Source organism: Pristis pectinata, chromosome 27, assembly GCF_009764475.1.
Source record: "Pristis pectinata isolate sPriPec2 chromosome 27, sPriPec2.1.pri, whole genome shotgun sequence".
NCBI classification, from domain to species: Eukaryota; Metazoa; Chordata; class Chondrichthyes; order Rhinopristiformes; family Pristidae; genus Pristis; species Pristis pectinata.
Window position 1 is genome coordinate 7,425,151 of NC_067431.1, and position 1,153,433 is coordinate 8,578,583.

A 1,153,433-nucleotide genomic window follows, 5' to 3' on the forward strand; every position below is an offset into this window, starting at 1 on the left:
AAGGTTTGAGCAACAGATGGGCCAAGACACGGTGGTGAATGGGAATGTCATGATGATTTAGGATTTGACACATGGACACAATAGAACTAATCTCAAATCAGCACTATAATTGTTTTTTTACTGGTAGCCCCAGTACTTCACCACTTTGCCCTTATATAAACAATGGCAGTGTTCAATTCCAGTAAAATGAGCCTTAAGCACTATCTAGTGATGAATCTTGGTACTACAGGCCTGACCACATTCTTTGAAAAGCTGCAAGGAGCAGAAATCAATAATGATAAAAGTCCTCTTGCCTTCTCAACCATTGTTTTTAAGAGGAAGAATGTTTCTTTAAGAGTTGGAAAAGAGAGACCACCTAATCTCACTGTTCCTCTCTCATTTTCTGTGTTTCTCAGTATTTTTGTGAGCACACATTATTTGAAACGCAAATAATGTCCATGTCACACTATTGCCAAATTTAATCTGTTGAAGTAATGCAGTTAGTTTGTTTGAAAATTTCTTTTAAAATGTATTTTAAAAAATCTGGGTGTGGGCATGCATGCCGATGAGTTGCTGCTATGAACTCCCAGCTGGTGAAGTTTTGTAATGCTGGTGTGCTGTCGGACAGGTCAATTCATAACTTCAGAATCTTCAGTCAGATTCTATTAACTAACTGATAAAATGTAATATCTTGCTTTGATCTTTGCCACTGCCTGAACTAGTGGTTCCTTAAGTTAATCCCAACAACATTTGTTTTACAATTCATCCTTTGAACGTGTCCATCATGAGAACTGCTGGTGATTATTACCCATTCCTTGAGAACTGGTCTTTAATCTTCAACCCAGACCATTCCTGTCTTTTTAAACCCAGAATGTCAGCTGGCACAGGCTGACACAGTGTAACAGTAAGAAAGTGGATAACACAATCCATACAAATGTGTAAATATTGGCAATACAACCATCAGTAAGTAATTTAAATTACTTTCATCTCTGCTTGAGAATGATGCAAAGAAGAGACCATTGAGCAATAAACATTTATTCCATTATCTATACATCCAGGTAGGATGTGATGCAATATTGATTATTAGCTGTAAAGAGGCACTATGGACCCATCAGTCTTGTTTCCCTTGGCCCAGTAGATTAGCACCACTTTGACCAGCTTCGTTTACTTCCTGTGACACAGCTTTAGGGAAAGACTCGTTGTCATGATTTCCAAACTCCTTGCATTCCAGAGGGTCGGCCACTGCATCCAGAACATGATACTGACTGGCACTGGAGAAGGGATTGAAGGGATACCTCTTCAAATGCTTCCCGAAGGATGCTGGTGACCTGCCGAAGGACAATGTCTTCAGGCCTTTCCTGCATGGATTTCCTCTGGCACTAACACTGTGGGGATGGTAATCAGATTCACCACTGTAGATCTTGCCTCTTGCAGAGATTTTGGTATTGTCAGGATCTCCTTCCTTCCTCTCTTTAAAGTTATGGTCTATTTGTTCCATGCCACATGGTTTATTGTTCGCTGCTGTATAGGCATGTTTGAGATCTAGGTGGTTATGCCAATTGACAAAGTATTCCACCTGGCCCTCTGGGTGCTTCAGATTGTTCTCATTTTCCTGGTCTTTCCCAATGAAACAGGTCTCACGTGCAATATATTCGCATGGTAACATGTGCTGGTTGATATGAGGTCTCGCACAACTGTTGCGGATGGGCACCTGATAGGGAACTAAGTTTCTCTCTCTCAACTTGTCCACAAGGTTCATGTAATCATCAGAGCTGTGAGAGACAAGTAAACAAGTACTCAGCACAAGCACAGAGCTACTGATTTCAAGTCATCCGTTCAAGGCTATACATTGATGCTCAAATAAAGGGAACGAAAATGGATATTCAGGTTTGCTGATGTCACTGTTCGGTGGTACATATGGGAACGGGAAACTGGAAAGAGATGATGATAAACTGTGTGGGAAAAACTATGGTGAATGAAGTGTGGGGTCATCGACTTTGTTGGTAAAGGGGATGGAAGAGTATTTTTTGAAAAATGAAAAGTCAGAGATAATTTGGGGATTTTGAGATCACTCACACCCCATGGACAGGTGCAACATATCACTTAAAAGTCCACTGAAGTGTTTGTGACTCAAGGAGACTGGAATACAAAGAGGTCGACATGAGAACATAAGAAAAGAAGCAGAAATAGCCCATTCACCTCCTGACCTGCTCCATTATTCAGTAAGATCTTGGCTGAGCTTTTATCTCAGCATCACTTTCTTACACTAACCCTGTATTGCTTTTTCATGAGGAATCAAAGATCTGTCCATCTATATCAGGAATAGATTCACCAGCTGAGTCTTCACTGATCCCTTGGGTAGATAATTCCAAAGATTCACCACCTTCTGGGTGAGGAAATTCATCCCCATCCAAATGGCTGATCCTTCAGTTTCAGACTGTGACCCCTTGTTCTGTACAGCCCATCGACCTTGCATCTTTGCATCCCTGCATCTTTCTTGCCAAGCACCTTAAGAATTTTATATTTTTCAATGAGGTTCTTCTAAATTTAAAGGAGTACAGTCCTAGTTTGCTTAAAGTATCCTCGTAGAGTACAGGCCATCCCAAGAATCAATCTATTAAACCTTTGCTTCACTCCCTCTATCGCAAGTATATCCTTCCTGTACACAGTCTCACAGGGATCTTCTTTGCAGTCTTTACAGCTAAGTGATGTCTTTTCTATAACAGGGTAACCAAAACTGCACACAATACGCTAGCTACGGCCTCACCAATGTCATGTACAACTGTAGCTCTGATACTCGTTGCCCTGACTAATGAAGACCAGTGTGCCAAGTGTCTTCTTCACCACCCTGTTTACCTGTGATACTGTTTTCAGGGAAACATGTACTTGTAGTCCTAGGTCACTCTATTCTACAATGCTCCCCAGGGCCTAACCATTCATTGTGAAAGTCCTAGAACGATACTAAGGTTTTGTCAAATAAAATAAGGACAGAATACTGTGAGAGGTATTCATTACTATTTCAGGTGGCACAGCAGTCAGTGGTTCTGCTTCACAGCTCATGTGACTCCGGCTGGATCCTGACCTCAGGGGCTTGCTGTGTATGTTTTTTACACCTTCTCCCTGTGACCACATGGATTTCCTCCAGGTGCTCTGCTTTCCTGCCACATTCCAAAGAGTTAATTGGCCACACATACCCCTAGTGTGTAGGTCAGTGGCAAAAAGAACTAAAGGGGATTTTGTTGGCATACAGTGGAAAAGAGAAAGGAAAGGGGACTGATGGGATTGCTCTGCTGGGAGCTAGTGCGGACTCAAAGGGCTGAACAGCCTCTTTCTATGCCAAAGTAAGGTTGCTTTATGGTCAAAATGTAAACATTTTTACAGATTTGCCACTCACTCATCTTCAGTCTTGTTTTCCGACAACTTGCAGATCCTAATGATATAGAACAGCATTCTCCTGAACAAGTTGCTCCTCTTCAGTTGGCTCTCCCTCTGAACCATTTTGCTAAAATATTTAAATGAGAACAATTTACAGATTGCCACCAACACCAATCACTTATTCCTCTTGCTTCACCCTCCCCAAACTGACCCACCCCATTACCAGGGTAACGTGCTACTATGGCATCATGTTGCCATAGAGACATGGGAATCTGATCATGGGAGATCTCCATCTAGGTCACTTAGATGTAACAATTGGGATTCTGGGGGTTTGTAACGTAAAACGTGGCAACTGTTATCTTTATAGATTGAATTAAATCACACAAATATACTTATGTACTGACGGTTTTGATAAATTTAAATGGTTTTACTCCATTTGATTTTATTTGAAGTGTCATCTTTGAGAAGATGTGAAGCCAGTCTAGTTCCATCCATCCTTGGTTAGTGTTCAATTCTGAGTTCATCACTCCTTCATGAAGGCCTGAGAGTGTTAATAAACACTCGATCTCCAGCTGCATTAACAGCAATGAAAAATGAAGACTTCTTATTAACCGAACAATATTTAATCTTTGGATACATGTACTGTTGTAGTTGTTTGTAGCAGTTCCTAGACACTGAATGTTTGTCAAGTTTCCTAGGAGATTAGTGTGAGGTCACAGGATGTCACAACGCAACGCACTGTTTCCAGGGAGACAGGTGTGAGGTCACAATGGGATTACGCAGCAGATCTGTCAACTAATGTAATGAGATCTGAGTTTTCATCAGAATGGAGATCGGTTCAGGAAAAGTGCCTGCACCTTAAACATTAACCTGGCTCTCGATGTTACATGGGAAAATATGTGTTTGAAATTGGGAAATAAATTTAATTTAACCACTCGGAGGGAAGCAGATGAGATAAATTATTCACCTGCTTTACCCTTCACAAACACAAGCCCTGCCTCACTGGCTGTCAGTTTTTTCCTCTTAACTCAGATCGTTAATCACCCATTTAAAACTCTTTGCTCAGAGTTCACATTATTCAACCTTATAAATAATTACTCCTCTGTTTGTGCAGTTGTAAAAGATTTTGAAAAAGAGCAGGAAGTTTTCTGCAGTATCCTGGCCACCATTTAAGCCTCAACTAACACCACTAAGAGATAATCTGGTTCTTTGAATGTTGCACGTGATGCACAAGTAGGCTCTATAGTTCCTGTTACAATCACTGGTTCGCCCGGACGATGTGAAAGATTTAACATAAGTACATGCTCCTTTTATTTATTAAGACAATTACTAATATCTCCCTATTTCAATCTATTGAGTTTCTCTCATGATTTAACTCTTTCATACCTTATCTAGCACATTCACATTTGCAACACTGATTTTTCCCAAATGGAAATATTAGGCTTGGTCTACTGTTCCCAGAGTTATCCATGACGTTACAATAATGAGTGCTGTATCTGTCACTCTCTGGTTCCTGAGCACAGTCTCCATTATCGGAGATTAGGTTTGTCACCATCAGTACCCTGGTCATTGACCATAACTGCTGCTCCTGTCTGTCTCCCCACACCTCTTTACGTGGGGTTTACGCTGGGGTTGGTTGCCACTCTGTCCGTGCTTGTCCTTTCATTGTCTTTCTTTACAATGCAGCTGGGTTTCATTTGGCAGCTCGTGGTGTCGACATGTTAAGTCACACAAACGTGAGAACTGGTGGAGGCCATTCAGCCCTTGAAGTCTGTTCTATCATTCATTAAGATCATGGATGATCTGTAACTTCACTCAATTCACCCTTTTCCACAGCCCTTAATAATTCTTAACAAATCCATCACTCTCAGTCTGAGATGCTCATTTGGCCTTCTGTTCTTGTTAAGCAAATCCACATTCACACCCTCTTTTTATGTGATGAAGTATTTCCCCATTCCATGGGCTCTAGTTTTGCTTATATCCCTAGTTCTGAATTCTGCCACTCTCCTTCGATGCACCCTGTTGAGTTCTTCAAACAGACTCCAATTGGCTCATCCATCTTTCCTTCATCGGGGATTTCCCAGTCTCCTCTCCAGGGGTCACAGACCTGAATCCATTGGCACCCCCTGACCCCACACCACTGACCAGTATCAGGTAGCATCATTACTACAGTGACAGCTTTACACCCGGGTTGACAAGAAAGCAGTCAGGATGTGGTTAGCTTCCTTTGCTGTCTCTATATTCACCATGTTGCCGCTGGAGGTGAAGGGAGGATGAGATCTCAACATCTGCATTCTATGCATCTTCCAGCAGTACACAGGAGCACGTGGTAGAGCAGCACATCTCCAGGCCAAGGTCTTCATTGTGATGGAAGGACTTTAACTCCGTCTTTGTGGGTTTGTGATATCCCTTCTAGGTAAACTTAAGCAGTGCAATACAGGCTTTGCCTGGGTTACAGATGCCAGACTTACGGATACCCCTACACACGAACGAGTTCCCCTAATATTATTAAATTCAAAAGTCCGACATATGTACACACATTTGTTTCTACAAGGGCCAGAACTAGTTTCCTCTCTCTCTCCACTTTTAGTAATTGTTCTTTCTTATTAGTCTTACACACTTTTGATGCCAATTCATTAGCCTACTATGGAGGTACGGTTACCATATCGAGAGATATTGTTGTCTATTTTCTGACTTATGGACAAAATTGACTTATGGATGTCTGTAAAAACAGAACTCGTTCGTTAACCGGGAACGGCCTGTACTCTGTACCCTGTAGTGTGCTGCACTATAGTGATTGGTTATATAATGATACATGTCATTAATGGGTTTCATTATAATTAAACAAGGAATCAGGAAATAGTTGTTTCTGATTATACTGAACTACAAACAAATTAGTGTCAGGAAATGATCATTCAGTTTAACAAAGTACATTATGGATGTAAACAGAGGTAAAGACTCTGGGATGAAGGCAACAGTCCCAACGTGGCTGCTGAACAGAAAGCAGAGACTTGTGGCAAACAACTGATTCTCGCACTGGAAGCAACAGAGTTGGTGTTAAGAACACTGCTTTATTTTAAACATATTAATGACCTGGGCTTGGATATACTCTTAAAGTCTGCACATGACATGAAACTCAGATTTGATTTATTGAATTAGGACAATAGCTACAGACTTCAGGAGACCGAGAGACGGGTGGAAAGAGTTAAGTAAAGGATGGGTCAAATTGTACAATGGTTTCCATGCCTCAGGGTATCCCAGTTCCCATGTATAACAGTTCCCATGCATAACAGTTTCCATACCTCAGGGTATCCCAGTTCATCACAACCAAAGGGGAACTTCTTTAATATTCGTTACATTGTAGGAAACACGGTAGCCTATTTACACACAGCAAGGTCCCACAGAAGTGGCCAGGTAATCTGTGTGTGGTGATGCTGTTTGAGAGATGAATCTTTGAAAGCTGCAGGCCAAATAGATAAGTTACAAACTTGTATAGAGTTAAATGCAAGTTCCTGCAATGATCAATGGGATACCCAGACTACTAACTGATATACAAGGCCTGCATCTAACTCAGAGAAACTAGATGCTATTGTGGCATATGGCAGAGATCAGATCATTCTTGGGTTTGTTGAATTATTGTGGGTGTTCCTTCACCAACGTGTCAACAGCCACTACATGAGTTGTTGCAAGCAGAGGTCAGATGGAAGTGGTCTCCACAGTGTGAAGATGCATTTAAATGATGCAGGCTGACTTTTGAATAGCAAGTGGCTACACATTGTGATTCTGAGAAGCCTCTGAGACTTAGTCATTGTGTCATAGAGTCACACAGCATGGAATCCAGCCCTTCAGCTCAACTGATCCATGCTGAACAAGATTCCCATCTAAGCCATCCCATTTGCCTGTGTTTGGCCCATATCCCTCTAAACCTTTCCTATCCGTGTACCTGTCCAAGTAACTTTTAAATGTTGTTTGTAAATCACTTGCTTGTGATGCACCTCCATATGGAGCTGGTGCAGTCATCTCACCAGTGCTACATGCAGATGTGGAATACCCAATCAGGACGCATGCTCCCCATCACCTGATCTCTATGAAGCTAACCCCATGTAGTAATTTGTCTTACACCTCACTCCTCCCCAGAGCTACGTTGAAAACTGCAAACACTCCACTCTCCCCCCGTACTGAGGAAGGTTCCTGGCCTGAAACATGAACTGGTTTCTGTTTCCACAGCTGCTGCTTGACCAGCTGATGTTCTTCCAGCTTTTCTGTTTTTGTATCAGATTCCAGCATCTGCGGTTTTATTTGTTTTCCTCCCAATTGCCTTCACTTCCAGACCCCTGACACCAAGTGAGCAAAAATGAAAAAGAAGCACTGGATATAACCGTTGGAGTCAAGAAATTTCACTCATATTTGGACAAAAAATCAGCTCTCTGACAGATCACAAGCCTGACCTGGCCAACCCTTGCAGCTTTGCAAATGCAGAGCTGGGCCTTGACCTTGTTGGTGTGCAAAGACCTTCTCCGGATGACACAAAGCAGTGTCAGGCAGAGTGCTAAAATCAGGCAGGAGTTGAAGATGAAGAATTCCTTTGTCAATTATCACATGATGGGGACCTACCTGTGTCATCAAGCAGCATTGCTACAGAAAGAAGACAAGATCTTGGCCTTTCAATGGTCTTGGGTTGATGACTGGTTTGACCTGCTGTGAGAGGCAACACTTCGTTTCTTCCTTGACAAAAGGGACCAGCTATCTATCGATCAAGGCTGCATTTTTTGGATTTCCAGAGTCTTAATATTTCCAAAGTTCCCCTATCGGTTGACGTACATGAATGTCATTTTGGCATTTCCCACATGAAGATCTTGGCCCAGGGTCACCTATAGATCCAAACAAAAGTCAAAGCCAAGTTTATTGTCATATACACAAGTACATGTGTGCACAGATGCAATGAAAAACTTACTTGCAGCAAAATCACAGGCACACAGCATCAGATACACAACCTTCACAAGAAAAAAATAAATCAAACATAAATCATATACAATTTTTACATGAAAGAATACAATTAGAACAAAAAAAGTCCATTGTAGTGCAAAGTGGTCATAGTGTTGCTATCCTGAGGTAGTAATTGGGGCTGTGAATGTTCAAGAGCTGAATGGTTGAAGGGAAGTAGCTGTTCCTGAACCAGGTGGTGTGGGACTTCAGGCTTCTGTATCTCCTGCCTGATGGTAGCTGCGAGAAGATGTCATGGCCCGGATGGTGGGGATCTTTGATGGTAGATGTCGCCTTTATTATTTTTATTATTTTGTCACCATTGCCCCATGGGACTTCATTCGCATGGACTAGGCATAGTGGCATTGTGGTTAGTGCTTCTGCTTCACAGCTCCAGTGACCTGGGTTCGATCCTGATCTCTGGTGCTGTCTGTGTGGAGCTTGCATGTCCTCCCTGTGACCACGTGGGCTTCCTCCAGGTGCTCCAGTTCCCACAATTCAAAGACATGTGAGTTGGTAGGTTAACCGATGATTGTAATTGGCTCCTGGTGTAGGTGGGTGATATAAGAATCAGGGGAGGGAAAGTTGGCAGGGAAACAGATAGCCTCTGTCACTATTTCCAGCCTTCCCGTCTCCAGCTGCCAATCACCCCTCCTCACTTGGATCCACCTATCACTTGCCAACTCTTGCCTCACCTCTTCCCCTCACCTCTTCCCCTCACCTCTTTATACTGACTATCTCCCCTCTACCTTTCAGTCCAAATGAAGAGTCTCAACCTGAAAAGTTGACAGTCCATTTCCCTCCACAGATGCTGCCTGACCCACTGAGTTCCTCCAGCAGTTTGCTTTTTGAATTAGTACACGGCTCAGCTTCCCTCTCTGTGTTACTATAGAGATTATTAAGATATTGATAGGTGAAACAAATGTGAAAAATAAATGAACAGATTTCGGTATAGACAAATGTGATGCTATCTAACAAAGAATAAAGTAATCTTGAGCAGTGCAAAGCAAATATAGTGGATAACAATAAAAAACAATAAATGCAAAGCCTTTTCAAGTGTCTGTGTCGGCAGAATGGGTCCAACGGCCTGTTGGTGCACCTTGATTTATTTATTATAGGACTTTAACTACTCTTGAAGTTAACATTTCTAATTTGAATTCCAGACAGTGACTATCTTCTCGCTTGGATTTATTTCTACGAATTCTTGTTTTGGATTCTGCCACTAGCAGAAAAATCGGGGGAGCAATTAGTATTTTGTCACTAGCACTAATTGGTGCGAACATGTGCCCCGTCCCAACACCCATCCTATTTCGACTCAGCTCCCAACAGTTAAGTACACTGAAGTTCAATAGAATCATGATCTTCCCATAGGTCTCCTTCAACTTCCTTCCAACAGGTGGCGGTCTAAGCACACAGATTGCACTCAAACAGTGATATTTATTACAGAGCCTCATGAACGGGAATAATTGGGATAGCTGACTATTCTTTGCTTCATATATCAGTAATGTTGTATATTTTTCATTACAGTTCATGTTCCTTTTGCTTACTTCATCACAAGGTTGGATTTGGATGTGATATCTCTGGTCAAGCTTGAAGGTCATTTTCACAGAATCGTGTAACTGCAGGAAGTGCAACTCCTGTCTGTTCACCTCCTCCCTTCCCACCATCCAGGGATCCAAACAGTCCTTCCAGGTGAAGCAGCGATTCACTTGTATCTGTGGGAGGAAAGGAAGTGTCGAAGTTTCGGGTCAAAACTCCGCATCAGGACTCATTGCAGGGTTTCAACCCGAAACGTCGACAATTCCTTTCCCCCCAACAGATGCCGCTCGACCCGCTGAGTTTCTCCAGCAGTTTGTTTGTTGCTCCAGATTCCAACATCAGCAGTGTCTTCTGATCAATGAGGAGCTTCCCTCTGGTCTGAAAAACAAACTTTTACTGCTACTTTTTAGTTTCCTCAGTTACTTTTTTTCACATTGCTACAGCGCCTTTTCTTTCATGACTTTCAATCCTGATGATTCCATTTATATGGCAAAATCAAATGCCTTTTTAAATTCCATACATACCTCATCAGCTCCATTTCCCTCAGCTGGCTTTTCTGTTTATTAAAAACTATCAAGTTAGTTGGACAAGATTTGTTGACTTTCTCATGCTCATCCAAGTATCTCCCTGATTTTGTTCTGGAATGTCTATATCACTAGTCTGTAGTTACTGGGTTTATCCCTACAATCCTTTGTTGATTCCAATTTACCTAGATCATATCTGTTTGTACCCCATTGAAAATGTCCTTTCTCCAATTATAATTACCTTGGGAAAGAGAAATAATGGACTGCAGATGCTGGGATCTAGACTAAAAACACTATGATACTGGAGGAACTCAGCAGGGTTGGAAAGCGTGTGATGCCTCATGGAGGTAGGTGGGAAGGGTTTGGACCAGGGGGGACAGGATACTATCCAGGTACAAGGATACGAGCTCCGTGGGACAAGAGCATGCGGAGACAATGGTCTGCTGGGATAGTCCTTCTTGTGGATTTTGGGGAGGAGATAGAAGCAGGACGTCCGAGGTTGCGGGACTATCATGTTGGTAGCGTTGGAGAGCGTGTGATGTGTCACGGACATAGCTAAGAATGGATTGTAGGTGGGAATTACCTTGGAGTGTTCTATATCCTATATCCTAAGGCCTTTAGCAAGGCCTTTGACAAGGTCCCTCATGACAGGCTAGTCTGGAAGGTTAGATCGCATGGGATCCAGGGGGAGAGAGCAGATTGGATTCATAATTGGCTCAGTGGTAGAAAGCAGAGGGTGATGGTTGAGGGTTGTTTCTCGGACTGGAGGCCTGTGTTCTAGTGGTGTGCCACAGGGGTCGGCACTGGGACTTTTGCTGTTTGTAACATATAAGTGCTTTGGATATGATTGTACAAGACATGGTTCGTAAGATTGTGGATGACAGTAAAATAGGTGGTGTTGTAGATAGTGTAGAAAATTATGAAAATATACAGGGAATCTTTATCATCAAGGTATGTGGGCTGAGGATTGGCAAATGGCTTTCAATCCAGATAAACGTGAGGTATTGCATTTTCGGAGATCAAACCAGGGTAGGACTTATACAGTGAATGGTAGGGTTCTGCGGAGTGTTATGGAACAAAGGGACCTAGGAGTGCAAGTGCATAGATCGCTGAAAGTGGCATCACAGGTAGATAGGATTTGGCACGCTGGTCTTCATCAGTCAGGGCACTGAGTACAGGAGTTGGGAAGTTATGTGACAGTTAAACAAGACATTGGTGAGGCCGCACTTGGAGTATTGTGTCCAGTTTTGGTCACCCTGTTATAGGAAAGATGTTCTTAAACTAGAAAGAGTGCAGAAAAGATGTACCAGGATGTTGCCCGGACTTGGCGGCCTGAGTTACAAGGAGAGGTTGTGTAGACCAGGACTTTATTCCCCGGAATGTGGGAGATAGAGGAGTGATCTGATGGAGGTATATAAATCACTTGGGCATAGACAGGGTGAAAGTACACAGTCTTTTTCCCAGGGAGGGGGTGCTAAAATCAGAGGGCAGAGGTTTAAGATCAAAGGCGAGAGATTTAAAAGGGACATGGTGGGGTGGGGGGCAGCTTCTTCACACGGATTTGGAATGAGCTGCCAGAAATAGTGGTTGAGGCGGGCACATCAGCGACACTTAGAAGCCATCTAGATAAGTACCTAGATAGGAGAGGTTTAGAGGGCTCTGGGCCAAACACAAGCAGGTGGGACTAACTTGCTGGGCAATGCAGTCAGCATGGACCAGCTGGGCCGATGGGCCTGTTACTGTGCTGTATGAATCTATGAATCTATGACCTATCCCTTCTTGTGACTATTCGAAACCTTAACACATTATAATTGTTGTTTCCTAGATGTTCCCCCATGATAACTGCTTCACATGACCTGGCTCATTTCCCAAAACCAAATCCAACATTTACAATATTCCATTTCTCAGGGAACCATGCTGAACCTGTAGATCTTTGGAAAATTATGACCAGCGCCTTTCCAATTTCTGAAGAAGGGTCCTGACCTGAAATGTTGACCGCCTGCTTTTCTCCACGGATGCTGCCTGGCCTGCTGAGTTCCTCCAGAGTGTTTTCCATCTTCCCAATTTCTTCCCTTATTTCTTTCAATAACCTGGGATATATCCCATCCAAAGCAAATGATTTAGCCATATAAAGAAGAGCTTGCCTTCAAAATACTTCTGCTTTATTGATTCTTAGTCAGTTCAGAACCTGGACTACATCTTCTGTTGGTGAGATTTCAGTAGCATCTTCTCCTTGTTGAAGACTGATATAAAGCCCTCACTTAGTACTTCAATCATGTCCTCTGCCTCATTCAGTAGATTTCCTTTTTGGACTCTGATCATCCCCAGCTACTCATTTCTGTGGGTTAGGATTAGGGTATTAAAAACCTGGCATCTGTCATCTGCTCTAGTGCAATTTTACTCTCTATCTTGTTGGTCAGCAGGGAGTTCTGGCTTCCATTTCTCCAACCTCTCCCTCTTGGCAATGTACTTAGACGGTAGATGAGATATCTCCACATGAAGGTCTTCCCAGCTCAATTACAGATTGGCTTGCCAAGCCTTAATTCCAATTTACTCAGGTCAAATCTGTTCTCGGCCCACTGAAATTGAACTGTCTTTATTAATAATTACTTTGGAGTGGTCTACATCCTTTTCTGTAGCTATTCTAAATCTTAAGATATTATGGTCAGTTTCCTAGATTCTGCCCACAATAGTTGCTCCACTTTGGCTCATTTCCCCAAACTAATTCCAGCAATGCCACCTTCCCTGTAGGGTCAGAAATGTACTGATTCAGAAAGTTCTCCAGAAACGCTTTACAATCTCCTCTTTGCTGCGTATGTTATTGCTACCTCTGTCTATTTTTGTATGGTTGAAATCCCCCCGTTATCCGTACTCCATGACTTTTTGACATCTCTGGAAATATCCCCGAAATTTCCCTCCTCATTGTCCTTCTACCTAGTTGTTGGTTCATAGAACAGCCCCAGTAGTGACATCTCACCTCCGTTGTTCCTTAACTCTTGACAGATTCCATCCTTGATCACTCCAGACCATCTTCTCTCTCCTACTCTGCAATAGTCTCAGTACTGTCTCTCCCCCTTCTTTCTTCCATGTCTCCATGAAATATTTATTTTGATGTGTTGAAAGTTTCTGCTCTAATAAGCAGTCAGATTTAGCATGACTTTCTTCTGGTACTCCAGCACACTTTGTAATGAAGTGCTTGCCATTCTGCTTCTCATTCTTCTCCTCTGGAGATTAGTACTCAGTGGGTGAAAGAGAAAGAGTTTAATGTGGGCAAGTGTGAGGTCATGCAGTTTGGTAAAAGGAATCAAAAGGCAGATTATAATCTAAACGGAGAGGGACTGCATGTGAGTGAAAAACAGAGTGATCGAAGTGTCCTCGTGTATGAATCACAAAAAGATAAGAAGCAGCTCCAACATGTAGATAAGAAGGCAAATGGCATTTTGGCCTTTTTTGTGAAGGGGTTGGAGTTTAAAAGTAAGGTGGTTTTGTTACAATTGCACAGGGTTTTGGTGAGGCCACACCTGGAATATTGTGCACAGTTTTGGTCCCATTAGGTAAAAATGGATATAGTAGCATTGGAGGCAGTCAGAAGGCGATTCATTGGGCTAATTTCTGGGATGAGAGGGTTGCGCTATCAAGAGGGGCTAGATGGTTTGGGTCTGTATTCCTTGGAGTTTATAAGATCCTAAGGGGGCTTGATAGGATCATGTTGAGATGTCTTCACAAGTGGGAGACACATGAACAAGGGGACATAGTTACAAGATATGTGTCATTTAAAATTGTGGTGTGTAGAATTTCCTTTCTCAGAGGGCAGTGAATCTCAGGAATTCTCTGCCCCGAGGATGGTGGAGGCTGGATCATTCAATATATTAAAGGTGGAGATAGATAAATATTAGAAAGATCGGGGAATTAAGGGCTTGGGGAACTAGCACAGAAGGCAAGTTGAGGTCAGCATAGATCAGCCATGATCATATGAATGGTGAGGCAGGCTTGAGATGCCTGGTGGCCTACTCCTGGTCCTACATTCTTGTGTAATGCTCAGTGAAGGGTCAATACTCAGTGTGTGGAGGATCGGTACTCATTGAGAGAAGATCATTGGTCACTGACCCAAAGACTTGTAGTGTGATGGATCATAGGTATCCCACATATCATCTGGTTGTTAACCATGTCATGCTGCTATTTAATGAAAAGTTGACAATTTGATCAATATTTTTGGCAAGATTTCTCCTTCTGCTGACTGCTCTCCATTTCACTGTTGCTTATTTTTGCTACACATTATTCTACAACTAACAGTTACAACTTCCATTCTGATCCCTGCTGAAGTCACTTCTGTAGTCCTGTCATTTTGTGGACATTTCCAACCATCTTCGCACCACACCCTACCCCAAGAAGTTGGACAAGTGGCTCTATATCATTTGTCCTTCCTACAAACTTTAGCTAAAAGACCAGTCTGGAGCCAGATTCAGATTCTGCCCACTCACTGTGTTGATAGAAGCCATCCATCTCTATAATATTTGTATCTGCATGTGTCCTATTAACCCACTGGCATTTTCATTGTTTGTACCCTGCCCAGGGTGATCTATTGATGACTCTGTTCTCTTGATGATTGGAACCAGACTTTGTCTCTGTTTCTTTTGGATATTGGGCCAGCTTCCTTTATTACAAACTATTCTGAGTGCATAAAACTCCACATAATTTACTGTATGCCCCAGGCACCTTTATATTCTTGTCATACTTACCAGCCTCAAACTCAGGAACCTTCTTCCTAATGCTTCGATCATTGTTAGGCACTTCAATTATTATTTCCTGTTTTCATGTCCTGTCATTTTGCATTTGTCTGGGATTAATTTGTTCCGTGTGCTGTTTTCTTGTCACTTGTCCCTGTGTTTAGTTTAAGTGAATCTTACTGCTTTCTCCAGAGTTGCTTGCTGTTTTGCCTTAAGGCAAATACTGGCAGTAGGATACACACCTTGGAACATGACAGTGTAGAAATCAAATGGAATGAAAATAACTTGCATTCTATAATGACGGGCAATTGACCAGAGGCATGGTGAAGATAACAAACATTTCCTGGTTTTTGAGGCTCTGGGCACTTTGGTTTCCTTTAGGCTGCTTGAGCCAAGCAGACAGTCTAGGAAGGGGTATTATGGGTACAGACTGACGTTGTCTACTGCAGCCTACTCAAATCAATCTGCTGTATTACCTTGGATTAAATATTATAACGGAATACCTGTTATTTTCAAAGATAGGCCCTTGCGTTTAAATGTGTTTGTAATCTGCCTTATTTTTGGCGGCTCTAAATCTCACATCCAACAAGTTTGAGATCTGGATCCTCTGACGACAATCTTATCGTGATGAAAAGAGACTCGTTAACCTGCAGATTACACTCTAACAGATGGCAGGCCCCCCCCTGACCACCTCGTTGCAGGGCTACTTATTGCTGCTCCCTCTCTGCTGATTTATTCTGAAATTACTTTTTGAGTTATACTCATCTTGGAGTCATTATAGTTAGTGGAGATAGGGCACTAACTCCTCCCTCCCACTACCTCTCCATTCAGTAGCTCCACAGAAAACAATGCACTTAAGCTAGACTTTGGGGAAAAAAAATCAAAGCTGTGTGATTAGGAATGAATTGGAATTTCCCAAAGTATTTTATCGACGCTCTCCCTGTCACAATCTCTGGGCAGTGTTGCAGAAATGCTGGAGCCTCCTCCCGTTAACAAGTAAACTGACCAGGGATAACCTAACCTGTGTTGCCATCACAGTGTCAATGATCCGTACAGTAGAGAGGCAAACCAGTCAGTTCATCTCATCTCTGCCAGCACATTACAAGTCTTTCAGTAATTCCCATTCCTCGGCTTTACCCATAGTCCTGGAATCAGCTTTCCTTCACACAATTCTCTTTCACCATGTTCTCTTGGTTCCGCTTCCTCTGACCTCTATTCTGTTAAGTTCCACATCACAGCAGCTGGCTGCATTAAAATTGGATGGCACAGTGGTACAGCTAGAAGAGCCACTACCTCACAGCCCCAACAACCCAGGTTCAATCCTGACCTTGGCTGCTGTCTGTGTGGAATTTGCACATTCTCCCTGCGACCGTGTGAGTTTCCTCCGGTTTCCTCCCACATCCCAAAGACGTGCTCGTTGGTTGGATAATAAGCCGCTGTAACTTGTCTCGAGTGTGTAGGTGATTGGGGGAGGTGGAGGGGAGAATAAAATGGGATTAGCATAGAATTAGTTTAAATCGGTGCTTGATGGTTGGTGTGGCCTCGGTGGGTGAAGGGCCTGTTTCCACTGTACATAACTCTATGAACAATAATTAATTCTCCTCAGTTCCCCTCACCACTGCCACAGCCCCCTCCCTCCACCCTTCCCACTGACACCTGGTTCTTTTACCAACTATTTTTACTTATGGGTCCACTGGTTAGTAATTCAACTGCCAATGAAAACATTTTCTTCTCTTTTATCAAAACACACTCAGAATTATGACTGTCTTTATTAAATCTTCTCTGCTCTAAGACAAACAACTCCTATTTTCATCTCTCATCCTATTTAGTAAATCTCTGCTGTGCTATTTACTTGATATCCTTCCTAAAGAGTTGGTCAAGAATCGAACATAATCCCTTTAACGGTCTTACCGGTGATTTGGGAACACTTAGCACAACTTCTGTGTGAGCATCTTTGTAATAGCATCTTGTCCTACCATCCTCAAAAATTTATGTCTGTGAATTTCCAGGCCCCACCCTCCCATCACCAAAATGGTGCCCTTTAGATCCCATTAAAGACAGTTCTTCACAATTTGTGAAGCTGACACTGACATGCAACTTGAATGGTATCAGTGTAGTGGTTAGTGATCCGGGTTCATTTCCAGCCACTGTCTGTAAGGAGTTTGTACATTCTCCCCGTGTCTGCATAGGTTTCCTCCAGGTGCTCTGGTTTCCTCCCACATTCCAAAGACATATGGGTTAGGAAGTTGTGGGCATGCTATGTTGGCACTGGAAGCATGGCGACACTTGCGGGCTGCCCCCAGAACACTCTACGCAAAAGATGCATTTCATTGTATGTTTCGATGTACATGTGACTAATAAGGATATCTTATCTTATCTTAATGGGTAACTAGGTCAGACTACTGAATACACAAACAAAAAAGTGGTGTTGAACTTGAAAATACGTAGGCCACAGCATAGGCAGAGCACAGTTCTGCACTTACTACTACAGCGAGGATAATCCAGATATGAAAAGGTGTGAAGATTCGCTGAATTTACCAGGAAATAGGAAATTATAGTTACCACAAAGGAGTTGAAGAATTGGAGCTCTTCACTGGAGTGAAGGGGATTAAGAGACAATCCAACAGAGATTTTTAGGATTCTGAAATGTTCCTAAAAGTCAAAAATGACAGAATGTTCCTGCTGATCGGTGAATTGATATGAAGGGGGCATGGAACGAGGACTTACACTGGAAGATTGAAACCTTGCTGGAAGATTTGCTGGAACATACTCTGCTGTAATAACAGGTTCCTAGAATTTATACACACATAGAACTGTACTGGGGGCAACCCAAGGGGACCATAGAGCCCGTAGTTATTTCTTCGTGTTCTAAGCATACTCATGGACCATTTCTGTCTCCACTGCCACTATCATTGGTTGCCTTTTCATGTTGCTCACTTCAGAAAGATCAGGTTTTGAAACTAACTCTGGACAGTTGCCGTGAGTGGGAAAGAGCATGGGCTCTGGTTGGACTTTCAGTAGGATATTCACCTCTGGTGGATGATATGTTTCCTCGTTATTACGGGGAGTGGGCCCCCACAATGTTCTTCTTCCATACAGGACTCATTGACTTCATTGGTTGGTGTAGGCCAATCATGGAAGGCATGTTTAAAAAAAATTTTATTTATAAAGCACAGGAACAGGCCTTTCTGACCCAATGAGCCAGCGCCACCCAATTACACCGATGTTAGCCTACTAACCTGTACATCTTTGGAATGTGGGAGGAAACTGGAGCACCCAGAGGAAACCCATGCAATGACAGGGAGAACATACAAACTCCTTACAGCCAGCAGTGGGAATTGAACCCTGATCGCTGGCGCTGTAATAGCGTTACACTAGCCGCTACACTGCTGTGCCATCAGACTGTTAACCAGCCTGTGAATTCACATTGTTGTTGCTAGGCATGAATATGCAAAATGAATCAGAATCAGAATCAGGTTTATTATCACTGACATATGTTGTGAAATTTGTTGTTTTGCGGCAGCAGTACAGTGCAAGACATAAAGACATAAAAATTACTATAAGTTACAAAGATAAATAAATAATACAAAAGAGGAATAACGAGGTTGATTTCATGGGTTCATGGACCGTTCAGAAATCTGATGGTGGAAGGGAAGAAGCTGTTCCTGAAACATTGAGTGTGTGTCTTCAGGCTCCTGTTCCTCCTCCCTGATGGTAGTAACGTGAAGAGGGCATGTCCCAGGTGGTGAGGGTCCTTACTGATGTATGTCGTCTTCTTGAGGCACCGCCTCTTGAAGATGTCCTCATACCAGGCAGTGATGCAACCAGTCAGAATGCTCTCCACTGTACACAAGTAGAAATTTGCAAGAGCCTTTGGTGACACACCAAACCTCCTCAAACTCCTAATGAAGTAGAGCCGCTGACATGCCTTCTTCATGATTGCATCAATGTGTTGGACCCAGGATAGAGCTTCTGAGATGTTGGCACCCAGGAACTTGAAGCTGCTCACCCTTTCCACCGCTGACCCCTCAGTGAGAACTGGTGTGTGTTCTCCCGACTTCCCCTTCCTGAAGTCCACAATCAATTCCTTGGTCTTGCTGATGTTGAGTGTGAGGTTGTTGTTGTGACCCCACTTAACCAGCCGATCTATCTCACTCCTGTATGCCTCCTCATTGCCATCTGAGATTCTGCCGACAACAGTGGTTGAATAACATAGCTATCATGACAGAATGTTAATCACTCTGGGAGTACTCCTGCTGCTTCTGGAGGCTGAGGACACATCTATCATCATTGAAGAGAACTGGGTTGTTCCAATGGAGATTAAGATTGAAGCTTTCTGGTTTTAGCAAGGCAGGCTGACACACAAGGCAAGTATTTTGCAGGGGTTAGGAGTGAATCAATGAGCAGGATCAAGACGAAAAGTATGGCTCCTGGACAGAGGGGGTGGAGGATTCGGAAAAGAAATTCTGAATCATTTGTGCAAATGTGTCTCACGGCCCCATCTCCACCTTCCCCCCCACCCGCCCCCCACCGTCCTCTGCCCACCTGCCCCGCACCCATTCCTTCCTGAGAGGTTTCTGCAGAAACATTAGCTCATAGCATTCCTTAATCCGTGATAAATGTTGGGAAAAGTGCCTGTACGTGTGGTGAAAGGACAACCAGCTTGGGTAAAAAGGACTTAATGAGTCAGAGCCAATCCTATTAGTTCCGGGCTGTGTGCCTGCATACGAACGTAACCAGGTTTTAAAAGAGCAATTTGAATGACAGACTTTGGAAGCAGGCAGGGAGCTGGGCTCTCACAGCTGGACCATGTAACTTCACCACTTTTACTTGTTTCCTCCTGCAAATTTTGAAGAAAGAAAGATCCCCTTTACGTTGAATCCATCCTCCTCATCTCGCCATCCACCACTATCCCCCCACCGCACTTTTCTGTGAGAGGGATCTTGCTCGTTCACTCTCCTTTTCTTTGTAACCTGAAGTTTCTGCAGTTTTACCCCAGAGCCTATTAATTATCTTACTACCATAGCCGAGGGTAACTGGCCAAAAGTCGTGACCCGGGATTGAATTATGTTCAGGTTTTAAAATCCAGGAAAGGTAAACGGTGACACTGGACTTGAAGTATCGAAACCTTACACAGGCAAGGTCACTGAGGCAGGGAAAACAGTCCATGCTGGTGCTGAGAGCCTGTGGCCCTGGGCTGGAGGGGTTACTTGATGTCACTGGAGAGTAGAAGGAGCCTCACCAGTGGTGTATTCTGATTGGCTAGGTCAGGCACATCAGGTTGGGATGCATTCTGATTGGTGAAGTCAGGCACATCAGGTTGGGATGTATTCTGATTGGTGAAGTCAGGCATGTCAAGTTGGGCAAAGTACCTTGTGTCTTTGTATCACCTGACCTGCTCACTATTTCCTGCATTTTCTGGTTTTATTCTAGATTTCCTGCATCTGCGGCTTTTTATTTTGATTTACACTATCTTGTGTCCTTTCCTCTATCCCAGTGTACATCAGATGGTTCTTAGTAAAAGCTCATTGAGTGATACTGTGGGAATGAGAGTGGACCATGGAACTACATCTAATTCCTAACCTTCTAGTTCCTCAAATGTTTCTTGGAATTCTATACCAATGATTACTTGGTCTTAAATAGCCTACAGACACTAAAATGAGACCTGCACGTCGTACATACAAATGCTGAATAGGAAGAAAATTGGCAGAGTAGTTACCATACTCATGCTTCTGGTGGGGGTATGAGTGCAGGTGGCAGTGAACAACAAGCATCATGGGGGAAAGGCTCACAGCTTCTCTGTAGCATCACTGAAAACCCTGCTGGAGGAGGCACAGCAGAAGAGGAATGTTCTGTATCGAGTGGGGAAGGAAGCTGTAGGAACCGTTCAGTGCTGGATATGGGAAGAGATTAACAAGAAGGTCACTAGTTGCCACATTATAATCTGTTAACTCTCCACTCCATATATGCAGTTCCATTGATGAGATCCTGTCCCATAATAATTTGACATCTGCCACAAGACCTTCACCTGATAGGATCTTCCTTCTCTTTCTTCCACTGAGCTTTGAAGATATTCCATGCAAACCACCACCTGACTGACCCACAGTGAAACGTGTTCTGCAAGAGGCAAATGGTGCAACATGGTCCAGGTATAAGGAAGGTTCTGGTCAAATCATCCGATGGACTGCTGGGGCGGATAGGACTCCAGCATGCAGTGACACTTGCTGTTGGTGTACCACAGTCTATGCAGTGCTTGTTGAAGCCATACACAAAGCAAGCCAATTGGATGAGCTTCATGCCAGGCACATACTTCTGGCTGGAACTTTGTACACATGTCTCTGGGAACACAAACTAATTTCAATCTCCAAATAAATTGAAAAATGGCTCAGATGGTGTGACCCTCTCTTCAGTCTAGTATTACAGTGAACCTCCCATCTGATATTCCCCTCAGCCTAGTCATAGAGTCATACAGGACAGAAACATATCCTTCGACCAAGATTCCCATCCATATGGGCCCATATGTGGGCCATTTGCCCACATTTGGCCCATATCCCTCTAAACCTTTCCTATCCATGTAGCTGTCCAAGTGCCTTTTAAATGTTGTTAATGGACCTGCTTCAATCACTTCCTCTGGCAGCTCATTCCATATACTGACCACCCTCTGGATGAAAAAGTTGTCCCTCAGGTTCCTATTAAATCTTTCCCCTCTCACCTTAAACCTACGCCCTCTAGTTCTTGATTCCCTAACCCTGGGAAACAGACTGTGTGCATTTACCCTATCTATGCCCCTCATGATTGTATACACCTCTATAATATCACCCCTCATTCTCCTACGCTCCAATGAATAAAGTCCCAACCTGCTCAAACTCTCTCCATAACTCAGTCCCAGCAACATCCTCATAAATCTATTCTGCACTTTTTCCAGCTTAATGGCATCTTTCCTACAGCAGGATGACCAAAACTGAACACTATATTCCAAATGTGGTCTCACCAATGTATTTGGAATACATTCTTATGTATGTTATATAATACGTATTGCAATGACCCTCCCCACTCACCCTCCCCTCAGTCTAATATTACTGTGGCCCTCCCCACGGCCTAATATTACTATGTCACTGCTCACTCACCCTCCCCACAGTTTAAGGTTAGTGATCCTCCCCACTGACTGTCCCCTCTATGGTTTCCTCCAGTATCCCATCCATCCTCCATTCTGGTTGTCCAGGTCAATCACACTGACGGTCTTTTATATTTTCCCACATCCTATCTTTTTAAATCTCATGTCATTCTTCTTTTGTCTGGATTTTTACTGAAACCAACCACGATGAGTCCTTGCCGGTTACGTTTGCAGCAGTCAGAGTGGGGAGCTGACGGAATGGGGTTCTCGCCCCACAACCTTGTCTTCCTGAGCTACATAATCGCAGCCTTAGGGTGATTACCGAAGTCTTTTGCTCGCTGTGATAAATTGGGCTTCGGAGATGTGTCGGGTACTTGCGCACACAAATCAGTTAAAACGTTCACAAAAGATCAGAAAGTAATCAGTCCTACACTAAATAAAGGCAGAAACTCGCCATAACAAAATGCTAGCACGACACAGCACCACGGCTAAAGCTCCACTCCATAAAAAGAGCTTTCACAAGAGGACAATGGTGCTAACCATCAACTCAATTTCATTTTGCATGGGTCTTAATTATCTTGACGAGCTAAAGCGACAATGTCTCATTAATCGGAGCAGATCGAGTTTACAGAATGAAAAGCCTGTTCACGTTACAGAAGTTTTTAACTGACACCCTGGGGTACAACAGAAGATTTTGGTTCTTGATGCAGCAAGGCGCCATCAACGTGTACAAGAATACTCAGCAGGGGAATCCCAGCAAGCCTCACTGGGTGGTAGGGAGCTCAGATTCCACGCCGCCACAGGCCTGCTAAAAGGTTTCACTCATTGAATGGAAATGTGGGAGATTTCAAAGAAAAAAATCATGTGAGCATCATTAGTGATCAGTTGCCATAGCAACACTGTGCTTATAGTCTCAGTGTTTTCCCTGATATCTACACCTCTCTGTTGACCATGAGGATATCCTCAGTTCTTGTTGTTTCTAGCCTGACTGGACACACTGGAATGTGGAGTCCATTTGCTGGGGTTTAGAGGGAGAGTTCATGCTAGGAGGTAGAAATCATTGGGCATTGAGTCTCAGTGTCCCTCTGATGTAACTGCGCTTAAGCTGAGTTAATCAACCAGAACATAGGTTCGATCTCCCATTTCGGCTGCTAAATTTTCTCATGATCAGGGCAGGCACGGTAGTGTAGCAGTGTAACGCTATTACAACGTCAGCGACCTGGGTTCAATTCTGGCCACTGTCTGTAAGGAGTTTGTACATTCTCCATGTGTCTGCATAGGTTTCCTCTGGGTGCTCCGGTTTCCTCCCACATTCCTAAGGCGTACAGGTTAGGAAGTTGTGGGCATGCTATGTTGGTGCCGGAAGCATGGTGACACTTACAGGCTGCCCCCAGAACATTCGACACAAAGGTGCATTTCAAAGTGTGTTTCGATGTACATGTGACTAATAAAGATATCTTATCTTATCGAAGAGAGGAGTACATGAACACAAGGACAGAAGAAATAGGAGCAGGAGTAGGCCACTCAGCCTCTCAAACCTGCCTTGCCATTTAGAATGATCATGGCTGATCTAACCTAGGCCTCAGCTCCTTCTCTGTGCCAGATCCCCAGAGCCTTCAATCCCCCAGTCTTTCAGTAGGCATGATGGGCCAAATGGACTACTCCTGTGTCCATTCCTTATGTTCATACAACACTACTGCACAGTACAGGCCCTTCGGCCCACAGTGTTGAGCCACCATTTTATCCTGCTCTAAGATCTATCTAACCCTTCCCTCCCACATAGCCCCCTATTTTTCATCTGGGAGGTGGGGTTATGGTGTCATAAATCCTTGGCTGCTTCCATGCCCCCCCCCCCCCCCATCTAGGAGGGAACTTTCTGCCTGGCGTGTTGGACGTATCCCATAAAATAATCATGTTTAGACACTGGATGGGAATGGGAATGTGATCAGTTCTGATGTTTTCAGTCTGCAAGTGTCTTGTTGACACCAAGAGGATTGGAAATCGAGGTCAAGATAAGGTTAGTTGGAAACCTCAGTCCACTGTTCAAACTCACCTGGCATGCCTCAGTGGCCAGGTGAGGTTGAGGTGAGATGATTAAAGATCAGGTCTCAGAGTCTTAACGTTTACAGCCCAGATAGACGATCCAGTGGGGTACTGAGGGAGTGCTGTACTGTTGGTAGTTTCATCTTTTAGATAAGACGTCAATCCATGGCAGTCACTGCGCTCACAGATGGATGTTAAAATTCCCATTAAGAAATAGAAAGAAAACATTTTTCCTGGTGTCCTGGTCAGTTTTAATCTTTAAACTGACACTGACAGGCAGATTATCTGATCACATCAGGTTGCTGTGGGACTTTGCACAAACTGACCACCACATTTCCTTCATACAACAGTGACTACACCTCACAAAAATTCTCGTGAAAGGTGCTATAAAAAGACAATTCTTTTTTAAATGTGGGAGCAATAGTCATTTGGGTGAGGTATTGAGTTTGCCAAGGTTTAGAGAGCTATTTCTCAGTATGAAAGGACAGGTCTTCAGTGGAGGAATGAGAAAAAGATTAACTATTAACCCACTGTACAGTTTCAAACTCAACTTGTATCTTCTTATAGTGATTAGAATATCATTAACATCGCATACCCAGCATTTTGTTCTGCACCAGAAGTCTAAATTGAACAGACAATTTACATCTGCAATCCTGTGGTAACACCTTGCACTTGTTTAGTAAACTCATTACAGTCTTGTGCCCCAGGAGTCACAGAGGCTGTGAGGTTTAGGTGAGATGGTCGAAGAACAGGTTTCGAAGGGGCTTATAACAAAGTGGGAAGATGAAACAAGATGTAGGGGAGTGAGTTTCGGAGAATGGAGGATGACTGAGTGCTGTGGGGGTGGGGTGGAATGGTGGGGGGGGGGGGGAGCTTGATGGTGCAGGGATCTGTAACAAAGGCAGCCATTGAAGCTGTTCAATGGGGCTGGAGAAGGGTGTTGGGACAGGAAGAGGTGAGGCTGTAGAGGGATTTATAATCCAGGCTGGGGATTTTGAATTTAATGCGTTGTGGGAATAGAGAACCATTATTTATACCTTTCACATTTTAATGAACGGAACCATGTCTCTTTTCAATCTTTTCTCTCCATTGAAAACAAAGTTGCTTCTAAGAGTTTTGATGATTTGGAGTTGTAAATCCTAGAATTTTCTTGTCGTTTAGATGAACCTTCTCTAGTGCACTGACATTCCTTTCATTGAATAATATCGCACATTATTGCAGTGTGGAGTCATTGAACACTTTGCTATTGCCTCAGTGAATTTACACTGTGAGTACCTGAGCCTTATGGACAAGATCTGGTCCAATATGTACACGTGAGTGCATGTGTCTGTGTGAGTGTATTTGTGAGTGTGATTGTGTGTGTGTGTGTGTGTGTGTGTGTGTGTGTGTGTGTGTGTGTGTGTGTGTGTGTGTGTGTGTGTGTGTGTGCGCGCGCGTGTGAGTGCATGTGAATGTGCAATAGGATCTAGTTCGTATTACTGGACAAGTAATCGAGTAGATAGATTAGTAATCCAGAGTGGATGAGTTCAAATCTCACTATAATCATTTCAGGTTTTGAATTATGGGTAGTTGCTAGAAGCCTCAAAATACTAATCTCCTTCAGCAGCTGACCATCAAAGAAAACCCATTTTGTGTCACAAACTGCCCCACGACACCAGCATGAGAACAGGTACTGAATGAAAGCTTTCTGTAACCAGTGAATAAATGCTAATTATTCCTTGTTTCTCCAGGAGGGTTGTGCAACTGAGTAGGTTCAAGGCAGATGTCAAAAATTTTTTTACATATTAAGGTATCTGGGGTTAGTGCAGGAAAGTGCTGCTGAAGTTAAAGGTCAGCATGATCTTATTGACAAGGGGCTGAATGGCCTATTCCTTTGTTTTATTATGTTCATGTGTCCTTCTTCAGAGGAGTCCCTCAGGGTTGGGACTGACTTAGCTCCACTCCAACATTTCAGAGAGTTGAGGATGCTGTGTGGGGTGGTCATGTTACACACCGGCACCTGCAGGGGCTTGATAGAGCAAGGTCATGGTCCATGGCAAGGCATCCAAATGACTGGAGAATCTGCTGCAGCTACACAGCACACTCACACACTCACTCACACACACACCAACACACACACACGCACACCCACACACGCACACCCACACACTCACTCATACACACACACACACACGCACACCCACACACTCACACATGCACACACACACATGCACACGCTCACACACACTATCCCTCTCACACACACTTGCACACTCACACACACTCCCAAACACATACAATCACTCACAAGTACAAACACTCACTCACTCACACACGGATATGCACACACAAACACTCACACATGCAAAAACACCCCCCCCACACACACACACACACACACACACACACACACACACACACACACACACACATGCATTGACACAGACACAAGGATGGCTACACACACTCTAACCATAAGCAGGTGCACTCTGACAGCTCTCACACAATCACAGCACATGCGCTCGTACTCATCTCACCCTCTTTCTCAGTTCCCTTCCCTCAACTCTCTGTCCTAGTTCCCTCCCTCCAGTCTGCCCTTCCCCTAATCATCCCTCCCTCAGTTCCCTCTCAAAACCTGCCTCACAGTCTCCCTCAGGCCCACCTTCTTCTCAACCCTATTTCCCCTTCACACCTCCCTTTACCATAAACAGACATACTACCAGTTCAATGCCAACCTTTGCAGAATTGTGGCCTGGTTTATCCTTTGCACGTGCCCTGGAGATGGTGTTAGGAACAACTTTGTCCTACTTTGTCTGGTCTTTAATGTACAAGTGAGTGAGGACTTCCACCCCCACAGAGTGCAGATCTTGGATGTCTCAGTGTGGTATTCCATCATTCACTGCCGCACACCTTAGCTAAGTGCCCACAGAGTGCAGATCTTGGATGTCTCAGTGTGGTATTCCATCATTCACTGCCGCACACCTTAGCTAAGTGCCTTCATTCCAGTGACGTACATCACAGCAATCTGCACACTACCAGTCAGCACATTTGACAAATACTTTGAGAGCAAATTCAATGAAAGAGTTGCAGTCTTAGAAATTCTTGTACCCTCTCATGTGTCTCAGCAGGCTCCAGTGTCTTTACAAACATTGTGTTCAGTTGTTGTTGATATACGTTGTCAATATGTATTTTAACAAGGCTAAGTGTTTCTTTTCATATCCTGCCTCTAACACGCTAGAGTTCAGATCGAGTTTAAATGTGTATTCAGTTCCCGGGAATTGAAGGGTCTTCTTTAAAAGCAACTCAGATAATATAAAAAGTTGCAATATCTTCTGTGAAGATTCTTATTATGGACATTGCACAAAGTACTGTTTACAGTAAACATTGTGAGGGATTTGTAAGCCCTCAATTGGTGATGACAATGCACCTTCAGAAAGCTGTCACTTGCTGCGATAGGTCACTTGCTCTGCTGTGTCATTGATTCTCAGAGACTGAACACATTGACACGCTGTTTCAACAATTCCCGTGCTTCACACTACAGCAGACACTTTCTGAATTGGCAGCAAAACTAAGTCTGGCTTTGGAGTGACCAATAATCAAGTTAAATGAAACATTAAACAGCTGACAGCTGAGTAGCCAAGCCAGCTGCCATTCATTTTAAGCAAGATTTGTGTGAATTATTTCACTTTAAAACAAAAAGTTTTGCTAAACTATGTTAACAAACCATATAATGTTGCCTCTGAGGGAGCTTCACTCTGTGTCTAACCCTGGGAGTGTGTGATGGAACAGTTTAGAGGAAGCTTCACACACGTTCACACAGATTCATACTCCGAGACCTAGGACTCAACACCTCCTCCTCCCTCTGTAACTGGATCCTTGATTTTCTAACAAACCGATTGCAATCAATGAGGATAGGCAGCAATACCTCCGGCACGATTATTCCCAACACTGGTGCCCCACAAGGCTGTGTCCTCAGTCCTCTACCCTACCCCCTATACACTCATGATTGTGTGGCCAGATTCTGCTCTAACTCCATCTACAAGTTTGCAGATGATACCACCGTTGTAGGCTGTAGCTCAAACAGCAATGAGTCGGAGTACAGGAAGGAGATAGAGAGCTTAGTGGAATGGTGTCATGACAACAACCTTTCCCTCAATGTCAACAAAACAAAAGAGCTGGTCATTGACTTCAGGAAAGGGGGCAGTGTACATGCACCTGTCTACATTAATGGTGCTGAGGTTGAGAGGGTTGAGAGCTTCAAGTTCCTGGGAGTGAACATCACCAACAGCCTGTCCTGGTCAAATCACATAGAAGCCATGGCCAAGAAAGCTCACCAGCGCCTCTACTTCCTCAGGAGGCTAAAGAAATTTGGTTTGTCCCCTTTGACTCTTACCAACTTTTACAGATGTACCATAGAAAGCATCCTATCAAGATGTATCACGGCTTGGTACGGCAACTGCTCTGCCCAGGACTGCATGAAACTGCAGAGAGTTGTGGACACAGCCCAGCGCATCATGGATACCAGCCTCCCCTCCTTGGACTCTGTCTTTACCTCTCGCTGTCTTGGTGAAGCAGCCAGCATAATCAAAGACCCCACCCACCCGGGTCATTCTCTCTTCTCTCTTCTTCCATCAGATAGAAGATACAGAAGCCTGAGGGCACGTACCACCAGACTTAAGGACAGCTTCTACCCCACTGTGATAAAACTATTGAACAGTTCCCTTATACAATGAGATGGACTATGACTTCACGATCTACCTTGTTGTGATCTCGCACCTTATTGCACTGCACTTTCTCTGTAGCTGTGACACTTTACTCTGTACTGTTATTGTTTTTACCTGTACTACATCAATGCACTCTGTACTAACCCAATGTAACTGCACTGTGTAATGAATTGACCTGTACGATTGGTTTGTAAGACAAGTTTTTTCACTGTACCTCGGTACACGTGACAATAATAAACCAATACCAATACTATGTCTACACACATACAGTTTACACATGCTCAAAGTGCACACACACAGTCTACACACGAACACGCAGTCTTCACACGCACAGTCTACTCGCACAGTTCACACACATAGTCTACACACAATCTACACACAATCTACACACACGCACAATATACCCACAGTCTAGACACGCACACATACGTGCATACACAGTCTTCACAAAATCTACACAAACACACACACTAGATCTACACACACACACATACACACACAGTCTACACACACATGCACACAATCTATACACACTGTCTACACATGCACAAAGTCTATACACACACATGCACGCGCGCACACACACACACACACACACACACACACACACACACACACACATCGAGAAAGTCTTCATGCACACATACAGTCCACAAACACACACACACAGTCTACAAACAATCTACACACGCACATAGAGGGCACGGGTTTAAGGTGAGAGGGGATAGATTTAAAAGGAACTTGTGGGACAACTTTTTCACACAGAGGTGGTCATATGGAATGAGCTGCCAGGGGAAGTGGTCGAGGCAGGTATGTTAACAATGTTTAAAAGGCACTTGGACAGGTACATAGATAGGAAAGATTTAGAAGGATATGGGCCAACGCTGGCAAATGCGACTAGCTTAGATGGGAATCTTGGTCGGCATGGACGAGTTGGGCCGAAGGGCCTGTTTCTGGGCTGCATTAGTCTATGATTCTATGTTAGTAGGGGAGGTTCAGAGTGGGTGTGATATCAAGGAGCAGATATTAGCTTCAGAGTTGGTCACTGCTTTGTTGCAATACCAGGCAATAGGGTTTCTCTCTTGTAAAAATGTAAGTCCTAAAAACATTTATCACACATTAAGAATAGATGCCTTTGCCTGAGTTGGAGAAACACATATTGTGGGAAATTGAAGCAGAATTTAGAGGTCCTTCAACTCTACACCATCTCTTCAAACAACAACAATCACCGTACAGCAACACTAACACAGTAAAATTACCCAAGACGTGTCAAAGGAACAGTATCAAATAAAGATTGACACTTGAGGCACTGTGAGATTACAATTGGTGACTGAAAGCTTGATCACAGTTAGGTTTCAAGGAACATCTTAGAGAGAAAGAGAGGCAGAGGAGAGGAGAGGAGATTCCTGAGCTCAGGGATTCAGGAAATCAAGATTGAGTAACTAATACTGGAGGACAAAAGGAGCATCTGATTCTGGCGTAAATATGGACATGCTGTTCTTCATCAGTTTGAGATAGTTGTCATGGCTGGCCCTTGTTGCGATAGCGATTATCAGAACCTTGGCGAACCAGGCCAGAGGCACCAGTGTAGGAACAGTCTTCAGCAGTCAGGTGGGGGTGTGAAGATAGAAGTGGGGCCTAGAGATAATTGGGGAGAATAGGTAGGGCTCAGGCAAATGAGGTCTCTGGTGAGGCTTGGTATTAACAGGCAAGTTGCAGCACATTCTTCACAAGGCAGAAGCACCATTACCACATCCTCATAAATGCCCATGTACTTGAAACTCAGACACAAAAACAATGTTCATATGTGTACACCTGTAGATAGAGCTGACTTCTACTTTTCACACACATAATCGTATTTCAATCATAGCTTCTCTCGTTTCCTCACACAATGACACTGAGCCATACGGGTGATCATTGATGTAGTCTCTGTTCCTGTTCTGTGAAAGAAAAGTGTTTAATATTTTAAAAGTTGTATTTCTATATCAAAACTGCTTGAAGCACATTACAAACTGTTAATTTTGTTATGACATTTATTCTGGAAGAAAATTGTAAAAAAAAATGACATGTATTAGTTGGGCAGAGTTTGGAGAGGTGCAAATCTCATTAACTTCACTTGCACTCTCCAGGGAACTACCTGGGCTTTTGTTATGTTCAGTAGATGAGTCATACCTCAACAACTTTGGAAAAGCGATGGGAAGATTTAGTCAGAGTTCTTAATGGTTCCAGTAGCTCATGACACTGCAGTAGTTTCTGGTCACCTAGTAAAACAATGTTTAAAGCTGTCCAGTGAGATTATAATCTCAGACTGCTGTCCTTCAGGGTTTATGATTATTCCTGGCTGGGTCCCGATGACAGGTCACCAACATTGTATTTGGACAAGGGATGGGTGATGGGCAGAGTTACAGTGAGCCCCAGTGTATAACAGAAGATCCCAGGAATCAATGGGACAAACTGTCTCATGTAGCCAACACCTTGTTGTTTCAGGCAGAACATGCAAACTCCACACAGACAGCACCAGAGGTCAGGATCTAACCTGGGTCACAGGAGCTGTGAGGCAGCAGATCTGCTAGCTCCACCTTTAAGAAACTGTCGTCTTTTGTATTTAAGTCCTCCCATCCTGCAAGACACAGCAGTGTGATAGAAGATTTACTCTAAGAGTTTGCCTCGTCGCTGATGTTCCAAACATGAATTTGGAGCGTAGGTTTAAGGTGAGAGGGGAAAGATCTAAGAGCAACTTGAGAGGAGACTTTTTTTTACACAAAGGGTGGTATGTTTGTGGTTGGAGCTGCCAGAGGAAGTGGCTGAGGCAGGTACATTAGTATTTAAAAGGTACTAGGACAGGTACATGGCTAGGAAAGGTTTAGAAGGATATGAGCCTAACGCAGGCAAGTGGGACTAGCTCAGATGGGGATCTTGGTTAGCATGGACTAGTTGGGCCGAAGGGCCTGTTTTTGTGCTGTATGAGTCTATGATGAATTCTTTATTTTGTGCAGAATCATGGCTGTACAGGCCACACTCACTGTATGCCCCGTGAGTTCAACATTTTGCCACATGCCACAGCCTGGAATTTTATCCATTGTAAATGATGACAGCCTAAATAGAGGAATTAGATTTACAGACTGAGAAATAAACAGAGCAGCAATAAGGGGGAAGATATTACAGCGAATCTGACATAGAAAGATATTGAAAGAGAGGGCAAGAAAGTTTCGATCAGGAGAAAAAAAGAGATAGAGAGGAAAAGTAAGAAGAGAAATTTAAAACATGCCTAGAAATGGGATTCTACCTATTTTGGTATTGGTATTGGTTTATTATTGTCACTTGTACCGAGGTACAGTGAAAAACTTGTCTTGCATACTGATCGTACAGGTCAATTCATTACACAGTGCAGTTACATTGAGTTAGTACAAAGTGCATTGAGGTACAGGTAAAAACAATAACAGTACAGAATGAAGTGTCACAGCTACAGAGAAAGTGCAGTGCAGGTAGAAAATAAGGTGCAAGGTCACAAGGTAGATCGTGAGGTCAGAGTCCATCTCATCGTATAAGGGAACCGTTCAATAGTCTTATCACAGTGGGATAGAAGCTATCCTTAAGCCTGGTGATATGTGCCCTCAGTCTCCTGTATCTTCTGCCTGATGGGAGAGGAGAGAAGAGAGAATGTCCCAGGTGGGTGGGGTCTTTGATTATGCTGGCTGCTTCACCAAGGCAGTGAGAGTCCAAGGAGGGGATGACACGCTGGGCTGTGTCCACAACTCTCTGCAGTTTCTTGCAGTCCTGGGCAGAGCAGTTGCAGTACCAAGCCTTGATGCATCCGGATAGGATGTTTTCTGTGGTGGATCGACAAAAGTTGGTGAGTGTCAAATGGGACATACTGAATTTCTTTAGCCTCCTGAGGAAGTAGAGGCGCTGGTGAGCTTTCTTGGCTGTGGAATCTATGTGATTTGACCAGGACAGGCTATTGGTGATATTTCTGGAGTGTGGTGTGTGTAGCCCGAGGGCCAAGTCCAGTCCCCTGCCAGATTGACCACAAAATTGGTTAAAAGCAACGTGTAGCAACAATATAATGATTCCCATCTCAAAAAGCCCAGGTCCCGGTGGGAGAAGCAACGTTGTAATGCAGCACTGAGAACCAGCATCAGTCCTTTAAGGTACCTTCTCCTGGGTGGTAGGTCAGGTTGCCAAAGGTAGAGGGAGGCTGCTGGGGACAGGACCTTTGCACTTCTGTCTTCCTGTGCCCACTCCCAGGGTCTGCTATCCACCTGGAGTTACCTTCCACATCCTGCCCTGCACTTTATTACCTTAATCAGCAAGGTCGGGCATTGAAGAAGTCCACCTTGATTGGCAAATCTGGACTTATTCGATTCATGCTTTTCTGCCATTTACTTTGCACATGAAATATCTGAACTTTAGCCTCTTTTATTTCTAAGAGGTTTGATGGATTTGCATATTAATTGCTTGTTATACTTCCTGCAGGAAGTTAAGTTTGGTAATTAGTGGTGTAAGTACCTTTTTAATGACATGATAATTGTTAATACAATTGCAGTTAAAATCTCTTCAGTCTAGAACTGAAATGTTTGAACCTGTAGAATTAAGTTTCTTCAGCTGAGGAATTGTTCCCAGAGATCTACAAAAAATATAAGTCCTTGAGCCTAGAAACCGGATGCTCATCATTGACCCAAATATTCTTTACTCATAAACTGTGTTCTCTAAAAAGCACCAGTTTGAATTCCTAAAGGGCTTGACAGGCTAGATTCAGGGAAGATGTTTCATCTAGTCAATCAATCTAGGACCAGGGAGCACAGTTTAAGAATAAGGGGTAAGCTATTCATGACTAAAATGAGGAGAAATTTCTTCTCTACTCCAGAGGGCTAAAGAGGCTCAATTGTGCGTTCACACAGAATAGAGAGTGATAGATTCCGGAGCATTAAAATTTTTTAAATTTTAAAATTTTATTTACAGCATGGTAACAGGCCCTTCCGGCCCAACGAGTCCGCGCCACCCATTTTAAACCCCCAAATTAACCTACCCATACATCTTTAGAATGTGGGAGGAAACCGGAGCACCCGGAGGAAACCCACGCAGACACGGGGAGAACGTGCAAACTCCTTACAGACAGCGACTGGAATCGAACCCTGATCGCTGGCGCCGTAATAGCGTTGCGCTAACAGCTACGCTACCGTGAATCAAGTCATATGGGATCGTGCTGAGAAAATGGCATTGAGGTAAAAAGTCCAGCCATGATCTTGAAAGACGAAGCAAGCTTGAAGGCCGGATTACCTACTCCTGTTATTATTTCTTACGTTCTTTTGAGCACTTTCTAATGTACGTGATCTGTCCTCAATGAGTTTTGCTGACCTGTGAAGTTTTCCAATGACAGCAGAGTTGTTGCTTTACATCTTAAGTAAGCCAAGAACGTAGTACAGTGTATTCCAGGATGGTCGCTGAGTGGAGTGTGGCTGGAACTTATAAATCCAAGCCTGACACCAGGATAGCGTCAGACAAGTTGGCACAGATTGTTGTCAGAAGTACACAGTCCAATTCTGCAATTGACACAATCTCATAGAGTCATAGTCATACAACACAAAAGCAGGCCCTTCAGCCCACCAACTCCATCCTGACCATCTATACTAATCCCATTTTCCAGCACTTGGCCTTCTATGCCTTGGGGATTCAAGTGCTCATCTAAATACTTTTTAAATATAGTGATAGTCTCTGCCTCCACCACCCCCTCAGCAGGGCATTCAGCATTCCACTTACCCTTGGGCTGAAAAATTTCTTCCTCAGGTTCCCTCTGAATCTCCTACCCATTACCCTAAACCTATGCCCTTTGGTTTTATGCACCTCTGCTGTGGGGAAAACTTTCTTGCTATCTGCCCATCTGTGCTGCTCATACAGCCCCAACACAGCTTCCTCCTCTTCAAGAAAACAAACCCAGAGTATCCAGTGTCTCCTCATAACTGAAGCACTCTATCCCAGGCAATCCTGGTGAATTTCTGCTGCACTCTCTCTGGTGCAATCATCTTTGTTTCACCCAGAAATGATTGCCAGAGCAATTTGCTCCCTGTTAAATCAATTTTGGATCACATAATGCTGAAAAAAAGAACTACACAATCCAGTTTCTGGGCTCCAGGACTTACATTTTTTGTAGATCTCTGGGAGAATTCCTCAGCTGAAGAAATTTAATTCCACAGTTACAACCATTCCAATTCCAGACATCAGAGATTGACTGTAATTGTATTAACAATTATTGTGTCGTTAAAAAGGTACTTCACTGCTAATTATAAACTTAACTTCCTGCAGAAAGTATAACGAGCAATTAATATGCAAATCCATCAAACTTCTTAGAAATAAAAAAAGGCTAAAGTTCAGATATTTCATGGTGGAAGAGCATGAATTGAATACATTCAGATTTGCCAATTAGGGTGTACTTCTTCAATGCCCAACCCTGCTGATTGATTTGCACATTAATAGCAGCAAGTGTTTGGTAGCAAGCTGTTATTTTTCCAGTCAGATCTCCCCCAGTGGCAGAAAAGCTCCAGGACCAATTGTTAATTATGCTTACAGAGCCTTTCTATGGGCATTTATACTGGAAATCAGAGCATAGCACCCTCTGCAGGGGATCTGAGATCTTTCTGAACATCGTAAGAAATTATATCATCACCTTAATCAGTCAGTGAATGTTCCATATTGAAATGTGTAGGACACAAAATCAGATTTGATGCTGCTTGTTGGACACTGAAAATGCAACTTGGTGGCCACAGTGACATTGCTAGAAGAGCCGCTTCCTCACATCCCCAGCGGCCTGAGTTGAGTTGTTACCTCTGGTGCTGTCTGTGTGGAGTTTGCACATTCTCCTCATGACTAGGTGCGTTTCCCCCAGTATCTGCTTGTTCCCATATCCCAAAGACATGCAGGTTAGTAGGTTAACTGGTCACTGTAAATTGCCCCTAGCGTGCTGGTGCGTGGTGGGGGGAGGGGTGGCGGTGAAGCTGGTGATAAGGTGTGGAGAAATGTTACGGGGAAAATTGATGGGGAACGGGATTGCTCGGCTCAGTGACCTCCTCCTATGTCATAATGCATGCACACACCTCCTGTGAAATGTGTTGGACGTCTCTTGGAGAAGGGACTTACACCAATTTTGCCAGAAAGTCCATATAAATGCTGCATTTAACAACAGCCCGGAGCACACAGAGCAGATGGATCCTGCCACAGCAACACCATTGTCAAGCTCCATTGTCTTAACCTTGGCCAGTTGAACCATATGTTCAACAGCAGGAAGGAAACTCCAACCAGAATTTTCTTTGAAGCAATCAACAACTAGATTAGTTTATTAGTTTCTGGCCGACAATCAAAAAATTGCAAACACTGGAAATCTGAAATAAAAACAGAAAATTCAAGAACCATTCAGCAGGTCATGTAGCATCTGTGGAAAGAGAAATAGAATTAATGTTTGTGATTAATAATGCCTTATCAGAACTGGGAAGGAGAGAAAACAAATTAATTTTAAGTTGTAGAGAAGGTGATGGACGGGTGCATAGAGCAAAAGGACTACCTTTGAAAGGGTGAGGTCAGGATTGCTGTAGAGATAAGTCGTAGAGGTCACCTGGTCAACGGGGCAGTTAGAGGGTGACAATATGAATAAAGGAGCATAAAAACTTGAAATGCGGGGCTGTGAGACATGCCAAGAACATCAGGTTGTCCTAATGGAGAAAAAGAATCTAAGCCAATGTCAGAGATGGATGGCTTACAGCAGGAATGGCCAGTTCTGATACAGACAGAGAAAGTGAGTTACCTGAAGTTGGAGAATTCAGTATTGGGTCTGGAAGGCTGCAATGTGCCCAGATGGAAAATGAGATTTGTGCCTCAAGCTTATTTGAACCTTGCTATAACAATAGAGGAGGTCACAGACAGATAGGTCAGAAAGGGAACAGGTAGCTGAAGTTCTCCTCTATGGACTGAATACAGTTGCTGCACAAGCAGTCACCCAATATGTGTTTCGTTTGTCTGATGTAGAGGAGACCACACTGTGAGCAGCAAACGTAGTGCACCAAATTGGAAGAAGTACAAGTGAATCATCGTTTGCGTCCCTGTTTGTCGGGAAGGGAAAAAGTGAAAGGACAGGTGCTGAATCCCTTGTGGTCACATGAAAAACTGCTGTCAGAAGAGGAGTGAGTGGTGAAGAGGGAAGAGTGCACCAGGGAGTCACAAAGCAATCTCCAGTTGCTATTTACCCTACCAAACCGAGCACCTTGGTGCAACCCATGTGATCAGAAGGAGAATGTGCAAAATCCATGCAGACAGCACTTGAGATCGTGATCAGAGCTGGGATGCTGGAGATCTGAGCTGCAGTTTTACAAGCTGCACCACTGTGCTGCCTTAGTGGTCCTAGGCTTTGGCACCTCTATGGTAGTTGTGCCCCTGTCTTCTTTTATTCCCTCTCCAGGTGCACCTTTAGCAATCCCACCCGCTGCACAATGGAACTTCCACATTTGGTTGTGCAATCTTTCTGCTCTTCTTCAATGAATTTCACCTTATATTCCTCATGATCCTTTGGAACATCTCAGCCAGCTTTAGTCTTGCTGTGCATCAACAGCACCTGACTTTGTTTTACCTGCACCATCTCGAGATTGATGGGACACTGTGGGAGGATGTTACATGTTGCTCCCAAGTCACACTGAAATATTGCTGGTTGCCTTTGCATCAATATCTTAGCCTTGACACATCTAGCAGGTGATCCTTTCACAGAACTGACTGTTCTGATACCTAGTGTTCAACTGATACCCTGCATCTGACCCTACCTCTGTCTGTACCTAGTTCAGCAAAGCCACATTCGATCTCCACTTCTTTGAGCACCATCTATAGAAATGATCTTCCAATCCACATCACATACACAGTTCTTCCCAAACATAAGGTATTTCATTTTCACCTGTCAATGTGACCATCCAAGATATTTGCAATATTTAAGCTACATCTTCCTTGTTCTGCCTTTTGTCTTGTGTTTCACTGCTGGGGCTTGTTTCTCACACAAAATGCTGGAGGAACTTAGCAGGTCAGGCAGCATCTATGGAGGGAAATAAACAGCGACATTTCAGGTTGAGACCCTTCATCAGAACTCAAGGGTCTCAACCCGAAACATTGACTGTTTATTTCCCTCCTTAGATGCTGCCTGAGCTGCTGAGTTCCTCCGACATTTTGTGTGTGTTGCTCCAGATTCCAACATCTGCTGAATCCCTTGTGTCTCTGTGCAGCTTGCTTCTGCTGGATGTCCAATATCCCTGGCTTTGAATGTCTGTATGCAGTCTTCTAGCGCTAACTTTGTTTAATATAGAAGTGCTTCTTCACTCTGGTTTCCTGGATTCTACAGGCAATCCAATCTCTGAAAAAGACATCCTTCAGTTCTGCAACACAGCAATTATCTGTTCATGGTCATAGCTCGAGTAAATTGTTTCAATGGATCTCCCTAATCCTGAGTGTGAGTGAAGAGCTCGTAATGTTCAACTGCTCACTTCTGCGTGGTTGTAGTGTGCTTGTAATTCAGTTAATGCATTCTCCAGGGTTTCATTTGAAAGCTTTATGCTCCTGTGGATCTACTTTCATTTTGTTTGGTTTATCTTGCATGTTGTGCTCAACAAATGGTGCATTTTGTTTCTTCACTGTCTTCTTTTTTTAGACAGGTTAGTTGCCTGGCTCTAGCATCTTTACTTGTCCTATGGTGCAGTATCTCACTTGAAGCTCACAGTGAATGTCCCATCAATTATCTTAATCTTCAGGCATGGGGTCGACATAGAACAGTACAGCACAGGAACAGGCCTTCAGCCCACGATGTCTGTGCTGAGCACGATGCTAAGTTAAACTAAATGTCTTCTGTCTGTACACGATCCATATCCCTCCATTCCCTGTATATTCATGTGTCTATATAACAGCCTCTTAAATGCCACTGTCATATCACAATGCAACTTCCACTCCTACCCCTGGCAGCCCATTCCAGGCACCTATCACTCTCTGTCTAAAAAACTTGCCCTGCACATCTTTTTTAATTTTCCCCCTCTCACCTTAAATGTATGTCCTCTAGTACTTGACATTTCTACCGTGGGAAAAAGATTCTGACTGTCTACCCTATCTATGCCTCTCGTAATTTTATAAACTTCTATCAGGTTTCCCCTCAGCTTCTGATGCTCCAGAGAAACAGTTCATGGTTTCTTTAACCAGCACGTCTGACACCATACTCTCAAAAATACTGGAGGATTCTTGGTAAGTTAGAGTAACAAGGTGTTTTATTAAACAAAAGAGATTTTATTTCTCTCTGTGCCTGTTCCCAGATGAGCAACTGGGGGCTTGAGCCAGTTCAAAACTCAGAATGTAACCAAGTATACATAGAAAACAGATGGTACAATTCATAATGGGGTACACATCCAGTAGCACAGAAATCACATAGGGTACATTGGGAACTTCCAGGAAGAAGGAGGGGAGGGGTGGGAGGAAAGAAGGGTAGGTGTTTGGGAGTAAGACATCGGGAAGATAGTGGGAAAAACGCCAATGTATAAAATATGACAAAATAGAATGTGTAAAAGGTTTGTGAACTGCAGTAAATATGGCTTGCTATACAAATGAATGTTTATGTCCCTGCCCTTTGATTGGGTTACAGGCAGTGCAACTCTTAATATTGCACCTTTGAAGTTGAAGTAGTGACTCCTCTTGTTATCTGTGTTGCTAACCTCTGGGCTAAGCATGGACTGTGTCACTCTACTCCCGACAGATTGCAGGTCGGGCAAGAGCAAGTATTTCACCAGACTCCTTTGTAGGTGGGGCAAAAATTTAGTGAGCCACTTGCTGCAGAATTCCTAGTGTCTGAACTTCTACAGCACCCTCATGACCCTGGCTCATGAACGACCATACCTGCAACGTGATGCATATTGACAGGACATCTGATTTTCAGCACAGGCCACTTTGGAGGGGATCTGTGTAGATGGGTAGTAATTGGGATCAGTGGTGGCCTTCTGTCAGACTGCCCTTCAACATCTGTGCAGTGGAACGTGGCAACTCGTTGTAAATTGCTCTCTGCAGGTCTACTCATTATTTCTAGTATAATTGTTTTCTACTCTTTTAAATCTAAATTCTATGACTCTAAGAATAACAGTAACACTTTATTTTGCATTCTCTTATTGCTTTCCCTTGTTCTACCTCAATGCACTGTTGTAATGAAATGATCTGTATGAATGGCACGCAAAACAAAGTTTATCACTGTACCTCGGTACATGTGACAATAATAAACCTATTTACCAATATACCAGCTGTTCCAGTCTCTTCAACTAACTGACATCCTTTATCATTGATTCAATCTTATTCTGCAACCTCCCCAATGTTTAGCATTACTACTTTGCTTTTGTACTTTGTTCCTCTATTAATAAGGATAAGGATGCTACAAAAGACTTCTCAACTTGTCCTGGCATCTTTAAGGAGCTGTATACATACAAACTCTGTCACTGTACTCATGTAAAATTCTGCCACTTGGTTTGTACTGCCTACTCTCATTCTTTTCTTCAAAATCACTTCACACTTTTCTGCATTAATGTTCTGGTAACTCTCTTCATTGCTTACTACATCTTTAATAATTGTGTCATCTGTTAAATTTGAGCTCATTCCACATTAAGAAGAGCAATGATCCTAAAATACCACAGTATGCAACTCACCCCTCACCCAGTCAATGTCTGGTGATCAATCGCTCACCTCTACTGTTTTTTGCTTGTCTATTGGCCAATTTTGTTACCACACTGCCACTACCCCTTTAATCCAATTAATTCTGTCTTCAGACTTAATTGAAAGCTTGTCTGAAAAACTCTATAGTGCACAACTCAGAAACTGCTTTAAAAAATTAAGTGTCTAAAACACCTCTCTGAACGTTGTTGCTTATAAATATATTGAACGTGTACAAAAATGCCTTTGACTGACCCATCAGCTCTTCCAATATGTAATGGCTGATGTGGTCTTTTGTATGATCAACCCTTAATTGTTAATGGGAACAAGACTAGGCCATTCTACCACCCAATTAGAGTCATACAGCTCAGAAACAGACTGTCTCAGCCCACTGAGTCCACACTGACCATCAAGCACTCATTTACATTAAACATACACTCATCCTATTTTGTTCTCTTGACACTTCCATCAACTCCACCCAGATTCTACCACTCACCCACATTCTAGGGGCAATTTACAGTGGTCAATTAATCTACCCAGCCTCATGTTTTTAGATGTGAAAGGAAACCAGAGCAGTCAGGGGAAACCAATGAAAGAGAATATACAAACATTACACAGGCAGCACCAGAGTTCAGGATCGAACCTGGGTCTTTGGAGCTGTGAGGCAGCAGCTTTACTAGCTATGTCACACTGCTGTCAAGCCATGGCTCATCTATTTCCATTGACCTCTGGTGTTCCCTAACCTCTAATGCTCTCAGCCAAATGAAATTTTCCCCATCTCAGTTTCAAAATTTTCAGCCGATCCTTAGCCTCAGGAGGTTTTTGTCAGAAGCTTTTAATTCCTCTGGCTCTTCTGTGGAAAATGCCAGTCATCGCTTACACAACCTAACCTAATCACAAAATAAACTCTGGCCATTATCATTTCACACAATTTATTATTTGCTATTTATCACATTAAAATTTATTTTGGTGAACCGAATATAGGGTATTACTTGAGATTTTTCTGTGAGACATTTCAGTGTAATTGTGAATTACATTACATCATGAATCCCAGCCTGCTAAACATTCTGAGTTGCACTTGTAGCTGAAGTCCCTTGAAAGAGTGAGGTTCACTTTGGATTGGCAGGGGAGAAGGTTGTTTCATTTTGGTTGGGTTCAGTTGCAATAATATTTCATTAAGGATTTGTTTAAGTGGCATTGACTTGTGCTAATTTGGTGAAATCATTCCTGCGTTAGAACATGAATGGGAGGCTGTCTATCAGCCCAGACTGTCTCTGTTGAAACTATCGTAGCTGGCACATGCCCCGAATCCACAACACATAAACTCCCCCCACACCACCAACCCCCCCCCGACAACAACCACTTTTTTTCTTCGCACATCACACGCTTCTGAGCGCTCTTGGCTAATCAAGGCCTCCCTTCCCTCTGAGCAGCTACTTTCTCCCATAGTGGGAAAATAATTGAAACAAAGCTGGGTTTCAATGGCATGTCATTTCAAATCGAGAGCCGCCTCTTTGTTGACAACCAGCTGGACCCGGTCTGGATGGAGGGTGCAGCCCTCGGCTGGGGCCACCTCCATTGAGCTCCAGTCGAGCAGAAGTCCATCATTGCCCTGCAGCTCTTTGTCTGAGTACAAAAAACACTTTCAGGCCCTCACATTTCCAGCGTGCCTCCTTTTCTCTGCCGTCCGTCGGAGTAGGATGTACTTTGAAATTAACTAACTCGCAAAAACATCCAGGGACTCCATTCTCGATTCAGCTGTAAAAGCGGAGCAATCTGGGGATAGGATGCTGGTACCTTGGAATTCTAAGGGGAAGTCGTGTGTGGTCTGGAGCTCGGATTGCTCACCTGCCGAGAGGCAGCACAAAGGTTTGCTTCTGGGGGCCTCTGCTTCACTCCATTTCACGCGTTGTCAGAGTTCAGCTTGTCAGCCCCCGTGCTGGATTGGTGGAATCCCGTGGCTCAGGAAAATGGTATCTCATAAACGGGGGGGATTACAAAGTGCTGTTTCCCTACAGGGATGATTAGGGTCCAATTTAAAGGTCAAATTGGGAGAAAATGAGCCCCTGCAGCTTAGATCTGCTCCTGAACTACCTGACAGAAAGACCAGAGCGTGTCAATGTTGCCCCTGCAGCGCTCAAGCCTGCAGGTGAAGGATCACACCAACCAAGTGGTAGCCTACATAGAACACAGAACGTAGAACATGGAAGATAGAACAGCACAGCACAGAAACAGGCCCTTCGGCCCACTATATCTGTGCCAACCATGATGCCAAATTAAACTAATCCCATCTGCCTGCACGTGATCTGTATCCATCCATTCCCTGACTATTTATGTGCCTTTCTAAATGCCTCCTAACCTCCACTAGTGTGTCTGCTTCCACCACCACCCCTGGCAGCATGTTCCAGGCACCCACCACTCTCTGTGTAAAAAAAAACTTGCCCCATGCATCTCCTTTAAACTTTCCCCCTCTCACCTTAAATCTATGCCCTCTAGTATTTGCCACTTCTACCCTGGGAAAAAGACACTGACTTACCTACACTATCTATGCCTCTCATAAACTTATAACTTTATAAACTTCTATCAGGTTTAAAATCTGGCTTCAGCGTGTAACTCTAAATTGTTTAGTACTGCTGAGATAACAGGTCCTCCCAAAGTATTTACATTCTTTCTATTTATTAGGGGCTATATATTTCATCATAGAGTCATACAGCACAGAAACAGGTCCTTTGGCCCACCGTCTCCATGGCGACCATTAAATATCCATCTGTACTAATCCCATTTACCAGTAGTTGGTCTGTATGCATTGGCTTTCATGTGCTTGGCCAGATACTTCTTAAATGTTGTGAGATTCTCTGCTTGTGATCCAGATTCCAGCCACCATCTTGGTGAAAAGATTCATTCTCAGAACCCCCACTGAATCTCCCATCCCTGACCTTAAACCTGTGCCTCTGGCTTGAGACACCTCTGCGATGGGGGAAAGTTTCCTACTATTTATCCTAATTCTCTGTCCATGAGGTTATATTCTCAGTGCTTCCTTATATGTAAATCCACTAGATATATATTTGCCAAAAATAATTATATTTATATAAGGCTTTTCATGGCCTCAGACAGTAGCACAGCATTTTGCAACTAATGAAATGATGATCTGAAACGCAGTCACTGTTGCAACACAAAAAATGTGGCAGCTGCATAGCAAGAGCCCACATATAGTAATACCATCATGACCAGATAAATGTGGTTAAGAGTTTAGCTAGGGCACTGGGGAGAACTCTCCTGCTGCTCTTTGTAATATTGTTGCAGCATCTTTCACATCCACCCTACCCAGTGATCTGAACCTCAGTTTAATATTTCATGTAAGTCAACACCCGCAGTACTCCTCCTTGCAATAATGAAGTCTGGATTGATGCGGATGCTCTTGGAATTACAGAAAATAAAACCTCAGTCTTCTGACATTGATCAAGTGCAGAAACAACACCTGAATTTTCTCCAGGGGCTGCTGGATGCAGTTTGGACTAGAGATGGGACCTGAGATTGTGTTGCCTGTATGTCTGTAATCCACCCAAAATGTAGATAAGATATCTTTATTAGTCACGTACATCAAAACACACAGTGAAATGCATTTTTTTGTGTAGAGTGTTCTGGGGGCAGCCCACAAGTGTCACCACACTTCCGGTGCCAACATAGCATGTCCACAACTTCCTAACCCATATGTCTTTGGAATGTGGGAGGAAACCGGAGCACCTGGAGGAAACCCACGCAGACGCGGGGAGAATGTACACACTTCTTACAGACAGCGGCCGGAATTGAACACTGGTCGCTGGCGCTGTAATAGCGTTACGCTAACCGCTACACTGGATTAGTAAGTTTGCAGATGACACCAAAATTTGTGGGCCTGTGGACAGTGTAAATGATGATCAAGGAATACAACAGGATATAGATCAGTTGCAGATATGGACAGAGGAGTGGCAGATGGAGTTTCTTCTGGGCAACTGTGAGGTGTTGCACTTTGGGAAGTCAATTGAATGGAGAAACCATTCAGTTAACGATGGCCCCCTTAATAGCATTGAGATACAGAGGGAAATTGTGGTCCAGGTCCATAGTTCACTGAAAGTAGCTACACAAGTGGATAAGGTGGTAAAGAAAGCATATGGCATGCTTGTCTTCATTGGTAGGGGTGTTGAATATAAGAGTAAGGAAGTCATGCTGCAGCTATATAAAATGTTAGTCAGACCACACTTGAAGTATTGTGTGCAGTTGTGGTTGCCCCATTATAGGATGGACGTGGAGAACGTGGAGAGGGTCGTCGTCGTGGCTATCCCTCAAGGTCAAGGATGATGGTCTTCGTTCCGTTGATCTATTTATGGGCTCTCAAGTGGCTTATGAGTCCAATCTTGGTGCCCACAGAGTGAAGACGCCTGTGCATGTATTTGTTTAACATGTACTTGATGTTGCATTACAAAAAGCACTCGATACTTCACAAATCAACCAACTGATTCCAATGGCATGGAAACCATGTGGAAATTGTGGAGATGGTGCAGAAGAGGTTTGCCAGGATGCTGCTTGGATTAGAGGGTACGAGGTATAAGGAGAGGTTGAACAAACTTGGGTTGTTCTTCCGAGAGCGTCGAAGGCTGAGGGGAGACCTGATTGAGGTTTTTAAAATTCTGAGAGGCATAGACAGGGTAGACAGTCCGAATCATTTCCCCAGGGTAGAAATGTCAAACACCAGGGGACATGTTTTTAAGGTTAAGAGGGGGGAAGTTTAAAGACAACATGAGGGGCAAAGTTTTTTACACAGAGGGTGGTAGGTGCCTGGAATGAGTTACCAGGGGTAGTCATGGAAGCAGGCAGCTTGGTGGAGTTTAAGAGGTTTTTATATAGAACATGAAGGGAATGGAGGGATATGGATGATACACAAGAGGGGGACATTTAGTATGGGACAACATCGTGGGCCGAATGGCCTGTCCAGTGCTGTACTGTTCTGTGTTCTATGTTCTATGGTTAAGTATCAAGTTACATATTCACTGATGGTGGCAACCCAATGAACTTTAAGTACTTTTCCAAATGCACATGTGAACAATATTGAAATACAAATTCCTTTTGCTGGTCTTTTGAGCACATGGGCTTTTTAGGAGGAAGATTCTAGGGCAAATGCCATTATTATTGGATTTAATGTCCTGCAGTGACTTTGCTCTATACTGTGACCTGATCTGCGGCTCTCCTATTCATGCAGCTGGAAAGTTATTATAATAAATTATCATAATTAATAACTGCCAGAATTGGAACCCCATATCCCAGGACTTATGCTTCAAGGGGACCAACCCTCCAAAAAAAAATTATTAGGGAGTTGGGGAGTTGCGTGTTTTGTTGGCAAGGCCAAACTTATTCTCATCCTTTCCTTGTCTTTAGGAAGGTAATGATGAGCTTCTTCTTGGATCACTACGGTCCCCGTGGTGTAACTATTATTCGGTTGAGAGTGCCGTGATTTTGCCCCAGTTCTGTCGATAAGCATGCCAGTCAGCATGCCTCGTGTAGCAGAAGGCAACGGTGTTCCTGTGTTTCTTCTGCCCTCCTCCTTCAAAGGCTGTGTATGAAATTGATGGTTAAGCTGCTGGGTAATCTGCCAGTCAAGTAGATCAGTTTGTCTTGGACAGTGTTGAGTACTGTTGCAGCCATATGGTAAGTGAATGTATTTCATCACACACCTTGTCGTGCCTTGTAGGTGGGGTAGAGGCGTTAGTCATCGGAAGGGGAGTCACTTGCTTCAGAATGTTTCTCTGAAGCATTTTAGCAGCTGGTTGAGCTGAGATTTTGGCCTTTCTATTGTTGATGGTGAAGTGTTACAATGGTAATTCCATTTAATATCAGGGTTATATGGATCCTCTTTTGCTGGAGAAAATCATTACTTGGCACTTGGGTAAGCACACCAGCTTGGCTTTTTGCCAGCACATTATATCCATCATATGGAACTATAATGTATTGAAAGAGACAGACCCCTCACAAATATCAGCATGAGTGCTTCTCTGCATAGCCTGAAGAACCCTTTGAAAGAGATTACTGCTGATATTGAGAGCTATTAAGGCAACAAGTATGAGAGATACTGGAAACAAAAGCTTCTTATCTCACATTTACTACCCTCATTCTGCAAGCACTAATATCATTCAATCTCTCCTCCCTATCCTCTATCCTACCACAAATCTTCTCTTGTGTTCTCTTTGCGCCTCCTCTCTTTATATTTAGATTCCTCTTTCACTTTCCCTGTTCTAATGAAAGGGCATCAACCTGAAATGTTAAGTCTGTTTCTCTCTCCACACAGGTTGCCTGACCTGCTGATGTACTTTCGACATCTGCTGTTTTATTTCTCAGATGTCGAACTTCGCTACAACCCGTTCTCCCTATCTGCAAGTAAAAAATCCTTTGTTCTCTACCCATCCTGGAACATCACATCAAATGAATGTCCCAGAGAACCTCTGTGAAATTATTTTTTTAAAAAAACTTTTGCCCAGGATGCACATTTTTGTCACCTGGATCTGTTTTGTGTCATCATTCCAGACCAAACCCAAACCTTGGCTCTCTCCATTGTTGCTCAGAGAATATTCAGATGTCATCCCTGTGCTCTAGGCATTGCCTCAGCAGAGCACTGTAGCTTTAGAAATGGCAGATGGCTACATGGTTGAACTCCACTGTGGTGCCTCTGCTTATTGCACAACCTGCTGACACATCTTACCTGGGCGTTCATGATAAATGGTGCCCAGGCAAGATGTCATGTCTTCATGCATGAAAATAGTCCTTAAATCTCAATTGTAGCTCAGATGCAGCATGCTTGTTTCTGAGCCAGCATATTATTGGATTAAATCCAAACCTTTGAGTCCATAAGTCTGGGAGACACAAGTGGAAGAGGAACCATCGTCCACATGAGGCACCAAACTAAGACCTATTGATGTACAAGATTGCATATACTAATGTGAAGGAGCAGGTTACTTCCTTTTACAGATTTAGATGAATTTTTACTGCTTAGCCATCACCAGTATGCAGGGGTGACTGCAGAGTTTTAATCACTTTTGGTGGGGCACATTAAACCAATGCATAACATACACATATGCATCTGCCCTTAAGATGATTATTGGTCAGTGCCCTGCCGGTCTCTTTCCATGTATGCTGCCATCCCTATAACTGATTTTGTGCTATTTGCAGGATCTTGCACTGCACAATTATGTTTCTTATGTTGCAGAAGTGTCTTCATCTCTAAAAGTACCTCATTGGCTGCAAAGCATTTGGAGATATCCAGAGTTCCCAGAGGCACAAATTAAATGTGTCCTTTCTTTATTTAGTAACAGTGAGCACCTGGCAAGGAGAAGGGTGAGGAAAACTGCGGAAAAAAATTACTACTGATACCTCCCTCATACATCATAAACAATTGGAAAAGTTGGCTCATTGTTTTCATTAGATTGTCTGCTATGTAGCTGAATTTTAATAATCAAGTTGATTCAATCATTTATGTTTGAATTGTTTTTAAGTGACTATTTGTGGGTAAATTGGTAACAGCTCTTTCAATCATTGATTGGAGCTGAATCAGAATGAAAGTCTGTGCATGTTATAAGAAGGATGACTGACAGCCACTGAGCTGTCAGTAGTACTAGAGAAATAAAGGACTGCAGATGCTGGAATCTAGATCAAAAACACTGTGATGTTGGATCAACTGGGTCCTGACCTGAAATGTTGACCGCCTGCTTTTCTCCACGGATGCGGTCTGGTCTGCTGAGTTCCTCCAGCATCACAGTGCTTTTCTTCTTCGAGCTGACAGTAGTTATGTGCTGAGCAAGGCAAACATTGATCATTGGGGCTTTATTCTACAGGCATTCGGAGTGAGGAACTGTGCATGTGTGAGAAGTAATTGGCAAGTTTATGTTAAGCTATAAGAACGAAAGAGAGAAAACAAGGAAGAAAGGGCAGGTACCAAATTTGGAACATCGAGGGAATGACAAGAGACTATTGAATGCATATCACCAAAAAAACTGTCAGGTAGGGAGGGGAGGGGAAGGGAGAGGGGGTCAGGCTGAATAGAAACATGGGCAGATGTGCAGGAAGAGATTCCGAGACTCAAAGAAAGGGAGATAGATAGATGGTGCAAAAAGGAAGGCAGGAAAAGCAGCTAGTCAAAGGAAGATAAGGAGACGTACTAGAACAGTAATAAAAACTATCACTTGTGTTTCAAGTAATAACAAAGCAAGAGAGAAAGGGTGGGGAATAGACTGACTGGTTTTTAATTTCTGTTGGAATGTGTTTACAAAAAATGCTCCATTGGAACTCTTGACAATTGCATGTTTGATGTTGCAATACACTTTGATGAGAGGAATTGCCCACCCAGAAAGAGGGAATGCCGGCAGCAAAGCACTGCAGATGCTGGAAATCTGAAATATAAACAAGGAATGCTTGAAATTTTCAGCAAATCAGGAAGCACCTAAGGAGATGGAAACAGTTGTTTCACATCAATGACCTTTCTTCATGACAAGGAAATATTAGAGATAAAATTACTTTAAGTTGAAGAGAAAAGTGATGGGTGAAGAGGTGCAGGAGAACAAAAGAGGTCTGGAATAGGGTGAAGCCCAGAAAGGACAAGTGTTGATATTGCTGGCTGAAAGAAAGTGTTAAAGGCTCAAAGATAACAAAATGTGTGTCTGAGGTAACTGTAAACTGGAAGAGACAAATGGAACGTGAAATTAGCAGGAGAAAAAATAAACGTTGAGATAGCTGACTATCTAAAATTGTTGATTTTTGTGTTGTTGAGTTCAAAAGGCTCTCCTGTACTTAGTTAAAAGAAGAGATGTTGTTCCCTGAGCTTGTGTTGGGTTTCATTGGAAAAGTGCCAGAGACTAAAAACAGTGGAAGCAGGATGGAGGGAAGAGGATGAAGTAGCACTGTTGAAGGAGTTTGGCGCAGTGAAAAGTGACCTTGGCTTGATGGATCATGATGCAGAATTAGAATCAGTTTGGTCAAGCTAAGAATTAGCAAAGGGCAGAAAACATCAATAGGAATTATTTGTAGGCCATGATGATGTAGATTATGAGGTCAAGACTCCATCTTATTGTACTAGGGTACCATTCAATGGTTTTATAACAGTGGGATAGAAGCTGTCCTTGAGCCTGGTGGTACGTGCTTTCAGGCTTTTGTATCTTCCGCCTGAGGGGGGAAAAGAAAGAATGTCCAGGGAGGGTGGGGTCTTTGATTATGTTGGATGTTTTACCGAGGCAGTGAGAAGTGTAGACAGAGTCTATGAAGGGGAGGCTGGTTTCCGTGATGTGCTGAGCTGCGTCCACAACTCTTGGCAGTTTCTTGTGGTCATGGGCAGAGCAGTTGCCATATCAAGCCGTGATGCATTTGGATAGGATACTTTCCACGGTGCATCATTAAAAATTGGTGAGGGTCAAGGGAGGGGACATGCCAAATTTCTTTAGCCTCCTGAGAAAGTAGAGGCACTGGTGAGTTTTTTTAGCCATGGCATCTATGTGGTTGGACCAGGACAGGCTATTGGTGATGTTCACTCCCAGGAACTTGAAGCTCTCAACCCGCTTGACCTCAGCACCATTGATGTAAACAGCAACATGTGCACTGCCTGCCTCCCTTCCTGAAGTCAATGAGCAGCTCTTTTGTTTTGCTGACATTGAAGGAAAGGTTGTTGTCATGACCCCATGTCACCAGGCTCTCTATCTCCTGTGGAGGATTTGGAAAGGGTACAGAAGTGGTTTATCAGGATGCTGCCTGCATTAGAGGGTATGAACCACAAGGAGAGTTTGGACAAACTTGGGTTGTTTCTGCTGGAACGTCGGAGGCTGAGGTAAGACCTGATAGAATTTTATAAAATTATGAGAGGTATTGGTAGGATAGACAGCCAGAATCTTTTTCCCAGTGTAGAAATGTCAAATACTAGAGAACGTGCATTTAATCTGAGTGGGGGAAAGTTTAAAGGAGATGTGCAGGGCAAGTTTTTTACACATAGCGTGGTAGGTGCCTGGAATAGGTTGCCAGGGTCAGTGGTGGAAGAAGATACAATAATGAGATTTTAGAGAAGCACATGAATATGCAGGGAAGGGAAAGATATGGGTCATGTGCAGGCAGCAGAGATTTAGTTTAATTTGGCATTGTGCTTGGCACAGACGTTGTGGGCTGAAGGGCCTGTTCCTGTGCTGTACTATGTTCTATTGACTCAATGGGCTGAATAGCATTCTTCTCTGCCATATAACGAAATGAGCTCTCGACTCTGTCTAAATGCTGTAACCAGTGAGAAATTCAACCAGGAAGGCCCACCATTCCTTCAACAGATTGGTGTTACATGAAGGAGACCAACACCACTGTTTTTCAATTGGACGCATCTTGTGATCTTTTAAGAGTTGTTTAAAAGAGTATCAAGGATGTTGCAAAGTGAATTTAATGGTCCAGATGAATTTTCATGACACCTTGGTATAAAAATGATTGCTGGTGCAAGACTCCAGATTGCCTGAGTTAACAGGGATTGGAAGTAAATGGAAGGGTTACAAAGAAACTTCCATTTTATAAAAACACAACACAATTTGAATGTACAATATACTTTCAGCAGCAAATTTATGACCTTGTTTCATATTAAATGGCAAATTCAATAACTCTGCTCTCACTAGCACCTCCTTACTGAGGTGAACTCATGTATTCAACAGTGGTCAGAATACCCCAATATCCCCTCCAGGGCAGGGTCTTTCCTTAATGGGTAGTGTGAGAGGCTCTGCTCCTGGAGAACAGGCTTGTTGGGGTTGGCCTTGAATCACAGCCACAGAGAGGATGGACTGACGCTAATAATCAATCCAATAAAGTGGTAAATTAGTGGTCAGAGTACAGATTCAGGCTAGGTTATTGTCATATTTACAAGGGCACAATGAAATTCTTTGCTCGTGTGGAGCTCACAGAGTAAACAATATAGATGGTAACGATAAATACAACAATGAATACAGCGACGTGCAAAAATGACAGCACGGTGCAAAGTACAGAAGTGTAAACTGAAGTAGTGTAAAAATACTAAAGTGACAATAACAGAAGAGGTAGAATTAAGGGTTCAAGGAAGTGTCAGCACCATCGGGAAGGGGATGTGAAAGACGTGACTGGTTCAGGAGTCTGATGGCAGTGGGGAAGAAGCTGTCCTTGAGTCTGGTCATCCAGGCTTTCAAGCTCCTGTGTCTTCTCCCAGAAGGTAAATTGGTTTATTATTGTCACATGTACCAAGGTACAGTATAAAACTTTGTTTTGCATGCCATCCATACAGATCATTTCATTACAACAGTGTATCCAGGTAGTACATAGGAAAAGCAATAACAGAATGCAGAATACTGTGTTACAGTTAGAGAGAAGGTGCAGGGAGAAGAGGGGAAAGAGAATGGCCAGGGTGGCAGGCATCCTTGAGGATACAGTTAGCCCTCCTGATGCAACACAGTGTGAAGATGGACTGGATCTGTGGAAGTGACAAGCCTGTGATGGACCAGGGCAATGTTTACCGCTCTCTGCAGGTTCCTCAGTCCAGAGCAGAGCAGTCGCCATACCAGGCAGAGATGCAACCCGTCAGGATACTTTCAGTAGTGCATCTGTTGAAGTTCAAGGGAATCCTCATGCACAAGTCGAATCTTGTCAGACGCCATCTGTTTGGGCGTCTGGTGCCCTTCCTTGATTCCTGATAAACCGTGTTAACCCTGGAAAAAAATCCCAGCGGTACAAGTAAATGCAGAACACAGCATTTACAATTGGAGATGGGATTCTTGTCACATTTTGACTCTCTCACGCCCCAGAATGGGAGAGCTCAGTTGTACCTTGTAGTGGGGGGCGTGAAATTCGTCCTGGGCGGCATCACAGGGGCCGCTCGTTACATGCCCCAGTCTCTATCCCTTTCGTTGACCTCAGTGACGTCAACAGCATTGAATATCAAGTGAAGCGGCCGATTCGTTACCGAATGTCAACTGAAACCAGTCAGGACTAATTTGTATTCCAGTTAAATCCGAATGGAAACTGGCTTACTCGCAGAACTAAAGCAAGGGAATACTAAGCACATTTCGAACCATAATTGAGGGCAGTTTAATTGGCCATGGTTAGCTCTGTGCATCTGAACAAAGCTACAAAACTAATTGTAAAGTAAACAGTGGTTCGGAGTTCTGTGATTATTATGACGGGTGAAATGCCCAATAAATAATATATATATATATACACACTAAAAAAACTGATACTTTTATTTGAATTTGAAGCTGCAGACTGTTTGGTTAGTTGAGGGACCATTGTCTATCGCTACTGTTTTAGATTCATTTTGCCATTCTTAGCAAACTGTTGCTCTTGCTTTCCAACACTCCGAACTCAACAGAAACCTCACAAAGGCAGCGCAGACAGGCGGTGAAATCTATCACAGGATAGTCAATACTGTTTGAAAACAGAATTTCTAAAGGGCTGACATCCTTTATGTGACAATCTTTCAAGGATGGCAAACGTCTACCTCCCTGATCCTGGAGAGGGAGAAACCAACTCATCTGGGCAGAAATCTGTATTTTTTGCTGATAAATTGCAGAAGTAATAAACAAGATGCAGAGCATGCCCTTGTGTTTGGGAATGTTTCTGTTCTGACTGTGTAGTTTTGAGTTAGGTTGAAAAAAAGATCTTTCTTTCTCTTCTTCCCCCTCTCTGGATTCCACAGATGTTGCAGTCAGCCCCGGTCCTCGGCTCAGCCCTCGTCTCAGCATGGTGCCATCGAGCCTTTCTCCCCCATTGTTCAACAACTTAGAAAAAGAAGAGGAAAAACACAAAAGCAGTTGCAAACATGCATGATAACAAATTCCAATAATTTACCAAGGGGCTTGAATCAGACAGGCATCAGACTAAGTCGGTGCTGCTGATGTTGGCGTTGTTACGAGCCACGGGAGCAACTCTCCCCAGCCCATTTCCCATATGATGCCTTCCTTTGCTTCGCTTTTGCTTTATCTTTCCCTTTTTGCCGGGGCTGAGAGCTCTAAGGTCTGCCGGTGTCAATGTACCTGTCCGCTGGACAGGCCTCTGAGAGGGACAAGACATCTACACTCCTTCAAACCCAGCTACAGATCTCGAAGTAAGTACTAAAACTTCTTCACACAGACCCTTTATAATTACTTTTCTACAACAATCAAGATCGGTATGAGAAGACTCTCCAAGCATCTCTTTTCCTCTCTCATTCTGTCTTCAAATAAACACTTTTTGCTTCGATACAATAGGGCTGATTACAAATTTTAATGACCTTTTTGATATGCAATTCCGCCTTTTCTCTCTTGACTCGAGCTAACTGCGCCTCTTTTTTCTCTCCCCGTAAAAGAAATATGTAAAACTAGTTAAGTGTCTCTTTGTTGAGTCATTGGAGCATCCTGTATAGAGATAACACTCGGGCGATTCTCTTTATATCAATTTACTATTGAAATGTGGGCACGGGTCAAATCTCAGACATGGTCTCTCAGAAGGAAAAACAAACAGAATTCTAATTAGCTTTATCTGAACTGCAGTAGTCTTTATAAAGTGGAGATCATTATTTGCAAATTTAATGGAAACAAAACAGGAAGTGAGGAAAAATATGACGTTAATTTATTTTAAACGTTTTCAACTTAGACGTTTGTATTGTGCTTTTGATCAGTAACAAACGTTTAAAACAAAATATTTTCCTTTAAAACAATCCTGCAAATGTTGCCAGTAACATTGCTAATCGTCGAAATATTTTGTCATTCATGCCCACCCGATTAAGTTATAGTTCCCTGAGCTCTTCAGAAAACTAGTTCAATGTCCCTCCAATAATATCAGAGACCGTTAACTATATAAACTAATACAAAGATTTTAGTATTTTAACAACTCTACAAGATTGCCGAACGAGATGAAAGCTGCTTTATTAAGTGCTCTGAGCTAAGGAAGATAACCATATTAACATTAACATTTACTACAGCGGGAAAGAGCAGGAATAACCCGCGGTTTTCTGTTCACGGCGAGAATAAGGTCGGTTAGTTTTAGAAATTCAGCATAAGGTCCCGGGGGATATATTTAGACCTGCTGTCCAAACAGTTGATATCTTAACATGGGGAGCAACGAGGTAGATTTCCCTTACACAAAGCAAAACTTAAGAAATGTTTTAAAAAGGATTATGCGCCATCATTAGTTTATTGTTTAATGAAACTACAACAGGGAGCTGACATATACAGACATTGTAACTATAACATAATAACATATGTATATATGTGTTTCTGTGAGCTTACATCAACATTTATCTGCCTGTATGTACATACGTTTTGTTTCTATATATGTATGTCTGTGTCTATGGGATTATATTTAATTTTCCCCTCAAATATATATTTGAAGAATTAAAAGCTGAATAAATTCTTCCAAATTAAAAGTGATCTCGGGAATCAAATGTTATTTTCTTGTAGGCAATAACAGTAATGGGTGATCTCAGCATCAGATCAGTTAGATTATCTTTGGAAATAAAGCTTGTCTTCAACCATACACATAATTGCCAAAATATAACAATGACCCACCAGATGAAGCTTCCTTCCAGAAACTCTCTCCAGAAATGTGCTGATTAATGTTCCTCCTCTAATTACGTTTCACCTCAAGAAAAAAATGCTGATTTGTTTTTTTCTTCAATCAATCTTAGCTCCATTTTCCAGACCATTTTAGTTGGAAGTCTATTTTTTACTCAAAACACTGAGTAGGAACCCAGAATGCAGTAGCTACAGGCTAGCAAGTGGTTAATACTCAGTGAAGGAAACAGAATAAACTCTCCCTAAAGTCAATTGTTTCAAGGAGGAGAGCTGCACCAGCAAATTTGAAATTGTCTTTCAGTGTTAATGTTGTCAATCTCTGAACTAGTTTTGTAATGAATAATGCTCTGTTCATGCAAATTTCATTGGATTGTGATTATTTTGTATTAAATCCCCAATAGACCATGTTCCATTCACGGTCGTTCCCACTGGATCACTCTTCTTTCATGTCAGATTTCACTGGATTTGTTTTGTGTGAAAACTCCATTAGGTTATGCATGTTACACACATGTACTTTGCATTGGATTCCATCTATTTTGAGATTGTTTGTTTCTCTGACATTAATGGAGGTCCTTTTGGGACAAAACACTGTTCTCCAAGCATAGTTTGGCCTACATATGACTTCATTCTCTTACTCACTCTGAACTACCCTCTGAAGTGGTCCGGTCAGCAACACAATTACAGCAAACAGGGCTATGGCTGGACAATAAATGTTGACACAATGCCCACATCCTGAGATTATCATTTTTAAAACTTCCTCTGTTAGTTCATTGGTTAATGCATCCTTTTACACTTATATTTTACCACAGTCGCTTTGACAATTGTGTCGAAATACTGTGTGAAGATATCACCAAATACAAATGAATTTAACTACCAGAGGGATTTGAGCGACTCTTTGAAACTTTGCTTTAGTAAAAGTCTAAATACACTAATACTGAAACCAGTTGACTTGATAGTTTTGTTTTATAATGTATTATAGCCTTGGTACTGTATGACTGTCTGGAAACAATGTAACTAATACTATCGGCTCATTAATCAATTCACTCAGTTTAATGCAAGAAATTATATCTAGTCCCTATATACTTATATCACCACTAATTCAAAGTTGATTAATTTAACTTGTTGCATCATTCAGAATTTCTGCTATGATTGAATATAATTTTGAATTTCAGAAGTAAACTCTTTAGAAACTTGGAAAAATGGCATCTATTGGAATTTTTTTGTGCTATTGCTCATTGATATAACAAATGCCAAAGAAAACCTTGACTTTAGATTTTTGTAATCAAAATTGAAAGATGTACCTAATCCTAGAAGACTTCTGTTAGGATTAGTGCACTGCTTCATTACCAAGGTTTATTTTTACACAGCCATTCCTTGATTTACAAAAGGAATACACTTGTAGAAAACATTTTGTGAAGCGAAATTTCATAAATTGGAAGGGCTGGGCAAAATGCATAATGGCAATTTTGGTAAAATGTGCTTTTGTGCATGGAAAATGGTGTGCTGTTCATTGCAGTAAAACATAAGTATTTAATTTGAAGACCCTACCACAAAAAAATCCACAAATCAAACATTCATAAATCAAAGAATATCTCTATTTACATTTATGCAGTTCATCTACACGAAGACAATTCAGAGTGTCTACTAAGCAGAAGGTGAGATGGAGGTACCACATCAGGCAATATTAGTTCAATTGAGGAAAGCATTGAACAAAGTGTAGGTTTTAAATAACACTTTAAAGGTGAAAGAGATGGAGTGAGACAGAGCTGGGAAATTTCAGAACTAGTGACTGTAGCAAATGAAAGCACAGAATCCAACAATGGAGTAAAATAAATTAACTATGCAAAAGAGCAGAATTGGAGCATTGCAGAGAGTTCCCTAAGGATTATAGAGGTGGAAGATTTTCCATGGAGAAGACTGTACCCAGGGAGGGATTTGATTCCATGGACTTTAATTTTAAGACAAAACAGAGAAGCAAATAATATGTCAATCTTTGCTGTAACTATTATTTGGAAGACAGAGTACCTCAATAAAAGTATGTATGTTTTTGATCTCCTGACCATTGGGAGAAGGAATATTAACTCATGAAAATGGAAATTTCTGATCTCAGGCAAAAATATCAGTGTCAAACACTTTCAGGTTGGATGTAGCTCTGTGAATGGCCTTCTATAGAGGTATTTTAACTCAGTTTCCAGGAGTTTAGTCTACACAACTGTCACTGGATTTTGAAACTTAATGAAAGCTGAGAGAAAACACTTGAATTCCAATTTTAAGTAAGACCAATATAAGGTCCCTCAACTCTACAAACACAGCTTAATCCCAAACTCATAACAGACCCCTAATTCAATTTCTACTCCAGTGTAATCTGTGATGAGATTGTCAATGTATTGAAACTGCTATAGAAATACAGATAATTCCCTGCAATGATTCTGAGTGTTGGGTTAGGGCAGTGGAGAAAAACCTTCTTTTGACCTGTGCAATCAAGCTCAAAATGAAGGGACTTTAGAGAACGTTGAAGATCATGATCCGCTGCTCCCAATGGGCTTGTGATTTTACAGGCAGAGCCCATGATTTTCAACCTTCCCATTAAATCATAATTGGAGTGACAACCACTGATTTTAGGCCAGATGCACAAAACCCAGTGCTGCCTGAAGTTCAACAAAAAAATTAAAAATTGCAGATGCTGAAATTGTTGCATAACTCAGAATGTCTGCTGTTGTTGAAAATTATTTTGAATTTAAGAAGTAGTCTGTATTAGAAGTATGAAAGAAGCATCAACTGGAATTGTTTATTGCTAGCTGATATAACAAATAAGAAGTAGGACTTTAATTTTACACATTCTTTATCAAAATTACAATATGGCCCTAATCCTAGAAGTGGTTCACTCCTTCATTGCCAGTGTTCACTTTTATACAATCATTCCTTGATTTGCGAAAGGAATACAGACATGGAAAACATTTTGTGAAGTGAAATTTTATAAATTGAAAAGGCTGGGTGAAAGGCATTATGGCAATTTTGGTACACTGTGTTCATGTGTATTAAGAGTTGTAGTAAAACAAAAGATCTGTAAATTGCACTGAGAGTCAATGGGGGCATATTAAAAAAAATGATATAAAAACAGAAAATGACGCAAACACTCAGCAGCCTCTGTAGAAAGAGGAAAAAAAGAGTTAATGTTTTAGGATGCAGCCCCTTCATCGGAACTGTGGTAAAAAGAAAAGGGGAAGAACAAGTCAAAATTCGGTCATCTTGTATTCCTTAAAGGTTAAAGTGCAAGCTACCTGTAGCACACACTTTGCTCGATATACAGCCCCAGAGTGAATGTGCACAAGATGAATTTACCTCTTTTGCTTGCCACTTAGCAAACGTTTGTTCCTGGGGTGTGAGAAGTTAAGCATGAGCTGCAGGGAGAGAAGGTGAAGTAATCAGTGTAAGGGGCAGGCTTCTCTCCCACAAGGATTATGAGCCTGGGAGCAAACTTATCCTCCCCCACTACACAACATAAGAAAATGAATGGATATAAAATGAGGTGAAAAATATCAGTTGACAATAATTCCTTAATATTTCCGTAAATGATAAATGGCAACTTGTGCATTGAAATGGGTGCAGCAATTCCTTTGAGTTGAAACCAATAAGTCCCTCATTTCCCTTAATTGGCTAATTAACCAATCATTTCATTCAAAATTAGTTGAATTCATTTTTTTTAATATGTAAAAAAATTATTTCTGCTTGACAAAACATGCTTGAAAGAGATTGTTTGTGGCAGTGTGCAGTGATGGAGTTTGCAGCATATAGAGAGGCACATGCTGAATGGCAGCTCCCACTGTGGTGTTAGCTGTGGCTCAGTAACAATCCAGCTCTGATGTCAGAGAATTTGAAACCCATTTCCAGGGACCTGAGCCCATAATTCAAGCTGACATGTCAGTGCCATACTGAAGGAATGCAGCACTGTCAAAGGTGCTGTCCTTCACTAAGGATCCGTCTGTCCTATTGGGTGAATCTAATGGTTGCTATGGTAATACTTCAAAGAAAATTGGCCTTGATTAATATTGAGCAGATCTTCTGCCCTACCACCAGAGTTATTGTGGGAACCTGTCTGTGCATCCCTGTGGAAATTGTGCTTTATTGTAATGGAGTTGGTCAAACTTGCAAGGGTCATTTTCCAGCCTGATGTCCAGGCTGCTAACTGCTCCTGTGCTGCCCTGATAGGGGCAGGCATGGTAGTGTAGCAGTTAGCATAATGCTTTACAGTGCCAGCGACCTGGATTCAATTCCGGCCACTGTCTGTAAAGAGTTTGTACGTTCTCCCCATGTCTGCGTGGGTTTCCTCTGGGTGCTCCAGTTTCCTCCCACATTCCAAAGACGTACGGGTTAGGAAGTTGTAGGCGTGCTATGTTGGCGCCGGAAGTGTGGCAACACTTGTGGGCTGCTCCCAGAACACTCTATGCAAAAGATGCATTTCACTGTGTGTTTTAGATGTACACGTGACTAATAAAGATATCTTAATCTTCACTGATTGTCACCTCTTGCATTCTAGATCTTCCACACGTTTCCCAGTTCTCCAGCTGGGAATCCTGTCTCTGAACCTGTCCAGTTTAAAGCTATGCAACCATGCCAGTCCCCATTAAAACTGCTGTGTCCTGGGGGGAAAAAACCCAGGGGAAAGAAAACAATTTAAATAATTAAAATTAACTTCGATCTATAATTTTTAATATACATTTACACTAATTTTAAAGATTATAATTGTTTCTTTAGCCCTTTTGAAGTGCTTTTCAGCTTTTTAAATGTAAAGGAAAAATTAAATATTTTCTGTTTTTCAAATCTTTTCGCACACTTTGCATGTTAGTGAATGTTGGTGAATGTGGAAGTCAGTGGTCCTGACAACACTGACAGGTATGACTGCCTGTGGGGCCTTTCCAGCTGCCAAAGTCATTGTGTGAGAGCAGCACACTGCCTGCAATGAGACACCCCCCTGCGCTATCGAAGGGCTGGGAGCAAGCCTTCCCCTGGGAGACTGGAACAGGCAGTGTGGAACATGGACACCCAGTGGTTTCCGTGCAAGGGAAGATCTGCCCATTAATTCCTCAACAACTAGCACTAAACAGATTGCAGTTAAACTCTGATAGTCCAGCATGCTGGTCTGGCAGATTTCCCAGCTACTAGTCCTACTATTAATAGTTCAACACACTTCTAGTTTTCTTTTAGATTTAACTCAGAATTATGATGAATTTTCCAGTGAACCAGGTGGGTTTATAAAGTACAAAAATACAAGTGGCTAGAGGAACTCAGCAGGTCAGGCATCAGCGGATCCTGATGAAGGGTCTTGACCCGAAACGTCGACTGTCCATTTCGCTCCACGGATGCTGCCTGACCCACTGACTTCCTCCAGCTGTTTGTTAGTTAGCTCCAGATTCCAGCATCTACACTCTCTTGTGTCTCGGGTTTATAAGGAACATGGGCACGCGGCTTTGGTGAGTTTATAAGGACTGTGGGCTCAGAACCTTGGTGAGTTTAGGAGTGTGCGATTGGGGCTCTGATCAGTTTAAAAGGAGTGTGGGAATCATGGCCCCTGTGAGGCTAAAGGGAGCATGAGAATGGAGCCCTGGTGAGTTGAAAGAGAGTGTGTGAAACAGAATCAGGTGAACCGGATGGCAAAGCATCAGGATTTCCAAATAATTGGATAGTGGATTATTAGTGTTTTATGACATCTGTTCAGTGTTATTTTACTGTTTGTGAAATTTTGTTGTCCATATGTTAGCTCTCACAGTTCCTCCGTTTCAGTAATGCACCTTGAGATATCATAGGTCAGAGCCCTGTACTACCTCAATGCACTTGGTACTAACTCAATGTAACTGCACTGTGTAATGAATTGACCTGTACAATCGGTTTGCAAGACAAGTTTTTCACTGTACCTCGGTACAAGTGACAATAATAATCCAATACAGATGGTATATTATAGTTCATGTTGCAAATGGTGGCAATGTTAGAGACAGCCAGAATGAAGGTGATTGGCGTATTCCCCAGCAACCCATTTTCCTACCATTCCTAATTCTAATGTTTACCAGACCAAGTTTAACAGCCTAAGTTTAACATTTAACAAACAGAGCATCTTAAATATTTTAAACTCATTGCGGGAAGAAGCTTTGGACCATGTTACTTGCTCTTGTAGGTTTTTTAAATTAACAGAAACTAAAGCTACATACAACTTAGTGTCAGGTATATGTAGTCCAATCCCAAAGGTGTGTCTAGTTTTCTTTCTGTTGCTCTTGAAGGTTCCTCAGTTTAGTTCCACAGGTGTCACTGGTGCCATGGCTATTCTTCAGAGTATGATAGTCAGCCGGCATTGGACCGTAGGTGGCACCATAATAGAACCTGATCCCTGTCTCCACGCATGTGCACTTCCAGTCTGGGGTCACCGGATGTCAGTCACAAGCCTTGGAAAAAATACAGCCAATTATCATGTTGCACTGTTTCCCTGCTGCAGGTCCATTGGTGTTTATTAAAGTCTGCAACCTTCATGTACTCCACGACATCTAGCCATTGAGTAATCAGCAAAGGTCCAAATCAACAAAGTTCAAACAATGTACATTAACATTAAACATTTATTGCCAGGGATCCGATGGGCCAAAGGGCCTGTTTCTGTGCTGTCTGAATCTATGACTCCATTACTTTGGAGAAAATTTTTGTTGTAGTATGTTCATGCACAGAGTGGGATAGGGAGGGGGGGCAGCAAAAACACAGAGCCCTCAACAACCATCAAGGCTGTGCAGGTATGTGTACCATCTGCCTCTAGCTCTGCGTACGTATTATTGATGAATTCCTGGGTCATGAATTTTGAGAGCTACATTACGTAGTCCAGTAGCGATATCCTATGGTCCTATCCTTTTAGTACTTGGTTAACAATCCAGAGATGTGAGTTTATTTCTACCATAGTAGTTGTGGAATATGAATTCAGTTAGTAATCTGGAATTAAAATGCCCCAGTCATTTCAAAACTACTGGATTTTTACAAGAACCCATTTGGTTCTCTGATGCTTTTCAAGGGAGTTAATCAGAATTAGAATCAGGTTTATTATCACCAATGTATGTCATGAAATTTGTTGTTTTGCAGCAGCAGTGCAGTGCAAGATGTAAATTACTATAAATTACAAAAATAAATAAATAGTGCAAAAGAGGAAAAGAGAACTACCATTCTTACCCAGTCCAACCTACATGTGAGTCCAGACTGCTGAAATGTTACCATGGAGAAAGAGTAAAACAGGGCGACTGCCTAGCATTGATCTAGTAATGAACTCAGACATGGCAAGGTCATTCCTAGCCCAGTTGACCTTGCTTAAGTTCAAGTTCAAGTTTATTGTCATTGGAATACATACTGGGGGTCTAAATGCCATGAAAATTGACTTTTTGTAGCAGCAGACAGTACATTACAAGCATGACATACATAAGCTTAAATTAACATAACTTAAACATAACTTAGATAACAAAATAAACATAATGACGTTAGTTCAAGTTGAGAAGAGAAGAAAGAAATATGGTCTGAGGTAGTATTAGGAAAGACTTCCCCACAAACATCTAGGGTCTGTCCCACGGACAAGCATAGTCATCCTCACAAAATCATACCTCACCAAGTGCTGGATTCCTTCATCACAATCCTACCCATCGGCACGAGAGACCACTAGAGTGAGTGGCTCTGTGGTCTACTGTTGGGAAGCAGTACCGGTGGTATATAGGTGGGGGTCCTCAACATTGACTCTGGACCCCATGAAGTCTCATGGCAGTGGACCATCCTACCTCCTACTCTCCTCCCTCAGCTGATGAAGAAGTTTTCCTACATGTTGAGAAGTACAAAGAGTAGCAAGAGTCCAGGTTGTACTCTGGGTGGGGGACTTCAAGAGTGACTTGGCAGCACCACTGCTGAGTGAGCTGGCAGAGTCCTGAAGGACATAGTTGTCAGGTATGGTCTGTGGCAGGTAGTAAGCGAAACAACATGAGGCGTACCTGGCCCTGTCCTCACCAATCTGCCAATGGAAGTATCCTCTGTATAGTGCTTGAGTCCTGTTTTCACAGTGAGAACACCATCCATTGAGTTGTGTTGCACTCCAATTGTGATAAACTCAGTAAAGAGCTGGCAGCTCAAAAATGGGCATCCATGAGGTGCCATTGACCATTGGCAACCCCTGGAGGAAGCATGACTTGGACTGAACCTGTCTGGGGGGCACACGCCCAGGAAGAACCTTCCTGCTCAGGGAAACAAGTCTGTTTTTGTTCTTTATTCATTTGATAGGATCAGGGCAAGGTCAGTACTTATTGCTCATCCCTAATACCTCTTGAATGTAGTGGGGTATTAGGTCATTTCTGATCGTCGACCTACAAGGGTTCAGGGTTTCCTTGCATGTTTCTACTTTATTTACCCATTTCAATGTCATGTAACTTTGCATGCCCACGGACATTAGAACACCATTTTTTGCATGGACTTGATTAATAAAAGTCATCAGCTCAAAGTCAAAAAAGGACTTGCATTGATATAGTGCCTTTCATGATTCAAGGACAACCCAGAGCACTTTATGGCCAGTGAAGCATTTTTGTAATGTTTGATACACAGAAGCAAATTGGTGCAGAGCAAAGCCTCACAAACAGCAATGAAAATTGACCAAATGTTCCTTGAAAATGCTCAGCAAGTCAGGTAGCATCTGTAGAGAGAGAGTAAACAGAGTTAATATATCAGGTCAGTCATACCAGAGCTGAATTAATGGGATGTCAACGTTCTGCTTGCCTTGCTGATTATTTACAGCATTTCCTTCTTTTATTATCTCAGATTTCCAGCATCTGCAATATTTTGCTTTTAGATGACATTTCACTTTAAGTAGTTGTTAAGTGACCCATGTTGGGCAGGACTTTGTTTGAACTCTGCTGCTTTCCTTCAAATAGCACCCTCTGATCTACTACTACCACCTGAAACTCATCCAAAAGACGATATTTATGACATAGCAGGACTCCTTCAATTCTTTTGAACAGGGCTTGAATTCATCATCATCTGAATAAGAGTCCTGGCTGCCACCAGTGAGCTGTAGCTGACAGCTACCCACGAGTGGAGTGTTGTGGGATGTAAAAGAGAGAAACTGCTTTGTATTTACAAAAACCTTTAATATTGTAAAATACCCTGATGTATCACACGGTGCCTGGCAAGCAAGTTTTACAACCTAGCCCCAGAATGAGAAACCTAAGTTCATGACTAAATACTCAGTGAAGGAGATAAGTTTCATGGAGAAACTTAAAGGAGCAAAGAGAGTTAAAGAGTTGCAGAGCTTTCGGGAGGGAATTTTAAATCTTAGTTTCACAACTGAAGGATTAGGCCTTGAAATCTCCCTTCGCACAACTCCAAATGAACAGTATCCGTGGAGAGAAATGGACAGTCAACGTTTTGGGTGGAGACCCTTCACCTGAACGAGATGAAAAGTCTCAATCCCAAACGTCGATTGCCCACTTCCCTCCACAGATGCTGCCTGACCCACTGAGTTCCTCCAGAGTTGTTTCTTTGCCTCAGATTCCAGCACCTGCAGTCTCTTGCGTCTCAAATAAACAGTGTTGTGTCATTGAAAAATGACCTTGCACTGATTTCTCTGTGTCTTAGCGTCCATTGGCAAAGTTTTGATAAGATTTTCATTTGCACTGCCATCTTTTTCTGGCATAATATTCTTGCAAATGATGTCAGCAGTAATACAAGGCCCAAAATTCACCTCCAGCTTTTGCCCTCCTCCAGCGTGAGTTACACCCTCAATGGTCTGAAAAATGACTTCTTATTTACCTAAAGCACCACCAGGTTTCATTACCCCCTTTTCCCATTTAAACCATGCTACTTAAACTTCTTTCTTTATCCCTGCTAAAGTCCAATCTGCTTTGTTGTGGAGGTCAGGGCCGTGGTCACAGTCAGCTTCCTAGCCTCATGCTCATTCCAAGCTGCTACCTCTGATTTCTACCACATCTCTTATTTCGCTGTCACTGCTGCATCAAGGGGTGGGGGGGGGGGGGGTTCTCCCAAACTCCATATTCAAGGAGCAGAGATGTCATCTACTTTTCCTTCAGTGTACAGGAGCAGGCACAGGGGGCATGGGCATTTGCCTGTGCAACAGGCTTCCCCTATGTGCATAATTTATCAGGTGCACCCTTGTAGTATTGCACCTTACAGAAACATCCCTGGGGTGTCCAGCCTGTGCACTCAGCTGTGGCCCTGTGAGGTCTCCATGCCTTGCTGATACAAAGGAGATTGCTCCTGCAGACACCATTTTTCATTGGATCTGTCTGACCACCTGGAAGCAATCTCCCAACCCTTCCCATCATCGCAGCATCCCTTCATTCAGTATTAACAATCCTCTGTATCTCTCAGATTGTGGAATGTAAGAGCTGGCTGCCAAGGTCACTGGTGCAAGGCTAGATGCCAGAAGCTGTGAGAATTCATAATAAACCAATAGATTACAGAGCATTGAAAGTGACAAAGCATGGTGTTATACAAGGATACTTGAGCATGCTGTCAACTTTCCAAATGAAGCTCTCAATCTGTATGGGACTTTTGCAGAGTTAGGGTGACCTGCAATGTTGTTTAATAACACTAAAAGTCATTAAAGCAATTTCTCAGTCCCCAATACGGAATGACTAATATTAGGGATGCTCAGGAGGTCAAAACTGGAACAATAACCTTGATGTGCAGCAGGAAGTTAGAGTGATAGAGAAGGATGAGATGACTGAATGATTTGAAAACATGAATGAACATTTTAGAGTTAAGATGGCCCATTAATGGAAACTGGTTTAGATCGGCAAGCTCAGGGGTGATGGGTGAATGGGACTGTTCAAGTTTGGAATGGGTACCGACATTTGGGTGTCTTTAACAGTGGGTAGAACATGGGAGAGTGGTGGTAAGTGTGTTGGAATGGTTATGTTACAAAGGAAGGGACCATGATTTCAGCAGCAAGTGAGCTGAGGCAGGGCAGGAGTCATATGAGGTTACAGAGATGGGAGTTGGTGAAGTTCAACCTGTGTCAATCATAACACATCAAGATGCAAAGACAATGGCTTGAGTCTCCTGGAAGCTTAGATGGAGAAAACCTCTGCTCAATTCAGAAGTATGAAAAACCAGCCACAGTCTGAGGAAGGTGGTCATGAGATGCGTCTGGTTCAGATGGCATTGCCAATGGGTAGCATGTAGATAATAAATAGTAGGGGGTGAAGGATTGATCCTGGGCTTCTTCATTGGTAACAGTGTGAGCAGGAAGAGAAGACATTGTGGATGATTCCACAGCTGTGACTGGGTAGATAATAATGGAGAGCTGCATTATAGCTCCCTTAACGCAGTGAAATCAAATGGTGGTGCTCCGGACTGAAGGTGCAAATCCAATATCTACCTACTTACCATAGAATCACCTTTCTTTGGATTTACAACATTGTTTGTTTCTACTTGTCACCCCTTCCATATTTCACAGTGCAGTTGACTGAGCATCTGCCCCCGGTATTCACACAGAATTGCTTTAACGTGCTGAAGCCCGTAAGCCTACTTACTTAGGACTGCATATCACAATCAAGGTTAGCGGGGAATGCTTTTGGTTCTTGCCACACAATCATTGGGAGTGTGAGTGTCCCCTTTAAGGAACACTTGGAAAGAACTTTCATTGACTTAGCTTCTTCTCGATTGTCCCACAGTGCTTCAAAGTTAATAAATTATCTTGCAAGAGCTATGCAGGGAAACATGGCAGTTGATTTGCAAAAGCAAGATCCAACACACAGATGAATATTAGCTAATCTATTTTTGTGATGTATGTTGAGAGAGAATTATGGAGCAATGCAGAGAATCCATTATGTTTTTTAGGAGGTGCTCATGGTTATTAGTGCTCACCTGCATCTGCCAGCAGAAAGTCTCCTTTCAAACCCTCATTGGTACTCCACACTCCCAACAACATAGCACTCCTGTTGTAATCAACTTAGCATTGGCTCCAATTATTTGCCCAGTTCTGGAGTCTGGACTCCCTCACTGAAGAACTTAATCAATGAGGGAGTTCTGTTTGGCCTGAATGGAAGAAGGTGTATTAATTTTGATCATCTCACCTCATTAGAGTCATAGAGTTATATAGCACAGAAACAGGCCCTTTGGCCCAACTCATCCATGCCAACTAAGGAGTCTTCTTGAGCTGGTCCCATTTGCCTGCATTTGACTCGTATCCCCCTAAACCTTTCCTATCCGTGTGTATGTAAATTACTTTAATTCTCCATCCCACTCCCACTTTGACATATCTATGTGAAGCCTCCTGCACTGTTGTAACAAGGCCTAGTGCAAGCTTGAGGAACATCACCTTCTGTTCCATCTGGGCATGTTGCTAGATTGTCCAGCTTTATGTAACTCACTTTCTCTGTCTGTATCAGAGCTGGCCTTGTCTGCTGTTAGTCATCCATCTGTGATATTGGCTCAGTTTCCCTCTCTCTGTTAGCATAGTCTGACTGCTGGGCATGTCCCACAGCCCTGTCAGTAGTAACACATTATATCTGTACCCTCACTCTCCAACTGCCCCTATTAATCTGTTTAACTGGATGATATTTACATCACATCCTCATGACAACTCTGTCACCCTTACACAGATATTCCCTTTGTCCTATCCAACATTTTACCATTACCTTCTATGCAACTTATGATTACTTTTTAAATTCTTTTTCCCAATTCTGATGAAGGATCTTCAACCTTAAGTGTTAACTCTTGTTTCTCTTTCCACAGATGCTGCCTGACCTGCTGAGTGTTTGAACATTTTCTGTTTTTATTTCAGATTTCCAGAATCTGCAGTTTTTTATAGATTGTTATTATGTTACATCCCTTTAGGTTCTCACAATTTGCTACGACCATCCAGGTACTTTCCTCCTTGAGATATCTGTATTAGTTTTGTCCAGCATTCTCTGTACTGATTGACTTCAATCCTCAAGGACTTTCAACCTCCACCTCATTTTGACGTACTCTCTCTCCTCTGCTATCATTATTCCCAATCCCCTTGGTTTCTTCTCCATTTAAATTCCCAACCAATATCACAATCGTTCCCTTAACCTTGTCATCCCATGGTCTCATTCCACTAATCATCTCAATCACAGAAAGGACCAGATCCTAGAAGGCCTATATCACAGACACCTTTATCCTCCATCTCCTCCATGCTATTTCATTCTCTCTCTGCTCCTGGAAACGACTGTCTCACAATCTACATACAACTGTGCTTTTACAGTCTCGTCCATCCAGCATGTGCTATTCATTCTCCAAGACATTTCTATATCCATCTCCTGCTGACCCTTACCTCGGTTAACTAACTTAGGTTAGGTAAAAGATCACACAAATCCTAATTAATTCAAAAATTGCAACTTTATTGTATCAATTTTATTGTATCAATGCAAATGTGCATGTAAGATACACCCCGGGTCAACAATTCTTGAATGCTGTTGTTCCTTTGGTACCAGTACTCACCCAAACAACTCCTTCCACCTACACCACTGAAATAGGGGATCTCCCGTTGGCCAAACGATTGATGCTTCTTCTCCCTGCCCCAGGCATGGGGTGGCGGGGGGTCTCCACGGAATTCTTGCTGCTCTACCTCTGAAACCCTTTGTTCTTATTCTTTTTCCTTATCAGTTCTGCAATGTTATACTTTGATTCTGTTGGTTCTGACTTATCGGGCTTGCCTGTGTCCACTTTTCATTGTGTCTGGCCCAAGACTGCAGATAGCATTACCTCATTGCTCTTCTCCCAAATGATGTCATTCCTTTGCTTTTCCCTAAATCAGACCATTTCAAACTAGCTACAGCCGCATCAAGTCAGACACTGGGCTCAGGTTATTTCAGTTCATGGACATAGACTATTCTTCTTATAAGCCTTATTCTTCTACCTAATCAAAGAGCATCAAATAGAACTTTTTGGTAATGGTATTGGTATTTGTTTATTATCGTCACTTGTACCGAGGTACAGTGAAAAGCTTGTCTTACAAACTGATCGTGCAGGTCAATTCATTACACAGTGCAGTTACATTGAGTTAGTACAGAGTGCATTGATGTAGTACAGGAAAAAACAATAACAGTACAGAGTACAGTGTCACAGTTACAGAGAAAGTGCAGTGCGATAATGTGCAAGGTCACAACAAGGTCGATCGTGAGGTCATGGTCCATCTCATTGAATAAGGGAACCGTTAAATATTCTTATCACCGTGGGGTAGACGCTGTCCTTAAGTCTGGTGGTACGTGTGCTCAGGCTCCTGTATCTTCTACCCGATGGTAGAGGAGAGAAGAGAGAATGACCCGCGTGGGTGGAGTCTTTGATTATGCTGGCTGCTACACCAAGATAGCGAGAGGTAAAGACAGAGTCCAAGGAGGGGAGACTGGAGTCTGTGATGCGCTGGGCTGTGTCCACAACTCTCTGCAGTTTCTTGCGGTCCTGGGCAGAGCAGTTGCAGTGATACATCCAGATAGGATGCTTTCTATGGTGCATCTATAAAAGTTGGTAAGAGTCAAAGGGGACAAACCAAATTTCTTTAGCCTCCTGAGGAAGTAGAGGCGCTGGTGAGCTTTCTTGGCCATAGCATCTACGTGATTTGACCAAGACAGGCTGTTGGTGATGTTCACTCCCAGGAACTTGAAGCTCTCGACCCACTCGACCTCAGCACCATTGATGTAGACAGGTGAATGTACACCGCCCCCTTTCCTGAAGTCAATGACCAGCTCTTTTGTTTTGTTGACATTGAGGGCAAGGTTGTTGCCACGACACCATTCCACTAAGCCGTCTATCTCCTTCCTGTACTCTGACTCGTCGCTGTTTGAGATACGGTGGTATCATCTGCAAACTTGTAGATGGAGTTAGAGCAGAATCTGGCCCCACAGTCATGAGTGTATAGGGAGTAGAGTAGAGGGCTGAGGACACAGCCTTGTGGGGCACCAGTGTTGAGAATAATCATGCTGGAGGTATTGCTGCCTGTCTTCACTGATTGCAGTCTGTTTGTTAGAAAGTCAGGGATCCAGTTACAGAGGGAGGTGTTGAGTTCTAGGTCTCGGAGTTTGGTGACAAGCTTGCTTGGGATTATTGTATTGAAGGCAGAGCTGTAGTCAATAATCAATAGTCTAACGTATGTGTCTTTACTGTCCAGATGCTCCAGAGCTGAGTGTAGGGCCAGGGAGATGGCATCCGCTGTAGACCTGTTTCGGCGATAGGCAAATTGCAATGGGTCCAGGTTGTCTGGTAGGCTGGAGGTGATGCGTGCCAATGACCAATGTCTCAAAGCACTTCATGATGGTGGATGTCAGAGCCACTGGTCGGTATTAATTGAGGCATGTTACCTTGCTTTTCTTTGGTACCGGGATGATAGTGGTCTTCTTAAAACAGGAGGGAACCTGAGATTGAAGCAGGGAGAGGTTGAATATGTCTGCAAATACTTCTGCCAGCTGATCAGCACAAGATCTGGGCACACGGCCCAGGACACCATCTGGGCCAGGTGCTTTCCTCATGTTCACTCTCCGGAAGACTGATCTTATGTCCTCCACTGTGATCACAGGTTCAGCTGCATAGGTGGCTGTCAAGGTGGATGGTGACGATCCACTTCCCTTTTGTTCAAAACGCGCATAGAATGCGTTAAGTTCATCAGGAAGGGATGCGCTGTTGTTAGCTATGCAGCCCGACTTCGTCTGGTAGCCTGTTATGGCATGTAAGCCCTACCATAACTGACAGCTGGTCAGGGACTCTATTTTGAGTCAGTATTGTCTCTTGGCATCCCTGATAGCTTTCTGAAGAAGTGATCTCTGATTTAGCAGATTATCAGTAGGGCCTTCATCATGTCTACTTTTGATTACCTTAATCCAGCAAGAGTTAGTTCCGAAAACCAGTTCACAAAATGGTGGCCACAAGAACAGTCACACAAAACTACAGCCTCCACTTCTTCCACCACATGATACAAACAAATTTGTTTTGTCTACTCATCCACTGTCCTTGACTTGTTCCAGTTAGCTGTTTTGCAGATTTTTAATTTCTTCAGGCCAACACTCCTCAATACACCTTTTCCCACCATTGGAATTGGTTTGTTATTGTCACATATACCGAGGTATGGTGAGAAACCTGTCTTGCATACTGTTGATGCGGATCAATCCATTACATACTGCATTGAGGTTGTACAGGGTAAAACAATACAGAATGCAGAATAAAGTGTAACAGTTACAGAGAAAGTGCAGTGCAGGTAGACAATAAGTGTAAGGTCGTAACGGGATAGATTGTGAGGTCAAGAGTCCATCTTCTCATACTAGGGAAGCTTTCAATAGCCTTATAACAGCAGGTTAGAAACTGTTCCTGAGCCTGGTGATATGTGCTTTCAGGCTTTTGTATCTTCTGTCTGATGGGAGAGGACAGAAGAGAGAATGTCCATGATGGTGGGGTCTTTGATTATGCTGGTTACTTTACCAAGGCAGCGAGAAGTAAGGACAGAGTCCATGCATGGGAGGTTGGTTTCTGTGATGCACTGAGCTGTGTCCACAACTCTCTGCAGTTTCTTGCGGTCACGGGCAGAACAGTTGCCATACCAAGCCGTGATACATCCAGATAGGATGCTTTCTATGGTGCATCAATAAAAATTGGTGAGGATTGACAGAGACACGCCAAATTTCTTTAGCCTCCTGAGGAAGTAGAGGTACTAGTGAGCTTTCTTGGCCATGGCATCTACGTGTTTGGACCAGGACAGGCTATTAGTGATGTTCACTCCAAGGAACTTGAAGCTCTCAACCCTCTCGACATCAGCTCTGTTGATGTGGACCATGTGCACCGCCCCCCTTCCTGAAGTCAGTGACCAGCTCTTTTGTTTTGCTGACATTGAGGGAAAGGTTGTTGTCATTGACACCATGTTACTAAGCTCTCTATCTCCTTCCTGACTCAGCGTTATTTAAGGTACAACCCACGACAGTGGTATCATCTGCAAGCTTGTAGATGGAGTTTGAGCAGAATCTGGCCATGTAGTCATGAGTGTATAGGGAGTAGAGTAGACGGCTGAGGATGCAGCCTTGTGGGGCACCAGTGTTGAGAATAATCGTGCTGGAGGTGTTGTTGCCTATCCTCACTGATTGCGGTCTGTTGGTCAGGAAGTCAAGGATCCAGTTGCAAAGGGAGGTGTTGAGTCCCAGGTCTTGGAATTTGGTGACGAGTTTGCTTGGAATATTACTATTGAAGGTGGAGCTGTAGTCAATAAACAATAGTCTAATGTTGGTGTCTTTACTGTCCAGATACTCCAGTGATGAGTGTAGGGCCAGGGAGATGGCGTCCACCTGTAGACCTGTTTCAGCGGTAGATGAATTGCAGTGGGTCAAGGTTATCTGGGAGGATGGAGTTACTGCATGCCATGACCACCCACTCGAAGCACTTCATGAAGCACTTCACTTCACTATTCTTACCCTAGTTCCCGCTGAGACTATTGCTCCCTCACAGTGGTCACTGCTCCTGGTAGGACCTCTTCTTGGCTCCACTGAATTCAAGTGATACAGACTGGGAGTGGTGAAGATTAAAAATACACAAGAGGCTAAAACTTTGTTTTCTAACTATTAGTTCCATCTTTCTGCCCAACATTTGTCTAAAATTACCTGAATTTTGCAAACAGGGCATCCTATTTGACCCCGAGATAAGCTTCTGATCACTTACCCGGGCCCTGGTTGAAACCACCTTTTGTCACCAGCATAATATTATCCACTTCCAGTTCTGGTTCAGATCAGCTGCTGGAATTCTCATAGGAACAGAAGAAATAGAAGCAGGAATAGACCATTCAACAAGACCATGACTGGGGTTTTACCAGTGACAGTTACCTGCACTAACCCCACAGCCTTTGATTTCCTTAATGTTCAAAAATCTACCAATCCCAGTCTTGAATATACTGAGCAATCAAGCTTCGTCACCCCTCTTGGGTAGAGAATTCTTAAGATTTTCTATCCTCTGGGTGAAGGAATTTCTTCCCATCTCATTCCTGAATTGCTGACCACTTAACTGGAGACTGCGACTCCCGGTCAAGGGAAAACTCCGTGAATGAGATCACCTCTCATTCTCCTAAACTTTTGAGTATCGGCCGATCTGTTTAATCTTTCCTCACAGTACAAAACAGTGTGCCAGGAATCAATCTGGTGAACCTCCTTTGCACTGCCTCAGTCACAAATATATCCTCTGCTCTCATTTATCAAAATGTAACCTGAAAGTTAGCTGAAGTGATTTATCTTTCCTTATCAATTACTTTCAAGGACCCCAGATCCTTTCCCTTATATAAATCACAGCCCTTCAGAGATACTGTTTGGAAATACAATATCAGGGTCTGTATTCGCTAAAGTTGCTCACCTCTCTCTGAGCACCACATCCCTGCATCACTTCCCTGCTTGACATTCATGCTGATCATCTGACACCCAGTATTGCCTGGACAGCAACTTCTTACTGCTGACAATGGGGGACACTGGTCTTTGGTTCCTGCCACAGACTGAACTCCTTGACCATTATTCCCCTCCCAGAACATTCTCTGAGCCAAGCTGAGTTTGAGTTGAGCAGCCTTGTTCCTATGCTGGTATGGAGCTGAACCACACGTCAGTTTCATCACCAAGGCTACTTTCTCCTTGGTGACATTGCTCCACATTGGCCCTGAGTCTCTCCACTGCCTCTGAAACCCTCATTATTCCTCCCACTCTATGCTGGCTCATCCAGAATTCTGCAGTCCCTATCTTAAGTTGATCAGTCTCATCACACCTGTGCAGCCTGACCTACACTGGTTTTCCATCAGTTTAAAAACCTTCAGCCTTTTTCTTCCCCCATGAGCTAATCCCTCCCTCCCTGTCCCCATATCTACAACCTTTTCCAAGCCCACCAGTCGAGATCTCCACATTCCTCCAGCGTCGTCCCCATGTGCCCTCAGGGGTTTAATCACTGGACCACTGGCAGCTGCCTTGACCCTGAATAAATCCAAAATGTTTGAGCAAATCCGACAGGATCTGTGGATAGGGAGACGGGGTTAATGTTTCAGGTTCGGTGACCGTTCACCCGAGTGATACTGATCTGAGACATTAACCAATCTTCTCTCTTCACAGATGCTGCCTGACCTGGTGAGTATTTGGGACATTTTCTGGTTTTATTCCACGTGGCTATAAACTACTGTTTCCACAACCGTAGCCTTGAAGGAGTTAAATTACAGGGCGGGGCTTGGTGTCGGGAGAGCAGTGTGATGGAAGGCTGTGGATGGGGTGCTATCATCTACGCGCGGGCTGTTAAGGGAATATAACTAACCATAGGGGAGGACGAGGGATATAGAGATAAATCTGTGCTGGAAGAGACATCAAATAAACCACAGCAAAGCAGGAGCGGGAATAAACAGACTCGGCGAAGAAGGAGGGATTAATAGAAACGTGAGGGGTAGAGCAGCACTGGGAGTTTAACACTTAAAAAAAGTTTGCTAAAAAGTTTTCTGCGAGGTTTTAAGCTTTGATGAGCCTGCGGGAGACTGGCGGGGCTGCAGTCTCGGATGCTCAGCGCCGATGGAAGCCGGGGCAAGGCTGCTCCTCCGGCTTTTGCTGCTTTGGGAACTTTCCCCTTCTTTGCAAGGTGAGTGTTTTAACATGTGCAACGCAAGCGCCATTTCAGTTGTCATTTTAGATTGGTGTGGAGTTTTAAACACAACTGCAGGAACCCCTACATTGTAAGTTTAATTCAGGGAAATACATTTGTTGCATAGAAGGATTTAGGTGAAGCCACACAACATTTTGAGGTCTAACTTTGTAATTCGGCAAACAGTCAAGAAGTGCAGTTAATATCCCAAAAGCAAACGGTGACCTGAGACATTAAATCTGTTTCTTTCTCCACAGATGCTGCCTGACGAGTAATTTCTGCACTTCCCGTTATCGTTGTAACTGTTAGTTATTTAGCTGAAGCATCTCGTTGACCGCCAGATAACTCCCCCCCCCCCCCCTTAACTTGCAGCCCAAAATTTCTAGCCATATAGTGAACAGGAAAATGAATATTTCTAGTTTTACATGATTATTGAAGAATCTGCCCTTGAAATAATCTGCCGCCTGGAGTAGCCGCACTTTTAAATCCCGTGCATTTTTGTTTAAAAGAGATCGTTACGGTGACGAGTTCAGAGCAAAAAGAAGTTATCTGTAAATAAATGCCAGTTTCCATAAATATTGCTTTGAAGCTGCGAAAATAAGCTTTTCTGTGCTTTTGAAGTAGATGGTGGAATAATTTAAGAAATGTACATTGTGCGGCTTAGATTTATAAATACAACAGCGTCTTGCCAGGTAACTTCTGTGAGCGATGGGGCGAGATTAACAGAACTATTTGAAAACGACCCTTTTTAAGGTGCACATCCAGACACAACAAATATCATCTCCCCAGAAATGCAGGCACTAACATGTGTCTTCGCAAACCAGTAATTACATTAATTTGCATTTTAAAAAAGAACATCTATTTAATTTGATTTCCTTGTACTTTTGGAACTGCTACATATTTAGTCAGAATTTAATTACAATGCCTTCTGTAGCCCACCCCTCCACACAAATACTATTGCTTGCCAAAAATGTATACTTTACACAGTCACATTGTAGAGGGGCTGGTTCTGCTTCATGTTGCTTTGATTTAGCCTCTCCCAATACTGTGGTTAGTAAGGACTTGGTTACAGTGTACAGTTTGTTCTGATGTCAGTCTTGATGGACAGTGGACCACTCTAGTTGATCTCAACATGGTGGAGAGAAATCAGCCTTGTTTGCCCAGTCCTGTATGAAAAGGTTCTTAAATTTCTCAAGGAGTAACAGCTTGTGTTTATATAAAATCTTCTAAAACACTCACAGACGCTTTAACAAAACAAAATGACATTGAGCCACACAAGGAGATTATAGAACAAGCAAGCAAAAGCTGGATCAAAGACAGGGTTTTGAGGAATGCATTAAAGGAGTGAAGAAAGGGGGTGATGTTAGGAGGGAATCTCTAGCTTAGGACAGAGGCTTTGGACAGTGCAATGAAAACAATGATCCGAGAGATCACAAGCAGAGGAGCACAAATCCCTCAAAGAAATAAACTGGTCGTTTATTTCATTGGTGCTGATGGGGAATGGCTTATTACCTACCAACTGTGACAGCACGACATCATTAGAAATGTTTCAATGATATTAATAATTGCATTACCCAGTTTATTTCTAGAGATTTCTTTTGTATGGGGCAAGTTATGATCTGGAATATACAGCCTGAAATGGTGGTAGAATCAGGTTAAATAGAAACATCAGAAGGGAATTGGACACATAAAAGAAAAGGGAGAAAGAGCTCATGATTGAGAAATTGGATAACCCTTTCAATGAGCCATTCTGGGCCCTGCCTGTTCCTTATGATCTTCTTAGTTGTATCACTCCATAGTAAAGAGTCTAGGATGTAATGTATGTCATCAGTTTATTACGCTCATTCACACTTGCTTTAAAGGTAAATGGAAAAACCAGTTTCCGTTAGGAAGACGGTGGCAATAAAATTGAGATGAGAGCGCGCAGTCTGCTGGGTGAGCAAAGAATGCTGGAAGAGCTCATCGCTCCTCCTCCGTGTGCAGCATGGCGTCTTTAACATTCACCCGAAAGGGATTTTGCTTTAATATCTTGAGAGTTATAGAGTGGTGCAGCACAGAAATGCGCCCTTTGGCCCGTAATGTCCATGCCCATCTTTTTGTCCATCTACACTAATCCCACTTACCCGAATTAAGACCGAGTCCTTCTGTGCCTTGCCTATTGAGTGTCTGTCTAAATGCCTCTTAACTGTAGTAGTTGTATGTAATTGAACCATATCCTCTGGCAGCACATTCCAGAGATCAACCATTCTGTATGAAGGTTTGGCACCCCAGATATTGTCCCTTTTGAATGAAAATTTCTCAATTATGATCAGGTTTAGGATAATTCAAATGATTGGTTCAATCCGCTGCTGAGCATGCAACGTAGTCTGAACCTTGTTGATCATGTTCACCATGAATAGTACCCTGCTGTCATTTGGAATGACGATGCCCGTGCTGTCAAGGGCCATGTGGGTAGCAGCAGTATCCTGATACTGATTGAAAATGGCAAAATCACTCAGGGCTAGCCATGACTTGTCTCATCTAATGCACTTTGTTTTTAAAGTCTAACCTGCATAATCCAACGACATGAACTTGACAAACATGCTGCATTAAATATTATGACTAATTGCAGAGCCAGGTTTCATGTAGTGCCAGAGAGTGATTGTGATGATAGAGGCCGCATGTTTCTTCAGGGTTGTAAGTAAATAGGGCCGTCAGAAGGTGTACGGTATACAGATAGAGAAACGCCAGGTGTTGTCTCGGCAGCAATGCTTTTGGACTCAGCTCATTGTCCGTCTTTGCCCTGTGGATATCCTGCACAGGCCATCCCTAGGTAATGAAAGGGATCCGTTTTTTTATAGACGTCCTTAAGTTGATTTTGTCCATTAGTTGGAAAATATACAAAAAAAATCACTTGATATGGTAACCACCCCTCCACAGTGTCGCAATGTATGGCATCAAAAGCACTTTAGACTGAATTGAATGAACAACTACTGAAAGGGAAGGGAAACTAGTTCTGCCATTTGACAGAATGAACATATGTACGTTTGTTGGACTTATGAATTTAATAATTTTATAAGAGCTCAATCGTATCAATAAATCAGGTGCTTATAACCTGGGGACAGCCTGTATTCCCCAGAACTCTGGTGTGCTTCAGAGATGGCTGGAAGGTGTCACAACAACAATGTGCAGTGATGTGCACTCAGCTGCAGAATGCAGTGCTTGAGCAAATGGAAAGGATGGAAGGGAGATAGTGGACACAACATACAAGAATAGCAAAGGACAGGGACTGGAGAGGCCTGAAGGAAGCTGTAGTCTGAAACCCATCATCCTCCCCACTGACCTTGCAATAATTAAAAGTGTGTGCCATTTCAACTAAGAAAGCTGTTTAACTGTGATTACAGCACCGGATGATGTAAAGGTGCAAACCCTGCACTGAGATAAGAGATTTGAAAATATATTTTTCCCACAGACTTTTGAAAGGGCTGCCAGCAAAAATTAGTTAATATCTTGTTGATGATGTCACAGGAAAGAGCTGGCTAATTATCTGTTTTTAAGAGTCTAAGTGTAAGGATAGACGCTGATGATTAAATGATCCTGGTGATAGTAATTAATGGCTAGTGTAAAGCAACTGCTCATTGGGAAGGGATGACGGATGTGAATGGTCTCTCCATATTAATATTCTGGTGACATTCTTCAAGGGTCAAGGAGACATTAGAGTTTTCACCTGGAAATTGGGTTTGTAGAAGCTCTTCCAACCTGAGGAACTTTTGATGATCTTTTTGAGGACAACTGGTTAGGCAACAGATAAATCCACTAATCCAAACACAGCCGGGTGCTGCGCTCAGTTCAAACCAGTGTACCGAAAGGAGACAGCAGCTCCTTTGTTCGTGTGTTCAAGGGATCTAACATCTGTTTCAGGTACTTCTGTACAGCCACAGACTGATATGGGATCCAATGTGTTTTGTATGTGTAATTGTCACCTTCTTAATTAAACCTCTTTATAATTATTCTTCCCCTTTGAGGTCAAATTTTAACTATGAGTTCTAGGATTACAAGTATTTATTGTAATTATGTCTTCCTTAGTTTTGCAATAATTTTTATTTTAATGCTGTCTTGTCATTTTCTTCCGTTTTGGAGTGCAGTAATCTTGTGCACACCTGGAGAAGAATCTGTCTCCTGTTCTGGTAAACAGCTATAACAATAGAAGCCAGGGGAATAACCAAGCTAAGGTTAAAATGCAATCCTTGATGGTTAGATATGTAATTAATGCTTTACATGTATTGTGACACAGGTAGGGAAGATCCCAGATTCAGACCCTGGACTGTGCTGAATAATTTCAGCATTGGTAGCAGAGTGCCTCTACCTGATTACTTTTGAGTAGTGTTGTGGTGACTCCTCACCCAGTTGAATAGCCTCACTGGCAATCATTGTCTGGGCTTGGCTATTGCAAATGAATTGGAGTGTACTAGCAGAAGAAGATTCCTACTCTTAGAATGGTGCTATGGAATCAATTATGCCCACTTGAGAGCGTAGTCTGAGGTTCAGTTTAATGTCTCTGCTGAAAGACAGCACTTCAAGCAATATAGCACTCCCTCAATACTTCATTAAGTTATAGCTTAGAAGCTCCCCTCAAGACTCCAGACAGCCTCAAACACAGAGCTTACTGACTTAAGTAAGAGTGATGCTGCTGAGCCACAGCTGATACAGGGCACTGTGGCCTGGGTTGAGTTACTAGTGGAGGTGAACAACTGTAATAAATGGAAATATTCTGAAAGTTGTGATTTCTGTTCAGTATCATTTTCTTCTGATGTATTTTGCTTTGGGAAATCACATATTAGCCATGGGTCAACATTTGTGTGTATCATTTTTTCACACTAACGACCTGACTGGATGTGGGTGAGATTGAGAGTTGGACCTCGTATCATAGCCCAGTCTCTGACCATTCTTACTGTTCCATGAGGCCCTTGAGCCTGGAGCTAAATTTATGCTGTTGATGTTGCTACTGGATGTTGTTAAACCAGCTTCAGTGGCTTCAGGGATTTCACATTTCAGGGCATTTCAGCTGTCTGATGGGAAGAATAAACTATCTTCCTTGTGCTGGATGCATTGTACTTGCATAGGAATCATTTGTTTTCTTAATCCTCTGCTGAAATAAGGCCAAATTCACATGGACTGCAAGATTTGTACCGTTATTGATTTTACTTTCTAATGAGCGCTTTACTGCTAATGAATGGGGAGTGTGATCTTGCAGACACAGCTGCCTTAACATCACAGAATTCCGGATCATTCCATGCGAGCAGCGTTAAGCATTACTCTGCTGTAATGCGGTGACTATGGGATGAAGCCATTGTGGTACCTTGTGTCTCCTTTGCCAATAGGGATGGGAATGCAGATCAGGGAACTATCTGTGACTTAGGTGGGCCGGGAGATGGATTGGGTGCAGTTATCCTCACATTTTTGGGAAGTTATTCCTGAATACACCTCTGAAACAGACATTACAGGGCAATCAATATTAAGGAGGAGGAAGTAGGCAGCCTCAGGAAAGGGATGATGTACTTGGAAGCCCATCTTGGGATCAATCAGGATACCAAGCACTCTGGCAAGCCTTCAGGGGGCATTCAGGGAGATGGATGGAATCATTACCTGGATTAACAGTACTTGTGATGTGGACCTGCAATAATAAAGATGTGTTGCACAGCTTCCTTCTCTCCTCATACACCCTACTTAACATCGGTTCTCTTCTTGCTTGGGTCAACCTGTTCTTCATAGCGTCTGTCCCCTTGTATCTTCAAACATAAAAGTGGTACCTCCTGAGCTACGTCTCCTTGATTCTGCTGAGGCCCAGAATATGATTATGGGTATAAAGCAGGTGAAGCCCTGATCTAATTCAAAGGCCATCTAGCCTGGAACAGCCTATTGTGACCATTGGGACCACCTTGTGTGGGCGAAAATTATATTAAAAAAAGGCAGTGTAAAATGTAATTGCTGGTTGAAAATACACTAAACTGAACACTGCATGTTCGTGTCTTGACCTGAAAAACAACCCTCTAATTCATATAATAAAACTGAAGCTGAAAAGACCCATTTGACTTCAGCCAGGACAGCTGTAGTCATAAATTTTATCTCCTTATCCTGCACTGGCAGCAATATTATTCAACATTTCTCCTCCTGATTGTTTCCCAATCATCCACCTTTACATTGGCAAGTTCCTGATCGACATCGAGTGAGATGATTAATTCACCTCTGCTAATGCAAGCCTAGAGTTAGCACTGGTAAACCAACCAAATACAAGGGGAATAAAATGGTAGTGTGGTGCTGGTAAGTTAGGAGTATGTGAATTTCAGCCCCATGGGATTGGGTTGTGTAGTTGATTTCAGTGGTGATTTATGGAGATGGGAAAGGCAGTAACAATTGTGTGGAAGCCCAAATGGTTTTCAAGAACCTACCACCCCTGCCTGGGGCGGCTGCATCGGATTTGTTGTACGTTCTGGTTATCAGAATTAGACTTCACCATTGTTGATGTAACGAGTGCGCTGCATTTTCCTCAATGCTTTATCAGGGGTCATCAAAAAAGCAATGATTGCATCACTTTAAGAAATAGCTATTGTTGTTTTCTCCCACTTACACATGATAGAACCCCATTTCTGCATTCATCAACAATAGCTATCTCATTTGTGTACTGCTGGCTGGGAAATGGGTCAGTACAATTAAAGAGAACTCTCTGTGGCTCTCTGTGTGCCTGCCATTGAGGTGGGGAAAATGAAAGGGGAAAATGAGGGGGTGCGGATATTGGGGGAAGAGTTAAGCAGTGCAGCGGTGTGTGATTGAAGGCCCTACCCCTTCCCATAGTATTGATCTGGCCCCTGGTAGGGTTTGCTAGGACAACAGGAGCTTGCACTGGGGTGCACAATGCAGGGATGCTCCTGTCTCTCTCAGCGCTGCTTTGTGCAGAAGGACAGCTGGTGGAAATCAATCTGGGACAATCCATGGTGATAAAATTGACTTCCCAGTGTGTTGTTCCTGACTTGCTGCATGATTTACTGGTTTTCCAACTGTGAGTGAAAAGCAAATAATGCGAAATTCCAGGGGGGAGTGATATCTGAGCTCAGGTGAATAGTGGCAGGAAGTGCTCAGTTCAGTTTCCCAGAGGAGAGGACTTGTACTGGAAATGGCACAAACACTCCAAAACGTGGCCAGAATGCATGATATGCACACTTCATAAAAATAAGCATAAATATTTTTCTAATACAATTCCCAATTTTGGTTCCTTTGCAGGAACTAGCAAGGGACACAATATACCATCCCACTTGATGTGGCTGTTGATTATGAGAACTTATGATTATATTGAACAAATACTTTAAATATCTTTCTGCCTAGAGATGCTGGTGAGTGAGGCACCTGCTTACACAGCATCAGGGATTAAAGCAGACTAAATGGCACTTATAGCCTCACTTACAAAGGCACCAACAACAGTACTTTATCACAAACACAAGGATTCCAGAGCCCCTGCAGAAGAAAAGGCGGACATCCTGACGTCGAGGCTCAGTTGCTGATGTTTTTAATGCTTGTTTCCAAAGTCAGGCACTGACTCTGTGCTTTAACTTTAACTTCCTGTCTACGGTAGAAATAGCCCAGTTTTTACAATGACCTGCTTCCTCTGCCTTTCATTGCAGTCACTGAATATTGAAAAAGCTTTCATATCAAAGACCTTGATAAAAAGGGAAGTGGTTTCTGGGATCTCTGCAGGATGTAAGGCTGGGTTAGTTATAGGAAATTCCAATGAATTGACAGCTGATAAATGAAGAGAACTGGAACTTCTTTACCTGCATGCTTATTAACTGACTTCTGCAGAATCTACTTTAACTTTTATGGGAGACCCTGTGCTTAAATTAATCTTACTTCTTAAGGTAATTTAGCCTAAAAATTTAACAAAATCATGCCTTATATGTCAGGATGCTTAATGGGTTCCCAAAGCTTGCAATGTGTTAGGCAGGAAGCACTTGTTGCCATTACTGGTGGGTAAGTTATGGGGTATTAGAGTTCAGAAACAGGCCCTTTGGCCAGTGAGTCCATGTGACCATCAAGCACCAATTTATACTAGTCCCATTTTATTCACCCTACATTATACCAACTCCCCCAGATTCTACCAATCAGATTTACACTGGGGGCAATTTACAGTGGCCAATTAATCTATCTGAAGGAAACTAGGTGCACTAGAGTTCCTGTCTCCTCTCCTTGTTGGATGGAAAAGACCATTACCTCAAAGAAAAGTGTAGCATCTTATCTAACAGTCTTACTTCAATTGACATCACTGAAGAGATTATCTGGTGATTGATTTAATTGCTGTTTCTGGAATTGATGGCAAAGTGTGATTTGTTTGCAATGTTTCCATATTAAGACAATTACTGCAGAGACTCATTTCTTTGGCTCTAAAGTGTGTTCTGAGGTGAAAGGTGAATTTCCAAATGACTTTATTCAATGTTGCTTTTTTTTTCTCACAAGAGTGTTTCTCTCTCACCCGGCTTCGTGGGGATCAGGAAGTTCCTGGAGTCATAGATTCACAGAGATGCAGCAGGGAAACAGGCCCTGCAGCCCACTGAGTCCATTCTGACCACCAACCTCCCATTTACACTAATCCTACATTAATCCCAATTTTTATTCTCTCTGCTTTCTCATAAATTCCCCAGATTCTACCATTCACCCACACACTAGATGCAATTTACCATGGCCAATTAAACATGAACACCTTTGGGATGCGGGAGGAAACCAGAGCACCTTGAGGAAACCCATATAGTCAAGGAGAACATGCAAACTCCACACAGACAGAACTTGAGGTCAGGATTGAACAAAGGTCTCTGGTGCTGTGAGGCAGCAGCTTTACCAGCTGCACCGCTATGCTTCCCCAAGTTATAGATTCCTCTGTGCCATCTCCAAAATATGGTCCCCACTTCCTGCATCGTGATGATCTAAAAGGTACTCCAAATGTGATACGACCATTTCATTGAGCTGCCCTGTTATAGGGACCCACACCCTACTTTTTGGTGATATATTTCAGCTTTTTGGGATTAGATGTACAAATAGAAAATCCTTTCCCATTAGTTATTTAGTGAGAAATGTTTAATACAACTTTCTTATAAAATGACAAACTTTCAGTCAGATAATGCATTTGGATACTTAGAAATTCTTATCTTTTCCTCCTTGCTCCTGTGGAACATATCATGCATTTTGTTGATTCAAGAAGCCCAATAGATTCTATAGTTGCATGACATTCCAATGAGTCATACAGGAACTTTGGACAGTTCAGCATGGTGGCTTGGGGCAGAAGCTGTTGGAACAATGAGACCTCCGTGTGCGCAGTCTATTATTAAAAGAAAGGTTTCCTGTTTTGATAGCTGAGTTGGGGAAGCACTGTGGATATTTTTTATCCTTTGTATTTGAGCAAAGACTTGTACAGGAAAATCATTGTGTGGCAAAACAAGCTCCTCTCTCTTGTGTACTCCGCGCATTATTTAAAAAAACAACCTCAAAACTGGTCAGGCTGTATGGAGGCAAATGGGGAATCCGGGGAATGAGTGAAATTTGGTGAGATAGTTGTATTTATTTTGACAGATAGATCACTCAAGTAAGGTAAATTTCATGGGTATAATTTCTGCCAGGGGGATTAACTTCTCCTACTTTGGGCCATGGCATTTTTGGGGGAATTTCGTGCCCATCTGTATGAGGGATGTTGGTCTGTGACATGTCACACTTTCTGCTTCCAATGGCTAGTCTCTTACATGAGTACTCCTGTATTAAATAAATATGTCAATCTTTTCACCGAGTACTTGAAATAAATGGGAGGCAAAACCATGCTTGCACTGCGGTGTAAGGCACTTTTGGGTTGGATTACTAGCAGGCGCAAAAGAATTTGCTTCATCACCCATAGGTTGGAGAGAAGCTCTAGGATTGCCATTGGCTAGGATTGCCACTCCAACTCCCTGCTGGAAGGTAGCTGTGAGCACCAGTCATTGTGTGTGAACAGAGTCCTCAGAGGCTGTGGTGCCCTCCAACAGAGTCAACGGTCCTTACTGTGGAGGGCAATCTATGAAGAACAATTGCTTATGTGAAATTCTGCAGGGATTGTGGGGGTGTGGGGATTAATTCCAGAGACTCTAGAGACATAAGCCAACACAACTGGGCATCTATTTAAAGTTAATTTGTGGGAATTCGGGTGTTGTCAGCAAGTCTGATGTCTGTTCCTGAACTGGGTGATGGAGACAACATGTTAGTGTGGGACCAGAGTTGTGTGTTGGCTAGCTTTCATTCCAATAAATACATTTTGCAATAATTGAAAATCAAAAAATGTTTTGACTTCAGATGTTGGAAATCTGAAGTTAAAAACTGAAAATGCTGGAAACACTCAGCAGGTCAGGCAGCATCTGTGGAGAGAGAAACACAGAGTTAATGTGTCAGGTCTGAGATTCTTCATCAGACCTGACAATGGCGCTCGGACCTGACACACTAACTCTGTTTCTCTTTCCACAGAAGATGTTTCGTAAATTGGTTTGGTTTTGGAGGATTCAGTTTCGTGGCCGCACTCATTTCAAAAATGATCAAATTATTGCATATCGATATACCAGATTCGAACATTCCATCTCTGGGTGGATCATTGCAACCAATGATCTACACTGTTGATGCTCAGTTTCATCGAAGTGTCGTGTTGCTTATAACTGAAGTTTTGTATTTCAGATTCCAGACTACGTCTGGACGAATCACCCCCTGAGATAATTGAACATCCAACTGACCTTGCTGTGTTCCGGGGTGAGCCGGCTACACTGAACTGCCGTGCAGAGGGAAGGCCCCAGCCGATTATCGAGTGGTACAGAAATGGCGAACGTGTGGAGACCAGCAAGGACGACCCTCTGTCCCAGCGAACTCTCCTGCCTCACGGCTCCCTCTTCTTCTATCAGCTGAACCAGGGGCGTAAAGGAAAGTCAGATGAGGGCATATACACATGCGTTGCAAGGAACCATCTGGGATATGCCTTGAGTAAGAATGCATCACTCTACGTGGCATGTGAGTAATCAGCTTGATTGTTTAACATTTTGCCCATGCCTCATTTGGCAGTTTTCAGAGTGACGTTATTTTTAAAGGAAAAGAGAACTTTTATTTAGAATAGCACAAAGTAGGGGCCTCACAGCTCCGGAGACCCAAGTTCACTCCTGAGTTCTAAAAGCTCTATCAACTGACTTCAATGCAAAATTAAAGTGAGACAGACAGTGGTAGTCTTTAAAAACAACATAACAACAGGTTGCAGATGCTGGAATATGGAGCATCACACAAGATGCTGGAGGACCTCAGCGGGTCAGGCAGCATCTTTGAAGGGAAATGGACAGTCGACGTTTTGGATCAAGACCCTTCATTTGGACTTAATCTTTGATATTTGTTTCAAAGTTCCATCTTGCTGTGGAGGGCCATCCTTGACCAGTGATTTGGTGGGAAAAGAAGAAAAATGGCGGCTCAAGCACAAACAGGCTCCTTGTAGAGCAAACATTTGGTACCTTATCTTGATGAAATGTCTTCAACTTCAAATGTTAACTGTGTTCCTCTCTCCAGCTTTGCTGCCTGACCTGCTGAGTGTTTCCAGCATTTTCTGTTTTTTATTACTTTTCCCCTGTTCCTTCCTCACAGCCAGGAAAATGACTTTTTCCCTCAAGTGCCCATCCAGTTATCTTTTAGAGCCATGATTGACTGTTTCCACCATCCTTACAGACAGTGAGTCAAAGGTTATGTATAATACGAACACAAAATCATGTGCCCACAGAACGTCATGATATCATCATATGTAATAAGCAAGTAATATGTATGTAATATCATTATGTAGTAAGCATCAGTATATTGGTGCGTCTTGCTATTAGACTAGAATAAAGTGTTCCAGAATTGAATAACTCCAATAATACTTATGCCTGGACTAGAATACAGCATTGGGATGATAAACCAAGGCTTGTAACTTGTCACATCCAATATGGAGCTGTTTGCCACAGTCAATAATAGTCTTGAATGGAAAGTGCTGAGAGTGCAAAGCCATTGAATTCTGCAGTGAAGGGAGCAAAGGAAGCAATTTGCTCTCAGAAATTGATTTTGAAGTGTATTGATCACTCACTAAATTAGTAACTCGTGGAAAATGAAAGATACACGGTTTGTAAAAGTTGTTCAGAAGTTAGATTATTTCAATCCACAACCACGTGAAGTAATGGAGAGCTATTGTGGTGCTGAAAGGTCTATGAAGGTACTGTGGCTTTGGAGAGGTTTTAGATTGTGCCCTGAGGGATGGGTTCATGTCGGATCTAATGTCGGAAAGAAACCAATCTAAATTGTTAATCTCAGGTTTGATTGACTGGTAAATGGCACGTTTCATGGAGATGAGTGCCAGGCTAGTTTGTTCTTTGTCAGTCATGAATGTAATGGTAGATCACAGTAAAAGGATAAGTCCTAAAACATTGATCTAAACAGTTTTGAGTGACTGGAAGGAACACAGCTCAGTGTTCTGGCCATCATTCCTCTCGTGGTAGGGATCCTGGGGAGAGGGACCTAGGAGTACAAGTACATGATTCCCTGAAAGTGGTGTTGCACGTAGACGGTGGTGAAGAAGGGATTTGGCATGCTGGCCTTCAGTCAGGGCATTGAGTATAGAAATCAGGGATGTTATGTTGCAGTTGTACAAGGCATTGGTGCGGCAGCATCTGGAATGTTGTGTTCAGTTTTGCTCACTCTCCTACAGGAAAGATGCCATTAAACTAGAAAGAGTGCAGAGGAGATTTACGATGATGTTGCTAGGACTCAAAGGACTGAGTTATGGAGAGAACTTGGGTAGGTTGGGACTTTTTCACTGGAGGATAGGAGAATGAGGGGTGATCTTAGAGGTGTTTAAAATTATGACGGGCATAGGGTGAATGCCCACAGTCTTTTTCGCAGGGTTGGAGAACCAAGAACTAGAGGGCATAGGTTTAAGGTGAGAGGAGAGGGATTTAATAGGAACCTGAGGGGCAACCTTTTCACCAGAGAGTGATCAGTATATGGAACGAGCTGCCGGAAGAAGTGGTTGAGGCAGGTACATTAACAACATTTAAAAGATACTTGGACAGGTACGTGGATAGGAAAGGTTTAGAGGGATATGGGCCAAATGTGGGCAAATGGGATGAGCTTAGGTAGGAATCTTGGCTGGCATGGACCAGTTGGCCCGAAGGGCCTGTTTCTGTGCTGTATGACTCTGACTCTAATTGTAATTTTAGAGGTTTGATTACCACTGATTCCAGAAGCAGGGACACATAACAACAATTTGTAAATTGAAACTCAAGGCAACACATAAGAAATAAAAAAAACAAAAAATGAAAAACAAAAGAAATAAAAAAAAAACAAAATATAAAAAACAAACACTCTTTCTAATGCAACACCACAGAGAGAACAGGTTCTAAAGCATCACAAAGAGGGAATCCACACAATATTACATTCGCTGCACAGAATTTACTTTGTACAGCACCTATACTACAATCAAGTGTAATGTGAAGCAAGAAGACTTTAAGGTCCCATTCCTGATTTGATAACATCACTAGTGATGCAGATCAACATTGGTGCCGATCCTTCCATTATGGGGAAGGATATCTATGATAAGCAGTTCAATCTCCTACCCTTAGTAAGGAATATGATCAGTTTCAAGGTTGGTAGGTTCACTGGTCAATCCAAATTGCTCTGTTGTGTAGGTGAGTGGTAGAATCTTGGGGGTGGGGTGGGGGGTGTTGGTGGGGAGAATAACGTGGTATGCTTGTAGGATGAGTGCAAATGAGCACTTGATTGTCAACACAGACTTGGTGAGCTGAAATATGTCTCCATGCTATATGACTGTGAGAAGTTTTGAAGATTTTAAATGCATGGTATTTCACATTAGATGGAGTCGAGTTGTGGTGGGCTCTGCTAAAAATCAAAATCTGGGTAAGCATTTTCTTGCAAAGTTGAAACTCAATTGGAAGGTCATTCAGATTTTGCTCAGATTCACCAATGTCACATCTGGAGATGTTTTTATGCAAATAGGATGACATCTTCAATGATGCCTACATAGGAATCATTGCATATAAGACATATTATATCCAATAATATAATTAAACCTAATTACTGCAAGTCTACTGCAAACCAAGGCCAGTTCCTCATTCTTGAAGGGGCCAGTGGAAGAACTCAAAGAAATAGAGATTTTGTCAAAGACCCTTGCATAACTCCAGTAACAGTTGTATCTATTGCAGATAGAGCAATATCATTTTGCAGTAACTAGAACATGCGTTTAGGTCAGATGATCAATGATACAGGTCCTGTATGCACAGTTGGTAGGATTCAAGCTTTGCTTTTACAAAATATGATTTGTTGCAGCTTGCAGGGAAATGGATGTGATGAGGACCATCACAATAGCACACATATGATTGTACTCTTAAACTACATCGCCATATGGAGTCAGGTCCTCACCAAAGATCCTTCTTGGCCAAAGTTTTGCAGGGCTTTGATAATTATCTTTTCAATTAAGATGGTTTAATGAAGAAAATAATTTAGATACTTTAGAGGAAATATTGAGGGACTTCACCAAAGCAACATAATGCTGCAATAGTTTTGAATATATTTTTGTACAACCAGAGGTGGTGTAAACGCTTGTGGACTGAAACCTGTTAAGGTTGATTTTTTTTTATTCAATCTTTTTATTAAATTTCAAATTAATACATAACAATAGTGATTATACACATGGTGCGAAGAGATCGGGATTACAATAATAACCGTTGACATATACAAACACAGGGAGTAAAATATATAATCTGAACCTCCCAGTCTCTTACTAAATGAACCTAATGTAAAAGAATTTGAAAAGAAATTTGATTATATGATAAGAGAACCCCAAAATTAAAAAAAAATAAAACAACAAAGAAAAAAGAATAATAAACAAAAGCAAACCAAAAACTTCAAAAAAAAAAGCTGGACTGTTATTTCTTCGGTTGAAAAACATTATTAAGTCGTTAGCTCCCCTCCTCTATATTCAAATAGAAGGCTATTGAAAGGGATTCGAAAGAGGTCTGCTTACATCAGATTTTATTATGAATGGCGAGCATCTATAAATGTGGCAGATCTTCATTCCAGGAATGATTCAATGTTATTCCAAATTCTTGCTTGATTTCCCAGTGTCGCTAATGCTATTGCACCATCTCCTTATGAAGAATCAAGAAATGGAATCGGACTGATGTGAATCAGAAAAGTTTGCTCAATGTAAATGCAGATTGAGTAGCAAATCTCTATTGGCTCTCTATGATGAAACAAAAGCCCCAAAGCTCAGTTGCGATGCTTCAGTTACAGTATAGACATTGTCATTAGCCATGTTATGGATGGTGGACGGGAACAGCCAAAAGCATTTGTATTGCATTCTTTTAACAAAGGCAAACATAATCGTGTGTAAAGTGAGAAGGAAGTGTTATCAATTATCTTTGCTTTGAATAAATTTCATCAGTTCCTCCTGCTGCTAGACTGTTGTCATTACAGATTACAAACTGTTTTTGGTAACTTTGGGTCCAAAAGCAACAAGCCCTGCAACAGATGTTTCCAGAATGCAGACCTGGACAGTTTTGCTTTAACAATCTAATTGGGTATCATTGGCCAAAGCAAAGTGTAATAATCAATGTTCTTTTCAAAGCATTGTATGAATCATCTGTTATTGGTAGAGACAGTTCAATTTTTCACTCTTTAACTTGTGGACAAGGATTTTCCAGTTACAGACAATGAGATCTTTTGGGGAACTTGGCAAGATACATTGCTAAAACAAGTCTATGAATACAGACTGAGAGGATGGAGCACCTTGGTCAAGTGCCCAATGAAGTTAACAGCTATTCTACAACATTTATCACTGAGAGACCAAAGTTTTTTTGAAATGGAAATACAAGTTGATATTCCAAGTGTTCGAAAAATCACATTAAGTTAAGCTACGTATAGAATGATGCTGTATATGTTATATCGTCAATATGAAAGCTATTGCTAGGTGTCTTGTGGGTATTTGCTGGCACTTGTATGATAGCAGAGTACCATTGAAGGCAAATGTTTCTTATCATGTCCAATGGTGGATTGCTGTTCACTTCCCATTTATTTGAGAGTTTGATGTGATATGATGGCATCTACAGTTATTCATTCCTCCAGATCATCCAATGTTCAATGGGGCAGCAGAGAGATTTGCACATGTGCTAAAGGAGCCTTTGATTGGTATTGGTTTATTATTGTCACTTGTACTGAGGTACAGTGAAAAGCTTGTCTTACAGACCGATCGTCCAGGTCAATTCATTACACGGTGCGGTTACATTGAGTTAGTATAAAGTGCATTGATGTAGTGCAGGTAAAAACAGTAACAGTACAGAGTAAGGTGTCACAGCTACAGAGAAAGTGCAGTGCAATAAGGTGCGAGGTCACAACAAGGTAGATCGTGAGGTCATAGTCCATCTCATTGTATCAGGGAACCATTCAATAGTCTTATCACAGTGGAGTAGAAGCTGTCCTTAAGTCTGGTGGTACATGCCCTCAGGCTCCTGTATCTTCTACCCGATGGAAGAGGAGAGAAGAGAGAATGTTGCGCGTGGTCGGGGTCTTTGATTATGCTGGCTGCTACACCAAGACAACGAGAGGTAAAGACAGAGTCCAAGGAGGGGAGGCTGGTGTCCATGATGCGCTGGGCTGTGTCCACAACTCTCTGCAGCTTCTTGCGGTCCTGGGCAGAGCAGTTGCCGTACCAAGCCGTGATACATCCAGATAGGATGCTTTCTATGGTGCATCTGTAAAAGCTGGTGAGAGTCAAAGGGGACAAACCAAATTTCTTTAGGCTTCTGAGGAATTAGAGGCGCTGGTGAGTTTTCTTGGCCATGACCTCTGTGATTTGACCAGGACAGGCTGTTGGTTATATTCACTCCCAGGAACTTGAAGCTCTCAACCCTCTCGACCTCAGCACCATTGATGTAGACAGGTGTATGTGCACTGCCCCCTTTCCTGAAGTCAATGACCAGCTCTTTTGTTTTGTTGACATTGAGGGAAAGGTTGTTGTCATGACACCATTCCACTAAGCTCTCTATCTCCTTCCTGTACTCTGACTCATCGCTGTCTGTCATCTGAAAGTATTTAATATGCATTAGAAGTAATGTTAGAAATGTTCAGTCTATCACATGCTCACAGCTTGAAGATAATGATCTATTCCTGATGTGTGATACTGAAGAGTCTCAGGATAACAGTGAGTTAAGACAAGAGGCTACAAATTCTTTATTTCAAGGAACTGATAAAATGTTAGAGAGAAGAACACAGTTACTGGATCAAATGAAGGAAACCGGTCAACAGACTGAATCGACAAAGAATGTATGCGTGTGAAGAGTGATTTCACACTTCTTTTCAAAGTGGAAAAGTAATGTGGCATGTTAATGTATAATATATAAATGTTATAGTTCTAGAATGTAACAATGCCATTGTATATAGCATTAGCGGTATAAATTGGTGTCCTTTGCTGCTGGATGAGACATAGACCCTTTGATCCTGTGTGTTGTAGATAGAATAGAAGTTGGAGATTACCAGCACTCCCAGCAACATCCAACGTTCATTCAAATCACACTTCACACTGGCTGAGTAAAATGTTTTTCCGCATTTCCCCATTGCCCATCCCCCTCAAGCTCTACCGCAGTAGCCTTTGACCACATTCCCTGGCGTTTGAATTATCTGAACCATCAACAGCTTTTCTCTTCACCTTATTTAAACCAGCCATGATCTTGTAGACCTCTATCAAATGTGCTCTTAACCACCTCTGCTCTGAGAACAACCCTGTAGCTGAAATCCCGCATCCCTGGAAACACTCCAGTAAATTATTTCTGCACCCTCTCTTGGACCTTCACAGACTTCCTTAAATTTGGTGAGTGAAACTGGATGTCATGCTCTGGTTGCAGGATAATCAGTATTTTGTAAATCTTAGACCCAAGCTCCCTGCTTGTGTATTCTAAGCCTCTACTGAAACCCAGGATCCAATATGCTTTATTAACCTCTCAACATTACCTGCTATTTCCAAAGATTTATGCACATGTACACCCAGGTCCCTCTGCTCCTGAACATCCTTTAAGACAGTGCTTTTTAGACTCTATTGATTCTGCTTTTCTTCTTGCCATGATGTATCATATATCATGACGTATTCCATTGCTATCCTCCTTATTACATCATCATTTGGCATTGTGCAGCATTAAATTTCAAAATTTGCAACAATCATATCCAAGTCGTTATTATGTATGAAAAAGCAGTCACGTTAAGACTGATGGGGAAACCACCCTGCCGCCTGAAAAACAATTGTTTTACTCTGTCTTCCATTCCTCAAACCTTTTCCTTGTGGAACGGTGGATGAGTGATGATTGGCATCAAATAATTGGTAACCTGCTGGAGCTCAGCAAGGATTGCCAGTCTAGACAGTCCAGAGCCACGTTTTTTTCAATGGTTGGTTTTAATTGTCATCTCTGTTGTTTTGTGATCTGCTGATGGGCAGCTCTCATGTCTGGTGCTAGTGGTGTTGGGCAGGCCAAACTCCACTAAAGCACCTACAGGGTCTCTCAGACATGAATGTGGCTAACAAGACTGCCATTTATTTCCATCTCTACTGGTATTGTTTTATTATCGTTGCTTGTACCGAGGTACAGTGAAAAATTGTCTTGCATACCGTTCGTACAGGTCAATTCATTACACAGTGCAGATACATTGAGTTAGTACAGAGTTCATTGATGTAGTACAGGTAAAAACAATAATAGAATACAGAGTAAAGTGTCACAGCTACAGGGAAGTGCGTTGCAGGTAGACAATAAGGTGCAAGGTCACAACAAGATAGATTGTGAGGTCAAGAGGTGCAAGATCACAACAAGGCGGATTGTGAGGTCAAGAGGTGCAAGGTCACAACAAGGCAGATTGTGAGGTCAAGGACTGAGTTGTCATTGCGAAGCTGTGATGACCAGTCCTCTTGAAAACTACAGACCATGAGCTGAGGGTGTAGGATAGGTAAAGTGCATTTGGTTTTGTGGTGTTGTGATATTGCATTTAGACCAAGAAGGTGAGGAATGTCTGTTTGATGTGACAGTCAGACCCTAACTGAAGCTGTAAACACAGCACAGTAATGCAGAATAGTCAACCATGTGATGTAGTACTGAGGGTGATAGTGACCCACTGACCTTAAGGTAACAATTCCCTTTGCAGTTAGGCATGGTAGTGTAGTGGTTAGCGCAAAGCTGTTACAGCGCGAGTGACCTGGGTTCAATTCCGGCTGCTGTCTATAAGGAGTTTGTACATTCTCCCTGTGTCTGCATGGGTTTACTCCGGGTGCTCCGGTTTCCTCCCACATTCCAAAGACGTATGGGTTAGGAAGTTGTGGGCATGCTATGTTGGCGCCGGAAGCGTGGCGACACTTGCAGGCTGCCCCCAGAACACTCTACACAAAAGATGCATTTCACTGTGTGTTTCGATGTACATGTGACTAAAAGATATCTTATCACAATCTAATACACCACAGTCGGGAATGCCCACATTTTGACCCAGTGATAATGAAAGAACGTTAATATTCATCCAAGTCAAGATAACTGTGGAGAGCTTGAGGTTAGTTGAACATGGAACAGGCCCTTCAGCCCACAGTGTCTGTGCCGAACATGATGCCAAATTAAACTAAATCCCTTCTGCCTGCACATGATCCACATCCCTCCATTCCCTGTATATTCATGTAAAAAGTATCTTAAACACTACTATTGTATCTGCTTCCACCACTACCCCTGGAAGCCTGTTCCAGGCATCCACTGCTCTCTATGTGTAAAAACAAAATTGCCCTGCACATCTCCTTTGAACATTCCCCCCTCAGCTTAAATGCATGTCCTCTAGTATTTGTCATTTCTACCCTGGGAAAAAGGTTTGGACTGTCTACCCTATCTGTGCCTCTCATAATTTTATAAACTTCTCTCAGGTCTCCCCTCAGCCCCTGGCACTTCAGAGAAAACAACCCAAATTTGTCCAACCTTATAGCTCATACCCTTTAATCCAGGCAGCATCCAGACAAACATCTTCCGCGCCCTTTCCAAAGCCTCCATGTCCTTATGATGGGACAACCAGTATTGCACACAATACTCCAAATGCAGCCTAACCAAAGTGTTACTTAGGTACAAAATGACTTCCTTACTCTTGCATTCAATGCCCCAACCAGTGAAGGGAAGATTGCCATATGCCTTCTTTACCAGCCTATCTACTTGCGTTGCCACTTTCAGTGAGCTGCGGGCTTTTATCCCGACATCCCTCTGCACATCAATGCTGTTAAGGGTCCTGCCATTAATTGTATACTTTCCCCTTACATTTGACTTCCCAAAATCCAACACTTCACTCTTGCTCAGATTAAACTCCATCTGCCATTTCACTGGCCATATCTGTAACTGAGCTATGTCCTGCTGTATCCTTTAATAACCCTCAACACTGTACACAACTCCACCAATCTTTGTGTCATCTGCAAACTTATCCCATCCATCTCCACTTACATCCAAGTCATATATATATATATATATATATATATATATATATATATAACAAGCAACAGAGGTCCAAGCACCAATCCCTGTAAACCCCACAGGTCATGGACCTCTAGCCAGAATAAGTCCCATTGACCACTACCCTCTGGCTTCTACGGCAAGTCAATTCTGAATCCAAACTACCAAGTCACTACGAATCCCATGCATCTTAATTTTCTGGATAATAATGTACCAATATATCTGTTGTCCTTGTCCTTCTAGGTGGTGGAAGAATTGTGGTGACTTGCTACCATGAACCTTGTAGATGTTTAAGGTGATGGACAGGGTGCTGAACAAGTAGTTTGCTTTGTGCTCAATAGCATTGAGCTTTATGAACACTGTTGGAGCTGTACCAAGCTAACAAGAGGAGAAAAGTCAATTATACTCCTGACTTTTAGACTTCTAGATACTAGAGATGATTTCTAAGTAAGGAGCTAAGCCACTTGATGTTGAAAACCCTTCTATTGACCTGATCTGGCAGTATAGCTCTTGATTGCTGGACCCAGCTTGCATTTCTGGTTAATGGTTGTCCTTCTGGATATCGATAGGTGGAGAGCAAGTAATGGCAATGCCATCGTATGTTAAGACAGTCCTCTCAATTCTGAATAATAAATAATTTGTCGAAGAGATGTCGTAACTTAATTGCAGTTTTAAAACTTCCAGGCCTATGAACTCAAAATCAAAATTAAATCCATTCAAGGGATCTGCAATGCTCATGGCAAGATCTGTAGTTTTACTTACAGCAAATAAATAGTGAAAATACTCTGCAGGTCAAGCAGGATTTGTCATCTTTCATTTCAAAACATCGTCACAAGATAACTATTTTGAGATCATTTTCGAGCAAACGCCATGGTCGATAGTTGGAAGCAGCAGTATGTGCACTCACAGCCAGAGGGCAGCTGTTATATCAGCTGGCATACTGCGTTGGGGCCCATCTGTGGTGTCAAAGGGGATATTCTGCAGGATCAGCAGGGAGGTGAACTAAGGTGGGCTCTGCAAGGGACGAAATAGTTGAGGAGGCCTTTAATGTGAATTGAAGGTTCAGTGGGGACATGGGCTTTCCCATATCAATCTCTTTTCTCCTGTGTTGACTTTTCACTGGATGCCCAAGGTCATTGTCAAGACAGGACTTTGAATGTGCAATTTAGGGCCATATGCTCTCATGCTCTTCCCAACGGATGAGACCAGGTGACTTTTCTGATCTCAAACCAATGGGCAGACTGCTGTAAGGTATCCATTAGGAACCAGTGACTGCCTAAGAAATTCTAGCCCCGGTCCAAACCTGGTTCAATCTCTTGGGTTTTGAGCTAGTTAGAGGACACTAAATATACCTCTGATTATTGCACCCCACCCCAAGTTTGTGGACTTTTCATTGTGCAGTTACCTAAAGAAGAGGTCTTGTAAACCCAACTCCTCAGCCTTCTAATGAACATAGAGCATAGAACAGTACAGCACAATACAGGCCCTTTGGCCCACGATGTTGTGCCAACCTATCTAAACACCTACTCTCTGATTAATCTAACCCTTCCCTCCTACACAGCCCATAACCCTCCATTTTACTTTCTTCCATGTGCCTATCTAAGAGTCTTTTTAAATGTCCCTGTTGTATCAGCCTCAACCACCACCCCTTGCAGTGCGTTCCAGGCACCCAGCACTCTCTGTGTGTAAAAAAAACAACAACAACCTTCCTCTGACATCTCAACTCTGACATCATTCTCTGACATCAAGACAAAAAGTATAAAATAGGTTGCAATTATTCTCACTTGGTCAAAGTCAAATTTATTGTCATATGCACAAGTACGGGTGCAAGGAAAAGTTGATTTGCAGCAGCATCACAGGCACATAGCATTAGAGACACAACATTCACAAGAAAAAATTAAGTTAAGCAGAAATTATCCAAAATTATACAAGAAAGAACACAATTAGAACAAAAAAAAGTCCATTGCAAAACGGTCGAAGTGGTTACAGTGTTGCTATACTGAGGTAGTGATTGGGGTTGTGCAGGTAGGTTCAAGAACCAAATGGTTGAAGGGACTTGTTCTTAACCTGGTGGTGTGGGACTTCAGGCTTCTGTACCTCCTGCCCGATGGTAGCTGCGAGTAGGTGCCGCCTTGAGGTAGCGCCTCGTGTAGATATTTTCCATGGTAGGGAGGGATGTATCCATGATGTATTGGGCCGAGTCCACTGCTCTCTGCACCTTCTTACATTCCTACACATCTAATGCCAGAAGCCTATAGTTCATCCCTGAATAATTCTTATTAGAGTGGAGATTTAATACCATCAATTGAAATTTCTGCATTTTAAAATCGAGGATCTGGCCGGTGAATACATAAGTTAAGGCAGTTTGGATGGCATTGGTAGATCAAGCAGGAATCTGGAATAACATGAGTACAAAGCTGTTCACATTTCTTGTCCGGTTGAAGAAAATCAGAATGCAAGGTGTGATTAGAATCCATGTGAAGAATAATGCAGGCTGTCAGGAAATCTGATCAGCAGCAGCTTAAAGCAGTTAATAACCTGTTTGATCTGCCTTGGTTCTCGCGTTGGCCCACTATTGGAGCTACTCATGCTAAACTCCATTTAATCACATCAGAAGACTTCTTTTCCTGTCAGCTTTGATTCTAATTTTTTTCACGTCCCATTGTCTACCACTGCTCTATAAAGCAAGTCCTTGTCCTTTAATCGAGTACCCAGGTACTGCTCGTAAATCCCTGTCAGACAACTGCTGGTGTGCAGAGGTCGTGCTGACTGATTGAATCCCACAATCCTTTGTACTTGGCAACCTTGCTGGAATGTTTGAAAGTGCACTCTAGCCTTTCTTAGCCTTCATCTGTGGCCCTGTTGCCGTTTTTATTTTCATTTTTTTGAAAGGTTTATTAAAATATTTACATTGTCCTCAATTCAATACTGACAAATGTACAGTAAGCATCAAGAAGGCATTTTATGTTGCTGAGCCCACTGCATCCCTGTCCAAGAACTGCAGAGGACGGGTCATTGTCAAGCTTGGGGACTACGTTAACTTTGATTCTTCAGTCTTTCCCTCATTCGGTCAGGTGGACAATGTTATGTCTGAATAAACACTTCTGTTGGAGACACAAGAGAGACTGCAGATGCTGGAAATCTGAAGCAACACCCAAAATGCTAGAGGAACTCAGCGGGTCAGGCAGCATCTGTGGAGGGAAATGGACAGTCGACATTTCAGGTCCAGACCCTTCGTCAGGAATGCTGTTGGTTTTTTTTTGTTCGTCTCTAGACCTTGCTTCAAAGGATAACACAAACTTGAGAGGCTGGGATCCTAATCACTTTAAATGGGAGGATATCATGTATCATTAATCAGCTACAAGTATCATATGTCTTAATGATTTAAAGTTGTCAGGAAAGCAAAAGTAAATAACTAGGCTACTTTTTCAGCATTTGCTTGCAAGTGGAAAGAAATAAAGTTAATTCCATTTTTTTTCCTTCAGTGATAACTGGTATTATGGGACTGTAAGCTATCTTTGATCAATCATAACATTTGGATTTCAGCTTGAAACTAATAAGGGCGGCACAGTAGTGTAGTAAGTGTAATGCTATGACAGCATCAGTGACCCGGGTTCAATTCCAGCCACTGTCTGTAAGGAGTTTGTATGTTCTCCCTGTGACTAGGTAGGTATCCTCCGGGTGCTCCAGTTTCCTCCCACATTCCAAAGACGTACAGGTTAGGAAGTCATGGGCATGCTATGTTGGCACAGGAAGCATGGCGACACTTGCGGGCTGCCCCCAGCACGTTCTCAGACTGTGTTGGTTATTAATGCAAAAAGATGCATTTCACTGTGTATTTTGATGTACATGTGACTAATAAATAAATATTATTATTATAATCTACTGAGCAATTTACATTAATAGAATTTCAATATGAAGGAAATATACTCACGCATCACTTACACAATCCCTATGATTGCAGGTATAGGTTGACAATGTTCAGACTTCATTGAGTGAAGAATACTTCAGGAGTTTAAAGAGCTGAAATGATATTATTTTACTAGTTTGTGCCAATGTTTGCCAGCTAAGGTCACCTTCAACAATAGGCTTGAAGGATTATCAGGATAAGATGATTGGTAGGTTTAGGAATCGGACCCACCACTTTCTACCCCATCAGTTAGTCTAGTTAGTTAGTCACATAAACAACATTGTTATGACATCTGGTGAAACTGTGCTTCAGGGTTAGTATGTTGGCCACAGAAGGTAAATTCAGATCTAATGTCCTAATTATGGGGGTGAATTTCTGTATTGAGAGGTGCAGGAGAAACCCAACAAAAATTCACCCCTGTATCTTGAAGCAGCTCAACAGATCATTGGGAAAAGTGGAATAAATGAGTCTCACGGTATCCTCAAGATAATATTGGTGAGGAGGACATTACTGTGCTTGCGGTAGGCTTTAAGTTCATGATTGAGCTTTGCAGTGATCACAAGGTGGGAGTGCACACACGTCATAAAATCCAAGGTTCAGTCATTACTCCTGTAGCTACCAACTTTCTCATGTGGTGGCCAAAAAGGTCATTTGCAAATTGTATGGGTAATTTCATCTGTTCAAAGTCTCAATTCCACAATTAACAATGGCAGAACTTAACTTCCTTTGGTTAGCATTCGAGCTTTATATCCACCGCAGAGTCTACATCAGTCCAAAATGTTTTTGTGTCAGTTCCTTGAGTGGAGAGGATGGAGTTCCCATGAGCCCATTTCCACGTCATTCAGAAAAGAGCAGTTTGTCTGCTCAGCTGACTGGCTTTGGCCACACTACTTCTTTGGCAGTTGGTGGGGTGGGTGAGGTATTCCATATCACTTGTGACTGAGGTTCTGTCTCTGTTCTCATAGTTTGGGGAGGGTATCATTCAGAATTGATTTTTTTCCAGAGATCAGTTGATGGATCAATATCAATATCCACTGTTGGCACAGAAGGAAAAGTGATGGGGAGAAGAATATGAATTATTGGCTGTCTTGCATCCTTCTTCACACAGAGGGTGTGCATGTATGGAACGAGCTGCCAGAGGAAGTGGTTGAGGCAGGTACAATAACAACATTTAAAAGACACTTGGACAGGTACATGGTAGGAAAGGTTTAGAGGGATATGGGCCAAACGCGGGCAAGTGGGACAAGCTTAGATGGGAGTCTTGGTCAGCATGAATGAGTTGTGCTGAAGGATGTTTCCATGCTGTGTTACTCCATGACTCTTGTCTCTCCTACAAGGTTAAGATGTTAATATTTCAATTGTGAGTGAATTTGAATGCACATTCCTTTTAATAACTTGGGAGTTATTAATGACTGAAATTTACCAAGAGCTGCAGTCCGTAAAAAGGGGGGAGGGGGTTGATGTACAGGGATAGACTTGTCCAGTAGCTCTAATTTAGCTCTAATACACTCAAAGTTTACTGCTCAACCATCATTGTCCTTTCACCCTCTTCAAAACACTCTGTGCTTGCATTTTCTTTTCCCCGAGGTGCACGGTGAGATAGTGCCTGTGCCAACAGAGCTCATTAAGAAAAATAATTCACACTTAATTTGTGCTGCAATTAAACAGCATCCGATATACATGAGTAGACCATCTAATGAACAATATGTAGTTGATCGAGGATCTGACGAGGCTACAAGGCCCTCATTAACATTACAGCTTCCCAAAGGACTTGTTAGTCATTTACTGTGTCAGCCAGATTATCCAGATGAATTGTGGGACAAGGAGAGGCCTTGTCTGTAAACTGAGGCAGCAAATCGTAACATGGTGACATTTGCCAGAACGGTACTGGAGACTTGGAAGGGGCAATCATCAACCAGGACTTTAATTGAATAAAGAAACAGCTGCCAACCCATTGAGAGGAGCGGTGGGTGAGAATCACAGTCGTCCCGTTGAGCAGTGTGGCAGATTATAAACCATCCTTGCTCGTTTGTGCTGCACTGATTTTGGAGATTCAGTGGAACGTTTACCTCTGAACTTTGCAATTATCAGGAAAAATTGAACAGGTTAAAGGTCCTTTCAAAATTACAAGGGATAATTGTAGAGAAAATATTTCCACCGGTGATGGAGTCTAAAATTTGGGGCCTTAAAATTGAGGTAATCACGAATAAATACTCAAAGGAGTTCAGAAAAAATCTGATCTTCTGAGATTTGCAGGAACTCAGCACCAGACAGAGGGGTGGAGGAAAATAAGGAGAATCTAAATAAGTTTATGGAATAAAAGGGCATTTTGTTGGGTAGAATGAAGTAAACAAAGAAAGATGAGTTTTGTATAGAGCATGACCACCAACCAAGTGGCCAGTTTCTCTGCTCTAAGTTCCATGTAATGATTATATCTGTGGAAAATCCTCCAGCAGATAGGGAACGGGGTAGGTTGAGATAAGTTCTGAGATGCAGAAAGGTTTGATTTTTATTATTCATGTTTTATGTGATTATTATGCTCTGACACACTGTCCTTTCACCCATCTGGGTCTGAGATTTTCCGGATTCTGGAAGGAGAGCTCAGTCATAAGGATTTAAAGCTATTTCAGAACACCTGTCACACTAACTGTATGTGGTTTCGCAGCTCATCTCCAGCTCTCTGGCTCACTTGCCTCCACTCGTGCTGCCTCTCCATGCTCCCTAAGCTCTCCTTTATTTTTTGTCTCCTTTTTTCTTTACTCCTTTTTTATATTTCTTGCTTTTTCTCTCTCTCTCTCACTTTCTCTATTTTGTCTCTTTCTTCCACCACTCCGGAAGCATCTCATATTCTTCTGTAAATGGATCCCAAAACACAGCACATTGCATTTGATAAACAGAACAACTCATTCATGCTGAATCTCTGCCCACGTTTGGCCATGTTTGATTTGATTCACATGTCGCCTGGTTGAAGCACTGATTTGTGGGTGGACCCATAATGCCCTGGAAGTCCAGTGTGGGAGCGCAAACTTCCTGGATTTCACAGCACCTAGACTGGGAAATTTGCCCACAGGAATGTATAATAGGTGTAACAGAGAGAGAAAGGTTGCAATCATTTCTGTTTGTTTTTGTTTTAATTTGTTTTATTCATTTTCAGGATCTGGTTATTGCTGGCAATGCCAGCATTTATTGCCCATCCCTAATTACCCTTGAAAAGTTGGTGGTGAGCCACCACCGTGAACTGACATGGTCTGCCTGATGAAGGTGCTGACACAGTGGTGTTGGGTCGGGGGGTTCCAGGATTTAGACCCAACGATGGTGAAGGACCGATGATATGTTTCCAAGTCACGATGGTGTGAACTGTGGAAGGGGACCTGCAGGTGGTGGTGTCCCATTCACCAACAGCCCTTACTTTTCATGGAACAGATTTAGTCATAAAGTCCTACAGCACAGAAACAGGCCTTTTGGCCCACCACATCCATATTGACCTTTTTGCCCATCTACACTCATTCCATTTGCTCACATTAGGACTGTATGCTTCCATACCTTGCCTATTCAAATGCATGTCTAATTGTCTCTGAACTGTTGTAATTGTATCTGGTTCCATCACCTCCATCATGTTCCAGATATTAATTGCTCTCCGTTTTTTAAAAAAAAGTACCCATCAGATCCCCTTTAAAACTCCGTCTTCTCACCTTAAACCTATGCCCCTTGTTTTTGATACCCTTGTTCTAACTGACTGTCGTCTGTGAGGTTGCTATTGCCTATGGTAGTTGGTTGCTACAGGGCACCTTGGGGCTGGAGTGGCCTAAACCTCCAAATGACTGAAAGCTGATGTGGGTCTACTCCAGGATACGCTACTTCTATGTGTGTTTGCTCAGCCTCTGCAGTTGTCACAGAATGGCTTGGATATGTTGTCATTCTGGGAGACAGGACTTTGTCCATTCCAGTATGACCCAGTCACTGCTTCATCATGGCCACTGAGTAGCACGGTAGGGGTAATAACATCTCTGATCATTTCAGTGAAACTAATGACCCTCTCTAACTGATCTCCTAAACAGCTGAAGGTATGCAAGGACTTGAAGTATGAACATCTCCAGGTGCAGGGTGTGGTGATAGAGAACATGCCCCTGAATAACGGGTGTGCATGAAAAGGTGCAAAAACAATAGTGCAAAAGGGAGGTTTCCCAATTAAACACTTGCTCAGTGATGGAAGGTCATTGAACCTTGGAGTGCATTGCTTCATTGGGTATCTAGAAGTACGGACATCAGCAACTACTACCTGTCATTTACCATGATGGATGTGGGAGTGGGAAGTTATCTGGATCCAAACCACCTGACCTTCACCTCTCCAGTGCCCAAGCCCACTGCTCCAGACAAGGCAAACTGGCAGTGAGATGTGTTACGAACCAGCAACAAAAGAAACACACCGAATCATGTATCAGTGTAGAAGTGTAAAAACTACTTTATTAATAACTACTTATGATAATAAGAAAAAATAAAAGTAAAAATGTTAGAATGTAAGAAGTAAAAATGTTAAATCTTAAACATTAACTCCAAAAACTAAACTTGAAGTGTGTGTGTGTGGCAAATTCCCAAACTCCAAGTCCAGGAATAGTTTTCCAGTTTCAGTTCAGCAAGCCATAAGGTGAAACGTGATCAATGGCTTCTTCAACAACCACCGTTGACTGAAGACAAAACTTAGATGTAGAGAGAAAATAGAGAGTAATTACGAAATCCAAATGTTCCACTTTGGAACCCAAACGACACCTCAGTGTCCACTCAGCAGTGACCACTCCACCGTATCTTCCTCACCCCGTAAGGCATTCGAATCGTGGCCGTCCACACAAATACCTGTTTCCTTCTACAGGTTAACGACAAAGTGGACTCCACCGGATTACTCCAAAAATCCATACGTGGATTGTAGTGACAGACACAGTTACTGTTTTTCCATCCATCGATACGGACTAGCAGGCTGCTGTCTCTCTCTCTCTCTCTCCCCTCTCTCTCTCTTCTTCAGACTGACTCTGACTGACTGCTTCAAAAACATCATTACGTCCTTTATCTTCTGTTGCCGTAACCATGCCAACACACACACACACACACACACACACACACACCACTATGCTGTACCTTAAAGGGACATTCACCAATAGTAACCGAGTTCATAACAGATGTTCTCCGTAACACTGATGATTGGTGAGGAATGGCGAACTTGCAAGCTTCTGCATGGTTTAAAGCAGTCTTGAGTGCAGGTGAGACATTAAAGCAAGGTCCTACCCAAAACTGCTGTGGCAGTAATTTGAAGAGTAGAGGAGTTCTCTGGTGTCTTGCCAAATATTCCTCCGTCCGACAACCAACACAGCCAAAAATTGCTTCTGCCATTTATTTCATGGATGAATGGAGGATGATACTGATGCAGAATGACATCACTGTGCCCAGTACTCATCAAACAATAATGCAGATGCCAGAAATCTGGAGCAACACCAGATCTAGAGCCAATCCAGCTGAAGGATCTCGACCCAAAACATCGACTGTCCATTTCTCTTCATAGATGCTGCCTGACATGCTGACTTCCTCCAGCTTCTTGTGTGTTGCATTCATTTTATGGCGCGCTTTTACAAAGTTTAGGTCCAATGCAGCCAAATATTATCATAAATACGGCACGGTAGTGTAGGGGTTAGCGTAACGCTATTACAGCGCCAGCGACCTGGGTTCCATTCTGGCCGCTGTCTGTAAGGAGTTTGTACTTTCTCCCCTTGTCTGCGTGGGTTTCCTCCGGGTGCTCCGGTTTCCTCCCACGTTCCAAAGATGTACGGGTTAGGAAGTTGTGGGCATGCTATGTTGGTGCTGGAAGCGTGGCGACACTTGCTGGCTGCCCCCAGAACATTCTATGCAAAGGTGCATTTCACTGTGTGTTTCGATATAAAGAAATCTTATCTTAAATATCACATGCGATGCAAGCAACAAAACCTCTGCAGGCTCGTGACATGACTTCACTGCATGTAATCTGACCAGTAATTTTTTTGGTATTATAAAAAGGTCTTCAGCAAACCCTATCGGTCACACCATCCGATGAAGTTGGCAAAAGGAGAACAATCATTATTGGAATGCAATAGTTCAATAATATTGCTACATTCCTTTATATGTGAATTTGAAGTTATAAATTCCCAGTTATTAAATTGGTTTTCTTGCTTTATTGGTGTTGGAATTGGTTTATTATTATCACATGTACCGAGACACAGTGAAAAGCTTTTGCTTGTGTGCCATCCAGTCAGATCGTGCCAAGAAGTATATCGAGGTAGCAGAAAGAAAAACAGAATGCAGAGTATTGTGTTTATTAAACAAGGAGAAACAAGAAATTCACTTTGATTCTGTGTTCTTCCTATTCCCCAGTAAAAGGACTTGGTCTGTTTCTATTTCTTCCAGTACGTTAAAATGTTGCAGTCAAGCTTGCCAAAACAACATCTGTTCTTGCACACGAGCAGCTATTTGCACCTTGTTACCAATCTCCAAATCTGCCCTTTGGTCTAAACATTGGAAATGGGATCACATTGGAGAATTACTTACAGCTTGAAAAGATGAATGGGATACAAATTCCACTGTGTTGGTATTTAATGAGCTGCTGGAGGTATTCTGGAGAAGGGATTGATTGACACTTTGTTTTTTCCCTCAAGAATTGTTTCTCTCATTCTTTGTACTGAGAATCCCTCTGCTGGCTTCCGGAGATCACTACACCCCTGAAAAAGAGAAATGAAAGTGGATTTTTGGGTTACTTATAATAGTCACTGAGATGGAAGATGTATTGTGCTGAATTTACATATAACAGTTGCTGATTTCTTGGTATCTCTGTTGAGTTTCATAGTTTGGAAACTGTTGTTTAATGCAGCTAGTGGTTAGATTTTGCAGTCAGAGCGATGGCAAAAGTTTTTGTTTTTCAAGGTTGCACCATTGCGTTGTGAAGCTGTCAGCAACTTTGAGATTTCTGATGAGTGGAGCGGTATTTTTTGGAATCTTAAAGTTGCTGTCAATCATCTCCACCACAAGCTGTACTGTTTTGCATTTTAATTTTCTCTAAACAAAAGGGCCATGGATGTTCAGTTGCTGAGTATTGTAAGACCATCAAGGGATACGGACAGTGCATGAAAGTGGCGCTGAGGTAAATGGTCAGCCATGATTTTTTTAAATGGTGGAGCAGACATGAGGGGCCAAATGTCCTCCTCCTACTTTCATTTCTTATGTCCTGATTGAATGTGAAGTGGCAACTGATTACATCATCATAAAGCAAAGGTGCAGACAGACCAAGGGTCAGACTTGAACACACCAGCAATTGCTGATGGTTGGCAGCACTTTAGCCACAGAACCTATCCCATGGTTTGCATTGAAATTAGTTGTGCTGTACAAGCTGTACTGTTTTGCATTTTAACCTTAATTGAACCAAGTGACATTACTGATCAGGTGAGAAGCATAGGGAATCCATATTTCTTTACGACATTGAACAAAGCCAGTTTGGTCCATCAAGTCTATGCCGGCTCACAGACCCAATCCTCTTCCCGATTAATTTCTCCTGAAGTCTCTTCTCCCCACATTCCCATCAATCAGCATTGTCTGTGGGGAGAATAACAAACAGGATTACTGTTGAATTAGTGTAAACGGGTGCTTGCTGGTTGCATGGACACAGCGGCTGAATGGTCTGTTTCTGTGGTGTGTCTATCTTTAACTCTATGACCCTACACACTAGGGGTAATTTATAGTGGTAAATTAATTTATAAACCCATCTTTGGGATGTGGGAGGAAACCAGAGCACCCAGGGGAAACCCAAACTATCAGAAGGAGAGAGTGTAAACACCACACAGAGGACCGGAGTTCAGGAATGAACCCTGGAGCTGCGAGATGTCTGCTCTACAGGCTGCGCCATTGTCCTGCTTATTTCCAAGCCATTCTCACTTCAAAATACCTTGAACATGTTATCTATTGTTGCATAAGATATGAGTAAGTTTAATGGTGCTGTAAGCTTTAAATTCCTGGTGCACAGAAATGAATTTTATATGTGTGGATTATAATTCCTACAAATATTTAAGATATGATTGATTTAATGAAATCTTTGTTTCATTTTCTACTTGTATTCTATGTATATTCCAATTTTTATTTCAAGCTTTGCAATTATTAAAATTTTAGCTAAAATTACATTTTTTTGCTTAATATTATTGGCTGCTTAACTAGGTTGGTAATATCACTGCAAATCATTATGTATTCATTTGAATTTATGCTTGACAGTAACTGATGTTGGGATAAAAGAGTAAGTTCGTACCCAGAGGTAGCGGCAATCTTCAAGGTTAGCAGTAAGTTATGATTGCAGGATCTTTAATAGTGTGAGATAATTATAAAATGAAGAATGTGGAATCAATTGTTATTGATAATATGGGCTTCATATCATCAGGAAGTCCTAATTTGTTTCACAGGCAGTTAATTTATTTTTGAAATGCAGTCAACCTCAGTATGAAACAAATGAAGAAGCCAATTTGCAAACAGCGAGATTCCACAGTGAGATGTATTAAGTGAGTTCATCTCTGTGGCCATGACCGAGAGAGAGAGTGGCTGGGAGCCTTAGTTTCATGATGGGTTCAGTTTCATCTGAAAGGCAACTTATATTTATTTGACAACATGCCATCTTGAAGCATCTTGCAATATTCACCAAAATAAATTAATTTTTGAAAGTCATTATCCTGCCAAATATGGTAGTGTTTTTGTTCTCCAGAAAGATTTCACATATGGGGATGAAGTAAGTGACCAGTGTAGCTGTTTTAATGGTGTGGGCTAGAACAATGAGAAACTTTTATTTCCATGGCACCTTTCTTTATCTTCACAGGATTTTTGTAATATAGTGTAGTATAGAAAACATAGCAACTAATTTGCTTACATCAGGGGCACAACTAATTTCAATGCAAGCCATGGGACAGGTTCTGTGGCTAAAGTGCTGCCAACTATCAGCTATTGCTGGTGTGTTCAAGTCTGACCCTTGGTCTGTCCGCACCTTTGCTTCATGATGATGTAATCAGTTGCCACTTCGCATTCAATCAGGACATAAGAAATGAAAGTAGGAGGAGGACATTTGGCCCCTCATGTCTGCTCCACCATTTAATAAAATCATGGCTGACCACTTACCTCAGCGCCACTTTCATGCTCTTACAATACTCAGCAACTGAACATCCATGGCCCTTTTGGGTAGAGAGTTCCAAAGATTCAATACCTTCTGGGTGAAGAAATTCCTTTTCATCTCCCTCTTGATTTTGAGACTGTGACCCCTAATTCTAGAAGCCCCAGCCAGGGGAAGTGACCTCCCTGCATTTACCCCATCAAATCTAGTAGGAATGAGATCACCTCTTCCTCCTCTGAGTTATCAAGACAGCAGGCCTAGTCTGCTTAATCCCTTGTCCGGGAAATTTAGAATCTTCAGGGTCAAGTTTGGATTTTCGCTGCTATTTTTACCCATTTTGGGTTGGTGACCTAAGTTGAGCTTGGGGAGAACATTAACCAGTTGGGAATGCAGCGACCACCCTTTGTGTCATCCTGAACTCTTTGTAGAAATCCTCTCCTGCAAGGTTTGCAGCTTGAGTGAGGATTTCTATGAAGTATTTCATTCAGTAGGGAGCCTGAATGAAGCATTTATGACTATAATTAGTATTTGTTGTCATGGCTGCATCTGAAGAACACATTTAATAGTCAGAGACACAAGAAGCCGCAGGTACTGGAATCTGGAGCAACAATCAATCTGCCGCAGGAACTCAGTGGGTCGATCAGCATCTGTGGGAGGAAAGGAATTGTCGACGTTTCGGGTCGAAACCCTGATGCAGCGTTTTGACCCGGAATGTCAACAATTCCTTTCCTCCCACAGATGCTGATCGACCCACTGAGTTCCTGCAGCAGATCGTTTGTTACATTTAATAGTTAGTCCAGGTTTCGTGTCATTGGCTGCAATGTAGTTACTGGAGGTGTTTGTTCAATGCAGGGTATTTTCTTAAACCTTGTTTGTTGTGTCTTTCTCCCAGACACGTGGTGATTGTTCAGTTGAGCTGATGATCTTGTTTCATTTCAGCCCTGCGGGAGGAGTTCCGCCTGCAGCCCAGCAGTGTAGTGGTGGCATTAGGCGAGCAGGCAGATATGGAATGTCTCCCACCCCGAGGTCACCCAGAGCCAACCGTTACATGGAAGAAAGATGGAGTACCTCTCAATGAAACGGATGACCATTACAGAGTGAGTCCATCACTTGTGTACCTCCTATGTCCTAATGGCAGGGGCAGTAAGGTCCACTGGTTGTGTGGGATGTGGAAACCCATCGCAAAGCTTTGGGATTCCCCAATGAAACTATGGAGGAACTCGGAAAAGAGTTTGCTTTAGCTGATATCAAATGCACACTTCCTACAAGGCGACATTTTATTTCTCTAAAACAGCAAATTTATATGAGTTGTCAGTAATCAAAGCTCAGGTATGTTATGGTTACAGTCACTGCTATTGGTAAACTTCCCATTGTTTGTCTGTTTTAGGATGGCCACGCTTTAGGGCTGTGGGTTACAGGATTATCATGGAATCAGGTGGGAAAAATGCCACTAGTGACAGGCTTCCCACTCCAGCTTCCATCGCTGATCAAGGATGATGGGTTTATCACCACTAGGTCCCTTGTGTGACTTGTGTCAGATTCTATCAGTGTCACCCGGAGTTTCATTTACCAATCATTTAGGGGTGATACTTCCACCTGCACCCGTCCCCCCTCCATCTGCCCCCTCCTTCATTTGAAACTTGGATGTGTTTTCTCTATTCAGGAGTGAAATATGAATGAGACACACTGCACCTTCAATATGGAAAGAGTTGTCCTGATCTGCTCCTTGTTTTAGAAATCCACTGCTGGGATACTTACACTGTGTGAATTTCAGTCACACTAACAATGGGATGTGCCATTTTCTTTTCAAGAAAAATTGTGTTTTTTTTATTGTCGTTTCTTTAAAGATGTGTGAAGACTATGAGAAAGTTTATAACTTAAAGTACAGGGTAAATTCCTCTTCCGTTGTTCTCCATTTAGCAAGAGAATGCCGTAGAAAAGCCCATTGCTGCATCTGGAATTTTGTTGTGTTTCATGTTTTGTCTTTTCCAATAGGTCACTGTTGGCAAACTCACCATCTTCTACACTCTCCGGAGTGATTCGGGAATGTACGTGTGTGTAGCAACAAACAAAGTGGGACAGCGGGAGAGCAGGGCTGCCCGAGTGTCTGTATTAGGTGAGTTACACTTGACAATTCTTACCAGGGAGCACAGCTTGTTCACTAAAGGTTGATTTAGTGAACAAGCAGGCACGGTAGTGTAGTGGTTAGCGTAACGCTATTACAGCGCCAGTGACCCGGGTTCAATTCTGGCCGCTGTTCATAAGGAGTTTGTACATTCTCCATGTCTCTGCGTGGGTTTCCTCTGGGTGCTCTGGTTTCCTCCCACGTTCCAAAGACATACAGGTTAGGAAGTTGTGGGCGTGCTATGTTGGCGCCAGAAGTGTGGCGACACTTGTAGGCTGCCCCCAGAACACTCTATGCAAAAGATGCATTTCACTGTGTGTTTCAATGTACCTGTGACTAATAAAGAAACCTTATCTTATCTTATTTAAGAGCTGGTTATAAAGATTGGTACAGGTTGAAAGATTCAATTACTCCTGCTTTTGATGGTGTTGATGGCCAGAAAATAGGGAGAAATGGCTCTCATTTTTTGATAACATCATTGGATAATAAACATTGACCAGAATAGTTGAATGTATTTTTTTATTGTTTTTAAAATGACAAAGCAATTATTATTTGCAAAATTGGAGAAAAAAGTTTGCTTCTTTCACATGATCAGAGCTGAATTCCAAAATACCAAGAAATGAGTTATTTCTCACTGCATTAGATAACAGTCCTGCTCCATTTATAACTTTGTCCAACTTGATGAAATTATTCACAGAATTCACACAGACTCACACGCACACACACACACACACACACACACACACACACACACACACACACACACACACACACACACACACACTCGCAGGTTCCCCACCCCACCCCACCCCTCCCCTCCCCTATTTGGTTCTGGTTCCATCTGCCATTCACCTCCCCCTAATGGTTCCCATCCTCTCCTCCTTTATTTCTCAGAGTCCAGTGCTGCTAGCTCAATGTGTTCCTGCTTATCTCCCTCCAGCAGCTGTCTCACTCTCTCCTCCCCCCACCTTGCCCCATCTGCTTCTGCATATATTTTTTCTTCCCTGCCTCTCTCTGTCTGCCTCCATCTATCATTCACCTGCCACTGTCTCCCATCTCCAGCCCCGCTCCCCTCCCCTACCTGGCACCACTTGCCTGTCATCTTACACCCCTCCTCAGTCCACCAATCACTTCGGACTCCTTTCTCACCACTCCTCCCCTTTATACCGGCCATCTCACCTCTCCACTCTCAGTCCTGATGCAGGGTTTCAACCCAAAACATTGACATTTCCTTCTCCCCTCCCACTGCTCGACCCATTGAGCTCCCCCAGCAGATTGTTTGTTGCTCCAGGTTCCAGCACCTGCCGTCTCTTGTGTCTCCTTTGACGAAATTGCTGTCTTTGCTGAATTCTCTGAAGCACTGGTGGCACAAGTACAGGTCATGATGATTCCTGTAGACTCTGCATGAGTGGAAGTCTTGATCGTATTTCTTGGAAGGAGATTGGTACAGCCACTGGCGATCCATCTGTAAGGGCACCAAATATTTGGTTGGAGAATTGTTATTGATAACAGGACAAAGGCCTGAGGATAATTCAGATCCATCGTCCTCCTGGTCATGGGCCCAGCACGCTTCTATTGCACCACTAACATTAATAACAACATTCAAAAGGCATTTGGATAAGTATATGGAAAGGTGGGGGTTTAAAGGGATGTGGGCCAAATGCGGGCAAATGGGACTAGCTTGGTGGGCACCTTGGACGAGTTGGGCTGAAGGGCCTGTTTCCGTGCTGTATTGCCCTATGACTCCATGACACTCATACAATGTTCCTTCATGACCTCCGTTTGAACAGTGGACTGAATTACAAGGGGACATACGCAGACTCTTGGAAATGTACATATGATTCTAATGCATCTTCTCACTCCTCTGGTGGATGGCTTTGCTATTGCCACATCCAGCCCAGATTGTGGGATCTTGAACTATTCTCTGTCAGCAACTTTTATTCATTCTTGGCTGGGGCAAGGCAGGTCTGGTTTCCAGTCAGGACTTGTGTTTCATGTGATAATAATCTTCTCAACTTTTTTTTCCAGAAAAGCCAACCTTCGTTCAAAGGCCAAGTGATGAAACAGTAATAGCTGGAAATAGCGTGCAGTTTTCCTGCAAAGCTCGAGGTGATCCGATGCCGCGAGTGCGTTGGAAGAAGGAAAATGGAGAGCTTCCCACTGGGAGGTCAGTGAAGTGAATTTAAAGGGTGGCTGACGAGTCCACACAGTAGATGCCTCCCAAGCAGTGATCCTGGAATTAACCAATTATATGTTTTTGGATTTGTTTTGTCCTGTTGTTTGGGTGAAAAAGAGTTTGCATTAAGCTTCTTTCACAGCCTCAGGACATGAACAGTGCAGGGTTCAGCTTGTAGAGATGCTACCTCACAGCTCCAGTGATCCGCGTTCAACCCCGACCTCTGGTGCTGTCTGTGTGGAGGTTGCACATTCTCTCTGCGACAACATGGGTTTCCTCCAGGTGCTCCAGTTTCCTCCCACATCCCAAGCACATGCTGGTTTGGTAGATTAGTGGCTGTTGTAAATTTCCCCTAGTGTGTAGGTGAGTGGCAGAATCTGGGGGTGAGGGGTTTGGGTGGGAGGAGATGTTGGGGATGTGGGGAACGATTGGAGTAGGATTAAAGTAAAAATGGGTGCTTGATGGTCAGCATTGCCTCTGTTTGCTGAAGGGACAGTTTCTGTGCTGTATTTCTCTATGGCTCTACGTCAAATGGCTTAGCGACCAATGAAACACAGTCATTGTTGTAATGTAGGAAGTGTAGATGTCAGTTTACCAAGGGATAAGTATCAGTTGGGATATCAGGAAGATCTCCCTTGCCTTTATTCCAAATCATTGGTTTAATTGCTTTACTATTACTGTCACATGTACTGAGATACAGTGAAAAGCTTTGTTTTGCATGCCATCCAGACAGGTCATTCTGAACATAAGTACATTGAGGAAGTGTGGCGACACTTGCGGGCTGCCCCCCAGAACATACTACGCAAAAGATGCATTTCACTGTGTGTTTCGATGTACATGTGACTGATAAAGATCTTATCAATTGCAGAGAAAGTGCAGTGCAGGTAGGCAAGTAAGGTGCAAGGGCCAGGACGAGGTAGATTGAGAGATCAGGAGTTCATCTCTATTGTACAAGAGGAACTTTTAAGAGTCCTATGGCAGTGGGATAGAAGCTGTCCTTGAACCTGCTGCAAGGTTTAATATCCCATGCAAGGTGTAATATACACCTGAGTGGGTTTGATTAATGCCTTAACCTGACAGTGCAGCACATCCCCAATAAGGCAGTGAAGTAAAGTGTCCTTTACTGGTTTCATATCTCAGCTTTACTGTGCAAGGTAGTGGTGCAAGGATCTGAGGTGTGATTTCACAGCAAGGTGGAGGTTGGGAGAGAGGCGGAAATTGATTTCTCTTGTGATCAAATTACTGGAGAAACAAAGGACTGCAGATGCTGGAATCTGGAATGCAGATGTGGCCTCCTCTACATTGGTGAGACCAAACGCAGACTAGGTGACAGTTTCGCAGAACACCTGCGCCCTGCCCATAACTGCGATCTGCGTCTCCCCGCTGCCAGTTACTTCAACTCCCCCTCCCACACTATCACTGATATGTCAGTCCTCGGCCTCCTCCACTGCCAGGAGAATTCCAAGTGCAAACTGGAGGAACAGCACCTCATTTTCCGTCTTGGAACCTTGCAGCCTAATGGCATGAACATTGAATTCTCCCACTTTAGGTAATCCCCACCCCGCCTTCCCCACAACACCACCAACCGTGCTTCTTCTCTTCTTCCCTTTCCTAGCCTATCCTTCTTTTCTCTACCATTTTTTTTTCCTTTCTCTCCTTAGCTTTGATCCATCTCCCAGTGGATCTGCTCTCCCCTTCCCCGCACCTGCCTATCACTGTCTCTTACCTGCATCTACCTGTCACTACCCTGTGCCCACCTCACCTCCCCTCTTTTGTCCACCTATCACTGCTCTGCTTTTCCCTCCTATATATTGGGCTTCCCCTTTTCCTGTCTTCAGTCCTGAAGAAAGGTCCTGACCCGAAACGTGACCGCCTGCTTTTCTTCACGGATGCTGCCTGGCCTGCTGAGTTCCTCCAGCATCATCGTGTTCCTGATCAAATTACTGCTTTGATTCAACAGGTACGAGGTGAACTCTGATAACACAATAAGGATTCATTATACTGCTCTTAGTGATGCCGGTCTTTACACCTGCCTGGCTGAGAATTCGGTGGGTTCATCTGCTGCCTCTGTCTCCCTCATTGTACAAGGTATGTGTGAGTTTGCAACGGTTAACTAAGGGCAGCGAGTAAGCTTGTGGGAAGGCATGATGGTGGAGTAAACTGAACCCACATACACAAGCAATGGAGGAAAGAAATCTTTTGTGTACAGTACTGAGCAATAGCCTGAATTATTTGGGTAAAAGTAGTGTTTTTGATAGAATTTGTTAAAATAGTGAAGAGAAAGTGTTGTATTGGCAGCTGTAAGTTCTTCTGTAATAGTTCTTTTACTTGTATACCAGCTTAAACTCATTCTTTAAGCTGGAACTAGCTTATCTTTACATGATGTGAATGGGGCCTTTGCCCTAGGATAATGTTGATCCTTTGACAAAGGACTATGTAGTGCACCCACCTTTCTGTCCACTCTGGATATACTGTCCAAACAATCATTTAGGCTATCATTAAGAATTTAATTCATTGAGAAGGGTCATTTATTAAGGAAATTGTGATGGAATCTAATTTATTGAGAAGGGTCATTTATTAAGCGAATTGCAGTAAAGGATAGCAAAAAAAAACTAACCAAAATAGCCCCATGGGGATCTTTTATGTCAGTATGGCAGGATAGATGAGGTCTTATTTTAACAGCCAGAAATCATCCCTTCCCACAGAGTAGGCACTCTCAGTGTTGGACTCGGGGATTGTCCTTGCCCTCGAAATAAGCCTTTAACCCACAACCATCCATCTAAGAAGTGAGGCTGCTGCGATTGAATCAGGGTTCTGAAGTATTTTTGAGGACTTAGTCAGCAAATGGCTTATTAGTACCTGTTGCATGGCTTATAGAAAAGCTGGTAACATAACCATCATCTTTTCATTTATGAAGAGGTTGAGAGGCTCGCGAATGCTGCTAGCCCAATTGTCATTGTGTGAGTTGAGTTAGAAAATCTTTTAATAAAATGCCATATATTGAGTTATTTGAAGGTATTTAAGACTGGAAGACAGATGTTAGGTTGGATAAAGAATTAATTACATTTTCATAGCCACAGTTTATAGATGATTCAAAGATTTAGGACTGCAGAGGAAAGAACCAGATAATGACCAGATTTAAATGTTAAAAGGTCAAGGGGCAGGTTTGACAGCTGACTTTTAGCATAGATTAGAAGTATCATGGTTATTGCAGATGTACACCATGCACACTGAGAACTGAACTTAATGAGTGGGAGAAAGAGCTGAGTGTTATTGTAAAATTTCTGTTCACAGCTAATGTAGACATTATTGTAATTAAATACAGTACCATGGTCCTTTACCAGTTTGATTAAGTACTATATTGCCCTTGTATAAGACTTTGCTTAGGTCTCATTTAGAATTAATGTAATTTAATTAAGACGTTTTGAATTACTGTAAAGATTAGATTTAGTCCATGTAGACAGGCTGTGTCGGTATTGGAATTGGTTTATTATTGTCACTTGTACCGAGGTACAGTGAAGAACTTGACCTGCATACCGTTCATACAGATCAATTCGTTACACAGTGCATTGAGGTAGTACAGGGTAAAACAATAACAGTAAGGTGTCACAACTACAGAGGAAGTGCAGTGCAAGTAGACAATATGGTGCAAGGTCATAACAAGGTAGATTGTGAGGTCAAGAGTTTGCATGGATACATCAGTAGATCAGCAATGACCAGAGGAATGTATGAATCACTAAAGCTTTGACCTAGGTTAGATGTCAGGTTTTTCAATAGACTTGTCAACCTTTGGAACTAGTTGCAGGCCTGTGCAGAAAGTTCTGCTTTACTATAAACATTAAATGGAGAGCTGGCGGGTTCCCTGACTGCGATCAATCCACCTGTTAAGAGGCTGGATGGAGCATTAGAGTCTGAGTCCCAGTGACTGTGATCTCCTGGAACGTGTTTGATTGCTTTCAGGTTTTAATGTAAAAGGTCTCCTATTTTTGCCCTAAATTATAGACTTCCATAAATTAGGGGTTATTTCCTTTTCTCTTTGTCTCACCCAGGAGTCTGCCTGGTTGGTTAGTGGTAAGGGGAAAGAAAATAAATGAAGGATTTGGTGAGTTATGCCAAGGCAGCATGGATAGCTTTAAAGGACAAAAAATTGAGGGAGTGGGCCAATCGGCCCTTCAGTTCTGCTGCACCATCAACATGATCGTGGCTGATCATCTACTTCAGTACCCTGTTCCCGCCTTCTCCCCATATCCCTTGATCCTTCAGTGTTAAGAAATATATCTACCTCCTTCCTGAGTATATTCATTGACTTAGCTTCCACTGCCTTCTGCAGGAGAGAAATTCACAGGTTCACAACCCTCTGAGTGAAGAAATCTCTCCTAATCTTGGTTCTAAATAGCACTGTGAAGCTGTGATCCTGGTTCTGGACTTGCCAGCCATCAGGAACATCTTCCATGCATTTAGTCAGTCTGGTCCTTACTGAGCCAATAAGGATGGTCTTTTTCTATCCTCCACTCTTATCAGCACAAAATTTATTATCTAACGTTCTGAGCAGGTGAATAAATTAGAAATGGCTAATCATGATTGTCGTGATTGGTCAGCATTAAAAAGTGAAAGATAAGTAATTGTGTGTGTGTGTGCTGGATATGACCGCGGTTGCTGGTTCATGTTTTTATTACCTTCAGATGCTCTTGATACTGGTCAGAAGGAGAGACGGAAGGCTACCCAACGGGAGTTGTTGGATGTCCGTGTATACCTACACAACATTACCATTCTTCCATCATCTTCACATGTCCATCTCCACTGGAAGGTGGGCCTCTGATCTTCCTTAACTTTCAAGTCGTTACCACTTCATTCTGGGCTCTATTGTCATTGACCTCGCTCCATTTCTGGATGGGGTGATGCTCTACAGATATTCTTGTGCTGCTTCCATTTATTGGAAATCTTTGAAAGTTTTGGAAGGTGTTCTATATCATATTTGCAGTTAACCAAGGGTACAGTAGCAGTGTAACTGAACTACCAAAGCAGAGACCTGGACTAGTGATCCAGAGACATGAATTCCATCCAAGCAGCTGGGGAATTTAATATCACTTAATAAATAGATCCCTAAAAAAAAGCTAGCGCTGGCGATGTTGGCATAATTGGATTGTTGTAAAAATGTATTTGATTAGTTAATGATCTTTGGAAAAGTAGTTAGCATTCTCATCCGATCTACCTATAACAATAATCTAGTTGATGTTGCAGTGGCTGGCTGTCCCAGCAATGGCAGTCTCCTGGGAATGAATAAAATAAATAGCTTCATCAAGAGTGCAAATACAGTATGTGGGAGTAATTCAGTGGAGGTGTAATTTGAACCTTATGGTTTGGATGGCTTCTCCTCTGTACTTTGTAAGCTGATGCACTCTGAATCCTTTGGAGCATGAATTTAAATTTTGCTCAATCTTACTTTCCAAGTCTTCATCAACCTGTCTCCAAGGAGATGATCTTAACTTTGTTCACAATGTAAAGCTGGTAGAAATGAGTTGGCAGCTCATCTCTCCTGCTTTTTATTTCCATTGGAGTTAACAGAAATAAAACTGGGAATGGATGCAAATCAGATTACCCACTCATTAATTGTTTTACACTAAGGTACAAATTCCAGATCTAGCTCTTAATTATTATTTGGCATTGATGTCTCTCAACTTGTGTAGAAGCAAGACGTTTATTGTGGAAGATGAGTGTCATTCTCTGACTCTATACTTGAAACTGTCTGTACCTCAACCACATGTCACCAAGAGCTTAAGCAGTGAGCAGGGCTCAGTAGTGATAAAAGTGCAAACACCTTCCTGTGTAGTAAGGTCATCAAAACAAAAATCCTCCTGGCTGGTTTTCTGATTACATTATCAATGGATTCAGTCAATTAAATGTGTGGATTGAGCCCATCCCTTTTTGATCTTTGTGAATTCCCTCTTGAGTGTAAATGCATGGAAATGATTCAGTGGTGGTAGAAGTTGTTCCAAGTACGAGTTTGGATGGCCAATGACACATCAATCCTTTGTAAGAATCCGAGGAAGGGAGGCTCTTTAACGTTGAGGTAACACAAATCATTAACAGTGCAATAGGACCTTATCCTGGCACTTATTTTATGCTGCAGATAAATTGGGAATGCACAAAGTGAACACAAATCCATATTAATCTCATGCTCAGCATGGACATTAATACGTCTACTCCTGACATGTTATGTACTGGGAGATCAGAGGAGATGTGCATCTAGATCAGTGTTCACGAACACAATCTGTGGCAGGATTTCTCCAATTCCAGCAGTGAAGTGATGCTCTGTTTCCCAACAATGGCACCAACCACCCTGGTAACACTGGAAATGGATCTTCTGAAAGGCTTTGATTTCACCCAAGGTTTTCAGGACTGTTATATTTTCCCAAGCAGCTTCCAAGTACTTTAGTCCTGAGACTTCCAGCCATGTTTGTTTTAACCGATCATTGTGGGACATCCCATTCCACTTCACCAATTGGGTTTTAAAAGTAACATCAGATGATGTCCGCACAAGAACAGTTTCAAGCTGGAATTACAGCACAGAGATCAGGACTGGGGAGCTGAGAGAGACTGGTGACAATTTTATTCCTCATGCTGCTGCCTTGAGCAAGGATGACTCAGTCTGACTAATCCCTGTAATTTCACTTGATTTTCTTCTTTGATGCCTGGTATTAAAGCCAATGTCCAGAGGGGAATTGAATGCAAATTCGATGATCTGTTTAAAACTCACCCGGTTTCTGTTCCTCCAGGTTGTTTCACCATCTCAGTACATCGAGGGATTTAATGTTTTCTTTCGTTCTCTGATGCCCCTGAGCACGGACTGGATGGTGGAGCAGGTTACAAACCCAGCTGAAGAGCATACAGTGCTGACCACACTCAGGAGGGGCTACAAGTACGAGTTCAAGGTTCAAGCATACAGCGGAAAGTTTTGTAGTCCAGACAGTAACACAAGGCATGGAAGGATTCCCGAGGAAGGTGAGTGACGAGGACAGCAGATTGATCCCTGCTGGCAGTCTACAACCACTCGTTAGAACTGAAAAGGCCAGGGGATCATAGAATTACGGAAGGAGACTGTTCGGCCCATTGTATCTGTGCTGGTCACAAAACAGCTGCTCAGGCTAATCCCACATTCCAGGACTGAATCTGTAGCCCTGCAGGTCTTGGCATCCAAGTACTAATTGGGCAGACTCTTAACCAATCTTTGGGTGAAAATAAGTTTCATCATATGTTCTCTAATCTTCCAGTTACTATAAATCTAAGCCTCTCGGTTTTTGAACCCTTAAGTAAGGAAAGTAGGCCATTCCCACTTATTCTACTTTGGCCCTTCATTATTTTATATACCTCAAAGAAGTTTCCCCTCAGTCTCCTCTGTTCTGAAGAAAACATCCCGAGCTGAGCCAATCTTTCCTCATGGAGTTTAAAAGCAGGGAAATAATGCTGAATGTTTTGTAAAACACTGGTTTGGCCTCAGCAGGAGAATTGAGTTCCTTTCTGGTCACCACATTATAGGAAGGCTGTGCAGGCATCAGAGGTGGTTCAGAGAAGATTTATGAGAATGGTCACTGAGATTTGTGAGTTCCCTTCAGAAGCTCGGGTTTCCTCCCACGTCCCAAAAATGTGCAGGTTGGTAGGTTAATTGGCCACTGTAAATTGTCCCTGGAATGTAGCTGAGTGGTAGAATTGGTGCAGGACAGGGGCCGATGAGAGAATTGATGGGATTGTGGGGAGAATAAAATGGAATTGTCATAAATGTGTGCTGGGTGGTCAGTGTGGATCCAGTGGGCCTAAGGGCCTGTTTCCTTGCTGTGTGACTCTATAACTCTATGAAGGACTACAGTTACAAGGATAGATTAGAGGACCTGGCACTGTTTTCTTTGGAACATCAAACAGTACAGCACAGGAACAGGCCCTTCCACCCACAATGTTGTGATGAACTAATAAAACTACAAATTAAATGCCAAACTAAACTAGTTCCTTGTGCCTACACAATGTCCATATCCCTCCATTCTCTGCACACTCCCGTGCCTATCTAAGAGCCTCTTAAACGCCCTTATCATATTTGCCTCTATTACCATCCCTGCCACATGTTCCAGGCACCCACCACTCTCTGTGTAAATAAGACCTGCCCTGCACATCTCCTAAGAGAAGGGAATATCAAATTTACTTATCAATATCAAGATTTAATATCAAATCTCCCCTCAGCTTTCCCTTCTTATTTGGATAGTGGGAAACTGTTGACTTTGGCAAAGTGATTGAGGACTGGAGGTGACAGGTATAAACAAAAGGGAAGGACAATTAAAGAGAGATATGAGGGAAGACATATTTATGCAGTGTGAGTTTGGAAAAAGCAATGCACGGCATGTGGATGGGCTGGAGTCAGGTCCCAGCATGGCCTTTGATAGGAAACTGGATAAATATATCGTGGAGAAAAAATTGCAAGGCTATGGATAAAGGACCAGTGGGTTGCTCTGGTAGAGACCTGGCATGGACACAATAGGCTTAACGGCCTCCTTCTGTGTTGTAATCATTCTATGATTTTGCTTTTCTTGCAGTCTAGCGAGGGAGTTCTGTTACAAAGTTAGGTATTACAGAATCCATACAGTTAGTGAAGGCCGACTCTGTAAAACCAATAACTTTTACAGAAATATTCCCACACAATATCCCCCTCACATCTGGTTGAGTTCATTTAAACCATTCCAATATTTTATGGATTGAAGTGGTTGGTGAAATCTTTAATGTTGCAGCTTTGATGTGGGTACATGACATTTAATCTGCCATCTCTTGTGTTTCATGTTCAGTACCAGATGCTCCACCTCACAGTGTTATCATTGCAACCACAGAAAGTAGGAATGACAGTATTGTGGTCAGCTGGAAGCCACCTCCTCCCGAGTCCCACAACGGCATCATCAAAGGTTACAAGGTACAATTATGTATGGGGAACCATGGAATGTGTGTAGTTTATTATCCTGGAAACGTATAAATAGAGGTTAAATTGAGGCCTGCAGGATTAAATTTGTGAAGAAAACTTTTTGTGGTTGTTCGTATGCATTGAAATTCCAGTGGAAAATGATCTGTCCAACATTAAGGTCTAGAATTTGAATGCTATGTATTTGGGCCCATTAAGCAGGGGGAAGGTACATGGTGATTGGCAGGCATGGTAATGTAGAGGTTAGCGTAACGCTATTATAGCGCCAGCGATCCAGGTTCAATTCCCACCGCTGTTTGCAAGGAGTTTGTATGTTCTCCCCATGTCTGCGTGGGTTTCCTCCGGGTGCTCCAGTTTCCTCCCACATTCCAAAGACGTACGGGTTAGGAGTTGTGGGCATGCTACGTTGGCGCCGGAAGCGTGGCGACACTTGCGGGCTGCCCCCAGTGCATTCTCAGTAACGCAAAAAGATGCATTTCCTGTGTGTTTCGATGTACATGTGACTAATAAATAAATATCAATATCAATTTGTGGTGGGGTTTGCTGCAGTGGAGTACAGGGTGTTGAGCACAACAGACTGGACCTTACACGAGCCGATGTCTTTCCTTATGGAACACACAAAAGAAATCATGGTTCCTGGTCACGGAGTGATAGAGGCTTGGAGGGATGGACAAACAAAAGCTGCCAGAGGTGCAAACTCTTCCCTTTGCAAGTGAATCCTTGACTTCCTGACCAACAGACCGCAATCAGTGAGGATAGGCAGCAACACCTCCCCCACAATTATCCTCAACACTGGTGCCCCACAAGGCTGCGTCCTCAGCCCCCTACTCTACTCCTGATGCACTCACGACTGTGTGGCCAGATTCTGCTGTAATTCCATCTACAAGTTTGCAGACGATACCACCGTTGTAGGCCGTATCTCAAACAGCGATGAGTCGGAGTGCAGAAAAGAGATAGAGAGCTTAGTGGAATGGTGTCATGACAGCAACCTTTCCCTCAATGTCAGCAAAACAAAAGAGTTGGTCATTGACTTCAGGAAGGAGAGTGTTGCGCATGCTCCTGTCTACATCAACGGTGCTGAGGTTGAGAGCTTCAAGTTCCTGGGAGTGAACATCACCAATAGCCTGTCCTCGTCCAACCACGTAGATGCCACAGCCAAGAAAGCTCACCAACGCCTCTACTTTCTCAGTAGACTAAAGAAATTTGGCATGTCCGCTTTGACCCACACCAATTTTTATCAATGCACCATAGAAAGCATCCTATCTGGATGCATCACGGCTTGTTATGGGAACTGCTCTGCCCAAAACCACAAGAAACTGCAGAGAGTTGTGGACACAGCTCAGCACATCATGGAAACCAACCTCCCCTCCATGGACTCTGTCTACACTTCACACTGCCTCAGTAAAGCAGCCAGCAGAATCAAAGATCCCACCCACCCCGGACATTCTCTCTTCTCCCCCCTCCCATCAGGCAGAAGTTACAATAGCCTGAAAGCACATACCACCAGGCTCAAGGACAGCTTCTATCCTGCTGTTATAAGACTATTGAATGTGAGGTAGGCTTGAGGGGCCAGATGGCCTACCCTTGCTCCTATTTGCTTGAATTCTTGTGTAATTGATATAAAGTGCTTGCTTTTTCTGCCTCCTTGGTTCCAGGTTTGGTGTTTGGGGAATGATACACAGCATCACAGAAACTGGACAGTGAACAGCAGTACGCACCAGCTGGAGATCCCCGCAATGAATTCTGGGATTGAGTACCGTGTGCAGATTGCAGCGATCAATGGCGCTGGAGTGGGAGTTCACACCAAACCACAGTATGTCTACCTAGGTCAGTGCACGGGGAAAGTCATAGATTCATTGCTGCTAGCTTTGTTTCTCATCTCTCTGGTAATACGCACAAGCGTCTTTAGAACTGTAACTTGTTTAGATCAATTTGAGGTAGATGAGCCAGCTACTTTAACTGTAAGGGTATTGTAGACCCACAGAACACAACCATTGTTTCTATTATTATTCACTACTTTGTGGGTCACTAACCCCATTCCCCAACTCATTGCATAACTGACTGTATCTCTACTGATGTTAGATGAGCTTCCCTACTCTGTGAGGCCCAGTATTTATCCCTGCCTGTTTGCTGTGGTTCAAATTCCATCGAGTGTTATCTATACTCCATTGATAAATGAATGTGTATACAATTACACCCTGTGCTTTCATCAAAAATTAGTTAATGCCCTGACTAAAACATTTTTCTTTGAAATGTTATGTCCACCAAAAATATTGCTCGGTAGAACTTCACTACCTGTAGGTTCTTCCAGTCATTCCCATGCAGTTATGATGCCAGTCACTCAGTTGTTGAGAAAATTAAGGCCTTTGTAATGGTTTTGTGTAATTTTCCCAAGGTTTTGGAGACTGTGTTTGCACTGGTTGTCACCTTCCAAAATTCCATGGATCCTAGAATATTTCCCACAGAGGTTGAAAGGTAACAAATGTAATGCCACTATTTAGGGAGAGGGAGAGAGAACAAAAGCATAGAACCACATATCTGTTAGCTTGAAATCAATTGTAGGAAAAATGCAGATATTTATTATTAAGGCAGTGGTAACAGGACATTAGAAAATAATAATGATTGTGCAGAGTCAACATGGATTTATGACAAGGAAATTGTGTTTGACAAATCTGTTAGAGTTCTTTAAAGTTGTAACAAGCAGAATAGATAAAGGGAAACCAGTGGATATGGTGTGTTTGGACATTCAGAAGGCCTTTAAGTTTCCCTACTAGAGATCATTAAGTAAAATTACAGCGCGTGGGATTGAGGATGACATATTGGCTTGGATGGAGGCTTGGAGAGTAGGAACAAGAATTGGAAGCTGGGGTGTGACCTGATAGATGATATATAAGATTATAAAAGGCATAAATAGGGTAGAAAATCAGTGTCTTTTTCCCAGGGTAGAAATGTTAAATGCTAGAGGACAAGGTTTTTACACAGAGAGTGGTGGGTGCCTCGAATGCACTGCCAGGGGTGGTGGTGGAAGCAGACACAATAGTGGTTTTTAAGAGGCATTTAGCTAGGCACATGAATATGCAGCAGATGGAGGGATATTGACCATATGCAGGCAGATAAGTTTATTTTAATTTGGCATCATGGTCAGCATGGACATTATGGGCTGAAGGGCCTGTTCCTGTGCTGTACTGTTCTATGTTCTAAATGGGTCATTTTTAGGGTGCAAGGCTGTGTTGTGGGATGTTGTAGGGCCCCAATTGTTGGTGCCCCAGCTGTTTACAAACTAACGTGATTTAGATGAAGGGACTAATTGTAATATATCCAAGTTTGTTGACGATACAAAGCTGGGTGTCAGTGTAAGTACTGAGGAGGCTGCCATGAGGCTTCAGGAGGGTATAGGCAAGGTAAGTGAATAGATAAGTATATGGTGGGTGACATATAATGTAGAAAAAATGTAAGGTAATCTACTGGTAGAGAAAAAGAAAGATGGAGTGTTTTTTGAATGGGAGAGATTGAACGGCGTTGATGTTAGAGAGATGTAGGTACATGAATCACTGGAAGTGGAGGTGCACTATTAACATGCAGATACACTACTAAAGGTAACACTGCAAGGTTGTGCCCTCTCTTTCCAATAGTTCAGGTGCATGTAAGGGATCTCACAGAATGACTGGTAGAGGAACAAGAATATCCCAGTAACCTTCCTCTCTCCTGACTTGGAATTCCATCCCATTGAGCAGGAGAACTCTTCCTCAACCTGGAGCCCTCTCCTTTGACCAACGTTACTCTCTCTCCCTTAACCAGCTCCACTTCTCCTTCCTCACCTTTAGCAACTCCACCCACCCACTCACCACACCATCTTATAGCAGCTCCCTCTCCCTCCGCTTTCACCCATCTCCTATGGCAAAAGCAGCTGCAAAAGAAGAATTAAATGCTCATTCACAACAGTCAAGATGTTCCAGTACAAAAATAATAGCCACCATTTTTTGTGTATGTGGTAACAGTTAATTGTTTGGGAAGTACCTCAATGTTTTTAAGTGATGTGCTATCCAAAAATGGGAGCCTTTTGTCTGATCTGTTTAGCTCCTTACACTGGATATTAAATGCTGCTTGCATGATATACATGTTTGAAGCTTCCTGGGCAATTCTAATCTCACAGGGGGTAGATTAGAGCCTGCACAAGTCATGAAAAGGTTATTTTATGTAATTATTAAATGCAGCAATCACAGTTTTTTTTAAATAGTGAAAAATCTATTCACTTATCCTTTGTTGATTCTCTCTGTATTGTTCTGTGACTTTATAATGAGCTGTGCAGAAAACAATCATTTATCATTCATTCTGCATTGTGGGAGTGAGACAGAGTGATTTCACATCATGTTGGATACTCGATTGGAAATGGGGAACCAGGAATTGCGTACATTTCATATTCAGCTCCCTCATTCATCTCCATCAGTCTCCCAGGATCAGAAGCCAAAAGACTCAATCCCGTTTTACATGTTCACCCCTGTTAAAACTACGATACAATAAAACCAACAAACGCAAGCTCTGAATAATACCAGAGATGGGAGAATTTCACAGAGCTAGAACAGTAAAATCACTGTAACTTGTCAAGAAAAATGGAAGGACAATTGGAGTCAATACTTCAATTTGAAGCTCCGTCCTCAGAACAAATTAGCTTTAAATTGTGGGTGGGGGACGGATAGTTAGGACAAAGAGAATATCTTTGATAGGATCAGAGATTTTCCCCTTGTCCTTTTCTGCCTTCTCCTTCCTTAAGACTTGTTTTATTGCTTTCCTGGTTCTGATGAAGGGTCTTTGACCTGAAACGTTAACTCTATTTCTTTCTCCATGGATGCCGCTTAACCTGCTGGGTGTTTCCAGCATTTTCAGTTTTTATCTCAGATTTCTGGCATCTGCATTTCGTTTTTGATTTTCATTCACTGGCCAGGAAAAATGCTTGCCAGCTCAGAAAGACTTTATTTAGGACTTTTCATGACCCAAGGATGTACCAAGACATTTTAATTATAATGTAGGAAATGCAACAGCCAACTTGCACATAGCAGACTCTGCTTTTGTGCCATTTGCTGATGAATAAATATTGGACAAGGTAACAGGAATAATGTCTGTGCACTTCTTTGAATAGTGCAATGAGATATTTTATGTGCATTTGTGTGGCTCGGTGGGATCTAACTTTAACATCTCACTCAAAAGTGCAGTGCTGTGTACCCGCTGTGTACCCTCTGTGTACCCCCCTCTCTGGTGTGGCCACAACACCACCCTTGTCTTTTGTGTTCAGATCTCTGGAGTGGAACTTGTACACAGAAACTTTAGTCTCTGCACCATGGCTGAAACAGCACAGCAAGAGTTTGTACCTGCAGAGATCATAGTGATCCATTGTGCAGCATGAACAACCCACTCACCTGCAGCTCATTGGACCTTAGCCTTTGATTTTGTCTTCCACCTCTGGGATATTGTAGGATCTGAGATGAGAGGGGCACAAGAAGAGATGGGGAAGCCCATAGCATGGAGCCTTGAAGGAAGTCTTGAAACCTCAGAAAACCTCTGTCAAGAGAACATTTGGACACTCAGATTTCTTTTTTTGGTTAGGAGAAGGACACAGTATTTTCCCTTTTGGGCATGGATCTATTTTACTGGTTTTCTGATTATTTATCAGGTTAAGATACATGGTTAAAATATTAGGTCTCATTTTTATCAATGTCATTTTTGTCCCACATAAGAGGCTACTTAAATGACCACAGCCCCTTAAATTTACCTTTTGTCTTTAACATCCAATCTCCCCCCACAGTTCACCATCACCACACCATCCACTACAAGCAAGTTCCCAACAACAGCCCGTTTTTGGTTGGAAATCCACAAAAGTTAGTGGAGTTCAATATACCAATGATCCAGTTATTTCTAATTGTGCGGGCATCTACGTCACCAGAAAACTTGCCCCATTGAGTCCAGCTGAAGCTTCTGTGGTTTAACTTTTAAGTTTTGTCTGTTCACTGGCTTTGGAGAGTGGTGTTTGTCTAAAGTAATTCATGAATCTCTTAAGGTGGTTGTATAGTTTCCTTGGATGAGGTAGGAAGAGTGTATTTTGTGATACCACAATTATGAGTGACCTGAGAGTGTTTTGCTAAGCTCTATTTTTGCACGTTCACATAATGTGTCTGTAAAACAAAATAAATGTTCCCACTAGTAAATGCCCACAGTTTAACAACAGCCATTTGCTGTGAATCTTTATCTCATTATCTTTAAATCTTAGACCCCTCGGGTCAGGAGACATCATCGGAGTCTTCAATCTTTGGTCGGGTGCTGGAGTTTGTGAGGCGGCCGGTTTTCATTGCAAGTGCGGGGAGTGTGATCTGGGTCATCCTGATGGTGCTCAGTGTGTGCTTGTACTGTCGCCGTACCAAACGGGGTCACATTCAGAAGCAACACAAGCTGAGCAAAGGTGAGAGAGGCTTGATGGTATATATCATCAGCATCACTGTACATTTTAAAACTGGACACCTGGGGAAGGATTAAATTTGGGTTGAGGGTAATCAGGTTGATGTAACCCAACCGTGATGAGGGTCAGATACATGTATATTTTATGATTGACCATTTCTGAAATTCAATTAACTTCTGTCTGTTATGGTGCTGGCGAAGAGAATTTCAGAACAAATGCAAAACATTATATTCCCTTCATCTGTTTTTCTTCTTTACTCGTCACTCTTCCCTCCTTGACCCGAAACGTTGACCGCCTGCTTTTCTCCACGGATGCTGCCTGGCCTGCTGAGTTCCTCCAGCATCATCGTGTTTTTCATTCCCTCTGTCTCTCTCCTTTGCCTGAGGGCACGTACCACCAGGCTCAAGGACAGCTTCTATCTCACTGTGATAAGACTATTGATGTCTTGTATGATGAGATGGACTCTTGACCTCACAATCTACCTTGTTAAGGCCTTGCACCTTATTGTCTACCTGCAATGCACTTCCCTGTAGCTGTGACACTTTACTCTGTATTCTGTTATTGTTTTTACCCTGTACTACCTCGATGCACTGTGTAATGAATTGACCTGTACGAACGGTATGCAAGACAAGTTTTTCACTGTACCTTGGTACAAGTGACAATAATAAACCAATACCAATAAATTCCATCCATAACTCCCCCTCTCACCTTCCATCTCTGAACATGGTACTCCTTTCACATCTGTCACTCCTTCTCAAAATCTCTGCTTCCTCCATCGCTCCTGTTTCTCCACTCCTTCACTTCAACATCTCTCCATCCTCCGAACCATCTCTCAATCCACAACACCATTCAGCCAGCACTGGTCTGTGACTAACCTCCAGGTGGAGCATGAGTGTAAGTGACAGACTGTAGCCCCAGCATTACGGGAGCCATCGGTTGCACCTTATATCTGTGCTGATAATGTGCCCAAGACAGGCAATTCCTCTTAAAATAAAGACCCTGTTGGCTACCTAATTATGCAGGTACCAAACACTGAGACATGAGTGCTTATCCTCTGAGATGAAAGAGACACAAGAAAAGATGGAGAAGGCCATAGAATGGAGCCATGACTGATTCTAAGCTGAGGTCTTGAAGACATTGGGAAGTGCATTATTTTTCAAACTGAACCTCTATCACTGGTCCAAATCAGGCATGCATCAGATTGCTTGTAAAGGAGTTAATTATCGCTGTATTAATTGCAAGGCATAGAAGAATACAGTCCTAATGCAGACAAATGCGATTAGTGTAGATGGGCAAAAAGGTTAGCATGGATGTGGTGGGCTGAAGGGCCTGTTTGTGTGCTGTATGACTCTGTGACTTTGTTAGGAGTCTCTCTGACACATTAGTTAGCCTGTGGGATTCTTACATCATGTGGACTTGACATAAGAATCTGTGGATATAGTAGCAGCTTCCACTGATGGATGAAGTGATGCTTTTCAGTTTCACTTGCGTTTTTGATATGAAATCTAATAATTGGCCAACAACTTCAAAATGGGCAATAATACAAAATATCGGGCTTCCTGCTTCTGGTATTGAACCTTCAGGTGCTGGGAACCTCAGTTACTAAAGCACTCTGGTGTGACTCCATTACTGGTGATAAAGCTTTGCACCTAGACTGTGTCATTATTGCATTTTGTCCAAACTATAGCTGGAATCTATTTTGACCAGACATTGCAGTGTAACAAGGAAAGAGCCAGAGAACTGCGAGCTATTGGATTGTTCTTGCAAAACTCAGCACTGGGCAGTGCTGTAAGGATTTTATAGTTCTAAGTGTAAAGTGAGCAAAGCACACATGACACAAAACTTGACTAGACAATCCTAGAAGTCCCATGTAGAGAAGGCCATTTCTGTATGACTAATTCATGTTAATTTGTGTACTGCAGGCATGTACAGGCTGGCTAATGAAGACATTATAATCAAACACAGGTAAGCTGGGCCAGGATGAGGTGAGTGTTTGCATTTGTTGGTCACTAAACAGCTGACCTGACAACGTTTTGCTTTAACCCAGGATGAACCTCATTGATTCTCCTTGGCTGTCAAACTCTTGGAAATCAAACAGCTGCTCCAAGAACCTCAGTGCCGGTGGTACTCGCCCTCTCTGGCTGCACAGCTGGGAGAATCAGATGTACAGAGAAGCAGGTAAGAGCGATATACAGAGTAATACACAAGCATGTTCCCAACGAGGTCACCTTTATTCTACAAGCCTGGCAAACCCAGGAATAGTTATAAGTTAACTTTCTCCTGCTCTCTTTGTGCTGAGATGGTTAAGTGGAGGGTTAAGACAATATCCGAAGTTGTGATGGATCTTGTGAACAGGGATCAATGCTGGGCCCTTGGTTGTAATATATATTAATGACTTGGATGTGAATATAGGAGGTACGGTTAGTAAGTTTGCGGATAACACAGAAATTGGTGGTGGTGTGGATAGTGAGAGAGGTTGTCTAAGGCTACAGCAGGATATAGGTCAGATGGAAAGTTGGGGGAGCATTGGCAGATGGAATTTAATCCCAACAAGTGTAAGATGATGCATTGTTGGCACGGTAGTATTGCGGTTAGCGTAACGCTATTACGGCACCAGAGACCTGGGTTCAATTCCTGCTACTGTCTGTAAAGAATATGTACGTTCTCCCCATGTGTCTGCATGGGTTTTCTCCAGGTGCTCCGGTTTCCTCCCACATTCCAAAGACATACAGGTTAGGAGCTGTGGGCATGCTACGTTGGCGTCGGAAGAGTGGCGACACTTGTGGGCTGCCCCCAGCACATTCTCAGTAATGTAAAAAGATGGATTTCACTGTGTGTTTAGATGTACATGTGACTAATAAATAAATATCTTATCTTTTAGGAAGTTAAATCGAGGTAAGTGGTAGGACACTAATGAATGTTAAAGGGACCTTGGGGTTCCAATCCATAGTTCCCTGAAAGTGGTGACAAGCATAAGATAGGGTGGTGAAGAAGACATTGGAATGCTTGTCTATTTTCGTCTGGGCATAGAACAAAAAAATTGGGAGGTTATATTGCAACTTTATAAAACATTGGTTAGGCTGCACTTGGAAAATTGTGTGCAGTTCTGGTTGCCGCACTATCAGAAGGATGCGATTACGCTGGAGAGGAGATTCGCCAGGACATTGGCTGGATGGGAGGATGGTAATTATGGGGAGAGATTGGATAGGCTGGGCTTGTTTTCCTGGTGTGAATGAGACTGATGGGTGACCTGATCGAAGTATATAAAATGATAAAAGGCATAAATAGGATAGGTAGAATCTTTTTCCCACAGCAGGGGAGAGGAAGGAGTTTTAAGGAAGATCAGAGGGGAACAGCTTTTCATACAGTGTGGTTGATATCTGGAACACGTTGGAACATGGTGAAGCAGTGTCTGGGTCATATTGGAATGGGCACAGTCCAGTCTCCCAGGATGATAACATATCCAAGCCATTCTGTGACAACTGTAGAGGCTGACCAAATACACGTGGAAGTGGTGTATCCTGGAGCAGATCTACATCAGGTTTCGGTCATCTGGAAGTTTAGGTCACCTTAGCCCGAAGGCTTCCTGTAGCAACTAATTGCCATATGCAATAGCAAGCTCACAGAATACAGTCAGATAGAACAAGGATATAAAAAACAAGAGGGCATAGGTTTAAGATGAGAGGAGTTTTAAAGGGGATCTGATGGGTAAGTTTTCTTTTTTTGAAAAGAAGGCAATTGATATCTGGAATGTGCTACCAGAGGAGGTGGTGAATTCAAATACAATCATTATGTTTCAGAAACATTTAGAGAGACCATTGAATAGGCAAGGCATTGAAAGATACAGCCCTAACATGGGCAAATGGGATTAGTGTAGATGAGCAGAAAGGTCAGCGTGGACATGGCTGTTACCATGCTGTACAACTCTATGACCCCATGCATTGGTATTCGTTTATTATCATCACTTGTACCGAGGTACAGTGGAAAAACTTGTCTTGCATACCGTTCGTACAGATCAATTCATTACACAGTGCAGTTACATTGAGTTAGTACAGAGTGCATTGAGGTAGTACAGGTAAAAACAATAACAGTACAGAGTAAAGTGTCACAACTGCAGAGAAAGTGCAGTGCAATAAGGTGCAAGGTCACAACAAGGTAGATCGTGAGGTCATAGTCCATCTCATCGTATAAGGGAACCATTCAATAGTCTTATCACAGTGGGATAGAAGCTGTCTTTAATCCTGGTGGTACATGCCCTCAGGCTCCGGTATCTTCTGCCTGATGGAAGAGGAGAGAAGAGAGAACGTGGTTGGGGAAATGTTAACCAGAGCTGACAGATTTAAGGTGGTTGGCAAAAGGAGAAAGAAAGGATTTTTTTTCTTGCAATGAGGTGTTTTGATCTGGGATACAGTCTGAAATGGTCTTGGATGCAGATTCAGTGGTGTAAACTATAGATGCTCACTGGATGTAGGGTACAGGCTGATACACATGGGATATGGGGCTCAGACACAGTGAGAATAGCTTATTCAAAGGCTCTTTACAGGTTGCTTCTGGAACCTTTTACATGCATTGTTGCTGCCTAGAGAGCAGTTAGTCAAAACACATAATCCTTAAAGGGGTGACAGCCTTAAGACAGCAAGTGTTTTTCACCAATAATATTACATATGCCTAAGGTGGCAACTTTCAAATGGGAACTGGATGTGAGTTACTTGAAAGGGAGATTCGATAGGGGGAAGGAGCTGAGGAATGGGACTGATTGAGGTTACCTTTAAATAGAAAGGTACAGCACAGAAACAGGCTCTTTGGCCCATCAAGTCTGTGCTGACCAAAAGGAGCTGTTTCAGGCACCATAGACTCAATGGCCACTTTGTGATGTATGATTGTATGAACCACTAGAACCCATGTGTTGATGGTGCCCACTGTAGTAGTAGTGATGCGGGTAGAACTGAAGAAGTTTATTAAGTTTTGGCTGGTAGCCCTCACCCCTCCAAGAGCCGTGTTGGTTTTAGTTACTCATGGATCTCTCCCATTCTCTCAATGTGAAGTCATTGCATTTGTGAATTAAGTGTCTCAACCCAATGGATGTGAGGTTGGTTATTGCAGGAAGTGAGAGTAAAAGTTCCAGTCCAGCATGAAGCAATACTCTTGAGCCTGGGGCTACAATACAAAGTTGAGGCTTTGCTGTCGGTTTCACCTGTCATGAATTTGGACCGTTTAGACAGGGTGCAAGATGCATGAAATCACCCACCCTCCAGAGCTGACTTCACTCACTGTGGTGGACACAAGTATTTGATAAATCTACATTAGAAACTAAACCATTAACCCATCTTGCACCTTATTGTCTACCTGCACTGCACTTTCTCTGTAGTTGTGATGCTTTACTCTGCATTCTGTATTGTTTTACCTTGTACTACCTCAATGCACTGTGTAATGAATTGATCTGTATGAACCTTACACCTTATTGCACTACACTTCCTCTGTAGCTGTAACACTTTACTCTGTACTGTTATTGTTTTTACCTGTACTACATCAATGCACTCTGTACTAACTCAATGTAATTGCACTTTGTACTGAATTGATCTGTACGAACGGTATGCAAGACAAATTTTTCACTGTTCCTCAGTACGTGTGACAATAATAAACCAATTCCAATGTTTCTTCATGGATGTTCTATCAGGAGCATTTGACGCGAGGTTGACATTTCTTTATGGAGTACAGAACAATGAAGGACACAGTAGTGCAGTTAATAGAGCTGCTGCCTTACAGCTCCAGGAACACAGGTTTAATCCTGACCTCCGATGCTGTCTGTGGAGCTTACATGTTCTCCCCGTGCCTGCATGGGTTTCTTCTGGGTGCTCCTACATCACAAAAATGGTTGGTAGGTTAATGTGGACACTGTAACTTGCCCCTAGTGTGTAAGTGAATGGTAGTATCTGAAGGGAGTTGATGGGAATGTAGGGAGGATAAAATGGATGAGTGTAAGTGGGTGCTTGGTGGTCTGCATGGGCCAAGGGGCCTGTTTCTGTGACTATGACACAAATGATGTTGTACCTTTGTATTATCTCGATTCAGATTACGTCCTTGGTTACCTGGAATCTACCTCTTTCACCTGTAGGTTCGTCATTTGAGAAGACTCCGGTTTTGAGGGTCCAAGGCCCCACTCTGTTGTCTGACAACAGCCTGAATGGGACGTTCAGCACTGACATTAAAGGGAAAGATCTGAAGACGTTCAGTACTCCGCTTGTACAGAGGTCCACCATTTCCAACCACAGTGTTCAGATGACTCCAGACCACAGCCCTTTGCCATTGCTGAAGAACAACATAAACAGAAACAACATCAACAGCTTTGGTCAGGAGGTTACAAAGTTACCGCAGAAAATGCCACCCTACCTGCAGCCAAATGTGGAATTCTGGGATAAAAACTGTAATAAAGGTGAGCACTCGAATCCTGAGGCTTGGAAAAATCCAGTGTAAAAACACTTCTTTCAGTGCTGCTTCCTTTCTTGTGCAGTGTCAAGGTGAACCACTGGATATGGTTCCTTTGGTGGCTTTCATCGTCTGATGCTTTACATAGTATTTCCAGTACTGTAAAACTCCGATAATCCGCCATCTGACCATTTGGAAATCCCGATGGTTTGGCATCTGGTTTACCAAGTAATGTTTGCCACACTCCCATCGACTCACCAGGACTCCAGTTCCTGTGCTTCCTTCCACTGACCAGGACCTTTGTTCTTGCACTCCCTTCCGACTCACCAGGACTCCAGTTCCCGTGCTTCCTTCCACTGACCAGGACCTTTGTTCTTGCACTCCCTTCCGACTCACCAGGACTCCAGTTCCCGTGCTTCCTTCCACTGACCAGGACCTTTGTTCTTGCACTCCCTTCTGACTCACCAGGACTCCAGTTCCCGTGCTTCCTTCCAATCTGCCTGGCCTTGGTTCCTATGCTCTCTCTCACCTGACCAGGATCCCATTTCCTGCCCTCCTTTTAAACTTATCTGGTTCACTGGGGAATGTGTTATGATACTGTGTAACACTTTAAAAAGGGAAATAAAACTGTGTTTTGTATAAATATGGATAATATCCAATAATTTGAAAAATTTGATTATCTGACAGCCCCAAAGCTGTGTTATTGGAGTTTTGCCAGTTTTGAGTTAAGCTGGTGAATACAAACAGCCATTTGACTAGGGGAGTCTACTCCACCTAGCCTTGTCATTTACTCCCAGTGTCCACAAAAAGCCCCACCCACAACCTGCCCTTCATCACTGGGATGCTCTGATGGCAAACAGCCTCCACGCCAGCATCTATATTTTCTGCAAAGGATGAATGAGACGTGCTCATTTCCCTGCTCTTCCCTAAGCCAGGTTAGAAGCACAGTCAAGGGTGACCGGATGGCTGAGCTCTGTTGACTCGGCACAACTGGAATCTCACACATGACACTTTTCTTTAGGAGTACAGAGTCACGTCGATGCTCAGCAAGACTGAGTCACATAGACAGTATGAAGCAGGTGTTCCTTGCTCAATGACATTGAATGATCCTGGCTGAGGATGAGTTCAGACTGCTCTCCCACTGTCAGAGGTCCCACTCTCCAGGGTCAGCCACTGGCCACTGCCATTTGTATCAGATAACTGAAGGTGGCTGGTATCCATCAGTACAGGAAGAGGAAGCTGGAAGACAAGGAAATAATGCAAGTGAGAAAGAAGACTATTTTGCGGTTGTGGCATCTGTTGTCTGCGCTTTACAGAGTGGCGTGGAAAGACATAAGAAAATAGGAGCAGGAATCGGCCACTCAGCCCCTCAAGCCTGCCCTGCCATTCCCTATGATAACGGCTGATCTGCTTAAGGCCTCGTCTTCTGCAGTTTAGGTTTTTGCTCAAGATTCAACATAAAAACATTGATGTTGGTGATGGGCTGGAGCCAAATGGGTAAAAACAAGATTTTTTTCCCCAAAAGACTCGATTGTTGGCTTTTTGTTTTAACAACAATCCAACAGCTTTGTAGGCCCTTTTCTGAGCCAGTGTTTGATTTCTTATTTTTAATAAACAAATTCCAACTCTCATACTGCCAGGGTGAGAATTGAACCCATGTTCATCATTGGCCCAGGGCTCACTATTATTAGTCCTGAAGCATCACCATTATGCTATAATACCATGGTATGGAGCTAGAAATTAGGTCACATTTTAAAATCAGAAAGCTTTGCATACTATTCCCAAAGGCTGATCCTTGGCAAGTTCTGAGCAGCTGGCAGAAGTGTACAGTGGCTCCAAAGTAGTTCATTAGACATGATGCCTAGCAACTGACATGCTTTTCTTACAGAATCTGCCACTTGGAATTCTGCAGACAGTTTCCTTGTTGTTATACTGTACACATGACTTCACAGAATAACCCAAGGCTTGGCTTCAGTGGACTTGTCAATCGAGAAAGTGCAGAGAAAACAAAGGAGACAAAATGCCAAGCACATAGAGTTACCGAGCTCTGCAGAGCAAGGGAAGTTCAAGGTTTGATCGTTGGTTGCTCCGGTGTTCCCATTGGAGCCTTATATACGGCCTCACCCTCCCAGTCAAGTGCATAAAGAATTGGCTTGGGTTTCGCTTCCTCATCATTGATGAAACAATGTTCGGATCATGGGTGAGGATAAGGCCGAGATGACTGTGATGCCTCGAATGGCTAAGAAGCCTGTCCAGGCTGACTCTCTCTTGCAATAACTTGGCCAACTTTCCCCTTAACATTGGCATGCTACTGGACGATTGCTGGTGTCAGTGAAACCATTCCCCAGCAAGGAGCCTGAAGTTGCAGGGAAGTTGGTTACATCTCAGGGTTAGAATCAGCCCCCTCCTTTGTGCCCTGCCAGGGCTCCCAACTCCTCTTTTTCACAGCCAGTGAACCAGCACCAGGTAACATTAACCCTAAGGCCCCAAAACTCCTCCCCCCACCCCCTTCCTCTACAGAAATCCCCTGAACATCAGATAGAATTCAAACTTTAAAATAGAGTCATCAATCTGAGCATCACTGATCCCAGCCTCTCAAGCCAATGCCCTGAATTACTAGAGAAATAAAGGACTACAGATGCTGGAATCTAGATGAAAAACACGATGATGCTGGAGGAACTCGGCAGGCCAGGCAGCATTCGCGGAGAAAAGCAGGGTCCTGAAGAAGGGTACTGACCCGAAACGTTGACCGTCTGCTTTTCTCCACAGATGCTGCCTGGCCTGCCAAGTTTCTCCAGCATTGTGGTGTTTTCCCCTGAATTACTAAGCATGACTGCTTCTTCAAACTTTATAGAGGTTACCTTGCTCCTTGAAATGAGGAAAGGAACTGCAGAGTTTTGACTGGTTGTGTGGAATGAAAGCTGTTGATCCTTAGGGTTTATGTCTCTTGTTCACTTTTCTGTAAGATCCGAACATATGAATTAGGAACAGGAGTGGGCCACTTGAACCCTACTATGTTACTTAATAAGACCATGGTTGATCTGAACACTCAGTCTGGGTGCATAAAGGCAAGTGTAATTGTGCTAAAGGATCAAAGATTAGCAGTGAGGCTGATAACCTCAGGGGATGAGAAGAACAAACACATGAGGGGCGAATGCTCTGCTGCCTGGAAACTGACACCATAATCCTGATCTATACCGGAACAATGACACTTGATCTGCCTGGCCCAGTTTAAAGAGGTCTTGAAGCAAGAAACTGCCCATGCTGTAAATCTGAAATAAAAACAGAACATGCCAAGGATACTCAGCAGGTCAGGCAGTATCTAGAGAGAGAGTAACAAAGATAATGTTTCAGATCCATAACCTTTCTTCACCAAGGATTACAAACTTTTTTTATTTTTATTAAAAATTTCTTACACGTTTTAATTTGGACATTGGGTAGGTTAAGGTTTTTAATTCAGATTCCCTCTGGTGATGTGTTTCTTTTTGAAAATGGGTGTATGTGAGGGGGGAAGGAGGGGGGGAGACTGTTGGAATAAGGTGGGGACAAATTGACCGAGATAGGGAATGAGGAAGTTACTCTTTACACAGCTCTTTTGTTTTAGCCCACAGCACCGGTGTAGGGGGACAGACACCACCAGTCTCTGCCTCCTCGATCCTCGGGAGGCTGGAAATCACAGCTGATCAAGTCGGTGCCTTGATTTCAAACGTTGCTCCCTCCCAAAAGCCCCTAATTTGTTTCCCAGTGTTTCCATAGTAACTGCTGGTAATAATTATGCTGAACTACCAAGGCATGGTTATTAATGGAGACAGCTGGGTTCATGCTGCGATGCTAGATGTATTTAAAGTGTTTACCTGTAAGTTAACATAGATTAATCAATTGTTAAGCTGTTTATTGTAACTATTTTAAGCCATTCATTTTACTCATTCATCTCAGCTAAACTTTTTATGTTGATATGTTTTGTTTAACCTCTTCAATTAAATTATTTTGACCTCTTTATTTTAAACTGTTTATATTGTTTACTTTATCCCATATAGTTTAATCTGTTTAGTTTCAGCTGTCATTTTAACCTGTTCTCATCTGCTCTTCGGTTATTTTAAATGCCTCTAAGAGATTTAATGAACACATTAACAGCTGAAAACCTTTAAACTTTGTTAAGCATTCATGACACTTTATATATGTGACCTTGCACCTTGAGATGAGGAAAGGAACCTCGCAAAGTCTTGACTGGTTGGGGGAATGAATGCTGTTCACTCTCATACACTGTCCTCTAAGATACAGAGATATGAATTAGGAACACAACTAGGCTACTCTAACCTCTTATTTAATAAGACCATGGATAATCTGACTGTAAACTCAACTCTACTTCCCTTGCTAACCTTTCACCCCTTTGCTTATCAGCTATCCACTCTGTCTTTAAAAAATTCCTGTCCTTTGAAGAAGAGAATTCCAAAGACTCTCAACCCAATGTGAGAAAAAAAATTCATGTCATCTCTGCCTTAAATGGATGATGCCTTATCTATAAACTGTGGTCCTTAGTTCTCGATTCTCCCACAGAAGGAAACAATGTCTCCACATTCAAGGTCCTGCCAAGGTCCCTCCAGATCTTACATATTTTAGTTACATTTGTTGAAGTAAATTCCTTGATGGACTTGGATGTACTTGAATTGTTGCTCTTTTATCATTTAAAGCCTCACACTGAATTCTTCTACTTCAATTTCCAGGAAATATTGGGCCCGTAATGGCTATTTGCCGCAACCCGACCACAAGGAATGTGCCAGGCGCCATCACAAGCCCAGAAAACACTTGCAAAGGTAAAGCCTCCAGCCTTATCCATGTAATGACAGAATTTGGTTTCATTTCAGGGATATTGACAGAAACAGACTGGAATTCACTTGGGAAAAGTATAAATTAATACCTTAAACTAGAGGTGGCTACATCTGGATAGGATTGGGCTACCTTTGACAGCTTGGGAAAAGGGTTCACCTTCAATTGGAATTAAGCCAGCTACTGTTGAAAGGGGAGGGAAGGACAATGAGAAGCTGAGCTGTTTGATGTGATTCGCAACCTTCCAAATCACTGACATCAGCAAAGGATGCAAGCCCTTTGAAGAAGAGAATTCCAATTCCAATTCCAAAAAATGGGTTAGCTGCATATTTGGGAGCGTAATTATTAAATACGTTTTAAAAATAACAACAGTTAAACCAAAGTGAATAAATTAAGGAGTGGATTGCACCAATTGGACTGTGATATTTTCCAGTTGTAGCTCATGTGGCCAGTGTATGGAATGTGAATGTTAGGATACTGTGTGGGATGAACCAGGGCCAAACTAGCATTCTTTGAGCTTTAAGTGGGCATTATGGATAGAAGTTTATTCTGTAACCTACCTATAATTTACCAAATCTGGGAGTGCTTAAATAAAACTGCTATGTTATGCACGCTAATGCTCTTCACTTGGGGAAGAACAAAGATAATGTTACTCTCTTCTGTCTGAAACTCCTGCCTAATCTGCCCAATGTCAAAGTAAAGAAGAAAATGGAAAACTCCATCATTCTATTCTTCTCAGACACAAATTAACATGGCACAGAATCCCAGGTGTTTTGTCACGTTCATGTTTCCTCCAGTTTTTTCTTCTCCTGAAGGCATGGATGCTGCTAGCAGAGATGTTCTTCATGAGTGAGTCTGAGATTCACCCAGACTCAGTTGTGTTCCCGCCCAATCTCTGCCTTCACAGGAGACCCGAGCACTTCCTCAGTGAGCATGACTTTTCCTCAACTTATCCCAATCATCTTTCTGGATGGATTAAGCAGCTCCAGGCACAATGTTAAATGGACAGTTACTAACAAGAAGTAAATATAAGATATCTTTATTAGTCACATGTACATCGAAACACACAGTGAAATACACCTTTTGCGTAGAGTGTTCTGGGGGCAGCCCGCAAGTGTTGCCACGCTTCCGGCGCCAACATAGCATGCCCACAACTTCCTAACCTGTACGTCTTTGGAATGTGGGAGGAAACCGGAGCACCCGGAGGAAACCCATGTAGACACGGGGAGAACGTACAAACTCTTTACAGGCAGCGGTGGGCTATGGGCAGTTCAGAGGGACCAGTGACTCTGCCTTGGTCCAGTGGTGCCGTGTTTGTGTGGTGCATCAACCTTTTTCTCTTGACGCAGTAAATGCATGTTTGCTTCATGGTGAGACACCTGTGGTTTGGCCTCAGTTCCATTGAGCAGAACCTGTGATTCTCTCATGGGCAAGTGACTGCAGCCTTCTCTCACAGGGCAATGCCCGCAGCATCATCCCATGGTGCGGTGCATGCAGTTTGCTTTCACATTGGACCTCCTGTTGCACAGTTGCCAGGTGTGCCCACACCCTTCCCCAGCTGGTCCCACAATGCAGCAACTGAATCAAAGTTGGTGGGCCCAAAGTCCCTCGAGCCTCTTTCCTCATGGTTGTTCAGTGATGGTCTCTGCTTGTGGTGCCCGGCTCTGACTCTGCCAGTGTTTATAGGACCGTCAGCCTCTCATTCTGTCCGGCTGCCTGTAACATAATCATACACTCAGCGTGAGAGTGAGGAGGGGAGTAATGCCAGGTTCAGGTGTCCTGACTCCACTGGTGGACTTCTCATCTAGAGCTGGGACCCTCCACTCACTTGAAGGCAGCTAACAGAGCTGCTGCCACACAGCTCCAGAGACCCGGGTTTGATCCGGTGCTGTCTGTGTGGAATTTGCACGTTCTCTCTGTGACCATGTGGGTTTCCCCTGGATACTCTGGTTTCCTCCTACAGCCTAAAGACGTGTGGATTCATAGATCAATTGGCCACTGTAAATTGCCCCTAGTATGTAGATGAGTGGTACAGTTTAGGGGGAATTGATGGGAATGTGGGGAGAATAAAATGGGATTCACGTAGGATTAGTGTAAATGGATGGTTGATGGTTTGTGTGGACTCAGTGAGTTGAAGGGTCTGGTTCTGCTTTGTATGACTCTATGACACTCAACAAACCAGCCATTCTACATCAGGCCCAGGCGCTCACCAGAGAGCAAGTGCAGAATGGCACATTTACATTGTCGTCGACTTGCTGCAACACAAGCTCTGCCTTCTTTCTAAAGTGGTTCATCGTTCTTATCTCCGCGTTATTACGGGTGATGGGTGCAAAACCTACTCCAGGATTTGAACATGGAATCTAGGTCACCACACCAGTAGAGTTCAAAGCAAGACAGAACTTTGAAACAGGAATGAAACTAAGCTGTTCAGCAGGCAGGGATGTATCGCCTTGTAACAGCAGCCACAACATTCATTGTGCTTTTATAGAATATTTCTGATGTACTGATGCACCAGTCTTTCTGAATTCTGCAGTTGTTGTTTATTGCCTCTAGAGAGCAGCACTAACTCACAGTTGCTTTGATAACCGAGTCTTTCACTTCCCTTTTCTGTTCAGCTGCCAGTGTGACTGGAGTATAGTTTCACAAGTACTAGTAACTCTCCAGGCAAGCACACAGTTAGACAGACTGTTACAGCAAGCAATTTGACCAAGGCGATCTGATCCCAATCTCAGCCAGTTTTGAGTCTGTATCACAATAATGAGCAGGAGTTTAATCCTGGGGCAAAAAACAAACTGCTGGAGGATGCAGACTCTCGACCTGAAAGTCCTGGTGCAGGGTCGCGACCTGAAATGCCGACAGTTCCTCCCTCCCTGCAGATGCTGCTCAACCCGCTGATTTCCTGCAGCAGTTTGTCTTTTGCTCCATATTCCAGCATCTGCGGTCTCTTGTGTCTCTGTTTAATCTTGGGCTCTTCCCTCTTCTCAGTTCGGTTCTACTGCAGCTCATTCATTCTTGTTAAAGTGTTTAATATATCTTGTTCATTATGTTTATCTTAAAAATAACCATTAATTATGTAGGCAACAATTAGAATAAGGTGGAAAATATTTAGAAAGCATAAATGTTTAATGCATTCCATGGTATAGCAAATATTTGTTGAACACACTGCATAGTTTGCTGATATCATGTTAATATATCAGATAGCATGTAGAGCATTATACAATTTAAAAGTGTGCTGTACAGGATGGTATGCATAACTATATAGAAGTGTAGTTGTATAATTATATGTAAGGCACAGTCTATATTAAGTATATACCAAGTACTAGATACACATAGTGTATCTAACACTTGGTATATATTATTATTGGTGCAATATATAGAACAGTGGATAGAATACGTTAACATGGTTTCAAACATTAAACTATAATTGGATCAAATTAAAAAAACATGAAACAAGTGATTTATTTTAGTCTGTATGCAAAAGGGAATTACATGTCCCAGGTAGCTGGCTGAACTATTAACTCCATCAGTACTGAATGGGAATCCTTCCCATTCCAAAACTGTCATTGGCACCGTTCCATTCTGGTCGGTTGTCCTGCTCTCTCTGGTGTTGTTGGGTTTCATACTTGAACTGACCTGCACAACCCTAACCCTACCTCAGCAATGGAACACTATGGTCCACCACTTGCATTTCCATGGACTTGTCTCTGATTGTGTTTTTTGTTTTGCACAGTCTTTTTTTCTCTTCTTCATTGTCGTACCGTTAATAACTTACGGTCTTTGTGTTGTTGTCTAAATCTACTTGCCTGTAATGCTGCTGCAAGCAAACTTTTAATTGTCCCTGTACCTCAATATACTTGTGCACGTGACAATAAACTTGACTGGACTTGTCTTGAGGTGTGCACCCACAGACAGTTCAACTGCAAAATTAAGAACACCTGTTGGAGCCGTACAATGGTACAGCACAGAAGCTGACCCTTTGGCCCACAGAGTTTGTGCCGACCATTAAGCACTCATTTTTACACAAATACTGCACTGATCCTGGTTTTATTCTTCTCACGTTCCCATCAACTCTCCACAGGTTCTACCCCACTCAGCTACACACTAAGGACAATTTACAGCAGTGTATTTGGGAGGTGGGAGGAAACCAGAACACCTGGAGGAAACCTATGCAGTCAGAGGGAGAACGCACAAGCTCCACACAGATAGCACCCAAGATCAGGACTGAATCCGGGTCACTGGGGCAGTGAGGTGTAGATTTAGTGGGTGAATGGTCTTCTATTTTATAAGAGAATAAAGGCTGTCCCCGGGTAATGAACAGATTCTGTTTTTACATATGTATTTAAGTCAATTTTGTCCATAAGTTGGAAAATACACAAAATTTATTTGATGTGGTAACCAGACCTCCGTAGTGTTGTAATGAATGGCATCAAAAGCACATAAAACTAATAAGAAAGAACAATAACTGTGTGTGTGTGTGAGAGAGAGAGAGAGAGAGAGAGAGAGAGAGAAAACTAGTTGTACCATTCATAGGAACAAATGTATGTACATACGTTGGACTTCTGAATTTTATAATATTATGGGAGGTTGATCATAGGTAGGGGTGTCCATAAGTCAGGCATTCATAACCTGGGGATGGCCTGTAATGTGAATAAAATTCCATTTCATTGTCGGTGTTAACTGGTTCTACTCAACAATAGAGATGAAATGTATTTAGAGAGAGAGTGTAAGAGAGACAAAGACCTTTATCATCACTCCTACAAAGATGTGAGAAGTCTCATCATTAGCCCAGTGCCAGCACTGGCTGCTGAGTTAGAAGGCTGTAGACAAATCTCAGATCAGAAAGTTGGCCACAATGTTTAGACTGACTCTCCAGTTCATGTTAAACTGAAGCTCCATCTTCCTTCTTGTGTGGATAACGAATCACATGGTGTACTCTGAGAAAGAGCATTGGGATTCTCCTTGTCCCCTGACCCATAATTATCCCTTAACCAACATCAGCAAAACCTGGTCTATTGCCACATTACTGTTCCCATAAATTGGTCCCCACCTCATCTCTGTGCAATTTAAACTGACGTTACTGTTCAGGCCTAGGAACTGCTCAGTGACCGCAGAGGCTCGTTAGTTGGTCGCTGTGATAATTGGCTCAACTTCAGAAATTCAGTGGGGCATGAGGCCAGGCCTTCCTCTGTTGCTGAGTCAGCCTTGCACGATGCCGGTGGCAGGTGTGTGAAGGATTTCACAGAAGGTTGGGGTTGTCGGGTGCAGCGAGGGTGGGGAGAAGTTCAGAGATCTGTTGGTGGAGGTGCTTGGGGCAAGGGTAGGCTGCCAGTGATTGGTGGGCAGTGGGGATTCAGTGGTCAGGAGGGAGTTGGCAACTGAGTTAGGGCTTTGATTAGTGGGAGGAGTGGAGAGTGGGTAGTTGGGGTGGAGTCAGTAGTCAGTGGGATGGAGTTCACTGTCAGGAAGTATGATCAACAATTGGACTGAGGCAGGTAGTTGTTGGGTGCAGTCAGGAGTTTAAGTGGGTGGTCTAGGAGTCTAGGGCATTGTGTGTTGGAGGGGATGTTGGTCTGTGTTGGCAAGTGGTGCTGTGGGTCAGGCACTGGAGGCAGGGTTTCACTCACTTAAGTGGTGGAAAATGGAGGTGGTGATCAGGGCAGCAAGAGGTAGGTGCCCACACTCAACCTGGGAGATCTTCGGGGAACTCTCCTTTGTATACTTGCCACTGGCAAAGTACGTGGAATAAGGGTCCTTTCACCTAAAGCCAACTGAGGAGAATATAAGGTCATAGAGCCTGACAGCATGGAAATTGGCCCTTTAGCCCATCAAGTCCATGAGGACCATCAATCACCCATTGCCTTGGCTTCAGGTGCTTACTTTCTAAAGGTGAGCCCACAGTCAAGAAGTTCATGGTGGTTGTGCAGTGATCAACTAACAAGCCTCAACAATTTACCAAATAATTAATGGGACTTAGCTCGAACAGCAATCTCATTTTGAAGCTGCAGAAGAAGAGGTGAGAAACGATTAGAATACGTGCACCATATTGGGCTGAATGAAGGAACCAAGAGAGGTATTGATCGGGTAGATAGAGGCTTTCCCTAGGGCTGAAATGGTTGCCACAAGAAGACATAGGTTTAAGGTGCTGGAGAGTAGATATAGAGGAGATGTCAGGGGTAAGTTTTTTACTCAGAGAGTGGTGGGTGCGTGGAATGGGCTGCCGGCAATGGTAGTGGAGGCGGATACGATAGGGTCTTTTAAGAGACTGTTGGATAGGTACATGGAGCTGAGAAAAATAGAGGGCTATGGGTAAGCCTAGTAATTTCTAGGGTAGGGACATGTTCGGCACAGCTTTGTGGGCTGAAACGCCTGAATTGTGCTGTAGTTTTTCTGTTTCTAAGCAGTAACATAATAAATACTCAGCTGATATTTTGCTGATTTTGCTGGTTTTGCTGATACCAGTTGGGAGATAATTATGGGTCGTGAGATAGGATAAAACCCCATTGCTCTGTTCTAGACAGGCTTCACCGGTGCCGTGGAAATCTACTTCAGTGCAGGTTGGAAATCATGATAGTGTCATCCAGCTGCATGTAGCAGGCCATTCAGCACCATTGTGCTAGCCCAGGTTGACACACGGTAGACTCAGAACAAAACCAGCAGGTTTTGCAATCCATATACTGAATCCTCAATCCTACAAAGAAGTAAGGCGCAGTGCAATCTAGTTTCTTTTGCATTTGGGATTAATGTTGGTGTTGACGTTCTGCACATTGTGTGGCAACATTACCAAGGAAGTGATGTCACGTCATCTGAGTCTGTACATTGCAATAGAACCACACGGTTATGCCTGGATTGGGTTTCCAAATGCTGCAGTCCATTGCTGCCCTGTGCCCCTAACCTCGATGTCTCTTTGGCAGGTGAGGGGAAGACAGTGATGAAGACTTTCTGTTCCCCAAAGGCGCAGCATCGCAGTTTCGGGCTAAGACTGGTTGATGCTCTTCCTCCTCCACCCCCTCGTCCTGTAGAGGAACCTGGACAAGTGCAGGGCCCAGAGGAAAGGTAAGGGCTCTTTTATAGTTCTGAGCAAAATGGAGAGGATAGGAGAAGAGGCAGAACATTTATTTATCCTCAGGAAATGTAACTTTGAAGGAAAGTAGAAGTACCACACTACTGGCAACCCCATTCTGGTACTGTATGTGGAAGAGGGGGTTATAGACCGTGCTATAAGCTGCTCCATTATGCTTGAGTTAAGAAGACAACGTTGATGTTTCTCCAAGCTGAGTGTTGGATGAGAATAGGAATGGATCTGGTTGCAGTGAGTACTCCCACCAACTAGCTTGGTGATGGGAATCAGGTGTGGTGCAGGGCACCTATCCTCCGCTGAGCCATCTGAAGCAAGGGATTATTGTGAAATTAGACTTGTACCGTTTAGGGGTGAAATCAGGAAGCACTTTTACACCCATAGGTGGTGGATATTTATAGCAAGTCCTTCATAAGGCTGTGGAGAGCATCAATTCAATTTACAAGAGGGAAAGAAGTAGATTTAAAAAAAAATTTAGTTATGGTTATAAAGGGATATGGAACAAAGGCAGAGGTTGAGTAACGGAACAGCAATGATGTGGGTGTATGGTAGGAAAAAGGTGTGGTTACAGGACTAGCAATGCAGAAACTTAGACTTACCGTCTGGAGATGTGGGTTCAAACTCCCACTATGGCAGCCAAGGAATTCAAATTCACTTGAGTAAATATATCTGAAATAAAAACACCAAGTATTGACAATGGTGCGTGTGTAACAACCGGATTGTTGGCAAAAGGAATCAGGTTTACTAATGTACTTTAGCAAATCTGCCATTCTTACTAAGTCCAGTTACCTCGCTCCAGAGTCATTGACTCGTGAAGGTTACGATGTCACTCAGTTCGAGGAGCGATTTGAAAGTAAAACTGAATGAAGCAGAGGATCCTGGGCCTGAACACCAACAATCACCTGACATCCCAAACCACTGACATTGTAAGACAGCCTACAGCACATCACAGGGCTTTTAGCAAACAAAATTTGGATCCAAACCTTAGAAGAGATATAAGATCACATGGTAAGATGTTGGGTTTTAAGAAGAGGGAGGGATAACAGGGAGAGGGAGGCACAAGGCTGTGAAGTGACCTATGCTTGTTTTAATTTTCCTCAGCACCCATCCCTCAGCATGAGGATGTTCAGTAAGGGAACCTTCAAGGGAAAGGCTCACAAGTACTGGTCTTTGTTTCAGGCAAAGCAAATCTACAAAGAATTCTGAATCAAACATGGTCTCACCAAGAAGAACGAGGAAGGAATGCTGCTCTTCTTCAGGAGACAAGTTGTCCACTCAGACCACATGCTACAGCCATCAGTCCACTGCCACCTTCTCTCTGTCCGCAAACAACGACACTGCAAAGGGATTCCGTCCAGAGCAAGTAGCTCAGTATCTGGAGCTGACAGATGAGGGCAGGAAAAGGTTTGAGGAGAAAACTTCTATTTTCCTAAACTTTCTGTCAATTTGCACTTGAGAATTTCTGGATCAAAGAAATTCTGAGTGGTAACTGCTAGCAGAGCTGCTGCCTGACAGTGCCAGAGACCTGGGTTCAATCTTGACCTTGGGTTCTGTTTGTGTGGAGTTTGCACATTCTTCCTGTGACCATGTGGATTTCCTCCACGTGTTCTGGTTTACTCCCCATTCCAAAAACGTGCATTAATGTTCAAAAACGTAGGTTAATTGGTCACTGTAAGTTTCCCCCTAGGTGAGTGCCAGAATCTGGGGGGAGCTGATGAGAATGTGGGGAGAATAAAAAGAGACTCATGTAGGATTGGTGTAAGTGGGTGTTTGATGGTCACCATGGACTGGATGGGCCAGAGGGCCTGTTTCTGTGCTGTGTGTCTCTATGAATACAAGTCTGAAGTGTGACTCAACACAGGCCCTTTAAATAGACCCCCTTAACAATAGGATCCATTGTGTTGGCACTTGATGGGATACATGGAGAAAAGGTGTTCCTCAAGTCAGGATCATGAATGTAAGGTTTTCACGAACAACTCCCAGAGTGAATTCAGAAGAAATTTTCTTACCTATAGACTAGTTACAATAGGAAATTTGCACTCATAAAGGATAGTTGAACTGAGCAGCAGAGACATAGTTAATGGGAAGATAAAGACATGAGGAGTGAAGGATAGAAGGAGGGCAAGGCTGGTAGGAGTAGGGAACCCTGGATGATGAGGGATATTGAGCCCCTGGCCAGGAAAAAGAAGGGAGGTGTGGGTCAGGTCCAGGCAGTTGGGATCAAGTGAATCCCTGGAGGAGTAGAAGAGATGCAGAAATGTGTTCAAGAAGGAAATCAGGAGGGCAAAAAGGGGGCTTGAGATAACTTTGGCAGAGAAAATTAAGGGAAATCTGAAGAGATTTTATACTTAGGGAAAAAGAGTAACTAGAGAGAGAATAGGGCCCCTGAAAGACCAAAGGGGACACTTTTGTGTGGAGTCACAGGAGATGGGCAAGGTCCTTAATGAATATTTCTCTTTTGTTTTTACTGTGGAGAAAGACATGAAGACTTTGGAACTGGGAGAAGTAAATGGGGAGGTCTTGGGGATAGTCTGCATTACAGTAGAGGAGATGCTGGATGTTTTAAAAGGTACGAAGGTAGGCAAATCTCCAGAGCCTGACCAGGATTATCCAAGAACATTGTGGGGATCCCTGGCTGAGATAGTTGCATCATCGTTAGCCACGGGTGAGATGCTGGTAGACTGAAGGGTGACGAATGTTGTGCCTTTATTTAAGAAAGGCAGCAAAGAAAAACCTGGGAACTATAGGCCAGTAAGTCTAACATCTGTGGTAGGTAAGTTACTGAAGAGGATTCTGAGGGATAAGATATACGTACATCTGGAAAGATGGGTTGATTGGGGTAGTCAGCATGGCTTTGTGCATGGGAGATCATGTCTTACGAACTTGGTTGAGTTTTTTGATGAGGTGACCAAGAAAGTTGATGAGGGCAGGGCGGTAGACGTGGTTTATATGGACTTTAGTAAGACCTTTGATAAGGTTCCACATGTTAGGCTGCTCTGGAAGGTTAGATCGCATGGAATCCAGGGAGAGCTGGCTAATTGGATGTACAATTGGCTTGATGGTAGAAAGCAGACGGTGATGGTGGAAGGTTGCTTCTTGGACTGGAGGCCTGTGACCAGTGGTGTGCCTCAGGGTTCGGTGCTGGGCCCATTGCTGTTTGTCATCTATATCAATGATTAGGATAAGAATGTACAGAGCATGGTTAGTAAGTTTGCAGATGACACTAAAATAGGTGGTATAGCGGACAATGAAGATGGTTATCTGGAATTACAGGGGGATCTTGATCAGCTGAGTAAATGGGCCGTGGAATGGCAACTGAAGTTTAATTCGGATAAGTGCGAGCTGTTGCATTTTGGAAAGTCAAAGCCAGGTAGGACTTTCACAGTGAACAGCAGGGCCCTGGGGAGCGTTGTAGAACAGAGGGACCTTGGAGAACAAGTACATGGTTCACTGAAAGTGGAGTCACAGGTAGACAGGGTGGTGAAGAAGGCTTTTGGCACACTGGCCTTCATAAGTCAGGGCATTGAGTATAAAGGTTGGGAGGTCATGGTGCAGTTGTACAGGACACTGGTGAGGCTGCACTAGGAGTATTGTGTTCAGTTTTGGCTGCCCTGCTATAGGAAAGATGTTATTAAACTGGAAAGAGTGCAGAAAAGATTTACAAGGATGCTGCCAGGATGTGAGGGACTGAGTTACAGGGAGAGGTTTGACAGGCTAGGACTTTATTCCTTCGAGTGTAGTAGACTGAGAGGTGATCTTATAGAGGTGTATAAAATCATGAGGGGCATAGATAGGGTGAATGCACTCAGTCTTTTTTCCAGAGTCGGGGTATCAAGAACTAGAGGGCATAGGTTTAAGGTGAGAGGGGAAAGATTTAAGAGGAACTTGAAGGGCACCTTTTTTACACAAAGGGTAGTATCCATGTGGAATCAGCTGCCAGAAGAACTGGCAGGTACAAGAACAATTTTTAAATGACAATTGGACAGGTACATGGATTGTAAAGGCTTAGGAGGTTATGGGTCAAACGCTGGCAAATGGGACTAGCTTGGATGGGGCATCTTGGTCAGCATGGACCAGTTGGGCCAAAGGGCTTTTTTCCGTGCTGCAGGTCTCTGTGACTCCATAATGGTAGGAGGACGCTCATGTGGGGTATAAACACAACACATCCTCCTCTGTGGCCTCTGTCTACACCTCAGCCACACTGTGGGTGACCTTCAATGGTTTGTTTGACTCTGAGTATCTGTGATCAACCCATTCTGGTCATAGATGGATCCTGGATCTCCTCCTTTCTGCCGGTCTTCAGTTGTCAAGCCCTTCAGCTGTAGAATTCCCTCCCAAAGCTAATTCAGTAATTTCTCACTTTTTCTCACTAAGCTCCTTAAAGCTTAGCACTGCTGTAAAGTACCTAAAGAATGTTTTAGTGGCTTTGAAGTGCTCTATAAACACTTGCAAATTAAGCTCCTGGTGATGGGAATTGATGAAACATTTTTTTTTATTTATAGGCACTTTACAGACAACCTGTCCACCTTTGAAAGACCTTTCTCACCTCCCCACACGTACGGGTACATTTGCGGGCCGCAGCTCTCCGACCTGGAAACGGACACCGTGGACTACGATGATGAAGATGAAGACCTGGACATGGAGGTTGCCCGTGTGAACTCGCACAGATACTTCCATAGGCTCTGCCACAGCCCGACCTCCAGCATCAGCGAGTGCGAGAGTTCCCTTGCAGGGTCTTTGGCCAATGGCTGGGGCTCAGTGTCCGAGGACAATTTCACCAGTGCCCGCTGCAGCATGGTCAGTTCGTCCGATGGCTCCTTCCTCATGGATGCCAACTTTGCTCAGGCACTGGCTGTGGCAGTGGACAGCTTCTGCTTTGGGCTGGCACAGCCAGAGAGGGAGACGCCTTACACAGGTATATCTCCACGTGACCTCCCAACAGAACTGGTATTTGTGCAAACCTCACACTGACAATTCGTGCTAGGTCCCTAAGTGTAGCCAAAAGGACAAGGCCATACATTATCCCAACAGGTCCAATGAGGGTTGGTGTGTCAGGAGACTATAGTTTCAATTCCCATTCCAGTCCAGAATTATAAGGTGTGAGGAGACCATTTGGCCCTCTGTCCTTCTGCTAGCTCTTTGGAAGAGCCACTCTCATTGCTCTTCCTCAGAAGCTAGAAATTTTCTCCATTTTCTGTTCAAAAATTGAATCGGTTTCATCCCTCTCCCAATGTAGGGCATTCCAGATTATAACTAGCTGTGTTAAAAAATAGAGACACAAAAAGTTCTGCAGATGCTGGAATCTGGAGCAATACACACAAAATGCTGGAAGAGCTCGGCAGGTCAGGCAGTATCCTTGGAGGGAAATAAACAGTCAATGTTTCCGGCTTCTACTGCCACGTTGAGGCTAGGTGCAGATTGGAGAAACAACACCTCATATTTCGCCTTAGGAGTCTCCATCCTGATGGTCTCAACACTGATTTCTCTAACTTCCGGTAACCCCACCCCTTCTTTTTCTTTCCCCCCACTACTCCTTTGTCTTCCCTTATTTCTGTGGCTCCCTTCCCCTACCTTGATGACCTGCCCATCTCCTCTCCTCCCCGCCCCCATCCTTTATTCCATGGTCCACTGCCCTCTCCTACTGGATTCCTTCTTCTTCAGCCCTTGGCCTCTTCTACCTATCACCCCTCAGCTTATTACATCTTCTCCCCTTCCCCTGCCCACCTACCTTCCCCTTCTCACCTGGAGTCACCTATCACCTGAACTCACCTATCCCCTGCCTGCGTGTGCTCCTCCCGCTCCCTCGACCTTCTTATTCTGGTTTCTGCCCTCTTCCTTTCCAGTCACGATGAAGGGTCTCGGCCCAAAACGTCGACTGTTTATTTCCCTTCATGGATGCTGTCTGACCTGCTGAGTTCCTCCAGCACTTTTTCTGTATTGTGTTAAAAAAAATAGGCCTCATTTACCTGACTAATTATTTCACCTGGTTCTTTTGAACTGGTTTTCTTTGGTTGGTTGCCTGTAGGAACAGGATCAGTGTGCTTGATATGGTTAGAAACTCCAGTGGTTGAAGATGTGACACCAGAGCCCCATTTGTTGCTGCCACCAGTTCAATGTTACTTCTTTAGATGGTTCTTGCTTCCAGCCTTACAATCATTTCATCCATCCCCAGGACTTAATTTGAATCCCACAGCACTGAGTTCAGTGAACAGCTTCTCATGTGGAGACATGTGAAGGGTCACGAGCCGATACGTCGACTGTCCATTTCTCTCCAGGGGTGCTGCCTGACCCACTGAGTTCCTCCAGCAGACTTTTGTTCCAGCTTCTCATGTGGAACTTTGCAAAAAGCCTTTTGGAAGTAAATTACATAATTTGATCAAAAATCCTGCAGTCCCTTTCCATTGCACTTCCTCAGAGAAGAGGTGGCACAGTTGCACAGCTAGTAGAGTTACTGCCTCACAGCCCCAGAGACCCAGATTCAATCCTGACCTTGGGTCCTGCCTGTGCAGAGTTTGCATGTTCTCCTCGTGACCATGTGGGTTTCCTCCGGGTACTCCAGCTTCCTCCCACGTCCCGTAGACGCGGGGGTTGGTAGGTTAACTGAGCACTTTAAATTGCCCCTAGTGTGTGGGTGAGTGGTAAAATGCAGGGAGGAGTTGATGAGAATGTGTGGAGAGTAAAAACAAATGGAGGATTAATGTAAACGGATGGTTGATGGTCAGTGCTCATTCAGTGGTCTGAAGGGCCTGTTTCCATTACCTCATGTCTCTATCTCTAAGAGTAAGTAATTATACAACATCATTGAGTAACTTATTGGTGCAGATTTATGCAGTGCAGACAGTTCATTCCAGTGTGTCTTTGTCTACCAACTACTGTGTGGAGAGCCATCTGATTCCCTATGCTTGTTCCCCAATGTTTTCTTTGAGAATCTATCCAATTTCCCTTTGAAGTGTGCTGTTGCCTTATGTTGACCCCCGGGTGACACCAGTCTTCACATTTCTTTGGTTTGCTGCATTGTCCATCTTCCCCACTTGTCAGTTTAATATGCTTCATGACCAGAGAGGAAGCAATCATTGACAGGCAGATGCTGGGAAATTAAACTCGTGGAAATAGGCAACTCACACAACTGGATTTATCAAGAACCTGCTGAAGAGGTTCTTATTTTCTCTTCCATTGCCCTGGCAGAAGAATGTTCTCAGTTGAGTGACATCACATTAGCTGACTGGCCAACTGCTGGGCTCAAGACTGCATTGCAACCAAGAGCAGCCTCCCATCTCCCCCGACTGGTAAATTAATAAATTGGTAAACTGATTTGTTATTGTCACATGTACTGAGGGACAGTGGAAAAACTTTGTTTTGCATGCCATCCATACAGATCATTTCATTACATCAGTACATCAAGGTAGTACAAGGGAAAACACTAACAGAATGCAGAATAAAACGTTACATTTACAGGGAAAGTGCAGTGCAGGTCGACAATAAGGTGCAAGGCCATGACAAGGTAGATTATGAGGTCAAGAATCCATTTTATTGTACTAGGGGACCATTCAATAGTGTAGTAACAGCGGGATAGAAGCTGTCCTTGAGCCTGGTGGTACGTGCTTTCAGGCTTTTGTATCTTCTGCCCGATGGGGGGGGGGGGGGGGATAGGAGAGAATGTCCAGGTTGACATTCCTTCTGAGTTGACTCATCCTTCTACCATCGGCACTGCACCACCACCAGCTTCTCATTGAGTTATTGCACAGTCAGCAAATGGATGCTCTGCACAAAGTAATTACCTAGGCATATTTCAGTGTGATTTATGACCAAATGGATTTTTGCATTAAGTGCAACATTCTGCCCAACACTTTCTGTGCAGTCAGTCCACTGAACCAGACAAATCTGGAGTTTCTCCTGGAGGAAAAGGAAGCAGGGATTATAACAGCAAAACATGCGATCAGCATTATTTCAGAGGAAATGTCTTTTGAATCAACTACACCGTGTGATAAGTTTATTTATGGTAAGGCTGTAAATAGGACGTCAAAGCATTTTGCAGAGATTACTATTCTTACTTTCCCGCATTGTAGTTTCAGCTAACAAATGTCTGAATAATCTAAGGATTTCAGTTGCTATAAATAGCCCTAAGAAGCTTCCAACCAGCATACAAACAATCTCCAGTGTGCTTTAATATCCTACTTTGGTGCAATTTAATAAACCAGTGCCTGACCAAGCATTAAAGGTCAAATCCTTAAAAATGCAATAGTGCCTGGGAAAAGAGACAAAGTCACATTGAACATCTCATTGCAAATCCTTGACTTTGTTGCAGCGTCTTTATGGTTCTCCGTATATGTTGTTCCAAAGCATGCAGAGAGGTGTGAAATAACTTGCATTTGCATAGCACCTTTCAATATCTCAGTATGTGGTAAAGTGTTTTACACCTAATTAAGTCTTTTGTCTCTGTTTCTCTTTTTTGCAGATGCTGTCTGATCTGCTGAGTATTTTCAGCATTTTCTGTTTTTATTTTAGATTTTCAGTATCCGCATTTTTTTAAAAAAAATTCTGCTATTTCATTCCTGTTATACTGTGAGAAACCTACCTGACACTTCTGCATAAGACAGACTTCCACAAACACCAGCGAGGCAGGTGACCAGATAGGTAATATATTGGCTTGGTTAAGGAATAAACATTGACCAGGGTTCCAGGAGAACTCTGTGCTATTCTTCAAACAGAATGTTGAGCTATTTTGCATCCCCTTTTAATGTTTCACCTTCTTTAGTATTGCACGGAAATGCCAGCCCACGTTGTATTCTTGGATGTCCGGGGTGAGATTTGAACTCACAACTTCATTGGTCTTTTGAACAATGGACAACTGGTGTTGGTATTGCTATTGGCTTATTATTGTCACTTGTACCGAGGTACAGTGAAAAACTTGTCTTGCAGACCAATTGTACAGGTCAATTCATTACGCAGTGCAGTTACATTAGGTTAGTACAGAGTGCATTGATGTAGTACAGGTAAAAACAATAACAGTAGTGTCACAGCTACAGAGAAAGTGCAGTGCAATAAGGTGCAAGGCCACAACAAGGTAGATCATGAGGTCAGAGTCCATCTCATCATATAAGGGAACCATTCAATAGTCTTATCACAATGGGATAGAAGCTGTCCTTAAGCCTGGTGGTACGTGCCCTCAGGCTCCGGTATCTTCTGCCTGATGGAAGAGGAGAGAAGAGAGAATATGCTTGGGGAACTGTTTCTGGGGCTGTGTGTGAATTTAACTTGTTGTCCATTGGAGGTGTGGGCAGAAACCTAGTGGAATTTCAGGCCTGAATTATTGATAGGAAGAATGCTCGATACAGAGCAGCATGGTCTTCACTCTGTTACAGTGGTCTTCCTCCTCCCCCCAGTCCCCACACCATTGTTACTGAACCATTCAAGGCTGCTTTGAAGGTCTTTGCAAATGGACTGTATGGTACACATGTCATGATGATAAACACCTATTCTACTGACCTTTGCATCAGGCCTGCTTTCCTAGTGCTGCACTACAAGGATTAAATGAAACGTAAAAGTCCTATTTTATTGGATTGCTTGTCTTCTCATTTACTGGGTAATTGTAAAATGCATTTAAATTGGGGTCAGGGTTTATTGGTCTTTTTGTGTCTCTCAGGCTGGGATATTTACGGCTGCATTAAGTTTCAACCTGAGCACAGTGCAATGGAAATGCTGATTGAGCATCAGACAGTGCTTCAATTAATTAATCTTTTCTCTGTATCCTAAGTCTGCCCTGGCCTCATTCAGTTTTGTAGTTGAGCGAAGTGATGATACAATCCTCATAGGAGTTGTGTGTGCTTCAAGCAGCCTCGTCTAGTTTACAGGCATTGTTTTACGATTAAAATGGCATTGATTGAAGAGACCATCCCTTAGTTCCTCAATGGCTTACTGGGAAAAGGCTTTTCCCCAAGGAATACTCAGCCAATGAGTCAGTGGTTTAGATGTAGTGATTGGTGATTAATTTAGGTGCTAAATTTCTAATCCTGATTCCTGCCCAAAATCCTTGTTCACTGTAAAATGTCCACCAAAGATCCAGCTGTCAATGTTAGGTGGAACTGGCTTGATCCCTGTCACCTCTCATGGAACATTATCCTCACGAAACTACCTTGGTGAACCTTTGAAGAATGACCATGAAGATCCAACCAGAAGGATGTTGGCCCCTGATGCACCAACAAGTCAAGGAGTGGGAGGGGGAATAATTGGGAGGGAAAACAAAACAATTTAGGTACAAATGTACATGTTTACCATTGTGAAATGCAATGAGATTAGTGCATTGAGTCATTAGATACATATAGTCAGCTAAACTGTACTGAAGAGGCCTCCCAATATAAACTTTCTGGCTTAATGCCCGCATCTGTGTCCCCTCCATGTGTCTACCCTTAATAATCCCCAATCTACGTCTCCAACTCCCTCTGTGTTACCTCCATATTGGTGTTTCTACCCACTCATTATACACACCCCATGTTTCTTCTCTCTGCCTGTGTTCCTCTGCTGCCCAGATGCTCCTTCTTCCCATGTCCCTCTCCACGAGTTTCCCTTGTGTTCCTGCTCTCCCCATTCCTTCACTCCCTGTGATCCTTCCCACTATGTTCCTCTCCCTTCACGTTCCTTCCCTTTCCGTCTCCCTTCCCCTGCCACGTTCCTTCTCCGTGCTCCTGTCCACCCCCATGTTCATTCACTTATGTTCATTCCCCACGTCCCTTCTGCACATATTCATCTCCCCTCTGTATTCCACGCCTACATTGCACTGGGGTCCCTACCCCCTGTGTTCTTCCTATGTTCCCTCCTTATCCTGTGTTCCTTCCTCCGTGTTCCTTCCCGGTGTCTTTCACCATTGTTCCCCATGTTCATGCCCCGGTGTCCTATACCCATTTTTTCTCCCCACGTTCCTCTCCTGCTCCGTGTTTGTCACCCTCCATTCCTTTCTCACCATGTGCCCCCTTCCAGCTTTGTTCCCTCTAGCAATGTTACCTTCCCCTGTGTTCTTTCTTCACCATGTTCCTCCCCCTCACACCCTGACTATGTTCCTCTTCCCCAATCTAGTTCCTTTCCCAACACCATATTCCTTCTTGGTATTCCTTCCCGTGTTCCCCTCTCCCCATTTTGTTCTTTTGCCCACCTTGTTCCTTTCCTCATAGTTCTCTTTCCCATTTTCTTTCCCACCCCCCCCCCCCACCTTATTCCTTCCCGTCATCTTATTCCTCCTCCTCCACTTACCCTCAGTCCACGTGTACCAATACTCCCACGTTAATCCTTCCCTGCTGGGAGTTCCCCCTACTGTTGGTTCTCCTCCCATTCCTCCCTGATCATCCACCCTCTCTGCCTCAATTTTTTCTGTCCATCTCTCACTCTGTCTCTCCCTCTTTTCCTCTGTTTCTCTCCTCGTGGTCTGTATATATTTTACGTGCATTCACACACGAGTGCTAGGATCAAGTACCTCTCAGGAACAAGGGAGCAGCCAATAATTCAAGTCCCCTGGGTATGTCTCCTGTGCCATTTATACCGTCAATCTTTGGCCTTGGTGGTTTCATTCTCACCTATCCCCTAAGTTTTAATGTGCTGCTGGATTCTTTGATATGGCTCTTGGTCTGCTCTTAGTCTAGTTCATTGCATCTTAAGTTTACTGTTTTAGTTTTCAATGATGAGATTTCCACAGTATAAAATGGAGCTGATTGATTCGAATCCATTTGTTTCTCTAATTCTAGCGCTCTCTTCATCCTCCTTTCTGCCGACTGCCTTCCCTGACACTGTATCCCACAACCCAACTGAAGGATCAGAGGTCACGAGTGTGTGCCCGGAATCTGACCCTGCTCACATTTGGGATTGGAATCTGTCTTGGGCAGATGAACTAGAAGACAAAATCGCACAGAAGGTGGAAATTACAAGGAGGAACCCAATGGCTCTTGGAAAAGATCTCAGCAAACCCTTCAGGAATCTCTCAGACCAGCAGCAGCAGGGCAAGAGCATCACTGGTACAAAGACTGAGCTACGTTAAGTCCTGATCCATTCATTGAGCATTGGCTTAGACAGAGAGCCCAGCTTGTAGAGCTCTCATCTGGGGGTGGGTCAATGACTTGATAGAGAATACATAACTTCCAGAAATAGCCATAAATTGGGAACAGGAAGAAAGGGAGGGATTCAGGAAAATTACAATTCCTAAGGGTGGTGGTACAGAGCAAATTGTTTGAGCTGTGGGGCTGATGAGTCTGTGGGTGTGGATTGGACCATCCTAGGGTCTTAAAATAAGTGGCTAATGAAACGTGTTGGTTTTAATCTTCCAAACTTACCTGGCTCTGAGCAAAGTTCCATCATATTGGAAAATAGCAAATGTAAATTCTTCATTCAAAAAGAGAGGGAGTCAGAAAATGGGGAAACTACAGGCCAGGTAGCTTAATATATGTAATGTGAAAATATTTAGAAATCATTATTAAGGATGTTACAACAGGGCACTTTGAAAAAAATCAAGGTAATCAGACAGTCAACATGGTTTTGTGAAAGGGAAGTCAAGTTTAACCATTTCATTGGTGTTCTTTTGAAAAAGTGACCTGTGCTGTGGATAAAGAGGATCAAACAGATGTACTTAGACTTCCAAAAGGCATTTGATAAGGTGCCACATCAAAGCTTATTGCAGAAAATTAATGTTCAGGTTACATTTGTTGTGTCCGTTTTAGGAATTCTCGGTCGAAATCTTCTCCTCTACAGGTGGAGGGAGCGAAAACCCATTCAATTGAAAATTTGGTTGTCAGCCCATGAAGTGTTTCCTTGACTTAGAACTGCTTGATAAACCCAGCATAGGGTCAGTGGTGGAGAAGCCACTGCTTCATTGCACCATACTCCATCAGTAGTTACTTTCTGTCAGTGGGGAGGCAAGTTGAGATCAAAGGCACTCCCAACCCCTAGTTATAAGCAGCTAGTATTATAGTTATGATGCAGGTTTTTGTTCAAGAAAAATATTGTGGTGCAATAGCAACCTTTCACCTTCAGTTTACTCCTAATCCTCTCTTTGACCTGCCGTTAATGCACTAGTCAGCTATTGTAAGTTTGATGCATCTTGGAAAAGATCTGATATGACAAGTTAGATATTGTTGCACATTTAAGCCAGCTAAACTGGCTGTTGAATTAGATAACTGTACCTGGAATGCTTACACAATTTCTACAATGGTTCATAGAGATCATCATTTTTTTTTAAACAAGCCAAGATTGCAAGTTGATGAAATTATAATATAATGTAGACAGGCTACTGTGCATGGAACTTGTTTCACTCCAGTTGCAATGGGCTCATTACCCCTTGTAGATTTTGTAACAGAGCTTGATTCAGATAACTCATCTGAAATAGTGTTTATTGATTTCTGATTCACAGAGAGGACATTTCACTAGCTTTAAATGGGTTATGAGGAGGGTAAAAGATTATAGCAAATGTGATATTGATTTTTGCTTTCGAAATGCAATGGATGCACCTTGAGTGAGTTATGTGGGTCTTTATTGGGAGAGTAATAAGAAGCAAGCAAGAAAGAAATTGCATTTAAATAGCAACTTACAAGACGATAGGATATTCCAAAATCCATCACGGCCAACTTAATACTTCTGAAGTGCAGTCAACTGAATCATCTAACTTGAGGCTATGCTTTAATGTCTCATCTAGAAAACAATGCACAGAACTATTAGCTTGTTTGCACACGCTTTGGAGAATTACACAGGGACAAGGTAATGGGGGACGATGGCAATCTATGAGATTAGGATCCAATTAAAGTTAGAACCTTCAGATGAAGATGGAAGAAATGTAAGTGCACAAAGGTCTCTGGTGTTGTAACCTTCTGGAGGAGGATGCATTTTAATTGTGATTGGGAGAGTTATTCACCATTGAAATTAACTGCAACTTAATTTCTGATTTGTAGATGTGTACAATTCTGGACTGGATGTGCAGGTGAACCCCACCCTCAGTGCGGTACATGTGTCTTTCGCAACGGTTGGAACCCCGGTACACAAGAGTTTTGCAGTTAGGAGGAAGGTGGACAAAGTTGGACTGTTGAACTTCCCCGTGGATGCCAATGGTCTCACCATGGTTAAAGTTTAAGGAGGTGCACAACTGAATATCCTATGGATGTGGCCCATCCCTGTACATACAGAAATCTAAGGAGCCAGATCCATGAGGAAGTGAAGGATGTTTATAGGGTGCAGACATTACACTGGTGATTGGTGTCCTGCATGCTCTACCTGGTCAACTACAATTCAATTTGGTCAATGCTACACATATCCAAATGGTGGACGGTTCCATGTGTAGTCTGTGTAGCGTCTATAGCAAACTCATTAGTCTGGAACCATGAAGTGTTGGGAAGGTTTGTCTAAGCTTCCCATTTCTTTGAAATCAAGGGCAGAAAAACAAAACAGACAGCATATTTACAGCCAGATGTTAGTAACCAGTGACCGAAGAGTGGCTGAACATTGGCTTGTAGATTGTGTAGATAGGCAGCTGAGGCTGAATGGGGGAAAATGGGGTTTAACTCAAAAGCCAGGCTGTTGTTCTTGGGGCATCGGAGTACATGTACATTGAAACCCACAAGTGCACATCAGCTTTTAATTTATCTCTTTACTAATTCATCTAACAGATTTATTTAAATAAAATTGACTCTGAAAGCTGATATGGAGCGACGATCAAAACAGCAAACATCAAGGAGGCCTAAAGCATTGGTGACCAAATTCAGCTATGTCTATTGCCCATTACTGGAGAAATATAGAAAGAGATCAAAACATATATATTGATTGGCTAGAGAATTTTCACTTGGTGTACCTGAAGGGCCATTTTCTCTGAAGATCTAGTATTGACAATGTTACTTCATTCTGATGTTAATCTAACTGTACTTATCATTTTCAATATGAACAAACAGCATTAAAAGAAGTTAAAAAACTGTGCTGAGATCATCGTGTGTAGAAAATGTATGCTGGGTGAGATCGAGATTGCATAAATGGTTGATTCCAGTTTGAATTTACAGGGACTGTAAGCAAACCTGAGAACATCCCAACAATGTGAAAAATTACTGAGTACAAACATTATCTCATTCACTTTGTTTGTTCTTTCTCACAGTACCATATGCATATATGTTCAAAATATCTTTAGTTAACATGCCAAAATAGTGCCATTAAAATGAGGCATGATGTGAAAGTGAGGCAGTCTTCACAGCTTATACTAAGGCTAAGCAATTTGCCTGCCTGATACCTTGGATAGTAAAAATGTTAAATCATTGAGTAAAACTTTGACTGATATTTATGGAGAGGCAAAGAGCGATTGGGAAGAAGTGTGTAGTGTTATTTTTTAAGAACACTATTCAATCCAATTTTGATCTTACTCAGATTAAATTGAGCTGGCAATCATTTCTGTATGTAGTCATACCAATTGCAAAATTGTGCTAGGCACTTGGCCTGATAATTTTCTAGTATCTGACGGCCACTTCATTTGTTGTGTAATTCAGGTTTCAGCCTGTGCCAATATAGATTCCACACAACAACATCATGGAACTATCTTGCTGGAACAAGGAGCACAATGTACCATCTTCTTATTTCACGTTATTTAAAGGGTTAATCTATTGCCATCGGAAGCCCTGAGCGGTTAGTGTCACTACTGATTGCAAGTACCTTCCAAGTTCTGGTGCTCAAACAAGGAGTGCTTGCGGTGGCATCTAGCTGAGTGGTCACATCACTGGCACCATTCTGCTGGAGAAGTTGGGGGAGGTATTGCAAGCCACAGGGAGGTTCAGGGACTTGGGGGCAAAGCCATGATCTTCTGTGCAGAATGTCTTCAAAGACACCACATTGTACCTGGACCGATCCAATGAGTAATGCTTTTGCTAGGTTAGGTATCCAAAGCCTGTAATCGCTGAGATATGTAAACTAGCAAATCTTCCACCATGCTCTTATTCCTAGATTGTTCACTCTTTGGAGGCCAAGGTCACAATGACTCTTAGCTTTTTGTCTATTTGATCATTCCAGGTGGCTGTGACAGGTTTACACCACATCTCTCAATTTACAGAGTTATAGAGTTCATCAAGTCTTTATTCATGAAGGAATGATTACTGTTTTGATTTCTGTATGGAGAAAAGTGTCATTTCAGACACAGGGATTGCCAGTGTGTTGGCTTCTCACACTGCAGGTAACCAATGACTGCACTAATATCCCCATAAGAGCTCCCATTAATAACCTGAATTTATCATCTTCAAGGGTTTGTACACCCCAAATGCTTACCTGGTTGTGGATCATGAGACAAATTTCCTAATGGTGAATGCCATGCTTCCTGGCAGCTTCCATTATTGCTTCATCTGGCTGGCTACCAATCCCCAGATATTTCAAATTCCCACATTCAGCTTAGGGATCTGTGCTGGAATCTAAAACTCACCACCTTTAGAGGGGCATGCATGTCCCTAAGCATGACTCCTGACTCCAGGAGTCAGTTCAGTATGTCTTTAACATGCTGAACTGACTCCTGGAGCAGAGTAGGAGAAATAGGATGGGCCTCCTTTTCCCGAGCCCTCTCCCAATCCGCACACATCCTTGCATTCAGTTTAAGGACATTGCAGAAACAATATTGATCAATCCTCTAATGGACCCAAAAGTGCAGCCATAGCATCAGCAGCACTGAAGCAATTGGCATTTATTTAGCAGCTTAGGTCATCATTGGAATGCACCAGAATACTTCATTACCCATGCTAAGTTTGTTTGTTATTGTTCTTTAATGACAATCCCACTAACAGCAACTGGGACCAATGGTTTATTTGCTCTTGGTGGCTGCTTCTGACTGAGGGAAGAAAACTGAACACCACCGATGCACAGTAACAGCAGTTTGTACCATCTACAGGAGGACTCCTTAGATAACACCTTCCAAACCCACGACTTCTAGCAACTAGAAAGACAAAGGCAGCAAAAGCAGGGGAACTCCTCAACCTGGAATTTGCCCTTCAAACTACATAACATCCTGACTTGGAAATATATCGCTGTCACTGGGTCAAGCTCCTGGAACTCCCTCCCTAACACCATTGTGGGTATACCTACACCTCAAGGACTGCAGCAGTTCAAGAAGGCAGCTCACCACCACCTTCTCAAGGGCAGTTAGGGAAGGGCAATTAAATGCTGGCTCAGCCTGTGAAGCTCACATCCCTTGGATGAATATAACAGTAATTGCAGGAGAACAGCACATTCTCAATCACCTACAGAGCTGGTACGGTTGGGGTGGCATGGTAGTGTAGCGGTTAGCATAACACTATTACAGCGCCAGCGATCGGGGTTTGATTCCCGCCACTGTCTGTAAGGAGTTTGTACATTTTCCCTGTGACTGTGTGGGTTTCCTCCGGGTGCTCCGGTTTCCTCCCACATTCCAAAGATGTATGGGTTAGTAGGTTAACATGGGTGTAATTGGGAGTGCGGGCTCGTTGGGCCGGAGGGGCCTGTTACTGTGCTATATAAGTAAAGTAAATAAAGCCTCGGTGTAATTTCTCTTCTGTAAGGTTTCACACTGACAATGCAGCAGTAACTGTATTGCCATCTCTTTGAGGTTATGTCTGAAGAGTGGCTGGAATCCACAATTCTTCAATCATGTATTGGAAGGTAACAAAATGCTCCAGGTTAACAGTAGGTGGATGAGTTGGGTCATACTGAGCTATAGCTTGGGTTGCCAACTCTGGATCTATTTTGGGAGGTTTTACCTCATGCCGTGCTGGATGTTGTTACATCTGAAGTAATCTGTCGAACCACAAGAGACTGTAGATGCTGGAATCTGGAGCAACACAAAATCTGCTGGAGGAACTCAGTGAGTCAAGCAGTATCTGTGGGGGGAATAGGAATTGTCAAAGTTTCAGGTTGAAATGTTGCATCAGGACTGTAATCTGTCACCTGATGGAACTGTATTAATGACCTCCAAACCACAGCTAAACTGCCTGCACGAAGATGGAGGAGACAAGAGGGAGAGGAGGGCACAGTGGTTGGGTTGGGTGCTCTCAAATTGGTCTTCAATCTGAATCAGGAATTGGTTAGAAACTGTGATTTCAGGGCCTGCAAGAATGGCTTCTGTCCCTGTACTAAAGCTGCTCACTGACCCAAGAGTTTCTGAAGCATTATTTGCCCCAACCCACCTCACACTCTAGGTGAGGGATTATCTTTGTGGGGGCACAATTGTACTTCAGCCATCACACACGTGTTCAGGGACGTCCAGCCCATGGGTTCAATCCCTGTGTATCCTTTCTCTGAGCCGGCTCTGTTCCAGGGCATGAACTTCACTGGGTGGGTTGACCTGGATGTGCATCCTCAAGAGTGGTTCTGCAGCCTGAATTTGCATGTATGGTGACAGAACTATACCTCCTGAAGTCTCTGGAAGACGTTATTAAATGCCAGAGAGTCCCAGATAGCCTAGAGACTTGGCAGTCCTGGTAACATTTGAACAAAAGAATAAAAAGATTACACTTTGCAAAGTCACCTTGACTTGGTGGTAGCTCTGCTCAAGGATTATGGGCCGGAGGCTGTCTTTTTATTACAAAAAATACTTTATTCACATTAATATATACAGGAAATATAACAAGCACATGTCTTTCTTTACATTCATTGTACCATTAAAGCAATACATTCTCTAACATTTGCATCGATACCACTCATTTTTAAGCAATACACTCGTGAAATGTCTGAGGGGCTGTCACGTGGTGTCCAGTGGTGTCACGACCTTAGACCGTGGTCCTTACACAGAGCCTTTGAAGTTGCTGCACTGAGTTTCAGTTTGTCCCTCCCATGTCCTCCTGCACTTTGGAATGTGCTAATCGGCAGTCTTCATGTGTTGACATCTCCTTGCGCTGGAAGAAAAACAAGTTTCAGACAGACCAAAGTGCATCTTTCACCAAGTTGATGATTTTCTAGCAGCACTTGATGTTTGACCTGGTGTGTGACCCTGGAAATAGCCCACAGAGTCCTCTCTTAAGCAACTGTTCGGGATGAAACTCGACAGGGATTATCACGTCCTTTTCCAGACCTTTTTGGCAATCATAAAGAGGTGGACGATTGTCTTATCTGCACCGCAGCCACCTTGAAGGCAGAGTGTGGTGGGAGTGAGACTCTGGCTGTGCAAGAAGGAACTTTTTGGGGAGGGCCCCTCTCACTGCCAGCCAAATGAGGTGTTGGTGTTTGCAAGTTTTGGCAATGGACCATTCTGCCAAATGACTTTGACAGTCTGGTCGCGAAACCTTCCATAGGATCCTGGAGGGCCTGCAGGATGTTCTGTGCTGACCTCTGCCTGAAGGACTTTTCTAGGAAGGACAGGTACTGTGGCAAAGTCTGAATGAATGGAACAGTGCACGGCAACAAGGCCAGGCCTATCCTTCACAACACCGGGAACCTCAGAACGTAGTGACGCTTCATGTATTTCCAAAAGACCATAAGATATAGATATAACCACACCGACATGTCTCTCCATGGCCTCCTCCACTGCCAAGTTGAGGCTAGATGCAGAGTAGAGGAACAGCACTTCCTCCCATTCTCCTGCCTTCTCCCCGTAACCCTTAACCCCCCCTTACAAATCGAGACCCTATTAATCTCTGCCTTAAATACACTCAGTGACTTGGCCTCCACAGCCCTCTGTGGCAACAAATTCCACAGATTAATCACCCTCTGGCTGAAGAAATTTCTCCTCATCACAGTTTTAAAGGGACATCCCCTTGTTCTGAGGCTGTGGCCTCGGATCCTGGACTATCCTACTAATGGAAACGTCCTCTCCACATCCACTCTATCCAGACCTTTCAATGTCTGGTAGGTTTCAATGAGATCCTCCCTCATCCTTCTGAACTCCATTAAGTACAGACCCAGAGCCATCAAACATTCCTCATACGTTGAACACATTTCGATATAGTGCACAGTTAGATGCAGCCACATTCAAAGGTGGCCATCGGGATGAGGGCTGTTTGGGTATGTTTTCCCTGCTTCCCCCTCCCCCCCCTTTCTATTGCAGACTTGTACATCATCACCTGATGGACATCATCTGTCCTGAATCTCCAGCAGATGGCTGGGCTGCCTGCCATAGTACAGAGGTGGGATGTAGGCAACACATGCACCACTTACAGTAACACAGACGGCACCTCACACCTGATGACCAGGTTCTTGCCTGCCAACAAAGGGGAGTGCCACTCCCACATTCCTAATTTCTGGTTCACCTTGACTATCCACTCCGGTTGATTCTTGCCACATGACTTGGCTCCTTCAGACCAGATTCCCAACACCCTTAAGTAGTCAGACTTGATGGAGAAGGGAACAAGGATTGGTTGGGCCAGTTGCCAAGCAACATGGCCTCATTCTTGCTGTTTTGGACTCTAGTTCCGACACCAATTCAAACTGGTTAGAGATACTGATCAATCCGAGGACCAATGGTGGGTCTGAGCAGAAGATGGTGACATTGTCCATGCATAGGCAGGCTTTGATCTCAGTGCCACCTCTGCCTGACATCATCACCCCTCTTATGCCCGTGTCCTTCCTAGGTCAAATGGCTGAAGCAGAACAAGGGTGATTACTGGTTGTTCCTGGAACCTAAACATTGCAAACAACTCCAGTTGTCCTCTGTCAATGTCAGATAACTGCAAAGGTTAACAGAAATAGTCACATGCTACTATATAGCACAACTGTGTTGGCTTCTATAACGTCACAGCTTTTATACAAATTGCCTCCAAATAAGGAAGTGACAAATTGCAGAGAATGGATTGTCTAAATAATTGTACATCATCTGAGAATAAGAATGAGATAAAATGTGTTTGTTCAGTTGATCAGACACAATAGGAAGCAGGAAGTGGAGCCCTCTTGCAGGAAGCGATCTGACTGGACAGCGTAACAGGCATTGAGAAATGTGCTTTTCGTCATCACACCCTGTCCAATTTTAGCTTAAGTTGTTTGTCACCAATTTGCCCAGCGGGATTAAACAAGTACCAGAAAACATCCTGTTCTAACCACTGGGAATAAAAACACAATAGCACTGACCCATTTTATGTATTGTTCACCACAGTCTTCCTTTGGCTAAGCTTGCTGTCACCTTTCAGCACCACATAATTTCTGAAGATGATCTGCCTCTATGGGAAAGTCAGTGATTCTCAGATCTTTCTGCAGCCATGTGAAACAATCCTTGTTCAAGTTCTCTACCCCAGGATGTTCATGGTTGAGTAATCAGTGATAGTGATGCTGTTGAATATCATAGTAGGTGGTTGAACTCTCTTTTGTTGGAGATAGTTATTTATGGCATTTTTGTGTGCAAATGTTACTTGCCATATATCAGCCGATGCCAGAATGTTGTCTAGGTCTTGCTGCTTACAGGTGTGGGCTGCTTCGTTTACTGAGGCATTGGGAATGGACTTGAACATTGTGCAAACATTCACATTTCTGGAAGGAAAGTCATTGATGAAGCAGCTGAAGATGTTTAGGTCTAGGACACTGTACTGCATTAATGTCCTCGGCTTGGACTGATTAACTTGCATTAATTGCAACCATCTTTCTTTGTGCATGGCATGGTTCCAATCCTTGGAGTAGTTTCCCTTGATGTCCATGACTTTATGAGGGCTCCTTGTTGGTGATGAGCTGTCTTGGACCTCTGCAGCCCATATTCTGGAGGGACTCCCACTTTGTGTTCATTAAGGTTTTTCAGGATTTCGGCCTTGTGATGATGTGTATAAATGGCCCAAGCCAAAATGGAGTGTGAATTGGAGGATATCCTGGAGGTGATGCTAATCCCATTTAACAACCTACCTGTTTCTAGCAGCATTTACAGCAGTCGCTGCCTCAAGGAGACGGCATCTATCATCAAGGACCCCCACCATCCGGGTCATGCCGTCTTCTCGCTGCTACCATTGGGCAGGAGGTACAGAAGCCTAAAGTCCCACACTGCCAGGTTCAGGAACAGCTACTTTCCTACAGCCATCAGGTTCTTGAACTCACCTGCACAACCATAATCCTACCTCAGCAATGGAACACTACAGACCACCTCTTGCATTACCATGGACTTGTCTCTGTTTGTGTCCTTTTTTTGCACTAAGGTCTTGTTTTTGCACAGTCTCTTTTTATCTCACTCTTCACTATCTTGTATAATTTATGCATAATTTATGTTTTGTGTGTTTGAACCTGTGCGCCTGTGATGCTGTTCCAAGCAAGCTTTTTACTGTACCCGTACCTCACCGTACTTGCGCACATTACAATAAACTTGACTTGACTTGACTTGCCTTGGTGGTAATTATAGATCTAGGAGTTACTGCTGAAGAAATCTTGAGGCATTGTACCCTGAAGGCAGTAGATATTGCAAACACTGAAGGAAAGGATGTTTAAGGTGGCAAAATGGGTGCTGATAGTAGCCTTTATCTAATACTTCATGAAAGTCACTGAAGTCACAGCAATAATGTCAAGGAATTTGGTCATTTGGGATGACTTCACCTTGAATTTGTGGCTATGTCACATAAATATTCCTAAGGCTGCTTCTGGAAACTGTTCCATCATTTTGGTGTAAAACCAATAGTCTGTCAGTGTCTGGATTTGTTCTGACAACTTTTTTTTTCAACCTTTTTATTAGCTTTCAAATTAATAGAGATTAATATATAACATCAATGTTTGTACATGTAATACAAAGAAATCAGAAGAACAATCATGGCATAGATAATCATAAAGAACAATAAAATATAAAAAAAATCTGTAGCTCCCACGATCTCTTAGTAAATGAATATAATATAAAAGAAAGGAAATAAAAAGATTTATTATATATATAAAAGAAAAGGAAGAAAAAAAATCCCCAACTCAATAAGAAAAATTATAAACAATATATCAAACCAAACTAAACTAAACAGAAAAATTTCAAAAAAAACAACAAAAAAGAAAAAAAAACTGAATTGAAATTTCTCCGTAGACACAGAGCAATATTATGTCGTCAACTCCGTTCCTTTAAATTGGACAGTTATTGAAAGGGGATCTATATCATGTGAAAATATTGAATAAATGGACTCCAAATATCTTCAAATTTAAACGAAGGATCAACAGTACCACTCCTAATTTTTTCCAAGTTTAAACATGATATAGTTTGAGAGAACCATTGAAAAGTAGTAGGGGATATTGGATCCTTCCATTTAAACAAAATGGATCGTTTGGCCATTAATGTAACAAAGGCAATCATACAGTTAGCGGAAGCAGATAAATGGCCAGACTCTATCCTTGGTAATCCAAAAATTGCAGTGATAGGGTAAGGTTGTAAATCAATATTTAATACATTTGAAATAATGTTAAAAATGTCTTTCCAATATTTTTCCAAAAGAGGACAGGACCAAAACATATGTGTCAAAGAAGCCATATTCAATTTACATCTGTCACATATAGGATTTATATGGTGATAAAAACGGGCTGGCTTATCTTTTGACATATGGGTCCTGTAACTACCTTAAACTGTATCAAAGAGTGTCTGGCACAGTTCTGACAACTTTGATGAAAATGGACACCACGTATGTCTGTTTGTGAATGCTGACCGAGGACATAGTTTGCAAATCTCATTCCTCTTCTCTCTTAGTACTTGTGGATAAATATCATCTATCCCTGGAGACTTGCTTGTTTCCAACCATTTTAATCTGTTTGATTTCCATTTCTTTGATGTATTGTAGAGCTATTCATTTTACTGGGATTATCATGATTTATGGCGAACATTTCATTCATCTTTAGTGAATGGTTGAAGTATTATTTAGAATATTAACAGATTATGCTCTTTCATTCCTCTTAGCCTGTTGAATACCTATTTAAACTGTTTCTACATGTTCTTCATCTCAGCAAACCTCTTCAACATTCTGCTTTAGATTTATTTCTTACTTCTTATTCAATTTCTGATTAATTTGTCAATCCTTTAGGGTTACACATTAAGCTTTTGATCCCCTGTATTATAACTTGTTCTCTGCCAAAATGTTTATGAACAAATACCTATAATTTAAAACTTTTCTCATATTTCCTTAAAATCAGCCTTTGTAAAATGATATATTTGATTCCTGTTTTGCAGCTTTGTGAATCTCATACTGTGACAAAAGTTGATCTTTTTCAGTAATCTGTTTTGTTCCAAGTGCCCACAGCTCCCACTTCCTGTACATTATCTCTGCTACTTAAAGTGACCTAATCAAGCAGTGCAGTGCCTCCTGTTTTTGAAAACATATCAGTGCTTTGCCACTTGTTAACAGCTTCTGAAAAATTCCAGTTCCCAATTTATTAAATGTTTACCCTGTAAACTATAATAGTTCCTCTGCTGGGAGTCTGTACTCCCTCCTAGTCTGATATTATTTGCTTTTATAGCAAGTATTCTATTTTCAGTTTTCAGCTTCTTTGGTCACAAACAGTGATGCATATGTCCAAGGATTGAAGACTCTTGCCCTGTTTTCTCTGTAATCCTCTCCTGACCTGGATATCCTTGACGACAAACAATTGCTGTCGAATCCTGATTAACAGTGAGTGTTATGACTGCATCTCAATCTCTAAACACTCAAAGGTAACCCGTCATCGCATAAATCACGTACATGACCCCCGGTCAACACTAAAACCCAGTAGGGACGGGCAGCTTTTCTAATTCAGTTGCATTAAAATAGACTAGTTACTGAATGATCTCACAGAGTCAGAGTCGTACAGCATGGGAATGGGCCTGTCATCATTTTTACATTTACCTCATTTTATTCTCCCCGCTACTCCCCCCAGACTCTACCACACACTTACGCAGTTGGGGTAATTCACTTTGGCCAATTAAACAATCAGCCCATGCATCTTTGGGATGAGGGAGGAAACCAGAGTACCCAGGGGAAACTCATGCAGTCACAGGGAGAATGTGTGAGACAACCTGAACCTGAGTTGCTGGAACTGGGATGAAACGGCACTACAATGGGAAAGTGGAAACTCCATGAATTTCCAGACTATTGGGAGGGGTGACATATATTTGGGGCTTATGTTGCCTTTGATATAGGCAGTAACAACAATAAAAAATTGCATTTATTTAGCATCTTAACAGCATAATGGAGTAAAAACAAAAAATGATGGAAACACTCCACAGTTCAGGCAGCATCAGTGGAGAAAGTAACAGAGTTATGTTTCAAATCAAAGACCTTTCATCAAAACTCTGTTTCTCTCTCCACAGATGCTGCTTGATTTGCTGAGTGTTTCTAGCACATTCTGTTTTTATTTCAGATTTCAGCACCTGCAGTTCTTTCATTTTCAAAGTAAAGGACTACTTCACAGAAGTATCAGCAAACAAAATTTGGCTCAAAATTAAAAATGACCCATTTAAAATGTTTAAGCTATCTCTTCCAATTTCTTTTCCTTCTGCAAGTGAATTTGTATTGAAATAAAATGAAGCAGTTCAATGTTTATAAAAGACAAGCCTGAGCAGCTTTAGAAGCAGAGAATCAGGTTCCTAACTGCAGACAAATGGGTTTGAACCTCATCTCCAAATTCATGCAACTACACTTGGATTCACTGGAAGGGGCACCTATATTGGGGTGCCAGTATAATAGATAACAATGGAAAAGTTCATGCAAAGAACCTAGAGTTTTCCTGGTCCCAAAAGGATGCACAATTGACGGTTTTAAGATCAAGAACATTATTTTTTTGTGTGGGGAAGGGCAACAAGATAAAATGAGGGCTAAACTGGATGACCATTGAAAGTATGTGCTGAAGTCACCCGAGGAAGGAAGTTCCTGCTGCTAGCTCATTGCAAAGAGCCAATGGTAATCATGCTGTTGATTATCCTGGTCCGTTACTGAGAGGCTCAATGTTGCGACAGTTGAAGCCTGCAACACTCACAAGGGAAGAACATTAAAGTTAAAATGGTGGATGTCATTGGGGAGATCTTTGAGAGTGTGAACTTTATGAATTTCCAGAGAAACACTGGATGACTCAGGTCACGACTGGGCAGAAGTGATGTCCTCATTCTACAGAGGTCTGGAGACTCTCCAAAACAGTAAATAACAGGTGAAAAACAAACTGCTGGAGGAACTCAATGAGTTAGGCAGCACCTGTGGAGAGAAATGGACAGTCAATGTTTCAGATCAAGACACTTCATCTGGATTAAAAGACAGAGGGAAGATAACCAGTATAAAGAGGTGAGTGGAAAGGGTTGGGTAAGAGTGAACCCCTAAGCTGGAAAGAGTGCAATTTACGAGAATGTTGCTAGGACTTGAGGGCCTGAGTTGCAGGGAGATGTTGGGCAGGCTAGGTCATTATTCCTTGGGATGTAGGAGACTGAGGGGTAACCTCACAGAAGATTATAAAGTCATGAGGGGCTTAGATAGGGTGAATGAACACAGTCGTTTTCCCAGGGAAAGGGAACCAAAAACTAGAGGGCATAGGTTTGAGGGGAAAGATTTAAAAGGGACCCAAGGGGCAACTTGGTCACACAGAGGGTGGTGTGTATATAGAACGAGCTGCTGGAGGCAGGTACAATAATGTCATTTAAAAGACATTTGGACAGGTAGATGGATAGGAAAGGTTTGGAGGGATATGGACCAAATGGGACTAGCTTGGGTGGGCATCTTTGTTGGCATGGATGAGTTATGCCGAAGGGCCTGTTTCCATCCTGGCAAGCGATAGGTGGATCCAGGTGAAGAGTGGTTGGCAGATGGACTCAGATGGGGAAAGGAGGCATGGAAATATCAAGAGAGAATGGGAGGTGATAGGTGGAGGCTGCTGATAGGAGGGGAAGGTGGAGCATGGAACCAAATAGGAGAACAGTGGGGGGAGGGGATCAGTGGGAAGAATGTGTGGGTGATGGTCAGATTGGGTAGGTGGAGGAGGGGAAGGAAGCTGGGTGATAGGGGCTGGGAGGCAGGAGGCAGTGGTGCAGGAGGAACTGGGTAGACCAGGAGGAGAAAGAAAGCGACAGAGGGGGAGCAGGTTACCTGAAAGTGGAGAATTCAATGTTCGTGCCATCGGGTTGTAGACCACACAGGCCAAATATGAGGGCCAGCATCTGCAGTCTCCAATAAAATAACAGTGGGTGGAGAGAGCTGTTTAGTAAGTGCAAAGAGGCCGTCACAAAATGTTGAATGACTTCACGCAGTTGGTTAAGATTGGTGTCCACCTTCTACTAGCTCCCTCAGCCTCCATTCTGCTCAGTGCACCTCATCCCCTTCACTTCCCCACTATAAGCACCATCCGTCAGAACTTAGATGCCCCACATTTCTCAGAGCATCTGCACTACTTTGTGCCTCAGACCTACGGCTTGCAGTTTACGCACACGCTGTCTGTAGGTCAGCCACGACAATAACGTCCCCCGAACCCATTGCGTGGCACTCACTGACCCATTTTCCCCTCTCAGGTGGCAGGATGGCACACATTTGATGCCCGCAGGAAACAGACATGGATGCCTTGCCTTGCCTGAGGGAGTAGACGAGGCTCAGCATAACTGGAGCAGCCCTCACAGATCCTGCAGCTACTGATCGGAACAAGACTATTTAAATAGCAATTTGCTCATAATAATTATTTTCTTCACTGTCTGGTATACTTTAGGTATAACTTATGTTCTGTGTGTTGTCTGTACCTACATGGCTGTGATGCTGCTGCAAGCAACATCTTCATTGTACCTGTACCTCATCATACAATAAACTTGACTTGACTTACTGCAACCCACATTCACCTCATTCCGCACTCTCCTCTGATTTACAAGCGGCAGGTAGTGCAAGCGTCACTTCTTACTTATCCCCCTCCTCCCACCACAACAGATGCCTTTCTTCCTATCAGATCGCCAAGAACTGCAGCATGGTCAGAGGACATAGAAACATAGAAAATCTACAGCACAGTTCAGGCCCTTCGGCCCACAAAGCTGTGCCGAACATGACCCTACCTTAGAAATTGCTAGGCTTACCCATAGCCCTCTATTTTTCTCAGCTCCATGTACCTATCCAAAAGTCTCTTAAAAGCCCCATCGTATCCACCTCCACCACTGTTGCCGGCAGCCCATTCCACACACTCACCACTCTCTGAGTAAAAAACTTACCCCTGACATCTCCTCTATACCTACTCCCCAGCACCTTAAACCTATGTCCTCTTGTGGCCACCATTTCAGCCCTGGGGAAAAGCCTCTGACTCTCTACCCGGACGTTTGAAGAGCAAGATGAAGACCCTCGCAGCCATCATCACAGACACAGGCTCTGTGCATTTTTGGTTTGCAGTTGCATCTGCACACAGTAATTCATCGGACATGAGGTGGGGAGAAAGGGTAGCCCTGGTGTGGTCACCTGGGGTTTCTATGGCCAAGAACTCGGTTGGAAACTTCAGTGGAGCAGCCTTCAGGGAAAAGATGATGGGCATAGACAACAAAACAAATAGTTGCTGTTTCTGCCACAAAACTCTCTGCTGACTTCACAAACTGGAGACCATAAACAGTAACTTTTTCCAATCAATCTTCTGCACAGATTATTCATCAATTAACCTGGAGCTATTTGATGATCTCCCACTAAACACAAAATGCTTGGGGCTAAATAATGGATCCTTTGCCTTAGTTGAAGGCGCTTGGCACACTGGCCTTCAGCAGTCAGGGCACTGAGTATCAGAGTTGGGATGTTATGTTGCAGTAGTACAAGATGTTGGTGAGGCAGCACCTGGAGGATTGTGCACAGTTTTAGTCACCCTGTTATAGGAAAGACATCATTAAGTTGGAAAGAGAGCAAAGAAGATTTACGAGAATGTTGCCAGAACTTGGACGCCTAAATTATAGGGAGAGATTGGGCAGATTAGGACTTTATTCCTTGGAGCATAGGAGATTGAGGGGTGACCTTTTAGAGGTATATAAAATCATGAGGGACATCAACAAGGTGAATGCACACAGTCTTTTTCCCAGGGAAAGAGGATCAAAAACTAGAGGGCATAGGGTTAAGGTGAGAGGGGAAAGATTTAAAAGGGATCTGAGGGGCAACTTCTTCACGAAGAGGATGGTGCGTATATGGAACAAGCTGCCAGGGAAATTGGTTGAGGCAAGAACAATAACAATATTTAAAAGACATTTTGACAGCTTTGTGGATAAGAAAGATTTAGACAGATATGGGCCAAATGCAGGCAAATGGGACTAGTTTAGATGGGCATCATGGCTGGCATGGATGAGTTGGACTGAAGGGCCTGTTTCCGTGCTGCATGACTCTGTGAATTGAGTATTTGGTATTAGCTGCATCACTGACATTGGATTTGGCAGGACTGTGAGTGTCACACTCATTGATATTACGGTCCATCTACTTCTGATGTCAGGGGGCACTGCACGTACATGCACTCTTTCCCAAGCTGGCAGCTGATGCAACACAAGCTGCAAATGTTGCCACATGCATTGCTCTGCAATTTGGAAGGAAATTGGAATCCTTAACAGTCAAACAACTGGGGGTCTGCAACCTAATCACACAGCATGAATAAATGACATTCAGGCCAGGGATGGGAAAATTGAATGGGGAAACAGGCCTGAGGAACAGAACATCCTACACCTGACCCTGTAAGCATCAAACCATCCTCTTGGCTGATACCAGAAGTGTTTGAACAGAGTATGCGCTGTCAAGAGTTTGAACAAAGAACTGGGGCAAAAATATTACAGGCTAGCCACTGTACTTCTTGTTTTCAGAAGTTTATTATACCTATGAGTCATTGGTGGAAGGATATCCACTAAAAATGTTCTTTGTACAGGTCCCTTGATGCATTATTGTGATATGTGAATATGTTGAACCACTAACACTGCAGTTTTCAGATGGCAAGCTACTAATCTCACTGTGGTTGTCAGGCTAAGTATAAAATCAGAGTGAGTTATGAAACTCCTAGAAACCAGCTCAGCAATAACATTGGTAAGGAGTATGTTGTACGTATATTTCTGATGGATCCCTCTGGGCTTATAGGTTATGGTGCCTTTCAACAAGTTTGTGTGACTGTCAATTTTATAACTCTGAATATTATTCTTCTCTAGGGCACTTTAGGAAGGTTTCCCAGCCCCAGTCCATTTTGAATTGCTTCCACCCCTCTTTATGCCTTGGGTGTTTTGTATAATTTCCACTCTTCTATCAGTCAGGTTGATTCACAGTATATCATATGTAGACAGATTACTCTTTCATTTTGCTCTATCTACAAGTAAAATGAGGCAATGTATTGATGGCCTTTATAACGTTAATGAGTATTATCATCAAACATAGATATGTGAAACTCAGAATGAATAGTTCAAAAATAACCTATTGCTTGCTAAGATCCTTAAGGCATCTTGAAGATGACAGACACAAAATATATTGTTATTGGGCAGATCTGAAAGGAACAGAGTGGATTTTTCAGCTTTCTACATACGGAACTGATTGGAAGCTTGAGACTCCTGAGCATAGGCTGAAGTTCCGACTGCCACTCCAGGTAAGGGAGATACCTAAGCACCTCATAGGGATCCAGTGGGATGGTGTAGACTTCCCCATGTTTCCCAGTAGTGCAGTAGTCCCATTGAAATCGATGAGAGGAACAGCTGCCTGGAGATAGTAAATAGAAATTTTTAGACGGAGCAACAAGCAATCCTCAGGAAGAATTCAGTGGATTGAGCAGCATCTGTGGGGGAATTTTTGAGTTTCGTCCCCTGCAGGGTTTCGACCTGAAATGTCAACAGTTCCTCTCCCCCCACAGATGTTGCTCAACCCACTGAGTTCCTTCTGCAGATTCTTGGTCCAGATTCCAGCATCTGCAGTCTCTGATTCAACATTTTTACCTGATTCAATTCAGTTAGTTTAAATGCATTTAATTGACTTTAAGTGTGTGTGCATGTTTTTAGTACAGTGCTCTTTCTAAAAAAACTAATAATTTTAATTTGTGAAAGATTGATTTTAACTTTCCGAGCTCCTGAGTGTTTTTCAATGCAATCAACCTTTGCGACTGCTTTGACAGCCAGTGAGCCTGATTGTGTGGCCCCACAAGTTGTCGGGGACATCCTAATTGTGCTGGCTGCCACTTGCATTTGGAGAGGTCCAGGCTAAACTGGGCCTTGCCCATCATCTGGGATTCAGCCTCACAGAAGAAGACTGTATCCTGTACCATCCTGGAAGGAAAAGCTTGGATGACTTGTTGGTTGGGCCAATGTTCCACCTCCTTCAAATTCAAAGTCGAGTTTATTGTCATATGCACAAGTACATGTATGCACAGGTGTAATGAAAAACTTGCTTGCAGCAGCATCACCGGCACATAGCATCAGATGCGTAACATTCACTAAAAAAACATAAATTAACAATAAATTATACACAATTTTTACAAGACTGAACACAATAAGAACAAAAAAAAAACGAAGTCCATTGTAGTACAAAGCGGTCAAAGTGATCATGGTGTTGCTATATTGAGGTAGTGATTAGACTTGTGCAGGTTGGTTCAATAACTGAATGGTTGAAGGGAATTAGCTGTTCCTGAACCTGGTGGTGTGGGACTTCAGGCTTCTGTACCTCCTGCCCGATGGTAAATGTGAGTAGATGGTATGGCCCGGATGATGAGGATCTTTGCCTTCTTGACGCAACGCCTCATGTAGGTACTACCGACGGTGGGGAGGGATGTGCCTGTGATGTACTGGGCTGAGTCCACTACTCTCTGCAGCTTCTTACGTTCCTGCACATTTGAATTTCCATACCAGACCATGATGCAAACAGTCAGAATACTTTTAATAGTACATCTGTAGAAGTTTGTTAGAATGTTCAGTAACAAGTCGAACCTCCTTAACCTCCGAAGAAAGTAAAGACGCTGGTACCTGAAGATGCTTGCACCATTCCATTGTTTTTCTGCTCATTGCTATACTGTATTTATTGTTGTATTTATTATTAACATGTATACTGTTTATACTGTGATCTTCATGCAAGCAAGGAGTTTAATTGCACCCTGGTGTACATGACAATAAATTAATCTGATTCTGAATCCAATCTGAATCTGAATTGAGTTAATCTGAGAGCCTCTCATTAATTTCCATTGATTTCCAAACTGAATGGACAGGAAGAGCTGTCATTTAGAAAGACTCCACTAAAGGATGCTTCAAGATTGATGATTGGAATGATCCATTATCTCATCAATAATTATACCTAAAAAGGTAAACGATGTAAATCAGAACTAAAAATTGCACTTACATTTAGTGGTTTGGCAGCTCAGGTATCACATGTTGGTTCCCAGCCTCATTATTATTAGAGCCAATTTCGTAAACTCAAGAGCAGCACAGCTTCAGTTCTCTAATCCAAAGTGCAGAAACATAAAGCTTAAAAGCACTTAAAATACAAAAGTGGTTTCGGTGCTGGTGATTGTGGAACTCTCACCTCTGGGTATCAGTTTGTAGGATGAAAGCAAACTCCAGAACATAACGCAACAATCTATTGCAGTGAAGCACTCCAACTGTGCTGCCAGTGGAACTACCTTACAGATGAGCTGTTGGCCTAAAGGCCCTTTGGCTCTTGTGATCCCAAAGAAAAACAAGTGAGATCCTATTTAATTGGCCCTTTTCATGTAACTAAAGCAGTTTCCCTGAACTGAAAATTGCACAAATTTAAGTTTTGTTAGCTCATAAAAATTACTGGAAATGGAAGATACCTGTGCAACAGGGCACATGAGACCTTGGTGAGATAAGAGGAAAAAGTTCACCAACCAACCAACTAGTTCAAAGTAGGTAGACAAGGAGAAATAAGCAGAGAAAGGACAGAGGTGAGATGCATCAAAGTGGGTGAATCATTACAACAACCACTCAAAAGGGTATGAAAAAACAGAAGGGATTGGATTAAGAAAGAAAGAAGAGAGAGAAAGGGAAATCAAGAAGAAACATTGAAAATGCAATCTTTTCCGTTCTTTACACATACAGAAACAATTCACAATGTGACGGACCAAGATTCCATAATTTTAATTGTTCACTTTCTGGATGAGGGAGCTTAACTGGCAGCATTAAACATGTCAGAATGCAAAAAGATAATTGCTAGAATTTTCTACTTGAAGGACACTTTAGCCTAGAACTTCGGACCCACTTGCACATGTATCTAGTTCACAGGTTGTGCATGAAGGGTACTTTGCACACAATCAAACACCCTCATTAAGGGACATTTCCAGTTGAATTAGCAATGATCAGGAAATTGGTCAGGGTACTTTTGGGCAAAATTCCCAGCTGACATTTGCCTGGCATCATTTGCATATCAATGTTCAGCATCTACTTCAGCAGATGCATAAACACAGGGTGTGTTTATAACTCTCAGTAAAGCAATGCAGATAGGCAAGGAGACATGAATTAAAGCATCAGACTCTCCCATTGATGCCTGACTCTTTACTCCTCAATGCATATCCAGCAGCCTTGCTGAGGGTCCAATAACTTTGAGCAGCCCTTCTACATAATTCACTGCCTGTGTGATAAACAGTGATGTTGGGTCAGTCACAACATCTGCATGGACAATCCCTGCACAGGGATGATGGTGACACAAGAGATTCTGCAGATGCTGGAAGGGAGGAGGTGTAGGGACAGGTGTAGCACTTAGTACGGTTGCAGGGATAAGTGCTGGAGGGTTCATCAATGAGGAGGGATGCGTGGACAAGGGAATCGCAGAGAGACCAATCCCTGTGGAAAGCAGGGGGGGGGTGGAAGGGGAAGATGTGCCTGGTGGTGGGATCCCATTGGAGGTGGCGGAAGTTGCTGAGAATGATGTGTTGGATACAGAGGGGATGATGGTGTTGAGACGCCCAAAGCACCGAAGACACCTGTCTCATCTTTCCCTTATTTCCCTCACCCCTTTGGCAGTCATTCTGGCAGATGCTGGGTGGCTTCTGTGGAAAGAAGTTTGTTCAGGGTCTGATGGTCTTCTCTTGCTTCATGTCATGAATACTATGCCAGCTGTGACCTCTGCAGGGAGCTTATCAGGAACAGCACAGGTAAAGGTTTTACCCTCAAGTCAGGGTGAAATTTGCCTTAACAAAGTTTTAACCTATTTGCCAGTTCCCCTATTTTTTTGCCTGTCACCAGACTGGGAACCTGTGCCACAACCAGCAGCTGCTCGGTGCACCAAGAGTGAACATCAAGTTCCAGACACTGCTGGAGACACTCAGCAGGTCAGGCAGCATCTGTTGGAGGGAAACAGATTGGAAACGTTAACTCTGGTCCTCATTCCACAGGTGCTGCCTGACCTGCTGATACTCAGCATTTCTAGTTTTCTTTCAGATTTCCAGGACCTGCAGATTTTTTGATTTTCAATGTGCAAAGACAATAACTTAACTCTAGGGCAGGCACAGTAGTGGAACGGTTAGCGTAACGTTACTACAGCGCCAGCGACCCGGGTTCAATTCCGGCTGCTGTCTGTAAGGAGTTTGCATGTTTTCCCTGTGTCTGCGTGGGTTTCCTCCGGGTGCTCCAACTTCCTCCGACATTCCAAAGACGTACGGGTTAGAAAGTTGTGGGCATGCTATGTTGGTGCCGGAAGCGTGGCGACACTTGTGGGCTGCCCCCAGAACGCCCTACGCAAACATGCATTTCACTGTGTGTTTCGATGTACGTGTGACTGATAAAAATATCTTATCTTATCTTATATATTTCAAACAGGGATGGAGTGCAACAAAAGCCCTAACTTGTTCACCTTGATTTTGGACGTTATAATTGAATATTGTCTCTATTCTTGTATTCTGTGCTCCTATTTATAAAAACTCAAATGCCTTTGGCCACTTCCTGGCTTTGTCTACTTGAAATCACATTTTCAGAGAATCAGACGTAGTAAATCTATAGCCATGCACACTCCCTCTGTTTGAATGTGTGCTTTATTCATTTTCCATCCTCTCAAAATATATTACCTGACACTAAGGCACATACATTGCATCTGCTACTTCACCCCTCAATCCAATGAACTGTATCTTTTGTATGCAATTTTGTCACATACATTTTATCTTGGTGTTAGTATTGGTTTATTACTGTCACATGTACCGAGATACAGTGAAAAACTTTTGTTTGTGTGCTGTCCAGAGAGACCATGCCATGCATAAGTAGAATGAGGGAGTTAAAAAGAAAAGCAGAATGCAGAATAGAGTGTTGCAGTAAAAGAGAAAGTGCTGTGCAGGTCGACAAATAGTGCAAAGGCCACCATGAGGTAGATTGGGAGATCAAGAGTTCATCATTTAGCCTATGAGAGGTCTGTTCAAGAGTTTGATAACAGCCGGATAGAAACTGTCCTTAAGTCTGGTGGTTTTACTATTTCACTTGATTAGATCACACCGACTTCTACATGAGAGCTTTCGCAGTTCTTTTTATTCACCATAGGAAATGGTTACTTTTTTGATGCAGCTTCTGTCATCATTTGCCCCCTTCCCTCCTGAAATGGGTCCTCATGGTCCTTATTTTATTCCCCATGGCAGTCTGCTCCCAACAGAACCAAAATGATCCCACCACTTCCCCTCCTCTCCCATCTCAGCACTGAAAAGGCAAACTTTGCTCTGTTGGGTACTAGTTCCCTCCTCCACCACCCCCACTTTCATTGGCATCTTCCTGTGCAAGAGCAACTCCCCTCATTAACTTCCGTCTGCGTCACCAACTAGGGTTCTGGGCAATTTAGTGAGGCGACAATTTACATGCATTGTTCCCAATGCAGTGAACTTCTACGTCCATCTGTGGAAGAGTTACAATAGGGAAGGGAATAAATAATGCCTGAAGCTGCAACTAAAATGTAACAGATTCACCTGGTGAGCGTAAAGAACTGCTATAGCTCTAATGTAGAAGGTGGTGTGATCAAATCAGGTGAAGTGTTGAAAACAAGATGCCTTTGACAAGTTGTGTGGGAAAGGTACAGTTCAGTGGACCAGGGAGGAAGGTAGCAGATGCATTGTATGTGCCTTAGTGTGAGGTAATATATTTTGAGAGGAAGAAAATGGTTCCCACATTGGCCATTAGTCATCTCAGAACCCTTAAAACCAGTGTAGAAGCAAGTCAGCCTCAATCCTCAGAGACTGCCTTGGGAGAAGAGGGTTCTCATGTTAAACAGCTCCTTCCAGAGCAATCTTGCATATTTATTAAGGGTGAATTGCTGCACTTCAGGGAGTGTTAGTGGCCTGAGGTGAAAGTGAGCCCCTTATAGATTTATTTCTCACTAATAAATCAACACCAAACTGGTAACATGACCAGGCTTTTCGACAGAGAATTGCTAAAGCGTGTATCAAATGCAAAATATTGCCAAAGCTAAAAACTTTAAATAAAAGGAGAAATTGCTGGAAATAATCAGCAAGTCAGGTAGCATCTGTGCTCAGAGTAACAGAGTGAATGTTTTCAGCTTGGGTGATCTTTTCCCAGTTCTGAATTCAAAGGACATTGACTTGAAATATTGGTTCTGATTTTCTCTCTATAGATTTTCAGTCAGAGAGATACAGCACGTAAACAGGCCCTTTGGCTCATTGAGTTCATGCCAACCATCAACCAACTTTATGTTAATCATATCCTAACCCACATTATTCTCTCCACATTCCCATCAAACCTGATCCCCCAGGTTTGACCACTCATCTACCAATCTGCACATTTTTGGGACGTTGGAGGAATTGAGAAAACCGGAGGAAGCCCATCTGGTCACAGGAAGAACGTGCAAGCTGCACACACACAGCACTGGAGGTCAGGATTGAATCCGGGTCACTAGACTATGAGGCAGCAGCTGTATTAGCTGCATCCCCTGAGTTGTTTCCAGTATTTTCTGTTTTTAATGGTTAAAATTTAGTTGATTTCCTTCTTTAAGTATTTAATTTTTAAAACATCTAGTTTTAATTTTTTGTGGAATTTCCTCTTAATTTTCTGGCAGTGCTGGAAGTCGCAGCTGTAATCCAACGATGTTTCTGTGCTAAAGTCACCCAGCGAAGCTGAAATTCAAAGTTTCTTCTGCAAGAGCAGGTACATTACAACAAGATGAACATAGCTTATAATTCCTCCTCTATTACCCCTCATAGATATGATCCAAACTAAATTAGGTATAGCACAAAATTCCTCTGTTCCATCAAGTCCTTTCAGGTATGATTCTGCAAAAGTTAGATGTTTAAATTTCCTTTCACATTCTGCAAAACAACTTCCTTTAAATCCAGTACCCCGGGGTTTGAAGATAACCAAGGCCACCTCCCCTTCCTACTCCATTCTTGCAGTGACTTTGAACAAAATTGCCAATTCAGCATACAGTGAAATTCTGATGATCCAGCATCCTTGAGACTGTAGAGGTGCCCAGCTGACAGGTTTTCCGGATTATTCGTTATTCCGCTTATTAATACCCTAACGCACCTTTAATTCACTTTTGTTGATGAAGTTGCACGCTAGAATAATACATTTTCCAGTGGAACAAGTGAGTTTGAAAAGGAGTGCAGGAAATAGGGCCCTGGTGAGTTGAAATGGAACACAGGAAAGGGGCCGTGGTGAGTTTAAAAGGAGTGAAAAAGAATGGGGCTCCAGAGTTTAAAGGGAATGTGGGATCAGAACCAGGTGAACCAAATGCTGAAGCATCAGATTGAAGGTGCTGGGGATCTGGTTCGGAGGGGCCGGGGCGTGCAACAAAAATTGGCGGGAGCGGATTGTGAAGGTGAAGCAGAAACTGGGACCGTGGGAACAGTGCTCCCTATTGATAACCGGGAAGAACTTGGTCGTCAGGTGTGAGGTGCTCTCAGGGCTGCTGTACTTGGCGCAGGTGTGGCCTGTTCCTCGCTCCTCTGGCTTGGAAATCACCCGTGCCGTTTTCCGGTTCATCTGGGGATCCAAGATGGAGCGGGTCCGACGGGTCACCATGCACAAGTCCCTGGACAATGGGGATAAAGGTGTCCCCAATGTCGCCCTCCTCCTGATGACCACCTTCATCTGTGGCTGCATCAGGCTGTGTGTGGAACCCAAGTACGTGGGCACCAAGTGTCACTACATACCGAGGTTCTACCTGTCCCTACTGTTGCAAAGGATGGGCCTGGCCCCGTGGCCACACGGTGTCCCAGTCAGCTGGATGCTGCCACACTACCTGTCCTTCGTGGAGAAGTTCTTCCAGACCAACACCTTTGACCACAAGTCCATCAGGCAGTGGTCAGCACGGAACATTCTGCAGACACTGCAGGAGAAGGACTGGGTGGACACTGTGGGGTGGTTCCCTGAGCAGACTGTCCAGATCATCTGGCAGAACGCCTCATCACCAGAACTCACCAACAAGCACCAAGACCTCACTTGGCTGGCAGTGAGAAGGGCCCTCCCAGTCAGATCCTTCCTGCATGGTTGGAAACTCACTCAGAGCGCACGCTGCCCCCGGGAGGACTGCGTTGGGAACAAGACGGTCGCTGACCTCTTTGTGGGCTGTGGGTTTGCGAGGAGGGTGTGGCGAAAGATGCAGGGGTCCTTGTCACGGTTCATCCTCAGCAGTTGCGCAACAGAGGATTTTCTGATCTACGGGCTGTTTCCGGGGACACACACAGAGACAGACATCAACTGCTGCTGGAAGGTGATCAACTCAGTGAAAGACACCCTTTGGTCTGCCCGAAACTTGTCGGTCTTCCAGCACTGCGAGATGTCCGTAGGGGAAAGCTGCCGACTGGCACATTCCAGGCTGCAGGAGTACGTGCTGAGGGACGCGCTGAAGCTGGGTGCAGCCAATGCAAAGGTTCGGTGGGGAAGGACTACAGTTTAGGGTTCTTCTGCCACTGGAGAGGGAGGGGCGGGGTCAGGCGAGAAAGCCCCTAAATATTGTAAATACGGGACTGGGTAGCCCCCAGGGAGCCACATGTGTGGCATCGGTGCTTTTTTTAATATAAAAAGGTAACACTAATGAATGATCTGTACAAGAATGTAAAGGCTTGCACTGTTTTATAATTGTAAATAGTTTGTCTTTTATTATGAATAAAGTTTATTTTGGAATAAATATTTTCCAAAAAATTGGACACCAGATTATCAGAGTTTTACAAAGTTATCAAATTATGAAGCAAAGTTTCTTAACTACTTGAACTAGGACTGAGACAGACTGGAATATATCACTTAAGACCTTTATAGTTAGTTGTGTAAAAGGAATTTCATCCCTTCATTCTGACCTAGGTTCTAACCAGGTCTCAAAGTTTAAAGGATGTGTTAAGTCACTGTACCACTCAGTCTCCTCTGTGAAAATCACCAGACCTCAAATATGTTTTTATGATAGCTTACAGAATAATTCAATATTCAGAGGACTAAATCTGTGAAATTTGTGAGAGTTTTTCAAGAAAATAGGAACTGTGCTCAGGAATCTTCCAGGATCTGCTCAAAGGAAATTTCCAAGTCATGGGTTAAAATTTATTGAAGTATTTTACCCCAAAACTTACCAGGAATGGGCATTGCCAGAGCTTTGCTGAGTATAGTTGATCAACTGATCCTCTTTGGAGTGCTGCAGCTATTCTCAGTGGGATAAGGAGGATCCTGGGACTCTTGATTCTTCCCTCTGTTTACGTGCGTTTGTGACCTTACTAGGGTTTGGTTGTGATGCCAACATCGAGATTACCTGCCCATATAGCCCAGAGTTATCCCTGGAAAAGTTTCCATCTTCATAACTGGCAGGAAAAAGGAATGAAAATTATTTTAATAACTGCACTAAATGGATCAATTTATTTTGGTTTTCAGTGAGAGTTACAAATGTATGTTTGGCTTATGAAGTACTGCCCTGGTACCAGACTATTATTCAAAGGTCTAAACTTAAAAACAAAATGTGTACAGCATTGAGGTTTGTCTTCAGAAGGCATTGCTCCTAATTTCATCTCCATCTCTGACCTGTCTCAGTTAACACGGAACTGAATTCTAGCCATGATTTTGCTCCTTCCAGACTGTAATATTTTAATGCCTCCTCACTCTCACTTTCACCATCCATAAAAGGAAATGCATTTAAATCTCTGCAGCCTGAATCCTAACCTGCACCATCCAATTCTTTCACAACCTCAGGCTCACTGGCCTACGCTGGCACCCTGCCCCCAAGTCTTTCAATGTCCATAGCCTCACTCCTCCCCATGTGTGTGATTTACTCCAGACCCACAACACTAAGGACTCTTGAGTTCCTCCAGTTCTGATCTCCTGCCCTGCCCCCACTTCCCTCACTGGATTTGCGATTGTGCTTTCTGCTATACAAGGCTTTAAGTTTTGAAATTCAAGTTCATTTATTGTCACTAGCATACATACACAGAGTCTAAATACCATGAAAATTAGCTTTTTGCATCAGCAGCAGCACAGAACATTACGAACATAAGTTAACATGAACTTAAATTAACATAAATTATACATAACTTACACAACAAAATAAACATAACAACACTAGCGCAAGTTGAGAGAGAGAAAAAGAAACATAGTTCGAGGTAGTGTTTGGGTTTTACAGGGAGGTTCAAGAACCTGACAGCAGTGGGGAAGAAGCTGTTGTTGAACCTCGAGGTGTGGGTCTTCAGGCTCCTGTACCTCCTGCCTGATGGCAGCATTGAGAAGAGGGCATGACCCGGATGGTGGGTGTCCTTAATGATGGATGTCACCTTCCTGAGACATCGCCTCTTGTAGATGTCCTTGATGGTGGGGAGAGCTGTACCTGTGATGGAACTGGCTGAGTCCACCACTCTCTGTAGCCTCGTGTTCCTGTGCATTGGTGTTCCCATACTAGGCCGTGATGCAACCAGTCAGAATGCTTTCCACTGTACACCTGTAGAAGTTTGTCAGAGTCCTCAATGCCATGCTGACTCTCCTTAAACTTCTAAGAAAGTAGAAATGTTGGTGCACTTTCATCATGGTTACATCTATATGCTGGGCCCGGGATAGGTCCTCTGAGATTCCCCACACTAAACTCCTAAATTCTCTGTTTACGAATGTCCTTCTTGAAATCCATCCCTTGTAGTACAATCTCTTTACTTGGTTTAAGATTAAATGCTGTCTGATAACACTCCTGTGTAGCACTTTAAATCATTTTAGTACACTAAATGTGCTATATTGTTGTTCATTCAGTAACCTGATTGCCCCATATATCAAGTTGCTACCACATCTTCCTCAGCTAATAAACCATTTCTTACTCATAAGTGTACTTGCTCTGATGATTCATCCAATAAAAGCATTTGTAATCTATTGGAATATTGATCAAGACTCCAGGAAAATAAAAACAAGTCTGGGGACACAAGAAACTGCAGATGCTAAAATCTGGACCAACAAACAAGATGCTGGAGGAACTCAGTGGGTTGAGCAGCATCTGTGGAGGAAAATGGATGGTCGATATTTCGGATCGAGACTCTTCATCTGGACTGAAGGATAGAGGGGAGATAGCCAGTACAGAAGGGTGAAGGGAAGGGATGGAGCAAGAGCAGGCAAGCAATAGGTGAATCCAGGTGAGGAGGGCTGATAGGCGGAGAGCGGGAATTGGAACTGACTCTGGGGGGTGGGAGGTGGAGGCAACAAAGGGCTGCGGATGGTGGAATCTGATAGGAGGGGAAGGTGGAGCAAGTGAGGGAGGTGGGGAGGGCAGATGGGAGCAGTGGGGGGGAGGGGAACCAGTGGGAGGAGGGTGTGGGTGGTGGGCAGTTGGAGTGTGTGAAGGAGGGGAAAGAAACAGGGTGATGGGGCATTGGGGGTGAGTGTAGGAGGAACTGGGCAGATGAGGGGGAGAGAGAAAAGGGATATCAGTTTACCTGAAATTGAAAAAAAAACAAGTCTCATCTCTTCTGATGCAAAGAACAATATAGGAAAGTGCAATGCTCTGCAAAATTCCTACCATAGCAATTTCAGGAAAAAACAATTACAATTTGCAACATAATAATCTGTCTGGATGTTGATTATATTATTGCATGTCTGGCAAATGAAAGGAAACAGACTTGGCATTGACAGCCATATCCATTAAAGAATGTGATAAAATCAGCTACCGTAGGCCTGGGTCCTGGAACAATATCCTGAGACAAATGTTTGATATGTATAAACTTCTTCCATACTTTAACTGAGACACTAATCAGGTTAAAGTAAATGGACAAAGAAGTTCAGTTTTATGCAGTCGAGAAGAACATTTACAGAGAAACAAATAATGTGAAGGTTATTGATAGCTTTCCTGGAACTGATTTGATTTTTGTTTAGGTTTCTTGACTGTGTGCTGCACTGGTAAAATTTATACTGCATTGACTGACTGCCTCTGAGAGAATATAACATTACCAGCATAGGAAATAAATGGTATCCTTCTTCCTCGTCAGTCCCCCGGCGTTGCGAATAACTTGTTTCCACTTCTGTGGGTTCTGTGGTGACAGATGAGGCCAATGCAGGAACCGCAGACTTCGCCACAGTCACTTACTGGGGTAGGCAGGCGTTACTGTGGGACCTGGTACGCTCCCTCCAGCTTTCTCATCGGGTTTCTGTGTGCTCCCCATGAAGAGCCTCCAGGTTCTCGGTACCACCTGAAATGCTGGTTCTCCATTTTGATTGGCCGTGGGCTAAGGACTATGACCAGCTGGTAAGGATGTTACATATTTTCAGGAAGACTTTTGGAATAGCCCCTGCATTGATTCCTCCCCATCATCTCTTGCTGTGACAGAACTCATGAATGGAGTACTTCCTTCACAAGTATGGTATCAGGCTTGTGAGTGACAAGTCCTGCCCATCAGAACCAGCTGAGTATAATTAGAGCCTCAATTCTGGGAGAGGACGCTGATGTTAGATTGTTTTACAAACCAGTGAATTTGGAGGATTTTGCACAGGTACTGTTGGCAGTATCTCTCCAGTGCCTGCTGTATATAGTCCATCTCTCTGAAGCTAACAGAACAGAAATTTCTGCTGCTACGCAGACTGGAAGTTTTTGTCAAGTCTGAGGTCTTGATTTTTGAACGTTCTTTTCCTCACTGTGTTGGAAGCAGTGAGGAATTTCTTCACCAAGGAAAGGTGGCAGTAAAAGTATTCAAAGTATTTCTCAGCATTTCTCAGCACAGATGTACAAACCTGAACCCACAGCACCTTTATTATCTGGATGTTGTGCTGTGGGTTCAGGTTTGTACATTTGTTTTACAAGCATTTTTAGTGTAAGTTCCATGTTCTCATAGTGAATGAGTTAACGTCGACTTATAACTTGGCTTCCGAATGTGCATGTATGTTAATGCTATCTGCATACTGTGATTGGATGTCTAAGGCTGGAGTGACTTTGGTTCTGGAGTGGAGGAGGCAGAAGCTGAACAGTTTCCTGTTCATCCTGTGGATTAGCTCATCTCCAGTGGGAAACTATTTGGATGCAAGGTGCCTTATTGTGGTGAGAAAGATTGAGAAAAATATTGAAGCAATGACACAAACTTGTTTGACCCCAGTCTGTGGTCAATGCATTGGTTCTGTAGAGAAGGTTTTTTTGAATGTGGGCAAGGATCAGTGTGGATTGATTACTTCAGGTTGCTATCAATTGATGAACTGTTTAAGACACTTTGGGAACAATGACAGGCAATCTCACTGTGTATTTACATCATCAAAGGCCCCCATAGGAAACCTTTGGGGGCAGATTGAGAAAGATTTGCTTTGGATTTAACACATGCTACATGTACACTGGGTGCCTGGGAAAATGTTCTTTTGATAGCAGGACAGGTTGAAAAGCCTAATAACAGGAAATATTGGATCCTAGACAATGAATAAAGTCATAGGGTACAAAAGATAAGATTTCTTTATTACTCACATGTACATGGAAACACACAGTGAAATGTATCTTTTGCGTAGAGTGCTCTGGGGGCAGCCTGCAAGTGTTGCCTCGATTCTGGCACCAATATAGCATGCCCACAACTTCCTAACCCGTATGTCTTTGGAATGTGGGAGGAAACTGGAGCACCTGGAGGAAACCCACACAGACACAGAGAGAACGTACAAACTCCTTACAGACAGCGGCCGGAATTGAACCCGGGACGCTGGTGCTGTAATAGCGTCACGCTAACTGCTACACTACCATGTGCATACAGCTGGAGTATTGTGTCCTGTACTAGACACAACACTTCAGGGAGGATGTCAAGCCTTAAAGGTGGGGCAGAGGACATTTATTAGAATGGTACCGGGACGTAGTACTTCCAGTACTTAAGAGAGATTGGAGAAGCTGCTCTCCAGAGAACAGAGAGATTTCGAGGTTTTGATGAAGAAGGAGAATCGTTTTTATTTCAGAAGTATCTGTAATTAGAGTAAACACACTTAAATGACTCCCAGAAGAACCATTGGTGACATGCAGAAGAAAAATTAGGCAGCAAACTTCTGATATGGAACACATTGCGTGAAAGAATGGGGAAGCAGATTCATTAGTAACATGTGAAAGGAAATTTGATGAACAATTTTACATGAAAAATTTCAGGGCTGAGAGAAAGTTCAGGGAAGTGGCACTAAATGAATAGCCCCTCCAAAGAGGCAGGGAACTCATGGTAGGAAGATGGCATCGTCATTTGCTGAACCATTCAATGGTTCTATGATTTCCTAGCATCAACATTCCTGACATTCATGTGCAATGGACTTTATGTGATGAAGCCACAATGTTTGGAATTGATGCAGTTAATCAATTTGTAATGTTCTTGTTTGAGATGTTGAATATCAGTATTTTGAGGTCTCAGAAGGTGAGTCATTTGCTGCAGGATACCCGGACTCTAAATCTTTTACATGTTTGGTTCAGTTGGATTTCTGGCCGATAGGGACCACTAGGTTGTGAATGATGTGGGGCCCATAGTGATAGTAATGCCTTTGAATGTCAAGTGAAGGTAACTAGGGTCTCTTAGAACCTTCAAATAGAACTGAATATTGTGCGAGCATCAGTGAATACCCCTATTTCTCAACTTACTTTGAAAGGAAAGTTGAAAGTGATTCAGCCTCTGACACCACTCTTAATCTTGATTATGACCAATCTCTCTGGATAATAAATTGCTAAACTGTGACCTTTGGTGGGTCTTCCCTGATGGTACGAAAGGGATCGTGAGAGAGGAACCCAGAGGTGGATGATGTGGTGCTACGAGGTGACGAAGTCTGTCTGTGGGACACTGGGCTACACATATTAGTGAGGACGACATTGTAGGTCTATTAGGCTGCACGTGCCTTTATGTGTGGTGCCTGGCTTGAAACTGGGTGGTCAATTTGTTTTTATTCTTATTGTGTTAAGGCATAAAGGTTTGCCCTTGAACTAAAAATTCACTAGTGGGATGTGTGCATTATCCTCTTTGGAATTACTATTCAATCAAGTGCAAATGGACAGTACACAATTAGTGGCAGGACTCTTAACAGTGTTGATGGACAGAAGAATCTTGGTTTCCAAGTCCATAGCTCCCTGAAAGTGGCTGCACAGGTTGATAGGGAGATAAAGAAGGCATATGACACGCTTGCCTTTATTAGTTGATGCACTCAGTTCAGGAGTCAGGAAATTAAGTTGCAGCTCCGGTTAAGCCACATCTGGAATATTGCATTCAATTCTGGTTGCCCCATTATAGGAAGGATGTGGTGGCTTTGGAGAGGGTGCAGAAGAAGTTTACCAGGATGCTGCCTGGATTACAGGGTATGTGCTAGAAGGAGAGGTTGGACAAACCTGGGTTGTTTTCTCTGGAGCAGCAGAAGCTGAGGAGAGACCTGATAGAACTTCATAAGATTATGAGGGGCATAGATAGCCAGTATCTTTTTCCCAGGGTCAAAATGTCTAATACTAGAGGGCATGTATTTAAGGTGAGAGGGGATAAGTTCAAAGAAAATGTATGGGGCAAGTTTTTTACAGCGAGTGTTGGGTGCCTGGAATGCGCTGCCAGGGGTGGTAGTGGAGGCAAATACGATAGAGGCATTTCAGAGGCTCTTAGATAGGCACATGAATGTGCAGAGACTGGAAGGATGTGGACTCGTGTAGGCAGAGGGCCTGGTTTAGAAGGCTTTCAATTACTAGCCTAATTAATTTGGTACAACATCGTGGGCTACAGGGCCTGTTCCTGTGCTGTACTGTTCTATGTTCTATGAATCACTGCTGGAAAAGTGAGGCAACCTTGTAGTAATATGATATGAAATAAATTGAGTGCCTGCTGAAGTGATCGGAAGTCAGGTCAAAAGTTAGAACAGATTTTTGTAAGGCTGCTTTCAAAACTCACAAACCTGCTTATAATAATCATTAATGATAGAAAAATGGAGGGCTATGTGGGAGGGAAGGGTTAGATAGATCTTAGAGTAGGATAAAATGTCGGCACAACATCGTGGGCCGAAGGACCTGTACTACGGTAGTGTAGCAGTTAGCATTTAATTAGGGTTCAATTCCGGCCTCTGTCTGTAAGGAGTTTGTATGTTCTCCCTGTGTCTGCGTGGGTTTCCTTCGGGTGCTCCCGTTCCCTCCCACATTCCAAAGACATACGGGTTAGGAAGTTGTGGGCATGCTATGTTGGCGCCAGAAGCGTGGCAACACTTGCGGGCTGCCCCCAGAACACTCTATGCAAAGGATGCACTTCACTGTGTGTTTCAATGTACATGTGACTAATAAAGATATCTTATCCTATGTTCGATGATCTTAACAAGAAGGCCAGTATAAATTCCCCAGCACTTTTGATTATGTTAGGCAGGATCTGGCCACTAGAGGGGCTGACAAGCAGCGGCATAACCGTGAGTCACAAACACCAATAAAGATCTTATCCTGCTGAGGGCGAAGGGTTAATGACCTGTTGAGTAAGCCAGTCAATCAAACAGCCAGAACAGCACCTGCAGAAACAGGTTCAGATTCAGTACCACAGCAATACACATCAGTGTGAAAAATTGACCCGAGTTCTTCTCTGCTTACAGCCCCTGGAGGTCACAAGAAGCTGGATGAAATAATTAAAACAAGGACCTGTTAGATGATCAGAATGCTGGTCACAGGTGCAGTGAGAGCTTAAGGAAGCCCCTCTTAAGTCTGGATTTTCATTAAAAATGTTTGTCAGTTTTTTTTTCCTTCTTGACCTACTGCTACTATAACTAGTTCATGGCTTAAGACTTCATTACTTGGTTAAAGTATAACCCTGATATTCACTGCTGGCACTTTGACACAAAGATTGCTTGCAGCTGTGTGCCTACCTTTCGTCCCAATCTCTTTAAATTGTGCGTGCAGCATGACTGACTGTGAAAGATTAAAGATCCCTGTCATTTTCCTTAAGTATTTCTTCCCCACCTCCAATATTTTATTAATTGGTTTCTTTGTGCTCATCATGGTGAAGAATATCAGTGTCAGCACCAAGATCTCTCAGGACAGGTATAACTGGGGCAGATGAACTGTAGGGTTCTGTACACTGCCTCAATGTGACAACCTTTCCCCATTTTACAATGTCACCCTTGATACATTAGTATAATCTTTTCTATTTTACACTTCGCCTTTCCAAATCTTATCTCTGTATATATGTGAAGAGTGATCAGTGTTAAATTTTATCCTTTGATATTGCAGCTGCTCTTGATTAAAAAGCTCTTGATTAAAATTCTGTGCAGCCATCCTAATGAAGGACAGAATATTCTCAGTAGCCAGAAAACATCCAACCCACATATTAGCAGCAATCATTTTTGAGTCAAGATGTAGCAGCAACTCAGAGAAATTGTACCTTTGGATTTTGAAGTGACTTAAAAGGTTCTCTTCCCTTTGTTGTTATTCCAGTTTGTTACTTTGGTTCATGAAGTCTCGATCCCAGCTCGGAGGGAGAAGTTTACAAATAGTAACTCCCCCTGTGTTTTGAGCACTCGGCATGACGTGGATGTGATGAAGCTGACAAAAGGGTCTTTGACCTGAAACTTTCATGCTTTTTCTCTTTCCACAGATGCTGCCTGACTGGCTGGGTGTTTCCAAAATTTTCTGTTTTTATTACAACATGGCATTTGATCAACCTCCAGGAAACCCTGCCATGCCGGAGTCACCACTGGAAGAAAAACAAAAGGCTGTCCTGGTAATGTTCATCTCTCAAACAACACCTACACCTTGTTCATTTCTCCCATTTGCTGGTTGTGGACCACTGTTTGAAAACTTGCTGTGTGTTTCTCTACGTAACAACAACTAATTCAAATGTAATTCTTAGACCGAGAATCACCTTGGAATATCTTGATAATAGGAGTAATACATAAATTCTCTCTAATAATTCAGATTCATTGAACCTTTTGTTAAATCTTAGAAATGAAGGATGTCATCCAAACCACCACCTCTGGGACAATTCCCTGAAGGTGTGATCCATTTTAAGCCCTGTTTTGGCTTTATCCCCATTCCATTTAAAATTTTTCTTTTTAACTATTAATCTATCTCCTACTTTAAAAGAAATTATCAATTCTGCCTACATACTCTTTCTTGAGGAGCATTATATAACAATCTCAATTTATTAAAATCTCACTTGATTTTAACAGATCTTTCAGATCTCACCTAAAACATTTAACAAAAAGGAACCTTCCCCAGTTTCCTCACAATGGACGTCATTCATATCTTAGTGAATCATTTCTACACCTTCTCCATGGCCTCGTCATAAATTCTAGTGTAGGGTTCCCCTATGCAATATTCAAACTTCAGTCTAATCAATATTTTGTAAAAATAAATAGCAGTAACCCGATGACTTTGAAATTCATATTACTATTTCTAAAACCTAGGAGTCCAAATGATGATTTACAGTTTTTATCAATTTGCATTCATATCTTTAAAGATCTCTGTTTTTAAGAAGTTTATTTTCCCCTTTTCAAAATTGTAGACAAACGAATTTCACACATCTGCATTCTGCTTTTGCATGGCATATATCAAAGCACTTGTGTCAGGAGTGAATCATAATAGACTTTAAAACTGTGAAACACCATCTTGTCTTTCCTGATTGACCACAAGTCATCAAATGAATATTGACCATTTTACCTTCAAGCTATAACCCATCCTTCCTCATATAGTCTGAAAATAGACATCTGAGAGATGAAAACAACACCCTTTGAAGATAAATTGTAAATGCAAATGGATTCAACATCTGACACTTTCCCTTTGAAAATTTAACTACTCAAAGGACAACACAAAAAGAATCCCTCCGATGCTAATACTTGTACAGCCTTTTTCAAATATTTTCTTTCTTCCTTCCCAACTCCTACCATCACCAACTGCTTCTCTAATGCACACACGCACACATGGACATGTACATACACACAAACATACACAAGCATACACGCACGCACACTGGCGTGCACCCACTTGCACGCACGCACATAGAAGCATACATAAACACAATCACATGTAAACACATGCATATGCATGTAAGCACACACAAAGACAGAGAAACAAACACACACACACACACACACACACACACACACACACACACACACACACAGGTTAACAATGTTTGATGGGATTTGAAAGTCATCTGTGTTGAAATGTCAGGTGTACTGACAGTTGGTAGTGATTGTATTGTCTCTGAATCGTCAGGTGTTTGTATGACTGACTGCCAATGATGACCTGAAGGCTGGTTGTAATTACTTTATCCAAATGGTATTTAATCTCCAGGGATTCATGACTGAAGAGAGCTCAGGGCTTTTCCCAATGTGACTTACTTCACTCCTGGAATAAAGCACAGTTTGGTCAGGTCATTCACTGTGTCAACAAACATACAAGACAGTGCCAAAATCACCAAGAGATTCGTACAGCAGTATTCCTGCCCTCATGTACACCTCTTCGTCACAGACTGTAAACAGCAGCCAATTCAAAGTGCTGCAGGAGTATCCCTGATTCTTAAATTAATTGACACGATAAGTGAGCTAACTTCAGTGTCCTCTCTCAGGCCAACATCTGCAGAATTGAGGTATTGAACTCAGTTTAACCTAACTTTAACCTAATTAAACTCAACGAGTTCTGATGGGCAGATCATGTCATTTGTATATCCCAATGCCAGACTTCCCAAACAGGCATTTTATTCTGAGCTCCATCATGAAAGATTACCAGCTGGACATGAGAAACTGTTGAAAATATTCAACATCCCCACAGATTTATGGGAATCTTTAGACCAAGACTGATCAAAATGGAGAAGAAACATTCTTGAGTCCGTTCCTCATGGACACATGGAAGCTCAGTGTAAATGACAAACTGCCCAATCCACCGAGCATCTCCTGCCCCACCTATTTCAGAGTCTGCCAGCCCCACTTTGGTCTCATCACTCTCCTCAGAATCCATTGAAATAGTGTGTAAGCAAGTCATGCTCGAACTCAAAGATGTTTTAGAAAAGAAAAGATAATCTGAATGGCACTTTGACCATGATGGTGGCATCCACATCTAATGAACCAAATGAGTCCTCTTGAAACAGTATAAATGATACTCCCACCCTTTTGTAATACAAGTGGAACATTCCAAACCTATTGCCACATTTCATTCCTAAAAGTTCATTCTATTCTTATTAGCAGTCATAACCTTTTTGTCATATTCCAACCCGAATGTCACATTTCAATTCCAGACAACAATTCCAATTGTAAAGCTGCTTTCCACCCTAATGTCATATTCAATCCAAATGGGGCATCCATTGTTGACTGTGTACCCAAGTCTTACTGTAATATTCTAATCCTGATGAAAAATCCCAATCCTGGCTGCATATTTCTCTCCAGATAACACATTAATTTGATTGCCACATTCCAAGCCAAGTGAAATTCACTGATACAAATTTCATAGTCTGATCCAAAGATATTGTTCAAACTAAATTATACATTCCAATCTGACTTGTACATTCAAATCAAAATGACAACATTGGAAAATCCCAGTACAAATGCCATAACTAAGTAAAACTGCACATTCCACTCCTAATGAATGTCTAATGAAAATGACAGATTCTAATCTAACTGGTACAATCTAATCTAATTTTAACAGTCATCAATTCCATTGGCACATTTCAATCCTAATGACATATTCCAGATACACTGGCTCCCCTAATTCTACAAGCACATCCAATTTAATGGAAAACACCAATGCATTTATGCATTCCAATACCTTTGGCACATTTCAATTCTAATAGAGGACTGTAATCCAAGTAACAAACTCCAATACAAATAATGTAAACTATTGTCAATGCCATCACAAAAAAAGGGTTTACAAAAGATGATACCCAAATCACAAGATTATACCTAATGCAAAAGGGTGATCAGACTGCGTCTCCTTTCCTTTAGAGGAATAGGATACAGTGCGACCTAATAAAAATCTTTCTGATTGGGTCACCAAGAAATAAAGCAGGGCATTCTGAATGAGGGTTTTAACCAAGAAATTGCAAGTTGTTGGGATGAATAATGTTAAACCATTTATGAGGAGCTTAACTAAGAATATAAAGGAGAAAGGAAAAGAACATCATGCTGATTAATTTAAATGAAGATATTTGGGAGAGAGCTTGAGCAGGGAATAAATGCTAGCCTACAGGTTGGTGAGACCCTGTTTCTGCAATGTATGTTCAATATATTTCCATATAACTCTGATTCAAATAATATAGTCCAGTCAAAATGACATTGTCTAATTTTAATGAGCCATCTGAAATCACAGTCCTCTTTTCGAGTACAATTTGGATGCACATTTCCTGCCCTTAATATCTGCTATTTACCACTGTGGTGATAGAGTTATACAGCACAGAAACAGGCCCTTCAGCCCAAGTCGTCCATGCTGACGCAGGTACCTTCCTGAGTTCGTCCCATTTGCTGGCATTTAGCCTATGTCCCTCTAAACCTTTCTTATCCATGTCCCTACCTAAATGTCTTTTGAAGGTTGTAATTAGAGCCACCTCTACCACTTCCTTTGGCAGCTCATATGTACATAAAACTAATTTTCTAAAGAATTCACCATGAAGTTGCAAAATAAATGACTAAGTGGGTTGAGGGTCCCACTTTGAGATCAGCTGTAGTTGTTGGAGATTGGGATCAAGGCGAGAGGGTGCTCAATAAATAAGTGACCAAGCTGAAGGGTCAAGGTCTATAGTATAGGACCCCAGCAACATTGCAGTCAATCAGAGGTGCATACTATAGGGTGGTGTTTGCTTAGGATGTCCTCTTATACTTGTAGATCTCAACTTCCCTCTATCAGTGATAGGGATAGACATTGAGGGAGAACAGGAAATTAAACTGGATGAGGATCTGTGGAAACAAATCCTATAGAGAGGGCAAGTGATCATGAGAATGAATCATGGAAATAAGTTCCAGCAATCACACCATGTCTCCTCAGTATTTAAGTGACACCACCCTGTGGTTTAAAACAGAATTTATTTGACCAATAGAACCTTGCTGGAACAACATGTATAACCAGTTACAAAGAGGTCTGTTCTCCTCCATTATAAGCAATTAATGTTAAGATTCATGTGGCAATATCATAAAATCACTTCCAAGTTCATGTTTCTCCATTTTACTTTACAATGTAATGGCTTACTTTCCTCTGTATACCAACTTTAACTTGTCTGTTAACACATCTCCATTTTATTCCTCTCAACGTTAATTTAATCCTCTCCTTAACCCATTCTTCATCTTAAGCAAACATCATAACCAGTGCACTAAAAACAGCACTGAGTGGGGCTTGTAACTTTACTTTCATAAAATGTTAGTTTTATGGCTTTATTTAGGAATTTAGACTCTGAAATCAAATTCCTGAGGAAAGTTTTTCATCCAGTTTTAGTGCAAGAAAGGAACATTCCTCACTGCAGCCTGCCATGGGAATATAGAGCCTGACCCAGAACAAACACCTGACTGAAAACAAAGAGCCAATTCCATTCAAGAATGATGTCTGGGCTCTGCCTTGAACTGGAAAAATACCAAGGAATATGGGACTAGTTCTAAGAAACTCATGGAGACACAAGAGACTGGCAGATGCTGGAATCTGGAGCAACAAACAAGCTGCTTGAGGAACTCAGCGGGTCGGGCAGCATCTGTAGGAGGGAAAGAATTGCTGATGTTTTGGGTCAAAACCCTGCAACAGGATCCTGGTTCTGATGCAAGGTTTTGACCTGAAACGTCGACAATTCCTTTCCTCCCACAGATGCTGCTCGACCCACTGAGTTCCTTCAGCGGATTGTTTATTGCTCTTAGAAACTCCTCATTGACCAGCAGTTGGCTCAACCTAACAATCATCACAGGCAACAGATCCAGGTGATATCATCATGTACATCCAGGGCCTCCTCTTGTTGCCAGCCTGACTACTACCTAAGAAGAAAGCCTAGTATCTATACAGTGCCTTGCACAACCTTAGCATGTTGTTTTTAAAATTGTCATGGGATGGGGACATCACCAGTAATGCTGCAATTTGTGGTCTATCTGTAATAGGCCCTGAGGAAGCAGATGAGATTCAACCACAGAGTTTTCATGTCCTTCCCCAGAGGAGCAATGGGATAGGGATAAACAATTCATTTTCTGTTTAAAGTCTATGCGGTGTTTTGGCTCTCAAGTTTCGGACTGGGGTAACTAGCTATTTTTTAAAAATTCGAATGTTATTTAATTACCTGAATTAAATTCCTCAGTTGCAATGATGGGATTCAAACGCAGGTTGCTGGATCAATGATCTAGAACTCTGGTTGCTAGCCCAGTAACTTAGGCACTATACAGTTGTACTCTTATCCTGTCGTATTCTAGAACCACTGAAGTAATTTGGAAGTGTAACAACTGCTAGAATGTATAAAATGCAGAAGCCAGTTTGCAACGGGTGATAATATGCCGATATCTTGCTTATAAATGAAGGATACTTATTAGCAAAGGATAACTCTTCTTCTAAGTAAGAATAACAGAATCCTTTACTGCAACAAGAGAATGAGAAAGACAGATCCTTTTATAACAACACATCCTAAGATATGCACTGACACATCAAGCTAGATTTCCAAGTCTCCAGAGTGAGACTTGAACCCACAAGCTGCTGAGCCAGAAAGGAGATCACTACCTACTGAACTACAGCTCATCTACTGAGCAGTGTACACCAAACATATTGCCTCAACACTCTGACCCACACTGATCTTAAACCACAGTCATGCTGTGTTTCCTGCTCAGTACATATTGCTTAGAATAATAGTCATTCGCACATTTGGCCCAAGGGATCTATGCTGCCCTTTGGTCTGTATACAAATCTCCTTCCATCCCTCTTATTCCTTTTTCCTTTACATACTCTTCTGGCTTGGTAACTTCTGCTTAACTGCATCGATGCCATGGCCAGTTCTCCACATCTATACAGTTTTTTATTTAAACAATTTAGTCCAAAATTCTCAATTAGAATTAGTGGTGGCTTATTGTACAGTAATTGCCTCTTTAACTTTGGACATTTCACTACATCTCCCCTATCAAACTTGTTCATCATTTTCAGAACCGTCTTTTAGGTCACCTCAGATTTAACTCACTCCTCCCACAAATGTTATTCTACCAAAATACTACATAAATTAAGAATATGGAAGTTTATATTTGAGAGCTAAATAATTATGAAAAAAAAATCGAATCTTGGAACTGTAGTTGCTGCAGTAACAATGGAGTTTAAAAATGTTCCATGTCCTTGGTATTTAATCTGCCACAGGGGAGCAACAGCATAGACGTAGACAATCTGTTTTAAAAAACTGCAAGTATTCATGCAAAACTGACTACTAACCCCAAATCCCCAGATTTCAAAAGAAGGCACACCCAGGTGCCTCAAGGGCTTGTAAAGGGATGGCAGACATCTGCTGTAAACATAGTTCCTTCTTTATATTATTCTTAATGACCTTCTGTCCCCATGCCAGTGCAGATGGGTAGACAGTGATTTCAAGCAATAAACTGGAGTGAAACCATACGTGAACTGACCCTGACACCACCTTGTATTTTGTTTTAGTAGAGTACATTGAACAATGACAATAAGGTAAACGGGCCACAGCTAATCTTTCCGCCTATCCCAAACACTCAGTGGTCAATTTATAGTTGACTGTCTGCTGATTGAAAGCCAATTTATGGCCTTGTTGTTGGTGTGCTCACCAAGTCATGAGAGGACCAAGTTCACAGATTTACCTGTCCTGGGGATTTGTGATTTTTATTGTTAGCAGCCTCATCTGGAACTTCTGCCTTGTACTTAATGTCATGAAGCAGGACAGTGACTGGAGTCGGTCCCAGAGTCAAACCTCCAAACGCCAAATTGACTGGGGAATTATATCAGGGAAGTCAGAGATAAATGAGTGTTAATGGAGTTAAAGTATCACAGCCAAAGTCTGTAACATGTCCAAACATGAACCTTAGTTGGAACCAAATCTAAAATGAAATACTTATATAAAAAAAGTGACCTATCTTGTAAGTTGTTGTGAATAGAACTCACAGCAACTTACAAGAAGGTTTGGGCTGAGACACTTATTTCCCCTCATGAGCTCAACACTGACTCAGTCATGAAAATAAATTGAGAAACACGATGATGCTGGAGGAACTCAGCAGGCCAGGCAGCATCCGTGGAGAAAAGCAGGTGGTAAATTCATTATCATGAGCACATAGCTAAGTACAACACTTTCACACATGGGTTTTGACCTGAAACATCAACAATTCCTTTCCTCCCACAGATGCTGCTCGACCTGCTGAGTTCCTCCAGCAGATTGTTTGTAGCTCCAGATTCCAGCATCTGCCGTCTCTTGTGCCTTCTTTGCTGAAGGAATGCCTCATTGTTGGAAGTACTGTCATTGGGATGTGACATTAACCCAAGGCCTGACCTATTTATTGGATAGAAGTAAAAGGAATCAATTAAATTATTAAAGGAAGACCTCTGCTCTGTGTCCTGATCAATGTTTATTCCTCAATGAACATATTGGTATTGATATTGGTTTATTATTGTCACTTGTACCGAGGTACAGTGAAAAACTTGTCTTGCATACCGTTCGTACAGATCAATTCATTACACAGTGCACTGAGGTAATACAGAGTGCACTGAGGTAGTACAGGGTAAAAATGATAATCAAAACAGCTAATGATCATTCTTCCCATGGCTGTTTGTAGAACCTTGCTATGTATAAATCAACTTCTGAATTTGTCTACAACGCTGAACAACATTTGGTAAGAAATATATTGACTGTGAAGTACTTTGAGATGTCTGCAGTTATGGGAGGAGACAGATAGATGCAAGTCTAAATGTATTTGTATAATTTCAATTACTTCAGTATGGCCTGGCAATAATTTGTGACTTAGATCATTAGAAATGGTTATGTGTTCACTCAATCCTTTATCGCTATATCAAAGGAATTGTTAGCCCAATGATTAACCTCACCACTACAAACAATTTTCCAAGTTGAATTTCATATGCTAATATCATAAAATCATTTTCAAGTTCATATTTCTCAAATTCTACTTTACAATGTAAAAGTTTCATTTCCCGTGTGTACAGTTTTCAACACATCTGTTAACACATTTCCATTATATTTCAGTTGGTGCTACTTTAACCCATTTCTTCAACCAATCTGCTTAAGCAAACACCTTAGCACTAAAAACACAACCTTTGAAGTGCTAACACATGAAATATTAGCTTTGGTGGTTTTATTGATGAAATGAAACCCTGAAAGATAACTCCTGAGGAATATTTTTTCTCGTTTAGTGCAGCGTAAAACAATTAAATTGAAAACCATGCAATGTAGTTCTCATGGGACAATAGATTTAATCAGTGGTGTCAGAGGCTCTTTTTTGATAGAAAACATGTGAATTTCTATGACTGACCAGTTATTCCTGCATATGATCTAACAATTTTCTTTTCTGCAGGAGCAGTGCATTTCATAATCTTACTCAGAGTAGAAACAATCTACCATGGTTGCTCTATGGATATTAATATTCAATATTTTTATTGATGTTTGCACTCAGATAAACCCAGGCCTGCCTCAGTTCTTGCACATTATCTTGGAGCTATTGTTGATCAAGTTTCAGCCAAGGCCACTTGCAGGCTTGGTGGAGATCTTGCCGAGCAGTGATTTTCAATGCTGAGTGGTGAACACAGGATATTTCACAGCAGGGAGAGGGCTTATGGAGCCTCATGGTGGTTACATTATACATTTGATGACTTGTTATTAAATGACCATGGAATGTAGTACTGTGACTGCACACAGCCTCACATTAGAGAGACTCCTATCATCAGAGCTCGCCAAACTGATACCAACTTGGACATTTCCATTACTTATAAAATACTCAAATGTGTTTCCCTTTTGAAGTTGCTGATACATGCTTGAAGGATATTCATGGATCCTCTTTGTCCACCAATGGCATCCACGAAATACCTTTCAAGCATCTATTACCATCTTCAAAAGGGACTCCTGTGCTTGTGTGAAAAGGGTTCATTAATAATCTTGTGGATTAGGGGCCTTTAGGGAAGAGTGATCATGATGTGATAGAGTTTTATATTATGACTGAAAATGATTTATTTCAATCCAAAGCTCAGGTCTCAGATCTAAACATAACAAACTATGAAGGTGTGAAATGTGAGTTGGCTATGATAGATTGAGAAACGACATTAAGAGGTATGACAGCAAACAAACAATGGCTAAGATTTAAATAGTTAATGAATAATTCATAAATATATATGTCCCTTTAAACTATAAAAATCCAAGAGTAAATGTGGTTTAATGTTTCTAACAAGTTAAAGATGGTATTCAGTCAAAGAAAATTGCCTATAATGTTTCCATGAAAAGCAGTAAGTCCAATGTTTGGGTAAAATTAAGAATTCAGCAAAGGAGAATAACCTAGCAAGAAATATGAAAACAAACTGTAAAACTTCCTATCGATTTGTAAAAAGGAAAAGGTTAGCGATAGTTAATGTGAATTCATTGCAGACTGAAAGGGGAGAAATTCTACTGGGATATAATGGGGGAGACATTGATGAAACATTTTGTATCTGTTTTCATGAAAGAAGGCACATAAAAGACCTTAGGGAAATATTGGAGGAGAATGGGTCTAAGGAGAATGAGGAGTTGAAAGAATTTGAGATGGAAAAAATTGTACAGGAGAAGTTAATGGGGCTGAAAACTGATAAATCCTGAGGACTTGATGACCTGCACCCCTAGGTCATGAAAGAAGTGGCTGTGGAGATAATGGATGTTCTAATTGTCACCTTCCAAAACTTTTTAGAACAGATCCCACAGATTGAAAACATAACCTAAGAAAAGAGGATGAAAGTAAACACAAAACCACAGACCCTGTTAACTTGAAATCAGTTGTAGGAAAGTGCTACAACCTATTATTAAGAAAGTGGAATAAAAGACTCTCAGAAACAATAATAGCATTGGTCAGACCCAACATGGATTCATGAAACAGAAATCATGTTTGACAAGTCTATTGAAGGTTTTCTAAGATACTAACTAGCAGAATAGATCAGGGGGAACCAGTGGATGTGTAAGTTTGGATTTTTGAAAGGCCTTTGAAAAGGCACACTAACATATAGGGATTGGGAGTTAAATATGGCTGTGGATTGAGGATCACTTCAAGGGTAGAAAACAGAATAAGAATTAAAGGGTAATTTGTGGGTTGGGAAGTTGTAACAAATGAGGTGCTACAGGGATGGATAGATTTGGATGAGGTGACCACGTATAATATATCCAAGCTAACAGATGATACCAAACTAGGCAAGAGTGGGAATTGTGAGGCAGGTGCTGAGAGGCTTCAATGGGATAAAGGCAGGCTCAATCAATGGAGCTTAAGTGGAAAGTGTGATGTTATCTGTGTCGACAGAGAAAATATAAATAAAGATTATTTTTTAAATGGTGGTTAGAGAGGCATGGATGTTCATGTACAAAAATTACTGTAAGTTAACTTGCAGGTACAGCAAACAATCGGGAAGGCAAATAATTCATTGATATTTTTATTGAAAGAGTATATGGGTAAAGCCATCTTACAGAAATTATATTGGGTCCTGATGAGACTGCAACTAGAATATAGTGCAGAAGTCTGGTCTCCCTATTTAAAGAAAGTGATACTTGTGATGGAGGGAGTCAATGAAGGTTCACCAGATTAATATCTAGCATGAGGGAATTGCCTTATGAGGAGAGATAAACAGAATGGGCCTATATTCTCAAGAGGTTAGTAGAATTAGAAGTGATTGAATTGAACCGGACAAAATTCTCATGCTGCTCAACAGGGTAGATACAGGGCCAATGCTTCCCCTGGAAGGGGGTATCTAGAACCAAGAGTCACACTTTCAGAGTTTCAGGCTTCTAATGGCATCCGTCATTATTTGGACTCCCTCATTGTCATTCGGGTGAAACTTTTCTGTTTTCAAATTTCTGTAAGTGCAGACTGATAAGGATAGAAGGAGGGAATCAAGGCATCTGAACATAGAAAGCAACTATGTACCACCTCAATGAATGACAAAGCAGCCACTGAGAAGCATGAGTGAATACAATGTCACATCGGTTAGAGAAACCAAAACAAAGAAAGGAAAATGAAGATTGGATTAAAAAAGAGAAAAAAAAGAAAGAAAAAAGTTTGAAAGATAATTTAATATTTTATATTTTTAAAATCTCTATCAGTTAAAACTTGGAGGAAATTTCAATGCACTACACATGTCCTGTGCATAGCTTTAATGCCCACATGGATCCCCATGAAACGTTGTGAAAATTGGCAAATATACGGTAAAAGCAGTGCTATTTTACATACAGAATCGTGTGTGACTTCAGGCCCCTCCTAGACTCAATAGGGATTGTGTCCCCTCGTCCTCATGTTTCATCCTACCAGCCTTCGTATTCAACACTTCCACCATCTCCAACAGGACCCCACCACCAAGCACATCTTCCACCCCCCCCACCCCTTTCTGCCTTTCGCAGAGACCGCTCTCTCCGAAGCTCCATAGTTCACTCCCCCACCACCCATCCCGCTCCCACCCCAGGAACTTTCCACTGCCCCCGCCATAGGTGCAACACCTGCCCCTACACTATCTTCATCACCTCCACCCAGGGACCCAAACAGTCCTTTCAGCTGAGACAGAGATTCACCTGCGTCCCCCTTAACATCATCTCCTGCATTCAGTGCTCCAAGTGTGGCCTCCTCTACATTGGCGAGACCAAACACAGACTAGGTGACCGTTTTTCAGAACACCTGTGCTCCGTCCGTAACTGCGATCTGCATCTCCCCGTTGCCAGTCACTTCAACTCCCCCCTCACTTCATCACAGATATGTCAGACCTCGGCCTCCTCCACTGCCAGGAGGATTCCAAGCGCAAACTGGAGGAACAGCACCTCATTTTCCGTCTTGGAACCTTGCAGCCTAATGGCATGAACATTGAATTCTCCCACTTTAAGTTATCCCCACACTCCTTCCCACCCCCAACACTCACCCCCAACCCTGCCTCTTCTTTTCTTCCCTTTCCAAGCTATCTCTCTTTTTTCTACCCCTTCCCCTATTTTCCTCCTTACCTTTGACCCATCCCCCGGTGGATCTGCTCTCCCCTCCTCCCCCGCACCTGCCTATCACTATCACTTACCTGCATCTACCTATCACCGCCCTGTGCCCACCCCGCCTCCCCTCTTTTGTCCACCTATCACTGCTCTGCTTTTCCCTCCTATATATTGGGCTTCCCCTTTTCTTATCTTTAGTCCTGAAGAAGTGTCCTGACCCGAAACGTTGACAGCCTGCTTTTCTCCACGGATGCTGCCTGGCCTGCTGAGTTCCTCCAGCATCAGAGTGTTTTTCATCCGCAGTCCTTGGTTTCTCTCCGATACCATTACTGTTGAGGGAGCTGATTGAAAAACACAAAGCTGCTGTAATACTTCTGCACTGATCATGAAGAAGATGAACAGACATTAAAGAACACTCCCCATCCTACCCTGCCCCGCGTGACTCAACTGCACTATAGGCTTGCATGGTGTTGAAGGAAAACTCAGGGAAGGTGGGTGTACATCAACCTTTTGTGTGTCTGGACACATCTTCATGTAACAGTCTGCCCAGATCAAGTCTTATGCAACAAGTATCATCCTGAGGTATGGGCTGATCAAAGGGCCAGTAAATGCAGCATGAAGCTCAGATGTGATTCGTACCAAGATTGAAGAGATGAATACTGATGCAGCTTCCATTATCCCGAGTGTTGTAAATAAAGGCTGGTGGATCCTGTATGCAAGATATTATTATACAGTGTAGCAATACACAAAAAGTGCTGGAGGAACTCAGCGGGTCAGGCAGCATCCATGCAGGGAAATAAACAGTCGACATTTCGGGCCGTGACCCTTCATCAGGACTGGAAAGGAAGAGGGCGGAAGCCAGAATAAGAAGATAGGGGGAGGGGGAGGAGTACACACAGGCAGGGGAGAGGCGATTTCAGGTGATACAGTGCAGACTCTTTAATTGCTACCTTATTGCTAATAGCTACATAATATGATTCCAGTATTTCTGTGAGTGTTTATCAAAGGTCTTAGTTTGTGCTCAAGAGCTTATATTAGTTTGGCAGGATGTGTGTGGTGGGCAAATTGTTACATCATTAGGTATGTGTCTGAGACTTGAAGATGCCAGCCACCCACAGCAGTGCATGAGTCTATTTCCCAATGGGCACAATTACACCTGTGGGCAAAATATAACCCAGGTAACATCACTTTTATGAGCTTTTTATACATGAGAAATGTACACAAGCAGATTCAAATTCAAGGCTTAATATTCCACACTTCTAATAATTAATTTTCAATGCCTGTGAAACTAACTGCGAGCCATTAACACTTAGCAGGTTGTTAAAAAACATGACTTTCTGGTTGGGTTTACCTTGTTGTACAAATACATCAGCCTCCTCGCTGATAATGACTTGATAATGGGGTAGTCCATGGAATGGCATTTTTACAAAGCTAATTGTGGAATGGTTCATCTTGAACAGCATCGTTTGGATTTCCATGTTCAATCCCATGTCTGGCCTTGCTTGAAGTTGCCCATAGGATTTATGCATTAATGAAGTCAAACACCATTAGCCTTATGGTCATTATCTGGCCATTACCACATTGCAGTTTGTGACTCAGCCTTATGCAATTTGACAGCTGCATTTCCTACGGTTATGACCACAGTTCAGAGGCCCTTAATTCTCTGTAAAGTGCTTTGGGATGCTTGATGTTCGATATAGATTCATAGCTTTCTTTTCTCTTTGAACTCTTTACAGACAAGGGATTGGATCTCCTGCTTTCCTGACATGAACTTTCTATATCTTTTTAGGCAATCCCTCAGATTGAGGATCAGCACACAAGGCACTGGAGGAACTCAGCAGATCAGGCAGCATCTATGGAGGGAAATAGGCAGTCGATGTTTTGGGTCAAGACCCTTCATCTGGACTGAGTTCCTCCAGCGCTTTGTGTGTTGCTCCAGATTCCAGCATCTGCAGTTTCTTGTGCCTCAGATTGAGGATATCATGCTCACTTCAGTACTGTGAATCCTGGGATCCACAGATGGGGCATGTGATGCCTGATGGGCAAGTTGTTTGGAATGCTGTGCGCTCCTTCTGTTGTTTGCAGATGTCCTCTGCATCTGCCCAACATGGAGGATCAAGGTGTCCTGTGCTTTCCTGGATGGTCCTTCTCCGTTTTGAGCTGTCTTGGGAAAGGGAGTCAGTGAAGGTGTTACTGTTTTGAAGGAGACTTTGAGAACATCCATGCAGAAGTTACTTTGTTCTCCTGTAATTCTCTTACCGCAGCAAAGCTCAGAGCAGAGTGCTTGCTTAGGAATCTGGTGTCAGATATGTGGACAATATTTCCCCCCCCCCCCCCCCCCATCACTTCCCTCTCCGCCTCCCCCAACCACACTGCTCCACTTTGGTGCTGGTCGAGCATGATCAGAACCTTAATGGTGGAAACATCAATCTGGGTGAGGACACTGGCTTTAATTTGCCTATCCTGCCAATGGATATGGAAGATTTTGTAGACATAGCACTGATGGTATTTCTCTAGTGCTTTGAGCTGACTATTGTAATTTATCAATACCTCTGAAATGTATGAAGGGCACATATCACAGTGGCTGGGTACACTATGAGTTTGGTGCCCAGTTTGGTCTTAGTTTTTGAACACACTTCCAAAGGCATTGCTGGCAAATTGGAGGTGGTTGTGAATTTCATCATCAATGCCTGTCTTCATTGAGAAGGTTCTTCCTAAGATATGGAAAGTGATTTATATTTTCCAGGGTTTCACCATGGACTTTACACATCACCAGGTTCAAGAACAGCAACTTCCCTTTAACCATTTGGTTCTTGAACCAACCTGCTCACCCTAATCAGTACCTCAGTACAGCAACACTGTGACCACTTTGCACTACAACTTTTTTTTGTTCTAATGTATTCTTTCTTGTAAAAATTGTGCATCATTTATGTTTAATTTATGGTTTTCTTGTGAATGCTGCTTATCTGATGCCATGTGCCTGCAATGCTGTTGCAAGCGAGCTTTCCATTGCACCTGTGCATACATGTACACGTGCATATGACAATAAATTCGACTTTGACTTTGACTTTAACTGTTGGGGGCAGGGTTGTACAGGGTTGGTAAATGTTAGAGGATCTTTGTCTTCTGGATGTTTAGCATAAGGTGCATTCTCCCCTAAAGGGGTTAAAGGAGGCAATGATGATTTGAAGCTCGGTCTCTGAGGACTGTAATTTGATGACTGAAGTGGAGTGATCTTGCTTCTGAAGGTGACAAAAGTTCCTGTTCATTTTTCAGTTTACTTCTCTCCAGTGCAGGGTTATTGGGGGTGAGGTATGGCATTGCAGTGAGGAAGAACAGCTGGACCAAGTCAACAGTAAAATTTCCACAAGCACAGGGTATAAATGTGAAATACGTCACATTGTGCCTGATACTGTGAACACCTCGGCGGTATCTGTGCCCTCCGCCTATGTCTCCTCTCTCTGCTTCTATCAAAGCCACATTGAAATTGTGCAAACCCACAAACCCCAGGGCTTGTATTTATAACTCTTTTAGATTTTAGCACTTTTATTGCTTGAATTGAGCTAAATGTGGTCCGATATTAACTGAAGACTTCCTAGTGGATTGCTGAAGAATCTTCCAATTATTTGTCCAGTCTTGAGCCAGGTGCACCCTTACACATTGCTGATTTGCCAACACTAATGGTTGAATGTACATGAAAGCAGCATCCAGTATTTTAAACCTCGCTTGCTGGTCTATAAGATGCAGTTAATAGGTTAATTAACCACATTGTCCGTGGTTACATTCTTATCTCTGAATCTTCAGGTTGTGACCTGCAGAGAGTTGTGGACACAGCCCAGTCCATCATGGACACAGCCCTCCCCACCACTGACGGCATCTACAGGAGGTGCTGCTTCAAGAAGGCAGCATCTATCATCAAGGATCCCCACCATCCGGGCCATACCATCCTCTCGCTGCTACCGTCTGTCAGGAGGTACAGAAGCCTGAAGTCCCACAAGTTCAGAAACAATTACGTTTCTACAACCATCAGGTTCCTGAACCAACCTGCACAACTCTAACCCTACCTCAGCAACAAAACAGTATGGACCACCTCTTGCAGTACCATTGACTTGTGTTATTTTTGCACTAATACCTTGTTTTTCCAATCTTTTTCTTCTCTTCTCTGTCTTGTATAATTTGTGCACAATTTATGTTTTGTGTGTTTTCTGTACCTATGTGCCTGTGATGCTGCTGCAAGCAAGTTTTTCACTGCACCTGTACCTCATCGTACTTGTGCACATGACAATAAGCTCGACTTGACTTGGTCCCACTTCCGAGACATGAGATCCAAACCTTGTTGTGATGATAAGGGAGGGCTGAATTGTCAGAGTGCTATCTTTCTGATGAAATATAAAACCGGTCACATCCACCATGTCTGGTGGGTATAAAAGATCCTACAGCATCTTTCAAATAAGGGCAGGTTGATAGTTTTCCTGCAGCTGATGCAATCATTAAAACAGACTAAGTGTTTAATATCTTGTTGCAGTCTTTGTGAGATCTTGCTGTATACACATTAGCTGCGCTGGCTACCTACAGCCCAAGTGTTCATTGATGGGGTTCCATTCTGAATGCCCTCGAGGTGTGAAAGATGTTACATATGTAAGTTCTTTTCCACAGGTGGTGACATGAAAGCTTTTCCCTAGCTCGTTCTCGGCTGTGCGTCTGTGATTGGAAGTCCTGTGAAGATTAGTCACAGCCCGGAGAACAAAGAGGCAGCAGAGAAAAAAGGGAGGGAATCTTTGCTGCTTTTATTTCCCAGTGGGAGGACTCTATCAGTCCAGAGCACTTGCTGGGAAATTGTGTTCGGACTTCACTAACGGGAACAAGTTCCCTGCAATCAGCTACCTCCAAATGAAAGGAAGCTGAGCAAGTTCCTGCTCAGTCACTAGATCCTTTCCTGTACTGACAGGAAGTGACATGCAGTCATAACTTTCCCACAGAATCCACTCCCCTTGTGCGTCCAGTAACTTCCTTTACTTATGGAATCTGCCATCCTTGCTATTAATAGGGAGTATGCTTTAATCTTAATCAACAGTGGCCACCCTCAGGTCAAATGGCACAGCAGGAGCAACAAGTAGTGCTGCTGCCTTACAGCTCCAGTGACCCAGGTTCAATCCTAACCTCGGGTGCTGAGTGTATGGAGTTTACACACTCTTCTTGTGATCATGTGGCTTCCCTCCCAAGTGCTTCCTAGGTGTAGGTTGATTAACCAATGTGAATTACCCCAGGTGTAGGCGAGTGAGAGGAGAATCAGGGGGAGTTAATAGCCATGTAAGAGTGTAAGAGAGAATAAGTACAGAGAAAATAAGTGGGGAATGAGATTGTTCTGAGAGCCGGCATAGACTCAGTGGGCCAAATGGCCTCCTTTGATGTCAAAAGGAAATGTGAAGTCTGAGAATGTACGTGGAGTTACTGTGGTTTCAGGAGGAGATTCAATAGCTCAGGGAAGTGTTTGACAAACAAAAAAATTGTGTTTAGATTTATATATGGATCCAACCACGATCTCAGGCACTTTCAAGTTGTGGTGAATGAGGGGAAAGTTGACAGCCAATTGGTGCACAGCAAGATCCCACAGACAATTTGAAAATGGCCAGAAACTCTGTGTGATAATCTTGATGGCTGTAGGCTTCACATTTCACCATGGCCATGGGGAATATCTCAGCTCCTCCTTGAATGGCACTGTATTATCGATGGTCAAGTCCTGATTCAAAAGACAACCCTTCATTGTTTTAGCATCTACAGCACAGAACCAGGTTGGGTTGTTCAACGGGTGCATTCAAAGCTCGTGTCCCACAGGAGATACAAAACACTGCAGATGCTGGAAAATGGAGAATAAAACAAACTGCCACTGGAACTCAGTGGGTCAGGCAGCATCTGTAGGGGAAGATGGACAGTAGATGTTTCAGGTCCAGATGAAGGGTCTTGACCCAAAATATCAGCTGTCCATTTTCCTCCACAGATGCTGCCTGACCCACTAAGTTCCTCCAGCATTTCTCCTTTTGTTTCAGATTCCAGCAGTCTTATTTGTTTTTTGTGCGCTCAGCTTCCTGTGGCCTAACCAAGGCTCTTGGTTTTTCTTTTGCTTTTTACATTCTTATTCAGAGTTAGGAAGTGAAGTTTTCTGACTTTTGAACAGATCCTTAATTCTGTTCCTGGGATGACTGTGTGAACTCCTTCTGGGATGGTCACATCACAACTGTGGCTTTGGCCACATTCATGTACATGCCTGTCCATCGCTTCAAATTTCCTTTCACATGGTCCTGGTGGAGCTTATGTTGGGTGGTTGGCCCAGCTCCCACCTTGCACATGCTGTAGTAACCTGTGGTGGTACCTTTGGTGAGCTTTGTTCACTGAAACCCCGCATAGTGCTACCCTGCACAGTGTTGATTCCTTGTAGCACTCTTAGTCTTGGGTACTCAAAGCAATGTACCCCCCTGTACTCTAAAAAAGGCAACCACTCGGGCTGCGTGCTGCTTTGCCAGAACTTGGCAGCAATGAAGTGGTGACGTCATCGCCTGGTGATCAATGTGGAGGGGACTGCAAAGGCAATGTGCAGAGGCTGCTTCTGAGGGTCGGCCTGAATGGTGAGATGTGGGGCTCAGGGCTGCAGCCTGGCCCTTGTGATGAGTGCTGGGCACCTGGTCAAATGTGTTGACAGACCACCCAGAAAGATAAGATATCTTTATTGGTCACATGTACATCAAAATACACAGTGAAATGCGTCTTTTTGCCTGGAGTGTTCTGGGAGCAGCCCGCAAGTGTTATTATGCTTCTTGTGCCAATATAGCTTGCCCACAACTTCCTAACCAGTACGTCTTTGGAATGTAGGAGGAAACCGGAGCACCCGGAGGAAACCCACGCAGACACGGGAAGAACGTACAAACTCCATACAGACAGTGCCCGTAATTGAACCTGGGTCACTGGTGCTGTAATAGCAATACGCTAACCACTACATCACTCCATGTTGGATGCAATGGAAGCTGATGTCTCCCCTCCCACTCCCCATCTGGCTGTAGCAACTCAGAGGATGATGAGAACAGTTGAGCTTGCTACCATCCAGAAACCTCCAGGCTGGGGAGAGCTGTACATCTAATCAGAGAAAGGGAGGCAGCAGCCAACAGGTGATGAGAGAGACCGTAGAATTGGAACAGATGCTGTTGGTCTCCAGCAATGTCCCACACCTACTGTGCTGGCCAGTGTACAGTCCTGTTCTCCACACCTCAGAATCAGGATCAGGATCAGAATCAGGATCAGAATCAGAATCAGGATCAGGATCAGAATCAGAATCAGGATCAGAATCAGGATCAGGATCAGGATCAGGATCAGGATCAGAATCAGAATCAGGTTTATTATCGCTGTCTTATATTTCATGTCTTATATGACATGAAATTTGTTGTTTTGTGGCAGCAGTACAGTGCAAGGACATAAAATTAATATAAGTTACAAAATAAAAATCACAATAAATAGATAAATAAATAAATAGATAGATAGATAGATAGATAGATAGATAGATAGATAGATAGATAGATAGATAGATAGATAGATAGATAGATAGATAGATAGATAAATAGTGTGGGAAAAAAGGAATAATGAGGTGGTGTTCATGGGTTCACGGATTATTTAGAAATCTGATGACGGAGGAGAAGAAACTGTTTCTGAATCATTGAGTGTGGGTCTTCAGGCTCCTGTACCTCCTCCCTGACAGTAGTAACGAGAAGAGGGCGTGTCCCGGATGGTGAGGCTCCTCAGTGACAGATGCCGCCTTCTTGAGGCACCGCCTCTTGAAGATGTCCTTGATGGTAGGGAGGGTTGTGCTCAGTGCTGTGTGGCTGCACTGCTCACCCCAAGCTGCTCAACATCATCCTCAAAGGCAGTCATTGTGCATCGCCTCAGTGACTCATTTGAAGAGTCACGTGGTGATGAGATCACAGTATCATAGTTTGGGAACAACAGTGGCGGGCTGAGCCCTCAACCAGATTTTCAGCATAGCAGCAATGACAGCAACTTATCCGTCTATATATTGACCCCTCTTAAGCACAGATTTCACTAGTGGTCTCAATCCTGAGCACTGTGTACCTGTATCTCCCAGATCCCCTTACATCCCTTCTACATGCAGTCTTGTTTTCCAAGCCCCATGTGGCCCCTTACTCTTCTGACAAAATGTATCAGCTCACACTTCTCCACACTGAAATTAATTTGTCACATATGTCTCCCCACTGCAGGCTTGTTAACTTCCTCCTGTAATTTTGAGGCTCTGCTTCTGATTCCTGAGTTGTGGAATACCACTTCCCAGATTCCATTGCTGATGCTCGAGAAAGCAGCAATCAGCCATCCCCGGTCTGAAAGTCACAGAGGCCAATCCCTTTCCTACCCCCTTAGCTTGTTTGTTGAACAGCCTCCGGTCCCATCCACCCGGGAATCACTGGGGAAAGCCTTCCTGAAAATGGCAACTTATCAAATTACTTTGAAGGCAATTGGAGGGAATTCTGGGAGGGTTCCTCCTGTTTCTGCTCCATGGCCCCTCCTCCAGGGAAGCACTGGTAACCCCGGGCAACAGAAGTCTGTCCCACTTTTCCCGATGGTGCCCTGTGAATAGATGCTTCCAAGGACAAAGGCCAGAGAATGGTCCCTGGTGTATCAATACTGTGGGTGTGAAGGCTTGCTTCTGCATGCTCTGAGAATCCTGTTGCTCACAGTCAGGAGGTATCAAACTTCATCAGTTCTTCAGCTCATTTAAATAGCTGGATGTGAAGTAGCCTACAACCTGAAGCAGTTCTATAGCTTCCAGGCTTACGGGTGTCCAGAACTTTCATTAAGATGCAGGAAGTCTGGTCCCACTCAGGCCTAGACAAGTTTATTTTTGTGTGAAAAGGAAGCATAGCATGCAACCAAAAACTGTGAGTCTGCCATAGTAACCTGTACCGCTACAGCTTCACTCAGCTTGTCATGTAAGGCACATTCTCCAGGTGTAGATGGAAACTGCAGAGCTTCTACAGATTGTGTCTGACGCTGGTGGGGTTTAAATCATCCATGTTATGGTGCCTATCTCAAAAGAAAAGGATTAGATTGATAGAGTATTATGGTATTGACACAGGCCGTTCTGCCCATCATCTCTGTGCTGATGACCAACCACCCATTTACACTAATTCTACATTAGTCCCATTCTCCCTACATTCTATTGTCTTCCCACAGGTTCTATATCCTAAGATGCCACATAAAAGACCTATCCATACGATAAGGATGCATGAAGTTGGGGGGAATGTATTGGCATGGATAGAGGATTGGTTAATGAATAGAAGGCAGAGAATTGGGATAAATGGGTGTTTCTCTGGTTGGCAGTCAGTGGTGAGCGAGGTGCCGCAGGGATCGGTGCTGGGCTCGCAACTGTTCACTATATACATTAACGATTTGGAAGAGCAGACCGAGTGTAGCGCTTCTAAGTTTGCTGATGACACTAAAATGAGTGGAAAAGCAAATTGTGCAGAGGATGCGGGAAGTCTGCAGAGAGATATAAATTGGTTAAGTGAATGGGCAAGGGTCTGGCAGATGGAGTACAATGTTGGTAAATATGAGGTCATCCACATTGGAAGGAAAAATAGAAGACCAGATTTTATTTAAATGGTGAAAGATTGCAGCATGCTGTTGTGCAGAGGGACCTGGGAGACCTTGTGCATGAGTCCGCAAAAGGTTGGTTCACAGGTGCAAAAGGTTATCAAGAAGGCAAATAGAATGCTGGCCTTCGTTGGTAGGGGGATTGAATTTAAGAGCAGGGAGGTTATGCTGCAACTGTACAGGGTACTGGTGAGGCCGCACCTGGAGTACTGCGTGCAGTTCTGGTCTCCTTACTTGAGAAAAGATGTACTGGCTTTGGAGGCCGTGCAGAGGAGGTTCACCAGATTGATTCCGGAGATGAGGGGGTTAGCCAATGAGGAGAGATTGAGTCATCTGAGACTTTTCTTGCTGGAATTCAGAAGAATGAGAGGGGATCTTATAGAAATATATAAAATTATGAAAGGGATAGATAAGATAGAGGCAGGAAAATTGTTTCCACTGGTAGGTGAGACTAGAACGAGGGGACATGGCCTCAAGATTCAAGGGAGTAGATTTAGTACGGAGGTGAGAAGGAACTGCTTTTCGCACGTAGTAGTGAATCTGTGGAATTCCTGCCCAGGGAAGCAGTGGAGGCTACCTCATTAAATATATTTAAGACACAGTTAGATAGATTTTTGCATAGTAGGGGAATTAAGGGTCATGGGGAGAAGGCAGGTAGGTGGTTCTGAGTCTATGTCCAGATCAGCCATGATGTTATTGAATGGTAGAGCAGGCTCGATGGATGGCCTACTCCTGCTCCTATTTCCTATGTTCTTATGTTCCTAGGGGCAATTTACAGTGGCCAATTAACCTACCACCCCGTACGTCTTTGGGAAGTGGGAGGAAACCAGAGTATCTGGAAGAAAGCCACACTATCACAGGGAGAACGTGCAAACTCCTCAAACAGTGCCCAAGGTCAGGATTGAACCTAGGTCTTGGCAGTGGCTTTACTAACTGTGCCACTGCAACACCCACTGCTGAAACTTAAGGTGGAGTGGCAGAATGTGTTTATATTGCTTGCAATGATAAGCACTAACATGCCAACCTTAAAGCCAATGAGTCATTCTGGCCAATGTAGAGCACTTCTGCCTGCTAAATGAACCTTTTGACCCTTTTTGTCGAAGTGTAGGAGGATCCTCCTTTAAAGGCAGCAGTTTGGGCAATCCTGAATTTTTAGGAGATTTCCCTATTGAAGCGTGGGGGGTCAATCGTTGGACAATTGATTCAAACTTACATCCTTCACTGCAAATAATTAGCTGAGCTAATTTTTATCTAGAATAAAATATATGACAAAAAAAATTCTTTGTGCATGGATATTTCATTTGACAAGGTGAATGCTCAGTACATGTCTTCAGTACTGTCCTGGATGGGTGATTGTGGTGTTGTTCATTAACATGTCTGAGAGCGGTGAATAACCTGATCAATTGAAGCACTGTGACTTAGGAATTGAATTATGTGACACCGCTTGTTAAGTGCTACACGATCCAAAGTCAATTTTACCCAGAGCAATCATTCCAGGTGAAATGAAGCCTATTGTGTAACTGGACTGGTACCTCTGGCTGCATGTCTGACCTTTTCTCGGCATTGGCTGTCTACCTATTGATGTCACTAGTCTTGCCGCACTTGACTCTGCCCATACCAATGTTAATTAGAACTCCAAGCTTCAGGCAACAAACCTCATAAAATCATCAAAGGAGCCCAACCCCAGTCTCTTGCTTGTTTTGATGGTTAAAGGGACCCTGCTGACATTGAGTGACCTCAGAGGTCAGCTTCAGATCTAACTGTAGACTGCTCAGACACCTTCCATAGTCTAGAGAGCACGCTGTAACTAACAGGAAGTGTTCATTGTCCAGCACTGATCTGGTGAGCTGCATTATCAACGAGTCCCTCAGTGGTGAGACCTCTGACAATACCTCCATTACTGAAGGATACTGGATAGGTGTGGAAAGCACTAAGGGTGGATTTGGGACAAGAGGCATCAACGTGCCCATCTACAAGCAATTAATTCCTAGACAGTTTTCAGAGATGCCATATTCTACCTGGACCTGTTGTAAGAATAATATAGACACAGGCACAGGTAATAATATGGATCTGTGAAACTGCAGAAAGATCTTCCACCACCTTCATGTTCCTGGCCTGTTCACTCTATGAAGATCCTGCCAACTCTTAACTTCTGGGCCACTGGATGATTCCAGAGATTAGCAGAAGATTTCTACCATATCTCCCTATTTATTGCCCAGAGAGGTAACTGAGGTTCAATACATTGAGTATTTTTTCACTTTTGAGAGAAACTCCTCAGGCACTGGGATTTACCTGCATTACTGCTTCCTTTGAGAGTGGGCATCCATTGGCTGCACACATGTTCCCAGAGGAGGTCCTAATAATAACCTAGATCTTCATCAACAGGAGGGTTTCCACTCACCAAATGTACAATGTGAAGAATGTCCTGATGGTGTATACCATGTTTTCTGGCTGCTGCTGTGACTTCTTCATCCTGGAGACATTCACTGACTGCTACCGTGCTGTGGGATGGAACCTGGGAGACAAGGGATACACTCTACTTCCATGACTGCTCACAATAGTCCAACCAGATGAGCAGAGATAAGATGGGAGAAACCAGGATAGTAATGGAGAATGTGATTGGTCTCCTCAAGATCCCATTGCCTGCATCAGTGTGGGGTTACCTACAGTACATGACCAGCAACTGAAGAGACTTTTTTGCGTTGTATTACATGCCGCACAACCTTGCAAGCCTCAGACAGCAGCCAGTGGCAGAGGAAGACCAGAGCCTGACTATGAGCAGAGGCAAGAGGAGCAGGAGGATGATGGAAGTGATTGGAGGGATGGGCCTACTCAATTCCAATAGCCTTATCTCCTAGCCAAGCGAAGGAGAGGGACATCATCTGCACAGGCAACAAGTGACCCCGATAAAGCGATCCTTCTTCCCGCATGACCCTCTCCACACTCCAATCATTACCACCAACACATTACCAGAAGGTAAGAACGGTGGCAGGATTAGGTCATTCATTCCCTCAAGCTTGCCCCACCATTCAATATGATGATGGCTGATCTGCCCCGGGCCTAATCTCCTCACGTTTGCCAGTTCCCTCAATTTTCTGATCTATCAAAAATGTATCTGCCTCCTCTTTAAATACCCTCAATAATAGCAATAACCAGCCAGAAGAACCTGGATGATGCATAATACTGTCAGATTAGTTACAGCTGAGAGTAATAGGCATGAAGATGCATTGAGGGGCTAATAGATCAAGCCAATGATTCTCTAAGCTTTATGCCAGATTGTAGACCTCCAGTTCTGTTCTATTGAAGAGTCCTCAACTTGAAATGTTAGCTCTGTTACTGCCTCCGCAGATACTGGCTGACTTTCTGAGGAACCCCAGCATTTTTATTGCCCCCCCCCCATTTTTCCCACCCCCACCCAACCCCACCCCAGTGCTAGTTTCACCGCCCCATGCACACGTCCCTCTAACCCAACCTGCCCATCCTTTGTGAGGCAGTGCTGTAAAATGTCAGGTATAAGGATGCACTGTGTTCTTCATCATCAGCCACCAAACCCCCTTCCTCCTCCTCCTCGTCTACTCTTCCTTCCTGTTCTCCATGTCTGAATTCATGTGTGTGTTCATGTGTGTGTGCATGTACTATGCATACATGCGTGTGCATGTGTGTGTGCACGTGCGTCTATGTGTGCATGCTTGCATGAGTGTTATATTTCATGTCACGACTTCTGGCTTCCAGTCAATGTGTTGGTGCAGACAGTGGTGGTGGAGTTTTCATCGATGTTGCTGTGAATTGGTTCCTGGATGTGACACACGTTGATCCAGTTCCTATTATGGACCTTAATTGTTGGAGGCTGAGTTTTGTGCTGGGTGCAGCCTGGTGAAAGACATTGCTTTTCTAGATGTTCATGTGAGGCCCATCCTTTTGTACGCTTCACTGAAGGAAACAATGATGGTTTGGAGCTCAGTCAATGTGCCAGCATAGTCTTTGGCCACCAGTAGAAATAAGTGTTCAAAGACCAGGACCTCAAGCTAAGCACAGGGTTTCAACCCCCGGTGCTGACAATTCCCTTCCCCCTACAGATGCTGCTTGACTCGCTGAGTTCCTCCAGCAGATCATTTGTTGCACCAAGTCCTCCTGTGTGTGCCAGAGAAATGAGGAACTTATAGTAGGAACCTAAGGGTACTGAAGAAGTGAAACCAAAGCAAAATCTTGTAGTTCCCTTGGCAGGATAAGCAAATCAATGTCAGAGTTTTTCCCCAGGCCAGTATTCCCGGCATTAGGGCTCTGATAAGGCCTATTGGCTCCAATGGATGAGCTGCATCATATGTATGCCCAACACCAAACACCTGAAGCAAACATTATGTCTTGCTCTAACAAAGCAAACAAATTCCAGAAGGACAAGGGAAATGTTTCAAGGACAGCCTCAAAACTTTTTCAGAAAATAATGCAATATCTTCAACAACTTCTGCGAATCTGTATCTCAAGGCTCTTTAATTTGGTGAAGGAGAATCGGAAAGTCAGAGAGTACTTTGTCTCTCTCTGCAGATGCATGTGCAGGCCAAGTACAACCAGTGTAAAGAACGTGCCATAACCCAGTCAATCCATCCAATGGGATCCTGCATAGAACATATCAATCAACTCAGAACCCACAGAACTGTAGTCAGGGTGTGATGTCCTGGAGTGATGCACTGTATCTGATGAGCTGTTTCATTCTAGGGCATGATGGAGATAGCGATCTTGCTTCCTCTGGGCAGCGGAATATTTGTAGATTTCAGCAGCAATCATTTTATAAGTCTCTAACTTGTTCGGAGGACATGAGACAGCTGGTTCACCAGAGTGTTTGAACAAAGGCTGAACAGCCTTCGTTCTTCAAACAGCCTTTGTCCAAACACTCTGGTGAATTGCAAGAATCCACTGGCACAAGGTGTTGACATTTCAATTCGACGCTGCTGCTGTAGTGGATGTGGCTGTGTAAGTTCTGAGGAAGAGTGCCCAGTTTTTGTTTCTCTTGTCCTCAATAGGGTGTTGACCAAAACTTGCTTCTGCAGTCGATCATTAATTTACCATATACTCCCTGAACATTGGATCAGCTGGGAAAGCTTGACCTCATCCAATCCGTTCCCTAAATCTTTCTGCAATTCAAAACGAACTTTAATTTTACTTTCACACCTCTCTTGTAGGATCTTCAGTCTGAGCCATTGCATCTACTTCTCTTTCCACAGTTGCCTCCTGATCTTCTGAGCATTGCCAGCATTTTCTGTTTTTGTTACTGGGGGAAACTGATGTCTGTTGTGTTCAGGGTTATCAACTGGGTTGAATGAGCTGAGCTGGATGCCTTGAGAGAGGATTTGTTGCAATGTGAAGGCAACTCACGAGCTCCAAATATCCCATGAGTGATGCTACTGATGTTGTCTGAATACATGATAGCCGACATGCATCAATAAGAACAGAAAACAGTTTGGCTGAGACGTGAGCACTGGAGACAATCAGAGAGGGGTGGTAGAGGTACCAATATTCTAACCATGAAAGGGACAGCAGGAAGAGAAAATATCCATTGTCCATGAGAAGATGATCAAGTTACAAGACACAGTGCATGCAGGAGAGGAGTCACAAGAAGAATTCAAATTAGTTTAAGAAGAATTCAAATTAGTTTAAAGGGCTTGAGAACTCACTGGCAATAATGTATAATTGTAATTAATGCAGGTTGTTGGGGATATTGGTCAGTGATGTACTTGAGATAACAATTGATATTTAGAAATATACATAAACTAATGTACTTTGATGGTATGTAGTCAACACTTCATTCTCAGCGTAAAACACATTAACACTGTGGCAAACTTGTTTCTCTCCCACTTTCTGATATTTTGAGGAGGATCAATTTGGTGCTAGCACCAGTCGCAATGATCTTTCAGCACAGCCAAAATAGGTGCAATCCAGTTGCTAGACTAGTATAGTTATTGGATTAACTGTAATTCCCTCTGGGCATGAGTGAATCAAAGCTGAGTATTTCAGTGTCAGTACATAGTATATGAAACCCAGTACAAGTAACCTGGTAGCAGTAGTTAATAACATAACAAGGATCAATACTCAGTAAAATAAACCACCACTAACTAAGTTAATAAAATACCAAATCCATCTAGGTGACAGTGACTTGGCACGATAAATTCAACATAAACAACATAAGTTGCAGCATGACCGACGGGGCCAGCTACTCAGCCTCAGAAATGTAAGTAATCTTTTCCAAATACAATTAGCTCAGTAACACCACCTCATGCAAGTCACTTAGTTCCCTCAGTGACTGGCCAACATTATCCCTTCAGCAACATCACTAAAAGGGTACGGGAATGAAACTGTTCTTCAGAAGCAATGTAAATCGATAATAATGAATCAGCAGCCTGTTTCGTATCATCTGATCATCACTTCAATTTAAAAAAAATCAGCTTAGTGGAAAATACAATTCATTCGCTATTGCCCTGGTTGCTCTGCTGCTGGTCATGTTTCGCATTGCTGTTTGTGGGATCTTGCTGAGCACAAAACTTTCTGCCTTGTTCCCTGCATTGTAACAGTGGCTACAGTTCTAAAGTGCTTCATTGTGCGAGTAACATTTTGGACCATTGTGAGATTGTGAAAGGTTATGTAACTAGTAAATGGCAACTTAATATAAGTGATTTAGGATAGGCATCACTGCATCAGTTATTAAACAAATATAAGCCACTATAAGCACATCAAAGGGAGGGAAATTCAGTGTGAACGTTGCAGAAGTGGAGATGACTCAATAGTAGCATTTAGTGGTATTTAATTTTTAAAGTCTATGTATCTAGTGTCTATAGATCATGCTGATGTTTAATACTTTGCATAAACAGTGTGACAGCAGTTGTTCAGTAAATTTGGAACTGATCACTATCTAATGTCAGTTACAATGTCTACAAATTTTGCCAGCATATCTGTGTGTACTTCTGCAACTTATATACTCAACTGAACTGACATCAAATACTTTTCTCATACTGACACCTTTACAGACATTATTAGCACTAACAACATACACACAGGGGAATGCATACTGACATACATGTAAACTAATGTGCACTCTCTTGCTAGTATACAAACATGAGGATATATTTATTTGGACCAATGCACACACACATGCACTCTTCTATTGTAGTCCACACACTCCATTAATATGCACATAATTTCAGACAGATTTTGTAAGTACCCAGCCACAGCAACATAATCCCACTCATACATCGATTCCTGTTGATACAAACATTTCCACACTGAAGCACAAACTGAATTGGTACATACAGATGGTCATGCACACATATATTAGCAGACTCATACTGATAAAGACACAATCTGGAACCCTCACATTGACATACAATGCTGTACATACTCATTCTGACAACTTACATTGGCACATGACACTGCACATGCATATACTGACATGTGTAAATAGTAACATGAAGAGAGACAGATGATAAGGACCATTTCAGGACCTGTACAAACTCTCTCATGGTAACACTCACAGTCAAACTCACCCACACACTTGGAGATATCCACTTATCATGAACCCTTCATACTGACTCACATAAAGAGACACCCATAACCGGAAACATATCAGAAACATTAAAAAGAAAAAAAAAGGCATTTTTGTTTGGCTTCTTTAAAATGTTTAATTCCTTAAAAAAATTATAGTCTTCGGGTTAGAGAAAACCAGAATATTTTTGGTCAGGTCTAACAATAACAGTATTTTTGGTACAATTTGACTTTACACCGTGAATGAGTGACAGAAAAAACAAGAACACTTTCAGTTACTTCAGAGGGACAACTGCTGCTCACTCTACAATTGCTTAACCAATTAATGAGTGTGGTTCAATCTTATGGGTCTTCGTGTTGATGGCACATAATGTACAGGTTGTCTTTTCCAGGGCCTGTTTGTTTGTTTAACCTCTTTCAAGCAGCTGGCAGGCAGCCTATTGACCATTAGGGCCATTTAACCAGCATTCAACTATCCCCACAGTGTATTTGCTCAGATATTTGAGTCACTATTTCCTCTGCCTGAAACATGACTGGAATATTGCCCCGGTGGGAAAACAATACAACTCTGTCCCTACAGAAATCTCACTCAGCCTCTTCGTACTATACATGGCAACAGTTGTGCTGTGGAGTTCTTGAAGTGTATGCAGGCATAGCAATAATTCTGCAGTACACAGGATCACATACACACTGGAATTCCCACCGTTTTCACTCATGAATACAAGCAAGAAATACAATTATCAAAGGGCCATGTGAGAATTCCTGGCAGTGCTGAAGGCGCTCTACTTATATTCTTGCTCACTATAACAGGGGGCTTTTCCTTGCATTATATGGAAGGCTGAATGATTTGGGAATTTTGCGGTTCCATTAGGAGTGTTATCTAGAGAATGGACTGCAACATCACAGACCATGATGGAAGACTGGAATGGCCTTGGGTATCTTTGCAATCTCTTTGTCTTTATGGCTGAAGATGCAGGTGACCTTGCAATATTTTGCAGCTCTCGCTAGATTCAAGAGTCCACCTTGGAATGTCTTTGTCCATCAAACTTTCGTCCTTGCCTGAAGTTTTGGATAGTATTCCAACAGGCATGAGGAGGCTATTCCACCACCAGAGGGGAGGGGAGATGACAATGGTAAGCCAAAACTAACCAATGCAATCTTGTTTTCACCTGACACTTAAATAAACCACCTCCAACTGAAGTGGCGGAACTAAATCCAATTTAGTATCACAGTGTTAGGGTCAACTGTTGAAGCCTCATTGGCTGCATTTAACCTATTCTTGAAATATTACTAATCTGTTGAGCCATAAGTAGTAGTTTGGTCATGATTGCATTTACCTAGAGTTATAACCCTCCTCTTCAAATGTACTCTCACTATTTAATATAGTGCTGGCCATTTTTACTAAACAGCCAATCAGAGAACCAGAACCAGACCTGACAGAGGCCAGGAACCAATCCAGGGATGTGAAAAATTTTGGTTGATTTGTAGGGTGCAGGGAGGCATAAATACTCAAAACGAACTCATTTTACAAAAAAAAACATTTTACTCTCAACGTAGAAACCCAAGCACCAAAAGAACTGATTGGAATATGAGGCATGATAGTTTCTGCACTCAGTCCATATCCCAGCCAGGTATTTGTTTAGTAATGTGCCGAAGATTGGGTTGGCCTCAAAATTGTGGCCTTTCCCTTGATATTTGAATTAATGACCTCAGAGTGACATTATCTTGTGGGTGTATTACATTGTCAAACCTACCTCTGTGATTTAGCATTGCCAGACGTTATTCAAAACATGAGAAAATCTCACTTAGAAAGGAGAAACCTCCAGCTGAGATGTGTGCCCTATTTTTATTATCAGTCAATGGTCAATTTCCTTTCTTGAGCATCAGACATTGTATTTCTATATACCTCTAGATAAATAACCACTCATATTTTATCTACTGAACATTTGTACGAAATGTTTTTAATACAACAAAATATCAGGCTACATTCAATCTTATTAAAACTTTATACCAGCAGCCAATACCCTCCCACCTCCAACAGACTCATCTTCAAATAGAACGGTTCTCACCCAGCAAGCATAAACTAACGGCTTGTTCCAACGCATATTCACTTCAGTATTGCGGTCCGCTAAAAAAGCATCATCTCGGCGCACAGATGGGGACATTCATAGGTTGTGCAGCCAGTGGTTAATCCATCCAATCCGTGGTTGAGCTGTGTTTCTCAATTTGGCTGTCCTATGGGCTACAGGACCTTTCGGGAGGATCCAGAATGCGTTGTGCATGTATGTTACAGAGTGCAAATATATATTTTTTTAGTTTAGTCTGTTAAACGCATACTTGCTATTGAAAAAGATTGGCACATTCAGACAAATACCTTATAATATCCAACATTATCTTTTTTTTTCCATTTATAAATACGTTCACCAGAAGGCCAGGAAATGTTTAATAACAAACAAAAACAAAAAAAAAATCCCAGTTATTTACAAAGTTAACATGGATTTTCCTGATGTCATAAATTAAACATAAAAGGTTCTTTCTCAAATTTCAAACTTTGATTTTTTTTTCATACAAGGCAAATTATTCTGTACAGGGTTGGGAAGAAGAGAGTGGGAGGTGCCTCTGTCAGGGACCTCACCTACAGCCTGGTTCTTTTGCCCATTCCTGTCTTCTGTTCATCTTTTGTCCTGAAAATAACCGAAAACAAAAATTAAACACCAATAACATAGATCAGTACAAAATCACACCGGGGCTAAAATTGTTAAAGTATGAAGGCATGTTGCATCAACAAGGTCTGTAGTTTTTTGAATATACAAGGGTGAACCTATTGAGCTGTTCAAGATGATTAAATGGTCCGACAGAGTAGATGGACAGAAGCTATTTTTTCTGACGATAAAATCCAGAACAAGGGTCAGCATAGACATTGTGGGCTGAAGGGCCTATTTCTGTGCTGTATGTCTCTGTGACTCTGTGCAGGAAATATTAGCTAATATTAGAGATGGTCATTGAGATGTGATCAAGAAACACTTCCTACCAATGGAAGTGGAAGTCTCCCACAAAAAAGTTGTTGAGGCAGGAGTCAATTGAACATTTTGAAACTGAGACTGATAGATCTTTGTTAAGTAAGGATGGAAGGGATATAGAATCAAGGTGGATACATTGAAGTACAGAATGTTCTAACCAAATGACAGAACAGGCTCAGGGTCTGGAGCAGCAGACAACCTGCTGAAAGAACGTGACGGCTCGAGCAGCACCTGTGGGAGGAAAGGAATTGTCGACATTTCAGGCCAAAACCCTGCACAAGGACTCAATGCAGGGTTGTAGTCCCGATGCAGGCTTTCGACACAAAATGTTGACAATTCCTTTCCTCCCACAGATGCTTCTCGACTGGCTGAGTTCCTCCAACAGAATGTCTGTTGCTCCAGATTCCAGCATCTGCAGTCTCTAGGCTCAGGGTCTGAATGGCTACACTGCTACCTATGCATGGGAGATTAGATGTTCATATGTAATACTGTCATTTCCATTCCATCAGTGCTCTTCTGAAAACACAATGTCTATTGTTCTTCTTTCCAACATGCCCTCCTGCCCCTCTTCCTTGGCCTAATGTATTTGCTGTTCTCAAGTCATGACCTTCCACTTCTCACTTATCCCTCCTCAAATTTCACTTGTGCAACTGCAGACTGTGCTGGCTCCTGAGTCAAAGCTGTGAGAAGGATGTGCACAAGAAGGATGTTGTATGTGGAACTTGGGAACTGGGTGGGGTGAAGGACAACTGACCAGGTTTAGGGAGATAGAGTGAAGCAGGGCTGCAACAATGAGGGAAGCTGTAGGTGGCAATTTTTCTCAACATGTGTCATTGTTTATTCAATGTTAAAGGCTTCCCCCAACCTTCCCCTTCATGCTCAGTGGGAGAGGCTTTGTTCTGCTGATCTACGAGGTAGTGATGAAGGGTTTGATATTAGAGAGCTTTCTTATTTGAAGTGTAACAGTTGGTTGAACATTTGTCTGGCTGTGAAAGAATGAACTTCAACTTCTGAACTTCTGAGTCAATCAATTTTGTGGCTGTCACTCCCTGGCTGAACGTTTATTAGTTTGAGTAAAAGAGAACACCAATTCGTCAAGGATATTTTTAGTCTAGTGCTCTTAAACTTGTAATGCAGTTCCCTCCTCTGTGGCCCCTTCACTATCCCACCCCTCAAACATACAAGAATTGACAAGCAGTCTCTGGGAGGTGGCTACTGTCATTGGATCTCCATGGCACCTGCTCACAGACCAAGAAACCCGGTTCTCAATGGGAGGGTTTTGGGGGCGGGAAGGGTGGCAGGGGGAAGTGTGGGGGAAATGTGATTACAGGCTTAAATAAATCCTTTAAAGATATCTGTTATACATTGCAAAAATAAAAGTTTGTTAAAGCAGCATTTTCCCATGAGAGAACCAAAAAAAACAGGAACAGGTTTCTCTAGGCTCATTAGGTGATCAAATTGCACTATCTCTGATATTTGATTCCATTTCACATTTTTCTAATATTCTGACCTTAGGCAGCAAAGAAAAAATCGCCACATCGCACACTTTGAAGTCTATCCTTATGTATGTAATTCATATATTAAAAGCATGTTCAATTCATTAGACTTCAAGATTGCTCAATACTCTTTTCCCCTGTAGGGTACAAGCTGTCTTTAAAGAAATGGGAGACATTTATCATACATACATGCTTTAGGGTACAGACTGAACAGAATATAACAGGCTAGACATTTGTAAAGAAATTGAATAATTTAATATAAAATAATTCCTCAAATAATTATGATTGAATGTTGAGTTTGGTGAGTTTTAACTGTAGATAATATTTTGACAGATTAAGTCCCGTCATTTATAACTAAGATCTGGAAGGCCACAACCCTAATGGTGATGAAAATCACTGACGTTAGAGCAGATGTGAAATAAACAGCACAGCCAGGATTTCAGAGACTCTTTAACTGAGCTTTGCTTCCTACTGAACAATATGTATTAAATTTACCAAAATGTCCAGGTCCCGAAGCAGTATCTATACGTGCCCCCACATTAGTTCCGGTACTGCCAGGCCACCATGTCTGACCTAGTCCATTACAAAAACAATGACAGAATTGGCCTATTTCCTGCAGGATTTTACATTCCTGAAAAATCTATTTTCTGTCAGCACATTGCAAAACTTTAGCATCGAATTTCCTGCACAAAGAAACCCCTAACGATGTGAAGTCTTTAGAAAACTTGTCAGAATATTCTAATGGATGGACAAACAGCAGGATTAGGATTAGTTACTTTGCCCAGGGGAAAAATGGACTAAACTTGTTGCTTTTGATCAGGCTAACAATGCTCGTGCTTTCTGCATGTGGTTGCTACAAGGTATGTGATGAGATAGGATATGAGTAATCCTGGAGAGACCACATTTATTGTCCTGCAAGGTGGTGTTGGGCCTATTACTGACCTGCTGCAGTTGGCATGGTGATTTTTTACCTTTTTGCTCCTTGGACCAGGGTTTGATCTTGATTTCAAGCACTGTCTGTGCATAGTTTTGCATGTTCTCTCCATGACTGTGGGAGTTTCCCCCAGCTGTTCTGGTTTCCTCCCACCTCCCAAAGATGTACTAGTAGATTAATTGGCAATTGTAACTTATCCTTTAGTACAGGCCAGTGGCAAAACAAATCAAAGGGGAGTTGATGGGCATGTGAGGGATAATAAGTTGTAGGTCTACAGGGAAATAAGAAGGGATTGAGTGGGAAATGGACTGATGGGATAGCTCTGCTGGGAGCTGGCATGGACAGCCTTCTTCTGTGCATAGAAACATAGAAAAGTACAGGACAGAAATAGGCCCTTCAACCTACTATGCCTGTGCCGACCAAGATGCCAGTCTAACTAATCTCTTCTGCCAACACATAATCTGTATCCCTCTATTCTCTGCCTGTTCATGAGTTTGTCTAAGAGTCCCTTAAATGTTGCTGTTGAATCTGCTTCCATCACTTCTCCTGGCAGTGCATTCCAGGCACCTAGCACTCTCTGTGTTAAAAACTTGCCTCGCAAATATCCTTTAAACTTTCCTCTATCACCTTAAACCTAAACCCTTTACTATTTGACATTTTCGCTCTGGGAAAAAGACCCTGGCTATCTACCCTATCTCTGCCTCTCATACACTTCTACCAAGTCACTCCTCAGCCTCCAATGCTCCAGAGAAAACATTCCAAGTTTGTCCAACCTCTCTTTATAGCTAATACCACCCCAATTCAGCAACATTCTGGTGAACCTCTTCTGAACCCTCTCCAAAGCCTTCACATCCTTCCAATAATGTGGTGATACACTTCACCACATGTGGCCTAACCTCAGTTTTGTATCACTGCAACATGATTTCCCAACTTTTCTACCGAATGCCCTGACCAATGAAGGCAAGCATACCATATGCCTTCTTTACCACCCTATTCACTTGTGTTGCCACTTTCAGGGAGCTATGGACTTGCATCCCAACATCCCTCTGTACATCAATGATCCTCTGTACATAAATGTCCTACCATTTACTCTATACTTTCCTCTTGCATTTGACCTCCCAAAGTGGAACACCTCATACTTAGCTGGACTTAACTCCATCTGCCATTTCTCTGCCCAGCTTTCCAACTGATCTATATCCTGTTGTATCCTTTGAAAACCTTCCTGACTATCCACAACTTTACCAATTTTTGTGGCATTGTGAGTAAGTGAGCCTCAACATATGGAGAACAAAATAAAGGGCTACAGGGAAATAAAGAGAAAGGGATTGGGACTGATGTGTTTGTTCTGCTGGGAACTGCTATGGACCTCTTCTGTGTCATAATAAGTAACTAAATCCTGTGGGTGATAATAGTATTCGTAGAGAACTCTGGAACGTTGTCCTGGCAATACAGGAACACGTGCTCGGATTGTGCATGACATCGAGAACATGGGAGGTGGGTTTTAGTGCAGAGACTGCAGGGAGAGATGTTCTCAAACTAGTGGTGAGCTGCGTCAGTACTTCATGAACAGTGAGAATCCTTCGTCCAGAAGTTGCCAAGATGAGGTGACAGTGGGTCTCCTGGTAGCTCAAATTCAGAGTGATAGCCCAGGGGTTTAAGCATTTAGTAACTGCAGACACATTAACATCTGGAAATTCCACTGCATTCTCAGGCTGCACACTGCAAAGGCCACTCCAGTTCATGTGATTCCAGGCAGCACGTTAGCTTGGTGTACAGTCCACAGTACAATGAGTTAGGAGGGCAGTTAGCAGCCTCTGTGATTTTCAATGACTTCACCCAGTTATGTACAGGGCTGTCCTGGTTGCAAGAGGTCCAGACAAAGAAGCCATGGTCCCAGAGGACATAGAAGAAGCCCCAACTCTAGAAAAGAATGAGATGTGGGAGATCCTGCTCTCCCACATCTTGAGGGCCATAAAGAGGGTGGCATGGCAGTGCAGTGGTTCACAGACCCAGTGACACGGGTTCAATCCTGGCCTTGAACATTGCCTGTGACTGTGTGCATTTCCTCTGGATGCTCCAGTTTCCTCCCCTAAACATGTGCTGGTGGGTAGGCTAACTGGCTGCAGTAAATTGCCCCTAGAGTAGGTGGATAGAAGTATTGGGGAGTTGATGGGAATGCGAGGGAGAACAGGTCACCCAGAAATGTAGGGCCATGGGAATGATGGGATTGCTCTGAGAGCCAGCATAGACTTGATGGGTTGAACAGCCTCCTATGTTGTGCAAAATATGAATATGAAGGATCTTTAGCATCAACAGAAAGAAGTCAAAGAGAAGGTCAATACCAGGAGGATATGGCTGTGATGTTACCAAAAAAAAATTAATGACTGTAGCAGAGATGCCAAGGTAAGAATGCCCTCTCTTCTCAGTCCTCTACCACCTCCAATCTGACTATTCAAAAGCTCTCCTGCCCTGCACTGATCCTGCATTTAGGGCACCAGACTTCAATGCCCCTCTCTCTCCACACACTACCTCCACCCTCGCGTTCCCATACCTTAATTCTTAAGCAGTTCAATGATGACAGGCACATTCTCCAAACTCCTCTTTACACAGTCACTCCCTCCTTGTAGAAGGTTGTACACAACATGAGGCAGAAAGTGTCACAGGAAAAGACCAAGCCTCCACTGGCCGATCCCATGCAAGAGAATGTGCTGGCTGTCACATGTAGCTGGGTAGGATAACTGGCTACAGTAAGTTGCCCCTAGAGTAGGTCGACAGAAGTACTGGGGACAGTGACTCCTGTAGTGTGGCACTCATTGCTGCACTGCTTCACACTACAAATACCCTTTTTCCCTTTCTACCATTGGCTCACCACACATTTTTACAAACCGCAGGAGGAGACAGTTGCCTGAAGTTGCTCCATTGACTGACCTGACATTAATAAGCACAAGCCACCCAAGCAGACAGGGAGAGGGGAACTGATTTAACATCTGGAAGATAACTCCGATAGTGCAGCTCTACCTTAGCACTGCCATCAAGTGCCGGCCAGGATTATGGGCTCAGGTCCTAGAGTTCACCATTACATGACTTGGAATGTCATTGGCTGAGCTGAGCTGACAAATTCGGTCGAGTGTGATGGAGTGCACCTTGAAACAATGGGAAGCATGTAGCATGCAATGAGGATCATAGGCAAAAAGGCTTGCTCCTCTGATGGAAAGCAAATCTCTTTCAGATCTCAGAGAGAAAAAACTTCACTCCTGCTCTTCCGGTAGTGCATGGGTTTTTAGTTCAGGTCAAGTTGAGTGGACGTAGCTTCACTTGAAACACAACAGTGCAGCAGTCTCTCAGTACTGCATTGAAATGTTTGCATAGACCACGTGGGCCAGTTTGTGGTGTCGGGTGTGGAAATGCCAGCAGCTAATTCAGAAGTGACAATGCTTCCATTGACCTAAGGGTAACATGTAAGCAGCAGGGGACTTCTTCAGTTTGTCGTGCTATATATTGTTTACAAATGACTCGTTAACTGTACCCGCAGAGACCAGGGCTTATTGGGTGGCAGAGTTGTGAAGCTGGTAGAGCCGTTGCCTCACAGCGCCAGAGACCAAAGTTCAGTCCGGATCTCAGACGTGCTCTGTGCGGAGACTGCAACGTGACTCTGTGGGTTTTCACTGGGTGCTCCAGTTTCCTCCCACATTCCAAATATGTGCGAGTTGGTAGGTTAACTGGCCACTGTAAATCACTCCTAATGTATAGGTTAAGTGGTAGAATCTGGGGAAATTGATGAGAATATAGAATGGGATTAATGTAGGGTTAGTATAAATGGGTGGTCGATGGTCGGTGCGGACTCAGTGGGCTGAAGGATCTATTTCTGTGCTTTATCTCTCTATGACTATAAAATGGGAGGAAATCAAAAGAGGCACTCAGTGTGCAGAACGTTTCTGAAAGTGAGAGAAGATGATAAAAATTGGGATTAATGTAGGATTAATGTAAATGGTTGGTTGGATTCTTTGGGCAAAGGGCTTGTTTCCGTGCTGTATCTTTCTGTGACTCTGACTGATTACGTCCCGGCTACAAAGTACAATTTATCAATGAGGCGTGGGTCCATTTGATGACATTGCCATCATGATGACTCTGAGGCAGGTTCTAATGATGAATGGTATCATTCAAACAAGCAATAGCTCAGATTAATTGTAGATCTGATTGAGACAGGGCCAAGGGAGATCTCTGTTAAAGACTTTTTTGCTTTATTTTCACCAGACCAGCTTGTGGAAGCAGTCTGGAGGGTTCCGACTTGAACAAAGCACAGTTCCATCACATCTCAAACTGTCAGCATTCCTGTGACAGATCCACCAATGGAATCTACAGACAAGATGAAAGAGCCTTTGTAGAGAAGCAAAAAGACACAAACAAAAGGAAAAAAAAAGATGATTGAAAGGAATTGAGGCTGAAGGTGGCCCTTTGCTCTAGGTAAGGCCTGACAGGTCTGGGCAGGTCTCAGAGCAAAGAGTCATCTCACAAGCTGTTCTTTTCATTCCAGTGGCAGTCACATTAAGGGAGTATCAGGTAGATAAGGCATGGGGGGGTGGGGGGGGGGGGGGTGGCTCAATAGATGTTAATACAGCGATTAGCTTTGTAATCTAAACCACATAATGGAGCTCGAAAGGACTCCTGACATAGTTATCTATAAATCCTTGCCCTCAAGCGGGAGCACACAGAGCTCTCTGGAGGGAATTTTCATCACCTCTGCAACAAATGATTAATTTAACTCTTAAAATACAATGGCTTGTAAAGCAAATTTTCGTCTCCTCCTTCAGAGCTGTCCTGTTCCCTTAGATTGGTAGATTTGTGAATCTGAAGGTCGAGTTTCTATCTTACCAGATTTTTCTGCAGCCTAATACAGAAGCTTAAACAATTAATGCTGCTAATATCAATGGCTATTCTACTGACTGAATGCTGCATCAGTTTCAGTGACTGCGATACTGACTAAAATTTGGACAAATATAGTGAGTGCTGTATCAACCCAGTATGCAGATACACAATAATAACTGTACTGACCCAGACTTGTAGAGGCATGGTAACTTGTTTTATCAACCCTGTGTACACACATGCAACAATTTACTGACTCCGATTTGTACAAGTGTAATAACTATTGTACCAGCCCAGTCTGCCTGTTGTACTGACCAAGACTTGTACAAATACAAAGACTGGTAAACTAATGCAGGTTTAGGTATTATATCAAACCAGTTCTTTATACAAGACTTGTACAAATGCAAAGACTGGTAAACTAACGCAGGTTTAGATATTATATCAAGCCAGTTCTTTACAAATACAGACACTGATCCCAATCATCTTCAAGTTACCTACAAGCAGCTATTTAAAGTATTACCAGTCTGAATCTTAAGGTAACATTCCCCTATCTTACAGTCCTTAATTGGAACAGCACAAAGCGCTGCCTCACCTTCTTTAGCTACAATTCATCTGCTGTAAACAGTTTTATTTGTTTGCGCCCGGAGGCTGGATGACATTTCTGCTGCCTTGCGGATTCAGAAAAAGTTCAGGAAGAGTGATAAAGGAAGTTGTATACAATATCTCAAACCACTTTACGAGCCATATCATTGTAAAAGGCATGTGCTGATATTTGGAATATATTTGTTTTGAAAATCCATAGGGCAGTTAAATCATAAATATAAAAGCCACCACTAGTAAGTCCAGAAAAAATTCAGATGAAACCTCTTTACCCGGAGAGTGGTTAGAATGATAAATAGGAATTGAAGTGAATAGATATATTTAAGGGTTAATCAAGTAGCTACTATAGGAAAGAGGGCTATGCTGATAGAATTAGTACAGTGCAGTACCCTGGTGGTTATGTAACTGGACTAGTAATCCAGATGGCTGGGCTAATGATCCAGTGACATGAGTTCAAATCCCACAAGGCAGCTGGGGAATTTGAACTCTGCTAATTAAATCAATCTGAGATAAAATCCAGTGTCAGTAATGATGTCCATCAAACTCTTGTCATGAAAACCTTTTCTTTAGGGACGGAAATTTGCTGTCCTAACCTGGTTTGGACTATATTTAACTCAGGACACACGCCAATGTTGATGACTCTTAACTGCCCTCTGATATGGCTAAACAAATCATTTGATTCAAGGAAAATTCGGCATGGGTAACATATGCTGGCCTTGCCCTCGATGAATAAAATGAGTTAGGTGGATAGAAATTGGGTGGATGGCTCTGTAGAGCATAAACATCAGCATGGAGCAGGTGGGTTGGATGGTACAAATTCCATATATGTCTGGCAATAGTCACTTACAGCATTTCTCAATCCTTTGCAACAGCTACCGAAAGGCCCTGAGATTTCCATGAAATTTCAGGGCCATATCTTTACAGAAATAATAGTGTTGGGAAGAATCCTGCATTTTATTCTTAGCACAGACCTTGCATTTACATAAACCAGAAATGAAATGTGAGGGAATGCAATGCAAATTGTTGACTCTGAAAACACTGCATGGCTGTCTTCTTCATGCCATGGGGCCCTTGTTAGGGTTCCTGGAGATCCCTGTGCACAGCACGTTAGATGGGACAAGAATACATGTGAGCAAATGTGTTGACAAATGGTGAATGGTGATGGCAATTTCAAGACAAAAATACATTAATGCCTGGAATGGGGTAGATGTATCTATTGATACATTCCTTCTGGTGATAGGGTTAATAAGGTACGAGATCTCCAGGTTATTGTACTATGGAAGTTGCCTCCACAGCCTCCTACCTCACTGCGGTCTACTCCAGCTCCTTTGCTTCGCCCTGCTACGTGACCCCGTGACCCGGTTGAACCTCTGGATGATGAACTTCCTGTTGTGGAGCAATTGCTTGACATCTGACCTCGTTGCAGGAAGGTGGGCTTACTGTATGGTATTAAGTCATCTTCTGCAAGAGCAATTAAAAAATGAAGAGTTAATCTGGCAGCCTAAAACCATTAACCTGAAATCACTCTGATTTGTTTGGTATCTCTCACAACTCAAACCAGTCTGCAGCCAGTAAAGATCTACAATACTTTGTAATTATGGTACTGAATTATCTATCCCAGATATGAGTTCAAATCCCACTATGGTGAGTCTTGAAATGGATAATTATTTAAATGGAGAAAGATTGCAAAGGATTTGTGGATCCTTTGTATAACGGAACACAAAAAGATAGCATACAGGTGCAGCAGGTAATCAGGAAGGCCAGTGGAATGCTGGCTTTCATTTCAAGAGGGTTCGGGAATAAAAGTAGGGAATTCTCAATACATTGTTCAAGGCACAAGTAAGTCCACATCCAGAACACATCAACAGTTCTGGTCCCCTTATTGAAGGGAAGATATATTGTTATTGGAGACAGTTCAGGGAAGGTTCCCTGAGATGATGCCAAATAAGGAGGTATTGCCTTGAGGAAAGGTTGAACAGCTTGGGTCTGTACTCATTGGAGTTTGGAAGAATGAGAGGCAACCTTATTGAAAATATATAAGATTCTTAGAGCTTGATTGGGTAAACCGCTGGAAGGATGTTTCATTTCTTGGCACAGTCTCAGGATAAAGCAAGACCCATTTAAGAATGAAATGATGAAGAATTTTTTCTCTCAGACTGCAAGAATTTGTTGTTCCAGAAAGCTAGAGAGACAGGATCCTTCAACATATTTAAAGCTGAGGTGGATGGAATTTTAATCAGTCGGGGAATCAATGTTTATGGGGAGAGGGTGGGAAAGTGAACTGGAGGAAATTTGGATCAGCTATATCTTATTGAATGGCAGAGCAGACTCAAGGGGCCAATGTCTTACCTCTGTTATTTCTTGTGGAATTATTGTCTTAGGGAATTTTAAAACATCTTCTTATGGATTAGTAACTCTGGAAAATATGGCCATGAAAGCTGCTGATCTGTTGTTAAAATCAAAACAAGTTGATGAATGCCCTTCAGAGAGAGAAAATAGACAGGCATACACATGGATCCAGCTCCAGATTATGAGATCGGAGACCGAATACCTCAGTGCTTGGGGAGAACATTTATTTGAAGTTACTGGAATATCAAAATCAGATACATTTATGTGCACTCATTTTGTGCAGCATTCAAGTTGTTCAAGTCAAGAGATCACAATTACCAAATGGATTGAACACACATTTATACTTGGCTGTGATGGTTGAAGAAAAAATTGTGATCTTCAGATAATGTCATGGCAATCTATTATATCCTTCTGAGCAAGCAGTCAATTTTCTGGGCTTAATGTAGCATCTTAGAGTCAGCACCTTTAGTAATGGAGCACTTCACTGGTAATGTGTTCAAATTCAAGCCAGGTTCAATGGCTAGGTTTGGAGTTGGCCCTAAATATGCAATCTTTTGACTCAAAGGCAAAAGTGCTGCTGGCTGATGCTAGTTCAAACTTCAAACTAGGACAAAGTGGAAATGCCACTAAGTCATCTTCAAATCTCTCTCACCTTGAGATCAAGTAAATCCAGATTGACCTCAGCACTGGCATTCCCTTTACAGTCAAATAGTTTCCAAGATTCACTTCTTGAAACTCATAGGACTGACTATTTGGATATAGTATTAGTTGGCCAAAGAGAAGCTTATCTAGTCTTACATCCAACAGAGGATAAGTTGACTAGGTTTAGAAACCATACAGATTTATCACCCGGTCCTCTTATTGGGGAAGTAGTAAGTATTGTAGAAATACCTGAACCAGGGGTCAGGGAATGAGACAACAGATTAATAGCCGGAGTTGAGCAAACTAAAGTACCTGAGGTTAATTGTTACTGATATTAAGATACAGCAGGTTCAGTTTTTTATTCAGATTTCAGCAATTGCAGTTTTTTTTATCTGATTTTTCACTACTGACATTACTCCATTTCTTCTCTCTGTGCACCTTACTAAGTTCTCCCCAGCTAGTAATCTACATTACTGGTGGTCCGTATCTCTATTGATGAAAACAAGCTTCCTTGCACTATAGGGCTCAGTACTGTAATCAGGCCCAGACAGTGTCTAACTATCCTTACAGACCATCTCACCAACAATGCTGATCTTGGTAACTCCCAACTAAGCACTGAGAGAGTTGACTACATCACCACTGATTTTAATGACAGCCTCCCACTCGGTCAGCTTCAGAAACCTCTCCCACAACACAGTTGACAATGCTAACTATTTAAACCCTTTGTATTAAAGAAATGGTGTAGTGTACTGGAAGAAGGCTAGTGAAATAGTACACATCCAGTAGGTGACACAGAACCATTAATTGATGAAAGTGGAGTGGTTTTCAGGCTATGCTTATTTATCTCTATTCCATTAACAAGGTAAGCATTATCATATCAGATTTGTATCTCCATAATATCTCACTGTCTTGGTCTGTTAACGTTTGTAATAATTCTACAGGATTTTCATTTACATAAAACACCTCAATACCCATCAATATGGGGATGGAGTTAATGGAATCAATTAGCTCTAACTCCAAAGTAATATCACACCATGGTTACTACACTTCCTACCTTGCAGCTAATTTAAGGCTTTCTTTGAAATTTAGTGCTGACCCAGTCTATTTGCTGTAAATATCTCAGACCCACTGTGCCAAGTATTGGGAAATTATTGCAACGCAACTCATTGAACCACAACCTTGTTAAAAGAATTTTGTTTTCATTAAGATTTATATTTCCATCAAGGACAAAAAGATTATGAATTTTTTCAATATTATAACAACTGTTTTTCTTCCACCATAAATAATTTTAATGGGTTCAGCCTCCCTTTGACAGTATGATTGAAATCAGCAATTCCAAAAAGAGGCCAGTGGTGCCAGAGAGGCCCCAACTAGTCAGGATAAACCTCAATTAGTCTGGCAATAAATGAAACTCTGGGCTTAGTCACAAATGCCATCATCAGCAAAATTTCATCCAACAGAATTAGGTATCCTTTGGGGGGGGCGTAGGCTAATGTCTGGAACATGGGAATGCAGGAACAGGAAGTTGGCTTGCTCCAATATCAGCATCACCACTGGTTTGAAATAGCAGTTCCGATACCCATATCGAAATCTATCAGTTTTCGGACTACAGAGCCCTGCCTGATCCAACATCCACAGCTTTTTAGAGGAGAGACTTTTTGATTTCTACCAGGCTTTGGGTGAATGAACAACATGCTTTTTTTTCATCCAGAGTGATTCAGTTCTAGTTTTTAAGATTTAAGACCTCTCATCATAGTGGAAAACAGTTCTTCTGTATCTACCCAAATAATCCATTTTAATTGTTTTACAATAGAATTCTGACAATCCAGCACAATTGGGACTTTGCTGGCACTGGACTGGTTGATTTTCTGGACTATTGGATGATATTATATTCATCCCCCAATATGGTTTTCAATCCATTTCTTTTAGGTGTTACATAGAACTATAATAAATTTTTCAGTGAGCCAGGGTAACGTTAAAGGGAGCATGGGAACTGGGACCCTGGTGCGTTGAAATGGTGCATGGGAACAGTGACCCAATTGAGTGGAAGGGAGTGCTGGGAACCAATGCCCCAGTGAGCGAGAAGGAAGTGTACATCCAGTAATACTATCTTCTGAGCTCCAGCACCATTCAGATTTCAAAACATTCCACCGAACCAATGGTGCTCAGCATTGGGGCTGGAGGAGGTGGAGTGCAGCTGTCCAGGACTGAATAGTGGAGGTGAGTGAATAATGTGTTGCTCACTAAAGCAGCAGTGCATGTTAAATGACAAAGACCACATGTAATGGGCAGAGTCAAGAGATCTCACACTCAACAGATCAGATTGAGGCTTGAGTTGTGAATGGTCGTGGACAACTCAACAGTTAAAAGGAGAGGAAACAACAAAAACATCCTCATCCTCAATGGTGGCAGGGGCCAGTATGTGGGCACTAAAGTAAAGGCAGAAACATTCGCAAGTACATTCAGCCAGAAGTGAGGATGGGATGCTCCGTCTCAGCCTCCTCCTGAGATTCCTACATCACAGAAGCCAGTCTACAGCCTGTTTGGTTTAATCCACGTGATGTCAAAAGACACCTGAGAGCACTGGATACAGCAAGGGCTGTGGGACCAGACAACATCCCAGCTGTATTACTGAAGACCTGTGCTCCAAACTAGCTGCACCTGCAGCCAAGCTGTTCCAGTACAGTTACTATACATGCATCAAAATGGAAAATTGGTCAGCAATGACCTCTTTATAAACAGCAGAAAAAATCCAATTTGGTTAATTACTACTCATTCAGTTTACCCTCAGTCATCAGCAACATGGAAGGTGACATCGACAATGTTGACAAGCACCCAACAATAACCAGTTTTGTTATTGATGCCCAGTTTGGGTTGTACCAGGACCACTGGGTTCCAGACCTTATCACAGACTTGGTCCAAGGACCAAAGAGCTGAATTCATAGTGGGATGAAATGACTGTCCTTGAAATTAAGGTCGCATCGAGATACCCTGGTAAAACTGAAATCAATGGGCATCAAAGGTGAAGCAATGTAGTGGTTTGTGTCAGACCTCACAAGTGGAAGATGGTTGTGGTTGTTGGAGGTCAATCATCACAATCCTAGCACTTCATTGCAGAAGTTTCTGCCAGCATTGTCCTAAGCCCAACCATCTTCAGCTGCTTCATCATTTACTGTGCAATGTTCAGTCACATTCACAAACTCCACAGAAAATAAAGCAGCCCACATCTGTGTGCAGCAAAACCTAGACCACATTCAGGCATGGTCTGATAAATGGCAAGTAATATTGGCGTTTGAGGCAATATCAGGCAATGACCATCTCCAACAAGAGAGAGCCTCAGCACCTACCCTTGACGTTCAATGGCAGCACCATGACCAAATCCCCACCATCAATATTATGGGGATCACCATTGACTGGAAACTCAGCTGAACCAGCCAAATAAATACAGTGGTTGCAAGAACAGGTCATAAGCTGGGTATCCTGTGGTGAGTGACTCACCTACTGATGCCCCACCATCTACAAGGTGGAAATCAGGACCGTGACAGAATATTCTCCACTTGCACGGGTAAGTGCAGTACCAACAACTCCCGATAAGCTCAAAACCATCCAGGACAAACCAACCCAGTTGATTGGCACCTCATTGAACACACTAAAAATTCATTCAAAACAAGCTCACAGTGACCACAGTGCACTACTATCAACTAAGTGCACTGCAGTTACTCATCCAGACTATTCCAAGAGTATTACCCAAACCAGCAAGCACTGCCACCAAGAAGGAAAAAGGCAGCAGGCACATGGGAACACCACTATCCTGACTTGGAAATATACTGCTGGTCCTTTGTCATTACTGCTTCTAAATCCCGGAACTCCCTGCCGAACGAAACCATGGAAATTCCTTCACCAGCAGTTCAAGGTGACGGTTCATCACCACCTTCACAAGGGAAATTAGTGTTGGGCAATAAATGCCCCAGATCCTGAAAATAAATATAAATAAATTTAGCCCTCGGGATCAGCAAGTAGTGATGGAACAATATTCCTCAGGAAATTGTATTGGTGAGGTACAGCCAATGAGAGGTCAGGTAGGGCAGTGTCTGTGGAGTATCCATGTTTTGTTCTACATACAATTATTACATTTGACTACATTCATAGTAGATTCCCTTCACATGCCTGCTTTAGTGCCCCTGATGTCTCCAAGGATCTAATCTTGCATTCCTTTATTTCTCATCTGTACGCAATATCTTTTAAAAAGTGGCACCAGTTACCACATGCACATTGATGACACTCGCCCAAGCTTGCTATCACTACTTCAAGTCTCTGAATTGTAAGACATTTTGTTGGATGAGCAGTAATTTCCTCTGTTCAGTACTGGGAAGATCATTTGTCTCAGTCCATGTCACAAGCTCCACAGCCATTGACCTTATCTCCTTCTCTGACAGCTTGGTGTCATATTTGACCCTGAGCTGATTTTGAGACTTCATACCTGAGACCACCTATTTCCACCTTTGTATGACTGGTTGATTTAGCTCATCTACCTTCCGGATCCAGGTCTTTAGTTGAAACATAGAAATTAAGAAATTGGAGCAGGAGTTGGCTATTTAGCCCTTCAAACCTGCTTTGCCATTCAATATGACCTATCTCAATACCATATTTCTGTTCTCTCCCCATGTCTCTAGATGCCTTTTATGTCTAGAAATTTATCTGATGCTTTCTTAAATGTATTCAGCTACTCATCCTCCACAGCCCTCTGTGGTTGCAAGTTCCACAGGGTCACTCTTCTCCAAGTGTAGAAAGTTCTCCTCATCTCAGTCCTAAATCTCTTGCTATGTAACCTGAGACTGTGATTCTCCTTCTAGATAGCCCAGTCAGAGGATAGATTCAGTCTCAGTCTCCCCCTTCTGCTTCGCCTTGTTAGACTTTTGTACTTTCACTTAACTCTCTTCTTATTCTTCAAAACTCTAGTGAATACAAACCTAGTTGACCTAAGGTCTCATCATACGCCTGTTCTACCATCCCAAGAATCAATCTGGTGAACTTTCTCTTTGTCAAGTTTATTCTTTCTGAGGTCAGGAAACTATAACTACACACAATACTATTCCAGGCATGGTGTCACCAAGGCTCTGTATAATTGCAGTGAGATATCCTTGCTCCTGTACTCAAATTGCCTTGCTGTGAAGGCCAACATACCATTTGACTTGTCACCCAATGTCCATCTATACTGACAAATGGTTTTAAAGAAAAAAATGATTGCCTGTGTTATTGCTGGGGCTAGCCACGCACTGAGTGGGTATCCCTGTAAATGTGTGGACTAGATGGCATGTAAGGGACACATTTGAACCTGGTCCTATCCCAGCGATGCACCACCTTTAGCCAAGATCACTGGACAGCCATTGACAGTCGGAAGTAGGGCTAAGTGCTTGCCTTGTCAGCCCAAGGGAGCCGCAGCTAGTTTGAGAACTTGGTGCCCCAGTTCAGAACTGCGGAATCCAAGCAGGCTTAGGATCAAGTTGAACTAATTAGTCTGTATGCTCGATAGCTGAGGCCTATGGGAGATCAGGACAGATTTTTTTCTAAGAGAAATCTTCAATGGAATGGCAAGCTGGTGAGAAATCCCACAGGTTGCTGGGATTTGTTTAGTTGCTCGGCAGAATTGGTACCATAGGTTTTCCAAAGCACAAGACAGTGACTAATCAAACCACACCTAAAACTGAGGGTTAGACTAGTTCCCCGCTAGGGTGGAGACAGCGGCAGGCAGGATAGGCGTCAACTAATTCAGCTCTTGGTCTTTGTGGTCTTCTAGACTAGTCTGGATTATTTAAAGGAATTAAAATTTTTCTGCCCTAATTGGTTTTGGATTTTTGCTTGGAATTTGTATCTCTTCCCAAGTAACAACATGAGCCCCAAGGAATTAGGAAACATCATAACTCGATGGGACAGGTTAGGTAAATATTGCATTTTTCCAGTTCAATACTTTCGAAGCAAAGCCAACTCCAGCTCCAGGGAGTATCCTAAATTATTAAAGCTTTGTTACACGCAAAGTCAAATCGCTGTTGTCCACTGTCGAGGTCTTTCTTCTGCTCACCATTTTTGTGTCGTGAAGATGCTGCTCTGTTGGGAGGATGTGCACTCTCTGTTCGTTGATCAGCTGATGGCCTTCTCTCTGTGGACGAAGCACTTCCATCATGGTCAAGTGAGGTCCCACTGGTCTCCATTCCATTGGGCTGTAAGTAAGGAGTCTCCACGACTCCATCAGCTGGGGGAGGCTCAGGCGGTGGTGGAAGATCTGTCCAAGGCAGAGATAGAGTGAGTCAACAAAAGCTGGTCAAGTCAGCACTCCAGCTTAGCGAATGTTCTGCTCCTGATTGTGAACATATGAGTCTTGTTGGAAACTTGTGCACAGGTGAACAGCAAAGAAAGAGCCAAGGCCAGAGACCTCACTTGGCCTATCGATGTCCCATCCCGCTAGTTGTCCAACTCACTGACATGGTATCTAAGTTGCGTGAGGATCCTGATCACACCTGACTCCATTTTATCAGTGAACAACCTGCTTGAGTCACTGTCAAGGGCCACAAGTGATGAATGTCAGAGCTAGGGCCTTGGGATTCTTCAGGCCTGTTTTGGTATCTGAAGTAGGTGTCATTCCCCAACTGGGAGCACCAAAATCAGCCAAAAAGTGAGCCCCAGTTAATATTATTGGAGTGAGGTGCCTCTGCAAGTCTCATAGCTCCCCTTATGTGGAAAATTAACTATCAAATCAATTGCCTCAGAGATAAAATTGGGGATGAGCACATGATCGTTGGGGTAGTCACATGGAGCGGACTGGTGCTGCTATGGAAATGTGTCCACTCCTTCTGGTATAACATATCATCAACCTATATCTTTTCACTTTACCTTTATGGAGGTTACTGCTTAAGCCACAGAGACTGTGATGCCCATTGACTTCCTCAGATCCCCTCTAAACCTCCTACATCCTTTAACCTATGCCCTCTAGTTTGAGACACCTCTGTATCTCCCCTATCTGTACCGCTCATAATTTTGTATACTATTTTCAGGCTCCCCCCCCCAACCTCCTCTACTCCAGGGAAAACAAACCCAGACTGTATAGTCTCTCCTGTTACTGAAACTCTCCATCCCAGGCAGCATCCTGGTAAATCTCCTCTGCACCCTCTCCAGTGCAATCACACCCTTCCTACAGTGTGGTGACCAGAATTGCACACAGTTCTCTAGCTATGGCGTAACCAATGTTTTATAAAGTTGTACCATGACCGCCCTGCTCTTATATTCTATACCTGGAATAATGAAGGCAAGTATCCCATAAACCTTCTTCACCACCTTATCTGCTTGTGTTGCTACCTTCAGGGATCCTTTGATTTGTACCCAAAATCCTCAATAATCCCTCAAGCCCTGTCATTTATTGTGTATGTCCTAACCTTATTAAATAGTGAAAACTTACTTCATAATTAAGTTTTATGATAGCTACACACTTCCTTCAACGTTGTACTGTATTTCCCAGCTCATTAGAGATAGAGGTAGGGATGTATAGCATGGAAATAGGCCATCATGTCCACGCCAACCATCTATTTGCACTAATCTACATGAACCCCACTTTTTATTCTCCCCATATATGCATCAACTCCCCCCGGACTCTATCACCCACCTACACACTGGGGGCAATTACAGTGCCCAATTAGCCTACCAATCCGCACGGCTTTGGGATGTGGGAGGAAACTGGAGCACCTGGAGGAAACCTTCGTGGTTACAGGGAGAAAATGCAAATTCCATACGGACAGCACTAGAGGTCAGGATTGAACTGGGATCTCTGGCTTTGTGGAGCATTGGATCTACTAGCTGTGCCACTGTACTGGAAGGAAAGGAAAACATTACCAACACAGTTGTCCTCCCGAAAGCAAAGATGCCAAGCAGCCCAGAATACATGAAGCAAAGAAGTCTTTTCTAACACAAACATGTGGACAGGATGAAAGATGCATTTATCCCCAAGGATATTATTTGAAGAGGTGGTCTGAGTTACAAGATAAGTAGGAAGCCAGAGCTCCATTTTAAGGATGTTAGTAAAAGAAACACAACTGCCTTCAACAATGATTATAGAAAGTGGGAAAGTGTAGCTGATGACAGAACCAAATGTTGACATTTACTGAGGAGGTAAAGATCAGTGGTTTGAGTAACTCCTTCATAGACACCCATGGTAGCAACGCAGCACCACAGATCACCTTACATCAAGGGCCAATAACTCCTTCAGTTATTGCATTTGTGCCTCCTTTCCAGAATCCACGTGCAGTCATCAGCAGAAATGCAGGGTGTGAAATGCTCTCACCAAATTTTGAAAGCTGCATAACAAGCACCTTACAGATGGAAGAATGTCAAACATTCTGGACTGCAGAGAACCTCCTAAATTCCAATATTTAAACTCCTTTGCTTCCCAGATTTACCTCATAAACAAGTGTATAAACAGTGAGGAAGTAGCAGAGTGGGCAGGAAGCTGGCGGCCAAGCAAAGAACAGAGAATGGTGGTTAGTGGAAACTGCTTAGACTGGGCAAGCAGTGAGAAACGATATTCCACAAGGATCAGCGATAGGACCTACTGCTGTTCACTTTTTACACAAATTAGGTGTTATAAGCAATAAGGACTTGACGTATTATACAATATTAAACTGCAGAATGTAAATGGTGGGTTGAAGTGCCTGTTTCTGACCTGTATGATTCTATGACTCTATAAATGAATTTGGTAAATAAATTTCAATATGGTTAAGTGAGTTAAAACAATTTGGTAGGGAGAATAAGGAGACCACATGATGCCTGGAAAACATCTTTATATGGACCAGAACAGCAAAGGCATCTGGAGGATACAGATACTCAGATGACTAAAAGTAGCATCACAGGTTGGTAAGCCTTAGTTCACTTTAGGAGATTAGGATAGAAAAGTATAGAACCTTTGTTACACCACACTTGGAACACTGCACACAGTTGTGGGATCGCATATAATAGAATGTATCTTGAGGCATTGGAGAACATTAAAAAAGATTTGCTAGAATGATACCAAAATTGGACACAATTTTAGACTAAGGAATGTTTGAACAGACTTATGTTCTTCTCTCTAAAGAAATGAAGACCATTATATAAATGTGGGTATACATTGCCACATGTGGCAGTCAGAAACTTGGGGCCAGAAGTATAAGAAAACCACAAATAAATCAAAAAGGGAATTCAGGAGATATGTGTTAACCTGGAGAATAGTTAGCATGTGGAAATGCTGTTCTAATGAAGGGTTTTAGACATGAAACATTAACTATTTCTCTTTCCGTAGACACTGCCTGACCTGCTGAGTGCTTCTAGCAATTTCATTTTTTAAATCAGATATCCAGCATCTGCAGTTTTTTTTTATTTTCATGTGCAACTGCTCCCATGAAGAGTTGCTGCAGAAAACAGCATTGCTTTTTCTTAGACAGAAATAACCAGAACAGAATAGAAGATGATAGCATTGTTCGAAAAGAGAGGAAGCTTACAAAGTAAAACTGCAATAATCCAACACGCTTGGTATTTTGCTGGTGCCAGATTAACAGACTTCCAGACTATTGGATATTATTCATATTAATACTGCTACACATTTCCAATTCACTCGTTTATTTTAGATGCTGCAGAGTATTATAATAAATTTCTTAGTGACCCAGCTAAACTTAAAAGGAGTGTAGGAAAAGGACCCTGGTCAGTTGAAAGAGAGTGGGGGAACTGGATCCCCAGTGAGTTAGAGAAAGCATGAGAACTGGGACTCTGGCGAGTTGTAACGGACTGTGGCAAACATTACCTCGTGAGCCAGATGGCGTACCATTGTAATTTCTAAATGGTTGGATAGCAGATTGTGGAGTTTTACTAGATCGAGCATAAGTACCAACATAAACCAGTTGGACCAAATAGCCCGTTACCATGCTGTAAATTCTCTGTAAAAAAGTATAAGGACAGAGTATACAGGGAAAGCTTTCAATTTTGGCATTTATAAACTGAGTGATGGCAGCTCAGTTTTCCGCTATAAACCACCTCCAAACTAAAATGGTAAAGTATCAAGGTGGTCAACCTCAGATGGTTGGCTCCCTGCACCATCACTCAATATACTCTCTAATTAAGTGGTTTCATTTCAACGTGGAGGCTTAGGTCTCTGTTCAGTTGACTCCCGATCACTCATCCTGCTTCACTGGAACACCAATGTGCTCTCAGCTCCCTTGTGTGACATGACAAGAAACTAAAAATATTTCAAAATGTTAAATTGGGTTGTTTTGTGAGTAATAAATTTAGTTTCCAGTGAATTGGGACAGTTCCCTCACTTAGCAAAAGTGATGTGTTGAGGAAAAAAGTTTTTTGGAATGTGGAAGGAAAAAATTTGACTCACTGATTTGAGTTGGCTTGGAGAGAAAATGAAGCACCCATAAGTCAAAGCTTGGCTGGAACTCACCTCCTTGGGAGAGGTCGCGGCGATACTGATTCTGCTTAGCTTTCTTCTTCGCTCGGGCTTTCTGGCTGGGTGGGGTGTTTACGTTGTTGCTCCCCATCACCGGCGTGTGTCTTGTCTTCCCTGGAAATCAAATAAATGGAAAAATTAAGGACAGAAAAGCACTAACTATTGTAGCCAGGGAGGAAATGGAATAGAGAGTGAGATTTTGCAGGTTAAATTATTTTACTTCCAAAAATGCATGCCTTATTGGTGCAATCACAACTGCCCCCACCGTGAGAAGATACAGTATATTCCCCTCCCAATGACTGATTCTTGCTGGATTATTTTCTAATGCGCCACAGTGCATTGGTTCCTCAATCAGTCAGTCTCCACAAAACCTTCATCAGCAATTGCCAACAGGACATTCAAGCATCAAGATTAATCTTTCATGTTCCCAACCAATTTCTGTTTCAGAAGTAGGAACCCTGTTAGATGTCTCCCTGTAAGGGAATGTTATATCTTCTGATAGCATTCCACTTGCTACTGTGGCTATCAGCTAACTTGACAATAGCAAAATATCTTTCATCTGTGTGACAGCTATTATATGTAGCATTCCAGTTATTCACATAGAGTACGTGAAGTGCTTATATCTGGCATAGCTACTTATTGACAAAATAATAAAGAACGTATCAATGTCATAGAGCAGTTTCCAATTAATGTTCATGCCAGATTCTCTTGTATATTCAGTTCTTTTTGAAGGGGGAGTGCGATAAACAGTAACATGTTTAAACATCTAGAAAGATATATACATGGCACTCTGATTCCAAGGCTGTATATCCGGCATGGTGGATCAACCAGTGGCTCGCTACCTGCAAATTGTTACAATACACAAAGTGTACAGATCGTAGTTATTGTGTTGCCATCTGGATCTGGAATGGTCTACTTCCAAAAGGAGTGGAAGCTGATTCCATAAACAATTTTCAAAGGAAGTTGGACCAAAAACTGAGGTTGACAGGCTCCAAAACTCTGTATAAAATGTGGATATAAAGGACAAAGATACAACACAGACACAAGGGGGCAAATGGCCTCCTTCTGTGCCATTTCTATGATTCTATGAATAGGATTCCCAGGATCTAGCCATGTACCACAGAGGTAATGAATGTGCAGCATAATTACAATACAGGTCCTGAAGGCTTCAGTTTGCCTTTAAATCACTTTGATTCAGTTTTTATATAAACCTCATGGATACAGAGACAAATTGACCAGGATGGTTTTACTTCAGTGCTAAGGTGCTTCGGTTAGATTCAGTGAATCCTGAGGTAAAGAGGTAGAAAAATATCGAGCAACATGTTAACTTTTGTGTGGAAGTGTGCATATGTGGACATGATGTAAGGAGAGGATCTGGCTCAACTCCAATGGCTATTTTTGCAGAATAGTTTGCCAGCTTTCAATGTCCAGGTGCACACATTAAGAAGATCCACTGGAGACAAGTACTGGAGCAATACTATTGACCATGGGCTCCATCCTTTGGGATGAGGCACATCGGTATCAGGGGAAGGTGGGAACAGAAGATCTATTTTAACTTTGTCCATGAAGTCTAAAACTAGGCAAGTTCAAGGACACAAGGTAAACAGGAGCAGAGGAGGCCACTCGGCCCCTCAAACCCATCCTACCACTCAATACGATCATGGCTGATCTGACCCAGGCCTCAACTTCTGTCCCAGATCCTCTGAATTCGCCAATCTTTCAAAAATTTAGCTAATTTTTCTTTAAATACTCCTCTTTGCTCTCGCCCCTGTAAACTCAGGGATACAGAATTCCAGAGATTCACTGCCCTCTGTGAAAAGAATTTCCTACACACTTCAGTTTTAACTGACCGTCCCCACAGAACTCATGATTTCCCCATAGAACTCATGACTTCCCCTATCAGAAGGAGAACCTCACTCTGTCTATATAATGCAGTTTATTGATCTGCGGTTACATTGAACACCATTATTAAACTTTGATTCTAAGATCGGATTCAGATATTCTCCAGCAGCACTTCTCCATCCAATCAACATCACTTAATACAAATCACAACTAGTTTTAAACATGTTGAAAGGACATCTGCTGCAAAATTCTCAAATGCCCAGTGAAGCAAAAAGGTGCATTAGCACAGAGTTTGCAGAATCATACAGCATGGAAATAGGCCCTTCAGCCCACTGAGACTGCACCAACTACTCATTTCCACTAATCCTACACCATCGAGGACATCTTCAAGAGGCGGTGCCTCAAGAAGGCGGCATCCATCACTAAGCACCCTCATCATCCGGGACATGCCCACTCCATCGGGGAGGAGGTACAGGAGCCTGAAGACCCACACTCAATGTTTTAGGAACAGCTTCTTCCCCTCTACCATCAGATTTCTGAATGGTCCATGAACCCATGAACACTACTTTGTTAGTCCTTTCTTGCAATATTTATTTACTTTGTAACTTAAGGCAATTTTTATGTCTTGCACTGTACTGCTGCCACAAAACAACAAATTTCACGACATATGTCAGTGATAATAAACCTGATTCTGATTCCAATTCCGCTTTTTTTATTCTCTCTGCATCCTCCTCAAATCACTCTGAGATTCTACTGTTCACCTGCATCCAAGGGGTGACTTAGAGTGGCCAATTAACCGACCAACCTTCATGTCTTTGGGATATGGGAGGAAACAAGAGCACCTGGAGGAAACCTATGCAGTCACAGGGAGAACGTACAAATTCCACACAAACAGCACCCGAGGACAGGATTGAACCTGCGTCTCTGTTGCTGCGAGCTGGTGGCTCTACCAGCTGCACCACTGCACTGCCCCAACTGTAGCACATGCCCACCTGTGTTTTCTCTTGCCCTTCCCTTCCCCCATCCATGAACGAGTGTCATGCCTCACCTGCTCCAGGTATGCTGACATTCTCACTGCTGTTGGCCATGGTCTGGCTCAGGTTGCGTTTGTGCCCATGCCGATGTGGGCCTGCTGATTCCGTGACGGTGTCCTCATTCCCATTCACGTTTGAGTGGCTCTGTGACGGCGGAGGTGTTGGAGGTCTGGGCAGAGGGACTGGTCCCACTGGGAGTCTCCTGAAAGAAGAGTATAAAGTACCGACATATGGCAGACACAAGAGATGTCAGATGCTGGAACCTAGAGCAAAGAACCAACTGCTGCAGGAACTCAGCAGGCTGAGCAGCGTCATGGAGGCAGAGGGATAGTTGAGGTTTCGACTTGAGACCCTGCATCAGTACCCGGAACGTTGACCATCCCTCTGCCTCCGCAGATGCTGCTCAACTCGCTGAGTTTCTCCAGCAGTTTGTTTTTTGCCAAATCCCGCAATTCAATCCGGAATAGCTCAATAGGTGAATGCACTACCCTGGTGTGAAAGACAGCTGCGAACGCAAGGGTTAATGACTAGCAGTGTAAGGGTTAATAGTATGCTTTTTAGTGTGGTTCTCACTGTGAAAGGATTCTCAAGGTAAAGAATGATCTCATTATGGTGTGATTTAGTTATGTCTAGTTTTAATAGCAGGTGCAATTGGGAAGAAGTAGTTTTTTTTACCTATATCTTGTTATGTTTGAAACTTTATGTAAACAATTGCCTGTGTAAGAGTAGTTTCTCACCTAGTTTTCCCATGAAAAAGGGTATAAAAATACACTGTAGCCAAGCCTTCTTTGAGTGGGTTTCGGTATAGAGTTAGAGTTACATGGTTTACTCTGTCTTTTTATTTTCCCACTCCCTCTAGTGAAAGCTAATAAAGCATTTATCGTAAGTTCTTTGGTTCTGCTGTTGTCTGATACTTTCCAGAAGCGCGGGTCGGCTTTGACACAGGTAAACAGCTCTTGTCAGTTTGTGATAGATTCCCATAGGAGGAATGGCAGGAGACCAACAGTAGACACCTTTCAGCCCCCCAGCCACTGCCCCCCACCACATACCTCCCCTGCAGAACATTACAGGCTGAGTTTTCACCTGTAGTAATCATTATAGAGTCATAAAATCATCAGACACTGAAAGAATTCATTCTGCCCATCGCGGCTACATCACCCTTGACAAAGCTACCCAATTAGCTCCCATTCCTCTGCTCTTTCTCCATAAATTCTTCCCCTTTAAATATTTCCCCCACTTCCTTTTGAATTTTTTATTGTATTGGATACTGCCTCCTGCAACCTTTCAGGCAGTACATTCATATCACAACATGAAACAAAAATTATCCTGATTCGCCTTTCTGGATCTGCGGCCAATTATTTAAAATCTGCTACCATTGGTTACTGTCTTTTCCACCTGTAGAACCAGTTTCCCATTTTTTGCTCTATCAAAGGCCTCATTAGTTTCAACATCCTCATTACATATCTCCTTTGTTCTATTGTGCAGAATTTGTTCAATTAAAACCATTTTATTGATTCAGGATTGTGGTCCAGTCTTCTGGGGGAGAGTATTGAACAGTATCTGTAACACCTGATGAAGGAAATGTTAAAAGGACCTGCATCTTTCCTTAAAAGTACCAATCATTCATTTACCAAAGCTATTTATTTTTGGAACACCAGCACATGGGTTTCTGACCGAACTACCCATCAGTGTCCCATCTATAAGGAAAGTGCAGAGCTCAATTGTCTAATTAAAAATGATATGGCTCAGGTTCAAAGTGAAGACCCACAATAATGAGGCCACCTCTCGGCGCCTAACGGTACAGAAATAGTCCCTTCTGCTGATGTAGAGCCTTCTTCCAAGATTCTATGTCAGGAGCAGCTTGGAAGTTTGTAATGTTTGGCAGATTCCAGGATGGGGAGTAAAGTGCTGTTCCACATTCTATACTTTAACACCTTGATCTACGAGTCAGAGGGAACCACAGAGACAAATGGTTTAAGAAGAAGAAGAATGGGAGATGAATGTGGCCTTTCCAGTATCAGTCACAAACATTATAAAATAAACTTATCAACAGATCTCATGTAGGCTCTAAGATGAAGGTCCGCTACATCACGTCCAAGACAGTTTTTAAACCTAATCTAGAAAAAAAATTAACGTGCAAATGGGACATTTCCATTTTTCACACCAGTTCTGCTTGTTGTTTGTCTGACTCAAGCTTTAAACTCTTTCTGGTTGCACTTATAACATGCAGCTACACTTACCAGGAGCCGCTGAAAATGTTTCAACTTTAATTCATCATGGTAAAAGGATCAGGGGGCATTCGATTGTTCTAGGTCTCAGGAATAACAGGTGGCATTTATATAGTGCCACTCATGTAATAAAAATGCCCTTATCAAAGAGGTAGGTTTCAAGGAGAAACTTAAAGGAGGAGGGATAGAGAGGTTGAAAGAGGTTTAGGGAGGGAATAATAGAGCTTATTTGTCTTGAAGGCTAAAGACACTCTCGTGAGTGGTGAAATGTTGCAGACGGTGTGATGAGGGGCTAGAAGTGATGGAGAACAGAGATAAAAATGCAAGGCAATGAGGGAAGTCACAACATTAGCCCACCAATTACTTTATGCAATTACCCATCCTTTCTCTAATCTTTTCATTGCTTTGATGTTGCAGTCTGTAAAAACAATGACCAGCTCATAAGCATGCTCACCGGTGTAAATGTGGAATCTCAAACTGATGAAGCCTTGGAATATCCTCCATCGCTCCGTGTCCCGTCGACCGCGCTTCTTCTCGAGGTGATGGTGTCAGCGTGGCTGTGGATTGTTGCCCGTATGAAGTGGCAGGGGATGACGCATCTCCTCGTGGTGGTGGAGGGGGACCTTCCTCCTCGCTGGCACCCTCCACCAAGTAGGTTCTTTCAGGGAGTGGGGGACACCACTCATCAACACCAGGGCTTCAAAGAGCAAATGGGGATACAACTTACTCTCAAGGTAAAAGGGGCATATCTTATATTCATAGAACCATAGAACAATACAGCACAATACAGGCCTTTCGGCCCACCTTATTGCGCCGACCTTCAAACCACACCTAAGACTATCTAACCCCTTCCTCCCACATATCCCCCTATTTTAAATTCCTCCATATGCTTATCTATCAATCTCTTGAACTTAACCAACATATCGGCCTCCACCACCACCCCAGGCAGCGCATTCCATGCACCAACCACTCTCTGGGTGAAAAACCTCCCTCTGATACCTCCCTTGAACTTCCCACCCATTACCTTAAAGCCATGCCCTCTTGTATTGAGCATTTGTGCCCCGGGAAAGAGGCGCTGGCTGTCCACTCTATCTATTCCTCTTAATATTTTGGATACCTCTATCATGTCTCCTCTCATCCTCCAATGAGTAAAGCCCTAGCTCCTTTAGTCTCTCCTCATAATCCATACTCTCTAATCCAGGCAGCATCCTGGTAAATCTCCTCTGCACCCTCTCCAACGCCTCCACATCCTTCCTATAATGAGGCGATTCATCCAATATCTTCTCACAACTTGAGCCCCTTAGAGCAGTAGCTATAGGACTGGGATCTCCAGACAGTTGTACAGATCACCATGGACTTTGCTTTTCCTCTGAAGTTCCAGATAAAAAAAAACACAGCTAGGGGCTGATCAACAGGCAAAAGCAGTGTCACTGTGAAACCTATCAGCCTGTCAGAGCTGGGGAATCTAGTGTGTGTGCTGAAATTGTTGCCCATGGAAATTTGGCCTCAGGAGGATGAGGTGGGGGGTGGGGGAGGTGGTGATCTCATTGAAATCTATCAGATACTGAAAGGCCTGGATAGGGTGGATGCAGAGAGGATGTTTCCGTTAGTAGGAGAGTCCAGGATCCGAGGGCACGGCCACAGAATAAAGGGATGTCTCTTTAAAACTGAGATGAGGAGGAATTTCTTCAGCCAGAGGGTGGTGAATCTGGAATTCATTGTCACAGATGGCTGTGGAAGCCAAGTCACTGGGTGTATTTAAGGCAGGGATTAATAGGTTCTTGATTGGTAAGGGGGTTAAAGGTTATCAGGAGAAGGTAGGAAAATGTTGAAAAAAAATCAGCCATGATTGAATGGCGGAGCAGACTCGATGGGCTAAATGGCCTAATTTTTCTCCTGTATCTTACGGTCTTATAATCTCAGTGTTTCTTTTACCACACCACATGGCCTCTCTGACCAAGCCTATCAATCTCATATCAATTCACATCGAGTCAGAGACATACAGAATGGAAACAGGACCTTCAGCCCACAGAGTCCATGTCAACCATTTACACAAATCCTGAACTAATCCCATTTTATTCCCCCCAGATTTTACCACCTGTCAACACACCAGGTGGAATTTACAGTGGCCAGTTAGCCTGCCAACCCAGGGATGGAAGCTGGGCCATGTGAGGCAAATCCATACAGTCACAGGGAGAACACGCAACCTCCATACAAAGCAGGATTGAAGCTGGATCGTTGGAGCTGAGAGGCAGCAGCTCCACCCGCTGCACCCCTGTGCCACCCAAACAGAGTGTGACCCACCTTGTGCTTTAGATCCGTACCAGCAAGAAGGGCGGATGAGCTGGCACCAGAATCTCATGGGATTCTCAGGCTCAGACGTAAGAGGACCCTACATTTTCAGGTTTCTTTCCGACACCTGAGCGGATTTACAAAGAATGCTCACATATCGTGTCACGTACCCATACTCCAGCTCCTCTTCATCATCGTAGGAATCAACATCCACGCTGGGTGGTGGCGGTGGCAGTAAATCTGTCCAGTTCAGAGGTGTGGCCTTCACCGACTTGGCATTCAGTTTCTGCTTCCCGGTTTTCCCACCTGTGGGAATGTGAATGGTGATTGACATATCCAGGCTCTACCTCTCAGTAGTCACTGCCCAATCTTGTCAGGTTTGTCAGATTGCTACACATTCCCCCACTGCACCTTCAGATCCTTCAGGGAGACACTGAAAGGTGAGAACTCCCTGTTTAAAGAGTCCTGATTCCAGTGCTGTGAGAATGAGTGTGTCCTTCTGACTGACCAACGTTCTTTAGCCACATCTAACGATTAACCAGTCATCTCATTACTGTTTGTGGGGAGTCATTGGTGAAGGATGATTGCTATGTTTACTAGATAACTCACTCACTGCAATAAATCAGCATGTTGATCATTTTCAGATATTTCAGTGACGCGGCAAGGATCACTCTAAATGAAAGTAATATCATTCAGCAAAACTCGTCGTCTTATACATCTTAGGTGTCAGTTAATTTTCTCCCCTTCTCCCCTGTGGATACTGACATGGTTTGATATATTGGTCACCTTACCCAACTGGCCATTCCTCATGTGGTAGCAGATCATTTGACTCCTGAGGGGCTGATTCATTGGTGTGGCTCTCATCCAGTGCCTGCGCTGATACACACACATGTACAGGTTCGTTCATGCACACACACACACACACACACACACACACACACACACACACACACACACACACACAAACACGCGCACGCGCACACACACACACCAACAAACAAACAAATGTACATTGATAAATTGGATGTTTGGTGTTTTTTTGTGCTATGCATCAGAAAATTGTTTCTTCCCAGACTGGGGTGTGTTTGTGACCATTTCAGGATCAAATTGCGCCAGTTGGAAATTCAAGTAGACACTTCTGGTTGTGAATTACCCTTAAACTTCTGACGAGAGTTTTGTAAGTGTCACACACAGGATGATGCACCCAGGAAGTCAGGTTCCGTTATTCTGAGAGGCATCTGTCATTGAGCATCCACGGGACAATCACATCTTCACAATAGTGCTGTCTCCGGGAACCCAGCCGAAGTCAGTTCTAACCCTCCCTCCTTGTGCCTTATCCACCAACCCCAACTCAGCTGACCCACAACCAGAATAACCTCTTGACTATCCTTGACCTTGATTTCATGACCAAGGCACTGTCTTTGAGCATTCCCTCCCAGCATCTCAGTTGAGCTCAAGTATCTGACCCCTCTCCCCCCTGACACCCCAGATCTGGTCCTGTCCTAGATTCACTGTGTTCTTATTTGCACACCTGACATAAATCACTAAAAATAGACTGGACATCCACACACCTAATAAAATATAATTAAATATTCTGTATTGTCTCCCACCAGTCCTACACTCCTCCAAAATAAACGTAGAGTTGTACTTTTATCCATCTTAAATTATCACTATTTTCTCTTATTTATTTTGAATCATTTTGGAAATTATCTAAAAGAGAAATGAAAGTTTTGGGCTTGAGGTCCTCTGGTTTCCCAGATTGCCAAGAATAGAATAAAACATGGAGAAATGGCAAGCCATGAAGTTAATGGCAGAATGATGGGTTGAATGGCCTGGTCTGTTTTTCTGCTGCTACATTTGACGGTGAAGCTGCTTTGGCAGCAGGCAGTGGTGAGATCATCGAGTGGCTTTGGTTTGGGAAGGCCAAAGGAGGAAGAAAAGTGGTTTGAGGGAAATTGAACAGTGAAACCTACTAACCAGGATTCCCGTTTCAGCCTCACTGGGAACTGATCTCCAATAAAATGCTGCAAATCATGACCAAACCAGGATTGACAGGGAAACCCCAGAATCTCAAACCCAGAACATTTATCCTTTTTCTCTTTCAGCTGGCTTCCAACATAGGTGAAAATAAATGTGACAAAATGATGCCAATTTGCAAACATCTCACCAGCATCTTGTCTGCCACGCTCTGGCTGGGAGTACTGGGTGTTGGAAGGTCCGGGCTGGGCACCCCAGTGCCCGTTGACAGGGTCTGCAGCGTACTGGTTCTGGGCTCCAAGGGGCACCACAGGAGTGCTCGCGTACAGCGTGGTCTGCTGATTCGGGAAAGCCCCATTGAATGTGCGCATCTCATCACTGGCGGAGTCGATGGTGCTGTAGATGGGCCCGTCAGACATCATTGTTCCAAACTTTTCTGTCTGAGCAATGTAGTTGGAAATGCCGGCTTCTGGATTGAGGCACAGAAGGGAATAAAACAAATAATGATCTTTGTCATTGTAGCCTGTGGGAAGTGCAGTTAACAGAGCAGAAATTATCAATCTATTTACTTGGGTAGTCTTCATATACATGACCTAACACTCTGAGGCTACTGGAAGGACCCACTAGAGACCGGTGACCTTGGTATATCAGGTTATTTAAACAGGGGTTCGAGCAAAGATGATTTCTTGGGGCCAGTCTGATGAGATACTTTGTGGACAACTCCAGGCCTTGTGGTGGAACTGAAGCTGGGACCTTAAGAATGAGCCAGATCACGTGGGAATGTCAAAGGCTAGCTCTGTGCTGCGGTGACACATTAATGACCGGCATTGGCCCAAACATTGAAGTCTCACCCCACTGCCCACCACTCCCTGACTATCATGATAAGCAAGAAATAGTCACAAAGGGGTTAATGAGTTCCCCTTCCAGCCAAGTGTTGGTTGAGAGTATGGAAATTTTATTCAAATGAGGCCTGGCACAATGGTCTACATCAAGCTTGCTTATATGTGCTCTTCCCATCCCTTTTCCTTATCAGGATAAACTGAGGCTTGCATACTGAATGGAGCTCTGAACCCATCTGTAGAATGTTGGAGGTGAAGAAGCTTTTAAAGGAATTTGAGAGTGAATTACATGGGGCCCCAGCATTACAACTTGAGTGGTGCAGGAAAGCTAGAACAAAGGGCAAGTGAAATATTCAAAAATAGCACCCAACCAATAGAAGACCATTAGAATCCAATGTACCTGAACCCCATTGCTGCAAAAACAACTTCCAACCTATGCTGCTGGTGTCTCATTGCGGAAGTGCATCATCTGATGTGTCTATGGGACCATACTGTTGATCTCAGTAAGGTTGAGGTTAGACACAGACAAGAGTTCACACACTGCTTGTGCGTCCGGTGACCCCTTGCTGAAATCCGCCTGTATGTTTTGAAACTGGAATCAGAAAAGTTACTTGAACATTTCTCCTACATGGTCAATCAGAAATGAAGATTGACTTGAGTAAGATATCAACAGGTACCTTAAGAATCATGCCCCCTTTGGGTTCCTGCTTTCAGAATAGTGCAGATGAGCAGCAGTGATGTGGGGCTGCCTTGCTGTCTCTGCACTGCTTTGACAGGACAACTTTACTGATGCAATGGAGGAGAAGGTTTAGAGTTTGCTATGTTGGGTTAGAAGGAGTACATGAAAAGACTAGATGCAAGAAAGGCAAAGGCTGTGTCCAATGAGGAAATGGAAGCAAGCAGCCTTCAACAACTGATTACATGTTACTGGTTTCAGTGTTAATGTATCAAGAGTCAAATGCTCTCACAATTGGTGGATGTTGCTTGTCAAGAGGGTCACCTTATCTCATTCATCAATATTACGTCATTAGTCCACTGGATTAACAAGTGAATACAGAAAACTACATGGAATGTACAGCAACAGACCAACTGGTCTTTCCTGGTAATTAAACCAGAAATGAGCAATTTCCTACCAGCATTTTTTTATCTCTGCATGTGATTTTCTAATTTTCCCCCACACTTATCTGTGGTGCCTAGCATGACTATGCTGGTAATAAATTCTATATTTCACCCACTCTCAATAATATGCTTTCTAATGTTATGAAACATCCAGGACCCTTTATAGGAACTCTAACAAGGAAGGCTTAACACAAGCCACATATTAGGACAGATGGTTAAGGAGGAGGATTTAAAGAGAACTTTAAAGATTAATCCACCAGATTGGAGAGGTTTCAGGAGTGAATTCCAGTGTTCAGGGCCTGTGCAGTTGAAAACAATGGTCACTGCGCTACAGGAAGGACATGGTAGCAGTAGAGAGATTGCATAAGATATTCACCAGGATGTTGCCTGGAATGGAGGGCTGTAATTATAAGGAGAGATTGGATAGTCTGGGGTTATCCTTACTGGTGCTTCGGAGGCTGAGGAGTGACCTGATAGAGATTTATAAAATTATGAAGGGTCTAAATAGATTGTTTTCCCAGGGCAGGGGAGTTGAGAACTGGAGGCAACAGGTTTCAGGTGAGAGTGGAGATCTTTAAAGGAGATCTGAGGGGTAAGTTTTTCACACAGAGGGCAGTGAATATATGGAATGAGCTGCCAGAAGAGATGGCAGAGTTAGATACAGTTACAATATTTAAAAGGCATTTGGACAGAGATAGAAAAGAAGTAGAGGGACATGGGCCTAACGCAGGCAAATTAGCATAGATTGGCATCATGGATGGTTTGGACAAGGTGGGCTGAAAGGGCCCATTTCTGTGCTGTATGATTCCATGATTCTATAAAATTTGACATGCATAAATGAATGGAAAAGTGCAGAGATTGCGAGGATTCTGGAGGTTACTGAGATAAGAAGGCATGAGAGGACTTCAAAGGGATGAAAATTAATTTGTTGGTCAGAAAGCCAATGAATGCAAGGGTGTTGGGTGAATGGAATGGGGAGAGGGTGATGGGTGACTGGGACAGTGTGAGGTAGAATATGGGCCTTAGAGTGTTACTGAGCTCAACTTTGTGCCCAGGAACAAGTGGGAGGTTGGCTTGAAGGACTTTGAGATCATTTGAAAACTGACAAGAATTTCGATGAGGGTTTCGGCAGCCGGTGATCTGACAGAGGGTCAGAGATCAACGAAGTTATGGACCCAGAAGAGGGCTGTCTTAATGATGGAGTCATTTTGCTGTCATCTTGTCAAAAGGTTACGCTGGAAGCCAAAGTTGCAATCAGTCTGATATAGGCTCAGAGAGTCGCCCAGGTGGACGAGAGAGGCAGGAGTCACGGAGGGAGTTAGAAGACAATGGCTTTGGCCTTTCTTATATTTAATTGGAGAAAATTCTGGTCCTTCTGCAATGGATGTCATGAAGCAGGGTGACAAATCTGAGAAGGGGTTGAGGCAATTGGATGACATTGGTGAGGAGCAATGCTGTATTCCAAAGGTGGTTGTGTGACCATGGGAAAGAATGATTCTCTAGCTGTGACAGGATCAGAATGGACTGGGTAAGGACAGTCCCACTGGAGCAGAGGAGTGGTCAAAGGCAGAAAATATCAGGCAGAATGAGATGGAATAGTCACCATGGTTACAGACACAACTTGTTGTTTGCAAAGTTGATAAAGGACATTTTGGTGGTCTAACATGGATAGAAACTCGAGTAAAGAAGTTCCTCCTCAATACACTACAGAATCTATGGGTTTCTATCTTATGTTAATAGAACCAAGATTTTCATTTTCCTCTATGTGGAAAATCTTTTACTATGTCTACTGTATTAAACATAATATTAAAGAACTCCAACATGTACCGTGAATCCTGAATCTTCATTTTTCTGGAGAAAAGAGTCCCATCCAGTCATGTATTCCCGGTGTTCTAACCTGAGTTCCAACATCATTTCCGAAAATCCTTGCAACTGCTCTATCTGCTTTCCATAATATTAAGACCAGAATGGCGCACAGTGCACAAGGTGTGCTCCAGGCAAAATTCTGTCGAGTTTATAATGACATACAGTGCAAATTGATGGAGTATTGCGTTATTGGCAGTGGCACAAGACACAAATCAAGATTCACGCAACTTGCCTGATCTAGCATTTCTTGTAGTAAATTATAGATCTCAGAGCACTGTTTGAAAAAGCCCGAGCATGTTCTGGCTAGCACTGTTCCCTCAACTATTGCCTCCAAAAGGAACATATTATCAATCAGCTCTTTAGTTGCAATGCTCCTGTGTGCAAAATGTTTCCAGTGTTTATTCATGTTACAACATTATCTGCATCTTAAAGTATTTTGACATGGATGTGGTGTTTTAAGGAGAACCAATAAGGAAATAGACATTATATAAATATGGGCCTTGTGTCATTCGTAGGATCTGTGGTTAATTGGGTCTGGCCCCAGAGAACGCAATGAACATGTTGGTAGAGAATGTGGAGAAGCAGGCTCTTCCATAGCAACACAAAAGGAAGCCACTCAGCTCACTGAGTTCATGTGGCTATTTTCATCCTCACTTCTGACCAAATAACAGAGAGAAAGTCAATGAAACAGCTGAAGCTGGGACTGGACCATCAGCTTCCACCTTCCTCTGTCTCAGGTATTATTTCACCCAGTTTTTTCCCTCAACTATCAATAACTTAGGCACTTTGAAGTCACATTTATCCAGTGCTGCCTTGATGTCAAAGGTTGTCACTCTCTCTAGAATTCAGCTCTTTTGTTCATATTTGGATTGTGGCAGTAATAAGGTCTGAACCAAATGGTATTCCAGATCCCAACCTGCGCATCAACAGGCAGGGCACCGTTGAGTCCACCTGGGTAGCGGCACTGTCGATGATACCCTCCATCACTTTGCTGCTGTTTGAGGAGAGACTGTTGGGGAAGGAATTAGATTTGTTGTGCTTTTTGTGGACACAACAAAACCGGGAAGTCTTTCACTCTGATCTATACCACTATCCTGCATGTACTGGAACTGCTGCTCTGGAGGGACATCTAGTTCAGGAGTACAAGCCTTCAGCACTATTGCAGGGATGTCCTGGCACTCATGGAATTTACCCAGTCCAGCTGACAGCCACTTCTTGATATCAGGTAATAGAATATTTTGGTCTTTCTTTCACACTCTGGAATTCACCATGCTCAGGAGGATGATGTTCATGCATCTGCCTGCTCCTGGCAGTTGTTTCATTATTCAGCATCATTTATGACCTGAGGCAGCAAAGTTTTGTTCCAGTCCTTTAGCTGTAGGATCACCAAGCTCTGACACAAACATGGTGCTTCTGCTCCAGCACACACATAATCACCAGGTTGGCAGTTTTTTAAAAATTCCCTGCGTTGCTCCTGAATTTCTCTTCCACACTTCCCTTAGAACAATGTTGGTCCTGGGCTTGAGGATAAAGGCAGAGTAAGAAATAGGCAGAGCGAGCAGTTCATAGAGTGTGAAGTAAAGCATTTCTGCTGTTCATAGCCCATACTATCTCATGGATGCCTAGTTTTGAATTATCCATTTAGCACTGTAGTAGTGCCACACAATGCAATGGCGTGTGTCCTCATTGTTAAGACAGGACTTTGCGTCCATAAGGTCTGCACAGCAGTCATTCATATCACCTACCATCAGGGGCAGATTGGCCTGTGATTGGCAGATTGCTGGGGATGAAACCATTTAGGTTTCTCTCTCATGCTGGTTGTCTAATTCCCTGGCCATTGGCCTAGTCACTGTTATGTCCTTTGGAACTCAGTTAGTGTTCCACTGAGGCTAGTGAGCCACTGTAGGTGATGAACATTGTAGTCTCCAACCCATGGCATGGATCAAAATGGAAGAGTACTGATTAATCATTCAAGAGTGGGTAGTAGGTGGTTATCAGTAGGTTTCCTTGGTCTGGCTTTGACACTTGATTACATGAATGGCTTGAAGAAGTACCTTAAAGCCACCTTTCCATGTAGCTATAGTCCCTATTGGGAACCATGCCTATTAATCAAAAAGCTGTGACCACTGAAACAGCCTACAGTTGTTATGAATGTGGATCTGCCTGCTCTCCATCTGGGATCACTCACACCCCCCTACCAAAATGCTGGGCATTGCTTATGGGATATCATACTTAAAACCTATACACATCTGTTGACAGTTGCCTTGGCTGCTTCTGTGGACACTCTGTGCAAACCCATCACCTCACTCACCATTGTAGAACCGTTCAGTAGTTTCATGTTTTGCTATGCAAGAGCCGGCAGAACTTTCCTTTCCATTGCTGTTCCGCATCAGGTTGGAGGCTGGCCAGGAGTCCGCCAGCCAGGGGTAGTTGGTGACATTTGCGTTCAGGATTCCTGGTCTGGGAGGATATTTCAGTAGGTGAATACCACAGCTCGGTGTCACTACTTAAAAGCTACCGCTAGGAGATTTTATTTTGAAATGAGTTGATTATAAGTTACCTGCTACTGGTGATGCCTGAACTCTCAGCGTGTGGAAAAGCTACTGCATGAAAGCAAATACCAGTTAAAACTTTACAACAAGCTTACAGTACAGTGAACACACACAACGGAAGGGTGGAAAGAGACCGGCAAGCATACAAAGGTCGGTCTATTCCAGTGCAGGATGCAACCTAATACTGATGCCACCATCCACAAGGGCAGCTTCTGGGAGAGGCAAAGCAAATGAGACTAAATAAATCTATTGCCAATTTAGGAAAATCTCTAGGAAGCTTCTATTTGACTTCCTACACTAATCAAGGAAAATTGGGGACTTTGTATTCACCCATGTGGCATCATGTTAATAAAAAGTGCTGCACTCTTGTGCCTGGGTTACAGGGCTGCTGGTTCATATTTCACAGTGAATCTCTGCATTCAAAGAGTAGACTGACACTTCAGTGCAGTACTGTAGGAGCATAGTATTATTGGTTGAGATGTTAAACCAAAGCCCATCTGCCCTCCCACAAAAGGTCCTGTGAAAGATCCATTCGCACTGTCAAATAAGAGCAAAGTATTTCCTCCTAGTATCCTGGGCATTCCTTACACCTCAACCAACATCACTAAGAAATTTCTTCTCTTGGAGGGTTGTGAATCTCTGAAATTCTCTGCCCCTCAGGGTCTGGATACCAGATCATTAGATATATTTAAGGTGGAGATAAATATTTGAAAGATCAAGGAATTGAGGGTTAGGGGAACTGGCGCAGAAGAGACCAGCATAGATCAGCCATGATCATACTGAATGGTGGGACACACTTGAGAGGTCTTCTCCACCTCCCATTTTCTTGTGTTCCAAGACAGATTGTCACAATGTGGTCATTTGCTATTTCACTGTAAAATGCTTTGAGAAGTTCTAAGGTTGTAAAAGGCACTTTAGAAGTGCAGCTCTAAATGTTCTGCAAAATGTCACGGTGGTAAGAAGTTTAGTTTTTGCCCATTCTGCCATCATGTGTTTCTCCACATCAGGCACATCAACTTACTCTTGGTTGAGGGTTACAATAGGTCTTGACCTATAGGGTTTTGACCTTAGGGGAAAAAAAAATTCCTATTTTGGAAAGTGAAGTCAAATGCACCTCAAATTCCAACTTCCTACCTCCAGCAGGGTGTGAAGCACATGCTAGAGTGTTGGTTATTTGAGAGCAGCCCATGTGCTGACAGTGAATCAATTCGATTAGCAATTTGAGCCTCATGTGCGTCCAATTTTCTGGTGCATGTTGTTGCTGGGTGTGGCTCCTAACAGGAGCAAACACGTGAATGCTACTACCTCGGGAAACAGTTCTTCTTTCGCCTGCACTCATTATCGACAGTAAACGGCCTTTTGGCCTCTGCAACAGCTAAGGACTGGGTATGGGAAGTCTTCTCTGAGGGTACCTGTAGGGCACTGACATGATGTTGCACTCCACAAACCTGGCAGTTGTGAGGCTTGTGGCCTGACAATGTGAATCATTTCTGCCACAGGACAGGATAACATTGAATAAATATTGCCAAAAAAAGTTGTTGTGGAGGCTGAATTGCTGGAGATTGGTAGCTGGAACTGGTGCATATTTTTGAATCATCTGTCATTTAGAAGGATTATTTTATGCATAAAAATCACTATATTTTTATTCTTTTGATGTTTAGATTCAGCCTGATTGATCCATGTTAATTCATTTCCCTATTTTTTTGCTTGCAGCAGTTCTTTGAAAGGAAAATCCATTTTATTGACCAGGTTTCTGTTCGGTGCTGACAGGCGACCATTTTGTCATCAGGTTTCCAAATAGCTCAACTCTCCCAGCATGCACTTAATGCAAAATCACAAGGGCTCACAGTACACTGAATAAAATTGATTGAAGAGCTACCTTGCAGAAGAAATCATTTAATTTAAAGTGACAGCCAGGAATTAGATTGCAGCTCTTTTAATAGGAATGCATTGAACTTCTATGGTTGAGGCAATGTCTTTGTGTTTGTTGAGAAAAAACACATCTGTATGTTGTTGTGTCAAAAGTGGACTGCAGTTATTACTCTTGGGGAACGCTATGACATTTGGAGCTTTGTTGATTGCCTTCAAAATTGTGAACTTTGTACCTAAGACTTAATAGAAATAGTTCAAACTATAAGTGAACATAAAATGTCCGCATAACATACCTGCTGGTGTATACGCAAAGGAAGCTGTAAAGAGAAGAGGAGAAAAAGAGGATGGTCAACGGATGGAATCAACACTGCAGTGATCTCTGTGTAACCCAGCCCATGCTGTTAATTGGCCATATTCACAAAGGGATATAGGACCATCTTCAAATATGCCCTCTAGCCTCTGTAGTGACAAGGTAGCATCCCAAAGTTATAGATTGACACAGGAATTTCAGTTTTTTTTATAAAAATTGATTTTATCTTTGAGCAAAGCAGGACTCAGTAACTGGAAAAGCATAATTGTCGACATCCAATTTTTTGGGTAAGTTTTAAGTTAAGCATGGAATCACATCTCCAAGCTGTGCCTCACACTGTGCGGCAGATGACTAGTACATGGGTGAGTGCCTGCCAGCCCTGCGTGTCAATTCAGCTGTACTCTGGGAGATGTCCTGCAGAGGAATGGCTCTTCCATTCCAGGAAGGCCAAGTTAGTAGGTAGCTTCTGAGGCTGTCAGAACCACTGTCTGGCCATCTCTGGGTTGATGAACGGAGGCTGAAGGGGAACGGCAATTTATAAAAACATATGGCTGTAGTTTACCGAGCAGGCGCAGTGAGTGCATGGAAGTGTCATGGCCAGAGTTACTCAGTGACATGGAGGGAATCACTGCAGTGCTTTGGTACATTGGAGCAGAGATCAGCTGAACAGCTGATAGTCAGTGTCTTAAGGACAGGTTCACTTACCTGGAAAGTGATGAGTTTGGTTAGTGCTGTAATGGACAGAAAGAACAGATATTGTGCAAGCATTATTATTGTTAGATGAGAACTGCTGGGAGGTTGGAAGGGGTTCCAAGTGGTATCAACCTCCTAATATCAACTGCAGAACAAGAGTGGGTGGCAGTACCTCTGGAACACTGAATAACTTGAGCAGAGGGGTCCTGCAGCCACAGGTCACGAGCAGCCTGACTTATGAACATTAACTGGGCCCTGCTCCATGCTGCCAGTGAAGTTATAGGAACAAAGCAGAGAGATTTTCAGCTCTTCCTCACTGAAAGCCCAGATCGTGGTCTCCTACTCTAGTTACAAACACTCTTGGACCGTTCTCAGCAGCATTCTGTTTGACCTCATGTGATACTGAGCCACACTCATCAGGAAGATTCCAGGAACAATCCCTGGTCCTTGCTTCTTTACTAGGAGAACCTGTTGGTGGGCTCAGCCAAATGAGGCTGCGATAAAGCCCAACCCCACTCCTGCCCAACGGCCATGCACTTACTGCTGCCTCTTGGGTTGGCCCAGTGTCACACTTTGTTGCTGCAGGATGGGGCTCATGGGAGGTATCGCATCCAGCATCAACAGCCGGGAAAAGGGGAAACCAGAGCCTGCCAACAGCGAGAGAGTGGGCAACGAGTCACATTTCTAACAGGGGTCAGTGGAGGTGCTTACCTGTTCTCTGTGGCAGAAGAAGGTTAGTGGCAGAACCTGCCCTCTGAAGCATGTTGAAGAGAATTGTAGTGGACCACTGTGGGTATGGATGAGATTCGTCCTTTGACTGACTCTGGTTCCCAGCCTAGTAATGCCCAGCTTTACATCAATGTTCACAAATCCCTCTTTGGCTTTGCCTGAAGCCTCCTTCAGTGCAAAAAAACTCTCTGAATCTTGCACTCATCTAATTCTAGTTAAGAGACCTGATGTTAACCTCTTCACTGCAAGGCCATGCCTTCAGCCTCAGACACATAATTCTCTCCCTAAATCTCTCTGATCCTTAAAAACCTGTCCCAAGAACCCGTTATATGGCTCAGCATCAAGTGCTCTAATGAAGAACCGTGAGTGCTTCACAAGTGCAAGCTGCTGAAGTCGATTCCCTCCTCACCGGTGTAGTGACTGAGTTCCTTCCTTTTCTTCCTCCGGCAGTAGAGCCAGACACTGAAACCCATCAGGATCACCCAGCAGGCTCCACCGATGCCAGCGATGAACGCCGGCTGCTTCACCACATCAGTTATCTGCTCTGCCAGGCTGACGTTTTCATTGTTCTCCACTGGAACCGACTCCTGGTCTGAAGGCGGACCTGGGGGCAGATGAGCAGGTTAGAAGAGCCTCCAAAGTGCCCAAAGATAAAGGCATTTTAAGTTAACGAAAATTGGGGCAGAAATTTGACTTGGGTACTGATGTGAAGGAAAAGATAACCAACTGATCGTTTGCTTCCCACTCTGTCCTTTTTACAATCTGGATGACTAATTCCCACTCCAAACTAATTTCTACTTCTGCTTTGAAATGTTACCTTTATACTGGATGTTCAGGAACTCCCATCAAATGCCCCCATTTGCTATAGTCCCTAATCCTATATAATTCCAAATCATAGAATCAGATATTTTATGACAGAGAAGGACATCACTTAATCTGTCAGATCTATGGCAGTTGATAAAGAGTTACTCATCCTGACTGTATATTCCATCACAGGGTTTGTACCCTGCAGGTCTCAGCTGTTCAACTACACATCCAAATGCTGTTCAAGTGTGGCAAGGGTTTTTGCCTCTACTATCCCTTCAGTTAGTGAGCTCCTGACCCACAGCCTCACCTCCCCTCATCTATTTCTATAATCCTTCCACCAATCACATTTAGTCTGTGCCCCTTTGGTTTTGGATCCCATTCCAATGGAAACAGTTTTTTTTTCCCCATTAATCTATTTACGGCATCATGGCTTGGTACGGCAGCTGCTCTGCCTGAGACTACAAGAAACTGCAGAGAGTTGTGGACACAGCTCAGCACATTGTGAAAACCAGCCTCTTCTCCATGGACTCTGTCTACACTTCTCGTTGCCTCGGCAAAGCAGCCAACATAACTAAATACCCCTCCCACCCGGACATTCTCGCTTCTCCCCCCTCCCAATGGGCAGAAGATACAAAAGCCTGAAAGCACAACTTCTATCCCACTGCTATAAGACTATTGAACGGACCTTTTCTACACTAAGGTGGACTCTTGACCTCACAATCTATCTTGTCATGGCCTTGCACCTTGTGTCTGCCTGCACTACACTTTCTCTGTAACTTTATTCTGTATTCTGTGATTGTTTTTCCCTTGTACTACCTCAACGCACTGATGTGATGAAATGTCTGTATGGATGGCACGCAAAACAAAGTTTTTCACTGTACCTTGGTACATGTGACAATAATAAACCAATTTCCCAATTTCAAGTACACATGTAAATACTGTTTCAATGTGGTAAGGGTTTTTGCCTCTACCATCCTTTCAGTTAGTGAACTCCTGACCCAAACTTCAGCTCCCCTCATCTATCTCTCCAACCCTTCCACCAATCACTTTAGGTCTGCAGTAACACACACAAAATGCTGGAGGAACTCAGCAGGTCAGGCAACATCTAAAGAGAGAAATAACCAGTCGATGTTTTGGGTCGAGACCCTTCAGCAGGACTGGAAAGGAAGAGGGCAGAAGCCGGAATAAGAAGGTCGGAGGAGGGTGGGGGGGAGCACAGGCTGGCAGGTGATAGGTGAGTTCAGGTGATAAATGAGTCCCAGTGAGAGGGGGAAGGTAGGTGGGTGGGGGGGGGGGGTGGAGATGTAAGAAGCTGAGAGGTGATAGGTAGAAGAGGCAAAGGGCTGAAGAAGGAATCCGGTAGGAGAGGGCAATGGACCATGGAATAAAGGGAAGGAGGTGGGGAATAGATGGAGAGGTCATGAGGGTGGGCGGAGGGGAAAGAGAAGTGGGGAAGGGGTCACAGGAATGAGGGAAGACAAAGCAGAGAAAAAAGGGGTGGGGGGAAGAGGGGAGGGGTTACTGGAAGTTAGAGAAATCAATGTTGAGGCTGTCAGGTTGGAGACTCCCAAGGCGAAATATGAGGTGTTGTTCCTCCAACCTGCGTCTGGCCTCAACGTGGCAGTAGAGGAGGCCGTGGACAAACATATCGGTATGGGAGTGGGATGTGGAATTGAAATGGGTGGCCACCGGCAGATCCTAGCTTTTGCGGCGGACAGAGCGAAGGTGCTCGACGAAGCAGTCACCCAATCTGCGTCCGGTCTCACCGATGTAGAGGAGGCCGCACCGGGAGCACTGGATGCAATAAATAACACCCTTGGATTCACAGGTGAAGCACTGCCTCACCTGGAAGGACAGTCTAGGGCCCTGAATGGTGGTGAGGGAGGAGGTTTAGGGGCAGGTGAAGCACTTGGTGCGTTTGCAGGGATAAGTGCCGGGAGGGTCATCCGCAGGGAGGAACAAGTGGACAAGGGAGTCGTGGAGACAGCAATCCCTACCGAAAGTGGAAAGAGGAGGGACGGGGAAGGTGTGCCTAGTGGTGGGATCCCGTTGGAAGTGGCCGAAGTTGTGGAGAATGATGCATTGGATGTGGAGGCTCGTGGGGTGGTAGGTGACGACAAGGGGAATCCTGTCCCTGTTATGTCGGAGATGGGGGGGCGGTGGGGTGAGGGCAGATATGCAGGAAATGGAGGAGATGTGGGTGAGGGCTGCATTGGTGGTGGTGGAAGAGAAACCCTGTTTACTGAAAAAGGAGGACATCTCAGATGTCCTAGAATGGAAAGCCTCATCATGGGAACAGATGCGGCGGAGGCAGAGGAACTGGGAGAAGGGGATGGCATCCTTGCAAGTGACAGGGTGGGAAGAGGTATAGTCAAGGTAACTGTGGGAGACAGTGGGTTTGTAAAAGATGTCGGTGGTTACTCTGTCTCCGGAGATGGAGACAGAGAGATCCAGAAAGTGGAGAGAGGGGTCAGAGATGGACTAAGTGAATTTGAGGGCAGGGTGGAAATTGGAGGCAAAGTTGATGAAATTGACGAGATCAGCACGGGTGCAGGAAGCAGCCCCAGTGCAGTCGTCAATGTAGCGGAGAAAGAGTTGGGGGGCGTTACCAGTGTACGCTTGGAACATAGACTGTTCCACATAGCTGACGAAAAGGCAGGCAGAGCTGGGGCCCATGGGCGTGCCCATGGCTACACCTTTAGTCTGGAGAAAGTGAGAGGAGCTGAAAGAGAAGTTGTTGAGGGTGAGCACCAGTTCTGCCGGACAGAAGAGGGTGGCAGTGAAGGGGAACTGGTTGGGTCTGTTGTCAAGAAAGAAGCAGAGAGCCTGAAGGCCTTCTGTGCCCCTTTGGTTTTGGACCCCAGTCTGATGGAAATAGATTTTTTTTCCATTAATCTACTTAAGAGTTTCTTAATTTTATACACCTCAACTGAGTTTTGCCTCAGCCTCTTCTGTTCCAAAGGAAACAACTGGAGTTTAAGAGGAGGTGGCAGAGTGGACCTCCTGCCTCACAGTTCCAGAGACCCAGGTTCAGTCCCGACCTTCAGTGTGGAGTTTGAACCTTCTCCCTATGATCACATAGGTTTCCCCCGAGTGCTCCATTTCCTTCCACATCCCAAAGACATGCAGGTTGGTAGGTTAATTGGCCGCGGTGAATTGCCCCTAATGTGTGGGTGAGTGGTAGAATCTGGGGGAGTTGGAATGTGAGAGACTAAATAGGGAAGGATTGGTGTAAAATGGGTGTTTGATGGTTGGTGCAGATATGGGCTGATGGGCCTGTTTCTGCACGATATCTCTCTATGGCTCTAGGAAACTTTCAACCAGGTCCCAAGGCTGACTGGCCAGCATGTGGAAGAACCCCCACCCTCTACAATGCAGATCAGGAGTCCAGCTTGGCTGCCATGATCTGTCAATCAGTTTGAGTGGAATCCATCCCTTTGTGCAATAATATGTGAGTTTTTGTCATTTGTGTGATCCCAGCATATCTTAAAGGACGAGTGTAAGGCCCCTGGGCCCAGTGGAATTCTCAGTCACCTATTACTTGGATTTTACAGGTGGTGGTGGTGGGCAGGTAAGGCAACTCTCAGCAGCACAAGCTGGAGAATCCAAAGTCCTCAGGACACCATTGGAAGGGGAAGAATGTCTAAAACCGATATGATTGCTGAACCTTTGACTATGTAAATCCACCCTCCCTCCTCCCCACCCTCCACCCTTCAATGTCCATAGCAGCACAGACCTTAAATGATGAAATGTATGAGGAAAGTTTGTTTAAACTTGGCTTGGACTTGCTTGAGAGGCGGTGTAATTAATGCTCTTGAATTGAGAGATGGTGTAATAAAGGTTCTTGAGTTGAGAGGTGGTATAATTCAGGTACTTGAGGATGATGGAAAAATTAAATGGATAAAATCCAGAGATGTGTTTTCTCCAGTGGTGGAATCCAGGTGAAGGTGGAACAACTTCACATCACAACTGGGCCCCCACCACGGTACAACCAAGGGATGATGGAAATCATTAACTTACATCGTCAAAACAGTATGAACATTTTGTCATGTAGTTTTAATGACTGATTTAGATTTTTAGTTAATTAAAGGTTATATGGGATACAGAGTAAAACCAGAAAATGGGTTTGAGAAACAGGTCAGCGATAATCCACCTGAGTGAGGGAAGAGAACTGAAAGCTTGGCTTGAATGGTCTTTCTGTGTTGCTGTGTTTGTGTTATCTATGTCTCATTACACCCGGCATGGGTGTGGCTGGGATGTGACCCAGTGTGTGACCCACTAGAGTGACTATCCAATGAGTTTCCAACACTGTTCGCTGTGCCACTCAAGCAGAAACCCTGCCCTAGTCTCTTGCTGCTGCTTGGCAGACATTCCAGCTTCCAGGTTTCATTGACTAGCAGTGCCAAGTGAACTGAAGCAAATTGCTTCAGTAAAGACTTGTAGTTCCTATGAGTGCAGGCAATCATTGGTAATCGATCATTGGGAAATAAACATGTTCTCCCCCATTAAGATGCTTAAAATCTACATCCTTGAAAACCTGTCCTAATAGCTCATACTGTATATTTTGGAATTAAGTGCAACACAATGCAAGTCGTTAAAGTTGTTTCTCTCCTCACCAGTGTAGTGACTGAATTCCCTTCTTTTCTTTCTTTGGCAATATAGCCGCAGCTGAAACCCTCCAGGATCACCCAGCACGTCCCTCCGATGCCAACAATGGTTCATAAATAAACATGTTCCATACAGGGACGTTGAATCTCTTGTTCTCAGCTTAGTAAGAAGCCATTTCTTTTATTGCATTTTCACACCTGCCCCATGCTCTCCCATCACACACTGCCTCTGCTTTTGAACATAACCAAAGCCAATTTCTCTGCTGCCCTGATCCACTTTGGGTAAAATTGCAGTGAGGTCCATTTGAGGATCGCTCTGCCACCCTTCAGGTGGCTGTGTTGAGAGACCATCTTGTTGAGGTGCTGGATATGGTTAAACAATTCAATAAGGTAGACAGAGCAAAACTAGTTTCTCTGGTGGGGGAATCAAAGAAGCATAACCTTATATTTGAATGAAGGATGATTAAAGATCCCTTCTTTACATGGAGAGTAATGGAATTGTGGAACATAAAAACGGAACATTTCAAAACTGAGATTGATGGATCCTTGTTGAGCATAAATATTATGGGAAGCTGGAGTTGAGTTATGGATCGAGAGGAATGGCAGCAGAGGCTTCAGAGCTGGATGGTCAACTCCTTCCCATCCTAGTGAAGAAGAACTGGATCACTGCTCCTGTAGGAATGCTGCTCTATGCTGGGATGATGCAGTGAATTGGAAACACGTGGCCAAGGCCTAATGCACTGCAGCATGGCTAAGTGATACAAAATTATTGTTTAATTTGCCTTCAAGGAATAATTCTCTGTAAAGGGATCTATCAAGCTGGGCTGTACAAAGCCTCCTGCTGAATGCTGACTCACTTTGCATCATATTTTTAAAATAATTTATCAATCATTAAAAATACATTACATTGTTTAATGGTGTTTGATGTTACTACAGCTTCAATAGTCTTTAAGTACCCGTGGGCCTCAACAGAGCTCATAATTTTTTAAAAAATTTTATTTACAGCGTGGTAACAGGCCCTTCTGGCCCAATGAGTCCGCGCCGCCCATTTTAAACCCAAATTAACCTACCCGTACGTCTTTGCAATGTGGGAGGAAACCGGAGCACCCGGAGGAAACCCACGCAGACACGGGAGAATGTACAAACTCCTTACAGACAGCGACGGGAATCAAACCCCAATCGCTGGCGCTGTAATAGCGTCGCGCTAACCGCTACGTTACTGTGCCGCCCCTATTCTGGATCAATTATAATCGAACCAATTCTTGGAATCATGGGAACCCATAGATTTTGAAGAATGATGAATGAAACAACCAGTTTTTTTTAGAATTATGGAAAGTTATAACATCGGAGGACATTCAGCCCATTGTATTTGAGCCAGCTCTTTATAAGAGATAGTCACACTATCTTGATCTTTTCTCAGAACTCTGCAAAATATTTAAGTGCTTATCCAATTCCCTTCTAAAAATGTTTCCACCATCCTTTCAATCAGTGAAATGCAGATTATAACAACAGGCCACACCACCAGGTTCAAGAACAGCTACTTCCCTTCAACCATTCAGTTCTTAACCAACCTGCACAACCCCATCACTACTTCAGTATAGCAACACTATGACCACTTTGTACTACAATGGATTTTGTTGTTTTTTGTTCTAATTGTATTCTTTCTTGTATAATTTTGTGTAATTTATATTGTTAATTTATGGTTTTCTTGTGAATGTTGTGTATCTGATGCTATGTGCTTGTGATGCTGCTGCAAGTAAGTTTTTCATTGCACCTGTGCATACATTCACTTGCGCATATGACAATAAACTCGATTTTGAGGCTGCTTAATAAATTCTCATCTTTCAAATTCTGATTCTTTTGTCAACTATCTTAAATGTGTCTCTATTAGTTATTGACCCTCCTGCCAAGATTGCCTTTTCTATTTTATCAAGACCATTCAGAATTTTAAACATGCTTATTGAATCTCCCCAAAACCTTCTACCATCTGTTCTGAATGGTACACTTCACTACTGGGAACGTTTCTTTCAAGAATAACATGGCGGATTGACTCTTCAACATTTCCAGCAGATCATGTAATGACCTATAACTTTTTACATGTTAAGTTGCTGGATGAATGTGCCCAAACTGAGTTATTCGGGCAGCAATTGTTCGATATTCCTTTCCAGCAGGGAGAAGCAGATTAGAGCAAGAAAATGCAGGAAAGTGGCCCGAACAGGACCTGGAATAGGACCTTGGAAGATGGAACAGCTGAATATATCCATCCTCTTATAGAACATAGAACATTACAGCACAGTACAGGCCCTTCGGCCCATGATGTTGTGCCGACATCTTATCCTGCTCTAAGATCTATCTAACCCTTCCCTCCCACATAGCCCATTTTTCTATCATTTATGTGGCTATCTAAGAGACTCTTAAATGTCCCTAATGTATCTGCCTCCACCACTTCTGTCGGCAGTGCATTCCATGCACCCACCACTCTCTGTGTAAAAAACTTAACTCTGACATCCCCACTATACCTTCCTCCAATCACCTTAAAATTATGCCCCCTCTTGTAAGCCATTTTCACCCTGGGAAAAAGTCTCTGACTGTCCACTTGATCTATGGTTCTTTTCATCTTGTGCACCTCTATCAAGTCACCTCTCATCCTCCTTCTCTCCAAAGAGAAAAGCCCTAGCTCACTCAACCTATCCTCATAAGACATACTCTCCAATCCAGGCAGCATCCTGGTAAATCTCCTCAGCACCCTCACTAAAGCTTCCACATCTTTCCTATAATGAGGCGACCAGAACTGAACACAATACTCCAGGTGTGATCTAACCAGAGTTCTATAGAGCTGCAACATCACCTGGCAGCTCTTGAGCGCAATACCCCAACTAATGAAGGCCAACTCACCATATGCCTTCCAACTGTTCTCATCTTATCTACATGTTCTCCAATAGCACTGGTTTCATATGCTTTACTGATACATACCATCAGATCTCCCAGGTGTTGGTTACTATTTGTCAGATGGGACGCTGTTCAAAATGTGCAGCAGCATCTTCTTTTCTCATATATCCATTTTTTTGAGATAACTGTGCCACAACCAAGGCCAGAATTTTTTGCTTAGAGAAGGTGATGGTGAGCCACATTCTTGAACTGCTGTATCCTTCTGGTGAAGTTACTCTTACAGTGCTGTTGGTTGGGTAGTTCCAGGATTTAGACCCAGAGATGATGAAGGGCCACCAATATATTTATTTCCAAGTAAGGATGGTGTGTGACTTAAGAGGGGAACCTGCAGGTGGGGGTGTTTTCATGAACTACTTATGGCATCATATAATGCACAGAATTTTATGCTGTCACTTTCAACTTAAAGACCCCAGTTGACTCAAGAACTTGAGGACACAATTTATGCTGATGCTTCAGACCATTGGAGAAGGAGTTGCATTATTGAAGGTGCCATCATTTGGATGAGACATCAGAACAAAGGTCCAGTGGCTGTAAAAGATTCCATTGGATTATCTGAAGGACAGCAGGGAAATTCTACCCAGTGTCTTAGGCACAATTTCTCCCTCAAACAACAGCTAAGCTGATTATTTTGTTATTGTTGCAATGCTGTTTGTGGGATCTTTCTGTGCACAAACTAGCTGCTGCACTGTCTGTACTGCAACAGTGACTACACTTCAGAAGAACCACTTCATTGGCCATAAAATGATTTAGAACATCATTGTCTATTAAGGATTCTTTATAAATCGAAGTCTTTCTTCTTCATTTGTGTTCAATTGCAGTAAAAAGCACATCTCAGGGTCATCGAGAGAAGAATTGCTATTCCACTATACTACTCACAATGTGCGAAAATATGCATTCTTTTATAGTAACTGAAATGTAAACAATGTAAAAATTTACAAATGTAAACTGTTATAGAAATAAATTACAGGAAATAAATATCATATTAGGTACAGAGCCTTTAAATACTGCAGGTATTGTAACAACCTCCTTGTTTCAGCAATTGCCTCTAGATCCTTTCTCACTTACTTATTAGGACGGTTGCAGGCTGGCTTCGGACCCCAACTCCAGCACTCGTAGCTGCCGCCACTTCCACACGGTACAGCACACCAGCTATCAGTCCACGAACAACCGTTGAGTGGACAGTTCCATCAATTGACTTGTTAACATGGAAGCGGGTATCATTTCCCAAGCACCAGATCTACAAGAATAAACACCATGCATTCAAATAAATATCATTTACACGAACAAATGAACATTATGTTACCATATAGACTCTTTAATCTGTGAGCTTCATGCAAACAAAGGATTTCATTCTCCTCTACTGTATATGACAATAGATTCATCTAAATGTAAAATAAGTAGACTCCTAGCTCATAGAACAGTACAGTAAAGGAACAGGCCTTTCAGCCCACCATATCTGTGCTGACCATCATGCCAATTTAAACTAGTTCCATCTGCCTGCACACGGTCTTTATCTCTCCATTCCCTGCCTGTTCATGTGCCTGTCTAAATGCCTCTTAAATGTTGTTATGGTATCTGCTTCCACCACCTCCCCTAGCAGCATGTTCCAGGCGCCTGCCGCTCTCTGTGTAAAAAACCTGGCTCACAAATCTTCTTTAAACTTTACCCCTCTTGCCTTAAACCTATGCCCCCTACAATTTGACATTTTCACCCTGGGAAAAGGACTCTTACCTACCTCATCTATGCCTCTCATAATTTTATATACTTTGATCAGGTTGTCTCTCAGCTCCAGATCAAACTAAGGCCAAACCAAAGCTTTATACAGATGCAGTGTGGCTTGCCAACTGTTATACTCATTGCCCTGACTGATAAAGGCAAGTATGCCATATGCCTGCTTTATCACCCTATCTACTTGTCTTGCTACTTTCAGGAAGCTATGGACTTGGACTCCAAGATCCTTCCATACATCAATGCTCCTGAGGGTCCTGCCATTTACTTTCCTCTTACATTTTACCTACCAAAGTGCAACACCTCACACTTAATAAAACCAGTTCAGCAACATATGCCTCTGTTTTTGCATCCAACTCCATCAATAGGATTTAGTTTGATCTGGAAATAACATATAACTAAAAAAACACCAACTACTTTTCACTCAGCCTCCAACAACGTGGGCAGCTACGTGGCTGAGGGCACTGATCTGAGACAAGGCTTTGTGTGATAATGCCTATTTTTAAGTCTTAGGAACAACAATTTAATTATAAAGGTATTAATGTGGGATTAAGTGATTAGACAGTGAATGACTATCTGCACTAACCAAGAAATCACCAGAGCTTTGAGTGCAATGTAATCAATATGTTATTAATTTGTATTGAACATGAAAACATTGTGATATGAAGGATATTTGTGTGAGTCAATATAAACAGGATACATAACTATATCAATACTTATAATTACAGAGTGATTTAAGGAAACCAAAGGAACATATTACGAGTTATTTTTCCCTGGCTGGCTAAATACCTGAAGGTTAGGATGTATTAGGAAGCTTTGACCTAAATCATCTTAAGCTCAGGAATGGTAGCATCAGGCTTGATTCTGATGGCTGATTTGACTAGGCAGTGGACGACTATTCAATATTCCAGCATGAAGTAATGATGCTTTTAAGGACATAAGGACAATTAAAAGAAGAAAGAACATTTTCTCATTGAAGTTTGCCCTTCTAATAACGAAACTCAAGCAACCAACATCCAACATGCATCTAAACTCCTCAGGAGTTTTTAGTCTCAACTAGCTTTTTGACAACTTATTCCAAACACTCCTCACCCTCTATGCCAATTACAAGGTGGAACATTTTTTAACTGTGCATTCCTTCCTTGTGGGCACAAAAATCACTCAATCCTGGGTAGCCTTCAACTTCCCTCCAGTTAAATGATTTGTAGGAGAATGTGATTGCAATATTGAGGTTGAACTTCTGGCCTTCTAATATGAGTTTTGGGCATACATATCATTTTATATTTGCATTTCACTTCACTTTCCCCACTAGATTCTTTAGAGAACCAACATATTTGCTAACCCATGATCCCACAAGCCACCTGGTACATTGAGGTTGGCTGCTTTACCAATCAGAGGTCTGAGCATCACACTGCCTCTGACCTCACATCAGGTGCTGGGCCTTCAAGCTGCACCCAATCATGGCCACCTATCAATGAGAAATATCTCCCATCAATTGGTTACCCAGTGATGGCAAATATACCAAATGTACCTGTTCTCAGTGCATGGCCGTTACATCGGCCTATGGACAGACTCCATCCTGGTTTGAGCCTTTGCCATACATGCTGAAGAAGCAATAGCATCAAGGAAATTTTGTTTGCAGTGACCCTATCTGATTCATCTGGTAAACTGTGGATTAATGCTAATGCAGGGTTACACCCAATGGGATACTGAAATGACCAGTTTTACCTACCAACATCAAATCAACCCAGTGTATTTTGCTTTTGGTGTTAATGCCCAGCCAGAATTATTCCTAACAAAGGCAAAAATGTCACTTTCCAATACATCACTTGTATGACTGAACATCTTTGCAGAGCCAAGGATATAACAGAGAGGATTGGGTGACGTGTAATATAAGACCCAGCCATGCAGGGGAATTCAAGGGAAGTGGATTAAACATATTAGCAATACTGTTAGTAATGAAAAGAGCCGAGGAGGGGTTAGTGAATGATAGTGTGTGTGAGCTGGATCAGTTGCCAGTCGTGCTAGTCAGGAACAAGGAGGTTACATCTTCGTCAACATCAGCTTCTTGGTAATCTGGTAGGGGTTAGGGGGGGAGGGAAGGGAACAACTGCCTGATTATTGTTTCTTTCAGGCCTATGAAATGAAAACCTGACAGTTGCCATTAGGAATCAACAATGTTTCTCGCAGTCAATCACGATGATTATCTACCCCAGTGGATGTGAGCAGGTACCATTACTGGCTCTGACTGTGAGGGGCTGAACTGAAATTAGCGGATGCAAATGGCTGCTCGACCAGTCAGCGTGTTTATACTGAATGATGAATCGCCATTCTCTTCGCCAGCAGAGCAGTTCCCAGTGGAACCAACGGCTGTTCTTGTTGTAACAGGATGCTGTTAGTGATTGTCTCCATGTTTCCCTCTGTCACTTCTGTCTTTTCAAAGTTAGAAACAAGTTTTGTTGCTTACTGTACATGCTGCAGGTGGCCGAGCAAAGCCCAAGGCACTCGAGGGTACAGGTTGGATGGCCAGGTAGTGCGTTATCAAAAATATGCCGTGGTCACTTTCCTGCCATGCCTCCTATTGAATTCAGATTGAGAGTGGCAAACTTGATGCCTGCTACCACTTGCGAGGACTCAACTCTGGAGAAGAAGATACTTCAACAGAACACTTCAACCAGAAAGTGCCAAACACAGTCCTTAATCCTCAACTGCTTTAGCTTTTGCGTTGAGTATGCATGACCAGTCCTTTCTTAAAACAGGCCAGCTGCATGGGGAATAAAGATCAATTAAAGTAATGAACATATGGTAAACAGTAACACTATCACCATTAAAAGCTCATTGTAAAATGCCAAGCCTCCATGGATTTACGAGGCTTCTTTTGTTTTCATTCTTCACCTCAGAACAATTATGATTAAATTCTTTAATTAACATGTCCCAACTGTTGAGAAATTAGGCTAATATATTTTCAAACCCCAGTCATTAGCTTCCCCTGTTCCACTGTTCATTTGATTTATCCCTCCAGTGTCCTGGCTTACCCTGTACTCCTGGATGATTCCATTCTGTTCCTCAGCGGGAGGTGGCTCCCAGGACACGCTGATACTGGTGCTGTTGCTCAAGCCAATTGTTGCCACGGTAACAGCTTGCGGTGCAGCAGCAGGGGCTGTTTTTGTTTAGTGCAAAAGAAGAAAAGAATGTTTAAGTGAAGAGAAAGCAGGCAGCAGGACTCTGAGGCAGCTCCTGCTGTGGTCAGTGCCTGAACATATTTGAGATAAAGTGAGTTCAAGGACGTGTTATGGTCCTGCTGAGCCAGGCTAAGCTGGGTTAGTGGTGGTAATGGGAGAGTGACTCTGGCAGCAGATTTCAACAATATACCATGTTCCTGAGTTTCAAAACAGTACTTTAAAATTTGATATTTTTCAGAATAAAATGAGGTTAAATTATATTTCAATTAGAAGCACCTTGGAACTTTCAAGCCCATTTTTGATGAGGCTATTGACTGATTTGTCCATTTGAAGGATTTCTGGGTTGAGAGATATTCAGGGGGAAGCCCAAATTGTAAGATCAGAGCATATTCTCCCAAAGTAACACTAACAATGAAAATTGTTTATGTTAATCACCCTGGGTGAAATATTACTCATTTCCTCTCTGTTCTTGTCAGAGACAAGCTATTGCTTGGCATTGCCCATCACACATGGATGGTTGGGTAAACTCAGTGACATGTCAAGCAAATTCCTTCCTCCAGTGCTATCTTATGCTTTATCCTTTCCATTTATCTCTCAAGGAAAGACTCAGCCCCTACCTATCATTGATGAAGATCCAGTCCCTTTCACTACTGCCTTTGGTCAATCTGTAACCTTTGTTGCAAGTATTAAATAAAGACAATCTGCCAACTGTTTAACAACTCTCTGCAGTCCAGCTCAAAGACAAGCTGCCTTTGCACTGGGGCAGAGGCTGAACCTAAAGACACAGCTGGAAGGCAAGACAGACAGTTTTCTACCAAACCCTCTACAAACATTGATCTGTAAACAGATGTGAGAAGATCAGAAGAGGGAGATGTGGAGGAATGAAAATAAAACGGGAGATTGATTGGTAGATTATTACCAGTTGTGGCTGTGATCATTGTGTTATAAGCTTCAGCTGCTGTGGGGAATCATCTCCTCACACTATCCTGATCCTGGGTCATTGAATGGAAGACAATGTGACTATAAAAGGAAATTTTCAAAGCAAATAGATCTTACTTGACTGAATCTGTTTTCACTCCACTCTCTGATCAATCTTTTATTCCTGTGGGAGGTTAGAAGCCAATCTGACACACCACAGTCTAAGGACTGTTGTGAAAGAACATTGCTGCAGGCTCACTCTATGGTGTGGCAAACAAGAGTTTGACCTGAATCCTCCTCAGCATAGTCCATGCCTCAAATACACCCTTGCATCATTCTCTTGTATGGTTCCCAGTGGCCCCCATGCCTCACTGCTTTGGCCACTCAGTGCAGCAGAATGGTCCATGAGCAGCAACTGGGCCTCAGGTGACATAACATAAGGCCCTGTCTCTGGGCTACCCTGATGACCTTTTGACAGTTTGAGTTTACAAACTTTTTATCAAATATTGATGATCAAAGACAATTAAAAAAAGTAGACTCAAATAATTAAAATGACAAAAATACAAAAAAAAGTTAAACAAATTTTTAGAGTTACAGCTTCATACACCTTGTCCTACTGAGTCCATGCTGACTATCAAGTACCCATTTGCACTAAACCTCAACTAATCCCATTTTATTCTCCTCACATTCCCATCAACTCACCCAGATTCTACCACTCACCAACATATTAGGGGTAATCTCAAGTGGCCAACTGACCTACCAACCTGCACAGCTCTGCGATGTGCAGGGAAACTGGTGGAAACCGGGGGAAACCCATTCTGCTCCAAATGCTCCTATAAATAAACAAAAGAGGCCATTTGGCCCATTAGGCCCATGCATGCTCCCAGGGGAACAACCCATTGGTCCCATTACTCCTCTCCCTGTTTACCTGCATTACTGCAACTTATTCTCATATATGCCATTAACCACTAGGTGCTCATTTACCACAGCCAATTGAACCCACCAGGATGTTTTTGTGATATGACAGCCTTTTTAAGTGACACATGCCTTTCTCTTCTATCACAGAAACCCAAGCACAGTATGAAATGGTCTGGCAGTCTGTTGTATGATTTTGGATCATACTAGCCCCAAAGCATCTGTAAGGTTGAGCTTATGCTGTTGAGATACACCCAAAACCTTACCTTCCTCTGGTGTGCGCACAGTGACAGATTCACTGTCCATTCCTTGGAACTCATCAAAATATGGGCGGATTTTAATCTCGTACTCTGTTCCTTTTTTCAAGTCTACAAGAATGGTGGTGCGCTCAGCTGGAGATTTCACATCCTGAACCAGCCAAGCACTTGTTTTGGTTCGGTACGTCACCCGGTAACCCTGAATGAATTGGGCTTGGCGATCAACCTGCAATAAACACATCAGGGCAGAAAGACACACGGTTATTAATGGCTTAGATAGCACAATGGATAATTGTATGCCCATTTCTTGCTGATGACACAGAGATTATTGGCATGGGAAATAGTAGGATAAGATCATAAAATTACAAAGTGATATCAATCAACTAAGTGACTGTGCAGGAATGCACTGGTCAGCTTGAGGTCATTCAATAAAAACATAGTTTTGAATGTTTTTAAATGGGTGAAGAGTTTGGGACACTGGAGGTTCAAAGAAGTTTGGGGACCCTTGTATACAATTCACTAAAATCCAGTGGTCAGGAACCAAAATAATCAGAAAAAGAGTTTCCATATTTCTTTACAATATAGGAGGTCATTTTGGCCATGGAATCTTTGCTAGGTCAAGGACAGTCTCTTGCTCCACTAATTTTCCCCATAACTTATTTTCCCCATACTTCCCTGAACTCTTCCCTGATTCTACCACTCACTTATACACTTGGGGCAACTTACAGTGGCCAATTAACCTTCCTACCCATCTTTTGGATGTGGGAGTTAGCCAGAACACCCAGACAAAACCCATGCAGTCACAATGGGAACTTGGAAACTCTACACAGACAGCATCAGAATTTAGGATTGAACCTGGTCACTGGAGCCGTGAGGTAGCAGCTCTACCAGCTGCACCATGTGGAATGTTAGCTTTCATATCTCAAGGGCTACGATATAAAGGGGAGAGTGTTTTGCTACAATTATAGAAAGCTGCAGTGAGATTACATCTGGAATTCTTTGTATAGTCCTAAATACTGCATCATAGGAAATGAAGACAGCGTAGATTCACCAGAGTATTACCAGGGGTCTGAGGCAACATTACTTAAACTATACTCATACTCCATGGAATATATGAAATTTTTTTTTCTGAAATTTTGGAAAGAACTGGAGAAACGTTTTCCGATTGCTGGAGAAATCCAGGATAAGAGAATATAATCTTAAAATCAGTGTGAAGGCATTCAGTGAAAATTTGTAAATACTTCTTCACAGAGAGCATGGGAGAAAATATGAAGCTTCCTTTCACCAAAAGATGTTAACTCATTTTAAATTTAGTACTGAGGGACACAGAGCCAAGGCAAATGGATGAGTAGTTCACAGATCATCCGTGATCTCACTTGAGTGGCAAGTGGCTGAATGGTGGCTTCCTATTCCCGTGTTCATCCATTTCTGGAAACATTCCTGAAGAATGCCAGCCAGGGTTATTCTAGCACCTTACAGAAGAGTGAGTGACCATTCCTTCTGAAGGCATGGAGATATTACATTGCCTACTGTGCCTAAGGGTAGAGCCTGTCACTGCACTAACCTTAGCAGACGGCACCTACCATGGACCGTACTCATTCATGTTCTTGGCACTTACTGCCTGTGACACCAGGATGCCTGAAAGCGTCACATTCCATGCCTCCTTCTCCTTTTATTTCAGCTTAATCAAGTAGAAGATGCTGCTTCCTCCAGCATACCCACACAGCCTTACAATGTTCTCAGCAGGTCTGCCTGACATTGCACTTGAGCCTTCTAATTGGGGTAAAGAATAAATAGATATTTACTGCCTAATCCATTCTCTGCTCCCTTCTCCAAGTTCAGGATTCTGAGCCAGCACGATGAGTGCTGCTGTTTAGTGCAGGCAGTGTTGTATGGTTTCTGGCGAACAAGTGCCATCAATCAATGCGATTCCCCTTTCCCTTTCTCTCTATGCTCACATTTACGCTCTTCACGGTATCTCAGACTGCAATGGTTTTGTGTTCAGATCCCCTTCACCATCGGTTGTAAACTCTCCACTGCCTACTGGTCTCATTAGAAAGTCTGATTTATAGCTCCATTAATTTAATTCTAGTTCCCAGCCAGGATTATTCCAGCACCATAGACACAGAAGAGTGCGGGACGATTCCTTCTAAAGGGATGGAGATATTATATTGCTTGAGGGTACAGCCTGTCACTACACTAGCCCTAAACTGACACATAACAAGAACAGCATCAAGCTGGCACTGCTGAATGTGGGTTGATGGTTTAAATAGAAAAGAAATAGACAACAATTACGAAAGAAGAAATCTGTCCACAGAAAATGATGTTTCGCCGGCCACTTGTATTCAGTCTTCCCCTTACTGTGCTCTCTTTCTTGGCCCTTCCTCAACCTTATATGGCCAGGGTGCTGGGGGTTGGTGGCATGGGGGTGGGGAAATGGGGCACTGCAGAAGGTTGAAGGGGAAGTCACTGTTACATTTATTACTTACTGTCCAGGTGACTTGGATGGTTGTAGATGTCAAAGTGACAGGAGGCTGTAGCTGGACCACCATCTCCCCAAGCTCACGCTGTACTTGCCGATGGTCCACTCCCTGTCCGGTGGGACTCACATCTGTGGGTGATAAGGAAAATTAATGCAATAAGCTTGTGCTAACACATGCAAACACCCTGTTTGATTTTCCATCTCATAAAATGCCAACTCTGATAGTCTGTACCAAGACTGCCAATTCATATATCTACTAACAGATATGTTAATGTTTTTATGGCCCATGATAGAGTGAATTAATCAATAGGAACAGTTGTAGCAATAGAATCCCTGTCTGGAAATTCAAATTAATGGCATGCGCATTAGTCAAATGTTTAACAACAACCCAAATATCTGTAAATCCATTAACATTTTCAATATAATTTATTTGTCCAAGATACAAAAGATACATTACAAATGAACTAATGGCATAACTGTCTGTAATCTACTCAAAGGTGGAATAAACCGCCAGGGTTCAAGTTGAGAGATAATCCTAGCTGGATTCCCTGGTGCTCAAGTTAACAATTCTATTTTTTATTACTGTGAGTCCAGCTGTCTCACAATGCTGGGTTTAGTAACCACTTCTGGTCACTTCCCTGCACTGCAAAAGGCTTTCTGAATTAGCAGTCTTAGTGCAGACTATCAGAGCTGGCCGTTTCATGAGATGGAAAATAAAACAAAGCGACAAACGAAATGTCAGGCCATTCATGATTCTGAAACTGAAAATCTTGATTCCAATCACAGGGAATGACTGGGAATGGAGCTTAGACTTCCAAAGTTTGTACTCAAACAGGAATGCTATCATTCACCCAAGACTCTCCCTCTCTTGATGTCATGAAAGGTGTTTGAGTCACTGTAAGTAACTCTTGCATTCCCTCTTTACCCAGCAACTCTGTGAATGGACGAGCCAACTATGAACTGGCGAGAAAACCCCAAGGGGGCGGGAGGAACTTCATCACCACATCAGGATTGATGGATAGAAAAGCTACAGAGGATGAAAAGAAAAGGTTTAAAGGGATATGGGCCAAACGCTGGGGAATGGGACTAGCTCAGATAGACATCTTGATCGACATGGAAGAGTTGGGCCCAAGAGCCTGTTTCTGTACAGTATGACTCTATGATTAAGATTGGCCTACCTTGAGTACGGACAGGTTCAGAGATGGGGCTGGGATCTCCCAGGCCGTACATGTTGACGGCACGTACGATAAACAGGTAGATGGTGTTGAGGTTCAGACCGGTCACCGTATGCTTTTCCACTTTTACGTATTCAGCCACCGTTTGCCACGTGCTCCCTGCAGATTGGCTGAAGAGGAAAGGGTGGATGGTGGTCAAGTGTGGGCAGCATGCTGGAATTTTACACCATGTCTTCTTTTCCAAGTGCTAGCTGGTATGTATCGATTAAATAAGGCAAACGGTTGTGCAGCACAATTTTACCTGCCTTACCAGGAGTTTTTCATATACACTCACATTTATAATACCACAGGAGGTCATTTGGCCCATCGGTTCCTTGGGAGCAATCCCATCAGCCCCATTGCTCCCTCTTATTTTTCTGTCCCCCGCAACTTGTTCTTTCTCACACATGCCCATCAATTTTCCTTTGATTTTTTTTGCCATTAACCTACACATGGGGTAATTTACTTGACTGGCACGTCTTTTGGATGTGGGAGGGAACTGGAGCACCCAGCAGAAACCCACAGCATCACAGGAAGAACAGACAAACTCCACACAGGCAACGCCAGAGGTCAGGATCAAACACAGGTCCCTGGAGCTCTGAGTTTTATACTATCAACACTTCTGAAATTTGTAGACTGATCTATAATTAACCAGCTGTAGAATTTTTAGCAAAGCCTGCAGCAATTTATGACACAGCAGGCTACTCAACCTATTATGTTCATGTAGCCAACAACACAGCCGATTCTTACTTCACAGCTCTTGACTTGTAACCTTCCAAGTTATGTGACATTAACTGTTCGTCTGAGTATTTTTTAATTGCAATGTGTAATTCTGATTCCAGCGCCTTTTCAGGTAGTAAGTTCCAAATTTCCACCACCCTCTGTATGAAAAATAACTCCTTAAACCCTTTTACCAATTATCTTAAATCCATAACCCTAGTCACTGTCCTGTCTGTTAAGGGAAAAGGTCCTTCCACTCAATCAAGATCTCTCATAATTTTATATATATAAATCTATATGCATTTGTTACACATTTAAAACCACTATTTTTTCAACCGAGTGCTGACAGTAAAATACTATTCAATTTACATCATGTCTTAACTTTGTGCAATGAGCAGTGTAAGTGCAGTGGTATATAATGGCATGGTTCTGAAGAGACTTCATTGCTGAATATCATCACCTCTGGCAGCCAGTCTTCTAGCCAAGTAAAAGCTACGCTGTTATCATTTGACATCTGATTTTTTTTTAAAGTGTCACGCCAGAAGGATTACGTCCAAAATTTTCAAGTTATTTGGAATGTAAAATTGCATTTTAATTGGAAATAAATGAATAATATTTTCATCCAGTATTCTTCTGGCTAGTGAGAACATAAGCCATGTAATCCATCACATAAGGTCCCTTCAGCAGTTAAAGGTGATGGATGTTCCTCAGTCACTTGTTCATTCTACGATCAAGATGAAGGTTGCCCTGGGGTGTTTGTAGAGAAAATGAGAGTCTCTTATGCTTCAAAATTCTGAATTTATATCGTTTTGGGGCTGTGATGTTGTGTAAAGTTGCTTCCTTGTAATTCCAAACTCAGTTGCTAGTGAGAGGATTAGATCAAATCCTCATGGTAGACATTAAACTTGTGTGAGAATTGAAACACAAAAAAAACTAATCAGACACTGAGAAACTGGGTTTATTTTTATGAACATTATGCACTGGTGGATGGTTGAGGAGCCCTTTCATTATCCCACTGACAGTCAGCAACAGCTCAACTTCTCTTCCTTGTCTGACTGACCCCATATTGTCTTTGTGTCAACAGGCTTTGTGTCCACTTTACACAAAATACAAGTAAGTACAGCATGTGAGGTTGAGAGACCAAACCTCTGGCCATTTAACAGGCCACTTTAACCTGACTAAGGAACAGCCTAGCTGAGGAATCTGCAGATTTCCAATTTGTTCTTATTAAGGTGATTGTACTCACTTCCTATGACACAGGAGGCCAGTTGGTCCACTCCAACCTCCAACAGAGAATCCATTCCCCCCTCCTTATTCCACTCCTTATTTTCATGTAGCCCTGCAACTTATTCTCTCTCACATGCTCATCAACTCCCATTTGATTCTTTTTGCACTTGACTACACTAAGGGGTAACAGTGGTCAATTAACATGTCTTTGGGATGTGGGAGGAAACCATAGCACCTGGCGGAAACCCACAAGTTTATGAGGAGAATGGACAAACTCCACACAAACACACACATGGGTCCCTCGAACTATGAGGCAGCATCGTGTTCAGGAGTGGAAGTGTCCCCTGTTTCTTGTGTTCTTGTGCACCAAGAGTAAAAATTCTATTGTGCCATTCTCTGGTTCATGCAGGGAGCGCACCTTGAGTAATTATGTCCCAATGATCTACCATTCATTGACATGAACAAGTGGAAAATGACAAAATGGAAATGAAAGATTTCCTGATGAGCTCAAGGAAACATAAGCAAAGTAAAATCTTTATCCCATAGAGCCGACCCCATGCAACTTACCGGTACAATATCAGCTAGAAAATGTCTAAATCTCCTCTAAATTCATCTGTTGATTTTCTTAGCTCTGTTCTGCTTTACTTTTCTATTTCTCAAACATAAGAACATAAGAAAATAGGAGCATGAGTAGGCTTCAAGCCTGCCCTGCCATTCAATATGATCATGGCTGATCTGCCCCACCCATTGGATTGTCAATTAAAGCTCAAATGGGGTACATTTGTCCTCTGGATCAAGACTATGGAGGGATTGGATTCAAGCAGTTCATCTTTTGTTATGACCCTTGCCCCTAGTAGATTTGGCCCTCTATTTAACCCACCTCATTTCTACTATCTATTATCTGTCTGGTTGAATTCAAACACATTTTAGGAGAGTGTGAGGCTTGATTCTCCTTTCTATGGTTGACTGCTGTTGTATTGTTTTTTGTTCTCTGCCTATCAGACAAAGATAAGCATTAATATTGCTGAAAATTTGAGCTGAAACCCCTGAACAACCACTAGGATATCACCAATTTCCAGTGCTGCAAGCAGAAACCATTCATCGAACCTTGGCTTCTCAGTATTGTTTACCTGACTTCAAAAAACAGATTCTCTCCAATAGATGGAGATCACGCGATGTGTTTCTAGTCCAGGCGTTTCTGGGATGTACATTCCATGTCATTGTTACTTCTAGCCTTTACTGGACAGACTCCCATCTCAATTTTTGACACATCACTCCTGTGTTCATTGACTAACCTTGGCTCATGACCCACTAATACCTCAATGTTTAAATTCTAATATGTGCCCAAGTTTGTTCAGGACAAACCCTTCCATATCTCCTAACTTTCCTCCTGCTCTTTAACTAGAATTCTATTCCTCCAACACTCTCCCTACTCTCTTCACAGCACCACTGGTGTTGGTGCTTTAGCCACCTTGAACTCTCTCCAGCTCCCTCGACCACTTTGTCCCCTTAAACTTCATGTCTCCATCCAAGACTTCTGTTTCCTGTCCTAGGATCTCCTTCCTTCTGAGTTTCTTGTAATGAATAGGTTCCCATAAAACATCTATGGCTGTTTTCTGATGTTTTCTTAAAGTATCTGGAAACACTTGAATTGCCAAGGCATAGTGGCTTTGGATCAAGTGCTGGTGGATGGATTATTATAGATGGGTACGATGGTTGGCATGAATATGGTGGGCTGAAGGGCCTGTTTCTGCTTTCTATGACTCTACTATCCATACGGCTACAAGTTTTCACTGGATAGGTACATATAACATTTCAGTTGGCTCTGTTTCCAATAGTAACTGCAAAGATGCATTAATGCCATCTGTAATTAAAAAATATTTTTCATGCGATATATTTACGTTAACTTCTTTGCTGCTAATTTTTCTAATGCTGCGAATCAAATTTAAGGAATGGTCAGATAAATAGCCAACTTGTTCACTGTATTTTATTTAGGTATGAGTGAGGGTCACTGGATCCTCTCTCACAAGATCACAAGACAAAGGAGTAGAAGTAGTCTGCTCCACGAACTAAACTGAAACTATTCCTATCTAGCCCCAATTTCCGGCCTTATCCCCATATCTCTTCATACCTTGACTAATTAGATACTTGTCTATCTGTTCCTTAAATGCTCCCAATGATTGGGCCTCCACAGCTGTACGTGGCAAAGAATTCCATAATTTCACTACCCTCTGGCTAAAGAAATTATTCCTCATTTCTGTTTTAAACCAGTACCCTCTAATTCTAAGATTGTGCCCTCTAGTCCTGGACTCACTAACCCTGACCCTAACCTTCTGCACAGTGATTGTCTTCTTTTTATTTCCTCCTATTTCATAGAAGTCATAGAGAGATAAAGCATGGAAAAATGATCCTTAAGCCCACTGACTCCGCGCCAATCATCAACCACCCATTTACGCTCATCCTATATCAAAAATAATAAAGAAACAAAAACAGCTGGTGATACTCAGCAGGTCAGGCAGCATCTGTGGAGAGATCAATATGAAATGTTAGCTCTGTTTCTCTCCACAGATGCTACCTGATTTGCAGTTTCCAGCACTGTTTTTATTTTATATTTTTCTCAGCTAAATTTTTTCCTCCAAGAAAAAATCTATTGCCTGTACTCAGCCTAAGGTAGGGAGAACAAAATTGCATCTATTCCCATCGGTCACTGTCCGATGATCTCTTAACATTAGCTGAACACATCACTGCTGAACTGCAATAATCCCCATGGTGTGTTACCCTGCTACTATTCATTGCTCCAGCTCCCACAATGTTTGGGTGAGATATTGGAATCCACCATGCCCAGGGATAGTACTCCTGCAGGAGTCCACACCTGTGAGATAGCTGGAAAGCCTAATTTACAAAAACTGAACAAAAGCGGAGATTTTTAGCACTTCCAGGGGCAGAGAGTTGCTATGATGAACAAAGGTTACAGATGAAAAGTCAATCTGAGCCAGTGTCAGACCTCCTAACCTGGGAGCAGTCAGCAGGAGCTGAGAAGGTGCACGGTATGGAAACAACTCAAAGAGACAAAAGAAATCAAATAAGTAAATTACCCAAACTGTCGAGATGTTCTGCTATCTCTTTCTCTGAAATTAATACCTCAAGCCATAAAGTAGAGGCTGGCTGTTTTATTCAGCAATGTTGCTGATGGATTTCAAGGCTCTTTTAATGCAGCCATCAATTGTTTCCCAGGGAAGCAATGTTGGTTCTGCCTCATAGCCTTTCCCTGTTAGTGCAGCACATGTCTGACAGTAATTCAAGGCTATTCCTGTCATGTCTGTGACAGGCAAATCTCTCTCTGTGAACAAACACATTCCCCACCTGAGTGAGCCTCATAAATCTGTGCACGATTGGCACCGAGAGCTGTCGCTTGCTAAATAACACCCTGGCGCTGTCCAAAGGGACGTGAAGCCTCTGTGCAATGATATTAATTCTTGCTTTTTCCAGCTGCTTTCTTTCTTCGTCTTACCTAAATGCCTCGATGATGTACGACGTGACTGCCGAGCCTCCGATGTGCTGGCTTGGCTGCCATGTCAAGGTGACACTATTACGGGTGACATCGGTGATCAGTGGCTTCGAGGGAGGGCCCGGCAGAAGGTCAGGTTCAGCTGAGAGGATACGAGTCGGGCTCCCATTTTCTGAGGTAAAGAAAGACACATTTTTCACTTGTCATTATCGTTATTAAATTACAGGCAAATGGATCTCACAGCTCAGAATGATGCCCTGGAACCAAACACATGGGGCTTAAATCCAGGCAACCCATTCAACCTTTAGTTGGCAGCAGAGAGAATGTGAAACCTCTAATCAGAAGGTAGGGGCCTACCATTGATTGGAACATGAAGAGAACATGACTGAATGGGACATCAGGAGCTGACTCTTGAATGGGACATGAATAAACCACCATAGAATGGGGTCTGAGAAAGCCACCACTGAATGGGGCATGAAACAATGAAATGCTCAAAATCCTTGGGCTTATGTGATTTGGAGGGATAGGAAACATAGGAACATGAGTAGCCCATTGATCCTGTTGACATTCAGCAACATGGAGCATTGATTTATCATGACACTGTGAAGATTGATTGGATAGGAATCAATCATGGTTCTCATTTCTATTCACGGACCCACCCAACCTAAACTTTAGTTTGTAACAATATAACTCTACTGAGATGCATCCTGTCATCAATTAGCCATGCAATTGGGGCCTTGTGTTCGAGGGTGACAAAGATGAGATGACTGAGGGCAACCTGCCTACCTGTTCTGTGTCCATGCTTTCATAGAAAGGAAGGGAACAGGGGGAAATTAATACATAAATGAGAAAGTCAAGTTAGTCTCAGACATATTTGCAGTCCTCCAGTTCTGTCCTCTCCGTCATGAATGAGTTTATTTCTCCCTCAGTGGTGGCCATTCCTTCAACTGCCAACATCCCAGTCTGTGGAAACCTAAACCCCTCCTCCTTATGAACTTCCTATCATTTTTTCATACATTCTAAAACCCACCTCTCTGATCACACTTTATATTTTCTCCTTCTGTAGCATAGTCAAATTCTGAGTTAAACAATAACTGGGCTGTTAATCTCCTTGGAACATTTATCATCATAGGTGGTGCTATTAAATGCAAGGTAATGTTTTTAACCCTGTTCTCTTGTACATATAAAACTGAAGCCTAAACGTCCCTGTGTAAGGTCCCTGTATCTATAGATATACAACCGAGTCAGCTTGTACGTCACCATCACATATAGTCACAGTCGCTTGGATCCCATTGCATTTTGTCAGCATTGCCACTCAAAGGCAAACGGTACAGACGCAGCCATTTTAGATAACAGCAACAAAAGCTACAGGCTAATAAAGAAATACAAGTACAAATAGGAACAGGAATCCATGAGGGAATTCAGCAAATTCTGCCCTCACTGCAGCTGACAGATTAAAACTAAGGGTCAATCTGGTGCCCTGCGCATCCACTAAGTGGTGCTCTGTTGAATTTACCCTCTGAAATCCTTCCACAGATGACCCAGCTGTAATGCTTATTTCTTAGAGCCTGCCTGGTTACCTTGGGACTGCTGGGATAGATGTTCAGACTGCACCCATGAACAAGGGCTCAAAGGCAGCAGCTGCCTTCTGCAAGTATCACTGGCTTCACTAACAAGCTCCACTCTGCAGCAAGTGTAAGCAGGCTATCCCTTAAAGGTGCACATGCACCGTCCTTTTCACTTAGTACTTACAGCCCATCATTTTCTCTAATGCAATCAAAGATGTTTGTTTAACCCCTGACCTTCCCCCATTCTAGGTCAGGCTGTGACACAGAAAATCAAGCAGCCAGTAATCCCTGGGAACGTGAGTTCATTTAGGAGCAATTATAAGGAAAGTCCAGATATTTATTGGGAACTTTATTAATATTTCAACTGGAGGTGATTCTGAGCTGACACCTTGAGCTTTTCTCCTTTGTATCTATCCATAATCATCTTTTCCCCCCAGTCTGCTGCCCTCTCCACATCAAAGCTTCTCCTCTCCACTGCTTAAGATCCACTTTCCCTTTCAGTCAGTGAATTTTAGCTTTAAATCCAAGAGACATTTTAAATGTTCTCAGGATGTGGGAGTCAGTGTCAATGCTGGCATCTTTTGGCAGTGCTTTTGAGTTTCCTGGTGATTTGACAAAACCAAAGGGCTTGTTGAACAATCAGAGGGTGATTAGAAATCAACTACGTTGGTGTGGGGCTGAAGTCACATATAGGCCAGACCAAGTTTCTTACCCACACGAATATTTAGGGAAGCAGTTGGAATTTTAAGTCCTGCAGGTATATGATTACTTGTACTGATGATCGCTTTCAATTTTCTAAATGAATTTGGATTTTCATTCTGTCACAGTAGGACGTGAGCTCTCGTTCTGAGATTATTAATACAGCTTTGTAACTACCCAATACTGTACCCAAGATTAAAACTGCCCATGTGGAATCCCAATATTCCACTGACGAAGGAATCTGGGGAAAATGAATCTTTATTAATGCTTTCACTTGAATTGCAAATTTTCTTCATTGTTCTCGTTCCCATTCGTAACCATCATGAAAAATCACTTTGAATATAAGACAAATGAACTTGTTTTTCTATTTTACCATTTAATTCTAAGAAACCAACAAACACCAGTGACCTGCCCTTGCTTTTATTTGCTTCCTAGGTGATGTGATGTGACTTCATGGCACCTTACCTTGCACTTCAAGGTAGCCACTCCAGGTAGTCTCCCCACTTGATCCAGTGGCCACACAGATGTACAGACCAGTGTCACTAACCTGGCAACAAAAGCGGAATCAATCTGAAAATCATTCTTGTTTCCCTCGACTGAATACAGATTATACAGTGGGTACCATCAAGGCATCCTATAAACTGATGTAAAATTAATAATTTATTCAGAAGCTTTTACCTCTCTTACATATGCAAATCAAAACATGATCCAGAGAGATATGACAGTAGTAAATACATTCACCAATTTAGGCAGCATTAGTAGAGATAGAAATGGATATAAGGGGTACAGCCCAGGATGGGTCAAGGGATCCAAGATGCAGATCAGCCAAGATCTAATTGAATGGTGAAACTAGCTCAGGGGATGTTCCCACGGTTTATGCTTTTACATTAATGACTTCTCATTAGAATTTAAAGATGCTTGAGATAATGAACTTTTCATGTTCTGTGCAAGGGTAGAGAGTGAAGAGAAGGATTATGGTGAGATTAGCAAGGTTAAATGGGAAAGATGAAGGCAAGAAATAATGAGGTAAGTATAGTACGTTGAAAGAATATCCTCCTGGTCATTGACCTCAAATATCAACTCTCTCCATAGACACTACTTGATCTACTTATTAAAGAAGCTGGATGAGAGAGGGTGCAAATAGTTACGGTGCAACAGAAGCGCGGGAAATCCAGCAAAGGCTCCCACCACACAAAACCTTGTGGAGAAGAAGTGGAAAGATCCTACAGCTGCTATCCAAGGGAAAATAAGAGTGCTGGTTGAGGTCCAATGCTGCTAATCTCACTGTTAAGTCTGGAGGTAGTAGTGTGCCCTGGAGAATTAGGAGATGCTATGCCTTAAGCCTGTGTTGGTACAGCAATGGAACTATCAATATACATATGAATCTTGGGTTGATAGAAATTGTCTTGCAACCACCATTAGTGTCCATAACACAAGCTGAATTTGATTTTCAAAAAAAATCACAAAATTGGGAACATTGTTCAGTTCTTTTCCCTTCAGTCCTTTCTTTCAAATCTCTGCTTCCTCTTCCTCCTTCGATTCATTGACTGCATCTAAATGGGGGTGGATTAGCAACATGTCTCAGCAGGCCATGGAGGAATTCACAGCCAAGCCTGATGCTCCCCTCAACACACATCCACCTTCAGGAGGTGAATCTGATTCTCAACGGGATGTGTGGGACAGGGAGATCAAAGGTCCGGTTTCCTTCGCCATCTAGCCTGAGATTGAACAGGGGACCACCAGGTCTGAGTGGTTCAGCTACACACCAACTAAATAGTTTCCTAGGGAGTACAGCAGCACAGTGCAGAAGGACATCACTTGGCTGCAGCCACTTAAAACAAAATGATGCCAGACAAAAATAATGGTGCCAAAGAGAGGTGACATTTTGCTGGCAGCTAACAGGAAGATAGTTATGTGCTCAAGATCTAATCCAGTTAATCCCACTCACTGGGTTTTCTCCATTTTCCTAGCTACTTAGTCAGTCACAGTGAGATACAGCATGGAAACAGGCCCTTTAGCCCACTGAGTCCACAACTCATTTACACTAATCCTACATTAATCCTAATTTTTAATTCTCTCCACATACTCGTCAACTCCCCTCAGATTCTACCATCAACAACACACCAGAGGCAATTTACATTGGGGCAATTAACCTACCAACTGGCCCATCCTTGGCATGTGAGATGAAACCGGGGCACCTGGAAGAAACCCCCAAAACTACCGACAAAACATGCAAACTCCACACAGACTGCATGCAAGGTCAGAAGTGAACCCTGGTCTCTGCTTCTGTGAGACAACAGCTCTATTAGCTACACCATTGTGCCACGGTTTTTTGTAAACTCTGCTTCTTGCCCACTGCTTCTTGGCTAATGCACTGCCTGGTGTTCTCTTTGTAAGCATTACAGCGTATGAGGATGATTTGGCTGTGTGATGTATTCTGTACTGAATTTTAATTCAATTGAGCAGTTAATTTCAGAAACAGAATATGACATACAGATTCCATGATATTCGATCCTTGGTGCTGCTGTTCCAAGGGTGAATTTCTCTCATCCCCCTTAGCTCATGAAATATAAGTTATTTAAGGTCTTACAAATAATTGGATATTAAAAATAATTGGACATCACTTTCAAAATGCCAGCAAAAGCACAATGGGCTGTAAAGCCTCCTTGTGGGCATTAGAAGTGCATAAAATGTTCCCATTGATTTAACAACTAATACAGGCCTTCATGCAATAGATTAAAATGCACTATAGAATGTTGGCGACCTGATTTATATATTTTCCCAATTTTATTTCCAACGATCTCGTTGAGGAAGATGTAAAACACACTGACATTTCATCGTCACCATCTGACTATGAGATTGTACAGTCAAAATTACTGCCACCATCCTTACCAACATACCCACACCACCAGCGCTGACGAGCAATATTAATTGAAATGGTGAATAATACCTAAGTCAATGGTAATTTGCTGAACTAAATAGAAAGCTGGGAAGGATCAAATGCTGATCTACCACAGCACGCAACGTAAAGGAAAATATACATATGTCAGGGACCATGGTACGTTCATTGAAAAGTCTTCAAACACAGGGAATTATTGGGGTGACCATTGCTGATTGGTAAATCCAAGGTCCATTCTGCAAACAAATTGGTACTGACTGCAATAGGACAAGTAGTGAGCAGTTTATGTGTCTTGTGTCATACAGTCCTAGAGTCCTACAACATGGAAACAGACCATTCAGCCCATCTCGCCCATGTCGACCAAGACGTCAATCTGAGTCCTATTTGCCTGTGTTTGGCTCATATCCCTCTAAACCTTTCCTATCTATGTACCAGTCGAAATGTATTTTAAACATTGTTATTGCACTCGGCTCTACAGCTTCCTCTGGTGGCTTGTTCCACATACCCACCACTCTCTATGAGAAAAAGTTGCCCCTCAGATCACTTTTAAATCTTTCCCCTCTCACCTTAAATCTGACTCCCCTACCCTGGGAAACCCACCTTCCCTTCACCTCTCATGATGTTATAAACCTCTATAAGGTCACCTCTCAACCTCCAATGCTCCAGGGAAAGATGTCCCAGGCTATCCAGCCTCTTCTTATAACTCAAGCCCTCCAATCCTAGTGACATTCTCATGAATCTTTTCGGCACCCTTTCCAGCTTGTCGACATCCTTCTTATAACTGGGTGAGAGGAACTGTGCACAATACTCCATGTGTGGTCTCACCAATGACTTGTACCATTGCAACATGAGGTTCCAACTCATACTCAATGCCCTGATTGATGGAGGCAAGCGTGTCACCACTTTCAGAGAACTATGTACCCATACCCCTAGGCCTTTCTGTTCTATAGCCCTCTCCCGACCATATTATTTACTGTGTAAGTCCTGCCCTGCTTTAACTGACCAAAATGCAATGCCTCACACTCTTCTGAGTCAAATTTCATCTGCCATTCCTTGGAACACTTCCCCAGTTCATCGAGATCCTGTTATAATCTTAGATAACTTTCCTCACTGTCCACTTCTGGTGTCATCTGCAACCCTACTAACCATGTTAACAACATTGTCATCCAAATCATTAATAAAGATGATAAACAAAAGTGGGCCCAGCACTGATCCCTGTGGCACACCACTGTTCACAGGCCTCCAATCTGAAAAACAGTGCTCCACTACCACCATCTGTCTCCTTCCACCAAGCCAATTTTATATTCAACTGGTTAGCTCACCCTGGGTCCGACGTGTTTTCACCTTTCAGACTAGCCTACATTTGAGACCTGTCCATGTAGACAACATCAACCACCACGCCCTTGTCAACCTTCTTAATTACCTCTTCAAAAAATTTGTGTTAAACTTGTGAGACACGATTTCCCACACACAAAGCCATGCTGACTATCCCTTATCAATCCTTGCCTTTCCAAATGCTGGTAGATCCCATCCCTCAGAAACCCCTTCAGCAACGTTCCAACCACTGTTGTCAGGCTCACTGGTTTGTAGTTCCCTGGCTTGTTCTTGCAGCCCTTCTTAAATAAATGCACACCATCAGCCATTCTCCAGTCTTCTGGTACCTCATCCATGGCTAAAGATGATGCAAATATCTCTGCCAGGGTCCCTGCAATTTCTTTCCTAGCTTCCCACAATGTTTTAGATTGATCAGGCCCCAGGGATTTATCCACCTTAATATGCTTTCAGACCACCAGCACCTCCTCTGTTTTAATGTGGACATGTTCCAATAATTACTGTTCACTTCCCTTAATTCCTCAGCTCCCAAGACCTTCTCCACAGTAAATACAGACAAAGGATGTTCATTTAACACCTTGTCCTTCTCCTGTGATTCCACACATAGACGATCACGTTGATCCTCAAGGGGACCTATTCTTTCCCTAGTTACCCTTTTGTTCTTAATATACTTGTAGAATCTCTTAGGATTCTCCTTTATCTTATCTGTCAAAGCTATCTAATGTGCTCTTTTTGCCCTCCTGATTTCTCTCTTAAGCGTACTTCTACATCTCTTATACTCCTCAAGGGGTATGTTTGATCCAGCTGCCTATTCCTGACATATGCCTCCTTCTTCTTCCTGAAAGGTACCTCAATATTCCTTTGTCAGCCAGGGTCCCCTCGTCGTGCTAGCCTTGCTCTTCACTCTTTATGCTGCCCCTGAACTTTCCCTATCTCACTTTTGAAAGCCTCCCACTTTCCAGATATCCCTTTACCTGCAAACCACCTCTCTCAATCAACCTTTGCGAGTTCCTGTCTAATGCCCTCAAAATTTGCCTTGCCCCAATTTAGGATTTCTATTTGTGGACCAGACCTGTCTTTTTCCATAGCTATTTTAAAACTAATAGAATTATGGTCACTGACCCCAAAGTGTTCCCTCACTGACACTTCAGTCATTTGCCCAGTCTCACTTCCCAACAGAAGGTTGGGTGTTGCCCCCTCTCTAGCAGGGCCATCTACGTATTGTTGAAGAAAACTTTCCTGGACACATTTAACAAATTCTGCCCCATCCAAGCCCTTTTGCACCACGGCAGTCCCAGTCAATATGAGGGAAGTTGAGATCACCTACGGTAATAATCCTATTATTCTTACAGCTATCTGCAATCTCCCTTCATATTTGCTCCTCTAACTCCTGCTAATGATTGGGTGGCCTATAATATAATCCCTTCAAAGTGATCATCCCCTTCTTATTTCTAAGTTCTACCCATATAACATCATTGGATGATTCCCCCAAGAATAAGTACCGCTGTGATGTTCTCCCTAATCAAATGCGCAATTCCCCCTCCCCTCTTACTTCTACCTCTATCATGCCTGTGGCATCTATACTATGAAACATTGAGCTGCCAGTCATTGAGCTGCCCCTCCCTCAACCATGAACAAAGAGCATGGACTTGTACATGGGACTGTAATATCCCAGTCCCATGTACAAATCCATGCCCTGAGTTCATCTGCCTCACCTGGCAGGCTTCTTGCATTAAAGTAAATGCAGTTTAGTCTGGTGATGAAGGTCAAGGGATGATATGGGCTGCACAACCAGAATGAGTCAGTGCACTTCTTCAATTAGCATCAGGAGATCTTTATAGTCAATCTGAGCTAAGAGTTAACCAAAGGGCAGAAGCTCTCATCCTACCCCCTACAAGTAACAACACCTTTGACAATACTGTATTTACTCACAACTGCACGGAAATGTCGCCCTGAATTATGGCAAAGGGTCTGCAGTTTAATTGCATATCCTCCTGAGTCACAGGCAAGACTATAGCTGCCAAATGAGGACATGTTCTGGTTCAATCAGTAAATCAGGTGGTATCCTTCCAGTTGCACACTTCATTACACATCCCATTACACACCCCATTACACATTTTGCCCATAATATTCTACACCAGTCATTACACCCCACCTGGGTTTCATTTCCATCACAAGCTTTGGGAAGAAAACATTGAAAAGAAGGGTTTCATCTCATTATTGTGGCTTGGATCTGTATTTACATCTTGTTTTTAACGCATTACAACTTTGTTTCCTTTTGCAAATTCTTATTGTGCCGCGCTTAATATCTTCTGTGAAAAAGAAGTGGTTTGGGGTGGAACCACTAACCCAAACATAGTAAATATGAAATTATATTTCACATAAATTGAATCCAATATCTGGTTGTCTACAACTTTAGCAGACTAGGCTTCAGAATCACATTATTACCTCCAAGAAACTTGGCCAGTATGTCCTGAAAGGGTACTTTGTTCCCTCAGCACATTGTCTAAGTTGAATAGCAGCAAATGTCATGTTGTTTAAGATATCCCACCCTTGGATTATCACAGGATTTCCACCTAAACTGGTTGGTTGAGCATTGTCCTTTCCCTATCTGGAAGTGGTTTGAGGGCGCTCACTCACGATGTGAGGGACCAAATGGATGGCTTTGCGGGGCTATTGACGCAGAAGTTACCCTGAGTGGACTCCCTAGCCCAGCTCTCCATCCTGTGTTGGAGGAGGTGTTTGGAGATACCAAGAGTAGCCAAAAGGTGGTTATGTTGACTGGTGGGGGATGAGAAACACTGAAAATTGTCTATCCATGCAGATGACAGCTTTAGCTGAGTAGCAATTCTGTATTCAAGTCCTACTTGAAGATATGAGGAGAAATTCTTGGCCCATCTTAAAGATCAAGTGTTAAACTATTTGCTCTTTAGGTAAATGTAAAATATCCCAATGGCAATACTACAGAGAAGAGCACAGTTCTCTGGTGACAAGGCCAATATTTGTCACTGGACACAAACATTATCACATTGTTGTTTGAGGGACCATGGGGTGCACAAAGTAGCTGCTATGTAGCAGGAGGTGACACATGCTGTGAGTAAAGGGGAACAAGTGGGTGGCCGACATTAAGACTTCCAGAAGGAATTAAAGATTACAGTGGAAAATGAAACTTCATGGTGCAAGAGGTAACATTTTGGCTTGGAAAGAACATTGACTGGTTAACTTGAAACTGACTGCAGGCATAACTGAGTCCTTATCTGGTTGGCAACATGTAATGAGTGGCGTGCCAAGGGACTGATGTTGGGGCCTCGACATTTTACAATTTATTTTATGAACACACCAAAGATACAGTTGCTAAATTTGCTGATGACACAATGATGGTCATGAAAGCAAGTTGTGAAGAGGATGTAGGAAGGCTACAAAGGGACATAGATAGGTTAATTGAGGGGGCAAAGATCCAGAAAGTGGAGGGTCACGTGGGAAAATGTGAGATTGTGCATTTTGGCAGAAAAAGTGAAGAAGTATAATATGTAAGGGGTGAGAGAGTGCAGATCCCTGGGTGTCGAAGTGCATTATTTGCTGAAGGCTAGTACACTAAGTTCTCGTCATGTGCCAAGGATAGGGGCGTGGGCGTCATAGATAACAAAAAAATCGCAGATACTTCTATGTCTGTTGGCAATGACACTCTGGCTACAATGTCAAACTGCAGTCAATCCTCCATGTATGTTTCTGCTTGTCTAAACAATCCAGATTCCGGCTTTGACCACAAATCTATCCACATTCCTAACTCCTAATGTTTCTGACCCTGGCTGTGGCTGCATGCTCAGCCCCCACACTCCAGATCCCAGCTCTCTGGTTACACACCTGGTCCATATTCCAGACCTCAGCTCAGCCACACTCTGACCGTATTTCTGACCCTAGTGTTCCTGACCCTAACCCCAAACCTACCTCCAGCTGTACACTGACGATTGAAATTTCAATAATTGACAGCACAAGACATCAAATGCAACCCATTTTGTGCTAAACAGGATTCATCGGCCACTTGTAGGAGTGGGTTCTGGAGAAACGCAAAGTATTTACCAACACTCCCAGTAACACACAGCTGAACTCACGAGCATGCAGATCCACAGATAGTAAATCAGCAGATAATGAGGACATGGTGCATGCATATGTAGCTAATAACTTGGAAAGCTAACACAATGTTATTGTTTATTGGCAGGGGAATGGAATATGAAAGTGGGGAGGTTTTGTTTCAGTTATGAAGGGCATTTACAAGATCACATTTGGAGTACTGTATGCATTCAAGGAAGGATATTAAATGTATTGGAACCAGTTCAGAGAAGATGTACCAGACTGATGCTGTGAAAGTGTGGGTTATCTTGTGAGGAAAGATTGCACAGACTACACTTACATCCACTAGGGTTTAGAACAGTGGGAGAGGGCAATGTAAACATATAAGATTCCTGAGGGTTCCTGGCAAGGATTGGATGAGGAGAAGATTTTTCCTTTTGTGGGACTACCCAGAACTAGGGGTCACTGTTTAAGACAGAGATGAGGGTAGTTCTTTCCTTGCAGAGAGCCATATGTCTGAAACTTAGTGGTATAAGCAGAGTCCTTTTAAGGCAGAGATAGATAAATTTGCGATAAGGGTGGATGGGAACACAGAGCTGAGAGTATGGTCGGAACCCCAGGATCTTATTAAATGGTTCAAGGGGTCGAGTAACCCACTTCTGCTCCTAATTTGTACACTTTTACATGCATTTGTATAAAAGCGTGAGTGCACTTCAAAAAAATCACTGTGAAGTGCTTTCGTGTTTCTGCATTTGTGAAAGGCATCATATAAATGGCAGTTTTCTTTCTAATAATTTGATTAGATTTGCTAAACTTTAATGAATTACAACACAAAAATATAGAAACAAAATATATATTATTAAATTATGCACCAAGATCGATACAGGCCCAGAATTGTTCATACTTCTGGACCAGGATCCTGGACTGTCACTCCACAGGACTGTCACTCCTTTGTTATTTAGTATGAGAGGTCAACAAATAGGTTCTCTCCTGACCCCCATTACAAATTAACATCTGTCATAAGGAAATGTCATTTGCTACACTGTCTGATTAAAAGTCGAAGACGGTGGCACCATTCTGCCAACTCATAATGCTGGAAAAGGTCAAAGTTTGTGCAAACATTCTCTCCAAGGAGATTAAATTGAATCATTTTATAAAGACTAACTATGTTAAGTCCAAACAGTGATTGATTCAAAGTGTGGAGTTCTCTTATGGCACCACAAGTTACTGACACGCACACACGCCCGGGCACACACACAAAACAACCCTTTCATCTCATTGTATGGACTTGAAATCATATGCACATTCTGTAATTACTTGGATAACTCCTATTTAGATAGCTGTAAATAGAGATTCAGATGATCTCATGGTACAAAGACAGCAAAAAATTAAAGAATGGATTTGAGATAACCTTAAGTGAAAATCATCAATTTAAAACAATCCTCCACCATCTAGCCAACAAGAGTTAAAGCTTCATAAACCGGAATGGAAGGAAGAAATAAGGTGACAATTATCTGCTATGTGTAATGTGCCTTTTCTCTCTTCCTTTGTGTTCCTCCTCTACCATTTTGTAACCAGTTGCTGGAATGGAGTATTACACACAACATGCTTGATTCACCCTTCCCTTCATGTGCTTACTTCCTTGTAAGGAGAGTTCAGCAATTTCTACATTTCTGATCCACTAGGCAACTTTATCTTGCAACTAATCAAGGAGGTCTCATGGAGAAAGATAGGACTTGTCCTCGGGCTGAGATTCTAAATTGGAGTAAGGCCAATTTTGATGGCATCAGAAGGGATCTGACAGGCGTGGATTGGGATAGGCTGTTTTCTGGCAAAGAGATGCTTGGTAAGTGGGAGGCTTTCAAAAGTGAAATATTGAGAGTACAGAATCTGTATGTTCCTGTTCGAATAAAAGGCAAGGCCAACAGGTTTAGGGAGCCTTGGTTATCGATGGATGTTGAGGTCCTGGTAAAGAAAAAGGAGGTACATATCGGGTATAGATGATTAGGATCAAATGAGGCGCTTCAGGAGTATAAGAAATGGAAGAGAACACTTAAGAGAGAAATCAGGAGGGCAAATAGAGGACATGAAATTGCTCTGGCAGACAGGTTGGAAGAGAATCCCAAGGGTTTCTATAGCTATATTAAGAACAAAAGGGTAACAAGGGAAAAAACTGGTCCCCTTGAAGATCAGCATGATCATCTATGCATTGGAGACGAAAGAAATGGGGGAAATCTTAAATGAACTTTTTGCATCCATATTAACTCTGGAGACAGACACAGAGACTATGGAACTGAGGCAAAAGAATAGTGAGGTCATGGGCTGTATCCAGATAATGGAAGAGGAGGTGCTGGCTGTCTTGGGGCGAATTAAGGTGGATAAAGCCCCAGGGCCTGACAAGGAGTCCACTCGGACCTTGTGGGAGGCTAGTTCAGAAATTGCAGGGGCCCTGGCAGAGATATTTAAAACCTGCTTAGCCATGGGTAAGGTGCCAGAGGACTAGAGAATAGCTAATGTTGTTCTGTTGTTCAAGAAAGGGTCTAAGAATAAGCTGGGAAATTATAGGCCAGTGAGCCTGACGCTAGTTGTGGCTAAATTATTGGAAGGTATTCTAAGTGACAGGATATTTGGATTTGGATAGACAGGGCCTGATTAGGGATAGTCAACATGGCCTTGTGCATGGTAGGTCATGTCTAACCAAACTTGTAGAGTTTTTCAAGGAAGTTACCAAGAAGGTTGATGAGGGAGAGGTGGTGGATGTTGTCTACATGGACTTTAGCAAGGAAATTTGACCAGAATGTTAAGTTGCTTGGCATTCAGGATGAAGTAGTCAACTGGATTCAACACTGGCTTAGCAGGAGAAGCCAGAGAGGGGTAGTAGTAGATGGCTGTCTCTCTGACTGGAGGTCTGTGACTAGTGGTGTGCCACAGGGATCAGTGCTGGGTCTGTTGTTATTTGTCATCTATATTAACAATTTAATGTGGTAAACTGGATCAGCAAATTTGTGGATGACACCAAGATTGGGGGCATAGTGGACAGCGAGGAAGGCTATCAAAACTTGCAGCGTGATCTTGACCGGCTGGGAAAGAGGGCTGAAAAATGGCTGACGGAATTTAATGCTGACAAGTGTGAGGTGTTGCAGTTTGGGAGGACAAACCAGGTAAGACATACACAGTGAACGGTAGGGCTCTGAGGTGTGTGGTAGAACAAAGGGACCTGGGAATACAGATCCATAGTTCCTTGAAAGTGGCATCACAGGTAGATTGGGTCGTAAAGAGAGCTTTTGGCACTTTGGCCTTCATAGATCAGGGTGTTGAGTACAGAAGTTGGGATGTTATGTTGAAGTTGTACAAGATGTTGGTGAGGCCGAATTTAGAGTTTTGTGGGCAGTTCTCATTATGTACCTACAGGAAAGATATCAATAAGCTTGAAAAAGTGCAGGGAAAATTTACAAGTATGTTACAGGGACTTGAGGACCTGAGTTATAGGGAAAGGTTGAATAGGTTTGGACTTTATTCCCTCAAGCGCAGGAGAATGAGGGGAGATCTTACAGAGGTATACAATGCATGCAGGCTTTTTCCCCTAAGGTTGGATGAGACTAGAACTAGAGGACATAGGTTTAGGGTGAAAGGTGAAATATATAAGGGGAATCTGAGGGGAAACTTCTCCACGCAGAGGGTGGTGTGAGTGTGGAACGAGCTGCCAGCTTAATTGATAGATGTGGGTTCAATTGTAACACTTAAAAGAGGTTTGGATAGGTGCATGGATGGGAGGGGTTTGGAGCAATGTGGTCGTCGTGCAGGTAGATGGGCCTAGGCAGAAGATCAGGTCAGCATGGACTGGATGGGCCGAAGGGCCTGTTTCTGTGCTGTGGTACTCAATGACTCTATGACTCAACCTGGAGGTGTTGGATGGGTCACTGTAGAATGATTTTTAGTGTTTATTCAACTTGTGCTGCACATTAATTGAAAATCAAAATGATTGCAGATGCTGGAAATCTAAAATAAAAACAGAAATTGCTAGAAAACCTCAGCATTCAGGTGACATCAGTTTCAGGTCTAACACTGGCAAGAGCAAAAACACATTAGTTTTTATTTAGCTGCTGAGAATGGAGTGGGTTGGATGAGGGTGAGGTCAGGTTGTTCAGTTAATAGATCAATGAGTTCAATTAGAGAGGAAGAAAGTGAGACAGAATGAGAGATAACCAACAAAGTGACGTGCTAAAGCTGTGAGATGCAAGTTAAAGCTGTTGCTGATCAATAGGAGAATAAAAACAGAAAATGTTGGAAGCAGGTCAGGCAGCATCTGTGGAAAGAGAAATAGAGTTAATGCTTCAGGTCAAAGACCCTTCATCAAAACTGGGAAAGAGAGAAAACAAGTTAGTTTTACGTGTCTGGACAGATGATAAGGTGTTTCTCAAGCTCATGTCATTTTCTCTCTTTCCCAGTTCTGATGAAGGATCTTTGCCATGAAGCATTAACTATTTTTCTTTCTATTGATGCTGCCTGACCTATTGAGTGTTTCCAGCAATTTCTATTTTAATTTTAGGATAATATCAGCATTCTCTCCCAGACTAACATCTCCAGTACTGAGGCCTGAACTACAGTTAGGCAACTACTTTGGATAGGCCACATTGTTTGCAACCCCAGAATCCTGAAACAGACACTCTATTGTGTCATGGGAGGAGATTACTAGATGGACAGAAAAAAAGATTCAATGATATGCTCAAAGCTTTCTTGAAGAAGTGCAACTTCCCCAGTGGCTTCTGGGAACCTCTGGCACATGACCACTCAAAGTGGAGAAGAAGCATTCAGAATGGCACTTAGAACTTCAAGGTCATGTGCGCATAGACCTCCTACACACGCAGTGGAAGAAGCACGCTATCTCACAAACTATCCACCTATTCACACTGTAGCCACTTGCTGCTCCAACACTGGCCTCATTACTCAGCTTCGAATGTACAAAATCAGAGTGGAAGTACATCATCCTTGACCCCGAAGGACTGCCTAAGAAGAAGAGTATGTGTTCCTCTGCAGTGATTCAGGATCATGAGATTCTTATGATTAAATAATGTGGCTGGGCCTTAGTGCAAAGGGCATAGATGGGGTGGAATTTGTTAAGTTTGACCAAGAAATATTTTGAGATATCATCTTAGGAAATGAAACTGGATAAGTAGGAAATGAAACTGGATAAGTGGGAAATGGAACTAGCTTAGGTGGGCATCTTGGTCAGCATTGACAAGTTGGGCTGAAGGCCTTGTTCCCGTGCTGTGTTACTCTTTGACTCGATATTTGGTGGAAGTGTTGGTGGGGGAGCACTTTGGAAAGAGCGATCATAATTCTGCAAATTTCAAGGTAGTTATGGAAAGGGTTAAGATTGATCCTCAAGGTAAGGTCTTGAATTGGGGAAAGGCTGATTTCAATAGTGGAAGAGAGGACTTGGCAAAAGTATATTGGGAGCAGATGTGTGCAGGGTAAATGGAATCTGACAAGTGGGAACCTTTTAAAAGGGAGTTAGTTAGGCTTCAGGGCCAGAAAATTCTGGTGAGGGTGAAAGACAAAGATGGCAAGATTAGGGAACCTTGGATGACAAAGGATATTGAAGATTTGATCAGGAAAAAAAGGAAACATATGGCAAGTATAAGCAACTGGGATTCAGGGAATTTCTTGAGGAATATAGAGAGTGCAGTAGAGAACTTAAGAATGAAATTAGGAGGGAAACAAGGGGCCATGAAATATCCTTGGCAAGTAAGACTAAGGAGGATCCCAAGACATTCTATAAGTGTATCAGAAGCAAGATGGTAGCCAGGGGAAAGAGTGGATCTCCTTAGGTTACAAAGGCATAATCTATGTGTGGAGCCAGGGGATGTGGGCAAGATCCTAAATGAATATTTCTCATCTGTGTTCACCAAGGAGAAGGACATGGAAGCTCATGAATTCAGGGAGGGGGATGTGGATAATCTGGAGTAGGTTGAGATGTGAGATGTTATGGGATGCAGAAGGGTTGATAAATCCACAGAGTCAGATGAGACCTACCCACATTGCTGTGGGAAGCAAGGAAGGGGATAGCTGATGCCCAGGTGGAGATTTTTGCATCTTTGTTAGCCACAGGCGAAGACTGGAGTACAGTTAATGTTGTTCCTTTACTTAAGAAGGGCAGTAGGAAAAAACAAGCCACTACAGGCCAATGAGCTTTACGTCAGTGGTTGGGAAATTATTGGAGAAAATCCTAAAGGATAGGATTTCTGTACATTTGGAAAGGCAGGGGGCTGATCAGAGACAGTCAGCATGGCTTTATGTAGGGGAAATCCTGTCTCATTAATTTGAGTTTTTTGAGGTGGTAACTAAGAAGACTGATGAAGGCATGGTGGTAAACTTTGTCTATATAGACTTGAGTAAGGTTTTGATAAGGTCCCACATGGTAAGCTGGTCCAAAAGGTTAAGGCACATGGGATCCAAGGTAAGATGGCTAAATGAATCCAAAACTGGCTTGGTGATAGGAGGCAGAATTACTGGTGGAAGGATTCTGATTGGGTCTGTGACTGGTAGTGTACCGCAGGGATTGGTGCTGGGGCCCTTGCCTGTGATATATATTAAGCACTTGGATGTGAATGTAAAGGTATATTTAGTAAGTTTCCTGATGACAGAAAAGTTGGGTGTGTTGTGGAGAAAGAGAAAGAATGTGTAAGTCCTCATCAGGATATATAGTAAATTAGATGAAAAGTTGGGCAGAACTTTAGCAGACAGAATTTAATCCCAACAAGTACCAGGTGATGCATCTTGGGAAGTCAAATAGGGAGAGGACATATACAGTAAATGGTAGTGCACTCAGGAATGTTGATGAACAGAGGTTCAAATCCATAGTTCTCTGAAAGTGGCAACTCATGTCAATAGGGTGGTGAAGAAGGGATATGGCATGCTTGTTTTCATAGGTCGGGGCATAGTTGGGATATTATTGCTGCAACTTCACAAAACATTGTTTAGACTGTACTTGGGAGTATTGTTTGCAGTTCTGGTTGCCACACTATTGGATGCGCTGAAGAGAGTGCAGAGGAGATTCACCAAGATGTTGCCTGGATAAGAGACATAGAGTAGGTAGCTGGAATCAATTTCTCATGGCCCGGTGTCAAAAACAAGAGGGCACAGGGTTAAGGTGAGAGGAGGAGTTTTGAAGGAGATTTGAGGGGAAAGTATTTTACATAGATTGTGGTTGATATCAGGAACTTGTTGCCAGAGGAGCTGGTGAAATCAGATACAATCACTGTGTTTAAGAGCCATTTAGACAGGCAAAGCAGAGGAGGATAGTGTGGGTAAATGGGATTGGTGTAGATAAGCAAAATGGTTAGCATGAATGTGATGGGCTGAAGGGCCTATTTCTCTGCTGTACAACTCTGTGTTTTCTGTCTGGGCTGCTTTGACAGCGAAATGAACAGTTAGATGAGAGCTGGCAGTTCCCAAGGAATCAGATTCCAGTATCTATCACCAAATTTAGCAAAAGAATTGAAGACATTTGTAAGGTAAAGGATGAAGGAAGGATGCTTTAAAACTCTTCACCATGAACAAATCACTATTACAACACAGGCAAATGTAATACACAGGAAGATCCCACGAACAGCAATGAGATAAATGACCAGATAGCGTGCTTTTAATCTGTAATTGGTTGGTGATTTTCGGATCGAACATCAGGAGAGTTCCATGGTCTTCTTCAAGGTATCTACCCAACACCTTTGACAATGCAGCTGTGGCTCAGCAAAGATCTAAAGGAGAAGGAAAGCTCTCCTTGGATTTCATTAATGTAAATCCTAGGACAGCAGCAAGACTCCGTGAATATATGCCATTCCTACATAAGAGGATATTGATTGCTTCTGTGTGAATATATATTGCCTCTGTATCAGTCCGACGCTGATATTAGTTGCTTGCTGCAAATTCATATAATCTCTATATCAATGGAATGTGCCAACGTCAATCAGTACAAATATAAACCAACTGATGAGAAAACCTCTACAATTTCTATGTTTTGTGAATCAAACCTGCAATAAATGTGAAAATACAACTTCTTCAGACCTGAGCCCTCATTATTTAAATGCTTGCTTGTTTTCCTGTTTCAATCAGTTTCTTAATAATGTTTGGTTTCTTGAAATAAAAAAAGAGAATAAAGAAAATAGTATCAGATGTGCAATGGGGTCCAGGTAACAAATTGGATCAAGAGTCTCTGGAACATCACCGAGGAATGACCTTTAGTGTGTGTGATATTAATGAACATACATAACTACATGGGAACTCTGCATAGATGCTGAGGCAAAATGAGCTCCAGCCACTCTCTGAATCTGTATTTCTAATTTCAAATGTGTTTCAGTGGCAGATTGTCTCTTTCTCCGAACTCAGTCACATGACCTCCACTAGTACCCCCTGAATCACTCTGACCTGATGAGGCTGTCTCCCTGAGGACCATTAATTCATAGTCATCTCAGAAACTGCCTGACAGCTCTAATTTTTTCTGGGCAAACAGCCACAGCAGCAATAAAATGATGCTATTACCCGCACAGGGACAAGGAGGATGCATTAACCCCATGACTCCAGGACAATGAAAGCACAAAAACGTTAAATATTTCACTCCCAACAGATTTCAGCATCAATTTTTAAATAAATGTTCAGCATGACCACAAGCTTTTATAACTAATGTATGCCTGGCCTCTAGTTTACCTCTTCAACGAATGCGACTCTATTGCACGAATGCTGGTTTTGCTATGCAGCTGATGTAGTGAGGGGCAGCCATTTTGAACAGCATTGTAGTGAAAGGATTCAAAACAAGACAGTGTCTTATTTTAGCTCGATGAAACATTGTTTAAAAGGATTTCACCATATACTGAATGTCGAATCCTCTGTTTACCAAACAGTATCCCTCTTGAGGCTTCCTGTGGCTTTTTGTGAAAAGAAATATTAAGATGAGTGTCCTGTGTTAATGCAACCTTGTGATCTTAATGATCAGTCCTTGCGGCTTAACTCAGTTTAAACTAATCTGAAGCTGAATCAAACCCAATAAGGGGGAGGGGTTTGCAGAAGACACGAGAGCAACATCAAGATAACTTTATTCTCAAAAATCTTAGCTCAGAGCCAACTGCGATCCCATTAGTCAGTGAATATAATGGAGAAAATAAGACCATCCTTGATTGTCACTAAGAAAATAATGTTGCACCTACATTAACAAGCTGCTTCTATGCCTGAAATGACTTTTGCTCCACTTTGAAACTTTGAACGTATTCAGTAAAAATGTAAATCAATTTTCTGGGAAAGTGTTCATTCCAAAAAAGAGTATTTAGAAAACTTGTGAATTTATCTGAAACATAACCATAAAGACTGAGTATGAAACATAAGAAATAGAAGCAAAAGTAGGCCATTCATTCCCTCATACTGCATTGACACTCACTGATCATGGCTGATCTTTTACCTCAGTGCCACATTCCTGCACGAATCCCATATCCCTTGAATTCCTTAATACTGCAATATATCTCTTGTCTTGAATATACTGGCTGTCTGAGTCTCCACAGCCCTCTAGGGTAGAGAATAACAAATATTCAACACCCTCTGGGTGAAGAAATTTCCTCTCATCTCTATTCTGAACAGCCGAACCCTTATTTTGAGTTTGTGATCTCGGGTCCCAGACATCTCCCAGCAAGGGGAAACATCAACTCTGCATCTATTCTGTAAATGCCCAAAGAATTATATATGTTTCAATGAGATCACCTATTGTTCTTTTATAGGCTTTAGAGGATTTATGGGCCCAGTATATGGAATCTCCCATTATAAGACCAACCCAGCATCACGGGAACCAATCTGGTGAACTTCTGCTACACTCCCTCCATCTTCCTGGGGTAGAGAGACCAGACCCAGAAGGTTAGTTGGACACTGTAAATTGCCCTTACTGTGAAAATGGTAGAATCCAGCAGGAGTTAAGGGAAATGTGGGTGGAGGGGGTGAATAAAAAAAAGGAATTAGTGTAGGATTAGTATAGATGGGTGCTTAATAATCTGGATGGACTTGATGGGTTGAAGAGCCTCGTTCTCTGCTGTATGATCCCATGATCCTCTAATATTCCAGATGCAGTCTAACTAGGGCCAGACAAAATTGGAGCAAGACAACTCTGCTCTTATACTTATACTCCCTCACAATAAATTGCCTTCCTAATTCCTTGTTGAACCTGCATGTTAGCTTTCAATAATTTGTGTACAAGGACCCCAAATTCCTCTGAAAACCAACAACTTTTGATCACCCACCATTTAAAATGTGCCCAAACTTTGAGTTGTTTTTTTTTCCTAAAATGAATGACCTCACATTTTCCCATATTATATTCCACCTATCATGTCTTTTCTCATTCCCCTCACCTGATTATATCTCCCTGAAGCTTCCTTGCATTCTCTTCACAGCGAACACTGCTACTGTCAGCAGACTTGGATATGTTACACATAATCCCCTCATACAAAACTCTGGTAAAATCTATGAGCAATTGGGGCCCATCAATAATCCTTGTGGCACTCCACTAGTCACAGCCACTGAATCCAAAAATGACTCTTCTGTTTTATGTCTTTTAACTAATTCTCACCCCACAGCAATATATTACCCCTAACACCATGTGCACTTATTTTGTTAATAATTTCTTGTGTGGCACCTTCTGAAAATGAATGTCCAAACTCTACACAGCCAGCACCAGAGGTCAGGATTGAACCCTGATCGCTAAATCTGTGAGGCAACAGCTCTGCTAGCTGCACCTCTGTGCCACCCTTCAGCCCACTGAGTCCTTGCTTACCATCAAGCACACATCTATGCTAATTCTACAGTTTGTTTTTTGGTGATGGACTTCAGCAAGTTGTTTGACAAGGTTCCAAATGGTAGATTGATCCAAAATGTTAAAGCCCATGTGATCCAGGGGAAAGTGGGATCCAAAATTGGTTCAATGGCCAGGAAGTAAAGTGTTATAGTAGCTGGGGATTTCAATGGGGTTCCACAGGATTCAGTGTTGGTTTCTTGTTTTTCATGATTTATTTTATTAACTTAGCATTAAATGTTGGAGTCACATTTTATCTGAGATTATTTAGGGCCACAGGGATTATTGATGGGCCCCAATTGCTCACAGATTTTATCAGAGGTTTGTGAGGGGATTATGTGTAACATATCCAAGTCTGATAATGGTAGCAGTGTTGGCTGTGAAGAGAATGCAGAGAAGCTCATACAAAATAGCTGTGAGGTTGAGAGTAAACTAGAAAGCTGCAGATCGCAGGGAGGTATCAATGGATTGGTTGGGTGTTAAAAAAATGACATATAGAATGCAATCTAGAGATGAGTTGGGCAATGCATTCAGAGAGGGGAAATAACGCAAGGAAACCCTCTATCAATGATAAGATACTGAGAAGTATAAAAAAAGATAGATCTTGGAGTACATCCCATAGATCTCTGGAGACGGCAGGACAGGTAGATAAAACGTTTCAAAAGGCACAAGAGATGCTGGTATATTGTCCTTCTCTTTGATAAAGCTTAGAATATAAGACCAGGAGGGGTCAAGCTAGAATTGTACAAAATATATTTGTTAGTCCATAGCCAGAGTCACCACATAAGAGGAAGAATGTGATCTCTTCAGAGACGTTGCAGAAAAGATTTACTTGGATGTCATAAGGACTAGTTGTGACAGAGTGGCCCAGGTGGGGTTATTCGGAAGTAGAGGAAACTAAGCATGGTTTTAATTGACTTGCATAAAATTAGGGAAGGCCTAGTAGAGTGAATAGAAATATTTATTTATAACTTCGGAGCCATAGATTTAATCTAATTTTTATTAGGATTACAGGGGTGTTGAGGGGGAAAATCCACCCAGATGGCAGTGGGGATCTGGAGTTGATTGACTGAAAGGGAGTCAGAGGCAGAAAGAAACCCTCAACACATTGGAAAAGTTTGTCTTTTATCAGCAGACATTAACACAATCAGCTGAATGGCCTCTTTCTGTGTTGTATCTTTTTTTCTGATTTGGAACAGAAACCTGTCCTTCACCATTTCAATTAAATCATGGCTAATCAATACTTTATCTCTTGGTCCCACATTTGGTCTATAACCGTTCAATACCCCTACCTATTAAAAATTTATCAATTTCAAATTTGGAAGCTGCAATTGACCGAGCTATGGGTATCTGTACCTAAAGTCATCTGGTCAGAGAATTTGATGAGGTCATTAATGTATATTATAATACAAAATTTACTTATATATGATATTAGTGAAAAGTATAGTGAATTCCTTGTTAGAGTGGAAGAAAGTAAATGCCCTTGTGCAAAGTTCCTGTGTGCATCCAATAACTGTTATTATAATTAAAAATCACTGGATCTCCAACAGGATTCAACGTCCATTTCAATCTACATTACAATTGGTAACACAGATTGGAAAAGTTAAAACAAAAACAAAAATCATCAGAAATAAAATTGGTGCCTTTAAAAGCAATGATATTTGTTTCAGACCCTGGGGAAACTTCATGGCTGCAAGAAAAAACAAGGCACAAAAAAACAGGAATAAACCAAGCCCTCTAGGTCCAATGTTCTTGCTTCAGGCTAAGTCCATTTTGCATGGGTCCCATGAGCTCAGATCAAAGGGAGATAAGGCGAGCTCCAGGCAGTTACTTTTGACTGAAGCAGTGGCAGTAATGGTTAGAGCCCATTTTTTGAAGCAAAGTAAAAAGTAAGGAAGACAAATAAGGTAAACAGTGAAACGAGCTGAGAGTGTAAGTGAACACACAGGACTGAGTACGGCAACAATGCTTTGGTGGGAAAAGGGACAGTATGGTGGCTCAAGCTCAAGCACATTGTCTGCCTTGGGGACGTATAACAGGGTATGTCAATTGTTCACATCCCTAGGTGGGGAGAATGAAGCTAATTTTCAAGGCCAATAACACTGTTGAGTTGGAAGGAAGATGCTGAAATGTGCAGGCATTGAAAGCTGCAGTAAAGGAAATAGACTTATGTACTCATGTACCGTATATGTAATATGTAGCCACTTTTGATGTGGATACATATTGCTCCAGATTCCAGCATCTGCAGTCTCTTATGTCCAGACGAAGGATCTCGACCCAAAACATCAACTGTCCATTTCCCTCCATAGATGTTGCCTGACCCGCTGAGTTCCTCCAGCGCTTTGTGTGTTGCTACATATTCACTAATGGTTGCTACAAACATAAGATAACCAGATGTCCATTTTTATTGGGACAGTCCCATATTTAAGCCATATCGTGGGTGTCCCAATCTTTCGTCAGATGAGGCAAATGTTCTGACACCTGATGTCTGTTGCATTTTGTAATAAAGCATATTTTGCCCAAAGGCTGTGTTCCTGAAACAAAGCCTATGGTATAACAGGGAGAGTCGGAAGTCCGCAATGCGAATGCAACAACAGCAGTCAGTTTTATGACCAGCGGCGATGAGGGGGACTGATCACATAGGTCCTGTGCTTGAACCCAGTTCAGGATTGCTTGGGCATGCAAGTCCCACACTCCTGTTTCTGCCTTAGCTGTCCACCCTCACCAAGTGGCTGGGAACTTAGACCTTTGACAGTGGGAACCTGGCAAGGGTGGGGCCAAGTGTGCAGATGGGGCAGGACTGGGAATGGGGCCAGGGGTACGGAGAAAACATGGCCAGGAACAACAGCAATTGTAGGAATGGAGTAGGGATGGGAGCATAGAGTGTGTGGATGGAGCACAGTGGGAAAGGTCTACATGTACAGATGGAGCAGGGCCAGGAAGGTTAATTTCCTACTGTTGTTTACCTATTGGTGTAGGTAAACGGCCAGTGAATTACAAAGGGTCAATGGGCATGTGAGAGAGAACAACTTGCAGGGAAATACAAAGAAGGGGAATGGGTCTGATGATATTACTCATTATTTTAGATATCTGCTGGCCCTCTCTCTTTCAAATCTTGTGTCTCCATTTTGATAATATTGCTCTGTTGGGAACCAGCATGGATCTGATGGGCCAAAAGGGAATGAAGTGAGAAGGCTGCCTGAGCCCACAACTGTGTGTGTACATGTGTGAGCATGTGTGTATGCATGTGTGTGTGTACGTGCATGTGTGTGTGTGTGTGTGTGTGTGTGTGTGCGCGTGTGCGCGTGCATGTGTGTGCATGCGTGCGTGTGCTTGTGTGTGAGTGCATGTGCGTGCGTGCGTGTCTGTGTGTGAGTGAGAGAGAGGGGGCGTGTGGTGGGGGAGGTGAGGGACTGATAGACTGCATGTCTGCTGAGTTGCACCTTTGCACATGACCACCACTGTATGACCATTAGTACCCATGCACAAGAGTCTGAGTCTTCTTGCTATTGGATGAGGACATTGCTCTGTCAAGTCCATGTGGTAGCTGGTGTGCAGTGGTCATGTTTGCTAAAAGAAATCACACATAGGAAACATCCACTCCATGTACTGTGCTAAACACAGGGCTTTGCAAACATTGTTAACACTGCACACACGTCACAAAAGCCGATCTGTTCTTTTAACAAGAAGCTTCAAAAAGAACTTTTAAAGAAGAAGGATGTGTTATTGCCGACAATGACAGTGTAATTTATCAAATGTGTGGAGGAAACAACCAGAGGAACCCAACGTGATCACAGGGGGAACGTGTACACTCCACACAGACAGCACCGGAGGTCAGGATTGAACCCGGGAGATCAGAGCTCTAAGGCAGCAGCTCTACCAACAGCTTCACTGTGCTCACAGTCGTTCACAACTGTCCACAAACGGACGGCGGCTTATTGTTTTCCACTTGACTTGGAAAGCTTGCAGTGAAAACGGATAGATATGTTTATATTTGCACTGTTCGTGCAGAAGGATTAAAGGATTTTTGCTGGTTTGTGAGTCTTGAAAATTCTAAATTGCTAAAATGCAGCAGCACATGGTTCACATCTCTTGGACAAGCACAAGACAGAAGTTTGTTTATGTTTGAGGGACTGAACCCATATTTGCTATTGCAAGAAAAATGCATGACATTATTGAATGACCCTTGTACCAAACCATGGTCTGCTTCTGCTTGCAAACAAACAGACATCTTTCAGAAGTCAGTAAAGGCAATTGAGAAAAATAAGTCACTGGTGACTGAAGCTGCACTGCAAATCTGTGCTTTTCTGTTAGTGACAACAGGGAGTCTCAGTGAAAGGTTCCTCACATCAGACACAAAGATACCCCCACAACGTTTGGTTGAGGATGGGGATTCTACAAAGCAGTTGAGCATGTGTGGCATGGTGATGCATCTAGCAGAGCTGCTACCTTGCGGTGCCAGTGACCTGGGTGCAATCCCGACTTCCAGTGCTCTCTGTGTAGAGTTTGCCTGTTCTCCCTCTGACCGCATGTGTTTCCTCTGAATGCTCCAGTTTCCTCCCACATCTCAAAGACAAGTGGGTTGGGTTGGTTAATTGGTCAGTGTAAATCACACCTCGTGTGTGGGTGAGTGGTAGAATCTGGGGGGAGTTGATGAGAATGTGGGGAGAATTAAAAATGGGATTAGTGTAAATGGATGGTTGATGGTTGACATGGTGTCAGTGGACTGAAGGGCCTGTTTCTATGCTGTATAACTCTATAACTGTTTCATAAAGCAGTGAGTTTAAGAAAAACAGCCTTTGGGTACACAGAACAGCTCGAGTGAGCCTTGCTGAAGAACGTGCTGGAGTGGAATGGTTTACAAACCAACCCTGCTTCTTGCCAGACTTCACCTACCACCCCAAGTTCAATAGACAAGCATTATCTTTTTCATGACAAAAGAGGCCCTGGTTCTCATCCTCCCTTGAAACTCACTGGAGCCCCAGGTAGCCTGCTCCCTTGAAACTTACTAAGTTCACTGGAAAATGTATTGTCATTCTCAAAAAAATGTTAATTAAAAGTGTTTTCAGGTGTTAACAGGAATAATATTCAATAATCCAGAACATCTGCCAGTCTGGCATCACCAAAATCCTGGGTGTGCCGGATTAAGAGTTTTTTTCTGTACCTGGGAACTAGCATAGACCTGATGGCTGAATAACCACCTTCTGTGTCATTATAAATATAATGTATACAGTCTCATCACCTGAAAGGTCACTGCTCAGTGTATCTACAACGGAAACTATTTTGCTTTGTGTGCATAAGTTTTGACATTGACTGCGCAGCCTTCCATGACAAACTGTTGAAAGACAAACAGACCTCACAAACGATAGTTTCAAAAGAAAGAACTGCCCTGCAGACAGCTCAATAAGAGGACAGGCCTCTTGGAAGATTAATAGCTGCTTTATTGTAAATATTGCCAGATTTTTATTTTGTTAATAATATTATAATAATTAGCATGTTTTTTCAAGGTGGATGGAAGGTTTTGTGCTTCACTTTTGAGCTTTTTTCCAATCATTGCACATCACAGACATCGGGTGGGCAGTGTTTGGTATGGAGTATGCCTTCCCTGCTTTAGAAATCGGTGTCCCACATTAAGTCAATAGAAAAATGATCACCCAGCACAAATATCTCATTTGCAGAGGCAGTTCAGAGGTTGGAAGAACACTTTAACTCACAGCTGCTTAACATAGCCGACAGCCATAAACACAGCAGAAGCAACAGTAAATAGTTCTGCTGGCACGTGCAGAGACACCTTTGGGGGCTGCTACACAATCCACTACCCTGTCTTTCAGGTGAAAAGATAAACTGGCTTGGTCTATTCCTGAGGTAAATGAATCAATACGACTATTTGAAGAGAACCTTAAGCGCACAATCAGGCCAAACATTTTCTCTTTAAGCAATGCTGCCAGAAACGTCACCTGGTTATCTGACACACTACATTTTGTGGGAGCTTGCTGTGATTAAACTACAGCTGCAATAAGAACAGAAGAAAATAGGAGCAGGAGTAGGCCAGTTGGCCCATCAAGACTGTCCCACCATTCAATATGATTATGGCTGACCTGCCCCATTTCTTTTTCTATGCCAATTCCCTATATCCCTCAACTCCCTGATCTTTCAAAAACTCTTTCTTTAAATACCCCCAGTGAAGAGAATTCCAGAGATTCATCACCTTCTACAAGATAGATTTCTTACATACCTCAGTTTTGAATATAATCCCATAATCTTGTAACTTTGTCCCCTAGTTCAAGATTCTCACAGTAGTGGAAACATCTTGACGTCTATCCTGTCATACCTCCCAAAGACCTTATATGTTTCAATAAGATCACTCCTCATTCTTATAAATTCTAGTCAATTTCTTTTGGACTGCCTCCAATGCCAGTGCATCCTTTCTAAAATAAGGGGATCAGAAATGTGCACAGTATTCCTATTACAACTTGACAACAGCAACTGCACTTTAAAAATGTTTCATTAGCTCTGATGCACGTGAAAGGTACTAAATAAATGAAGTTCCTTCTTTTAAGCTGTAACCATTGCAGATATTAAAATGGTTCAGGGATCATGGGAGTAAGAGATTCCATTTGATTCTTAAACATGCTAGGTGTGATAGTGGATTGCAGATTTGATTGACAGCTCGGATTTGGATGTCTGTGAACAGAGCCAATGATTCCTTCTATTTTTTTTTCAGAGACAGTACATGGGCAGGACTCTGAATTGTGAATTTATTTGTGGCCCCAGTGAGTCAATTTTCAGAGTATATCCAACAGAGAAACTTCTTTGTCCTCAAGATTTCTGACTGCACTGTCATTGGTCTCTTAAGTTGCACCAATGAAGCTCAATATAGAACATAAGAACATAGCACAGTACAGCACAGGAACAGTCCTTTGACCCACCATGTTGTACCAAACTAATTAAACTAGTAATTAAATGCTTGACTAAACCAATCCCTTCTGCCTACACAATGTCCATATCCCTCCATTCTCCGCACATTCATCTGCCTATCTAAGAGCCTCTTAAACACCTCTATCATATCTGCCTCCACCCCCACCCCTGGCAGCACATTCCAGGCACCCACCACTCTCTGTGTAAAAAACTTACCTCGTACATCTCCTTTGAACTAAACCCCTTCCTCCTTAAATGAATGCTTTCTAGTTTTAGACATTTCAACCCTGGGAAAAAGATACTGGCTGTCTACTCTATCAATGCCTTTAGCATAATGCTATTATAATGCCATTGACCCGAGTTCAATTCCGGCTGCTGTCTGTAAGGAGTTTGTACTTTCTCCCTGCGTTTGCGTGGGTTTCCTCCAGGTGCTCCGGTTTCCTCCCACATTCCAAAGACATATGGGTTAGGAAGTTAGGGGCATGCTATTATAATTGGATCATAACCAGTGTCCCAGAGCACTCTACGCAAAAGGTGCATTTCACTGTGTGTTTCGATGTACATGTACTAATAAAGAAATCTTATCTTATCAGGATCAGCACCTCATCCTATGACTGGGTAATCTATAGCCTTTCAGACTCAATTTCAAGTTTAACTATTGGATCATAACCAGTGTTCGGTCAGGGGCTTTAGGTAATGATTCTGCTACTGCCATTTACACTTATTAGGAGTCCTCTATTTCTCTTTAGCCTTGGACCCTCATCCCTTTGTCATTTGATCTCTCATGAAGTTGTTCAACAGACTTGGTAGCACATTCTAGCCGAGGCCAACATTTAAAACCCATTATCTCGATACTGAAGAGTCCAATTGCTGCATTCCTTACATTTCAAAAGCAACCACGTTAAAAAAAGAGCTCTTAATTGGTTATACAGCACTTATTCAGATGCAAACTGTGGCCATCAATAGCAAAGCCAGCAATTATTGGCCATTTCTAATCTTGGGTTGAACTGGGAAAGTGAAAAGTGTGATTTAAATGCAAGCCTTTCCTTTTTAGATCAATTCACCTGTATTGGATTAAATGTTGTTTCTTCCTGTTTGGACCATCAACAAAGCACTCTAGGAAGGGAACGGAAATGGTGTCAAACATTTTAAATGACTGACAACTCCTGGACAACTACGTGGAAATGTTATGAATGTGTGTTTGTGGGAGTGAGTGCAGATTGTTAAATTACAGGCAAGTTTACCTATAAGTTTCCATATCCTAGTTTTAGTGCGAGGAGTATGAGGCTCTGATCAGCTAAAAGCACCTTTGACAAAGTCATCGACCTGAAACATTCACTGTTTTTCTCTCTTCACAGATGCTGCCTGACCTACTGAATAGCTCCATCATTTTCTGCTTTTATGCATTTTTTTTTGTTTCATTGGTGCATTCACTTTAAGCATGCAAAGTACAAAACAACAAAAAAGTTACACAGAAGTTTTCCCAGCAAGCAGAATTAATGAAGGAACAGTGACCTGTCCCTTCAAAGGTTGAGGCAATGTTGTGTTCTGGTGGTGTCTGGTCCTACCTGTAAATTGGTAATCTGCAGTGTCCCGTTATCCAGCATGCTGATGCGAGGGTCATTGCCCAGGATCCTCTGCCCGTCCTTTAGCCAGTGTACACTGGGAAGGGGGTTCCCGATCACATGACACTGGAGCTGTGCCGTAGATTCAACACCAAGTGTTTGGTTGGCGGGGCCCTGACGGATGATTGGTGGTATTCGATCTGAGGAAACTGAAACAGGACAGTGAAGACATACTGGAGTTTTGTAAAGATGGTGTAATTGAGGAACAGTGAATCATTTCAACTGTGCAATGCATTAACACCGAGCACTAAACTGGTTGTCTATTGTGTTACACACAGGGTTAAACTGGCCGTTGATTCTATTACACACAGGGCTAAACTGGCTGTCTATTCTATTACACACAGGGTTAAAGTGGCTGTCGATTCTATTACACACAGGGTTAAGCTGGCTATCTATTCTATTACACACAGGGTTAAATTGGCTGTCTATTCTATTAAACACAGGGTTAAACTGGCTGTCCATTGTGTTACACACAGGGTTAAACTGGCTGTCGATTCTATTACACACAGAGTTAAGCTGGTTGTCTATTCTATTACACACAGGGTTAAACTGGCTGTCTATTCTATTACACACAGGGTAAAATTGGCTGTCTATTCTGTTAAACACAGGGTTAAACTGGCTGTCCATTGTGTTACACACAGGGCTAAACTGGCTGTCTATTCTATTACACACAGGGTTAAACTGGCTGTCTATTGTGTTACACAGGGAGCTGTATGTACTGAAAATGTATCACACTGCAAGATAACATTTAAAGAACAATGTATTAGATGTGAGTGCTGATTAACAACAGCTGCAACAAGCTGAATTTATGAAGCACCCCAAGATGCTTTACAAGCGTGTTATAATCATAGATGAAAAACACAATGATGCTGGAGGAAATCAGCAAGCCAGGCCGCATCCGTGGAGAAAAGCAGGCAGTCAACGTTTCGGGGAAGAAGGATCCTGACCTGAAATATTGACTGCCTGCTTTTCTCCATGGATGCTGCCTGGCCTGCTGAGTTCCTCCAGCATCATCGTGTTTTTCATCTAGATTCCAGCATCTGCAGTCCTTTGTTTCTCTGTTATAATCATAGAACCGTGTAGTCATACAGCAAGGAACAGGTCCTCATCTCACCATGCCACCCATCAAGTACCCATCAATACTAATCCCATTTACCAGTATTTGGCATTTTGCCTTCAATGCCTTGGTGATTCAAGTACTCATTCAGATGCTGTTGGGAGAATACCTGTCTCCACCACAGCCTCAGGCAGTGTGTTCCAGATTCCAACGCACAAAATCGAAAAAAAGATCCACTCTAAACATCTTCCCTTTTACCCTAAACCTATACCATCTGGTCTTAGATACTTCTGCCATGGGGAAAAGTTTCTTACTATCATCCAGGCCCCTTATAATTTTTTAAACCTCTTTTAGTCCCCCCTCAGCCTCCCCCAGTCCAAGGAAAATAAACCCAGCTTTTCCAGCCTCTCCTTATAACCGAAACACTCCATCCCAGGCAACATCCTGGTGAATCTCCTCTGCACTCTCTCCAGTGTAATCACATCCATAATTTGACTCTGAGCCACACATTACAGCAGATGCTTAGTCACAGATGTATGCTTTAAAGAATGTTTAAAGGGGGAATGAAAGCAAGAGAGGTAGACGAGGATTGCAAGAGCTTAGATTCTTGGCAATTGACTGCACAGCAGCCAAAGGTTGAGGGAACAGGTTCAGGAACAAGTAAGACTTGGAGAAAGCCAGATTTCTTGGAGGGTTGCAGGAAGAGGGAAGGCCGAGGCTATGGAGGGAATTGGAAAGAAGGATTAGAATTTTAAAACTAAAGGGGATAGGTTCAAGATAACGAAGAGGGTTAGAGGGGATCTGAGGAAGAACGTTTTCGCCGAGAGACTGGTGCAGTCTGGAAGGCACTGCCTGAGAGGTGGTGGAGGCAGGTACTCTCCCACATTTAAGAAGCATCTGGATGAGAACTTGAATTGTCAAGGCACAGAAGGCTACAGACCAAGTGCTGGTAAATGGGATTAATTTTGATGGGAATGAGGTTGGCATGGACACCAGATATTCCTGACTCTATGACAGGCACGGTAGTGTAGCGTTAGCATAACGTTATTACAGCGCCAGTGACCCGGGTTCAATTTCTGCTGCTGTCTGTGAGGAGTTTGTACATTCTCCCCGTGACTGCGTGGGTTTCCTCCGGGTGCTCCAGTTTCCTCCCACATTCCAAAGACGTACGGGTTAGGAAGTTGTGGGCATACTATGTTGGCGCCAGAAGTGTGGCAACACTCGCGGGCTGCCCCCAGAACACTCTACGCAAAGATGCATTTCACTGTGTGTTTCGATGTACATGTGACTAATAAAGATTTCTTATGTTATGTTGATGAGCATGAATAAGGAGGGAATGGGACGGTGCAGGTTAGGATTTGGACAGTAGAATCACAAGGTTACCAAAAGGGGGCCTGGATAGGCAAGTGCAGGAATAAGAATACCTGGAGGTAACAAGTGCATGGATGAGGCCGTCAGCAGTAGATCAGCTGAGGTGAGAGTGGCCTGTGCTGATGCCATTGCTGAAATAGGCAGCCATAGTGAGGTTGGAAACTCATCTCAGGGTCAAGGTTACAAACCGTTCAGATGTTGGCCAGGGAAAGGGGTGGTCTCAGTGTGTAAGGAATGGAATTTGTGGCAGGGCACCGAACGCAATGGCTTCACTTTTCCCAATTTTTAAATGAAGAAGATTTCTGCACTCATGCTGGATGTGGGATAAACAGTGTGAGAATTCAGAGAAAGCTAAGAGTTGGAGAGAGGTGACAGTGAGCCGGAACTCAGTGTCAACAAGGTGCACAAGGAACTGCTGCTGCACATTCAGGGATGGCAGGCAGATAAGAAAGAGAGGGAGGTCAAAGGTAGATCCTGGGGAGAACACTGGAGGGGGGTTATAGTGCAGGCACGGGGGGGGGAGGATCCTTGCTGTAGATCCTCTGGTTTACTCTGGATGGAGGGGAGATATGGGGTCATCAGCAATGCCAAAGGCTGCAACAAGTTGGGAAAGATGAGGAAGGCAAAGCTTTATGGCACTTAGAAGAATTATTGGCTTTGGTAAAAGGCACTGTGGTGCTGTGGCTAGACTTGGAGAGATTCAAATCAGGAAAAGGTGGGATAAGTTTGGGGGTTGGTGGTGGTGGTGGGGGGGTTGACATATTAAAGGACTGGAGAGGAAGGGGAGGTTGTAGAAGAGGCAGTGGCTTATAAGGACAGAGAGGACGAAGACTCATATTCAGGACTAGGGAGTCGTAGACCCATCGTGTCCACACCAACCATCAAGCACCCTTTACAGTAATCCCATTTTTTCCCTTGCATCCCCATCAACTGCGCCCTCCCCCACCTCTGATTCTCCTCCCACCTTCCTGCACCAGGGGTAACTTATAGCAGTCATTTCACCTACTAACCCGCACGTCTTTGGCACATGGGGGAAACCAGTGCCCCCAGGAGAAACCCATTCAGTCACAGGGAGGATGTGCAAACTCCCCACAAACAACACCTGAGGTCAGGTTCCTGGAGCTGTGAGGCAGCAGTGCTATTGGCTGTATGATGATGGTATGCTTGAAGGAGAGGGGACACGACCTGAGGTGAGGAAATGATGGGAGGGAGGATGGTTGGTCTCGTTGTCAAGATAAATGGAGTGCAACCAGGCAGCCATTCTAGTGTTCTACATTATGCAGACAAGCAGTACTGAGTGAGTGCTGGGTATCATAGCAGCCACAGAACTAAGTGAACCGTATTTAAATTTAAATTAAATTTTATTTACGGCGTGGTAACAGGCCCTTCCGGCCCAACGAGTCCGCACCGCCCATTTTAAACCCAAATTAACCTACCCGTACGTCTTTGCAAGGTGGGAGGAAACCGGAGCACCGGGAGAACGTACAAACTCTTTACAGACAGCGACGGGAATCGAACCCCGATCGCTGGCGCTGTAATAGCATCGCGCTAACCGCTACGCTGCCGTGCCGCCACACACACACACACGACAAAGAGAAGGTTGTTCAACAAACTGACTCTGTGGCCAGCAGATTCAACTTGTCAGCCCAAGGCAACTGTAAAGCGACAGGACTGAGTCTGATGAGACTGAGGGGAACCGGACTGACTGCTCCCAGCTTTGCTCCCTCCTCAGATCAACGTTTCACCATCAGCTGAAGGAACAGAGAGCCAGACTGGTTTATTTCTCTGTCCCTTCGCATGGTGAGAGTACTGAGACTTGCTCCCTTCCACACAACACACCAGTCTGACCCTCATATAATAACTAAAAAGTCAATTAGTGGTGAACATTAATTGATTGACCCGATAATATGTGACTTGTTTCCACAGGGAGTCAAGGTATCAGTAAGTGGCTCCAATTAGACCAACATCAATTGTATTTAAATTTTAAGCAGAGCCATTTTTAATGAGACGCTAATTTTACAAGCAGTCTTCAGGGTTCATACATGTGTTTTAATTCAAGCACACCTTCATAATGTTTTATGCCAAATGAATCAAGGTCTTCATTCCAGTTTTAATTAAAGTGCTACCATACGAGGCTTCAGAATAAGTAATTTTAAGATTTAATTGAAGGCTCCATTTGTTCCTTAGTATATTCTTGTTATTAAATTATTTTAACTGAGATCCTTGATGGCTCTTTCACTACAGTAGGCTTTGGTGGTGCTGAACAATTATTTCTGATTCACTGGATGGATTTGGGATCGCTATGGTACACCTTTGGGACTGGCGAGGTTGAAATGTCAGCTGTGTTCCTGACTCTTCCAGTGAACGCTGCTGGGAGTGTGGATACTTAATGAGGATAGGATGGGGCTTAGCTGTGATGCTGCTACAGTTGAATAGTGTGGCAGTGTTTTTTAGTGAGAGGGCTGACTTGGAGTCATAGAGTTCATACAGGCTTTTTGGTGCACCAAGTCCATGCTAACCATCAAGCACCCATTTATATTGATCCAATACTAATCCCATTTTATTCTCCCCACATTCCCATCAACTTCCCCCAAACTCTACCATTCACCTGTACACACAAGGGGCAATTTACACTGGACAATTAACCTACCAACTCACATATCTTTGGATGTTGGAGGGAACTGAAGCACTCAGTGGGGGGGGGGGGGGGGGTGGCACGGAGGGGACCCACAGGATTACAGGGAGAATGTGTAAACTCTACACAGACAGCACTGAAGGTTAGGATTACACCTGACTCATTGGAGCTGTGAGGTAGCAGCTCTACCAGCTGTGCCACTGAGCCATAACTAACTAACTTTGTAAATGAGCACTTGTACCATTGCCATTTTACTCCAGTGAAATGGGAGAAGTGGAGAAACACATCTGAGTTATGGAGAGAGGTTGAGTAGGTTGGGACCTTTTTCACTGGAGCATAGGAGAATGAGGGGTGACCTTACAGAGGTGTATACAATTATGAGGGGTACAGATAGGTTGAATGCACACAGTTTTTTTCTCAGGGTTGGGGAATCAAGAACTAAAGGAAATAGATTTAAGATGAGAAGGGAGAGATAGGAACCTGAGGGACAACTTTTTCACCCAGAGGCTGGTCAGTATATGGAATGAGCTGCCAGAGGAAGTGATTGAAGCAGGTACATTAACAAGATTTAAAGGGTACTCGGACAGGTACATGGATAGGAAAGGTTTGGAGGGATATGGGCCAAATGCGGGTAAATGGGACTAGTATAGATGAGAACCTTGGTCAGCATGGACCAGAAGGGCCGAAGAGCTTGTTTTCATGCTGTATGACTCTCTAAAAAACATTCTTTTCCCAGAAATTGGACTTTGAGGCATTTTCAGTGCACTAGATGGGTGCCGAGTTTAGCACTGATACCAAGTCTGAAATCACAAAAAATCAGGACCACAGATGAAGGGTTTCTGTGAAGTAGCTCACAGAAACCCTGACTTTCACAGAGGATGCCAGCACCCAGTTTTTCCTGTAAAAGTTTCACGGAAGGATTCTTCTAACATAAAATGGCATTGCAGTGGAGATACTTTAAAATCACGCATCACTATTATCGGTGTGATGTGAGCTTTAATGTGCGTTAATTATGTAAGTCTTAGGTTGCGACTTTACCATCCAATTCCTGTCATTGGATAAACTGTATCATGTGCTGTGATGATGTCATCCGGTGTGGGAAATATGATGTGGAAGTGAAACCCCCATTAAGGTAAAGTGCAATAAGAAGTGCCTGTTCCAATTACCTGAGGGACGGGATTACCATCCAAAATGGATGCAGAATCGGTGAATTGGTTTTTGTTCACAATTTACTTTCAAAATAGGTGCAAATGGGTTCAATTACTCAGTACCTTTCTTTTATTTCATTCCTACCCTGACACAGAAGCAGAAACATTGTCCCATCGGCCACGAGTTAATGAGTGGATATGTGTGTGGGTGTCACTGCTTCTTTGGGGAGTGGCGGTCAGTTTAAAAATTTAAGATGTGGGGCCTGGGTTACAGCACAATCCTTTTACCTGGCACTGCCTGGCTTGCGATCCAGATCATGGTGCTGAGGACTTCACATGCAAGAGCAATGACTTTGGTGCAGGCTTGTCCCCACTGGGTGAGGCCCAGGGTTTGACACCTCGACCCTAACCTGACTAAACTTACCAACACGTTCTTGGGTCAAAACTGTCGCACTGTTCCTGAAGTGCCAGGGCCAGCAGTGACAGGGCAATGGCAGATTTAACTTCACACACTAACTTTGGCAAATTATTTCCTTTTTATAAATCCAGAGAAGCTTATACAGCCAGTTCTTATGTTTCTCACCAACCTACCTACCTTCATATTCCACGTTCCCTTTCCTTAACAGTGCCTTGATCCTCCTGTGCTGAATTGTGAAATTCTCCCAGCCTTCATTTTTATTGTGTTTTATTGGGGCAACATAATTAGCCTTTTCATTTGATCTAATACTATCCTTAATTTTTCTGGATAGCTGTGGTGGTATTGCCCTAAAGGAATACATATTATTTGTAAATCGTATTAAGGTCCTAAAAAAAAACAATCAGTTCTTACTTGCTTACTCTCATACATTCCAATACAATTTTCCGATCTACCATTGCTAAATCATGCTTCATATCTTTGTAGCCTGTGTTATTATGACTGAAGTAAATCACTTTCATTTTTTCTATAAGATTCAATCACATTATGATCACTACTCCCTAAAGACCCTTTAACTACCATATCATCAATTAAACCTTTCTCGTTACACAACACCAAGGTCTAACACAGCACGTTCCCTTGACACTGATCTGGAAACCCACTCAATAAATTCATCCCCTCACTATTACTGCTAATTTAGTTTTCTCGGTCTATATGTAGATTAAAGTCCCCCCGATTATTGTATTTCCCTCACATACACAACTCTAATTCCCTAATATATACTCAGTCCACATTACACCATTATTTGGGGGCTTACAGACAGCTCCCATCAAAATTTTCTCCCCTTGCTGTTTCTCAGCTCCATCCAAACTAATTCTACCTGATCTTGTGAGCTAATATCCTTGCTCTCCACTGCCTTTATCCCACTCTTGAACATCACAACAACCCTGCTACCTTTACCATTTTGCCTATGTCTTCTAGAAGGTAAGCTTCTGGAATATCTAACTCGCAGTGTTGGTCACCTTGTAACCATGGCTCTGTTGTGGCCATTCAATTTCAGCTATTTATTTCTACTTGTGGAATAAATTCACCAATCTTACTGCAAGTGCTGTTTGTGTTCAAAGAAGGAAACCTTCAATATTGTCTTTTAGCCATTTTTCCCGGTTCTGAAATAATAGGAAGTACTACTTGTGTGCACTATTGCTTCGTGATAGACCGTGGTTATCACTAATTCATTTTGCTACTCTGCACGAACACTTTGTCTTTTTTCTTTAACCATGAGCCCTCTTTCTCTGCTAACTCTGGGTTCTATGCTAGCACACTAGCCTGCTGAATGTCTTACGCTGCAACAATGACCAAGGTTCGAAAGTACTTTGGAACACCTGAGGTCCTGAGCCTATGAAATGTTAGCACAGTGTGTAGAGCCACTGCCTCACGGTGCAATAGACCGGGGTTCAATCCTGACATCGGGTGCTGTCTGGGTGGAGTTTGCATGTTCTCCCTGCGACCACGTGGGTTTCTGCCGGGTACTCCGGTGTCCCAAAGACGTGTTGGTCGGTAGGCTAATTGGCCACTGTAAATTACCCCTAGTGTGTAGGTGAGTGGTAGAATGTGAGGAAAATAAAAAATGGGGATTAATACATGATTACTAGAAATGGCTATCTTGATGGTTGGTGTGGACTCAGTTGCAAAAGGGCCTGTTTCTGTGCTATATGGTTCTACCTCAAGTTCTAAAAATATAACCTGCAAGTTGTATTTTATACTGCTTTTATGCTTGTTCAGAGAGCTGGCGTTCTTCAATTTTCACACAGTTTAAGCATTGGCCTTTTAGTGAGCTAACTTCCAGTTTATGATGTTTTGAGGCACTAGGGGCCACCTGCAGTCAGGTACTGATCCTATTTCTCTCTTTTAACAGGGAACAGTTCCTTTGAAGATTTCCGATGGAAGCCCAGTACTCTACAAGTGAGCCCCACAAGGATATACATTACTCAGAAGGCCCCAGACAAAGACAGAAAGCCAATAAGAATGTAAACTGCTGTGTATGCTACTTGATAGGGATTACCTGGGAAAAAAAATCAAGTCTGTGGTTTGTTTGAAAGCTAAAAGAGCTCAATGCCTGGAAAGGCCCTACAGTGGGATACTTCTGGAAAAGATTTTGTTGCAATCAATGGAAATTGATTATGTGGCAATGAGCAGTGACACAGTGAGAAATGAGATGGAGTAATTGTCAAATAGATTTCAGCCCAGTGAAACTGCAAACGACCAGGCATTAAACTGCAGGGTAGTCAAGAAATAACAAGATTAACTCAACCCTTAATAGTCTCCTGCAACAGTTCCATTTCGTGGCATTGTACTTAATAAATAGGCTTTTTGAAAGATGAATTATTACAATACAATGATACATATAATTATTGGCTCTGTGTGAGAGGGTGGGGCACAGCAGGGAGAAATGTTAGTCATAGAGTCAAACAGTAAGGAAACAGGCCCTTCGGCCTAACTCACCCATGCCAACTGTGTTGCTCAGTGAACTAGGCCCATCTGCCCATGTTTGGCCCATAGCCCCCTGAACCTCTCCTACCCATATACTTATCTTGATGGCTTTTAAATCTTGCTAAAGTGCCCACCTCAACCACTATTTCTGGCAGCTCATTCCATACACACACCACCCTTTGCACGAAGAAGCTGCCCCTGATGTTCCTTTTAAATCTCTCGCCTCTGATGTTAAACCTCTGCCCTCTTGTTTTTAGCACTCCCTCCCTGGGATAAAGACTGTGCTTTCACCCTATCTTATGCCTTCATGATCTTACATACCTTTGTCGGATCACTCCTCAATCTCCTACAATCCGGGGAATAAAGTCCTAGTCTACGCAGCCTTTTCTTGTAACTCAGGTCCCCAAGTCCAGGCAACATCCTGGTACATCCTTTCTGCACTCTTTCTAGTTTAAGAACATCTTTCTTATAACAGGGTGACCAAAACTGTACACAATACTCCAAGTGTGGCCTTACCAACGTCTTATATAACTGCAACATAACTTCCCAACTCCTATACTCAATGGAGACACAAGAGACTGCAGATGCTGGAATCTGGAGCAACAAACATTGTGCTGGAGGAACTCAGCGGGTCGGGCAGCATCTGTGGGAGGAAAGAAATTGTCCACGTTTTGGGTCGAAACCTGAATGCCCTGACTGATGAAGGCCAGCGTGTTGGAGCAAACCTCCTGAATTTCTGGCTAATAAATAGTCACTGACGTGCACTCAATGACCTCAAAAGCACCCTGAGTAGGACAAGCTATATTTTGAGCATTGTGCTTGTAGAGTAGATTTTGGAACAGACAAGTGATACGCTGGACTGAGGGAACTGCCAACAACCTTCAGCATGTGATTTCTGTTCTATATCCCCCACTGTCACAGAAAGAGCAATTCCTTGTTGGCGTACTATTTTAAGCTTCTACAATGCAAGTTGAGAATCCGACTACCTAGAATTAGCAAAGTGTACAAACGTAGAAATTTATGATTGGGAAAAGCATCAAACTCTAAATGTTGGAGGACAGCAAAAGCCTGGAGAAGGGGGACACACTATACAGGCCTCAAACCCAAAGAAAGAATGAATTAGGGTTGAGACTGTACAATTGTTGCTGATTTCAACAAAGTGAGGATACAGGAGTGAGGGTAACTGTAAAGAATATACTGCCCTGCCATAGCCCCCAAGGACTTGTTCACCAGCACCTTCCAAATCTAAGTTGTCTACCTTCCAGATGGACAAAGGTGAGTTGATTTATAAAGAGCAATTGCAGAGAATGGAACTATGTTCACTGCAGATCAGAAGAGTGAGAGGTGACCTTCCAGAAACATGGAAGATTCTGAGGAAAGGGTAGATACTGAGTGGACGTTCCCCTCCTGAGAGCAGCTAGACGTAGCAGCCAGTCTCGAAATAAGGGAGGTGAGAAGGAATTATCTCAGAGGGTTGAGAGTCTTTGGAATCCTCTACCCTGGAGAGCTGTGGAGGTTGAATCGTTGAACGTATTCAAGGTCGGGACAGTCAGATTTTGGACAACTGGGGAATCCGGTATTATGAGGAAAGTGGAGGTGAGATCAAATTCAGATCAGCCCTGAATGGTGAAGTGGCCCGAAGTGGTTGTACTGTCTACTCTGGACAATAAATGCTGTCCTTGTGAGGAATGCCCATACTCCGGGGATGAGCTATAAAATAAGAAAATATTTGCAACTTAAATGCGGGTGCCTTAATGAACCTGACAATAATATGAATACCAGAAAGGCAGTGGCCAAAGGCAAAGAGCACTCAGATTATTGAGCCATTCCATCTGCCGTAACAGAGAGAAGTCTAGTTCCATGAATTTGAGATGTGACCATTCTTTCACTCGCTGATGCGTCCCTCCTCAACCATGTAATTGTGAGTTGTGGTGCTGTTGAAACAGGGCCATGCCATGCACAGTTTGACAGAGAGAGTTTGCACACAGGTAAGTTCAAGCTCATTGGAGGATTCTCAGACTCAACTCCCCTTTGCCCTTCTGGACTTAAATGCCTAAGTCGTCATGGCAACCCAAGCTTATATTCGGATGATACGATCTATTGATTTTATTTTGTAACAGCCAGGGTAAAATTGAGGTTAATCTTGTAAAGGAAAAAGAGTCAAACGGTATGAATGGTGTTGAAATGCACTCAAAGTGTCGATGTGTTCTGTGTATCTCATAAGTTTCAAGAGAAAGGAACTAAAATGAGAATCCTCCAGTTCTGAAAGTTGTGTTCTGACTGCTCAAAAGATTCACAGACTGATTCCTTCAATTTTGTTATTCAATGGTGTTTGGGTTCTTGTTTTCAGTAATTCCCATGTAACTGTAACTTTAAGGTTGACAGTGCTCATTTTCATACTTCATTTCCCCTTCTCTCCTCTCTGACAAGGATAACTCCCCGTAAATGAAAATAATACAAAAGATGCAGATGCTAAAAATCTGGAATAAAAATCAAGAAATGCTGGAAACACCGAGACAGTATCTGTCAAAAGGGATACACAATTAATGTATCAACCTGTAATGTTGCCCAACCTATTTGCATCCTGTCTGGTCAATTGCTCTCTCCATGTGGGAATTCAAACACTGGGCTGGTAAGTCACAGGGAGAAATATTTCTGGGTTAAATTTATTATTTAATACTTATACTAAAAGTGAGACATATGTATGAAATATATTTGAAGACTGCCTTATGGTGTGAAATCATCACCGAAGATCTTCCAAGCTACCTTGGATGAAATACTATGAGGTATAGGTCATTGCCTATGCAATCAAGATGAAGACGGTAACCAAAAAGAGACAAAAATATTGTTCTCAAACTGTAAAAGGCCAAACTGAATCAAATAAATGTCTAGATGAAGATATATGATAGCTGATAATATAAAATGTTGATGGGACAAGATTGTGCTCAGAGTTGTTATATCAGGTGTGTTGAGAAGGTAGATTCTGGAAGAGATTCATGCTGCTAATACTGTCATTGGAAACATGAACACAATAGCCATACATGTTGTTTATTAGCCTGGGTAAAATAAACACTTGAAGAGCTGGTAGGTAAGTCTACTGCCAAGATTAGAGAGCCAAGCACCAAAGGCACTTTTATTGGAAACACTCAGAAGGTCAGGCAGCAAAGTGGAAAGAGAAACATTCTGCAAAGGGTCTCAGTCATGAAACATTAACCCTAGTTCTGTCTCCATGGGTGCTGCCTCACCTGCTGAGTATTTCCAGCAGTTTCTGTTTTTATTTCAGATTTCCAGCATCTGTCATTTTTTTTCACATCTCTGTTGGAAATAGTGCTGACAACTTTTCAGAGAACACATTGGTTACGGTGAGAAGGGAATTGATAAGTCAGTGCTAGGAGGCAGTCAATCAAAATGCATTAAGGTGAACCAAGTTGGGTTCTGTGCTACAGAAGAGCACTTCATTGAAGATTTGAGATCTTTTTTCTTCTGTTGTAGCTCACTAGAAGAGTTAGTCTCAGAAAATGGTCCTCAGTTTTGTTTATTTCTATTTGAGCAATTTATAAAGCAAAATGATGTTAAGCACACACTTATTTCCTCATGTCATCCAATGGTGTAGCAAAGAGATCAAAATGAATCGTCAAAGAAGTATGGACGTGGTATCACAGGATTTCTCAAATTTCACAAGGAGATGTCAATCAGCAAACTTGGTGCTCAACTTCAGTTTGATGCCACATTCCACTATGGGTTATAGCCCTGTTGAGTAACTAACACTGAAAGGCCTGCAGTCAAGTTTTGATGGAAGAGAAGCAATTCAGGCGGAAACAAAATTACATCAAGGAGAGAAACATTTTAAGCAAACCAGCATAGTTTGCTTGTTAACACCACCCAACAAAAAATGAAACTCAAAAGTGGGATGTCAGAGTAATAGTTGAAGTGTGCATTAGTTGACGAGGCTTCTTGTGAAAGCGGAATGCAGAATTTGGAGACTTCTGCACAGATGTAATCAATTCCCGCAAGGGATATACAAGAGAATACCAAAAGGTTATGTGATCATGTGTGATTTCTGGAAGATGATCCAATGGAAAGAACATCACAAGATTCCACTGAATTAAGTTAAGAATGCCAGCATCACATTTCTTTGAGAAGATCAAAGAGATTCACCAAATCTGTAATTAGATTAAATCTGTAAATTTAAATCAATCTTTTGCTTCAAAAACCGGAAAGCAGTATTGTGCTTGCAAATCTATGATGCATGCTCAACACAGACTGTGGTTAGAAAGAATGGAATAACGAAGACCTGCTTGTTTTAGCAGATCTCTGTATCTTTTACAGATTCATTATATTACAAACACCGCATACAAAAAGAGTAAGAGCCCATGTATACATTATGTTGTTCATTCCTAGATGCCTCATGAAGGGCTGGTACGCCTTTCACTTGGACTGGCTCAAACAGGATATCTAGGGATTGCCATACAATTGTTGTAAGAGTTCGACTTAGGCTAATTATAAAGAAATGACTGTATTTATGCAGACCATAATCGGAATGTCCCGAGACTGCTATTATCTAGGCAATAATATAGGCATGTGCCAGTAATCCTGCTTCTAAGATCATGCAAACCAGATGAGGTTAAATTAAAGAAAGAGAACACAGTACAGAGGCAATCTCCCCGCATTTCATTTCCTGTATTCATTTATGGCACTAATTATTCCCCATCGATTTGGAAGCAGTGACAGGCCAGATGAAAGCTCACACTCAATTGGATTTCCCAGCAACAGTCTGCAGGCAGGGAGGGTGGGGGGTGCTGAGGAAATCAATCAATGTAAGCGGCTGGCTCCGGACAGAGGTAATCCAGGGGAGACCTGTCATCCTGTCAGCGATCACAGGCTCTGCTCATCATTCAGAGTGCCAGAGGGGCTCCCATATCCTATCAGATCCTGGAGGAATAGCCCCCAGATCACTTGGGCTGACACACGACTGACATGCTTTAGAAGAGGGTTGCAGGAACCCAGGTGATTCCTCTGAGCAGTCCATCCAGTTTGTTACTCCGTTGCATTTCTTAAATGGTGCTTTAATGTCTTTTGACAACGTCAATTAGAGCTTCTGATGTTGACATCGCTGGTGCTGTGGTCTAGCCTACCTAAGCAGCAGTGCTGTCAGGAAACCCACTGCAGTTCACATTCAACTTATCTCATTTTTGTAAAGTAACCCTGACTATGAAGAAACTGTGGTGGATATTCAGATACAGAAAATCAATATTAACCATTTCTTTCCAGTGCCTGGGGAGAAGTGATAAAACCCACCGAGTTCCTCTAGCATTTTGCTTGTTGCTCCTTTCCAGTGCCTTACTGTGAAGTTATTCCTATCCTGTCAGGAATCTAATTGCCATGAGTGGTTCTGAACCTCCTACAGAAAGTGAGCCTTCGATGTTTCAATCCAGTTGGCTTAACGCCATCCCCAAATGCTGGGGAAGGACCACAGTCTCAGATCTCCTGCAACTGGACATTGAGGAGCGGAGTCCAGTGGGGAAGCCCCTCAAACAACAGCAGGTACATCATCCAGGGGGCTGCAGGAGTGGCAATGGTGCTATGTACAAAAAGATGTGCTAATGCTACTGAATGTATTGACCAAATGACACTAAGAATGTAAAGAACTTTGACTGTTTATCCTTTTGTATATACTTTTTATTACGAATAAAATTTATTTTTGAATTAAAAATAAAGAAAAATATAAATTGGCTTGACTCTGCCCACAAATGTGCCCTGGGCTATTCAAACAACCAATCAGGTAATAGGATTAAAGAGGGTACCTTGGTTTGAAACCAGAATAACCAGTCTGTTGGATACTAAATTCTTTGACAGCTCTTCATAATTTAGCGACCAGGTACTGATCCGCCACCTCATTTAGACTGAGGCCTGGGATGGCTGGTACAAGAAGCAGGAGCCAAGGTGCAGCATAGTGGATGGAGATAACCTGTGCTGTCCCTAAATCAGGAGGAGGTGGTCCTGTCCTGAGTCAGTTCCACCAAGGCGTTAGACAGAGGACATGGGGTCTGTGTGGCCCAACGCAGGTCTTCACACCATATAGACCTGTCCACTAACCCATTGCCTTAAACGAAATTTGAACACCTTTCACAATTTGTGTTTCAGCTTCCTTAGCCCACCTATGACTCATTAATTCAACCTCACCAATCAGAGGGATGGCCTACATGAAGATATCGAACAGGCAAGGAACCTCAGTGTCGAAATCAAATGTTTTCAAGTTAAGCTTAAGGGCTGATCTGGACTTCTACCCTTCTACAATGATCAGGTATTTGGTCTCTATGAGCTCAGACTCCCCAGTGACCCAGAGCCACTGCAGGAGATTTGATACCGAGTTATTGATGAGATCGAATCCCTCAGTGCTCAATCACTTTGCAAATTTCAAAGGAAGTGGAACTTGACTTAATTACATCTTCTCTTCAAATACTTGCAATACTTCCTATTATTTCACCACATTATAAATGCACTACTACAAACCTTGGATAAAGATCAATTCGTTTCTTTCAGCACTCAAAAACAGCAGGGTAGTCGATAACGAACACACACTTTTCTTGGACTTACCATCTTCCACCTCCAGGAGTGCTTTAGACAGGATGCTGCCGGCCACACTGATTGCCTGACACATGTAATATCCAGAATCGCCTGACTGGACATCAGTAATTGTCAGTTCACCTTTTGGAGAGACAGAAAAACGCCCCAAAGGCTGGGGCTGGCTGGGAAAAAGCAGGATCTGTAGCAAAGAAACAGATATAATTCATTGCATTGAAATCTGCACTGCAACTGAAATGTGTTATTCAACAGACATTCATTCACACACACACACACACACACACACACACACTCACACACACACACACACACACGCACACACACACACACTCACACACACACACACACACACACACACGCACACACACACACACACGCACGCACGCACACACACACACACACACACACACACACACACACACACACACACACACACACACACACACACACTCTCTCTCTCTCTCTCTCTCCAACCTCAGAAACACCAAGCAACAAGAACTTTCGATACACAATTTTGTCACTTATTTTGCATACCGGCTTCAGTAAGCAATCTCTCAGTCTCTGTCTCCAGACAGACTCAACACACAGGGAATGACATTTAGAATTGTGTTGACGATTTTCTTCTACTTTACAAAGTACGACAAGTTTCTCACGAAACACTTTTGCGCCCTACCAGTTTCTTACATTACAGTAGGCCATTTGTGCCAGTTCTCAGTAAGAGTTTCAATCTGGTGTCGTTCCCCTTGCTCTTTCCCGATTGCCCTGCACTTTACTCCTCTTTAAGCATTTATCCAATTCTATTTTGTGTTAGCATTGAATCTGCTTCAACCACTCTTGCATGAAGTGCATTTCAGATCATGACAATTTGATGCACCTTTGTCTCATCTTTGTCTCATTAGTCAAGGACATTCAGAAAACATAATTCAGTCATTGATGAAGACTGAATAAATGAGAGATGGAATAAGGTGGGGTATTAACTCTGGAACAAAACCTGCATTAGTTTTTTTTGCCATCTTGTAAATTCATAAGTTTCAGTAGGACACTGCTCTCGTTATCTAACTCTCCCTGGACCATAATCTGGAGTAACCAAATCAAGTAGATTGGAGACAGGAAGATAAGGAAATTAAACTAGAAATGATCACAATAGAAGTGCACAACAAAACACATTCTGGTCCAGAATGGGACTCAGCCCTTTGGTAGAAACAACTCATGTAACTTCCAAGTTCCCAGCACCTATTAGGGACAAAGCAGTCAGGTATCTGCCACTGGGACAGTCGCCTGACCCATTCTGGATTATGTCCCTCAGCTGATTGAAGCATTCTGCCATTCCTGAGGCTAAAACGGGGTCATTCTTGTCCAGTGTTCAACAAACTATAGCATGCATTGGGGTTGGATTGGTCGATAGATTTAAACGTTGATGTGAAAATGTACGCTCTAGGATTCTTCTGCAAGTTCCCTAAATGGCTTCAGCTATAAGTAATAAATCAGGTAGCTCTTAAATTTATTCACTTTTCTGGTGCAAGGGGTGATGAGCATAGGAGCTTTGTGGGTGAGCTTGAATCAGACAATGATGCTGCAGGTGTATGTGGACAATCCTTGAGGTTCTGGATTAGATCACCTCTACCTCAATCCAACTCCAACCATCAAATAACTCTGCCCAGAACTTAGGCACATAACTTAAACTGATCCTCCAGTGCAGCAGTGAGGAAGTGTTGCATTGTCTGAGGTTCTGCCTTTCAGATGAAACCAAACTAAATCACTTCCTATTTGCGTATCCTATAATGTCATTTTCAACAGCAGAGAAAGTCTCTGGACTACTTTTTTGGTTTGTCAACAATCAAATTATCTCACTGGTGTTTACAGAACCTTATATAAAAATTGGCAGTGGTACTTTTATGATAATTGTTGCAGTCCAGAAATATTTCATAGAAGGAAAGGAGCTTTGGGATGTCAAGAAACTGAGAATAGGAAATGGGAATATGGCATACACATCATGGAACCTGATCTACTATTCAATAAGATCGTGACCAAATTTTCAACGTTCATCAACTCTACTTTCCTAATATCTCCAGGTCCCTTTATTTCCTTAGTATCACCCACTCTCCCACAAACCAAAAATTTATGATTCTCCATCTTGAAGTTACTCAGTTATTGAGCATCCACAGGTCCCCAGAGTAAAAGAATTCAAAAATTCACAGCTCTCTGAGGGAGGAAGTCCTAAATTTCCTGCAGCAATAATCCCCAGATCTAGACTTCCCTTCCAGGGGCAACAGTACGCCACATCTAAGAAGCCCTTTGTAAATTTTATGCTTCAATGGGATCATTTTCCTAATCCCAAAGAATAACCTTCATTCTACTCTTGGCATAGTAGTTGTACAGCACAGAAACAGGCCCTTCGGCCCACCAAGTCCATGCTGACCTTTTTGCCCATCTATAATAATCCCATTTGCCTGCACTAGAACCATATCGTCCCATGCTTTGCCTACTTATGTGTCTGCTAAAACATCTCTTAAACATGGTAATTGTATCTGGTTCCATGACCCCCCCTGGCAGCGCAATCCAGATATCAATCACTCTCTCGTCCTCAGAACACCTAACAAGTCCTTGTTACATCTCCTCAACATCAGTTAGAACCTTTATTGGTTAAGGAAATTAAATTTATACAAGGTACTTCAAGAATGGTCTCAGTGCTCAGTTGCAGCAAGTCTATCTTCCTCTTATACTTCTTACAATAAAAGCCAACATAACCTTTGGCTTCCCAAGTGCCTAGTTTACTTACTTACTAGCTTTCTGTAATTTATTTCAAAGACCCACAAATATCTCTGAATACCAATATTTACTATTCGCTCTCTTTAAAAAATAATTGGCTCTTCCATTTTTCCCTCCCTCTAGCAAAAATGTCGTGGTAAAGTGGTACAATTAGTAAAGCTGCTGCCTCATAGCTCCAGTGACCTGAGTTCAATCTGACCTCTGGTGCTGTCTGTGTGGAGTTTGCACGCTCTCCCTGTGACCGTGTGGTATTCCACCAGGTGCATTAATTTGCTCCCACAGGGCAAAGACAAATGCAGGCCAGTAGGTTAACTGTAAAGTGCTGCTAATGTGTAGGTGAGTGGTAGAATCTGGTGGGGGGTGTGTGGGAGGTGTGTTTTGATGGGAATGTGAGGAGAACAAAATGGGATGTGTGTAGGATTAGCGTAAATGGGTGCTTGATTATTGGCATGTGTCGAAGGCCTTACTTCCCTGTTGTATGACTCTAACTTCCACACATTTCTCTCCATTTGCCACCTCCTTATCCAATTACGTGACTGATTTATACTTCCTTTGCAGCCTCTTTGTGTTTTGTTCAGTTTACTTTCCTACTTAGCTTTGTATCACCGGTGAATATGTGTATATCATATTCAGCCCTTTCAACAGCTGAGTCCCAACCGGCTGCCATCCCAGCACCCCACACCTTATGTTGTCCCACCACTGATAATGAGTGATTTACTTCTCCGCTTTTGACTTTTAACTATGCTCGTTCATACAAATGCAGTCCTTCCTCCTTTCCTTCCTTGCGTTCTTCTTTCACCTCAAGGATTCATGGATATCTCCCTCCTCCGTCTGCTCCCCACCACTTTTACCAACACAACCTTCAGTTCTCCTCCAGGGCTTCTGAGTATTCCCTTAATTCTGGTTGTAGGAGTGTATATTGGAATTGATTCTATCCTCCCTTCCAACATACACGAGATTGGGAACAGATATATTGTCATAGCTTTTTGATGGCATTGGTATCTAGGCAGATCAGAAGCTGTCATACATCTGTCTTGCAAGTTATAAGCGGTCAGAGTTTCTTGATTATGAAAGGGTGGGTAAATTATCAGTGCAGGTCTCTGGGGGAAAGTGAGTAAAAGACCCAGAATTTTATTCTTTAAAGACTACTTTGTTCAACCACTGGGAATGATCCTATTAACAGCAACAGGATACTTCTAACAGCTGTGCTGGCTTTACATTGTAATATCTTCATTGCCTAGATGTAACAGTTAACCCCGGAGACCAACTCCCAGGAGCCTAGGCCCATGCAGTTATAGGAATCACTTGGTGGAACAGTATTTGCGGAGGCACTCTCTGTGCTTGAGTTCTTAACAGGATCACTCATGTGGAAGTCCAGCAACTCCTGAAAGGCACTTGAAAGCTCAGGAAAGCTGCCTCTGCTTACTAAAGCTTAGCATCTCGTGAAAGGTCTCTCTGACCTGCCAGCTGAAAGAAAACCTCTAAGGATGAGTTGCCCTGTTTGTAAGTGTGTCATTTGTCTTTTTGTTTGGTGCTCATCAAAACAAAGGATCTGTGTGCTGGAGAACGGATGCTCTCAGTTCAGGCTGACATGATCAGCATCAATTACAGCCGAGTGAGGTGGAGGATGATGAGGGAAACTGTCCTTCCAACTACTCCACATCACCTCTCTGCTCCCCACCAGCATCCCCTCCCCCTCCCCTTCCACCCTCCTGACTGGATGCCTGTTGCCGAGTCTGGGAAGAACAGCCCCTACGGCAACAGTTGGATATTTTCTATTTCCCAGACCAAGTGAGACTTGGTCAGTCCAAGTGAGTCTGAGGGAAGGATTTAAAAGGAACTTGAGGGGCAACCTTTTTACGCAGAGGGTGGCACGTATGTGGAATGAGCTGCCAGAGGAAGTGGTTGAGGCAGGTATAATGACAATATTTAAAAGACGGGGTACATGGTTAGGAAAGGTTTAGAAGGTTATGGGCCAAACTCGGCCATGTGGGACACCTTGGTTGGCATGGACCAGTTGGGGTGAAGGGCCTCTTCCCATACAGTATGACTCCAGGAGTGCACCAACTGAATGACGAGCCATTAAGAGCATTCTCATTCTAGCCAGAGCCCATAGGAAGAGGATTGAAGCACTCATGGTTTAAACTACGCTGGTTGGAGCTCCAGGCAAACCAAGGATCTAGATTACAATGAATAATCTCCTGCTCAGTCTCCACCTGTGGGGACGAGACTCCTTAAACCACCACCATGGCCAATGGCTGCTGGAGACGAGGAGGATACATCAGATTACCCCATTTAAAGAAGAGGTGGAGGCATTTTAGAAAGGACATTGATTGAGGTCTGTGGGGAACAGGGATAGAAAAGGAGATGAGGCCTGGGGCAGATCAGCCATGGTTCCATTGAATGGTGGAACAGGCTTGAGGGGCTGAGTGGCCTACTCCTGCTCCATGTGTTATGCCACACCTCAGCCTTCTTAGACATAGAACAGCACAGCACAGGAACAGGACCTTCAGCCCACGATGTCTGTGCTGACCATGATGCCAAATTAAACTAATCCCATCTGCCTGCACATCCATTCCATATCCCTCCATTCCCTGGATATTCATGCATCTATCTAAAAGCCTCTTAAATGCCATTATCATATCTGCCTTCGCCACTAACCCTGGCAACCTATCCAGGCACCCACCACTCTCTGTGTATGAAACTTGGCCCGCACATCTCCCTTAAACTTTCCCCTCTCGCCTTAAATGGGGAGAAACAACATATGACTTTGTTCTTATGGCTTCTCTTGCTCAACCAGCACAATTCCTACCTGGCTTCCCTCCTTCTGCCAAAAGACAGCGGGAGGAGGGTTTCCCTTTGTCTCACAGAGGAAGGTGACGGAGCGACCCTGAGCCACGATCTGGTCCCGAGGCCGCACGATGATCTGTGGAGGCACTGCAGTGAGCACAAAAAGGAAAGAGCATCACTTTACAGGAACAAAATACAAAACTCTAGAAACAAAGCCTGGCTAATACATCCAGTACAGATCTCAGTCAGATCATTCCTGGGATACTGTAAACCTCCACAAGATTAAAGTGTTTCCGGCTTTTCATGAATTAAAAATGCAGACACGAAGTTTAATTCACCATAGGATCCTCTCCTGAGCTTGAATTTTTCCCAGTCTATGAACGTTGCCAACCCTGACTCATGCTTACCCTGGGCATTAATGCCCCATTGCTTCTTCAGCAGGCTTATGTCGAGAAGACTTATTTAAATGAACACCTGTCTTTGAGGCACAATTTTACTCTGTTTAAGTCATGCTGAAAATGTCACATGAACTTACAGTGCTGATGGGGAATTGATCTTTCCACGTGGGAGCTCAGGATCCTCTCAGGGTGACTTAAGCGTGGCTTTACCAACGTGATGCACACAACAACTGGTTGGGCCACACTGGCTGCAGCCTACTCATAACGCTGTACAATAGGGTGACCTCTAAAGGACAAATGTCCCAATGCGAATGTGGGGGTAAACCACCGATGGCTCACCAAATGGCTCACAATGGATGTACAGGAGAGACCCCTACGGAATACCACAAGGTGCATGTGGGTGTTTGTGTATACGTGTTTGTGTGTATGTTTGCATATGCGTGTGCACGCGCACACATGCGCATGTGCATGCCCTTGTGTATGTGCATGCGTGTGGTTAGGCAGGCACGGTAGTGTAGCGGTTGGAGTAACGCTATTACAGTGCCAGAGACCCGGGTTCAATTCCGGCCACCGTCTGTAAGAAGTTTGTACGTTCTCCCCATGTCTGCATGGGTTTCCTCCGGGTGCTCTGGTTTCCTCCCACATTCCAAAGACACATGGGTTAGGAAGTTGTGGGCATGCTATATTGGCGCCGGAAGCGTGGCTACACCTGCGGGCTGCCCCCAGAACACCACACATTTCACTGTGTGTTTCAATGTACATGTGACTAATAAAGATGTCTTATCTTATTTGTATGTGGGAGTATGTGTTTATGTGTGTTTGTGAGTGTGTGCTTACGTGTCTTTTTATATATGTGTGCATTTGAATGCTTGAGTGTGTGTGTGTGTGTGTGTGTGCTCACGTGCTACAACAAGTAGCCATTTCCTTTGATGCCATTTCTGATGTACTGAATTCAACTGTATTACTACAACAAGATTAGACTGCCAAAATTTAGAGTATTTAATAAAAACATAAAGAGACAGTTCTTCCTCCTCTACTAAGCGTAAACCCACCTCAGAGGTGCGTATAGAAAGACATAAAGGAGGAATAGAGTGCATGTCTGCCCCAGACACTGCCAGAGATTCAACCCAATTAAATCAATGAACAGAAGATTGGGTGGCTTTTATTAATGGCATGTTTCTCCTCACTTGATTTTCCTCTCTGCCATCTGCCCAGATGAAAACACTCAGTCATCTTATCGGAGAATTTGGCCCATGTGTTCATACATCAGGAACACATGTAATGAAATAAAATGATTACCTGGTGTAGCAATTGCTGCAAGGTGGTCGTGATTGAGTTGCTGAATGATATAAAGCTCATTTCACTCTGTGTTTTTCACGTTATTAGATTATTCACAAATGCATCACTTTGCAATTCAGAATATGCAATGAGCACATTAACTCAGTGGAGACCTATAAATTAGCCAGAGTTTTTGCTCAGTTACTAACTACCTCTGTATCTCTCCTTTAGTCTCTTGATTTGGCCTTGAGGACCCATCAGACAGACTTTATCCCTCCATCACATTTCAGTGTACGAACTTGCTTCTATTCTCAGATGCTGAATTGCCTGTTGTGTATTGCAATTTTTTTTCCTTTTGTTTTAGATTTGCAGCATTTGAAGATTAACAGCCCTAGTAATAAACACACATATTCTAAAGGAAAACCTGCAGTTCCGAGTCAAGAGGAGGAAGTATCGCCCCTGTGCAAAATCACAACATTCCATAGAAGCAACATCCATGTAATCTGTTAGTTCAGGTTCAATATTAGGCAGGACTTTGTGGAGAGCTTCTCGTTGAATGGTGCCAGGTTATCGAAAGTATATGCATGGAAAGTGCCTGTGCATTGGTGTCTTTGTGCACGTGTGCGCATTTTGCATTTAGTATGTGTGTTCCTCTGTGTGTGTGTGTGTGTGTGTGTGTGTGTATATGTGTGTTTGTGAGATTAAAATGCTAGTGTGCATATTTGTGCATGAGTGATCTTGTATGGTATTAGAACATGACTGTGCTTTGTGAACATCAGATGGGGAAAGGCTGAGGGCCTGTCAGAATTCACCTTCCAGTCTCTTCCTAGAGGAAGGGTCATTTGGGTAATGACCAGTCAGCAAGGGTATGCCATTCCCCAGGCAAGAGCCAGCTGGGGTACGGCTGGTGGTGGTCACACAGTAAAGTTACAGTGAAAAACTGGGAAATAAACATCAAAGGAGATGAATTTAAAATTCTCTTACATATCCTGGAATTACTTTGAAAGCGATAAAAGCTTGGGAGTGCTGATCTTCCAACATTTCATGGGACTTAATAAAGGAAGAGGGGAATAACAGAATGAGAAGAGAAAAGTATAAGTGAAAAAAGATATGAGGGAAATCCCTTTATTAACTTGTCATAGTAAATACAACACGAGCACAAAGCAGCTTTGAGTGTGCAGTGTTTCCATGAGTAAAAGGTGCTGAAAGATATTGACATCTGGCATACCCTGAGCATATAACTTCAGAGCTGGTTATAAACGTCTGGTGAAAGCAAACAGCAGGACAGGCAGCCAATGGTCTGGAGCCTGCTCCTGAGAGACGTCCTTGAAGGAAGAAGGCTCAATCCATCAACTCAACAGCAGAAGTTTTACTGAGAAAGGATCTTTAAAACGATATCACATTAAGATGATCACACCAAGCTAATTATGTTAAAATGAAAGCCAGAGGCTCAGATGCAGATTACGGTGGATTTTCATGACCGGAATTCAGTTCATGACCTGTCAGTGAAGTAACTCTTGAGATCTACACCTTGTGAAAGGGAGAGCATAGAAAGAAGGAAAGTCCACTTTTACAGTATCTATCACAATCTCCAAACAGCATGCATCTCATGATCAATTAAGTTAGTTTGAGATGTAGTCTCTTTTGTTATTTAGGGAAATGGAAAAGCATAGTTATGCACAAAAAGCCCCCACAATCAGCTATGTGTTAACAATCTGATAACTTGTTTTACGCTGGTGACTGAGCGATAAACATGGGCCAAGACATCTTGACCTTCCTCAAGTACTCTCATGGGGATCTCTCATGTCCACCTGAGAGGCAAATGATGTCTTGGTTTAACTTCTTAATCAAAAGACTTCAGGCAGTATCACTCCCTCACTATTTCACAGAAGGATCAGCCCAAGTTTTGTCCTGTGCCACCCCACATCTTTGGATGTGTAGGTCAGTGTGCTTCATAATGGCAGTGGGCCATGGAATGACCGGGCTTGGAAGAGTGGATACACATCTGCCCCTTTCTCAGTTGCAGATATGGGCACCTCACTGCAGGTATATTTTAAAGTTTTTTGCATTTTAAGAGTTTGCCTGCAGAGTGCATTAAATGTGAATTGATTTGCTAACAGCAACTAGCAGTTGATGGTAACAATTTTAGTCTGTTAATGGAGTTTCTCTGTGGGACTTTGAGCTGCACCTCAGATAAATACACACACATGCATGCACATACTGACAGATACAGAGTGATGGACACATACAGAGAAGCAGAGACAGAGAGACATGCATTAATATGGGAAGGAACATACTGTTAGAGAAGGACACAGGGAGGTATAGATGAACTAAGAGACAGATATAAAAATTGGGACATCAACATGTACGTGGACAGATGTCGAGGTAGACACTCTCAGACATTGAACGGTTAACTGTAACAAGCCCTGCCCTGTGGAAACCAGATGGGAAACAGAAGTGAGCCTCTCGGTTACCCGCTTGCTGTGACCTTCGCTTACCAGGTTCTACAAGTGACTGACGCGCATACTTAATGTAGCTGAGGGATTAATCAATCACGCCAATCAGGCCCTGATTATATTTTAATGCAGGGGGAAGTGGGGAATTCATGGCAGCTTTCACAGTCTGATGAAAAGCAGTTTGCCAGCTATTAGGAAGGCCAGAAGGCCAAAGGCCAATGTCTATTCGGTGACGTGGACCTTCCCCTGCTTTGGACACCTCAACTGAAATCCTCCTCCCCTTCTCACCAAGTACTCAGATGTTGGTGCACAGCTCTTCACCTGTTGACTTTGTGCAATCAACAGCCTGAACCTGACCTCTTGTTCTGCTGGACAGAGTGGGTTATAATTCCTCTCTAGTTCCATCACAACTCTGCATTTATATCAGATGACACAGTGCCATCACATTTTTTTACATGTTAATCAGCGAGTTGTAAACAGTAGGTTAACACACTGTTAACCTTGACCCTTGTTCCAAGGCAATGGAAAGATCCTATCAATGGATTTGATTCTACATTTCAGTCTCAGTGTCAGCTCTGTTTCCAGACAGCATGATATTGTAACATCAAACTGCTGCCAGCGAGGTACTTTCTGTATGCTTCTACAACCTGTACTACCTACAGTGGGCATCTTTTATTTTTATTGTTCATTCAAGGGAAGTGGGCTTCACAGACTGAGTCAGCATTTAATTGTCCACTCCTAGTTGCCCTTGTGGCTATGACTTTGGAAAAGTACAACCAACTCTGTCTTTGCAAACTCCTCCAAGATCACTGGAAAGATAAGCAAACAACCCCCAGGCCAATAGCTCTGGAACTAGGGCCTCAGTTACACTTAGTTGGGCAGGACATGTCATTTGCCTGTCTGACACCAGACTCACGAAAGAAACACTATTCCAAATCTGGCAAGGGAAGAGAATACCAGGGGGGCATAGGAAGAGATTCAAGAGCTCACTCAAAGCTCCTTTGAAGAAATGCAACATCCTCATGAACTGCTAAGAACCTCTGGCCCATGGCCACTCAAAGTGGAGAAGAAACATTTGGAATGATAATCAGAACATCCAGGCCATGCATCAGAAACACTCAGTGTCCTGTGTAAGTGGTGGAGGCACAAACAACCTCACAGACTACCACCTTCCCCCATCCCAACCCTGTCCCCCTGCCCATCTGTGGAAGAATGTGTGGTTCATTGGCCTCGTCAGCCACCTCAGAACCCACAATACTGGAGTGGAAGCAAGTCATGCCCAACCGTGAGAAACTCCCTAAGAAGAAGCAACTGCAAACTCAAGAGAAACCACAAGGAAAAGTGGGTGCAGGAACTGGGAATATTGTACTGCTATAGTGGATGGTGCTCAGGGCTGGTCTGGAATGGCTTCAGGAAGAATCCAGCAACCCATTTATTCTATTGAACAGCAGTGTTTATACCACAGGGAAAATTCTACAGTGAATATACTTTAAAAGCAGCCTACATTCAACAATTCTGCATCTCATATGCCTCCCTGTTAGCAGCATATGTAACCATGTCGATGAAAGATTGACTGAAAGAGCTTCCATCCATTTTGGAAATTCAAAGTGGATTACTTTGAGATCCCGTCAACCTTTCCTCAACTGATGCCTGTTCCAGGTGTGGGTTCACACTCTATTTCCCTCTCCGACTGATTATTCAAAAATGTGAGCTGGTTGACACAAAAAGGGAGCAGATTGTGAGACACTGCCCTGCCCACCGCTGTTTAAGGAGCAGGGCTAACAATAAGCATCTGTGTGTGAGAGTTGGGAGGCAATGAGGGGAGTGAAGAAGTGCAGTGGTGTCAGGTGTTAGATTGCGAAGCTGATCAGCCGAGGCCTTGGGTTAATGAAGCTATAGGTTTGAAGATAGTCCCTCCTTGAGTCAGGATCCTCTGGGCATTCGGAAATGCTGCTCCTACAACACAAAACAAATCCCTCTCTGTGAATGATGGTATCGAATTGCTGTGTGTGGTTACAAAGTACAATTAACATCTCTGGCGTTACTTGGTGCCTGAAGCCTAAATTAGTACCTGAGGACATTGCTGATAGTTTTCTAGGCAGATTAATTATATCAAAGATGGTGGCAGGCAGATGGGAGTCCAATATGATTACATCAGTTAACGAGAAATATGGCCTGGGAGCCCTCCAGATGACTGTGAAGAGATTCAGTGCACAGTGTGCAGTGACTCTCAGTGACAAGGCCTCAGATTCAATTCTGTGCTGAGTCAAGCAGGGAAACATTAGCCTCATGGACACCTGGCCTTGGACAGGAATATCAATATAGACCAAGATATTTCTACTTGCTGCCAGCCTACCGCAGACATTCCCTTTGTTCCCTCCACACCTCTCCATTCTCTGCACCCTGAAACATGTTTGATGTCTTGATTTTTTTCTATTTCTGATGAGAGATAGAACAGCACAGGAACAGGCCCTTCAGCCCACAATGACTCAGACCATCGACCTGAAACATTGACTTTATTTTCCTCCTCTGTTGTTGCTGACCTGCTTAATATTTGGGACATAGAACACTACAGCACAGTACAGGCCCTTCTGCCCACAACGTTGTGCCGACATTTTATCCTGCTTAAGATCCATCTAACCCTTTCCTCCTATTTTTCTATCATTCATGTGTCTACCTAAGAGTCTCTGAAATGTCCCTAATGTATCTGCCCCCACAACCTCTGCAGGCAGTGAGTTCCACGCACCCACCACTCTCTGTGTAAAAAAACTTATCTCTGCTTTTATTTCAGATTTACAGCACCTACATTTTGCTTTTCCATTTCTAATTGTATCAGTTTCAAAAATGCCTTAAAATTCTATTCCCTGCTGAGGTAGTACCCTGAGTGATTCAAATCTATATTAGGCAGTTTTTAAGTTGCAACCATCTCACATTGCTTAATATGTAGCACCACTTGGCTTAGTGCTTGCAATGGTAGCCTGCTGCATTGTTTCTTTGGGCTTATATTTTATAGTAACTGTATGGTAAACTTTTTTTGTCTGTGCTTTCTTAGCCTCACTCTCCCAAAGCAATTATACTCGACCAAAGAGGGAGACAGGTTTGAAACATTATTTGAGTGACTTTAATGAATTATATTACAGGCATATTTGGTTTTTTGTCTGTCTTGAATTTCACATGCCTGGAAACCCAAGAAAAACTTTGCATGCTGTTCTGAAGGTGGAAAATTTACCTGTACATTTCAAAAGTTGAAAAATGAGATTTATCTATTTTTGTAAAGGGCCCTTAATCTTGCAGACAAAGAAAGGTATGGAACTATCAAAGCTGTTCCACCATCCACCTTCAACCAAATTAAAATTGTTTCATTTTTATTCCCTTAATAAAGAGACTTAAGTAATGGACATCATTAGTTGCATTTCTTCAAATGTCTGTTTAGAGCTATTGAAAGACGTGGTTAAAAACAAGAACTTGCATTTGTCATGTTTTTCATAACCTTAATATGTCCAAAGTGCTTCACCATCAAGATGTTGTTTTGTAACAAAAAACAAAAATATTACAGATGCTGGGACACTGAAAAGAAGCAGGGATGCTGGAAATACTTCGCAGATTGGACAGCATCTGTGGAGTCAGAAACAGTTAGGTTCAGGTTAATGTCAATCGGAAACTGTTTCTCTCTCCACACCTGCTGAATGTTTCCAGCAAGTTCTGCTTTTGTTTCTAAATACGCAGTCAGTTCTATTGTAGCAAATGTCACCTCTGTGATGCAAAATGCTCAACCAAATGCAATTTAATCAGGTGCTAAAGCAGTTGAGATGGGTGCATTCCACCCTGCCCCAGAGACAAACTGACTCCACCAGCACAAACCTAACAGTTTAATACTTATTGTTAATAGACTCGGATTTGACTCATTTGTTCAGGCCAACAATACACCAGCCACCAACAAGGCTTTGCAAGCTGCTTGGGAAAGTCATGTAGCCCCATGCCTTACTTTAACTGAGAGAGATGTTCCCATAATATAAAACAGAGCTCCTAACAACCTTTAAAATAATAATGTGGCACAGTTACTGTGAAGAGGGGTCAGCAGCCACCATGTCCACCTGACTCTCATACCTTAACATGTCAAGAGCACCTCCCAATCTGATAAAGTGCTAATGAGAAGCCAATTTGGGAGATTAGAATCACTGATCATCAATATTCATGTCTGTCTTGCAGCCATCTGCACTTCAAAGGAGCAAAAAAAATGAGTTTGAATGACAAAAAAACCTTCCAATTTCTGGTCAAAGATGGGTACAGTATGATAAGGAAGATCAGAATATGGGCTACAGGAAATTAAGGTGATGCATGGAGGAATGCCCTTTGAATTCAGACAGGGCTGTCAGATCAGATTGAATCTTTTAGGATGAATACTCTGGCAGACCTTGAGCAGTCGAATAAGCTTTGAAAGGTCAGGATTTTACTGTTTACAAGTACTGCTATTTGGTCACATTATTCACCGCAGCGCCCTTTTAATTTTTTTTTCCCTCCTGTCCCTATTACTGTTCTGCATCCCACTTCAGTTTGAGGGAAGAACCCTGGGGCCAGCTTCTGAGCATCCACTAAATTCCTGAAGCACTCTCTCTGCCTGGAGCCCTGGGTCACTCTTGTTTTGCCCTAGTTAAAGCCAGAGTGCGCTGCCTGTGGCCTGCACAAAAAGCATGCATTCTGCCCTGAATGAAAGGAATGGGCTTCAATGTTTGCCAGCCAGTGATTCCTTCCTCAAGGGCCAGCGAGTCTCGGTTTCTCCCCCCTGCGCTTTTCAACACGGCGATGAGCTGGAGATCAGATGCCAGCACTTCTGAGCTTCCATTCCACTGCTGGGCTCAGCATTTTACATCCAGTCCCTCAACTTTGCAATGGCTGTTGTATGTAGCACAACCTCACTCAGTCACCAAACTTGATTGAACAGTTCAGTGCAATGAAGTAGTTTATTTTCTCTTTGTTTTTCATTAACTTCTGGTACACAGACCATAAGAATTAGGAGCAGGAGTAGGTCATCTGTCCCTTTGAACCTGCTTTGCATCCAGATAATGGAAGATTTTCAACCCCGACTCCATTTTCCTGCACTATCCCCATAATCCTCGATTCTCTTAATATCCAGAAATCTCTGTTTTGAATGAACCAGCATTGAGAATTCCAAAGATTCACCACTCTCTCAGTGAAGAAATTCCTCCTCATCTCAATCATAAACAGTTGACCCCTTATCCTGATTCTTTGCCCCTCAGCAGGAGAAAGCATCCTCCCTGCATAGCTCCATAAGAACTTCAGGGTGCTCCCTGAACGTCATGTGCTTCCAGGACAGCTCTTCACTGTTAACTCTTGCTGCCCTCTGAAAGGTCAAAGCATGCTATTTTGCCTGCAAAATGTTAATATCGGTAGACCACCACTACTTGAGATAACTTAGTTGCTGCGATACAGAAGAAGGCCATTCGGCCCATTCCAACACCCAGCAACCTAATCAGTTCCATTCCCCATCTCCTCACCCCTCTGTACCCCATGAATTAGGTCCATGCTCCATGCTCCATTCTAGAGTCTCGACCTAACGTAACACCTTGGTGGAATACTACACTCTCAGGGATTTAATCTATCACATGATATATTACATCAGGTTCTTTCATCTCTTTCAGACATACAAGATCCCATGATATAAAAAGGATTTTGCCCAATAGTTATCATTTTGCGACCATCGAAAAAAGGTTTTGTCATTTACCTCACTGCCTTGGTGAGATCTTGCTGTGCACAAATTGTCCTTGAACCATGGGCATAAGTTTCGAATGCACGTCAAAGAGAAACACTTAGGGACACCGTGAGATGATGTGAGTTGCTCATAAACATGTTAACCTTTCTCTAATCAGTGAGGGAATAGACCAGCGTAAGGCCTGGACATCATTGGTCATATCCCCAGAATAAATCAAACAAGATAAATGTAACTCTTGAGGCAGAAAGAAATGCAACCAACATTAAAGTTCTGAAATGGAAATTTTCATAGAAGAGGAAATGTGGGAATGACAATCCCTCTCTGAGATTAGTAAGAGCAAGATTCCTGTAGGAAGGACACACTATTCTTCTGTCAGATTTTGAATGAGCTTTTCCTATGTGCTCTTTTGAAATGGTTCACTCACAAAAAGCCTTGCTGAGAATTCTTCCAGGAGGCTACCAGCTGCTTCCTGGAAAGATAATCCAGATGTTAATCTCCAAATGTTAACAATAAACCTGAGTGAGTGCATATGTGGGACTGGGACGGATGTTTTTTGCTGACCTACTAATTATCCCTCTGCCATTGCAGCTAACGGCATCTTGAGGTGCGTGGGTTTTAACAGGGAAGCTTCAGATCTAAGCTAGGAAAACGGGCAGATGAATAACGAGCCACCAATAGTACTGGGGGTTACTGAAAATTGAGAAAGAATAAACTGTCAGCCTAGAAATTCTTTCAGTTAGCACTGTTTCCATTTCAGGGTTACTTTGGACTCATCTCCATGTGGAATCACACTACTCCTGAAATTTGACCAGATACTTCCAGCCACAAGACACCGTAATGTACCTGACCCAATTTCTGCGTCAGCCAGGCATGGGAAGACTTCATCATCCCACCGCCCCCGCCCTCCCACCCCCTCTGCAATGCTCCTTCAGAACAGTCCACAGGAAGGACATGTCATCCCAAGCTGCACATGTTATTAGACACTCCCAGACCAACCAGTACCACTTAGAGGGAACTCACTGGAGATCTGTCTTTTGCTGGAATCCCAATCCAGCCGGCGACCATAACTTCCTTCATCACCCTGATTGGCCCATACTTCTCCATCCTGGTCCTGTCCCTGTTTCCCTGTCCCAAGAATGAAAAGAAAGTGAATCTACTTGGTGAGCTGCTGGACATTATGGTCTTCAGCCAAGGGAAGGGTAAAGAATGACATCTTCCCAGAGCATGTTCATCATATATGAGCTCTGCTGCAGGGGACTATGGTTTTGGTCACTGTGCTATGGGAAAGATGCCATTAAGCTGGAAAGATTGCAGAGCAGATTTACGAGGGTGTTGCTGGGACTCGAGGGACTGAGTTATGGAGAGAGGTTGAGCAGGTTGGGACTTTTTTCATTGTAGCATAGGAGAATGTGGGGTCATTTTGTAGAGGTGTGTAAAATTATGAGGGTCATCGATAGGGTGAATGCACACCGTCTTTTTCCCAGGGTTGGGGAATCAAGGACTAGAGGGCATAGGTTTAAGGTGAGAGGGGAGAGATTTTAGGAACCTGAGAGGCAACCTTTTCACCCAGAAGGTGGTCTGTATTTGGAATGAGCTGCCAGAAGAAGTGGTTGAGGCAGGTACATTAATAACACTTAAAAGATACTTGGACAGGTACATGGATAGGAAAGGTTGAGAGGGATAAGGGCCAAACGAGAGCAAATAGGACTAGCTTAGATGGGAATCTTGGTCGGCATGGACCAGTTGGGCTGAAGGGCCTGTTTCTGTGCTGTACGACTCTATGACTCAGAGCAGGACTCTGATGGAGAGACCTACAGAAAGCTGATGGGCATACAGAATGAAATGACTGGTGAATCAACAAGCCTGCCTGAAGGCCGGTGTGAGGGAGCAGGGAGTTCACCACCAACCTCGCACGAAGACTCCAGCCAACCTTTTTCAGTGGTGGGAAACTCCATCAGCACATTTGCCGACCAAACCATCTTGTAGCATTCGGCAGCTGATGACTCAGCTCCCTGTGCAGCACCAGCCAGGCTGCAGAGCCTGTGCCTAAGCACACCAATGCTCTTTTCTGTCCGGCTGTGAGCTGCAGGATGGCATTCATTAAGGCATGCTGCCCTTTGTGTGTTAGGGACCAGATTTGGGTCCATGTGGTTAGCAGACAGCCAAGTAATTACTCTTTTACTTGTCACGGAGGTTTGAGCACAAATGAAACACTGAAGTACCACAGAATGGAAGCACTGTGACTGCAGCTTGGATGCAAGGCATTAATCTGCAAGAGGCTGTGAATGAGATCACCCAGCGGTTGGACACAGGGGAAATGAAGTCTTCTAGTTATGGTAACTCTCTAAGTTGATCCTGAAGTATCTCAGTGCAATGTGCGAGTAATCAGTAAGACCCTACACCATGGGGAAACACATAATCCTGGCAACACTACGTGATTGGTCTCTCAGCTGTTCTCTACAAAAAGAAGGGTCCTGACTCGAAACGTTGACCACCTGCTTTTCTCCACGGATGCTGCCTGGCCTGCTGAGTTCCTCCAGCATCATAGTGTTTTGCTCTCTGCTCCCTTGGAATAGAGAGTATCCGTGACTTTCCCTACGGAACAGTGGGTGGCAAACTGGGACACAGTTGCTGATATATCTAGCTCCAGCTTTGAAGGAACCCAATACCTCAAACTCCATCACCCATTTGCTCCTTCAGAGCCAGTGACCGAGTGATCCTTGTCCTGCCATGCAGTCAGAGCTGTGGTTGAAGCAGGTGGCATATTTTCCTGAGGACATCAGTGCTGAAGCACAAAATCTTCACGGATTGTTCTTCACTGGTCAAGTGGGATTCCTCCAGATGGAGATGTCTGCTGAGGATCCTTCTCCTCATCTTCTTTTCAGTCAGCATGTTCTCTTGCACTCTTCCTGTCATATCAGGGAAGTGGCTGCAAAAGCAGTCACGACTTTGAGCAACCTGCTGTGGCAGAAGCCTTGTGTTCAAGACAAATTCCTTCAACACCTGGCACCTACTCCCTGCAGACCATAATAACTTTAATATACAATGCTAGGTATAACACTGATCTCTTGGGCCTGGTCTCAAATCTGCTCTGAGATTGATTGACCTCATAATTCACCTTCTCCATTTGCTCCCAATGGGTATTAACAAAACACACCTGAAAACGATTCCCAATGTGACAGTTGGTGTGAATCCCACAGTAGATACATACAAAAATCAGATGTCACTTTGGAAACAAATCAGCATTCATAGCTCCCAAACAGGGGCAGCAAGTAGCTACATTCTGTAGCCCACAATTCTTATTCCAAGGAATCATTGATTCTTATAGCTTAGAAGGAGGCCATTTGGCCCCTTTGCTTATGCTGGCTCTTTGATAAGAGTTTCCATTTGGTTCCATTCCCTTGCTCTATCCTTCATCTGTTTCTTTTTCAACTGGACACTAATTCCATTTTAAAAGTTACTGTTGGTTTTGCATCAATGATCCTTGGACTCTGAAATTATATTGAAGGTGCTCTGCCAGGTTCTAGGTATCTAAGCTCGCTGTTGGTAGAGATTGAATATAAAATATTGTTTGTAAGAAGCAATGCATACTAGTTTATAACAACTTGCTGTCCAAAATTATCCTCATCGCTCTGGGTGCTTTAAATCTGCAGCCACTGAACGATAACCAGGCCCTGCCAGTGTAAGCCTCACACTTCACACACATTTCAAAATTATGAATGGATCAATTAAACCTTAACCTTCTCTGCTTCAAAAAGAACAACCCCAGTCCCTTTCCCATTCCATCTAAAGTCCATAATACCCCTCGTTACCATTCTGGTAAACTTCCTCTCAACCGTTTCCAAGTTTTTTTTACTTCTTTCCCACTGTGTGGCTGCATGGAACTGAACATTTACAGATGAAGCTCAGCCAGTATTCTAGAAAAATTTGGCATCATTCCAGGCTGAGGGATTATTGGAGGTTCCTGGTGCTGCAATCACACATCTAATTCAAAAGCGACAAAGGGACTGCAGATGCTGGAATCTAGATGAGAAAAAAACAAGATGCTGGAGGAACTCAGCAGGCCAGGCAGCATCTATGGAGATAGGCATTCAGTCAACGTTTCGGGTCAGGACTTGAGTCCTGAAGAAGGGTCCTGGCCCGAAATGTTGACCGCCTGCTTTTCTCCACGGATGCTGCCTGGCCTGCTGAGTTCATCCAGCATCTCGCTGTTACACATCTAATTCATCCAACATAAAACATTTCTTTGGGTTCTAATATGTAATTGTTACACGAAGTATGATAAGTGTATAATGCACCATTACCCCTCCTGGATACTCTTTGTAAGATGGTTTTGCATTGGTCATTGCAATGCGTGTTGAGGGCATCTGCGTGTGGAGGTGGCCTACTGGGGCTGATGAAAGGTTCACGAGACTGCCTCCTGACCAGTTCTTGATTGTAGAAGGGGTGTCTGCAGGTGGACAGGGTGCCCACTGGACCCAGTGCTGGGTGGTCTTACTGACCTTTTACGCTGTGAGCCTTCCTACCATTGGGCAGGATGCCGGGGCTGACTTTGGTGTGGAGATGATGTTGACCGATGCTCTTCTGGCACAGCACAGGATGCAGAGCTGCAGATATCCAGGGGAAGATCATTTCTGTCCGGGTAGCTGCCTTGCTGCTTGTGATGTGCATTATTGCTGGGTCAATGCAGTCGGGGACTTGTTATGTGGGGTGGGGGGTGGGGTTGCCAGTGCAAGGAGTTTGAGAACCACTGTTCACATGCCCTGATAATTTGACTGTAATGGAGCAATTTTCCACATGAACCTACCAGGCCTGCCAAGCAGGACCTGCATCTGGACTTCATCCACCACCTTTAATGCACCGATAATATGAAAATCTATGGTAACGTTTTACACACATGGAAATGTATAGTTGTGCTCTGAAGATCATTAATCAGGATAAAAGAACTTGCAGATGTTTTGGATGTTCCATTTAAGCACGGCTAATTAGAACCAAGTTAGAATGAAATATAGTTGAATGACTTTAAATCAACTCACAGTTGACTCTTTTCTTCTGCAGTATTATTGCTTGATTGTAAATTTAAAAGCGAGCACCAAGAACCAATGAGAAGGTTCTTTCTGATTCAGATTATTTTCCCTCCTTCAACCTCTACTCTGTGCCTTTTGTTTGGAAGAATGAAGCAGTCAGGGGGCAATAATTCTTCAGTGAAAACATTACCATGGCTCTCCAGCCATTCTATCAGAAAGCACATTTCCACAGTGCCACGGACAATCCTTCATCCAGTCAAAAGGTTTCCCTCTTTCCAGAGAAGCTCACCTCATCCCTTCACCTCACCCCCAACCTTACTGAAGTCAGAGACATTAGAGGCACTGAAAGTACATTGGAGGTATCTAAGTTTGTTGTTGGTGTTGATCAAATTTACAATGCTGACTATAAGGAGGAGATATATCTTTTACACAAACAGTAGAGGGCTTGAAACAAAGGATGCTGAAAACACACCAGCAGGTTTGTCACAGTCTGTGAAGAGGAATAACAGCTTTGAGAAAGAATTATACCCAAAACATTAAACCCTTCTTCTTTCTACATTGACAACTCTGCTGAGAATTTCTTGTTTTTTTTTCCCCCACTTTATTTCAGACCACAACTGCTAGCAAATGTTTATCTGTTCCACTGCTTTGACCTGTTCACTATCAGATTTCCTTTTATGAAACAGGCTGTTTGTTAGTGCAAGCGTGCTTTGTTAACAGGAATGCCCAATGTGATTTTGTAATGGCATGGCCCCTTTAAGCATTTAATCCAGTTTCCCCCAGCTGAGCACATTTCCGGCCTGACCTTAGATGCTAGACTGATAACGCATTAGTTTATTTTTGGATCCATCCCAGCCTGTTTCTAACAGGGAGGAACTCATTAATGTTTTGGGCATGCTCTGTTGACATACAATTTGTCAGACAGCACTTCCTGTGTAGTATCAAAAAAGGTCTTCATTAATTATCATGTTCTCTAGTTTGCGTTTATATGCTTTTTTGCTCTCGTTCCTCCTCTCAATTATGTCTCTGCTGCTGACAGTGACTGTTGCTCCCAGCCACTGACCATGGCTGAGTTGACAATGCTTTTGACAAATATCGTTTGACAACAAAGAGTGGCTGGTGATGGGATGATGACATCACAACCAAGCCCAGTCCTGTCTTACCAGAACTGCACATTGGTGATGCTCAAACCCTGCAACACACAAATTGACAAAGGAGGGCAATAAACTCCAACCAAGGCCCGTTACAGACCTGGCCATAGTGCTCGCTCTTTGAATACATTTCCTAAAGAAAAGAAATGTTACGATGTCATCTATTTTTACACAGCAAACTTCTAGACAAATTAGCTCTTGATGTTACCTTGTTGTCTGAATTGACACAAAATCGGTTTGGCAGTCTGTGTTGTCAATCACATGGTTGCAGTTCTTTCTCACACGACATACAACCTGTCATTGGGTGTTAACACCTTCACCACTCCTGCTAAGTGACGTACACGTACTCTTGCAGTTGTTTGATCTACCAATATATCTCCTTTTCTAATTGGTAGCGAAACGAGACTTTTTATATCCCGGTAATAAAATTTTGTTCCTTGAAAAGGTGCCAGTTTGGAGATGCCGATAACCCATGTACTTCACCATACAGCAACAAGCACTGTGACATCAACAACAAGCGACGCAACACTTAAAGCCCCTCCAGATGAGTTAATGCTGGCCTCATGTAAATGTGGATGAAATTATGGAAAAATGATACCTCTTTCCCAAGGAATTGACCTTGACCGTTCCATGCGTTCAATGCCATTTGCATGGAGCTTTCTTTCACCTCACATCAGCTGGTTTAGTGGAAGAAGACTCAGCTGAAAGCTTAGGGTGTGCTTCAAATTGAACCATTCCTTCACAACCTCCACCTAACACCAGCATGCAGCAGTAAGTAAATGAGGTGAAATGAATACTTACTGAATGGACCAACTGAAACAAAGAACAAAATAAAAAAAATACATGAGATGTTAAGGAAAATTCATGAATGAACTCATACACAATGGTAGCATAAATGTCAGTTTAAAACTGAGAAACAGCAGGAAATGTTAACTTCAGCTATTGATAAAGGGCAAATGATTTGCTGCAGTAATTAGCGGTTAGATCTACCCTGACCACCAAACCAATCAAATCTCTGCGTCTTGAGAAATTTCATGCATCTCATGATAATTTGGCAGTTGATTCATTTAGATGCGATAAGTGCCAAATGCTGCATCAAATCACCGGACCCTGATAGAGCATGAAGAGAAACGCAAAGTCATCATTACAGTTTAATTGCTATCACTTTCCAGTTGACTCACAGCCACATTCCTCTTGCATTAAGACATTGTCATCATTTTCTTTACTAATACATAAAGGATATGTCAGGGGCTGCACTTAGAATGTAATGAGTATCTTCTCACATCAGACTGAGTTTAGTTCACTCATGTCTTCTGCGCTCATGAGTAATTGAGTTGCCCCATTATGTGCAGATATTTATTACATCCTTACTGCTGGCTATGACACATAATATTCATAGCACTGCATAAAATAATAATCTAGCAAATTTATGCTTTTATAACCTTACATGTGCAGCAATATTCACCATTCTCAGACCTGTAGGTGTGGTGTGAAACAGGTAGCTGACCCCCCTTCAACTCTCCAGCTGCCCACTAACCCCATCACCAACTGCAGACCTGTCATCCACCTATAATTTATTTACTATTTTTGTTTCCTTTCCCTTTGAGGACATTGACTTTTGTATGGCTATGGTCCACTGGTGCCTGGTCAAACAGTGGTTTTTATCTGTAGTAGACAGTGAGTACAGTGGTCTATTCAACCTGGAAGGCCTAATATTGAATTGTACATGGCCAGATGAGACATGGGGTGTGGAGTTGGGATTGGTGGGAATGTACCATACCTACCACTAACATCTATTGAAACATTTCTACGGGCTGAGAGTTGAACACAGCACTAGCTGCTCTGAAATAGCTGCAACCTTCCCTTAACAACTGTCCTGTGAGAAGGAGCTGAGCTTAGGCTGACAGGGTTTGAAAGAAGACCAGAAAATGCTGGAAACACTCAGCAGGTCAGTCAGCGTTTGCGGAAAGTGAAATAATTAATGTTTCAGATCCGGGACCTTTTGACAGAACTGGAAGGCTAACTGCTTCACAGATGCTGCCTGACCTGTTGACTATTTCCAGCATTTTGTGTTATCAAAACCTCTCCATACTGAAGCTTATCATGGAGAACCTCAGTGCAGAGCTTGCAAAGTTAGTGAATGCTTGAACTCAATTTTCAAACTACTATTGACCAGAATATTATGTTTTGTTTATGAGCTGACTACCTGAAATGTCCTGAATTGTACACCTATGAAAAATAAAGACATGTGCAGTTGTTAATTCCTTCTATCAATTGATCTTGGTAGTTATATTCTTCACAGTTTCTCTACTTAGCATTAATCTGGACAATTATTATGTAAGTATAGGACATTTCGCTTGATCTAGATACTTTGTAAGTCTAATACTTTCAGTTTTGGACTGGAGTTCATAATTTGATGCTGTGGGGCCACAATAACTTACATTGACCCTGCTCCAACCCAAAGGCCATCCGAGGCTCCCTTCACCAATTGTTCGTGCCTGAACTACTACACACCTGGGCTTTCTGCTAACTAGCCTTCCACAGGAGATAAGGCACCTATTACAAACTTCTTAAAGACATCTGACTTCTGATAAATGTATTTAAGGCACTGTGATCAATGGGGAATGTAAGGTCACTGCAACAGTTCAGACTTGTAGGCCCAGAAATTAAGAGCTTCAATTTCACAAATGATAAGAACTGAAACTAAATTCAATAAAAGTAATAAATTATCCTGAAAGCTGACAATTTCTTAAAATCCCCAGTTACTTTCAAAACCTAAATGTCTCACCAAGTCTCTTCAGACCTGCCACATGTCTGACAGGTGTGTCTTTTCCCTATGATACCTTTTTGACTCTTAATACCCTCTGAAATGGTCCAGGAAACCACTCAATTGCACAAACTCTTGCCTGACAGGAGAGCTAGGGCTGGTGAATAAAGGAGGACTTGCAAGATTCGTCAATGTCACAGGATTTTAACAAAAGCAAAGATAATGAAAGGCCAATCGACCTCCAGAGTTAAAACTCTGCCCTTTGGTCACCAGCCTTAATGGCCCCTTCTTTGTCAATTGCTGTCTGGTAATGCTCCACTTAAGAGTCTTGAGATGTTAAAGATACCACATAAAGAAAATTTATTGTTACCTCAATATCACAAAAAATGGAGCCAAATCACTTTTAAACAGCACTGCATATAGCTCCACACTTGCGACATACAATATATTTGTAATCATTATCTTCACATTTAATCACTATTGGCTGGTTCATGGGCTTGTGCTACTGTGATTTATGACTAGGCTGTTTTTATCTGCAGTTGATAGCAACCCAGGCCCCATGGAATATTCCTGCCAGATTGTTTCTGCATTTATCAAGATTCAACCATAGTGACGTCACAGTGTGGTTCAACACTGATATAGTGTGTTTCTTTTCAATGGTTTGGTTCGTTCTATTTTCTCTCTTTTTACTTGGTCCCCATGAAGCATCCCACACACTTGTACTATAGAGGAGCACCATAACAGTAGCAGCCAGAGACTATAATTAGAAGTAGAAATCCTGGTTGCTTTAAATTGTTTTGCCCAGAGGATATCACACCGATTGCAACACCTCTTATTGGGCTTATTGAACTCAGGAAAGATCATGGATTGAACCTGGCCTACATGATCCAATTCACACTGAGCAATATATCCATCAGTGAACTAGATAGGCTTACTTGATACTCAGTGTTTAGTTGCTAGTTGGTGAGCCTTTCAAGGCCATTAGGTGACAGAGAGTCAACGTGGGTTTGCAAACCAGTGGGTTTCAGTCTTAAAGGATTTCACAGACATTAGTTTATGATATAAGACTGCAAATTTACTGAATTCAGTTTAACATTTGACTGTGGTAGGATTTGAACTCAAGATCTCTGGGTTAGTATTCTAATTAACTACTCACTACCATGCTCTCAGTAACAATGATCAATTTGGCAGTAATTAACATAGCTCTTGGTTAAATAGGAATCAGCATCCACCTTCACCTTTGCTCAAACTGGAAACAGAACCTCCCAAACCCACAATGTCCTTCCTCTACAAGGACAAGGGCAACTGGTTTAAAGAAATAATATCACTTCTGAACCCCGCTAATTCAGACATGGGCATTGTCCCTTCACAGTTATTGGGTCAAAATCCTGGAAACCTTCCCTACTAACTCAGTGCTGCAAAAGTTTGGGGTGGCTCATCAACATCTCAAAGCAACAAGAGATGGTCAATAAATCCTAGCCTTGCTAGTGACACCCAAATTTCCCAAATTAATTTAAGAAAATGATCCATTTCAAATCGCGAACTAAGCTAGATGATAAAATTGAACACCTAGCTTCATTATTTACAATATCTATTTTCAGTCTTCACTTTTCTTTCCAGCGACATTGAAGTAGAAGGTTCTCAGCTAGTTAGAGAGCAACTCAAACATGGGAACTCATTGAAGCGTCCCTTGATCTGGGATAATTACGCATTTTAGCAGAGAAAGGTTCATTGGTAACTTTGAGATCTGATTTGAGTGGGTATTGCATTTCACTCCCCATTGAACATAAAATGAAAGAGATAAACTCAGACATTGTCCATGGCAATAAGGGGGACATTTAGGAAAGAATGGACCCAATAAGTGATTGCAACCGGTTCATTTAGACATTCAACCTCCTGCCAGGCACCAGTAAAACTTTTCCATTTACAGTTACAATCAGCCTAGTGACACTCACCAGAAAGTAGTTTCCAGATCCTTTGTGTAACAGTGAAAAAATTCAATCTCGTGGGACACAGTCAGTGGTATATAATCATGACAATTATTGCTAAATGTTCACCATTTAAATTACAATCAAAAAGAAATTAGAAAAGAATGGTTGTTTTAAAACTGATTTCAATGCAAATCAAAACTAAGCAAGTTGGAAAATCGTGTACTCTACACCACTATACAGTCACGATCAAACCTTCTGTCTCTCCTGAAAGGTGATTCCATCAGTCACCCTCAGTAGAATGTCCAATTCACCATCATCAAGAGAAACAGCACAGAAACAGGCCCTTTGGCCCTCTGAGCCTGCACTGACCATCAACCACTCATTTACACTAATCCTACGTTAATCCCATCTTTTTTATTCTCCCCACATTCCCATCAACTCCCGCCAAATTCTGCCACTCAGCTGCATTCTAGGGGCAATTTACAGTGGCCGATTAACCTACCAACCTGCATGTCTTTGGGGTGTGGGAGGAAATGGGAGCACGCAGAGGAAACCCATTTGATCACAGGGAGAACATGCAAACTCTGTACAGACAGCACCAGAGGTCAGGATTGAAACCAGGTCACTGGAGGCTCTATCAGCTGCACCACTGTGTTTTTTAGCTTCTTCGTTTGGAGCCTAAACTGAACCTGCAGGGAAGTCTGTTTCACACCAGACCTGCCCTGCTCTCCGACTTCCACAACTCTCTACTCTCCAGTTCTGGCCCAGAAAGAAGAGGAAGTTCCCTCCCTAAGGTCTGCTGCCTCTTGACCCAGGAGTGCAGCCTGATAGCTCCTGCAGTGTGTGAGATTTTGGAAGGATAGAGTTAGTTTTCACTGTGATATGCTATCAATGATTAAATTGGCAACTGGCACTCCCTGTAAAGACTCACAAATCAATAGTCAAAATATTCAGGTACAGAAATTCCCCTAGTGGTTATTAATCAACACACTCAAGTCAAATCTGCATCAAGTGTTCCCATATCTCCTTTCCTTGCATCAGTGAGGTGATTCTGCCACAAAGGTTGAATGACGGAATCACCCCTCAGTCCAATGGAACTATTTCATTAAATAAATACACCGTCAGTTCAGAAATATCATCCAGAGGTCCTTACCATGTACAGTCAGAGTGCCAGAGAATTCAACTTTACCCACACTGTTTTCTGCGATACAGGTGTATGTTCCTTCATCCTCGCTGCTGACCTGTGCCAGCCGCAAGCTGTTGTCTGACTGAATCTCAAATCTGAAAGAGACCAAAATACTCTTTGTTCATTGTATACCTTGGTGCAAAGTAAAAGTTACTCACACAGTTCACTGAATTGAATCAATCACCTCAGGTAACTTTGCCTTAAATTGGTAAATTGGTTTATTATTGTCTTATGCACCAATGTCCAGTGAAAAACTTGTCATGCATACTGTTCATACAGATCAATTTATTACAATAGTGCACTGAGGTAGTGCAAGGTTTTTGTAAAAAAAGTCATTAGTGGATCAGCAATCTATGTTACATTTCTCCTCACTTTTATTTCCATTGATCTAAGAGAGATATAAACTGGTCTCCTATTACTCATTTTGCCCCATCACACAAAGATCAGGTGACCCTTTTGATTTCCCCAAATTTCTCTTGTCTTCTCCCTCTTCTGTTTTGAAAGTGCTCATTTATAGAGTCATAGAGCTATACAGCACAGAAACAGACCATTCAGCCCAACTCGTCCATGCTGACCAAGTTGTCTACCTGAACTACCTGTTTGCCTGTGTATGGCCCATATCCCTCTAAACATTTCCTATCCTGGTACCTGTCCAAATGTCTTTTAACTGTTGTAATTGTACCCGCCTCTACCACTTCCTCTGTTGGAGTAAAGATTTTCAGTCCCACCCATCAGGGCATCAGCAGATTTGACCAAAGGAGGAAACACATAAAGGCAGATCGTGAAGCCAACGTCTAATAAGGTGGCTACTTAATGGTCTGGAATAAGATCACTGGTCTTCCTTTTTCCCTCCATCTCTCTGGGGTGCTGAGGTAGCTGTGCCACTTTTTCTACTGGGGAAGATCAGCACAGGTGGAGGGCATCTCCCTATGGACCATGGGCCAGGACCAGGATAATGCTTCTGGGATCGCTTCCAAGAACCATTACTACTTAAAGCCCCTTCTGATGGGCGCATTAAATTCTGCAATAGTTCTCACTGTATCCACTTCCAATGAAGAACATGGCATGAAACTGCAATGTGGCAAGCTAGTTAGTTGGAGCTTCACTGGCATCTCTTTAGCTGAAAGCATAACAAAATGAGGACTCTAATACTTTAATTACATACCTTTCCCGTGGCAGCTCGCCCTCCTCCTTGCGCCAACTGGGTTGGTCGCACGGGATCACCATGCACCTCGCAATGAAAATCCACAGTGTCGTCTGCCAGGACCACCTGATTTACAGGACGTTTGATGAAGGTGGGCCGTTCTGTGGGATTACGAAGGGGCAAGATGAGCAGGGTACAAAGAAGATGAGCGCAATGAAAGTAACATCCCAAGGCACCGTACCAACATTTGGATGGAGAGGTTTGCTCGGTGTACCTTTGGCAACTTGTTTGTGAGGCTTTTGCAGGGTGGATTAAGTTGGCAGACCTCCAATTTCTGGCTATCACTTCCATTCTTACTTTCATAGACTCACATAATTATAAAAATCCATGACATAGAATGAGGCCATTCAGCCCTCTGTTCCGTAGCAACTGTCTACCTGATGCACTTCCCAGCTTTTGGTCAGCACCCTTGCAACTTACAGCACATCGGGTCCTAACCAGGTTACGTATTAAATGTGTTGAGCTTTTCTGGCTCCAGCATCCTCCCCGTCTGCATAAACCAGACCCCATTAACTCCAGTCCATGCTTCTTCCTAATAAATTAAGTCTATGCCCTCTCTATGCACTGTTGCTAGGCTCCAAAGTGGCATGTCCACACTCCTTATCTCTACCCATGAAAAGTTGGTATCTGGCTGGCATTGGAGGAACAGAATTCATGCCCCACTAGTAACAGGTGATTCTGTTACCAAAATAGCACAATCCATGGCAACATCAAGGCGGCCCCACACGATGAAAGTAAACCAAACTCCACACCGAGAAATAATGTCCTGCGTTTGGATTCGGTGACTCTCATCCAGTCACACTCCTGGGACATTAAAACATGAAGCAGTCACATGACCACCATTGAACTGACAATGAAGTCAATGCACTGGCAGAGACTGGAGGGGGAAAGTGCACATACTCAGGCTCACTCAACAGGAGGAGTTATGACATTGTTACAGTTGAACTATTTCTGACTAGTTATTTGATAGATGTGACACTCTGGCCATTTTCTATGATTCTGATTCACATAATGACGAAGGTGGAGATAACACCTATATTATTATTTTTTTCTTTACATCAAGGTCGCTGAGTCCAATTCCAGCAGTCCTGATGCAGGGGCTCAAGCTAAAACATCAACTTACACCTTCTGCCTCCACGGATGCTTCTTGAGTTCTTCCAGTGTTCTGTTTTCTGTTCTAGATTCCAGTACTGCAGCCTCTTCTGTCTGCCCACCACTATCTCAGCTGAGATCCCTAACACATCGTCCCAGTCTGGCTAGTCTTATTACCACACTGGGTGAGGAATTTTCTACCCTGACACACTGGGCATCCACGAGTTTTTCCATATAACTGTACTCACCGCAGACGTTTTCTCCACATCACTGTTGCCCCCACACCTCAGCTCCTCCTACACTGAACCTTTGACATAATCCAGTTCCATGTGTTAATATACTCTGCATTAAAATCCTACATTGATGTTGTTGTGCAGAGGATGAGCACCAGGATACTATTAACTATTTTAACCATCATGTCCACTCCCAATCTTCGCAGGGGAAGTATTAGCATTGCTTGATAGGAAGGGAAATGGTGACTTTGACTGGGAAACCTTCCTATCCAATATCCAACCCATCTAGCTAGTAACAGGATGTATGGTTTATCAAGTTAGAGCTGGGAATTGGAATGCTCCATTTGACTTCAGTGTCCTGGGGGAGAGGAATGTTACCCGGGTCCTCCTTGCCATCCCATGCCCACGTGAGGAGGTGTATGTTGAAAGGGTATTGGGCAAAATGGAAAATCATTGTATCCCCCTTCTGTACAACCAAATAAACTCAACATTGCAAAGTGGGTAAGGTCTTGAACAGTGCCCACTTTAGCCAGGAAACATAACTTTTACCCATGAAAGGAGAGGCAGAAAACAATAACCACAGAGAAACAAAAATTTAAAGTAAAACATAATTGTTTTGATAAACTTGGTGAGTAAGCGGACTAAGTCATTAACTTTGTTTACATTGGGCTTCCTCTAAAAAGGAACTGCTAGTGCAGCCTTGAGGCTCACAAATAAACTTGCTCAGCAATTGGCTTCAAATTGGCTTCTGGATTTGGAAGAGCAAGAGTTTCTGCTCACAGCATCTGTTCTCCACATAGTTGAATAGCTGACCACTGCCAAAGGTCTAAAACAACTCATTCTGGCTATCTCTATCTTTGGGTCCATACACTGAGCTGGTGAAGTGGGAGAGGAAGCAGCTTTAACTAAGTTAGTGAGTAATCCCTCACCATCGCTCTATGATGTGTTGAGAAGGTAAAGCAAAGGTAACAAAAATGTCACTTACCAAAAACGACCAAGTCTGCCGGCTCGCTGTCCCCTTTCACCCACCATGTTGTGGCCACACAGACGTACATACCAGCATCAGACTTCCTCGTGTTTGAGATCATCAGCTTTCCCCCTCGGATCTAGAAGAGCAGGCAGTGTCATCATATCCCATGCCAATTGTTCCCAGTAGAAATACTAAGTACCCAGACACACATGGGCCAACAGAAGATGGGTTGGTTATTCGATGATAAACTGGAGTGTGCTGCACTGAGGGGGCAAAACGTGGCGCACTGATACAGTAGGGTAGAATTAAATGTGGTATATGAAGGGGGGCAAGATATAAAGGACTGGCATATACTGGAAGGGTAGGATATATAAGGAAGTGGTACACTGAGAAGGTAAGATGTGTTGCAATCCACACTGAGAGGAGCACAGTATGTTGCAGAGAGGTATAGTAATACTATGGGGTACCGCAACACGTGCCTCACCATGGGATCCAAAATATGGCCTTTGTTAATCTGCAGTGCGGGAATGGAACAAAGAGAATGGGATGGGATCATGCAAAAGACAAATTCTTTAATGGGATCTGGAGAAAGTATTGCTCAAGTTTAATCACAGTCAGTGACCTGTTTCACCAAAGGAGAAGAGCTGTTTGTACACCTAAAGTTCAATAGTGCAATTCACTGGCATTTCAAAATCCAGCAGCACCTGTCCATTCTCAAATGTTCTGTGATCCCAGCCACTCACCGTGATCCGCTCATCCTTGTCATTAATGCGGACATTGTTTTTCTTCCAGGAGATGGTTGGTTCTGGATGCCCTCGTGGTGGGAGGCACTCCATCACAGCAGGCTCCCCCGCCGCCACCACAACATCGCTCGGCGCTTGGCGGAAATCATCACGCAGGACTAGGAAGGGACAAGGAAGAAAATCTCCTTCAGCCAAAGAGCAAAGCAGTTTCATTTACTGAAATTGAGACAAGGAGGAATTTTATGTCTTTATTTCTCTTATAGCCAGGAGGGCTGTGTTGCTTAAATGGAAGGAAGTCCTCCGCCTATTCATGCTCAATAGTTACGGGATGTTATGTCATACCTGAATCTAGAGAAGATCCGTTGTTCAATTCTTGATCTAACTTAGACTTTCAAACCCTGTGGGGACCTTTTTGAATTATTTTCAAAACCTTTGATATGGTGACTAAAATACAGACATTGGCTGACATTGTACGTTTCAAGGGTTTTTCCTTTTTTTAATTAAACAGCTTCGGTTTTTGGTAGTGGGAGTAGATTTTTTTATAATAAGATATTCCAATTTTTTCTTTATTAACTAACTATCACGTGATTATTAATTTAGAGTATTGTGACGCTAATGTTTTAACACAATGTATTCAGTAATATTTTTACCCTCTTTTTTGATACATGTACTCTGTATTTCTTTTTCGTGGATTTAATAAAAATATTGTAAAAGAAAGACAAGGAGGAATTTCTTCACTTCTTGGAGGGTTGTGAATTTTTGGAATTTTCTGACGCAGAGCTGAGGGTGCTGTCATTAAGAATGTTCAGTAAGATAGATTTCTTGACTACTGTGGGAATCAAGGATTATAAGAAAAGGGGCAAAAAGATGTTGAGGGCAAAGATCAGATCACCATCATCCTATTGAATGGTGGAGCAAACTTGGGACCACATGGTCTATTTCTGTTCCCCCTTCTTATGTTCCTGTGCTCTTGGAAAGAAACACAAGGGGTCACGCCTCATGGACAGCCCAAGCACTGTTGACTGTTGCCACTTGGGTACACATACATGGTAGCCTATACCATGCTCGTGACTAACTTTGGTAAATAATTCATTATGACAGCTTCCCGTCCCCACAAATACAATTTAATATAAGGGCACTCACAATCAGAGTGATGGGGAGTAATGCTGTGGTAATAGCTTGATAGAGGAAGACAGTTGAAACTGACAGAACAGATTCAAATCAGAATTAATGTGCTCCAGAAGACCAAATGGACCAGAAAGAAGGCAGGTATGTGTCGACGATGCATGGATAAGTAAGTCCAATCACCTTGCTTGATTACTAAAACTCTTGCCTTTCATATGTCATGCAAAACCAATGGCATACACAAACCAACCAGTCATGTCCCCTAGATATCACCACAACTGTCTTACTAGTGGCACTTTCTATACAATAGCCTGCACACTCCAGTAGAACTGCCACAGCCACAATATATAAAAAGTAACAATTACATTCTAACAACATGATCTGACTAAAAAGAGCCCAATCAGCATCTGCTAAGTAAATCCTGTATTTATTCAGTCCCAAGCAGTTCCATTAATGCTTGTAATGGCCCACATCACCCTTGATCTATGGACGCATTAGTTCCTGCCTGAAACTACACCAAATTACAGCAGCTCATTTTTCCCTCCTTTAGTAATTCAATTTGGTTTCCACTGATCTGAATTAATGAATATTCCCAGGCAGATGGATAGGAGATATGCCCATTACCTAAAGTAACATCTAACCCTGCAGTCAGTCAAAAAAACATTCAGAAAGCTAAAGTGGACTCATGGCTCCCAACCAGCATATATTACAGCAGCCTCGGAATACAGCAATTAATTAGATCCACAAGACGTATTCTCAATATCTCCCTTGGGAGCTCTGGAAATGCACTGGGGACAGCAGGATTATCAATTATTTTGTGGCCTTGTTGGAAGGAGGGAAGATAGCTAATGTTGGAATTGCTGCATCATCCAGACTGCTCTCCACTTTGCTGACGTTTTATGCCCGCAAATACTTATCATGAACAGTTTGCAATCTCCTTTCTTTCCAACAGCACAACCAGAGGCAGCAGAGGCAGGTGAAAGTGAAGAAGAATGTCTCCAAGTGTACACCCACTCCCGCACACCACACGAGTATACAACATATACATACATACACGCAATTACATAAAAATACACACACATATATAGACAAACACATGGGTACAAACACACACAAATACACAAATGCACACAAGTACAAACACACTTGTGCAAATAGACACATGCACATGAGCACAAATGCACACACACACACACACAAATGCACATACACAGATACACATATGCCTGTACAAACACACACATACAGATACAAATCTGGATACAAATAAATGAACACACACTTCACACATATATGGGTGGAGACACATGTATGCACTCAGAAACACATGGATACACACACACACAAACATACCCACACTTGCTCACCACCCATATCGACACACACACACACACACACACACACACACACACACACACACACACACACACACACACATATATATATATATATATATATACACACACACACACAAATCTATTGATAGTTTGCAGACGAACACACTAAGACAAAGATTAGAGTGTCACTGGGAATGGGGCATCCTTCACCAAAAATGTGGGAAGCAAGATCAGGGCTATGATTAGATTAGAATGGTACAGCAGAGAAGCAGGCCCTTCAACCCACTATATCCTTGATAGCCATCAAGTACAGGCCAGTCCCTGAGTTACGTAAGGGTTCCATTCCTGAGAGGCGTCTGTAAGCCGATTTCTTCACAAGTCAGAAACACCATTTTCTATAGTAACCCATATATTAATGCTCCACATACACTTGTTATAATTTTTTCATTTCATTGAATAAACCCATAATTAAACTAATGGAATATATCCTGTATCCAGTCATTAATGAATATGATGAACATTTCACTATTATTATTAGCTTAAAAATGCTTTAAAAGTGTATGGGAGAATTTACATTAAGTCAGATTTTCATAAGTCAGGTCATTTGTGTCCCAGGGAGCCCCTGTAACTATTGTGCCATGGTGTTCAAGTGTTCCTATAAATACTTCATAAAGAACATACCTGCCACCATCTCCCAATCAGGAAGTACATTCCAGATCCCTCTAAATTTCCAACCCCTCCTTTAAATCTATGCTCTCTAACATTGACATCTCTGCAAAGGGTGTCTCTCAACCCTATCTACGCTCCTCATAATTTCAGGCCATAAGGTAAGACCGTAAGATATAGGAGCAGAATTAGGCACATTTGGCTGATATTGTTTTCAGCCCCATTCTCCCATCTTCCCTCTGTAACCCTTTTCCCCCTACCATTCAAGAACCTATCAATCTCTGCCTTAAATACACCCAATGACTTTGGCCTCCGCAGCCCTCTGTGGCAACGAATTCCACAGACTCACCACCCACTGGCTGAAGAAAATCCTCATCTCAGTTCTAAAGGGATGTCCCGAGAGTGATTATGAGTGGGATTTGGTCGACCTTGGACGCAGTTGGGCGATGGGGCTTTAGTTTTATATGAGTGGATATCTGTCCCCAAATCCCCGTTCCTCTCCAAAGTCCTCTGCTTGCACAAATGTGTGGACAGGTCCCTCCCAGTGACAACCCACCCCACGCTTCATTGAGAATCAAGTCCCCACCCTCACTCTGGGAGTGAGCTACACAAGGAGAAAGGAAAAAAATCAGACATCCCAAGATCCAACTCCTCCACCCAGGGCTTTGACTTTCCTCAGAGATCCACATTTTCCATAATTCAGTCAGATCTTCCCTCAGCTTTCTCTGCTCCAAGGAAAACAAACACAGCCTATCCAGTTTCATTATTGAAACACTCCATCCCAGGCAACACCCTGGTGAATCTCCTCTGCACCCTCTCCAGTGCAATCTTCTCCTTCCTGTATCGATTGGCAATCAGAACTGCACACAGTTCTCCAGCTGTAGCCTAAACAATGTTTTATAAAGCTGTAGCACAGCCTCACTTTTCTTATATTCAATACCCCAGCTAAGGAGGGTAAGCATCCCCTATGCCGTCTTAACCATCTTACTGCCTGCACTGCTGCCTCCAGGGATTGTTGGATATGTACAGCATGGTCCCTCTGTTTCTCAGTACTTACATGGGTCCTATCATTTATTTTGTACGTCCTAAACAAAAGCAGAAATTGCTGGAGATGCTCAGTAGGTTAGGCCAAATCTGTGGAAGGTAAAACAGAGCTAATCTTTCGGGTTGAAGATTTTCAGTTTTTATTTCAGATTTCCAACATCTGCAGATTTTGATTTTCATTTTGCATATATAGAACATAGAATGGTACAGAGCAGGAACAGGCCCTTTGGCCCATGATATTGTGCCAAACTAATTAAACTAGCAGTTAAAAGCCTAACTAAACTAATCCCTTCTGCCTACATGGTGTCAATATCCCTCCATTCTCTGCATATTCATGTGCCTATCTAAGAGTCGCTTAAACACCTCCATCGAATCTGCGTCCAAGCCAGGCACCCACCACTCTCTGTCTAAAAAACTTGCCCCACACATCTCCTTTAAATTTACCCCCTCTCACTTTAAATGCATGCCCTCTAGTATTAGGCATTTTGGCCCAGGGAAAAGGATACCGGCTGTATCTATGCCTCTCATAATCTTATAAACTTCTATCAGGTTTCCCCTCAGCCTCTGCCACTCCAGAGAAAACAACCCAAGTTTGTCCAATCTCTCCTCATAGCACATACCCTCTAATCCAGGCAGCACCCTGGTAAACCTCTCCTACACCCTCTCCAAAGCCTCCACGTCCTTCATATAAAGCAGCAGCCAGAATTGAGTGCAATTCTCCAGATGTGGCCTAACCAGAGTTTTATAAAGCTGCAAAACCTAAACTAGTTATATCCTAGCCTCACCAGTTCTTCCAAAATTCACCTCCTCACATTTTTCAGGATTAAATTCCATATGCCACTGCTTTGAACACCTTACCAGTTCATCAATGTCCTTCTCACTATCAACAATACCACCAATTTATATGCCATCTGGAAATTTACTGATCACAGGATGTACATTCACATCTAGATATTTAGTATATATAAAATAAAAAGGAAGAGTCCCAGCACTGATCCCTGTGGTTTACCACAGTTCACAAGCTTCCAATCTCAAAAGTAATCCTTGACCATCACCCTCTGCTTCCTATCATCAAGCCAAACTTGATACCAATTTACCAAATGGGCTCTTACCTTCTGAACCAGACTCCAATGTGGGACATAGTCAAAGACCTTACTGAAGTCTCTGTAGATTACATCAACTACTCCACCTCCTTTCGCTCTCTCTCTGCATTTACAAATATCTTTTAAACTAGCTTTGGATCACTCGCACTTCTCGGATATCTGGAAGCTTGACAGCCTCCATCCTCAGTGTCCATGTTTCGCAGCCATAAATCACCACACTTCATATCAAACTCATCCCCAGTCAGTTATACACTTACCCAGTCAATAACCTCTTCTGTCTATTAAATGCAATGTTTCCCATTAGACAACAGTGCACTATAGACTGTTTTACCACAAGTTATTTCTTGAAGAATATATATAAATTCTATTGGAGTTATTGGTCTCTCAATATGCTTGAACTGTGAACTGCCAGCAAACTTTTCATTGACATTTCAGAATTATTTAAGGAAGCTTGTATCAAACAGAGTACACATCTTTACAATATAATTATCAAATGAGAATCAATGTCCTGAGTTAATTTCAGGACTCTAATGTTGTTTAGGGGTTCTGATGACATTAATAAATGACCAGTGAACCCCTCAATTAGATTACTGATCTACATTCTCTCCCTTGAGCCTATTATTGTATCTGAATACACATCACACTGGGCTATATACTTCAAAGCTATGTGTGAATAAGTGCAGCAGAGAAAATAAAGGGCAATAGCTGCAGTTGCTGGCAGTTAATTATGTCTAGAGAGGTCATAATTTGTTGGTGTTCCTCAGTGTTCTAGTCCCAACATCTTTAGATACTTCATAAATGAAGTCCCTTGCATTATCGGGCCAAATGTTCAGATGTGGGGATATTCACTGATGATTACACAGAGTTCAATCTCTCTTGCAACCTGTGACCAATTACTTACCACTGTCTTGATGAAGAGAATATTATTACTGGTTACACTGTACCAGTGATTTCGTAATAAGCCCAGCCTTGGACCACCCACAATCACTTTCAACTTGGGATCACTCTTGATATGAAATTAAACTGAAAAAAGTCTTTTTCAAAGCACCTAATGTATTGTCAAGAACCCCTGGTACAAATATAACAGCTGGATAAATGCACTCCTTTTGAAATCTTTCAGCCTCACACATTGTCCTAATACCTGTGGTCATATCAAGCCCCATGATGTTTACCTCCTCATTTAATGCCCAATTTCCTAATCACAGTATCTCACTCTGGAATGCTTAGCCTCACTATCTAACCACCAGGTGGGCACCTATCATGTAGGATGTAGGATGCCCAGGCACAGAGGTATCACATTCAAGCTCAGGTCTATCTCCACTCCTTGTCTGTACACAGCTATTGACGGAAAGGTATGGTCAGCACTCAGATAGAGGAAGTTTGATCAATTTTCCTTGTCTTTGCTCTGGAGCTAATGCCAACTCTGGTGCCCTTTCTAATAATTCCTGAGCTAACTAGTCAGCTAATTCACCCAGTCTCAGTTCTCCTGAACTGTGAAAATACTTGATTGGGCAATTGATTACTGAGGGCTTCTGTTTGATGCTGTATGAGTCAGGGACTAACCTGAGGTGAAACAATCAGTTGGAAGATTCTGAGGTCCATACAAAGATAAATACCCTTTAAACTAGAATACATCAATTGAATGAGTTAAACAGGCACAGGACTAGCAAGAGGATGCTGAGATTATTAAAGGGTCTATTTAATTTAACTGGATTGTAGCAGAAAGATTTGTGTTTGTAACTCCAGTCCACTTGGTAATTATCATAATATTAACTCCAGTATGACTCATCAATAAACTCCAGCATCAGCCCCAGCATCACTCACTGATTAACCCCAGCATCATTCTTCAGTTAACTCCTACATCACTCTTTAATTAACTCATTACTCACTAATAACACCGAGAATAACTCCATCATATCTCGTTAATTAATGCCAATATCAACTTCACCATAATTCACTCATTAGCTCCAGCATCACTCTTTAGTGAACACCAGTATCACTTGTTAGTTAGAACAGATAATAATTCCATCATCACTCATTAATTAACTCCAGCATCACTCACTAATGAACTACAGCATCATTTGCTAATTAGCTCCACCTTCACTTGTTAATTAACACTGATAATAACCTCACCATCACTGGTTAAGTGATTCCAGCATCAACTCCAGCATTAATCACTAATTAACTTCAGCATCATTCACTGATTAAAACTAACAACCATCATCACTCACTAATTAGTACCAGCATCACTCATGAATTAACACTGACAATAACCCCATTATCACTCACAAATTAACACCAACATCAACCCCAGCATCACTCACTAGTTAACCAGCATCACTTGCTAATTAACTCCACTATTATTCATTAATTAATTCCATCTCACTCACTAATTAAGTTTAACATTAACTCCAACTTCACTCGCAACTTAACTCCAGCATCACTACTAATTAACTCTAGTTTCATACCATCATCACTCGGTAATTAATTCCACCAACAACTCCACCATTACTTGTTAATTAATTTTAGGATCTCTCATTAATTAGCTCCAGGGTCACACCGTACCTAATTCCAGAATCAACTCCATTGTCACTCACTAACTATAACATCAGTACCATGAACACTCACTAATTAATTACAGCAACACTCGCTAACTAATTTCCAATAAGATCTTTCTTTTACATTTCCACCAGAATTAGAATTTCTGGCTGGAAGACCCTGGATGCCTCTTCCTGAGGGGCGCTTGGCAATTGTTACTCAAATTTGACCTGCTATCACATCCCTACTGAGCTGCAGGCAAATAGATCTAGGTGATCTAGGTTTACATAAACAAACTCCTGCATTAAGGACGCAGCCAATTTTTAATACCAAATCACCTCTTTAAACAGATTATGCATTTTAGAAGCCAGTGTGGCAGATTAACACACTATTGTTTCATTTCAAAAAACTAGGTTTAAAGGAAACTACTGATGGGATGAAACACTTTGCCAGGTCTAAGATCCTGTGAGAAATGAACCTATGGGTAGCCTCAGCCCAGCACCACATCTTTGAAAACTGAAAGGAATAACAAAATGATACTGTTTCACATTTTTACACATTGCTCGTGTTTACATGCAGATAACGTTCAGTATAATTATGTTTCAGCTTGGTTGAGAACAGAGATGCTTTGGTTAAGACAACACGACTGAGAAATTGCTCCACATTTTTTTGGCGTTGAAGGTTTGCCAATTATCTTAATACTTTGTGGAAGATGCCTACAGTTGTAGAGTTGGAGAATGGGTTTTCCTGTGTAATACCACACTGACACCAGCATGGCCGATTTCTGCACGATGTTCCCAATCGATTCTTGCAATTCTCAGCATGAAGCCCTGCAGGTGCAATCTTTGCAGCCAATTCTTCAAAGCCACATTGTCCATGTGACAGCCTTCTGTCCCATAGGTCAATTCCATGTGAAATACAACTGCAAATGCAACTGCAGGACAACAGGAATTTTGATCAACAGCATTCATCTTAACTCAAACAGCGAAGAACTCACACCGCACATGGTGCTTACATCATGTTGACATCATTACGTTCTCAGACCACATGACTGTACATAATAGAAGAATACAGACCAATAGCTGGCACATAGGATTAGTATAGATGAGCACTTGATGGTTGGCATGGACAGGATGTTTCTGTGCTGCATGACTCTATGAGTATATACATCTACTGCACAGCATGGTTGGCTCAGGAGTCCTACTCTGGCAAGGCAGTGTCTAGTGCACTTATTGCAGATCCAGGCAGTAGACAGTAACAGCAAAACTTGCTGGCCTCTTATTTTATTTTCTCCGTGCTTTTCTCATCCAGCTGCTGCTTTCCGTTTCTTCTTGCTTGTTCTGATGTCCACGTGAACAGGCAGCTCCCCGAGCTCCCACCTTATAAGCGTGCACCACAATGCAAGCAGCACTTCTTCTGCCACAGAGGAATGTTGCTACTAAACAGAAGGCTGCTGCAGTGATGTGAGGGTTATGGGAGAATACTCCCAAGAGGTCAGTGTTACCCAAGCAGACTGGGAAGTCTGTTCACATGAGCCGCATTGTCTGTACAAGGGAACCATGGAAACCCTCCAGAGCCTCAGTCAGGTGCTGCTGGCAGGAGGTTCCAGGGAGTCTCCGTAAGGACATGAATCAGTCTGTGACTGCTTGCACTTTGGGGAAGCCTACAATTCAGGCAAGTACCCATACTCATTTTGTCTTCTCCTTTGGGCTTAATGAAAGGTAGGGGAAACTTCTCCTTCTGTATGGAATATCTTCTATAAAGACGCAGTGAATGGCAAACAGTGAGACGTTGCAGAAATAAGCAGCAGCACCCAGAATGATCCAAAGGCTGGGAGTGACCGTGAACCTGACCTCTTAGGGAAAGCAGTCTGGGTACACCTGTGAGGTTGCATTCTAAGTCACTGGAACTCATGAGGACACAGTCTCTGTGAGGACAAAGAACACGGTTGAATTTTGTGCCTTTAAATAGCATCATTTCAGGAGGAACAGGGGTAATAAAATTTTGGGTGATCAAACCAGGGTAGGACTTACAGAGTGAATGGTAGGGACCTGGGAAGTGTTATGGAACACAGGGACTGAGGAGTTCGCTGAAAGTGTCATCATAGGTAGACAGTGTGGCGAAGAATGTGCTTGGCATGGTGGCCTTCATCAATCAGGACACTGAGTATAGGAGTTGGGAAATTAAGCTCTAGTTATTTAAGGCCGCACTGGGAGTATTGTGTACAGTTTTGGTCACTCTGTTATGGGAAAGATGTTATTAAACTGGAAAGAGTGCAGAAAAAATGTACCAGGATGTTGCCTGGACTTAGGGGCCGGAGTTACAAAGAGAGGTTGCGTAGACTAGGACTTTATTCCCTACAATGTAGGAGGTTGAGGGGTGACCTGATGGAGGTACAGTATATGAGATCATGAGGGGCATAGACAGGGTGAAAGCACATAGTCTTTTTACCATGCAGGGGGTGCTAAAAAACAATTGACTATAGGTTTAAGATAAGAGGCAAGAGATTTAAAAGGGACATCAAAGGCAGCTTTTTCATGCATAGAGTGATGCGTATTTGGAATGAGCTGTCAGAAGTAGTGGTTGAGGTGGGCACATTAGCGGCATTTAAAAGCCATCTTGATAAGTACATGGATGGGAGAGGTTTAGAAGGCTATGGGCCAAACGCGAGCAAATGGGACTAGCTCAATGGACAACACAGTCAGTGTAGACAAGTTGGGCTGAAGGGCCTGTTTCCATGCTGTTTGACTCTATGCCCCAACTGGTCCATGCTGACCAAATTGTCTACCTGAGCTAGTCCCATTTGCATGAGGTTGGCCCATATCCCTCCAAACCTTGCCTATTCATGTATCTGTCTAAGTATCTTTTAAACATTGTAACTATACCTGCCTCTACCACTTCCTCTGGCTGCTCGTTCCATATACCCACCACCCTCTGTGTGAAAAAGTTGCCCGTCACGTCCCTTTTAAATCTTTCTCTATGTGTAACTAAGAACATTTCAGACCAGTGAGGTTGAAAATCTTAATGCAGATGAATTTTGTCTTTTGTACTCCTTTTAACATTATTTGGGGGAATCTGACACTTGATGGAATGAAAATCCCATGAAATGGGGAGAGGAATTTCCTGACACTCAGAAAATGCTGAAATTTCCTCTACTCTGGATTTAGAGCCACTTGTCAAGAGCACAACACCATTTTACCATTCTGCCTGAATGAATTATTTGTACAAAGTGGTCTCTGTCATGTGTAAACATCTTATGTTCCTGCATTTAAAAATGCAGGACCTTAATAATGAGGGCACCTTGATTATGGTGAACTTCCCCAAGAAAAAAATCTTACATTCAGCCATATAAGGAGATATTAAAAGACAAAAGTTGGTCTTAAGTAGTGTCTTAAGGGAAACAGATATAGAGAGACAGAGAGGTTTAGGGAGGAAGTTCTTAAATGATTAAAAAGGGGTACTTAAAAGGAATAATGTCATTGCATAGTTGCATATCTGAGATAGTTCCTGGAACAGTCTACTCAGACAATTCTTTCAACTCTTATTCTTCTACAAGAGCTGCTTATCCTTCAGTGACGCAAAAGGTGACCATTTTTCAAGATTGAGCTTGGAAGGGGAGTTCTGGTGGCTGTTCACCCAGGAGATGCCATCACACTGATCCTGTGCTCACCCAACATCCACACAAGGGGTTTGGGTAACAGGATAGTAACCAGGAGCGGGGGCCTAGTTAACTTTCCTCAAACTAGCTTGGTGGTGTATTTGAAGGTCTAACTGCACCTGGCTGTGGTCAGCACAGAGCAGAGAGTGATTAAAACTGAGCTACAAGGATGCAGGTATCATTTTTAGGAAAGCAATATGACAAATGCTTACCAAGGATAATCACAGCATCACACGTACACAAGAACATAAGAGCAAGAGTAGGCCACTAGGCCCCATTAGCCTGTCCTGCTATTCATTATGATCATGGCTGATCTATACTGGCCTCACCTCCTCTTCTATGTCGGTTCTCCATAACTCTCAATTTGCCAATCTTTCAAATAAATAGATATTTATCTATTTGAAAGACTACTTGAGAGAGACTACTCAGTATAACTAAACTCAATCATCTGCTAGGATCTTCAGTTTCCTCATATAGCAGCATCATATTAATTTTAAGTGCTTCCATTATTTCACCTGGACACTCTGTTCCATTTGTTGATCAGGCTCTAGGGGAGAACATCTAACTATCATTCTGATTTTGCACTTTATTGGTGCGAAACTATCTTGCAATTTCATCATGTCTTAACTTTTCAATTCCATTGCTCCCGTATACTTCTGTAATGTCACATCTCAGATATCTAAAGTCATTGTCAAAGGAGTGAATGTTATGATTGCAAATCACTTCAGTCAACTACAGAACAGGGTCACAGAAACTATTTTAAGGGAAAAAGAAACACATGTTTTCTTGATTAACACATGTTATTTGCAGGGGATGTGAAAGACAATTACATCACCTTCCTTCCTTCAAGGGAAATTACTCCAAAGGAATGGATCCTCCAAGCTGTAGAATACCAGCCAGGGATTGCACACACTCCAACTCCCCCAGTGATGCCTATTTGTGTACCTGGTCTAGCTGAATGAAACTAGGTGTTGTTAGCTGGAAAAAAGCACAATCCACTTGGGACATGTTGTTTGTGAACCTATTAACCCCTTTTACAGAGAGGAGGCAGCCAATTAAAAACAACGACACATAAATCAACAGTGCACAGTGCTATGTGGTGCCCAGCTGCACCGTGTGGGGGAAGGGAACCTTTTCTTCCTTTTAAAACAGATTCTGTTTTTATCAATTTTTTTGACATCACTGAAGGATGGACACATAATAAGCCCATTCAGTCCACTATGACTGTCCTCCCTGTTTGACAGAGGCAACCAATTAATCCTAGAATCCAGCTCTTTCTCCATAGCAAGGCATCTATCAAATGTTGCAATGCTTGTTTACATTCAGGGTTATGGGGCCAATACTAAGTGAACCCTCACACCACCCTGATGAAAACCCACAGAACGAAATGAAATATTGGTTTTATTCTCTGTTCAATACCACCCTCCACTGACTTCAATGGAATGCCAACTCCTGCCATGTGAAAAACCAATATTGCCCCTAATTCGACACACGCAAAATGCTCGAGGAACTCAGCAGGTCAGGCAGCATCTATGGAGGGAAATAAATAGTCGACGTTTCGGGTCGAGACCCTTCATCAGGACTGGAAAGGAAGAGGGCAGAAGCTGGAATAGGAAGGTTGGGGGAGGAGCACAGGCTGGCAGGTGATAGGTGAGTCCAGGTGAGAGGGGGAAGGTAGGTGGGTGGGGGAGAGGGAGGATGAAAGAGAGTGATGTAAGAAGCTGAGAGGTGACAGGTAGAAGAAGCAAAGGGCTGAAGAAGAAGGAATCCGGTAGGAGGACAGTAGACCATGGAATAAAGGGAAGGAGGTGGGGAATAAATGGGCAGGTCGTGAGGGCAGGGGAGGGGAAAGAGAAGGGATGAGGGGCCACAGGAATGAGGGAAGGCAAAAGGGGGGAAGAAGGTGGGGAAGGAAGGGGGAGGGGTTACCAGAAGTTAGAGAATTCATAATTCATACAGCCTACTCGTGGCCATCAGGGATTAAGGCTGACTCAACTCCCTAAATGTAAATAAGTAACCCAGGCCAGTGTCCAACAAAATAGTGGACGTCAAAACTAGCCATTTTTTTAAGACTTTGACATTTCCTTCTTGATATGAATACATGTTTGATGATATGTTCAAAAACTTTTAATCATAACAGTTGGCATTTATAATTTGGACTGTGGTTCCTTTAGGCTCTGTTGTGGGTTCCCATATCAAGAAGAAATCCAGTGTTCTCCATGCCCATGACAGAGATGTTTACATTAAAGCTGTTATATTCTTTGTATTGGTATCTTCAAGGCTCTGTCCCCTGGCAACACTCTATTTGGTGAAATGACATCCCCATTCAGGAGGACACATGTAAGGTTGAGAGCTTATCATGTTAGGGATCTGCTGATCACAACCTAAATTGGATCTGGCCACTGTTGGCAAGGCCAGCATTGATTGACCATCCTTCATTGCCTTTGAGAAGGTGATGGTGAGCTAACTTCTTGAATTCTGGTACGCCTTTGGTGAAGGTGTACCTAACAGTGGATTGGGTAGGGAATTCCAGGATTTAGAGCCAGCAATGATGAAACATCAGCTAAACATTCCCGAGTGGGAATGGTGGGCAGCTTGAAGTGGAATTTTCAGGTTGTGGTGTTCCCAAGTGCTTTGCTGCCCTTGTCTTTCTTAGTGGTAGAGGTCCTGTCAGAGTAACCTGGGTGAGTGCATTTGTAAATGGCAAACACTGCAGCTACTGTACGCGATGGAGGGAATTAGGTGGTTGTTGGGATGCCAGTCAAGCTTGCTGCTGGATGAGGCAGAGCTTCCTGAGAGCCAGTGCTGCACTCTTCCAGGCAGGTAGACATTATTGCATCACACTCCTCACTTGTGCATTGTAGATGGTGGAAAGGCCTCGGGGTGCTGGGAATGAGTCATTTGCAAATGATTGAGAGGAAACTTATTGGGCAATAATTAACCAGATTGGATTTATCATTTGTAAAGGGATATGTTTGGGTAATTTCTTAGATATGTCCCTTTTCCAGGTACATTGTCAGGGAGATGTCAGGATTGTAACTGGCATCACCAGGAGATTTACGGCTAACTCCTGGGATGGGAGGCTTATCCTATCAAGAAAGGCCAGACAGTTTGGATCTGTATTCCTTGGAGCTTAAAAGACTGAAGGGTGACCTAACTCAAACATATAAGATCCTGAGGGGATTTAACAGGGTAGACGTCGGGATATTTTCACGAGTGGGAGATTTTCAAACAAGAGGACTTAGCTACAAAATATGCAGCCGGTCATTTAAAACTGGGGTGTGTAGAAATTTCTTCTCTCAGACTCCCTGAAATTCTCTGCCCTCGAGGGTGGTGGAGGCCAGATTGCTAGATAACTTTAAGGGGAGATTGAAGAATATTTGAAAGATCAAGGAATTGAGGGTTTTGGGGTACTGGCACAGAAGAGGAGTTGAGACCAGTATAGATCAGCCATAATCATATTAAATGGTGGGGCAGGTTTGAGGATCCTGCTGGTGTACCCCTGCTCCTATTTTCTTGTGTTCTTGTGTAACTATACTGGAACAGGTTAGCTAGAGGCATAGATAGTTCTGGAGTGCAAGTCTTCAGTATTATAACTGAGATGTTGTCTGGTCGGATAGACTTTGCTGTATCTAGTGTACTCAGCGATTTTTTTACATTGTGCAGTGAGTCAAATTGGCTAGAGACTGATTTCTATAATGGTAGGGATCTCAGGATGAAGGCTAGGTGGGTCATCTATTTGTTATTTTACTGATCACGCCCATCAATTCATCTTTGATGGGAAGAAAAGGTAAAAAAAATACAAATTTTATCTGGTGCTCTGGGTGCCATCTGCATTACTATGTGGACCCCATCGCAATAATGTAATGTTTGTCAAGGTTGCTATATAAAAGCAAGTTGTTGTTGTTTTCAATTCAGTAAGCTGGCTCAAATGAATTATAGTATCACTCTGAGGCAATGGATGCTTGCAGTCTTTAAACCTGGAGCACAAAAGCATCAGTAAAGGAATGTGTTTCAAGTTTACCTCAACCTGGAAACTGAACCATTGTGCCCCTGGTCCTCAAGTGGCTGAGTGTAACTTTTATCTCAAATAGTGTGACTTAGGGGAGAGATTAAATCTTTAACATGGCTTCCACAGTGTAGCTGTTCACAGCTCTGCACCACTGCACATCCCACCCAGTCCTTGAATCAGATACCTAATAGTATTGCTCTTTAAATACCAGTTGGAAATTCCACAAAATTAGAAGTGCCCACACCAAAAATTATGTGGATCTAGCTGTATGCAAGCAAACTAGGGTTGGACATTGGGAAACCTGGCATAGAGAGGGGGAGTGTCACCAAAAGTTGACAGCTAAGGTCAGGCGATAGAAGTTAAGGTCAGAATTTACAGCGATTGTAACATCTGTTGCTGCTCTGACAGAGGTTAGAGGGAAACTAGGCATACTCCAGTGCACAGAGTAAACAAGAAGCTAATTGCAGTAAACAAGTAGGGTTTGCAGACTATAAACGAACTCCATCTGTTGATGGTCACCACCCATTCTGCATCCCGTGATTCTTGCCAGAAACATGGCCATTGATGAGACTAATTGGTCATAAGGGGGCTTTAGGGAATACTCCTGGATCAGAAGCAGGTTCCTTTCATAGTACAGACTATGCTTATGGGTCTCATAGAGTTATGGTGTGATACAGCAAGGAAACAGGCCCTTTGATCCGCTGAGTCTGCACTGATCATCAAGCGTCCATTTTTACTCCAGCCTACCCTAACCCATTTTATCTCCCTCACATTCTCATTAATCCACAACTCCTCCCCTCAGATTCTGCCACTCACCTACATACTAAGGGTGATTTACAGTGACCAATTAACCTACCACTCTGCACATTTTTGGGATGTGGAACGAAACCGGAGGAATCCCATGAAGTCACAGGGAGGATGTGCAAACTCCACATAAGCAGCAGTAGAGGTGAAGATTGAAACTAAGTCACTGGAGTCGAGGCAACAGCTCTACGAGCTGTGGCAGTGCACCACCCAGCTACAGGTCCGTTTCAAGATGAGTAGCACCGTGCAATTTACTTGACTTAAACTGAGACTGTCAGTGGTGGTACTAGTGATGACCAAAGAGTCTTCCAGGTATCTGTGGAGGAAAGAGCTCTTCTGCTGTTCAACTGATGACACCATTAACTAATATGAATCTGAGAAACAGAAAACTTTGCATTTATATAAAGTACTTTCCCAGAATGTTGCAAAGCACTTTAAAGGCAAGTAAAACTTTATCAAGAACTGGCACACTCATAACTTAGGAAATGTGTCAGTCACTTTGTGTGGGGCAACTTCTCACAAGCAGGAATCTGGCCCTAAACCAATTGCCTCTTTCACATCCCCTTCGCGGTGGTGCTGCCACATTCTGCAACCCTTAATTCTACCTTCGTTACTAATTCCATCATTGTCACTTCAGTATTTCTTTTTTCACTCCTTCAGATTGCACGACTATGTTTGCACCATTCTGTTGTTTTGCACGTCACTGTATTTATTGCTGTATTTATTATTACCATGTAAACCATTTACTCAGTGAGCTTCATGCAAACAAAGAACCTCATTGCACCCTGGTGTATATGACAATCAACTAATCTGAATCTGAGACAAGATATTATAAATTCAACGTTAGTTGAGAAATAAGTGCTGGCCAGGATGGAGCTCCTTTGGAAAATGATTTAGATTCTTTTACTTCCTCTTGACAGACGTGGCTTTGGTTTAAAGTCTTGTCTCCAAAACAGCAACTCTTAAGAATGCAGCATTTGCTCAGCAGTGTCAGTTTAGGCTATAATCTTAAATCTTAAACCACATCTTAATCCTAATCTTAAATCTCTGGAGTGGAACATGAACTTAGTTGAATTTTCCCTCCTTTACTTAAAATGGGTGCTGGTTTATCCCTCATGAGACCTGTAAGTTGCTGAAATGTACCTTTCGAAGAGCTACTGGGGGGGCTTGAATCCCTTCTCCTTCACTAAATTACTGTCTGGGTACTTGGTACTAGCAACAGCATGCACAGATTGTGGCAGGCATGTCATTCCTGCAGGGACTGCTGGAGGTGAGTCAATGCTTCAAAGCACACTCTCCATGGTACCACAGTATGTAAGTGGCATTAGTCTGCCATGGAGATGAAGGGTGGGGAGGTACATGCATCTACAGTGTGTGTGGCCAGAACCCCACCCCTCCAGATGTGCCACATCTTGATCCAGTGTCAGACATTGGATTATGGACTGAAGCACCAATCTCTAGAGTTAACAGCTCCTGCCAACTCAGGCAGCTCTAATCCACACAGAGCTGATGGGCCACTGAAGAAGAACAGTCTGCATTGGCACAGTGGGAGCACACTGCAGTGATGTCCCAGTTGAGATGCCTTGATTCACAAATGATTGGTGACTTGGTGTGTGATTATCTCTCTCAGCGTAACGCTATTACAGTGCCAGAGACCCAGGTTCAATTCCAGCCGCTGTCTGTAAGTTTGTACGTTCTTCCCATGTCTGCGTGGGTTTCCTCCGGGTGCTCCAGTTTCCTCCCACATTCCAAAAGACGTACGGGTTAGGAAGTTGTGGGCATGCTACGTTGGCGCCGAAAGTGTGGCAACACTTGCGGGCTGCCCCCAGAACACTCTACGCAAAAGATGCATTTCACTGCGTGTTTTGATGTAAATGTGACTAATAAAGAAATCTTATCTTATCTTATCTTATTGGACAATGTGTGGAAAGCACTTGCCGTTGCACATTTTTTCACCAATTTCAGTCATTAATGTGGCAAGGAGCATCCTCTATGTAAATGAAACAGACTAAAGTGAATCCTTCCTAGAATTGTCTGGCCCAATTTCAGAAAAGCAGGTCTTCAATCGGAAATGGGCATAATCACAAGAAGATGTGCAGAAAATGATTTTTATGTGCATTCTATGCATAAAATTGGTCATAAATTGGCCTAATGTCTTGGCACACAGTTCTAATTCAGTAATGGGAAGTTTGCCATTGAGCCAAGACTGACACAGCAAGAAGATCTCAGCTCTTTGCTGCGTTTCAATTTCATCTGGCTGCTAACATTACCCGAATCGCTGACCCCAGGCCAGAAGGGAGAGAGAACAATCCACTGCTCCTAACTACAGTCTAATAGCCCCTGTTGAACTATGCCCATGTGCACAGGTTAGGTGAGGGGGTGTTAGGACTCAGCTGGGGCTTCTTCCACTGTCACCAGCTGCTGAGGCTGAGAACAAGAAAGGACAGAAAGTTGTGGCTCCCGGGAGGAAGAGTGGCAGGAAACAACATTCAGACGTGGTTTAATAAAAACAGTGGCCACTCTTTGTGTGAGCCTCAGCAGTGATCAGCAAATGTGGTGAATATTATAATTAGGCATTACCCTGTCCTGACCTAATGATGTGCATTTTCCAGTAGAAAGTCAGTCAGATAAGAACTGACACTCATTTAGGTGGTCAGGTAACTGTCGCAGCGTGGGGTGGGAGGGAGTAACCAGGCTGGTTTGAACCTGAGAAGTGTTAGCCTTGACTGGAGTCTGAAAGAATGAGATAAAGATGCTGGAAGTATTTTGGTAGTTCTGCTTCTGCAGTGGAACAATACACACTAAATATCTCTGCACGGACTGGTGATCCTATTGTGAACAGTCACTATGTGTGTAATGAAAGCAGGAGCTGTCAACAGTTAAGTGACTGCAAGCAGCAATTAATTGTTCATTACAAAGAATTACAGATAGTAACCTGAGTGTGGTGTTGAGGAGAAATTCACTCCTGTCTGATTAATCTTAACGAGAGAGGCATCTGACAGGGTTTACCTAACTTGACAGGCAAATATGATTTTAATTTTTAATGGCCTAATGTCACTGTAATGTTGTTTCCTGTCAGTGTTATACAATGAAAATGGAATGAATAATTAGCAAAAGTTTCTTTCCTGAAGAGGCAGACAGTGTAAATGTGGAGCCGCGAGCGATTAACGATGCAGCCTCTCAGTTTTGTTTGCTGTTGCCTGGGATGGTTGATTCAGATGAAACCCAAATTGGATTAATGATGTCTGATCTTGATGTGATCTCATCAAGTTAATAAGGCTTCCCAGATGGAACACAACCCACAGGTGACTATCAGTCTGAGACCAACACATATAGCCTGCAGGCAAATGCTACTAAAAAAAACTTCTATTACAGTTTATATGGGAGTAATACTTAGAGCTGTCAACACTGGCTAATCCAAGGTGTGAGAATTACAGCCATGAATGAGCTACGCACCAAAAGTATGAACATTGTTGAGAGTGACGTGGACCCCACAAAACGGCCGCCCTGCCTTTTTTCTCCTATCACTGACTTGGTTGCTTCTGAATTGCTGATTTTATTCAACAAGAGACAATTTGCATTTATAAAGCATTTTTTTGCAAGCAACCCAAAGCATTTTATAGCTGATTAAGTACTTAAAACAAAAGTCTCATCATTGTAGGAAATGCAACAAAGCCAGGCGTCTCACCTCTGACTGTACAGCACTCCCTCGTTACTGCACTGGAGTCTCAGCCTGGATTTTTTGTGCAAATTCCTGATGTGGAAATTGAACCACCAGCATGCTGCCTAAAGGCATGGCTGATACTGTCCCATTAAAGATGGCTCACAGCTGTTGGGGCACACACAGGGTCAAAAGAATACCACCTTGTGCTTCTGCTGTTTCTCGATTTATGAGAGGGTTGTGTTCCTAGGAAGAAGTCATGATAAATCAAAAGGCTGGGTGAAATTAATTGTAGGCATTATGGTAGAGTGTAGGTGGAGGATTACATGATATTCATTACAGTGAAAAATAGATTTGCAATCAAAGACACTTATTCCAAAGATTCAATGGAGTTACAGTGAAAATTTATAAATTGAACATCTGTAAATCAAGAAATATCTATATCCCATTTGTGTGTATTATTGTGCAGGTAAACTGAATTCAGACAGTCATGAAGCATAGACAGAGGCCCTTTGGTTCACCAAGTCATGATGGCTATCAACCATCCATTTACACTCATCCTCCACTAATCCAAATTTTATTCTCCCCATATTCCCATCACCTCCCCTTAGATTCTACCACTCACCTGCACACCTGTGGCAATTTACAGAGACCAATTAACATTCGGGACTTGTGCACCTTTGGGATGAGGGAAGAAACCAGAGCACCTGGAGGAAATGCACACCATCTGCATACAGACAGTACCCGAGATCAGGAGTGAACCTGGGTCACTGGAGCTGTGAGGAAGCAGCCCTACTGACTGCATCTTAATAAACATGACTTTGGAAACACACTTTGACTGCCACTGGAACCTTAGTGAAAATGGTGCCCATGTAGTAAACTTGACAAGTGCAGAATTAAATAAGAACTACTTAAATTGGGTGGGGAACACTGAACCAAAAATGTTCATATTTGTTGTTACACAGTTAAGACTAATAGCTGCTTATGGTATTGTGAGTGGATAATCCCCTGTTTTCACAATGGTAATGGCTAACAGGTGTTGGGTTAAAAAATAATCCACCATATGCAAGAGATGAAGAGTGCAGCTGGATCAGAGTACGTCGATTTGATGGCTTTGTAAAACACTGAGAAAGAAGCGTCTCATTACAATCAGGATTATTATCAGTACTTTCATGGTTATACTTCTGTGACTCGAGAGTCAGGAGTGATGGAGGCATACTCAAATTAAAAACTGCTCTTTTGGTGATTCCCTCAGTACATTGGTTGAACTCTCACGCCTTGACAAACTCCATCATCCCTTCTGCCCAAATGATCCAAATAGCTATTAAGAAGCAAAAATTTAACAATAAGCCATACAGGAGGTGTAACCAAAATCTTGAAAAAGGGTGCAGTGATTAAGCACGGTAGTGTATCGGTTAGCGTAACGCTATTACAGCGCCAGTGACCCAGGTTCAATTAAGGAGTTTGTACGTTCTCCCCGTGTCTGCGTGGGTTTCCTCCGGGTGCTCCAGTTTCCTCCCACATTCCAAAGACGTACAGGTTAGGAAGTTGTGGGCATGCTATGTTGGCGCCGGGAGCGTGGCGACACTTGCGGGCTGCCCCCAGAACACTCTGTGCAAAAGATGCATTTCACTGTGTGTTTTGATGAAGAAATCTTGTCTTGTCTTACAAAGAAGGCAGGGAACTACAGGGAGAGAATCCAAGACCTTAGAGCCAGGTAGTTAAGGCATGCTCGTCATTGGTAGGATCAGGAAATTATTGGTATTGGTATTGGTTTATTATTGTCACTTGTACCGAGGTACAGTGAAAAGCTTGTCTTACAAACCGATCGTACAGGTCAATTCATTACACAGCGCAGTTACATTGAGTCAGTACAGAGTGCATTGATGTAGTACAGGTAAAAACAATAACAGTACAGAGTAAAGTGTCACAGCTACAGAGAAAGTGCAGTGCCATAAAGTGCGAGGTCACAACAAGGTGGATCGTGAGGTGATAGTCCATCTCATTGTACAAGGGAACTGTTCAATAGTCTTATCACAGTGGGGTAGAAGCTGTCCTTAAGTCTGGTGGTATGTGCCTTCAGGCTCCTGTATCTTGTACCCAATGGAAGAGAAGAGAGAATGTCCCGGGTGGGTGGGGTCTTTGATTATGCTGGCTGCTTCACCAAGACAGTGAGAGGTAAAGACAGAGTCCAAGGAGGGGAGGCTGGTGTCCGTAATGCACAGGGCTGTGTCCACAACTCTCTGCAGTTTCTTGCGGTCCCGGGCAGAGCAGTTGCCGTACCAAGCCGTGATACATCCAGATAGGATACTTTCTATGGTGCATCTGTAAAAGTTGGTGAGAGTCAAAGGGGACAAACCAAATTTCTTTAGCCTCCTGAGGAAGGAGAGGTGCTGGTGAGCTTTCTTGGCTGTGGCTTCTATGTGATTTGACCAGGACAGGCTGTTGGTGATGTTCACTCTCAGGAATTTGAAGCTCTCAACCCTCTCGACCTCAGCACCATTGATGTAGACAGGTGCATGTACACTGCCCCCTTTCCTGAAGTCAATGACCAGCTCTTTTGTCTTGTTGACACTGAGGGCAAGGTTGTTGTCGTGACACCATTCCACTAAGCTCTCTATCTCCTTCCTGTTCTCCGATTCATCGCTGTTTGAGATACGGTCTACAACGGTGGTATCATCTGCAAACTTGTAGATGGAGTTAGAGCATATATTCACAAAGGGGTAAAGTGGAGGTTTGTAGAGATCTCAGAATACTGTGGGTAGGAGGAGATTACAGAGACAAGAAGTGACATAACATGGGAGGAATTTGAACACAAATTGGTGGCACAATGGCACAGCTGGTAGAGTTGCTGCCTCAGAGCTCCCAAGGCTGGGTTCAATCCTAACCCCGGTTCCGTCTGTGTGTATTTGCACGTTCTCCCTATGACCACATGCGTTTCCCCAGAGTGAACTGGATTCTTCCCACAAACCAAAGACCTGCAGGTCGGTAGGTTAATTGGCCACTCTAAATTCCCCGACTGTTTAGGTGAGCTATAGAATCTGGGGTGTGTTGATTGGAACGTGGGGAGAATAAAAAATAGGATCAGTGCAGGACTGGTGTAAATGGGTGCCTGGTGGTCAGCATAGATTTGATGAGCAAAAGGTCCTGTTTCCATGCTGTATGACTCGAGAATGAGAATTTTAAACTACTGGATGGGAAGCCAACATAGATTAGTGGGTACACAGAAGATGGATAAAGAGGAAACGCATAAAACACCTCCTGGTACAAGAGCGACTGTGTAGCAGACAAAGTCACAGCATATCATGTCAACAGCTCCATATTAGAAAACAAGATCAACAATTCCTTGGCCTTCATTAGTAACAGGAACTGGGTGTCTGTGACCAACACCAACATGAGTAGGTGAGGTGAGCGAAGGACCTTGGTTTCCCTATTCTTACACAGCCTCAGATGAATGCTTCATTTCCACATGGTGCTCTTTTCAATAAGGTGATGCAGATAAGTAAGAGTGGACGATGGGCTTCACAAAATGATGGATATTTAGAGGCATCTAAAAAATGATTAAATTCAGGTCAGCCTAAAAGCAGTGCCTATTTTTATTTATTCTACTTTTATGTTCAGTTTAGATTTAGAGAGATTGATAACTACAATTCAGTTAAATTGCTTTCAGGGAAATATTCAGCCTGAGTGTGCAAGGGACCTAAATCAGGATTGTGGCCCTCGCTATTAAGCACAATGCTCAGAGACATTCTGATTTGCTCTGAGATGGTGCTGAAGGTCCTGCTCCTCCTGAGGTAAAGGTTCTATGAAATGGGTGATAGACAGAGGAATTCCAGGGGACTGACCAGTATCACAGAAGAAATGAGGATTTATTTATTCAGTTTCATTAGGGTCTGGGCCTCACTGGCAAGGACAGCATTTATTGCCCATTCCTAAGTGCCCTTGAGAAGAGGGTGGCGAGTTCCCATCTTGAATCACTGCAGTCCTTCTGTTGAAGGTGCTCCCAACAATGCTGTTGGATTGGGGTACACAAGCCTCTGATTTGCTTTTGTAGCTACAGTACTTAGATGGCTATCCAGTTGAATTCTGGTCAATGATAATCCCAGGATATTAATGGTGGGCATTCTTGGGGGATGGCAATCACATTGAATGTCAGGGGTAAGTGGTTCGACTTTCTCTTGCTGTGAATGGCCACTGCTTGCTACTCCTTTGGCACTGGTGTTATTTGCCACTCAACTGCCAATGCCTGAATACTGCTTATGCCTTGCTGTGTGCTGGTATGGGCAGTTTCATTTGCTGAGCAGTTGTGAATGGAACTAAACATTGTGCCATCATCAGCAAACGACCCCATTTCTGACTTTATGATAGAAGGGAGATCACTGATGAAACACCCAGATATTTCTCTAAATGCTGTTATGCGACTTGAAGAGCACATTGGATATGACTGTATTCCTACAACTTTGCTCCCCTTTCTTCTGTCGGTAGAGATCACAGATGAGAGGAGGCACTATTAACGTCATCCTGAAAAGCCACCACCCTAGACATCCATTCCCTCCACCACCAGTATACCATTCAACAAAGCTACTTTGCCAGTGCTTCCAACCCATACCACTAAGACAGACAGGAACAGCATGGACATGGGAACAGCACCACCTACAAGTATCCCTCCAAGTTGTACACTGACCTCACTTGGAAACGTATCACGATTCTTTCATTGCCACTGTGTCAGAATTCTGGAACATCTGAAGCCAATAGATCTGTGAGAGTACATACTTTTACTCAAAGGGCAGGAGCAGTTCAAAAAGGTACCTACAGAAGGGCAATTAAGGATAGGCAATAAATGCTGGCCTTGCCAGTGATGCCCTCACCCTATAAATGAAACACAAACGTGATTCAGTAACTACGATCTTGGCATTGAATCAGTAGGATATGGGCTGAAGCCCCACTGCTGATCGGTCCATGATTCAGGCTGACTGAACTCCTGTGGGTCAAAACTGCTTAACACCACCCTTTGGATGTAAACCAACCTTTTGAGTGCTGCACTGCACTGACCTTCTTAGGTGTGTCTGCGGCCACACTCAGACTGATTTGAGCTCCGTGAATGGTGCAGAGAATATAAGCAATAGTGAGGTGAGCCATGGCACATTTCACTGTGAACGTGGTTGGTATGACTAGCCTTGTTAAAAGCCAAAAAATCTGCAGATGCTAGAAATCTAAAACCAAAACAACAAAGGCTGGAAATGCTCAGCAGATCAGTTCAGAAACTTTTCGTCAGACTTGAAAAGGAGACAAAAGAAGTTCATTAAGCTGCAGGGAGGGTGAGGAAGGGATGCCTCTGATAGGGTAAAAGCAGGGTGACCATGGGCGTAAGCTGCAGAAAAGGTTATTTGGTGGACAAATGAATGGGAGCAGTTAAAGGGTGAGAACATGGACAAAAGAATGTGGGAGTTGCAAAATGCAGAATGAGAGGACCTGCCCCACCTTTTCTGCAGCTTCTTCTTCTGCCTCCCTTCGAGTTCTGATGAAGAAACTCCAACTGGAATGATCAACTTTGTTTCACCTCCCACAGAGCAGCCTGGTCTGCTGAGTATATCCAGCATTTTCTCTTTTCCTTTTAGATTTCCAGGTTACATCCGTGACACCTCACCAGTTTGACTGCTTCCAGTTTCCTGGGCCCAACAGACTCATCTTTACCATGGACGTACAATCTCTTTACACTTCCATCCCACATTAGAATGGTTTGAGAGCCTTCTGTTTCTTCCTTGAGCAGAGACCTATTAGATCTGGAGATGATGTTGTCCAGGAGGTTCTTCAGAAGTCAAGAATGAAGCAAAAATCTTATGGCTACAGCTGTTTTATTCGATATGCATCATAGTACAGGTCAGACAAGGTCAGCCTATACCAGCCAGCAACGTAACAGTAACACAGTGAGGAGAAGTAACAAAGGAAGCTGAGCACATGCTTTCCTTTTATACTGCAAACTGGTCTTGACCAGTTTAGATGAGAAACCTGTTTGGCAGGTACTGACTGAATCACACTTCAGCTTTGCAGTCAAAGAAACTACAGAAGTATAGAACCAAGTGTACAAGTTACTGGAAGTTTACAGACAAGCTAACAAACATGTAAGAGCACAAAGAAAGTTAAACTACAAGGAAAAACACAATAAAGCAACAATCTGGATCCTAATCCAACAGACCCAACCAGTTCCCCAACACACTCATTCACCTCGCCGAACTTGTTCTTACTTTGAGCAACTTCTCCTTCAACTCCACTCACTTCCTCCAGATCAAAGGTGTAGCTATGGGCACATGCCTGTCTTATTGTGGAATATGTGGAACAGTCCTTATTTCAGTCCTACCCGGGCCAATCTCTCAACTCTTTTTCTGTTACATCGATGACAGAATTGGTGCTGCCTCCTGTACTTATGCAAAACAACAGCTTCATTATTTTTATTGCCAATTTCCACCTTGCCCTCACCTTTACATGGTCAGTCTCTGACTCTTCCCTTCCTTTTCTGGATCTTTCTGTCTCCATCTCAGGAGAGAGGTTAGCTACTAACATCCATTACAACTCTACCAACTCTCACAGCCATCTCGACCACTCTTCGTCCCACCCTGCCTCCTGTAAGGACTCTATTCCATTCTCCCAGTTCCTCCATCCCCCTCTTATTTGCTCCAATGATGATATTTTCCATATAGTGGCCTCTGAAATGTTTTCCTTCTTCCTGAACCTTGGCTTTCCCTCCACTACTGTTAACAAAGCCCTTGACCACATTTCATCCATTTTCCACACTTCCGCTCTCACCCCTTCTTTTCCGGGAACAGAACAAGGATGGAGTTCTCCTGGTCCTCACCTTCCACTTCACCAGCCTCCGCATTCAACAGATCACTCTCTGCATTTTCTGCCAACTTCAAAGAGGTTCCACCACCAGACACATCTTCCTCCCTCCTCCCTTTTCTGCATTTCACAGGGTCTGTTCTCTTCATGACTCCCTGGTCGAGTCTTCTGTTCCCACCAACCATCCCCCTTCTTACAGCACTTTCTCTTCCAACTGCAAGTGATGCAACACTTGTCCTTTCACTGCTTCCCCTCCCACCATCCAGAGACCCAAATCGCCTTTTTTGGGGAAGTAGTGATTCACCTGCACTTCTTCCAATCTAGTGTACTGTAGTCGGTGTTCACAATGTGGTCTCCTCTGCATTGGACGAACCTGATGTAGATTGGGTGATGGCTTTCTCACTTGTTGGGAATCATGTGGGGTCCAGCAATGGAGTAAACTGATAGATGTCTAGAGGCTGAAAGGAACCATTCACATTAACCGGTGAGATCCAGCTCATTATTTTTCTACTGATACATTGCATGGTGATGTTCAATAATTCAGATAATTAGTTGCCCTGACAATGTCATTCGGTAGTTACTAGTCATAAAATATAATGAGAAAACAAAGAGGGCAATAAATTATCAGGATGCAAAGTCTTTATAAAAGCTCGGTTTTTCACACCATAAGTGCTTGGGGAAGTGACCTCCTTAACAACCTGCCAGTGCTAGACTTTGCATAAGGGTTAGTGAGATGTGGGGTAGGGGTGGATAGATGATGAAGCCAAAGACTTGTGGCTGCCTTTTGTTTGTCACAAACCCATTGACTGCTGTCGGTACATTGCTGGGACTGGAATGCCTGAAGCCATCAATCCTGCTATGAACGCTTCCAATAAAAATTATCTTAATCAAATCTTAGAGCACTAGGTTGAAGGTCACGTCTTCTATGCTTGTCACGTGCAATATGTCGACCATATGTTCTCCAGATTTTCCATTGAGAGATCACTAATCAAAAATATATTAGGCTAACTCCCGATTAGGTACATACAATTACCCACAATACCCTCTGGTTATTGGCAGATTATGATTGTGACCCCTGACCCCTGAAGATTCCCCAGCGTCCTGTTCTTGCTGACAACTACAAAGTCCTAGCAACCGCCTTGGCCCCCTAACCGAATTATCCAATCAGCACAATTTAAAACCATTTAGGGCTCAGCAGAACCGGAGGATGCAAGGAGTGAATACTGAAGAGGCGACTGTATTGTTGGTTTGATGTATTAGCAGATCTGGAGGTCCCTACTGCAGTCACTGGGACTGTTGTAGTTTAAAAGCAAATCAAGGAGTCAAGAAAGAGCAGCACTGATACTACATTGAGACCCCAAGGCAGGCTGGCGTGAGGTAGTTTGAAAGAAAGGTCATGTGTGAATATTATGTTCAGAACAATATGTGCCTTTGTCCCAGCAACAGGGCTTCATTAGAGGGGACACTGTGGCAGATGGCCCCTTCGCCTCCTGGGAGTTGGCATGCTTCACAATACGTGATAGAAGATAAACTCTTAACTATCACCACCTCCAAAGTCCCCTCCCCCTGTCCTACTATACCACCCCACACCTCCCCCATCCCCAGAGGAGAGAACTGTTAATTAACAGGACCACATCAATAAAGACTCAAACATACAGTAGCATTCCAACAGAGTACAATAAACAGAGTTTGAGGCATTGCACAATGCATCCAAACAAAAGGCACACGCTTTATGTGGGGCCCTGCATCTGTCCTTTCCATTCCACCCAGCACTGCAGACTCACTCATTCCTTGCACTCCCTGGTTCCTGAACATCAAAAGCATTATCAATAATGAGGATCGAGCCTGTGAGACCGGGCTGACTTGGGAGAACACCTCAGACTGCCTGAGGGCTTTGCACTGAGACACAGCCCATAGATCCTGAGCCGCAAATCTCCTCAGAACAAGGGCACATATTCTGCGTGACACTCTCTGCTTCTAGTGTCTTCATTCTCTCCTGTTCAATAAATAACCCAGCAACCACAACATCTTACATAGCGAAACCATCAAGGGAAATTATCTGCTGCACCATTTCCTGTACACTTTTAATTCTAACAGAGGGGTCACTGATAGTTTAAGAGATAATTGAAATAGCAGGGAATGGTTAAATTGAATTGAACACAAGGTAAAAGAGACAAAGCTCTTTTTATTTGCAGTTAAACAAATGAACAAATAACACACTTACAGTTTCAGTTCAACTTTAGGAAACTTCCTTCATAGAGTGAACAAGCCTCAATTCACTCAACGGAGACAACTGATTATTAATAGGAGAAATATAACTGGAATGAAACATGGTCTGAATTTTTTCATTTTTTACAGAACACGTAATTGATTTAATTTCTCTGAAAAAATTAGTCATACACTGCAGTCCATTCATGAAGAGACACCCTTGGTATCATACAGATTCTAGTGCAAGGCAATTTACTTTCTACCTAAGAGGAACTATGACCTACATACAAGATATTCTTCGTCAGTCCTGGTACATTCCAGAATAGCTGAAGGCTTATTTTAATTATTTCAATTGTTCTCACAGCTGGGAACAGGCAAGGAACAGGCACCAGAGAGTGTGGAGAGAGTGCTGGAGAGAAGCAGGTGCCATTTAGAGTTCAGAATAAAGAGGCAAAAATTTGTGTTTAGGGCTAAAAAAAACAGTGGTGGCAATGTCGGAAGGGTAAATCAGAAAATTAAGGCTTGTGTAACAAGGGTATTACAATAATTAAGGAGACTTTAATCTAGACTGGGAAAACTGTGAATGATGGATTTATGGAGTGCATAAGCAATAGTTTTCTAGCAACAGGCTATTTTAAATCTAGTATTGTCTAATGGGAAAGAGTTAATTGAGATCTGGTGGCTAAGGAGCCTTTAGGGAACAATGATCATAATGCGACTGGATTTTATATAAAATTGAAAGGGAGTTTAGTTGATTCAGTGAATGAATTTAAATGTGTATAAAGCTTAGTATGAAGGCATTAGGTGTGAATTGGCCATGGTAGATTTTGAAATTATATTAAAATGTATGACGGTAAAACAAAACAGCTAAATATTAAAGAAGTTATGCATAAATTTCAAGTAAAATATTTGCCTTTAAAGCAAAAATAAACTCAACAGAAAAAGTGACCTGGTTTGGTCAGTAAGGGAAGTTAAAGCTAGTCAAAAACGGTAGCGTAGCGGTTAGCGCGACGCTATTACAGTGCCAGCAATCGGGGTTCGATTCCCGTCGCTGTCTGTAAGGAGTTTGTATGTTCTCCCGTGTCTGTGTGGGTTTCCTCCGGGTGCTCCGGTTCCCTCCCACATTGCAAAGACATACGGGTAGGTTAATTTGGGTTTAAAATGGGCGGCGCGGACTCATTGGGCCGGAAGGGCCTGTTACCACACTGTAAATAAAATTTAAATTAAAAAAATAAAAATTAAAAAGAAGCAAAAAAAAACTAGAATTGCAGGTAATGTAAAACAAAACCAGAAAATGTTGGGGGTACTCAACAGGTCTTGCAGTGTCTGTGGAGAGAGAAGCAGAATTAATGTTTCAGATGGATGACTTCTGAAAGATCATCGACCTGAAATGTTAATTATGTTTCTCTTTTAATGAATGCTGCCAGATCTGCTGAATATCTGTAGAATTTTCTGCTTTTACTTAGGTTAACCTTAGCGTTAAATCAAATGAAAAGCCTTATAACAGAGCCAAAAAGCAATAAACCTGAGGAGTGAAAAAATTTCAGAATTCAGCAAAGGATCAAGGTGCTGATAAGCAAAAGGAAAGTAGAATTTTCGAGTAATCAAGTGAGAAACATTAAAACAGGTTGTAAGAACTTTGATAGATCTGGAAAAAGAAGAAGATTAGTAAGTTAATGAGTCCCTTATAGGCTGAGACTGGAGAAATTATATTTGGGAATAAGGTAATGGCTGAGAACTTAAAGAAACATTTCATAATGAACTTCACAGAAGGAGATCCTGAAAACCTCGTGGAAATAGTGGAAGATTACAGGTTTAGGGTAAAAGAGGAAGTGAAAGAAATTAGCAATTGTAAAAAAAATCAAATCTTAGAGCAATTAATGTGGCTGAAGATTAATAAATCCCCAGGCCGATGACCTGCATCCTGAGATCTTGATGGAGGTGACCTCAGAGGGAATGGATGTGCTGGTTATCATCTTCCAAAATGCAGGAAATATTCACCAGATTTATTCCTAGGATGAACAGTTTGTCATATGATGAGAAATTAAGTAGGTTAGGTTGATACTCTTTGAGTTCATAAGAATGAGAGGATATCTCATTAAAATGTACCTCTTATGGTGTTTGGCACAGTAGATGCATTGCTGATGTTGATGATGGCTGGAGCCAAAATCTCAAAATAGCCATGAAGGACAGTGATGAGGAGAAATGTCTCCACCCAGAAGTTAATGAATCTTTGGATTTCACTACCCAAGAGGACTATGAAGGCACTGCTTTGTAGTGTAGGCACATCTTTTTCCCCAGCTATAACACTCTCAGCCTTCAGGACAGTAGTATGCTGCAGGTGAGAATCACTTAGCTTGAAATCTTAAAGGGTGACTGATATTTGAAGACAAGCCTATGAGTTTATACGTTGTTAACTATAACCTGCTCAGATCCTCTTCACCCTCTCTAACAGTGCTGAGTTTTATTATTGGAACAAGTCCTTTGCTTCAATCAGAAACCTGTACAGTCACAGGTGCTAAGAATTTCTGGTGAAGCTGAAAGTGTAGAGCTATCCAATGAAGGTAGCGATTCATGCAGATACCCACACCAGATAGTTCAAGTTAAAATTATTGGAATAGCACTCTTCATTGATATCGCCACAAAAGAAATGTAAAGAAGACATCTGATCTCATATTGTCCATTTAACACCATTACCTAAAGTTAATCCCCAAATGCAAAAGGCAAACAAAAATAACAAAAATTCAGTGGCCTTCAAATTCATTTTGGTCTCTTGTTCAAGATGCATGGAGAATCCCTGACTAAAAGATAATCTGAGACCAACAGGCGTCAGGAGTAAATGGGAGCAGTATTTATCTTAGGTCACTTACAGTAAACACACAGTACTGTATGTCATGAATACTGAAGTTAATGAAAACAAGCTCAGAAGAGAATGTGCAGCTGCTATTATATTGTATATTTAGCACAAACAACTGAGGATGAATTTATATTAATGGATTCAGAACAAGCCAGTGCACTTCATAGTCAATGCCACAAAACACTGGAGATCTGGCAGTCTGATCACATACTGCCCACTATCTTCTACATCCATTTTCTAATGACAATGCTAAACTCATTCTGGCATCTCTGCCATGGTATTACTCTCCTTCAGAGCCCAGGTATGAGGTGTTAAGATGGGATCAAGTTGGGGAGTGGAGTCAGGACCTGAGCTGGAGCAGGGAGGTGCTGAAGGAGAGTTTCCATTATATCCGAATACTGGTCTCTAGTTGTTTCCCTTCCTGCCTCAACGCAGCAGTACATGCTGGGTATGAACTTCCAGGTGGTGGCAGCCCTTCATTACCTCACCCAAGTGGCCACTTCAATGGGCATCAAATGACCATTCATTCATAGTTTAATCCTGTTCCCACCTGATCTCCACGTACAGTTATTTCTACAGGAAGTTCTGCAGAAAATCACATTCAGAGAAGTTACAGCATTGAAACGGGCCATTTCAGGCCTACTTCTGTATTAATTCAGTAGCTGCAAGTCTCATCTGCAATGCAATCTCTGCATCCTGCCCTCGTATCCTTCCATGTTCTCATTTTTCATGCATTTCAGATAGAATTGCTGGTTAACAGCATTGTGCAGGTCAACAAGTTCCTGCCCTCCAAGTCTGCACATTGCGGTGCAGAAAGACAACATGCGGAAGAGGTCTGATGTCAGTTCATCTGACCTCCCTCTGCACCACTGGTATTAGTGCTTAGTCTGGGGCAAAACACAGTCAATCAGAGCAGAGGAACCTAATACACTTTGTACCTGGCCCCTCAATTTCATGTCACCACAGCTGGGACATTTACTGTAACCTCTTCCATTTAAATGGAGCCACCAACCTAGATGGAAAAGATAAGTGAAGGGAGGTGGTTTGTTTGTTTTTGTTATTTTAATTAACATTAACATTGTTGAGTTATTTATATCAGTTAAATATGTTTCTAAGTAAAAAAAAATTCTTTTTATTTTTCTAAATTTCTTTGAATATATTTTTATCATCATCAGGGTAGTCCAGGCCTGGATTGGGCCTCTCGATCCATCCCGTGGCCTAGTTGCCATTGTTTGGCTGCTTTGTATACAGTGCACTCCATTGGCCACTAAAGGTAAATGGAGATTGTGCAGGGTGAGAGTGAGGCATCGGATTGTGACCCCATTCCCCTCACACACTACTCTTTCACTTAACTATCTGTCCCAGTCCAGAAGTACCAGAAGAAATCTTGCATCTGGATATTGATAAATCTTTTAATAGCATAGTACTTGATTTCCAAATTAATTAACCAGAGGTATTGGAGTAGATCAATTGACTATTTTCAGATGTGCAGCTATTACTATATCCTGGATATATGCCAATTATTCACTCAAAAGCAAGGAGGCTTGCAAGACTGATTACCACTGAGCACAGACATTCAAACATAATTGAATAATTTAGAATAGATGAAATGCTTCATGTTTCATCAGCATGGATCAGAATTCAAGACATGCTTTAACTGAAGTGAGAGGCCCCAGCTTCACTAATAGCATTAGACAAACAGCCTGTAGTTTCCAACTGCTTTTGCAAGGACAGCTACAATTCTTTTTCAACTCACATCTAGTATGAGAACTCATCCCAAACTTTCAGTCCTATCTCCCTGCAGTACCCTTTGTCCTGAATTTTTAGCTCTATCTCCTTGTGATTCAATATAAATAGGTTGTCGAGAGCTTGCTTTCCTGTTGTGATATACAGCCTGTTTTCCTTACAAGCAGCAGTCCCTCTCTAATTAGCCAATCCATCTGCAACAATTACCAGTGATATTTTTCAGAGCTCTCCTCATCTCCATTTCTCCTCCTATATCTTTCTTTTCCTCCCTGCAATTCTTCCTCAATTTGGATTCTTCATCCATCTCTCCCTCATCCTGCTCATTACTCTGCCTGTTCCCACACACCTCTCCTTTATATTTCCTTCAGTCCCTCTGTCCTCTTATCTCCCTGCCTATTTCCTTCTCTTTTATCCTCTCATCTCCCCATCCATCTTCTTGACACTGTCCACCCATTCAGCTCTCTCTATGACCATGGTTGACTGTGCATCTAACTATATGGTCCCTCCAGCTCATCAATATTTCACTGTGTCAGACCTTGCCATGGTTAACTACTGCGTGGAACATCCCTGTGCATGCTTTATAATTCTTTCAGCACCAGTTTTCTCTCCGCTAACCAAATACCTTCCAGTATGTGTTTCTATCAGAATAGAAGACACTTTTAACAGACGAACGGCTAGATATTACTCCACACTCTTTTATTCATATTATTGGCCAAATTAACCCCACAGTTCAGGAAGAATTAGGGATTTACACTGGTGTTGCCAAAGCCATTCACATCCTATGAATGAATAAACAGAAAGAAGAGTGTTTTAGGTCACTCTGAGGCACGAGGTCCTGCAGATGCTGGAATCTGGATCAACACATGCAAAATGCTGGAGGAACTCAGAAAGCCAGGCAGCATCCATGGAGAGAAATAAACAGTCGACATTTTGGGTCGAGGCCCTTCTTCGGGACAGAGAAAGGGTCCTGATGAAGGGTCTCGACCCGAAACATTGACTGTTTATTTCCCTCCATAGGTGCTGCCTGACCTGCTGAGTTCCTCCAGCACTTTGTCTGTGTTGCTTGTGGGTCACTCTACTGCTGTTTGTGAAAGGCACCTGAAGAGCGAGATTTTCATTTGTGAGGTTCACAGAGTGGTGTTGTCAGCTTTCCAGTATAACACTGCATAAACTGCCCAGTGTGATCTGTTGAAATTTCTTGCAGTTCTTAACATTTAGCACAGGAACTATAAGCTTTATCGGGCAGCTCTTCAAGGGACGAACCTCAATGCAACCAGTACATTTCCAATTCCAGGGGAATGTTGCTACTGAATAAGCAGCTGCTGCAAGGATGTGAGGTGAGTGAGAGAGTGTTCCCAAAAGTTCAGAGGGACCTGTGCAGGCTAGTGAGGAATAGGGGCATGTTCTTTGTGCAAGAGGGCCACAGAAAGACTCCAAAACTACAGCCAGTATCTCCTAGTATGGAGCTGCTATGTTGGTCTCTGTGAGGGCATATCTATAGCTTCGGAATGTCTGCACTTTGAAGAATGCCTGCAAATGTACCAATGCCAACTCCTGAGGCTGAAGGGAATGAAGATGATGTCCACCTTCCATAAGTATAGTTTGGGGGACTTCCCTAATGCAGCAAACTGAGAGATGTGGCAGAGATCAGCAGCAACAGCCTGGAATAATCCCTCGGCTGGGAAGCTAAGTGTGACCGTGACCGTGAGCTTAATCTCCCTAGGAAAAGCTAATAAAACAGACATTGCATTTGTGGTTGTAGATCTTACATTGAGCACCGGTCACTTTAAGTAGCACAATTTCAAGGGAACTGCATGTCTGGTAGTCAACAGGAACTGGCATTTTTCAAAACAGTGAGGATGAATAGTCCACTGCAAACAAATGTTGCGTGCTGCACGACAGTTGATGCCAGTTTTGGGGATTTAATATAATTGAAAAAGTGCAGAGGAACACAGAAGACCCGCCAAAAAAAACTAATTTTCCTGATGGGAGCTGAGGCATCCAAAATTATACACAAAATTGGTTTGCTACCAGTCAGCCCAATCTTCAACTTCAAAGCATCATTTTCCCTGGAGCTATGTGATTGAATTTGTTACCATGTTCCAAATTTACACTGTGGTTTGGAGATGAGTTCATTTATCATTGGAAGTCAGCAAATCTCAGCAAGCTGCCATCAGTACCCAGGGGCTTAAAAATCTTGTAAAGTCAAAGGGTCCACCAGCTTCAAGGCTGGTAAAATCAGTTTTGATATTTTCAGCCAGTTTTCCAGGGTCTTTACCACAGCAACAATACAGACCAGCAACATCAGATCAGAAGAAATCAATTTATCTGGACCGCATAGCACATTACTTGTGCAACAGTCCCTCTTATACACAGACTTATCACATGATTCAAAATTAAATAAGATGTTTTGGAAAATTAGTAAAATTATTCCATGTGGCACATTTTTTTCCTACTTAGGTCCAAAAGTACTGACTAAAGCAGGCTTACGCTGAATCTGCCTATTGGGGGAAGCCACCAATCATTTATTCCATTCAACTTAGCCAATAATGGTAACAGGAATGGAGCAAACCATCCAGCTCCTTGAACCTGCCTCCTTGCATCGCACCGCATCACTGCCCCCAATTCCTCTGCCCGCGACCAACTCAATTAGATCACAGCTAATCCCGGCCTTAACTCAATTCGTCCGCCTTAGTTTATCTCTTAACATTAAAAAAAAAGCTATGAAGACAACATTTGACTCTGCGCCCATGGTCTTCTGAGAAGGAGAACTACAGATTTCCACTGCTCTTATAATAAAATACTTCCTAATTTCTCTAACCTTGCTGTAAATTTAATTTCATTTGTCTTTCATTGCCCCAGAGCAGAAAAAAAAGTTTCTCTGTTCCACTTCGATCAAATCCCATCATTTTAAGTAGCTCAGCCAATCACTTCCTTCCAAAACTTCTATTTGTAAAGTTTATGTAACTTGCCCCAATAATTTAACCCTTTATAACAAGGGTCATAAACCAAAGTCAATTTATTGGTCCTGCAATCACACCAATTAATTTTCCCTGTGTTGTTAGTGAAAGCAGTCAGTCAATCATGACAGCCACAGAATCCCAGCCAGCATGCTCTTTCTTCTGCCAGCTTAAGCCTTGTCTGCTCAATCAGAGCAAAGAAAGCCTCGCATTATATACTGGCTTTCAGAACCTCAGGGGCAACAAAGAACTTCTCTGAAGCGAAGCCATTGTTCTAATGTATGAAATGTGAGTTAATTTGTGAACAAAATTCTCCCACAAACATTGATGAAATAAATGAACAGTGTGTCAGTTTTGCATGTTAGATGAAGGATAAATGATTACTCGGATACCAGGAAGACTGAACAGTGGCATGGGATGTTTTGTGCCTAATCTGAAAACACAGGTGAAGTTTGGTTTAACAGGCAGTGAATATCTTACACTATAGCACTCCTACAGCAGTCTAATAGAGTGTCAATCTGGATTAACAATCTTCCATTTTAATTTTCCCAAACAATACTCCATCTTCTCAAATTTCCCCTGCTGTATCACCTTTCAATACCTGAGACTCAGAAACTCTAACACCTCCTAAAGGCACAGATCTTCAGCTATACTTTACACATGCACTGGTGATTTCAGACTATAGAACATAGAACATTACAGCACAGTACAGGCCCTTTGGCCCACGATGTTGTGCCAACATTTTATCCTGCTCTAATATCTATCTAACCCTTCCCTCCCACATAGCCCTCCATGTTCTGCTACTTAGGCCACTTCCTCTTCTTTACTGGCATTTTGGTCACATGGAACCTCAAATGTGAACAGCAAAAACAAAAGCTGTAGATGCTGGAAACTGAAATAAAAACATAAAATGCTTGAGATACTCATTGGGTCAGGCAGCATCTGTGGAGAAAAACTGAGTTAATTTATCAGGTTAATGATCTTATGTCAGAACTGAAAAAGAATTACAAAACACGTATCGAGGTCACAGAGAGGGGATGGGGTGGAGAAAACAAGGGATAGAGACCAGAAGTTGTCCAGTTAACAGAAATGTATTTGGTGGTGTCTCAGTGAGGGGATGGATGCTTGTGAATCACAGCTGATCAGTCTGAAGGAGCATAGGTAAAGGGGAATAAAAACAGAAAATGCTGCAGACTATTAGCAGGACAGGCAGAATAGGTGGGAAGAGAAACATAAACAGTTACAATTTCAAGTTGAAGACTCTTTATCAGGGCTGGGGAAAAAAGGCATAAAACAAGTTAGCTTAAGTTGCAGAATGAGATGGATAGGACAAAGGGAATATCTCTCTTATGTTGAAGCAAGCCTTGCTGTAGAGATAGGCTGTTGAAGAAGTTGAAGGGTTAATAAGGAAGGTAGATGAAGAAACACAAGTAAAGGAATGTAAAAACAGTGAAATGCAGAGCTGTAAGGATTCAATATTGAATTCAATGTTTGTGTCACAACTGGCAAAGGAAATGCAATGTAAAGTCATCAACCTGTGACACTGACTCAGGTTTTATCTCTCCACAGATGCTCTCTGATGACCAGCATTCTCTTTCATTTCCGATTTCTAGCAACTGCTGTGTTCTGTATCTTTCCATTCCAGCATTGTTCTTCCTTCTCTCAACAACTCTCATTCATCTCCCTGTATTTACGCTCCTCCAGACAGATCAGTTGTGATTAACAATCATTCAACACCCTCCCTTGGATGGCACTACCAGCATTTCTGTTACCTGGACAATCTTTGCCTTCACTCTTTCATAGACATGCCCTTTGCTCTCTCCTTCCCTTTTCCTCTCTGTGCCTCAAAACAGGCTTGTTTTCACACTTCTCCAGTTCTGATTGAAGGTCATTGACAGGAAACTTTGCTTTCTTCTCCACAGACGCTGCCTCCCCTGCTGAGAATTTCCAGCATTTTTGTGCTCGCACTTCGATTCTTCAAATTGATGTTCAATACAGAACAGAAACAGAAAACACTGGAAATACTCAGTGGGTCAGGCAGCATCCGTGGGGAGAGAAACAGTGTTAATGCTTCATTAATAACCTTTCATCAGAACAAAGAAAATGTAAAAATCGTGTCTTGTGGCAGAGAAGGGAGAAGGGAGAGAACAAAAGAAGGGTCAGAAATTCCCTTTATTCTCTCCACCCTGCCCCCTTCTCCACAAAATAAAACATGTTTAGTTCTAACTTTTCCTAGTTCTGATGAAAGGTCATCAACCTTGTTTCTCTTTCCACAGAAGCCACCTGACCTGCTGAGTATTTACAGCAGTTTATTTTTCAGATTTCTAGCATCAGCAGTTTTTTTTGTTTTTTTTTGTCTGATATTCAGTGTAGCCTGCTATATGTAGATATTGCTCTGAAAATTTAATGATGCAATAATTTCAAATAAGCAGTATAAATGTAAAGTAACAATAAAAGCTGAACAGTCAGTTAATTTCAAATATCTTTGAAGTGGGAGGTGAATGCTGTATCCTTCTCAGAGTGCTGGTTCTAAAATCATTCAACCACTGCTTCTGACCTTTCTGTGGATTCTACCTCTCTGCCTTCGCTGGACAATAATCTTATAAACTTTACTCCTCACAAGCCATAAAACATCACTTCTTCATTCAAGTGTAAAACAGGAACCAATTCCAATCCTATCAAGTTTCACACTGAGCTGGTACTAAATTAAAATTAACTCCAGTGAGTTACTCTGAACTGCAATGTTACATATGGAGCAATCATTTTGCACCAACATCCAAGTAAAATCAAACGGATGAATGATCAATTAATTTGTCTGTTGTGTTGGTAATGGATGAAGGGAGAGTGGCAGCCAACCACATAGATGGATCCCTGACCTCCTTTTTGACCAGCATCAAAAGATTTGCTGCATTGATTGAATAGATGGGGCCTATATCAATGTAGCATTGGCTCAATACAATAAAACTCCAATAATCCAGCATCAGATTGTTCAGAAATCCTGATGGTTCAGCATAATATTGTTACAGTGCCAGTGACCCGGGTTCAATTCCGGCTGCTGTCTGTAAGGAGTCTGTACGTTCTCCCCATCTCTGCATGGGTTTCCTCCAGGTGCTCCGGTTTCATCCCACATTCCAAAAAGACGTATGGGTTAGGAGCTGTGGGCATGCTATGTTGGCGCCGGAAGTGTGGCGACACTTGCGGGCTCCCCCCAGAACATTCTATGGAAAAGATGCATTTCACTGTGTGTTTTGATGTACATGTGACTAACAAAGAAATCTTATCTTATCTTATCTTATCTGGTTCACTCATTGGTCTGCAGTGTGAGCTGGCGTCCTGGAGTGCAAATGGCGTGTGCAGCCAGCTCCGTGGCTCTTCAATGCGGTTGGAGCCAGGGTCTAGGGTGCTTGAATGTTTCAGCTTGTTTTGACATGCTAAAACTCACCAGGTGCTATTTCCCACTCACTTTAAACTCACTGGGTTCAATGGAAAACTTATTATACCACTAGGTAACGTGTGAAAAAGAAGTGAAATAAATTTCCAATCGTCCGGAAAACCTGATAATCCGGCACCACCAAAGTCCCCAGGATGCTGGATTATCAAAGTTTTACTGTACAGCAATGGAATGTCAAAGCATATTGGGAGCCCAATCCTCAGTTTGGGGCTCATATCTATTAGCTTCTTGTCCAGAATCTGAAGGACTACTAATTGAGCCAAGCTAAAACACTGCACTGTAGCAGGGTTCATTTTGATGACAGCTACAATTTTTCTTCAATCTTTGCACAGAATTATTGACTGGAGAAAATATTTTGCATCACACCAAGATCATCTGTGGAAACTCTTCCTGCTAAGATTAAGTTTGGGCTCCTCTGCTGGTACTGGAAAAAACTTTCTAAAGAGGTTTACATCAAGAAAACCAGTTCTGGCCTCAGCTGATGCCTTTACCAAAGCAGATCAGGTGGGTCAACAGAGAGTAATCAGGAGCGGGTATTCTGCTCACTCTCCATCCCTAAAGCAGAGGTATTGAAGCCAGTTGTCACACTGAGCCCCCACCCACTTGACGAGCTGAAATTAACTAACTCAGCACTAAATGGAATAGACAACTTAGCCCCTTAAGCTTTTTCTAATATCTGTTAGGTTACTATTGATTTCTATCTCAGCTTCATTCACCTACCATTGCTTCACATTCCTTAATATCCTTAACTAACAAGGATCTATCGCACCTTATCTTGAAAATTCCAAGAAAGTCGGCATCCACAGGTTTTTGGAAGTTTCAGATTTCTACAATCCTTTGATATGTTTGATCCATGAAATTGAAATACTGACTTTAAACAGACTATTGCAGGAGCTCTGAAAACTGGTGCATCAGATATTTTACCTTATATTCTGTGACCTCTCCAGAATCTGAATTAAATAGAGATACCTACATTAATTACTGCATTACTAGTTATGGAACAGGGATGATAAAGCTGGTACATCTTGCTCAGATGGAGAGGAATTTGAAACAGCACAACTGCTCCTAGTTTATTTCAGATTAAGGAACGAATTCCCCTCATAATCCTGACCGACAGCTCTGCATCAGCATCTCAGCTGTGAGTAAACCATCGCCTCGCGCCTGCATCCCATCGCAGTGTGCAGAGTGTAAGCAGCACTAAGCCTATTATTGCTGCTTTCGGAAGTTTGTGCGTGCTCCTCACTAGTATCAGCATTAACTGTGTAATTGCTTGGGAATAAGAGGATTAAGCTAATCTTCCTACAGGCCTTTTTATTGGGGAGGAGGGTAAGGGGCTAATAGAAGCTGCTGAACTCAGGTAAACAGAAATGACCTAAAAGACATCTGTCACTCCACAGACTGAAGAATGCACCAGTGGTCTTTCAATAAGTTTCTCGCTCCTCTCTTTTTCATTTTTTTTTGAGGGGTGTCAGCGCTGGAAAACATAACATTTCCTTCTTTTAAAACATAATGTTTCTGGCTTCTGCCCTCTGTCCTGATGAAGGTTTTCGACCCAAAACATCGACTGTTTATTTCCCTCCATAGATGCTGCCTGACCTGCTGAGTTCCTCCAGCATTTTGTGTGTGTTGCTCCAGATTCCAGCATCTGCAGAATCTCGGGTGTCTGCATTTCCTTCATATTTTGCAATATTGGTGAAAGATTGTTATTCAACTGTCTCAGTCTGATATATGCACATTGTACACCAGTCAACAGATAATTAGGCCAGTCTCTTTGAACGGAATTGCTATTGTTGGTGACTTGCGATAAATAGGTTTATTCCAGAAGTGTATTTTATTTTAAAATGCATTGCAGAACAAGGGTACAGATTATCTCATTTGCTATTTAGTAAAGTTCTGACTGGGAAAAATGGTAAAATGAAAGGAATTAAAAGCATACAATCAAACTCACTGGCTAGGTGCAGTAAGGAGCTTGGAACTTAGACACACACAAGGGTCTGATCTTTGCAGATTTGGGTCATTTCACCTGGGATCATGGTGTAAAACCCCACCAAAGCACACTGTCAGGACCACTGGCAGCCCTCAAGCTCTAACCCAGCATGTTAGCACCCTTGGGAGAGAGGGAAAGGAAAAAAAAAGAAGTATAATTAATCAAAAACAAAAAAGTTTGCACTTTCCATGGCAGCTTGAATTTATCAAGTGAAATTAATAAAACATGCAAAGTCAGGTTAAATCAAAGCAAATTTCATGTTTGAGCCCGGAGTCGACTTTGATATTAATGGATGAACACTGCACATTACTGTCATTTCACCCAACATTAACAGTGGCCATTTGACTTGTTGGGTTGTCAGGTCCTTGGTAGCTACGTGTATATGAGCAGGTGCAATTCTGATACATTTTGATTACTTTCACAAGAGGATATTTGTTGATTACTACCAGATATCCCTGCTTTGCTTTAACGTTCCCCCACTGCACTGACTTGGAATGTAGGCTCTGGAATTCATGGAATGGCCACTGTAATTCTCACAAAACAAATATAGTGTCAGAAAGGAAAAGGGGTTAGCTCAGACCATACATTATAGCACTTCTGCCAATCTTGCTGAAAGACAAATCTACCCAACATCTAGTCTATGCAATATGCCTGGGCACTATTGACAACTGGGAGGTCAGAGTGGCTCATTAATAATGCCTGAAGTGTAAGGCCTCTGACTGTGGACTGAGATGCTTCCCACCAGATCAAGCTAACTGCAAACTGTTACTCTAATAGGGAGCACAGGTCTGGCTGGACAAGGATGCAGGTTTATCTAGGCTCTGTGCTAACAGACTGAACAGATTTCACCTGTTAGGCTCCAACAGCAGCTTCATGGGATCATGTAAAACTGTCAGTTCTTGCCAACACATTCTGAATTTCAATGGATGTGCTTAGGTAACTAAGGGATGATATATATATAGAGTTTACATTTATATCCACCAGACAGAGAGCGTCAGGCACTTCGGGACTCCGGGACACTGTGATGGGCTTGTGCAAGTGTAGGAGAGAGAAAAATGCCTGCCAATGGTCAGTGCTCACAACCTTAAGGATCAGAGTAAAATGATTAAATAAATCCTTGTAACTGGGCAAGGCAGATTGGTCATGGTCTGTGGAAGCAGAGGAATTAACTTTTGTCCCTCATGTCCTTAAAATATTAACTGACTTGATCAGATTAAACAATTTTGACCTAGACTGCCTGTCAGAAACAAAGTGAATCTCTTGCTGGTCTTCACCCCATCTGAATTTACTTCCCATTGAAATTGGAGATGACGTCTAAAACTAACACTGCCTGATCTGGTGGGCCAACTAGGTTAAAATTACTTCCAGGACTCCTGTTTCCAGCACAACCTCCATGTCTAAACCCATATTGGCCACTGGGCTGAAATTTAACCTTATAGAATGGCCCCAGTAGTAAGGGATCACCCTGGAACATCCTGTAAAAGCTCTTGCACACTGAAATGGAAAAGGCTGTACAAGGATAAAAGTCAGGGTTTCAGAATTCAAAAGAGAGATCTAACCAAGAAGAACTATGTTAGAGAAACTGCACTAATAAGGTAAGATAAGATATCTTTATTAGTCACATGTACATTGAAATAGACAGTGAAATGCATCTTTTGCGTCGAGTGTTCTGGGGCAGCCCTCAAGTGTCGTCACTCTTTCGGCGCCAACATAGCATGCCCACAACTTCCTAACCCATACGTCTTTGGAATGTGGGAGGAAACCAGAGAACCTGGAGGAAACCCACGCAGACACGGGGAGAACATACAAACTACTTCCAGGCAGCGGCGGGAATTGAACCTGGGTCGCCGGCGCCGTAATAGCATTTCGCTAACCGCTACACTACTGTGCCTGCTCTTAATGATGGATTACAATGATGGATTATAATAATGGATTACAATGCAAAAACGTTGGTGAGGGAAGTCCAACACAAGAAGGTTAGAGGGGATCTACAGAGAAATGTTTACACCCAGAGGGTTACTGAAGTCTGGAGCACACTGCCTAAGAAGATGGTGGAGGGAGGGACTATCACAATATTTGAGGAGCATCCAGATGGGTACTTGAATCGCCAAGGTATAGCAGGCTACAGTCCAAGTGTTGGTAAATGGGATTAGTAAATACAGGTACTTGATGGTCAGCACAGACATGGTGGGCTGAAGGGCCTGTTTTGTGATGTTTGACTTTATGACAATCTTTAAAAAATCAAATGCATTATATACACCATCTCCTCTGTTCAAGTCTGTTTAACTCTCAAAGAAGCTTCCCATTCTGAATGATGATTTTGTAGAGCTTGAGTCAAATAGCTAGATAAGGGGCATAGCTTTAAGGTGAGAGGAGGAAAATTTAAAGGGGATGTGTGGGGTAAGTTTTTTTACACAGGGAGTGGTGGGTGCCTGGAATGGGCTGCCAGGGGTGGTGGTGGAAGCAAATATGATGGTGGTATTCAAGAGGCTTTAAAATAGGCACAGGAATATGCAGGGAATGGAGGGATATCATGTGCAGGCAGAAGGAATTCGTTTAATTTGGCATCGTGTTTGGCACAGACATTGTGGGCCGAAGGGCCTGTTCCTGTGCTGTACTGTTCTATGTTCTATGTAAATTTTTGGCATGGTGCAATTCTGAGTCCTCGCTCAGTAACTAAGCATACCTATGGGGTATATTAAATGTGATCGTAAGCACAAAATGCTGGTATTGTGACATGTTTGCAATGTTCAGTCTGTAGTAGCAATTCCCCCATCCCACAGGTCAAGTAGGGCAGTACAGACTCACAGCTCCAACTGTCAATCTGTTCACTGAGAAAGGAATCTGCTATTTTTAAACCTTTCAGCCCTGATGGATTCTGATGTGCAGGCAACTCCGGTCAACTCATTCAAAATGGCAATACTCCCATCCGCAAGCTTCCTGCACAGTGTGGCTCCTGGCACAGAGGAAGACCATGCACCAGACATGCAGTGCGCAATGCACTTGGAATAGATAGTCCCCTGATGAGAAATAGTGTCTACTCCAATCTGAACGTCTGTTCTCAAGCTGATGAAGGTAAACTACATCAAGATTTACAAATAAATGTAAGCAATTTATTGAGCAAATTGGCACAAACATATCTTAAAGTACCAGCAATTCAATCACCCTTAATGTTCTGGATGTCTGATTGGTTACAACAATATGATATGAATTGGTAAATTGGTTTATTATTGTCACATGTACTGAGGTACAGTGAAAAACTTGTCTTGCATACCATCCATACAGATCAATTCATTACAACAGTGCATTGAGGTAGTACAAGGGAAAAACAATAACAGAGTGCAGAATAAAGTGTTACAGTACAGAGAAAGTGCAGTGCAGGTAGACAGTAAGATGCAAGGTCACAACAAGGTCGATTGTGAGGTCAAGAGTCCATCTTATTATACAAGGGAACCATTCAATAGTCTTAAAACAGCGAGATAGTAGCTGTCCTTGAGCCTGATGGTACGGGCTCTCAGGCTTTTGTATCTTCTGCCCATTGGGAGAGGGAAGAAGAAAGAATGTCTGGGGTGGGTGGGGTCTTTGATTATGCTGGCTGCTTTACTGAGAAGTGTGGCATTTGAATGTGGCATTTCCATTGCAAACATAGTCAATGCAATATTAAATGCACCACATTACACTGTGATTACAAACCTATGCAGCATGTCATGAAACCCAGTGAACAAAGACACCATTTCCAGTGACCAATCAGTCCGTGAACTTCCAAAGTTCAGCTCCCATTTTACACTGTTATCTGAATTCAGTATGAGCAGAAATTGGGGAGTATCGTTGATGTCAGGGCTGAGGAAAGGGGAAGAAATTCTTGTAGAAGTATCAGTGTTAGACTTAGAAACCAGGTACTGCAGATTTTGGGTCAAGAGGCAGAACTGGGTTTAGTTATGATGCCATTTGTATTTGGAAAATTCTTGCCAATGCTTATTGCCTTGTTGCATTCCATGAAAAGTGGTCACTTGGGCAAGGTGCCAAAGGATTGCTATCCTCAGTGGAACCATAAGCAGGCAACTGACAGTACCTTCAGGAAAATAAGAGAGAAATATTTGGCGGGTGGGTGGCGAAGAGCTTGAAGGCTGTCAACAAAAACGTCCATTACAAATTATGTTTACAAACAGCCTCTCTGAGATTTCCGATACAAATTTTGTCAGGAGAAAAAAGCCTCTTTAAACATCTGGACATCTGTCCTTTCATAGTGCACTCATCATCATCATTAGTAATGAATAAGAATGAGCTGTTCAAACAGCTTCTTTCACTCAAACAATAACAAGCACCGGTCAATTAAACTGACGATAGACAGATGTCTAAGGCAAGTTGTAACTGCTGCTGCTACAAATCTGCGCTCAGCGAACTCATTTGTTCCTAAGCCTTTGTCGATTGACGACTTTCTGGTAACCAAATTTAATTGTCTGCATTGAAGCAATACAACAAATATTGTGGGGGACTAAACCATCTGACAGGTGTTGCATCCCAATATTGAATGTCTGCATGGTGAACCATTGGCATTGAATCTAGTGAATCTAGATCACTCACATCAAAGAAAAAAGAACTAACATTTTTATCATGCTTTTTTGTAGAATCAGGACATCACAAAATGCTTCACACCCAACTATTTTTTGAGAAGTATTCAACTGCTGTGATGAAGGGAAAACACAACAGCTAATTTGTGTACATCATGTTTCCACCAGCATCAATGTGTTAATGATCATATAATCCATTTTAATGATGTGTTTAAGCAATAAATAAACATTGGCCCGGACGCTGGCGAGAACTCCCTTGCTCTTAAGAGGCCAGATGGTGCCCTGGTTTAACGTTTCATCAAAATACAGCAACTCCAACTTTGTGGCATCCCGCAATCATGCCTGAAGTCAGTCTAGATTTTTGTGCTTGGGTGTGGGGCCTAAACTCACGTGAGAATTCAGCCAAGGGGGCTTCAGCTGACACCCACATCCAAAGAAAAATATGATTCTAACAAAATAGAATAATAAAGAATCTTAAAAATTGAATATTGTAGATCAGGTACGCAGGTGAGAAACTACCCATGATAAAATCTCTTGATTTTCTTTTCCATTGAAGTTAATCCACATCCTCTCAAATGGATCCAAAAGATTCCATGGCACTAATTGAAGGTCTGATCTCTCCAGTTTCCTGGCCTCTAGTTATCTCTCAATCAACATCACAAAAAGATTTTAAATATATCAAATTTCTGAGGAGCTTACAGTGTGCAATTTGACTTCAGTATAACGGTGAGTATGGTTCAAAGGCACTTCAATGACCATGGGATGCTTTGGGATGTTCTGAAGGGGATGTGAAAGGTACCATATAAATGCAAGTCTTCATTTCATGTTACCAATGCAAAACTGTTTCCTATTGAAGTGAAGGGAGATCAGATCTCAGCGACCATTAGCTTGGCTTGTTGTTTTAACTTTTTCCTGCTCCTCAATGCTGCAGGTTGCTCAAGAAGAACCAAAGAACATTTTGTTTAATACAGGAGGGGCAAAGGTCACTAGGATTACACTATCAAGTGTCATCAGCTGTATAGTGCCTCTTCTGCCAATGGCATGCCACCCACAGGAAATTGCCGGATAATTCCAGCTGCTTGGAATCCATTACTCCCCATGGCCATCACTCTCATCTGTTTCAGGGGTCTTGTCATCAACCTTTACCCTGCATAAATCCTGTCGTTCACAAAAGCATGGTGCTCTGACACACTGCACAGAAAGCCTGTTCAGATTGTGTTGAGAGCTCATTTGTTGGAAGCACATTTCATTCAAGTTACCACTGCCAAATCAGAGCAATTTGCATCCCAACTTCCCTCAGAGCATAGTCACCCTCCAGCCTCCTCAAGATAGTCTGGTGGAGAGCTGAAAGCTTTGTTCAGAGCTGAAATGCACCATATAAGTTAAATAATGTAATTGGTAATTGGTTTTATTATTGTCATATGTACTGAGGTACAGTGAAAAACTTTGTTTTGCATGCCATCCATGCAGGTCATTTCATCTCATCGTACATTGAGGCAGTACAAGGGAAATACAATAACAGAATACAGAATAAAGTGTTACAGTTACAGAGAAAGTGCAGTACCAGCAGACTGTAGATTAAGGTCATGAGTCCATCTTATTGCACGAGGGGACTGTTCAAAGGTCTTATAACAGAGTTATAGAAGCTGTCCTTGAGCCTGGTGGTAAGTGCTTTCAGGCTTTTGTACCTTCTGCCTGATGGCCCATGCAAGGAACTGCAATCCCTTTGATCTATCCCTGCCTTTTCACTGCTGCAGAGTGACATGCTGAAATACAGTTCCACCGGCTATTCATTCCTCCACCACTAGTGCACTGTGATTTCAGTGTGCACCATTTAATGCATGGTACCATTCATCAAAGCTTCCTTGACAACCAAATGCACAACGTCTACCCACTGGAGAAGGAACAGCAGATCCCTGAGTCCACCACCATCTCCATGTTCCCAGACAAGCCAAGCAGCTGTCATGGACAGATTATACCACTATGTTCTTACGAAGACATAATGGTCCCCTCTGAACTGAATATTGCTATCACTGAGGAGAGGAGGCCATATGAAGAATACATCCTGGAAGATGTGGATCTGCAAGATTCAGCAATTTCACCACCTAATTTGGTACTAGGCACAAACCTCTGGAAAATCCATTATCCCATTGCTATTGGTGGGATATTTTATGTAGTTCATATTGGCTTTGAACATTGGTTCATCCTAAGGTACTAAAACATGTCATGTTGAAAGCTGTTTGCTTCTAAAGAGTCTGGTACAGATATCGCCAGATATTCTTCACATATCTGGCATGGTTGACCCTAAGGTGTATTCGTCTATTCCGCACCCCCAAGAAGAAATACCCAGGTGCCAAGTCCAAATAGTAAGTCCATATATCAGCATAAAAAAGTTAACCCCCTGTTGGATTCAACTGTTTTAAGTAGTTTTTTTAACATGTATAGTGCTTAATACACCTCAAGTGACTGCACAAGGAATGGCCGCTTCCTAGCTTATTGGCTCGTCCATCAGGTGAATATGTGTTTTCTCATTGGTTGGTTTGGCCACAGGTATCTATTAGGTTTCTTGATTGGACTATTGTTAACTAAGGAGTACCTCTTGTCTCGGGTATAAAAGGTGTCGTTTTTTGTTAATCACTCTCTTGCTCACTTCCCCCCTTGGTCCTAGCTCATCTTTAGTTCCTTTTGTCTTGGCTCATCTCCGAGTAGTAAAGCTAGTGCCATGTGCTCTGTAACTGTTCCTTTGTTTTAAACTTTTCCATTAAAACTTTGTGAAGTACCAAGTTGTTTTCAACTCATTCTTGGACTCGTGAAAGAACCCGCAGATTTGAAAATAACCAGATCCAACACCCCCAAGTTACGTCCCCTACTGTACAATATTATTCCAGTCTGGGAACAACAACCCAAACAATCATCGTATTCCATTGTCCCATTGGTACGGTCACTATTGCCAACTCTTGCCAAGTTCAAAACTGAACAGAAGACATTATAAGGGATAGGCCAAAGGCTGGGATCAAAGCTTGAATTCTATTGGCAGGTTTAATGCTATTGATAAATCAGTTGAAAGCCTCTTAATCACTAATGTCGCCTACATCATAACTTACAGACTTCTGAGCCTGTTGATAATTGTGGGCAAATGTTTAATACTTTTATATGACATTCCTCTGTCCACTGTTTTAGCAGAGGCATTGATCGATTTAAAATAAATTACTTGATGCTCGTGCAGTATAAAGGGATGTCCTTGGATTACTGGGGGAGAATGGCTACATGGAAAAGATCCCGTTTTCTCAACTAAATCTTCGACAGCACTTGGCAACAGCTATGGATAAGGTTATAAAAATCCTACCATAGTCTGCACAAGAAACTTAAGCTCAATTAGGACCAAATCTGCTTTCCGTCTGACCTTTGCGTATCAGCCAAGGATTTGCTTTCTTTGGGTTTTTGTCTTCTGGGGTTAATCTTCCACATTTGAACTCTAATCTGGTCCCTCGCAGCTGCAAAATTAATCTCCGGACCCTACAAATGGTCCGTCATCTGCTCCCTGCGGGGAGCCCCAGCACAGGAGGGCGATCGTTCATCTTCCATCCAGCAGCCGGGAGCCCTCTACATGTCAGCACCTGTCTATAAGCAGCATTCGCAATAGCCAGCTGTCCTGGGCAGACCACAAGGAGTCACCTGTTTCCCTACATTCCCGTTTGGATTTGAGAGAATCCAAGGTAACCTCTTGACCTCTGTCCTCTGCCAGAAGAACCTAAAGGCTTTTTGAAGGAAATTAATGATCACATTCAGAATTGTGTCCAGTGTCGACAAATAATTTCATTTGAACAAGAGCTTTGGGAAAACTCATTAAAGGCAGCATTATTCCTGCCTCTGTGCATCACTTCCTTATATCTATTTTGCTGCCATGATCTCACTTGGACAATTCAGTGGGAGCAGGTCATGGAACTCTGATTGAATATTGGGAATTTTGGCAATAAATGGACAGAGATCATGGGAAGCAAGTTCTTGAATTTTCCAACAGACTTTCTCAGCAAATAAAACCCTATGCTGGAAGTGCAAATAAATCTCCCCTGTGATTGACTTGATATGCATATGAATGGTGCAAGTTTTCATTTCAAGTGTACATTTAAACATTAAAATGAGTCCAAAACTGAAGCTGATTGTTTTGTTCAAAAAAGTGATGATGGTTCTTGAGTAAGTCATAATATTTCAATATCACTTTCACAAGAGCATGCTTACAGCAATTATGAGCCTATCTCATTAAAAGGAAATAATATCCAAAAGATAGATGTCAAAAAATCTTGAATAATTTTTCTTTCTGAAGCCGTCAATAATTCTGTCTTTACTTGACGCAATGAAAATAATCTTCCTTATGTGTTCTCTTTAATTAATTCTTAGGAAAATTCATATTGGCAGGACACCTGTGTGGGGTCCAGTATCCCTACTTTATAATGATGAATTCAGCCTCAGGCGAAGCCCCTCTCTCGAACTGTAAAGCACCACCCCCACATCACACCTCCCTCGCCTTCCTTTACACTGATGATTGTTAAGTACCTTCCACAATATATCCACCAGGGATTAGGGGGCAGAAAAATAAATATGTAATAAACCACTGACACGTCTTCATAGAGACTAACTCTACTGACAGTGTCATTAATGGACACACTTCAAGCCATTAGCAGTTTGATGTAAAGGTTACTTTGTTTGCTGAAATGGATAGTGAAATGGGAAGTGTACAGTTCTCACTTTGAAACCCTGTAATTTCTACATTTTAAAAAACATTGCAGTCTGCTTTACAGCATTGTCAACCAGGTGTTAACATGCAAATCAATGATAACACTTACCACAGAATCATAGGACAATTACTCAAGCAAACCATCAATATTAATGTCATGGGACCACCATTGGCTTCTCTTGTGTTAGGGACTATGCACGATTACAAAGTCAGTGATTTAATCTGCTTTTGCAAAACTGTACTGAATCTCCTTTAAACATGTCTTAATTGAAAATGAACATAGAGGTGACCCACAAGTCATTAAATAATTCCCTTCAAGAGCTTAAGTTTGCCATACATATTTCACTTTGTACATAGAGCTGGTAAATTGGTTATTTATAACTGTGGTCCACAACACATACTGATAGGCCTTGGGTACAATACTGATGGGTACAGTTCTCTCATTGTAACACTGGGATGCAATACTGGTTGGCATAGGTCTGTCATTGTAAAGTACTGGGGCATAATATACTTGGGTACAGATCTATCACCATTCCACCTTGAGGCACAGTACTAGTGCATACAGGTCTGGTGAAATGGAAGGGGTAACAAATGGACCACTGTAGGGGGAACGACAAGAGCAGTAAGGATGCAGTGAGTGGAGCAGTTGGGAGGTGGTAGGAAGCAGCGAGAACTATGGTGTAAATACCAACACCTGCTTATATATGGTTAAAACAAAGGAGTTTGTACGTTCTCCCCGTGTCTGCATGGGTTTGCTCCGGGTGCTCCGGTTTCCTCCCACATTCCAAAGACGTACGGGTTAGGAAGTTGTGGGCGTGCTATGTTGGCGCCGGGAGCGTGGCGACACTTGCGGGCTGCCCCCAGAACACTCGACGCAAAAAGATACATTTCACTGTGTGTTTCGATGTACATGTGACGAATAAAGGTATCTTATACCTTTTGTTGGTGACCCTCAGAAGTGGTTTGTATTGTATGTCTTGATCTCTTCAAAGAGATTTGTGCCTCATTACTGCACGGGCTGAAGTAGAAAGAGCTTCACTAGCCTAAAGTTTCCTGAAAAAAAGAGTGTGCTTTGTTTTCCCTTAGGAAATATGCCTTTTCACCAGCTTTACAGCAAAACATTACCATCAATGAATTTCCTCAATCATGTGTTAATCCTGTATTAGTCATGTGTTAGTGCTCAAGTAACACATGAACAAACCCCCTGTGCCCACTCATTCGTCCCTCCCCCTCCCCCACCTCCAGCTCACCCACCATCCTCCAACAACATCCCGAAACTGAGAATGCAAGTATCCTGCATTTGAATCCAATATTTGTTGGCTCTGGGTTCTTCTCCCAGAAAAAATAAATTGAATTCTAACAGCTTGAAGAGAGAATGAAGGAGGAGCTCTGCAGTTTAAAAGTCTTGGAAAAGAATGAATTAGAAAACAAGATAATGGAATGAATTATAGTGTCAACGCAGTGTTGCCACTTGGCCTGCAACTCCTCTATTGAAACCTTTGATAAGATGGAAATGAAACCTTATCAGTTGGGTAATTTTCCTCTTAACCTCTTTCACCTTTCTACATCCTTCCTTGTCTCTCTCTCTGTTTCATCATTATCATGATGGCCATTGATCCTCTAATAAAGCCTCTTCCTCTCCTCCCAAGAGCAAAGAACAGCACCCAAGATAGCCTTCCTTTTTGTGTGTTCAATGCGTTAACATTACAACTCCCCATACTATGAAAATTATTGCTTGGTATTCACTGAATTTACTAGCTTTCTCTGATTTGTGCTAATCTTGGCAATATCCCACACTCACAGAATCATGTAGAGATATAGCATGGAAACAGGCCCTTTGGCCCACCAAACCCATGCTGATTATCGTATCTACTTTGATACTAATGCTATCCTAACCTATTTTATTCTCACCACAATGCCATGAACTCCCCCTCCTCCCCAAACTCTACCACTCATCTGCAGACTTGGAGCAATTTACAGTCGTCAATTAACCTACCAACCCGCACACCTTTGGGATGAAGGAGGAAACCCTCATGTTCGCAGGAAGAACTCTACACAGACAACACCCAGGGTCAGGATTGAACCCAGGTTGTTGGAGCTGTGAGGCAGCAGGTCTACTAGCTGTACCACTGTGCCACCTTTGTCTCTGCACTGCTCTTGTCTCTTCTCTTTGGTTCCTCCAAACGAAAATGCTCGAGATAAATACGTCACGTTTTTAGTTAACACCAAAACAGAAAATGCTGAAAACACTCAGCAGGTCAGGCAGCATCCGTGGAAAGAGAAACAGTTAACGCTTCGGGTCCAGGCATCCCTTGTCAGGTCTGTTTCTTTTTCCACAGATGCCTCCCTAACCTGATGAGTGCTGCCAGCACTGTTTTAATTTCCAATTTCCAGCATCTGCAGCCTTTTAACTTTCACATTTGTGACTCGTTCATTTCAGCTGTCTTGCTAACAGGTAGCCATGGAGACTTGCCCGGATTACAAAAGCAGGCTTCAGGAGTTGGACGCTCTGAGAGCTTCCCCTCACATTGGCTGGTGTTTGGAGGAATCAGGGGGGACCTTCAGCTGAATCCCCTGCAGGAATGGTATCTCTGATGCCAATCTGCTCATGTCAGCAAACAAAACATCTTTGGAAAATAAACCTTGACCAATGGGTGTTTACATTTTAGTGCTGCTTTAACATTCAAATCTAGTTTCAATATATCATCCAGTTCCATTAACAAGGAATATTGATTCTTCAGTGTAATCCAGGGTGCCAGACAATAGTAGCTGCTGTGTAATTGGCAGTATCTCTGTGCCTCTGAAGCACTGAAGCTCATGTATCTGCACAGAAAATTGTAGATTCAAGTACTACTCCAAGGATTTCAGCACATAATCAGCTGTCACCAGTGCAGGACTGAGGGAGCGCAGCACTGTTGAATGTGGTGTCTTCTCTACAAGACATCAAACCTCAATGGACATTATTTCAGAGAAATGTAAGGGAGTTCTCCTCAGTTTTCAACCAAAATGTATCCTTCGTTCAACACCTTTGCAAGTCTGGCCTTGCTGTTTGTGGGAGCACATTGTGGATCAAGTGACTGCTGATATTTCTGCATTACAATAACTATTTACAATATACAATATTACAATAACAAAAATATTTAAGTGACTAAAACATAATGGTATTTCTTCAGGTCAGGAAAAAGTGCTATAGAAATGCAAGCCCTTTATTTGTTGAACCGAACCCACCAAATGTGCAGATCAGGCTGAGACTATTCCATTTTTAAGAATGGGAACTGTTTTTCTTAGAAGAAATTTGTAATCTGAATACAGATGATCACCCAGACTACTGTTAAGTAACAGAGTTATATTGAGAATGGTTGTTACAGATAAACCTTCTATTATAATGAATCAAGAACCCAGATTCTTGAAAATCAATTAAAAACTGTTCAAACGAAGGTTAACTGATTTATGCTAAGTCAACTCCCAGATCGCTTCTTGCAGGATATCTGCAGCACTGATAGTTGGAAAGAGATAAACAGAGGTCCACTGTTCTGTGCACATTTCCACTAATTCTTCCCCTGCTGTGGAACAAATTATTTTTCTTGCGTCTTCACTGTGAGTTAACTCCACTTTGTCTGCGGTGCAATGACAGAGCTGTAATTTTGCATGCTCCCAGTGATCTTAAGCAACTCATTAGGACATGTACTTCCTCCCATATTTTGTTCTTCTTAAATTTCTTATCTTGAAAGTTGGCTGATACCAATCTTGGTTTGACTTTGAGGGAATCATGAGATAAAAAGAATAAGTGGGAAAAGTCTTCACTCTAAACAAGTATCACAGTTAATGGAAGTGATTAGGACCAAGCATGTTTCTATGAATGAATTCTCCTGGTCCAAATAAATTGGCATCACACTCCATATCTGGTGATGGCCTGCCTCCCATTTTGCTTTCATTCCTGAAATTAGTCTGGACACTTGGCAAGCCAGTGAACCATTCAAATCAATTGCTTCCGATGAAACGAAAGTGACAATGTCAAATTCTTCATCAATACACATGTCCAGTCTGTTCAGAGGCATCTGACTTCTCCTCTATTAATGTAAACTACACATTTTGAATCAGTGAGTAATTCTGGAATCTACACAGCAGCTAATTTTGAAAGTAGCAAACTCAGTTTGTATCTATACAAGTTAAACCCACAACTGGTTTAACTACAAATCAATTTGATGCATTGATGAACGGAATCAGCCATCTCTGATGGCAGCTTGGTAATTATGTGCACTGCTTGGTGTGGTACGGAGTCATTCATAGCAACAGGTCTCAGGTTTACTCTCTGCTTTTTGCTAAGATAGAGAAAGTCTGGCAGGGAGTCAATAGTTAAATCTCATCTTAGATCCTCAATAATGTACAGGAATTAGAAGGGTTCCTCCACATGATCAATAGCAGGGTATGGGGGTGAACCTGGCTGAGATGTACCACCATATGGTTAACTGACCTGCTACGGCTCCCATCAGGGATTGGGGCCACTTTATCTAGGGTAAAGGAGCATGGACAGAGTCTGCGCACTTATCTCCCGGGAAGAACCAATCATTTCAGGACAAGGGAGAATATCAATGAGAAAAACAAGTGTGGTTACTCTTTGTTGACTTTTTATTTCAATGACTAATATTCCAGTGTGCAAGGTATTAAAATTTCCAAATCCAGCAACAATAAATCAACAGGAACTATAGTTACCTAAGGTCAATGAGAGTAAGCATTACTGTAGTTATCAGATCTTGTTTATTCACCCGATAAAAAATATGGATGTGGATTGGGTGAGATGACAATTAAATTGATGAGAAAGACTGGTGTGAATGTGCTTGTTGGAACCTTTGCTGCATTATCTTGTGCACTATCTTGTGGGAAATCTGTAAGCCAATGCCATGAATAACTGCAATAAACAAGTACAGGAAGTGATTAATCTGAGCCCACTTCTGCCTGACCTCTATTCATGCAGAACGAGTGCTGCAACTACAAACCTTTCAAATCCCTCCAATTTGCAGCAGCCCCATATCCCACATTGTGAGTCTGTGTACAAAATCCCAGCATTGTACTGAGGATAATGTTGGCACTAGTGTAGGAGTCTGTGGATTTTCTGTGGACTTGCTTCCATCCCAACCTGTAACCTGCCACAAAGCAACTGATGGTCAAGCTCAGTCTGGCAATGATCCTCTCTAATTCAGCCACTCAGCTGCCCACATTGCTCAAACAAGGGGTGAGTACAGAAGATGGTAAGGGAATGGAACCTGAATTCATAAACATGAGACCAACTTCACCACAGAGACTGGAATGAAGTTGAGCACTTACAGCAGTGTGCAGAAAGTACCAATCTCACAAAAGCATTGAAAAGGCTATGGATGGAATAGTAAGTAGTAAGTTATGGGTTCTGAGCTACGAACAAAGATGCAATGTCTTTGCATAAGGTCCTGAAATTGGATTTGACAAATAGTCTGAGTGCCCTCCCACAATCCTCTCAGAGAATGATAACTGAGGACATTTATGAATTGCTTCCATTCCTGGTATTTCAGTCTCTGAAGATGAATAATCAGTTTCTACAGGTCCTCCGTGTAATGCTTTGGGTTGTTTTCCACATCAAACTTACCCCACTGATCAATGCAAGATGTTGCATATAAATGCTCTGGTCCATGATTGGTATGGCTATGGTGAGTCACAACAATAGGATTATAATCATCAGTGGCACAAAGGATGTGGACAGAAGTAAAAGTGACACAAGAGGTGCACATCCCTCTCCCTTCCTGACCACATGTTACCAAAAGATCGCAATCAGTGAGGATAGGCAGCAATACCTCTGGCACAATCATTCTCAACACTGGTGCCCCACAAGGCTGCGTCCTCAGCCCTCTACTCTACTCCCTATACACTCATGACTGTGTGGCCAGATTCTGCTCTAACTCCATCTACAAGTTTGCAGATGATACCACTGTTGTAGGCCTTATCTCAAACAGCGATGAGTCGGAGTACAGGAAGGAGATAGAGAGCTTAGTGGAATGGTGTCATGACAACAATCTTTCCCTCAATGTCAACAAAACAAAAGAGCTGGTCATTTACTTCAGGAAAGGGGGTGGTGTACATGCAGCTGTCTACATCAACAGTGCTGAGGTCAAGAGGGTTGAGAGCTTCAAGTTCCTGGGAATGAACATCACCAACAGCCTGTCCTGGTCAAATCACGTGGATGCTACGGCCAAGAGAGCTCACCAGTGCCTCTACTTCCTCAGGAGGCTAAAGAAATTCGGTTTGTCCCCTTTGACTCTCACCAACTTTTATCGATGCACCAGAGAAAGCATCCTATCTGGATGTATCACAGCTTGGTACGGCAACTGCTCTGCCCAGGACCGCAAGAAACTGCAGAGAATTGTGGACACAGCCCAACGCATCACGGACACCAGCCTCCCCTCCTTGGATTCTGTCTTTACCTCTTGCTGTCTCGGTGAAGCAGCCAGCATAAACAAAGACCCCACCCACCCGGGTCATTCTCTCTTCTCTCCTCTTCCATCAGGTAGAAGATACAGGAGCCTGAGGGCACGTACCACCAGACTTAAGGACAGCTTCTACCCCACTGTGATAAGACTATTGAATGGTTCCCTTATACGATGAGATGGACTATGACCTCATGATCTACCTTGTTTGTGACCTTGCACCTTATTGCACTGCACTTTCTCTGTAGCTGTGACACTTTACTCTGTACTGTTATTGTTTTTACCTGTACTACATCAATGCACTCTGTACCAACTCAATGTAACTGCACTGTGTAATGAATTGACCTGTACGATCGGTATGCAAGACAAGTTTTTCTCTGTACCTCAGTACAAGTAACAATAATAAACCAATACCAATTCCAGTACTCCTCTACTGTTACAATGAGACCCAATGAAAGTTTGAGGAATAGTACCTCATCTTCCATCTTCCTTTTAGACTCAATATTTTACAACTTCAAGTAACCTGATTTCTCTGCATCAGTCATCTATCTGTAATATTGGCTCAGCTTGTTTGTATTTTTCCCCATATTTTATTTTTCCTTCTGGAAGTGGAGGACTGCTGACCAGCCATGTCTTCCTGCTCTACTTTTCGCAACTCCTATTGTCTATATTCCTTTGTCTATGTTCTCACTGTCTAATTGCCTCATTCATTCATTGACCAGATAACCTTGTTTACAGCTTATCCCCACAGTCACCCCAGTTTTACCCCATCAGAGGCATCCCCTACTCCCTGCACCCTCTCTGCAGCCCCTTCTGTCTCCTTCCCCATTCTGACAAAGGATCTTCGACCTGAAACATCAACTCTGTTACTCTTCCCACAGATGCGGCCTGACTTGCTGAATATTTTCAGGTTTTGTTCAGGGTGTACTCTGGAACTTTGCATATGGTTACAGAATCATGGATTAGTAACTGCAGCTCATAAGGGATCATTATGGATGGGGTGAAATTGATATTTCAGCAATCGGGAATCTCTTAAGATTGGGAACACTGCTGCTTCTGACCAGGAACATGGTTATTCCTTTTTTTCCCCAAATATTTTCGTCCTCAACAATCTACTTAAGTATGAGTGTGCTGGGTATGATCAGCTGGGCAGCCTGCAGGAAGGATTTGTGAGACACTTCAGCCTGATTTACTGCCATTCATATCCAGACTTCCATTCAAGTGAATATTTAATTCAAAGGGAGGATAAATCAAAGGCACTGTATGGATAGGGGCAAAATATGGAACGGACGGGTAAATAGCTGCAGCTAAATAAGTCCTCAATAGAAATGGAGACACATGAGACTGCAGATGCTGGAATCTGGAGCAACAAACGATCTGCTGGAGGAACTCAAGTGGGTTAAGCAGCATCTGTGGGAGGAAAGGAACTGTTGATGTTTCTGCGGAAACCCTTCATCAGCAGTCACCATGCAGGGCTTCAACCCGAAACCTTGACAATTCCTTTCCTCCTACAGATGCTGCTTGACCTGCTGAGTTCTCCCAGCAGTTTGTTTGTTGCTCCTTAACAGAATGGTTTGAGTAATAGTTTCAGATATCCTCCCATTTCAGATTACTAACAGGATGGTAGCAAGGACCTGGTTTTAACATCGGCAGGTGTCTCCACATTAGGGTGCAGTGTAGTTTTGCCTTCCAGAAGCAGTGGAAAGCAGAGTTCAACCATGCTGCCTATAACCAGTCAATCAGCCTGGAGCAGCTGTTTAAGGTACAAGGGAACTGACTGCTATTTACCCAAAGCAGTAAAGGGAAGAAAATTGAGAAAAAAAATGCTGTTTTTAAAAGTCCTGCAGTTATCAGAAGGATTAAACATTTCTTGTAAACAGGAATTGTACTGTCATCAGTTCTGCCAGGATTTTGGAAGGGTCAGACATGACGTGAGAATCACAAGATGCTTCAGAAAAAAATGAGAGTCCCAAACTGTGATCTATTTCACATCCAGATATCCAAACCAAGCCACTGCCTGACAGTTAAACACCTAAACTCAGCCAAATGCAACTTAAGATGTTTAAATAAAAGTAATTGACAGGCCATCCCTGGATAACACACGTTTACAGACGTCCATGAATCAATTTTGTCCATACACAAAAATCACTCAATACAGTAATCACACCCTCTCAGTGTTGTAAATAATAGCATCAAAAACACATAAGACTGATAAGAAAGAACAATTATTAAAAGGGGAGAGAGAGAGGAACCTAGTCCTGCTATTCGTAGGAACAAATGTACAAGATAAGATACCTTTATTAGTCACATGTACGTAAAAACACACAGTGAAATGCACCTTTGCGTAGAATGTGCTGGGAGAAGCCCGCAAGTGTTGCCATGCTTCCGGTGCCAACATAGCATGCCCACAACTCCTAACCAGTATGTCTTTGGAATGTGGGAGGAAACCGGAGCACCCAGTGGAAACCCACACAGACACGGGGAGAACGTACAAACTCCTTACAGACAGCGGGCGGAATTGAACCTGGGTCGCTGGCGCTATAATAGCGTTACGCTAACCGCTACACTCCCGTGCCTGCGTGTATGTACAAACATCGGACTTTTGTATTTAATAATGTTGTGGGAACTCATCTGTATTTAGAGCTGTCCATCAGTCAGGCATTCGTAACCCAGAGATGGCCTGTGTAATCCAAAATATAAATGGACAGAGTACATGGCTTAGATCCCGGACTGTAAGGCCTAATTCAACTCAACTGAATGTTCCGCTCAGCTTTTCAACATCAGCAAATTCCCTTTAGAAAAGAAAATTTCATTCACTTTCCTTCACTTCCCACTCAATAAATTTCCCTCACAGAGTATTCATCTCAATCTGTTCAAAATTTAATGGAACAATCTATTTCTAATACAACTCGAAGGATTATTAAATTCCTGACAGGAACCCGGAGGGCAAATATGATTAGCCCGATTCAACCTGTGATTTCATTAGAGCTGAAATACTACAGGCAGGAATCACAAGTTTGCTGCAGCTTGACACATTGTCATTCATCATTTGTCCACATGAAGCGGGAGTCTTGAGGGCAACAAACCCTCAACAGTTCCATGATTGGAATAAAATCCTTTGAGCTATGACATGGCATTTCATTTTTCAAAAGAAAACACAGAAAAGAAGATCCAAAATTGTCTGGGATTCAATGATCAAGAGTTAAACGCTCTCACATGATTTGGTTAGTAGATGCACGAGTCTATGTGGTATTGTATAGGAAGATCCCAGACCTCTGGCTGTGTTGAGGTAGACGATCTCAGCTAGGACTGCACTGTCTCACTGAGATTGGGCTATGGATCCCTGTACTGGGAACAAGGGAAAAAATCCACTGTTGATTTTAATGATATTCTCGTGATCCCAGATGTATAGGAACTCAGGGGCAGGTTTGAATGTTTTATCTTAGATAAAAGAATGCCATTATGACAATCATTCTCTGGGTCTATTCATGAAGGACTGATGCTTGTGATATCAGAGCATATCCAGCTGCTACAGTGCTGTACCCAAACGTGACGGAGGAGGAGATAAACTTTTCACATTATAGTAAAACCCCGATAATCCACCATCCAACTATTTGGAAGTCCCAGCAGTGCTGCATCTAGAGGGATTGGGGTCAAATGCAGGTAAATGGGACGTAGGCTTAGATGGGCATCTTGGTCAGCATGGATGAGTTGGAACAATTAATGTTTTCCACACTTCCTTTCCATTCTCTGGGTCCTTGTTTCCCATGCATCTTCTCAAATTAGCTGGTTAACTGGAAAATTTATTTTCATATTGCGTTCCATATAAAAAATGTGAATAAAAAGTGCTGAGGTACAACATCCAATAGCCTAGATGTTCTAACATTAAGGAACCATTGGAGTTCTGAACGTGCGGGTTACTGGAGTTTTACTGCATTTTAGTTCTTGAGGTGGATGTAATTGGAATTTGTGGTATGAGAGGGGCACTATATGGCCACATCTTGATATTTTTCTATGTTACATCACATGCTAGCTAGGCAGGGAGTGGGTCAAGAACTTTTCTGTCACATGTTGACCAATGTCAGAAAGTAACCAGGTAACAGGTTGCTTTGCTGCCCAAACTTGTCAGTAAGCAAGCTCACCATTGATGGGGACAACAAAATAATAGAAAAGAATGATCAAATATTGTTGACATATTTCAGTCCCCACTTTGTTCTTAAAGGGCAGTAATGTTTTCCTGGTCTGGCAGTTACTAATTGCAGTGATAGTAATCAATAGCAAATCCATTCTTTCATATCAGAGACAATCTTCTATGTCAGTCAGGGCATTGCAATTACTTTCCGCATGTCTCACACTGCCAACTGTTATCAAGGCAGATGTTCTTTTTAACGTCTATCCCTCACAATCAATGTCAGGCCTCTTCTTGCCTGAATTCACTCTGATTTCCCCAGGTGAAGGAAAGGCAATGAATGTTCGGTGGAGGCCACCTCCAATGCTCAACGATTGATGTGGTCAAATTGTGATTCCTAGCAAACTCCCCCCCCCAACAAGCCCTGTCCATTCTGATGCTCTCAATGCTACTGAAAGAGGAGTTAGAAGCTAACACGGTGAACACAAGCACAGAGATGTGATGATTGAAGGTTTTAAATTGATGTTGAGATTGACTAGATGTTGGTTAGCTGGTTTATGTGAAATGAACTAGAGAACTACATTGAAGGATGAATGCTATAACATCCATGAGTAATGATTGAATTAGATGGCAAGAAAATTCTCCCATGGGTCTAGAAATTCATTAGTGTGATGCTGCACGTATTTCTGATGTCAGCTAAAATGAGTTTCCTTGTGTCCATTATAGTGAATAGCACATTCCACACCAAAAGAATGTCACCTGTCATATTGGCAAAGTCTGATTCACAGGATATTATAAACCATTCCCAAAATAGGCACTGAAACTTTTGAAGATGCCAAGAGGAAGCCTAATGCCTTATTTAGGATGCATTAACAAGAAGTGGTTGTCTGGTTGTCAGTGGCTTTGTATGGATAGCTCAGCTGTCATATGGTTAGCTTTACCAAACACAATAACTCAAATGAAAGCAAGCTCATCAAATAATGAACTGCTCAAATAGTTTTTTTGATGGCAAGGACACACATTGCCTCTGTGCATTCTGAATGGAGAGCAGCACGAGCCTTCAGCGTGTCAACCTTCTCAGCAATCACTTTGATGGGGTTAACACATGCAAAGTCTTTTTGCTTAACTTCTTGTCAATAAGTCCACATGAAACCACAGGACTTTAATATCACAATAGCAAAGTTAAGAACATAAAAACATAAGAAACAAGAGCACAAATAGGCCAAGTGGCCTTTTGAGCCTTCACAGCTATTCAATTGGATCATGGCTGATCCAATCTTGACCTTAACATCACTTTTCTATTCTCTTCAATCCCTTGACTCCCTTGCAACTCAAATATCTGTTTGTCTCCACCTTGAATATATACAATGACTCAATTTCTAGATATCCTGAAGAGAGATAACATCCTTTCAAATCCTCCGAATTTTACATGTTTTAATAAGATCACTCCTCATTCTTCTAAGTTCCAAAGCATAAAGGCAAAACCTGCTCAACTTTTCATCATACAGCAACCCATTTATCCCAATAACCAATGCAGCAAATCTGCTCTGCACTACCTCCAAAATAAGCACAAACTTCCTTAAATATGGAGACCAAAACCATACAAAGTACTCCAAGTGCAGTCTCACCACAGCTCTGTAAAGTTCTGTCAAAACTTTACTACTTTTATACTCCATACCCCTCGTAATAAAAATCAACACTTGACTTAGCTTCCAGTACCTTCATGCTAATTTCCTGTGTTTCATTTACTAGGACTTTGGAACCACTCTAAATGCAGAAATGTCTGCCTTTCATTATGGCAGCCCATCTTCAACTCTGGTTTAATGCCTGGATGCCAAGTTAAAAATATGCCCATGTATTTTTAATAGTATCCTTGTCATGATGTCAGTTTGCCATGAAGACATGCGTAGAGGGTAATATTCCCCTATATTACCAGGAAGTCCAGGACCAGGGGGCATGATTTAAGAATAAGGGCTAGGCCATTTAGGACAGAGGGGAGGAAAAACTTCTTTTCCCAGAGGGTTGTGAATTTGTGGAATGCACTGCCTCAGAGGGCAGCGGAGGCCAATTCTCTGGGCACTTTCAAGAAGGAGCTAGATAGGTTTCTTATAGATAGGGGAATCAAGGGATATGGGGACAAGGCAGGAACAGGATATTGATTGTTGAGGATCAGCCATGATCTCAAAATGGCGGTGCAGACTCGAAGGGCCGAATGGTCTACTTCTGCTCCTATTGTCTATTGTCTATATATGCGTGATTTCAGAATAGGTTCCATCTAATTAGCAGCTAAAAACAGTGGCTTTGTTTCATTTCTAGATTTAAATCAAATTCCCAGCCTTGCATTGTGGTGGAGAGTTTGAAATTTGAATGTGAGGAAAATTAATGTAATAGCTGAGACTGAGTTTGAGACATTGTGTCTATACATTGAGATGAGGTCTTCAGGAATCTATTGGGAAAAGGTAAGTAAGCATTTGTTATCCAACAGCGCATCAATTTGACCTTTTATCTGGATAAGAAAGGAAAATCATCCTCAGGGAGAAGTATTGCTGCAGTCCAAATAATCATCTTGAATCCTAAACTAAATTTGTCTTCCTGCAGTACAATAGAGAATCAAAACAATCCCAAAATAAAACAGCCATTTAGCCCTGACTAAACATAACTCCATAGATGATGCACAATTCAGCCTTACGCAACCTCTTTCAATCCAGTAATTGTCCCGAGTAAACACCGTAGAAGAGTTTTAAAGGCCATCAAGTTCACCCATTCTCATATCTGCCATATTCATTCCTAGCCTATTATGTTCCAGAGCAACATTTGAGCAGCCATTGGCTCCTATAGTTCATTAAATTATCTCACTCTATATCTCCATGAGGGAATAAACTTTTATTTTCCATTACAGTCTTTCTCAAAAACTAACCTTTCTTCAACCTCGTTGAGCACTGGAATATTGTTGGCATTGACTACTTGATAACTGTCCAGTATATGGAAAGAACCCCGCTGTTTTTCGAGTATCACTGCATGGGGTTTCCAGCAAACCCCCACACATCTCTAAAATGTGTAGTGTTGGCATTGATCTGATGTCTCGTCTGAAGGATGATAAAACTCACTCCAGTGTTAATCCGGAAACAACATTCCTTGTGCCACATTCCTGGGGTGGTTTTGTACACTGAAGGTGTGTACACAATGGTCCTGAGAAAAGAAACGCTCCAAGTAAAATGTCTCTTGTTTATTGTGGCTTCAATTCACTCGGAGGTCATTACAATCAGAACAGGTTAAGGCAAATATTTGTCCTAGAATGATAAAAAGAGATTAAAGAGAAACTTGACACACCTGTTCATGCTCAATCACTTGAGTAAGGACAAAAAGACTTGCAGTCACACCGAGCCAATAGTGTCAGATCTGAAACTCTTTTTAAGCTCAGAATCAATAGCTATAGATTCTGAGCTTTCCTTATTCATCAGGCAGAAGACAGGAGACAGCTCTCTAGAGTCTGGAGAGTAAGGAGAGCTGATGACACATATTAAAAGCACATTCGCTCTGAAGTGTGCTTCCAATCAATGATCATTATCAAACCAAAGATCAACAGATGAAAAAAAACAATCGCAATTTAAACCCTTCCTTATTGAATAGTTAAAAGCAGCGAGATTGGAGTATTGAATTGCAAGCTCGCCACCTCTGTCACGTTCCCATTCCAATCAGCACACTATCTATTATTTTAATTATTCACCCTACTTCTTGATGTCAAATCAGTTATATCTCCTGGCCTCGTCAGATATGTTCAAGTTTAATTTCCGCCTCCTGACCCAGGGAATGTCCTCAGCTGCTCATAGATGAATGGCTGCTCTGAAACTGGAAGTTGAATGGAACATTGCTACCAATGGATTCCAGTTTCCATTTCTTTCCTGTTTGCTACTTTCCTTGAAATTGTTCATCATAAAAGGAAAATCTTTCCTGCAGAAGATTCATACAGCTGAAGCTTCCCTTCTGACCCCCAACCACCAGCCGAGGTCTGCCTTTTAATCTGGGCAAGTCCCCATAGCATACCTGTTAGCAAGAAATCTGAAATGAAAGTGTTGAAAATGTGAAAATCACAAAACTACAGCTACTGCAAATCCAAAATAAAAACAGAAAATGCTGGAAACACTCAGTAGGTCAGGCAGCATCTGTGGACAGAGAAACAGAGTCAATGTTTCAGATTGAAGACCTTTTGTCACAACTGAAAAAGAGAAAATAAACAAATTGGTTTTTAACAAAGAAAGGCTGGGGGAGGGATAGCCAGGATAAAGGGAATATCTCTGATAGGGTGAGGCCAAGCTTGCCATAAGTTGTAGAGATCAACTAGTCAATGGGTTAATAAGGTCAGTTATTCCTTTGTATTCTTAACTTCCCTCATTTCATAACTTCTGTTCATTTTCTCTCTCTCGATGGGCCACAGTTCTGAGGAAGGGTCTTCGATCTGAAACACTAACTCTGTTTAACTCTGTTTCTCTTTCTACAGATGCTGCCTGACCAGCTGAGTGTTCCAACATTTTTGTGTTTATTTCAGGTTTCCAGCATCTGCACTTTTTCCTGATTTTCAAGCCACTTGTTGAGAAACATATTAATTAGAATACCAAGGAAAACTTCCTATTTCTTGCTCAAAGAGTGTCTAAGATCCTTGATGCCCATTTAAGAAGGCAGATGGAGTCTCACCATAAGATCTCAGTGGAAAAGCAATACCACCAAAATGCAAATTACCCTCAAACACTGTGCACTATCAGCCCAGATTATGCGCTCAAGCCTCTGGTGTGCGTTACACAACTCAAACTCGAAAGTTACTAAATTACTGCTGGTCACCGCAGAGGGGTCTGTGTTAATTTTGCAACTGTAAAGAGCACCACCTTGTTACTTCCTACCAAAAAGCACTGAGACTATGAACTGTCTATATGGGGTGCTATGGAGTATGATGCAATGATTTATGATTTAATAGGACTGTACAACACATTAGAACTCGCAATCCAGAACAGTGCCCCTCTGTTTAAAGCAGATGTTCTATACAATCATTTAAAAAAATTTACTGATCTATGGAAAATGCTGACCAACTATCAATTACCAGCATCATTCCTGTGTGGTTTAGCTGAAGCAAAATGCACTCAAGCAGTTTTAAACTGTTTAAGGAGATCGATAATAAAGGATACAGTTTCTCTCTGATTGCTCATGAAGCACTTGTCAGTCAGTGGTTACTGACTGCACAGAGTAATTACTCAGTACTGACACCGATAGCACGTTATCCACAGCTCACAGCTTCTCAGTGACTCTGTGCACATAATTTCTCCTGGAGTGCACTCGACACCCTGACCCCTTTATTAATCCCCTTATCAGACAGCATCTATTATCCCACTCATAGGACTGTCCATTTCAGTTTTAAAAATTCATCCCTGGGAGGAGGACATCTCAAACAAGATGGACATGAGCTCAAGAGACTGCAGTGGCTGAAATCTGGAGGAAGAAACAAGATGCTGGAGCATCCTGTTTGTTGTTTCCAAGCTCCCTTGAGAAGTTGATGGTGAGTTACCTCCGTGAACTGCTGAAGTCCATGTGCTGACGTTGTTCCCACAATAAGACAAGATGATGAGTCCCAGGATTTTGATAAAGTGGCAATGAAGTGGCAGTCAGATGCCAGTGCATCCGACCCACTGCTGAGTCCAGTAATGTTCAGAAGAGGGAGGCAGAATTCACTTTGCATCTGATCTTTCAGCTTTATGTCAGCACAGCCCCATTCATTACAAAGGGGTCAGCAACCTAGACTGGAAAGGTAAATGCTGTTTATATTTTTTTACTCAATGTTGTTAAGTAATTTCTCATACTTTAAGTTGTTCTTTCCTTTTTTTATGCTTTAGATGGCATTTTTTTGATTACGTAATGCTGATTATTGGGGCATTTAACAAGTTCAAAGCCCTTTGGCCACCACAGGGTCATTCCAGAGGCCTGGTCATCATGGCTCTGCCTTGTGGAAGGATCCTCAGAGGGTCAAGTTGGTCGGCCCTCATATCTAGGTCAGGCTGGTGTGCGTGGCCGGACACACAGGTGCACACAACACTAGTTTAGGCAATTGGTCATATCTGGTATGTCCCATCCCACAGTATTTTCAGCCCAGAAATAAACCATTCTGCCAAAGGCCCCTGTTTGTTTTAAGACTCTTCCCACCCTATTTAATTCCCCTTGCTTTATTTGCACATCTTTCAATTCCTCTCATTGTTATCCAACTTCCTGTTGTATCCATGCTGATTATGGTAAGTGCACCATGTGGTAGAGACTTCCATATTCCATCCACTCTGAGAACCATGTTTGCTCCTAAACTGTTTGTCATTTACATTAGTGGCTGTCTTGCATTTACAGTCTATAGTTTTGGATTTATTTTCTCTATTCCACCCCTAACCATCAGGTCACCTCCAAGTCTCTTCACCAGAGAAGACAGTCCTCATCCCTTCCTCTGTACAAAGAAATGACTGCACTGTTTGTACTCCTCAGCTCAGGGCTGCTGGCTCGACCACCAGGGTAGGTGACAGGTGTACAATAATTTACCTTAAACGGTGATAAGGGCGAATTTTCCTGTATTTGCTAAGGCTGTGCCTCCATAAAACCATTAGCAGAGACAATGGCTTAACTGCTTCATTCAAATCTGGAAGGGCAATCAGGGCTCAGGCAGGACAGATAAGAAGCGGCTGAGTAACCTTCGGAATGTAGCACACATCAGCCAAGCAAAGGAGAGGTTTAATAAGGCTGCCACAATAGTAGGTATTTATCAGTGATCCTGCAGTTCAGCCCAAACCTACGGAGCTTTTAAACACACCACATTGCCAAGTAGTTACAATGAATTCCAATTAATTTCCTTTCTTCTCAACTCCAATGAGTGTCAGGGTAAATGTTAAGATTTACTGCTTCCAGTGCAGAGTTTTGCTAAGTAGAAAGCTTTGCTGGAATTCAGCCTAGCCAGTTCATGTCCACATAATAAATGAAGTCTAAAATTTAGCACCACCATAACCCAACCCTTGCAATGTTACACATTCATCCATATTTCGACACCTTGATAAGCCAAGATGCTCGTTCCCCTGGAAAGCCTGATTGCGCTCAGATACCTTGTTGAAAATGCTGATCACATCCACGTGAGCCTTGACATTCAACAACGTGAGGACAGGGGGAATTATCTCCCACACCTGCACACTCCATACATCCCAGCAAGGTTTACTGGCTGCTGGGATATTGATCAGGCACAGTAATTTGAGCTACAATTTTAAGCTCCCAGAGCTAGTGGCATTGAGGCTAACAGTGGTAAGCCTAACCCTTGCCCTGAAGAACCCATCTGACTCAACAGGGAATGGGATTTCAACCTGGAATCTTCTTGGTCTGTGGGGATTTATAGAACAGAGAACATAGAACACTGTACAATACAGTGTACAGCACAGTACAGGCCCTTCGGTCCACAATGTTGTGCCAACATTTTATCCTGCTCTAAGATCTATCTAACCCTTCCTTCCCACATAGCTCCCTACTTCTCTATCATTCATGTGTCTATCTAAGAGTCTCTTAAACGTCCCTAATGCATCTGCCCCCACAACCTCTGCAGGCAGTGCGTTCCATGCATCCACCACTCTCTGTGTAAAAAACTTACCCCTGACATCTCCCTTATACCTTCCTCCAATCACCTTAAAACTATGTCCCCACATGTTAGCCATTGTCGCACTGGGAAAAGGTCTCCGACTGTCCACTCAATCTATGCCCCTTATCATCTTGTATCATTTTGTTCCACATCTGGTAGGATGAAAAACATTCAGCAAGAAGAACCATTACACTGCAATGCCCTCAATGTACTAATCCTGGGAAATATTCTGTTTATGTTCCTTTTACATGGAACTCTTTATTCTCTATGTTTGCTTGAATGAATTTCTTCTGGAGCTAAACTTCAATGCCTGTTCTCTTCAAGCCTGTCCTGAGTGCTTTCACAATATAATATTCAGATCCTGTCCAACACTGGACCCATCCATTCTGAAGTACTGAAGACATCCATTTTGAAGACATGTGTCAGCTGAGAAGTGACACTTTACCTGTCAGACAGACAAACAGCAATCTTGGTTTAAACAACTTCTGATCTGTGACCTTTTGGTCTCCCACCATGACCACTGAAGTATTTCCAATGGACCACCTCAACTGAGGAGAAAAATTACTGCAACCTATTCAACCAAATGAAGCCTGCCTGATTCCTAACTTGAACTGTAGCCCTGCCCGTGACTACTCCCTTCGTTGTGACTCTATTTCTTTCTCCCTTGACCAGTCATTCTTTGCGTGCATTGTTTGTATTCCCCTGCCTGGGGTCTGCCTCTTGTTTTGTATTGAGAGCTATCAGAGACAAGGTCAAAAGATAATTGTCGCTTCCCAACCCCTACTGGAAAGACAAGTGTTAAAAAGAATCGTACCAACTAGTCACACACTCAGAACCTTCTGGTCTTCATCATTGGAATAAATTACTCCGTGTTCCATGAGTTCTAACAGGAGACCCTGATTACAGCAAGAAATTAGAAAATCATAGATCAGATATAGTTAAATATAAGTCAGTTAAAACACATGAATCATGGGGGTCAAAATATAAGATATGACAGCTCAAAGCTGGTTAAACATGAGACACAACATCAAATGCTACCAGGAATATGTTTGAATTCCATCACGATTTGCTTTGCATTGCATCCATGCCTCAAGAGGCGACCCACAATGTTCCACATGACGTGTGTTAATCTGGTGAAGCTCCAACACAGTCTATTTGCGCACTCAACAGCAAACTTAGCACACAATGGACAGTCCTGAGCAATTCCACAATCAATGGATCAGATCAAACTTCTGTAGTCCTGCCTGAAGTTTAGTCATTGTTGGTGGTGGACAATTAAACCTAAGAGCAGGAGGAAACTCCAAGAACATCCCTATCCTCAACGATGCAGGGCCCAGCACCCAAGTGTGGAAGATGAGGCTGAAGCATTCACAACGAAGTACTGAATGGATGGTCTACCTCAGTTTCCTCCTAAGATACTCACCATCACAGAAACTAGTCTTGTCAATTCAATTCACTCTAAGTACTATCAAGAAATAGCTGAGAATATATGATACAGAAAGACTACTGGATTAGACAACATCCCAGACATAGTACTGATGATTTGCTTTTCTCTGATGAATGCAAAATGTTCAATTCCATTTGCAACTCCATGGTAAATGAAGGGTGGCAAGTAAGTAATGGAAAGTAATATCCAAATAAAGAAAATCTGGTCCAGTGCAGTTTGGGTATGGGAATAATACAGAATAGTATGGTCTAAATAAAATGAATCATTGGTTAATACTGTCCAGGAAAAGGGAATAATGGTACAATATTTTCCAAATAATAGTAATCAAATAGGTTGATATTTTTCAGGGAAGATAAGTCATGGGATACATACCTGTATTCGGGGACAGCACTATGCAGATAAAATAAATCATGGGGCAGTACTCTGCACCTAAATGAAATCATATGAAGAAGTACTCTGCAGTTAAGCTGGATTGTGGGACATTACTGTCAAGGTAAAGAGAATCACAAGGGAACAGTGCTATGCAGGTGAAGTGTATCATGCTCAGTACTATCCCTTGTGGGACAGTAACATCCAGGTAAAGGGAAACATAGGATATTCCTCTTCAACGTGTGGGAAATCTCACGATACAATGCCACCTAGAAAAGTGAATCGTGGGGCAGTACTGATCGGGTAAGGTGAATCATGAGACAATTATCCAGATAAAGTGAATCATGGGGGTTTACCATTCAGCCTAATGGAACTTCCATCAACACGACTATCCAGGTACACCGAATCGTGGGATACCATTGTCCAGGAAGTAAATCATGAGTCAGTTCTGCCCGGGGTGGCCAGTGACACTGCCAATAGAGATGTTACTTCACAGTTCTGTGACCCAGGTTCAACACCCAAGCTCATTTTCTCCCTGTGCGTGTGTTTCCATTGGGCGCTGTGCCTTCCTCCCACAACTCAAAGACACGAGGATCGGTAGGTTAACTGGTATCTCTCGATTGTCAATTGCCCCTGGTGTAGGTGGGTGGTAGAATTGATGGCAATGTTGGACGAATAGGTTGTAGGGAAATTTAGTGAGGAAATGAGATTACTCAGTGAGCCGGCAGAGATTTAACGGGGCCATGTCAAAAGGAAATATGGAAATTAATTATGAATAACACTATACAGGAAAAACAGCCCTAACCAGGGACAGTACAATCCATCTAAAGTGAATCATTAGCCCATCATATCCAGGTAAAGTAAATCATGGGATTGTATTTTACAGCTAATGGGATTCACAAGTGGCAGTCCTGCATTGGGACAATCGTGGTTCAGTACTCTCCATGTAAAATGCATCACAGGGGACAGTCTCTCCTTGTTACCAGTCCCTTGGGGTTGAGGACGATTTGCTTCCATCAGTTCTGTGGGTTCTGGAGTGATTGCTGTGGGACCCACAGGCTGTGACAGGTGGGGCAGGAGGTGCTCAACAGGGCCAATGAGTGGGAAGTTCAGGATAAAATAAGATCAGATCTTTATTAGTCACATATACATCGAAACACACAGTGAAATACATCTTTTGCGTAGAGTGTTCTGGGGGCAGCCTGCAAGTGTCGCCACGCAAGTGTGCACCAACATAGCATGCCCACAGCTCCTAACCCGTACGTCTTTGGAATGTGGGAGGAAACTGGAGCACCCGGAGGAAACCCATGCAGACACGGGGAGAACGTACAAACTCCTTACAGACAGCAGCCGGAATTGAACCTTCGGTCGCTGGCACTGTAATAGTGTTATGCTAACCGCTACACTACCGTGAAGCACTCCTGCCATTTCCGCTTAGTTCCTGTGTGCACAGGTAAAGGGACTGAAGATTCCCTATAACATCGCTCCTTCTCAGCAGTCATGGGACAGGAATTCCCAGGAGTCAGTGAGGATGTTTATCAAGGATCTTTTGTAAACATCTTGAAGTGTTTCCTTTCTCCACCTGGTAGTCACTTACCAGGACACAGTTTGAAATGTCTATTCAGAAGTCTAGTGTTGGGATTATGAATGACATGGTCTGCCCACTAAAGTCAGATGAGTCTAATTAGGGTCTCAATGCTGAGATGTTGGCCTGGCAGATAATGATGCCACTGGTTCACATACCCTGCCAGTGGATTTGGAGGATTTTGTGGAGATAGCAGTGGTGTTATCTCTCCATTGCTTTGAGGTGTCTGCTAAAGGTGGTATAAACATCAAACGTGTACAGGGAGGTGGGGATCAAAGGAGACCATGCGCTTTGTGCCAGGTTTAAGGTCTTGATGTTCAAACACTCTTTCCCTCAGATGGTCAAAGGCTGTGCACTAAAGGTGATGGTGAATTTCATCAATGTTAGCCTTTATTGAAAGGAGGCTCCCAGGATATGGGGTGGCCCACATTTTCCAGGGGTTTGTACATCTTTACCGTGGTGAAGTGATGTGGTGCAGTAGGGGTGGATTTGTAGAGGATCTCTGTTTGCAGAATTTAATGTAAGGCTCATTCTCTGATATACTTCAGTGAACGAGTCAGTGAAGACTTGGAAGATTGAGCTCCGAATGTGAACATATGCAAGTACAGTCTGCATTTGTAAGTCCATGACTGAGGTTGGACTGACTGTCGTTCTGACTGTAGGTTGAATGGTTTCCTAACTGCCATGTAAACTCCCAGTCCAGCAGGTGGCAATGGGTTAGGGGCAATATTGAAGTGAGCGATGACGCAGACTTGCTTGACACCAGATGGATGGAGATAAGAGTGGATTAGACCATGGTCAGCCCAACAGGCTTCAGTATCTGTCATGATACATGTGATATGGACTTCCTTGCCCTCTCTTGCTCCAACAATGACATAATCTAATAGGTGCCAGAACCTGTGCTTTCCCTAATCTCTCCTTGCCAATGGGATTGTGTCCTTTCTGACCTTGGCAATGAAGTTGCTCAGGAGCAGCAATCTGTCTCCCTCTGGATTATGGACCAGAGTTTGTTCAAGGTGGGAACAGAAGTCTTCCTTGGCCTCATCCGTAGTTTCCAGTGTATGTTCTAATGACTATAGCATGTTGTCTCCAGTTATACTGATCCAGAGAGCCATGAGACATTCACTTCTCCATCAGGGAGAGTCACTGAGATGCCAGAATGGGTTAATCTTGATGGCGGGATCCACCCCATAAAGGTGGTGTTCCTCTTCCAATTCCACGAGGATCTAGAATGCCAGAATGCTCAGGAACATTCACAACGTCAGGCCCAGGGACTTGGGCACTCTGACATTGATATTGCCAGCCTGAAGGCACCACCAGGCACCAGGCAGGAGACAGCTAGCTCAAGGTACTCGGCAGTGAGTTCACCTACTTCTAAAAGGACCATCTAGAGGAGGAATATGAGACAGTGTTCTCTAGGGAATGGGAAGAACTGTCCTGATGAAGTTAATTATGGGACAGTGAAGGGAACCAGCTGGGACAGTGCTAAGCAAGGAAAATGAATGATGGGACTTTACTACCTAGGTTAATAGAAACACATGGAACAGAGTTACTGAGGTAAAATGAATCCAAGGACTGCACAATCCAAGGAAAGGGAGTTAAATGAGGCTGTACAATTCCAGCAAAATGGATCATGGGAAAATACCATCCAGATAAAGGGAATCATGGGACAGTTGTCTCCTGGTGAAATGAATCATGGGACAGTATGTCCAGGTAGAAACAATCAGATGGGATACCACTATCCAAGGGAATAAAATAAAGGAACGGTATCGTCCAGGTAAACAATCATAGGACTTTCCAGGTAAAAGGAATGACACAGGATTATGCTACCCAAGTAAAGGGACTTCCAAAAGTGAAAAATGATTGGAAGGATGAAGTCTTGTTCACTGTCAATCCTGCACATTTCACTGTCTGCATGAAACCAGTTCTTTCATGGAGTTTAGCCATTTAATCCCCCAAGGGACTATTCTGTATAAATGCTCCCTGATCCCCAAAAGCAATCTAGTGAAATGTTAGAGCATCCATCCACCCCCACACTTCCATTATTCAGCTCTGGACAATGGCATTTACACACACAATGGTTCCATCGTTGCCACCGTTTAGGGACCACCAATCATATGGCAACCTCTGTCCACACTGATCTCAGGAACATTCAGTCCCATAATCCAGGCATTTACATGTCCACCACTGTTTTGTTGGCAGAGTTAATTACCTGGCACCCCCCAGAACACTGTGGAAAATGAAGAAATGTTTCATTATTAAGGCTTTCATTTTTGTCTTCATTTCTGCTACACATGTAAATAAGCAGCAGCATTGCTGGCATTGAACTCTGACGAACCTGTTGCGAAAACTAGCTTTTCCATGTAACTCTGCACACTGCACAGATTGAACAGCTTGGAAACAATTCCAACATCTTGTAATTCTTCTGGGCAGTTGATATTAACAAGTAAATTAGTGCATTTATTTGAAGACATTTTCTGTGATATGGTGCATTTTAGCCACCCATGTGTTTGCTTGTGGATGTGGCTTCCCTGTGCCTAGAGCACTTCAATTTCTTTGGCAATCCATCAGAGTTGAGGATGACTTGCTTCTACTTTGGTTTTGTGGGTTCTGGGATGACAAATGAGGCCAGTGTAGGAACTGCAAACTCCTTGGGCATTTACCGAAGCAAACACATCGGAAGAATGGTACTGATAGAGTATGCTTTCCTCTGGACTATGTTAAAGTAAGGCCCTCTCAGATGGATCTACAAGATACCACAGTTAGATGGTCTTCTTATTTCTATGTCTTTATTTCATGGCAGTGATGTGGAGAAGTGTCTGGGCTGATATACTGTATATCCTTCAACTAATATTACTGAAAACAGATTATCTCACTGCTGCTTATGGGATCTTCCTGTGTATGAATCACATGCAGTGTTTCCTATGTTACAAACAATGACTATCGTTCAAAAGTACTTTAAAATTAAAGCATTTTGGAATGTGCTGAAATCTTTTTGGATCAACTAACATAACTGATGTCAACAGATTACACAAAAGCGCAAGCAAATTTAACACTCAGGGACAAATAAGATTTTCATCAACATCACAGAGTCACACTTTCAGGAAAAAACTCTTCCTAAATCAAATTTAGAAAATACTATTAACAGTGGAAAAAATAAAAATAGCAAATGCTGACTTGTCAGAACATTGTGAATAACTAGGTATAGACACAGGAGAAAGATCTATATTTGTAGCATGGTTTGGATATGTACAATCAGCAGCTTCAAATGCCACATTGCCAGCTTATCTGCTGCTGCAAACAGCTCTGTACAGAAATAATCATTCCCTCAGATCCATTGTTCTCTGTACCCATGGAATTACATAGAGTATAGCAATACAGAAGCAGGACATTTGGCCCACTGGTCTATACTAGAATTTATGTTGCACACCAGCTTCATACCACACCCTGCACCTAACCCTTGCATCCCAGCCTTCCATTTATTTCTCTTTTGTATGTTTATCCATCCTCCCTTGAAGAGGACCCATTGTACTAACTGTTCCTCGAGGTAATGTTCCATAATAAACTCCCTTTGGGTAAAGAAGTTTCTCCAGAATTCCCAATTGGATTTATTAGTGACTATTTATAACCCCTGGTGTTGGCCTCCTCCCCACCCCTCTCCCCATGTGGAAATATTTTCTCTTACCAAATCCTTTATAACTTCTAAAGACTGCGATCAGCTCAGCCCTCAACCTGCTCCTTTCTCGAGACATAAGCCCAGCCTTTCTCAACAGATATGTCTTCGGTTCTGTTTCTGCCCTCCTCTCTCCAATGCATTTTTAAAATATTTCTCCGATCCTTCAACACCCTTTTATAATATGAAAACCCGCAGCCTGTATAGCATTCGGATTACTTTAATAATGGCACCAATCCTACGTTACAATGTCAATGTAAAAATATTTTTACTTTCTACACTAAAGAACTCAAGCATTAGTGGGAATAGGCCATTTGCCTTTCAACCCTGCCCTTCCATTCACCAAGGTCACGGCTGATCTTCTACCTCAGCTTCATTTTCCTCCACTGTCCCCATAACCGTTTATTCCCTTAATATCCAGGAATCTATTGCTCTCTGTATTGAATGATCTGAATGACTGAGACTCCACATCCCTCCAAGATAGAGAATTCCAATTCAATGAAGACATTTCTTCTCATCTTAATCCTAAATGGCAGTCTCCTTATTCTGAAACTGTGACCCCTGGTTCTACATCCTTCAACAAGTGAAAGCATCCTCCCTGCATCCAGCCTGTTGAACCCTGTAACAATTTTGGCATTGGTATTGGTATTGGTTTATTATTGTCACTTGTACTGAGGTACAGTGAAAAACTTGTCTTGCATACAGTTCGTATAGGTCAATTCATTACACAGTGCAGTTACATTGAGTTAGTACAGAGTGCATGTAGGATTCAGTGAGATAGAACATGGGATAGTACAGCACAGGAACAGGCCCTTCGGCCCACAATGTCTGTGCTGACCATGATGCCAAATAAAACTAATCCCATCTACCTGCACATGATCCACATCCCTCCATTCCCTTCATGCTCTTATGTCTGTCAGAAATGCCTCTTAAACACCACTCCCGTACCTGCCTCCACCACCACCCCGGGCAGCACGTCCCAGGCACCTATCATTCTGTGCAAAAAAAAACTTGCCCCTTTAAGCTTTCCCTTCTCACCTTAAAGAAATGCCCTCCAGTATTTGACACTTCTACCCTGGGAAAGAGACTTTGACTATTCACACTATCTGTGCCTCTCATATATAGGACAGATAGATCTCCTCTCATTCTTCTAAACTGTGGAGAACGTAGGCCTAGTGTACTCACTTCACTTCAAATCTACTATCCTAGGAACCACAGCGGTGAATCTTTGTTGCACTCCTTCTAACCCAAATATATTCTTGGAGGGTAAGGAGACCAAAACTGTGTGCAATACTCCAGGCGCAGTCTCACCAAGGCCCTATATCATTGCAGTAGGACAACTTTACTTTCTGCTCAAATCCTTTCATAATAAAGACCAATACACCATTTGCCATTTGCTGGACAAGGACACATAGGTGCCTTTGAACATCGACTATCCCAATATCTTACCATCTAAAAAAAACAGCTGTTCTACTTTGCACATCAAAGTGGATGACCCAACAATTTTTCTGCATTACATTCCATCTGCCATCACAATCCTGCACAAAAGGCATTGAATTGACAACACTTTGCATGGATTCAGAGCAGAACAAATGGCCATTCTCTTTGCTGTAAGATTCAAAGGTTGCACACTAAGGTTCCCATGAAATGCCGAATGGGAATTATAGCTCTGTGTGAAATTGATTTCACGCCCAAAATCAGGATGGGCAGCATCGGAAATAGTGGAAAAGCAGAGCAAGCCTATCGCCAAATGCCCATTCTGACTGGTTTCCCTACTTTGCTCCTGGCACATCCACTACCTTAAGCCACTTCCCTGTTCAATAGAATCTAAACATCAACAGGTAGGCCGGAAAAAGCCTCCCAATCCACTTCTCTTTGGAACATCTTAATTATAAACAACTTCCGGACATGAAGTAAGTATGGGCCAGCAGCACTGGTATCTCTGAAGTTCAGCAATGAAAGGACAATCTCCAGGAGAACCCTTTCCTTCCTCCAAACTGGCTCACATTTATTTAGCTCTTGGAGTCTGGTGGAGCTCCTGTTTTCTGCCACTTTTAGGCCTCCCAGTGTACTGCATCACCACCGCACTGTCCCCGATTACAGTGACAGAATCCATCTCGACAGACTGGAGCACATGTTACCTAGTTAATGAAGGACCCCAACCCTAGAAAATCACTCAGTTGGGTGCTGAAGTGGGAGGCAATGCATTGTCAAAGATTCCATCACAAAACATCACAGCAGCAAGGAGAATTCAACTGCAGGCAGCTTATTTGCCAAATATAAACGTGACAAAGTCTTGTCATTGTGAGGGAAAATAACTGCAGTCCTCAAGGGGTTAATATTTTGACATGAGCTGTCAGCACAATGGGAAATTGCAGCTTGAGGTTGTCCTCATGGCATTGGGCCTGTCAATTGCAAGCTGCATATCTGAAACTCCTCACAAATGCTGACATCGCAACTCGGGTGTTAATGCCCTGTGAGCACTGACCTTTGCCTTCTGCTGGCTGGAAGCAGCAATGCTCAGCCGTGCAGTATTGATCGCCTGGTCAATGGCTTAACTCAGCCGAATGACATTTGATAAACACTCGGTGTGAAGAGGATTTTGAGGGTGCTCAGGACAAGAGGATGGCTCCAAATTGAATCGCTCTCAGCTGCCAGCTGTAATGGATTGGAAATTGAGCAACACTTCTTCCAAGAGAGGTATTCCTCTTGTAAATGGAGAGACTGAAGTGCACATCCCACACACTCCTGCAGTCTCTGGGATATTAACAAAATCATTTAGTTTGTAGAAACACAGGATCTTTCACCATAGTAAAATGTCATTCAGCCCATTGAACATTAGCTCGCTCTTTGTAGAACAGGCCAGTCAGTCCCCTTTCCTTACAATCTCCCATTGCTCTGCAAATCTCTGCACTGCTCCACTTTGACGGTTCCTTTCTAATCTGTTCCACTTTCAGGCAGTGAATCCTAAATCAGAACAAATCATAGAATTAAGAATTCTCATCTCCCATCTGATTGCTCTTGGACTATTCCCTTATGCCCGTGGGCTCTGTTTGCCGCTGTGGGAACAGTTTCCCTGGATTTGCTCTGAGAAACCACTCCTGATTTTGAACAACTTGTAACCTTTACTGTTTCACTGACAATTCCAACTTCTCTCACCTGACTCATGAAGAAAAATGGTGCTGCTCAAATTGACGAATGACAGCTCATTTGCGGCATGTGTGAGTTGGAGGAGGGGAATGGTGTGGGGAGGGTACATTTCATCCAGTCACTTACTCGCTACTTCCAGAGATGCATTTCTGCTGACTGCCTCCCCGAGATAATTCCTCGCGAGGCACACATAGACGCCTTCATCCGGCTTGCTCCTCCGGCCGTGCACGATACGTAGGAAGAAGAGTGACCCGCTGGGGAGCAACATGCGGTGGGAGCGAGGATCATCCTTGTCGGTCTCCACTCGTTCTCCGTCTTTGTACCATTCAATGATGGGTGTGGGTCGTCCCTCTGCTTTGCAGTTCAACGTGGCTGGCTCCCCTTTCGAAACGATCAGATCTGAGGGATGCTCGATGACCCGAGGTGCAGAATCTTCCAGACGTAGCCTGGAACCTGAAGAAAACATATATAAAAATGTTATATTTATATATTAAATATAATTAACATATTATAAATATTTGCCATTGCAATTGCCCTATCCAATGAGCTGACACTAGAATCCTGTTGATAATATCCACAATATAGTAAGCTCCCCCTTAGCACAGTCGACAATATAGAATGGTGCTGGAATTCTCTAACAAACACTGGGGTGGGAAATCCATCTCTGCAAGAACAGCAGCAGTTCAAAGAGTTGGCCCAACTTCATTCTCCAGACAACTGAGGGATAGGTTGGAAATGAGGCTTTGAAGGCATTATTCGCACCCCAACTACAAATAACATCAACAAAACATCAACAGGGAGAGCTTAGGCTTCTTACTAGCAGATGCTGCTTCATATCCAAACCTACACTTTGTAAAAAATCAGTGGATAGCAACAAGGAGTAGTGATCACTGTGGTTGGTCCCAGCTCTTCAATCCAGGGGCTGGAGAAATCCCTGCTGAAGAGCATCACCCTTGAAGAATAAAACATGCTGTTAGAAAGCACCAAAATGTCCACCATTTAGTGGACCATCACCAAGCAAAACTTGTCTTCAGGAACAATGTAAGGAGATACCACCAGAAGTGCCAAACACATGGTCAGAGACGTAGAGCTTAGGGTGTATTTTTTTGAAGAGTGGAGGAGGTGGAGATAGTTAGAAAAGAAATTACAGGCCTTAAATCCTAGGCAGCTGAAGGCAGGGCTGCTAATGAATCAATGAAAATCCTAAAGCCATGGAAAATGTATGGCACAAAACAGAGGTCGACTGGCCCGTTATGTTTGCGACAGTTGAACAAGAGCTTCCCAACGTTAATCCCACCCTCCAGCAGCAGGTCTGTAGCCCTGCAGATTCAATTATGACACATCCACTGAGTATCTAAATGTGGTGGATAACTGCCCATACCACTCTTTTCAGGCATTGAGGTCCAGAGCCTGGGTAAGAAAAGTTTCTACATCTCACCTTCAGGTTCGGCTCATCTTAAAAATGGAGGTGAATGAAGCGTGAGGAGACCAGAGAAGGATGGTTGGTGCTCCTGGATTGGAAGAAGTCACAGGCACAGGGTGAGCCAAGACCACCGTGGGATTTGAGCATGTGGATGAGATATTTTAAATGGAGGCAAAATGTACTGGAAGCCAAAGAACAATAAGCAAAGGAACAATAAGTGAGCAGGACCTGGATTGAGTTAGGATGTGGACAGCAGAGTCTGGATACTTTCCCCCTGAAAGTGGTTGCACAAGTCAATAGGGTGGTAAAGAAGGCGTACAGCATGCTTGCCTTTGTCAGTCAAGGCACTGAGTTCATGAATCAGGAACTTATGTTGCAGCTTTGTAGAACTCTGGTTAGGTCACATCTGGAGCATTGCATTCAATTCTGCTCGTCCCATTATAGGAAGGATGTGAAGGCTATGGAGAAGGTGCAGAAGAGGTTTACCAGGATGCTGCTTAGATTGGAGGGTATGTGCTATAAGGAGAGGTTAGACAAACTTGGGTTGTTTTCTCGAGCGGTGGAGTCTGAGGGGAGACCTGATGGAAATCTACAAAATTATGAGAGGCATAGATAAACAGCAGGTATCCCTTTCCCAGGGTCGAAATGTCTAATATTGGAAGGTATGCATTTAAGGAGAGGGGGGAAAGTTCAAAGGAGATGTGGGGGGCAGGGTTTTCACACAGAGAGTGGTGAGTGCCTGGAATGCGCTGCCAGGGGTGGTGGTGGAGGCAGGCAGATATGATAGAGGCATTTAAGATGCTCTTAGACAGGCACATGAATATACAGAGAATGGAGAGATATGGACCGTATGTAGGCAGGAGGGATTAGATGTCCTGAGTTTAATTAGTTCGACACAATGTCATGGGCTGAAGGGCCTGTTCCTGTGCTGTACTGTTCTGTGTTCTATGAACACATTTAAGGAAGGAGAGAGATGGAAGGCCAGGATTTATGTGGCAACTCCAACTAATGTCTGTGAGCTTCACACAGCTTTCTGACCATATGGAGGACTGTGGTGGTCTCCATAGTTCAAGATGATACCAGCAGGGAATTTAGTACACAAGACAGCAGGAGAACTACAAAACATTTTTTCTTACCATTACTGCAACCCAATTAACATCTTTTACAGGGAAATCAGTGTCGTAGAAAATTCATGTTAAGATTTTGGAAAAATTGCCAAAGGCAGCCCACAGTGGTCTGCTCTGGAATCAGAATTTTTATATCCCTAACAAAAGTTTACCAAGCATCTTAGCTCAAGGTCTTTAATTACGCCACACTGCCATCTTAGTCCTAGCTGTATTTACTGCTATATTTTCCCTGCTGTAACTGGGACTGGCTGCCATATGTTTATCTCGGTTTGTTTTGACTCTAGCTAACAATTTCAATGTATATTCCATTTAATGTGAATCCCACTGTTATGACAAAGAGATTAATCACCTCACAATCAGCTGCACTTATCATTTCCAGCACTAGAGGATTTTACAGGTTCATCAATGGGATATGAAGATTCTGTCCTTAGGAATATTCCCCTTATCTCCCAGAGCCTGGTTCTTTCACATAAATACATTTTTATGCTAATATCATCAATTTAATCATATCGTAACACAGCATTCACTCATAATGTGCCCTTTTCAAGAAGCGCATAAAGTCAATTACTGCAAGAGTGAAGACCTTGACAGCTCATCACACCCTTATTATAATTTGGCCTCTGCTATAATGTGGGCAGGTTTTGAAGCCCACTGGTTTGCGTTAGGGCTATCAACCCTCCAGAACCTCCATGAATTAAAGACTAATCTCTGAGATACTATGACAAGCAAATTCAGAAGAGAAATCATAGTGATATTGAAAAATAGTGACTTGTTTTCTTTTGTTTATTTGTTATAGAAATATTGGTGATGGGATGAAAGGCCACTTGACTGACAGTCAAACATCACACATAATTGGGCAATTAAGAGTCTGTTGGTGTGGGGAGACAGTGCCTGTCTGGATGGCAACTGATGGTGGAGGGGTGTTTGGAGGCAGAAGATCACGTGATAAAACCTCCAGGAATATGTCCAACCAGAGTTGGCGGTGCTGGTTCATCTGGTTTTGTTGCGCAGAGTCCGAAGCCACAAGCAGTTTTTATCAGCAAACTGGGTCAGAGCTTTGAACCGTGAGAGTTGTGGAATCCTGAAGGAGCACACCCCAGAAAGAGACCTCTGTGGCAATGTCAGCTCTCTGACAGGCCAGAAGAATTAGTTTTACTCATTCCTCATAACCTCAGACTTTAAATATTTGGTCAATTTTACTCGGAAGTGTAAGTTCCTCATTGGAAGCTGACACATTGGGGGAGGGATGCTGAAGGGAATTGTGGCTGTACTTCTGGAGTCCGGAGTAATTTACATACAGTGTTCCCCAGCCTGTACTCGTCATAGCAATCTTATTTTATAATGACACAGAAGGAAGCCATTCAGTCCATCAAGTCCATGCTGGCTCCCAGAGGAACAATCCCATCCGTCCCATTCCACCTCTGCTTATTTCCCTGTACCCATCGAAAATTATTTGAGCTCGCACGTGCCCATCAACTCCCGAGTTTGATTCTTTTTGCCATTAACTTACACTAAGGAGTAATGCACTGTAGCCAAATAATCCACTATCTGGGTTGCAGACTTGCTCCCCAACCATTTGTGATCCAGAACAGGCATCCTCCAACTTTCTGCTCAGAACATATATTGTGGGCTGAAAATATTGGTGAAGATACCAATGAATAATCTTGAGACACTAACCTGGAAGTTGCAAACTAACCAGGATTGCTATTTGGCCAAAGTAGATGAGATGTTTACTGCAATTACCAGACTGGACCAGTACATAAAAAAATGCAGCTGCACTATAGATTGTACCAGTGAGTACCTGTCTACCAAACAGCCACTGAGTGCTGGTCCTCCGCAGGTTATGACAGGGTTCTGTTCTGGTGAACTGTCCATAACCCAAACAGTTCACGAGTCAGAAATGCAGCTGCCCAGCAATATATTTAATTAAAAACATAGGCCAACCAAGGGCCACGTGTAGTTCAACCTGGGCGTTTTCCTCAACCATTCAGCTATTGCCACGAACTGAGCTCCCACATGGCAGAAGATGCCTGTATCCCTGCAGTAGCCAGCAAATCCAACCCGCCCATCTCCCAAACTCTCATCTGTGTGTACAGGCTGTACATAAGTCAAGCACTGTACATGTCTACACAACAACCATTGTGGAATCACTGTTGGCATGTGTTCTACGTCTAGGATTCCTGAGGATTCTGAACATGGTATTATACTGTGGTTTGTGCTTTGTACTAACAACTATGCTCTATAACACACCCTCAACATCAAACTGTTGGTTACTACACTCTTACAATTACATACTCCACCCTCATAACCAGACTCCCAGTTATAACACTCTATCCATTGCACAATCCACCCCTATTCTCAGACTCCTGGTAATGAGACTGCACTCAGTTACACACCCACCCTCATTATCAGCTTAGTGGTCATGGTGCAGAGTGTGCTTTGGATCTGTAATCTGTGCATACCCCATCATTTAAACTAATTGGATAGAAAGCTGGCAAGGGTACAACACTCACATTCCTGACATGTTCCGTCAGGGCACAGCGCTTTTACTTGGACTATTGAAGACAAGCAATTACTCTCTGCATTCTCCCTGGTATTTAAGATCCTAGAAAAAAGACTATGTCGAATGGAGCATTTCTACACCATTTTTTCTGCCTCATCGTAAGTGGAGTACAAGAAGCTCAAGTTCTCATAAATATGAACTCATGAACCTCCATGATGTAGAGGAAGACCAACGCTCCAATGCAGGGCGAAGGAGCCTCAAAAAAAATCAGCATCAACAAGGATAACTCTGCCTGCAACCCTTGAGCAGAGACACTGAGTCAAGGCTGGTGCAGTCTGACCGAGACTGATGAAGGCAAGTCAGAAAACAAAATGTGTCCTAACTTCCACTGTGTGAGTGGATCTAGAACAGCTGTGGGAAGATCTGCTGCTCACATATCAGCCTCTTCTCCAACACCACTAAGTGATTAACTTAGCTGTGCCTTCTTTTGTCTGTGAAGGACAATACCTCACATTGACCTCTGTGGTCTGAGTTTGATACCAGCACTTTGGATAGAATTTAGATGGATCAAGAATTTCAGGAATGAAGAATTTCTTCCTTAGTTGCTTACTTTGCAGTGATTAAAACTTACAATTGGCTACCAAAATACAACTACACCTACAAAAGGACCAACTCTCTCAACAGCTTCAGTGTGTTATGATCAAATATGTGAATGATTATATGCCTCAGATTGGAGCGCTATCTCTCATTGTTCCAGACAATTGCTCAGAACATTTTCAGCACCTTAGACAGAGTAACAAAGCCTCTCTTCACCCACTGCATGTATTGATCACCTCAAGCACTTCACATGAGATTAAGATAATGGGAACAGGAGTAGGCCATTCAGTCACTCAAGCCAGCTTCATCATAGTTGATTTGTGTCTCAATTTATCTTTAGTGTCAGATCCCTTGATATCCTTACTACAGGACTCCATTGATCTCAATCTTAAAGTTGAATTATCTCAGTATTCTGGGGAAACATTTCATATATCTGCTTCCCTCCCCACCTCTTCCCCACCCCAACATGGAGCACCTTAATAAATGGATTCTGCTTGGTAGTGGCAGTCAGGGCACGAGATGTAAAAGTTGTAATGCATCAACCAAGACCAATGAAGCAGCATTCACAAATTAGATCAATGTTTCACTCATCTATCAGCACATTTTATAACTTTCCTTTTTTCTACTAACTAATTCAGCTGAACTGAATTAGTTTTCTTGAAATATACTGGTCTTTAAAATGTACCTTCTTTTCATGTTGCTTTTTGATTCAGCTTGCACCCCTGATTGCTAAGAACCCTCCAACACTCCACTATTGTGGGAGCTCAGAGAGTGTCTGCGGGCAATTGTATCCTGTGGGGCATCACAGTTCTTCCTGTTCACATTTACTCTGAATGACAAGGAAGGGAAGGAGCCCTAGATGACATCAATTCCCCTGAATTAAGATTCTGTTTCTAACTGTTCCTAAGCTCCACTTTGATATTTCAACGTCAACCGAGGATCAAACCCTTTCCCTGCAAGGTTCAGAACAAAGCAGTGCTTTTGATCACATGGGAGAGAGTGGGACTACAGTACATTGAGGAGAGTGGAGTAAAAGTTCTTTTTTACCTATTCTTCACCACAATCAAGAAGGTTCAGAATTATAATTATTATTCTGTGTGTGTCTGCATACGTGAGCAAATGTGAATTTGTGGCTGCACAGTTATGTGTGTGCATGCACAGATTCTCCCCAGGTTATGGCAGGGATCCACTCCGGAGAACTGTTCATAACCTGAACAGTTCACAAGTCTGAAATGCAGCCACAAACTGAGTTCCCACACAGCTGAAGCTGCCTGCTGAGATGGGCTGTCCCACAGGGATAGATAGTCTGGAGAAGCATTTTAAATCTCATTTTGACATTTTTAATAACAAAGCTGATATTAACAAATTTAGACCAAGCACATCTCGGGTTAATAATGATATTCTTTTGAAAGATTTTACTGCAGACAAGGTTTTAAGTGCTATTGATGGTTTTAAAAACCATGTGATATTGCTGCTGGCCCAAACGGTGTACGCCTGGATAGGGTTCACAACATGGACATCAACGTGTTAACTAGAATGTATTCTTCTTGGGTTCAATGTAGCAAAATTCCAGCTGGTGTCAAGATCAGTTTTCTGTAGCCCCAGAGCAGCCGGTAAATCCATCCCGCCTATCTCCCAAATACTCATTTGTATGTATGGGCTGTACACAAGTAGGGTGTTGGTAAGCTGGGGTGGACATTTATACATATGCACAAAGCACTAGTCAATTGTCTCGGTACTAGATGCAATCAGTTGGCACCACAGTCTAATCAGTTTCCTGCCTGACACACAGACACCTTCCCAAATTTTCAGCCAAATTCTTTCCAGCGAATTGATTTAAAAATTGATGAAATTGACCTGAAATTGACAGATTCTCTTGTCATTGATATCACATCGGTGTGGAGAAGATTGAGAATTAAGGTCAGGCTTTCTCAATATGGGTGTGGACTTTCTCTCTGAGCATTTCTGTTGGAGACTCATGAACATGTTCCCCATGGGCTTCCATTCAGTGGGGTGTAAGGATCTGTGACACACATCCACGATTCACCTGGGAGGCCAGGCCACCAGAAATCTGAAAATCGATCCCTTTAATGTCTGGATAAAATGTGTTGGCATTTCAACAAATGAAAAATGGTCATGTTTTTTTTGTTTATGCTGTCAACTCAGTGGTTTCCCGGAGTGAGGAATCCAGTTAATCAGAAGGTGGTGGGTTCAAGCCCCACTACATGATCCACAATGACACTGGGAGAGTGCTCTTCTGACAAAGTGCCATTCTTCAAGGGGGTATGTTAGGACACAGAGAATTAGTTAACATTACAGGTCTAAAAGCAATAAGGGTCTTAGAGCCAACGTGGTCACTTAATATAGGAAACATTGCACTCAGTAGGTGCACATTAAGTTCCTACAATCAGCAGCATGATAAAGAACAATGAATCTGATTTTAGCATTAATTATTGAAGGATAAATATTGGCCAGGGCGCTGATAAGCACTCCTCTGCTATACCCAGAAATAACACCAATGCAAGTTGAATCACTTCAATTTCAAAAGTGATTAACTTGTATCAAGAGCTTTAGTATTTGTGTCTGTGTATAAGAAACATGAAAAAGTGCTGTAGAAATATGAGGCCATATACTTGACAGAATATCTTATCAAAATATTGCACTGTGAATAGTGTAGTCTTTCTACAGCACTGCACTGGAGAGTCACTCTAGCCTTTGGAGTGGGACTTGAACCAACAACCTCCTGATTCCAAGGCAAGAGGCACCGGCATCCCATTACTCACGGAAGGACAATAGGAGTTTGCCCTATTATGTGACCAAATTGACCTTTCATTTTCGGATCTTCCTTTGAGCAAAGTAAATATTTAACCAGATATCAAAACCACAGCAATTCCAAATAATAACAAGTGCTCCAGGGTGGGTGCAAAACTTCTAACCAAGTACTGCAGAAAAGGAAGGTTGTCTTTCCGAATTCAGCCAGGATTGGAAAGGATAGAGGGCACTAGGTTGAACTTCACTTGATCAATGAAGGAATTGAGTCCCAATCAATAATCAACAACTGCTGTTGGAATATGCCTGTCTTCAGGGGCATCAATTGTTTGTGTGGTAGGAGGAGAGTGGAGTTAACCAGTGAAGCTTGATACTGTCGTTAACTAACCTTCGCTTTCCAGCTCAGAGTCAACAGCAGGAATCATTGACTGATTCACCCACTCGGTAACCTAAGGTCACTGAAAACAACTGCCAACACAGCTGGGATGAACCAGCATGTACGGACTCAGTGCCGAGACCTCTCTGGTGATGCATTTACCTGGCACCTCAGCTGGGGGAACAGTTCTACCAGTAGAATAAAGAAGTATTTTTATTGAAAGACAACATTAAACCAGTTCCTGCAATAGCATTCTTTCAACTTGGAGGGCTCCGAGTGTGACTAAACAGCGGCAAATTGAAACAACCATTGGGGGAGGCTTGTTTTACAGATACATTCCACTGCTAACTTAACAGCTGTGAGAATGACCACCCACTACTAGATCCAAACAATTAAACTTGACCCTTCTTGCCCCTAAACTAAACCTTATGACTTACATTGGCAATTAATACACATAAAATCTTTCAGGAATTTATAAGTAATTCATCCAAAAGGAAGAAAAGAATTAGAAAAAAAATATTATTTTCAAATCAGGACTTCATTATTTTATAAAAGCAGAAAATGGTGGAAAATTTCAGCAGGTCAAACAGCATCTGAGGAAAGAGACAAAGGAGTTGCAGATCTGAAATATTAACTCTTTTTTCTTTTTCCAACGATGCTGCCTGACATGCTAACTGTTTCCAGCACTTTCTGATTTTAATTCAGATTTCCAGCATCTGCAGGCTTTCGATTTTCATTATTTTATGAAGTTATTGATAAACAGGCAGATGAGGGGAAATGCAAATGTGGTATGTGGGTTAAATGTCATTTTACATGTTGCAAAGATTTTTCTATAATACTTTTATTTTATTAGGTTTAATACAATTAACAAATGTTGCAGCAATTTGAAAATTTAGATGGGACAATACTGGCTGAAAGGTACAAAACTGAGAGGCAACATTGCCCCTGCTGGTGAGATGGTCACACTACTGTGTGGCAGGTTTACATAGGGATTTTCCATTATAAATGCACATATTGTATATAACAATGGATGAAAATACCACAAAGTGGCAACAATACATGACAACATGAAATAATGTTTTGTTGACAGGAAGAGCATATACCATAAGAATTTTATCATGTACTTTAATATTTTGGGAGTTTCCCAGCACCACTGTTCCCCCAGCAACCTCACCACACACACACACCCCCCCTCCCCCACCTCACCTACTGGTTCCCTCCCATTCTCCTTTGTCCTTATGGCCAAATGTCACCACGAGATATTTATGGCTCACCCATATTTCTGCTGCTTTGTGAAAAGCAAATGATGCTCAAAATCTGCCTGAGATAAAGTTACTTTTCCTAAGGGGGTGCATCCAGCCACTGCCCTCGGCAGAGGTCAATGAACTTTTTACATTTCACCTTGTGTTAAATTATAAAATGCAGTGCTCTTGGCCCAGAGACTTCCCTGATTCAAGGACATCTCAAGGATTCAGGCACAATGATCAACATATTCAGTAGCAGACCACTGTGACTTTCTCTCTGTTAAAATGCAATTGTAAAACTTACCATTCCTAGACAACTTTGCATGCCTCATCTCCTCAGTCAGTACAGAGCAGTACAGTGGTGCAGCTAGTAGTACTACCAGAGACCTGGGTTCATTTCTGACCTCCAACGCTGTCTGTGTGGAATTTGCACGTTGTCCCGGTGACTGCATGGATTTTCCTCGGGTGTTCTGGCTTCCTCCCACATCTCAAAGACGTGAGGGTTGGTAGGTTAACTGACCACTGTAAACTGCCCCTAGGGTGTAGGTGAGTGGAAGAGGGAGAGTTGATGATGGGAATGTGGGGAGAATAAAATGGGATTAGTGTAAGTGGGTGCTTGATGGTCAGCATGGATTCAGTGGGATGAAGGGCCTGTTTCCGTGTTGTATAACTCTATGAGAAAAGATTGGGCCTGTAGTTGAAAATTGACCAAATGGTCAGCATTAGCTATCGATCAGTTGTAGCTTCCACAGCCAATTTCTCAATCTGCCCTCTGAAGCACAAAACCATTACAGTTTGCCTGGTAAAACTCAGCTACGAGGCGGTGCTCAGGTCTACTGTGTGTTGATATTTGCCACCAGTTGCAAACAGATCAATTTACTCAGTGGTGTAAAGAAGCTGAAAGACTGGGCTGCCTTTTACACTGCTCCTCCATCTTAATGTTCTGGATTGAGAGCTGGACTAACCAAGGTCAATTTCCTAAAGAAATTGGAACGTTCTTCAACTCCCCAGCAAGATTGAAACGACGTTGTAAATCATAAATCCATTCCAGCAACTCTGCTCTCTTGCATGTTGCTACCTTCAGCTTGAGAAGTGCTCATCTGTCAAGCCCTTGCTAAGGGAAGGGTTTGCTCCAGCAATAATATCAGAACCCAAGCCAACCACGGTCAATCCAAACTTGATCCAGGCTCAATGACTTATTTTGTGGACATCAAACAGAGACCAAGACACACTGTCCGGTCCAGGTGGGTCCATACTCATCACATATTCTCTATGGACATTGATCCAACTCCCTCACATTATTGGGCTCAGTAACCTGCCTCAACACACCATTGTGTGTTTCTGACTAAAGGGTGTATTTTATGAATATGTGCTCCTATGAGGACCAACAGCCTTCATTACTGGAAAACACAGTGAATGCTGAACCAATCTGAAATATAAAGGCTAAGATCAATATGTTTTTGTTAGGTAAGAGCATCAAGGGATATGGAGTGAAGGCAGGTAAATAAAATTAATGTACAGGTCAACCACGATCTAACTGATTGGTTAGGCAGACTGAATAGCCTACTCCTGTCCCTTTCTATGGGCAGCTTTACTCATTAGGAGCTCTGATTTGTCAGATATACTGCTGTATCTCTATTGATATGAATTCAACTCGCTCATGTCATCCGAATCAGTCACTGTTCCTGACCTCTAGCCAGTATTATATCTGTGTTTCTACTGGTACTAATCCAGCTCCAGCACAATACCAGTCTGTGAGACTCCTCCGAACAAACCCACTCAATTTTGGCATCCACAGTCACTGTTAAACTTATTAAGAAACTTAAAGAAGCAGAACTAAGCTAGAAGGATGAGAATGTTAATAATTTTTAGCAACTATCTGACTTTTTTATGAGGGGTCCCGATGGTGACATTTGCTCTTTAAAGCCTGAAGCAACCTGTGTTTTTTAAATTGCTACTGTCATCCTTTCAGTGCATTACCATAAATCAGGCATCTTGATTAAACACTCACCGGTGTGCACTGAGCTATCTCTGGTCAACCAACCACCCACTACGAAGCCCAACGTAATTAAATATTGACTAGGCAATGCTGTTTCCTTGAACAAACCACTCTGCTGTTTGGGAAATTAACAAGACTCTGGTTGAAGCACAAGAGAATGCTATGCTTCAGCACAGTTATAGTTATGTTCACACACAGTGTCTTGATGCATTGTTTGAGATGCTTCACTTGCAGACACCGTCTGGCTCTAGTGAGGCTGGTAAGTACACAGAGACTTGCCAGATGCCAGCCGCCAGCTGTCAGTTCCTTCTCTGTATCCCTGTTCGATCTGGTGCTGCACAGCTCCTTCTGGGCCCTCCAACCAGTCCCTCGTCAGTACAAGCAGTAACTTAACTGTCTTTCCTCTTGCTGGAGGATTCACTCACACTCGGATACAGTTTAATGGCACTCAGTAGCCGCCTTCCCTCTCTTCTCAATTTTGGGTCTGGACAATAAGTCTCGACCAGATTTTCAAAGGTGGGAGGCATCAAAATGAGATGAAGGTTATGTGAAGCACACTGGAATATTTTACCACAACAATGGCACTAAATATATGCAAGTCACTGTTGTTTTTCAAGTACATACATTCTACGAGTTGGGCAGTAGTCAGGAATAGGAAACAGAGCTCATTATTTTTTAACTTTCTTTTTCCCAGCACATGAAAACATGGTCATTTGTAGCTGTTTGCTTGACAGTAACTAGCTAACCAAACTATCAAACTCATGATCATATTAATCCTATTAACCAAAAGACTCATCAATGGAGCAAATAAAATTTGATAACTTTTAGCTTCTGCTTTCTCTGGTTAATTAGTTATTGGTTAATGAAAAACCAGTACAAGAAAATTCCAAGGAAAGCTCATCTCCTCGTTCATGATGTAGCTTAAGACAGTGTCTGTCTCCATGAAAGAGAAACACTTTAGTCAAAGTAGCTACTAATAGGACTGGGAAGAGCCGAACATAATTCAAGACGTCATCTTGATTTACAAGCAACCTTGACTTTTCCCTGTTTGGTCAATCTCTGGTGACCTTTGCCTAACAATTCTTTCTTTGGGCCATATAATTTTTGTTTGATTATGCTCCTGTGAAGCACCTTCAAATTCATTAAAGATGTTATATAAATGCAAGATGTTGTTGTTGGCTCATTCAATTCAATTAGGCCTGCCTGAAACAAGCTCCTCTGATGAGTTCTAAAGCCCTACACAGCCTCCTTTCCCTTTCTATCTGGGGTTTCTGACCTTACTTGCCATATATTTGTCCCCTCAGTAAGGTGCAATATTTTCCTGGGGACTACTGAATGCCGGTGAGTTGGTATCCTGAACTTTGGTACCATGCAAGCCATTTGATCTCCCCAGTATTCCCTGACCTGCTGAATAAGAATTACTAGGCCATTTCACTGTAATATCACACGTGACACAAAATTTTTACTCCCTCAGTAGAGAAATCATGTGACATTGGGTAAGATGTTATACTAATAAAGCACATAATGTTTACGGCTTCTCTTCTGAAAGGGACAAGCTCTCAACACACCCCTCACTGCAAAACCCTTTCTGTTTAGCCTCTGAGTGCTTTGCACTTAATATTACCTGTCAAATTTTAATCTCTCTCTGTTTGTAACAGCAAGCTTCATAAAACATGTTTGAGCACAGGGCTGGCATTTCAAAGAGAATTTGATCAAAGAAAGAAACCATCAATCACCTTTATATGCTTTGTTAAAACCTACATTCAGATATTACCACTAGAACCACAATGCACATGATTAAAATGTAGTTAAAAGATCCCTCACTCTCAGTTTTCAGAGCAATAGGGGTTTGGAGTTTGGGGTGAGGTGGGAAATTGCAGGGACAGGGGGAGAGGGTGCACTTGCACCTTTCTGTCTCTTATCAGCAGAGCAGAACAGGAAAAGTTATTAATTGGCCACAAAGTGCGAATGTGAAAATTTAACAGAATTCCTTGGTGATGACTGTTCCAATGGGGAAATAGGCAGTGAACCATGAAAGCTACAGAGTTAGGCACTACTTGCCTAACTGTACAATTCTCCACAGCAGGACACATTACTCACCACTTTATTTAGTCTCCAATAAAACGTTATTCATTTATACAGCTTACAAAGCCACAATAAATGCTTCAATTTCAGAACTGTTTGTTGAAAGGAAGGTTACATCTTGTTTTGGTTTCATTTAGATGAATAGATATTGTGGCCATCTCTCGAGAGGGAAGGTGATTACTTCTCTGATGTTTCCACTCCTGGTCTTTCTAATCTCTAAATAATTATCTTCCTAACTCTTCATCTTGCGGGTAACCTTACAGCACTGAAATACAGACTTAATGTATTGTCTCCATGCTAACACGCTCTTTCCCAGGACCTCTAACCTGGATATCTCCTTAGGTCTTCCCTTTCCTTTATATTTTCTATGTGAGTTACATGCTAAGGGCTTAATTGAGCCCTCTGTCCAATTTATGTAGGTTTCTCAATTTAAAAAGGAGTGCAGTGTACCATCATTGAGTTACCAGGTTACTGATCTTAGTCATACCTTAGCTCGGCAACTTCCTGGGAAATAAATGGAAAGTGAAGATGGAGATGCTAACCACACACATGTGACCTCCAGCCTTATGCCACTGAGGCAGAAACAAAAAGATTTACATTTATATAGTTCCTTTCATCAACTGACTAAATGCTTTACAGCTATTCGTATAATGAAAATTCAACAGCCAAGAAATAGATCCCAGGTAATGACCATATAATCTGTATTGCTTAAAGCATTGGTTGGAAGATAAACATTAACCATGCGACATGAACAGCCCTAATCGTACCTCAGCAATGGAACACTACAGACCACCTCTTGCATTACCATGGACTTGTCTCTGATTGTATGTTTTCTTACATTAATATCTTGTTTTTGCAGTCTTTTTTCCCCCTCTCTTCATTGTCTTGTATAATTTATCTACAAATTATATTCTGTGTTATATCTGCCTGTGATGCAGCTGCAAGCAAGTTTTTCATTGTACCTATACCTTGCCGTACTTGTGCACATGACAATAAACTCGTCTTGACTTCAATTCAACATCTCATCTGAAAGATAGATCCTTCAACAAAGCAAGTCACCTCAGTAACTGCACTGCAGTGATTGTGTGCTCAAGTCTCTGTAGAGGGAATTGAACCCTTGGGTTCAGTCTGGTGTAGTGTCCAACTGACCAATAACTAATCCGGGTGCAATCAGTTCTTTTAAGAGGAGTGTGCCTTCAGACTGGATGTAAATACTTGAGCCAGTTCACTGGGTCAATAAACTTGCAGAGACTCTGGAAATGAAAGAAGGTAAGGAAATCGGACCACAATGCAGTGGAGAGTGAAATACTCGTCAAGAGAGCCATTAGGGATTGGCTCACACACGAACAAATTAGCAGGAATAATTAATCAGCAGCTGCAACAGCCGGCAATCCAACTTTCAAAGATTACCAGCAGCCTCTAATCACACACTCATAACTAAACAAGGACAATGAGCTCAATGAAAGCTGTGGCATTCAGCAGTACAAACATTTCATCTGCTTTCTCTCAATTACTGCTGTGACATTCAAAAGAACAGGAAAATGAAAGCAACTGAACATAAAAAAAAGTAGATGTATCAATGAAGTGGAGTGTTTTGCTGGATTCCATTTTACTCAGAGTAATGGCTGGTTTACCTCTCAGTGAGAAAATAGACCCTTGGATGTGGGTGAATCAGCCACCTTTACAACAGGGTTGTCGCTAGCTGGGTGAGCTCATGGTTGGCAATGAATGTGTGAGTTGAGTCATAGTCCTACAAAGGCCCACTGATGCCATGCCAACCATCAATCACCCACTTACACTATCGTACAATAATCATATTTTTATTCTTCCCATATTCTCATCAACTTCTTCCGGGTTCACCCGTCCGCACACGAGATGCAAATTACAGCGGTCAGTTCACCTACAGACCCATGCATCTTTGAATCAAGTCAAGTTGAGTTTATTGTCATGTGCACAAATATGTGAGGTACAGGTACAATGAAAAGCTTGCTTGCAGCATCATTAGAGGCGCGTAGATTCGGACAACACACAGAACATAAGTAAGACAAGACAGTGAAGAAAAAGACTGTGCAAAACAAGACATTAGTGCAAAAAACACAATTAGAAGCAAGTCCATGGTAGTGCAAGAGGTGGTCTGTAGTGCTTGCCTGCAGAGGGAGGATGTGGGAGGAAACTGGAGCACCTGAATGAAACCCACACAGGTCACAGGGAGACATGGGAACTCCACACAGACAGTGCCCTAGGCCAGGATTGAACCCAGATCTCTGGCACTGGGAGGCGCCGGCTCCACTAGCTGCACCACTGTTCTGCCCACATTTCAATGACAATGGACTATGTCAGAGAGACTACAGCATGGCTGGTGTGAGGGGTACGGCTGGTAAGAAATGCTCCTCTGTAAGAGGAGAAACTTTGTGAAGGATAACCTTATGCTGTGGTGTGAAATGTGTTTACTATCCCCTTAAATTTTTATTCTCACTGAAGTCACTTTTTTGGCACTATCACATTGTCAGGATTACTCAAGGAGCCAATGTAAAGAACCAACTGTGCTCAGGACTACCTCAGTTAAAACTAATTTGTGTGGCTAAAATCCTCCCCAATGACCCTCTCTATCCCTTGTAACCCACTCCTGCCCCTCACCATAACTGTAAGTTTCCCTGACATGACAGTCTTGCATATGCGCGCTGCTTTAACCCTTTCATTGCTGGTGCTTTCTATTGCATCAGTCTCACTCCTCATGGCTTTGGTGACATAGTGGTTAAGATACTGGAGTAGCAGCCAGAGCTCTGGACTATCAATCCAAAAAAATGATTTCAAAACCCACCATGACAGCTGGGGAATTTAAATTCAAGTAATTAAATAAAAGCTTGAACTACAAAAAATGCTATTCTCAGTAATGGCACAAAATCGTCATTAAAACCCATCTGGTTCAGAAATGTCAGAAAAGGACATTTGTGGTCCTCACCTGGTCTGGCCAAATATAACTCCAGACCCACACTCTTGTGATTGACTCTTAACTGCTCTCTTAGAGGTCTTAGGCTTGCACAGTAAATGCTGACATGGCCAGTTATCTCCACATCCTGCCAACAAATAAAAAAGATGTACACAACGTGGAGTTTAATGAGAATGGACCTCACCTTCTTGTCTTATGAGGAAAGGATTTCATTACACAGTACGTGTGAGGGTCTGGAATGCACCACCAGGGGTGGTAATGGTGGTAAGGTCCAATTGCAATGTCAAAGAGGAGTTTGATAGTATCTGAAGGGAAATAATTTGCAGGGTTACGGGGTAGTGGAGTGAGACTGGCTGTATTGATTGTACAGAGAGACATTAGAGGCTTGATGAACTGAATTTTTACATAGTACTACATAACTATTCCATGACTCTGTGATTATAAATGGTAGGAAGGTGGAACTTCTACTTGGATCAATCGAGACAACTACCGTATCATTGATGCACTCCAGGTAAAGCTACTTTTGGAAATAAGGCAGGAAGGAATCTAAGGATATCTATGATCTAGGGTGATCAAAGTAAGATAAGAGGAGAATTGCATGGAAGGAAATACTGGCACAAATTAGTTGGGCTTTAGGGATAGTTTCTGTGCTGTATTTTCAATCTCATCCTGTGTTGAATGCTATTTGGAAGGGGCACTGGAAGCAGCAAGGATGAAGAATGTATTCTAGGTGGTGATCACAAAGACTAGTTTGGTAGCACCACCACTTACTGAGCTGGGTGGAGGACATAGCTGTGTGGCAGAAGTTGAGAAAATCCTTTCTCTGTCCTCACCAACTTACCTGTTGCAGATGGTAAAAGTGCCCACTGGACAATTGTTGTGGAAACACAGTCTCATCTTCACACCACAATCACACTCACAATGTGGCTCTGCCATTGTACAACACAGCACAAACTCAGTAAAGGTCTGGCAGCTCATAATAGACCATTCATAAGGCACTGTGAACCATCAGCAACAGTAGGAATGTAACTTCTGTAAGCTCATGACCCAAGCACATCCCTCACTCTACCTTTACGATCAAACCAGGGAAGCAACCCTGGTTAAATGAGGAGTGCAGAAAGGCATGCAGAAAGCAACAAAGGGTATCCCAAAAATGAGAAGTAAAACTAGTGAAGCTGCATTCAGGGCAACATGCATGCAAAAAGCAAACACAGCATGCAATAGGCAGAGCTAAGTGATCCTGACCTGCATCCAATTAGTGTTCTGCAGTCCTGCCACGTCTAATCATGAATAGTGATGGACAGTTATATGAAAGAGTATGTTCCATCCTCATCAAGGGCAGGGCCCAGTATGTAAGTGACAAGGCTGATGTATGTGCAATTATGTTCAGCTAGAAATGCTGAGCGGATGATCCATCCTGGCTTCTTCTTAACGACCCCATCATCACAAAGCCAGTCTTCACCAAATCAATTTATTCCATGTGATATCGAGAAATGCCTGAAAGAACTGGATATATCAAAGGTTATGGGGGCTAGAAATCATCCCTGCTGTGGTACTAAAATTTTGTGCTCCAGTTATAACACTGGCATTCATCCATCGATGTGGAAAATTGCCCAGGCATGATCTGCCCACATAAAGCTGGATAAATCCAATCCGGTTAATTACCACTGAATCAATCAATTCTCAATCTTCAGAGAAATGATGAAAGATGGTGTTGACAGTGCTAACAAGCAGCACTTACTCGACGATAACCTGCTTACCGACGCCCGGTTTGAATTTAGCCAGGACCACTCGGCTCCATACCTCATCACAGTAATGGTCCGAAAACTGAGAATTAAAAGAATTGAATTCTGGAGATGATCTGCCAATGACTGGCCTTGACATCAAAGCAGCAGTTAACCAACGGTGGCAACAAGCCGCCCTGGTAGAAGTGAAGACGATAGGCATCAAAGGGAAAACGTACCACTGGTTGGAGTTGTACCTTGCATAAAGATATTTTGTTGTGGATGTTGGATGTCAATCATCCCAGCTCCTGGACATCACTGCAGGTGTTCCTCAGGCAGGGAATGGAGGGATATAGACCATGTGCAGGCAGATGGGATTAGTTTAAATTGGCATCATGGTCGGCACAGACATTGTGGGCCGAAGGGCCTGTTCCTGCACTGTACTGTTCTATGACCTGTGTTCAGTGTCCTAGGCCCAATCATCTTCAACTGCTTTATCAATGACCTTCTTCCATCATTAGGTCAGAAATGGGGATGTTCACTGATGATTGCACAATGTTCAGTTCCGTTCACAACCCCACAGCAAGTGAAGCTGCCTATGTCTGCATTTTCGGGCATGGGTTGGTAAGCGGCAAATAATATTCATGCCACACAACTGCCAGGAAATTATCGTTATCAATAACTCTAACCCCCTATATCTGACATTCAACAGTCTTACCAAGACCAAGTCCCCGACTGTCACGTTGAGCAGAAACACAACTGGACCAGCCACATGAACACAGTGGCAACAAGAGCAGGTCAGAGGCAAGGTATCAGACAGTGAGTGACTCACCTTTACACCCACAAAGCCTTCCCACCCACAAAGCCTTCCCACCATTTACAAGGAACAAATCAGTGGTGTCAAGGAATACTCTCTGCTTGGCTACCATGAGAACCCAAGAAATGTGACACCATGCACAAGGAAGCATCCTGCATGTCTGGCACCCCATCAACCACCTTAAGCAATCATTGTCTCAGCCATCAGCTGCACCTGGGGTACAAAATGTCCTGTAGCTGCTCACGTAGGCTAATTCAACAGTGCCTCACAAGCCCAGAATCATCAGATCATCAGTTGTTTTGTTCATAATGGTCTCTCTGTAGCAGGATCGGAATATTCATAGTCAGGCCTCATATGCAGAAAACATTATGTTGACCCATTCCCTCCCTGACCTGACTGTGCTGAATAGTAATGCTGAATACCTTAGTAGGAGAGTGTTTAATTCCCAGATGTACATGTTCCTCATATTAATGAGCACAAAAACCTTGTTAAGAAGAAACAAAAGAGGAAGTAATGGAACAATTCAAAATAATGGTGAGAGTACCATTGACCAACACATGCTAATGAGCTGGTTACACCTATTCATGGCTTCTGCCTAATAACCCTTTTATTTCTTTAATCTACAGAGATTTTGTCAGTAAAAGCATCTCAACCTGCTCAGCATCCCCCTGGGCCAAGCCTTGCTTTGTTCATGATTACAGTATTCCAAATCAATTCAGCTTCTGGCATTGAGAAACCACTTAATTCTGAGGAAGGGAAATTTAACAAAGAGGACAACAGTGCGTCCCAAAATCCCTGCAAAGGAACTGCCATTCAACTGCTGTCTGTGAGCTACATTGGAAAGACCTGGATTAGAATTCATGTCTGTAACCATTTGTACTCAGCATGGAAGAACATTCCAAATTCAGAGGAAGCTGAAAACAAAAGCAGGAAGGCTTTCAATGGTCAATAAAATATTTTTCAGAAATATGGTCATGGGAGTGGGAGAGGAGGTCAGGAGGGAGAAGCTTGCCAGATATGGAAGAATATGAGAGCCAGGTGTATAGAGATTGACGCTTAATGGAAGAAAGGGGGAAGAGAATGAGCCTGGGTCAAGGAGTCAAGGGTTTGGGGGGGAGCGGGAGAGTTCATTGGGGCTGCTGAGGAAGTTCAAAGAGTTTGAGGGTTTCAAGGAAGCTGGGGATTGGAAGCTGCCTCCATTGTGCAAGGTTGATTCAAGACCAGAAGTGTTCCGTTAGATTTCTGACCAGGTTATTTGATCTGGAAATGGTCGTGATCGCGTTTAACTCTTCTGCTCAGTGCCATGCAACCTTTTACATACACCTGAGAGGACAGAGAGAATTTCAGCTTAATATTCATCCCAAAGAAAGCTCCACCTGCAGTGGTCCTGAACCCACAAGCCTCAAACTCAGAGGGAGGAGTGTGACCAGCCAAGGTCTTTGCCCATCTGCTGCTGAAAATCTCACCCAAGCTTTCCCACCCCATATTTAACAACTCCAAGTCTCTTCCATTGCTCGTCCTCTGTAAAGTCAGCTCATCTAAAATTCTCCAACTACCTATGTCCTAACCTGCATTATCTCATTCACTAAGTCCCACTGCAGCAAGGCCTCAAACCTAAACTGCTAAGCCTGACGTTTCATTATGCTGTAGCCTTGCCCCTCCCTATTTCTCTAACCTCTTCCAGCACTATGACCCTTCAAGAACTCAAAAGTTCCTCTGAAGTTCAGGCCTCTCACACTCCCTCAACTTTCTTCCCTCAATGTTTCTTTCCTCCATTAAAGAAGTTCCTTGAAACCGAATTTATGAACCTAAGTTTGTTCATCTGTCCTAACAACCTGAAAGTTATTCAAAGGCAAATAAAACGTGGCATACAGAGAGGCAGAGTGGTGCAGCAGACAGTGTTGCTGTTTCACAGCTCCAACGACCCGGGTTCGACCCGTGCTGTCTGTGTGGAGTCTGCACGTTCTCCCTGTGAACACATGGATTTCTGCCAGGAGTTATGGTTTCACCCCACATCCCAAAGATGTGCCTGCTGGTAGGTTAACTGACCACTTTAAATTGCCACTGGTGTTATTGGGTGGTCAAAGAATCAGGGGGTGTAAATAGCCTCGTGAGAAAGAATAGGTTGAAAGGAAATAAATGGGATGGGAGCAATGGGATGGTTCTGAGAGCAGGAATGTACTTCATAGGCTGAATGGCCTTTGTCAAAACAAAATATGAAATATGTAATTTTACTACATATAATTTAATATTTTAATTTAATTTTAATTTAAAAATGTACATTTTACTTTCAGGTGGCTTCGTAGCAATTTCAGTATGTATAAAACAAACTATATAAATGCAAGTTATTATTGTTAATCAGACTCAAAGCTGTAAAGAAAACAAATGAAGGAGTTAACTCCTAGCCGCAGAAAGAATCCATACACAAATTCCAGATTCAGCGGATCTTCTGAGTCTAAATTAAATTTTGTAACATAGTAGTCTCTTCATTATATCAATGGAAATTTTCGGCTTCCTGCTGACCTTAACACTGCAAACACTCCCCAAGGAACACTGGCTGTGTCGTACAATACATCTGCATTAAATAATACTCCCAAAGAAAACCACACACCACACAAGGAGCTGCACTTGGAAAACTCAGCCCCAGAAAATTTATGGAGTCCTTGAACAGTGGAGTGGCTTTTTAACAACTATTCAGCGAAACCATCCTGTTTAGGGGTTTTAACTTTCAGATAAATAGTAAGTAGTTTAGGCTGTTGATACAGATCCCCATATAGCACTAACTGAATGGTGTCTCAGCATTTCCAATTACAAGCATTGTTGATCCGAATGTAAAATGCTTCCAATTATTGACACCATCGCTGTTTGCTACATTGCCTACTGTCAGTCTCCCTGCTGTAAAGAATCATACTTTGCTCAGTAATTTGACTATTGTATTGGAACCTGTGGTTTTTCCATGCTGCTGCATGTCTGTTGGCTTGCTCTTTATACTTAGGCTTACTAAGAAAGCCTCCACTATCTCATTAAATTCATTGATTGTTACACCACTGGTCTTGCATTGGCATTAGTACAGAACGATCTGGACAGAGTTGTCCTTTTAAGTTATTATTGCCTTCTCAATTTGAATCCCTATTTATTTTTAAAGTGAGAGATGTCAGCACACAGGGTGTTATGCAAAGTAGCTTAACCAGGCTCACTTTGACATGGAAATTATACTTCTTGAACTTGAGTTTCCTACAATGATCAGGTTCTTGAACCGCCCTGCACAACCCTAACCTTACCTCCTCATTGAGGGGTCAGCAGTGGAAAGGGAGAGCAGCTTCAAGTTCCTGGGCGTCAACATCTCAGAAGACCCACACTCAATGTTTTAGGAACAGCTTCTTCCCCTCCACCGTCAGATTTCTGAATGGTCCATGAACTCATGAACACTACCTCGTTATTCCTCTTTTGCACTATTTATTTATCTTTGTAACCTACATTAATTCTTATGTCTTGCACTGTACTGCTGCTGCAAAACAACAAATTTCACAATATATGTCAGTGATAATAAATCCATTTCTGATTCTGATGGAACAGTACGGACCACCTCTTGCACTACCATGGACTAGTCTCTGATTGTGCCTTTATTTTGCACTAACGTCTTGTTTTTGCAGGGTCTTTTTTTCTCTCTCTCTTCATTGTCTTGTATAAGTTATGTACAATTTATATTCTGTGTGTTGTCTGTACTTACATGCCCATAATGCTGCTGCAAGCAAGTTTTTCATTGTACCTGCACCTCACTGTACTTGTGCACATGACAATAAACTCGATTTGACTTGACTTGGTCTCCGGAGCAACCTTGGAAGAAGAGGTAGAGGGAATGGTACAATCCCACACTGCCAATGGGTATTTTGCTGCAGAAAGCACTTCAGAAATTCAGGCTCATGATAACCACTACTTTCCAAATAAGTACAGAAGCACTGTCAACTTGCATTATATAGAGACTTCAGTATTATAACTATTTCAAGGCATTTCAATAATCAGCCAAAATAATTGTCACAGAGTCAATGAGGAAAGGTTTTGCTAAAAACTGAATTTGGTTTGAATGATTAGTTTAAAGAGGGAAGAGGGAGAGCCTGCCAGGCAAGGGGATTATATTGTTGAACAGTGTGCGCCACACCCGCACCCACACTTCCCTGACCAGACCATTTAGTGCGAATGTGTAGGTTTGTGTGGGGGTGAATGGGTTAGGATAGGGAGAAGGGAATGGTCTGAGCTTTGATTGCCAGCTCCATAATAAATACTGTCTGGTGTTCAGATGAAGGCTGTGGGCTGACAAGGTGTAAAATGTGTTTGTTTCTGTATGTCTGGGTCCTCCCCTCATCCAGCTGAGCTTTCACTTCCCCTCACTTCTTTCAATGTCTTCAAGAACAGTGTGCTTCCAGTGCTCCCAATCATAGATGCTCTCTCCCAGTAATCTGAGTCAATGCTACACCATCTTCATGTCTCGCTGACAGTTGTCTTTGAAGTGGAGGTATGGATATCCTGCAGGTCATGACCTAATGCTCAGTTCATTATCCTTGGGAAGATCATCCTTGGGAAGATGGTCATCATCCATCTGATGGGAGTGGCCAGTTCACTGCAAATGTAGCAGTCAATGTTTGCTGACAGACATAACACTGTTACTGTGTTATGCAATAAAAGCCTCCAGCAAGATGGCAGGTCTCACAACTGATGGATTAACTGATTTCACTGGTTTCTATTGCTGGTCTCACCAACTAGGATCTGGCTTAGGTCAAGTGGTCCAAGTAGTCCACCGATAGCCAAGAAACATTATACTGCAGAGCTGCTGGTAGTTCTTGAACAATGGATGCGCAATTTCTAAGCAGGCGGAGCTTGCTGTGAAGGACCATCCCAACCAATAGACTTCTGAAGGAAGCACTGAGCTGTTAGGTATTCCTTCCAAAATTTGTCAGAAAATGGCTGTGTAGATGTGCGCCTCAGTGAAACCTCATTTATTTGAAAGGGAGCTCCAAAGTGCTTTGCAGCCAATGACGTACTCTTGAGGGAAAAGTTACTGCGTAATGCAGGAAAACAACCACCAATTTGCACACAGCAAGATCCCACAAACAAAAATGAGATATCTGACCTGATCATATACTTTTAAGCATCAGTTAAGGGATAAATGGTAGCTACAATGTCAGGGAGAACTTGGCTGTGCTTTGTTGAATTACGCCTTGGGATATTACGCATCGCCCTGAATGGCAGGCTGGGACTCGACTTAATGTCTTATCCAAAAGACATCTCCAACAGCGTAGCACTGCAGCATGGCACTGAAGGGCCCTTAAGGCTCTGGAGTGGAACCTTAAATACATGACCTTCTGATCTAGGGATGAGCCGCAGCTGACACCTTACTGCTTCATCGTAATCTGATTTGTGCTATTCTTTCTCTTCTTGTTTGTGAATCATCAACAGTTGGAGGGTGGTACGGTAGGGGGAAGGGAATGCAATTTGTACCATAGATGTGTATCAACACAAGCTAGCCTGAGTCTGCATAAATAAAGTATTTAAATGCAAAACATAACAGCCTTCACCCCATCTGTCTGGTTTAAGTTGAACCCAAGCCTCAGGGATGAAGGCACATGTTCTCTCCCACTGCACACTCCGAATAAATGGCTAATTTGCACACTATGTTATTGATTGTCCTGCATCAAGCAAAACATTGCTTGACAATGTCGACCTTAGGGAAGCTCATGAAAAACGGCACCCAGTAACTGCTTCACCAGACTGGCACTGTGCTTGCTAGTTCCTGCTTCAAGTTGCAGTTTTATTTTATGCTAAAAGTCTGCCACAAGCTAAAATTTGCAATGTAAAAGATGTATAAAACTATTCAAGTATACAGTGCATCTGTGCTATTTATCAGAGGAATTTTCCACATAATTGCATGATATCAATTGGAAACAGCGGAGTGAGAATAGGAGGGATGGGAGGGGGTGTTCAAAGATATTCAAATCTCTTTCAAAATATCTTGACTGTCTACCATAGTCCTCACTGTTCTCAATCAGGTGACTGGAGCTTTAATCCAAATAGTAAAGTGACTATGGATCATTACATGATCGGAGATCACTAGTGCAGTTCTGAACAGAGTCAGTGAATAACAGAATGAGCAGACTGCTGTCTCCACTCAGTGTAAGGAAAGCTGAGAAGTCTGTGATCTGATTGTATAACAGACAAGGTTATTCCTCATATATGAAATCACACAAACCAGGAGAACCCCAGCTTCCAGTTAGTTTCTCTCAATACAGGCAAGGAAACTCCAATTGACTTTGGTGCTCCAAAATGAGGAGGAGAAAAGTATTAATAATTGCTTCCATTGTGGAATGTTATGCAGTGAACTTTATCCTATTGGACCATATTTTCACTTACTGGTAATGATCAACTAATGATATTCATCGTATATTAGATGAGATGCTATGGCTTTGAGAAATATCCCACTGAAAACCTTTGCCTCTGCCTCAGTCATATCACTTGCCTGTTAACTTCCCACACCGGATATTGGAGCACAAGGTCTAGGCTGATACTTCTGTGCAGTGCTGAGGGAATACTGAAGTACTGTATTTGAGATATTAAACCGAGGACCTGCCTGTTCTCTTACGTGGATATAAAAGACTCAGAAATTTCTTGTCCAAAAATGGTCTCTTAGCCCTAAATCCAATAATCTGATTATCTACATTGCTTTTCATGGAAACTTGCGTGGAAATTGTCTGCCGCATTTCACAAGATCACAAGACAAGGGAACAGAAGTAGGCCATTCGGCCCATCGAGTCTGCTCCAAAGAAAAGGGAAAAAAAGAAAAAGAAATGAATAATGACTGTTTCCTTGTACTTCATTGCTACAAAGTCCTTTGAGATCTTCTGATAGCATGAGAGGTGCTATATAAATGCAAATTATTTTCGGAAGATGAGAACGGAAAAATTTAAAACAATTAACAGGTGGTTTAATAGTGATGTCCTTCTGGCACCTAAGTAACCTTGGTTTTACAGGTGGGGGATTATATCACCTTGTATTTAGTTCCAAACTACGCTGAGTCCAAATGTAGATACGCATGAAAACAAACTGCTCGGAAGAAGGTGTCAGTTGTGCAGAGGAAGAGGAGCATAGTATGTAAAAAAATTTTTTAAAACTCCACATTAAATACCAAACAGTTTACAGCAGGTTTTCACTCAAGCACACTGATGCTTTTCTCTGGGGGAACACAGAAGATTAAACATTTTGAAACAGTATCTGTGTGAATTGAGTCCTGTCATAGGTTTCTGGTGATTCAGATTGCACTGACCCTTTACAAAGAGCAGCTGAGAGTAGTTGTACCTGATGGTTTGACAGGGCAATGATGATAAAGTAGATGTGGAAGAGGTTGTTTGAAGGAAGGACAATAGGTGAGAACTGACAGTAAGAAGTTACGTTACACACATAATGAAATGTGGAAATACAGCGGGGACAGCTGGGAATGTTAATAGCAAATACAATTAGAAGCTCCAGTCCATTTACTCCACTCCTGCTCTCCCCTTCCCCTCAATCAATGCCAAATAGATGCAAGGTGACCAGCCAAAGACAAAGCACTTGGAGAGGTAAAGGGGACGGTGGGTGAGGTACAAATGAAGCCATGTCTTATCTATCTGCCTTCCAAGGGCAGTCCAGGTTATCAGCACTCTACAAAATGAATGCTTGCTAGCTTGACTTTTTGAGAAGCTCTGAGACATAAGTTTACGAGTTCAAGACCCACTCCAGGATCTGAGGACATGATCATGATCTGGATTGCCAGAAGTATTCCCTTTTACATAAGGCATTAAGCCGAGGCCTCTTCTTGTTGTCCAGGTCTTATGGGAACTGGGAGTCTCCCACTGCCCTGGCCAACACTGCTCCCTCAGATACCAGGACAAATAGATGAACTGATCATTCCAATTGATGTTACAGGAAACAAATCAGTTTCCATAGAACCACAGAACCATAGAACAGTACAGCACAATACAGGCCCTTTGGCCCACCATGTTGTGCCGACCTTTAAACCACACTTAAGATTATCTAACCCCTTCCTCCCACATATCCCCCTATTTTAAATTCCTCCATATGCTTACCTAACAATCTCTTGAATTTGACCAACGTACCTGCCTCCACCACTACCCCAGGCAGCACCTTCCATGCACCAACCACTCTCTGGGTAAAAAACCTTCCTCTGATATCTCCCTTGAACTTCCCACCCATTACTTTAAAGCCATGCCCTCTTGTATTGAGCATTGGTGCCCTGGGAAAGAGGCGCTGGCTGGCTACTCTATCTATTTCCCTTAATATTTTGTATACCTCTATCATGTCTCCCCTCATCCTCCTCTCCAAGAGTAAAGCCCTATTTCCCTTAGTCTCTCCTCATAATCCATACTCTCCAAACCAGGCAGTATCCTGGTAAATCTCCTCTGCACCCTTTCCAACACTTCCACATCCTTCCTTTAATGAGGCGACCAGAACTGGACACAGTACTCCAAGTGTGGTCTAACCAGAGTTTTGTAGAGCTGCATCATTACTTCGCGGCTCTTAAACTCGATCCCACGACTTATGAAAGCTAACATCCCATAAGCTTTCTTAACTACCCTATCCATCTGTGAGGCAACTTTCAGGGATCTGTGGATATGAACCCCCAGATCCCTCTGCTCCTCCACACTACCCAGAATCCTGCCACTAACCTTGTACTTCGCCTTGGAGTTTGTCCTTCCAAAGTATACCATTCAATGAATTGCAATGAATTTCTACATAACAAAAGGGACTGAACCTATAAATTAATTAATCAACTGTGGAAAATGTTGAGAATTTAGTTAATACAATAGGACCCTACATAAATGTGTTCAATTTTTTCTTCTCTCTGAGTTAAGGCTCTACCCAGTGCAATATAGAGCTTTTAAATTTTTGCAGGTTCCATCCCAGTATGAGTTAGCTAATATCCATGCACCACAATGCCTCCAAATATCTTAGAAATAGGAAAAAATAAAATGTCATCTATGGTTTACACAATTCATGTCAAATGCAGAATGACGGGCTGTAATAGTTGAATGCTCCACTAAAACTGATTATCTAGGTTCAGATGTTGAGCAAAGACATTTGAATGTGGTTACAGGAAACTGAATATGACCAGCACTTGGGGAACCATAACCCAGAATGAATCAGCAACTGCTGATGAACACAGAAGTAAAGGACATTTACAGCTCACAAACAGGCAATTCTGACCAACGTTGACGCTTCACATGAGCATACTCCCACATGCCTCTTCACCTAATCCTTTCAGCACTTCCTTCCACTCCTTTGCTGTATCTCCATCATATTCTCTTAAATACTTCTGTGTTATTTACCCTGACTACTCGTTATGGCAGTGAATCCCACATTCTAGATAGAGATATTTCTGCTTAACTTCATGTTGATGTTTGGGCCCAAGCTTTGGACTTCCCCCAGTGATCTCCATTTCAAGAGGGGTTGGGGTGGGGGAAGAGAAGCTGATAAGCGCAGGTAAAGACTGTAGAGATATTTCTGATCACTTATCATCATCTTGAAGAAGCTGGCTAAGGTGAAGGGTCCAAAATACCATTAAAGAAGCAGAAATAAAGCAAGCAATTCACATAAAAGAAGACCCCTTGAATGCCCTTTCTCAGCACTCAGTCAGCTAATTGCAAATCAATTTCATAAAACTGAAATGTAATCAAGCAATGTGTTTAGGCTCATTTGAATGCAGTCAATAAATAGGCTACTATAATAATAAGTAAATCACCGCTATCAACTGTCTGGTCAATGCACTCTTGCAGACAGAAATGTAATTACTGGCCCGGTGTATGTGAGTTCATCTGTACAAAAGCAATTGGCGAAATCTTAACCATACTTTTTAGAATCCAACCCCTCCCATCACCACATCCACCCAGCTCCCAAACACCACCTCTAAAGTTTCAACACAACTCAGTTGCCAAAATCCACCGAGCTATCTTTCTAGCTCAGTCTTCATTCAGTGTTTATCATCATTTTATAAAGGCTCAGAGTCTGTTAAGAAGGTGCATATCAATGTATATTATTTATGTAAAAGCTTTGCAAGTAACAGAGAAACCCAGTTTTAACATCTGTACTGGTAAGATTTGGATGTAATTCAATTTGAATAGAAAATGGTCTGGAGATGCCCCAATGAGAAATGAAGCTTTTTTCTCAAAAATCCTTCTTAACTTAATGGCCAGGAAGGAGAGAGGAAGTGATTCATGGTGTAGGGCATCAGCCAGACTCAGATAAACCAAACATGTAGCATTATTATGTTCATTTTGACTTGGCAAAGTGACTCTCCCTAATTAATTGGACAAAGCACTGTGAAATATACAGGGCAAAATAATGTCCAGTTTAGTAAAGGACTAGAAAAGTGTCAGGTATTCTGGACTGTCCTTCTGCAAGGCACCTGCAGGACCCTCTCTGTATCATCTCTGCCATATACCCCCACATGTGAACAAGGGTGACACAACTCAATACAACCTTGGTCAGACTAAAAAGGGAAAATTTCTATGTGGACCAACGAGCTGTCTCCCTTCCACAGCCACCTTCAAGTGAGCATCTGAACTTCAAGCCAGCAAACATCAATTTGTCAACCAGCACTTCACCACTGTAAAGTTTTGTTCATGCTAACCAGGGTTAGACATGCTCCAGCATGTGCTTGCGTCTGGCCAGGCTTTATACAAGCTCTACAGTGTTATGAAATTACCCTTCTTGTATTAGTGCTCAAGAAGGAACATTTTCCCATTATATCCTCTCAGCCCTGAGGGAACATGTTGGGAAAATTGTGGGTAAACATGTTCTCTTTCTCCAGGAAAATATTGCCTGAAGATCCTAAAAAGCAAGACTCTGCATATAGTAAGCTTATCTTGAAGTCCAACTGCATCAACAAACAAATCCTAACGTGAAAAAAGAAAACTGAGATTGTGACATTTCGTAGTTATGCTGTTTAAAATGGGTTATCCGTAGATCACAGTTGCCACCCTTACAAAATTAGTCTACAGCTCTGAACACAAATACCTGTCAACACTCGGGGCAGATTGTGCAATTTCCAAAATCAGCCAGCAAATGTTCCTCTTTATTTTACCTCAGACTTCAGGCTAGTCTCGAACGAAGGTCCCATTAAGTTGTAAGTGGAGCACAAATCAGAATAAAAGAAGAATCACGGGGCACTGTTTTGAAAAGGGCTGCAATAAAATACAACAGCCCCCAACAATAAGGCTGGTTTACTTATTACTCGACCCAGGCACAGTCCCATGTAAATTTCAATTTGTTTGGCACGGTTATCTTCACCCGTCCATGGACCTTTCACATTCTGTTTCTGCCCATGCCTGTTGCTATAGTTCTTAAGTCAAAGAACACCTAAGACGCTAATCAGTCTTGATCCCAATTCCTTTTCTCATGGAAGATCATTGAATAATACCCCTTTGGTTTTATGGTCATTCTTCTTCCCTTCCCCCTCACCTACCCCTTTACAGAAAGACATGGGAATTCAATTGCAAATCTCCCTCTCTTGAGGCTGCAGTGTTCAGCTTTACAACACAGGCAGCGAGTGGGAATCCCTGACCTCCACACACAAAAACAAAGAGAGACGCAGTGTCCATGAGGAGTTTATCCATTGCTGAGAAAGCACAGGCCCCTCTTCATTGTCTCCTTCCTTGGGTCTGCCCAATTGTCACCAGGATGACTTGTTTGCCTCAGCCTTTTTATTGTATCTCAGCAGAAACGGATTCAATTCTACTGGTGGCATACTGGCCTGGTAGGGGGTCATGCCTGCCAACATGAAAGACGTGTTGGAAGTCTTTGTTTCAAATGGGATTTGAAAATTATGGAAAATTATGGAGTGCAGGGATTTCCCTGTACATACAAGGGAGGCAGAATCTCAAAAGGAATCAGAGATCTACCAGACACCAATTTACCCAGCAAGAGCACACAAGATCAGTGGTATTATTAGTTTTAAATCCAGCCCAAAATTATACTCCAGTCTTTTTGGAACTGTAAAATCAGTTGGTGTCTACCAGTCTTCATAAAACATTGAAACAGAAAAGTCACCCACAAAGCCCTTCCAACCTGCTCCAGCATTCAATACCATGGCTCAGCTCCCCCTTCTGCCTCATCCTATCAGCTTCTTGTGTTTAAGCCTCAACAGGATTGGGGATCGGGATGATGATGTTTCTGTGGCCTGTCAGTCTTCCAAGATCAAATCAACAGTGACACTAAAATAGGTGGTATTGTACACAGTGAAGAAGCTTATCAAGATTTATGGAGGAACCTTGATCGGCAGGGTAAGTGGGCTGAGGAATGGCAAACGGAGTTTAATTCAGTTAACTGTGAGGTGTTGCATTTTGGGAAGTCAACCCAGGATAAAACTTTCGAAGTGAACAATAGGGCACTGGGGAGTGTTGTAGAACAGAGGGATCAAGGAATACAAGTACATGGTTCCCTGAAAGTGGCATCACAGGTAGACAGGGTGGTGAAGAAGGCTTTTGGCACACTGGCCTTCATCAGTCAGGGCATTGTGTACAAAAATCGGGATGTTATGTTGCAGTTGTACAAGATGTTGGTGTGGCCACACTTAAGAGTATTTTGTTCGGATTTGGAGACAGTGCTATAGGAAAGATGCCATTAAGCAGGATAGAGTGCAGAAGTATTTACGAGGATGTTGCCAGGATCTGTGGTTATAGGGAGAGGCTGAGCAGGCTAGGACTTTATTCCTTGGAGCGTAGGAGACTGAGGGGTGATCTTATAGAGGTGTATAAAATTATGAGGGGTATCGATAGGGTGAAAGCACACAGTCCTTTTCCCAGGGTTGGGGAATCAAGAACTAGAGGGCATAGGTTTAAAGTGAGAGGGGTAAGAGTTAATAGGAATCTGAGGGGCAAATTTATCACACAAAACGTGGTGTGTATATGGAATGAGCTGCCAGAGGAAGCGGTGAGGCAAGTACAATAACAAGATTTAAGAGAGATTTGGACAGGTACATGGATAGGAAAGGTTTAGAGGGACATGGGTCAAATGCAGGCAAATGGGACTAGGTGGCCATTTTGGTTGGCATGGACAAGTTGGGCTGAAGGGCCTGTTTCCATGTTCTATAGCTCTTTAACAAGGTAGTATTAAAGGTAAGTCAACATCTTCGCACTTACCATGCACGTTTTGTGGTATTAGCTGGACAGTTATGAGAAGCAGGATTTATGGATAAGCTTGCCCCTTCCTGGGCCAGGAGTACTGGGGAAAATGTGGCATCCCAGTCGTTTTGAAAGCGAGAGCAACAAAAGGAGCACAGGCCAAGGAGTGAACCAGGAAACATCCGTACAGTGTTCACCACGAGCCGTTACACTTAGCAAATAAGCCAATAGCAACTGCTTCCCAAGTTTTCTTCTCTGTTGCAAGATTGGAGAACAATTTTAATCCAAATAATTACTTCTTAATTTCTTTAAGTAAAGTCGCACCATGACATTGAATGAGTGGTCATGCAAAAAGTGTGCAGTTTCATTGTAAGTGGTTTAGTTCCACTCAATTAAGTTTATGACAGTTTGAATGAAGAAAGATCTTCCATCCTTCTGGCTTTTGAATAGAAAATTATCCTATTTAATAGAAAACTCAATCCAGTGCCTAGAATTCGACTATACTGTTGGTGTGGGGAGGGGGGCTAGGAGGGGGGAGGTGGCACACAGCGATACAGACTGCAGACCTCCTGCTTCATAGCTCCAGGGACCAAGGTTCAATCCTGACCTCCGGCGCTGTCCACCTGGAGTTTGTATGTTTTTCCCTGTGACCATGTGGGTATCTTCTGGATGCTCTGCTATACGCCCACATCCCAAAGACCTGCAGATTGGGAGGTTAATTGGCCACTGTGAATTGCCCCTAGTTTGTTGGTGAGTGGTAGGATCTGTGAGGGAGTTGAGGGGAAAAAGGGGAGAATAAAATGGCGTCAGCATACAATTGGTGCAAAATGGTAGGCCAAAATGCCTGTTTCTGTGCTATATGACCCTATGAATGCTTCGAAACTTGTGAACATATTTTCTGATGCCAGTCTTAATCTTGCTTTGCACAAACCTGAACTCATGCCATGCCCACTGGTAGTGAAACATTGGAGCTTTCCATACAGACAGGGCTCCATCTCAGCTGGAGTGAGTGATAAGCAGGCTCTAGGGACAGAGGTGCTTGAGGTTGTGCAATTACTATGGAAGCAGAGGTTGATCCCAATAATGGGAAAGATAATAATTTTCAGTGCTGTAAATCACAGCTGCACATCAGATTAGGAATGAAGCAGTGGGTTACAAGTAAATATAAGGCTTTGGTATGAAAATAAAATCTTGATTGCAGTGGGTACATTCAATCCTTTGTATCTGTATCATATAATTGTTTTGAACAACTCAAAAATAATCCATTAGATAAGATTATGGAGTCTGTCTAACAACTCTTAGAACCATGCATTTGATATTGGATTTGCATAGGACTTTCATTTTCATATTTAATGATATAGAAAGAGCCCATCAAATCTATACCAGGTCTAAGAGCAATCCCATTCCCCCACTGAATTTCCCTGTAGTGTACAGGTCCTCTCCAGGTTATGAACGGGTTCCGTTCCTGCAAACTGTTCATAACCCAAACAGTTGGAAAGTCAGATATACCACCATGAACCAAGTTCCCACATAGCAGAGATGTCTGCAGTCCCACAGCTGCCAGCAAATCCACCCCACTGGTTTCCCAAATGCTCGTTCGTATGTACAAACTGTACATAAGTCAGGTGTTTGTAGGTGGGGAAGACCTGTATTCTCTCTCATTCACCGACCACCCTCCTACACCAGGGACAATTTACAGCAGCCAACCTTTTGGGATGTGGGAAGAAACCAAAGCTCACAGACAGCACCCAAGGTTCAAATTGAACCCCAGTCACTCGAGCTCTGAGGCAGCAACACTACCTGCTGTCCCCCCGTTGACAGTTCCTTTGCCTCTGACTTAATTAGTTTTCAACAAAGAACCAGGCCATTCAGCTCAGTGGATTTAAGTGGGTTGGGTGCTGTGCTTTAAACATACCCAAATAAGCCTTACTTCATCACACCCTGTAATATGTCCTTCGATTTGTTTTTACCTCATGTATTTATGCAGCAAGCCCTTAAGTACATAGATGCTACTCATCTCAATTGCTTCATAGGTTTAGGGTAAAGGGGAAGAGGATTAAAGACGATCTGAAGAAGAACTTTTACACCCAGAGGGTGGTTGGAATCTGGAATGCACTGTATGAATAGGTGGTAGAGAAAGACACTCTCACAATATATAATTAGTATCCAGACAAGCACTTGAATTGCCAAGGCATAGAAGGCTATGGACCAAGTGCTGGCAAATGGAATAGATGGGTACTTGATGGTTGACATGGACATGGTCAACCAAGGGACCTGTTTCTATGATGTATGACTATGTGATTCTATGTGGGAGTGAGTTTCACATTTCCACCACTGTTAAGAGTAAAAAAGATTTTTATTCCAAATACTATTTGTTTACAGTCTGTGAGAATCATAGTTGAGCACCTGCTAGACTGATTTCACGTGACAGGAGAGGCAAGTGGTTTCACCAATGACAGTATAGATTGGGTTCAGAGGAATGTTCCTCTTATTTTCACTTATCCAGCAATTTCCTGTCAGGTCTGGTTCAAGGAGACAGCTGGGACAAGTAAATTTCTCATAACAAAAATCTGATCTAATCCCACTTCTGCACCAGTTTGGTATCTCCATTCCCCACTCTGAGTGCTCTGAGCTGAACTGAAAAATGGAGCCAATTTATATTAAATATTAAGCTGCAACTGGGTTGAGACAGTCCATATTAAAATGCTTAGAATCCTTACGGTGGACAGAGATGACTCCATCACCTAATCAATCTGACATGCAGAGGTGAATGTACAGTGATCGTTCTATTGTGGGAATATTTATTCTCCCTGTATTTAACGTTGCAAGTGAGGACCTTGTTGATCCCCTCATACCCAACCTGAAAGACATTTTATTGGAATGTAAAATCCCCTTTAAGTGGCAGCCATGGAATTAACAAGTCTGGTCAGTACCATTCAAAAACAAATTGCATTGATCCTTAAAAAAGGAGAAAATTGCAAAAGGATGGGGATGGAGAAGGGGAGTGGGATGATTTGGACCAGCTATTGTAAAGCTATCCACAACCACAATGGGCCACCTCTGCTTCCCTGCTCCATCATTCCACCATTCTATATCAGGCCAGTGAGCAGGAAGTTGAGTTAATCCTTCCCCTTCTTAGACAGTTTCTCAAGATCCAGGATGACTTGCTTCCACTCCATTCTGTGGATTCTGAGGGGACCGATGAGGCCAATATGGCAATAGCAGACTCTCCCGCAGATGGGGCAGGGAGTGGCCGGTGGGACGGGATGGGTGGGCAGAGTGTGAGATGCTGAGTTAATCCAGCCTAATTGAATCGGAAATCCACTCTGATTGTCAGCTGACTTGTTTTCCTCAGGATCTTTAAGGTAGTTCACAGTCGCGCTGGAAAAACAACCAGGGTCCAAGCCAGGCCAGTCGGGAATCATGGCAAATCACCAGAAAGCAAGGGGCTGTCTGCAGCTTGGAACTGACATCTGACTGAAAAAAAGAGCAAATTCAGACTGTACCGACCTTGACAAGGCACAGAACAGCTGCCAGGACTAAGTGCCAAGAATCAGTCTGCTTAATTTATGGAAAGAATTAAAATTCTTCCAGCACCCACCCACTACCTCCCAGCCCTGCCCCTTCACCCCCTCATTTCTCCTCACCTCCCACCCACCCCTGCTCACTGCACCAGCTCCCTCTCTCTCAGCTTTCCACCCAAACATTTTCAATTATTGACACTCTTCTTTTCTGTGACAACCACTTTGCCATAAAATATTACCTAACACATCACAGAGTTCTGCTGGGTCACTGTTCCTTTGGCTGAGGTGTCAGAAGATATCAGCTGCTTCCTAACAATGACTGATGTTTTTTGACATTTTGGATATTGATTGCCAATATTTTCCTAATAGGCATGCAGCTTAACAAAACATAAGGCCAAACTAGGCAGTCAGCAAGGGCACATGAAGCCTGAATGTGGCATGGAGTATCAAGTTATGGACATCGTCTGGAAGGATGGATTGAGGAGGAAAGGGGAAATAGGGGAGTAGGTGGGGAGATCTACACTGCCTCATAGCAACAAGACTCAGCTGTTTTAATTCCATTAATTTGTGGGACCCTTGTGCAGTTCATATGGCATAAGTAAGTGCTTGATTCATACCACAGTTAACCTGAAGCAGGCCATCTCTGGGATACTGTCCACAAGGGAAGGTAAACCTGCTCTTAGCATTGTATAACAAAAATATAACAACATAATCAAAGACCCCACCCACTCTGGACATTCTATCCTCTTCCCTCTGCCATCGGGCAGAAGATACAAAAGCCCGAAAGCACGTACCACCAGGCTCAAGGACAGCTTCTATCCCGCTGCTATAGGACTCTTGAACGGTCCCCTAGTGCAGTAAGTTGGACTCATGATCTCTCAATCTACCTCGTCATGGCCCTACACCTTATTGATCTGCCTGCACTGCACTTTCTCTGTAACTGTAACACCTTATTCTGTATTCTGTTATTGTTTTCCCTTGTACTACCCCAATGCACTGTTGTAATGAAATGATCTGTACGGATGGCATGCAAAACAAAATCTTTCACTGTACCTCATAACATGTGACAATAATAAACCAATTTACCAATTTAGACAGTACAGATCAAAAGGATGGGAGCAATAAACGAGATGCTGGAGAAGCGCAGTGGGTCAGGCAGCATCTGTGGAGGGAAATGGACACTCGACATTTCAGGTCGAGACCCATATGTAGGATTTCAACCCGAAACACCGACTGTCCATTTCCCTCCATAGATGCTGCCTGACCTGCTGAGTTCCTCCAGCATCTTGTTTGTTGCTCCAGATTCCAGCATCTGACGTCTCTTTTGTTTTCAAAGGGTGGGAGATGGGGCCAGTGGTGTTATGTCAGGCTGGGAGTATTACAGTGCCAGTGTGTGTAAAGGAGTGAGGGACCGACCATTTAAGATGAAGGTGCATGGAAATTTCTTTTCTCAGAAGGTGGTGAATCTCTGGAATACTCTGCCCCAGAGGGCTGTGTAGGCTGGATCGTTAGAAGTACCTAAGGTGGAGGTAGATAAATTTTTGAAAGATTGGGTAGTTGAGGGTTATGGGGAACTGGTACACAAGAAGAGTTGAGGCCAGTGTAGATTAGCCATGATCAAAATAAATGGCAGGGCAGGCTTGAGGGGCCAGGTGACCTACTCCTGCTCCTATTTTCTTGTGTTCTTGTGAGTGTTCCAACTTCAATTTAGTACTGGGAGCTCAGACTGCAAATTTTGCAAAACTGCACAACCTGTTTCATACAATGTATTATAACTGAAAGGAAATGAAGTTGGACATGTGACAGAAAACTCATTAGAATTCTGCTGCACTTCAAGGATTTTGCTACACCAAATGCAGCAAAATTCTGTGGCAAGGTTATATTTCTGTGGGCACATTAAGGACTATCCCAGATTTCCAACATCTGCGGATTTTTGTCTTATTTTCGAGGACTGTCCCATGGACGGTGTCCTTCTTGCACGTTCTTCTTGCCCTGATCAAAATCTATTCCTCAACCAGCACCGTTAAAGCATCGCCTCACCATAAATCGCCTCTCTCTTAGTGGGATCTTGCTGTGCGCAATTTGGTGACTCCCTGTCACCTGGCTGTAGAGTGCTCTGGGTAGGCCTGAGGTCGCAAATATTAACGGAACACAAATATTTAGCATCGCACATAGGTGGAGGGGACCGTCAGCAACTGAATGGATTTCGTAACCCGAGGTCAGACCAACACGGCGAGTGGGAGAAATGTCCCGGCCTCGATTGTTTGCACAGCCGAAGACTTGTGCATTAACCAGGGCGAGGCTTATTCTAAACACCGATTGTCTCACTCCTGTCTCCCTGTCGCCATGGGTCGCGTCTCTTCCTACTCCCAAATTCTGCAACAGTTCTTTGTGGTGAGGATTTAGCGGGAGGGGGAGGGCTGGTTATAACGGGGTCCGGACAGTTGTGTGTGTGAGCACTGTAACACACATTATCACAGAGAGCCCCACAGTGAGGGTCTGGTGTCTAACTGAGAGCCTGGTAATGGCGATGGGTGTTACAGAACGAGTGTTAATACCAAGGGTCTGTTAATGAGAGTGGGGACATGCAAGCGAGACAATATTGTAACAGAGCGCCTTATAATGATGTGGGGTGGAACAGTGAGTGTTACTACCAAGGGGCCGATAATGAAGGTGAGGTGTGTAAGACAGAGCGTTATAACTGAGAGCTTGATAATGAGGGTGAGGAATATTTTAGCCCAAAACATCAATATGTTGGTGGAATGTGAGAGAGTGTTATAACAGAGTTTGACAACGCAAGCGATGCTCAATGTTCGTTCTTAAAAGGGCGACATTTATAATCTTACTTTGGGTGAAGTAATAATGCTCGTTCTTGCTTTTAATGCAGTGCTAATCACTGTGTGCTTCATTCACAGACAGTTAATATCCAGCACCATTAACGTCGCCCTCCAGATCCACTCTCTAACCTGCCGGGCAAATAAACAACACTAGAATGTCAATAAGGAAACAGAAGTAATGGTAACAATGATGTGGACCCAACTAATTAGGACTTTAAAACAAAGCGTTCCTCAAATCTGCACCGAAAAATCGAGGCGGTGCAAATCCACCCTCGGAATATGAAGTGCTGGATTTCGCATGAAGTGCTGGATTTATACCCGTTACTGGCTAACTCTGACTGAACTTCCCCCGTCCGCTGAGATTGTGCGTATGTCAGGGTCCTGGGGCCACGGGAGCTCCAATTCCAGATGGGGATTTTTTTTCCCTAAAAGACAAAATCCGGATTTCTGACGCCAAATCTCCCCGAGTCTGCTCACATATAAACCCGAAGCCTCCCGTGACCTTGTGGTACTATCCGCACAGTTCAACCTCTGTCCGCCCACACGTCCTCTACAGAAAGACCCGGCATCTGCATGGCTCAATATTACTGAAGAGACCTTTGCAAAAGCAGAGCGGTTGGTCAGTCAGTGGAGAGCAGGCACAGAAATGCAGACACCTCGGGGATTGTCTACATCCCCGCACGGAGAGACGGACTGTACCGCAGCTTCTCCCAGGTTGCCACAGAGGAAGTCAGCTGTGAGGTGTAATACTCCAAATACTCAAACTGTGTGATTCCCGCGACGGAGTGAAGGCAGGACTCACGATAAACTAACTTGGATAAACTGCTCTGGCAAGGAGCGATCATAGCGCTCTGGTTTCGAGTTGTAACCCCAGATTTAACTGACTGTGTGTGAACTATGGACTGGGCGCTGCTGCCTCACACCAACTTTTGGAAATCAGATCACTTCAAGCTGATTCCCCGATGGCCCCCCCCCCCCCCCTTTGTGATCGCTGTTTGGAGAGGAGTCTCTCTGTTACCCACAGTGACACGCACACTTCTCGCTTTAATTCCAACGTTTGTCCAGTTCCACCACGTGCTTGTGCATTGGGTCTTGCCTCATTCGCAGTCCCGTGTTATCATCAGTCCAAACAGCCACTGTACACTCTGCCCGGGTCTACTGTAATTACTGGGCAGCGCCACGGTACCTCACAAATGAATGGTCACAGCGAACACACTGCATCATAAATGTTTTTGCGACCTATTCTTTGGCAGTGCATTTACTTTACGTTTGACCATACAAGCTACCGGGCTTTCTAAATTGCACAAATGGCGATTCCTCCCCCCTCTTATTTTCCAAGTGCTGCCTGCCATCTCCCGGTGTTCGCGGAACACGATGCTCGCTTCCACCCCCGGGCCCGTGTACAGCACCACCTCCCCTTCCCCATGAGGAACCCTCGGCCAGTCCGGTTGGGATTGCACCGTGTTTTTTCTTTGGCGACAAGGCGAGGGGACGGGGAGGATTTACAGCGTGCCTCGCTGCGCAGATTTTTTTTAAACTGAAGTCTGATCTTCTTTGTACATTGCGTGGGTGTGTGTGAGTAAACAAGGGTCAGTGAAATCAACCAAAACCGCCCTCACCCTTCCCAACCCCCCCCCACACACACACACACACCGCGGTTGTTGCAGCAAAGTTTATCCCACCGCCCGGCAGTTGCCTTGAAAGCAGCTCACTAAACCGCACACAGCTGTATTACACATTGACCAACTTTTTGATGCCTGCCACGAATCCGATATTCCATCCACTATCACCCTTTCCCCACCGCCAACCTGCAAACAAACTGGAAACCTCAGAACGGCAGTAACACAGAACATTTTTTTCCCTGTAATGAGTCTCCCATCATTATTATTTGTCTAGTTCGCCTCTGCTAGAATTCAGGGACAGTACAAGGTGTATGCACATAAACTGCATTGTTGCACAGAACACGCGTTCTCAATGTACATCAGAGATCGGGGATTGGAAAATGACAAATCCACAGAAAGGCTTTTTGTTTAAACTGATTTCTCCATCCCACTTGTCATCCGCAGTCTCTACAATGAACCCCACTAGTGCACGGTTGCATTCTCCTTACCCGAAGCTGAGCAGATGATGAATGTCAAGAGAAAGTGCAGTATCCCGGAGAACCTCGGCATCGCGGATTCCTCAAACGGCCCGTCCCAAATCCCACAGTGCGACCAAAATAAAAAAAACTGCAGCACAGGTTTCCTCCAAACAGCCCCTCTCTGGATTCGATCCTACAGCGGCAGCGAGGAAGGGAAGCGACGCTTCCAGGCTCCGAACCCGCTACCACTCAAACTCCAGCTGAAGCTGACAGCGAGCGTTCCGGCAGCCCCGGCGGGACACAGGGAGATACTGCAGCGTTCCCGATCTCCCTGCCTCTCTCCTCGGTGTATCCAGATCCTTTTCATTCATTCATTCCCTTCCAGTTCTCCCGTCCGCGCTGAGTTGCCGCTTGTTAACTTGTTCCAACTTCAGTTGATTCCGTCACGCACTCCAACCCGCCTCCCTCCACCGCCCAGGACTCGGCACCTTCTGCCGCTCCTCTTTCCACTCCCCCCACCCCCCTCTCCTTGTCTCTCTACAGCCAGTACCAGGTTGCCCAACTAATCTGCAAACGATCCTTCCACATTAAGCAGCAGACGCGCCCCGGGATCTCTCTGCTTGGCAGCGGGTCTCGTGTTCCCGATAGTCCCAGTTCTATAAAATAAAACTTATTCCACAAGTGTCAGTGGGAAAGCGCTGGGAAAACACGGCAGGTCTCTGAGCGGACCAGAAGGTGCACGGGTTCCTCAGCCCGGGCGGCGGGAGCTGATGTGAGACGGTGTGAGAACGAGCGGAGAATCAGTCAACATTGCTGCTGACGGCCACCGCCCGGCGACCCCTGCCGGCTCCCCGCGGGCTGCCTCCTGCACCAGAGTCAGTGGCACTCCACGCAAACCAAAGGCTGGAAATCTGAATGAAAACAGACAATGTTGCAAATACTCAGCATCCGCGGAGAGGGAAACGTTTCGCGTCAAACGGATTAGGAACAGGGACAGACCACTCGCCCCGTCGAGCCTGCTCCACGATTTTAATAAGATAGTGACTGAATTGTTTTTCACCTCCTTCGCGTTCTCAGCTACTTCCGTGACCTTTAACCCCCTTTCATATCAATAATCAATTTACCTATTGAAAGACTCTGCTTCCTTTGGGGGTTTCAAAGACACAGGAAACTGAGAGAGGGAAAAAGCCTCATCTGTCCTAAATGGACGACCCTTGAATAGTGGCCTCTCTTATAGATTCTCCCACAAGAGGAACTTTGAGCAGAATTAATTTAATGTAATGAAGGGTCATGGACCTGAAACGTTATCTCTGTTTCTCCCTTCACAGATGCTGTCTGATTGCCAAATATTTGCAGCATTTTCGATGTTTCTATCTATATATCAGTAAGAAACCAACCTGAAACATTAACTGTTTCTTTCTCTCCACAGATGCTGTTTGGCCTGCTGAGTGTTTTCAGCATAATCTATTTTCACTTGAATGACATGCTGTCACTCACAGCCTAGATTCACACTTGAGGACTCACGGCTGTATAAGTGGCGATGGTGTAGAACTGCCACTCAGCAGCAGTGAGCAGCTTCTGCTGAGAGAGCTAAAAGACAACAACTAAAAAACTTAATACCAAAGTCAATTTTCAGCTAATTCCAGATGCAGTTGGACATTGAAACATACTCAGCAATTGTACACTACTATGACCTAATATTTATGAATAAAAACATTGAAATTCAAGATAGGAGAATACATTGTGTACAGTTCTGGTCGCGCCACGTAGCAGGAAGGATGTGGCAGCAATAGAGATAGTGCAGAAGAGATTCACCAGAATATTGCTGGAATGGAGAGCTGTTGTTATAAGGAGATATTGGATAGGCTGGGGTTATTCTCAGTGGAATGTAGGAGGCTAAGGGAAGAGCTTCTTCCCCTCCGCCATCAGATTTTTGAACAGTCCATGAACCCAGGAACACGACCCCATTATTTCTCTTTTGCACTATTTATTTATTTGAAATTTTAGTAATTTTTTTATACCTTGCACTGTACTGCTGCCACAAAACAATGAATGTCATGACATATGTCAGTGATGATAATCCTGATTCTGACCCTATAGAGGTTTATAAGATTGCAAAGAGCATACATGGGATACATAGTCAGAATCTTTCTCCTGGGGCAGAGGAATCTAGAACAGGAGGGCACAGGTTTAAGGTGAGAAAAAAGAAATTCAAAGGAAAGCTAAAGGGTAAGAGTTTCACTCAGAGGGTGGTGGTTATCTAGAATGAGCTGCCAAAAAAGGTAATGGAGGCAGATACACTTACAATGTTTAAAAGGCATTTGGACAGTTATTAGATAGGAAAGGCATAGAGGGATACAGGCCTGATGCAGGCAAATGGGACTAGCGGAGATACAAATCACAGTCGGCATGGATGAGGTGAGCCAGAAGTGTCCTTTTCTGTGTGGTAAAATTCTCTGACTCTGTGGAATTCATGAATGCATTCCAACACGCAGTGATACACCATCACAGGAGGTGAAACAGCACATGAAAATGATGTCAGTTGTTAATGATAAATCTGATACTAGTAGTTTATTGATCATCAAAAGTGTCAAGGGATATGTGGATGAAACAGGTAAATGGAGTTAGAACACAGAGGGACAATGATCTCATTGAAAGGCAAAATACGTTCCATGGGCTGAATGCCTGTACACACCTAAGATAATGTCCCCGAATAAGATGGAGTGCTCAGTCATATTACAATGTCAGAAAATGTGGTTCTTTCCTTGCGCAGTCACTCAGGGTCAAGGATGACCCACTTCCACCCAATTTCTAAGGCTTCTGAGGAGGCTGATGAGGACACAGTGGGACCTGTAGACTCAGTTACATGGGGCAGGAAGTGCTTACAGGGCTAATGTGGGTAGATTGGGAGGGAGGTGCACTCCTTCTGCCATTTACTCTGGGCTTCTGTATGCTCCCAATGAATGGACCTCATTGCCATCCTATATGCTCCTTCTCATGGGGACAAGATTGCTACAAGCTTGTGAGGATGTTATGCTTTTCCAAGAACACTTTTGAACATTCTTGTACTATTTTCTCAGTTCATTGTGTAATCACTTGTCATGATGGAGCTCAGAGTGGAGGGTTTATGAAGCCTGGTGTTGGACATGCAACATTTGTGGTCTGTCCATTGGAGCTAACTAAGTGTAATTGGCACCTCAATGCTTTGGATATTGGACTAGGGTTGGACATCAACTTTGAGAAGGATGCCTCACAGTCCCTCTCGACTGATGGAGTTATGTGATGCCAAAAAAAGCCATGTATAGTGTGTTGTCAAATAATGGACACCATGTCCACAATATCTCTAGATGTATGGAATCCACTCTGTATTTGGGGAAGTAGCTCCTTTGCCACTGAGAGGAGACTGTTAACGAGAACCCTGTGATGACTTTCCAAGTGGCAGATGCTGGCACAACCCTCTATGTTGCCAGGATTGGATCTGTGTCCTTTTCTTGAGAATACAAGACACAGCTGTGATACAGCAATCTCACTGAATGTGATACAGGGCTGTGATATAACAAGGTCACAGAACGTGACAGAGTGCTATTATGACAGTCACGGAATGTGCTAAATTATTGTCACTGAATGTGATAATAACAATCTCAGGGAATGTGATACAGTGCTATTACAAGTCACAGAATGTGATACTGTTTTGATATAACAATGTCACAAAATGTGATTCAGTTCTGTTGTAACACACACATCATGTGATATAACATATTATTGAATATGATACAACACATGAAACAGCCGTGTGATAGACCCTTCAGAGATGGTAATACAATTGTTGATGATGTAACGCTCACAGAACTTGACGTAGGAGTCAGTGAAATAACATTGTGACAGAATCTGTAAAGTGCAGTGATTTAACAAGGCCATAGAATGTAAAGCAGCATTATAACCTGCATAAACAATGTCAGGGAATACTGTATTCTGATATGACAGGACGAGAGAGCAATGAAACAATATCACAGAATATGACACAGTGCATTGCAGTGACATAACAACGTTTCTGTATGTGATATATTGCTGTGATATAAGGTCACAGAATATAATACAAAGCCCAGAGATATAACAAAGTCATGGAGTGTAATGCAACATTATCATAAAATTATGTCAGAGAAAATTATACGACGCTGAGTAGTATAATAAAATCACAAAATGTGACACAGTGCCATGAAATAAGATCACAGAATATGCTACCAGTGATGTTAAATAAACATTTCACATAATGTGATAGAACAATATAATGCAGTGCCACAGACTGTGAAACAGTGCCCTTATTGTGAAGGGGATGGGGTATAAAAATGTGGGGATCTCTTGCTGCAGTCATCCAGGACAAAGTGGCTTGTTTGATTGACAGCCATTTGATTGACAGCCTCTCCACAATCCTAAACATTCATTCCCTACACCACCAGTGCACCATGGTTGTAGTACTCAATACCGACAAAATATATTGTATTTGATTGAAAACCAAAATAAAAGCTGCACGTGCCGGAAAACTGAACCAAAAATTGACAATGCTGGAAAACTTGGATTTACTTTCCTTGGTTGCTACGACAGCAACTCCCTAAGCTGTGAACTCTACCAACAAGAAGGACAAGGGCAGCAGGCGCATGGGAACATTACCACATGAATGTTCTCCTCCAAGACATACATCATTCTGACTTGGAAATAAATTGCAAGTTTTAAATCCTGGAACTTCCTCCCCCAGAGCTATATGGGAGTATTTCACCAGGAGAACAGCAACAATTCAAGAAGGTGGTTCACCATCACTAAGGGCAATGCCACATCTTGATAAATGAATAAATAAATGAACATTGCACAGAGTGTTGGAGCGAACCATGCCAGGCATATTGTGTACAGTTCTGGTTGCCTTATTTAAGGCAAGATATATTTATATTGGAGGCATTACAGAGAAGGTTTGCTTGGTTTATTCTTGGGATGTAAGGATTGTCCATTGAGCAGGCTGGGACAGTGCTCATTGGAGTTCAGAAGAAGGAGAGATGATCTTATTGAACCTATGATTATGTAAGATTACCTTACAGGATCGATACTGAGAGGATGTTCCTCTAGAGGGAATAATTTCAGAATAAGGGTTGCCCATTTAAGATGGAGCTGAGGAGGATTTTTTATTTCAGAGGGTCATCAATCTTTGGAGTTATCTAACCCTAGAGATTTTTGCACCATAGGGGAGTTATAGGTTATGGGGAACGGGCAGGAAAGTGGAGCTGAGGCCAAGTTCAGATCAGCTATGATCTTATTGAACAGTTCAACAGGTTCAAGTGGCGAGGTGGACTAATTCTGTTGCTATTCCATATGTTCTTATGTCTCAGAATGAGACAAAGGGTTCAGTGATATAGCATGGATGTAGAATATGATATAGAATTGTTATGTATTAATGGCACAGAATATGATATATGATGTAATATGACAATTGGAGTAACAGTGTAACTGTGACACACCTATCCACGAAGAACAATAGCACACAATCAGAAGCAGTGTGTAGTGACATTAAAGTGTCACAGAATGTGAGATAATGCTTAATGATGCTCAACACCGAAGAATGAAGTATGTAGCATGATGTAATGTAACAATGTTGCAGTTTGGCATGGCATGCAATGTTGAACAGTGGCACAGAACCTGAAACATGACTCAATGACAAAACACTGTCATAGACGTGATACAGTAATGTAGCAGTGCCAGAATATGATAAAGTTCTGTTTTATAACAATGCCAGGGTATGATACAGTGATATAACAATGTCAAAGAATGTGACATAAAAAAGCTACTTAATGTAATATAGCATGAGGATACAATAATCTCATGGAACGTGATATGGTGCTGTGATATAATAATGCTACAGAATGAGATATGCAATGGGGTGTAACAGTGTCACAGAATGTAATACAGTGCTATAATGCAGCCCTATCCCAGTATATGATATATTTGGTCACGTAACAATGTCACAGATGTCATTTCGTTTGAAAGAAGAAGTCCTGTCAGGCTTTCTATTAAAAGAAAAGCACTTTTTTACATCTCACATACCTACTGCTGAGTGAGTTACAAGCAAAAAGTTACAAATATAAGATAATTGGAAATTTATTGGGAAAAATGAAGATAATTTTATTACGTGGTTGTTTTGCTTTAGAATTCACAACCTGAAAGGATGCTAAAACTAGGTTCACTATACCTGTCAAAAGGCAATTGGAAAGTGGATGGGAATAAGGTGGGGGACAGGAGGGTGGGAGGAGACCCAACTTGCAGTATTTTGTTTCTCTTCTAGTTTTCAATACTCTTTTTATAGCTATTCTGGATGGTGCAGGGATTCAGTGGCATTAACCCACAGTGATATTCCCACAGAGGACAGTGTGGATGGGTGTGCAGTCAATTCAGCCGTGGGGGTTGGGTGGGGCGACGTTATGACATCAACTTGTATTACTGCTGCAACTGTAATGTAGAAAAACTTTCAGATAGATTTCACAGGTACTTACAGTATCACAAAAGGTCAAGCAAAGCGACTAGGGCCAAACTCTTGTTGTCAAGATGGTTCTTAATGAAAAGAGCAAGGAAAAGAATTCTGTGAAATAAATCTCAACACTTCCTCATAACAGAATGAGTTGAATCCAAGAGTGCCTGGGCATGACATAACATTCATATTACCACCTTCACTGATATCAGGGTGACATGATGGTTCAACGGATAATGCTGCTGTCTCACAGCTCCAGTGATCTGGTTCAGTCCTGACCTCTGGTGCAGCTTGAATAGAGTTTGCCAGTTCTCTCTCTCTGAATGCGCAGTTTTCTCCCACATCTCAAAGACATACTGGTCGGTAAGTTGCTGACTGTAAATTATCCCTAATGTATGCAATGGCAAAAGTCGATGGGAATGTGAGGGAGAAGAGTTACAGGGAAATAAAGGGGGATGGGCATGAGAGAATTGTTTTGCAGAGAGTCAGCATGGAGATGATCGCTGACATGGTGTCATTTTATATCAGAATGAAATAAGGTAATTCAGCATGGAATAGGAATTGAACCTGCACGGCTCAAGTCAGTTACTGATGTAGCTATTGGGGAAATACTATTTCAATTACACAATAGTTTCTTGGTTATTACAGGATAAAGGTAACCAGAACCCTGGCACTTCACTGTGCATTGAACATTGTCATTAGAGACCATTGATGTTGGGAATAAGCATTTCAGAACGTTTTCCTTGAAACCAGAATTGTCGCGACCACTCAAACGCCACCTCATTGTGGATCTCTTCCATTTGTCCAACAAGTTCAAGGTCCAAGGAGGTTACGGGGGTGGGGGGGGGGGGGGGGGGCGGTTAGCATAACGCTATTACAGCGCCAGCGACCTGGGTTCAATTCCGGCCACTGTCTGTAAGGAGTTTGTATGTTCTCCCCGTATCTGCGTGGGTTTCCTCTGGGTGCTCCAGTTTCCTCCCACATTCCAAAGATGTACGGGTTAGGAAGTTGTGGGCATGCTATGTGGTGCCGGAAGCGTGGCGACACTTGCAGGCTGCCCCCAGGACACTACACAAAAGATGCATTTCGCTGTGTGTTTCAATGTACACATGACTAATAAAGATCTTATAAAGATCTTAATAAAGATCTTAAAATGCCCAGTGTTGAATCTTTTTGCAGGTTCTTCATGCCTCATGTCCTTTCCTCAGGATTACAATTGGCTGCTCATTAGGTTTTCACGTGGAGTTCTGTTCAGTTTTTTTGCTCTGCTTCTGTGTGCACCAACTCCCACTGGGTGTTCCATAGGTCACTAATTGGCATTCCTCACTCATGATGTCCAATGGTCTGTGTGCTTCTGAGCCTCCCAGTGTCAAGCCCAATTCTCTCTTTATTCAATGTTTATGTGTGTAAATTTTTTAGTAAAAGCCAATGGATGTTAGCACATTGGCTACGAACAGCAAGAAAATTCACCAGGTCTCATGGTGCACAAATCTCACAAGTACCACTGGTTGTACTGAAGGAATGTACATTACTTGGCATACAGTGAGGTAAAGGAACCAATCTATATCACTAAGGTGAAATGGAAATACCTGTCATTCAGTTGGAGTAAGATCCACTCCCTTTAATTTATGAACACAATACATTTTAACATCTCTTGAAATAAACAAAGCCACCAAGTTTGTATCATTTTGTCAACTGTGGCTCAGTGGTAGGATTCTTCCTTCAGCTTCAGAAGGTTGTTGGTTCAAACACCATCCCACTGACATGAATGCATAATCCAGGCCGACAGTTCGGTGAGGGCATGCTGCTTTTCAGATGAGATGTTGAGCCTTTTGCTTCTGGAGGACATAAATATCCCATCATGCTACATGAAACAGCAGGGGGGTCCTGGCCAATAGGTATCCCTCAACAAATATCACCAAACCTGACTATTTGGTCATTATCGTTACTGGATGCCATGTTTTCTACTTTCTACTTCATTAGTTGTATTAGCTGTAAAGTGCCTTGAGATGTCCAGAGGTCATGACAGATGCTGTAAAATCTCAAGTTCTTTTTTTATAAGGGTTGCCAATGCATGTTTGGATTATGTTTCCCTCCTAACAGTTTCCCATGCTCTGGGGGTGTATCCACCTGTGTTTGGCCCACTCATTTACTGGCGAGATAGACTGTAGTGAAAGCAGTTGCATAATGCAAGGTTGTTGTCCTTTTTACACTTCAGCATTCACTCCAGCCTGGAGTCTATGAAGAATCCAGTAACAGCCACAACAGCAGTGCTCTCTCTTTCTTCCCAAGCCCTCTACTGAAGGTAGAGCAACTGTCGAACTACAGAGGCCGAACAGTGACCCCAGCTAATTAAACTCAGAGTTTACATAGTGGGAGGCCCAAAAATCAAATCCCACGCAGATATTTCTAATCCACTATACGTCAAACACAGTTGTTCTGTGTTGACCCGACCCCTGTTAATCTGTCCCTGTGATACCCACCATCATTTTATCAGAAACAAATGTGCCTGGCAGTTTCTTCTTCCATTGACAGAGTGACTAAAATAATTTATTGTGTGAAGTACTTTCAGGCATTTCAATGTGATAAGACACAAATACAGAGTATTACGTTATTATTATCTGATGTTGATTGTTTGACCGAATACCCTCTATGAGAATTATTTCTTTTTAGTTGTGATTTCCTCCAGCGATAATCTGATCTACATTCAACAGTGAATCAAAGTACACGTTCCTGTGGCAGATGGAACAGTCACACTGAACATCAGAATTTACAGGCAACAAGGTGGCAAATGAAAAGTCTTAACTCCATGTTTTGCTGGTACAGCAATTCTGGTTATCTGTGACATACCGACTTAACTAATGAGGTTTAGCTGTAACTCCAGGCTATTGCAATATTATTTTAGAGTATTCAAAGAGCAAAAAACTGCAGATTCTGGAAATCTGAATAAAAACAGAGCAAGTTGTAAATATTCAATAGATCAGGAAGCATCTGCAGAGAGAGAAATAGAGTTAATTTTTTCAGGTTGCTGGCGTTTTGCCAGAACAGCTTTTAATTACTTAAAAATGTGCTGTCCTTCTTTGGTAAAGATTTCTGTGATGAATGAAGGGAGATAAATACCTCAACGCAAAAAACACTATAGGGCCAATTTATGGATTCAAACATGCCTGTGACCAATTAGCATATCTAGAGGAGTATCAAATGATATATAGAAAGAAACACTTCCATTCATATTGAGATATTCACAACCTCAAGACACTTTACAGTCAAAGATGAACTTTCTTAAGTATTCTGTTGTATTCCCAAAAGTGTGGTGGCCAATTTTCATACAACGAACTTCATGAATAGGCTGTGTTATAACAACCTGATTACCTGTTTGAGTGGTATTGATTGAGAGAGAGAGATATGCTCTAGAACCCTGGGAGGACTTCCTTTCTTGTCTTCAAATTGTTGTTGCATGACCCTCTGCGCTCACTTGGCACAGCCTTACTGAAGGAAAGCACCTCCAGCAGTATGGTACCCTGAATCCTGAACCAATGTGTGGGCCTGGATTAGATGCTGCAATCCCTGGATTAATTCCATACCTCTCCATTTCAGAGGCAACTGAGGCCAGGGCTGAGACTTCCACTACATATTTATTTCCAGTCAGCAAGTCACAGATGCTTGTCTGCATTTGTCTATCACCTGCTGTAAGATCAATCCTAAACAGTGTCATACCAACTCTTTGCATTGTTGTTGTACATCGTTTTACAGAAGACAGTGAAGGTGCTGCCTTTATGAGGAAGGGTAGTGGGAAAGGGGTGTAAGGGTGGGCAATGTCTCAGTCCTTTCCTTAATAAAGCACCGAGCTGCAGAAACATCAAACCCACTGCTCAACTGACAAGTTCCCTCCTGTGGCACTGGCATCTTGCTGAGCTACATATCATGCATCTTCCTAAAAGGATATAAACTTGATAAGCCAGCAGGCTTGACTTTCAAATGTAATATCTTTAGCATATTAAGAAACACTTCATTCACACTGCAAGCTACCCTCAGGAAGCACAAACTCCAAGCATCAGCTCCAATGCTATCAACACAGTGACAGACATTCTGATTACAAGTGACTTATTTACAGGGAGCCTATGATGAGTGCTTTTCTTAATGCGTCAGTGCCAGCTTCAGCTAAACTGATCCAGTCATGATGCCTTGAGCTGCATGAAGAAATGTTTCAAGTGGTGTTTTATCTCACAGTTTCTGCAAACCCCTAACAAAATCAGGGGTGACACATTGCTGCATGCAAAGCTTTTCTTTCACTGCAGGTAGAATCATAGAGTCACAGAGCAGGGAAGCAGGCCCTTCGGCCCACCCAGTCCATACTGACTATCAAACACTCATTCACACTAATCCCATTTTATTCTCCCCATCCTCTCATCAATTTCCTCCCAGATTCTACCATCCTATCACACAACAGGGGCAACTTACAGTGGCCAATTAACCCACCAAAACATATATCTTTGGGAAGGAAGGAAACTGAAGCACCCAGAGGAAACCCATTGGTCACAGGGAGAACACACAAACTCCATGCAGCCAGCACCGGAGGTCAGGATTGAACCCGGGTCACTGGAACTGTGAGGCAGCCATTCCACTAGCTGTGTCACTGTGTCGTCTAGAAACTTGTGGAGCAAATGCAGCCAGTAGAAGAATGGTAAATATGTATTGATTTCGGCCTCTGTACTGACATCTCAGACCCTTTGTGGAGTCCAGCAACTACATTATCATTCTCCCTGAGGAAGTTAATGCCAAAGGTATCACAAAACTTCCAAATTAGCTAAATCAGTGTTTTGAATGGGGTATGCATCAATTCATTCCATTGTCACTTTCTACAATAAAACTATGTAGTAACTTGTCGTAAACCACCTTATTTCATGTATTTCATGGTGCTGAGTCATTTGGTAACATTTATGTAATTCTACAATTTAACACTGGAAAGTTAATGCAAATGGTATCATAAAACTTGCAAAGTGGCTAAAACAGCGTTTCAGATGGACAATGCAAAAATTCATTCCATTCCCACTTTCTGCAAAGGAAGGTGCCTCAGTTGGAGTGAGCCCTGCTCAGTTGGTAGTGTTCTTGGCCCCATATTGGGAGGTGAACTTGAAAACTGCCAATTGTACAGAACAAGCTACCAAAAACTAGCAGAATAAAGGCTGGATAATCTGTCTAGTAAAGTTAGCCGTTGCATAAATATAGACCAGGCCATCTTCTTGAACCACTATAGTCCTTCTGGTGAAGGTACTCCCATAATACCATTGGATTGGGCATCCTAGGATTTAGACAGCAATGATAATGAAGGAAAAGAAATTTATTTCAAGGTTAGGATGGTGTGTGACCTGGAGGGGAACCTGCAGATTATGGTGAACCTCATGCACCCTCTTGCCCTTGTTCTTCTTAGTGGTCAAAGCTGTAAGTTTGGGAGGTGCAGTCATAGAGTAGCCTGTGCAAGAAATAGCAGAGGACTTTGTAGATGTTACAAACTGCAGCCAAACTGCGATAGTGGTGCAATGAAAGAATGTGTAGGATGATGGATGGGGTGCCAATAAAGGGGGCTGCTTTGTCCTGGATGGTTTTGACCTTCTTGAGTGTTGCTGGAATGCTGATAAATGATCTTTCCTTACATCAATAATGCACAGGGAACCGACCCTGTAGTGACTAATGTCTCTACAAAAATTCCTGAAACTCCTGGCAACGACATTCCACCATTTGTTGACACCATGTAAACAGGACAAATCCTTAAATAGACAGGCTAGGAAATCTGTCAGTACCTGTCAAAAATCTCCTTCACCTTGCTGAATGGATGATAAAATACTTTCTCTACTGTTCTGTTTAATTCAAATTAAATCTCGTCTAAAACTAGAGGACATAGGTTTCAGTAGAGACGGGAGATATTAAAAGGAGATCTGAGGGGCAAGTTTTTCACACAGAGGGTGGTAGTTATAAGGAATGAGCTGCCGGAGGAGGTGGTAGAGGCAGGAGTAATTACAATGGATAGGTACTTGGATAGGAAAGGAGAACAGGGATATGGGCCTAAAGCAGGCAAATGGGATTAGGAAAGATAGTAGGCATCATGGTCGGCCTGGATGAGTTGGGCTGAAGGGCCGATTTCTGTGCTGTACACTCTGTGACTCTAAATAGATCAACTGACCTCAAGGTCACTGCAATAGAATCCCTCTCAGTTCCCCGCACCCACTCCCAGTCACATAGAGACGAGTGCATATAAAAACACAAACAGATGGATACAAATGCAGATGTACACAAACACACACAGACACCTACCCATGTACACACAGGCACACGTGTACGTCAACCACTTATACCCAAGGCTGGAGAAATGTCGGTAGTGCAGGTGCAGCAGCACCCCCAGTTACAAAGTGATTGTCACTCTTCAGTGGAGCTGGCATTGTGATAGATGGCTTTCAGCACCCCAACAATAAACCTGCATCCAGTGCCCCTGTGTACACCTGCTTCATGTCCAATGGCATTGATGGCGAGGAGAAGCTAGCTCCACAGCGCCCTCTCTCAGCTAAGTAAAGAACACTCTGCAACATCGTCCTGTTTCTGGAGTGGAGATGACCATGGTAACGATGGGATGGTTGCCCCTTTTTGTTACTTCCCCATGCAATGCTCTCTTATCTTTCCCTGTAGGATTCTCATTCCCAGCCACCTCGACTTAAACTTGAGTCTGTGAGCTTTATTTTTCATATCTTCACGAAAGTTTACTTGCAGATCAGTTCAACATAGTGAAAGGATTCACAGTCTGATTAACAATCTGACTTGTCGTGCTATAATCATTTGTTAAAAAGCCATAACTATCTTAGTACCAGAGAAGGGGGTGAATAATTGTATGAAACTCAGAGGCAAGAGTAGGTCACTTGACCCCTGGAGCCAGCTCTGACATCTGATAAGATCATAGTGGTCAATATGTAAATACAGCTCCATGGTCCAGACTACCCATGATAACCTTACACCCCTTGCAGTGCAGTACTAGACCCTTTTAGGTCAGCAAAGTAGTGCAGAAATTACGGCGGCTGTTGCACAGTTCCAGTGATCCAGGTTCAATCCTGGCCATGCTGCCATCAGTGTCAAGTTTACATGTTCCCTCTGTGAGATTCCTACGGCTGCTCTAGTTTCCTTCCACTTCCCAATGACATGCTGGGTGTTGGGTTAACTGGCTGGTGAAGGTTACCCCTGGTGTTGCTGTATGGCAGGAGAATTAGGGAGGATTTGAGTGAGTGAGAAATTATCAGTTGCAGAGAAATAAGTGGGTAAATGGGATTAGTCTGAGAGCAAACTTAGATCCGATGGGCTGAATGGCCTCATTTTGTATTGTAAGAAAGTATGAGAAATATTCAACAAAGGCAGTCTGCTCTTTCAAGTGAATGTAAAATGTCTCATGCTGTTACTTTGAAGAAAAGCAGGAGAGTTTTGTGGTGTCCCAGCCAACACTTCTCCTCCATCAATGGTTGCTGCCTGTGGTATCCAACTGTGGACAAAATGGCTGCAGGACTTCATGCATTGCAACAGAGACTCTACTTCAAAAGAAGCTTCACTGGTGCTAAAGTACTTCGGGATGCAGTAAAAGGTGCTATATGCGTGCCTTTCTTTTATAATGTAGGAAATTTCTGTGAGGTTATACAATCGATAGGATGAGGGAGACTGAGGCTGGGAAGGAGGGAGAGAATGAGTGTGGGAGTGAAGGATGGCGGGCGGGGCACCATATCCATCGTGTGTGAGTATCCCATTCAATATCAACTCAGAATTCAGAGCCAAAACTCACCTTCTGCTCACTGCACTCACTGGAGCTTTGAACCATCAGCCTGAGAGACAAAGGTGCCACCATTTTGCCAAAAGGTTGCTCTGTGATCAGTGTGGAGAAGAAAACCTTCAGAACATAGTGGGAAGCTAAGGCTTCATCTGATTGTCTGCAAGGACACTAGATAAGAGGAGAAAATGGCTGTTTTTCCATCTACCCAACGACAAGGGTTGACAGGTTAAATGTAGATCCCATGCCATCCCTCCAACTAAGACCAGGTTTGGAACCATCTTGTTCTCAGCACCAGTGCTGGCGTTGCACTTTCATTGACCTTTGATTGCTCCCTTTTACTCTCTCTAAGAATCTACAACACACCAGAAACTGGTCTCATAGCAGGATTTAAGTATCCCTAAGAAATGAATTCATATTAATTTATAGTAAGGTCAAAATGCTAAGATAAAACTAAAGGAGTCAAGATGACATATCTCTTTGGATAGGGAGGTTTGTCAACAGGATCGCCATTACAAATTAGTTGCATAACGTTCTTATCAACTCCAGCTATGTCTTTTTTTTATTATTCCAAAATAAACTTTTTTCATCATTAAAAAAAAACAAACTATATACAACAATAAAACAGTGCAAACCTTTACATTCGTGTACGGATCAATCAACTCCAGCAATGTCTTGCCCCTGGAAGTTTCCAATACAGTTGAATTAGTAAACCTGATGGCTTTTCTCAAGCATCAGCTAAGATAGCTCACAGAACCACTCTACATTATAGGTAGATTGACATCAACAGGGCTGTGCACTGTAACTAAGTGTTGACTGAGATGCAAGGGGTTCTGATATCATTATGGAAATATACTAACTTTGAAAGGAATGCAATCAATAACACAGAGTACTAGTTGGAAAGAGCCGTTGAGCCTGATGGTATGGCAGGTGGATTTACATAAGTAGATATATAAATCCTATGTGATGTTAAAGTGGAAACAGCGAGGTATGCAACAACTTACTCTATGCACCAGAACCTCTGAGACAGCTTCTATTTGCGTAGCTAAGCCAAAAACATCTGGGAGATTTCAAACATAGAACATAGAATGATATCACCCTACAGAGACTTAAAGGGCTGTAGCAGAGAAATACAGAATTGTCCATTCCTTCCTATTTTGTATTTTGATAATAGGATTTTCAGTAGAAAAATAAAAAGAGAGCAGACTTAGTGTTGAGTCGGGGAGGGATTTACAACCAAGCACAGAGTGGCTTATCCTTACCATTGCTCAAGGATCACAAAATTGAGAACACACGAATGAAAATATTTTCCTCTGCTGTTCTCAACATTTTCCAATTATTTTCCAAAACTTGTAACATTTTGAAATTTTTGTAAGAGTAAAATAAACACAATGTAAAAGTATCCAGCAAGAGTTTGATGAGAATCTACAAATGTTTGTGTAACAAACAAGACCAAGAGTTGGCCGTATGGCACCTTAAGCCTGCATCACCATTCTATAAGATCATGGCTGATCTAATAGTTGGCCTCAGCTCCATTTTCCTACCTTAATCCCATGACACTTGACCCTTGATTCCCCTATGTATCAAAGGTTTATCTGCTTTAGCCTTTGTAATACTGAATGACTGCCTCTAAAGTAGAGCATTCACAAACCCTCTCTGAGTGAAGTTCTTCCTTATCTCAGTCTTACCTCACCTCTCTCTTCTGCTGAGTATACTCACTAATTCTAAACGCTCTTACCAGGAGAAACATCCTGACAGTCTCTATGCTGTCAAACCAACTCAGAATCTTGTATGTTTCAATGACAAATAATGCAAAATATTAATAGGAATAGGTAGAGTGGACAGCCAGCACCTCTTTCCCAGGTCACCAATGCTCAATACAAGAGGGCATGGCTTTAAGGTAATGGGGGGGGAAGTTCAAGGGAGACGTCAGAGGGAGGTTTTTCACCCAGAAAGTGGTTGGAGCATGGAATGCACTGCCTGGGGTGGTGGTGGAGGCTGATACGTTGGTCAAGTTCAAGAGATTGTTAGATAAGCATATAGAGGAATTTAAGATAGAGGGATATGTGGGAGGAAGGGGTTAGTTAGTTTTAGGAGTGGTTTGAAGGTCGGCACAACATGGTGGGCCGAAGGGCCTGTATTGTGCTGTATTGTTCTATGGTTCTATGGTTCTATGGACATCATCTTTCAGTCTTGTAAACTCTACAGAGTATAGGCACAGTCTCCTAGTCCCAGAAAGGACTAGCCAGGTAGTCTGCAAGGACATTAGATTAGAGGAGAATCTACTATGGGCTGCCTCAAAGCCAAATATATGCTTCCTTAAACAAGGAGATGAAAACAATACACAATGGTCAGGTTGTGATCCCGCCAAAGCTCGGTGCAGTTGCACCAAGGCATCCTTACTTTTATACTCCATTCCTTTTGCAATCAAAGCAATCATTTACCTTCCTAATTGCTTACTAACCTTCTATTGTTTCTTTTCTGGGAGATTTCCTGAAACACCAGCATTTAACAACCTCATGTCATTTAAATAATATCCTCTGTTCTTCCTATCAAAGTCAATAGTTTCATATTTCCCCTCAGTATACTCTGGCTCCCATCTTGTTTCCCATTTACATAACCTGTCTAAATTTCTTTGCAGACTTTGTGCGCTCCCCACAACTTACTTTCACACCTATCGATGTATTTCAGCCAAGTTGGACAGCTTACATACAGTCCCTTCATCAAAGTCATTACTAAAGACTGCAAATAGCTTAGGACCGAACACCAAGGCAATCAAGGAGTTACAGTTTGTCAACTTGAAGATGACCTGTTTATTCCTACTGTTGTTAACCAATCATTACTATTGTATCAGCCTCAACTCCATGAGCTATTTTCTTGCACAGTACACCTGATTGAACACCTTTTGGGAAATCAAATACTATATATTACATCCATTGGCTCCCTGCAACCTACCTTTTAAACTATATTCTCAAAGAATTTTAACTAGTGTGTTAAGTCCAATTTCCCTTCTATATAAGAATTTTAACTCTGTCCAAGAGTGTTACATCTTCCCAAGTACATGGTGTTCTTGTCCTTAGTAATGGATTCCAACATTCTCCCCACAACTGATGTTAGGCTGACTGGCCTGTAGTCCCCTGTTTTCTCCCTCTCTTTTTCTTGAATAACACGTGTTCAAATCCTCTAGCACCTTTCCAGAAACTAGGGAATTTTAGATGATCACAACCATTGCATCCATACCTCTGCAGCCATCTCTTCTAGGAGAACTCTGCACTAAACACCATGGGCCCAGGGGATTTGCCAGTGGTTGGTCTAATGAGTTTGCCCAGTACTTTCTCTCCAGTAATACTGATGCCTCCTCCAAGACACCAGATGTTTGGCATGCTTTTACTGTCTTCTATTGTTAAGGCAGGTACAAAATTCTTATTCAACATCTTCAACACTTCCTTTGCTCCATAATTAATTCCCCTTTCTCAGCTTTTAAGGGAGCAATGTTTACATTTGCTGCTCTCCTTTTTATGCTGAGGCTCTTCAAATCTGGTTTTATATTTCTTTCCAGTTTGTACTTATATTCTATTTTCTCTCTCTTTATTAAACATTTAGAAATGTATTGTTAATTTCTAAAATTTGCTTAATATTCAGGCCTATCACCATTCTTTCTAATATTTCTTTCTTTCAATCTAATGCCATACTTTAGTGGTTCTGTGGAATCTTTATGTCCCAATGTCTACTTATGGGTTTCCTCAGGATCTATTAAAATAAACAAAGAAATGAAATAAATTATTTGAAATTCAAGCCAATGTATTCAAGGAAATAAATTTTATGTCAAACTAAGGAAAGAAATTGAAGCTCTTTCCAACAAAGGTTCCAGATAATTCACAAATATATTTTTGTATGGGATTCTTGCCAGTGAGACAAAGCCAGGGTGTTTTGATTGGCACTCAAGAGTACCGTCCCTAGACAAGTACCACCTATAACATCTGTCAGGAGGAAGATTGGGGAAATGTGCCATGATATTGCTAAAATGCAGATTAATGCAGTAAGTGCCTCTCCCCAGTGCATATTAGAAAAAAATACTTGCATTTACATAGTTATTTTCCCAGAGCCCCAATGTGTTTTACATTGAATCAAGTAAGTTTATTAAAGTACTGTCATTGTTGGTACGTGCTGTTAATCTGCTTGCAGAGAGATATCACAATTTCTAACTCAATAATGGCTTGGATATCTATTTTTAGTTATTGATTGGATCAAAAATATTGATTAGGAGACTGGGGATAACTCCCCTGCTCTTCTTCAAATTAGTTGGATGGGATCTTCTACTTGCATCTGAGAGAGCAGACAGCACTTCCCTCAGCCAGCACCCCAAAGACAGCAACTCTCTCGATCTTGCATAGAGCGTCAACCTAGGTTCTTGTGCTGAAATCTCTGGAGTGGGACCTAATCACTTCCTTTTGACACAGAGGCGAGAGTGTGATTCACTGCACCTCGGCTAACGTTATAATTAATGTGCTTTACACAACAAAATCATTCCAACACACTGTAGTTGTAACTTGCATGTTATAGAAATAATAGGCAATTCAATTCTTCAATCTTGTTACACTATTCAATTAGGTTGTGACTAATCTATGTCTCAACTTCACTTCTGTCTTCGTCTCATATCCCTTAATAGCTTTAACCAATAAAAATCTATCAATTCCAATCTTGAAAATAATGGATTAGCATTCACTTCACTTTTCTGTTACCTAATTTGGCTCCAAAATAGCTTATCTAATTAAAATATTGCATGCTCATGTTTTGGATTCCCCACCAGAATAAATGGTTTCAACCCTTCCAAATTCCTGAATGATTTTCAAATACTTCTGTTAGATTATTCTCAATGATACCACAACTAACTCATGGAACCTGTTCTTATAATTTATCTCTTTGGGCCTGGTATAATTCTGTGAATCTGTGCTATAACCCCTGTCTAGCTCAATATAACTTCCTTGAATTCAGTTGCTAAAATTGAATGCATTTCTATACAACAGATGGAATCTAAGCAAGGATTTAGACAAGGATCACCTCCTAATTATGGACACCAAACTCTTTAAAATGAAGGCTGGTATTCTACTATAAAAGCAGAACAAGGTGGAACCACCCATCAGGTCAGGCAGTATCTGTGGATGGAAAAAGAGAGTTCGGTTTGAAACGTTAGTTCTCTTTCTCTTCCTGTTGCCTGACCTGTTACCAAGTATTTTCTGTTTTTTATTTCAGATTTCCAGCATGTAAATTTTTTTGATTTTCATTGTATTATTCTCTAAGCTTTTTTTTGAATACATTTTGTATCTGTGTGGTCTTTTTAGCAAACTGTATGACAGGGATAGCCAAATTCCTGAGCTACATCATAGCTCCAAGCACCTCACCATTAAATAAATGTTCCAATTTGTCTTTCCAAGATGCAAAATGGATGACTTCACTTCCCACATTGAACACCATCTGCCACAGATTGGCTCACCCACTTAGACTGTTTATGGTCTCTTCATTACTTCCTTTTCCTACATTATAGAGGCTCCTAACTTAGAGTCAGATAAAAAATTAGGGTGCACAGTTGCCTATTCATTTATCAGATTCAGTATAGTATACGGTGAAAAGCTGCTGATCCAGTACAGAGTCAATTGTGGTGAAGGAATCAGCATCTTTCATCAGAGACAAGTGACGGAACACTTATACAAGCAACAGCTGATCAAAGAAATTCAGCTCTAATGAATGTTTGATCATGTCCCCTTAATCTTGTTTAAAGTTTTGAGGCCATTAGCTTGGGGATTACTGGAGTGTCTGTGAACGTTACCAATGTAGACATACTGAAGACATATTATAAGGTTCCACAGGAGAGATTATTAGTAAAGATTAGAATACGTGGAATTGGAGGCAACCTTGACATAGCGTTGTCATTAGTTGGGTCAAAAGGGGTAAGAAGGTAAGAACAATGGGTGTATTTGTGGGATATGGCAAGTGGTCCCCAGTACAGTTCCAAATGGACAATATCAATAAACCCTACACTTCATGAAATGAGGTAATCTTGTGAGATTGGGAACTTGTTATGCTCAGCTGCTATTCAGTCAGAAAAGAGATGAATATTTTAGGTCTGCTTAACACTGTTCTGAGGGAAAAAAATTGTCCGGAGGGAATCAGGGGCAATAAGACAAGGGAGAAAGTGACGTTGGCAGAGTTGCCCCCTTGACAGAAGTTGGTTACAAATCTGAACGAAACAGGTGGTATAGCTCTGCAATTACCTCACTGTTGACAGAGAACCAACAGAGGAAATTCCCCTTGCTCATTATCAGTGAGTCTGGCAGATCAGGAAGAAATGTTGTGGTACAACAGCTGGTGTGAGGGCACCCTGACTCTGGTACCAAGAGATTTTCTGAGCACATCGCCTTTGTTTTCAAACAGGACAACCTGTTCTAGGACATTTAGAAAATGAATTCAATCATTACTCTGTTTCAGAAAATGACAATGTGCATTTAAAAGCCCGTTCACTAGCAGACAATAAGATGGCTGACTCAAATGTCTACTTTCAATGGGCAGATGAGATTGAGTGGAAATACAACCCACAGCACAGAAATTTAAGGTTGCAGCTCAGTCAAACCCAGGAGAGGTTCACCAGGATGTTGCCTGGATTAGATAGTATTAGCAATAAAAGAGGATGAACAAACTGCGATTGTGTTCTCTGGCGCATCGGAGGCTGAGGAGCGACCTGATAGAAGTATAAAAAATTATGAAAGTTATAGATAGGGCAGGTTGTCAAAGTCTTTTTCCTGGGATAATTAAGGGGATAGCTCTTTAACAGTTAATGGAGATCTGGAACTCTCATCTCCAGTGCTGAGGCAATTGAACAGTTTGAAGGGAGTGGTTGTTAGATTTTTTCAGATGAGAATATTAATGGAACCATGGCAGGAAGATTGAGTTAAGATGTAGATCACTCGTGGTTTAACTGAGTGGTGGGACTGGCCCCAGGGCTGAATGGGTTCCTTGATTCATTTTCTACACTGAGTCATTCTGTCTCTGCTTCATTCCACATACCAGTGAATTGAACTGCAATCTTTCCTCTGTGTTCCCTTTTGACCTTACTGCACTTGCTTTGATGAACTGAGACACTGAATGATGGGCAGTAATGGTCACTTGTTATTTGTTTTACTTCAGGCTCCCTGATACAAACAAAGCTCGGAGATTCAGTCTTCCCCTCCTCACCTTTCTTTTCACAGTACTTGCTTAGTCTCGGACGTGACTGTTTTCCAAATTTGACTTCTCCTTGCTGGTTTAGTCTCCCCTCCTCCACTAAAGGCACAGAACTTTAAGTGAGAAACTGCTCCATAGATGCTAGAAGTATTTCACAGCTCACACTCCAAAAGAGCCATTTCCCACACCTCATCCAGAGCATTGTCACTGTCAGATTGACTCTTGAAGACATTGGAGCCATGCCCAATTGCATATCCTCTTCTACACCCTTTCCAGCAAGAAAAAACGAGAACTAGATAGGATTTTCACCTCCCTGCAAGCCCAGTTCAAGGACATTAGGATCCAATGGTATCAGCTGTGGCTTGGTATATATGAGCATAAGCCCTGAAGCACTGGAACAGGAGTATCTCATTCAGCCCTCGAGCCTGCTCCTCCATTCCAGGAGTTCATGGGTTACTTGCAACCATCTTTTGCCTGTAATCACTCTGCCTTTTCCACAGCACTTAATGCCTTTGGTTATCTGTCAATCTCAGTACAATTTCACCCTAGAAAGCCTTGGCTCTATCTATAACTAGGCCTCCTCGTCTTAGTGTCTTCTCTGTGGTAACAGCTTTCTCTCTATCTACTTGTCAGGTTCCCATAATATCTTGAAAAATTCAAACATTGACTTAAATTCCAGAATAAATAACCCCAACTTCTGGAATCTTTGCCTATAATTTAAGCCTCGATGTACAAGCGCTATTCCAGGAAATTTATGTTGTACTTACTCCAAGATGAATAAGGTGTGATATAAACAGAAAATGTTGGAAACACTCAGCAGATCAGGTAGCATCTGTGAAAAGAGGAACATAGTTTTTCAGGTCAAACACTTTGTCAGACTTGATGCAGGGTTTCGACCTGAAATGTAGACAATTCCTTTCCTCCCACAGATGCTGCCTGACCCGTTGAGTTCCTCCACAGATTGTTTGTTGTTCCTTTGTCAGACTAAGTGTTCACTGCATTTTCTGTTTATACCTCAAATTTCCAGAGTCCATAGTTTCTCGATTTTCAATGAGTCAAATGTCTAGGGCTATTCCAGGTGACTCTAAGTGTTTGTACAGGTATACCATAAATCTGATCACCTTGTACTCCATTCCTCTGGATATAAAGGGCAATATTGTTTTGAGTATTGTCTCTACATATCCATAGCATTTTAATGATCAATACAGCCTTGGTCCAAAATGGACAAAAGAGCAGAATTCCAGAGGTGAGGTGAGAATGACTGCCATTGACAACAAGGCAGCATTGAATGCAATATAACATCAAGGAGCTCTGGGACAATAATTGGAATTGGAATTGGTTTATTATTGTCACATGTACTGAGGTACAGTGAAAAACTTGTCTTGCATACTGTTCATCCAGATCAATTCATTACACAGTGCATTGAGGTAGTACGATGTAAAACAATAACAGAATGTCGAATAAAGTGTAACAGTTACAGGGAAGTCCAGTGCAAGAAGACAATGTGCAAGGTCATAACGAGGTTGATTGTGAGGTCAAGAGTCCATCTTATCATACTAGGAAACCATTCAATAGTCTTATAACAGCAGGATAAAAGTTGTCCTTGAGCCTGATGGTACGTGCTTTCATGCTTTTGTAACTCCTGCCTGATGGGAGAAGGGAGAAGAGAGAATGTCTGGGGTGGGTGGGGTCTTTGATTATGTTGGCTGCTTTACTGAAGCAGCGAGAAGTGTAGACAGAGTCCATGGAGGGGAGGTTGGTTTCCATGATGTGCTGAGCTGTGTCCACAACTCTCTGCAGTTTCTTGCGGTCATGGGCAGAGCAGTTGCCATACCAAGCTGTGATGCCTCCAGATAGGATGTTTTCTATGGTGCATCTATGGAGCGTCAATGGGGACATGTTAACTTTTATTAGCCTCCTCAGGAAGTAGAGGTGGTGAGCTTTCTTGGCCATGACATTTATGTGGTTGGACCAGGACAGGCCATTGGTGATGTTCACTCCTTGGAACTTGAAGCTCTCAACCCACTTGACCTCAGCACCATTGATGTAGACAGATGCATGTGCACTGCCCCCCTTCTTGAAGTCAATGACCAGCTCTTTTGTTTTGCTGACATTGAGGGAAAAGATATTGTCATGACACCATGACAACATAATAGGCATGAAGGGGAAAAATCTTTACTGGCTAGAGTCAGACCTCACACAAAGCAAGATGGTCGTGTTTGTTGGAGGTAAATCGTATCAGTCCCAGGTTATCACTCAGGGAAGTCCTCTGGACAGTGGTCTTGGCCCAGTCACCTTCAGCTTCAGCTGTTTTGTCAATGACCTTCCTTTGATCAAAGGCCAGGGGTGCGAATGTTCTCTGATGATTGTGCAATGTTCAATTTCATTCACAACTCCTCAGCAAATGAAGCTAATTCCATCAATATGTAGCAGGACCTGTTCACCATTCAGGCCTGGGGATGATGCAGCATAACATTTAGACCACGTAACCACCAGGAAAGGACCATCAGGGAGAAACACACTGTACATACTATTGATTGACCATAAGATTAGCCATTAACATCCTGGGTGGGCTCACCATTGCACTGCAAGTTAACTAGACCGATCACATCAATCTGTAGCAAGCAGAGCAGATCAGGTGCTAAGTATCCCGCAACAAGAGATTCACTTCCTGACGACACAAGTCTTTCCACTGAGGCACAGGTCAGGATTGTGATAGAATATTCTCCCTTTGAATGGTTGAACATTGCACCTCTAATGACACTGAAGCCTGAGGCCATCTAGGACTAGGCAGCCCTCTTTACTGGCACCTCATCAATAACTTGAACCGTTCATTCCTTCCACTACCTGTACACAGTGGCTACAGTGTATACCATCTATAAAATGCACTGCAGTTACTCACCAAAGCTACTCCAGCAGTACCTCCCAAATCCACCATCTCTACCAACAAGAGGGTTGAGAGCAGCCAACCAATGGGGACACCACCTCCTGCAGGTTCCCACTAAATCACACACCATCATCTTGCTGGGTTTAACTCCTGGAATCCCTACCCAATAATACCATGGCAATCTCTTATCCAGGGGGACTACATCAGTTCAAAAAATATTGCTTGCTGTCTTTTTCTCAAGGGTATTTAGGGACAGGAGTAAATCCTTAGCACTGATGTTCTCATTCCATGAATAATAAAAGTACACATGAATTCATTAAATCTTTTTGGATCTCCACAGCTTCAGGCTTTTCACCATTTACAAAGTTTTCAGTTCTGTCCTTATTAGGACCAAACTGAATGACCCCTCATATGCCTACACTGAATCTATTTATCCCATTATGGCACATTTACCCATTTATGACCATCTGTGGAATTTAATATTTACAATGCTGCCTATCTTTATGTAAGCAGCAAAGCTGGATATGTGGTTTCTATCCTATCATCTGTTAACAGTTGCATTCACCACTCAGATTCTTGAGGGACTCTACAAGTCACATGCTGCCAATATGAGTATCAACTGATTACCCTTACTCTCTGCTCCTTCTGTACAACCAATTTCCTCGTCAGGCCAATAAATTTTCTCAATCCCATCTGCTTTAACTTTAGATAAAACACTCTTGTGAAGAACTTTAACAGATACTTTCTATAGTTATTCCTAAACATTTCCCTGCCCACTCTCTTAGTTACTTCTTCAGTGAATTCAGTCAGGTTTGCTGAGCACAGCCTAACCTTTACAAATCCATGCTGGCTCTCCCTGATCAACTGCAAATTGTTATGTTCCTCAGACACTCTATCCTTAATTATATTAGCAGTAGATGTTTGGCTCACTTGTTTGGAATTCTCCAGTTTTCTTCTCTCACCTTTCCAGAATAGCAGAATGCCACACAAGGATTGAGAAATCATCGTCAAAGTCAATATTCTCACTGACTTTCTTTAAAACCCTGGGATGGAAACCTGGGGTTCTGGGGATCTGTCACTCTTCAATGCTATTATTTGCATCAACACTTTTGATTTTCTTATGTGAATGTTGACATGTCCTTCTGATTTAATTATGTTCTTGTGATCCTGGGATTTTGTCCTTTTCCTTGACTGTAAAAACTGACACAAAGGCATGTCTAATCTTCCTTAAATTAATTTACATCACCATTATCTGTTTTGAGTGCTCCTGAGCATTCCTCCTAATCATCCTTTCTTCTCCTATCTTAAGTGTATTTTTTAGTTTTGATTTTGATGCTTTTTTTGCTCCTTATTTTTAGTTATTAATGCTTGTTTTGGTACCTTCTGTTGGCTTTGAATTTCTCCCATTCACCAGGATGTATACTATACATATACCATACTTTAGCTTTGCAATAGTGCTGGCGTCCTTTGCCCCCTGGGTTTAAGTCCTTCTCCAATAAAACAAGCACAAAATCTTACCTGATAATCATATGCAGCATGATGGGAGTGCCACACTGTGATGCTTAACACTCAGTGCTTTCTTGGTCCCCTCACATAGATGGACTTTGTCACTCTTGTGAAGAAAAGTATGTTAATGTTCGGGGTAGTTGTGGAGTGGGTCATTGTTCCATTTTGTTCAGATTAATACGAACTTCCAGATTTTCTGAACATTATCATATTGCTGTTGTGGGACCTGGTGTGTATAAATTATCTGCCATAAATGAATCTTTATCTGGTTGACAAGATATTACAAGTGATGTGTCACAGGGATGAGTGCTGGACCCTCAGTTTTTCATAACTTACATGAATGACTTGGATCAAGACACTGAAGGTATGGTTACTAAATCTGCTGTTGATATTAAGTAGGAAAGTCAGTTGTAAAGAGAACATTAGGCAGCTGCAAGGCATACAGATAGGTTACATGAGTAGGCAAAGATCTAGCAAACGGTGCATCATAGAGGAAAATGTGAAATTGTCCATTTTGGCAAGAAAAATTAAAAATAGAAACATATTATCCAAATGGTGACGGATCACAGGGCTCTGAGGTGCAAGGGAATCTGAGTGTTCAGTTGCAGGATTTGAAGAAGGCTAGTATGCAGGTATCATAAGGAAAGCTGACAAAATGTTAGTCATAGAGTTATACAGCACAGAAAAAGGCCCTTCAGCCCAACTCATCCATATTATTATTTATTGTGAGGGGAAGTGAGGATAACTGTAGGGAGGATATGCTGAGTCCGGATATGGAGTACTCTGAACAGCAACAGACTCCTTATTTAAGGAAGGATCGGAGGCAGTTTGGAGAAAGTTTACTGGACAGATGTGGAATTGGTGGGTTGTTCTTGAGGAAAGGTTGGCCTGATTGGACCTATATTTGCTGGAGTTCAGAAGAGTGAGACAACTTGATTAAATGATCAGATACTGAGGGATCTCTACAGGATGGAAGTGGAGAGAATATTTCTTCTTGGGTGATAATTCAAACTAGGGGGCACTTTTTAAAAATAAGCAGTTACTCAATTAAGTCAGAGATAAGGTGTTTTTTTCTCACAGAAGATTGTGAGTCTTCCTCTTCCAGAAAGGCTGGTGGAAGAAGAGTATCTGAATATTTTTAAAGCAGTGGTAGTTAGATTCTTAATAAACAAAGTGGTGAACAGTTACTAGGCAGGAGCATAGAGTTTGGGTTACAAACATGCAGCCAAAATGCCTTCTCCTTCTTCAAGCGCAATGTTCATAAATTTCTTCCTTTAGAACTTCAGAACAGTGACCAGATCTCCAAAGTTCTTTGCTGCTTGTTTGCAAACTTGGACCTTCTGCGATAATGAAAGCAAATCTCTCCTTTGTCAGTAGCAGGCTAGGCTGAGATAAACCAACCCATCTGAAAGCAGGCACTGGACCTGGACACTTGCAGTCCCATACAGTTCAGTTCCACACTTAGAAATGAATTTGTTTAGTGAGCCATTAGTATTGGATTTCCAAGGCAGATAATGTAGGGATTTGTCATATTACTAGTTTAACCACATTGCCTGGAGGAAAACAGCAGAGCAGATGCTATCATTAAAGACAGACATGTTAAATATGTTCAGCTGTTTACATTGACCTGTTCCTGAATCCTGCAACAATCTCACTGCAATTGCCAGGTCTTGCATCTGGTCCTAAGAGATCACTGTCAAGACACTGACCCACAGCCTACCCTGGTTATCAGAACCTTTGCCAAAAATCTTTTCTGCTATGCAAGTTAGTGCACTTTGAAGCACATTGTTTGAAGCTGTGTGAGCATGCAATTTTTTTTAGTTTCTTCCAGAATTCTCTTTGAAAAGAGGATGAAAATAACTGGCAAGTATTTTTATTTCACATATAAATTATCCTCTATTGTCATTCTTTCTCTTTGCCTGTCTGGGGTTGGTGACCAGCTCCGTGCATATACTCAACTTTCAAGCATTTTACCTGACCTGCCACTCTTAACACGTTTCTGAATGCCATTCGCTCATAAGAGGCATCAGTCTGAACATGTCCTCACCTAATGTTCAGAGCCAAGTATGTTCTAGCACTAGTTCACCGGGTTGTAATCCAGGACTGGGAGTTAAGATTGCCAAACTTCCCAGGTTGCCCTGTTCCCAGGAATTAAGGATTAACTTTCCCAGTTTTGGTACCAAATCTGTGAGTACAAGTTTTTGTGGCGTTAAAAAGATTCTCTGAAAGCCAATGATCATTCAAAAGGGTTTCAAGGAATCTTCTTGCTTTCTGTAGGGGGTGAAAGGCCAATGGCTGTATTGGGTGGCAGGAGTGGTTGAAGGACTCAGAAGTCACTGAGTGAAACCTCTTCGACTGCAGGCATCCAGAGCTGGCAATCCTAGCAGGATCCCTGGCTGTTTTCTCCCTCTCTATTGCCCATGGAGAGGCAGCCTCCAACAGTAATACTCCCATGTGGGATCAACTGAGTCAGTAGAGTCAGGGTAAGATATTCAACTGCTTATTTACTTGACATCCCTCAAGATTCCACTCCAAGTTCTGTGGTGACTGTTGAGGCCAATGTGAGACCTGCAGTCTCTGCCTTAGATGGGGCAGGAGACATCAGATGAGGTGGGCTGGTGGATAATCTGTAAGATGATTCACCCCTCCTGCCATTTATGCTGGGCTTCTGTGTGGTCCCAACCCATAGACTCAGGGTTCTCAGTCCTATCTCGAATGAACATAGAACATAGAACAGTACAGCACTGGACAGGCCATTTGGCCCATGATGTTGTGCTGATCATGATGCCAATTTATACTATATGCCCTCCTCCTATGTATCATCCATATCCCTCCCTTCCCTTCATATTCACGTGTCTATCTAAAAGCCTCTTAAACCCCACCAGACTGCCTGATTCCATGACTACCCCGGTCACCCATTCCAGGCACCTACCACTCGTTGCATAAAAAACTTGCCCCTCACATCGCCTTTAAACTTCCCCCCTCTAACCTTGAAAGCATGTCCTCTGGTGTTTGACATTTCTACCCTGGGGAATAGATTCTGACCATCTACCCTATCTCTGCCTCTCAAAACTTTAGAAACCTCCATCAGTTCTCCCCTCAGTCTCCGATGCTCTAGGGAGAACAACCCAAGTTTGTCTAACCTCTCCTTATAGCTCATAGCCTCTAATCCAGGCAGCACCCTGGTAAACCTCTTCTGCACCTTCACCTCAACCTCAACATCCTTCCTATAATGGGGCAACCACAACTGCACACAATACTTCAAGTGTGGTCTGACAAATGTTTTACATAGCTGCAGCATGACTTCCTTACTCATATACTCAACACGCCTACCAATGAAGACAAGCATGCCATATGCCTTCTCTGCAACCTTATCCACTTGCGTAGCCACTTTCAGTGAACTATGGACCGGGACCTCAAGATCCCTCCATACTTCAATGCTATTAAGGGGTCTACCATTAACTGAATACTTTCCCCTTTCATTTGACCTCCCAAAGTGCAACACTTCACACTTGCCCAGATTAAATTCCACCTGCCACTTCTCTGCCCATATCTGTAACTGATCTACCTGTATATTCTGCTGTATCTTTGATCGTCCTTTATGCTGTCTACAACTCCACCAATCTTGGTATCATCTGCAAATGTGTTAATCCACCCATCTACATTTTCATCCAGATCATTGATACATATTACAAACAACAGGGTCCCAGCACCAATCCTTGTGGAACACCACTGGTCACGGACCTCCAGTCAGAACAACAACCTTCCACCCCTACTCTCTGTCTGAGCTCCTTCTCTCGTCTGAGCAGTCATGGGCTTAGGATTTCCAGGAATCAGTGGGACATTTTGTAAAAGAGGTTTTGAGAACATCCCTGAATCCTTCCCTCTCCCTGCCTGGTTAACTCTTCCCATGACGGAATAGAGTGTCTGTTTTGGGAGTCTGATAGCAGGCAAGCAAAGACACGACCTGCCAAAATGAGGCAAATGAGTGGAATCAGAGCCTCAGTGCTGGGGACTTTGGCCTGGTAGAGGATATTGATGTTGGTTCACTTATCCTGCCAGTGAATTTGGAGGATTTTGTGGAGACAGTGTTGGTTGTATCTTTCAAGAGCCTTTAGGTATCCACTGTAGGTAGTTCAGGTCTCAGAAGGATAGAGGCGTGCAGGGATCACTTCTGTCAGGTAGACCATAAGTTTTGTGCCAGGTTTAAGGTCTCAATCTTCAAACATCCTTTTCCTCAGTTGGCCAAAGGGAGTGCTGGTGCATTGAAGGAGGTGGTGAACTTCATCAACAATGTCAATCTTCACAGAGAGTTGCCCCCTGAGAAATGGGAAATGGTCCACGTTTTCCTTTAAACCTTTATTGTGCGAGGGACAGCAGAGGGTATGTTGGTGGAGGGTGTGTCTCGCAGGTATTGAGTGTGAGCTCCATCCTCTCATTTTCTTCACTGAAAGAGCCAGCAATGATATGGACCTCGATCTCCAAATGCGCACTATTGCAAGTGGCATCTGCCTACTGCAGTTGGACTGCTGAACTGTGCCTTGCATTCATAACATTTTATTGTGTGAAAAACATCGCAGATATTCTCCTGGCCAGCAAGTCCCACTCCCCACCCCCTGCAACGAAGCTGAGTATTGGGTTACTCCTCTCGCTGTTGTTTATGGGGTCTTGCTGTGTGCAAATTTCACTGCTTTGTCTACTTGACAACAGTGGCTGTCCTTGATAAGTACATAACCAGCTGTGAATCAGTGATGACGTAAGGTGATGGAAACACCACCACATATCATAAAGGTTACAGTGACTGAATTCACCGTCTCCTTCAGTGTGCATTAGTTCTAATGATTAGCTCCGCTCCCACGGGAAGCTTGTTGGAGGTGAGGTGCAGCATCGTGGCAAGAAAAAGTGAGAAAAGTGTTGAAGCAATGGCACGGCCTTTTGGAACCAGTTGTCACTGAGAACAGTTCTGTTGTAGACATATTAGTTAACATCACAGCTTGCACTCGTAAAATGGAGTCAAATTTCTATGGACAACCAAGTTCAAGGAGGGTGTTCCACAGTCCCTCCCGACTGATGGAGTCAAAGCATTGGTGAGTTTGAAAAAGGTCATGTATCGTAGCTGGCACTGCTTCTTGCATTTTCCTTGGGCTTGTTGGTTGGTGAAGATCATGTCCATTGTGTCTCTGGATGGACTGAATCCATGTTGTGATTCAAGGAATAGCTCTTCAGCCATTGGGAGGGGATTACTGAGGTGATGAATTCCCTCTGGTGGACAGCAGGAAAAGGAAATTTGAAGATCTCAGACCTGGCACATCATATGAATGGAAGACCTTTCTTTCAGAGTTATTGTTCTGTCACATTGTTACCTATGGTGTTACATAGAACATAGAACAGTATAGCAGAGGAACAGACCTGTCAGCCTATGATGTCTGTGCTGACCAGGATATCAAATTAAGCTTCACATCTGCCTGCACATGGCCTCTATCCCCCAGTACCCTGCCTGTTCATGTGTCTGTCTAGGTGCCTCTTAGACATTGTTATCGTATCTGCTTCCAGCACCTCCCCTGGCAGTGTGTTCCAGGCACCTACCACTCTCTATGTAAAAAAAGTGCCACATCGATATCCTTTAAGCATTCCCCTTCTCACCTTCAAACTTTGCCCTCTTGTATTTGACAATTCCATCCTGGGACGAAGATTCTGACTCTCTATCCCGTCTATGCCCCTCATAATGTTAAATACTTCTATCAGGTCGCCCCCCTCAGCCTCCGACGCTCCAGAGAAATCATTCCCAGTTTGTCCAACCTCTCCTTAGAGATAAAACACTCCAATCCAAGCAATGTTACTGGTTGTGTCCACCCTTACAGTAAACCTCTGTCCAATCGTGCAGTTATTGACAGTAAAGTGAAGTGATACATAGGGATAGTGGGGGTGCAGGTCAGAGGTAGTGTGCGTGTCAGGTATGGCGCTGTGGCAGTGGGGATGTCTGTTTATGGGGTGGGGAACTCGATGAGTCAGGGTGTCAAGCAGAGTTGTCTGACTGTGTGTGAGCAGGACAGGTAGGATGGGGACAGGGAGAGGTGTGGCGACAAGGAGTGATTCAGGTGCTGAGGTGGTTCAGCAGAGGCACGAGGACCACATGACCAACTCATGCTAATCATAGAACATAGAACAGTACAGCACAGGAACAGGCCCTTCGGCCCATAGTGTTGTGCCGAACTAATTAAGCTAATGCTACCTCAACCCTTCTGCCTGCGTATTGTCCATATCTGTCCATTCCCTGCACATTCACGTGCCTGTCTAAGAGCCTCTTAAATGCCTCTATTGTACCTGCCTCCACCACCATCCCTGGCAGCCCATTCCAGGCACCCACCACGCTCTCTGTGTGAAAAACTTGCCTCGCACATCTCCTTTGAACTTCTCTCCTCTCACCTTAAATACATGCCCTCTAGTATTAGACATTTGACCCTGGGGAAAAGATACCAGCTGTCTACTCTATCTATGCCTCTCATAATTTTATAAACTTCTATCAGGTCTCCCCTCAGCCTCCGCCGCTCCAGAGGAAACAACCCAAGTTTGTCCAACCTCTCCTTATTGCACATGCCCTCTAATCCTGGCAGCATCCTGGTGAACCTCTTCTGCCTCCACATCTTTCCTATAATGGGGGCGACCAGAATTGAATGTAATTCTCCTGATGTGGCCTAACCAGTGTTTTATAAAGCTGCAACATAACTTGCTGACTCTTGAACTCAATGCCTCAACTAATAAAGGCAAGCATGCCTTATGCCTTTTTTACCACCCTATCAACTTGTGCAGCCACTTTCAGGAAGCTGTGGACTTGGACCCCAAGATTCCTCTGTACATCAACACTGTTGAGGGTCCTGTCATTAACTGTGTACTTTCCCTTTATATTTGATCTCCCAAAGTGCAACACCTCATACTTGTATCGATGAGGCCTCCCTCTTTCTCCACCAGAGAAAAGATTCATCCTGTCTTTACTCCCAGACACAACTATTCCAGTGATTTGGTGGCCAGCCTCTAATCTTCCATCTTATATAAATCTCCACCCTTCACATCCTAATTTAAAGCACCTTGCTCACTGGCTAGCTTTGATTCTAGTTAATGTAATGCCCCAAGCCTAATTTTTCATGTTTGTGCACTCTCTCTCTAGCCACAAAATCCTCTGGAAATTTTGTGTCCTTCCAGTCTTGGCTTCTTGCAGTTCCCTGCCTTTTTTTGCCTGACCGCTGGTGGCTGCACCTTTGGCTAGCAAGCCCTAAGTTCTCTAATTTTTTCTGTAAACTTGCGATCCTCTCTATTTCTTTCTCTTCCATTACAACCTATTTCTCTGACTCAAGCTGTTGATCTCCTGCCTTAAATTATCTCCTTAAATGGCCCATTGTCAAAGCTGGTTGAAAGACAACTTTGTGAATGTGCTGCAAAGGGACGACTTAAATGCACTTTGTAATTGCTGCACAGCTGCCATTGCAGGACTCTTACTGGGTACAATTAGACAAGTACTGTGTCAGCCACTGTATCTTTACCTGGTCACTGGTTACAACAAACAGTGAAGAAAGGACAGTGCAGGACAATACAATATAAACCACAAAACCAAACCAACTTCCCTCAGCAACTAGGGCCACTCCTAATAACAAATTTTCTTGGTCACAATTCCATAATGATGAGGTTCCTCAAATTGAAAACCCTTCACTCACAGCCTATTACACCAGCAGGTTCCATTGGTCTCAGCAGCTCACAGATTTTATTATGAGCGTTCTATGAAATAAATGGCTTGGTTTGTTGTAATAAATTTGTTTTCTTCACAAAATGTCACAGTGGTCTGACCTTGATGTCTGTGTGACTGCACATCCCTATTCGGAATACAAAATTAAACTTTACAATGGATACCTTGACAAACAAGCGGGCTGAGGAACAAAGGGTGAAATTTATCTGCTGACAGTGACGGAAGACTGTATTATCTCCAGTAATGATTCTATTTCAGCCTGACTGCAGTGCTAATAATGGTCAATTACCAGGCTTCTCTATTTGAGGTTGTGAGACCTCGAGGGAATTGCTACTGGACCACAGGGTTAGAAAATAACAGGACAAAGGGTGGTTTGGGGGTAGGGGAAGAGGTGGGATCTCAGCTCTTCTGAGTTGCAACATGATGGGAATTCAATGAAAACAATAATGTGCATATGGGACTGGTTGATCACCCTGCAATCAGTGCAGTGGGAGGACAGGGGAATGCCAGGAACCTTGGCTTCTCCCTTCTACAGACTACAGATCCCTGGGCATTCCTAAACGGACAAAACTGCCCCACCACCCAGCTTGGAGTTATCAGCAAATGTGGAAAGGCAGTTTTCTATTTTGCTTCTAACAACACACGCTGTTTCCTTGTGGTAAATCTGCGGCTGTGTATAACCCATGTTCAGCTTTTAACAAAGAAATGGGCCTGACATTATCAGAACTGCTGGGCTCTAAGTGTGGCTAAATGTGAGAAATGTGAGAGGGAATAGGTTACAGGGAAATAAGTGGGGGAATGGGATCATTAATACTGGCCTGAAAGCTGGCATAGGATTGATGGGCCCAACAGCCTCCTTTAATATCATGGCAAAACGTGAGAAGATAAATTAAGACTGCACAGTGGCGCAGGAGGTAATGCTGCTGATTCACAGATCTAACGATCCGAGTCTGATCCATACCATGGGTGTAGAGTTTGTACATTCTCTTTGTGACTGCATGTTTCCCCTGGTTCTCCGGTTTGCTCCCACATCCCAAAGATGTACCGGCTGGCAGGTTAATTGGCCACAGCAAGTCACTCCTAGTCTAGAGGTGAGTGTTGGAATCGGGGGGGAGTTAATGGGTATATGAAAGAAAGTAGGCTGTAAGGAAAATAAGTGGGGGACTGTTGAGATTGCTCAGGGAGCTGGCATCAACATGATGGGTCAAATGGTCTCTTTCTATCGTAAGGAAATATGAGAAAATAATAAAAGAGATAAAGAAAAGGAGCCAGTACAGATCCTTGGAGGCAAACACTAGGTACACCCTAGCAAATGGAATATGTACCCAGTAACACAAGTCTCTATCCTCTATCTCTTATTTAACTATCACCAATTGCCTGTAGTTACCTGTCCTCCCACATCCAAGTGTGAAGAAATGCCTGCATTCTGTGGCCCTCTTAGTCTTAAGCTTGTATGAATTCTTGTGCAGATCATAAACATATGAAAATAATTTGTACAAACAAAAAGCGAATAAATATTATTCAAATGATGAATGAAACCGCTCCTCGGCCAGATTTGTCATCAGTTTACCTTTTAGAAATGTTTGTACATTGTATTCAGAAATCAGAACACCTTGTTCAAAACTGGACAGTGACCTTATCCCGATTTCAGGTTTAACCCTTTTCTGAGGCCACAAATTCCAAACAAAATGATTGACACTTAGCTGCCCTCTGAGGTTCCAGAGAGCCCCTTACTGTATAAAACCTCAGGACAGCTGGCAGGTAATAAATACTCACTTTTCCAGTGATGACCACACCCTGAGAATGGTTCAACAGAAAGCCTGACCCCAGCAGCTTCAAGAAGTGAGGAGGGAAAAGTGTTTTTATAAATGCTTTTAATATTTAACCTCAACAGAATTGCTCCTCGAAGAAGCTTTGTATTTTTCTCAGCAAGTGACCTTGTCTCTCATTGTGAAATTTGATAATAACATTCCATTCCATTTCCAAAATTTAGAGGATTATTTAAGAAATTGAAACTGCAGGCACTAGCTACCAAATTGGAATGGCTTGGTTTGAAAGGAAGACCATAGTTTCTGGGCACTTATTATAATTTTATTAGATTAACATTGAGCACACAGGACTCCCAGAGAGAAAGCTGCAGTGTCAGAGTTGGGAAGGGTTGTTTTCTAAGAGGAGGCAGATGTCCTGAAATTGTCCTCAAGTACATCCCCAGGGTCCTAGCACTGGTTGCTTTAACTATCCTGTCGCAATCTCTGAGGTGTGCACCGGATTTTCTTTTCCATTGTAACACCTGCCATTGACACTAAGGTTCAAGACAGTACAACTATCTCTTCCACCTTAGCAGGTGAGAAAATTTCAGGATCAATTCCCAGTTTACACTGAGGTAACTGATTGCAATGAGGGTTCAGCTTGAGATGGAATAATTAGTCTCTGTATGTTTAATCTAGGGAATTGGAGTGCCAGCAAAACTGTTAATTTCTGCTATAATACAAAGACATAATCAGGATTGGAGGTAAAAAAAAACAATGCTGGAGGAACTCAGTGGGTCAAGCAGCATCTGCAGAGGGAAATGGACAATCAATGTTTTCAGGGGTAATACCTCATTCAACTGAAGACCTAGTCAGGATTCAGTAAATTAACCAACATGTGAAAAGTTATAAATTGGCTAAAGGACTGGAGTATTGTCAGTTGCTATGGACTTGGTTAGCCACAAGAATCGATACTCTTCTGAGAACTTTAGAACCATAATAAAAAGATATTTATTTTAAATTACTTTTGAAAATGTTTCAAACCCATCAATTTATTAACCTTTTGATAATCTTTTCCTATTTTAAGTGATTCTCTGTGAAAGCATTAGATGAAATCCCAGTAATCTTGCAAGTATTGATGTTAAAAATTGAGTCATTTGGTTTTGATCCCCAATTGTGGTTTGTACTCCAAGGAGCAGTGATACAAGTGCATTGAAAATAGTTTCCTCTTAGGATTTGAATGGTAATAGTATGGTTGTTTCCAAATTCTATTGCTGCTTTTGTATCTTCTCACTCTTTCTCAGAACAGTGTGAAATAATGGAGTGACTCACAGAACGGTCAACCACCTGACAGACCAACAATGTGCCTACTTTCTCTATAGCCGTAACTACCTTCATCCCAGCCAATAGGATGGCTAGTCCTGTGTGGCAGGAGGCTTCTATGAGCTTTCTTGATCTCTTCAGTGAGGTTAGGCTGGGCACTCCCATTCACCAGGTGAAAGTATTCAACCCACACACAACTCCCTTTTTGGACCCTTGGGGATGACAGAGGCGGGGTTCTAACCCTGCATATTCCAAAGAATTTGGATGTTTCCAGTAAACAGAGTTTCCTATCTGCCAGATTGAACATAACCTTTCACACAAGGATGAAACTCTGCTATTTAATATATGTGGACCATCAATGCAATAAAAAATTAATGAGGCAATTTAATCTAAATATATAACTTTATCCAGAATCTCACAGGTTTGAATGTCAGTCTTTTCCTCAGTTGCTGATGTCAGAGCAAGGTTTCAGCACCCTTGCATTTTGGAAGGGATCAGAGGGGACGGAAGGAATGCTAAATCCCGATATCAGTGATGCTACACACAGTGTGAAGGTGAAAAGACCTCACTGGTGTTGGAATGGCAAATGTATGACGGAAAAACATGCAGCTTATTCATTCAGACCAAATATAACAGCTTCCTAGTCAGTGTGATTTGGAAGCTGAATGTGACACTCTCCTGGTCAGTGTGGAGGGGGAGGTGGAATTTATTTCCTCTTTTCAGTGTTGATCAATGACCCAGAGAAAGAGAGAGGAAAGCAACTGAGTCAGTGCAAGACTTGGAAGTGCTCAATAACGCATCAAGTGACAACATTGATTAATGAGATTATAAAGTTGTTCATGGGTTCTCATGTTTAACCAGAGCTCAGAATTCCAAGCCCAAACCTGTAAGATGCCGTCACACCCAGAATCCTCCCTCTATCAGCTCCCACCAAGGGGTCTCTGAGACAACCATACAACTAAACACTTAACATCCACATAGCAAGTAGGTGCTGTTTAACAAAAGAGGAGCTCTGAGATGGGACCACATTAGTGATGGTTCTCATGCCAGTGATGGTTCCCTGGCATGTTCAATCGAGGACTTACTCAGTGAAAGGTGGAGGGGTGGAGAAAAGCTGTCCGAAAGACTCCTGGGGCTGCTGGATAGATTCTCCTGCAACAGCTGTCTTTGATCCAGAGCACGCCTGGCCAATTTTCGTGCTTTAATACCTTTTCAAACTTTATGAGCTCTTCACCCTGAATTACCTCCAGCTCTAGTAGAGCAAGCTGGATCCCTGCTGGGCACGACACACACTGGGCAGCTATTGACTTGAGGATGGTTTCAAGGAAAACCAATTCATGAATATCAGTTTTTTCCACCTTTCATGCTTACATCATATTGGCATTCACTGAATGTTGCTTTGGAAGATCTATGATGTGGAAAAGAAGACCATCAGCTGTTATAGAAAATTGTCCCTTTGACATCATATTCTGAGGAAACACAGCTGGTGGTACTCACAATGCAACAGCCAATTCCAAGGAAATGTATTGATGTTCCTGTCCATTTACCTTCAAACAAATGGCCAACCAATTGATCCGAGAACTCACAGCAACAGAATGTTTGAGTTGGTGTTGAATGGCAGCTGCAGAGTCATCACTGGCTGCCTTAAATCAATGTCCTCAGTGGAACAGCACCACCAGACATCCTGAGAGCTAAGACCAGCCAAGGGGAAAGGAAACAATAAATAGAGGATGCTGGTCAACCCCTACGTAGTCCTCTCACTGCAGGAAACCACCTATTGGTTGCGTTGGAGTTTCCTCATGACAATACAGGCAGTTACCACGAGCCCTGTGACCACTCACCCAGGACTTGTGGCAAGAACAACATGCAGCCCTCAGCAGTGAGATCAGTGTGGGTATGAGACTAACAGAGGAGCTTGCTGCAGGGAGAGAGGAGAAATGCACAACCTGGAAGGTCCTAAATTATCTCCACACCCACGTTGACCAGTCAACATCCCCATTATCTGTGAATGTAGATAGAAGCAGATCGTGCAAAATCTTATGCCCTGCTCGCTGGGTTCTTGACCAGATTAACTCGTGAGCTTTGCTTTCTACCCACTAATGAAAAGATGAATAACTTTGACGGTGGACAGGCATAGAAAAAGATTAATATTTAAAAAGATAATCTCCCAGTGGCCAGCCATTTTAGTTCTACTTCCCATTCCCACACCAACATATTTGTCATGATGTTCTCCACTGTCAAGTTGAGGCTAGACACAGATTAGAGGAACAGCACCTCGCATTCCACCTTGGTAGTCTCCAACCTGATGGTATGAACATCACCTTCTTATACTGGCTCTCTCCCCTCTTTCCTTCCAGTCCTGATGAAGGGTCTTGACCCGAAACGTCGACTGTCCATTTCCCTCCATAGATGCTGCCTGACCCGTTGAGTTCCTCCAGCTTTTTGTGCGTTGCTTTTAATATTTATTTGTATTTTTCTTTAGTAGTGAGACAAAAGTCAACAAACATATTTGGATTGTTGAATCAAAACTTTGTCAATCATGTGGTTTCTCTGGGGGGCCTGAAGGGAGGAGAGGAAGGCTTAGAGAGGGAACTTCAGGTATAAGTGAGGTGGTTGAAGTACAGCCACCAATAGGCAGCGTAGAGATCTTGGAGGCTAGAAGCCTGGTGGAGGTCACAAAAATGGAGAGAAGTGAGGCTGGGGAAGGATTTGAACATGCAGAAGAGGATTTTACAATTGGTGAGTTGCTGGGCCTGGGATAACCAGGGCTCAGAGAATATAGAAAGAATGGCCTGCGGCTGGCCTGCCATCTCCAAGAACTCTGTGCTCCCTTACACAGAGCATAGAACATAAAACATAGTACAGCACAGGAACAGGCTCTTTGGCCAATGATGTCTGTGTTGACCACGATGCCAATCTAACTGATCCCATCCGCCTGCGCAAGGTTCACATACCTCTATTCCCTGCCTGTTCATGTTCCTGTCCAAATGCCTCTTAAATGTTATGCTGGTATCTGCTTCCACCACTTACCCTGGCAACAGGTTCCAGACACCTATCACTCTCTGTGTAAACAATTCCCTCGTAAATCTCCTTTAAACTTTCCCCCTCTCAGCTTAATGCTATGTACTCAAGTACTTGACATTTCCACCCTGTTAAAAATACTCTGATTATCTACGGTTTCAATGCCTCTCATTATTTTATATTCTTCCATCAGGTCGCCCCCTCAGCCGCCAATGCTCCAGAGAAAACAATCCAAGTTTGTCCTATCTCTCCTTAAAGCTAATATTGTCTAATCCAGGCAACATCCTGGTGAACCTTTCCTGCATCCTCTTCAAAGCCTCTACATGTAATGTAGCAACCAGAACTGAACACAATACTCCAACTGTGACCTAACCAAAATTTTATGCAGTTGCAAAATGATTTCCTGACTTTTATACTCAACACCCCACCAATGAAGGCAAGTATACCGTATGCCTCTTTACCGCCCTTTCTACCTGTGTTGCCACTTTCAGGTATGGACTTGCTCTTCAAAATCCCTCTGTACATCAATGGTCCAATTCTTTGGGATCTTATCTGTGGCTAAAGAGGAAATAAATATATATCTTAAGGCCCCAGCAATCTCCACCCTTGCCTCCCTCGATAACCTGGGATAGATCCCATCAGGCTCTGGGGACTTATCCACCTTAATGTTCTTCAAGAGCCTCAATACCTCCTCTTGCTTGATATCAATATTTCTGAGAATACCAGCATACCCCTCTCTGATCTCGCTGTCCTCCATGCCCTTCTCGTTGGTGAATACCAATGCAAAGTTCATTTAGTACCTTGCCCATTTCCTCTGGCTCCTTTTTCCTTGAGTGGTCCAACCCTCTTCCTAGTTTTAATGTATATATAAAATGCCTTGGGATTCTTTTTAATCTTACTAACCAAGGACTCTTCATGCTCATTTTTAGCCCTCTTGACTCCCTGCTTAAGTTCTCTCTTGCTTTCTTTATATTTCTCAATGGTCCTGTCTGATTTCAGCTTTCTAAGCCTTACATATGTTTCCTTTTCCTTTTTGACTAAATTTGCAACATCTCTCATTTCCAAACCTTGCCATCCTTGTCCTTCTTCCTCATAGGAACATGTTCGTCCTGAATTCTGACCACTTGGCCTTTAAACGACTCCCACATGTTGGATGTTGCTTCTGCCTAACACTGTTGTAATTAGCCTTTCTTCAATTTAACACTGTACCCCGAGGTCCAGTCTTATCCAAATCCATAACTATCCAAAAGCTTACGGAATTATGATCACTGTTCCCAAAATGCTCTCCCACTGAAACTCCAGTCACCAGACCAGGCTCATTTCCCAATAAAATATCTAGTTTGGCTTCCTCCCTGGTTGGACTATCTGCATGCTGTTTCAAGAAACCCTCCTGGATGCTTCAAAAAAATTCTGCTCCACCTAAGCCTCTGGCACTGAGGGGGAGTCTCAGTCAATATTGAGGAAATTCAAGTCACCCACTATAGCTACCCTGTTGCTTTCACATCTTTAAATAATCTGTTCCTCAATCTCCTGCTGGCTATCGGGAGGCCTGTAGTATAACCCCATCATAGTGATTGCACCTTTCTTATTCCTGAGCCCCACCCATATTGTCGCAATGGATGAGACATCCAGGGTGTCCCCTGTAAGTGGAGCTGTGACATTCTTCCTGATCAGTAGTGCAACTCCTTTACCTCATTTACATCCCTTTCTGTCACATCTGAAAGATCTGAATCCTGGACAGTTGCGCTGCCAGTCCTGCCCTTCTCTCAACTAAATCTTTGCAATGGCAACAACATTGTAGTTCCATGTATTAATCCAGGCCCTAAATTCATCTGCCTTCCCTGTAATACTCCTTTCACTGGAATAAATACACTTCAAGCCATCAGCTCCACCATGCTCATTACCTGGCCCTGCCTGTCCTTTCAAACTTACTTGTCCTAACCTCTACCTTCCCCTCAATTCCTCCACTTGTTGACCTGTTGCTCTGGTTCCCACCATCTTAATTCCAGCATCTTGCAGCTGTTCTGTTTCCTTCCTCTCACTGTTGCTGATGGATCAAAAGAAAATTATTGGCTGGAAAACACACACATATATACGCCACACACACACACGCACACCACACAGAACACACGTGTGTGCTACACACACACACACACACACACACATACACACAAGCAGACACATACACATACACCCATGTATGCACACACACAGATATGCGCACGTGCACACATACACAGATGCACGCACGCACACCCACACACATGCACACACACACAAACCTGCAGTACCTCCAGAAATTCAGCGGTATTTCAAATGTATTTTTGCTCTTTGACTGCAGAGGTGAAATAATTTTTGGCATCCTTTATTAGACTGAATCCTAATAACTGCTAATGTAGCCAACAGAACACAATTGAAATCAGGAACAATTAACAGCTGCTGTTTACAGGAGCAGGCCAGAGACCTGACGAGATGTGGATTTCATTAAGCACAGAAAGGAAACTATTTGCTTTATTACAACATCCTTGATGTCACTTCAACATCATGATTTAACCCCTTCTCAAAAAAACATGGTATCAGCTTGAGTAATTTATTGATTTTAGCCTCACACCATCTGCTGCATAGATTGCATATTGATCTGCATTAAAAAGCTAAATTAAATCACTTAGCATGTCCAGGAGCAAATTCTTAATTCCGTTTTCAGAGGTGCACTGATGGCATTGTTAAGTGGAACAAATGGTGAAGCTTAGAGTCATAGAAGTTGTAGAAACAGGCCATTCGGCCCATCTTGTCCATGCTAACCAGTGAGCATCCTTCCATATTGTTCCTATCTCCCTGTATTTGGTCCAATGGTCTCTATGCTTCAGCGATTCAAGTGCTCATCTAGACTCATCTTAAATGCTGTCAGTGACCCAGCTTCAACCAATCTCTCAGGCAGTGCACTCCAGGTCCTCCCCACTTCCCAGGTGAAGAAGGTCCCCTTCATATCCCCTCTGAATCACTTCCTCTTTACCCTAAGTCTATGTTCTTTGGTTTTATCTACCTCTGATAAGGGAAAGGTTTCCTGCAGTCTACCCTATCTATACCCCTCATAATTTCACACACCTCAATCATGCTCCCTCTTAACCTTCTCCTCTCCAGGGATAACAGACCCAGCTTCTCCAGTCTCTCCTCATAACTGAACTGCTCCAACCCAGGCAACATGAATCTCCTCTACACCCTCTCCAGCACTATCACATGCTTCCCATAGCATGGTGACCAGATCTGCATGCAGTACTCCAGCTGAGGTCTGACCAAAGTTTAATAAAGTTGGAGCACGACCTCCCTTGTTCAGTGCCCCAACTAATGAAGGCCAGTATCCCGTGTTATCTACCTGGGTTGTCACCTTTAAGGATCTCTGGATGTACTCCAAGGTCCCTCTGTTCCTCAACATTCTCTAATGTATATGTCCTAGTCTCATTAATGCTTCCGAAATGCATCACCTCACATTCATCTGGATTAAACTCCACCTGCTTTTTCTCAGCCCCTTTCACCAACATGTCGATATCTCTCTGCAGTCTCAGACTACCTTCCACACGATCAACAATTCCACTAATCTTCGTGTCTTCCACTGACTTACTAATTGTTCCTCCCACATCCACATCCACGACATTCATGTACATTACCAACAGCGAGGGGCCCAGCATTGATCCTTGTGGGACACCATGAGTCACAGGCATCCAATCACAAAAACAACCCTCCACCATCATCCCCTGTCTCCTATTTCCAAGCCAATTTTGGATCTAATTTACCAACTTGCCCTGGATACCCTGGGTCCTAACTTCTTGAACCAGTCTCCTACATGTAACCTTGTCAAAGACCTTACTATAATCCATGTAACTCACATCAACTGCCCTGCCCTCATCAATACACAGAATTACCTCTTCAAAGAATTCAGTCAAATTGATCAGACAAGATCTGCCCGGACAGAGCCACGTGGGCTGCCTCTGATTAGTCCCTACCTTTCCAAGTCATCATTCATCCTCTTCCTTGGGAGTTTTTCCAGTATCTTCCCTACTACTGATGCTAAGCTCACAGGTCTATAGTTACCAGACTTTCTTGAAATTGGGGACCACATTTGCTGTCATCCATTCATCCGGTACCCCATTTGTGTCTAGCGAAGATTTAAAACTCTCAGCCCGAGCCCCAGAAATCTCTTCCCTGCAATATCCTGGGATAAATTCCATCTGTTTCTGGAGATTTATCCACCATTAAGTCTGCAAGTATCTTCTGCATGAGACTTTCACCTATCCCTTGAATTGTCCAACTACAAAGTCTGTGTGAATATTGATGAAAAGTAATCATTTAGGACCTCACCTATACCTTCTGTCCCTGGGCATGTTGTCACAGGGAAAATGTTCAAATTCCAGACGGACAACACCTGAGGTTAGGATCGGACATGAGTCGCTGAACCTGTGAGACAGCAACACCAAATGCTGCCATTGTGTTGCCGTGGGCTACTTGGCTGTTTCAGAAGGTAGTGAAAAATCAGCCACAAGTGCATGGGACTGGAGTTACGTACCAGTGAGACCTGGTAAGGAAGGTAGATTTCAATGGTAGCTGCTAATATTCCTTGTATTTTAATGTAGTAAAATATATTACACAATGTCTTATAAAAGCATTAACAAACAAAAACTGTCATTTACTGCTGAAGCAAAATATTAATCCAAGAGATCAAAAGCTGGTCCGAGAGGTAGGTTTTAGGGATGATCTTTAAAGAGAGAGAGTTGGAGCGGCTGAAAGATTTGAGATAAGTTTCAGTTCAATGTCCTGGTGACTGTAAGCACAATGAACAGTGAAAGAACATTAACATTCCTGTTTGCTTGAGAAGCCAGAATGCAGATATATAGATACCTTGGAGAGTTGCAGAGCTGGAGGAAATTCAGAGTTAGGGAGTGGCCAGATCCAGTTTGCTGCTAAACATGCAAAATAACTTAATTTAGATTGTTAATGCAGATCAATATGCAAGCTATGCTGCAGATGGTGGTCACTGCAACCAAAATTATGGTTGTGTTTACCTGGAGCCAGTCTATGTCAGCAAGCAAAAGAGTGATGGGTAGGACATGGGAAACAGGACTTTGGAAGAAGTTACAGAGAGTAGAATGAGCGTATGGGAACAGTGATCCAGAGGTGACAAGGGCAAGGATGAGAAGTTAGCAGCAGATGATTTGAACTGGAGCAGTTTTGGGCAAAATTTCATGGCTGGATAGATATTGAATGAATCCAAAATTCAGCTCAGGGTCAAATAGTACTCCAATGTTTCAAATAGTTTGGTTCAGCTTCAGCTTTAGATAGTTTCCAGGGAGAGGGATGGATTCGGTAGCAAGGGAACAAAGTTTGTGGCAAGTACTGGGGGTGATGGCTTCAGTTATCTCATTATTTATTTGGACAAAATTGCTGCTTGTCCAGTATTAAATGTGAAAAAAAAATCTGACAACTTCGAGGCAGTGATGGGTTTGAAAGAGCTGGTATGATAAGATAAGATAAGATGTCTTTAATAGTCATATGTACATCAAAACACACAGTGAAATGCGTCTTTTGCGTAGAGTGTTCTGGGGGCAGCCCGCAAGTGTCTGTCGCCAACATAGCAATCCCACAACTTCCTAACCCGTACGTCTTTTGGGATGTGGGAGGAAACCGGAGCACCCGGAGGAAACCCACACAGACACGGGGAGAACTCCGTACAGACAGTGGCCGGAATTGAACCTGGGTTGCTGGTGCTGTAACTGCATTACACTAACTGCTACACTATCATGATGAAGTTTGATGTCATTGTAGCTGGAGAAGCTGATGCCACTGTGGATGATGTTGTCAATGGAAGTGAGTAGAAAGGCGGAAGGGATCCCTCACAGTGAACACTGGAGTCAAAATGCAGGAGTGGAAAGAAAAGAAACTATTACTAGTGATTCTCTGGTTATAACCAGGAGGGTGGAGACCTTTCCAGTGGATGAAACGAAGGAGCAGATTAGTGCTGTTGGATTGCAGACAGGTTGGGAAGAATGAACAATAAACTTTGTCACAATCACATCCAAAGTTACAAGTGACCTAGATCAGAGCTGTTTTGGAACCTCAGCAGGGATGGAAATCTGGTAGGAGAGACTCAGACAAAAAATTCCTGGTAATTTGGGCCAGAATTTGGGAGGCTTCAAGATGGTCAAGGAGTTATGAGGGGAGCATTGGGTGTTGGTTTGTAAGCAGATGAGGCTGTGATTTGCAAAGATGGATGGATCAAGGGTTGTGTTTTTAGGGATAATGATGACAAATTTGAAGTGGAGGTGGACATACCTGAGAAGAAAGAAACATTAACAATATTGGGCAACGTGGAGGCCAGGAAGGGAAGTTGGGTAGGTTCGTAGAAATATGGTCACAGGGGTCGGAGGTGGGCCTCTCTTATCTGCAACAGAATGACCCTGAGACAACAGCAGCAATACAAATGAAGTTGCAAGAAAGTCCATGATAAAAGTTACAAGGTCCCTGCAAAGAACAACCTTCTCCAGCAATGCATGACTGACAACCTGACAACTCACAACCACAAGACCTGGACTGCTCTGGTCCACCATTATCAGTACCTATGAAGAGAATCTTAGCGTCTCTACCAAAAAACATCAGGACTGGTTTGATAAAAACAAATAGGAAATCCAGGAGCTGATTAACCATAAACACACAGCCTTCTGAACTGGAAACTTTATGATGCGTTATGGGGAAAATAACATCTCCACAGCCCCCTGAAGACTGGAGTCCATCAAAAACATGATCTAAGGAAAAGACATTAGAAAGAGCAAAGGAGATCCAGTAGAAGACAATGGAAATACCTCAGGGATATTCTCAAATTTTCTTTGAGAATAAAACATACTCACTGACTTGAGGGAATTGTTGGCCCGTGACTAAAATGGAGGAGTATTCAGGGAAGCACTGAGAACCTCATCTGTTTGTTGGTCACAATTAGAAGCCCACTGAAAGCAAGCACCTATCATTCTTCACGTCCACACCTACCATGAAGCACCTCCTGTCCCAACTGTGGCAGAGTCTGATTGCTGCCTTATCAGTCAGTTCAGAACCCTCAGACTCAGAGTGGAAGCATGTCATCTCTGCCTACGAAAAGAAGAAATACAGCCTTGAGGGTAAGATGTGGGTCTGAAAGACAATGTGTACCTGTGAAGGGCATCTTGGAAGTTAAGAGAGAAAGCAGAGAAAAGTGCAAGGTTGGGACCAAGTCTGTGGAGAACTTTGGAAGTTTGAAAATAAAAAAAACACTAGATTTGAGAAACACTCAGCAGATCAGGCAGCACCAATGGAAAGAGAAACAGTTAATAACATAGTTTCTGAACTGAAATATCTTTTCTGTTTCTCTTCCCACAGGCGCTGAATGACCTGCTGAGGGTTTCCACCATTCTCTGTTTTTATATTGGAAGTTTGGCCTGGTGGGTGGGAAAGTGGCCAGAGGGAGGGGAGCAGCTTGTCCCAACGTCAGGGACATTGACTCCTTGTGAAGGAGGTTGCAGATTTAAGATGCCAGTTTACAATTCAAAATAGAAGTTGGGGGTTAACTTTGTAGGTCAGGATGGTTCTGGAATTGTGAGCAGGTTGGAAAGATTAGTAAAGCTTATACCATCCTCTACTTTTACTCTTAACTTCCATCATGTTCTCCCTGGACACACCTTGTCCATGAGACTTTTTTCTTCCTTCCAGGGATGACTTGTCTCCACTGATTCTGGGGGTGTTGTGAGTTGTCTGACGAGGGCACTGAGGAACTCATTAGCCACAGATGGGGCAGGAGGTGTTTAATAGTACACATGGGTGTGTAGTATGGGAGGCAGCATGTTCCTTCTGCCCAACAGAGCTTTGTGTGTTCCAGCCTGATGTGATGGCAAATGGTGAAACCATTTGTCCAGCTACCTGTTGAAATGTGCACCCCTTGGACTTAGTGGTAGTCATACCATACCAGGGCCATAGTCAGTGTGAGGCAGAGACTAATAGTTTTAATGTTGACGAGGGTGTCAAAGGTCAAGGCAGGAGTTTTTTGAGCAGACAAGGAGATGGAGAAAACTTGTGGCCGATAGAGGGTCAAAGTTTAAGCAGTCGATATTTTGAAAGTGTAAATACAAATTACTTAGGATGCTTTTATCAAGGGAGGGCTAAAGAGGAACTTTGTTTGGAGGGTACAGGGAAATGGAGGGGAGTTATAGGGGGGAGGGTTTGGGGGACGTGATACAAAAATATGACCAAAACTAGTTCTATCTGTGCACAAAGCATAGATGCATTCAAGATTTCCATCCCTAAAGGACATCAGTGAATCAAATGGATTTTAATAACAATTTGAATTTTTCATGTTACTTTTACTCATGTTGTCATCTCCAGATTCTTAAAACTAAATTCAATTCCACAGACTGCCCTGAAGAGATTTGAACATGTCGTTGCTTGTGAAACAAAGGACTGTAGATGCTGGAATCTAGATGAAAAACACAATGATGCTGGAGGAACTCAGCAGGCCAGGCAGCATCCATGGAGAAAAGCAGGTGGTCAATGTTTTGGGTCAGGACCCTTCTTCAGGACTCATTACTAGTAAGCAACATAACATCTAGATCAACATTTGCTATGTAGCATTGTCCCACAGTGAGAGAAATGAGCTAAACATCAACATTTGAACCAAATACAAGCTATCACTGCCTGGAGCATTGAGAACTCAGATACACATGAGATCCAATGATCTACCTTGTGTCCATAGAGAATAATATTTATGGAGTGTTGACACACCTCAATCTAACTTTGTTAACACATTTATATGATGGGTTTAATTCAGCTCTGTGTTGCATCTGTCCTCCAGGATTAATGACACTGCTTGATGACAAACTGACAAGACTTCAAGAACATGAAAGGTACTTCCCTTTTTATATTGCATCAACACCATAGTTGCATTGGAAGAGTGCCTTTAACAACCCAATTTAAGTAACAAGCAATTTAAACAAATTCTCTGGAGGCCTTACTCCAGGAGGAGTCACTTATGTTGAGACCTGACCCTGCAATATTGGTTTATTGGACATTTTGTTTTTTTGTTGTTTCCACTTTGCTTAAACCATACGTGCCTCAGGAACAAAGTTGTTTGCTCTGTACCAAAACTGGGAGCAGAAGTATTGGAAAAGGACAGTCCATTCAGCCCCTCTAGCCTGTTGCACCATTTGAATGGGTCATCATTGGCTACTCTTGGTACAACTGAGCAACGAAAAAGCTGGTGGAGGAACTCAGCAGGTCACCAGATGCTGCCTGACCTGATGGATTCCTCCAGCATCTGGTTTTTTGCTCCAGATCCTAGCACCTGCAGTTTCTTGTGTCTCCTTGGTACTATTGACTAACTTTAGCTCCATATCCCTTAATGTCCGTAACTATAATCAGTAGACAGTCTTTTAGAAGAGGCAATTCTATCTTGGGTGTGATAATGTGGTGAGTTTGATCCTGAACAGGCATTCTCAAAACTTTACTATTAAAGGTGTGTATCCCTGTTCCTTTTTTTCCTCAAATGTAGCTCCCAGCCTCTTTTCTCATGGAGCACAGAAACAGGTCCTTCAGCCCATTGAATCCGCACTGACTGGCAACCACCCAGTTACACTAATCCTACATTAATCACATCATTTTATCCTCCTCAGATCCTCATCGACTTCCTTGTTGGGAAACCACAGTCTGTGCGGATCGGTAACAACATCTCTTCCTCTCTGAAAATCAACACAGGCACACCTCAAAGATGCATGTTTAGACCACTGCTCTACTCTCTCCATGCTCATGACTGTGTGGTTAAGCACAGCTCAAATGCCACCTATAAATTTGCCGATGACACTACTGTTGTTGGTAGAATCTCAGATGGCAATGAGGAGCTGTACAGGAGTGAGATAGATCGGCTGGGTTAGTGGTGTCACAATTGTGGACTTCAGGAAGGGGAAGTCAGCAGAACACACAGCAGCCCTCATTGAGGGGTCAGCGGTGGAAAATGTGAGCAGTTTCAAGTTCTTGGGCATCAACATCTCGGAGGATCTTTCCTAGGCCCAACACATTGATGTAACCATGAAGGAGTTTGAGGAGATTTCGTATGTCACCAAAGACTTACAAATTTCTACAGATGTACGGTGGAGAGCATTCTGACTGGTTGCATCACAGCCTGGTATGGAGGCTCCAATGCAGAGGATCGCAAGAGGCTGCAGGGGGTTGTAGACTCAGCCAGCTGCATCATAGACACAACCCTCCCCATCATCGAGAACAACTTCAAGAGACGGTGCCTCAAGAAGGCACCACCCATCATTAAGGACCCTCACCATCTGGGACATGCCCTCTTCTTGTTACTGCCATCAGGGAGGAGGTACAGGAGCCTGAAGACCCACACTCAACGTTTCAGGGACAGCTTCTTCCCCTCCATCATCAGATTTCTGAACGTTCGATGAACCCATGAACACTAACTTGTTATTCCTTTTTTTGGCACTATTTATTTATTTTTGTAATTTATAGTAATTTTATATCTTTGCATTGTACTGCTGTCACAAAACAACAAATTTCATGACACATAAGTCAGTGATAATAAATCTGATTCGGATTCAACTCCCCTTGATTCTACCACACACCTACACCCTAGTGCCAATTAACCTACCAACCTGCATGTCTTTCGAGGTGAGAGGAAACAGGAGTACCTGGAGGAATCCCATGTAGCTGCAGGGAGTGTGATCAAACTCCATAGACAGCCACCCTAGGTCAGGATTTAACCCAGGTCTCTGGTGCTGCGAGGCAGTGACTCTGTTCACTGCACCACAGTGTGGGCCTGTGTTGTAAACTGATATTTTTTAGCATTTTAATCATTATATCAATTAGTTGTGCTTATGCTTGACTCACTATTTCCTTCTCTATTGACATACCAAACTCTATCACTGATTCCGGTTGAATGTTATATTGGTTTCATCCCTTCCAAACTCACTTGCATGTAGGGTTCGTATGGGTGGTGATAGTGGAGGTGGTCATATTGGGAGAGCAGTGTGGGGTGTTAGGGACAGGAGTGTAAGAGTGAGAGCCTTATGGATCAACATTCCTTCTTTTTCTGGAAATGAGAAAAGGGGAAAAATAAATGAGTGTTTCTCTGTGTTACAAAAACCTCACCTGATGCCGAAATAAAGGATTAGCAACACAGTGAAAGTGTGGAAGAGATAAAATGTTTACAGATGCTGCTTGAGAAATAAACAACCCTGCCAGTTCCAAATTAGGTCAGAGCTGATTGATTTCTCAAGGGCATTTGAGTTCACAATTCCATTAATATAAAAATGTAACCCCATGCATCTCTCCCACAGACACAAACAGACATAACTAATTCACCCATGCTGCTATCGTTACCTCAAGTAGAAAATAACTTTCATTAACACTGTTATTCACTGGGATTCACATCACATCAGAAGGGTGACAATGTCTCCTATTTCCTCCTGTTGCTTAAAACATGGCAATCAATGCTGTCTGATATTATAGTCTGTTCCTTGCAGACCTGACATTCCAATTGGGAATTCCAGGTTTTTTTTCAGAATTAAGACTTTCCAGTTGGGCTAGTTTTATGGAACAGACCCAGAACAGAAGCAAAAGACTGTGGAAGTGGGACACTTAAAATTACAAGTTTGTAAATTTTGCTACCAACCACAGTAGGAAATAGTAGAGCAGATGACCAAAAGCTTGGTCAAAGAGGTAAAGGAAATTACCTTTTGTGAGCTCTGGACATCTAAGTTCAGCCAAAGAAGCATTTTTAAAATAAAAACAGAAAAGAGACTGGTGTAGAAATTCATCATCAATCACTTGGTAAATGCTTTCAACTCTGCTTCCAAAATTCAATTCCATTAAACTCAATGCATACCATTGAGTACCAATTCCTACCAGTACTGTCATGCATCTTATTTCTAATCCAGAGAGCTTGGACTCATTAGGGAGCAGTTGACAAAAGGAACAGGGCTCAGTATATATCCACACAAGGATGATCCATGTTTGGTACTGAACGAGAGCTTACAAATGAGTGACATGAGGAGAAATTTCTTCTCTCAGAGGGTTCTAAGCCAGTGGAATTCACTCAGAGGGTTGTAGAAGCCAAGTCACTGAATATATTTAAGGAGATACAAATATCTTTAGGCATAAGGGTCTAAAAGAGTATGGAGAGAATGCGGGAATATTGTACTGAGACAGCTGATCGTCCATATTGTTTTGAACAGTGGAAAGGCTTAAAGAGCCAAGAACCCTATTCTCACTGGAGACACGAGACTGCAGATGCTGGAACCTGGAGCAACAAACAATCTGCTGGAGGAACTCAGCGGGTCGAGTAGCATCTGTGGGGGGAAAGGAATTCAGAGGCTCAAGCAGTATCTGGTGGCTGTCCTGATACAGGGTTTCGATCCAAAACGTCGGCAATTCCTTTACCCCCACAGTTGCTGCTCGACCTGCTGAGCTCCTCCAGCAGATTTTTGTTGTGGCCTATTCTTGTTGCTGTTTTACCATATTTCTATGAATATCAACCCTATACACTGACAGAAGTTTATAAAATTATGAGAGGCATAGATAGGGAAGCTAGTCAGAAACTTTTTCCCAGGGCAGAAATGTCAAATACTAGAGGACATGCATTTAAGATGGAGTTGGGGGGAGTTTAAAGGAGATGTGCAGGGTAAGTTTTTTAACATAGAGAGTGGGAAGTGCCTGGAACAGGCTGCCAGGGGAGGTGGTGGAAGCAGATCCAATAGTGGCATTTGAGAGGTTTTTAGATAGATGCATGAAAATGCAGGGAATAGGGGCGTACGTTTCATGTGCAGGCAGAAGAGATTTAGTTTAATCTGGCTTCATGTTCGGCACAGACCTCATGGGCCAAAGGGCCTGTTCAGGTGCTGTTCTAGTCTATGTTCTATGTTTTACTGACAACTACTAGATATTGATGTTTAAAACAGAAAAGATGTTATACCTCAGCTGGGAAATGTTTTTTGTAATGTACAGTTTACATGCCAATATTTTGTATATTGGAGTGACTGAAAGCAATAGCATTAGGAGCTTGCTTCTATCCTAATTATCCACAGTAACACAAGGCCAAGAGAGAGAAGCCCAAATGGACCTACACCTTTAATTAGACTTCCAGATCTTTATAAGCAGCTTCCAGTTGGCAGGTAACACAGTGACACAAGTGGCTTGCTACCCCCTCTGAAATGGGGTTTAACAAAAACAACAGCAATGCATTTATATAGCACCTTTAAAGTACTAAAACATTTACGGTCTCTCAATAAGTGTTATCAAACACAATCTGAATTTTTTCCACATAAAGAGAGATTGGGACAGATAAGCATAAGTTTGGTTATGTAGGAATGCTTTAGACAGAGTAGAGTACAGTTTAGAAAAAGAATTCCAGAGCTTGGCAGCTGGCACAGACAGCAATGGGACAGTGAAGGAACCATGACTAGAGGAGTTCTCAAAGGTTTGCACAGAGGTGGGTGCAGAAATAGGAAGGGAAGAGTCAAGGAAAATACAGATTCCAATCATGAAATAATATTAATCAGTAAACAGCAGGATTTAAAGGAAATCTACAGTGAAAGGATTCTACATCAGGTTCTGATCTATTGAAGAAGACCCCTTGACAGTAGGTTTTATTTAAACTCTCTTTCATTTCTTCTCTCCTATATACCTCTGGAGTTACAGATGACCACAGTTGAAGGCTGTTACATTCTTGCATGGACCATCTCAAATAGTTCCCTTCCCAATGTCATGCTCTGCATTAGCAAAGATGCTTGGCTGTGAATGTAACTGCAGTGACTTCGACATTCAACAGGACTTTTCTTTCTTCAATGAGCTCGGCGTAAGAGCTAGAGGAGAACAGTTAGGGAAAAACTCCAATTGATCTTTTGTGTTTAATGGCGATCAAAACACTGGAACCCTCCTGAAAAAAAAGGGAGTTCAAAAGATCTGCAAAATGTGCAGAATAATGGCAAAGGTCATTAGTAATGAACTCACGCAGTTCTCTGCAGACATCAAAAGGAGGCATCATAGCATCTGTGGTGGCGATCAGCTCAGAGCTACATTGGGGAGATTGATGAAGGCACTGTTTGCACAGAAGTGAAAGAGGTAAAACTGGAGTGGGAGGAAGAAAATGACTCAAGAGTACAGATAGCACGGAGGCATATGCCTTGCATCAGGTGCTACCCCACACAGTGGGTTCATTGGAACAGGGTCAAATATAGTAAAGGGAAATACAGGTGGAAGTGAGTGTGTATCTCTCGAGAATGACACTAGTCAATAGAACGTTGCAGGGGTAATCTACCATCTGCAATGTGCTACTGGTATTTTCAGTGCCAATGCCTCCTGTCAGCTGTAGAACCATGTGATGGCACAGATCCTATACAGTGACACAGGTGCGATCTTTAGATGCTCCACACATACCACTGCTCTGGGTATCAGTAGAAAAGTAGGAATCTTCAGAATCCCTTTGTTATAATTTCCTGCTATTTCTGTCCAAAAGGATTATATTTAATTTCTGCAATTCCATACCAGAGGACTATAGTTAGTCTCTGCACTTTGCTCCTTAATCCTGGGATGTATACCATCCAGGCCTAGCAATTTGTACACTTTCAAAGATGCTAAATCCCTTAAAAATTCCTCTCTTATTGTATTTATCCCATCTAATATTTCACACTCATTCTCCTTAACTATGACACTGGCATCATCAGCAAAGTATTCATAAAAACACCACATCCTCCGCCATCACAGATAGGTCACGTTTTGGAGCTCTGCTCTTCCCTTCTTCTTACTTTTCCTGCACATAAAACATCTGTGGAAATTCTTTGATTTTACTTTCCAGCATATTTTCATGCTCTCTCCATGCTTTCCGAATTTCCATTTAAATTTCATTCCTGCACTTACAGGTTTTCTGCAGTATTGAACTCTCAGTGTCTCACTGAAGTCTTAGTTTATCCTCTCTGCACCTTACCACACAGGAAGCCCCAAATATGGCAGACTTACCTTTCTTCTTTGTGGGACCATGTACCCTGAACCCCTGAATCCCCTTTTTAAATGCCTACTATGGCTCTGAGACTGATTTACCTTACATAGCTCTTTACAGTCAACTTTGTTAAAGCAATTTTTCAGTCTAGCAAATTTGGCCTTATTCCACTTTAGAACCTTTGCTATTTTATCTTTGTTTTTAAAACTATGCTAAATCTAACTGAATTTTGATGACTATCAGGAAAATGGTCCTTCATTGTAACTCACTTCACCTGTCCAGCTTCATTGCTTGAATCTTAATCCATCACTTCCCTCCCGTCTCATTGGTTTTGCTTTGTCCTGGCTAAATAAAAAATCTTCTGAATGCAGTTTATGGATTCTGCGTTCTTTGTACCTTTCACATTGACTGCATCCAAGTTAACATGAAGCTAATTGAAATTACCCACTATTACTGCCCCAATGCTTTTGCACTTGTCAGAAACTTACCTACAACATTGTTCTTTCTTTGCTATTTAGACAAATGGCAGAAAATTTGAGATTTATACCACAAGGGCCATTGTGGTTACAGAAGGAATATCTGAATGAATGTCAATCTATTAAGAGATATATCCCTCACAATTTACTGTAACCCTCAACATGTATGGTCTCCCTCACCAATGCTCAGGGCTCATCTGTGCTTGATTAGTAATATCAGTGGGATCCTCCCTTGCAGTCAATTTACATTCAAAAGGGAATGCAGATTTTGTGCTGAGGTGTGTAATGTTCTACTTGTGTGGCTAGTCACTGAATTCTATTTTCCCATTGAGACAAATTTTGTGTCAATGGAACATAATCAGCATTTTCTATCACTGCAATAACTAAAATACTTTTCTGCAATTCTTAATGTTTAGTTGCCTCACAGTTGATTAATAACTTATGAAACGAACCACTGAAGTGTGAAATTTATAACGTGGAGCCAATTCACCATTGCCCATTTGACAATGGATTGACATTAAAACAACCCCAATATAGGAAAAGGAACACTGAGGTAAGCAGTGACACTGGAGACCGACTTAGACTGGTAATGAGCCATATTCAGCCCGATGCCAAGAAATACTTCATGCAAAAAAATTAACATTCCAATTGAGTTCCAGTTAAAATGGTGGTGACCACGACCCTGAGCTGATCTAAGATACAGACAGAGATTGAGAAGGGCTGATGAGTTTTTGTCTGGATGGTTGAGCTAGGGCAAGCTGGGTGACCTTATCAATATCTAAATTGTGGCCTTGTCATATATAGGTAATTTGAAACCCTCAGAGTCAGGGATCCGATTATTGCAACAATTTTTCCTGGTTTCCTTCTCTAGAAAAATGATACTTTGCTTCTGATGTGGGACAAAAGGTTGTCCTTAAACAGATGGAATCTTCATAGTTTGGAGCACAATTCCAAATCGTCATCCCATCTAGTCTACGCCACGGTACTTAAATGTATGGATTAGCACTGAATGACTAGTTTTAATAACAATGTGGAAAATCTGATTGATTTGGAGGATACTGACAGTCTTTATATTTTTTACAAAAGGAAGACTCTCATCCAAATAATCCAAACGATTTCACAAATCTGTTCATACAACTAAAGTGTTGACATTGGGAGTATATTGTAAAAATAGGGTGGCACAGTGGGGCAGCTAGCAGTGCCTCTGCCTCGCAGCACCAGAGACCAGGGTTCAGCCCTGACCGCAGGTGCTGTCGGTGTGGAGTTTGCATATTTTCCCTGTGACCATGTGGGTTTTCTTTAGGTGCGCCAGTTTTTTCATAGATTCATAGAGTTTTACAGCAGGAAAACAGACTCTTCAGCCCAACTCATCCATGGTGACCAGGATGCCTACCTGAGCTAATCCCGTTTGCCTGCATTTGGCTAATGTCCCTCCAAACCTTTCCTATCTGTGTACCTGTCCAAATGTCTTTTAAACATTGTAATTGTACCTGCTTCTCTCATCTCTTCTGGCAGCTTGTTTCAGGCACCCTCCACCCTCTGTGTGAAAAACCTGCCTCTCAGATCCCCTTTAAATCTTTCCCCTCTCATCTTAAACCTATGACTATGACTATCTACCTCTCCTAATTTTATAAGCCTCTATAAGGTCACCCCTCAGCCTCCATCGCTCCAGGGAAAACAGTCCCAACCTATCCAGTCTTCTTATAACTCGTTCGCCAGTCTAGGCAACATTCCCGTGACCCTTTTTCTGAACCATCTATAGCTTAATCATATCCTTCCTACAGTATGACAACCAAAACTGTTCTCAATACTCCAAGTGCAGTCTAGCCAACAATTTGTAACATGACATCTCAACTCCTATACTCAGTACCTCAGCTGATGAAGGCAAGTATACTATACACCTTCTTCAGCACCCTTGTCTACCTGTGCTGTCACTTTCAATGAACTATATACTTCTACCCCAAGGTCTCGCTGTTCAATAACACTCCCCAGGACCCTGCCATTCACTGTCTATGACCTGGCCTAGTTTAACTTCCCAAAGTGCATCACTTCGCACACGTCTAAATCCCATCCCTTGTCCACTTCCCCAGTCGATCTAGATCCCGTTGTAACCTTAGACAACCTTCTTCACAGTCCAGCACACCACCAATTTTGCTGTCATCGACAAACTTACTCATCCTGCTATCTACATTCTCTTCCAAATCATGAATATACAGGATCCAACACTGATGCCTGTGATGTACCACTGGTTTCAGGTCTCCAATCTGAAAAGCAACCTTCCACTACCATTCTCTTCCTCCTCCCATATTCCATGCGGGTTGGTAGGTTAATTGTCCACTGTAAATTGCCCTTCGTGTGTAGATCAGTGGTAGAACCTGGGGGTAGTTGATGAGAATATGGGCGAGAACAAAAAAAAACACAATTAATGTAGGATTAGTGTAAATGGTCAGTGTGGATGCAGTGGGCTAAAGGTTTCTGTGCTGTATCTCTGTAACTCCATAACCATTTTGCAAAAGAGTCCAAAACATGACATCCATAGCCAAGAACTCAGTCTTTAAGCGACTACCAGGATGGTGGCAGGTGAATTAAATGGACCTTGATTTTCCCTTGTCTGCATTCCTATTTTAAGAAAAACACCTCTGCGCACAGGGATGTGTAAAGCAGAAGAGCACCTGAGACTCCTCACTAACCTTCATCACTTCTTCTATTGGTACAGTGGACTTGATTGCTTTTAATTCAGTCAGTTGCTCCTCAGTGTTGGTTTTCATCCCCCCACGACATGGTAGAATCCTCAGGGAAATTAGTGAAATCACAAAGGCAACTGCTTGTAATTCTATAGCCATTTGCAGACAGAGGGATTAGTGTGACGCTTCAGACGCAGTGAGCTTTGCAGCATAATTGTGCAATTAGGTTTTGTTAGCAGAATGCAAATACTTCTTGGCAAATATTTACCAAAGGTCTCAGAGAGTCAGTTTCTGAAAGAGAAATCTGATATACTGAGAGATAATAGCCAAATTCACGTCAACATAACAATGGTCACTGCACTTCAAAGTAAATCATTGCATCATTTTGCAAAGGTACTGCGAGATGTGAAAAGAAGCAACATAAATGAAAGTCTTTTCCTTGAATAGATATAGATTACATATCCTGGAGAACCTTATCCACAGTCAACGTCACTAAATCGGATTAGCCTATTATGTAATTATTTATCTCAACGCTGTAGTACACATATTTGCTGTTGCGTTTTCTAAGTCAGCGGCTACTTTTCAAAGGTACTTCATTGGTTATAAGCAAATTTGGACATTCTGAGGCCATGAGAGGCACAGCATAAATGCAAGTCTTTTATTTCTTTCTAACTGAGTTAACAAAGTAATGTCCAGGATGTATCTCAGTCATGCATGTGACTATTATGTGTACTTCTGTGAGATTTCTTTTTATTCATCTCCAAGAGCCCAGTTGCTTTCCAGTCCATTTGAACAGAATGGTGTTCAGAGTATGTTGAAACCATTTAAATGACAAAGTCCAGTGGCTGGAATCAATCCTGATGTCTCTGTGAAGACACATATGTGTATACATGTGTGATTACTCCTCTGATTTTGGATAGACTTGGGATGCGCTCCAGAGAGAATTGGCTGGAGAGCCATTTTACTAATTCTCTGGTAGCTATTAGAAATTCTACTCAGGTATGATGATGGCCATTTTCTGTATCTTAACAGATGTGGAATGCAATATTTTGCTACTGTAATAAAAAAGGAGTAACACTATATATCACATTTTTCTTCATCTGTGGCACATTTGCGGTGTCCAATGTTTGGTGCTCAGGAAAATGATTTACATATCAAAGGATCCTTTTAAGGAGTGGAATCAATTCCAGATAAAACCAACATTTTTAAATGAGCAAAAATGAATCCTCTTTTTCAATTGTCCCCCAGTGCTGCCTCTCTGCTGCTAATAATGTACAGAGGGCTTTACCAGTCAGGAAGAATGATAACAAACAATGAGCATTAACAGTGAGATGAAGTGACAGTAAAAAATGAACATTAACAGTCAGATAAAGTGATGGCTGACAATCCATTTATCGATTTTCAAGCGCAACCAAATCTACTGAACCACAATGGCCATTAACAGTCAAGTAGAGTAACAATGCAGGATGAGCTTTCAAAGAAAAGTTCTAAATACTGCCAATCAAAAGTGCGAGAAATGCACAGCAATGGGTATTGCAATGCAATATTCAGGGATTTCTGAGCAGAAAGAGGTTTGGTATGGGACGACCAGTTTCAAGGCAAGGAATGCTTCCTTTGAAGAGGCAGATAATGATGCAGGGCAAGGGGAAGGATCTGTGAAAAGAGAACCAAGTGCCCATGGTAGCTGGGAAGGAAGGTCAGACAGTCAGCAACTTGGTGGGCTGAGAGAACAGGAGTGGGACACCCAGGAAAAATGAGCTCAGCGAGGGCAAAAGGGGGGATAAGAAGGACAATGGTATATGCAGACATTTTCAACCTCTCCCTACTTAAATCTGAGGTTCTGTAGCTAAGAAACATAAGGTAACGTGCCTTAATGACTACCGCCCTGACATCCACCATCGTGAAGTGCTTCGTTCATGGCACGCATTAACTCCAGCCTCCCAGTCAACCTCGACCCACTGCAATTTGCCTACTGCTGAAACAGGTCCACAGCGGATGCCTTCTCCCTGGCCCTACATTTATCTATAGAGCATTCAGGTAGTTAAGACACCTACATTAGACTATTGTTTATTGACTGCAGCTCTGCCTTCAATACTATATTTCCAAACAAATTCACCACCAAACTCCTAGACCTGGGACTGAAAACCTCCCTTTGCAACTGGATCCTTGACTTCCTGACCAACAGACCGCAATCAGTGAGGATAGGTAGCAACACCTCCACTATGATTAGCCTCAGTACTGGTACCCCACACGGTTGCATCCTCAGCCCCCTACTCTACTCCCTATACACTTGTGACTGTGTGGCCAGATTCTGCTCTAACGCCATTCACAAGTTTGCAGATGACACCACTGTAGTGGGCCAAATCTCAAACAATGATGAGTTGGTGTACAGGAAGGAGATAGAGAGCCTAGTGGCATGGTGTCATGACAACAACCTTTCCCTCAATGTCAGCAAAACAAAAGAGCTTGTCATTGACTTCAGGAAGGGGCAGTGCACAGGGTCCTGTCTACATCAATGGTGCTGAGGTCAAGAGGGTTGAGAGCTTCAAGTTCCAAGGAGTGAACATCACCAATAGCCTGTCCTGGTCCAGACATGTAGATGCCATAGCCAAGAAAGCTCACCAGTGCCTCTACTTCCTCAGGAGGCCAAAGAAATTTGACATGTCCACTTTGACCCTCACCAATTTTTATTGATGCATCACAGAAAGTATCCTATCTGATGCATCATGTCTTGGTATGGCAACTGCTCAGCCCCAGACCGCAAGAAACAGCAGAGAGTTGTGGAAACAGCTCAGCACATCATGGAAACCAACCTCCCCTACATGGACTCTGTCTACACTTCTCACTGCCTTGGCAAGGCAGCCAACGTAATCAAATGCCCCACCCACATTGGACATCCTCTCTTTTCCCCCCTCCCATCAGGCAGAAGATACCAAAGCCTGAAAGCATGTACGACCAGTCTCAAGGACAGCTTCTATCCCACTGTCATAAGACTATTGAACGATCCCTGGTATGATAAAATGGACTCTTAACCTCACAATCTACTCGTTATAGCCTTTCACCTTATTGTCTGCCTGCACTGCACTTTCTCTGTAACTATCTTATCTTATTCTGCATTCTATTATTGTTTTCCCTTGTACTACCTCAATGCACTATTGTAATGAAATGATCTGTATGAATGGCATGTAAAATGGGTTTTTCACCGTACCTCAGTACATGTGACAATAATAAACCATACCAATTTCAGACAATGGCAAAGGGGACCCCTGGGGAAAGAATGGTGGAAAGGGGGAGCTGGAAGGCAGGGAAGTGGTGGAGACAGCTGAACAGCTTGTCTGAATATATGTGATCCTCATGTTTGTTACGTGCTGAGGATGGGAAAGAGCAAGGGTGAATGGATTTGCTAACACTCGCATCCAGCAGCATCTTTGATAAGATTTTCTTGCTCATAACATTTAACAAATGTGGTAAGTCTGGCTGCTAACGGCACAGGTTAGAGTGGATAGCCTGCGTGCTCCTAATGCTGTGGGAGGGCTTAAGGGCTTTCATAACCAATTGCATGGAGAGGTGCTTGGGGTGGAGGCTGGGAGTTGTGAATGGGTGAGATAGTCCCACCCACTACTATTGAATGTGAGCTGTAGTCTCTGCTCTCTGGAGTGAAAATGGAAGTCTGACCCTTGACAGGGAAGCAGGAATGTTTGCACTCCCAGTTGGAATAAAGTTGGCCTTGTTCGACTGGTTTTAATGGTGCAACACTGTGGTTTTGCCTTATTGCATGAGATATCCTAACACTGGATCTATTCCCTGAAGGTAGAATTATGTACAGAGCAAGAGCATGATTGTAAACTTTATTTGTGGCTTGTGGCAACAATCATGAACAAAATGCATGAAGGTTTCTGCTCCAGAATGCTTCTTTTGTATTCTTGACTTAGGACCAAAGATTTGATGGCATGAGGCATGTATTGGCTGTGGTGGATTGGGAAACTACATTTAAAGGTGCAAAAGTGGACAGGCAAAGGCTACCAGTTGGAGAATTAAGCAAAGTTTGCAACAAATATACAGTATGTCCCTTTAAGCTGCAAACGCCTAACAGGAAAATGATACAACTGTGGATTAAAAGGGAAGTCAAAGATAATATAAGCAAATTCTAATAATGTACTCAAAAAAGAGCAAGGAGCCTGAGATTGGAAAAATTTACTATTCAGCAAAGGAGAAATAAAATATCGAGAAGGAAAGGGAAAGAAGAATAAAAGAGCAAGCCAGCAAGTATCTTCAAACCTCACAGGTATGTGAAAAGGAAAAGTTTAGCGGAAGTTGATGTATGGACTGGGAAAGGAGATATTATATTTGTGAATAAGGAAATGGCAGGGAAAATAAACAATTATTTTGTTCCTCTCTCCATAGAAGAGGAGGATTCCTCCAGAACTAGTGGAGAACCACAGGTCTAGAGTGAATGAGGAACTGAAAAAAATTAGCATTGTAACAAAAACTGCATCAGAGAAATTGGTAAGACAGAAAGCCAATAAATTCCTGGGGCCGGATGATCCGTATCCCAAGGTTTTAGTGATGGAAACAATGGATGCACTGATCATTATCTTCCAAAACTCCATAAATTCTAGAAGGGGATGGAATATGTTCCACGGGGAAGATTAAGCAGACTGGGCCCATACTCTCTAGAATTTAGAAGAGTGAGAAGTAATCTCAATGAAGCATACAAACTTCTTACAAGACTTGATGGGGAGATACAGGGATGATGCTTTCCCTGGTTGGGGTTCTTACAACCAGAGGTCACAGTTACAAAATAAAGGCTCAGCCATTCATGACTGAGAGGAAGAATCACCTTTACTCAGAAGATAGTGAACCTTTGGAATGGTCTATCCAGGAGAGTTGTGGAGGCTCTCACGCAGAGTATAACCAAGGCAGAGATCAGCAATATTTTGGACATTAAGTGAATACCCCAGCATTTCTGAGGTTAGGCATGATTTATTGAATGGTGGAACAGGCGTGAGGGGTTAAGTGGACAACTCTTGCTTCTGTTTGTGTTCTGCCATATATCACTGGCTTCTGATAGGTCTGAAGGAATTTGCTGTATAAAATAGACATTTGGAAGGTGCTTGCATCATTAGTTGGCTGGTTTAGAAAGCATTACCCAATGAACAGATCTGAGGATCCATGCAACAGTTGTTTGGATTGTAGATCAACTGTGTGTACTCATGAGCATGGCCAACTATTGGAAAAGATATCAGCAGTTAGCATCCTCCTAAACAGCCTTTAGAGTTAATCCCCTCAGCTCTTGCTCTTGGAGTAAGTGGCATGAAGCTGGCTTGAACGATGAGGGCTTTGCAATGTGCATATAATTGACCACGTGCTTTTCTGATATCTAGTGCATTCCGATCAGTTCCATTGTACTGTATTTGCTTCTGCTCAGTTTAATTCAATGTGTTGTGTCTCAGCAAGGACCTTTGTCTTGCACACATTCAAAGGCAGGGATAAAATGAATGACTTGTAATCTACACTCAACAATGGAAACACCTCACTTGGTTACATTGCTGAGATCACAGTACATTTCACCAGCAGAAATGATCAGATCTTTCTGTTCAGGAATGATCAATATTCCCATTCAACATCCCAATGGTTGTCACTTCAGCTATGCTACATGAGGAAATACAAACTGATTGAGAAAATGTCATTACTCCAGCTTCATCCCTTGCATAATAATCCACACTTTTGACACCAATTGGAAATCAATCACCACAAATCTAGTCACTACCCACTTCTGCTAGGACACAGGAATTTACCATGTTTGCCTGAGTATGTTTGTATTGAGATGTAAAAACCTTAATCTCATTCCCAGTTGAAGGTTCATCTATTTTTTTCTATCCCCTCCTTTCTGTTGCTAAAGACAAACCTAATGTTTTGTCTCATTTGAAACTGAAAGTTGCAGGAAAGAGTTCACTTGCTGGCCATGTAGATAAAAAGCACCAAGGTCTTCAGTCCCCTGTGGCAACAAAGAGATGGAAGTTTTGAAAGATGTAATAAAGCATTAAACTGAGGCACCATCTACCTATTTTGGCGGGTCTTAAAGATTTTCCAGTCCTGAATGAAGACCAAGGAGTTTGTCTGGAGCCCTGGCCACCTAAGGTTGCACTTCAAATTTGCTGTCTGTCAGACCTGGTTGCCTGATTTGTCTTATAAAAGGATGTTCTACTGTGCAAAAGTAAACTATTAATGGTGGTGTACTTTGGATGCTCTGAAGATGCACCAGGTGCTATATAAAGTCGAGTTTTCCTTATTTTCATTGTTGCCTTTGGGTTATTGTTGAGCATAACATGGCTTCAGTTTTGATGAACGGTCGTACCTGAAACACTGATTCTGTTTCTCTTTCCACAGATGCTGCCTGATCTGCCATTTCCAAAATGTTTCTGTTTTTTATTTTTGCACCTTTGATAAGAAGAGTTGTCCAATATTATTCATTTCTTTTGACTTATTGAACGACATTTTCTCAGGATAATGACACATGGCTATATAAATTCAGTGGGTTTGTCCTTGTGAAAATTACGGAAAAAACTCTTCTTTAAAATCATGAAACTATTCCCTAAGGATTTATTTCTTCCTTCTCACCAAGCTTCTTCTGTATTACTTTGATCTACATATATAAAACAAAAAAAAAGCACCCTTTGAGTTTAATGAGCATGTCTGTGGAGCTTGCTGTGGCTTTATTTAGTGTAAAAACCCACAGGAATTAGCCATCCTTTCACAGAATACCAGATCAGTCAGTACAGAAGGCAGCACTGACATTGACAGATGCATCTTTTTATAAGCAGAACAAAAAAAAAATCAGAAATAAATGGGAACTATTTATTCAATAAAATGGGCAGATATTCCTGGCTTGTGGCCAGATGGGTATCATTTGCTCATTTTGCAGTCTAAAGGCATTACCTTTTATAGAATGATGTACTGCAATGTACACATGAGCCACTGAGATCTCTGTGATGTGAGGAACACTTAATCAAATGGAAGGTTTGTAACATGTGTAGGCACAATTAAATTCATTACACATGCAGTGACCATCACTTGTACATTCAATTTGCAATTATTCCATGTGTACATTAAGCAAAGTGTATGATTATAATTCAGACTCATTCATCCATCACCCCTGGGCTCACTGGTCTATGCTGATATCCAATCCAACAAAATTCAATTGTCAGATTCTTATCCTTATTTTTAAATCCCTCCATTAATTCACCACTTTCACCTCTGCAACATCCTTGAGCCCTACTACCCTCTGCAGTGTACTTTAGTTCTGTCCTTCTGATGATCCCTGGATTTAATCACTCCAATATTGGCAGCCATGCCTGACCCTAACCCTAAATCTTGTAGAGCCTCTATCTCTCCTGTCCTTTGATGGCCTTTAAAATCTAATTCTTTAACAAAGTTTTAGTCACATGCTCCAATATTCTTATATGACTTGGCATCAAATTTTGACTGATAATGCGGTGCTCTGTAAATGCAGATTGTGTGTAAGGTGTGATCTAATTTTGGTTTCACATTGGGTTAAATGGTGTGCCCCTTTCATGAGCTGCAGGCATGTGGGTTTGGTATCGACTATGACTTTTATTTCTCAGTCAGACGATTCACATTTGACTTCTGACAACAGTTGAGAAGGCAACCTATCTCCTGTGGATGCAGAGGTGGGTTGGGATGAAGTTGGCAATGGGTTGGGGAAGGAAGGTTGTTACAATGGTAGTTTCTCCTCCTCCTGACATGTTCACTGTACTGAAAGCAAACCAGATTTGTTCCTTCTTGCACAAAGATGGTTGTGGATTCAAGTCCCACTCCAGGCGCTTGTTTTGCATCATCCAGGCTGACACAGTAATGCAGTACTGGGAGAGGGGATTATATTTTTGGAAGTGCTCTCTTTCAGATGGGATATTAAACTGTGGCCTCATTGGCTTTCTCTGGTGGAAGTAAATGATCCAAAGGATTGATGGCAACATGGATAAAAATTTGGCTCGAGGACAAAAAGTGAAGAGTTGTGATGAGTCATTGTTTTTCAGATTGGAAGACAGTCAACAATAATGTTACCCAGGGATCAATGCTAGCACCAATACTTTTCTCAAAAATAAAATAAATTAATGAGTTGGATGTGGGTGTGTAAGTTAAAATTTCAAAATTTATTGAATGGTACAAGGCCACGAGCAAAGATAAACATAGTAGCAACAGAATGCAAAAGGGCAGAGTTGATTAGAATGGGTAAGGTGAAATTGTACACAGAATATTGAGATCTGCTTCATAGAACATAGAACATAGAACAGTACAGAACAGGCCCTTCGGCCCACAATGTTGTGCCAATATAGCTAATCCCTCCTACCTACAGAAAGCCCATATCCCTCCATTTTCTCTCATTCATGTGCCCATCCAAGCCCCTCTTAAAAGCCCCCACTGAATTTGCCTCCACCAGCCTATCAGGCAACACATTCCAGGCATCCACCACTCTCTGAGTAAAACACGTACCACTCACATCTGTTCCAAACCTACTCCCCCCCTCACCTTAAATGCATGCCCTCTGGTATTGGATTGCTCAATGATAGTGGAAGAGAGAAAAGGAAAGATGAAACAGGTATAATGGCATTGCTGTAAAGGATGTGGAGGAACATCATGGGGAAAGATCAGAAGGCAGACAGAGGAAAAGATTCAAGGAAGGTCTCAAGGTTTCCTTGAAGAAATGCAACATCCCCACTGACTCCTGGGAACCTCTGGCCCATGACCACTAAAGTGGAGAAGGAGCATTCGGGCTGGTATTGAGAACCTCAGGCCCTGGGTAAGCAGCAGAAGGAGTCCACCATCTCATTAACCACCCACCCAACTGCCCCATCAACCTGTGGAACAGTCTTTAGTTCCCAGATTGGTCTCATCAGCCACTTCAAAACCCACAGAACCAGAATGGAAGTAAGTCATCGTCATTCCAGAGGGACGGACTAAGAAAAAGATGAACAGCGTGACGTGGGTATATCTTCGAAAGTGGTAGGATGTGTTTAAAAAGTGGTTAGTAAAGTTTGTGGGACACTAGAGTTCTTAAATAGAGGTATAAGAGTAAAGAAGAAGCAAGGTTATAGTTGAAACTTCTGAAAATATTTTATCACTGGACAGTCCAATTCTGGTCACAACACCCTCAGAATGATGTGAAGATCTTAAAAGCGGGTGCAGGAGAGCTCTAATGGAATGGTGCTAGGGATGAGGAGAATATTAAAAGCTTCTGTTGTTGCTACTGATCCTAAACCCAGCCTGTGTGACTGTTTTTGCTGCTGTTTGCCTTTGGATATGACCGCTGTTATGTCCTGTTGCTCCTGTTTATACCTCCTGCTGGTACAGTATTGCTTCGTCTTGGATAGTGCATCTTTTGTAGTTATTACTGTTTTACATTCTGTTGCTGAATCTGCTACACGTTTTACTGATGCTACTCTTGCAGCAGTTATACTTCTGGCTATTGCTGCTGTTGTTACTCTTGTACTTTCTGTTATTGTGACTGTTGCTGATGTTGTACTGTTGTTACTGCTACACCTTTTCTTATTGCTACAGTTGATGCTGTATAACTTCAGTCATTGCTAAAGTTGCTATGTTACACTTTTGTTAATATATAATGCATCTTGTTGTTCGTACACCCGATGTTGTAATTGTTGCTGCTGGTATACCTTCGTACACCCGATGTTGTAATTGTTGCTGCTGGTATACCTTTGTACACCCGCTGTTGTAATTGTTGCTGCTGGTATACCTTCGTACACCTGATGTTGTAATTGTTGCTGCTGGTATACCTTCGTACACCTGATGTTGTAACTGTTTCTATTCTTTTAATTTCTGCTGTGTCTGTTGTGTTCGTGTGTGTGCCTACCTATGTGTGTGTGTGTGTGTGAGTGTGAGTGTGTGTGTATGCATTCAGCCCTGTTGTTGTTCCTGCTATACTTTCTGTTGTTACTGCTGTAATACCTTCCTCTGTGTTTGCTATCATTATACCTGTTGTTGCTGACGTTACTATATTACCCTTTCTGTTGTTGCAGTGTTGCTGATGTTGAACCTTTGTTTCAACTGAAGATATAACAGAGATTATCACTTAATCCTGAAGCTCCTGGTCTGAATCACTAGCAGTGTACCAGATAACGCTTCATGTCGTTGAGGGCCTGGAGGATCCCACAGACGTGATCTGGTAAGCATTCCCCAGAATAGTCCCATTAAGGTAATGAGAGTATCGTTGTATTGGGACATGCTGTAAGTCAGTGGGAATGTGACAGACTTGCCACATACTCTTAAGCTATTATTCAACACTGAGGGTTTTGTTTTACATTGCGGTTTTCATGACATCATTATGGCATACCATGCCAAACGCGGTAATCTTGAATGGATCAAATTACAGTCAAGCTGAATCTTGATAAATGTTCCATTACATTGTCAAGAAGTATTTTTCCTGTCTCTTGTTATAGTTGGATTTAAATTTCTGCAGGATCGGAGAAACAAATCAACCATCTGTGACATCTATAACTTAGCATATTGAATCATTTACTCTGCAACCAAATCTCAATTGTATCAAAGCAAAACACTCTACTGGGGCACTGATTTGGGAGTCAAAGTACTTGCAGTCTCCAGAACCTGTCTCATCTCTCATTCTGAAGAGTTTTTTTCTGCTATATTGGGCGATGCTATGATCCGTGCTTATTCAAGGGATGGTTTGCATCAGAATTCCATAAATCCCTCATGTGTTTACCTCATGTTGTCTGTGAGGTAAACAATTTGTGAAACTGAAGAGGAAAGCAAATGCAGTTTATTTAAATGGTAAGGAATGCTTCCTATTCTTCAGACCATAAATGCCAGTACACGTGCACCTACATAAGCATGCATGGACACACTCACACACACACATGCACACATAATTGCATGCACACACAGATGCATGCATACACACATATACACATACATCACTCACAGATAGGTAGGCACACACACAGACACACACAGATGCATAGACAAACACACACACACACACACACACACACACACAGATGCATAGACAAACACATACACACACACTCACAAACACCACTCACAGATAGGTAGGCACACACACATACACACACACAGACACACACAGATGCATAGACAAACATAAACACACACACACACACACACACACACACACACACACACACACACACACGCACACACACACACACACACACACACACACACACGCACACACACACACACACACACACCACCAACAACCAGCATCCCAGCATCTGCTTGGGAAGGCTAACCGAGCAAAAATAAGAAGCACCTCCTTTTCTCCTGCACTGTGGTGTCCACAGGTCTCAGCCATTGAACACACTGTGCACTGCTGTACAACAGCTCATGTAATATTCATCACCATATTGATTCTCCTCTTATTTTTGCTGGAAGTCAACAGAAGAGAAAAAGTCAATGTTGTGACAACAATACCAAAGCAAAGGTATGATTTCACCTTTGAATTATTGGACCGCCAGCAGGCGACAATGAAAATGAAAATAAAAAAGACTGGAAATCAAAAAAAAATCATCCAATACTAAACATGAGGTAATGTTTTAAATGCATAATGTAACACAGTTCTCAGCAGTATTGTGAACTTAATGCTTCAGCCTCAACTTCAGCCCCTGTGACCTTGAAAGGGGTTTTGAAGGGTGCGGAATTAATATTTTATTCAGAACGCTTCATGTGGGAGATTTACCAGCCTGTGAATGCTCTCTAGATCAGATCGATTCAGCAGAGAGAGGCTTTCTTTGGTCATAATTAGCAAAAAAGACTTTGCCTGTTATGAGAAGGAAAAAAGCAGCAGTGAGTGTGTTTAATGATGTCTGCGAGGTAATGTCATAGGTCATTTTATTTTGGCTCATGTGGCTGACATCAGGTTTTAGTTAGTCTGAAGTGAAACAAAAGCAGCTGGAGGCCTGGTAGAAGAGGCTTCAGAGCAACCCCTGTGGCACACAGTGGAGTTCTGGCCATGGTTGAGAAAGCAGCAATGTCAGTGGGAGGGTAGGATGGGAAGGGAAAGGTTTTTACCATTTTAATTTCTCTATAGATGTCTCACCTTTCAACTGCACTGAAAGTAAACAATTCTGTTTACTCCTAAAACAAAATAAGAATGAGCAGATCATGTTGGCTGGCACTCTAGCGCAGTTTTGTGGAAGAGCTGTACTGGAGAAAGTGACATCTTTTGACTGCTCAGCTGGATCTAAGTGTTCCCATGGCACTGTTTGGAAGAAAAGCAGGGGAGATCACCTTGGTGCCCTGTACAGGAACGATCCTCTAATCAAAATCACTAGCCATAAGTGGAAACACAAGAGACTGCTGATGCTGGAATCTGGAGGAAGTAACAAACTTCTGGAAGAATGCATCATTTCAGGCAGAGTCTGTAGAGGGAACTGGAGTCCAACTGAAGGGTCTTGACCCAAAATGTCCGTTTCCCTCCACAGATACTGCCCAACCCATTGAGTTCTTCCAGCAATTTGTTTTTCACTAGCCATGAATTTATCTGATCACTTACTCAATGTCCTTGCAGTGAAGCTGCACCATTTCCTACTTCCAATTCTAATACACATTATTGGCAGTGAAGTACTTTGGATTGTCCAGAGGTTGTGAAAAATGCAAGTGTTTCTTTTACAGCAAACTATGAAAAATCATCCTCATTAGAATTGGGCTTTGTTAAGCCAATGTCCTATTATTTACAGTGATGCTTGTATATAAAAAGTATATATCCCTGCATATTCACCTCTCCTTTTCCCAGGACAATGGCTCAGGAAATGTGAGGGTTTGGTGGAGCAAATGATCCCAATTTGTTCAGTAAGTGATGTGGGTAGGTTGTATTGAGCAGTGTCTGAAGATATGGCATTTGAGGATGAATTCACTGACCATAGTTACTCACACCAAGTCATTGATTTTTGTGTGGTACTGCATTCAAGTTCTGTATGATACAATATAAGAGAGATATAGTTCCTGGCAATGACTTCCATGGCTAAATGACCCCACCCCCACCCCATCGGACTCTGTGTCTGGCCCTCCATGTATGTAGCTCATCTCACCTACTCTGTTCTCAATTACCTTGACTGCAGTGACTTGGAGCCCAATCTCTCCCATGTTGTGCCATCCTTCACTGATTGTATTCAACTCTTCTTGCCAACTGCCAGTATTTTCCCCAGCCACAATGCACCTTCCTCTTAAGAGGCAGAGGCTAGCCTTAAGCAGTCTAGGCCTGTCTCAGCTGCAGCCATCCTGCCATTATGTTGAGCCCACTTGTCATTGCTTCCTGCCAGTCAACAGCACAGTGCTGGCTCGGAACTGAACTCAATAAAAAAGGTTTTAAATGGTCTGCATTACCATCAACAGGCTCATTGTGATAACTGCATCTGAGTTCAGTGATTATCCAGTGTTGTCTGGCATTGGGAGGGAAGGGTTGGATGGATATTAGAGCAGGATACAATTTTGGCACAACATTGTGGGCTGAAGGGCCTGTACTGTGCTGTAATGTTCTATGTTCTATGTTTTGGGGATGGGCCTTTGTTTGCTAGCTCTCAGTAATTCTATATCATATGGTCACAAAATATAATTCCTTGGATTTGCAAGACTGGGAGTGATGAGGATATACATGGACCAGCGTACACTTAACCTCCCCAGATGCACCATAGCCTTTATTGCTTTCAGCTTAATATAGCCATGTTGTCAAACCTTGCTTCGAGGAAGCTTTTAAGGAACATATAAGATCTAATTAAAAATTAAAAAGGTAGACAGTGTTAGTGTGATATTATGGGTCTCAGGGTAGATGACCAACAAGGTGAGAAATATCTTTACATCCTGCCCATCTTATTTCATCGTATTTCTCCTTTGTTCAAATTGTTCAGCTGCTTCATTTCAAAGCTGCTTTTCATTCTGATGTACACTGAGTGTATTATTGCATAACTGACAGTGTTACTGCATAATATGCACACAACGCACTCAAGAAAATAATATTACTCAACCAACCACATTATTATACCATATAAACACAATGAGCTGGTTAATATTTAAGGAATACAAATTATGGTATTGTGTTGTCTATATGTTGAAAAATTTTCTTACTCAATATACATGTGTTCCTATGTAATATAGAAAGTATGGACAGGAGAAACATTACATTGTGTATTGAGCATAGGGTTTGATATACAATGACTGTTTTTCTGTAATATATACAGTATAGAGTCAGAGCCATAACAGTATAGAAGGAAGCTATTTGGTCCATTTGCTTTTCTGTTGGATATGTTGATTTGATTAATTATATATGCATCAGTACATGATTACCATGTAATATCCTCTGCTTATGATTTTGTAAAGGGTATAATATCTGATGGGGATTCTTGCTCACAACTGCACACACCCAGAAATCACAAGCACCCTGCTCAAGATTATCTAACTATTCTGCCATTTGAAAAGTTTGTCTTGAAAGCTGAGGATGGTGGTGGGCCAGGGATGGAGGGAGGGGGAGGGGAGTGGCGGTCATGAGGCAGGGCCTCGAGTTAGGGATGGGGACATGCTCAGATTTGGAGAGATGTGTTGCAAGAGTTCGGGGATTTCTTATGCCAGAGAAGTAGTGGCCATTTACGCTGAGGTTCCATACGTGGAAGTAGCAGAAACAAGGATAAGAAGGGTTACTGCGGATTGAAAGGGAGTTATTTTTTGGACTAAGGAGCAAGTGTTTACTGGGTGGAATGTCATAGAGTCCTACCTCACGGAAATGGGCCCTTCGGTCCAACTGGTCCATGCTGACCAAGATTCTATCCTAAGCTATTCCCATTTGTCCGTGTTTGGCCCATATCCCTCTAAACCTTTCCTATCCATGTACCTGCCCGTGTACCTTTTAAAGGTTGTTAGTATACCTGCCCCAACCGCTTCCTCTGGCAGCTCGTTCCATAAACTGACCCTTGGGTTCTGAGTCCTTTCAACCAGAAGGAACATGTGGGAACCCTGGGGTGGAGCATTGTTTCAAATATTGGAAGAGGCTCTCGTCGGGACGAGGGGACGTTGCTGTGAGGGTGGGGAGACGAAGCAGTAATATCATCTTTCTGGATGCTGTGTGCACAGAATGGCGAAATTCCCTGACTTGGTCGCTGGGTGTGTGAGTGAACAATAAGCCCATCGCTGGCCACTTGCTCTCTGGCAATTTTAAAAACTGAGCTGATTGTGAATTATACCAAAGGTTCTAACCAACAGCAGAAGTTGGGCCGTGATGGATGACCTCAATATGTTCATACTGAAAGGTCATCTGTTGCTACTGGAAATGAACAACATCTGGATGAGCTCCTAGCTCACTTTGTCTGCCCAGTGTGGTCACAGGGTACCTGCTCTGGTATCTTATTACCTTGGAGACATGAAGAGGCTACACAATAGGCGGTAACATGATATGGAACATAAACCATGCAACATTCAGACAACGTGACCTCCGGTTACTCTATTCACCAGCACCTGGTGGTTTATAAACATTAGGATGTTGTATCTTAAACTAAGTGCGAATATAATTAATTTTCTTTTCCACATTTGGTTCAACTAAAAAATACACAAACCACATTTTACATAAGGACGGTGCAAAGGGAGGAACACTGAAACATGTTTACATAAAAAAACAAGCCTCAACATCCCACAGGACAGCAACATTGCAGCCCAGACCATAAGAACACCAAAGAGCAGAGCACAACATGATTACAGCAGAACCTTTGCGGCCGAGGATACATCAAAACCATAGTAACCCAGAGTCTGTCAGAACCAGTGTAACCACAGTCCAACAAAACCATTGCAGATCAGTGTAGGGCAGAACTGTTGTAAGCAGCATATTACAGAATCATTGCAGAGAGCCCATTGTAGTATGGCAGAAGAATTGCAGAGAATAGTATGACTCGATTATTGTAACCAGTGTATTACAGAACCTCTGCAAGTCAGACTGTGATGGAACCATTAGCGCTGAAGGTACAAGACAATTACAGCCCAGAGGACATCAGCATAGTTAATGCCTAGAACTCTGATGGGTCAAAGAAATCATCCACTACCACCTCCTTCAGGCAAAAAGGTGTGGGCTTAATGACAATTATCACTGCAACAAATCTTAACAACCTGGAACAGAACAACAGATAAAATTCATTGTGAACTATATAGACTAGAAATAGCACAGTGCCTGGAAAGGTGCATTGAAGTGGTGCTCTGTGTGGTGCCTGCTTCATTTTGTGCAATCCTCTTTGGCAGAGGGATTCCATCAGAATGCACAACATCATCGTATGCACAAAGGCCTTTTATATGTTGTTAATGGCTCTGCAGAGCTGTCAGAAGTCAGTTGAGCATGATAGGTAGGAACCAGGAGTGCTGGAGACATATTTAGGTCATGCTGGGGAGAGCCACTGGGGATAGTGACACACTAGGAGTGGGGGGAAGGATCTGGGGAGGGAAAAAGAGAATTAGAGAGATTAAGAGGATTGAGACTGAAGGCCATTCTGAGAAAGGATCGAGCTAAGGTCAGAAATGGATGGAGAAATGAGTGGGGGTCAGATTGGTTAAAGAAGCAATTGGGAATTGGATAGAGAGGCAATTGAGGTCATGAGGACATTGGCAGAAAACTGGGTGGGTGCTGGGAGGAGGCATTTTCAAAGGAGCTCTTACCTGGAAGAAGTGGAATATCTCAGAGTCCCGACAGTGAACCAGATAAAATCAGACTTCATTTCACTAACACCAAAGCAGGCACAACAGTTTGGTTTAAGCTGACCACCACGTGCAAGGTCCACACTATCTGCAGGCTTTGTATGAGAACAATATTGTGCAGGTGACATCATCTTGCACAAGCAATATTTGCTGTCACCGGAGTAGGCACGCCCAACATCACCCGTGAGGATGCACAGAAGATCCCATCTGTTTTAAGGAAGTGTGCAACTGGTGCACCAAGTTCCAATCAACCTTAGTGGCTGGGTTTTTGATAAAGTTCCATCGTGTGCTGTAGAAGAACATTTGTCCAAAGGATAGGATTACTAGGCCAACATTTGTTACCTGGTGGAAACTGTTCTTATCACATGAGAAACAGGAAAGTTGTTCCTTATGGATAGGATTGCAGAAGATATATAGTACACGTACAACCCATTCTACCCAACCAGACCACACTGGCATTTATGATTCATTTGTGCCTCTCCTGTCTTCCCTCATCTAATTCTATCAACAAACCCCTCCATTCCTTCTCCTTCATATGCTTGTCATCTTAAATGCATCTATATTAGTTACTTCAACTGTTTAGATGAGAAATTACACACTCTCAGCATTTCTTCTGAATTAACCATTGAACTTCTTGGTGACTACCTTTTCACAATGGTCTCTGATTACACTCCACCCCACATGGAAATATCCTCTCCATATCTATCAAAACCTTTTACATTTTTAAATACTTCTATTTTATCACCTTTTGTGTTTTCAGGAGAAAAATGACCCAATTCTGTTCATTCTTTCTTTACGTGTAAAACCTGATATTTCTAGTTTCATCCTTGGAAGTTTTCTCAGCACTCTCTCCATTGCCTTTAACAATAGAGCAACCAGAAATGTTCACAATTCTCCAAAGGATCATCAATCTGAAATGTTAAATCTTTTTTTCCACAGATGATGCATGACCTACTTAGTGTTTCTAGCATTTTCTGTGTCTTTTATTTCAGATTTCCAACATCTGGAATGTTTCTGATTTCCAATTCCAATTTCCCAATCCCTCTGTGTTGTTTCTTATCATGGATGACTCTGCTGTCTATGTACTGAACATCTGCCTTTTCTCTTTCCCCTTCAATATTCCCTTGTCTTTATTCATCAATGGAATGCAATGAGTGTTTCATTTGCTTTTTACGTTCAGCAGAATATATCTTTCCTGCTTTCTGCTGAACACTGTTTTAAATGTTTCCTACCGATGTTATATGTTATTGTTTTTCAGTAGAGTCTTAGATCCTTGCAGCATGGAAACAGGCCCTTGGGCCCAACTCGTCCATGCCAACTGTGTTGCTAGTGAGCTAGTCCCATCTGCAGTACTATTGCCATTTTATTCTTTCAAGTTTTATTTTCAGCACCTAGAAATAACTTTTCCTCAGTTCTTTAATCTGTTTTTTTGTCATAATTGCATCGTTTTCTTTTAAGTTTCATACATCTATTGTGGTCATTATTGCCTTGTAGACCCTCCCCTTTTGGGTATTTTGGACATTGGTTAGTAAGGTACGTCTTGTATAGGAAACCTCTTTCTTTATCTCTCTTACTAACCTTATTGGTGTAATCAATAACAACAGTTAAAAGACATTTGGACAGGTGCATTGATAGGAAAGGTCTTGAGGGATATGGGCAATTGAGATTAGCTCAGATAGGTACCTTGTTCAGCATGGATGAGTTGGGCCGAAAGGCCTGTTTCTGTGCTGTATTAGTCTGTGACTCTATGACTCTATATTGAGGTTGGAATCACTTGTGATTATTATTCTCTGTTTTCCACACACCTCCCTAATTTGCCTGTGTATTTTTGCCCAGATCTCTTCAACTATTAGTTAGATCATTCCACTGGGAGAAGAATTATATTTATTTCTACATGCAATGCCAATTGCAAAGAAAAAATCATTAAGGTTGCTTTTTGAAGAGATTGCAGAAGAAACTCTTACCACAACACTCTGTGCATATAAGCAGCATAACAGGGATTGTTAGGATCAATCTTTTCACTAAGGAAGGCTTGTGGGATACTGGCCTTCATTGGTCAGGGCATTGAATACAGAAGTAAGGAGGTTTATGCTTCAACATTATAAAACTTTGGTCAGACCTCAGCTGGAGCACTGCATGTAGTTCTGGTCACCAAGGCATATGAAGGATGTGATGGCTCCGAAGAGGGTGCAGAGGAGATTCACTGGAATATTGCCTGGGATGGAGCAGTTTGGTTATGAGAGAGACTGGAGAAGCTGGATCTGTTCTCTCTGTAGGAGAGGAGGCTAACAGGGGGCGTGACTGAACTAAATAAATTATGAGGGGTATAGATAGGGTAGACTGTAGGAAACTTTTCCCCATATCCGAGGTAGGTAGAGGGCACAGGTTTAGGGTAATTGGGGGAAGAGGTTCAGAGGGGGTATGAGGGGGACCTTCTTCACCCAGAGACTGCTAAGTATCTTGAATGCACGACCAGAGAGACTGGTAGAAGCTAGGTCACTGAAAGCTTTTAATTGTCTAGATCAGCACTTGGATTGCTTAGGTACAGAGCGTTATGGACCTAGTGCTGGGAGGTGGGATTAATATGGAAGGGTGTATGCTGGCTGGTGTGGACGTGTTGGGCTAAATGGCCTGTTTCCATGCTGTACAATTTGATGGTTCTATGACTGCCCTGGGGGAAATAGTGTACGAGTTTCACTTCAATGTGATGATGTAGATCTTTACGTAAAAGGCTATATTTAAGACTCATGCTTTCTAATAAAAAGTGATGGAGAAAGATTTCTTCCTCATACAGTGGGGATCAATGTTTTACCATTGCCAGGACCTTGCTGTTGATTTTATTTGGTGAATGTTCTCATTTTATGTGAGGGCTGCAAAACCTGCACTAACTTTCAGGAGAGATCCATAGTATCTGGTCCTGTGTCTATCTGCTACTCCATATACAACCATGGTTTCTCATCAGCATGAAGTCATAGGTGTAGTGGAGTCCATCTGCTTTGCAGATCAAGCTCTTTGAAGCATAACCATATTTCAATGTTATTTTTACTCATCAGCATTGAGCTGAACCAGCTTTGATGTAATATTGAGTTTGTTAATGACATTTATTCCAGGAATGCTACTGATAGGGAAGTGGCAAATCTAACCCACATCATCTTCTGTTTATTTTTCACACTGTGCTTGGTAACCTACACTGTGTCCCATTTAATCAAACCCTTGAATTAAAAATGTTCGCTCTTTATTTTCAAACCCCTCTTTATTTCTATGATTATACCTATTACTTTGACTAAACTTTCTGGTTATCAGCTAAAATTGCCTCATGTCAAATTTTGTTTGATAATGTTCCAATGGACACCTTGGGACAGTTTGCCATGTTATTAGATTTAGCCATTTAGGTTCTATATAAATACAAGATGTAGGTCATTTATATCCCATTGTATTTTGGATTTTCAGTCCAAGATTTATATAATTTTTGAAGTGTCTGTTAGCTAAACATATTAAGAAGGATGGGGCTGGAGGTCATCAATATCTTCTTGATCTAGTGAAATTATTTTTAACATTTTCAGTCGGGGTTCCAAGTTTGCATCAACAATAGTATTGCACTGACAATACATCAATCTCATTAAAACTGTAAGGATAAGCACTCGATTGATTGCTGTATTTCCTTTGCATCACTGGTCAATCGATCGTGAATACAGCCCTGCAGTCAGTCAATCAAATCAGACCAGCACTCTCTACAGGCTTGGCGTAATCAAGCTCAAATTTCATTTCAGAGTTGGCTGAGTTTTGGTGTATAACGTGGTTACAGTCTCTAATAGATTTCACTGGTGAGTGCATGAGTAGAAAGCTCCCACTAAGGAGATATTTTAATAGTAATGACTGTGCCAGCCTCACTATGCTGGGATGGGTTTAGTCGCTTGGGATCTGCAGAGTGGCATCTCTCCAAGTGGAACTACGCATCTGATAAATGTAAAATTTCAAAGCCTTGATGATTTGTGGAGCAGCTGTCACCAAGGCCTGACATTCTCTCGTTAACAGCTCGTGGATTTTCTATAAACATACATAATCATATAATAATAGTCTCACTCAACAAACTCACTCTGAGACTCTCCCAACTGGTTAAAATTTCTCAGGACTGAGGAGGAAGAAAGACCATCAAGTATAGAGTCTTGGTATGTCCCATTGTCCTTTACAAACCTTGAATCACTCATATTGTTTGTTCTTGGCTGTTATGTCAGTAAACATAGTGGGAAACACCTCACAGTAAATCCTACAAATAGCAAATGATGTACATGAGTAATTAATCTGTTGTCTTTTCCATGGCATTGTTTGAGAGGATAAAGGATGTGGACAAGATTATGTGTGTGTGCATGTGTCTGCCCATATGTGTTCAGATTGCATTGGTGAGTAGATAGAGAATGTGTTGGGTCTGTCTGTGGGTCCGTGTGTGCGTGTGTGTGGGTGTGGGTGTGTGTGTGGATGAGTGTGTGTGTGTGTCCGTGTGTGTGTGTGTGTGTGTGTGTGGAGCATGTGCATCTGTGTGTTTGCATGTGTGTGCACATATCAGTGCTTGCACGCGCGTGTGTGTGCGTATCTGAGTGATTTTGTGTTTTTATGTCTGTGTGTGCCTCTGTGTCCGTGCCTGTGTGCGTGTGTGTGTGTGAACGTCTGGGTGTCTCTATCTGTATCTGTGCATGCTCTGTGTGTGTGTTTGTGTGCGTTTGTTTGTAGTACATCTCTGCAGCAGACCCTGGTCTCCAATCATCTCAAACGCCCTTACTACTGGATCAAGATCTCACTCTGCACGTTAGCTGGTGCGCAACAGCGTTAGAAGAGTTCATGCACTGTCATCTTCCGCTCCTCATAACTGGAGTGGGAACAAGTCATCTTTAATTCTATGGGGAAGAAGAAGATGAAGAAGAACACTGTCGATAATTACAGTGAGTGAACTCTCGTAGTGCCAAGGAGCTTCAATCATACAACTAAGCAGACAGATAGTCATTTTCGGACAAGTGCAATACACCAGTGCTCTTGCGATCTATTTGCTTCTCTCCATCACTGCAACACTCTCTTGGCCGATGGTTTAAATCTAAACAAAACAAACTATGAAGGTATGAGGCATGAGATGGCAATGGTACATTGGGAAACTACATCAAGTGTTATGACAGTAAATAAGCTACAACTAATGTTTAAAGAATGAATACATTGTTCATAACAAATAAGGCACAGAAGTCAAACTCAGTAGCGTTGTACAACTGGGGCTGACAAGCGGGGTTAAGGATAGTATTAGATCAAAGGAGAAGTTTAAGATGCTGCCAAAAATAATAGTGAGCCTGTGGTTTGGGAAATTTTCAGAACAGCAAAGAAGGGCCATGGAATGGGAAGAAAAGGAACGTAGAACATGAGAATAATCGAACTGGAAACACAAAAACTTATAAATACAAATCTTTAATAAAAGTAAAAAAAAAGGTTTAGCAAAAATTAATTTGGGTTCCTTACAGACTAAGGTAAGAAAAATTAGATTGGGCAATAAAAAATTATAGGGAAACTAAACAAATATTTTGCATAATTTTTCATGGATAAAGATGCAGAAAACCTCCTAAAAATAGTGGGGAGCATTAAGTCCAGAGTGAATAAAGAGCTGAAAAAAATTAATATTCAAGAAAATCTAATCTTGGAGAAATTAATGGGACTGAAAGCTGATAAATCTCCAGGACCTCATGACCTGCATCTTAATGTCTTGAAAAAGGTGGCTATGAAGATAATGGATGCACTGATTGTCAACTTTCAAAATTCTACACATCCTAGAATGGTTTCTACAAACTGGAAGGCAAAAAATATAATCCCATCATTTAAGAAAGCAGGGAGGGAGAAAATGCAGAATTACAGACCAGTAGGCCTGACATCAGTGGTAAGGAAAGTATTAGAATCTATTATTAAGGGACTGATAATAGGGTACATAAGAAATAATAGTAGGATTGGACAGAGTCAACATGAATTTGTTAAAGGGAAAGCATGTTTGAAAAATCTGTTAGTGATTTTTAAGCTTGTAACTGGCATAATGAGTAAGAGGTGACCGATGTACATGGGGTCTTTGAATTTGTGGAGGCCCTTTACTAAGGTCACACACAAGCGATAATTGAATAAAATTTTAGCTAACAGGATTGCAACTATAAACAGAAGACAGAGAGCAGGAATAATGGGTACATAGAACATAGAACAGTACAGCACTGGACAGGCCATTTGGCCCATGATGTTGTGTTGATCTTGATGCCAATTTATACTAAATATCCTCTTCCTGTGTATCATCCAGATCCCTCCATTATCTTCATGTTCATGTGTCTATCTAAAAGCCTATTAAACTCCACCAAACTGCCTGCTTCCACTACTTTGCCTGGTAACCCATTCCAGGAACCTACCACCCTCTGCAAAAAAAACTTGCCGCTCACGTTGCCTTTAAACTTCCCCCCTCTAACCTTAAAAACATGTCCCCTGGTGTTTGACATTTCTACCCTGGGGAAATGATTCAGACTGTCTACCCTGTCTATGCCTCTCAGAATTTTAAAAACCTCAATCAGGTCTCCCCCCAGCCTTTGACACTCTAGGAAGAACAACCCAAGTTTGTTCAACCTCCCCTTATAGCTCATACCCTCTAATCCAAGCAGCATCCTAGTAAACCTCTTTTGTACCCTCTCCACAGTCTCCACATCCATCCTATAATGGGGCAACCACAACTGCACACAATACTTCAAGTGCGGTCCAACTAACATTTTATATAGCTGCAGCATGACTTCCACCCCTACTCTCTGTCTTCTATGGCAAGCAAGTTCCAGATCCAAGCTTGCAATGGATCCCATGCGTCTTTATCTTCTGAGTCAAGCTACCACGGGGGACCTTCTCAAATGCCTTACTAAAGTCTAGGTAGAAAATGTCCGCTGCCTTACCCTCATCAAAAACTCTATCAAGTTTGTAAGGCAGGATCTACCCTGCACAAAGCCATGCTGAATGTTCCTAAGCAGGCAATGCTTTTCCAAATGTGCATAAACCCTCTCCCTAAGTATCCTCTCCAATAGCTTCCCTACCACTGATGTGAGGCTCACTGGCCTATATTTACCTGAATTATCCCTATTTCCCTTCTTGAATAAAGGCACAAGATTTGCTACTATTCAGTCCTCCGTGACCTCGCCTGCGACACAAAGATCTTTGTTAAAGCTCCAGCAATCTCCTCACTTGCTTCTTTCCTGGGATATATGCCATCAGGCCCTGGGGACATCCACCTTAATGCTTTTCAGAAGACCCAGCACTACCTCGTCCTTAATCTCAAAATGTCCCAACACATTAGCATGCCCCACTCTGTTTTCACTATCCTCTAAATCCTTCTCCTTGGTAAATACCAACATGAAGTACTGATTTAGTACCTTAGTCATTTGATCCGACTCCAAGCTCAAATTCCCTCCTTTATCCTTGAGTAGACCTACCCTCTCCTTAATTATCCTCTTTTCCTTAATGTAAGTATAAAACGCCTTGAGATTCTCCTTGATCCTGCTCACCAAGGACATTTCATGGCCCCCTTACACCTTCCTAATTGCCTGCTTGTGTACTTTCCTGTTATCTTTATATTCCACAAGACCCCAGTCTGATTTTAACTTCCTAAACCTTACATATGCTTCCTTTTTCTTCCTGACTATATTTAGGACCTGTTGGGTCATCCAAGGTTCCCTTACCATACCATCTGTGTTCTTACTCCTTAGCGGAACATGAAAATCCTGAATTCAACCAGGTCTCTGTAATGGCAACAACACTGTAATTCCATGTTCTGATCCAGGCTCTAAGTTCATCCTCCTTTCCCATAATACTCCTAGCCCATACTTATTTCAGCCCATTAGTCCCACCATGTTTATTATAGCCTGACCTTCCTGTCCTTCCCTGCAGTCTCACTTGTCATACTATCTTTTTTTGCCCTCAACACTATCACTTGTTGCCCTGCTGCTGTGGTTCCCACCCCCCTCCCACTTTAGTTTAAACCCTCCTGAGTAGCACTGGCAAATCTCTTGGCAAGGATATTGGTTCCCCTCCAGTTCAGATGCAAACCGTCCTTTTGTAAAGGTCCCACCTGTCCTGGATGAGAGCACAATGATCCATAAATCTGAAGCCCTCCCTCCTGCACCAGCTCCTCAGCCACGTATTGAACCCCACTATGTATCTATTTGTCACCTCACTAGCATGTGGCATGGGTGGTAATCCTGAGATTACAACCCTAGAAGTCCTGCTTTTTAACTTTCTACCTAGCTCCTGAAAATCACTTTGCAGGACCTCATCCCTGACCCTGCCTATGTCATTGGTACCTATATGGACCACAACCTCTGGCTGCTCACCCTCCCCTCTCAGAATGCCCTGTACCCGCTGTGAGACATCCTTGACCCTGGTACCAGGGAGGCAACACACCATCCTGGAGTCTCAGTTGCAGCCACAGAAACGCCTGTCTGCGCACCTTACTATCAAGTCCCCTATCACTATCGTTCTGCCTGACTTCACCCTTCCCTTCTTTGCCTGGAGCAGGGCATGGTGCCACTGAACCGGTTACTTCTGCTGGCCTCTGAAATTTACAATCACCAATTAACCTAATCACCTGCATTTTTTTGGGATGTGGGAGAAAACCAGAGCATTCAGAGGAATGAGCAAACTCCACATGGACAGCATCAGAGGTCAGGACTGAACAGGAGTAGACACTTTGGTGATTTCATCCAAATCATTTGTATAAATTGTAAAACGTTGAGGACCCGGCACTAATCCCAAGGACATATTGCTTGTTACATCTTAACAACTGTTAAAAGATCCATTTATGCTCTACTCTCTGTTTCCTGTTAGTCAACCCATCTTCCATCCACATCAGTATATTACCTCGTATACCATAAGCTTTTATTTTTTAACAATAACCTTTGATATGGCACCTTATTAAATGCTTTCTGAAAGCTAAGTAAACCAGTTCCCCTTTGCCCAGAGCATATGTTAGTTCTACAATAAATTGGTCAAACCTGATTTCCCTCACACAAAGCTATGTTGAAGTTGTCTGATCACCTGGATTTTTTCTAAGTGCCCTGCTATAATGTCTTTAAGAACAGCTTCCATCATTTTCCCTACCACAAGCATTAAACTAAATGACCTGTACTTTCCTGCTTTTAGTCTCTCTCCCTTTTTCAAAGGAGTAACATTCACTGTTTTCCAATCTGATGGAACTTCATCCGAATTTAGGGAATGTTGGAAAATTAAAGGTAACACATCTCACCAGCCACCTCTTTAAAAACCCCGAGATGAAACCCATCAGGACCCAGAGACTTGTCAGCTCACAGCTCCAACAATGTTTTCAGTAATCTTCCTGAGTTCCTCCCTCTTCCCAATTCCTGATTTGCAGCTACTTCTGGAATGTTACTTATATTCTCTAAACTGAAGACTGATGCTGGATAATGCATTTGCCATCTCCTTATTTCTAATTATTATTCCCCAGACTCAATTTCTATAGGACAACACTCACTTTGTTAACATTTTAAATATTGCTATAGGAACTCTTACCACCTGTTTTTACATTTCTGGCTAGCTTTCTCTCATACTCCCTAATAATCATTTGGTTACTTGCTTTTTTATTCTCTGTGCAGCCTTTTGACCTGCCATTTATTGCTCCACAATTATATGCTTTTATTTGGGTTTGATCCTATCTTTAACCCCTCCTGGAGTTTTTCTTTTTCGTTGGAATGTGTCCAATCTGTGCATCCTGAAAAATCCCCCTAAGTGCCTGCCACTGCATCTCAATTGACTGATCCCTTAACCAAATATGCCAGTTTACTAGAGCTAACTCTGCCTTTATGCCCTCATAATTGCCCTTATTTAATTTAAAATACTAACCTTGATTCCGTTCTTCCCTCCATCAGTTGAATGTAAAATTCAACCACATTACAATCACTGCTACCTGGCACATTGACAATGAAATCATTAATTAATCCTATCTCATGTGACAATATGAGGTCTAAGATAACTTATTTTCTGTTCTGAGAAACTATTTTAAAAATACAATGAACTTCTCATCTACACTTCCTTTGCCCATCTGATTTTAACAGTCTATATGTAGATTAAAATTCCCCCACGATTCTTACTATACCTTTTTGACAATCTCCTATTATTTCTTCTTATCTACTTGATCCTAATGCATGGCCACTCCTCAGGCAGCTATAACCCCCTCCCACAGGTAACTTCTTGCCATCACTTCTTAATTCCACCCAACTGTTTTTCATCCTGGTGGCGTCAACTTATTCTTGCACTAACACTGTCATTAGATTGTCCATCTCAATTGCACTAAGATCATTTTCTCCTTGCTTCTTAATCATACTGAATATCATGTACCCTTCAATATTCAGGGCCCAATCTATGCTGGTCTGCAGCCACGTCTCTGTAATAGCTATTAGATCATCCATTTCTTTCTATTTGCACAGTTCATCTGTTCTGTTTTGAATAGTATGTGCATTCAGATGCAGATCCTTTAATTTAGTTGCTTTATTACTTTTGTAACCTCCAGCCCTATGTACTGATTTACTCTTAAACATGCTCTATATCCCTCCTGTTATATTCTGCTTATCATTTCCCATATTAATACCTCTCTCCCTATCTTTGTCTCTATTACTTTATTTACCAAATCTTCCTAACTTTAATCCCTTGCCCTCACTACTTAATTTAATATCTTTTCTACTTTCCGAGTTACGTAGTTCACTGGAACATTGGGCTCAAGCATGGATCAGGTGTAGACAATACCAGCGAAACAGCTCCCACTTTCCCCAGTATTGGTGCCTTACAGCCTGAAGCCCACTGCTACTCCACCCATCTTTGAGACACACATTCATTTCCATAATCGTATTTGCTATTTACCATTTTACACCTGGATCAGGTACTGATCTAGAAATTATTATATTTCTGCTTGTTAATTTGGTGCTTAGATGAAAAAACAACAAGATGCTGGAGGAACTCGGCAGGCCAGGCAGCATCCGTGAAGAAAAGCAGATGGTCAATGTTTCAGGTCAGGACCCTTCTTCAGGTCTGAAGATAGGAAAAGGGGAAGCCCAATATATAGGGGGGAGAAAAAGAGCAGTGATAGATGGACAAAAGAGGGGAGGTGAGCCCCTCTGGATTACTGCCCTGTACTACAGAGACAGTGTCAATCTCTCTCACAAGATCGTCCCCCACTACCACCACATTCTTACAGTGTTCTCCCTACAGCTTTTACTCTAATCTAAACAAGTTGAAAATGCCTCCAATCCACTGCACAATTTCAAAGGCTTAGGTTCCTGCATTCCTTTATCCACTTCACTTGCAGAAGGGCATGCAAAATCAGCACCAGATGCACTTAAATATGTTGAAGTTCCAGTCTAATGGATCTGCAATACATGCCAGCTAAGCAGCAAACACAGCATGCAGTAAAATGGTCTCCCACTCAACAGATCAAATCAAAACTCCACAATCCTACATCTGGTTGTGAATGGCAGTGGGCAATTAAACAGCTAACTGGAGGAGCAGGTGACAAGAACATCCTCATCCTCATCTATGACATGACCCACTATGTGAGTGCAAAACAAAAGGTTGTTGCATTCATAAGCGTCTTCAGCCAGAAGTGCTGAATAGATCTCAGTTTCCCCGTGAGATCCTATGATCACAGCAGCCAATTTTCAGCCAATTCAATTCACTTCACATGATATCAAGAAACAGCTGGTAGCAATAGATGCAACAAAGGCTAAGGGACCATACAACATTCCAGCTTTAGTACTGAAGATCTGTGCTACAGAACCAGCTGTGCTTCTAACTAAGCTGTTCCAGTACAGTTACAACACTAGCATCTATCTGACAATGTGGAAAATTGCCCTGGTATAATACACACGAAAAACTGGAGGAACTCAGCAGGTCAGGCAGCATCTACGGAGGGAAATGAACAGTCGACGTTTTGGGTCGAGACCCTTCATCAGGACTGGAAAGGAAGAGGGCAGAAGGCAGAATAAAAAGGTAGGGGGAGGGGGAGGAGCACAAGATGGCAGGATTAGATGAGTCCAGGTGAGAGGGCGAAGGTAATCAACGAATTGCCCTGGTATGCCCTGCTCAAATAAAACAGGACAAATCCAATCAGTCTGAGCAAAATGATGGAAGCTGTCATCAGCAGTGCTATCAAGTGACACTTACCCATCAATAACCTACGCACCAATGGGTTTGGGTTCTGTCAGGAGCACTTGGCTCCAGATCTAATTGCAGCCTTTGTCCAAGCAAGAAACAAAGAATTCAGGAGTGGAGGTAAGAGTGATGGCATCGAGGCAGCATTTGCCAAGTGTGACAGCAAAGTCAGTGGGTATCAAAGCGAAAACACACCAGTGGTTGGGGCCATAACACACACAAACAAAGACAGTTGTGATTGCTGATCATCTCAGACTCAAGAGTTCCTCAGGGCAGTGTCCTTGGCCCAATCATCTTCAGCTGCTTCATTAATGCCCTCCCTACCATCAAAAGATCAGAAGTGGGATGTTCACAGATGATTACACAATGTTTAATTCCATTTGCAGTTTCTCAGCAAATGAAGCAGTTCATCCCTGCACGCAGCAAGACAGACAACATTCGGACATGAGGTGATAAGCGGCAAGCAATGCAGACACCATAGAAGTGCTAGGTAATGACCATCTCCGACAAGATAGAACCTAACCATTCACCAACGTTCAATGGCTTTACTATCACCAAACACCCCACCATCGAACTCCTGGGAGTCAACATTTGACTAGAAACTCAACAATCAGAAGAGCAGAGGCGGGATGTCAGGTGACAAGTGACCTCCATCTGATATTCCAAGGCATTTCCAAAATTTGCAAGAGCATGATAGAATATTTGCCTGGATGAGTTCAGCACTGACATTCAACATTATCCAGGATAAAGCAATTTCTTTGACTGGCACTCCATCAACCACCCTATGATTTTGTGCCCAGCAACAGAGTGTGTACCATTCACAAAATGCACTGCTATTACTCATCCAGGTTAAAGAACATGGAACATAGAACACTAGAGCACAGTACAGGCCCTTCGGCCCACGATGTTGTGCCGACATTTTATCCTGCTCCAATATCTATCTAACCCTTCCCTCCCACTAGGCCTCCATTTCTCTATCATTCATGTAGCTATCTAAGTGTCTCTTAAATGTCTGCCCCCACAACCTCTGCCGGCAGTGCGTTCCACGCACCCATCACTCTCTGTGTAAAAAACTTACCTCTTACATCCCCCTTATATCTTCCTCCAGTCACCTTAAAATTATGCCCCCTCATGTTAGCCATTTTTGCCCTGCTCTCCAATCCAGGCAGCATCCTGGTAAATCTCCTCTGCATCCTCTCTAAAGCTTCCCCATCCTTCCTATAATGAGGTGGCCAGAACTGAACACAATACTCCAAGTGTGGTCTAACCAGAGTTCTATTGAGCTGCAACATTACCTCGCGGCTCTTGAACTTGATACCCTGACTAATGAAGGCCAACACACTATATGCCTTCCTAACAAACCTATCAACCTGCGTGGCAACCTTGAGGGATCTATGGACGTGGACCCCAAGATCCCTCTGTTCCTCCACACTGCTAAGAGTCCTGCCATTAACATGGTTAATGGTTGCTCCATTAACACCTCCCAAACCTACCATGTTAGGACAAAGGCAGCAGATGCATGGAGACACGGCCATTTGCAGAGTCCCACCCTGGTGATACAGCATCCAGACTTGAAGATACATTGCTGGCCTTTCATCATTGCTGGGTCTCAATCTTGGAACTCCCTCTCTTAGGGGCACAGTGGAACTTTCACCAGAAGGACAGTAACATTCAAGAAGGCAGCTCAATATTACCTTCTGAAGGACAAATATGGATGGATAATAAATGCTAGCCTTACTGGCAACTAGATTCTGAAAATGAATGTAAAGAGAGGACTGTATTTTACTTTAGCCTACATGGGTTGAAGTGAGAGGTAAACACTTTTTGTGGTTTGGAGAACCTCTAAACAGAAATCAGCACATACTTCCTGCCTGCCACACTTAGGTTTTAATCAACTCACTATTGTCTGAGAACTTTCTTTGCTTAGATAATACTCGAGGCAATAATAAAGTCTAACCCCATATTCCTGCCCCTTCTCCACATCTTTAAACAGTTGTGTTATGTGAGCAACTAATGGCCTTTTGAATCAATTCATGAAATCTGTCAATAATGTCACTGGGAGACTAATTTATTTTTCAACTTTCTTTGTATTAATCAATATTCTTCATAACTTTGAAAACCTACATTACTTTACAGAATCTTCTTTCACAATGAGAATACTTCCAACACTGTCGAGAATTTAAAATACATCAAAGCCTCCCAATAAGGGATATAAAATGACAAAATTAAATCCAAGAGAAATGCAAATTTTTACTGACTCCAGGTTATCAGGTTGACCTGGTCCAAATGACATCATGATTTAAACAACCTTTGCAAGGGGAAAAATTTAAAAAAAACTCCAGATGCTGGAAATCTGAAATAAAAACAGAAAATCCTGGAAACACTCAGCAGGTCAGGCAGCATCTGTGAACAGAGAAGCAGCGTTAAAATTTCTGGTCTGAAGCCCTTCATCAAAACTCAAGAAAATTAGTCTCCAGCTACAGAGAAGATGGGGGGTGGATGGGTCGAACAAAGGGAAAATCTATGATAGGATGAGACCAAATTTGTTAACATGGTAGTTAGTAGCAGATTATGCTTCTTTGTCTGTTTTAAGTGTTGCTTGTAGCAGGGTTGTGAGACAAACTCAGCAGGCCTGTGCTGATACAACAAGGCCCAACGTAAGCTTGAGAAACAATGTCTCATCTTCTGTCTGGGCACTTTGCATCCTTCTGGACTCAAGTTCTCCAACTTTAGTTAACTTGCTCTTTCTTTCTGTCTGTATAAGAAGTGGCCATAATCTGTTTTGAACTGCCCCATTAACCCATTTGGTCTCACCTTATTAGAGATATTCCCTTTGTTTATCCATTCCTGCCCATCTTCTCTGCTACTGAAAACCAGCTTGTTTTTGCTCTTTCCAGTTCTGATGGAGAGTCTCAGACCCAAAATATTAACTCTGTTTCCCATTCCCCCCACAGACGCTGCCTGACCTGTTGAGTGTTTCCAGCATTTCCAGCTCCTCTCAAGGGGAAGACTGGATGACATCACTCCTCAACCACAGTGTGTGCCTTGGTTTAACAATTACCTTAGCAACACAGAAGGCACTCAAGGGCAAACCTAGTCTGGTGGCACTGGGCCAAAGAGCATTTATGCAAATTAGAGGAGAAGAATTTACAAATCCAGTGTCTGCAAGGATTATTGTAAAGATATCGAACTTTGAAAGATGGGTTTTTAAAAAGAAAATTATTAATATTGTTCCCCATAGGTGATGCCTGCTTTAACATCTGCACCAATCCTATTAAGTGCAGGAAGTACATCTAATTTACTGCCTGAGCAGTGAGTTCTTTGAGCCAAGCAGATGGTAAAATTTAAAATGGAAAATCACTGCACATCAAAGACATGCTTGCTGCTGAAGCTTCCAAACAGTGCAGAAATTGAAATTTATTAAATTAATAGTGTTAGCCATAATCTATTCAATATTTTGCATTTGAAAAGACACCAAAGATAAAGGAAAATTTGTAACAGCGTTCAGAGAATGATAAACTCGGCACTCTGTGGCCCACAATGGATGATGGTGTATTCCAAGTTAATTATGGCTCCCGTCAGTTGAGATAATATTTCACAGCTCTCTATGGAGTAGTTTGATGGGTAAGGCAGTGTGATTGCAATATTGAAGAGGTTATGTGGTGCCCTTGAATATGCAATGGTGTCAGTGTGGTATTTAGGTGACTTTGCGATTGACATCTCAGAGCAAGAGACCTCTGGGGCCACAACATGGGAATTGTTGCCTCCTTACTTTGCCAGCAGCTCTGAGCCCTTCCACAAACGGGTCAAGTGCCACTCCAGAGATCTAACAGGAAATCTAAACTGACACTTCACTGTAGTGATGAGGGAATGATGCATTGTCAGTGGTGCCATCTTTTGGATCAGTTGTTATATCATGACCGCTTCAGCCCCTCAGACTGGTGTTAAAGATCCCATGCACTACTTCGATGACAAGCTAGGGATTTCTCCCCAGCGCTCACTTTGCTGAATACATCTGTTCAGTCAGAAACATGGCCTGGAGCTCTGGTTGCTTACTACTTTACTTCTCTGTCCCAGTCCCAGTATGATCTCTGTTCCTTGGCTTCTCACAATGTTCTAGAGAACTTCAACAAAGAAGAATATCTCATCTTTAATTCAGCACTTTACAACAATGAGCTCAGTGATTTCAGATCATAACCATTGCTCCCAATTTTTCTGTGAGCAGTTACTGAGATTGATGCTACTATTAACATTTACATTTCTCCATTAGAGCTATCTTTTGATTCTTTAGTCATACCAAGACCATCACCTATTGCTTTGCATCCCTTCATCCTTTTGGTCAGTCGATCAGTCCTGCCTTCTGCCTTATCACGGAACTTCCCATTTGTTCTTTTCTCCCCTCCCTGCCCTTCCATGTACAGATTGTTTTCTCCCTCAATTTTTCCAGTTCTGATGAAAGTCAATGACTTGAAATGTTCTCTGTTTCTTTTCTGCTTGCTAGCCTGCTGAATATTTTTGTATTTATTATTAAGCTACAGATTATCTGATCATTACCATTGGTGGAATCAAACCTTGCGTGAGTTGGCTGTTGTGTTTATATTGTCACAGTGATTACACTTTAAAAAACATTTAATTGACTTCAAAGTACCTTGAGACATCCTGAGGTCAATAATGATGCTTTATAAACAGCAGATTCTCTAGCTTTTCTGTACGGTTCAATATTTGAACCATTTGTTAATTGAAATAGCATCTCTTTATATACTCCATTTAAATGTGTCATGATCTTGTGCAATTCCATCAAATTTCTAATCAATATTCCATACTCCCAAGGAAACAACCCAATTTCTCCAATCTAACAGTACAGCTGAAATCTAATACACTTGGACCCAATTCTGGAAAATCTATTCTGCACCCACTGAAAGACCTTTCTACCCCTTCTGATATGTAGTGGCCAGATTTAGATGCAACACTCAGCTGTGGCCTAACTTGTGCTTTAGGACGATTGAGCATTAACTCCATACTCTGTCCCCATTCCCTCTCTGTCCCTTTGCCCAGATTTTTCTTTTCATTCTCCTCCTGATCCAACTGGCTCGTCATCACCCTGTCTTTCCCCTCACCCACTCTCTCCCTCTCCATCTGCCCATCACCTACACACTCGTCCCACCGGTTCCCCTCCCCACCTCCCTCCCTTTTATTCCATGTCCTCTCCTATCAGATTCTATCATCTTCAGCCCTTTGTCATTTCCACCTGTCACCTCCAAGCTTCAGATGTCATTCCCACCCTCATCTGCCTATCACCGCCCCCCCCCACACACACCCCCTATCGCCTGCCAGCTCTTTCTCCACCCCTTCCATCCACCTCTTTATACTGGATATCCCCCCTCTTCTTTCCAGTCCAGATGAAAGGTTTCAACCCGAAAAGTCGACTGTCCATTTCCCTCCATACATGCTGCCTGACCCGTTGAGTTCCTCCAGTGCTTTGTATCTTGCCATAATCTCCCTACTATTGTACTCTTATGTGACTAGGAGTTCAAGATCATTTACTTACCTCTCATAGAACATGTACTTCCATTTCCAAAGATTTACTCACATCTCCTCTCAGGTCTCCCTGTTGCTACATGCTCATTAGATCTGTGGAAAGTAGTCCATCTTATCTCTACTCATGTTTTCTGCTAAACTATGTCACTTCACTCTTCTCTGTATTAAATTTCATCTGCTTATCTACGTCCTGATGTGGTTAAAAATCAGCCTCCTCACTGTCAGGCACAGCTCTAAATTTGGAGTCATCTGTAAATTTTGAAATTGTACCCCACACAACCATATTCATCAATATATTTCCAAAATCAGTGATCCTAGCAATGATTCTTAAGAAATATAACTGTCTGCAGTTCCAGTATGAAAGATAATCATATATCATGACTCTGATTTCTGAACCTGAGCCAGATTTTTATCCATTCTGCTACTGACTGTTTTATTTCATACAAAAAATGTGGGACTTTGTTAAATGTCTTATGAAAGTCCATAGAGTTGGCATCTTCATGAGTCTTCCCTACTCCCTGGCATTGGAGAAACATCACATTGATGGTTACAGAGTTTCCTGATTGTCCCCTACATGTGCAATTTCCTTTTACAACTGCATTTCTACACTGCACTGTTTCTGCCAGAGCAGTCCTTTATCCTATATTCTCAACTGCGCTCCTTCAAGGCATCATCACCACCACCAATCTCCAGTAATGTGTGTCGCTTCCAGAAGATTCATGCAATTCTTATGTCCCCCTACCCTTCTGAGTGGCCACTCACTATCCTGAACTCCCTCCGGTTGCGGAGAGGACACCTCCTGGAAAGCATCTGGACATACTCCCTACACGTGGCACTCAGATCATGTGAAATGTCTTGAAGTTCCCACGTAGCACAGGAAATGCAGAGAAATGGTCTCAGCTTTGGCCTAAGTTCTAAGAAATCCTGTATTTCTTCTCTATTTCCTCTTCAAATGCACATTAGTAATTTATTACCTAACTGAACTACCCATATTTTTTATTATCATTTTACCTTCCCAATTTAAAATTTTTAATTTAGTCAGCTATACATTTAGCAGCCAGGTTAATATAATTTCATTTAAATTACTAACGTTGACTAAATTTTGTAAATAGTAATTTAATCTGGCTTTACTGGCTTATTTGGTTAAATCATTGTAGTCCCAATGAACCATTTTTATTCGTAATAGTGAGCAGCATCTTTTTCTCCTTTCCATCACATTCCTCTACTTACCTGCTTCCCAACTTATGCGCTGTTGAAGTTGTACTCCATGAACTGTACCCTGCATTGGAACTACAGAACACAGAAGCTTGTGGACAGCAAGGTTGTGCCCAGCAAATGGTTTACAGTAGGTGTCTCTGTCAAGAATCCCTCCAGCTCAGAGTGGTTGAGCTGGTGTGGGAATGTAGCAGCACGAGAGGAGTTTCAGGACAGTTAGTTCTGGTCCTTAGCCCACCTTCATAGAGAGTTGCAAAGTAACTGGATAACTGATCATGTACAGGGCACCATGATGAGAGTTAGAATGATTAAATTACAGAAACCTACATCCTGAGTGGTACACTGCCATAGCTGGTAGAGCTGCTGCTTCACAGCTCCGGCAACCCAGATTCAGTCCTGACGTCCAATACTGTCTATGTGGAGTTTGCATGCTCTCCCTGTGACTGCGTGAATTTCCTACAGATACTCGAGTTTCCTCAAATATCCCAAAGATGTGCAAGTTGGTAGATTACTTGGTGCAGATAAATGGAAGAATCTGGGGAGAGCTGATGGGAATGTGGGAAGAATGAACTGGAATCTGTGTAGGATGAGTGGAAAATGGATGTTTGATGATCATTGCTGATTCAGTGGGCTGCAGGTCCTATTTCCATGCTTCATGACTCTGTGACTCTTGATTAAAGGAGACCTTTCAGTCCACCATTCTACATTGCCTCTTTGGTCCCACTCTTTATACTTTTTCCTGTATTCAAATGATCCCATTCAAGACCACTGTCTATGAAAACTAGAGAAACAAAGGAATCTAGATGAAAAATGTTCTGATGCTGGAGGAACCTGGCAGGCCAGGCAGCATCCATGGAGAAAAGCAGACGGTCAATGTTTCGGGTCAGGACCCTTCTTCAGGACTGAAGATAGGAAATGGGGAAGCCCAATATGTAGGATGAAAAAGCAGAGCAGTGATAGGTGGACAAAAGAGGGGAGGCGGGGTGGGCACAGGGTGGTGATAGGTAGATGCAGGTGAGAGATAGTGATAGGCAGGTGAGGCAGAGGAGGGGAGCAGATCCACTGGGGGATGAGTCAGAGGTAAGGAGAGAGAGGAAAAAAAGGCTAGGAAAAGGAAGTGAAGAAGCATGGTGGGGGTGAGGGGGGGTGGGGGTAGGGGGGGTAGGGGGGGTGGTGGTGGTGGTGGTGGTGGTGGGGATTATCTAAAGTGGGAGAATTTAATGTTCATGCCGTTAGGCTGCAAGGTTCCAAGATGGAAAATGAGGTGCTGATCCTCTAGTTTGCACTTGGAATTCTCCTGGCAGTGGAGGAGGCCGAGGATGGTCATATCAGTGATAGTGTGGGAAGGGGAGTTGAAGTGACTGGCAATGGCAAGATGCAGGTCGCGGTTACAGACAGAGTGCAGGTGTTCTGTGAAAAGTCTATTAAAATTTCCAGCAGAATTTGAAAAAAACAAGTCCAAATTAGGGGAAGTAAACATTAGGCCAAAGAATGGGTCTGTTTTAAAATATCTTTTACATTTTATACTTCACTTGGCACCTAACTCAAAAAAGAATCTGGTTCAAAACTGAATTGTTGGCAACACATCCAAGGTAGAGACTGATTAAAGCTATGAGGTTGGATGCAGCTTTCATAAGCTCAAGACATCCCAAACCCCTCCATCCCTGCTCCCTCCTGCATCTCCGAAGACAGCTCATTTGCTAACTTTTCCTAGTCCTGATGAAAGGTCGTCAACCTGAAAGATCAACTCTGTCTCTCTCTCCACAGATACTGCTCAACTTACTGAGTATTTCCTGTATTTTCTAGTTTTACTTCAGACTTCCAGTACCTGTGTTTTTTTTTGCTTTTTGATCCCAAATTGCTTCTCAGCCAATGAAGTATTTCTGAGCCTGGCATCAATTAGAAAATTTATCTTCTAGCCAGAGTCAGGTGTGATGGATGGTTCAGTCTGTGGGACAAGGGTGTGGCTAGGAGGTAAAAAGAGGGGGAGAGGGGTCTCTGCACAATGCACATTTTGACCCAAGTGTAAGACAATTGGAGGATGATTGGGGATGCATAAGTGAGGACAGGTGAAAACATTTCGGGACATTGCAAAACACTATACAGGAAATGAAGTACTTGTTGAACTGCAGTCGCTTTTGTAATGTAGGACATGTGGCAATCAATCTGTGCATAGCAGGCTCCCACAAAGCAAAAACCAGATATCCTGTTTCCAGTGTTGAGTGAGACGTACATATTGGGAAGACCCTGGACATAATTCCCCTCCCCCTCTTCAACATAGCGCCATGGATCATTTAAGACCACCTAATAGAGCACCCAGGGCCACATGATCACTAAAACAAAAGACAGCATCTCTGGCAACACAGCATTCCATTAGTACAATGCTGGTTCATCCCTGTAGGTTCTTGACCAGTATGTGAAGCCAGAGCACTACCAAGTGACCATAAATGACACAAAAAAGTTGAAGTGGTCAATTTCTCGGCAGACTAGATTTGGGTTTGAAATATTTACGACTTTACTTTCCAATGTCATAAACCCACCCAGTTTGGGGGTTAATATTGCCCCTATTTCTTCTAAATGTTAAATTCGGGAATTCTCCTCGGTTAACCTTATAGGTTAATGCTGCATCAAACCATAGAATATTCAGGCTAATAGACAAACATGTCTTCACACAGATGCAAAAACCATCACAGATGGACAGACTGACAGATAGATACACACACACACACACACACACACACACACACACACACACACACACAGAGCTGAGAAAAACATGGACAAAGAGACAGAGGCATATAGATACTCAGAGACACAAGCACACACAATGCTAGACACATTCAGCAAGCCACACATACATTCACAGGAATGCATACAAATGCACACACTCACAGAGACACACATGTAAAACTTGCACACATACATTCAGAGATACGCACTCAAATAAACAGAGACATCTTCACACACACACATAGATAAGTGCGGCACAGTGACACTGCTACTAACGCAGCTGCCTTACAGCTCCAGTGACTCGGGCTCCATCCTGACCTCCAGTTTTGTCTGTTTGGAGTTTGCACATTCTCCCTGTAAGGGTGTGGGTTTCCTCCGGGTTCTCTGGTTTCCTCACACGTCCTAGAGCTGTGCTGGTTATTACATTGGCCACTGTAAATTGCTCCTGGTGTGTAGGTGAGAGGAAGTATCTGGGAGGATTTAAGGGGAATGTAGGGAGAGTAAAATGGAATGGTGTAAATGGGTGCTTGAGGGTGGGCACAGTCTTGGTGGGCTGAAGGGCCCGTTTCTGTGCTGTATGATACAAGTGTACGTACATATGTAAGCACAATCAATCAGAAACAGGAACACACATACAAAGGCGCAAGCCCCAGTATATAGCCATACTACAACATTACAAATCACTAAGTGCATCCAACTAGGATTACTGTAAACTTGTTTAAAGAAGAACTGTCTAGAAAGGCCATTGTTAGTGACAAGTGCTCTGCGTTGGTAATTTAAAACCCTGCTAACATCTGAATCACTGGCCTGAATAGAATGAGATGAATTAGTGTGATTACTGGTTAATAAATTTGTGTGGAGGAATTACACAGATGCAACTGTGTGTGTGGCTGCTTCCACTAAATTACGATTGGAACAAATTATGGAAATGTTTGCTGCTACCAAGCATGAAATCTAAATATTCATTTATAAAATTGTATGCAGTAAGGGATAATTATATTTAATGTATTCAGAATTGTCAACAATTTTCAGAGTAAATGAAGAGGGAATCACATTGATGTCCAATTAATTTGTGCCTCACGCTCTCATCCCTAATTTTCCCTCTCAACTCCTGGTGGGTTTTAGACCAATAGTCACCAGCTGGGATATCACTGAAAAGACTAATCCTCATACATGACCCTAAGCTGTAAATATTGCAAAATATTTGATTGTTTGACAGCATCAGACACTCTTTCTACATAAAAGAAACCCGAGAGAATCACTTCACTTCAACACAAAAAGGCTGTTGGGTTTTGCAGAAGCAAGCTCTTTTAAACTGTGGGATTTTCAGGAATTCTATTTCATTAGTGATGACCAGGTACCGAGGAAGATACACCTGTACTAATGAGGCTTGCTATGCTGCTCAGACAGTTAACAAATTATTCAATGAGTGTAAACATCAATGAAAATTTAAAAGAAATCTAGATTCTGGAAATCCAAAGTAAAAACAGAAAATGCTGGAAATACTCAACATGTTTAGGACATGAAAGGTTAACTTTGTTTCTCTTTCCACAGATGCAACGTGACCTGCTTGGTGTTTCCAGCATTTTCTGTTTTTATTTGTAAACATCAAGTTGCTTACGGTAGTGTAGCAGTTAGCACAATGCTATTACAGCGCCAGAGACCTGGGTTCAATTCTGGCCACTGTCTGTAAGGAGTTTGTACATTCTCCCTGTGTCTGTGTGGTTTCCTCTGGGTGCTCCGGTCTCCTCCCACATTCCAAATACGTATGGGTTAGGAAGTTGTGGGCATGCTATGTTGGCACTGGAAGCATAGCGACACTTGCGGGCTGCCCCCAGAATACTCTACGCAAAAGATGCATTTCACTCTGTGTGCTTCGATGTACATGTGGCTAATAAAGATATCTCATCTCATCTTATCAAAGGATAGTGTTCAATTTTTGATGAAGATAGCTGAACTCAATTGAGAGAGCACCAACTTACAGATAAAAAGCCTTCAGTATGGGATGGAGGAATAGAAAGATTTTTGGGCTGCATATGTCACTGCTCAGGTACATAAAGAAAGCAGCAAATGCTTATAAAACTCACACTCTGGATGTGGGAGTGACCACCAAGAGTGGCATGTATTGCCCATCTGCAGTCACCTTATGGTCTGATGTAACCTTATGGCTTGCTGGGCCACTCCAGAGGGCATGAAAAATCGAAAACAAACTACAGATGCTGAAAATCTGAAATAAAAGCAGTGTCTGATCAGGCGGTATCTATAGAAAGAAGAGCAGTTAACATTTCGGGTCCAGAACACTTTGTCAGAATTACTGCTGTCTGACCTGCTGAGTTTTTCGAACATTTTCTGTTTTCACTTGAGAGGGCAGTTAAGGTCAGTCTCACCCATGTGGGACTTGTGTCGCATATCACTAAGTTGGAATGAGTAGGAACGGTAGGCTTGCTTCCTTGAAGCTGAGATTGAAATGCTTACTTCACAACATCACCACTATCTTACTGAGGCTTCCTATGGCTTTCTGATTAAATAACGTGAATTCTGTAGAAGTCTGTGTTATTTTCCATGTACTACCTGGGTACATTGAATACCAGGAAAAACAATGAAGGCAACTTTAACCTGGGTGAACAAGTGAAATTCAGCATGTAATGGTGGCTTGGGGTGTTAAATGGGGAAAATTTGGGAAAGAAAGGGGGAAAAATAGCTGACCCATTTTCAGGAACAGAGCTGCAGCTTTTAAACATGACAATGGGGCTCAAACTCTTTGACTTAACCTGTTTTGCAGGTTTATTATGGACAGCCTGGACTTAAAGAAGCCCAATAGTTGATGAAAGTCAAGGACTGCTTCGGGGAGAAGGTAACTTGTCTTTACAACACAGCTTGTAGTCTGTAATGGACAAGACTACTTCCTTATCACCCTCTAACCTTCTCCGTTTCTGACTCCACGCTCCACACAAAGATCCTTTCCCCTGCCAGGATGTGGCACCCATCCCATCTCTGAAGGTCTGGACGTCCCCAGCTCTGCAGGCTGCCTGGGAGTGCTTCTTGTCAATCAGGCTGGCATCCGGGTACACAGCATGGAGTTAAAACTCCACAACATGCAGAGAAATCCAGACTGCAGGGTTTCTTCCATTTCCCTGTCAGTAATCTCACTTGCCCATCTGTGTTACTGCCTCAGTAAATATCCAGATCAGCTATGTCACCAGTAGAGTAAAATGGGGATGGTCAATAAGGAGGGGTTCTCTAAGGCAACACTAGTCAGAAACTCATAGATCTGTGTGTCTGGTTTGCTGTCCATTAACTTTGTTCATAATTCTCAACTAGGGCTTCCAGTGTGACTGGGAAATCATCCTTATGCACCCTACAAAAGGCAGGAGCCCAGGGTGGAAAGCTCAATGTAATGGTATTCCAAAATGGACCAGTTTTCAATGGGTTAATAAAGCCAACGACATATTGAAAAGAGAAATTCAATATGCACAAAAATTGGGGCAATTCCTTGCTCTCAATGTAAACTTGTGCTCTCAAGGAGTGGTTGGGAATTTGATGCTATAACATTGTCGTCTTTCTTTGACTCTCTCTAGAAATATACAATTGCCCCTTAAAGAAAAAGGAAGCATTTCTATCCAGCCTTTCATGACTTCAGGATGGCTGTTTATACTTTAAAGATTGTAAAGTGATGGAATATATTAATTGCTGCAATATCTGAAATTAGTCAGGCAATTTGCATGCAGCAAGCTCTCACAGAAACCAATGAATATTGATCAGATGATCTGTTTTTAGTGACGTTGATTTAACTTCCATTAACCATTTACACATGGCATAATGTAATTTCAAGTTTTTGCTTCATTTGACATATCCACATATACTGATCAGGCAACAGCATTTAACAGCATGTGTGTTACTACAGGGGAACATTAAGTAAATGAACAGCATAGGAGCAAGCCACATCCATTCAAGCCGGCTCTGCCAATCAATAAGACCATGGCTGTTGTAACCTTAATTTCCCCATTCCTTACTACCCTGCTGTAACTTTTCACCCTCTTGCTTATCAAGAATCTATCTACCTCTGCCCTAAAAACATGTAGAAACCCTGCTTCCACCACCTGTTGAGGAAGAAAGCTCCAAAGACCACATGGCCTCTGGCTTAACTGGGTGACCTCATATTATTAAATGGTGACTCCTAGTTCTAGATTCTACCACAAGGGAAAACATTTTCTCTATATCTACCCTGCCAAATCCCCGTTAGGATCTTATATGTTTAAATCAAATAGCCTACTAACTCAATAAGTGTGCACGTCATGGTTGACAATTTCAAGTTTCTCGGCATCCACATCACGAGCAATCTCACCTGGTCCCTTCACACTGACGTGCTGATCTAGAAAGTGCATCAGCATATGTATTTTCTTAAGTGTCTGAGATGATGTGGCTTGTCAACAAAGATTCTCTTGTACTTCAACAGATGCTCTATAGAAAGTACCCTGACAGGTTGTATCTCAGCCTGGTATGGCAACTGCTCTGCTCTGAACCTGCAGAGAGCGGTAAATGCTGCCGTAGTCCATCACAGGCTCATCACTTCCTTTCATCCAGTCCATCTTCACGGTGCTTTGCTTCAGGAAGGTCAGTAGTATCATCCATGGTGCCTGCCACTCCGGCCATTCCCTTTTCTCTCTTCTAACTTCTAGGAGAAGACACAGGAGCTTGAAAGCCCTGAAGTCGACACTAAACAGTAGCTTCTTCCCCACTGCTGTCAGACTTCTGAACCAATCGCCTCCTTCACATCCCTTGCCCAGTGATGCTGCAACGTTCTCGGTCTCTTATTTCTACCTCGCTCAGTTATTCCATTATTGTAACTTCAGCAGTTTCTTTTTCACTACTTCAGATTGCACGACTATCTTTGCACCATTCTGTTGTTTTGCACGTCACTGTATTTATTATTACCACACATACTGTTTACTCTGTGGGCTTCACATGAACAAGGAATTTCATTGAACCCTAGTGTATATGGCAATAAACTAAATGCAATGATCAATAAGGACCTCAAGCCACCAAGTAGATCACTCTTCAGTATGCAGTCGGGATTCACAATGTGGTTTCTTCTTCACTGGAGAAACCAGATGTGAATTGGTTGACCACTTCAAGGAGCACCTGTGTTCAGCCTGCAGGGGTGACCCTGAGTTCTGGTTGCCTGTTACTGTAATTCTCCACCTCATTCCCACTCTGACCTATCTGTCTGTGGCCTCCTGCAGTGTTAAAATGAGGAACAGCGCATTATCTTCCATCAGGGATGTGCAGCCTTCTGGATTCTCCATCTTCAGGTATTTTGCTTTGTCTGGCTGCAACAGAACTGACTGTTTCTGCTGTAGGTTATCCATCTGCAATATTGACTCACTTTTTCCCTCTCCACTAGCAGAGTCTGACCCGCTGGACATTTCCCGGAGCACCGCACATCATACATCATTACATGTCCCTTTGTTTGTTCTCTCTCTCTCTCTCTCTCTCTCTCTCTCTCTCTCTCTCTCTCTCTCTCTCCCCCTCTCTCTTTCTCTACTTATCACCATGGCAACCCTCTCCTTTCCATCCTTCCTCCACTCTCTCTGTAACTTAGAAACAATCTGTTTTCTTCCTTTCCTGGTTCTGACACAGGGTCTTTGACCTGAAATGACCTCTGTTTCCCCTTCCACAGAAGCTGTCTGACAGCTGAGTGTTTCCAGCATTTTCTGATTTGAGTTTAGGTGGAAATGGTCCTTGTATATGCAACGTTCAGCTCCTTTACCTTGCCTACAGACTCTGTAATGAACCATTCTATAAAGCATTATGTAAGATATTTCTCCATTCACACTTCCTCCTACTTCCTCTGACCCAGTGTCGACCCAGGGACAACATCTGTAGTAAAAAGAGTAACTGATTACAGGGAGGGACAGTCATAAAGCCCACCAATTCTGTGCTGACCATCAAACACCCATTTATACTAATCCTATCCTAACCCATTTTATTCTCCCCACATTCCTATCTACCATTTACCTGCACACCAAAGACAATATATAGAAGCCAATTAATCTCCCAACCCACATACCTTTGGGATGTGGAAGGAATCTGGAGCACCCAAAGGAAACTAATGCAGTCACAGGGAGGATGTACAATCTCCACACAGACAGGTCAGGATGGAACCTGGGTCGCTGAGCTATGAGGTAGCAGATCTATGTACTGTTCCACCTTTAGGAGATGGTGGGGGAAGTGGGGGTATGAATGGTCTCACAGTCGGATCACATGTTTGCAAAGTCCCTCGTGCGTGCTGACCTTTATGAAAAACCATTGATGATGATCACGTCTGGTAAATGACACAAACCTTGGGCAATTAAAACATCAGAGTGTCCAACACATTATACACAGCCCGGGAAGATCCTTCACCATGCTGAAGGTAGATCTCAACATGTTGTGATGAGGAACCTCTGAATATTTGAACAATATTCTCCTCATTGTTTTTTTCTTAAACTGGCCAAAGATTTCCTTTGTCCGCTCCTTTGAGATTGCATGATTTTTGGGGAATGGGGAGATGTATGTCATAAGATGTCAAGAGTGTAGGTTGAACTAGAAGATGAAGCTCACTGAATGTACAAGAGGTAAGTAAAGATATTAAGGAACATTAAGCTTGAATTCCTGATATCTGCAAAAAGGTGGGAGAAGGGAGATAAGGTGTTCCACTCTTTTACATTCCCCTCTCAGGCCTGCAGTTATGTTCAAAGCTCTAACCTCCATATCACAAAGCAAGGCCCTACCAAGAGATAGAGCTGCAAATGGCCTGGGCTGGGATACTCATGGGAAGGCATTCCACATTTTGACCACAGCATTCAAGAGATTCTCCTCTTTGTTGCTCCTGAGCATGTAGAGTTCTGAAACACAGAATGGACGTGTGGTGATCCACTACATTAGATCCCTGCCTCACTAGATTACAAGGGGATTTTTTCATACTGGATCTATTTCTGCATTGACACAAGTCCAGCTTGTGATGGTAATAAGACAGCTATAAGCGTTGCCAGCTTTTGCCATCTCACATTGCTCCTTCAGCTCATTATGTACCAAGGTAGAAGAGTGCCCATTCATAGGAAGATCCCAAGGCACATGACCTGAAAAGATGCAACTGGACTTTAGCACACTTTTCGCACTTTCCTCACCAATCCATCCTCCATCGCTCCTGCTACCCACCTCATACTCACTCATGGCTGATGTTTGGAGCTTAGACTTGAGCTGACGCAAGAAAGTTCTAACAGTTGTACCCAAGAACATTGCTGTGCCCCCTCTAAGGGCTAAAGTTGTGTTCACATTAACACCCACCACCTCACGCAGAAGGGCCCTGGCAGAATGTGGGCTTGGAAATAGCTGGACCTGGAAACTCAGAGACATCCCTCCCATTACATGGGTGATTGGCATCTGCCAGGTACCAGACGTACGAGTGGATACCTGATTTCAATGCTCCCAGGGGCAAAATTGATGGAGAGTCTTAAGGGCAGAGAAGACATTGATGGAACAGAGCTTCAATCTGTTATTGGATACTGGCATCCTTTCAAATATTTGTCCAATTATTCCCTCAGGAGAGCAAAGCCATGATGTAAAATCCAATATCAGTGATGGGTAAATATTAAGAGAAACGTTCTTTTCTGAAGTTGATTGCTTTAGTGGCTGCTAGAGATTCCTGATCCTTTAGCAAAACCCACAAACCTAAAGCTACAATTTAATTAACTACTGTTGCTTTCCACACACATTGCAATCAAAGTGCTAATGATTGTGATGAGATGTCATTTTTGCACTGAATATTATCAGTGATGACAGTTAAGTAGCATTGCAGCAGCCTTGACAGATTATATCCAGTGAGTGCAAGACAGTCAATAATGACAACTTCTGCCATTTTGGTGGAATACCAGATCATCCAGCTTCTCAGGTGAAACCAATATGACACCCAATCCACGATAAAGATAATGATATTGCTTCCTTCTTCTTTGTCCCTGTGTCAGCCTTGGCTCAGTGATAGTAAAAAGACCATAAGACCATAAGTTATAGGAGCAGAATTAGGCCATTAGGCCCATTGAGTCTGCTCCATTCAATCATGGCTGATTTCTTTTTCAAACCCAGTCTCCCTCCTTCTCCTTGTAACCCTTAACCCCCTTACCAATCAAGAACCGATCAATCTCTGCCTTAAATACACCCAATGACTTGGCCTCTGTAGCAACAAGTTGCACAGATTCACCACCCTCTGGCTGAAGAAACTCGTCCTCATCTCAGTTTTAAAGGGACGTCCATTTATTCTGAGGCTGTGCCCTCAGATCCTGGACTCTCCTACTAATGGAAACATCCTCTCCACACCCACTCTGTCCAGGCCTTTCTGTATTCAGTAGGTTTCAATGAGATTCCCTCCTTGTCCTTCTGAACTCCATTGAGTATAGGCCCAGGGCCATCAAACACTTCTCAAATGTCAAGCCTTTCATTCCTGGGATCATTCTTGTGAACCTCCTCTGGACCCTCTCCAGGGCCAGCACATCTTTTCTGAGATAAAGGACACAAACTTGCTCACCGTTTTCCAAATGCAGTCTGACAAATGCCTTATAAAGCCTCAGCAGTACATTCTTGTTTTTATATTCTAGTCTTCTTGAAATTAATGCCATAATAATCTCATCTCTTTGACAGAAAGTTAAGTTTCGAGCCCAAATACATTTCTGTTTAAGCTGAGGGAGTGCTGCTCTGTCAGAGATACTCCCTTAGATGAGTTATTAAAAAGAATTTGCTTACTCTCTCAGGGACAATATTCATGAGCAGCAAATGCCCAAAAGCACTGTATAAGCAAAGTCCTAAGGTCCTGATAGAAGTTTATAAAACTATAAGAGGCATAGATAGAGTATACAATCAGAATCTTTTTCCTAGGGTAGAAATATCAAATACTAGAGGGCTTAGTTTTATGGTGAGAGGGGGGATGTTTAAAGGAGATGTGCGGGGCAAGATTTTTTTACACACAGTGGTAGGTGCCTGGAATGTGCTGCCAGGAGTGGTAGCTATGATGGTGGTGTTTAAGAGGCCTTTAGATAGACGCAAGTATACAGAGACTGGAGGGATATGGATCATGTGTAGGTAGATGTGATTACTTTAATTTGGCATCATATTCGGCACAGATATTGTGGGCCGAAGGGCCTGTTCCTGTGCTGTACTGTTCTACGTTCTATGTTCTGTGTTTCTTACCTGTCTTCTTATTATTCATTCATTCATGATTTTTGGGCATTATTAACTGGTCCAGCGTTTATTTCCCTTCACTGATGTCTTCTGAACTGCAGGGCTTTTCAGAGGGTCACTCACATTGATGTGCCTGGAACCACATGCAGGACTGACTGGGCAAGAACACGAGATTCCCTCCCTGTAGAACATGGGTGAAGCAGGTAAGGTTTTACAACCATCAAGGAGCTTCATGGTTGTCACCCAGGCATTATATTGCCTTTCCCCTTCGGGTCTGCTCTGAGCAGTGAAACAGGACACTGATTTTAAGGTCTGGCTGTAACAGCTGCCCATAGAGAAGTTAACAAGTTGATTCACAAAATATCAGCAAGGAAATGACTGTCAGTGCTCCCCAGTCAGTCGTTAGTCCAAAGAACCATTTTGTTTTTGCTTTGACACCTTTGAAGAGGTGAATGAAAACACTCTTTATCCAGCTGGCGTGTGGGCCCAGTGTATGGTCAGTGAAAGGAGCACAGATTTGGATGAGGCGTTGGAGAGCAGCCAAGGTAGGTGGGTGGGATGGGGTGTGGGGAAGGGAGAGAGGTTGCACAGTGGTGGGTCTGGGAAGGTGGGGGTTGGTGGGGGTGGGCAGGAGAGTTTAGCGGCAAGCAGGAAATTCCTGGAGAAATTGGGAGGGCAAAAAGAAGAAGCAAAGAGAATGATATCATCTCTCATTCTCATAAAACCTCAAAATATTTTGTTAAATGCTTATCAGCTGAGAACGGCCGTGGGTGGTATCAACACACTTAATGAAAGAAATACTTGCATATCTGTGCCTTTCACAATCTCAGGATTGCAAACTCCTTAGAACTGGTGAAGTGTTTCTAACTCTAGTTACTTGAACTACAGAAATGAAGCAACTAACTTGTGCACAGCAAGATCCCATCAGGAGCAATCTGATAGCCTCTTTTTGTTCTGTTACTTTAAGAATAAATGTTGGGCCAGATTGTGCTGATGATTACCTGGTGATTCCATTGGTACAGTGCGTGCATTTGAGTGTACATAGAGCAAGATTACAGAATATGCTGGACTCCCCATTGAGTTCTGTAACTCCCTAAATTGAGGAATTGATACCCTTTATACACCAGCCATAGCTGGTCCACTTAACACCAGCCCATTCATTTGACTAGGGTTGGCCACCTTAAAAAAGTAAGTACTGTCATTTTCTGTGTAATTTTCTTTACTTCCCTGTATATTTATGCTTCAATTAATTATCAGTAGTTCAATGTGTTTTTCAAAAGTTTTCCACTGGCCTGGTCCCTATGCATCTGCTAGATGATTATGGAACAGAAGCCTTGGTGTTGTGGGCAGGCATGGTGGGGAGGTTGGATCACATGTGATCCAGCCCATTGCCTAACCTCAGTGTCTATCAGTGGTGAGGAAAGACCAGCCAGTTTCCCTTTCCCTGACTAACATGAAGTCTCCTTCTGAGCAGGTATTTGCGGAAGGGAACCTTAGGGTTTTCACACGCTCCGTGGCAGGGTATCTGGCCAGCCAGCGTCAGGGCTGAAAGATGGATAAAGTCAGTGGGAAACTCGAGAGAACCACCGTGGACATTCAGTGGTGCAGCAGTTAGTGCTGCTACCTCACAGCTCTGGCGACCTGGGTTTGATCCTGACCTTGCATGTTCTCCCTGTGACCATTTGCTCTTTCTCCAGGTGGTCTGGTTTCCTCCCACATCCCCAAGGGCATGATGCTTACTGGCAGGTCAACTGGGTGGCAGGAGAGAGAATGGGTTGTGGGGGAATGAGATTGTTCTGAAAACTGGCATAAACCTGATGGGCCAAACAGCCTCCTTCTGTGTAACAAGGAAAGATAGATGAGAAACCAAATTATAATGACAGATATAAATGGTTGGTGAAGGGCAGCAGATAAGAAGTTTGAGCATCGAGGAAGATTGAGTTCTGACATAAGCTAAGATCTAATCAATGGCTGGCCCAACAGAACTACTTCTTTTGACATCAGTATCTGAGCTTTCGGTGGTTCAAAGTAGATTAGAATTCTCAAACAGTTGGAGGCTGCTGTAGATACTGAGTAAATAAACTTTCTTTTTCTGAACTCAGTGCTGTGAGTGACAGGGCAGGAGGTGGCAGTCACTGGTCACTGCAAGATCCCAGCATTGCACATGGTGACTCATTGACAGGTTCCACTCCCCTCCTGTGCAGCAATCCCATCTCCCTAGTCTTTTCCTGTCCTGCTTACCAAAGCTTGCAGGCTTCCTGCTCGCAAACAATGTGCCCAGTGTCACTCTCACATCTGGCTGCCTCTTGAGTTACTTCTTGAGCCTTCCCTTCCCCCCAAATGCAAAGCCTCTTGCTTTCTCTGCACTGAACATGGTAATGCAGGATAAAAGCCACTGGTATCAAGGGGTGAAGGCGCTCTGCTCCCTTGCGTTAGAACATTCGATTCATGCTCCGCTTTCTTCCTTCAATGGCTTCTTATTTGCCTACTGCTTTGATCCTCTCTTCACTCACCTCTCCTGATTACTTTTCTCTATCCACCACTTTCAATTTGAAATGAATCTTGATATGCCATTATGTTAAATGTATCTATGAGCATATTTGTTTTGTTTGCCAAGAGATCCAGAGAGAAAGAGGGAGGGAGAAAGGGAGAGACAGAAACAGAGAGAGAGAAAGATAAAGAGAGAGAGGTTAATCTTACACATTTGTGTGCATTTCAGTGCAGCAGCCCTACTATATTGCAAGTCCCATACTAGGATGTTAAACTGAAGCTTCATCTGCCTGTTCCATTCATTCAAGTAAAAATGGAAAATTTTATGGCATTGACATGAGAAATTTGAGATTTCGCCCTCAGCTATAATTTGGAAATCTGATTGTGGATACTGAGTCAATTAGTAAAGAGTTCAGAGAAAATTTACCAGACTGATATCTCGAATGGGCAGGTTATCTTACGAGGAAACATTGGGCAGGCTGAGCTTTTATCTGCCGAAGTTTAAAAATATTGAGGGAGAACTTGATTGAAACATACAAGATCCTGAGAGGCCCTGATAGAGTTGATCTTGAGGATTGCTTCCTCATGTGAAGAATCCACTGTAAAGACAGAGATGAGGTCATTTCTTTCTCTCCCAGAAGTCTTCGGACCTCTTCCTCAAAGGACAATAGAAACAGACTCCTTGCAATTTGTAAGGTAGAGGTAGATGGATATCTGTAAGGAGTTTGTACATTCTCCCTGTGTCTGCGTGGGTTTCCTCTGGGTGCTCCGGTTTCCTCCCACATTCCAAAAAAAGTTGTGGGCATGCTATGTTGGCGCCAGAAGCGTGGCGACACTTGCAGGCTGCCCCCAGAACACTCCATGCGAAAGATGCATTTCACTGTGTGTTTTGATGTAAGTGTGACTAACAAAGATATCTTATCTTATATTTGATAAGCAGGAGTGAAAGGCTACCATGAATACACAGGAATGTAAAGCTGAAGTTACAATCAGATCAGTCACAATGTTATTTAACGTCAGAGCAGGCATAAGGCGTCGAATGTCTATTCCTGCTCTGAATTCTTTAGTTCACATCTTCATAATTAACATTTGCTGGATAAACCTTTGCATTGTCAGAGTTATGGATCAGAGAATAAATGAGGGTGCAGTATAGACAAGGTATGGTTTAACTGGATTGAGAAAGAGGCTGCATGGTTTCCTAGTACATTTCTCTTCCAACCAAAGACCTGGAAACAGTTTAATCGATCTCCGTGCTCTTTGTGGGACGTGGGTAATGGACAAAGACTAATGTGTTTGCCTGTAAAATAATGGTTGCTGTATCCAAGCACTGATGCCTTGTATAAAGTGCACTGAGCTGTTTCACTGATGTGATAAGGCACATATAAGTTTAACTATCAGAGACTCAGCTAATAATGGCAACCCCTGTCTCAACCTGTCTCCCAACATGATCTCAGAGGTTAATAAAATGGCATTGACTCCCAATATTGCAACCCACCTATTAAAATGATCACGTCTCATTTTATGTAACTACTTGTGGTGCTGGGAATCCAATCCCACTGCATGAAGGCACAGATACCACAGTTCCAGAACATTTATCAAATAAAGAAGCATAAATGTTACAGATGAAAATTGTGGAAAAATTCTCTGAGAAGTTGGCCACATTTCTCAGAGCCTGTCCTTCAACTAAGGTTACTTCTTTGACAAAGAATTGTATGCAGATCTCAGTGCTTAATGTAAACAATCATCTATATTCAGGTGGGTAGTGAGTACAATCACTATTCCTTTCAAAATGAAAACATCATTTCAAGCAAAAGTAAAAGGTCTTAGTGCCCAAAGTGATCTCAGCAGCGATATAATCCTTGTGGCAAATAAAGTCATGTGCCTAACACAATCATAGTGCCCAATGATGTCTCAATATCTGATAATGGTCTTTGTGCTTAATAGGGTCTTGTGTCCCATTTAATTTTAGTACCCAGCACAGATTTAGCTCTCAACAAGATCTTATAGTCCAACACAATCATCGACTCAACACAATCTTAGAGCTCAACACAGACTTACTTCCTAACAGGGTCTTGTTGCCTAATACAGTTTTAGTATTCCACCTGATCTTAGTTCTTCTCATGGTCTTAATGTTCAACACATTTTTACGCCGAACATGATCTCAGAGAAACAAAGGACTGCAGATGCTGGAATCTAGATGAAAAACATGATGATGCTGGAGCAACTCAGCAGGCCAGGCAGCATCCGTGGATAAAAGCAGGCGGTCAATGTTTCGGGTCAGGACACTTCTTCAGGACTGAAGATAGGAAAAGGGGGAAACCCAATATATAGGAGGGAAAAGCAGAGCAGTGATAGGTGGACAAAAGAGGAGAAGCGGGGTGGGCACAGGGTGGTGATAGGTAGATGCAGGTAGGAGATAGTGATAGGCAGGTGTGGGGGAGGAGGGGAGCAGATCCACAGGGGGATGGGTCAAAGGTAAGAAGAGAGAGAGGGAAAAAAAGGAGGCTAGGAAAGGGAAGAAGAGAAGAAGCATGGTCGGTGGGGGGTGGTGGGGGGGGGAGGTGGGGGGTTGATCTTAGAGCCCAACACAGTCCTTATCTCGCAAAGTCTCAATGCCCAATACAGTTTTAGTGCTCAACATATTTCAGTGCTCAACAAGGTCTTAGAGCTCAATAGGGCAAAATGTTTGACATGATCTTAGTATCAATGCCTAATGAAGTCTTGTGGCCTCAGACAGACTTATTGCCCAACACAATTTTAATGCTCAACACTGTCTTTATGCCCAACATGGTCATAGTGCTCTGTACACTCCTAGTGTTTAACAAAGTCTTCATATCCAGCACAGTGTTAGGGCTCAATGTGTCTTAGCACCCAACACAATATTAGTCCTACACACAATCTTAGTGCTCATCATGGTCTTAATGCCCAACAAGATTAAAGTGCCCAAGAGGATCTTAGTGCCCAGTATGGTCCTCATGCTCAGCATAGTCCTAATGTCAGATAAAGTCCTGTTACCCAACACAATCTTAGTGCGCCACAGGGTCAAAGTAACCAAAAGGGCCAAAGTGCTGACCATAATCTTAGTGCTAAACAATGACATAGCCTTGGCACCCAACAAATTCTTGGTATTCAATATTATCAAAGTATCCAACAACCCCATTCTATTTTCACCTTAAACTTCTACCCATCTTAACTGCCAAAGGATTTAATCCCTTCTCTCTCCTGATATCTAACAGCATCTTGATGTCTCTCCCATCATTCACTTCAATGGTTTTTCCTGTGATTCCTTTGCACTATCACCCTGGACTGAAATAGTTCCACTTGGGCTGCCATCCCTAACAATCAACATTCCTGCTTTGAATTTAACACTTTCCCCCTCCCTCTCCAGCATCCCTCATTGAGCAATGCCCCTGGACCAATGAGCCAAAAATCTCTTCATTTGTCTATTCCTATAATTAAAAACCTTGCTTTTCCTATCCTATTTCCTGCTGTCACGATGCATTTTGTATTTTTTGTTAGTATTTAGCATACTAAAGCTGCCTATGTAAACTTCTAAAGTGGAATTCTTCAATTAAACATTTGCCTCAAACAGCACAACCCCAGAATATCCTGGTCAGTACTGGGTTCCAAAGGCTCTCTCCGATATTATTTGATTTTCATAGGGAAGTGAATGGAAAGACGGGAAACAATCCTCAAAACAGCTGTAAACATCCTACAACCTCTTGTAAAAAGTGTGACTTTATTAAATCACTGTGATTACCTCTTGTACTCTTCCCACCATTTCCTGCAGTATATTTCTTACTAATCCAGTTTCCTGCAGATAGCCCAAGCAATATTGATCTTAATCTCAATGAATGAGAACAGTAAGTACTGTTTGTGGTGGGGGGGGGGGGGGGGGTAGAAAGTTTCTTTGCACCATTTTTGTCTGAAGTAACCTGTAATCATTTCTTTCCTGGAGAAGGGGGCAAGAGGTTGCCATCTGTAAATTGATGTGTAATGTTTCAAAGTGGATTTACACACTGGTCTTTAATTCTCCTCACTGCTCATAGGCTATGATTGAAGGGATTAGTAGGCTTCCTTGCTTGCTGCTTCCCCCACTGCTATGTACCCATTAATACAGATTGAATCCTTATAGGCATTCATTTTATGATTATCATTCCCTGACAGAAAAATCTCAAAGAGCAAAGGTCAGCTACCTAAAAAATGATTGTAAATGGCTATTTAAATTAAAGTTACTGCGAAATGTTTTGCACTGCTTTGTCTTATGAGGGGATGAAGACTGAGGAGAGGAGGGGGAGGAATTGGGAGGTCATTGGTTATCCTTACGAACAAGCTGTTTGTGTGTGTGCATATGTAAGTTTGTAAGTTTATGTTTAGGTATTACTCCAATTTATATTTGAACTCAAAAGTACATTGGCTCAGGTATGCAAGTAGAAGACAGCGGGCACTGAATGTACTCTGTCGTGTGCAAAAGGAAACACACTTAGAATACAATTCTGTATCATTTTGATATGTTGTAACAATGGCATATCAAAAACACCCTCTCCCTCAACCCCTGACTTCAATTAAATGGAGACCTGTCTAATCTGCCTCAGTCTGCTGTAATGTGCCTAGTCCCTGCTCTGGAGTGAGTGTTACACTGTCATTGTTTCTCCTCCAGCTCCACCGTCAACCACAGTTAAATGGACACTTCTGCTGATGTTTCACCCATATTCCCACCTTGGTGTGGGTGCCTGCTGAGGAAGTGCTTTGTCAAGGCCTAACTGCATTTTTCCTAGAGGGAAAGGGAAGGAACATTGGTTTGGTTTCTTTGGGAAAACCAGGATATTTTTGGGTGACCTAATGAAATCTAGATGGTGCACGTTCTCCCTGTGACCATGTGGGTTTTGTCCAGGTGCTCCAGTTTCTTCCAGCTTTCCAAAGATGTGCTGGTAGTTTAATTCACTGCTGTCGGTCAGTTCTAGAAAAATCAGGATGGAGCTTATGGGGATGTAAGAGGGAATAAGTTACAAGAAAATAAATGGGGCTGATGGGATTGCTCTGTGAGCTGGTATAGACCCAATGGGCTGAATGGTCCTCTTCGTTGTTGAAAGAAAATATGAGACATTGGCAAACCATTCACTACAATGAATGATTTAAACTGCAGAGAATTAAAGATATAGTTCAGGTGTCAGTAATAAGGCCATCCAGACAAAACCTTTTCACCCGTGGGATAATTGGGCAAATTAGCAGAGAATGTTATTGAAGCAAACTGGTTGTTTCATTTGTTTGAGAAGAAAAGGATTGCAAAACATAAGAAGGAGATGCGTAGGGGGGATTGATCAATGAAAAAGAGTCAATCCTGCTCAATTCTAAAGGCCCGTTAATATTATCAAAATATTTTGTAGTGTTCATTTTGAAATCCACAAAATCAGCCAGTGAGAAACTTCCACATTTTACCACATTTAAAACTCAACTTGATAAGTGAAAAAAGATCAAGCACAGGGCTGTGATTGTCCGAACTGTGGCTGGAAAATAATTAATATCATTTTCTTCACAACTCTGGGGATGTCTTACTGTCCAAAAGTCGTGCCCAAATCAATGTCATTTTCTGCTCTTTCAATAACTGGTGATTTTGAGAGTTTCCACCAATTAGCTACACTTTGTGCTGAGATCTTGTGAATGGATTAACTTTGCTGTACTCATTTTGTGTAAGCCAGGTCAGTCTCTTAGACACTGCACCAACCTTCCTCCACCCGGAACATAACTTGATCTTGACCTTGACCTTGGCTGCTCCAAAATAAGGCTAACTGAGTTTCATTTATATTGGAGGTGATTCTTCAGGCAGTGCAGGCTGGTGGCACCCATTGCCTCTCCAAGAATGTGGTCATTAGCTCTTGGGAAACTTACCCATCCTTGGGCATTCCTGCTATGTGTCCTTGCACCCTCCTCACACCGGCTAGCCCGGTTGGGGGCACAGGTTTAGTTGCTGGCAGCCTAATGAGGAATGGGATGTGCTGGTTTATAGTATGTCCGAGAATATGTCAAGAGAAGTCTGACCCGACAAAAATTTAATATAACACATTTCCGAAACATTTTCTTACATCCAGTTCAGGGAAGTGAATAATTGAGATTGGTCTCATCCATCATGTAATCTCACTCCATCTATTACTTGATGATTTGGTGCATCCTATTCAACCTCAGAGCAACCCATATGAAGCAGCTGAATTAACAGTAGAAACCCATTGATAACAATGTGCTTCAACATAAAGGTTGTGGCGACTCACCGTCTAGTCGGGCGAACCGGCTCGGCAGTCGGGTCGTGCGGCGTCGGAGCAACGAGGCCCAAGATGGCGGCGGGCCTCGTCTTTCCGAGCGACGGGGAGAACCCGTGCGTGGGAAAGTCCTGATGACGTAGGACTTACGTCATTACCGGTTGTTTTTGGGCGGGAACATTCTCCCTTAAAGGGCCCGCGCAAGGCGGGAAAATAAACCAGTTCTGTTTGGCAATCCTCCGAGTAGAGTTTTGTTTTATTGCACGGTAGCAACCGCTACATTGGTGACCCCAACGGTCCAAACGGCTTTTGGACCCGCGAAATGAACGACAGCGCAGCAGCCAATGCAGTGGCCCTCAAGCTGCCCACCTTTTGGACACTTCGGCCCAGCGTCTGGTTTGACCAGGCCGAGGCGCAATTCCACCTTTGGCAGATCACCTCCGACTCCACGAAGTACTACCATGTGGTTAGCTCTCTGGACCAGGAGACAACCGCCCAGGTTGGAGACTTCATCCAGTCGCCTCCGGAGGAAGATAAGTACCCGGCTTTCAAAGACCTTTTGATTTGGACCTTCGGCCTCTCCCGTCGTGAGCGCGTTGCACGCCTGCTTCATCTGGACGGCCTGGGGGACAGATCCCCATCCGCCCTAATGAATGAGATGCTGGCATTGGCCGAGGGACACAAGCCATGCCTGATGTTCGAACAGGCCTTCCTCGAACAGCTCCCTGATGACATCCACTTTTATTTTGGACATTGGAGGCAGGGAACAAGTTTTCACAGTGGACCGCCTCAAACCGGCCCATTTGGATCTGCAACAGACTGTCGAGGTTGCCACGCCGCGACGTAGAGGCCGCCCCCCTAAGCGGCAGCTGGCACAGCCCACGGACCTTGGGGACTGTATCGCTGGTTCTGGGGGGGGGGGGGGGGTTGTGTGGCGACTCACCGTCTAGTCAGGCGAACCGGCTTGGCAGTCGGGTCGCGCGGCGTCGGAGCGACGAGGCCCAAGATGGCGGCGGGCCTCGTCTTTCCAAGCAACGGGGAGAACCCGCGCGCGGGAAAGTCCTGATGACGTAGGACTTACGTCATTACCGGTTGTTTTTGGGCGGGAACATTCTCCCTTAAAGGGCCCGCACAAGGCGGGAAAATAAACCAGTTCTGTTTGGCAATCCTCCGAGTAGAGTCTTGTTTTATTCCGCGGTAGCAAACGCTACAAGGTGAACAATCTTTGCCTTTACTCCAGGATACAACAGGGGAACCTTGGAAGCTCCACTTAAGCTACTGAATAGCTATTGGCTATCGTCTTCCCATCTACTTTCCCCCTCCAATTGGCAGAAACCAAAAGGTGATACATTATCCATCCTATTAAGGAAGGAGGAAGATAAAATAATCCATGCATAAGATTCCAAGCAAATATGGGCAATTTTATCTGATTGCAATTAAGACTAAATCTTTTTGGTTTATTTATTGGTGGAGATGTGGATGGATTACAAAGAATATCCTGCACAAGAAAAGGTGACTTGTCCCAACACTTGCTCTGCACACGTTTAAGTAATTAACCTATTTAATATTTTCTCACCTTGTTTCAGATCCCAGTGGATTTTCAAGTTGGAGAGTTTGTTCTGAAACACCTTATATTGTATCATAAGCAAAAAACAAAATGCTGGAGGAACTCAGCGGATCAGGCAGCACCTGTGGGGGTAAATGGACAATGGACGTTTCGGGTTGAGACCTTTCCTCTGTACTGATCATACCACCAGCAACGACATGCGAACAGACTAGGGTACCTCAGCATCCCAATTTTCCCTCCCTCTCTGCCTCTGTGCCATAGACATATCATGGTTCCAATCAGCTGGTGCCCCTGACACCATAATGCATTAACCCATTGACCGATATAGCAACCATAGTAGTGTCGCCATCAATTGCACTTAAACCAGGTGCTTTCCCAGCTAATTAGAGCCTACTCAGCAGGGAACAGCATTTCAGCAAAGTTATAGCTTGCTGCTGTTTGGAGACTGTGGAAGGAAGCAGAAATAGCTCTTGAAAGGGTTAATCAGAACCCAGCCACATATCATTTTAAGAGTTCAGTAATTATAAAGAGCGGATCCAGAGGCTGCCGATGACAAGTAGCTTGGGTTTCAGCATTTTATGGAGCTAATGTAAAACGCACATGTATTAGGGACACACTTAAGCCCAAATAACTATATTTATTTGCTCAAGGTAATTACAAAGCCTGCTGCTGTTTCCTGTTCTCTGCCCTCTTTCTCCTCGCTGCTCTGTGAAATCCACAGGAAGAGGCAGTCAGGCTCAGTCCCTCAGGCCTCACCCATCAGCACTGAAAGCCTTGACTGTCAGGCAAGGACCTGCTGAAATTGTACCTTTCGATTTCTTGATAGAGAGTGCTCCAAAAGGGGGAGGTGATACATATCTTATGTGCCGATCTCATCTCAGGAACAGTGTCTCCAGAGGCTTGTTATATTTAGCCATTCTGGCTTATTGTTAAACACCAGAACTCCTAATAGCTGCAATTACATAGAAGGGCTGACAATGCCTGTTCACTCACAGACAACTCTTCCAACACCTCCCTGCTCAGGGACTCTGAAGGGGCTGCTTCTTCCTCGCAGCTGACCCACCCTGCCACACTCCACTAACAGAAGCTTTTAAATCCATAATCTCTGCCTTTTGAATTCACTCATTACTCTTGCCAAATTTCCAAGCCCTGCTTCTGCTCTGCATTATAGGTCTTAGGTTTTGTTTATTCAATGAAAGGTTAGAGGGCCTCTTTCCAATTATTGAATTGATTTTAACTGAATTGTCTGCTTTACATATTCACTGGGCTCCTGCTGAATGCACTATTAATGGGACCTAAATCTAAAGATAACAAGAAATCCTAGCGTCTAATTCTAAACTTTACACACTGTATGGTACTTTATGCCTTGTGTGTCCAGTTTTTAAATCATTCCATGCACCTGTTCCAATAACTGTGTTTGTGAAATAATATGGTCGCGATAACATAGAGGTGTGAAGACAATGTTGGTGCAGCTCAGTGAATGATAGAATGGCACAGTCATGTGATGGACAGTGAATTGAGGTCAGATGTCTCCCCATATGGAAAGAGAAGAGCGGGAAGTGCGATGTACTCTGTCCTGATTTGTTGGAAGTATAAGAACAGGACAAGACCATTCCACCCTGCCAATGTTCCACCAGTCAATGAGATCATGGCCAATCTTGCCTTCCTTGGCTTCTAATCCATTGGTACTCCAGACTAGATTAAAAAAAATATTTAAAATGAAAGGTCATTGACCTGATATGTTAACACTATTTCTACTTCTGCTGACACTGCCTGACCTGCTGGGTGTTCCTATCATTTTCTGTTGGCGTCACTGATTGAGTTACTAACCGAGGTTCCATTCATTGCATTTCATGGGCGGGTTCAATACTTCTATTGCCTTTGTGTGAAGCGGGTTTTTTCTAGCTTCCTACCTGTGTAGGTTGCCTTTGATTGGATTGTTGCACACTTGTATCCTAGACCCCCCACCGGAAATTCTCCATCTACCATACAAACACCTAACCACCTCAATCAAAACACAGGGAATGTAGGCCTAAATTGTATGACCACTCTTTACAATCTTACTTCCTCTGTTAGTCCATAAGACTTGTAAAAGGGGCTACTCTCTTGCAGTGACTGAATAATCTGACTTTCTGTTACAGGGTAGCCTAGAAGTGTTTGCTGTTTTGTGGATATTGAGATTCTATTTGCACTTGAGAGGGTGCAGAGGAGATTCACCAGGATGTTGCTTGGGATGGAATATGTCAGAAGAGACTGGATAGGCTCATCTTGTTTTCCTTGGAGGTATGGAGGCTGAGAGGGGAATCTGATAGAAGCATACAAAATTATGAGGGGTATAGATAGGGCAGATGGTAACAAACTTTTCCCTATGGCAGAGGTGTCTAAGACCAGGGGGAATAGGTTTATGTCAAGAAGTAAAAGGTTGAGAGGGGATCTGAGGAAGAATTCTTTTCACCCAGAGAGTGCATGTAAACTGGAATGCACTGCTTGAGAAGGTTGTTGGGGGAGGTAATCGCACAAAATTTTATAAGTGTGTGGACAAGCACTTGAATCGCCAAGGCATAGTAGACTACAGAGGAAATGCTGGTAAATGGGATTAGTGTGGATTGGTACTTGATGGTTGGCATGGACATGGTGGGCAGAAGGGCCTTTTCCTGAGCTGTGTACATCTGTAATTAGACCCTATGGACTTTGATGGCTTGATCAACTTTTTAGTCCGATGCAGAGAATTGAAGCTCTAACGTTCTACTCTTCATGAGGTCCATGGAGTTGGGAGTGGTACATTGGGCCTTATGTATACAACTGCTTGCCAAGACAAGGAGAACGAAAGAGGAAGCTTGTGAGGCAGGGAATTGGCAGGGGATGGGTGGGTGAGATGATCAGTGGGGTTGACAGTGGGGTGAGAATCAGAAACAGGTGGGGAGGAGATAAACACGGGGGAGGAGGACCTCAGGAGATGATCAGGGTATGGGGCGCAGATGGAAAATGATCGTCTGAGGAGATGAGTGGAGGCTGCTGGGAAAATGATCGAGAGGACTTCAGGACGGTATTAAGGACACCCTACATATGAACAAGCTCCCATAATGTTATTAAACTCAAAACTCCAATGTATGTACTTACATTCGGGACTCTGAGCGGCAGAACTAGTTTCCTCTCTCTTTCCACTTTCAGTAGTTGTTCTTTGTTATCAGCCTTATGTGCTTTTGATGCCATTCATTACAATACTGTGAAGGTATGATTACCACATCAAGTGATTTTTGTGTATTTTCCGATTTTTACCCAAGACCGCAAAAAATTAGAGAGAGATGTGAACGCAGCCCAGTCCATCACGCAAAGCGACCTCCCCTCCATTGACCCCATCTACACTGCCCACTGCCTCAGGAAAGCAGCTAACGTGATCAAAGACCTCTCCCACCCCAGTCATTCTCTCTTCTCCCCTTTCCCGACGGGCAGAAGATATAAAAGCTGGAGAGCACAAACCACCAGAATCAAGGACAACTTCTATCCCACTGTTATGAAACTCTTGAATGGACCTCTCATATGCTAAAAGATGAACTCTTGATCTCCTAGTCTACCTCGTTGTGACCTTGCATTTTATTTGTCTATCTGCTCTGCGCTTTAACTGTAATGACAACACTATATTCTGCATTCTGTTTTCTTTTTACTATCTCAACGTACTTATGTCTGGCATGATCTGTCTGGATCACACAAAATAAATGCTTCTCACTGTATCTCGGTACATGTGACAATAATAAATCAATACCAATATCAATACCATTTGACTTACAGACATCTATAAAAATGGAAACTGTTGGTTACCTGGGGACAGCCTGTATCTGGAAGTGCACTTCACATGCTTAAAGCATATAGTGATTGGGTTTTTGATAAGATGCTTTTGTACGATCATATAAATATTGGGATACTGAACTGAATTTCTTTTATTTTGGGTTTCTGTGGTAGTTTGGGAATCATTTTGCATTCTTTCATCCCATTTGCCAGGAAATCCACATCCTAGAAACTCAATTGTATAATGCTAGTTTTCCCAGTGTTAATCAATTAATTTTTTTTTCTTCCGGAGCGAAATGAGACGACGACAATTTCCAAGTCATTTCACATACTCTGGAACCAGGTACTCCCTATCATGAGACATTGAAAGAATTTTTTGCAACAAAGTCTCATGTGATAATGTCATTTCCTGTCTGTTGCTCCTTTTCAAGCATGATTGGACTATGTTGTCCTGCAACTCTTTGTCCCCACCCACCACGCCTGTCCTGCCACCAAACACAGCATGAACCAGTATCAGACGTCGGCCAACAAAGCCCTGCCCTACCCCACATACGGTGTTCCAGGATCTGACTCCTCCCCCACACAAACCAGCCTGAAAAATTGTGCCATTTCCAGTCTGCCATGATAAGACCTTGGGGCTATTGCACACACTAGAACTTCCAGGGACACAAACCCATGGCCTTGGAGAAAGAGGGAGGATTGGGGTGGGCTATATGCCGATCTGTTCATGTTCCACAGCTTTAGCAAGGCTAGAATGTAAATGGGAATTTTCAGCCTTGCTGGAGACATTCTGCTCATTGGCTAGTATAAATATATACATAAATCTATATTTAAAGATATATAGAATTACAGAATAGGCAGTCATTGGTCTTTGCCACAAAATCCCACAAATTCCCTCCATTGCAACAGTGACTACCCTTAAGTAAATTTTGAAGTTGTGGTTTGAGAAAGGAACCATGTAGCCCTGGAATCATAAAACCTAACAGCACAGGAGGTCATTGTCCCATCACATCCATACCGTCTAGACCTAACCCACCTCTCAGACCTCAGTCTGTAATCCTGTAGGTTATGGCAGAAATGCTAATTCAGGTACAAGCAGCCCCCACGTTACAAGGGGAGGGGGAAGGTGGGTGGGGGGGGGGGGGGGTGAAGTGGGAGCATTTGAATTCCTAGAAAGCTGCCTGTATTGTGATTTTCTGTAATGTGAAAACACATCATCTGTGCATGCATCAAGAATTGTGAGTTGAAAAAAAATTTGCTTTTATTGTATTTATTTTTTTCACATAAATTTTGTAAGAGCAAGTTTTTATTCCATATCTCAGATTTTTTGGTTGTGGTTTGTGAACTCCATAAGGGCAAATTTCCATTACTCGATCTGCTGTAACACAGGGGTCGCCTGTACTGCAAATAAATGTTAACACTTGCATTTTACACCTTTATTTCTCCCTCAGAAGTTGTTTCAACTGCAAGGCGGAGTGATAAAGGCATTCTGATCTCAATATGATGTCAACACCCACTCCTGTCACCACAGTAGAGAAGTTTCCCCCAAATCCCCAGTCTTCCAAACAAGAACACAACAGAAGAAGTTACAACAAGTTCCGTTGGAGGTTGGTTGGACTTAGACCCACATGACCTTTGATCTCAGTTTAGGGCAGGCACGGTAGTGTAGTGGTTAGCGTAACGCTTTACAGCACCAGCGACCCGGGTTCAATTCCCGCCGCTGTCTTTAAGGAGTTTGTACGTTCTCCCCGTGTTTGCGTGGGTTTCCTCCGGGTGCTCCGATTTCCTCCCACATTCCAAAGACGTACAGGTTGGGAAGTTGTGGGCGTGCTATGTTGGTGCTGGAAGTGTGGTGACACTTGCGGGCTGCCCCCAGAACACTCTACACAAAAGGATGTATTTCACTGTGTGTTTCAATGTACATGTGACTAATAAAGATATCTTATCTTATCTCAGCGAGGGAAGTCTCTGCCAGAAGTCCTAATCCCAGTCCTTTCTGGTGACTCCTTGTAATGCACGATGTCCACAGTCCCTTAACTGCAGAGAAGCTGGCCATCTTAGAAGGCTGCTTTTTTGACCCATCATGTCCATGCTGGCCCATGGTGTCGAACACTTTCATTATCCTACTAACTTTTCTTGCAACCTATTCTCCCCACATTCCCATCAACTCCCCCCAGGATCTACCAAACACTTACATATTTAAAGCAGCCAATTAACCTATCAATCCGCACATTTTTAGGATGTGGGAGGAGACCAGAGCATCTGGAGGAAACCCTCACAGTCACAGGGAGAAGGTGAAAACTCCCCATAGACAGACTGGAGGTCAGGATTGAACCCAGGTTGCTGGAGCTGTGAGGTAGCAGCTCTACTGGCTGTGTCACTCAGTGCTGACATCCCTGATAAAAGTCATGGACCAATTCTGCATGAGCAATAGTTGTTTGGGCAAAGGAACTCTACAGGATATGCTACAAGCAGGCTGGCTGAGGCAAAGGTGGATTTGTTGAGGCAGAACCATCAGTGGCAGTACCCTGCCCACCAGCTCTTGCCTTGGAGCTTGGGGTGTGGGTTTGCAAGGTGCGGGCAGCGCACACCTGAAGGCTAATGGCAGTCAAGCTACTGGACAATGCCATTATGCACTGCATCAGACGTACCTCTGGGTTCCAAAGGGTTAACCTGGGCTTCTGATGTGATAGGCCCTGCCTTTTCTCAATGCTTTGCCTGTTCTCTTTGGGGCTGCGGAGACTTTGGATGTTAACTCAGAGAGACGGTATTTTTCCAGCGGACAGTTTAATGATTTAACAAGAACAGATTGTATAACATATGGAAACAGAGACATGCGGATACTGAGTCTTTGGTGCTCCATTTTAATGGTTAGAAATCCCTAGCGTTAAGAAAATAGTGCAACTGAAGGAACCTTCAGTTAAGAACACCACGTCACCCGAAACCTGCACTTATGCTGCAGCTGGAGAAGGGTGCTTGACAAATGAGATGATCTGCTGTGAAGGAACGAGTTTGTAGACAAGGGAGGAAGTAGTAACAACATAGTGCAGGGACTTACTCCAAGGGTTGGGACTGAATTCTGCCCACACACAGAGGACCAGAGACTTCTTCACATTGATCAAAGGTTCGATCCTTACATCTGCCTTGTTCTTCATCACCCCTAATAGATCTTAACTCAGCAGATACCTGGGGGAAAACATACCACACTGGTGCAGGTAGTGCCAATGGAATATACGCCACTTCAATACTCATCGAGCTGTTCCCAGCCAGGATGGTCTCGATAACCATTTTGACCAATCGTTTAGAATCCAGACTTTGCTTAGGTGGCTGGGATTGGTGTACAGAGCATTAGGTCGCCTTGCAACCCAGTATTTTACAGCTGTGGAGGGAAAAGTGGTGAATCACATCCCGAGGGTCCTTTTCTTTAGCATGTGGCCTCCACAGTGTCATTTCATCAGATTTTTCCCCAGTTACCACATGTTATGTACCTCCTCTGTAGCTGTGACACTTTAATCTGTATTCTGTTATTGTTTTTACCCTGTGCTACCGCAATGAACTATGTAATGAATTGATCTGTACAAACGGTATGCAAGACAAGTTTTTCACTGTACCTTGGTACAAGTGACAATAATAAACCAATACCAATATATGTATTCTGTACTCAGTGCAAAATCTACCAGAGCACCAGGTGTAAAACGCCCACCTATGACTGATTCTACTGCCTCCCCCTCCACCCCTCCCTACTGTGGGCACCATTTTTCCCTGAAACCATCATACCCACAGCCTGATGGTCAATTTACCTTCTTCATTATCTCAATCACTTGCTGCACTGAAATCTTCACTTGGTCCTCTGGATTCGGTCACATAAAGCCACCCTGCCTAAACTCTTTCCTGGGTGCCCATCTCTCCTGCCCAAACCATCCTCACTGGCTCCCAACTGCAACTAATTTGAAACCTCAACTCATGTTAGATCCTTAACCTTCCGTAACCCCACCACCCCCCGCAATCTCCTCACGTATAGACTCATGTGTACTCTTAACTGCATAGCTAGACCATTGGCATCACCTTCAATGTTCAATGTACTGACTATCATTGAAGGCATTGCCATAGTCTAGCTTTGCAGAATTCCTCTCTGGAATAGTCTGCATCTTTCCCAACCTGTTCTGACCTGACCTTTTTCAACCCAGCCAACTCAACTGCTCTCTCTCCCACAGCTTCGTTTGTTCCAATATTATCCATGCTGTAATACGCCTTGTCTTACAGGTTGAAGGAGCTATAAATGGGGGCAGGCAGTGTGGCAGAGTGGGGGCAGCAAACACATGCAGCATCGATGTTGCAAATTAGCAAGTGGGTCCCAGGAGTTACACCATGGAATTCAACAACAATTGGCCAGTCCTAGCACTCGCTGAACTCTTGTGCTCAGACTGCCCCCTCATGGCTGAACGAGTAGGAGAAACATCAGTTATCTGGAACAACTGAAGGAGAGTGACTGATGCTTGTGTACTGGATGTCCTTGTTTCACTTCAGGACATTGCTTCTGCCTTTACCATTTAACTCAAACACACAAAGAACTTATCCATGTGAGAGCAACAAGGAAACTCTTGGCATACACCGGGGAATGAGGCTTTCGGTCCTAGAAGAGAATAATATTGACCATATTGTTTTGACTGGCCTGGTATGGAAACTCCAATGCACAGGAATGCAAGAGGCTGGTGGACTCAGCCAGTTCCATCACGGGTACAGCTCTCCCCACCATCCAGGACATTTACAAGAGGCGATGTCTCAGGAAGGCGACATCCATCATTAGCAACCTCCACCATCCGAGCCATGTCCTCTTCTCGATGCTGCCATCAGGCAGGAGGTACAGGAGCCTGAAGACCCACACCTCGAGGTTCAACAACAGCTTCTTCCCCACTGCCGTCAGGTTCTTGAACCGACCTGAAAAACCTCAACACTACCTCAGATTATATTTCTTTGTTTCTCCCTCTACTTACACTGACGTTGTTATGCCTATTTTGTCATGTAAGTAACGTGTTAATTGAAGTTTATGTTAACTTATGTCTGTAATGTACAGTGCTGCTGCTGCAAGAAGCTCATTTTCATGGTATTTATACCCTGGGTATTGTGCCTATGACAATAAACTTGAGATTGTACTTGAAAAACTTGACTGTAACCACTTTCTTCCACCCACAAGCTTATTGCCAACTCTTCTAATATTTCCTAATATCAGTTGTTTGATAGCACTGGTATAAAATGTCCTGGTGTGCTTTACTACACTAAACGTGCTGTATAAATGCAAGTTGTTGCTGCAGTTTGCCACAACACTTTCCTGGCACGCTAAGCAGCTTGGCTTCAGCATGACCTCGGGAGAGTTGAACTCCTCTCCTTCCTCGGTGTAGCCCACGCAAAAATCTCTTTGTTTACTGCCATCATATTTTCAAGTTCTTTTGATACAAATGATCTCTTGCTTCTGTGTTTCACATGCTGTACATCTGATCCCCCAATCTCTCCACCTTTGAAAGTGTTCTAACTTGCCCTAATAGCCAAATAAATTTGATAGTGGTCCCAGGATAATAAACAGAGCGCCTTTCTTCAGATTACATTCAAAATTTGCTCAATTGGATTAACCCTTGATCTTCCTTCACTTGTATCAGCAGTAGACTGACAGCATCAGATAATGAGGTTTATCAATAAATTATTTTATTAAACAATAAATCTGCAGGCGATTAAAGACAGAACAGCTTGCGCTTATATCTGGTGAAAGGTCTTCGAGCTGAAACATTGACTCTGATATTCTTTCCACAGATGCTGCCTGTTCTGCTGAGTGTTTCTGTTTTAGTTGCATTTATTTCCATTGGAATTCCTCTAAGCTTCAAATGTGTGGCACCTAAACCAGTATGTTTCTGGAAGGAAAAACACGATGATGCTAGAAGAACTCAGCATGCTGCCTGGCCTACTGAGTTCCTCCAGCATCATCGTGTTTTTCATCTAGATTCCAGCATCAGGAGTCCTTTGTTTCTCCAGTTGTTCTGGAAGGATTTGATGAAAGGAAGGTTCTACTGAACTGGGCTATGTTCCTAGGCTGTGCACAGAGTAATTTAATCCAAAACTCACATGGTAGACCATGTGGTCATTGTGTATTTCAGGACATGAGACTGATGTACTCGGTGTGTATGACCTGTCTACCCACATGGGCCCTTGAGCATTTATAGAGCATAGAACACTACAGCACAGTACAGGCCCTTCAGCCCACAGTGTTGTGCCAACATTTTATCCTGCTCTAAGATCTATCTAACCCTTCCCTCCTATTGTGCATACATATAGCCCCATATAATTATGAATACCTTCAATCAGAGTGGCTTCATACCAAAGGGACAGGCCTGAATCAGACTGTGGAAGCTGCCTCTGCATTACTGAACAAGCCTGTTTGGACATGACCAATTACTGGCAGAGAGCTGCTGTCTCATGGCTCTGGCAATGAGGATTCAATTCTGACCCAGGCTGTTGCTTGTGTGGAGTCTGCACATTCTCCCTGTGACCACATGGGTTTCCCCCGGGTGCTCCCCTGTCCCAATGATGTGAGGGTTGCGAGGTTAATTGGCCACTGCAACTTGCCCCTGGTCTGTAGGTAGGTATCTGGGGGGGGAAGTTGAGGGCAATCTGGGGAAAATAAAATGGGATTGTTGGCACAGACTCTGGACTGAGGGGCTTGTTTCTGTGCTGTGTGAGTCAATGAAAGCAGAAATTCTTTTGCACCCTGTTGACCTCCTTGAAGCTAAGTTTCTCTTCTCCTCCAGAGGGACCTTGACTGTCAGCACCCTCTCTCTGGTTGTCCACCTCTGATGTCCTAATGACTGTCAAGGGCAGACACAACCGCTATCACATGAGGAAAAATCTGCTCTAACTGTCCCCACCAGGTCTGCCTGTGGCTCTAATCCCATACTGACAGACTGCATAAGCAAAGCACTTCTGGACCTGAGACACAATTTGTGTACGGTAACTCACTAAGGCCTAGTTCCACAGATTCAAACCTGCAGGGGGTATTGCACATTACATGTGTGAGAACATCACTTCCCCCGAAGACCCAGACTAAACTGGCACAGGTTTCCTATGCAGTTCTGCTTCAATGCATCTCCTCATGCATTGAAGCATTTCTAAGCAGCGCAATTGTTGATGATCACAAACAATAAAGTGGACACCATTCATAACAATTCATATAACTTTAGCACCCGAAAGCTGTCTACAGCACTTCACAGTAACAATATCAAATGAAACATTACACCAAGGAGCTATTAGGACAGATGACCAAATAAACTTTGTCAATGGGTTTCAAGTAGCATCGGAAAGGAGGAGAGGTGTAGGGGAGAATTCCTGGAGAGATTGTGTGAACTCCTGAAGGCACAGCATCCTGTGGTGGACCCATTAATATCAGGAATGTGCCAAAGATCTGAGATAACTGCATTCTTCTAAATCTGAGGGCTGGAGGAGATTACAGAGATAGAATGAGGTGAAGCTGTGGAGAGGTTTGAAACTTTGTGTGAGGATTTTAAATTCATTACCCCACTAACTGACATCTTCACCCAGTGTTACAGACTACCAGGTAGGGTCCCACTCCCTGCTTATTGCTCCAACCAAATAGACACAGATCAGGGTCACTTTGCACTAAAATGGATTTGGTTTTGTTTGTTCTAATTGTGTTTTTTTCTTGTAAATAATTTATTATTCTTTTTTATTTCTTTCATTTTCTTTCTATTCTTCTATTATTCTTGTAAATAATTTATGTTTAATTTATGTTTTTCTTGTGAATCCTGCTTATGTGATGCTGTGTGCCTGTGATGCTGCTGCAAATAAGATTTTCATTGCACTTGTGCATACGTGTACATGTGCACATGACAATAAACTCGACTTTAGACTTTTGGATGCTCACCACTGAAGCAAAACACTGGGTAAGAAGCTTCCATAAAACATTAATCACTCAAACTGCTGAATAGGTTGAATGTGCTGTGAGAGGAATTGCTGATTGCTGAAATCTAAACTAAATACAGAAAATGCTGGAAATACTCAGATCAGGCAGCACCTGTAGGAAGAGAAACAGAGTCAATGTTTCAGGTCAAAGAATTGAGAAGGACACAAAAGAAGCTTGTTAGGCTGCAGGGAGGTTGGGGGAGGAGGGTGTCTCTGATAGGGTTAACCCCAGGGTGACACGAGACACTACAGATGCCGGAATCTGGAGCAACAAACAATCTGTTGGAGGAATTCAGTGGGTCGAGCAGCGTCTGTGGGGGTGGGGGAAGGAACTGTCAAAGTTTTAGGTCAAAACCCTGCATCGGGACCAGGGTGACCATGGGGATAAGCTGTAAACAAGGTTATCTGGTCAATGGGAGCAGTTAGAGAGTGAGAACATAGACAACGGAAAGACAAGATGACTGGCAGACTGCAGAGCAGGATGGGTAGATGCAGGTGAGAGATAGTGATAGGCAGGTGCGGGGGAGGAGGGGAGCAGATCCACTGGGGGATGGGTCAAAGGTAGGGACAGAAAGAAAAAGAAAAGGGGGCTAGAAAAAAGAAAGATAGGCTAGTGAAGGGAAGAAGTGAAAAAGCATACCTGCATCGCCCCATCACCACCCTGTGCCCACCCCGCCTCCCCTCTTTTGTCCACCTATCACTGCTCTGCTTTTCCCTCCTATATATTGGGCTTCCCCTTTTCCTATCTTCAGTCCTGAAGAAGGGTCCTGATCCGAAATGTCGACAGCCTGCTTTTCTCCACGGGTGCTGTCTGGCCTGCTGAGTTCCTCCAGCATCAGAGTGTTATGCATCCTGATTCCAGCATCTGCAATCCTTTGTTTCTCTATGGCTGCAGGACCTGGGTGGCTTACAGAAATCATCCGATGAACCTGGAACCAGCAGTTTCTTTAGAAGATCCTCAACACAAGGCAAGAGGTAGTCACACTAATGTCAGTCTCCTCTCCAAGACCACCAACCTCACTGTTGGTGCCCTGACTATCCAGTTTTAGTTGTGTAAATGCCTGACAGACACCTCCTTAGACCGTTGCTGTACACCCAGCTCACCAACAGGGAGGCCAAGTAATCCATTTTAAGGACACTGTTGAGACAAATGTCATCACTGTCACACAATGGGAGTTAGAAGCCCAGAACAAGTCTACCTGGAGAAGCATTGCCAGGGAAGGAGCCAGCACCTTTGAGGAACAATATCACACCACGGTTGTTGATATTCACCAGAAATAGGAGTACAGACAACAGTTCCATCACAACCATGGCCTATACCTGCCTTGGAACACAATCTGTGACCTCAAGAGCGGATGCCTCAGTCACGTTAAGACATAAACACAAAAGTTATGAAAGGGATCACCCTCAACCCAAAGGAGCCAACCGCTGAATTGCCTGCCATAGCACGCAGAGGGAAACAGGTGCCAGGGCTGGGACTCAGTGGAGAGAGGCTGAGGTTGGGGAAGAGGGTGATAGATTGGAAGGGGCATCAATCTGATAGTTAAATACCTGTGAATCAGGGGCCTGTGATGGATGGTCAGGGGCATTAGCTGGATGGATTCAAGGGAGCAGTTTACTCAGTCAAGTAAGCAATTAAGTTTGGAGGCTGAGGCAAGACCTGATAGAAGTTTGTAAGATTATGGGAGGCATAGATAGAGTAGACAGCCAGTATCTTTTTCCCAGGGTTGAAATGTCTAATACTAGAGGGCATGCATTTAAGGTGAGAGGGGGTATGTTCAAAGGAGATGTGTGGGGCAGGTTTTTTTTTTAAACACGGAGAGTGGTGGGTGCCTGGAATGCACCCACAACTCTGTGTAAAAAAAAAACCTGCCCCACACATCTCCTTTGAACTTACCCCCTCTCACCTTAAACGCATGCCCTCCAGTATTAGACATTTCATGGAACGTAGAACATTACAGCACAGTACAGGCCCTTTGGCCCATGATGCTGTGCCAACATTTTATTCTGTTCCAAGATCTACCTAACCCTTCTCTCCCACATAGCCCTCCATTTCACTATCATTCACGTGGCTATCTAAGAGTCTCTTAAATGTCCCTAATGTATCTGCCCCCACAACCTCTGCCGGCAGTGCGCTCCACGCACCCACCACTCTCTGTGTAAAAGACATACCTCTGACATCCCCCCTATTATCTTAAAATTATTCCCCCTCATGTTAGCCATTTTTGCCCTGGGAAAAAGCCTCTGACTGTCCACTCAATCTATGCCTCATCATCTTGTACACCTCTATCAAGTCACCTCTCATCATCCTCCTCTACAAAGGGAAAAGCCCTAGCTCACTCAACTTATCCTCATAAGACATGCTCTCCAATCCAGGTAGCATCCTGGTAAATCTCCTCTGCACCCTCTCTAAAGCTTCCACATCCTTCCTATGATGAAGCGACCAGAACTGACCCTGGGAAAAAGATACCGGCTGTCTACCCTTTCTATGCCTCTCAATCTTATAAACCTCTATCAGGTCTCCCCTCAGACAGGGGTGGGAGTGGAGGCAAATATGATAGAGGTGTTTAAGAGGATCTTAGATAGGCACATGAATGTGCAGAAAATGGAGGGATATGGTCATAGTGTAGACAGAAGGGATGTGTTTAGTTAGGCATTTAAGTTCCAGTATAATTAGTCTGGCAGAACATTGAGTGTTGAAGGGCCTGTTCCTGTGCTGTACTGTTCTCTATCTTCTAAGTTAAAGAGCAATTCCTTGACTATGTTTCCAGTGCAAGGTTAAGAGCTGCTCAGAGGCCCCCTTTAATTGTGCAAAACACATCCAAGAATATTGTTAATCTGAAATATGGTGAGGAAAAGACCCTCTGCGCACAGACTACTGGAAGGTAACAAGGAACAGGTTTGGTTCTGTCGGCACGCCGGCCGAACTTGCTCCATTGTTTGGATTGGGGTCCTGTCCAGTGCCTTAGCACCACCTGCTGGATTACTGTGGAATAATTACGGGCCACAGTTGTGACAAATTCCTCTGCCCTTGGCAACTCTCTCGTTTCAAAGATGCTCAACTTGGCAATAAATTAACAACTTCAGTAAAATGTGGGCACTCCCAATGAAAAACACCTTTTTCTTTTTCTTCCCCCACCCCTTTGTCTTCCCTTATTCCTGTGGCTCCCTTCCCCCGTCTTGATGACCTGCACATCTCCTCTCCTCCCCTCCCCCATCCTTTATTCCATGGTCCACTGCCCTCTCCTACCGAATTCCTCCTCCTTCAGCCCTTTGCCTCTTCTACTTATCACCTCTCAGCTTATTACACCTTCCCCCCCCTCACCTGAACTCACCTGTCCCCTGTCTGCGTGTGCTCTTCCCCCTCCCCCCACCTCCTTATTCTGGCTTCTGCCCTCTTCCTTTCCAGTCCCGATGAAGGGTCTCGACCCAAAACGTCGACTGTTTATTTCCCTCCATGGATGCTGCCTGACCTGCTGAGCTCCTCCAGCACTTTTTGTGTATTGCTCCAGATTCCAGCATCTGAAGAATTTTCTGTTGTCTACCTTTTGGAGTGTGGAGGGGAATGACATCATGTGATCACCTACTCAAAGTGAAAGCCGAGTTTATTGTCACATGCACAAGTCCACGTGTGCACAGGTGCAATGAAAAACTTACTTGCAGCAGCATCACAGGCACCATGCAGAAAATGTCTGAACGGTGCAAGTGTGAGCTGTGACAGGAAATGGCAATGGCAATGGCAATTCTGGAGTGTCATGGTTCAATCTGGAAAGATCTGTACTAATCAGAAGAATAAGTATTTTTCATGCATCTTGTGGTGAAATAAAAAGGCATTGCAATCAAATTTCAAAGCGATTTTGCTTCGACACTCCATACATTAAACGATTTACATTCTGTCTGCTTTTGTAAAGTCTATTTGATCGAGCAATCGATTTTTCCTCGGAAGCTGTTTGTTTTCGTTCTTTCCCTGGTCCCCAAAGATGTTGGTGAGGGCCAAATGAACACTTGGGCCAATCTTCAATTTTCAAAACCAAATTCAGAAATCCAAGAATGCTATTGATATGGAATACTGGAAGGAAAAAAAAATTCTCTGTACACAGTCTTCTGGAAAATTGCAAAGATGTTGGGAAGTTTGGTTTTGTCTCAGAGATAAACTTCCGGCATTGTTTGGACTGAGATCCTGTGCAGTGCCCTACTGCCACCTGCTGGACTATTGCTGAATAACCATTGGCCAGAGGTCTGTCCAATTCCCCGGCACATTGGCAACACTACTGTTTTAAAGGCACTTAATTCTTCCTGATAAATTAACAACATCAATAAAGTATTACTGCTGGAATTTAACAGAAACATGATAAGCAGAGCACAGAATAAAGGAGAGAGAGCGAGAGAGCGAGCTCTGAAAGGTGCAGGAACTGCTGACCATAGGACTATAAATGGAACACAAGCACTCAGTCATCTGCTGGAACAGCACTAAGTTATCATTACAGCATCAATCCTCTCCTCCTGCATGGCTGGGGTTTCCCACCACACTGCTCTCTAGCCTGCAATGTCTTGATCTTTAAACCAGGAATGCCAGAGCAGAGAGATAGACAGTGTTCCCAATGGATTTTCCTGCATCAATGTCTGGCTTTTACTTACATTTTCTTTTTATCTCCTGTGAGGCCACTCAGCTCCGTCATTCTATTGACCTTAGCTCCATTTCCCAGCCTTGAGATCAGAAGAATGAGAGGTGGCCTCATTGAAATGAACGGAGTACTTAAGGGGCTTGATAAGGTAGATGCAGAGCTGATGTTGGCCCTGTCTGTGATGTCTAGACTCTGAGGTCACTCTCAAGAAAAGAGGTCAGCCATTCTCAGAGATGAGGGGAAATTTCTTCACCTAGAGGGTAGTGATTCCTTGGAATTCTCTAAGCAAGAGGCTGTGGAAGTTCACTGAATGAGTAGAGATACTCAGGGAATCAAGGGATATGGGGTTAGTGCAGCCGCTGCACAGACAAGCGATCCTATTTTAGGTAAGGAGATGAAAAGGGCACAAAATGCTCCACATGTGATCTCACCAAGGCCCTATACAGTGTGGCAGCGACTCTTCTAGCTGTGCCACAGCTGATAAACAGCCTCCTCATCTGACTGCCATAATCTGGGGTCGAGTACTTAAAGACAGTCTCTCGCCTCAGGCCCAGAAAGGAGGAACTCTATTTGGATGAGATATGAGGCATTGCCTGGAAGCTATTGAAAGACAGCATATCAGAATGTTCCTTTGAGTTCAGAGAATTGTTAAAGATATTCCACGGGATAGAAGTGAGTTCCTTTGATGGGTAAAGCAGGGTATTTGTTAAAAAGTGTGAATTGGGTAGTGTTGCTGTTCAAAGGGACCTCAGTATATTCGTACGCATCAATGATGGCCAACACGCAGGGTGTGGCCAACAAGGGGGCAAATAATATGTTCAACCTCAATACAAAAACATTTGAATGCAGGAGTAAGGAAGTTTTATTGCAACTGTATAGGGCCTTGGTGAGATCACATGTGGAGCATTTTGTGCCCTTTTCATCTCCTTACCCAAGATAGGATTGCAAGGAGAATGGAAAAGTGGGACTAATGTAGGATTAGTGTAAATGCATGGTTACCACAGACATGGCAGGCGAAGAGCCTGTTTCTATGCTGTGCCTCTCTCTGACTGTGACATTGAGGTACTGTCTGATGGGGTTGAACAGGACATTCAAAATAGAAAAGCAAAAAAAAAACTACAAATGCTATCCATAATAAAAAAAACAATGCTGACTAAACTGTACCAGACTGAACTATTGACTGTTTCTCTCCCTTTAGATGCTGCCTGACCTGCTGCGTATTTCCAGAATTGCCTTTGTAACATTCAAAATGCAATTGGAAAAATACTTGGAAAGGAAACATTTGCATGACTCTGGGAAAGAGCAAGGGGGGGGGGGGGGGGACTACCTGGATAGATCTTTCGCAGAGCTGACACAGGCATGAAAGATTAAATAGCCCAGCTCTGTCCCACACCATCCCATTGTGCTCATTTCCGGTTGCCTCATTATAGAAAGGATGTGGAAGCTTGAGAGAGGGTGCAGAGGAGATTTACCAGGATGTTGCCTGGATTGGAGAGCATGTCTTATGAGGACAGGTTGAGTGAGCTAGGACTTTTCTCTTTGGAGAGGAGAACGAGAGGTGACTTGATAGAGGTGTACAAGATGATGAGGCATAGATTGAGTGGACAGTCAGAGACTTTTTCCCAGGGTGACAATGGCTAACATGAGGGGACATAATTTTAAGGTGATTGGAGGAAGGTATAAGGGGGATGTCAGGGGTAAGCTTTTTTTTTAAACACACACACACACACACAGTAGTGGGTGTGTGGCACACACTGCCAGCAGAGGTTGTGGGGGCAGATACATTAGGGACATTTTAGATAGATATGAATGATAGAGAAATGGGAGGGCAGCGATGTGGGAGGGAAGGGTTAGGTAGATCTTAGAGCAGGATAAAATGTTGACACAACATTGTGGGCCGAAGGGCCTGTACTGTGCTGTAGTGTTCTATGTTCTATGACACAGTGTCACAGCTGAGTTGCTTGTCAGTACCTGGGCTAACGTTCAGCCCCAATGAACACCTGATTGAGACTATTGAGTCTGTTTACAAATTACCTGCCTTACTGTCCCACAAAGCAACAGTGATGCCACTCCTAAAGTAACAAACCATTGGTGGAGAATCACCGTGTTCAACTCTTCCTTTCAAATATCAATTTTGCAAAGACTTCACAACTTTGCAGAAGAGTAACCATGACAACATTGGTTCTAAACTAGGGAACAACACAGGCCAAGTTCAAAATGACAACATCAAACAGCTGGAAGAGTAGAAAGACCAGAGGCTGAGGGGACTTCCTGACCAAGTGTCCATAGACTGCTGAAGGAAGCAGTAGAGAGCTTGTGACACTTTAGCACCAGCAATGTCTGTCCTTGGGTCCTGTGTCATCACCACTGTGAACCTTCAGTCCCCATTTCCACTCTTATCTTCAACAATTCCACCAACCTGTAGCTTAAAGAGATTTCAACACCCACGTGCTTTGAACAAAATTACCTGCCTTCTGGACTTGCACCTTGTAAAACTGAACACATTACTTTTGTGGGAAAAGGAAGCCTTGCTTTCACACTTCTGTAATTTTTTTGGGATGCAGACATTGCAGGGACAACATTTCTCGCCCATGAGGTTTAGGTGAGTCACCTTCAGAAACCGCTGCAGTCCTTCTGGTGAAGGTGCTCCCACAGTGCTCGTGGGGAGGGAGTTCCAGGATTTAGGCCCAGCGGTTATGAAGGTGCAGCAGCACATCGCCAAAACAGGATGGTGTGCACCTTGGAGGGGGCTGTGCAGGGGCTGCCCTTGCCCTAGAGGTGAAGGACACAGGCTTCGGGAATTGCTTCAGAGGGGCCTTGGCAAGTGACTAAAGTGGCACTGTAAATGGCACACATCACACCCACTGTGCACCAATGGTGTAAGGAATGTGTGTGTAGAGTGATGCACAGGGTGACAATCAAGTGGGCTGCTTTGCTCCGGATGGTTTCAAGTTTCCAGAGTGTTGTTGGATCTGTACTCATTCATCACACTCTTGACTTGTGATGGTGGTGGATGGAGGTGATAGATAGTGGAAAGGCCTTGTGTCAGGTGGTCAGTCAGTTGCCACAGGATACCCAGCCTCTGACCTGCTGTTATAACCACAATAATTTTGTGGCTGATCACGATGAGTTACTGGTCACTGGTGACTTTCCTGGTTATTGATGTTATGGGAGTGATGATAATACCATTGAATGTCAAGAGCAGATATTTAGAACCTTTGAGTGGAGACAGTCATGGCTTGTTTCCCTTGTCACTTGATTAATTCTTGCCACTATGTTGTCTAGGCCTCATTGAATGCAGGCATGGATGGCTTCATTTACTGAGGAGTAGTGAATGGAGTTGAACATTGTGCAACCATCAATGAACATCCCCACTTCCGACCTTATGATGGAAGGAAGGTCCCTGATAAAGTAGTTGAAGATGGTTGGGCCGAGTACTTTGAGTACTCCTGCAGTGGACTCATCTATCATCTGAACTCACCAATCTCCTGCCTGTGTGTGCTCCTCCTCCCCCCCCCCCCTCCCCCCATCTTCTTATTCTGGCTTCTGCCCTCTTCCAGTCCTGATGAAGGGTCTCGGCCCAAAACGTCGACTGTTTATTTCTCTCCATGGATGCTGCCTGACCTGCTGAGTTCCTTCAGTACTTTTTGTGTATTGCTCCAGATTCCAGCATCTGCAGAATTTCTTGTGTACTCCTTCAGTGATGTCCTGGGGCAAGGTCGATAAAATCTAACAGCCATCACCATTTCTTCCTTTGTGTGAAGTATGGACCCAACCAGTGGTGAGTTTTCTATTTGATGTCCATTGACTTCAGTTTGACAAAGGCTCATTTATACAACAATTCATCAGTTGTGGCCTCAGTGTCAAGGGCAGTCACTTCTGTAGTTCAGCTCTTTGGTCCACGCCTGGACCAAGATTGTGATGGGGTCCGATGTCAAGTGGTCCTAGCTAAACCCAGAGCGAGCATAGTGAGCAGATTACTGGACAAGTACCACCATGCTAGCCCTGTCAATGGCATCCTTCATTACATGTTGATCATTGAGGGGCAGTAATAGCAGGGTTGGATTTGTTCTGCTTATGATCAGGACATACCTGGGCAATTTTGTACATTAGACATAGAGCTGTAGATAGAGTCATGAAGCTATACAGCATAGAAACAGGCCCTTCGGCCCACTATGTTAGCTATCCTATACAAATCCCACTTGCATGCATTAATTCCGTATTCCTCTGTTCTTTGCTCATTCAAGTACCTGTCCAGATGCCTCCTGAATGTAGTTACTGTTCCTGCCTCCACCACCTCCTCTGGCAGCTCATTCCACATACCAACGACTCTTTGTGTAAAAATGCACCCATAAGATCTTACCTTAAACCTGTGCCCTCCAGTTTTAGACATCGCCTGCCATGGGAAACGGACACCAGCTATCCACCTATCTATGCCTCTTACAGTTTTATATTTTCAGTATACATTGGTGTTGTGGCTGTACTAGAACAGCTTGGCTCAAGGTATAGCAGTTCTGGAGCACAAGTCTTTAGATAGATATATCTCTATTAGTCACATGTACACCGAAACACAGTAAAATACATCTTTTTGCGTAGTGTTCTGGGGGCAGCCTGCAAGTGTTGCCACACATCCGACGTTAACATAGCATACCTACAACTTCCTAACCTGTACATCTTTGGAACGTGGGAGGAAACCGGAGCACCTGGAGGAAACCCACATCTTCGTGTTGCAGTCTAGTTACGTAGCAGCCAAGTACTCTGAGCCATCTCATACAATCACATGGAGTGCATATTGATTGGTTTGTGTGATGACAAAAAATATACTTCATACAAAGAGGGAATGCAGTGAAGATTCACCTGGCTTGTTTCTGTGATAGTGGGTCTGTCTCAAGGAGAAGTTGGACAGGCTCTGCTTCTACTCTCTGGAGTTTAGAACAAAGAGAGGTAACCTCTTAGAAACATGCAAAATTCTCAAAGGGCTCCATAGAATAGACAGAGGGACAATGTCCCTGCCGGATGAAGAGTCTAGAACAAGGGCTACAGTCTCAAAATAGGGAGAAGGCCTTTCAGAACTGCAATAAGGAGAGGTTTCTTTACTCAGGTGGTGTCTCTTTGAAATTCTGCCTTAAATAGCTGCAGAGACTTAGTCAATGTGTTCATTCAAAATACAGATGGAAAGATTTCTGGATATCTAAGGAATCAGGGATATGTAGAAATAGAAGAAATTGTGTTGAAGTAAAAGATTAGCCACAGACGCGGGGACCCCCACAGATACAGAGACACCCTGGGGTCCTCCAGCGGATCCAACTGCACCCTCAGGGACCCCCAGATACAGACACAGACACATCCACAGGAACCCCCCCCCCCCACACACAGATACAGACACACCCTCAGGGAACCCCACAGATACAGACACACCCTCAGGGACACCCCCACACACAGATACAGACACACCCTGTGATCCTTCCACGGGCACAGACACACTCTAGGGGATTCTGTACCAATATGGACACACTCTCAGAAGCCCCCAACTGATTTTGGTGCAAATTCAGAGACCTTCTGCAGGTCCTGACACACCCTATAAATACAGATACATTGGCAGGGATATACCAGCAGACACAGACACGTTTTCAGAGACCCCCTGTAATGACTGACACATAGTTAGGGACCCCTGAAAATACTAACACACAGACTACCATTGGTATTGGTTTATTATTGTCCCTTGTACCAAGGTACAGTGGAAAGCTTATCTTACAAACCCATCGTACAGGTAATACTTGCAAATACTAACAGTCTCGGGGATTCCCTGCAACTACCAATGCACTCTCAGTGACTTTGCACAAATGTTGACGTACTCTCCAAGAGAAGACCTTTCCAAATGTGATGCACTCTCAGGGATCCCACTGCAGTTACTGAGTTAGGCCCCAGCTACAAATATTGGAATACTCTGGAAATATTGCAAACCTGGTAAACTGCCAGCAATCTGTCTACAAACACTTGCTCACCAGCAAGGACCTGTGGCCAAAAATGACAATTCCAGAAAAGCCTTCTAAATATGAAAGTGTTCTCAACAAACACCCAACAATTGCTGACACAATCCCAGATGTTCCCAGTGGAAGGAAATGGAGGGAATCCCCTGAAAATACAGACTTACTTCCAGGGATTCACTGCAAACACTGACACATTTCCAAGGGAACATGACCCACATGTGTGAACAAAGCTGGAAATATCCGTGCAATCCCAGTGGCCATTTCCAAATATTGACTCCCTAGACTGACACATGCCCAGGAACCAATCCCGACAAGTATTGTCACACTCCAGAGCTTCCCTACGATCCTAGTGGAATCTACAAATATGGATACCTTCCCGGGAAATACTGAAAACGTTGCCACACTCTAAGTACCTCTGCAAATATTGAAACTCTCCTAGGTAACCATGCAAAAAATAATGATGCTACTACCCGGGAACCCAGAAAATGCAGACAAACACCCAGGAAACCCTGCACACATTAATATCTTTGCAAACACTGACACACTCCCCACAAGCCCAATGCAAATGTCAATGCGCTCCCAAACACCAGATAAAAATATTGGAACAATCTGGGAATATGTTAAACCTTCTGCACTCCCAGCGAAGTGAACTTGCACAGCAAGGAGCTCCCTGCCAATAATGGCGCACAATTCATGTAAATATTATTGCAGTCCTTATAATGTGATTGCTGGCACAATCCTGGAGACTTCCAGTAGAGTCACACTTCAACAGTCACCTGAATATAAACACATACTGCCAGGGATCTTGACACATTTCCCAACCATTATTGACACACAACCATGCAAAACCCTACAAATATTCACATTATCCCAGCAGCCATTTGCAAATAATGACCCACTGCCAGATCCCAACAAATGTCAACATACCCTGCGGGACTCATGCAATGTTGATATATTCCCAGAGAACTCTACAACTTGACACAAATCCAGGGGATTCTACAAATATTGACACACTCCTGGGGAACACAGCCAGTATTGCTGAATTCAGACAGTTGAATTCTCCCATTTTAAAGTAATCCCCACAACCACCCCTCCCCACTCCCACCCCCAACCATGCCTCTTCTTTTCTTCCCTTCTCTTGCCTCTCTCTTTCCCCCCCCCCCCTTTTTTCCCCTCCTTACCTTTGACCCATCCCCCGGTGGATCTGCTCTCCCCTCGTCCCCCACACCTGCCTATCACTGTCTCGTACCTGCGTCGACCTATCACCACCCTGTGCCCACCCCACCACCCCTCTTTTGTCTACCCATCACTGCTCTGCTTTTCCCTCCTATATATTGGGCTTCCCCTTTTCCTATCTTCAGTCCTGAAGAAGGGTCCTGACCTGAAACGTTGACTGCCTGCTTTTCTCCACGGATGCTGCCTGGCCTGCTGAGTTCCTCCAGCATCAGAGTGTTTTTCATCTGGATTCCAGCATCTGCAGTCCTTTGTTTCTATGTTTTTCTTTGGACAGTTGCTTGCAAATATGTCTAAAATTTGAGGGGACCCTAGAAATATTGACAACCAGGGTATAGAATACTACAGACCAAATGCAGGTAAATGGGAACAGAACAGTTAAGTACAACAGTCAGCATGGGCCACAGAGCCTCTCTCTATGACTTTATGACTCTAGAACACTCCAAGGGAACACTGTAAATATTGAAGTGATCACAGAGAATCCTGTATAAATTAACATACACCTTGGGAGTTTTGCAAATGTTCACACACACACAGGGAATGCTGCAAATATTGACACACCCAGATCCCTTCAACTATTGAAACATCCCAGAGTGTACAAAAACCCTCCAAGGTGACCTGAGAAATAATGACACACCTCTGGGGACTTCTACAAATAATGGCCCAACCTGAGAAACTGAGTACAGATGGTTCGGCTATAACACGTATTTCCATAACACGAATTGGTTATAACATGATTGATGGATGAGGGAACACCATTTGCAGTACATAGGCTGCATTGGTTAAAGCACAATTGTAATCAGGAAACCCCATTCAAATCTGTGCTTGGAAAGCAACTACAGCCTGCTCTGCTGTAACTCGACTTTCTGCAGCGCGAGGTTTCTCAGGAATGTAACTATCACATTATAGTGGAACTACTAGGAATGTTGATATCCTTCTGTGGAATGGAGCAAATATTCACTCAGTCTCAGAGTTCTACAAATGTTGACACACTCCAGGGAACCCTACTGATAGACCTGAGAAAACCCTCAAAATATTGCCATTCCCCAGAGAAAACTGCCAACTAACCCACTCCCAGGGGTTCAGAAAGTATTGACTTACTCAGGACAGTTGCAAGTAAATTTGCATGCAAGGGGAACACAGTAAATGTTGATGCATTCCCGGGGCTCCCACTAAATTTTGACACATCCCAGGATCCATGCAAACATTTTCACGCTCCTCTTCAACAGTACAAACTGATAGGGAAACAAACAAATACTGCCACTCTGCTGACAAATCTTGCAAGTAAAACAAGCCAAAATACACTGCAGATATTTATACACCCCCAGGAAATGTTAAACAATGACATAGTTCTAGGGAACCCCACAGATATTGAATAAGCCCCATTGTGTTCCAGACACACTGCAAGGCATGCTGCAAATAGTGACAGATTCCTTGGAAACCCTACAAATGTTGACAAGCTCCCAGGGAACCCAAACAAATATTGTTAAATACAGAAAAAAGTGCAAATGTGCACACATGCTCCGGGAACACCAGAATTATTTTCACACCCCCAGGAAAAAACAAATGATGGTACACTCAGAGGGAATCCTGGAAATATTGACTCAGTCACAAGGAAACATCCAAATATTTTCACACTCCTAGGTCATGCTGCCAATTTTGACATAATTGTTGGGAATACTTCAAACATTGACATTCAGGAGAAACCTGCAAATATCGACACTCCCAGGAACCCCAAGATATGTTCACACTCTGTGAATACTTCAAATAGTTACCCACTCCCCAGGAACCCTGCAAATACTGATACACTCCCGGGGAACCCTGCAAAGATTTAGGCACTGAAAGAGAACACAGAAAATGGTGGCAGACTCCTCGGGCCATGCAAATTTGACACGGGCAATGATGAAAATATGAATCCACTTCTAGGGAATCTTGCAAATACTGATTTTCTTCCTGAGCACTGAACGTATATTTTTACGTTCATGGGGAATGCTACAAATACTCACACACTCCCAGAGAATGATATAATTTAACTGTACCCAAGGAACATTGTAGATATTGACACACTCATAAGGGACCCACCAATCATCTTCTGTCTTATAGGGAACCCTGTAGATATTGATCCACTCCCAGCGAACTCTGCAAATACTGCACATTCCCAGAGAACCTTGCAACTTATGGCACACTTAAGAAATACTGCATTGCTGACATTCCCAGGAAACCTTACAATCACTAAACCACTGCTCGGGAATCCTGCAAAGATTGTCCTAGCCCAAGGAAACCCCAGGTAATGACCTGCACATTGCAAAGTACCCACTGCAATGATTGGCACACCGCCAACCATCCTACACAAGTATTGACAGACACCCAGAAATTCTGAAAAAATTTGGCAGATTTGGATGAAGGGACATAATGGGTCAGACCATCAATGGGGTAATGTGGGTTCAAATGGGTGATCAACAGTGTCCGAGTCAATTGGGCTAGGGTCTGGAGTTGGGGAGGGGGCTCACACAGAATTAGGTGAGGATGGCCAGGTCAGATGCAATTAGGTGGGGAATTGGGAGCCAGCTGGATGGGATTGGTACATCGACAAGGAACAAAATAGCAGTGGGAGGGAACATTGTTAAATACTTGAAGGGGACCCACCTGCTAGTGTACAGAAGCCTCAGGATTGTTGGCAGCAGACCAGGGTAATCATTATCAACATGGAAACAGGATATCCACAAAAAAACTTCATGTGATGGGAAGGCAAGGGTTACACACTTGTGATGCCACTGCTCCTGTGCACGATCTCTGTGCTGCACGTATTACATGTGGACGTCCCAGAAAAATCTTTTAGAATTGTGCAGCTTATGCACAAGGGATCTGGTTGTGTTTCCCAATCTCTTTTTAAAATTTTCAAGCAGCGCAAAAATATGGTGTTATGAAGGAGAATTTCTACTCCAGTGAATGCAAATGACAGTGGGTTAGTATTACAAATAGACAAAATGGCAGCATCTGCGAAGAGGCAAGTGGGGGGAATTCAGCTGAGAACTTGTAACATTGGTCTTAGAGCAAAGTCTTGATGGATCTCCCGCCTTTCCTTTTAAATTTGCAGCTTCAGTCATTGCTTCTGGTTGAGAGTTAAATTGACAGCAGAGGATTTGGAGGTAATTTTAATCTAATTAGCTGGGCAGGGATCTCACTGGATTGCATGGGAGATCTGGTGTTTTTAGTCAAACATTGCCTACAGATTCCCACAGCTGGAATATCTTACCACTATTCTAATATTTTCACGATCTTGATGAGATCACCGGGGTTGTCCCTGCCTAAGCAACATGACAATAATTATAATGTTCCTTGTAAGTGTGCCAGCATTTATGTTTCTTGTGAACGTGTTATAAAGTACACTATTCCCTCAGAGTGTGTTAAAATTGGCAGAGTTTACATGGAATGTGTCAGTACTTGTGGAAATGTGTGGGTGCATATTAGCTTTATAGATTTAACAATCATTCCAAAGATGAAGCAATGCCTTGTGTTCACATGTGATAAGAAAGAACAGGGACAGTTTCGGGAGTTAATTAACAAAGCTAAGTATCAAAAATAAGAATGTTAGGGGTTAAATATAAATGATCTGCTGTTGGAGTTACATAGTAGCTGGGAGTTCTGGAAGGGAGTATGCTACAAAGGAAAGTTTGACAACCCATAGTCTATATTATATCTGGGATCCATTTCAGAATAAATGTTCCAAGGCTGTACTGCTGGACGATAGGGAGCTGGGTATGATGATTTCAACACCAGTTTGCTCGTCTGTGTTCCGGTTGAAGGTTGAATAAAACCTCTCCTTTAAACCTCAGGTGCACTACAGTGTAACAAAGGGTGACACAGTGGGGCCGGAGTTAGTGCTGCTGCCTCACAGCTCCGGAGACTTGGGTTCACCCGCGCCTCGGGTGCTGTAGTGTAAACTTCCGCATCCTCTCCATGAATATGTGTGCTTCCCCTGAGTGTTCTCGTTTCCTCTCCCACCTCAAAGACATGATGTTAGATTAATTGGCGACTGTAAATTACTCCTTAGAGTAGGCTAATGGCAAAACAAAATCAATGAGTGATAGAAAATATGTTGCAGGGCTACAGGGAAATAAGGGAATGTGGAATTGAACTGAAGGCATTATTCCTCTGGGAGCCAGCATGGACCTGGTGCGCTGAATGGCCTCCTTCTGTGTCAGTACAAGGATAACATAAACCAACGGTATGGACTTCTCCCACTCCCACTCCCCCAAACTCTCATCTCCAACCTCTCTTCTTCCTTGGACCTTTTATGTCCCACCTGGTCAGCTGAGAAGACTTATGTCCCATTTTTCAGTAAGGCCGGTTTATATTTGCTGGAGAACTATCTGACATTTGTCTCAAGATCTGAAAATCCCATCAAACCTTAAAACCATCAACTCGGGTATACAAGGGTCAAACCGTTGCCTTTGGTAACAAGATACTTTGACAAACACTGACCTACTGCCAAAAGTGTTCAAGTTTTCAATGTTCTATTGACTCCTCCCAGTCCTGAGTAGGTTCTACAATCCCATTGGCTGATCCTACATACCATTCACTACCTTTTCCAATTTTTCCAGCCAACTCATGTTGGTTCCATCGAAATGGAAATCCTGGAAACCACGAAAATTTAGGATCATGGGGGAGATCATGGATAAGAAAGAGGAAATGAGGCTGATCCCACATTCCAGGTTGGTGATCTGTAGGGTACACTGCATTATGAGGTCGGCCAGCTACTCTTCAACTTTGATGAGTTCCACTGGGTCCACACTTGCCAACAAGCACATGCTTTTCAAAATCCATTCTATTTTGAAAAACTTACTTGGAGAAATTACAATCCACTTAGGTGAAAGTGTTTTTTAAGGAACTGAAAGATTAGCAAATAATAATCATGGTTTAGTGTGCAATAAAAAAATTAGTAACATGCCATAAAGCACGAGAGCTCCAGGGTGTGTTACATCAGGACAAATAGGCAACTATCTGAGAGTTTTTATTATTCATTGATTTCACTGAATTCTGTTGGAGGTTGCAGCAGAATGCAGTCAACACAGCACAGGAGCAACTTCATGTTAAACTGCATGTGTACAGAATTCCTGAAGTTTCTGTTACTTTTGTGGCGCATGGAAGGTAAACACTCCTGGAATTCTCTGATTACCATACCCAAGACCCTGCTATGGAAGTCAAAGTTTCTTTAATACTTAAATAGGTGCTTGTACCAGCCATTTTTGAATGCTATCATTGTCCTAACTTCCTGTTTCTTTACACGTTGTCTCTGAATTCTGTAATTGTCCTTGTTGCTTCTTCCCCCTGCTTTTTAACTGCCCTGGGGGATTTACTTTTTAAAGAGAGTCCACATAATTACCTCCGTGTCTCAATCTCCCAGTGTCTGGTGGATTTTTCAGGATCTAGGTACCACAGGGAGGGTCAGTATTTCATTTGCCAAGCCTTGATGTGACATTTTACATTGTACACACTGTAATCGCAGTGTGCTGCTGGTGGTCAGAATGAATATTTAGGGTGATGGATGGGGTACCAATCAGATACCATCCTCCTCTAATTCTCAAATGGCAGCTTCCCCACTGACTTTTGCGATTCTTTGTAGCCGGACCTCACACTAAGTCAAACAGAAACGGAGAGCACTGACAGAGTAGCCCTTTATGCTTTGACCATCCCTCATACTGATCGACTCAAACCATTTCAATCAGTGGGCAACGTTCTCCAATGTTTAAAAGACATTTCGATGGTACGTGGATGGGAAAGGTTTAGAAGGACTTGAGCCAAACACAGGGAAAATGGGAACTAATTCAAGCTGACAACTTGGTTGCAATGGACGAGTTGGGTAGGAAAGCCTGTTTCTGTGCTGTATAACTCTATAACTCCATGTGATCTGGGAACTTCAGGAGAGTTACACATCTCAAAGGCAAGGAAACCGTTTGGTTTTTGTCAATACATTTCACAAACTTTGAACTGTACATTAGAAGTTACAGATATATAATTTCTCCATTTTTCATGGATTCTGAAGTGAAAGTCTCTTTCCCTTGCACCAGAGTATCGGTGCAGCAAGAGGTCACATGGCCCACTGTATCAGAGCCAGCTCTTTGAAGGAGCAATCCTATTTAACTACCCCTTACTTTATAACCCTGCAAAAATTTCTTTCTCAGATCTACTCATCTCACTATTACCTTAAACGTTGTCCTTCGGTTATTACCCATCTGCCAGTGCTTATGGTTCCTCTCTACCCTGCTGCCTTTATGGACTACATACAGAAAGTCGAATACACAGTCGTGAAATACCTCCTTACCTGAGGTTGCATTTTTCTGGTTTGCTGTATATGTTGACCCCAGTTACTCATACTTCCTCACAACATAGGAGGCCATTCAGCCCATCGAGTCTGTGCTGTCACAGCAAACCCACCAGCCCCATTCCCCTAGTTATTTCTCTGTAATACATTGTCTTTCACATGTTCATAAGCCCCCACCACCCACCTACACTGGAGACAATTACAGAGGCCAATTAACCCACCAACCAACAAATCTTTGGGATGTGGGAGGAAACCAGAGTACCCAGGAGAAGCCCACACAATGACAGGAAGAACATATAAACTACACACAGACAACATCAGAGATTAGGATCAAAATCGAGTTATTGGAACTGAAAGGCAGCAGCACTACTTACAGTGATATCAGCAAGTTCGGGAGTGGGAAGGAAACTGAGTATCATGTCCTCTGCACATCAAACAGAATTATGAAACCCAAGGTTATTTCTTGTGATGAGACTGACCTCCTCTCTTGACTCAGCTCACTTGTATTTATAATTAAAGTCACAAGAGCCACCCAGCCAATCAGATCTGCTGAACTCAACACTCCATTCTCTGGCACGAGTCCCCATTGGATGGGCCTCCTCATTGTAATCAGAACTTTGCAACATTCATTTAAGCTTCCAAACTGTAATACACCTCGAGGTTTAATCTGCTCCTGTTCTTGAACCTCTGCAAGGTTAAATGCTGAAAACAAAAAGTAACCTTTCCTCTTACCAGAACATCTATAAATTAACTTAATTAGCCCTGCACTGGTCAATTCTATAATAATCTGTTGACTCAAAGCTGTGGGTTTAAGCACATCTGCCATTGCACTAATTTAACCTGTTTGTGTAAAAAGTCCACATGTGCTGTTTTAATACGTTAGTTTCAAAATTATAATAGTACCCAGAGGGATATAACATGAATAGGTTAATTAGTGCACCATCAGGGGAATTATAACTGCCCAGGAGTTTGCCTGGTCACTTGACCTGAACAGCAGAACTCATCACTTCATCAGTATCACTGCAGAGACATTGGGAGACCACCAGGGGGAGCATCTCTCACACGCCACATTTTATCCTGCTCACAAAGGAAACTACCCAAACATAAACACCACTTGTTTACAATAAGCAAGGTAGCAGATCTGTCCTTTAAATGCAGAATGTTCAGTTTACAAAATTCAATGGGGCCTCTTTTCAATGTTCATTTTCAAATGAGCACGATAAATCAAATGGGTCTCAATTGAAGTCCAGAATTTGGATAATCTCATCAACAAGTTTATTCCCAACTCACCCAAACTCCGCCTCCCCCAATTCACACATTGTCTCTCTAATCCCTTCTATTCTTTCTGACCCCCACTTGGGACGAATTCAACAGATGGTCACAGTCTCCCACCATCTCACCCAGCATACCTAATTTAGGCGGAGAGGGGAACGTTTTAACTATTGTCGATTGTGCAAAATGGCTGATGTTTTGTGGGGATTCACCACCTGTCCAGCTCACCTCTCCGTTCTCATTTTGGCCTCAGTCAATGGAAGCAAAAATGTGGCGAGGTCCATTACCAATACCCACTTTTTACACGGGTAAACAGAGAATCCGTGAAGGCTCCGTGATCTGAAATATCAACTGTTTCTCTCTCTGTGGTTGCTGCCTGACTTGCTGAACACTGCCACTGTTCTCTGGAGACACAGGAGACTGCAGATGTTGGAATCTGGAGCAACAAACTGATGCAGGGTTTCAACCTGAAACGTTGACAATTCCTTTCCTCTCACAGACGCTGCTCGACCCGCTGAGTTTTCCCAGCGGATTGCTTGTTGCCACTATTCCCTACTTTGGTTTGGATTTCCAACGTCTACAGTGCTTTGCTTCAGGTTTTACACTATTACTAATTCAACACTAATCTCTCAACCTACAATATTGCGTTCAATTCTGGTTGTCCCATTACGGGAAGGATGTGGAGGCTTTGGAGAGGGTGCAGAAGAAATTTACCAGGATGCTGCCTGGCTTAGAGGGTCTGAGCTAGAAGGAGAGGTTGGACAAACCTGTGTTATTTTCTCTCAAACGTTGGGGGCTGAGGCGAGACCTGGTAGATGTTGATAAAATTATGAGAGGCATAGATCTGGTAGACAGTCAAAATCTTTCCCCCAGGTTAGAAATGTCAAATACTAGAGGACATGCACTTAAGGTGAGAGGGGGAAAGTTGAAGGGAGGTGTGCGGGGCAAGTTTTTTTACACAGAGGGTGGTGGGTGCCCGTAATGTGCTGCCAGGTGTGGTGGAAGCAGACACGATAGTGGTGTTTAAGAGACCCTTAGATAGACACGTGAATATGCAGGGAATGGAAGGACATGGATCAGGTGCAGGCAGAAGGGATTAGTTTAATTCAACACCTTTTTCGGCACAGATGTCGTGGGCCAAAGGGCCTGTTCCTGTGCTGTACTGTTCTATGTTCTACATCATGGAAGTAGATATAGGAGTCATTTCTCTGTGGGGGTTTCTAAGAACATAAGCAGAAGTCGGCCATACCCCACCATTCAGTAACACCTCTTACCTCAGTGCCACTTTCCTGCACTAACTCTTCTTCCACTGCTTTAATATCAAAAGATCTCTCCATATATGTCGTGAATATACCTTATGACTGAGTCTCCACAGCTCTCCTGGGGAGACAATTCCAAAGGTTTGCTACCTTTCAGGTGAAGAAATAGCCAACCTTTAATTTTGAGACTGTGACCCACGGTTCTAGACCAGTCAGGGAAAGCATCTACCCTGTCGAACCCTGCAGGAATGCTTCAACGAGATCACCTCTCATTCTTCTCCACTCAAGAGACCCAGTCCGCATAATGTCTCCTCAAATGACAACCCCACCAGTCCAGGGACCAACCTGATGAACCCTCACTGCACGCCCTCTGTCACAAGTATATCTATGATTAGGTAGGGGGATCAGGCATGTGCCCAACATTCCAGATGTTGGCTCACCACATCTGCAGCAACAACGGAGAGTCCCAAAGGCTGTGCTGCCTGCCCGGTGGCAGAGTTAAAGATAGCTCATCTGGAGGGGGGGATTCAGTTGTTCTGGTTCATGTAGACACTGATGACATAAGTAGAACCAGGAAAGAGGTTGTGCTGAGGGATTATAGAACAGTACAGCACAGGAAAAGGCCCTTAAATCCACGATGTCACTGCCGACCATGATGCCAAATTAAACTAATCCCATCTGCCTGCACATGGTCTATATCCCTCCATTCCCAGCCTGTTCATGTACCTGTCTAAACGCCTCTTAAATGTCAATAACATTTCTGCTTCATCACCTTCCTGGCATCATGTTCCAGGAACCTGCCACTCTGTCTAAAATCTCCTTTAAACTCGCTCCTTCTCACCTTAAAGCTATGCCCTGGGGAAAAGACTCTGACTACCTACCCTGTTTATAGCTCTCATTATTTTAAATACTTCTATCAGGTCTCCTCTCAGCCTCCGACGCTCCAGAGAAAACAATCCAAGTTTATCCAACCTTTCCTTATAGCTAATGCTCTCTAATCCAGACAACATTCTGGTGAACCTCTTCTGCACCTTCTCCAAAGCCTCCACATCCTTTCTGTAATGTGGTGACCAGAACTGCACACAGTACTAACTAGAGTTTTATACAGCTACAATATGACTTGCCAATTTTTATACGGAATGTCCCGACTGATGAAAGCAAGCATACTGTATGCCTTCTTTACCAACCTGAGCAGTTTGGTATTGGTATTGGTATTGGTTTATTATTGTCACTTGTACTGAGGTACAGTGAAAAACTTGTCTTGCATACTATTCATACAGATCAATTCATTACACAGTGCATTGAGGTAGTACAGGGTAAAAACAATAACAGAATACAGAGTAAAGCATCACAGCTACAGGGAAGTGCATTGCAGGTAGAAAATAAGGTGCAAGATCAAACAAGGTAGATTGTGACATCAAGAGTCCATCTCATCGTATAAGGGAACCGGTCAATAGTCTTATCACCGTGGGATAGAAGCTGTCCTTGAGCCTGGTGGTATGTGCCCTCAGGCTCCTGTATTTTCTGCCTAATGGGAGAGGGGAGAAGAGATAATGTCCTGGGTGGGTGGGGTCTTTGATTATGCTGGCTGCTTCACCAAGGTAGTGAGAGGTATAGACAGAGTCCACAGAGGGGATGCTGGTTTCCGTGATGCACTGTGCTGTGTCCACAACTCTCTGCAGTTTCTTGTGGTCCCGGGCAGCGCAGTTGCCATACCACTTTGGGACAACATTGAAAAGCAGAACCACAAGGGTGATGATTTCCAGATTATTACTCGAGACTCTGATGTCGTGACTTATTATAATTCCAGTGACTGAGGCACAGAGGGCTGGGAAGAATTTTCTATTCTGAAAGGTTGCAATAGATCTTAACACTAGGAGATGTGGGCAGGACGTGACAGATTGAAAGGCAACTATTACCCTGAAGGGAATAAGAGAAATCTGACAAACAAAGTTATATGGGGGGGGGGGGGGGGTGACATGTCAATAAGATTGTTGTTGGGTAGCTAAAGGGAAGGAATGGATAGGTTCTGGAAGTTCTAGGGTAATGACTGAAGCTAAGAGCCTGAAGAAACAGGAAACATTAATCTCTTACTAATTAACCCCTTCACAATAGACAGTTTGCTTTAATAGCCGAAGAGTTTTAATCCTTCATGGGCAAATGGGACTAGCTTGGCTCCATGGTCAGCGTGGGCGAGTTGGCCCGAAGGGCCTGTTTCTATGCTCTATGACTCTATGACTCATGCAAATTGGTTGAGGGTAAATGAGATTAGTGAACGAAATATCTATCTCAAAGATTGGTGTGGGAGAAATGGATTCCAGCTCATGGCATTAGCACCAGAACGGGGGAAGGAAAGAGCTGTATCTTTGGAATGGGCTTTATCTGAACCATCCTGGCAACAGTGTCCTGGTGAATCCCATAAGTAGGACTGCAGAAAAGGCTTTGAACCAAATAGATGGGAGGAAGGCTCTAGTGGTGGGAAGGTGCAGTTTAGTGAGTGGGAAAATGAAGTTCAAAACATGGCAGGAGAGGGAGGAAAGGTCCGCAGCAGTAAGTAAACCTGAAGTGAGTGAAAAGTCAAGGCTTAAGGCACTTTGTCTGAATGCACGTAGCATTTGTAACAAAACAGAGATGTTAATGGCACATATAGTAACATATACGTCTGATCCAACAGCTATTACAGAGATGTGGTCACAGGATGGCCAGGACTGGGAACTCAATATTCCAGGTTATTCAAGGCAAAAAGGGAAAGGAGGTGGGCTGGTGGTGTTAATCAAGGAAGGTCTTAATCAAACCACAACAGAACAGTGCATGGTGGTGTTCTCACTAATGCCTCATGTAACTGCAGTAAGACTTTGCTACTTATATACTCCAACCCCCTTGAAATAAAAGCCAACATTCCATGAACATTCCCCATTACCAACTGCACCCAGCTTTCTCTGTTTCACGTACGAGGACCGCCAGATTTCTTGTGCCGTTCTCTGAATCCTCTCTCCATTTAAATAATAATCTTTTGTAGCGGTTAGCGTAACGCTATTACAGCGCCAGCAACCCGGTTCAATTCCAGCTGCTGTCTGTAAAGAGTTTGTACGTTCTCCCCGTGTCTGCGTAGGTTTCCTCCGGGTGCTCCGGTTTCCTCCCACATTCCAAAGACGTACGGGTTAGGAAGTTGTGGGCATGCTATGTTGGCGCCAGAAGCGTGGCGACACTTGCGGGCTGCCCCCAGAACACTCTATGCAAAGATGCATTTCACTGTGTGTTTCAATGTACATGTGACTAATAAAGAGATCTTATCTTCTTATCTTATCCTTCAAAGTAAACAACTTCACATTTTCCCACACTGACCGAATTTGACAGCTGTTTGTCCACTCACTCACTCTACCTATATCTCTATGTAAACTGCTTGTATCCTTCTTACCACTAACCTTCTTGCCTCTTTCAATGTTGTATCATCGGCAAATTTGGCTGCAGTACAATTGCTTCCTTCGCCTATGTCATTAATGTATCTTGTAAACAACTGCAGTCCCAGCACAGATCCCTGTGGCACCCAGTGATTACACATTGCCAACCTGAAAACTATCTCTTTTTCCCTACTCATTATTTCCCGAGAGTTAGCTAATCCTCTATCCACGCTAATATATTACCCCAAACACCGTGACTAATCTTTTGTGTGCCACCTTGTCAAACATCTTTTGAAAATCCAAATAGATTGCATTCACTGGCTCCCCACTATCTACTCCGGCTGATACTTATTCAAGGAATAATAGATTTGCCAAACATCATTTCCCTTTTATGAACCATGCTGACTCGGCTTAATCAGGTTATTACATTCAAAAAGTTCTTCTATTATCTCCTTAATAATTGATGAAAACAATTTTCCAATAATAGACATTAGGCTACTCTTCATAAATTCATCTTTTGAATAAGAACACAAGAAAATAGGAGCAGGAGCAGGAGCAGGCCACCAGACCCCTAAAGGCTGCCCCACTATTCAGTACGATAGTTGTTGATCTATGCTGGCCTCATCTCCTCTTCTGTGCCCCATGTCCCCATTTATCAAAAATGTATCCCCCTCCACTTTAAGTACTTCTAAGAATCAAATCACCACAACCATCTGAGGTAGAGAATTTCAGAGATTCACTACCTTCTGCGCAAAGAAATTTCTATGTACCTCAGTTTTAAATAACCGGTCCCTTATCTGGAAACTATGTCATTCATTCAGTACTTTCCCACTCGTGAAGACATCTCGACATCTACCCTGTCATGCCCCCTCAGGATCTTAAACGTTTCAGTATGATTGCCCCTTGTTCTTCTGAACTCCAAAGAATATGGACCCAACCTGTTTAGCTTCTTGTCTTCAGACAATTCTCTCATCTCAGGCTTTAGAATGATGAATTTCGTTTGGACTGCCTTCAATGCTACGATATCCTTTCATAAGTAAGGGGACCAAGACTATGCACAATATTCCAGGTGTGGCCTCACAAACATCTTGTACAAATGTGACAGGATTTCCCTGTTTCTAAACTCCAACACCTTTGCCTGATTACTGTTAATTTGTTTCCCCAGTCTATACTTAGATTAAAGCTCGCCATGATAATAGCAACATGTACTTTCCTGATTTATCCTATGCCTTACAGTAATACTACACACAACTCCCTCTGATGTACTCTCCCCCTTAATGTTTCTTAGTTGCACCCGAACTTAGTGTAGCAGTTACTGTAAAGCTATTACAGCACCAGTGACCCGGGTTCAATTCCGGCCACTGTCTGTAAGGAGTTTGTATGTTCTCCCCGTGTCTGCGTGGGTTTCCTCTGGGTGCTCCGGTTTCCTCCCACATTCCAAAGGCGTATGGGTTAGGAAGTTGTGGGCGTGCTATGTTGGCGCCAGAAGCATGGCGACACTTGCGGGCTGCCCCCAGAACACTCTCTACATTTCACTGTGTGTTTTGATGTACATGTGACTAATAAAGATATCTTATCTTATAAAACTGATTCTAGTTCTTGCTTTTCTGAGCTAAGACCCTTCCTCTCCACTGCCTTTATTTCAAACTTCAAAATCAAGCAACTTCATTCCTTATCCAATTTGGATAACTTTTCTGAAAGATAAGTATTCTGGAATATTTCATTCCCATCCTTGGTCATTTTGCAACCACATCTCTGTAGTGACTACAAGGTCTTACCCATTTATTTCCATTTGAGTCATTTATTCACTGCCTTGTTACGAATGCTACGTGCTTTCAAATTATGAGTCTTCGGTTTGGTCTTTATGCTATGATCCCTGCTCTGAGTTGAACAAGAGGTTTACTCTTCTGTTGTACGCCTGTCCATTACTGATAGATTCATTACCTATTTTGCTACGCTGCTCTATTATTTTGTACTTTAACTTTCTACATTCCTCGCAACAAGATAAACTCCCCCAACACCCCAATATTTAGATTAAAGCCTTACTGACACATGGATCCAACGTTTACATATGTAACAGTGGCTATGCCAAGGGAAGGTTGGCAGTGAAGTACTTACTGTATGTGGGACTTCCTGAGGATAAGGCAATATAATTATACTGCATTCATCTCAGGTTCACATAGCTCCACATTGTTCTCCTAAGCTCCTTAGTGAGCTCCCATTCCCATTCCAGCACCATATACAAATGGTACATCATTGCTCTTTGTGGGATTTTGTTGCGTGGAAATCAACTGCTTTACTGCAACAGGAACCAAGCTTCCAAAGAAGCTGGATGTACTTTGCAACAAGCTGTATGTGTGAAAAGCTCCATACAAAATGTTAGTCCTTAGTTATTTACAATAAGGTAATACAAGAACAAACCTGCATGCTATTTCTTACTATGTTTTTATTTGAGAATAACCCACTCGGAGCTGCGAGGCAATAAATTCCATGCAAACAATTTAATTTGGCAATTGTTATCATTTTTGTTGGATCTAATCTCTCCCCCTGAGGAAAATGCAATTAGTCTAAACTGACTTTCCATCAGCCAACTATAATTATGTTGTGAAATGCTAATCCAACTGGGAGAGAGCCATAGATTTGCTTAGTTCATAACTACCCAGCATCCCATATCCTTCACCCCTTCCCACCCGCCACATAGAAGAGCAGCCCCTTCTGCAACCTTCCAAACTGGGATGCCGATAGGGGGGACTGGTTGATATGATTAGATACTTCGGAGAGTTGATGTAACTTTTATTCTCAATGTGTTTCCTCAGAATTGTCATTGCCAACAAAGGTTTGCAAGCTTCTCCATCTCCTTCCTTCCATAACCTTGGATACCCCAAGTCAATGACTTTGCTCGGCTAAGATAAATAATAATCATGGGACTCAACAGCTCTGTCTTATCTGAACTCCCGGTTGGAAATATTCAGAAAGCAATAGGTTGATATATTGTGAGGAGCATTACATGAAGCAAAGAGCTGAATTCAGAAGTGAAGCCAGGATGTCTGCCCTTGATACAGAGTGTGACATTAAGGAGCCGTAGGAATATGAAGTGAATGGGCATTGAAGGAAAAACAATATTTCACAGAAAAGAACGTGGTTATGGTTATTGGATGTCAATGAACCCAGCCCAGGACATCACTGCCAGAGCTCTTCAGACCATTTCCTTATGTCCAATCATCTTCTGCTGTTTCATCAATGGAACATCTAATCTATGAACTTCCTTCCATCAAACGGACAGATGTGAGATGTCTGCTGATGACTGGGAACTAAACAAGTCCATGCCTGCAAGCACCAAGACCACAACAACTTGCAGGCATAGGCTGATAAGTGGCAAGTAACATTCGCACTACAGAAGTGCCAGGCAATGACCTCTTCCAATGAGAGGAAATCTAACCTTCAATGCCATTACCATTACCAAGTCCCCCCATCATCAACATCCTCAGTTCATCATTGACCAGAAGCACAACCAGACCAGCCCCATGAATACAGTTGAAAAAGAGCAGGTCAGAGGCTGGGTATCCTGTGGTGAGTGACTAACAACCCAGAGTCTGTCCTCCGTATATAAGGAACAATTCAGGAGTGTGATGGGATACTCTTCATCTACCTTGTTAAAAGCAGCTGTAACAACTCTCAAGAAGCCTGAGACCATCCTACTTGATCCAAATCCCATCAACCACCCTAAGTATTTGGTCCCCTCCTACAGCAGTGCACTGTGGTTGCAGTGTTTACCACCTACAAAATGCACTCATCTGACAGCACCTTCCGCTTCTATGACCAAGGAGCGCGAGTGGAGTAGGCCCATGAAGACACCACCACCTCCTGGTTTCCATCAAAGCTGCACCCAATCTTGACTTGGAAGTATATAAGCCATTCCTTCATCACTACTGGGGCTAAACCCTGGAGCCAACAGCACTGTGGGAGTACCTCACCAGTTCAATTAAGTGATTCACATGCACTTTCTCAAGGACGATTAGAGAGGAACAATAAATGCTGGCCTTGCCAACATTGCCATCATCCCAGTAAATAAATAATTAAACACCTCTCTTGCTGCCTCAGACAAGAAACCTGCACCTGGGTCTGTCAATCCACAGTATCATGGAAAGATAACCTAATGACTCTGAGTGAGGGCTCCACGTCTAACCTAAGTAAAACAAAACATCCTAATTGCCATCCTTGGTCTCTGCTGAGCTAGATGCTCTGCTACACAGGTAAGATAATACCACCAGCAAGGTGGCCTCTACTAGAAGTGAGTGAGTGTGCGTGCGTCTTTGTGTGTGTCCGTGTGTGTGCATGTGTGTGCGTGTACGTGTACAGGATTATTAAGCGATGACATAATTGAGTTTCTGTTTCAGTGCTGGTTCATCAACCAGCATGTAGTAAATATCAGTGATAGTGAACTGCTGCATTTGGTACCTGGTATCCCAGGAAGGAAATCTGTGCCATCTAGGAAAGAAGAATAATACTTTGTGACAAAGCCCACCTGAATGAATTGTATGCGGAAGATGATAGCCAGAAATACACTCATTTATTATTTTCTCAGGTTTGGGGAATACTGCTACTTGGTCAGGCATTCAAAGGCTCATAACATCTTCAAAATACATGTAGCTGCTCTTTCAATGCTTTATAGAAATGAATAGAATGGCTTGATGCACCTTGTGATGTGCAACTCCTCTACACAGACCAAGAAATTGCATGAATATAGCAATTTTCACAACCTCAGGACGCACTGAAATACTCCAAAAAAATGATGTACTTCTGAAATGGGTCGCCTGGTAAGGCAACGATTATTCTCCACCCCTAATTACCCTCGAGAAGATGGTATTCCATCATCTTCTTGGAATACTGCAGTCTGTTTGGTGAAGGAAGTTCCACAGTGCTATCAGATAGGGAGTTCTAAGATTTTGATCCAATTATGTTAAAGGAACAGTAATACTTCCAAATCAGAATGGCTTGTGACCTGGAGCTAGTGATATTCTCACGTGTCTGCATGAACAGAGGTCTCAGGTTTGGGAGGTATTGGTGGAGGAGCCTTGGTGAGTTATTGCAGTGCTTTCTCCAAATGACACTTCTTCTATTTTAGTCCCACAGGATCGATGATGAGTCTTGTGGGTTCTGAGGTGGCTAATGAAGGCAATGTTGGAACCAAAGACTGTTCCACAGGTAAGGAAAGAGGTGGTTAATGGGGAAGCTGTGTAGTTAGTTTGTGAGGTGGTTTACTCCCTCCACTGCTCATGAAGGACCTCTGTGTGCTTCTGACACATGGAGTCAAGGTTCTCAGTACCATCCTGAATGCTCCTTCTCCACTTTGAGTGGTCACGGGCGAGAAGTTTCAATGGTTCACAGTGCAGTCACGTTGCATAAGTGGTGGTGGGAATGAATACATGAGGCCATGATTGTGGGACTGAACACTGTGCAATCCTCAGTCAACCTGACGGCATGGCAGTGCACCTGACCTTATGCATGAGGGATAGTTGTTCATGAGCAGCTGAAGGCAGACCTGGTGTTGTAAACCACACTCATTCCAAAATTCCAAGGGAAGCAAGAATTCACACTTCATTGGGAATTAGCGTCTTCCTATTCTGACTAGAAATACATCAACAGCCAATTTAGAAATTATGTATTACTCTTCTTTTGAATCATTATCCACATTTTCTCTCTTTCAGTTGTTGGTTTCCACATACCACATACCACAGACCTCATGGAAAGATTAGAGGAGTTTCCAGCACCCAACTCACTGCCAAATCCACACTGCAAATTAAAACCAGCTCACAGCACAAATGGCTCCAGGTGATTTTCATGGTCTGATATGCCAGATCAGACTGCAATAAACACAGAAATGTTTTGATCAAGTAGCTAATCAGATTTACTGACAAATAATTAATCACAATCATTAAGCAGATTACTGTCATTGAATGGTTCTTCTAACCAGTGAGTGCATTAATCACCTTACAAATAAATATTCACATTTACTAAAAGGGTGAGATTAACTACAAATGAAGTATTCTGTGAACCAGTGGCTATGCTATCAATAGTTTCCCTGAGAGGTGTTCAAACAAACCAGATGATTCACCAGCTTGATGTACAACCAACTGAGCCCAGCTGAGAGCCTTAATTTGATTCCCATTCTGTGCTGAGTTGGCAGACTCTACCCAGTGCTGTTCTCAATAATGTTAGATTATTGAGTGGATAAAGGCATCCACTCCCAGTCCAATGATGGCTCACTTTTAAAACGACTAAATAATTAGTCTTGTGCTGAAATTCCTTTCATCATTATAGTCTCCCCTAGCCCAACAACCCTCTGAAAACTCTGTTTCCCTCCAGTTCTCATTTCTCCTTCACTTCCTTCACTTCACTTGGCAGTTGAGTCTTCAGTTGTCTTTCATTAAACTCTAGATTCCTTCCAAAATCTCTTTGACTTTCTATCTCTTCCTTTATGAGACTCCTAAGGACACTCTACACCCGCCGACACCTTGACGCTTCCAATTGCAACAGACAAATTCCAATCCAGAAATCTGAAATGTCAGGCCATCCTTTGATGCAACTCTTTCAGGAGTGAACTTTTACCCTGACATTTCCTTTTATGCGCCACAGTGCAGCCATCGACTTTCAAATGCAAAACACACACAGGCCTCTTTGAACCAAAGGGCCTGGTGATATTGTTTATTTCTCCCCCCACTGTAGCAGAACTAATTAGGAGCAAAGGCACGTTTTAGCTCAGCTGAAGGCCTGGGTTGGAATATTTTATGGAAGTCAGGGAATGGGGTGATAATCTCCTGCTGTATTTTGACAAAAATAACCATTTTTTCACTTGCATTATGTCTTTAATTATCTTTTGTGGATGGGCTGAACAGATCTTTAATTTCACTATTGATTTCTGACAATATCTTAGAGCTCGAGCCTCATCAGATACTCCTTCTCCCTTTCACCTCTCCTGTTTAAATGTAGATTGAAAGAATTGGCAATTGTACTGGCCGGACTCATACGTGCGCCTCCCTGTCTGTGCCCGTTCATCTTTTGCTGTATTTATATCATGGCATCACTGCCCGTGGTAGCTCTGAATTCACAGTAATATAAATGAGAGACACACTGTGAGTAGCAGTAAATAATCAGTGGTGTGTGCCACAGAATGTCAATTCTTCTGGCTGGCTTTATCTGTTCATTCTTTATATTACTGGCCCACATCCACTACCAAATTGAGAATAATCAGCAAATTTAAAACAGAATTCTTCATATTCCTTAACCATCCATTCATGTGCTGGTCTCCACTGTAACCATTTTTGTAACACTGTCTTTTTATCCATTTTTTAAATGTTCAGCTGTAAATTCTGAATCTGTCAGCATGTGTGCGTCTATTTGCTTAAATTTCTGTGTGTGTTTATTTCTGTGTCTTTAAATCTGTGAGTGATATATACACATATATCTTTGTGTTCTTTTAATTCTTCACTTTCTGTGAGTGTATGTGTGTGTGTATGAATGAGTTTCCATGTGTATGAAAGTGTGTGTGTGTGGATGTGTACAGGCATGGTAGCGTAGCAGTTAGCGTAACGTTTTACAGCGCCAGCGACCCGGGTTCAATTCCCGCCGCTGTCTGTAAAGAGTTTGTATGTTCTCCCCGTGTCTGTGTGGGTTTCCTCCGGGTGCTCCAGTTTCCTCCCACATTCCAAAGACATACGGGTTAAGAAGTTGTGGGCATGCTATGTTGGCGCCGGAAGCGTGGCGACACTTGTGAGCTGCCCCCCAGAACACTACACAGAAAATGCATTTCACTGTGTGTTTCGATGTACATGTGACTAATAAAGATCTTATCTTATCTTAAATCTGTGTGTGTGTGTGTGTGTGTGTGTGTGTGCAATTATCAGTGAGAGTGAGTGAATGTATGCCTGTGTTTGTGAAAGTGTGAGTATTTTCTGTGGTGTCTTCCCAGATATCCATAATCTGGATATCTATATTCTGGATTCTATAATATAAATGAATTCTAGAAACAAATTGGTGGTGGAATGCCTTGATGAAGAGGGCAGGGGAAGGACTGGGGAGCTATAAACAGTCACAGAGTGTAACCCAGTGAGGATTAAAAATAAAGGTAACCTACTACTCACACTTGCCTAGAATTTCGATTTCACCCACTAAACGGGTGCTGCATGTGGCACTAATGACTGGCAGGTTAACCCAGCAAAAAAAATGTTAAATTGGTGAAAAACACATTTAAAAAAAATTATTACGGTGGTTTCTCCCAGATTGCCCTGTTACAACAGGACTTGCATGATTCATGGCAGCACCTGCCTGCAGAGGTCATATGTGTCATGTCATTTTCTCAAGAATCATTGCTAGGCCACACAGGTCCTTGAAGGTGCTCTCTCCAAGGAGGGATCAAGCAGCTGTGGACACACGTGACTATCTCAGAGTTCCATTGTGACTCACTCACTAATGCTCTTACCACTGTCCTGTTTGGAGAAGGTAGCTGGAACTATCAACTACAAGAATAAACTACAGGACAGTTGGTTGTAAGAGAGAGTGCTGACAAACATAGGCTCAGTGTGACAGACCCAATGGCCACTGGAAATTCAGATGTCACCGAGGATAACAGTATGATTGTATCTAACCCTTCTCATATCTCACTTCTCCTCATCCCACAATCCCTTCTAGTTTATAACATCCACATGGCAGAAACTGCTTCCTTCGTTTCTGTCCCCCCACCCATGAAAAGCTATCCCAGACAGCTGCCTCTTGTGGTGAGACATCAGTCTGAACGAGCCCAACCACCAGCTGATTACAGCCACAGGCTTAGGAGAGCAGTAGGCCAGGTGAAGGCACATGGGAAACAGATACTAAGGAAATGTTTAATGATAATCATTGCATGATTTGGGAATTGATTTATGTACAAACGTGTCTGGCATATTAAACTGTTTTGTTTTGGCTTTCATGATTTGTGCAAAAGTGTGCACTATGGTGATGTGTTTGACTCTGCTCCATAGCACTCAACTGCGTTGGGCACCTTCAAGGATCTCAGTGGCTTACAAGTGATCCTTGAGAAAATGACGACACGTGTGGCCTCTGCAAGCAAGTACTGCCGTGAACCAGTAAATTCCTGTTGTAGCACAGGAATCTGGGTAGAAACTACCTTAATAACTTTTTTTAAAGATCTTTTTCACCAATTTAACATTTTTTTCCATCAGCGTTTGTTGATCCTCTATTTTTTACTATTGAAAGTGGTGAGGAATCTCCTTCTGTACTGATTGTGTTGAGGGAACTCCAACGTTATTGTTTTGGAGGCAACTCCAACGTAGTAAATGAGGGTGCACACTAGAAAGGAAAGATAAGTGACAATGTTCTTTGACTGAGTTCACCTAGCATGCTGGAGAATACCCAAGTGACAAAGCTCCTTGCCTTCCTAGCTTCTTCTTGTGATGAAAAGTAAGCTTTTATTTCTCTTCCATCCAGCTGGAATATGGCACTTGGAGCAGACATCACATCAGCGTGGCATTGGAATGATAGCTAGGGGCCCATGGGTTTCACGATGCATTAGAGTATTTCATAATGATTGGCATAAAACATTCTCCAGTGTTTTAGCAGCTTTAAAAGACTTGAGCTTTGCAGATGTTAGAACAGCTTCAGCCAGCCCACAACATGCTGTTGCAAACCTAATAATTACATGCTTAATTAAATTAATTTCTGATCAATGGTGATTCCTATTGGGGAACGGACAATTGTAATATTGCAAAATGAAAGGAAATGATGGGGCTTCACTTAATGGAAATGGGCATAGCTGGTCATGTGCGGGCATGAATATATCTTGCCATTTAAAATTCTGAGACATCTTCAGCCTCATCACTTTGGCTCCAGAGTAGGGGACCCCACTGGTGAGTCAGTGGGCTATAACACACACACTGAAGGAGAAGGTTTCTCTTTACTCTTTGTTGGTCTCGTCACCCTCCTCCTTGCATCCCCCTCGTCTGCTTGCTCCTAATGTCATCGCCCTCAATGCAGTGCTGCCGTACAAGTGACAAGAACGAAGCTCGACTGGTGACCAGATTAGGCAAAATATAGCAGAGGGCAAAGTGTGTGACCCCTTCTGCAGAGTACTGCAGGGATCCCTCAGGAGATTCAAACAATGAAATCTTCTTGCAACAAATAAGATGGAGGAAGAACTCAGTGGGTCAGGCAGCATCTGTGGAGGGAAGTGGACAGTCAATGTTTCGGGTTGAGACCCTTGATCTGGACTGAAAAACAGAATGGAATCTTCCTGATCACACACAAGAACACACACAAGAAAATATATCTACCTCCACCTTAAATACTTGTAATGATCTAGCCTTTGCAACCTTCTGCAGTAAAGAATTCCAGAGATTACCATCCTCTGTAAAAAAGAACTTTCTACTCATCTCATTTTAAATGACCAGCCCCTTATCTTGCAACTACGACCCCTCATTCGAGACATTCCCCATGGGTGGTTGGTCAGATCTCTGGCTGCAGAAAGTCAAAGTCGCTGAGACCACTGACTGAGGAAATCTCAGCCTCCAGATGCATTGATGCTCAGACAGTTGGAGGTAGGAACGTGGCTACCAAAAGACCCCTGGGGGATGGGCCTTAGCCAAAACCCATCTGCCTTTTCTCCTCCAGCTCTTGGTCACCCTGGTGGTTTTGTGGCCCTATTGCAAAATTACCGATAAATAACAAAAACAGGCTAACTTCAGCTAGTACTCACCCAGTGAAAATCATAAAAATAACTTTAAGTATTTTGTGGCGACCATTCCCTTCATGAATCTCTAGTCCACTCGTCCATTCCCACCAGCCACCCACTTTCTGACGGCACTTTCCCTGGCAGCCGTAGGCAATGCAACACTTAACCTTTCACTCCCTTCCCTTCCTGCCATTCAGGGACCCAAGCAGTCTTTCCAGGTGAAGCAGCGATCCACTTGAACTTCTTCCAATCCGGTGTAATTCATTCGGTGTTCACAGTGTGGTCCCCTCTACATTGGTAAACCAAACACAGGTTGGGTGATCGCTTTGCAGATCACCTATTTTTAGTCTGCAGGAGCATCCCTGAGCTCCTTGTTGCCTGCCACATTATCTCTCCCACTATGTGGCCTCCTGTACTGTCACAGTGAGGCCAAACCCAAGCCTGAGGAACAGCACCTCAATTTCCATCTGGGCACATTGCAGCCTTCTGAACTCAATATAGAATTCTACGGCTTCAGGTAGCATGATTTCTGCCTGTATCAGTTGTCCAACTGTGACACTGGCAGTTTGTTGTTTTTTTACTTCCTTTCCTTTTTTTCTCTCTGGGAGTGGTGGACATGCCCATCGTGACCTACCAGGCATGTCTTTCTGCTCCTCATTTTGCAGCTCTTATATTCTTTTGTCTAGGTTCTTTTGTCTATGTTGTCACCCTCTAACTGCTCCCATTCACTCAGTGACCAGATAATCTTATTTACTGTGTATCCCCATGGTCACCTTGGTTTTACCCTATCAGAGGCATTCCCTTTCCCACCATCCCTGCAGCTAAATAAATTTAGAGAAACAAAGGACTGCAGATACTGGGACCTAGATGAAAAACACGATGATGCTGGAGGAACTCATAATCTGGATGCCTGGCCTGCTGAGTTCCTCCAGCATCATCGTGTTTTTCAGTTTAACAAACTTCCTTTGTTTCCTTCCCAGTTCTGATGAAGGGTCTTTGACCTGAAACATTGACTCTGCTTCTCTGCCCTGAGTTGTAGCCTGACCTGCTGAGTACTTCCAGCTTTTTCTGTTTTTATTTTCATGCTCACTCAGACTCTGCCCATAACTTGTCTTGGCAATCTTCTGTCCCATTAAATGTGCTCGGTATTTGACATGAATTGATGATCAACGCACGCTCCACATGTTTCTTGTTTATGAGAACAACAACATAGAAGGCAGTCGAAGTTACTCTGCAAGCACCATTATTTCATGATCGTGTTTTCTGAATGATTTTACACATAAAATCAATCATGCTATGGAATTGAATTTCTAAGCCATTAAGTTTGATGGAATGGCTTTGGTTAATCTATGTTGAGACTAAGAGAAGAACTCTTGGATGTTAGAATTGATGTTCAATGATTTAAATCTGAAACATTTTCAGAAGTCAAGAAGGCAGTAAATTGTTAGGGACATAAAGGTGAGGATGTGTTTCTGGAGTGTCACATTGTCATATTTCAGAGTCATAGAGCAATACCGCATAGAAACATGCCCTTTGGCCCGACTCATCTGTGCTGACCATGGTGCAAAACTAGTCCTGTTTGCCCGCAAAGGATGAAATCTCTTCAGCTATTAAAGTGAACTGTCTATTGTGAAAGGGTTAATTAGTACGTGATTAATGTTTCCTGTTTCTTCAGGCTCTTAGCTTCAGTCATTACCCTAGAACTTCCAGAACCTATCCATTCCTTCTCTTTAGCTACCCAACAACAATCTTATTGATGTGTCACTCCTATGTAACTTTGTTTGTCGGATTTCTTTTATTCACTTCAGGGTAATAGTTGCCTTTCAATCTGTCACGTCCTGCTCACATCTCCTAGTGTTAAGATCTATTGCAACCTTTCAGAATAGAAAGTTCTTCCCAGCCCTCTGTGCCTCAGTCACTGGGATTATAATAAATCACAACATCATCATTCATTAACCATAAACTTGCCCACAGATAAAAATGCTGAAGCAATCCCATTCTGAAGTTTCTTCCCAAGTAATGATGCAGGAACTTTCAGCAATTTTGAGGGAAGGTTTCCTCAGGAAACTGAGCACCGCCACTGAGGAATGGGACACACAAGGATGGTAATCAGAAAGTTGTAGGCCCAATGCTCATGATGACAATGACTGACAGTTGAGGAAAGACCCTCTGATCTGTTCCTCCCAGCCCACCCAACCTGATTGGCTTGTTACCACAATTGTAAACTTCAAAACCCATGTTACCTCCTAAAGAGACAAAATGTAGGTAAAAAGGTTTGCATTCACATTGTGCACCAGTATGTCTCAAAATGTTTTATGGTAAATGAAGTACTTTTGAAGTTGCAAAGTAGGAAATAAATCAATGAATTAGTATTCAGTGCATGGTCTGCCAATCTTTGCCACAGACCCAGTATTCTCAGTCTCAATAACCATCTTATACTTGGTAACCTAGTGATTTTATTTTGCTCATTATGTGAATACAGTCATCACTGTCAAACACAGTGTTTACTGCTCTTTTTAAATTATATTTGAGAAGGTGGAGTGGAGCCACTGACCTGAACTGTTGCGGCTGATGTACTCACACAGTGCCATTGCATGGGGAGGTCCATGGATTTAGAAGCAGCAGTGATGGACGACCAGTAACATATGTCCAAATAAGGATAAATGACCTGGAGGAGGACTTGCAGATGGTGACATTTTCACACGCTTGTCATTGATCCTCTGGTAGCAGAGGGTCATTGGATTGAGGGATCCTGTTGAAGAACATTGGAGTCTATTTTGTGAAGTGTACCTGTTGCAGCTAGGAGGTGGAACTTTGGGTGCCAATTGGATGAATACAGATGAGCTTCTAGACTTTTGATGCAGATTTAGTCACCTGGACAGGAGGAGAGAGCTTAACGTCTGATCCTAGATAACTAGCAATTAAGTCCCCAACCTGTTTGCTTGAAACTAGCACAATCTGTCTCCTTCAAAATCGTAATCAAATCACCCTAATGTCACCCCTCTATTCTTTGAGTCTATCTTGGTAAATTTTGTATTAATCTTGCACACTTTGTAAAAACATAATATTACGTAGACTTCAATACATTTGGCTTATGCTTCCCCAATGAGAAAACTCAATTGCAGGATCATCTCTCCATTTCAGTACCAACATCAAAGTATTATAAGGCAATTTTCCTGCTGTGCTTAGGATTTCACTGGCCTATGGTATGACGTATCTCAGGGAGTGCTTTACATAGTGATTCACACAGTGGTGTCATTGAGCAATGGGAGTTTCACTGTGATTGGAGAGGTGTCAGTCACTGATGCAGTAATAACAGTGCACCAGTCTCAGGAGAACAAAGTGCAGCCAAGAACATGCAACCAGAGGAGACTGTTGCAGTCAGCGGAGACAAGCCCATGCTGTGATTGTTTTTTTAGCACCACTAACAAGTGTTAATAATTTAACTATCTGTCAACTGATATCAAAGCCTATGTTGTCCAATTGTAGTGCAGGGTTGTTACATCTGCTGCTGAATTAACAACTTTTGAAATAATTATTAATTCAGGAAGGAATCACTTAGGTATTGTTCTAAATTAGGGAGTACTAATCATTAGTTTCTAATAAGTCTCTATAAAAGACAACTTTTAGAAGACTATTACAAGAGCAATTTACTAAGTTATTACAAGTTACTACAAGTATCTTACATTTGAGGTAGGGAAACAATTTGAAAAAAGTTCTAAGGGACAGGATTTATCTACACTTGCAAAGGTCGGGATTGATTAGCAATAGCCAACATGGCTTTGTTCATGGGAAATCCTGTCTCACTAATTTATAGAATGTTTTGAAGAGGTAACTAAGCATATTGATGAGGAGAGTGCAGTGGATGTTGACAACATGGACTTTGGCAAGGCCTTTGACAAGGACCCACATGGTATGCTGGTCCGAAAGGTTAGACCCCACTGGTCCAGTGCAAGCTGGCAAAGTGGATCCAAAATTAGCTTAGTAATAAGAGGCAGAGGGCGCTGATGGAGGGTTGCTTATCTGATTGGATGTCTGTGATCAGTGGTGTACCACTAGGGTTGGTGCTGGGACCTTTGGTGTTTGTGATATATGTTAATGACTTGAACGTCAATGTAGGAGGTTGATTGGTAAATTTGAGGATGATACAAAAATTGGTGGTACCATACGGAAATTGGTGTTGAGAAGGATTGTCTTAGACTACGGGTGATATAGATCAGCTGGAAAATTGGGCAGAGCGGTAGCAGACACAATTTAATCCTGACATGCGCAGAGCGATTGAATGTCCTACTCTTGTTTGCCTCATTTTGGGAGGCAAGCAAAAGTAGAACATTCATAGTAAGTGGTAGGGCTCCAGGGAATGTGGATGAACAGAGGGACCTTGGGGTACAATTCCATAAATACCTGGAAGAGGTGGAGAGGGTGGTGAAGAATGCATATGGGATGCTTGCCTACATTGGCCATGGATTACGATATAAGAGCCGGAACGTCATGTCAGGGGAGATTCACTGGGATGTTACCTGAACTGGAGCATTTCAGTTATAAGGATAGGTTGGGTTTCTTCTCCTTGGAGTGGAGGAGGCTGAGAGGTGACCTGATAGAGGTATGCAAAATCATGAGGGGGATCGATGTGGTAGATATCAAAGAAGTCTGAGATAAGACGGCATATGTTTAAGGTGAGAAGTGAAGGGCTTGGAGGGGATCTCATGGGAATTTCACACAGGGGGTGGTTGGAGTCTGGAGTGTGCTGCCTGAGGAGATGATGAAGGCACGTCCTCTCGCAACAGTTAAGAAGCATCTCCGGCTGAGAACGTGAATTGCCAATACTTAGAAGGCTATGGACCTACTACGGGTAAATGAGATTAGTATAGTTCTGTGCAACAGTTAACATGGAGATGATGGGTTGAAGGGCCTGTTTCTGTACAACCATGTTATAACAAAGATGATCAAAGGGACTCGGGACAGTTTCAGGGAAATGGTAGATGGATGGAGGAAATAGACTGACCCCTGTATTTGGTAGCTTTACTTGGGAAGACGGGTCCACATTGCCCGTTTGGAAACAGTCAATGGGTAGTTTGGGGGAGGTGGGAGCTGGGGTGAAATACTAACTGACGGGGCACCCTGCAAATCTGGGGACACTCAGCTTAACTAGGGGAAGGTTCCTCAACTCTGAGGGTGCATTGATCTAAGTGGGAAACTGCATTTGCATTGTTGGTTGGGCGAAAGCCTCACCTTCAGCTTCAATAAACAACGGCAATGAAAGGGGCTTCCTCCCCACAATCTCCACTGCCACTAAAATGCAGCAGTGTCTCTGGGCACCTACATTAGACAAACAGGCAGGTATTTTCACAACCATGGAACACCTTGAATCACTTTACAGCTAACAAAGTATCTCTGAATCTCAGTCATGTTTGTTCTGTTCACAGTGTGTTAGCCCATTTATAGACCACAAGTTCCTCCAGACAGCACTGTGGTAACGATTTTCATGATTTCAGCTGAGGGCTGTATATTGAGAACCCTCCCCCTGCCCCTGTTCTTCTTCAAAATAGTGTCCTGGGATCCTAAATATTCACCTGGGAGAACAGATTGGACTGCAGTTTAACGACACATCAGCACTGCTGACAATACAGCACCCCTTCATCGCTGCCAGTCTAGATTTTGGTTCTCAGGTTTCGGGAACACAACCTACCGACTCAGAGGCAAAACTGTAATCAATTGAGCCCTGACCATACTTGAGAGTTCTTGATTTGGTCTGGTGTCTATGATAATTTGTGAAAATGACTCTTCTCCATTGTTGAGCTCCCTGAGTGGTAGGTGGAGTGCTGCCTTGCCGGCAGGGCCGTGAACACATGAGGAGCAGGGTGGGAGAGGAGATCCCATATGTACCAGCAGAAAACAATGCTTATATGTTATTATTTAATAGCTTGATCATTTTTCTTTATGCCTCAGTTATACTTAAACTTGAATAGTTACACTATCTATAATTATGCTTAAATATGGTAAATATATCTATACTAAATACAAGTCTGGTCATATTTTTAAGAATACTTAAAAATACTTAAGATGGAACAGGTATTGACTTCAGTGGCACTGACTGCACAGAGGTGAGTTCAATAGAAACATGGAAACATAGAAAAACTACAGCACAATTCAGGCACTTCGGCCCACAAAGCTGTGCCGATCATGTCCCTACCTTAGAGACCCATAGCCTTGCATGACCTTAGCACTGCTGCCCAAAGATGAGCTTTGCCCCTTTTATCGATTGGCTGAAAATGTTCTATCACAAAGCAGAATATATCATGAGAGAATGAAGTGATCATGAGTGAAATGTAGAACTTGTGGTAAATACACTTACATGCATTTAGTAAATGTAGAACTTGTGGTACATGTATTTAGCATTCTCAACCAAAGACTAATTTTACTCTCTTCAAGTCTTTCTAATAACTTATCCCATATTTCATGTTTCCCATAGTTAATTATGACATAGAAGCAGGCCATTCAGCCCATCAAGTCTATGTCAGACTACAGAGTAATCCCATTCCCCCACTAATTTTAAATTTAAATTTTAAATTTTATTTACAGCGTGGTAACAGGGCCTTCCGGCCCAATGAGTCCGCGCCGCCCATTTTAAACCCAAATTAACCTACCCGGACGTCTTTAGAATGTGGGAGGAAACCGGATCACCCAGAGAAAACCCACGCAGACACGGGAGAACGTACAACCTCCTTACAGACAGCGACGGGAATTGAACCCCAATCGCAGGCGCTGTTATAGCGTCGCACTAACCACTACGCTACCATGCTGCCCCTGTAACTTATTTTCCTGTAACCCATTCTCTCTTGCATTCCCATTAACTTCTCCCAGATTCTACCACTTAAGGTAGAGTGATTAATTAACTTTCCAACCCACATGTCTTTGGGATGTGAAAGGAAACTGGATCACCTGGAGAAAACCCACATAGTCAGAGGAAGAATGTGCAAACTCCATTTGACACCAGAGGTCAGGATTGAACCCACCTAACTGGCATTGTGAGGGTCTGCACTACTGTGTTGCCCTGAGACAACTTAGACAAAAGGGACTGGCCTAATGAGGATTATTGAGTACTGCATGCACTCTCTCCCTCACTCTCTTTCTCTGACTCTCTTTCTCTCTCTCCCTCTCTCTTGCCTTGGTGACCAGGATTTGTCACAGTGCTCGAAGTATGTGTGGTCTGACTAAAACACTGTCTACTTGCTCTTAACCTTTATTCCACTGTGTTGGCTCTGTTAGTTCAGTATTCGATTGGCTTTGTTTGTTGCTCTGCGTTCACGTTCTGTTCCAACAGAGACATTACTCATTTACTTTAAAGATCTCTGTGAAAATCCAGCACATATTGTTATGAGGACGTGCTAAGAATTCCTGTACAAATATGATGTTATAATTCCATGAATATCACTGACAGTAATTTGTAGGCAACTGCACCTAAGGCTAACTGCTAATGTAATGCAAACAGGAAGAAAAATATTGAATATAAATCTAAAGATCAGTAGATAAAGCCCAGTTGGATTATAACAAAATGAAATACATTGTTGTATCTGCTCTCGGATCACGCTCAGTTCCACCAGCTTGAATCGAGGACACTACGGGGTTACGTTTCCATTCACCCCATCTCTCCATGTCCTGTTTCCATGGTGATGTATTGCCAGGGCAGAGACCTGGCGGTGACTGTGGCCAACGTGTGGTGAGAATGAAGGCCAGCAGCACAGGACAGGTTGAGGGCACACATCCCAGCAGTGATTTTTACTAAGTTTGTGACTCAAGAATAATTTTGCAGATCACACAGCTGCTGCCTGCTCAGAGACCCACTGTAGGGATTTATGGTAGGCCAGAGAGTCTGCTAGGTTTAAGAGCAATGCACTCTTACAGATCCTGATAACACTTGCCTACTAATTTTGAATGATAGTGTGCGGTATGAGCCAATGTGAAGAGAAACAGCTTTCCTAAGTGGCTATTCTTGTAAAGTCCTTCAGATTCCAAAAGAAATAGGTTAGGATCTGAAGAGCTATTGACTCCATTAGGACAGATGCAGCGGCAGGTCGCTGTGTGGTAATGTGCACCGCGGCACACCGTGAGTGAGTGGCACCTCCTTGCATCTCTATCTGCTGGAGATTAGGCCACTAATTAATAAGCTCTTGGGCTCCTCACAGCCAGAGTCGAGTATTAATTCAGCTCATTCGACAGCCGGAGCCGGAATAGGCAGACGTGATGGGCCTGTAAGCAGGCAGCCGGGGGTTAGTAATCCACTTAATGCTAGAACCATGGAAACCAAAACTCAGAGCGAGGGATACCACAGGAGGAGCTACCACCGATTTGTTTCTTTTATGTCGAATAGTATCTACCTGTTTATCTCTCAACTCTTCAGCTATTTCTTTTCTATTTTGTAATATTCCTCCACCAAACTCAAACCAGCCTGTCCTTCTTGCCATCCAGTTTGCTTTTGCATCTTTATTACTTAATGCTGGTGAGGCTAATTTGATGTACCTATTACAAATCTACCTCTCCACCTTTCACCCTTTATCTAATTCCATATCTTCTCTCTCCAATCCCTGTGTATTTATTTTTCCCTTCATTTATTAGCTTTTAGCAACTCCGGCAACATTTTCTCAGTTTGTATTCTCCCCCTATTTTCTCTTTGACATTTATCGTTGTCTTCTATTGCCCCAGTTTTGTCCTTCACTAAAAATGCTGGCTCTGATTGTGACGTGGTTCTAGGGACAATAATAGGACTCTGGCACCTCATTCACCATGTGAGGTTAACCTCCATCTCCTCCAACACTGCTGGGCTAGAATCTGTGAAAACCTCACAAAGGTCCAAAGCAGTGATGCACTTCATTCTATTCCATACCTATTCTTCAGTGTTTTTATATCCATGTCTGAACTGACAGCCACCTGGAAGGTTACTCTTTTTGCACCATCAACTACTTTAATCCAGTTTATCTCACTGAAGGTCTCTTCAGGTAAATCTATGGGGAGTAAATAACCTACCTGATGAGACTACAACTACATGTGTTGAGTTCAGGTCAGGATTGGCATGAATACAATTATGTTTTTGGACTTGGGTTGTGTTTGGATTGGCAAACGTCGGGTCAGGTTTTAATGTTACTCCAGAGTTTACTTCTATTTCTGTCAGCAGGGATTCCTAAAAATGACTGACCCAAAACTGAACCACAGCATTTGTCACCCATGAGAAGTTACAAGAAGATCCAATTTTCATCACTTTGAAATCTCCACTAGCCATGTGGAGTAGGTTTGAAGTGCTGGGTGGCCTGCTCTTACACCTCTCTCTTTTGTTGTAGCCTTGAAGCCAGTCACTTTAAAAGATTTATTCATTTTCTGTTGTGTGCATGGTCAGACCTTAATATGCATTTGTAATTACTAATTAATGAATGATTGTAATGAGATAATAAATATACATTTTCATAACTTCTCTTTATTAGATAAGGTTTCTGGTGCTCTGCAGATCCCCCAGCACTAACCCTGCTGATAACAGCATGTCTCAAAGAGACTGGTACAGATGTTAAGAGCGTTACAATTAGTCCCAGTGTCTTGGAGTTGCAGCAGAGAAAACTTAACTCTTGGTTGCTATCCAGTGACACATGGTAAAGTTCTCAAAATGAGGATAGCATTCCTGGAGTTTCATCACACAGGGCAGGCAAACTGGCGCAGCTCGTAGAGCTGTTTCCTCATAACACCTGGGTTCGATCCTGACCTCGGGTGCTGTCTGAGCGGAGTTTGCACGTTCTCCCTCTGACAATGTGGACTACCACTGCGTGCTCCAGTTTCCTCCCACCTCTCAACGACGTGCTAGTTGATAGATTATTTGTCCGCTGTAACTTGCCCTTTGTGTTTAGGTGAGAGGTAGAATCTAGGTGGATGAGAATGTGGGGTGAATAAAATGGGTTAGGGTAAAATTAGTGTAAGAATAGGTGTTTGACGGTTGGCATGGACTTGATGGGCCAAAGGGCCTCATTCCTCGCTGTTTCTCTTTGACTCTATAACCTCCCTGCCTCCAGATGCTCTGCCCTCACTTTCTCCCCATTGGTCACGCAACAAAAGGCACATGTCTGTCTTCTAGCTCCCTGCCTTCCCATGCCAAAACAATGAACTACATCGTCGCACGATACCTGATTATTGATCAAAGAGCCAACTTGTTCCATCCCTGTTGTTTTTATAACTAATAAATGAAGGCAAGGAAAGAATGGAAAATTCAATTATTGTTATGTTCCTTGTTATCTTGCTCTCTATTGTTCATTGTGAATTGATCAGGAATTTCCTTCCCAATCCTATCTCCTATCCAAAGGCAGCTTCTTAAAACTCAGGCATTGGACAAACGGACTCCACAGCTTTCTCCATCCTGTAACTCACAGTTCCAGAATTGAATTTTAAACCCCTTTTTTCCTTTTATTTTTCTCTCCTCCTCTATTTCTATTTGTCTCTCTTTATGTACATCTCCTTCAGGAAGATCATCTGAGATTAACAACCCTTTACTGCTCTCTTTCATCCACCACGACTTGTGTCATTGCCATTATCCTTACAAAGGCAGGAACCCTCACAGCATTTAAAAAGTACCTAGATGATCACTTGAATCGCCAAGGCGTAGAGGCCATGGACCAAGTGCTGGTTAATGGGATTAGTTTAGCTGGCTACTTGATGGTCAGCATCAACATGCTGGGCCGAGGGGCCTATTTCTGTGCTCTGTGATGTTATGACTCTCAAAGCACCCCTCAGTTCTCTCCACCTCTCCCCTCTTTCTGCAACATCTTTGATTTCTTAAATTTTCTTGGTGTTGATGAAAGATAATCGACCTGAAATGCTTATTCTGTTTTTCTCTCCACGGAAACTGCCTGACCTGCTGAGTTTTTCCAGCATATTCCACTTTTATTTCAAATGACCAGCATCTGTTGTTTATAAGCTCCTGGGCTAATCACATTCCTTCTGTCATAGGTGCTTCAAAGCTTCACAGCTCAACTCCTGTAGGCAGGTCAGGGATATCACATAGTGCACTGGCTCATTGAAATGCATGAGCTAATGCGACCACAAGAGAAGATATCCAAGGATTTATACTCAGCCCTGTTCAGAAAAGAATATTAGGATTAAGAAACTGAGGCAGGTAGCTGGAGCTAAGATAAAGCTCAGCCATGATCTAATTGAATGACAGAACATTCATTGAGGTGAATGGGTTACTCCTGTTCAGAATGACAATGACCTCATGATGACTGTAACTGCTGCCTTCACCTTCACCAAATATAACCCAGTTGGCATTACAGCTTTTGCATCCAGTGGAACCTGTCACTTTCTCTGTTTTCCACACACGCAAATTAATTTTAGCAGCTAAAGCTTGCACTTTTACCTTGCTCACTCACAACTATAATTTTGACAAGCTCACACATTCCAGGAAAGTGCTTCAACACTGATTATGATGCAGCTATATGAAAATAATTACTTTCTGATGTAAACGGGTTTTGCATACTGATTACAAATGGAGTTCCCTGAAACCAGAATTTCCAACTTTGACTAGGTCACACAAGTAAGGACAAAGGAAAGGAATTCAACAAAACAGCCTGAAAATCTCACTCATAGGCTTGATCTAAAACTTCCTGTGGACTGGTTCATATGATTAGTTCCAGGGCTGCTGGCATTTTTTTGTGACGAACCATGGCTGAAGCAAACATTCTATTGCATTTATCCTTATTATTAAGGAGGCTTGGTCAAGCTGTGGTGTTGAATGGGAAGGTCAATCATCCTTATGAATACTTCTGCAGAATAGGAAGGTCCAAGGCTGACCCACTGAAGGATAGTGCGGGGTTAACTGAGCTGACCATCGGCACACACCAACCATCTCAGAAATGGCCTTTCCAACCAGTGTAGGGGAACAGAATGTGGCTGTCTGTGATCAGCATGTCAGATGGAGATAAAATTCACAGACAAATTTGGATGCTGGTGGTATTGGAGGAGTGGGTGGGAAGCTAATAGAAATATCACCAGGCAAAACTCATGGATTTATCCTGTGACTTTCTGTCAGAGGATCACTATGATGTAGCTCTCAAGGCAACAGTCATTGACAGGGGAAGGCAATGTGTCCCTGGAAGATCCCCCCTCCCAGCCTAGCATCCAAGCATCTTCTGGTCCTTGTGCCATATTTATGTCTGGTTAATGCAATGTTGCCATGGAGATATGAATGCCAAATTGGTTGGTTGTTAGTGAACTCCCACCTTTGGAAATTAATTTTCCTTTAATAGGGATGTTTAACTGGGCAGACTCAGCTAACATCAAATGAAGAGCTAAATGGCAAACATACAAGCAGAATTATTGCAAATAAACAGATTTAAATCCTATTTTAATTAACTGCTGACTGGCTCTGAGGGGTACACACGGTACAAGCATCCTGCTACCGGAAACCAATGATTCCCTCTGCAGAGCAATCTTGTGGAGATCCAACTGTGATTAAACATCACCCATGGGATGTATGTACTGTCTAACCTTTCCATTAGCATTTTTTCCCCACTGTACATCTCATTTTGGAGCTGGCACTACTCAATGTAATCCTCCCCTTTAATAGCTTATAAAAAGACCTGTTTAGCCTTGTCAGACCAAATGTGTCGCTATTTGGAATGTTTTACACGCTGGTCTTCTTTAACTCCTCTTCTCACTGCTCGTCTCCACACCCCCCTCCCCTCCACACTTCCTTTCAGGTGACATGCACCAAGAACCAGCTTACTGACGATCAGAAAGTCCATTATGGGAACCAAAGCCAAGAATAACTTTCAGTTACTTACTGTGATGGTACTGCCCACAAGAAAGAAAACTCATTATGATCAGATAGACAGGCACAAACCCCTTGCTCCAAAGCACTGTGGGCACAGTGAACTGGAACTGCTGTCTATGGCAGGAATCAGTAGCAAACCCACTTCTATAGTCCTATTAATAGGTCTCAGGCTGATAGGAAAAGTCCACCATTGCAAATTGGCCTAACCAGTAATGTTAGAGATATGGCCGTACCAGTAGTAAAATTAAGTTACTTTCACCCTGTGGAATAGGCCATTCAGCTCCTCATGTCTGTTCCACCAATCAGTTAGATCATGGCTGATATGTATCTCATTTTCACTTGTCCAATTTGGATTCATATCCCTTAATAAACTTGCCTAAAATATCTATCACTTTTAGTTTTGACATTTTCAGTAAGTTGCCCTCAACTGTCTCTGGGTCTATCTTCGTTCTCTGTTTGCCTCTGATCCTTCCTGAATGTTTTCCTATCTGTCTCTATCTGCCCTTCTCTTTATTCACCATTTGCTTGGGTTCCTTTTCTTCTCTCTTTAACTGTTCAAATGTTTGCTTTTGTATCTGTCTCTCATGATCTCCCTATAGGATAAATAGACCAAACCGTTCCCAGTGGGCGACCCAAAGACAGCTCAGGTCAACGAGTCGTCACTGCGATATTATGGCCTTATCTCCGGCCTGCACTCCATTGAAATGTGCCTGTCTGCTGGGAGCACAGGATTCTATGAATTTACTCTCATATCTCCCATTGCTTCTGTTTCAGTCCCTCTCTGTCGACCTCCTATTCTCTGTTCCTCTCTGTATCTCGCTCCCTCTGTGCTTCCTAGATTTTCCCTTCTACCTTTTGTATTCTCTGCGGAGATGACTGTCAGTTCCAATTGCTCTAATAATTACAAACAGAGAACAAAATGCCCTTTTTCCAACAGAGAGCAGTTCATAGACCCAGTGCTATCTGCCATTAAATTAATACTCAAATGTGCACAGACGAAGGTTTCATCATGCAAATAACATTATGATTTAATCACTGTCTTTCATCCTGATTGTATTTTTTAAGGTCTCTCTGTCTCAAACCACCTGATTGACCCTTGCCTGTGGAAACATGAAGCATGGCAACCCCCTCCTTAGCAGACTGAGTGTTGCGAGAGATGGTGGGGGTGGGAGTGGGGCAGAGGGGGGTGGGTAAAAGCAGCCGAAGAAAAGGGATGGCGCTGTGACCTCACAGCAGGGCTTACTGCTATTGGCTGGTTCCTGCAGACTGTCCGCCAGTGGGAAGCTAATTGTTTCCACGGCGACAGAAGTGACCCCGAATGCTTGCAGGTGGGATAACACAGAATAAATAATATCCACTCTTTACACCGTGTAATTAGCTCCTTAACAATGCTGGCAGTTAATGCTCTTTCTTGGAAGGTTCAAGCCAGCACGGTCATTGTCAACACTGACTGGAGCTCATGTGGGCTGCATATAGACAACGGCAGGGAATATTCCTCCCTGGACAAGTGTTAATGGTGCTGTCAGATCTCATTAAGAAAATGATACATTTCCTCTGAAACATTACCCAATTATCAGGAATATTTACTTAATGCATTCAGGTGTGGGTGTTCTTCAGGCCAGTGTTTAGTCAGAGTTTCCCTCCCTTTTCCTCATTATTCGAACCCTATCACTGCTGTAAGAGGCCCTGTGCTAAATAAATTGCATCTAACTCCTCTTCCTCTACCCACAGTGGGATTTATAATCCCATCCATAATGGAAACTGACCCCCTCCCACTGCCCCCCCCCCCACTAGAGAACTTCCTGGTTTGCATCACTGGTATCAAATAAAAAGGTCAAGGGATGTGCAGGAGCACCTGATAGAATCTTGCAGCACAGAAAGAGGCCATTCTGCCCAATATACCTGTACTAACTCTGAGCTACTCAATTAACTCCTCTGCCCTGCTCTTTTCCTGCAAACCATGGTCTTGCAACATTTCTCTTTTTCAAGTAAGTATTCCATTCTCTTTTGCAAGTAGATGGCTGGTTCAGCTTTCTCCTTCCATCCCTGTCAGAAACCAACTGAATAAAATTTTCCACTGTAAATGCATTTATGGGTGTGAAAACATATTAAAAGCTGCTGTTGTGTAACAAGTTGTGAAAGTGATGAAGTATGGCTGATTACCAAAGGAAGATATTGAAAACCTCTGCTCCCAGAATAAAGCACCGATTATCAGCCCTTATATACAGTATATCAATGAGGCCATTTCATAACCTTTTTACACAATGTAGCTCAAGTTTGATTATTTGTTCATCGTAACTCATTCATAGAATTATTGAATTGTTACAGAATAAAAGGAACACATTCTCACTCCCTTGGCCCAGCCATTATTTTCCATGAAACACTTTCACTTTTGAAAACTTTTTCCCCTACCCTTACGGACAATGAGTTCCCAATCATTGCCCCCTCTGCATAAAAATCCCAATGTCTTTTGCTCTTGTTGCTTTAAAGACTTATTTTTGGGTGATCAGAATTTCACAAGAGTGAGGTCTGACCAATGCACCATAAAGCCTCATCACAACCTTTGTCACTATGTCCCAATAGCCTGCTTGCATTTACTTTCTCACACCAACTCTACAGTCTGGCTTTGATCCTGAGTTCCCTGAATATCACCCTGCAATAATTCTGCTTTATCTGTTTTACACTTCATTGCCCTTCTCTGTTCCAGTGTTTGAGATGTCACCACCCAATACTGCGACAGTTCTAAGTATCTTTGTAAAGGGCTCAGCTATTTCCTCCCCAACTCTCCCTAGCAGTAACGCTTGAAAACCTAATAAGCTACACTTTGAATCTTAGCTAAGTTAATGACTTGGATGCAGAAACAATCAATACCTTAAGTATTGGTACACCTCCTATGATGCTTCCCCTGCTGGGAAAATATGGTGGACCTTTGGGCACAGAAGTTAGTGATCCCTGCAGGATTCCCATGATTAATAACAGACAGGGATTGTGCAGGCGCACTGGTTTCTGATCTGTGTTCCTGAAATGTGATCCTGATGGGCAAAGCTCCACAGTGGGAGCCCGAATCCATAAAGCTTATCCTTATGAGCTCAAGGACTGGTAAGCCCTTCACTGCCCCACTCAGCACCTCCACACTGGACACAAAATATTTGGGAATGCATATCCCCAATTTTCATTGGTGGCCATGTTTTCAGCTCCCTCAACTCTGAAGTTCCCTTTCTAAGTAGCTCTGCCTCTCCTCTATTAAGATCTTCCTTAAAACTTTGTTTTTAACAAACTTTTGATAAGCCGCCGTAAGATGTTCTTATGTACTTAATTTTGAGTGGTAGAGCTCCTGTGGGATGGTCTGCAACATTAAAGGTACATTATCAATGTAGGCTTCAATTGTCGCAGACATCAGGCTGCTAGCTCATAAACAGCAAGGACTTCCAAACACCATTAAGGTAAATGATGACATGAACTGAGCTATAAAAGTTGATCACTACTGTTCATCAACAAACTTTTACATTACTCCAAAAGAGCAGACCCATTCAAACACAGCCCAAGTGTAGCCCTGGAGATTGTGCTTGAACTTCTGGACGTTAGCTTGACATCACAATCTTCTAACTGAAGGATGCAAGCCATGCCACAGCCAAATTTGCCATTCTGCTGCTAAAACCTTCTCTCTCCCTTGTTCACCCACAATTGATCTGTGGCCTGACTCCTCCATCAACCTCCTCACCTACCTTTCTTCCGATACCAACCCAAAACACGGAACTAGGCTGTTCAGCCTATCAAGTCTATGCTGGCTCTAAGAGCAATCCTATCAATCCCACTCCCCCACATAATCTATACTCTCACGCATGCCCGTCAGCACCCCTTCCAATTCTCATATCACCCACCTATACCAGATGCAACTTACATAGCCAATTCATATAACAACCAGCCTGCCTTTGGGCTGTGGCAGGAAACCAGAGGACCATGGAGAAACCAACATGGTAACAGGACATCACACAAAGGGGTTGTGAGGCAGGAGCTGCTGGAGTTGTGAGACAGCTGCACTACCTGCAGTACAACTCCTTCACCCAGGATGGTCCTTCCTCCTCCAATTCTGGCCAACAACCCCTCTTCCAATCACAACCCCTCTGATCTAGCCACAACCCTATACCCTCTCCATCCTGGACCAACAACCCTTCATCCAATCCCCACCAACTCCACTCCCACCCTCACTATTTCAATCTCAGCCCTGTTTAGATTATCTTCTGCTTCAAATTGGACCCCTCTTCTTAAAGTGGTCTAACACTAACATGCAGTCTGATGATCCCATCTGATCCCAGCCCTCTCTTACTCTTCCAGTCTTGGGCCAATAACTGCCTTTCTGATTTTTGGTACCTCCATTCCTGGATCTTCCTTTCTCCATCGACTGAAGTTTGGAAGCAGAGAACAGTGGAAACTATTGTATTTATCACTGAAGACCAAGGACATATTCCTACTCCTTTGTTTTTTCTACTTGTCTCCAAATTCTCCTTTGATGATGACTCCAGCCCTGTACTTGTTTGAATTGTCCTGGACCAGTCAATCTCACGAGTTGGTGGGGTATTACACTTTTTCAAGGATGCTTTGAGAACATCCCTGAATTGTTTCCTCTGCCCACTTGTTAACGGCTTGCTGTGACAGAGCTTGGAATAGAATATGTGCTTCAGGAGTCTGGTGTTGGGCATGCAAACAATATCGTTATGAACCAACAAGTGACAATTACATTGGGCACCACAACTCAAAGGAGACAATACAACTGACCAGTTGATCATTCAATGCACTGAGTGACTGTGAGCAACAGAAGCAGTGGCCTAAACATTATGCTGTTTGCCTACAGAAGGCATCCCACATAAGCCAAATCTTGCCCTTATCCAGCACCCACACATGCACCTTCCAATATAGATAGAACATAGAACATATTATTCAAAAGCAGAAATCGTTGTTTATTATTGCACTTCCTGTTGTAAACCTCAGGGATACCATTGTCAACTGCCAGAACCTAACTGTGGCGTCAACAGCAGCTGAGAAAAGTCAACCCTGCGCAGAACGAGGCTGAATGCATCACCTCCTGTATTGTGCTGTACTGTTCTATGATTCTATGATTCCTGCTCTGCCTGATTACTGTGTGGGCCCCTATCCACTAATCCTGTGACACAAAAACATTTACCAGTTCTTTCACATCAATGCATTACGGAAGAACAGATCACCTCTGCAATGGGTCAGCTAATCACTTGCTACTCAGATAGCAGCTGACCTCTAATGGCCATACCTCAAGTCTATCTTCAATGAACCAGGCAAGGTGTTTAAGATTCAAGCCTCACAATGCATAAATCTATATCCTAGGAATGCGCTTTGGAAAAGGGAGAAGGAGCGGGAGCAGAGACTAAAGAGGAAGCCACTCCTACACTGGCATTATGAAAATAATTTCAAAGTATCTTGGATAGCTGCTGCTCCTTCTCTCCAATGTTCTTTAACAACATGACACTCAGATCCAAGTGAACTGAACAAAAACATGAACAATAAGTCTGCTTAAATGTGGCCCATAATCTAAAGTGCTCAGTACAAACCACCAGGGTCAGCATTATGTGAATGAAGAGTCTATAGCAATGAATGAATTTGCCTAAAGCAACACTCACAAAAAGTCTGCAGTGCTCCCAAATGCATTGCCTTTTCCAGTTTCCATCTGATGACAATGCAGTAATGTATTAATCTTCAGTTGACTGACAGAATTACACAGCTCAGTGGCAGGAGGCACTTTGTAGAAACATATGCATATAATTTTAATATTTATCTTTGGATTGTTTGGTGCATAATCACCCAGAAACAGTTTATGTTAATGCTTCTGTCAGACCACAAGCATCTTGTCAATCTTAATGTACTCATTATAAAACCTTCAGTAGGCCACAGAATGCATTCACAAAGTATTGTGCACTATAAAATATTGATCTGACAATTATTAATTCCATCTTATCTGTGACTTCACTTCTTCATTTTATCCCTCTTCTCTTCAAACATTGAATGACTCCACATTTTTCTTCCCCTTCCCTGTCCCCATCCTCAATTTTCCTATCTAAAGGCCCTGATTAGATTGGGTGCACTTTCTCTGCCTAATCAGACCCATGGGTATAATGTAGACATTAACTTGGCAATCAATTTAGCTTTACGTTTTAAAATTCTAATGATGCAAAGAATAGCTTGTTTGCAAGTGAAAAATTCGTGGGGTAATATCAGACATTTGAAATAAGTGCATTGTGTTCAATAATGATAAGAAAAATTTCATATTGGAATTATACAATAAAGGTCAATGGGTTTTACTAAGATTTTTAAGTAACTTTGGTCTTCTCTTCCTTTTTTTTAATCTCATTGCTCCTCACACCCATCTTGTGTGACTGCAGGTGAGTGAGAGACCTGTTAAAGGCCTCTCAAATAACCAGCTACTACTATAAATTACCACAGAGCAGAGTGAGGAATCTTGTCCATCAGTGTCCCTCTTAATCCAGCAGGGAAGCATCTGGTTTCCAGCTGATGCTTCCTGCCTTCTCCCTCTATCCCGAGTAGCAGCTTTGTAGGCAGGAAGTTTACCATAATTACATGTTATTGACTTTACCACTCCTGGCACAGAGTGTCATAGGTCAGGAGCACATATTAGGAAATAAGGCAATCACCCAGTTTAGGCAGTGTGATTTTCCACCCATTAAAGTGAACAATGGAAAATTGTAGGCTCACAAATTGGGCAGGTGGTCACAGAATTATGACCACATGGATGGAAGCTGCTCATTTGACCCATCAGGTCCATGTCAATACAAGCCTCATCCCACCCTACTCATTTAATCTTATCAGCACATCATGTTCCTTTCTGCTTCCTGCATCTTCCCCTGAAATGCATCCATACTTTTTACATCAAGATTCACAATCTAACCACTTTTAGCTGAAGAGATTGCTCTTAAATTCCTTTTTGAATTTATTAGTACCTCTCTAACAACTCATAGCTTTGAGTCCTTTTGCAAGTGGAAACATTTTTTCTATGTCAATGCTGTCAAGTACCTTCATAATTTTCAAGGCTTTTATTAGTTCAGCTCTGGAGAAAGATTTTTCAGATTCTCTAATGTTTATTACCTTCAAGAATTGGTTTCATACATTTGTAAATGTTTTATTGAGCCTTCTCCAGTGTCCATATAAGTAATTTTAGAATTGAAAAATCAGAGTTGTTCACCATGCCAAGGTACACACACTTAATGTTGATTCCCAGTGCAAATAATGCTGCAGCTTAAGATGAATTCTTACCTCACCATGTACCATCCGTCCATAGATAGATGTAAGTTGAAGTCTGCACGGGCCTGTCTCATTAAAACGGCTTTGACGTCAAGAATTGTAGACTTGAATGCAAAGTGAGACTCCCTTTCTATCCCAGTAAGTTATAGCACAGGTTAGTTGTGGAGGAAAGCGACACTAAAATGTTACCTGAGTACATTCAGTTGGCATTGCATGTCAGACACACAGTAAAACTCCTTCACCTTTGATGCATCTTCAGTGAAGAAGTGAGGAGTTTTCAATGTCATTACTGAACAAGACCGTAAAAGTCATTCAGCAATCTCAGGAACCAACTGGATGATGCATCCATAGAGGCTTGGCTCAGAGATCAGACCTGAGCCCTATTCCCCAACTGGTATTCATTTCCTGACATAGGACTTTCCTTGATTCTCCAAACGTTTAGCATTATTGGAACTATCTTAATTGCAACCAAGGTACATTAGACACTGAAGGGTCTTTAAAGGGGACCTGTTAGTGAGCACATTAGCCTAAGAACACAGGGTGCAGATCAAAGGTGGGGAATGGGACTTTGATTTAGGTCTTTGATATGGTTGGTTTTTGCCCAGTGCTGAACCTGAAAGGTACTGGGTTCAAGTCTTACACTAGAGACGTAAATATGGGAGTACTTAGGGAGTGCTGCACTGTCAGAGATACTGCTTTTCAGCTGAATTGTTACGCTGGGACTTCAATTGCTCTCTCAGATCCCAAAGCACTGTTTTAAAGGGCAGAATGAATGTGCCTCGTATCCCAACTAATTCAACAATACCAAAAAGCAGATTATATGGTAGTTATCCCCTGAATGTTTATAGAGCTGGCAGTGGGCAAATTTCCAATTAAGTTTCCTACATGGAACAGTGACTACATCTGTTTAAAGCTGTAATGCTCTTTAAGGAAAGAATATGAAAAGTGTAACGTGTCTTTCTTTAAGTTCTGCCCAGCACCGGCACAATGAGGCAGTCCTTCTCTATTTTATTCCATGACACAGGATACAGATGAGTTCACCTAACCAACTGGGCACAGAGGGGAATCGTGGATGGATTATTTGCAGTTCCTCATCCATCAAAATCAATGAAGAATCAGTCAATTTCCTAGTTCCAATACAAATGACAGGCAGGCAAAGTCCTTGTCCGTGTTGTAAATGTGTTTGAACAGCAAAAAAAAACAGCAGTTACTGGAAGTCTGAAATAAAAACACAAAATGATAGGAACATTCAGCAGGTCAGACAGCATCTATGATGATAGAAAAAGAGTTAACGATTCAGGTGAGTGACCCTTCCTCAGAAATGACACACTAACCCTGTTTCTCTTTCCACAGTGATGCCTGACCTGCTAAGTATTTCCAACTTTCAGGTTGTATTTTACAAATGTATGTGCTGTGAGGAATGAGAAATGTTCCACTGGTGTAAAAAGATGCTCTTCTAAAACTGGAACAAAGGAACTAGTAGCTACAATAATTTGCATTCATAATGCACCTTTAACAAAATAAAGCATCCTAAGGTGTTTCACTGGAACAAAAGTCAGACAAAGCTCACACTGAGACAAAGAACGGGATTTTGGAAATGTGTCTAACCAATTGGTCCAAGAAACTGGCTTTCATAAAGTCTGGACAGGACAGTGGAGCCCAAGATGGGAAAAAGGAAAGAGAAATAGAGTGTGTTCAGGTCAATGTGAAGAGGTGTAGAGATCCAGAGGTAAGTGTTTCAGCATGCTTGTCTGATCAGAGCTCAGACTGAATGTCAGACAGGCTGGGTTGCAGACCCCACTCATGAATATTAGCTGCATTGCTCCTGTTATAGGTTGTAATATTTACCACCTAATATTCCTTCATGTGCTCTGCCAGGTAAAGCCCCACATCTGAGCAGACTCCCTAAAATGTAAGGATCTGTTTTATTACAGATAATTAACAAGAGAGATTCCCTGGTAATCAGGGAAATTTCACTTTAGCAGATTTTAAATGTTAATGACTATGCAACAAACTAAAATCCCTTTCTTTTCTCTATCCCCCAGTGTATTAATTTATGGTAAGCTCCACTGAATTTTGTATTTATTAATATTTAAAACGGCAGAAACTAAGCTTCACATAAGGCATCTGTGCAGGGATTAGCGCTATTAATTTTAAAGAAACAGTTCCTCTGTAAAAACCTATTCAGCAAATGCTCCCCCACCCCTCTGCCCATTCCCACATAAACACAGAGCAGCAGTGAAGATCATATCACCCCCAGGTGAGGAAACATTGACAAAAAGGACACACGTTTTGTGTCATCTTTCACTTCTGGTCAAAAGGAAAAACATACCCTGATGTTATTTTCTGAAGACATTGTGCCTTTAAATGAAACCAACAGAGTTTGGGGCTGTAGTCTGCAATTTAATAACATCAAATTCACAGCAATTAAGGAATGTACTTCAGGAAAATAAACTGAACCCACACACATTCTGTTATTTATATACAGTTACGCATGTTCATTCCTCCCATGGCTGCAACACAGCCAGAAGCCTATTAATTAGCATTGTCCGCACTGTGCAGTAATTAAATGCACTATGAATGATTAATTGAAACAAACTGTTGGGGGTGGTAGGGCAGCACTTTAACCCATTAAGTGTAAATGGATTGTTGTGAACAGCTGCAGGTTTATTCAGAGCTATTAACACATACTATGCAGAGCTGCTACATTTACATTGCTGCTGAGCGTAATAGAGCAAAACTGAAGCGACACATGCTCTGCCGCCTTCTTACCTGTGTCCTGTTAGGACCTAAAGGAAGGGGTGTCCTGTTAGGACCTAAAGACCTAAAAAGACAAAACGACATGAAAGAAACTGATTTATATATCAACTTTCAGGACTCAGGGAGCCTCACAGTGCATTGTAGTTAAAGATAGTTTTGATTGCAATGAAGGAAACATGATGGTAATCTGTGCAAACTGCTGAAATAAGTTAATTTGAGGTTTTCTTTGGTGTTATTGGTCAGGACATAAGGGAGAACTCCTCACTTTCAAAGTAGTGTCTGCAATATTCAGTTGAAAGACAAAGTATTTTATTGGAGAGCTCAGAGCCCGCTCAGCAATGGACCAGCACATCAGGATAGATTGCATGCTCACACCTCTGAAGTAGGACATAAACCCACAACCTTCTGATCAGAGGCAAGGTTGATAGCCTTGACAGCCTCTGACAGTCTTTCCTGCAACATAGGAAGATCTGATCCTGAATGTACTAGAAATTAGCAGTGGGTACAGTCAAAGCTCACCTTAAATGGAAATTATTCAGGGAGTAAATTAGTCTTGGTTAGTGTGCCAAGAGAATGGTAGCAGACTAGATGCCCCTTTTAAGACCCCTCAGATGATTGTTTTAATTGGACTTCATTAATTTCACTTTTAGAATACGACCTTAGGCAATTTCATCCCCTTTTGTTTTACTCATACCGCATAATGAATCAGAATATATTAAGATATTCTGCACAACATGGCATAAACAAACTGTCGACACAGTGGCACAGTGCACAAAGCTGCTGCCTCACAGTTCCAGTGACCAGGATTCAATCCTGATTTCTGGAACTGTCTGTGGGTGTTTGCACATTCTCCCCTGTGAATGCATGGACGTTCCCCAGGCTGCTCTGGTTGTTGGTAGGTTAATTGGCCAATGTAAATTGCCCATGGTGTGTAACTGAGAGGTAGAATCTAGGCCAAGTTGCTGGGAATTTGGGCAGAATAAAATGGGATTAGTGTTGGATTCGTGTAAATAGGTGGTTGGTGGTAGGTATGGGTGGTGGGCTGAAGGACCTGTTTTTGTTCTATACAGCTCAATGTTGCTCTATGTAATGTATAATTAAAATAAATATTGCAGACTTTTCTTTGATTTTTCCTCCTGTCTAGCTGGCTTTCCAACCATTATTCTTTCGCTATTGTACTATGGCCTGTGTATTATTCTCTTTGTCTCTCTTATTCTTAGGCAGTTCCTCAAATGAGGATGATGCTTCCACACTTGTTCAGTGGGTTCTGAGATGGTTGATGAAACCAGTGTGGGGACCACAGACTCCATAGTGGGTGGGATTGGAGGTGGTTGATGGAGTGGTATGGGAGCTGGTTCACTCCTTCTGTCATTTTTTGCTGAGTCTCCGTATGCTCTTGATGTGACTGAAGGTCCTCAGTGCCTTCCCCAGTGCCTTAAAGTGCTCCTTTTCCATTTCAAGTGGTTATGGGCTAGAGAGTGAGGATGTTACATTTTTTCATAAGTCCTATAAGAGCTTCCTTAGGAAAGTTCTACTGCTCCGGAGTAATCTCTTGCTGCATTGGAGTTCAGAGTGGAGTGTCTGTTTCAGGAATCTGCCACCAAGCATGCAGACTATGCCTCCTACTCAGTGGAGCCAGCTGAGTAGACTATGACGTCAGAGCTAGGGATGTTGACCTGGAAGAGGACACAGGTGTACGATCACTTTTCTTTTTGTTGGATTTGATCAATTTTGTGCAGACAGTATGGGATTCTCCTTACATCACACTACAGAGAGTACTGTGTCCTTGTAAATATACCTATAACAACACGGGAGGAAGTTCTCTGGCCCATCAGGTCCATGCCAGCTCCCAGGGAAACAAGAAGACACAAGAGCCTGCAGATGCTGGAATCTGGAGCAACAAACAAAATGCTGGAGGAAGTTATCGGGTTGATGCTGATAGCCGATGCTGTCTGTGTGGAGTTTGCATGTTCTCCCTTTGACTGTCTGACATTCCCCAGGCTGCTCTGGTTTCCTCCCACATCCCAAAGACTTGCTGGTTGGTAGGTTAATTGGCCAATGTAAGTTGCCCCTGGTGGGCATCTGAGTGGTAGAATCTGGGGAGAGTTGCTGCTCAACCCGTTGAGTTCCTCCAACAGATTGTTTGTTGTTTCAGGGGAGCAGTCCCATTAGTCCCACTCACTCTCTCCTGCACTTCTGCAACTTATTCTCTCTCACATATGTCCATGAACTCCACTTTGATTCATCCTTCCATTAAGTATATTAGGGGGATAATTTTACTGTAGCTAATAAACCCAGCATGTCTTTAGGGTACAGGATGAATCCAAGCACAAGGGGATATCCAGTCCCCATGTTCACGATCGAACCGGAAGTCCCTGGAGATGTGAGGTAGCAGTACTAGCTACCAGGCTGCCTGTACTACACTTAGCAGGTACATATTTGTAAACTCTACACATAATCCTTGATGTAGCACACTGCAGCCTTTACACAACCCTGTATATTTCCAATTCCAGTTTAATGGATAGTTTGTATATTGGTGTTATTATATCACGAAAGCATCCATTCGGTATTCTGTATATTCCACACACTAGTTGAAGCAATACTCAACTTTAGAACTGACACATGATCAGAGAGAAGAGGACGTGACCAGGAGAGAGACAGATATTACACGGGCCTCGGTCATGGCATTTGCCCTGATAGATTTGAGCTTTTTGCCACCCTTGGGAATGAGTGTGGGGGGGGGGGGGGGCAGGAAAATGAACCACCTGACCATGGTATTGTGGTATAAGAAGCCATTCCAGTTTGTGGAGTAAAAACATGGTTGCAGGAAGGGACAGTAGAATGAGGGGAACAGACCCGGTCCTCTGTAACCAGGGTCTTGAGACCCTAAGGCTATGTTACCTACCCAGTGCTGGATGAAGAACTTGGAGTCGGAAGGGACAGAACCCTGTTTCTGTGGTCCATACAACATAAGGGGACCAAGGAAAGCGTTCTGCTAAGACAGCTTGAGCAGCTAAGAACTAGATTTAAAAGCAGAACTACAAAATTAATAATCTTTGGATTATTACCTGAGCCACGAGCAAATTGGCATAGGGTTAGTAGGATCAGGGAGATGAATGCGGGGCTTAAAGATCAGTGTGGGAGAAGTGGCTTTCAATTTGTTAGTCACTGGGGAAAGAGAGCTGTTCCACTGGGACTGACTGCATCTGAAGCATGCTGGGATCAGAGTTATAGATAATTGAATAACTAGGGAGCTAAACTGGGCTTTGAACTATAAGTAGAGTGATCTAGAATGCTAAAGAGAAAATAATAGGAAGCAACGCAAGAAAGGGAACTGGGGCAAGGTTTAACTTGACGACCATATTGCGAATGCCTCATGTATTTGGACAGAGCACCTTTACTATTTTCTCTTTTAACATTTTTGGACACCTTAAAACAAGAGTGCACAAATAAACAGGAAAATATCTGAAAAAAATGCAAATGCTGGAAATCTGAAATAAAAACCAAAAAAGCTAAAATCACTCAACAGGTCAGGCAGCGTTTAAAAAAAAGAAACAGAGTTAAAGTTCAAGTCAGAGTCCTGCTTCAGAACTGGGAACAAGAGATAGAAAAAGTAATTTTAAGTTGCAGAGAAGGTGGCAGGAAAGATGGACAGGACAAAGGAAATATCTGTGATGGGTGAGACCACGTCAAATGGGTTAATGGGATAGTTAGAAGGTAATTATGTTTGTCTGTGTTATGTGTTTCTACTAACAGGACAGCAGGACATGTTCAGCAGGTCAGGCTGTTCCAATGGGGAGAGATGGATGATTTACAGCAGAAATGGCCAATTCTGATACAGCCAGAGAAAACAAGTTACCTGAAGGCGGAGAACTTGATAATGACTCTGGAAGGCTGCAACATGTCTGGATGAAAGATGAGATTTGTTCCTCAAGCTTGTGTTGGGCCTCATTCTAACTATGCAGGAGGCCACAGACAGACAAAGTAGGAGTGGGATGGTGAATTAAAGTGGCAACAGAAAGATCAGGGTCGTCCCTGCAGAGTGCAGGGTGCTCCACAAAGCACTCAATCAATCTGTGTTTGGTTTCTCCAATGTAGAGGAGACTACATTGTGAACGCAGTGCACCGGACTGGAAGAAGTGCAAGCGAATCACTGCTTCACCTGGAAAATCTGACTGCATCCCCGGGTGGTGGGAAGAGGTGTAAGGACATGTGTTGCATTCTGTGCAGTTGCCTGAGCAAATAGACAGGGCCTGGGTTTAAAAACAAACAAAGAGGGCCACAGTACTAAAAATATTAAGGTGTCCAAAAATGTTATAGAGAAAAATGTAAAAGTGCTTTATCCAAATACGTGAGGCAATTGCAATACGGTGGACAAATTAAATGTGCAAATAGATGTAATAGATACAATATAATATCTACTATGGAGGCATGGCTGCAGTGTAACCAACCAAGGATATTTGCTGTTTAAAAACAAACTGCTGGAGGAACTCAGTGTGTCAACCTGACCTGCCGTGTTCCTACAGCAGTTTGATTTTTTGCTCCAGATTCCACCTGCAGTCTCTCGTTTCTCCATGTTCGCTATTTGGATAGGGCAGGCTAGAAGGAAGAGGCGATAGGATGAAGGATGAAGACTAAGCCATTGAGAGGATATTGCTCAGAAAATCCTGATGAAGAATCGGTCTGGATGGAGTCAGGAAGCACCAGGGGGCAGAAAACAATGTTGGGAGTTATTGCTAGACCTCCAGGTAGTAATGTTGGGGACAGCATCAGACAGGTAATTAGTGATGCATGAAGAGGGGCTTAGATTTTCAGATAGCCTTTGATAAAGTCCCATATAAGAGACTAGCTAATTAGTCTCTTATATGGGACTAATTAAATCACATGGGATTGGGGATAATATATGGCATGGTTTGAATTGATTGGCAGACAGGAAACAGTGTTGGAATATATGGGTGTCAGGCAGTGACTAGTGGGGTACTACAAGGACCAGAGCCTTGGGCCAACCGTTCACAAAATGTAGCTATGCTTTGGATGAGGGAACAGAATGCAAAATTGCAATGCTTGCCAACAACATGAAACTGTGTTTATTGTGGTTATGAATTGTGAGCGGGATGCAGAGAGGCTTCAGGGCAATCAAATAAAGTTGAGCAAGTGGGCAAGTGCCCATGGTATAATGCAATTAAATGTGAAGTTATCCACTTTGATCAGTGAAATAGAAAGGTGGCATGATATTAAGATGGTGAAAGATTGTGAAATGTTAATGTAGAAAGAGATCTGGATATCACTGAAAGCAAACATGCCGATGAAACAAGAAATTAGGAAGGCAAATGATATCTTGCCCTTCATTGGAAGAGGTTTTCAATACAGGAGCAAGGATATCTTGGTACATTTATATGCATTCTTGTTGAAATCACACTTGAAGTAGTCTGCAGTTTCAGTTTCCTTACCTAAGAAGATATACCTGCCAGAGAAGCATTGCAGTGAATGTTCACCAGACTGATTTCTGGCTTGGCAGGGGTCTAGTGATTGAGTCAATCAGACCTGTATTCACCAAAGTATAGAAGAATGAGATATCCTAGCTGAAACAAAATTCTGACAGGATTGGACAAACTGGATATGGGGAGCATGTTTCACCTGGCATAGGATCCAGAACAAGGGAATCACCATCTCAGGATATAAGGTCGTACATTTGGGACTGAGATGAGAAGTCTCTTAACTCAGAGGGTGGTGAATGGCAGGGTAGGGCAAGTTACTAAATATATTTAATAAGGAAACTGATGGATTTCTAGACACTTGAGGCATCAATGGGTTTTTTGAGAGGGCAGGAGAACATTGGATTGAGAAGATCAGCCATGATCGTATTGAGACAGAGTTCAGCATGGAAACAAGCTCTTCAGTCCCCCACGTCCATGCCAACCATCAATCACCCATTGACACTCATCCAACATTAATCCCATTTTATTCTCTCCACGTTCTCATTAACTTGCCCCAGATTCTACCAATGACCCACATACAAGGGGCACCTTACAGTGGCCAAATAACATAACCAATCCCTATGCCTTTGGGATGCGGGAGGAAATGGCAGCACCCAGGGGAAGTCCATGTGGTCACGGGGAGAATATGCAAACTCTACACAGGCAACACCAGACCATTGAACCCAGGATGTGTGTCCTGGATTGAACCTGGTTGGCTTGGGCTGTGAGGCAACAAATCTACCACCTGTGCCACTTCTCTGCTGGAGTAATGAAGCAGGCACAAAGGCCAAATGGCCCACTTCTACTTCTATTTCCTATGTTTCTATACTGGTGTGGAACACGTTGCCCTAATGCAGCCTGGACATTATCCTGCATTTGTCACACACTAGCCAATATATTCCCCTGTCCTTTACCACATATGAATGAATAATTGTTATAGTGAATACTTAGATGCCTGACATGAGTGCTGATATTAATGGTGATATCTTGACTGAATTACAACAGCGACCCTACTGATGGCCGTCATTCAGTCACATGATCATCAATGGAGCTGAAAATGCAGTGGTATCTCTGTGCCAAAATAAAATCACAAATGTTCAGTCAGAAAACTATCTGCAGTGTTTGTGCCTGGATTTCCAAAGTGCATTGCCAGTAGATGATCTTTCCTGCTGGAAGCAAATCTAGGAAATAAACCTGTAATAAGAACTACTTTTCGCTTAAGGTAATAATATTCACAACAGGAGTAAATGAAATTGAAATGGCAGACATTTAAATGACTCATATCAAAGACATTGAATAGGGCTAAATGTTTCTGATAGCTTGGCTTCTCCGTCTTTATAGTTTCTACTTGTTCCATGAGTATTAGATTGGATTATGTATTTCAACAGAATGTGTTGAAATCTAATTACTTTATAACTATCTTGGCAACTATATAGAACAACACACAGGATTGCGTGGGATACAAGGCTACTGTATGGTTTTTCCGGGAGTGGCTATAAAAATTCTCTTTTGACACCACAAAGCTTCAGTATTAAAAATGGTGAGAGAGAAGTAGAGCTGCATATCATTAGCAAACACACAGAATCAGAATCCACGTGTAAGGCGTTATCTGCGAGGAATGACATGCAAGAAAGAGTGAGTCAAAGATGAAGCCTTGCAAACTAAGGAAGTGCTGGGCAGTGGTGAGAGGAGAACTCATTGCTGGAGCTGTGCTTGTTCTGTTGGAGCAAGTCAACTTGGAGCCAGATCCCCATGAGAACAGAAATAGTGAGCAGGGAATAATCAACTGTATCAAATAGTTCAGAGACATCAAGGAAGAAAAGGATAATGTATCTAGGTCACAGAAGGTGCCATTAAAAACTTTGATCCAAATGGTTCTGACATTGTTGATATAACATAAACTCTATATTAATTAATGGAAATCTGAGACTGGCGAACAGAGCGGTTGATAGATGTTGCGCAAGACCAAAGATTTGTGACTACATTGAGAGCCAAGCCATGTAACACCTTTTGGTCTGCTCACTGCTCAACGATGACCCCTGCACTCTGGAAGCTATTGCCAGGGCAATTTGAGTGATTATGTTACTCATCACAGGAAGATGTATGACCTTGGTATATCAATGCAAAAGAAAATAGAATCCGAGAGAGAAAGGAGGGACAACAATTGGAAAGGGGAAGGAATCAATGACAGTGATGGTGGTTTTGAGTTGGAGAAGAGTAAGGAAATGACTCGTGTATTATGAGGCAAGAAGAGTTGGCTGAGTGGGAGAGATATGGAATAACAGGCAATGCATGCCATGAGGAAATGAGTCTGGTCAAAAGCTGTAGGGAGATAATGAAGAACTACACAGTGACACAGCAACAGGTCAGGTGAAAGTGACATAACAGGAGAAGCAGGAAGAAACGGCAGTCAAAGCAACTACAGGGATAACCTTGGAAAGATGTCTGTTCTCTCCTAATATTAGCATTGAAAGCAAGAACAGTGTGTTCAAAGAGTCAGAACAGGCAGTTGGTTATTAAGGATAGTTCAGTTCACCTTAGAAATGATTTTGAAGCAATAGCAAGGCTTATCTTTGGAGAGGGAGCTCTAGTACACCTCGTCTTCTAAAACATTCAACTCTTCCTCATACTCTAAGTTGTTCATTAACATGTAGCTCTTAGACCAAGCTAATGAACTCAGTGCCACTTCCTCTAATTCATTGCCTATCATGTTCTGTCACGCAACCTAGAATTGCATTTTACTACAATACAGATGGCATTTAAATGGAAGTTTGTTGATATTATTGATATTATCAAATTAGACTTGCAAGGGCGCATCAAAGTGTTCATGTGTCAAGTTAAGAAGTATCATGGCCCCAGACTTATGATGGGAACAGTATTGAAAATGCAGAAGGGTTGGGAAACTGTAAGTGACCTGAAGGATGGGATTGTTGATGGTGGAACTAAAGGAAGCACTGAGGAAGTTGGCAGTCACAGCACAGGTACAACTGTTGCACTCCCAGAGGAAATGTTTTTTTTTAATAAAAGCAGAGTGAAAGGTGAATTGTTTTAAAACATTATTACAGCCTCAACTCGAGTTTTGCGTTCGATTCTAGTCTCCACGTTATAGGAAAGTTGTAAAAGCATCTGGAAGGGTCCAGGAAAGATCTACAAGAATGGATCCTGGTGTGAGGGACTGCAGCTACAAGGGTTAGAGAGGCTGGGGCTGTTTTATTTGAAGAGATTTGATAGAGGTACATAAAATGATGAGGGGTAGTCGGTATCTGTTTTCTTTGGTGAAAGTCACAGGTATAAGACAAAGGAGAAGCAAATTGAGTAACATGAGAAAAATCCTCTTTATTCAGCTGGGAACGTGGAACACACTGCCTGGAGATGTGGTGGAGACAGATTCCATTGTGGCCTTCAGGATAGAATTGAATAAATATGGAGGAGAAAAATTTACAAGGCTAGTGAGAAAGAGCTGGCGCATAGAACTAGAGAATGGCTCTGGTAGAGAGCTGCCGGGGATGTGATGGGGTGAATGGGCCCCTCCTGGCTGTAACTGTTCTGTGGATACAGGACTAGTGGGAAAGCTGGGTGGAAGATTTTGATGGGTGGTAAGTTTAGCCATTTCCAGGGCTGAAGCAGAGAGTTGTGGATTAAGACAAATGTGATAATTAATGTTCAGATTAACCATGGGGCAAATGGACAACTAAACTGAAGTCTGTCTTATTGCAAGTGTCCTTGGGAACTGGTGTACAACTACACAGCAAGTCTCCCCTCCACAAACTCCATTAACTTTGCACGTAAATAGTGATGAATGTTCATTAAAGGTGGCATTTCATCAGATAATTAAAACAAAAATATTCAGGTTTATAGGCCCATAAATATGGAACAATGCACACCCTTTAAAATGTCTTTGTTAAGCCTATAAAAGGTCTCCCTTGACAACACTAAACTTGGTTGTGGCTGCTCTGAGGAGCCTTAGTAACTGTGGAAGCTCATTACTGAAAACACATTCAAAACTTCTCAATACAACTGCTATGGTGCCAGATCCTGGACGATGCTCATTGCTTGGCTGCAGTCACAGTGACCACAAGATGTTGAACTGCTGCAGAGAAAGGAAGAGCCAAGGCCCATGGTGCAGAGATTTGGAAAGGTTAGAATACAAGAAGAGTACGCAAGTTAAATTAGTGGTGCCAAGTTAGGCTCTTAGTAATCCAAATAACACAGGGGGAAAGGCTGAGCCAAGGTAGGATACCTGCTGGCCTGAAAAGGTGTTTTTTTTTTATCCTCCAGAGTATACCAGCACTGTGTATATAGACATGGACTAGTACCTCAAAATGATAATCACCAGAAATGTACCTTCAAATTCCACTCAGATCTTTCACATTTTGGATTCATTTATAAAACAACAAGTATGGAACTACAATGTTGTTGTGAACTTGACCACAAATCTGTAAGGGCATCATCAAACCCAGCTGGTTCACTAACATCCTGTAGAGAAGGGTACCCGTGATCCACGCTTGGTCCAACCTATGTGTGACTCCATGGCTGATAGATGTGGCCTAGAGGCCAGACATGTACCAACAGTTCAAGATGGTGGTCATCAGAAGGCAATGGTCCTGGGCAATGAACGTTGGTGTCTCTAGGGATGCCATATCCCAAAAATTATGTTTAAAATAAGTACTGGTGAACCTTGAATTCAGGATGATGCCAATGGAGAAAGATAAGTGAATTACACAACAGAATACCTCCTCTTCCCCAGGGATGTCATCAATGGGGAAAAGAGTAAGGAGTCTTAGTTTGTTCTTGTTAGCCATATCAGAAGCAACAACAGCGGTATGGTACTGACCCAGAGGAGGAAGGGCTCAAAGTGGTAGTGAGAATATTGTTAACAGACTGATATTCCCTGTGTTAGGCTCAAGGGAACAGCAAGTCTTAATCACGAATGAGTGATTTCTGGAAATGCAGTTATTAGTCAAAAGCTGGAGTGTGGTGTCACGTTTTGGTTGAAACGGTAAATTGAAGCCCCTCTTTGGTGTTTGTAAAAGAGCACATGACACTATTCAAAAGCAGTGCAGAAGGCTTTCCTTGTGAACTGGTTAGTATTGATCCCTCAAACAACGTCACTAAATTTATTGTCTGGCTATGCAATTCGTTGCCAGATAATAATTTATTCATTGAAACGTTTTGCTGTCTACATTACGACAGTGACCTCACTTTGAAAGTACTTCATTGGTGCAAAGCACTTTTTGGTGCTGAAATGGTGCTATATAAATTCAAGTCCTTTCCTTCAGAAGCCAAAAGGAGGCTCACTGTGATGCCACTTGAGAAAGGTGCCAGAGGACTAATGGTATCTATAGATCCAACTCCCAACAGGAGTCATAACCTTCAAAAGAAAAACAGAAAAAAAAATCAGCAGTGCTAAAGCGAGTGGCTCGTGAAAAAGCATTTATTGAATGCCTTTTATAGGCAGAGGATGTTACAAAGGATTTTTACAACCAATAAAAGACTTCCGGAAGTGTAGCACTGTTGTAATGTGAGAATGTGGGAAACTGGGGAACTGAAGATAGACCTCACACCAGGGGTGGAGATTAGAGCAAAGCACTGGAGATAGAAGTGGCAGAAGTTCAACTTTAACTGTTTTTTGTGTAGCTTGCCGAGCTTCTCCGAGCTCACATTCTGAGCAAGAACCGATTGGTCAATTTTAGGAACTTTCCCAGAAATGGTCAATTTGTATTGTCAATAATCCACTCACTTTGACATTTTTTTAAATCATGGACAAGGTCTCATTATTGAAACAGCTCATTACTCAACCATCAATGCATGTGCAACTTTCCTTGTCTAACAAATTGCCCATTTTATCCCACTCCCCAGGGAATCTCATTGTTGTGTACAATTGAGTGGTGACAGCCCCCGTCATTTAGCTTTCCTTGAAATGAATGGCTGTACATTAAAAACTTACCTCATTATATGAAAGTAACCGTGAAACAAGTTCAGAGGATTTATGACAGCTGAAGCAGGATGTGAGGGCACAGGATCACAACCAATGCACAAAAGGTTAAGGCAATATTAATCTCAACTGCCACACAAAATGATATATAAATAACCTTGGCTGTATTTAACTTCTGTCTACAGTGCAATAAAATGTCATACAGTAGGAATGAGACTCTATTTTGTCATCTTTTTGCTATATTACACTCTTTGTGTGAGTAGGAGGTATGTGAGAGATGGGAGACATGAGAGTGTGGCTTTCTGTGCCCTCTGTCCCACCCACTGCAAAAACCCTTTGCCTTGAGGCTGCACAACCAGCATCTGCTTCACTGACAACAGCTGGGTTCAAACACCCCTTTGGACTCCTGACTCACCACCAAGGGCATGCATCCTTAATCCTAATAAATCTCCTGCCCATTCTATTTAAGGGGAGGAAATTGTATCTCTGGAATGATCTGCATCACCTCTAAATATCCCTTGGTGTTTCACAGTCATAAGGTGCTTTGGAGGTGTAGTCCCTGTTATTATGTAGGAAATATGGCTGCACAGCATGATCCCAGAAACAACGTGATATTAAGCATACAATCTTCTGCACTGATGTTGAGGAAGGGAAGAATATTGGCCAAAGCATTGGACACGACTGCCCTGATTGTTAATGCAATCTCTCCTGCCTGTGACTCATTCCACGCAAATTGTCTTAGACACTGATACATAAATGTGAGTGTCATGAAACCCCTAATATGTCTGTCGGGTCCCCTGGCTTGGTCCAATTTTAGACAGCTCGATAAATGAGAAGTCAAAACCATTTTCTGTTTCCAGTTCACTATTAAAAGAAAATGAATAGAATGCCGTATCATTTTCCTCACTCCATTTCTCCCAGTGGGATGTAAGTTTTCCTCCTCATTTCAGTTAAACCACTTATATCTTGAAGTTTATTCTTGTGTTTTCTTCTTCCATGCTGCTTGAATGTCACTCTCTCAACAGGAGGGTGGGTCAGCAAGGCTGGAATGAATGCTGTTGTGACGTTCCATTATGGAACCAGCTGGTGTCCTGCTGTTGTTGATTTATCCTCTCTGCCTGCCATTCATACCCTGTTTTCAAGCGAAATACCTCACTTGTTTGTGAAATTATGTAAAGACTAATTCTGCCATAATGTGCAGAAAGCTTTTCTAATAGGGTACAAGAGCTTGAGAGCCATGACGGGAGGGCAGTTAACCCCTGAAAGTGGGGAGGTAGGTTCCCCCACCAATGCTATCGGCACAGATTGGAAAGGCAGAGTGAGCCCGCCAACTTCTGGGTTTAACCCAAGCGCGTTCACCATTGAGGCCACTGTGGGGCAGGCAGGATTGCGATATAACTGCGTTAACTGTTCATTAAGAGCAGCTTTAATTATGGTTCTGGGATTTAACCCAGGAAGCATGGCAGAGATGGACAGAGTGGATGACAATCTACTGCTACTATAAATACTGTCACTTCATAGCTGATGTTTTGAGTGTTCACACAGAGATCTTGTTGCACTGGAGGAAGTGTTGAGAGGATTACTGCTGAACTTGTTCAGTGTCTGAAATCTTGGATCAGTCCTCTTGGTTATTGCGGTTCATAAGCCTGCATTCAGTTGTTGCCACAAGACCCTGATGGGGTCAACTGTGAAATCAAAGGGACTTTGGGTCCAGCAGCAACCTGTAGCTGTTGAACGGAGAGGGCACAGATGCAGCTCACAGAACACAGGACCTACACAAAGGGCATACAGCCTTCTCACTGTGTTGGAACATCACTGACTCTATCAGTGACCTGGGAGGTTCAGACTTCCAAGCAGGTGATGGCACATCTGAACAAGAACAAGACCTGCTGTCTCTGAACACATTCTGCCAAGAGTCATGCAGTTGTAGAGACACAGAATGGAAACAGTCCCTTCAGCACACTGAGTTCATGCCAACTATCAAGCACCCATTTCTACTGTAATCCTACTCTAACGCATTTTATTCTCCCTACATACCCATCAACCAGCCCCCCCCCCACCCCCAACTTCTACCATTCATCTCCACACTAGGGGCAATTTACAGTTGCCACTTAACCTGCCAACCCGCATATTCTTGGGATGTTGGAGGAAACCGGAGTACCTGGAGGAAATCCATATGGTCACAGGGAGAACGTGCGAACTCCCCCACATGACACCACAGCTGGGATTGAACCTGGGTCTGGATCTGTGAGGCAGCAGCTTCACAAGCTGTTCCACTGTGCTATGGCTGTCAAAGTGACTACTGCCCTCAGCTCTGAAGCTTCTGGGTCACTCCAGGGTTCCTCAGGAGAGTTCAGCAGGATTTTCCCTTGGGTGATGCATATGTACGTGAGGAGGTACCTTATGTGTATGGGCTGCTACATACTCCAACATCACCGCAGATAACACGGCTGAGAGGGAGAGTGCCATTGGTGGTGCTGCTCTGGCTGGATTCCCACAGGAATAAGGGAGTCAGATCAGATGCATAAGATACTCAAGGCACCACCAGACCAGCTTGATGTTCTCATCCAGTGATAAGGACTGCACTCCATTACTGTGCAGCTAGCTCGCAAGCACAAGAAATGTTTCTCTAGGTGTGCAAGATACCCAGGCCATTACCTTGACTCCCTCAGTCTGCAACTTTCCATTCTCACCAATCCATTCAATATCCAAGGAGACTAGAGGTGGCAGAGCAGTGCACGGGTGGCACAGTGGTGCAGCAATTGGTGCCCTAGGGACTCAGGTGTGATCCTGACCTCAGATGCTGCCTGTGTAAAGTTTGCATGTTCTCCATGTGACTGCATGGGTTTCCCAGCTGACCCCATTTCCTCCTTATCCAGAGACGTGCTTGAGGTTTGACTAGCTGCTGGATATCACTCCCAGCATTGGTGGCTGGCAGAACAATTAGCAGAGATTTGATGGGCAGGTGAAAGAGAAAGGATTACTGGGAAAGAAGTGGGGGAATGGGACCGATGGGATTGCTCTGAGAGCTGGCACAGACATGATGGGCTGAAGGACCTCCTTCTATATCATAAGGAAATGAGAATACGAGACTTGGGCTTGCTCCTGGAAATAAAGGCAGATCCCAGGGAGGATGTCAACCAGCAAACCACAGCACTGCTATGAACAGTACCATCTCTCCACACGTAATGTCAGGACGTGGACCACTGGAATACTGAAGGTTTATTCAAAGGTGCTTTGACTACTCTGGGCAGTTGCTTCAACAGGCACCTGACGGCATACCAGGAATGGTGGCCTTCCACTGTGTTTTTCACAACAATAGCACAACTGTGATCAACGGGCACTGATGAATGGGAAGACGACTTTTCAGGTGAGCAGTATTTGGAGGAAGAAGATGAGAAAGATGCATCAAGTGTTGGAAGAGTGGGACATGTGGCTGCATTGGATGCCCTTAGTGCTGGGAGGTTCATAGCAGCTGCAAACACCTCTGTGTCTCACTCCTTCCTCCAACATAAAGCAGTCTTGTAACCAGCCTGAAATGGCTTGGTCAACCATCAGTGTACTGCTTACAGTCTTTCCACGGTCTCTCTGTCCCATGTGTTGAAAGTCACTTGCTGTTCAATAAATAGAAGTGCCACAGGCCCCATGCCCACAGAGCAGAAAGTTACCATTTTACCTGAGCATCATTACAGTCCTTGGTTTCCCCCTTCCTAATGCCCTCACATAAACCCCTGTGATCTCGGTACCTGCAGAGGCAGCCTGCCCTGACAGCTCAGATGCAATGCCTGTGGGGGCTTCTTCACAGCCTATGTCACCTGCAAGTATCCACAGCAGGGAGAAAGGCTTTGACACAAAGGCTTGCATCATCATACACTTTTTGCTTGAGGTGGACCTGTCTGCTTTCTTGACAAGAGCACACAGTCCAGCTAGAGTCATCTGCCAGCACACATTCTTCCTTGCTCCTCCAGAAGATGTTTGTTGGTCTGGAGGGATGAGCCAGCTGAGCAGGGCTTGGAGAATCCTCCATCCTATGACACTGACCTTGCAATGCTGTCCCTGGTTGCAGCATCTACTCCTGCTCACTTATGATGTGCGAGGCACCAGTGAAAACCCGTCTGTCTTACCAGTCCCACCAAGATGTGAGGGCCTGTTCTGATGCACCCTCAGTGAAAGACCTCCTGAGGTCCTCCTGCTGTTCAGTGCTTGAGGTTAAGAAGGCCCTATGAGAAATTGGACATGAATTAGAACACTCAAGACAGGAATTATTAAGGTTTTAACGATCCACGTGATGAGTTTTCAATTGTCCTGGCACCTAATTCAGACAATTAGATGCACAGTTTGAGATGAGACATCATTCTATCAGTTAATCAGAGATCCCCATCTCTCTGCCACTAATAGCCATGCATTCTGACACCCAGGTTCTCTCCAGAGGCACTTCCTCAGCAATCTGATCTTGGAAGGACCACCTTCGGCTGTCTGCCACAGCTAGGAAATCTGCACTCCCTTCTTAGTCCTGCAGGGAAAGAAAGAAAAGATTAATGAGTATAATGGATTATTCGCATGGATGGATGGAAGTAGAACATTTATTGATTGTGGCAATGAGAGAAAGAGGCATGACAGTGCATAAAGATGAAGTTGAATGTCAGTGGTGCTGCAGAGATGAGAATGAGTAACTGCATAAATAGTGAGGTGTTCACCTGTATGATAAGGTGATGTGAGGATTGATGGGTTGCTAGAATGAGAGTGAGGGTTGGAGCAATGCACACACTTTGTCATTGTACTCACCTTTCCTGATGTGATAAGGTAATTAAACTGCTTGTGACATTGAATCCAGGAGGAAGAGACCACACTCCTGCTGCTGACACCAGCGACCAGCACACATCCCTGGACCGACTGTCAAGTTTCTTTCTTTCATCAGCTGGGTGGATAGTGTCCCCGCATGTCCTTGAAGTCTCCAGAACAGCATCCAGTGAGGCATCAGTGGATCAGGGGGCAGTCTTCCCATGTTCACTGTCTATTTTCCTCACTGTTTGCAGGGTGTGGGATGGGAGCTAGGGGCAATTCTCAATTTGGGAAGAAAGACAGATTACCCTCCCTGATGGTATTTTTCAACCAGATGGGGTTTTACAACAATTTGGTAGTTTCAAGGTCATTGGTACCTCAAGCATAACTTTACATTCTAGTTTTGTTAAATTACTTGAAGTGTCGCCTGCTGCTGTGGTGGGATTAGACTCAAATCTCCGACAAGCCTCAGCCCCAGTAACCTAACCACAGTGGTATCTTAACCCTCACATGGGTATGTCAATTAAACCAACCCCAATGTGCTGCTGAAAATACTGCGTTGGTTGACAAGTCCCTCATGCTTTTAATGAACCATACAAGATTCTTACATTGTTCAACCAGGGTAGGTGCAGAATTGATGTTTCCCCTTGGTTGGGGTGTCTATAATCAGGGATCACTGTCTCAAAGTAAGGGGTTAGTCATACAGGATAGAAAGCAGGAGAAATTTCTTCATCCAGACGCCATTGAATCCTTAGAGTTTTCCACCCAAGAGGACAATTTATTGCATTGTTGGGAAGTCGCCAGTGTTGTAAATATAATGGAACAACCTGGCTTGATGTAAGGCTGGTTGTGGAGCACAAGTCTTGTACTACAGCTGGACCCATGCCTTTTGATGTATTCAGTGCAGTCAGCCATTATTTTGATATTATGTTGTTGGGACAATGGTGAGGACCTCAGGAAGAAACTGAGATGGATTATTTTCTCGGCATGCCTGACTCAACATGGTTGTGAATGCATCAGCCTTATCTTCAGCACTCACATACTGGGCCCTGCCATTGTTAAGGGTGTTCTTTGAGCCTCCTCTTTCTCTTAGCTCTTTAATTGTCCAGTCTGGCAGCCTTTTCCTTCAGGACTTGACCAGCTTGGTCAGTGGTAGTGCTACAGGCCACTCTTGGTTATGGACATCGAAGTCCCTCATCCAGAATGCATACTGTGCCTTTGCTACTTTTAGATCTCCTTCCAAGTTGTTGAACATGGAGAAGCACAGATTCCTCAGCAGAGGGAGGATGGTACGTAGCAAATAGGAGGAGATTTCCTTGCCTATGTTGGACCTGATGCCATGAGTCAACCTTGGAGAACTCCCAAAGCTACTCACCCACTGGTACACCACTGCCAGTGGGACAGGATATACCCAGGGGCTGTAATGGTGAGGTCTGGCACATTGCCAGTGAAGGATGATTCTGTGAGAACAATTATGTTAGGCTGTTGGTTAAATCATTTGCGGAACAGCTTCCTAACTTAGACACAAGGTTTGAATGAGAGAATTTAGCAAGGTAGACCCAATTTTGCCCTGTCCAGATTTGGTGCCTTGCTTAATGACAGATGGTCCGTCTAGTTTAACTGCTTTAACAGGGCGATTATGACACAACTGAATGACTTGCCGGGCCATATCAGACGGCAGTTTAAAGTGAACCACATTGCTATGTCTGGATTCACATACAGGCCAGGCTGGGGAAGGATCAGAGATTTCCTCCTTGTTAGTGAATCAGATGGATGTTCACAATTCAGTACTTTTCTGATCATTACTAGGATTGGTTGCTCAGTTTTTTAAAAAAATCCAGAATTTAAATTCCATAGATGCCATGGTGGACACTGAATGTGTCTCTGGTTGTATCTGTATTACCAGTCGCATCACCTAACCACTATTTTCAGTAAGTCCACACAACTGTTCAATGGCCAGCACTGCTCTGAGGGATGGATCATGGGGCACAAGGACTACCTTCTACCTCTGTGGCTGCTCACACCAGCTTGGACTCCAACCTCACCTGCTGAGCAGAGATACCACAAAAGCTGAAATACCATGTGGAGAACATGACTGGTCCCCTGAAGATGAGACTTCTGTTGCCTGCTTCAGTCTGGGAGGGTTGGAATATGGGTGTCCTGCTGTATGTGCCAAACAAGATGTGGAAACTTCATTGCATTGCTGCATAACTTTGCACATCGAAGACAGCTCTCAGTGCTGAGGATGAGCGGCAAAGAGACCCGGAGCCTGAGAGATGAGGCAGGGCCTGGGGAGCAGGAGGAAGGCAGCAGCTACTGGGGAATGTCCCCGCTCACCATCCACAGCCTCATCTCCCAGGTTAGCAAAGGGGGTAGGCGTTGTCCACGTAGAACATGGGGAGTCCCTGATACAGAACTCTCTCTCTCTCTTTCCTCCCCTCTCTCACCCCTCCAAAAGAGCCTGAAAAAAAATCATTTTCCAACAAAAAGCAAATGACCTTCTTGACATTTAAATAATTTTCGATACAGTACAGCAACAAACAGGTGCAACAGCCCAGATCGCACTCAATAATCTCTCACATTCTGCTATGCAGGTTCACATGCATCGGTTGTAACACATGAATGAATCCCTGATGCAATAACTTTGTCACTATTTCCCATCACAAAAAGAATTGTTTTCCACACAAATTCCACTGTCCTCAGAGGATCTGCACTGGACAGGTGTCAGTGACTGAGAGCTTTTATGCTTTGGCTGGCAGTTCAATATCAATGTCAAGTATTGACCACTGTAACCAATGCAGCTGAGAGTCATGCACATCACAATCTATCAATCAGATTGATGTGCAATGGGTAGGGAGATGTATGGGGGGGTGGGGGTTGGGGTGAAGCTAATATTTCAAGGCACTTGGATTTAGCAATCAGAAGTTCCGCATGGAACTGAGAGTGAGATTCATTTTAAGCAAGGGTACCAACTGACCATTTCAATGTCAGAAGGAAACATGGTTTCAGCAATAGAAGCTCCCATTTCTCTCTCTTAACAAATTACTTTACTTGTAATACCATCCACAAGTGCATAGCAATACTTTTGACAAACTCTCATCACTTTCTGCCACTTTCAATCCTACTCTGAGGGAAGTATCCTGACTGGCTGCATCATGGTCTGGTACGGCAATTCGAATGCACAGGGATGTAAGAAGCTGCAGATGGCAGTGGACTCAGCCCAATATATTACTGGTACATCCCTCCCCACCATCGAAAGTATCTACATGAAAGCAACATCCATCATCAAATATACCCACCATCCAGGCCATGCCACCTTCTCACATAGGGCAGGAAGTACAGAAGCCTGAAGTCCCACACCACCAGGTTCAAGAACAGCTACTTCCCTTAAACCATTTGGTTCTTGAACCAACCTGCGAAACCCTCATCACTACCTCAGTATAGCAACACTGTGACCACTTTGAATGACAATGGATTTTGTTTTTTGTTGTCTAATTGTGCTCTTTCTTGTATAATTTTGTATAAATTTTTAATGTTTTTCTTGTGAATGTTGTGTATCTGATGCGATGTGCCTGTTATACTGCTGAAAGTAAGTTTTTCATTGTACCATTTCACACATGTACTTGTGCATACGACAATAAACTCAACTCTTAGACAATAGGTAAAAAGAGCAGATATTTCATCTCACCATGCAACCCTGGGAAGGTCTCCTAGGAGAGGATGAGGCCACCAGTTAGGAGGAGACAGAGCAAAGACTCCAGATGGGAATCAACAGCAATCAACATCACATTATAAGTCACAATCATTACCAAAATAACACAGCAGCTGCAGTGAACTCATCCCACAATCACAGGCAGTGAGTCAATCCCTCTTCATCTGGAAAACAACACTCCTGGTCAGTAGCATCAAGTTGACCTCAAGCTAATCATCTAGAAATGCATGACATTAGCACTCGTACTGGGTGAGGCATCCCTGGGTAAGCAGCAGTGCTAACATCTGGCACACCACTGAGACCTCCCCTGCTGCACAGAAATACATCACTCCCCTACATCTGGAAGCTTGACATCCGTGCAGGTGGAGTCAGAAGTGGGGCGAGGTGGATTAACAGCTGTTGGTGCATATGCAGATGTACATGAGAGAGAGCAGTAATTTCACTGATCTCTCTCACCATATAACTCATGAAGGCATGAAAATGATTTTCCATTGCTCCATTGTGCGGGGTTCTCACTCCTAGAAGAGACTGATGGAGCCACCGCCTGCAAGGCTCTTCCTCTGATAGCTCTGGTGGCACTCCTGCCCACAACCCCCCACCACCTCCAAACACAGAGTGTATCTCATTGACCAGGACTTCATTCTTCCTTTGAACAAATCACACTCTCGCCTGCAGACTCCAAGGAAGACATAACACAAATTTCTGCTATTTGGCAGATATGCTTTCCAGCCAATTAATATTCTTAAATGTAGTTACTATAGGGAACAACTTTCACACAGCAAGATCCCAGAAACAGCTGAATAATGCCATCTAGTGATGCTGATTGAGAGATAAATTCTGGCAAGAAGAAATCTTCTTCAATGTTGCCATTGGGTCGTTTATATTCACCTAAGAGTTCAGAAGGCCATGGGTTTCATGCCTTATGTGAAAGGAGTAAGCAGCTAAAACACTGCTATTCTTCATTAGTAAAGTATTAAGAAAACCATAGCTTAAGATAAGACTCCCCACTGCCTTTAATGAGCAAATGTCATGTGCAGTTTAGTTGGGAAATGCACACAATTCCGACAAGGACTGACCTTAAGTCCACTGCCTGCACTGAGATCGCAGCTGTCAAGTGGACGGAGGGAAGTGTGCTGAAATCTTGTTTGGTTCCATAGGGACTGACTCCAACATTGTAGTCAGTGGATATTTGGTATGGTTAGGTCTGGTCCGAGCTTTGATATTATCTTCTTCCCACACACTCTGACAGCCTGCCCGCACGAACCACGTTGAAGGAGGAGCACCTAGAGCCTTGATATAATGTGCAGGGTGTAGAGAGGGGTGGAACGTCAGAGGTGGATGGACTGTGGTGGTCGTGTAGGAGAGGCTAATGGCTGTTTGGCACTTTGGAGTCAAATCACAGCAGGGTGGAGGACCACAGCAAAACCAAAATGAGAGGAACTATTTGCATGGATTCATAGGATTATATAGCATAGGAGGCTGATAAAAATCATTATGATGCTGGGGAAGCTCAGCGGGCCAGGCGGCATCCGTGGAGAAAAGCAGGTGGTCCACGCTTCGGGTCAGGACCCTTCTTCAGGGCTGAAGATAGGAAAAGGGGAAGCCCAATATATAGGAGGGAAAAGCAGAGCAGTGATAGGTGGACATAAGAGGGAAGGCAGGGTGGGCACAAGGTGGTTCCTCCAGCATCAGTGTTTTTCATCTAGATTCCAGCATCTGCAGTCCTTTGTTTCTCTAGCATAGGAGGCCATTTAGCCCATCTTGCCTGTCCCAGCTTTTTTGGTGAAATAGGAATCCCATCATACACGGTCTTCTAAGTATTTTCTCTTCAAATTGTTTATCCCATTCTCTTTTAAATGTCACTCTTGAACCTGCTTCAGCTGCCCGTTAAAGCATTGCTGATTGCAAAAAGCCACTGTGCAAAAAAAAAGAGATTTCTTTTCCAGCCATAAAGTGGTTTATGCATTTCTCGTGGATAACTGCTCATCTCTCACGGAAGATAAATCCGCTGATCAGTACTACCCTATGGTAGAGCCAAACAATCATACGGCCCAGAAATAGGCCCTTTGGCCCATTCTGTCAATCCCAATCATCCTTGTTGCAAGCTGCTCTCTACAGATCAACTCATTACCCTCACTATAATCATTCTACACTTTTAAATTTAAACTCTATGTCACACTCTGTACTGTTATTGTTTTTACCTGTACTACATCAATGCACTCTGTCCTAACCCAATGTAACTGCACTGTGTAATGAATTGATCTGTACAGACGGTATTCAAGACAAGTTTTTCCACTGTACCTCAGTACAAGTGACAATAATAAACCAATACCAAAGTACCCATCTGTACTCATCCCATTCACCAGCACTTGGTCTGCAGCCTTCTACACTCTCGTTCAAATGTTCAGCTGGACATTTAAATGTTGTGAGTGCATCTGTCTCCCCCACCCACTCAGGCAGTGTCCTTCAGATTGCAACCATCCTCAGGGTGAAAAACATCTTCCTCAGAACCCATCTAAGTCTTTTAACTCTTACCCTAAAACTGTGCCCTCTTGTTTTAGGCACCTCTGCCATATGGGGAAAATATCCTTTTATCTACCATATCTATGCCCCTCATAATTTTGCACACTCTTTTCAGATCCCTTCTCAGTCTTCTGTGCTCCGAGGAAAACAAACTCAGCCTATCCAGTCTCTCCCCATAACTGAAATGTTCCACCCCAGGCAACATCCTGGCGAATCTCTCTCCGGTTCTTTGCTGCCTTTTCTCTTCCTACTTCCCTTCTTCTAAAGCTGCAGTGAAACCTATCTGCCAGAGAAGATGCTTTTGAAAGACTTTACCACCTTGCAGTTTTACCTTTCAGAATTATATTGCCTCTCTACCTCATCTCTTGTGAAAACCTTGGCTTCAAAGAACCACACAAACGCAGTGATGTGATGGTGTTACCATGGCACCAGCTCCATTATTACACCTTCCCCGAGTGACAGGAATCAAGGTGTCCCACCAGAAGTGAGGTAGATCTGATAGCATCATTTTTAAAACAGCTCTGTCCAGTTTAGTCCTGGCCAGATATTACTGTCAACGACCAACTCAAAATGACTGCTCATTGCATAGCACACATGGATAAACAAATTGATCGAAACATCAGATTTTGGGTGTTGGGGGAGGGGATGGATGTGCAAATCATTGATTGGCAAGTCCAAACGTAGTTTAAGGCTCAGGTTGTGGAGTGAGATCAGAGCTTGAGTGCAGGAGGATTTTAGCCACTGATAAAAAATTCTTTCAGAATCATAATCATGTCAGTGACGACCTGCAGAATGTCACTGGCAGCTTTGCCCACGGGGAAAGTAATTGCTGAAAAGTCTTTGGGAAGTTACTTCGTGGTTTGGAAATTTTCAGACAACCCATCAAAAATAAGCTGGTGCTTGGTCCAATGGTCACCTCTCTCAGGGGAGGAGAAACATTAAAATCACAACACTTCATTCAACTCTTTGGTAACCACTGAAAGCTTTGAGGTTTTAGAATATTGGCTGATAGCTGGCATTCCAAAGGGAACTGCTGCTCATTACCTGTTTTTGCTTTGGCATGCCTGGGGTTCTCTGTGGGCACAATCAAACAGGGAGGTCTGAACCATCCCGAATGTCAGATGCGACACAGTAGTGTAGCGGTTAGCGTAACGCTATTACAGCACCAGTGACCCGGGTTCAATTCCAGCCACTGTCTGTAAGGAGTTTGTACGTTCTCTCCGTGTCTGCGTGGGTTTCCTCCGGGTGCTCCAGTTTCCTCCCACATTCCAAAGACATACGGGTTAGGAAGTTGTAGGCATGCTATGTTGGTGCCAGAAGCGTGGCGACACTTGCGGGCTACCTCCAGAACACTCTATGCAAAAGATGCATTTCACTGTGTGTTTCAATGTACATATGACTAATAAAGGTCTCACCATCTCACTGTCCAGCTCACCGCTGAGATGGACTCACCATCAGCTATAGCAATGGGACACTGACTCCCTGCAAGGAGGCTTCAGATTGTGTGGGTATATGAAACAAGCTGCCAAAGGAGGTGGCAGAGGCAGATTAACCATCACAGCATTTAAAATGCAGTTCGACCGGTACACAGATAGGAAAGGAATAGAGAGATATGGGCCAAATGAGGAAAATTTGGTTTAGTATAGGTGAGCATCTCAGTCAGCATGAATGAATTGGGCTGAAGGGCCTGTTTCCGTGCTGTATGACTGACTCTATGACTCCGTCCACTTCACACCCAGCTCTTAGCATTACACCTGGAGGACTGGCAAAAGGTCAGCAATCCCACTCACTTATACAGGGTCACTAGCACTGCCAAGAAAGGTAAGTGTAGCCATGTGTCTCACCTTATGTTAATATTTTTAATTATGAATCTATTTACGTGTTCAGTGACTTTTAAAACAAAAAGTTAGAAGTCTTGTTCTCGCCTGCAAGCTGCTGAAGGCTAGCATGGCTTTCTGAGGCAGGATGCACATCCGAGGAACACTCATTGCTCAGACAGAACCTGCCCCGGGCTCAAGGTGTCTGTTCACCTGGCCCCCTGCATCCTGAAAAAGTGCAGGTGGGAAGGGCCTGGGTGCGAATCAGGGCAGTGGATGAGCTGATCTAATGGTTCATTTTTATGTAGAGCAACATTTTGCGGGCTTTGTTTAATATTACAAATGAAGAAAGCTGAAATAATTTGAAAATCATTTCAGCTTAAAAACATCTTTACTCTGGGAAGAGGCTCTGTTTCGGGCATTTGTCACCCCTAGCACTGGTACTCCACCAGCCTGGAGTTCAAACTGGGTGTCTCCATAGTGACAGACATTTGGATTATAATGTGCACTCATCTTGGAAAACCATCAGCCTTTGACTTCTAACCTTCGGAATAGTAACAGGCTTTCAGATTGCAATCAGCCAATTTGCATGACACAGGCACACATCGATGTGCGCGCCCCTGGTGTGTCTGTCAAATACAGTCCATCCATTAGCGGATTATAAAATATCGACGGCCCATGCAAATAGGAAGCAAGGACAGATAAACCGTGCTGTGGCTGACGTGCCCGTTGAAGGAACCGATTGTCTTGCTGGTTTCGGCAGCTTTGAAACATGTCTGGGCAGTGAGCTGGCTGCAGGAGAAGCCAGCCCCTTGTGCTGGTAACACAGCAGTGAAGGGTGCCAGACCACTGATCCAGTGACAGATTCAGCAGGAACACACAGCAACACCCTCCAACTTCCTCTGCTTAGAGGGAAACAGACATACAAGACTGGGCAAGCTGTGCCTCCTTCCTCCAACATGGAGCAGACAAGAAGGATGACTGAAGAGATCTTTGGCACTATGGAAAAGTTCAACAGAAGGGGAAGTAGAGATGCTTGGAATTCAGGAGAAACTTCTTTACCCAAGGAGTGGCTAAAATGGGGAACATGTTCACCCATTGGTTTGAGGCAAACAAAATATATAGTATATGAGAGAAAAGAATGGACAATGGGCATATTGCATGAAATGAATTGGGAGGAGTCTCCTGTAAAGCATATTGCCTAGCATAGAGAAACAAAGGACTGCAAATCCTGGAAGCTAGTTGAAAAACATGATGATCCACGGATGCTGCCTGATCTGCTGAGTTCCTCCAGCATCATTGTGTTTTTGCCCAGCATAGAATGGTTGGGTCAAATGACCTGATTCCATATACAAGTTATGTAACACGTTACTGTATCAAACAACGACAGTACACATTATGATTGGATTATTTGATTAAGTGGAATCACAGTGTCTTTGTTTCAGATCCATCTCATATCTCCCACCCCAGCACCAAAAATAACAATGTCGCTTACTTTAAAGTCCATCTCCAATCAGGTTTGAAATATTTGTTCTCTCCTTCTGCCCTCCTTCCGTGAATGGGCACCAGTAATGACACACTTCATCCAAAGCAGCTGTGGCCAGTGTGAGCTGGCGAGATATTTGACCATCAGGGGGCACAACAGCCAATACTGTGCTGCCTTCACCTGGTGTATACACACACACACACACACACACACACACACACACACACACACACACAACCCAACAGGGGGCAATAGTTAGCAGTCCCTCATTATTCCCTGAAATGACCAAAACCAGTTGGAAAACCTTCACAGCTGAGGTCAACCAATAGGCATCAAACTAGTTATCTCAGTAAGAAATCATTGGCTTGTGAAAATAGATTCTTTTACCTCCTTTACATCCAGTGTTCGCTGAAACTTGGCCAATTTGAACACAGATCTTCATCACTAATTAACCTGCATTTTGGTGACCTTAAAGGTATGAAGAATGGTAGCCAGAATGCTGGGATAATTCCTGCACGTCTTCAAAATAGTGATGCAGGACCTTTTACAATTGCCTGAAGCAATGGCTTAATTAAATTGGTGCCAGTGGTGATCTGATCCAGAGGACAGAGAGAACAGCAGTCCCTCAGTAATGCAATGTAACTTCAGCCTATGTCATGACCACACTCCTGGTTTTGACCTAGAGCGACAAGCACCACCAACTGAGCCAGCTGGCTGTCTAACACTGCATTATTCCCCATGTGTAGTCATTTAACCAGGGCACAAGTCTCTACTTCAGCACAGAATCAAAGCCTACCGAACTTTAATTAGAGGGGTCATCGAAAGATTGATAATCTCTACCTTATTGAAGGTTAAATCTTTCAGAAATAAAATGAACCTCTCCATCTCAGGGCTGAAAAGGCGCTTTTGACATGAATACAGATCCTTTAATTTATAAATAGGGGGATATAATACGTAAACAAAGAAGTTATGCGAGACCTTTTGAAAACACTGGTTCGGCCCCAGCTAGAGTATTGTGGCCAATTCTGTGCATATTACTTTAGGAAGGATGTTAAGACCTTAAAGACGGTGTAGAAGAGGTTTCTAGAAAGGTACCAAGACTGTGGAACTTCAGGAGAATCTGGGTTGTTATTCTTAGAGTGGAGAAGATTAAGGGCAGATGTGTTCAAATTCTTGAGGAGTTTTGAGAGAACAAGTAAAGAAGAACGCTTTGAATGGCAGAAGGGTCCATAATTTGTAGACACAGAGTTATTCATTGACCAAAGAACCAGAGGTGATAAAAGGGAAATAAAATTATGGAGCAAGTTGTTATGATATAGAATTCATTGTCTGAGGAATATTTAGAATTCATCATTGATTATGCCAGGAGACTCAATAAAACTTAAAAGGGAAAATTGGGTGAATATTTGGAGAGCTTTTCTGTACCAGAGAAAGAGGAAGGGAGAGGGATTGATTGGCTAGATATTTTAAATGCTAGCACAGGCACAGTGGGCCAAATGGCCTTCTTGTGTGCTATATTATTTGACAATTTTATTCTATGACACTATATGAGTTTTTCTCTATGTAATGAAATTGTAAACGTGTTCTGAATAAGCAGGCTCACAATATCTCATCATGCAGTGCAGAGAGTGTTTTCTCAAAGCAATCCTAATTTAGAAATTCTAAGCACATAATTCAGTTCCACCAAAGAAATATCCTTATTGTTTAATTCTGCTCTTTTGTTAAAGTCGTACTTCTGTCTTTTAGAAATTGCTTTTATGCCCACAAAGTGTCCATCACCTTCAGCAGCCATACTTTGAACTTTGCCCAGTCACACAAGCGCTGCCCTCCCACTCATGAACCTTTGTATTGACATGATTCTGTTGCAGGAGATAAAACAAAGGGCAGATGTGTGCAATTATTGCTCTATAACTGGGTACAGGCGGTGTGCTGGGAGCTGAAATCGGAGTCAGGACAGCAATCACCTCGGGGTAATTGCCCTGACTTGTTTCATTCCTGATTTTGTTTTCTCCTCAAGTTACCTACTGTTCCACAGAGAGAGAAAAATCCTCCTATACCTTACGTAAGAGCTTGGGATGAAAATGCAGGCTGCAAGTTATGCTCTTAAACTGTGGAGAAGTCAAGCACAATGCTACTGATCATAGGCAACTCTGTGAAAGTCACTCAGGAGGAAACCTTGTAAAATAATCCAGGGATTGTCTGGTTAAGTGTAACATCACTACCTCTCCCCTTGATTCAGAACAACCTATTTAGCATAGAACAGGGATTAAATGCAGAAACTTCTCGTTTGTGAGCCTTAGTACCACACCAGGTAATCTAAACTACCAATCTGCAGTGAATCTCATTTTCTTTTTGAAATTGCTAATAGTCTCTGAGAGAAAGCCATGTTAAAAAAATGTTGAGCATTTTGCAAATATTCCACGGAAATGTGACCTGAGAAATGGAGAACTCATCAACGCGTCAAAAGCAGAATTGGTAAATATTGAATATTACAGACAAAAACTTGTTTGATGTAATTTTAATGCCGCACACACACAACAATGGAAAGGAACCTGGTGGGTTCCACCTAAAGATCACTCACTGAAATAAAATGAGTACTAACCCTTTGAGAGCAGCACCAGCAGTTCTTCATCATAATCATTATCACAAGATTAGACGCTCAATTTATTCAAAGAATACAATTAACAAAGATTTGCTCTTTGCATTTCTAATGCTTGGGGAATTATGTTTTCAGGTTTGCTTTTATTCAGACGGTGGGTTCGACGTTTTGTTTATTGATGGTACCTGGGGAAGAATTTCTTTGGAAAGAAGGGTGGGCAGTAGATCATGGAAATACCCTCTTCTGACATTGTGAAGATTGCATTTATATTCTGTACGTGGAATGACATATCATCAAGGGAAGCTACAGCACTGAGAAAGCCATTCTGCCCATCATGTTCTCAGCAGCCAAAGAGGAGTGATTGCTCCTAACTCCACTTCCTAGCTCTTGGTCCATGGATACATTGGTTGAAGTTCCTATTCATGTATTTCTTTTGGGTTTCTGTTCTGGCACTCTTTTAAAGAGCCAGGTCTAGATTCACAACATCCCTTGCATGGGAAAAAAAATGCTGCCAAGTGCCTCCTAATCCATTCATTAATTAAACCTTACATCTATGTCCAATAGTTCTTGACCTCCTTGCTAGGTAAAATAGGTCCTTCATATTCATCATATCCAAACCCCTCATGATATACAGTTCAGTTAAACTTTCTTCAACCTCCTCTGTCCTAAAGGAACTAGTTCCAGCCTAGCCAACACTTTCTCGTAATTAGACTTCTCTAGTCCCCACAAATCTCATTTGTACACAGGCTTCACATTCAGAAACTGGTGCGTGCCAGTGTTTTTGTGTTCCACAAAAACCTCCTCCCACTTTTCTTCATTTAACCCTTTCAAGATAACCTTTTATTCCTTTTTGCTCTTAACTAGATTCCCATTAGATGCATCTGTACTTTCTCTTCAGCCACTCCATGAGGTGTCAAGTTCCACATTCACTTGATTCACCCCCGAATTTCAAGACGTTTCTTTGAATGCATTAAAATTTCTTCTCAAGGCATGATGCTGACCCTCACCTGAAATGCACCACATCCACAAACACTCTGACCAGTTAAACTTAATATGTTTTGTTGATCTTGGTTGAGGGAAGAATGTTGGCTGAAACATTCTCTCCTTTGAAGGTGGAGAAGGGTGGGGCTGAGGGAGGCAGGAGAAAAAGTAGCTCATTCCAGATTCAGCTAATGTACTGTGAAAATATTCAGCTCCCACCACCTTTACTCACAGCTGAATTTATTTTGCAAACCTTTATTTGATCTTTCACCACTTTTTTTTTAAAAAGATGGACATCATTCCAGAACTCAGGAGTGTTGGAGAAGATGATTGTAGGGTGGGGTTGGTGTACTTTTGAAGAATTCCATAAAATGTCCACTCTGTGCCAGGCTGGTGTGACAGGAGACATGACAATCACTCATTCCTTTACCTACTCATTTTCTGAGTTACACCTCCCCGATTATCTTTCATGGTAACAGTCTGAAAATAAACACTCAATGCATTGATCGTGACACCTTTCACTCTCCCTTCTAATGGGAGGGCAAGTTGCCCTTTAAGACAGGGAGAACAAATCTACTTTCACAAAAAAAATCTGTCTTATCGATTCAACAAAAGACTCAGCAGTCCCTCAATACCCAACCATGACATTAGGGTACATGGGTTTAAAATGAGATATCAACTAACATAATTCCACTGTCAGTGGGGCTTCCAATCAAGATAGTGATGTGAGGAAAGAGTGCTTTAAGGAAGTCACAATCACTCCATTTGGAGGTCTCACACACCATATACCCTGTCGTCTTTAACCATTGAAATCATCAAGAACTATAAATTAAACAGATTCTTTCTGTAATGTATACAGTCTAATATTATTAAATATCACATCTTTCATAAACATTATTTTAAGAATTATTCATGAATGGCTAGAAATTGATTTGTAATTATATCTTTATTACCAAGTTTAATGCTGAGATAATTCTTATTCTGGAAAAAATAATTTGTGCAATAAAATATTAATAAGAATTTCACAGCAATAAAAAGGTTTTATGACAGCCAGCTGTTGTAATAGCTAGGTGCCGGGAATCAAACGGAAGAGCAGTATAACATAAAACATAGATTCATTTTTGATCAAATTTAAGATAAATTTCACTTAAAGACAGCTAAGATATAGATAGATTAACAGTCTAAACTTTCTCTAACGTACAGTCTGTGGTGTTCAAACCCTGTCGTGCTAAACTCATCATTTAAAGTTTGTTAAGCCACGAGCTCTTTACCCCAACCTCGGAGTACTTAACGCAAAAAAAATCACTGAACATCCCTCTCCAAACTAGCGCTTTCTACAAGAATGCTTGAATCACAGACTCTTTACAGGGGCGACTCACCGTTGACATAAGTCAGATTTCCGCTGTCCGTGACGTTTTCTCCGAAGGTTGACAGGCTGGCGTTGTAAATGAAGAGCGGATCGGTTGAGTTAGCGGAATCAGCGGAGATTGAATCCGCAAAAAGGTTCATTTGAAGTAGTGTTTTCAGCAGGTACCTCAGCATCATGATTACACATTAGGTTATTTTTTTTTAAAAAAATAAGTTTTTGTTTCAAAAAAGAGAAGGCTGTGTGGGTACAGCTCAAGCGAGGCAATAGTGGAGGTCTGGAATGTCTTCAGTGGTCTGTTCAAATAACTTCAGTCTGTGCTGCCGATAGACAGCCGTTCAGCTCACTGAGGCTAGCAGTCTGATGGGTTTTTCACTCCTCTCTCTCGCTGCTGTCTCTTTCTCTCTCTCTCTCTCTCTCTCTCTGCGTGTCTCTCTTCCTGTGAGTGTATGATCAGGGTCCCTCGGGGGGAAAGTAGAAACCAGGTGCTTGCACCAATAAATGTTTAATTATGAGATTAATAAGGCTCTCAAGAGAGCAGAGAGGAGAGCCGTGAGTCACGCACAGTACTCTGAAACCCAGCCTGCTGAGCTGCGATGGTGGGAAGGATAAAAGGAAACTCCATCCACTCCACCTCGGCGCAAATTCCAGTTTAATGAGAGGATGGCGCAGACTGAAGAGATTTATTTTTTGTTACTGCTGCAAACTTTAAATCGTCTTCACGCCAGTCCGATGCAAAAGACCCCTCTCCCAAGGCAGAGGCGGTGCTCGCTTTATTGCGGTTCTTTTCCCCCAAATCAGCACTCTGCTTTATTCTAAAGGACATTTGCCCTTTTTAAAAACAAAAGAGAAGACAGGCGGAGAGTAAATCGTGCCTCCCCTCATACTCGGTAATTGTGAATCTTTTTTTATTCCCAGCTATTTGCATATTTTTCAATGCACCGTTCACATCTCCCTTAATTGCATTTCATACCCACAACTCCACGTACGGCACTGCACCTTAACCCTTTCCAGGGTAAATATTAGGTGTCGAAATTTATGAATAAAACGAGATTACAAGATCAATATTTATGTTGTGTTTTGATTTAGTTTCTCACCTCCCTCCTTCACTCACATGAGTTGCCAGATGTTTTGCTTCCTGGCTTATACTGATGGCACAATCCCATTCCTGCCTCTGGACAATTTAACCTGGGATCTGTAGGCAAGCGATCCTTTGACCGAGATAAGTAACTGAGAGAAATGAAAATAAAATGATGGACACATTATTGTTCTGCGAGTGATCGTGGTATTCATTGCTTTGTTGCTATAGTTCCTGATTTATTCATTTCCTCTTGAACTTGTGCTGTTTATTTTGTGTCTGGATGTCTCCTCACTCACCCACTCATTGCTGGGCATCTGCCCTCAAGTGCTGCCCCTGCAGTTTTACGCTCGTCCACCAGAGGTCACGATTTCGACATGAGGCATGTTTAGATGAAGGTGCTCCAATTGGCTGCCTGGAATTAACCCTTTCGCAGAATCTGAATTATTTTCCACTCCATTCGGCGTCTTGGATCCTCCTGAAACAAAATGCAACGTTGCCTATGGGGTTTCCAAATTTGTGGAAATATTCAGTGCACAGACACATGGCAATTGGGTTTGTGCATCTCTTTGTTGAATTGTCAGCTGCTGATTATTTTAAATTCTTCAGCTTTCTCCCTTCCCTTCTCCTTGTTGGACGGTGACCTTTGCTGCACATAAACTTGATCCAACTTGTTATCTAAATGGCCACACCGACCAGCCTGAACAGCAAATAGTAGGGAGGTTCTTTCATTATCGTGAGCATCTCACCTGAGGCCTACCACAGTGGAAAAGCACCAGAGACCCACATTCAATCCTTGACCTCTGGTGGTGTCAATGTGGAGATTGCACATTCTCCCTGTGACAGTGTGGGTTTCTTGGGGATACTCTGGTTTCCTTGCACATCCCTACTTACCAAATATTGAAAGGCCTGGATTGAGTGGAGAGGACGTCTCCACTGGTAGGAGAGTCCAGGATCCGAGGGCGCACCCTCAGAATAAAGGGACGTCCCTTTAGAACTGAGATGAGGAGGAATTTCTTCAACTGGAAGGGGGTGAATCTGTGGAATTTGTTACCACAGAGGGCTGTGGAGGCCAAGTCACTGGGTGTATTTAAGGCAGAGATTGATAGGTTCTTGATTGGTAAGGGGGGGGTTAAGGGTTATGGGGAGAAGGCAGGAGAATGGGATTAAGAAAAAAATCAGTCATGATTGTATGGTGGGGCAGACTCGATGGGCCAAATGGCCTAATCTTGCTCCTACATCTTATGGTCTTATCCCAAAGACATGCTAGTTGGTAGATTAACTGGGCACTGTAAATTACTTCTGTGTAGGTAAGTGGTAGAATCTAGGGAGAGTTAATGGGAATGCAGGGAGAATAAAATGGGATTAGTGTAGGATTGGTTTAAATAGGTGCTCGATGGTTGGTGCTAACTCAGAGGCCAAAGGCCCTGTTTCCATGCTGTATGACTAGACCTGCATATCGGGGGAGTGGGCAAGATCCAGAATTTCCCTGGGAATTATGGCCAGTGACTAATTTGTCTCTGTGTCCCTAGACACCACGGTGGATCACAACGCTAGCCTAGACTGATGGACAATCCCAATTTTAGATTAAGCAAAGCAAGCTGATTGGCCAGAACAAAAATGTAATGCATGATATGGAGATTGAAGGTGATGGACAGGGAAGGTTTTGGCTCTGTCAAGGATCTGTCCTGAATTCACATCACTGCAAAAGGAACTTGTTTGATCCATTTTTGTTTCTTCATCCAAAGACTTCTATTGTGACCCCTGCTTATTTTATAAATAATTGCAAGTGTTTGCTCACCATGCCAATGGGTATATTATTTACTCTGACCTAATTACTCTCAGGTGGTGCCATTGGGCAGCCCAAGAGGTTCATAGACCTGATGCTAGACTCATGAAACAGACACCATTCCAAGTTCTGTCACAGGAAGAGGTTACCAGGCAGACAGAGGCAAATATTCAAGGGTGTGCTCAAAGTTTCCTTGAAGAATTGCAATATCCCCACTCACTCCTGGGAATCAATGACTGCTCAAGGTAGAGAAGGAGATGTCGGGGTGGTATTGAGAACCCCGAGACTATGCATTAGGTGCACAGAGGAACCTCTGTGTAAGTAATGGAAGGAGTGCATCACCTCACACTCTTCCCACCCACCCAACTGTAGAAGGGTCTGTGGTTCCAACATTGGCCTCATTAAATCACCTCAGATATAAACCAGAATGGAAGCAAATAATGCTCAATCTGCAGGGACTGCCAAAGAAGATGATTAATTACTCTGCTGAAACATCATCAGTCTGAAACATCAACTCTCATTTCTCTTGCCCCAGATACTGCCTGACCCGCTGAGCATTTCCAGGATTTTCTGATTTTATTTCAGATTTCCACAGTCTGCAGCTTTTTGCTTTTGTGTTAATTGTTCTGTGTGTGAATTATTTCGTGACATCAGACCCAAGTTTGCTCTTTACTAAGTTTGATCCTTATCTCTTGTGGAGTAATTTTCCACATTCTGCTTTTACACACAACTTGCTTTAATACGCCTTCGTAGAGTTCTTTCAGGCTCTGAGGCAGATATGCTTCTTTCCCCAGCATTCTGTGAACTCCTCAGGCACTGGAGATTGGCTGTGTTCCTCTTGTCTGTCCTGCCTCTTTTCCAGCAGTGCCAGGTTTGGAGCTGGAAGCATTCGTGTTGACTTCAGCACCATGTGGTCAAGAAGTGAAAAACAATTAGACATTGACCCCCATGGATTTATCCAGTGATCCTCAGGTGTAAAATGCATTTGCAAGTCTGGTTTTGATCAGTGGTACATAGAACAGAAGAAATAGAAGCAGGAGTAGATCATTCAACCACGTGGACCTGTCCTACCATTCATGGCTGATCTTTTAGCTCGGCGCCACATTACTATATTGACCCCCTATCGCTTAATTTCCTTAATAGGTAAGGGGTGAGAAGTTTAGAGGGGATCTAAGGAAGAACTTTTTTCACCCAGAGAGTGTTTGAGAAGGTGGTGCAGGCAGGTGCTCTCCCAACATTTAAGAAGTATCTAGACAAGCACATGAACTGGCAAAGTATGTAAGGCTACAGACTAAATCCTGGGCCCAACTCAGCCAACTCCATCACGGGCACAGCCCTCCCCACCATCGAGGACATCTTCAAGAGGCGGTGCCTCAAGAAGGCAGCATCCATCATTAAGGACCCTCACCACCCGGGACATGCCCTCTTCTCGTTACTACCATCAGGGAGGAGGTACAGGAGCCTGAAGACCCACACTCAACATTTCAGGAACAGCTTCTTCCCCTCCGCCATCAGATTTCTGAACGGTCCATGAACTCGTGAACACTACCTCGTTGTCCCATTTTTTTGCGCTATTTATTTATTTTGTAACTTATAGTTTTTATGTCTTTGCAGTGTACTACTGTCGCAAAACAACAAATGTCACGTCATATAAGACAGTGATAAACCTGATTCTGACTCTGATTCTGATATGCCTTCTAGTTCTCCACACCTCTGTTATGAGGAGTAGTGTTCTACCTTCTGTGCTTTCTATGGCCCTTGTAACTGTGTACACATCCGTCAGGTTCCCTCTCAGCCTCCTCCACTGCAAGGTAAACAAACTCAGCCCATCCAATCTCTGTTCATAACTGAAATGGCATCAGGATAGATAGCTACTTGATGTACAAGGACTTGTTCCTGTGCTGTATAACTCTCTACCTCCCTCTGTCGCAGATATATCCTTCCTTAGGCAGTGGGACCAGATCTGCTACACAGTACTCCAGATGTGGTCTCACCAGTGTCCTATCCAATCGAAGCAAGATGTTGCTACCTTTGCACCCACATTCTCATACAATAAAGCCAATTTTTTCTTTGCCTTCCTGTGACGCCTTCCACAGTCGATCAGCAAGCCAAGTCTTTGTGTCAAAATTCATGAATGAGGATCAAATACTTTGGCAAGGTGTGGAACACCACTGGCATTGTCACATCCCAGGGATCAGGAGGTGAAGAGAGCAAACCAGGAGGCAGCTGGCCTGTGCAAAGAAAAGAGACATCCTCACCAGTAACACATTATTGCAGTTTGTTTCCACATGCTTTTTTAAAATGTTCAGAAAACTAGAGGATCAGGCAGCGTGTTGGTCTGTTGCATGGTTACAACCCACAACTCGGGTCATCCTGTCAAACAAAATTATTTTGATATGCAAGGAGTATCCATGGTATCTTTCAAAGAGAAGTCACCTGAATATGTGAAAGGAAGTCGTTGGCGGGGATGGATAATGGGCTTCATTCACAGATCCGTTTGTCCAACCAGCGCAACCCAACTTCCAACTACAAGCTCTCTTTGTTCCCCCAGTTCTCACCTCTGATACTCTCCTGATAATTACTGCATCTCCAGTGAATATGTTTTCATCTATCATGGCAGTGAACTCTGGAATTCTTTTGCCACTTCTGTCTTCCTTAAAACAATCTCTCTGGCCATGTCTAATCTGTTTCTCTCTTTGTCTCTGACTTAACGTCAAATTTTACTGTCCCTTTTGTTTGTTGATACTCCTGTTATGGGAAATTTGCGAATGTTAAAGGTGCTATTTAATTGCAGATTGTTGTTATACGATAGAGCAGGGGGAGAGTAATGATTTGATCTGCTCTTTTAAACAGGATGCAGGGTCTGAATGGCTGGCTCCAGTATCATGTGCGAGGAACCGGCTTACAGCAGAGCTGATGATCCTACTGAATGAATTTTCCTGCTGAATGTCATGTACTGTATCTGGAATGAGATCTGAGACTCATTATTCTTTGCCCAGTGCAGCACCTGGAGAAAGGTGGCGCGTTCTGGTTTTGGAGAACAGTGATTAGGTCCCACTCCATGTGCAGTGTATACGTGCCTGGAATGAGTTGTGAATATTCACCACCGCTTGCCTTTTCTTTTATTACTTGGCTTGAAGGATTCTGGAGCATTGCAGATGCTCTTTGGCTCAATTCATTGAGCATTTTAATGAGGCTATAGCTAAATATTGAGTGCAATTGATTCAAGCAGCATAAGTAATAACCAGTTCTGCATGTTGTACCTTCGAATACAGTGCGTCACTGACCCAGAGCGACCCAAAACGTTGACTCTGATGAGGAATAAGTACTGCTTCAAAACTGGGGGAGGGAAGGGAGTGGGGCAGCACAGTGGTGCAGCATCTAGAGCATCTGCCTCACAGCTCCGGCGATTGGCTTCAATCCTCACCTCCGGTGCTGTTTGTGTGGAGTTTTCACAGAGCTTCACTGTGACCACATGGGTATCCGCCAGGTACTCCCAAATCCCAAAGAACTGTTGGTTAGTAGATAAATTGGCCGCTGTAACGTGGGGAGAATAAAGTGGGATTAGTGCAACTGGACAGATGTTGGTCAGTGTGGATTCGATGGGCAGAAGGTCCTGTTTCCATGCTGTAAAACTATCACATATGATAACTTATTCTAGGACATCACCTGAGCCAAAGTATCACTAATCTGTAAGGATAACGGTGTAGCTGGTAAATATACTAGTAGCAGCAAGATGAATAAATTAACAGCAGTGATGTGTTAAGCAATGTTATTTTTTACAATGAAGTACAAAGTGACAAACATAAAGCACAGAGGTGAAATACTATTATCAATTCGCATTTTCAGCCTTGAGAGAAGGAAGTGTTCACAGGGATCTGCAAAATTAAAGAAACATGGGCTTAAGTTTGCTCCGCAGATAATGCAATGCTTGGTTCATTTCCCCTCAAACCCACAGCTCAAAAGACCTTTGAGCACAAAGTTGCTGGAAGTGTCAGTTAATAACAGCACAAAGTCAGCGGGTATCTGAGATCTGAAAGATCAAGACACCTGCTTAACCTTGGACTGAGGGGGAAATCTAAACCTCAGAGAAAGGGATTAAGTGATTTCCCACACCAGCTTTGTAGCCCCTGGTCATCCACAAGAGTTAGGGACGGACATTGGGAACATACACTCAGGGCATTGTACCCGAGTTGTCTCAAATTTATATAATAAGAAGTGTTCGTAGAGTGTTGGAAGGAGATTATACTAATTATGGGACTTCTAGATGCAGGAGCACTCATTGAAAAACCATGGACACAGCAAGATTGGGACACAAGAGACTGCAGATGCCAGAACCTGGAGCAACACACACAAACTGCTGGAGGAACTCAGCAGGTCAGGCAGCATCTATGGAGGGAAATGAACAGTCGATGTTTTGGGTCGAGACCCTTCATCAGGACTGGAAAAGAAGAGAGCAGAAGCCAGAATGTCGGGGGAGGGGGAGGAGCACAGGCAGGCAGGGGATAGGTGAGTTCAGGGGATAGGCGAATCCAGGTGAGAGGGGGAAGGTAGGTGGGTGGGGGAGGGGTGATGAAAGGGAGTGATGTAAGAAGCTGAGAGGTGATAGATAGAAGAGGGCTGAAGAAGGAGGAATCCAGTAGGAGAGGGCAGTGGACCATGGAATAAAGGGAAGGAGGTGGGGAATAGATGGACAGGTCATGAGGGCGGGTGGGGGGGGAAGAGGGGGCCACAGAAATGAGGGAAGACAAAAGGAGAAGAAGGGAGGGGTTACTGGAAGTTAGAGAAATCAATGTTGAGGCCGTCGGGTTGGAGACTCCCAAGGCAGAACATGAAGTGTTGTTCCTCCAACCTGCATCTGGCCTCAACATGGCAGTAGAGGAGGCCATGGATAGACGTGGAATTGAAGTGGGTGGCCACCAGGAGATCCTTGCTTTTGCGGCGGACGGAGCGAAGGTGCTCGACACAGCAAAGATATCGAAGAGGAGCACATTTGTGGAATATCAGCTCTTAAATCACATGGCCTGATTGGACTGAAATTTGCTGTGTGATATCCTTCATGAACACCTTCAATTAATTTAATTTTTAAGTAGGGATAGATTTTTTCAAAATATGTAGCTTATAAAATTGTAGAGGATACATGTGGCTAGGTGCTTGTTACTGAAAGTAAAAACAGAAAATAGATAGATAGATAGATAGATAGATAGATAGATAGATAGATAGATAGATAGATAGATAGATAGATAGATAGATAGATAGATAGATAGATAGATAGATAGATAGATTTCTTTATTTGTCATTGTACTGTTGCAACAACAACACAACAAGATTACGATGGCACTCCCTTGCCTAATAAAAACCAAAACAATAAATTGATAAGAGTAATTATAACTATAAAATAAAACAAACATACTTACACAAATATAAAGTATATAAAAAAATAAAAGGCAGTGTGCAAATGAACCGTGATAATAATAATAATAATAATAATAATAATAATGATAATCAGCAGCATATCAATATCAATATATTAAATAACACCATGATGAGTCCAGCCGGTAAAGGGGGGAAGACATAGTGATTGATCTGAAACATTAACTCTGTTTCATTCACCACAGTGACTGCCTGACCTGCTGAGTGCTTCCAGCACGTTTTCTCTGTGTTTCAGGTTTCCATCATTGTTGCATTTTGCTTCTACTTGTATATTTGTTACTGATTTTACCATGTGCATTTTCAAACTCAAGAGTCTGGTTTCACAAACAATGAGCTGGTCCAATCCTTTATATTGAAGGACAAATGCTTCAGGCATCGAGGTTATTCAGAGTCAGAGTCATAGAAAGATACAGCATGCAAACAGGCCCTTTGGCTGATTGAGTCCACGCTGACCATCAACCATCCATTTCCATGACTCTTGCCTTAATCCCATTTTATTCTCCCCACATTCACATCAGATTCTACCACTCACCTACACATTGAGGGTAATTTATAATGGTCAATTAACCTACCAACCCGCACATCTTTGGGATGTGGGAAGAAACTGGAACACCCCGGGGGAAACCCACACGGTCACAAGGAGAACGTGCAGACTCCACACTAACAGCACCCGAGGTCAGGATTGAACTTGGGATCTGGCACTGTGAGACAGCAGCTCTTCTAGCTGAGCCTCTGTTCTGCTCGTATCCTTACTTTATTTACTTTATTTTATTTAATTTAAGAGCTGTCATATAACCAGTCTTACAGCAGAATTTGAAGATGATTTACGAGTTTCAAGACTCTGATTAATCGGGACTCCCACTCTACAACTGCTGCAGTGAAGTGCAATTAGCAAAGTTCAATACCACCCGGCGACAGTATACACTCTGCCCACCAGGTGCCAAGACTTGTAGATGTGCAATTAACATTTGGAAAGCAGGAGTTGATGTTTTCTCCAAAGGCTAAGAAATGATGCTCGGGTATTTATAAAGTATCCAGGACGAATAAAGGATCACCAAAGCACTGCTCAAGCTGCTGATTAGTGATGCATTGGCTTTGATTGGCAGGTCCCAAGGAATCGTCAAATTAAAAACAAAATGCAGGAAATACCAAGCAGGTCAGGCAGCATTTGTGGAGAAGGAAACAATTAAATGCTTCAAGTCAATGACCTTCCAACAGAACTAGGAAAAGTTTGCCATAAGTGGTTCTGATGAAATGTCATTGGCTTGAAACCTTAACTTTTGTTCTTCTCTCCACAGATACTGCCTGCTGCATATTTCCAGCATTTTCTGCTTTCATTCCAGTTATCTTCGCTAATTTGTGCCCAACTGCAGAGAAGACCTAACCAGCTCTCCGAGAAGATGGTGCCGGAGCATGGCGACTCGTTGCAAGCTGCTCTCTACAGATCTACTCATTACCTTTACTATAATCATTCTACACTTTTAAATTTAAACTCTATGTCTGTACTAACCCAATATATCCGCACTGTGTAATGAATTGACCTGTAAAATCGGTATGCAAGACAAGTTTTTCACTGTACAAGTGACAATAATAAACCAATACCAATACCAATGTATCTGGAGCCACTTTGAGAATCTGTGATTGCCGCACTCATCTTCAGAACCTAGTGGTAGAATTAATCAGTTTTAAACATAAAGCCACACTTCAGGCATGTGGTGTTAGTCAAGTCAGTCTCAGTGGGGCAAATGGCACAAATAAACAGGCAGTGTCCATAGTCCAGGGCTACACAACCATTTTCAAGTCAGCCAATCGCCTGTCTGAAGAAATTGTTCAGATGTCTAGGGTTATACAACCATTCTCACTTTGGCCAATAGCATGTCTGGTTCAGGAGTGGGAAGTCACACCAATCCAAAAAGAAGGCTGCTGCACTGAGATAGGCTGCAGCATGAGTTGGGCTGAAGGGCCTGTCCCCCCATTGTATGACTCTATGGCCAGTGACGAGAAACCAGAAAACAAGGAGAGTATCCACTAATGCAGTTAAATCACATAATATTCAGCATCAAATTTGTATATATTTTGTCAGGCAGTGTAAGATAGAAATCTCACTGTTATTCCCTATTCCTTGAAGAGTTACACCAAAGGTCTTTCAAAGTTATTAACTGTAGAGTCAGTGAGATAGAACCCTTTCTTCCAGAATTTCATTCTCACATGGATGGAGACCAGTTGGCCCATTGTTTCTAAGAGAAGTTGACCAATGAGTTCAACTGCCTTATTTTCCCTTGCCCTGAAAAAAATTTCCTTTCAACCATGTATCCAGTTCTCCTGAAAGTTACCAATGAAGGCACTTCCGTTACCCTTTAACAGACTCCTTTCCCATTTACGATGTGGGCTTTGCTTCCAGTAACCTAGTCATTGTGACGAGAAGATGGTGGCAAATCTTGAATTGCACTAGTCCGTGAGGTAATAGTGCTCCCACTACAGTATTATTTCAAGACTCAAGCACTAGAACTCTGTGCTACAGTTTAATTTGCAGTTTATTCTCTGAAGGAGAGGCTTTAAACATAATCTGACAGATGTGATTTACCTGATGGCAGCTGCCTGATGAATGAAGATTCTCTCCCAATCAGCAGTCTTTCGTTGAGGTGAAGGATGCAAACATCATATTGATTGACTTGATGTAATTTGCATTGGTTTATGACAGGCAGGAGCAGACACTTTGTTGCTATTGTTCCCAATAAGAAGGTTGAATGATATAAATAATTGAATACAGGTACACAGAGCGAAAACCAAGTTGGAAACTCTTCTTCATTATATTTATGCTCATTCCATTTTCTTTTAACCACCTCCTCTCTTCACTGTTAACTCTTTCTGGGTTACAATGCTGGTAAGACCCTGCGCCTGGCCTAAAATCTTCACATTATGGACGGCATGGGAAAAAAGTTACCCTTCACTTAGTATCCTTGAATACGAGAGGGAGAAATTCCAGTCTCCGGGTTACTACAGCAGCTTGGCTCTGCCTGTGGGGTTGGGGGTCCCAGTACACTGGGACCATCAATATTCCCTTACAGTGTAGTGTGTGAACTTCATCTTCTGGATTCCTGAGCAAGCAGCCTGCCATGAATGTGACCAGGCTCAGTAATAAGGAGGAATGCTGGATTAGGGTCAACTGTGATTCCCTTGGCAATAGAACAGTCTACCACACACAAGTCAAGAGTCAGAGACCAAATGGTCTTGGAGACACAAGAGACTGCAGATGCTGGAATCTGGAGCAAAAACAAACTGCTGGAGGAACTCAGCAGTGTCTGCTGAGGGAAGTGGACTGTCCAGATGTAGGGTCTTGACCCAAGACATCAACTGTTCATTTCCCTCTACAGATGCTGCCTGACCCGTTGGGTTCTTCCAGCAGCTTGTTTTTTGCACCAAATGGTCTTTGTGGCCTTCTACCCTACACAGATCAGATGCTTCTAACCTGGATCTCTTTGGAGTTTAAACAAATGTTATTGAAATATATAAGATCCTGAAGCACGACAGGGTAGATGTTAAGATGCTTCTAATAGTGGACAAGTCTCGAAGGATGGGACATAGTTACATGATAAAGGGGCAGTCACTTAAAACTGAGGTGTACAGGGATTTTTCTTGCAGAAGACAGCGAATCTCTGGAATTCTCCACCCCGGGTGATTATGGAGGCCAGATCATTGAGGGTGTTTAAAGAGGAGGTCAATAACTTGTCGAAAGATTGGGGATTGAGGGTTGTATGGAATGGGCACAGAGAAGGAGCTGAGGCCTGGAACAGATCAGCCACGATCACATTGAACGACAGGGCAGGATCGAGAGGCCCAGTGGCCAACTCCCGCTCCTGTTTTCTCCTGTCCTTGTGTGTTTCAGATGGAGAAAATACTGAGACAGAAATATTGAAAGCACAAGAACAGTGCCCTTCAAATCCTTTGACCTAACTTTATATTAAAAAAAGTTTCTAATGAAAAAGCAAACGATCTCAGAAAGAAAATGGTGCTGAAAACACTGCAAGCCACAACAACAATGGGTCATTAGTTATTCCAACATTGTCTGGGTCTCTTATCCTAGACCCACATGGGTTATGATGATATACATACTGTAAGCACGAGCAATTTAATCTTGATCCTTATTATCATATACATCACTTGTCCAGCTAGGGCTGTAGTAATAGTAAGGTAAATTTAACACATACAGAAATGTAATATGATTGAAGTCAACAGTTTGCCTTTCAAATTTTAATGAAGTGGAATTAGTAGTTGTGAAGTGCGAGCTTAGCCGGTTAAATGGCCAAAAACTCAAGGGAGGAAGGAGATTAAATACCGAGCACAAGCAATAGAATTCACAACCTCTATTTGAACACAAAGCTGAGTAAATCAGCCAATATCAAACACACCCACAGCTCCCTAAATCCTGAACAAATAGGCACTAACTGGAGAATAAACTAACAATTAGCATTTCTGTGAAGGACATTAGCTCAATAAACAAACCGATGCATCTCTCCTTTACATCCTGTTTACCTGATTATGCCTGATGGTACTGGGTGCTGGCTTTAGGTCAGATGTAACAGTGGTCTATGGAAAGCTCCTCTGAGCACAAGTAAACCTTGTAACGTACAATCACAAGAGAACAAAAAGGATGGGGAAATGATAAAAGGAAGTTAGAAACTAAGACGGAGAGACACAAGTTCATCTGCACGAGGTTCAACTCCCCAGGATCGTAACCATTTCAAATTTTGGCCTCAAACTATGCTGCAATTTATTCCACCCCTACTTCGGCTCAAGAAAAAAGTGAAAAATGAGAGAAGATACAGAATTCTGAAAGCCTGAGTGATGAGACTTCTTCCTTACAGCAATGAGACTTATGAACCAATCACATCCTTCACACCCCCTTCCCACTGGTGCTGCCACATTCTCGGATTCTTAACTCAACCTCTCTTGATTATTCTGTTACTGTCACTTCAGCATTTCTTTTTGCGTGACTTCAGAATGCACTACAGTCTTTGCATCATTCTGTTGCTTTGCTCATGCTTATTGTTGTATTTATTATTACCATGTACACTGTTTACTCTGTAAGCTTCATGTGAGCAAGGAATTTCATTGCACCCGGGTGCATATGAATCTGAATATTTACAACAAGCCTTTCTTAAGATCAGGGTGTCCCATATCACAATGCAAGCAGTGAAGTACTTCTAAATTTAGTCACTGTCATTAGGGTACGGAACACAGCAACCAATTTGCAAACAGCATGATTCTACAAAGAACAATAAAAGAAATGACTAGGTCATTTGCTTTAGGTGTTGGTTAAAGGACTAGATAAATACTGGAGAAACAAAGGACTGCAGATGCTGGAATCTAAATGAAAAACACGATGATGCTGGAGCAACTCAGCAGGCCAGACAGCACCTGTGGAGAAAAGGAGGCGGTCAAATGAGAATTAAAAGGTAGGGATGTGGGGAATGGGTACTGCGACAAAATGGGTTGTTCTTTGGAAGAGCTGGTAATCCGATGAGACTCCTTTTGTCTCTATTATACAAGGTATGATGCATTAGCCAGGACAACAGGGCAAATAACTGGCAGGTAGTGCTGTTGGATGTTTAACCTCCACCTGAGAGGCCAGCTCACCTAAGCTAAAGACAAAAACGAGAAATAAGCACAGGAAAAAAGTGACGCAAAGACTGCAGATATTGGAATCTGGAGCGAAAACTAAACTGCTGGAAGAACTCGAGAAACAAAGGACTGCAGATGCTGGAATCTAGATGAAAAACACAATCATGCTGGAAGAACTCAGCAAGCCAGGCAGCATCCGTGGAGAAAAGCAGGCGGTCAACGTTTCGGGTCAGGACCCTTCTTCAGGACTTAAGATAGGAGAAGGGGAAGCCCAATATATAGGAAGGAAAAGCAGAGCAGTGATAGGTGGACAAAAGAGGGGAGGCGGGGTGGGCACAGGGTGGTGATAGGTAGATGCAGGTAAGAGATAGTGATAGGCAGGTGCGGGGGAGGAGGGGAGAGCAGATCCACCGGGAGATGGGTCAAAGGTAAGAAGAGAAAGGAAAAAAAATGGTAGAAAAAAGAGAGAGGCTCGGAAAGGGAAGAAGAGAAGAAGCGTGGTGGAGTGGGGTTGTGGGGAAGGGGGTGGTGGGGAACTCAGTGGGTCAAGTAGCATCTATGGAGACAAAGGAATGATTGGAAGTTGTCAAAATGGCGGAGGGCATGGGAGGTGTCCCAGATGTAAGTGGGAAGGGACTGGATAGGGGGAGACAAGATAGAGTTGAGGTATGAAGAGATAAGTTTGATGGGGCAAGAGCAGGCAGAAACAATGGGTCTACCAGTGCAGTCTTGTTTGTGGAGCTTGGGTAAGAGGTAGAAGTGGGCAGTGCGGGGATGGGGCACTATCAGGTTTTGGATCGAGACCCTGCAACAGACCCGAAACCTTGATCATCTCTTTGCCTCCACAGATGCTGCTCGACCTACTGACTTCTTCCGGCACAAGAAAAGAAAGCTTAACATTTTAGAACAAGTCTCTTCATTGAGTTTTCTCTCTCACAGACTCACAGACTACAACACACAAACAGGCCCTTCAGCCCACCATGTCTAGCCTAACTAATTCACTCGGTTCATGGACAGGGAAGTTTGGTCTGTGTTTTGCTGACTGAGCAAATGGTTAAAGAGTGAACCACCCAGGGAGGAGAAAAAGCAAATGGCACATCTACAGTCTTCCCGTCTGTTGGAATAGATAGCATGACAACTGAGAGCAGTGTTTTCATGCTGAGACTGTCATGCTCTTTGGCATAAAGTGCTGGCAGTAAAGGACCAAAGAGTGACACACGGAGGAAGGTGGGCAGCAAGCAAAGGCAGATTGGAAATTTGATGTGTAGCCCTTTCTGGATGAAACATCCTATGGGGCCTTCTTGCCATCAACCCCCTTTAATGGATGAAACCTCAGGCCAGGGGAACAGATACATTACATTATATTTCATATCCTTGCTAACAATTTCTATGATACAAGCCCTCTTAAAGCAAGATTAATTTCCACTGAATCAGCATCTGGATTGGCACCCTTGCAATCATCCTAAACATTCATTCCCTCCACCATACACAGTGGCTGCAGTAGGTACTATCTACATAGTGCACTGCAGTTACTCAGTTGGGCAACTCCACAGCATCTCCCACATCCACAACCTCTACCACCAAGAGGGACAAGGGCAGCAAGGACCTGAACTTTCACTTGATGTGAGATAATCAGCAGCCTCGTATTCAAAACCACTTGCATATATTGTTACACTGGAGGATGTAATGAAGTGTTGCAATTGGTTAGTCAGACATTCAGCATCTGAAAAGGAAAGATTTTGGACGCACCCTTTGATCAAAGCTTTACTCTTGTCAGGTTTAATTCCTAATTTCCAGAGTTCTCTTCTTCTCACTGCAGTCATGTAATGTTTGAGATGAGATGCTCTGAGAATTTGGAAGAGAGGAGGTGAGTGGTGGGCGTGCAGATAAATATAGGGTAATCATACAAAAGAAGCCGATAGAGAGACTAAATCTTCTGACAGGAAACATGAACTCTGTTTCCCCAAAAGCTTCAGACATTTCATCCAGGAATAAATGAACAGTTAGCTTGGGATCTCAAGACATTTACTCAGTGATCAAATCTCTTTCCTTTATGTGGTTGCTTCTCCTGTCTGTGTGATTTTGATTGATCGGAACCAAAACCTCTTTAGTTAATGTCTGACTTCATGATAAAATGCAAAGTCCCATTTTTTCTGGATTACCAAAAGGATCCTGGGCACTGTTTTTTTTGCCAATTTTGTTGTTCTAACTTCTCCAGATTGTTGTCTTTCATTCATACCCTAAATAGATAATAACCAGGAAAACCAACTACAGTCCTGCAGACCCCGAGAGAAAATGAGAGAGTCAATCTGGTTGAAAATGAATAAAATTGCTTCTGAAATTCTCCGGGATTGTTTGTGAATCTTGACTGCCATTTCCTGATCTTTCAGCTGAGCCAATTTCAGTGTGTTGTCAGTAATTATTTAGCAAATCAGAGCGAGGAAAGAATAGCACAAAGCTTGGTAATGTTCACTACTCGTTTGTAGGGACTGAATTGTCATCAAATATGGGAGCATGGAAACTAATAAAAACCCATGATGATGGCTGCTTCTGTGAGCCCTATTTATTCTGTTTCTATAATAAACCAGCAGTGAAGCAAAGCACATCCCTGAGCATCTCATTTACCACCTCTGACAATCCCTCCTCTCTCTAAGAAAGCGGTCTAGCAGTGAGACAGGTTTCTACGAACTATATTTATCATTTCCTCATGCATGAACAGTGGAAGTCCCAGTATATTGTGAGGGATTTCCGTCTTGGGCTATTTTCAATCTAGTTTTTGTTTTGAGGTTGAAAATATTATTAAGGCATAGATTCCCCTCTGCCATCAAATTTCTGAATGGTCTTCCTTCCTTTTTCTTGCACTATTCCTTTTCTTACACACTATTTATTTATTTTGTAATTTTTTAGTAATTTTATGTCTTTGCACTGTACTGCTGCTGCAAAACAACAAATCTCATGTCATCGCAGTGTGATAATAAATCTGACTCTGATTCTGAAACTGGAGTCCTGCAAGAACTGTATCAAAAATTACAAACTCATTTCATCAAAACATATTTACTCTGGGTCTTAACAGAAGACCTGAGACAACTAATAGTTTGCCTACACATGGATAAATTGCATTTCAAAGTAACCCAGTGTATGAAGCACTTGGATTGTTGCTGTCTTCCTGTTTCGTTCAGTTACTAAGACCATTACAGAAGCTAAAAAAGTCACACTTTGATTTGATATGATGCCTAAGTCATATCAAAGCATCCCAAATCTGACAAAGCAAAGTGATGAGCTGAAGGCAATATTAGGATAGATAACTAAAGACTGCTCAAAGGAGGTGAAATTTAAAGGGAGGCTCTTAAAGAAGGAGATGGATATGGAAAAAGAAAGGATTTAGTGAAGGAATTGTAGCACAAGTTACTAAAGAAATTAGATCTATATTCTTTGGAATGTAGAAGAATGAGGGGTGATTTTATTGAAATGAAAACAATCCTTGGTGGGCTTGACAGACTAGAAGCTGAGACATTTCCACCAGTGGGAGAATCTCGAACCAGGGGACATAATCACAAGATTAGGGGTTGGTCATTTTAAACCAAGGTACATAAGAACTTCTTGCAGAGGATGGTGAATCTCTGGAATACTCTACTCCAGAGGGTTGTGGAGGCTGGATCATTGGGAATATTTAAAGAGGAAGTGGATACATTTTAGTAAGAACAGGAAATTGAGGGCTCTGAGGGGAGCTGGCGCGGAATTGGAGATGAGATCTGGGGCAGATAAGCCTTTATCGTATTGAATGGTGGGGCAGGCTCGAGGGCTTACTGGACTACTCCTGCTCCTCTTTTCTTCTGTCCTTATGGATGGAGTCACAATGGAGTACATAAATTTCCAGTGTAGGAGATTTGAAGACTTCTGGTAAACTTGTAACTGGAGCAAATTACAGAAATGGAGATGAGGAACATCACAAGGGGAATTAAACAGGAAGGAGAGAAACTGAGGTGTTCAAAGACTAGAATCCGAGGCTGGTCAGTGACCACAGTGTTGACAGGTAATTGGTTTATTATTGTCACATGTACCAAGATACAGTGAAGAGCTTTTGTTTTCACGCCATCCAGATAGATCATTCCATACAGAAGTACACTGAGGTGGTACAAAAGGAAAATAGAACAGAATGTAGCATATTATGCTACAATCACAGAGAAAGTGCAGAGCAGGTAGGCAAGGGCCATGATGAGAGATCAAGAGTTCACCTCTAGCATATAAGAGGTCCATTCAAGAGTCTTATAATAGTGGGATAGAAGCTGTCAAGCCTGGTGAAATGTGTTCTCAAGGTTACCTGACGATGTAGGAAACAATACAGGCAGGATATGTTGGATGAATTCAAATATACGGAGAGTGGAGGATGGGAAACTGGCTCAGAAAAAGAGGGATCTGGAGGTGTCTAAGGCAGTGATCAAGGCCGAGCTGGAGATAGATATCTTTATTAATCACATGTACATCGAAACACACAGTGAAATGCACCTTTTGTGTAGAGTGTTCTGGGGGCAGCCCGCAAGTGTTGCCGCGCTTCCGGCGCCAACATATCATGCCCACAACTTCCTAACCCGTATGTCTTTAGAAGGTGAGAGGAAACCGGAGCACCCAGAGGAAACCCACACAGTCACGGATGAAACTTAGGATGGAGAGCATAGGTAGACAGAAGTTCAAGTTCAATCAATATGGTGAAGGTCCAAGTAGTGTGGTTCTATCTGAGGTATTGGCCAGAGGTCACGAGAGAATTTGCAGTGGGGGAGGAACTTGCAGGTCCTAGAGCGAGTAACATTTTGTAACCACATCCTTTTTTAGGGTGAAATTAAAATGGAAAGGATATGCCCATCAGTGAGGCAGAGTGTTTTGCAACAATGCAGAATGTTGTAGGTTTATAGCCACAATAACTCATTCAGCAAGTCCCTGTTGGTGGCTGAGTGTTAGTGAGTGGGGAATGGTTTAAATTGTGGAAGGAGGCATTGAGATGAGAAGCAGAAGGAAAACGAGCTCTTGTGCCCCTCCCAGTGGCCGCTTCAAGAACTGTATACAGGAATCTGCACCAGGTTGGGGTAGGGAATAATTTAAAAAAAGAATTAATTTAAAAATGAAACTCCAGATTGCAAGCCAAGGCCATTTCAGAAATACAGGGCGATGAGCAAATCTGCTGGCAGATTTATTATTTGACAATCTTTTTCAAAGATCTAAATCAATCCTTTTAAATTTCTGGGAACATTGTTGCTATGGACTTGTGGCCACAGTCATTTTTGATAAACTTGACTGTCAATCTCTCTTCCCATTCCCTCCTCACCATCCCCCACCGCCATTTACATGCAGAAATGTCGGGTTACCTCACAAGTTTTCTGCATGATAATACCCTTTTGAACACACATGATGGAGTTTCTCTCTCTCTCTGGTTTAATATCGCAGGTCTGAGTTTGATTGCATTAGTCAGGACAGGTTCATTTATTTCTGTAGAGTCTCCTGAGATCGGTGGCCTTTGTGAGTCGGTCAGGTGACTGACACATTGGTTATAGGCATGGCCAGTTCTAAAGAGAACTATTCAGGAGAGGTTTCATTTCAATCAGCTGGGAAATGTTGATTAATTTTAAAAAAAGTGAATTGGAGAGATCTTCCAAGATAGTTAGGGGAGATGGAGCAAATGTGTTCCACCAGGCTTTCGTCTCCTCCCCGAAGGTGATGACTCTTCGCAGGAGGGGATATTGAACCAAAGCTCTGCCTGCAGTCTCAGGTGGATGTAAATGATCCCAAAGCATCATCTTAAAGGGGAGCACTCCTAGATGTGCCAGCCCAAGATTTATCCTTCAATTGCAATCTTTGAAGCAGATTAGCTGATCAATGTTGATAGGACTTTGCTGTAAATTGGCTGCTGTGCTTTCTAGTAACTGCTACAGTTCAAAAGCATTTCATCAACTGTAAAGTAATTTGGGATATGCTTAAGTTGTGAAAGGTGCTATGTAAATGCAAGTTTATGTTTTTAATAGCACCAGGATCCCTCCGCTACCTCATAGCTGCTCATGGTATGGAGTCCAGATAAAAGTAATTGCAAAATATCACAGCTCTCTCCTAGCATCCATTCCTTTCCAGTTTCCAGCAGGAGTCACTGCACTGTGATGAGCAGAATGATGTTCATCCATCCTTGGACTATGAGGATGCACGCACCCAAATATGGAATACCATTTGGGACCTTGCCTGAATTAAGTGGCTCTGTGGTCCAATTTCCAGAGTTAATGCTCCACATGAGTTGTCTTCCATCTTGCTCCCTCTAATCATATCTGCATTACCATCCCACTCTTTTCTCCTGTATGTACTCAACCAGATTCCTTTCAATGTATCATCAGTTTACTTTAGCCACTCCTTGTGGTAGTGAGTCCCATGTTCAAAATACCATGTGTATGAAGTTTGTTCTCATTTCCTTATAAATTTAATAATGACTACATCATATTACTAACCCTTCATTTTGGATTCCTATTAACTTCATTAAAGACTTGTTTCAGGGTCACCTTTGAAATTGGATACTCTAATGATCCACCCATCTTGACTTTGCAGTGCTTTGTACTGGACAATGGTTTGGATAAATACAGACACCTAATGGATGTTCCATTCCTGTATTTTCCTTTCCTTGTAAATCAAAAACATCATCAACAGTGTACTATGCACCATCAGAGATGATGTCTTTTGGATAGTACTCAGAGGCCCAGCCATCCTCTTAATGTATTTAAAAGATCTTAAGAAAGAGTAGGGCTCTTTGGCTGGCTATTATTTATCACTCACCCAGCGTCACTGCAACAGATGATTTGTTCAGCATTTCATTGCTGGTTGTGGGAGCTTGCTGTATGAAGATAGACTTGAGTTCCCTCTATCAAAGTACTTCATTGGATCAAAGGCACTTTGGGATGTCTTGAAATCATAATCACAATATAAGTTCTTCTGATGAAGGGTCTCGGCCCGAAACGTTGACTGTTTCCCTCCATGGATGCTGCCTGACCTGCTGAGTTCCTCCAGTACTTTCTGTGTATTGCTCCAGATTCCAGCATCTGCAGAATTCATTGTGTCTTCATAAATTCTTCTTGGCGTGGCTCAGACAAGAATTGATTAACTTTGGGACCAAACCCCACAACCCATGTTACTAAAGGCAACTTGTTGTCCTGCTGCGCACTCCTGGGTTGCAGCCTTCCTTATCAGGTGTGTGTTCTCCGGAAACTATGTTTATGCGGTGAACTATTTTCTACCTATTTCTCGGAAATTGTGGACCTCATGCATGCGCTTATATTTCCTGAATAGGGAATGCTTCCAATGGTTCAGGTTCTGCAAAAAACAACTTAAGCAAGAACAATCCTAGAATATGTGTGGCTTCTGTAATGGTATCTCAAGCAGCTTATCCATTTATAGGAGTGTGTACCCCATTAACATTTGTACCATACGACCAACTGCTCTCTATGTATGTACTGTTACATTGCAACCATTGAATGAGATAGATTCAATTTGCCTATCTGGGAGTAGGTACATAGCAAAAGAAATGCTCTCTCTCTTTCTACAAGTTATTTGGTTTAAATGAAGCACTTTGTTAGTTAACCAGTTATCCTCCAGTATCTTAGAGAATGATGCTGATACATTGTTGACATACTTATCATATTTAGATGCAGTACCTGATCTGAATTTATGAAATAGCAGGATGCATCCAAATAAAATAATGCACAGATGTGCTGCGAGAGACAGAGAACTATCTAAGTGAGAAACAGCAACCTAAAGCAGATAAAGACTCCCAAGCTACTGGATTTTCAGACAAGAAGCCTGTCTAAAGAATGGAATGGCAGAGGCAGATAAATCTGAACAGACAAAAGTTTAGAGTTTCTTGGTCACAAGGTGGGAGGATTGTTCCGTAACATCAAGGCTTCAAGTGAGAGGAAAGAGAATGTATCGGCTGCATCACAACCACATTGCCTAGAGATGAAAGAGCTGACTATTACCAGTTCTGAACATGCAACTAGGAGTCAGGAGAATCCTTTGATACTTTTTTCCTAGAGCTAAGGTTTTTACAGCTTTGCATATTTGAAGGGCATGTTCATCGAATTATTTATGAAATCTGGATTCCAGCTTGAAGGAGCAGTGTCTACTTGAGAAAGAATTAACTCCAGAAAACTGCATTCAGACCTGCAAAACTGTGGATACATAAAACCAGGCCAGTAATGTTGGATGGCCATCAATTCAGAGGTTCAGTGACACTTCAGTGTGGCTTGGGAGCAATATATAATGTCCTCCCAAAGCAAGCTATCAAACCTGAGGTGTTGCAGGTAAAGCTGTCAGAGTCATAGAGAGATAAAACTGTCAGAGTCATAGAGGATATAGCACAGAAACAGACCCTTCACCCTACCATCTACTGCAACTATACGCCAACTCTACCCCAACCCATTTCATTCTCCCCACATTCCCATTAACTCCCCCATAGATTCTACCACTCATCCACACACTGGGGACAACTTACAATGATCAATTAACCTACCAACCTGCATGTCTTTGGGGCATGGGAAGAAACTGGAGCAACTGGAGGAAATCCATGTGCTTACAGAGAGGACGTGCAAACTCCACACAGACAGCACCAAAGGTCAGGCTTGAACCTTGGTCACTAGAGCTACAAGGCAGCAGCTCCCACTGTGCTGCCCAGTGATGTACATCAAGACTGAAGCTGGTTAGGACATGATCTCAGAAGATGATGAACCCTAAGAGTCATGAGGAAAATGATGTGGAGTTCACTGCAGTAGACCAGAAAGATACCATACCCTAACTTAGTTCAGCAGATAGGATTGCTAAAGGTACACCGGGGAGGGGTCTTGTGGTGGCCAAAAGAAGACAGGCCCCCGCAAACCAGAGAGGTGCCAAAGTCTAGCACCACCGAGAGTCAGAGACACTCTGTGGACGAAGCCCACACCAGACGGGCTCCAGATGTGGCAGAAGGTAGTGGTGACCTGACACATACCACACCCTGAAGCCATGGCAGCAGATAGTGTCCCAGGTCAGAGGAACAGGTGCAGGGACAGGACTGGAAGGAAGGTACATACACCCAAGTATTTGGAGGACTTTGTCAAAGTAGAACACACAGAGACTTGTATGTTTGCCTTTTAATCCTTTTATTTTGTTTTTTTCATTATCAAAGAAGGAATGTAATATATGTATCTTATGTAATATTTGGTGTGTGCCCTTTTAAGAATTTTCCCATGTGACCAATTGCTCTCCAGCTACTGTACATATTGTTACTTCGTCAGAGTCAGAGATCACTGTCGAGACAGAAATGCAGTAAAAAATGTATCATTCCTCTTTCCCCCTCTCTCTTCTCATTCACTCTCCTCTTTTCTCTCTTTCTCTCCTGTCTCTCTTTCCTCTCCGCTCTCTCCTCTCTCTCTCTGCCCCCTCACCTTTCCTCTCTAACCTCTCTTTTCTCTTTTTTTCTCTCTCTTCTTTTCCTCTCCCCTTCTCTCTCTCATCTCTCTGTCTCTCCTTATACCCTTTATCAAATTAAATAGGACTGCACTAATCCTAAACTCCAGATTTTGTTTCACGTGGTAAAGTACCAGAGGACCCCGCTACTGTAGCCCCGGGCCCTCAGCTTCTGAAGGGGATGTATAAACTCTGCACTCCTCCTGATTCTGCTTCTGCTCAGCTTTCATCGCGCACTGCTGGCCAACATGCCCTCAGCTGCCTAGCCAACTAAGTTCTTCCCCACCTCTCTCTTCTCTTTTATTATTCCTTGAAACCTACATCTCTGCCAGGCATTTGATCATCTCTTTCAATATTTTGTGTTCTGTGTCAAATCTTGCCTGGAAAGCTTGTACAAAACACCCAGGTTGAGTTACTGTGATAAGAGGTGTTATCTAAATGCAAGCTATTGCTACCACACGAACCAAGCATCAGTCTGGACTTAGCTGTCCTAAAGCATTAAAAATAAAGACCGATAGCAAAGCTTGATTTTCCACTTTCTCGTCTGCAGTGAGATGTCCAGCCTGACAGAAATGGAACCACAACATTGCATCAGCCTCCCAATCTCTGTCCACAGCAAGCCAGACATCAAGAGCAGTATTCTCAAGACTCCTCGACTCATATAAAAGCCCAGTTTTCTTCACTCACCTTCTATTGCACAGGTTAGTAAGATTTTAAATTAATTTTAATCATCCCCGTACAATGATCACCACATGACCTTGCATCCTCTTCTGCCTCTTGTTGAGATTTGTCTCAGAGTCTGGAGATAGTGTTTATTGCAGACTGACCTAACCTTAAAGGCATTCATCTATTCCTGGGGCACTTTCCCTGTAGTGGAGTTATGCAGGATACACAAACTGCACTGTACTTTGGCAACCATGCCTTAAGCAAGCTGTTTGCAGACGGGACTCAGCTGGAAGCCCCTTAAGACCTCTTATCCTCTGTGTCCGCTCCTTCCTCCTCTTTTGTGAATGTATCATCCTGTGAACAATAGCAAGAGACAGACGTGGTAATTTGGCGTGTGATCAGTGACACTCCCACTGATTGTCTCCCTTTACCTCCAATATCATGGACCCAGATGGCTTAATACATAATGTAAGAGAAGGCTGGGGGCTTATAATTGGTTTCCATTGTATCACAGCCGGTCACGGACACCCCATCTCTCTGATCCCCTATTAGCTCCGGCACAAACACTCCTTCTAGTTAATTAAGCTCAGCTTTGATGGTCTCCTTCTCAATGAGGTTCCGTCCCCAAACCTGCCACATGCACATGGGCTTCTACCTGTTACCCGTTCTCCCTTTGCTCCTCATTCACCTCCCACTGGGGGCCCAGCTGCCGGTGAGCGAAGACCCCGGAGGGAGAAAGTGATATATGTTGTTTGGAAACAGTCTTTTAAAGATGTGCAATGGGATCTTAATACACCCCAACTGCTAATCTGTTTTTGCATGTGTGTTTTCTCCATTGTTTAAGCCATTTTTATGTTTTTGCTTTCACTTTTGACCAGGCTATAACTTGCAATCACTCTGTTTGTGTAAGCAGGCATCTGCATCGGAACATATGTTTGAGTTATTGTAACCTCTGCTGACCTGCCAATTATAATTAGAGGCTTCTGCTTCTCCCCATTGTTAGAGAGCACTTTGAATATTGTTTTTATTTGTTCTCTTGCTGTTTGGCTGACAATTATTTGAGCATCTTGGCTCAATTAAATAATAAAATAGAAAGTTGGATTTGATGTGCCTCTTTAACAATCATTTCATCCACTGAACTCTTTTAATAGCAAATTTCACCATGAGAATTCTTTTCATTGCTGAATCTGGTCATGGCAACTTTTTGATACTGATTCGTCATTTGAACTCCTTTAACATAGATTCACCACTGAAATTCCCTTTAATACTGAATCAGTACGAGAACACATTTGGACCACTTTTAATGTTGAATCACCATTACAGCTATCTTTTACATTAGGAGTTACATTTTTGAAGGGAATTATCAGGAAGGTTATTTTCTGTTAACCTACGGATCATTTCTCCTGGGCTCTCATTGTTCATGTAGAAAGTGATTGGAGCAATTTTGGATCACTAATGCTGGGAAGATGAGCAGTAAGCGCTTGAATAGTTTTTCAAGAGCTGAAACTATGAAAGGGGGTGCAAAGGACAAGAATAGAGCAAGAGAGGGGCATTGAGAGGAGGCAAGCCCATTACTGCAGATGAGACTCATTGTTGAAAGTGCATCAGAAGGTTTTAGCCATTAGGAGGGGGTTGATGAAGTGGCAAATGCAAGCTACAAAACCCTAAAACTTGCTACAAAGTGTAGGAATAACTCAGTGACCTTACAATGGTGTCGAAGGTAAGACAAGATAGTGCTGGTGATCTTGAATCCTTAGTAGTGCTAGAATATCACCTTCTTAACATGAAACTCTCTCTCTCTGACATCACCCGAGTATCAGGGAAGCTCACTTACACAATGGAAGACCTTTGCAAACACTCACACCTTACATGAGCTCAAGACCTCTATCTAAAGTCAAGGCCTGGCACATGAAGCAAACAAGAATACATGCGCCATTCACATTCTTTAATATTCTCTTGCAAAGTAACATCTAGCTAATGAGAAGCACAACTGGGGAAAAAAGGCAGTGATACTGAAAACCGAAGTATAAAAATAAGGGGAGGTTTCACAGGGAATTGGTTGAAAAATGAAGTTGTAGGTGACATGGCATGAAGTGGTCAAGTTGCCTCATCATTTGTACTGCCAGCATCTTGTGCTTTCTCAAAGTGTAGAATCATTCTTACATTCAGGCATTATCTCTTCTGGAGCAAATGTCTCTGAGTACACAGTTAAACCAGCTCTTCTATGTTTCACAGAGGTCACCATGGAGAAAGAGGCTGGCCACTCCAAGGACTGAAACAAAAAACAGAAAATACTGGAAACACTCAGCAGGTCAGGCTGCATTTGTGGGGAAGAGAAACAGAGTCAACGTTTCATATCGGAGACCCTTCTATCTGAACTGCGGCTTCCCCTCCACCTTTGGTAACAAAGCCCTCCACTGCATCTCATCTGTTCTGACCAGACGTCTCCAACCTGAAACATTGACTCTGTCTCTCTCTTTCCACCGATGTGGCTGACCTGCTGAGTATTTCCAGCATCTTCTGTTATTGTTTTAAATAACCCATTTATTTCTATACATTGCTCTGTCTTTAATTCTATGCATTATTCACACTGCAAATAAATTAATTAAGGAATTTTAACCAGCAAACATCGTTTTGGTGAGCATATTTGGAGTTACAGGGGAATGTGTTGGTCATTCTGTGGACTCTCTAGAAGATGATATACTGAAAGTTCATTGTTAATCCTTTATAAAATTCTGAGTCAGGGCACAGGGTTTGGTTCCCATGGGCTCACTATGCATATTTAAACTTCTGTGTGGTCTGGTTTATAAGAAAAGGTGTTGTGGAAAATCCTTCAATGTATGCTGCTGAGATCCGTGTTAGGGTAACAAGCAAAAGAACTGAAAATCAAAAAATAAACTGAAGATGGTGGAAATCTGGAATAAAAATAGAAAATGCTGCAAACACGCAGCAGGTCAGGCAGAATCTAAGGATTAAAGACTCTTTTTCAGAATGAGAGAAAACAAATTAGTGTCAAACTACAAGGGGGAAGGAGGGGAGGAGGGATGGAAAGGACAAGCGACTATCTCTGGGAGGGTGAGGTCAGCGTCACCCTAGGATAAACACAAAAAGTTTTCTGCTTGGTGAGTTAATGTAGGCAGTTAGGGAGAGAGAACATGGTCCTTTAGTTCGTGGAAGCTTTGAAATGAGAGTGAGAGCACAGACAAAGGAATATAGGAGTTGTAGACTGCAGAGCTGCAGGATGGGCCCTTGAAGTCTGGCTGTGCTAATGGAGAGAGAGGCGAAAAAAACTGAGCCAATATCATAGAGCAAAAGGACCATTCACTAAGACTGCTCCCAACTTAAGAGTTGCATGATGCTGACTAGTTGAAATTCAGTTTCCTAGAGTCAACAGGGACACAGGAGACTGCAGATGCTGGAATCTGGAGTGACAAATAATCTGCTGGAGGAACTCAGCAGGCCAAGCAGCATCATGTCCTGATGTAGGTTTTTGACCCAAAACATTGACAATTCCTTTCTTCCTACAGGTGCTGCTTGACCCGCTGGGTTCCTCCAGCAGATTGCTTGTTGCTCCTGGAATCAATGCTCATTATCTCCATTACCACAAAAATATCTATTGTATGGTAATCAAATATTCAATGCAACAAGGATGAAATTTAAGATCTGCTGATCTAAATATCTATTGTATGGTAATCAAATATTCAATGCAACAAGGATGAAACTTAAGATCTGCTGATCTGTGCTTGTGATGTGCTTCTCCTCCCTTCCTTTTCATGACATCTACATCCCTCAAAGGAGGGAATAAACAGCCATGGAACCACTGACATATTGTAGTTGTAAATGTAATTTTTGACCTGGAATATACCTTGCTAATTTCTTCCTGTGGCGAAGACCACGAGCTCCACATAATGCTGCCTGATGAGGCCTGTTCATTTGGGAACTCACTTTAACAGGAGATCCATCATCTATCCTATCTCTGTTCATTGTAAATTCATTGTAACTTCTTCAGCTGAAACAGTGCAGATATTTTTGCCATGAATGTAAAATTCAATAGACTCCTTCAGAAAATAATTAGTAACACATATCTTCCCAAAACATTTCCAACATCTCCCAAAACACTAGATTTGTACAATGTTCTTTGCATTTTGTACTGGTAATTCATCTTTGTAAAACTTAGATCTACTGGGTGAACATCTTTATAATGCTGGAACACTAACATGGAAGAATAAGATCTGCTATATAATGTCCTTTGGAAAGTTATTTGCGCTTGCTGCAGTTCTGAAATCAAAATCAATAAAATAGTAATTATCTGGTTATTATCTCATCACAGTTTCTCTGATCTTATTTCCGCAAACTGATTGCCACATTACAACAATGATTACACCAAAAAGTTTTTCATTGGCTGTAATAGGATGCCCAGAGGTACTGAAAGTATTGTATATATCTAAAGTCTTTCTTTAACTTAGAGCAGATCACTGAATGCATCCAAATCTAAATCTAAATCACTAATGGCAAACTTTGCAAGTTCAGCCAGGTTCATTCCTCTGGCAACACCTTTCAAGCTCCGAAGGTCGTACAATTGTTTCCCTGCTGACAAACTAAGTTACAGAGCTATTTTCACTGCACAAAATTCAGAATAATCTGAGAATATCAGGCCTACTTTTGACTCCTGATTTCAAATTTTCTTTGACTTGGACTACCAAATGGATCTTAACATTCACAAATTAATTGTCACAAAGTTTGAATTCAGGGCTAATTCAGCCCTTTACTTACCATAGAAACTTCACAGGACGTCATTAGAAACATAAGAAACAGGAATAGGCCCCTGGAGCCTGCTCCTCCATCAAGGCTGATCTGATCTTGGCTTCCTGCCTGTTCCCCATATCCCTTTGCTGTCCAACAGACCCATGATCTGTCTATCTCATCCTTGAATATATTCAATGATTCATCCTCCACTGCTCTCTGGGATAAAGAATTCCAAAGGTTCGTCTGTAGAAGCCCTTCCTATCTGTTTTAATATTTCTTAACAACTTACTCAGGTAATTAAATTTCTCCCTCTATTTTTTAGTCAGCCTTTATTGCTTTCTAACATCTTCCCAATCATTTGGCCTACCTTTGATCTGTTCAAAATAGTATGCCTTTTCTTTCAATTTACATCCACTGTTACATTGTTTAATTAGCTGCACAGGCATCATCCTTCAGTGGAGTCTTTATTTCTCAATGGAGTGCATCTTTGTTGAGAATTATGAAATTTCTCCTTAAGTGTGCACCTCTGATTATCTACTATTTTATCTTTTAATCTACTTTCCCAATCCGCTTTTGCCTCTCTACCTTCATACCTTTGTGATTGCATTTATTTGTTTAAAACACGTGTTTCACATCTGTTTCTCACTCTGAAACCGAATATGAAATATGTTATGATCAATGTTGCCAAAAGAACCCTTTACTGTGAGATTAATTAACCCTGTCTCATTACACATGACGGGTTCCCTGCTTTGTTTCACAACATATTGTTCTGAGAAACTAACCCGAAAACATTCGATGGATCTGTCCTCAAGCCACCTTTGACGATCTTATTATTTATATCATGCATATGAGGATTAAAGTTACCCACAGTTATTGCAGTACCTTTCCTGACAACCCTCTTTATTTCTTGATTTATACTCTGAACTACATTATCCCTACTGCTATATCTACTGGGGTATATACAACTTCAACCAGTGACACCTTTCCCTTGATGTTTCTTATTTCCACCTAAACTGATCCTACCTACATCTTGATCATCTGAATATTCATTTCTGAGTTTAGGCCAACTCACCACTGTAATAGCTATGAGATTATAATCATATATTGTTTTTATTTGGGTCATCAATTTGTCTGTCTCCAAAATAAGTGCTGTGCACATTCAAAGAGATTTTCATTTTTTTTCCATTTTTTTCCCAACTCTGCCCATTTGCAAGTGAATTCTTCTGTTTGTAAGCCGTCTCCTTTCTTATCACACCATGCAATATTGCCTTGTCCTTCTTTACTTTTAATGCTGCCTCACCTTAACCCCTTCCTCCCATTGTTCAATGCAAAGACAGAAATTTATACTTCTTCACTGATACTGACCTTAAATTGTAAATAATATGTTATAAAACATGTTTTGTCAATCTGAATGTCAGTGGCACATTCTATAAAACTCATGGTCACAGACAACGTCCTTGTTAAAAGAGGTGCTAGTTTAATTTAAAGGAAACAAAACCAGTAGAAACTGAATTAGAGTTGGTCAGACTGGTTGTTAAAAGATGCAGAATCTTTATGTTCAGATGGTACATTTCATGATCTTGGGTCGACCTGATGCCTTTCAAAGGTTTTGCCAGTTTCTCACTCTTGAGTGTGAAATTTTCCTGCCTGGTGGTAGTAACACGAAGAGGGCATGTCCCAGATGGTGAGGGTCCTTAATGGTGGCATCCATCATTAAGGACCCTCACCACCCTGGATAGACCCTCTTCTCATTACTACCATAGGGGAGGAGGTACAGAAGCCTGATAATCCACACTCAACATTTTAGGACAGCTTCTTCACCTCGCCGTTAGATTTCTGAACAGTCCATGATCTCATGTACACAACCTCGTTATTCCTTTTTTGCACTGTTTATTTATTTTTGTAACTTACAGTAATTTTTATGTCTTGTACTGCTGTCGCAAAACAACAAATTTCACAACATATGTCAGTGATAATAAACTTGGCTCTGATTCTGTCACATTATAGTCACTCATGTCCAGACAACCCTTGGTGGAGGCACAATGGACAGCAAGAGTGCTGTTATCACACAGCTCCACTGACACTGGTTTGATCCTGACTTCCTGTGTGGAGTTTGCATGTTCTTTTGTAATGCATGGGTTTCCTGCCAGATGCTCCAATTCCTTTCCATATCCCAAATATGTGCTAGTAGGTTAATTGTTTACTGTAAGTTGCCTCCAATGTAGGTGAGTGGCAGGAGAATTGGGGGCAGTTGATGGGCATGTGAGAAAGGATGGGTAACAGGGAAGTGTGGGGTAATGGCACTGATGGGATTGCTCCAAGAGCCAGTATAAACACAATGGTCCAAACGGCCTCTTTCTGTATCGTAAGAAACTATGAGAAAAATGCAATGTAGGAAATTAACACAGACTTTCAGTAACATCCCAGTTTTTTAAGCATGGAAAATATGGCCATTAGCAGGGCTTTTTCTTATGTTCTCTTCTTTTGTAGGGCTGTGAGAGATCCAGCAAATTTGTAATGTATGAACATTGTGGTAGGACTGAAGTCCATTTTGTGTACCGTTTCATTGCTACAGATATGACAAAATAATAATGAAGTAAAATGACTTACAAGAGCACATAAAGTTTGAAAGTTAACCCAGGCCCAGGATACTAATGAATGGAGTTTTCAGTGCAAGGGACAGCTATTTGTTAGTGCACAAGTGATTAGATGTGTATTATAGAGACTCAGTGAGCTATTGCTGTGTAATCATCTTGTGCCTGTTTGCTGATGTACTTTGTCTCTTCTGTGGTCTTGAATGTGACATTACGCTCATGTACATATCTCTCAGGGATGTCTAACTGAGCTTGACTGCCTTGTAAATAGCATTAAGCGGTGCTAAAGGTTAGGGCCAGGGTTGGGATTAGTATCACCATAGTCTATTTGCTATGTCAGCATTAAAGTCAAGTTCAGGGTCATTGTATTTGCTTCTCTCTTCTGCAGGAGGCTGTGTAAAACTGGGGTAAAGTTATGAAGAACTCTTTTGCAACAAATTCCACATGCCCTTTTATTTGACATGATAACAAGGTTGTATTAAAAAAAGGTGTAGTTTTGTAATATCTGAAATGTTCGGAATGTTAAGTTATGAACAGCACTCGGGATGTAGCTCAGTCCTCTTGCTCACGGTACATCAGGCTACAGGTCGTCTTACCTCTGGTCATCAATACCACCACAGCAAAAAGCAATTCCAGAAACAACCATATGATCCAGCTTAAGTTACCCATTCAAAGGAATCCTACTGTCCTGCCATTACAGCATTCACTTGCTTTTTAAATAATTCTGGTGCCTTTTTTCTGTGATTCCACCTCTAAGACATGCTTATGTCTTTGTGTAAAGCAGGACTCTTTGATACATTCTTTTCTGTAATATGATTTAGTCACTAAATGCAGTGAATGATAGAGCAAATCTGCATCTGTTGCGATCCCCGGGGCGCTCCACTGGTCACTAATTGCTGTTGACTGGAGCATCTAAGCAACTTCTAGCAAGCAGGAAACAATGTGAGAATCACATGGCAGCCAAAACTGAACTTCATTCACCAATAAGTATTTTTCAAGGCTTAGCAAGGTGCAAAAAATGGCTATATTCTCGTATTGAAAAGCAGCAGCTTTTAAATGACTCCCATAATAAAAGCAGATTGCTAGCTACTTGCAAGAGAGTCAAGTTCAGCAGAAAATCCTGAAAATTGTGCATGTAAAATTAATACAACATTCAAGAGTACCAGAGAGACAAAGCACACAGGTAGCGACCATGGTTAGTGTATGCGAATGATTGTGTGATGTTCCCCATTTTTTTAACAGCAATGTTACCATATAAGAGGTCAATATTCAGTTAATGTTACAGACAGAGGAATGCCATGTCAGCACATTACTGGTGGTGTAAATGGTTGGGGGTGTTTCCATAAAGAACATGCTGTGGTAGAACAGAAGCAGAATCATCAAAGGTGGGTAAACCCACTGTGAGTTGCTGCTGGAGATATGGAAATGTTGGATAAGGACAGCAGGACAGAGCTAAATTATGGAGATGAACAGATGGATTATTCAACACGTCAGCTTATTTATGGAAGGGAAATCGGCAAAATTACATTCGGGATATTAAACCAATAGTCTCACTTCTCTGCACTTACAGCATTTACACTATGATGGCAGCTTGAAGTGCATAGATTCTCCTGGTCCTTGACATTAGGAAATTATTGTTTATCCCAGAGCAAATGTGTCCCTGTGGTACCCCTTGGTATTCCTCTGACAATTGATGAGGATGCACACTACCCTTGGAAATTTGGAGCAGGACCTTTGAAAAGAAGTGAGTCTCTGTGCCTGAGCTTGTGAGTTTCACCTTGCAAGAGTCTAAACAAGGCACATTTGCAAATTGTTACCAGTTGATTGGCTTATTAACAGCATCAAATAAAGGTAAGGCAAGTGTAAACAGACTGGCCATTATGTGAGTGGGCTAGTGTTGGGGGAGGAGGGTTTGGGCTCCTTCAGTGAGAAGCGGTGACGGCAAGTCTCTGATAAGTTCCTTTCTTCCTTTGATTTTCTGTTCCCTTTAGTGCCAAGACAGTAGTGAGAATGACTCCAGGGTCAGTGATGTGTTCAGCTTGTGAGATGTGGGTGTTCTGGGAAACATCCTGTCTCCCTGATAACTATTTGTATTAGGTGCATCTAGCTGCACCTCCTTACAGACTGTGTTAGGGAACTGGAGCTGCAGCTGGATGACCTTAGGCTCCTATGGGATAATGAAGAGAACACTCACAAGAGCTACAGAGAAGCAGGTAGCTGGGTGACTGTCAAGAGAAGGCTGGAGAATAGGCAAGTAGTGCAGGGTACCTCTGTGGCTGTTTCCCCTCAATAGCAGGTATACTGCTTTGGATACTGTTGGGGGATGACCTACCAGATGAACGCTGCAGTGACCAGGTTTCTGGCACTGAGCCTGGTTGTGTGGTGCAGAACAGGGGAGGAGAGGTGGGTGGTAGTAATAGGGGATTCTGTAGTAAGGGGATTACTATATTATTGTAATAAGAGATTCTGTGGATGTGAAAGAGACTGATGGATGATATGTTGCCTCCCCAGTGCTAGGGTCAGGGATGTCTCAGATTGGGTCCACAGCATTCTGAAGGGAGAGGGTGAATGGCCAGAGGTCATGGTACATATTGGTACCAATGACATAAGTAGGAAAAGATGAGGTCCTGAAGAGAGAATATTGGGAGTTAGGTAGGAAGCTGAAAAGCAGGACCTCAAGGGTAGTAATCTCTGGATTGCTGCATATGCCTGTGAGGGTAAGAATAGGATGATTTGGCAGATGAATGTGTGGCTGAGAAATTGATGCAGGGGCAGGGTTTCAGATTTGTTGATCATTGGGATCTCTTCTGGGGAAGGTATGACCTGTACAAAAGGGACTAGTTACACCTGAACTGGAGGGGGACTAATATTCTTGTGGGCAGGTTTGCTAAAACTGTTGGGAGGTTTAAACTAGTTTGGCAGGGGGATGGGAACCAGAGTGATAAGTCAGAGGTTGGTTCATTTAGTGTAAAAGTAGGTGCAGATTGTAGAACGACTGAAGGATAGGCAGTTGAAAGGGCAAAATTGCAGTCAGTTGGATGGGCTAAAGTGGGAATTTAATGTGGGAAGTATCAGGAACTTAGAGTATGGGTAAGTTCATGAAACTATGATGTGGTGGCCATTAGAGACTTGGCTGTCACAAGGCCAGGAATGGCTGCTGGATATTCTGGGGTTTAGATGTTTCAAAAGGGACAGGGATGGAGGGAAGAGGTGGGGGAGTGGCTTTGCTGATCAGGGACAGTGTCACAGCTGCAGAAAGGGAGGATGTCCTGGAGGAATCGTCCACCGAGTCAGTGTGGGTGGAAGTTGGAAACAGGAAGGGAGTGATCACTCTATTGGGAGTATTCTACAGACCCACCAGGAACAGCAGAGATGCTGAGGAGCAGATCAGGAGGCAGATTTTTGGAGAGGTGCAAAAATAACAGGGTTGTTGTCATGGGTGATTTCAACCTCCCTAATATTGATTGGCACCTCCTTAGTGTAAAAGGGATAGATAGGACAGTTTGTTCAGTGTACAAGAAAGATGCCTGATACAGTAGTGGACAGGCTGACTAGAGGAGAGGCTGTACTGGACCTGGTACTAGGCAATGAGCCTGATCAGGTTTCAAATCTCTTGGTGGGAGAGTGTTTTGGAGATAGTGACCACAACTCCTTCTCCTTTAGCATTGCCTTGGAGAGGGATAGGACCAGATGATATGGGAAAGTATTTAACTGGGGGAGGGGGAATTATGATGCTATTAGGCAGGAACTTGGGAGCATAAATTAGGAACAGACTTTCCTGGGAAAGTGCACAACAGAAACAGAGGTTGCTTAAGGAATACTTGCATAAACCTCTGGATAAGTTTGTCCCATTGAGGCAGGGTAAGGATGGTAGAGCAAAGGAACTGTGGTTGACAAGTGATGTAGGATATCTTGTCAAGAGGAAGGAAAACTTACCTGAGGTTTAGAAAGCATGTCTCAGACAGGGCTCTGGAGAGTTGCAAGGTAGCCAGGAGGGAGCTTAAGAATGGACTTGGGAGAGCTGGAAGGGGGTATGAGAAGTCCTTGGCAAGTAGGATCAAGGAAAAGCCCCAAGGTGTTCTACATGTGAAACATAAGAGGATGACTAGAGTAAGGGTAGGACTCCTCAGGGATAAGAGGAAACATGCCTGGAGTTGGAAGAAGTAGGGGAGGTCCTCAATGAATACTTGGCTTCAGTATTTACTGGAGACACATTGATGTTTGTGAGACTGATGTACCACAGGCTGATATGCTGAGGTATGTTGATGTGAGGAAAGAGGATATGCTAGAACTTTTGGAAAAACATTAGGATAATAAGTCATCAGGGCTGGATGGGATATATCCAAGGTTATTACGGGAAGCGAGGGAAGAGATTGTTGTGCCTTTGATGATCTTTGTGTCCTCGCTGGCCACAGGAGTAGTGCCAGATGACTGGAGGGCAGCAAATGTTCTTCCTTTGCTTAAGAAAGGGAGTAGGGATAATGCTGGGAATTACTGACCAGTGAGTCTTACTTCAGTGGAGGTTAAGTTACTAGAGAAAATTCTTAGACAGGATTTATGGGCATTTGGAGAAGAATAGGCTGATTAGGGACAGTCAGCATGGCTTTGAGGGGCAGATTGTGCGTCAAGCCTGATTGAATTCTAAGGATGTGACACAGCACATTGAAGGTAGAGCAGTGGATGTGGTGTGCATGGATTTTAGTAAGGCATTTGATAAGGTTCCTCATGGAAGGCTTATTCAGAAAGTCAGAAGGCATGGGATCCAGGGAAACTTGGTTGTATGGATCCAGAATGGGCTCATCGATAGAGGATGGTTTTAGATGGAGTGTATTCTGCCTGGAGGTCAGTGACCAGTGGTGTTCTGCAGGGATCTGTTTTAGAACCTGTTTTAGAACACTTAGCTCTCCATTTCTCTATCATTCATGTGTCTATGTGGGAGGGAAGGGTTAGATAGGCCCACAATGTTGTGCCAACATTTTATCCTATTCTGAGACCTAAGGGCCTGTACTGTGCTCTAGTGTTCAATGTTGTATGTAACAGTTGCACTGGATTCCTGCTGATCCAGAAATTGGAATGGTTTGTGATCCAGTAGTGCAATGAATGTCTGAGTTCCTGATGGGGAAGTAATAAAGAATTTGTTCCTGTCCAGTTCCCAGTTCATTAGTGCTCTTGACTCGCCACCAGCAGTCATCTCCCCTCTGCTGATCTGAGGTAAGCAAACATTTATTTATTTCAATGCAGGAAGTATTATGGGTAAGGTAAATTAACTTAGAGCAGTGCATGGAACTACAATGATCCTTGATTGAGAGGAGGGAAGGACTAGCAGCTCAAAGTTTCAGATGTGATAGAGGGATGTAAGGAGGTGGGGGAGTTCCACTACTGATACAGGACAATGGCACTTAGAGCACATCCTGGAGGGCTTGTCTATTGAAATATGGGTAGAACTTGGGAGTGAGGAGGGTTCCATCACTATGATGGGGTTATACTATAGGCCTCCCAATAGATAGCAGGAGATAGAGTAGACCAATTATGGAAAGATAGGAAAGCAATGAGGTTGCTGTAGTGAGTGATTTTTAATTTCTCCAATATTGACTGGGACTTCCTTAGTGCCAGAGGCTTGGATGGGGCAGAATTAGTAATGTGTATCTATAAGGGTTCCTTGAAACAGTATGTAGATAGTCCAACCAGAGAAGGGGCCATTCTAGGCCTTGTATTGGGAAATGAGAGATTCAGTGGGAGACCATTTGGGAACAGTGATCATAACTAAGTTCTCAGATGGTAAGGATAAGACTAGACCCTGGACAATGCTAAATTGAGGAAACATTAATTATGAGAATACCAGGTGGAAGCTGTGCAGAGTAGGTTGGGAGGAGCTGTTGGGTAAGTCCACATCAGACATTTGAGTTGTTTAAAGGCCAACTTGTCAGAATTCAGGACCAACATCTTCCTGTGAGGAAGAAAGACAAGGATGGCAAGGTTCAGGAAACCTTGAATGACAAGATGTTGTAAGTTTAGTCAAAAAGAAAGAAAGCATATGCAAGGTTCAGGAAGCTGAAATCAGACGGAGCCCTTGAGTAATATAAAGGGAACAGGAAAGAACTTAAACAGGGAGTCAGGAGGATTACAAGGGGCTGTGAAATGCCCTTAAGAACTATAAGGTGAATCCCAAGGCATTTTATACAAGAAGGTAATTAAAAAAACAAAAGGGTAACTAGGGAGAGGGTAGGACCACTCAAGAACAAAGGAGGGAATTTATGCCTGGAGCCAGAAGTGGGCAAGTGAGTACTTTGCATTTGTATTCACCAAGAAGGGCATGGAGGATAGTGAGATCAGGGAAGGATATGCTGATATCTCAGGGCATCTTGATATCAAGAAAAAGGAGGTGTTGGGTTTTTTGAAGAACATTAAAGTGGATAAGACTCCAGGGCCTGATGGGAGGTACAAGAGGAGATTGCTGGGGTTTTGACAGATCTTTGTTCCACAGGCAAGGTCCCAGAGAAATAGCCAAAGTTCTTCCTCTGTTTAAGAAGGGCAATAGGGACAAACCAGGAAATTATAGGGTGGTTAGCCCTGCATCAGTGGTAGGGAAATTAATGGAGAACTTGGGATTTACTCATAGCTGGAAAGCATGGATTTATTATGAATAGTCAGCACAGTTTTGTGAAGGGGAGAACATGCCTTATAAACTTGATTAGTGACAAAGGTGATTGAGGTTGGGGCAGTGGATGTTGTCTACATGGACTATAGTAAAGCATTCAATAAAGTCCTTCATGATAGGCTGATCCAGAAAATTAAGGCACATGGGATCCTTGGAGACTTGGTAGATTGGGTTCAAAATTGGCTTGGCCATAGAAGACAAGGTAGTGGAGGAGGGGTGTTCTGAGAGGAGGTCTATGATCAGTGGTATTCAGCAGGTATCAGTGCTGGAAACTGTTTGTGATAGATGTAAATGATTTGGGCAAAAATGTAGCCAGGCTGATTAGTAAGACTACAGGTTGTCAAAGGATACAGCAGGATGTAGATCAGTTGGAAATATGGCCAGAGAAATGGCACATGGAGTTTAATTCAGACAAATGTTAAGTGTTGCAATTTAGGAGGTCAAATGAAGGGGAAAGTATGCAGTAACTGCAGGATCCCTAACAGTATTGATGTACAGAGGGGTTTTGGGGTGTAAGTCCATAAGGCAACACAAGTAGATAGGGTGGTAAAGAAGGCACACAGCATGTTGCCTTCCACAGTTGAGAAATTGAGTATAAAAATTGTGAAGTCATGTTGCAGCTGTTTTTTAAAAAAACTGGTTAAACCACACGTGTGCAGTTCTGGTTGCTGCATTACAGGAAGGATGTGGACACTTTGGAAAGAGTACAAAAGTGGTTCTCCAGGATCTTGCCTGGAATAGAGTATTAGCTATAAAGAAGCTGGACAAACTTGGATTGTTTTCTCTGGAGCATTGAAGGTTGTGGGGGGACCTAAAAAGTGTATAAAATTATGAGGCATAGATAGGGTAGATAATCCATCTTTTTCCCAGGGTGGAAACATCTAGTACTAAGGTGATATAAGATGAGATTTCTTTAGTCACATCTACATCAAAACACAGTGAAATGATCTTTTGCACAGAATGTTCTGGGGGCAGCCCACAAGTGTCACCATGCTTCCTGTGCCAACATAGCACACCCATGACTTCCTAACCTGTACATCTTTGGAATGTGGGAGGAAACTGGAGCACCCAGAGGAAACCCACAGTCACAGGAAGAATGTACAAACTCATTACAGACAATGGCTGGAATTGAACCCAGGTCACTGGTGCTGTAATAGTGTTACACTAACCAAGCATAGATTTATGAGGGTGAAAGTATAAAGGAGATGGGCAAGGCAAGTTTTTTTAGTGGTAGGTGTCAGTAATGTGCTTCTGGGGAGGTGATGGAAGCAAGTACAATAGTTAGTCAAGAGGCATTTACATAGGCACATGAACAGACAGGGAATGAAGGATATGAATCACATGCAGGCATCAGAAGTTTAAATTAGCATCATGGTCAGTACAGACATCATGGGCTGAAGGGCCTGTTCCAGTGCTGTACTGTTCTGTCTGAACACTCCCAGCAGAGCAAGGTGCCCATATTCTTCATTAGGTCAAGTTTACTCCTGTTTAATTCCTACAGGACTCCAGCTGCAGTAATCTGATGGCATGACATTCTTCTGTCTGTAATGTTAATTGAAGTTTACCTCCTTATTTTAGAAAGAGGTGAGGGAATAGCACAAATCACTCACACTTACAAAATTAATTGAGCTCTAAATATAAATTATCTGAATAACAATGCCAGAAAATTGATTATCAATCTCTAGGTAGTGTCTTTTCAGAGACCAGTAAAGCTTTCTTTAAAAAAAAGCAACAGTGTCAACACTGGAACTTAAAGTAGTAGTATGTAAGAACACTATGGATGATTATTCCTTTAATGTGCCACCCCTTAAGGATTCCTTCTGGCTAGTGTTGCAACATGGTTTTGAGGAACTTCCAGAAGGAGGCAGTTTTGAAAAGAAGCAACCACATGAATGCCAGTTGGTTCAGTGTGCTGTTCCAATGAATAAAGTACCTTTATTTAAATAGTAAAGAGTAAATAAGGAAGATATTTACTCTTATTTAAATATCTCCCTTATTTACTCATTACAATTTAAACAAAATAGTCAGATGCAGAGTACCAGTTGAACACTAAACCTGATGCCAAACAGTTCAATTCTGTGAAGAATACCCACTAAATGTTCTGTCATCAATATGTTGGTTTAAGGGCAACCAGTAATATTTTAGTTTGATTCAGCAGCAATGAGTAACATCTTTCTGTAGCCATCAATCTGAGGTCATGCAGCTAAAAGTAAATGGTCACATATTATTGACCACACTGTAGGATAAGATGTATTTTAGTCATGTACATAAAACAGTGAAGTGTTTTTGCATAGTGTTATGGGGGGGCAGCCTGCAAGTGTTGCCACACTTCTGGTGCCAACATAGCATGCTCACAAGTTCCTAACCTCTACATCTTTGGAATGTGGGAGGAAACCAGAGCACCTGGAGGAAACCCATGCAGACACAGGGAGAATGTACAAACTCCTTAGTGGCCAGAATTGAACCTGGGTCACTGGCACTGTAATAGCATTACACTAACTGCTACACTACTGTGCCTGCCCCAAAATAGGCTGCCAGGAAGTACCCTCTCAAGGTGGTGAACCCAAACAATCAGGAGAATTGGTGTGGATTTCACTGTTGTATATCAGAGAATTGCACATACAGTGGATAAAGGTACTCCACAATAGCTTTGTGCACATTGATTCAAAGCAATCACTTCAGACGTGCAACTCACAGGTGAGTTGCATATCTTCATAACATGCAAATAGTCTTGTTGTGAATGAGTGGAAACAGTAGCTGGTATGTCCACCAAGGCACATTCTAGTCCGCCAAAAGAGACACTAAGGCAGAGATAGTGGCTCAGTAGCCATGCCTTACCACTGGATACCCAGCTCAGTGTATGTTGGAAAATTAAATGGCAAGCTGAGATGAAAGAAACCTTAAGAGCTCTGAAGAGCCACTTTCCTATTAAAGATGATAGGAGATGCTTTGCCAGATCTGAATCAAGCAAAAGTTTCCATTGTGCTGGCGGCAAAAGAATGGGTTCTGACATCTTGAATGAGAGTTCATTTTATTCCCTTTCAACAGGTCATTTGGTCAATACCATACCACAAGAAAAATGTCATTTGGAATCAACACAGCAATAGTGGAAGTTCAGTGAAAACTAGATGCTGCTCTTAAAGGTTTTGATTGGGTAAAGGCCACAGCAGATGACATGTTGGTCTTGGTAGATGGAGAAACGGTGGGAAAAGGCAGTTAGGCCATGACCAGAAGTTGCAAACTCTGAAGAGCAGATGTAGGAAGAAGTAACTGAAGTTAAACAGATGAAGGAAGTCCTGTATCAGTCAATCATCAGAGATGATCAGAGGTCAGATCCAGCAAAAGTCAGGGCAGTAAAGGAGATGCCAAACTCAATGGATGTTGCAGGCAATCAATGCTTTCTAGAGCTTAACTAACTAAAGTTCCTGCCCCACCTGTGTGAACTATGAGCCATTCAGACTGCTGGCAAGAAGGAATGTGGATGTTAGAGGTTCATGAAGCCATGAACATTACCTCATTGTTCCTTTTTTCCCCACACTATTTTGTAATTTATATTTTAAGTCTTTGGATTGTACTGCTGCTGCAAAACAAATTTTACATTGTATAAGAGTGATAATAAACCTGCTTCTGATTCCGGAACAGCTGATTCAATTCCAATCAACAATTGATCCTGAGTGTCAAGGATTCACAAGTAGAGCTTCCTTTATAAGAAGGAAGTAATACAGTATTATAATAGAAATTTCAGAAAGGGACCTTGAGTAAAGACCCTGCAGGAGGGTCAGCTGATAGCACATACAAGCTGAGATCTAATAGACTCAGATGTGCCATGGACAAATTGAGCAGTTCCTTACTGTAATCATTCTTCTGGAGAAGGTACACCACCAACACAGATGAGATAACTACATATTCACAGTGATCACACACCACTTATCACTGCTCTTAGGCACCTCCATGGAGTACTGCAAAGAATGCTTGTGGAGCAACATAAAACAAAGCAACTTGGTACAGTCTGTGCAAAGACATGCATGTAGCTGGCACTTTCCATAGAGTAATGGAAAGTCAGATAATGCTGCAAAGGTTGTCAATGAACTGCTGGAAAAGGCTGGTTCAGAGCCCTATTTGAGTATTCCAGACTTCTGCAAAGTCCCAATCCAATCAGAGACTAAGTTGACGAACTAGAGTTCCACTCCTGGAAAGTGAAAAAGCTGCTAAAGCCAGAGGTCCAAAGACTCAAAGGACTACAGGAGGTAACCAAAAGAAGCCAGCCACAGACTAACAACCACTTGAAATTATTGTTCTTAACTACCTCCATGGAGCACCACAGAGGAGATACTATATGAATGAAACCTACATCAGATTGATATCGGAGGCGGCTGTGGTGACTCGACACACTCCACACCCTAGACCTTGAGATCGTGATGGAGGAGTGTTCCATATTGGAGGAACAGACTCCATCTCATAAAGACCACTGATGGGGCTTGTTTGACTTAAGGTGGAAACAATGGATGGTATGATAAGATAAGATCTTTATTAGTCACATGTACATTAAAACAGTGAAATACATCACTATGTGCACAAAGTGAGGACATCACAGCTGGACAATAGGCCCTGGGGAAACCACAACCAGTTATGACCAGATCTGTCAATCTAAATATTTTGAGGACTTTTTGCCAAAATATTGTTGTTCTTTTCTCTTTCATTATTAAGAGGTATAATGTCTGTCAAATGCTATATCAGACAATGGGCAATAATTATTTCCTTAATGCAGTCACCTCCTTTAGAATCTTTTCATATGACTACTGTTGCTTCAGGTCTTGGTGAGGAAGTTTCCAAAAGGAGATTGTTTCAAAAGAACACACTATAAAGATAGCAGCTACTTCTGCAGGCTGTTTCATGAAAAGTACCTTTGGTGAAAGACTAAGTCATTGTTTCCAGTATCGTGGCAAGGGAGATACTGGGGCTGAACCTCACTCTACCTTGCCACAGGTGAGCACCTTAGTGGCCTGGATCATCAGTAGGTCCACAAACCAAAATCCTAGGAGACTACTGTTAGCCAATTTAAGTGTTAGAGCTATGGATGCTCCATTCTGATTTTTGCATTGTGATTTCCTGGCCATTAATCTGCAAAAGACCTTACTGAGAGGTGAGAGGCAACGAAGGTCAAAATAGAGGTCTGGTCTGAGAGCATTAGGGTGATGTTAGAATTACTGTTCTGGATGACTTGGCGTTAGAGCCAGAGTCACACAGCACAGAAATGGCCCCTTTCGTCCACCGAATCCACCCTAACCATCAAGCTCCCATTTACAATAATCCTACACTGATCCCATTTTATTCTCCCCATATGCCAATCTACTCCCCTAAGATTAGCACTCACCTACACACTACAGTCAATTTACAACAGCCGATTAACCTACCAAACTGCATGTCTTTGGGATGAGGGGGTAAACCGGAGCACCCGGAGGAATCCCATGCAATGATAGTGAGAACATGCAAACTTCACACCGACAGTACCAGAGGTCAGGATTGAACTGGGTTGCTGGAGCTGAGAGGTAGCAGCTCTTCATGCTGTGCTAGTTGTTGCTTGGGAGTTGATGCAGGATGATCTGGATGGTCAGGAAGGAAGGCGATGAAATAATTCAATCTGTCAGTGACAAAGACGCAAAAGGTCAACAGTAGTAAGGGACAGAAATGTTAAGTGCCGTAAAAGTAGATGTGGCTGGCAACACAGTGACTGTGAGGTTTGAATTCTACTCATCAACCTTTGGAGCAGAACAACTAAGATGATATGTTGCTATTCAAGGTTTCTCAACACTAGTGCCCCAAGGCAAGTGGTCATCAGAGACTGCACTTGACTTGTGACCTATGCAACCTGGTGGAGCTTAATGCTGACACAGAGTAAAAAGAGGCAATTATTTTCCCCCAGTTCGAGCTTTAAACATTCACACATGGGACAGTTCACATCTTTTAGGTGTGGTTCAGATAAACTGAACGTTGCTTGCCAAATCTTTGATATGTTAATAATGAATACATAATGCTAGTTTTATTCTCTCTTGAGCAGTATTGATATAACTAAATCATCTACTCACTATTCTGTTTGAACAATTGGCATTAACATGTTATGCACCAACTTTTCAAATATTGAAGATTACTCTGCTATTCTCTTTCGTGCACATATCAAAGTTCAGGATGATGGTGACTTGTATTCAAAGAATTAGAAACCCTCAGGATCTGGCAGACTCTTTGAGCTGTTATTCACTAACACACACAATGAATATGGTCCGAAATACAACTCGCATAGAATCAGCATATTATAAAATATCAGTACTTTCAAGGAGTTTTAAATTAATTTTTTTCTTTAGTTTATTTTGAGGTTCCTCCCCAATCCCTTGCCAAGTTTGCTGTTATTTGCATGCAGGACTGGATGGCAGATGTTTATTGTTGTAGAGGTAGGGGGGCTATAGGTTAGAGTTGAAGCAGATTCTGCACTTATACAATTGTCTAGGAATTGGATTGTGCAGCACTGTTTTGTACAGCATCATGTGAGCCAGAGTTAATTGTACTTGGAGTAAATCACGCCAGCGGTCATTTCCGCGTTAAATCACAGCAGTCATAAAATTGGGACATGTGGGTGTGCCTGATATTTTGCTGGAGTTGGACAGTGACCTAATGATATCAATCAGCAAGAAAAATATTTTACCAATGAATTGGAACTTAAGATAATGACAATTGTAGAGCCATCAAAGGAGCTGTAGAAGCTGATTATGCTGTGATCTTGTTTAAGGGACACTCTACTGACACTTTGAACACCTCACAAAGCAGATCCAGAACTGAAAACAGGCTGCTCAGACACACAGTCCACAGTGTGTGTATAACCAAGCAGGAAGTGGTTGCTGCAGCATTTAGCTGCTGAGCTACTCTTTCAATGGTAGCAGTCATGTTAATGCACCATGACTAGAGGCTTTGGGAAAGGTGTTGAAGGTAACTCAGGAAGGGCAGGAAATGGGAGCAGATGGCATAGAAATATCCATCTGCAAGGACCCTCTGTGTAAAGAGTCTCTGGCGACATCAGAACATACTTGTACCTTACTAGTGCACAATGTGTTTGTTGGCTTAACTTTCCTAATGTCATAATAACTAATACCTATAACAATCTGTGGGATGACCTTCACACCTGGACTGGAGTGTCTCTGGAAATCAGTCACAATAACTCTCAACCTGGCCTCTGGGTCATCCTGGAGCCATTGATTCCTGCTGTGTTTCTCACTTTGCTGCCCATAGCACCATCATGGCTCTGGACCCAGTGAGGAACAGGTGGCAGTTCAGGGACTAGGACTTGCTTCCCCAGAGTGCACTCGTATTCCTGTAAGAGCTCCCTTGAATAACCTGGATTTACTTATTAACAAAGTGTTTCTGCTTCCAAAACTTGCAGTTCATGATGGACTATGAGAAAGATTTCATGATGGTGAATGCCATGCTTGCTGCCAGCTCTTGTGACTCCCTTATCCTGAGGGAGTTTACACTGCCTGACACTTTCTACAGTGGTACTGCTCAGAGGGATAACCTAGTAGATACAGTAAATGCTACCCTCTACTTCCATGGCATTTGACCTCTGTTCACACTTGCGACATCAACAGTCACAAGATTGCAAGTATACAAGTGAAGAGTTGAGTCTCCTAATAATGAGGTCCCTCTGCCCTCATTAGTCCAGGGGTGCACTGCATTATGTGACTTAACAGCAGTGTTCTGCATAACCCAGCAAACAGAAACCGTACACAGGAGAGCAGCAGGAGCAGAGGACGATGAAGGACGAAGAGCCTCAGCAACTTCCTCCCTTGTTTCTTTTCACAGCCTGGAATATTTTTCACCTGGACCTAATAACGTGTCCACTTTCAAAGCTGTTAAACCCCTTAATACTTCCTCCTTTTCTGTGTTTGTCCCATTCAATACTTAACACTCATCCTCCTTAACTACAACAGTGGCATCATCCAATCTTTCAAGAAGACAGCCACAAAGTGTGCATTCAGAATCTTACCCACATGCCCAGATCCATTTCATATTACCTTTTTGTTCCTTGATAGGACCTACTCTTTATCTAGTTATCCTTCTGCTCTTTACATATTTTAAAAACATCCTTAGATTTTGTTTTCACTTGCTTGTTTAGTTTTCAAGCCCTCTCTTCACTTTTCTAATTTCCCTTCTGACTTCACTTTAACATTTTCCATCCTGTTCCAGATTTCCCAATGTATGCTGCTCTTGCTGTTTCACATAAACTTCCTCTCTTCATCTTGTCCGATCCTCTGTGCACCATGTCATCTGAAGCCCAACTTTTTAGTGGAAACGTGTTCACCCTGAATCCTATGAAACTCCTTCAATACTTTCCATCATTCAGAGATTAATTTACCTGATTTGAAAACTATTTCCACTCCACTTTTTCATAATCACTTCACAGTCTAGTGAAATGGGCCTTACCGCAATTTGGAACCTTTGCTCCCATTTTGTCTTTGTCTAGTTATATAACTACTGCTAAATCCAACTGAATTATGAGCACTATCACAAAAATGCTCCCCCACACATACTCCTTCCACCTGCCCAGTTCCATTCCCTAAAAGTAAATCAAGAATGGTGTATTCTGCTATCCCCTTCCCATTCACACCCAAACCTCTTGTTGGGCTTGCTACATCTGGACTAAATGAATTCTCTGAAATGAAACTTAGGAATTCTGTGCCATTTGTCATGATTACACTGACAGTATCCCTCTCAATATTGGTGTTAATACAATTCCCCATCTTACTGCCCCATTGTGTATGCACTTAAGGTCAGAGCCAGAGTCCTACAGCACAGCAACAGGCCCTTCAGCTCACCACATCCATGCTGACCTTTTTGCCCACCTACACTAATCCCATTTGCCCACATTACATCATATCCTTACCTTTTCAAATCCCTGTGTAAATGCCTCCTAAACCTAGTGATTGTATCTGATTCCACCACCTCTCTGGCAGTGCGTTCCAGATATCAAGCACTTTCTGTGTAAAATACTTTCCTCTCAAATCTCCTTTAAACTTCCTTCCTCTCACTATTAACCTATGGCCTCTTGTTTTTGATACCCCTACCTTGGGGAAAAAGATTTGGACTATCTCCCAACCCATGCCTCCCATAACTTTATATACAACCCTCAGCCTCCTTTTCTCCAGGGTAAACAAACCCAACCTATCCGATCTCTCCCTGTAACTAAAGCTCTCCAATCCGTGCAACATCTTTGTGAAACTCCTCTTCACTGTCTCCAGTGCAACCACATCCTTCCTATAGTGTGGTGTCCAGAACCGTACACAATACTCCAGCGTCCCAAGTTTTGTTTTCTGAGCCCTGATCTATGAAGGCAAATATGTCATATGCCTCCTTCAGCATCCTATCTACTTGTGTTGTGACTTTCAGGGAACTATGGACTTGAATCTTAAGGTTCAGCATTCATTAGTGCCTTACCACTAACTGTGTATATCTTACCCCAATTTGACTTCTCAATATGGATCAACTCACATTTGTTGGGATTAAATTCCATCTGCCAATGCTCCGCCCAAATTTCCATCTGATGTATACCCTGCTGTAGCCTTGGACAACCTTCCTCATTATCCAAAACACCACTAATTTTCGTGTCGTCTGCTAAATTACTAATCACACCTCCTACTTGTCAGAGGTTTGTCTCCCGGTTTGCCCTTGGACCATTTGGAGGTCTAAAGTAAACACCCAATAATTTGTTTGCCTCCTTTTTGTTTATTTTTAGTTCAAACCATATAATTTTAGTGACCCACAGCTCACCTGACAAATCATGTGAGGTTCTGAAATTTCTTGTGAACATCCATTTTCTGGTGGGCTCTTCTCATTGTGGCCCTGCTGTGTCTCCTGACCTCCAAGCACAGAGAACCTTCCTCCTTCCATGTATCTTGCTGACCACTATCACTCGCTCAAATCCATGGCAGCCATAATGTGTGCTGTGGTTACTGGGCAACTGTAGGGAGAATGTCTTTGAGGTTGATTGCTTTTTCTGGTTACTGTTTAGCTAAATGCTGGCAGGTACATTATATTTGGCCTGGTCCCATCAGGAATGTCATGGATTACATTTTAATGCTTCTTTCCAAGTATAAAAGATTCTAATATTGCTCCACAGTTGCTTTTGATCAATTTCAGAATTTTTCTGAGGGAGACCTGGATTGGTGATAGCTCAAAACAAAATGGTGTTTTAGTGCATCAAAAATAAGTGCAATCCAATTTCTAGGCATGTATCCACACAACTTCAAACTATTTGGATCAGAGCTGACTGATTTTATCAATCCCAGTTGCACCATCATTATTTGTGCTCTGCCTCGTATCCACTGACGTGGTAGTGTGAAAATAGAGGAACTTAGTGATCAGTGTCACAAATAAGCAAGGCTTGTTTTGGTTGACAAGGTTAACAGTTCAGTGGGAAATCTTCCCACCTGAGTCTGAAGGTTGTGAAGTCATGTACCTCTGCACAGAGGCATAAGGGCATAATCCAGGCTGACACTCCAGTGTAGTAAGCAGTCAATGCTGTACTGTCCATGAAGTTGTTCTTCCAATGAAACACTAAACCAACCCTCATTGGGAAAAAAAAATCCCATGCCCATGAATTTTCCAACTTCAGGTGAGCTCATCATTTCCTGTTATCATCCCTTTCTCACGCCAATTCTTTAACTGGTGCACAGTACCCATGCACCTTATCACCTCGTCTGTCTTAACCTATCTCCATACAGTCCTTTGACTTACACCTCGCTCCTCTCCACCCCCTCCCCCACCCCCCAAAAACTGACAACCTCCACTCTCCCCAGTTCTGAGGAAGGGTCGCCGACCCAAAACATTGATTGGTTTCTCTTTCCACAGATGCTGCCTGGCTGATTTCTTCCACCATTCCTTTTTCTGTTTCAGATTCCAGCATCTCCATTTTTATTTGTTTCCCATGCCACTATTTTGAAGAGATCTTCTCATATGTTGGCCTGAAGGGAAAATATTGGAATTTATAAAGAAAGATAAATTAGGAGAACACCTTGAAAAGAGTTACAGGAACGAGCAGAGTCGTCACGGAGCATGGTAGTGTAATGGTTAGCGTAACGCTATTACAGTGCCAGCGACCCGGGTTCAATTCTTGCCGCTGTCTGTAAGGAGTTTGTACATTCACCCCGTGTGTCTGCATGGGTTTCCTCCAGGTGCTCTGGTTTCCTCCCTTATTCCAAAGACGTACGGGTTCGGAAGTTGTAGGCATGCTATTGTTGGCGCCGGAAGCGTGGAGACACTTGCGGGCTGCCCCCAGCACATTCTCAGTGACGCAAAAAAATGCATTGCACTGTGTTTTGATGTACATGTGACTAATAAATAAATATCTTATTATCTTATTTATGAAGGGAAAGTTGTGTTTGAGTAATCTGCTGGAGTTCCTTGAGGATGTGACTAGGAGAAAATATAGGGGGGGGGGAACCAGAGGATTTGGTGTATTTGGATTTCCAGAAAGCTTTCGATAAGGTCCCACATAAGAGTCTGGTTAACAAAGAAAGGGGACATGGAATTGGGGACATGGATCAAGAATTGATTATTGGATAGAAAGCAAAGAGTGAGAACCAACCCATCTTTCTCTGGTTGGCAGACTGTGACTAACAGGGATTGGTGCTTGGGCCCCAGCTATTCACAATTTATATCAACATTTCAGCACTTTCCCTTCAGGCCAACGTATCAGGAAAAGCCTTGAATATCATATTGCCGAATTTACTGCTGCCAATAATCTGAGTGGAATTGTAAGTGTGCCTTCTGTCTAGAATCCCCTTCCCAAACCACCCCACCTCTCTCCTTATCTTTCCACTTTTAAGGCATTCTTCAACATATACCTCATTCTCTGCTGACTGTGTCAAATTTTTTTTGATATGGCTTTTGTGAAGTAGCTTTGGGAAATTTTGCAATGTTAAAGGTGCTATATAAATTAAAGTCATTGTTTGGTCTGTAGATATAAATTGTGCTGGTGCATCCATTACTCTGCCCATCACCAGACTCCACATGGACTTGGGTGGTGGAGCCTAATCATGCCGGGATTTCCCCAGTATTACACTGAGGAATCCACCTCTTAGACCAGTCAGAACCAAAATCAGAATCCCTGTTTATTTGAATGTGGGAACTTTATCTGGTGATTAGGAAAACAAAGGTAACTTCAGTTATTCACTTTTTATTTATCTTCCTTCATTTAAATGTTTTTAATTATGTCTTTTAATATATTATTACATCTTTATATATTTAAAATTGAATATAGTTTTTATTTTCTAATATTTAATGAAATCCAAGGGCTGAGAACTCGGTACTTTGTCAGCTGAGGCCCAGTTATCACTGAGATAACATATCACATATTCAAAAGAATTATAAAACAACAAAGGAAATTAAAAGAAAACAAGTCACTAGAAAAAAAGTAAATAAACTTCATTTAAACCAATTAAATCAGAGGAATATAAATGTAAATTGTATGTCACTTATTCCCTCACAGTTATTTTTCTCCATTCAAATAAATGAGCTCACTGAACACATACCTGGTACAGGCTGTGCATGCATTTTTCCCAGTGTACATGCTGGTTCATTCATGTTCCCTCACTGGACTGACCAATTGCAATTGACCTGTCAGTGGTAGCTGAGTGGAAGCTTGTGTCTAAGGCCTCGGCATGGGAATCTCAAACTTCTGCAACAACGCAGCAAATAGCTGGCAGTTCCATGCAAAAATGTCAGATATTTCAGTGGCAGATGCAGCAATAGCTTAAATTCGATCTTTTACAGAATTTGTCTCTCCAGAACAAAGTGAGACTGAAACCGACACAAGTTTAGAGCTAAGACTGGTGGAATGAAGCTGTATCCACAGCTGACAAATGGGCCAGGCCATTTCTAGTGCTGATGTTCTGAATGGGTTGTGAAGATTGGGCAGGGGGGAATCAATAAGGCTGGTAATTCCCCTCTGGCAGGGGGCCTACTCCACCCAGGGTTGGTTTCCAAGCTGAGTGTGGAGACGAAGAAGTGGAAGCCCACCGGCGTGGCAGGGTGACACTGGGGGTCTTCAGCCAAAAGATACAGGAAGAAGAGAGCTCACTCATAAAATGGATTGCAATTGTCCCAGAATTACAATGTGAAATAGCAGATGGTGTTCAGGTCCACAGAACGATAATGTTTGCAGAGAGAACTGTGAATCCTAATAATCATGCAGTCTATTAATTCCCTGTCAGCTCCTGCAGACCTATCTCGAATTCCCAACACATAGCTCACTGACAGCTTCAATTGCCATACTGATTTAGAAAAGAAGAGATTTTTCCATTTACATAGTACTTGGGGGACTCATCATGTATTGAAATTACTTTCTTATTCTCTTTTTTGTCTGTTCATCAAGGTGAGAGGGCGGCAGTGCTGGGGACCAGAACTCTTTGTGTCAGGGCTAGTCGGAAAGAATTTTTTTCTGATGTCCTCTTGATTTCTTTGCACAGCCCTGAACAATGCCATTCTAACTGAAATTGATTTCCTTTTAGCATTTTACTTCATAACTGTATTTCTGTAAAGGCAGCCAATTTGAGGTGGTGAAAACTGAGAATAATGTCAAGTCGCCCTTTATGCCTGCTCAGTCAGTGGTTGGCAGTGGATCTGACTGTTAAGATGCAAGAAGAAAATGTACAAGAAAAAATCTTTAACCCTTCACTTGTTTGTGAGATAGAAGTGGTGAAATATTAAGGATCAACTGCTACTAACTTTAGTTTAAAGTGTCTTTTCTTTAGCAGTTGATACACATGGCACGCTCCACAAACCCAGTTGTTACTATCTGTTGCTTTGTTTATTTTCTTTCTTCCTCCCTTCTTCCCTCTTTATTCCACCTCTGTCTGTTCTCCTTCATTTATATATAGAGTCATGCAATATAGAAACAGGCCCAGTGACACACCAAGTGGGCGCTGATCATCATTTCCACTAATTCCATTTGTTTCTTTCCACATTCCCATAAACTGCCCCTAGTTTCTACCACTCACCTACACACTAGTGGTCAACTAACCTACCAACCCACGCATTCTTAGGATCTGGGAGGACACCAGAGTACCTGGAAGAAATCCATGTGTCACAGGGAGAAGGTGCAAACTCCACACACACAGCACCCGAGGTCAGACTTGAACTCAGGTGCTTGGCACTGAGAAGCAGTGGCTCTACCAGCTATGCCACAGTGTCACCTGGCAATAGGGATTGCAGGTTGAGGAAGTGCTGTTGAAAAAGCCTTCAGGTGATTGGTGCAATACAGCTTGTCAATGGCATGAACTGTTGCCATATTACACCAGTAGTGGAGAGACTGAATGCTTAAAGTGGTGGATAGGTTCCAACAGAAACTATAGAATACAAAACTATGGATGAAGTGAAGACACCAAGCAGCTAGGTGAATTACAGAATATACAGAACTATACGGCATAACACAGCCACAACTCACTATTTGCAGAGTAGAACCCCCACAAGCAGAAGATCTGGAATGAGAACCCACAACTTGCATTACAGGAATGCAGAGGAAGGATGAGCAGAATGGAGCAGAGACAGAATGATACAGAATCAGTCAGATTAACAGAATTGTGGACACAGCCCAGCGCATTTGGACATCAGCCTCCCCTCCTTGGGCTCTGTCTTTACCTCTCACTCTCTTAGTGAAGCAGCCAGCATAATTGAAGACCTCACCCACCCGGGGCATTCTCACTTCTCTCCTCTTCCATTGGGTAGAAGATACAGGAGCCTGAAGGCACGTACCACCAGACTTAAGGACAGCTTCTACCCCACTGTGATAAGACTATTGAACAGCTGCCTTATACAATGAGATGGACTATGACCCCACGATCTACCTTGTTGTGACCTCGCACCTTATTGCACTGCACTTTCTCTGTAGCTGTGACACTTTACTCAGTACTGTTACTGTTTTTACCTGTACTACATCAATGCACTCTGTACTGACTCAATGTAACTGCACTGTGCAATGAATTGACCTGTATGATCAGTTTGTAAGACAAGCTTTTCACTGTACCTCGGTACAAGTGACAATAGTAAACCAATACCAATAAAACTTTTACCAAAGAGCGGACCTTGAACATCAGAATCAGGTTTATTATTACTGACTTATATGTCATGACATTTGTTGTTTTGCTGTAGCAGTACAGTGCAAAGGCATAAAATTACTATAAGTTACAAAATAAATAGTGCAAAGAAAAGGAATAATGAAGTACTGTTTATGGGTTGATGGATCATTCAGAAATCTGATGGCAGAGGGGAAGAAGCTGTTCCTAAATCGTTGAGTGTGGGTCTTCAGGTTCCTGTACCTGGCAGTAACGTGAACGTGAAGAGGGCATGTCTCAGATTGTGAGGGACCTTAGTGATGGATGCCGTCTTCTTGAGGCACCGCCTCTTGAAGATGTTCTTGATGGTGGGGAGGGTTGTGCCCATGATGGAAGACTCCTACTATCCTATGACTGTCTCTTTGTCCAACCCCACAGTCTGGACAATATCATAATACCCCTTCAACAAACCACTCCTTACAAGTGTGTCTCAACACTGACATTTATGCATCCTCTCCTGCTGAACAACAATAACTATTTTTCCCAAGGAACACTCCACCAGTTTATTTTACTTTTCCAAGTGTGGATATTTACTTGCTATCTCTAATAGCGTAGCATGTGAAGTTTCTGATTCCTGATCTCTTGCACCCACTGTTACCACAGTGGAAGAAGTGAATGTGGTGACTCACAATCCCGAGGTGGGATCACCAGATCTCCACCAAAGCTTAATTTCTGCTGGGACCTTGAGGGCTTTGTTGGTTGGACATTTATTTTTCTTTCCTGACTCTTCAGTGGCCCACAGCTTCTCCATCACTCCATGCAGACAGCTCTGAAGGTTCTCAAAGGACTGTATTAAAGTGTAAAGAAGGAAGAAAATGCCATTTATATACTATTGTTCACAATCTCAGGATGTCCCAAAGCACTTTACAATCCAATTAAGTGCTTCTGCGGTGTAGTCATAGTTTTAATGTAGGAAATATACAGCTAATGAGCACACAGCTTCCTTCCACAAACAACGATACATTAATGCACAGATAATCAGGTTTATTAGTGATGGTGTGTTGCGGGATAAGTATAGACCAGGACCTTAATATGTAACCACTGTAAGGTACAAATATATGGATCCCAGGGGAGTTGGCTACCTGACTCTAGACTTGACATCCTTTATGCAAGGCTCACCTGCCATCACCTTGCTTTGCTTTCCTTCACTCATTCTTCATGCTCATTCCAGCACTCTCTCATCTGGTTCAAGAAGTAACACACGTTAGCACAAGGTGTGTGTACTCATTGGTTGTAAAGAGAGTTGGATGGCCATGAGAATGAGGCGCAGTAGAAAGTCAGTGCTTATTCACTGACTATTGAATATTAGCAAGAAGGTTAAGTCTGAGAGAAGAGTAACCTTGAAGCAGAAAAATACAACAAGTTCTATTACTTTGATGAGAACTTCGATGGAAGATGAAACATCATAGTTGTCTGGCCTCCTAGCAAAGTGAGTTCAGTGCTGATTTAATACTGTTTTCTCCTTTGAAAGAAGAACAAAGAGCACCTTTAGCAAGTAGAGCAAGAACAACCTCTTCTATTATATTACCATAATTTTTTGTCATATACTGAGGTAGCGACAAAACGTGTCTGAGTTACCTGAATGGAAATGATCCCCACTGTTTTGGCAGCTAATACATTGCAGCTCACCTTATTATTCTCTTTATAGTCCTTGGCAAAACTCCCTGAATTTGTGCAGCACCACCAATTGTTCTGTGGAATTTTTATTGTAATGCCAGCTTATTTTTTCCAGATGAGTCATGTGCTAACTGACAGTCTTTGTGTTTAAACAAATGTTATTACCATCGCCAATGTACTCCTCAACTGTCTCCTCCAGTAGTCAAAGAGCACCCCATCTCCCTCACTTGACTCCATGTACCACCTTCTGCTCCTATCAGATTCCATCATCTGCAGCCCTTTGTTGCCTCCACATATCACCTCCCAGTTTCTGTCGCTATTTCCACTCTTCCCTCCTCCAATTTCCTATCACCCCTCCTCACCTGGCTCCACCTATCACTTGCCAGCTCTTGCCCCACCCCTTCCCTTCACCTCTTTATACTGGCTGTCTCCGCTCTCTTATATCAAAACATCGGCTGTCCATTTCCCTCCACAGATGCTGCCTGACCTGCTGATTTCCTCCAGCATTCTGTTTGTTGCTCCAGATTCCAGCATCTGCAGTCTCTTGCATCCCCACTCAGCCTCTGACTATTATCATTTCCAAAGGCTTTGCACACAGAGCCCAGACATTTGGAGTCTATGTATTAATATTTAAAATTATGGATTGGTGGATAGTCAAAAAACTTTGGGTGGTCAGAGAAGAAAAGACATTGTTTAGCTTGGTAAATGCACATCTCCATCTCTTCTCATAGCTTGTACATTTGTAGAGTTCTTATTTCTCTGTATAGCATGCTGTCATGTTAAGTTTTTGGTCAGTTGCTGGGTGTGTGGGTCACAAACTGCCTTTACTGTACAGCCCTATAATGTTGGTAGAGTTTAACCACTCTTCCATGGATATGACCACATGTGAAATCTACTGTCCAGATTGGTCACTCCTGTTTGAGGTACTGATTGCTTCTTTAACTCCCAGCATTGCAGCGGTCTTAATCATTGCATGTACCATTGATGGTTGCCCTTAAATCAACTGCTACTTGATACACTGCAGCTACTCACTAAAAGTCCTTAGACGGCACTTTCCAAACCCACAACTTCTACCAGCTGGAAGGACAAGGGCAACAAGAGCATGGGAACTCCACCACCCAGAAGTTGCCCTACAAGCCACACATAATCCTGACTTGGAAATATATCACAGTTCCTCCACCGTCGCTGGGTCAAAATCCTGGGACTCCCTGCCTAGCAGCATTGTGGGTATACACATGCCTCAAGGACTGAAGTGGTTCAAGGAGGCAATTCACCACCACCTTCTCAAGGGCAATTGGTGATTGTTAATTAAATGCTGTGAAGCCTATGAAGTCCACATCCCTTGAATGTATTTAAAAAAACTGCTGTTCTTTGGCGTTGTTCCTGCTCCCAACCGGCAGATTCAGAACTCAGAATATCCTACACCAAAACATGCAGCTTTGACAGTTATTCAGTTATCCTCTGCAGCCAGCAAACAAAAGTCTGCTCTCATTGCTGCAGTGCCAACTTTGAATATGCCTTCTGTGCGCACTGTGGAGTGAACGGCAGGGTAAACCAATATAGTTCAAGATACTAAAAATCAAAACTCCACTAGTGTTGTCCGACCTGCTGTACATGTCCCACAGCCCTGCTGTTTATAACTCTTAACACAGACAAAGATGCATAATCTTCCTCTCACTACCACATTTACTTTTTACTCGCTAACACAGATGCTGCTGATGTCTGTGGAAATTAGTCAAAGACCTTAAGAAGGGGGAATTGAAAGTGAATATAACTGGTGCAAAATATAAAGCTTTCATCCCAAAGCACCAGTTAAGGCAGATATCCATATAATATTGAAAGTTCTCATTCTGAATCTGGAATCGCATGTTAGATATATTCTGTACTTAGGGATTGGAATGGAGGAAGTGCGTTCTAGAAAGGGAAGGATCAGTGACCCAGGGAAATCAGGACAAAGGAGAGAATCTCAGATTAAAACTCATTTTAAAATGATGCTCGCTGATGCAATTCTTCAAACAGAATGTGAAAGACTGAATGTTCAAGCAGCAAACAATGTGCAGTGAATTCAGATTCTGTTTAGTTGATGCACGGCAAATGGTGGCCTTTTAAGATGTCAAAAGTAGGTCAGACAGAATAATGAATTTTACTAAACAGGACAGGCAAACACAAAGTGCAGGAGTGTGGTCAGCCCTGACAAGTTTATTATAGAGTGTTTGTCATGTAGCCTATCGATCACGATCCGGCACCTGGGACTCTACAACAGGGAATGCTGGGGCAGAGAGAGGAAGCATCAGCTGCTGTCCCCCACTGGGAACATAACTACTTGAAACTAGCCCTACCCATAACATATTAAGAACTAACAAGGACAAACACCAGGGCTAGCAACTGACAGGAAACTGCCAGTCTTTCTCTTATAAACAGAGCATGAATGAACATCCTGGTTCAGACTGCAAAGCTAAGTGTACGGTTATCATCCACATTTATAGTTACCACTTACAAGCTCACACTTCTCATCGCAGTGAGCATTAAGAATTAAATAACAACAAGACTGACTTCTGTTAGCAACACTAACAGCAGATGCAAGCACTGTGGAGATCAGTGCACAGACACTGTGACAATGCGAATCTGTCATCCTGGAAAGGCACAACAGTCTTGATAAAAATTGAAAACTTTACAAACACTTTCCAATTGTGTTCATATAGCACCTTTTCTAACCTCAGAATGGCTCAGAACACTAGATTGTCAATTAAGCACTTCTGAATATAAAATCACCATTGAAATGTACAAAATCCAGCAAACTAATTTTCCATTGCAAGCTCTCCCATGCGATAATGACAAGGTAACCAGTTTCTGTGATGATTGATGGATAGGTATTGGCAAAAACAAAGGGAAGAACTCTTGCTTGTCAACATAATACCACATGATCCTTTGCATCCACATGAGAGCGGCTATTGTTTACCATCTCATCTGGCACCACCAACAAGGGAGCACTCTCTCAGTATGGGACCGCACAGCCAATTGATCATAATTCCTCTGAAATTGGAGTTGTTGGATTATTTATGGATCTAAAAGCTTATTATGATGGGAAACTCTTGCAACAATTTATTTGCCAGTTTGCTGGAAACCTTTCACTATTGGTTGGCACATGCATTAATTGTATTGGTAATCACAATGACAAAACTCTGATCTAGTCTAGATTAAACTTTTTTCAGTTTGATGAGACATTAGATTATTTCATCAGAGGGTCTCTTTTGTGCGACTTCTCTCTTGTGATAAAGTTGATATAAGATCAGTACGACTCAGCCTTGGTTGTGGTTCTGTCAGGGCAGGCAAATAGGAAAGAATCCATAGATGTTCTGGTATAGTGTTTTCCAGCTGCATGTTTTGAGTGAGTTGAAATTTTATCTTTTCTGCAAATTAAATGCAATTCGTTATTCTTCAATATGTCCTTTCATGATTCCTTAAACAGGAAAGTATGCACCAATAAACTGGCACCCCATAGAGAGAGCTATCTGATGTTTAAAGTGCTCTATGCAACACTGGTTAACACAAATGTGTTCCTTCCTTTGGCTCCACTATACTTTATTCTGTGCAAAGAATGCAAGGCAACCTTTGAAGAGACTTAATAAAATGGAGTGCTAATTTATTATTCAATCTTTTGGTTTTCAATTCATGGAGTGCATTCAATGGGAAGCATTAAAGTAATCAAAAAAGCAATTTAATTTCTATCATAAAATATTCCTCAATACTACAATGCATGGATGTTTGAGGTTTTATGCAGGAAGGTGAATAGCTCATGAATCATAATATATAAACAAAATGTTATGCTTGCTGGAAATCTGAAATAGTAACAAAAAGTACTGACAGGTCAGGCACCAACAGTGGAGAAATGAACCAAAAGCTAATGTTTCACGTTATTAACTGTTCATCAGAAGAGGAACAAAGCCATTTGTCATAAGTTTAATAATGCAGTCTTATATTATTTTGTTGAGACTTTTCAAGTGTACGTTTCTGGGACTGTCCCATTTGCCTGTCATTCCCCATCCTGACCATCATTAGATCTTACTCTTTAAAATCAATATACGGTTATGGTTGCCACATTACAGAGAGGATGTGGAGGCTTTGAAGAGGATGCAGAAAAGGTTCATCAGGATGTTGTCTGGATTGTAAAGTTTTAGCCATCAGAAGAGGTTGGACAAACTTGGATTATTTTCTCTGGAGTGTTGGAGGCTGAGGGGCGACCTGATAGAAGTATCTAAAATTATGGCAGAGATAGGGTAGACAGATTCTTTTTCCCAGGGTGGAAATGTCAAATACTATAGGACATAGCTATAAAGTGAGAGGGGGAAAGTTTAAAGGAGAATTATGAGGAAAATTTTTTACACAGGGAGGAGTATGTGCGTGGAACGTGCTGCCAGTGGAGGTGGAGGAAGCAGATATGGTAGCAGATCATTTATGATCCAAGTCATTCATTTCATGCCACAAGCATTCAGTTCAAATGATCTATAATACTGTTAATGCTCCAAACGATCGCCAAAACATTTCACAGTGCTTCACATTGGAGCCTGACTATCCCACCCAAACCAAAATGACCTCTTTAGTCATTTGTGCTCATCACAGGGTGTGTTAGTGTCTGAGTGCTGTACTCTGCTTCCAAAGTTCAAATCCATTTAAGTCCTGGTTTTGGAACGAAGGCGCAATGCTACGTATTTAATCTGTGACCAGTGAGAAACTGTTTCCCCACAAAATGAACAATAATGTTCGTTTGAACCAGGAGGTGCAATTTTAGAATAAGAAGCATGTGTTTCAATTGTGGAAATCCGGAATCTCCTTTCTCAAAAATGCTGAGACACGGGAGCACAAGGGCGGAGCAAGGACACAGCAGGTAGTGCTGCTGCCTCATAGCTCCAATGACTGGGCTTCAACCTCACCTCTGATGCTGTCTGTGTGGAGTCTGTATATTCTGTGACCATTTGGGCTTTCCCTTGGGAGTTCTGGCTTTCCTCCCACATCCCAAACATGTGCGGGTTGGTAGGGTAATTAACTGCTGTAAATTGCCCCTGGTGTAGGTAGCGTGAGAGAGAATAAGTCACAGGGAAGTACATGGGAGAATAGGATTGACTGGATTGATCAGCGAGCTGACATTTGCTCGATGGGCCAAATGTCCTCCTCCTGTCTCATAAGAAATTATGAAAATGAAAAATCTCGGGACTGAGATTAATTGATTTTTGTTTGGTATGGATTTTAAGGGAAACAGAGTTAAACAAAACTTAAATACAGATCTGGCAATAATCTAAATGAAGGGCAGAACAAGCTTGAGAGGTTGTTACTGCAAAGGGTTCTGCATAGTTCAAAGGTTATTGAAGTTATCTGTGTTGCAGGGTGGTACAAGGGGTTAACGTTATTTCCATCTCCATAATGTGGGGTGGAATCCAACCCTCAGTGAATAAATTGAAGTGTCATATCTCCGCTGGATGTCATGGCCCGACATGAATTGAATTAAGACTTCCTGAGCCAAGTTACTGGCAGGCAAGTACAGGCTTTTGCCAATGCTTACTGTGAATGATGCACTAATGTCTGGGACAACTCATTTACCAATGTCTCTTGTCACTGTGTGAAAGTAGCTCACCTCTGTTTAGTACCTTCCCATAATGGCTTGAATGGGATTTGGAGCTCACCACACGGACAATCACAAGCCTGAGCCGAGCTTTGGTCCCCAGTGATCTATTGATAAATCAAACCCTGTGCCACCTATCAAACCATCTCTCAAACCAAGCATTTATCTTGTGAAGAGAGAACAAAAACTATCCTGGCCGAGTCAGAGCCCCTCTGTTGTTCCCTCTCTTGCAGGCAAGCCTTCACCTCTGCATGAACCCTATTCAGTTTTCCCAAATGCTATGAGCAAGCTGTTTGGTAGTTAGCTTGCAACACATTCAGTAAACATCTGCTAACTATAACAGGACAGGGCAAGGATAGTCATTGCTCTTGGTTGTCTGTGAGGTTGCTGTTGGCTAAACTGGGAAAACTTTGGGTAAAAGTGTCATGTATCAGTGAGATGAGTGGTTATTGTCATTTAGGTGTTGATGATATAGCAAATTCAGCCAAGGGGCAGATGCATCGTTAAGTGTCAAAGTCTGAACATTTTTGCTAAGTTGCACCTACCACTTCCAGCTACACAGTGAGGACAGCTTCCCTCTGCTGCACCACTAACTTGCATTGAATGTGCTCACTGAATCTGCTTGGTGGATAAGAACTAAGACTGCCGCAGTTAATTATTTCTTATTATTTCAGCAATGAGTAGAACCCTTTTAATAATGTAAAATTTGTTCATTCCTGCCAATCAACCACTCACATGTATAATAAAAAATCACAGATGTGGAGTTTTGTTTCTTCAGCTATTCACTGTATTTTGAATAGTTGAAAATTGCCAATGTTGACATTTTAAATAAAATTCTCTTTTTTTCACTCTTAATGCAGCCTTTCTTTTTGTCTACATTCCTCTTTCTATATCTGACTGACACAGGATTCACCTACTCTAATTGATACTTCCCCTCCATCCTTCTCCAGTTACTTTCTCAATCTTCCCATGTTCATAGCTTTCATAAGTCGTGGGATCGAGTTTAAGAGCTGCGAAGTAATGATGCAGCTTTACAAAACTCTAGTTAGACCACACTTAGAGTACTGTGTCCAGTTCTGGCCGCCTCATTATAGGAAGGATGTGGAGGCGTTGGAAAGGGTGCAGAGGAGATTTACTAGGATGCTGCCTGGATTAGAGATTATGGATTATGACGAGAGACTAAGGGAGCTAGGGTTTTACTCATTGGAGAGAAGGAGGATGAGAGGAGACATGATAGAGGTATACAAGACATTAAGAGGAATAGATAGAGTGGACAGCCAGTGCCTCTTTCTCAGGGCACCAATGTTCAATACAAGAGGGCATAGCTTTAAGGTAATGGGTGGGAAGTACAAGGGAGACGTCAGAGGAAGGTTTTCACCCAGAGCGTGGTTGGTGCATAGAAGTGCATGGAATGCGCTGCCTGGGGTGGTGGTGGAGGCTGATATGTTGGGAAAGTTCAAGAGATTGTTAGATAAGCATATGGAGGAATTTAAGATAGAGGGATATATGGGAGGAAGGGGTTAGATAGTTTTAGGAGTGGATTGAAGGTCAGAACAACATGGTGGGCCAAAGGGCCTGTATTGTGCTGTATTGTTCTATAGTTCTATGTGAAGTCATCAACCAAGGATTATACAGTGGATTGCCCTGTTCCCTCAAGTTCCAGGTGCATGGTGGCTCTTACAGTGATATTACTTTCATCAACGTTCAATGCAATATTTTCTAATACATAAAGTCCACACACGCCTGTCAACAGATCTCACTTACTACAAAATCCAGGCCATTATCCTATTGTTGGGTAGTTGCCTGTAAGTTGAAAGTGCAATACTTAAGGAAAGATTGATCCCTTCTTCACAGAACTGTGTAATCACAGTGTGGAGAGAACCTTCAGCCCATCATGTCTGTGGCATGTCTTTGGGAGAGCTATCCAGATCAGGCCCACTTCTTTTTCATTGTCCCTGTTATTTTTTTACTTTTCAAACGTTTACCTACTTCCCTTCAGAAAGCTGCAACTGAATCTGATTCTTTCAATCTTTCAAAGAATCCACTCTAAATTAACAAACAATCTGCTGGAAGAACGCAACGGGTTGAAAAACTCTGTCATCTCATTCTCAGATATCTTTTGCTAATTACCATAAATTTGTGCCCTCTCTTCACTGGCCCTCCTATTAACGGGAATATGTACTTATTCACTCTTTCAAAGGTCCGTGCCATTTTGAAATATCATTGCTCTTTGAAATGATCAGCTAATAATTAATACACTTCATTGAAACTGGTAAAGCATAAATTTCAACCTCTGATATGCATGGAATGCCACACGTTTGTCATTGTGCCAAAATACATGCAGAAACATAAAGAACATCCAGAGCATTCTGAGGAAACCTTAAAAGAACATGCCTCATGCTGCTCGAGGTGTCCGATGTAGGCTCGTTATTATTACTATCTTCTCTGAATTCAGAAGTTTGTGGATTTATGCCGCATACCCGGAAACCTGAGAGCAACACCCACACTGAGGGAGGCATGCAATGTTGAAGGCAACGTCTTTCAGCTGAGCTGTTAAATTGAAACTCGTTCTGCCATCTAAGGTGAGTGCAAAAGATATCGCAGAATAGATGAATGAAGAACTGAGTGTTCACCTGGTGACCTGGCACATACTTACCCCTTATCCAAAATATAAAATGGATTATCTGGTTACTTATCTCATGCTTGCTTGTGAGAGCTTGTCTGTACTCGATGGATGGTGCGTTTATAATAGTAGAAGTATTTAAAGAGGAAGAAGCTACAGTTTTGAATGATCAGTGAATTATGGGCTATGGGAACTGTGCAGAAGAGGAGATGAGGCTTGGGGCAGATCAGCCATGATTATATTGAATGGTTGGACAGGCTTGAAAGGGCCAAGTGGCCTACCCCTGCTCCTATTTTTTTCTGTTCCTTAATGGCTTCATTTATAACAAGAACTTCATTGGCTGGTGAATACTTTGTGTTGGTCTAGAAAGCATTTAGATAAATGAAAGTTATCCAGTTCTCAGGCACTGGTTGTGATTAATAAACACTAACATGTCACTGTATAATTGAAGGAGGTTGTGAGTTTTCTCTGGATTCACGCTACCAGGTACAAAAAGATAGATGAAGTCAGTCATCCATATATTTTCCAGAAACAAAGGTTTAGTGCCTGAACAGTGTTCATTGTGGCTCAGTTTGGTCAGCAGGCTAGTTTTCATGTCCATTCCAGAGACTTGAACATAAGTCTCTAAGCTGACACCCTAATGTAGAGGGAGTACTGCACTGTCTTTTGAAAGAAGTACAAAAGTCAAAGCCTCAGCTGCTGTCTACAATGGACTTCATAACACTACTTTGCATCAGAGCCACCCTTAGTGTCCCAAACAATATATACCCCAATCAAAATCTCAAGACAGATTATTTATTCTTTTCTAAATCACTATTTATGGGAGTTTAGCATATACAAAATAGCCATATACAAAATAGCTGCCACATTTCCAAAATCAGAACTGGGTGTTCTTCTGGTTTCCTGACCCACTGGAGGGGACAGTGGTACAGCTAGTAGAGCTGCCTCACAGCTCCAGTGACCCAGATTCAATCCTGACCTCTGTGTGGAGTTTGCATGTGACCATGTGGGTTTCCTCCAGGTGCTCCAGATTCCTTCCACATCCCAAAGGCATGTAGGTGGGTAGGTTAATTGGCTGCTGTAAACTGCTCTGGGTGTGTAGGTGAATGGTAGAACCCAGAAGGGAATGTGAGGAGAACAAAATGGGATTTGTATAGAATTAGAGTGTTTGATGGTCAGTGTGGACTCAGTACACCCAAGGCCTTGTTACTGTGCTGTCTGATTCTCTGACACTGTGACTTTGCACTCCAGCAGTTCTTCAATAGTTGTCCTGAGGTCAGGAAAGGTGTTTTACAAATACATCCCTTTTTAATTACAACTTGCCAAGAGGCTAGAAAATCCATTGACTTACAGCATATAATCAGGAAGATGCGGCTGGAAATGTTATATTGACTGTTGGATGCTGATGTCACTACAATTGGTCTCAGTGCCGTGGGCAAAGAAGGGGCAAGGAATCAAACTGTGTCACATTCCCTGATCTTTGTTGCCGGCCCTGATGGAAAGTGCTTTTTGAGATAATTGGCTGGTGCAGACTGTTGCATAGGGTCCTGGAACCCCTGAGACTATGTTCCTGACAGGCAGGGGAAGGACAGAACAAATTTAAAAAGTGGTCTAAACTGACACCATTTACTTATAACCAGTATCTGCAGTCGGCACAGAAATGAAAGATAAGTTACTGCTGAATGCCATTTTGTGATAAGCATGCTAAGTCTGGCTATTGAAGCAATTTACTAAAGATGAAGGTTAAATTCCAGCTGTGGAAAACAGATCCATTGTGTGGCTCTCTTTCCCTGGAGGCTGCATACCTATCAAAGCACTGCCATACAGAGTGGGAGCACTTAACTTGCTTAAAGTTTAATATCTAATAACTCTTTGGTAATTTAGAGAAAATTAAGTAGGTATTCATTACTCTAATTAAATATTAATGACACTAACTAGTAAGTGTCCAAATTGATGAAGTGATTGTTAGTAATTCAATATCCATTATATACGGTCTTCATTAGAGATCCATTGTGTGCACAAATGTGATTAGCTGTAGATTACAGCGGATAGTGCTGTCTTGGTTAGTCAAACTCTGAATCAGGCACAAAAAACACAGGCCAAAAGTGATCACCAGGCGGATGTTAGCAGTCAAAGGAAAAGGCTCTGAAAATCCACCCTAGACTCTTCTCCTCCAAGGTTGAGAGATTACTGTGAAGTATTACTGATGCATGTACAGGAACTACAGATCTCTCTGACGTTTCTGGTTGTTTCTCCCTCTATTATCTGTTTTATAGAATGTTATTGTCTGTTTGTGGTTCCTCTGTTCAATGAGAGAAGCTAGCATCTGTACACATGCGAAACCAGTAATGCTGAGAGAACAGCTGCAGCAATAACAACAGCACACATCTGTAGCATAGCTTTAATACTGTAAAACACCCAAAGTTACTAAACAGGACCATTGTTGTATACCTTCGACACAGAGATACATGAAGAAGTATTAGGACAAAGGCTTGGACTAAAGATTGGTTTTAAGGAGCGTCTTAAATGAAGTAGAGGCAATGAGGTTTAGGAAAGAGTTTAGGAGTTGGGCATTGTGATGAGGTTCCCTGTTTGTGAAATGGAATCTTCCCAATTTTCAGAGGTTTCAGGGAAGATCACTACTGGGGCCTCAGCCTGTTTCCTGGTCACTCTATCAACTCAGGATCTGCTTCAACCTAAATTGAAATGTGAAACAATACAATTCTCCACTTCTCATAGAATCGTACAGCACTTTCAGCCCACTTCACCCACCTGACCAAAATGCCAATCCACACTCATCCCATTTGCCTGTATATATGGCGGGGGGGGGGGGGGGGGAAGAGAGAGAGAGAAAAACAACAGGCCCTTCAGCTCAACCGGTCCATGCCAACCAAGATGCCCATCCAAGCTAGTTCCATTCGCCCGTGTTTGGCCCATATCCCGCCAAGCCTTCCCTCTCCATGTACCTATCAAAATGCCTTTTAATTGTATCTGCCTCCACTACCTCCTTTGGCAGCTTGTTCCAGATATTTGCCCATCTCTGTGTGAAAACCTTACCCCTCAGATCTCTTTTAAATTTCTTCCTTCTCATCTTAAACTTGCGCCCTCTAGTTTTAGACTTCCTTTCCATGGGAAAAAGATTCTATCTATCCTATCTATGCCTTCATAATTTTATAAAGCTCAATCCCTCAACCTCTGACATACCCATGAGTATAAACCCAGCCTATCCAATCTCTCCTTATAACTACAGCCCTTCATTCCAGGCAACATCCTGGTGAACCTCTTCTACTTTCTCTCTGTTGCTACCACATCCTTCCTGTAGGGTGGTGACTGAACAGTATACAGTGCTCTAAGTGGGTCTAACAAATGTTTTGTACAGCTGCAACATGACATCCCAATTCTTGTACTCAATGCCCAGTCATATGAAGGCAATGTCTCTTTCACTACACCATCCACCTGCATCGCCACTTTCAGGGAACCATGGACTTAACACATCAAGGACTCTCTGTACATCATCTTTGGGATTCATTGCAGAGAATGGTACAGATTGAGGAGTGTGAACATGATGAATGAGTGTCCTCCATTCTCCACACTCTTAGAGATTCAGGCTGTTGGCAATCTGTACAGACCAGGGGGAACCTTTAGAAGTAGTATATCTGTATTTATAATGTCATTGGTTGAGATACAACACAAAAAGTTGTTCCACAAAATAAGGGTTCATGCAGTTAGGGGTGATATATTTGCATAGTTAGAGGATTGATTTAAGGACAGAAAATGGAGAGATGAATAAATATATTGTTTTCAGGTTAACAGGCTGTCACCACTGGAAGCCTCAGGAATTGGTACAGGGTGCTCAGTTATTCAGACTCCCTTCGTGACCATGCTGCAATCAGATCTGATTTAGAGTTTTCCTTGGCTGCTCCACAGTCTTGCAAGAAAGTATGCTTCACTTTTACTCAACTTGGGCATATAACCACAACAGGTTTTCGGAAACCAAGCAGTGAGCTTGGAGACCTACTAAATCTATGTGAAGGGGAGGTCCAGCAGTTGTTCACACTCCCCCAGATTCTATCACTTACCCACAATAGGGGCAATTCACAGTGGCCAATTAACTGACCAACCCAAATGTTTTTGGGATCTGGGAGGAAACCAGTGTACCTGGGTGGGGGGCAACTATGCAGTCACGGAGAGAACTTGCAAACTCCGTGCAGTCAGCACTGAAGGTTAGGATTGTGTCTGGGTCGTTGGAGCTGTGGGTCAGTAGCTCTACCAGCTGCGCCACTGTGCTGTCCTGCAGAGATCATACAAAGCATCATTTGGAGGACGGTGTTGTACCTAAAGAAGGATGTCACTGTTTTGGAATCAGTGGAGCACAGATTCACTCATTTATTTCCCAGCATGAGGGGATTGTCCTGTGAGGAGCGATTGGCCTTAACTCACTATTTAGAAGAACAAGAGGTGACCTCCATGAGACAAGTAAGGTTCTAAAAGGGTAGATGAGAGGCTTTCTTCTCCGGGTGAAATTCTAGAACAAGGGCACTGTCATGGAATGAGGAGTCAGCTATGCAGGGCTAAAATGAGGAGACTTTTTTTTTACTCATCTTTGGAATTCTCCAGAAGCTTGTTGATGCTCAGCCGTTGGGTGCTACCAAGGTTGAGGTGGGCGAGCAGAAGATATCAGATAAAATGGATGAGGCAGAGAATCAGCCATGATCTTTGAATGTTGGAGCAAGTTTGAGGGCTTAACTGCCCACAGCAGCTTCATTTTCCCTTGCTCCTATTGCTTTCTTCTTACCCTGCATGCTCTGCAGCACTGACAATCTGCAGAAAATGTTCCTTTAAACATAAAAGATTACTGTCATTGGCATACAATAGGTTTTAATAAGGATATTGACATAAGTTTTCCATTATGAATGACAGATACACTCCCATATTCTGCAAAGTTAATGTCTGTCAGAATACTTGGAGTATTTTTTTTAGAAACTATAAATTGAAGGTGTAAATTCACAGTTACTCACATCCATTTCCCTTTCATCGTATTACAATCTATTAATGAATGAAGAAAATTGATCTTGAAAGTACATAAGTGATAAAAGACCATACAATATAGAACATAGTACAGTATAGCACAGGAACAGGCCCTTCAGCCTACGATGTGTCTGCCAACCATGATTCCAATTTAAACTGCACATCTGCCTGTATGTGGTCTATGTCCATAAATTCCCTGCCTGTTCATGTGCCTATCCAAATGTCTCTTAAATGCTGTTATCATATCTGCTTCCACCAATTCCTCTGGCAGGACGTTCCAGACATCTACCACTCTGCGTGTAAAAAAAGGTCCATCATCTTCAATCTCTTGTGCCTCTGTACTACTCTGTTGATTCTGGGGTTTCCCTGAATGCAGGTTACTCACCTGTGCAGAGATATTGCTGGGAATGGTCATTGGCATGTCTTCCCACAGAAGCTGCCTTGCCTACTCTGCCTTTTCTGCATTTTCTGTTTTATATCAGAGCTCACTGGGGTTGATTTAGGTTTCCATGTACCAACAAGAATGAAACTGAGAAGAAATGAGGCAACTGGTCTACCAATGTGATCTTCCCATTTCACATTTTAAGCCAGTCTTTGATCCTGATGACCTTGACCGGTACAGCCCACAACTGATGTTTCCACCTTTCCCCATCTCTTCACCACCATGTAGTTAGGAGTCAACCACTAGCGGTACACTTCAAAGGATCCTCAGTCTCTCATGGGTTAAACATTGGATAGTTTCATGACATATTTTCTTCAGGTTTCTAATTATTTTCAGGCTTTCAATCACTGATTATTTGAAAGTATCTTTAGTGGCAAGACAAGTTAGTCAGCAGGCACAGTTGCAAGGATTATTCTTGGAATCTGGCTGCAGTGCAATGACTTGACCAGGGCTGCCAAGGTAAGTCTTTACATGACAGTTTGGTGAGGGTGCACTTCTGTCTCATCCATTCTAACAGGAGGCAAAACAGCAGCAGGAAGAGGAAGAAGCAACCAGGGGGGCAGCTGCTGGAATTGCAAATAGCAACAAGAGCAGCAAACAATCACTGCAGTCTTCATCCACAAGGTGGCTTTTTGTCTAGCAGCTTAATAAGGTGTGCGTGATGAATGAAAGAGACAGAAATGTCAGACATATGAGGGAGTGTTGGAAATAAAAGTAGGAACAAAAAGCAAGTGCAGTGAAATTTTCAATGTACAGGAGAGCTGCAGAAAATTATCTGGGGAGAGAAAGTTTGATAATGCTAAAGCTAACGTGGGCTTTGTAGCAGGCATTCTCTGTGCATGGAACAGATGGAGATGCACCTGAGAACAAATGACATTGCTGAGGTCCCAAGGGAGGACACAGAATAGAGTAACCTGGTCACAAGGAGAAAGAGGAAGGTGATATTATTACCAGTGGTAGGACCAAAAGTGTACAGAACATGAGCAAATCTATTAGTGCCATGGACCGCAGCTGAACACTCCTATTTTGAGGGACATTTTAATCCCTCATCTTCAGAATTTTGACAATTTATACATTTGATACATGTAACTGAAAAGCAAAACAGAAGGAATCAGGATAAAGACTGTCCAAAGGGTGCATCTTTGAAACTCATTTTTGGATCGACCACTGTGGAACTGTCTGGTTTGCAGCCAATGAAACAAGGGAATTCAAGCAAAGCTGTTTGGATCTGATGGCCAAGGCAGTGTGCAGAACAGCTCAGAGTATGAAGAGGTGAGTATGGAAGTTTTGCTCAGCTGCATATTTATCTTGATACCTTGTCTTCTGGTCCCTGGCTACGTGTACCAAATATATAATTTGTCAAAATTCTGAAGATGCGGGATTAAAATGTCCCATCAAAATTCTCACATGTTCTCATTGGAGAGCTCAGTCATGGTCCATGGCACCAATAGACTTGTTCAGGACATGACTCCTAGGTGCAGGCAGGGAGCAAGCCCATGGGGATGGTAATGATGGAATGGTCTCTTTCTTCACAGCAAAGTCACATTATTGCAACTAGTGCTGTTGGTAACAATATAACAGGCCAAGTGGGTATCAAATACAGGAAGACAGTCAGTAAAGGGTGGAAATGACAGGATGTAATGGAAGCCACTTGGCCTTGAAATGTTCACTTAAGATGTTTTAATTGTCAGTGAACAGGGTGCAGGTCCCTCAAGGAGATATCTGCTGATAAGAATGGTCATTCTTATTTGCCTCAAGTGCAGGAGGGTAAAGGTATGGAACTGTCCCAATGGAGTACCATCCTTCTGTTGGAATTAGAGAGTGAAGAGATGGAATCAGACTTGTTGAATGGATGTTACTAACAATATATTAGATGGTGCCTCTATCAATGGTGCATTGACACTGTTGCAAGCCAGTCTGTTGTAGGACAAGGTGTGAACTGAGAATATCTGATGCCCTTTTGTTGATGCTTAGTAAATAGGTGTTAAGCAAAAGGGCCTCTCTCAGTGGGAGGGAGGCAGATGGGTTGCCCAGAAGATAAAGGGATTCTGATAATATGGTTGTGTATTAGAGCTGTGTACCTACAATCATGGGTATTGATTGGATCATGTCACTTTAGTTGAGGGATTGTGTGTTTCAAAGAATTACAGAATTGGGTGTGAAGAGATCGTGGAACCTCTCAAGCTGTGGGAGCGCACTAGCCCTGTCAAGGAGACAATTTCAAAGTCAAAGTCGAGTTTATTGTTATATGCACAAGTGCAATGCTATATGTCATATGCACAGGTGCAATTAAAAACCTACTTACAGCAGCATCACAGGCACATAGCATCTGAGACACAACATTCGCAAAAAAAACATGAATTAGACATAACTAACAAAATTATACAAGAAAGAACACAAATAGAACAAAAAAACAAAGTCCATTGCAGTGCATAGTGGTCATAGTGTTCCTAGACTGAGGTAGTGATTAAGGTTGTGCAGGTTGGTTAAAGAACCAAATGGTTGAAGGGAAGTAGCTGTTCTTGAACCTGGTGGGGTGGGACTTCAGGCCTCTGTACTTCCTGCTTGATGGTAGCTGTGAGAAGATGGCACGGCCCGGATGGTGGGGATTTTTGATGATGGATGTTGCCTAAATGAGTCATAAAGGACATCTTCAAGAGGCAGTGCCTCAAGAAGGCAGCATCCATCATTAAGGACCATCACCACCCAGGACACGCCCTCTTCACGTTACTACCATTGGGGAGGAGGTACAGGAGCCTGAACACCCACACTCAATAATTCAGGAACAGGAGAAAGAAAGGACTACAGATGCTGGAATCTAGAACACTAGAACTAAAACATCTAGAACTAAAACACTATGATACTGGAGGAACTCAGCAGGCCAGGCAGCTTCCGCGGAGAAAAGCAGGTGTTCAAAGCTTCGGATCAGGACCCTTCTTCAGGACTGAAGATAGGAAAAGGGGAAGCCCAATATATAGGAGGGAAAATGAGAGCAGTGATAGGTGGACAAAAGAGGGGAGGCAGGGTGGGCACAAGGTGGTGATAGGTAGATGCAGGTAAGAGATAGTGATAGGCAGGTGCGGGGGAGGAGGGGAGAGCAGATCCACCAGGGGATGGGTCAAAGGTAAGGAGAAAAAAAGAGGAAAAAAGTGGGGTAGAATAAAGAGAGATAGGCTAAGAAAGGAAGAAAGGAAGATATCTTCCCCTCCCCACCCCTTTCTGCCTTTCGCAGGGACTGCTCTCTCCACGACTCACTAGTTCACTCCTCCCCACCACCCACCCCGCTTCCACCCCAGGAACTTTCCACTGCCCCCACCATAGGTGCAACACCTGCCCCTACACCACCTCCATCACCTCCATCCAGGGACCCAAACAGTCCCTTCAGGTGAGACAGAGATTCACCTGCACCTCACATAATATCATTCAGTGCTCCAAGTGTGGCCTCCTCTACATTGGCGAGACCAAACACAGACTAGGTGACAGTTTTGCAGAACACCTGCACTCCATCTGTAACCCCGATCTGCATCTCCCCGTTGCCAGGCACTTCAACTCCCCCTCCCACACTATCACAGATATGTCAGTCCTCAGCCTCCTCCACTGCCAGGAGAATTCCAAGCGCAAACTGGAGGAACAGCACCTCATTTTCTGTCTTGGAACCTTACAGCCTAACAGCATGAACATTGAATTCTCCCACTTTAAGTAATCCCCACACCGCCCCCCACCCCCCAACCGTGCCTCTTCCTTTCTTCCCTTTCCTAACCCCCCCCCGTTTTTCCTCCTTACCTTTGACCCATCCCCTGGTGGATCTGCTCTCCCCTCCTCCCCTGCACCTGCCTATCACCATCTCTTACCTGCATCTACCTATCACCACCTTGTGCCCACCCGCCTCCCCTCTTTTGTCCACCTATCACTGCCCTACTTTCCCCTCCTATATATCAGGCTTCCCCTTTTCCTATCTTTGGTCCTGAAGAAGGGTCCTGACCCAAAACGTTGACCGCCTGCTTTTTTCCAAGGATGCTGCCTGGCCTGCTGAGTTCCTCCAGCACCATGGTGTTTCAGGAACAGCTTCTTCCCCTCTGCCACCAGATCTCTGAATGGTCCATGAACCCATGAACACTACCTCGTTATTCTTCTTTTGCACTATTTATTTATTTTTGTAACTTATAGTAATTTTTATATCTTTATGTCTTGCACTGTACTGCTGCTGCAAAACAACAAATTTCACAACATATGTCAGTGATAGTAAACCTGATTCTGATTCTGATAGATACTTTCAATGGGAAGGATGTCCTGTGATGATTTGTGCTGACTCCACTACTCTCTGCAGCTTTTTATGTTCCTGTACATTTGAATTGCCATACCAGACCATGATGCAACCAGTCAAGATACTTTCAACAGTACATCTGTAGAAGTTTGTTAGAGTGTTCGGTGACATGCTGAACTTCCTTAACCTTCTAAAAAATTAAAGACGCTGGTGTGCCTTCCTTGTAACTGCATCTATGTGCTGGGCCCAGCACATGTCATTTTGGCAAGTGGGCTCAGAGGTGCCAAAAAGTGTGGAGCTCAATGTCACGCACACCTAAACTAATATGTACAGCCTTAACAAAGTGACCGTGGAGAATGAGAAATCAGTGGGCACTGTTCTATTATCTGGGAAGGTGAGCTGAGGTCTGGAGAGGAAAAACCTGGGGGACACCAGTGAAACTCTCCAGGAAATAAGTTGAGGTAATGGTGACAGTGATACACTGGTGTTGGCACAGATGAAGTTTGAGGAGAGCCCATCAGTAGAGGAGTGCTTGGCTTTGACCACCGGGTCAGGGAACTGAACAGATATAAGGTTTTCTAGACAGAAGGAAACTCAGACATTCAATGGATGCATGGATTGCGGTCATAAGAGACTAGTAAACCAAGGAAGCGAAGAGCTGTAAAGGGATTAGATGAGAGCCCCTGCAAGGGTGATCCTCCTAAATATACAGTTGCGAGGCAAGTTGGGACTATTCATAAAGAGTACACCCTCCACCACATTAAATCATTTCAAAACTGAGAGATTTCCAGTGTTGACTGTTCAAGCGTCTGCCAGCAAGAGCTGCACACATTTCCTTCACCATGGGCAGCAAGTAAAACAAATACTGGTGTGCAATACCAGTGGGATACTCAGGTAGAAGGTGACTGTGGTGGAAGCTTCTACGGAGGTCATCATGAGGTGGAAAGAAGATGTTATAGAGCACAGCACCAAGCAAACCAGAAAGAAAGATTGGGGTGAGGTGTATTGAAGTGATGAGCAGTTTTTGATCAGCAGATTGAACCAAAGGCAGAGCGGGGAATCCTCTGGCTTTTTCTGTACAATGGGAACATTTAGAGTCTTCACTCAACCATTTTGGAAGTGAACTCTGTAATTTGTTTAGGTCACACAAAACAACAATTTCCCAGAAGCTTAGGACAAAACTGTGATCACTGGGTTGATGGCAGGTGAGAAATTTGACTTTAGTGTTTGTGACAAGGCCATTTGAATCATTGAGTGATGCTCCCATGGTGTAAGGGACTGCAAGTCTCAGAAAAATCTCAGCACTTCTACTGTTCACAAAGCTTCTGAATGGCCTGAACCAGACTCATTATGACGCCTTCAGGGAGGACTGTGATGTAATATGGAGGTAATTTAAAGAGGCTTAAGATCCCATGTATGATGTTACCCCAGGCTTGGGACTCAACAGCTCCCTCTGTAACAGGATCCTTTACTTCGTAACAAACAGACCGCAATCAGTGAGGATAGGCAGCAATACCTCCGGCACGATTATTCTCAACACTGGTGCCCCACAAGGCTGCGTCCTCAGCCCTCTACTCAACTCCCTATACACTTACGACTGTGTGGCCAGATTCTGTTCTAACTCCATCTACAAGTTTGCAGATGATACCACCGTTGTAGGCCATATATCAAACAGCGATGAGTCGGAGTAGAGGAAGGAGATAGAGAGATTAGTGGAATGGTGCCATGACAACAATCTTTCCCTCAATGCCAACAAAACAAAAGAGCTGGTCATTGACTTCAGGAAAGGGGGCGATGTACATGCATCTGTCTACATCAATGGTGCTGAGGTCGAGAGGGTTGAGAGCTTCAAGTTCTTGGGAGTGAACATCACCAACAGCCTCCCCTCCTGAGACTCTGTCTTGACCTCTCGCTGTCTTGGTGAAGCAGCCAGCATAATCAAAGACCCCACCCACCCAGGACATTCTCTCTTCCCTCCTCTTCCATCGGGTAGAAGATACAGGAGCCTGAAGGCACATACCACCAGACTCAAGGACAGCTTCTACCCCACTGTGATAAGACTATTGAACAGCTGCCTTATACAATGAAATGGACTATGACTTCATGACTTGCTGTGACCTTGCACCTTATTGCACTGCACTTTCTCTGTAGCTGTGACACTTTACTCTGTACTGTTATTGTTTTTACCTGTACTACATCAATGCACTCTGCACTAACTCAATGTAAGTGCACTGTTTAATGAATTGACCTGTACAAACGGTTTGTAAGACAGACTTTTCACTGTACCTTGGTACAAGTGACAATAATAAACCAGTACCAATACCAATAAAACCCAGTAAGAGATACAGCAGGAGAGGTTGAAAAATGTGATGGATGAGTTGTATGCAGTGGAAACTATCTTCTGGAAATTCAGAAGTGAATGGATAAGCAGAGGAAAGGAAAGGTCCATTGCACACAGGGGAGCAAAAGTAAGAGTCCCGATGTGGAGCAAAGGAAAGGAGAGATGACAGATTAAGAAAAAAATATTAGAAATTCTTACTGGGTCTGTGATATTTGGGAATATTTTGGAAACCACGTATAATTACAATTGCTATGGTAGATAATGGGATATTGGTCCATGTTAAATTTTGGGAGCTACTACTGATGTTAAGAAATATATGTGACATACAGTGTTCATGCTTATGTTTGATTAAAGTTTCAGCAAAAGTGTGAAGGAAAACAAATAAAACAGCAGATACTGGAACTGGAAACAAAAACAAAAATTGTTGAAAGAACTCAGCCAGTCGAGCAACATCTGTGGAAAGAGAAACCAGTTAATGTTCTAAAGCTCTGGTTATGCCACACCTGGAGTATTGCATTCAGTTCTGGTCACCCATTACAGGAAGGGTGTGGAGACTTTGGAAAAGGTACAGAAGAGGTTTACCAGGATGCTGCCTGGATTAAAGGGCATGTGTTATAAGAAGAGGTTGGACAAACTTGGGTCATTTTCTCTGGAGCGGCGGAGGCAGAGGGGAGACCTGATAGAAATTTATAAGATTTTGAGAGGCATAGATAGAGTAGACAGCCTGCATCTTTTTCTCAGTGTCAAAATGTCTAATGTTAGATGGCATGCATTTAAGTTGAGAGGGGGTACGTTCGAAGGAGATGTGTGGGACAAGTTTTTACACTGAGTGGTGGGTGCCTGGAATGTGCTCCTAGGGGTGGTAGTGGAGGCAAATACAATAGAGGCGTTTAAGAGCTTCTTAGATAGGCAGATGAATGTGCAAAGAATAGAGGGATATGGACATAGTGTCGGCAGAAGGGATTCATTTGTGGGCTGAAGGGCCTGTTTCTGTGCTGTACCATTCTATGTTCTATGTTATGTTAGCCAAGTCTAAGGCAAGGTCCTTGACTGGAAGTGTTAATTGGTTTCTCTTTCAATAGATCCTGTTTGATTGGCTCAGTTCTCCCAGCATTTTCAGTTCTTTTGTTGGTAAAGATGTAATGTATGTTATATGTGAAGAAATACAGTAGTACAGGTAGTCAGCTATTGGTTTTATTGGTAACAGGGGGCATACAGTTGAACTGTTTTGTCTTGGTTGAATTTTAGGGTTATAGTTGAGAGGATCATAAGTAGATTATGTTTAGCTAAATTCATTGTAAAAGTATGTTTTGTGAATGTTAATTACTTGTATAATTTTTATTTTATGTAGTTAATAGAATTATTTAATATATTGATAGTTATTAATGTGGCCTTGTTACTTTTTTAGGGTAAGTGTAGATCTAGTGTGTATATTATTAAAGAGTGTGATTTTTGATACATTATTTCTATCAACCACTGCAGTTACCTGAATGCTATTTCCCTTCAATAATGAATGTTTGGATAGAAATTCTATCCTGTCCACTTGCCTTACTAAACAGCACTATGGAGAAGAATTTACTGAATCTATATCATATATCGCTTCCGTGAAGTGTAAGGACTGTGCACTCCAAAAAGTATCTGATTTATATTATCCACAACAATCAACTCCATTGTGTCAACATAACCACAGCCATTTCACTTCAAATACATTTTACCACATTGGCCTTGAAGTGTACTGGGACCTGCTGAGAACATGAAAGATGCTTTATAGATTCTAGCTCTTTCCTTTTTCTGTTTGAGTATGTTGCATGGTAACTGTGGGAATTGAAATGAGGCTTCATTTGCACAGTACGTGTATATAAAACATTACCAGGCTTGGCCTTCAACTGTACATTTTTATCTGCTGTAAGCATGGAATGGTACTGAGGGAATATTGTATGGGCCCTCAGTGGCCAGGAATTCCCTGCAACAGTGATATCCTACAACAATTTAGAACACCAGTGGTGAATTCCCAATAAATTTACTGGAAAACTGAATAGAATAGTGAGTCTAGTCACAAATTGGAATGGCATGGACAATAACCAATATTTAATCAGCCTTCAGTACTTTCAAGTTAAATCTGTCTTCAGAGGGCCATACCCAAGTTTTATCTGAAGTGTGATCTTTGTAGTTTTTTTGCGAGGGATAACTTTGTATTCAACAACCAGCCATCGCAAAAATTCAGGGAGTATAAAAAGGGATGACAAGACAAGAGAGTAAACGGCAAAATGGCTTTAAATGCTCAGAAAACTCAGTTCTGGTCTCCAGCTTGCCAGTTACCAGGTATACCTTTAGCTTTTATGTTAGGTATTGGTGAATGGCTACCAATGTGTCCCAAAGTAGGCTCAACAACAAAACGGGTGCATTTACACGGAATATTTAATACAGTCAGATGTCCCAAAACATCTCAATGTAGATTAATGGTACAAAACTAAAAAAACCAATGGGACTGGGCTGCCAAGTGCTCAGTAAAAGGTTTTGATGATTTTCTTTAAGGAGAGAGGGATAGAGAAGCAGAGGGATTTCTGGAGGGAATTCCTGGGTTCAGGCCCCAGGCATTTAGTCAGACACAGAACAAATGTACTAAAGAAAATGTACTGAATAAAGAAAATGTATTAAAACCTAGAGTCCCCTAATGAAGGGGATTGCATGAATATTTCCTTCAAATCTTATTTTGTGTCCGTAATTATGATGTAAATACTCCACCAGCACCCTCTGCCAGTGCAAGAAATTTAATATTGAAAATCTGGTAATGGAATTCATTAATAATTGCAAATAATGTCTGATAACCGTGAGGATACAGTTGTTTATTTTTCTTTGGAACGATCAAATACTGAAATAGTTTGTGAGAAAACTGTCAAAAATTGAAGAAATTTGGGATTACCAATGACTTGAATTGTGGGCAGAGAGATGGTAATGAATATTTAGATTCAGCTGAGGGGTATACACATGATGATCGATGCAATTCATTCATAGCACTATTTCCTGGAATTTCTGGCCTAGATTAAAGGCATAAACAATAGATGTACCAAATGCACAAGGTTTCAAGGAACTCTCGGCCAACAATATCAAAGCTTGCATTTTTCAGTGCCTTTAACCTAGGATGGAAACCACAGGATACATGACCAAAACCTTCATCGAAGTGGTAGGTTTTGAGCTGCAGAAGGAAAGGATGGATGAAAGAAGTACCCAAGAGTAAATCCAGTAAAGCCTAAAGTCTCCTAACAAAGGGGATTGTATACATGTTCCCTTCAAAACTTATTTTGGGCAGGTTGAGAGGATAGGGTGGTGGTGCTGGGGTGTTGTTGGATAAGTGGCACAGTGCTGTTAGTAAAGAGGAGAGGGAGAGAAAAGGAGACAGGTGTAATAAGCTTGAGTTTGTCAGCAGCAGCACCATTTGTGTGTGAACAGACAGACAAGAGACTCGGATTACATAGATGAAGATTTACTGGGCAAAGGAGCACAGTAAGGATCTATCAGGCCAAGACTCCTCTCTGTACATTAATGTGCTTGAGTAATATTCCTGTTTTATGTGAGGATTTAACTTATCAAATTAAATATTAATGGTTGCAAGCTATCAGTCAGGCAGCATAGTATTGGTGTTACATATTAAGTGAAAGGGAAAAACCCGCTAATTTTTGATGGTTTCTGAAAAGGGTTCACAACCATAACTTTAACCTTCCCAGACAAGGACTAAGCCTGCTGTGCTTTTTCAATTTTTAATTTCACATTTGCAGAATTTTTATTTCCTTCTTTTATTTAGTTTTATGACTGCCAATTTAGTGGCAGCACCAATGTTCCTGTACGCAAGTGACAGGGACTCAGCATTAATTACGCAGCAGGCATGAAGAGAGAGATATCGAAGCTCATCAAAGTATAATTATGCATCCTGATCTCAGCTGCAGTGACACCTTCCAAAGTTAGTTGCTGGACTCTGCCTTCAGTGGCTTTGCAAAAGACACGGGTGCCTATGCCGTGAACTGCCATCAAATGTAACCTAGTCAGAGTTGGAAGCTAATGTCCAACAGATCGATTTAAAATTGAGAGCCTTAGAATGAGGGAGAGGTCTCTTCATTTTCAGATTTGAAAAAGTGATTAGTCTATCAAAACACGAGAGCATGTCAAGAAGATTAATGAGATTGTGTCCGGTGACATCTGCTATACTTAGCCAAGCACACAGCACAGATATTCCTGCTCGAAGGAATGGGGATACAACATGCAAATTCTAATCTATATGCAGATTGGAGTAAGCGGGGTTAAACAGTGTGATACATCATGAGGTTTAACACAGGAATCTGAGCTCACAGAAATGGCACATGCACATTCTGGAATTTGTTTTAAAAAGCATAGTGTGTTTACTTTTCTCTTTCCACATTCTGTAGAAAACTATTGCAATAGACGTGAGAGGATGAGGACATGGGGGTGATAAACCTGGCATTACCACAACTTGAAGATACCTCAAAATATTTTAAAGCCAATAAAATGACTGAAATGTTGTAATGTAGGAAACACTGTGTTAGGGATGATTCTGGAGTTATGAAATTATGGATAACAGATATTAATTAAGATGAGAACCAGTCTTCAGGAAATAAAACCTGTTCACAATTTAACTTTGACTGATACTTTAAGGCCAATGAAACCAATCGTTGGGTGTGGGATATTCTGATTCTGTCCCATTCAAACTATGCAGGAGAAGACAATAGACGAATGTTCATGTTAATTGGTGCTCATTGAAAACTTCGGGGTGAGATTAGGGAAGGCATTAAGTGGCCATCTCCAGTATTAACTTATTGATAAAGGCGTATCTATGTCATTTGATGTGCCGGTCTGTTTTGTCACTTAATATTCTGGCTAGTTGTACATTCAGGGAGCCATCCCTCAACACTGTAACAAAAGAGGTGTATTTTGGGTGTCTGGAGTTTGTGCTCAGAAGCCTTCAGAGCAGCCACCAGTATTGAAGGGGATGTGCTACCATTGTAAATATGTAATTCTGCAAAGTTATCTATATTCAAAATGTTCAAATTAAGTAGGTGATTATAACCATTGAAAATGTAGTTAATCATTTATTGTTATCTTTGTGTTTAAACAGTATAAAACATTGTGTCAGGAGAGGAGAACGAGATTCTCTCCAGAAGATCTGCTGAGTTAAATAAAGACTTTTAACTCTCCCAGTTACAGCTTCCATGTGGCTCCGTTTAGTCAGTCACAACACACTGAAGCCAATTTCCACACAGCAGAGCCACAGAAACACAAGTGAAATAAATAAGCAGGTCATATTGGTAATGAGTAGACAGAAAAATGCTGGTTAGAATGTATGGGAGCTCTCCCCTATCACCTTCAAAGAGCACTGTGGGAACTTTTGTACATTGAACAGCAGATGACACATTGATCTTTATCTAATATCTCATTCAAAAGATGGCATCTCCAGCAGAACTGACACTGTGCCCCTGAAATGGAATGGAGCTGCCAGTGGTCTCCTGCTGTAATGTAAATGAAACTGCAGATGATTTGTAAGTGAAGTGACGGGAGCTGAGATATGGATAAACTCTGATCTAAATGAATGTGGGATGGGCTTGATGGGCTGAATGGCCTCTTATTCATATGTAATGCACTGGAAGCTCGACCTTAAGTGGCATATTTTACTCCTGAATGATCCAGCAATAGATAAGCTCAATGTTTGTACAGAGTTCCCAATGAGTAGTTAGGTCCTTTGATTTAAAATAGGGCAGGCTCGGCAGTGTAGCGGTTAGCGTAAGGCTATTACAGTGCCAGCGACCCGGGTTCAACTCTGGCAGCTGTCTGTAAGGAGTTTGTATGTTCTCCCTGTGTCTGCGTGAGTTTCCTTCAGGTGCTCCGGTTTCCTCCCACATTCCAAAGGCGTACGGGTTAGGAAGTTGTGGGCATGTTATGTTGGCGCTGGAAATGTGGCGACACTTGCAGGCTGCCACCAGAACATTCTACACAAAAGATGCATTTCACTGTGTGTTTCGATGTACGTGTGACTAATAAAGATGTCTTGTCTTATCTTATCTAAAATGGCAATGGCTGATAAAACATACCAGCGAAGTGTGACTTCAGCTTCAACACTATACCAGTTTGGATGGTTCTGCACTAACTTCTCTTATGTGGCCACTAATGCCCGTACTATGCTGTCACAATGGCTTTTGGATAAAAGGATTGCTTCCTACAAGGGTATCAGTGAGTCAGCGTGGCTGTACCACCAATAACTGTTAAAGAAGGAGTGGTCCATTCCTGTGACAGGCCCCATCTGTGCTTTCATTGAGAAGAGGTACCTCATGCATAAGGCACTTCACAGAAACTCACCCTGCAACTGTTCAAATTCTGGAGACGTCAGTTTAATATTAGGACATGAGGAATCAAAAGGCTAACAGGCATGGAAGAAATTTTCAGAAGAGAGTTTATAAAGGAGATCTCCTTTTTCATTCAGTAGGCACAGTGGCAAAGCTAATGGAGCTGCTGCCTCAGCTTCATGGCCCAAGTTCAATCCTAATCTCTGGTGCTATCTGTGGAGTTTGCACATTTTCTCTGTGACCATGTTAGATTCCTCCACATGCTTCGATTTCCTCCCACATCCCAAAAATGTACAGATTAGTTGGTTAATTAGCCTCTGTAAATTGACCCTCGTGTGTAGATGAAGAGTAGAAGCTGGGGAGGGGGTGGGGGGGGGGTGGTGGTGATGGGAGTGTGGAGAGAATAAAATCGGTTAGGGTAGGATTAATGTAAAATGGGTATCTAAATGTGGACGGTGGGCCAAAGGGCTTATTTCTTTGCTGTATCTCTCTATGACTCTAGGCACTGAGCAATAAGATGAAAACACAGACAAGTGGGGACGTGATAGGTAAATAGATTGAAGAGACTGTGCTTTTCTCTCACCTGTTTGTTCTTATTCTCTTTCCTGCCCTCTTCCCCAGCGTATACAACTGCTTTGCTTGTGTGGGTAAATGTCATTGAATCCACCTATTGATATTCTCAGTTTTACTTCCTTGGGGTCAAATTGAAATACCTCATTGATTTTAGCCAGGGTGGTTTCCTAGGTGTTAATGAAGCACAGTCCTATCTAGACCTGTGCCCGTGCACACTTTGGTGAGGACTTGCTGCTCTGCATTCAAGTGGAGGAACCCTTGCTAATTTTTACCTTTTTAACCCAGTAATGCTGGGCCCATTGCAGCATCCCACACTGCTGTCCCTGCCGAAACTAGTCATCTGAGACCAGATGAGAAAGTTTGATGTCCTGGCCAAAATGTGCAATGAAGCTATTGGGCAGACCCTCCATTGGACAAGCTGTAAGCAGCTCAGTCGAGCTTCGCTTCATTCATTAAAATCTCTTAATTTTACATCCATGTCTGTTCAACACTTGATAAAAGTGCCTTGTCTCAAGCCAGTTTTGTGGATAGGCATGGAAGGCTCAATGTAGTGAGAGGTCAGAGCAGAGGCTAGTTTTACAAATGGGAAGTCAGTAGGTAAGAATCCCCTTCAGTTATCATATCAATCCCTAGATGCATGTGCAGCAAACAGTACACTGTAGTCATTGTTAGTAGTACATATAATGGGGCACAGGGTGGGGGCAGGAAGGACGGGTTGGTGGGGGGTGGGGGAGTTACCATGGGTTGTGGTTGTGGCAACTGTCTGAGAATATGCATAAAGCTTGTTTGCAGTTTGATTAATTGGATCAGAATTCCAGTCCAGTCCAGAATTATTCCATTACCATCACTTAATATTATGCAGGACATCTGCCAATGGGTATTTTGTCATTAATGAAGCTCATCCCTTAAGTAAGTCCAGCTGTTCGTGATGTATTTTGCTTAGTTAACGTTTAATCCTCTCCCAACACTCTGTCTGGAGATGAAAGCATGGCTCTATTTGAGTGATTTTTGTCCTTTTTTTTTAATATCATTAGTCACATGCAAATATGGACTCAATAGGGGTCACTTTTGGCCTTGTGTTAAACAGCCTACAGCAATTCAACACCCCATGTTACATCTCTCCCCATTTTTATTTTCTTGGACATGATGGAGGAGAGGTAAAGCAGTCTGCCGTAACACTGTGGCCCGCTTCACAATGTTGTACAGTCAGAATTCACCACCCACCCACCCCTGCCAGTTTACAACATACTTTGACAAATCTCTTCTGACTGATATTACTATTGTTTTCAATTATTCTATTGAATCCTATTCATCAGTAGTAACTTCACCATTTTTGCTATCGTTACCTATTCTTCCTCTAGATCTACCCACTTTGCCTGGATTACAGCCTATTATCTGTTGACAAATTATTCGACCAGGGACAGCATCACACACTCAAGTTCAATCCCCCGTACAAACTAACTTTCTGGACTCCAATTAAAAGCAGGATCTTGTTTTCTCTCCCTGACTGAGGGACACTTTTGGACAATGATGTTGCTCAGCCCACAATGTGTTTGACACAGAGGTAAATGTTGACCTATCACACCAAAGTCCTATAAGCTTGTTTAGTTGAACCAAAGAAAGGAGTTCAGTACAAGGGGGCAAAAGGTAGAGCAGGGGTGAAATCAGTGTGATGGAGATCTGGAATCCTTTTCCCTAGCTGGAAATGTTACTGCACAATTACACAGAGAGATTGACAACTCTAACTGGAGTATTGTGTGCAGTTCTGGTCAACACACTATAGGAAGGAGGTGATTGTGTTGGAGAGGGTGCAGAGGAGATTCACGAGGATGTTGCCAGTATTGAGGCATTTCAATTATAAGGAGAGACTGGATAGACTGGATTTGTTTTTCCTGGAGCAGAGGAGGCTGAGGGGTGACCTGATAGAGGGACATAAAATTACACAAGGGATAGAAAAGTAGTAAAAAATCTTTTTCCTGTGGTGGGAGTGGCTGAGATAGGAGGTCATAGGTTGAGGGTGAGGGACATGAGGTTTAGAAAGGATCTAAGGGGAAAGTTTTTCAGACAGAGGGTGGCTACAATCTGGAATGTATTACCTGAAGAGGTCATGGAGGCAGATACTCTCATGACATTTAAGAAGCATCTGGGCAAGTACTTGAATCACCAAGGCATTGAAGGCTACAGAGCTAATGCAGATAATGGGATTAATGTAGATGGATATAGTGGGAGGCATTCACATGTTGGGCCAAAGGGCCCACCTCTATGCTGTACAATTCTAAGACCCCATGACTCTATGCCAACTCGGTTAAGTCCATGGAGTTAAGATACAGATCAGCCATGATCCAATTGAACGTTGGAAATAAATTGAGGAGCTGTACGTTCTGCTATCATCCTTCTGATCCAGTGGTTCTACTGAAGAGCACGAAATTCTCACATGACCTGATGAACATTTATCCCTGAAACAACATCATGGATAAACATAGAACACAGAACAATACAGCACAGGAACTGGCCCTTCAGCCCATGATATCTCTGCCGACCATGATGCCAATTTAAACTAATCCCACCTGCCTGCACATGGTCTATATCCCTCCATCCCCTGCCTGTTGCTATTGTATCTGCTTCCACCGCCTCCCTTGGCACCTACCAATCTTTGTGTACAAAACCTGCCCTGCAAATATCCATTAAACTTTCCCCCTCTCACCTTAAAGCTATGTCCTCTTGTATTTGGCATTTCCACCCTGCAAAAAAGACTTTTTGTTCCACCCTGGGAAATGCTTTTTGTGGGATCTTGCTCTTCAAGATTCAAATAATTGTGTTTGTAAATCATTGGTAATCAAGTGCTCTGGGACACACTGAGGATGTTAAAGATGCTATGCAGTTCAATTATTTATTCACATGACACCATTTATAAGACATTTAATTACCAAAAGCTACTGTCTATTTCAATGATTATTATAGAATATAGGCAGGTCCTGTCTAAAGAAAGGGGCTCGGTAATGGAGTGACCAAATGAATTCAATATGATGCATGCAGCAAAGATCAAGACCAGTAATATAGCACTTCATACTATCAATAGCCTGGGATCATCTGTTTGTTCAACTGATACAATAGCTCCTCAGTGGCAGTTTATATACAAAGAATGCTGGCATCAGAAGAATTCCCAAAAAGATACGAACAGAATTATTTATTAAATCTATCCTGCGGCAAATTCAAGTGAACTTCAAAGAATTCTTCACAGCAGCCAGCAGCAGGGCACTGAGGGATTTCCAGTAAATACCATGGATTAGTGGTAGTAATATACAGCAATACTGCACTCTTCAACCAAAGGAATCATATTAAATTATTACATCCTGTTACATTATTGGAGGTCCCAATTCAACAATGAGTAAATCCAGTTAAAACTATTAAGATTGTACAATGTGCTAAGTAGCCTCTTCTAAGTCAGAACAATACATGACATTGAAACTGAATTACTCAATGTTGAACACAAAGGCAAGATCCTACTCACAGCTGGACAAATTGCTGTTCTAGAATGAAGATATTCATATGATGGTGTTATCCCCATGTTCCAGGCTGACATCAAAATATTCGAATAAGAACCAGTACCAAGAACCCTGTCCAACAATCCTCCTGCATCCAGCACCATTTGTAACAATTGACTGAACAGCTGCCACATATGTCCAGATCACATCTCTTTGGAATCCATAGTGGTATTATTTTATAAAGGGATTTATAAAATCTCCTTGTAAAAAATCTATGCAGAATACTTTGAAAGAGACACTCAGCCTTTAAGTACTGTATCACTGGTCTTTTACCTAATTCACTGAAGCATTCAAGTGAATGGGCTGTAACATTCACAAAAGTCCTCCAACAACTTGTACAACAATGCCCCCTGAAAATAAAGGTCCATGGAAAGACCCAAGAAAATGTTGACCACTTCCTTTATCTCAGGAACTACCTCAGATGGAAGGCAGACATCTCTGACAAAATTTGATGATCAAGACCTCAAACCCAATGCAAAACTCATGATCTACCAGGCAACAGTGATCCCTGCTCTCAGGTATACTTCTGAGTCATTGATTAGATGCAATAGCACCTCAAAGTACCAGATGGATACCATCATTGTATAGATTCACTGGCAGGATTAGTGAACCAACATCAGTGAACTCTCACAGGCCAATATCCCCAGCATCAATGCCCTAATTACAATTGGTCATTGAAATCAGACCAAAGGGCCTGGTCATTTAATATTTGGAGTCTAAATGCTATTCACATGAGCCTTGTTATATCAGCTTATCCAATGCAAATGCACGGTCATTTCTCTCACACTGACTTTGCATTTTTGTGGACATTGCTTACCCCACTGTGATAAGACTATTGGACGGTTCCCTTATATGATGAGATGGACTCTGACCTCACGATCTACCTTGTTGTGACCTTGCACCTTATTGCACTGCACTTTCTCTGTAGCTGTGACACTTTACTCTGTACTGTTATTGTTTTTACCTGTACTACCTCAATGCACCCTGTACTATGTAACTGCACTGTGTAATGAATTGACCTGTACGATCGGTATGCAAGACAAGTTTTTCGCTGTATCTCAGTACAAGTGACAATAATAAACCAATACCAATACCATTCGATAAATTCTCCATGGAGAATATGTATGATTCCTTCAATGGCCTCACCTTTAGGATTTGTCTGCTGAAATTGTGGTGAACTTTTCCATATTGATTGCAGAATTTGCCTCTTTTCACTTTATTAAGATTTATATGTATTCTGCTGGGTGTATTCCCATTGTGCTTTGCAACTGCTAAAGCTTCCTCCAGGAGGCATTCTTCTTGCTTCCTCTTTAAGCATACAAGATGGATGTGATTGGAGTCCAAATGGTGCCCCAAGCATTGGAGAAGGAAGGTTGTTTCTCCGTTGTCAAGGGAATCAGGTGGGATTGCATCTTGGTCCATTCTCATGGGCCCAAATTTACAGATGCAGATAGCCTGACTTGAGCAGGGTGAGATGCCTGCACTATATAAGAAGGAATGTCACAGAGTTATATATCTAGACTAAATAATTTTACCATAAGGATTACTATTCATTTAACTTTTGCACAATTCTTGAGTCCTACTTAGCTATTCAGTTGGGTTACAAGACTGGCATCTACCTGACAATGTGGAACATTTCCGAGGTATTTCTTGTTCACAAAAAGTACAAATCCAATCTGACTAATTACTGCCCAATCTGTCTACTCTCACCCTTCAGCAATATAGTGGAAGGTGTCATCAACAGTGCTATCATAAGATCATAATACCATAAGATATAGGAGCTGAATTAGGCTATTTGGCCCATCGAGTCTGCTCCGCCATTCAATCATGGCTCATTTATTTTTCTCAACCCCATTCTCCCGCCCTCTGCCTGTAACCCTTAACCCTCTTACCAATCAAGAACCCTTCAATTGTTGCCTTAAATATGCCCAATGACTTGGCCTTCACAGCCCTCTGTAGCAAAGAATTCCACAGACTCACCACTCCCGGCTAAAGAAATTTCTACTCATCTCAGTTCTAAAGGGATGTCCTTTTATTCTGAGGCTGTGCCTTGGGATCCTAGACTCTCCTACTAATGGAAGCACCCTCTCCACATCCACTCCATCCAGGCCTTTCAGTATTGGGTAGGTTTCAATGAGATTCCCCCTCATTCTTCTGAACTCCGAGTACAGGCCCAGAGGCATCAAACACTCATCATATGTTAAGCCTTTAATTCCCAGGATCATCCTTGTGAACCTCCTCTGGACCCTCTCCAGGGCCAGCACATCTTTCCTTTGATATGGGGCCCAAATTTTCTCATAATATTCCAAATGCGGTCTGACCAATGCCTTATAAAGTCTCAGCAGAGACTATCATGTGGCACTTACTCAGTACATTTGCTTCCCAATGTCCAGTTTGGGTTTCATTAGAACTATTTGACTTCAGGCTTCATCACTTCATGGACCAATGAGCTGAATTCTAGAGTGAGGCAAGAGTGTCTGCCCTTGACATGAAGGCGGAATTTGACTGTGTGACAGCGAGGAACCACAGTAAAACTGAAGTTAATGGGCGTCAATGGGAAAACAGTCCTGCAGATAGAGTCAAAGTGCACACAAAGAAAGTTGGTTGTGGTTGGTGGAGGTCAATCATCCCACTCGCAGGACATCACCACAGGAGTTTCTCAGTCCAACTTTCTTCAGCTGCATAATCAGTGACTTTCCTCCCATCATAAGGTAAGAATGGGAACATTTACTGATGATTGCACAATTTTCAACTTCATTTGAAACTCCCCAACTAGGTGAACAAGTCTGCGCCTCCTTACAGCAAGACTGAGGCAATATTCAAACATGGGCTAATAAGTGGCAGGAAACATTCATGGCACAAAATTGCTAGAGAATGAAATCTTCAGCAAGATGGAGGGTAACCAGACACCCTTGGCATTCAATGCGGTTACTTTTACTGAGATCCTCATCATCAACATCCTGGGGTCATCATTGACCAGAAACTTACCTGTACCAGCTACATTAACATCTTGGCTACAAGAGCAGGTCAGAGGCTGGATATCTTGTAACATCACACCTTCTGACATTTCAAGGACTTCCCACCATTTGCACGGCACACCATTGGAATACTCTCTACTTGCCTGGATGAGTGCAGTTCTAATAACTCTCAACACCATCAAGGACAAAGCAGCTTGCCTGGTTGTCACCCCTTTCACCACCACAAACACCAGTCCAAACATTCATTCCCTCCACCATAGGTGCACAGTGGTTGCAGTACGTACCATCTATAAAATGCACTGCAGCTACTCACCCAGGCTACACTAAACCCGCCACTTGTACCAGTAAAAAAGGAACAAGAGAAGCAGGTGAATAGAAGTACCACCCTTTGCAAAATTCTCTCCAAGAAGCTCACCATCCTGATTAGGAAATTTATTGCCAGTCCTTTATTATCAATGGGTCTAAACCCTGGAACTCCCTACCCAACATTACGGTAGTATATTAATTAGGAAGATTGCAGCAGTTCAAGAAGGTGGCTCACTACCACTTTCTCAAGACAATTGTGGTTGGTCAATAAATGCGGGCCTGTCAGTGACACCCTGATCACAGAAAATTAATATTTAAAAAAAACTTGTTATTATCAAATGCCAATTCAAACCATCTACAATACATCTATAATCTATAACCAGCTATTAAAATTCAATGTGATCCACCCCAAATATAAATGCTTCTAAAACCATCATTAATATTCCCTCTTGTTCTTTCTAAGACATCTCACCTAATGTTTGAAGGAAAGGTTCTTGAAGAAAGTGATCCACACACTTCTTTTCCTGTACATGTGTGTGGGTGTCAATAGCAAGAAAATCATCTATTGCTCTTTTCTGATTACTCTTGAGAAGTTGCTTTCTAGAAATCCTAGATTTGTGAAGGTACTCCCAAAGTGACCAGTGACCACAACTCCCTGACCTTTAGCATAGCCATGGATAAGGACAGGAGCAGACAATATGGGAAAGTTATTAATTGGGGGAGGGCTAATTATGGTGGTATTAGGCAGGAACTTGGGAGATTAAATTGGGAACAGATGCTCAGGGACCACTTGCATGGGCTTCTGGATAGGTTTGTCCCACTGAGACAGGGAAAGGATGGCAGGGTAAAGGAAGCATGGTTGACAAGAGAGATGAAACATTCAGTCAAGAGGAAGAAGGAAGCATACTTAAGGTTTAGGAAGCAAAAATCAGGCAGGGCTCTTGAGAATTATAAGGTAGCCAGGAAGGAGAAGAAGGGAATTAGGAGAGCAAGAAGGGGACATGAGAAGGCCTTGGCGAGTAGAATTAAGGAAAACCCCAAGGCGTTCTACACATACATAAAGAACAGGAGGATGACTAGAGTGAGGGTAGGATCACTCAGGGATAAAGGGGGAAACTTGTGCCTGGAGACGGAGAAGATAGGGGAGGTCGTTAATGAATACTTTGCTTCAGTGTTCACTAGGGAGAGGGACTTGGACGAATGTGAGGTCAGCATAGAACAGGCTAATGTGCTGGAGCATTTTGAGGTTAAGAAAGAGGCAGTGTTGGAGCTTCTGATAAACATTAGGATAGATAAGGCCCCGGGGGCCAGATGGGTTATATCCCAGGTTACTATGGGAGGCGAGGGAAGAATTTGCTGGGGCATTGACAATGATCTTTGTGTCCTCCCTGGCCACAGGACTGATAGCAGAGGATTGGAGGATGGCAAATGTTTTTCCCTTGTTCAAGAAAGGTAATCGGGATAATCCTGGGAATTATAGACCAGTGAGTCTTACGTAAGTGGTGGGCAAACTATTGGAGAGGATTCTTAGGGACATAATTTATGAGCATTTGGAGAAGCATAGTCTTATTAGGGATAGTCAGCATTGCTTTGTGAGGGACAGGTCGTGCCTCATGAGCCTAACTGAGTTTTTTGAAGAGGTGACAAAACAAATTGATGAAAGTGGAGTGGTGGATGTGGTGTATATGGACTTCACTAAGGCGTTTGACAAGATTCCTCATGGTAGGCTCATCCAGAAAGTCATGAAGTATGAGATCTATGGAGATTTGGCTGCATGGATTCAAAATTGGCTTGCCTACAGAAGGCAGAGGGTGGTAGTAGATGGGAAGTATTCTGCCTGGAGGTCAGTGATGAGCGGTGTTCCACAGGGATCTATTCTGGAACCCCTGCTCTTTGTGATTTTTATAAATGACTTGGATGAGGAAGTAGAGGGATAGGTTAGTAAGTTTACAGATGACACAAAAGTTGGAGGTGTTGTGGACAGTGTAGAAGGTTGTCGTAAGTGACAACGGGATATAGACAGGATGCAGATTTGGGTGGAGAAGTGGCAGATGGAGTTCAATCTGAAAAAGTGTGAAGTGATACATTTTGGAAGATTGAACTTGAAGGTGGAGTACAAGGTTAATGACAGGATTCTTAGCAGTGTGGAGGAACAGTGGGATCTTGGGGTCCAAGTCCATAGATCCCTCAAAGTTGCCGTGCAAGTTGATTGGGTAGTTAAGAAGGTGTATGTTATGCTGGCCTTCATTAGTTGGAGGATTGAGTTCAAGAGCTGTGAGGTAATGTTGCTGCTTTATAAAACTCTGGTTTCAGTTCTGGTCACCTCATTGTAGGAAGGATGTGGAAGTTTTAGAGATGGTACAGAGGAGATTTACCAGAATGTTGCCTGGATTAGAGAACATGTCTTATGAGGAAATGTTGAGCGAGCTAGGGCTTTTCTCTTTGGAGCAACGGAGGATGAGAGCGACTTGATAGAGATGTATAAGATTACGAGGGGCATAGATAGAGTGGACAGCCTGCACCTTTTCCCCAGGGTGGCAATGGCCAATACCAGAGGACATCAGTTTAAGGTCAAAGGATGAAAGTTCAGGGGAGATGTCAGAGGTAGGTTTTTTACACAGAGTGCGGTAGGTGCCTGGAACACACTGCTGGGGATGGTGGTAAAGGCTGATACAAATATGGACATTTAAAAGACTCTCAGATAGGCACATGGATGTAAGAAAAATGGAGGGTTATGGGCTGTGTAGGAGGGAAGGGTTAGATTGATCATAGAGTAGGTTTATATAGGTCGGCACAATATCGTAGGCCGAAGGGCCCGTACTGTAATGTGCTGTACGGTTCTATGTTCTAAGTGTGATCAAAAGAGGAAATTCCAGGATTTTGAGCCAATGAATGAATTGCTTTCAAGCCAGACTGGTGTGCAATTTGGAGACAAGTCAAGTTACAATAGACTGCAGATGCTGGCTTCTGGAGCAACAAACAATCTGCTGGAGGAACTCAGCGTGTCAAGCAGCATCTGTGGGGGGGGCAAAGGAATTGCTGATGTTTTGGGTCAAGACCCTGCATAAGAAATTAGAATGGAGAGGGGAGATAGCCAGTAGAAAGAGAAGGGGAGTGGTGTGATGGAAACCAGAGGTGATCACATGAAACGTCAGCAATTCCTTTCTCCCCACACATGCTGAGCTCCTCTAGCAGATTGTTTGTTGACACAAGTGAAATTAGTGCTTTTCCCATGTGCCTTCTAAGTGAAAGAGGCTGTGTATGTGGAAGGTATGGCTGAAGGAAATACAATGCATCTTTTGATGATCTACAATGAATCCTGATGTGCCAATGGTGGAAGGAGTGAAAGTATAGAGGATAGAGTAACAATTGAATGGTTGTTTTGTCCCAGATAGTACTGAGCTTCTTTAACATTACTGTAGCAGGCCTCAGCAGTCACACAGGCAAATGGACAGCACTTCATGTGAGTCATGATTTTTGCCTTGTAGATAGTAGAAAGGCCATGGGAAGTGGAGAGTTGGGTCACTTAGCAGAGTTTACCTTAGCCCTGACCTAATCTTGGAGCACAACACTAATTTGGCTGTTCCATTTGTTGATACTGTGCAAATTGTCTCCTGAAGATTATATCCAGACTTTTGCATCTCATGTAAACACAGAAAAATTGCTACAGATTTGGGACTTTCAGGGAGCATTGGCACTGTTTTTCACAGCTTTCATTCTCTAACATTAAGTTCTAGATCCAACCCTGTGAAAAATGCACATCCACCTCTGTTGGTGACAGGATCAAATGTGAGGAGTTTGTCTTTACACAGAGAACAGATGACTCATTTCTATGACAAATGCTGAACGGCTCAATTCCTTCATGAAAGTTAGAACTATTTTTTATCTCCTCATACTGAGGTAACCTCAGTCTGAACCAGATGTGGTTCCTAAACTAATTTCCAATTGCCAACCAGTCAGAAGGAAACTTGCCAAATGGGCTCTGGTTTTATATCTGTATTTTCCCTTCTCCTGTGAGATTTAGTCGCTGATACCAAAGACGTGCACAAAATATCAGTTGCCTATTATATTCTTCTCCATGCATTCAGTTCCATTGAATTCAATGGAGCCCAATGAGTGGAGGTAACCAAATATGAATTTCTCCTGTCTTCCTGTTTGGGCGTGTCTACGTTGAGATAAAGAAGACATCACAACTGTTTGGGACAGGTCGGATGGACCAATGGGTTTTTTTCTTGTCTGTCATTTAACAAATATTTTATATTTTGGTATAGCTGTAACTTAAGTAATAATAAACTTTAAAGATCCAGTCTTGAAAAAAAATAATTCCACATGATAGATGCAGCCTTTTGGTTCTGGTTATCTGTTTTCATAAGAATCAAATTTATAAAACTGCGCTTTGATAATCATGCAAATCCTCTAATCTCATGTAACACATTAGGACTAAAACTTTTTAAAGCAGTATCCTTGCTCAAACACCTACATAAAAGGCTAATTTAGCATTGTTTGTTATTTGAATTGTTGGTTTTAATAGGGTTTTCAGTGCTTTTTGAGTATTCTGGGTTGGCACAAATGTCGCGAAGATTATTCTGAGCCTAAAGTATCTTTTGTTTCCCACTGTGCTCCAGTGTAAGTGCTCGAAAATAGAAGTTATGTGGAGGTGTCTGCCACCGAAAGAAACAGGTTAATTTAAGCAGAGATAAAAGTGCACCCACAGAATTTAAATTCAATCTTTCCATTCACCAAACTCTGACTGAGTTGAATTACAATTTTTGTTTGAAAAAGTAGATGCACATTCAGCTAAAAAATGAAAAGACAGCAAGTCACTTTACACACCAGACAGAATCAGGGCAGATCATGAGACAACACAGTGCTCACTATTGGTACAATGAAAGTTTAATTACTTATAGCCTGAAGGGTAACGATACAAAATGAAATGCAGCTTTAGAGTGCAGAAGGCCAGATGTCATTAACAATTCTTCATATCACACGATTGAAAAAGGGAGCAATCAGATATCTAATTGTACAATTCTAATTACAAGGATTACCGTGATTATGGCATTACAAATTGAGAGTGCTGCAGGCAACTGAATAGATTAGCCACGACGTAGAGTCTGACAGGGTTCCTAGAACAGTTGGTTACATCTATGTCACTTCTGTGAGACAATAAAGGAGGGGGTAAGGGTCCAAGGAAATTTTTGTATGGAAATGAATTCTGATTGGAAAGAGGATGTGAGAATTAGTCACAGTGCTGTACAAACATCTGATTCATTTTATATCACCAGCAGTTTCACTATCAATTTAATGCATCACTCTCTGCAAAAGGGAACATCTTTCTGAAACATTATAATATTTTACGATATATTGTTTCACATAATCTAAAGCAAATTGATCAAACAGGGAGATTAATGTAATCATAATCACACCTACTTTTTGTACAAATGCAGCATCGAGTTTTTACAAAACTTTTTTTCAAATCAATTTTGTGCTTATCGTGGCACTAGTGTAATGGAATGAAACATATTCATTCCACACTTATTGGGTGGATTATGTGTCCCTTGGATGTGTATGTCTCAGAGGAAAGGTCCCCTGAACTGCCACTACCACCAAGGTCAGGACTCCGACAGCTTTACATTTTCCCATTTCCCACACAGCCTTTAAGAGTACCAAATTCTTGAATGAATCTGTTCCAATTAAGCCCACATTTGTAGATTTTAGATGCTTTTTACCAAAACAAAAAAAATAGGTTATTGTAATGGCATTAATTGTGATTTAGTATGATGATATTGGCAGAAAATTCTTCCCTGTTATATTCAACTCTTCTGCTATTTAGGGTCCGTGAGTGAAATGTCAGAAGCAGCGATTAAAAAATGTGAGGTCAATAACAATGAGCTTTGTTCAATCACAAGTTGTTCATATCTGGCATGGAGTTACCCACTTGCCTTGTCTTTCTGTTTTTGACTCTAACTGTAAATGATACTGACCCTTATGTCATTCCCTCTTTATTTCTATGTGCCTTTCTTGTATTTTAATTTGATACCTCCAGATTGCTAGTTCTGTCCCTTATTCTCATATAACTTTGCTCCTTCATCTTATTAGTCCCCTTTGCTCAGCCTTTCCTAGCTTTTCCACTCTACATGTCTTTTACAGTAAGGATGTCTCAGCCAAGGCCGTTCAAGCACTCATATGGTGCCCATGCATTTTCAGAGCAGCAGCAAGAAGTAGCTAGAGACATAAAGACCAATTGGTCCACAATGATCTGCGGGAGGAGAGTCCCATGCAAGGCAATGCTGGAGGGCACGATGTTCAAAGCTTGAGCATTGCCATTAGAAAAGGAGCAGGAGGCAGCATCACTTTCAGTGCAGAGAGAGAGCAACCATTGACAGAAAAGGAGAAGGTGTCACCTTCTTAAGTAAACAAGCTAGAATAAAAGTAAAACCAACAATTAGTTAGCCAACAGGTCTGAGAAACCTGTCTTACATTCATGATGGCCATACACTAATCTGCTCATACCAATCACTTTCTTCATCAATCACATAGCCTCCTGGGTGTGATAATATAAAGTTTAAAATCCAAGGAAGAATAGGGGAGAAAACGGTTATGTGATCTTTGCCTTCTGCTCACCTCAGGTGATGAAACTACACCTGAGCCTACATAAGAACAGGTAGTTTCTATACAGTAAGCCCTCTGTCCCAGTTAATAAGCATTCCAGTTTGAAGTTGAAGGCACAAGTAAAGTTTAGGAGGACTTCTGGAGGTTAAGCAGAAGTGAGGTTATGGGGAAGTGCGGCAAAGGAACAATACTCACTGATGGCCATCAGTCTTTAAAATCCTGGCTTTGTGCAATATAATTGTTGGTTCCAGAGGCAGACCTGTCCCACCTGTACTGGAGGAGGGGTGGGTGGATTTGGGATATCTCCTGATCTTCCATATGACCAGAACACCAGTGATTTTCTTCCAAGCTTGACCAGTTACAGCACAGAAGGAGGCCATTCAGTCAATTGTGTTCATGCCAGCTCTCTACCAGAATAACTTGCTAGTTCCACCCACTGTCCTTTCTCTATAGCCTTGCAAGGTTTTTGCTACCATTTATTTATACAATTCCCTCTTCATGACCACAATGGAACCTGCCTCCACCACCTCCACAGGCAGTGCATTCCAGGTTCCAAACACACACTGCATAAATTAATTCTCCTTCCCTTTTATCTTATACCTGTCACCTCCAGTCCTCAACCACTTCACCAAAGGTAACAGTCTCCCATTATCCACTCTGTCTAGACCCCTGTATCATTTTACGTCTTTCTATCACATCTCCCCACAGCCTTCCCTTCCCCAAAGAAAACAGTTCCAGCCTCTCTAATCTATCCTTGTAACTGTAGACCCTCATTCCAGAAACCATGCTCATAAATCTTTTCTGGACCCTGTCAAATGCCTTCACATCCATCCCTTAATGTGGCAACCAGAATTGAACACTGTACTCTGCTCGATGTTGTCCATGCCACCTATGTTAATAGGTGTCAAACTCAAATATTATCAGAATGTACAAACACAGATTTTGATAATACTATGGAAAGTCCTATCTAGAGATAACAAAGTTGTCCCTGGTGTTGCTTTCAACACAAGAGAAGCAAGACACAAGTATAAACCTGACAAGTGATGGATTATCCACAGTGTAATGTTGTTGTGCAGTCCAGTCCTCCAGGCTGCATAAAAGCTATTGCACTACAAAACTGAAGTACTCAATTTCAGGCTGAAACAGATGACAGAAGATTAACTTGGTAAATCCAGTGACATGATGTGCTTTTCTCAATTGTCTGGAAAACTGGCCTGATAGAGCTTGTCTTCAAACAATCAGAAGCCAATTTTGAGAGTATGGTTTCTGCCTCTGGAATTAACAGGCAATCCACAACGGGACTGGAAAAAGAATCAATTCAATTTCTACCCTCAAACTGAGGAAAAATGTAAGGAATTCTATTTGAACATCAGATTTGATTATGAGAAAGATAAAGAAAAAAAGACAATGAGAATAGAAGCGAAAAATTTACAATGTCTTCAAATTACTTTAAACTGCTTTAAGTATCTGTTTTAGGAATATATAATGCTATGTAAAATAGACCTTTACTCATATCCTCTGACCCCCAAACATGAGTGATCAACACCAGTCCAAGAGAATACACTGATCGTCTTAAAAATATAAAGTTTCTCCACAGTATAAGCTCTGGCCCAACCAAGAACTGAGGCAGCTCCCTCTTCAAGACATAAGTAGGGTTTAAAAGCTTTTTTGGATATGAACCAGCTGTGAGTTCATGGCAATGAATGTCATTATTGTGACAAGACTGAGTCATTTATTCCTATGTCTGACTGTCAGTGTTAATGGGATGTTAAAGCTAAGTTCATTAAACAAATAGAAAATTCTAACAAAAAGTTCTGTCAGCAAACCTGCAGGTGGCCCACAAATAGATATGGATTATCTTTTGCATCAGACCTTAATATGATTTAAACTCACAGTACTCAGGTATCTTCACATTTTACGTGCACTCCAATAATCCTAGTTGGAAAGCAGATGACCGTAGATGCTGGAAGTCTGAAATAAAACAGAAAACACAGGAAATGCTCAGCAGGTCAGGTGGCATCCATGGAGAAAGAATCAGCAGACGCTTCTAACTGAAAAGGGGAATGCAGAATGAAATGTGGGAATAAATAACATCTTTTAAAGATTTAAAACTTTAAAACTGAATGTACCAATGAGAGGAAATTAAGCCCAAACTTGTCACTACAAAAGATTTGGACTTAATGTTTCTGTTCTAATGTAATGGCATCGTCCCAAAACATTAATTCTGTTTCTTTACCCTTAGGCACTGCTGAATATCTCTAGCATTTTCTGTTTTTATTTCAATAATCCTAGTTACAGGTTTGGATTTAACTTCCTCTCATTAGTACATTCAATTGGAAAGTTTTAACTCCTTAAAAAAATTATTTATTCCCACACTTCATTCTACATTCCCTATTCAGCTGTAAACACCTGCTGAGTTCCCCTCATTCACAGATTTCCTGCATCACACTCTGTTCCCATTGATTATTTCCAGCCTTTCCCTCTTAATTGCCATCTCATCTTTGTGAAATATGATTGCAAGTTCCGGAGGCAGACCTGTTTCACCCGCATTGGATTCTTTGAGCTAGTCGGATATAATGCACACTTTGACAGCATTCACAGAGGTATTTGGAACAGAGTCATGGAGTCATAGAGAGATGCATCATAGAAACAGGCCCTTCAGCCCGCTGAATCTGTGCTACCTACTTACACTAATTCTACATTAATCCCAATTTTTTATTCTCCCTTCTTTCCCATCAACTCTCCCCAATTCTACCATTCACCTACAAATTCAGGATACAATGGCCAATTAACCTACAAACAGACAAATCTTTAGGATGTGGGAGGAAACTGGAGCATCAGGAGGAAACCCAGCAGTCACAGGGAGAACATGCAAAGTCCACACAGACAGCACGTGGGTTAAGGATCGAACACAGATCTTCAGCATGCAAGGCAGCAGCTCTACCAGCTGTGCCATTTATCTCCTGATTTTCCATACAATCTCAAATAGTTTTAGTAGATTCACTGATTCAGCTTAATTCACAACTTAAAACATATTGCTCTCCATCATTCAATAGAATGGCATATTTGCCTTTAATGTAAAGGGATTGGAGTTTAGAAATAGGGAAGTTTTGTTACAACTGTACAGTGTGTTGCTGAGGCCACACCTGGAGTAATGTGTGCAGTTTTGGTCCCCTTACCTAATAAAGGATTTAGTAGCACTGGAGGAAATCCATGAGAAAGTCATCAGGGTAATTCCTGGGATGAATGGGTTGTCCTATCAAGAGAGTCTAGACATGTTAGGCTTGTATTCTTTTAGAAGAATGAGGGTAACCTTAGTGAGACATACAAGATCCTGAGGAGGCATGACTGGGTAGATGTGCATATGTTTTCACTGGTGAGAGAATCTCAAACAAGAGGACATAGTTACAAGATAAGGGGCTGGTCATTTAAAACTGAAGTGTGTAGAAATTTCTTTTTGTAGAAGGTGGTGAATCTCTGGAATCTCTACCCTAGAGGATTGGTGGAGGCTGGAACATTAGGTTGATAAATTTTTGAAACATCAAGGAATGTGGGGAACTGGTGTGAAAGTGGAGTTGAGACCAGTGTAAATCAGCCATGTTCTTGTTAAATGGCTGGCCAGGTTAGGGGGGCCTGGTGCCTGACCCCTGCTGCTATTTTGTGTTCTTGTGAATGTATAACTGGAACAGAAGAGGAGTTGAGCCCTGGGGCAGATTAATCATGATCATATTGAATTGTGGGACTGACCAACAGGGCCAAATGGCTTATTGCTGTTCCAATTTTATTATGTTCACATTCTTATATATATCTGCCTCTCACCTTAAACCATATCCAGTTATTCTTACTGATTAGGCATATGTCAGTCCATTATCAACCAAAAGTGGTTGTGATTCCCACTACTAATTTGTGGATTTTGTTTAGTTCTTGCAATATAAACATTAATGAAGACATAATTTATAAAGTATCAAAGGGATTAATTTTGAGGGTTTGAATGGCCTTTTTGAACCCAATTTTAATGTTGTACTGTCGTCATTCTTTTAATGAGCACCTTTCACAACCGTAGACTGATCATAAGTATCTATAGCAATGAAATGCATGTGAAGTGCTGTAATATAGAGAAATGAGGCAGCCAACTGCATCCAGGAAGATCCCATAAACAGTAATCAAACAATAACTACATCAAATCAAATCAAAGGTTATGGAATAAATGCTTGTTGAGACAAGGAGAGAAACATTTGCTCTTTGATTAGTGTTATGGGGCCATTTATGGTCACCTGAGGTATAAGGTGGGACCTCAGTTTTAAATATTTGGTGGGTGGGTGAGTGGGGCTATTGGAATTGGAATTGGAACTGGTTTATTATTGTCACATGTACCGAGGTACAGTGAAAAACTTGTCTTACATACCATTCATACAGATCAATTCATTATACAGTGCATTGAGGTAGTACAAGGTAAAACAGTAACAGAATGCAGAATAAAGTGTCACAGCTGCGGAGAAAGTGCATTGCAGGTAGACAATAAGGTGCAACGTCATAACGAGGAAGGTTGTGAGGTCAAGAGTCTATCTTATCGTACTAGGGAGCCGATCAATGTTCTTATACCAGTGGGATAAAAGCTGTCCTTGAGCCTGGTGGTATGTGCTTTCGGGCTTTTGTATCTTCTGCCTGATGGGAGAGGGGAGCAGAGAGAATGTCCCGGGTGGGTGTGGTCTTTGATTATGCTGGCTGCTTTACCAAGGCAGTGAGAAATATAGACAGAGTCTATGGAGGGGAGGCTGGTTTCTGTGATACGCTGAACTGTGTCCACAACTCTCTGCAGTTTCTTGCGGTCCCGGGCAGAGCAGTTGTCATACCAAGCCATGATTCATTCAGATAGGATGCCTTCTATGGTGCATCGATAAAAATTGGTAAGGGTCGACGGGGTCATGACAAATTTCCTCAGCCTCCTGAGGAAGTAGAGGCACTGGTGATCTTTCTTGGCCATGACGTCTACGAGGTTGGACCAGGACGGGCTGTTGGTGAGGTTTACTCCTAGGAACTTGAAGCTCTCAACCCTCTCAACCTCAGCACCATTGATGTAAATAGAAGCATGTGCACTGCCCCCCTTCCTGAAGTTAATGACCAGCTCTTTTGTTTTGCTGACATTGAGGGAAAGGTTGTTGTCATGACACCATGTCACTAAGCCCTCTATCTCCATCCTGTACTCTGACTCATCATTATTTGCATTCTTGCAGCCTTGTGGGGCACCAGTGTTGAGGATAATCATGGCAGAGGTGTTGCTGCCTGCCCTTACTGATTGCAGTCTATTGATCAGGAAGTCAAGGGATGTCCAATTGCAGAGGGAGGTGTTGAATCCCAGGTCTCTGAGTTTGGTGATGAGTTTGCTTGGAATTATAGTGTTGAAGGCGGAGCTGTAGTCAATAAACAATAATCTAACTTGGGTGCCATTGCTGTCCAGGTGCACCAGAGATGAATTTAGGGCCAGGGAGATGGCATCTGCCATAGACCTGTTTTGGAGGTAGGTGAATTTCAGTGGGTCGAGACTTTCTGGGAGGCTGGAGTTAATGTGTGCCATGACCAGCCTCTCGAAGTTCTTCATGATGGTGGATGTCAGAGCATCCAGTCAGTAGTCATTAAGGCACATTACCTTGTTTTTCTTTGGTACCTTCTACCGATAGTAGTCTTCTTAAAGCAAGCAGGAACCTCAGATTGAAGGAGGGAGGTTAAAAATCTCCACAAATATTCCCGCCAGCAGTTCTGCACAGGATCTAAGGACACGGCCAGGGACACCATCCAGGCCAGATGCTTTCCATGGGTTCACTCTCCGGGAGACTGATCTTAAGTCCTCAGTGGTGACTGTGGGTTCAGGTGCATTGGAGGCTGTTGGGGTGGGTGGTGATATACCAATCCCCTTCTGTTCAAAATGTGCATAGAATGCGCTAAGCTCATCGGGAAGGGATGTGCTGTTGTCGGCAATGCTGCCTGACTTTGTTTTGTAGCCTGTTATAGCAATGTAAGCACTGCCACAACTGATGGCTGGTCAGGGACTTGATCTTGGACATTGAGGTATGGGTAAATGTAGAATGAGAGAGAAAGGACAAAATGATAGTGCAGAGTAGAAAAAATGAGTAATCAAAATAGTGTTAAGATGGGATGGAGTATTCAATCAGAGTAAGAATAAGGAAAAATAGTAAAACAAAATAAAATTCCAGTCTTCATCTGAATGCATGAAACATTCATAGTAAGACAGATGAACAGTGAGACAAATAGAAATAAATGGGTATGAGCTAAAAGCCATTACGGAAGCACGGCTGCAACATTACTAAGATTGAGAACTAAATATTTCAGGATGCTTAACCTTTAGAAGAGATAAGAAAAGCGGAAAAGGAAAAGGGTGACACTAAAGAACGGGCAAAGGCAGTGGAAAGGAAGGGTCTTAGCTCAGAAAATCAAGCAGTTGAACTGGTTTAAGTGAAGCTAAGGAACAGAAACGGGATGCAAACATTTGTGTTTTTTTTAAAAGGCCCCCAAACTGTAGAAGTAATGTAGGACATAGTATGAGTCAAGAAATTAGAGGCACATAAAACAATACAATAATCCTGGGCAACTTTAATCTACATACTAAACTCAATTGGTAGTAACAATGTAAGGCAAATTTATGGAGTGTGTATAAAATATTGTAAAATCAACTAGAGAAAAGATTGTACAATGAGAAAGGACTAATTAACATAGTTGAAACTTTTAGATGAGTGATCTTGATGTGATAGAATTTTATATTAAGGATAGAAGTGATTTACTTCAACCTGAAACAGGACACTTAAATCTAAACAAAACAAACTATAAAGGTATGAGACATGAATTGACTAAGATTGGGGAATTAAGTAAAAGGTATGAAGTTAGATAAGCAACTACTAAAATATAAAGAAATAGTACATAGCTTTCACAAATATATATCCCTTTTAAAGTGCAAAGATCCAACAGGAAATGTGGTCCAACCATGGCTAACAAGAGAAGTTAATTACAACATTAGATCAAAGGGAAAGGCTTATAATGTTGCCAAAAAATAAAGAAGCAAGCCTGAAGATCGGAAAATGTTAGAATTCAGCAAAGTGTCCCAAGACATTGGTAAAGAATAGAAGAATATGAGACTAATCTTACATATATACTATAGATATAAAAAAACAAAAGATAAGCCAATGTTATGGTGGGTCCCTTACAGACTGAAAGGACAAGAGAAATTGTATAAAGAAATAAGGAAATGGCAAAGATATTAAACAATTATTTTGTGCCTGTCTTCCTGTAAGAAGATACAACAAAAATGGAAATAGTGACAAACAATAGGTCTTGAGTGAATGAGGAGTTGAAAGATGGTAGCATTAGGGAAAAAAAACTGTTGGAGAGATTAATGCCCCAGTGACTTCCTCCCAAGGTTTTGAAAGAGGTGGTTGTAGAAACAGTGGATGCTCTGGTTTTCATCTTCCAAAATTTTGGAAGGTGGCAAATGTAACTCCACTGTTCAAGAAAGGAATGTTGTATTGGCCGTTACCCCAAGAGGATAAGAGAACAAAAGAAGATAAGGATGTTGTGATTTTTAAGAGTCTGGTAAGACACAGCTGGAATACTGCACACAAATTTAGTCTTGCAATGCAAGGAAGGACATACACTTGATAAAAGGAGCACCAGAAAAGTCCACCAGATTGATCTCAAGGATGGGGTGTTTTTATAAGATAAGATGAGATATCTTTATTAGTTACATGTACATCAAAACACACAGTGAAATGATTAAGAAGACTGGGCAGTAACTCATAGAGTAACGGAATCACATAGCCATAAAGGTCCTTTGACCCAACACATACACACACTGACCATCAATCAATCATCTCCATTAATCCTATGTTTCCTCTTACATACCCATTCTATCTACACCTCCCTATCTAAGTCTCCTACCACCCAACTATACTAGGGCTATTAACAGTAGCCAATTAAGCTTCCAACTTCTCTAAAGTTTAGAAGAATGTGATGTGATCACACTGAAACAAAAATTCTCACAGACATAGATACAGGGATAATATTCCCCTGGTTGGTGCTTCTGGAACTATGGATCACAAGTTCAAAATAAGGGGTCAGCCACTCAGGACTGAATAAGAAGACATTTATTCACCCAGAGGGCAGTGAACCTTTGGAAGTCTCCATCAGAGAGCGCTGTGGAGGTTCAGTCACTGAGTATATTCGAGGCAGGGATGGTAGAATTTTAGATATCAAGGAAATCATGGGAATGAGAAGTTGGGAGGAATCAGAGACGGAAAATTAGATAAAAACACTGGGAGTGTTCAGACCATAAAAAGGGGTGCACTGTGGCACAGTCAGTCAAGCTGCCGCCTCACTGTTCCAGTAACCCGGGTTCAATCCTGACGTCTGATGCCCGCTGTATGGGGTTTGGATGCTCTCCCTGTAACTGCATGGGTTTCCTCCTGGTAATCAAGTTCCCTCCCACATCTCAAAACATGCAGGTTGTTACATTAACTGGCCACTGTAAATTGGGTCTAATGTATAGATGGGTGGTAGAATCTGGGGCGAATTGAGATGAGTGTAGGGAGAATAAAACAGGAGTCCTGTAAATGGGTGCTTTGACAGTCAGCGTGGATTCAGTGAGCCAAAGGGTCTGTTTCCATGTTGTATGATTGTTATGACATGAGGTTAGTGAAGGAAAGTGGCACTGAGGTAAAAGATCAGGCATAATCATCCTGAATGTCAACGCAGATATGGGGGAGCGAATAGTCTGCTCCTGCTTCTATCCCTAAAAATAACATGGTGTAGCTGATCGTGGCGTGCTACGGAAGAAACAACGCGGAGGCAGAGAGAGCTGATCTCCAGAAACTTTACTTCAACCACACCAAAGCATGCCCTAAACACTCTACCCACAAGCCCCTGCCACCATGCGGGCCCCGACCACGTTAGAACGTTCCCGGAAGGTCTGCCCCCAGGAGATAGTTCAAGACGCACTTCCATGCATGTGCCCGTGGTGCCCGATGGCAGTTCAAGTTCCGTGTGTGCGGGCCGCCACACCACCGCCCCCCGGAAACATCCATCGGGGAAGTGGAGCCCCCAATCTGTGTGGCTCACTGAGGTGGCTGGCCACAGCGGCGGGGTGTGGGTACCCTCACTGGCTGCTCAATGTCCAGGTGCGCCGGTTTGAGGCGGTCCACCGTAAAACTCTCCTCCCGGCCACCCACCTCCACGACACACGTAGACCCGTTGTGCCGGATCACTTTGAAGGGTCCTTTGTACGGTTGCTGTAGAGGTGACTTGCGCAGGCCCCTGCGAATAAAAACATACTCACAGTCCTGGAGGTCTTTAGGGGTGAAGGCCGGCGTGAGACCATGCCTGGAGGTTGGGACCGGTGCCAGGTTCCCTACCTTGTCCCGCAGCCTCGTCAGCACCTCTGCCGGAGTTTCTCCCGGACCACGGGACCCCAGTACGAACTCGCCCGGGACCGTCAGGGGAGTGCCGTAGACCAACTCCACCAAGGAGGTGCCCAGGTCTTCCTTGGGGGCTGTGCGGATGCCCAGAAAAACCCAGGGAAACTCGTCTGTCCAGTTCGGGCCCCTGAGGTGCTCCATCAAGGCCGACTTGAGATGCTGGTGGAACCGCTCGTCCAAACCGTTGGACTAGGGGTGGTACGTTGTGGTGTAATGCAGCTGGGTGCCCAGGAGCTGCGCCAGTGCTGTCCACAAACCAGATGTGAATTGCGCTCCCCTGTTGGAGCTGATGTCCGTAGGGATGCCAAACCTGGCGACCCAGTTCACAATGAGCGTCCTGGCGCAGGACTCAGTGGATATGTCTGCCAGTGGTATGGCTTCCGGCCATCTGGTGAACCTGTCCACCATGGTAAAGATATATCTGGTGCCCCGGAATACTGGCAGGGGGCTGACGATGTCCACGTGGATGTGTTGGAACCTCTTGTGCATAGGATGGAACTGCTGGAGGTGATCCTTCATGTGCCGCTGGACTTTGGCGGTCAGGCAGTGTACACAGGTCCTGGTCCAGTGTCCGACCTGTTTGCGTAAATGGTGCCAGACAAATCTGTCCGCTACGAGCTTGATGGACGCCCGGATGGACGGATGGGCCAGGTCGTGCAGCGCGTCAAACACCCGGTGCCTCCATGCTGCTGGTACCACGGGCCGGGGTCTGCCAGTAGACACATCGCACAGGAGTCGAATCGCTGCCGCGTCAATGGGGACATCCTCCAACTGCAGTCCCGAAATGGTGGTGCGGTAAGCCAGGATCTCGGTGTCTGACTGTTGTGCTTCCACCAGTGTTGCGTAGTCGATGCCTGAGGACGATATGCCCACTGAGTGGAGGCAGGGGCGAGACAGAGTGTCGGTGATGACGTTGTTCTTCCCTGCGATGTGGCTGATGTCCGTGGTGAACTCTGAAATAAAGGACAGGTGCCTCTGCTGCCGAGCTGACCATGGATCCGATATCTGGGCCAGTGCGAAGGTGAGGGGTTTGTGGTCCGTATAGACGGCGAACTCCCTTCCCTCGAGGAAATACCGGAAATGCCGGACAGCCAGGTAGAGCACTAGCAACTTTCTGTCGAAAGCGCTGTACTTCACCTCTGGTGGCCGTAGGTGCCAGCTGAAGAAAGCGAGTGGTCACCACTGGCCCTCGACGAGCTCCTCCAGGACTCCGCCGACAGCCGTGTCAGAAGCATCGACAGTGAGTGCCGTGGGTGCATTGACTCTCGGGTGTACTAGGAAGGTTGCCTTTGCCAGCGCCTCCTTGGCTTACTCAAACGCCTCCGTGGACTTCGCATCCCATGCCACCTCTTTGGCCTTGCCGGCCATCAGGCTGAACAAGGGTCTCATGATGTGTGCCGCCGTCGGCACGAACCAATGATAAAAGTTGACCATCTCTACGAACTCCTGCAGGCCCTTGACTGTGCGGGGCTTGGGGAACTGGCGGATGGCCTGGACCTTGTCTGGTAGGGGGACTGCGCCATGTCGGTTAACCCTGTGGCTCAAGAAGTCGATCTGCGTCAGCCCGAACTGGCACTTCGCCGGGCTGATTGCCAATCCATGGTCGCTTAGGCATTGGCAGAGCTGACGCAAATGTGCCACATGTTCTTGGTGTGAACTGCTGGCCACCAGGATATTGTCCAAGTAAATGAAAACGAAATCCAGGCCACGTCCCACCGAGTCTATGAGCCTTCGGAAAGTTCGGGCTGCATTCTTGAGATGGAAAGGCATCCTCAGGAATTCAAACAAGCTGAACGGGGTGATGAGGGCTGTTTTGGGCATGTCGTCGGGGTGCACTGGGATCTGATGGTATCCCCGGACCAGGTCGACCTTCGAGAAGGTGGTCGCTCCGTGCAGGTTCACTATGAAATCCTGGATGTGGGGCACCGGGTATCTGTCGGCGGTTGTGGCATTGTTGAGCCTCCTGTGGTCTCCGCAGGGCCTCCACCCTCCTGCGGACTTGGGCACCATGTGCAGCGGGGATGCCCACGGGCTGTCTGAGCAGTGGACGATTCCCATCTCCTCCATCTTACGGAACTCCTCCTTGGCGAGGTGGAGCTTGTCGGGTGGGAGCCAGCAAGCTTGGGCATGCAGCAGCGGTCCTTGCGTGGGAATGTGGTGCTGCACGCCATGCTTGGGGTCGACCATGGAGAACTGCAGGGTGACTATGGAGGGGAATTCCGCCAACACCCTGGCGAATTTCTTACCCGAGAGGGTCACAGAATCCAGCTGGAGGGCCGGTAGCTTGGCTTCTCCGAGCTGGAAAGTCTAGAGTGTCTCGGCATGGACCAAACGCCAGCCTTTCAGGTCGACCAGGAGGAATTTGGCCCGAAGGAAATCTGCCCCTAGTAATGGCTGCGACACCGCTGCCAACGTGAAAGTCCAAGTGAAACGGCTGGATCCAAAACGCAGTGGGATTGTTCGTGAGTCATATGTTCGAATGCTGGTGCCGTTTGCGACGGTGAGCTCAGGGCCTGAGACCGCGTTACAAGTGTCCATGTTCGGGGGCGAAGTACGCTGACTTCGGCCCCAGTGTCTACCAGGAAGCGCCACCCGGAGTGTCGGTCCCAGAGGTAGACGAGGCTGTCTCAGTGGCCAGCCGTCGTAGCCATTAGCGATGGCTGGCCCCGGCGTTTCCCGGGAAGGCATATGGCGGACGGCAGCGATGCGCGCCTGAACCCAATCTTCGGTGAAAGAAACACCATTGTTCCGAAGCTTCATCCTTCTCCCCTATGGGTCTCGATGGCTTCGATTGCGGGGCTTGGGCTTTGGGCCGCGTGGTCGTGGCCAGGCCGATGGAGGCTGCTCCACGTTCCTTGCTCTGCCAAAGGACGTCTGCTTTGGCCGCGACCCCCCCTTGGGTCACTGAAATCCTCACTCACGAGGAAGAGGCGAATGTCCCCTGGCAGTTGCTCGAGGAAAAACTGCTCAAACAGAAGGCATGGTTTATGGCCATCCATGAGCGCCAGCATATCGTTCATGAGCTCGGATGGCGTGCGGTCGCCCAGACTATCCATGTGTAGGAGTCGCGCGGCTCACTCGCGGCGGGAGAGTCTGAAAGTACAGATCAGGAGCGCCTTAATCCTAGGGTACCTGTCCTCCATTGGTGGCTGGCATAGGAAGTCGATGATCCGGCCTGCCGTGTCCTGGTTGAGCGCGCAGACCACGTAGTAGTACCTCGTGGCATCGGATGTAATGTCCCTGATGGCAAACTAGGCCTCAGCCTGCTCGAACCAAACGTGGGGCTGAGTGGCCCAGAAAGTCGGGAGCTTCAGAGCAACCGCGCTGTGTGAGTTGCTCGAACTCATGGCTGGGCGCTGAGTCGTCGGTTCCAGATGCTGTCTGGAACGTCGGGGTCGCCGATATGTAGCTGATCGCGGCACGCTACAGAAGAAACGATGCGGAGGCAGAGAGAGCTGATCTCCAGAAACTTTACTTCAACCACACCAAAGCGTGCCCTAAACACTCTACCCACAAGCCCCCGCCACTGCGTGGGCCCCGACCACATCAGAATGTTCCCAGAAGGTCCGCCCCCGGGAGATAGTTCAAGATGCACTTCCACGCACGCGCCCGCGGCGCCCGATGGCGGTTCAAGTTCCGCGTGTACAGGCCGCCACAATGGTATAAAATAGTTAATAACTTTAAACAGTGCATTATAGGGCCATTTGGAATGATTCACTCCTGTAAGTGAGACATTGTCCCAGTGAAGAGCTTTGGCAATGTACATGAGGTAGCAATCCAGTGGCATTCATAAGGTTAAAGTCAACTGAAATGAAAACCTGAAATCAGGAAGGGGCCAGTCACATACTTAGGGAGTGGACTGTTGTCCAGCTGATCCCACAACCCCCTGGAGTATGCCCATCGATCAAGGTTGCATCCCTTAGTTTAGTCTCAGTAGGCCATTGTGGTGTCTACCCTGCAAATACATCTGCGTCTCTGTATTACTCGGCATCATTAATCAAACCACTGCAGCAACCAGCCTCAGAGAAAGCACATTATCACCTCTGTTTTCCGTCTGTTTTAATTATACTCTCAGTGGGAAGCCAATGCAAACACACACACACTGCCACCTCATTGTCTTCAACTCATCATGGGACCTCAGTGGCTCGAGGCCATAACCTGGTCAAAGTGATAGAGATATCTTATGCCCTTTTTAAGAGTCCGGTTGACAACTCCATGTGGCTTTGTCATGGTTATATATTACAATCCCGGACTAGCTAGAATGCACCATTTTTAGTAAAAAAAAATTACCTTCTGCTTTTGAATTGAGGTTTATTGGGTATAAATTGCCTTTCAATCTCAATAATAGCTTTAAAAATGAAGACAGATCTTTGGAATGTGTAAAACATCAAAATGAACAGGAAGTGAGAATACCAATTCCATTTTCTCATGGAAATTCAAGCTAAAATAGAAATACATAAATAAGAAATATATCACTGTCAAAGTCTCTCAAAGCACTTCACACAGTGAATTGTCTTCACTGCTGTGTCTGTAAACATAGCGCCAATATGTGCAAGCAATCCACTACAAACAGGAATCCAATGAACAACTAGTCTGGCACTGTCCAAGGTTCTTGGCACAGGGAATTTCCCATTTACAGAGGTAGTTGGTCCAAATGGCTCCATAATGGATCGTTTGTTGTTATTATCTTGTTTACACTGAAATTCAGTGCTGAAATCTGGGCACTGTTTTCAAGTAGATACACTTAAAAACAGCTTAAGAGGAGATGGGGTCATTTTAAGCCAACCTGCCTGGTAGGGAGGTGGTGAGAGGAAATGAAACAGCAGTTTGAAAGTTCTACCTTCTACTGGCTTCAGAGGAGTGCAGATCTTAAAATGGCATGCAAACTGATTCCATTAGCTTCCAACCAGTGAGCAGTTAAAAAAGCCTCTCAATAGACCAATGTGGAGTTGCACGTCTGGTGTACAACGTTTTTGGTGGCGTCGGCTGAGAGTGAAATTTTGTCGACACACTCGGAACGATGAGAGCAAGAATCTCTTTCAGATTACTGAGAGTAATAATATAGATTTTTTACCACTGTGCTCCTATAAAGAGTGGATTTGGAGAATTTTAGGATGCAACTAACTACATACAGCAGGCTAGTCCTACTGACTGCTACTCATTGAGGAAGTAGGAAAATGAATTAACAGAAAATATTATGAGGTTTCTCAGTTTCCCAGCAGTATCCAGCGCTTCCAATGCAGCAACAACTTTGTTCTAAAATTCTCTTCTGGGGTATATGTGATACTTACTGTGAACAACAATTGTAATTTTTATGATGAGGCCTCATGAATCATGTATACAAGACCTGTACATTCTACAATGGACTTCATTAGAAGTTAGGAACCCACCGAGCATAGCTACTTTACAGTGGCAATGAGGATTGCAAAGAATCACAGCTGTTAAAAGTGTCATTGAGGATGCTGGGTAATGATGCTAGGGTGAGCTTGAGGAGCTCATGATCGATCATGACACACAGGGCATGCAATCCCAACTAAAAGGGAATGAAAAGGAAACATACAAAATTGAATGCAGGTCAGATATTAGTCTGGTAATTGCAAAATGGCAGACCAGTCACAGGCAGGTTATGTTGGAAGCTTGGGTTATTATGACAAAATGTGGGAGCCCTTCAACTTGTATGTCCAACAGAAGAAAATCATTTAAGGATGAGGGGGAAGATACTCGGAACAAGGCTGTAAACAAATGTAAGAAGGCAATCAGGTTAGCAGAAATAGGACCAGATACTTACACAATGTTGCCAAATTTACTTGCCCATAGAACAATTTAACAAAATTTGAGAAGTTATAAGATCATTTCAACCCAATGCTATCAGTGATTTTGGAAAGTTATAAGTTTAGAACCCATAGCCATGGGTCAGGAGAAAGAATTAGCAATGATATTGTTTCACTGAAAGATCTGCCATGCCAGTGCAACCCTAGCCCACTTCTGCATTATGCACCGGGAGATTAGTTTGTGACTAATGGGTGAGCACACAGGTTACCTACATTCAAAATCTAACATTTGGATGGACACATAATACAACTACAAGTTTGGAAATGTTTACTGAAAATGCGAAGGAATTTCAGCTGGTACCTCAGTGTAAATGTTGTATACAGACCAACAAGCAGCAACAATATCAGGCTTGGTTCGCACAAGCATGAGTGGCATGATAAGCAGGTCTGGCAGGAAGTTCCGATGTCATTGCAATGGCTATCATTCAGCATGAATGTCATTGCAGAGCAGCAACATGTGTCATTTGTAGAAAACAAGAGCACAGCCTCTGTATGGAGGGCTAAGCAGAGTATGGTAAGACAAAGCAATGGTAGTCAAGAAGACATCCAATGGAAAGGGAAAATCAGAAAAGGAGGTTCAAGTAATATTGAGGGGTACACTTTAAATAGGATGTATGTCACTAGTGACAGTATAAAGAACAGCAATTGCAGAATTAAAGGATCAATAATCAAGACATCGATATGAATAGTGACACAGCCACAGCCACAGACACACATAACCAGGAGTTCAGCAAGGAGCTATTAACCAAGACCGAGAATCTACTCTGGCAAGAGCCTGAGAATAATCAGACAAATGGAATGTGTAGTCCACCATAAAAGCAAATGTCAAGGCTATTGATTATAGTAGCAGAATCTGTCAACGCAGAGATTCTGCAGGAAGGGACTGATTGAAAGATTTGAGGATGGATTGGGCAAATATATTCAGTGTGAATGCATCATGATTAGGTTTAAGCTAACTTCAAAACAATATGAAGAGGTTTTAAGTACTTATATGGGGCCAAAGAGCTCAAACCTGTATAAAGTTGAATGCCATGTGAACATACTGTTAATCCAGGTCGGTATCCATCGTATTGAAAACTCAGACAGAAGAAGAGTCAGACAAACTTGAGTAGCATGGTATATTGATGAAAGAGGCAGAGAATGATTGGATGAACCCTTTATAGTGGTACCTAAGACTGATAAGACCATCTGGCTCTGTGAGGATTATAAAGTAACCTTTAATTGAGTAAGTCAATGACAATCAGTACCCCTGCCCACATCTCAAGGTTTATATGTTGTTGGCCAGAGAAAAAGTCTTCTCTAAACTAAAAATATCGAACACTTATTCCCTGCTTAAAAATGACAAAGAGAGTGGATGCTACTTGATGATTAACTCTTGCAGAGATGCTTAGTTATTTAGATATTATGCAGCAATGGTACACCCAGACTAGTCTCTCCCGAGTCACCCTTTTACTATATTAAGAGTAAAATGGTGACTAGGGAGAGACTAGGTCCTCTTAAAGACCATTAGAGCCACCCATGTATGGAGCCGCAGGAAATGGCTGAGATTTTTAATGTCTATTTCTCCTCGGTGTTTACTAAGAAGAATATCATGAATGCCAAAGAAATGAGGGTAATAAGTGGTGAGGTCTTGGATCATGTGCTTATTATGAGGAAGGAGATATTTGCAGCCTGGAAGTGCATTAAGGTGGGCAAATCCTCAGTGCCTGACCAAGTGCACCTAATGGGAGGCCAGGGAAGAAATCACGGAGGCCCTTGTGGAGATATTTGTTTTGTCGTTAGCCACTGGCGAAGTTCCAAAAGACTGAAGGGTAGCTACTGTTGTTCCTTTGTTCAAGAAGGGTACCAAGAACAGGCCAGGGAACTACAGGCTGGTGAGCCTGACTTCATTTGTAGGGGTTATTGGAGGGAATTCTGAGGGACAAAATCTACCATCACTTGGATACTCAAAGCCTGATCAGGAATAGTCAGCATGGTTTTGTGCATGCGAGGTCATGTCTGATGAATATTTTGGAGTTTTTCAAAGAGGTAATTAAGGGGATAGATGAAGGTAGGATGTTGCCTACATGGACTTTAGTAAGGCCTTTGACAAGGTCCCGCATGGCAGGCTGATCTGGAAGGTTAGGTCACATGGGATTCAGGGGGAGCTAGCGAGGTGGATTCAGAATTGGCTTGATGATAGGAAGTAGAGGGTGGTGGTTGAAGGCTGATCCTCCGACTGGAGGCCTGTGACTAGTGGGGTGCCCCAGGGGTCAGGGTTGGGATCTCTCTTATTTATTATTTATGTAAGAGATTCGGATATGAATGTACACGGCAAGATTAGCAAGTTTGCTGAAGATATTAAATTAAGAGGTCTTGTTGATAGTAAGGCAGGTTACAATGAATTGCAAAGAGACCTTGATCAGTCAGGGAGATGAGCTGAGGAATGGCAAATGGATTTCAACTTATCGAAGTGTGAGGTAATGCATTTTGGACATTCAAACCAAGGTAGGACTTATACAGTGATGGCAGGGCACTGATGAGTGTTGTGGAACAGAGGGACCTAGGAATACAAGTGCACAGTTCACTGACAGTGGCCGCGCAAGTAAACAGGGTGGTGAAGAAGGCATTTAGCATGCTGGCATTCATCAGTCAGGGCACTGAGTTTAGGAGTAGGGACATGATGTTGTAGTTATTTAAGTCATTGGTGAGGGTGAACTTGGAATATTGTGTACAGTTTTGGCCACCCTGTTATAGAAAAGATATTGTCAAGCTGCAGAGGGTGCAGAAGAGATTTATGACGATGCTACCTGGACTAGAGGGCCTGAGACATAGGGAAAGGTTGGCCATGCTGGATCTTTATTCCTTGGAGAATGGGGGGTGACCTCATAGAGGTTTATAAAATCATGAGGGACATGGATAAAGTGGACGGTCATAGTTCTTTCCGGACGGTCATAGTCCTTTCCCCAGGGTTGGGGGTTACCATAACTAGAGGGCACAGGTACAAGATAAGAGGGGAGAGATTTAAAAGAGACCTGAGAGGTAACTTCTTTACACAGAGGGTAGTGAGTACTAGAGGAAGTGGTCAAGGCGAGTACAATTGCAACATTTAAGAGGCATTTGGATAGGTACATGGAGTGGAGGGGGTTGGAGGGTGATGGGTCGAACGCAGGCAACTGGATCTAGCAGGGAGGATGTTGTAGTCGGCATGGATCAGTTGGGCCAAAGGGCCTGTTTCCATCCTGTATTACCCTATGACTCTATGACCCTTAAGAGTCATAGAGCCACAGAGCTGTACAGTGTAGAAACAGGCCCTTCAGCCCAGTACTTTGTCTATGCCAATCATCATGTCTATCTATACCAATACTACTTGCCTGCATTAATTTCTCTATGCCTTGCTCATTATAGTATCTGTCCAAATGCCCTGAAAATGTTGTTACTGTTCTTGCCTCCACCACCTTCTCTCGCAGCTCATTCCAGATGCCAACTACTGAAAAATTTACCCCTCAGATCCCCTTTAAACCTCCTCCCTCTGACCTTAAACCTCTGCTCTCTAGCTTTAGATATGGAAACAGACACTGGCTATCAACCCTATCTCTGCCTCTCATAATTTATCTACCTCTATTATTCACCTCTCATCATCCCTTGTTCCAGGGAAAGCAGATCCAGTCTATCCAATCTCAAACCCTCTAATCCAGGCAATATCCTCGTAAATCTTTTCTGCACCTTTTCTAGCTTAATCATATCATTCCTGTAGTGTAGAGACTAGAACTGCATGCAGTACTCCAAGCGCAGCCTAATCAATGTTTTGTGCTTAATTTTCAGGGAAGCTATGTTCCAGAAAAATGACTATGGATCACAATAATATCATTTAATTCCTCACTAACTCTGGGAGATTACTTTGTGGGCAGAGCTTTCAGGGCTGAATGAGACTTCTGTTAGCAGGGAGATTTGCCCTGAATCCTCTGAAATGTGGACACAGGTAAAGGCATCAACTCTGGGCTATTCGTGAGACGTTTAATACTTTATCTGGAGCAGAACACCTGGGTGGGGAGGGTTTGAGATTTTTGCCACCTTTCTAAAAACTTTACGCTTTAAAAATAAAGAAGAAATTCCCCTGGGGACTGTCCAGAGGCTAAAATTTGTTGTGTTGAAAGATATCTTCATTAGCAAAAGAACTGATAGTTTAGAAGTCTGGTCAAGCCACATTAGAGGGTATAAAGACATTGAATATGGGAGATGGTAAATGAATACTGTACTAGGGAGGTTTCAACTGCATATTTATAAAACCACAAAAGATAAACATGTAAAAATTAAGGGTTTACTGAACATGGGTAAGATCATCGCTGAACATATTCCCCATAACAATAGACAAGCAAGGGATCTAACATGGTTTGCAATCAGAGTGATATACTAATTGCAACAGATATGGAGGAAGAAAGCCTTCAGGTACTTGAGGGGTATTTAGAAAACTACATTAATATAATGTGAAGCTTAAAAAAGGAAAATGTGCTTTCCAGTAAAGGGAAGTTATTTATTTTGACTTGAGATGAAGATAAGCTGTGGCTAAGAAACCAAAAAATGTTGCTGAGCTCCAGTCATTTTGAGGTATGATCCAATAGCATACTAAATTTCTGCCTGACCTTGCCACAGTGTTAACTCCACTTCTTCAACTATTAAAGAAAGACAAATCATGGCAGCGCAGTAAAAATCAGAATGAAGCATCTAATCTATGTAAAGAAAGCCTCAGCAGCAAGACCAAAGAGTGATTAACAAACCTCAGAATCAGAATCGGAATCAGGTTTATTATCACTGTCTTATATGACGTGAAATTTGTTGTTTTGCAGCAGCAGTACACTGCAAAGACATAAAATTACTATAAATTACAAAATAAATAAATAGTGCAAAAAAAAGGAATAATGAGGTAGTGTTCATGGATTCTTGGATCGTTCATAAATCTGATGGCGGAGGGGAAGAAGCTGCTCCTGAATCATTGAACGTGGGTCTTCAGGCTCCAGTACCTCCTCTCCGATCATAGTAATGAGAAGAGGGCATGTCTCGGATGGTGAGGGTCCTTAATGATGGATGCCACCTTCTTGAAGCACCACCTCTTGAAGATGTGCTCAGTGGTGGGGAGGGTTTTGCCCGTGATGGAGCTGGCTGAGTCTACAACCCTGTGCAACCTCTTGTGCTCCTGTGCAATGCAGCCTCCATACCAGGCGGTCATGCAACCAGTCAGAAACCGTACATCTATAGAAATTTGCTTGAGTCTTTGGTGACATACCAAATCTCTTCAAACTCCTAACAAAGTAGAGCCACTGGCATGCCTTCTTCATGATTGTATTAATGTGTTGGGCCCAGGACTGATCCTCTGAGATGTTGACACCCAAGAACTTGAAGCTGCTCAGCCTTTCCACTGCTGACCCCTCAATGAGGACTGGTGTGTGTTCTCCCAACTTCCCCTTCCTGAAGTCCACAATTAATTCCTTGGTTTTGCTGACATTGAGTGCGAGGTTGTTGTTGTGACACCACTCAACCAGCCGATCTACCTCACTCCTGTACACCACCTCATTACCATCTGAGATTTTACCAACAACAGTGGTGTCATCTGCAAATTTAAATGGCATTTGAGCTACGCTTGGCCGCACAGTTATGAGTGTAGAGCAGTGGGTAAGAACACATCCTTGAGGTGCGCCTGTGTTGATTGCCAGTGAGGAGGAGATGTCTTCACTTATCCACACTGACTGTGGTCTCCTGATAAGGAAGCTGAGGATCCAGTTGCAGAGGGAGGTACAGAGGCCCAGGTTTAGAAGCTTGGTGATTAATACTGAGGGGATGATGATATAATCAATAAACGTCAGCCTGACATACGTATTCCTGTTGTCTAGGTTCTCCAAAGCAGAGTGGAGAGTCAGTGAGATTGCGTCCACTGTAGAGCTGTTGTGGTGGTAGGCGAATTGCAGAGGGTCCAGGTCCTTGTCAAGCAGGAGTTAATTCTAGCCATAATCAACCTCTTGAAGCACTTCATTACGGTAGATGTGAGCGCTACTGGGTGATAGTCATTGAGGCAGCTCATCCTGCTCTTCTTGGGCACCAGTATGATTGCTGCCCTTTTGAAGCAGGCAGGAACCTCAGACCACAGCAGTGAGAGGTTACCGATGTGCTTGAACACTCCAGCCAGTTGGTTGACACAGGTCTTCAGTCTCTGCCTATATGCCAGGAGTAGAAGTACAGCCAGGTGATTGGACTTGCCAAATTGCGGGCGCGGTATGGCATGGTAAGTGTACTTGATGGTGGTGTAACAGTGATCGAGTGTGTTGACTCCTCTGGTTCCGCAGGTAACATGTTGGTGGTAGTTTGTCAGAGACTTCTTCAAGCTGGCCTGGTTGAAGTCCCTCGCAATGATTGGGAAGGAGTCAGGGTGCGCTGTCTTCGTGACTGTTGATCATGGTGCTCAGCTCCTCCAGTGCCAGCTTGACGTTTGCCAGGGGTTGAATGTACACCGCTACCAGGATAACGGCAGAGAATTCCCTCAGCAGATAGCTTGACCGCCTGATGTTCCGGTCATGGGAGCAGGACTGAGACGAAACTGCCACCTCTGTGCACCATGATGAATTAATCATGAAGCAAACGCTGCCGCCTCTGCCTTTACCTGATGCTGCCGTCTGGTCCATGCAGTGGGTGATGAAGCCCTTGGGATGGAGTGCTGTGTCCAGAGTGCTGGGGGTGAGCCATGTTTCTGTGAAGCAGAGTACACAACAGTCCCTGATGTCCCTCTGGGACTGCAGTCTTGCTTTGAGGTTTTCAGTTTTGAGATGAGCAAGACTTCACCACCCCCTCTGAGCCAGCACCAGCATAACTCATGTCATTCATCTCCTCTTGGTCTCAAGTGTATGACAAACATTTCCTATGGCTGCAAAAGTACTGACTGGCATAGATCACACAGGCTGATTCTGTCCCCTAATGCTGGGGAATCCCACTGTGATCAGGCATCACTGTTGGTTCCATGTGTAGTTCAGCAGCAGAGCATCTGCCAATTAGCTCCCTTCATACTTACAGTGGTAGTATGGAGGGCAAGGATGTACCTACTGTGAAGGGCAGGAACCACATTCACGGCCAGTTCAGTTGAGCTCATTACTCTCATGATTCTTTTTCTATATCACACCTCACCCTAACTTCATGACTGCTTGTTGGTGAAAGTAAATGAAAGTTCTGTTGTTTTTTTTATACAACTCCCATCAGGATCACATGGATTATTCACTGTTCACTTGGGTGGCTGCAGGCATAACAGTACTCAGTTCCTGTACGTAAACTGGTGACTGCATTAACACAGCATTTTATATGCCAGTGTCTTAATACACAGGGTTAATAAAGCAGATTTTATTTTCAATCAACACCAGCTTGAACCTCCTCTGGTGATCTGTGGTCTCTTTGACCTCCCGCACTGCCCTCTCAGCCTGGACTGACTACATCAGCTTTTCTCAACAATTGTTTCCAATAGACATCATGTAAATTCTGCCTCCGGTAAATGTCACTGGCTTCATTAAGAACTAACAATTGGGACTGCACACTTGCACTCCACCTCTTGAGCCTTTCACCAGATGGAAGCATTTACCTATTTCTTAATCTTCAATTATTTAATAATGTGATCCCAGGGTTATTTTTTATTTCTATTTCTGTTTAATGCGTGCTGGTCATAGTTGGCTACCTTGCACAAGTGACCATTCTCCACATGTGGGCTTGGCCAATGATCATTAATCTTTCATGGGATCTAGCCTATGGAGCTTAACCTTGTTCTTACCTGTGTAAATGTTACAGCGGTACCTGCTGTTTCTCTGCATTTGTCCTTTAGATGCAATTGACATTTTCATGGCTATATTTGTTGTTCATCTTTAGTGGCTTTGAGAAGGTGAATTTCTGCATCCTTTGTGTGCAACATTAATCCCACAAAGCTGTTAGGCATGGTGTTCCAGGATTCTGATCACGCAGTCACGCAAGTTTGGATGATTTGTGATTTAGAAAGGGAATGGTTGTGGTAATGAGTTGAATTGAGCTGGCTGTGGCCGTGGTTCCAAATAGAACCAATCATGTTCAGCCTTCCACAGTAGGCACATCCTGGACTTACTGGGCCCCACTGTAAGTATGGAAGGAGCTGATTGGCAGATATACTACACATGGAACCAACAGCAACACCTGATCACACTGAGGTCTCCCTGCATTCAGTTTATGTGATCCTATAGCAGTCAGGTCTGGTAGAGGAGCAGGACCGTCATTCATATGAACCAAGCACTATAAGACCAATGGTGTTCCCACAACACTTTCCTCTTGTTTTCCTCACCGTAAAGCTCAAAAGAGGAAAAAGGCACTGTCAGAGTAATCTTGGGAGATGTTGCAATTCATCCTCTAATCTGTATGGTTGGAGGAGGTGAGAGCTGAGTCCAGTAAAGGGGCCAAGCATCAAGCAAACTGCTCTGCAAGTTGCTGAGCTCCTTTGAAGTTGCTGTGGCTGCTGCTGCTTGAGGCTTAAGAATGGTTTACAGGTTTCGAGGTCCTGCAGATTCAACACTGACTGAGGATTATACCATCTCTTTCCTGCTTTTGTAACTATGGTTATAGTATGAACTGTTCAGATAAGCCAATGGATCAAAGCTGTGACAAGGTCTGAAATGAAGTGATTCTGACTGAAACAAAGCAAGATACTGCTGAGGTGATCTGTGGTCGATGACACAATGACACTACTGAAAATTGAATTGTGACCTGAAACAGATGCAAATTATAAAACTCACACACTCATCTTTCACAATCTCAGGACATCAAGCGCTTCTTGATTATCTATGTTTAGAATTTAGTCACTATTGTAATTTAGTAATTGAGGCAACTAGTTTCGTACACAGCAAAGTCCTGTGAAGAAAAATGAGATGAATATGCTTCAGTAACAACTTCTGATGTCAAATTTTCACCAGGTAATGAGGGGCACTCTCCTGTTCTTTCATTAGTACCATGGAAGAGATCTGTGGTTTAAGGAATCATTCACATAACAGTGGCTCTTGTGAGAGTGCAGCTCACTAGTACAGGAAGGTGACAACATGATGTACCTTGGAGTGGGCCTGAATCAGGGATTATGAGAGAAACATTACAACTGAACCACTAGCATAAATTAATCAGTTCAGAACTTAATATTTCCAACTGGAGCACAGTGTAATTTATTTTTCAAAGTGTTTAGTCCTTTTACCTGACTGACACCTACCATATCTGAGTATTGCAAGGATCAAAATTGTGAATCAAATCATGTTATTAAAATTGCTTTGATTTATCCCTTTAAGTATATAACCCAAATCCTGAAGTATTTCATTTCAAAGATCACTGCAGGCCCAGTGACCAAAGAGGTCATTTCTAGCTTCACTAATCTGCTGAGATCACTGATTATAAAGTGTTAACAGCTGCTGGGATGTAAATTGCAATAATTTCCTATATTCTGTCAAAAATGATTTTGTTTTCAATCACAACATTTATAATACTGCTGACTAATAATTGTTGTCATCTGAGACCATTTTTTCACAGATGGCAGCATTTGTTCCTGCCGATTGAATCATGAGAAGCTATTGAGTTAACAACTTTTTACCAATTATTTCAATTGTTTAATGGAGCATTTCGTAACTGGATTTTAAGTTTGGTTGGGAATCTGCCAAGAAAGGAAATTATGCAAATAGGAATTGCTTGCTGTTCTTCCATTGATTTCTGAAGTTTTGATATTCAGACAGAATCAGTGGTCTGTAACGTGAGGCTTGCATTTACCCAGACAATAGTTAAACTGTAAGAGGGCAAAAATTCAATAGAGTGCTACAACTCAAAGACTCTGTGGGCCATTTTGATTTAGGTGATATGTGTGAAAAGAACAACATCATTTTAGCTGCCTGTTATGCATTTCCCCAATTTGAAGTCAATGAAAATGGAAATCAGAGCATGGATAATGGAGACTGATCACTCCTTTTAACACAATTAGAGGAGATAAGATTACCCCCATTACTTTATAAAGAGACTTCTTAGAACAATCACCTATGGACTATTTCTCACTGTGTTAATATTTTCATTTTGCTGTGTTTAATTTTCCCTAATTTATGTGGGTTTAGTAGTTTTACATTTCTATAAATTAATTTTAAAATATGATATTTTATTAATTAGATATGGATAATCATTAATTTAGCATGTGCACAATCAGATATATATAACATTTCACCAAGTTAAAGGGGATAGCATCAGTGCAGAAGAAATACTTTACTTGGGGATGATTAATGTGGTTTGCAGCAGAACAGGTAACTGTGGGTTACCCAGTGGGTATTACAAGAACAAATCATAAAAAAAATGCAGCTTCTGGTTCATGGGAAACAAGGTCTACAAATAGAGTTGGAGTGAAACTATGTAAAATGAAACCATTCTACAAACCAAATGAACATAACTCTTCTGTCATGATGAGAACATGTACATTTGAGTGACTAATGTATACAGATTAGGAATTCCGAGTTCATGTCTTGCTCTGTGTTCTGTAACTAATCTCAAGCTGATGCACCATAAGGCCACCAGTGCTTTGACTGCTCTCCAATAAACTCTGTTGACAAAAAGGTTCTGGATTTACATTTCACTTTTTACAGCAATAAAATAATTTTGAACTGAGGGAAACTCTAGTGAGTATGTAACCAACAAACAATAAAGGTAAATGGCAAATCAGTTCTGAAGAAGGTTCTTCAACCTGAATTAACCGTATCTCTTTCCACAGATGCTGCCTGACCAGCTGAGTGTTTCCAACATTTTCTATTTTTATTTCAGATTTCCAGCACCTGCAATTTTTTCATTTCAAATGACAAATTAAGTTGATTGAAGAACAAGTATTTGCTACAACGTCCAAGAGAACTCACTGCTCTTCTTTGAGTGGTGCCATGGGATCTTTTATTTCGCTCCCCACCATTGGTAGTATCTACAGGAGGCATTGCCTCAAGAAGGCAACATCCATCATCAAAGATACCCACCATCTGGACCATGCCATCTTCTTGCTGCTACCATCGGGCTGGAGGTACAGAAGCCTGAAGTCCCACACCACCGGGTTCAAGAATAGCTTACTTCCCTTTAACCATTCGGTTCTTGAACCAACCAGCACAAACCTAGTCACTGGAGTTTAGCAACACTATGACCACTTTGATCACTTTGCACTAGAATTGACTTTTTTTTGTTCTAATTGTGTTTTATTTTGTAACAATGGTGTTTAATTTATGTTTTTCTTATGAATGCTGCTTATATGATGTTCTGTGATGTTGCTGCAAGTAGATTTTTCATTGCACCTGTGTAAACATATACTTGTGCATATGACAATAAACTCAAGTTTGACTTTGATGTCCCATTGAGTAGATAGAAGGGGTTCCATTTTAATGTTTAATCTGAACAATAGCACTCTATGTAGGGTGCTAGCATAGATTTTGATCCAAGTCACCGAAGTGGGATTTGAACCCACAGCTTTCTGATATAGAAATAGGAATCCTATCGATGGCCACAGCCAACACCTATAACTTGGCCCAGTGCTGTTAAGTTGCCATCAAATGCTCACTGTTAAAACTTAAATGTGAAGAAAAGGCAGATAAACAAAGTATAAGCACGCACCTTCCAAAACAGGGAATCCCAGTAAAGGATCAATGTCTTCAGGGAGAACCTGAGCCGTCAAAAATAAATGCACTGCCCAGCTTCATCCTCTGCTGTTATCAGTGGAAGTCAAATGACTGACAGCCAAGGGATAGATTTAAACCAAAACACAATGCTTCAGAAAACTTTTCCCTTGAATGCCAATCCCCACTCCAGCCCCCATTTTTAAACTTTCTGTTTTATTTGTGCTAAACTGTCTAATAAGCTGCCAAGATCAAAGTGGTAAACAGCCTAAGAGAGATCCACAGAGCCAGAAATGTGGGTATATTAGGAGTGGAGCATTTAGCACCTTGTGCCTGTACTGTAAGCACATGTCTGATATGCACCTCTGCTCCATTTACCTACCACAACTCCATATTCTTTGACACCTTTTACCAGACAAAAATCCATCTCAGTCTTGAAAACCCCCAGCAATTCAGCTTCCTCAAGAAGAGAATTCCAGATTTCCTCAACCTTTTGTACTGAAAATACTCTCCGATTTCCTGTCTAATTGTCTTTGTTCATATTTTAAGACGTTTCCTTATTCTTGATTCTACCACCACAAGAAATGGTTTTACTGGTTCTATTCAATGGAATTTATTTAACATTTTAAACCTCTCAGTCTGTCCCAAAAATATTACTTTCCTTCTGCTCTGCAACCTTTCTCAATCAGTCAGCTATTCAATTCCATAAGTCATTGCTGACAAGTCTCGGACTCTCAGCGGACAATTGATAGCAAGAGCACATGGCTTAGTTTTCTGTCCCTAAGCAAGAAAGTCCCCAGGACTAATTGACTGAATCTGCACCATTTGAGAACTGAGCTCAGGATGTCCCGGGTTGTTCAGTTTAGCAGCACTTAGTAAATCTACACAGTGAGTTGTCTGGACTGCTTGAGTGATTAATTTGTCGGTACAATGAAAACCATCCAACTCTGAGAATGCAGTCCCTTTAGAAGGATTTCCAAGCTCACGACATACAAATCTCACACTGCTTAACAAGAGGTCACTGCCTGTGCACAAAGCAGCAAACATGGTGAATATTAGAATAAACAACTTTTTAATGCAGTGCTCAGAAGGTAGCCAATGGCCTCTCAAAGCCATAAATGACAAAGAAGTGTGCAAGTCATTCATCCAAATTAAGGTTTTTGTTAATAATCAGTGGTCATTATCCACAAGATTGATGCAGGACCTCTTAGCGGACACTAGGCCAATGCTGTCAAGGACTGAGTTTAATGGTTTAAAATGTCAACGGATATTTCATTACCCTTTCCTGCAACTTTTAAATAAATTGTAGTAATTTCCTGCAGACTTATCATGTTCTCATTCACAACCCAGTATGTAATGCTCCACCTGCCTTTGGCGACATCTTGTTCAGGTTTTCTTTGTGAATTCATTTCCAACCCTTTTCCCACCCTCTCTCCCAGGATGTGACCTGTATAGTTCCTCAGTGCCAACAACCTTCCAAGAATAAAAGAAATTGAAATTATAAAGCACCTTCCATGACCTCAGATGTCGAAAGCACTTTTGAGCTAACAGTGTAATTTCAAAGTGTGGCTGATATATCCGTGAAGGGCAAAATATTGACCAGGACACCTTTATTGTCATGGAAAGTGATAAATGTTGCTAAAGATTTCCACTCCTGACCCTGCTGGAAAAGAAGTGCTACTGGATGTAGATGCTTGGTGTGCGATGATTGGCACTGACCACCATGTATCCTAAGGTTAATCAGCCAACTAACCCTGGCTACACAGTGGCACAACTAGCAGAGCTGCTGCCTCACAGTTCAATCCTGACCTCCAGTGCTGTCTGTCTGGAGTTTTCATGTTCTCTCTGTGGCTGCGTGGTTTTCCTCCAGGTGCTCTGGTTTCCTCCCACATCCTAAAGACAGGTTGGTAGGTTAATTGGCCACTGTGAACTGTCCCCAGAATGTAGGTGAATGGTAGAATCTGGGGGGAGTTGGTAGGATTGTGGGGAGAATGAAACAAGATTTATGTTAATGGATGGTCCATGCCTAGAGCTGATTTAGTGTGCCAAGGGGTCTGTTTCCATGCTCTATGACTCAGTGACTCCATGATATTACTGACACTCACTGGTTAGATTTGAACATTTGAAGCATAGCTGCAGTAGTTATGTACCAGAGAACTGTGAACTCTTCAGTGCCGCTTAGGATTGGAATGGATTAGACAATTAAATAAGTGCATTAGTGCTTTGCCTTTTATGTTTACTAAAAACATTACTCTAATGCTAAAAAATAATCTTTTAAAATGTTTTGTGTTGATTTCGTAAATATCCTTAGATGATGCTCTCATGACTTTGAGTCAAGATTGAAATATTACTGAGATCTACTGTAGGGTTAAAGGTTGGTCAGATCCAGTGACATCTTTTTCTCACCCTTGAACTGACAGCCATTCTGTTTGTCGTTAGTAAAAGATCAGCTGTTTTGGTATTACACATTCTCTCATTAAGATGCATCCATTACACATCTCACTAATGAGTAACTGTGTAATGTAAAGGCTGTTAAGCAGTCTATGTGTTCATGTGTGCATGTGTGCAATACGAGGTGATAGAGAATTACTCCACCGTCTCCTGCCTTTTCAGCACCTGATCATTGTCGACTCTGGGGAAGCCGACTCAAGGTGCAGTGCTGCCTTCTGGGATGGGCCTCAGCTGGGTCTGAGCTTGGTAAGGAGGCCCACAGAGAGTGCCTGGCAGCAGATATCTCCTTGATAGATGGATCACTGTAAAAATCCAATCGCTATGGTCATTGCTCCAGTTTCCAGGATGGGAATTGTCTCCCTCTAGGGAGAAAATGAGACACTGTTTACCCAATCAAAGTGCTCCTAACTGCTCCTGAGAGGATAATGGTTTTGGACTAAGGCCAAAAGAGATGAAAGTGTGCATAAATTCTCTTAGCTGTCACTGACGGGAGGAATTAGAGGCACTCCATGAATTTCTATGGACAAGGAAAAGCAAAGAACAAAGATCCTAGCTTGGATCTCAACATTCCTTCTTTCAAGATGATCAGTCCAGCAGGCAATTTTTAACCCTTTCCCAATCCCTTGTGTTTAGTAAAAGAACAGATTTTCTGTGGCAGAAAGTACCAGCTGCTGCAGAGATTTAAGTGAAGTTTGTTTTCCTTATTGGGCCACTGAAGTTCAGTGTGACTATAATAACTGAAGTGTTTTGGCATGACAAATATCAATTAGTGCTCTTGTAACTTTGGCCATCTGTCTCGATTAAAGAAAAACAATGAAAAATATCTTGATGACAAAACTTTTCTCAGCAGATTGTATTAAAAAAATCACAAAATAAACATAACAGTCAAAAATCTCTCTTACAAAAAAAAGTAACAATCTCTGAAATGAGTTCCATTTTTAAATTCTTCACTCCAAGCTTTGTTAATTGCTTGATTCTAAACTGTGGGGCAAACCTCACTGATTGGTAATGTTAGCGCAGATAAAGCACTACCTGTCTTGGGTACTTAAGACTTATATTTCTTAGTCTCATAAAAAAGTAATTTTTTTTGGTTAAAAAAATGCCATCTGTCATTGACTTGATATCAAGAGGGCATAAATTTGATTTTATCTCCAAAAGAAACAAAGTAAATTAAACTTATTTTAAAATGGGGGCTTGTAGTATATGGAACTGTGACAGAGGCAGAATCTATAACAGCTTTTGTAAGGAAAATGGGAAATGATGGTGTGAGAATTGGTGGCTGAGAGAACACCAGCAGTGTTAAATGCTATTGAAAGGCTAAATGGGTCAACATGGATAAAATACCAACATTCAGTCATTGGGATAGTCTATGTTCTTCTATTGGCAGGAATCATTCTGAGGGATTTGATGAGGATTTCAGCGCAAAGAGTTGACAACATGCTTGAGAATCTTAGGGGAGGGAAAACATAGATCAGAAGTGCATGAGGGACAAGGGGTGGGCATTTTGATGAGGGGTTTGAAGATTGCGGAAGATAATCAGTTATAATATGAGCTTAGACATGCACTAGGAGTGGAACATGAGTGAGCTGTGGTGAGAAGGGGAGCACCAATGAGTCTCATGGAAGATGAAAACCAAAAAAAAACAACAGATACTGAAAATCTTAAGTATAAACAGAATTAGAATTGGGATTGGAATTGGAATTGGTTTATTATTGTACAGTGAAAAACTTATCTTGCATGCCATTCATACAGATCAATTCATTCACAGTGCATTGAGGTAGTACAAGGCAAAACAATAACGGAGTGCAGAGTAAAGTATCACAGCTTCAGAGAAAGTGCAATGCAGGCAGACAATAAGGTGCAAGGTCATAACAGGTCAAGAGTCTATCTTATCGGACTAGGGAATCATTCAATAGTCTTATAACAGTGTGATAGAAACTGTCCTTGAGCCTGGTGGTACGTGATTTCAGGCTTTTGTATCTTCTGCCTGATGGGAGAGTGGAGAAGAGAATATGTCCAGGGTGGGTGAGGTCTTTGATTATGTTGGCTGCAGCCATTATAGACAGAGTCCATGGAGGTGAGGCTGATTTCCGTGATGTACTGAGCTATGTCCACAACTCTCTGTAGTTTCCTGCAATGACAACAACCTTTCCCTCAATGCCAGCAAAACAAAAGAGCTGGTCATTGACTTCAAGAAGGGGGGCGGTATCCTGTCAACATCAATGGTGCTGAGTTCAAGAGGGTTGAGAGCTTCAAGTTCCTGGGAGTGAACATCATCAATAGCCAGTCCTGGTCGAACCATGTAGATGCCACGGCCAAGAAAGCTCACCAGGGCCTCTACTTCCTCAGGAGGCTAAAGAAATTTGGCATGTCCCCTTTGACACTCACCAACTTTTATCGATGCACCACAGAAAGCATCCTATCTGGATGCATCACGGCTTGGTATGGCAACTGCTCTGCTGAAATGCTCAGCAGGTTGAGCAGCATCTGTGGAAAACTGTTTCTCTTTCCATAGATGCTGCCTGACCTGCTGAGTGTTTCCAGAATTTTCAAGTGCCGTGGAAGGGATGAGGTTGGAGGGTTCTCTGTGGTGGTGCAACTGCCCATTATTTACGGACATGCAGTGGAGATGGACCACCTTCCTCACCAGCTGTTTGCTTTTATTTCTAATTGCTGATAATTGCTAACTGAAAGGGAAAGAAACAGAGCTGCAAAACATCAGGACAACTGCCAAATCTCCACAGACAAATCGACAACACACACACACACACACACACACACACACACACACACACACACACACACACACACACACACACACACACACACACACACACACACACACACACACCAAATGTGAAAAATGACAGCTGTTCTAACAAAACAGCACAACAAACAGATGATTCTGCCCAGTGTGATCTCTATAGCTTCCAAGTGCACCAGATGACAGACATCATTTATTAGTGTCTGAATGCGTTCAGTCTCCAACCTGTTGCAATCTCCACCATTCTCCTTGCTACATCAGAATCAGCTTCAAGCCCAACCCTCAGCCATGATTTTTGCCCTTTGCAGATCAGCTTCTAGATAAATACAAAACGTATACCTCGCAGAATACATCCTGTCTAAAAGACAGCGAGGAAGAAGAGCCATAGACGCTGGAAATCTAAATAAAAAACCATAAATTGCTGGAAGTGTAAACCAAACTGGTCAATAACTTTAAGAACAACAGGAGGTATACATCTGACACACAAACAGCCTTCCTTGCAGAGTACTTGGGACATTTTCTGCTTTCATGTCCCAGTTTCTTGTTAAGTATTTTGCCTCTGTATATAAGTGGACCGATTCTTCTTATTTCAACATGCATTTCTGTGTCAGGACTGAGGACTCTCAGTCAAAGGACATTTTTTAATCAAGTATAAATGGCTGCAGCTGACAAGTATGGGTGATTTTCAATTTGTCCTTTCTCATGATTTAATCCTGGAGGCAACAGATCTTTGTCACAATTTTCCATGGCTCCTGACTGCAATGAAAAGCCTCAGTTTCTTATCTCCTTTTTGGGTTTAAGCTAGAGTACTTCAGATTATTGATTCATCCAGTTCAATAACACAATGAAGTGCAGACACCTGTTTGATTCCTGATATTTCTACATCTGGGTTTTGCAGTCCTTAACTTACGGTTTAGCTCAGTTGACACTTCACTTGGAGTTGGCTCCCCCAGAGGTGGTCTGATATATGCTAGCAATAAAATAATTCTTTCTTGCACACCGGTACAATACACAGATAAACCAACAAACACCTTGCATTTAAGGTGAGAGGGGGTAGGTTCAGAACAGATGTGAGGGGTACGTTTTCTACTGAGAGTGGTTGATGCCTGGAATGCGTTTCTTGAAAGGGTGGTGGAGACAAATTCATTGGGGGCTTTTAAGAGGGGCTTGGATGGGCACATGAATGAGAGGAAAATAAAGGAATATGGGCATTCTGTAGGTAGGAGGGAACAGCTATGTCAGCACAACATTGTGGGCCGAAGGGCCTGTTCTGTGCTGTACTGTTCTATGTCCTATGTTCTAACACACATACAGACAAAAACACACACCTACGTTCACATAGTCAAAAGCACACACGTTCTTCCTTCATTGCTGATCAGAAGATTACAGGAACTGCTTCTGCCTCACTTGCACTGCAAAAGTGGAGATGTGGCGTTCCTCATTTCTGGTGAAGCTATAATGATAACACACAAAACGCTGCAGTCTCGTGTGTCTCCAAGTTGTAATGGCAATTTGAGAATCTTGTGGAATTGGTGAACAAGGGGCATGGGGAGTGAATACCAACCCTGTGGATTACTAAATGCACAAGGGTTAGGCTAAGGCTAATAAAGTGGTAACTTATATCCATACGTTCATGGACTCAACGTAAGCAAGACCAAGGAGTTAATTGTGGACTTCAGGAAGAGGAATTCGGGAGAACACGCACAAGTCCTCATTGAGTGGTCAGCAGTGGACAGGGTGAGTGAGCAGCTTCAAGTTCATGGGTGTCAACATATCAGATGATCAGTCCTGGGCCCAACACATTGATACAATCATGAAGAAGGCATGCCAGCAGCTTTACTTTGTTAGGAGTTTGAGGAGATTTGGTATGTCACCAAAGACTCAAACAAATTTCTATAGATGTACGGTTTCTGACTGGTTGCATGATCGCCTGGTACAGGATCGAAAGAGGCTGCAGGGGGTTGTAGACTCAGCCAGCTCCATCACAGGCACAACCCTCCCCGCCATCAAGGACATCTTCAGGAGGCGGTGCCTCAATAAGGTGGCATCCATCGTTAAGGACCCTCACCATCCGGGACATGCCCTCTTCATGTTACTCCGATCGGAGGGGAGGTACAGGAGCCTGAAGACCCACACTCAATGTTTCAAGAACAGCTTCTTCCCCTCCACCATCAGATTTCTGAACAGCTTATGAACCCTTGAACACTACCTTGTTATTCCTCTTTTGCACTATTTATTTACTTTAGTAACTTATAGTCATTTTTATGTCTTTATGTCTCGCACTGTACTGCTGCCACAAAACAACAAATCTCATGACATATGTCAATGATAATAAACCTGATTCTGATTCATCTACAGTCTCTTGTGTCTCCTGGCTACAGCAGTGGTGCTGAAGGATTGGATACTGCTAATGTTGTACTGTTGTTTAAAAAGGGAGAATGGAATGCAACAAATAATTGCAGAACAGCTGGTTTAACTTCAGTGGCAATTTATTCCAAGGACCAGTTTAAACCTTCATTCAGGAAGGCAGGGATTAAACAGGGAGAGTCAGCACGGATTTGTTGAATGAGAATTGTGTTTGACTAACCCCATTGAAATTTTTGTAGAGGGAAGAATGGACTTGATGAAGGCCATGTGTTTGATATAGCCTAAACAAATTTTTAGCAAGGCTTTTGACAATGTTCCAGGGGCAGGCTGATCAAAAAATATAAACCCATAGGATCCAAGGGAGAGTGGTAAATTGAATCACAAACTGGCTCAGTATCAGGATGCAAAGAGTAACGGTTGATAGGTACTTCTGTGACTGCAAGGCTGTTACCATTGGGGCTCCGCAGGGCTCAGCTCATAAATTCATGCTTTCTAAATATAAGAAGTTGCAGATGATGCAAAGTTCATCAAGTGGTTCACAGTGAGGATGAAAACTTTATCTGCAGGAAGATATTAATGGTCTGATTAACTGGGCAGAAAATGTCAAATGGAATTTAATCCAGGGAAGTGTGAGGTAATGCATCTGGGAAATGCAACAAGTCAAGGAGTACACAATAAATAGGAGGAAATGGACAGGTATGGATGAACAAAGGGACCTCGGAGTTCATCAGGTTTATGAATCTGTAATATTGACTCAGTTTCTCATTCTCCATTGGTGCAGCTTGACTTGCTGGATGTTTCCTACAATTCTACTATAACAGCTTTTGTATTTTCTTTGCCTGTGCTGTATTTATATATTCACCCATTAACCTATTGACCAGATAGCTTCATCAACAGCCTGTCACCTTGGCAACCTGGTCTCACCCTATCACTGATATTCCCTTTGCCTTCACCTACAACGCACCCCACCCCCTTAAAACTAAACCTTTCCCATTTTTTCCAGTTCTGAGGAAGGGTCTTCGACCATTAACTGTTCAAGCATTAACTGTTTCTCTTTCAGGTGCTGCTTGATCTGATTCAAGCAACTTCTGTTTTTATTTCAGACTGTGGAGTGCACGAAAACAGACCTCTAAACTAGTAGGACAGGTCAATAAGGTTATTTTAAAAAAGTGTGCGAGACACATTCCTTTATTAGTTGGGGCATGGAATATAAGGGCATATAAAGACAGAGCTGGAAGTGCATGTAACACTAGAGAGGTGACTGCTTGAGTATTTTTGTATTAATCTAAGTCACCACATTACAGGAAAGATTTGATTGCCCTGATTTAAGGTGCAGAGGAATATGATGCCAGGGATAGAATATTGTAGCAACGAGAAAGGTATGGATAAATTAGAACTATTTTCTTTGGAGGAGAGGGGTTTGAAAGGAGACTCAGTTGAGGTGAATGAAACTATGAAGGGCCTAGATTGAGTAAATCTGTGGGATGTATTTGCTTCAGCAGGGGGTGTCAATAAAGTCCAGGGCCAGGGGAGCTTAAATTTAAAGTAATTAATAGAAGGTTTACAGGGCAGACAAGGACATAGTCTTGTCCATCATGGACACAGCCCTTCCCACCACTGACAGCATCTACAGGAAGTGGTGCCTCAAGAAGGCAGCATCTATCATCAAGGATCCCCACCATCCAGGTCATGCCCTCTTCTCACTGCTACTGTCAGGCAGCAGGTACAGAAGCCTGATGTCCTACACCAACAGGTTCATGAACAGCTACTTTCCTACAACCATCAGGTTCTTGAACCGACCTGCACAATCCTAACCCTACCTCAGCAACAAAACACTACATCCGCCTCTTGCATTACTATTGCCTTGTCTCTGTCTTTGTTTTTGCACGAATGTCTTGTTTTTACACACTTCTTTTTCTCTCTCTCTTCACTGCCTTGTATAATTTATGTATAATTTATATTCTGTCTTGCCTGTACTTACGTGCCTGTGATGGTGCTGCAAACAAGTTTTTCATTGTACCTGTACCTATTACACTTGTGCACATGACAATAAATTCAACTTGAACTTGAACTTGAATTTTTTTTCACTGAGAGGATGTTATCCTCTGGAACTCACTGACTGAAAGAGTGGCTGAGGCAGAGACATTTAAACAGTACTTGAACGTGTATTTGAGGAGCTGTGACCTACAAGGCTATGGACTTAGTGCTGGAAGGTGGGATCAGGTTGGGTTGCTCATTTTTGACTAGCACAGACATGATGGGCTGACTGGGTATTCAGTGTATTGAATTTTCAATGATTCTTTGCCATGTGCCCTTGCTGTCAAGGGCATTCATCTCACCTCACCTCTGGAATTCAATTCATCAGTGAATGTCTAGGCCAAGGCTATCATGAGGTTGTTGTGACTGTGAATGAGTCACTCGGAGACTGAAGCTGATAGAAGCAGAAGGTTTTTATTCAACATAAGCAGTTCTTCTGGAGAATCTATTTCTCCTTTCCCCTCACTCAGTAGTACAGTGATGTTTCATACTTTTTAAACACTAAGGCAACAATTAACCATTAACTACAGTTGCAATTACGATAATTACCTACTTAACTTTAACATTTTCTATGTAGACAGGTAATTTTGCAGAATTACATTTTTACAATGGGAGCACAGCTCAATTGGCAGAACTTCTTTGAATATTCACATACTGGTGTCTGGTGCAAGGGGTTCTATGTACAAAACACTAGACTCCCAAAATAAACTGCTTTTATTATAGTGTTGAGGGATTGCTCCCTGGATTTACAAATAGCCAGATTATAAAATGACAAAACAGACATTTCCTGAACTGTGTATTAGGTGGTAGGGATATGTCTTTAATAATGTATTAAAACAGGAGAAGGCCACTTAATGCCTTCCCTGACCTTATCATGAGGTTTTCAATGAGGGCTGATTAACATAAACATTCATTTATTGTCTTCCTCTGTGTAGTTACAATGGTGCAGAATCAGAATATCACACACTCAATGATTGGTTTTGATGGTTTTAAAGGACCATTGGAAGTTAAATTGTGAATAGAATTTTTTTTCGAAGATTGGTTCTCATTTGAATTAAGTCGCTGCTCCCCCTATCCTTAACTCCTGAAGATGTCCCAAAAGCTCCCTAACAAGGTCGGGAACTGAGTGGCTCTGGAAAAACACAAGCTCTGCAATGGTGAGCAGCCAACTGGTAGGTGTCACTTAATTGCATTGTTGACAGAACCTTTCATAATGACTTGCTCATGATTAAGAACAGAACATTTTGGTGCAATTAGTTGGATTTGTCCTGGCTGAAGTGAACAGCAATTTTCCACATACCTCAGCAATCTTCCACAGTGAGGTAGATGCCGGAGTTGTTACTGTAATGCAGCACAAGAGACTGCAGATGCTGGAATCTGGAGTAAAAAACAGTCCTGATGCAGGGTTTCGACCTGAAATGCCAACTATCCATTTCCCTCTTCAGATGCTGCCTGACCCTCTAAGTTCCTCCAGCAGTTTTTTTTTGCTTCACTGTCTCGGAACAACTTGTTTAAAGGCACGACTAGCCTTGAGCACAAGACTGCCTTCATTGGTCAGGCTGTTGAGTCTGAGTAGGGAAGTTATGTTGCAGCTATATAAAATGTTGGTTAGGCCACATTTGGAGTATTTTGTGCAGTTCTGATTGCTGCATTATAGGAAAGATGAGGAGGCTTTGTAGAGGCTGCAGAAGAGGTTCACCAGTATGCTGCTTGGATTAGAGTGTCAGCTATAAGAGAAGGTTGGACAAACTTGTGTTATTTTCTCTGGGATATTGGAGACTGAGGGCAAACTGATAGAAGTATATAAGATTATGAGAGGCACAGATTGGGTAGATAGTCAGAATCTTTTTCCCAGGGTGGAAATATCAAATACCAGAGGGCATAGCTTTCAGGGTGAGAGGGGGAAAGTTTAGAGAAGATTTACGAGGCAAGTTTTTTTTACATAAAGAGTGGTAGCTGCCTGCAACATGCTGTCAGGAGAGGTGGTGAAAGCAGATATGATTGTGATGTTTAAGAGGCATTTAGACGGGCACATGAACAGGCAGGGAATGGAAAGATATAGACCACGTGCAGGCAGATGGGATTAGTTTAATTTGGTATCGTGGTTGGTACAGTTCTGATCACAAAACTAAAAGGAAGGACGTGATTGCACTGAAGAAGGTACCGAGGAGATTCACCAGGATGTTACCTGGGATGGAAGGTTTCAGTTATGAGGAGATAGTGGATAGGCTGGATTGTTTTCCTTGGAGCAAAGGAAGCTCCATTGAAATATTAAACTATGAGAGGCATAATTAAGGAAGATAGTAAGAAACTTTTCCCCAAAGCAGAGGTGACTCAGACCAGAAGGCATAGATCTAGGGTGAGAATTAAAAGGTTCAGAGAGGATCTAAGGAAAATTTTTTCACCCAGAGGGTGGTTGCAGTCTGGAATGCACAGATGGAGAAAGTGGTAAAAGCAGGTACTCTCACCACATTTAAGAAGCATCTGGAAGAGCACTTGAATCACCAAGGCATCGTGGGCTACAGACCAAGTTTTGGTAAATGGGATTGGTGTAGATAGGTAGTTGACAGTTGGCATTGGATATAGTCAGTCAGTCAAGTTTATTGTCATGTGCACAAGTACATGTGTGCACAGGTGCAATGAAAAACTTATTTGCAGCAGCAGCATCACAGGCACATAGCTTCAGAGACACAACATTCACAAGAAAAACATAAATTATACAAAATTATATATGAAAGAACACAATTAAAATTTTAAAAAGTCTATTGTAATGCAAAGTGGTCGTAGAGTGGCTATAGGGAGTGATTAGGATTGTGCAGGCTGGTTCAAGAACCATATGGTTGAAGGGAAGTAGCCGTTCTTGAACCTGGTGGTGTGGGTCTTCAGGCTTCTGTACCTCCTGCCCGACAGTAGCTGTGAGAAGATGGCATGGCCCTGATGGTGGGTATCTTTGATGGATGCTGTCTTCTTGAGGCAGTGCCTCACGCAGATATTTTTGATGGTGGGGAGGGATGTGCCCGTGATGTATTGGGCTGATTCAACTACACTCTGCAGCTTCTCACGTCCCTGTGCATTCAAATTGCTGTACCAGACCATGATGCATCCAGTCAGGATACTTTCAACAGTACATCTGTAGAAGTTTGTTAGTGTGTTCGGTGACATGCTGAACTTCCTTAACCTAAGAAAGTAGAGACACTGGTGCACCTTCCTCGTGATTGAATCTATGTGTTGGGCCCAGGACAGGTCATCTGATATGTTAACGCCCAGGAATTTAAAGTTGCTGGACCCTATCCACTGCTGATTCACCCCTATAGACTGGTGCATGTCTGTCCTCCTCCTCCTTCCTGAAGTCAACAATCAGTTCTTTCATTTTACCGACAATCATCGAGAGATTGTTGTTACGGCACCACTCAACCGGGTGTCCTATCTCACTCCTGTACACTGACTCATTGCCACCTGTGATTCGTCCAAGAACAGTGGTGTCATCAGTGAGTTTGTTTATGGCATTGGAGCTGTGCTTAACCACACAGTCATATTTAGAGAGTAGAGCAGCTGTGTTGATGGTCAGTGAGGAGGAGATGTTGTTACCAATCCTCACTGACTGAGGTCTGAAAAGCATGTCTCTGTGCTGTATGACTCTATGATTCACTGTCTGTGGTTATACACCAGCTTAACACTGAAGGAGTGGAGTCCTTTCCTGTTCTTTTGGAGGTGATGCTTGACACTCAGTGGTGCTCGGGGAACCACCTGTGGTTATTGTCACTGGGCAGCACAAATTGTTTTCCTTTATTTTTTTTGGGAAATAGGCATCAATGGCAGAGCTGATATTTACAACCCATCCCAAGTTACTGCTAAACCTGCCATCAGAGGACACTTAAGAATCAAACACATTGAATGATTTGGAGCCACACTGGCCAGACTGGGCAAGGAGAGTGGATTTCCTCCTCGAAGGGCATTAGTGAACTCGAAGGGTTTTACAATAATCCAGTCATTTTGTCATCATTAGTAATGGCCCATTTCTCTTCTTTCAACTCCAGATTATTAACTGAATTTAAAGTTCACTGTTGCTGTGGTGAGAGTTAAGTCAGGTCTCTGAACTTACAATACAGTCTGGTAAACTAAGTTCCACACTATCAACCTCAGAAGACTACTTCTGTGAAAGTGAAAGGCACCTGTTTTAGCATATTAATGTGCATTTAGCATATGTGTGCATGATTTGAGCATGTTGATGCAGTGTGCATATGTCTGTGCACAGTGCACATCTAGGACACGTGCAGTGTGTGCACATGATATATCTGAGCACACAAGTGATTCATTGGCAGCGCTTGTGCTTTCTAGATGCTTTCTCAGGCTGTGTGTGTTTGCACAGTCTGTATGGATGTGATACATGTGAGCATGCAACAAGTGATCCATCAGCAGTACTTGTACTTTTATGATGCTTTTTCAAGCAGTCTGTGTGCACAGGCCTCGTTTGAACACGTGGGGTGCATGCTTCCTCAGTATGTACTGACTGGAAAGAACAGGTGCCTTGGAACGGTTGACCCATCTACATACCACCCAGCTGAAGGCTCCTGATGATCCTTGGCATATCCTTCTCAGCAGATTAGTGATCCTATCCCCATTGTCACCACCCCTCCCCTCAAACAGGTGAGCCACCAAGCAGTTTGCTTCTTCAAATATTCTGCAGTCCATATTTCACTTCACTTGAAGAGCAACAGAGGAAATCCGTTAAGTCTGGGTTCAAGTACTGCTGGGTTCAGAGGGCTGGGGTGGAGCAGGATCAGTAACCAGTGTACCTAGCTTGCTTATTGATCACGTGTGCATGCTTACAGGCACCACATGCATAAGAGGCAGACACACACAAAGGCATGCATACATAAGCCAGTTAAATAGGCACACTGCATCAACATATTCAAATCATACACATAAGCCACACGCACATGCACACATACAAAGCATGCACATGCATATTAATTCCAAATGCGCTTTGTTAGCACAGTCTGCTTTAAGCTGTAGATGCAAAGTAAACAGAGGGATACTTACACCTAAGTGTGAGTTAGCTCTGGACTGTCTGACCTGGTCTTATGTCTATTTAAAAAGAAAAGATCTGCAAACTTCTATTCCTGCTCTGCACTGGTATAATCTGCAAATGAGCTGAAAGGCTGGCTTCTGTCAGGTTTTTGAGGGCATCTGGTTTTAGGAACCAAGCTTATTAAGCAAGAAATGTTCACATCATCCTAAGTCAAGACGCAATGTTTTTTTGTTCCAGAAGGCTGTTAGAGAGCTGTGAGTTCATGGAATTCATCCCAGTTGTGGGTTCGGCATTTGAGAGACAGCACTGAGACCCAAACTGGTAACCATCTGGTGGGGAAGCCTGCTCTTCTCTGCCTCTGACACCACAGCGCTGGGCTACAATCCTTTTTATTTCTCTCCAAAGGGTTCTTGGCTCCCTGGGCAGGGCAGATGGGGCTGTGGATTTTTCTATAAACACTGCTGTCAATGTGACTGGCTGTGTGAGACTGGCAGTGTGACTTTTTACTGATGGCACCTAGTGGCTGGATTGAGAATTCTGAGAATGACTGCTAAGTGACAGACAGCGACAGACAGCTTTAGTTGCAGGCTGACAAGTATACATGTATTTGAAATAGATACTACGCCTTTTGCCAAGTTGATAGGAGTGATATAAGTGCAGGGTAGGGAACACTGGAGACCATAACTTAATTTGGTTTCACTGGAGATCAGAACTCAAGATATTCTCATTCTTAATGTCTTCCTAATAAGGGGAGAAAGTGTTATTGTTACTGCAGTGTATTTTGGGTCTCAGATCTTCCACATACAAAGAACAGTAGTGAATGATTAGCGTTCACTCTCCTCACAAAACCAGATTCAGGATACACCAGTGCACTCGGTTTCTTCCCCTCTGCCATCAGATTACTGAATGATCCATGAACACTACCACATTATTCCTTTTATTTTCCACCAGTTATTTATTTTTGTAATTTATAGACTTTTATGCCTTTGCATTGTACTGCTACCGTAAAACAACAACTTTCCTGTCATATGATAATAAATCTGATTCTGTTTCGGGTGCTTGGGGATACTTGAGAAATTTCTCTTGCATTGAGGAATTGGCCCTTCGGGCTCTGTGACTCCCTTCCCTTACTTTTTTTTCTCATTCTTCTTCTGTAAGTACTACCTTTGGTTTGTTTATATTTCTCCTCTCATCTCCCAAGATCTCGAGCCAGCTCTGTTTTCAGACCTTCTCTCTCTTTGGCATTGGGGGTAATCCCTTGGCCACTGTGCCGCAGGGCCTAGGACCCTTTCCTACCAATTTACAAGAAACGGCAATAACTAGGAAGGAATGATCAGGCAGAAAAAGATAGGAAACAGGCTTAATGCCTATTGTCAGATCCAGGATTTGATGCAAAATCTCATCAATGTGTATACAAACTTCAAGAATTCATGTCTGCTTCCTCAATTTTACTGTCAAAATGAACCAGCTCCCTTTCCATTTGAACCAACAGCACAGCATGATATGGTCTGGAACAGATAATGCGTGAGATCGCAACCACATTAGGGGAGAAACTCAAAAAGATACTGAGTTAAACATGACATTATATATCTGTGACTTAAAACTTTTGGTTCTCACATTTTTAATAAGTGAACCATTACCTGCCAAGAGTTTAGAAAGTTTACAATTGGCAATTTTATTTTTGGATGTTATATAATCTGCTGCTGATGCTCTGTTTTCTTTTCAAAGTCTATAACAAGTGTGATCTGACTTCTGATCTTGTTTCAAAATGTCTTGTATTTTTAGTCAGATGCAGTAATTCTATATGATTACCATCTTGTGAAATGGAGGTGAATCAGAACAAGGTTGTCATATTTGGCCTCAGTGCCTTTGACTAAGAGTGTGTAGAATCAATTCAGATTTCTTATTCTGCACCTTTGGCTGATGCTGAAAAACGTACAGGTGTGAATACCATTAAGAGCAGATTGGGCTGCTGTCATTTTCTTGTCCACCTCATCCCTACTCCATTGACAAACAGATTCCTATCACTACGTGCAAGCGTCTTCAAATAAAATGACCGAGAATCACTGTAGTTAAAAAAAAAGCAAGCAAGACAGAAAGAAATATGATATAGTTCAGGTTTTTTCTTTGTAGTAACAATAGCTAAGGAACATTTTAGAAAATACCACCAGTGACCCAGGTTCAATAACGGCCACTGTCTGTAAGGAGTTTGTACGTTCTCCACCTGACTGCATGCATTTCCTCCGGGTGCTCCGGTTTCCTCCCACATTCCAAAGATGTAAGGGTTAGGATTTGTGGGCATGCTATGTTGGCTCCGGAAGCATGGCAACACTTGCGGGCTGCCCCCAGAACATTCTACACAAAGATGCATTTCACTGTGTGTTTCGATATACATGTGACTAATAAAGAAATCTTAAGTACCTTTGAAACAGTACCTGGGATCTTTTCCATCCATCTGAGAGGACAGAGACTCTCAGAATTACAGCAAGAAATGAGCTGCTGGAGGAAACTCAGCATGTCAGGCAACATCTGGAGAGGGAAATGAACAGTTAACATTTCCCTCTACAGTTGCTGCCTGGCCCAATGATTTCCAACAGCAGTTCCTTTTCTCTTGAGATTCCTGCATCTGCAGTCTCTTGTGTCCCCACAGAATTCTACCTCATTTGAAAGATAGCATCTCAGGCAGCGCTGCACATTTTCTGTACTGCATGAGAATCTTAGCCTGAATTTTGTGTTCAGATCTAGGAACCCAGAACCATCTCACTCAGAGGTGAGAGGTAGTCATGGCTGAGTCAAGTCATGCTGAGTTTATTGTCATGTGCACAAGTACGGTGAACTACAGGTACAACAAGAAACTTGCTTGCAGCAGCATCACAGGCGCATGGATACAGACAACACACAGAATATAAATTATACATGAAATTATACCAAATAAAATTATACTTGATTGCAATTTGTATGATGAGGAGGACACATGAGTTTCCCTTGGGGAACACAGCCCCCAAATTCAGAAAATGTAACTGTGTAATGGCAAGATCCGTGTCTTAAAAATGTTTTGAGGTGACATCTATAGTCTCAGCTTATCCCTTTTGGGTTAAAGATCTTGATTTATGTCACTAACTTCAAAAGAGAATGGTAAGATAGGAAAATGTTATTTGCAGATCATGATGGAATCAGTTTCCACGATCCTTTCAGGCAATTTATTCCATATCATACCAATTCGCTATGTTGATTTGCTTCTTCACGTAGCTCTCATTCATCTATCAACAAACCTCATGCCACTGGAAATAACTTCATTCTTTTGAACATCTCCCTCAAATTATCTTCCTTAACCTTCCCACTTGAAGGAGATGCCAGTTTCACGCATTTCTTCACGTCGTTGTTCTTCTTCCCTGTAACCATTCAAGCTAATCTCCTCCGCATCTACCATAAGGTCTGATAGACTTCTTAACGTGTGGCACCTGGAACTGGCTGCTATACTCCAGCTGGGGTCCAATCAGTGATTTGCAAAAGCTTAGCATAACTTCCTTGCTTCGTACCCAATGGGCTGCTACTAATACAAATCCAAGGATCCTGGTTTTTAATGTGCTTCTCAATGCACTTCTTCATAGTCCCATGCTGTATACACCTGTTTCTGTATCCTGTTTAAAACTGTCCCAGCTAATTCATATTGGCTCTACAAATTCTTCATATCAACCTACATCACTTCATATTTCTGTGTTGAATTTGTCTGCCCATTTTATGAGTTAATCTCCTCCTGATATGAGTTACTACCTCTTCCATTGTTTCACTCAAATTCTGTGCTTTATGAAGTTGGCAGACTCTAAAATTGCACCAGTTTAACCCCAATCTAGGTCATTAATGTACATATAAAGGTTGTTCCACCACTGATCTCTGGGGAATGGCTTTGCTCACTTTCTTTCTGCGTGGGGGGTGGGGGGGAGTTATTCGCTATACCTCACTTCCTGTCCCCTAGCCAATTTCTCACCTACACAGTCTGCTCCTCCAATGTCACAGGCATCAATTTTGCTGACAAGTCCGTTGTGTAGTACTTCAGTTACCATTGAAAATCCATATGCACAATATCAAGTGTACGACATCTTTAACTTTTTCTAGTACTCTGTCTAAGGACTCGGACAAAAACAATTTGCCTTTCACAAATTTGTACTGGCTTTTATCTTTAATCTACATTTTTCCAAGTTCTAAGTTTTTTTTTCTAGATTACACTCTCAAAGCATTTCCCCACCACCAACCTGTTCTGTACTTGCTGGTACAGTATATTCCACTGTCCTTTCTAGAACAGTGAAATAACAGTACGCTGTCTCCACTCCCATGCATAAGGAGGATTAGAGATTGTTGTCACAGAACTGTTCAACCTTGCATATTGTGCACATCTTTGCAGATTGTACCTACCTTCTGCCCCATCGTTGGAAGAATCTGTGGTCCCCACATTAGCCTCATCAGCCACCTCATGCCCAGAAAACTGGAGTGGAAGCAAGTCATCGTCAATCCTGAGATTCCATCTAAGAAAAAGAAGAATTTTAACATTATTTCCTTCAACAACTTAGGGTACATTTCACAGAGAGACACACAAGAGACTGCAGATGCTGGAAACTGGAGCAAAGCACAAAAAGCTGGAGGAACTCAGTGGGTCAGGCAGCATCTGTGGAGGAAAATGGACAGTCGACATTTTGGTCGGGATCCTTCATCTAGACCGTCTGTCACACCCTTCCCATTAATTTAGGATACGAAGAACCTCCTTTGTTATTTTTCTACCAATCTTCCATATTTCTTGAATTTGGCTGCAATTCAGAAAATCTCAGTCATGCCTTCTGTTTCCATACAGGAGAGGCCATTTGGCCAGTTTGTGTCTGTGCCAGCTCTTTGAAAGAATTATTTCAATCAATCATGCTACCCTGTTATTTCCCCACATTATCCTGCAAGTGTTTCCTTTTCAATTATTTACTTAAATCTACTTTAAAATTTAATATTGAATCTGCTTTCAGCCATTTGGAGCACAGACTAGCTTTCTCCCTGAAAGTGAAGACCATTCTAACTCACTACTGCTTGATGACACAGCAAAGTTGGCTGAGCTTCATAGCAACCCACCTGATCTGTTTTCTGAGTAACATCTTTGGTTCTCTGGGTTGAAGGAGCAGAAAGAAGGATATTTGATAACAGTGCTCAATGAAGACAGACAATTTTGCTTTAGAGTCATTTCTTTTTTTTCTTGCTTCTGTGTTGAGAACCACTTTATCTCAACTTGACATTTCAGTTTGTTGACATTTGATAAAAGAAATCAGCTTTGAAAGATTGAATCTGAGATGAGGGTAGGATACCCTCTGCAGTCGATTAGCCTGCTGGTGCTCTTTGTTGAGCCTTCATGTCAAGCCTCATTGATACCTCTGTTACCTCCAGACTTCATATATCCCTGTGAAAAAAAAACTGCTTGGTACATGATAGCAGTTGACAGCCATTAAAGTGTACCACAGTATGAGATAACCATCTCAGAGAAGGAACAGAGAAAAATATTAAGACTGAAGCGTATCAATTAGCACCACAGCATTCTTGTATGTTGTCCATGGTTCAGTTACTACGCTCTAACCCCTCAATCAGATGATAGTGGGCTCAAGTACAGCAGAACATTTGGATACACCATCCAAAACCTACATTTTGTGCCAGAAGTGAGGAGTGCCGCACTGTCAGAGAAGCCATCTTTCAGATGAAATGTTAAACTGTACTGTCTTCCCTCTCAGGTTGATACAAGGATAGTAGGATACGATATGAAAAAGATCAGGGGAGCTCTCCAGTATCCTGGCCTTTATTTTCCGTCATCTGACATGACTAAAACAGATCACCTGGTTCCTATAGCATCACTGTCCGTTGGAGCTTGCTGTGCACAAGTTATTTGCCACGTTTTATACGTGACAGCAATGGCTAAATTTCAGGAACGCATCAATAGCTGTAAAACACTTTTATACATCCTGACTTTGCAAAGCATGGAGAACAAATGAAAGTCTTTATTATCTGTTGAAAAGGAACACTGTTCTGAAAGCAAAACAGTAAATAAGACAGGGAAAGATTGATTGGAGGTTGATGTGTGCAGGGGAAGGTTTCTGGCTTACCCGGTTCTGGTTGTTTCTCAGCAGTGATACAATGGATAATTTGTGCCACTGGAAAGAAGCTCTGCTCCACAAAGTCCTTTATAATTCATGGCTAGAGCCAGACTCATCTACCCACAGTATTGTATACATCAGCATACTGGTACAGCTGCACAATGTTAAAGCAGAACTTGTTATATTAAATCACTTTTTATCCCCAATTTCTGCTGCACAACTTCCATTAATATAGCACCTTTAATGTTTTCCAAGGCATTTCACAGATGCCAAACCACATTCAGAAATAACAGGACAATAAAAGCTTGGTCAAGCTAGGTTTTAAGCATTGCCTTCAGGAGAAAAGTGTATAGTGGTAAATATTTTGGGTAGTAATTTCAGAGTTTAGGGGCTTTGTCAGATGAAAGTATAAATACAATTGATTGTGTGATTTTAGTCTGAGGATTCTCAAGAAGTCACAATTAGAGGAGTCTGATATTTCAGAGGTTTATTGGGTTAGTGGAGATTACAGAGATCATGAGGCAAGATCATGGGATTTAACTAGGAACCTGTGTATGTCAGCAAGAACAAGGGTGATGGTCAACCCGGTCAATGTGAGTTAGGACACGGGCAGCAGAGTCTTGGATAAAGTTTACAGGGAATAGAATGGCAAAGACCAACCAAGAAAGCAATGAAAGTAACACAGGCATGAATGAAGGTTTCAGCAAGAGTGAGGCAATGTTATGTGGTGGAAATAGGTGTTGACGATGTGGATCTCGGATCTGAGACCTAGTTCAAAACCAAACATGACATCAAGGTTGCAGACCTTGGTAGCCCAGTTTTCGACAGATGTTGGAGAGGGAACAGAGTTTGTGATAGGCACTGCTAACAGGATCCCAATCTTCCCACTGTACAGATGGAGAAAAATTTTGCTCATTCTTGACAATGGGGATGTCAAGAAATGGCACAAAATATTATGTGTCCATGTGAAAATATAATCTGTGTTACTTATAGAAATTCCCTTTCTTTCTCCTAATAATACTGTATGACTCCGAGATGTTTCCAGTATTTCTGTTTTTAAGCTGTCAAAGGTAATACTATAACTGCAATGACCAACAGTACCATCAATTTGACCAACTAGAATTCACCGTGTCTGTTGGCCTATACAATCCTGGAATGTAGCATATAGCTGCTCTCTCAGTTGACATAGGAAACTTTGTCTAAGAATACTGAAGCAAAAACTTGTTAGGTTTCACAATTTTATTGCTTCAAATAAAATATAGCAAAAAAATTAACAAATGTACAACTACAGACCTCAGCAAGTTGTGTTTTGAAAAATAAGTCTTTAATTCTACCGCATCTAATTATATCTGATACATACACCAGTGTATAAGTTACAATGATGTACAATTACCTAACTCCCCATAATTTTTAATCCCCTTCAAAAACACACAGAAAGTAGATGCACACAAATTCTTGCATAGTAACTCAATTCCACTGGATTCCTTCTGATCAATTTTACTCAAAACTCTTTCCAAATATTAAAGCAAACGTAAATCTCAATCCTTAATACTGGAAGTGAGGAGATTCCCTCACCGTCACATTAACAAATGCATGAAGTATTTTTTTTATTTCTTGATTTATTAAGGGTGTTATTTGTTCTTCTCAAAATTTTTCTGCTGAGTAAACACCTAAAGAATTTTGTCCTTGGCTTGGAAAAGATATAGTTGATTTCACTCAAATATTTGAACAGAATACAGAACAAAAAGAAAACTTGGAATTTGGAGATCCAATTACCAGAGCTCGTTTGGACAGTGACTTGGTTCAGGTTAAACTCAGCACCAATACTGCCACCCAGTGTTCTATGAGAATAATATAGAGCACAACTGAAGCAAAAGTGAGAGTGAATCTGCCTAATTACCAACACATAATCAAGCACTTTGGATTATTTACATTTAGTTCCACTGTTAAATTTGAATCTATCATAAAATAGTTTTATATCTGCATTACAAACTTTATGTTAAGTAATTTAATCCTCCATCTGACAGAACATACTCAACAGCAGCACAGTGAATCCAGCTGAGAGGGGGAACCGAGTCCTCACCATTGACCCCAAACTCTATAAAGTCTCGAGTTATCGAGTTGTTATGGCCAAAAACATATTATTTCCTTATTTGATGAATCAGTACTTGTCCATGTTGAACAACACCTGGAAGAAGCAGTGATAAGGACAAAGGGCACAGAATGTCTGAGGGACTTCAATGTCCATCATCAAGAGTGGCTCGGTGGCATGACCGCCAACCAAGCTGACAGAGTTGTGAATGACACAGCTACAGATTTGTTCTGCAGCAGGTGGTGGGTGAATAAACATAAAGGATAAACCTATCTGATCTTGCCCCCAACCGTCTATCTGTTGCAGATGCTTCTGCTCCTGGCAGCTTTGGAGGGACTGAGGGTGCACAGAGGATGCCCTCCATTGTTACTAACTTTGAGCTAACTGGGATAGACTGAGGAAAGATTTGGCGGCTTAAATCAGAAGATACTGTGGGCCGTCAGTAGGAGAATCAGATTCAATCACATCTGGAATCTCTTGGTCAACATATCTCTCACTCTACAATTAGTATAAAGGCTAGGGACCAACCACATTCCACACAGATAGCACCGGAAGTTAGGAGTGTCACCGTCACTGTGAAGCAACAGCACTACCTTCTGCCCCACGTTGTCACCCCAAATTCATTCAGGGGAATTCGAGAAAATTCCAATCAATGCATTCAGTCTCACTGCACTCACCTCTTTGGGAACAGTAGGGTGTAAGCCATCAGATACCTGGGATTTGTCAGCAGTAAATTTTTACAAGTTTTCTTTAAGAAGATTAATTAATTTAGTTCCTTACTCTAAATTGATCATTGGTTTGCCAATTTTCTGGAATGTTTTTGTGTTCTTCCGTAAAGCCAGGAATAAAATATTTGCTAAATAACTGAGCCATGTCCTATTCTCACAATATTTTTGTGCTTGAATCAATCTCGCAATTAAATTATATTTAGTGTGAAATATTGATTTAAATGTTTCCCCCTGATCATATTCTTTCCAACCAATTTCCCAAACTATCCAACTTCATCCTTGCACCTATGTAACAGGTTTCATTTGTCAAAAGTTCAAGCCAACACACTGGATTTCACCGATTTTCGGATGCTAAAGTATCGTTGAGCACCAGCACCAAATCTCTTTTAAAAAGGTGTGGCTGCTAAAAACCAAGTTTGAAACAATGTTTAAAGGTTCAAGATGGGACCTCATTCAATTCAGTGTAGTTTCTGACACTTTAGTACGCAGCAACTGCAGAAGGGCATCAGCCCTTAAAGGCACACTCCCCATGGCAAACATACAGCACCAACATATAATATGGCTGCCATGAAGGAAAGAGAGGGAGCTCTTGGATTTAGTGAAAGTCACAGACATTCTCAGATGTGAGATACCAGCCAGGAGAGAGGTCCTGTGTGCCAGAGGGCCCAGGAGATCAGGTGGGGCATTGCAAGAAGTGGCTCCAGTTCTCTCTTTGTGGAATGAGAATATAAAGGGACAATTTCACAAAAGACTTTGCAACCTCTCAAGATGTCAAAGTGACCAGCATATTACTAATCATTCAGCTTTCTCACTGGGGGACAGTCACACACATAAGCACACATGCACACAGAAATCAAGCTTTGAGTTGTATTATAATGAAATCTCCATATTTCCTTACCACACAGAAGGAAGCTATTTGGTCCATTGAGTCTTTGCCAGCTTCCAGCTCACATAATAATCCCATTCTTCAATTATTTCCCCTGTAAACGTTTTGCCCTTTATTTCCCTCAACTCCATCCAGGTTCTACCACTCACCTACACACAAGGACAATTTACAGTCGTCAACCTAACCTATCAAACCACGTGTCTTTGGAATGTGGGAGGAAGCAGGGGCACCTGAAGGGAACCCTCAAGATCACAAGGAGAACATATGGATGCCAGCACCAGAGATCAAGGTTGAACCTGAATTGGTGGAGGTGCGAGGCAGCAACACTACCTGTTCCACCACTGCACTGCCTATTAAATGGTTTACTCAATGTCCTTCATCTCCTCAATTTAGGCTAAAACAGCAATGAATAGGAAGGAGGCCACCATCAAGGAAGGGGGTCCTCTTGAAGACAGCCCAATACCAGGCTGGAGCAGACAATCCTTCTACTTAGGGGCCATAGAGACACAAATCACTGCATGAGCATCCACAATAGGAAATCTTCTGGGTATGCTCATTAATGGTGTTTCTTCTCAATTACCACATTCCCTGTGAATTGATCTACATTACCCTGTGTATTTTAGGCACAGCTTACAAGTGCAACCACTGATTTGCCTTTGCAGGATATGAGGAGATGTCCGACATCTTCTCATTCCCAGAATGCCAGGAAAATAAACAGGAGGAGATGGAGAGGCAGAAGAGTAGAGAGAAGGAAAGAGGAGGGGGATGATGAAGATGATGATCAAATTGTGTCATTGCACCTGACACTTGAAAGTACAACCTCAGAGACCAGCACTATGGGAAATGAGCAACTTCAAGGGATATGTGTCATGGAGAGATGCATCAGGTAACAGCAAGCTGAAGAATGACACAGGGATTCTGATGCAGGAACTCCCAAGGTGGGAGGGTCCACACATCCGCAGTGCTCAAGGGAACTCAGATGAAGACCGTGACTGAGAGTCTTTTGTGCCAAGGCTGGTGTTGATGCACAACAGGATGGTCGCCATGTTGTTAGGCCAGATTGACTGAATGCACGAGATAACAAGGAGGACACCACATTCATGCTCTAGTAGAGGTTGTATGGACTCAGGAGAGGCAACATGGTGTCCATCTCCCTCAATGCAATCTCTCCTTGCTCTAGCTCGAGATCTGGTCACTGTCACATAGAAGAAACATGAAGCTTTTCAGTATGCCACCAGCTCCACTCCTGCTCCTCCATCTCTTCCTACTTTGTTCCTTGATTTCTTCAATCAGCAGAGAAGCCACTTGAGAGCAGCTTGTTGTCTCCAGGAGCAAGGGGCTGTTGCACATGAACAGCTGGCTGTTTTGCCCGAACAGAGAGACATTGCATGTCAGCAGGCTGCTTCTCTGCATGATCAACAGGATACAACATGTGAGAAGATTGCTTTTCAAATCAACTAGATATAAGGCCCATGTGAAATTATCCCATCCCGCACATCATTGGGAAAGTCTTGGTCAGATTGCACAGAGATCTAACTCCAAGGATTACAGTGAAGACAGCAAGGAGCAATAATCTGTATTTGGGGTCTGTCAATAGCTCAGCTCTTGATCTAGACATTGAATCAGTGTGTTCTAAGTGCTACCACACCAGTGAGTCATAATTTATCAGCCTCCCAACAATTGCCTGGTGTCCAAGTTCAGGACTTTGACATTCCTCCTCCTAAAGCAAATCTCACATCCTGCTACAGCTGACAGCATAGGTACCCCACAGTCACAGACCGCTGTAGGAATTCAGTGGATCAAGCAGCATCTGTGGAGGCAAAGTGATGGTTGATGTTTTGGGTCAAGACCCTGAATCAGGACCAAACGATGGTGGAGATTGTGGGCTGTCCATTTGAGTGTTGCTGATGTCCTAACAATCAAGTACAGGAAAGCAACATTAGATATTATGTAAGTAGGAAACTGAAACATTTAAGCGTCACATTACACAACCTAATTCCTTCCCCATTTCACAACCTTATAGTTTGGTTACAATGTCCTGGTGTTTTGTCACAGTGTCTTCTGTGTGGCTACATTCTGGCTGTGGAGGGGTGGAGACACAAGAGACTGCAAATGCTGGAACCTGGAGCAAAAAACAAACTGCTGGAGGAATTCAGTCTGGACAGCCTACCCCAAGTTAAACCTTCTTGTGGATCATTAAGGACATCTGTGCAATTTCAAAGTGAACAGGTGCACACTTCAAGGTGCTTCTTGACCCATTGAATTCCTCCAGCAGTTTGCAAATCTATCAGCTCCAATCGTCGTGGTTTCCATGCCATTGGAATCAGTTGGTTGATTTGTGAAGTATTGTGTGCTTTTTGTAGTGCAACATCAAGTACACATTAAACAAATACACGCACAGGCGTCTTCGCTCTGTGGGCTACTTCTCAAGTCTTTCAGCGATCAGGGGAGGGCGACGGGAGCAGGCAAGGTTGGACTCATAAGCCACTTGAGAGCCCATAAGTAGATCAACAGAACGAAGACCATCATCCTCGACCTCGAGGGGTAGCCACGATGATGAATGCCAATTAGACATCAATGATGTTGTGCAGCAGTAAAAAGGGTTCAATAACTTGATGATATTTAGACCTATAGAGTGGAGCTGATCCACAGAACACGGATTTTGGGCAGAGATTATAGTTGCTTAAGAAGGAGCCACTCAACAAGAAATAAAGAGATATTGTATCAAGTGACTGGATCAGGGATTCATTCATAGAGTTATACAGATTGAAACAGGCCCACTGGCCCATCACTTCCATGTGGCTTTGCCCATCTATACTCACTGAGGTGCTGTATTCAGTGCAGATGGGCCTGTACAGCAGGATGGGAGGGAATATGATGTGTCATCAGCTGATTATTGGTGTGCTTTGTTGATGGTATTGGCCTATGACTTAGCAGGGTGCATATGAAAGGTGTTGCTGTATAAGAGATAATACCTCCCTCCTCTAATCAGCTGGGAGATGAGGTTGTTGATGTTTAACTGGAACATTCCAAGGGTATCCTTCCTTAAATTCCTGCTCTTCTTGCTTCCACTTCTGCTCTGTGTCTCATGGCCCTCAAGCTTTAGGTCTGCAGGTTGCTCTTCCACTGGCCTGGCCTGTTGTCTGTGATTGGCTGGGCTGTGCAAGATACTGCACACCACAAGGGTACCTGCACAACTGGCGATGCTCACTTGCAAGGCACCCCTGGAATGATGCATGTGATGGCATCTCAGCTTCCGCAGACCAAGAGGGCATTCCCCAAAGAGACTAGTACTTTGGGTGGCTCCTGTTATATCGGTGCTCAGGTGGTGTGTTTGGAGTCCAGGCTGGTGTGAAGAACGACAGGATTAGAAGGTGGCCCTTTTAGCCCAGGATACATCTCTATGGATGGCATTGGCCACTAAAAATGTTTGGCAGTGAAAGCTCCCTTAGGATGATAGAGCCATGGATGTTGCCAGAAAATAGGGTATTGACTGTCAAGAAATTCTCCCCATGGTCGACAATCAGGTGTAAATTTGGTAGTGGAAACTGCTTCCACTGAGGAAAAGATCTGAGTTATGAAAGGGAACTCTTATGTGCACAATAGCTGCCTGCACTCATTAGATGCCAACATTGCTAGCAAATCCAAGAGCCCATGGTATCATATTCTCCTCACTGAAATCATAGAAGTGCCACCTTTGTAAGTAGAGAGCATCTGAAGCTGTGGCAAGCAGTGAATTCAGATATTTGGCATAGATCTGCTGCTGCCACATGGAATGATCCAATGGCTAAATAGTTAAAAGTCACTGCACTTTGACTTCTATGGGATGGGCAGTCCAGGTACAAAACCACAGCTGAAGATCTTCCTGAAGGACATATCTCTGCAATGATTGCCTTTAAAAACATGGGTGTAAAAGTAACTGGAAATGTAAGGGTTAATAATGTACAGCTGTTATTGCTTTAAACATGACGTGACTATAGTTATGACTGCAAGATGTGCAGTTGCTTGGGTGAAACAAAGAAGTGCTTAAGGCATATCTTGTTTAGCTAAAGTTTGCTGTAAGCAACTGCCCAAGTATGTGCAGCTCTGCACGTAAGCATCTTTAAATTAAGTATAAAAGGAGGGACACAAACATGTAAATCTTTGAGTGGGGAGCAGTACAGAGCTCGGGTTACACTGTTTACTAGTTCTCTGTATCCCTCACTCCCACTAGCATTAAATAATAAAGCATTAATTGTATGCTCCTTGGTTCTGCTGTTGTCTGCTTTATTACAGCGCGGGTCGACTTTCACATGGGCCCTTGAACGAATTGCTCCAAGGTAGAATATTATGTCTCTGAAAACTTTGTGGGTGTAGGCTCTTCACAGATGGATGCGTCTTTGCCTCCTGCTCTGAGGTTCTCAATCCTTCCTGGGTGGTCTTCTTGACTTTTGCCTTAATTTTCATTTTTGGGATCTGGCTGTTGCCAGTAAGGCCACCATTTATTGCCCAACACTAATTGCCCTTGAGAAGGCGATGTTGAGCCACCTTGTTGAACTGCTGAAGTTCTTATGGTAACAGTATCCCCCACAGTGATAATTGGGCAGGGAGTTCCAGGATTAAGACCCAGCAACAATGAAGGACTAGTGATACATTGGATCATATAGATGAGCCTCCTGATCCCAAAACCTCCTGTAATGGAGAACTGCCAGCAGTGTCACCACTGAGGCATCCATTGAATGGGGAAAAAAAAACTAGTATTAGTTTTTTTTACTATACACTTGTATGCATGGGTCTCTCTGCTCAACAACTCTCCCCAGGACCCTGCTATTCACTGTCTCTGTCCTGGCCTGAGATAACTTCACAAAATGCATCACTTTGCACTTGTCTGAGTTAAATTCCATTTACCATTCCTTTGCCCACTTTCCCAGTTGATCAGTATCTCACTGCATCCTTAAACAATCTTCTTCACTATCCACCATACCATCAATTTTGGTACTATCTGCAAACATACTAAATATGCCACCTACAGTCTTTTCCAAATCATTAATATTTATGACAAATAGTGGAGGACCCAGCACTGATCCATGCGGCACACCACTGGTCACAGGCCTCCAATTTGGTGGTGGTTAAAGAAGAAGACACATTTAAAGAGTATATGCGAGTGGTATGAACTCAAATAGCTTTTATTGGCCAGCTTGGACACACTGACTTGCATGTTTTCCCACTGTGCCAGAAGAACGTAAGAGATAGATGCATTAGGCCAACAGGCCCTTCACACCTGCTCTGCCATCCATCGTGGCTGATCTTCTACCTCAGCATCACTTTCCAGCACCATCCCCATAACCCTTGATCCCTCAATGTCCAGAAATCTGTCCATTTGAATGAACACAATGACAGAGCCTTTGAGGCCCACCAGGTAGAGAATTCCAAGGTTCACTAACTTGAGGTAATGAGAGATTTCTCATTATCTCAATCTTAAACAGCCTATCCCTTCTTATCAAACTGTGCCCCCCCCCCCCCCATCTTACAGAGGGAAAGCATTCTCCCTACATCTGTATTGGGAACCTGTAAGTTTTGATGAGACTTCCAGTCATTCTTCTAAACCGTAAAAATAGAGTCCCAGTCTACTCAATCTCTCCTCATATCCCTCGAAGCAGTCTAGTAAATCTTAGCTGCGGTCCCTCTATGGCAAGTTCTGGACAAGAATCCAGGCTGTAAATTCCCATGACTTTGTGATTCCATTTTACATTCTGCAGCGCCATGCCAGGGTGATCAGTCTGGATTTTTTACACCACCTCAAACAAATGGCTAGACTGGTGCTGGTTTGATGCACAGGAGGTGAGGTGAAAGAGGGTGAGGTCCCAGGGTGGTCATCTCTGTTACTGGACACCTGAGAGGGTGTGATTGACATGAGGGTTCACAGCTGCTGACATGGGATACATAAACAGAAGGGCTTTCATCCACAAACAGAAAAAGGGGAAGACCTGAGAAATAATGACTAGAATGTATTTTCCCCTAAGGGATTTTCCGCCTCAGGTTGTTGAGACTAGAACTAGAGGACATAGGTTTAGGGTGAAAGGCGAACTATATAAGGTGAATCTGAGGAGGAACTTCGTCACTCAGAGGTTGGTGCAAGTGTGGAACGAACTGCCAGCGGATGTAGTAGATGCGGGTTCATTTGTAACATTTAAGAGAGATTTGGATAGGTACATGGATGGGAGGGGTTTGGAGGGATATGGTCTGGGTACAGGTAGATGGGATGAGGTAGAAGATCAGGTCAGCATGGACAAAGGGCCTGTTTCTGTGCTGTAATGCTCGATGACTCTAATTGATCAAGCAAGTGTTTGACAGGCAAACACTTTCTGTCCAGCAACAAATAATAACATGTGGATAGACTTTGATGTTGTTAACTGCTGCATGATTTCACTGTTATTCTAATAGTCACATAAACCACACTGGCAATCACATTATGTCTTTTTTGTTTCTCTACAAAATGCAGAATAAAATCTTGCACTGGTTTGTGGATTTCTGCTGTAGTCGGTTTTGAACTCGGTATTATAAATGGCCTATTTTCATATGAAATTAAACCAAGGTTGTAAATGTGGAGGTTGTTTAGGGAGTACTTGCATGGGGTTCTGGATAGGTTTGTCCCATTGAGGCAGGATAAGGATGGTAGAGTAAAGGAACCATAGTTGACAAGAGATGTAGGATATCTTGTCAAGAAGAAGAAAGAAGCTTCCCTAAGGTTTAGAAAGCAAGGATCACACAGGCTCTGGAGAGTTACAAGGTAGCCAGGAGGGAGCTTAAGAGTGGACTTAGGAGAGCTGGAAGGGGGTATGAGAAGGCCTTGGTGAGTAGGATTAAAGAAAACCCCAAGGCGTTCTACATGTATGTGAAGAATAGGAGGATGACTGGAGTGAGGGTAGGACCGATCAGGGATAAAAGAGGAAACATGTGCCTGGAGTCCGAAGAGGTAAAGGACGTCCTTAATGGCTACTTTGCCTCAGTATTCACCAGTGAGAGAGACCTTGACATTTGTGAGGATGGTGTACAACAGGCTGATATGCTAGGGCATTTCAACGTGAGGAAAGAGGATGTGCTGGAACTTTTGAATAACATTAGGATAGATAAGTCACCGGGGCTTGACGGGATATATCCAAGATTATTACGGGAAGTGAGGGAAGAGATTGCTGCACGTTTGGTGATGATCTTTGTGTCCTCACTGGCCACAAGAGTAGTGCCAGATGATTGGAGGGTGGCAAATGTTGTTCCTTTGTTCAAGGAAGGGAGTAGGGATAACCCTGGGAATTACAGACCAGTGAGTCTTACTTCAGTGGTGGGCAAATTACTGGAGAAGATTCTTAGAGACAGGATTTATGGGCATGTGGAGAAGCATAGGCTGATTAGGAACAGTCATCATGGCTTTGTGAGGGGCAGGTCGTGCCTCACGATCCTGACTGAATTCTTTGAGGATGTGACAAAGCACATTGATGAAGATAGAGCAGTGGATATGGTGTACATGGATTATAGTAAGGCGTTTGATAAGGTTCCTCATGGAAGGCTCATTCAGAAAGTCAGGAGGCATGGAATCCAGGGAAACTTGGCTGTGTGGATTCAGAATTGGCTCGCCTATAGAAGACAGAGGGTGGTTGTAGATGGAGCGTATTCTGCCTGGAGGTCGGTGACCAGTGGTGTCCCGAATGGATCTGTTCTGGGACCCCTGCTCTTTGTGATTTTTATAAATGACTTGGATGAGAATGTGGAAGGTTGGGTTAGTAAGTTTGCAGATGACTCGAAGGTTGGTGATGTTGTGGATAGTGTTGAAGGATGCTGTAGGTTACAATAGGACATTGATAGGATGCAGAGCTGGGCTGAGATGTGGCACATGGAGTTCAACCCAGAAAAGTGTGATTGATACACTTTGGAAGGTCGAATTTGAAGGCAGAATACAAGGTTAATGGCAGGACTCTTAGCAGTGTGGAGGTACAGATGGATCTTGGGATCCACATCCATAGATCCCTCGAGGTTGCTGTGCAGGTTGATAGGGTTGTTAAGAAGGCATATGGTGTGTTGGCCGTCATTTATTGGGGTATTGAGTTCAAGAGCTGTGAGTAATGTTGCAGCTCTATAAAACCCTAGTCAGACCACACTTGGAGTATTTTGTTCAGTTCTGGTTGCCTCATTATAGGAAGGATGCGGAAGCTTTCGAGAGGGTGTAGAGGAGATATACCACGATGCTGTCTGGATTGGAGAGCATGTCTTATGAGGATAGGTTGAGTGAGCTAGGACTTTTCTCTTTGGAGCGAAGGAGGATGAGAGGTGACTTGATAGAGGTGTACAAGATGATAAGAAGCACAGATCGAGTGGACAGTCAGAGACCTTTTCCCACGGCGAACATAGCTGACATAAGGGAGCATAATTTTAAGGTGGTTGGAGGAAGGTATAGGGGGGATATCAGAGGTATGTTTTTTTACACAGAGAGTGGTGAGTGCATGGAACGCACTGCCAGCAGAGGTGGTGGAGGCAGATATATTAGGGACATTTAAGAGACTCTTAGATAGCCACATAAATGATAGAAAAATGGAGGGCTATGTGGGAGGGAAGGGTTAGATGCATCTTAGAGCAGGATAAGATGTCGGCACAACCTTGTGGGCTAAAAGACTTGTACTGTGCTGTAATGTTCTATGTTCTAAATTACAACATTTTTTCTTTTCATCGAAGAAGAGTTTAGTTCTCCCCACGTGCTATCCAGCATTTATTCCTCAATCAATGGTTAAATTGCTTTGGTCCATTACTTCATTCTGTGAACAATTGGCTGCTGGGCTTCCTATCCAATAACAGAACTACTCTTTAAAAGGTACTTAAAAGCTGTAAAGTGCTTTAGCTCAGCTTGAAGATGTGAAAGGAGGAAATTGAACACTATATCTTACTGACAATAATATCAAGGAAGAAAAAGGAAAATGCTGGAAATACTCAGCAGACCGGATACCATGTGTGAAGAGCTGACATTTGAGGTCAATGGTCCTGTGTAAAGCATTTCCAACATTCTCAGCTTATAATTCCAGAGTTCCTCTATCTACAGTATTTTGCTTATGTAATTTCAATGCAACTCTTCTTCTCTCACCTTGGAAATCACAGTTAAAATTCCAAGTTAAAATAATATCATAATTTTTACTTCAGTACAAAGGACAACATTTTGCAGTAGTTAGTACACTTCTGGTAGTGTTTTGGAATAGGTTTTATTAGGAACTAATAATTATCCCATTTAGAATGTAAAATGGAGCAAGATCCCTGCTGTTGAACATCTTTATAGATTTCCACTGAATTGCAGGAATCGGTGCAAGAATAAAGTAGAAACACAAGAATCTGCAGATTCTGGAATCTGGAGCAAAAAAAACTTATGGAGGAACTCAGTGGGTCAAGCAGCATCTGTGGAGGCAAAGGGTGGGTCAACAATTCAGGTCGAGACCCTGCATCAGGGCGGAATGTGAAGAAAGAAGATAACCAGTACAAAGAGCTGAGAGGGAGGAGTCAGATGGAGGCTGGTAGGTGCTAGGTGGAACCAGGTGAAGTGGGGGATGATGGGCAGATGGAGCTTGGAGGGTGGAGGGGAGGGGTTTGGTTTGAGAAAGAGGGTGATTGGTGAGAGGTACAAGCAGATAGGACTGATGTAGGGTCTCTACCTGTTTGTTTTTTGCTCCAGCTTCTAGCATCTACAATCTCTGGTGTCTCCATGGTAAAGACAGGGTGAAAGGTGATAAGTGAGACCAGATGGGGGTAATGGTAGTGGAAATGGAAAAGGTGAAGGAAGGGAGAGAGAACCTGGGTGCACTGGTAGGTATAGGAAAGGAACACAGAAGGTTTGAATTACTTGAAATTGGAAAATTCAATGGCCATACCATTGGGTTGTAGGCTACCCAAGTGGAATATGTGGTAGTGTTCTTTTAGTTTGTGACGAGCCTCACGGTGGCGGTGAAGAAGGCTGAGGATTGACAGGTTGGTGTGGGAATGGGAATTGAAATAGCATGCAACTGGAGACTCAAGATGGCCACTGGGAACAGAGCACAGGTGCTCTGCAAAACAGTGGCTTAGACTATGTTTGGTCTCACCAACATAAGAGGTGACCACATTGAGAACACCAAGTGCAACAGATGAGATTGGTGGAGGTGTACGTGAATTGCTGCCTCACCTGGAAAAGTTGTTTAGGTCCCTGGATGGGTGGTGAGAGAGTAGGTGTATGAACAAGTGTTACACCTCCTACAGTTGTAGGGGATGGGATGAGTGGACCAGGGAGCCATGGAGAAAGTACTCTCTGCAGAAAGCAGGGGAGGTAAACTGGATGAGGGGGAAACAGCGTAAGATGTGGCTGGTGGTGGAGTGCCAAGCACACTTCTAATAGATGCATAATTAGGTCAACCAGTACTAAAAAGAAAAAGTAAGGCAGGCTCATAATTTGCCTGGACCTTGGCAGTTCAACACTTTTTGGGACAGGTTCCTCTTTCCCATGGTTGTTGGTGAGGCTTAGTCATAAGACAGTAGCCCCTCTTTGTCCCATGATTCCAAGGTACCATGACCATCGCCATCTTTGTTTGGGGCAGGAGATCTGTTCCCCTAAAGTGATGATCAAAACAGTACCATGAGTGCAACCACCATAACATCTACACAGATGTTAAATAATCAATAATACCAACTGCTTATGATATGATAACATTACTGTAATCTTATTAAAAAACGGTTTTGCGACCAAATAGTTTTTTTGTTGGCGCCGTCTTGAAGGGGGCACGGGCTCCATGTTGGGGTTTTTTGTCCCACAATGCACCGGGTGGAAGTCGCCGGCGCCATCTTTGAAAGGGGCAAGAGCCTCGACCCACATGACCTGCTATCATAAAATCTGAAGTACGTACATCTGTGTTTTCAAATGGCATACAGTGCTGAGGCGTGGCGGGGTGCGGTTGTTGATTGAGGTGTTTCGGTTTCGCACGGTTTAGTTGGGGAGTTGGTTCCGAAGCGAAGAGACGTGCCATCAGCTGGAGTGAGGTGGAAGGGCCGGCGCTGCCGACTCCATCTTTGTGGGGGGCAGCGGCCTGCGGCGGGGGCTCGGGGATCAATCCTGGGGATTAACGCTTCGCAGTCAGACGGCGGTCCTGACCCTGCTCTTTGTTTTTCTCGTTTTGAGCACTTTTGCCTCAGTTTGTGTCGATCTGGAGTCGGGAAACTAACTGAATAATAAATAAAACCGAACGGCGCCATCTTCGAGCGGGGCATGAGTCTCTTCCCCCGCTCCCCCGCGCTCCGCCAACTCCGGGCCGCGCTGGCGGCAAACCCCCGGTGACGGGGAAACGTGACTCTTTAGCGCACTTTGGGCCACTTTCTGTGTGTGAACGGCCCTTGGACGCCGTTTAAATGACCGGCGCCCGGCTACTCGCCATTCCTGAGAGGGGAGCGGGCGCCCGGCCGGTCCCACAATCCTCTCCGCGGCCCGCCATCTTTCTGCGGGGCATTGGGGCCCCCCTCATGGGGTGGCCTTGGCGGCGCTTTAAAGGTGGAAGTCTGTGGATTAGCCACATCGCACTTGAATTCATTTCCATGCGCGCTGTTTGCAAGTGAGCCGTGATCGGCGGTCGAGGGCCCGGGGTATTTGGCTGTGGGGGGTGGGTGGGGAGGGTGGTGGAGGGGGTGCGGGGGTTGCCCCGCAGTGTCCCACAATCCCCGGGCGGGTGCCCGGATGTGGACGGTGGAGGATGGCGGCGCCCAGGGCAGCGGACTCCCCGAGTCGGGGCTGGCCGAGCGCGGCGGCCGATGCCCCGCTGGAAATCGTGGCCCCCACCTGGACCGAAGTGGCGGGAGACCCCTCCAGCGAACCGCCGACCCCCAGCTGGACCAGCGTGGTGGTGGAGAACCCGGCGCCCAGCCCGAGCCGGCCGCCCGCCTGCCGCGGCATCTCCTGGACCCCGGCCGAGACCAACGCGCTGATCGCCGTGTGGGGCGACGAGCGGCTGCAGGACGTGCTGGAGGGCAACCTGCGCAACTCGCACATCTTCGACAGGATCTCGCAGGCCCTGCGCGAAATGGGCTACGAGAGAAGCGCCAACCAGTGCAAGGAGAGGATCAAGGTATCCGAGACTCCTGACGAGTAGACTAACTAGCACACGCATAACAGTAACCAATAACCAGTGTCATGCAGGCACCTTGTAAGTAGTAATGGGGGTAAATCGGGCACTCCATTTTGCTGCTTAAACTAGTATCTAAAACCGACTAATCTTTAGGTCGTAACTGGTGTTGTGCCATTAACTTGCAACTTGAACCATAATTATCTTTTTTTTAATTGATCCCGTTTGAGCATTTCCAGGACCCTTTTCTCCCCATTGGAGTTCTTGTAAATGGTTAATGTTGCAGTTGATCTGGAAAGGGCACCAAGTGGAGATGGGCCAGAAAAATTAATAAACTTTCCGTTTACAGTAATATTTCTCATTATTTCACAGAAAGGTTGCAGCATAGGAGGTCTTTCAGCCCATCGAGAGTCCATATCAACTCTATGCAAGAGCAATTCAACTCGACCTACTGCCTGCCCTCTTTACATAGCCCTGCAAATTAATTCCCTTCGGATACCCATTCAGCTCTCTTTTGAAAGCTGCAATTGAATCTGTTTCACCACAATGCCGGGCAGTACATTCCAGACCCTAAACACTCGTGGTTTTAAAATAAAATCACAGGATCCATACCAGTAGGGCAGGGATTAAATATTTATCCTTAATCGTTCTCTTGTTAAGCATTTTCAGAGAATAATCAACTGCATTGCTCTGGGTCTAGTGTCATGACTAGACTCCACTTCTTCCCTGAGCATGTTGCTGAACATAGTTTTATGCTTACTATCAACGTTAGCTTTTTGTTCCACGTCTGTTCTAATCACTGGAGTTTAAGTTTCCTATCTGCTTTAATAGAATACAAACATTTCTAAATTAGTAGTCCACATCTTTGATGGGTCCTTACTTAATCATTTGGTACCTTTCACAGTTCTGAGCCTATAGCAACCTACAAATGTCAAAAGCCTAAAGTGATTCCTCTACACATCCTTGGAATCCTACCATACCATCACCAGCAGATTTGAATTTTTCTTCAATCCTAAATCATTCTCTTTAGAATGAAGCAGTTTATAATTGTTAAATTGTAAACCAGAAACCTTTGCTTATTCTCCACATTTAGTCTGGAGTAATTTTTTTTGGATCTATTGGTTTCATTTTTCTTATTTCATTATCTGCAACTTCAAGTTGCGATAGTTTTTTGTTTTTATTTGTTCCTTGTTCTTGGATTAAATAGAAGCATAAATAAATAGTTCATTCCTTTTTTGTGAAGCCTGCAGACGTATGAAGCTTAGTTTGTAGCTTAAAGAAGAAAATACATCTTCGTAGGGACAAACTTAAAGAAAGTAATGTCTTTCTTGCCTTCTCTTAAGGCTGATTATTTTCAACTTTTTTTTTAATTGCTGTAATTCATTTGACACTGGTGATCAGCCTCGTACTTTTTTTTCTCTCTGGATTGTGTCCAGGTCTTGAGTGATTCTCATGTCTGTCTACAGAACTGACTGCAGTATTCAAGGTGTGGTCTGTGACGTGTTGTGCAGCTTGGGAAAGTCATCTTCCAAGTTGTACTCAACTGTTTCACCAATGTGCTTGCCATTATGTTCTCTTTAAATATTGCTATGTTATAGTTAGGCAAATTTCTTTCAGCTTTTACTCAATTGTTTCAATAGCTTTCATGTGCTATTGTTTTCTAATGGCATCATTTTAAAATTTGATTATTTTTTCATCTCTCCAGTTATATTTTATCCAGCTCCTCTAGTTGTGTATTTGCTTCTGTTTTTCATATTTTAGTGTCATCTGCAATTTCAAGCAATTGCATTGCTTTTTTTAATATAAGGTTGTAGGTTCAAGAAGAAACCATCTTCTTGGGCACAGCAAGGTAGAAAGCATTTTAAATGCCAAGTAATATTTTTAATTTAATAATTGGTGATGCTTTGGACACTTGACATATTGGATTAATTGAACTATCGCGACGATGTCACCTCTGTTGGTGATTAAATAAGGCCCATTCCAGAAATATAAGCAGATAATCTGGTTAAACCAATATAGTAATACAGGACTGTAACATTTTCTGAGGAGAGAAATGTCATTGTTGCACATCGCTATTCTATATTTTTGTCAGTGGTTTGGTTAACACTTTTTCCACTTGTCAACGACGATTGTTTTTTATACACACTTGTAAGACCTTGTGCAATTTTTTTTGTTTGCTTTACAATAGTGGCGGTCTTTCAATGGTACTTAATAGATTCTGAAACACTTGGCATACTGAGATCAAAGGTGAAGTATAAATGCAAGTTCTTTTTCCAATTTGTACTTTTTATTTTACTATTAAATGAAATTTCACAGAACCTGTAACCTCAATGAAATTAAATGTAGATTAAGTACTAAAGTTTGTACTAATATTTATTCGTCATTAAACATAAAGAATTGTTCTTAATGGATTAATAGCCGCTATAAAATCTTATGAATAGTCTAGCCTTCAAATACAAATAAGTGTAGCTAAAAGTGCAGGGCTTTTATGCTTGTATTTTGGTACCAATATTCAAATATCTTAAGGGCATCTGGAACTTGTGTGGTTCAGGAGCAATAAAAGCACTTTTAAAACTCAGCAGGTCAGTCAGTATCCATAAAGAAAATTAAGTTCATACTTTGGGAATTTGCTTTATACTTTTTGAGGTTAGTTTTTGTGACAAGTTAATATGTTTTATTGCCAAGTACAATTTAAAAGCTATAACCAAATGTTATATTAGTGCAGTTCAATTTTCTACTTTTCAGCAGGACGGTATGCTCAAGTTTTTAAATTTCCATTCAGATTTGTTTGGGAAAGTGAAATCAAATAATGGATGCCTGAGTAAATAGTGCAATTACCTGAATGCATTTTGAATTAGTGTAACAATTAGTAATTTAATCCATGATTACTATGATCTGGTAACAAAAAGCATTTTGATGCTTTTATTTAAAATGAAATTATGATTAGCTAAAAGCCTGCAGTGAACAGCTCATATCTCGAGACTCACTAGTCTAATAATTAATAGTTTGTCTCACTAAAATTTTAAAGTGCTAACTATTAAACTGGAGACAGCAATTCTTTCTCCAAAATAAAATGATTTGTAAGGTTCATTTTGTTCTCAAGCTAGTGGCTAAAATGAGAGTAAACTTGCACTCGTGGAGCAACTTGTTACAGCCAAAAGCACTTTACCAATACACTTTTTTTTGGTTAGGTCACTGTTGTAATGTAGATAAATACATTAAGCAAGGTACACACAGCAAGATCCCGCAAGTAGGAAAACAACCTGTACATTGGGCCGAGAAATTCAATTGTGCAGCATGTCGTTTAAGTGCTAAGTAATTAATTGATCTACAAGTTGGATTGGGTACAGCACAATGAGCCTTTTCAGTTGTGCACTTAACTATGTCCGTGCATAAAGCATGTAGAGAGTATACACAAGTGATGCCAATCTGTGTCCAGTGCCAAAATAATTACTATCCACTGTGGATCGTATACAGTAGAGTATTTGGTAGCTTTGCCTCTTGAGCTGAAGAACTTTGCTGTGCCTGGCATTTAGTTTTTTTTAGACAGATGAATGACTGTTGGGGGTCAGGGCTATGCCCTTTATTGTTGATCTCACTTCATTCTGGGCTGCTGGATGTGCAAGAGAAACAATTGCAATCACAAGTCTGGAGACACCAAAAGCTTAGTGGAGAGGACTATTTAGATCCTCCACCTTCCAAAACAGTTCAGAGAATTGACAATGTACTGCATCGTCTTCTGCACATTCCACAGTTTGGCTGCCATGAGGTCACACCAACACCACCATTTCATCCCCCCCTCCCCACACACACATCCCCAGTGTGCAACAACAATAGGAGGAGAAAGAAGCCAGTAAATGTTGATAAATGGTCTCCTTGGATATGCTGATAGGGTGCCTTTAATACCCCTCTGGTTCACTTTAGAACCCCACTCCAGCACCTTTGGTCACAATGAATTAGTCCAGTGCTAAGTGCAGCAAGGTCTTGAAACTATTTGAACTTGCAATGATGAGGGGCAGTTGTGACTAATACCTGGTAGTGAGCACCAGCATTATAGAAGTTTCGGTATCTTGCCCATGATGTTCATTGGCCCATTCCCCCACCATCAATATCCTGGGGGTTCATCATTGGAGAGAGAATTGCTGGAATTATTGTGGGTGTAAAAGCTTATTGGAGACACTTAATGCTACAGCGAAGGACTCGGCTAACCACGTGAAGGAATTTGGATATAGAGCTGGGGGAAAGTTCTTTGCTGCCATAAAGCAATGCTGTACTTCATAAAACAGTGACAACTCCTGAACTGAACTCTCCTGGTGTTGCACTGCAGTCCAACATTGATGCAATGCTTGGAATGTGTATGTATCACTTTCTAATTGAAGTTGTAGAAATACATGAAAGTGTCTGCTGCATGTTAGAATGGAAAGAGCATCTGTCGCTTGGGTACTGTGCTACAGGCAAGGTGGTCAAACAAATGCAGCATTCTCATTTTGGAATATGTCTTCCCTTTCCTGAGTGCTCACTCAGTGATTAATATGGGTATTCCCTCACCACAAGCACTAAAGTGGGTTGGGTTTCTCAGTACTCTGCAAATGACATGAAAAGTACATGCTGATCTCCTTTTGAGACCCAACACCCGTGAGTAATGGCATGGAGACACCTATATCTCCATAGTGATACTACTACCAAATTACAATCTGCCTGTTAATGATCATTACATTGTCCCCTTCTCCAAAAGTCATTTCCAAAGTCGAGCAATTCAAGATGTCAAAATGTTTTTTGGGCCTCCAGTCAACATCAAAACAAGTACAATAATTCATTAGTCTATCTTCTGCATTCCCTCAGTGTGTATATTCCACGTGCATTTGCCTGGTCGACTAATTTTATGTAGTGTTGTCCTCATGGCGGCAGCCAAATTGGTGAATGAGTGTTCTTTGGATGTGAGGGAGGTGGCAGGTAACCATGAAGGTTGACAATGAGCTATTTGGACAAGATCGCATAACCTCAGGTTGTATCATCTCACCATGAGTGGTAGCAATCTGAACTACCTGCTGGACTGACAACTGTTGCGGTGGTGGGAGCATGGATGTAGTCATCCTAAGGAAGAACTAATACATAATCCACCTATTTATGGGCATGTCACTGGCCACACCATCATCTGATCCAGTAATTTAGTATCTGATGCAACACATCACTAAAGTGCCATAACATAACTGTAACATGAGCAGCCGAGGCTAGATGGCAGCAAGTTGAGTTTAGTGGCAGAGGTTGGAGTTTCCAGGCCAGCAGTGCACTACCATGGAATCTGTGACTTCTGCTCTCACTTGGCACCATTATTAAATCTGTGCATGTTAAATTGGAGCTGGCCACCATTCTGGATGCTGTAGAAGATTTATCTTTCAGATGGGTGAAAAGGCCAGCATATCTTAGCCATCTCTAATTGTCCCAGAGAACATGGTGATCCCCAGGATATTGATTTTGGGGGGCCTAGAGATGGTACTGCCATTGAACGTCAAACGGTTGTGGAGTTAGGCTACCTTGTTATGCGTCATGTTTGAGCCAATTGGATGTTGTGATGTAGAAAACATGGTCGAATGAGGTGCAGGAAGGGGGGATGTGATGAGGGTGATGGCATATGTACATACCATCACTGGTGATTGTTGTGTGAGTGAAATGGGGTGCTGCCTCCTTTGTGCTACTGTAATTCCTGTGGAAGCTTGTTGGAAATTACTTGGATTGGTGTCTTCCAGACCACATAAGTGCTTGTACAAGATGCCTTTCAAAAATTGTGCATTTGGACCTGAACAAATTGGGCTGTGTGAGGGGGGTGGTGGGAAGGTGGGGGAAATGCATCAGAACATTTTCTACCCAGCTGTGTTGAATCCTAAAGTCCCTGCTGATTTCCATGTTCAGTGATGCTTTGAATCCCCTTTAGAAAGTTGTAGGCCTCACTTTCATTTCTCAACAACTCCAACAATGCAGTTGTCTCTTGGCTCTTTTTGAACCTTCTCACTCCAAGGCAAGTGCTGCCAGCTGAGCCATGTTAACAATTAAGCCTGTAGTTCTTACCTTGCATCTCAGTAATCGCCCAACCCCAAATCAGCCCCCAACCCCAGCAAATAACTGATTTCCAAGCAAAATGTGAGCTAAAAATAGTCTGCATCTCAACAGTCTACACTGTACCATCAGTATTTATTTCTATTCACATATGGCATGAGGAGGTAAAGACTGGCAATTATTGCTAAATTCTAATTAAGAACATTCCTAACAAATGGAACCAAGGATAGGCCACACAACTCTGATCCAGCTCTGGCATTCAGTATCATGGGTATCAAGTCCATTTTGTTGCTCAGTGCCATGAACCTCTGATTTCCTTTGTGTCTAAAATGTCTTTTGGTTTTGTCCTTGAATATATTTAGCAGAACAGCCACAGCCCTCTGAGGTAGAGAGTTCCAAGGACTTGCAGCCCCATGTATAAAGAAATTTTCTTGTCATTTCAGATCTAAATGGTCATTCCATGTCCTGAGATAAAGGACATAGTACTAGATTTCCCAGCTAGAGGAAATAGTATCTCAGCATCTGATCCTGTCATTCCTCCTTGTAATTAATGAGGTCCTCTCTCATTCTGCTAAATTCCAGTGAGGATTGTTTTGGTCTATTTCATAGGATAGCCCTCCCTTCACCTGCCAACTAATGATTCTAGGTTGTGCAGATTTAATGTAAGTGTATCCTTTAGGTATATGGACTAAAACAGCACACACTGTCCAAGTGAGTTTTTACTAAATAATCGTGCAATCTCAGCAAGACTTTCTCACTTCTGTGCTCCCAGCAATAAATGCCAACTACCATATTCCATCCTAATTGCTTGTGTACCAGTATGTTTACAGTGTACCATCATTACACATACCTGCATTGCATGAACCAGTCCAAGAGCCCACTCTACAACATTTGCTCTTAATTTAAAAAAAAAATCGTTTTCCAATTACTAAAATGAATAAGAATCAGTCACTGTATTCTGCGTCACATATAGGTTGGTCATTGCCTGGTGCTTTGTGATTCAAATGTTACTTCTTGAAATGGTACTGTCCTTGTGATGGTACTCCCAAAATGTAGTGGGGAGGGAATTGCAGGATTTAGACTCTGTGATGATGGAGGAATGGTGACATATTTCCAAGTTGGGATGACATACAACTCAGAGGGAAGCGTGCAACTGGTGGTGTTCTATGTGCCTAAAGCCCTTTCACTCCCTAGTATTAGAGGCTGCGGGTTTGGAAGGTGCCACTGATGGAGCCTTGGAACCTTACTTTGCAGCTGGAGTACGCTGGGGTGCATGCGTGTCAGTGATAGAAGGAATGACTGTTTAAGATATTGGATGGAATGTCAAATGAGCAGGTTGCTTCACCACGTTGGGTCTTGAAAGTTTTCCTGGCAAGTGGAGAGTATTCCATCGCACTCTTTGATGCGTCTGTCCTGCTCTTGTAGCCTCAGTATTTGTGGCTGGCCCAGTGGAGTTTTTGGTCAGTGGCGACCCTCAGGATATTGATGACGGGGGCCTAGGAGATGCTAGTGCTGTTGAATATCAAGTATATGTGGTTCTGCTCTCTCTCGTTGTGAATGGCCATTGCCTGGCATTTTTGTGACCCAAATGTTACTTGCCACATCAGACCATGCCTGAATGTTGTCTTGCCATTGCGTCTATGTTGCATTGCAGTGCAAGGTCAAGATAATTCATTGGGCTGTTGGTGCTGGGGGCTGTTTTGTGAGGTAGTGCTCGATGTCATTAGGGCTACAGAGGACTTCATCCCCCAAAACTCTGACTTGAGCTTAATAGATATTTGAATGATTTCATGACATTATTTGAGACCCTTGCTGCAGTATACACTTCTTCCATTGATAATTATCCATGATAATTGTGGCTGCTTCAAAAAATTTTTTGGTCAGTGGTAAAACGTCATGAATATTGCTGGTGGGGAAATGGACAACAGCAAGGCCAATCAATGTCATGGGGAAATTGAGAGACTTCCACAACGCTGATGGTCACGACCAGGCTTTACTGTCATAACTGCTCCATATCATTTATTTTCAAATCATTCAGGTCTCGATGTATTTCTAACATGTACGCTAAGGAGTGAATGGGTTGTAGGCTGCGGAGTGAATGGGTTGTAGACTCTGTTCAGAGCTTTATGTAAGATTGGAGATGAATTATCTCAACCTCCTAGGCATCTTGAACAGGTCTTCAGACAAGTTAGGCCATGACCCAAGCATCTGATTCATACTTATCTGGCTTTGTCTATAAACTGTTCCACTGTAGCTCTTAAGTGTGTGTTTTGGGACACAATTTGTGTGTGCCCTTTCCCACCAGGGACCTGGTACACAAGCTGACTTGCCCCTTGCTGTTCACTTACCTCATGATGCTGCATGCAGATCCCACCTCTGAGCCACTCGTACATGAATGATTGCCATAATCTGAGGTGGTAAATCCAAATGAGAAGTGCTCTGGTGTCATCTTCCAACTCAGCTGTTGTGCCCTTGCCAGTGGTAAATCTCGATTTTTTTTTTCTCTCTCTCTGAAATGGAAAAGGCATAATGGTGAGGGGGAGGGTCATGTTTGAGCCAAATTGATGCTGTGATGTAGGACATGATGGAATGAGGTGCAGGGAAGGGGAATGTGATGAGGGTGATGGCATATGTGCATACCGTCACTGGTGATCGGCCCATGGAAATTACCAGGATTGGTGTTTTCTAGACCATGTAAGTGCTTGTACAAGATGCCTTTCAGAAATTGTTCATTGAGACCTGAACAAATGGGGGCGGGGGGCGGGTTGGAGAGAGAATGTGGGGAGAAATGCATCAGAACATTTTCTACCCAGCTGTGTTGAATACTAAACTCCCTGCTGGTTTCTGTGTTGAGTGGTACTTTGAACCCCCTTGAGTAGAAAGTTGTAGGCCTCACTTACGTTTCTCGACAAGAAGAAACAACTCCAACAATTCAATTCTCTCCTGGCTCTTTTTGAACCTTCTCACTCCAAGGCAAGTGTTGCCAGCTGAGCCATGTCAGCAATTAAGCCTGTAGCTGCTACTGTGCGTCTCATTAACCACCCCCAATCAGCCCTCAACCCCAGCAAATAATTGATTTACATATAAAATGTGAGCTTAAAATAGCCTGCATCTCAACAGTCTAGACAGTGCCATCGGTATGTATTTCTATTCATTCATGGCATGAGGAGGCAAAGTCCAGCAATTATTGCTAAATTTTAATTAAGAACATTCCTAACAACTGGAACCAAGGTTAGGCCACAAACTCTGATCCAGCTCTAGTATGGGTATCAACTCCATTTTATTGCTCATTCCCATAAACCTCTGATTCCCTTTGTGTCTAAAATGTCTTTTGATCTTGCCCTTGAATATACTTAATGTATAGCTGCAGTCCTCTGAGGTAGAGTGTTCCACGGACTTGTAGCCCTCTGGATAAAGAATTTTCTTCAGATTTCAGATCTAAGTGCATGGAGTACTAGATTTCCCAGTTGGAGGAAATGGTATCTCAGCATCTGATCCTGTCATTCCTCCTTGTAATCAATGAGGTTCTCTCTCATTCTTCTAAATTCCCGTGAAGATGGTTTTGGTCCATTTCATAGGATAGACCCCCCCCCCCCCCCTTTCCCCACCAACTAATGATTCTAGGTTGCACAGATTCAGTGCAAGTGTATCATTTTGGTACATCGACTAAAACGACAAGCACTGCTCCAAATGAGTGTTTTCTGAAGCACTGTGCAATCTCAGCAAGACTTTCTCACTTCTGTGCTCCCAGCAATAAGTGCCAACTACCATGTTGCATCTTAATTGCTTGTGTACCTGTATGTTTACTTTGTGCACTGCATGAACCAGCCCAAGAGCCCTCTCTACAACGTTTGCTCTTTTCTTAAGTTAAAACAATTATTGTATTTCAGCCACTAAAATGAATAAGATTCAGTCACTCTGTTGTAGGTCATATATAGGTCAGATTGGCAAAGAATGACAGACTTCCTTGCCTGAAGGATGGTGGTGTGCCAGATGGATTTTTGTAACAATCTGTTAGTTTCATGGTTATACTAGCTTCTTTTTATTCTACTCTATTTAATTAACAATTTAAATTTTCTTGCTGTTGTGATTGGGATCTGACTTGTATCTGTATCATTCATCCACATGCTGCAATACTGATTCAGTATTTCAATAACAATACTATTATGCCCCATAAATCAGCATTGAACATGTACTTTTGAAATCCTGACTAGGTAAATTGTAACAGATTGAAGATAAAATAAACTAGAACACATTTAAAATTGCTCTATTTTTGGTCAGTCAGAAAATGGTTTGTATTTGATAAGGAAGCTGCAGCCATTATTTAGTTGTTTTTGGATCCAAAAGCCTTTCTTTTTGAGTGGTTTAGATTCTGAGTGACTAGATTAGAAAAATAATTTTTTTGGGGGGAGAATAAAAAGTTATGGAGGGAGTTTTGAACTTTGAAACAAAAGAGGAAAAAGTTCAATAAAAAGGACACTTTTACCATTTTGTCTGTAACCAAAACAAGGTAGTGATAATAAAAATTGGATATGGTTACAGCCATCCCATTGATTTGGGGGATAATATGCACTGTGAAGTAACAATTTGCCCAAGGTTGAATCCTACATCTGCTGAAGTGATCTTGGATAGAATGGGAGCTGGGCATTACAATTGGCTTTGACTTGCTTTGTGCTGGGTAAAGGGGACAGAAGAGCAAGACTCAAAAACAGTATGGCATTGATTTCTCTATTTGCCATCACTTTTATTTGCTGCCTTTTTAGATTGATATTTTTGGCACTTTATGGAAAGAATCATTCCCTGGCCCTTGGTATATATGAGGCAATGTATGTAATACTTTCTATCCATGTTATATGTTACTTAGGAAATCTATTTTGTTGATGGACAGGAACAGAATGTTCTGTGCAACCACATGTAAACTAATACCTCCAGAAATGGTGTAGAGGTGTTAAAGGCTGTGAAACAATCAGCACATTTAGTAAATGTACATAACAGAGTTTGGAACCATTACTTGTTACATCACCTCCAATTTTATATTTAATGTGTTGCATCTTTGTAATGCAGTGAAGCAGTTGTAATAAAAAAAATCTTGCACTTATAGCATAACCAGAGGATATTGGGGTGTCTCTTCTTAATTCCTTTCCCACTCATATTTATTTCTGTATAGAGATGGAGAAGCTCTACATAATAACCAACATAAGAATCCTTTAATTGCAATGTTTACACTACAATGACAATATATCTAAGCACTATTAGAGTGAAAACAGGTGAATTTTTGTCTATAGAAGTGCAGAATTCTGCACCTGAAGTATTACCTGGCCTTTTGTCTTTGGAAGTCATGATGGTCCTGGAAAGTGTCTCCAACATTTTCTGATGAATTTTTGTACAGGAACTAGCTATTGCACTTGAACAGCTCCATTTGTGATATCCTGCTCTATGTAACAGACTTTATAAAGTAGCTCTCTAAATCGCACAGATTTTGAAGTAAACATCTTTTTTTGATAGGTGTAAATCTAGAACCTTGCTACTTATCTCTACCAAAATCCCAATGGCTCAAAAAGGTCTACAGTAGCCTTCTCCATTAAAAGTACCCTCAATTTATGTGATCTCTTCAGGCACTGTGTCTAAAGGGCCTGTGTATTAAAAATGGACATATTTTAGATGGGTTGCCCGTAACTTTGAATGCATCATAGTCCTGGTGTAAGTATTGAGTCAATTTTGTGTATAGAGGGAAATAAGGAATAAGTGTTTTGCTACTGCTCTTATTCACAAAAGAAGCTAAGTTCCATTCCGTGCTTAGAATTCTTTTGTCACTATTATGGGAGCAATTGTCTGCCATCGTGTAATGCTGATAAATGTGATATCTGCCAGAAATTGCTGTTTTTTGTTTACTGTTTTCTTACTTGGTGTCCATTAACTAAGCAAAAATAATTTTGACTGAATCATGTTTTTGTTCACAAATTGAATCTGAAGGGTAATCTGGGCCTGTAATGCAGGACAGCACCAAGAACAGGAAAGAAAGCACTCTTGATCAAGAATTGGTGACTAGCAGATCAAATATAGGGTTTTCTGGATTTGGGCTCAGTGGGAGGAAGGAATATAGTCCTTCAGTTCTGGGGTTATGAGAAGGATGAGATTTCAATTTAGCTTCTGCTCGTATACTTTAAAACTGCTTTTAAGGTCTGACTTATTTTCATTCCTATACAGACTCTAAAGAGGTGCTATAGTCGAGTGAAGGAACGAGGTCGTGGTAAGAGAACCTGTAACTATACATTTCAGCAGCTGGAGCAGGTCTTTGGACGCGTGCCTGTTGTGTGGGAACCACACGCCTATCAGCCTGTTCTTATTGACAGCAGTGGACTCTACCAGGACACAAAACCGGTCACTATTAATCTGGAAGAGAGCCGGGAGGTGCAGCCAACCGAGTTGGAAGATTGGGGAAACCAAAAACCAGATTTGCTCATCAAGCAGGAGCTGCTTATGAATCAGAAGCAGGAACTGCAGGCCTACCAGAGGCAGGATCTTTCTGTATACCAGGACGCAGATGAGGATGTGGGTGAGCAACTTGTTGGCTTTGTACTTTTAGAATAACTAGAGGATCATACATCTGTGGGATCTCTGGCATTTGAAGCGGTCTGTCTCTGTGGTTGATTTAATGGTCTTGTATGGCAGAGAATCATGATGATTAAGCTAATGGGTTCACGAGAGTAAAAATACTACACTGTCATATATCACAGTTTTCGTGAGATGCAATCATTGTCTATGTCGTAGATAATTATCCACAGCCACAAATGAGTCTGTTCATAACACTTGGGTCACCTATAGCATCAGTGGATCTATCAGCATCACCTTCCTTAATGGTATCAGTGTTACTGCTTGCTTTCATGATTGAGGTCAGCTACCTAGGCATTTGGGGATTTAGCCAAAGTGCAGTTTTCAGTTGCTACCATTTGTGAATGTAGATGTTCCAAAGTAGTGTAAGATGCAAGTTCAATTATCTTTTTATTCTTACTACTGGCTCTGCCTGGGAGTTACTGGGATGGAATTGGTGCAGATTCATTCAACTTTTATTGATGGCTTTTTTTTTAACATGCATAACATGTTTAGGAGCTTGACAATACACACAAGATGAGATGCAGCCAATGGGTCCTGAAGTATTGCTAAGCAAACCCAATGAGTTGGTTTTGCTATGGGCCTGACATTTTGTTTCAGTGACCAAGGTGAGGTTGTTCTTTTGATTGCTGTGCTCGGTGCAAATTGCACCCTAATGTTGTATTCTAAAATTCATGACTTGGTAAACAGTGCATCAGTTTAATTTAAGTTTTCATTAATTTTGCTGGCACTGTCTCTCTTCTTACCAAAGTCAAGAGCCAATTATACTCTGTTATTGAATGACCAATTGTCTCCTTGGTCTAACTTAATTTAGATAGCCCAATCAGTTCCCCTTTGTGACAGCTACAAGTCATAACCCTGCAATCTAATTCTGGAGATGTAGTAGTTTGCCTCTGACACCATTTTATAAAGTAATATGCTAGTTAAATAAACTGTCCACCATTATGCTTAATGGGTTTTGTGTGTGTCTAACGTGTGTTGTTTTCACTAGTTGCAGCTAGTATCCCTTCAGTAGTTGCCACCTTTAAAGTTGCTTCATGCTGATGTACCTTGCTGTCATTTTTTTTTCTGCTACTTGATAGCTCAGCCACAGCAAGGAAGCCAGCATTGGAAGGCACCACAGTGAAATTTGATCTTGTCCTCTCCTGATTTTTGCACACGTGCAGCTTCTTTCCTTTCCCTATTCATCTCCAACTAACTCCTACTCCATCCCAATAAATCATCATTGAGGATAATTATAGTACTCCCACAGTTTCCTGAACTTGGCCCAGACCATATGTTTCTGGTAGGAAGTAAAGATAACCAGACTGTAGAATAATTCTTGAATGGCAGCTGGCTCTGGGATATAGTCTATTCTTCTATTAGATTGTTGGAGTTAAACATAATAAAAGGTGGAACTTTCACTTTTTTTTACTAAATGAGGATTCTTCACAACAAGCTTTTTAGTCTTATGCGACATCACCAACCCCATGGAAAAACAAGTGGTTTTGGTTTTATGTGCAGTCAGGTTGTGGTTTTCCTGACAAATGCATAATGATAAAATGTCAACAGAACTTTACCACATTTCAGAGGATGGTAGAAAACACTCAGTGTCCCAGTTTCATTTATTCTATGGAGGATCAGAATGGAATCTAGTTTAAAAAAAACCATTTTGGGATCTTACTTGAGTTATCAATCCCAATGAAGCCTGTCTTGGTAGCCCCATTAACTATTTCACGTACGATTAAAGCAGGTCAGCAATGCAGATATAGTCGTACCATTCTTCATGTTACAAAGTTGCTTTCCCACTGCTCCTGAAAGGAAGGCTGTGGAAATTGACATCCAAATCAGCAGTAGAGATCGTTCTGCCAAAATTGCAATAGTTACGTTCCTAAGAAACCTCACATTATTAAAAAGTTGCATTATAGCAAAACGAGCTGCAGTTGCCTTCAAGATTTAAACGGATTTTCCAGACCATAATCACACTATAACCAATGTAGCCTGCGTAATGCATATGGTGTTCCCTAATCAATCAATCACGTTACAAACAATTTGTGTGTTACAGCAGAACTATCTGTACAATTTTTCTTTCCATTACTTGGGCGATTTTCTAAAGTTAAGCATTTAAGACAAAAATTGAAAACTTGATTTGTTTCCAACACATGGATCCATTTGCATGAAAGCTGAGCAACCTTTAATGATTTTTTAAAAAATCCGAATTGGGCTAGGCTAGTTTATTTTTTTTGTTGGTGATTGACAAGGTCGTAATGTTGGCATGGCTTTGTCAGTCAACAGAAGTAATGTCTTCCATTGGCTCTGAAAACCCTAACAACATATCACTAGGTCGCTTTCATTTGCTTTGTAAGTGGATTATTTGGACCAACCATATTCCTCTTTTAATACCTGTGTATGTGCAGTGACCTTAATTCATCATCCTAAGTTTTTTTTTTAAAATGTCGATGTTTCCACAGTGGTGATTTTAAAAAAATCTGTGGTGAAAATCTGAAATAAAATCGTAAGTGTTTTAGTATCAGTCCCTGAATTTTGGATTAAAATACGACAGGAGCAAAATTCTGGAAATGAGCAAGATGAACTGCTGTTTATTTTGAATCACTCACGACATGTGAATGTCGCTGTGAGTCAGCATTTATTGTCCATCTCTAAATTCCCCCTTGACTTGCTGGGCCATTTTAGAAGGCTTTTAAGAACCAATCACACTGATGGTCCAGAGTCAATTAATAATCCTTTATGGTAGTTAAGGATGGCAATTTTCCTATCTTTAAGGTCATTAAGTGAATCAGACCGCTTGTTTTATGAGACTGCAGTCTGTTTCATGGTCATCATCCCGGCTGATACTGATACTACCTTTTTAATTCAAGAGCTTCCTTGGAGATAATTGAATTTGCTGATCAATAGTCCAGTAACGTCTATGTTAGAATTCCCCAATATCACCTTCTGTAATACCTTGTATTTTCTAGTGTCCTTTATTGTAATAACATGTTGCAAAAACATTTGACAGGAGTGTCATAAGCCACATTTGACACAGCCACAAGATTTTAAGGGAGATGACTGAATTTCTTTGTCATTAATGTCAATCTTAAAATCCCCTTTAAAGGAGGAATGAGAGCGAGAGACAGAAAAGTGTCAAGTAATTCCAGAGGTTGGGTCCTTGGATGAAAACAGGGTTCCCTTTGTGAAATGGAAAGCAAATTTAAGGATAATCAAGATGCCAGAATATGAATGCTGCTATCAAATTGCAGTAGTGCCTGGAGGAGATTAGAACTAGGGAAGGGGCAAAGCCAGGGAGGGATTTGAAAATAAGAGACTTCTGTCATTGCTCACCTGAATTGTGCAAACCCTCCAGTGTTAAGTACAAATATAGAATTTGTACTTTTGAACTTGGTTTGTGTCTGGAGGTGTGTGTGAGAAAATGGTGAGAAGTCTGTCTGGTGGTTGTGGCAGATTGATAAAAGCACAGCAAATGTAAAACATGTTAAAAACAATTTGCTTTTATTATATCTTACTTCTGAAGATCACTGGCATGGTACTGCCAAATATTCGGTCTGTAGTTTACCACACCAGATCCCAATGGTTGGTTTACAGTTTAAAATGTATGAAATTTACCTCCTGGATATTTAATAAGTCTGTGGGTTAGTTATTGACTTTTTCTCAGATCTTGTCCTGTATTTTGTGATGCAAGTTATTACCTCTGTCATGTATGTGTCATCTTGTTTTCCCTCATTGTCTCACTCAAAGGATGATACAGTTTCAAAAGCTGCTCTTATTGCTGCTACTGCTCATTCAGTTTCTCCCTTTTTCAGAAGCATTAGTGGGTTAGAGGCAGCCTGTTCATTGACTTGATGAGGCTTCTACTTGGTGGCAGATACTGGAAGCTTACTGAATACTTTTGAGAAGCAGTATGAAAATGTGAAATTGGAAGACTGATAGACACTGGTATGCTCTTGTTTATGATATTAGGATTATACTTAGTACATCATACTTTCTCAAATATTTTCTTCAGATTTTATCTAAACAAACCAAGTGATAGGAAGCTGTGAAGGAACTAATGAACTTAGCTGTGTGAGGGAGATTAGTTAAGATCCAGCTGTTTGTAATCTGTCAGCTTTCAATGTTTTACTTCCTTATTTTGGGAGATCTAAGAGAGGAGAAGAGTATAATCTTGAAGCATGTGTGCTTTCTCTGAATACTGTTGAAAGAACCAGAGGAAGACTCCTTGTGATCACTCCCTGATAGCTGTCATTGGGAGAGTGAATATTGCATTTGAAGTCCTACCAAGGCTGGAATACAACAATTTTATTCAGCTAGTGTGTTGTTATGAATTGTTAGCCTGTAGATGTTTATCCCTCACCTTAACGGAGAACCTGTAGCCAAAATGGTATATTGGTCTGACTTCAGTCACAGATTAAATCTGGCTAGTAATGTTGATATCTTGAATTCAGAAATTAGAGAACTGGCTCAGAAAGCAGTTGGTTCCATTTGGAATTTGCTGTATGCTGATAAGAACAGGTGTAGGCAGTTAAAATGCAGGTGAAGTGTAATCTAGGGGTATGGCTCCATTTATTCCATGTACTCTGACCCTTGTGAACTTATCATTCAGTTGATCTCCTTTTGTACACAGTCACATCCTGGCTTCAAAAACTTGCTTGTCACTTGGTGTCATAGTGGCAGCTACCATGCCTGGAAAATGGAACGTAAATAAAAATTCAGTGGATATGTCCAGCTATTCTTTTTAAGAAAGAATTATTGTAGAGGGTTGCATAGTTTGCTGCTCTATTGGCATGGAGAGGTTTTTTTTTCCCTTACAGGAAAAGTCGATTGTGTTGCCTTAAGCAGTGTACTATATAACGTTGATCGATTGTCTCCTTAGGAACATAGGGTGCCGTTTGTGTATACAAGATTTGTATCTTTACTAGTTCAACAATTACTCTGTCATCTAGTTAATAATTATCCTCCACCCCCTGAGAAGCTCCTCAAAAACCCAGCAAAAGGTGTTGGATTATACGTAGCGTATCCAATTTTGATATCCATAATTGCATTAATTGAATAGCCTATGCAGCATTTTCACAGGCGAAAGGAATATTTTGAGTTTCATAGTCAAAGCTTGCCAAAGAAGGTAAGTGAAGAACACTTGTTTGGCCACAACTGGTGTCTTGTGACTGGTCTGGCTTCAAAGTATAAAGGCTTCAAAAGGTGAAGAGATTTACTAGAATGATCCCAGAGATTAAAGAACTTTGGTTATGTGATTTGGTTATGTGGTGTTCAAATATGAGCTGGATAGTATATGAAACAAAAGAATTTGCAAGACTATGGGCAGAGGGTAAGAGACTGCTACTAGTTGGATTGCTTTTGCAGAGAGCCAGTATGCATGCAATGTTCTAATGGTTTTCTTCTGTGCTATGACTTCTGTATTTATTTAAGTGTGAATCTGTACCCTTGGGATTCTGAACTGAAGGATTCTCATGGTGCAACTGCATAGATTTGTTTGTGACTTGGGCAGCTGTTAAGTTTGTCCTGACAGTCGAAACTATGTAGTCAGAGTTTGGAATTGGCGATACATATTTACATAGTAGGCATATGCATTAAAATCTGGGACAGAGATATGAACGAACAGAATTACTTCAGAGTTTCTGAAATCTGATGTCTTTAATTGTCAAGCTTGCTGTTTGCCAAGTGTGTTTTTTTATATATATATATATATATATATATATATATATATAAAATATTTTTTTACACTCCTGAAGGCACTGCTGCAGAAAATGTGGTTGCACAGACACTGACTATAACCTCTTTGACAGAGTGATCAGGAGAGGTCTGTGTACAACTGGCCATATCATTTGAACTTAATATCAACAGGCTTATTCAGTTGAGAGAATTGCAGCTAAATCAGAATTAGCCTTGTGAGTTTTTCATGAGAGAAAGTAAGATTTTTTGCTATATTTATCTCGGGTGTATGTAGGTTAATCACCATCCTGTTACTGCCATCCAGAAGGAGATCTGAACGTGGGCAGTTTTTGCAAGTTTTGAATGTTTTCTTCATTTCAGAAATGTATGCAATAGCCAGAAGAGGCTGTTATATTTGTTCAAATGGATAGCCACAGAATCCTGTATCCTTTTAGTACTTCCCATAACAGATGATACTGACTTGATTCTTGTTCTGATTGGAGTTGGATGGGGAAATTTTAAAATTTGGTGGGCAAGAAATTCTATTAGGGAAAAAAAAACAAACTGCTGGAGGAACTAAGCATGTCAAGCAGCATCTATGGAGTGAGAGGGATAGTCAACATTTCAGGTTAAGGCCCTGCATCAGGACTGTGTGTACAGGGCAGATGGCCAGTATAAAGAGGTGAGGCATGAGCTGGAAGGTGATAAGTGGAACCAGGTGAGGAGAAGGATGTTGGGCAAACAGAGCCAGGTAGGGGAAGGGAAGCATGGAATTAGAAACAGAGACTGGAAGGGGATAAATAGAGACAACAAAGGGCTGCAGATTCTGGAATCTTGACAAGTAATAAAGGTGATAAGTGGAACCAGATAAGGGAAATGTGTTGGGCAGATGGTACAAGTGGGGGAAGGTAGGAGAGCCAGTGGGTTAAACGTGTGGGTGATGGGCAGATGGAACTGGGTGGGAGAGAGGAAAGAAACTAGGTAGTGGGGGTTTGAAAGAAGGAAGTGAGGGATGCTGAGAAAACCTGGGTGGATCAGAAGGAGAGAGAAAGGAATACAGGGGCTGGAGTATACCTGAAATTAGAAAATTCAGTGTTCATACCATTAGGTTGTAGCCTATTGAGGGGGAATGCTTTTAGTTTGTATTTGTGCTCACCCTGGCAGTGGAGAACACAAAGGGCAGACAGGTCAGTAAGGGAAGCGGAGTTGAAATGGCATGCAACCAGATGCTCAAGATGGCTGTTGCGGACAGAGCGCAGGTGCTCGGCAAACCGGTTGCCGAGTCTACTCTTGATCTTGCTGAGGTAAAGGAGGCCATACTGCAAATACCAAATGCAATAGCCAAGGTTGGAGGATATGCATTTGGATCTCTGCCTCAACTGGAAGGGCTGTTTAGGTCCCAGGATAGTGGTGAGAGAGGAGGTGCAGGGACAGGTGTTGCACCTCTACCAGCTGCCAGGGGAAGGGGAGGGGTGGGTGTGAAGGGATGAGTGAACCAGAGAGTGGTCCCTGCAGAAAGCAGAGAGGAAGATGTGACTGGTGGTGATGATTACATAGCAGCTGGTGGAAATGATGAAGAATGATATGCCGAAAGCAGAAGCTGTTAGGGTGAAAAGTGAGGACTTCTGTGTCTGTTCTGTCAGATGGGGGAGGGGGCGGGGGTGAGCAGAAGTGCGGAAAATGGAGGAGATGCAGGTTAGAGCTTCATCAACCTTAGTAATATCCTCCACTTTATTTTTAGGATGTCAAGTTTCCTAAAAATGGAGGACTTTTCAGATGTCCTTGAATGGAAATTCTTTTATGTTGCACTTTAAGGAATTTTGCAAAATTGGTAGCTGCTTACAAATGTGGTTAAAATAGTGCACATCAAACCCATGGAAACTTGAATGGAGTACTTTGTGCACATGCACCATTAGTATTTAGACGTAGTTTTCAAGGGTGGCTTTGATGTAACTTAGTGAAAATGTATTGTGGAAATGTAATCAGCACTATTTAAAAGCAAGTCAACAGTGAGCTTTATTTAAGGGGCAATTACTTGTTTTTTGGGAATTTTTTGTGAGCATTTCCTGTGTCAAATTGATGAGAGTGTTGGTGTTAAGGGGAAAACTGCTGAATAAATCTATCTAATTGTTGATGTAAAAATGTGGATGTTTTAATGGTCATAATTCACCTTTTCAGCCCAGAAATTCACTGGAGGTCTCCATTTTACTGGCTCCACACCCAAGCATTTAGCCATTTCCTTGCCCAATTTTGCCTGTCAGGCCATCCTGTGGTTTCTGAGTGCCAAGTAACCATGACATCACATTACCATTTGGCAAGGGCCATATGAAGCATATGAAATCAGAGTCATATTCATACAGCACAGAAACGGGTCCTTCAGCCCACTTGTGTCTCTACCACCTTTCAAGTGCCCATTTATGCTTATTCTAAACTAATCCCATTTTATTCTCCCCCATGCATAAACATGCACACAAAATTCTACCACGTGCCTACACACTAGGGGTAATTTTATAGGGCAAAAACCCAGCTTCACGTTTTTGGAATGTGGGAGGAAGCCAAAGTATTGAGAGAAGACCCATGTGGCCATACAGAGAGTGTGCAAACTCCACACACACACCCCACTGGAAGTTGGGATTGACCCCAGATTGCTGGAGCTGTGAGGTGACTGCTCTACTAGCTGTGCCACCATACCATTAACCATTCCACACTGGACAAGCATCTTTGAAATCATTTGTGATCGGGGAATAACATTAACCAGGTACTGGTTTTGCAGCATCATGACAAACATTGTGAATGCAATGGTGTCAGGATAGCCACCTTAATTCTCAATCAGTCCCTCTTATTACTAAACCTGTCTGGGATTAGTTGAAGTATGGCCAAAGTTCAGTGATGCTTTGGTGGGCAACCCATCTGCTAAGCTCTTAGAATGTAGTTCTCACTACAGGAATGAAGCAGATAGTATCTGCAGCTGCTGATCTGACAAATCGTGGTTCTCCTCATTTGGAAAGGTGATGGCTGGGCCAGTGGCAATGCCTTGAACCATCTTGATCTATTATATAGTTACTTGTTCACTCAGGGCACTGTAAAACTAGCATATCACCACATGGGACAGCCTTGGCCTGTTCCATCTTCAAGGGTGTTTTCTGTCAGCTGGGTACTTTCCCTGCTAAATGGTCACAAAGGATCCTGACGTAGAGAAAGTGTTGAAGTGGTTTCCTTCATGAACACAATCGCTATCTCCATAGTGAAACTAGACCTGTAAGAACAGAAGTTTTTCTTGACAAAAGCTTTGGAGTAAGCGAAAAAGAAGGGGTCTTGTGTGAAACAAACTATGCTCACTGGATGTTAAACTCCATGGAATTGCCAAGATCTATCACCAGGAATGAATAAAGAGAAAAGCATCAGCCCACAGTACTTTGTTCCTTTTCTCATGATACTTCCCATCTCCCTGTCCCCGCAGCACAAGTAATGGAAACGAGCAAAGATGATGATCATAGGTAGGATTTTTATACATGGAATTAAGTTCATCTATATGCTATCCTTCAAATTCAAAGCCATTTTGCGACTTCTAAAACCAGTGCTTCACCCTTGTGCCTGATCTTCCATCTTTAATGTCCATTTGCCTACCCTACTTTCACAATGTAGTGTTCTTTATGGCTGCAGTCCACCTGACAGAAGGGTGCTCCTTTGCAGAGGAGGTGGCAGCAGGTGGCAAAAGCTGACCATAAGCAGCCCTGGACCTAGTAATGGCAGGAGCACTTTTGGAGAAGCTGTGATTACATCCACTCCTAACATGCAGCTGGCCACCACTTACTTGCTAGAAAGGGTGTGCTCCTTCCTCCACAATGACATCTGAAAGATTAATGTTGGAATTCCTCCTCTCCCCTGCTCCTCTATCTCCCTTAAACTTTTCATCAGACCAGATAGTGCAAAAAGCAATTTCAGGCTTTTCCATTGGAGGCCACATCTGAATTCTCTGGAGCAGGACAAGTGTGTGATCTCCCCTATAAGAGCTTGCCTTTCCTCCTGACTTGTCCAGGTCTTAGATGTGCAGGTCGTGCCTCTGAAGTAGTTAGTTTAGTGCGGTGTCAAGACCCAAGTCGTGGATAAAATGGTGCACAATAACGTTTCATTTGTTCCTACTCAGAATCTAATGACTCACTTTAGGATAGTGTGTGGGCATATTGGGGAGCAACTTAGAAGATGGGTTTTCCTGTCATCGGAAATAATAACACAAAGATATGAGGAAAAAATGATAAGCCATGTGGCCCTAGAACCTGGCCTGCCATTTGATGAGATCATGGCTGATCTGTTTGTTGGCCTCGCCTCCACTTTCCTGTCTGATCTCCATAACCCTTGGATCCCCAATAGTCTCAAAATCCACCTCTAGCATTTAATGGACAATGAATGTCCATTGAACTTAATTTAATTAGGTTAATTTGAATTATTCTGATTGTGTTCTTTGTGATCAAATATTAAAAACTTAAATATACAATTATTTTTTGACAGGTTTCAAATATACTGAAAGGTTAAGAATTCACAAATTTTCACTAGCAGTTGCAGCTTTATTAGCTGGTGAACCAGGGACGGGGCCTCCCTAACGAAGACATTCCATGAGAGCAGTTGGTTCTTAAGCTGCAATACCCCATGCCAATGTGATGGGAGGAAAACTCCAGCAGAAGACTGCCCCAGGCCAAGCTGGAAGAAACAGTCTGGCCTAAGCCAGTTGGCCATCGATTTCAGGGAAAAGCAAGATCTGCTGCATTGTAAACCCAACAGCCTGTTTAACGCAAAATCAATTCCACTGGATGACACACTTCAAATCTATTTTAATTTAGAAGAGATTTCTCATTATCATTTGAAACTAGCACACTGAAATTCGTACGACACAAGTCTTTGGTGGAAGTGATTAAGTTAAATTCTTAGTTTATTCCAAATTTCCTGGAACATGAGAGGCAAATAAAGTTTTTATGCTTTATTTTATCAGAACAGTTAACTTATTTTCTGTTCCACTGCTTGGCAGCAAAGAAATGACATTCCTCCTATATTTTGTTTCCAGCAATAGTTCCTTTGGGAAGAAAACGAATTGAAATGTCCAGCTCTCCACACTCAGTTTAATAACAAATGCATTGAGTTTGTACTATTTAAAATGCGGTAAAACCATTTGTAACCATGCTGCTGATTTCAAAAAGTCTAAATGTAGAATTTAAAAGATACGGGAGACATTGGGGAAGGGGAGAGTGGGGATTCGAGCACAGTATTTGAAGGTGACAGAAAAATTAGAGAAGGATCCTTTGCTTTTTATAAGCAAAAGGCATGATGAACAAAAGGAAATTACTGGTTAGGTATAGTGTCTGCAATTATAGACTTAACACTTTGGGAAGGACGACAAGATGAAAGGCTTACTAAAATGGTACCAGAGATGTAAATTGTTCTCTCTGTGCTTGCTGCCCAGCAGTGCTTCAAATTTTAAATCTGCCTATGGTCTTGTTCTCCTATGGCTGGGCATTGTCATTGGTCCCAAAATCACCTCCAAATTTTGTTTGATAATTACTTCTGTGAAGCACCTTGTAAAATAAAAGGATGTACAAGTGTGAGATGTGATTATATGAGTAGAGCTATATAGTGACTGATTACAGCACAGCCAAGCACATATTCAAAATCATGATGTGATAGAAGGAAGTGACACTAATGATAGGTCTCTACGTTCTCAAAACAATGCAACTGGATCTTTCAAGTTGATCCAGGAGATCAGGTGGTGTTTTAGTTTAATATCCCATGTAAGGGATAGTAACTCTGTCACCATGGAAGTTTGAGCTCAAGTTGTTGAAGTGGAAACAGTCTGACTTAGTAGCAAGAGTATTACCAATGCCACAGTTGAGAGAAATGTCTTCTGTCATATTTTCTTGCTGTCAGATCCGCTCTCCAACTGAATTTGTCTCTACAGCATTAGAAGCAGATAGTTCCACATTTCACTTTTGCTCTGAAGGCACTCCTCCTTCTCCACCACCCCTCCCCCCCCCCCCCCAATGTCTGATCTCAGTGATCCCCAGTCTTTTTTTAAGAAATAATTTCCTGCCTCTCATTCCCTCCAGCTTCACATAACAGCCATGCTATCCTGCTGGCATGGCTCAATTTCTCATCTCACACTACCAAAAAGTACTCTTACATTTGTGGATATTAACATGCTGGCTTGAGCTTTTAATCCATTATAACATTTGTGAATTTTGAGGTTCAGTGGGCTCACATTTTTGTTTTTAAGCAACAAGGAATCACTGATTGGAAAGAGGAGACCAAGCGGGAAATTGCTATCTATCCTGCTCACACCATTCTTAAAGGGAAGTAATGCATAGATTAGACTATTTAATGTGCATCAGCACAAACTGCAGTTTTAAAGACTGCACACTATCATGCAATAATCTACACAATTTAAATTGCTTAATTATGTTAATTCAATTGTTTAAGTTTATGCTCTCATCCTATTTTATTTGAGCTACTTAATTGGAGCTATTGGATAATTAAAGTTTTGCAATAAAACAATTTAGAGTAATAAAATATGAAGATGTCTCTCAGAAATAATTAACATGCAGGTACAGGAAATAGGAAGACAAATTGAATGTTAGCCTTCATTGCAAGGGAGATGGAACAGGAATGTTTTGCTGCAGTTAGAGCTTTGACAGGACTATAGCTAGAGTACCATGCACAATTTTGATTTCCTTGAGTAAGGATATACTTCCCTTGGAGGCAGAGCAGAGAAGGTTCACCAGATTGATTCCCAGGATAAGGGATTGTCTTACAATGAAAAATTGAGCGCATATTCTCTGGAGCTTTTTTAAAAAAAAAGTTAATCTTATTAAAACAGAATAGCTTCTGATGAGACTTAACAAGGTAGGTGTTGCGATTAGATTTAAGATAAGATATCTTTGTCACTTGTATATCGAAACACGCAGTGAAATGCATCCTTTGCGTAGAGTGTACTGGGGCAGCCCACGAGTGTTGCCACGCTTCCGGCGTCAACATAGCATGCCCACAACTTCCTAACCTGTACATCTTTGGAATGTGGGAGGAAACTGGAGCACCCGGAGGAAACCCACACATACCATGGTGCAACAGAGGCTGAATGAAATCAAGGATTCAGTAGAAATAGTATTTGAAAATACAGATGAAATAGCATTAAAGCCTGGAAATAAGCCCTCTGTAGCTTGGGGTTGATGAGATTAGATATCAATTCAGAATAGAATATGCAGTTGCAGGAGGAACAAAAAATGTTATGCGATTCCTTAGCTTTGGAAAGGTTCTGAACAAGAAAGCACAAGCAAGATGTAATGAATGAAGCCAGAAGCTGGATCTTTTGCAGAGGACACAAAGATTGATGGAGTTGTGGACAGTGAAGAAGGTTGCCAAAGGATATAATGGAATATAGATCAGTTACAGATAAGGGTGGAAAAATGGCAGATGACTTTAATCCGAACAAGTGTGAGGTCAAACGTAAGGGGAAAGAATACAGTTAATGACAGGATCCTTAAAAGCATTAAAGTACAGGGGGATCTTGGGGTCCAAGTTCATCGGTCCCTGAAAGTGAAGGCAGCACATGGCATGCTTGCCTTCGTTGATCAGGGCATAGAATACAAGAGGAAGGAAGTCAAGTTGCAGCTATATAAAACTTTGGTTAGGCCAAACTTAGAGCATTATGTGCACTTCTTATCACCCCATTGCAGGAAGGATGTGGAGGCTTTGGAGAGGGTACAGAAGAGGTTTACCAAGATGTTGCCTGGATTTTAAATAGGTGACTTTTTCATTCATTTCAGTGGGACTACTATACGTGGCAGTTTAGCCTGACGTGGGATGAACAGGAATATTTCCTGGTAAGAGTTAGGGGGCTGTGGAAGTTCATGTTGCCCTATTGGACTTCCAGTAATATATTAGTGTTTATGACAGGAGAAGAGGTTAGGGGAATTGAGCCGAGACTGCCACTCTCATCCCATGGAAATATGCGATTTCCATGTGAAGAGAGCACTTGGAAGGAATGTGTGCAACGTGTAGGCCCTCGTAAAGCAGAAACCAAATTCAGATTCGGTATTTCTTGTTTTCTAGATTGCAGGTGTAAAGTTATTCTTTTATACAGAACTTTTTTTTTGTATTGAATCTCAGCCACTTTGGTTCAAATCAAGCAGCATAACTATGTTGTCAATACCCTGAGCTGTTTATTTGACTGGGAGTAGCCATTTTGTAATGAATCCCCTCTTGAAGGCTGCTTTATGTTTCTTGTTAAGGGTGGCACTGACAAAGGATCAACACACATTCTGCGTCCCAGATGAATGCAGACAATCTTGAAAGAGGGCCCAAGAGTATAATTATATTTTTTTAAATTGTGATTTATCTAACCATTCAAACAAACACACTTCTGTACAGTAAGCTAGTTCATATGCTTGTCTCTCTTTCTGCTTTGCAAAGCAACTTAAGTACACACACTTGCACACTTGAAAAGAGGACTAACTATTTTTGGGGGGGGGGGGGAGACATAATTTTAGGAACTTTCTAATTCTTTTCTACTTTTAATGACATGACAACCTTTCAGCAAAGGTCTTTAAAAGATCCCACAAACTGTTTTGAAGATGAATGGAGGAGGAGTAGTCTGTAGCAGTGTTCTGGCCAGTGTTCCTCCCTTGACCAACAGTACAAAATGAAACCGTTCATTTGGTTGCTGTTGGCGACCTTTCTGCATGCTTGTGATTTTTCTATCCTCTTGAAAAACTTAATACTCATGGGGGAAATCGGGGGGCTGAAGCCATGAAAGACACCATATGTGTCCTTTTATTTTAAAGGAAACATTAATCCAGTCATGTGGTTTGTAAAATGTTCAAATTATTTTCTATCTTTATACTCTTTTACTCATTTAATCTGGCAACAGGGTCACTCATCCCTCGGTCTTGATCACTGATGCGCTGAACTTGACTGAAATATTACGAGTGAATATCCCATGATGGGCAGTGACTTTTTATTTTTAATCCCTCTCAGAGGATACAGTTTTAAAAAAATCTCTGTATGGCCTGTTTGGATGTTCTGGATTTTAACAGAAGAGGAAGAACTATCCTTCAGGTAAAGGCCAGGTTCCTGGGTAAGAGCAGATGGGAAAAGAGACATGATCTATTTTAATTCCTCAGTGGTCTGACGAAATAAGTAAAGTTTAATCACTTTTATCTCCGATAAGTAAAACACTTGTTTGATCACAACATATATGAATTAACATGCTGCGCTCTTAGTTGCAATTTTCCTATGATTAAATGTGTTGAAGTCCAGTCATGTTTTTCAAGGTGACTTCCTTGCTCTTTTGGCTGCTTTGCTTTGACTAGATTGGAACAGTTTTGTTTTGCAGCATGTGATTGTATAACTCCAGGGCACATCATGAATAAGGTGATGGTGCCTGTTAAATTGGTATTCATAGGACTCTTGTGCACATATACTGTCCTCTTAAAAATAAATCGTCAAATTAGTCAACTCTTTTTAATCAATTAATTTCTTTCCCTAGAAGAAATGAATCTTGTAAAGAAGAAACCACCAGCACGGCGTGATTCCACAGAAAACATGCAGTAAGTCATATCTCAAGTTTAAATGTAAAGTCCTTGCAGGTTACTACAGTGGATTTGAAAGTATTACCAGTGCAAGAATACAGAATTAATTTCATCATTCCCCAGGTGTGCAATTGATGTTTTTTTTCTGGTTCCATTCCTGATCTGAATTACTGGGGCACCACTGATTACTGATGTAAAGAATATGAAAACCAGCCAGAGTGTTCACTCTTCAGTGATTGTTGCTGGATAGGATGTATGTGTTAAAGTAAATGTGGTGTAGCTGTGAATACATTCACAATGGCATCCTCTGCTAATGCTCCCTGTCTTGCTGTTGGCAAATCCTGGAACATTGAAGGTTGATAACTCTTTCCCCCATTGCTAACCCATGTGAAAGAGGATCTTGCTTAACATGAGGTGTGTTAATCTGATAGCTGATTAAGTGTAATTTTTTTAAGTACACTTCTGCAAACACACAACTTTCAGACTGAATAAGGGAAGAGACAGCACTGACAGTGACAGATATCTTTGTACTCTCAGATTTCCCAGTACATTTTCAATTGATTGGAAAGCAACTGATACTGCTCAATATTTAAAATAGCACAATCAACAGTAGCACTAACTTGGATGAAATGAATTTGAGAATATTTATTTGCCTAAAATTGTTGATAGAAAGCTCAGTGAATTTACTTCCTGTTGACTGTTTGCCAGTTCTGATAACTTGGTGTATGAAGGGCATAATATATGGCTCAAACTTTAGATGTCCAGGCCCCAAAGCCCAGGCTGCTCAATCCTGTTTCTAAATATTACTTAGTTGCTGCATAAATTCCATTGGCCTAAAGATTTGGGATAGATTATCCTTGGTCAAAGGTCATCCTTGGGGGGGGGGGGGGGGGGGGGGGGGGTGAATCCTAAATGCTAACGCCAAGAATGGAAACGTGAAAACATGGATACTTCATGTAAACCCAGTAATCTTCATGCCACATACTAAGTATTGACAAAGACAAAAGGCTTGACACTTGCTCTTAACTTGAAAGAATCATTTGTGAAGAACTTATGATAGCATCATGCCCGACAAACTTCATTTGTCCTTATCTGCACTTTCCTTTTACCCTCCACCATTCCCCCCCCCCCCCCCCCCCCCCAGATGCTTGAAGCATTCCACTTCTCCCTGCTCTGAGGAGCCATTCATTTACTGATGTGAGCATTCGTAATTAATGATTAACTACAGTCATAATTACCCATTGAGCTTTGCCACCCACTCCAAGCGCAAACATCATCTTGATGCTATACTCCATCTAGTGAGGAAGAACTGCAATGACTGCTTGAGTAATGAGGAGATTGGTTGGTTGTTAAAAGACTGATACATCATCCCTTCTATTATGCTTTGAGATATGATTGCTGGTCTGTAAAAGTTTCACTTCTTTGGCAGCAGAGGCCAGTAAGTGGCTTGACTGGTGAAATACATTCTCAATCAGACTGCAACTTTAAATACATTTTGTTAGTTTCTCTAAGTCTAACAAATTATAAATGCTTTCCACTAAAAGCTGGGTTGGTAATTGGAAGACACAGATTTGAGGTAATTTCACAAAGAAAACCAAATGTGTGATGACAACTTACAAATTGAAATACCTTCATGATCTGGATTGTCCTGTCTGGGTGCTGAAAGTAGGCTTGGTGTCTTTTAATAGGGAACTACATGTATATTTTAAAGAAACATTTTGCAGGACTGTAGTTAAAGGACTGCGGGGTGGGATTAGTTGGCATGATCTACCAAATGACTTGCCTCCTGAACTCTTTTACTTTTCATGAGTTGCCACCTTTATGCAGTTTTCTGACTTACTATTATTTGCTCTTTTCAAGGAAACCAGAGATTCTGCAGGCCCTCACGGCACTATTGGATTCAGTCCAGCCAAGGTGGCAGGATTTCCAAAGTTACGATGACCTCGGCAGTACATACTTTGCAAATAAACTTGGTATCTTTGCCATTGGTTATAATACGAGATGGGTAGAGGACATACGATACCATTATGCAGAAATCAGTTCCCAGGTGCCGGTTGGAAAGAGACTGAAGGAATATTTAAATCCCGATAAACCAGAAGGCAAAGTGATAGCTGTTAAGCGTCAAAAAATGAACTGGAAGAAAGTCTACTACAAGCTTTTTGAGATCACGAAAAGTGAGGCACGTTGTCTTGAGCTGCACTTTGGTTTTGAATGGATACCCATCGCACTTTCCCGAGCAGCCAGTGACAACACTGTACAATATTTGCTTCCGGGCGGGATCCCGGATACCAACGGCCTGTATGTCATTGGCTGTGAAGAGGCAGAGGGTGAGGTTTATTCCCCACGGCGAGATTATGGAATTAGGGTGCTGCCGAGGGTATCTCTGCAGCGGGATTCTGGCGGAACTACTGCAGGACCATCGCTTTTGGAAAATGAAATTAGTGATGCCAGTGAAATGAAGTCAAAAATCCGCTATTGTTATCTAGGTGTGGCAGAGGAGAAAACCATTCGTCAGTGTATACTGCAACACTTTCAACCACCTGTCAAGATGCTGGGCATGGAGACATGTACCATCAACAGCTTCCTCTCTGAAAACTGCCGAGCAGGAGCCATCTCCAGATCTATTTACATCAAATTTATAGAAGTAGAAAAAGAGTTTCTCTCTTCAGGCTGCGTGCAAGAGTGTTTGGAAAAAGCCATGGGGTATTCTTTACGGTTCACAAAGTAAATTCCAACCATAGCCAACGTATTCAATTGTGATGTGCAAAGATTTCTGCCTGGTCACATTTAGAACTGCAATAATGTCAGGGTTTTGATTTTAAAGCTTCCCACATTCACTGTACTTGAAGGGTTTCAATACCATTATGGCTGAGGGAGAAGACAAGGAAGAAATTGCTCCACTTTGGTCAAAACTGGATGGAATGGAAGTGCAAGATAGGAGCTGAAATGGTGGAGATGGAGTTTGGAATTAGTCTGCTCTGTGGAATTAAAGTTCAACTCTGGAAGGTGATCTCTTGAGCCTCAGTACCTCAAGGCTTTAAAGGTCTAATGTCTTGGTTACAGTCCAGTTGATGCACAGTGTGCTCTACAGGCCAACCAGTTTACAGTTTATGACAAGAATGCAGGCTGCGAGAGCACCTACATGTTACAATGATGTGGTAGTATATTGGGATGCATGCTTCTGTGGTCCTAGCATTGCCCAACGTTCAAACCAATAGTCACTTTTGTGATGATTTCATTGGGTTACAGGCCATGCAACCAATTGAGTTGAGTGACAGACAAGCATTTCAGTTGGATGTGAGGGTAAGGAAGGAGAAAGTGAAAGATGGAATTGAAATGGGACTTGTCTGCGCAAGCATGCCTTTTCTACTGAAATTAGCATTGAACTGATGAGGAAGAAATCTCTGGTTACTTTTCAATTGTTTAGAAGCTGCTCTGGAGTAGCCTCAGTTGGCCAAAGTGTTAATCTAATCTTCCTCCTTTGATAAAATATAACCTTGCTGTTATCAGAAACACAATCCAGAGAACCTCATTTTGTATGGATCCTGACCCAGCTCCAAACTGCTCAGCTGCAATTGTTCTGGCACTTAAACTGATGTGCACAGTGCCTTGAAAATATCCTGGGTTTTATTTGAGCACATAATGAACATTTTGGCCAGGGTGGGGTAAATGCAGTGGAAGCAGATGGACAAAAAATAAATGTGTGAAGGTTTGGAGCTGTGGTAGTGATGTGCGGTTGAACCCTTAATGAGGAGAATCCAAGTTCAGATTACTCTGTTATGATCTCCTAGGTTTATTGATCATGGTGTCTAAAGTAACCAGATGATTTGCATTGACCCAATGAGTTTCTCCAGCAGATTGTTTGTTGACAATTTCTACCTGGACTTTTTCTTAAAAAAAAAATCAGTAGTGTACGCCACCTTGACATGTACTGATGTAATTTACCAACTTTAAAAATGAGTGCAAGCAGCACCCTTTGAATGACATTTAAGGCAAAGCTTCCATAAATAATTTCTACCTTTTAATGGTGGTTTAAAATAAGCTCAAACTCATACTTTTCTACAATTTATTATTTCTAATCACCTTACTTGTTCAAGTAAATACTCTCCCTATAAAATCAGAAGTAAAATGCTGTGTTAGCACCAGGCAGTTTCAGCCCAAGTGGTCTTCCACAATTAGTTAAATCAAACAATTCACCTTTTTGACTGAGTTTGTGGATGGGCATACAATAGTGTAATCTGTCAGGGTTTTGTGCATTTTGGATAGATTTCTACTACTCGTCAGTGCACACGTCAGATGGCGGAAGTTGGGATTTCAGTGTTGCAGTGTGCTATGAATTAAACTCGTGTGACATTTGTGTGAAATGGGGACACTTCCCAAAATAGGTTTTGGTACAAATTAACTGCTAAAGTTTTCCCTGTGCAATGTGGGTCCAATGAAACCTTTGTTTCCCAGTTAATATTCCAGACTTTTTGAAATAATAGCCATTTCCACCTTTTTGTTGTTTTTTCACCCTTTAAGTTGTAGTGTCCACACCTGTTAAATTATTAGTGGAAATTGAATGACTTCAAACATCCTTTGTGGTGAGCTTTTGATATCATGAAGATATTTTAAAGACCCAAGAGACTAAATGAGGGAAACTGCTGCTGTTGCAGTTCAGTCCTTTTAGGCCAGCTATTTTAACTAGAGTGAACTATGAAGCTAAAATTACCTTGAAGCCTAATACTAGTTTGTCAAATAAAGTGTAATCTTGCGTTGTTGAATATATTCTCCCTAGCTTGAAGATGTTGGGAATCCATAACTTCATTGTAAGATCCCCTAAGTCTATTCAATAGATAATGCTAGAGCAGCTTTTAAAATTTCAGATGCATGTTGTTTGCGACTGATAGCTCATGGCAGACAAGAACCGAAGTGGAAAATATGCTATTTTTCTAAAAAGTCCAGTGGAAAAAAAATCTCCCTCATTTCCTTTTTAGGCATCTAGTGGTAAAGCATTATTTCTCAGTCAAAAAGGTGAAGTTTTTAAGTTGAATGAGTAGATATCACTGAGAGTTGGTTATTCTTCTATAGATTCCAAGACACAACCAAATAGTTGATAAACTTCCCAGGTTTGCTCTCCTGTCTGTGCCTTTACAATATGGGAGATAGCAGGAGCATAACTTTGAGCATTGAAGTGAATAAACTATCAGGCTTCCTGTTTTTGTTTGCTGCTGAGAATTACATATCTGTCCATCACTCTTTGGTTGGCAGGGCGTCCCATTGGATCTGGTGCAATAACTCATTCAGGCAAGGCCATGATATTTCCTCCTACCCTCTTGTGGTCTGCCACTTACTGTCTAGACCTGTACACTACCTGACCAAGATAATGAAAGTTGTCCTGACTTGAGTCACATTTCATGAACACATGGTACCTTTGACAGTAGGCAGAATATAGCAAAAAACTTTAAGCATCTTAAGCAATTTAGTCTGAACAGTCGCAATGGGAACATTGACATTTTGGCAGGGTGGGATTTGTGTCTGTGAATAATTGTAATTTGGATTATGGAATGCAAAATAGCAAGAGATCATTCATATTATTTTCCCCACACTGAAAGGAGTCCAAATTGTTAATTTCATTTCTTTCGTGTCTGTAGGCTAGTGCAACACCAATGCAACATGGAATCTGTTCTTTTGTTTTATTCTCATTAATCTGGCTTTAACTTCCTGATGTGATGCTTTTAGAAGCAGTGCCACATTGTAGTCAAAATGCAACTGTTTTAACGTCCAACGTGCCTTGTGGAAAAAGGAGCATAAAAGGTGACTGAAGACAATAAACCAATCTGACCACTTCATTTGTAAATAGGTCCCTTGTTGAACAGAGCCCAATGAACCAAAACAGTATAAAGTATCAATTTCCTATGCTTTGATAAAATTCTCCGTCAGTCCCATTGAAATTGACAAGCGAGGAAATGCGTTCATCGGAGTTAATTTGCACCATTTACCATTATCGTAATAAACATGGAGTGATAGAAGTTTAACAAAGCTTCATCATAATTTTTATATCTAAAATTTATTGAGATACTTGGTAAACTCGAAGTCATTGAGGTGAGTTGTAAGGGGAAGTTGGAGTTTTTACTGTGGCTCCACTACTAATGGGGGCCATGCTGGCAAGGTGTCATATGGGGGGTCATAGAGTTTCTTGAGGAAACATTTCCCCTAGTGTTTTCCACCACCAAAAAAATGTAAAAGGTGTGCGATGTATTGACATCACACATTGGGGGGGGGGGGGGGTGCCTCAGAACCACTCAATTTGAGCTACAATGACCAAAAACTGTTGATTGGAAGTTCCCCAACGGCATAGGTAGTACTGCTTGAGGTGCTTTATTTGAAGTACCTTCACAGTAAAAGAAAAAGATATGACACTTGAAGTTGCAAAATCTAATTTTCATAAACAATAATAGTTGTGACTCAGCCCAACTTCACTGTTTTACTCTTTATTTATAAATGTGGAAATGTTGCATTTTTGTTCTGTGTGTAGACGTGTCACAACAATTACTTCTAAACTTTACAGTAAATTTAATTCAACTGCAATCTAAAGGTATTCCTATAGTGCCACAAGGAAAAACTGTTTTGGTATTAATCATATTTTCAAACTGCTGCATCAAAATCATGCATTCAAAAGAATTTGGAGTAATGACTCCCCCCCCCCCCCCCCCCCCCCCCATTTCTTCCAAAAACATTCATCCAATCCAGCCCCTGAACTAATTGTCATTCACTCAGTGAAATATAGGTTGGGGAACTTGTTTTACAGAAACATTATAGGGCAACCTCCTCATTGTGGACATGTGGGCATCATTTAGGCAATTAAAAGGGTAAATCCTGCTCCCAGCAAAAGCAAAATTGCATTTTAATACGAGAAATAAAAAATAAAATTGAGGTTCACTTCTGAAACTCTTCTTGGCTTGTGGTTTTAGGCACTGAGACAATGCAGATTGCTAACTATCTGTACCCTGACCTATTAGTGATAAGAACTTAGTGGAATTATTTCAATACCTAATATGAAATAACTTCACGGGTCTTGTGGACCACTCAGTTACTTGATCTTTAAGCTTGTATTGATCAGTATTTAAGCTTTGAAATTATGAATGTCACTTAGTTTCCCCTAAACATGAGTTTTCATATCTTCAAAGAAACTATTATGGGGAATCCAATTATGATAAGAATTTTGTTATCAAATTGAAACTGACTGCATAACCGCAAGCTGGACAGCTGAGATCAATGTTTGAACCCAGTTCTAGGAAACTATGCAAAGTAGGACATCCACAGCGCTCTTTTAATTAGGATTTGATTCCCAATTTGCTGATCCTGAATGAAATGCACCTTATGATTAGTAGATGTGCATCTAAATTAAAATGAGCTATCTTTCTTTCAGAAACAGCTTAATGTATAGATTTGATACAATCTTGCTCGAAGCAGCATGCCTCTCTTCTAGCTTCTCTCCTCGAGTCCTGATCCCAACTGCTGGGTGTGGTTCTGCAGGTGGAAGTGGCCTTCCAGTATCTTGCATAATTTTGGTTTGTGAACCTCAACGTCGAATGTTGGCCGATTTTATAACTAGACAACATGGCAAGTGTTGCCAAAGTTCACGCCTTCTAATACCATCCTTGCTTTCTTGTGGCATCACTGGATAGTGATAAAGAACATATGTTCATTTAGTTCCCCATCCTCTATCTCAAAGGGCATTGAAACCAATTACAGACTGCTTTTGCCCAGGATATTAGCTAATGAAATACAGCTCAGGAATTTTGTGGTGTATAAAGTTTAGCACTATACCGGATGGTGTCCTTACCCACAAGATTATTGGGGCAGCTTCCAGCTTTATATTAGACTTTCTAGAAGATCCCTCCAGTTTCCTTCCCTTGGAAACCATTAAATGTTTAATTCTGCTCTTTTCATCAGCTATTCTGTAAACTTTTTAATTAGATCTGTGATCCTTCTGATAAGAAATACATTGAGTGATTATGCATCTGCATCCTAATCTCGAAGTGCTGGTGAGAAGTTTCATGAATCTACAATTTGGGCAGTCTGGAAACATTCCAAACCCACTAAGTGCTGGACTGTTCTGTGCGTAGTTTTGTACCAGCCAATAAAGGCACGGATGCTTAGACTCCCGGACCTGCAATTACAGAGTGCATCTTTCTATTGGGTTGCCAGAGTGCACACTGTTTGGAAACTTGCCCAGGTGCAACATTAAGGCTGCATTGTCCAAGCATTCAAGTATATCAGTTTTAAGCACTCCCTAATTTACTTAGGACTACTGCAATTCCCATGTAATTGAAGACCAAATGAAACAGTCAGCAAAACAAAACCCAAATCACTGGAGAAAATACCCAGAGCAAGCCACTGTTCTGAGCATTGACCAACCAGGTAGGCTGAACTGTATCATTCTTAGTATAGACACTGTTGATCATATAAAGATGAAGATATAGCTAGAAGTAACTTTAAACAAAAAAATTGTATTTTTACATTTTTGTGTTTTGATTTTTTCCAAAGTTTTATTTCAGATTTTTTTTTGCTGTAATTAAGCAGTGTAAAGCTTTGATTTTAAACAGGGCAGCCATTCCTCTTGTATAGCTGACCAATGATGCACATGAACAGTATGACGGCCGGATCAGGACAAGGTGTGAAGACATTTCATCAGCAGGCGGCTGATCCTTGCACTAATGTCCAAGTAACCACATTTTGTGGTGGTATTAAAACCTAACTTCAAATTTGTGAAAGTAAAAGTAATCACAGAATGGCAATGAAAACATGAACATGTTTTTTCCATTTTTTTCTTAACTGAAATATTATGTGGTATTTATCCCTGCTGTTATTGATTATATTGTAATACTTTATGAAATGATTTATCCTTTAAGGAAAAAATATGGCATCACTGCTGACTAGCAAATGCTTGTGACTGAAAAATAAGTATGGATTAGAATGTTGGTTCCAAGTGATCAAGACAAGATCTTTTGATTCACAATATCGAGGAATATAATCCTCACTCACTGCCCCTACTAAGAACTTTAGGGATTTTCCATTATTTTCAATGGGAACTCCTAGTGGCTCTGGGCTGTTTTGGTGAGATATGTCTTGTATTCTCTTGATGCAGCATTAAGCTATAAATTATTAGATATTAAAGATCATTATGACTTTATTATTTGTGTGTGTGTGGATACCTTATCTAATGAAACAATGCCTTTCAGATTTTATGCTTGAAGAACCACAAGGGTACATGAAACATATTACAATGTCACAAGGTACTTCAGAGCTGAGTGGGAGTTTAGTGAAGAGCTGGAGATGACCAAACAGGTGGACACGGAGGTAGAGGACCAGCCATAACCAGTCCCACCTGGTTTCCTGTCAGTATAGCAAAATGGGAACAGGAGAAAGTGCTTCAACTACTCAAGCCATTTCATCGTCCATGTGGTTCACAGACCACTTGCATCTCAACTCCATGCAAGTGGCTTGGTTGTTTATCCCTCAATATCCTTAACAAAAAAAATGCAGTTTAAAGTTTTGCAATTGGTCTTGCTAGTTGTTTGGTTTAAGGAGAAACGATTCCAAATTATTGAATTTGTGCGTGGAGGTCCTTTGTGCTCCACCATTGCAAAATGTTTCATTACAAGCATTTTAGTCTGATTAGTCCATGAAATTTGACCCCCCAAATTTCTTTTTGTACCCTTATAATTCTGGTGATTTTGCTCCACCCTCCCACAGTTCATTATATCTTTCCTCAGCTTCCAAGTAATGGGTAACCAGAGCTTTACACAGAGCTGTCCATTGATGTTATTTTGATGCATGGCTCTTAAATCTGTTTCCTCCGTGGTTCCAAGCTTCTCGACATTTACAAAAAAAAAACTGGTTTGTCTGGGGCCCAATCTTATTTTCCCATTTTGAACTCCATCTGACACTATCTTTGCCTCCCATCTATTCTTTCCTTGTTCCTCTGCTACTTTCTGTCCTCATCTACACTATCTTACTGTCAGCAAACTTCAATGTATTACTCTTTATTCTTTTGTGCATAGTTAAGTTTTAAACTAATTTACCTGTAAACCACTGGAGATGATCATTGTCTCTGTAGGCTATAGTCAATAATAGAAATGTGACAAGCCAGCAAAGGGACTGGCAAATATGTTTGTTTATTGCATGACTTCAGATCATTAGATCACTTGGATCTTTCAAGTTAGTTTCGAACACCTCTTCAGGCACCAAAATATTCCTCTTTGTTTTTTTTTCTTTCTCCGTTCAGCCTGGTTACATAATCACATGAAATATAGTTTTGTTAGCAGTTTCAAGATGATCCCTGTTCTTAAACAAGTTCTTTGTGCTGATTGGTTCTGACCTCTGATCTGTTATTTTCAGGTTACTAAGGGAGTTATTGGAGCCCAGATTTTGTTGGTGGGGCTGTTATCTCTGCCCAGCAGCAGTATCTTTGCGCAAAAACGGGGTTTCAGTCTGTACTGCAAAGTAATTTGGTGGGGCTTGATATAGCAATGAAGATCCCTTTCTGTCTTCAGTCCACACAATAAACCTTTTACCTGAGTTAATAATAAGCTTCCCTTTCAAATTTAAAAACATTGCTGCTTGCCACTGGTCAACTCAAGACCTTTTCAGTCAATTAAGCGCCCTTCTTAATTATTCATCTAGTTAAAAAAAAAGTCCAGTGCAACTTCAGAATTACGTTTATTATCACAGACATAAAGACATAAAAGTTACTATAAGTTACAAAAATAGTGCAAAAGGGGCTTAAGATTGCTAGTTTTTTTAAAGGACTTGGAAACAGTCTGGCTGCAGATTTCAGCTGTACCAGTTGTAAAGGGGAGTGTTTTATAATTCCCTTGGGAGCTGCACACAAAAAGTCAATTTGGGTTATAACAACAGTACAACTTTCACTTTTAATCCAGTTTTTGCCTTTCTAATAGGTTATGTTGTATATGTTTTCTTGATAATAGTTTTGATTTAATTCATATTTTAAAATCTTAATGCTACTAGCAGCTAATGCGCTATAACCATTATCCCTACTCTTTTACCTCCAAACCATGTTTGGGCATTAAGAATGTCAAGCCACGGGAGGTTTTGGATGGGATTAAATAGAATGGTAGTGGATTTTTTTTTAGAAAGGCTCAGTCATATGGACCATAGAAACTGGTTCAGGCAGTGAAGGTAAAGGGGCCAAGTGACAGTGGTGTTCAAAACCTTGAATAAGTTTGATTCTTTCCAAGGGTAGCAATGACAGTAATCAGTGATACAAATTTAAATAAATATCAAACATTTTTTTAAATTCAGAGGAAATGTGAAGATTTATTTTTAGGTAGTAAGTGATAATCAGGAATATATAAACCTTAAAGTGGCGGAAGCAGAATGGATGATAACTAGTGAAGGAGAAAATGCTGGATTATGAGGATATATTTCAATAGGGCAAAATCAATTGGCAAAACTTTTCCCATGCTTTGGATTCCTGATATGTATCTCTTGATGCTTTCCAATAATGTGTGACTTCCATTTTTGCTAACATTCTGCCAACTATTCTGGAAATCCATCTAAATACCCATTGCTGCTTCCTTGGTCATATTAGTAACAGGAAAAAACCTATCAAATGGTTTAATTGTATGTCTTGCCCTTTACAGCTCTACATTGACTCTGGGCACTTCACATTTATCCAAGGTTCAATTATTCCAAGCTCAAATTAGCTACAAGGCTAATAAATAATTGGCATCTTTCTTCCATCTTAACAAACAATTGAGTGATATTGGTGATTATTCAATCCAAGGGGCCAATTTCTGAAATGAGAGCTGTGGAAGATCGTCTCTAGAGCTCCTATTTCTTAATCCACTTTTAATGCCCTAGGGTGGAAATTGAGTCTGGGATGTTTGTCAGTCTTCAATTTTATTACTTTTTCCATTAGCCTTTTTTTAAAAAATCATGCTAAGTTGTATGAACTTCCCTTTATTGAATCTCTAGCACTTTTTTTTCTTTTCCTAATGAAGGCCATTGCAAAGTAATTATGCAGCAAATTGTCTGCTTCCTTACTTTCAATTGCATAGGAGGCCATTCAGTCCATTGATTCTATGAACGCTCTCACACCATTCCCCCCACTTAATTCCTTGTAACCCAACCTCTTGCATGCTCATCAGCTTCACTCTGATTCTCCTGCCATCCACAACACTGAGGGGTATTTAAAATAGCTAATTAACCAGACAACCAACACCTCTTTCTGATGTAGGAGGAAACTGGAGCTCCCAGAGGAGTTCCACAGAGAGGATGTGCAAACTCAGTGCAGGCAGCACCAGATTCCTGCACCATTGTATGTGTCTGCACTTGGAAAATCCTGTCATTGGTTAGAGATTTAATTATGTTCATTTGTGTAACCTCGCCTAATTTCACTTTTTCATTACAAAGGTTATTTACTCATTCAAGTAGAGCTTGAACTCATTGAGAACACACAGAAGTGTGAATCAGAAAGTTTCTTGAACACCTTCCATTGGTCTATATTATAAGTTCTGGCAAATTTGTTGTCAGCAAGTTCTGCTTCATCATTTCAGTCAGTTATTTTAGTTTAAAATCTTGGTTTTCAATCACTCATCTCCCTGTCAAACTTAACACCAAATTCAATAAAGTGATAGCCACCATTGGGAAAGTGTTCATTTACCACTAAATTGATGACCAATCGTGGTTTATTAGTCCACTCTAAATCCATTGCAGCTCACCATTTATCATGTACACTACTCAACAAACAAGTTTAGTCTGCATTCCTCATGTCCAATGGCCCCCACAGCTGTGAAGATAAGGTTCCTGACTAATCACAGCAAGAATCATAGAGAGAGAGAAATAATTGAAGTGAAAAATAATTGCATTCATATGACGCCTTTCATAAATGGGGTACGGGGGGAGTTATCACTTGCACAACCACAGCAGGATACAGAAACAGTGTGAATAAGCGTGAAGGACAGTGTGATGTCGGCAGGTAAGGTGCAGGCAGTTTAAAAAGCAGGTAGAAAAAAGAAAACTTCGGAGGCTTCGTGGGTTTCGCTTCAGAAGATGTCGGGACTTCGGAACAGATAAGTTCTTTTATTTTTAATAGGGTTTTTATTATAAGGGTTAGATTTTATAAGGTTCTTTTTTAAGTTTTATAAGTTTTTAATCAGGACTAGTGAGGGCTGGACTGCGCAGGCGCGTGACATCGGCAGGTAAGGCACGGGCAGTTCAAAAAGCAAACTGCCATATCCATTGGGTAGGGTTGGAGCGGGCAGCTGAGTGAGAGGGAGCAGAGTGGTCGGGATTTGGTTGAGGGGGGAGTGAGAGGGAGCAGAGTGGTCAGGCTTTGGCTTAAGGGGCTTAGGTGTAAAGGGGCAAGGCAGGTGAGTAGCTGGTAGGTAGGTAAAGGTAAGGTTTACTTGTTATCTGTTATAAACTTTTAAGTAGAAAAACTGGGGGGGGGGGGCGGAGAATTAGTTCTGGTGGAGGACATAGTGGTATGCTGCAGCTGCTTGATGTGGGAGCTCATGGACCTTGCTGCGATCCACAATGGCCACATCTGCAGTAAATGCTTGAGGCTGGAGGAACTGTGGCTCACAATCGATGAGCTGGAGTTACAGCTTCAAACACTGCGCAGCATCAGGGAGGGGGAGAGTTATGTAGATACTGTACATAAGGAGACGGTCACCCCCCTTAGAGCAGGTATTACTGGAGTCCGGGAAGTAGATAGAAGGGTGACTGTCGGGAGGGAAAAGGAAAAAGAAAACGAACAGGCAGATAGAGCAGAGGACCCCGGAGGCTGTTCCCCTCAAAAACAGGTTTTCCGCTTTGGAGGCTGTTGAGGGAGACGACCTGCCGGGGCCTAGCAGCAGTAGCCAGGTCTATGGCACCAGGACTGGTCCTGCTGCTCAGAAGGGAAGGGAAGAGAAGAGGAAGACAGTAGTGATAGGGGACTCGATAGGGAAACAGATAGGAGGTTCTGTGGCAGCATGGTATATTGCCTCCCAGGTGCCAGGGTCTGGGATGTCACTGATCGGGTCCACAGGATTCTAGAGTGGGAGGGAGAACAGCCAGAAGTCGTGGTTCACGTTGGTACCAATGACGTAGGTGGGAAAAGGGATGAGGTCCTGAAAAGTGAGTTTAGCGAGCTAGGCAGAAGGCTGAAGAACAGGACCTCGAGGGTAGCAATCTTGGGATTGCTGCCAGTGCCACGCGATAGTGAAGGTAGGAATAGGAGGAGATGGCAAATAAATGTGTGGCTGAGAAGTTGGTGCAGGAGGGAGGGTTTTAGATTTTTAGATGATTGGGATCTCTTCTGGGGAAGATGGGACCTGTACAGAGAAGACGAGTTACACCTGAACCTGAGGAGGGGCCAATATCCTTGTGGCCAGGTTTGCTATGGTGGTTCAGGAGGGTTTAAACTAGATTGCGAGGGGGAGGGGAACCGGAGGAGTAGGTCAGAGGAAGAAGGGGATGGGGAAAAGTCAGATCTGACAGGTAGAGAGGCTTTGAGGAAGGAGAAGCAGAGTACAGGCTACAAAAGTAGTAAGGTGGATGGGCTAAGGTGCATTTACTTAAGTGCAAGAAGCATCAGGAATAAGGGAGATGAACTGAGAGCTTGGATTAGTACATGGGACTATAATATTGTGGCTGTTACAGAGACATGGCTGACATCGGGGCAGGAATGGATATTGAATATTCCTGGTTTTCAATGTTTTAAAAGGGATAGGGAGGGGGGCAGAAGAGGAGGAGGGGTGGCGATACTGGTCAGGGACACTGTTACAGCTGCAGAAAGGGTAGATAATGTTGAAGGATCCTCTCTAGAGTCAATATGGGTGGAAGTCAGGAATAAGAAAGGAGCAGTTACCCTCCTGGGAGTATTCTATAGGCCCCCCGATAGCAGTAGGGATACTGAGGAGCAGATTGGGAGGCAGTTTTTAGAAAGATGTGAAAATAACGGTTATTATAATGGGAGACTTCAACTTTCCAAATATTCATTGGCACCTACTTAGTGCCAAGGGTTTAGACAGGGCGCAGTTTGTTAGGTGTGTCCAGGACAGATTCCTGACAGTATGTTGACAGGCCGACTAGAGGGAATGTCATATTAGATCTAGTTTTAGGTAATGAACTGGGACAGCTGACAGATCTATCGGTAGGTGAGCATTTGGGGGACAGTGATCATTGCTCCATGACCTTTAGAATTGTCGTGGACAGGGATAGGAGCAAAGAGGACGGGAAGATATTTAATTGGGGAAAGGCGAATTACGAGGCTATAAGGCGAGAACTTGGGAGGGTAAATTGGGGTGACGTTTTTGAAGGGAAATGTACTATGGAAATGTGATCGATGTTCAGGGATCTTTTGCAGGATGTTAGGGATAAATTTGTACCGGTGAGGCAGGGAAGGAATGGTAGGGTGAAGGAACCGTGGGTGACGAGAGAGGTGGAACAACTAGTTAGGAAGAAGAAGTCAGCATACATAAGGTGTAAGCAGCAAGGATCGGACCGGGCTCGTGAGGAATATAGAGTAGCAAGGAAGGAACTTAAAGGGCTGAGGAAAGCGAGAAGGGGACATGAAAAGGCTTTGGCGAGTAGGGTTAAGGAGAATCCCAAGGCTTTTTTCTTGTACGTGAAGAGCAGAAGGATGGCTAGGGTAAAGGTAGGTCCGATTAAAGACAAAGGTGGGAGGATGTGACTGGAAGCTGTGGAAGTGGGTGATGTTCTCAATGAATACTTCTCTTCAGTATTCACCAAGGAAAGGGGTCTTGATGACGCTGAGGACAGTGTAGGTGAGGGTAATGTTCTAGAGTATGTAGATATTAAGAGAGGGGATGTGTTGGGGTTGTTAGAAAATATTAGGACAGATAAGTCCCCAGGTTCTGACGGAATATTCCCCAGGCTGCTTCATGAGGCGAAGGAGGAGATTGCTGAACCATTGGTTAGGATCTTTGAGTCCTCGTTGTCTGCGGGGAATGATACCGGAGGATTAGAGGGTGGCGAATGTTGTCCCCTTATTCAAGAAAGGTAGTAGGGATAGTCCAGGGAATTACAGGCTGGTGAGCCTTACGTCTGTGGTGGGTAGGCTGTTAGAAAGGATTCTAAGAGGTAGGATCTATGAGCATTTAGAAAATCATGGACTGATTAAGGACAGCCAGCATGGCTCTGTGAAGGTAAGATCTTGCCTCTCAAGCCTGATAGGGTTCTTTGAGGAGGTGACCAGGAAGATTGATGAGGGTAGTGCCGTGGATGTGGTCTACATGGATTTTAGTAAGGCATTTGACAAGGTTCTGCATGGTAGGCTTCTTCAGAGGCCAAGGGATCCAGAGAGGCTTGGCCTTGTGGATTCAGAATTGGCTTGCCTGTAGAAAGCAGAGGGTTGTGGTGGAGGGAGTGCATTCAGATTGGAGGGCTGTGACTAGTGGTGTCCCATAGGGACACCAGTTCTGGGACCTCTACTTTTTGTGATATTTATTAACGACTTAGATGAGGGGGTAGAAGGCTGGGTTAGCAAGTTTGCAGATGATACAAAGATTGGTGGTGTTGTGGATAGTGTGGAGGGCTGTTGAAGCTTGCAGAGGGATATTGATAGGATGCAGAGCTGGGCTGACAAGTGGCAGATGGAGTTCAATCCATAGAAGTGTGAGCCCGTACACTTTGGAAGGACAAACTCCAAGGTGGAGTACAAGGTGAATGGCAGGATTCTGGGCAGTGTGGAGGAGCAGAGGGCTCTGGGGGTTCATATCCACAGATCACTGAAAGTTGCCTCACAGGTAGATAGGGTAGTTAAGAAAGCTTATGGGATGTTAGCTTTCATAAGTCGGGGGATCGAGTTTAAGAGCTGGGAAGTGATGATGCAGCTTTACAAAACTGGTTAGCCCACACTTAAGAGTACTGTGTCCGGTTCTGGTCGCCTCATTATAGGAAGGATGTGGAGGTGTTGGAAAGGGTGCAGAGGAGATTTACCAGGATGCTGCCTGGATTAGAGAGTATGGATTATGAGGAGAGACTAAGGGAGCTAAGGTTGTACTCATTGGAGAGGAGGAGGATGAGGGGAGACATGATAGAGGTATACAAGATATTGAGAGGAATAGATAGAGTGGACAACCAACGCCTCTTTCCCAGGGGCACCAATGCTCAAAACGAGGACATGGCTTTAAGGTAATGGGTGGGAAGTTCAGGGGAGATGTCAGAGGGAGGTTTTTCACCCAGAGAGTGGTTGGCACATGGAATGCGCTGCCTGGGGTGGTGGTGGAGGCTGATACATTGGACAAGTTCAAGAGATTGTTAGATAAGCATATGGAGGAATTTAAGATAGAGGGATATGTGGGAGGAAGGGGTTAGATAGTCTTAGGAGTGGTTTGAAGGTCAGCACAACATGGTGGGCCGAAGGGCCTGTATTGTGCTGTACTGTTCTATGGTTCTATGGTAATGATTGAGTGGGTGGGAGGGGTGGGGAAGGAGGATCCAAAATTAAATAAACATGTTAAGTTCACAATAAGTAGGATGGGGAGGGGTGGTACAGTTGTGGCTTATTGAAACCTGTATCGGGGGAAGGAACAAACTCACTACACTCAGCAATGAAGAATTTATGGGTGAGTGCCTCTTAATATGATGGTTCATCAGCAGCAGGATGCCCCCCATGAACAATCAAGAAAGCTTTCACAGAATCACATTGCAGTGTAAAAGTCCGCCAGTGTTACTCGTTTAAATGAGCTTTGGAATGAGTGTTGGAACCTTGAAGAAATACTAACAATAACACCCTTCATGGCCCCAGGATAGCCGAGTTCCTTTGCAAACTGCTGTTGCACAAAAGAACACTGGCATTGATATCCTGATATATATTAAGTAAAGTGAATGAGTGTTCTCCTTCCCACTAAGAAACAGTTGAGGATTGAACAGTCCAGATTATTCCTAAAAGTTAATGATTCCTAAACATGGCCCACTGGATTATTTAAATTAGTTTACATTTCATTAAACTGTCCACAGCAACTTTTTCCTAGGATCCCACAAAAGTATCAAGTGAGTTAATTATACTTCTGTTGCTAATTGTCAAAGGTTCCCAAGTGCTTTGGTTTCCTCCCACGTCCCAACAACATGCAGGTCGGTGGGTTAGTCAGCCACTGTAACTTGCCCCTAGCGTGTGGGTGAGGGGTAGAATCTGGGGAGAGTAGATGGGAAGTGTGAGGGGATTGGGCAGTCAGTGGTCGGCATGGACTCAGTGGGCCGAAGAGCCAGTTTATGTGGTGTGTGACCCTTTAATTGTTAGGGTTGGGTTTCTGCTTGCATTCAAGAGCTAGACCCTGTGAGGTGACCGATATCCATGAAAGGTATCAAGCAAAATGAGACAAAGTGGAAAGAACTTCCAGGGGCTGAATGACCTTGTTTTGTTCTGGGGGCAGCAGGGCTTGTCGGGCTGAAGCCTCCCTCCTGAGGGGGTTGAATGGCCTCATTCTATTCCGCTGCACGAGACCCGAAGGGCGGAACGGTCTCCTCCCCTGCCTGTGCAGCGACCACCACTGCCTCCCTGTGCCCGCCTAATGGCAATGCCCGGTACCCAGAGCGCCCTGCACGTCTGAAAGCGCCCTACCCGGCCCAGTCCAGGGAGAATGTGCAGACTCCACACAGGCAATGCCGGAGGCTGGGATCGAACCCAGGTCTCTGGAGCTGCGAGACGGTGGCTCTACCAGCCACCCCACTGTGCCTCCCAACAGAAGGACTGTTCCAGTACAAAAGCTGGCTGTTCACCTCATTGAATTATGGGATGTTAGCATTCATAAGTCGTGGGATCGAGTTTAAGAGCTGTGAGGTAATGATGCGGCTCTACAAAATTCTGGTTAGACCACACTTAGAGTGCTGTGTCCAGTTCTGGTCACCTCATAGGAAGGATGTGGAAGCATTGGAAAGGGTGTAGAGGGGATTTACCAGGATGCTGCCTGGTTTAGGGAGTATGCATTATGAGGAGAGAGTAAGGGAGCTCAGGCTTTACTCTTTGGAGAGGAGGAGGATGAGAGGAAACATGATAGAGGTGTACAAAATATTAAGAGGAATAGATAGAGTGGACAGCCAGTGCCTCTTTCCCAGGGCATCAATGCTCAATACAAGAGGGTATGGCTTTAAAGTAATGGGTGGCAAGTTCAAGGGAGATACCAGAGGAAGGTTTTTTACCCTGAGAGTGGTTGGGGCATGGAATGCACTGCCTGGGGCGGTGGTGGAGGCAGGTACATTGGTCAAATTCAAGAGATTGTTATATAAGCATATAGAGGAATTTAAAATAGAGGGATATGTGGGAGGAAGGGGTTAGATAGTCTTAGGCGAGGTTTAAAGGTCGGCACAACGTGGTGGGCCAAAGGGCTTGTATTGTGCTTGTTACGGACTCAGTGAATGTCCCTTTTAGATAGAGTGTGTGTGTGTGGCGTGCTTACGTCAATAGAAGATAAAGGACGTAATGACGTTGTTGAAGAAGTCAGGAGAGAAGGGAGAGAGACACCAGCCTGCTAGTTTTCTCTATCAATGGATGAGAAACAATAACTGTGTCTGCCACTGAAATCCATGTATGGAAATTGGAAGTAATCCGGTGGAGTTCACTTTGTTGCTGACCTGTAGAAGGAAACAGGTATTTGTGTGTGGACGACCACGATTCGGATGCTTTTCGGGGTGAGGAAGTCACTACCGAGTAAACACTTAAGTGACGTTTGGGTTCCATCGTGGAACATTTGGATTTCGTATTTACTCTCTCTATGTTTCTCTACATCTACGTCTTATCTTCAGACAACGGTGGTTGTTGAAGAAGCCCTTGCTCATGTTTCACCTTATGGCTTGTGGAACTGAACTTTAAGAACCATTCCTGAACTTGGAGTTTGGGACTTTGTCACACACACACACGAAGAGTTTAGTTTTGGGGTTAACGTTCAAGGTTTAACATTTTTGAATTCTAACATACTAACATTTTTACTTTTATTTTACGTATGGTCATAAGTAGTGATTAATAAAATAGTTTTTAACACTGAATTATGCTCAGTGTGTTTCTTTTGTTGCTGGTTCGTGACATGCTGTACTGTTCTATGGTTCTATGGAGAGTCAACACAGCCATAACCTAACCCAAGCAATAATCTGTTAAAATTTGAGTTATAGTTAACAGTATTTAAATTTAGGCAGTGCGTATGTTATAATTAGAAGGAGCCATTTGCTAAGTAATGGTTGCAAAGGGAGGTCAGTTATGTTAATTTTAAATTTTGTTATTGTGTTTGGTAGTAGTAGAAATTGCCAAGATTAATTACAGACATGTACAGCATGTCATTTGATCCACAAGATCCATGGGTTTAAAAATCTTTGATTCGACCTAGTGATGCATGTTGGAATATTTCTTTGTTTGGATATCACATAAGGACAAAATTGGACTTGGCAACTCTTGCAGTTGAGTGGCATTCCTGCATTCCCTCTACAGGACCACACGTGAGGCGTAGCTAGTTGTGTCAGATCCCAGATGGTTGCTGTCTTTTGTGGATGTGTTTTACAGCTACAGTCAGCAGGCAAGAGGAAAAATTGGAAAGAGTCATGTTTAAGGAATCTGCTCTGTAATGACTGAACCTATTTTCTGGCAAGGATAACTCCGTGCTGAAGTTTGCCAAACTAATCTGTTGATCTTACTGCTTTAACATTATCTTGGCTCTGGACTGACCAAGTTAGGCATCATCTGAAAGCTGCCATTCAAAATTCCTCATCTTTCTATTATTTATTCATTTGAAGTGTGCATGAAAATTAATTACTGAGCATTTCAGCTTCTCTTTGAATTAGATCAAATTAAAATAATAAAAGAACTCATAAAGCACAACTGTATAAATCCCTTCCAGCTGTTCGCTCCTCGACTCTACACTCCAGAAAGAGATGGTGGGCTTTGGATGTGGGTGTAGCACAGATTCAGCTTGATATGTTAAACTGTTGGAAGGGTTAAGTTATTGAGGACATATTGCACAGACTAAACTCATTCCTTCAATGTTTAGCTGTTAATGTAATTAAGGTGTTTAAGATGATTGGAAGAATTGATACAAATGATAGAGAAAAAAATCACCTTTAATGGGAGAGGCATGTAAAATCAATACCTGGCCATTCAGAGGCCAATCTTAATTACAGCTTCATATGAAAGGTGGCAGGAATCTCAAACACTCTTCCCCAGAGACAATTCAGGCTAGGGATTTGTTGACAATATCAAAATGGATTTTTTTGATCGTGTTATTCACATCATGTGGAGTTAAGATGCAAATCAGTCATTAACTAATTGAAGGGTGGAGGGGCGAATTGCAGCCTTGAGGGGCGAAAGATCACCTCCTGTTCCAACATTGCTGACCCACTCCCCTCCTACCAACCGACCCTCGTAAGATTTTAATGCCTTCCCCACTTCCTGTCATAGGATCTGAAGCCACCCAGACAAAATACTGCAGCAAAGTATATGACAGCAGAAACCACCATTTAGCAAACAAAAAAAAACTCCAACAGAGTGCTAAAGTAGAGAGATTGTTTTAGGAGAAGAAATTTGGGGTCTGTTCAGGGCCAAAATATTGTTTGGTTGTGTCAATCAAATCCTTTTAAATATGTTACCCTCTTTATCTGCAGGTTTAGGTTTGTGTGTGATTAATCTCTATCTTTTCAATGGTCACAGTCTCTCTGATGATTATCCCCACAGACTTGCTGGGAAGGAACCTCCTCCTCCAATTATTAATTTATTATGAATTTTGTATTTTTCAGTATTCAGGGGGAGCTAGTGAGGTGGATTCAGAATTGGCTGGATGATAGGAAGCAAAGGGTGATGGTTGAAGGTCGATTCTCCTGACTGGAGGCCTGTGACTAGTGGGGTGCCCCAGGGGTCAGTGTCGGGACCTATGTTATTCATTATTTATGTAAAAGATTTGGATATGAATGTACACGGCACAATTAACAAGTTTGCTGATGAAACTAAATTAGGCGGTCTTGTTGATAGTGAAGCAGGTTACAATGAATTGCAAAGATCTTGATCAGTCAGGGAGATGGGCTGAGGAATGGCAAATGGATTTCAACATTGAGAAGTGTGAGGTGATGCATTTTGGACAGTCAAACCAGGATAGGACTTATACAGTGAATGACAGGGCACCGACGAGTGTTGTGGGACAGAGGGACCTGCGAGTACAAGTGCACAGTTCGCTGAGAGCAGCCGCGCAAGTAGATGGTGGTGAAGAAGATGTTTAGCATGCTGGCCTTTATCAGTCAGGGTATTGAGTTTAGGAGTAGGGACATCATGTTACAGTTAATATAAATCATTGGGAAAACTGCACTTGGAGTATTGTGTACAGTTTTGGTCACCCCATTTATAGGAAAGACATTATCAAGCTGGAGAGGGTGCAGAAGAGATTTACGAGGATGCTGCCTGGACTAGAGGTCCTGAGTAAGAGGGAGGGGTTGGCCACACTGGATCTTTGTTCCATGGAATGCAGGAGAATGAGAGGTGACCTCATAGAAGTTTATAAAATCTTGAGGGGTATGGATAAGGTGGACAGTCATAGTCTTTTCTCCAGGGTTGGGGAATCCATAACGAGTCCATAACTAGAGAGCACAGATAAAGAGGGGCAAGCTTTAAAAGAGACCTGAGAGGTAACTTCTTTGCACAGAGGGTGGTGAGTCCCTGGAATGAGCTGCCAGAGGAAGTGGTCGAGGCAGGTACAATTGGAACATTTAAGAGGCCTTTGGAGAGGTACATGGAGGGGAGGGGCTTGGAGTGTTATGGGCCGAATGCAGGCAACTGGGACTAGCAGGGAGGATGCTGTGGACGGCATGGACCAGTTGGGCCGAAGGGCCTGTTTTCGTGCTGTATTACTCTGAGTATCTCTCGCTGTTTTCCCATCGAATACTTTTAGTTTTGGAATCTGGTCAGCACTGACAACTAACATATCTAATGTGGATAGATCAAATAAATTGGCTTGAAGCTTTCTATGATCACTAAGCAGCCCCAAGTTCACTGGCTTAATATTTTTGTCTTCCTAACTTGCCATTTTCCTCTTTTACCACTCCTTTCTGATAAATGTTAATTGTAAAAATTGACTAGCACTTCAACAATAGAGGCATCACCACCAAGCACAGTCCTGTTCTCTCTCAGCAACCATGACTAGTAAGTCCAGCGAGGGTCATAGAGGCATAGAGCAATACAGCATGGATACAGGCCCTTCAGCCCAATGAGTCAGCAGACCACAATCTGAAGCATGAACCCTGAACCATAATATTCTCTTAAGCCCATTGTTATGGGTCCAAGTTTGTTTAGGTCTAACACCAGTGGCTGAGATCTGCTGTATTGTTACAGAATCCCAGACCTCGGCCTGAAAGACACTCTTGCACACTGCTTTGAAGACTTAATACTTATCATGGTTCAATTAGTATCAGTCTATGCTCATTCAAGAAAAAAACTTAGATTTATGTAGTGCCTCTAAGTCGCTTCACATGATTGTCTAACTCTGTTTGATAACATAGGCCGCATGAGATGATAATTACGACCTGCCCAAAAGTTTGGAGAAAGAGACTTGGCGGAGCTTAACACCATCAGCGGAAGGTAGAGAGGATGGTGATGTTTAGACAGGTAATTCCACAGCAATGTACCTGGGTTGCTAAAGGAAATCAGGAAAATGAATTGGAGAACAACTGTCCCTTTACTTTGCTGGTCTAACTGCTTAACAGCTACTGTTTCTTGCAATTCTATAGCAGCTGCCTTTGTGCAGCCTCAAGCAGCTGGGCAGCTATGAGCTGCAGCAGGCACATCCTGCTAATGTCAAAACAATGAGTAGAAGTTATAACAGGAATAATGTTGTTTCTGAAAGATTTCCCTGGGGGTTACCATTTCCTTGTTTGAGCCAGGTGCTTGTTACAAACAAATTATCCAGAGGAAAATAGACTTGCCTGTAAAGTCCTTGTATCACCTTATTTTGTTTTTGGATTCAGAGCACAGCACATGGTTATAAAAATTTAAGTGTACTTTAAAATGATCCCACAGATTCCAGTCTGATGTCATTGTCAAGGAGCTGTCCTTGACAATCGCCCATTAATATATTCTTCATCTGATGGGCCCAACTAAACGTTATCATTCATCTGTACAATCTGAAAACAATCAGTTTCTTTTAAATTTGGGACTCCCTGCATCTGCTGCATTGATCAAAATTATCATTTAAAATTCAAAACGGAGGGGAGATTTGAGTCACATTTTCTTCCATCACCACAATATTAAGATGTAAGTTTGCAATCTTGCTACAGGACAAAAGAAGGCCATTCAGCCCATGTCTGCACAGGCTCTCTATAAGAGCAACTTGCTAATTCTACCCTCTGGCTCCTCTACAGCATTAAAAATAAGATGACCTCACCATAGATTTATCCAATTTCCTCTTGAAGGCTGCAATGGAACCTGTTCCATCACACCTGCAGGTAGAGAGTTCTAGATTTAAACCACATGCTGTGTAAATGTTTTTTTATGTCTGTTAATTCTCTTTCCCTTCAGTTTACGTCTGTGATCTCTGGTCCTTGACCTGTCCACCAATGGGAATAGCCTGTCAAGACCCAACATCATTTTATATACTTCTGTCAGATCTCCCCTCAGCCTTCTCCAAAGAAAACAGGCCCATGCTCTCCAGTCTATCCAGGTAACTATAGTTTTTTATCCAAAGAACTCGTATATCTCCTTTGGACCTACTCTTGTACCTCTGTTTGCTTCCTATATTGTGATGACGAGAATTGAGCACAATACTCGAGCTGAGGCCAGACCGGTCTTTATAAAGGCTCAGCATTACTTTCTTTTGTACTTGTTGCCTCTATTGGTAAAGCATAAATTTGCCTCTATTGGTAACGCATAAAATTATGTACGTTGTTAACATTTTCTGAGCCTACCGTGCCGCTTTCAATGACGTGTGCACCCATCACCCCCAGTGCCTCTGATCCTTTCAGAACAGTGTCCTTTATTCTATATTGCCCCTCCTCATTCTTCCCACCAAAATGCATCACTTCACATTTCTCCACATTAAACTTAATCTGCCACACATTTGCCCAGTGCACCAGCCTTTTTATTTCCTGCTGCAGATTCTCTCTATCTTTACAATACTGCCGAGTTTTGTGTCATCCTCACGTTGTTAGGCTTTGAAGCACAAAGGTTGCTGCTGCCCTCAGAGATGAAGGCAAGTCCAGTGCATCACTGGGAACTATCAGTTTTTATGCACCTTTGGGTTTTAACCTGGCTGTTCTCTGGGAGTTGAGGATATGACTAATGAAAATAAATCTGGCAGCTTGCACTGTAACTTGTTGCAGGGCCACAAGAGGGCAGCATTGAACCAGAATGCATTGTATATTGCACAGAACTTCGGACCCAGTCCCCGGTGTATTGACCCCAGCATGGCAAGAGGTAACCTCATTCTAATATTTTTATGGTGGTTTGGCACTCGCATGGATGACGCAATGGAACGATGTATGTAAAAGGGTCAGAATTAGGGCCATTAGGATTGGAGAGGATTTTCTGTGATTTTCTTTCCCTAATTGGCCTGTTTGTTTCTCAGACTGAATCTTTAGTCCCCTCCCCAGGGCATTATATGGCTTCTGTTAGAGTGGAGAGTGTTGTGCTCAATTCATGGGAGTCGTGTAGTTCAAGCCAGAAGGAACAGTCAACCTTTCATAGAGCCATACAGCACAGAAACAGGCCCTTCAGGCCCACCGAGTCCATGCTTTCCATCAAGCAGTCACTTACAAGGGTCCTGACCCAAAATGTTGACCGTCTGCTTTTCTCCACGGATGCTGCCTGACCTGCTGAGTTCTTCCAGCATCTTGTTTTTTCCATCTAATCCTACACTGACCTATTTTATTCTCCTCACATTCCCCTCAACTCCCCCTCCCCCAAGGTTCTACCACTCACCTACAAACTAGGTGCAATTTACAGCAGCCAGTTAACCCAACAACTTGCACATCCTTCGGGACAAAGGAGGAAACTGAAGCACCCGGGGGAACCCACACGGAGAACGTGAAAACTCCACACAGACAGTACCTGAGGCCAGGATCAAACCTGGGTCACTGGAGTCGTGAGCCAGCAACTCAACTCGCTGTGATGCCATTGCAAAACGATTGAAGGGTGATCAAGTGCTCAGAGTTGGAGGAGCATGCATATCATGGAGGATAATGGGTGAAGAGATTACAGCAGTAGACAGGGACAAGACCACAGTAGACTTTAGAAAGCAAGGATGTGCCGATGAAAATTTAACATTGAAACGTGGCTTCAGTGGCATTCAATGTTAGCCAACAAGTGCAAGGTTCAGGTTCGAAAAGGACGGTGCAAGTCAGCTCAGGGCAGCAGAACTTTGGGTTATCTTGTTCACGGAGGCTGGACTGAGGAGTCTGTTCAGGAGAGCATCAGAGTACTGGAGGTAACAATGGCATGGATGAGGGTTTCAGTAACTGATAACCAAGGTCATCGACTGATTTGAGCAAAGTCACAGAGGCAGATGGAGCTGATCCAGGTGAGGCATTGTCAGGTGATCAGAGACTCGGTTCACAGTATGACGGCAGGGTTGTGAAGATATGGGGAGTTAATTGGGGTGTTTGTCACACTAAAGATGACAGCATTGATCTTCCCAATACTTTGCTGGATGTCTAGAGACCGTAAATGGACTGAGGGTCATATCATGTGGATATTGACATTGTGTTGTTAAATTGTGTTGCCGAGGGATGGTTTTAATGAGGTCCAGGAGGGACCAATGGCTGAAGATGCTGCAGGTAACAGTGCAGAGATGGGAGGAGAAACCATTGCTGGTGATTCATGGCAACAATTGGGTGGAGAGAATGGAACCAGGTACCTGTGTCGCTCCTGATGGGAACAGGTGGTGAAGTACTGGAGGGATGTGGGAAGGAAGGCAAACAGCTCACAAGAACGGTCTCTGTCACACCCACAGCACAGGATTTTATAGTGATTTTGCTGAGCTTTTTTTGCATTATTTCAAGGATTCAGAAGTTTGACTCTGATGCTTGAATTTTCTGGCTCACTCACCATCTCCTCCCAATTCATCCAACATCCTCTCACCCCCTCCTGGGTCTGCTGTGGTAACCTCATCTTCAGTCGTTCTTGTTTCCCCCCCCCTGGTTTCGGTCGATCCCTTCAGAGTTACGAGTGGTGGAGGGGGACTAATCTTTCTAGCACGGCACCATCATTTTATTTCAACATGAATAGTTCGCAAGCTGAAAATAGGTCATTGACAATAATAATTCATCCGTAAACATATCTAGGTGTAGATGATGAATCTATGCATGTACACAAGTAACATATGTTTGCATATGTTCCAGGTGTCTGAATTCTTATTTCCGTTAATTCGTTATCTGAACTTTTGGCCTCTCCTTGGCCTTGAAGCTGCTTTGAACTCAGGCCAAGACCTTGGGTGTCTTTCTGTGGCTTGGAATCTTTTTCTTAGAGATATACAGCATGAAGCAATGAGTCCATGCCACTTGTCAAGCACCCATCTACATGAATCCCATTTCGTTCTCCCTACATTCCCCTCAACTCCCTCCAGATTACACTTACTTACAACATTGGGGACAACTCACAGTGGCCAATTGACCTACCAATCCAAAATGTCTTTAGGATGTGGGAGGAAGTCCATGCAGTTGTACGGAAAATGTGCAAACGTCATAGAGACAGCACCCGAGGTCAGGATTGAACCTGGGCCTTGGGAGTTGCAAGGCAGCAGCTCTACTGGCTGTGACACTGTACAACTCCTTTAATTGCTCTGTTGTCTGCCTGCTCCCGCGTGAAGTGCCTCAGGTCTGCGTTAAATGCATTATCAGAATGGAAGCTGTCATTGAATGCTCTTGAGGTACAATTACCATAGCAATGTAGAAAATATGGCAGCCAATCAATGCACAGCAAGATCCCACAAACACCAGTGTAACAGTCACCAAACAGTGTGTTATTTTAATGAAGTTGTATGATAATTACAGGACACCATGTGGGGCTCCTTGCTGTTCTTTGAATGGGGTTTCTTTACATCAACCTGTGGGGCTATAACACCTCCTGCAATCCAGCATTCTCTCAGTATTGCTCTGGAGTGTCAGCCTAGGTTTTGTGCTCAGGACTTGATCCCACATGTTTTTGCTAGTCCTTAGTGCCCTCCTTTAGGAAGCTCCCACAAAAAGGGTCTGCAATGAGTTGTATTTATTGGAGACTGGCTAAGGAACAGATTGAGATGAGTGTGTTGGCACCAACAATGGCAAACAATTAAGTGCATGGTCATATTAGTGAGTAGTCTGTTACTGCCTGGAGCCCAGAGGTATGGGGGCAGGTGGATATTTCTTGACACAGGAATATTGGGTCACATGGGGCTTAATTTTGCTGGAATTTCCTCCATTTCCTAGCGGGCTCTAAAAGATATGGCAGTTTCACAAACCTCTGGACAGCAGGTGGTGGAGCCATCTCGCAGCTCCAATATCCCAGGTTCGATCCTGACCTCCACTGCTGTCTGTGTGGAGTTTACACGTTCTCCCTGTGACTGCGTGGGCTTCCCCCAGGCACTCCGGTTTCCTCCCACGTTCCAAAGACATGCAGGTCCGTTAATTGGCCGCTGTAAATTTCCCCTATTGCAGTGAGCAGCAGGAGAATTGGGGTGTTATTGGGCATGTATATCAGGATAGCTTACAAGCAATAAATGAGGGAATGGGATTGATGGAATATCTCTGAGAGCTAGCACAGACTTGATGGGCTGAATGGCATCTTCAATATCATGAGGAAATACGGAAGTATACGAAGTGAAAGTCGTGTTTACTGTTCACATGCACAAGTACCTGTGTGCACAGGTGCAATGAAAAACTTGCAGCAGTATCAAAGCCATATAACATCATATAAGCAGCATTCACAAGAAAAACATAAATTAAACATAATTTTTACAAGAAAGAACACAATTAGAACAAAAAGAAGTCTGTTTTATTGCAAAGTGGTCATAGTGATGCTTATAGGCTTGGAGTTAATGAGGTTCTGTGGAGGTGTTAACTGCATGGTAGTGTAGCAGTTAGCGTAACGCTATTACAGCGCTAGCGACCCGGGTTTAATTCCGGTCGCTGTAGGTCAGGAGTTTGTACGTTCTCCCTGTGTCTGCGTGGGTTTCCTCCGGGTGCTCTGGTTTCCTTCCACATTGCAAAAGACGTACAGGTTAGGAAGTTGTGGGCATGCTATGTTGGCACCGAAAGCGTGGCGACACTTGCAGGCTGCCCCCAGAGCACTCTATGCAAAAGATGCATTTCACTGTGTGTTTTGATGCGCATGTGACTAATAAAGAAATTGTATCGTAAAATGGATTTTGATCTTGATCAGAGCTGTTCCAGATGCACACTAACTGAGAACCTGAATGGGATTGGCATTACTACATACAATAAGACCCATTGGTTTAGTATTGAATCTATGCCTTAGCCAATCTGCAATAAATGCAACCTATTACAATCTGAAGGAAGGCACTTGGGAGTAGCTACTCTCTGCCATTCATAAGCCACCACTGTTCACCACCCAAAATTTCACCAGCAGTCTTTCCAACACTGATCAGACTCAACCAGTTATCTTAACGTCCAGCGAGCACAGACCTGATAACCAAAAAAGCCCCTTTCTGCAGTAATTTATAATTCTGTCCTTCACATAATGATTACAGAGTTAAAACATTGGTTCTCAGTTCACATGATGTTAAATTTTGTTTGTTATTTTTAGGAGTTATAATCACTCTACTTTTTCAGTACTTGATGAGTAGAAATATCCTTGAGCTGATAGTGGGAAGATCTATGATGTTGGAGGAACTCAGCAAGCTGGGCAGCATCCGTGGGGAAAAGCAGGCGGTCAACGTTTCGGGTCAGGACCCTTCTTCAGGACTGAAGATAGGAGAAGGGAAAGCTACTGTGTAATGAATTGATCTGTACGGACGGTATGCAAGACAAGTTTTTCCGCTGTACCTCGGTACAAGTGACAATAATATACCAATACCAATATATAGGAGGGAAAAGCAGAGCAGTGATAGGTGGACAAAAGAGAGGAGGTGGGGTGGGCACAGGGTGGTGATAGGTAGATGCAGGTAAGAGATAGTGATAGGCAGGAGGAGGGGAGAGCAGATCCACCAGGAGATGGGTAAAAGGTAAGGAGAGAAAGGAAAAAAAATGCTAGGAAAGGGAAGAAGAGGAGAAGCATGGTGAGGGGTGGTTGTGGGGAAGGGGGGTGGGGATTACCTAAAGTGGGAGAATTCAATATTGATGCCATTAGGATGCAAGGTTCCAAGACGGAAAATGAGGTGCTGTTCCTCCAGTTTGCGCTTGGAATTCTCCTGGCAGTGGAGGAGGCCGAGGACTGACATATCTGTGATAGTGTGGGAGGGGGAGTTGAAGTGACTGGCAACGGGAAGACGCAGATCGCTGTTACGGACAGAGCGCAGGTGTTTTTGAACCGGTCACCTAGTCTGTGTTTGGTCTCACCAATGTAGAGGCGGCCACACTTGGAGCACTGAACGCAGTAGATGATATTAAGGGAAGAGCAGGCGAATCTCTGTCTCACCTGAAAGGACTGTTTGGGTCCCTGGACCGAGGTGGTGTAGGGGCAGGTGTTGCACCTATGGTAGGGGCAGTGGAAAGTTCCAGGGGTGGGAGCGGGATGCGGAGGGGGTGGGGGGAGGAGTGAACTAGGGAGTTGCGGAGAGAGCGGTCCCTGTGAAAGGCAGAAAGGGGTGGGGTGGGGGGGGAAGATATGCTTGGTAGTGGGGTCCCATTGGAGATGGCAGAAGTGGCGGAGAATGATGTGTTGAATACATAGGCTGGTGGGATGAAATGTGAGGACAAGGGGGACCCTATCCCTGTTGGGTCTGGGAGGGATGGAGGTGAGAGCGGACGTGCGGGAAATGGCAGTGATAGGGGCGTGAGCTCTCTCAACCACAGTCGGGGGTAAGTCCCAGTTAGAAAAGAAGTTGGACATCTCGGATGTCCTGGAGTGGGAAGCCTCATCACAGGAGCAGATGTGGCAGAGGCGGAGAAATTGAGAAAAAGGGATAGCGTCCTTGCAAGAGACAGGGTGAGAGGAGCTGTAATCGAAGTAGCTGTGGGTGTCAGTGGGTTTGTAGAAGACATTGGTGGGTAAGGAATCTCCTGAGATGGAGATGGAAAGATCGAGGAAGGAGAGAGAGGTGTCAGAGATAGACCAAGTGAATCAGAGAGCAGGGTGAAAATTTGTGGCGAAATTTGATCAAACTGTGAGCCTTGGTTGAACCACCTTCCTGCACCATCTCTAAGATTGGCCTGTTTACATCTCCAGTACTGTTGCCTGACCCACTACTGCCTCAACTCATTTGCTGCTGAAACCCTCTTTTGTGCCTTTGTTATCTCAGGCTTGACAATTGAGATAACTTTTGCTCTACTCTTCATATACTTAAGATCCTTAGAAAATAGTCATAGAGTAATACAGCATGGAAAGAGGCCCTTCGGCCCAACTCATCAATGTTGGCCAAGATGCCCATCTAAGCTAGACCCATTTCCCCACATTTGGCTTTGGCCAATTTCACTCTAAATCTTTCTTGTTAATGTACCTGTCCAAATGCCTCTTAAATGTTGTTATTTTACTTGCCTCAACAACTTGCTCTGGCAGCTCGTTCCATATACACACCACCCTCTGCGTGAAGAAGTTGCCCCTCAAGTCCCTTTTAAATCTTTCGCCTCTCGCCTTGAACCTTCCCTGGGAAAAAGACTGCATGCGTTCACCCTATCTATGCCCCTCGTGATTTTATACACCTCTGTAAGGTCACTCCTCAGTCTCCTGTGCTCCAAAGAATAAAGTCCTAGCCTGCCCAACCTCTCCCTATAACCCAGGCCGTCTCGTCCTGGCAACATTCTTGTAAATCTTCTTTGCAGTCTTTCCAGCTTAATCATACCTTTCTTACAACAGGATAACCAAAACGGTACACAATACTCCAAGTGTGACCTCACCAATGTCATGTACAACTGCAACATAGTGTCCCAGCTCCGAAACTCAATGCCCTGACCAACGAAGGCAAGCATGCCAAACACCTTTTTCACTACACTGTCTACCAGTGATGCCACTTCCAGAAAACTATGTATTTGTACTCCTGGGTCCCTCTGTACTACAACACTCCCCAGGGCCCTACCATTCACTGAAAGTCCTACCCTGGTTTAACTTTCCAGAATGCCACCTTGCACTTATCTGAATTGAATGCCATTTGCTATTCCTCAGCCCACTTATCCAACTGAGCAAGACCCAGCTGTAATTTTTGATAACGTTCTTCACTGTCTGTGATACCACCTATTTTAGTGTCATCTGCAAACTTACTAATCATGTCTTGTACATTCTCATCCAAATCCTTTATATAAATGATGAACTACAATGGGTCCAGAAAATCTGCTGTCTTTGTCCTGACTCTCACTATGTCATCACTTCTGTGTTTATTGAACGCCACTGTTTTCCACTTATGCAAAATTAATATTAACATTGTCACCTTTGTTTCTGGATCCCTCCACATGCCCACTCTCTTCCAGTTTTACAACCCTCTAAGCTCTCTGATATCCATCAATTTTGGCCTCTTTATCATCCTCAAATTTAACCTGTATCTCTGTTTTCTAAGGTATTGGAAAATATTTGTTAAACTCAACAGGAATAACATCCAATTGTCTGGAAAATTATCTCAACTGGCTTTACCAAATTCCTGAGGGAGCTGGATTATTGGAGTTTTACTGTACTGAGAAACAGAATCTCAAAGATGAAAAGAGTGAAAAGCAAGAGGTTGCACAGAAGATCAACACTGAACTGCCAGCTAAACAGAGTGGTGTAGTTCGTAGAGCTGCTGCCTCACCGTCCAGCCAGCTGGGTTTGATCCTGACCTCTAGTGCTGTCAATGTGGAGTTTGCATGTTCTCCCTGTGACCATGTGGGTGCTCTGGTGTCCTCCCACACCCCAAAACATGCAGGGCGGTTGGTTAATTGATCATCACTAATTTAGGTGAGTGGTAGAATCTTAGTGGAGTTGATGGGAATGAGGGGACATTAGATGAGAGGAAAAACGCACTGTGAGCTGGCATGGACTTGATGGACCGAAATGGCCTCCTTCTATGTTGTAAGGAACTATAGAATTTATGGAAGCAAGTGGAACTGTGAGTTTCAATGTAGCAAAAATAGATTTCCTTGTAATTTAAGTACCTTCATTCTACTTATGCTAAATTATTCTAGCTATGCCAAAAATCTGAGTCTTCTGATTCCTGTAGATTTGCCATAAACCTACCAATGTGAAATGTTGTGGAATTTTAAGCTGAAGCCAGAAAACACGTTTTTGCCTATTTTAACAATGGTTTAAAAATCCTCACGTTGTAAATGATCTGTGCGCTGACCTGCCTACATCCTGAATTTGGAGTTACAGCTTTTCTTATAGTTCAATAGTAATGTTCTTCATTGCATATAAAGCATTTTGCAGTGTCCTTAGACAATGAAAACTATCTCATAGTTTCAAGCCTTTCCTTACTGCACAAGGCCAGGTACTACCACATAAACTGCATGTAATGTGAAAGCTCTTCATACAGAATTTTATGGGCAGAGACCAAATAGAAACATTTATAAAGTTTTGGAATATTAGAAAATATATATAACAATGATACTTGTAAATAAATCTGTTTGGCATATTAAACTTAATTTTAGTGGTTTGAATTCATATGGATCATGGCCACTTTAAAAACCCTTTATTTCTATATTTTTAAACCACATCAAAGTCAAGTTTATTGACATATGCAGACTACATGTATGCACAGGTGCAATGAAAAACTTACTTGCAGCAGCATCACAGGCACATGGCATCAGAGAAGCAGCATTCTCAAGAAAAACAACGAAACATAAATTATACACAATTTTTACAAGAAAGAACACAATTAGAACAAAAAAAGACAAAGTCTATTGTAGTGCAAAGTGATCAAAATGGTCATAGTGTTGTATTGCCTTACTGAGGTAGTGTTCAGGGTTGTGTAGGTTGGTTGAAGAACCAAATGGTTGAAGGGAAGTAGCTGTTCCTGAACCTGGTGGTGTGGGACTTCAGGCTTCTGTACTTCCTGCCTGATGGTAGCTGCAAGAAGATGACACGATCCGGATGGTGGGGATCTTTGATGATAGATGTTATCTTCTTGAGGTACCGATGGTGGGGAGGGATGTGCCCATGATGTATTGGGCTGAGTCCACTGCTCTCTGCAGCTTCTTATGTTCCTGTGCATTCGATTTGCTGTACCAGACCATGATGCAACCAGTCAGGATACTTTCAACAATCTGTAGAAGTGTTCGGTGACGTGCAAATCTCAAGTCACTGATCAAATCACTGATTTTACATATGTGCAACTTTTTAAAAACTTAGAGCTTTGGAAAACCAATGCAAATAAGATTAGATATCTTTATCAGTCACATGTACATCGAAACACACAGTAAAATGCATCTTTTGCATAGAGCATTCTGGGGGCAGCCCGCAAGTGTCACCACACTTACGGCACCAACATAGCACGCCCACAACTTTCTAACCCGTACGTCTTTGGAACGTGGGAGGAAACCGGAGCACCCGGAGGAAACCCCCGCAGACACGGGGAGAACATACAAACTCCTCACAGACAGTGGCGGAAGAGAATATGTCATGGAGAAGATCAGGCCTATATCTACTATGTGTATGTATCTCCAGGTTGTAGACTTGAATTCACGGAGGCAGATGTTTTTCATATGTGTGATTCATATTTTTCCTTATGACATAGAAGGAAGCCATTTGGCCTGTCGAGTCCATGCTGGCTCTCAGAGCATTCCCATCAGTCCCATTCACCCTGGAACATATTCTCTTCCACTTGCACATCAACTCCTGAGTGTCCAGTGATGCACTTACATCAGGGGTAACTAACCTACCAACCTGTGGGAAGTAACTGTAGCACCAAAAGAAAACTCATGCAGTCACGGGGAGAACATGAAAATTTCAAACAGAGAGCATAGGATGTCAGGATCAACCCAGGCTTGTTGGAACAGTGAGACAGCAGTGCTAACTGGTGTGGCACCGTGCCACCTTGTTTCACTAGGAAGACGGAAAATATTGGTAAGAGTGAAGAAGGCACTGCTGTTGCAGGCACTAGTTGCTTTATAGCTTCAGAAACTAGGCTATTGGAGCCATATCATCCTATTTCAATGAGTGGTCTTTGGGTTTCTAAATCAAGAGGTTGTGGGTTCAAATCCTATTCAGTACCTTGAAGAAGAACAACAAGTTTATACAACATCAGTAATGCAGCAGATTTATAACCTGAATAATATCAACATTCACTGTCAAATGAGGGAATGTTTCATGTCAGAGGGGCACTGATTCCATTAAAACATTAACTGAAACTCTATGTGTTTGTTCAGGTGGATGCTACAAGACCAAAGAAACTTTTAGCATTCTTTTCAACAATACATTACATGTAAGTAAAACTGCCAATGTGATTAACTGGCCATTCACCTTCTTGTTTTGGGATGTCCTTGGGTTTAAATTGTTATGGTTACATAACAAGAGTCACTGCGATATCTCTGAAAACTATTCAAATGTAAAGAGAAAGGAAAGGTAGTGGCTCTGTCCTCTTCTTCAACAGTCCCTTGGAGTTGAGGATGGCTTCCTTCCACTCTGGTTCTGAGTGGCTAGTGAGGCCATTGTGGTTTCTGCAGATTCTTGATCTGGATCAAGATTTACTTGAAATCCTGGTGGGAGTGGGAGCAGTGAGCTGGTTTGTCCTTCCACTGGGCTTCTGTGCACGTAAGGTTCCCACTGCCATCCCCAATGTTCCTTCTCCAGTGGTCATGGGTCAGGGATTCTGACAAGTCAGTGATGTTACTTTTCAAAGGAGGCTTTGAGAACATCCTTGAATCATTTCCACTGTCTACTTAGTTATTTATTTCAGTGACAGAGCTTGGAATTTCCCCCACCCCACCACCACCACCACCACCACCATGCCTCTTTTCTTCCCTTTCCTAGCCTTTCTCTCTTTCTTTATCCTTGCCTATTTCTTTTTTTCCCTCCCTTCCCCCCCCCCCCCACCCCCCCCATGGGGAGCCTGCCTCTATACTTCTGACCCACTCCCTGGTGGATCTGCTCTCCCCTCCTCCACCACACCTGCCTATCACCACCTTGTGCCCACCCCACCTCCCCTCTTTTGTCCATCCATCACTGCTCTGTTTCCCACCCCCCCCCCCCCCATGTATTAGGCTTCCCCTTTACCTATCTTCAGTCCTGAAGAAGGGTCCTGACCCAAGATATTGACCGTCTGTTTTTCTGCACAGATGCTGCCTGGCCTGCTGAGTTCCTCCAGCATCTTGTTGTTTATTCATCTAGATTCCAGTATCTGCAGTCCTTTGTTTCTCTAGTATTCCTTTGGAATAATATGCCTGGTTTGGGGTAGGTTCAGGCATACAAATAGTATGACCTGCTTTTTGGACCCATTTGAACCTAATTAGTGACTCAGTGCTGGGAATTCTGCTCTGATATTGGATTACTGTTCCTGCCAGTAGGTTTGGAGGATTTTGCAGTTAGTGTTGGTGTTAATTCTCCAGTGCTTTGAGGTGCTTGCTGTGGGTATCCATAACTTAGAAGTGTACAGGAGGCCAGGGATCATTGAAACAAATGAGACAATGGATCTTACACAAAATATCCATGATATAAACATCCTCTATCAGCCTACCACACTGTAAACTATGGGCTTTGTGGCAACTTTGAGGTCTTGATCTTCATTCACTCTTTTCCTCACATGGCCAAAGGCTGCGTTGGTGCACTGAAAGTGGTCAAATTCCATCACCGACGTCTGCCTTCATTGTGAGATGGCTCCTAAAAAATGGGAAGAGGCCCATGTTTTCGAAGGTCTTCCCTTGCTCAGTTATTGTCAGGGGGCAATGTTGTACAGTGGGGCAGGACATTTATTACAAGTAACAAATAATCCCCTGGAGGAACACAGGGGGTTGAGCAGCATCTGTGGGGGGGAAAGGAATTGTGGAGATATTGAGTTGAAACCCTGTGCCCTCCCACAGACACTGATCAACCCACTGAGTCCCTCCAGCAGATTGTTTGTTGCTCCTATTCCAGCACCTGCATTCTCTTAGAACGCAGAACATAGAACAGTACAGCACAGGAACAGGCCCTTCAGCCCACGATGTTGTGCTGAACTGATTAAATTAGTAATCAAATGCCCAACTAAAGCTAAACCCTTCTGCCTACTCAATGCCCTATCCCTCCATTTCCTGCACACTCATGTGCCTATCTAAGAGCCTCTTGAACCCCTCTATCATATTTGCCTCCACCACCATCCCTGGCAGCACATTCCAGGCACCCACCACTCACTGTGTTTAAAAAAAAAAAAATTCCCCCACATCTCCTTTGAACCTGCCCCCTCTCACCTTAAATGCATGAGTAAGGTCATCTTCTCCTATGTTCAGTTCTGGTCACCTCATTATAGGAAGGATGTGGAAGCTTTAGAGAGGGTGCAGAGGAGATTTACCAGGATGTTGCCTGGATTGGAGAGCATGTCTTATGAGGATAGGTTGAGTGAGCTAGGGCTTTTCTCTTTGGAGAGGAGGAGGATGAGAGGTGACTTGATAGAGGTGTACAAGATGATAAGAGGCATAGATCGAGTGGACAGTCAGAGACTTTTTCCCATTGCGACAATGGCTAACACGAGGGGACATAATTTTAAGGTGATTGGAGGAAGGTATAAGGGGGATGTCAGAGGTAAGTTTTTTTACACAGAGTGGTGGGTGCGTGGAACACACTGCCTGCGGAGGTTGTGGGGCCTGATAAGTTAGGGACATTTGGGAAACTCTTAGATAGACACATGAATGATAGAAAAATAGGGGGCTATGTGGAAGGGAAGGGTTAGATAGATCTTAGAGCAGGATAAAATGTTGGCACAGCATTGTGGGCTGAAGGGCCTGTGCTGTGCTGCAGTGTTCTATGTTCTATAACAAGCCAACAGTGATCTGGGACTTGGCCTCCCAACAAGCGTAGTTCTACCCACTGGCCTTGATGACTGAAATTGGGGTGACCTTAGTCCTGGGATGGAAGCAACACAGTCCAAGTTTCTATATTAAAACCTGCCCCTGTACTTAGAAATGAATATGGAAACAATACACAAAAAGTGCTGGAGGAACTCAGCAGGTCAGGCAGCATTCATGGAGGGAAATAAACAGTCAATGTTTCGGGCTGAGACCCTTCATCGGGACTGGAAAGGAAGAGGGCAGAAGCCAGAATAAGAAGGTGGGGGGAAGGGGAGGAGCACACACAGGTGGGATAGGTAAGCTCAGGTGATAGGAGAGTCCAGGTGAGAGGGGGATGGTAGGTGGGTGGGGGGAGAAGATGTAATAAGCTGAGAGCTTTTAGGTAGAAGAGGCCAAGGGCTGAAGAAGAAGGAATCCAGTAGGAGAGGGCAGTGGACCATGGAATAAAGGATGAAGGAGGGGAGGAGAGGAGATGGGCAGGTCATCGAGGCAGGGTGTGGAGAATGATGCGTTGGATACAGAGGCTGGTGGGGTGGTAGGTGAGGACGGGGAACCCTGTCCCTGTTATGTCGGGGGGGGAGGGGGGGAGGGGGTGAAGGCAGACGTGCGGGAAGTGGAGGAGATACTGGTAAGGGCAGCATTGATGGTGATGGAAGGGAAACCCCAGTTACTGAAAAAGGAGGACATCTCTGATGTCCCAGAATAGAAACCCTCATCATGGGAGCAGAGGCAGAGGAACTCTGCCACAGCTGTACAGGAAACTTTATCTTAAGGACAGGATACAACATCACACAAATCCAAGTCTTTGTAAAGTTAACCGTTGGGAGGCGGGCAGATTCGCTCTGGCTCTTTTGCATTTGTAGATGACGTGTTGCAGGTGCACTGAGAGTGACACATCATGAGCCCGCCGCGCAACCAATCACTTGCTGCGTACGGTGATTGACAAGTGTTTTGGGCGGTGCGTCGTTCAGGCAGGTAGGGGTTTGATTGACAGTCGTCTGCTGGGGATCGGAGCGCGTAACCATTGCTCCGGGACATCAGGGGCAGAGCTGATGTTCTGTATCCTTGGCCTCAGCCCTCACTGATCGGCGTAGTTTAATTGCATCAGTGCAGTTACTCGAGGTCCTGAATTAATACGAGCCGGGCTGTTTGCAAGCTTCTTCTCCAAGCAATTACCTTGCAGGAAACTTAATACGGAACTGCCTGTTTCTCCCTCCGAGACATTAGGATATTAACTCGGAGGGATCGCCATGGATGTAATGAAATTGACACTCTGGTTCTTGTTGACGGTAACTAGAAATGACGGTAAGAACGTTTTTATCAATTTAATTACTAGAAGGAGGGAACTTACTTTATTCATAGAAACAGGTTTATTTGGTCCAAATTTTAGACTTTTTTTATCTATACGATTTTTACTTTCAGCAATATTTTCCAGTTGCAACTCAGAAAACGCACACCGCATCATATTTAATCCTGCATTTCAAGTCCTCTCCAAAGAGCTGTCTGCAATTTTTTTGACAAATCAGGGATTTCCCCGGCTATTTGCTTTTCAAATAAAATGCACTCCATATCTCGGGTTGTAGGTGTGAATTGACCTCAGACAACCTGTAAGTGAAGGAATGCTACAGGTGGATTTGAGAGTCGAGCGCTCTTGTCTACTCGCTCCACGAGTAACCAGGGGCGCATAATCACGAACTAACTCCCTTTTCAGATGTTTCTGCAAAAAACATTCCACCTTAAAAAAAAATTACGCATTCCCCTGGTGACACTCGCAAAGCGGAGTCTCTGAAGGTAAGGTTCTTCAGTGAGAGGCGAACTCTCCAGCTACTCTCCGCAAGTATCCATTCGGGACGTTCATTTCATTTCCCGGTTACTGCAAACGAGTGATTTACACTTCTGGGTTGAAACTGTGAAGCATACGTGATTTTTAAAAACAAATATCTGTTAAGAGCAGCCACCTCCAGGGTTTTGAGAGTTTTGTTTTAACCTACAGTACAATGTCTTTGTTTCCCCATTTAAACAAATAAAGCACCCAGGGCCCCTTAATATTCCCACTGCCCGGTATCGTCCTATGCCCGTTTGGTGTAAACGACCAGTTGTTAATCCCATTTGAATACAGGACAGGCTCGAGGGGCCGAGTGACCTACTCCTGCTCCTATTTAATCTTTACACACCAACGTCAAACGCTCTCGAATATTGGACGAGCGCTGTCAGTTTAACCTCCCTGTAACAATTCAGGTTGCGATTTTTAATTGGGTCCCAAAGTATTTTATTCGATTGCGTAAATTTCACTGGGAGCTAATTGTAGGTTTAATTTGCCTTACAGTTCATGTAAGTGTGATCAAATTATTGAAAAAAGGACTTGTAATTTTCATGACTCGGATGTTCTAATGCGATTTGTGAAATACTTTCTAAGTATAGTCGCGTTTGTAAGGCAGGAATCGCGGCAGCCAATTAGTGACACAGACGATAAAGTGATAATGCACAAATGAGTATTTTAGTGACTTTGTTTAAGGCGAATGCATTGTCCCAGGGCAGGTGATGCACTGAGAATAGGCGCACAGAAAATGCTGGCGGGGACATATACTGTTCAGGATGTCCCACAGATAGAGATTGAAATGCCTTTACTGAAGGTACATTTTTTAGTAATAGAACATATAGAACAAAGAATACAGAACATTACAGCACAGTACAGGCCCGTCGGCCCACAATGTTGTGCCGACATTGCATTCTGCTCAATGCATCGTCGGGCAGGTAGGGATTTGATTGACAGTCATCTGCAGGGGATCGGAGTGCTTTATCCTGCTCAGTACTAAACCCAAAAAATGCCAGAAAAATAAAGCTCCGCAGGTCAGGCAGTATTTGTGGAGTTTGCCTTTCCACAGCTGCTGCCAGATCTGTCAAGCTTTTCCGGTATAATCTGTCTTTTATTTCAGATTTCCAGCATCTGCAGTTTTTTATTTAATTTTCATTTATTTCACAATTTTTAGTAACTACACATGTTTTTTCAAAGTAACCCTTCTCAGCAACAGTAGATGAAAATTTAAAAGCAACAGATGCCAGGCATCTGATTAAAAAAAAACGGAGCATGTTGCAAACACTCAGCAGGTCAGGCAGCACCCGTGCAGAGAGAGTCAGTTAACATTTCAGGTCATATCTGACAAAGAATCTTCCACGTGAAGCAATAGCTCTGTTTCTCTTTCCGCTGATGCTGCCTGACCTGCTGAGTGTTTCCAGCATTTTCCGTTTTTGTTACAGCAACAGCTTGCATTTATCATGGGTCTCACTGTAGGAAAACATTTTATGATGCTTCAAATCTCGAAGCCGGAGGAGGAGACATTAAGACAGGTTATCAAATCCTCAGGGTCTAGCTTTAAGCATTGGAGAGGGAACGGCAGGAATCAGATGTCTGAAGGCAGTCATGGGGCAATAGAGGTCAGGGGAGCACAAGACAATGTACCCCAGAGGGATTAGGGTGGGAGGTGGATTCCTGACCTGAAGTAATTTATCAGAAACTATTGCTTTCAGATGATTCTTCACTACTGTCAGCATGTCTTGAAATGTCAATTCCACAAGCTCCTGGAATATATAACCAGGTGTCACAAGAAGTGGAATGATGGGCAGTTGGTTGTCCTTGGTTCCAGTAAACTCCTGTTGTGGGAAAATTATACTAGTTCTGGACACTAGAATCAGATGCTAAAAATCAAAATTAAGTTTCCTTTTAAAAATGGCTGTCTCTATTCCAGAAAATATTACAAATTCACAAGTTATTATAATTTATTGACCTCCAAAGTTATTTGATAAAATAACTAAACTCCAGCGTCATTGAACTAAGTGACATTGACTAAATGGAATCCTTTAAAATGATTAATATCACCCATTTTAGAGGAAAACAATTGAGGATTACTTTATTTGGAAATCAAGTGAATAAAATAGAAGTCATGTGCTATTTTTATTCACCAAGGTTGAAGTATTTTATGATGTTTGGAACTTTTTCAGGTTGTACCATCTTTAAGAAAAAGCAGCTATTTTCTTTTATTCTTATAGAAATTTCTTTTAGTTTTAAGATTGGGCATGGTTTGGAATAACTGAGCATTTACATAAAATCTCTCAGATAGATTTAACACTGAGTTCAGCAGTTTCTGAGAATGATTCTGCTATTTCTATTTACACACTTTGGATTATACATTCCTTTCTTGTCCTATTACACACCCTTTTGCTTTCTGCCATCTTCCCCTTTGTTATTAAGCGCCCCAGCCTTCCACCCTACCACAGACCTTCCTGTTCTTCCTTACCCCTATTATCAGCTTTCCTGCATTTTAAAAGTGGTCATTTCTTTGAAATTTTCAGTTCTGATGAAAATTTATTGACCTGAAGCAGTTTCTATCTCCATAGATACTGCCTTATCTGATGGGTATTTTCAGCACTTGGGTTCTTATTTTAAAATGTGTAATATGTACTATTCATGACATGGCACATGGGAAGTCTATGTCAATATGCTACAATTTATGATGAGCTGTTGATTTAATTACTTCCCATTTTCTTTCACTGTCTTTCATCATCCTCACCCCCCTTTACCTACAACTAATGACCTCTGTACACTGGACTATTTTGGATACCACTGCTGTCCCAGAACCATATCCACTAGTAGGATCAAAGAAGCCCCAGACCAACGGTTCGAACCCACTAGGTAGTGTCTAGAACAAGAATCCTTCCTACATCCCTTTCCCCTTCCCAGCTTTGTAATTGCTCAGTGCTAACCTGCTGAGCTCATTGTCAACTCGCTGAGCTCATTGTCCAGTGCATTTCCTCACAGCAGTTCAAGCTATCATTGTGTTCCTTTGTTTCTACAATCAGGAAATTATCTTTGCCTAAATATTTCTGAAGCTAAGATGATAAAATTATCACCCATCCTGATTTAGACCAGATGTTCTGGCTCCTGTCCTGCTTTGGACTTGAAGCTGAGTGGGATACACTTCACGTAAAGCATGCACCAACAACCTTGGAGTATTGCAAGATCCACACTGCTGGAAAAGAGCAGTCCCTAGTGGGAATTCCTATCACAAAAGCCTGGGCACACCCTTAACACTTCTGGGATGGGTGCACGATACCTCCTGCTGTCCGAGAGGCTTGATCTGAAGTATGATTAAGAAACTAAGGGAACCTTTATTCCAAAATATAAGTCCATTTTCTTTCTCCTGTTAGCTTTATGATACAAAGTATTGGTTGTTAAAATTTTCATTGACTTTCATCAGTAGTTGAGGAAAGTTTGTCCTTATCTCACTCCTCCCTCAGGCCGTCACCTTCTTGCACAGCAGCTTGGCTCTAATCTGCTTTTGTGTCCACTCACATAGCCCCTTGCATTGACAGGCAAAATGTATTGATTTACTCATTGAGTACTGATTGTAACATTAGAAAGACTTCCAGGATTCTCCTGCTGTGACCCTGACCGGAAGCTGAATCAGAAGCTTTGCATTCAAATCACACTCCACAGACTTGGGCATACACCTGTTGGCTGACACCTGAGTGAAGTAGATGCAATGCTTGAGTGAGATGTCTTCTTCGGATTGCAGCAATCCATTGAGATCCCACCTGTTCCCTTGGGAACAGCAAGCACAAAGAGGAGCATGGAAGTACTTCCAAAATCCTGGCCAATGTTTGTTTCTCAACCAAGACCCCTATTTGTTTATTCCATTGCCATTTATGGATCTTGCTCTGCTCACATAGGCTCCTAAGTCCAATTGTCTTTCAAAAACACTTCATTGCCTGAGCCCACAGGATGGAAGGTCTCTTGTATTCATTTTCTTCCTTTATATCTTTTCCCTTCCCTACTCACTTCTCTTTTTCCCCCCAACTTAGCAAAAGTCAGTTTGGAAAGAGGTTCATTCATATCACTGAGTGAAACATGGAAGCAGAGGAATGGGAGTAGGCCTTCAGCTTTTCGAGCCTCCCTGCCGTTCAATGTGATCACGGCTGATCCTCAGTCACTATATCATATTCCCAATCTCTCCACATCATGGAAATGGTGCCTTGCATTGGAGGAACTCCTTATAACCTTTATATTGCACATGTTTTTTGATTTTAAAAAAAAAGCAGAGATACTTATGTGGATGAAATCTTGGGAAGAAGATCGTTGAAGTTCCTTTCACAGAATGATGTAACAGAGGAGACCATTCGCCTCATTGTGCCTGTGCCAACTGTTTGGTAAAAGCTATTCAACTAATCCCATTCCCACATTTTTTTATCCATGCTCCCCCCACCCCTGACACACATACATTTTATTGTTTCAAGTATTTACCTAATTCCCTCTTAAATGTTCCTATTGAATCTACCTTCACTACCCTTTCAGGTACTACACTCCAGATCACAATTTGCTGCACATTTTTTTTTAAAAAGCAAAGACCTTTCATTGCTCTGATTTCTTCTGTCAATTATCAATTATCATCCAGAACTCTGTATGTTCTGGAAACTGATTCTTCTGCCTGTGGAAAATTTCCTCTATTTACTCTCTCAAAACTGCTCGTGATTTTGACCACTTTGATCAGCTCATCAAATCTCCTCACAAGCTTCCCTGCTATAAGGAGAGCATCCCTAGTCTCTGCACGTAATTGCCCCTGGTACCATTCAGTCTCATCCTCACATTTCCTAAGGCTTTGGCATCCTTCCTGAAGCACGGTTCCCAGAACTAAACAATGTATTCCAGCTGAGGCTTAGCAGAACTTCCTTGTTGATGCACTCTAGTATTAAAACCCAAGGAGCCAAACTTTTATTAAACACCATTCCCTTTTTGTCTAGCCACCTTTTTAAAATATAAACTTCTATATTTCCATACGACATAGAAGGAAGCCATTTCACCCCATCGAGTCTAAGCTGGCTCACAGAGCAATCTCATCCCTACTGGTGTATGTACAGTATACCACAAAGGTCCTACATACGCCCCAGGTCTGCACCCTTTTAACATTCTATCACTTATTTTGCTGTTCCTAATTCCTTCTACAATATGTTATTTACCATGTGGTTTAAATTTTGTTTACCTCATTCACTTTCTGTAGTCCATCTAGGCCATGCTAAAGACCGTTACTGTCCTCCTCACTGCTTCTCACAGTTGAAACTTTCGCATCCTCAAACTTCTGAATTATGTCCCACATTCCCAGTCATCAGTATATGTATCAGAAAAATCAGTCGTCCCAAAACTGACTGACTTCTAAGGAATCACCAGTGTAACCTTCTCTCCCATTCTGGACAACAGTCACTAACTTGTGACTTTAATAATTTCGTACCTACATTGCGACTGCCCCTTTAATCCTACAGGTGTTAACTTTGCAAATACAGCTTTAATGTGGTATTTTCTGTCTCCTTGATATCCATTGCACCCCAGCCTCAACACCCTCATCAGAGAACTAAATCAATTAAATTACAGGTTATCTCTTTAACAAGTCTGTGCTGACTTTAACTTACCATACTCTAATTTTCCAAATGCAATTAATGCCTTTAAAAGTGCTCTCCCCTACCCACCACAGTTAGGCTGACTGATCTATGGTTGTTGGGTTTACATCCTGTCCAATATTGGCACCACCTTTCCCTATATTGCTTCATTGGTACTATTCTCTAGTGAAGACAGATACTAAGTGATCATTTAGTACCTCAGCCATCCTCTGTGCCTCGACAAGATCTTTTTTATTCTTAATTGTCCATCTTCTGTATGACTATTATTTCACTAAGGATATGACTGTAGGCTGGAATTTCATTTTATTGTACTCTAACATTAGTACTTGTGAAATATTCCTGAGGCAGTGTGTCTGGGATAGCTGAAGTTGGGGACAGCTAAACTTGTGTGTGCCTCCACCACATACTTGTGACAGATTATGGAAACTTACTGCTTGACACTGGTATGTTTGCTTTTTATACTGACGTGAGTTGTGTTACTGTTGGGAAACTTGCCCACTGTTTTTCTCACGACCCTGGGGCAATGGGGCGGCATCTTACTAAAGAGAAAGGAAACAAAAATAACATTACTGTACATAAAGTGACATTAGAAGTGACCACCTCCTTCATTAACCCTCAAAGGACCTGTGTTTACATCACAAGGCCACAGAGAAGATTGTACCAAATTAATGTAATTTCCCTTTGTTCTACAATGAAGGGTTGCCTTAAGTTTGTTGCTAAATATTGCTGTGTGAGAGAAATGAATTAGTCTTTTTCAGATAATCATTTTTCTTTGAATTATCCAATAATTTGCATTAAGCAGAAATAAAATAGCAAAGCTGGATTTTGGTAATGACAATGTAATTATGAAGCAATTTGAATTGAGGAGCTTACTTTAGCACTTCTCTTAAAAAGCTGTCCTGCGATGGAATGAATCCACAATTGCAGCCATCAGAATCAGGTTTATTATCACTGATTATATGATGTGAAATTTGTTGTTTTGCGGCAGCAGTACAGTGCAAAGACATAAAAATCTATAAATTACAAAAGCAAATAAATAATGCAAGAAGAAGGAATAATGAAGTAGTGTTCATGGGTTCATGGATTGTTCATAAATCTGATGACAGAGGGAAGAAGCTGTTCCTGAATCACTGAGTTTGGGTTTTCAGGCTCTTGTACCTCCTCCCCGATGGTAGTAATGAGAAGAGGGCATGTTCTGGATGGTGAGGGTCCTTTATGATGGCTGCCACCTTTTTGAGGCACCGCCTCTTGAAGATGTCCTCAGTAGTGGGGAGGGTTGTGCCCGTGATGGAGCTGGCTGAGTCTATAACCCTCTACAGCCTCTTGAGATCCTGTGCATTGCAGACTCCATACCAGGCTGTGATGCAACCAGTCAGAATGCTTCCCACTGTACATCTGTAGAAATCTGTAAGGGTCTTTGGTGACATATCGACTCTCCTCAAACTCCTAATGAAGTTGAGCCACTGGCGTGCCTTCTTCATGGTTGCATCAATGTGTTGGGCCCAGGATAGATCCTCTGAGATGTTGATGCCCAGCAACTTGAAGTTGGTCATCATTTCCACTGCTGACCCCTCAATGAGGACTGGGGTGTGTTCTCCTGACTTCACCTTCCTGAAGTCCACAATCAATTCCTTGGTCTTGCTGACGTTGAGTGCAAGGTTACTGTTGCGACACCACTCAACCAGCTGATCTATCTCACTTCTGTCCGCCTCCTCATCACCATCTGAGATTCTATCAAGAAGAGTGCAGTCATCGGCAAACTTATAGATGGTGTTTGATAGATTTGGTTATAGATTTGCAGTTGATTAAAGATTTATAGATGGCCTTCTGATGCTTTGTCAAACAGTCAGTCTAAACATTGGGTGAGCGTTTTCAGGCTCATAAGAGCAGCACAGTTATCTACACTCCTTATCTCTCAGTGCATTGCACTACACACTAGAGATGGGACTCGATAACTCTAAAATTCCTGCAGTTATTAGAGGCATACAGCCAAATGTAGTCCACACCAACCATTAGGCATCCATTTGCACCAATCCTATACTAATTCCATTCTTGTTCTCCCATCAGCTCTCCTCAGGACCAACCACTCACCGACACACTAGGTGCAATTTACGGTTGTCAATTAGCCTACCAACCTGCCTGTGTTTGGCATGTGGGAGCACCAGCAAGATCACAGGGAGAACACGCAAATTGACCCTGAGTCTCTGGAGTTGAGGCAGCAGCTCCTATAACTGCAGCACTGAATGATTCCACCCTCCTCCCTCTCCAAACTCTCTCTAAACTCACTCCAAACCCCTCACCTTCACCCTTGAACAATTCTAAGACCATTAGTTGCACCTTTAATGTAGAGCATAGTTTGAACCTGACTTCTTCCTGAGGAATCATAAATCTGCCGAAGTAATTCTTATCTTAATCTGGGAAAGTTGCCAGAGCAGTGCTTGGACAAGTCACAATATCCATTAAGCAACATTAAAAAAAATAATGCAAGAGCCTAATATAGACTTGAAATGTGAAATAAAATACCCTTAGTAGCAGCACAAAGTATCTACTCCCATTACATTAAGCAAAGTCATTATACAAGTTAGATTAGCTAACGCAGGGTGACTCAGTGTGATCTACAGATAGTGCGATGATCATGGATATTGATCTGATCTCTGTCCTGAACAGTACTTTAGGCTCCATCACTGAATTACTTATTCATTCATGGGACATGGGTTCACTGACAAAACATTTATTGTTCATCTCCTATTGCTTCCCAGACTATTTGGAGGGTAATTAAGACTCAACAATATTGGTGGCTCTGAAATCATGCCTTAGTAGACCAGGGAAGGACAATACCAATACCAAATCTCCTCCTGGAAGTTCACGTAAAGTTGCAGTTATTTTATAACAATCCAGTAGCTTCATACTCACCATTACTGAGACTAACATCTCAGTTCAGATTTTCATCGAGTTATACAGCACAGAAACAAGCCCTTTGGCCCAACCTGTCCATGCCAACTGAGATGCCTATCTATGCTTAATACAACTTTCCTGCATTTGGCCCATATCCCACTCTTCATTTCCTATCCATGTACCTGTCCAAATGCTTTTTAAACGCTGTGATTGTACTTGCCTCCACTACCTCCTCTTGTTCCATATACCCACCACCCTCCATGTGGAAAAGCTTACCCCTCAGATCTCCTTTAAATATTTCACCTCTGTATCCAATTTTATTGAAATTACCCAGCCTCATCATGGCATTCAAGCTTGTTTCCCAGGTTCAATAATCTGGGCTTTCAGATACATGTACAGTAATTTGGCACTGCACTACCAAAAATAGCCCAAACCCTTCATGCTTGAAGGAGTGAATAGCAAATTTAAGCTTGTATAAGAACACCATCCCTGGGTCCAAATCATCTTCAAAACATGTAACTTGAACATTCTGCATTCAGCTTTCCCTTCCCCATTCTCCCCAGTACCCATTAGCAAGGGTTTTAACTTTTAAAAATTGACTGCTTGCATTACTGCCTCTTATTAAACGAAAACCTCCAGCAAATAATTGTGAATAAAACATTCTCAGATGCGTGAAACAGCATGGCTAAGTCAGTATTACATAAAATGCAACCCAGTCATCCTTGGAGAAGACATGCTACTTTGTTCTTCTGAGGGTATCAGCTATGTTATACCCATGGTCAGAGGAGAAATTCTGCTCCTCTGACCATGAGGAGGTTAAGAATCTGGCATGACAAAAACAATGAGAATCTTTTCTGAATTATTCAAGTATTCTAAGCTAACTATTAATGGGATGTTACAGGCAAAGCTCACAAATTGTATCTACATACCTTCATTTAATACTTAAATCATCTTGAGAGTGAGGGGCAATTTTTTTCTATACATCATACCCCACCTGACCTGGGGAGCTGAGTCTCTAGGTTCCTCCTGTTAGCATGTGGGTTTCCCCTGGGTTTCTTCCTACATCCCAAACACATGTTGGTCGATAGGTGAATCAGCCGCTGTAAATTTCCCCCAGTTTGTAGATAAATGGTAGAATCTGGGGCGAGTTGATGAGAATGTGAGGAGAATAAAATGGAACATGCGAGGCATTTAAGAGGCTCTTAGATAGGTACATGAATATGCAAAGAATGGAGGGATATGGACCATGTGCAGACAGAAAGGATTCGTTTAATTAGGCATCATTAGCCTGATTAATTTGGCACAACCTCGTGGGCCAAAGGGCCTTTTCCTGTGATGTACCGTTCTATGTTCTATGAATGAGTGTAAATGGGTACATGATGGTTGTTGTGGTTTCAGTGGGCAGAAAGGCCTGTCTCCATGCTCGATGATGCTTTGTATCATTTGCAAAGGGAGTGGAACAAGTGGCACTTTCCATTTGCCTGTAATGTGTAGTTTTGGGGTCAATGTGAGAAGTGTTTTAATTTTCCATGTAAATAGTATGAGTGTGATATACGTCATCATCCAAATAGTCAACCAAGTAGCTGCCTGGAATTAAGAAAGCCCATGTAACTCTGACATAAACTGCTGGCCTGTACCTTGAGATTGGCTCATTGCCAAAGACATCTGGAAGCGGTCCAGTCAGCTGTGTGAGAAGAGAACAAAACTATCAGAATTCCTGCTCCCAACTGCCATTCCCTGATTTCCTCTTGTATTGTGTAAGGATGTGAATGTTGGGGAAGTAGCTTAATCAGGCTCAAACCAGCTGCCTTTTTCAAGGTCAATGTGTTTGCTTTGCTGTTATGTATGAAGAAAAGCTACAGATGGGGTAACAGTGTCTGCAGTGGCCCATGCACTTCATCCGCAGTCAGTCCCCTAGAGAATGGAAGGGAGAAAATTGTGTGGGACAGAGAAAGAAAAGACATGTAGTAAACACTTGGAAAGGAAACCCCGACCTAAGCTGGGCAAGGTGATCTCCCTATGCAAACGCAACTTCATAAAATTCAAATTCATATCCAAGTGAAGAATATATAATTTGACCTGAGTGTGACTTTGAGTGTTATACTGTAGAGTTTGGCAGAAGTTCAACAGCACCTGCTCCAAATGGAATTCCTGCATCAAATGGAAGGATTGTCTACCCTGTCCTGCCTACTGAACCATTATGTTAACGCTGACGATGGCTAGGCTCAATGTTGCTAATTCTGGAGAATTCTCAAGAAAAATCACGTTAGATTCAAGTGGAAAATATGAGCCCAAACACTTTTGATAAAGACTTTGTGGCTGATGTTTGGATTTGGCTAGGCTTCCTATAATTTCAGAAAGAGTCTTCCAAGAAATCCTTCAGTAATTTTGAAGCTTGGGACAAGGAGGACATTAATTTTCCTAAGATGTCTTCATTCAATGTGAGTCCTGCAGATTCTGCCCATCCTCTGGTCTTTCACCAAGGGCGTATTTTTCACCTTTGTTGCTGCACAATGAGTGAAGGAAGGCTTTTTGATTGGTAGGGAGATGGATACAACAGGAACCCTCCATCCACTATCATAACCAATCTTAAACCCTACCTTTCTGTGTCCGCACATGTACTTTTTTGAATAGGGGCTATTAGCTGTTACTGTTTTCCCTCCTTGTGCAGATATATTGATCAAACAGTAAGATCCCTTCTACCATTTCTTTGATGATTGACTAATTCCTATGTTTAACATGGGATGCTTAACATGAGATTGCCCTGGTCTGTATGAACTGTTCCACCATTTATCAAGAAAGGCAGAAAGAAGTCAAACATAATGGCATATATTTAATGATCTGAATCTGAGTGCAGCATTTTTCCCTTTATTTAAAATGGCAATCAACAAATTCTTTCCTCTTGTTTCAGCATCTTTCTTCCTTCTCTGTTTACCTGCCCTTTAGAGTTTGCCAGGTTAAGTTCTCTGGGCAGGTGCCTGACTGCACCCTCGACAGCAGTCTTACGTGCTTTCTCTTTCTCTGTTTCCCCAATAACTGATTAGGTGGCTCAGGCTCCAGGTGTGCATACTCCCTGTGATCATTCCCATTTTGTATTGGAATGTCCTCGAACAACAGATAATCACCCATCAGTGTGGGATTAGCACATTGTGGAGCTCTACCTCCACTTGTTACTCCTCCTGCAGACAGGAGCCAGACAGATTGGTAGATCATAAGATTATGATCTCAAAGAAAGGAACAGCCCATGCACTTACTCTCAACAGATCCCAGTGGAAGATGAAGGTTAAACTACTGCTGCCTTTGGTGGTAACCAGATGGATGGTGATCGCTGCTGTGATCTCATCACATTAATGAGGTTGTGATGACTCCTTTGAATCTGAAGGCTTTAACTCTTTCTCCTTACAATGTCAGGAAGTTTAAACCCCCTTTCAACTTGAATGTGACTAATAAGAGGAAGGGGTGTGGGAGGCTTGCAGGGGAAGTTTAAATTCAGAAAATATCCAGCCCAGAAATAATTCATAGTATAATTTAAAATGGAAAGTTGCCATGTGAATGCATAATAAGGAAATTAAACAATAAGCATTTAACTCTGTTATATGGTATGTCCTCTGCCTAGACTACTACCTCTACCAGGGTTGCATTATATATAGTCTGAGCCCTAGCAACCTTACTGTCAACAATCATTCTTCATTTATGCCTATACTCCTTGCAGTGTTGCTTTTCTCTTGAATGTTGTGGCTTAGAAAGGACTCCTACTGATGGTATTGTCAGTCAATGTCACCAATTTGAGATTATACTCAAACTAGTATCAAAGTGGATTTGAATATATTTAGTTTTCCTGGGCTGTATTATGTGCAGTCCAGAGAGACAGCTGCTTTTTAAATGAATGTTGTAGAAAATTAAATGCATTTCTCCTCTATAAGGTAAAACTCCAGAATATTTTTGTTTGAAACCTTACAATGTGCAATATTTATTTTGAAGTGTTAGCTACCATACCTCCATGGTCCAAAGCAATACAATTACACTTTCATTTATATACTCACTTATCATATTGTTACTCATCTCAAAAGCATTTCACATAATCCACTTTTGAATTATTGTTATATTAGCAACTATTCTGTGGTGGAACTGGCAGTGAGATGAATGAACAGTTTTTTTTAGTGCTGGTATTTTTAAATCAATGAACATAAATCACTTATTAGCACAAACACACATTGTATTTACTGTTAAATTAATACAGTCACAAAGACTCCCTGTAATCCTCCTGGTAATTTAACAATAATCACTGGAACAGCCAGATGCTGCCTCACCCAAAGAATCCTTCCAAGGCTTAGAGGTCTGCTTGAGTATAAAGTTAAAATCCAAGCCTGAAGACCTGTATATTTTCCTTACCCAATCCAACCCAGAGGAATTTGGAGAATATCCTGCCAGACACTGGCTCTGACTCAAATTTGATTTCGACATCCAGGAAAGATGCACGGTGGGTGTCGATGTATGACTGGGCATCAAGGCTGGCTCGAAGCTGAGAGCTGGGAAAGTGCTCTCTGATCCTGGGGAACATTCCCCTCTCATTGCCTGGCCAGGGATCCAGGTTCACTGAGTGAAACTGACTGGGATAAAGATAGGAGGTGGTCTGGTAAAGCACAGCACATGCTTAGCCACACCAGAACGTTGTATGTATGGCTGGATTCCTTTGGGCTCAGGTTGGCTTGGGTCTAGTAAGTTTGCATAACAGGCTCTGCACCGAAAGTAATTAGTTGAAGTGATTTGACCTTCCAGTTGACTTCTTATCCAGATTAATTCTTGAATATTTTAAGAACATAAATTTTAAAAATGCCTTTTGCAGCAACGTTAGTAACTTTAATTTTTTTTTTGTCTTGGTGAGTTGAAAACTTTTATTTGTATAGCTAACCAAGCTATCTTTCACAGGAACATAATAACAAAAGTAAAATCCATGGGATGAAAAAGCACCTCAACGTTGGGTAGAATTGCAGAAAAAGTGTAGGAACTGTCTGCTAAGATTTACATCTTTCATACCCACTGAATAACCCAATGCAGTTTATGATCAATGAAAGAGTTTGACAGTGAATCAGAGTTCATGTAGGAAGTGTGGGAGCCAATTTGCATACAGCAAGTTTATACAATCAGTTATGAGGTGAGAACTAGCTCATCCGATTTTACTTTTTTTTGATATTAGCTAAGACCCTAAGGAATAATTCTATGGTTGTCAAGAAATAAGGCTGAGGGATATTTTACGTTTGCTTGAAAGCCATGGTTTAACATTTCATCTGAAAAATGATACCTCTGATCATTCTGTACTATCTCAGAATATATTCAAAACTGAGATAGATTTTTAAGCAGTAAAGGCATCAAGGGATATGAAGAAAGGGCAGGGAAATGGACCAGAAGAAATCTGTATCAGCAGGCTTGAGGGGTCAAAAGGCCTTCTCCTGTCCCTACTTCTTGTGGCTTTATAGCAATCCACTGATTGTGTGGAGTGAGGCCTTCACTCACAGGAAAGTAACTGTGCCTTTCTAATCGATTGTTAAATACCTGATAGCACCTGACCAAGGTCTGTTCTGATTCATATTCATACGCCAAAAGATGACCACCTGAATTTTTGATCTCCCAGTCTTCCTTGTCGTGACCCTAACACACTATTTGTCTACCTGTACTGCAGTTTCTCTATAATTGCAACACTATCTTCTGCATTCTGCTTTCTTTTTACTACCTGGATGTAATTATGTATGGAATGATCTGTCTGGATAGCATGCAAACAAAAGCTCTTCACTGTAACTCAGTACACGTGACAATAATAAAACAACACCAATACCAATAACTTGCCATGTTCTTACCAGAGGCATCAATCAGCAGTTCCTCTGATTGGCCTGTGGGAGTTGAAGGAAGGTTGGGATGTCAGCCTGAACAAAGAGGGTAGCTCATTGGAAAGAGTCACTTCATGGTTTGTGTGAGCCAAAGAAGGGTGGGAACTGGCTGAGCAAAAGTAACCATCAGGGGTCTGAGATGGCAGGACCAATCTAATCCATAGTTGCTCCATACAGAACCAGGACATAGTCTGTGTAGGTCTCACTGTCCTAACATAACAGTCAGTCACACTATACTTCATCCTTCCAGAGATCACTGCAGTAATAAGCTCCATCTATGAAATAAAGATCACCAGAGAAACAAAGCTATATTACTGGACTACAGCTAGAGGTTGGAAATAGAAGTCTAAATAGGGATTTTCAACCAAGCCAGATCTCCATTGAGGATCCTCCATCATCACTCATGCATTCTCCACAAATTAGTCTGACGGAGCTAGATTCCTAAGGTTAGATCATGAGACCTGAACATTGTATGAAGCGTTTCTGGTGAAAAGGTCGTCAACCTTAAAAAGAGTCACAGAGTCATACAGCACGAAAACAGACCCTTCAGCCCAACTGGTCCATGCCGACCAAGATTCCCATCTAAGTTGGTTCCATTCACTTGTGTTTGGCCCATAACCCTCCAAACCTTTCCTGTCCAGGTACTTGTCCAGTTAACTGCCAGTTGTTTCTCTCTCCACAGGTACTGCCTGGCCTGCTAGCATTTTCTCTTTTGTTTTCAGATTTCCGGCATCTGCAGCTTTTGGTTTTGATGTAATTGCATGTTCACGATTGGTTCAGTAGGTTACACTCATTCTGTACTAGCAAACTATTCAGGCCAAGAGAGTTCCACTTCACTCAACTCTGGGTGAAAGTAAAAATGTTCCAGAGAAGGAGTGAATAAGTTTAAGCTCAACCCTGCTGCAAAGACACTCTCTGAGATTCCTACTACTTGGGTGAGACAGTGGCACAGCAGGTGGTGCTGCTACCTCACATCTCCAGTGACCCGGGTTCAATCCAGACGTCTGGTGCTGTCTGTGTGTAGTTTACATGTTCCATGTGTGACTGCATGGGTTTCCACCCACATTTCAAAGGCTTGCTGCTAGATTAATTTGCCACAGTAAGTTACCCCTAGTATAGATGAGTTGTTGGGCATCTGAGAGAGGATGTGTTACAGGAAAATAAGTGGGGAATGGCACTGATGGGCTGACATAGATTCTATGGGCCAAATGGCCTCCTTGCATGTTATCTGATAATGGCTGGTGGATCATTGTGAACTGTAGCCCAGCCTTCATGAGAAGGTGTAAAAAAAACCATGCACTCTTTGTTCCATTTATGATCTGCTGCAGAAAAATAATAGTTAGATTATACTGCAGGCCCCAAAAGTATTAGAAGTGTTGCTTGTCTCCTCCCCCCCTCTTTCTCTGCCCATTTTGCCTACGCCTCATTGAATGAAATGACACCATGTTTAAATTGGACTTTTCTCCCCACCCAGTTAAAATTCTGCTAACAGCCCCACACAGTGCTGGAATGATTGATGTGATTATTCCTTGTGCTGATCAAATAACTGTTCCAAATAGCATTTATCAAAGCTTAGGGCATTGGATTTGGTAAATTAACATTGTTTCAGTCAAAGGCTTTAAAAGGGATTGATTTAATCTGCTTGGATTGTACAGAGTGTTTCCTATGTAGATTTCAGCTGCCAATTAATGTAAATTAATGATCAGGGAAAGTAGGTCCAATAATGGGCCATTTTAAGATTCCATTTTAACCTTCTTTTGACAGTGACCAATGATATGATACTATCAGCAGTTACTTTAAATGACCTCCAGTTTAAGTTTAAACCAAATAAATGATAATATTAAAGTTACAACTTTAGTGAATGATTAACTTAAAATTATTTGGACTTTGCACAAAATTGCTGAATATTTTCATGAGAGCACAAATGGCTAATTAACCCTTAGGGGTTAATTTCCAGATTGGAGTCTTGCCTGAACATTTTAAATGATCCACTACAGTGCAATGCAATTGGATATTGCCCAGTCTTGAACAGGCTCTTGAACTATGCAAAGTTTTATTTTAAAACAGTTTAGGTCCATTAAATAGCAGATTGAGGAAGCTGAAAACCCTGGAAGGTTGACAGGTGTTTCTACTACACTTGGTTTGTAGGAATTGTGAGTGAAGTAGGGAGATGTGAGCAAGTTACATTCACTTGTGTGATTTGTGTGTGACTTTCAGTCCTAGATTGGGTTTGGCTACTCAGACATTAAATGTCTGACATATCTTCAGACTGTGTTCTCAAGGTTATACCACATTGAAGACATGATATAAATGCAGATTGGGTGCGCTCATAGGACGAGGTATGTATCCCAGATTCTAAGCCCTTTCTCATGTCATGTCAATCATATCTGCAGGAACAGAGTGGTTATTTGTGCTCATGATACTGGGGTCATACAATTGTACAGTACACAAGAAAATAGAAGCAGGAGTAGGCCACTCAGTCCCTCGAGCTTGTCCAGCCATTCTATATGATCATGGCTGATCTGTCCCAGGCTGCAACTCCTCTTCCCTGTGAATTCCCTCAATTCCCTGACCTTTCAAACAGGTATCTACTTCCTCTTTAAATATCCCCAATAATCAAGCCTTCGCAACTCTCTGAGGTAGAGTTCAAGAGATTCACCACATTTTAAATGATTGTCCCTTATTTTGTAACTATGTCCCCTCATTCAAGACTGTCTCACGAGTGGTTAAGCTCTAAACGACTAGCTATTCCTTCCTTGATTATAGACTCCAGCATCTTACCAATAATAGATGCTTAGCTAACTGACGTACAGTTTCTTGTTTTTTATCTCCCTCCCTTCTTGAACAAGTGAGTCACGTCCACTGCAACCCTCCTGGAACTGAGTGAGTTTTGAAAAGCTTCAACCAATGGTTCCACTATCTCTGCTGCCATTTACTTTAAAACCCTTGCATATAGGCCTTTGGGTCCCGGTGACTTGTCTGCTTTTAGTCCCATTGGTTTTTCCAATATTTTGTCTCTCATGATCAGAAATATTTTGGTTCTTCGACGCTGTTTGAAATTTGCCATTTCCTTATTTTCTGTTATGAATTCCCAGGAATATATTTATGTTGAGCATTATGAAATAGCTGCTTAAATATCTGCCACTGCTTATCCACTGAACTTCCCTTGTCCTATTTCCCAGTCCACTAAAGACAACACATGCTTCATACCTTTGTAATTGCCCTTATTTAGGTTGAGGATGCACTCAAACTATACCTGGAATCCCACCATGTTATGATCATAATATTTGATCTCCTGCCCACTGTAAATGGTGGCAGGCAAAGGAAGAGACCAGTCCGACAGGAGCATCACAGATAAGCCTGACCCGAACCACAGTCTGATGTCCTTATGTGCACCTTTCTGCAGGGAGTCACCAAGTAGAAATCAGGATCGTTGCCTTCTCCAATCCAGGAATACATAGTCAAACTGGTGTTTGGGAACTGAAATCTCCTTCTCTCCTTGCAACCATCCCACCACACCCCACCTCCAGCACACTCAATGAACTCTCTCTGAACATTTCCTGTTAAGCATGAATGTGGCTTAAATGTTAAGAACTTGAAGTCAATGTCTAAATTACCGGCCTTTTCTCACTAGTTTGGCAACAGATTGGCTGCTTTATTACTGACACTTTCTGATTTTACAGTTGCACCCTTCCCTTGCGATTGTCTTGTTATTTTCTGACACTTCTTGCAGAGCCAGCAGCTTGATAGTAAGGATACATCTTCACTGTTCAAAGAAGTGCACAGCTTCTCCTGGTACTCTGCAAACATTAGATATTTAAATGTTAGCCACAAACTGACCACACCCAACTACTGCTTGTGGCACAGATTGCATATTGTGTCTCCTGTGCTTGCCTTCATGACAGTGGCGGCACTTCAAAAATAATCCTCCACTTCTGAATTCGTGAGGGTATGAAAAATTCCATGTGAAATAAAAATGCCTGTACATTCACTTTATTGGATTTCTCCAGCATTTTGTGTGTTTACATTCACTTTGTTGTGTCATATTTTTCTTCATCTGACAGTCATTCTAAATCTAGTTTAGTGGATTTAACATAGCACAAGCCTGTGAAATGTCAATGAAGTATAGGACTCCAACTGTTCAATCTGTGTTCTTGATTAGGTTGCAAATTTAAAGCAGACACCTTTATTGGTTGCACACTTGTTCTGTATATTTTAAAGTTGAAACATTAATTATTGACATTTTCAATGAGTTCTTGCTTTATTCATGCTATGGAGAGTCGGTGTTCATTACTTATTCCTAATGATATCAAGTAAGCAAATCCCAGAACGATTCCTAATCCCACACCTTGTGCCGTACCTGTCTCACCAACCATATTCGAACTTGGCAAAGACTAAGTTCTAGAGATAAGGTGGAGAGTGCCAAAGTATCACTCAACCACGTAGATCATTTTACAAAAATAAGACCTGGGTTCAATTCCGCTGCTGTCTGTAAGGAATTTGTATGTTCTCCCCGTGTCTGCGTGGGTTTCCTCCGGGTGCTCTGGTTTCCTCCAACATTCCAAAGACGTACAGGTTAGGAGCTGTGGGCCTGCTATGTTGGCGCTGGAAGCATGGCGGCACTTGCGGGCTGCCCCCAGCACATTCCCAGTAATGCAAAAAGACGCACTTCACTGTGTGTTTCAATGTACGTGTGACTAATAAATAAATATCTTATAAAAACATATCACTGAAATAGAGTGAGCACATTTTAATTACAGTTGGAGCTGGTCGCTACAGACATACAGGTCCTGGCAAGCTTTGGAGGCTAATTCTAGTTTACTTTTGATGTGCATTTCAGTGATTTTTCGTCCCACCCCTACAGAATTAAAATGTACTTGAGCAATCTGCAGTTACTGCAGCATAATACACACTGCTAAATTAATGCCTTGTTAATCCACTGCTCTTAAGTACAGCATGATTGCACCTTTAAATTAATTCACATGCCTTGAGCATTTTGCTCTCATCTCCAGTGGTGGCTTCTGTGCTTCTGCTGATGTCTGATATTTCATTGGTGACAGTCTCAAGACCTCACAGGTCATCAGTAGCTGATGATTCCTGAAAATATCAATATTTTTCAAATCATGTCCATATGAAGAAGGGTGTAGAGCTCATTATTCAATCTTTTAATGCAAATGTTGTTCTCAAAGCTTTGAATGGAAGCCTTAACTATTTCCTAGATAATCAGTTAAGATTCAATCTAGCTCCTGGCTTACTATAACTGTTGTATAAGAGGCTAATTATTAACACAGTTCTATATGGAGGTGGCTATTCTTTGTATGTGAGGAGTGTCAATGGGCTATTGAACCTTGGGTATTCACCGATAAGGTTGACAAAGTTGCCAGAGGGGGCAAGGAAGCTTGGGTGATTTTCCTGGTCACAGGCTCACACAGCACAGACTCTTGTGAAGGGTGGTTGCTCAAGTTCACCACACCTCGAAAGATAGAAGGTAGGAGCAGGTGTGAGCTATTTAGCCCTTGAACCCGCTTTGCCAAATCTGCCATGTACCTCCACACACAGGGATCAAATCTTTCACCTTCCAAGTTTGAACAATTCAGTGTCACAAAATTGTCTTCTCCAGTTTCAAAATAACTGGGAAAGGAAGGATTAGCATGAATACAGCACCTTTCACCTCTCTTTCAGGACATCCTTTTACAGCCGATGAGGAACAGCCAAAGTATAACATAGTAAAGATCCCTGCACCAGCTCAAATGGTAACTCATGGCTCAAAATTGGAATTGCTTTGTAAAAACAGTGATGGTGTGGCATAGCTCAAGAAGTTGAGTAATAAAGCATTACAAACAAACATGGCTCTGTGCCTCAGTGAGCTTGTCTTCTCAAAGCCTTGTGTCTGATTCCAGTGGCTGGCATCAGCCAGGGTTGCAGATGGGTGAATTGGAATAATGCAATTTTGTCTCTGCCTTTATTTCTGACATTTCTGATTTGTGATAAAAACTTTAAGACTTCTTTTGATGGATAACAATATGTTGATTTGGGAATGTAGATTTTCTTAATGTTTTCTTCACTTGGCCAACTTACCATTAAACATTTTGGAAAAGGGTCCTTTGTTCAATGTCGTAGAGATGTCAACACGCCTAATTCACAAATGCAGAATGTTTTTTATTTGATCACAATCTCTGCAGCTCTGAATTAAATTTGACTTTTTCCACATTCTAAAATTTTCTTGCATGCAAAACCAGACTTCCACGTATCATTGTGTTAAGGCATTCATTCAGAGACTGTTCAATACTCCACCACCATTATGGCCAGTCTGGATCATGGTCTGTTTGCTGTACATCCAACTGTAAATTGCTAAGCAAACAACCTTTCATAGAAGGGCAGCAATAGGTACATATCCAGACTTACTCATACTCTGAACTGCTCCCAGAACAATCTTCCTGCTCACTGCACCCATTTCTGAAACGTGGACTACACTGGTGTGAAGCTGCCTTTAGCAACATCAGCTAAGAATCCCTAAACATCTAGACAGCAACAAGATCTCCTCAAGAGCCATATTGACCCATTTAGGATTAGATAAGCCAGCTGAAGCATGTGTTAAGCAAGGGCATTGAAGGCTAATTCTAGTACAAATACCTCCTGAATGGAAAGTGGATGGAGAACATTAGGATGGCAACTCTTGTGTTATGAGTTATAACCTTGTAAATCTGTGGAGGCAGAAGAACATGAGTGGAAAAATGCCCTTATATTGATGCAACAAAATTGTCTCATTGACATACTTGATCAGTCTCATTTAATTCTCTTAAATAGTACGGAAAAGGTAGACTAGCGTAATATTGTAGTTGTAATATATATTTAGCTTTTTAAAAACGATTCTGTTAAGGGGCTGCATAGCAGTCTCATGACTAAGCTCAGAGTATTTGGAGTTGAGGGATTTGAAAGAGAATGTATAGTAAGTTGGCTACAAAATAGAACAAAAGAACTGAGTAACCGAAAGATAGTCATTCAGAATGGTAAATAATATGAAGCAGGTTTCCATAAATTTCAGAGTTAAAATTCACCATTTTATGTAAATTAATTGGCCTTTGGAATTGGAAGTACAATTTCAAATTTGAAGATAACAAATATTTAGAAGGGTTTATTTAATAAAAGGAAACAGTGACAAAATAGATCAATAAACATAGAAAGAGATTTAATTGGAAAATTAATTTCAATACTTACAAGTGAGAAGTTAACACTTTTTTTACGGGTTAATAAGGAGGCCACGTACTCCTGAAAATTGTGCAAAATGTTTGAGAGGCGGAGAAATCTGGGAGTGCAGATAAACCACCATTTAACACAACAGGTAAATATAATCGTCAAAAAGCAACAAAGGACATGGGCTTGTTCCTACACTGATGCACTTGAAAAACAGAGAGTATTGAATAGGCTGGGGCTCTCTTTGAGGAAAGGAAACTTCATGGGTGCGCTGATAGATTTTTTAGGATTACAGAAGACTTGAGAGGGTAGAAGTAAGGATATTTCTGATTGTGAGAAAAACAGGAACTGAGGCCCTAAATAGAAGATTGTAACTAGTAAGTCCAGTAGGGAATTTGGGTGAAAATTCTTCGGAATGGGGTACTTTCTGCCAGATGAAGTAGTTGATGCAACTGGGTAGGTGCATTTAAGAGGACAAGTACATGAGGCAGGAAAGGATATACTGATGGGGTAGCACAGAGAGGGGTAAGAGAAAGTCTGCATGGAATGTAGGTACCAGCATAGACATATTTGTCTGAAGGGTATTTTGTGTTGTGAAAATAGTATCTATGTTTTAGCATCGTTCATGTCTTCAGGGTGACCCGAAGTTCTTTACAAAAATTGTCTGAAGGATTACATTTGAAATGTAGTAGCAATCAATCTGTGCACAGCAAGATCACGCAGAGAGCAATAAGATATGCAGTCACATAACTCTCAATATATATTAGTGATATTGGTTGCGGGCTATATCTTAGCCAGGACCCCAGGAGAGCTCTCCTGCTGTTCTTCAAATAGTAGCATAGATTCTTTCTCAGTCATCTGAAAAGAGAATTGGAGTTTTGTCTTCATATTTCATTCAAAAGGTCACCATAGATAGTGCAGCAGTCCCTCAGTTCTGTACTGGAATACCGGTATTAGTTTGGGCTGGGCTTGGACAAACATATTTTGCCTGCGAGGCAAAGAGTGCAACCACTGAGCCAAGACTGAGCATCCATTAGCGGAGAACTCTGTCCTTTTTATCAAACCAACTGCCTTTCTGTTCAGCTGAAAAGGCTTGTCCTGCAGTGCCAAGGTGACAGATGAGCAATGGCAGAATTTGTTGGCAGAGATCTCTGAATTAATCTCCTGATCACTTTAATCCTCCTCATCATCCTCTCACCCTTTTAACAGTCCTGTATCTTAACAGGATTCATATTGCAGAATACTTTATTGGCACGATACACATCTATGGGTTGATTTCAGCTCAGTTCAGCTAGCTCTTTGTCTTTTTTTGCGAAATGATGATAGTGCTGGAATTGCTAATCTGTCCCTAAATGAATTGCCGAGTCATTGTCCGTGTCTGCTGTAGTCAGTGTGGTGAAGGTACCCTCATAGCACAATAGGGTAGGGACTTGCAGGATTTTAAAGGTTTAGCAGTATATTTCTAAGTGGAGGTTTACTTATGATGTGGGTAACCTGCAGATGGTAACTTACTGCCTTTTTCCTTCTTGGCATTAGGGTGTCAAAGGTGCTGTTGTAGAAAATTGGAGTTAGTGCAGTTCATCTAGCTGCTCATGAAAGCAGTTTAATTGATTGGTTTGTAGCACGCAGGGCTGCTTGAAATTCACTACCTTCTGTGGTGGTGAACAGATGGGTGTAACTTAGATTGCAGCCTGCACTAAGGACTCGACAATTAGTTTATTAGGTGTATTTCTTTCCTTAGCCATTAAAATTAAATAATGTTCTTCCCATCTGCACACTTCAACTTCTTTATTTCTTAGGAACGTTGCTAATTTATTTTCTTTTCCTTCTTGGCTCACTTATGTGGTGAGAAGCTGGAATTCTTCTTGGAGCAGAGACCTTTAAGGGGAAGTTCAATAGAGATGCTCAAAGCTATGAGGGTCTTTGACAAAGTAAGAATAAACTATTTCCAAAGGTAGCAGGCTACAGACAGATTTAAGTTAATTGGCAAGAGAAACCAATTGCCTGAGAGGTGGTGGGAGCAGGTTCAAGAACAATTTCTGGAAAAGGAACGTACCTTAGAAGAATGAAAGGTGATCTCACTTGAGATGTATGAGAGAGCATGACAGGATTGTTGCTACTCTCTCTGGTTGGAGAGTCTAGAACTAGGGGCGTAATCTATGGATAAGGGTTCAACCAACTGGGATTGAGGTGAGAAGTTTCTTTGCACAGGTCGTAAATCTCTATCTCCAAAGGGTTGTGGATATTCAGTCATCAAGCATATACAAGGCTGAGAACCATAGGTTTCTTGATGTTAATACCATGAGAGGTTATGGAGATTGGGCAGCAAAGTGAATGAGTGACACGATCAGCCACGATTATTGAATGGTGGTGCAGACTAGAGCGGGTTTACAACCTATTCTTACTATCTCTTAGGCTATATTTGAATAGTTCAGGAGAAGGGCACACAGCTAGCAGAGCTGCTGCCTCTCATCATCCGCACTTAGACTCAATCCTGACCTCCGGCGCTTTCACTGTGGAGTTTGCACATTCTCCTTGTGATTGTGTGTTTCCCCCAGGTGCTCCAGTTTCTTCCCACATCCCACAGATGTGTGGGTTGGTAGGTTAATTAGCCACTGTAAATAGCCCCTAGTGTATGAGTAAGTAGACCAATCTGGGGGAAGTTGATGAGTATGTGAGGAGAATAAAAAAATTGGATCTATGTCAGATTAGTGCAGATCAATGCTTGATGGTTGCTATGAACTTGGTGGGCTGAAGAGCCTGTTTCGGTGTTGTGTCGTCTATGACTGTAATTGGGAAAGAGAAGGGAATTGGGTGGTAACTTTGTTTTGAGGACTTGGTTGGTTGCATGCTGCCTTCTATGTTGTGCTGCACTTTTATAGTAGTCTGGTCCAGCTGCAGTTACACTGGCTGCAGTATCCAAGTTATACTGGAGGCTGCAAATAGCACTGCCACCCCATGAGAGAACTCTGCAGAGATTTGTTCTTGGCAAATAACCTTGAAGCTTTGGGAGGAGAGAATAAGTGTCCACTTTTCTCACTCCTTTTGAAAAAGGAAATGTGGTTACACTCGAATGGATTCCCCAAACTCTTTCTGCACTTGGCTTCAACGTTGTGCTGGAGTTATATATCACGAGAGGCCAAACCCTGATAGTGCAAGGTAACCTGTTGCAGGACACATCAGCCTGGTAGTCTGGGTCAGATTAGGATCCCGATTCTGGAGTTGTCTCTTGGATTGGTGCAGTGTAGTAGCAAACTCACAGTCAATCAGAAATGGAACAGTGTAACTACACCGTCCCTTCCAGTCAGTGTCAACCCACAGCTGCATTGAAGTAATTTATTTTGGTTTTCCGGGGGAGTTCTTGCCCCTTTAATGCCTGTAAAGTCCTCATACTTTTTTCTTTCCCAGGAAGTTAAAAATATCCAGTGTAATACTTCAGACTGCTTCTTAACAGTATGAGTGTTCCCAGAATTGTGGGATTTTATGATAATGATCAAGTGAGATGAAGTCGCCAAAAAATGAACAGAATGCTCATATCGTGCAGTGTTTGAGAGCCTTGGCTGTTTAGTTTGATGCAGTTTGGACACTTCCCCAATGGTATTTCACACGATATTCCTCCATGACCCAACAATTCCTGTGTGGCTCTATTAAATATTCAAAGTTTTTTTGCTCTGAGATTTGCAAACACACTTTCTATATTTTTACACGTTTTAAAGCTGTATATATTTGGAATAAATAAACACATGAAATTAAATTGATCTCACTGCCTGTGGGATAACTTATGGCTGGGAATGTGTGAGGGTGTTATGGCTGAGTCCCCAAGACACAAGAAATATCATGAAACACAAAATATATTTTTATGTCAGAGCCTACATCACTGAGTGAAAACAAAGTGAGAGGTTGGTCTTTCGGATTTTGCAATAATAGAAACAGCACAATGCCATGCTATTCAGTACATCATGCCTGTGTTATCCCCTGCTCATTCTGTACATTTTGCTGCAATGCATTTTCCACCTTTCCAACAATTCCCTTCTGAAGAGTAGTATTGTATTTGCTTCCACCACACTTTCAGAAGTGTGTTCCAGATTAGAAAAAAAATGTTATTTTGCCTATTATATCTACTACTCAAATCCTATCAACAGGGTATAAATTACAGACAAGAAATTAATTTCTCTAATAATATTGCGCAATGCCGTTAATAGTGAGATTTACAAAAAGTGGCGGGGTGGGTGTGGGATGACGGGGGTGGGTGTGGGGTGAGGGGGGTGGGTGTGGGGTGAGGGGGGTGGGTGTGGGATGATAGAGGTGGGTGTGGGGTGAGTGGGGTGGGTGTGGGATGATGGGGGTGGGTGTGAGGTGAGGGGGATGGTTGAGATTTCTGTATCAAACCCTGGTCTCCTGGTCTCTGAAGTTGGTTTGATGATGGCCATTTTTGTAAATCTCACTATTAATGGCACTGTGCAGTATTATTAGAGAAATTATTTTCTTGTCTGTAATTTATACCCTGTTAAACAATTAATGCCTTTGTGTAGTTGACGGATATTTCACGTGAATGCTTCATTATTTTCATTGTTCATTTTGTGTAGAGTTGTTTCAACAGGAGGTTAATCTGGTCACAGATTGTGGGATTCTTTGGTCTTCTCAGGGGAGATGGAGGACTGGAATTTGCATTTCGAGAAGGGTGAGGTTAGTGATGTAATTCTGTAACTTGACGCCCGGCCAAGAACTGCTCTCAGGGGAAGCTAGGGCCCACAGCTATTGACCTCTATTTCAGTGGGCAACAAAATGACAGCCTTTCAGACTGTGCTTTCCCAGGATATGATCCCTCCAAGCTCGTATCACTACCAGTGACAACATTGTTTTCTCTATGTGAAAGTCACTGAATTAATGCACGTTGTCCTCATGAAGCTGTTCCTGTGAATTAGTTTCATCTTGAAGTTCAACATTTCTTTAATTAGATAAAGCAGTCAGATATTGAGTTGAAAGAGAAAAATGGTTTTGTTACTTTCCAAATTATTGGTGTCAGTACTTAGAAAACAGTGGACATTATAGAGTTATGGGGTGATACAGCATGGAAGCAGGCCCTTCAGCCCACTAAGGCATGCTGACCATTGAGTTTTCACATTAATTCGGCAGAAGCTTGAAATCCCACACCACCAGGTACAGGAACAGCTACTTTCCTACAACCATCAGGTTATTGAACTGACCTGCACACATCTAACCCTACGGAACACTATGCGCCACCTCTTGCACTACCGTGGACTTGTTTCTCATTGTTTTTTCTTGCACAGTCATTTTCTTCACTGTCTTGTATAATTTATATTCCGTGTATTGTCTGAATTTTGGTGCCTGTGGTGCTGCTGCAAGCAAGTTTTTCACTGCACTGGTACCTCACTGTACTTATGCATATGACAATAGACTTGACTCGACTTGACTTGACCTAACCCATTTTATACTCCCCACATTCCTGTCAACTATACCCAACTCCAGACTTCAGAGCTCATTTACAGTGTCCATTTAACCTACGAACCAGCACATATTTGGGATATGGGAGGAAGCCCTCAAACTCCACACTGACAGCGCTAGAGGTCAGGATGAAACCTGGGTGGGTGGAGCTGTGAGGCAACAGCTTTACTAGCTGTGTCACTGAGCCGCCTACTGATCACTGGAACACAAAGGGTACTGCTACTGTTGAACTGACATGAAGTGAAACTAGAGGATTTGCAGGAAAATGATTGAGTGATGAATGATGTAAATTTGGGGTTGTTTCATGGTAGAGAAGATTGAAAGATGTTAGGAGACTCGGTACTATAGACCATGACAGAATATATCCCCTTTATCAATACAGTGGATGGAGAGGTATTTGCCTGTGATTGAACTCAAAGCTAATCCGGTCAAACAATATTTGAATATGAGTGGTCCATATAATAGAACATGTGTTCTAGGGACCTCTGGTGTGACATCATTTCTATGGGATTCCTGAAACTCAGTAGCAAATCAACAAGGAGACCAAGCAGGACACGAGAGCAAACACCGCAATTTTTGATTAGCATTTTGGAACATTTTATAAAGTGCAAAATGAGGATTGAAATATATACATAAAGTTATGGTAGAAACTGAAATATCATGTGATATTTTAAAAATATAAATAAAATCCAATATATTTTGCAGTATTTTTCTGTGGAAATATAATTTGCATATACCTTGCAAAGACTGGTGCTAAATTGTAAATCTAGCACAGTGAACAATTAGAAACCTCTTTTACATCCCGTGCAATAGTGAAGGTAATTTTCAGGATGTTTTGCAGCAAGAAGGTTTGCAAGTATATTCAGAGAGATCACTGATTTCTGAAAATTACACTGGAGGAACCTACAAACCAAAAGTGTCATGTAGAGGAGCAGGGAACCACCATTGGCATTCCAGGTTTAACTCTACGTGTTGGTTACCTGCTGGAAAATGACAGTTTATGTCACTGCAACTGCAAAACCCAGCCCACTGTTTCATTTAAATGTAATTTTAATTCGGTTCCAATGAAGGTTCTCAGACTTGAAATGTTAACTGTTTCTCTTTCCACAGATGCCGCCTGACCTGTTGAGTTTTCCCGGCACTTTCTGTCTTCATTTTGCAATTTTAAGGTTTTAAGGAAATACCTTATGGACCAAGTGACTTTATATGTATATCAGGCTAGAGAGGAAGAGATGTGATGTTGGATTTGTGTTTCTCAAACATAGGTTATTGGTCTGTCACTGCTCAGATCTGGCACTAATTGCTAGATATTGATTCATAATATTGCATGTTACCACCGTGATGGCAGGAGGTAAATTGTGTGCTGTGCTCTTTTTATAATATAGTTATTTTTTATGTTCCAATTCAGATTTGCTGCAGTTTGTAAGTTACGGACAATATAACTTCACTGAGTGCTTTCAGATTTAATTAGCCACTGGGCTAGTGACAAAGGCATACCTGTAGTTCTTGACAGCTGCTAACTGGGCCTTTTGAAGCATAATTCAGTGAAGGGCTGAACCTCAGCTGGAGGAAGCCTTCGGTGTGACAAATGCTCATGGAAATGGCATGTGTCAGGGAAATAATGTGCAAATAGGAACAGACTGTCTGTTCTCGAGGCTAATGGCAGGAAATGATCCCACATTGATCCTCCCAACTGGTCATTCTTTGGTAGATGTATCGTGATAACATGGTGAGTGAGTCAAGCTTTGTATCAAAATCACATGCAATCTCACACACTTGGGCTATTTTACTGTACGCAAAGTTGGCCAGCTATTACGACAAGAGACTATTTTTTAAAGAAAAACAAAAAAAGTCCATAGTCCTCTTTTCTTTAATTTCAAAAATAAATTTTATTTATAATAAAAAATATATACAAAGGGGGAAACAGTGCAAAAAAACTTTTACATTCATGGTCAATATATTCAGTAGTGTAAACTTTTTTAAAAGAAAGAACAGGTGGAAGTGAAAGATATCACTGGTTCATTTTCAAGAAAAGCTAAGAAGTTCTCCCTGGTTTTATGAGCAATATTTATCCCTCAATTAATCTTACAAGAAACTGCTTATCTGGGGCATTGCTTGGCACAAATTTGCTGCCATGTTCCTCAAAATTACGACTGGATTCTAAAAAAATAAACTATCCCGTTTTTATTCCAATATATCTCCTTACTGTGACAAATGCAATAACGGAGTGGCTTCTCTAATTCACATGTTCTGGACATGTCAGAGTCTTAAAGAAAGAACAAACAAGCATAACACCACATCACACGTGTGGCCCCCTCTGCATCCAGTGATGTATTTTTCTTTTGCAATATTTTTATTAAATCCATGAAAAAAATACATGCATCAAGAAAGAGAGTAAAAATACTACTGAATACGTTATGTTAAATCATACTTAAGATCACAATACTCTAAATTAATAATCACATGTAATAGTTAATAAAGGAAAAAAATTGAAATATTTTATTATAGAAGAAATCTACTTCCACTGTTTGATAGAAAAAACAACAAGGAAAAACCCTTAAAACGTAACAATGTCAGCCAATGTCTGCATTTCAGTCACCAAATCAGAGATTTTGAAAATAATTCAAAAAAAGGTCCCCACGGGGTTTGAAAGTCTAAGTTAGATTCAGAAACTGAACAACGAATCTTCTCTAGATTCAGGCGTGACATAACATCCCGTAACCATTGAGCATGAGTAGATGGAGTAACTTCCTTCCATTTAAGCAACACAGCCCTCCTGGCTATAAGAGAAATAAAAGCCAGAATGTGTAAATCAGAAGCCTTCAAAGTTATATCTTTTTCTCCAACGATCCTAAGTAATGCAGTCAAAGGATTAAGTTTAAAATTTATTTTGAAAGGTACAGAAAAAGTTTGAAAGACCTCTGTCCAATATTTTTTAAGACTCTGACATGTCCAGGACATGTGAATTAGAGAAGCCACTCCGTTATTGCATTTGTCACAGTAAGGAGATATATTGGAATAAAAACGGGATAGTTTGTTTTTTTAGAATCCAGTCGTAATTTTGAGGAACATGGCAGCAAATTTGTGCCAAGCAATGCCCCACACACAGCAAGGTGACAATGACCAGATAAGCAGTTTCTTGTAACATTAATTGAGGGATAAATATTGCTCATAAAACCAGGGAGAACTTCTTAGCTCTTCTTGAAAATGAACCAGTGATATCAGATGGATCACTTGGCTCAGCACCTCTGAAAGTATGAGGGAGCATTGCACTGACAGCACCAGGCTAGATCTTTGTGCTGCTGTGACACTCGGACTTACAATCTATGGCTGACAGTGGATGAACATTCTAAGTTTCAACTTGCAAAATTCAAATTGATTAATTCAACCAGGAGTTTCAGGAACTTCTTCCAAGTCGTAAATTTTTCATATCCTGAAGGAAGTGCATTGTATTCCTCCAAACAAAAGGACCATCTGTTGCAGTCTAAATATTCACAGTGTACCAACACACACAAGGTGTTCTTTGTAAATAACTGTGCACATGCACCCGTGATTGACACAATCTCTGATTTACTGCATTAATTACTACTTGCACATTCCAATTGGAAGAATAATGGTCACCAATTGTTGTGCGTCTGCGAAAGGAAGTGGATAAAGGCAAACAAGTTCATTGCAGCAACATTTATTAACATTGTGATCTTTCTCTTCAAACTTAGTCCTTGTAGTGAATGATTACAAGTAAAATTTGCTCAACAACTATCTATTTGTAAAATAAATCAACATAGATTAGCACTGTTCTAAAATTAATTGCGATGTTTATCTGTTTAACTTGTCTGAGGTTGTTATAACTGTGCTAGTCACTTGAAACTTCCTGTTGCCTTTTAGGTCTTGTCCTTATGTTGGGCCATTTTCTTTGTCAGTCTTATGACTCACCAGTATTGGCTGTACAACACCATTCCTGTGTTGAGACTATAAAGTGAAAAAATGCTGGAATTCCCTTGAAATTCGCTTTTTCTTTCCAAAACAAAAAAACTTAAAAACCCACTGAAGCCAGATCTTTGAGAGCATGCGACTTCCTGGAGGTAAAGTAAATTGTTATCCCATATGCTGGGTTTTCCGTGCAAACATGACCAGGGAAGAGTTGTACAGTGGTGTACCTAGTAGGGCTGCTGCCTCACAACTCCAGTGACCTAATGTCCAATCCTGACCTCCGCTGCTGTCTGTGTGGAGTTTTCATGTTCTCCGTGTAACTGTGTGGGTTTCCCCTGGGTGCTCCAGTCTCCTCCTCCATCCCAGAGATATGCTGATTGGCAGGTTAATTGGCAACTGTAAATTGCCCCAAGTTGTAGAATCTGTGGGGGTGTTGATGGGAATGTGGGGAGAGTAGGTTACAGGGAACATTGGTTTGAGAATGGGATTGCTCTGTGAGCCAGCATGGTCTCAGTAGGATGAAATGGCTTCCTTCTGTATCACGAGGAAATATGGAATATGGATAGTCTGGCTGTAGGTATTCCTGAAAGTTTCACCAAATGTCCTCTTGTCCTCAACTGCTTTGTTCAGACAAGCAGCCATTTCCCCATCCTTGTTTATATCTCCAAGGTTTCTAATAACCTAGTAGTTTGCATACAAAGAAATTATAACTATCACCCTTTTTTTAATACCCTCTGATTACCTTATCCCCTGGGTTACATCCAGTGGTGTATGATTGGTTCCTATATGGATGTCACTTCAACTGCCTCGTTCCTCCTGACTTGATCTCTCCTCAGCCCGTCTGCTGAGACCCTGGATTTGACTGTTCCAAGCCTCACGACAAACTGCCTCCCTTCTACTATTTGTCAGCTCGATGTTACTCAAAGCTCTGCTCTCCACGTTCCAGCACACACCATGTTCTGTTCACATATTTATCCTTTGCTTGCTGACTTACTCTGGTATCCGGTTAAGCAATGCATTTATTTCAAAATTCCCATTCTTGTTTTGAGATCCCTGTGTAGTCTTGCTGCTCATTACCTACATTACCTTCTCCATGCTTGTAACCCTCTAAACTATCTGTGCTTCTCTAAATCTGGCCTGTTAGCCAAACCTTAATTAGTGACTCCACCAGTGAAGTTGCGATGGTTCCACACTGCCTAAACTGCTCTGCCTCGCTATCACTCTTTTGCCTTTTACTATATATTCATTTTTAGGATCTGGGCATTGTCAGCAAGGTCAGTGTTTATTGCTTATCTTTTTGTTAAGTATTGTTATTTTGCATGTCTGGACTGAATCGAAGATCAGTTTATGGTACTGTGATAAGATGACAGAGTTGTTGAATTTATCAAGATGCTGAGATTTCCAGATAGTAGAGAGTAGTGGAGAGGTTTTGCTCTATCCAGAGAAACCAACGCTGAATACCACTACCCCTGTGCTACTGTCATTGCTACTTGTAAACACCAGAATAGAAATTCCAACCGTAAAGGTAGAATAAGCCTTTGACCTGATCTATGACACTGCTTGTATTGGCTCACTTGTAGAAATATGCATGCTCTTTCTTGCATATTGACCATTATTTCCTCTGGGACCTGGAATTTGGCTGCATTGAAAGTCAGAAAAGGTTGAGCTTCTGCCTATCAAATTCCTCCTTGTCCTTAAATCTAGTAGCTGACCTGACCAGACTCCAAGTATCTCCACTCTGGTGGTTTCTTTAGTTCTGACCACAGGGAAAACATCACGGAGATAACTGTGGAGCAGGGAGAGGGAATGAGAATCAAACAGAGAGAATAAGACATACAACAGAGAAGAAACTGTCAGATAGACTTCCACGAAGGGTGAAATGAAAGAGCTTGTCTGCCTCGTATTCATTACTAAGTGTGACATATTGGCAGAATGACAGGGAGGGAATAAGGCAGATTTTACTGGAGACATACATGATATAAAAATAATTAAAGAACAACGTAAGCAGATACTGAGGTAAAGTGGTACGAGGAACAAAATTCAGATGCAGTGCAATGAGAAATTAAAATCTGGTAAAGGTATAAAATTTATTTTGTAACCTAGATTCATTAAAGGATATAAGGCAGGCAGATGGAAGGGTGGAACAGACCTGAGAGGCTAAATGGTAAACTCCCGAACCTATGCTTCTAAACTGTGACCGATGGATTGTTTTCTCACTGTTCACCTCTTACACTGCTGAGAACAATTTAAACTAGTTTTAAATTTCAGCAAAACATGATGATCACCTCTCTGCACGATCCAACAAACTTGGAACATTCTTACATCATTACCTTTCATATTGGGCATTATATTTGACAAAATGCAAAACAAATAATGCCTAGAATTTAGTCAGTGCCTTTAAAGACGTTTTAGAGTCATAGAATCTTAGATCATAGAAGCACAGAAGCTCAATGGGTCCATGCCAATCTTCAAGCTCCCATTTACACTGATCCAATTTATGTTAATCAGCTGGTTCTGCAGATCAATTGTGGGCCTGCCATTGATACATTCAGAAGCCACATGAGGTCCATTGCACTAGTGCGGAGTGTGGGAAGGAAACTGGGCAAGTCCAAGGCATGAGGTTAGAGAAGCGTGGTGGGGGTGGTCATGGTTGGAAAGAGGATTAATGGTTAGAAGGGCTTGGGGGCAGTGTCGGCTGTTGGGGATTGGTGGAGAGAAAGCTTGGGTGGTTGTGGGTGTGTAACATTGGTACTTGGAGTGGTGAGGGTGAATAGGTAGACTTGGCAGTTGCTGGGTGAGTAGTAGTGAGAACTAGTAGTTAAGGGAGCAGTCGGTGATGGATTGGGGGTACCTTTAATCTTGGATATTTGGGGGCAGAAGGGTATGCTGGGAAACTGGAGGGTGCGAATAGCATGTGTGGGAGTGAGGAAGGGTTAGGTCAGGATCTCAAGCTTGGAGTGGGTTCAGTGATGGTACACGGTGGTGAGGTGGATGGGTGGAGGCAGGGCGAGGAATTAAAGGAGAATAGCTATGTACCTACCTTCAAAGGAGAGCCACCTCAGTCGTGTTCCAGTGCTATGTGGGGAACACTCAGGGAGGCCCAACTATGTCACATAGATCACAGGAGCTGTGAAAACCTGATCCTGGCACTGATCCCTTTCAGTGGCCCACAGGCAGCCGCGCATGTGTGGCAGGAAGCGAAAATCAAAACACTGAAGATGCTGGAAACCTGCAGTAGAAACAGAAAATTGGTGCGAATACCCAGCAGGCCAGCCAGCGCCTGTGGAAAGAGAAATATTTCCTTTCGTCAGAACAAGGAAAGAGAAGTCAAGTTAGAAACATATTAGTTTTACATTGGAAACCCTAACACATTCCCAAGGTTTCAGAGTGGTAATTTAAGTTTAAAAGTAATTACAAGTCAATCACAACATTAAAGCAATAAAAAATTCACTTCCCCATTCTCTAGGCAAGAATTCCCATTTAAGTGAATGGGAACATCACTCCTATCCCAGCTTTCAGGCACAGGATCGGAGTGGCAGACTCCCAGAGCAATGCTAGGGAGCAGGCTGGGGTTGGAGGGTGGAGTGGCTGGGGGAGTGGAGAGGCCATGCGGATGGTATTGGTATTGGTTTGTTATCGTCACAGGTAGCAAGATACAGTGAAAAGCTTTTGTTGTGTACCACCCAGACAGAACATTCCATACACAAATACATTGAGGCAGTAAAAAGAAAACAGAATGCAGAATATGGTGTTGCAGTTGCAGAGAGAGTGTGGTGCAGGTGGACAAATAAAGTTCAAGGGCCACAATGGGGTGGATAAGATAAGATAAGATAACTTTATTAGTCACACGTAGATTGAAACACACAGTGAAATGCATCTTTTGCGTAGAGTGTTCTGGGGCAGCCCGCAAGTGTTGCCACACTTCCGGCACCAACATAGCATGCCAACAACTTCCTAACCCGTATGCCTTTGGATTGTGGGAGGAAACCGGAGCACCCGGAGGAAACCCACACAGACGCAGGGAGAACATACAAACTCCTTACAGACAGTGGCTGGAATTGAACCCGGGTTATTGGCGCTGTAAAGCGTTATGCTAACAGCTGCACTACTGTGCCTGCCCTGGAAGCATAGTAGATTGGGAGATCAAGAGTTCATCTTCAAACATATGAGACGTCCGTTCAAGAGTCTGTTAACAGGGGTATAGAAGCTGTCCTTGAGTCTGACGGTGTGTTCTCTCAAGTTTTTGTATCTTCTGCCTGACGGGAGAAGAGAGATGAGAGAATGACTGGGGGAGAGGGTGAGGGGTCTATTGGGACAAGGTTGTGGGTGGGGATGGTGGAAAAGTGGTGGGGGAGGGTGGGAAAGGTTGGTTGGGGTGGGGGGGACATTGCAGGAGGACTGGGCTCTGCCAGTGGGCTCCAGTGGTGGAGGGTAGTGACAAATATGGTGGTAGTTACTGCTCATCAGTCTGGGCCTTCTCTCCATGGGAAGGGCTGAACACCAGTTGTTCTCTGTGGAAGCACCAATTACAGCCAGGTATCAAACCACTACAGAATTTGGAAATCAACTTGGGTTCAGCTCAGTCAGTGTTTAACTAAGTAACTTAATGTAGGTCCTGATGATGGGTTTCGACCTGAATCGTCAACAGTTCCTTTCCTCCCACAGATGCTGCTTGACCCGTTGAGTTCCTCCAGCAGATTGTTTGTTGCTCCAGATTCCAGCATCTGCAATCTCTTGTGTCTCTCCAACTTAAAGCATAAATGTGTCATAGTTTTTTCTTCTGATTAGCTACTTACTGCTTCACTAGACAAGCTGATAATAAAACTGTCTTTTTGGTCCATTCTCTATCCAGGATGTCCTTATAGAGTGATTTGGTAAGAGGCAGTCTGTGCTAATATTTAATCTGGACTCCCTCCATTTTTAAAGAGTTATTCCCATACCCTTTTACAGGGGGCACTGATACAATTCACTGGAGCAATATACAAGTATAAAAAAAGACTGAAAATTAACAAAAAAAACTGCAGATACTAGAAATAGGAAATAAAACCAGAAAATATTGGAAGCATTTCACACGTCGGAGTGTTGAGTTCTTCCAGTATTTTCTGTTGTTATCGAAACAGACTTCCTAAGCTGCAGGGCAAAAGAGGAAAAGTATAGACTTATAATCAGAGACATTCCTCTGGTTCATTTCAAGTGGCCAAGGCTTTCTCTGAAGTATAATCTTGCAAATGGAACTGTACTTTGTTGCACCTGGAATATTGTTATGGAGGTTTTATTCGATGAAGAGAACTTATAAGAAGGGGATCTGATGGAGGAGAGATGTGATTAGTGAATAAAGGACTTCATGTGGGGCATTTTCTATTAATGATCTGGTACAGATGAGCTGACACAGTTAGGGGATGGGTAACTGATCTTTCAATCTCAATCCATAGTCAATTTGAGTTCATATAACTTGAATACAGTGTTCAACATTTCATGAGGGGGGGGGGGTGAATGGTTGTGGGATAGCAAACAATCAAAAATAATGCTCTAAGTAATATATCTGGCGGCACAGTGGCTCTGCACTCGGATCTCCAGTGAAGCGCTTTTGATCCTGACCTCTGGTGCTGTCGGTGTGGTGTTTGCACACGCTCCCTCTGTTTCCCCTGGGTGCTCCAGGTTTCTCCCTCCAGACATGCTGGTAGGTTAATTGGCGACTGTAAATGACCCCTGATGTAGATGGGTGGTTGGAGAATCAGGGTGGAGTTGACGAGCATGTGAGAGAGAATAAATTACGGGCAATAGGATTGATGGGATTGCCTGAGAGCTGGCATAGACTCAATGGGCAGAATGGCCTTCCTTGTTGTTAGCAAGTATTTATACAATGGAATCATAGGGTCAGTGAATATAACTGGATTTTGATATTCCCACATCTGTCTTCAGAGACCAAGAGATGTGAATTACACAAAGTTGAGAAAAAGAAGAAAATACTATGTCCCTGGTTTGGGAATATTTCTATAATTTAATGCTTGTTCTCTTATGAAGACTACAGTTTTTCAGTAGAATGCCAGTGGATAAGCTATGATGCCAGTATGGATATAATAGCCTCCTGGCATTAATTAGCGTCAGTCATGAAGAAAGACCGTATGGCTGGAAAGATGGGTCTTACTATGATTCAGGAATGAGGTCTGGATGGATTCCACCCTTCAATGGAAAAGAGCAGTGACAAAGATAAAGGAGTGCAAGGCAAGGGGAAGCCCTGGAAGAGGTGTTATAGAACTGGCTTGCTCAAGTCCGTCATAATGTACAAACCCTACACGTGGGATGCCAAGGAGAGTAATGGATTGGGTGGAACAGAACTGGAGCTTGTGACAGGAGCCAAATTATTGAAAGAAATTCATGCTGTATTTTGAACAAGATTTCTGATTTTGGAGATGGTGGAGGGGTCAAGAAAGGTGGTGGTGATGTGGAGTTGGGTGGTATCAACATACACATCTTCTTGCCTATAAATGTGAATGGGCAAAAAGATTGGCATGGACTGGTTCTGCGCAACTCTATGACTCTACGACATGGATTTTGATGGTGTTGGATGTCAATATATGTCAGCTTGGAGAGAAAGGAAGAGAAGGATATGTTGATAGGGTGAAGTGAAGTAAATTAAGGGATGAGAATGTAGAGAATAAAGTGTGGAAGTTATGCCAGTAGTCAGGTAAAGCCTGCAGGGGACTGGGGAGGGTGAAGAGATAACTATTTATCATTTTGGTTGTGTCACCTGTAAACAAAGCAAAGATTATAAATTTTGTCTCACTGACAAGTCTTCAGCCATGCAAATTCCAATGAACAATGTGTTCCTCTGCTATTAAGAATTAAACATGGTTACATAGGGATAAAAGAAACAATTTTGCACACCGCCTGTGTCATGGAGGAATTCCATTGCATTTCCCTCTAACACAAGGTTTTCTTTTCCAGTTGGCAAGACCACCTCAAAACCGACGTTATGTTTTCAAAGATTTCATAAAATAACCACATGAATTGTGTGAAAACTGCATTAATGTTTAAGCTGCGAGATGTAAGACCACCCACAGGTTGTATCTTTTCCCAAAGCTGTGATTACAAATTGATAATATTCAAATATTAAAATGTACATGTAACGTCCAGAGACTTGAAGACAAAAATCCAGGCTGACACTCCAGTATTGAACTGAGGGAGTGCCGCACTGTCAGAAGTCTTTACACCATGTTTAGTTGTAAAAAGCCCCAGGGTGTTCTCAATAGCAGGGAAGTCATCTTCAGTGACCTGGGCAACATTTATCTCTCAATAAATGTATCTAAAGCAGAATATCTGTCATTATCACATTGCAGTTTCATAAGAGTTTGATGCAAATTAGCTACTGTCTTGAGTTAATATTGAGAGATTCTTCAACAGTCGTGGCTTCAGTTTGATGTTAACTCCCTTAGGAGATGTTAGCGTAAATTATTCTGGCCTGTCTATGGAGTGGGACATAAACCCTCAACCTTATGATTCTGAGGGCAGTGTGTTCCCACAGTGAGGAAGAGATGTGACCTGCTCATCAGCATTCTCAAACAGACCTCTCCTGTGAAGGTTAGGAAGAAAGAACCGAATGAAGACTTACTTTCCCGCATTTTCAAGTGATTAGCTGATAAAGATTGAACTGAGTGTTGCTAAATTGTTAACTGTGGAGACAACAGAGGAGGCTAAAGACTTTAAACTCACTTATCCACATTCTGTGTATAAAGCTTCCTGCAGAGCTTGCTGTGTGCGGTATCCGCAGTGTTTGTTTTATCATTGTTTGGACTTCTGTTGGTTTGATCTTTTAAGATCTGCTTATCTCCCATTGGCAGCCCTTCCTGCTATTGCAAATTACAGTGCATGAAAAATATAGAACGAGCTGAACATTGGAATTTAAAGGATACAGCTGTTTCCTAGGGATTAACTAAAAAGTGGAGGGTGAAAAGGAAACACTGGATATATTTGCATTTATCGCTGCCCGATTTAACTGAAAGTGCTCCTGTTTGTAACTCTGAATTAAAATCTTAGAATTAATTTCATTGTAAAATGGAATTTAATGTACTTTGGTCTGTTTTTAAAAGTATAATAAAATTCTAATGATCACAGCATGAAAGATTTTTGGTAGCATTGGACTTCTAGTTTGATGCCCTTTCTAAGTTTGCAAGGATTTGCTGATCCTTAAAGAATGCAGCTCCCTGGGTTCCGAGGAAGGGTCCCAGACCTGAAACATGGACTATCTTTCTCTGTCCATAGATGTGCCCTGACCTGCTGTGTGTTTCCTGCATTTTCAGTTTATATTTTAGATTTCCATTTATTTTCATTCCTTGATGAATTGGTTGGCTAAGGTACTGGACAGTGAGCCTAAAAAGAACACAGAGCACTCAGGTTCAAGATGGATCGTTGGCTGCTCTCAACTAAGGCAATGGTAAATGTGATTGACCTCAGCAATCCTTCTGTCTTTGCTCTTAATCACTTTCTAGTCACTATTGTGTGTATTTCTGGGATAGGATCTGGCTGTGATATCCCCATTGCCAAACAGCAAATTTCAGGTTGATGATTTTCATTAGAGTTATCCTCCCAATGTTAACTGAGGGAGTCCTGGAATACTACATTTACTGGCTGTAGTGGAATCAAACATTAACAGAGAAGCAATTTTACAAGGTGTCCTTAAATCACAAGATGCCTATTTATGATTGGGTTCTCAATGTTTTTGTAGCTGGTTACTGTGACCTCAAACACAAAAGTTGGTCCCATACTTGATGAAAAGAAGTTGGGGGTTTTAGTTTTCAATAGGGAGGGTCAGTAATTAATGGATGAATTAAATCCAAGGTACTGTTGACCTGGAAACTAATGTTTATTTGTGATAGGACTGGAAAGGAAACTGTAGCACTGACAGCGTGCAAGTACCAGTGGGGCTCAGTACTTGCAGTAGAATTGTTCTGAAATCAATTGGATGCTGTGGGAGGATTTATAGATGTAAAAACTAAGATTAGATTAGATTATACTTGGAATAATTTACTTTGATTTATTCAGAGGATGTTGTGGGCACCAGAAAAGATTGAAAAGGTTGAAGTTCTTCTTTAAAGAAAAGACCAGGGTACAGGGTGACCTAACTGGACTGAATGACATTTTCTGTGCATGTACGTGTTTGATATTATCCTGACAGCACTATATAACATAATGGTTTATGCAGTGTCTTTCTTCTTAATACTGAACAGTACCATGGTTAAACAAAGTGGTGTTTCTGCAATAATACTTATCTGTAAATGAGTTTTATTTTTGGGCAAGTTCAATTATTCTGGTTGCGGAAGTTCCTCAGTTATTATTAGGAGGATAATCCATCAAATATTGTTGAAAAGAAATGGCCTTCGGGAGGGAAGGGAAGTGAGGGGACAACTGTAATGGATTGATTTCGGAAACACATTAGGGATAGAGATGTTAATGAATATGAAAGTCAATAACCTTCAAACCCCAAGGGCAGAAAATCGGGATGCATTGCTGTCCATGATGACTCCACATTGTGTGACATAGGGCAGTCTTTGCAATAAATACAACGCAGACCTAGGAAGAGTTTTTGTTTTGGTGCATTAAAAGTTCATTTCAACAACAGATACGTAATGCAAGTCTTCACGGTCCTTGTTGAACCATCACTACTCACCAGAATCAGACCACCAGACAATGTCTTCATGTCTATTAAATTCCTGTGGCGTTTGTGTTCCCAGAATTACCTCATTGTCATTGTCAAGGTGAATGACAAAGACAAAGAGGAACTGGAAGTGCAAGTTAGGAAATAGTAAGCAAAATAAATAGAAGCAGAAAGAAAGGCAGGCCATAACTAGGATCAAAGTAGGGAAAAATTGGTAAATTGCTTTATAATCGTTGCATGTACCAAGGTACAGTCAAAAACTTGTTTTGCATGCCATCCATACAGATCTTTTCATTACAATAGTGCATTGAGGTAGTACAAGGGAAAACAATAACAGAATGTAGAATAAACTGTTATAGTTACAGAGGAAGTGCCTTGCAGGCAGACAATAAGGTGCAAGGCCATAATGAAGTAGATTGTAAGGTCAAGAGTCCAGTTTATTGTACTAGGTACTTATCGTACTATCTTATCGTACTAAAACGTTAAAATGGCAGAATTAGAGGTGTTATATAGTAAAGCTTGCAGCATTTGCAATAAGAAAATGAATGAATGGCACAAATAGAAGAAAACAGGGATGATCCAACTGCTTTCACAAAAGTGTAGCCACAAGGTGACTGAAGCTGGGAGCTTGATGTTCAAGGATATTTGACATTTGAGAAAGAGCAGGCAAAAAGGAAAGGGATGTGGTATAATACTATTTGTAAGGGTGGAGCTCAGTACAGAGGTAAGGCAGGATCAGCAGATCATGATGTGGAATAAGAAACAGTTTATGTTGAACTAAGAAATAGCAAGAGAAGAACACGCTGGTACAAGTTACTTGTAGGTCAACAAATGGGAGTCATAATATTGTGCACAGTATATCTCAGTCACTGAGAGTAAACATGCAGAAGTAGCAAGCAGTTAAGAAGGTAAATGGTACATTGGCTTCCATTGCAAGAGGTTTTGAGTACAGGAGCAAGGATTTCTTACTACAGTTATACAGGGCCCTGATGAGACCTCAGGAGTACTGTGTGCAGTTTTGGTCTTCTAACCTACAGAGGGAGTGCAGTGAAGGTTCACCAGACTGATTCCTGGGATGGTGGGACTGTCTTTGATAAATTGACTAGGCCTATATTACTGGAGCTTAGAAGAACGGGAGGGGATATCTCTGAGACATACAAAATTCTGACAGGACTCGAGAGGCTGGATACGGAGAGAATATTTCCGCAGGCTGGGGTGGGCGGTCTAGAACCAGTTGTCACAGTCTCAGGATACAGGGTAAGACATTTAGAACCGAAATGAGAAAAAGTTTCTTCACTCAAGGATGGTGAACCTGTGGAATTCTCTACAACAGAAGGCAGTGGAGGCCAAATAGCTGAATATCTTTACAAAGAAGATAGATGTCTTGATACAAAAGATATTGGGGGGATGGAGAGAGAGGGTATATAATAATGAGGTAGATTATCAGCCATGAATACAATACAAAGGGTAGAACAGGTTCAAAGGGCCAAATGGCCTACTCCTGCTCCTATTTTTCCATGTTTCTATTGAAAGGGGTGAAAAAGATAAAAGGAACAATAACATGATTCTGGACATCTGCAGCTTCCCAAAACTCTCCAAGATCTTGTTGCCTCTCCAATTCCAGCTTTCTTTTCTCATTCTACCTTTGGGTAGAAGGGATTTCAACTCCTCGGGCTTCCTCTGGAATTCCTTTCCTGATTTTCCTTACCCTGTTATCTCTCTCTTGTATTCAAACGCTGATGAAAAAACAACCTCTTTGTAGAATCTTTTAGTTACTGGTCCTGAGGTGTCTTTGAAGCTTGGCATCACATTTTGTTTGATGATTGTTCCAGTGAAAAGCCTTGGTGTTTATGTTAAAGATGAGTTGCTGTTGTTTTAAATTATTGTTTTTGCATGTTGTTCTGTGTACTCCTGTCATGTAGAAGTGCAAAGTGAGGTGATAAGTTTGGTCCAGAATGCCTCCCCTCTCTGGCTGTCCTTGGGCCTTGTGTGGAAGGCAACCATTACAGACAGGCTGTGACTGGATGGTATTGGATTAGAATCATAAAGCACAGAAACAGGTGCTCTGCGCACCAGAGTCCACACCGACTAACAAGCACCCATTTACACTAATGCTGCACTAATCTTATTTTATTGTCAATACCTCTAAGATTCTACACCCACCTCCACTAGGGGCAATGATGGCCAATTAACCTACCAACATGCATGTCTTTGATATGTGGGAGGAAACCGGAGTACCTTGAGGAAACCTATGTAATCACAGGGAGAACATGCAAACTCCACACAGACAGCACCGGAGATAAGGATTAACCCGGGTCATTGGAGCTGTGAGGCAGCAGCTCTACTGGCTACGCCACTGAGCCACACCATTGGGTGCTGTTGGAGTGACAAAGGGGAGAGAGGCTTCTTATTCTCAGAGTGTTTATAGTTTCAGTTATAATTCCCCAGCTGACCAACGCATGGCTGTGGGGAAGGAGTGCATGAGTTTATGCACTGAGAATTCAGGTGTGGGCAGTCAATGCGGCTGAAAGAAGGTGCTTGACATAGATCTAATTAAGAGGCTCCAGCTGACTTGGATCTACAGGTTGTTGTAGAGTTCCCACCACATCAGTCTTGCTGATGTGTATGGTGAATCCCAAGAATGCACCTGAAGTGACACTGAATCCTATGCAACTGAATTCTCTCCCATTGACCTATGAATCAGAATATGGTTTATTATCACTGATATATGTCATGAAATTTGTTGTTTTGAGGCAGCAGTAAAGTGCAAAGGCATAAAAATTACTATAAATTACAAAAATAAATTAAATAGTGCAAAAGAGGAATAACAAAGCAGTGTTCATGAGTTTATGGAACGTTCAGAAATCTGATGGTGGAGGGGAAGAAACTATTCCTGAAACATTGAGTGTGCATCTTCAGTCGCCTGTACCTCCTCCCCGAGGGTAGTAACATGCAGAGGGCATGTCCCAGATGGTGAGGGTCCTTTATGATGGATGCTGACTTCTTGAGGCACCGCCTCTAGAAGATGTCCTCGATGGCGGGGAGGGTTGTGCCCGTGATGGAGCTGGCTGAGTCTACAACCCTCTGCAGCCTCATGCAATCCTGCACATTGGATCCTCCATATCAGGTGGTGATGCAACCAGTCAGAATGCTCTCCACTGTACATCTGTAGAAGTTTGCAAGAGTCTTTGGTGACGTACCAAAGGGAGAGCTGCTGGAGTGTACTGTATCATGCAATCCCAAAGTAACTACTCGTCTTGGGTATTATGCAGTGTTTGCAGAGTTGTCTGCTGCTAGCAGACTTTGGGCTAATGAATAAGGTCAAAGAACCCTGTGTACATTTGGAGCCCAGATGACAAAGTATGTTAGACACTGACTTAAAAAAAACAACAGTTGGCCTTGGAGTTTGTCTTTGCAGTGGCTCAAAATAATGGTGTTACAAAGTTGAAAATAGATTAATGCAGAGAGTGAAGCATTTCTGCTCATGTTTCTGGATGTTGCTAATCCAGATGTTCATTTCTGGGCAATTTTAGTGTTCATTACCGTTCTTTTTCCAGTGTCAGTCTTGCCCAACTGATTTTAATAGTAATGCAACATCCAAAACTCTTCATCAGTGAGATTTTCAACCGTACTGTTGAGAAACAACAGTCACTGTTCATGTGGATCAGAGGATACAGCAAGAACATGAAGACACTGGGTAATGTATGACAATGAATCTGTTCCTGGCATCAATACTGAGTTATCTACTGCTCAGGAGTCAAGCCAAGTGGTTGTGAGATGCTCTGCACCAAAAATAATGTAATGTCAGAGATAAGAATACCAATTGTGGAGGTCAAAACTGTTTAAGGGAGCCAGTCAAAGCTGTTGTTTAAACAGTGATATCAAAATTTGTAATCTTTTTAGAGGTTTCTGAAAGAGTATTAGAGCGAGATGTGATGATATTTTATGTCACCAAAAAGATGTGGAGGAATTTTTAGGCCTGTGTATATTGTACCAATATGTCTTGGTGCGATGGAACTGCTGATGGGATGATGGACACATACAGCAACTTAGACTTTGCAAGAGGGACTAAGTTAATGGTGGCAAATGAGAGCCAAAGCTACAAACGTTAATGGACTGTTTGGGTCCAGCTTTTCCACAAAACGCATGGGGTTTCAGTAGAGTCTAAGTAAATATGTTAGCTTCTGTTAGCTTCTAATTGTATCAGCTTTATCATAGTTGTATTTTGCTGCACTAATTACTAATAGGTTTTCTAGTTGAATTTATGACAACAAAATAAATGGAATTTGTGCCTGTTTCCTGCTCTTGCCATCAGTTTGGTTCATTAGAGCAGGGTTTTTGCAGGAACTGAACTGAGTCACTCTTCCTGTGAAAAAAGATTAATGAGAAAACCGAATTCTTTTAACTCTTCAGAAGATTGTAAAGGGAATAGTGATAAACCTAGTAACTGTAGGCTAGCTTAGCCTCAGTGGCGGGAATGTGACAGAAGCAATCCAGGACAGTATTAGCAGTCATCTGGACAAGTGTGAATCGAATGGAAAAAGTGGCATAGATTTTGTGGCATGCAAACCAAGACAATTCCTAGAAGTAACAGATGATTGATGAGGGAAAAGTGGTTGATGTGATAACATATAGATTTCTGACATGAGCTTGATAAGATGGCACATGACAGGCATCAACAAGATTGAAGGCCATGGAAAACCAGAGGCTTTAGAAGCATTGGCAGTAAATTGGCAAAGTAAGAGGAAAAATAGGGAAAAGTGTTGATTTTGGAGTGAAGTGTGCAGCAGAGTTTCTTAGGCATGAATACTAAGATCACTGTTTTGTTTTAATATATTAGTAACTTTGGCTTGGGTGCATAGAGCTTTATTTCCAAATTTGCACAAAATATAGAAACATAGTGAACTGTGAGGAAAATAGTTATAGAATTTACAGGCGGACTGGTGGAATGGATTGTCTGGTGGAAAGTTGATCCCGAGAAATGTGAAGTATCACATTTTGGTAGGAAGAAAGGGAAGAGGCAATGTAAACTGGGGGAACAATTGTGTGTGCATGTGTGTACAGTTCATTGCAAGTGGCAGGCCAGATTGAGAAAGTGGTTAATAAAGCATGTAGCATCTCGGACTTCATAAACAGAGGCAAAGAGTGCAAAAGCAGGGAAGTCATGATGAGCTTTTGTCAATCACTGGTTTCAGCCACAACTGGAGAATTGTCCGATACTGGATATTGCATTATAGGAAAGATGTAAAGGCTTTGGAGAGGGTGCAGAGAAGTATACTAAAATGATTCCAGGGTGAGAGACTTTAGTAATATGGGTAGACGAGAGAAGCTGGGTTATTCTTGGAACAGAGGAGGTTGTGATGGGGTCTGACAGGGATATTTAAAATCATGGAGTGTACAGAGAGAGTAATTAGAGAGAAACTGTCTCCACTGGTGGATGGGTGAGGAACCAAGAGACAGGGAATGAAGATAATTGACAAAAGAACAGAAAGTAACATGAGGAGGAAGTTTTGTGCACAGTAAGTGGTCACGGTTGGGACGCACTGCCAGGGGTGGTAACAGAGGCAAATTCAATTATAGCATTCAAAAAGGGAACTGGGATCTGAGAATTTGCAGGGCTATGGGGACAGGGTGGGTGATTGGGATGAGCTGGATTGCTCTTGCAAAGAGCAAGTGGGACTCAACTGGCTGAGTAGTCTCCTGCTGTGTTGTAACTATTTCATGATTCTGTGCAGAGTGGATGATCTGGAGTAATCCTGGGTCAAACCTACCTGGTAGTTGCTAGCTTAGTATCATGGCTTGTACTGTGTTAACTGACCTGGCAGTGGAACTGTGAGGTGGGCTGGATAATAGTCTCAGTATGGGGAATAAAAAAGCCAACTTTTTTGCTACTGATCCTTATCCAATTACACTTGCACTTGGAGGACTGGGAAAAGCCCATTGAGCTCCAACCCAACATAAGTTAGTGCCTTCAGTGGCAAACCAGATGAGAGAACATTACCTCACAAATGGCAGCATTGACACCAGCTGAAAGGAGGAAAGAATTTTACGGGCAAAATTGATTTGCAGGATTGCTTCCTTCCAATGTCATGCCTTACAGGAGGATTACGGTCCTGTTTACTTAGTCAAATTTAACCTGAAGATCTGAACCGTCACTTACCATAAGGTTATTCGTACACCAGTGCCTATATTTGGAAATTCTAATATTTAATGGGATAATATTGTCCAAACTTTGCTCTGGGCCATAAAGTACATTAATTACCGTATTGTGTTAACCTTCATAAGACAAAATGACAGAGATGTTTCCTCTGGCTATAGTTATTGCAGTTTGTTGCTGGTTTATTGAAAACAAGACATAACATGCTTTCCAGAGCATAAATTTCATTATCAGCATCATGAACATTGTCATGTCACCAGTCCCCATTTTACACACAGGCAGTCTGCTTGGTAGATTGCATCAAGATGTGTGGCCTGAGCTTGAAGCATATAGTTCAAGGCAGATGGTGAATATTTCATGCTCAGCTTTCTGGCTTTTTAGGAAAGTGTATGGTAGTGTGTAACTGTTATATCATTACACCCATTGTTAGATAAAGGATCTATAGGTAAAGCTCACTGGGAGCAGTCAACTGATCACATCTTCTTTGCAGTAGGAAATTTGACTATTTATAGTTTTTTAATCAAAATACCATGAGAATAAGATTTATACTTGGAAAAATGGCTGCCCAAAGTCCAGTCGATTTAAAAGAAAGACAAATTTCTCTGTAGTACTGGACTAAAAAAAGGTCCCACTGAATATGAAAGCTGGACAAGTCTGAAAAGATGATGAGGGCGGAGAGGCAGGGTGGGAGGAGCGGTCTTGCTGAGAGAAGGGAGTGGGTGAGGAGCATCATCAACAATTACTTCAATTCTTTTAGTCAGAAACCCTTGGAGGTAAGTGCCTTGTGAATGGGCACCTAGGATAAACCCAGATTTATTTCTTGGTATTCCAAATTTTAAGTATTACTGAGTTGGATGGGTATTGGGATGCCATATCTGCACCCAGTAATTTTCGCTGGTTTTATATGCAATGATAATAATTATGACATAGATTCTATTTTACATCATTATTCCCTTAATGACAGGATATAAATTGCATGTTGATTTGTGAAAGTAAAAGAGAAACAAACTCAATTTATGGAAAGTTTGGACAATTTTGATTTCCCCTTCCCCTACCCCTTCCTTCGTCAACAACTTCAAACTTTTGCAAAAACAAAACAAAATAGGGAAATATTCAGCTGGTGAAGCAGGGCCTGTGGACAGAGAAACAGAGTAATGTTTCATGTCAGTGAATTTTAACTGTTTTAATCTACTCAAAACTTATTTATTTGTAACTTTCTCCGGTTCTAATGAAAGCTTCATGATGTGGAATATTGTTTCTCTCTCCACATGGGATCTCCTATGCTTTCAAGGTTTATTTCAGGTTTTCAACATCTGCAGTATTTTATTTTGGTATCGTATTTCTGAAGGGACAATAGTGTTGATTGTTTTGAACTTGGAGGTAAAGTCATTGTTGTGTGTTAAAGCTACCACGATTGGCTTTCAAGTGGGGAAAAGCCATGTATTGACTTTTGAAAGAGTGCGTAGGGGTGGTTAGTCTTAACAGGCAATATGAGGGCATGGCACTCACTTGCAGATGTCCCAGCTATAGCTCTCCCATCTTGTGTGGTGCTTGTCAGTGGAAGGTATTGGTCTACACTGCCGCACTACCAAACCAACTGTAGCTCACTTTCACACCGGGTACCTCATCATCATTGAAGATCTCAAACACCTTGAATGTTTCTCCTGTAGGGGTTTTCCAGGCTCTCTCTGGGGCTACTCATCGAAAAAGAGATGAGTGAAGCAAGGTGTAGAAAGCCACCTGCTCACGGACAACAAGCAGCAGCTTGGCACTGCAACTTTAGTAGGTGGTCATTCCTCAGTCTTTAAGAAGTGGAAAATTATGGCTACAAATATGTTTGATGCAACAAGATCTTTCCTGAAAAGACAAGAATGCCTTCCATACCCATGGCTGATGTCACTTGCACATTTGCCCCAAACTAATCTCATTCTTTAACCAAAGTCAGATAAATTTCTGAAATGCTTCTGGTTAGTTTGAGATTGAACTAAATTCTTAAATATCATTGTGAATTGTGCTGTACATATAGGACTCCCCTTGATGCCCCCAGCGGAGGAGGCTACCCTGGGTAGATGTGGGATCAGCAAGAAGGGCAACAACAATCTGAGGATGAGGATGAAGGAGACCTGTTTCTTTTTCTGAAAAGTCCATGTGTCAAGTTGCCACCAGTGGCCAATGCATTATCAGTGTTGTCCCCATGTCTCCTTCCTACTACTGTTCTTTCCTGTGTGCATCTATGCCTCTCACGCTTGCCAAAAACAATTGCAAACCTTATCTTCAACCTTAGGATGAAAGGGCTGTCCTATCAAGGGAGGCTAAACAGTTTGCAGTTGTATTCCTTGGAGTTTAGAAGAATAAGGTGTGATCTTATTCAAATGTATAGATCCTAAGATGGCTTGACAGGGAGATGTTGAGATGTTTCCAGTAATGGGCGAATCACAAACAAGGGGACAGAGATACAGAATAAGGGGCCAGTCTTTTTAAATGGAACTATGCAGAAACTTCTCTTGGAGGATAGGGTATCACTGGAATTCTCGGCCGCAGTGGGTGGTGGAGGTAAGATCATTAAGGTGGAGGTAGATAAATATTTGAAAGATGGAGGAATTAAGGGCTATGGGGAATCGGCACAGAAGCTAGAAAAATAGGGGGCTATGTGGGGAAAAAAGGGTTAGATAGATCTTAGAGCACGATAAAATGTCGGCACAACATTGTGGGCCGAAGGGCCTGTACTGTGCTGTGGTGTTCTATGTTCCATGTTCTAAGAGGAACTGAGACTAGTATAGATCAGTGATGATCATATTGAATGGTGGGGCAGGCTCTTGAGGGGCTGAGTAACCTACTACTGCTCCTACTTTTATGTGTTCTTTGTCATCAATGATACATTCAGGCGAATCAACCTTATGTAAGAATAATTTTACTGAGGGTGTATTAGTGTGGCTTTATTTTATTGACTTATGCAAATGTGTAATACATAAATGTATAATGTGCTCCTGCTAATTTGCCACTCCAGAGGTGAGTCCAACAGGCTTTCGTTCTGTGCCTGACCTGGTAATGGCATTAAAGATTATCCCAAATTGGCCCTTCTCCTTCTGCCTTGTGTAGGTCAGCAATGTTTCCACTATAGGCTCTGAAAACTTGGCATCTGGGCTGCAACTGACTTTGTGAGTGTTTTGCAAAGCTTTCCGAAGGCCATGAGTCTTTCTCAATGGATGGTGGAAGCAGAGTCTTTGATTATTCTTAATGCAGAGGCAAATAGATTCCTAATAGGCAAGGTGAATGGTTGCCAGGGTAGGCAGGAATGCTGAGTTGAAGTTACAGTCAGATCAGTCGTGACCTTATCAAAAGGCAGAGCAGGCTAGAGTGGCTGACTCCTCCTGTTGCTGCATTTAGTTTGTACGTTTGCAAAAGCAAATCCTGGAAGAGCTAGTTGGATCAATAGTGAGTCAATCAAATGGGCAAGGTTTTGGTCCAGCCAAACTTTGGTTAATAATGAGATTGAAGAGAAAGATCCAGGCCCTAGCAAACAAAGGTTTGGAAGCAACTGAAACAACCCTTTCACCATTCAATAGCAACCACCAGTCATGACCTTTCATAAAAGAATGATGCAAAAATCTTCATGTATGTTTTTGTAACCCCAATATTACACTTCACCAATCTTGTCCTCACCAACCTCCCATCTTGAACCTTGCGCTAACCCTTTCAAACAGTATAGATGAAAGGTCATTAATTTGAAACATTAACCTTGTTTCTCTTCCACAGTGGCCTGATCATTTCCAACATTCTATTTTTGTCTCAGGTTTCCACCATCTGGAGTTTTTTTTTGCTTTTCGATTGAAGCAACTTGACACTGATAACCCCACTTGCCCCATCCCAGTCCCCTATCCATCCATTTCTAAGTGATGTGTTGACTCCTGGTCTTTTAACATTTCACTCTTAAAACACTCATTATTTTTTAAAAATCCTTTCCTATCATTTTAATCTCCTTCAGCCCGAGAACCCTCTGAGATGTCCGTGATCCTCTATTTGTAGCCTTTTGAACAACCCAAAATTCAATCACTCTGGTAGAAGGTACAGATGCCAAGGATCCAAACTCCCTTCCTGATGAAAGGTCATCGATTCGAAACATTAACCCTGTTTCTCTCTCCACAGTTACCTGACCTGCCAAGTATTTCCTCCTTAAATCTCTCCGCCTCTCAAATGAATTTGCCTCTTTTAGTACCTAAGTTCAATGCAACATCCTGCCAAAGTTAGTTCGATAATGTTCCTCTGAAATGCCTTATCCTCTGTTGCTATCCTAATGGTGTTATATATAATGCAAGTTATCATTGCGTGGCCATTTGGGCAATGTATTGAAGGAGTGGAGGAAACAAAAGCATGGATCTTTCTTTGTTAATTTTTAATGGTTTTCCTGTGTGTTCCTTAAATAATGGATTGATATGTGTCCAAAGTTATATCAGCAAAACCAGCAGCTAATTTGAATATAGCAAGTTCTCAGTAACAACAGATGCTTAAGAAATTAAGTGAATTTTTATAGGCATTGAATTGAAGGGAGAATGAATATGCAGAAAATATCCAGCTTTGATAAAAGGGGAGAGCATTGGAAGAAAAAAATCCTTATAATATCTGTTTGAAATGGGAGAAAAATAATCTGCTTCCTGAGATTAAAATTTAGACCAATTTTAGGAAGATTATGTCAACTATTTCCAGCTCTGCTACTGATGAGGCTTGCTTTCCGTTTGCTGCCCTGTGTAAACAATTAATTGGTGCTCCAAGGAGAAGTCTTGGTCACTACTATTCATCCCTGCACAGCAAACGCCCAAGACTCCCCTGAGCACGTCTGTAGTTCAGAGATAAGGTATCATTAAACGTTTATTGCTTTAATTGGGCTTGTTTTTTAAGTAAACATACAGGCAGTAGACTTCACATGGCTTGAAAGTGGTTGGCTGTCTTGGCATTTGTGCTCTGTTGGCTTTATATCGGTAGCCAACATTATGCAGAGCGGAGCAACAAACAATCTACCAGAGGAACTCAGCGGGTCGAGCAGCATCTATGGGAGGAAAGGAATTGTCGATGTTTTGGGTGGAAACCCTGCAACAGGACATATGTAAAGAGGAACTTTATATTGTGCTGAAATGCCACAGAAGGGAAGGGGGAAAGATGGACTTGCCTTTGCACAACACTGTTCAAAACCTCAGGATGATCCTTAAAAGGCTACAGTTCAAGTACTTTTGGATTCAAGTTCAAGTTTATTGTCACAGGCATACACACAAGTTATCAATGCCATGAACATTAGCTTTCTGCAGCAGCAGCACAGTACACTACAGACATGACAAACATAAGTTAAATGGTTTGGAGTTGCTATAATGTAGGAAACTCAACCCTAATTTTTACACAGCAAGAGGTCTCAAAGCAGTTCACCATAGCTTTACAGAATTGTTTCACTTGTAGGAAACAAGTGATTGGTAAAAAGGTTCAGGGTTACAGCAGAATGGGATTGAAAAAAAAGTCAGCAATGATTGAATGGTGGACCAGACTTGATGGGCTGAATGGCCCATTTCTGCTCCTATATCTTATGGTCTTATGGAAATGTAGGAGCCAATTTGTTGACAGCAAGGTCCCCCAAAGTTCCATCGGATAACTTAATCATCAGTATTATTGGTGTGGATTGAGGACTCAAATATTGGCCAGAACATTGGAAATGATTATGTGCAAACATATGGGAGCATCCAAGATTATGAATTTTATCTCCCACACTAAATCTTCATGGTTCAGATGTGTATTAATCCTGCCCCAGGGCTCTGCTCCCTCTGTTCAGCTAGATATTATGTGAGCATCTGATTACCCTTTCCCACAGCACACTGGTGTCCCAACATGTTCCCACAGTTTTTCTAAACAATTTTAGGAAGCCTAGTGTTTGAGGAAAGAGCAGGGTCTTTCAGAATAAATTTAATAACCTTAAACAGATTGTGTGAGTGTATTTCCTGCAAAAATTAGTTCCCCCCTCTCCCCAGCCACTCTTCCACAGTTTCCTTTCCATAATTTGCTTAAGTCTAGTTCCTGGCGGGGATTCTTCCCTTATTGCAGCAATTGGATCCTAGTTTTGAATGCCCTGTCACCAAAGAGCAAATATATCTTATCTATTGTTATTCAAGAAATCTGTTTTATTTACATCAGGTTAAATGCCATCAGACCACAGCTGGGGTGGCTCTGCTGATAGAAAATTATCTGCAAAGTTGAGAGGAGTTGGAATATATTGTGAAGAACCAGCCTGCATTGATCTTGCTCTCTCTTGTGCTGGAGCAGTATCACAGTAGACACGTCTCAGGACCTGTTTATAGTTCAGAAATTCCCTGGTGAAGATTGGATGGATAGCTTTCTGTTTAATGTTTATTTAATCTGCGCATAGTTTGCTTGAACTCTGATCTCTCCACTTCAGGCAATGCAGGTACCCAATAAATAGTGAAGTGCTGGTGCCAAGAGCTTAAGCAGTTTGATTGATACTCATTTAATTCTGGCAAGGTGTGACTTAAAAGATTTTCATTTAAAAAGTCAAATGGTAATGCTATTCCAGACTCAATTTCTTGATGCCTGAGATTTCAGAATAAACTTTCTCACCTAGATTGCATTTAAAAATATCTCCACCCTGAACTTGGAATGTGTACAATAAGCATCTCTGTTTCAAGTCAGTTTTAATTCCTCTGCTTTGAATTGCATTGGGATTCTATTAATACCTGCAAGTTACCTCTTTGCCTTGTGATAACTGTTCCAACTCCTCATTTGTCAGCAAGCTTTCTGAGGAGTATTCAGACAAGATGGCAAACTCAGGCACCAACTGATGGTTCCACTGGCTCAGATGGGTTTATAGAAAAGAATATTTATCGATGGCTTTTGATGAAATTATGAGATTTTCCTGATTACTGTTTGTCACCCCTCTACATTAGAGAAACTACCTTAAAAAGGCACTGGCTAACATTTAAATAATTGATATGTAGTATACACTTTAAAGTACAAAAACGGAACAGGAAATCTGTTCCAGCCACAGCTAACAAAAGAAGGTAAAAGTAGTACTAGATCAAAGGATAGGCTTACAATATTGCCAGAAAGAGAATCAGCCTGATGATTGGGAAACTTTCAGATGTTTAGAAAGAGGACCAAGAAATTGATAAAGAAAGGGAAAGAAGAGTATGAGAATAAGCTGTGAAAGCTACAGTGGATGTGTAGAAGGAAAAGATTAGTAAAGGGTAATGTGGGTCCCTTACAGACTGAGACAAAATAAGTTTTATTGAGGAATAAGGAAATGGCAAGGAAATTACATTAACATCTGTGTCAGAATTCATGGTTGAAGACAGAAGAACCCTTAAAATAGAGGAGGGCAATAGGTTCAGAGTGAGTGAGGAGCTGACAGAAATTATTAGTTAAAAAAGTTGGGAGGGTTTAATATGACTGAAAGGCATTAAATCCCCAGGACCTGCTGACTTACATTCTAAAGTTTTGAAAGAAGAGGATTTGGAGATCATGGATGCAGTGGATGTCGTCTTCATAGTTCCCATGTATGGGAAGGTGGCAAATGTAACGGTGCTATTTAAGAAAGGAGGGAGAGCGGAAGTGGGGGATATATGGACCAGTTAACTTGACATCAATTGTAGGGAAAGTGCTGGAATCTGTTGGACACATGGAAAATAATATGTTTGACCAATCAACATGGGTTTATGAAAAGGAAATTGAGTATGACAAATCCATTAGGTTTTTGGGGTTGTAACTAGCAGAATTGATAAGGGGGAACCTGTGGATGTGATGTATTTGGACCTTCCAAAGGGCTTTGCTAAGGGACCACACAAGATAAGAGCACAGACGATTGGGGATAATATACTGGTGTGCTTTCGGGATTGGTTAACACGCAGAAAACAAGAGTAAAACTAAACAGGTCATTTTCAGATTGGAATCCATGACAGGTGGGGTGCCACAGGGATCAGTGTCAGCAATCAGCTATGGGCTAGTTGTTGAATTTAGCTTTGTACCCCAGTGTACATGCACAGTTAACTGAAGTGCGAGTCGCTAAAGTGTCAAACTTTTGCTCAGATTACTATCTGATAATAGGTTTGTAGAATACATGTTTAATGACGAATATTGAGCAAAATGATTATTGTTCCACTGCTCAGGACAGAAGAAATGTTCAGCAAAACAGCCTTCCCACACTCAGGTGTTAACGTATCCCCACAGCGTTTCCCATGTGGTTTTGAATCTTTGCTCCAGAACGCCGAATAATCACAGAGCTGATAAACAAAACAGCAAAGTACTAACAACATGTATTTAGATGCTAAGTGGAGGATGTAGGTGAAGTAAAGTTAGAGAACGGGATGACTTCCTGTCTTCAGACACCTCAGGTCCAGAACATAACAAAGTTAATTTAAAATAAGACAATTGGGCTGTTTATGTATGCCAGGGGAAATTATTTTAGTAATGTGGCTATCACAGCTAGTGTTGTGTTGTGGCTGGGGCCAGAACTTGCATTAATTAAGTACTTTTAAAATTTATGGACATTTTGGGGAGATTAGAGAGGACAATCATGAACTCGGTAAGGGTAGTGATCTTAGGGTTTTTTTGTTCATTCCTTCATAGGATGTGGACACTGCTGGCAATACCAGCATCATTCCTGGCCCTAATTGCCCCTGAATTGGGAGTCATCCACATTAGGAGTCACATATAGGGACTGAAGGACATTAGTGGACTGGATGGATTTTTACAACAATCTGGTAGTTTCATGGTTACCATTACTGAGTCTAACTTCTTTTTGATCTGGATTGATTTAATTACTTGTGGGCTTGACCTCTTGGATGCTAGTCCAGTAAATTAACCATTGCTGTACCATTAAAAGAAAATATGGGCAAAAAGGCAGGTATTGATGGTTGAAGAAGGGTTCAGAGAAGACCATCAAAGGTATTCGTCTCGGATCGCCATCAGTTGTGAAGATAAAGTGTAATGTTGGAAGTGACAAGGAGATGCACCCAGGCCGTCAGGTCAATATTTGAAATGAGGTAGAGGTTTGTACAACAAAAAGACATTACAGAGATGGGGAATGTCAAAGCAATAAAGGTATTTAATCAGAGATGTTGAGGGACCAGGGGCTGGTGTGTAGGTCAGTGAGCAAAAGAATGATGTTAAGTTGGAAGTTCAACTACTGCACTCCTGGGTCACAGCTGAAACAGCAGGTTCTGATTGTTGTGAACAGTCATGCGCTGTCGGTGCAGGGTATAAGGTTGAAAGACCAGCCTTTTCAGGTGGATGTACTTAGAACATAGAACACTACAGCACAGTACAGGCCCTTCGGCCCACAGTGTTGTGCTGATGTTTTATCCTGCTCTATCTAACCCTTCCCTCCCACATTACCCCCTATTTTTCTATCACTCATGTATCTAAGAGTCTCTTAAATGTCCCTAATGTATTGGTCCCCACAACATCTGCAGGCAGTGCGTTCCATGCACTCACCACCCTCTGTGTAAAAAACTTACCCCTGACATTCCCCCTTATACCTTCCTCCAATCACCTTAAAATTATGCCCCTCGTGTTAGCCATTGTCACCCTGGGAAAAAGTCTCTGTCCACTCGATCTATGCCTCTTATCATCTTGTACACCTCTACCAAGTCACCTCTCATCCTCCTTCTCTCCAAAGAGAAAAGTGCTAGCTCGCACAACCTGAGGGACCTGCACAGATCGGTGGTTGTGTTTTATACAAGGCTCAACCATCGGGACATTTAGGTGCTGTCATTGTAGTGATTCTATATCATGTGCCAGTTCTTGTCCAAACCTGTTCCTTGTAAATGAATTCCCTTTTCATTAAAGGTAAAGGGAGACTGAAACATTCTCCTGTTTCAGTATCAGCAACATCCATTTCCAGTTGAGGTATTTTGGATAGAGAGGAGAAAGTGAACACACCTCTTTATAGCCCTCTTAATGTCCACAGGACATCCTAAAGTACTTCACAGTAATTTAAGCTTGCCTGAAGTGCAACTAACATTTGAAGGATGGGAAAATGTGACATCTGGTTTGTGCCACAAGCAACAGAGAGAACCATGAGCAAAGATTAAATCTCTCAACTGTGCCCAGGGCCAACACAAGAACTGTACCTCCAGCAGCAATGTTCATCACATCATTCATCTCTGAATGATCGCTAGTTGATCATTTTGTTATTTAACACCTTTTTCTTTTAAACATATGTATTCTCCTTTGCACAACTTGTCTAGTGACCTGAATGAAGAACAATGCCCAGAATATTCGCTAGGTCAGGCAGCATCTGTAGAAAGAGGGACAGAGTTAACACTTCATCAGAACAGGGAAGAAGTTGCTTTAAGTTGCAGAGATGGTGGTGGGAAGGATGGACAGGACAAAGGGAATATCTGCAATAGAATGAGGCCAAAGAATGATTTATGGGGACCCTCTGGTTAAGTGAGTTAATGGGAACAATTGTAAAGTGGCCAGTGGTGTGTGGGAACTTTAGTACAAACATTTTTAGTAAAAGTGACCCTCACTGAGAGCATTGTTAAAACAAAACAACTCATACACTAATAAAATTTGTCATAGCAAGTTGAAAGAGGCAGTTTCTGTCCCTGGATTCTGTTAAGATGGTTATGGAGGATTGCTGGAGGCAGGATAGGGAAGAATGGGGAAGGTTACAGTTAAGGCTAATGGGACGGAAACAATCCAGGTGTACCTCTCTAGTTGTACTCTGCATGTCCAACTCCAAATGAAGGGGCGCAGTTGCAATTCTTTTGTTTTAGTATTTTACCTGCTTTTTGGATGGGACAGTCTATGGGCTTGAAATTCTATTACGTGGTTCGACAATTTCCAAAAGCCAATCAACTGCAACAGGGTAAATTGTATCCAGGTCCTCCATGGATGTAACTCACTTGTGCATACAGGCCACATAGCAGGTGTGCCATTGGCATTGCTTGGTGATGTTATAGTGAGCATAAGTACTTAAGAAATGGCCTGGGTGTTGAATGCATGAACAGGTCTTTACCCAGAAATGACTGGATGAAGATGTTTCTCAAAGTTGAAGGCTAACCCCAACCTGTCAAAGGCCAGCCCTATCTAAGGTTCAGCCAAGGAATCCAATAGTGAAACAATACCTTAAAGCATCATGGATGGGTCTGATGTTTATCGACTGACTGGTAAACCCTCCTCCTGGGGATGGGAAATAGAGATATTGCTGAGGGGAGAGTTGTTGTGGACGGAGGTTGTAGAGGAAAGTGCCCATCTCTAGCAGAATGCCCATTGGCTGTTGGAGGTTTCTCCTACTTTTTGTTTTAAATTTTATTTACAGCATGATAATAGGCCCTTCCGGCCCAACGAGTCCGCGCCGCCCATTTTAAACCCAAATTAACCTACCCATACATCTTTGCTATGTGGGAGGAAACCGGAGCACCCGGAGGAAACCCACACAGACATCGGAGAACATACAAACTCCTTACAGACAGCGATGGGAATCGAACCCCGATCGCTGGCGCTGTAATAGCGTCGCGCTAACCGCTATGTTGTTGTCATTACCTGAATGCTGCCCTAAAGGAAATATACATCAAATCAGCCCCACTGCATGAAGCAGTGCTTCCAATAGTGAACTGTTTAAGAGCTCTCACCAATGGCAAGGGACAGCACATTTAAAGTTTGCATTTTTTAGACAGTTGATGCACAGAATCCGCGCATAGTTGCTCAGAAGTCATAGGATTTGCAATTCTAATGTGTGTCACAATTTGTATGACGGTCCTTCTCAGCCTACGTGGAACTGGTGTGAATTCCTGGTAATTTTAGTACACTTTAAAACACCACTTAATTTAAATCTGTATTATGATGGGCAGACTGACTGACCAAATCATCTTTTCCTTTCTATTTTGCATTGTATGTCGTCTGCCGAACTGAATTTCTAATTAGGGTCTTATCTAAAGGAAAGTTGGCATGTGTTTTCTGACATGGGTCCAAACAATTTATCATCTGCCTACTGCTTTCCTGTATTGCTGTAGATCCATAAATGTACTTGTGCCAAGCCAAACTGTGCCTTTCTTTGTGTGACATCAAGAATGTCATGATGATGAACAGGAACAATTTTTGATGTTAAAAATATAAAAAGAATTTGGTACAGAAAGGAAGGGGCTACACCAAACTCAAAGGCATTTCTAAACAAATTGTACTTACAAATGTGACCTGCAGCATGTGCCTTTGTAATAATGGAAGTTGAGGCAAATATTTGAGCTGTGATAATAGAGCTAATGGGGATTCTCAGAGGGTTAAACAGGAAATCAGTTCCTGTCAGTTGGGAGAAGTTTTCTCAGAAGCTTTTTTGCGTCTTTGAGCTAAAGGTTACGGCCTGTGTCTGTGGCGTGGGAAATTATCAACACATGCTCAGTCAGATCACTGGTCCCATATCCTGACATTGTCCTGCAGGACCTACTTCTTCATTAGGCCAAGCAGCTGCTGGAGTGTCTGAATGGAGAAAATAGCTGTGGTGTGCTTATTCTGAACAGCAGGAGATGCTTGCCAGAATATCTTGTGACCCATCTTCCAGCTGTGTTCTCCCATTGTCCCAGCAAAACTAGCAGTCTGTTGCTAATTTTCAAGTCCTTATTATATTTCTCAGAATTTTGAGGATGTTGTCTAGGTTTTCTGTGAGATTATGCTGTGAAATGTTGAACAAACTCACTAAGACTCCAATAAATGTGACTGTTCTTTCCAATGGCTTCTCCAAACTGACTTTGGAGGCTTCTTCAATGTTATAACTCAGAGAGCAGTCAACTATTTGACACTAGAGGTAGCAACCTAGAAGCAACAATTATCCTTTTACAACCAACACTACATAATACAGTGCACCCTTTAACATAAAAGAAAGTTGCACATAATTAGGAATATATGCTTCCAAATTTGCAAACTTAGCTACACCACAGGTCTTCTCATTCTGTGGGACCTTCTCCGTGATGTCTCTCTAATGTCTGCTTTCGATGCTGACTGACCGTGCATTTCTGGATTCACTGTGACCTCTGATCTCTTCCAGCACACCTTGTAGTCACTGAGTTGGCTTCTCATCAACTTTGGAATCATGTGCAGAGAGTAAACGACTGACATGAACGTTCCTGAACTTCCCATTGATCTTCACCAAGCATTCTTTGCTCTGTATACTTGGGTGACTTCCCATCAAAATGTTGTTCCAACATAATTGGTCTAAGTACTTGCATCTTCCCATCCACACTGAACTGTCTTTCTATCTCAGATGGAAGTGTCTCCTTTGGCTCCGCTTCCTCCATCTTCCCTCTAGGTTTGACTGCACCAGGATTAATCATATTCTAACCTGGCTGCCATCAGGATCTCAGCCTGGATACCCAGTGGTGGAGTGGGTGTTGTTCAGTATGACAATAGGAAGACTCTGTACTGCAGGGACCTGTACAACTTGTTCTCCATCAGCTATTTCTTTAAAACCTCCTTCATAGTTTGAGGTGACCATTGTGCTTCTCCACTGAAGCAGGGTGATAGGGTTTTATGCCATTGCCACACATAATTTTTTCTCATATTGGCTGGAGAGGAACTGTGGCCCATTGTGCGAAGTTGCTTCTGTCAGCCCATGGTCAGTAAGACTAACTGTAGTCCATCAGTGGTCTTTTGGCCAGGATGCAGGGTCCCACTGTGTGGTTGTCTATTAGTTATCTGGTCTCATCTAGAGGCAGACAATGTGGACTCTTTAGGATGGCTCCACAGTCTACTTCCATGTAATGTGTCATTAGAAGTTGAGGCTCTACAATCTAGGTGGGTTTAATTTGAGTCACCCATGTCTTCAACATCATAGTCAACTCCAAGCTGTAAGCAAACCCACAAGCCAGTACTTTCATGGACACCATGCCCAGGTGCTTCAGATGGAAATTATTTAATATTCACCCTTAAAATTCTCTGGGAATAAATACTGTGTTCCCACTTAACACAATTCATATCATCTGTAGTAAAAATTCAAATGTCCTCGGTGAAACCGACAGCACAAGGAAATGCTTTGAACTGATCTGATTTCTCTCAGATGACATTACCACTCCCTATATCTGCTACATTGGAGAAGTGGGAATTAAGGCCCGATGTCTCGTCCAATGAGGTTGCCAAAATATTGTTCAGCTACTTTAACCAGAGCTGTGGGAAAATTTTGAAAGCTGTAACTTTAGTATCTATGGTCAAAAACCTAGAGATTCAGTCATGGATTACATCACTGTGTTGAAGAATTTATCGTGGCACTGTAATTTCATAATGTATTTGTGCATTGAGAGATTGATTTGTCTGCGGGCTTATAGAAAACTGCAGATAAGCCAAACTTTTTAATACACAGGAACTCATATTCAATAAAGCATGCGTGACAGTTAGTACTTTGGAAATGGCATTGAAGAATGTGAGGGAGTTCTGTTTGATGCAGGATTCAGGTGGGAGAATGGGACTGACGGGATTGCTCAGAGAGCTGGCATAGACCAGATAGGCTGAAAAGTCTCCTTCTGTGTTAAGATGCCTGAGATCAGGAACAATGTGTGTGTGTGTGTGTGTGTGTGTGTGTGTGTGTGTGTGTGTGTGTGTGTGTGTGTGTGTGTGTGTGTGTGTGTGTGTCTGTGTGTGTCTGTGTGTGTGTGTCTGTGTTTAAACAATACAGTAATGAAACCAGGGATCTTTGGCAAAATGTTGTTTCAGGTTGCAGTTGGTATTGACTTTAACCCTGGGCTGAGTGACAGACTCTGCTGTAACTTGATATCTAAGCTCATACATTAGAGTGGGATACTTGCTTGGCACTTGTGGAACTGTACCCCAGCATCTGTCACTGATCTTAGGATGGGAAGGGGGAGAAAGAGTGGGGTTGGGCAGGATTTACCAGAACAGGTGGTTCTAAACTCAAATCTTTTTGGAAACATGCCACCAATCTGACGATATGTGCTTAAATTATGCTTACATAGTCAAACTCTGAGGCTTGGATTTATTCCCATGGAAATTAGGAACAAAAATATGTTTTACTTCAAGTGGTATCCTGCAAAAGTTTTTTTTAATATCAGGGGTTGGATACGTGGGACTGTCCCTGATTGTGGCTACAGGAAAGGGAAATTTGTGGGGGTAGTCTGGAGTTGTCTGCTATACAGCAGCATGATACAGTGTAATGCTTATGAATCAGAATCAAATATTTGTCTTAAACATGGCATCAAAGACCTACTTTCAGAAGGGAGCTTCCACTCTCCACTAAACAACTATTCTTTTACACAGACAAGGTCTGGTAATACAAACTGGGGGTGTGGTTAACAATCATTTGTCACCCCCCATTATGCTGACTGGATGTGTAGACCTCTGTTTTAGTTTTCTTTCCCATTAATTTCAACTCATACAACCATTCTTTCAAACCATTTCTTCGGGTTACAAACAACAGGCCAATTTGTCCAATAACTGTGATAAACCTGCAGATTACATGGGGGACTATATTTCACTTCAATTGAAGTGAAAGCCAATATACCAAAAGACTCTTTTTGAGAAGGTGTTCTTTGTTTCTCTATGTTTTAGAGGTGAAATAGATTGAATGTGGTGGAAGTGAGATTCATGAACTTGTAAAGACCACATTCTTCAATGAGCTTTGCAGATAAGATGTACTCATGTAGGAACAGTGACCCATTTGTTTAATGGAATATGTAAACCGTGGATCTTGTGTACGATGGTTTCAAGCTGAATGCTGACTGTGGCAATAACCCAAGCCTTGCAGTTCCTGTACAACTGAAGTCTGGAATCAATACTTTATTTCTCATATCAGCTCACAACATAGAAGGCAGCCATTCAGCCCATTGAATCAATGCTAGTTTTCAGTGTAATCCCATCAATCCCATCAATGCACCAGCTTGCTTCTCTGTAATTCTTTCCTCTCTCACATGCTCATTAACTCCACCCTGATGCCCCTGTCACCCACTTACACCATGAATAATTTACAGCAGCCAATTAACATGGTGATCATCAGCATGTTCTTGGGATGTGGAAGAAAACTGGAGCATCTGGGGAAATTTATGTGGTCAAGGTGCGAACCTGCAAACTCCACACCGATGAATGAAGGCCAGGATTGAACCCAGGCTGCTGGAGCCATGAGGCAGCAGCACTACCTGCCGAGCCATTGTACCACTCACTGAAGCTCCCTGATTGTGTTCCAATCTGAGGTTTTCCCCACCTGCCAAATTTCCCATCTCAGACAAAGATGGTAAATTGGTAAAATGGTAAATTGGTTTATTATTGTCGCATGTACCTAGGTATAATGAAAACTTTGTTTAACATGCCATCCCTACAGATCATTGATGGCTTTGTGGCCAAATTTGCAAATGATACAAAGGTAAGTAGAGGGGCAGGTAGTGTTGAGGAAGCAGGGAGTCTACAGAAGGACTTGGACAGGACGGGAGGATGCTAGATGGAATACAGCATTGGGAAGTGTGTGGTCATGCACTTCGGTAGAAGGAATAAAGGCGCAGACTATTTTCTAAATGGGGAGAGAATTCAGAAATCAGAGGTGCAAAGGGACTTGGGAGTCCTAGTGCAGGATTCCCTAAAAGTTAACTTGCAGGTTGAGTCAGTAGTAAGGAAGGGAAATGCAATGTTAGAATTTATTTTGAGAGCACTAGAATATAAAAGCAAGGATGTAATGCTAAGGCTTTATAAAGCCTTTGGTCAGACCACATTTGGAGTAATGTGAGCAGTTTTGGGCCCCATATCTAAGGAAGGATGCGCTGGCTTTAGAGAGGGTCCAGAGGAGGTTCACGAGAATGATTCTGAGAATGAAAGGGTTAACGTATGAGGAGCGATCGATGGCTCTGGGCCTGTACTTACTGGAGTTTAGAAGGATGAGGGGGGATCTCATTGAAACCTACCAAATATTGAAAGGCCTGGATAGAGTGGACGTGGAGAGGATGTTTCCAGTAGTGGGAGAGTCTAGAACCAGAGGGCACAACCTCAGAATAAAAGGACATCCCTTTAGAACAGAGATGAGGAGGAACTTCTTCAGCCAGAGGGTGGTGAATCTGTGGAATTCATTGCCACAGATGGCTGTGAAGGCCAAGTCATTAGTTTATTTAAAACGGAGGTTGATAGGTTCTTGATGAGTAAGGGTGTCAAAGGTTACGGAGAAAAGGCGGGAGAATGGGGTTGAGAGAGAATAATAAATTAGCCATGATTGAATGGCAGAGCAGACTGAATGGGCTGAATGGCCTGATTCTGCTCCTATGTCTTATGGTCTGTGGTCTTATTATTTCATCACATCGGTACATCGAGGCAGCACAAGGGAAAACAACAGAATGCAGAATAAAGTGTTACAGCTACAGAGAAAGTGCAGTGCAGGCAGATAATAAGGTGCAAGGCCATCATGAGGTAGATGGTGAGGTCAAGAGTCCATCTTATCATACTAGGGGATGTAGTATTGAAGATCTGCATTCTAGAATTAGCTAGTCCCCTAGCCAACCTATACCAGTGCAGTTATAACACTGACATCTATGTGACAATGTGGAAAGTTGCCCAGGTATGTTCAGTCCACTAAAAGTAGGTTAAAACAGACTTAGTTAAATGCCATCCAATCAGTCTATTCTGAATCATCACTTAGTGATGAATAGTGTTCTTGATGGTATAATAAAACACCACTTACAAATAAACAACATGAAATTTTCCAAGTTGGATTTCACTAGGTGTACTTAATCCAAGACCTTATTGCACCCTTAGTCAAAACGTGGATCAAAGAGCTGAATTCCATAGATGAGGTGAACGTGACTGCACTTGGCATCAAGGCACCATTTGCCTGAATGTGGCATTTCCTTGGTAAAACTGAAGTCCAGTGGGCATCAAAAGAAAACAGTCCAATAGTTAGAGTTCTGCCTCACACAAAGGAATTGGATATTGGATATCAGTTATTCCAGACCCAGGACATCACCACAGGAGTTGCCTAGGGTAGTGTCCTGGGCCCAGCCATCTTCAGCTTTCATCAAGGACCTTCCTTCTATTATAAGGTCAGAACCAGAGAGATTTGCTGATGATTTTTCGGGGTTCAATTCCATGAGCAACTTATCAGCAAAAGAAACAACCCTTGTCTGGGTTCAGCATAGACTGATATGTGACAGGTAACATTCGCTCCATGTAATGGCAGGCAATGACTACTTACAATAAGAGAGTTTAACCTCTTACCCAGATGTTCAATGGCAATACCATCCCCACCATCAAATTCCAGGAGGTCACCACTGAACAGGAGTACAATGGGACCAACTACATAAATGCCAGAGCTATAAGAATAGGTCAGAGACTGGGTATCCTGTGGCAAGTGACTCACTTCCTTACTTCCCCAAAGCCATGTACAATTCAAAAGCCAGGAGGTTAATGGAACATTCAGATGCTTAGATGAATGCGGCTCCAACAGCACTCAAGAAGCTTGACGGTGTCAAAACAACTTGATTGGTCCCCCTTCCACTGCGCTACAGATTATTCCTTCTATCACCAGTGTACCATAGCTGAGTCATTTGCAAAATGCACTCTGGTTACTTGCCTAAATTGTTCTGACAGTACCTTCCAAACTGTTGATCTCTGCTACCAAGAAGAACTAGGACTGTGGGCATATGGGAACACCATTACCTCCAAGTCATACACCGATTCGAAGGCTATCACTGTCACTGAATCTAAATCCCAGAACACCCCATCCAACACTTTCATCAAAAGGACTGCAGAACTTCAAGAAGGCAGCTCACCACCACTCGCTCAAGGACACTCAGTGACAGAGAACAAACTCTAGCCTTTCTAGTGATGTACACATCCTTTCCATGGATACATTTTTTAAAACGAAATGACTTTAGAATCATACAGTGTGGAAAAGCTCCACTCAACCCTCTTGCCACTAATAGTCTCTGAAGGAACTCAGAATCAGTCAGGTTTATTATCACTGATATATGTTATTAAATTTGTTGTTTTGCGGCAGCAGTACAGTGCAACACAAAAATTACCATAAGTTACCCAAAAATAAATAAATACGTAGTGGAAAAGAGGGATAACGAGGTACAGTTCATGGGTTCATGGGCCATTCAGAAATCTGATGGCAGAGGGGAAGAAGCTGTTCCTGAAACATTGAGTGTGGGTCTTCAGGCTCCTGTACCTCCTACCTGATGGTAGTAATGAAAAGAGGGCATGTCCTGGATAGTAAGGGTCCTTAATGATGGATGGTGCCTTTTTGAGGCACCGCCTCTTGAAGATGTCCTCGACGGTGGGGAGGGTTGTGCCCATGATAGAGCTGGCTGTGTCTATAACCCTCTTCAGCCTCTTTCGATCCTGCACATTGGAGCCTCTGTAGCAGGCTGTGATGCAACCAGTCAGAATGCTCTCCACTGTACATCTGTAGAAATTTGCAGGAGTTTTTGGTGACATACCAAATCTCCTCAAACTCCTAATGAAGTAGAGCTGCCGGTTCACCTTCTTCGTGATCACATCAATGTGTTGGGCCCAAGATAGATCCCCAGGATACTGATGCCCAGGGACTTGAAGCTGCTCACCCTTTCCACTGCTGACCCCTCAATGAGGACTGGTGTGTGTTCTCCCGATTTCCCCTTCCTGAAATCCCCAATCAATTCCTTGGTCTTGCTGACGTTGAGTGTGAAGTTGTTGTTGCGATACCTCGCAACCAGCCAGTCTATCTCACTCTTCTACGTCTCCTCACCGCCATCCAAGATTCTGTCAACAACAGTGGTATCATTGGTGAATTTATCGATGGTGTTTGAGCTGTGCCTAGCCACACAGTCATGAGTGTAGAGAGCAGTGGGCTAAGCATGCATCCTTGAGGTGTGTCTGTGTTGATGGTCATCAAGGAGGAGATGTTATTTCTTTCCCCACTGTCTTGTAGAATTTCTATTTTGTCTATTTCTTTTTGATGGTGTTTTATGAATCTGATTCCTCTGTCTTTTTAAGCAGAACAGTGTGGGTCACAGCAAATTGCTGCATAAGTAAATTCTCCCAATGGTTCCTTTGCCTATTATTTGTGATCTGTTTTCAGGCCACTGACCTTTCCCTTTGTTTACTTTGTCAAAACACTTCAAGGTCTTGAGTTGGAGGCTGATCACAGATTAGATTTGAATAGAAACAAGAACGGCACAGAAAGTTGCAGCTCAGTTTGGACACACCCTTGTTTGGAAACTGTACCCAGCATTGTACAGGAACGTTACAATGAGTACAGGTTATTTGCTAGGAACCTATATATAACATCTCATATTACAAAACTCTATATAATGACAAATCATTGTCCTGTGATCTCTTTTTCCTTTCTTGTGCTGCAATAAAAAAGTCAATATCGATACAGTAGTTCAAAGGTCATGAGCATAAATGCATTACCTGATGAATAAACCTAATATGTGCTGTGTATTTTTGCATCAGCCAATCAGAAGTTTGTTAGTGTCTTCCCACTCTACTGCCATTGTTTAGCTATGTAGGTGTAATTTTTTTGGTTAAGTTTATTTATTAATCATGTCTTAGTTTATTTTGTATTGTACTTATATTTTTGCATGACACACCCTTGGATCAAGGATGACTTGCTTCCATTCCAGTGTTGTGGGTTTTGAGATGACTGATGAGGCCAATGGGAGCCAGACACTTCCACAGAAGGGGGAGGAGGTGCCTGACAGTGTTAGGGAGTGAGTAGTTAGTGAGGTGGTCCTGTCCTTCATTGTTTATGGAGGGGCTCCAATACATGAACTCGTGGTACTCAATCCCACCCCCAATACTCCTTTCCACTTTGAGCGGTGTATGGACTGGGGATTCCCAAGACTCAGTGAGGGTGTTACAGCTTTTATCAAGGAAGTGTTTGACCATATCTTTGAATCTTTTCATCTGTCTGGCTGGCAATCTTTTCCCATGACAGAGCTCAGAATGGAGAATCTATTTGGGATTCTGGTGTTGGTAATGTGAACATGGCCTGTTCAATGAAGTAGATTGAATGCATCTAGAGCCTCCATGCTGGGGTCGTTGTCCTGGGAGAGAACACTAACATTGAATTACTTATTCTTCCAGAGAACTTGGCTGACTGCGCAGGGCAGTTGTAGGTGCTATTAGTACCTTGACTGCTGTAGTTAGTCCAGGTCTCAGATGATGTACAACTATATTAAATATCATTAAACCAGCACTGTTTAACAAAAGCCTACTACATTTTGAAACATTTGTACTCATCCCCTTCTATTTTATACAAGTGCCTTCTATGATGACATTTTGTGTAACTAAGTGGCATCCCCCTTGCAATATGACATTTTACTTTAATTACACAATGCTGCCCCCTTGTGTATCATTCTATGTTGACACTGGTTGGACCAAATGCCTTTGGACTTCACTCTTCATAAGAGTTCTGGAAGTGTATTTGTTTCTGGTAATCAGACTCCAGTAGGGTTTAATGTAGCTTTGCTGGTTAGTGGGAAGCAGAGAAATGACTTGTCAAACAGTGGATGGTGTATGAAGCCTCAGGTGAGACGAGTGGTGAAGATTTTAATTTTGTATTAGAATGGCTTATTAACCTAGACAAGTGGGTTCAAGTTAATCGACAGGAGATGGGCTCCACATGTAACAGCGCAAAGTGTCAGAGAACATGGGATAATAGAAATAAAATGGATAACTAACACAGGTAAAGTGTATAATCTAAGTAAGAACTTGACTAAACAGAGTAAGCTGAGAGGGGAAGTGGAAAGGATATTAAGACCAGCAAAGAGAGAATGTGGGTTAATATAAAAGGAAACCCAAGGGGTGTGTGTGTGCTGTGAGGGTTGGGGACTATTGAGGACCAATAAGGTGATCTATGCATTGAGGTGGAGGGCAAGGCTGGAATACTTAACAAGTACTTTATATCAGTTATTACCATGGAAAAGATGTTGCACGTGTCTCTATAGAAGGGGACGCAGTGGAGTGAATGGAGGGGCTGAAAATTGATAACAAGGAGGTATTAGAAAGATTTTGCTGTGCTTAAAGTAATTAACCCACCTGGCCCAGATAAGATATTGAGAGAAGTGTGGGAGGAGGTTGCAATAGAGCTTACCTTAATATTCCTGTCCTCGGGGAGATGCAGAGGCCGTGTTCAAAGTAGGTACAAGAACACGCCCATCAACGGTTGGTTGAACAGAGCTGGGGAAGGGGCATTAATCAGGGGAAAAGAACAGTGGGCCGACCTCACTGGATCAGCAGGCTGCCTGGCCTTGCCACCCCACACTTCCATCCCCCTGTGCTTGCTGTTCCACAGTAGGAAGGATGCTCTCCACTTCTGGGGAAAGACCTGCGACACTCTGTACTACAGGTATACTTGATAAACCTTTGACTGTCAAAGGCTGTAAAAGGCTTTTTTTTATCATTTTTTTAAATGTCTCTATCAAAGACAAAGATTCTTGTCTTAGAAAATTAGACATAATTAAAACACATTTTAATAAATTGGTTAATAACTCATTCAAATACTAATATTTAAAAAATATTTAATGTTTATTTAATGTAAGATCAAGAAAAATAGTAAATTCCTTATCTCCAGTTACTATTCTGTCCAGGATCAGTGACCCCAGTCAAATGATAGGTCGCTCTTTCTCTGTCCATCCTCTCCAGCACGAAGCTGAGGTTAGATGAAGTGCATTCAGACCAATGGACACAATGGTTGGGCCAGCAGCAGAGCGGGAAGTCAAGTGTCCTGGCATCTGGGGTTCTTGGATAATTGACTGCATGTGCTTGGAAGCTGGATACTTCCTGAGGCGGGAACTGCTGATGGCTGATAGTTCTGATCAGAACAATTCAGAGAAATTGGAGAAGTGTTGAGTTAATAAAGGAACACCAGCATGGATTTGTTAAGGACAAATGGTGTATGACTAACCTGATTGATTTTTTTGAAGAGGTAACATTGAAGGTTGATGTAGGGGAGTGCGGAAGGTTTTTCCATGTAGGTTTTCAGTAGGTGTTGGAGACAGTCCCCTGCCAAAGGCCGAGGGACAAAACTGAAGCCGATGGAATAAAGGAGAATGGAAGCACGGGTGAGAAGTTGGATTGATAGAAGGCAAGAGGGTTTGATAACCACTTGTTTTTCAGGCTGGAGGACAGTAGACTGTTGTGTTCCTCAGGGCAGTAGGAAGGGTGCTACTCTTTTGACATGAATGGCTTGGATGTAAATTTCCAAAATTTGTGGTTGATACAAAATTTGGAGCTGTGATCCACAGTGAGAACATTATACTGCAGGACATAGAATGGCACAATGGGCAATTAAGCGGCAGATTAAATTTTATGCAGAGATGTGCAAAATAATACCTCTTGGCTGAAAGAACGGAGATACTGAACTGCAGCAATGTTACAAGGTATATACGAGATCTGGCTCTGTGTTCATAAGCCTTTGAAAGTGGAAGGGTATGTTGAGGAAGCAGGTGGTAAAACATTTGGGGTCTTGATCATTGTGCACAAAAGCAGGCAGGATACATCGAAACTTTGTCAAAACATTGGTTAGGACTCAACTGGACTATTGCAGCCAATTCTGGTCACTGTACTTCAAGGAGGATGTGAAGCCCCTGGAGAGGGTGCAGTAAAGATTTACCAGAGTGATTCCACAGATGAGGGATTTCAGCTATGTTACACTGGAGACGCTGGGGCAAAGAAGGTTGAGAGGAGATTTGACAGCAATGTTCAAGATCCTGAGTGGTTTGGATAGGGTGAACCTAGGGAAATTGTTCCCTTCAGTGGATGGTTCGAACATCAGGGAACACTGGTTTTTAAAGTGGGAAATAGATACGGTGGGGATGTGAGGAAAATGGCTTCTGCTCAGACAATGGTTATGACCTGGAACTCACTGACTGTAAGGAGAGTGGAAACAAAATCAGATCGGGCTTTCAGAAGAGATCTGGATCAACAGTGGAGGGAAATGATTTGCAGAGTAATAGCAGGAGGATGGGATTGAGTGGAAGGCTCCACAAAGAGTTGGCACAGATGCAGTGGGCTGAAAGTTTCCTCCTGTACGCAGGCATGGTAGTGTAGCAGTTGACGTAACGCTATTACAGCACCAGCGACCTGGGTTCAATTCCGGCCACTGTCTGTAAGGAGTTTGTATGTTCTCCCCATGTCTGCGTGGGTTTCCTCCAGGTGCTCTGGTTTCCTCCCACATTCCAAAGACGTACACATTAGGAAGTTGCAGAACACTCTACTCAAAAGAAGCATTTCACTGTGTGTTTTGATGTACATGTGACTAAGAAAGAAATCTTACTTTATCTTATCTTATGATTCTATGACTCTTCCAGTTCAAATAAAAGACCTGGGGCCCCATCCCATCTATATCTGTACATCTTCTCTGTTGGTTATTTTGAGTTTTCCAGCGTCCACTAAATTTTGCTGGTTTGTCTTGCTTTACTATTGCTGGCACTGAGGTTTGGCAAGGGCTGTTCTTGCTGCTGCTACCTCAATTGAGAATGAATTGAATATTGGTACACCAAGTTCTGCTTGTCATCAACCTAAGGATGTAAACAACTTAGCCACAAAAGACTTGTCTGAGGTTGTGACCAAAAATGACCCTACCCAAGCTGGGTGGAATGTCCTTTGGGGTAATTGGTACCCTGTTTACTGTCTCTCATTGTTGCTTTGAAACAGAGAGGAGTAAGGTACTAATTCCTGCAATTCTTATTCAATAAAAATCATGTACAAAAAAGGATGTTGGTCAAACTGACTGCTTACACACAGCAGAATATCAAGAGTGGGGCTTGGATGAAACCCAGACAGAGACCTGCACTGTATGATAGAACCTCATTTCACTAAGAACTGAAACCAATCCAAATAAATATAAAAAAATGCTTCTACTTCATATTTAGGAGCTTAAAATGACAATCCTGTTTAAGGATGCAATCAAAGAAATTGATCTGGTTTAAGAAAGAGGGAGGTTTAATTTAAATTGAAGCGTTTTTCTATCTTTGCAGCCTAATCCCTTTTAGATACTGTTTAATGCCAGTGAGCCATATATAGGCAGTATGTGCTCAGCGACATCTGCAATTTGGAATTCATAAATTGCTGTAAATCTGACTTCAACATTTGAATCAATAGATTTGTTACTTTTATAATGTGTTTATACCTATAAAGGACATCAGGTTACATTATTACATAGTACTTATTTTTGATGTTGTGAATAACATTGAATTCTAAGAAGAGGCTGGTTTGAGATGAACACTTAATACATCTCCATGAGACTGTTCTGTTCATTACTTCAGTGGTAGTCGTAACCCACTTAAAATAAATGCTTTAACAACTATGGTATGATAAAAGGAATGTCGTGGAAATGTGCTGGTCCTTGGACCAATCTTTCATGGGTAATGTAAATTGTATCATCAGCTCTAAACTTCCTCCCCAGAGATGTGCCTGCTAATCGAAATAAGAAGAGTGATTGAATTAATTGAGCAGCCATAGCTTCGTTTGACATCTCTGAGGTAGTGGGGATCAAAGAGAAACACATCTATTCAATTGCTTCTCTATGAAAGAAATATAGACGTAGAATTTCCTTTTATGTCATCCAGGTGTAATCAGGGAACCAGGGCACACAAACTCCTCGGTCAAATTTGTGAAATTCTGTCAGTTGTACTGTTTCTGGAAGGCTCTTCAAATTTAACTCAATTTTAAGTGCACAGGAAGTAATTAAGAGTGTTTTCATCAGCAATTTTTATATTGGTAAAAATCTACCAACGAAAGTAGCAAGTGCTTCAGTATCATTTTAAAGACATTTTATGTGATTTTTAAATCTGTTTTTTTTTGTGTGTTAACATCTAGTGTTCAACATTTGGTGCTCACAATGTAGTCTCCACACTGGAGAAACCAAACACAGACTCGGTGATGACTTTGTGGAGCACCTGTGCTCAGTCTGCAGAACAACCCTGAGCTTCCCGTTGCCTGCCACTTCAATTCACCATCTCACTCCCTCTCTGATCTCTCTGTCTGTGGCCTCTTGCACTTTTGGAATGAAACCCAACACAAACTTGCAGAACAACACCTCATCTTCTGTCCGGGCCTTCCAGGCTCAATATCGAAATCTCCAGCTTTAGATACCACGTTCTTTCTTCCTGTCTGTATAAGAACACTTTTTGCCTGCCAACCATCTTTTGCTTTTCCTCTTTGTGTATAGTCAGACCTGCTGAGCATATCAAAGTATGCCAGAGCCACATCAGCAACAAATTACACAGCCATTGTAGCCACGTGACTTCACCCGATCTGAGAAAATTCCTTTTATTCCACCCATTCTCTGCCCCATCTTCTCTGCTACCTAGACTAACTTGTTTCTCTCTTCCTCAGGTTTGATGAAGGGCTCCTCATATGAAACATTAACATGTGTGGGGCTTGAGGGGTAAAGTACAAGTGCTAAGTAGAATATTTGGAACACTAATAATGAATCAAAGTGTTAACCCTTAAGTAATTCTTAAAACCTAAATGGGAGTGGCCATTTTAGGAGCAAGAGAAGGAGATTCCAGAGGCTGAGGGGCTAGATTGCTGATGCCTCAGATGTCAGTGGTGGAGCAAGAGATGTTGATGCATTGGGTAGAGTCATAGGATGTGAGGAATGGGAGATGGGATGGGAGGTTAATAGAGATGGGAATGATAAGGAACTTCAATGCAAGGGTGACAACTTTAAACTGAAGATGATGTTTGGCCAGAAGTCCATGTTGGTCAACAAAAACATGGGTGCAGGGCAAAGGATATTTGATACATTTGAGGATGTACAGTAGGCAGCATATACTCAGCAGTGATTTAGTTAAGCTGAATTTTACAAAGGATAATAAGATGAGAGCAATAGAAACACTTTTATGCTTTAAATTTTTGTCCAGTATGAATCCTAAAACTTAACTTATGTGGGAATATGAATCTGTGTTCCATCATTACTTTGGTGAACCTTACTTAAAGCACGTAAAGACTGTTCTGTGGAGTATAATGCTATTTGATCTTTAGATCTAGTATCTACCCATCAGTTTGATTTATCAGGACCATTCCACATATAAGCTCAAATTTTTCATTCATAGTTTACTGATTCTGAATGAAAAAACTCACCTGAACATCTTCTTAAAACTTGGTTTATATTTTAATACACTGATAAATCTCAGTTGGCGATGTATTTCATAATGTCAGCCACAAATTGTGTTGAAAATTGAGGCTTTTAAAATCTCTAGAAAGGCCACAGGAGGGATTTACTCAGAGGATGAGAGATTTCAGCTAAAAGGTTAGACTGAAAAAATTGAGGTTGTTCTCATTACATTCACCAATTACGGGGCACAGAAGGTAAACAATTATGTAATGATGGATCAACCTTTGTTACTGTTGAACAGTGACTGGTTGGTTTCACACTGTGCCGTGAATTATCTTTTGTTGATGTGAATGTTAAGTAAGTTTATACATAGTATGAAAGCATTTCTAGGGAAGCATTTCTACAATTAAAACATATGACTCTAAAGCAAGTTCTTGCTTTGCCTCCAATTCTGCATTTCATTATCAATGACCATCAAGGTCCTATGGCTGCTCCTGATGGAAAATGGTAATTCATGAAGGCCGGAGTTAAGCTATTTAGCCTACTTATGATTCATGTTCAAGTTGGTCTGATTAATACTTATAAAAGAAAACATCACAGAGAAGGAATTGAATTATTCGCAGGAAGGGTATATCAGATCTGAAATTTGCTTTTCAGTGAAAACCCATAAAAAATTACAGGGATTCTTATATATCTCTGAATAAGGCAGTTAAAAAAAACAATTTCCATTCGTTCAGTGGGGAAGGATTAAAAAGCAGCACAAATATCATCAATGGATGGATGGAAAGTATGTTCTTACTTTGATTGGTGCTTGGATTAGAAAAGATTATTTTGATGTGAAGGATTGAATCCTTATTGCTTGGATACTTGAGCTGTAATTCCTTCCAATAACAACTACATGAACATTTTAATAATCTATCCTCCTTGGTTTACATGAATCTGCGACAATTCCAACAAGTATTGCTTTAGTTGAGCAGGTCAAACAGATTTGTATAATTTCCATATTTTCAAACTTCCCGTTGACAGTGGGTCTATTATGACCCAACATCAGAAAATTGCAAGTAACCTATAAGTCTCCTTAGAATGGGTACATCTTGCTTACAATCACACTACAAATTTATTACTGATCAATAATATGAACAGCTGGATCTGCAACTAAAATTGAACCAGGAGTTTCAGATAGGGCTATAAGTATTGTGTTAGGAGACCATGATATCTAAACATGGAATTCCCTGTTCTCCCTCCCAGTTTTTTGGGAATAGCAGTTGAACGAGGCATTCTCCCGCTGTATGCCCGAGGCAACATTATTACTAACCAACAAAAATTAAATGAATGAATTGTTTGTTGACCTTACAATTGGTTCAAGAAATTCACACCACTTAGTCACTGCTTCAGTTGCCACCATAATAACAAAGAATATAACTATACTGGACAAAGTGTTTCAATATGAACAACTGTATAAAAAATGACTACTACACCATCCTCTTAGAGATAAATAATATGAGCATTTCTATTAAAATAGAACATGCAATTCATTCTCTCAGTTTATTATCTGAATGGAGGATGAAAGCTACCCCAAACCTAATGTTCCATGTTTTGCTCCACCTGAGGCCACTCAGTTCATCTTGTAGGGTCTACATTTTGTGTACTTTGATCACACGATAAGCTAACACAAATGATTAATTGTCAGCAAATGAAAATTCTCCCCAATAGGGAAAAGAGAAATTAATTACTTTTAATTACCGCTAGACCTGCTTACTAACTGCATGTGTAGATAGTCTGAACAATTTTTTACTCACTTGAGTACAAGAGTTGGGATGTTATGTTGCAGCTGTACAGGATGTTGGTGAGATGCACTTTGAAGTATCGTATGCAGTTCTGGTCTCCATACTATAGGAAGGATGTGATTAAGCTGGAAACGGTGCAGAAAAGATTCACAAGGATATTGCAGGACTGGAGGACTTGAGTTATAAGGAGAAACTGGACAGGTTGGGACTGTTTTCCCTGAAGCAAAGGAGGCTGGGGGTGACTTTATAGAGGGGTGTAGATAAGGTGGGTGGTCACAGGATTTTTCCCAGCGTAGAGAAGTTTAAAACTAGAGGGCGCAGGTTTAAGATGAGAGAGGAAAAATTTAAAGGGGACCAGAGGGGCATGTTTTACACACAAAAGGTGGTGAGTAGATGGAACATGCTGCCAGAGGGAATGGTGGAGGTGGGTACAATTAGAAGATATTTGAACAGGTACATGGATTGGAAAGGTTTAGTGGCATATGGGCCAAATGCAAGCAAGTGAAATTAGCACCTTGGTCAGCAAGGACAAGCTGGGCTGAAGGGCCTGTTTCCGTGTTGCATAGCTCTATGACTCTATCAATGGAAACAGATATTACGGAGGCACACCCGAGGTTTGGAATCACTGATGATCTCCCACTGCTCTTTGGAAGTGTTCAATTTGCTGTGATATTTAGGTACTAATGTAGCCTATTCCTTTGAAGAGACTCTTTCTCTGTCCAAAAGTGAGCTAAATGGGAAAATTCACAAATTTAATTGTGACTAGTTATGGTTACTGGTTTCTCCAGATTGGCAGCTATTGAACTCTCCTTTGGGAAAAGGTCATTTTTCTGATTATGGAATGAAACAAAACATATAAGCTCGAACTTTTAATTTTTTTCACTGAAACTGATAAAACTCACCCTAAGACCTTCCTAGAAATTTGGTTTGTATTATGTTACACTAATAAATCTCTGTTGACAATATATTTCATAACTTCAACCAGAGTTTATGTAGAAAATTGAGGCTTTTAAATTGAACATGTTACAGAAAGACCACTAACCATCACATTTGTTTTTAGGCATAGAATATACAACACAGAACATTACAGCACAGTATAGGCCCTTTGGCCCATGATGTTGTGCCAACATTTTATCCTGCTCTAAGATGTATCTAACCCTTCCCTCCCACATAGCCCTCCATTTTTCTATCATTCATGTGGCTATTTAAGAGTCTCTTAAATGTCCCTAATGTATCTGCCCCCACAATCTCTGCCAGCAATACATTCCACGCACCTACCACTCTCTGTGTAAAAAAACTTACCTCTGACATCCCCCTTATACCTTCCTCCAATCACCTTAAAATTATGTCCCCTCATGTTAGCCATTGTCACCCTGGGAAAAAGTCTCTGGCTGTACACTCGATCTATGCCTCTTGTTATCTTGTACCCCTCTATCATGTCACCTCTCATCCTCCTTCTCTCCAGAGAGAAAAGCCCCAGCTCACTCAACCTATCCTCTTAAGACATGCTCTCCAATCCAGGTAGTATCCTGGTAAATCTCCTCTGCACCCTCTCTAAAGCTTCCACATCCTTCCTATAATGAAGTGCTCAAAACTGAACACAATACTCCAAGTGTGGTCTAACCAGAGTTCTATAGAGCTGCAACATTACCTCATGGCTCTTGAACTCAATACCCCGACTAATAAAGGCCAACACACCATATGCATTCTTAACAACCCTACCAACCTGCGTGACAACCTTGAGGGATCTGTGGACGTGGACCCCAAGATCCCTCTGTTCCTGCACACTGCTAAGAGTCCTGCCATTAACCTTGTATTCTGCCTTCAAATTTGATCTCCCGAAGTGTATCACTTCATACTTTTACGGGTTGAACTCCATCTGCCATTTCTCAGCCCAGGTCTGCATTCTATAAATATCCTGTTGTAATCTATAGCAGCCTTCTACTCTATCCACAACACCGCCAACCTTTGTATCATCAGCAAACTTACTAACCCATCCTTCCACATCCTCAGCCAAGTCATTTATAGAAATCACAAAGAGCAGTGGTCCCAGAACAGATCCCTGTCAATATATATTAGTGATGTTAATTTAGGCAGAGAGGGGAAAAACTGGTTGAGTAAACGTGGGTAGGAAGGGCTGACAGGATGGATATTATTTATTTTCATTACGAATTTAAGAGCAATTTGTTTTTAGAAATGAAAGCATGATGTATTTGCTAAGTTTATTTATTAATCGTCAATGTACTTGATTTTGCCAAACAATGATAATGAAGAAAACATCCTGAAATGGACCAAAATTAAAAATTGAGACTTTAAGCTCTGAGTACACATGACCAAACCATCAAAAACAGCTCTAATTTTGAAAAAAAAGATCTAGAGAAAAGGCTGAGACCTGTGGCACAAGTAAGGATGGAATAAATGGGAAAGTGATGATTAGGTGAAAGCTTATTCCTGAATCGTGAAAGTAAGATTGCATTTATATAGCACCTTTCACACTGCAGGATGTTGCAAAGCACTTGCAACTAGTTTTGAATTGCAGTCAAGTTCAGGGTCGTGAATGCGGTATCCAGTTTACACTCAGCAAGGTCGTACATGAACCAAACGATAATGATCAGATCATTTGTTTCTTTGGTGCTGTTTGGGGAGATAAGTGTCCACTAGTGAACAGACTCCACAGTCGTGAATGCCATCAGACAATGCAGACAGTAAGTTAGCAGGGAATGAGGGTGTGAGGGGTGGGTGGTGGTGATGGTGGATTAAGAGCAATGAAGACTGCAATAGCATCACTAAAACAGAGACACAGGAAAGGTAGTGATGGAGCAAAAGAGGCTGCAGACTGTCTTGTCCTCCACAGCATATTGAAGCACCCTGAGGCTTGCCTACAGGAATTTGAGATGAAAACTGTTCGCTCCAGTTTGTAACATAAAGAATGCAGTTTGGCCATTCATTGCATTGTTCTTCCTGTTCATAATTGCAGAACTGTACTAGCTCTGTTCACAGCTAATGATGTAGGAGAGATGCTATTCATTTCAGTGGAGGCAGCCTAATTAACTGTCGTTAATTGCACAACGTTTTGCGTTATATAGTGCTACTTCAGCAGAGATAGAAAATATTTCGGCACTAGGTAGCTCTAAAGCAACTCCTACTGTAGTTTTGCTTTTTACTTGATGAGCTATTTGTTTAAATTGCCCTCTTGATCTAAAAGTGGGATGTTTTTTCATCAAATTTACAATAATTTATTGCCATCTAAAATGTCTCACCTTTGTGTTAACAAAGGGAATGATTGAGGGAGGTCGCCTCATGGAAAAAAAACATTCCTTATTTTCAGCTTTTAACATTTCATCAGGCATTCCTATCACAGCCACAGCATGACTAAAAGGCAGAGTGATTCCCCCTCAGAACTTTCCATTTGAGAGATTCAGACCAGGAGGAGCATGACTTTGGTACAAACAGAGATCCCACCACACTGCCAATTGTAGCAACTCAGCTGTACATTGGTTGGGTCTTCCTTTTAAATATAATGGTTCAATTTTGGAGAGGATCTGACCCTGTGGCAATCTAGTGTGAGGATAGAACCTCTTGTGTGTTTGACAGTGAGATACTCTTGACAACTCATCCACATCTAGTTAAGGATAGGTGCAGGATAAATCTAGTTTAGTGAAAACCCAGGCTCTGGTCAAATTAGTGTGCTGTCTTGAGATGTAGCAGAGCATATTGTTCGGGGTTGCCTGCATGACTGAAGTTACTTTGTATTTGTTGCCCAGTCTGACTGTATAATTTCAGCAACATTCCTTTCCTTCCTAGTTTGACGAGTTTTTCCCTTGCTTGGCTCTAGAAAAAATAAAGCACCAGTTGTGGTTTGCAGTAGACAGATTTGACACCAGGTTTAATTTTTAAGTATGAGCCTTGGGTCTGATGAGTCCTGTGTAGACAACCTTGTGTTTCAAAAACAGTGTCTCCATAAGTCACTTTTGAGTACCTACGTGGACTCTGAATAGTCTTCAGAGCCATTTGTTGCCTAACAATAATGGGCTAGTCTGCAGATACAGCGAGTAATTAGAAAAGCTAAAAGAATGTTATTATTTATTGTTGGGGCAATTGAATGCAGAAATAAAGAGGTTATGCTTCAGTTATGAAGAGCATTGATGAGACCTGTTCTAAAGTTAACTGTACATTGTTGGTGTTTTTATTTAAAGAAAAATGTCAATGCATTGGAAGCAGTTCAGAGGTTCACTGACAAATACATTGAATGGTCAGGTTGTCTTAATGAGGAAAGGTTGGACAAGCTGGGCTTGTATCTGTTGAATGTTAGAAGAGTGAGAAGGGACTTGACTGAAGATACAATATCCTTATGGGTCTTGAGAGTGCAGTTGGGTCTGTCGAGTTAAGGTTACAATCTGATCAGTCTGGAGTGGCCTACTTCTGCTCTTAATTTGTTTGAATTATAAGAAGTTTCTGCTGTCTTTTGCAGATGTGGTATCACAAGGATTGCAGCTGCAGATGCAGAACAGACAGCAGGTCTCTATTGGCAATTCAGTTGTCCTGACCAGCCGGATTGTCACAGACTCAGCATACTTCAATGTCGTATCTGTGGTTTGGACCAAAGGAATCTCAGGAGTGGTAAGTGAATGGAGGTCCAAGTGATATCACAGCAACTATATAGTGTGGAAATTGAGGTGACTTAATCCCTTTTGAATTTTCTTCGGTTTAAAGTTATTCAGCAATGTTGCTCTGTTTTCTCGACTGTAGCTTCCAATCGTGGTTTTACTATCAGAGGGTAAAACACTGAACCTGATGGGGATTCTAACAGCAGCATCGACATTAAGAATTCCAAATGTCTACATTTTGTGGTTGGCTCCCAGAAATGTTTTGGTATATCCAGAAATATTGATGAAAAACACAAAAGAAAATCCAAAGTGTTTCAAATTGTGTTCAGTTCTGGTCACCACATTATAGGAAGGATGTGGAAGCTTTGGAGACGGTGCAGAGGAGATTTACAAGGATGCTACCTGGGTTGGAGAGCATGTCTTATGAGGAGAGGCTGAGTGAGTTAGGGCTTTTCTCTTTGGGGCAATGGAGGCTGAGAGGCGACTTGATAGAAATATATAAGATTATGAGAGGCATAGACAGAGTGGACAGCAGCACCTTTTCCCCAGGGTGGCAATGGCCAATACTAGAGGTCACCCGTTTAAGGTGTGTGGAGGAAAGTTCAGGGGAGATATCAGAGGTACGTGTTTTACACGGAGAGTGGTGGGTGCCTGGAATGCACTGCTGGGGGTATTGGTAGGGGCAGATACGGCACATGGACGAAAGAAAAATAGGGGGTTATGGGAGGTGAAGTAGAGAGGGGGATAGATTGAATGGGGATAAGGTTTATATAGGTTGGCACAACATTGTGGGCTGAAGGGCCTGTACTGTGCTGTAACGTTCTATGTTCTATGTAATTGGGTGGCAAGAGAATAAGTCCTGATGGACATGTGAGAGACAACAGGATACAAACAAGTCAGGGAATGGGATAGATGGGATAGCTCAGAGTCAGCAGAGACTTGATAGGCTGATTAGCTTCCTTTTATGTGGTCAGAGAATGTGTACGTTCCTCGTTGTGGTACAAGATGGAATCAGAGCTGGGCAAAATCTTTCTGGACCCAGGTGCACCAGATGTACTTTTTAAATATCTCGGCCATTTACATGGGCTTGGGCATCTGCAGTGTTGGCCTTTATTCTGCTGGGCTTCACGTTGGAAATCTGGGCAAGATGAGCAAGTGGAGCTGTTGGCTGCCAGCCTGTGGGATTTCTCTCTGGGTAAAGGACGAGGTGTTTTTGCTATGCAAGCCCACTCCCAGCTTCCGAGGGATCCCTTGTCTCACAGTGATGGGACTGTGCAGTGGAGACTGACCCCACTCCTCTCTCATTTACAGTACGTTGCAAGTATAGCCTTGCTCTACACCAGCTGAAGCTGGTATAATCTAGATGCAAGATGAAGTATATGGGGACACAGTGAAATGGATTCTTGGCCTTTGCATCCGAGGATTGAAGAGTCTTAGGAGAAAGGATCTGGGAGTTAGCTCCTTGAACTACTGGCCCAAAAATTGGGAGATTAGTACAGTTCTACATTAGCAGCAATTCATAATTAACATCAAATTTGATTAATTTTGATTAGTGTTAAGGAATATAGTGATTTGGTTTGACTGACTTATATACCACACTGCTAACTTTCCTTTTCTTGTGTATTTGTTTTCTTCTCTGCAGATTGCAATGTATGCCAATAACAAAACGGTGATAAAATCTCAATACAGAAACCGTGTTAGTTTCCTGCATTCGAAGCCAATCAGAGATGTCTCCATATTTATCAACAACACCAGTTTAGCTGATTCAGATCACTACACTTGCACCGTGATCACTGTAAATCCTGACTCAATGCAAACTGGAGAAACCAACCTGTCTGTGCTGAGTACGTATTATAGTCTGCTCATCCCAGCTTCACTGTGGTCTCATGACTTTGGTTCCCAGAATGCACTGCATGCCTCCCTCAGGTTTTGAGCCAGTGACCTGTGGCTACAGAGTGAGGATATAGTGAGAGCGGGAGAGGCCTAAAGAGAGTACGGGGTGGTTGAGGGATGATGCAGCAGAGGCTACAGCTGCCGTAGGGAGGAAAAAGGATTTACCAGAATTGGCTAGTCATGTGGTATGAGGGCAGCTGTAACTACATAGAAAAGGTGGGAGAATGAAAATAGTCAGTTAGCCCGACAGTAGTAGTGGGGAAATGTTTGAATCTGTTATCGAGAAGCTGATTGCAGGGCTCCTAGAACATAACATTGGGATTTGGTGGCGTCAGCATCGATTTATAAAAGAGAAATTGTGTTTGACAGATTTTTGACATCGTAACCAAAAAGAGATAAGGGAGGACAAGTTGACATTTGGTATTTGGACTTCTAGAAGGTCTTTGATAAAGTGCCACTGAAGAGATTATAAAACAAAATTAGAGCACATTGCCCATTGCAGTATCGAGGAACACCTCATCTTCTGCCTGGGCACATTGCAGCCTGCTTGACTCAGTATTGAATCCTCCAACTTTAAATTACTCACCCTTCTTTTTGTTTGTATGAGAATCAGCCACTTCTTTTTCTTTTTTGTGTGGTCTGGCATGCTGGGCTTGTCAGATAGTGTTCTGTTACCAAGGATAATAAATGTAACGAGTAACATTTTACACTCTACTGTCATCATCCCCATTGTCCTTTCAGATGCTTGAATTCCAACTGAGTTAACAGGATAGTTTGCATTAAGTGCTGCAGGAAGATCCACCATTAAGATAGGAAGATATAAGGAAAGAAGAAGGTGATATTTAGTTAATAGGAGAATTCAGCTTTCTTAAGGCATTGGAATTCTAGTTTTTAATTCCAGATGTATTTAATTATGTGAATTAAAATTCTTCAGTTGCCATTATGAGTTTTGAACCTGTATCCCCAGAACAATGGTCCATGATACTAGTCAAGTAACTTAGCCATAATGCTACTATACCAGTAATACAAAATCAATAATTTATGATTAATTCAATTGCAAACTGTCTAGGTTTATTTCTGAGAATAACATTTCAGGATGCTGTATGGAAGTGATTTGAGATTACTTAGATTGCTTCAGTGGAACATCTGACTCCAAGGCAAAGATAACCAAAGCTCTTCGTTGCTGAGGTTCCTTCAGTCATTCCTTGGTGCAGGGATTTATCATTGTGATGCTGGATCATGCCATTAAACAGGATGGTAGAACGCAGACTCCCAAACACACAACGGCCATCTCAAAGCACAATGGCAATAGATGCAAGGGAAAACCAACACAAGCTCCCCCAGAGGATTCATACCATTCTGATTTGGAAATTCATCATCACTGTCCAAATCCTAAACCTCCCTACGCAAGAGCACCATGGGAGTATGTCATTCAGAGGGGCTGCAATATGCGGGAACAAATAGAGGTGGTGAATAAATCCTGGCCTTGCTGACAACACCCATAACCAAAACTAATTAAAAAAACATTTCTTTGGGCCACATATGGTATTATAGTCATATTGTATTGTATTGTGGCCATGTATTGTCTTGAGTATTGTGGCCATTGCAATGTGCTCCACATATTTTAAAGATGCATCTCATTAATTTGTATTCCTCTTCTCTCCAAATTAGTTCCGCCCTCCACTCCAAAATGCAGCATCAATGGAAGCCAATTTATTGGCCATAATGTGACCCTGACCTGTCGCTCAACAAGTGGCAAACCAGTCCCCAGCTATACTTGGCAACGGATTACTCCCAAGCCACAGATTTTTAACTTCCCAGTCCACAGTGAGTATGAAAACTAAAGTGCTTTCATTCAGTGTATGATTTTTGTTGTCTCTAGTTGAAATCTCATGGATAAATCAAAAAGGTCCGAAAGGTTTCATACCTTGCACCAGAGACTACATTTCAAATATGCTTATTTTCAGTCGAGTGCTTTAAGATGTCCTGATGTTGTGAAAGGCATGATATCCCGTAACTAAGCTGGTGTGCTGGCCCTGGAGAGGGTCCAGAGGAGGTATACAAGAACAATTCCAGGAATGAAAGATTTAATGCATGAGGAGCATTTGATGACTCTGGGCCTGTACTCAATGTAGTTCAGAAGGATGAGGGGGGATCTCATTGAAACCTACCAAATACTGAAAGTCCTGGATAGAGTAGACCCCGAGAGGATGTTTCCATTAGTAGGAGAGTCTAGGATCCGAGGGCACAACCTCAGAATAAAGGAACATCCCTTTAGAACTGAGATGAGGAGGAACCTCTTCAGCCAGAGGGTGGCGAATCTGTGGAATTTGTTGCTACAGAGGGCTTTGGAGGCCAAGTCATTGGGTGTATTTAAGGCAGAGACTGATAGGTTCTTGATTGGTAAAGGGGTTAAGAGTTACAGGGAGAAGATGGGAGAATGGGGTTGAGGAAAGAAAACAAAGTCAGCCATGATTGAACGGTGGAGCAGACTGGCCTAATAGACTGAATGGCCTAATTCTGCTTCTACACCTTATGGTCTTATACGTGCACATTTACTCGTCTCAGAAGGTGTGGATGTACTTGTGCTGTTGGAACAGGATCCAGCACCTCTCAGGTTCCTGAATCTCTCAGATATCTCTTTCGGCTCTTGCCACCTGCACAGTGTTCTCATTTGGGGAGGGTAAACTTGTAACTTACCCCAATGTCCTGCCAAGACAAAACAGAAGCTGGTTGCAGCTAAAGTGCCTTAATGGTGATGTGGTAGTGCCAACGGTGGTGGGAAGACTTGATAGAAACATTCCACATCATAAAGATATTAGATCAGAGAAATAGAGGGAAGGTGCTGGAAGGATCGAGAGTTCATAAATTTAAGGTGATCAACAAAGGAAGCAAGAGGGCATGAGGGTTTGCTTTCTCATGAAAGCAGATATCTTTGATCTGGATTCCGTTGCCTGACAATGTGGTGGGAGAAGATTTAATCATGGATTTGAGAAAAAAATGTGCTAAGTCCTTGAAAAAATATATTTGCAGGGTTACAAGGAAAAATCCAGAAATTGCAGCTAGCAGCTTAAAAATAGCTGCGTGGGCTCAAAGGGTGAATGACCTTTAATGGTGTGTTGCTATAAAAGGGTAATGCTGAGCAGCTCGTTTAGAGTTGCACATTCCATTACCATTCACCATTAGTACTGGAAACACAAACATAAAATCAACTCTGTATTTTGTTTGGTGGTGATAGGCAGATCTGGACGTCGAGATTTAAACACATTGACCTCAATGAATGAAGCTTTCTGCTTCTGTCAACAATGAGACATTTTTTTCAGCCTCTGATATTACTAGGAGAAATGTGTTTTATCATTAAAACTGGCAGCTGAAAGGAAGTGCATCAATGTGTAGCAGAACGATACAGACCTGGTCAGCATTGTTGCAGGGTGGATGCAGAGCTTCTCATCTGGACCTGCTACATGTTCTAAACACAACCTTGGAGCACTCATTAATGCAGAATTTGCTGTACTCCAGGCCAGACATTTTGTGAGCAAGATTTGATTTAGAGACTTTTTTTTAGGTTCTCTAGATTAATTCCCACCATTTAAATCAGTGATTTCCAAAGTTCAATCAAATGGTTCACCCACATGACCAATTAATAATAACTAGCTAATTATAAACCTAATTGGAGCTGCAATCAAACCACTTTGGTTAAAACCTAACAGAGTGTCATTAGAAAATAATATTTCAAGTATATTTCATTCTTATGTGCTGCTTGTATGGGTGGGTTTAGAGTAACCCACCCATACAAGCAGGGCTGAGGCAAGACATATAGTTCTCCACTCTACAGACCTGTGCTCCCCCAAATTCCCCAGGCCTCTCTCTCTTGCACTCCGTCCAAGCTCCTGGCTAACTCACAGACTGGTGAAACGTGCTACCAGCACCTTAAGTGCTATTGAATTTTAAAGTTGGCGTGCTGTGCAGAAACTGTCCAATGCCTTTCTGTTGTGCTAAGTTAAACCAGGTGAAAATGATTAAAATGGTATGTAGGGGCAGGGAGGAGCGTGTCAACCTTGTGCATTGGCCCACAAACGATTTTCAATCTTATTAGTACTTTCCAACAACATACGTCGTGAGATTTAACAGAAACAAAGGGTCATCTCAGAATTTGCAAGAGTCTGTACCTTCAAATAGTATTTGAGTCCATTAGAAAACATATAATCTACAACTTTAGATAAGATCTTTATTAGTCACATGTACATCGAAACACACAGTGAAATACATCTTTTTGTGTACCTGATGTAAGTAAATGTTCCCTAATGTTTTTCTATAGCTGCTAAAATGGCCATGGTAAATAGCATTTAGTTTTAAACTAATTATCCTCATGAGTCTTTTTTTGAGAGAGTGTCTTTTTTCTCAGGGGAGAGTGGACAAACAGTCCCTCATTATTGCAAATTTTGTCATTGAATATCTGCATCTGGAGACATTGCAGGTCTCAGGACACATGAGGTGCAATGGGCTGGGCTGGTGCAGGTAGAACTGCAATTTTGATCAGTTTCTCCCCTGCCTTTGACAATTCAGTTATGTGAATGTAAAATATCAGTGCTTGGGAAAAGACACTGTGATCCATCGAATCTGCCTGATATAGCCATTAGTCTTATACCAGCCAGATCAGATGTCCAACATGTGAATCCATCAAACATGTTAGGTCAGGATAATAACATTTGGGGGAGAAAATTACAAGGCCAATCAAGGAGGAACGAGAAAAGATAAGATTTCTTTATTAGTCACAGGTACATCGAAACGCACAGTGAAATACATCTTTTGCGTAGAGTGTTCTGGGGGCAGCCCGCAAGTGCTGCCACGCTTCCTGTGCCAACATAGCATGCCCACAACTTCCTAACCCGTATGTCTTTGGAATGTGGGAGGAAACCGGCTGGAGGAAACCCACGCAGACACGGGGAGAACGTACAAACTCCTTACAGACAGTTCACTGGAAGCATCTATTCAGCTTTCTTTAACTTGCTCAGTTCGATCACTTTGGGCTATAAGGAGAGACTGGATAGCCTGGGATTTTTTCCCCTGGGTCATAGGAGGCTAAGGGGTGACCTGATAGAGGTATGGTATATAAAATCATGAGTGATGTCGATAAGATGGATGGTCACAGACTTTTTCCCAGGGTAGAAGAGTCTAAAGCTGGAGGACATAGATTTAAGGTGAGAGGGGAAGGACTTAAATGGTACCTGAGGGGCAACTTTTTCACACAGAGGGTGGTGGGGACATGGAAAGAGCTGCTAGAGGAAGTGGTACAGGCAAGTACAATTACAGTGTGTGAAGGACATTTGGACAGGTACATGGATAGGAAAGGTTTGGACGACATGGGCCAAATGCAGGCAAATGGGACCAGCTCAGGTGGGCACCTTGGTCGGCATGGATGAGTTGGGCCAAAAGATCTGCTTCCATGCTGTATAACTCTGTGATTCTACGACAGCTTGGGTTTTCACCAAAACAGGAGCAGAGAAAGGGAGTTTTTCTAATTTAAAGAGAATTATGTTAGGAAATTTGAAATTGAAGCATGAAATTATCCTCAGAATGAAATGGATTGTTGGGTAGATAACAGAAATTGGGAGATAATTGAGTTGTCTTAGTTCGGTTACAAGTATGGTTCAACAAAGCACCATGCACAAGATTAAGGACAAATCCAATACAAATGATCTAAACTGAATGTAATCAGTCTTGGACAGTGATGTTAATTTACATGAGATAAGATACTGACGTTAGTGACTCGTAAATAGGTGCCATCTGTAGCAAAGAATTTCTCTGTGATATTGTCACTTGCCTACTGCTCATGCCGATGGGTTTAATCAGCTGTGGGCAGACAAATAAAAATCTGTTGCCAGTACTGTAAAGCAAAAAAACAATGCATTAATATTGTGTCTTATTGCATCTCTTCAAAATAACTGAGCACTTCAAATTCAATGAATAACTTTGGATGTAGTGACTTCATAGGTAAGTGAAAATACACACAATGTGAGATTTAGCAGCTAATTTTGCTTCTGATATTATTGGGTGAGGAAGGCATACACAGAAAAACAATAGTCCTGTGGCTCACAATCCAATAACTGATGCTTTTCAGGTGGTTCTTTAATGAATGCCTGCTAGTGCTGATGCATTGTATTTCAGTACAATGCTTCCGATGTATAGAATTGTCTATCGAGTGGAGACTCTCTGCATCATTATCATATTCTGATAATAAAAACAAGTCCATATATGAATATATACTCTTCTCTATTTTTGTAATTGTCAGATTTGTTTATAAATTTATGCAATGTTGATACTGGCTCAGAACCTGACAGGGTGAAAGCTGAATCAGGTTACACAATTGATCCTGATGTATTCATATTTAATGATCCTTTTGTTGGTGCAGCTCCCGCACAGCTTGATGCTTGGTGTCTTCTGAGACTCTTCTAATGAGCTCACAAGTTGTTCTTCAGGTGTAGCTAAAAAACTGTCTACAGAAAAATCCCCAAAGGTGTCCTTCAGATTAATTATTACAATTTTCGTGAAATGTTGAAAGAGGACTCTTTCTTTATTCTGTAATGTAGACCCGATTATTAATGATGCAGAAAGCAAGACTTGCTTTCTATGACCTCAGAATGTCTCAGTGTCATGCGTACATGCAGAAATGGGCCCTACTGCTCACTGAATCCACACCAAATCTGCGGCACAGTGGCATGACTGTTGGAGCCACTGCTTCACAGCGCCAGGGAACCAGGTTCACTTCTGACCTCTGGTGCTGTCTGTGTGGACTTTGGATGTTCTCCCTGTGATGGCGTGGGTTTCCTCAGGGTGCTCTGTGTTCCTCCGACGTCTCAAGAATATGTGGGTTGATTGGCTACTGTAAATTGTCCCTAGTGTGTAGGTAAGTGGTAGAATCTGAAGAGAGTTGATAGGAATATGGGGAAAGTAAAAAAAAGACTGGGATTTATGTTGGATGAGTGTAAATGGGTGGTTGATGGTCAGCATGCAATCAGTGGGCTGAGGGTTGCATCGCTCTCTACTATCAACCACCCATTTACACTAATCTGACATTAATCCCATTCCTTCAGTTGGGTTTTACTACCAGTGACCAACTTTTGAAGTGCAGGCATTGTTAGCAATGTAAGAACTGTGGAGCGAATTTGTGCCCCGCAAGCTCCCAAGATAGCACCCTGATTATGTACAGCCATACCTCCATTTGCAAAAGGAATACATTCCTGGAAAACATTTCATTAAAGGAAATTTTGTAAGTCCAAAAAGCAGGGCAAAAGGCACTGTGAGTGTTTTGGTGCAGTTTATTCCAATGGTCAGAGCATTAGAGCATGCAAAGAATAGATTTGTAAATCAAAATTAGGTTTCCCAAAGTGTTGATGATGTTATAGTGAAAAATCATAAATTAAACATTCACAAATCAAAGAATATCTATATTCATTTTTCTTTATAGCTCAATTAACAACATGAATCATTTAATTCTGATGTAGGTTTTTACTTACACTCCACTATTCGTTCCTGGTTAGGTTTAATGGTTGCTTCAGTATTCAGCCCAAATCTGCACCCATACCGAGGTATGGGAATAGTTATTTATACATAGAACAAGAACAATAATCTCCAGGCGTTCAAACAGGATTCTGCCGAACAGCTAAACTGCAGCTTTAATAATGACTGATTTTGTGGTCAGATTATAAATAGGGTTTATAACATGTATCGAGATCTTGCTTTAATGGGTTAATAGTTACACCCAGCCATTGACCAGCGAAACAAGAATTAGGCATTATTTAATGTCTGGATCATGAATTCTAAAAATTGGAGCAACTTGAAAATATTTTTGGAATCCCCTGAATGGGAAAGAGTTTAGGATGGATCAGTACTCAATTAAATAGAAAAAAAACAGCAGAAATCTGAAACAAATAGAGAAAATGTTGGTAAAACTCAGCAGGTTAGGCAGAAAACCAGAGTTTCAGCTTGAAGACCCTTTATCAGAACTGGAACAGATAAAGAAAGAAACGGTAGTTTTAATTTGCAGAGAAGGCGGGGAGGGGTGGATAAGACAAAGGGAATATGTGTGATAGGTTGGGGCCAGGGTGACTGTGAGGATGGGTTGTTGATAGGACACTTAGAGGGTGACAAAGAAATATGAGTTGCTGTGAGGATGGGTTGTTGATAGGACACTTAGAGGGTGACAAAGAAATATGAGTTGCAAAGAGTAGACAGGAGTGTGCTGATGGAGAGGAAAAACAACTGAGGCAACTTACAGCAGAAATCGCCAGTTCTGATACAGAGAAAGAGAGTTACCTGAAGTTGGAGAAGTTGATACTAACTCCAGCAGGCTGCAAAATGCCCAGTCAGAAGATGAGGTGCTGTTCCTCAAGCTTGCATTGGGTCTTATTGTAACAGTGCAGGAGGCCACAGGCAGGGAGATCAGAGCGAAAGTTAAAGATAATTAAAGAAGTAGGCAATTGGAAGTACATGAACATCGCTCCAGCAGACTGAACAAAAGTGTTCTGCAAAGCCATCACCCAAACTGTATTTGATTTCTCCAATTCAGAGGAGACCACATTGTGAATATTGATTGCAGTATACATTTGCTGGAATCTGAATGGGAACACTTCACTTCAGGTCCTTTTAAATGGAGTTGAACATCATGATTTGGGCAAAGTGGTGCAGCTAGTAAAGCTGCTGCCTCACAGCACCAGTGATCCAGGTTCAAACCTGACCTCTAGTGCTGTCTGTGTGGAGTTTGCATGTTCTCCCTGTGACCATGTGGGTTTCTTCTGGGAAAGACAAGCAGGTTGGTAGGTTAACTGGCCACTGTAAAATGCCCTTCATGTAGGGTAAATGATAGAATCTGGAGTAGTTGAGGGGACCACAAGGAGAATAAATAACAAGGAGAATTAACGGTGGAATGGGATTGCTCTATGAGCTGGCATAGGCTCGTTGGGCTTCTACGTTGTCAAGAACTATGGAAATATGAGGTGGAAATCTGGAAAACATCTCAGATAAGTACCTCTCTATGTTATGGAGCAGGTCTGGATCTACACCTGCAATAGTTGTAGGCTCGTTGCAGGCTTACAAAAGCGAGGGAAAGAGTATGGCTTTGGCTCTGCTTGGTGGTCCCATCAAGGTCTATATATATATCACCATCAGCTATTATAAGGTTGTCATTTCAAGATATCCTGCCCCTTTTAATAGTCCCAAGTCCTGCCAGGGAATGATTTGGCAAGGAGACAGTGCTTAATCAGGTTATAGCCAAGAAGGTCATTTCCCTGGACCTGAATAGAAGCACTTCACTTCAAGGCAGAATTTCATATCATAGACTTTAGACAAAAAGCAGCTCAATGGCAAAGAAGGACTTCTGATCTAACTGTAGTGGGTATGAATGAAAAGGCACTTGAGGCACATTTATGACTTAATCCAGTGGACTGCAGACTTGGAGTTTTAGTTGTGATTTGAGCTTCTTAATGAACTGTTTATTTTCTAGACCCCCGAATGGGAACTCTGACATTGAGGAACCTCACCAAGGAGATGTCTGGATTGTACACTTGCAGATCCATAAATTTAGCAGGGAATGCATCATGCTCAATACAGATGGAAGTGATAACTTGTAAGTACAGTGGTGTATATGGGTAGTCTCTCTGTGGATACTGGAGAAATGGTGCGTTTAATTGATCCAAGTCTACTGATGTTGGTATTCATATCCATGGACATATCTGTTGCTCCCTTTCGTCATGTAACCCATTCATTCATGCACAGAGTATTTTATGATTAAGCACACTCTTACATTTTTTGTCCTGATCCCTCAATCCCTACCCTGACCCCAAAAATATATGTACGGATTTTAAAGACAGACCAGTTAGTGCATTGTGAAGAAATCTGGAGGCTTTGGAATAGAATCTTAGCCATCATGTTGCAGAGATTAGGAATGTCTTTACACCCCAAGCCCAATCCTTCTCACCTCCCACCACTCCCCCAGGGTGGGTGGCTGTCGTGTTGGAATAAGAAACACAACACCTAGCAACGTTGGGTGGCAGACACAATTGGGAATGTGATGATTCATAGAATAACATTGCAGATAATCATTCACAGGCTTCTTGCACCTCCAGGATTCCTGAGTACCAATCCAATTTTCAGCATCTGGCCACATGTTAAAACCCCTGTTTCTCTAGTTTTCTTTTGGGATTTGAATACTGTCACTCAGGAATAATTCATATTCAACTTGTTTCTCCTTTCCACAGCCAATAACGCAGGGCTCATCGCTGGGGCTGCTATTGGGGTGCTCTTAGGCATATGTTTGCTAGCCACTATCATTGTTTTCTTCTGCATCTATCAGAGGAAGAGAACACCAGAAAAGGAGGAAGATCTAGCTAATGAGATAAAGTAAGTACCTGAGTTTCCATGAAGTTCACTGGTGCCTAGGATTAAAAAAGAAGCAGCATTTTCCATTTGTTGGGAAACATACAAAGGGCTCATGAGAAAAAATTGATATAGACAGTAAAAAGAAAACAGATGGTAAATATGTTTAACTACTCAAACTTCAATTATTGAAGATTGCAGATCTCTGCACATATTACAGTGTTCGAAACATCTGGTGACCCACTCATCACTGTCATATTCACTCATACACATCAGAGTATGTCACAATGAGCTTGCCATCTACTTTAACCTCATTTATTTACTACTAATAACATCTTGGTTACAGTAAAACATTCACACAAAATTTATTCTGCAAAAAAAAATTGGGATTTGAACTCTGGTACTGTGGCTGCATCACATCTACTAATAAGTTAACTTAAACCAACATCCATCCAATGTGGAGAAAATTGCATTATTTCCATCTGAATGAGATTCCAAGGCCAATCAACCAAAGTGAGCTATGAGTTGTTATGAACTGAACCTGTTTGTTGAGTCTGACTGCTTTATTGGTTATGCTTTATTTTGATATTACTATTACTTATGTTTTTTTAAAGGGAATTTCTTTGTGACTGGGGAGTTATGCAAGAAATTAGGAATGTTGCAAATCTTTTTATTCTTCTTGCATGGAGCAAAGTCAAAAATCAGTAGTCATCAAGTCAAAGCCCGAAAATCATGTTGGTGTCAAAGTATTGAGAATGCTGCCAATTTTGCCATTTAGTTGAACATATCCAAATGCCAGGCGTGGTGGGTATGGGGCAAATCTTACCAGCGGCCACTCTTACAGTAACGGTCTTCTAATTGACCCAATGTCATTTTGTTATACCAGGTCTACTAACCTTAATTTTGTGACTAGGACGAGGGATGAAGAGACTGCTGACTCCACTTGTGATTTGACCCATGAGGTCTTTCTGTCCTTCTTTTGACTTTGGCTATTCTGACTGAGAGAGCTGAGAGGTGACTAGCATCTGACACTATACCAATAAAATTCTTAAACTGTTTAATTCTTAAACTTTAAAATTCTAAAACACCTGACCTACATTTAGTAGATTGACAGAATAACCTGGGAATTAGCAACCCACTAATCTTCAATTTAAGGAATTGGACTGATTCCAAATGTCCTGAGGAACACATTGTTTTTGCCTCTAAAGAATTTGACAAAGCATATTGTTATGGTTGTGTGTGTGCTTGTGTGTGTGTGTGTGTGTGTGTGTGTGTGCGCGTGCGTGCGTGTGTGTGTGCGCACGCGTGCGTGTGTGTACACACTTCTCATGACATTATCTAACCGGCATTCATGAGGGTCAAACTTGGGTCAGTTTTATGGTGGAAACCCACAAATTAGATCAAAATGAGCCAAGGGATTTTGATAGAGACTGTAGAGAAAGAAAGTGATTTCACATTGGGCAAAAGTAAAAAACAAGATACAGTGCCAGTGACCCGGGTTCAATTCCCGCTGCTGTCTGTAAGGAGTTTGTACATTCTCCCTGTGTCTGCGTGGGTTTCCTCTGGGTGCTCTGGTTTCCTCTCACATTACAAAGACATACAGGTTAGGAGCTGTGGGCATGCTATGTTGGCACCGGAAGAATGGCGACACTTACAGGCTGCCCCCAGCACATTCTCAGTAATGCAAAAAGACGCATTTCACTGTGTGTTTTGATGCACATGTGACTAATAAATAAATATCTTATCTTAAGTTTTGTATAGCATGCAACATCATTTCACCTTGTTCCATCTGGCCAGACAAGCATAGCAATTTATGATCAGCTTTTGCGATCATGATGAGAAAAAATGATTTAAAACAAACTCTCTGTTTTATACTTGGAGTGTTACAATTTGCACTGAGTTTAACATTTGTTTTGTTTACAGAGAGGATGCCCAGGCACCGGTTGGAAATGTATGGATTAAGAATGACCTAATCTCCAAAAATGGCACCCTGTGTTCTGTGAATAGCACAATACGTAGCTACAAACCATATCCTACCAAACCACCATCATATGCTGCTTCAACTATCACTGCAATGGATGTAAGCAGCAATGGAAGCTGCAACCATCCAAAACGTTCCCAAAAATCAGATTACGCAATGACAGTTAATACTCACCACTCTAGTCCTTCCCCTAAATGGCAGAATGGAACTCCGTCGCAGGCACCAAAACAGGAACCCACACTGCCCTCTATGACTTCATCAAATCTTGCCAGAATGGGGGCTGTGCCAGTTATGGTGCCAGCCCAGAGTCAAGTCGGATCTCTGGTGTAGGGGCAGCTTGGCAGTACCATGCCACATGGAAACGCTGCAATAATTTTCCTCTGATTACCAAAGAACAGGCTTCAGATAAGAGCTATTATTGGTGAAATGTTACAGTACAACATAGTTTGTAAACTGTGACCTGAAGTCTTGCAACCACTTTTTGAAACTTTTACAACTAGAAATCTAAGGAATCCAAGAGTAAAACATTCAGTGGATTGATGAGTGGGGAGGGGGGGAGGGGGAATGGCATTTCTACCTTGGTATCCCACTAACATTTCAAACATCATAGTTTCTCAAGATTGAATCCTTATAATCCCAGCTGTGGTTCTGGTTGTTCTCATCTTATCCTGACACTGAACTGGTCTTCCTAAGGCATCTCAATTCAATATATGGCTTGTTTTAAAGAAGGTTCATTAACAGTTTTAGCTATGCCCATAAAAGGTACTGGAAAGTTGCATTTGCTAATCCCCAATGAAGAGGAATTCAGACTGGTTTAACACAGAAGAGACGACTACTGATTTACATCATAATGTATCTTTTTCTTCGAGTCAGTTAATATTTTTCCTTTGTAGCAGTATTTCTCTCATCCTACATTATGAGATAACAGCATGACAACCAGGATCTAATGCTCTAGTCAGTGCCACTTCACCTTTGGGCTGAAGCCATTTTTGGCTTCAGAAGATTGAGAGATGATCGTATCAAAGCGACAAAAATTAGATTGAGGACCCAACAGTATAGACCAAGAAAAGGTTATTTCCTTAAGCAGAAATTGAGAACAAGGCAATATAATTTCAATGTTGAAGCCAAATCGGGAAGCTCTTTCACACGCAAGAGTATATGAATCAGGAACTACCTCACTCCAAAGGCTGTACATTGGGGCAATTGATCTTTTAAAACAGAGTTTAGTAGATTTTAGTAGCAAAGTGGAGTAGGGATCAGATCTAATTAAACAGCGGAACCAACTTGAGGGCTGACTGGCGTACTGTTCTCACTTGTGAGGGATAACCATCTGAAGGTGGGGAACAGCCTGTTTCAATTGCAGTGGCTTCCTTCAGAGGGAAGTATGGATTTGGGGAAATGGGGCATGAAATGAAAAGAACACGGACATCAGTCTTGAGAAACTCTTGGAAAGAAGTGGATCATTGGTTATGCTTCATTTTGTGGCCTGTGACTGCCTTGTTAACTCAGTTAAATTTTCATGAACTTAATTATTCAGCTTCCCTGCAGTCTGTGCTGGAAAATATATTATCAGGTATAAGCAGAGTGCATGGTGGGAATATACAAGGGCCCAGCTAGCCCAAGAAAACAAAGTATTCTGAGATGTTTGGAATAGCAGATTGCTTATCTGCCATTATTCATGGCATGCAGCGACAAACAGTTAAAGAGATAACTGGCAATTCTTAACGAATGTATTACCACAAGGAATAACAACAACACTGGAAAATTATACAAATGGGAGGATTTTAAACATCATCCATGGATAAACCAAGAAATAGATAAGAGGAAGAAAACCTGAACTTGCGGGTAAACATGAATTGTTAAGAGGCAGAGACAGGAGAAATTATAATAGGGTATAAGGAAACGGCAGAAACATTAAAACAAATATTTTGCATTCATTTTCACAGTAGAGTGCACAGAGTATATCATAGTGTGGAGGAATGAGAAGTCTGACAAGACTGAGAAAAGTCATGTAATAAATATTAGAAAAGGAAAATATTGAAGATATTAATCAGATTAAAACCCAACAAATCCATTAGTCTTGATGGCATACATCCAAGGGTTTTAAGTACACAGACAGCAGTTGCATTGATTTTGCTTCCCCATAGTTCCCCAGACTCAGAGTTGGCCCCATGAATTGGAAGGCAGCAAACGTTCAAGGAAGGAGGGAAAGCAGCAACGGAGAATAATAAACCAGTTAGTCTGACATCATCATAGGGAGAACACGAACACCAGAATACATTATTAAGATGGGTGCAGGCCACTTAGGAAATCGATATATTATTCAGAATCAACACAATATTATGAAAAGGTAATTGTGTTTAGCAAATTTATTCATTTGTTGAGGATGAAACTAGCAGGGTACATCCAGCAGATTTTTGGAAAGCACTTTGTTAATGTGCCAATAATTGGTTGTTACAAAAGACTCATGGGATCGGGGTAATATATAAACATGACTGGTTAATGGATAGGGGCGGTTAAGAGAATGAGGTCAATTACAATATAGCAATGTGAAAGTAGCTGATTTCATCAAGGATCAATCCTTAGGCCGAAACCATATCGAAAGATATTGTAAACAACGCAACTATAATGCAATGATACAATGCCAGGTGAGAAAGTAAGCTTCATTGAGATTAGTAAGTATTGGGATTCAGATGGATTTGGAACACTTTTACCTGAAACAGAGAAAGTAAACGTGCAGGTATAGCAAGCAAATAGTCAACAGAAAGTCCTCTAATTGTAAAGAGGTTACATTCCTGAAACTGATCATAGACCAGTTTGTTTGCGGGTAGAGCATGTTCACTGACACTGCGAGACTCTGCTCCCTCTACTCCCATGTACATTGATAGGACCCGCTCCCTTGCAATGGCTGCTGGTATCTTGCTCCCACTGTTCCGGGTGCTGTCTCCTCTTCTTCCCGGGACCCACTCGAGGGAACTCAGGACTGCAGGATAAATGCTGTGCTTTGAAAACTGTTTCTAAACGTGGTGCTCATATCTCAGATGTTTGCATGTTATGTGCATTGATCTTCATTGGAAGGTGCTGTAGTATACAGCCAGTCCCCAGGTTATGACAGGGTTCCATTCCTGAGAACTGTTTGTAACTCAAACTGTTCGTAATCCAGAAATGAAAAAAACAGTGTGTGGGAGAGGGTCACAGAAACAGTGGTAAAAGGAAAGCGAGCAGGCGTGGGAAGAGAGGCCGCCAGCTGGCCTCACTGACTCAGTGAGTGAGTGAGTCAGCGCAGCAGTCCTGGCTCTGCTTGGCTCGACCCAACCCCCAGTTGTTGCAGCTCATGGAGGGAGGTGGGGAGAGAAGGCACACAGGAATGCCCCCTTCCTACCCAGCAGGGGATGCCTGCAGCCCAGCAGCAGCGGCAAAACCATCCCCATCTGTCCCACCGATCTCCCAAACGCTCATTCGTATGTACAGGGTGTCGACAATCTGTGCTTTCATAACCTGGTGAAGTCCTGCAAGAGTAAAGATTTCCTTCAATTATAAAATTCTTGAGGGAGAACATAACTGGAATTCTTGTCTAGTTTTGGTTTCCATTCCTAAGGAGATATTTGTTTTCACCGGGTGGACGGGAGACAGGGAATGTGCTTAAAACAAAGATAAACTAAATCAATTCTTGGTTTCACAGAGTTAATGGACAAAAAGGATACATTAGTTATTTGCAAATTGATAGTGTGCAAGTAGCTGTCCTGTGAGTTCTTTGAGTTTGAATTGGGTAGAAAAGGCTTATTTTCAAGGAAAATGAGAGGAACTGGCAAGGTACACGTGGAATGGCTTTTTCCACTGACTGAAGAATATAGCTCAAAATACTGAGGTTACAGTTTTGGGGTAAGGAGCTGAGTGTTTGGGGATCAGATGACTGGACAATTTTTCACAGAGTTCATCCACCTCAACCAATTGTCCAAGTAAGGTGTCCTAATTCCAATCTCCTTTGTGTAGGGAGTACATTATGGAGGTACAGGGAAGGTGCCAGAGAATCCCTGAACAGATATGCTTTGGTTTAGGTTGTTGAGCTACTTTTCCTTTGGTGATCTTTGAAATGGACAATTTAATCATCTTCTAGAAAGGGCCAATTTGATTGGAACAAATGATCAAACTGCCTATTCCTTGTGTAACCTGACAGCATGCTGCTACTCTTTTTATACCAGCGCTATCTAATCAGATATTTTGTTTAATTTGCATTTAAAATTAATGCTGCCAAATGTTTACAGCCACTGCCACAGCCACATAGCCTCTGCCACTCCCCCATTTGCCTACTCCCTCCCCCACATCCACAGGTATTTGATGTTCAGACAGAAAGCAAGGTAAAGGCAGTTCCAAATAAATGCTGAGCAGTGATGCACCAGGAAGATGATGATGAGAAGAATATTGCTATTAGATTAATGTGGCTGCTTCTCAATCAGTGTTGATAATAAACATGTAACACTTGATACCCAAAGCTATCAACCTGACAGAAGCCTTCCAAACTTGAGTGCTTGTGGTTTTACAGAGTGCAATAAAACCTTTGGTCCCATCCTACACTCATTCCTTTAAGGTGAAGCCTTGATATTTAAGAAACACTGCTACACTGATGTTCTGCTGATGACAGGACAGGGTATAGAGTGTGTTGCCACCGATACTGATCTCCTTGCATCTCCTCAGCTCTTCTTGTCAATATGGATTTGATTTCCAGCTAAATAAGCATCTTAAAATAATTATGCATTTATGTCTGAAAATTAGTTATTATTTATAATTGTGTTTCACATGGCATCTGACTGGTTTTTTAGAAGTGTTCTTTTGGCTTGCTATTTCCCATTTGCCCTAGGGGCCCAGTGCTTCTTAAACTTTTTTGTAGTCTGTACGTTTAAAAGAAGAAACATTTTCTTGATGTCATGGGTCAGGGTTCTGTCAGAAGCTAATGTTTAGGAATTATTTACATTGGTTTCTCTGCAGTTAATCAGAACTCCCAGATGGCTGTTTGCTTTGCAAACAATACACAAATGTGTGGGAACAGTTTGGCTGGGTATGGATTGGACCAAGTTAGAGTGGTGTAGAAATGACCAATGCATTAGCTGGTGGAAGTGAAACACTTAGGCATCCAGAGATGGATAGGAACAAAGCACAGGATTTTGTTGAGAGCAGGATCATACTCTGTCTACTGTGAGATTACTTTGAGTAATTATTTGCCTAAAACCATTCAACTGGCTCAGATTTAATCACACCTCAGGACTTCTAATCTTGGCTCAGTCTTTACCCTTACTAAACCTTCCTTCAGTTAGAACATTTGCTACTGGGATGGGATTGGGAAGAGAGTGAAAGGATTGTTGAAACTAATCCATATTTCAATAATTATTAGCATAGGATATATTAAAAGATATTGGTTAATTAGGGTTACTGAAGTAACTTTGAAACCTCCCATGTTGGAGACACACGAGACTGCAGATGTTGGAATCTAGAGCACAAAAAAAGCTGCTGGAGGGTCCAGCAGGTCAGGCAGCATCTGCAGAGGGAAGTGGACAGTCGACATTTCAGGTTGAGACCCTTCATCTGGACTGAAAGAGTAGAGGAAAGCTAGCCAATATAAAGAGGTGAGAGGGAGAGGAGGCAAGAGCTGGCAAGTGATAGGTGGAACCAGGTGAGGAGGAGTGACTGGCAGGGGGTGTGACATGGGGGAGGGAAGGGTGGAAATAGCGACAGAAGCTGGGAGTTGATAGCTGGAGGCAACAGAAGGCTGCAGATGATGGAATCTGATAAGTAATGAAGGTGGAACATGGAACCAAATAAGGGGGGTGGGAACAATGGGGAAGGGGACCCAGTGGGAGTAATGTGTAGGTGATAAACTGATAGAGTAGTTGGAGGATGGGAAAGAAACTGGGAGGAGGAGGGGAGGAGGAGGAGGGAGTGGGGGTGAGGATGGGGGGAGGGGCAGAGAGGGGGGAAGGGGGAGGTGTGCGTGTAGGAGGACCTGGGTAGATCAGAAGGAGAGAGAAAGAGTCAGCGGGCGAGCAGGTTACCTGAAATTGGAAAATTCAATGCCCGTGCTGTTGGGTTGTAGACTACTCAGGTGGAATATGAGGTGCTGTTCCTCTAGTTTGTATTTGGCCTCATCCTGGTAGTGGAGGAGTCCAAGAACAGACAGTGTGGGAATGGGAAGGGGAATTAAAATGGCTAGCAACCACGAGTTCCCATATTGACCTATTTCAATGATCACATTTAATCACCCCACCTTTCTTCAAGGAATATACTTAGGAATTTGGAGCATGAATTGATGTTCATATTTGGAAGGCTATTGAGAATATACACTTGAATTTCAGATCTACACTGACAGTGGACAAAGGTTATGCTCCCCTTTGAAAGAAAAAAAAGATTACCTTAGTGTTGACCTTGGGTTATCTGAACAAAGGTGCCAATGACCAAGCTTTGTGAATTATGATGGAGAGGAACAGGATCGGCTGGCCTTATGCATCACATTTCTTGGCGAAGTATGAGGAAAGCTCAAGAAGTTCTAGACTGTCATAGCACTGTCAAAAGTCAAGTGATTAAACTTCAGATAAATTCAGAACAACCCTGGACTCCAGCATGATCTGGGGTATTAAGAAAGATCTGGATGTGACTGCAAAGGACTAACACCTTGATGCCTACTTACAAAACGCAGCTTTCCATCTGACAGTGGGTTGGCCAGAGTGCACCTTCCCTTGAGTTCTGGGGATGGCTTTTAACTGAAGTGCAACCTTACCTGCCAGGATAATGAAGAAAAAGACTCACCAAAGGCCACCTGCTCCATCAAACCAGCCTCATTCAGATTAGAATAATGGAATCTGACAGCGCAGAGAAGACCACTGGGTCCATCATGCCTTTGTTAGAAGATAGAACAGTGCAGCATAGGACCAGGCCTCTCGGCCCACTACATCTGGCCAACCATGATGCCAAATTAGACTAATCTCATCTGCCCACCTGTTCCCTGTCTGTTCATGTGTCTGTCTAAATGCCTGTTAAATGTTGCTGTTGTATCTGCTTCTATCCCCGGCAGCGTGTTCCAGGCACCTATCGCCCTCTGTGTTAAAAACTTGCCTTGCAAATCTCCTTTATATTTCCTCCCTCTCATTTTAAACCTATGCCCTCTAGCATTTCACATTTCTACGCTGGAAGAAAGACTCTGACTATCTACCCTATCTATGCCTCTCATAGTTTTATAAACTTCTATCAGGTCATCCCTCAGCCTCTGTCGCTCGATAGAAAACAATCCAAGTTTGTCCAAACTCTCCTTATAGCTAATACAACCCAGTCCAGGCAGCACCCTATCCAAAGGCTCCACATCATTCCTGTAGTATGTTGACTCTTTTGAAAGTGCTGTTCATACTTTTTACCCACAATCCTGTAAATCTTCCTATATGATTATATATCCAAGCTCTTTTCAAAATATTCAGTTGTATCTGATTTCACGAACCTTTCAGAATTTATATTGCATTAGAAAACAGAAATATCTCAGTTTGGCCCCTTGCCTAAAATCAAAGTCCTCATGGTAACAGTTCTTCTGCTAATGGAAATAGTCTCTGCTTCACTAAATCAATCAAAACCTTCAATGATTTAGAATCCCTCTCTTCAATCTCCTTATTTGCTTCTTCTTGACAAGAATCTGGCTTTTACTCTGTCCGTGTAAATGTATATTATTGATCCACCTCCCCAAGCCACACTGACATTCTTCACAGGCACAACACAAACTTGTGACAAATTCAGTGAACATACTGCAGGAAATTCCCCTTTAACTCTATATGGCCATAAAGCAGGTTCCAGGGACAGTACAGCTACATGATTCTCCTGATTTTCAGAATCAGTTATAGAATTGGTTATATAACTTATAGAATTGGTTATTAATACGGGTTTCCCAACAGCTGAAGATGTGGACCTGGAACACACTTTAATAAAATGAGTCCTTTGACATTTGCCTTTCTACTGTTAGAAATTGTTTGGAAATCTAAATTACTAAATACTATCTCTTGTTTAAGATATGCAGTTCTTTTGGGGTCCAGTTTAACATTTAAGACATTTTTATACCGCTTGCATATACCATTGGCTTCAGAAACTGAAGTCAACCTGAAAAACATGCATATTAAGGAAAAACTTGCTAAGCAGTTCAGTCTGATTCTGAGATAAGGACATTGTATTATACTAAAGAAAATAATTGTTCTATTTTGCACACATTTTTTGGTGGGGGGTTGATTATGTGAATTTGGAAGGTATTGCATTTGTTCTAATTAACTCTTGCAAGATAGACAATGGAAGCCAAATAGCCTGATGATTCCAACAGAAGGATAATCCCTATTTGGTAGGATAATCCCTATTTAATGGATGAAATGTGTTTACTAGATGTGACGCCAACAACCTGTGTTAATATACTTAGTCGTTAACATGCAAAGCCATTAACCATTAATATGTTAAATCATTAGCCCAGCGTGGTTTGCTATCTCTGAAAGGGGCAGGGAAGGAGCTGAATGTAACTCTGAAGGACTAATACTTTGCTGCCTTTTTAAGAGATACTGCATTCCAGTTGACAGTGGGTTGGGTAGAGGGCATGTTCCCTTGAGTTCTAAGGATAGCTTTGTACCGAAGCAGAACTTTACCTGCCAGGATAATGAAGAACAAGATTCTCTAAATACCATGTGCTCCATCAAAACAGCCCCATCCAGATTTAAATGAACGAACCTTACAGTACAGAGAAGACCAGAGTCCATTGTATCTTTGTGGTTTCTTCTGAAAGAGCTGCCCACACTCTTTATCCACAATGCTGCAAATCTTCCTGTTTAATTATATATCCAGGTTCCTCTCAACATATTCTGTTGTATCTGATTCCACCATCCTTTCAGACTATGTATTGTATTAGGACACAAAATCAGCTCACGCAGGTGAGAATGAGGAAACAATTGACTGGGTGGGAAGAGTTCTGTTGTACATTTAGCACATCACTGCTGATACCGAGGATGGGGAGGAGGAGGGAGTCTTGAATCTTTATGAAGACTTCCACTGTGAAAGGGAGAAAAGTAAATGTTGCAAAATGCATGTGTCTGTAGATGATCTGAAAAATAATAGTTTACTACATATTGTTAATGGTAAATTCAACACTAAGGAAAACTATTTTGTTTTCTTTAATCCTGAGCTTGTGATTTCTTGCCCTTTGAAATTAAAGACTGAAAAATCATCGACCGTTTCCAGGGTTATATACCTTGGTAGAATGAAGCGGTTAACTTCTCTCTTTGTGCTAATAGCAACGTGCATGGAATTTACATCAGAGACATCTATTGCCCAAGTTAGTCTATGGTGGTGGTTTCATCTCTACCACATCTCCCTAAAGCCGTATGCCTTTCCTCTTCCCACATCTTTATATTCCCCTTCCTTTCAACTACCTACATAATCCAATAGATGACATAGTCTCTGTTTTAATTACTAACTTCATTGTTAATTGCATTCCACAAATAGTCATCACCTCTGCTGTTTAAAATCCCTTGAATCTGTTTCACTAATTCCAAGAAATTGTCATTCATTTCCTATGCCAGTAGAGATTAGGTACAAATGGACAAGAAAAAGTAATGTTAAACATTTTTTAGATGAGTGATCTGTCCAGATACACTATGTACAGCAACCAGAGAGGAACAGCCACCTGTACTGAGGGACAGAATACTCCTAAATTCCTGGAGAAGGACTTTTAATTCAGATACCCTCAAACTGTGTTAATTTTGTTGTACACCATTGTGCTTTCCACTAGAAAGTTGTAATGTTTATTAAGGTCAATTAGTGCCACAAGACCAGGGACTCATCTCACTGCTTTAATATTATTGATATCTTAAACCCAGACAAATAAAACAGACAGGAAACCTAACTGTAACCCTGCCGGAGCCTTGTTTCTGGGATTACACTGACAGATCCAGATGTTACTCCTTAGGGTTTGACTGAAATCTTTACAGGAATTTTAATTGTAAACCAAAAAGCTGTGGTACAGGATAGTTTGAAAAGGGATGAAGTAAATTAACGTCATTGTATTGTGCCAAGTTTCAAAAGTGAGGAAAACCAGGAATCAAGGAAGAGATGTCCCACAATTATAAGATGCCAGGGAAATATTTATGTTCACTGACTTTTTTTTAGAGCAAGCAGATTGACTATATTTTTATAATATATACAGTTCGAACTGTGTGGGATACTGAATGCCACAGTAGTGAGATGGGGAACAGAGTGACCTGCACAAACCCATGAATGATGATGTTAGCTTGAGGCTGACGGCACAACAGTGACTGACACCTGATGCACTCTGCTTATATGGATACCTGATGACTTTGTTACATCTGATAAGGATGGATTTTACCTCGCGCGGCATGCAATGAGTTTTTAAAAATTTCAATCCTGCTTTTATCAATAGTTTTGTTTTTGTACAAGATATAGTATTGATATTTGTATTTAATGGAAAAGCTTTAGGCCAACCTGACCGGAGTTAACGAGGATGCATCTTTGCTATTCTGATATTACCAGGTTTCGCCTGAAATAGGTAAGAATGATTTGTATCATAATTCACCGGACTTCCACTTGTGGGTTGGATTATTTGTTCAGTATATATTAATAAACTCTGAACCACCTGCCGATCAGATTTCTATTGTGTTTTTGGAGCAAATTATTTGAGTTAAGGTAAAAAAAACACCTTCACCATCTACCTGTAGACTGTCAATTACTCAATCCACATCATCTCACATCTCAGATCCATTCCTCAGTTCTTCAACCGATTGGGGAATGAATTATATTTCTAAAGAACTGTACCAGTCATCCTCACTCTTATCGCCCACTGCCTTACCATTAACTATACTATGCATTAACTATACGAGCACTATGGGCCAAATGGCCTTCATGTGTGTCATAACTCTTCTGTGATTCTAATCTCATCATGCCAACTTTCTTGCTGGTGTACAGGCAGGATTTCCAGTGCATCTGGTAAAATTATTACATGGCTGAATCATTAAACAGACTAAATCAGTGAACTTACATCTAAAACTATTTGAGAGAGAGAAACACATAAAAGGGAACAGCAGGGGTTCTCTGGATGGGCAGAAGCTTCGTTTTGCCACAGCTTTGTTTGCCTTTTGAACAAATGTGAGACTGCAATACCTACAGACTGCCACAAGGGGCAAATCTCCATTTAGAGCTTTGGGTGTTTAATAATATAAAGCTAAAGATCCTAATTTTCCTTGAATAACAATTCTAGGGCTTTTTACACACAGGTGGGCTCTTAAATGATGGGCCATAATTACAAGACAAGGGACCAGCCATGCAAAAGGGAGGTACATAAAAACTTCTTTTCACAGAATCAATTTTCCACCCCAGAGGCCAGATCATTGGAAGTATTTAACGTGGAGGTAGATATATTTGTGAAAGATCGGGGAATTGAAGGCTAGGGCATGGAAGAGGAGTTGAGGCCAGTGTAGATTAGCCATTATCATACTGAGTGTCAGGGCGGACTTGAAGAGCCCAGTGGCCTACTACTGCTCCTTCGTGATCTTGTCACAATGTTATTGTTCAGGAGCTTTTCAGGCTTAACCTAATTTGGAAATTATATTTGTGCTGCTGAATGTTGTGAGGATTTGCCAAGTTCAAGTAAGTGCAACAACATTAGCAGAAACTCTCACCTATTTAGCTTTGGGCCAGGTCAGTTATCTAAAAAAAAAATTTGTTGGCTGGTTATGGGTGGCACTAGTAAGGCAACATTTATTTGCTCATGTTTCATTGGTCTGAGAGCATCGAGTGCTAATTTCAGGGAATAGACGGAAGCAGGCACCATCTGTGTTAATAAGACAAAGCTTGTTTAAAATTCCAGTTAAGCCTGGGATTTTAGGATTAAATGCTGATCACTCAGAGAGGCCTGCAAAGGCTAAAATGGAAACCTGTAAAGAGGTAAAGCAGAGCAGTGATGCCCTGCATTTGCAGAGGCTGGTGGGTGGGGAGGAGTGAGTGGAGTATGGAATGGTGCAGTTGGTAACCCAGGCAATGAACATGACCAGGTCATCATAATTACAAGAAATGACCCCAGGACATAGATCCAGCACTGCAAAAAACGAAGTAATGATTTGTCAAGGTAAGATCCCATCTCAGAAATACATTTCTTAGTTCTGCACTACCATCACAACCTGAAAACTGTGTCCAACATCCAACCACACATTATCATCACACACTGTTGCATCCTTTACTCACACTACAGATATATAAAGTCATAGAGTCCTACAGCATGGAAACAGGCCCTTTGGCCCACCAAGTGCATGCTGACCATCAAGCACTCATTCACACTAATACCATTTTGTTCTCCACATATTCTTCTGATGTTTGACCACTCAGCTACATGAGGGGCAAGTAATAACGGCCAATTAACCCACCAACCCGCCATCTTTGGGATGTGGGAAGGAACTGGAGCACCCAGAGAAGACCCATATACTATCGCCCTTTAATCACTTGAAGAATCACAGCACACAGAGATACACGTGATAACATATTGACATATTCACAAGTACCGCCCATCCTCTTCCTGGACCAGAAAGCACGTAACAGATGACAGTGGGACCTGACTAGGGGAGAGGAAGCTTTTGTGCAAAATATCACTTCTGTTGAGAGGCAATTGTGGTAGTGATTGACAGTGGAGTGACGGGTTCCGTACTCAGAGGCAAAGCACAGGCTACATCACTCAAAGGTTTGCGGCTATTCCCTTACACATCTATTTATGATTCCCAATCCCAAAATCTTCCCAAACTCTATATAGATTCATTGAACGCAGTCTCCTGTGGCAACCGTACCAGCTTCTCCTGAACACATTTAACGTTATCATTCTAGGCATCAGGAGCAAGATCCTCCTTGTAATCCAACTCCTCTTAAGAGTGAAGAAGTGGGCACAGAGAAGGGCACGATGTGTAACAGAGGTAGGGTGGTACACACTGCTTTATAAGAATGCATCAGGCACTAGTGGCGAGAAATAATTGAGGTGGAATGAGCACCATGGCCAAGAAGCATGGAAATGGGTGCTGAAGGGGGAGTGGCAGAGACTGTTATGGCTCTTATGCAGGACTCAGCTTCTCCCCAGGTGAGTGCAAGTTGCACAGGTTAGCATTCAAAAATGTGTCAGCTGGATTCAGGGCTGAGGCCAGGTTTGGGGAATTGATAGGGGAAGGAATGACTGGTGGACATAGGTCCAATTGGAACCAGAGCCTTGGTCTGAGAGAGGTGGGTTGGTGGATGGTAAGGCTTGATGTGGTCAGTGAAGAAGTAGGGAATGCAAGGATGGTCAGGGCCTCTGCTTGGGTCGTGGCTGAGGATTTGGCTGGTGATAGGATAGCGTGAAGGGAAGAGGTGGGAGTCAATATTGGAGAGAGGTCTTTCAATGGGGTTCTTAGGCATTCTATGGGCTGGGAAGATTGGAAACTGAAGGGGTCCATCAGGTGTTGGGGCAATCAGATGTTTAGGATCTGTGCCTTGATGGAGGGTTATGAGCAACACTGGGGGCTGGTGAGAGAGGTTTTCTGTTGATGGAGAGACCCATGAGGATTCATGGTAATTAAATGACTTAGCTAACAGGTTCTCAATCTAACATTGCACTGGGGCAACTAACTTTCTTCTAACGTTTCTCCCATGATGTACCACAGGGAATGTGGCATGGGGGTTGGAGAAGGAGTGTTGCATGGATGTTGTATATTCAGCCATTTGCTCTAATACACAAATCACATCAGGAGTGCAAGGAGACAGGCCAGGAAGTGCCTGGCCAAATTTCCAGTGACCTGGAAGTGATCATTACTGTTGTCTTGTTCTGGGAAAAAAAAGTGATTCTCAATCTGCTGAAAAGAATGTTATGTGTTTGAATTTTGAAGCTCAGAGATTTGCCTGTAGAGCTTTCAGACAAGGCTACCACAAGCCAAGCTTCAGAACTGGGTTCCACAGACCACTTTAGTGCAGTGAATAACCAGCTTGAGAATTTATGTGTCATGATGACGGAGATCCTGGAACCCATATATCCTGGGCTGCCTCTGGGCCCCTTGGTTTAAGAAGTTTGTTGGGTTATGTCAGCTGGTGAGAGGTCTGTTTTCCGGCAGATCTCTGGGCTGGCTGAAATGAGACTTTGTATTGTTGATACACAAGGAATCGTGGAGCAGGAAGCTACTGGCTCGCTCTGGATAGCAGCCTTCCGTTTTTCCACCGTTGTCTTTGTTGTCATCTGAGAACCAGAAGGATTTAATTAAATCCATCATAGCTCTTGAGACCATCTCTGGAGAATATTGGAATTGTCTTCCAGAATCTGAGCAGACATTCCCCTGGTTTGCTGTTACATTACATTTTTACATTAGTACCAGAGTGCATACTGTTGACTCATTCTGTTTCCATGGATTGTTTTCACTCTAAGTAAGGAGTCATTTGATGCTTGGCTCAGGGTGTGGTGTGTTGCCTTCCAAACCTTACTGTTCTCTACTTGAGGACTGAGTAGAGTCCTCAAGAAGACCCACTTCTTGATGGGTCTTCAGTCAAGAGATAACAGTGCTCCTCTCTCACAGAGGAAGACTTCCCTCAAAAATGATCTTCAATTAGATGGTGATGAATGTCACATTCAGGTGTGGGTCACTACCAGGAACCTTCTAATCTCTTGGTCCCATCCACCTACCTTCTCCCCAATTTCTTCCTAGACGTGGCCTGATTGTTGGTAGTAATGGCTGGTAGCTCATCATGGTCAGATATGAATCTGGAGCCCTTCTCCCCTCTCCTGTCCTTGTCCTCTCACTCACTGTCTCTCTACTCCAGCAGCTGGAGATGTCCTGCCTCATTTTCCACTCCCATTCTTGTTCTAGACTAGAAGTGTCCTATGGCAAGTCCATGGCCAATCACTCCTATCTCCTGCTGTTATCTGCTAGGTTCCGCAGTATTTCTGCTGTCACCTGCTTCAAATGAAGTCCATAGAGAATTTCTGGAATAAATGGCGTTAGGTTATTGGCATAATCCTGATAATGTGTCCCAGAACTCTTGACATACATCAGAAGTCCAATTCAAATGTGGTCTCGTATGTCGCTTTATGCTGCCGGTGAGCATGAATATGTGTTTTGAAGTAGCAACCATATTCCTGATTGACAACTTCCTTCCTCCTGTTCAGCAGGTCCCAGTTGGCGAGATCAGTAATTACAACATTAGTCAACAGAATAATGCTCAGCCTCTTCAATAAATGCTTTGAACTAAATGTGTTGCTCAAAAGAGCCAATATCATCCTCAGGGCAGCTGTTCCTGGAATCTTCACTTCCATTACCAAGATTTAATCTCACACTAAAGCATGTTAAACAGGCATTGCATCTCAAGAGACACAAGAAATTACAGATGCTGGAATCTGGAGCAACAAAAAATCTGTTGAAGAAACTCAACAGGTTGAGCAGCAACTGTGGGGGGGAAAGGAATTGTCGACATTTCGGGTCAAAACCCTGCATCAGGACATTGTATGTCAAGACCTTCCTGACCACCTCAGAGAGTCTTTCAATGCACTAAACACTGCAGTGACAACAGGGAAAATAATCCCTGAAGAACCAATCACACATTGTGGGTGGTATTGGTCTTGGGTGGAGCCTGTACTTTCTTTCCCTTAACCAGTTCATCTTTTGCAACAAAGTATGTCCAATCACTCTGTTAAACCTATGAATGATTCACTGAATTTAGTTTCCTAACTCACAATGGTGGGATTTGAACATCAAGGGTAATTTTAATTTCCTTCACTGGGCGGGTAACCTCCAAATGAGGGCAATTAGGCAAAATGTAAAATTAGCTTTGCACACAACTTTGTCAATTTGCAGGTAGGCAGATTAGGTGATAATGTTGCTTAATCTCACTGGGCTACCAATTTGTTTCAGAATCACACATTAAAAGGATGCGATATTTCTATTTAAATGAGTCACTGTCACTTTATATTTTTAAAATAACAAATGAAGCTGGTAGTGAGCAATCAACTGCATAAAACAACAGGGCTATTTGGGATTGTGCATTAATCCACGAATGTGGCCTTCTACGGCCAAGTTGCATCCCCTAGGGAGACTTGAGTATCAGTTCACAACTGAGCCCCAAAAGATTTACAACGGTTTTTTAATGCACCATGCTAGCCATTTCCAGAGAGATCAGTGTTATGGCCTTGAGCAGCTAGTAATCACACTGGAATCATAGCCTAGATGTAAAACAACATGGAGTAGTTATACAGAATTAATAGAGTGACTGCAAATACAATATCATTGGGAATTGCAGATGGTTTTAAAACATAAGAATAAATTCCATGTGGATTTAATATCCAGGTTGCCTTGTCTGTTATCTTAGTCTTAACAGATAATTAAGGTCTCAACTGCAATCCCAGGTTAACTAACTAGATTATCTCAATACTAACGCTGACTTCAACCTTCTCTGTTCAAGACAAAAAAGAGAGAAGATCAGGCAAGATTCCAGCTCTTGAATGCAGTGCAGCAACTTCTGACTGAAGTTGTGCATGGGTACATATTTGGTTATGACAAGACCACGCTCCAAGCAGAAGGACCGTGCCAGAGTTCACCTTCCTTGCTGCTCATGCTTTACCAGAGGATTGTGTCCTGAAGTCAGATGTCTTCAACAAGAACACATGAATCAAGCTGAACCCCAAAATTTGCCAAAAATTGACCACAATTCCAATCCCAAGATACAGGCCAGAATTCAGTATAGTGTTGACCGGCTGTAAACTGGAAAGGACATCATGAAATATTTGCTTATGCAAACACTATCTTTACTTCTGGACCCATGCTATGTGACAATGTCATCAAAACAACAAGTCATTACATGAATATCAAGATCACTTGGGATGCCTAGTTCTATCCTCAACAGGTGTCTGCAAGTGTGACCATCAGGGGAAATATTCTTTAACAAGTTTTAGGCTGCTTATAAACTTTTCTCCATTAAAGAAATTTTAATGTTCTAAAAGTTGCACATCAAGCTTTTCTGTACTGGACTAATATGATGGAAGATTGGGTGACATGGTAATGATGGGCTAAAGAGCCTACTTCCATGCTGTATGGCTAGGACTCTCTCGGATTCCATGGTACAATTAAAAGTGTCAATCAAATTGTCACGGATATGATTTTTGGATTATATGTAAAGAAAAAGAGAGGGATCAACTGCAAGGAGTAATGGGCAGAGCAGTTTGAATGGATGTTGTGGAGGTTTCTGTCTAAAATCAACCAGAGTTAAAGGACAAGTAATATTTAGAACTGATGAACTGCAAATAGGATTGATCACCTACTGATCACCTGTGTGTGTGTATGCGTGCGCACGTGCGTGCGTGCTTGCGTGTGTGTGTGGGGGGGGGGGGGGGGGTGGGAGGGAGGGAGGGAGGGATAGATAGATAGATAGTTACCAGGAGTTACTGTTAAAGGGTAAAGGGGTGTTAGTTACAGAATCCAGAGGGCCTATTAGAGCATCACAACTTGCAATATTTATTGCAGTTGGAGCTGTAACACTGCATATCATTTTTAGTGTTTGTCTTTATATTATTTTTTATAGCAATTGGTTAAATTTTAATAAAGTTTCTGAATTGTGTAGCTTTAACTAGATTTCCCTACCCAAGTGGATTCAGGACAAACTCAGGAGGAAAGCTGTAACAGAAGCAATCTACAGTTTCGAAAGTCATCCAGGAAGATTAGCTTGTCTTCCTCTGGCAGCTGACCTAGGATTTCACCAAGTGGGTTTAGAAACTTTCCCTGGGCTCACCTTTAAGATTGGGCCACAGGCATAAGTGACGTAGCACATTGGTTCTGTGTTAGAGTGAGTGGAATGCTCATAAGGCATTCACTAATTCCACAGGGCATTTGCTGAGATGCTGGACCAGTTCATTCCTGATGGGAAAGCTCACTCTATGAAGATGACATTCCCCTTCCAGTTTGCCCTTTCAGAATAAGGTCTACCCACAGGCTTTTAAACTAGTCATCTCTTACCCACTGTGTCTCACACAGGGTGACAATGTCAGTGTTAAAGTGAGTTCCCAAGCTCTGCTTACAGAGCAGCATTCAGGTCTGTCACCACTGCGGCCATCCGTGACAGCCCTGACATTCCAGATCCCGAAAGTTGTGGAGCAGTTGTGTGTCTGGCTGATTCCTTTTAACTTTGGATGGCCATTGCACACCAACCATCGCATGGACTTATCAGAGCGAGGTTTTGATGCAGTGGTGAGGGGTCCAAGACGAGAAACCAGGTTCTGTTACCATTCAACCATTTAAATGCCCACACATAGGTGGGCACATGTGTACGTGCCATCCAACATGTATACATTCCTCGTCTTTCATATGTGAGTTCGCTCAAAGGGCTCCACTGCCTCATTCCTGCTTCGGTGCTTCACATTCAGCTTCCTAATCATGGTCCCTGCCATCTCCATCTCCCAACCCTGGTCACACATGGGCCATGTTCCTGGTCCTTGGCTCTGGCCACACAGCTGCCCCATCTTGGGAGGAATACTTTGAAGACTTCCTCAACCATGACCCTGTCCTCCATATGAGCACATTTGATGCCGACCTACCTCAACCTACTTAGTCCAAACTTTCCACTGCTCATGACCAACAAGAAGGCCATGAAGTTGGGAGCAGACTGTATTCCCGTTGAAGTTCCAGAACTTATTTGTGAAGCGATTCAGTCACAAATCCACAAATCCCCAATGCCATCATCCACATCTAGATAGAGGCCGATACACCAGGCACCCCAGAGATGCTACAATTGTGACCATCCCAGGAAAGGAGGCAAATTTAATTGTGGTTACTACAGAAGGATTTCCCTGCTGTCTGCCACAGGAAGAGACAACACCTGGGTCCTCCTCAGCCACCTCCCCACTGTAGCTGAAGAGCTGCTCCTAAATCACACGGTGGATTCCAACCATCCATCCATCCATCCATCAAACATCAGATGATCTCCACCATTACTGTGACAGTGATGATCATGTCCATCACAGTGGACTTCATCTTCAACCACTCCACAACTGCAATAACAATGCAGGAAACAGCTCCAACTACTATGCAGGGCCTTCTTTGATCTCACTAAAGCCTTTGACTCTGTCGGTCAGGAGGGACCATGGAACAACTTCCTTACCTTCAGCTGCCTGAAATTCACCTCCATCTTACATTAATTTCATGATGGAATGCAAGCCATGATCCTAATCAACAGGTCTACAGCAGAGCCGATGTCAATGACGATGGTGTCACTGCCCTGACACTTTATTCAATCTTTTTCGCCACAATGTTCCATCTCACTTCCAGCAAATCTTCAGAGCTTCTGTCAAAGTGTTCGACCAATGGCGACTTCACTCCAGAATCATTGTCACCCAGACCTCAGCAGTCGTGCAGCTGTATGCAGGTGACAGGTGCTGCTATGCATGATTGGAGGCTGACATCCAAGCCAGTGTCAACTCATTCACTGAGGCATATGAGAAGCTGGATCTTATACTCAACATCTGGGTGGCACATAGCGTAAAATGGAGGCAGTGGGGAGGGGGGGAATAGTTGTCTATCTAGTAGATCTGCTACCTCACAGCTCCAGCAGCCAGGGTTCAATCCTGCCCTCCGTTGCTGTCTGTGCGGAGATTGCATGTTCTCTCTGTGACCACATGATTTCCTCCCACATCCCAAAAGTGTGCAGGTTGGTTGGTTAACTAGCCCCTCTAAGTTGCCCTCAGTGTGTGGACGAGTGATAGAATCTGGAGGGAGTTGATGGGAATATGGGAAGAATAAAAGATGGGTGGTTTATGACCAGCATGGACGCAATGGGCTGAAGGGCCTGTTTCCATGTTGTATTGCTCTTTCACTCTGTTATCTATAAGATAAAGTTCCTTTTGCATCACACTGCCCTCCAACAATAAAGACTTACGGTAGGACCCTGGGAAAAATGGGCCACTTCCCACGTCTTGGGAGCCACCTCTCAGTGAAGACGGCCATCAATGAATTAATTTGTAGTCTACAACCCGACGGCATGAACACTGAATTCTCAAATTTCAGGTAACTTGCACCCTTTCTGTCCCTTTCTCTCTCCTTCTGATCCACCCAGGTGCTGCTGCACACACCCTACTCACCCACTCCCTCCCCAGCCCTCTATCACCCAGTTTATTTTCCCCTCCCCATCTGCCCATCACCCACACACCAGTGGGAGCTGGTTCCCCCCCCCCCCCCGCCCCACTGTTCCCACCCGCCCACCCCACCTCCCTTATTTGATTCCGTACTTCACCTTCCTTTCCTCTCAGATTCCATCATTTGCAACCCTGCATTACATCCACCTATCACCTCCCAGCTTCTGTCACTATTTCTACCCTTCTACCACCCCTGCCCCCCCCCACAACCTGGATCCACCTCGTGCTGGCCACCTCTTGCTCCATCCCTCCCGCTCAACTCTGTATACTGACTGTCTCCCCTCTACTCTTCTAGTCCAGATGAAGGGTCTCGACTCAAAACATCGATTATCCATCTCCCTCCACAGATGCTGCCTGACCTGCTGAGTTCCACCAGCAGTTTGTTTTTTTACTTCACAACCACCTCCAATGGACCAGTAAAGCCTTTGGTCAATGGAGGAAGAAGTGTTTTGAAGATCATGACCTCAAATGTGGTACAAAATTCATGGTCCAATGGAAAGTGATGGTCCCTGCTCTCCTGAATGCTTCTGATATAAAGGCTACCTGCAAGATGCTGTAAGGCTATTGAACAGTTCCCTTATGTGATGAGATGGACTCTGACCTTACGATCTACCTTGTTGTGACCTTGCACCTTATTGCACAGCACTTTCTCTGTAGCTGTGACACTTTACTCTGTACTGTTATTGTTTTTACCTGTACTACATCAAGGCACTCTGTACTAACCTAATGTAACTGCACTGTGTAATGAATTGACCTGTACGATCGGCATGCAAGACAAGTTTTTCACTGTACCTCAGTAGAAGTGACAATAATAAACCAATACCAATACCAAAGAGGCACCTCAAGGCACCAATGGGGTAACTGTAAAATGTCCCAGGTTTACTGGGGGAGTAAATGAGCTAACATCAGTGCCATCTCCCAGGCCAACATCCCCAGCACTGAAGCCATTGGCTAGGCCATGTTGCTTGCTTGGCCAAGGCCAGACCCCTGAAGCAGACACTCGATTTCAGGCTCTGTAATAGGAAGAAATTCCAGGTAGACAAATCAGAAAGATTCCAGGATGTGCTGAAAATCTCCTTGAAAAAAATGCAAGATCCCCACTGAGTTCTGGGAATCTTTGACCCTTAACCACTCAAAGTGGAGAAGGAGCATTTGGGATTGCACTGAGAATCTGGAGTTCTAACGTCAAGAGCACAGAGAAGCCCTGAGCAAACTGAAGAAGGAACACACCATCTCACAACCTGCCTCTCTGTCCATCCAGCAAGTACCTCCTGCCCCATCTGTGGTGGAGACTGTGGTTCCCTCATTGGCTTCCTCAGCCACCTCGGAACCCACAGAGTAGAAGCAGGTCATCCTCAATTCTGAGGGACTGCCTGAGAAGAAGAAGATTTGCGAGGGAAGAGGACTGATATTGGTTGTATCCACAATGAGCTCAATCACTAGGCTTCCACTAGAGGGAGCTACTGGATGACAACTGCTTAACACCAATGAAACACCAACCGAAGCAGTTCTCAAAACACAAGTTTTGTGATCAAAACACTGTTTGTGCAGTAGAGAGGGGAATAAAACTGCATTTATATAGCAACTTACACAACTGAAGCATCTTGGAAACAAAATTAGTCAAAGAATAGAAAGCAGAGAGCAGTGGAGATTATCTTTCCAGAGGAACATACACAGGGTAGTTCCTGGAGATTGGTGTGGGGCCCACTGCTGTCATTTGGACATAATTTCAATGTTGGCAGGTGAGAGGAAACTCAGAAAAGTAGTGAACGATGAAGAAGATCAAAACAGGCCATACCTGCTGAAGTGCCTGGACGCATGGTAGAAGCTTAACACTGAGAAGTGAAAGGTGATGTTTTCTAAAAGGAAGAATGATAAGAGGCAATGTTAAGGGTTCAGTTTTAAAGGCAACACAGAGACCTGATGATATATGCACACATCTTTAAGCCTATGTATGTGGCAGAACAAGTTTGAAATATACTATTTTTTAAATAAAGCCATGACCTTACTAACAAAGACAAGTCCTCTGACACTGTAAGGTGGGTTTTGTCAGTGGTGAGAACTGGGAGGAGAGGAAATGTTCTCAATGATGTGGTTTCCCTGCAGAGAGTGGGGCTTTGATTCTGCAGCGAGAAAGCTCTTCATGGGTCATGTCAGCTGACTGATGTTTTTCTCCCTGTCGGAGAGGGACATCTGGAATAGGTGACAGGAGCAGGTATGGAATGGTTAGTGGTGTTGTGGTTTCTGATTCCCAGCCCTTGGAGCTGGGTGGGATCTTCAGATGGTGGTGGGTCTAATGTTAGTGAGTTGGGTAAACTTAGAGGAAGGGGGCTTAGAGGAAGGGAAGTGGGGAAGTGGCAGCACATCTGATTGTTTCTGATTCACATGCCATTACCACTTTACCCTCAGCTGTCTTCTCTCACCTTAAGCTGCAGGGTTTTCCAAGAACTGTTAGGTTAAAAATGGGACACCCAGCCTCTTACTACTTAAACCACTGTCGCACCTCCTCGGCAGTGGATTGATCACACAGCCCCCATCACCTCTACTTCCACCTCAAAACTGGTGGGTTTGAAGTGGTTTAGGAGCAGATAGGATACTTGGATATTTTTTACAACTTTATGTTCGGGAGTTAGAATTACTCCCAAGGAATTAAAAAAAACAAATTCTGCTAAACCAACTGAAACATTGGTGGAATTGAACTCAATAAGAGCAGTGCACAACTGTTTTACTGGTAGGGTCAGATTAATGACCTTAATTACTCCTGAGGGCCACTCTTAGAACATAGAAAGTACAGCACAGAAACAGGTCCTTCAGCCCACAATGGTGTGCTGAACTAATTAATCTAGAAATTAAGCGTCTAACTAAACTAATCCCTTCTGCCTACACAACGTCCATATCCCTCCATTCCCTGCACAGTTATATGCCCATCTAAGAGCCTTTTAAATGCCTCTGTTGTATTTGCTCCACCACCACCCCTGGCAACACATTCCAGGCGTCCGCCACTCTGTGTAAAAATTTTGCCCCACACATCTCTTACCCCCTCTCACCTTAAATGCATGCCCTCTAGTATTAGACAGTTCACCCTGGGAAAAAGATACTCGCTGTCTACTCTATCTATGCCCCTCATAATCTTATGAACTTCTATCAGGTCTCCCCTCGGCCTCCGCCGCTCCAGAGAAAACAACTCAATTTTGTCCAACCTTATAGCGCATGCCCTCTAATCCAGGCAGCATCCTGGTGAAACTCTTCTACACCCTCTCCAAAGTCTCCACATCCTTCCTAAATTGAGGCAACCAGAATTAAATGCAATACTCCAGATGCAGCCTAACTAGAGATTTATAAAGCTGCAACATATTTTCCTGACTCTTGGACTCAGTGCCTCGACTAATAAAAGCAAGCATTCCATATGCCTTCTTTACCCCCCCATCAACCTGTGCAGCCACCTGAACCCCAAGATCCCCTTGTACATCAACACTGTTAAAGGTCCTGCCATTAACAGTGTACTATCCCTTTACATTTGATCTCCACTCTTGAGGTACGTGTTTTATTTTAAACAAATGCAACCAAGTATTAAGATTTTTAGACACATACAAGGACGTAGTCAGCCTGAGGACCCAGGTAGTTGTAATTTCTACTGAGGACCCAAGTAGTTGTAAGCCTAGTAATTTCTAGGGTAGGGACATATTTGGCACAGCTTTGTGGGCTGAAGGGCCTGAATTGTGCTGTAGGTTTTCTATGTTTCTATGTTTCAAAGGCCGGATCCTGAGATCCCCACCATCACAGAAGCCAGTCTATAGCCATTTCGATTCATTCCAGTGAAATAAAGAAGCTGCTGATAGCCACGGAGACAGCAAAGGCTATGGGAGCAGACAACATCCCGACTGAAGAGCTGCTCTTCAGAATGAACCATGCCTCTGGACAAGCTATCCCATTACAGTTACAACACGGCATCCACCCAATAAAGCGGAAGATTGTCCAGGTGTGTCCTAGTCACAAAATGCAGGGTAAGCGTAATTTGGTTCACCACTGTCCGGTCCACTCTCAATCAACAGCAAAGTGATGGAAACTGCCAAGCACTTACTCACCAATAACTTACTTACTGACGCCCAGTTAGGGTTTCACCAGATAAATTGGCTCCACACTTTATCATAAACGTGGACCAAAGAGCTAAATTCAAGAAGTGGTGATAGTGCATGATGCTTTTCTCCCAAAAAGCACCATGCACTATCACCAACTCTCGAACTTAGCCTTTTGGTGTTGTGCTGCTTCTAAGAGACAGTTTTGGGCATGCCAGGATTGATTTTCTCTCATGCCTGATGCATTTCTTTCTTTTTCAATCTTTTTATTAGTTTTCAAATTAATACAGATTAATATATAACATCAATGTTCGCACATGTAATACAAAGAGATCAGGAGAACAATCATGGCATAGATAATCATAAAGAACAATAAAATATAAAAAAATCTGTAGATCCGACGCTTTCTTAGTAAATGAATATAATATAAAAGAAAGGAAAGAAAAAAATTTATTATATAAATAAAAAAAGAAAAAAAAATCCAAATCAGTAAGAAAAACTATAAACAATATACCAAACCAAACTAAACTAAACAGAAAAATGTAAAAAAACACAAACAAAAAAGAAGAAAAAAAAAGACGACTAAAATTTCTCAGTAGAAACAGAGCAATATTATGTTGTCAACTCCATTCCTCTAAGTTGGAAGGTTATTGAAAGGGGATCTATATCATGTGAAAATATTGAAAAAATGGACTCCAAATATCTTGATGCATTTCTGTTTTAAAATATCATCCATAATCTTGTTAAGCCATTTTGACTTTCTTGAGACCCAGCAAGGAAAAACAAATGAATACTCTGCGAGAAGTATTAGTGAACTTTGTTGTTCCTTGGCATAGATTGAGAAACCTTTTCAAATAAAGGCAACAGAAGAAATCAATCAAATTTTCTTTGTGATAGTGCAGTGAAAGACTCAATTCCATGGGTCAGTTGAAGCGGATTGTTAAATCACTTCAGTTTTTCTCTCATGTTGTGAATTGCAGCTCACATGAATATTGAAGCTTCCCCATGATTTCAAACAAGAGCATAGAATCACCACTGTGTTTAAGGAACATCTGCAGGCAGGGGGAAAGGTGGCAGAGATCACTATGTTTGTACATCATTTCAATTTAGCAGAAGAGGATTAGATTTATCTGGTGGGGTTGAATACAAGAGACCTCTTTCCCAGTTCATTGAGATGGAAAATAAAGTCAGTGCAAGATTCTAGAGTCAGCAAGCATTGTCTGAACGTTGGGTGGGGTGAGTCACAGGCTTTAATTTACTCTTTCCATCAAAAAGCAGCACAAACCTCTTTGACGCTTCACCCCTGCTGGGCTACCACAGATAGATTGCATGACCATGCTCAGTATCAATTCTTTCTACCTACCTTTGAAGTTGACAGTCCATGAGATGAGAATCAGGTTTATTATCACTGACGTACGTCATGAAGTTTGTTGTTTTGCAGCAGCAGTAAAGTGCAGGGCATAAAAATTGCTATAAGTTACAAAAATAAATAAATAGTGCAAAAGAGGAATAATGAGGTAGTGTTCATGGGTTCATGAACCGTTCAGAAATCTAATGGCGGAGGGGAAGATGCTGTTCCTAAAATGCTGAGTGTGGATTTTCAGGCTCTTATACCTCCTCCCTGATGGTAATAATGAGAAGAGGGCATGTCCCGGATGGTGAAGGTCCTTATTGATGGATGCCACCTTCTTTAAGGCACTACCTCTTGAAGATGTTCTGAATGACAGGGAGGGTTGTGCCCATGATGGAGCTGGCTGAGTCTACAACCCTCTGCAGCCTCTTTCGATCCTGTGCATTGGAGCCTCCAAACCAGGCAGTGATGTAACCAGTCAGAATGCTCTCCACCGTATTTCTGTAAAAATTTGCAGGAGTCTTTGGTGACATACCAAATATCCTCAAACTCCTAATGAAGTAGATCCACTGGCATGCCTTCTTTGTGATTGCATCAATGTGTTGGAGACATCTAAATTCATAATGCATGCAAAACCAAGCAGAATTCACAAGGATACTGGGACCCATTGATTCTGGGTACAAAATTTACTGAATTGAATGTAGATGAGTGTAAGATAAGATAAGATATCTTTATTAGCCACATGTACATCGAAACACACAGTGAAATGCACCTTTTTGTGTAGAGTGTTCTGGGGGGCAGCCCGCAAGTGTCACCACGCTTCTGGAGCCAACATAGCATGCCCACAACTTCCTAACCCATACGTCTTTGGAATTAAAGCAGAGTGAATGAAGCTTTCACCAATGATGAATGGCCAAGGTTGCCAGTTATGATGAAGTGTGCAGCTTCATAATATGAACTATGGACTAAGTTGAGATGACTGACAGCTGGTGGCTCCACAGATAGGGACCTCTCTCAGCTTATTTCAGATATCCAACCAAACGTGGGAATCCAATTTGACCTGGAGGTCAAACGCTGGTGAAGCTAACCTCCTGGTGGACTCATCAATGTGTCTGGCAGTGGAAAGAAGACAAATTCAAAGTGTTTACACCAGCATTGGCTGGAGTACAGATGATTACCCAATGTATTTGACTGGCTCTTTGCAGACAAGTGTTTTGAGTTATTTTACTTTATTTTACTGTGCCTGTTTCTATTTTGTAATTATTTTACTTTGTTCATATTTTCAAAATCCTTTGAATCATTTTTAAATGTCCATAAGATCATAGGTTATGGGAGCAGAATTAGGCCATTTGGCCCATCGACTCTGCTCTGCCATTCTATCATGGCTGATTTTTTTTCAACTCCCTTCTCCTGCCTTCTCCCCATAACCCTTAACCCCCTTACCAATCAATTGTACCCAGTGACTTGGCCCGCACAGCCCTCTGTGGCAACAGATTACACAAATTCACCATCCTCTGGCTGAAGAAATTCCTCCTCATCTCGGTTTTAAAGGGATGTCCCTTTATTCTGAGGCCTTCAGCTTTTAAAGACATGTAAACAAAAAATTAACTGCAGGGAGCTGTCAAAAACTGCCAGGGACTTCCAGGGGAACAATGCCCCAGCAGTAATGTTGCCCGAGACCACTGAAGTCCAGACCCTCTCAGGACACCTCTGGGCTGGAGATGATTCCGCTCCTTCAGCCTGAAAAGGAACTGCAGCTGGGCTGCGATCACAGGTGATGAGTCCAGACTGTGGGCTGGGTCCAGGATGACTCAGCCCACCGAAAGGAAGCAAACTTTTGTCATTAAATAATCAATGCACCAGCAACCTAACATATAAATCAGTGATTATAATCCTGATTCTGATTCTGGATTGTCTGCAAATGAAGATTTGTGCTGTTACCACATAGCCATTTGGTCTTCGTCCACCAGAGGGAGCCTCCGCTACATCAAATGCCACAGCAGCAAAAAAAGGGCCTGGGAAATTCCATCAGGATAGTGCAATGTGCATATGTGCCAGGCAGCAGCATTTCATCAGAATGTTGATGACTAAACATGGTGAGCTTGAAGCCTTTATTTTCACGTCAGCATCCTTTGTGTGGGTTGGTAGGTTAATGCCACTGTAAATTGTCTCTGGTGTGTAGCTGGGTGATTGAATCTGGGGGGGAGTTGATGAGAACATAGGAATATGTAAATGGTGGATCTTCATCTGGTGGATGAAGACCTAATTTATAGGTGGTAACGGCGCAAATCTTCAATATAAATGGCTGGTTGACAGCTAGCATGGACTCAGTGGTCTGAAGGGCCTGTTTCTGTGCTGTATGACTCCATGACTCTATGACGTGCTGATACACGGTGGCCTCAGATGTAGCAGAGGCCTTTAGCTTGCAGCGCACTTCAGTGGAACTCATTCATGGACCTAATGCAGGGCCCGATATAACAAGTGGGCCTGGGGTGGGCTGAGCCAATCTGAGAATCTGGAGACACAAGAGACGGCAGATGCTGGGATCCGGAGCAAGAAGTAAACTGCTGGAGGACCTTAGCAGGTCAGGCAGCATCTGTGGAGGCAGAAGGATAGTCAGTGTTTTTGAGTCCTGATGCAGGGTTTCGACCCAAAGCATTGACCATCCCATCACCTCCACAGATGCTGCCTGACCCTCTGAGTTCCTCCAGCAGTTTGATTTTTGCCCTAGAATCTGGAACTGGGAATTGTCTGCTGTTATATGACCTTGTCCACACTCCTCACTGTGGACCTTGCCTGTGACCCTGCAATGCCTCAACCCTCTTCCCAGTTCCCAATCTGGTCCTTGGAGCCTTGATCCTCACTGTCATCTAAGTTCATTTATTTATTCATATTTCAGGATCTGGGCTCCACTGACTACCCTTAGGCAGGTGGGGGTGAAGTGCCTTCGTCAATCACTGCAGTTGTTCTGGTATAGATGCTCCCAGAGCGCAGCTGGAGAGGGTGATCCAGGATTTAGAGCCCAGAACAATGAAAGATTCGTGAAGTCCTTCCATATCAGATGGTGTGTGACTTGGAGAGGAACCTGCAGGTGGTGGTCCTCCAAGCACATGAAGTCCTTTATTATTGGTTATAGAGGTCGAGGATTTGGCAGGTACCATTGGGATAGCCTAGGCATGAAAATCCAGTGAATGGTGGTGGAGGGAATGAATCTTTAAGGTGGTGAATGGTGTGCCAATCAATGGACATGATGCCTTTTCCATTGTGACATCTCCCCCCCTCCACCCATCTACCCATCCATGGATCATGAAGGAAGGGTGCCCAGTGGTTGGTGTGAACTAGTTGGGCTGAATGACCTGTTTCCGTGCTGCACAGTTCTACAATTCTCTGATCCCATGACCTTTAACTTGCCCATCTTCCTCCATTTGTTTTTGAGCACCTCAGCCATTGGATTTGAGGAGCAACTTGGGTCGCACATGCTTTAGAGATTTTCAGCAGCCGGACCTTGCACACAGCACACACTGTTCATTAACGCTTCATTAACCTTCAACATGACTTTCTCAGTGGAGAATTTCTAGGTCAGGTAATTTTGGTGTTGGATCATTGCCCTGCTCAAAGATCCTAAGGTAATGGGGCCATCTTACACAAGAACATTCAAAGCTCCTCCAGGCTCCATCAGTAGCTAACCCAGTCTCCACTGTCTGAGCTGAGAGCAAGGAAGGCTTTAGATTATCCACTCTGTGTTGCTTTAAGCTCCAAGAAGCTGCTCTGTGCAAACCAGGACCTACTTCTGGGAGTAAGGACTACTAAGGACCACCTCTTGCACTACGATGAACTTGCCTCTGATTGTGTTCTTTTTACACCAATGTCTTGATTTGCACAGTTTTTTTTATTTTTCTTTTACTGTCTTGTATAATTTATGTATAATTTAAGTTCTGTTTGTTGTTTGAATCTACATGCCTGTGGTGCTCTTGCAAGCAAGGTTTTCATTGTAACTTTACCTCACTGTACTGGTGCATGTGACAATAAACTCGACTTGATGACTTGACACGATTAGAGGGAGACAACAAGAACTTACTGGGTTTTGGCACAAAAACATTTGTGAACTATGGAGCCTCCTGTTGTGATACAGAAGCTTCAGTATCCACTTACAAATGACTGGAAAAAAGACAATGTTCCTGAGGAGAAAATCAAAGTGACACTCAACATATGGAGAAGGAGCTTGGCAAGGGGAGAGAGGACAGAAGGGAGTTTCTTGAAGAGAAAGGGGAGAGTGGTCAAAGCAAGACCACTCAAAAGAGGGACTTTCTTCATTTGAGAACATGGGAGAAGAAAAGTGCAGAGAAGGGTCTGAGAAAGTACTGAGGATTGCCACACAAATCTCGTATGCAGTGTTGGGAAGGAGAAAGGGAGGGAGAGGTGACCAGGTCTTTTAAACTGATAATTTGTCATTCACAAGACAAATTGATTTAAAATCAAAAAATACAGAAACTGGAAATCTAAAATAAGACCAGAAGATGCTAGAAATAGCCAGTAGATCAGGCAGCATTTGTAAAAAGGGAAATAGTTAACACTGATGAAGGATCCCCAACCTGAAACATTAACTGTTTCTCTTTCCATAGATGTATCTGACCTGCAGTTTGTCTCCAACCCTTTCTGGTTTTATTTCAGATAATTAGATTACCTCATAGAAGAGAAATGCATGACCTTCCAGTTGGTGAAACGAAACATAACTTGCCCACTAATAATGTAATTACTGAAGGGTTTCACCCCATTCTGGAAAGAAGTTTCGGTCCCACTTACTCCTGTTATTTACAAAGATTAATCATGCCACATAAACAATAGTTCCAGCAGCTTAAACTGTAGCCAGGTTGTGTTTGTTAGTTGCAAGTTATAAATATTTAGTTGCAAGTTATAAAATTTTTTTGGGGGAGGTGGTTGAGATTATTTCAGTCAAGTTTTCTGTGAAAATATATCATTCCTTAAAATAGAAAACTGAGTCTCCAGTCTGAGAGAAAGGTGAATGAGTAACTGGCTTCTCTATTGGTTCCATTTTGTTTGATTACTGTGTTAGTCCCATGAAAACATTGAGTGAAATGTTTGCTCAGGGCCTGGGAGAGATAAAGTCCCTTATCACAAAACGAAACACATCCATACTTTTGCCTCGGACAGCTGTGGAAGGGAAAGGTTTACGAGCGGGTCCACATCAGACCAAACTTACCCTCAGAATGCTGCGGAGACTTACTCTCATCTTTTCTTCGATACTATTCACTCCATATTTCGGTGAGTGGCTATCAGTAACTTGTGATGTTCCCAACAACAAGGTCACAGTGATATTGAGATGAGAAGCAGAGCTAAAGGGGCCACAGATCAGCTGGGCATTTGGTCAGACACTGTCCCATTGGTCAGCATTGGTGTTACATTGCTCTGTGTTGGGCGTCTGGTACACAGACCCATTGGTCCGCATTGGTATTGCATTGTTCTGTGTTGGGCGTTTGGTACACAGACCCATTGGTCAGCATTGGTATTGCATTGTTCTGTGTTGGGCGTTTGGTACACAGACCCATTGGTCAGCATTGGTGTTGCATTGTTCTGTGTTGGGCATTTAGTACACAGACCCATTGGTCAGCATTGGTGTTCCAATGTGCCGTGCTGGGCATTTGGTACGCAATTCCATTGGTCAATGTCAGTGTTACACTGTTCTGTGCTGGCCATTTGGTCAGACACAGTCCCATCAGTCAGTGTTACAGTGTTTGCTTTCTTCTCATCTCTACTTCCGCTGTAAAAGTAAGATATTCTAAAGAAACAATTCAGGGGGAATATTTCAGTGTGCCCGGGGCTGTTTATGTCCATGAATTTTTATTGACGGTAAGCTGGCAGTTGGAGAGTGAGTCAGACAATAGGGTGTGTTTTAATCAGCCAGTGGTTTCGTGTGCTTTACTTTAATCTTTTGGGGAGATTCAGGAAATGAATGTGAGGCAACTGCAAATTTTTTCTAAACTGTTGATTAAGCCTTGTCAATGACTGGAGCACATGAAAGGTTTGGATAATGGCAGTGTCCTGGTTTTCCTGACCTCACTGTTTCACAACAGTAACACCATTATTGCTCCAGAACAGGTGCCAGATATTGCTCAAAATAGACCAGAGTCCTCCCTTCCACTGCTCTTTTTGATTCCAAAGTTATCTCTCAGGAAATCTGCCCTAAATTTGCTGTTTGCTCCCATGAATCTCGATGGTCTTGCTGTACTGGTCCATTTGATTTTACTTCCTTCATCTTATAATGAAGGAGTAAGTTCCCCTCGAAGTCATTGCATTTTGAATGGAACCCACGAGAGAGTTGCCATGGTTACGTCTGCCTCTCTCCGATAGTGAAAGCAGTTGCTCCAATATTTAGTTTTAAATTACTGTCAGAATCTTGTTGATGTGTTAACATGGATTTCATTTTTCAAGTGTACGAGACAAAGAGCATGAGGCATAAATCATACTCATCAGATATTGCATATATTATCCATCTTACACAAATCACATTTCATTTATTTCACAATTGTGTGGACCAAGTTTTAGTCCTGAAGAGTTTAGATTAATGAGAGGAGATCCCTCTGAAGGATGAAATTCTCAAAGGACAAGGAAGAATAGATGTTGGGAAGGTTAGAAATCAGAGCCACAGCTTTGAAATAAGGGGTCAGTCAGATTTCTTTACTATGGCTTGTGAACCTTTGATATTTTCTACTCGAGGGCTGTAAATATTCCATTTTTCATGTATGTTTAAGACAGAAAAATTAGTAGTCTTTATCACTAAAGAATGGGCCAGTCATGATCTCATTGAATGTTGGAGCAGCTGCTTGGTGATAAATGGTTTAGATGCCTTTTATTTCTTGTGTTTCATGAACATGAAGCATGAATAACAAATGCATTGAATAGATTGATCAGCCCCTGTTCTAACGTCAGTCTGATTCCATGTATGCTCATTGATATGACATTAACCTGCCATGGATGTTGCATTTTTCCTTTAGTTAGATAACTACTGGTTTTGCCTCAGGCTTGGATTAACAATGATATCATAATGTCTATTAATACTACATTATCTAGGGTTTAGGTTTAGGGTGAGCCTTGCTGTTAGGGTGTGTGTTGATGAACAGTTGCTAGGGCTAATATTAGACACAATTAATGACATGGAGTCACTACCAGAAACCTTTGTGCTGAACCTATCATTTCAAGTATCCTTCTAGAGGTCTCTAAATGTTCCATCTGATGGGCATTGTGCCTTATGTTCAACGGTCAGGAAACCCAGGTTCAGTTGCTAGCCTCCATATTAAGAGTGCCAGAAAACAAACCTGAATCCCTCTAACCTAGTCAAGATTCCCTTATGGAATGTCACTGAATGTGATCCCTGGGAATAGTGACAAACACAGGGAAACATTGTGAGGTGTCAAGGATATGCAGTTGTTGTTCTCTCAGAACCTTCTTATCCTCACCCCAAGCGATAGTGAATTCAGAACCCCAACATCAGCACCTTGCATGATGCACTGTAATTGCTTGGAGCAACCAAAAACATAGAGGTTTACAAGAAGAAAAAAGTGCACAAATTTTAAATTTGAAAACTAGCAAACCAACTAATGTATTACACCACTGTCAAAAAGAGGACAATAAAACTGAAAGGTCTGCACTTGAAGCTACTTGGAACATTTTAACAGTAGTTTGATGGAGCTGTCATTGACACATGTTACAATAAAGTTGTGGGGGAAAATCTGAGGAAGTTCACCCCCTTAGTTATTTTCTTTGCAGCAGAACTTTACTTGATCAGGTCAGGTCTTGGGACTGTCCACGTGCTCAGATATTTTGTGTGACTTTACTCTGTACTGTTATTGTTTTTACCTGTACTACCTCAATGCACTCTGTACTAACTCAATGTAACTGCACTGTGTAATGAATTAACCTGTATGATCAGTAGACAAGACAAGTTTTTCACTATACCTCAGTACAAGTGACAATAATAAACCAATACCAATACCAATACCATTGACAATGCCTTGACCAGGGTGTAAGAAGGGGGGTGTATAGGCTGTTAGCACAACTTAACTCTGTTCAAAATTGCTCATCAGGACAATGGGTGCCTGCACAATGTCTGTGGAACTGCATCTGCAGAAAAACCCAGGAGAAGAGAGAAAGAGAACAGAATGCAATAATGATGAAACAACAAGATTCTCTGTTTTATGCAAGATGTACCAAGTAGAGAAAACTCTAGGGCAAGGTCATTGCACAAAGTAAATTCATTTGGAGATCTTGAAACAGAAAAGTGAGGAGGGCAGGATAACTGTGAAACTCCCTGCTGTATCAGTCCAGGCACAGTAATTTCAGGTGTTTGTTGACTGATACTTCTTTAATCTGTATGCTTACTCATCCCAGCTTTATTAAAGGTCAAAGACCTGAAATAATAACTGTTTTGCCTGAGTTTTGCCTATTTTACAGTCTGCCCGTGCCAAATCAAGTCCCCCAAAATGATTGTGGACTTGACTTCAAACAAGTGGACAATAGCTTGAGCAGGGAGTCCACCCAAAAATTGGGACCTGTGGGAGTCCCAGTGGAGTGTTCCCAATTTATTGCAGCTGTCAACACTCTGCTACGCAGCACTCAGAGATGGGGAATCAGTCCTTAAAGGTATAATCTGTTCCTCACCATTTCAGCAGCAACATCGAGAATAGAGAGGCAGAAGGTGAGACAGCATCAGGGTTCTCTGAGAAAGACGTTGAATAAGATGCTCAAGTGGAGGGAGAAACCAATCACAAAATCACAACAGTGCTAGATATGTCGAGGTAAATTCACCAGTGCAATTTCACACACACACACACACAAACGCACACACACAAACACACACACACACACACACACACACACACACACACACACACACACACACACACACACACACACACACACACACACACATACTTATACACGTATTTCTTTACCTACTACTCTGCTCCATAGATAGTCGGTCTTCACAGCGTCCTACCTATAACTGAATCTTGGAAGCTCATAATATGAAAGGTTTGTATCCTCGACGGATGCTGAAATTGCCAGGAGTATGAGCGAGGCCACCCGTAAGGGGGGAGTCTGTCTCCTGTGCACCATTTCACCAGGTTCAAAGAGAGGGTCCTCCTTCTCATAGGGAGAGGATGGCTGTAGCACCAACTAACTGAGTTCCTCAGTCATTAAATCCTACAAGACGTGCTCTTTGCTACATTGAGGAGAGTCTGAGCACTTTCGAATGTGTGTGAATGTCTCCTGTGAGTTTTGGAGCTGCCTTGCGAAGTGTCCAGATGTAAGCATTCATTTTCTGGATCTGGGAGCTCCATTTTATCTTGGGGAGACTCCAACAGCACAATACTGATGTCATTTGGTATGTACAGCTTTGGTAAAATGTGGGATAGGGTCTGTGGGTTTTGACTGGAAGTGCCCAGTCCAATTCCCAATTGGTGCATTTCCCCAGTAAACAATCACTAATATGGCTTACTTTGGGTTACATCAATTTTGGATCACGTAACATTGCATTTCATATTCCAGTCCCTAGGCATTTCTCCCTTTACAGATGCTGCCTGCTGAGTATTTCCAACATTTTCATTTTTATTACATTTTCAAACACATGAAGAAACACATGCTGTCAGGAAGCCTTTAACTTCCCACTTTCTCACAATAATATTCAGAAATGTGTGATATTCTGTTTTTGTAAATGTTTTCCTGCTCTTTTGTTGCTGCTGCCTTTGTATAGGCTGTGGTTCATGGATGGAGTTGGAGACACCCGTTCAAAGAGCGACCATGGGTGAGCAGGGATGGTATCAGGAGGCTGGTTTGCGATAGTGAATATTTGAGTGAGTGGCATGCTTTTGAACATACATTTTTCAAAGAGAACCAGTGTGACTTGGAAAATCTTTGAGACTGAACATGGCCAAAATTCACTGAAGCTAATTTCCTTTACAACCATAGTCACTGCAGAAAAGTAGTTAATCAAATATGAAGTTAGATTGATCATAGAGTAGGTTTATATAGGTTGGCACAACATCATAGGCCAAAGGGTCCATACTGTGCTGTACTGTTCTATGTTCTATGAATTCTTAGTCTTTAAGGAGTGATTTCCTATTCTCTTGTATTGATCCACTCTCTCTGATTCTGAATTAAACTACCTCAGCCCAGGGAATCCGGGATCTTACTGTGCTGACCCAGGAACAGAGCCTGAAACTATTAATTGTTTATCTGAACACCAAAGAGCATGGTTAACTAAAACCCTGAAGTTTGGAAATATCATTGCTTAACCAGAACTGCTATAAATAATTCTCATATAAACTTTGCCTGGCAGAACTGGGGCACATCCTGCTGTGGAGAGCAGAACATGTTCATTTCAGCTCTAAAATGACACAACTCTTAAGTCAGTTTGCAGCAAAACTTAATCAGAGGGCCATATCTAAACATTGTGAAACAATTCCAGCAGGAATCTGACTGCTCTGTCGGTGAAAGTAACACTCTGCATGTCACTGATGCTCAGCCATGGTGTTGAGTAAATTGCACGTGACACTACAAGTTACACTGGGAGTTGCTGACCATGACAAAGAGGTGGAGTTTGACCAAGTATGGCATCAGGGAGTCCCATTAAATCTCAAGCTGTTGGGAATCATCGGAAATTTCTTCTGGAGACACTGGCAGGGGGGAAGATAGTTGTGGCGGTAGGAGGCAAGTTGTCTCAGCCCAGTGTTCCTGCAACAGTTCTTCAGGGACAGAGTCCCAGGCTTAGCCATCTTCAGATGCTTCATCAATGATCTTCCATCCAGTATAATAGAGATGGGGAAATTTTCCTGGTTATTTCACAGTAGTCAGTTTCATTTGAAAGTCTTGAGGTAATGAATCAGCTTTGTGTCTCTGCAGTCACACCAAAACAACATCCCTTGCTGTTTATCCCTTGCAAGTGCCATCTCCAACAAGACAGAAGCTATCGCCTCACTATTGCCAAGTGTCACATCATCAGCATCCTGGGGACTCCCCATTGACCAGAAACTTAATTGGATCAGGTATATAAACACTGAGGTTGCAAGTGCAGTTCAGAGACTGGATATTCTGCAGCAAGCAGTTCACCTCATGATTCCCAAGGTCTCTTAACTATCCATTGGACACAAGTCAAAAACATGACTTGTTGTTCTCCACTGCCTGGATGAGTGAAGATCTAGCGTCACTCAAAGAAATTACAACAGTTTAGGCCAAGCAGGCTGAATGATATGCTCTGCATCTACAACATGCATTCACTCACTTCTCATGTGGTACAACATGGGTGCAGTGTGTATAATCTACAAGATATGCTGGAAGGTCCATGGTCTCCAAGGTCTTTTCATGACACCTCCCAAATCCCCAACCTCTATGGTCTAGGAGGATGAGAACAGAGGTGTGAGGTACATCACCATCCCCAACTTCTTCTCCAAGTTACACGCTATTGTGACCTGGAAGTATATTGCCATTCCTTCACTTGAGCGACAGCCACAGTTCAAGAAGGTGGCTCCCCATCACCTTAAGGCCATATGCATAAATAAACCAAGAAAAAATTCAATGCGATGATTGTCCTTGTTCCATTCTTCGAATTGTGGCTCTTCTTTGCCTGAAAGTACTGAACCATACTGGTAGGATTTGGCCAGGGAGATCAACAGCTAATGCTGGCAGATGCAAAGGGAGTTGAGAGGAACCATAAATTAAAGAAGTTGCTGGAAATACTCAGCCCCTCCTGCAGTATTTGTGAAGAGAAATAGAGTTAATGTTTCAGCTTGATGACTTTATGTCATTTCTGACCTGCTGAGTATTTATGGTACCTTCTGTTTTTATTTTGGATTTCCAGCATCTGCAGCATTTTTCATATGATGGGAATTGTATTTGCAGTCAATCTATTTCCCATGTCCAATATACACTTCCTACAGGTCTCACAAGGCAGTCACCAGGAATGTGAATCATTTCATTGGCTTTGCTGATGGTTTCTTTGTCATATGGCTTAGCTCAGGAATTCTCCTGACCTGCATCACTTAGATTGACATGAAGTTACTTTTCGTGATGCACAACCTCAGCAATACTTCTCATGGTTGGTGTTGGTGCTGCTGTGATACCCTTGATATAAAGAACAGAAGGTATTGCAAAGATTCTCACCATCTGGGCCATGCCATCTTCTCACAGCTACCATCGGGCAGGAGGTAAAGAAGCCTGATGTCCCACACCACCAGCTTCAACCATTTGGTTCTTGAACCAACCTGCACAACCCTCATCACTACCTCAGTATAGCAACACTATGACCACCTTGACCACTTTGCACTACAATGGGCTTTGTTTTTTTTTGTTCTAATTGTGTTCTTTCTTGTATAATTTTTGTATAATTTATGTTTTTCTTGCAAATGCTGCTTACATGATGCTATGTGCCTGTAATGCTGCTGCAAGTAAGTTTTTCATTGCACCTGTGCATACATGTACTTGTGCATGTGACAATAAACTCGACTTTGACTTTGACTTTCACACTCAGCAGATCAGTCAGCATCTGTGGAAAGAGAGTTAATATCAGATTGGAACCCTTTGTCATTGATCCGAAACATTCACTCTATTTCTCTTGCAGATGCTGCCTGACCTGCTGAGCATTTCCTGCATTTTCTGTTTTTATTTTAGATTTCCAGCATCTATAATTCGTTGACTTTCATTCGCAATGATTCCAATTGTCTGGTGATACCCACTTTGGTATTGAAGTTTACTTGTGTTGGCGGTGCTAGTCACACCTGTGTTTGTATTGTTACTATGCAACATATAACTATTACTTAAAGTGTCTTTAACTGAGTGGTTAAACTTTTGACTGAACTATGGGGAGGACAAATTAAGTTTTCAGGAAATGGTATTTTATGAAACTTGATTGAGGTTTGCTAAATTGATAAGTTGGTAAATTGGTTCATTATTGTCACATGTACTGAGGTACAGTGAAAAACTGTTTTGCTTGCCATCCATACAGATCATTTCATCATATCAGTACTCTGAGGTAGTACAAGGGAAAAAGCAATAACAGAATGCAGAATAAAGTGTTACAGTACAGAGAAAGTGCAGTGCAGGCAGACAATAAGGTGCAAGGCCATAACGAGGTAGATTGTGAGGTCAGGAGCCCATCTTATCGTACAATAGACCGTTCAACAGCAGGATAGAAGCTGTCCTTGAGCATGGTCGTACGTGCTTTCAGGCTTTTGTATCCTCTACCCAATGGGAGGAGTGAGAAGATAGAATGTCCAGGGTGGGTCTTTGGTTATATTGGCTGCTTTACCGAGGCAGTGAGAAGTGTAGACAGAGTCCATGGAGGGGAGTCTGGTTTTTGCGATGTGCTGAGCTGTGTCCACAACTCTCTGCAGTTTCTTGCAGGCTCAGGCAGAGAAGTCGCCAGACCAAGCCACGATGCTTGGGTTTCCAAGACTTTGCTGGCGGCTGTGTTTGTGAACAGAGAAAGGAACATGGGTAATGACTAACAGGCTGTTGGGATCGGTTTTGGAACACATCACATGCTTCTGCTGTATAAACATGGCTTTATGTACATACTTATCAGTAAGGTGAGCTCACAATGTACTCCTGAATGTCATTTGAAATGATTGTAAGGAAGTGAACTCACAACAATGAATGAGTGACACACAGTATATTTGTTGGCTGAGAAAAATTGGAAAAGCTGAGGGGATTGAACAATGCAACAAACTTAGAGCAAAATTCATCATCACCTTATCCCAAAGATTATAGCCACAATCAGATTGGTCACATTTCTCTGAGGAATTTGATACTATCAATTCTTCATGATTAATTTCATCATATTTATTGCTACATAAATTTATAGATTAACTGATCCAAAAATAAGACCACATTCAAAGTTCTAAAATCACAGAAAGATCTGCACAAAGCCTCAAAATCCTTGCGGAGCCTTTCCATGACATTATATCTATTAGATTATCAAACTCCATGTATACAAACAACTTGGTAATTAATTAGCTCTGTAATGTGTTAGAGACACCTTGGAGGTTACAGGACAAAGCAAATGCTGTTAAAAAATACCTGCTGGAGGAACTCAGTGGGATGAGGAGCATCTGTGGGGGGGGGGGGGGGGGAAGGAAATGATGACATTTAGTGTTGAGACCCTGCTTCAGGACTGAGGATGGAGAAGGGAGATAGTCAGTATGAAGCAGAGAGGCAGGAGGGGGTGAGATAGAGACCAGCCGGTGACTGGTGAACCGAGGAACGGTGATGGGCAGGTGGGGGAGGGAGAGGGGTGGAGTTGGGAGACAGAGGTTGGTGAGTGATAGGTGGAAGCAGATAAAGAAGGATAATAAGGGAATTGGAACCAAGTGGGGGGAGGAGAAGGTACAGCTCCCATCTCCCACCTAGCTCCATCTCCCTTCATTTGCTTTCTCACCCTTCCTTCTCTGTTTCCACTCACCTGCCTCTGTCTCCCAACTCCACCCCTCACCCTTCCCCACCTGGCTCCATCTGCCCATCATCCTTCACCCCTCCTTAGTCCACCAATCATCTCCTGGCCCCTGCTTCAACCCTCCCCCTCTCCTCTTTATGCTGTCAGTCTTTCCTCTCCACTCCCAGTCCTGATGTGAGACATTGACAAATCCTTTCCTCCCACAGTTGCTGCTCGACCTGTTGAATTCCTCCATCGTATTGTTTGTACCTGGCTTTTCAAAAATTTGTTAACCTGAATGTTCCCATCAACCACTTGCCTGGTTAAATAAAATCACCCTTATCTGGATGTGATATTATCTGGAAGAGTTGGAATTCTGTAAGGTTGTAATCAAGGACCACAGTGGTTCAAGAGACTCCCTGTCACCAAACAACTAGGAATGGGCAGGAAATATGGAGCATAGTGCACAGTGTGAGAAGAAACAGAAAACATTTACTAAAGGGCTTTCTTCATCTGATCTTGCAAATTCATGATATAAAAACCCAATGAAGGTGCAACTGCACCCTACTAACTCCTATCAAATAAATTTAAATGGGGATGTTTTTATCAATTTTCCTCTCACAGGACAATGCTTCACCACTTCTGAATGTTTTTTGAAGGATAGATATCTCTCTTTTCTTCCATGAAAACTGAGTACAAATTCATAAGCTCAGCTGAGCATTCATTGCTGAGGAACGGAATGCTGGTTGGCACTGGAAGATTGAAAGCATAACAGTGGATCCTTGCACTTGGCAAATTACTGTGATGTGGTGATTAAAACACCAAAAACAACTAGTTTCTGCTTCACAAGATCATAAAAAAACAGAAACAGGAGTAGAACCAGAAACACTCCGCACTTTGTGATGACTTTATCATTCATGGATGATCTTTTTTCAACACCACTTTCCTGCAATATCCCTTGATTTCCTTAACACATAAAAATCTATTAATTCTGATTGTGCTACACAACTGAGCCTTCACAACCCTCTTGGGTGGAGGATTTCAAAGGTTCACCACATTCCTGGCGAAGAAACTTTTTTTCATGTCTGTCCTGAATGACCAATTCCTTATTTTGAACCTGTGACTCCTGGATCCTCAGTCAAGGGAAACATTAGCTCTGCATCTGCCCTGTCAAGCCACAAGATAAATATATACGTTTCAGTGAGGTTGCTTCTCAGTCATCTAAACTCTAGGCAGTATCAGCCCAAGGTGCTTCATCACTCCATATATAACACGCCCACCAACACAAGAATCAATCTAGAGAACCTTCGCTTCACTCCTCTACCCTGACTTAGATAGGGAGATCAGATCTGTTCACAGAAATCCAGATATGGTCTCACTACATTAAGACATCTCTATACTTGTAGTCATTTTTTAAGCATTTTATTTACAGCGTGGTAACGGGCCCTTCTGGCCCAACGAGTCTGCGCCACCCATTTAAACCCAAATTAACCTACCCATACGTCTTTGGAATGTGGGAGGAAACCAGAGCACCCGGAGAAAACCCACGCAGACACGAGAGAACGTACAAACTCCTTACAGACAACGACGGGAATCGAACCCCGATCGCTGGCGCTGTAATAGCGTCGCGCTAACCGCTACGCTACCGTGTTGCTGTAAAGTCCAACACATGGTTTGCCTTCCTAGTTGCTTGCTGACCTGCATGCTCAACGAGAGCAGGTCCTTCTCAATATCATTGGTCCATCTAACTGTGTGATAGCTGGTACTAGAGCATCTCGTAATTAAATAGATTAATATGTGTTTGCCTGATTCCTGGTAACTATCTTTGAATAAGGGGTGTAGGTCTGCCTGACTAATGCCATTAATTGTTCACTGTCAGTGAGTGAAGAGGATGTAGGTAACCTTATGCTGGCAGTCAGTCAATGTCCCTCATTTATACAATGAATCCCAACACGGTGACAGCTCTTAACAAAGATCATGGGTAAGTTGCTGCACTATGCTATGAAGTTTCATCATCTTGACCACTGATTTCTGTTGAAGATGACCATCTGCAGCATTTAATAAGACAGTTCAAAACTATCTCAAGCGAGCTGGAATGTGTAATAAATGGTAAGTGGTGCATCTAGCAGAGCCATTATCTCACAGCTCCAGTAACCCAGGTTTAATTCTGACCTCCAGTGTTGTCTGTGTGGAGTTGGCATGCCCTCCCTGTGACTAGGTGGGTTTCCCCAATGCTGCAGCTTCCACCCACATCCCAAGGACGTGTGGATTGCTAGGTTAATTACCCCTAGTGTGTAGGTCAGTGGTAGAATCTGGGGGGAGTGGGAAGATTAGGTTACGGGGAAAATCAGTGTGCGAATCGGATCACTTGGTGAGCTAGCATGGACTCGATGAGCCAAATGGTCTCCTTCTATGTCATATGGAAATTGGAAATATGAAGACCGAGTTCCAAAAAAAGATTTATTTATAAAAGGAACAGTCCTGTGGAAATAAATTTCTCAAATATACTTTTCCAGATGCAGTACAATCAATATATGTCACAACAAGTCAGCCGTATGTGACAGTAAACATCGGCAACAATGCTACCCTTGACTGCAGTTACAAAACGCGTGTTGGTGACCAGTTCTCCCTTGAATGGCGATTTACACCAGGCCCAAATGAAAATGTACCAGCAGAGAAGGTAAGATTTAGTTCTGTCCTATTTCTCTACATCTTAATACATCTCCTGCGCACAACCATCCACCACACTACAGGGAAAAATAGAATACTATGTCGTACCATCTCTCAAACCTAACTATCCAATTGATAGTGCTCTCACATCAGCAACAGAATACGTAGCCCCACTCCACTCTGGATTGGTGGACTTTAGTTATGGCGAGAGATTGGATTGGCTGGGCTTATATTCCTCGGAGTGAAGGAGGCTCAGGTGTGATCTGATAAAAGCATATAAGATTATGAGGAGGAATAGATAGGGTATAGAGTTATAATCTTTTTCTCATGGTAGGGGTATTCAAAACAAAAAAAAAAGGCATAGGTTTTAGGTTAGAGGAAGAAGTCTTGAAGGGGGAAAACTTTTACACAAGGAGTGGCCGATATTTGGAATGATCTGTCAGAGGAGGTGGTGAAATTAGATATAAATATTATATTTAAGAGGCATTTAGACAGACACTTAAGGCACAGAAGGATCTAGAACTAATGTGGTAAAATGGGATCAGTGTAAATGGGAAAAAGGTCAAAAATCCCATTTCTGTGCTGTGTGACTTTATAACTCCATGACACTCCAACACAGCTCTGGAGACTTGGGCATAAAATCTTGGCTGTGGCGTCACAGTTGTCTTGTAGATGAGATGTTAAATCAAAATGGAAGTAAAAGATCTCATGGCATTGGGCTGGATTTATGAGGAAAGGTCAGTGATGCCCTATATAGCAATCCCTAAAGATGCAGTCAGCTGTCTGGGAGATCTTCACAAATACAAGCCGCTGATGATAGAATCTTACATTGAGTTTGTAAGTGCTGTAGTTCAAAGTGAACCTAGGGACTTAACTAAACAAAGGAAACTATGAAAGCATGAAAGGAGAATTGGCTATGTATGATTGAGAGAATACATTGGAAGTTACAGCAGTAGACAGGCAAAGCTCAACACTTAAGGAAATAACGCATAAGTTGCAAATAATATATCCTTTAGGACATAAAAACCCACAATGAAAAGTGATTCATCCATCACTGAAAAGAGAAATTGAAGTTAGCATTAAATCTAAGGAGAAGGCTGATAAAGTTGCCCGAAATAGTGGTGAGTTTGAGGATTGGGACCATCTTGGAACTCAGCAAAGGAGGACCAAGGGACTGATAGAGAAAGGCAGGATAGGATATGCAAGTAGACTGGGGAGAAGCATAAAAATAGATTTTGAGAACTTTTATACGTACATTAAAATGAAATAAATAATTGGTTATTGATTTATTATTGTCACATTACCCAGGTACAGTGAAAAACTTTGTTTTGCATGTCATCTATACAGATCATTTCATTACGTCAGTGCATTCAAGTAGTACAAAGGGAAAAGCAATAACAGAATGCAGAATATAGTGTTACAGTTACAGAGAGAATGCAGTGCAGGCAGACAAAGTGTAAGGTCATGACGAAGTAGATTGTGAGGTCAAGAGTCCATCTTATCCTACCGGAGGTCCATTCAATAGTCTTATAGCAAGGGCACATATGGGTCCCTTACGGACAGAGACAGAACAACATGGAGACACAAGAGCCTGCAGCTGCTGGAATCTGGAGCAAAATATAAATTGCTAGAGGAACTCAGCGGGTCAAGCAGTATCTGCGGATGCCTGATGCAGTGTCTCAACCTGAAACGTCGGTCATCCCTTTGTCTCCACAGATACTGCTTGACCCAATGATTTCCTCCAGCAGTATGTTTTTTGCTGCAGGAGAATTTATGATGAGCAACAAGAAAATAGCAGAGGAATTAAACAATTAGTAGTGTGAGGTAAGGTGGAAAAACTACTTTTTTTGTTGCTTTTTAACTGCTGCATCCCATTTGTCTTTGCAGAGGAATATATTAGAGAATCAAGGATTCAGTGAGAATGAGATATAGAAGGACTTAGCTATTAATTTATATAAGTGCAGCTACAAGTGAAGTGCTGGCAGTTGTACGTTGTAATCCATACAGAGGGAAAGGATTAATAAGTGGAAAACAACTGGCTTCTAAGTATCTGTATTGAATCAGAGGCCTTTGAGAGATTTATGGTCTCACAAGAGCAATGGTCAAACTTAAGGAATCAAGGTCAATACTGTTAATTTATTTTAACAAATGATTTTTTAACATCATTTTATCTGCTTAGATTCTTTACTATACTGATGGAACAGCGTATAAACTTGGCCCTCAAGCCAATAGAATCAAACTGGTTGATCAGGAACCGACTAAGGGAGATGCTTCTATTATAATTTTAAACACCAAGTCATCAGACACTGGCAGGTATTCCTGTGACATCAACAATCCTCCTGACTTTACTGGACCCACTGAGGCATTTGTCAATTTAATAGTGCAAGGTAAGGAGGAGAAACTATTTTCTTCATGTTGGTTTGAAACTAATGCACTCCATGTCAGAGCTACTTAAACACAGAAGATGTGCCTTTATATTTTTATAATAATGCACAGATAATTCAAAAAAAGTCATCATTCCACCAAAATGACTGTTAAAACTAAAAAGCAGATACAAAAGGTCTAATGGTGAATGAAAGATTCTTTCCCACATAAATGATTCATTCATTGTTGGATTTTCTTACCATTATAAATACTGCATATATTTGTGCCTAATTCAAATAAAAAATCCACGAAGAGAGATTACAGAGAATCCTTCTTAAACTTGGCTGTCTTCAGAAATCTGTTACTCTTCTACTACATGATGACATGCACGTCATGATCCTAGTCAACAAGTTCATCACCGGCCAAGTTCTAATGCAGACTACAGTTAAGCAGGCTTTGCCATTGCATCAACTCTCTTTTCAATCTTCCTTGCTCCAATACCTCAAGTCCAGCATGCATTCCACTGGAGTGGAGTTAATTAAGATAGTAATGGCCGGGAGGACTTGGTGTCACTGTCTGTATAATCTACAGATAGATTCCTGCTCCCAGTCATTTCCCTGTAATACGGCCAGAGTCCTCAGAGCTTGCTGGGCCTTTCTGTCTCTCTGATCCGCACTTGATTCAAAAGACTGAGGGGCAAAGTTCCAATTATGTCAACATTCTCATGGTTACTAATTGGCTACAAGAGTTTGGAGAGTGACCAGAAAAAGATGCAGGTTATTACTGGATTGTTAATTACTGAGAGTAAAGGCCATTCTCCTATGCTTCAATGAAAGGAGAATCATCTGCACTATGCACACAGACTATGCCGTTATACTGCATTTCATCCCCTTTGGAATGCAGTATAATGGCATATTCTGTGTGCATAGTGCAGATAATTAATGGCCATTAAATAACAGTAGAAAATAAAGGTGTAACTGGGATGGGAACACAAAGAGAATTGATGGTATAACATAGTTTTCTAGTGTCTTGCATCCTTTGAATCTGTGTTTCTCCAGGCTCATTAATCTTGCTTACAATAATTGCTGCTGAAGTTCATTATTAGGTCCAGCAATATACTTTGTTAGCGATACTGATGTGTGTCATTTCTTTCCATTTGGCAGTACCACCATCGATTCCAAAGTGCAAAGTGATTGGAAAACCGTACATCGGAAACAACATTACATTGTCCTGCATCTCAACAGTGGGTCGCCCGACACCCATGTACAAATGGTCAGAGGTCCGCTCTGCCACTGCGACATCTTCACCAAGAATCATGGTAAAAGGTATCCTAGGTGGTACTTCTCTCTGAGCATTTACGGACAATCCCAACGCATTTTAAGTTAATCAAAGTTGCAAGTGCAGAAGTGTGTCTAGCAGGTCTGTAGTTCCCTGCATCTACTTTGCAACCCTTTTTGAACTGAGGCAGAAGAGTCCCAAGAAACTGCAGATGCTGGAATCAGGAGCAAAAACAAATCACTGGAGGAACTCTATGGGTCGTACAGAATCTGTGGAGGAAAAGAAATTGACAATTCCTTCCCCCCACAGTTGCTGCTTGACCCACTGAGTTCCTCCAGTAGTTTGTTTTGAATTTAGGCATACTATTGATAACTGAGTAACACACAGTGAATTTCCCATAATGGTTGTAGGTGCCTCACTGATTACCTTTCAGTGTCTCCCACCTATCTGAGACAAATAGTCATTTCTTCCTGTCATAGTTTTGTTCAGTTTTCTTTTTCTATTAGTATAAATGAGCTTGCTGGGCACATCCCACAGCCTTGCTATCAGCAACACATCACATAAAGAATCATTATCTAATACCAATGACTGCATTAACTCATTTGGTCTCACCCTATCAGAGATATTCCTTTTCAGCACTCATTTCTCTCCAACTTCCTTTGCTACTAAAAATTAAATTGCTTTTTCTCCTTCTCTGAAATGTTGACTGTTTCTCTTTCCATAGATGCTGCCTGACCTGCTGAGTGTTTCCAGAATTTTCTGGTTTTATTTCAGATTTCCTGCACCTGCAATTTTTGATTTTCACACAAAAAGACAATATACTGTTCAAGGAGAATAAAACCCTGCCTGCCTTGGGTGGCACAATGGCACAGCTCATTGAGCCACTGTCTCACAATGCCTGAGAACTGGGTTCAAACCTGACCTTGGGTGTTTGTGTGGAGTTTACACTTCTCCTTGTGACTGTGTGGGTTTCCTTCCACATCCCAAAAACGTGAGTGTCAGTAGGTTCTTTCTTTCTTTTTCAATCTTTTTATTGAATTTCAAATTAATTCAAATTAATATACATAACATTAATGATTATACATATGACGCGAAGAGATCGGGATAACAATAATGACAGCTAATATTTATACTCACAAGGAGTAAAATATATAATCTGGACCTCCCGCTCTCTTGCTAAGTGAGAGTGATACAAAAAAATTGAAAAGACATTTAATTATATGAAAAGAAAACCCCCAAATCAAAAAAATAATAATAATAAACAAAAGCAAACCAAAAACTTCAAAAAAAACTGGACTGATATTTCTTCAGTTAAAAAAAATTATTATGTTGTTAGCTCCCCTCCTCTATATTCAAAGGTTATTGAAAAGGATTCGAAAAAGGTCTGTCAGTAGGTTAACTGGACACTGCAAATTGCCCCTAGCGTAGGGTGAGCGGTAGAATCTGTGGAGAGCTCATGGAATGTAGGGAATGGGATTAGCACAGGATTAGTGTAAATGGATGGTTGAAGGTTGATGGACTCAGTGGGCTAAAGGGCCTGTTTCTGTGTCCTATCTCTCTATGACTCTACTCAAAGGAAACCCCAACTCCTTGTTCTATTGGCCACTTAGCAAGTTTGTTCTTTGTTGTTGAAACCATTCTCCTTCAGGTTGCTGAGGACAGCATTTCTGATGTCCAAGTTCAATTTGACTGTGCTGCACAGCCATTCAATTTAGATACTGATAGTTGATACGGCTCTCTGAAAAGTCAATGACTCAGCAGCATCCCAAACATATGAAAACAGCTAATGACATTGTCTTTCTAAATTAGGCTGTGAGTGCTGACAACATTTTCTTATACTGGGAGGGGAGAAAAATAAATTCACCATTCCCTGAAGGAAAAGCTAACTACTGAAAACTCACCAGGTGGGCTAGGTCAAAATTAAACTCCGCCACCCCACGTCCCTCTCCCGTATAGGTCCCCTGCTTACGACGTCCCCAAGTCCTGGATGTTCATTTGGATGACATCTGACCAATGTTCCTTCCTTTGAGACACAAAACCAAATCGATTTGCTGGTATTTACAGGATCCAGTCAGTACTGCACTTTGTAAATATATTATTGTTTGAGCAACTTTAAGAGATTTCGATTCTGATAAGACATTTTATAATATATTTCTTTTCATTTAGTCAAGTTCTTTGAACAGCCAAATGTGAAACCCCAAGTGTTTCACTCTACCTGTCACACCCTCCTCCGGTATGCATAGTTGTTTGATTACAAGTTCTCTCAGCATATGAATCACTGAATTTAAATGAATATTCTAATTGGTTTCAGCACTCATTGAACAACTAGGCAAGGCATTGTGTACATAAGTTGTTCATAGCCATGATAATGAGTGGTGGTATCAGAAGTTTGAACAATTGAGCTATAGAAAGATCTTGTTTAATTTTTCAGAGAAGGAGAAAACAATAAAAGAAGCTGGTTTGAAGGTTATAACAGATTTTCTTAGCACAGGTCAAAAGAACTAAATTCTGTCACTTGTTGATACAATGGCAAAAATTATTATCTCACTTTCTTTCATTTTTTATGTGCATATCTCTAATTTCTTCGGCATAGCTGTGATGGAGTGTGATTTCAAGAAGGTAAAATATTATTTCATTGTGGAAGACATCCCTTCTGACCAGATCCTATCCTCACCTGGCAAGGATTTCCTAATAGGAGTCATTGAATTTAAATCCAAACTGGAATTGTGACAGGTTATTATGTTACCTTGCCATGTGGTGTATAGGGTACCACCACTGCTCTCCAGAAGGCTCATAGCACCCAAGTGGAATCAGTATCAATAGATCTAACAGCATCCAGATAGCCAGCAACATGGGACCATCATATGCCAAAGACAGCCACAGCTTATGTCACTAAAGACACCGAAAGGTGAACATGGACGGAGAACATGGAACTAACAAAGGCAGGCAGTTCCATGGAACTAATTACATTCAAAAACACTCAACTGAATTATATCCTAGCAGGAATTAGATTCTTCAGGAGATGAAGGGAGAACCTAGAGTTAATATTTTGGTTCTAATGAATGGTCTTTGACCTGAAATGTTAACACTGTTTCTGTTTCCATCAATGCTGCCTGACCAGTTGAATATTTCCAGCATTTTCTGTGTTTTTTCAGACTTCCAGAAAAGGTAGTCTTTGATTTTCATTAATATTTCAGTGATGATCACACCTGCAAGTAAAATGGAGTAACAGGGTTTAATATACCTACAAACAATATTAATATTTTATTCTTTTAACTCATCCTTCTTTATTCCACATTCCAGTGACATGACAATGCGTGCCTGGAGATGGTATGATTTATAGCTGAAACTATTGAACTCATTTAAACATGGTTTACTGATTTACTGTTGTAATGATAGATGACTTTATATGATCCCTGCTTGGTTGTAAATATCTTATATTTGATTTCAATCTTCTTTTCTAGCAGTGGATTCCAAAAAGGGTACATTGCTTCTGAGGAATCTTACAATGAAGGATTCAGGAATCTACAGATGTGTGTCATTCAATGTCCTTGGGGAAAAATCATGCCAGCTGGTTCTGTCAGTCACAGGTAACGGGACAAATCTCTTCTCCAGTTTGGACACTTAAATCTTTATTAGAAACAGACCTAATTATAGATATGAGTAAACACCAACAGATGGCATTAAGCTATACTTGCTTACAACATCATTTTCCTGGTTTGTTCTGAAACACAGTGCTTCACTGCCCTGTGACATCTTGTGAACGACGTGAGTGGGATTCAGTAATGATTTAGCAGAATTATGGGAATTTGATTTTATTAATTAAAATATAAAAACAGAGTATGATCCAGAAATCAGATTGTACCTGATTTTTGGTTTGCTAAAACATCACTGTGTTTAATATTAGTGCCTCTGAGGTCTTCTCAAAATATTGCAGCTGGTTAAACTTTCCAATCTTCTTAGGCAGTCCATCGGGATCAAGGATGACTTGCTTCATTTATGTGGGAATTGCAAATTCTTCCACATATGGGGCAGGTGGAGCCGGACGAGGTGGGAGAGTGGGTAGACTGTGAGGTGGTCCACTCCTCGCAGCACTTAACACAGGGTTTCTGTGTGCTCCCAATGAATGGACCCAGGTTCTCAATACCATCTCATACAGGTTGAGCGGTGTGGAGTCAGTGGAGAACTTTCATTTTTTTCAAGCACGATTTAAGTACATTCTTGTTTTTTTTTCCCTCTGTGTACCTGGTGATCTCTTCTTGAGACAGCTTGAAATCAAGTGTCTCTTTTGGGAGTTTAGTGTCAGATATGCTAACAACGTGGCCTTCCTAAAGGCCATGACAGAGTATAATCAGGGCCTCAATGCTGAGATGTTGGCCTGGGAGAAGACACTGACATTAGGTCTCTTATCCCTCCAGTGAATATGCAAGATTTTGCAGAGACAGTATTTGTGATATAATTCCAGCTGTGAGTGGCTACTGTAGGCAATGCAGGTCTCTGAAGCATGTAGAAGGGCAGGGACCACTGGTGTCCAGTAAGATATGAGTTTTGTGCCAGTTCTGTTTTCATCTTTTAACACATTTCTCCTCAATTGATCAATGGTCAATGAGCTTTGAAGGCGATGGAGGACTTCATCTTCAACGTTTGCCTTCAGAAAGAGGTAGCTCTCAAGATATGCGAGGTAGTCCACTTTTTCAGGGGTCTTGCCATTAACCTTTAATGTTGGAGGCAAGTGGGTTGAAGATTGTCTTTTGGATGTTAAATGTAAAGCCCATTCTCTCATAAATTTCAGTGAATGAGTTGATGAGGGCTTGGAGCTTGGACCCTGAATGAGCACAAGCACAAGTATTGCCTGCATGCTACAAGTGGACAAACCAAAGATTTGGATGACTTTGGTTCTGGTGTGTCGTCTCTGTAGGCTAAAGAGTTTCTCAATAGTTCTGAAGATTAGCCACAAGAAATTTGTGAAAGTGAAGTATATAATTGTGAGAAAGGTTGAGAAAAATGTTGAGCTATCACACAGCCTTAGTTGACGCTGCTCTTCACAGAGATTGGCTCTGTTGTAGACTTATTGATTGGATCATGGATTGCAAGTTGCCATGAAACAGATGTAACATAGTGATGAATTTCTGTGGGCTGCTGAATTTGAGGAGGATGTTTCACAGTCCCTCCTGATCAATGATGTCAAAGGCTTTAATGAAGTTAAGACTACAAGAGCCATACATTGAGGTGCTGTCTAGGAAGAGGTACCTTTGTGAGGTCCCTGAGATCTTCAACATTGATCCTCCTGCAGCAATACTTCCTTTGCTGTTGATATTTTGGCCCCATGTTGATGGAGTTGATAGAGCAGATTAGACAGTGGTCAGTCCATCAGTCATCGATACCTCTCATGGCACTGGTGATGTGGTCCTTTGCCTGATCAGTAATAGACCTAACAGGTACCAGGGTTGACATGAGGTCTTGTGTTTGTTCTTCTGATTAAACAGGATTTTCCTTATGACAGGCTCTAAGAACTTTGTCAGGGGAAAGATGCCATTGGAGTTAGCTTTCCCTACCCCTTCATCTCCAAATACGCGTTGACAGAGTGTTGCATCTCTTCCCACCCTAGTGAAGGTTAAAAGCAAGTATGTAGCAGCATTAGATGCTTAATATATGACCAGTGTGGTTCCCGATGGAAGCAGGCTGAACTCAGTACAGTTGCCAATACTTTTCTGGGTTGTTTCAGAGGAAAATTGCCCTTAAAAGCACATTCCTCATGGTAGCCAAGCAGTAGCATCATACAATATGACTGCCTGGGAAGAGAGAGGAGCTGCAGGGGAGAGGGAAAGAGATTTACTCATCAGTATGATAAATACCAGGAGGAAGGTCCTAAGTATTAGTGGTCCAGAAGATCCATAAGGCTACCATCAAAATGTCCTGGCAGGAGGTGGTGGCTCGAGTTGTCTCTCCAAGCATGAGAACACACGCATGAAGGAGCAAAGTGGAAGAAATGTCCTGACCGCACAGGGAGAACTACAAACCACGAAAAATATCAACACACAAAAAATGCTGGAGGAGCTCTGCAGGTCAGGCAGCATCCATGAAGGGAAATGAACAGCCAATGTTAATTCCACTTCCCATTCCCACATTGACATGTCTGTCCACGGCCTCCTCTACTGGTAAGTTGAGGCTAGACGCAGATTAGAGGGACAACACCTCATATTCCATCTTGGTAGTTTCCAACCTGACAGAATCATTCCCACTTCCTCTCTCCACCGCCCCCCACTCCCCCACCTACCTATCTTCACCCTCTCACCTGGAATCACCTATCACCTGCCAACTTATGCTCCTCCCCCTCCCCCCACCCTTTTACTCTGGCTTCTGCCCTCTTCCTTTCCAGTCCCGATGAAGGGTCTCAGCCCGAACCGTCGACTGTCCATTTCCCTCCATGGATGCTGTCCGACCCGCTGAGTTCCTCCAGCATTTTTTGTGTGTTGCTCCAGATTTCCATCCTCTGCCGTCCCTCTTGTGTCTCCACTAAAAATACCACTTTCTTATAGAGAAACTTTTATTTGGGGTGGGGGTGGGATAGAAAAGAGGGGGAAAAGAGAGCGAGAGGGAGAAAGGAAGAGAGAGAAGGAATGAGTGGGTGAGAGAGAGAAAGAGGAGGGACAACAATTGCCTGTACTTGGGGGAAGCCACAAATGAAGGCAAGTCTAAATGTCTGAGAGACCAACTAGTCATTATTGAAAGCAAAAAAGATGAAATTATTCCTTCCTGATCAAAGAAACTTAGTGACCTCTCTAACACTGCAGTCAAATTGAGAAAATAAAGCATAAATCTTCAGTGACTGCCTGAAATGATCCAGTGGCCTGGAAAGTGAAGAGTCACCGTGACCTTAACCCCGATGGAGAGATCAGTTCAGGCACAAGAATATGATGGAATTTCTTGTGCAGAATGCCACATATACTGTGTGATGAGGGACTTTGAAAATCAGAGCCTATGAAGGCATTGATCATCAGATAGGTCCAGGTACAATGTAGTGTATCTAAAGAGTCCTTGGGAATTGGTTCTTCAGAGATGGGCATGTCTTTTCTCCAATGTCTCATATCCTCACTGGGTGGCCTATTGCACTATCCCCAAAGCCTTAGGGAACCCAAGTAACAGAGCCCTGAGCCCTATCACACAGAGGCACCCACTGAGTGAATTGTCCAGCAGCTAAATAACTGAATGAAGTTTTCCCTGTTGGTTGTACTACTCTCTGTGCCTTTGGGAGATGATTGAGCAGTCCGCTGTCAGATTCAAAACGGCTCTCTGAGATCTTCTAATGTCGGCAGAGTCCGTTTAACCAGTGAAAAAAGCAGGAGTGCAGGAAGCTGTGCTCCTAGTTCTCCTGTGGGGCCATTCCACAGCTATCAATGCTTCCTGTTTAAAGTTCCAATTTCTGCTGGCAAGAACAGAAACTGGTAAGAACAGTCTTGCTCCATCTTTAGGCACATGTCCGATGGTGGGGAAATATCACCCAGGTTAAGATGGATCATAGTCAATTTTTTAGTTGGTGTAATTTTATCCAGAAATCATTGTTATCGCAATTTACTTAGAGTACAATCTACTTTGGATCACATAGCACTTAAAGAAAATTACATGACCAATTTCTAGGCTTTTGGGTATTAATTCACATTATAATGAGATATAGGGATATATTAAATACAGTTCTGCTCAGTAATATTTTACAGCAGAATTTTCACCGAAACTGTGGATCAAGGGAAAGGTTCACAAACAAGTTTCATGATGTTTCAGGGTTTAATGAATGGTGGCATCTGATTCCCTGTTAAATTATTTCAGAACTTAATACCATCTAAGAATATCAGCATGGTTCAAATTAAGCTGTGAAAAGGTGAACAGTGCCTGAGAATTGAGAATTCCTGCATCCGTGAATTAAAGTGGTATATTTTTATCCGATTTAAACAGGAAATTAGAAATCTTTTCCTCAGCTTATTGGATTTCAATTTATTCTATGCAATATGATAAAAATGAAAGCATTCTCCTTCTAATGGAAAATTAAGTTTACTTCGTCTGTGCTTTTCAAATCTAATCACCAGTGAATACCGGTGCAATGCGGAGGAGCAATATCTATAAATGATGACTTAATAGCCCAACTCACTCAGAGTGGTATGGACAATGAGATACATTGAAATATCATGTTGGTTCAGTAAGGAATGCTTGTATGAGACTAGCTATAGTTCTGTTGGCATAATGTAAGGGAAAACTGACACCATATACCATTTATATTGGGTCTGACCTAAGACTTCTTGATGCTTTCGTAAGAGAAAAGTATTACCAGTTGTTAGATCAGCATAGAACTCATGGAGATAAAAAATGTTGTGGGCTCTCAGAGAGGGAATGTTTTACAAAAGCTAAGCTTCTATCCCGAGGGGAAAATCATGATATTGAGGTCATTTGATGCCACTGTTATATCTGGGACTCTGCATGAAATGAACGCTAGTGAGATATTGCCACCTGATGTTGTTTTCCGGCTGTTCTGTAAGCAGCCGAGGCAAATTCACAGGAAGATCTCAGATTCATTTCCTAGTTTGCACTGAGTTAATGAGCTACCTGGTTTCATTCATGGAACAAAGGCACTACATTGGCTGAAATCAGGGAAGGAGAATTCTGCCAGTGTTTAATGCAAGTAACGAATGGGCACAATTGCAGCAGGATAGGGTTGTCGGGGAGAAAATAGGTCACGCAAGAAGACCTGTGTACTGACAGAAACTGAATCATATCTTTCCATAGAGGTTGCCAGAATTTTGAAACTAGTACCATAACTGCCCGCGGTCAATAATATTCCAAGCATTGATGCAACACAGACAACTAAACCTTTCCTGAGGACCTATTCTATGTCTGAACTACTTCAGCAATACAGCTAATAATAGATTATAAAACTGACTGTGATTTTCCAATATTGTTTTTCTTGTTTGGCATTGAACTCTGCTTTCATTACACTCCTCCACATAGCTCTTAGCCTTTGACAATAGGAAGCAGACTCTTTTGTGAAGCAAAATGGTTTTTAACTGCACATTTACTTGTAATAGTTAGGTGTTTTCAACTCTAAGTACAATGCACAGCTATTAGCAAGCAGAAATTACATAAATTTATAATTTCTATGTTCTTCATGCCTCTTCCTAAAACCCACCTATTTGACCATGATTTAAGTCAGACAATATTTTCTATTAGCATTTATTTTCATCTGATTACACCTCTGTCAAGGACATTTTAATGCAATAAGGTGTTATATTGTTCGCCTTGGAGAAGAGGCCCGTATATAATTGGCAGAAAATTATGTGAAAAAAAGTTAATCTAGGAATGTATTTTTATTTCAACTATGGGACTGAGATAAGGAGATGCAGATTCAAACTAAAGAAAGAGAATTTTGGGATTGATGTCAGGAGGTATGTTTTCATGTGGCAAGTGATGTACAGTACACTTGATTGGGCAGAATGTGAAAATTAAAAACCTTTCTGGAGAAACTAAGGACTGCAGATGCTGGAATCTAGATGAAAAACACGATGATGCTGGAGGAACTCAGCAGGTCAGGCAGCATCTGTGGAGAAAAGCAGGTGGTCAACGTTTCGGGTCAGGACCCTTCTTCAGGACTGAAGATAGGAAAAGGGGAAGCCCAATATATAGGAGGGAAAAGCAGAGCAGTGATAGGTGGACAAAAGAGGGGAGGAGGGGTGAGCACTTCAACTCCCCCTCCCACACTATCACTGATATGACAATCCTCGGCCTCCTCCACTGCCAGGAGAGTTCCAAGCGCAAACTGGAGGAACAGCACCTCATTTTCCGTCTTGGAACCTTGCAGCCTAACAGCGTGAACATTGAATTCTCCCACTTTTAGGTATTCCCCACCCTTCCCCACAAAACCACCCCCCCCCCCAATGCTTCTTTCTCTTCTTCCCTTTCCTAGCCTTTTTATTCCTTTCTCTTCTTTGACCCATCCCCCGGTGGATCTGATCTCCCCTCCTCCCCCGCACCTGCCTATCACTATCTCTTACCTGCATTTACCTATCACCACCCTATGCCCACCCTGCCTTGCTGTGCCATCACTAAGGACCTGTTCCCAGCTGTGTAACTTTTGCCCTACTCTATCTCTGCCTCTACCCACAAGCAGCTGAAACCTGCATCCATGTCTTTGTTACCTCTGAACTTGCTTCCCTCATTCTTACCTCCGTGATTTTGCTGCCCACATGTCGTCAGGCAATAGTCCTGCTCACCATCACCCTATGCTAACTTTGCTAACTTACATTTGTTGCTGCTGAAGCAATGGTTCAAATTTTAAAAAAACACCTCAGACCTATCTCCAAAACACTTCATGGCCTTACCTCCAACCAACTCTATCATCTCCTTTAGCCCTTTGACCCTTTAAGATGCCTGTGCACACCCAATTTTGGCCTCCTGACTCTCTGTGAATTTAATCCACCATTTGCCCAAGCCTTTAGCTGCAAAGTTTTCTTCCCCAAACACCTCTGCCCATCTTCCTTCCTTTCCTCCTTTAAACATTCTTGCAACTTACGTCTTTGACTAAGCCCCAAAATCTCCCGACTTGATTTGTTGTTAACCTTTGACATTGCTTTTCTGAAGTTCCCAGGGTTTTGCTGCCACACGTACAGTAACAGATTGTTGCTGAAGCTCTGATATGCAGCATTAGGTGAGTATAAAGGGTTGTTCTGGGTGGCTGCATTAAGGTGGGCTGAATGATGGCCTTCTGCTGTAAGTAGGTTGTGATCTTTTGAGAGGACAAAACATGAGCTATCCCACCAGCTGCAAGAAAAGAGACCTGCACCTGATCGAGCAAAGCTGAATCTGAACCATAGGTGGTGTTGTGGGCAACACTGCTATCTGATCTATCCCACTGAGTAATGATTAATTTTCCTTACAGTGAACAATGAGGTTGGAGTGATTGTTGGAGCTCTGTTTGGCACCCTTGTGGCTCTCCTTCTGATTGCCGTCGTTGCATACCACTTAATTCATCGCAAGAAGAAGAAGTCCAAGGATCACCACACGGGACACGAATTGAGGTTTGGATATTTGTGTTTGGTCTCAGTACTTCTGGGTAAGGAAGGGAAGAGCAGCCACTTTGTACACTGGGCCAGAATGTTTTGCGGCATGCTCTGTAAACATAAGAAATCGAATTAGGCCATTCAGCCCCTCAAGTCTGCTCTACCATTTAATAAAATCAAGACTGATTTTCCACCTCAGCATCACTTTCCTGCGCCAACCACACATCCCTCAATTCCCTTAATATCTAAAAGTCTATTGATCATTCTCTTGAATGTATTACATGACTGAGCTTCCACTGGTATAGAATTCGAAATATCAATATTGCGTGGGTGAAGAAACTTCTCACTTTTGTCCTGAGTGGCTGACTCCTTATTTCGAGACAGTGACCTCTGGTTCTAGATAACCCAACTAGGAGAAACATTATCTCCTCATCTATTGCATCATTTTGGGACCTTGGTGAGTTACAGAACTAAAAGTCTTTCTCATGCTGAGAAAAGTAGGCTGAATTCAAATCAAGTTAGATTCAAAAGAAGATGCATATAGACAGAAAGAAGGATTGGATTAAGAGTGAAAGAATAAGGAGCTAGAAAGCGGAAGTAAGGAAATTAAATATAAAAATTAAAAATATATATAATGTCTAGCAGCACTTTTGTACTGATAGAAATGAGACTCTGTAGTTTCAATTATTCTTTTGCTGGCCCTCTGAGGTTCTACCTGTTACATCATTCAGTGCTCACTTTGTTTAGCATCAGCCCTAAATTTCAGCCAAAAGTTTACTTTGTGTTTTTTGGTGTAAAGCCAGCAACTTCTTCAAACACACTGGGAATCCTGTATTGTGAGGCTAACAGCAAGGTGCCACCAATCATCGGAGCAATTTGTGTGGAAGCACAACTCACAGACTAACTCTTGCCTGCCAAATATTTCACACACCAAGCGACTAACTCAGTATGATTGTGCCAGCAAATTCAGCCCATTGAAACATTTACATTAATTCCTTTCTGCACTAGTTTACACAACTATTAATTTGCTACTGAATCATTTAGCCAAAGCAGGCAAACTGTTTGAAACTGATGGAGACATGAAAATGCTGCTCGATAGATTTAGCCCCAGGGAGAGTTAAATGCTTTTATTGATATCCAGAGACCCCTGCGGAACAAGCCTGTGCACTACTTGAACAAAAATGATGAATTTTCATACTCACTATCTTAACTAACATGAAGAGTGCCAAACACAATGAAGTATCAAGAGAGTTACGGGTTTTTTGATCTCATATATTAAAAACTAAAAGTTTTTGATATAACTAAGAGAAAACTGTTTCTATCAGTAGAAGCGTTAGTTACTAGAGAGTCTGGATTTAAGATAACTTTCAAAAGATGCTGAGGCTTTTTTTCAGTGTTCTGGGTTGGGTGGTACATTGCCTCATAGTGCCAGTGACTTAGGCTCTGTCCTAATCTCCAGTGTTGTCTGTGTGGAATTTGCACATCCTCCCTGTGACCACATAGGTTTCTTCCAAGTACATCAGTTTCTTCCCACATGCCAAAGACATGCAGGTTGTTAGGTTAATTGGCCACTGTAAATTGCCCCTAGTGTGTAGATTGAATGGTAAAGTCTGAGGAGAGATGATGAGAATGTGGAGAGAATAAAATGGGTTAGGGTAGGATTGGTGCAAGAGTTGGTGCTTGATGACTGGTGCAGACTCGTTTGGTGGAAGGGTCTGTTTCTGTGCTGTATCTCTATGACTCTGAATTGTTGTGATCCAAAATCCAATGTCTGAAAAGCAGATGTAATCCCAACCTTCAAAAGGTAATGGAATATAATGTAAAGGACACAGTATTGGGGAAATAGAGAAAGCAGAGGTGTGAGAGGAACTGCATTGTCTCTGGAAGGTATTGGCTTTGGCATAATGATCTACATGAACTCCTACTGTGCAGTGTGATTCTATGATTAAAAAACCCATATAACTGGTGAAGCTTTCTAATACCGACACTTTATTTGTGGACAAGGCAGTGTGCAGGTTGGTTGTCAAGGCAACACATCCTTAGATCTCTGCCAAAGGATTCATTTGTTTTATTTCATTTAAGGTAGACAGCTTAGCAATATAGGAATAAAATCTGGAAACTATTTTGATATGATTGAACACAGAAAATGAAGCTTTTGCAGTAAAAATAAACTTTGCCATCATTCTAAAACATTTGCTTTAAACATTATACATTACACCATTTATTGAAGTGACTTGTGTAGGGACATTCAACAGGTCAAGTTGATTTAGGTAAATTAAATACACCTCCCTCTTTGTGACTACACATTACCTGAACAATGGGGTGCAGCGGAAGAAGAAATGTGGCACTTTTGTATGGGAAGAAATGCTGGCCAGAAAATAGAGTTAAGTGAAAAGTGCCACATTTCATTTGACCTGTACTATGTTCTGTTTCACACATTTTAACATTGCATTCATGTAATAACTTGAGGGCACTTTTACCCTGATGTGATCATTTTGTCATTATCTCCCCCTGATGGATGAGTGCCTTGCGAAAATACAAAAGGGTCACATCAAACTCAAAGTCAAAGTCAAGTTTATTGTCACATGCATAAGCACATGTATGCACAGGTGCAATGAAAACCTTACTTGCAGCAACATCACAGGCATGTAGCATCAGATACACAACATTCACAAAAAAAACATAAATTATACAAAAAGTAAGGCAATTGGAACCAAAAAAAAGTTCATTGTAATGTAAAGTGGTCCAGGTGGTCATAGTGTTGCTATATCGAGGTGGTGATTAGGGTTGTGCAGGTTGGTTCAAGAACTGAATGGTTGGAGGGAAGTAGCTGATCTTGAACCTGCTGGTGTGGGTGTTCCGACTTCTGTACCTCGTGCCCGATGATAGCTGTAAGAAGATGGCCTCATATAGATACTACCAATGGTGGGGAGGGATGTGCCATTGATGTCTTGGGCAGAACCCACTGTTCTCTGCAGCTTCTTTGAATTGTTGTACCAAACCACGATGCAACCAATCAGGATAGTTTCAACAGTACACCTTTAGAAGTTTGTTAGAATGTTAAGATAAGATAAGATATCTTTATTCGTCACATGTACATCATAACACACAGTGAAATACATCTTTTGCGTAGAGTGTTCTGGGGGCAGCCCACAAGTGTTGCCACGCTTCCGGCGCCAACATAGCATGCCTACAACTTCCTAACCCATACATCTTTGGAATGTGGGAGGAAACCAGAGCACCCAGAGGAAACCCACACAGACGGGGGGAGAATGCACATGCCGAATCTTCTTAACCTTCTAAGAAAGTAAAGATGCTGGCACACATTCCTTGTGATTGGATCTATGTGCTGGGCACAGGACAGGTCATCTACATAATAACAAATTTTAGACTGCTGAATCTCGAGTCATTTTTCTTTGAGGTTTGAATACATTAAACACTGCCATGGTCTCGCTTAAAAAACATTGCAACAACTTACTACAAAATGTTTAGTGTCTGTTTGGGAACAATACCAACCAGAAAAAAAAATCCAATGGCACATTATGGAAAGAATGAGGTCAGGTCCTTCCTAAACTTAACACTTTTGACAGTTATACAAACTTTAGTTTGTATTGTATATTTATAATAAATTTTAGGCATTTATAGAAACAATCCAAACTGTGCACTGGTGTTCCCCAGAGAGAGCATCATTCAGCAAAAGGAAAACTCAGGAACTGACAGTGGGCATCAATATACCAACCTGCATGGACTTTCATTCTAATAGCTGGAAAATGAGGCAGTTCAACACATTAAATACCTTGAACTATACTTGCTACTCTCCCCATTCAATCCTCCAGCCACCACCACATTCTTCCATCAAATGGGGCTTTGTTCAGGAATAGAATCGTACAGTTTGGGGTCTAATTAATAATAGGAAGAGACTATTCACCCTTTGAGTCCTCCCTCTCCAATTGACCATATCTAATGTACACATTAGGGTTCAATACAGGTGATTTATTCTCTGAGGGAATATTCCTTGACATCTTGAGTTAATTTCACAGCATCTATAATATACATTATTCGCATTCAAGTTGTTTGTTCTGTGGATATTTGTTCGTTCTCCTCCTTGGGCCATTTCCTTCTTCAGGTTCTTTTTGATGGAATTGGTTTACAGTTCAAAGTTTGCAACTGACGAAACACTCAGTAATGTAGGCAAAAATGAGGATAATAGATTGCAGGATGAATGGTAAAATGGGAAGATGAAATGCAATGCAGAGAAGTGTAAGGTGATATATTTGGTTGGCAAAGTGAGCAGAAGCAATAAGAACAATGGTACATTTTAAAGGGATACAGGAACAGTTAGTCCTGGGGATATGTGCACACAAATCTTTGAAGGCAGCAGAAAGCTGGAATAGCAAATGGAACCTATGGCTTTATTGACGGAGCAAAGATTAAAAAAGCTGGAAGCACTGTTGAACCATTACAGAAAATAATAGACTTCAATTGGAACATTACATTCAATTCACTTTGCAAAGAATGTCAATACCTTCCCAAGATTTTGGAAGATATTCACAAGAATCCTGTCAGAAATGAGAGGTTTCAGCTCAGTGACTGAAGGAGCTGGGTTCTCTGTTTAGTTCAAAGAAGCTTAGAAGAGATTTGATGGATGTGCTCATAATAATGGTTCGAATAAGAGTTAACAACAGATATCAGACTGGAAACAAGATTCAAGGAATAGCCAAAAGAAATAAAACTAATCTGAGGATTTTAATTTTATGCAGCAAATTTTCTGCATCTTTATTACATCTATTTTTGACTAATGCAACACATGCCTAGTTGGCCTCACTTTTTCTACCCCTCATAATGGTCATCCAAATCTTTGCTCTCCATTCCTTCACTAACACCAGGTTCCATCCTGGATGATTACTGAACTACATTGATTCCATTAGATAATGACTTGATTATAAAATTCTCCCCCTTTTTTTCAACTCCCTACCTTGTTTTTCACTTCCCTTTCTCTGGAATCTTCTGCAGCTCACCAAACACCCAAGATAACTTCTCCCTTCTAATTCTAGTCCCTTGATCTCAATCACATTATTGGTGACCATGTACTCAGCTGCCAAGGGCTCGAACATTTGGAACGTCCTCCCAACCTTTGTTTCCCTCTTGTTAAGTCATTTCTTTAAATCTATTTCTTTGACCAACTTTTCCTAATTTCTCCATATATGACCTGCCGTAAAATTTTGTTCGCTAATGCTCTTGTGAAGCACCTTGGGATGCTTTCATTAAAAGTACTGTAAAAATGCACAATTTTGTTACGTTTTTGTGCAGTGGAATTGATTTTATGAAGTTCATGTGGAAGTAAGTTCAATCGTAAATTTGAAAAGGAAATTGAGTTATTACTCGAGTTGATAAAAACTACAGGAAAATGAGGACAAGATCAGGAGTTGGAGAGCTCTTTCAAAACCTGTGCAAAAGCACAACAGACCAGAAATCTTTGTACTGCATTGAATCATTTCATCCAGTCATCCCAGCCATATTTGTTTTAGCATGCACATATGAGCCACTGTATGCAGTAAATCTTTCTCATATATTCTACAGTCTGTAGTAATCTGTTTCCACATATCATCTTTCTCTAAATATTCTTTTTCATTTTATGGAGATCATAGTAAACACATTAGAGAAAAATATGTTGAGGGCTGAATTATAATCTGACCCAACTTTATTTTAGTGAACACCTCTATAAAATGCCAGCTTTCTTCTTGATTCCTAACTTCAGGCATAATGCAATATATTTCTCATATCAAACACTGAATTATCTTTAAGTTTTTCTTAAAACATAGAAGGAAGCCATTTGGCTCATCGAGTCTATACATTCCCATTAATCTCATTCCCAATTTATGTCCTTATACACTATTCTCCCTCACGTGCCTGACAGCTCCACTTGGATTCTTTAGCCACCAACCTGAACTAGGGGGTAACTTACAGTAACCAGTTAACTAACATTGAGCACAACTTTGGAAGGAATCCAGAACTCCTGGTGAAACAGGGAGAAGACACAGACAACACCATAGCTCCAGACTCTGTGTGGGTAGCAGCAAACCTTCTTCACCTTTGTGAAATATTAGTACTTAAGTGTGTGGTATTTGCACCTTCTTTCAATGGTTGAATCTTTTGCTGATTTCAGAGAGGATGCGGTGGCTCCAGGGAAAGAAACAAATTCCCATTTATTGGCGTCTGCACACAATGAAGGAACCAGGTCAAACAGTATGAACTCAAAGTACAACATCGTTGTGTGACCTCTCTCAAACCTCCTGCACCGTACTTCACAAAACTGGTTGAAATTTTGAAAGAATATCTCATTGCCTTTTTATATTTGTTTTGCACCACAAAATTTCTTCGGATACATTGTTGCTCTTGTTATAAAGCTGTTTTTTTTTGGCTCTGGTTTTGACAATTGTTCAAGTATTTTAGATGTACATAGCTTAAGGAATAAAGCCCAGAAATCACCTATCAATGAGCTAATCTTTTGTTTTGCTTCCTCCATCCAGGTCTCCTTCTGCACATGTTAGTTTTAGGAACACAATTCTCCTCAGGACATGAAAGTTACCTTCAGCCTTTTGTTGTGATGCAAGCTGGAGCATTTTGAAGGAGAAGGCTTGCATTATGGTTAGGGTTAGCAAGCATTTTATTTACACAGCCTAGCTCTGCAATGAAATGTAGCCTACCAAAAATTCTGGAAGTGGAGCTTACAGCAAGATCTTGGAGGCAGCGTTCATCTTTGGGCCCGAGCCCAAATATATGGGAATATATTTGCCAACTTTGCATGATCAACTCCATTCACTTTAATCAATGGAGCTGAGTGTGAAAGTGAGGACAATAGATAGACAATTCTCTAGTTCATGCCGAGAGCTAGCTTCCTGCTCTATAGGATAAACCAATAGCAAAATCTGCATTTTCTTTTCCTTTCTCATCTCCCTTAGCCTTTGTTGGTTACACAAACCTTGAGAAGAGGGAACGTGCTCTGACTAACGTAAAGGGAGGGAAAAAGAGCCGAATCCTTCAAGTTAGTCCATTGTTTGTGGGACAGGAGAAATAGGTACTTCATCCCGTCAAACTCTGCACTATACAACTACCAATTCCTATCCTGCTTAAGATCTTCCCTTTCCATAACACCATCTGATCCTCCAGTCATGCTCTTCACTCTCATGATCACTGTATTGCCCCTTGTGCGTCCCTCATCAACTCCATCAGTCTGCCCTGTGATCTCCACCTCATCCTTACCTTCCCCCACTTGCCCCTCTGAAATGTCCTTTTCCATCTAACAGGTGACCGACCTGTCAATCAAACTGATTGTCAGGTGGGAAATCTGCAAAATAAAAATGCTGAACGTGTCTGATGTTTAAAAATGGTTTAGGATCCACAATTCCTTCTTCCTGTTCAGAGCTGGTGGATCACAAACATCAGGACCAAAGTTCACAGCCCTTTTGCTGAGAAAGTCTTGCCACCCACAGAGCCCTCCTGCATTGTCCACAGATGGTATTGGTAACGTTCAGTATTTTCCAGCTTATGTACCATGTGTGCCTGCATTAATTTAGGAGGTACGATCCATGAAATGATTCATGAAACCTGTGGTTTCAATGAATAAATGCCTCTTGTTCGTAAGCACACATTCTTCACAGTACTGGGTACAGATCACTGAAACAGAATTAACTGATATGCTCTTAGTACTTTGTATGTTTGACCTGAGCTTTTTTTAATATCTCAATAAACCATGTTTTTATGTTGCTCCTGTGCACTCCATTTGAACTCTGACATAAAGGTATTATGAGGATGACCCCGGCTGGAAAGACAGATGAGACCATTGGATCCCAACCTTTTTGAATGAAAGCCACACTTTTCACACATGGTAAAGCACTCAGCCCTCCCTACATCAATGCCTGATGACATCATGGGTTGCTCCTTTCAATGAGTGGCCTATCCTGGGGATTCTCAGGGACTGAACAGATGAAGCCTTGGAGAGTTGGTATTTAGGTTTATTCCTTCAGTGAATGTGAGAACTAAATTACCTCAAAATCAGTAAACCCTGATTGACTTATGCACATTATTCATGCCTCCCCATCCCGAAGCTGGGGTGTACCTCCAAGTTAGGAACAACAGGACTAGGATATCAACAGGTCATAATTACTTCACTTTGAGGATACTTTGAGGATAGGCAATGTACAGGCTGAACTCTGAGTCTGTGCCTCTTCCAGACTACAGCTGGGAATTTCCTTGGAGCTGACATGAATTCATAGCTTGGTCATGTTTAAGGTAAGGTTACCATTTGGAGTGGGATTAGCTGCAAGGAAATTCATGGATGATGGATAGACTGCTTTATTCATGATGTTTTGACATTGAAATCATAACATGTGAATTGATACAGTGTGAGCGCTTTGGGTGATTGAATCATCATGTCATACAGCATTGAAACAAGCCCAACACGTCCACGCTAACCATCAGCACTAATCCCATGTTCCAGTAGTTGGCTGTATGCCATGGTGTTTCATATACTCATCTACATTCTTCTTTTAAGTGTTGGGAGGACTTGGATCCATCAACCTCTCCTAGATTTCAACCACCTTCTGGGAGAAAAGAAATCCCCAAATCTCTATTAAATCTACAGCCCCTTCCCTTAAACCTATACGTTTTGGAAAAGCTTCATACTCTCCACTCTGTCTGTGTCCCTCATAATTTTGTACACATCAGTCAGGTCTTCCCTCAGCCTTCTCCACTCCAAGGAAAACAAAAGCAGCCCATCCAGTCCCTCCTCGTAACCAAATTGCACCTTCCCTGGCAACATCCTGAGAAGCTCCTCACCTTCTCCAATGTAATCAGATCCTTCCTCTAATGTGGTGATCAGAACAGCAAACTGTGGTCTCCAACTGCGGGCTAAATAATGTTTTATATATTTGTACTCTCACTTCCTATGTCTCTTATTCTATGTACTGGCCTATGAAGGGAAGTATCTTGAATGCATTCTTAACCAGGTTCTCTACCTTTGCTAGTTGGTGCTAATATGGAGCTCTAAATAATGGAGTCAAGATCGAAAAGGGAGATGCAAAACTGTAGCCATAACTCACTTCTCCACACTCCCCAAAGTTTCTCCTTGTGTTTTCCATTTGAAATTGATCCCAAACGTGACCAAATTATGAACTACATCAGTCATCTAATATACACCACATGTCACAGATATGCTTGTCCACCTGGGTGCAGAAAGAAGTGGCCATCCATCTGTCTGGTGAAAACAGAGGCATGTGATCATTGTAGGCAATGTGGGGAGGAGGGATACTTTACTGCAGTCAGAACTGTAAAGATTTTTGATTTTGATACGTCAATGCTGTAGCACTGGAAACCAGTTTGGAGATCTTCAATAGCAGAATGATGGGAAAATTGTACATGGATCCTGGAGGGAATAAAGTCTGGCCTTGCTATCAACACACCCACCTGCTGAGAATAAAGACGTTAATAAAAAGTGCTCTTGACTCATCTGCCTTCAGCTATTTCACGAATGATATTCATTCTGTTATATGGTGAGAAGTAAATCAATAGCTGATGGTTTCAGAGTTCTCAACTCTGTTCTTGACTCATAATATAATGAAACACACTATCTATCAGCCTACAAAACAATCCTATACACAGCTTGACAAATGGCGTGTATCATTTGTCCCAGGTAACTATGAGTTAATCAACAGTTCAAATAATAAAAAGAATGACTACTTATGCTTCCTTTCAATAGTACTGCTATTATACAGAACCTCGCATCAAGATCCTGGTTCTGCCTGGGAAATGGTTTGTAGGTCTCAGCCCCAACCAAAGCGTGGACAGCTGAAGTCTGCTGCTGTTGTCTATTGTCATGAATTACTGGGAGACTGGAAGAAATAGTTTACACACAAAGGGGAATATAATGTGGAATAATTTATCAGGTGGAAGTTAGTGATTGATCACAAGGGTTGAAAAGAAAATGGATGGTGGCTCCATATATTGTCTGCATATCAAAGAGTGCCAAATAATAAAATCATTGACTCAATCAAAATGAAGATATGCCTATTTGTTGGGAGTGGGATGTTATGGACTTTTGACCAAATATTTACATAGATTTTTTCACCTAAATATTTTTTTTATTCAGCTGGACCTGAAGTGTGCATAAATAATTAATTATATTACTGTGTCATTAATGCCAACATGAAGTATGGCAGAACAGCACATATTATAAGGTAGTAACATTAAAATGTGAGAGGGGCTGGGGAAAGTTCAGCAAATTAAGACAGTGAATGCCCTTAAGTTAATACAAGGAAGAGAAATGGACCAGTCTACTCCGTGCAAATGTTTATCTTTGGTTAAAAGGAGCACTATAAGTCTGAGAAAACCACATAATTTCACGAACGTGTATAATTAGGCAAGAAGATAAAGAAATCCATATCAAACTTTCATGGAAGTATATTGTGCAGTGTTTCCTATATTTAATTTACTTTTAATAGGTGCTATTATTTTATGTATATTACTAATACATGCAATTTTGATTTACTTAAACTGAGCCATCTCAGTGATTTTGTATTGATTTACTTCTATGTACTGTATATTGTCTACATGCGAGAAAGTGCTGAATAATAACGTCATTGATTCAATCAAAATAGATGCCTGTTCCATTGGCAATAGGATATTATTTTTTGAACACAGATTCACATGCTTATCTTTTCCCTAAGCATCTATGTTTTGTTTTATTTTTCAGCTAGTTCTAAATTGAGAATATACAATGTATTATTAAAGATAGCTGTATCATGAATGCCAACATGAAGTATGAGAGAGCAATATATATCATAAGTTGGTAATATTAGAATGAAGGGAATTGATGCAGGAGGAGGTCACATCGCCTCTTGAGCCTGCTTTGCCTTTAAGTAAGATGATGACTGAACTTCTACACCATCCATTTTCCTGGCCACATCCATAGATTCTTGTTAGGCTTCAAATTAAATAGTGGTGGGGTGGGTTCAGATGCCCGAGTGTTGTGGAGATAGGGTTACATGGTAGTGAAGTGGTTAGTGCAGCAGCCTCACAGCTCCAGGGACCCAGGTTCAATCCTAACCTCCGGTGCCGTCTGTGTGGAGTTTGCACGTTCTCTCTGTGACTAGGTTGGTTTCCTCCAGGTCCTTTGGTTTCCTCCCATATCCCAAAGATTGTTTGATTAATTGGCTACTGTAAAATTAGTCCTAAGTTACCCTGAGTATATTTTGGTGATGGGAGAATTGGGGGGAGTTAGGGGCATGTAAGAGAGAACAGGTCACTGGGAAATAAGTGAGGAAAGGGGATTGATTGGATTGCTTTGCCAGCTGGATAGACTTGATGGGGCTGATTGGCGTCTTTCTTAGTTCTGAGGAAAATATTAAAGTTCTAGGTGATGATGCAGGGTGGCAATAAAGCTAATGATAACAAATGTGAAATGGGAAGAGACAGAACATGCAAACATAAGCATGCACCTGTCGGGGATAAACAGTATAAAGACAACATTAAAGAGCTCTTTATCTGATTGCATGCAACATTCATAACAAGGTAATGAACCGATGGCACAAATAGAAGTAAATTGCTATGATCTGTGAGCTCTTACAGCAAAGTGCGGGAAGGTGACCAAGACTGGGAACTGAATATCCGCGTGTATGTGATAGTTCAGAAGAAGAGATGGATGTAAAAGCATGTGTTACTAAAGTGAAAAAATTATCTTGACTTGAAGGATAAGATGTAGTCAGTTTAGGTGGAAATTAGAAATAGAATGGGAAAGAATTCACCAATTGGGGACACAAGGAACTGCAAATGCTGGAATCTGGAGCAAAAAAAATCAAGCTGCTAGAGGAACTCAATGGGTCAGGCAGCATCTGTGGAGAGAATCAGAATCAGGTTTATTATCACTGACTTGTATGTCGTGAAATTTGTTGTTTTGCGGCAGCAGTACAGTGCAAAGACATAAAACTTACTATAAATTACAAAATAAATAAATAGTGCAAAAATAAGGAATAACAAAGTAGTGTTCCTGGGAAGAAGCTGTTCCTAAATCATTGAGTGTGGGTCTTCAGGCTCCTGTACCTCCTCTTGGATGGTAGTAATGAGAAGAGGGCATGTCTCGGATGGTGATGAATCTTAGTGATGGATGCCGCCTTGAGGCACTGCCTCTTGAAGATGTTCTCGATGGTAGGGAGGGTTGTGCCCATGATGGAGCTGGCTGAGTCTACAACCCTCTGTAGCCTCTTGTGACCCTGTGCATTGGAGCCTCCATACCAGGCTGTGATGCAACCAGTCAGAATGGAATTGGAATTGGAATTGGTTCATTATTGTCACATACCGAGGTACAGTGAAAAATTTGCCTTGTATACTCGTTCATACAGATCAATTCATTACACAGTTCGTTGAGGTAGTACAAAGTAAAACCATATGGAATGCAGATTAAAGTGTCACAACTATAGAGAAAGTGCAGTGCAGGTAGACAATAAGGTGCAAGGTCATAACGAGGTAGATTGTGAGGTCAAGAGTTCATCTTATCGTACTAGGGAACTATTTAATAGACTTATAACAGTGGGATAGAAGCTATCCTTGAGCCTGGTGGTGCATGCTTTCAGGCTTTTGTACCTTCTGCCCATTGGGAGAGGGGAGAAGAGAGAATGCCCGGGATGGGTGGGGGTCTTCGATTATGTTGGCTGCTTTACCGAGGCAGCAAGAGGTATAGACAGATTCCATGGAGGGAAAGCTGGTTTTCATTATGTGCTGAGCTGTGTCCACAATTCCCTGCAGTTTCTTGTGGTCCTGGGCACAGCAGTTGCCATACCAAACTGTGATGCATCCAGATAGAATGCTTTCCATAGTGCATCAATACAAGTTGGTGAGTGTCAGAGGGGACATGCCAAATTTCTTTAGCCTCCTGAGGAAGCAGAGGCCCTGGTGAGCTTTCTTGGCCATGGTTGGACCAGGACAGGCTACTGATGACGTTTACTCCTAGGCACTTGAAGCTCTCAACCCTCTCAACCTCAGCACGTTTATGTAAACAGGAGCATGTGCACTGCCTCCCCTCCTGAAGTCAATGACAAGCTCTCTTGTTTTGCTGACATTGAGGGAAAGGTTGTTGTCATGACACCATGTCACTAGGCTCTCTATCTCCTTCCTGTACTCCGACTCATCGTTATTTGAGATTTGGGCCACTGCAGTGGTGTCACTTGCAAACTTGTGGATGGAGTTAGAGCAGAATCTGGCCTTCAGCTATGAGTGTATAGGGAGTAAAGTCGGGGCTGAGGACACAGCCTTGTGGGGAATCTGTATTGAAGATTATCACAGCAGAGGTGTTGCTGCCTATCCTTACTGATTGCATTCTGTTGGTCAGGAAGTCAAGGATCCCTCCACTGTTTTCTGTAAGAGTGCTCTCCACCATACATCTATAGAAATTTGCAAGTCTCTAGTGATATACCAAATCTCCTCAAACTCCTAACAAAGTAGAGCCACTGGTGTGCCTTCTTCATGATTGCATCAATGTGTTGGGCCCAGGATAGATCCTCTGAAATGTTGACGCCCAGGAACTTGAAGCTGCTCACCCTTTCCACCGCTGACCCCTCAATGAGGACTGGGGTGTGTTCTCCCGACTTCCCTTCCTGAAGTCCACTGTCAATTCCTTGGTCTTGCTGATGCTGAGTGCGAGGTTGTTGTTGTGACACCACTCAACCAGCAGATCTTGTATGCCTCTTCATCGCTATCTGAGATTCTGCCAACAATGGTGGTGTCATCGGCGAATTTATAGATGGAGTTTGAGCTGTGCTTAGCCACATGAGTGTAGAGAGAGTAGAGCAGTGGGCTAAACACACATCCTTGAAGTGCACCTGTGTTGATTGTCAGCGAGGAGGAGACGTTGTTACCGATCCACTCTGACGGTAGTCTCCTGATAAGGAAGTCGGGGATCCAGTTGCAGAGGGAGGTACAGATGCCCAGGTTTGTAAGATTGTTGATTAATTCTGATGGTATTGAATGCCGAGCTGCAATCAATAAACAGCAGCCTGACATATGTTTTGTTGTTATCTAGGTTCTCCAAAGTAGAGTGGAGAGCCAGCGAGATTGCGTGCGCTGTACACCTGTTGTGGCAGTAGGAAAATTGCAGCGGATCCAGGTTCTTGCTCAGGCAGGAGTTAATTCTAGCCATGACCAAGCTCTCAAAGCACTTGAGGGAAATGGACAGTCAATGTTCCAGGTCAAGACCCTGCATCTGGACTGAAAGAGTAGAGGGTAGATAGCCAGCGTAAAGAGGCGAAGGAGGGTGGGTTGAACAAGAGGTAGCAAGCAACAGGTAGATCCAAGTGAGGAGGGTGATAGAGTCAGGTGGGGGAGGGAAGGGTGGAGACAGTGACAGAGACTGGGAGGCAATGAGTGGAGACAACAAAGGGTTGCAGATGATGGAATCTGATAAGAAAGAAAGGTGAAGAGTGAAACCAAATGAAGGGAAGGATGGTGGGCAGATGGGAACAGTGGGTGGGGGTGGGTGGGGAGGGGATATGTGACCCATTGGAAGGAGTGTGTGGGTGATAGGCAGAGGGTAGGTGGGAGAAGGGTAAGAATGTGGGTGATGGGGGCAGGGCTGTAGTCACTGGTGGGAGCAGTCTACAGGCCTCCTAACAATAGCTTATTTGTAGGGCACAGTATAAAGCAAGTTATAATGAGGGCTTGTAAGGGAGGCACTGCAAAACTACTGGGTGAATTTAATTTCTATATAGATTTTCCAATTTGATTTGCCTAAGGTAGACTTGAAGACTTTGTTACAAAGTCAAGGGAGTTTCTTGGAACAATACATTTTTAACCATTCAGTGAACAGAATATTTTAGATCTACTCATGTATAATGAGATGGGATTAATTAATGATTTTATAGGAAAGGATCATCTGGAGAAGAGTGACGTAATGTGATAGAATTTCACATTCAGCTTGAACGAGAGAAGCCTGAGCAGAGAACTAGTACTTTAAACTAAAAGGCATAATTAATTTAATTCATTCATTTTGAGAGGGGGTGTCTATACATCACTAGAAAACCAAGTTTTATTCTCCATCTCAATTTCCCTCAAGAAGTGATGACGAGCCACCTTCTTGAGCTGCTGTAGTTCTTCAAGGGATACTGCTGGGAGGGTGGCATTCAAGGATGTGCACCCGATGACACTGAAGGAATGGCAATATATTCCCAAGTCATGATGGTGTGGAACATGAATGTGATGGTGCTCCCATGAAGCCAGAGCTAGCTAGAGTGGACTGAGGAAAAAAATTAAAAGGTAAGTCAGTAGATACGCAGTGGCAGATATTTAAATAAATATTTTGGCAAAAAATATATATTCCATAGATAAATTAAGACTCCAGACAAAAGATGACCCATCCATAGCTAATTAAGGAAGCTAAAGATAGTATCAAACTGAAAGGAATGTACACAACATTGTGACGATTAATGTGAGAAGATTCAAAACAGTTTGGGAACCAACAGGAAGATATAATAAAAAGGAAGAAAACAAACAAACAAGAAAGATGTTCTTTCTCCTGAGATCTTAAAAGCAGTGGACACAGAGATAGTGAATGCATTGGTTGTGATCTTCCTAAATTCGCTGGAGTCTGGGAAGGTCCCATTGAATTGGAAAATCATAAATGCAATGTGCCTATTTAAGAAGGGAGGAAGACAGAAGACAGGAAACTATTGACCAAGCAGTCTAATAGTCGTTACTGGTAAAATGTTGGAATTCATTATTGAGAAAATAGTTCCAGGACATTTAGAAAATCATAATTAGGCCCAGTCAATAGGAAGATATAACAAGAGGGAGGGAAACCACAATTTAACTTCCCAACCGTCTTTCTAACCTTTTTTGTTCCCTCATTTGAAGAGCCACCAAGGTGCCAAAGCGAATTTGCCTGGCCCCCCCTGCAGCTGTTGTTTGGAGCCACTTTGGTAACAGCTGGCTTATACCAGTTGGACAAATGTAAGGGCTGTGGCTTTTCTATCACTGCATCTGTTGTCCTCTCCCCAGCCTGATAATTGGTCACATCATCCTGGAGAAAGAAAGGACTGCAGATGTTGGAATCTAGATGAAAAACATGATGATGCTGGAGGAACTCAGCAGGTCAGGCAGCATCCGTGGAGAAAAGCAGACGGTCAACGTTTCGGGTCAAGACCCTTCTTCAGGACTGAAGATAGGAAAAGGGGAAGCCCAATATATAGGAGGGAAAAGCAGAGCAGTGATAGGTGGACAAAAGAGGGGAGGCGGGGTGGGCACAAGGTGGTGACAGGTAGACGCAGGTAGGAGATTGTGATAGGCAGGTGCGGGCGAAGAGGGGAGAGCAGATCCACTGGAGGATGCATCAAAGGTAAGGAGAGGGAGGAAAAAAAAGGTAGAAAAAAAAGCTAGGAAAAGGAAGAAGAGAAGAAGCAAGGTTGGGGGGGTGTGGTTTGTGGGAAGGGGGTGGGGATTACCTAAAGGCATCCTCCTGGACCTGATCACTAACCAAATGAAGATGACTACCGAACCTGAGAGTTACTGGTCCTACAAAATGTTCAGGTAACTCTCTCCCTCCCTGATGCATTGCCACATGCATCCCAGACTACAGCACAACTTCGAACAGAAAGTTGCATGCACATTTTAGACCCTCACTGTCATCACTCTCCCAATATAGATTAAGTGTAGAATTGAGAACCTTTGTTCAATGATTTAAGCCTGAATGTTCAGCCAATTTCTTGGTGAATGAAAAACAGAAAACAGCAGTGACACTCAGGAGGTCAGAAAGCTTCTGTGGAAAGAGAAATATACTTACATTTCAGTTAATGACTCTTTATATATCATATTGGTGAGTCATCCTGAATAAAACATAGGTCAACCAGGAGTCTATTGAGGAGAAACTGACTTTGGTGTGAAGCTTCATAGTGAAAGTAAATTATAATGAGATGAGACGTTCCAGAAAATAGTCACGTGAGTTGAATCCTCTCATAAATTCAAATCGTAGCTTGTTCATTTGACTGCAGGATGCAGTTGAAACTGATTTGAGGAGAATAGAAGCATGTGTAGATCACTTTAAAAAATTTTGGCATTTCTGGAAAATGAGTAGACTATGCAAATTTGTGAGAAAAGATAACAAAAAAAGTCCCAAAGCAGATGAAACAGAATTGTATATTATGTATGTTAATGAGGCAGATAGATTAATAATGAATGTATTCTTTATGAAAATTCCAACTCACAAGAAAATCTGACCAATGGCTCCCTGTTCCTAAATTAGAGATAGAAAATTTGTATTTACGTAACATTTTTTATTAAGTTCTGATGACATCCCACGCTATTTCTCAATCAGTTAATTACTTTTTGAAGTGTTATGTAGCCAACATGCATGTAGCTCCATGACTGAGATGAGCTACATAAAGCCCAACACTTAATGATTCACATCCTTATCTGTGTACAATGCCACTTCCGTACCCAAAACTCAGAGGCATGGACACAGACACTAAGTATGAATCATTTCCACAGGGCCTCCATATGTTGCTTGGTCACCCTGCAGTAATGCAGCTCCATCGCATTCATGCCACATAGCTCAGAGGCAGAAATTATACTCGCAGAAAATTGCAGGTGTTTTGGACTGCAGTCTGGCCTTTCTGCCTTGGGAGTCTCCAACCTGGTGGCCTCAACATCGATTTCTCTAACTTCTGATACCCCCACCCCTTCTTTTTCTTCCTCCCCACTCCTTTATTCCAGTGGCTCCCTTCCCCTGCCTTTGATGACCTGCCCATCTCCTCTCCTCCCCTCCCTCATCCTTTATTCCATGGTCCACTGCCCTCTCCCTCAGTATTCCTTCTTCTTCAGCCCTTTGCCTCTTCTACCTATCACCTCTCAGCTTATTACATCTTCTCCCCCTCCCCCACCCACCTACCTTCCCTCTCTCACCTGGACTCACCTATCACCTGAACTCACCTCTCCCCTGCCTGCGTGTGCTCCTCCCCCTCCCCCCACCTTCTTATTCTGGCTTCTGCCCTCTTCCTTTCCAGTCCTGATGAAGCGTCTCAGCCTGAAACGTCGACTGTTTATTTCCCTCCATGGATGCTGCCTGACCTGTTGAGTTCCTCCAGCACTTTTTGTGTATTGCATTCACCTGCCCAGGCTGACAGATCCTTGGTTTAATCAGCATTCATAATGGGAGCACAGGGTCTTCAACAGCTTCATCGGGAATGCACTGAAATGTCAATCTTAGATTATGCGTACAAATTCGGGATTTTAGGTTGGTTTAAAGTGGAAATAGGGCTAAAAGTGAAAAGTCTCTGACAATGGTGAGAGTCAGATTAAACTGACACATTATTCTTAATTCAGTTTTGATTCAGGTAGAAGTGGATTTGGGCTCGGTCATCTGTTGGATATATCTGCATGTGTTGTTTATTACATGCACCAAAGAGATTTCTAAATAAAATAGATTCCTTTTGTAAATCTCATGTGAAAGGGCAATAATAAATGTTGGTCCAATGGAATTCTTTGATGGCTGCTTCAGTAAGCGTTATATAGATAATGACACTCAAATTTCCTATTGCATTATTCTTCCAAGCAATTTTTTTTGTCTGTATGAGGACAAGCAAATGGTAGGAATAAAAAATTAGGGTCCATTAAAGGGAGAGTCCCAAATATAACATAAGAATTGGAAGCAGGAGTGCAGAGGTGTCAACTGCTCTGTCCCGGACCGCAAGAAACCGCAGAGAGTTGTGGACACAGCCCAGCACATCACGGAAACCAGCCTCCCCTACATGGACTCTGTCTATACTTCTTGCTGCCTTGGTGAAGCAGCCAGCATAATCAAAGACCCCACTCACCCAGGACGTTCTATCTTCTCCCCTCTCCCATCAGGCAGAAGATACAGGAGCCTGAGGGCCCATACCACCAGGCTCAAGTACAGCTTCTATCCTGCTGTTATAAGACCATTGAATGGTTCCCTTATACGATAAGATGGACTCTTGACCTCACAATCTACCTTGTTATGACCTTGCACCTTATTGTCTACCTGCAATGCACTTCCCTGTAGCTGTGACACTTTACTCTGTATTCTGTTATTGTTTTACCCTGTACTACCTCAATGCATTGTGTAATGAATTGATCTGTACAAACGTATGCAAGATAAATTTTTCACTGTACCTCGGTAGAAGTGACAATAATATACCAAGACCAATACCAATACTAATATCTCTTGGCTTTGACGACTTTAATTATAGGGAGAGATTAGATAGGCTGGGCTTGTTTTCCCTGGAGTGAAGGAGGCTGAGGGGCGACATGAGAAAAGTACATAAAATTATGAGAGGCAAAGACAGGGTAGATAGTCAAAATATTTTTCTCATGGTAGGGCTATCAAAAACAAGAGGGTATAGTTTTAAGGAAGGAGATATAAAGGAGATCTTAGAGGTAAACATTTTACACAGAGACCACACCGGCAGAGGAGATGGCGGAATCATACTTGCATTCGATCCAAGTTCAATCCTGACCTCTGCTGTTGCCCATGAGAAGTTTTCACATTCTCCCTGTGGCCGTGTGGATTTTCTCCCATACCTCAAAGACATGTAGGTTGCTAGTTTAATCAGTCATTCTAAATAACTCCTAGTGTGTAGGTGAGTGGTAAAATCTGGGGTGAGTTGATGGGAGTAAGGGGGGAATAAAATGGGATCAGTGTGGAATTAGTGTGACTGAGTGCTTGATGGTCGGCATGGACTTGTTGGCCCCAAGGCCTGTTTCCATGCTGTATGACTTTTGAAAATTAATCCACATTGTCCTGGGAGAGTCTATTGTTGTTTGTCACTGCTGGGGGAGTGCAACTTATTCCTGTTGTGAACCACTGGACTGGGATCCCACTGAGCTACGTTTCATACTTGCATTATATCCTTTGAGCTTGATCATGATTCACTAAACTCCCTCGCCAATCCAACAGTCAACCCAGGGACTCATCCTTGTCCTTCAATGACCAACTCTGAAATGATCCTATTGCATGTCCATAATGGCTCATGACAATTTCTAGGTTGCTTCACTTGAATTATCAGCTTCAGTTAATGGCTGAGCACTCACATTTGAGTCTGAAAATTGCAGGTTCAAATCACACATTGGCATGTGAGAGTAAGTAAAATACCAATGGACAGCAATGGGTGTTGGAGAGGCTGTCTTTCAATAGTCACTTTGTGCCTTTTCAGAAAAGCAGAAGAGTTCTAATGAAGGGCAATTGACCAAGAATGTTAACTCTGCTTTGCTCTCCACAGATGCTGCCTGATCTGCTAAGTATTTATATCCCTTCCTTTTTTGCTAAAGCATAAATGATAATTTGGGTGGAGAGTACCTTCTCCAGCTCTTTTGAGTAACAATGCATCAAGGGTCATACTAGTTGAAAGAAATTAATTCTTATTTGAAAGTGAAAAAAAAAATGCAGCTGCTGGAAATCTGAAATAAAAATAGGAAATGCTGGAAACACACAGCAAGTCAAGCAGCATCTGTGGAGAAACAGAGTTAAGGTTTCATGATGAAGCCCCTTCATCATTACTGACTTACTGGAGACACTGAACCTTTTCTTCTCTCTGCTGTCACATTTGAAGAAACAAAGTTATCTCAACTAACTTTTCCTTTCTGGATTGTATGCAGGGCTTTCAACCCTGATGTGACTGTTTTCAGTCTGTCCCTTCACACCCTGGCTATGCTGTATTGATCTTACGTTAATAAATCCATAATCTGCTGTAGCAGCCTTCAGAGAATCTTCAGAGCTTTGGAACTGCCTTCATATTGCAATGCAGTCACCTCTCAAAGCATCCAACTCACTCTGCCCTTGATTCTATCCTTTTGGCAGTTCTGTAAATAGCCTGAACCTCTGTGGACACTTGAGTTCTTCCCCAGAACTCATGTAGTCTCAGCTTCCCAACTGTATCAACTTTCCCCAGACCCAATCAATATCATCTCATTGCAGCATCCTGAGCTGATCCAGTTGTTTCTCATCTTGCTTCTGAACTCCAGCAGTGATTTCCCAAAACTTCTGTGAAGTGATTGTTCTCACATTGTTCAAACAGATTACAGCCACTTCCTGTGAACTACCTTCCTTCAAGGATTGTGAATTGCCCCCCTGTTCTGAATTGCCAAGCTATTGTTGAAATGATGCTTTTGATTTGGACTTTCATAATGGACTTTCCTTCACTGGCCCTGGACACTGAACATCAGTGGCAGTACCTGTCCTTGTGGAGAGAGCTGCCTGTATCCACTGCACTGTCACCTTGGTTTGTACTTTCTGTCACTTTCCCAGATAGTTTCCATTAAACTATCATTTTCCATTGATATCTCTCATTTGAGCCGAAGCCTTTAATCCTGTTCTGCAAACTGGCAGCTCACAAACTCACCTAACCTATGGTCTGACTGGGAAGTGTGAGTGGCTTCTGGATCAATGCCAGTGATCCTTTCAAAACCACAGTCCCTCAGTCTGAATGATTTAATCCTCTTTGCTCACACGTTTGCTTCTTCACATTCATCGCTCATAAGCACAGTAGGCAACTGTACCCATTCATCTCTCTCAGAGATCCAAAAATTAATCTCCCCAGACACCGGAGAGTCCTTCCGGTTCATGTGTCCCGTGTTGTTTACTTGCACTTCAACAGAAGATGATTGAGATATTTCAGATACATATCCTGGCCAAAATCATAGTCATTGATGTACATATTTATGGTTGCTTTCTCAATCAATAAATAAGTGATTGAGCTAGAATAGCCTTTACTGAAGACAGCAACTCTCAACTAAATTGTAGCATCTGGGTTCAATGATATAACAAGATGTATACCATGTGATCAGTTCTTAAGGTATCAATTCTTATTACCAGCATCACATAGTGAGGAGTGAGAATTCTCTTAAGTAAGTTCTTTTACCTCAAAAGTCAGGAAATTAAGGTGGCATGATATCACGGCAGCTGAAGCTATTTCTGTACAGCTCCAGTAACCAGAGTTCGATCCTGACCTCGGGTGCTGTCTGCATAGAGTTTGCACATTCTCCCTGTGTCCGTGCTGGTGATTCCAGATGATCTAGTTCCCTCCCACATCTCAGTGATGTGCAGGTTGGTAGGTTAATTAATTACTGTGGGGGTAGGTGGCGAAGGAATCAGGGAGAGGAGAGAAAGGGGAATAGTGTTGATGAGCATGTGAGAGAAGAGATTACAAGGAAATACGTGAGGTAATGGACTGCTGGTGATCCTCTGAGAGCTTGCATGGACGAAATGGGCTGAATGTCCTTTTTCTGCATTATAAGAAATAAAATGATGTTTGTCACAAATTTCCTCAGATCTCTCCAAAATATAATTGTTGTGATTTAAGTAAAGGCACCCCATTTAAGCTTTTGCCTACCTCTTCTTTCCAATAACATGAATGAGAAAAATATTTACATCACAGGTTACAATCCCTCCAACAACACTTTGTATAATTCCTTTCCAAATGCCCCAGGTTGACATATAGGCTCTGAGTATTGTTCTGTTACTACAGTAACTCCGATTATAACAAATGTCTGCTTAATTTTCACGGTTACATTGACGACAATCTTTAATTAACGTGATAATTCTGAGAGTAACCTCCGTGCCCGAGTGACTGTGGTGGAGACTTGAGATGCGCTGATTTCCGCGTTTCTTCTATTTCCACCTTTGCGCTTTCCGTAGGTTAGTTTCCGGCGGGTCGTTTCCAGGCAACGTTTCAACAACTTGGCAACTGAGCAACCGAACCTAGCAACGGGTGGACGGGTGGAGAAATCAACAGCAGGGAGCCGGCACCGGGTTCAATCATTGGGAGAGAACAGGGATAGGGAGAGATCTGGGGTAGAAACCTGGGATAGGGAGAGATCTGGGATAGGGAGAGACCAGGGATAGGGAGAGACCAGGGATAGGGAGAGACCAGGGATAGGGAGAGATCTGGGATAGGGAGAGATCTGGGACAGAGGGAAACCTGGGATAGGGAGAGACCAGGGATAGGGAGAGACCAGGGATAGGGAGAGATCTGGGATAGGGAGAGATCTGGGACAGAGGGAAACCTGGGATAGGGAGAGATCTGAATTAGGGAGAGACCAGGGATAGGGAGAGATCTGGGATAGGGAGAGACCAGGGATAGGGAGAGACCAGGGATAGGGAGAGATCTGGGATAGGGAGAGATCTGGGACAGAGGGAAACCTGGGATAGGGAGAGATCTGAATTAGGGAGAGACCAGGGATAGGGAGAGATCTAGGATAGGGAGAGACCAGGGATAGGGAGAGACCAGGGATAGGGAGAGATCGGGGATAGGGAGAGACCAGGGATAGGGAGAGATCTGGGATAGGGAGAGATCTGGGACAGAGGGAAACCTGGGATAGGGAGAGATCTGAAATAGGGAGAGACCAGGGATAGGGAGAGATCTGGGATAGGGAGAGACCAGGGATAGGGAGAGGCCTATGATAGGGGGAGATCTGGGATAGGGAGAGACTAGGGATAAGGACAGTAACTGTGAGATACAGGGGAGTCGGCAGTGGGGATATCAAGGACAGGGAAAGGAAAACCCCTGGAAGTGGGAGAGGAGATACCTAGGACAGGAAGTGAGAGGGCCCTGGGATAGGGAGCAGAGACATCTGAGCCAGGAAGGGAGAAGACCAGGGACAGGAAGAGGAGATACGTGGGGTAGAGAGGAGATCTTGCATTGGGAGAGGAAGGGAGAGACATCTGGTGTATTGCGAGGTATACAGACCTGGAATAGGGAGAGGGATCTGTGAATGGAAGAATAAGGATTAAGCCTATTGAAAAGGATAATAGGCCAAAGGGGTTTCTGGGGGATCAGGAGGAAAGACTAATATTCAGGATAGGGAAAATCAAAAGTCCTAATTAGTGAAGGTGGATATTATATATTAATCTCAGGAGGTTGTACCAGTATGTCAGTGCCATTTTCCAACACCACTCTCCGAATTCCCCGTGGTTTCGGGAATTTGTTGGAAGGGCTGTCCAGAGAGGTGCTGAGAGAACAGCCACGAGACATCATTGGGTTTGCTGCTACATACTTTGAGGATCTGCTGCAAAAGAGGACGGGTAACTCCAGTTATTCCCATGCCTTAAACTTTCCAACCTACATTGCTTTACAATCTCTTAATACCTCCAATTCAAACACTTTTGCCTTTGCCTTCTGATACCGCTGCGCTCTATGTTTCTAGTCCTACAATTTGCCAGGATTTCTGCCTCCTCCAACTCTAGCCTCTTGTACGTTCCTTACTGCAGCTGTCTTCAATTGTCTCACCCTAAATTCTTGGTTTTGCTCCCTCTCAATCTCTCTCTTATCCTCTAAGATCCGTGCCACAAGCACAGGGCTGAATGTACTCTTTCTGTACTGAATGTTACCTTTAATGTGGCTGGTTGCATTAATGCTTTCTAAGTTCTCATTAAATGGAGTGTCTGGAGTTTAAGTTAATATGATGGAGCAAGAGATAAAATTTGCTTCATGCCTTTCCCGTAAAGTCTCGTGGCACGTCAAACAGTGGGAAAGACTCCTTTTGCTGCTGAATCATAAGACCACAAGATACAGGAGCAGAATTGGGCCATTCACCCCATCGAGTTTGGCCTGCCATTCAATCATGGCTGATTCGATGCTTACCCATGTTGGGTAACATGTGCAAGAAGTACTGAGGGTGGAAAAAGCACGGCCTATGCTCTGGGCGGGAGATTAAATGTCCACAGCCAAGACTGGCTTATTATCACCAACATGGATCAGTTGACTGAGCCCTGAACATACCTGCCAGACTGGGTCTGTGGCAGGTGGTGAGTGAACCAACGAGAAATAAATCCATTGACCTCATCCTCATCGGTCTATCCGTGGCAGATGCATTTTCCTTGACAGTATTAGTGGAAGTTCTTATAGAGACATTTTCAATTACATATTTGTCCGTAGGATGTGGACATCACCAACAGTTTATTGTACATTTCTACTTGCCTCTGACCTGAATCAACCACATTGTTGGATCTGGAGGCACACATAGATCAGAATAGGTAGGGACAGCAGACCTTTTTCCCTGAAGAATGTTAGTGAACAAGAGGGTATTTTTATGATGATGTATTAATTTCATGTTCCTCATTCCTAATATTAAGATGTTTTATTGCCAGATGTATCAGTTCCAAGCTGTACAATCCCATTATATCCAGTTGTGTATGGCGGTACCTGACTGGATGAACTGCTCATGGATGGATGTGGTCGGACTACACAGCTTTGATCTGGTGCCAGAGGAGGAGGTTCCAAAAATATCCCCATCTTCATCACGATAGGATCAGACAACGTACTGGCCAAAGATGTACTGCAGAATTAACAGCACCTTTAGTTAATGTGTTCCAGTACAGTGTTACAACACTGGCATTTACCCAACAATGTGCTGTGTTTAGTCGCAACGTGCATCTTGCATAATTCAACCACAAGATACATAGTTATTCATAGATACATGAGAATCAGGTTTATTATCACTGATTTAAGTGTCGTGAAAATTGTTGCTTTGCGGCATTAGTACAGTACAAAAACATAACATTACCATAAATTACAAAATAAATAAATAGTGCAAAAAATAAGGAATAATGAAATAGTGTTCATGGGTTCATGAACCATTCTTTGTGAAGGTTAAGTAAAATATTAACCTTACAACATTTGCAATTATAGGCCTTGTGCTAAATTTTGTAACATGAAAAATCATGTGATTAAAAAGTTAAATTTTTGCGAGCACCAAAAATGCTGAAAGGGTTAAATTTGCTACACTAATTTCAAATGAATGCACTGCATGGTACTTATTTCCATATTTATCATTGGTACATTTTTCTCTCCTCTCCCTACCACCTGCTATTCAATTCAGATTCTGGGATCGACCCTGCAGATTGGGCAGCACAATTAGAGGATCGATTCTACAACAACCATATATTCAAGGTAAATGCTTGCAGTTAGTGACAATTTGGAGATGATGTTATTCCTTAAGTTCCCAAATCTATAAAGACATATTGGTAATCCATATATGATGCATTTGCTCTTGTAGTGGTGTGGTAACTCCTTTTGCATCTTGTGCTGCCAAATAGTTGAACGTTTTGGGGAATTGGACATACAGTGCTTCAAAACAAAGTTTCAGTCATTGTCTTTAAAATTATAGTGGGTTTGATCATCCACACAGAGAAAATACCTTTCTTGCAGGAGAATCAAAGACCAAGGTCTTCAAAGGCCTTCCTATAGCCATTACTACTTTTTGTCTGAAGGTTTACTGAAAACCACCTGCAAATTTATTTAATTATTTAATAACAGTTCTAATACTGCAAACATATGTCCACATGGGTTGGGCTACCTGGTTGTGAGTCAGATGGGAGTGGATAGTCAATTAATTGATCAGACTAATACACAAAAAGCTGGAGAAACTCAGTGGGTCAGACAGCATCCATGGAAGGAAATGAACAATCGACATTTTGGGTCGAGACCCTTCATCAGGACTACTTTATTAGACCACTTAATCAGACTACTTTGTTCCTGAGCTGACGAGCTATCAACGTCATGGTACCCTTTCTTATTCCCCATTTTGGACTGGTAGCCTGCATGATCAGTCCCAGGTAGTTGACCCACCTGAACAGTCCTCCATGGTTGGCTGGTTGACCTTGCATCATATTGAACACCTGCTTGTTTTCGACAGTCTTATCACTCAGTTTCTCATATTATTTTCATATTTTTCTTGTGATAGAGAAAGAGGTCATTCATTCCTTTGAGTCTGTCCCATCAGTCCCATTTCTCTATTTATTTCTTTGTAACCTATTCTCTCTCACACCCCCAGTACCACCTCACCTATAGGTGGAACAGTGGTACTGCAGCTGGTGCAGATGTCTCAGCAATGACTCAGGTCTGATCCTGACCTCGCGTGCCGTAAATGTGGAGTTTGCATATTCTCCCTATGACTGTATGGATTTGCTCCAGATGCCCCAGTCTCCTGCCACATACTGCTCTACATCAAGGCTCACCATTCTATGTAGTAGAAGGTCAGATTTGCCTCCTTCTGACCTCCTGATCATATCAAACCTCCATGTGTGGGCATGCATGCGCCAAAGTCCAAGAGGAGCTGAGCTTGAATGGCTGACAGACATCTCAAAGTAGCCCAATGTCTAACTATATATCCCATGATGTGCTGATGTAAGGAGTGAGCTGGACTATAGGCAGCAATACCATTCCAAGAAGCAACTCTTCTTGCGTCAGCTCAGTGAGCCTCACTGCTCCAGTGACCCAGTGCTCAATTCTGACCCCTGGTGCTGTCTCAGTGGAGATTGTTTGGGTCTTGTTGCATTTAGATGTGGACCTTGTCGTTTTCAGAGGAGTCACGAATAGTGATGAACATTGTGCAGTCATCAATGTACATCCCTACTTCTGACCATATGATTGAAAGAAGATCATTAACGAAGCAGCTGAAGATGGTTAGGCTAGGACATTACCCTGAGGAACTCCTGCAGCGATGTCCTGTGGCTGAGAGGATTGACCTCCAACCATCACAACCATCATCCTTTGTGCTAGATATAATTCCAGCCAGAATCGGGTCTTCCCCCTGATTCCCATTGACTCCAATTTAGCCAGGGCTCCTTGATGCCAGACTCAATCAAATGCTGCCTTGATGTCAAGGGCAGTCTCTCTCACTTCACCTTTGGAGTTAAGCTCTTTTGTCCATGTTTGTACCAAGGATGTAATGAGGTCAGAAGCTAAGTGACCTTGGCGGAACCCAAACTGAGCAGGTTGTTGCTAAGCAAGTGATGTTTGATAACACTGTCAATTATCCCTTCCATCACTCTGCTGATGATTGAGAGTAGACTAACGGGGCGGTAAATGGCCGGGTTTGATTTGTCCTGCTTCTTGTGGATAGGACATAACTGGGCAATTTTCCATATTGTCGAGTAGGTGTCAGTGTTGCAGCTGTACTGGAATAGCTTGGCCAATGGTGCAGAAAGTTCTGGGCACAAGTCTTCAGTACCACTGCCGGAATGTTGCCAGGGCTCGTAGCCTTTGCTGTATCCAATGGCTGTAGCCATTTCGTGATATCATATGGAGTGAAATGAATTGGCTGAAGACTGACATCTATCATGCTAGGGACTACTGGAGGTGGAGCTCTTCCAATTCCAATTCTGCATTGGAACGGAGTGTTTTAGCCCAGAAATCAATGCAAGGATGCTGAATGTGCCTATGTGATGATGCTTTTAATGACGTTTTAGTTGAGACACCGTCGAATATGAAGGAAATGTCTTATTGGCAGACGAGGAGATAAAGGATTTTGATTTAAAAAGAACATGCGGTGTTTGTATTCGAGAATGTTATTAACATTGTTGTTTCTGTCCCATCCTCGGTTGATAAATTTATTGAATTTATCTCTTTTGTTAGTTTTATTTGTCTCTATTTTACATAATCCATCGATGGCAACTTAAAAATCTAAAACTATATGTGATTATTCTTACATTTTGCTGCTATTCACGTCGTCTCTGTATGTTTCATAATACTTATTTTGGTAAGATTCTGCACAAAACACCCTCTCATTTCTGGATGCATTGCCAAGGATTGGGACCACACACGTATTTTGCCCGAATTGCTTGCTTTACATCAATGCCTGTGTACAGCACAGGCAATTTCAAAAGCTACAATTTGACATATAGAGAAGTAAAAGAGATTGAAGATTCTTTTTCTGTCCAAAGGAAGGGACAAGGGAACATGCATGGATTGTGTCCTTGATGTATTGTTGCATGCAATGAAACAAAAGAGGCACTCAGGAGCATTCCAAGCCCCCACCACCTCCCAAGGGAAGAGCCACCTACAGTGACTCTTTTCTGCAACACTAAAGAACTTTGATCCTAATGTGGTTAGAAATAGAAGACCTGGGAAATTGGAACAAAGCAATGCTTTCTAGCGTTTTCCCAAAGGTTTTCATCCAAATATATGTACCAAAAGTATATTCCAAAGAACCATAGAACCATAGAACAATACAGCACAATACAGGCCCTTCGGCTCACCATGTTGCGCCGACCTTTAAACCACACTTGAAAAAGCTTATTCAAAGCTTTTTAAATGCTTGCATTTGCACTGCCTCATGCAGGTTTCAATGTAGCATGGAATTTGAACCCTTGCTGGGACATTATTTGTAAGATCCTCTTATCTGTAATGATGTGTGTTCAATTTCTGACATATAGTTGTGTGTTGGTACATATTCATCATCATTAATGCTCAATTCATAAGTGACTCAGTTCTTTGCAGAATAGGATGACATGTCACAAAAAAAGTCCAGACTGGAGGAAGGGTCAAAATAAGAATCAATTGATTCTTTTGAGGCAAATATTAACATCCTTACCTCCGAGAGTAGCAGAGAGACTGGGGAGAATAAAGCCATAGGCTTTCTCGAGGTCCCTTCTTTGTTGCCTTTTCCTGTTACCTCGCAGTATTACGCAGGCGCACACATACTTGTAACTACTTCACATACTATGTCACAATGCAGTTAAAATTAGAAGGTGTTTATTAGATCCAAAATTACAACAAGTTTCTTATTAAGCTTAGAAGAGCAGCTTGATAGTATTTCCTAAGCAAGTCAGCATCACACCACTCTCTGTCTCATACTCACCAATGTACATGACCACTAATACAATATATGCACACTGAACAATCCAGCTGGTAATCTAGCATAGTAGTGCAGAGTGAGTCAGTTCCCAGATCAGGACAAGTGAGTGGTAGTACCAGAGGAAGAACAGCAAATTGCTTCCTGAATGTCCAACTGAGGATGATCAATGGGTAATTTGACATCTTCAGCAGACTGTTGAAATAGGGCAGCCATGATTTGTCACTGTAATTCGATAGAGAAGTGGATGAAGATTTTCAATAGTACATCAGTTAACTGGCATTGAGCAGCAAATTGCTCAGTATTATAGATGATTCCTTTCTTATTCTGGGTAGAGATGGATGTCTACACATTGTGGGTGGTAATGACTTGCCATTAACAATGCCAACACCATTGCAAGATTTAGCCAAACCTCCTTGCAACAAGTGACATAGTTTTCTGAGTCTGTAAAGACAATGCTCTACCATAATTTCCAGCTAGCTGTGCCTGGACCTATAGATAAAGTCAGTGACTTTACAACAGCTGCAGGGTACCCAGCACAGATGCCATACATCGGCGAGACATCCTGCCCAGCAGGCTAAACTAGACAAAATAAAGTAAAAGAAAAAAAGCTGAGCTGAAATGATGACAGGCAGAAATAGTCAGTTTTGATACAAAAGAACGTGTGATTTATCTAAAGTTGGAGATTTAATATTGAATCCTGCTGAGTGCAATGTGCCCAGATGGAAGATGAGGGCTTGTTCCTCGGGCTTGTGTTGGGCTCATTGTAACAGTGCAAGAGGCCACAGGCAGAAAGATCACGGTCCTTCCAGGCGAAGCAGTGATTCACGTGCACTTCTTCTGACCTAGTGTACTGCATGCAGTGTTCACAATGCTTCCTCTACTCTGGAGGAACCAAACACAGATCAAGCTATCGCTTTAAGAATTCTTGTGTTCTGGGGGCAGCCCGCAAGTGTTGCCACGCTTCCGGCACCAACATAGCATTCCCACAACTTCCTAACCCGCACGTCTTTGGAATGTGGGAGGAAACCAGAGCACCTGGAGGAAACCCACGCAGACACAGGGAGAACGTACAGACTCCTTACAGACAGTGGCCAGAATTGAACACGGGCCGCTGGCACCGTAATAGCGTTACACTAACAGCTACACTACCATGCCTGTCCTTTATGGAGCACTGGTGCAGGAGTGACCCTGAGCTTTCACAGCCTGTCACTTTAATTCACCACTCCCAACTAGACCTGCTGGGCATATCCCACAATCTAATTATGAGATCACATTACACAGATGAAGAAACTTAATCTGATTTTAACTGCCCCTTAATTGCCATATTAGGTTATCTGGTCTCACCTAATTAGAGATATTTGCTTTGTTCCATTTTAGTGAGGTGTTTGACAAGGTTCTGCATGGTAGGCTTCTTCAGCAGGTCAGAGGCCCAGGGATCCAGGGAGGCTTGGCCGTGTGGATTCAGAATTGGCTTGCCTGTAGAAAGCAGAGGGTTATGGTGGAGGGTGTGCATTTGGATTGGAGGGCTGTGACTAGTGGTGTCCCACAGGGATCGGTTCTGAGACCTCTACTTTTTGTGATATTTATTAATGACTTAGATGAGGGGGTGGAAGGCTGGGTTAGCAAGTTTGCAGATGACACAAAGATCGGTGGTGCTGTGGATAGTGTGGAGGGCTGTCAAGGCTTACAGAGGGATATTGATAGGATATTGACAGCTGGGCTGACAAGTTGGATGGAATTTGATGGAATTCAATCTGGAGAAGTGTGAGCCCGTACACTTTGGAAGGACAAACTCCAAGGTGGAGTACAAGGTAAATGGCAGGATTCTGGGCAGTGTAGAGGAGCAGAGGGATCTGGGGGTTCATATCCACAGATCACTAAAAGTTGCCACACAGGTGGATAGGGTAGTTAAGAAAGTTTATGGGATGTTAGTTTTCATAAGTCATGGGATCGAGTTTAAGAGCCGTAGAGTAATGGTTCAGCTTTACAAAACTCTGGTTAGCCCACACTTAGGGTACTGTGTCCAGTTCTGGTCGCCTCATTATAGGAAGGATGTGGAAGCATTGGAAAGGGTGCAGAGGAGGTTTACCAGGATGCTGCCTGGATTAGAGAGTCTGCATTATGAGGAGCGACTAAGGGAGCTAGGACTTCCTTCTTTGGAGAGAAGGAGGATGAGAGGAGACATGATAGAGGTATACAAAATATTAAGAGGAATAGATAGAGTGGACAGCCAGCGCCTCTTTCCCAGGGCACCATCGCTCAATACAAGAGGGCATGGCTTTAAGGTAATGGGTGGGAAGTTCAAGGGAGACGTCAGAGGGAGGTTTCTCACCCAGAGAGTGGTTGGTGCATGGAATGTGCTGCCTGGGGTGGTGGTGGAGCAAGTTCAAAAGATTGTTAGATAAGCATATGGAGGAATTTAAGACAGAGGGATATATGAGAGGAAGGGGTTAGATAGTCTTAGGAGTGGTTTGATGGTGGGCCGAAGGGCCTGTATTGTTCTGTGGTTCTATGGTTCCACCTGTCCACTCCCCACTTCCTCTGTCTGAAACTAACATGTTTTCTCTCTTTCCCAGTTCTGATGCACTGCCCTGGACCTGAAACATTAATTGGTTCTCTTTCCACAGATGCTGCCTGACCTGATGAGAGTTTCTGGCATTTTCTGTTTTTATTTCAGATTTCTAGCATCTGTTTTTTTTCAATTTTCATTCAGATAAGCTTTTGCAGTTGAGATTATTTTATCGTAATGGCCAGTCAGTGATACAACCAGCGATCAGTGTGCCTATTTAAGAGCCAAGTATTGCATCCAGATTCAGTAGTAACAAAAAGCTGATGCATGCTTACAATCAGTGGGTGCTACGCCTTATACCAGTTACACCTCATTGACTCCTATGTCAGGTTTTGGGAACTATCAATTTTTTCCTCAACATGTCACTTTAAGCAATCCTATGCCATTAACTGGAAGTCTTGGTGACTTTTAATGTTCACTATATTTTAGCAAAACTTAACAGGAATGGGATGTAAATTAAGAAGCTCAGAGTGCTTAGTTATTACGTCCTCATTAATCTTGAATTTGTATTGAAGCATTATAATCAGGGAAGAATTTCTGCAGTGTAAAGTCAGAGGCCTTCAAAATGATTAACATTTGCATCACAGTCTATGGTAGGACTATTGTTTAGAGCAGGGTATCTTTCACAGAACATTTTCTCCATTGTGATATGGAATATTAAAATGCAGTTCCAGTCAAGCATTACATTGGCATTCTGCTGCTTCAAAGCCCTGTTTGGTCTGTAGCTCTATATTCATATTTATTTTGACTGCAATTGTTTTCAATTATGGTTCACTCTCCACCAATTATAGGAAGATCCTTATTATGTGTTCAATTTGATTACAAGATATGGATGCTGAGTGCCACTTATGAAGTATAAAGCTGGTTGATTTAAATCAGATTCTTGGAACTGTCAGATTTGAATCCCCACTCGTTTTTCTCATCTGATTTCCCCAATCCAGATTGCACAGCACTCCTGCTCAGCCTGAAACAGAAACAGAAATGTCACAATATATAACATTTCTGAAATTGAAATGAAAGAATTGTTTAGACTTCTCTCTGCAGTGTGGATCTCACCATGTGCAGAATCATTGGTGTAAATTGCATCCTAACACTCTGTGTGCCAACATATGGTGTGTTGGGTAATATTACCAGCCTGGTCTACGCACACCTGATACAGCACTAAAATATATCATAATAACTATCATTTAATGTCAGTGAATTTGGTTTGCATTTGATTTCATTAATTTTTAATAAGAAGGTCCAATGATTTTCATTCCAAGCTTGTTTGGAAAGATACATTTAAAATGACTGAATTTAGACAGTAGAAGTTAGCAGTAATAAGGGAAGTCCTACATGATAGACTTATATACATCACCTAACTCAAAGGTGTAAGAATAATCAACTGATAAATTTCACAACAAAGTAACATAACTCTTTAAACCACTGCCATGCCCAACGGCTCGCGGGAACTGATAGGGAGACATCTAGGATACCCTGCTCGGGGGCATGCTATATGATCTAATCATATAGCAAGTGCAATAACTAGAAGGAATCATATAATTTGATTGAGGAGTGCTAAAACAGAGTGACCTGGCAAAATAAATGTGGCAGGGCCACTTGGGAAGGTGATTAAGCAAATATAGGGGATATTTGGCTTTTAAGTGAGAGCATTGATTACTAAACTGACAAACTTCTAAAAATCTTTGGTTAGATCTCAACTGGAATATTGCATACAATTCTGGGTGTCAAACGTGTTGAAAGATTCAAGACCTTGAAGATACAGAATGTTTAGCAAGGTGGTATCTGTCCAGGGAGAGGGACGTCATTTACATGGAGTAATTGAAAGAAGATGGTATCGTTCTCCTTCAGGCAGAGTATTTTGGGGGAGACTAAATAGAACTATTCAAAATTAAGAAGGCTTTTGTTAGAGCAATGGGAAATACTGTTTCCTCTGGCATGTAAATCAGTAATGTCGAAAGACAAAAAACTTAAAAGGAAAATGAAGGGAAATTTCTTCACGAGGAAGTTGTTGCATTGTGGAAAATAGTACTGGAAAACGTGCTGGAATTGTGTTCCATGGGAACTTATAAAAGGCACTTGGACTCGATTGAAGAGAACTATTGACTGTAAAGTTCTTGGCAGCTATCTGGAAGAGGTGACAGAGTGCAAAGTTTTTTGATGCATGTCAGGAGAACTTAGTGGGTTAAGAGTAGAGGTTCCTCTATCCAGAGCAGTCAGGAAGCTGTCCTGACACATAGTGAAGCAGCAGTGTGAGGAGTCAAGCACAAAGGCCATTTGTGTAGTGCCACAAGAAGTTAAATGTCCTTATGAGTGTATTTATAGTCAATGAATCCACTTCTCTCAGCTTTATCAATAACTTCACACAATGGTCAATGGAATACATTCTGATCACTTGCCAGTAACTTCATTCAGTCAGGGCTGAAATCTAACCTTTAAATGCCTCAGCGCATGCGCGCGCGCGCGCGCACACACACACACACACACACACCCCCCCCCCTCCTCAAAATCTCACATTCACTTCTCACTGTTTGCACATATTTCCACCGAGTCAACCATGGCTTAAATGGCCTAAATACATAGCAAGATGTTCTCTGACATATTTCTCTTTCTCTTGCAGGAGAATCTGTCACACATTCTCCACCACGAGCACTAAATTAACAGGAGACAGGAATGACCCAATTACTGAAACCCCTGGAGATCAGAGTTCTATGCATTACTGCAGCAGTTCTAAAAGAGTTTGTGGGTGGGAATGACATTTGGACTTTTGAGGATGAAGGCATGTTCATGCATAATCCTCCAGAGCCCATATTCCCATCATTGTTTGCTCTCTTCTGACCTACAAGCTGTATTTGGAATAAGCTTCGCCTCTTGTTTGCCTCCTCTCCTCTGACCCAATGATATTCTTGTGCTTTACTTTTTTTCAGATACCCAAAAACTCCTGTCTGACCAGGAGGTGGTGACATAGCACCAAGTGAGTGAAATTGGGTGAGGGAGGAACTGAGAAGTGGGTAATCCTGGAAGTGGGGACGGGTGGTTGGAGGATCTGATGAATGAACCATGACACCAAGTAGTGGAGGGAGGCTTTTTGATCCTGGAGAGGGTTTTTTTGCGATCTCATGGTGGGAGATAATGGAGAGTTGGGGAAAGCACTTCGAGTCACGTTGGTCTCACAAGTAATGGTGTAATGACAGGTAACCTTCCAAAGCCCTTCTTCAACTATTGGATTTGCTGAGGCTTATGAAACCCAGCCTCTGAGGAAGGGTCCCTGACCTGAAGTGTTAACTGGTTTCTCTTTCCACAGATACTGCTTGACTGATTGATTTTTTTTCCAGTATTTTTCCAGACTCTAGCATCAGCAGTTTTATTTGTTTTCTTGAGTATGAAAGTTTCCTGAGTATGAGTGTGAGCCTTCCTCAATATGAAAGTTAATTGAGTTGGTCCCATCCTGATTAGAATGTTTAAGTTGCAAAGCTATCTCCTGGGAGTGGGCTGGCTGATCCTCTCCTTGTCCAAAGTCCATAAAACCCCCAATAAGCATGTTGGTTTCCCAATATGCTCAGAATTAATCTCCTGAACCCACATCCAATCCCATACACTTTCCATATTAAAATTCTCCACCTCAATATCGAGTTTGCATTTCAGAATTTTCAGACAGCTCACTCTAGAATTTGGCCTATTACGTTCAAAGCCAGGAGTGGAAATCGAAAGTCGTGTGCATATCTGGGCAATGCAGTAAAAACAAGGCAAGAAAAGGCAGCGTGAATGGAGTGTGATCTAAGAACAGCTTGAAAATACGACAGATCTTCTCACAAAACAAATGACATTATTGTAGTGGATAAAATCTTAAATGTCAGCTTAGCCAAGAAAGGGCAACACATCTGTTACCCAGCCGATTAAGTTCAAAGCCCATTCCAAGACTGGAACACATAAACTAAGCAATACAATACAGTAAGGTGTCTGTATTGTTGGAGGTATCATCCTTTGGATAAATAATGCAGTGTTTCTGGCTGCTAGCTCAAATGTATCCACGGATTTGGAGAAAATAAAAGGTTTAACAATTCTTGAGCCCAACATTCTATCCTTTATTAAATATCAGAATGTGTTTTGAGATGTTTCTTAACAATGTGATAAGTTACTGTGTAGACATAATTTATTCTTTATTTTCTTTAAGTTTTAAATAACAATTAACATCACTTAAGCACAAAGGCAAATTATAGTGAATTGTTCTTCAGAAAACATAGCTAATTTGATCACCATATAATCAGAATAATTATCCATTTTCTGTTCACAGGAAAAGCGAACAACCATACCTGAAAATGAACCAAAATTTGCTCCTGTGACAATTGATACAGCATACCAAGAGAAAGATAGAAGTTCATTGGTAAGTGCCCCAGTTTCAATTATCTGTATTCATAAGACAGCACTTCTTACTTCTTTTAATTTTAGGGACAAGGTAAATAAGACCCACTGGAAAGCAAAAAAACTACAGATGCTGGAAATTGTAAATAAAAACAAAATGCTGGAAATAGTCAGCAGATCAGGCATTAGAATGCTTCTGACCTGTTGAGTGTGACCAGCACTTACTGTTTCTGTCTAAGTAAAAATCATTAAGTGTTGCAACAAGGTTGGTTGGTACATATTGACAAAATCCAAATTGCAATCTTTCAGTTCACTATAGCAGAGGAACATCAGTGGAAGGCTGAGACCCGCACTGTGGGTCGTTCAGGAACAATGAAGAGGTAGATGGCAGATAATGCCAAATTTGGGGATATACAAATCTGAAGCCTGAAGAAGTAGAAGTCTGAGAGATGTATTGTGTGCTGGAGTTTGAGATCCTGGTACAAGCAGTAATGGCAGGAGAAGAATGTGACAACTACCTTGATTTTGAATAATAATTATGCAGGGAGGTAGGAATGGCATAGCAGGAGGCACAGAGGATAGGCATTCAGAAGAGGAGATGATTAATGAGGATAGGGCAGTGGATGTTGTTGGATGTTGTTATTGATCAGTAGTGTTCTGCAGGGATCAGTGCTAGGACCTCTGTTGTTTGTGATACATATAAATGATGTGGATGAAAATGTGGATGGGTGGGTTAGTAAGTTTGCAGGCGATACAAAGTTTTAAAGATAAGCTAAAGATGAACTCGTGATCTCTCAATCTACCTCGTCATGGCCCTTGCACTTTATTTGTCTACCTGCACTGCACTTTCTCTGTAACTGTAACACTATATTCTACATTCTGTTTTGTTTACCTTTTGTACTACCTCAATGTACTTATGTATGGAATGATCTGTCTGGATGGCACGCAAACAAAAGCTTTTCACTGTATCTCAGTACATGTGAAAATAATAAACCAATTACTAATTATGCTACATTAAAGCTGATCTATCTATACAAGTTTTTCTTGTTATTGTATTATTAATTATTATCCCCTTGTTTTTTACAGGACCAGGCAGAGGCTCTCGAGGGAATACAAAAGAAATGCATAAAGAAGCCAACCCATTTCACATCTATTTCCCAGCAGACTGTTTCTATGATGCTACAGGTAAAGGACAAAGTTTACAGAGCAGGAAGAACATATATAGCAGTAAAATGCTCTTCCATCTAATTTTAATGAAAAGAATGGTGGACTTGACTGTTAGCATTGGTCAGAAGTTAATGGGGGCAATCATTTGCTAGGATCCATGCAAATTTACAGCAGTTAAGTCCTTAGTTGAGCTATTCCTGAATGGAGACTGTTGTGCAACCCTGTCTCAGTAGAATGCTGCACTGGTGGACTCCATTGAGTACAACAGGGCAAAGCAAACCCATAAGCTCCCAGGCTGGGCAATCTGCTGCTGTACTTCTGTCAAGCTAACATGATGGATCTAGAGCAGAATGAATGAATGAGAGAAATCAACAGCTGGGTGAAGGTTAGGCGGTGCCTTCTCTTCGTGTGTGTGTATGCGTGTGTGTTTAGACATCTAACTTTTAAAATTCTTCCAATTATTTTAGATTTTTTACCATCTTTTAATTTTTCTACCAACACCTGAATGATTTTGAATGTATGTGGGTGTCAAAGGTTCGTAAAGGTGACAGCTTTGTCAGCAAGAAGAACGAGAGTGAGGCCTCACCTGCAGTCAAAGTCATTCTGTTAGCATAGCCGTCCATCAGTGCTGTGAGAGGACCTGGCCTCCCTTGAGCCATTTTTTAAGGACAGGAACTACAGAGGAATAAAGAGATTTGGGAAATCAAGTACATAAATGCAATGAAGGGCCTTTGACCCGAAAGGTTGAATGGTTTCTTTTTTCACAAATGTTGCTTGACCGGCTAAATTCTTCCATCATTTCTGTTTTTGTAAGTCATCTACTGGTCAGCAGGTAGTAAAAACAATCAAAAAGCTAAGGGAATGTCAAGCTTTAACTCAGAGGTTGGAGTATAAAAGGGAAAACCTTGTGCTTCAGTTGTGCAGAGCATCTGCTGAGCTCCAGCTTGAATGTTACATTTTGGCCACACCACCTCAGGCCTTAGAAGTGGCATACAGTCATCAAATTGAAATTGGCGCTCAGAGGGCTAATGAGGTTTGGTGTTAAAGCAGGTGGAGTTGGAAGTACAGACCATATTCTAATTGAACTGTGGATCTGGCATGAGCAGGAGAATGGTAATTTCCTGTTCCTGTGCCAACCGAAACAAACCAGAAAGTAGCGGGTGCCTGGAATGTGTTGCCAGGGGTGGTGGTGGAGGCACATACAATAGAGGCATTTAAGAGGCTCTTAGATAAGCACGTGACTATGCAGAGAATGGAGGGATATGGACCGTGTGCTGGCAGAAGGGATTAGGTGTCATTGGCTTAATTAGTTCGGCACAACATCGTGGGCCGAAGGGCCTGTTCCTGTGCAGTATTATTCCATGTTCTCTGTTCTATGTAAATGTTAGGAGTAAGGTTTGTGATCAAAAGAGAGATGAGTTATAAACTACTTATAAAGAACTGATTTATAATTTTATTTCACATTGCAAACAAACAATTATCTTTCCCAATGAAGCTATAGTTGTTTATAGGAGTAAACTCAGTCTGAAACAAGTCCGGATGAATGTCATATTGTTGCTAAGGTGTGGAGTTGATCTGATCACTAAACAAGTTTTATAATGAATTTAAATTGTACAAAAATGGAAATAATAATTGACTCGTTTTTGTAGGATAAAGAATGGCATTCAAAGCAGTCAATAGTAAGTGGATTGGCTAGTGTAACCGCTTCAGCACATATAGAACCCAAGGAAGGTCCATTGGAAGAGAAATCCCAAGTGTTGACTGGGGCAGCACCAGAACAAGGTCCTTTGGATGACACAGACTCAAAGATGATTGCAGTGGCACCAGTGGAAGTTCCAATGGAAGGCACCATCTTGCAAATAACAGGAACAGGTCCAGAAGAAGGTTTATTGGAAGGCACTGGTACTCAAGTGATTGCAGTAGCTCCAGAAGGAAGTTCTTTGGAGGTGACTGACTCTCAATTAATCTCAGCAACATTAGAACAAGGACAATTGGAAGATACTGCATCTGAAATGATATCAGCAGCACCAGAACAAGGTTCTTTGGAAGAACCAGCCTCTCAGATGATTGCAGCACCATCAGAAGAGTCGAAGGAAGATACAGCTGCTCAAGTGATTACAACAGTATCAGCAGAGGACCAAGAAGAGAAAATTCAGTCCACTGAGGAACCATCTGGGGTAAGTAACAATTTAGTTTACCATTCTCACAATGATTACGTTGTCTTACAAGCATTCTTTTGGTTTTGAAGATTCTGGGCTTGAAATTTATTGAGCCAACACATAAAACTGAATTATATTAAATTGAAAATTACATTAGCTTGGAACAGAGCGATTTTACATACATTTCTGGGAACATTGTCTGCCCTTCGGAAATTTGTCTCTTTAGGATTTTTTCTCTGTGCATTCTTTTTCTGGCATAAAACTCTTCCAAGTGACATCAACATAGCAAAGTCCATCTGCAATGAGATTTTCAACCTCAGCTATTTAAAGAGTGACAGTTCTTACTTATTCACAGAACAACCAGTTTCTCTTAACACTGTTTCCTCGAACTTGGACTGTATAAAGGGCCAATACTCAAATTGCACTCTTTGTCCCCAGTGAGGTCTGTAATCTTTTACAAACTTATATATGACCTTATTTCAGTGCCTTGACAGCTTTACCCATGAAGATCTGGGTCACAGTCACTCAGCTTCCTCACCTCAGGATCATTCTAAATGCCAGTGATCTCTGCCTCAGCTCATTATTTTGCTGCTCACTGTTGCATTGTGCATGTATTGGTTTATTATTATCACATGCACCAAGATACAATTAAAAGCTTTTCTTTTGTATGCCATCCAGATAGAGTACATATGTACACTGAGATAGCAAAAAGAAAACAGAATGCAGAATATAGTGCTGCAGTTACAGAGAAAGTGCAGCACCAATAGACAAATAAAGTGCAAGGGCAACGACAAGGTAGATTGGAAGATCAAGAGTTCGCCTTTTAACGTATGAGAGGCCCATTCAAGAGTCTGATAACAGTGGGATAGAAGCTGTGCTTGAGTCTAGGGGTATGTGCTATCAAGCATTTGTATCTTCTGCCTGACGGGAGAAGAGAAAATGAGCGGGGTGGGAGGGGTCCCTGATTATGCTAGCTGCTTTCCTGAGGCAGCAGGAAGAGTAGATGGAGTCAGCAGAGGGGAGATTGGTTTGCCTGATGGACTGGGCTGTCTTCATAACTCTGCAATTTCTTGCAGTCTTGAGCAGAGCAGTTGCCATACCAGGCTGTGATGCATCTGGATAGGATGCTTTCTATGGTGCATCTAAGAGTCACCAGGGACATGCTGAACTTCCTAAGCCTTCTGAGGAAGTAGAGGCATTGGTGTGCTTTCTTGGCTGTAATCTTCTTTCAGCCAACAGGAGCAGGTAGAACAGATCTGTGCAGGCATTTCCCTAAACTGCAGACATTCAGAGAAAGCATAGGTATCCTTATCAACATATCCCTGGTAACTTCACGCCAGGAGTGCCTGGCGACGACTCCAGGAGATCTCCATGGCCCCAGTGCAAAAGAACATGCCTCCTTCAGGCAATGTTTTGACCGCAATGTCCAGGTTCTAATGAATCCCCGGCAGCACTGAACCACCTTCACCACACCCCTCCTCTGTCATTGCAGCATCTGATCATTCATTGCCAGCACTCCTCTGTAGTCAGAAGAGTCTTGCTTGTGTAGTGCTTTATACTTGTCAAAAAACTGGGTGCAAGCATTCCACCTGATGTGCTACTTTGTAACAATTGTGAAAACTCGCAATATTTATTTATTTAATTCCTGCTTATTTAAAGCTAAAATAGGCAACATCTGTAAGTCCAGATGGATGCTTTTATGTTTAGAACAGGATTTGACTGTCCTGGTTGCAATGTAGTGTAATGTATATAGTTGTCCGTTGTTCTTCTACAAACCAGCAGGGGTCACGGCGTTTTTGAAGACTTATCTTGACATGCACCATTTTGGTTGATCTCTGTAAGGCTGTGTTTGCAGGCATGTGCATTCAGCAGGCTTGAAGAAAATAAATAACTTCCAAAGGATAACACTATGCTGCCATCTTTTTTTAAAGGTATAACAAGTTAATGTCAAGCAAAATTCTTCTTGCGGTCAGGTGTGAGTGAAGAGAAAAAAATGGGGGCAGAGAAAGAAACAGATTTAAGCAAAAAATAAGGAATATGGTCACAATATAGGCTCAACTGCAGAATTTGACTCGCATCTGGGATATGATTTTGAGATAATGTTGCATTATTTTGCTGCAAACAGCATTGATGATAAAAATAAACAGAGATCTGTTCACAGTACTGTGGTTGGAGCCTAATTTCAATGAGAAATCTGCTGAGCTTGGAGATAAAATAGCTCATAAAAATAGAGAATTGGTGGATTTGTTGAAAAATCACTTTAATGCAAAGCCAGCTGAGATTGAACAAAGTTTGAGTTTGAGTCATGGTTAAGAAAACAGTGCTGAGTTTCAGGGTGAACTGAGGAAGTCATAACCAGCCTATGGCAACACACCATCTCAGATGCTAAGGGATAGGTTAGTGTGCAGAATCAATGATCACTGGATTCATAAATGGTTGTTATCTGAGATGAATCTGACCTTTGTCAACACAGTGGAAATTGCCCAAGCAGTGGAACTGGCAAGTAGAAACATCCAGGGCTTGCAAATGAGACTGATTGTTCCATATAGCAGCCTGCAAGGTGGATAATTGGGAAAGTATACTCTTCTAAAGCAAACTGACTATCATTTCAAAGGTAAACACAGGTTATTACCACTGTGACAGAAATACTTGTTGTCCGAATACTGGTAAGAAAAATGTCATGTCTATAATGTTGTAGGAATAAGCAAGTAATAAGCAATTACAGGGATAAGCAATAAGTTGACCAAACAAAATGAAAGTAGGAAATTAAAGGAAGGTGCTCAAAATTTCCACCATTCTCACCATATAAAGGAAGTAAGCGAAGACTAATAATGCAGAGGAAATGTTCACAAAGTTTACTGAAACTAGAGGTTGACTCAATAAAAGTAGAACCACCGAGTGTGAATGTGAATGACAGAGACTTGGCACTTGATCTTGGCACTGATTGCAGCAATGCTGATGAACCAGACTGAAAATGCAGACAGACAACCAGAAAACACTGCACCAGAACTTAAAAAGGCATGGCTAAATCTGAAAACCTGTACAGGTGAATGCATTGAAGTAGTTGGAGTTCCTGACTCGATGGGTTGATCCTACGAGCGGCAGCTATTGCAGACTCCAGACCAAACCTGTTGGGAAGGGACTGGCTGAAAGAAATTCTCCTGGATTGGAGGAACATTCATAATATTATGAATGAGCTTGAAACATTTCTAAGGAGATGCTGAGGAGACATGAAGAGATCTTCAAAGTTGATATGGCACATTGAGGGCAGGCAAGCCAATATTCATGTTGATCCTAATGCTCCACCATTGTCCTTCAAGCCATGGTCAGTGCCTTTTGCAATGAACTCAAAATCAGATAAAGAAATTGACAGGCTTCTCAGAAAGAAAATATTTGTACCTGTAAAATTTATGGAGATTACCAGCTAACTGTAAATGAAGTCTCTACCTAGATCAGAATCCCATTCCTACAACAAAGGACAGCAGTTCACCAAGTCAGATACAAATCATGCATATCAACAGACAATGTTAGAAGATCATTCTGAAAGGTTTTTGACTGTTAAGACACAAATAAGAGCTTCTCTCTATTATAATTGACTACCCTTTGGAGTTTCATCTGCACCTGCTATCTTTCAGAGAATTGTGGAGGGATTGTTGCAGGGCATGCCCAGGGCCACTGAATAGTTGGATGATACCCAACTTACAGGAGCCTCGTGGAATGTGAAGAAAGTGTTGAACAGACTGAAAAAAGCAGGCCTACATTTAAAGAGAAATAAGTGTGCTTTCTTGGTGAATGAAGTACAGTACTTGGGTGGATGCTGAAGAACTACACAGTGTTCAAGAGAAAGTAATAGCCATTAACTTTGCTCCTGTCCCCATTAATGTAACTGGGCTAAAGGCCTATCTGGGATTGTTGAATTATTATCAATTCTTGCCAAAGGTAACAGTGCTCTTAGCTCCATTGCACTAAAAGGATGTGAAGTGGAGGTGGACTAAAGTTCAAGAAGCAGATTTTGTACATTTCCGAAGAATTGCTAGTGCACTAATCATCAAATAGAGAATTAGTCATATCTCACGTTGCTGCTGTATTGTTTCATCAGATGGAAGATGGTTCTGAAAAGCAAGAGGGTTTATGTCCAGAACGCTGACAGCAGCAGAGAAAAGTACTCTCAGTTGTATAAAGAAAGTTCAGCCATCATGGTGGGAGTGCAGTGGTTCCAATAATGAAAATGACTTTGCTATTTGCACAGATCACAAATCCCGATTTCCCTGTTCGATGAAATGAACCCAGTGGCTTAGATAATTTTCGCCACAAGTTCCAGGATGGGTTTGACATTGAGAGTATATGAATGTTCTGTTGTTTTCAAAGCTGGGAATTACCATGGAAATGCAGATGATCTTTAGTTGTCTTCCAGTGCCAGAGAAAATTACTGCTCATGGAGGAATTCAGGGCCAAAGTGCTGATGATGGATCACCTGAACACGATACCTGTGAATGCGAATCAGACAGGAGACAACTAAAAATCCTGTACTGCCTCAAGTGGAGGTCAGCAACTCCACTAGAGGGAAGAGATCTCCAGTTTATTTGAAAAATTGTGTTATAAAATGTTGAATTAGCCTTGGGGTTGGGGTGGGAGATGGCACAGAATGTGTTTATATATGTGTGTGTATATATATATATACTTGCTACTTGATTTCCCCAAGCCAGCAAGGGTCATTGTCCTTTTGGGGGCACATTTGGGCCACTATTTTATTCTTAGGCAGATGCCATTTTGGATGATCTGTGAGAGGGCTGCAGTCAGAGGCATGTCCACTCAAAAGACTTGAAGAAAGTAAGTAAACTTCTTAATTAAAGAAACTCAGCCTCCACCTTTTATAGTATATTAAGATTTAACATGAAAAAACTGTAAAGAATTAAAATGGTATAAAAATGAAGAATGTTACTCCTAAAACGTTATTGCTGTTCTGTGAACCTCACATTTGAATTTTTCACATTTTATGTGACTTTCACAACAGTATTAGAAGTGGCCTATAAAACTACTTTAACACCGAAAATAAAACAATGTATAATTTGTACACTTTTTTATTTCAGGACACCAATGTAAATGAAGATCAGGCTGCTGTGATCATACAGTCAGTATACAGAGGTTACAGTGCAAGGAAGAAATTGAAAGAAGATACACCAAGTCCACCTCAGTGAGTTCTGTAATACACTGGCTCAACAGAGAAACAAAAATGTTCATATCATCCTGTGTTTCTATTCCTGGATCTTACAGTATTTTGATTTCACTGCCATTATTGAAAAAGCACTGCTTATTTTGTGTTGTGCAAATATTGCAAATACTGCATCAGAGCTATTTAAAAATACCTTCTTCAGTTAGAGTTTTTCTTTTACAGGGAGAGCAATAGTCATTTTCATTTTTAAAGTACTTTGACTTTCAAATGTACAATTATTTAAAAAATAAAAGAAAGCTCTTTGCATTCCCTTAGCAGATATTCTTCTGACAAAGTATTCTGTTTACATTGAATAAACTGAGCACAGAAAACAGCTTCAGAATTTAAAGAATGAATTTATAACACATAACTTTGGAACTATCAGGATAATAAACAGATATATTAATGTCTCAGAAAATTAGGGAGTCTTTTTAATTCTCTGCATGATCTCACATGGTGGGGCAAGCCAGCTGTATGGTAGAACATTCCTTTCAAGATGTTTTGCCATATATATTGTTCTGTTATAGTTCATATGAGGAAATTGCATTCCCTAAACTATGACTTTGTAACTGTTCATTTCATTGAAATTCCATTGTACTAAAAAAAAGGTTTGAGAAGGTGGGGTGGGGGGGGGGGGGGGCGGTGTTCATTGAAGGTTGCACAATGTTCAATTCCTTTTGCATCTCCTCAGCAAATATAACAGTCCATGCTTGCAAGAAGCAAGACCTGGACAACATTTGAGCATGGGCTGATAAGGGGCAAATAACATTTGTACCACAAAAGTATCAAGTAGTGCCCATCTCCATTGGGATAATCTAACCACCTATCCTTGACATTCAAAGGCATTAACATTGCCAAGTCCCCATCATCAACATCTTGTTGTTACCATTGATTAGAAACTCAGCTGGACTAGCAACCTAAATATTGTGGCTATTAGATGCTGGGTATCCGAAGGTGAGTGACTCACTTCCTGATACCAAAGACGTTCCATCATCTCCAAGACCCACATCAGGATGGAAAACTATGAAGCAACTTAACTCCATCCAGGACAAAGCAAGGTGCTTTATTGAAACCCCATCCACCACCCAAAACATTCATCTGTTATGCCCTGCCTGCAATGTATATATCGACAAAAATGCATTGCAGCTACTCACCAAGGCTACCCCAGCAGCTTCCCAAACCTGCGACTACTACAATCAAGAAGGATGAGGGCAACAGGCAAATGGCAACACCATCAGATACAGATTCCCCTCCAAGTCGCACACCATCATGATCTGGAAACATATAGAAATTTATTGAAACTGGGTCTAAATCCTGGAACTTCCTATCCAGCAATACTGTGGTAATAGCTTCAGCACAAAGACTGCAGCAGTTCAAGAAGATGGCTCATCAGCACCTTCTCAAGGACAATTAGGGATAGGTAATAGATGCTGACCTTACCTACAATGCCCAGATCCTGAAAAACAAATAACAAAAGCGTCCCACTGATTGAATCTCCTCTTTCTCAACACAGATACTTGTTCAGTCAAAAGACTAAATTGAGCAAATTGAGATAGAGCAGGTTTTAAGCTTCATATGATTGGTATTCTTCTTTCTGTGTGACATGGATTCCTGACAGACTTGGCTTTGCATTCAGTTTGGATATAGAACATTCATTCTTTTCCACTTTATCCTGTGCCAATATTACCAGTTATTATCACTGTATTAATTATTACCAGTTTCAGTTCCTGGAAGAAAAAGAAGCATGCAGTATCAGTGTCAGCTGACAAGGTAAATTCCTTAGTTAGGGAAATTGAGAGGGGCCTCCAGATCTATGATAAAACTCCGATAATCTAGCTCAGGACTTTAATGGTGCCCTACTAGCAGATTTTCCGGGCTATTGAATGTCATTTCTATTAATACCCCAACACACTTTAAATTGACTTTTTTTAGATATTACTCAGCATTATAATAAATAATGTGCAACAGTTAAGTTTAAATGCAGTGTAGTAACCGTGGCCCTGGTGAATGGAAAGGGAGTTTGGGAATCTGGGCCCTGGCGACTGCAAAGGGAGTTTGGGAACTAGGGCCCTGGCAACTGGAAAGAAAGTATGGGAACAAAGATGTGGTGAATGGAAACAGAGGTCCAGAACTGGTGCTCCGGTGAATGGGAAGAGAGCTTAGGAACCAGGAGTGTGGCAAACATTACCTGGTGACCCTGATGCTGAACCATTGGGACATTTTGAATCGTTGGATAGTGGATTATCGGAGTTTTACTGTTTATGCAGAAGCAACATGAGCAGTTTCTTTCATCAGTCCTTCTGGTGCATGACACCTCACTGTCTTGCTTTACACCCAGCCTGACCACTCTAAATTATTGGCCAGGTGTCAATAAATCGAAAATGTCTGTATAATCTATCACACAGGCTGACAGTGGGGATGGGAGGGAGACTTCAAGTCAATGAGTTATTAAGGCTAGTGATCAGGAGTTGCGTCATATACAGGATTGTTAAATATTAGTTTTTACTGTAACTTATGTGATAGCTCTTTAGAGAGTGAAGTCACAAACCAATTCTACTGTGGAGGACACAGATGAGAACTGCAAAGAGCTAGCTCATTGATGAGCATGCACACGGTGAGCTTGGGGCACAGTCCTGTTTATCTGGGGAGAGCGCAAATCCAAACGTGCACCTGCTTTGAACCTGGAGCAAAAAAACAAGCAGCTGGAGGAACTTAGCGGGCTGAGCAGCATCTGAGGGGTAAAGAAAATGAAGACAATTCCTGTCCCCCTACACTTGCTGCTCAACCTGCTGAGCTTCTCCAGCAATTGTTTTCTTTTAAACAAACTATAGGGTTCAATTTCCATTGCAGCACAGCCACAAATTTCCTTATGTGTAAGTGCTGAAGTGAAACTTCTGACTCCCTGGGCTCCCTGCCCCATGGTTTACTCTGCTAAGCACAGAAATGGTAGTCTTTGTCATTGTAAATTTATATTAAATTAAATTAAAATTTAAATTAAATTTTATTTACAGCGTGGTAACAGGCCCTTCCGGCCCAACGAGTCCACGCCGCCCATTTTAAACCCCCAAATTAACCTACCCATACGTCTTTAGAATGTGGGAGGAAACCGGAGCACCCGGAGGAAACCCACGCAGACACGGGAGAACGCACAAACTCCTCACAGACAGCGACGGGAATTGAACCCCGATCGCTGGCACTGTAATAGCGTTGCGCTAACCGCTACTGACCCTTGTGCCACATAGAATAATTCCTTATTTACTGAGGTTTTTTTTTCTTCAAATTTTGAAATGTTGCTATAAATACACAAGTCCAGGCCTTTGACAGATTATTGCAAAGAACAGTGACCTTAACACTGCCTCCTGAAGGACATCACTACCCACTCCCCTCCTGAATGAAACCATTTACCACTACTGTATTCCTCTGGCCCTTGTTTATATCTATGAAACTCTGCAGGAGGTTTAGTTTTGCTAGCAAGTCTATTGTGTGGTATTTTATCAAATGCCTTTTGAAAATCCACATATATTTCAACTGCATTATGCTCATCCAGTCCTGTGGTTTATCAAAGAACTCAATCAGGCCTCTTGTATACAGTTTCATGTGAGGTCAATTGATAACAATAATCCTTGCATTCATAATGGCTTATTGCATTAAAATGACCAACAACATTTCCATGAATTAATTATAATTAAAATGAGTGGTATAGAGAAATGAGCAAACACAGCTTGGTGCAGTCACACAATCTGTTTTGTTTAGCATGAGGAATGTTGGTATTGTATGTTTAGGAAAAAAATATAATACTTGTAAAATTAAAAATGAGTATGATAAAAGCAGTAGTTTGCTGCAGCATTATTTGCTAGCAGGCTGATGAAAATATGCACATTAGTCAACAGGAATTGAAATAGAATGCTATGCAAATAAGCATGCATTAACAATTGAATTTAAAATTGCATCCAACAATGATGTAGGAAAATCAATCTTTTAAATTCATGTTATTATTTATGTAGACAACAGATTTTTGCATAAATCCATTTCTCTCAAAAGTCAGTTTATTCCATAGAGAAGAGGTAAGAATTACATTGATATATAGCGCCTTTCATAAATTCAGAATGTTATGAGTCTCATTCAGGTCCCAGTGAAATGTCTTTGAAATGTACTTAAAGGCTATCATTGGTTCCCCAAAATTTTCATTCCTCTTTCTTTACATTGAGGTTCATGGGCAAGTTCCCAAGCATTCTGGATTGCAGTTAATTTCCCCAAAAATAATGAGGGATGGACAGGCTTTAGAATGATAAGTCCCAAGAAAACAACCATTCAGATAGTATGATTAACATTTTCTTCATCAATTTTCCTATAGTGTCTGTGCCGGTCAAAAAAAGATTTTCCCAACTTAATCCCACTTTCCATAGCACTAGGTACATAGCCCTGAATGTCACAACTCCAGAAGCACATGTCTGGGCACATATTGTATGTGGTGAGGAGTCTACCTCTACCATCTTTCTGGCAGTGAGAAGCTGAATGTGGGGCCATTTCCACACTGTGCTGGTTGAAAAGCAAAGCCGTTGTTCCAATACAGTCTTCGTCAAGCTTTATTGAAAATATCTTATTTGAATGTTAGTCCTGAGTAATATAATCTGATTGTATCACAGACCATTTTACTTTTAGCATGGCTTACCATGAGGGTAAACCCTGCAGTAGCTGTGCATATTGTATACTTGCTTTGTTATTTGTACCTCAGAACATCTTATATTTATGCTAATCCAGAACCATCAATCATTTCCTAAATATATGTGGGCTCAATAGCTGATGCTTCAGGAATATATAAGCCCTCTTGACTTCAATATCGTTGTCATCATTTGACGTTATTGCAAAGGATGCTGCAATTTTGGGTAGTATGAGTGATGCACAAAACCAATGAAAAAGGATTTGCTAATCATTTTCAGCAAGGAAATTGAAAACACATCTACCCTACCCCATGTTATTAAAAACCTCATTTTATGGAGACTTAATAATATTAAAAAATAATGATTTTGTTGAGCAGTGTCAGCAGATTATTCCACATCTTAGTGTTCCAGACGTTGTGATAAATAATCATATTCCTGTTTGATTTTTGAAGCACCATCCTGTTTATATCTTTTCTTCCGCTTATTACACAGATTCCTAATCAAGAGCACAAATTAGACGGCTATGACTGTCAGGTTACATCTGTGAGCTTCTGCTTCATCCATAAACCTTACGTAAAATACAAGAATTCAAAGAAAATGAGTAGATATGGAAATAAGCCATTATAAACATGGAAGATATTTGAGAGTGAAATGTATTTTCTTTTGCTAAAGCCTGCCAATTGTAATTTGTGCTGATTTTTATTTATTACACCATGCTCCAGTCCAGACGATGTTTAGACATCTCATTTAGGCCCTTGACAGCAAGAAACTGATGACAGCAATGCCATCATCTTGTTCAAGACAAGTGAGAGCTGAATTCCTGTAGTATGTATTTCCTAAAGGAGGACAGACAGTAGAATCACTGCTCGGTGCAGAGACTTATTCACAACTTAGACCAAGAAGCGAGTGTTCATGTTCAGAATGTTGTAAAAAGCAGTGAAAGAGAAGAGCAGCTCATTGTCGAGCCTTAGAATTAGACAGGCAAATGCTTCTTCATTCCACTATAATTTGAAGCTTGCAATAAGAATAGGTAAGGTTCTATTACAGATCATAGCACATTGCTTAGTAACTGTTTTCTAGTCTAAATGTTGTTTGTCTAGCTGAAACTTTCTATTTTACAGAATGACAGAATAATGGTATTTTGGGCAAATAATTATATGTTCATAACATCAATTTCCCCACTTCAGGAATCCCAGACTTAAACCAGAGAACTTGGGAAGGGTTGAGGTCTGACTCAGCCAGACGCCTCTTGGGCATCAAGGTGGTGTGAAAAATCTCAGTGAAGATGGACTGTTGAGTTGTGGGGGGGTGGGGGGGGGTGGCAGAGGAAGATAGTGAGTGGACGTGGCTACCTGCCAGCACAATAGCTGGGAGATTCCACCAGCCCCATTGGTGCAGCAAGGAATTGGCTTTGTTGGGAAGCAGGCAGTTGGCAGGAGGTTGGCTCAGCAATTACGTGTCACCCTGTCAACAGAGTCACCTTCTCACTGGAAATAAAGATAAATACTGGCTATTACTCCTACTTAATGCTCACTATACAGACAGTCAATGGAGCAGATTGCATGGCAGGCAAGTTGCTGATGTGGTCCTTCTCGTTTGTGTCTCTGCCATTATGTTATATTCTCCAAACTGCAGATTTGCAATTTTTTATAATTATGGTTCCATATCTCACAAATTGACGAATTAAGAAATATTGTTAATCAACAAATTAACTTATCACTAACTTGTAAAATTGTCTACATTGGTTGCTGGTTACGTCTTAACATCAATGCATAGGGCTGGTATGTATGAATATATCATTTTATTTAAGTGAGCAACCAGAGGAAGTGGTTGAGGAAAGTACAATAACAACTTTTTAAAAACAGTTGGACAGGTACATGGATTGGAAAGGTTTAGAAGGTTATAGGCCAAATACTGGCAAATAGGACTAGCTTGGATGGGGCATCTTGGTTAGAATGGACCAGTTGGGCTGAAGTCAAGTTTCCATGCTGTGGCTCCATGACTCTAATTAAACAGGAGCTTAATATTAAAATTGGCTCTTTATAGAAAAACTATAAAAACAAGTGAAGTTAACTGACAGGGCCCATTCCACTGCAGCTTTTAATATTGGCCCTCCACTGACGTTGTTGTGACCCAATCTGGTATTGCAACCCAAGCAATGGAGAAAAATTCCTCAGAGTAAATCATCTCACTCTGCTTTCCTTCTGAGTCATATGGGCGTTTTGACACCCAATGTACAGCTCGGCATCTATTTATTTTGAATAGGTTACTCCTCCTTTACCTTGTTATTCATATTTTATCTATGAAGAACATCTCCTTCACTATTGCAATAATTGTAAACGTTTTCAAGAACTGCAGTCACTTGAATATTTTTTAAAAGATCAACATGTTTATTATTGAATTCAGTTTACACAAGTACAAGGTTTGAACTCAGGTGCTATGCTATGAATTTTGTAAATTGATTTCAGTAAATCATTGCAGTAAACTATTTTCCAATCACTCTATGCTTTCCTTTTTTCAATACAATTAATAAATTGTTTAGATTTGACAATTCTTAATATTAAAAAGTCAGGTTTTTGATTTTAAGGTTTTGAATTAACCACCAATTTTAGATATTTTTCAGCTGATTTAAGCAAAGGGTCATTTTCCTGCCTTAGCCTTTTCTACTCTCCTTCACTGTTATTAAGCACAAAGAGCCTCAAGCCAAATTGCTTTCGATTCGCTTTGCTAAATTGTACTTTCCTTCATTGTGTTTGGGATCAGTTGTATGAATTGCAGGCTCACTTGTTTTGATTATTATGCTACATTTTAAATCTGATAAAGCTTTATTTAGTTAATACAGTAGTTTTTTTTTGAAATTTGATTTTGTCAAGGTAAGGAATATATAATAAAGGAAACGCATTCCATTTGGTGCTTCAGTATCTTGGACCCATGTACAGGTTGACTCGATTTCCACTCTTCCATTAGTGTTGCAGAATTTCAAGCTCAAATGCTACATTTTTTACTTTCCACTTTTGCCATGTTATGGTCCGTCTGAGTGGGATCAATTAGGGGTTATTTTACCATCCATCTCAATAAAGAGCTAGACAAACTGTCTGAGTAAGATCAATGAGGGGCTATTTTGCCATCCATCTCAATGAAGAACCAGACAAACTGTACAAATCAATTCAAAAGGGCCTCTACAAGTGAGCTAAAGGTGACTTTTGATTAACTAATCTGGAGTTATTTTGAATGTAAAGCCATACTCTGATGCAAACATAGATAGAATAGGATGTTGGAGTGAGTTTAAAGAAGATTTATTTCTTTTTCAGAGCTGACGATGACTTATTTACAGAAGCGTGTCCAGGCACAGATGGAATTGAATACAGCTTAGGAGAGGAGCTGGCATTTACTGGAGAAGAAAATACCAATTCTGAAGAAGCTGTGGGGATGACTGGTGATGAAACTAAGTGCAGAATGGGAACCGATGGTCTCCATTCAACAGCTAAGGATGGCACTGCAGAGATTAGCATTTGTGCTGCAGAGCTTGGCTCCCCACTGGTGAAGGAAAACATTAATACTGATGCAGACATCTGTGGAGCAGAACTGCAGTCAGCCATGAAAGAAGACAATAAATCTGAGCCAGACATGGCCACTGAGATGGCTAGACATGATATCTGTGGGGCTGAGTTGGATCAGAAAGGTTTTTTTGAGGCTACATCTGGTAGCTCTGTGAATGTTGACATCTGTGGCACTGAACTGGGTTTGGTAGCAACAAAGGATATTGGCCAAGAAGAAAGCAAGAGCAATGAGATTGATATTAAACCCCAGGATGAACCTGGTGATAAAGTCACAGAAGAAGCTGCACACCAGCATGAAGTTAGTGGAGTGCTGAATGATAGTCAAGATCAGGCAGGTGTAGATCAGGAGTATAAAGGTGTTACAGAGGCTGATATAAAAGTTAATGACAACCCATCCACAGAAGAAAGTCAGAGTGCTGAGGGAGACAGCGGAATGGTGAAATGAATATTCAAGCTCTATGGTCCATTAGCAAAGGCAAGTTTAACTTTGAAATATAAGATAAGATTTCTTTATTAGTCACATGTACATCGAAACACGCAGTGAAATACATCTTTTTGCGTAGTGTTCTGGGGAGAAAAATGCTAACTATTTAATAAGTATAATTAGAATCTGTTGATGGCACAGTAATGCAGTAAGTAGGGCTGCTGCTGCACTGCTCCAAGAGTCTGTGTTTGCCTCCAATTTCAGGATTTGCCTGCGAAGAGTTTGCATGTCTTCCCTGTGACTACCTGGGTTTCCCCCTGGGTGCTCTGGTTTTGTCCCACAATCCAATGACCGTGCTGGTAAGTGAATTGGCTGTTGCAAATTATCCCTAGCGTAGGTAAAAGGCAGTTGGATCAATAGGGAGTTGATGGACATGTGAGAGAGAATAGTTATGGGGAAATACAGTTACTGTATTGACATTGACATCTGTACAGCTCCTCCCTGTGGTTAAAACACTCATGTATGAAGGCACCTGGAGATGTGCCATGGTGTCCAAACTGTTGTCCGCCTGACTTTCCTTCTTAACCCTAACAGTAATGGTGTCTGTCTGATACCAAACCTGTTTTCAAGTCTGCCATTAGATACTCCTTCCTTTACTCCACTCTCTTTGGAAAGTACACCACACCTCCAGCCTTACTTTTCCATCCAGTGCCCTGAAACATACTTCCCAAATTCATGCCCTTGTGTCTCTCAATTTTTTCTTTGAATTTCCCCTATTTGTTGTATGGCTCTGCCAATGTACTGAAACCCTCCTCAATACTGCCTCCTGCTCACTTCCCATTTGATTCACTGCCATTGCCAATTGTGCTTAGTCTTGGGCCTGTGCTCTGGAATTTCCTTGCTAAGCTGGGGTCCACATAGTCTATCACACAGGTACAGCCCTGTGCATGCAGCCAATATAATTTCATTCAAAGTGATTGTTAAGGAAAGTTGGACATTCACTGTTAGGGCCACAGAGCCATGTTTTCCCTCCAGGTCCTTTACGCTGTAGTACACTGATGAACAGAGGTTTTTGGGGACGTACATTACCATCTAGGAGTATACAATGAATTTCTAGATGCCACTTCTGTGATTTCAGCCCACACATGTATGGCACGTGAACCACATTGGCTACCTATGCAAGTTAGATTTGCTATGATATTATTTAAAGAGAACCCGGCTAATCAAGTGACAGAGCATAAATGGGTCTTTAAGTAAAATACCTTGCCCTTGTGAAGTTTTCGAAGGGCCTTCCACCTCATTTCCCTATTCGTTACCCCAAGTCATTTTTCCACAAACTCAATTATTGCCCTCGACCAGTTATGACTTCCCCCTACCCATCCCTCAAGATCCTGATCCCTCTTGACTAAAGCCTTCCCCTCCAATCTCCAACCACCAACCACCTCATACTTTGTTGCTCCTTGATTCAGCTCTCTTCCCACCAAGATCTACAAATTGATCGAGCTGCCTAGTTTTGTCTTCCTTCATTCATCACTATGATGCATAACCAGAACCTTTTGGATTGGAGCCGGCTACTATTATTGCACATGCTAATCAAAAGCTAATCATGACCACCAACACTTCTATAATTCAAAACAGGCTAGACCTATTCCCTTCTTTGTTTCTCCTTTTGTTTATCTTGCTGGTGTTGTATCAGTGTGAAGTGACAAGACAGGAGGCCTATGTAGCTCATCAATTATTATTTGATTGGTGACAGTTACCGGAAAGTAACCTTGCATATTCTGAGACAATATATAATAAGGATGCAATACAACCTTGTGTTATATTGCTGACAGTGTTCCCTAAATTTGTTTTGCAGTTCTGATTTTAGGGTCAGTTTTAGAATACCCTAGTCACTGATCAAAACACTCCAATAATTCTACACTGATGAAAGATGGGCACGAAGAAAAGAAAAAAAAAGGTTGATTTGTTATAGAAAATCATAAATGGTGTAGAATAAACTGGAGATGAGTCTGTACATATTTTGTGAGAGTGCAGAGCTTGATGTGGCGGGGGTGTATACCAAGAATCTGGTACAACCCCTCTCTCCTTCACCACTACCAGAATAGCCTTTGTGTCAATATTGCTGAAGACGAAAACTTACTCTGTAGTCATTGTGGATAAAGCATGGAGACAAGCTTGTCTGCCTACTGAGTCCAGGCTGATCGTCGAGCAACGATTTACTCAAATCTTATACTGATCCCATGTTCTTCTTCCCACATTACGCCCCATCAACTATCACCAGATTCAACTACTCATGTACGCACCAGAGGCAGTTTACAGTGGCCAATTAAACTACCAATCTGCACATCTTTGGATGTCAGAGGAAACTGGAGCATCCATGCAGTCACAGGAAGAACGTGCAAATGATGCAGACAGCAACAGAGGCCAGGACTGAACCCTGGTCGCTGGTGGTGTGAGCTACAAGCTGCACCAGTGTCATCCTAGTTTAGTTGTTAACCCAATCCCAAATGAATGTAAAGTGCACATATTAGATTATGTGCACATAATGCAAAATTTGTAGGAAATAGAAGGAAACAGATGTATTCCTCAGACCTGTTGTGTGATACCATGCACTAATTAGAATCTCAAGGTGAAATGATTATTCTTGAGATGACATCAACTCACCTTGCACCAAACGTGCTCGATTGTAGTATGAGAGCTTTTATTCTGCCTCTCAGTGTGGCAGAATTAGGAATGTTTCCTTTTAGCACAACTATTTTGATTGGTTCACTGTATGCATCCTTTATGTACCTCTAAGGTAGGCTGAAAATTACAGGCTGTTTGATTTGAAAATAGCCCCAAGCAGGTAGCTAATCATTATAGTCCTTGTGAAATCTTATTGCTTGCTTTGAGATAAATTCTTTGAACAATCAGTTTAATAGTGTGATACTATAAGCAAAATACTTGCATTGAAAAAGATATTATAAACTGTATTTCAGATTTATAATAACAATTATGTTTAATTTCATTTTGATCTCTTTATATGAATTTAAGTTAACTATTTGAATTTTTGAGATACAATGATTTACCTCCAATTACAGCAATTCTTCCTTACTCATTAAAGTTCCCATTGACTTTGCTATTAAACAGAGAAAGAAACAATGAGGACAGTGTCCTATTTGCAAATAGGTGTTATACAATAGCTATCTTATCAGGTCATCCTGTTATGTTCAGGGGCTCCTTACACAGGAGTCCTTCCAGTTTGGTTAATTAATGTAATTAAACTATCCATTATGTTTTTGCATAGTCTCCTCTCTGCTTATTCCAATGAAGACATTAGATGCAAGGGAGCCTTTAAATATGACAGAAGTGGTTGTTGGAGGGTGCTGCACCTTTGAATTAACTCTGCCACCAAGATTTCTGTCACATTTAATAACAAAATATTCAACTGTGTATGGAATTTGAATACATACAGTGAATAAAGAGGACAGATCCTATTAGAGGTGGTTGAATATTTAATTAACCAGAATAGCTGGAGTTTGGAGTGTCCAGAGCTTAGAGTTATCATGGTTCAGAAGTGTACAGAAAAAGATGAAGAATAATATATGTAAAATTGGTGCTGTGTTTTACTGATTTTATTTTTGTTTTAAATTATGATGTGGTTAATTTACTGTGTTTGTTACTGAATGTGTAATAATGCATTTTATATATTGATTAAAAATCAAATGACGGTAGTTGGCTTTAAGTGATTTACATTTTCTCTATTTCTCCTTTTATGTGTCTTCACTGTTAGTGCACCTGCTTGCTGTAAGTGAGGAACTAATTTTTATCTTAGTTGAGCCCTATTTTAATTTGTGTCATAAGGCCAGCTGTGAAAAAAACTAATTCAAATTCAAAACTTCACAGGATAGAACTGCCTTGGATGAGTTTTGCAAAGTGACACCATAAACAAAACTTAACATAACTGAGACAGGAAGCCATGTGGAGCGATGAGCCATCCAAACACTCCGTTCATGCAAAGGGGATGTGCAAGATTCAAATGCATCTTTGAAAAAGAGAAGACTGATACTCTCATGGGTGATTAAATATTTCATTAGCTAGAATGGTACTGCAATGAGCTTTTCCAGGTGGTTCATATAATATAGAACATAGAACACTACAGCACAGTACAGGCCCTTTGGCCCACAATGTTGTGCCGACATTTTAGAAACATAGAAACATAGAAAATCTACAGCACAATACAGGTCCTTTGGCCCACAAAGTTGTGCCGAACATGTCCCTACCTTAGAAATTACTAGGCTTACCCATAGCTCTCTATTTTTCTAAGCTCCATGTACCTATCCGAAAGTCTCTTAAAAGACCCTATCATATCCGTTTCCACCACCATTGCCGGCAGCCCATTCCGCACACTCACCACTCTCTGAGTAAAAAACTTACACTGACATCTCCTCTGTACCTACTCCCCAGCACCTTAAACCTATGTCCTCTTGTGGCAACCGTTTTATCCTGCTCTAAGATATATCTAACCCTTCCCTCCCACATACCCCCTATTTTTCTATCATTCATGTATCTAAGAGTCTCTTAAATGTCCCTAATGTATCTGTCCCGACAACCTCTGCAGGCAGTGCGTTCCACGCACCCACCATTCTCTGTGTAAAAAAACTTACCCTTGACATCTCCCTTATATCTTCCTCCAATCAGCTTAAAATTATGTCCCCTCATGTTAGCCATTGTCGCTCTGAGAAAAAGTGTAAGATCACATTTTGTGTATGATCCAGTGGAGCTGATGACAGAATAGGATATGCAGAAGTTGATGACCTCAGTGGGCGAATTAAAAAGGCAGCATTTTTGGCCCAATGCCCTGGGCTGGTAATAGAAAGTCAGGCATGTGTTAAAATTGTAGTGCACACACTAAGGTGTGTAAGAACGGTGCAGATGTACTGGGCCACCAACCGTTTGGGTTTTGTGAAATCAGTTGCAAATGAGACCCACAGCAGAAAATGTTTCACCCGGTCTTTATGCTGGTGTTTAGTTGAGAGGGTGGCTTGAGATTGTGCATGGGAATCAATAAATTGGGATCAGGAGCAGGAACAAAAAAGTTATTATGGGTTTGGGATTGGAAACAGGGCACGTAAACTTACTGTGTTGGAGAGGGGTGGAAATCTGAGGTTGTGAGATTCTTTAGGAGGTGGTCATGAATCAGCAACAAATGGGGGAAGATAAGTGGGTATTGGGGGAGGTTGGGCTGATTTAAATGATTAAGGGCTCAAGGATGCATTTAGATCATTATGTTACACATTTTCCTGCTTGGTGCTGTGATTTTAAGACCAGGTTGTCTCAGGAATGTCCAACCACAAGAATACTGAGGACAAATTAGTCCAAATTCCCCACCAAGAGAAGGTAACCTGAGGAATGATTTCAGAAGGTGAGACCCTGGCATGGAAACCATCTCAGGATCACAGAGGTGAGTCATGGCAGGAAATGGCTGATCAAGTTTTCTTAGTAACACAAAATGGAAGGTTTCTGTTGTACTCCAGACAAAAAAAATCAAGCTGTTAAAAAAGCCCTCTGGATTATAAACAGCAGCAGCATTCCAGTCTTATTTTTAAAAGCTGTCAACATCAATTCACCGTTGTAGGCCGTATCTCAAGCGGTGATGCATCGGGGTACAGGAAGGAGATAGAGAGCTCAGTGGAATGGTGTCATGACAACAACCTTTCCCTCAATGTCAACAAAACGAAAGAGCTGGTCATTGACTTCAGGAAAGAGGGCGGTGCACATGCACCTGTCTACATCAACGGTGCTCAGGTTGAGAGAGTTGAGAGCTTCAAGTTCCTAGGAGTGAACATCACCAACAGCCTGTTCTGCTCAAATCACATAGATGCCATGGCCAAGAAAGCTCACCAGCGCTTCTACATCTTCAGAAGACTAAAGAAATTTGGTTTGTCCCCTTTTACTCTCACCAACTTTTATCGATGCACCATAGAATGCATCCTATCAGGATGTATCACAGCTTGGTACAGCAACTGCTCTGCCCAGGACCACAAGAAGCTGCAGAGAGTTGTGGACACAGTTCATGGACACCAGCCTCCCCTCCTTGGACTCTGTCTTTACCTCTCGCTGTCTTGGTGAAGCAGCCAGCATAATCAAAAACCCCACCCACCCGGGTCATTCTCTCTTCTCTCCTCTTCCATCGGGTAGAAGATACAGGAGCCTGAGGGCACGTACCACCGGACTTAAGGACAGCCTCTACCCCAGTGTGATAAAACTATTGAACGGTTCCCTTATACAATGAGATGGACTCCGACCTCACGATCTACCTTGTTGTGACCTTACACCTTATTGCACTGCACTTTCTCTGTAGCTGTGACACTTTACTCTGTACTGTTATTGTTTTCACCTGTACTACCTCAATGCACTCTGTACTAACCCAATGTAACTGCACTGTTTAATGAATTGATCTGTACAATCGGTATGCAAGACAAGTTTTTCACTGTACCTCGGTACAAGTGACAATAATAAACCAATACCAATACCAATTCTGTTTTTTGAAAGGCTGTTACAAAGGTGATTGAAAAGGAGAGTTTAAACATCATGGGGAGTGACCAAGAGATGGTCTTGTGGAGAAAAGCAATAGATTTGTTGGAGTTAATATCTTATTTGTCTTTTAAAACATTGTGTGATTTTATGTTGGACAAAGGAGGACATTCTTAATGTGCAGGCACTGGAGGATCATCACTGGAACAGTTGTGTTTACCAGACAGCAATAAATCAGTCATGGTTTTTGGTACTTTATTGATATCTGCAAGCTGTTCTTATATTAGTTCTGGTTATATTGACATGTAACCTCATTGTTTCTCTGGTTTTGGCCAAACACTGATGACGCAGATTTTGCTTGGCTTTGATGCCATTTAGGCTGAATAGTCTAAAGGCTGTCAATGTCCATACACATGCATAAGGGAATGCCGCCAACTCGCACATTCCAGACTGCAAGAGTACACGCTGAGGGATGCACTGAAGCTTGGTGCAGCTAACGCAAAGGCTTGGTAGAGAAGAACCATGGTGCAGGATCCTTCCACTACTGGACATGGAAGGGCTGGGTTGGTTGGGGAAGCCCCTCAGACAATGAAATGGTGTATTACCCCAGGAGGCCACATGAGTAGTTATGGTGCTATGGTTAAAAAAAAGTATTAACACTACTGAATGTATTGACCAAATGACACTAAGAATGTAAAGAGTTTTACACCATTTTTTTTCTTTTTATATATGTTATTATGAATAAAGCTTATGCTTGAGATAAAAAGGAATGCAGGGAGGAAAGCCAGTTAGGTGAGGTTCTCATGCCTGCTGGAGTTCACCAAGTTAATGCCATCAGGAGAAAAAGGCAGAGAAATAAATGTATTAATTATACTTTACATTAATGAGAATTATTCCTCGTCCTTTACATGTGCCCTAAGGATGTCAGAGGGAAGCTGAGTGACAGAAAATAGAAAGAAGCGGGCTATGAAAAAAAAATTCTTTAAAGCCCCAGTATATGCAGCTGTGTTGCAAATGATTCGAAGATTGCTGAAGTTATTCTGAATTTCATCGTTATGTTGAATTCTAAATAGAAACAAATTTAGCCCATAATCCTTGACTCACTATGCTGAAATTGGGTTAGAAAATAAGACACCTACTCTAAACCATCCATAGACTCCCCCTGAGGATGAGAAAAATTGCTTTGCATCTTTCCTGAATCATCTGCTAATGGAACACTGATCACACGTATGACTAATTCTGACTCCTGAACAGATAAATTAGTGACTTGTCCAAGTTACAGAGAATTGTATTCTATCAATACCCTGTACACAGGTCTTGAGTTACAGTTACAGTGCAAAGAAGAGAAAGAAATGTCCTGTGTTGAGCCCTTCCTCCCTGGACCCCTTGCCTCAGCTGTGAGGATTTTGAACTGGCAGACCCAGTGCTGTAATGGAAATGAGGCAGGAAGTTGTTCCTCTGCACTCCAATGTTAATTTTGAAAATAATAACTTGCATTTATCCACTGCGTTTAATGTAGAAAAATATTCCAAGGTACTTAGCAGTGACATCTTCCAGGGGTCTCAATAAAGAGGTCCTGAACCATGAAATACCTGCCAAGATTAAATTCCTGTGTGCCAGAAAGTCAGAGAGATCCAGGTTAGATAGGAAGAGTCTGGCAGGATGTGCCTTGAGTTGTCTGCTTCAGGTGTCAGAATCCTCACACAATGGAGAAACATTGAATGGATTTTCATCAGCTTACAAGGAGACACAAGAGATTTTGCAGATGCTGGAATCTGGAGAAACACACACAGAAAGTGCTGGAGGAACTCAGCAGGTCAGGCAGCATCTATGGAGAGAAATGAACAGTCGACGTTTTGGATCGAGACCCTTCATCAGGAAGCTATCCTCCTCCTCTTGGGCTGAGGGGCAACTAAGTCACAAACTACCTCATAAGCAGAGACTGTACCATATCTGCCAATTAAAGCCATTAACAATATTTTATTGATGATGGCATCCCTTCTGAATTGATCTGCGGACATTGATATCGCTGGGTGCACTGCTGAATCATCATGGAGGTATTTTGGGCACAGCTTATGTTTGCAACTCCTTGGTTTTGCCTTTACATGTTTGGAGGAGAGACTCCCTGCTTCTCTTCACTGGAGGATCAGAAGACAGAGCGGGAGCACAGGTGGAACATGAGGTGCTGCACTGATGAAGGAGCAGGAAGAAGGATGGGAGTGTGAGGAAGGGAATGATAGCAATGCGCCCTCCCCTCCAAACACCACGTCAGAGACTGGCAACGCAGGGACCTGGTTGGAGAGACGCAGTTCATATGGAGACACACCAAGCACTAGCGAGCTACAGTCTGACATGAGGTGTTGGGAATCTGGTATGGGGGGTGTGTGGGTGAGTCCGCACATCTGGACTGCTTCAAGGAACTCAGATGAGAACCACATTGGAGATATTTCCATGTCTAGACTGAAATGGATGCACAGCAAGATGATTGAATATTGCTTGGCCTGCCTGATTAAATGCAGGGAAAGACAAATGTGGAGGAGTCCATCTCTGCTCTTGCAGGAGATTATGTGGTACCTGAACACTATACTTCCACTCTGGAGGCCAGGTACACTTTTTTCCAAAGGCTCACTAATGATCTCTTTAGGCAGTCCCTCAGGATTGGGAATGACTTACCAATTTTGCAGATTCCGTAGTGGATGGTGATGCCAATGTAGGAACCATGGACACTTGCACGCTGAAGGAGGTGAAGGTGGATGGGCGAGTGGCTGGGTGGTTTGAGAGGGAATCTGCTCCTTCTACCACTTTCACAAAGCCCCTTTGTGCTCTCAATGCATGGCCTTGAGATTCTCAATTATCCTGAATGCTCCTTCTCAACTTTGAGTAGTCATGGGTACCCAGGAATTGATGGAGATGTTCCATTTCTTCAAGAGGCTTTGAGCACATCCTTGAATCTATTCCTTTCTCTGCCTGGTAAGTACTTCCCATTTCGGAGCTGGGAACTGAGTGTTGTTTCAGGAGTCCAGTGTTGGGTATGTGAACATTGTGGCATGCCCAACATAGCCAACTGACTCTGGACTGCTTACAGCAAGCATCTAAAGTCACTGGAAAATATATAGCACATGCACGGTAGGTGACTTCTGCTAAGGAAGCACAGATGGAGGTCACATGATGTATTTTCCCTTCTATCTATGTTGAGCTCTCATCTTTAATGGAGGAGCAATTTGAAACACCACCCCCCTTCCCAAAACAAGTAACATGCCACAAGAAACCAAAACCAGCAAAACACCACAAAACCAAGCTTGACAAACAGCTCCATCTTATTCTTCCTTCATCACTGGCTGTCACCTGGAGCTGGCAAGGCTTTGCAGAGTACAGTACACCCTGATACAGCCAGTGAGCTGGTACTGCAGAGTGTCCCAGCCTGGTGAAGGCAACAAGATCTCATCTTGAGGAGACCTGCAGCATACTCCACCAACATTCCCGTTCTTGCTTAGTTCTTGTACCTCCTCTCAGCTGGTGTGATTGGATTGCAAACTGGTGTGAGCAGCCATGAAAACAGAGGGTAGACTTTGTCCCATAGAATCCATCCGTTAGGGTAATGCTGGCTGCTGCAAATGTCTGGCAGTGCAGACTCCTTCAGGAAGAAAGAGTCTTGGGAGCTGCAGCCAACATCATTAATCAACTCCCAAACCTACTGGCACAAGGCAGAGGCAGATATTTCACAGGATTAACAGCAGCTTGTTGTATAGACATGGTCATGAGTCTTTCTAGCGTAATGTGGCTGAAATTTGTGTGGGAAGCATGTGGAAAGGAATCATCTAATTTTTCCCACTGCAAATAATAACATCTCCAGCCTAATTACAGAACTATTTTCAATGCTTGACTATAATGTCTCCATTGTCAGTGATGAAGGTGCACGTGGGGCAAGGTGGAAGGTGGAGAGCTGGAAAATTAAGTCAATATAAACAAACTCAACTATAATTTTAAAAGAATCTTTGGAAGCCCAGCATTCACCAACAGAAAATTCTTCTAATGATTCACAAGCAGCTGAATGTTCAGGGAGTGCAAATCCTTTCTGTTCATAAAAAAATCATACGGCATAGAGAAAGACCCTCTCAGCCAACCTCATCCAGGCCAGCCATGATGGCTATCCATGCTAATTCCATTTGCCTGCATTTGGCCTGTATCCTTCTGTGCCCTTGCTATCTGCACCTGTCCAAATGCCTTTTAAATGTTGTAATTGTATCTGCCTCTGCCACCTCCTCTGGGAGCTTGTTCTGGATAACCACCACCTACTGTGTGAAAAACCTAGCCCTCAGATCTCCTTTAAGTCTCTCCCCTCCCACCTTAAACCTGTGCCCTCTAGTTCTAGACTCCCCTGCCCTGGGTAACAAAAAAGACTCTGGCTATCTATCCTATCTGTGCTCTTCATAATCTTATAAACTTCTATAATGTCTCTCTCAGCCTCCTGTATTACAGTGAAGATAAACCCAGCCTATTCTATCTCTCCTTTAAACTACAGCCCTCCATTCCAGGCACCAGCTTGGTGAATCTCTTCTGCACCCTCTCTATTGTTGCCATTTCCTTCCTGTAGTCTGGCAACCAGAAATGTACACAACACTCCAAGTGGGGTCTAACCAATGTTTCCTACGGCTGCAACATGATATCTCAACTCTTAATGCCTTGGCTTATGAAGACAAGTGTACCAAATGCTTTCTTCACTACCCTACCCACATGTGTTGCCACTTTCAGAGAGCTTTGGGCTTGCACCCCAGGCTATTCGTTTCCCTTATTAGCACATGAATACAGCCAATGACTGTGCACACAAGTGGGAAACCAGCAAAGATGGTGAATCCCTGTGCCCAAGATACCACTTCCTTACCAGTGAATCCAAAAGGATGACATAGTTCTTTGGTGAACAGAGAGCTTGTGACCTCTCTGATATTGGGACGAACTGTAAATGGAGATATTTGGTCTTGTTCTGCTGCTGCCAATCTGGAATGATCTGGTAGCCAGGAAGTTGACCTTGAGTACAATCCAGGTGCTAAAGCAAGGCAGAAGATTGACCCATGGAATTACACGTATCAGTGATTACCTTAAGCTTGCTCATCAGATGGATAATGTGGTATCTCGGAAGACACTATGGGAGTGGGTTCATGTAGATGGACATTTCTGCCTTCTGCTCGGAGGTTTCCAACCTCCCCTGAGTTCCACAACCATCCTGAAGCCTCTAGTGATGGAATGTTATCAGTAAAGCTCCCACTGAGCTAAATGCTGCAAAGGCACCCCTTGTTGGTGTGGGCACAAATTGTGGCTCTTAGATGATGCTTGAGCAACCTGCAGCCAGTTCTGGAGCTGCATGGTGAGGTCTCCCAATGTCTCCCTTTAAATCAAAGTATATCAGGAACATAGCATGCTGTGTTCCACATCCTGTCGGGACTGTGCTGTGACAGTCATTAGCTGGAGTTTTGAGCTCCAATTATGTGCAGTGTGGCAGCAACAGTTCTCGGCCAAATTTCGCCAATCACCGTTCACTGCAGCACCAGAGAAATCATGGAGACTCTCAACTCTCAAAAGAACAATTTCACCTTCCTTTTGATTTCAGGGATGAGAAGGTGGTATCTCAGGCACTGGGATTTGCCAGTTTGGTGACTTCCCATGAGTATCGGGCAGCCATTGACTGCACTCATTGCATGATGATTGGCTTTCTTTGGAGCAAGTCTAACACTTGGAAAAGGTCAGACAAGCTGGTGACTGAAAATCTTGGTCCAATTGGTTTGTTTTATTGGGAAAGGTTTGCTAACACAATTTCCTTGGGGTAACATCGACACTGGATCATGTAACTGGGCTGGGCAATCCAATTTCTAGGCACTAATGGTTGTTTTAGAAATGTTGAAGGGGGATAAATATTGATCAAGATTCTGGACATAACTTCCCTGCCTTTCTTCAAGATCATGGGATCTTTTAAATTCACCTGTGACAGCAGTTAGTTTCCTATCTCATCTTAAAGACAGTTTCTCCAATTGTGCACCACTGGATTTGTACTGCTCATACTCTCAGACAAAATTCTTAAACTAATTTCTCAAGAGAATGACATGAACCTGGAGCCTGTTGACTTAGAGGCAAGAGTACTGAGCCACAGCTGAACTATGGAAGGTGCTAATAACTTTGCACCATGGTCTCTGCTTCAGGCAAGGACCTGAAGTGTCTGATGGCAAGGCAAAGAATAAATTTGGACTCTGGGCTGGCAAATGGTTCGCTGGCCACTGCTGACATTACAAGAGGCAGTCACAAGGTGGAGACATGGAGCAGTTTCAATCAGTTTAATGAAACTCCCTGAAATCTTCATTGCTTAATTGCAGAGTTAATAATTTTGTAAGAGAAGATACACTAGGTTCCACATATCCCCGTTTATCAATTTTGGAAAGGTTGTAACAAAGAGACTTTCAATTGGCATCAGTCAATTGAATTTATTGATTTTGGGCAAATCACATCAGTATAAATGCTAAATTTTGTAGATCAACAGTATCCACAAACAACACTGAAACTGATAACCATTTTCTCTGTTTATATTTTTGTGTAATTAATTAAGGATGAACATCAACCAGGATACCAGACAATTGCCCCATGTTGTTAAATTTATATTTTGGGATCTTAAAACTAACACTTGTGTCAACGTAGCACTATTCTTCTTGAGCAAGCAAGGCAATGTTAAACTGCATTGCTTGCTCAAGCTCTAGTGTAAAGATTTGACACCCAGCCTCTATCAGTTGAACCAAGGTGCAGTAGCCTGCTGGGTTTATTACATTGCCGATGCTGCACTTAACTCTGTTTTGCTTGCTATGTCACTTTGAAAGTAGAACGGGCTAAATGTCCCACTTTCCAAGGCGTTATCTAGGACAGTCACATGTAATCACTTATTAAGACTGGAATTGTACCAGTACAGAGAATACAATATTTTAGTTTAAAAATGCATTGTAGCATTGCTTGCAAATATTTTTACAACAGTTCACTCCTATCATTGTCAATGCATATTGCTTTTATATTCATGTATTCAGATATAGCCATCAGCACAATATCCTTTGACCTGCCTTAGGTGCTTTCTAAAAGAAGCAGCCAAAAATAACATCATTAATCAACTCACAAACCTACTGGCACAAGGCAGAGGCAGATACATCACAAGGTTAACAGCAGTTTGTTGTATAGACATGGTAGTAAGTCTTCCTAGTGTAATGTGGCTGAAATTTGTGTGCAGCTTACCTGGGAAGCAGGTGGAAAGGAATCATCTAATTTTTCCCACTGCAAATAACAACATCTCCAGCCTAATTACAAAACAATTTTCAATGCTTGTCTGTAATCTTTCCATTGCTAGTGATGAAGGTGCACTTGGGACAAGGCAGAAGGTAGAGAGCTGTAAAATTAAGTCAATATAAACAAACATAATTATAATTTTAAAAGATATTTTAGGTCACACTAAGACTCATATTTTCTGTAGTGTGGATTAGTAGGTCACCGGTGGTAGCCAAAGTTACCAATATTTTAAAAACTATTCTCAATGGTCCTCATACAATGGAAGGAATTTATACCACAGAGAAGGTTAGACAAACCATTGTGTCTTTGCTGGATGTTTGCTATCAGAATCCAAAAGTAACGCCCACTGAACTGGTCTCTCCCCACAGTCCTGCTTCTATTTCAAATATTTACATAATTTTCTCTTGAAAGATTTGTGCCTCAGCCACCATCAGTGGGAAGGTATTTCATACTCCAAAAACTCTCTTGAGCAAAGAGACTTCTAATGAAAGCAGATAGATTTGGAGTAACCTTGTCATTGTTTGGGATGCAGGAGATAAAATTTATAGTTAAAGGGATGGTAATGAGATGTGGTGTTTGCTGGTGGCTGCATTGGCTTCAGCTTTTCATGATATGTATTAACGAACCAGATGAAGAAATCAAGAATTGTACTCAAAGACTTGTAGCAGTGCTTTCATCTTACTGAATGGTAAGTAAGCCATTTTGGATGGCTGTTAAGAGTCAGCAACAAAGCTGTAAATATGGAATCACATATAAGTCTAACTAGATAATGGTACCAGATTTCCTTTCATTAAGGAACTAGTGAACCAGATGGATTCTAGTAGTTTCATAGA

The 1,153,433-nt window shown here is 42.4% G+C and overlaps 5 protein-coding genes across 10 annotated transcripts; 4 read left to right on the forward strand and 1 right to left on the reverse strand.

The window, feature by feature from the left end:
- The first annotated feature begins 53,593 nt into the window (after positions 1 to 53,593).
- robo4 (roundabout, axon guidance receptor, homolog 4 (Drosophila)) lies at positions 53,594 to 161,436 on the forward strand. 4 transcript variants are annotated; one of them, XM_052039912.1, is made up of 20 exons: positions 53,594 to 53,789; positions 85,552 to 85,878; positions 109,403 to 109,560; positions 110,459 to 110,579; positions 112,617 to 112,755; positions 114,725 to 114,852; positions 117,447 to 117,571; positions 119,541 to 119,766; positions 121,590 to 121,711; positions 123,373 to 123,544; positions 127,980 to 128,168; positions 130,088 to 130,130; positions 130,213 to 130,343; positions 134,281 to 134,598; positions 139,316 to 139,405; positions 146,330 to 146,471; positions 147,673 to 147,897; positions 150,996 to 151,408; positions 158,226 to 158,510; positions 160,416 to 161,436. In XM_052039912.1, exons 1-20 carry the CDS (start codon positions 53,633 to 53,635, stop codon positions 160,592 to 160,594), a joined length of 3,690 nt encoding a protein of 1,229 aa, XP_051895872.1. In that variant the 5' UTR covers positions 53,594 to 53,632; the 3' UTR covers positions 160,595 to 161,436. The 4 variants fall into 4 exon arrangements, with proteins under 4 accessions (XP_051895872.1, XP_051895873.1, XP_051895874.1 ...); XM_052039913.1 differs by having other exon boundaries at positions 158,226 to 158,492; XM_052039914.1 differs by lacking the exon at positions 53,594 to 53,789 and adding an exon at positions 74,502 to 74,838.
- A 62,557-nt stretch (positions 161,437 to 223,993) lies between these two features.
- robo3 (roundabout, axon guidance receptor, homolog 3 (Drosophila)) lies at positions 223,994 to 707,270 on the reverse strand. The gene is given in 29 exon segments (XM_052039748.1): positions 223,994 to 226,553; positions 236,086 to 236,243; positions 243,853 to 244,053; positions 248,233 to 248,352; positions 251,129 to 251,316; positions 253,797 to 254,039; positions 255,805 to 255,940; positions 257,802 to 258,080; positions 263,747 to 263,895; positions 263,996 to 264,038; positions 266,153 to 266,176; positions 268,001 to 268,195; positions 277,020 to 277,191; positions 280,718 to 280,842; positions 282,964 to 283,180; positions 285,444 to 285,565; positions 286,615 to 286,781; positions 292,109 to 292,277; positions 294,838 to 294,919; positions 321,983 to 322,188; positions 337,753 to 337,921; positions 343,322 to 343,446; positions 365,192 to 365,319; positions 366,390 to 366,428; positions 366,430 to 366,529; positions 368,739 to 368,859; positions 369,467 to 369,624; positions 449,340 to 449,666; positions 706,419 to 707,270. Coding segments are annotated over 29 exon segments (4,341 nt in total). The 5' UTR covers positions 706,585 to 707,270; the 3' UTR covers positions 223,994 to 226,541.
- A 157,749-nt stretch (positions 707,271 to 865,019) lies between these two features.
- LOC127583679 (myb/SANT-like DNA-binding domain-containing protein 2) lies at positions 865,020 to 902,475 on the forward strand. 2 transcript variants are annotated; one of them, XM_052039916.1, is made up of 4 exons: positions 865,020 to 865,412; positions 877,671 to 878,019; positions 893,266 to 893,326; positions 895,169 to 902,475. In XM_052039916.1, the coding sequence occupies exons 1-4, from the start codon at positions 865,041 to 865,043 to the stop codon at positions 896,034 to 896,036; spliced, it is 1,650 nt and encodes a 549-aa protein (XP_051895876.1). In that variant the 5' UTR covers positions 865,020 to 865,040; the 3' UTR covers positions 896,037 to 902,475. The 2 variants fall into 2 exon arrangements, with proteins under 2 accessions (XP_051895876.1, XP_051895877.1); XM_052039917.1 differs by having other exon boundaries at positions 893,269 to 893,326.
- Positions 902,476 to 932,369: 29,894 nt separating this feature from the next.
- Positions 932,370 to 1,028,149, forward strand: esama (endothelial cell adhesion molecule a). The gene is made up of 7 exons (XM_052039997.1): positions 932,370 to 932,626; positions 1,013,230 to 1,013,378; positions 1,015,008 to 1,015,209; positions 1,016,930 to 1,017,085; positions 1,024,761 to 1,024,883; positions 1,025,515 to 1,025,656; positions 1,027,556 to 1,028,149. Exons 1-7 carry the CDS (start codon positions 932,572 to 932,574, stop codon positions 1,027,941 to 1,027,943), a joined length of 1,215 nt encoding a protein of 404 aa, XP_051895957.1. The 5' UTR covers positions 932,370 to 932,571; the 3' UTR covers positions 1,027,944 to 1,028,149.
- A 30,232-nt stretch (positions 1,028,150 to 1,058,381) lies between these two features.
- On the forward strand, positions 1,058,382 to 1,092,743 carry LOC127583739 (V-set and immunoglobulin domain-containing protein 2-like). Of its 2 annotated transcripts, none has more exons than XM_052040029.1 (7): positions 1,058,382 to 1,058,514; positions 1,070,188 to 1,070,351; positions 1,072,521 to 1,072,728; positions 1,073,869 to 1,074,030; positions 1,077,448 to 1,077,573; positions 1,084,905 to 1,085,043; positions 1,091,192 to 1,092,743. In XM_052040029.1, the coding sequence occupies exons 1-7, from the start codon at positions 1,058,460 to 1,058,462 to the stop codon at positions 1,091,301 to 1,091,303; spliced, it is 966 nt and encodes a 321-aa protein (XP_051895989.1). In that variant the 5' UTR covers positions 1,058,382 to 1,058,459; the 3' UTR covers positions 1,091,304 to 1,092,743. The 2 variants fall into 2 exon arrangements, with proteins under 2 accessions (XP_051895989.1, XP_051895990.1); XM_052040030.1 differs by having other exon boundaries at positions 1,077,451 to 1,077,573.
- The last annotated feature ends 60,690 nt before the right edge of the window (positions 1,092,744 to 1,153,433 follow it).

Coding starts and splice junctions, on each gene's coding strand:
- LOC127583739 (XM_052040029.1), top strand. CDS start 1,058,460: ATGCTGCGGAGACTTACTCTCATCTTTTCTTCGATACTATTCACTCCA. Junction 1,058,515..1,070,187: donor ACTATTCACTCCATATTTCG/GTGAGTGGCTAT, acceptor ATACTTTTCCAG/ATGCAGTACAATCAATATAT. Junction 1,072,729..1,073,868: donor TGTCAATTTAATAGTGCAAG/GTAAGGAGGAGA, acceptor TCCATTTGGCAG/TACCACCATCGATTCCAAAG.
- robo4 (XM_052039912.1), top strand. CDS start 53,633: ATGATGCCTTCCTTTGCTTCGCTTTTGCTTTATCTTTCCCTTTTTGCC. Junction 130,131..130,212: donor GACATTATAATCAAACACAG/GTAAGCTGGGCC, acceptor GCTTTAACCCAG/GATGAACCTCATTGATTCTC. Junction 139,406..146,329: donor CCCAGAAAACACTTGCAAAG/GTAAAGCCTCCA, acceptor TCTCTTTGGCAG/GTGAGGGGAAGACAGTGATG.
- LOC127583679 (XM_052039916.1), top strand. CDS start 865,041: ATGGCGGCGCCCAGGGCAGCGGACTCCCCGAGTCGGGGCTGGCCGAGC. Junction 878,020..893,265: donor GGACGCAGATGAGGATGTGG/GTGAGCAACTTG, acceptor TTCTTTCCCTAG/AAGAAATGAATCTTGTAAAG. Junction 893,327..895,168: donor GATTCCACAGAAAACATGCA/GTAAGTCATATC, acceptor GCTCTTTTCAAG/GAAACCAGAGATTCTGCAGG.
- esama (XM_052039997.1), top strand. CDS start 932,572: ATGGATGTAATGAAATTGACACTCTGGTTCTTGTTGACGGTAACTAGA. Junction 1,015,210..1,016,929: donor AACCAACCTGTCTGTGCTGA/GTACGTATTATA, acceptor TCTCCAAATTAG/TTCCGCCCTCCACTCCAAAA. Junction 1,017,086..1,024,760: donor TTTTAACTTCCCAGTCCACA/GTGAGTATGAAA, acceptor TTTATTTTCTAG/ACCCCCGAATGGGAACTCTG.